The sequence below is a fragment of the Anabrus simplex genome, chromosome 5 (assembly GCF_040414725.1).
Source record: "Anabrus simplex isolate iqAnaSimp1 chromosome 5, ASM4041472v1, whole genome shotgun sequence".
NCBI classification, from domain to species: Eukaryota; Metazoa; Arthropoda; class Insecta; order Orthoptera; family Tettigoniidae; genus Anabrus; species Anabrus simplex.
In genome coordinates this window covers 104323172-105476604 of record NC_090269.1, presented here as the reverse complement: position 1 = coordinate 105476604, position 1153433 = coordinate 104323172, and the positions used below count along the sequence as shown (strand labels likewise).

Sequence of the window (1153433 nt, the reverse complement as noted above, 5' to 3'; positions counted from 1 at the left end):
GACAGCGCGCCGGCCTCTCACCGCTTGGTTCCGTGGTTCAAATCCCTGTCCCTCCATGTGAGATTCGTGCTGGACAAAGCAGACCCGGGACAGGTTTTCCCTGTCATTTTTCATTCCAGCAACATTCTCAAGTATCACTTCATTTCATCTGTCAGTCATTAATCATAGCCCCAGAGCAGTGTGACAGGCTTCGGCAGCCGGCACAAATTCCTATTCTCGCCGCTAGATGGGACTTTCATTCATTCCATTCCTGAACCGGTCGAATGACTGGAAACAGAACGTGGATTTTTCATTTTATTACACATACATGTGCTCTGCCGAAATATGAGGAAGAATTGCTATTGTCAAAACTGCTATGGCGCAGATTGCAAGAATAATAAAGAACCAAAACGCTCCTGATCAACACCGGTGTCCTTTTTGTTTTATGTTTATTTTTTGTTAAGATGGAAGTCATACTTTTCAATGTTAATGCAACTTTAAAACTTCTCAGTCTATCAAAAAACACTAATTACAACACATATAACACCATAACATGCCTGTAAAATTGTATACCTGTCTCAGCGGCGTCGCTGAAGGCAACGGACGATAGCAGCTAAGGACGCTCGAGTTTCTCCCTACTATAAACAATTATTTTGGCTACAACTAGACGACAGACGTAAACTACATTCAACCACTCTTGTGTACCACGTGCTTTCGGAAGACATCCCTGCTTATCTCTCCAGCAATTTTCGTCACCTTGGTTCTTTTCTTTCTTTTGCTATTTGCTTTTCGTCGCACCGACACAGATAGGTCTATGGCGATGATGGGTCAGGAAAGGCCTAGGAATGGGAAGGAAGTAGCCGTGGCCTTAATTAAGGTACAGCTCCAGCATTTGCCAGGCACGAAAATGGGAAACCACGGAAAACCATTTTAAGGGCTGCCGACAGTGGGGTTCGAACCCACTAATTCCCGGACGCGAGCTCACAGCTGCGCGCTCCTAACCACACGGCTAACACGCTCGGTGTTATTTAATTTTATCCCATGGTGCGGAACCACTCGAGCGCCGAGCCTGAGGTGAACGCCGCACTTGCCCCACCCACGGAACGGTCTTGACCGTAGCATTTGCCTAATGTGAACCATTCTCACGGCTCTCGATCGTTGGATTCAAACCCACCATCCCCCGAATGCAAATGAAATTAAATTAAATTAAATTAAATTAAATGGCGTATGACTTTTTGTGCCGGGAGTGTTGGAGGACATGTTCGACTCGCCAGGTGTAGGTCTTTCAATTTGACGGCCGTAGGCGACCTGCGCGTTGTGATAAGGGTGGAATGACGATGAACACAAGACATACACCGAGCACACATGCCAGAGAAATTAACCAATGATAGTTAAAATTCCCGACCCTACCGGGAATCGAACGCGGAACCCTTGTCACCAAAGGCCAACACGCTAACAATTTAGCCACGGAGCCGGACCTCCGAATGCACGATTGCTACTGCAAGACTTAAACCATGCAGCCAACTCACTCTCACTTTCTTTTAATCTGATAATAATTTACCTGAGTTGGACATTAACTCAACTTGTGCCAGACTCCTCAAGTTCATCTCTCCAATCTCGCTTACCTTTGTCAACTCTTCTTCTTCTTGTCCGATCCCGGCGATGTTAGATTTGCTCCCTCTTATGGCCCTTCCCTTTCATTGCCGATCTTTTCATTCTTTGCGGGACTGACGTTCTTCAAAGTGTATTTCAACCTATATTTAATTTTTGTTTCTAATTAGAGTTAATTTAGTTGAGCTTCTCATTAAAACAAAAAAATCACATTTACCACCACCAATCCTTGCATATGCCTTTTGAAAATGAAAAACAATGGGACACCATGGTTACTGAAAAATGGGTTCATTCTCTCCCGAATACAAGCTTACACTACACTATCCGTACAGGATATCGAACTCACACTGTATCGTATGTTTATTTGTTACAGACATCAATTTAATCTTGGGAAATATTTCTTCTTCTTATCATCTTAAGCGGTTTATCCTCCAGGTTCGGTTTTTCCCTCGGACTCAGCGAGGGATCCCACCTCTACCGCCTCAAGGGTAGTGTCCTGGAGCTTCAGACTTAGGGTCTTGGGATACAACTGGGGAGAATGACCAGTACATCGCCCAGGCGGCCTCTCATGCTATGCTGAACAGGGGCCTTGTGAAGGGATGGGAAGATTGGATGGGACAAGCAAGGAAGGGGGAAGGAAGCGGCCTTGGCCTTAAGTTAGGTACCATCCCGGCATTTGCCTGGAGGAGAAGTGGGAAACCACGGAAAACCACTTCCAGGATGGCTGAGGTGGGAATCGAACCCACCTCTACTCAGTTGACCTCCCGAGGCTGAGTGGACCCCGTTCCAGCCCTCGTACCACTTTTCAAATTTCGTGGCAGAGCCGGGAATCGAACCCGGACGTCCGGGGGTGGCAGCTAATCACGCTAATTGGGAAATATTTACTAACCAATTTTAAAGAGGAAACGCATTTTCTTCGTGTTTTCTATTTTTTGCTAGTGGCTTTACGTCGCACCGACACAGATAGGTATTATGGCGACGATGGGATAGGAAAGGGCTAGGAGTTGGAAGGAAGCGGCCGTGGCCTTAAGTAAAGTACAGTCCCGGCATTTGTCTGGTGTGAAAATGGGAAACAACGGAAAACCATCTTCAGGACTGCCGACAGTGGGATTCGAACCCACTATCTCTCGGATGCAAGCTCAAAGCTGCGCGTTCCTAACCGCACAGCCAACTCGCCCGGTAAACTTATTTTCTAAATGGTAGACAAAAATGCGAATTAAGCCCCTGAACTTCATTTTTCTGGCCTATTTCCCAGTGTATCTGGGCCACCATTTGAAGCAGATACAGTCCGGATATACTACCGGATGTTCTTCCTGACGCCAATCAAAAGGATTCAGTAATTCGTGTTTCTGTCGTGGTTGGTAGTATGGCATACTGGGCATGTGGGTAAGGGTTATTCTGCCCGAAGGTAGGTCCGAACCTCCGCAGAGGTGTTCCTGAGCCGGAGTTTACGTGCGGTAGGCTGGCCAGTTCCTTTCCGCTCCTCCATTCCCTTACCCCCCACCAACAGTGCGTGGCAACCCATCCAACTTCTGACCACGCCCAATGTTGCTTAACTTGGGAGATCTCACGGGATCCGGTGTTTCAACACGGCTACGGCCGTTGGCTACTGGGCATGTGGAATATATTAAAATAAGCGTATTAAGATGTAAACGCACCTCGCCAGTCCCCGAGCAGAAAAATTAACTGCACGCAGCTCTGACAAGGAACACTCAATACGCTGAATATTTAGCCAATGAGCCAGAAAAATCAAGAACCAGAAAAATAATTCTTATTGTTAATTATTAATATTAATCTGTCCTCTTCTGTGGTGTAGTGGTTAGTGTGATTAACTGCCACCTCCGGAGGCCCGGGTTCGATTCCCGGCTCCGTCACGAAATTTGAAAAATGGTACGAGGGCTGGAACGGGGTCCACTCAGTCTCGGGAGGTCAACTGAGTAGAGGTGGGTTCGATTCCCTCCTCAGCCATCCTGGAAGTGGTTTTCCGTGGTCTCCCACTACTCCTCCAGGCAAATGCCGGAATGGTAAGTACCTAACTTAAGGCCACGGCCGCTTCCTTCCCTCTTCCTTGTCTACCTCTTCCAATTTTCCCATCCCCCACCAAGGCCCCTGTTCAGCATAGCAGGTGAGGCCACTGGTCATCCTCCCCAGTTGTATCCCCGACCCAATGTCTCACTCTCCAGCACACTGCCTTTGAGGTGGTAGAGGTGGCATCCCTCGCTGAGTCCGATGGAAGAATCGAACCCTGGAGGGTAAGCAAATTAAGAAAGAATAATATTAATCTGATATGTTACTTTTCTCATATTTGACCTTTAAATTAATTATTGATATACACTATTAAATCAGAAAGTCATTAAGTCCGAAAAAGAGCTTAATCAGTCTACTTAGGATGAAAGTCGCAGATTGAAAAGTTACAGAACTAAACCCAATATGGAGACATGACGTGGAACTGCATTAGAAGACGAAAAGTTTGAGTGGTGTCTTTACAAGTAGGAAAGAGCACAATATGAAGATAAAGTTGGAATTTAAGAGGACAAATTGGGGCAAATATTCGTTTATAGGAAGGGGAGTTAGGGATTGGTATAACTTACCAAGGGAAATGTTCAATAAATTTCCATTTTCTTTGAAATCATTCAAGAAAAAGCTAAGAAAACAACAGATAGGGAATCTGCTACCTGGGCAACTGCCCTAAATGCAGATCAGTAGTGATGGAGAAGAAGAAGAAGTCGCACGGACACGGATAGGTCTTATAGCGACGAAGTGATAGGGAAGGAGTAAGGAGTGTGAAGGAAGCAGCCGTGGCCTTAATTAATGTTCAGCCCCAGCATTTGCCTGGTGTGAAAATGAGAAACCACGGAAATGTTGAGGGCTGCCGAGAGTGTGGCTCGAACCCACCATCTCCCAAATGCAAGCCCATAGCTGCGCGCCTCTAACCGCACGGCCAACTCGCTCAATGAAAGCGCTCGCTAATGTACCAACTTTGGCAGTTGTCTGCAAACCAAACAATGTTCTGCATCTGCGGTCAAAATAGTTTCAATTAACAACTTGTGTTCATTTGCAAAGTTCGCTGCGAACTGTACATTGGGAATGGGACTGAATGATGTAGTGCATCATGAATATAGAGTTGTAGCGATGCGCTGTGGCATTTCTCTGCTTTAAGTTGGCTGATACCTCCAAGCTACGTGCATAAAACAAGGGAAGCGTTCAGTTCCTCGCTATACAAGGAAAGCTTTATAACATGTGAGTCCTTATCAGAAAGTGAAAGCCTTCTGCCCTCCAATCATACAATGATATTACTACAATCATCGAAGAACATGTTGTAATTATAAATGAAAGAAATAAAACAAACTCATTGCGAGTAGATGATGGCATGCATTCTTTGGTATGTGTTACAGAATCGTCTCAGCTTCGGATTAAATTATTACAATTTAGAACAGATTACTATTAATGTTGTTGAAGGGGTGTTAGGTTAAATTCTCTATTTTATCGTTCAAATATCTAACTCCTTTAATGAACACTTTTAATTTTTTTTTTTTTTTTTTTGATAGTTGCTTTACGTCGCGCCGACTCAGATAGGTCTTATGGCGACGATGGGACAGGGAAGGGCTAGGAGTGGGGACGAAGCGGCCGTGGCCTTAATTAAGGTACAGCCGCAGCATTTGCCTGGTGTGAAAATGGAAAACCACGGAAAACCATTTTCAGGGCTGCCGACAGTGGGGTTCGAACCTACTATCTGCCGAATACTGGATACTGGCCGCACTTAAGCGACTGCAGCTATCGAGCTCGGTACTTTTAATCTAACATCTTATTTGCTTGAATGGATAAGAACAAATAAATCACTTTAAGGATACCAGTTAAAACCTTCAAAATATATCAAACAATTCCAATGTCGAACTTTCACTGCTAATTATAAATTGACTTGTTAGGTACTCTGTTTTCCATAACGTGATCGTTTGTTGTAGTGGACTTCAGTCACAGGACGCACTATCTTTGACTTCCCAACTTTTCACCATGAGACCAGATCTCCCATGACCGGTTCTACTCCGATTTAGTGTAGCCCATTCATGGCTATCTGCTTCATTGGGACGCGCAAGCTTCCCCACAGGGGCAAGGTCACATGGTTCACAGGGAGGATCCTAGCATACCGCCATCTATTGCTCCAGTACCACATACAGCGGTGGAAATTAGTATAAAGGCATGAGGTTTTGTGTGGGGAAGAAAGTTTATTTACTTATGCCGTATTGCACGCATTCTTTCCCGTACAGTTTACAATCGAAGCATACAAAAAAACAATTCTCGATTTACGTTTAGCATTTGTACCTGAAAGAAAAAATACATTTTTTTTTGCTAGTTGTTTTACGTCGCACCGACACAGATAGGTCTTATGGCGACGATGGGACAGGGAAGGGCTAGGAGTGGGAAGGAAGCGGCCGTGGCCTTAATTATGGTACAGCCCCAACATTTGCCTGGTGTGAAAATAGGAAACCACGGAAAACCATCTTCAGGGCTGCCGACAGTGAGGTTCGAACCTACTATCTCCCCAATACTGGATACTGGCCGCACTTAAGCGACTGCAGCTATCGAGCTCGGTTCTTCTGAGATTGAGGTCCAATCCATTCGAATTGCAGTTTTCAGCTCAGCCACAGTCGCAAACTGCCGTCCATTGTAATAAACACGTCTTGCTAGGATCCCCTATAAATTCTCTATTGTATTTAAATCTGGACTTCTTGATGGCTAGCTTATAACTGTAATTCCTTTATCTTGAAACCACTTCTTTGTCTTGGCAGACCTGTGAATCCCAGCATTATCTTGTTGGAAAATTAAATTATCGTTGTCAAATTCCTCATTCATACGAACCAATACAAATTGCAGAATTTCTGTATAATCATTATTTAATTTTGGGGTGCAGCCGTGCTATTTTAGAAGTGCCTTTAGCACAGAATGCTGCCCAGATCATAACGTTGCCACCGCCAAAATTTCTACTCGTCCGAACTTGTTCTTATTTACAGAAATCATGCCAATAATACTGAAAACCACCCGATCCGTCCAAATGAAAATTCTTCTCATCACTGAATATTACTTTGTGCCATTTTAAGGTCCATGATATATGTTCTTAGCAAACTTCAATCTACCTCCTTATGAACATTGTTTAAAGGTAGCTTATGGAGTCGTTTATTGAATGCAAAATTCTTATCTTGAGCCAGGACTTGTCTAACGCGTCTGTAAGTAACTGGTAACTGCAAATCAGCCACGATTTGAGAGGAACACAAGGTGTTGACTTTTGCTTTACGGAAATTGAAGCGGCTTAACCGATGCTGACAATATATGCCATTTTGTCCATACAGTGCACCCAATTTGACAAAATTATCAATAAAAGAACTTGAACGCCCTTATTTCTTAGCAATTTGGCGATTAAACAGGCCCGCTTCTTTGTAAACCTTAATACGTACTTGCTCTTGACCTGAGAGAGGCTTTCCACGCGGCATTATTACAATTGCTGTACGTGTAAACTGTACGACGTTTGCAGACTCACCTGCAAGCTATATCTGTTTACATTTATCACTGATACAAGTCAACCAGCGGACCTGACTTTACACCAACGTCCACCCCAAGACCGTAGTTCTTTATTTATTTATTTATTTATTTATTTATTTATGCACTAATGCTGAATGTAAAGTGAGAATTTATTTTGTATCTTTGATTTTAAAGTGTACGGGAAGAAATACGTGCCAAACTAAATAAGTAAATACACTTCTTCCACCACACAAAACCACATGCCTCCACTACTGTAGTGAAGAGTTGCCAATTCCATCTCCTCCAAAACAGAATACTAATAAAAAATTACTTAGAGACGAATTCATGTGATGACAGTGATTTCATATTTAGTTATGATGGCAATTTGGAACCACAACTCTTCACTCGGCTGAAATTCGATGACGTTCTTAGGAAGTTGCAACTAACCAAATTAAAGGCTGAACTTCTCGCATCGCGTCTAAAGCAACATAACTTGCTCGATAAATCCTGCAAAGTAACAAAATATAGAGTAAAACATGAGGATTATGCTTGCTTCTACCAAATGCCCGGAAATATTTTTACTGATGTTAATGGTCTCTTTGAACACATTATGATTCCTCATGAACTGGATCATTGGTGTCTATTTATAGACAGTTCAAGTAGAAGTCTCAATGCTGTCCTACTGCACAATGGAAACAAGTTTCCTTGCATACCAATAGTTCATTCTGTATAGCTTAAAGGGGACTAGTGAAAATACGAAGCTGCTCTTGAAAAACTAAAATATGGGTGATACAAATGGGATGTTGGTTGTGATTTTAAGATTTTTTTGGAATTCTTACGGGGCTTCAAGGTGGCTACACCAAATATTCTTACTTTCTCTACCTGTGCGATAGCAGAGCAGATGATAAGCATTACACCAGGAAAGAATGACCAACAAGTAATGAACTCGTTGTAGATGCACACAACGTAAGATATGAGACTCTTATGCCCAGGAAGAAGACTCCATATCAATCTTGGACTTGCTAAACAGTTCATGAAAGGTTCAGATAGCAACAGCGAGGCTGTGAACCTCATCAGATAAATGTCGCCCAAGTTATCTGAAGCAAAAATAAAACGCGGAATTTTCACAGGACCTCAGATTCGTGTGATGTTAAAATCAAAAGAACTTGTGGATGCAATTATTCTTAATGAAAATATTCATAGGATGCTTTCAGAAATATAGCGCAACACTTTTTGAGCAAGAATAGAGGTGAGAATTACATGAAACTGATCGAAAATTTGATACAGAGTTCTCATGTACTTGGATGAACAATGTCGGTGAAAATGCACGATTTGTTTCCTTACAGTGATATCTTCAGGTCAAATTTAGGAGCTGTAAGTGAACAACACGCTGAACGCAAATAATGTATCCGGGACGTTGGGACTGTGCTATGATGGGAGACTATATGTGGGGTACAGTACGAGCAGAGGGATTAGAAGAACATAAGAGGAAAACACGTTCTAATGTACATTTTTGAAAGTCACCATTGTTGTATGAAGATTCAGTGTTATTCAATATTTTTGCACACATTCCCACCAGTTCTTGAGGTACTGTGTATTAGATTTCTTCTATAGGAGCCTTGTTGTGTTAAATAAGCCTGCAATATTATTAGCGTTTAAGAAGATTGAAAAATGCATTATCACATCCAAAATATTGACACCTAAGAAAAACTACTTATACCAACACTTCGTCAATTGTTTTACGTAGTGTAACCAGAGGATTGAAGACAACAATGCTCGCTATTCCTAAGCATACATCCTCAACCTGCAACAATTAGTACATTGCTGTGGCCAGTCGCGAATGGAACTTACTTTCTTATTTTCCACTAATTTCTACACAAGTATTAATTTATTGTTCTGTTTGTCCATTTGTTCATTTGTCAATTTATCCATTTATTTTGTATATTATTACTATGCTGCCTGCTGTCATTTCTTGATGGATACAGTACTTTTGCATCCATCTCTTGGCACAGGCCAGAGTAAAGTGTAGCTTCCACTGAAGTCCCAGTCAACATCCATGGCTGTGACAATATGGGAGTTGCTGGGGTATGGGCAGTGCTGAGTAAAGACATTCAGAGCATGACTAGTGCATCTGAGTGTTATGAAAGGTGCTGCTCATAGGGTCAGTCGTGCTGCAATAGTACTTTCTGATCCAGTGAGGAAAGCAATGGCAAACTACCTCACTCCTCATAAGGCCTAGTACGCCTCATTTTGGTGCTGCCATTGGTTTTTGGGGTTTCGTTATAACCGCATAACCTTTGGTGGTGCTATTTGAGGATCCAACCAGCCTCTGGGCTGATGACCTAACAGACAGACAGATTATTACTATCAGTAGGCTTATAGTACGATAGGCGTTACTTTCAGATTTCATGGTTAAGCGTACGACGGCGACAAATGTCCCTAATCTCAGGAGGTAAATTAAATTGTCTATCTAGGTATGAAATCTGAAATGAACTCCTAACGTATTATAAGCCTACAACCTATCTATCTATGTATCTATCTATCTACCTATCTATCTATCTACCTATTGCCGGACTGAGTGGTTCAGTCGGTTTAGGCACTGGCCATCTAACCCCAACTTGGCAGGTTCGATCCTGGCTTAGTCCGGTGGCATATAATTTAGTTAAACAGAATGTTTTATTCCACCTATTCAATACTGCACTGACTGAGAAAATTTCATGAGAAAGCGGAGCACTGATGCGCAGGTGTGTTGGCTGCGCACCACACACCCCTGTGCCAGCGGCAGTTGTATAGGAGATCTTGTGAGCAGTGGCTGTGCATGTGACAGGTGTAACATGGAACGTCGTCGTTAGCTGACACCGTTCGAAAGGGGTATGGTGGTCGGTCCCCGACGGATGGGAAGTGCGATTTCGGAAGTGGTGCGGGAATTCGACTTCACACGATCAACCGTGTCCAGGGTGTATCGTGAATGGTTGAATGCGGGTGTCACCGTCTACAACAGACGAACGACCGGCCGTCCAGCCACCCTCGATGACCGTGACCGGCGACATCTGAGACGGATTGTCAATAGTGACAGACGGGCAACCGTGCAACAAATCACGGCTAAATTCAACACAGGCCGTACTAGACACGTCTCCTAGTGGACAATCCGTAGGAACATGGGTTCTACGGGGTATGGGAGCCGGCGCCGCACACGGGTGCCACTGTTAACCCGTCATCGGGCAAAACGACGCGCATTTGTCGCCAGTCACCAGGGATGGGCACTGGAACAATGGCGTAACGTGATATGGTCGGACGAATCACGATTTCAACTGCACCATGCCGATGGGAGGCACCGTGTATGGCGCAGACCACATGAAGCGATGGATCCCGCCTGCCTCGAAGGTGTGGTCCAGGGCGCTGGTGTCTCTGTTATGGTCAGGGGTGCATTTTCCTGGTTTCAGTGGGCCCCCTAGTTGTTCTGGAAGAGACTTTGAATGGTACGCGGTATGTTGTGCTGCTCGGAGACCATCTCCACCCATGTTTGGCCTTCCAGCGCCCAGACGGTTCTGCGGTGTTTCAAGATGATAACGCACCGCCACATCGCTCCCATGTCGTCAGGGAATGGTTCCAGGAGCATGCAGCGGAGGTCCAACGACTGCCATGGCCACCCAGGAGCCCCGATATGAACCCTATCGAGCATATCTGGGATGTCCTGGAACGCAGGCTCCGTGCCATGGATCCTGCACCCACGAACAGACCACCATTGGCGGCCGCTCTGCAAACGATTTGGAGTCAGCTGCGTCCAGAGGACTTCCAGGGACTTGTCGACTCACTTCCACGGCGTCTCACTGCAGTTCGCAGGGCCAGAGGAGGCCCCACACGCTATTAGGTGACTATCCCATGACATTTGCTAAGTCAGTATATACATTAATTGCAATGCTTATGGTTACATCATAATGCGTTGCTAGGGACTAGTTTCGACCCTATATGGGTCATCATGGGCCTAAATAAAGTACACTTATATGTCGAATGTCCTGGAACATCTCTTCTTGTAATGTATTACGGAACCAAAAATGAAATTCATAACCCTTAGTCTGGTGGTGTTTGAAGGTGCTCAAATACGTCAGCCTCATTTTGATAGATTTCCGGCACATCGGGGTCTCCGAAAGTGGAAATGTAATTAGTGGGACTAAACAGAATTACTTCTTCTTCTTCGTCTTCTTCTTCTTCTTCTTCTTCTTCTTATTATTATTATTATTATTATTATTATTATTATTATTATTATTACCATAAGGAAAAGGAAGTTGCTCGTACTTCAGTAAAGAAGTGCCACGACTGCTAAAGTAAAGTTCACATTGTGATATATACAAGGAGCATCATCTGGGAAATGTTTACTCAACAGCCTTACTTCATTTACAATTCGTTTGGGTATGCATGAGTTGTGCGAAATTAGATAAGGAACGAGTTCTGCATGTTCTTTGCATCCGTTAACAGCCTGGAAAACAATGTCTGAGCAATTCTTCATCTTGAGCAGTGCATGGTATAAACTGCGTGCTCTGAAAGTCTGATCAATGAACCAGGCGGACATGGTGATAAATTACTTATTCAGTAGATAGTTCGCCTAATTGTTCGTCCAAATTGCAGTATAAAATGTTTAAAAATTATAAATCCATCTCCGGAAGAATACACTTCCACCGAGCTCGATAGCTGCAGTCGCTTAAGTGTGGCCAGTATACAGTATTCGGGAGACAGTAGGTTCGAACCCCACTGTCGGCAGCCCTGAAAATGGTTTTCCGTGGTTACCCATTTTTACACCAGGCAAATGCTGGGGCTGTACCTTAATTAAGGCCACGGCCGCTTCCTTCCCACTCCTAGGCCTTTTCCATCCCATCGTCGCCGTAAGACCTATATGTGTCGGTGCGACGTAAAGCAAAAAAAAAAAAAAAAAAAAAATCACCGCTTCCTCAACGTGACCGTTTCTGTAAACCACCGATTTCACTTTTATCAGACTTGCATCCATATCAGATCAATGCAAATTTTATTCCTGTTAGACAACCACAACCACAACTGACCACTAATTTCGGAAAGGAGTGAGTTGTTTTCGCGGCTCTGTTCACGTAGCTGTCAACATGAATTCAGGAGATAGTGGGTTTGAACCCCACCGTCGGCAGTCCGTAAGTTATTTTCCCTTAATTTCTAATTTCCACATCAGGAAAATAGTAGGGCTACGATCATTCCCTCCACAGTCCTAGCTCTGTCTTATCCCATCGCCATATGAGACCCCTCATCAGCGTCGCGTCCATTATATGAACGCATCACAGAAATGTGGAACTTAATATAAAATTTATCCGATAAAATACATCAATATACCTAACTTTAGATCAAAGTAATATTGCGAACTATGTATTTCCAAAAGCGAGACAATCTGCCTGGTATTACAGATGGACAAGAGTCAACAAAAAGCTGGCATACGTACAAAGATTAAAATACCTAAAAATTACAGTTTACTGCTTGCGCTGCGTATTTCGTCCCGCGGACAGCGCTGTAAGTGGGCGGACGTGCGGGCAGGCGGGCTATGAGCGTATGCTATTCAAGCACGCTGACGTAGTTACGCCACAGACCGAGAAGGTTGGGCGAAGTTCTCCCAGTCATTCTCATTCACTGCGGCGATACCCGAGTTTGAAATGGAGGCAGAAAATAATGAAAGAAAGAGGGCACAAACCCATATCATTTTCAGTTTACGTTGTAAGAAATAAGTTATTTATTTATTGCTGTTTCTGTATTTTGACCGGATACAGTGAAGAGTTAGGCCTACAACCTCAAATATTTTGTAATCTACGCAATGAACTATAATTGTCACTATTAAATTATAAGAGGTGCTTTTGAAATATTTCTAATACAATATTTCTGTTTCTAATACTTCTGTAATTTATAATATAATACGGTGGATAAATTGTGGCTAATGGTTGCTTGGGTTTAAATTATCCGATAAACTAACCTACAATCTAATCATGCTTACCGGGAATAACATCAGTTATGTTGTTAATTTGAAGGCACAACCGAGATCGATAGCTGCAGTCGCTTAAATGCGGCCAGTATCCAGTATTCGGGAGATAGTGGGTTCGAACCCTACTGTCGGCAGCCTTGAAGATGGTTTTCCGTGGTTTCCCATTTTCACACCAGGCAAATGCTGGGGCTGTACCTTAATTAAGGCCACGGCCGCTTCCTTCCCAGTCCTAGCCCTTTCCTGTCCCATCGTCGCCATAAGACCTACCTGTGTCGATGCGACGTAAAGCCAATAGCAATTTGAAGGCATGCTGTACATCTACTTAGTCCGACTCATTGGTTGAATGGTCGGCATACAAGCCTTCTGTTCAGAGGGTCCCGGGTTCTGATTAATTCTTCTGCCTCGGGACTGGGTGTATGTGTCCGTCCCAACACTCTCCTCCTCATATTCAGACAACATACCACACTACCAACCATCACAGAAACACGCATTAGTGATTACATCCCTCCATATAGGGTTGGTGTCAGGAAGGGCATCCGACCGTAAAACAGGGCCATATCCACAGGTGCGACGCAGTTCGCACCTGCAACCCCATATGTGTGGGAAACGCGGTAGAAGAAGAAGACGAAGCTGTACATCTACTTGGTAGATTACATTTACAATGTTGTACTTTAATCTTGGATAGTAAATATCTATGTACTCGCTCGTGATGAAAATCCCTCGCCATTTAGAGGCTAGTATTATCATCAGAGGCTAATCCCACACTACTGAGGTGACTAGAAAGACAAGTTAATTTATGATTTACAGGAGAAAATCAGTTACAAAATCATAGTAACCTGAAGTTAAATGAAGAGGAATTCGAGAGGGTAAAGCACTCTCTATCCTCGATTTACAGTTTAAGTCTATGTCCGACTCGTTGGGTGATAAGTTTCAAATACTGTTTTCAGAAATTCAGTGAGCAGGGAAAGTCAGGCAACACTACAACACTGTGCAGAATCAAGTAGTAAACTTGTTGAATTTTTAAAATATATCACATTTTACTGAATGAATAACAGGAATTTTACTTTTTAAAAAAAAGGAAATACTGCTTGTTACGGGGTTATCCGTGGAACGCAGAGGTAAAAGAAGGTGCGGGCTGGAATGGGTCTATTTACGAGAGACAAAGTTTACTTCAAAACTTTAAATAATGGTTATATTTCTTTTCAGAAATAAAATGTTAACAAACAATATTTCAGGTACGGGTAGTCAGGCACAAAATAGCAATTTTGATACAAGAATATAAAACCCAAGTATTGGTAATTTACAAGTTTTGACCTTCAAGCTCTAAATTTAAAAGTTCCCAAAATCACCAATGTTGCGTTTAGTCAGATAGATAAGGAGAGATATCTCCCAAAACACAATTTCCAAGAGCACTTTGCTCCAACAGTTACAAATTACGGCCTTCCAAAGGCACCACTCAATAGTACACAGAAATCTATTACAGAACCTGAAAGGAGCTTAGAGGCTTACAGGTCAACGGCCCCTCATAAAAGTACTTATCATTAGGAAAGTAGAACCATGGTATTTATCATATTGCGGTACTAGTCAAAAGTAGCGTTGACTCACGGTATTCCACACATTACGGTACTACTCACAGATAATGTAATACGCGCATGTAACGCAGATCTATGGTGTTTCTCACACTGCAGGGTCACTTACAGGCGACGCAAATGTATGGCGTTCCTCACATATGTGCACAAATGGACTCGTATTATCCTGTGGTGTTCCTCACATATTGGGTACTAATCATAGGCAACGCCCAGACCCGTGGTGTTTCTCACAGTGGTACCAATCACGGGTACTGTAAATCCCACCCTGATTCACGCTCTGCTGCTACTAATCACAAACAGATTGTGTACCTAATATAGTGGTAGTACGCGCAAGTAAAGGCGACCCATATGGTGTTCCGTGCGTGGTAGTACTAATTACAAGTAGTCTCATGTTCTAATTCGACCATCCCTTGGTCGCCCCTTTTAGTCGTCTCTTACGACAAGCAGGGCTACTTTATTTCGCTTAAGTGCGCCGACAAGCCGGTTTGGAGCCCTCTATCCACCACCTAGGACGCGCAACGTGGGAGGATCACCTCTCCTCATGTTACGCCAGCGTAGTGGGTTTGTGGAAATAATGAACTTACACAGGTTTAGCTGCAGGAATGAACTTTGAATAAATAAATAAATACTGTAATCACGGTGCAAACTCCACATGACACAATCATACATATAAACCAATTTAACTGAGTGTACTATTCAACACAACGAAAATAATTACAAATAATAACTTCCTCATTTTGAGAACACACTGATATTTCACAAAGCTCCAATTTCAGGACTTATTGCTACCACAGTAATATTAACAACGAAGTACAATATGAAAAAGTACATATATAACTTCAAAAAATACACACTCATTATTACTAAACATGCCATCATCAGCTCTAGACCTATCATTCCTCACGAAACATCCACGATTATATATTCAATTGGTCTACTTTGTAATTATTACTATTTTTTCTATTGGCTTTACGTCGCACCGACATTGATAGGTCTTGCGGCGACGATGGGACAGGAAAGGCCTAGGAATGGGAAGGAAGCGGCCGTGGCCTTAATTAAGGTAAAACCCCAGCATTTGCCTCGTGTGAAAATGGGAAACCACGGAAAACCACCTTCAGGGCTGCCGACAGTGGGGTTCGAACTCACTATCTCCCGGATGCGACCCCACAGCTGCGCGCCCCTAACCGCATGGCCAACTCGCCCGGTGTAACTTAAATTAACTGTGGAATAGACTGAATAATGTGCTATGTTTCTAACACTAGACTACCTAACTGACACTTCTGGTACTATTCGATTTAAGCAAGGCATTTGATAGAGTTCATCATGACCTCCTTCTGACTAAATTACATACAATCGGCATATCTCTATCAGCTGTCTCTTGGTTTGAAGAGTTCTTGAAAGGGAGAGCGTGTAGTATTTGACAAACAAAATTTCTCTAAATGGTATAGTGTACATTATGGCGTCCCTCAGGGTTCCGTGTTGGAGGTCCCCAATCATCATTGTCATAGGGCAAGTCTGGTGAAGCCTTGTGAGAATAGAGGCATGACCTCTATTCGGATTCTTGAAGGACCATCCTCCGAGTGACCAAAGGCGGTAGGCACTCATTCCCGCTATTTCCTTAACATATAGATGTAAGGGGGGAAGACCTAGGATGGCCTCCATTGCACATAATGGTGTGGGTTCCGTGTTGGGTCTCCTTTTGTTTCCACTGTATATAAACGATCTGCCTGGAGTTTTACGCCACACGAGGCATCATATGTACGCTGACGATTTACAGATCTATTACCATTTTCTTGTGAATCGTGCTGACGAAAGTATTAGTAAAATAAATCTAGATATAGAAAGACTACATCAATATACACTAAGTCATCATTTACTATTAAATGAAAATAAAACCTTAGCTATTTTTCTAGGATAGCGAAGAAATTTATCAAATCTTTTCAACAGGGACATTCCTCCAGTAATTGTAAAACGGTTCTGTAGTCAAGTATCAGGAATGTGTTAGGAATTCTAATGGATAACACTCTGTCCTAGATCTTCCATGCCAAGCATTTGGTCAAGAAAGCGTCTGGAATATTGCATCAGTTTCGACGAAACTTGCAGTATCATCCTTTCTCGGTGAGAAAGATGTTGATCCAAACTGTGGTATTTCCTATTTTAGATTACGGCGCTGTAATTTACAACGATATCTCAGAGAAATGTAATAGCAAACTCCAGCGTATTCAGAATGCCTGTGTGCGATTCGTCTTCAATATTCGTAAAGACTGTCACGTAACATCTTACTACAAAGCCGCAGAGTGGTTGAAACTCAAGGATAGACGATCATACTCAGCTGCTTGTTTACTGCTGAGAATTTTAAAATCTAAAGCTCCCTCATATTTGACCACGTCCTTTGTTCAGATGAGTCAAGTGCATGATCGGGACAATAGGTTTACAGCTAACACCCTTCAGGTTCCACAGCATCGTACGGTAAAGTGCAGTAAGTCGTTCATTGCCACTGCTTCTCAATTATACAATGATCTTAAACTATATGAAATGCAGCAAAGTAGTGTCGGAACTCAGAAAAACTGTGTTAAATACCGCTTCCTTTCCACTTATTAAGCCTTGCAAGTGAATTTTTCCCAAATTAATTAAATAGTACGAAATATCTTACTCTCCTAGATACATTTTAGATGCTCAGTATTATTCTTAATTCATCCTCGGCATTAAAATTCTTAGGTTTCTCTTATGTCTTCTCTTCCTTGTTAGTATATGTTCATGAAATGTTAAAAGTATTATTGTAATCTCTTGGACATTTAGTTTTTAATCTTATTCTTATATCCTCAGTAGGAAAATGTATCTTACGGTTTTTATGTATTTTTATTAGATTGTGTATCTTAGTTGATAGATTTAAGTTAAATAGCAGTTAGTTACAGCCAAAAGGGACCTCTGGTCCTATTTGTAATTAACTTCAAATAAATATTTCTATTTCTAAAATTTAATACATTAGATGCCACTCCATGTGATATCGTAACACGTGCTGGTGGTATTAATTTCTTGCCTATTTGTTCAATATTTTCGACTGGGAATGCGATGTACTCGCTGGTAGCTGGAACGAGTCACGAGAGCAAATACTGTAACGTACGACTCCTAGTGAAGCGTACCAGCCGATGGTCGCTTACGTCGATCCTTAAGTAAGCGTTCCACTGTGTAGCCAATATTTCGAAACGTACCGACTTGTGCCTTCATGCCAAGATGAGCGGCTCAGACTGAGGCGCTGCCCTTCTGACCCCAACATGGCAGGTTCGATTCTGACTAACTCTGGTGGTATTTGAAGATGCTCAAATACGTCAGCCTCGTGTCGGTATTGGCATGTAAAAGAACTCTTGCGGGACCAAATTTCGGCACCTCGGTACCTCCAAAAGCCGTAAAAGTAGTCAGTGGGTGGTAAAGCCAATATTATTATTATTATTATTATTATTATTATTATTATTATTATTATTATTATTATTATTATTCCGAAATTACCCGTGGACCAGCAGAGGTGAAAGAAGATGCCGGGGTGAATGGATCTAACTACAAAATCAAAGTTAATTTAAAACTTTAACAAAGGTTATATTTTTTTGAATTTCAACAATCAACAACAAAACTTTAACAACTTTTCACTTAGTGAGATAACGATGATACATCAGGTACCATGACAAAGTTTAGACAAAGCAAGAAAACCCAAACTTTGGTGATTGATGAATGACGCAGATTCTCAGTGTCCCACCATCGTTGCTTAGGTCTGTCCACCTGAGGTGTAGTGGTTAATGTGATTCGCGTGCCCCCCCCCCTGAGGCTCGGGTTTGATTCCCGGCTACCGGGCGAGTTGGCCGTGCGCGTAGAGGCGCGCGGCTGTGAGCTTGCATCCGGGAGATAGTAGGTTCGAATCCCACTATCGGCAGCCCTGAAGATGGTTTTCCGTGGTTTCCCATTTTCACACTAGGCAAATGCTGGGGCTGTACCTTAATTAAGGCCACGGCCGCTTCCTTCCAACTCCTAGGCCGTTCCTATCCCATCGTCGCCATAAGACCTATCTGTGTCGGTGCGACGTAAAGCCCCTAGCAAAAAAAAAAAAAAAAAAAAAAAAATAGATTCCCGGCTACGTCACGAAATTTGAAAAAGTGGTACTAGGGCTCGAACGGGGTTCACTCAGTCTCGGGAGGTCAACTGAGTAGCGAGTGGTTCGATTCCCATCTCAGCCATCCTCGAAGTGGTTTTCTGTGGTTTCCCACGTTTCCTCCAAGCAAATGTCGGGATTGTACCTAACTTAAGGCCACGACCGTTTCCTTCCCTCTTCCTTGTCTATCCCTTCCAATCTCTCCATCCTCCTACAAGGCCCCTGTTCAGCATGGCAGGTGAAGCCACCTGGGCGACATACTGGTCCTTCTCCCCAGTTGTAGCTCCCGACCCAAAGTGTCACGCTCCCGGACCCTGCTCTTGAGGCGATAGAGGTGGGATCCCTCGTTGAGTCCGAAGGAAAAACCAACCCTGGAGGGTAAACGGATTAATAACGAATAATAATACGTGTGCAATGTAATGTTGAGAAAGAAATTGCTTAAAAAGGAGAGAAATTAGAAACCATCTTACATGATAGTTTTAATACAAATTGTTTTAACTGTAATAAGAAACGTATATATATGTCCTCATATTTGGTATTCCGTTATCAAATAGTTACGGGTCATTAGAAGCATTTTAATTTTAATATATTTTTGTGTCAACTATTGGGGAAACATGTTCTGTAAACGCCTAACCAGCACCATTGCGCTAGTGTCTTCTGACAATACTATGGCAGTTTAATTAATCCAGTGTCCTGGAGCTTCAGACTTTGGGTCGGGGGATACAACTGGGGAGTACCTCGCCCATCCTTTAGGCCTAGTACTAATCGCAAAAATGTAATAAGGATGAGAAAAATCAACTAAGCTTCCTGGTGGTAAAGGGATAAGAATGAGTCTGCTGTCATATTATTTTTCGGATTAGAAGCAAAGAATGATAGGTAGACGCTACTTTAGTTTAAGCCAATTTATATCATGGAATGCAGGAGTTATATGTTGGCATTTTGGAATGTTCATTATAAGGGAGAACACAAGCAAGCTGAGCTCTCTGAAGTTTATTACAGAGTGTGCCACTTAGTCTGCTGTACACGATATCACAATTGTCAAACAGGCATTATTAGCTGTTGAATCAACAGCTTTCTAATCTTGAAAGGAAGTAAATATTTCATCCTTTGAAGTGAGTGAAGGGAGAAAAATACCTTTTGGCATATAACTGTTAAATGTTAAGTCCAGTCAAGGATTTGTCCAGTATTAATCGTAAATCTTTAACTTTCGTTTTCAAATAGGATAATAATCCCACTCAAAGTTATGTTCCGTAGTTAGTTTTTAGGTAAAGTAAGTAGAATAGATGAGCGGCTGCCTGGTCGAGGCGGTAAAGGCGTGCTCGGCTCGCCCGGAAGGACGTGGGTTCGATTCCCCGTCAGGAAGTCATCAAATTTAAAAAACGAGATTTTCACTTCTGGAGGTGCACATGGCCCTGAGGTTCACTCAGCCTACACCAAAAATGAGTACCAGGTTAATTCCTGGGGGCAAAGGCGGCCGGGCGTAGAGCTAACGGTTACGGATATTGGAAGCCTTTATCTTCCACTCCTCCAAGGGCCTTCATGGCCTGTACGGAGATGACTGATTTTTTGCTTAGAATAGATGAGGTGAAATAATAATAATAATAATAATAATAACTTAACGAACGTAAATGCCCCAGTAACTTTGCCTCGCACACAATCTGCATAGAATAGCAGAAGCTATTTTATCCCCTCGGCTTTTCATGGCTCTCTAAATATTGTAATTCTTCGAGCGAATTGTGCGAAAAATAGGTCGAAACCGTAAATTTGTATGTGACAGGTACCGGCAGAAATTGAAACCGATATGGAACTCAATAACTGAGCGAACTATTATACGGATGAACCAGCGTTAAAGTCTTAGTATTCGTAACCAATTTTTCCTTGTCTTATTTTTTAACATATTTGTAAATTAAATTACGTAGTTCTGTTATGTTAGGAAAGTGACAAGCAACATTTCGGGCAATTTGTAGCTAATATTATGACTAAAAATTCATTCTATTTGTTGGATATAATCGCTATTAAGTTCTCTTAAAATCAACAGGTCATCAAGTAGAACGTCTCTTAATCAAAGGACATTCTGGCATCTTTGGCAACGAGGAAGCTGACGAACTGACAAAAATTGATGTTCGTGCTCGATTTATTTAATTAATTAATGTTATTGATTTAATTAATTTATTTATTGAATGATGAACATAACAGGCTTTCACACATTTACAATGTTCACAATATACAGTAGAGTACAATTAATAATTACACTACTAAACATTAACTGAAAAGAAAACAATACAATACAAAGAATACAATGAACTACCCAAACGAGAGAAAGTTGGTAATACAATAAAAATATACAGTTACTACAATAATAATTATTATATAGTGGTGCCCAACACAAAGTAACACAGTCTTAAAACGAGTACGAAATAAACATGACACATTATGCAAAATAATAATCTGAAAAGAGAAAAAATTGGTTAATTTATAAGATCATTTAAAAACTGTGGATTCAAATAGAAGAGAAATAAAAAAAAACAACTAGAAGAATGAAATCAGATATGTACAGAAAACGAAGATAATATTTAACATTATGTGTATTATAGGAAGGTATCACACGCCAATAATTCAAAGTTGATTTGATTCATGAAAAAGATATCCAAATTCTATGTATTTAATATTTTATAAAGTTTCAGAATTTAACATGCGTTCACTGCCGCATGTGTACTTTTATCCCCTCGTACGACAACAAGCATGCCAACACTGGTGATCGGACTGGAAAATGTCAGCAAGGTTGACTGGACGTGACTATGCTCTAATTCAACCTAGCATCCCCTAACAAATGTGGTTTACGGAGTTTCACAGCAACAGAAAGTCGAAAGTTAACGATAATTCGAATGCGGTTTAACCATGTAACATTCCCGACACACCTCTTCCGCATAGTGATGATCAGTTCTTTACAGTACCAGTGTCAATCTCCAGGAACTGGATTAATCACACTATAGTCCTATGAGCTCATTATTCTGGAACAAGGTTTCAATTCATACAGTTCCCTTTCCAACGTCACTCTCCCTGCTTCTGAATGTAAAACACCCACAAGCTCTAGTAACACTGATAAAATGTTTGAATTCGTGTGGTACGTTATTAGAATTTAAAAAGTGTAATTGAGGAGTGTGTTCAAAGGGGCTATTTTCACCCTCACAAAGTTGTGGAAAAACGCAAGGAAACATATAATAAAAGGCACATTGAACTTAAACCCATGATCGGGTATGGTACTATAGTGTGTCCCACTCCCAGCTGGACCGGGCGAGTTGGCCGTGCGGTTAGGAGCGAGCAGCTGTGAGCTCGCATCCGGGAGATAGTGGATTCGAATTCCACTGTCGGCAGCCCTGAAGATGGTTTTCCGTGGTTTCCCATTTTCACACCAGGCAAATGTACCTTAATTAAGGCCACGGCCACTTCCTTCCCATTCCTAGGCCTTTCCTGTCCCATCGTCGCCATAACACCTATCTGTATCAGTGCGACGTAAAGCAAAACAGCAAAAAAAACTCCCAGCTGGGCCGGGAGTGGTAGTGGTGATTATTGTTTTAAGAGGAAGTACATCTAGGCAACCATCCTCTACATAACACTAATCAGAGTGAAAAACTGGAAGGGATCCAACACTTCCAAAAATGAAGCCATCGGTCAAAGGAAGACAATGAAGTGCGTGAAAATGAAAGACTCCCTTGGTCTCGCGACCTAATACCGTCGGGGTCGGAAAAGAACAAGAATTGGCCAAGAGAGGACGAGTAGGTTAGATGAAAGTGAGGGGCCTGGCACAAGTAAGTGGAAGTAATTCCAGAATTCAGCTATTGGTCCCGTGGTCACCAATCCACGTTCCCAAATTCATAGACCCTGGGGCCCCCTTTAGTCGCCTCTTACGACAGGCAGGGGATACCGTGGGTGTTATTTTACCGCCTCCACCCACAGGGTGAGGGGCCGTGAGACGACATGCGTGTTCCGAAAGATATATTCATAACCTCCCGCGTATTATATTACCGATATTATTGCGCTTATTGCTTATTTATACACCTTCATTACGGTACGGTAACATCCTTTTTTACAGGTGTTGTTGAAAGTGGGATAATGATTTCATTTCAATATTTTAGTAGCCCTATCTACTGAGGATTTTGAGATATCGACTTGTTGTGCAACAGATTTAGTGGGAGATCGTACGAATGATGTTTTAATGTAGTCGATAGCCAAAACGTAAGGAATCTTGGTATAATATTTAACAAACATCTGTCCTGGTCTGCCAAAACTATATCTGTGTGTAGAAAATATACGGAACGTTACAGTGTCTCAGTAAATCCAAATTCACTTTCCCTTTTAAACTAAAGAAAAGTATTGTTGAATCACTCGCATTACCTCATTTTGATTATTGCGATATAGTTTAGAACAACCTAGGAATAGACTTGAGAAGAAAATTACAGTGTGTTCAGAATGCTTGTGTAGAATTACCTGTGGACTTAGTTACGCTGACCGTGTCACACCGTCTTCTTACACACGGCTAGGGTGGCTTCGCCTGCAAGAACGACACACACTTCATACTCTTTGCTTTTTTCATAATATTCTTAAAACTTCTCAACCAGCCTATCTCCGTGATTGCATCAAACTCCTCTCCACAGACCATAACAAAAATGCCCGATCTTGCAGCACCATGTGTTTATCCCTTCCTGTACACAGAACAGCAATCTACACGAAATCATTCACCGTTACCGCAGCCCGTCAGAATAATAAATAATAATAATCGTATGGCCTCAGCTACCGTGTGCAGACATTTCAATTTGACGCCATCTGGCTGTCTGCTCGTCAATGTCGACGTTCCGTTTTACTCTAGGCCCAGTAGATGGCAGACCGAGTAAACCGAAACTCTCTTGGGCGTCTATGGCTGAGATTTAATGAATTTTGTCGGGTAAACACCAAATGTGTCACCAGAGATCTTTTACATGACGACATCGTACGACATGGAGTGTCGGATGGACTTTTTTCCGCCCTTCAAAAATCTGACTACGTCTGCCGGGTTTGAACCCGCTATCTTGCGATCCGGAGACCGACACTCTACCACTGATCCACAGAGGCAGCTAGCCCGTCAGAAAGAAGTGTGTTCAGCAGCTCAGCTTTTAAACATGCCTGTGTCGAAATACTAGGATCTAGGTAAATAGGAAGGACTCACAAGCATCGAGTGGAAAGATGCTCTCAAAATGACAGCGAATATAGCTCCTGTGCGCGCCATTCCAGGCAGATCCAAAGACTGTAACCACTACAGACGATGCGGTGAGACTGAAACTTTGGCACACGTCTTAGGATCTTGCCCATTCGGCAAATGACTACGAACCACCAGACACCATCACATCCGGTCTTCCTTGGCCGATACGCTACGTGGTAAAGGGTACCCAGTACATGAAGAGGTCCATGGCCTCGCAGTTGACGGTGGGACAAGACGTATCGACATGATCGCCTTCAAACCCGGAAGCAAAACAGGTTTCATTCTCGACCCGACTGTCAGATTTGAAGCAGATTCACAACAGCCTGTTCACGTTGACGAAGGAAAAAAGATTATATACAGTCTACAGTCTACAGTCTAATTTGAAACTCACGGGACCAAAGAAAAAGTTCAATTTACGAAGAGTTCAGAATAATAGGAGTTCAAGTAACCAAGAGGGAGGGAGGGAAAAATTCAAATAAACAAGAGTTTCACTTATACTTACTCATTTCTTTCACAACATTTGTACAATTAGGAAATGTTCATACAGAAATGATCATTTGAATGTTCATAGAGAAATGTTCATTTTGAAAAAAGTCCGTAATTTTCTTTTGAGTGAGCGACTTCCATCTATCATTGTCCAATGAATTTTCGATAGTGGTGAAAGCTGAGAAGAAATCGTCACTTGTGTCCGTTCTGAGGGCGTAGGAGCATAGGGTAGTAAGAGATATCCTTGCCTCGCTCAATGTGACTGCAATTGGCGGTTGTTCTTCTTCGTTTTCTTCCTCGTCCTCATCCAGAGAGGCTAAATCAAACAGTTCAGCATCGGTCAGGGCACCGTGGACACCGATGTCATCGTCGACTTGAAGGTAATCCTCAAACGTAAACTCTCCACAGCTAGGTAGAAGTCCCCCATCCTGAGTCAAAATTCGTAAATTTTGGCAGCTCTGATGACTGTTCCACGTTTTCGGTTTGCTTAAACCCGCACTTTTTGAAGCAGGCGTAAATGGTGGTAGGACTGACATTTTTCCAGACCTTACCAATCATGATCATAGCGGTCAAAATTGTTATGTTCGCCTTCCCACCTTTTTCGAAGCTATCCAGCACAAGAGAAATAATTTCTCTGCGATAAAGATTTTTTAAATTTTGAATAATGCCTTGGTCTAATGGTTGCAATTTTGATGTCGGGTGGAAAAAGAAAATCAATTTTACGTGGTCTAATGGTGGTGGGTTATTATGCACTGTGCAGTGGTCCAAAAACACTAAGATTTTGCGTTTTTCCTTTTTCATGTCACTGTTAACTGAGGTCAGCCATTCATTAAACAACTCTGTTGTCATCCATGCTTTTCTGTCTGATCGATAAGCTGTGGGCAGCGATTTTATTCCTTTGAAGCCGCGTGGTTTCACAGATTTCCCTATAATGAGTGGTTTCAACTTTTGAGATCCGTCCATGTTACATGCTAGAAGGACAGTTATTTTTTCCTTGCTCAGTTTCGGTCCATGACACTTCTCATCTTTGAACGTCAGGGTGCGATCAAGAAGACATTTATAAAAAAGCCCGGTTTCGTCTGTGTTGAATATATTCCTTGGATCATAGCCATTCAAAAGTTCATTTAGTTCGTCAATCCATTCGGAACAAATGGAATTATCCACGCTGGCGCTCTCTCTGCAGATCTTTTTAAATGTGATGGCGTGTCGGTTTTTGAAATTTGAAATTTGAAATCCCGAGAGACTGCGCAAAAGACTTGGCTTTTTCCTTCAACATGGAACCGCCAAGGGTAATGTTTTGTCCTCTACACTAACGAACCCACTTAAGCAAGCACTCTTCAAGACGGGCAAATTCACCGTGACGTGACCTTCTTCTACTCGCACTTAAGGCACTTTCGGTGACGCTATCTTTACTTTTCAAAATCATCGACAATGTCCATGGTAAAATACCGAACTGTTTGGAGACATGTTTTTTTAATTGTCCATCCTCCACAGCTTGAATCACACGCTGTTTTTCACTTATGGAAAGACACTTGTTCTTTCTTGAACTCATTTTGATACTTAAAAATTACACAAATCAAACGTTAACATACTGTAACACACTTGAACGTTTGAAAGAAGACTCAAGACTGCGAACTCACTCATACATCTCATTATTGATGTAAACAAACGATAGATCTGTGCACGATAACAATGCATACTGTAATCACCGACTTCAAATCATAGAGAGTAGGGAAGCCTGACTTCAAATTATAGAATGTCGGCGAGAAAGATGCCATTCCTACAACTTCAAATTACCGAGGGGACCAAATAACATTGATTTTTTCAATTTATCGAGTTTTTTCAAGGGACAAGGAAAACACTTCAAATTATCGAGAGATTCAAATTAACGAATGTCAAATTATCGAGAGTTGACTGTATTCACCAACCATTCCATAATACCTCAATAAGTACAACCTTTTTCTGAAGAAAAATAAATAATAAAAATATGCATGAATCATCAAGTTTTAACCTGAAAACACCTCCTCTTATTCGTTATTTCTCTCTTCCATTCACAGATCTTCCTATTTTGGTTCTTCTTCTTACTAATATTTCTCTTCACATCTCATTTGAAGGCGATATCTCGGTATATTGTAGAAATATATATATATATATATATATTTCATTAATTTACTCTTATAATTATAGTACTCATTATTCACATATTTTTAATGTTCTCTAAGTACGATGTGTATTATATATATATATATATATATATTCGTTTACGGCCATTAGAGACCACGTTAGGCAACAATTACATGTTTCTGGAAGCCTTCCTCACAGCCCAGAACTGTAGCATCCTTTCTCTGACAGCCTGTCTTCTTTCTTCCGTCCACCCACGGTTAAGTTTTGGTTCGTCATGGAATCCCTGAAATCTGTCGATCACTGACCTAAACTTTGTTCGGTTTGAGATGTCTTCTGAATTTAGTCCCACCTGTTTGAGATCCTTTCTCACCTCCCTGAACCATTTATCCGACACTTTAGGTTTGCTGTCTAGTATTATGAAAATCCTTTTCGTTAGTCTCTTCTCGTCCATACTAAATAAATGCCCATAGAATTTAAGTTTCCGTTTTCTCATGGACTCACTTAGCCTTTCATTTTCTCGGTAAAGTTCTTCCCTTCCTCGCAGCCTATACTGTCCATCCACAATCTTTGGACCCATTATTTTGCGAAGGATCTTTCTTTCGAATTTCTCAGCTTCTCTCAGTCCCGCTTTTCCTGTCATTTGGAGGCATTCATTAGCATACAGACATTCCGTTTTAATCACTGTATTGCAGTGCCTTAGTTTAGCTCGTCTGGAGATGGTAGTTTTCTTCTTGTATATAGGATATATCCTACGAAAAGCCGTAGCCATTTTCTCCCGTCTGGTGTTGTGTATTATATTGATTATACGATTTTTTTTACATTTGGTTTCTTTTATTAATACTATTACTGTTATTATTCTTAATATTGTTTTCATATTATTGCTAGGGATGGGCGCGACTGAAGTCTGGAATCGAGAGCGTCGACTCCATCGACTCCGAACACCAGTCTCGGTTCGCATGAAGCCTCGCGACTCCAAGTTAAATTGATGCGCATTGCGGGGCCGCACGCTCGCTTCGCATGAAGCCTCGCGACTCCAAGCGAACTTGACTCTCATTGCGGGACCGCAAGCGTGTCCAGGCGAGGAAAATAACATGAAATATCATACATATTGCTGCTCATTTTCCCATTGGGGTTTTTAAGAGTATTATAGAGTGCAGTACGGTATCGTTAACAAAGACGACGAGCGTAATGGTGTAGTTGAATAAACGTGTCACGTCAGAAAGTATCGGCATAGCAGACAACGGGCATTTAATTTCACGTCTTTATTTGTCGTGATCAGGAAATTGATAAACAGATATCGATGGCAAATCATTATGAATTGCACATGAACGATGAAAACAAATCTAATGTGGGTAAATCCACTAACATAATTCGAACATAGACTAAACCATTAAAAGCCTCCGTGGGTGAGGCGGCAGCGCGTTGGCCTCTCACCGCTGGATTCCGTGGTTCAAATCCCGGTCACTCTAGGTGGGATTTGTTTTTCACCAGGTACTCCGGTTTTCTCTGCCATCTTCCATTCTAGCAACACTCTCCAATATCATTTCATTTCATCTGTCAGTCATTCATCATTGCCCCAGAGGAGTGCGACAGGCCTCGACAGCCGGTACAATTCCTATCCTCGCCGCAGGATGGGGGCTTCATTCATTCCATTCCTGACCCGGTCACTGACTGGAAAACAGGTTGTAGGTTTTCGTTATAATTCAAGGAGCACGTTATGTCTTGTTGCATTTTTTTTTCTATTTGCTTTATGTCGCACTGACACAGATATGTCTTATGGCGACGGTGGGATGGGTAAGGCCTAGGAATGGGAAGGAAGCGGCCGTGGCCTTAATTAAGGTACAGCCCCAGCATTTGCCTGGTGTGAAAATGGTAAACCATGGAAAACCACCTTCAGGGCTGCCGACAGTGGGGTTCGAACCCACTATCTCCCGATAACTGGATACTGGTGTTGCATTATTATTATTATTATTATTATTATTATTATTATTATTATTATTATTATTATTATAAGCAATAACTGATAAGAAATTGTAGTCATTCGTAATACGCTCGCCGATGTTTTGTTATTATGTAATTGAATTTCATATTGGCGATTACTTACGATTCTGTCATAATACATTATTAATATTATAAAAACGTTCGCCTCTGTAGTGTAGTGGTTAGCGTGATTAGCTGCCACCCCCGGAGGCCCGGGTAGGTGAGGCCGCCTGGGTGAGGTACTGGTCATCCTCTCCAGTTGTATCCCCCGACCCAATGTCTCACGCTCCAGGACACTGCCCTTGAGGCGGTAGAGGTGGGATCCCTCGCTAAGTCCGAGGGGAAAACCAACCCTGGAGGGTAAACAGATTAAGAAAGAAAGACGAATATTATAAAAACAATTGGCGAAACGTTTGTTGTAATATTCCATTAGTACATGAAAGTATTATGTACTTCAAGTTCACGTTGGCGATTATTGAAGATTATTCTGTCAGAATATATTATTATTATTATTATTATTATTATTATTATTATTATTATTATTATTATTATTATTATTATTATTATTATTATTATTATTATGATATACAAGAGCCCCTTTTCGCGATAGCCCTGGTAGGCCTTGGCCTACCAAGTGACCTATGCCCAGCTCGAAGGCCAGTAGATTACGAGGTGACGTGTATTCAGCACGACGAATCCTCTTGACCGTTATTCTTGGCTTTCTAGACACGGTCTCTACCTCACAGTCATCACGAAACCTGAGATAGAGGTAAAAATCCCTGACCCGGCCGGAATCGATCCCGAGGCCTCCCTAGACTGCGGAGCTGGCTATTATGACGCACAATGTTTGGTAAAATATTTGTTGTAAAATCATACTCTAAGCACTCGCTTCTTTTTTTTCTGTTTTATGACCCAGGCCAGGGGTATTAATCATTTACAATTAAAAAACTAACCCAGCCGAAAATCGAACCCGGGGCTGCCAGATTACAGGCGTAAGCGTTGCCCCCTACACCGCGGGGTTGAACTCCTTGAAGTTAATATCATCGATTATCTAAACGTATACTGTCAGATTATTATTACCACTACTATTGTCGTCATCATTATCATCATCGTTGCCAAAATAGACCTACAACGTAAACACTAACTATGATAAAATTTCGAAACAATGTTTAATGTTTGCTGGCTAATAATCATATTTTATTCATCGTATCACGAGTTACCAAGGGAGGAACGTGGAACTATAATTCCAAGCAGTTCCGACAATGGTTGTTAGATGGCGTTAGTGCATCAGTGGAGTCGACACTGGAGTCGAGAGTGTCGATTCCAGAGGTAGCAGTCTCGACTCTTCGCAACTCCGTTCGCAGCCCACCCCTAATTATTGCCATCAGTAGTCATTAACAGTGTTCTAGGTTAAGACTGGTTAAGTGTGAGAAAGGGAGTACATCCCTAACTTTGCCAGAATAAATAAAATATATTATTATTATTTCTTCAGGAAGAACCCTTCGTTTCCGTTTAGGAAGTACGTTATTGAGTGATCCTCTTGTCATTAATTTATTCTTGAGACATCTGATTCTCTACCTGGAACTGGAATCCCGGTATATATCTCCTGAAATCGCCTACACACTTTTCTACATGATTTGGTTGTTACATACTGTATGTGTCATATATAAAGAACTCTTTTCTCAAGTGTGAATTTCAACGATGTCATAATCTTATTGATTCTATTGTAATTCCGCCACGCGTGCTCTTGTAACGAACGTATCACTTCACGGCTTCCCACGACACACAAACTCGTGTAACTGACCGCCTTGTGTCTATGCAATGAGTAGAGCCCGGATTTTTATGCATTAATAGGTTTGAATGCAAACTTACTGAAGCAAGTAGAAAGTATAGTCTACCTTCACAACGACTGTGCTGTGGGGTTTGCATAAAATTAGGGGTACGGCCCATCAGAATCCCTACAATTTATGCTACTCTTGATACACAATGGAAGAGCGGGTGGCCGACACTTCCTACTAACCAAATTAGTTTGCAATCTAACCTGTTACTGCATAAAAACCCAGGCCCTAGCAATGAGTCAGCATGCGGTTATGAACACACCGCTTGGAGCGTGCATGTGCATATCGACTGCCGGCCCCACGGGGAGCGGGACACACTGTACTTTTAACCCTCTACTGCCCAATGTGACTTTGAAGTCACACATCATTCTGTACACATTTTCTACTGTTAGAATGAAATTGAGCCACTACTTCCCAGTGTAACTTTCAAGTTACAGTATGGCTGTGTGATTTTCAACTGTCTATAGTTTAATAGTTATATGCATAAGCCACCAGGAAGCGCCAAATGTATGGTTGGGAGCATTTCCCAGGCACATGGCGGATAGCTAGTTTTACAATTATGTTTTGTGTTATTGCTAACAAATTATATGCATAAAAAATATAGAAACCAAAGGTAAGCATCTTGAATATTTTATGAGACTGTTATTTTTTAAATTAGTCAATTTTCACATATCAGAACATTACTGCCCAGTGTGACCTGGAAGTCACAAACCTAATTTTTGAAAATCAAAAATGAAAATTCAATAAAAACTGCATTTATGTGTAGTTTACAACATATTTACTTAGTATATGGCAGAGAATTTTTTTTAAAACACAACAAAATAATTTGGGCTGTAGAGGGTTAAGGAATTACATCTTTCTGGTCTGGATTGTTCATGGCATTCGATAGTATTCAACTTCTTCAATATATATGGACGAAATACTATAAAATAATTGAAGTGGAAATAGCACACTTTGAACAATCACTCCTGAATTATGATGTGATGTGTACTACTTGTACCTAACAGGTACACAAATTATTTAGAGCTGGAATTAAATGTACGCAAAATATCGATGATGATAATTATGATGTTTGTTGTTTAAAGGGGCCTAACAGCCAGGTCATCGGCCCCCAATGGTACAAGGTGAACGAAACGAAAAATGAAACTTCAAAATGTATAGTGCTTCTCATAAAGTGGTTGTACGCTTAGGTAACGCAGGCCCATTTTGAACACAGTGGAACAGATCGGTGGAATGCTCACGATTATCATTATCTCAAACAACGCCCAGACCCGTAGTGTTTCTCGCATAACGGTACTGCTCCTATGTAACGTAGACTCATTGTTTTTCTTGCAAGGTGGTACTAGTCGCAAGTAATGTCGACCCATGGTGTTCTGCACGTAATGGTACTAATCACAAGTATTATCATGGTTCTAATTTCACCATCCCTTGGTCACCCACTTTAGCTGCCTCTTAAGACAAGCAGGGGATACCGTGGGTGTATTCTTCGTCTGCGTCCCCCACCCACAGCGGGTGCGCAAAATATCAATTCTACTCTAATAGGTGCTGTAAAGAGTTTTTGTATTGCTCTGTATACATTGTTTTATATTGATGTCTGATGACTAAATGATAATGTAGCCAAAGGTCAATAAAGGAAAAATGTACCAATGTATTCCTTTACCACCTCAGCCTGTAGTTACGCGATAGGACAGATTTTTTAAAAGCTGCCTTATTTTACGCAGAATGAAGTCACACGACTCGTTTATTCATTAAGCGGTGAAGCGGTGAAGATTCAACAGCACAACCCTGGATTTCAGAAACTTTGCATGGCAATCTGCAATTCATGAAGACCAATCATGGGAATTGGCCACAAGTTACAACACAACTGGAAACATCTGGTCTACAAGTGCTCGAAGGTATTACTACAATTCAGAGATTATCGGAAGCAATTAACACGGCACCGCATGAGCCATGTGTGTGAAAGAAAAATTCCAAAGTGTTACACAAAAAAATAGAGACTATGGAACCGAGCATGTCGGCTTCGCGGTTTGTGTTACGTGGCTGGTAGCTTGCATTCGGGAGACGGTGGGGTTGTAACCCACTGTCTGTAGCCCTGACCGTACCTTAGTTAAGGCTGCGGTCACTTCCTTTCTAATCCCAGCCCTAGCCCACAGTGCCATAAGACCTGTTTATGTCTGTACGACGTACAAGAAGTATTAAAATAAATGAAGTGTTGCGTAATGTGATAAAGGAAGAAAGAAATATCTTAAATGGCAATGTGGAACATTCCACTTAACCTCATAAAAGTTTTCTCGCAATATAAAAATCCACAGGCAAACAACTCAATGTTGAATTCACCCTAGGGATATGAGCTACGAATTTTAGGTAAATAAAATACCGGGTGGTCCACCAGCCCCTTGCGATCCAGATTTATGCATCTTTCACATTTACTACAACTCTGAAAGACGTCAGTCCCTCTCCCTAAACCGGGGTAATATATCGAGATGTATGTTTACGGGCCAGAAGACAGCAGGAATAGTGAGCGCCACTATTAATTCATTATGGGTACCTCGCATTAACCCTTAAAACTAGTGCAGATACCCAGAACACGTACTTTTAAACAGGTGGTGGACGCACAGACCGGAAGCACGGTACTGTATAGGCTGGGAAGTGGGCGGGTGCCGTAGGTCAAATATCGCAGTAGCTCACATGGCAAGTGGGTGGGGAGATATGTGATAGTGGACAGTGCTCGAGGTAGGAGGTTGAAATCCCACATAAGAATTGTTTTTAACAGCCAGTTGCCTGGGATGTGGTAATGCTGCATACTTGATAGCTTCTAAGGGCTGATATGTTTATTTGATCCAGTAAAAGACCGTATGTATCGTTGCATTGGGTATGGTGCTGGGTTGGTCGAGGCTGTGGCCAGTATAGACAGGGAAGTGGGCGCCGCAGGTCAAGTGTCGCAGTAGCTCGCATGGCTAGCGCGCGGTAGGATGTGTGATAGATAGTTGCCAGTGCTCGAGGGTAAGAAGGTTCAAGTCCCATGCTAGTATATTTATAAACCAGTTGCCTGGGATGTGGCAAGGTTGTATACTTAATACCGGTAATTTTCGCAGACTGATTTGTTTATTTGGCCCTGAAAAAGGGCCGTTGGTATGGAGCTGGGTTGATAGATGCTAGGAGACATGTGACAGCTATTTCAGTTATCCACGTCGTTTAACCCAGCACCTGCTCGAACTGATGACCTCCGTGGTCGATACACTGCTGCGCGCGATGTTGTAAGGACCGTCTGGCCCGTTGCAACATATCTGGCGAAATGGATCGGCATGTCTCGGCGATGAGCTGTCTAAGATGACAAGGACTGACCGGCTCCTGTGCATACGCCAGTTGTTTTACATGGGTCCACAGAAAAAATGCGGGTGCGTAAGACCGGGCGATCTGGCGGGCCAGGGGACAGGTTCTCCCCTTCCTACCCATTTATCATGATACGTCGCATGGAGATGGTTCCGGACGACACCGCCACATACGGTGGAGCTCCATCATGTTGAAACCACATTCTGCAGCGGTCAAGGAGTGGCACATGTTCCAAAAACGGCGGTAGTTCACCTGGGAGTAACTGCAGATAACAATGGCTGGTCAGATGGCCCTCAGAGAAATGGGGACTGATGAGGTCATCACCCATGATTCCACACCATACATTCACGCCCCATTGTACCTGAAAAGCTGCCTGTCGCACCCAAATGGGATTGTCCACACTCCAGTAATGCATATTATGACGATTAACAGTTCTATTGTTGTGGAATCACGCTTCTTTCGTAAATAAGAGAGTCACTATAAAAGCAGGATCAGTTTCCACATGCCGTAGGATCCAATGAGAGAACGCTACCCGGGCATCGAAATCATGACCATGGACTCCTGGTGTAAGTGCCGATTGTACGGGTGAAACAGGTGGGTGTGCAATATCCGCATAACAGACGCTCGGCTGATGTTCGTCTCCTGTGCAATGGCCCGTGTGCCAGTATGATGGTTACGCCGGATAGCGTCAAACACGATCTCTTCATTGTCAGCAGACGTCACGGGATGATCTCGAACAGGCCGTGTCCTTCCCAGGGATGCAGTATCCCGGAGGCGTCTTTCCACACTCCGTAATGTCGTACCCGTCGGTTGTCGTCTATCCGGATAGCGTTCTTGGTATAGGCGTTGTGCCTGATATGCATTTGTCTAACTTCTCCATAGATACAGTGGCTCAAAAAAGTATTGGTCTGCCCATAGCCGTGGTATGAACGGAACTGTATGGTACAAATAATGGTGCATATAATGGAATTATACGTATGCAGATATGTAAAGCAGACCCTACACGATCAATAAAACTGTCAGTACCGAAAAATATTGACAGTAATACTGATCGCGTGTGGACTGGAATGATGGAATGCAGGCCAGTACTGAAGCAGATCCGGATTTCCTGATCTCCGAGCGTCAGTACTGTAGAGTGGTGGGGATACTGACAGTTATACTGACCGTGTGAGTGCGCTTGTCATTATTTCTGTCAGTATCAACGGAGCAGCGGTGAACGACAAATGCATTTCTCACCAAGGACAAGTAGAGGTGCTTGTAGAACCGTCAAGTAGGCCTATTGCAAAAGTTTATCGAGCTATATGAAACGCTGCCAGAATAAACGTATGTACTTAACACAATACTTTACATGTTTCCACAACTGCTGTACTGATGGAAACTGGTGACATTATAGCGGAAAACTTTAAATCTTCAAAATTTATACCAGTTGTAAGATACCTCACTGTCACCGCCAATCTCTCTGCCACCGATAAACAGCACCGCATGTTTGTATTTTGCCTTATTACGAAAGGCTCTACCAATCTTCAAAATTTATACCAGTTGCAAGATACCTCACTGTAACCGCTAATCTCTCTGCCACCGATAAACAGCACCGCATGTTTGTATTTTGCCTTATTACAAAAGGCTCTACCATTCGTAGTAATTTTGCAAAAGTACCCTCACGCATTCGGAGATAGTTCAGATGATCTTCTGCTTCGGTATATTGTGTTTCCCTCAACACTTCATATGAGAATACTCTTCTCTTTTCCTAAACTAATCTTTAACCCATCGTTTACGTTTAAAACTGCGTTTCGTGCAGTCCTAATATGATAGCTACAAAATGCCCGTCTTTTACGATCCATTTTGATAGAATACCGCAATTACATGTTATAAATCTCATTCCGCAGTGACGGTTATTGACTTTATTTGTAAAGTGAGAATGCCGCAATGGTAAGCTAGTGCACTGGTACTGACCAAAATATTGACAGTAATAATGATCGTGTAAGGTCGCTACAATATTGATGCGTACTGTCAGTATTATTGACTCAGTATTACTGATCAGTAGTACTGACCGTGTAGGGTCTGCTTAAGACAGTCAAATACATCAGTAGGTTGAATATAGAGCCAAGGAGATTCACGCTGTTTGCAAAAGGACCAGTAATACAACGGCGTGCGTCATTACAAGCCAAACAAGTATTGGTCTAGTACACAATATCATCGTGATATCGTGCTGTCTGCTGCATCTGACTCATTGTGTCTGTGCTGACACGCTGGAAGGTAATATTCAGCACTGTTTCCGTGTTCAGCTAGCAATGGGGAGGAAAATGAAAGAAACAACCATGGAAGAAAGGAGGATTGTAGTGCGACTATTTCAGGAAGGTAAATCTTTCAAGGGTATAAGTGAAATTATTGGAAGAGCTGTTACAACTGTTAAAAATATTGTGTACATGTACAAACAAACAAAGAGAATAGAAAATAGACAAAGAAGTGGCCGTCCCTCAAAGTTATCAGTACAAGACAAACGGCAAATTGTGCGTAAAGTGGCCCAAAATCCTCAGCTAAGTGTGCCAAAGATAGCAGCTGCGTTACAAAGAGATGTAGGAGTGAAGTGCAATCTGAAACCATCCGAAATGTGCTACACGAAAGAGGATATGCGGCCAGAAGAGCCCTTAGAAAGCCGTACATCAGTAAATCTAACAGAAAGAAGAGACTTGCGTACGCTAAAGAGCACAGAAATGACAGCTATGAGGATTGGAAGACAGTCTTTTTTACTGATGAGAGTAAATTTACCCTCTTCAGATCAGACAGACGAGTGACTGTGTGGAGGAAGACGAATTCTGAACTTGAAGAGAAGAACCTGACAGCTACTGTGAAACATGGAGGTGGTTTCCTGATGGTGTGGGGTTGCATGAGTGCGAATGGTGTAGGTGAATTAGCCTTTATTGAAGGGACTGTGGATCACAAAGCATACATTAACATCCTCAAGACACATCTTCCATCAAGTGTACAAAAGATGGGACTCTCAGCAAAGTATACGTTTACGTAAGATAACGACCCCAAACACACAGCCCTGAACACGATGCTATGGCTGTTATATAATACACCGCGTTGGATGGAAACTCCACCACAATCTCCCGACATCAACCCCATCGAGAATTTGTGGCACCATTTGGAGCAAAACGTGAGAAAGCATGCATTATCAAACAAAGCTGACCTGAAAGAAGCCTTACTCACCGAATGGAATAACATGCCATAGAAAACTACGGGAACTTGGTACAATCGATGCCAAATAGGTTAGCTGAGATTATAAAGAGGAAAGGAGGACCTACCAAGTACTGAAACGTTCAAGAAGGATCAAGAAATTGTGTTATGTTAATTCAGACCAATACTTTTTTGGTGGCAAGTGAAAATGATTGTTTTAAGTTATGGCTTTTTAGTTACATGGACGTGGAAGAATTATGTTTTTCTTACAATATACATGTTACACAAGATGATAAATCATCAGCGATTCTAGTATATGTCAATTTTTATCATCATTCCCTTAGATTCCAGGTCTTCATATGTAGCATATCTCGACAGACCAATACTTTTTTGAGCCACTGTAAGTAACATACCCACATACTCGTGGCTGGAATACATCTCGAGGCAGTGAATAAACTTTGTGTTGTGATTTGTTTCGAAGTAGGGGAGTTCGCGCAGCTACAGTGCATGCTTACCTGCCATCGCAAGTTGTTATCGTTCCAGTGGGCCATACTTTGCCCTACCTGTGGTCTACAAATCTTGGAACATGTACGATGTAGCTAACTGACCACAGATCCTCGTTCAACCCAACACCATACCTAACGCAACGATACATACGGTCTTTTACAGGGTCATATAAACAAATCAGTCCTTGGAAGCTATCAAGTTTGCAAACTTACCACATCCCAGGCAACTGGCTATTTAAAAAAACCTTATGTGTGATTTAATTATTTAACATTTCACCGTGGGCAATTAAAATTATCGTGACGTCATCGTGATTTCTATGGTGAATTTATATCATCAGTATGCATCATGGGATGTGATAATTTTCTGCTGTAACTCATGGTGTGCATAGTTTGTGTTTCTATGTAAATTTAAATGTCAAATGTTGGCTCATGACGTCATAGTTTCATTGTGGCTGACCTTCAACAAGTTGAAGGGATGAACTATGACGTCATAAGCATGGCTACCATGGCAAGAGAATCGTAGCCCTTGGCAAAATATGTGCATTCAATGTTTACTTACAAATAGTGAAAAATTATAATTTACGCTTCGAAGTTCTTTTTTTTTTTGCTGTTGTTGTACATGGTAGAATTCTCCCTTTAGGTTAAAAAGTTCTGAGACCCGAATTGGAGATAGGCGGCTTCTGTACCGGACCCCAATAAAAAAAATTACCGTAGTATATTACTCGCACACTTTTTAGTGATAGATTTGTGTACGGGATTGAGGAGTAAGGAGGGAGCTCTCCCGGGTCCGGTAATACTGCCAACTGAATGGAAATGAAATCTGAATTGAATCGATAATATGATCGATCGATATGAATTTTTTAAACCTTTATTATCTCTAACTAACAACTGTGTCACACACACACACATTATAGAACAATTCTCGATGCGAATCTTGTTCTTAGCATGAATTCTATAGTTTGGCTTTGCTGTGTAAACAACAACAGTACTAGTACGTAAAGTGTACGCCAGATGTCGTACAGTGATGCACAAGCGATTCATAGTTTGTGTTTCAAATGTTGCTAATACGAATCTCGAAGATTGCCGAGGTCGACCGATTCAGCATTAGGGTGTCCATTTATCACTAAAAGGTGTGTGTGTAAATACATGAAATAGCGTTCCAAAGTAAGGCAAAATGTGTGCTAAATGTGACTTCACACGCATACTCTGTTATAAGATGGCGCTGCGTGGTTAGCTGTCGTTCTCAAACATCCTGGAGAGTTATATAGAATAACAAATTTAATTATGGTAAAGAAAGATTTTATAAGGATTCGGTAAAAAAAAAAGTGCAGAAGAGAGAGTTGAAACGAGAGAAGTGAATGATGAAGTAATAAAATAAATTAAACTAATTTCTCCCTCCGATGAGGGTGGGCAGGGTCTACCATGTGCAGGTAACTGCGTGTTATTGTGGTGGAAGATAGTGTTATGTGAGGTGTGTGAGTTGCAGGGGTGTTGAGGACAGCACAAACACCCAGTCCCCGGGCCATTGGAATTAACCAATGAAGGTTAAAATCCCCGACCCGGCCGTGAATCGAACCCGGGACCCTCTGAACCGAAGGTCGGACTCGTAGGCACCAATAAGCCCAGTTTTACATCCGGATGTCCTTTCAGACGCCACCCAATGTTTCTGCGATAACATTGGTAGTGTGATTTTTTCTTTAAATGAAGATATGCATTATGTCAATGAAGACACCCCTAGCTTGCGAGCTAAAGGAGTTAACCAAGCCCGCCTGCGAATCGAACCCCGAACCATTAAAACCAACCATTCAGCCAAGAAGAAGCCGGGCAAGTTTATGTAATGATATCTTTTGCTCTTCGCTATATATAAAGGCAGCTTGACATTTTCCTAATATAATTAAACCGCGTAAGTTTTTTCGTAAATTGCGTATCAGTCAAATAACGGCGTGAGGCCTACGGAGACGCCTAGCGCACGTCTTTCGAGTTGACTCCCTATAGGTGACCTGCGCGTCTGTGACGACGGATCTCAACCTAAGAAAATTTATGTTGTTGAATACGTCAAAGGCGCCGAGCTAGAGGAATTAACTAATGATGTTAAAATCGTCGACTCGGCCGGGAATCGAAGCCGAGACTCCTGCGACAAAAGGCCACGCTAACCATTTAACCATGAAGCTGCACCAATATATAGTGATGTCTTCTTTCCTTTCTTTCTTCTTTTCTTTCTTTCTTAATTTGTTTACCCTCCACGGTTGGTTGTACTCTCGGACTCAGCGAGGGATCCCACCTCTACTGCCTCAAGGGTAGTGTCCTGCAGCGGGAGACTTTGGTTTGGGTTTACAACTGGAAAGGAGAACCAGTACCAGTACCTCGCCCAGGCGTCCTCGCCTGCTATGGTGAACAGGTGCCTTGTTGGGGGATGAAATGATTTGAAGGGACATACAAGGAAGAGGGAAGGAAGCGGCTGCGGCTTTAAGTTAGGTACTATCCCAGCATTTGCCTGGAGGAGAAGTGGTCAACCATGGGAAACCACTTCGAGTATTGCTGGGGTGGGAATCGAACCCCCGTCTACTCAGTTGACCTCCCGAGTTCCAGTACTTATCCTACTTTTCAAATTTCATGGCAGAGCCGGGAATAGAACCCGGACCTCCGGGGTGCCAGCTCATCACACTAACCATTTCACCACAGAGGTGTGCAACACAGAGTAGTATTGAAATTAAATTCATGAACCTGGCGTTTTCTAAAGGCATACTGTATATTAGTAAACGAACGTCAGTATGTGTCCCCTGTGCAGCAGAACTGTAAACACACCTATCTTGGGCCCTCCTAACCCCATTTCGACCGGCCGCTGCTAACAATGTGCAGTATATTATTAGAGTCTTTCTTTCTTTCTTTCTTTCTTTCTTTCTTTCTTTCTTTCTTTCTTTCGTTCTTTCTTTCTTAATCTGTTTACCCGCCAGGGTCGGTTTTTACCTCGGACTCAGCGAGGGATCCCACCTCCACCGCCTTAAGGGCAGTGTCATGGAGCCTGAGACTTTGGGTCGGGGATACAACTAGGTAGGAGGACCAATTCCTCGTCCAGGCGGCATCATCTGCTATGCTGAACAGGGGCCTTGTTGGGGGATGGGAAGATTGGAAAGGAATACAACGAAGAGGGAAGGAAGCGACCGTGGCCTTAAGTTAGGTACCATCCCGGTATTTACCTGGAGGAGAAGTGGGAAACCACGGAAAACCACTTCGAGTATGGCTGAAGTGGGAATCGAACCACCGTCTACTCAGTTGACCTCCCGAGGAGGAGTGGACCCCGTCCAATCCCTCGTACCACTTTTTCAAATTTCGTGGCAGAGGCGGGAATCGAACTCGGGCCTCCTGGGGTGGCAGCTAATCACACTAACCAGTGAACCACAGAGGCGGAAACGTACAATAGTATTGAAATTAAATTCATGGACCTGGCGATTTCTAAAGGCATGTGTCTACTGTATATTAATAAACGAACGCCAATGTGTGTCCCCTGTGCAGCAGAATTGTAAACACACCTGTCCTGATCACTCCTTACTCCGTTTGGACCAGCCACTGCTAATAAAGAAAATATTTTTTTTTTTGCTAGTGGCTTTACGTCACACCGACACAGATATGTCTTATGGCGACGACGGGATAGGAAAGGCCTAGGAGTTGGAAGGAAGCGGCCGTGGCCTTAATTAAGGTACAGCCCCAGCATTCGCCTGGTGTGAAAAAGGGAAAACCACGGAATACCGTCTTCAGGGCTGCCGACAGTGAGATTCGAACCCACTATCTCCCGGATGCAAGCTCACAGGCACGTGCCCCTGACCGCACGACCAACTCGCTCGGTATAAAGGGAAGATAAATACAAATTTCGACGCTGCACAAGATCCCTTTCCATTTATGTGTTAGTAAGTGTACAAGAATGGGACATTATTACGCCTCAATGACTCACGCCGGCCAGAAATGATAACCAGAACGATAACATTTTTCCTAAACCCTCGTCTATTCAATCCGACATTACTCCGCCAACTATCAAAATGTGCTATACCGGGTGAGTTGGCCGTGCGGTTAAGGTCGCGCAGCTGTGAGCTTGCATCCGGGAGATAGTGGGTTCGAACCCCTCTGTCGGCAGCCCTGAAGATAGTTCTCCGTGGTTTCCCATTTTCACACCAGGCAAATGCTGGGGCTGTACTTTAATTAAGGCCAGAGCCGCTTCCTTCCCACTCCTAGGCCTTTGCTCTCTCATCGTCACCATAAGACCTATCTGTGTCGGTGCAAAAGGTGCCCCTTTCTACATCTTACACACATCTTCCAGGATTTAAAACGAAACAGTTTAGAATGGAACGAGTGAGCTGAATATTAAATACAAAAGAGATAAAAAGACACTTAAGAACGCTCTCCAAATAATTATCTTTCTCAGATTGTGGTTCACGAAACACTGTTAATAATCTTGACCATAATGCCCAGTATTGGGTCCGTATTGACTTAATCATAGCAAAATGGAGAGTTGGGTGATCCAGCTAGTCAATGCTATGTTTAAAAAAATGTCTATACCTGTATTTACATTTCACATTTACATTATATCTAGTACATGTTTTGAGAATATGCACATTCTCTTCTTCAGCTAATTAGGCTAAAATTCGTGTATTACAATAAGACCTAATGAAAATGGGGGCCTCCATAGTCATAGTTTTAGCTTTCTTAAAAGGGGACCCCATTTTCTTTAGGTCTTATTGTAATACACGAATTTTAATCGAATTACCTGAAGAAGAGAATGTGCATATTCTCGAAACATGTACAAGATATAATGTTAATACAGTTGCTCGCATAAGTATTCGTCCTAGTGTCCTTTTCATATACTGAACACCAAACTTGCATTACAAGGCTTCGGGTACGTTCAGAAACAAATACGTAGTGAATATGCAATATATATGTACAATCATACCAGAAGAATATACCTCTTGCACGTCAGTACTCTTTAATAATGAATAATGAGTGTGGCTGGACTAGGAAATGGCAACGCAAAAGTATTCGTCCGCTTTGTGCACTATCTTGTGTAACGAACACAGCAGTGAGGACGTGGGACACATCACCAAGCTCATTCCATCAGTGATACGGACAGTGTCGGTGAGACAACATCTAGTGCATGCCCCGAGTACAATGGGCGAGATAAGGAAACGAACTGTTGTTGAACGCCAATGTACTGTCCAACTCCACCATCTTGGTAATTTGCAAAGAATAATTGCTAAAAAAACAGGAATACCGCGAACTACAGTCGCAAGTACCATTCAGCGATACAAGACCAGTGCAACTTACTCAACAGAGCAAGAACTGGGCGGCCGAAGAAGCTGACAACACGCGAAGAGCGAAGCATAATGAGCACCGTCCAGAAAAATCCCCATGTGCCTGGACCTGTGCTTCGAACAGACGTACAAACCTCCACTGGGAAGAACATCAGCACCGACACCGTACCATGTGTGTTACACAGAGCTGGTTTGCAGGGGCGTACAAGCCGGAAGAAGCCCTGGATAAGTGAGGTGAACCGTAAGAAGAGGCTGGCGTTCGCTAAACAGTACGCTATGAAGCCACCAGCATCATGGAAACGCGTGTTGTTTATGAACGAGAGCAAATTCTGTTTATTTAATTGCTCTGGAAAGCGACGAGTATGGAGAAAGAAGATCGCCGAGCTCCAAAGTCAAAATCTGCAAACAACTGCAAAATATAGAGGAGGTTCCATAATGGTATGCGGGTGTATGTCGGCGGCTGGGGTAGCCAACTGCCATATAATACCTGAACGGATGGATAAGATGGTATATTAGAATATATTAAAGCAATACTTAACACACAGGGTGGCAAAATTGGGTCTTAGTTGTGGGTACTTCTTCCAGCGAGATAATGACCTAAGCACACTGCTCGTGTTGTGAGGGAATGGCTACTCTACAATCCACCTCATGTGCTGCAGACACCACCCCACTCGCCAGACTTAAAGCCCATACATCATTTATGGGCGAAATTAAAATGTAAACTGAGCAAGCAGCGTATTCCAAATAAAGAAGTTCTGAAGCAATACTTCATGGAAGAATGGCACGAAATAGGCCCGAAAGTGACAGAAAAACTGGTGATATACATGCCGAAACGCCTTCAACCCGTGATTGATTCCAAATGACGTTCGACACGCTACTGATACTTAGGAAACGACTGAACATTCCTTGACTTCTTATTGTGGACGAATACTTTTGCAACGTGACTTTTCTGTAAGCAGTGTGATTGTATTTTATTTGTTCCAAATGGCAGTGCTTAGGCTGCTATAAATTATGTCCTTAGATGTTCAGATGGCAAATAAAACATACTATTACCCTTTTGCAATTAACTTCTTTATTATATTGGTGCTACTGGCTATTGTCCTCACATGACGAGTGCGGACGAATAATTTTGCGAGCGACTGTATATAAATTTTTAACACATAGTATTGACTAGGCGGATCATCCATCTCTCTACTTACTGTGTTCATGAAACATCTACATAGTAGAACAATTCTCACTTCACAACAAACATTATAATTGTACGAAAGAATGAAATGCAACAGATCTCTACTTACTGTTGTTGACCATACAGCCGTGGTCCAATGTTCCCCCACAGATACCCACTTAACCACTCCTCAGGCAAGACTGCTCTGCCGACTGTTCTTGTGCTTTCGAGCACACACTCGATGTCGCATGCGAGTAATCCGTGACTGGTTTGCATTGTGCTCACTGAGTTCTCTTGTATAGGCATCCGGTTAGCGTGCTGGCCTTTGGTCACAGGATCCCGGATTCGATTCCCAGCAGGGTCGGGAATTTTAACCTTAATTAGTTAATTCCGCTGACAGGGGGCTGGGTGTATGTGTCTTCGTCATCATCATTTCACCCTCATCATGACGCGCAGGTCGACTACGGGGGTCAATCCGAAAGACCTGCACCTGGCATGCCAAACTTGTCCTCGGACACTCCCGGCACTAAAAGCCATAGGATATTTTATTTCCTTGTAGAGGTGAGGTAAATTCAAACGTATGTGGTGTAGTGGTTAGTGTGATTAGCTGCCACCCCCGGAGGCCCGGGTTCGATTCCCGGCTCTGCCACGAAATTTGAAAAAGTGGTACGAGGGCTTGAACGGGGTCCACTCAGCCTCCTGAGGTCAACTGAGTAGAGGTGGGTTCGATTCCCACCTCAGTCATCCTGGAAGTGGTTTTCCGTGGTTTCCCACTTCTCCTCCAGGCAAATGCCGGAATGGTACCTAACTTAAGGCCACGGCCGCTTCCTTCCCTCTTCCTTGTCTATCCCTTCCAATCTTACATCCCCCGCAAGGCCCCTGTTCAGCATAGCAGGCGGGGCCGCCTGGGCAAGGTACTCATCATCCTCCCCAGTTGTATCCCCTGACCCAGAGTCTGAAGCTCCAGGACATTGCCCTTGAGGTGGTAGAGGGATCCCTCGCTGAGTCCGAGGAGTAACCAACCCTGGAGGGTAAACAGATTAAGAAGAAATTTGGGGGGAATATCACTACACTATTTGACGTAGAATGAAGAACTGAACATTATTATTTACGGATGTATCAGGCGTCCTAATATTAAATATGACTCGAAAGTTGTCTGTGGATATAGACTATAACAAGACAATTTGCTTCGTACCTATCCTTCGTAACAGTTCGTAATTACAACGAATATTTAATACCAACTCTGAGTGAATATTATTATGAGTAACTGTTACAACCTATTTACTATTTTTGTTGTCATCATTGTCAAACAGTAGGAAATGTCGTCTCCAAATCCATGCACAAAACGGTTCTACCACAATTAACAGTTCAGTTTTATTTTGTAGAAATTCTGTGCTATAACATATTCCCCGTACTGGATCAGATTTGTTGGCCGTGCGATAGTTTCTATTCGGGAGATCGAATCTCACTGTCGGTAGCCCTGAATATGATTTCCATGGTTTCCCATTTTCACACCTTAATTATGGCTACAGCCTTCGATATATTAGTGCCATGTTAAACAAGTAGCAATAAAGAGTCCTTATGTATTGACAATCCACAACATTTTCTTCGTGGCAACGGAGAATCAATATATTGATCAAATTACAGTCGTGTAAGAGGACATAACTCAGGACACTCCAATAAGAGCAGGATAAAACGAAAACATTACATTCTGTAACTCAATTCCCCACGAATATGGAATCGATTCTTCGCGATTCCAGGCTTAACCCATCATTATTGACGGCGGTCTTCAAGGGTCCTAACTACTGCTCCGAATAGGATACCGTCTTCCTTGGCATCGCTTTCAATGATATAATTTAATAAAAAGTTAATCAGTTTTGTTGATTGCACTGTGCTCGTCTATTTTACCGATAGTATACCTTCCAATTCTTGAAATGAAGCACTTCATTCAGCGGACGTGGTCAATTTTCCAGAACGATTTTCCTTGAGATGCCAACGGCCGTAGCCATGTTGAAACACCGGATCCCGTGAGATCCCCGAAGTTAAGCAACATTGGGCGCGGTGAAAATTTGGATGGCTTGCCACGCGCTGTTTGTGGCGGTAACGGAATGGAGGAGCGGAAAGGAACTGGCCACCCTACCGTATGTAAACTCCGGCTCAGGCACACCTCTGCAGAGGTTCGGACCTGCCTTCGGGCAGCACACACTCTTACCTTACCTTTCCGTGAGAAATTCTGTTTATCTTTCCTGAAAATGTGGCAGCTCTTTTGCTAGCTCGTCTTCTTGAGTGGTCTGTTGAGTAGGCCTGAGCCAGGTTGAGTGACCTAAATGGTTGAGGCGCTGGCCTCCTGACTCTAACTTGGCAGGTTCGATCCTGGATCAGTCCGGTGGTATTTGAAGGTGCTCAACTACGTCAGTCATGTCGGTAGATTTACTAACACGTAAAAGAACTCCTACGGAACAAAATTCCGGCACATCGGCGTCTCCACAAACCGTCAAAAGTAGTTAGTGGGACTTTAAAACAATAATATTATTAGTGAGTACGTCTGATACGCGAAGAATCTGCTACATATCGTCTATGTAAATGTGTTTACATAATATAGCCTAGGATGAGACTGTCGATGAATTCTCGGCAGATTTCTTTCGTAGGAAAAGCGTTTTCCTTGATTTAATGAGAGAGAGATTAGCTGAGCGGTTTGGGTCACGTATCTATGAGCTTGCACTCGGAAAATAGTGTGCAACCTTGAAAATAGATTTCCGTGGTTTCGCAGTTTCATACCAGGCAAATGTTGGGGCTGTACCTCACCCGAAAGGATGTGGGTTCGATTCCCCGTTGTGATAGTACATATATCACACTCTCGCACTGTATGTAGAAGTTAGAGATATCATTGTCATTATTCGATTTATTATTATTATTATTATTATTATTATTATTATTATTATTATTATTATTATTATTATTATTATTATTATTATTATTATTAGTAGTAGTAGTAGTAGTAGTATTAGTATTAGTATTTCATTTGTATATTTTGTCATTAATCTTTGTAAGCTGGAAGGTAACCATATATGTAGTATGAGTAATTTGTTTTGCATGAGTGGGAAAACATTGCTATCTTGGACTCTGGTAATTCGTATGACTCATGCGGGCATCCCAGTGTCTGATGAGATGTGTTTGTTGATGTTATTGTACTAGGAAAGTTCTATGAGTCATGTGATATACCCCAGCGTTTGTTTATGTCTTGTGAGCATGAAGAATTTCAGGGCAACCCTGAACGGTGGATCACTCATGATCGGCTGGCAAGGACCAATCCAGACGTATTATGTGAGAGGAAGGGAGAAGCGGATGTTTATATAAACTTCGATATCACTACGGAAAAAATACTACAACTGACACTCGGTACGGACAAGAAGGAGTACTGACACACTGTACGAGCAGGAAGTAGTGCTGATATACGGTACGGTAGTGACACGGTTGCAAAATACTGGACTGGACTTCAAACGTTCGTGGAACGTAGTCTTGTTATGTTTGTGGAAAGTGGCTGATCAACAAATTGTGGAGGGCGTACGCATTAAGTGTTGTAGTACTTGTGGAGGTCTGGCATTATATGTTGGTGAAAGCTATCTCAGACTTCCCATAATTTATGTTGAGGATCGATAAGCGTGTGTTGCTCAAATGTATATATCTTTACAACAAGTGTTAAAGTATGTGAACACAGTATTACAAGGTACAGTATCTGTGTGATGTGATAACTGCCGATTATGAGAATCGGCAAGTAGTATTGATACAGAGACAGTGAAGGGTATTTATCTACATATATGTACATTGTTCATCGGACTATCTACAAATGGTAGTTTAGTTCTCGCTTTCGTTTTCCCACTGCTGTCATTCTTCTTCTTGTTGTAAATGGGGAGTCTTCCAGCAATCTTTTGTGTGTGTATTATATGTATAATTTTGTGTGTTGATGAGGTGCTCATGCACGGATTTTGTTAAGAATATAGCTGGCTATTTTAGAATCAGTGGAGTTATTGATGAACCTAGGTGCAGTTCCTACCTATTAAGTCGTTTTCAGGAGGTTAGGTAAGGCCTGCAGCAGATGTACCAGTACGCAGCATTATGTACACGCCCTGGGATATAAAGTTTATCATGCTCTATCAAAATTCGAGGGATCCATTCTGGTGAACTCTGGCGCCCATACTACGGACATTTCGATTAACTATTTTATTAATTTAATTATTTCAAGTATTTTATGAAGTTTTTGAGTAATGTTATTTATTTACATATTTTTATTTATATATTATTCATGATTTTATTTATCAGTATTCATCAAATGGTTACACCGTCAGGAAGTCGAATTTTCTTTGCTAGTTGCTTTACGTCGCACCGACACAGATAGGTCTTATGGCGACGATGGGACAGGAAAGGGCTAGGAGTGGGAAGGAAGTGGCGGTGTCCTTAATTAAGGTACAGCCCTAGCATTTCCTGGTGTGAAAATGGGAAACCACGGAAAACCATTTTCAGGGCTGCCGACGGTGGACAGTGTCGAAAAATTAAGAAACGAGATTTCCACTTCCGGAGGTGTATATTGTCCTAAGGTTCACTCAGCCTACACCGAAAATGAGGACCAGGTTCATTCCTGGGGATAAAGGCCGCCAGGCTTAGAGCTAACCACTACACTCTATCAAGTGCCGAGGTTATGGATAGTCCACTCCTCCCAGGGCCTTCATAGCATGCACCGAGATTGCTTTGCTTTGCTTTTGTACCTTCTCACTCCTAACACATCGTAGCATTAAGACCTATCTGCGTCGGAGGGACAAAGGGAGCGTGGTAGACGATAGTACTGTCACTGGCTCCTCACCAAGGTGACCCCGGATCGAATCAAAAATCACACTCCCGTAAATTTGACGGTTCCTTGGTTATGATTACGATGTCAATAGTCACGTGCCTGATGTTACCCGGTTGACCTGAAAAACTGACAGGTTCATCATCATCTTTAGTCAAATTTTAAAGAAGATTCCTTGAGAAGACTAATAATACCTCGTAAATATAATAATAGCATCAGGGGTACACCTTCCCCGGCTGTTTAAGCTGCGCACCTTCTCTAAGGCCATCTATGTAGATAAGCCTGAACTTGTGAACTCCCAGAAACTTTTGTCTTGTACAGTTGGATGTCTCTACCATCGGTTTATTTGCCTCCTCTCGCGGGTTAAACTCTAATTATTTCATAGAGTAATATTTATTTTTTAAGTTTATAAACCTGGTTCTGAGGATTGTATTTTTAAATGTACCGAAGCTGTCAGCACTTCACCTGGTTCCTCTTCGATTGTAATCAACTTATAAAAACTTGGAAATATTCTCTCTAGACAATTAAAACCGGGGATGTGTATAGGAATCCATGCGATCAGTAAAATGTTCTGGAATCTTCCCCTTTTGGTACCATAATAGCAGGGCACTTTGGGCCGCATTGTCTGAATTGCTTCAGTGTGAGGAGGGTGACTTGACGTGAGCCAGGAGGCAGGGACGAGGCCTGTGTGAGGAAGATCCAGTGGCACACAGTAATGGAAGAATTTACCTAGACATGTGATAGCTGCTGTGGGTAGTTTAGAGGAAGGTTTGAACTTCTTTTTTGTAATGTAATTTGGTAAAACTGGTGGTTGAAATGTAGATTTTTCCACAAGTCTAAGGACTCGGTTCTATTATCCTACTGGGAAATATCTAATGTAAGGGAACAAAGAATTATGAACCTCTGTTGTTTACCATTCAACATAGCACTGGGTGACTGAAGTTTTTAGAACCTCAAAATTCTGTTAATCTTGTCCCGGTCTTAAATTTCCTTCTTTAGTCACACCGTATAGTATAGGATTAGCCTCTGTATCTTTGGGCCATAAGAGCACTTGGAGTTTTAGTAATTTTTATAAAGAGGGCATGTGTTTCGCCCCCTAGCCTCTTGTTTATGGCTGGTCATATGCAACCTTTTACTTTTACCATTAAGGCCACTTAGTATGGGCAATTATGCCCTGTATATTCACTACAGAGCGTAAATTTTTGCTCGTGTTAGTTCCATTTGGGAACAGTGATTATTGTGCAATGGATAAGCCTACATTGGGGCAACAGTTCATGAACTCTCTAGCGTGAGGCGGAATTTCTTTTTGCGCCATAAGAAACTGATACCTCCGCGAGGCTATCCTATGGTATTATGGAGCTCAGACTCCTCAGTAGTGTAACTTCTGGGAGAAAATCCTGCTCTTATAAAATACTGTACTTACCAGTCTAGAGCAATAATGCTCTTTTCTACGTAAATTAATTGCCTGTTAATTATCACTAGCTTTCGTACCAGATTTTCGGACTTCTAAGTCCCAGATATTGTTAGAGCTGGCAAGCTCATTAATAACTAGTCATATTGTATGGTATTCTTTGAAATGTTCTAATTCTCAATTTTAAACAAAGAAAAGGGAAAGAAATAAAATTTTCAAATTTGCTATCTTACAGTAAAAGTTGTCCTAAGTAATTCCTTGTCCAACCATTCGACCCGGGCGCTTCCTAATCGTCTGTGAGTCACGGAAACCACGGAATAATAATAATAATAATAATAATAATAATAATAATAATAATAATATTCGTTTTACGTCCCACGAACTACTTTTACGGTTTTAGGAGAGGCCGAGGTGCCGGAATTTATTCCCTCACGGGTTCCCTTACGTGCCAGTAAATTTAGTGATACGAGTCTGATGTATTTGAGCACCTTCAACTACCACCGGACTGAACCAGGATCGAACCTGCCAGTTGGGGTCAGAAGGCCAGCGCCTCAACAGTCTGAGCTATTCAGCCCGGCCTTTGATAAGACTAAGGAGCTGCATCGTTCGAAGGTAAAGACTGGGACCCCAGGTCGTGACTCTCATGATGTGGTTATTCCCTACGTTTTTGGATATTTTCTTTTCTTTCTTTCTTTCTTTCTTTCTTTCTTTCTTTCCTTCTTTCTTTCTTTAATCCGTTTGCCCTCCGGGGTTGGATTTCCCCTCGGACTCAGTGGGGGATCCCACCTCTATCACCTCAAGGGCAGTGTCTTGGAGCGTAAGATTTTGGGTCGGGGGATACAACTGGGGAGAAGGACAAGTAACTCGCCCTGGTGGCCTCACCCGCTATGCTGAACAGGGGCCTTGTGCGGGGATAGGAAGATTGGAAAGGACAGGGAAGGAAGCAGCCGTAGCCTTTAGGTACCTCCCCGGCATTTGCCTGGAGGAGAAGTGGGAAACCACGGAAAACCACTTCGAGGATAGCTGAGGTGGGAATCGAACTCACCTCTACTAATTTGACCTCGGGAGGCTGAGTGGACCCGGTTCCATCCCTCATATCACTTTTCAAATTTTGTGACAGAGCCGCGAATCGAACCCGGGCCTCCGGGGGTGGCAGCTAATCACGCTAACCACTACAGCACAGAGGCGGACGTTTCGATATTCTCACCGGAAGATATTTGAGAAAGACCATAAATATCTAATATAATCCTAGATACAAGTACTTACGCTGGGGGGGAGGCGATTAGCTCAGTGACTTAGTTGCTGGATATTCGGGATATAATGGGATCGAACCCCACTATAGGAAGCTCTGAAAATGGTTTTCCGTGGTTTCCCATTTCCTTACCAGGCAAATGCTGTGACTGTACCTTAATTAAAGCCACGGCTGCTTCCTTTCCACTCCTAGCCTTTTCCTGTCACATCGTCGGCAAAAGACCTATCGGTGTCGGTGAGACGTAAAGCAACTCGTAAAAAAATATTAGTTGTTGGCTTCCATCCGGAAGGCTGAAGTTCGAATCCCGGTTTATCATGGGTTGATATATTATCTCAAAAATCACGTGGCGTCAGGAAAGGCATCCAACCCTAATCCCCCAGTCAAAGCCAAAATAAGCCTGGATGGGTGCCTCAAGCGACCCCAGAAAAAATGGAATAAGCTGAAGCAAGTTAAAGTTTTTAAAAATCAATAATTACGCTTCCACTCTCTTCCACGTGCTGTGCGATACTACAGATTAACATACGGTTCATTTGAATACATCATTATGACGAAGCTAACACCAACGATGTCCTACGTTCCTGTAAATAGACTTATCACTAATAACAAATATGATCCAAACATTATTTTCTCTGTATTAACATGTTTCAAGCATGAGGATATGTATATTTAGTGCAAAGTTGAGCCATCACAGAATGGAGAAAGGATTTTGAGTAATTACAGTTTAATACTGTATCAGTGGGCGAGAGTATTAACAAAATCCACAATTAATTATTCAGTACATAATTTATCACAATAAGCATTGCATCACTGCAATCATAAATTTGTAGCTGATGATGTTATAATATCCAAAACATTGAGGTTCCGGTCGTTAATTTTATGGTAATTGCATTCGGTATTAATGTATGCTCGGCAGGCTTGAAATAGATTTGCAGCCATACGAGGTTAAAGACAGATTTTGTACATGTTTCTACATTAGTCAATATTTTAGTAAAGATATATGATGGAGGTTTCTCATTCACGACAAGATATACTTTCTTCACATTTAAATGCTGGTATTTACTTTTCCCCTTAAGAATAGGTTGTAAACTCAAGTACCATGTGTTCTTGTATCATATTAGTGGAATTTGTAACGTAAGAGAATCAACTCTTCAAGAACTCTTTAAGTAATAAATTCATAGTTTTTGGAAAAAAAAATCCGGGCGAGTTGGCCGTGCGCGTTGAGGCGCACGGCTGTGAGCTTGCATCCGGGAGATAGTAGGTTCGAATCCCACTATCGGCAGCCCTGAAGATGGTTTTCCGTGGTTTCCCCTTTTCACACCAGGCAAATGCTGGGGCTGTACCTTAATTAAGGCCACGGCCGCTTCCTTCCAACTCCTAGGCCTTTCCTATCCCATCGTCGCCATAAGACCTATCTGTGTCGGTGCGACGTAAAGAAAATAGCAAAAAAAAAAAGAAAAATTGGAAAATAAAAAGGACATTCCAGTATGTATACATCAAATATTGTCCGTCTGTTAATCCATCACCCCACAGACCAAAGTACGAATAATAATACTAATGCTATTTTTTTAACGTCCCACTAACTACTCACGAAGATTTTCGGATTCGCCGAGGTGCCGAAATTTTGTCCTGCTGGAGTTCTTTCACGTGCCAGTAAATCTACTGACACGAAGCTGGCGTATTTGAGCACCTTCAAATACCACCGCACTGATCCAGGATCGAACCTGCCAAGTTGGGGTCACAAGGCGAGAGCCTCAACCGTCTGAGCCACTCAGCCCGGCACCACAGTACTAATACGATTTTAATTCATACCTTGTTTAAGAGTATATCGATGGCTGTTTTTTAAAACCTCGTGTATCCTAATACTCTTCGTACGCATTATATTCCTTAAGACTGGTCACATCTCCCAGCCATATATTGTATAAAGGAAAATGAACCTTAACAGATCATACTGTAGGGATGTTGTTTGCATGGATAATTTACGTACTCCTACAGTATAATAAATTTTAGGTTAATTTTCCTTCATACATTAGGACAGAAAGCAAACACAACGAAATTTGTTTTGATGGACTGCATATAAATTTGTGGCTGCGAGGCATGGCCAGTCTTACGAAATATAATGCGTAGCAAGAACATTGAGACATACGAGGTTGTAAAAGAAAGCCATCGATATATTATATTTCCTTAAACCCATTAAGATGATAATTTCCTTAACGTTCACAAAACTATAGGAACTAATTGGGCACTGGGCTGTGTGAAGAGATAGGTGAAATATTTTTGTCGATGACGAATAAATATTTCGTACAATACCATCTCTGCGATTCATGTTCCAGTCATAAGAGTTCTCTGCTTTACAAATGGTTCTAGCAGTCACATTCATATTTTTACAAACGAAGAACTAACTGGAATATGAGGGAGATGCTTGATTACCAGCCAAATCACGGAGAATGACAATGTTCAAAATATCTGTGGTCTAGTCTTCGTTGGAACAGTCGCATTCTTGGTGCTCTATGATTAAGCTGTTAATACTCGGGAAGAGAAACCTGCAACAAATATATATATATATTTTTTTTTTGCTATGGGCTTTACGTCGCACCGACACAGATAGGTCTTATGGCGACGATGGGATAGGAAATGCCTAGGAGTTGGAAGGAAGCGGCCGTGGCCTTAATTAAGGTACAGCCCCAGCATTTGTCTGGTGTGAAAATGGGAAACCACGGAAAACCATTTTCAGGGCTGCCGATAGTGGGATTCGAACCTACTATCTCCCGGATGCAAGCTCACAGCCGCGCGCCCCTACGCGCACGGCCAACTCGCCCGGTAAACAACAAATATATACCGGTACTAAAAAGCCAGCAAGGGTTCATGGATACCTGTTTCTGGCTAATTGAATAAGAGATACCTGGCTTAACAATAGAGTTATCGTCGTTCCTATAGCGGTCGGACATTAGGGCACTTTTTCTTTACAATTTGATTTCCGTCCACCGACACACATCTTATGGCAACGTTGGGAGAGAAAAGGGCTAGGAGCGGAAAGGGAGCAACTCTGGCCTTAATTAATGTATAGCCCCCCAGCATTCTCCTGGTGTGGAAATGGTATACCACGGAAAGACTTCTTCAGGGCTGCCGACAGTGGGGTATGGACCCACTATCTCCCGAATGCAAGTTGACAGCGACATGACCCAACCCACCAACCACTCGCTCAGTTAAGGGCAATTTCCTCAAACTGTATGATGATCTTCATTTGTTAAACCTGAAGTGAAATATTTACATTGAACTGCAGTAGAGAATAGCTTTAGAAATCTACAGCATTTGAGAAAAGTGCTGAAAGGGGGTTGAAGAAGCAGTAACGAAATAATGATCGAAAAAAATAAAGTTTCATTAGGTTTGGATTGTGATTTCGCTTAATATATCTGTACACCAGAGAAACCGGAATATGCTTTATTATTATTATTATTATTATTATTATTATTATTATTATTATTATTATTATTATTTCAGCGTAACTTGTGAAACCAGCTCGTGGGAAGACTGATTACTGCGGATCGAGCGCAGGTAGGCCTATTTCAATTATCCTGACAATGAGTGCTGGTATACCTGTACGTAGACTATTGATCATCAGTCCCCTTAAACGGTCAGATCGAGCTAAGAGTATACATTCAATATTGTAGAAGCTTTCTTCACGAAGATGCGAACTTCATGAGGCTATTTCGTTGTAAGTATGGTCTTCAGCAATCTTAGGTAGCCTACTCAGTGAACACCATTTATGTTTTATTGTGTTCAAAATGCTCTGCTTTCACCAGGGTACTAACTGTTAGCTGATACAACAATTTGATGCTGGCCTAACTTTTTTTTTTTTACACCGATGGGTTTAGGAAGCAGAACTCTTTGGTCACCAAATTCTGCTTCAACTTTCTGATCACATTCTGTACGTCTTAAGAAACGATGTTTCGATTTAGCATATTCTCCTTTCTCCATCATCTGGCCATCCCTTTCCTTGTCAGTGAGTTTCCTGTTAGCATCTCCAATAATAAATTACACGTTCATCTAAAGTATCTCCTAATAAAGTGCGCTTCTCTTTGAAATCCCTCTTGTTCATGAAACTTTCCGGGATCAGTTTCCTAATACAAGTTGCAAACTTTTAGCTTGCTCAAACTAAGCTAGGTATAGTTTACTTTTATTATCAACTCGCAGTGTTACCTGTCGTCGACAGGAAAGGGCGGACATGTACGTGGAGGGGCTGTTCCCCACCATGGGCTGTCCTGAGAATGGTTTTCCGTTGTTTATCATTCTTCCGCACTAAGGCGAATACCCGTCACCTTCACTGCACCACTAATCTCCCTGCCCTCTAAGAGGCTCACCGTACTGCTTCATAAATCACTATTACTGCTACATGTTTTCATTCCTCCCCTGAAGGGGGGAGGCGGGCTTCCATATCGGTGACGCCGTCTCTCAGACCAGGAGATTCGTATCGGAGAAGGTGAGAAGGTTAGCGGCCGGCAATGAACTATCCCGGCCGTGGCCACCCCTCTTCTCCTTGGTTGGCCGATCGGAGTGCAGAGCTGTCCAACTACGGACCAGCCGTGACCACTTGTAGGCCGAGACCCACCTCCTGATAAACAATACTTCATCACCGTTTTCCGGAGTGCGGATAATCGAAGATTTTCACAAAATGGCATGTTCATACTTCGCTAGTCCGATACTCAACGAACAGCCACGAGTATAAACGAATGATTATGAACATGGTTTCATGTGACTACCTTGGCTGCAAGGTATCTTTGCCATGTCAATCGACTGACTCAGAGCCAATCTACGAGGAAGGAAGTTAATATCCGCGGCACAGTGAAGAGTAATTTGCTCCGTTAAGACTAAACAGAAAGCGTACTGGAGAGAAATTGTATAAAATAAATAGATGCTTCACGAAGGGTCTATAGATTTTACAGAAAATCAGTAATGTCTAAATAATATATTTTTTATCTTTCTTAATCTGTTTACTCTTCAGGCTTGGTTTTTCCCTCGGACTCAGCGAGGGATCCCACCTCTACCACCTCAAGGGCAGTGTTCTGGAGCGTGAGACTTTGGGTCGGATGATACAACTGGAGAGGAGGACCAGTACCTCGCCCAGGCGGCTGCACCCGTTATGCTGAGCAGGCTTTGTGGATGGGGATGGGAAGATCGGAAGGAATAGACAAGGAAGACGAAAGGAAGTGGCCGTGGCCTTAAGTTAGGTACCATCTCGGTATTTGTCTGGAGAAGTGGGAAAGCTCGGAAAACCACTTCGAGGATGGCTGAGGTGGGAATCGAACCTACCTCTACACAGTTGACTTCCCGGGGCTGAGTGGACCCCGTTCCAGCCCTCATACCACTTTTCCAAATTTCGTGGCAGAGCCGGGAATCGAACCCGGTCTTCCGGGAGCGGCAGCTATTCACGCCAACCACTACACCACAGAAGCGGACGGATCAATAATATACGAAAAAAAATATTTTTTAAAAAATTTTGGTCCTTTTTAAAATCCCCACTCTTGAGCGTTTTGAAATCATTTGTATATTAAAAATTGCTCCTGGATAAAGAATTTCCTATCCTGGTACACCCTCAGACCACAAGAAACTGATTACAGAACACTGTTCTTCCTTGGTGCAAACAGGGAGTAGCGCGGCCATTTTTACGTCGCAACAGCGCAAGGTGTACTGATCTGATAATGCTGAAACCTGCAACAGATGTAGACAACGGTGCCATCTAGCGGCTGATGAGCACACAACGCCATTGGAGCAACCTATAGACAATTAGAGCAAAATTGCAGATAATTATTGACTTGCCTACGTACTTTATTTATTTATTTATTTATTTATTTATTTATTTATTTATTTATTTATTTATTTTTGCGAGAATTCTGCGGAGCCCCTTCAATACCCGGACCCGCCTGCATTTCAGACCCTTACGCTACGCCCCTCTTTTTATCTTCCACTGCTTCAGGCACCTTCTTGGCTAAAACAAAATCTTGTTAGTTGTCATTTTTAGATTTAAGGTGTATCTGACATGTGAGATATCGGACATTGATGGTACAAAAGTGAGTAATCTACTGAATCATGTGACATCACAGTGTTTGTGGTGGAGAACAGTGGGCGTGTTTTGGCTCATTGATGACCAAACCTCCCTAGGCACGTCACAGCTGTCAATAATGCAATGGAATCAGAGTAATTGGTGGTTAGATAAAATGTCCAAAGGGGACATTTTACTATATGCAACATTAACAAACAGATAGGGGGAGGGGGGGAGGTTGGAAAAGTTCCTGCCACAGGAAAAAGGACGGAGTGGGAATGGAGATACGTTACGTCATCTCATTAATCAACGAATACTGTTGACTGGGCTACATTAAACCTGTCTTTCAATAGCTCATTTTCAGTCCATAGCTAGAGTTGCCCCAGTTTCCGCAAAAGTAAGTTCACCGTTTTTCAGATAAATCTCTTGATGTCTACGAAAATCGATATCACGATATCTCGAATCAACTGGGGAGCTAAATTTTATTTCGAGTTATCGAAATTTCTAGATATAGAGAATACCGTATTTGAGCATATATAACGCATTATTGAATCATATGTATCTATGGACTTAGGCCTATACTCAATACAGTATTTTTTTTTACAGTATTTAAAAATATACTAACAAACTCGTACTTTGCAGCATCGCTTTAATTATGAACCTTATTAAAGTAACTTGTCCGCCTCTGTGGTGTAGTGGTTAGCGTGATTAGCTGCCACCCCCGGAGGCCCGGGTTCGATTCCCGGCTCTGCCACGAAATTTGAAAAGTGGTACGAGGGCTGGAACGGGGTCCACTCAGCCTCGGGAGGTCAACTGAGTAGAGGTGGGTTCGATTCCCACCTCAGCCATCCTGGAAGTGGTTTTCCGTGGTTTCCCCACTTCTCCTCCAGGCGAATGCCGGGATGGTAGCTAACTTAAGGCCACGGCCGCTTCCTTCCCTCCTCCTTGCATATCCCTTCCAATCTTCTCATCCCTCCACAAGGCCCCTGTTCAGCATAGCAGGTGAGACCGCCTGGGCGAGGAACTGGTCATACTCCCCAGTTGTATCCCCCGACCAAGAGTCTGAAGCTCCAGGACACTGCCCTTGAGGCGGTAGAGGTGGGATCCCTCGCTAAGTCCGAGGGAAAAACCGAACCTGGAGGGTAAACATATGATGATGATGATGATGATGATTAAAGTAACTTTTTAGAAGATAGAATACAGTACACACAGTAGTGAAACAAGAAACATACCTCAGTTAACACCTTTGGAAAAAAATCCGCTAGTTTCTTCTGTTTTTACTGTTAACCTTCCTTCCTTCCACATACTTTTCAACAACATTTATTGCTGTGAGAAACACTGTCTTTTATATCTGTGCGATTATGTATGTAGTTTTATAATAATGTTATTTCCTTTACGTCCCACTAACTACTTTTGCGGTTTTTGGAATTCAGTCTCGCAGGAGTTCTTTAACGTGCCAGTAAATCTACCGACACGAGGCTGACGCAATTCAAATACCACAGGACTGAGCCAGGATCGATCCTGTCACTTTGGGGTGCGAAGGCCAGCGCCACTCAGCTAGGCTGTATGTAGTTTAGAAACCACACAGTCAAAATTCGTAAATGGAGCTTAATTTAAATGTAACATTTCAGTGTTCCAGAAACTACCGAATTTTCATTAAAACTTCCGAAATGTTTACGTACAATCTACCGATATTTTATATGTAGACCTGGCAACACTTGGCCGTACAGTCCTAAATCGGGATGCCAATCAGACAAAATCGCCCCGAGAATCGAGGTACTCATTCCACCGATGCACCTGGTCCTGCTGCGTGAAGAAGTACGTAACCGCCTGCTGAACATCCTCGTCCGGTAAGAAGCGTCGAGGCTAGCCTCCCAGATCGACCGGCGTCTTATGTCGAAACGCGACCTGCACGAAACTTGGTTCACCATCCCACAACAGTGTTTTTCGACAGACATGCTGCCCCATACATAGTCTTCATTCTCCGTTGGATGTCCACTGGTGTTCGTCCTTCGGCAGCCAAGAACAGAATAACACACATTGGTCCTGTTTGGACGCATTTGATGAAACGTCGTCATAGTTCGCGTGGCCACAATAAACGCACGCACCTCGGCACGGCACGACCGCCCCACTAATCAGTTTGTATACATGTCCGTGCTTATATACCCGCATCGGAGTTGCGCTACGTTGAATGTCCGCTGCACCAACGCCCTCAAACGGAAACTTTTTGATCATGCCTTATACAAACGTTTAGTACAAATTTGTACAGTAATTTCTTTTGTCAAAATCTTCTTCCTACCCTCATATGGGATTGGTGGAGCTCTGAGGCTCGGTTCAGGACTTGACCAGGGGTTTAAGGCTGGGTGTAGTGGGCTGGTCCCATTGAAAACCTCGATGCCACCGTTATTTGAACCTCATGTTAGTAATATTCTTATCATGTAAATATTATTTGTTCGACGTCTTTTCTAATTGGTAACAGTCCTATCTGACTCTAGAATATTACACATTTACCACGTAGGAGGTTTAAAAAAAAGCAAAGCAAAGCAAAGCAAAGCCACCTCCGTACAGGCCATGAAGGCCCTTGGAGGAGTGAAAGGTAAATGTTTCCACCATTGTTAACCTCGGCACGTGATGGGGTAGAGTGGTTAGCTCTACGCCCGGCCGCCTTTGCCCCCAGGAATTAACCTGGTACTCATTTTTGGTGTAGGCTGAGTGAACCTCAGGGCCATATGCACCTCAGGAAGTGGAAATCTCGTTTCTTAAATTTTACGACTTCCTGACGGGGATTCGAACCAACGTCCTTCCGGGCGAACCGAGCACGCCTTTACAGCCTCGGCCAGGCAGCCCCTAAGAGGTTTTAATGAACCAGAAATCAGTGACATAGAATTGTAGCATTTAAATAACCTCAGATGTCACTGATGTCGAACCAGCTATTTCCAGAACAGAGGGACGACTAAACGACATCAATAATAATATCACTATATTTTTGTCTGACTTTCAGTGATAAGACCAGATGAAAATTTTTATTACTTAACAAATTGTTCAGTCCCAGTAAGGACTGCTATTTATTTATTTATTTATTTATTTATTTATTTATTTATTTATTTATTTATTCATTCATTTTTTTATTTATTCTGATTTGTTTGTCTTATATATTCCAGATTTGGTTGTCATCATGACTACCTTTAATGCAGTTTCGAAGAGCATTTATTTATTTATTTATTTATTTATTTATTTATTTATTTATTTATTTATTCTGCGCGGAAGGGTCACTTAGAACCGCACGGAATCAACATTTGTTGAGCTTTCCTCCTTGCCCACTTTTTCTTTATTTTCATTGATTGTTGTAATTGTCCGCCTCTGTGGTGTAGTGGTTAGTGTGATTAGCTGCCATCCCCAGAGGCCTGGGTTCGATTCCCGGCTCTGCCACGAAATTGGAAAAGTGGTACGAGGGCTGGAACGGGGTCCACTCAGCCTCGGGAGGTCAACTGAGTAGAGGGGAGTTCGATTCCCTCCTCAGCCATCCTGGAAATGGTTTTCCGTGGTTTCCCACTTCCCCTCCAGGCAAATGCCGGGATGGTACCTAACATAAGGCCACAGCCGTTTCCTTCCCTCTTCCTTGTCTATCCCTTCCAAAGTTCCCATCCCCCCAAAAGACCCCTGTTCAGTATAGCAGGTGAGGCCGCCTGGACGAGGTACTGGTCATCCTCCCCAGTTGTATCCCCAAACCCAGAGTCTGAAGCTCCAGGACACTGCCTTTGAGGCGGTAAAGGTGGGATCCCTCACTGAGTCCGAGGGAAAAACCAACCCTGGAGGGAAAACAGGTTACGAACGAACGAACGAACGAACGATTGTTGTAATTTATTTCTGTTCCTCCTCTTGTCTTCCTCAAATTCCCTCGTGTGAATAATTTTTCTGATTTCATTTCTATCCTGCAGATTTGGTGATCCTAATTCAGTGAGATCTTTATCTACCTGGTTAGACTATACCATTTTTATCTCGTACGTTTGAAATGCAAAAAATTGTATTTATTTATTTATTTATTTATTTATTTATTTATTTATTTATTTATTTATTTAGCGTACGGATTACAATAAAATACATTTCATTCAATAAATATTTCAGGCTGCAAATCCAAATGTACATGCCCATTGATCAACTCATAGTACTGTGTGATGTATATAAGCCTATATGATTTTGCCGTTGTAAGATGACTAACGTTGTACTAACATCTGCAGAATGTTTACAACCGTGGGACAGAAGAGGGCTTGGACTGCGAATCATTAGTTGCGAAAATGCTAGTGGCTTTACGACGCACCGACACAGATAGGTCTTATTGGAGGGGAAATGCCTAGGAGTGGGAAGGAAGCGGACGTGGCCTTAATTCAGGTACAACCCCAACATTTGCCTGGTGTGAAAGTGGGAAACAACAGAAAACCATCTTCACGGTTGCCGACAGTAGGATTCGAACCCGCTATCTCCCGGATGCAAGCTCACAGCCGCGCGCCCATTACCGCACGGCTAAGTCGCCCGTTAGGTGTGAAAATGAGGAACCAGGGAAAATCGTCTTCAGAGCTGACAAATGTAGGGTTATTGTTATTGGTTTTTGCGTCCCACTAACTACTTTTACGGTTTTTGGAGACGCCGAGGTACCGGAATTTAGTCCCAGAAAAGTTATTTTATATGCCAGTAAATCTACCGACACGAGGCTGACCACCGTGAAATACCACCGGACTGAGCCAGGATCGAACCGGCCCAGTTGGGGTCAGAAGGCCATCGTCTGGACCGTCTGAGCCACTCAGTCCAGTCTCTTAAAACAATAACCACCACTACCACCACCACTTATTTTTCTGTTCATTACATACACCAAGCAACAGTAAGCATTACCCAAGAGTGGAATTATTCCAGCTGTTTATAGTCGAACTCAAACCTTTATTGAAGAAAAAGCAAAGCAAGCTTGTGACTCTTGGTATTGTGATCATTGTCCGGGATCTCTCCAGTTTTACGTGGAATCCGAACCACGGAGACGTGATTTCCATTTCAAAAATCCCACATGGACTGACTGGGATTTCCTTGAGGAGAATCGGTATTTTATTCTTACTACTGCTCGAAGTAAATATTATTCCACTTACGTTACAGGTGTCCCAGAACCTCTTAGAGTTTGAAAATTGCATGACAATCTTGAGAGCAAAGCTGAGAGTGGCGTTGCCTCCAGTTACTGGGTCTGTCATATAAACTCAGACCGAACGCACAGTGCTTGTACTCTGCGCTACCGCAGCTGCAGTATGGGAAGCGCGCGCATAGTTCTTGACCTTGCAAGCAGCCTGCACGTGTTCGACCTGGCAAGCATCAGTCGCCAGTCTGAATCTAAGCTGTTTACGTGGTGAGATAGTTATCATTGCCACACCGTATTTTCTTATGCAAAAGTTCTGTTTATCTCTTAATGGCCGTGTGAACAGTCATAACTCTCGCTATTGGTGTAGAGAAAATCCCAATGGTGTTTATGAAGTCCTTCATTACGCTAGGAAGATTGTTGATTTGTGTGCTGTTAGTGCAAGACGAATACTTGGGCCTATATTTTTCGAGATGAGAGTAAACGCAGAGAGGTACCAAGATGGCATTTTTACGTCCTTCTTCCACCAGTTAACGGAATAAGAAAAATCGCGTGGGTGGTATCAGCAAGATTCAGCCCCTGCTCATACAGCAGAAGATTCTCCCTTCTTACAATCTCGGAAGTGTTTGCAGACAGAGTGGTCAGCGCTGGTCTATTTCCCCCTCGTTCTCCATATCTAACAGTGTGCGAATTTTAATTGTGGGGTAAACTGAAAGAAAAAGTGTATCGAGCAAATCCTCACACATTGGAGGAACTGAAAGGCATCATCACGAATGAAATCAGAAACTTTACAGTGGCAGAACTCAATCGCGACAGCCAGAATGTGGTTACCAGATACAATGCCTGTATAACACAGGAAGGACGATACTTCCAGCATCTTTTATAAAGTAAGATTTTATAGAACATCGTATACACTCTTAAAGCAGGGCGGCTGCGAGCGACATAAGTTCAGCTGAGGCAGCTTCCGTAGTGCACAGTACAAACACCGTGCGTTCGGCCTGAGGTTATACGAAGAGAGACCCTGCACGTCTCATAATCATCTTGCCATATGTTCATTGGTATTAACTCGCTTTCCAGCACAATATTGTCTTCCAAGTGCATTCATATTGCCATTTAACTTATGGCTGAAGAGCTCCTTACGTTTACATACAAGTCCGTATAACGAGCTTCTTTCACAGGAAATAATTTAATGTGATTCTTTCCAAGTTCAGATGTCTCACCATGAATAGAATGACATTTTTATCCTTGTAAAATCGTTAGGATAAATACTCTGGAACAGAAGATCAGGTAGACATCGAAATATATTCTCAGAAATATCATATAAGCACTTTGCAATTCTTGTACGAATTTGAATTCTATGACCGTGCTTGGGAGAAATATGATCTATTAAATCATCAACTTCCCGCACGTACGAGCTGCCAACAATGGACAAAGTGCACCAGGCAAATGAAGAATGTAAAGCTACAAATCTGAGAACTGATGCGTCATGAGTAGCGCTCGAAAATTGAGGGAAATTTCTTTTTTTACTCGAGTGTCCGAAGGCGAGGCCTAACATGTGTTCATTCGGTAACTGCAGCCCAGAAATGGCTACTTTTACTTGTATTTTTGCCTTTATCGGTACTCCTTTAGCCTTCTTTTTGCAACTTCTTTCGAATAAGTTTTTACTGCCCATTCTCAATTAGAATCATAATTAGTTCGTCTATCACCTCTTAAACATCTCTTTTCTAGTAAACACAAATATTTGTACCATATCTGAAAAGAGAGAAAATGGAATGGGAAAACGCAACTAGTGCTTGAAAAAAACCCAGGGGTATTAAATCATGTGCAGGATAAGTGAAATACTGAAAGAAGAAAAATTTGATGCGAGTGTTTTTTGAAGAGGAAGATCTCACTTGCTTCAGGTATGAACCTTTAACATTCGTTGACGTGGAAAGAAGTTTCTCGATGTTTCGCAACGTGTTGTCTGAAAACTGACCATCCTTTAAACCTAAGAACCTGCAGTTGACTATTGAGATATACTGCAAAACCAACTGAGGATTGGTTTCCGAAACCCAGTTTCTCTCACACTAGTGTGGTTAAGCCAAATATAATTACAGTTATGCTAATTTCAATTTCTTTCTCCAGAATGTCCATTATGGGTTCGTTGAATTCATTCTAGGAGGAAAAGGAATATTTCATTCTAAATTCTGCAAGTACTATTTAAACAAATACTGACATCCTTCTTTAAATGATGTTAATCTAAAAATATATCATGTCTAAATGAAGTATTTTACTGATATATGTTTGCACTCTACGTTGCATACCACCAGAATTTTGCATGTTTAGACATTATGCTCATTTATTAAATATGTAATGAAAACTATATTAATGAATTTGGATCGGCTTTTTACGTCATTTTTGCCAGTTCTTAGGTCATATTTTGGATACTTGTAGGTCGTTTTATAGGTCTTTTTCTGGCAAATTATATGTCTTCAAGTTCCGAGCCCTAGTTATCAGTAAGGTGATTGAAAGCAGGTTAAAGGAAACAAAAATATGGATTATAATTGACTTTCACAGGTTGTGAAATCGTTCTTTCCCACTGAACTTCGCATTATAGATATGGCGAGGTCCAAACTGAAGCAATTCTTGAACTTGAAGAAGACGGGTACAATAGCGCGAGCTCCAAGCATTAGCCCTATTACTTCGACCTGTCCCCTTTTCCAATGTTAACTTATTATTAGTGTTTATACAGTGTACAAACGTTAGAATTCCTCTGCGGGGTTAAGTCTTCGCTATGTTCAGCACGTAGCCGTTTCCGACGAGCACTCTGAGCCTCAGTTAAGTTTTGTGCATACAAATTCTATTCATTTTTGTGCGGAACTTTTCGAAATGGCAGAATATTTTCAGTTCCTTGTGTTTTTTGAAGTTTCTTCTGTATTTGGAAATAGAGATCAGTAGGAATTTTACACTCCAGACATAAATACGTATATGCAACATCTACGAAAGAAAGAAGAAAAATCTGTAGGCTGGAAGCGTCGATAGATGCAGAGTGGGTCTCGGCCCTCAAGTGGCCACGGTTGGTCCGCGGTCAAGCGGCTCTGCACTCTGACCGGCCAACAGAGCAGAGGAGGAGTGGCTCTACGCTTCTGCATTCGGGAGACGGAACAGGGCTATACCTCATGGCTGGCCCCAACCGTCGGCTGTCCTGAGAATGGTTTTCCGTGGTTTTCAATTCTCCTGCACTAAGGCGAATGCTGCGACAGTTCCTAGTATAGGCCACGGCCGCCAACCCCCTCACCTTCTCCGTGCATCTCCCTCATCGTAACATATCTCCCGGCCTGAGAGACGGCGTCACTGTCTAAGAGGCCCGCCTCCCCCTTCAGGGGAGGAATGAAAACGTTCTAGTAAGAAAGGCCGGAAGAAGACAAGTAAAATTGAAAATGAACTTGGACTGTACACACTTTGGATGTGAAAACGTATGTACTAGCGCCGAAACGCCCGTCACAAAACGTGATGCTATTTTTCAACTCTTTTGTCTCCGTATCTAGTAACGATATCGCTATCTTTATTACAGTGAAACCTGTACGCAACGGGATCTCATGGTACCACTTTCCTTTTCCGCTGCGCACAGTTTTCCGTTGAGGATTAAACGTGATATAAGGTACATTGCACTCACGTATTGTGTACGGGGATTCTGCACAGCAGTCAGAGACGTTCCCTAGTCCCTTTACAGCATAGCGAGCGTCTCACGATAAATAAAGGAATATTGTATGATATAACACACACTACTTTATACAAGAGAGACAGTACAATACATTTCTATTTCACTGTTTTTCATGTTCTCAGCGAGGTTAAAATTACTCGCAACAATTACAATTTGTTAAACATATTCTAATTGATTTCTGGACTTCCTGTACTTTGCAAGCTTGCCAAAATCATTGCTTTTATTAACCCTCCAAGTGCTGAATGGTTCACTCTTAAGTGCTGAGCATTCTTAAGGCAGCGTGCAGATACATTTTTAAAAATATATAATAAATACAAATTCATAACTACATATGGCATATTATATATCAATTTGTTCAGGAAGAATTAGAGACTAAGATAATAGTAGGATATCTTATTTACAAGTATCCAGTAAAAGTATAATGGATGATTAGTTATACTTTTTCTTAAAAATTAAAAAAAATCCAGTTTTTGAGGTTGGTAACAAGCACTACATTATCTGAAATTAAATTCCAAGATATATAAAATGTGCTAAATTTCATTACACGCACAATGATATATAATAATAGAAACTTCAATGAATAATAAAAAGTTACAGGTAAAAAGACTCGGAGAGAGTCTGCTGTGGTGGGCCATTAGGTCTAGATGTGCCCGGTAGGGTTCGCACGTTTGGATTGTCTACATCACTACTTGACACATCACTATAGTCACGGGTATCTAAATTAGGGTCATATTCTTCCCCACTTCCAGAAGAAAAGTCGTCTAATGATAAATCATCAGGAAAATCTTCTACATTACCAATGTTGTCTTCACTTTCATCACTCCCAAGCTCCTGCAATGCCTCACTAATTGCACTTGAACCACTTAGCTAACTCATGTTCATATTGTAATAATCACTAAATAAAATAAATCAATTAAAATAGAGTAAATCAGGCATACAATTATCACAAATTGGCTAGCAAACAATAACCTTTAAACGCGCGATTCAACAGCGCAGTGTGAGCAGACGTGAACAAAGACCAGTTCACAGCTGATAACATCGCCACTTACTGCTTTATTTCTCCAGCCAAGGACCAGATAGACAATTTCATTTCGTAGCGAGAATATTCCTAAAATAGATTGTTATACCGATTTTAGGAGTTGTTATATCGATTTTACGAATCGTCTCACTGCGAAACGATAGCACTTCACCGAGCTCGATAGCTGCAGTCGCTTAAGTGCGGCCAGTATCCAGTATTCGGGAGACAGTAGGTTCGAACCCCACTGTCGGCAGCCCTGAAGATGGTTTTCCGTGGTTTCCCATTTTCACTCCAGGCAAATGCTGGGGCTGTACCTTAATTAAGGCCACGGCCGCTTCCTTCCCACTCCTAGCCCTTCCCAGTCCCATCGTCGCCATAAGACCTATCTGTGTCGGTGCGACGTAAAGCAACTAGCAAAAAAAAAAAACACGATAGCACTTCAGCCGGGATCCGAATCGTCTCGTACTGAGACGATAGCACTTCGAGGGTTAAAGACACTTAAAAGTTGTAAAACTTTTAAACAATTCAGCTTTCATTATGAATTAAATATTGCACATAAGAACGTTGTCACTTATAATATATTCCGCTGTATGCTGATAAACTGTTCCCGTTTCCACACTTGGCAGGTTCCGCTAAGTACAGGTACTTTTGCATATACATTTAGTGTTAATCTCATGGGACCATGGAATATTTCTGTTAACATCAGGTTTCCGCTATATACGGGTTCCGTAGTAAACAGGCTTAACTGGATATTGTTGCAAATATGAACTATTAAACTTAAATTTGACACCAAAATTATTTCTGCGATATCACCCGTCGAAATAAAATGGCAGCCAAATAAGACCCAATTTCGGCTGTACCGCCCTCGGAGACGTTCATTACTTATAACGCCGGAACCGTCCGAAAGATTTCGGTAAACAAAGTGTCCTTTGGAAGCGTATATGATGCTCTAAGAAATTATTTAAAAATAATATCATTTTGTGAAGCCATTGGAAACAGAGGTGTCTTTGAAAAATATATTTCATTAAATTTTCGACAAATTGTCATAATGCCCAAGTTTTTAGGCCAAGGTTAGAACTAATTAAAGGTACATTCATTTAAGGGAAAGTTGTTGCAAATAAAAAGAAATTACCAAAATGATTGAGAGATTGCAGTACTTACAGCATGTGTCGTTTTCGACCCCAGCATTCACTTTGACGTTTACCGACATAACTACGCGTTAAATATCACTTCCAAACCACAGATACATACTTTTCGATAATTCATCTCCACTCGAAAAGAATAATATGTTTGCATTTTATCCTAATTGGAATTAATTTTAAATCCTGTAACCTTAAAATAGGCTTTATACAGCACTTCCCAAAGCCTACATGCTACGGAATATTTCTTCAAAATAATTATATCCATTCCGGAATATCCCTTTTGTATTACTGAGTGATAATTCATGTGTAAAAATGGAATTATACGAGAAAAATAAATTTAAGTGCTATGTGTCGTATATGAACCATTAGCCTAAAATAACCGCTACAAAGCAAGCAGAACCACCCGATTACTTCATCACTGAAAAGATGACTACATTCCAAACAATATGAGGCCAAAACAGCTCTGCAGGACCAATAGCGAGTACACAGCGATCGAAGGAAATATAGATATTCACGTAGCTGTCAGCTTGCACTCGGGAGAGCCCCACTGTCGGCAGCCCTGAAGATGGTTTTCCGTGGTTTCCCATTTTCACACCAGGCAAATGCTCGTAAGGTAAGTGTTGTTCTGCCCGAAGGTAGGTCCGAACCTCCGCAGAGGTGTTCCTGAGCCGGAGTTTACGTGCGGTAGGGTGGCCAGTTGCTTTCCGCTCCTCCATTCCCTTACCCCCCACCAACAGCGCGTGGCAACCCATTCAACTCTGACCACGCCCAATGTTGTTTAACTTCGGAGATCTCACGGGATCCGGTGTTTCAACACGGCTACGGCCGTTGGCCAAATGCTCGTGAGGTCCCTTAAATATGTCAACGGTCGCTTCAATTCCACTCCTTTCCCATCGTCGTCGTAAGGCCTGTCTGTGTTGGCTCATACCTCTCATATCATTAATCTGTATTTAAGTCCAGCTCCATGGCTAAACGGTTAGCGTGCTGGCCTTTGGTCACAGAGGTCCCGGGTTCGATTCCCGGCGGGGTCAGGAATTTTAACCATGATTAGTTAATTCCGCTGGAATGGGGCCTGGGTGTATGTGTCGTCTTCATCATCATTTCATCCTCATCACGACGTGCAGGTCGCCTACGGGTGAACTTGTCCTCGGACACTCCCGACACCAAAAACCATACACCATTTTATTTTACCCTGTATTTAATAAACATTTGTTGCAATAATAATAATAATAATAATAATAATAATAATAATCTTCTTCTTTTCTTGCCGCTTTTCCCACACCTGTGGGGTCGCGGGTGCGAACTGAGTCGCACATGTGGATTTGACCCTGTTTTACGGCCGGATGCCCTTCCTGACGCCAACCCTCTATGGAGGGATGTAAGCACTATTGCGTGTTTCTGTGGTGGTTGGTAGTGTAGTATGTTGTCTGAAGATGATGAGGAGAGTGTTGGGACGGACATATACACCCAGTCCCCGAGCCAGAAGAATTAATCAGAAGCGATTAAAATCCCCGACCCGGCCGGGAATCGAACCCGGGACCCTCTGAACCGAAGGCCAGTACGCTGACCATTCAGCCAACGAGTCGGACAATAATAATAATAATAATAATAATAATAATAATAATAATAATAATTTCGTGTGGTTATTTCTAGCCGAGTGCAGCCCTTGTAAGGCAGACCGTCTGATGAGGGTGGGCGGCACCTGCCACGTGTAGGTAACTGCGTGTTATTGTGGTGGAGGATAGTGTTATGTGTGGTGTATGAGATGCAGGGATGTTGGGGACAGCACAAACACTCAGCCCCCGGGCCGTTGGAATTAACCAATGAAGCGAATCGAACCCGGGAACCTGTGAACCGAAGGCCAGTACGCTGACCATTCAGCCAACGAGTCGAACGATTTGTTGCAATAATATAAATTAAAATAAGGAAATACCGTAATAAATGAATGTATGGTGAAATTAAGAATAAAAGAAATGAAGAAATATTTTATGTTAGATATTTCCACACCTTTAAAGCTAACGGCAGTCTCCACTGATTTTGAATGTTAATAAACAGGGAAGAGAAAAGATCAGTGATAAATATTTCAAGTACGAGCGGTGACAGATGAGGACTGGCCCGCTGGGTATTATTGACGTCACTCTGCCCAAATCTGACGTTGAGTGAAAGGATAGACACGTTAGATGATCTAGAAAGCCAACAATAACGGCCGAGAGCATTCTTGCTAACCACACGACGCCTCGTAATCTGCAGGCCTTCGGACTGAGCAACGGTCGGTTGGTAGGCTTCAGTGCTGTTGTCTCATAGGGTTTGATTTATTGTTCTTATTATAATAATTATTGTACCGGGCGGTACACCTCCACGTCGCTAATTCAAACTTTGCGCCAGTTGAAACTCCCCTACTGGAGGAAGTCTGAACTTTATCTAATGTGTTAATTTTGAAGTTTCTCAGAAGATGTCACTACTTGGAAATTTTTGAAGTGTCTGAACTAGGTCGTTTTCGATGTATTTTTGTTTTGCCTGTAGTAAGAAGTGTGAACATTCTCTTCTAGAGGACACTACTGAAGAACCACAATGGTGCACCTTAGTGCGAAGTGAAAGAACTGTTTTTTGGAGAAATTTTGATTTCAAAAGTTTGTTTCTTGTTAAATTTCTTTCTGTTATTGTTTAAGTTGGCTGTATAACCCTTTCTTTCCCCTTGTTTTGAATTTAACCAATCCCGAATTTCTTTAATTAATTTATGACCAATCAGGTGTATCTTCCTCAACAGGGACATGTTGCTTAACCCTAGCCAATAAAATTCTTGTGGGAGGGTGTTCTCATTCCTGAAACGCCTCGAACTTTCCGCGAGAGTATTTAATCTGCTGATTTTCGGGTCTCCGGGCCACTTCTGTAACATCTTTCAGTGTGTAAAGTACGTAGCAGGCGGCGGGAAGCGCCTCTTTCTTCGGGCAGCAGTTCATCCACAAGGTAATGGCCGTTTAATAACTTCTTTTCTTGCTAGCTCAGCAGTTTAACTCTCGGAGCAGGTCCGAAGCCGTTTACCATGTAACCTTCCCGTAAAATGTAAAGACACTCGGTATCTATTCTATCTGTTTAACTATAAATTGGGATAGAGAGTGCTTAACCCTCTCGAGCTCCCACTCATATTGCATTGAGGTGAACTTATTTTCTCAACCGTTTCGTCCTTAACCTAATGTGAATTGTCCCCTTTTATAAGTCACCTCTTTAGTATGGGATTAGCCCTTGCATTAGCGGCCTAGTGCCAAGTAGGTTTTACTAAAGTGTTTGGAGTGCTGTACGCCTCCGATCAAATTGGTATTGTCGAGGCCATGTAATATTTCTGTTTCTTCACTTAATAGGCCTCAGTAGGTTGGGTATCTTTTTACCCCTGGGTCTATGTCCTTGGAGGACAGCTTGAAAGTTGAGTTGGTGTGGCCTTTGATAGGCTTAAAATTAGAGAGCGGATCGCTCTTTTGAAATTGATTTTGGGTGCCTCGAGGAGGCTTTACCTTGTAATTGGGAGCAAGTGCTTCTGAACATGATTGGGGTCTTCTGCACCTTTGTCGAATCTTGTTTGTTTTGGGTAACGTTGGGCTAATTACCCAAGACTTGTGAGTCCGGGGCTAAAAGCCCAAATCCTTTGAATACTGTAATTGTATATTTGTTGCCTTGCTACTCTGTACCTGCCATGCTTGTTATTTCTTGATTTTGAAAAGAAAATATAACCTTGTTAAATTTTATCTTAACTTTAATTTCGTATTTTGAGGCCTGTTCACCCCCGCACCTTCTTTCACCTCTGCTGTTCCACAGATACCTCGGAACAAGTGGTAGCAGAGCGTGGTTGAATGGGTCTCAATTTAGCCCCTTTTGACGGCTAAACATTGCTTTGATCCGAACTCTAACAATTTTCTCAGTTGCTGGAATTTTTTGCTTTTTCTTTTTTCAAAATTGTTCTGTCATCATGCCCGGCCCTCGCGATGTTCTCCATCTTAACTATTTGCGCAAGGAGGAGTTGATCTATGAATTAACTATTAGAAATGTGCAATCTGGAGGCACGGTTGCGGTAGACACAAATAAGCTTAGAGAGTCCCTTGATTTGCCCATTTCCATCCCCACTTTGGGAGAGAAAGAAATTGACGACTCTCTTTCCACGATCACTGACAATACTACTGAGCTAGCATCTGTAGTTAGTTTTTTTGAAGAAAATGATCCTTCTCCTAATCAAATTAAACGTGTGCAAGCCAGGTTATTTCATTTTTCTAATAGAGTTAACGATCTGTTGTCTCTGAAGTTGAATGACGTTCAGAGGAAGGAAGCTAGTATGGTTCTTGAAAATCTTTCTGAATTGTCCAGTAAGGTTACCCAATTGTTAACGGGGGAAGTTCCTCCCAAAACTGATCAACCCACCACGGTGAGTGTAGGTAGCGAGGAAGAGCCTCCTAAGGGAGAAGTCAATAGGAAAACCGTTGGAGCTCAAACAACCTCTGCCCCATTGGACAACGAGTCTGAACGCCGTACCTCGTTGAATAATGTACGTTCTGAATTAACATCTTTGCCACTTAAACCTTTACCTACTATGTCACCTGGGTTCAGCAGCTTGCCTCATCCTTTAGCAATAATAGGAGTTGAATCATGGCTGAGAAATGATATAATGGATGCAGAAATTTTCTCACGGCACTGGAGTGTGTATCGTAGAGATAGGATAGGAAAGGTGGGAGGGGGAGTTTTCATTCTGGTGAAAGAAGAATTTGTAAGCTACGAAAAAGTTAAAGATGAGACACATGAAATTCTAGGTGTAAGGCTCATTTCTAAAGATAATAGGCAACTTGATATATTTGGAGTGTACAGATTGGGAAAGGGTAGCACTGATGCGGATTCGGAATTATTTGATAGGATAGTCAGCTATGTGGGAAACGACATGGAAAGAAATGTGATTGTTAACGGGGGAAGTTCCTCCCAAAACTGATCAACCCACCACGGTGAATGTAGGTAGCGAGGAAGAGCCTCCTAAGGGAGAAGTCAATAGGAAAACCGTTGGAGCTCAAAAAACCTCTGCCCCATTGGACAACGAGTCTGAACACCGTACCTCGTTGAATAATGTACGTTCTGAACGACATGGAAAGAAATGTGATTGTAGCGGGAGATCTTAATATGCCAGATGTAAATTGGGAAGGAAATGCGAACGACAGGAAGCATGACCAACAAATGGCAAATAAGTTAATATGGGAAGGACAGCTGATTCAGAAAGTGATGGAACCAACCAGAGGGAAAAATATCCTGGATGTGGTGCTGATAAAACCAGATGAGCTCTATAGGGAAACTGAAGTAATAGATGGTATTAGTGATCATGAAGCTTTTTTTGTGGTAGTTAAGAATAATTGCGATAGAAAGGAAGGTCTTAAAAGTAGGACTGTTAGGCAGTACCATATGGCTGATAAAGCAGGTATGAGGCAGTTTCTAAAAAGTAACTATGATCGGTGGAAAACGGTAAATAAAAATGTAAACAGACTCTGGGATGGGTTTAAAGAAATTGTTGAGGAATGCGAAAACAGGTTTGTACCTTTAAGGGTGGTAAGGAATGGTAAAGACCCACCTTATTATAATAGAGAAATAAAGAGACTAAGAAGGAGGTGCAGACTGGAAAGAAATAGAGTTAGAAATGGCTGTGGAAATAAGGAGAAATTGAAGGAACTTACTAGAAAATTGAATCTAGCAAAGAAGGCAGCTAAGGATAACATGATGGCAAGCATAATTGGCAGTCATACAAATTTTAGTGAAAAATGGAAGGGTATGTATAGGTATTTTTAGGCAGAAACAGGTTCCAAGAAGGACATTCCAGGAATATTTAATGAACAAGGGGAGTGTGTATATGAGGATCTTCAAAAGGCAGAAGTATTCAGTCAGCAGTATGTAAAGATTGTTGGTTACAAGGATAATGTCGAGATAGAGGAAGAGACTAAGGCCAAAGAAGTAATAAAATTTACATATGATAACAATGACATTTACAATAAGATACAAAAGTTGAAAACTAGAAAAGCGGCTGGAATTGATCAGATTTCTGGGGATATACTAAAGACAATGGGTTGGAATATAGTACCATATCTGAAGTACTTATTTGATTATTGTTTGGTCGAAGGAGCTATACCAGATAAATGGAGAGTTGCTATTGTAGGCCCTGTGTATAAAGGAAAGGGTGATAGACATAAAGCTGAAAATTATAGGCCAGTAAGTTTGACATGCATTGTATGTAAGCTTTGGGAAGGCATTCTTTCTGATTATATTAGACATGTTTGTGAAATTAATAACTGGTTCGATAGAAGGCAATTCGGTTTTAGGAAAGGTTATTCCACTGAAGCTCATCTTGTAGGATTCCAGCAAGATATAGCAGATATCCTGGATTCTGGAGGTCAAATGGACTGTATCGCGATTGACATGTCTAAAGCATTTGATAGGGTGGATCATGGGAGAGTACTGGCAAAAATGAGTGCAATTGGACTAGACAAAAGAGTGACTGAATGGGTTGCTATATTTCTAGAAAATAGATCTCAGAGAGTTAGAGTAGGTGAAGCTTTGTCTGACCCTGTAATAGTTGAGAGGGGAGTTCCTCAGGGCAGTGTTATCGGACCTTTATGTTTTCTTATATATATAAATGATATGAGTAAAGGAGTGGAATCGGAGGTAAGGCTTTTTGCGGATGATGTTATTCTCTATAGAGTGATAAATAAGTTACAAGATTGTGAGCAACTGCAACGTGACCTCGAAAATGTTGTGAGATGGACAGCATGCAATGGTATGTTGATAAACGGGGCTAAAAGTCAGGTTGTGAGTTTCACAAATAGGAAAAGTCCTCTCAGTTTTAATTACTGCGTTGATGGGGTGAAAATTCCTTTCGGGGATCATTGTAAGTATCTAGGTGTTAATATAAGGAAAGATCTTCACTGGGGTAATCACATAAATGGGATTGTAAATAAAGGGTACCGATCTCTGCACATGGTTATGAGGATGTTTAGGGGTTGTAGTAGGGATGTAAAGGAGAGTGCATATAAGTCTCTGGTAAGACCCCAACTAGAGTATGGTTCCAGTGTATGGGACCCTCACCAGGAATACCTGATTCAAGAACTGGAAAAAATCCAAAGAAAAGCAGCTCGATTTGTTCTGGGTGATTTCCGACAAAAGAGTAGCGTTACAAAAATGTTGCAATGTTTGGGTTGGGAAGAATTGAGAGAAAGAAGAAGAGCTGCTCGACTAAGTGTTATGTTCCGAGCTGTCAGCGGAGATATGGCGTGGAATGACATTAGTAGACGAATAGGTTTGAATGGCGTTTATAAAAGTAGGAAAGATCACAATATGAAGATAAAGTTGGAATTCAAGAGGACAAACTGGGGCAAATATTCATTTATAGGAAGGGGAGTTATGGATTGGAATAACTTACCAAGGGAGATGTTCAATAAATTTCCAATTTCTTTGAAATCATTTCGAAAAATGCTAGGAAAGCAACAGATAGGGAATCTGCCACCTGGGCGACTGCCCTAAATGCAGATCAGTATTGATTGATTGATTGAATGTTGCTCAGAGGTATCTCTAAGTTTTCTGTTAACACTACCAGTGAAGTAATTTCATTCTTAAGGTTTTTAGTTGAGTTTCAGGACCATGCTCTTGTTTTTTCTCTTTCTCCATGTCAGATTTTGCAAATCATCTATCCCTATGCAATTGGTATTCTCTCAGACAAAATTGTAAGAGCCATTGCCGAGCAATCATCTATTGAAGACTTCCACGCCCACTTGCTAGCTAACTTCATTCCGGCTAGGGCAAGGTCCTCACTTATTCAGAAGTACTATTATCGTGTACAACGGTTGGATGAAAACTTGGCAGATTTCATCCAAGGTATTAAGTTCTATACTAGGGTGTTTGCTCTTCACTTCCCTGAGGATCAGATTGTACAAGCTATTGTGGAAGGTATTTCACCATCTTATAGGTCATACTTGTGTTTCGCGGCGTGCCCGCAAACCTTCTCGGAACTTGAAGCATTGGCCGTCTCAGCGGAAGGAGTTAGATACGCCGATTCCTTGCGTGTCGCGAAAGAACCCCCTCCTTCGTTTAGTAATCCTCGGCCTCCACCTCGCCGACCAGTCACACCTCGTAAATGTTATGCTTGCGGGTCGCCTGACCATCTTCGGAACAAGTGCCCATTGATCAAATCTAGTAGGGTAAATAATGGAGTTGGCTCCTCACAAGGCTGTTTTAAATGTGGGGCTTTCTCACATATCGCCAAGAATTGCCCAAATTCAAATAGCACCCCCTCCTGCTCAACTTCTGGTGCAACTTCCACCAATGTCACTAATAATAAGTGACTAGCGGCTTAGGCTGAGTCGACTAATTCTGCTTCCCAAGGCTCAGCCCCTGGTAAACAGGTCAGTCTTCAAATTCATCTCTTGAATGCCCCAAAGAATGTCTTAGGATTGCGGCGGATGCCCCCGCACCTGTGCCTTTTCACAAAATTGAGTTAAATAATGAACCTCTAACAGCTCTATTGGATTCAGGAGGTGTTTGTTCTATTATTTTGGCTGAATGGTATTCAAAATTGAAATCTGTTTGTAAGCTTCCTGACTATTGTTCGTCTTCGGTCCAATATGTTTCGGCTAATTCATCTCCATTAGAAATTTTAGGTTCTTTAAATGTCAAAATTCGTATTTTTAAATTTACTTGGAAAATTAAATTGTTTGTGGCCAAGCACTTGTCTTGCCTCATAATATTGGGAGCTGACATCATTTCTCACTCCGGTCTAGTGCTCGACCTTCAGAGTAAGTCGTGCACATTCAAATTTGCTTCCAATTATAAAATCCCCTTGTTAAAGTGTAATTCTGTATCATGTTCCTCTATTTCGCCTACCCAGGATGAGATGTTGTTAGACCTTAGACATCTACCTGAGGAGCAGGCTGATAGTATTCGCAAGTTGTGTCAGTCGTTTCCAGAGGTGTTCTCGGATACTCATGGTGTTACTGACCTGGTCGAATACAAAATTGAGGTCACGGATTCGATTCCTGTCCGTTTTCCACCATATAGGCTGTCTCAACCTAAAATGAAGGCTCTGAAGGAAATCATTGATCAAATGTTGAAGGATGGTATTATTCGGCCCTCTAAGTCGGCGTATTCTTCACCTATTTTTCTAGTCCCGAAACCCCAAGGGGGCTTCAGGCCTGTCATTGATTATAGGGCTCTCAATCGGAAGGTGGTGTTACAATCTGTGCCCCTTCCAGACCTTCATTCTTGTTTTTCATGGTTTCGTAAGGCCAAGTTCTTTACTATCTTGGACCTGAATCAGGCCTACAATCAAATTCCCCTTGCCGAAGAGTCTAAACACCTTACAGCGTTTGCCACGGATTGGAATTTGTATGAATACAACCGCGTGCCTTTTGTGCTCCCCACAGGAGCAGCTGTACTCACTAGACTGCTAGATAGGGTCTTCTCCGACATCAAATTTGAGTACTTGTATCACTATCTTGATGATGTCGTCGTATTTTCGGAGACTTTTGAAGAACACCTAGATCATCTACGAGAAGTTCTCAATCGCCTTCGTGAGGCTGGGTTAACTGTTAAGTTGTCCAAGGTTGCCTTTGCTAAGCCCTCTATGTCATTCCTAGGGCATATTGTGTCTCCTGAGGGTGTTGCGGTCGATCATTCTAGAACACAGGCCATCCGTGATTTTAAAACTCCCAAGGACATCAAAGGTATCGCCAGGTTCATTGGTATGGTGAATTTCTTCAGGAAGTTTATTCCTAACTTCGCTAATAGAGCGGCACACTTGAACCTTCTTCGTAGGAAAGGCATCACATTTGAGTGGGGACCTTCTCAACAAGCCGCTTTCGAAGATCTTAAATTAGCTCTCTGTAATGCCCCTGTCCTTGCTATGCCTGATTTCTCGAAGAAATTCATCGTCCAAACTGACGCGTCGTCGTCGGCGGTAGCTGCAGTCCTTCTTCAAGAGACTGAACTAGGGAGGCGACCCATCGCCTATGCATCTAGGACTCTATCGGCTCAAGAAGCCAAGTATTCCATCTATGAGCTCGAAGGTTTGGCAGTCTTATTTGCCTTAGAAAAGTTCCGTCTCTATCTGGAACATGTCAAATTTGACCTGGAGACGGATAATCAAGCCTTAAGCTGGGTCTTAGGTAGGCCGCGTCTTACTGGTCGTATAGCCCGTTGGGCCATCCGTATTTCTGCCTTCCAATTCGATGTCAGGCATATCAGAGGTACCGAAAATATTGTTGCTGATGGACTCAGCCGTATGTTTTCCAACGACGTCGAGACCCATGAACCGGTCGATAGTTCATCACCTCCCGAGTCCATACTATCTGAGGTTAATGCCATCTTAACAGATGCTCCCATGCTCTTTAGGGTCATTGAGAAATACCAACGTGAAGATCCGACGCTGGCTCCGATTATGGAAACCCTTTCTTCTGGGGAACATGTTGTCCCTTACGTACTGAGGAATGGTGTTTTATGTTGCCCTTCGAGGCATGATAAGATGATGAAGGTTGTAATTCCAGCGGTTCTTGTACCAATGATCTTCAAGTACTATCATGAGACCCCATTAGGGGGGCATCTAGGCATCTTTAAAACTCGTGAGAAGATTCGTGAAAGGTTCATCTGGTAAGGTATGGACGGTGAAATCCGTGAACTAGTAAAGGCTTGTAAATCCTGCTTGCTTAGTAAACCCACCATGTCCACCAAGGTAGGCCTGTTATCTTCTCACCAAGCGTCGCGCCCTATGAACGCCTGTATATTGATTATGTAGGACCCTTCCCCCAGTCGAAGGGAAATGCCAACAAGTTCATCTTTGTATGTGTAGATGGTTTTACAAGATTTTCCTGGTTATTTCCGACTAAGCTGGCTACCGCTCAGTCCACCATTACTTGTCTAAATTCTACCTTTGCTTCTTTTGGTCCGTGTCAATATATTGTGTCTGATAATGCTAAGGGTTTTACATCTAATTTATTTCGTAAATTCTGCTTTGACCTGTCCATCTCTCATGTGACAACTTCTGCTTATTACCCTCAACCATGTCTGGCTGAACGGGTTAATCGTAATCTCAGGTCCGCGCTTATTGCCTATCATCACGAAGATCATTCTAGGTGGGACACGTCCCTGCACTGGTTAGCCTTTGCTTTGAACTCGGCGGTTCATGAATCACATAAATTTACTCCAGTTTCGTTGATGTTCAAGTTTGTTCCCAACACGCCGCTCTCTAACCTCTGGTCTCTGAGTGACATTCTACCCGAGACAATAGACCCAGATAACATTAAAGATCTTTGGAAGAAGGCTAAAGCCAATCTTAAAGTGTCTCATGAAAAGGTTAGGGAAAGATATGATCGTGGACGGAGACCCACCCATTTGAAGGTAGGCGACCAGGTGATGGTCAAGAATTTTGTTCCCGCGGGCAAGATTGCCCCCAGATTTCATGGGCCGTGTATCATTCTCGATTTCCTTACTCCCGTTACCTTATTGTTAAGCAATCCAGCCACCGAGAGGATATTTAGGGTTCACCTGTCGCAGGTGAAACGTGTATAATTTCTGTGTTAACTTGCTTTATATAATTTTGAAAGAAATAGGAAGGTTATATTTTTTTGAGGGGTTTCACTTTTAAGGCCTTCTGCCCTTTCAATAATATATTTTTATATTGAAGCATTTATTTGTAAACCTTCCCCGATCAGTTAAACTGCCATCCTGTCCTTACCATGGCCATTACCACGCTCCCGTCTCCTGCTAACATAACACACAGTGGCTTTCAAGTTAAATAAATTTCTCCACGCCGCTGACCCCTCAACCTCGCCACAATGAATGTGCCCTCAAAAAAAATCATTCTGGTCAAACAAAATTCTGCCGCCGAGCTTTAATGTTTCAGTGCCCCCGCAGCAGCGCGGCGCCGTACCGCTACTGAGGCGCGGTAAGGGCCCGCCCTTCTCCAGTGAGGCCAACCTGTGTACGGCGAGCCGGAGTCCTCCTCCCGGCCAAGGCTGATGTGCGGCGCACAACCTGTAACTGGCCCGCGACCTGCTTGTTCGCCGCGGGCGCGGCGTGCTTCAACTCCACGGCTCCTCTCATAGTGCGGGCGAGCGGTATCTCAGGGTACTTGAGGGGTCCGAGCGACCTCCTCTGAACTCAAGCAGCGGCGGCTGGTCTGGCCGTCAAACTTATCAACGTTTAAAGTACATATCCAGCTATGTGGACATTCCAGTTCAACAATTACTACCTTTTTTTGGATTTTACTGCAATATCTGGTGGACTTAGAAAATTTTTCCTCAACTTTAAAAACTAAAAGTTTCCTTCTGAATTCAACTTCTACAAACATAAAGACATTACTTCAAAACTTACTACAAGAATTTTGAAACTGGATCCAATCATTTTAAGAAAATTTGTTGGTAAATACTTCTGCAATTAACTTCCATATCAACATCATACCTTGGACCTCATGTTGAAATAAAAGTTTATGTTCTTCTATGTTACCACTTGGAGGGACTTTTGGGGGGGGGGGGAGGTCTGTACCGGGCGGTACACCTCCACGTCGCTAATTCAAACTTTGCGCCAGTTGAAACTCCCCTACTGGAGGAAGTCTGAACCCTATCTAATGTGTTAATTTTCAAGTTTCTCAGAAGATGTCACTACTTGGGAATTTTTGAAGTGTCTGAACTGGGTCGTTTTCGATGTATTTTTTTTTTTGCCTGTAGTAAGGAGTGTGAACATTCTCTTCTAGAGGACACTACTGAAGAACTACAATGGTGCACCCTAGTGCGAAGTGAAAGAACTGTTTTTTGAGAAATTTTGATTTCAAAAGTTTGTTTCTTGTTAAATTTCTTCCTGTTATTGTTTAAGTTGGCTGTATAACCCTTTCTTTCCCCTTGTTTTGAATTTAGCCAATCCCGAATTTCTTTAATTAATTTATGACCAATCAGGTGTATCTTCCTCAACAGGGATATGTTGCTTAACCCTAGCCAATAAAATTCTTGTGGGAGGGTGTTCTCATTCCTGAAACGCCTCGAACTTTCCGCGAGAGTATATAAAATGCTGATTTTCGGGTCTCCGAGCCACTTCAGTAACATCTTTCAGTGTGTAAAGTACGTAGCAGGCGGCGGAAAGCGCCTCTTTCTTCGGGCAGCAGTTCATCCACAAGGTAATGGCCGTTTAATAACTTCTTTTCTTGCTAGCTCAGCAGTTTAACTCTCGGGGCAGGTCCGAAGCCTTTTCCATGTAACTTTTCTTTAATAATGTAAAGACACTCGGTGTCAATTCTTTCTGTTTAACTACATATTGGGATAGAGAGTGCTTAACCCTCTCGACCTCCCACTCATATTGCATTGAGGTGAACTTATTTTCTCAACCGTTTCGTCCTTAACCTAATGTGAATTGTCCCCTTTTATAAGTCACCTCTTTAGTATGGGATTAGCCCTTGCATTAGCGGCCTAGTGCCAAGTAGGTTTTACTAAAGTGTTTGGAGTGCTGTACGCCTCCGATCAAATTGGTATTGTCGAGGCCATGTAATATTTCTGTTTCTTCACTTAATAGGCCTCAGTAGGTTGGGTATCTTTTTACCCCTGGGTCTATGTCCTTGGAGGACAGCTTGAAAGTTGAGTTGGTGTGGCCTTTGATAGGCTTAAAATTAGAGAGCGGATCGCTCTTTTGAAATCGATTTTGGGTGCCTCGAGGAGGCTTTACCTTGTAATTGGGAGCAAGTGCTTCTGAACATGATTGGGGTCTTCTGCACCTTTGTCGAATCTTGTTTGTTTTGGGTAAAGTTGGGCTAATTGCCCAAGACTTGTGAGTCCGGGGCTAAAAGCCCAAATCCTTTGAATACTGTAATTGTACATTTGTTGCCTTGCTACTCTGTACCTGCCATGCTTGTTATTTCTTGATTTTGAAAAGAAAATATAACCTTGTTAAATTTTATCTTAACTTTAATTTCGTATTTTGAGGCCCGTTCACCCCCGCACCTTCTTTCACCTCTGCTGTTCCACAGATACCACGGAACAATTATTATTGTTATTATTTATAGAATTTAAAATTAGTTATTACTATGTGTCTTGGGTAATGAAAGGAAGTAAACCTCTTTGTCAAGATAAATAAAAACATATACATCTCATCTCCGAAGTGCTCCAAGTGCGCATAATCGAGTGCTCAAATCACGAGGCTCCCACGTGGAGAGTTTACATCATCGCACTATATTTACCAATGTGACATTCAGCTGGGGCCTTAAATTATATATCGATATCAAAATAACGAAAGCATCACTTACAATTTACCAGGCACAGCTTGTGTTAGCAGGCTGATTTTCGTAATGCCAATTTACCGTGCATTCAGGTCTCCGGAGTGAGACTTTGCCACGTCATAGTTAAAATATTTCATTTTGTTCAATATTTTAATATAGGTTGATATTTTAGCATGCTGTTACAATAATAATAATAATAATAATAATAATAATAATAATAATAATAATAATAATAATAATAATAATAATAATAATAATAATAGCGCCAGTTGAAACTCCTCTTCTGGAGGAAGGTTGAACTTTATCTACTCTATTAATTCTCTACTTTCTCAGAAGATGTCACCACGTGGAAAATTTTGAGTTTTTGAACTGTGTCACTTTTGATGTGTTTTTGTTTCGCTTGAAGTAAGAAGTGTGAACTTTCTCTTCTAGAGGACACTACTGAAGATCAACAATAGCGCACCCTAGTGCGGAGTCAAAGAACTATTTTGTTGGAGAAATTTTTATTTCAAAAGTTTGTTTCTTGTTAAATTTCTTTCTGTTATTGTTTAAGTTGGCTGTATACCCCTCTTTTTCCCCTTGTTTTAGATTTATCCAATCCCGAATTTCTTTTAGTAATTTCTGACCAATCTGGTGTATCTTCCCCCAACTTGTATCTGTTGCGGGGTCCTATCCAATAAAAACATTGTGGGCGGGTGTTTTCATTCCCCTAACGCCTAGAAACTTCCGCGAGAGTATATAAACTGCTGATTTTAGGGTCTCCGGGCCACTTCTGTTCCATCTTTCAGTGTATTAAGTACATAGCAGGAGGCGGGAAGCGCCTCTTTCCTCGGCGGCGGTCAACAATAAGGTAATGGCCGATTAATAAATTCTTTCTTTTCTTGCTCAGCAGTTTAACTTTCGGGGCGGGTTCTAAGCGTTCAACCATGTAACCTTTTCCTAAAATGTAAAAACAACTGGTATCTATTCTATTTTAAAACGACATATCGGGATAGAGAGTGCTTAACCCTCTCGAGCTCCCACTCACATCGTCTTGAGGTGAACTTATTCTCTCAACCAATTCTTCCGTAATGTAATGTAAATTGCTATTAAGTCACCTCTGTAGTATGGGATTAGCCCTTGTAATAACGGCCTAGTGCCAAAGTAGGTTTTAAAATCAAAGTGTATTAGGAGTGCAAGTTCGCCTCCTCTCAAATTGTTTTAGAGGTCATTCAATTAACCTGCTTTTCATTTAATAGACCTCAGTAGATTGGGTATTTTACCCCTGTGTTTATGTCCGTTGAGGACAACTTGAAGGTGGAGTTTGGTGTGGCCTAGGAGAGGCTTAAATCAAAGAGCGTGTGGCTCTTTTGGAAACGGAGTGTTGTATGCCTCGAGGAGGCTTTACTGTGTAATTTGGAGCAAGGGCTCCAGGGTTTGATTGGGGTCTTCTGCTCCTTTGTCAAAATGTGTATATCGAAAAGTTGGGCTAGTTGCTCAAAATTGTGAACTCAGGGCTCGAAGCCCAAACTCTGTAATCCCTGTAATTGTACATTTCAAATTGTGTTTCGGCTACTAAGTACCTGTTCTTTGTTATTACTTAATATTGAAAAGGAAATATAACCTTGTTAACTTTTACATTAACTTTGATTCCGTAGTTTGAGACCCATTCACGCCCGCACCTTCTTACACCTCTACCTACCACCAAAACACGGTAACAAGTGGTAGCAGAGCGTGGTTGAATGGGTCGCAATTTAGCCCCTTTTGACGGCTAAACATTGTTTGTTCCGAACTCTAACCATTTTCTCAGTTGCTGGAATTTTTTGATTTTTTCCAAGTTGTTCTGTCATCATGCCCGGCCCTCGCGATGTTCTCCTTCTTAACTATTTGCGCAAGGAGGAGTTGATCTATGAATTGACTATTAGAAATGTACAATCTGGAGGCACGGTTGCAGTGACACTAACAAGCTTAGAGAGTCCCTTGATTTGCCCATTTCCATCCCCAATTTGGGAGAGAAAGAAATTGACGACTCTCTTTCCACGATCACGGAGAATATTACTGGGCTAGCTTCTGTAGTTAGTTTTTTTGATGAAAATGATCCGTCTCCTAATCAAATTAAGCGTGTGCAAGGCAGGCTATATCATTTTTCGAATAGGGTTAACGATCTGTTGTCTCTAAAACTGAATGATGTTCAGAGGAAGGAAGCTAGTACGCTCCTGGAAAATATTTCCGAATTATCTAATAAGGTCACTCAATTGTTAACTGGGGAAGTTCCTCCCAAATCTGATCAACCCACCATAGTGAATCCAGGTAGTGAGGAAGCGCCTCCCAAGGGAGAAGTTAATAGGATAACCGTTGCTGCTCAAACTATCCCTGCCCCATTGGACAACGAATCTGAACGTCGTGCATCATTGAGTAACATCCGTTCTGAATTGACTTCCTTGCCATTGAAACCTTTACCTACTATGTCACCCGGGTTTAGCAGCTTGCCTCATCCATTGGCAATGTTGCTAAGAGGTATCTCTAAGCTTTCGGTCAACACCACCAGTGAAGTTATTTCTTTCTTAAGGTTTTTAGTTGAATTTCAGGATCATGCACTCGTATTTTCGCTTTCCCCTTGTCAAATTTTACAAATAATCTATCCTTATGCTATTGGTGTTCTCTCAGATAAAACAGTAAGAGCCATAGCTGAACAGTCATCTATCGAAGATTTCCATGCACATCTGCTTGCAAATTTTATTCCTGCCCGCGCGAGGTCATCTCTTATTCAGACATACTATTATCGGGTACAGCGCTTGGATGAAAACCTGGCAGACTTCATCCAAGATATTAAGTTTTATACTAGGGTGTTTGCTCTTCACTTCCCTGAGGATCAAATTGTACAAGCTATTGTGGAAGGCATTTCACCATCTTATAGGTCATACTTGTGTTTTGCGGCGTGCCCGCAAACTTTCTCTGAACTTGAAGCGTTGGCCGTCTCAGCGGAAGGAGTTAGATACGCCGATTCTTTGCGTGTAGCGAAAGAACCCCCGCCTTCCTTTAGTAACACTCGGCCTCCACCTCGCCGACCAGTCACGCCCCGTAAATGTTATGCTTGCGGGTCGCCTGACCATCTTCGCAATAAATGTCCATTAGTCAAAAGTAGTAGGGCAAATAATGGAGCTGGTTCAGCACAAGGCTGTTTTAAATGTGGGGCCTTCTCACATATCGCCAAGAATTGCCCAAACTCAAATAGCACCCCCTCCTGCTCAACTTCTGGTGCAAATTCCACCTATGCCAATAATAAAAAGTGACTAGTGGCTTCGGCTGAGTCGACTAATCCATCTTCCCGAGACTTAGCCCCTAGTAAACAGATTGTAAATGCAGAGAACGATCAGCCTTCAAGTTCATCTTTTGAATGCCCTAAAGAATGTCTTAGGATTGCGGCGGATACCCCCGCACCTGTTCCTTTTCTTAAGATTGAGGTAAATAACGAGCCTATAACAGCTCTCTTAGATTCAGGTAGTGTTTGTTCGATTATTGCGGCTGAATGGTATTCTAAATTGAAAACGGTTTGTAAACTTCCTGACTATGTCTCTTCTCCTGTTCAATACGTTTCGGCTAATTCATCTCCATTAGAAATTTTAGGTTCCTTACTGGTCAAAATTCGTGTTTTTAAGTTTACATGGAAAGTTAAATTGTTTGTGGCCAAACAATTGTCTTGCCCCATTATATTGGGAGCTGACTTTATTTCTCACACTGGTCTTGTGCTCGATCTGCAGTCTAGGTCGTGCACATTCAAATTTGCTTCTAGTTGTAAAATCCCACTATTAAAGTGTAATTCTGTGTCATGTTCTTCTATGTCGCCTATCCAGGATGAGATGTTGTTAGACCTTAGACATCTACCTGAGGAGCAGGCTGATAGTATTCGCAAACTGTGTCAGTCGTTTCCCGAGGTGTTCTCTGATACTCTTGGTGTCACTGACCTTATTGAATACAAAATTGAGGTTACGGATTCGATTCCTGTCCGTTTTCCACCGTATAGGCTATCTCCACCTAAAATGAAGGCTCTGAAGGAAATCATCGATCAGATGTTGAAGGACGGTATTATTAGGCCCTCTAAGTCAGCGTATTCTTCGCCTATTTTTCTAGTACCGAAACCCCAAGGAGGTTTCAGGCCTGTCATTGATTACAGGGCTCTCAATCGGAAGGTGGTGTTACAATCTGTGCCCCTTCCCGACCTTCATTCTTGTTTTTCATGGTTTCGTAAGGCCAAGTTCTTCACCATCTTGGACTTAAATCAGGCCTATAATCAAATTCCCCTTGCCGAAGAGTCTAAACACCTTACAGCGTTTGCCACGGACTGGAATTTATACGAATACAACCGCGTGCCTTTCGGGCTCCCCACGGGGGCAGCTGTGCTCACTAGGCTACTAGATAGGGTCTTCTCCGACATCAAATTCGAGTACTTATATCACTACTTAGATGATGTCGTAGTATTTTCAGAGACTTTTGAAGAACACCTAGATCATCTGCGAGAAGTTCTCGATCGCCTTCGTAAGGCTGGGTTAACTGTTAAGTTGTCCAAGGTTGCCTTCGCTAAGCCCTCTATGTCTTTCCTAGGGCATATTGTGTCACCCGATGGTGTAGCAGTTGATCATTCTAGAACACAGGCCATCCGTGATTTTAAACCTCCCAAGGACATTAAAGGTATCGCCAGGTTCATTGGTATGGTGAATTTCTTCAGAAAGTTCATTCCTAACTTTGCTAATAGAGCGGCGCCCTTAAACCTTCTTCGGAGGAAAGGCATCAAATTCGAGTGGGGACCTTCTCAACAAGCCGCTTTTGAAGACCTTAAATTAGCTCTTTGTAATGCCCCTGTACTTGCTATGCCTGATTTCTCGAAGAAATTCATCGTCCAAACCGACGCGTCGTCGTCAGCAGTAGCTGCAGTCCTTCTTCAAGAGACTGAACTAGGGAGGCGACCCATCGCCTATGCGTCTAGGACATTGTCGGCTCAAGAAGCCAAGTATTCCATCTATGAGCTCGAAGGTTTGGCAGTCTTATTTGCCTTAGAAAAGTTCCGTCTCTATCTGGAACACGTTAAATTCGACCTGGAGACAGATAATCAAGCCTTAAGCTGGGTCTTAGGTAGGCCGCGTCGTACTGGTCGTATAGCCCGCTGGGCTATTCGTATTTCCGCCTTCCAGTTTGATGTTAGACATATCAGAGGTACCGAAAATGTTGTTGCTGATGGACTCAGCCGTATGTTTCATAACGACGTAGAGACCCACGAACCGGTCGACAGTTCATCACCTTCCGAGTCCATACTATCTGGTGTTAATGCCAACTTAACAGATGCTCCCATGCTTTTTAGGGATATTGAGAAATACCAACGTGAAGATCCGACGCTGGCTCCGATAATGGAAACCCTTTCTTCTGGGGAACATGCTGTCCCTTATGTTCTGAGGAATGGTGTTCTATGTTGCCCTTCGAGGCATGATAAGTTGATGAAAGTTGTTGTTCCAGCGGTTCTTGTACCTATGATCTTCAAATACTATCATGAGACCCCATTGGGGGGGCATCTTGGAATCTTTAAAACTCGTGAAAAGATTCGTGAAATGTTCATATGGAAAGGTATGGACGGTGAAATTCGGGAACTTGTAAAAGCTTGTAAATCTTGTTTGATCAGTAAACCCACCATGTCCACTAAAGTAGGCCTTTTGTCTTCTCATCAAGCGTCGCGCCCCATGGAACGCCTGTATATTGATTATGTAGGACCCTTCCCCCAGTCGAAGGGAAATGCCAACAAATTCATCTTTGTATGTGTAGATGGTTTTACCAGATTTTCTTGGTTATTTTCGACTAAGCTGGCTACCGCTCAGTCCACCATTACCTGTCTAAATTCTATTTTTGCTTCTTTTGGTCCGTGCCAATATATTGTATCTGATAATGCTAAGGCGTTCACATCAAATCTTTTTCGTAAATTCTGTTTTGACTTGTCCATCTCTCATGTAACCCTTTCTGCTTATTACCCTCAACCATCTCTGGCTGAACGGGTTAATCGTAATCTCAGGTCCGCACTTATCGCCTATCATCATGAAGATCCTTCCAGGTGGGACACGTCCCTGCATTGGTTAGCTTTTGCTTTGAATTCGGCGATTCATGAATCTCATAAGTTCACTCCAGCTTCATTGATGTTCAAGTTTGTTCCCAACACGCCGCTCTCTAACCTCTGGTCTCTGAATGACATTCTGCCCGAGACAATAGATCCGGACAACATTAAAGATCTTTGGAAGAAGGCTAAAGCTAATCTTAAAGTATCTCATGAAAAGGTTAGGGAAAGGTATGATCGTGGACGGAGACCCACCCCTTTGAAGGTAGGTGACCAGGTTATGGTCAAGAATTTTGTTCCCGCGGGCAAGCTTGCCCCCAGATTCCATGGGCCATGCATCATTCTCGATTTTCTCACACCGGTTACATTGTTACTAAGTAATCCAGCCACCGAGAGGATATTTAGAGTTCACCTGTCCCAGGTGAAACCGGTGTAATTTCTGTGTTAACTTGCTTCATATCATTTTGAAAGGATATGAAGGTTATATTTTTTTTTTGAGTTTCACTTTTAAGGCATTCTGCCCCTTCTGTAATATTTTGGTTTTAGATGTAAGCCTTGTGTAAAATCTGCCCCGACCCGTTAAACTGCCATCCTGTTCTTGCCACGGCCATTACCACGCTCCCGTCTCCTGCTCCACCTTACACTGTGGCTTCATAATAGTAAATGCCATGGATATCTACACGCCGCTGGCCCCTCAACCTCTCCACAAGCCTGTACCCTCAAAGAAGATGATAGTCCAACACAATTCTGCCGCCTAGCTTTAATGTTTCAGCGCCCCCGCAGCCGCGCAGCGCCGTGCAGCGACTGGGGAGGGGGATGGGCCCCCTCCTCTCCAGCGAGGACGACATGTGCACGGCGAGCCGGAGCTCTCCTCCCGGCCAAGGCTGACGTGCGGCGCACGACCTGCTACTTGCCCGCAGCCTGTATATGTTCACCGCGGGCGCGGCGTGCTTCAACACCTCTGCTCCCCTCATAGTGCGGGCGAGCGGTATCTCAGGGTACTTGAGGGGTCCGAGCGGCCTCCTTTTGGACGCAAGCTGCAACGGCCGGTCCGGCCATCCAACTTCATCAACATCAACTACATGGACAGTTACTATAAGAGATAACTACACTTGGGAATTCAACAGCAATATTTGGTGGACCGTGCAAAAAAATTTTCTTCACTTCTAAGTATTAAAAGTTTATCTTCAGAAATTCAAATTCTACAAACTTAAAGACTTTCATTAACCTGCAACAACAACATTTTGAAACTGAATTAAGAAATCTTGTAAATGCTTCTGCTATCTATCTTCGTATCAACATCATTACCTGGACTTTGTTTCAAACTGATTTCATGTGTCACCCCTGGAGGAACTTTTGGGGGGGGGAGGTCTGTACCGGGCGGCACACCTCTACACCGTTTATTTAAAAGTTGCGCCAGTTGAAACTCCTCTTCTGGAGGAAGGTTGAACTTTATCTACTCTATTAATTCTCTACTTTCTCAGAAGATGTCACCACGTGGAAAATTTTGAGTTTTTGAACTGTGTCACTTTTGATGTGTTTTTGTTTCGCTTGAAGTAAGAAGTGTGAACTTTCTCTTCTAGAGGACACTACTGAAGATCAACAATAGCGCACCCTAGTGCGGAGTCAAAGAACTATTTTGTTGGAGAAATTTTTATTTCAAAAGTTTGTTTCTTGTTAAATTTCTTTCTGTTATTGTTTAAGTTGGCTGTATACCCCTCTTTTTCCCCTTGTTTTAGATTTATCCAATCCCGAATTTCTTTTAGTAATTTCTGACCAATCTGGTGTATCTTCCCCCAACTTGTATCTGTTGCGGGGTCCTATCCAATAAAAACATTGTGGGCGGGTGTTTTCATTCCCCTAACGCCTAGAAACTTCCGCGAGAGTATATAAACTGCTGATTTTAGGGTCTCCGGGCCACTTCTGTTCCATCTTTCAGTGTATTAAGTACATAGCAGGAGGCGGGAAGCGCCTCTTTCCTCGGCGGCGGTCAACAATAAGGTAATGGCCGATTAATAAATTCTTTCTTTTCTTGCTCAGCAGTTTAACTTTCGGGGCGGGTTCTAAGCGTTCAACCATGTAACCTTTTCCTAAAATGTAAAAACAACTGGTATCTATTCTATTTTAAAACGACATATCGGGATAGAGAGTGCTTAACCCTCTCGAGCTCCCACTCACATCGTCTTGAGGTGAACTTATTCTCTCAACCAATTCTTCCGTAATGTAATGTAAATTGCTATTAAGTCACCTCTGTAGTATGGGATTAGCCCTTGTAATAACGGCCTAGTGCCAAAGTAGGTTTTAAAATCAAAGTGTATTAGGAGTGCAAGTTCGCCTCCTCTCAAATTGTTTTAGAGGTCATTCAATTAACCTGCTTTTCATTTAATAGACCTCAGTAGATTGGGTATTTTACCCCTGTGTTTATGTCCGTTGAGGACAACTTGAAGGTGGAGTTTGGTGTGGCCTAGGAGAGGCTTAAATCAAAGAGCGTGTGGCTCTTTTGGAAACGGAGTGTTGTATGCCTCGAGGAGGCTTTACTGTGTAATTTGGAGCAAGGGCTCCAGGGTTTGATTGGGGTCTTCTGCTCCTTTGTTAAAATGTGTATATCGAAAAGTTGGGCTAGTTGCTCAAAATTGTGAACTCAGGGCTCGAAGCCCAAACTCTGTAATCCCTGTAATTGTACATTTCAAATTGTGTTTCGGCTACTAAGTACCTGTTCTTTGTTATTACTTAATATTGAAAAGGAAATATAACCTTGTTAACTTTTACATTAACTTTGATTCCGTAGTTTGAGACCCATTCACGCCCGCACCTTCTTACACCTCTACCTACCACCAAAACACGGTAACAGTCATCATAATCATTTTTGCGTTTAAGCAAGCCGGTTATGAATATTCACGAGCCTCCTCCAGTTCGTCCTGTCCATCCACAGCTGATGTTCTACTCTTTTCTGCCAATTTATATTACGTTCCTCAAGGTCTTTGAAAATGTTTCCTCTGGGCCTCTTACCAACAATATTCCTTTCTTAGCGTGGTCTTGGAGTCCTATATGGAGCCATCCTTTTCATATGTTCATACCATTGTAATCTACCGACTTCCATGGTTTCCATCAGAATTTTTTTCAGCTTTTATCCTGTTGCCTATTTCTTGGTTTTTGGTATTGTCAGAAGAAACGAAGCTGCCTAAGTATTTGAAGTGCCGAGCGAGTTGACTCCGCGGTTAGGGTCACGTAGCTGTGAGTTTGCATTTGGGAGATGGTGGGTTCGAATCCCACTGCCGGCAGCCCTGAAGATGGTTTCTCGTGGTTTCCTATTTTCACACCAGACAAATGCTGAGACTGTACTATAATTAAGGCCACGGCCACTACATCCCTAATCCCAGCACTTTCTCCTTCCGTCGCCGAAATCCTTCGATGTGTTCATGCGACGTTAAATCACAGCCAAAAGAAAGTATTTGAAGTTATTAATACTATCTAGTTCTATATTTTCCACTCGTAAGTGTAATACTGCAGGATTTCGACCCATCATATTCGTTCATAAATAAATTAAAATGTAGACTTTGAAATAATGTAACTTTTACCTTGTATGATCTTGCGAATCATACTGTGTACTAAAAGTCGAGTTCTGATGTATAACTTGTGTCAGAATAATTTCCTTTTGATGATGTACGTAGTTTGAGAATTAATTAGTAACTTTGTTGAGTTCAGTTCTGCCCGCCTCTTCTAAGGGATATGGGGCAACTTCACGACCACAGTTTACTTTCGGATTATGAGGACAGCTTCTCGTCCCCACTACCAAACATACACCTCAATAAACCGAAGATATACTAAGTTCTGTGGTAGTGAGTTATTATATCTAACTAGTACATAAGCCAGTCTTCGACATTCGAAATTACTATCTGTAAAATAATTGGAAACTCTAAGTGGACTATTAATATCTATATATATATATAAATGAATGTTTGTTTGTATGTCTCGAATGGACTCAAAAAATACTGGAGCGATCTGCCTGAAAATTTCAAAATTTGTTCCTATTACTCCTGGAAGGGCTTAGGAAGTCGTTTGAACGAAATCTGATGGGTAGTTCGGCATGGGATGAGAAGGGTGAAAAAAAATAGAAGATAAGTAACTCGCAAGACAAGTCTGATCAGTGGGTTGCCTAACCAACGGTATGTGAAGATTATGATGTGTCTTCTTCTTCCTCTATAAACGGTAAGTTATATAAAATCGAAAAATCGAAGTTCAGTTCCCATTGCATAGAGGGTGAGAAGCAGTGAAGAAATAAAATGTCGAAAATGACAGATTACGGGTGAATATGTGCGTGTGTTTCAGCATAGCTCTCAACCAAACTAGATACACATATAACTTACTATATGGACAAATTACTGTAGGGGGAAATGCAAACATCCGAAAAATGACCGATATCAGTGGCAAGTTCATAGTCTTTGGGGTAGCTGAGATGAACTTTGACACTCTGGATGCTGTTTGAGCCAAAGTTCATTCCCAATCGGGATGGGGGGTTAGAAGGGGTGAAAGGAATGTCCAAAATAACCGAGATCATAGATGTACGTGTGTATGTTCCAGTACAGCTCTCAACCAAACATGATACTCGTATGACGTACTGTTTGGGAAAGAAAACTGTAGGGTACGGGAGGCAAAAGGGTGTGAAATATTGAAATAATATAAAACGATTAATATTAAAAGTTTAAAATATGTAGGTTAATAAATTAACTTTTTCGTTTGTATTTAATTAAACGGTTGAATTAATAAACACGGGCGAAGCCGAAAGCACATGCTAGTACCTAATGAATAAAAGTTACAGTTTCCATGTTTTATATGGCATTTGAATGGAATCAAAACAGGTATTATACCATTTTCTTACAAACTATACTGAGAGCAGTTGTAGCTTGGAGTTGTACTTTGACGTCTATGGATCTGCGTATTTTTGAGAGAGCTGCATACAACTGTCCAAAACACTGGAGTGGGGAGATTTATCCCAACATTGAAGCTTCTATAGGTGACTTATTCAGTGTTACAGAGAAGGCTACATTTAGAGGAAATAGCCTTCATTTTTTTTTAAAGTATGGTATACCCGCATTCACGGGTGCATTCACAAGTGAAAAATCAATTCTTGAATTAAAACACTTTCTTCCTGAAGCTGATCCCGTCTGAGTTTCTGCATGAACTTTTTTTTGTATGGCTTCCGTAGGTTCAATCTCGTTTCGTTGCAAAAAAAGGCCCTATTAACTTTATTAATATCATCACACACTATGGAGTCAGTGCTAATATAGCCTACATTATCTGCTCACCTATCAAACTATTCAGAACCTATTGGTTGATGAAGTTATTGTGTTAGTTTCTTGGGAAAAAGTGCTGCTTTGGAAAGCATTGTACTGTCACTAGGTTTAAAAGAAGAACCAAGTGAATCTCGTACAATATTTTTGAAGTTAGGCTTTGCTGAATCTCGATAGCGCAATTTCTGAGTTTTAGAAGCCATTCATTGGAGTTATATTTTAATTTTGGACCATAAAGTAGACTATTTAAAACTTGACTGAATAACAGCTGTTCTGTAACAGCGAGGAACTACTGCGAGGCCCTGTCGGAAGTCTGCACCAAGTAAGATTACTTTTCTAGCGGAAGGTGATTTGTTGTTTATTATAAGTAGCTTATCGACTGCTGAAAGAGTGTAATGGAGAAACATGATTGCCTCATCCTGTCCCATTTACTCCGCGTCTTCTGACATTCTTCTGTTGACGTAGAGGTCTGCGAATTTGGAATCATTACACTCTCTTTCCCGCGACTCAATTTTACTCATTATTTACCTTTCTCCAAAGGTATGGTTTTTGCTTTTGTTGTTTGTCTCTGTAACTGCAAGTTTCATCTTTGCCACGTTTGCCTTCTTTTACTCTTTTTGTCTTTCCCGTGGAGTTTTAGTACGTTGGAAGGTCGGCTCATTTAAAATTTCTTCATTTAATACACGAAAGTTATACAACCTTTGATGATCGAAACTTTTTTCATGCGTTCATGAGCTCATGTTCTCATGATGGATTTCCATCAATCACTATCAGTCACCCTCAGTCACTACTGATCTGCATTTAGGCCAGTCACCCAGGTTGCAGATACCTTATCTGTTGTTTTTGTAGCCTTTTCTTAAATGATTGCAAAGAAATTGGAAATTTATTGAACATCTCCCTTGGTAAGGTATTCCAATCCATTACTCCCCTTCCTATAAACGAATATTTGCCCCAATTTGCCCTCTTGATTTCCAACTTTATCTTCACATTGTGATCTTTCCTATTTTTAAAGACACCACTCAAACTTATTCGTCTACTGATGTCCTCCCACGCCATCTCTCCACTGACAGATCGGAACATACCACTTAGTCGATCAGTTCGTCTCCTTTCTCCCAAGTCTTCACAGCCCAAACTTTGCAACATTTTTGTAACGCTACTCTTTTGTCGGAAATCGCCCAGAACAAATCGAGCTGCTTTTCTTTGGATTTTTTTTTCCAGCTCCTGGATCAAGTAATCCTGGTCAGGGTCCCATGGACTGGAACCATACTCTAGTTGATTTCTACTGAAGATGGTGGATGTTGCAAAAGCAATGGCGTAAATACAATCGATCATACTAAGCAAATGATAAACAACAGTGGTTCTCAACCTTTGTGGGCCAGTGCCCCATTTTCAGCCGTCAATAATTTCACGGATCCCGCATCCCCCCCCCCAATAAATTATTGATTTACACAAGTTCTACTATTCTGTCAGGGTTAAACTAACCCCACCTCCAACCATGGCACTACAGCCCTGAAGGGCCTTGGCCTACCAAGCGACCGCTTCTCAGTCCGAAGGTCTGCAGATTACGAGGTGTCGTGTAGTCAGAACGACGAATCCTCTCGGCTACTATTCTTGGCTTCGTAGACCGGGACCGCTACCTGACCGTCAGATAGCTCCTCAATTCTGATCACGTAGGCTGAGTCGACCTCGAACCAGCCCCCAGATCCAGATAAAATTCCCTGACCTAGCCGGGAATCGAACCCGGGGTCTCCTCGTAAGAAGCAAACACGTTACCCCTACACCACGGGGTCGTCTTTCTGTCAGGGTTAATATATCAAATAGTATTTTTTAATGATTTTATTAGTATTATTAATAATGACTACATAATACATAATATTACATGTTTCAAAATAATAATTATAATGCAATCACTTTACAAAGAAAGTCATTAATGATACAATAATAATACAAGGGAATAAAGCAAATTGCAGTAAATATATTACGGATGATTCTACACTCAATGCAATTAACATTTCAAACTACTTGATTTGATTTGATTTGATTTGATTTGATTTGATTTGATTTGATTTGATTTGATTTGATTTGATTTGATTTGATTTGATTTGATTTGATTTGATTTGATTTGATTTGATTTGATTTGATTTGATTTGATTTGATTTGATTTGATTTGATTTGATTTGATTTGATTTGATTTGATTTGATTTGATTTGATTTGATTTGATTTGATTTGATTTGATTTGATTTGATTTGATTTGATTTGATTTGATTTGATTTGATTTGATTTGATTTGATTTGATTTGATTTGATTTGATTTGATTTGATTTGATTTGATTTGATTTGATTTGATTTGATTTGATTTGATTTGATTTGATTTGATTTGATTTGATTTGATTTGATTTGATTTGATTTGATTTGATTTGATTTGATTTGATTTGATTTGATTTGATTTGATTTGATTTGATTTGATTTGATTTGATTTGATTTGATTTGATTTGATTTGATTTGATTTGATTTGATTTGATTTGATTTGATTTGATTTGATTTGATTTGATTTGATTTGATTTGATTTGATTTGATTTGATTTGATTTGATTTGATTTGATTTGATTTGATTTGATTTGATTTGATTTGATTTGATTTGATTTGATTTGATTTGATTTGATTTGATTTGATTTGATTTGATTTGATTTGATTTGATTTGATTTGATTTGATTTGATTTGATTTGATTTGATTTGATTTGATTTGATTTGATTTGATTTGATTTGATTTGATTTGATTTGATTTGATTTGATTTGATTTGATTTGATTTGATTTGATTTGATTTGATTTGATTTGATTTGATTTGATTTGATTTGATTTGATTTGATTTGATTTGATTTGATTTGATTTGATTTGATTTGATTTGATTTGATTTGATTTGATTTGATTTGATTTTGTAAGAAGAGAATCAATGATTAATGAGGGTGCTGGCACTGTTCTTCTTTCACAAGTTTTTGATGTTTGATTCCAACTGTGATAGTGCACACCTCAGATCACTTTCAAGGTTCAGAAGACCAATAGATTTCTGCCTGGCGAGTTACTGGTTACAAGTCTAAGCTTTGAGATGTTCGTGACTCGCTGACTAGCTTTACAAACATACTAATCTGAATTTAACTTGAAAATGATGAAATATCTGCTTTTAAATTGATAAATATGAAAATTAATATTCATTAAATAAAATACACAATCGTCGAACCTTGTACTCACACTTACTTCTTACCTGCTTAGTTACACATACGTTATTTTAAGGGCGCCAGCTACAACTCAGTGCAGCAATAATAGAATGAGAATCTTGACTATCTCGAGGGTGTGGGGTAATAAGCTTACTTTTGACAACATACCATATAAGTTCTGGGAAAAGGAGATTGGCGTTCGGTTTCTCCATTAAATTTGAGGTTAAGTAATTTTACTGTAGAAATGAAAAGCTAAATTAATTTGGTAGAACAAAATATATTCTTGTAACAATATATAAAATAGTGAGAACTGCTGCGATTAAAACAGATGAAAATATGAAATTATGACATTGTAACTGAAATAACTAGGCATGAATTTGAATTCTTCTTGACCGGACATTTAACAATTTATACAAAATATATCCCTCACTGTTTCACTTGACTGTACCTTCAACACTTTGAGTGTAATTTCGACGTATTCCTTAGATCTGGTGTTTACTGTAGATGTGTCGCGCCTAATTTGGTGATGTATTCCCGTGACTACTTCTTCTCCATATCATATGACTTCTTTGTAAGTCTGGATGGTATTACTTCATGGTAAGTCTTCCCGTCCATATCTTCAACTAAGAGACCGACCAACTGTAGCCTCATTCTCTCAATGACCAATGAGTAATGAATGACTGAGCTCTCTCCTTCCCGTAGACTCCCGTTGACTTAATGACCGACTGAGGCCTCTGCATCTCGTTCACACTCCGACCAACTGTTGCCTCTCCTTCCAATTGAATAATGACTCTCGTTGACTGACTGAGGCCACTCCATTTCGTTCACTTCATGGCGAACTGTACCTCTCCTTCCAGTAGAATAATGACTGACGCTACAAGATGCAGCCACCTTTTATAGACGTTAGGTTGACGCACCTATGTAATCTCCAGAAATAACTATTATTTACTCCCACCTCGCGACAGATATTACATGTAACGGTGAAATCCCCTGGGGCGGCCTGAGTATCTGAGCTCATCGCTAAATGCTCACGATGACGTATCCATGACGTGGCGATGACTTGATAGAAATGCCAGCAGTATTGTACAATGTAACAATGTCACATCCAACATCTGATATATAACAATTCTCACTGTACATGTCTTTAATGTTAATCTACACACATATATATGAATAAATTTAACTACAATCACGCAAGCCACAAGCATTGCAGAATCGAATTGAATAAGAATGATAATAGTAATCTCACAGATAAAATAATAATAATAATACGGGCATAATAATAATAATAATAATAATAATAATAATAATAATAATAATAATAATAATAATAATAATAATATCACAGATGAAATAATAATAATAATAATAATAATAATAATAATAATAATAATAATAATAATAATAATACAGATATCACTTTGTAACGGGATTTGAACCGTTACAGCTTCAAATCCAAGTAAGTCTGTGGTCACATTTAACCTACTTGCATCCTCATATTCTCTCCCGAGGATTTAACTGGTAAGTTAAATCTAGCTAATAACAGCATTTCTGCCCTTTCAATGTGTAAGGCTACGGTCATACGGGCGTTTTAAAAAGTAATTTTGCGAAAATCAACGTAGGGCCATTTCCATTCATCCCGACTAGATCGTATGTTAAATAACGCAGTTATCCATAAATTAAATGACGCAGGTTTGGAACGCGCTACACGATGTACTTTTAGCGTACCAGTTCTCTTTGTTGTAGGGCCTCGTTATAGGCCGTAATGTATTTTTGAAGAAATAAATGTTTATTTCTTAAATGTTTATGACTGAATTAAGCATAACATTAAATCAGTTGTTTCGTTATTAATTGTTAAGCAAATTCGTAAACAGAAAAGTCAGAGAAGGTGGTGAATACGTCCAATAATAAATTGGTGATCGACTGGATCGCTCGTACACTACGTTACATAACATACGTGTAGTCGCTAATACTTGCGTGCTTTTCAGCAACATAATAGGTACTTGTGGCAATCCATTTGTCTGCGTTGTGACCTTGAGAACAAATTTGTACTTCGATATTACGTGCTAGCTTCCGTGGTGTCTAGCCACGTTATATTTTACACCACTATGTGAATATTTCTTGTCTTATAGAACGGACAAATGAAACGTATAAAACCGCACGTCTAGCCTTAGTCTAAGGAAACTGGAATTCTTTTTCTTAGTATGCGGTCTCCCTATGAAGGTTGGCGATCCAAATTATTATGATAACTCGCGAAACAATGGATGGAAAGATTTCAATGGAAGTTCGTCCATACCAGTGGTGCAGGAATTTAAATCAGGAAATTTTCCGTCTCCCCATAGATCGTTTTCAGTCAATTTTTCCCTTGATGATGATTTGGAGAAGTTCATCTCCTTCACCTCTCATGATATGCACAATGTACCCGAGCTTTCGTTCCTTGATAGTGTTGCCATAATTTTATAATTGTGATTATAAAGGAACGTAGTCTTACTAAATAATGCCAAGGAAGCGTGTGAAAGAAATCAGAGGACCATGGTGGGTAGGTAACAAGCAAAATATTTGTCAAGTTTTAATAAATGAAAGTATAGGATTATTGCAAAAATCATTTTACAAAGAAATAAGACGAAGAATGGTGTAACACCAAGAAAAGATAATATTGAGCCACCTAATTTTTGTTTTGAACATGGATTTCAGAGGATAAATACTAAATCGAATACAAATGACACCAAAGCAGAGATTACTACATAAAAAGCGAACCCGAATGGGAAAAGGGTAGGGATGAGGAAGGCGAAAAAGGGACAAGCAATCAACCGGTAAGAGAAAGGGGAAGAGAATAAAATGGAATAAGCCCCTCCCCTCCCCGCCAAAGGGGGAAACGCTAAGGGCTAAGAACGTTCCACTGAGTGAGTCACTCCGTTTTCAGCCACTAAAAGTCATGATAGAACACTGTTGCTGTGGCACAGGGGGAAGGATTCAAAGTTTTTAAATGGCTAGGCGAAAGTCAAAAGTACCTGAAGAGCTGCCGAAAAGATTCTTTTTTTTTTTTTTTTTTGCTAGGGGCTTTACGTCGCGCCGACACAGATAGGTCTTATGGCGACGATGGGATAGGAAAGGTCTAGGAGTTGGAAGGAAGCGGCCGTGGCCTTAATTAAGGTACAGCCCCAGCATTTGCCTGGTGTGAAAATGGGAAACCACGGAAAACCATTTTATGGGCTGCCGATAGTGGGATTCGAACCTACTATCTCCCGGATGCAAGCTCACAGCCGCGCGCCTCTACGCGCACGGCCAACTCGCCCGGTCTGCCGAAAAGATATTAAAATTTGCGTAACATTCTTAGCTCACCATCTGCCTTGTAGAAAGAGTTCCAGTTAAAACCAGCGCGACCAGCACGCTGTAAAGGAAGCAATTAAGAGCCTCCTCACACCAGCAGACTCGAATCCCGGACTGGTGAGTCGGGTTTTTTCTTCGGGGGGGCCTCCGAAGTTCGCTCCCCCCTCCCCCCCCGCGTGACCATCGACTCAATCTACATGGCCTCCGACATGCTATTAGTTCTAAGAAGAGAAAGATAGCAGGGAGGAGTGGAAGTGTGATACTACAGGAGTATCTGCCTGTCCCCATGCTCAGCATGCTACCAGGCCAGATGTGGTGGTGGGTATCAATAGTGGTGTAATCAGGTAGTAAGGGTCAGGACAAAACCACATAGGCAGAAATAGAAAGGTGCCTACATGTAAAACCTGACATTTTGTAGATAGCAAATGCAAGGATGTGGTTCTGGAGAGGTCCAGGTAATTGTGTTAGTTGGGAATAGGTATCATGCACTAGTTATAAGCCTATTCCTCGCCATTCCAGTTATTCAGGGGATCAGTCCTTCTGGGCACTGCTGTGACTAGCACGGGCCTTGCCGGTTGCCGAGCCATGCGGCAATGGCCACTAGTGCCCGCCGCACCGCCCGACCCCCTTGACGTCCCACGTACCTAGTCTCCAATCCCGGAGAATGAGGCCAAGCCCGCCGAGGCGGGTCCTGCTGGATGGTTGTGGGACATGGCGCCGGGTCTCCTTCCTCTCTGCCCGCGCCATGGCCCGGTATACAGGGCAACTGCGATGGGAGGCCGGGTGGCCCCCCGCGCAGTTGGCGCACACCGGCGCCTCCCCAAGTGTAGCGCAGGCCGTGTAATGGTGATCACCACCACAACGGTTGCACGTTACTTGGAGCCCACAGCTGACCTGACGATGGCCCCACCTCAAACAGCGGAAACACTGCAAGAGCTGTTAAGGGGGACGTTCCGTTCTCACCTGACTGCCGCTTCCTGCTGAGGTCCTCTCCTGGTTGGTTCCTCGGTCGACTGCTGTCCTGTGAGCAGCCCTAGATTGCGGCTGGGAGGCCCTCCCGTGGTGGGCCGTCGTCTTCTTCTTCTCCTCCTTCCTCCTGGTCCTGGGGCGGCGTCTCCTTCCCGTGGGTCTCTTCTCGGCAGGGGAGGAGGCGTCGTCCTGGTGGCCCTCCTCCTGGCCTGGTGACTCTGGGGTAGGTGGTAGCGGCGCTGCGCCGCCTACTTCTTCTTCCTCCTGGTTGGCGGCCATGGCGTCGGTCTGCGCTGACGGCCGACTGTTTTCCCAGTCCTGTGAGGCGCACGTCGATGTCGGCAGCTAGACAGACACATTGGCAGTCTGGGCCTGGACAGCGGCCTCCGAAAGCCAGGGGGCGTCCTCCTCCACTGTTGTTCAGCCGTCCGCCGTCCCGGGCGCTTTCCTGGATTGCGCTCGGGTAACTGGCCCTTCTTGGTATGCCTGCCGCCGTCGTCCTCTGTCCTCGGCTCTGTCTGCGTGGCTGTCTCCTGGTAGCCTGAGACGTCCAGCTGCTCCCTGACTCCTGGTGGTCGGACGACCTGCTGCATCTGGGACACCAGCTCCTCGTAGATCTGGAAGCGGACTGCGTCCTTGGGGTGGATAACCACCAAAGACTTTAATATTACTTATCTAGACTCACAGAGCGCGCTGATGCTAAGCGGAATATTGAACACTTTCGCGCATCGCCATGTTGCGGGCGCTTCAGCTTCGAATGCATGGCTAGCACGTGGTAATGTTTACAGATCCTTGCATGTTTTCGATTTGAATCATGCCTGTTAGTGTATCTGGTTTGGTATTACATGTGACGGAGTGGTAATATAATGTCAAATATTTTTAAGGAATTTGAGAGCTTATACATTACGTTAGTTAAATTGACCGGCTATATTAGGCCTAAAGTTAGGCATTACCTGTGTAATGGAAAGATATTCACGAGGGTGAATTCGTGTGCAGCCTTCATTTGTACGCACTGCTATCAGAAGGGATCTGGTATTTCTTTTCACATGAGAGTAGAAATTGAACAGTTAAAAAATAACTTTAATTTACCATAATCAAGAAGTAAACAGGTTAGAGGGTGGTTGATTCAGAGAACGCATGGACATGAAATTTAGAATATTTAGGCTTCTTTTTTTTTGTTTGCCTTTTTGCAATTCATCGGGGATAATTGTTTAGAACTAAAAATCTGTTCTGAAAAAGACTACATATTTTTCATACAAACTGTGTAGCGGTATTGCAAATTTGATAAACCTGGGCATAGAATCCGTATCCTGTGTCTTATTTTCTCCAATTTTTCCCACTTGCTTTATAATAAAAGAATACAATTGTTAATACGCTATTACAGAAAAATCTCACAATATAAAGTCTAAACAAAGCTCATTACAATCTTGTCAATCGTAGTCTTCATTAGAAAACGCTAATCAAATTAACTTTTCACTATGATATTAATCTTTTTTGTTTGCAAGTGCTTTACTTTCAATTTCATTTTATTTTATTTCTGGTGTAAATCATGGTGCTCATATTGGAGAAAAATTAGAACGCACTTTCAATTTTTATGTGCTCAGATAACGTTAATTCAGAATGAGTTTGTAAAAGCAGTAATATTTAAGAAGATAATATTATGAGGAGGGTTTTACATCTTAAATGATAACATTCTTACTTGAGCCTAACCGGGCGAGTTGGCGGTGCGGTAAGGACCGCGCAGCTTTGAGCTTGCATCCGGGATAGAGTGGGATCGAACCCCACTGTCGGCAGCCCTGAAGATGGTTTTCCGTACTTTTCCATTTTCACACCAGGCAAATGCTGGGGCTGTAGTTTTAATTAAGGCCACGGGCTCTTCCTTCCCATTCCTAGGCCTTTACTATCCCATCGTCGCCATAAGACCTATCTGTGCCGGTGCGACGTAAAGCAAATTGTAAAAAATAAAACTTAAGCCTAAACCTCGCAGAAAAACTCAAACTAACCCTAGACATTAATTTCATTTTAAGAAATACACAACAGAAGCGTAGCACCAGTGTAACGAATGCCAGGCAGCATTTACCTAAATCCAAATCACACAAACATGATAATTTAACTTCTACTCATCCAATTACGTTATTTCATATCCAAACCAAACCAAACCCCATGGCACAACAGGCCCGAAAGGCCATGGCCTACCAAGCGACCGCTGCTCAGCTTGAAAGCCTGCAGATTACGAGGGTTCATGTGGTCAGCACGGCGAATCCTCTCGGCCGTTATGTCACCGTCAGATAGCTCCGCAATTGTAATCACGTACGCTGAGTGGACCACGAACCAGCATTCAGATCCAGGTATAAATCTCTGACCTGGCCGGGGATTGAACCCGGTGCCTCCGGGTAAGAAGTAGACACGCTACCTCTACACCGCAGAGCCGGCATTTCGTATTCAGAAAATTATAAAACATGTATCTGATTGTTTTAGAAAGATTTCTGCAGTCATGTACTTTTTAAACAATCTGTTCAGATAATCAAGTAAAATTTGCTGTTTGGCCGAACGGTTAGCGGCGCGTGGCTGTGAGCTTCCATCCGGGAGATAGTGGGTTCGAATCCCAATGTCGGCAGCGCTGAAGATGGTTTTCCGTAGTTTCCCATTTTCACACCAGGCAAATGCTGGAGCTGTACCTTAATTAAGGCCACGACCGCTTCCTTCCAACTCCTAGGCCTTTCCTAGCCCATCGTCGCCGTAATACCTATCTGTGTCGGTGCGACGTAAAGCCACTAGCAAAAATAATATTGCTGTAATGACTTATCTGAGAGGAATCATAAGCTATTTACCTTTCATATAAAGATTGTATTTCACAGGTTTCCTTTTTTGTTGATATTGAAGATTATTGTTATCGGTACAGGAGTTTGTAGATATTTAATTTATGTGTTCTCCAGTCTGCTGAGAGACAGGTAATTTTTATCTCACGATATGTAATCATATTTTTTTTTAACTTAAGTTGTAGACCGCTTTTTGAACATGTCTTCATATTTTCAGTAAAGTTAAGTAGGCCTAATTGTTGATTCTAGGTTTCTCAAGAGACAGATTGCCACGTGATTCTCGTCCTTTGAGTCTGGCCTTCTTGCCATACGTACAATGTTCAAACACATCAGTTACAAACATGACCCTTATATTAATGTGAGCGACATGATCATTTTCGAGGTACAGCTAGTGTATTTTTGTAGTAGTGTATTTTTCAGTCTTCTTATTCAGTCTGCTAATCTTTTAGGTGCACAACCTATAGGCTATCCAAAGGATTTGTGTAGATTTTTCAGTTTTTATGCATAGGTATATTTTAATATTACCACAGTCTTGATATTATGTATATTTATTGCGTGTGTACACGGTAGTCGGTGTAGGCTGTCATTAATTTTATAAGGCGAATGTTTTCATGTGTGCGAAATGTAAAATAAAGCATGGATTCCATACGATCTCTGCGTCAAGCTGAGGAGCGCCCGCAACATGGCGGTACGCGTATGGACATGTCTTCCCTAGTTACAGGCTTCTGCGCAGCCAGCGGTGTGGGGCCTTGATAACCACCGCCCAGCCAGTGGTCACCTTGCCGATGATCTCGGTGATCGGTTCCCCGATGAACTCCGCGATCGCTGTGATGAGATCGATTATACTGATCGTCTCCTGGTAGGGGTCTTTCCCCCACCGGTTGTACACCAACAGCGTCGGGAGTCTGTAGTCGGGGGTGGGCAGCGAATTGAGCGTCGCCTGTAGCTCCAGTATGGCTCCCCTGTAGTCATAGTCAGCCGGTCTCACTGGAAGGGTTAGCTTCTTTCGTTTCTCCATCCTGGTTCTCCTGAAAAATAAGCTCCTGAAAGAGAAAAGAGAAAAGCGAGCACTGAGAAGTGCTCAGCTCAGACAAATGCTCTTTCGGAAATGTACTAATAAGTACAACTGCCTGGCTAATACTTGAAAAGTACAGAGAGCCTGGCGAGGAGAGGGACAGCCGAGCGAAAGTCACGTATGTGTTCTCGCTAGCACAGTCAAGCTCGTCCTAGGTTGATGAGTCGGGGAAAAATGCGAGTTTATATAGCAGAGAGAGTTGGCGTGTGGAACATACTGGAAGTATCACGAAACGTATATTGGCAGGTGTGACGTAGTGATGTGCCGTTACAGGCGGCCCGGAACATGTTGATGCTCGCCAGTACAGCAGCTGACGCCGAGAAGATATGGCCGGGAGAACCAGTGAACAATGGATGTCCATATATGAGCATGACGTAGACAGTAGTGCGCCGTTCCCGCGTCCAGGCAAGGACACAAGAGATCCAGACTAGCTCTAACTTCAATAAATCCGGTGACTGAGTTCTACGGGTGTGAGTTCCGCAACAGAAAAACGTCCAGGTCAATCAACGGTATTCTCTAACTAACGCAGAAAGACGTCTCTTACTCGTATTTAGTTAGGTACCATTCTCATTAATTCTTAAGGACATCGTCGTCGATCGTTACTTCTACAGTCTTACAACTAATCCTTATGCTAAGAACACAGAGAAAGAGTTTTTAGGTTTCACCATTCAAAATTTATTTAAATATTAAATCAGATATTCAAGAAATTATTTCAAAATTTTACTAATGAAGTAGCCTTTGCAATGAGTGACTCATTGTCGACCTAGTAATCCATGTCCGTCGATAACTTTGGAAAAATCACGTCTTTCGACTTCACCCTAAATGATTGAATGCCTTCTCGGCTTAAATAGCTTCCTTTCTTAGTACTCATTCATCTCCGAAATCATCAATTAATAGTGTAAATGACATGTAACATGTGGGAAGATTCTTAAAAAGAAACTGCCCTATCCTTCTTTTTCAATTCACCTAGCGAGTTGGGTGATGAGTAAATAAATTAAATTGAACACAGCTAATAGTATTTACAAGTGCCTTCTTGGCAAGAAAATAAAACATGAAAGTTATTTACATTAAAAATGTAGGATGCATCCACAGAAAAGAAAAGAAAACTCCTATCAACTATTATTTACAGTCTTTCTAGTTGTATTCCTTTGAGAAATAAAGAATCGCATATGGAATTTCTGAGCTATTGTTCAGTCAAGAAATGGAGTTCCATTTGTTTAAGTCAACCATTCCTGGAAATCGCATTAGATTATGGTAATTAACACTTGATATTTATTCTAAAAACTGTCACATTACTTAAAATTTCACTGACTGATTGGCTGTCTTTAGTTTTAAGACTATCAATAAGGTTATTATAAACTCTTCTTGCGTTGTTCTGACAAGTACACACGTATATGTTTTACGTCTTAAATATTGATCTCTGCCTATCTAGTCGCTTCTTAAACACTCATATTTCCTTGTGTTACACATCATGAGCTAAGCTACGTCCATTGTAAGCCGTAATCATCCAATAAGTAACATCTTCGCAAGATTTAATCCTGAATTTAAGGTAATATGACCTTATCTTATTGACATAGACTACGTGCGTACGAAGTAGCAAGAAACGTCACCACACTGGTTATACAGGGTTATAATAACACATGCTACCAATGAAAAATCTACTTAATCGGATGACACTATCTCCAGCTAAAAGAAAATGATTCTCCTTCGAAAACCTAGGTCACCAGTGATCGGCCTATAGATTGAAATTTATACAGAAATGTAATTATTCAGTGAGAGTTCTCGAGATCTTCCTAAGCGAATCAGTGAAGGCTCAAATCTATCCAGAGTAAGCATATGCTTCTCCAGGTAACTTAATATGGATAAAAGAAACATTGCACTACACGTCCCGAGATCATGTCCTGAGCTAGATAAAATGCGTAGGCTTAGAATCATTGCGTGGAATTGGCGAGAAATCAGTGTCCTTCTCAATTATAACATTTGAAGTCACGAGACCTTATTTCATGCAACTATGACTCTCTCTCGAAGAAACAATAACTCCAACCATCATACATCATCAACAACTCTATATCATATCCATGACGCGTTAATTATTACTCTTATTTCATATAACCACACTATCACTTCATCACGTAATTCATTACCTTGACTTGCACATCAACGTGCCGCGACATTACTAAAATGCCTACTTTATTTACTACAGTCATAGTGCCAAATTTAACGTAACTTGGAGTAGTCTACTGCCATTCCTTCATAACACAAATCCTATGCATGATCTCGAACAATTTGACGTTGCTTAAGTTTAGGACACGCAGATATAAATGCCTACCTCTTTCTTTACACATCACTGATAATAATAATAATAATAATAATAATAATTTTAGCGATCTCTTCACGCATATCTCTGGAAAACATTACGATCGGGACATCACTTGGTGACCACGCCTACAAATGGAATTGACGTTTCATACGGATGAGTACCTACTTCCAATCAATTTAGCTAGATGTTTATTTACGCACTGTGTTCGCACAAATAAATATTACCAAGCAAATAAAGAAATAATATCTTCTTACTTACGAAAACGACTTGGATATTGGACTTAGCTTTGCTCAAGATGGTCTCGGCGTTTCCTCCTCTCCGGTCATCTGAGACTAGGAACTGGTCATCTGGTTCCTCCACAAGTGGTCGGGTACATCGTGGCTTCTCATCATCGCTCACTGGTCATTCGGGACAGCCAACATCGTCTCGCCTCGTCAGGATCCAAGCAGCATCGCCTTGCTTCCTTACAGACCCATGGTGAAGACTCGTGCGAATGGAACAGAAAAATGATAGAATATTTGACTCATTGCTGACATTTTCCAAGTACTATAGCTCTTGCGTTGCTCAGATTGCATAGGTTTTTACTGGGACACAGTTAAATCAATGAATAGTCCAGAATTGTCTAAGACATATATTCGGTATATTCTGATTTGAAAATAAATTTCTTTCCGCCGTCTTTTATCAGCCTAAATGCATTCAATTACTGGTCCGTAAGTGTCTTTCAATGTTAAACGGTGTCGGGCAAATTTCATCAAGGGCTTGCGTCACTGCGTGACGTAGTTCCACAGTAGTATATCTTATCTCTTATTGTTTCTCGTATTAAATCTCCCGCGCAGCGTTTAAATCTTGATCTCCGCAAAATAGCGTGTAGTCGGGAATTAATCTTCGTTTCCAAATCTCCAATATATCGCTCCGCTGGATAATTCCTTTAAAATGAGTTTTACGTCTTCTTAATACACCGAAGTCAGATTAGATAATAAAAGATGAGCATCTTTTTTCTTGAATAATGGTTTCAAATAATGTCCATCTGTCATTTTTTTCTGCGCCTTCTAAACGCGACTATTACCGTAACCGACTGACGAAAAGACTTATAATTTGGCCCGTACTGACGTTAAATGTATTTTATTTGAGATTTTGACCGCAGAGACTCCATTTTTGTTGCTCTAGCTCTTATAAAGAATTGTGAAACGGCACATTAACTTCCCCTACGTTGAAAGAAATATATGGCTTGCTATATATTTATTATATTCGTCTTCCTTTTTATAATGGGACCTTTCACTGTTCTTTATGAGTTCTTTTCTTGCATTATTACTCCTTTCTTTGGAACAATTTATTTATTCATGCTGTAAGTGGCTTCAATCTGTACTTCTTTGACTCGTCATCACCTGAGATGGTTTGCCCCTTTCCTATTCTTTGAAATATAACTTGATGTTTGCACTGTTATGTACTCCTTTACTGTTTCCATTTAAGTCGTGAATTTCGTATGCATTATTTCTGAATGAACGGCTAATCCTAAATGGTCCTTCAAATAAATGCAGGAATTTCGCAAAGATTTTGTTCGTTACACTGGAAATTGCGGGTTTCTTTATTAATACAAGGTCACCTTTCTTCAACTCAGGTTTGAATTTCTTATGCTGTACCCTCCTTAACCTTCTCTGTGCTTGTCTGTACAGCCTCTCGCGAACCAGTTTGTTAATTTCGTCGATATCTAAGTTGGGTTCAGCAGGTAGGTGAACAATTGCGTCCCAAGGTCTTTCAGGTTTAATACTATGATGAATAATTTTAGGTATCTGTCCGCTGGATTCATGTATTGTGTTATTCATGCTGTCTTCTATTATTCCTATTACCTCTAACCACTTCCAGTGTTGGTTTGGACAATAGATTCGACAGAATTTCGCTATTTCTTTCATGCATCTTTCAACAGGATTGGACGCTGGATGTCTCACCGAGCAAAGAATGTGTTTAATTCCTAACTCTTCCATGGTTTCTCTGAATTGAAGCGACGTAAATTGTGTCCCTCTGTCTGACAGTAATTTCTCAGGCTTTCCCATATTAGGTAAGGTGTTTTTGATTAAACGTTGTAATACCTGCTTTGTGTTGGCGCGTTGAATTGGCTGCAACGACACATATTTAGAGAACACATCCATCACTACGACTATGTACTTGTGTCCCCTTCTGGCAGTTGGGAGTCTGCCAAAGATATCTATAGCATATAGTTCTCGAGCTTTATGAGGCAGTATAGCTCTGGGTTCGTGTCTTACTGTACCACTGCCATGTTTAACCTTTTGGCATATGTCGCATGTTCTCACGGTATTCCTCACCGTTCTTCGAATACCTTTCCAAGTAAATTTCTCGAGTATGACTTGTGTTACCTTTTCCACGCCACCGTGACCTGTAATTCTGTGTATGTGCCAGATTACTTCCTTGTATAACATCGAAGGTAGTACTATACGTATCCTCTTATGACCTTTACCTGATCTAGCCATTAGTATGCCTTGCTCTAAGCTGTAGATTTTCGTAATTCTCAATTTTGTTTCACTTTCACAGTTTCCATCTTCCAATTTATCTATGATTTGTTTCAACCTTTCGTCTTGACGCTGCAAGTGTACTAGGTTCTGTAGTTTCTCTAATGTTTCTTCATCGTCCGGGACCAATTCAATTCTATGAATTACTTCCTCTTTCTCCACAGGGTTACGACTTAAGGCGTCAGCAAGGATGTTTTCCTTTCCCTTACAATACTCTATTTTTATCTGGAACTGCTGCGTGAACAACATCCACCTTGTTATCCGCTCATTAATCATTGCAGCTTTCAATCCAAATGTTAATGCCTTATGGTCTGATCTGACCGTTATTGGGTATCCGTAAATAGTTTTTCTCCATTGCTGTAATGCGTAGATGATTGCTAATAGCTCCTGTTCTGTCGTAGTATAGTTAACCTCGTGGCTCCTTAATTTTCGGCTAGTGAATGCTAGATATATCCTTTTGGGAGGTGTTCCTTCTTCTTCTTGGTATAAACAAGCTCCGATGCCAACATTAGATGCGTCTGACTGTATTATAAATTCTTTTTCATAGTTAGGATAGCCTAATTTGATGCTTTTTGTTAACAAGGTCTTTAATTCTTGGAATGCTCTTTCTGCCTTTTCATCCCATTTCCACCTGTTGTTGATCTTTAACAAATCCTGTAAAGGCGCGGCGGTCTGGGTATATCCTTGACAATGGTTAGAGAAAAACTGCGCCATACCAAGAAATTGTCTGACGTGCTTTATACGCTTTGGTCGGGGAAAATCGCATATGGCTTGGATCTTAACCGGGTTAGGCCGTACTCCTGTACCGTCTATCATGTGACCGACGAATAAGACCTCTTCTTGACAGAATCTTGATTTTGAAAGGTTGATCTTAAATCCAGTGGCTCTCAGGTTTTGAAACAACTTCCCAAGCTTGTCACAATGTTCTGTAAATGTTTTAGTTGCCAGAATTAGATCGTCCACATAGTAAGTTAAAAACTCCTTTACTTCCGGCGTTAAATTTCTGTCTAATGCTCTCACCAAAACAGCACAACTATTTCTCAAACCGAATGGGAGACGACAGTAGATATATGTCTGATTATCAAACATAAATCCGGTTAACAATCGGGATTTTTCCTCCAGAACGATGTGATGATATGAGGATGTAAAATCCATGGTTGAAAAATACCTCATGTCACGGAATTTCTGAATAATATCCTTTATTTTTGGAGTTTGATTATACTCTGGGATCAATCGACCGTTCAAAAAACGCGCGTCAAGGCACAAACGGAGTTTCCCGTTGCTTTTTACGACAATTACCAAGGGATTCAAATACGGACTTGATGTCTTCATTATAATGCCATCGTCTTCCATTTCCTTTATGATCTTCTTCACTTCTGGGAAGTGTTTCTCCGGAATTCCATAGAGTTTGCCTTTATAGGGTGTCCAATCGTTCACTATTAATTTATATTTAAAATTTGGAATCTGTCCTGGTTTATTCTTAAATAAATCCGAGTATTCCTGTAAGATTCCATGAAGTTTTGATTTTTCGATCGTGGAAATTTTAGCATCCGCCACTGCTTCCGCTATGTTCGGCATGTCTTCTTCCTCCTCCATAGCCATTACCCTTTCTATGCTCGCAACAATGTTTTCGTCCGCCAGAGATATCTCTCCTTCCTCTAAGTGAAAGTTCGGATGCTCTTCCGATGGTACGTTTTCTTCTTCCGATACCTCCTTGTTATCTATGATCATAATGTCGTCATTGATCTTAATCCGTTCTTGGTTTTCCCTGGTGTGTTCGTCAGATATAGGGAACCTTATTTCTTGTTTCTCCATATCGATCGTCATTCCAGTTACCGTCATGAAGTCTATTCCTAGTATAATATTATATTTAATCTTGTTCATGACTATGAATGGATGCTCAAAGTGCCGGTTTCCAATATTTATTTCCAAATATGTTTGTATATTGCATTCCACTGTTTTATCTGGAATTATCCCTCTTATTTTAATTTTCGAAACTGGGATGGTTAATAATTTCATTCTTCTACTCATATCTTGGAATAATTCCTTCGAAAGCACACTGATGCTAGCCCCAGAATCAACTAAACAACGTACTTTCATCTCTCCAACTCTTGCTACGATAATAGGCAATTCATACTTTCTCTTCATGTGATGTACTGTCAAATCCTTCATCAGTTCTTCCGAATCGATTTCCCACGAATCCACCTGTGTTATGAAATAACTATAAATTTTGGAATCCAATGCGTTCTTTATATTCTCAACCTCACCTTCTAATTCAAAGTCGGCGTTTTTTTTTTTTTTTTGCTTGTTATCTTTTCACTTTCTCTTCTACATTCGAATTCTCTCGCATTTGGATCGAGGATCTGTTCTTCCTGTTTCCTCTTTTTGTACCTTTGCAACTCAAGACTCTCCGCTCCCTCTACATCAGCGTTGACGTCCTGTTCTCTAATTGCTTTTTCCCACTTGATCTTTTCGTTTCGGTCCTCATTTACATCGCGTGTAGGTCTCCGATTATAAGTTTCCCTTCCTTGGTCATCTCTCGTATTTCTTCTTCCGTAACCATATCTTCCTCTAAAATTATTTCTTCCTCTGTTTTCTCTATACGGGTTCCTGTACCGCATGTTGGGTCTATATGCTCTATTTCCCCTATATGCTTCTTGGTTGTAGGACCCTTTCCTGCAATAGCATTTTTCTTCATCTCTCCTTCCATTCTCCTGGTTTCCCCATTGTCTCTTCCTGTTCATTTTTCCTCTTTCTTCAGGGGTATTTCCATCGACGTTTTCCTGTGTGAGCACATTAACCGTTTCTTCACTGTAAGCGTTCCTAATCATTCTTTGAGGGTGTGGTGCTGTAGTCATATCGATTTGTCTAAGTGTCGTTTCCATTTGCACTGCCGTAGTTGGGTTAGCAGTAGCCAGCAACCTTTGTATATCGGAAGGAAATTGTCGTTGTATCGTCTTGATCGCTTCAAGCTCACTGGGTGGCGAATCAAGGTCTTGAAAACGATGAAACTGGTAGGCGAAATAATCACTAAACCCTGTTTGACCGTTCGTAGCATACTTGCGAGAGTACAACTCTAAGCGTAAATTCTGCTGCACCTCCGGACTCCAAAATTTCTGTAAGAACGCCGTTTTAAAGTCACTATACTCATGGAAAGTATATTTAAATGCTTGGAACCATAAGCTTGGATTAGCATCTAAATGCTTTTCCACTATTTTCAATTTCTTCTCCTCAGCGATGCCATGTTCCTTGAAGTAATCCTCCATTTCCCTAAGGAAACCTTTTGGCGAAATATTGGTGGAATTATTAAAGTGCTTCGGTCTATCATCGAAAGTTTTTATGACATTAATAATCGTAGGATAACCACTGTTTCCGTTATCCACATTTGTCTCCCCCATACTGTGGTTAGAACGTGTGGCTGGTATGGGTGTCACTTCTCTCTCATTTATTTGAAACTCAACTCCTCTGTTCCGCTCGCTACTAGACATCATAACAGTCTTTCCTGTTCCTTCCTCCCGAATTTCTTGTAACTGAGCTTGCATTTGTCTAAGCCCTTCTTCAGATTTCGTTATTCTTTGGTTTAATTCATCCTTATGTTGTTCTATTTCGTCTCTTATCTCCGTTATTCTGCTTCCAATTTGGTTTGCAGCTTGGTCGTATTTCTTTTCCAGACTTGTACTCGTGGTTAGCACGTCCTCACCTAGTTTTCCTATACTTTCCTCACATAATCTCCACTTTTCTTGGGAATCTAGGCTTAATCTTTCCATATTATCTGATAAATCTTTTATGACATTCTCCTTTAAAGATTGGAGATAGTTATTGTTTCCTGCCATTTCTCTCCTAATTTCGTTTATTTCTTCTCGTATCTCTCGGTTCTTCTCTTCCATATTTCCACTAATTTCAGCTTTCCATTCATCTATATTGTTCTTGATTTCTTCTTTCATCTTCTCCATCATTTCTCTGTGTTTTTCTTCCTGTATCTCCCTCATTTTTCTCTCCAAATCTTCCATGAATCTCTGGTATCGTTCTTCTTGTTCTTGCTTCTCTCTCTTCCTTTCTTCTTCCTGTTTCTTCTCCTTCTCCTCTCGTTCTTGTCTCTCTTTCTTGGATTCTTCATCACGTTTATCCATCCTTTCCATGATCTCCTTTAACCTTTCCTCTTGCTTTTTCATTTCTTCCTGCCTCTCTTTCTTAGCTTCCTCGTCTCGTCTTCTAGCTTCTTCCTTCCGTTTTTCATCACGCATTTTAGCCTCTTCATCACGCTTTCTGTTCTCTTCCAACCTCTCCTTTCTAGCTTCTTCCATCATTTCCTTTATAGCCTGCAACAATCCCCGTTGCTCTTCTTTCTGTCTACTTTCTTTCTCTTCCTGTTCTTTCCGATACTGTTCTTGTTCTTCTCGTTGTTCCCTTTGGTACTCCTCAAATTGAGCTTTCAAATGGCTTAACGTCGTCATATCGATATTCAATTAGTATTCTAAATTCTAAAAATCCTAATAAACTCTATGGTTTCCCTAAATTCTCCACAACTTAAGTTCTCCAGCAATGTCTCTCCCACTACTCCAATCAACAATATATATATATTCAGCAAATACACAGGCAGGCTTCACTACTTGGATCTGATTCAGCTCACGATGTTGACCCAATCACACTAGGAAATATGAGGTACTTGTTCATGTACTTATGACTCCAATTCTTAACTGAAAATAACTCAAATAACCTCTTACAATCTATCTCTTATATCTAAGTTACATCTAAATAAATTGACATATTAGCAGTAATTTATCCTTCTTTCCTAGTTCTGACTGCTACCAGCTATTTTCTGTCATCCTCTTCAGAGCAACCATCCATTACTTCTTTCTCCTGTTCCATTATCTATACTGGGCATCTACTCGTTCTCACAGTCTAATATCTTGCTGTGTCCACTTCGATCCCATAAGATAATAACGCCTAACAGTCCAGTAAAGAAATTACCGTATAACATCTCCATTTCCATGCAATCATCCTGCTGTTACCATCAATAATTCCTCATCCATTAGTTTCTAAAATATCTCCTTCGTCTTACCCACTTCTCTTGAGTAAATTCTCCCATTTTATTCTAATATTGCACCGAAGACCCGTCATTCGACTATCATCTCTGTCATCTTCTTACTAGGTTTCCCGATGTTTTCCTCATTCTTATTGCTACATATGGGAATCGACCTCTTCACAGTTCTGTGTCGTATTCTTTCTCTTGACTTCCCACGACGACTTTCTCTTGAATTTCCACATATATGAGTATCTCAAAAAAAAATTTCTATTTGGTTTGCTACCAACAGTTCCCATGGCGTTTTCCTCCATTCGCATCACGTTGAGGCGCCATTTTTTATTTGGCGACCAACGGTTCTCGACCACGGTGTCTTTCTCAAATTGCCACACGTATGGGCGACATTTTCTACTTGCGCCGTTCCCGCGTCCAGGCAAGGACACAAGAGATCCAGACTAGCTCTAACTTCAATAAATCCGGTGACTGAGTTCTACGGGTGTGAGTTCCGCAACAGAAAAACGTCCAGGTCAATCAACGGTATTCTCTAACTAACGCAGAAAGACGTCTCTTACTCGTATTTAGTTAGGTACCATTCTCATTAATTCTTAAGGACATCGTCGTCGATCGTTACTTCTACAGTCTTACAACTAATCCTTATGCTAAGAACACAGAGAAAGAGTTTTTAGGTTTCACCATTCAAAATTTATTTAAATATTAAATCAGATATTCAAGAAATTATTTCAAAATTTTACTAATGAAGTAGCCTTTGCAATGAGTGACTCATTGTCGACCTAGTAATCCATGTCCGTCGATAACTTTGGAAAAATCACGTCTTTCGACTTCACCCTAAATGATTGAATGCCTTCTCGGCTTAAATAGCTTCCTTTCTTAGTACTCATTCATCCCCGAAATCATCAATTAATAGTGTAAATGACATGTAACATGTGGGAAGATTCTTAAAAAGAAACTGCCCTATCCTTCTTTTTCAATTCACCTAGCGAGTTGGGTGATGAGTAAATAAATTAAATTGAACACAGCTAATAGTATTTACAAGTGCCTTCTTGGCAAGAAAATAAAACATGAAAGTTATTTACATTAAAAATGTAGGATGCATCCACAGAAAAGAAAAGAAAACTCCTATCAACTATTATTTACAGTCTTTCTAGTTGTATTCCTTTGAGAAATAAAGAATCGCATATGGAATTTCTGAGCTATTGTTCAGTCAAGAAATGGAGTTCCATTTGTTTAAGTCAACCATTCCTGGAAATCGCATTAGATTATGGTAATTAACACTTGATATTTATTCTAAAAACTGTCACATTACTTAAAATTTCACTGACTGATTGGCTGTCTTTAGTTTTAAGACTATCAATAAGGTTATTATAAACTCTTCTTGCGTTGTTCTGACAAGTACACACGTATATGTTTTACGTCTTAAATATTGATCTCTGCCTATCTAGTCGCTTCTTAAACACTCATATTTCCTTGTGTTACACATCATGAGCTAAGCTACGTCCATTGTAAGCCGTAATCATCCAATAAGTAACATCTTCGCAAGATTTAATCCTGAATTTAAGGTAATATGACCTTATCTTATTGACATAGACTACGTGCGTACGAAGTAGCAAGAAACGTCACCACACTGGTTATACAGGGTTATAATAACACATGCTACCAATGAAAAATCTACTTAATCGGATGACACTATCTCCAGCTAAAAGAAAATGATTCTCCTTCGAAAACCTAGGTCACCAGTGATCGGCCTATAGATTGAAATTTATACAGAAATGTAATTATTCAGTGAGAGTTCTCGAGATCTTCCTAAGCGAATCAGTGAAGGCTCAAATCTATCCAGAGTAAGCATATGCTTCTCCAGGTAACTTAATATGGATAAAAGAAACATTGCACTACACGTCCCGAGATCATGTCCTGAGCTAGATAAAATGCGTAGGCTTAGAATCATTGCGTGGAATTGGCGAGAAATCAGTGTCCTTCTCAATTATAACATTTGAAGTCACGAGACCTTATTTCATGCAACTATGACTCTCTCTCGAAGAAACAATAACTCCAACCATCATACATCATCAACAACTCTATATCATATCCATGACGCGTTAATTATTACTCTTATTTCATATAACCACACTATCACTTCATCACGTAATTCATTACCTTGACTTGCACATCAACGTGCCGCGACATTACTAAAATGCCTACTTTATTTACTACAGTCATAGTGCCAAATTTAACGTAACTTGGAGTAGTCTACTGCCATTCCTTCATAACACAAATCCTATGCATGATCTCGAACAATTTGACGTTGCTTAAGTTTAGGACACGCAGATATAAATGCCTACTTCTTTCTTTACACATCACTGATAATAATAATAATAATAATAATAATAATTTTAGCGATCTCTTCACGCATATCTCTGGAAAACATTACGATCGGGACATCACTTGGTGACCACGCCTACAAATGGAATTGACGTTTCATACGGATGAGTACCTACTTCCAATCAATTTAGCTAGATGTTTATTTACGCACTGTGTTCGCACAAATAAATATTACCAAGCAAATAAAGAAATAATATCTTCTTACTTACGAAAACGACTTGGATATTGGACTTAGCTTTGCTCAAGATGGTCTCGGCGTTTCCTCCTCTCCGGTCATCTGAGACTAGGAACTGGTCATCTGGTTCCTCCACAAGTGGTCGGGTACATCGTGGCTTCTCATCATCGCTCACTGGTCATTCGGGACAGCCAACATCGTCTCGCCTCGTCAGGATCCAAGCAGCATCGCCTTGCTTCCTTACAGACCCATGGTGAAGACTCGTGCGTATGGAACAGAACAATGATAGAATATTTGACTCATTGCTGACATTTTCCAAGTACTATAGCTCTTGCGTTGCTCAGATTGCATAGGTTTTTACTGGGACACAGTTAAATCAATGAATAGTCCAGAATTGTCTAAGACATATATTCGGTATATTCTGATTTGAAAATAAATTTCTTTCCGCCGTCTTTTATCAGCCTAAATGCATTCAATTACTGGTCCGTAAGTGTCTTTCAATGTTAAACGGTGTCGGGCAAATTTCATCAAGGGCTTGCGTCACTGCGTGACGTAGTTCCACAGTAGTATATCTTATCTCTTATTGTTTCTCGTATTAAATCTCCCGCGCAGCGTTTAAATCTTGATCTCCGCAAAATAGCGTGTAGTCGGGAATTAATCTTCGTTTCCAAATCTCCAATATATCGCTCCGCTGGATAATTCCTTTAAAATGAGTTTTACGTCTTCTTAATACACCGAAGTCAGATTAGATAATAAAAGATGAGCATCTTTTTTCTTGAATAATGGTTTCAAATAATGTCCATCTGTCATTTTTTTCTGCGCCTTCTAAACGCGACTATTACCGTAACCGACTGACGAAAAGACTTATAATTTGGCCCGTACTGACGTTAAATGTATTTTATTTGAGATTTTGACCGCAGAGACTCCATTTTTGTTGCTCTAGCTCTTATAAAGAATTGTGAAACGGCACATTAACTTCCCCTACGTTGAAAGAAATATATGGCTTGCTATATATTTATTATATTCGTCTTCCTTTTTATAATGGGACCTTTCACTGTTCTTTATGAGTTCTTTTCTTGCATTATTACTCCTTTCTTTGGAACAATTTATTTATTCATGCTGTAAGTGGCTTCAATCTGTACTTCTTTGACTCGTCATCACCTGAGATGGTTTGCCCCTTTCCTATTCTTTGAAATATAACTTGATGTTTGCACTGTTATGTACTCCTTTACTGTTTCCATTTAAGTCGTGAATTTCGTATGCATTATTTCTGAATGAACGGCTAATCCTAAATGGTCCTTCAAATAAATGCAGGAATTTCGCAAAGATTTTGTTCGTTACACTGGAAATTGCGGGTTTCTTTATTAATACAAGGTCACCTTTCTTCAACTCAGGTTTGAATTTCTTATGCTGTACCCTCCTTAACCTTCTCTGTGCTTGTCTGTACAGCCTCTCGCGAACCAGTTTGTTAATTTCGTCGATATCTAAGTTGGGTTCAGCAGGTAGGTGAACAATTGCGTCCCAAGGTCTTTCAGGTTTAATACTATGATGAATAATTTTAGGTATCTGTCCGCTGGATTCATGTATTGTGTTATTCATGCTGTCTTCTATTATTCCTATTACCTCTAACCACTTCCAGTGTTGGTTTGGACAATAGATTCGACAGAATTTCGCTATTTCTTTCATGCATCTTTCAACAGGATTGGACGCTGGATGTCTCACCGAGCAAAGAATGTGTTTAATTCCTAACTCTTCCATGGTTTCTCTGAATTGAAGCGACGTAAATTGTGTCCCTCTGTCTGACAGTAATTTCTCAGGCTTTCCCATATTAGGTAAGGTGTTTTTGATTAAACGTTGTAATACCTGCTTTGTGTTGGCGCGTTGAATTGGCTGCAACGACACATATTTAGAGAACACATCCATCACTACGACTATGTACTTGTGTCCCCTTCTGGCAGTTCGGAGTCTGCTAAAGATATCTATAGCATATAGTTCTCGAGCTTTATGAGGCAGTATAGCTCTGGGTTCGTGTCTTACTGTACCACTGCCATGTTTAACCTTGTAGCACTTAGAGCAATTAATAGCATAACTACCCCAAGTGACAGCACCAAGTGTCTGACCGTGTACGAAAGGCACGGTTCAGATAGGTGGAAACGTGCTAGTCAAAGACCAATGAAGGAAAAACAAAGGCACTTACCATTAGAGAATTAAACAGGGCCCCCAAAGGAGCGGATAAAATACACCTGGTCATCCCAAATTAACACCCCTTTTAAAAGGAAAACACCAACACCTTGGGGAACAAAAATATTTAATCAAAATAATAAAGAGGTAAACAAGAAAGTAATATCCTCGCTGGAAAATAATAAAATTAAAAATTGGAAAATACTTAAACTCAAAGCAAAACCCTACGGTCGACCGTTTATAAAGAAAATGATAATTTAGTTCTTAAAGGACTTATTAAGATAATGCAGATTTATGAAACCACTCCTCAACTCTCAAGTTTTCTTACGACCAAAATTTTCTTAGTACAGTACCAAAGTTTTTTTTTAAACATCCTTTTAACCTCCTTTAAACAGAAAACCACCTTTTAGGATGTGTCAAACGACCCCCTGCAAGGATGGGTAGGTATTACGTGCACTTTTCAAGAAATCAAAATAATAATAATAATAAGCACCGAAACACCGGCAGGGAAAACGACCAGAAGGTAAAATTAAAATTACAAAGAAAAATGAAAAGGACCAAGGAAATCCGCGGAGAAGGTAGAATACATCACCGGCACATCAAATACAAATCATCAATCATCACAACCAACATCAACAACATTAGCATTCCCATGGCAACGACCAACAATGGTTCAAGGGGGGAACCGGCCAATCGCAGGCCGCCAACAACAATAGGCGAAAACCAACAAAGGAGCAAGAAAACAGACGCAGAAAATAACCCAGAAACCAGTAAATTAAATTAAATTAAGTTAAATTAAAATAAAATCAACCCGAGAAACAAGAAAGAAAGGAACCGGGACACAATGTACACGTAACACCCACACCCCTGAAGCGACTCGCTTGTTAAATTATTCAGGTTAAATAATACCTTTTTAGCACAAAACCTTTAAGCCAAGAAAGGTCATCAATAAACCCTAGGTTACCCAATTACATTATTGAAGAATCCAAAAATTACTTTCACACGGTACGCAAGCCCCAAATTAACAGACATAATTACACATTGTATAATTTCCAATTAACAAGCCGAAAGTTTAAAATTCCACAAGGCAAGACTTAGTTTTTTTTAGATGACGCCAGTTACATGGTACCACGCGCACTTTCTGCACATAGGAAAATTTTCAGGTCTTCACCAAAAATCAGTAAAGGTTTAGTTGTAACAACACTTACAGTTTCTTCCAGATGAAAGTTGTGAGGGCAGCTTCGGTAGCCTAAGTTGACTTACTTACATAAATAAAACATAACATGTAAATTCCAGACGAGGAAAAAAATTAACCAGAAACTTGCAGAAATCCCCAGGGCAAAAGCCCCGTATATATCACTTAGCCAGGCTCGAACATTTTCGGTGAAATTATCTCCTTAGGGAGAGAGAAGCCACACACGTCCATCTCTTCCATGTCACCAAACAGCAATGGCGATTTCCCAAGATTCCGCAGTGCTCCAACGATCACATGTGCGCAGAGGCAAAGCGCCTGAGTGGTAACGTAGCTCGCGAGGTAGTACATACCTACGCCACTAGAGTGCAGGAGAATACGGTCAGGCACCGATAGGACGTGCATACAGTCAGTTGTAAGGTTTGAAAAGAAGAAATAAAGAAGCGGCGAACCACTTCTAAAGACACAGTTTTTCCACAGCCTTTAGGCTAGTTCAAAAATATTTCCAAAGGGGGAAAAAATTGTTACGCAGGTAACAGTCTCCCTCCCCGAAACTTGACATGTGCAACACAAGGTTACCATCATAAGGCGGTGGCCTTGAAGCAAACTAAGTTTTTGGTAGAATAGTCCGAATGTGAAAATGACCACCAATCGCCAGCTTCAGTTTATGCACCACCAGCAGAACGAGTCCAACAGTCACTAAGAACCCAAACACATGTGATTTAAATTAAAGGAACAGTACAGTTCACTTAGACACCAAATGTCTATCCACTTTCAATAATAATGAAGTTCCATGCACCAAACTGTGCAACACCCAAGTCGCAGGAAAATTATTAATGGTCCAGATCACAGGTAACACTTCTCCTCTAGATTTCTTGCTAAAATTTAATGCGAACTATTATCTTCCGCAAGTTCGTTTGCGTCATCTGATCGGAGGTTACGCTACCTTGTGGTACATACACACCTTTAGGTAAAGTTCATAACTATTTGCTTTCAGAACATTAGACCTTCTAGGTCTTAACTGCGCCAGATCACATACCTAGACTTAAATTAATACATGTTCGTTAAATTTGTAATATTATAGGACTTGCGTTAGATAAGAAACGCCTTCATTTGGTTTCCACCCTTTGGTTTGGATGGTAACGACAACCCCAAAAAGGAAAAACGCCCAGAAAGGGAAGGGAAGAGAGAAAACAACATTGGTGAGCGTAAAACACAATCACAAGGTACAACCGGTAAATACTTAACCTAACCTTAACCTAGATTAACATGACTTAAGATTACGGTATGGCACAGCAACAGAATACGATAATCTTTTAAACAAACCATACCCAAAAACCAAATTACATTACTTTCAAGGTATCATGCCAACTAAAATATATGGCCAAGGATACAATTTTCAATACACAAGGAAAACAATAACCTGTGAAACCAAGATAGTTATCTCCACAAAACACCTTTCAAAGCATACAACCAATCCTACCAGGATGGTTACACAATAACGTCACCATTGACAAACAGAAATCAGGAGGCAACTTTACATAGAAAAACTTACAGACAAGCACCAACTCAAGGGTGCTGAGTAATTGCAATAACGGAAAAGCTAAGAGAAACTCCCTTCCATACATAATATTACGAAACCAAGACCCAGACCAAGGAAAAGGATGTAGAAAAACGTAACACTGAACTACAAATTAATTAAGCTTACAACCTCCCTTAAGCTAAATTTAAAACGGAATAGAACCACCAATCAGTGAGTCAATTAACCAGAGTTAACCCCTTTAAGCACATGCCCAAGGACAAGAAATAAAAATTTAGCAATAAATCACTTTTAAACCTATTGAGATAGTAATAGAGATATTCTCAATCTTAAAATCAAGATAAACGAAGATTACCCCCCGAAAAGGAAGGAACGCAAGGGAGCAAGGAACAGGGAATAAGAAAAAAAATCATAAATGGGTGTATGCAGAACTACATGATACCCAAGATCCAAGTATTAGCTTTAATTTAAATTTTTAACTTGCCCTCGATTGAACTAGGGCCCGAGTATACCACCAAAATACCCCAAATAATGCATAACACAAGCAGAACCAAGGAAACCAGAACTAACTCCAACAAGTAGAACAGGACAGAGGCTGACCTTCAACACAGCGAGCTCGCAAAATTCCAAATTTCACAAATACACCAGAAAAGATGCAAATGAATATCCAACAAATGAGGCTCAACATTCCATATACACCGTGCATAACCAAGATGAACAAGAACAAGGAGAGGCAACCAATACACAGTCAATTAGCAAAGTTACAGGTAAGCGAAAATAGAACCTAAAATATGGAAAAATCCAAGGCTAAAAAGGTAAACAAATTCATAGCAAGGGAAGAGTAGGCAGGATCGGTTGGAGACCTCTTAAAGATCTTTTAGATGGAGGGTACGCGTTTCAGTTTGTCATCAACAACAGACCAACCAACAAACACCAAGCTACCAAAACTTACAGATCAAAATTAAGTACAACCCAGGACCATAATTAGCTCCATGGAAGCAACGGGACAGAAATAGGGACAGGAGAAACTCAGGAGGGAACAAAATCCGGAATCAGGTAACTATCCTACTGCATGGAAACATAATCACAATTCATTCCACAAAGGGACACCCAATCAAATTAAAAGGAAATTTAAAACCTCAGATCAGAAGACCCCAAAAGGAAAATAACGAGCACTGACCAACACAGCGTACACTACCGGGTACCCAATAGGGTCTCAGCATTACCTGGTCTATAAATACGTGACTTTCCGATCACACTGTCGCTCTACAGCCAACAGGTGCCTCCCCCTATCTCCCAGGGGAGCAGGCAAATAAAACATAAGTGGCGGCATACGAGGCAAGTCCATGGAAGATGCTCACAGAAGCATGAAGAAGGCAGTTCTCAACCAATAGACCCCATAATCTATTAGCAGGAAGATTCCAGTAACCGACTAAGAGAATCCTAATCCGTCCCATACCAGAGTAGCAAACTCAAAGCACGGTAAGATGGTCAACACCAATGTCAACAGACACCAAAGAACCACTGAGAGAAGAACACCATAGAGTGGCAGATAAAATTTAAAATGAGCATTACAGAAGAACCAAAAACAGATACGATGACATCAGATCAACCAGAAATGCATGGAGACAGGAAATGAAGAAACCATGAAACACGAAACCAGGAAGTTACAACAAGGTAAGATAGTTCCAAACGAGAAATAAATCCATGTGACGGGTTATTCCCAAATCTACAGAGGCACAAGGTAAAACATCAAGGCAACACATCGCCCCTACCTGACATGCCATAACCACAATTACACACACTACAATAATAATAGTAAAACCATAATGACTACCCCAAGCCACGTGTTAGCCCTTAAAGGGATTAAAGGAATACACCATCCTCAACAACATGCTCAGTAATCAATATGCAAATCCCAAAATCAAACTTACGGTACCGTACACTTTCCTTCAAACACAGGATCACGACCAAACCATTACAGGTTAAAAGGAACTCAGTCCTCAGGTGTTATGACCCTACTGCATCACTCAACTCCAAAACAATAAGTAGATAAGGTAAAGGGTTTCACAGAACTCACAACTCGAAATGGAACTAGGCAAATAAGGATAGGTTAAATGAATTTTGCAGAAGAAGTATACCTAGACACATGATGACTTCAACAGGGTACCAAGTCAGGTATGCCGAGAACTACCAAATACAAGAACCTCCATATATGATCAAAATTTACATCAGGATGACGACAAGGTCACAAATTTCAGACAGAACGAGCTAGTTTAATAATTCCACCATAGACAATTCACCAGCAGGAACACTTGAGGCAGGCCGCACCGTACAAATACTTCCAACCAGGTAACAAATACAACCGATAATAGGGTACAAAACACAATGAAACAGAGAACCACATGCAATCAATAGTTGGGAAAAGGGTAAACAAGCAAAGACACTAAAATGTCCAGGCACGCGGCCAACAAGTCACCAACCCAATCACCGATTAACAGAGTTCAACTATAGCCCATAACTACCCAATAACAGATGACATAAAGTAACATGCCTCCGTCCACCACCTAACGACACACCAAACGGACACCAACAGCAAGACAAGGTAAAAGTGGGAACCACTCATGCAATAAGCACAGCCAAGTCTCGCAGCTAGCACAGATCAGCAATCGCACAGCAAACATGGAAACACATCACCATCGACTGGTTAAATAAAACATAAATGATGACTTCCAAGTAGATATAAGGCTCTACACTTTAAAGACAAGTTCCGCTCGGGACTAATGGTAACAAAACAAGGTTAGGAAACATTTACCAGACAAGGTAAAGGTAAAGAATTTCGAGGTAACAACCGGCCCAATGTAAAGAAACATCACAGGCAGGATTAATTTCAAAGTTCAACAATCATCAAGAATTAAGTACTCGAAAGAAACAGGTACAGGCATGCACACAATCCCATTTAGGCCAAAGTAGGTAGCAAGGCATAATTTCAATCGCACAGGGCAAATATCAGTAACACATACATGCCAATCACATAACCCAGTAAAGGTTCAAAACGGGTTCATAGACACTAACGATGGGAGGATACAATGAAATGCCAAACAGTTCAGCAGTAAATCACACCCATATTGACCAGGCACAAGGTAGTCATGCCAAAAGATTAAGTACATGCAAGGTTCACACGCTGTTAGCAACGCAGTAGGTAAAATCAACAACGATAGTTTCTCGCAGAATAATTTTAGCACGTACACAGTCGAAGCATCATGTCAGGTAAAATAATTAAAATAATAACAAACCTGGGAAGCAATGTAAAAGGTCAGGACAGATAATGTAATAAGTTCCCAGAGTACAGGCCAACGATCATAATCCAGTAAAACAAATAACGTCACACGCAACATATCCGAGCAAAACCAATAACTCGATTAAACACAATTAATTCCATAACCACAGATTAAATCATTTTCGCAGGTAGAAACTGAAAATACTGAACAAATAACCACCAAGAAAATCACAGAGCACACAGCAAACTGTGGTACACTCGTAGCCCAAAGCCAATCGATTCATGCTCAAGTGTCGGTCATTTCACGATTTTAAAGATAAATTATAATAAATTCAGAATCTAGAGTAATTGAGTCCGAAAGCAACACAGAGGAATCGAACTTTGCAATGCCAAGGAAGGAATAAACTTAGACAATACCAGTTCATGAAATTCCATAATGGTTAAATTATTCGAAATTGCTTCAGAAATTTCACGTTTCAAAATTCCCTCACAATGAGAGAATAGGGCTCGGAAAATTCCCAAGTCATCGACAGAATACACGCTACCTGACTCTGTCATTTCTACCAGGAACCTCAGAAACCTGGTACTTTCTTCAATAGAATTGACGGAGAAATTTTTAACTCCGTTGAAAAGATCCTTCAGTGAAGAGTGAGAGGGAGCACAATTTAAACGGGCTAACAAATTTTCAAGAACTGGGGAGGCAGCACAACATGAAGGTTGATTATTAAGTGAGGCATCAGCATGACTAGAAGGCAATGAGGTTTCCCTCTCAACAACTGATAAATTCTCCATATCCTTACTTGCTAGCATAATATCTAGTTCAGCAGAAATACTAGAAGCAATAGTCAACAGCTTAGTGCTTTCAGAAACAAGACTAGGTTGGGGACACATAGTAATCAAATCTTGGATGCGGCCTAAATAATGCCACACCCTAGCCTTAAGTCTGTTAATCTGCCCCTTAGAGGGGGAAGTTTCAATGAATTCTTGTCTGACAACCTCAATTTCAGTAAGGGAGTCAGTAATTAAATTTAAGGACTCACCAAAGTTGCAGCACATCTTTACAGAGTCAAGATTAATAGGAACCTGGACATGCGATGTCAGCAAAGCAGCGCACTCGGCAACAGTGTTAGCAGGATTGATACCCCTGATAGTGAGCTCATAAACTAGCTCTGACTTCCTGAGTTGGAAAGGGAACAGCACAGCCCTCGCCATAGTTGATGTACATGAAACAATAAATCAAAAATAATTAATCCAAATAAAAGCGTTCCTTTCACAGTAAGATACTTTACAAGTTTCAGTTTTTTACACTCTTTGAAACCTCAAATAAATTAAAGTTCCCCAATGACCAGGTTTTTTAAAGGGACAAAGCAAAAAAAAAAACTCAGGTGGTAGGCACCAACAAAATAGAAAAGCTTAATGAAAGGGAGATAAAGCATATAGTACACAGTGCCAAAATAAATTTAATGAGGATGCAACAGACCTACAGGTAGATCCAAGTAAGAGGCACACAAATCAATTAACTAAAGCTCTGCTGCCACAAACTGTAGGTCTGTTGGGGGGAACAGACCAGATTACAAAAGTGAGGATACAACAAGCCTACATTAATCCCACAACACCCAAACAAATTAACCACAGAGCTGCTACCACGAACTGTCGCACTTAGAGCAATTAATAGCATAACTACCCCAAGTGACAGCACCAAGTGTCTGACCGTGTACGAAAGGCACGGTTCAGATAGGTGGAAACGTGCTAGTCAAAGACCAATGAAGGAAAAACAAAGGCACTTACCATTAGAGAATTAAACAGGGCCCCCAAAGGAGCGGATAAAATACACCTGGTCATCCCAAATTAACACCCCTTTTAAAAGGAAAACACCAACACCTTGGGGAACAAAAATATTTAATCAAAATAATAAAGAGGTAAACAAGAAAGTAATATCCTCGCTGGAAAATAATAAAATTAAAAATTGGAAAATACTTAAACTCAAAGCAAAACCCTACGGTCGACCGTTTATAAAGAAAATGATAATTTAGTTCTTAAAGGACTTATTAAGATAATGCAGATTTATGAAACCACTCCTCAACTCTCAAGTTTTCTTACGACCAAAATTTTCTTAGTACAGTACCAAAGTTTTTTTTTTAAACATCCTTTTAACCTCCTTTAAACAGAAAACCACCTTTTAGGATGTGTCAAACGACCCCCTGCAAGGATGGGTAGGTATTACGTGCACTTTTCAAGAAATCAAAATAATAATAATAATAAGCACCGAAACACCGGCAGGGAAAACGACCAGAAGGTAAAATTAAAATTACAAAGAAAAATGAAAAGGACCAAGGAAATCCGCGGAGAAGGTAGAATACATCACCGGCACATCAAATACAAATCATCAATCATCACAACCAACATCAACAACATTAGCATTCCCATGGCAACGACCAACAATGGTTCAAGGGGGGAACCGGCCAATCGCAGGCCGCCAACAACAATAGGCGAAAACCAACAAAGGAGCAAGAAAACAGACGCAGAAAATAACCCAGAAACCAGTAAATTAAATTAAATTAAGTTAAATTAAAATAAAATCAACCCGAGAAACAAGAAAGAAAGGAACCGGGACACAATGTACACGTAACACCCACACCCCTGAAGCGACTCGCTTGTTAAATTATTCAGGTTAAATAATACCTTTTTAGCACAAAACCTTTAAGCCAAGAAAGGTCATCAATAAACCCTAGGTTACCCAATTACATTATTGAAGAATCCAAAAATTACTTTCACACGGTACGCAAGCCCCAAATTAACAGACATAATTACACATTGTATAATTTCCAATTAACAAGCCGAAAGTTTAAAATTCCACAAGGCAAGACTTAGTTTTTTTTAGATGACGCCAGTTACATGGTACCACGCGCACTTTCTGCACATAGGAAAATTTTCAGGTCTTCACCAAAAATCAGTAAAGGTTTAGTTGTAACAACACTTACAGTTTCTTCCAGATGAAAGTTGTGAGGGCAGCTTCGGTAGCCTAAGTTGACTTACTTACATAAATAAAACATAACATGTAAATTCCAGACGAGGAAAAAAATTAACCTGAAACTTGCAGAAATCCCCAGGGCAAAAGCCCCGTATATATCACTTAGCCAGGCTCGAACATTTTCGGTGAAATTATCTCCTTAGGGAGAGAGAAGCCACACACGTCCATCTCTTCCATGTCACCAAACAGCAATGGCGATTTCCCAAGATTCCGCAGTGCTCCAACGATCACATGTGCGCAGAGGCAAAGCGCCTGAGTGGTAACGTAGCTCGCGAGGTAGTACATACCTACGCCATTAGAGTGCAGGAGAATACGGTCAGGCACCGATAGGACGTGCATACAGTCAGTTGTAAGGTTTGAAAAGAAGAAATAAAGAAGCGGCGAACCACTTCTAAAGACACAGTTTTTCCACAGCCTTTAGGCTAGTTCAAAAATATTTCCAAAGGGGGAAAAAATTGTTACGCAGGTAACAACCTTTTGGCATATGTCGCATGTTCTCACGGTATTCCTCACCGTTCTTCGAATACCTTTCCAAGTAAATTTCTCGAGTATGACTTGTGTTACCTTTTCCACGCCACCGTGACCTGTAATTCTGTGTATGTGCCAGATTACTTCCTTGTATAACATCGAAGGTAGTACTATACGTATCCTCTTATGACCTTTACCTGATCTAGCCATTAGTATGCCTTGCTCTAAGCTGTAGATTTTCGTAATTCTCAATTTTGTTTCACTTTCACAGTTTCCATCTTCCAATTTATCTATGATTTGTTTCAACCTTTCGTCTTGACGCTGCAAGTGTACTAGGTTCTGTAGTTTCTCTAATGTTTCTTCATCGTCCGGGACCAATTCAATTCTATGAATTACTTCCTCTTTCTCCACAGGGTTACGACTTAAGGCGTCAGCAAGGATGTTTTCCTTTCCCTTACAATACTCTATTTTTATCTGGAACTGCTGCGTGAACAACATCCACCTTGTTATCCGCTCATTAATCATTGCAGCTTTCAATCCAAATGTTAATGCCTTATGGTCTGATCTGACCGTTATTGGGTATCCGTAAATAGTTTTTCTCCATTGCTGTAATGCGTAGATGATTGCTAATAGCTCCTGTTCTGTCGTAGTATAGTTAACCTCGTGGCTCCTTAATTTTCGGCTAGTGAATGCTAGATATATCCTTTTGGGAGGTGTTCCTTCTTCTTCTTGGTATAAACAAGCTCCGATGCCAACATTAGATGCGTCTGACTGTATTATAAATTCTTTTTCATAGTTAGGATAGCCTAATTTGATGCTTTTTGTTAACAAGGTCTTTAATTCTTGGAATGCTCTTTCTGCCTTTTCATCCCATTTCCACCTGTTGTTGATCTTTAACAAATCCTGTAAAGGCGCGGCGGTCTGGGTATATCCTTGACAATGGTTAGAGAAAAACTGCGCCATACCAAGAAATTGTCTGACGTGCTTTATACGCTTTGGTCGGGGAAAATCGCATATGGCTTGGATCTTAACCGGGTTAGGCCGTACTCCTGTACCGTCTATCATGTGACCGACGAATAAGACCTCTTCTTGACAGAATCTTGATTTTGAAAGGTTGATCTTAAATCCAGTGGCTCTCAGGTTTTGAAACAACTTCCCAAGCTTGTCACAATGTTCTGTAAATGTTTTAGTTGCCAGAATTAGATCGTCCACATAGTAAGTTAAAAACTCCTTTACTTCCGGCGTTAAATTTCTGTCTAATGCTCTCACCAAAACAGCACAACTATTTCTCAAACCGAATGGGAGACGACAGTAGATATATGTCTGATTATCAAACATAAATCCGGTTAACAATCGGGATTTTTCCTCCAGAACGATGTGATGATATGAGGATGTAAAATCCATGGTTGAAAAATACCTCATGTCACGGAATTTCTGAATAATATCCTTTATTTTTGGAGTTTGATTATACTCTGGGATCAATCGACCGTTCAAAAAACGCGCGTCAAGGCACAAACGGAGTTTCCCGTTGCTTTTTACGACAATTACCAAGGGATTCAAATACGGACTTGATGTCTTCATTATAATGCCATCGTCTTCCATTTCCTTTATGATCTTCTTCACTTCTGGGAAGTGTTTCTCCGGAATTCCATAGAGTTTGCCTTTATAGGGTGTCCAATCGTTCACTATTAATTTATATTTAAAATTTGGAATCTGTCCTGGTTTATTCTTAAATAAATCCGAGTATTCCTGTAAGATTCCATGAAGTTTTGATTTTTCGATCGTGGAAATTTTAGCATCCGCCACTGCTTCCGCTATGTTCGGCATGTCTTCTTCCTCCTCCATAGCCATTACCCTTTCTATGCTCGCAACAATGTTTTCGTCCGCCAGAGATATCTCTCCTTCCTCTAAGTGAAAGTTCGGATGCTCTTCCGATGGTACGTTTTCTTCTTCCGATACCTCCTTGTTATCTATGATCATAATGTCGTCATTGATCTTAATCCGTTCTTGGTTTTCCCTGGTGTGTTCGTCAGATATAGGGAACCTTATTTCTTGTTTCTCCATATCGATCGTCATTCCAGTTACCGTCATGAAGTCTATTCCTAGTATAATATTATATTTAATCTTGTTCATGACTATGAATGGATGCTCAAAGTGCCGGTTTCCAATATTTATTTCCAAATATGTTTGTATATTGCATTCCACTGTTTTATCTGGAATTATCCCTCTTATTTTAATTTTCGAAACTGGGATGGTTAATAATTTCATTCTTCTACTCATATCTTGGAATAATTCCTTCGAAAGCACACTGATGCTAGCCCCAGAATCAACTAAACAACGTACTTTCATCTCTCCAACTCTTGCTACGATAATAGGCAATTCATACTTTCTCTTCATGTGATGTACTGTCAAATCCTTCATCAGTTCTTCCGAATCGATTTCCCACGAATCCACCTGTGTTATGAAATAACTATAAATTTTGGAATCCAATGCGTTCTTTATATTCTCAACCTCACCTTCTAATTCAAAGTCGGCGTTTTTTTTTTTTTGCTTGTTATCTTTTCACTTTCTCTTCTACATTCGAATTCTCTCGCATTTGGATCGAGGATCTGTTCTTCCTGTTTCCTCTTTTTGTACCTTTGCAACTCAAGACTCTCCGCTCCCTCTACATCAGCGTTGACGTCCTGTTCTCTAATTGCTTTTTCCCACTTGATCTTTTCGTTTCGGTCCTCATTTACATCGCGTGTAGGTCTCCGATTATAAGTTTCCCTTCCTTGGTCATCTCTCGTATTTCTTCTTCCGTAACCATATCTTCCTCTAAAATTATTTCTTCCTCTGTTTTCTCTATACGGGTTCCTGTACCGCATGTTGGGTCTATATGCTCTATTTCCCCTATATGCTTCTTGGTTGTAGGACCCTTTCCTGCAATAGCATTTTTCTTCATCTCTCCTTCCATTCTCCTGGTTTCCCCATTGTCTCTTCCTGTTCATTTTTCCTCTTTCTTCAGGGGTATTTCCATCGACGTTTTCCTGTGTGAGCACATTAACCGTTTCTTCACTGTAAGCGTTCCTAATCATTCTTTGAGGGTGTGGTGCTGTAGTCATATCGATTTGTCTAAGTGTCGTTTCCATTTGCACTGCCGTAGTTGGGTTAGCAGTAGCCAGCAACCTTTGTATATCGGAAGGAAATTGTCGTTGTATCGTCTTGATCGCTTCAAGCTCACTGGGTGGCGAATCAAGGTCTTGAAAACGATGAAACTGGTAGGCGAAATAATCACTAAACCCTGTTTGACCGTTCGTAGCATACTTGCGAGAGTACAACTCTAAGCGTAAATTCTGCTGCACCTCCGGACTCCAAAATTTCTGTAAGAACGCCGTTTTAAAGTCACTATACTCATGGAAAGTATATTTAAATGCTTGGAACCATAAGCTTGGATTAGCATCTAAATGCTTTTCCACTATTTTCAATTTCTTCTCCTCAGCGATGCCATGTTCCTTGAAGTAATCCTCCATTTCCCTAAGGAAACCTTTTGGCGAAATATTGGTGGAATTATTAAAGTGCTTCGGTCTATCATCGAAAGTTTTTATGACATTAATAATCGTAGGATAACCACTGTTTCCGTTATCCACATTTGTCTCCCCCATACTGTGGTTAGAACGTGTGGCTGGTATGGGTGTCACTTCTCTCTCATTTATTTGAAACTCAACTCCTCTGTTCCGCTCGCTACTAGACATCATAACAGTCTTTCCTGTTCCTTCCTCCCGAATTTCTTGTAACTGAGCTTGCATTTGTCTAAGCCCTTCTTCAGATTTCGTTATTCTTTGGTTTAATTCATCCTTATGTTGTTCTATTTCGTCTCTTATCTCCGTTATTCTGCTTCCAATTTGGTTTGCAGCTTGGTCGTATTTCTTTTCCAGACTTGTACTCGTGGTTAGCACGTCCTCACCTAGTTTTCCTATACTTTCCTCACATAATCTCCACTTTTCTTGGGAATCTAGGCTTAATCTTTCCATATTATCTGATAAATCTTTTATGACATTCTCCTTTAAAGATTGGAGATAGTTATTGTTTCCTGCCATTTCTCTCCTAATTTCGTTTATTTCTTCTCGTATCTCTCGGTTCTTCTCTTCCATATTTCCACTAATTTCAGCTTTCCATTCATCTATATTGTTCTTGATTTCTTCTTTCATCTTCTCCATCATTTCTCTGTGTTTTTCTTCCTGTATCTCCCTCATTTTTCTCTCCAAATCTTCCATGAATCTCTGGTATCGTTCTTCTTGTTCTTGCTTCTCTCTCTTCCTTTCTTCTTCCTGTTTCTTCTCCTTCTCCTCTCGTTCTTGTCTCTCTTTCTTGGATTCTTCATCACGTTTATCCATCCTTTCCATGATCTCCTTTAACCTTTCCTCTTGCTTTTTCATTTCTTCCTGCCTCTCTTTCTTAGCTTCCTCGTCTCGTCTTCTAGCTTCTTCCTTCCGTTTTTCATCACGCATTTTAGCCTCTTCATCACGCTTTCTGTTCTCTTCCAACCTCTCCTTTCTAGCTTCTTCCATCATTTCCTTTATAGCCTGCAACAATCCCCGTTGCTCTTCTTTCTGTCTACTTTCTTTCTCTTCCTGTTCTTTCCGATACTGTTCTTGTTCTTCTCGTTGTTCCCTTTGGTACTCCTCAAATTGAGCTTTCAAATGGCTTAACGTCGTCATATCGATATTCAATTAGTATTCTAAATTCTAAAAATCCTAATAAACTCTATGGTTTCCCTAAATTCTCCACAACTTAAGTTCTCCAGCAATGTCTCTCCCACTACTCCAATCAACAATATATATATATTCAGCAAATACACAGGCAGGCTTCACTACTTGGATCTGATTCAGCTCACGATGTTGACCCAATCACACTAGGAAATATGAGGTACTTGTTCATGTACTTATGACTCCAATTCTTAACTGAAAATAACTCAAATAACCTCTTACAATCTATCTCTTATATCTAAGTTACATCTAAATAAATTGACATATTAGCAGTAATTTATCCTTCTTTCCTAGTTCTGACTGCTACCAGCTATTTTCTGTCATCCTCTTCAGAGCAACCATCCATTACTTCTTTCTCCTGTTCCATTATCTATACTGGGCATCTACTCGTTCTCACAGTCTAATATCTTGCTGTGTCCACTTCGATCCCATAAGATAATAACGCCTAACAGTCCAGTAAAGAAATTACCGTATAACATCTCCATTTCCATGCAATCATCCTGCTGTTACCATCAATAATTCCTCATCCATTAGTTTCTAAAATATCTCCTTCGTCTTACCCACTTCTCTTGAGTAAATTCTCCCATTTTATTCTAATATTGCACCGAAGACCCGTCATTCGACTATCATCTCTGTCATCTTCTTACTAGGTTTCCCGATGTTTTCCTCATTCTTATTGCTACATATGGGAATCGACCTCTTCACAGTTCTGTGTCGTATTCTTTCTCTTGACTTCCCACGACGACTTTCTCTTGAATTTCCACATATATGAGTATCTCAAAAAAAAATTTCTATTTGGTTTGCTACCAACAGTTCCCATGGCGTTTTCCTCCATTCGCATCACGTTGAGGCGCCATTTTTTATTTGGCGACCAACGGTTCTCGACCACGGTGTCTTTCTCAAATTGCCACACGTATGGGCGACATTTTCTACTTGCGCCGTTCCCGCGTCCAGGCAAGGACACAAGAGATCCAGACTAGCTCTAACTTCAATAAATCCGGTGACTGAGTTCTACGGGTGTGAGTTCCGCAACAGAAAAACGTCCAGGTCAATCAACGGTATTCTCTAACTAACGCAGAAAGACGTCTCTTACTCGTATTTAGTTAGGTACCATTCTCATTAATTCTTAAGGACATCGTCGTCGATCGTTACTTCTACAGTCTTACAACTAATCCTTATGCTAAGAACACAGAGAAAGAGTTTTTAGGTTTCACCATTCAAAATTTATTTAAATATTAAATCAGATATTCAAGAAATTATTTCAAAATTTTACTAATGAAGTAGCCTTTGCAATGAGTGACTCATTGTCGACCTAGTAATCCATGTCCGTCGATAACTTTGGAAAAATCACGTCTTTCGACTTCACCCTAAATGATTGAATGCCTTCTCGGCTTAAATAGCTTCCTTTCTTAGTACTCATTCATCTCCGAAATCATCAATTAATAGTGTAAATGACATGTAACATGTGGGAAGATTCTTAAAAAGAAACTGCCCTATCCTTCTTTTTCAATTCACCTAGCGAGTTGGGTGATGAGTAAATAAATTAAATTGAACACAGCTAATAGTATTTACAAGTGCCTTCTTGGCAAGAAAATAAAACATGAAAGTTATTTACATTAAAAATGTAGGATGCATCCACAGAAAAGAAAAGAAAACTCCTATCAACTATTATTTACAGTCTTTCTAGTTGTATTCCTTTGAGAAATAAAGAATCGCATATGGAATTTCTGAGCTATTGTTCAGTCAAGAAATGGAGTTCCATTTGTTTAAGTCAACCATTCCTGGAAATCGCATTAGATTATGGTAATTAACACTTGATATTTATTCTAAAAACTGTCACATTACTTAAAATTTCACTGACTGATTGGCTGTCTTTAGTTTTAAGACTATCAATAAGGTTATTATAAACTCTTCTTGCGTTGTTCTGACAAGTACACACGTATATGTTTTACGTCTTAAATATTGATCTCTGCCTATCTAGTCGCTTCTTAAACACTCATATTTCCTTGTGTTACACATCATGAGCTAAGCTACGTCCATTGTAAGCCGTAATCATCCAATAAGTAACATCTTCGCAAGATTTAATCCTGAATTTAAGGTAATATGACCTTATCTTATTGACATAGACTACGTGCGTACGAAGTAGCAAGAAACGTCACCACACTGGTTATACAGGGTTATAATAACACATGCTACCAATGAAAAATCTACTTAATCGGATGACACTATCTCCAGCTAAAAGAAAATGATTCTCCTTCGAAAACCTAGGTCACCAGTGATCGGCCTATAGATTGAAATTTATACAGAAATGTAATTATTCAGTGAGAGTTCTCGAGATCTTCCTAAGCGAATCAGTGAAGGCTCAAATCTATCCAGAGTAAGCATATGCTTCTCCAGGTAACTTAATATGGATAAAAGAAACATTGCACTACACGTCCCGAGATCATGTCCTGAGCTAGATAAAATGCGTAGGCTTAGAATCATTGCGTGGAATTGGCGAGAAATCAGTGTCCTTCTCAATTATAACATTTGAAGTCACGAGACCTTATTTCATGCAACTATGACTCTCTCTCGAAGAAACAATAACTCCAACCATCATACATCATCAACAACTCTATATCATATCCATGACGCGTTAATTATTACTCTTATTTCATATAACCACACTATCACTTCATCACGTAATTCATTACCTTGACTTGCACATCAACGTGCCGCGACATTACTAAAATGCCTACTTTATTTACTACAGTCATAGTGCCAAATTTAACGTAACTTGGAGTAGTCTACTGCCATTCCTTCATAACACAAATCCTATGCATGATCTCGAACAATTTGACGTTGCTTAAGTTTAGGACACGCAGATATAAATGCCTACTTCTTTCTTTACACATCACTGATAATAATAATAATAATAATAATAATAATAATAATAATAATAATAATAATTTTAGCGATCTCTTCACGCATATCTCTGGAAAACATTACGATCGGGACATCACTTGGTGACCACGCCTACAAATGGAATTGACGTTTCATACGGATGAGTACCTACTTCCAATCAATTTAGCTAGATGTTTATTTACGCACTGTGTTCGCACAAATAAATATTACCAAGCAAATAAAGAAATAATATCTTCTTACTTACGAAAACGACTTGGATATTGGACTTAGCTTTGCTCAAGATGGTCTCGGCGTTTCCTCCTCTCCGGTCATCTGAGACTAGGAACTGGTCATCTGGTTCCTCCACAAGTGGTCGGGTACATCGTGGCTTCTCATCATCGCTCACTGGTCATTCGGGACAGCCAACATCGTCTCGCCTCGTCAGGATCCAAGCAGCATCGCCTTGCTTCCTTACAGACCCATGGTGAAGACTCGTGCGTATGGAACAGAACAATGATAGAATATTTGACTCATTGCTGACATTTTCCAAGTACTATAGCTCTTGCGTTGCTCAGATTGCATAGGTTTTTACTGGGACACAGTTAAATCAATGAATAGTCCAGAATTGTCTAAGACATATATTCGGTATATTCTGATTTGAAAATAAATTTCTTTCCGCCGTCTTTTATCAGCCTAAATGCATTCAATTACTGGTCCGTAAGTGTCTTTCAATGTTAAACGGTGTCGGGCAAATTTCATCAAGGGCTTGCGTCACTGCGTGACGTAGTTCCACAGTAGTATATCTTATCTCTTATTGTTTCTCGTATTAAATCTCCCGCGCAGCGTTTAAATCTTGATCTCCGCAAAATAGCGTGTAGTCGGGAATTAATCTTCGTTTCCAAATCTCCAATATATCGCTCCGCTGGATAATTCCTTTAAAATGAGTTTTACGTCTTCTTAATACACCGAAGTCAGATTAGATAATAAAAGATGAGCATCTTTTTTCTTGAATAATGGTTTCAAATAATGTCCATCTGTCATTTTTTTCTGCGCCTTCTAAACGCGACTATTACCGTAACCGACTGACGAAAAGACTTATAATTTGGCCCGTACTGACGTTAAATGTATTTTATTTGAGATTTTGACCGCAGAGACTCCATTTTTGTTGCTCTAGCTCTTATAAAGAATTGTGAAACGGCACAGTAGTAGCACGGGAAGCGGCATTAAAATAGGCGTTAGAAGCTCGTTCAACAAGTTGGGGACTTTCCCATTGGTCTTCCTTTCTACTCAAGATGTTCAAAGCATTCTTCTCTACAATTACAATTCGAAAGCTTCAACCTTTCTCTCCAGCAAAGGGCTGAACGTCGAACTTTCAAAACCATACAGAAGGGTAGGGAAAACAAGTCATCGTAACATCCAAACTCGGAGCTGTAGGCTGAGATATCTACCGGTGAATAGGGCCCTCATACTGTTGAACAAATGTTTGGCTTGCCATATCCTTGATATTTCGTTCTTGGGATCGAAATGCTCAGTTACTACAGTCCCAAGATATTTGAAGAATGACACTCGCTGAACAATTCTGTTGTTGATGTGCAGGGCAGCCTGCTTGGGTTGTTGTTTGTCCAACCCTTGTCCAGTTTCCCTACGGGGTCGGGTATGAGGTGAGATGAATCTGCCATGGCGGGTTTTTATGACCGGATGCACTTCCTGACGTCAATCTCATCAGAGGAGTTAATGAGATTAAATGAATGACGTGATATATGATAGTAGGTAGAGGGTGAAATCCGGTGCCGGCACATAGCCTACTCCTGTTGAATAGCACCAAGGGGTCTTCTCAAGGCTTAACGTCCCCATCCGACGGACGAATCACCATCAACAGTGTCATATGCCCTCACTCCATATAAGCACTGCGGAGAGGTTTGGAATTTAATCCAGGCTTTTGGCACGCAATCTAGTGATTAGAAATTATATACCATCACCTCCCCTACCCTGCTGGCCAACATTTTGATAGTGAAAATGTTTTCTACCAACGGGACTCGAACCGGCTAACCTCGGTGTCAGACTGTTTAGACTTCAGCGCCTTAACGATCATGGCCACCAGGCGTGCTCAAGAGGCCTTCTTGGCTGTTTTCGAAAATTCAGTCAGCTTGGTCTTGCCAATATTTCATGAACAGACCAAATTCTGCACTGACCCTAACGATGTTATTTATAATAATTTGAAGTCCAGGGAGCTTAATGGCTAACACAGCGGTATCATCAGCAAAGCTTGCAGCCAAGAAACAACATCTTATCTAAGCTATCTGGCACCACATGGGGATCCACAGTGGCAACTTTACGTACTTGTGCCTTAAGTCTGTTTTATATAACAGCTTCATACTGCTCTTCCGTCTATCTGAATAGCGCCCACACCGAGAAGATTGGCACCGTCCTGAATCAGACAATACGGATTATGAGCGGTGTCATCAAAGCAACCCACTGCACTAGCTTCCAGTCCGTAGCAACATCCTTCCTCCGATCTAAGCCGCATGAACAATCTTATCCGAGAAGGAAGTAAAATACAGGCCAATAAATCACTTCCAACTCATCCAAAGAATCGCTTCAACCCGACTGAAATCCAGATACCCTCCTCTGCTGCTGGCTCCAAAAGTGATGAAAGAAAACCACTATGGACTGCGAACTTGGAAAGAAGAATGGACTGCTAAAGCCCCCGCCCGAGTTTCATTTCTCGCGGAGAGTATGGGTCCCACTAAAGAGAGTGCGCACTCGGCATGGAAGAAGCGGCTCTGTGATGCATTCTTGAGACCTGCGACCCTCTCCAAGCTGTGAATATGGTGAAGAACTCCAGACAATGCGACACATCACTTTCAGATGCCCACATAGAGTCTTCCGGGGAACTATCGACGACCTCCTGACAGCTGCAACAACGGCTATTCAATGGTTGCAACAACTGAATATCTTTGATATCGTGTCTATTTTATGGATCTTTGCTTTGTTTTTTGCTCCCTTACAACGCGGAGTTAAAATTTCAATTTGACCTTTACGACCCGTCCGAGTGCCTCATGCGCCGCAATATAAATTTTGGTACTAATCAGTTGAAGCGTGTGGATTTGTACTGTATAACGAACAAACAAACTAACTTACTTTTCATTTTATAAATATAGATTAATATTGCTCAGTGTGACATATTTCAGGAAGTACTATCTTGTGAAAGTTGCAATAGGCAAAATTGCAGCAAACAACTCGGGAACAATCGATATCCACACATCCCCACCCACTACAATAACACATCAAAATTCACGACATAATCACAAATACCTACCTCACTTACCTCTCTTCATAAATAGTCGTGGATGGACTGGAACGAACTAAAACAGTTCGCGTAGATAAAAAGGGGAGAGAAGGACGGAAAAAGCAAGAACCCATAACCCCTGGAATAAAATAATGGATCAAAAATGGGATATTAAAAACAGTATTAAAATGAAAACAAGAAAATGGGAAGCTACTTTAAAAGGTTACTTACATAACTGCAGGCAAAAGCATATCGAGTAGGACCATGTTCAATAACATAGTAGGTTCTTGTATTTCTCGGCGAGAGTGTACACAGTCGCCTAATTCATTTCAGTACGAGCACGTACGAATACAAACTTGCTCCAAAAATGCATGAAAATGTGTCGTAGAACACGTTACCAAAGGAACCAGAAAATGGAACCGCTGCGGGATAATACGTTGTATAATCGTATAAATACGAACTGCGCACATATAGAACGTTAGTATTCCCGTGCTCCAAATGAGCGTCAGCTCGATGCTAGTGCGTCACAACAACAATGCCCAAAGTACAGCCTCCCAAAGGTGCAGAAGCAATAATCAAGAAGATGTTGCCATAGTTACAAAAACAAAACCCAAGCGCCGACAATATAGCAGATACCGGCCATGAAATATAAAATAGCACATCACACAGGCTCAAACTGGCCAAGTAAAACGAAAACAAAAAAAGAAAGAAAAATTAAAATTACGAGATACGGAGAGTACTATAAACCGCACTCAGGCAGACAACACACATACGCACACATAAATACGGACAACAACAGAGATCCAATATAAAAATCGACCCAGCCTAGGTCAGCGTGTCAAGGCACGCAACGTATACGTTCGCACAGGATGGCGATGGATATCATGGACTCATGAGCTTGGTTAGAAAACCACAGACACATTGCTGGACCACCGCAAAAATAGGCAAGGCTGATCCAAATATAATCGCAACAGTCACAATTTTCGTCGACCCGCTACCCGGGACATCCAAATTGCCTCAGGTGGACAAACATGGATTAAACCCCGTAGCGTCAGATCATACAATATGCCAATGCTCAACCGTGATTCAAAACTTTGAGAAAACAGAAGTACATGGTCTCAAAACCCACAAACTCACAGATCCAAACAAACAGATAGGTAGATACCACTCTTCGCTCTCGTGCGTGTGCACACAAACAAAAGAAAACATTTAAAACACACACAAAATAAATTAACTAAGGGCCCGCAAAGACAGATAATAAAAGACTACGGAAGTGCAATCACATAGAACCGTTCTTGTAACTATGGCACGTGAAGTAAAATAAAATGAAATACCTGGGAACAGCACATCCGGAATCTCAAAATATTTACGTCAATCAGAATAAAGACTCCCAGCAGAGAGCCGAGCGTTGAAATAAGTAAATCCAAGGTAGGAGCAATTCGTAGATAAAGAAGCACATTTTAAATCCAAGTTTACTTATCATTTTTGATCTCTCCATTGTTGGTTTCACGAGCAGAACAACTTAACAGTCGGGGAGCGAGAGACAGACTCAATCACAACACAGATGGCTTGAACGCCATCTTCAAGGAGAGACTATAGGTAAGTTTCACGTCACATTTTGGTGATGTTATCGATAATGGCGACAACGACAGTCAAGGAGAAGTAAAAATCAAGGAAGTGCATCACTAAGGCAGGCTTGAAACACTATGGAGTGTCCTAAATAACGTAGTCAGTGGTAGTCAAGAAACAGACATAGGATATTTATGCAGCCCAAAAAAGCAGTCATGGATAACGGATGAAATATTAGAACTAATGGAAGAAAGACGGGAAATGAAGTACAGGGATAATGAAGAGTTGAACAGAGCAGTGCGGAGAAAATGCAGGGAGGCAAAAGAACTTTGGCTGGTGGAAATACGTAGGGAAAATGAATACCTGCGGGAGAAACATGACTTCTTGAACCTGCATAATAAAATCAAGGTACTTAATGGGAAACATCGCAAGCCATATCGGTCATAACCAATGTACACACGTACCTAAATCTCTCTTTGGCATAGCATACAATTCACTGCCGCCTTAACGAACTCAGTATTTCACACTACATGGATCACATCTCGAACGTAGGCTTTCATCACTGATTGACTACCTATCTATGGATTTGACATTCATATATGAAGACTGCCTATCCACCTTTGCTCTAATACACCACTTTCGTCGCTTCATTATTTCGCACGGAACCAATTAACAAATCATATTACACTTACATATGAACATAAAACATTACTACACTAATTTAAAAGTAAGACTTATCTTAATTCAGCAGCTCCAGTCGTCGGCATATGTCCAGCTAACAGGACATACGGATACACCTCCTTTTTTTTCCCTAGGTGAATGGGAAATATTGGCATAATTCTCCTCTGGGCTTAGTCATTTCTCGGCAGGCAACGTTTCCGACGGCACCCATTTGAGCAGTCTGGCCTATCATCTTCTTAGAACATCTTGCTCATCTCTGGACTAGTTGGAATAGAATAGCAAACAAGATCAATTAGCATTTCCATCATGAACAGCTGTGATAATCTGTCTAATGCGAAAGATTGTTTCTTTTGAAAGAGTTGATCTACTTGTCAAATATTCTTCTTGGGGTAATATTTCTATAATTTGAAATGAACAGATTTTCTTTCTTTTATCTATCCCGGAGTTATCACAGGATTCCCATTTCTGTAACTCTTTAACTTTGGTGATATCGAGTAATACGTCAGCAGAGACTGCCGTGACGTAAGCTTGTCGTAGTTTATTCTCAACTTTCCACATATCTTGAAGTTCGCAGAACGAAATTAATAATCTTCTACTTGATTTGCGACGTGGCTTCTAAAATGTCTGTTCTTTGTTTCCGCTGAGCTAATCTCTTGTCGATACCCTCTTTAAACTCTGACGCAGTTGCTTTCGTCTTCAACTCGGATTTTTAAGTAGCAATTCAATCTCGATTTCTAATTTTTTTTTCAATAATTGTTAGTAACAGTCTTCACATTCGTTCTTTTTCACTGCCTTCTGGATCTAAATTCCTTTCTCTAGCGCTTGAGGTGAATACTTTTGCTTTCGCTAGCGGTGTGGTCAGACATTTTGACGTTAATTATTCTAAGATACCTGGGCTCCATCTTTGTCCTTCTTACGGACGGAACTTCTTATAACAGTGAAATGGCACAGTATGAAACAAACACGGTACTGTTCGGTGAAATACTTGTGTAGACGGCATATATCTGTTTGGAGCTTCGGTTGCATTCCGACCTGGCAGTCCAGTTAAAAGTAATGTATGTGTATTCATCGCTGCTGAACACACTAGCCATTGTCGATAAGCAGATAGTAAATATAGTGCGGCTGTACCATACACCAGCCTAGAAGTATGCGGTCGAAAACGATATTTACTAATGCAAGGGATGCATTCGACCGGGAACGCTGAGTAACATGCTGCGAGTGTGACTCTGTTTATTATCTCTTCATATTCTGACGTAACCTGCCCATTGGCAGTGGTTCCCCTCTTAAAATTAGGTTGCAGACACCCCACACATCACTTATGCATGCGGGACATTTATAAGTAGAAAGTACGGCGTCCGGGAGCCACCTGGTATATTTAATATATTGAAATATTTAAATTTTAAAGGAACATTTCAATATCCACAAATGGTTTCGTACAACGAGCTTTTCTTAAATTTGGAGATGGAAAGTTTAAAGGATAGAAAGCAGAAAGGTACGGTAAAGTTCATTTATAAAATAATAAATTCACAAATTGATAATGCTGAGTTCCTTGGATTTCCATGTGCCGTATATATGGTAATTAACTGATTGTGCCCGTGCTTAGCTGCAGAATTCTACATTGTATTCAGAATTATAAGTAGGTACACGTTTCGAGTTTTAATTTAATACCAAAGCTCTTAGCATTACCCAAGAAACACGACGGGAACGTCAGCATACGTCTTTTCTCATGTGAAGACCAGGTTAGGGAGTTTCCATTGTAATGGAAGACTCCCTTGCCTACTGTCAGTCGCAACTGAGTTAGGGAGCTTTCTTTATGATGACAGGCTCCAACCCTACTTCGACAGTTTTCATTATAATGACAGACACTCTCTCTCCATCTGCCTTCCTATATCCTTAGAAAGCTTGTCTTTGGCTTTCCAAAGTCTTAAAAGATCTGCCAATGTACAGAAAACCAACATGACAGCAAAATTACCGGAACAAAGCGGCTTTTATAATACGTATCTGCGTAAGTACAAATTCAAAGGGAACATGATTAATATTAATGATTTATTACTGGAATATATATAAGATAATTGGCCTATGTTTAAATATCGTGCAAAACTGTTTCCTAAAAACAGTAAGACATATCACTAAAATTTGTCATAACAAACGTCAAGGGATGGCACCACAAAATACAATTGTTGAAGTTAGCTCTGTCCTTTTATGGGCACTGCTTCTTACAGAGCGAGAGGGAAAGTTTAATGGAACATCTTGAGCTGGTATTACCATGGTTACAGCTGGCCAGCCCTTGATCAGTTTCCAATAATGGGAAGTTTTTTGGAAATCGGAAACGGTTGAATTGAAGGCCTCAAAATGTTATTTTGGGTGTTCAATCAATCAGTCGATCAATCAATTAATGCTGATCTGCATTTAGGGCAGTCGCCCAGGTGGAAAATTGCCTATCTGTTGTTTTCCTAGTCTTTTCTGAAATGATTTCAAAGAAATTGGAAATTTATTGAACATCTCCTTTGGTAATTTATTCCAATTCCTAAATTCCCTTCCTATAAACGAATATTTGCCCCAATTTTTTCTCTTGAATTCCTACTGTTTCATAAGGACCTACCGAGTATTTTTTTCTCACTGTGAGGGGTGTAAAATGAACTACAGTCTTTCTACGACAACGTTGATATTATGCCTGTTTTATGGATCTTTGTTTTGTTTTGTGCCCCCTTACAACGCGGAGTTAAAGTTTGAATTTGACCTTTACGATCCGTCCGAGTGCCGCACGCGCCGTGGTGTGAATTTTGCTACTGATCAGTTGAGGCATGTGGATTTGTATAACTAACAATCAAAATAACTAATATTTTATAAATATAAATTAATATTGTTCAATGTGATTTCTTTCGGGAAGTACTATCTTTTAAAAGTTGCTACGGTACGATTTTAATCAGAGGGTCCATAGAATATTGTATGTATAGCTCACTAACCGAACTATACTGCTCCATTCTTCTAGTTTTCATCTAGTTTTGTTTTCGTGGAACTAATTTCATTTCCATCAATTCACACGAGCTAGTTCACAAAGTGCCCGTATTCTGCAGGATGATTAGCAACAAACTGAAAGAGTTGGATAACTACGCTCATTAAATGAAATCTTATGCTCACGCGGCAGGGAAATACTATTCTGAAGTCACATCCGTCACACCAGTCACCACATACCCCCTCTAGCGTAAAAAACAGAAACTAAATCATCAACGGAATGGATAATAGATTTTTGTTCTTATAAATGCTTTCTTAATGGCTCATGCTTCCATGACATATGTGACGATAGAAAATATTAGGGCTTCCACTGGGTGAAGTTACGTTTGTCTTCTTATTGTCCTGTTTTGAGCAGCTATCATCATTTGAAATCAGTATTCCGAAGTAGATGAACTTGTTACAAACTCAAAGCCAGCTACTCCTCCTATAAATTGCAAGTGACAGGTCAAGGCCAAGGTTCTTTACAGTTTCGTTTTTGATTGGTGTTACGTGTATGATTATTTTTTGATCCTATTATAATGGCTTGCAAATTGAATGGATTAACATTAAGAAAAAAATTTTAGTCCAGTCTTTTATATTTTCCAAGTCATCGTTTAGTTTGTTAATGTGTAGTTGGATGTCTTTCGGGTTTATATGTATGTTTAGTTGAATGTCATCCGCGTAGATTTTAGATTTTAGGTGCTAAATAGTTATTTTAGGTGCCTAAATATGCTCTCAAATATGAAAAAATAGGTTCCCAAACTATATTTTAGGTGCCTTCTGTTTTACGTATTTTAATGGGCAGCAATTAAAATACGATTTTCATTTTGTTAAATTGATGATAACTCGTTAGGGGAAAATATCAAAAAAATTTCACCACCTCTTTGCAGCAAACGTCACATAACCTAATTTTTTCATCCGTAAACTGTAATCATTGTTTAATTAAAGACGACTTGGAAGCTGACAACCCACTTTGGATGGAGGTAGATGAATAACATACACGGTATCTCCTCTCTGCCATAAGAGGTGTCCTGGGGGCTTTCAACATAGGAGCGTAGCTTGGCGACCACGGGGCCTTAGCTGAGTCCTGGCATTTCTTCCACTTACTTGTGCTGGGCTCTTCACTTTCATCTATCCTATCCGATCTCCCTTAGTCAACTCTTGTTCTTTTCCGACTCCGACGGTATTAGAGTACTCGAGGCCTAGGGAGTTTTTCATTTTCACGCCCTTCGTGGCCTTTCTCTTCCTTTGGCTGATACCTTCATTTTTTGAAGTGTCGGATCCCTTCCATTTTTTTCTCTCTGATTAGTGTTTTGTAGAGGATAGTTGCCCAGTTGCACTTCCTCTTAAAACAATAATTACCGGGCGAGTTGGCCGTGCGGTTAGGGGTGTGCTGCTGTGAGCTTGCATCCGGGAGATAGTGGGTTTTAACCCCACTGTCGGCAGCCCCGGTTTCCAATTTTCACACCATGCAAATGCTGGGGCTGTACCTTAATCAAAGCCACGGCCGCTTCGTTGCAACTCCTGGGCCTTTCCTCTCCCATCGTCGCCATAAGAGCTATCTGTGTCGGTGCGACGTAAGGCCAATTGTAAAAAAAAAAAAAATAAATAAATAAATTATCACCACCACCTGGAATGTGACACTTTCGGCGTAATTCATACACTGACCAAAAGTGAACACTTCAATGTTTTCACAGACTGTAATGAAAACTTTTGTTTGCAGCAGGTCAATGGAGAGTGTTTTCCGCCTCGTGACACAGACTGTGGGTGGATTTACTGCGGGAGGTTCTTAACGACTCCCAGGCAGTGTGGTTTACAGCTTCCCGATTTTAAGATTTTGGGTTAAAATGGCGTCCCCTTTACATCTTTGGGCACCATTTGAAGCTTCCTTGTTGCTTTCTCCTAGCAACCATCAATACGCCGTTTCTCTTCTCTTTTGTCTCCTGATGAAGAAAGGCAAGGTTCCTTTTGAAACGTTGAGTGTGTTTATAATTATTTACACGGCATAAGCCCAAAAGTACAACTCATGAATATATACTGTTGAAGATACTGAAAACATATCAGCAAATACGTCTCCAAAAACAGTAAAAGCAGATAGTGGGGCGTAAAGCAAATAACATTATTACTGTATATCTGCAAATATTTTAGTTTCACGGAATAATTTTAAAGCACTTTTAATCGATTTAGTAACAAATAATACTAATACTAATAATCGTATGGTCCAGTGGCGACGCGTGACGTTTTGAAAAGTGTTAACACACTCCTTCTGAGAGTATTCTATATTGTCGCTCGCACCGCGCCATTGATGTGTACTTGAGACCCTTGTGGCGTCTCTATAAAACTCTTCTCAATTGTCCACACCGTCTTTATTTCAAGCATTATTTTCTGAGGAAAATAGAATACGTGGCCAACAGTACAGTTCATTCATTTTTGCCTAACCACATGACCAGTCCAGATTTATGTACCACGAGTCATGAAAATATCGTACTGTTCTTTTCGATTCCTTGAATAATTCTTTAAGAGAAGGCGTGGGTCTACCTTTTCCAATTATGTTTTTCTTTTTTTTCAAACGTTCTTAACGAAAATGGTGTGTTCATTAAGCTTTTATTACAGACGAACATTCTGTGCCCGCAAATTCACTTATTTTCGCGGTGGAAGCGTCACCAGTCATTTTAAGGTTTAATACGTTGTGCAGTCCCGTAGGCTATCCTTACCTAACATAAATTAAATAGAAATTCACACTTTAAGAAGAGAAGTCATATCGTATTATAATAGTAAATAATAACACAATGCACTGTTGAGCGCGGTGGAACGAACGGACGGAACAGCTCAGCACCGACGTTATAAACTTTTGTTTCCACTTTCCACTATGGTAACACGACCGGCGAACGTAATAGTTTACATCTCAGTGTCGAGGGGAAGGGGGTCTTGCTTGGCGCAGGCGCAGTAATACTCACCTAGCTGCTAGAAGAGATTCAAAGTGTAACCACTGCATGGAGTGGTAACAGCCTCTCGCTCAGCTTTGACGGTGAAAATCTCAAGCAATAGGTCCTCGCGACACGCCCAAGCGAAGAAATAAAATTATTAAACATTAATATTAAAGAATATTCGATTTGTATATTTTCAAACTGTTACCAGTGCTAACAGTGGAAACTAGCACGCTTCGCCACAGCTACCGTGTGCAGACATTTCAATTTGACGCCATCTGGCTGTATGCCCCTCAATTTTGACGTTCCGCTTTGCACTAGGCCTACTAGATGGCAGCAGAGTAAACCGAATCTCTCTTGGGCGCCTATGGCTGAGATATAATTAATTTTGTCGGGTGAACATCAAATGTGTCACCAGAGATCTTTTACACGCTGACATCTTACGACAAGGAGTCGACTACCTCCGCCGGGTTTGAACCCGCTATCCTTGTATCCAGAGGCCGACACTCTACCACTGATCCACAGAGGCAACTGGATTTACTGATTAAAATATAGGAATATTTCGGCACTTTTAGGCACTACAGGACTACAGTTTCTAATCTTATAAATACGTGAATCGTGTTTAAGTTATCTCTTCAGGAACAAAATAGGTTTCCGCCGAAAATCCGAGGTCCACATATTACGCTGAGGGTTTAACGTCGCACTAAAAATTTGTTCAGGTTTCCAGCGAAGATGAGACAGGAAAGCGCTAGGAATGTGGAGGAAGTGGCTTTGGCATTAATTGAGGAACATCCATGTCATTTGACTCGTGTGAAAACGTTTAATTACGGAAATCCATTTTCGAACACACAATCTCCCGAATGCAAACTTATACTTACACGGCTCTCATAGCGCAGCCAACTAGCTCAGTTAATATGTGACTTTTCGCCTTTTTATTTTTTTGGAACAGATTTGGATAAAACATGAATATTCAGCATTTCGACTTTTATGCTATTTGAACTTGTCTCGTGGTCCACCTTTATGGTGTAGTGGTTAGTGTGATTAGCTGCCACCCCCGGAGGCCCGGGTTCGATTCCCGGCTCTGCCACGAAATTTGAAAAGTGGTACGAGGGCTGGAACGGGGGTCCACTCAGCCTCGCGAGGTCAACTGAGTAGAAGTGGGTTCGATTCCCTCCTCAGCCATTCTGGAAGTGGTTTTCCGTGGCTTCCTACTTCTCCTCGAGGCAAATGCCGGGATGGCACCTAACTTAAGGCCATGGCCGCTTCCTTCCCTCTTCCTTGTCTATCCTTTCCAATCTTCCCAACCCCTCCGCCAGGCCGGTGAAGCCTCCTGGGCTAGGTACTGGTCATCCTCCCCAGTTGTATCCCCCGACCCAAAGTCTGATGTTCCACGACACTGCCATTGAGGCGGTAGAGATGGGATCTCTCGCTGAGTCCGAGGGAAAAACCAACCCTAGAGGGTAAACAGATAAAGAAGAAGAAGAAGAACTTTTCTCGTACAGAGTATCAAACTCTCTGGTTTAGAATTAATTGTGGTCATAGTCATTAATTTTAACATTTTATAATATACGAAAAGGATTTAGTCATGTATACTTCTTACACTTACTGCTCCTCCGCCGTAATGAACTGTAGAAAGCGCAATTACTTAAATAAATTACAGTGGCCAAGTGCGGACGTTCAATTAATTTCCTGCCAACACCACAATGGAAGTGCTAATAGCAACTCGCGAGGATTTCAAACGAGAGTCTAATTGCTGTGCTTGAATACTTTACATTCACACTAGAAGCTGAATATAGACCAGGTCCAGCCACATTTATATATACGTACTCCTATGTCTGATAATTCCTAAAATCTGCATCATAGAATAATATGAAAACATATTGAAGTTTTCTTGATCTAACAGCTCATATTGAAAGAGGGTTTTATTGAACATTTCCCAGAATAATACATGTTATCTTCCATTACAGTTTGACATACTTTTGAAAGCATAGATCTGCTCTGGTATAGATATGCCCGTAGTGTTTACGAAGATGAACACGGTGACATATACACGTTGGCTGTAAACACTTTTAACTAAGGTTTAAGAAAAAGATATCGTCGTCGTGCCTAGAAAAACCGTCATCTTCTCTTCGTAATCTGTTTACCCTCTAGGGTCGGCTTTTCCCTCGGACTCAGCGAGGGATCTCACCTCTACCGCCTCAGGGGCAGTGTCCTGGAGCTTCAGGCTCTCGGTCGGGAGATACAACTGGGGAGAATTACCAGTACCTCGCCCAGGCGGCCTCACCTGCTATGCTGAACAAGGGCCCTGTGGAGGGATGGGAAGATTGGAAGGGACAGGCAACGAAGAGTGAAGGAAGCAGCCGTGGCCTTAAGTTAGATACCATCCCACCATTTGCCTAGAGAAGTGGGAAACGACGGAAAACCACTTCTAGGATGGCTGAGGTGGAAATCGAACCCACCTCTACTCAATTGACCTCCCGAGGCTGAGTGGACCCCGTTCCAGCCCTCGTACCACATTTTAAATATCGTGGCCTCCGGGGGTGGCAGCTAATCACGCTAACCACTACACCAAAGAGGCGGACCATGTGACTATATTTCAGTTTAAAACTATGACGAGAAAGGTTCTGTCGTCTAAGGTTCATAAACTACGTCAACAAATTTTCGATCTAAGTGATATATGTACAGCGCCGGCACCATGGTGTAGGGGTAGCGTGCCTGCCTGTTACCCGGTGGCCCCGGGTTCGATTCCCGACCAGGTCAGGGATTTTTAACTGCTGGTTTGAGATCCAGCCAGCCTACGTGATTACAATTGAGGAGCTATCTGACGGTGAGATAGCGGCCCCGGTCTAGAATGCCAAGAATAACGGCCGAGAGGATCCGTCGTGTCGGCCACATGACACCCCGTAATCTACAGGCTTTCGGGCTGAGCAGCGGTCGCTTGGGAGGCCATGGGCCTTCGGGGTTGTTGCACCATGTACGGCGGGTCAGTATTCTTTCCGACAACATTGACACATAGCGCTATTTCGAGGTTATTTATCGTATGGCATACTTGAAAATGATTTATAATTCTACACCAAGATTACAAATGTATTGAAGTGCCAGTGTGTTCCGACGATATACGGAACAGTGTTGCCAACTTAGCGGATTTTCCGCTAAATTTGGCGCAATTAGAAGACTGTCGGCGGAGAAATATATCATTTAGCGGACAGCGGAATTTTTGGCGGAATTCCAGATTCATTATAGCGGAATTTAGTGTTTTATCCATTTTACGTGTTTTTTTAATTTGTACCCCAGTCTGTCTCCGAGCTATTCCGTATTTCTTGTCGGGAGCTAGCAGTCACATGAAGAAAACATGTTATTTGGATTTTTATGTTATGAGATCATGGTAACATAAATTTGTAATGCGTGGGGTAATATTACTTATCTCTTAATTGACGAATGACGACAGATAATGAAACTGTGAGAGTAGCATTTGTATTTATGATATGAAGGAAGACCGTTGAATGGATTGGCCTGTTCTGTGGGTGGCTCTTGAGGTAGGGGATTCACCTAATTTGTACCCGGCAGTAAAACGCCTACAAGTTTTAGCTCGCCGGCCCGCAGGCAGGGAGTTAATCCCAGTGAAACTCACAGATCAGGTGAGTGCAGACATCTACTATTATTATTATTATTCCTAAGCGGAAATTTCCTTCGCCTGATTGTCCAGAATTGGTTTTAGAAACTTTGTCAGTATTATTTTACCTAGTCTTTCCTAATCACAACAACTAGTACAGTTAAAGCGTTGCAGGAACTTTGACACAACATAGACAATTAGTTTCTTTACGAGATTTGTTTTTCCCAAGTAACATAAAGCAGAACATGTGAACTTTAAAATGTTTCTTAGGAAATACACGAACTTTCTTCATGGATACCGTAGGGCACCCCGATCTTGCATTCTTATTCGTGTGCTAGAGGACTATCACTGGTGGCTGATGATAGTCCTTGTAGGCAGGTTTCACAGTGTGTCTGCTCCTCAGCCACTCTCACTCTCAAGATATATCATTATCTGGATCAGAAATTCTACTAAATTTTTGATGGTACGTCATTTCTTGGAGATGGATCCTTCCTGCGCTTGTTACTTTTCTGTTTATGAACAGGGTATACACTAAAAACAGAAGGAACTTTGTTGGGAAGAATTCGCTTGATTGATGTGCTTACACTAAAATCTGACGTGTTAAAATGCAAGCTACACGCTCGAGAAGAATTGTTAGGTACCCAAAGAGATACTACTTTATCACCTTGCCTGGAAATAGTTTGCCTCCACTTCCTCTTAAACCGCGCTCCGAAGGGAAACTATGAAACGTCACATTTTCTTGCTTTTTAGCAGTATGGGAAGTACAAAGAGGTGCATAACAGTTCACCATCTTCTCAACCTCACATACACACACCGACAGAAAAAATACTGACAATAAATTGCACAAAATCAACACAACATCACTATTAGTCCGCACATCACAATGTTAAAAGTCCGCCAAGAACAGAACGGAAACCTGACATCTAGCGGCCAAGCCATGAACACGGTCAGGGCGCTTTTTCGCCGGCAAATTGCTCCCTATTTCCTGGCCTTGTGTATCTCGTAGCATCGCCCTCTACTATGGCTGCGCTAATACGCCTTCTCATTCGTCCAGTTATACATGTAAACGAGCGAACACGGCGTAGTTACCAGTTCAGGCGCTTGGGGCGCTGAGAAGCTGGCATTAGTCTGCTTGACGAGACTATTTCAGCGATCATTGCTAAGAGTGCCGGAGTAATTTGAGCCTGTGTTTATGTTACTTTGTGGTTTTGTTTTTGTTCGTGGACCGTCTTATGCTTATGTTCATAATATGGTTTACTGTTGTGTGTCTTTATGTAAAAGCAAAAGCAGATCGGGAAATGGGATTTCATTTCATGAATTTCCTCTCAAGAAGCAACAACGTCAAGAATGGTTAAATATTATTTCAAGGAAGGATTTCTCGCCGAATTTCACTTCAGGATCATCGGTAGTTTGTAGTGTACACTTTCTGGAAAGTGACTTTTGTCCCGGTTTAAAAGTAAGGCGTCTAAGACCCAATATTGTTCCTAGCGTTTTTCCCGCCTATCCACCACACAAGCTTCCTGCTGAAAAGCAGATTAGGCGTAGTATTCATAAGTCACCAATTACTCACAGAAGCAAGAAAAGGAAGTGTGATGAAGGCTCTGAATCCACTGGCGGACTGGGCGAGGATTTACGTGAAAATGAAATTCAGCTGACTGTCAGTTATTGTTCAGTAGGGACACAGACAAATTCTGACCTTGAGAGTAGGTTGTATAAGGCGGGTCGAGAGAAAGCAAACCTTCGAATGAAATTGTGGCGGGCTAATATGAAGATAAAAGTGTTAGAGGACAGACTAAAGTTAGCACATAATAAGCTAGAACAATATCAGAATAAGTATTACGATTCTTTAACCTCCGTAATTGAAGCACAGCAAAATGACGCCAATAAATCTGATCTCAAAGCATGCATTTTGCTAGACATGCTGGAGAATTTTCGCAAAAAACTACCAAGATGGTCCGAGAATATGATAAAGCAATGCGTGATTTTTCAGTCTGTCTCTCCTAAAGGCTATAGATTTGCGAGAGACTATATGCTTGCCATACCGAGTAAATCTACACTTTCGCGCTATGTAGGAGATATAAACTGTGAGACTGGAATAACACCCTTAATAAAGGAGCGCCTCTTAGCTGAGAGCCAGCGCCTAAATGAAGCGGAGAGATTGTGTTCATTGGTAGTCGATGAAATGTCCATCAAGCAGCAGATGTTATACGACAAGAAACTCGACACCTTCTTTGGGCAGAAAGACACTTCATTCCATGTTGAGCAAATAAAAACCACTCAAGATGACTGTCATGCATGTGAAAAGAGAAATCCAGTTACCCTGGTCAATAACCTTCTCTGTTTTTTGATTTCTGGTGTGACTACTAAATACAGATTACCAGCAGCATTCTTCTTCTCTAAGAGGCTTTCAGGTACAGAGCTACATACTTTAACACTCACAACAATAAAGGAAGTTGAAGCTTGTGGCTTTTTCGTGTTGCGCATTGTGAGTGATAATCATAAGACGAATGTCAGCATGATGAGAAGAATGTCTTCTTCAAAAGAAATCAAACCGAAGATCTGTCATCCTGTTTGTTACGGAGTTTTTCCGTGGTAGGTAGAGGTGAAAGAAGGTGCGGGTGTGAATAGGTCTCCAGCTACGAAAGCAAAATTAATTTAAAATTTAACAAGGTTATATTTTCTTATCAAAAACAAGAAATAACAAGCATGGCAGGTACAAAGTAGCAAGTCAAAAAGGGTAGTTACAATATTTACAGGAATTGGGCTTCGCGCCCTGATTTTACACAGCTTGGGCAATCAGCTCAGTTTTACCCCAAACACGAGTTTTAACAGAGGGGCAGAAAACCCCATTCATACCTAGGAGCCCTTGCTCCAAATTACACAGAAAAGCCTCCACGAGGCATACAACACTTAATTTTCAAAAGAGCCACTCGATCTCAAAATTTAAGCCTCTCCCAGGCCACACCAAACTCCACCTTCAAGTTGTCCTCACTGGACATAGACACAGGGGTACAATACCCAACCTACTGAGGTCTATTAAATGAAAAGGGGCAATTACATGACCTCTAAAATAACAATTTGAGAGGAGGCAATCTGCACTCCTAATACACTTGTTTTTAAAAAAACCTAATCTGGCTCTAGGCCACTAATGCAAGGGTTAATCCCATACTACCAAGATGACTTTAGAAAAGAGCAATTTGTTTTATATTAACGAAGAATAGGTTGAGAAAATAAGTTCACCTCAAAACAATAAGAGTGGGAGCTCGAGAGGGTTAGCACTCTCTATCCCAGAAGGTAGCTTAAAAGAGAATAGAAGAAAGTTTGTTACATTTTAGGAAAAGGTTACATGGTGGAACGCTTCGCACCCGCCCCGAGAGTTAAACTGCTGAGCTAGCAAAGAAAGAATTTATTAATCGGCCATTACCTTATTGATGACCGCTGCCGAGGAAAGAGGCGCTTCCCGCCTCCTGCTATGTACTTTATACACTGAAAGATGGAACAGAAGTGGCCCGGAGACCCTAAACTCAGCAGTTTAAATCCTCTCGCGGAAGTTTCTAGGCGTTAGGGGAATGAAAACACCCGCCCACAATTACTTTATTGGCTAGGGTACAGAAACATATCCAAGATGGGGGAAGATACATCGGATTGGTCGGAAATTACTAAAAGAAATTCGGGATTGGATAAATCTAAAACAAGGGGGAAAAGAGGGGTATACAGCCAACTAAAACAATAACAGAAAGAAATTTAGCAAGAAACAAACATTTGAAATAAAAATTTCTCCAACAAAATAGTTCTTTGACTCCGCACTAGGGTGCACTATTGTTGATCTTCAGTAGTGTCCTCTAGAAGAGAAAGTTCACACTTCTTACTTCAAGCGAAACAAAAACACATCAAAAATGACACAGTTCAAAAACTCAAAATTTTCCACGTGGTGACATCTTCTGAGAAGGTAAAGTATTAATAGCGTAGATAAAGTTCAGACTTCCTCCAGCAGAGGAGTTTCAACTGGCGCACATTTTAAATTAGCGGAGTGGAGGTGTACCTCCCGGTACAGACCTCCCCCCCCAAAAGTTCCTCCCGGGGTGACACATGAAATTGTTTGAAAACAAGGTCCAAGTTTTGATGTAGATATGGAGATTAATTGCCAAAAAAAAAAAAAATTATAAGATTTTCTTAATTTGGTTTGATTTAGTTTCAAAATTTTGTTGTTGCAGATGAAGTAAGGTTTTTAAGTTTGTAGAAGTAGAATTCCGAAGATATACTTTTAATACTTAAAAGTGATGAAAAATTTTGCAATGTCCACCAAATATTGCTGTTGAATTCCCGAGTGTAGTCATTGCTTATCGTAACTGTCCATGTAGTTGAGGTTGATGAAGTTGGATGGCCAGACCGGCCGTTGCAGCTTGCGTCCAAAGGAGGCCGCTCGGACCCCTCAAGTACCCTGAGATACCGCTCGCCCGCACAATGAGGGGAGCAGTGGTGTTGAAACACGCCGCGCCCGCGGTGAAGGAATACCGGCTGCGGGCAAGTAGCAGGACGTGCGCCGCACATCAGCCTAGGCCGGGAGGAGAGCTCCGGCTCGCCGTGCACATGTCGTCCTCGCTGGGGCCGAGGGGGCCCGTCCTCGAACCCAGCCGCGGCACAGCGCCGCGCGGCTGCGGGGGCACTGAAACATTTAAGCTAGGCGGCAGAATTGTGTTGGACCATCATTTTTCTTTTGAGGGCACAGGCATGTAGAGAGATTGAGGGGCCAGCGGCGTGCAGATATCCATGGCATTTCATCTAAGCCAGCCACTGTGTGTAGTGGAGCAGGAGACGGGAGCGTGGTAATGGCCGTGGCAAGGACAGGATGGCAGTTTAACAAATCGGGGGAGGTTTTACAGAAATGCTTACATATAAAATAAAATAGAAGGAGCAGAATGCCTTAAGAGTGGAACTCAAAAAAAAAAAATATAACCTTCATATTCCTATCAAATTATATGAAGCAAGTTGACACAAAATTTACACCGGTTTCACCTGGGACAGGTGAACCCTAAATATCCTCTCGGTGGCTGGATTGCTTACTAACAATGTAACCGGCGTAAGAAAATCGAGAATGATGCATGGCCCATGAAATCTGGGGGCAAGCTTGCCCGCGGGAACAAAATTCTTGACCATCACCTGGTCACCTACCTTCAAAGTGGTGGGTCTCCGTCCACGATCATACTTTTCTCTAACCTTTTCATGAGATACCTTAAGATTGGCTTTAGCCTTCTTCCAAAGATCTTTAATATTATCCGGATCTATTGTCTCGGGTAGAATGTCACTCAGAGACCAAAGGTTAGAGAGCGGCGTGTTGGGAACAAACTTGAACATCAAGGAAGCTGGAGTGAACTTATGAGATTCATGAACCGCCGAATTCAAAGCAAAAGCTAACCAATGCAGGGACGTGTCCCACCTGGAATGATCTTCATGATGATAGGCAATAAGTGCGGACCTGAGATTACGATTAACCCGTTCAGCCAGAGATGGTTGAGGGTAATAAGCAGAAGTAGTTACATGAGAGATGGATAAGTCAAAACAGAATTTACGAAATAAGTTAGATGTAAAAGCCTTCGCATTATCAGATACAATATATTGGCACGGACCAAAAGAAGCAAAAATAGAATTTAAGCAAGTAATGGTAGACTGAGCGGTAGCCAGCTTAGTCGGAAATAACCAAGAAAATCTGGTAAAACCATCTACACACACAAGGATGAACTTGTTGGCATTACCCTTTGACTGGGGGAATGGTCCTACATAATCAATATACAGGCGTTCCATGGGGCGCGACGCTTGCTGAGAAGACAAGAGGCCTACCTTGGTGGACATGGTCGGTTTACTAAGCAAACAGGATTTACAAGCCTTTACTAGTTCACGGATTTCACCGTCCATACCTTTCCAGATGAACATTTCACGAATCTTTTCACGAGTTTTAAAGATTCCAAGATGCCCTCCTAATGGGGTCTCGTGATAATACTTGAAGATCATAGGTACAAGAACAGCTGGAACGACAACTTTCATCATCTTATCATGCCTCGAAGGGCAACATAGAACACCATTCCTCAGAACATAAGGGACAACATGTTCCCCAGAAGAAAGGGTTTCCATTATCGGAGCCAGCGTCGGATATTCACGTTGGTATTTCTCGATATCCCTAAAGAGCATGGGAGCATCTGTTAGGATGGCATTAACCTTAGATAGTATGGACTCGGAAGGTGATGAATTGTCGACCGGTTCGTGGGTCTCGACGTCGTTAGAAAACATACGGCTGAGTCCATCAGCAACAACATTTTCGGTACCTCTGATATGTCTAACATCAAACTGGAAGGCAGAAATACGGATGGCCCAGCGGGCTATACGACCAGTACGACGCGGCCTACCTAAGACCCAGCTTAAGGCTTGATTATCTGTCTCCAGGTCGAATTTGACATGTTCCAGATAGAGACGGAAATTCTCTAAGGCGAATAAGACTGCCAAACCTTCGAGCTCATAGATGGAATACTTGGCTTCTTGAGCCGACAATGTCCTAGACGCATAGGCGATGGGGCGCCTCCCTAGTTCAGTCTCTTGAAGAAGGACTGCAGCTACCGCTGACGACGATGCGTCGGTTTGGACAATGAATTTCCTCGAGAAATCAGGCATAGCAAGTACAGGGGCATTACAAAGAGCTAATTTAAGGTCTTCAAAAGCGGCTTGTTGAGAAGGTCCCCACTCGAATTTGATGCCTTTCCTACGAAGGAGGTTTAAGGGCGCCGCTCTATTAGTGAAGTTAGGAATAAACTTCCTGAAGAAATTCACCATACCAATGAACCTGGCGATACCTTTAATGTCTTTGGGAGGTTTAAAATCACGGATGGCCTGTGTTCTAGAATGATCGACTGCTACACCATCCGGTGACACAATATGCCCTAGGAAAGACATAGAGGGCTTAGCAAAGGCAACCTTGGACAACTTAACAGTTAACCCAGCCTTACGAAGGCGATCGAGAACTTCTCGCAGATGATCTAGATGTTCTTCAAAAGTCTCTGAAAATACGACGACATCGTCCAAGTAGTGATATAAGTACTCAAATTTGATGTCGGAGAAGACCCTATCTAGTAGCCTAGTGAGTACAGCTGCTCCCGTGGGGAGCCCGAAAGGCACGCGGTTGTATTCGTATAAATTCCAGTCCGTGGCAAACGCTGTAAGATGTTTAGACTCTTCGGCAAGGGGAATTTGATTATAGGCCTGATTCAAGTCCAAGATAGTGAAGAACTTGGCCTTACGAAACCATGAAAAACAAGAATGAAGGTCGGGAAGGGGCACAGATTGTAACACCACCTTCCGATTGAGAGCCCTGTAATCAATGACAGGCCTGAAGCCCCCTTGGGGTTTCGGGACTAAAAAAATAGGCGAAGAATACGCTGACTTAGAGGGCCTAATAATACCGTCCTTCAACATCTGATCGATGATTTCTTTTAGAGCCTTCATTTTAGGTGGAGATAGCCTATAAGGTGGAAAACGGACAGGAATCGAATCCGTGACCTCAATTTTGTATTCAATAAGGTCAGTAACACCAAGAGTATCAGAGAACACCTCGGGAAACGACTGACACAATTTGCGAATACTATCAGCCTGCTCCTCAGGTAGATGCCTAAGGTCTAACAACATCTCATCCTGGGTAGGCGAAATAGAAGAACATGATGCAGAATTACACTTTAATAGAGGGATATTACAATTAGAGGCAAATTTGAAAGTGCAAGACCTACTCTGAAGATCGAGCACAAGACCAGTGTGAGAAATAAAGTCCGCTCCCAATATAATGGGGCAAGACAAGTGCTTGGCCACAAACAATTTAACTTTCCATGTGAATTTAAAAATACGAATTTTGACATATAAGGAACCGAGAATTTCTAATGGAGAGGAATTAGCCGAAACGTATTGGATCGCCGACAAACAATAGTTAGGAAGTTTACAAACAGATTTCAATTTTGAATACCAATCAGCCGAAATAATAGAATAAACACTACCTGAATCTAAGAGAGCTGTTTTAGGCTCGTTATTTAACTCAATTTTGAGAAAGGGGACCGGTGCGGGGGTATCCGCCGCAATCCTAAGACACTCTTTGGGACCTTCAAAGGATGAATTTGAAAATTGCTCGTTCCCTGAATTTACAACCTGTTTACCAGGGGCTGAGTCTCGGGAAGATGGATTAGTCGACTCAGCCGAAGCCACTAGTCACTTTTTATTATTGGCATAGGTGGAATTTGCACCAGAAGTTGAGCAGGAGGGGGTGCTATTCGAATTGGGACAATTCTTGGCGATATGTGAGAAAGCCCCACATTTAAAACAGCCTTGTGATGACCCGGCTCCATTCCTTGTCCCACTTGACTTGATCAGTGGACACTTGTTGCGCAGATGGTCAGGCGACCCGCAAGCATAACATTTACGGGGATTGACTGGTCGGCGAGGTGGAGGCCGAGTATTACTAAAGGAAGGCGGGGGTTCTTTCGCGACACGCAAAGAATCGGCGTATCTAACTCCTTCCGCTGAGACGGCCAATGCTTCAAGTTCAGAGAAAGTTTGCGGGCACGCCGCGAAACACAAATATGACCTGTAGGGTGGTGAAATCCCTTCCACAATAGCTTGTACAATCTGATCCTCAGGGAAATGAAGAGCAAACACCCTAGTATAAAACTTAATGTCCTGTATGAAATCAGCCAAGTTTTCATCCAAGCGTTGTACACGGTAATAGTACTTCTGAATAAGGGAGGACCTGGCCCTAGCCGGGATGAAGTTAGCTAGCAAATGGGCATGGAAATCCTCAATAGATGATTGCTCGGCAATGGCTCTTACGATTTTATCTGAGAGAATACCAATAGCATACGGATAGATAATTTGCAAAATTTGACATGGAGAAAGAGAAAACACAAGGGCATGATCCTGAAATTCAACTAGAAATCTTAAAAATGAAATTACATCACTGGTGGTATTAACGGAAAACCTAGAGATGCCTCTGAGCAACATTGCCAATGGATGAGGCAAGCTGCTAAACCCGGGTGACATAGTATTTAAAGGTTTCTGTTGTATGTCCGGCGCTCCCTTTCTCGCTCCGTCAGCCAGCTGCACGCGCGCCTGTGTATCATTCTGCTAGCTTCGACGCGCAGCCCTCAGTGCGCGTGCCTGACCATCGAGTGTACTATAAATAGGAGCTCCCTGTCTGCTCACTTGCCCACTTGCCCCGGTGTCCAGCTCCAGAATACACCCTACGTCGAGCACGGAGGCTACTCCTCTTGAAAATGTGCTTCGACCAGGTGGACTGAATTTCTGGCAGTACGAGGTTTCACCTCTGGTCACCGCTCCCTTTCCTGTTTCCGCTGCCTATGTTCCGTAATTCTTTTACAAGCCATTTTCATTCCCTAATTTATGCAAGCTCCCTTAGTTTCGCTAGGTGGAATTTCTTCATTCAATTGAACTTGCTTTTTAGGAATTCAGGCACTTCAACAAACAAGGACTCTCATGAACATTTATGTTAGTGTGCCAGATAGTTCTCGACTATCAACGTGTCAATTCACAAAGACTATCTTTTCAAGATAGAAGTGTATATAAAGACTGCAAACCTGTACATATTGTATAAAGACAGACTTTTCTCAAGATTCAATATTCCTTTTTGCTTCAAATAAATTTCAGTTATTTGTGTAAATATCATAAAGTGAAGCAATAAAAGTTGTGTTTTGTAAACTTCAACCTTGGTTACAACACAACTCTATGGCGACGAGGTAAAAAAGCGACACTCCAATTCATCGGCCCCAGTCGCCAACTCTATGGCGACGAGGTAAAAAAGCGACACTACCATTCATCGGCCCCAGTCGCCAACTCTATGGCGACGAGGTAAAAAAGCAACAAACTACAATTCTTCGGTCCCAGTTGCCAACTCTATAGCGACGAGGTACACACGCAACCAACACTACAATTCAACGGGCCCAGTTGTCAACTCTATGGTGACGTGCTAAACTACAACGACACTCCAACCAGTTCTGACACACAGCTTACCTTACTCTTTCTTGCACGCATCTCGCAATGGCTACTGCGGAACAACTCGCTACGCTCTTCCAAGCCTTACAGCAGCAACAACAACAGTTTATGCAACAACAACAGGCAGCATTAATTCAGGCTATTCAAGCTATTTCTGTCTCTACACAGCCATCAGCTATTCCTCCGTTCTCTGCTTTTGATCCCGCTAAGGAAGAATGGTCAGTTTATTTAGCCCGCTTGCAACAACATTTCATCTGCCATTCTGTCACAGATGAACAACGCCGCCGCGCACTATTTCTTAGTTCGGTTGGCAATGCTACGTGTGAATTACTACGTAAATTAAGTCCAGAAGAACACTTATCTGAGGTACCCTTCACGCAGCTCTTGGCCCGTCTCACGGAACACTATGCCAAAGCTCCTCACATAGTGGCTGCTCGCTATAAATTTTTTCAGAACAGAAAGCAACCCCATCAGACACATACTGAATGGATAACTGAATTGCGTGGTCTAGCTAAACCCTGCCAGTTCATCTGCTCCAAGGACGGTTGTGGTTCATCCTACACTGATTCTCTCATTCGGGACATGATAATTTTACATACTCCTGAAGACAAAATACGTTTTGACGCTGTCAAGCAGAGTAACCCTTCTTTAGAAGACGTCCAGCGTATTGCTACGGTTTATGAGCTTACTACCAAGACTGCCGCAGCCATAGCTTCTCCACACGAAGTTGCACAAGTCTCGCCTCAGGCCCGCAAGTCCTCTGCTACAGTGAACCGTACGAATAAGGCGCTCTCCACCAAGCATTCTCGCCAGGTTCCCTCTCGTAATGCTACACGGAAGCCCAATTCTAAAAGCACCTCGAAACTCCTGCCTTCCTGCCGTGGTTGTTTCAAGCATCATGAACGTCGTGACTGTCGTTTTTTCAAAGCTACTTGTGAACGATGTAATAAACTTGGACACATTCAGACTGTCTGTCAAAGTTCGCTCCGCCCTGCTAAGACTACTGCAGCGCGCCGGAAGCATATACAGCCCCGCCAAGACATGGAAGTTGATCAGATCAATCTTATTCTTCCCACAAAGGATTCTCACAAAATCATCATTCCTCTCTCATTCTCTGATCGATCTGTCGATTTTCAATTAGACACTGGATCACCTGTCTCTATTATTAACCTGACTACCTACCACGACTTAGCTTCACCTTCATGCTCTCCAGCTGACATCCAGCTCGTGACATTTAACAAGAAGAAAATTGACATCAAAGGTCAAATTAAGCTTCAGGCTAGTTATAAAGGAATTCAGAAGGCCATTCCTCTTCTCGTAGTTAACAACTACACTGCATCAAACATTATGGGCATGGATCTCTTTAACTTATTTGGTTTCCAGATACATGACAACATTAACGTCGTATCTACACTGCATCCTACTTCTGACGTTACCGCTCTCCTAGCGCAGTTTCCTGAAGTCTTCGACTCTCAGCTCGGAACAGCAAAAGACTATACAGCTCACATACAGCTGAAATCCGGAGCTAAGCCTCGCTTCCTCAAAGCACGTCCAGTACCCCTAGCACTTCAAGACCAGGTCACGAAAGAATTAGAAAGATGGATACAAACTGGAATTGTCGTACCAGTTACTTCTAGTCAATGGGCTACTCCACTCGTGATAATCAAGAAACCTGATGGTAATGTTCGACTTTGTGGCGATTTTCGATCTACAGTCAACGCACAACTCGACACCGATATCTTTCCTATTCCACGTCCAGAAGACTTATTCCGTCGTCTCTCTGGTGGACAATTCTTCTCTCGAGTTGATCTTAAAGAAGCATATCTCCAGCTACTTTTAGACGAAGAATCTAAGAAATTTCTCACACTCAACACTCCTCTCGGACTGCTCCAGCTCCAGCGACTCCCATTTGGTGTTTCATCCTCAGCGGCTATTTTTCAGCGCTATTTGGCTCAACTCACCGCCTCAATTCCCGGTTGTGCTAACTACCTGGATGATATTATTGTTACTGGAAAAGATCATCAGGAACATCTCACCAATCTCCGCCTTCTTCTCCAGAAATTGAAAGACAATGGCCTACGAGCGAATCTCGCTAAATGTACCTTCTTTCAGCCTCAAGTTCACTACCTCGGACATATACTTGATAAGAATGGAATTCGTCCTAGTATGCAGAATGTCTCCGCGATAGTAAACATGCCAGCACCTCAGAACCTCAAGCAGCTTCAGTCCTTCATAGGCAAAGCGAACTATTATAATAAGTTCATTCCCCGCTTCGCTACAGTGGCAGCTCCATTAAACGCTCTACGTAAAAAAGGTGTTAAGTTTCAGTGGACTCCGCAATGCCAACAGGCATGGAAAACAATCAACAACGCCTTAATTCAAGCTATACAACTCACTCATTTTCAGCCCGACAAGATCATCACGCTAGCTACTGACGCTTCAGACTATGGTGTCGGTGCAGTTCTCTCCCAGAAGGATCGTCATGGACAAGAACGCCCCATCGCCTTCGCTTCGAAAACACTTAATGACCATCAACGTCGATACTCACAGATAGAGAAAGAAGCTTTAGCCATCATCTTTGGTATTCGCCGTTTCAATGAATATCTTTATGGCAACCATTTCCTGATCATTACCGATCATAAGCCTCTCGTACACTTATTCCATCCTGGTAATAAGATCCCAGAGAATTCCCTCAGAAAGCTTCACAGATGGTCCATGTTCCTTTCTGATTATTCCTATCAGATTGTATTTCGAGCCACATCCCAGCATTGTAATGCTGATGCCCTCTCCCGCTTACCCGTTGGTCCTGATACTGCCTTCGATTCTCAAGAATCTGCATGTCTTCAGTTGGACATAGAACTTGAAGATACTGTATCCAGTTTTCCTATTGATGCTACCTGCATAGCTAAAGCTACGGATAAGGACAGTACACTTGCTACTGTACGTACTTACATCCGCAACGGTTGGCCTCTTCAGAGCACACTTCCTGCCCACCTGGCACCTTATCATCGTATGCAGCATCGTCTCACGACTCGTGCCGGAGTTGTACTACTAGAAGCAGGCACCATCTTCCGAGTGGTTATCCCACTTAGCCTACAGAAACAAGTTCTCGAATTATTACACCAAAGCCATTGGGGTATCTCCAGAACAAAGCAACTCGCCCGTCAACACTGCTACTGGCCCGGTATTGATGCCGCCATCGAAAAGCTAATACGTCATTGTGAGCAATGTCAAACGAATCAGAACGCCCCGTCTTCTGATCTTGCTTCATGGCCTCCTGCTACTACTCCATGGGAACGAGTTCACATCGATTTCGCAGGTCCTTTCCTCAATTCCATGTGGTTAATAGTCATCGATTCACTGTCAAACTTTCCATATGTCGTGGATATGCATTCGACTACTACAACCGAAGCTACCATTCGTGCTCTCCAGAAAATCTTTACTACAGAAGGTTTACCGCAAGTACTCATTTCGGACAACGGACCTCAATTTACAGCTACTGCTTTTCAGAACTTTTGTACACATAATGGCATTCGTCATATCCAAGCACCACCTTTTCACCCTCAATCTAATGGTGAAGCTGAACGCTTCGTTCAAACATTTAAAAGAAGTATGAAGAAAGCTGTCTCTTCAGGCTTAACTAAAGACCAAGCCTTGCTCCAACTCTTAAACAACTACAGAACTCTACCCGGCGCTGATAATATCACTCCTGCACAGAAGCTCCATGGACGACCTCACAGAACTTTACTTTCTCTGTTACAGCCTCTTCCGGCCCAGCATAAGACCTCACCAACGAAGTTCTCCCTCAACGACAAGGTCTACACCAGGACATTCAAATCCAACCCACTCTGGATACCTGGAGTCATCTGCAGATCTTTGGGTCATCGTCTCTACGAGATACAGACTACGGAGAAACGTATCTGCCGCCATCAAGATCAGATACGTCTGCGCTACCGCCCCTGTCCAGCCATTGATGCTATTGCTAAACCTGATAAATCTATTGCTGAACGAGCTTTAGATCATTTAATAACAATGGGTTCCTTTCAGGACGAGACAGCGCCACTCCGCCCAGTTCCAGCTCCGGACATTACAACAGAGAGATCAGCAGCTCCGCCCCAGCATCGCAGTTGCCGCCAGCGCCGCCGCCGTTTCACGCCGTACCGGCGTATTTAGGAGGGGAGGGTGTTGTATGTCCGGCGCTCCCTTTCTCGCTCCGTCAGCCAGCTGCACGCGCGCCTGTGTATCATTCTGCTAGCTTCGACGCGCAGCCCTCAGTGCGCGTGCCTGACCATCGAGTGTACTATAAATAGGAGCTCCCTGTCTGCTCACTTGCCCACTTGCCCCGGTGTCCAGCTCCAGAATACACCCTACGTCGAGCACGGAGGCTACTCCTCTTGAAAATGTGCTTCGACCAGGTGGACTGAATTTCTGGCAGTACGAGGTTTCACCTCTGGTCACCGCTCCCTTTCCTGTTTCCGCTGCCTATGTTCCGTAATTCTTTTACAAGCCATTTTCATTCCCTAATTTATGCAAGCTCCCTTAGTTTCGCTAGGTGGAATTTCTTCATTCAATTGAACTTGCTTTTTAGGAATTCAGGCACTTCAACAAACAAGGACTCTCATGAACATTTATGTTAGTGTGCCAGATAGTTCTCGACTATCAACGTGTCAATTCACAAAGACTATCTTTTCAAGATAGAAGTGTATATAAAGACTGCAAACCTGTACATATTGTATAAAGACAGACTTTTCTCAAGATTCAATATTCCTTTTTGCTTCAAATAAATTTCAGTTATTTGTGTAAATATCATAAAGTGAAGCAATAAAAGTTGTGGTTTGTAAACTTCAACCTTGGTTACAACAGTTTCAATGGCAAGGAAGTTAATTCAGAACGGATGTTACTCAATGATGCACGACGTTCAGATTCGTTGTCCAATGGGGCAGGGATAGTTTGAGCAGCAACGGTTATCCTATTAACTTCTCCCTTGGGAGGCGCTTCCTCACTACCTGCATTCACTGTGGTGGGTAGATCGCTTTTGGGAGGAACCTCCCCTGTTAACAATTGAGTGACCTTGCTAGATAATTCAGACATATTTTCAAGCAGCGTACTAGCTTCCTTCTTCTGAACGTCATTCAACTTTAGAGACAACAGATCGTTAACCCTATTCGAAAAATGATATAGCCTAGCTTGCACACGCTTAATTTGATTAGGAGAAGGATCATTTTCATCAAAAAAACTAACTACAGAAGCTAGCCCAGTAATATTCTCCGTGATCGTGGAAAGAGAGTCGTCAATTTCTTTCTCTCCCAAATTGGGGATGGAAATGGGCAAATCTAGGGACTCTCTAAGCTTGTTTGTGTCTACTGCAACCGTGCCTCCAGATTGTACATTTCTAATAGTCAATTCATAGATCAACTCCTCCTTGCGCAAATAGTTAAGATGGAGAACATCGCGAGGGCCGGGCATGGTGACAGAACAATTTTGAAAAACTCAAAAAATTCCAGCAACTGGGAAAATAGTTAGAGTTCGGAACAAACAATGTTTAGCCGTCAAAAGGGGCTAAATTGAGACCCATTCAACCACGCTCTGCTACCACTTGTTACGGAGTTTTTCCGTGGTAGGTAGAGGTGAAAGAAGGTGCGGGTGTGAATAGGTCTCCAGCTACGAAAGCAAAATTAATTTAAAATTTAACAAGGTTATATTTTCTTTTCAAAAACAAGAAATAACACGCATGGCAGGTACAAAGTAGCAAGTCAAAAAGGGTAGTTACAATATTTACAGGAATTGGGCTTCGCGCCCTGATTTTACACAGCTTGGGCAATCAGCTCAGTTTTACCTCAAACACGAGTTTTAACAGAGGGGCAGAAAACCCCATTCATACCTAGGAGCCCTTGCTCCAAATAACACAGAAAAGCCTCCACGAGGCATACAACACTTAATTTTCAAAAGAGCCACTCGATCTCAAAATTTAAGCCTCTCCCAGGCCACACCAAACTCCACCTTCAAGTTGTCCTCACTGGACATAGACACAGGGGTACAATACCCAACCTACTGAGGTCTATTAAATGAAAAGGGGCAATTACATGACCTCTAAAATAACAATTTGAGAGGAGGCAATCTGCACTCCTAATACACTTGTTTTTAAAAAAACCTAATCTGGCTCTAGGCCACTAATGCAAGGGCTAATCCCATACTACCGAGGTGACTTTAGAAAAGAGCAATTTGTTTTATATTAACGAAGAATAGGTTGAGAAAATAAGTTCACCTCAAAACAATAAGAGTGGGAGCTCGAGAGGGTTAGCACTCTCTATCCCAGAAGGTAGCTTAAAAGAGAATAGAAGAAAGATTGTTACATTTTAGGAAAAGGTTACATGGTGGAACGCTTCGCACCCGCCCCGAGAGTTAAACTGCTGAGCTAGCAAAGAAAGAATTTATTAATCGGCCATTACCTTATTGATGACCGCTGCCGAGGAAAGAGGCGCTTCCCGCCTCCTGCTATGTACTTTATACACTGAAAGATGGAACAGAAGTGGCCCGGAGACCCTAAACTCAGCAGTTTAAATCCTCTCGCGGAAGTTTCTAGGCGTTAGGGGAATGAAAACACCCGCCCACAATTACTTTATTGGCTAGGGTACAGAAACATATCCAAGATGGGGGAAGATACATCGGATTGGTCGGAAATTACTAAAAGAAATTCGGGATTGGATAAATCTAAAACAAGGGGGAAAAGAGGGGTATACAGCCAACTTAAACAATAACAGAAAGAAATTTAGCAAGAAACAAACATTTGAAATAAAAATTTCTCCAACAAAATAGTTCTTTGACTCCGCACTAGGGTGCACTATTGTTGATCTTCAGTAGTGTCCTCTAGAAGAGAAAGTTCACACTTCTTACTTCAAGCGAAACAAAAACACATCAAAAATGACACAGTTCAAAAACTCAAAATTTTCCACGTGGTGACATCTTCTGAGAAGGTAAAGAATTAATAGCGTAGATAAAGTTCAGACTTCCTCCAGCAGAGGAGTTTCAACTGGCGCACATTTTAAATTAGCGGAGTGGAGGTGTACCTCCCGGTACACTGTTAATAGTGAAAGGCCTCTTTTTCTTGCCTTCGATCAAAGCCACATTCTAAAAAACGTAAGAAATTCTTTACTTGAAAAATCTATGTTTGATGGTTTCCAAGACATAAGTGGTGATTTTATAAAGAAACTGTATGAGATTCAATCAAAAGAAACTGTGAAACCAGTTCCTTTTCTTACTCGCAAGCACATTGAACCGTCTAACTTTGAAAAAATGAATGTGCGGCGCGCGAAAGATATTTTCTCGACTGAAGTAATAACAGCCCTAGAATACTTAAAAGACCATTCATATCATAAAGATGCGCGCGATTTTGTTAACGCAGGTGCCACTATCAAATACATGATATCAATAAAGAAATGGTTTGATATACATGATGCCAGTAGCCCACATGTAACAACATTGCAGCCGGACAAGATGCATTTCTTCAGCTTGGATGACGAAAGATTGGAGTGGCTGGAAAATGATTTTCCCCAGTACCTCAAGGAACTTAAGACCGCCAGCGAGAAAGCCGGAAAGCAATTTCTTAGCAAGGAGACGTATGAGGCCATTCTGTTAACGACAGCATCAACAGTGGGTTGTGTCAAGTACCTTCTTCAGTCAGGATTTCATTTCGTACTGACCCGAACATTTAACAGTGACTCTATAGAGATGGTTTTTAGAGCTTTGCGGCAAATGTCAGGCAGCAATGACATGCTGGATGCTAGAGCTGTCATTTTCAGTCTCAACCGAATTTTGAAAACGAGAATCTTATCTATTCCTGCAAGCAGTAACGTGAAGGTGGATTCTGGCACTTCTGTGATCGGAAATGCGGAAGAGAGAGTTCCAAACACGCCCCAAGGTCAACGCAATGTAGTGCATTTACCAGATCAAGTTAGGCGTATCCTTGAGGATATGCACAAGTCCCCTGGCAAGTTACTTCTATAGTTACGGTAGCTAATGTTTAATTATATTGTACAATAACTATTTATTTATTGTTGGTCTGAGGCACGATTTAAAACCCGAAAATTTTCTCTCTCAGATCTGTTCTACCCATCTATGAAGTTAGCATGCCTGTCGTATATAGGAGGTTTTGTTGTTCGAAAAGCACTCCTAAAAATCAAGTGTGACTTCTGTTTGATTCTTTTGACAAGACCGAGGTGCTCATCAGTGCTAATGGACTTGATTTATAAAAGAGATGAAAACAGCAGGCTGCAGTACCCATCTGATTTGCTGCTGTGGACTTTGAAAATTATTCATGATTTTGTATTGAAAGCACAACCATTTGTGCATAAAAATCCTGGCACGTCTATGTGCGACTATTTAGTGCCTGTTTTGCGGGATTCTCCTCACTTCAGTTGTCCTGAAATCGCACATTCACAGTTAATTAGTGAAGTTATTTGCGAGTGTGCTATTCCTGTATTTTTAAATAACATAGCCACATCAACAACAGAGATCTTTGAAAGACCGAAATACTTGAACTCGAAACCATTAAACAGAAAGGTTCTGCGTATGTAGCTCTCAAACAGACAGGTGTTTGTATCTTTTCTGTGGTACCGTTGACGTTAATTTTTACGGCTTTTTCCGCTGCGGAGAGACAGGCTCTTCACTGAATTATTTACTAAGATGTAAGATGTGATTTAAATATGTTCACCGAGTGATTGGCTAAATATTTAAAAAGATATATATATATATATATAAATTACTTTACATGTGCTGTAATGAACAATCGTGTTTGAATGCCAGCGAAACAGCGCTCCGCGGTTAAAATGGGAACTAGGCCCATATCGCTCATATCGCTGTATTGGGAAGGCGTATTAACGCAGCCATTGTAGAGGGCAATGCTCGTAGGCAACGGCTAATCTTAGTCAATGCATTGTTTCACTTAAGAACCACTACGAGTGCTAATGTGAGTCAATGCAGACTTTCACTTAAGAACCACTACGAGTGCTAATGTTAGTCAATGCATTGTTTCACTTAAGAACCACTACGAGCGCTAATGTGAGTCAATGTAGACTTTCACTTAAGAACCACTACGAGCGCTAATGTGAGTCAATGCACACTTTCACTTAAGAACCACTACGAGCGCTAATGTGAGTCAATGCATTGTTTCGTTTAAGAACTACTACGAGCGCTAATGTGAGTCAATGCACACTTTCACTTAAGAACCACTACGAGTGCTAATGTTAGTCAATGCATTGTTTCGTTTAAGAACCACTACGAGCGCTAATGTGAGTCAATGCAGACTTTCACTTAAGAACCACTACGAGTGCTAATGTTAGTCAATGTATTGTTTCGTTTAAGAACCACTACGAGCGCTAATGTGAGTCAATGCAGACTTTCACTTAAGAACCACTACGAGCGCTAATGTGAGTCAATGCAGACTTTCACTCAAGAACCACTACGAGCGCTAATGTGAGTCAATGCAGACTTTCACTTAAGAACCACTACGAGCGCTAATGTTAGTCAATGCATTGTTTCACTTAAGAACCACTACGAGCGCTAATGTGAGTCAATGCATTGTTTCACTTAAGAACCACTACAAGTGCTAATGTGAGTCAATGCATTGTTTCACTTAAGAACCACTACGAGCGCTAATGTTAGTCAATGCATTGTTTCACTTAAGAACCACTACGAGCGCTAATGTTAGTCAATGCATTGTTTCACTTAAGAACCATTACGAGCGCTAATGTGAGTCAATGCAGACTTTCACTTAAGAACCACTACGAGTGCTAATGTTAGTCAACGCATTGTTTCACTTAAGAACCACTACGAGCGCTAATGTGAGTCAATGCAGACTTTCACTTAAGAACCACTACGAGCGCTAATGTTAGTCAATGCATTGTTTCACTTAAGATCCACTACGAGCGCTAATGTGAGTCAATGCAGACTTTCACTTAAGAACCACTACGAGCGCTAATGCGAGTCAATGCAGACTTTCACTTAAGAACCACTACGAGCGCTAATCTTAGTCAATGCATTGTTTTACTTAAGATCCACTACGAGCGCTAATGTGAGTCAATGCAGACTTTCACTTAAGAACCACTACGAGTGCTAATGTTAGTCAATGCAGGGTTTCACTTAAGAACCACTACGAGTGCTAATGTGAGTCAATGCATTGTTTCCCTTAAGAACCACTACGAGCGCTAATGTTAGTCAATGCATTGTTTCACTTAAGAACCACTACGAGCGCTAATGAGAGTCAATGCAGACATTCACTTAAGCCCTTATAACTACCCAGTGTGGATTTTAAAAAAAATCAAATAACGCTGCGATATTTGCAGTTTTCCCGGAACTGCATTTACGCCGGAAGTGATTTTCTAAATTTGATTTTTTAGTTTGATAGAGATATTCAGGAATCAAAATTTGAAACCTTTATGGGCCCTTTAACCCTTCAGCATTCAGCACAATTTAGAAAGTTGCTTAATTTTACGGGTTTCGCAGTACGGGGACCACTACTTTCTCAGCTAGAAAGTATTTTCAGCAGTAAATCTCTTTGCAGGGCATACAGAAATTTATTACAAATTGAAGCTCTGATATTCTGAGTTCCAGAGAAAACCTTTACCTAACATCAGCCTACTTGATACTTTCAGGTGATTTCAGGAAATTAACAAAATCACTGATAGCTTCGAATGATAATATGTTTTCCAGTAACATTTCTGTCTTCTTTTAGCCACAGGAAAGTTTCACAGCTGTTTCTGAATCTGAGATTATACACGACATCAATTTATTGAGGTACCGGGCGAGTTGGTCGTGCGGTTAGGGGCGCACGGCTGTGAGCTTGCATCCGGCAGATAGAGGGTTCGAATCCCACTGTTCGCAGCCCTGAAGATGGTTTTCCGTGGTTTCCCCATTTTCATCCCAGGCAAATGCTAGGGCTGTATCTTAATTAAGGCCGCGGCCGCTGCCTTCCCCCTCCTTCCTTTTTCCTATCCCATTGTCGCCATAAGACCTATCTGTGTCGGTGCGACTTAAAACGAAATGTAAGAAAAAATATTTTGAGGAAATCCATACTTGCAGAACTGAGACAAAAATTACTTCTTCTTCTTCCTCTTCTTCTGTTACCCTCCAGGGTCAATTTTTCCATCGAACTCGGCGAGGGATCCCACCTCTACCGCCTCAAGGGCAGTGTCCTGGAGCTTCAGACTCTAGGTCGTGGGATACAACTGGGGAGAATGACCAGTACCTCGCCCAGGCAGCCTACCCTGTTATGCTGAACAGGGACCTTGCGAGGGAATGGTAAGGTTGGAAAGGATAGACAAGGAAGAGGGAAGGAAGCTGCCGTGGCCTTAAGTTAGGTACCATCCCAGCATTTGCCTGGAGGAGAAGTGGGGAACCACAGAAAACCACTTCCAGGGTGGCTGAGGTGGGAATCGAACCCACCTCTACTCAGTTGACCTCCCGAGGCTGAGTGGACCCCGTTCTAGCCCTTTTCAAATTTCGTGGCATAGCCGGAAATCGAACCCGGGTCTGCGGGGGATGGCAGTTAATCACACTAACCACTACACCACAGAGGCGGACGAATATAGTATTCCTCTTTGGTAATCACAGAGAGTATCCATTTATCATAATAATTTCTAATGAGCTCGCATCCGAGTGATAGTGGGTTCGAACCCCACTGTCGGCAGCCCTGAATATGGTTTTCCGTGATTTCCCATTTTGACACCAGGAAAATGATGGGGCTGTACCTTAATTAAGGCCACGGCCACTTCTTTCCCATTTCTAGGCCTTTCCTATCCCATCGTCGCCATAAGACCTATCTGTGTCGGTGCGATGTTAAGCAATTAGCAAAAGGAAAATTTCTAATACATACAGGTAAAAGTTTGTGAAACGAAATACTTAGGATATTCAACAAAATGTTACCAATATAATAATAATATGTAGTAAAACTTTTAAAAAATATAAGTCATCTCCGTACAGGTCACGAAGGCCCTTAGAGGGGTGAAAGGTAAAAGGTAAAAGGCTTCCACTATTCGTAACCTCGGCACTTGACGGGGTAGAGTGGTTAGCTGTGCGCTCGGCCACCTCTGCCCCCAGGAATTAACCTGGTACTCTTTTTTGGTGTAGGCTGAGTGAACTTCAGTGCCATGTGCATCTCCGGAAGTGGAAATTTCGTTTCTTAAATTGTACGACTTCCTGGCGGGGATTCGAACCCACGTCCTTCCGGGTGAACAGAGTAAGCCTTTACCGCCTTCAGCCAGGTAACCCCTTAGTATAATAAAAAGTGAACTTGATATACAGGATGAGTCACCTTAAATTTGCACCCCAAATATTTCTGAAATGGAAGGTGCTATTGATGAGCTGTTTTCACAGAAATGAAGTAAGACCAAGGACTTAGTATAATAAATTGTATTGATAATAATAGTAACACTTCCTCAATTTAAAGCTTGCCTAAAAGACAAAGTGTACTTTGTGCCAGCTAAAACAATTTATTGGATTTAAAATAAATTCACCGATGATGGTTTCTTAAAGTATTTATTGACTATTTTAAGTCATAAAACGGAATAATAGCTAACACTTCTTCGTTTGTGCAATTGAAATGTTTGCCTCATGGTTCATTTTAATCTCGGATTAGTTATACAAAAGTTGAAATTGGGTTTAGTTGATGCTGATGTTGAGTGGCATTGCATTTTGTGTAATTACTTGCCGTGCTGTTTCATTACAAACCATCTGTGATTGGTTGAACTCCGCACCACAGTAACGTGAACACAGATGGTCAGAGAGATCATGAATCAAAGAACTCTAAGTTTAACCTTGTTGACTTGTTTCTCCGCCTGAGTGCAGCACTGTGGTTCTATAGCAGTCTACAAAGAAAATGATGTCCATGCATTCCCAGCTCAAATAATCTGCCGCCATCGCAATACCGGCTAAGGTATAGGTTAATCAATAGATAAATAACCAGGCAAGTTGGCCGTGCGGTTAGGGGCGCGCAGCTGTGGGCTTGCATTCGGGAGATAGTGGGTTCGAACCCCACTGTAGGCAACCCTGAAGATGGTTTTCAGTGGTTTCCCACTTTTACACCAGGCAAAAACTGGGGATGTACCTTAATTAAGGCTCGGCTGCTTCCTTCCCACTCCTAGCCCTTTCCTATCCCATCGTCGCCATAAGACCTTTCTGTGTCGGCACGACGTAAAACAAATTGTAAAAAAAACAAAAAAAAATGAAAAAAATTATGGCATATACGAGTATATCCGGTTCCATGGCTAAATGTTTAGCTTCCTGGCCTTTGGTCACAGGGGTCTCGGGTTCGATTCCCGGCAGCGTTGGGAATTTTAACCGTAAATTCCGCTGCCACGGAGGCTGGGTGCATGTTACTAGCAAAAAAATTCTAGGGCCAGAGGACTACGTTTGCGACTCTGGTAGCTTAGTGGACTGTTCGCTGCTTCAAATAATATTAATTTTATATTTTATTACAACGTAACCCCATGTATACAAATCTTATCTTTCATAGCAAGACACGAACAAGAAAACGTCATTGCATGGATCAAACATGGAGGATTTGCGTCGCAACGAATATAAAGTATTTATAAGCTGATTTAAAATAAGTACATTCACCATGTATGTGTATGTTCAGTCCTCAGCCCGAAGGCTGGTTCGATCCTCAACGGCTCCATCATCAGCTGTCATAGATGGCCTAGGCATCACTGAAAAGGCGTACTAGGGAAATGAGGAGTGAGTTAGTTTCCCGTTGCATTCCTCACAGAACCAGGAGTTACGATTACATATCAGTCTGCCAAGCCCACTGAAAAGCTTGCACCAACCGACCCTACAAACAACATTTTCACACCATTCATAGCAGGGACTGGCTGCATAAGGAATGCCATTACTAGCATCACTCATATCTCAGTCACTTCCATATTGTCAAAGCGAAGGGTGAGATTGAGACAGTAACAAAATTGCTCTAGCCTATACCAGCAGACACTGTGAACACTAGGACCTCCCAACAAAGACATACATTCACCATAGTATGAAATAAAATATTGTACGAAACAGCCACCAAAATGGTAAGTCTACGTTTCTCGCTTCAAAATTCCACACTCGGACGTAAACATCTCACTCGTAACGCAAAGTATCGCTTTCCGTGGCATTTGCATAAATAATTATTACGTTACGTCACACGACAGGGATACTGTTGAGAGATCAGAAGAATGCACGAGCCCGGTGAGGCACGGGGCGAAGGGGTTTTCAGCAGCAGAACCAGTGACGCAATGGTTACCCTAGCAACTCCGCTACTACCCAGGTGACTTTATAATATTACCTTCTACCGGCAGCTCTTCGCTCTTGTCAATTGTAATCCAGCAATCTGCAAAGTGTGAGTCAATGTTTTCGTGTAGGAGATAAGAGCAGATAAGAGCCGATCTGTCTGGGCAGAACAGGAAGTTCGTGCTTGCAGGCCACATTTCTCGTTCTTGCATTCTTCTCATCTCTACACAGTAAGTCTTATGGGTATGATAGAATAGGAAAGGGCGAGGGGAGTGAAGGAAGCGACCGAGGTCTTAATTAATATACAGCCCCAGTGTTTGTCCGGTGTGAAAAGGGGGAAACCATGGAAAACCATCTTCAGGGCTTCCAACAGTGGGGTTCAAACCCACTATCTCCCGAATGTAAGCTGATAGGTTCGTGACACAAACGGCGCAGGCACTTGTTCGCCAAACACTGTTCCTACGTTCAATCACCCAATGATCGCAGTTTGACCGAGCCTGAACATTGAGCGCCACTGTAAGTTTTCATTCCCCAACCTGAGGGGGTGGGACGGGCCACCTAAAGGGAAACACCCTCTCTCTGGCCAAGAGACGCGGATGGGTTTAGGAGATGTGATGGAAAAGGGAAGTGGATGTAAAAAATGGCTACTTTTTCTACTAAAATCTCTTAGACGGCGACGCCATCTCTCAGGCCTGGAGATGTGTTACGGTGAAGGAGATGTGCGGAGAACGTGAGAGGGTTCGCGGCCGTGGCCTATACTAGGAACCGTCCGGGCATTTGCCTTAGTGCAGAAGAATCTTCATTGGGGTAATCACATAAATGGGGTTGTAAATAAAGGGTACAGATCTGTGCACATGGTTATGAGGGTATTTAGGAGTTGTAGTAAGGATGTAAAGGAGAGGGTGTATAAGTCTCTGGTAAGACCCCAACTAGAGTATGGTTCAAGTGTATGGGATCCTCACCAGGATTACTTCTCCGGCTCCATGGCTAAATGGTTAGCGTGCTGGCCTTTGGTCACAGGAGTCCCGGGTTATATTCCCGGCGAGGTCGCGAATTTTAACCATCATTGGTGAATTTCGCTGGCACGGGGCCAGGTTTATGTATCGTCTTCATCAACATTTCATCTTTATCACGACGCGCAGGTCGCCTACGGGAGTCAAATCGAAAGACCTGCACCCGGCGAGCCGAACTTGTCCTCGGACACTCCCGGCACTAAAAGCCATACGCCATTTCATTTACCAGGATTACATGATTCAAGAACTGGAAAAAATCCAATGATAGCAGCTCGATTTGTTCCGGGTGGTTTCCTAAAAAAGAGTAGCGTTATAAAAATGTTGCGAAGTTTGGGCTGGGAAGACTTGGGAGAAAGGAGACGAGCTGCTCGACTAAGTGGTATGTTCCGACCTGTCAGTGGAGAGATGGCGTGGAATGACATCAGTACACGAATAAGTTTGAGTGGTGTCTATAAAAGAAGGAAAGATCACAATATGAAGATAAAGCTGGAATTCCAGAGGAAACATTGGGGCAAATTTTGTTTATGGGAAAGCGAGGTCGGGATTGGAATAACTTACCAAGGGAGATGTTCAATAAATTTCCAATTTCTTTGCAATCATTAAAAAAAAAGGCTAGGAAAACAACAGATAGGGAATCTGCCACTAGGGCGACTGCCCTAAATGCAGATCAGTAGCAAATGATTGAATGGAAAACCACGGAAAACCAACCCCTCTCCGTCGCCACTGTACGGCTGTGGCTACCCTTCTACTGCTCGGTTGGTCGGTCCGAGTGCAGAGCTGTCGGACCGCGGAGCAGCCATGGCTACCCGTAGGCTGAAGCCCACTCTGCATAGACCTGAAAAAAGAGAGTGATATTTGTAACTTAACAGCTGTTAACTAGGAAAAGGCCACGCAGACAGGCACATACCTCTTCTACGGTTGCAGACATGCTTATGAAAATCCACATCCTGTTCTGAGTTTAAACCAGGTGAGGAATAAAATGAATGACGTTTCCACCTAGTTGCGAGGATAAGAATTGTGCCGGCTGCCGAATCCCTTCGTACTCCGCTGGGTCTTTCACACATACACAGGACATTTCGAGAAAATTGTTCTTAAACAGCGTACGTTACGAGAGATTCAATATCATGGATACAGAAACAATGCATTTCTCTATTATGCTGTACAAGATAGAGCATATACCAAGCTTAAAACACATTGACGACGGATGCCGAACGGAGGCTGCTACGCCATGCAGACCGGATAGTTGAAGCCTCCAAGAAATAAGTTACACTGCTGCACTCAAACCACTGTAACTCGAAATGTATTCAAGGTATCGACCTCAAACTTGGAACATGTACTCAAGTTGCTTTTTTTCCTGGTAATTTTTCTTATTTTTCCAATTCTTTCTCTTTTTTCCTTGTTCTTTCTGTTGAAGGACGACACACACACCCAGTCCCCGGGCTAGTGGAAATAACCAATTAAGGTTAAAATCCCTGACCCCGCCGGGAATCGAACCCGGGGCCCCTTGAACTAAAGGCCAGCTCGCTAACCATTCAGCCATGCAGCCGGACAACTTCGTAGTATGTACTACGTTGTGGTACTTTTCAAAGCAATACCGTTTGTGGCTCCATTTAATAGTCTTTCTAAGGATATTGTAGTATGAATGCCGCATTTGTGCCATTCCTAAACTCATTGTTTTCAAGTATGCGAGAATTTCTCTTTACGACTACTCCCCGCTCAGTGTTACCCATTAATCATTAGAAATATCTAATTCACTGTCACTTGGTACCTATTATAACCGGTTTGTACATAATTAATCACAAGTATCGGAAACCGTCAGCAAATGAATACGCCGCGCCATGTTGACATCAGCACGGGTGCACCAGGGAATAGCTCTATATATTCGACAATTATTATTTTAAGTACATGAAGGTTTAAAGAAAGAAAGATGCAGCAATAATTTATATTCCAAGACTGCACCATCTGGAACTTATAATCTCGCCCGCAGTTTCATCGATAATCAAGAAATTTTTTAAAAAATTTTTAATTCCGTCAAATCTTAAAATTGAAATTTGCTGGTCGATATTTAACTTAAATACGTTTTGCTGGCACCTTCTGCTCATTGTTTTGGGCTCCCTGCCTTTGTTTTTATTACGTAATTATCCCTTCTTATCTAATCTGATTGACCCGTTGTAAATTTTGGTGGCTTTGATGACTATGACTGGATTATGGCTTGGCGTCGGTACTGGTAGCTCCTAGGGTGTGCTTCCGTGTTCTATTATTTTTTGTGAGGAACGTTCATTGTGATTTTCCTTTGATATACTCTACTTCATTTAGTTGAGACTGCTGTCGATTTAATTTCATTGTGTTTTCATCTTGTTCGGTTATTTTATGTAATTTTTATTCGCGGTTGGAGCCACTATTTTTCTAATTTCGTGTGTCCTTGTGTGTGACTTGTAATTAACTATTTTGTAGTGTAGCAAATTTCAATTTTAACCGATATTTGTAATTGCGGGCCCGTATACTCATGATCATCACTCTAAAAATAACGATGCATTTCTATATACTCATTTCCTAGTGTTTATCTTTTAATTTATTTGAAAAGGTTGCAACCTATTTTAATATTTCCTTCCCACATTTTAAGTAAATCTTATTGAGAATTTTATTCAGTGATGTGTTTTGAGTTATTCAGTATGTATTTGAGAAACCCTATTCTGCTAGCAGATTCATTTTACCTTAATATAAAATTCATTATAAAGTGGTGTTTCACCTTTGAGTTTTAATTGCGTTATGATTTTTTTAAAAGAGAAGAATATATGTAAATTTAATTGTTACCAACCTATTTTAAATTTTCATTTTTATTTATTTATTCAAATTTCTTCATTTTCAAATTAATCTGGTCTCTCATTTGGTAGTTAGCAATATTAACCTGGCAACCTGTCAACCGTTAATGATAAGATCCAGCCCTTTCATTCATGCTATGCCCTCCACGCTTCATATTTTGTGCTACTGCCCTTACGGTAAGTATTGTGCTTGTTTTCTTCTTGTTGTTTGTGCTGTTTTCATTTTGATGTTTAATGTTCTTTTGGTAAGGTTGCACTTGTAGGAACCAAAGAGGATAGAAAGCGCTGTCGGGGAACAGTATAAGTAGGACAGTGAAAAAGGAGGTGATTACTATCGGCATCAGGCAAGCCACAAACACAGGAATTTGGGAAGAGAAAGATGAAAAAGATTTTTATATTGGGGAGTAAGAGCATGATTAAAACGTAGACGTATAATAGATGTGATATGGCACCGAGAGTACGTGCCAGAATAAAACCACGGTTTAGGAGGAATAACAGGTTGTAATTGATGATAAAATCGTGCCCTTCCTCGTGACGATTCATTCCAATCGGACTGCCATTGTTGATATGATATAGCCCGCACGGTTCTAGAACATTTCGTACCACTTGACCGGCTGATTACCTGCGAAGTGTCAGTTAATGACTTTCAAATATTTACGAGAGGACATTACGTACCACTTGAGAAAGTGAGAAGTATTGTGAAGTAAAAACGATATCCTAATGAATGTATTCATTTGTATATCCATTGTCCACTAGTGGCGCAGAAGCCTTCGCACGGTGTGATCGCAGTAGTATAATGGGACAGTTCGGGCGCCTCCTCCTCCTCCCGCGGCGCGGGAAATTTGAATTCTGGCGGGAAATTTGAATTTTGGCGGGAGATTTGAATTTTGGCGGGAGATTTGAATTTGTAAACAAAGCCACGTGCTTTTTGACAGCTGTCATCGACAACAAAGCATCGCTAACCTCACTGCTGCCATCTTGACGGGCCTAAACCTCACTAGTGCCAACTTAACCTAACTAGCGTGAGGTAAACAAAGCCACGTGTTTTTTGACAGCCACGTGCTTTTTGACAGACAACAACGCATCGCTAACCCCAGTACTGCCATCTTGACGGGCCTAAACCTCAGTAGTGCCAACTTAACCTAACTAATGTGAGGTAAACAAAGCCACGAGTTTTTTGACAGCCACGTGCTTTTTGACAGATTTGTAAACAAAGCCACGTGCGTTTTGACAGCTGTCATCGACAACAACGCATCGCTAACCTCAGTACTGCCATCTTGATGGGAATAAACCTCGGTGATACCAACTTAACCTAACTAGCTCGAGATAAACAAAGCCATGTGCTTTTTGACAGCCACGTGCTTTTTGACAGCTGTCATCCGCCATCTTTAAACTACAGAGCGCTGTGCTGCCCTCTTTAGATGTAAAATTCGTCACCTGTCATCGGCAGTGCTGCCATCTTGGCGGGCCTAAACCTTAGTGCTACCAACTTAACCTCACTAGCTCGAGATAAACAAATCCACGTGCTTTTTTGACAGCTGTCATCCGCCATCTTTAATCCATAGAGCACAGTGCTGCCCTCTTTAGCTACTTACCTTTGAAATGTGGTGGCGGATAATTTGAAAAATGCTTTTTGACAGCAGCCATCTTGCATCGCAAACCTCAGTGCTGCCCTCTTTAGCTAGATACCTGTGGTGGCAGACAATTCCACGTGACAGCAGCCATCTTTAATCAAGAGAGCACCGTGCTGCCCTCTATGTGGTGGCGGCAAATTGAAAAATTCCACGTGCTCTTGTTTGGAAACAAACTCACGTGCTTTTTTGTCAGCTGTCATCTGCCATCTTTAATCTATAGAGCACAGTGCTGCCCTCTTTAGTTTGAAATGTGGTGGCGGCAAATTCCACGTGCTCTTGTTTGGAAACAAAGCCATGTGCTTTTTGACAGCTGTCATCCGCCATCTTTAATCAACAGAGCAACGTGCTGCGGGCAATTTCATCACCTGTCATCCGCCATCTTTAATCCACAGAACACCGTGCTGCCCTCTTTATGGCTACTACCTTAAGCACGTAGTAGCGGGCAATTTGAAAAGTTCTGCTAGCTATCATCCACCATCTTTAATCAAGAGACCACCGTGCTGCCATCTTTAGCTAGATACCTTTGAAATAATGTGGTGGCGGCAAATTGAAAAATTCCACGTGCTCTTGTTTGGAAACAAACTCACATGCTTTTTTGACAGCTACCATCCGCCATCTTTAATCAACAGAGCATAGTGCTGCCCTCTTTAGTTTGAAATGTGGTGGTGGCAAATTCTACGTGCTCTTGTTTGGTAAACATAGCCACATGCTTTTTTGACAGCTGTCATCCACCATCTTTAATCCAGAGAGCACCGTGCTGCCCTCCTTATCGTAGTAGATGTAAATTCGTCACCTGTCATCCGCAGTGCTGCCATCTTTAGCTAGATACCTTTGAAATGTGGTGGTGGATAATTTAAAAAGAGAAATTCTACAGCGGCCCTCTCTCGACGCTAATTGCATAAGATGGCGGCTATACATGACTCCTTAAGGGTGCTTACGCAAGATGGCTGCTATACACAGGTTCTTATGAGACGCCCTTGGGATGCTTGCTCAAGATGGTAGTTATACATGGCTCCTTATGAGATTCCCTAGGGATGCTTGCTCAAGATAGCGACTGCTCTTATGGGACGGCTTAAGTGTCCTTGCACAAGATGGCTTGAGACGCCCTAAGGATGCTTGCGCAAGATGGCGGACACAAGATGGCGGCTATACACGTCTCCTTATGAGACGCCTTAAGGGTGCTTGCGCAAGATGGCTGCTGCTCTTAGCTTAGAGGCTAACGTGTCGTGCTAGTTCGATTCATTAAATTTGGGGCTTAAATGCATAATGTTAAATATCTCGAAAACGGTGCATCGTAGAGCAAAACGGACAAAATTTTTCTACCCAATACCTCGATTCGCAGTATGGGGAACAAGTAAAACATAGTCTAATGATGAGATCAACGGTTCGGTTCCTACTTAGGCCCTTTGGCATTCGCTCTGTTTTAGCTTGTATTGAAGCAAGTATTCGTAACATGATCAGGTTTAGCTATGGTAGAGAGTATAACGTGCCGTACAGGTTCGATTCATTAAATTTGGGGCTTAAATGCAAAATGTTAAATATCTCGAAAACGGTGCATCGTAGAGCAAAACCTGATACCTAGGTTTGCAGTATCAGGAACAAGAAAGAAACATAGTCTAATGATGAGATCGACGGTTCGATCCCTACTTAAGCCCTTTGTCATTGGCAGCTATCTAATTCTACAAGATGGGGGCTATACATAGCTTCTTATGAGGCAGCTTAAGAGCGCTTGCACAAGATGGCTGCTGCTCTTATGAGACGCCCTAGGGGTGCTTGCGCAAGGTAGCAGCGACAAGACGGTGACTATACACAGCTCCTTATGATACGGTCTAGAGGTGCTCACACAAGAGGGTGGCTGCTCTGATGAAGAAAGCTAGCTTTGCATCGTGCAGGTATCTTTACTTCACTAAACCTCATACCTCTGAAATGTAATTTGATAAATTCTACGTGCTTTTTCTTAACAGCAGCTACCTTTAAACAATAGCGGCTATACATAAGCTGTTAAGGCCTCCTCTTATGTCAAGCATAAACCTGCATCGGGATAGCTAGAGTAAGCACGTGCTGCAGTGATGACGTCATTATGCATGTTTAGACTTGCAAATCACTAAAGAAACATAACAAGACTAGAATCGAACACTGCACTCTATGCTGTTAACTTTATCATGTGATCGGAACATTGATTGAAGTGTTTAGAACACTAAATAAGTAGAACAGAACACTGTACTCAATACAACATGTCAGGGGATACCTTTGTTCTAAGAAGATTAGATTACCGCACATTCCTTGTAGGGCTAATAGGCTAAAGGGCTAATGGGCAAAAGGGCTAATGGGCTAAAGGGCTAAAGGGCTAAAGGGCTAAAGGGCTAAAGGGCTAGGGTGCCTCTCCTCTCTTTATCCGGGCTTGAGACCGGCTCTACAACTAGAGGCGGAGTTAACACCCTAAGGAAGGGAGAATGTTGGGAAATAATCTATACGAATATAGCTACTCGATCGACTATATACTACAGATGGATGACTTAGGTGAGGGTAAGCGCTTACTTAATAATACCAACACGACGTAATTCATGCTCTATTTCAAAAATATCTTCTTTGTACTGTGTGTAACCAGCATCATGATAGGCTCTTAGCAGTTGTAAACGTTTTACCAGTACGTTGGGGTCTTTACAGTAGCTTATATCTACATAGGGTAACAGAGGCTTGTTGTGAACTTTGAGTCTATATGCAGACAGTTGATGTGCAGGGACTTGTTTTGATATAATACGTGCTTCAGCAGTAGCGTTTCTAGGTACAAACATAACTTGTTTCGATAGCGATGAAGCGTTGAAATTTCCTTCTTCTTTACCTTGCATCTCTTCTTGAGATGTTTGCACTTCGACAGAACGTGTAGTAGGCTTAGGAAATGAAGTAAAATCATCAAGCTGTAATGGCAATGAATTTTCTTCTTCTACTACTTTCCCTTTACTACTGTTTTGATCAACATCATTATCCTTATTATCATAATCATGATCTTGCCTCTCTTTATCTTGAAGTTTGTGCTCAGTAACAGAACTTGCAGCAGGCCTAGACAACAAGGGAGAATTAAAAATCTCTCGCAGAGGTGTACTTTTTAAACATAAATCAGTGTTCGCTGGAATATGGTCGAGCTCTTTGTATTTTGTTCCCGATGAAGCTACATTACACGCGGCTTCATGACGTTGAGCGTTGTATGCGTTCTTGAACTCTCTTCTACAATGTTTGCATTGAAAAATCGTCCTACATGATATCTCATGACGTCTCCTGTGATAGCTTCGGGAAAATGCTTTTCCACACTCTTCGCAAATATACCTAGAAATAGGTTTTTCCATGACGGACTTTTATCTTCTGCTATCAGATTCTTCTTTAAATCTACTCGACATTTGTTACTCTCAACTTCGATGATGCGAACAGCTTAGCGATTAACAGTAAACTAACACAAAAGCGTATAACCAAGGTAGCAACAGTAAGGTTTAAGCCCATCAAGATGGCAAGAGTGAGGTTAGCGACGTTCTGCTGTTGGATTTTAAATTCCGCGCTATAACATGCATAAGGTGGCAGCCTTGAGGTTTACTGCCGTAAAGATGGCAGCAGTGAGGTTAGCGACGCTCTATTGTCCTTCAAAGTGAGGTTAGGGTCCGTCAAGAAGACAGCTGTCATAAAAGCACGTGGCTATGCTTACCAAACAAGAGCACGTGGTCGTGACGTCACGGCTTAAAGAACAATGAATAGTCATGTTTCAAAGCGTGTACGCATCAACTATCGATTTTGCATGTATCGAATCTCGTACGGAACTTCTACAGGTAGATTGTGCTGGTATCTTAGCATAACTTATACACATGAACTTAAAGTACAAAGAATAGCCATGTTTCAAAGCGTGTACATATTACTTATCGATTTTGCAAGCATCGACTCTCGTACTAAACTTCTTCCTCTAGATTGTGCTGCTATCTTAGCATAACCTATGTGCATGAACTTAAAGTACAAAGAATAACCATGTTTCAAAGCGTGTACAGATCACCCTGAACTTCTTCCGCCAGATTGTGCTGCTATCTTAGCATAACCTATACCCATGAACTTAAAGTACAAAGAATAGCCATGTTTCAAAGCGTGTACATATTACTTATCGATTTTGCAAGCATCGTCTTTCGTACTAAACTTCTTCCTCTAGATTGTGCTGCTATCTTAGCATAACCTATGTGCATGAACTTAAAGTACAAAGAATAACCATGTTTTAAAGCGTGTACATATCACCCTCAACTTCTTCCGCTAGATTGTACTCCTATCTTAGCATAGCCTATACGCACGAACTTAAAGCACAAAAAATAACGATGTTTAACAGCGTGTACACATCACCTATTGATTTGCATGCATCGACTATTTTTTACCGCCAGAGTGTACAACGATCGCATATGTGTATTGCTAACGTATGTGTATAAAGTTAAAGCACAAAGAATAGCTATACTCCAAAGCGTGTACACATCACCTATCGATTTTGCATGCAACAAAGAATAGCTATACTCCAAAGCGTGTACACATCACCTATCGATTTTGCATGCATCGACTATCGTACTAAACGTCTACCGCTAGAGTGTACAACGTTCGCAATTGTGTGCTGCTACCTATGTGCGTGAACTTAAAGCACAAAGAATAGCGTGTACACAACACCTGTCAATTTTGCACGCATTAACTCTTGTACTAAACTTCTTCCACAACAGCGTGCGATCATCGCTTGTGTGTGCTGCAATCTTAACATAACCTATGTGCACGAAGTTAAAGCACAAAGAATACCCAAGTTCAAAGCGTGTACACATCACCTATCGATTTTGCATGCATCATCTTTCTTACTAAACTTTTTCCACTGGAGCGTGCAACAACCTTATAAGTATGCTGCTAACTTAGTATAACTTATACGAATGAACTTAAAGCATAAAGAATACTGATGTATAAAAATCTTGTGAACATAGCAGCAGCAGTAAGAATAGCAATGTTTTAAAAGCGTGTACGCATTGCCTATCGATTATACATGCATCAGCTAGAGTACAAAACTTCTCCCGCTAGAGTTTGCTGCTATCTTAGCATAACCTATGTGCACGGATTTAAAGCACGAAGAATAGTTAAGTTTCAAAGTGTGTACACAACAACTTTCGATTTTGCATGCATCAACTATATTAACACATCCCGCTGGAATGTACAACGTTCACATGTGTTTGCGCTGCTACTTTAGCATGACCTAAGCGAACGAACTTAAAGCATAAAGAATAGCGATGTTTGAAAATCTTGCGAACATAGTAGCAGTAAGAATAGCAAGGTTTACAATCGTGTACATATCACCTTTTGATAATGCATACATCAACTATCGTACTAAACAACCTCTACGCGAGCGTGCGACCATCGCTTGCACTTGTGCTGCTATCTTAACATAACCTATGTGCACGAACTTAAAGCATAAAAAATAGTTATGTGTAAGTGAACATAGCAGAGTGTTAACTACGTAGGTGTAGACATTGAACTTTGCATGCTGAAGCAGCATACTACGTGACCGTGACGTCACGACCACGTGCTCTTGTTTGGTAAACATAGCCACGTGCTTTTTTGACAGCTGTCTTCTTGACGGACCCTAACCTCACTTTGAAGGACAATAGAGCGTCGCTAACCTCACTGCTGCCATCTTTACGGCAGTAAACCTCAAGGCTGCCACCTTATGCATGTTATAGCGCGGAATTTAAAATCCAACAGCAGAACGTCGCTAACCTCACTCTTGCCATCTTGATGGGCTTAAACCTTACTGTTGCTACCTTGGTTATACGCTTTTGTGTTAGTTTACTGTTAATCGCTAAGCTGTTCGCATCATCGAAGTTGAGAGTAACAAATGTCGAGTAGATTTAAAGAAGAATCTGATAGCAGAAGATAAAAGTCCGTCATGGAAAAACCTATTTCTAGGTATATTTGCGAAGAGTGTGGAAAAGCATTTTCCCGAAGCTATCACAGGAGACGTCATGAGATATCATGTAGGACGATTTTTCAATGCAAACATTGTAGAAGAGAGTTCAAGAACGCATACAACGCTCAACGTCATGAAGCCGCGTGTAATGTAGCTTCATCGGGAACAAAATACAAAGAGCTCGACCATATTCCAGCGAACACTGATTTATGTTTAAAAAGTACACCTCTGCGAGAGATTTTTAATTCTCCCTTGTTGTCTAGGCCTGCTGCAAGTTCTGTTACTGAGCACAAACTTCAAGATAAAGAGAGGCAAGATCATGATTATGATAATAAGGATAATGATGTTGATCAAAACAGTAGTAAAGGGAAAGTAGGAGAAGAAGAAAATTCATTGCCATTACAGCTTGATGATTTTACTTCATTTCCTAAGCCTACTACACGTTCTGTCGAAGTGCAAACATCTCAAGAAGAGATGCAAGGTAAAGAAGAAGGAAATTTCAACGCTTCATCGCTATCGAAACAAGTTATGTTTGTACCTAGAAACGCTACTGCTGAAGCACGTATTATATCAAAACAAGTCCCTGCACATCAACTGTCTGCATATAGACTCAAAGTTCACAACAAGCCTCTGTTACCCTATGTAGATATAAGCTACTGTAAAGACCCCAACGTACTGGTAAAACGTTTACAACTGCTAAGAGCCTATCATGATGCTGGTTACACACAGTACAAAGAAGATATTTTTGAAATAGAGCATGAATTACGTCGTGTTGGTATTATTAAGTAAGCGCTTACCCTCACCTAAGTCATCCATCTGTAGTATATAGTCGATCGAGTAGCTATATTCGTATAGATTATTTCCCAACATTCTCCCTTCCTTAGGGTGTTAACTCCGCCTCTAGTTGTAGAGCCGGTCTCAAGCCCGGATAAAGAGAGGAGAGGCACCCTAGCCCTTTAGCCCTTTAGCCCTTTAGCCCTTTAGCCCTTTAGCCCATTAGCCCTTTTGCCCATTAGCCCTTTAGCCTATTAGCCCTACAAGGAATGTGCGGTAATCTAATCTTCTTAGAACAAAGGTATCCCCTGACATGTTGTATTGAGTACAGTGTTCTGTTCTACTTATTTAGTGTTCTAAACACTTCAATCAATGTTCCGATCACATGATAAAGTTAACAGCATAGAGTGCAGTGTTCGATTCTAGTCTTGTTATGTTTCTTTAGTGATTTGCAAGTCTAAACATGCATAATGACGTCATCACTGCAGCACGTGCTTACTCTAGCTATCCCGATGCAGGTTTATGCTTGACATAAGAGGAGGCCTTAACAGCTTATGTATAGCCGCTATTGTTTAAAGGTAGCTGCTGTTAAGAAAAAGCACGTAGAATTTATCAAATTACATTTCAGAGGTATGAGGTTTAGTGAAGTAAAGATACCTGCACGATGCAAAGCTAGCTTTCTTCATCAGAGCAGCCACCCTCTTGTGTGAGCACCTCTAGACCGTATCATAAGGAGCTGTGTATAGTCACCGTCTTGTCGCTGCTACCTTGCGCAAGCACCCCTAGGGCGTCTCATAAGAGCAGCAGCCATCTTGTGCAAGCGCTCTTAAGCTGCCTCATAAGAAGCTATGTATAGCCCCCATCTTGTAGAATTAGATAGCTGCCAATGACAAAGGGCTTAAGTAGGGATCGAACCGTCGATCTCATCATTAGACTATGTTTCTTTCTTGTTCCTGATACTGCAAACCTAGGTATCAGGTTTTGCTCTACGATGCACCGTTTTCGAGATATTTAACATTTTGCATTTAAGCCCCAAATTTAATGAATCGAACCTGTACGGCACGTTATACTCTCTACCATAGCTAAACCTGATCATGTTACGAATACTTGCTTCAATACAAGCTAAAACAGAGCGAATGCCAAAGGGCCTAAGTAGGAACCGAACCGTTGATCTCATCATTAGACTATGTTTTACTTGTTCCCCATACTGCGAATCGAGGTATTGGGTAGAAAAATTTTGTCCGTTTTGCTCTACGATGCACCGTTTTCGAGATATTTAACATTATGCATTTAAGCCCCAAATTTAATGAATCGAACTAGCACGACAAGTTAGCCTCTAAGCTAAGAGCAGCAGCCATCTTGCGCAAGCACCCTTAAGGCGTCTCATAAGGAGACGTGTATAGCCGCCATCTTGTGTCCGCCATCTTGCGCAAGCATCCTTAGGGCGTCTCAAGCCATCTTGTGCAAGGACACTTAAGCCGTCCCATAAGAGCAGTCGCTATCTTGAGCAAGCATCCCTAGGGAATCTCATAAGGAGCCATGTATAACTACCATCTTGAGCAAGCATCCCAAGGGCGTCTCATAAGAACCTGTGTATAGCAGCCATCTTGCGTAAGCACCCTTAAGGAGTCATGTATAGCCGCCATCTTATGCAATTAGCGTCGAGAGAGGGCCGCTGTAGAATTTCTCTTTTTAAATTATCCACCACCACATTTCAAAGGTATCTAGCTAAAGATGGCAGCACTGCGGATGACAGGTGACGAATTTACATCTACTACGATAAGGAGGGCAGCACGGTGCTCTCTGGATTAAAGATGGTGGATGACAGCTGTCAAAAAAGCATGTGGCTATGTTTACCAAACAAGAGCACGTAGAATTTGCCACCACCACATTTCAAACTAAAGAGGGCAGCACTATGCTCTGTTGATTAAAGATGGCGGATGGTAGCTGTCAAAAAAGCATGTGAGTTTGTTTCCAAACAAGAGCACGTGGAATTTTTCAATTTGCCGCCACCACATTATTTCAAAGGTATCTAGCTAAAGATGGCAGCACGGTGGTCTCTTGATTAAAGATGGTGGATGATAGCTAGCAGAACTTTTCAAATTGCCCGCTACTACGTGCTTAAGGTAGTAGCCATAAAGAGGGCAGCACGGTGTTCTGTGGATTAAAGATGGCGGATGACAGGTGATGAAATTGCCCGCAGCACGGTGCTCTGTTGATTAAAGATGGCGGATGACAGCTGTCAAAAAAGCACATGGCTTTGTTTCCAAACAAGAGCACGTGGAATTTGCCGCCACCACATTTCAAACTAAAGAGGGCAGCACTGTGCTCTATAGATTAAAGATGGCAGATGACAGCTGACAAAAAAGCACGTGAGTTTGTTTCCAAACAAGAGCACGTGGAATTTTTCAATTTGCCGCCACCACATAGAGGGCAGCACGGTGCTCTCTTGATTAAAGATGGCTGCTGTCACGTGGAATTGTCTGCCACCACAGGTATCTAGCTAAAGAGGGCAGCACTGAGGTTTGCGATGCAAGATGGCTGCTGTCAAAAAGCATTTTTCAAATTATCCGCCACCACATTTCAAAGGTAAGTAGCTAAAGAGGGCAGCACTGTGCTCTATGGATTAAAGATGGCGGATGACAGCTGTCAAAAAAGCACGTGGATTTGTTTATCTCGAGCTAGTGAGGTTAAGTTGGTAGCACTAAGGTTTAGGCCCGCCAAGATGGCAGCACTGCCGATGACAGGTGACGAATTTTACATCTAAAGAGGGCAGCACAGCGCTCTGTAGTTTAAAGATGGCGGATGACAGCTGTCAAAAAGCACGTGGCTGTCAAAAAGCACATGGCTTTGTTTATCTCGAGCTAGTTAGGTTAAGTTGGTATCACCGAGGTTTATTCCCATCAAGATGGCAGTACTGAGGTTAGCGATGCGTTGTTGTCGATGACAGCTGTCAAAACGCACGTGGCTTTGTTTACAAATCTGTCAAAAAGCACGTGGCTGTCAAAAAACTCGTGGCTTTGTTTACCTCACATTAGTTAGGTTAAGTTGGCACTACTGAGGTTTAGGCCCGTCAAGATGGCAGTACTGGGGTTAGCGATGCGTTGTTGTCTGTCAAAAAGCACGTGGCTGTCAAAAAGCACGTGGCTTTGTTTACCTCACGCTAGTTAGGTTAAGTTGGCACTAGTGAGGTTTAGGCCCGTCAAGATGGCAGCAGTGAGGTTAGCGATGCTTTGTTGTCGATGACAGCTGTCAAAAAGCACGTGGCTTTGTTTACAAATTCAAATCTCCCGCCAAAATTCAAATCTCCCGCCAAAATTCAAATTTCCCGCCAGAATTCAAATTTCCCGCGCCGCGGGAGGAGGAGGAGGCGCCCGAACTGTCCCATTATACTACTGATCGCTACTGATGTTAACTTTCCATCGAGCGCAACTGATCTGATTGACACACGTGTTAATTCTTATCTCGTATTTGTCATTCGTAGGGACCTAACTACTTCCACCTTTCAGTAATTTCCTGTTTCCGCGTGACCTTCAAGCCCATATCGGCCACTTCATCAGAATATTCTTTTTACTTACTTGATACTTGATACTGAAATAATGCAGTAGTTTAAACACCTGTATTCGATTCATATTTAAGCTTCGATATGATTCTCACATTTCACCTTATTACAGGGAGTTGTCATGGCTTCGTGTTCATGAGCGTCGCAATCTCCACATGTCCCTTCTGCATGGAGTTGTAAACACTGGTATACCGAATTATGTCTCATCAAAATTTAATTACCTCTCCTCCTATCATAACCACGATACACGATCTGCCTCCTGTTTAACAATATCTCTCAGTCACTCCAGGACCTACAACCGCTCCTTTGTAGTCACTGCCGCGAGGCTATGGAATACCCTACCTGTTACCATTAGGGATTTGCGTTCTCGTAGGAGATTTAAGATGGATTGCCGAAATCACTTTCTGAATACTTCTAGCCGACTTCTCGATGTGTGTAGCGTGAATGAGCATATTTCCATAAAATTAGAAATATATTTGCTACTTATAGGTTTTTACTGTGTTTCCGTCTCTTATTATCACTAGTGTTAGTTTTATATTTATTGTCATGTACGTTTAGATTGTCATGTTGTACATTCTATAATCGTTTTTTATTACAATCTCCATATTTTCTATTAGTACTATGTTAGTTTAAAAGATTTGTTGTATTTAAATATTGGTAAGTAAATTATTTTAAATATTATGGTTAAGTGTAAGAGAGGGCCTTGAGCCCTAACTTCGCCACGAATAAAGACGAATTATTATTATTATTATTATTATTATTATTATTATTATTATTATTATTATTATTACCGTGGTTTGGTGGACTAGCAGAGGTGAAAGAAGGTGCGGGGGTGAACAGGTCTCAAGATACGAAATTAAAGTTAAGATAAAATTTAACAAGGTTATATTTTCTTTGCAAAATCAAGAAATAACAAGAATGGCAGGTACAGAGTAGCAAAGCCACTAATTCGAAAGTGTACAGTTACAGTGTTACAAGATTTGGGCTCCGAGAGCCGGACACATAATTCTTGAGCAATGAGCCCAACTTTACTATATACAAGATTCAACAAAGGGGCAGAAGACCCCAATCATGCCCAGGAGCTCATGCTCCTAATTACACGGCAAAGCCTCCTCGAGGCACACAGAAATCAAAATTTTCTAGAAAGAGCAACCCGCTCTTCAAGCCTATCAAAGGCCACACCAAACTCTACTTTTAAGCTGTCCTCCAAGGACGTATGCACAGGGGTAAAAATACCCAACCTACTGAGGCCTATTAAGAAAAGAAACAGGTCAATTACCTGGCCTCTAAAATACCAACTTGAGCGGAGGCGAAACTGCACTCCAAATACGCCTTATATAAAACCAACTTGGCACTAGGCCGTTACTGCAAGGGCTAATCCCATACTAAAGGGGTGACTTATGGAATGAGACAATTTACATTACATTAAGGAAGAAACGGTTGAGAAAATAAGTTCACCTCAACGCAATATGAGTGGGAGCTCGAGAGGGTTAAGCACTCTCTATCCCAATATGTAGCTTAAAAAGATAGAATAGATACTAAGTGTCTTTACATTTTAGGGGAAAGTTACATGGTAAAAGGCTTCGGACCTGCCCCGAGAGTTAAACTGCTGAGCTAGCAAGAAAAGAAGTTAGAAGTTATTAAACGGCCATTACCTGGTGGTTGAACTGCTGCCCGAAGAAAGAGGCGCTACCCGTCCCCTGCTACGTACTTAACGCACTGATAGATGTTACTGAAGTGGCCAGGAGACCCGAAAATCAGCAGTTTATATACCCTCGTGGAAAGTTCGAGGCGTTTCGGGAATGAGAACACCCTCCCACAAAAATTTTATTGGTTGACGACGAAAACCCCTACACTAGATGAGGAAGAAACACCTTATTGGTGGAAAATTAATTACAGAAAATTATGATTGGTCAGTTTCAAAACTGGCAGAAAGAAAGGATTAATATTGCCAACTTAAACAATAACTGAAAGAAATTTAACAAAGAACAAACTTATGACTTCAAAATTTCTCCAAAAACATAGTTCTTTCACTTCGCACAAGGGTGCACAATTGTAGTTCTTCAGTAGTGCCATCTGGAAGAGAATGTCCACACTTCTTACTACAGGCAAAACAAAAATACATCGAAAACGACCCAGTTCAGAAACTTCAAAATTTCCAAGTAGTGACATCTTCTGAGAAACTTGAAAATTAACACCTTAGATAAAGTTCAGACTTCCTCCAGTAGGGGAGTTTCAACTGGCGCAAAGTTTGAATTAGCGGCGTGGGGGTGTACCACCCGGTACTATTATTATTATTATTATTATTATTATTATTATTATTATTATTATTATTATATTAGTTTATAACTATTCACGATAATAGTAATATTATCCATCCTTATGCTCGTCAGGCACATTGCGCCCGAACACGATGTATATTTCTATTGTATTGCTTTGTTTGAGGATTTATACATTAAAAAAATCGACTTCCTTATGATATTTACGTAAACGTAAGTGACACGTATAGTTTAAAATGCAATTATTAAAATAATATCGATGTTTTCTTCAGCAAATGTTGTTAATTAGTTTTGTTTCTGATTTCCAAAGTGTGTCTGTAAGGCTCATTACGCCTGCTGGCGTGGAAGTGGGATTCAAATTTAACATCAAGTGGTACGGATTGTCCTGGTGTAAATATTTGGGGATTAAGGGGAAAATGTTGGCAGGTAGATAACGACCTATGCGGTAGGAAATGTCCTCAAAAATCAGGTGGTACGGAATGTCCGTGGTACGAAATGTCCGGACACCAGCCCGCACTTCATGAATGAGATCAGAAGGAGGGATCGCTAGACAAAGAGAGGGAGATTGTTGTGATGCTCGTTTAGCTGCCTGATCAGCAGTCTCATTTCCCATTAACCCAGAGTTACATGAACACCAGAACGAGTAAGGATATATAAGAGAGACTTAACGCTATATAAGTACCAATTAGGGGAAGAAAGAGGCGAGCATAAGGCGTGCAGAACATTTTGTGCACACATCAGATAATGAATCTGCATATAGTGTTGAAATCGTTTGTCGTCATATAGGGAACGTTACCATCTTGTACTTTGATTCTCGCCGCAGGAGAATACCCGTGTATATACGAAGTTCCCACGGCTACAACGATCGTACATTTATTAAAATACACCGACACTAAAATCTAGGATCCCTCTGTCAGGTTAATTTTTGAAGTAGTAGGCGATGATAGGGGTTAATATGCCAGTTACTTTCGGAATAAGGTGGCCAACTCTCCACTATACAGCAAGTCAGCAGAGTTAATCACGCGCAGGGGGCCGTGCTGAGGGGCAAACCCAAAAGGAAAAGTAGTGGTAGGTACAAGGACATAGAAAGAGCAGGGAAAATTAAATACCCTCTTTTCTTTTGGAAACAACCGAAGGGTTTGAAGCTATGTATTTTCAAAACTGACAACAAGATAAAAGGTAAAAATGTTTACAATCTTTTTCTTTTGATGATATTCAAAAGAAGCAAAAATTATATACAAGATACAAGACCAACAAGCCCATTCAATGGGAATTCCAACAAATGTCTAAGTACAACAGTGATGCTGACTAGAATTTCTACAAGCCTTTTCATTATTATTATTATTATTATTATTATTATTATTATTATTATTATTATTATTATTATTTCTGGTATTCTCCTTTTTTAAATAGGAAATAACATGCTTGCTTCACACTAGAGAAACGCACAAATAAATCAAAGGTCAAATCTCAAAGGAAGGTACATAATTTGGAGGGACGAACACTGATAATAATACCTGGAGTACACATACGAAGTGAACAATATCGCAAAACAGTACAAGGGTTATCGAGGAACGATAATATGGATCCTCACAATAAAGTAGAGTAATAGTGCACATCGGTCAATTAAAGAAGGGAGCGAAGCAAAATGAACATTCGTACACAATATGCATATATTTGAAACAAGTACTAGATCGGCACCAATGTTGACAAAAAATGATACAACGACAAAAGTTAAAAGAAGTTGGGGATTTGTGAGCCACAATTTTTTTTATGAATCCCATAATACAATCTCAATTAGAATGTACTCAATCGTAAAATAATCGGTGTTAAAAAAGGGCATGACTAATTAATGACAGATCAGCAACAAACATTATCAATTTTTAACTTTTGGTCCTTTACTTCTTTCTTTGAGGATCAAAAAAAGGGAAAAAAGGAATGGAAGGGGAAAGAGAAAGGGTGACACAGTCCGCGCACTCAAAGTCCCAGACAGTTCCCAGAAAATAGACACAAGATTGGAATGATCTACGAGACACCATCATTAAAATTCAAACTTATGTGTCCATAGCTGAAGATACTTTCGCAACACTTTGAAAATATTATAAAACTTTCAGGACTAGGAATAAATCGAAAATAGTAAGTCCATGTTTGAAAGAGATAGACTGAAAATGGAGTTTGTTATGTCAAGCCAGAAGGGCAACCCAATAGCTGAAATATTTTAAAAGTTTGTGTGCATGTTCTTTGCTCACCCACTTCCTCGTAGAAAAGCCAATTCGTAGAACAGCAGAAGTACAGACCAGCTGTACAATGACACATGAAGCCCTCCACTCTAGAATCACCTCACATCCCAACTCGTCGTAAAGAAGATCAAGGTGAGCTTATATAGGTGGAGAGTAGCGATCGCAGAACATGCGAGAAGGCAGGCGTAATACGTGACGTGAGCGGAGGGAGGAGGGTTGCAAAACCATGCCCAGTAAACGAAGAGCCGGCCGGGCGAGTAGACGCACAGCTGATAAGGAGCGACATATGGCAGCAGGCGAGTCGTAGAATGCAGCAGCACTGGATGACGAGATAAGTAAGGTAGGCGAAGAAAAAGTAGAATCTCAAATCCCACGATGTAGTAGTGAGAGTACGTGACACCTCTACTACATGACATGATCGCAAGTAGTTAAAATTATAGCCAACAGATAGCACAGCCAGCCACAAACGATACCCGTGCGTAAAAACAGAGATCTCCAGGGACCGTCGTCAATGTGGTAACACACCAGACATGGCCAAACATTAAACATACCATTTCCACTAAACCATGCAACTGTCACTATACTTTTCTCACGTCCTACTGCTCGTTCCAACCTAGGACATCGTACGTTCTCGGCTGACGAGCCAAACATCTCACACCATGTATAGTTTCATTATAAAACACACCATGTTGAGGAGAACTTCATTTAATCGGATTCTCATGTACATAAAACTAAATACAGTATTACCAACATATGTTACACTAGTAATTAAATGCCATGAGCCACAGACTACAATTAAAGCGATCGGTATGTTAGGGGCAAACTATTTATCTGGAGCCAGGTTTATTGATTGTGGCTAATAGATTCTGGAGGCGAGTATATAAAACAATTACAGTGCTACTGGCTGACCTCTCGTCCAAATTGTACGCCTACTCTCATACATAATAGATCAGGCAATAAAAGTCTGTGCATGCATCGCAAATGGCAGCGAATTTCTAGTTTTCAATGTTTGTGAACATGTTTTTAATGTTGTTTTGGATCAACTAGGCTATCTTAGACAAGCTTCCCATGTACCTGGTTTATGTGGTGTCTATCTCGTCATTTATATGGGTGTGTGAAGTTAATTGAAAACTAGAAATTCCGCAATATTAACAAAATGAAATTATATGTTCTACAATACATGAATGCAGCAGAATGTCACATTCCTTCAAACTGCATAACTAGGAAATGTGTTTTACAACTGAGATACACTCACAGGATACGTAGCACACATATGTTATTTAATAACATAAGGAAATTTGGAAATGGGCAAGATCCAAGTGATAATTTCCTTTATCTTGATGTCACAAATCGAGAACTAAATATATACATTTTTAATCAAATTAAAATGTACGAAATCCATTGGGATTATTTATTCGGTTCCTTTCAAGTGGCAAGGTTAGGGTGCTTCGCCCTATCTTACACTTAACCACATTTTCAACACTTATCTGCGGGTGCATAAAGTTATAATTTAGCAGAGTTGCATTATACTAATACTCACACTCTTATATGTATAAAAAAAATTAAATAGTATACTGTACATTAAGCAGTATGAAATAATATTGCTCAAACACACACACACAGACAAAATTTTACACAATTATCAACTATATCTACATAAACAAGAGAAACTCTCACAGTCCATCGCCATTCACACACTCAACTGTGTGGCGCACACGTCAACAGGTAATCTCCGCGATATCCCGTGAATTTAGTAAGGTGCCCGCGGTTTGAATCCTAGCCGATGCATTGATTTTAAATGTAATGTCTCTGTGGTTCGAATTCCACTACAGGTCCAGTGGTAATTATCACAATATCAATAGTCAGGTACAGCTAGAAGCTTGCTTCCATTTTACGTCATTATTACGAACATAATCTTCAATAAACATACCTAGGGCCGGTTTCATCAAACTCCGTTAAGGATTTAGCGTCAAGTTAAACTGCTTTAGAAGGATAGTTAACAGAATGGCCATTTCATCAACCTTCGTTAACGTTAACGTGCTGTTAAACTCTCTGTTAATTTAAGGTAGCACTCTCGTCCCGTTAGGCTGCTTAACGTAGTGTTAAATTAAAAATGGCTGGAATAGATTTTGTGTTTGGTGCTCGGGTGCTCTATAGATTGTCTTCAAAATGCTGAGAGACAGGAAATTTCACAGTGAAGAAATGACATACTTGAACTAACAGAAATGTACTTTTTGGAGTGATATATGTTATCTAAACCTGTCGCAAGGAAAGTGCGCGAAAAGATAGAAGTGAGGTTAGAATACTGCAGGCCTACAGGACGAAATTCACTATTTCCAATGCAGAAATTGCTGATTACACTGAGACATTATGCAACGGGTTCATTCAGATCGTTACGGGAGATATCAGTGTTGTACATTGTAGAAGAGAGATAGGTAGGCCTATTTAAACTATTATTCCATTAACTTACTCATATGTAAGAAACATTGAGTTGAAATATAAATTCAAAGAAAGAGAGAGCATAAGCAAATGCAGCCTACACCATGTATAATCTTGTAGGCCTACTTTTTAATATGATTGTGCTACTGTAGTTAATAATTATGTATTCAGTTAAAAAATTCTGTTTAAAAACCTCTGAATGGTAGTACAAAAGCGTATCTCACACAATAACAAGAATGCTTTAAAACCAAAGAGGGATAGGTATTATATTCCATTAACTTATTAACATGTAACAAACATTACATTTTGTACTGAAATATAAATTCATAGGAAGGGGGATCATAATCACATGAAGCCTTCAGCATGTATAACCTGGTAGGCCTAATTTCTAATATGACTGTGCTACTGTAGTTATTATTATTGATATTTCCAGTTAATACAATTCTGATATTGTGATATTCTGCATCACAAGTCGTCATTACGAAGAGGCTCAACTTCGTCGCCGATTAATATAATAATCTTCGAAGTCATCAACTTAAATGCTCGAATAAATATACTACCTCCCGTCATGGACCTCTCCAACTCGTTCTTCGAATACTATTTTATGTTTTGCCCTTCTTTATTAGGTCGTCGTACACGTATTTCAAATGGAACTTCTTATTCCGCACAATAAAAAAGAACAGGAGAGAGGTGAAAAAAGATTAACATTATGGCCGGCACTTTTCAGAAGAGCGAAATAATATTAATGCTACACACTGCTGACTTGATCGTTAATGTTAACGCCACGTTAAAATCCCAACAAGGTGTTAACTAACGCCCCGTTATCGGATTTTTAACAGTGGTTGATGAAACTGGCCCCGAAGGTTGAATCACAAGTATGAGCCTAAAACTGTCTGTGTTCTTGGAGTACAAAATGCACAGGTACAAACAGAAACTAACAGTGACTCCAGTAATCATTACTGCTAATATATTCAGCTAACTGTTTAACAAAATCTCACATTACTATGAAATTTCACATTTTAGAGGAGATTTGCTTACGTTTCCAAAGTGATACTTAAAACGATAATGCTGTGTAAATGTAATTAAACGTATGGATTCACCATCTCAAATAATCTGAAATGCATTACGTACATGCTGTATTGTAATTTGGGAATAAGTTTGAATGGTGTCTTTAAAAGTAGGAAAGATCACAATATGAAGATAAAGTTGGAATTCAAGAGGACAAATTGGGGCAAATATTCGTTTATAGGAAGGGGAGTTCGGGATTGGAATAACTTACCAAGGGAAATTATTAATAATCTTGACCATGATGGTCGGGATTGGATCCGTATTGACTTAGTAACAGTAAATATGTTGGAAGATAGTCCGCCTAGTCAATACAATTCATTTATTTATCTTTCACCTTAACATCTAGTACATGTTTCGAGAGTATTATGCATTCTCTTCCTCAGCTAGTGGATTAAAATTCAGTATACAATAACATCAGGTGCCTCAACATCTATCTAACACATGCATGCCACACGTAATATTTACATCATCACACTGACCATTTTAACCTATTTCCAACCTGGCTGCATAATACATCTATCAACCGAAGATAATGGCAGGACTCCAAGTTTTAACGCAACTTCATTTATTCTTGTACAAATCCAATTGAACTACGCAAGATAGTATTATAATTCCTAGGATACCGTAATTTCACATCATTATACGACGCTGTGTCCAATATTTTAATTTAAATAGACATCATTTTAACACCCATTAACGGTGGATATCGGCAGGACGTCAAGTTTTAATGCAATTTCATTCATCCTTAACTCAACATTTTTGAACTACGCAAGGCAACTTCAAGGACACTGTGAATTCATATCATCACAAGACGTTGTATTTAATTAGACATTAATTAGACTATATTGTGTTTTTAATTTGTACTTGACAAAATGGGATTTTAATTCTATGTTTGTACTATCCAAAATTTTTAAGTGTCACATTGTCGTACTCATTGTTTTGAATTTTAATGGGGGCCCCCGTATTTTAGTCAGGTCTTATTGTATACTGAATTTTAATCCACTAGCTGAGGAAGAGAATGCATAATATTCTCGAAACATGTACTAGATGTTAAGGTGAAAGGTAAATAAATGAATAGTATTGACTAGGCGGACTATCTTCCAACATATTTACTGTTACCAAGGGAAATGTTCAATAATTTTCCGATTTCTTTGCGATCATTTAAGAAAAGGCTAGGAAAACAACAGATAGGGAATCTGCCACCTGGGCGACTGCCCTAAATGCAGATCAGTAGTGATTGATTGATTGATTGATTGATTGATTGATTGATTGATTGATTGATTGATTGATTGATTGATTGATTGATTGATTGATTGATTGATTGATTGATTGATTGATTGATTGATTGATTGATTGATTGATTGATTGATTGATTGATTGATTGATTGATTGATTGATTGATTCTCCTTTTCTTGTCTTGCATGCTAAACTAGTCATACTCTGTTACACCTACTTCCGCGTTACTTCTTTTCTTAAAAATAAAAATACAAGAAGTCATGAGGTATAATGTTAGCCATCTTGAAAGCGCAAAGTACTTAGCGATGTCAACAAGACTTAGCCCTTATAAACATTTCAAACCCACTGGATATCCAGAGTTGGAAAGTAATTGCGCAAAAGGAATTGAATTACTTTTAACGAATAGTTTCAATTTGTACTGTTACTTTACACGAAATGTAGGTTTTACTCGCAATTTAATTCTTATAATAATTGTAATAGTTTTATTCTGGTAATCGATATACATCACATCTAGAATCTGTCAAATATGGAGCCCCAACACTCACAAAGCATCATGCCAAGGGTATAAAGCCAATGATATGATGCGCACACCTTGTGGTTACAGGTTGAGATTTACATTATCGAGTACTATGACTGGCTAAGTGAACGAATCGTGTTCGTCGAATTTCGTGATTATTTCTGTCTTAAATGGAAAATATCTCAAGGAAAGTCAAGAATCAAATTAGGTGAAGCCTAATAAATAAGAGAAATATGTCCGCCTCTGTGGTGTAGTGGTTAGTGTGTTTAGCTGCCACCCTGGAAGGCTCGGGCTCGATTCCCGGCTCTGCCAAGAAATGTTAAAAGTGGTTCGAAGGTTGGAACGGGGTGCACTCAGCCTCAGGAGGTCAAATGAGCAAATGAGTAGCAAGGGGTTCGATTCTCACCTCAGTCATCCTCGAAGTGGTTTTCCGTGGTTTTCCACTTCTCCTCCAGGCAAATGTCGGGATGGTACCTAACTAGGGCCACGGCTGCTCGTTTTATTCTTCCTTCCAATCCTCCCATCCCGCCACAAGGCTCCTTTCCAGCACAGCAGGTGAGGGCGTTGTATAAAGTAAGGAAGTATGTGATTACACGTCTTTATCACGATGTATTTTATAAGTACACGGCTAGAAAATAGCTGTTCAAAGACTCGCCGCTTTCCGTCATTACACAGCTGAAGACAATAAAGTTCACCATCGCAACCGTCCTGTCCACACCGCTTCGTGAAGGAAGTTGCGTCTTCAGAAAGAATAGCCGTCGTATGCACATATGTATATTTCTCTTATACTTTCTTTCTTAATTCGCTTATCGTCCAGGGTTCGCTTTTCCCTCAAGGGCAGTGTCCTGCAGCGTGAAACATTGGGTCGGGGATAAAACTGGGGTGGAGGACCGGTACCTCGCCCACACGGCGATAGGGATAGTCAATGAAGAGGGAAGGAAGCGGCCGTGGCCTTAAGATAGGTACCATCCTGCCATTAAACCACGGAAAACCACATCGATGATGGCTGAGGTAGGAATATGTTTCTTCTTTGCTAGTTGCTTTACGTCGCACCGACACAATGGGACAGGAAAAGGCCTAGGAATGGGAGGGAAGCGGCCGTGGCCTTTTAAGGTCCAGCCCCAGCATTTGCCTGGTGTGAAAATGGGAAACCACAGAAAACCATCTTCAGGGCTGCCGGCAGTGGGATTCGAACCCACTATCTCCTGAATGCGAACTCACAGGCACGCGCCTCTAACCGCACGGCCAACTCTCCCGGTCAAATTGCAAATAATAATAATAATAATAATAATAATAATAATAATAATAATAATAATAATAATAATAATAATAATAATAATAATAATAGTAATAATTTGATGTATAAGGATTGTGTCGGTGCAACGTAAAACCAATTGAAAGAAAAAGTTAAATCTATATACAACGAAATTATAACAGTCAAAACTAGAATTTCTTAGAGAGCTTAGTCAAAGTTAGAATTTCCTAGTAAAACTGACTCTCCTTTTGGGACTTTTGTTCTTTTACAATTTTGGTATTTTGACAGAAACATAATATAGATATGATACATGTTTAAGTTAACGGCATGTGAACTCTAGGGAAACGTGGTGCAGGTATTTCGAGATGACGCTCATTGGCGACCTACGTGCGTGTGAGGATTGGGTCCTACCTAGCATGATATGTAATTTTGAGGACGGTACAAAAAACCCAGTCCCCAAGCCAGAGGAAACCAACAATGAAGGGGACAGTCCTCGACCCGGCTGGAAATCGAACCCGGGTCCCTTGTATCAACAACCAGTATAAAAATCTGTCTGCCACAGAGCCGGGCTATATGATCCATGTGATGACCGGTATGGAATATCGTGTCATTACGTCCTATCCAAAATGTGCTTTACGGCTGATGTTATCTTCAAAAATTTCTCGAGTTTGTTAGCATGGATGAATGAAAGATCTTAAAAGTTGTCGTCCGTAACTGAATACTGGAACTTGAGTACTATTCTCCTTATAGTTTAGTACATCGAGAAGTAATTTTCTAAAAATTTGTTTTACATCACACCGACACGGAGAGGTCTTATGGCGACGATGGGACAGGAAAGGGATAGAAGTAGTAACAAAGCGGCTGTGGCCTTAATTAAGGTACATCCCCAGCATTTCCCTTGAGTAAAAATGGGAAACCACTGGAAACCATTTTCAGGGCTACCGTCAGTGGGGTTCGAATCCACTATCTCCCGGATGCAAGCTCACCGCTGTGCGTCCCTAAGCGCACTACCAAATCGCCCGGTGCTTGGTACATCTGAAGTGAAGTTTCCCTGATTACTTACGAGCTTCTTTAAAAATCCAATCAGTCAGAGGATTAAAAGTAATTGATTGTAGATTTCACCGGCTGATGATCCCTCAAACTTGTGCCAGTCCAAACTGAAGATTTGTTCCCGTAACTTTTTTATTTATTTCTCTTCATTCCAATTTCGCTTGCAGCAGAGGAAAGAAACAAGGAAAATGGAATGAAAAACGTCAGCATGAAGCAGACATGAGAGACAGAAAATTAAATGTAACTCAGTGGGGGTTCACGGAAAGTACGTCATAACGAACTGAACTTCAGTCATTCAGAAACAATTGCCCCTTGCTTTCACGAGAGGAGATGGATGGTAAGGATAGAAGACTAACAAACTACGTGATGACTATGGTATATTTTGGTAGGGTTTAGGAGTAAAGACGGGAAACATAATTTCGTTGTGTCAGAAGTATCCTAATGAACCAGGTAAATGCGTAAATGACTGAATGGATACGCTCCGATAATAATTTCATTTTCATTTTCATTGACCAGTATTGCTACTTCGATGTTCATATTACGATCGAATGTCTGGAAGGTAGGAAATTTAACTCCACCGAGAGAGTTGTCCACGCGATTTGGGGTAACGTGGCTGTGAACTTGCATTTGGCGGAGAGAGGGTTCGAATTCCAACATCGTCGGGAGCCCTGAAGACCATTTACCGTGGTTTACCATTTTCACACCAACAAAATGCAGTGTTAAAGAGATAGATAGATTGGATAGATAGATAGATAGATAGATAGATAGATAGATAGATAGATAGATAGATAGATAGATAGATAGATAGATAGATAGATCAGCATACATCATAATATATTATCAGTGAAGTCAACGACGAATCTACATAATACCCTGCTGATAAACGAAATTGCTCTGCCGGTTTGTTCCTGATTCACGTGCATTTAAGTGTACGCTCTCATAATCTATACTAATATTATAAAGAGGAAAGAGGAAACATTTGTATGTTTGTTTGTAACGGATATACTCAAAAACTACTGAACCGATTTTAAAAAAAAATTCACCTTTAGAAAGCTACTTTGCCAGTGAGTAACATGGACTGTATTTTATTTTCAAAACAATTATAGGTGTGGGGCACGGGGGGATGGTGGAGATGTAAACATAATAGGCTAATATAGATAAAATATCGAATTTGTCGTGTTAGGACGAGACAAAGCGCAATTTAATCCTCTTGACGCAAAGAACAAAACTCGGTAAGCCCTACGGGCCCAAAAACCATGTCTTAGGGCCCTAAAACCAACCGTTACGGGGTAGTTCAGGGTTCCGTTATAGGACATATTCTCTTTGATATTGTAAGAAATTTACCCCGCAGGTAAGCACCCCATGCAGATGACATCGCTGTCACAACAAGTGGTAAGGAGTTAACAAATGTGGAAAATAAAAGGTTAGAGAAAATGTGGAAAATAAAAGGTTAGAGATGCTACAGATATCATCCAATTGGTTGTAGGCTAATAAACTATTTTTAAATAGTAACAAGACAGAAGTTATTTCTTTTCACATAATTAAATTAACTTTAGATGAAAATGAACATAGTTCTGTCAAGTTATTGGGAATATATTTTGATTCTAATTTCACCTGGTATACTCACAAAAGTTATGTAAAAGACTGTCTAGAGGGTTATTTTTTACTTCGAAGATTGAAAGAGTCAGTTAATAGTAATCATATGTTGTGTGTTTACTATGCTTTCTTCCACTCACATTCATCATACGGTATCATATTATGTGGAAATTCGACAGACGTACAAGATGTGTTTAAGTGCCAAAAGAAGGCATTTTTTTAATTTCATGCGGCTATTTCTAGCCGAGTGCAGCCCTTGTAAGGCAGACCCTCCGATGAGGGTGGGCGGCATCTGCCATGTATAGATAACTGCGTGTTATTGTGGTGGAGGATAGTGTTATGTGTGGTGTGTGTGTTGCAGGGATGTTGGGGACAGCACAAATACCCAGCCCCCGGGCCATTGGAATTAACCAATGAAGGTTAAAATCCCCGGCCCGGCCGGGAATCGAACCTGGGACTCCCCGAACCGAAGGCCAGTACACTGACCATTCAGCCCACGATTCGGACAAGAAGGCAATAAGATATGATGATCTGACATCTCGTAGAAATATTCACTCAAGCGATACACGGAGAAGGAATGGTTTCGATTTACCAAACGTTAGAAGACACAATCAAATTGTACTGTAGATATAATGGGATTAAATTGTTCAATAAGCTGCCTACCCAGTGGAAATATATGCCCTTAAGTAACTTCAAAACATATCTCAAAAATGGCTGTTATTAAACAGTTTTTATATGAAGAAAAAGTAACGCTATTGTCAAGCGGCGAATATGAAAGTCAGCACCTTCCTAATAGGTAGATAACACTGGTAGTTTTGGATCAGCTCCAAGGTTACTATGCAATAGATAGAGAGCCCAAAGTGTCGAGGATACAGCTGAGGAGGTGGACCAGTACGTCGCCCAGGCGGCCTCACCTACTATGCTGAACAGGAGCCTTGTAACTAACATATTGCGACAATAGCCAATTTCAGGAATAAGTTGAAGCACACTCCTTTGAAAATGTATTTCAAATTGTAGATTGCATCAATAAACATCACATTAAGGAGGAGATATGTAATCATGATGTGTTAGGCTGTCAATTTGCACTTCTGTAATAGGCTTAACTTGTCAATGTGAAGATTGAAGACAGTCTTCCGTACTTGCAAGTTTTGGTAATATTTCTAGACAAGGAAAATAAAAATGGAGCAGTACTAATAAGGCTTGGAATGTTATTTCGTATAAAATCATAAATTTCCTAATTTCCAGTTACAATATAAAATGGATTGTTATAGTAGCTAGTTATTTTATTTTTTTGCTATTGGATTTACGTCGCACCGACACAGTTAGGTCTTATGGTGACGATGGGGCAGGAAAGGGCTAGGACTGGGAAGGAAGTGGCCGTGGACATGTCCAGTTTGAAACTCGTGAGTTGGACTTGTACGGTTTTGAAACTATACTCATTTAGAGGATAAGAAAAAATATGAATGATTTGTGGTCTCGTTATGGACACTGAGAATACATGATGCATTCATGATCGATCAATTCAAGATAACCCGTTTTCATTTCTGGTCACTACTTGCCAGCAATAAGCAATACACTACAGTTGAAATGAAACTAGTAACTCAATAAACACAATAAACCTATCAAATCTTCCACCGCCATAAATCCACTTTTATTCGCTGAGTGGTATTGTGCTAGCCCGATTCGATTCCCAATCAGACTGTCAATTTTCATCGCGGTTTGTTAATACAAATGACTTGGTACTAGATATTTCTCTCTACACTCGTCTGTCTCTCATACACAGTACATAACAAGTTCCTTCACTACAAATAGGCCTACACGCAATATCTCGCAAGGCAGATGCTGCCAATCCTCTAGTGGAAAGTATTTATTCTTAAGAAGGGTTGCTCCTAGACTACAATTGCCAAATAAATATTATTATATTGCAGTTAGTGGGACGTAAAGCAAATAACATTAATATTATTATACATCATCACACATTTATTCATATTTCGACAGAGTAATAAAATAACATTAATTCTCACTTCTACGTAACAAATTACTTGACCTCTCTCGTCTCCTTTTCAAAGGTGGGAATATTTTGTTAAAAACTCATCATATCGCTTCCATCAAACCGTTGCCGTTGCGGTTCAGAGTTACGCTAAACAAATTTCACCCTCTATAGGAATGAAGAAAAATGTGTTCTGGAAGCGATTAACGTCCCCTTGAATAAAATACAGCACATGCAAATCTTAAAATTATTGTAGCGAGTTTAATGGTGAGAGGAAGTGACCATTACATTAAAATGATTAATTTTTCTCTACGTTATTCAAAGCTGCAGATACAGGATTATTTCCAGAAGACAAATACGCATAACTGTTGATGGTATGAGGTTTCCACCTTTGCTCAATAAGGCATTGTAAAATATTTAATTCTCTTAAAAATGCTGTATCCGGCCCCGAGGTGAAGGGGTAGCATGTCTTCCTCTTACCTGGAGGTCCCAGATTCGATTCCCGCAAGGACAGCTATTTTAACTGGTTCTGAAGGCTGGTTCGAGGTACAGTCAGCCTATTCAGCCTACATGGTTACAATTGAGGAGCTATCTGACGAAGAGATAGCGGTCCCGGTCTAGAAAGCCAAGAATACCGGCCGAAAGGACTCGTCGGGACGACCACACCACAACTCCTAATCTGTAGGCCTTGGGGCTGACTGGCGGTTACTTGGTGGGCCATGGATCTTCGGGGCTGTTGTGCCATCGGATTTGGTTTGGGTTTAAAATGTTGATCAAATCGTCAATACCGTATCTTTGGCTTCGCGTTACGTGTCTTATGGTTGTTAGCTGGCATATGGGAGAAGGTAGATTCGAACTCCATCAATAGCAGACCTAAAGATTGTTTTGGCGCGGTTTCCTACTTTATATCCAGGCTGAATTGCACCCGCCCCTTACCCATAGAGTCTCCGGTGATAAATCTACAACCGAGCTCGATAGCTGCAGTCGCTTAAGTATCCAGTATTCGGGAGATAGTAGGTTCGAACCCCACTATCGGCAGCCCTAAAAATAGTTTTCCGTGGTTTCCCATTTTCACACCAGGCAAATATGCTGGGGCTGTACCTTAATTAAGGCCACGGCCACTTCCTTCCAGCTCCTAGGCCTTCCTATCCCATCGTCGCCATAAGACCTATCTGTGTCGGTGCGACGTAAAGCAACTAGCAAAAAGAAAAAAAAAAAAAAAAGATAAATCTACAGGGTCGTAGTCTGGGTTGAAATAAAGTGGGCATCAATATATACAGGGTGAAGCGTAATTCGCGCACTCGGGCGTCACAGTGCGACTCCTCACATGCCAGCAATAAAAAAATGTCTCTTACAAAATTTCGTCTTGCGAGTATATCCGGTAGAAAACGGACGTTGAAGAGTAGCAATCTGGCAACACTGTAACCATATGTAGGGCAACTACCGCTGTCAGCACGTCCCCGTCGTGCTGTACAGTTGGTGCAGTGGGTAGAGTTTTTGGTTGGCATGCAGGAGGTCGATGGTTCGATCCTGGGTTGAGGCGCATTTTTTATTTGCTAATTTCCATCTGACATTAATTACCTACTGTAATACAGTAAGACACCGTTTCTGAGGTCACATGTATCCTACATTTACAACATTTTGTAACGCTTAAACAACAAATACCTGGTTAGACTAATAAGAAATAGACATTGCATCCGGGAGATAGTAGGTTCGAATCCCACTATCGGCAGCCCTGAAAATGGTTTTCCGTGGTTTCCCATTTTCATACCAGGCAAATGCTGGGGCTGTACCTTAATTAAGGCCACGGCCGCTTCCTCCCAACTCCTAGGCCTTTCCTATCCCATCGTCGCCATAAGACCTATCTGTGTCGGTGCGACGTAAAGCCCCTAACAAAAAAAAACGAAATAGACAGCTGAAACAAACAGGTTTCACATCTAGTAGATGAAGTGGTGCGAATAAATTCACCCTCACGACGTGGAAAGGGCGCCTTTCAAAGCTGACCAATGAAAACGATTGTTCGTCCATTTCTAGGATCGTAGTATGTAAGTGCAAATGGTTTCTAGAGGACCCACTGCAATCGCTGTTGACGATTAAGATGCCAGATACCATACGACCTGTACTACATTTACGAAAGAAAAAACATACGCCTGAACCCAGAATCGACCACTAGACCTCCTGCATGGTAACCCAAAACTCTATCCACTGCACCAACTGTACAGTACGACTAACTCCTGTTGACAGAGGTAGTTACCATACATGTGGTTACAGTGTTGCCAGATTGCTACTCTTCAACGTCGTTTTTCTGCCGGATATACTCGCAAGACGAAATTTTGTAAGAGACATTTTTTTATTGCTGGCATGTGAGAAGTCGCTCTGCGACGCCCGAGTGCGCGAATTACGCTTCACCTTGTATATATAACTTAGCGGCATAAAGGATTGGAGAATACGGGTGTCATATAACTACGATCGAATGACAACAATATTTCAAATTTTAAAAATCAAAGGGGTCCGCCTCTGTGGTGTAGTGGTTAGTGTGATTAGCTGCCACCCCCGGAGGCCCGGGTTCGATTCCCGGCTCTGCCACGAAATTTGAAAAGTGGCATGAGGGCTGGAACGGGGTCCACTCAACCTCGGGAGGTCAACTGAGTAGAGGTGGGTTCGATTCCCACCTCAGCCATCCTCGAAGTGGTTTTCCGTGGTTTCCCACTTCTCCTCCAGGCGAATGCCGGGATGGTACCTAACATAAGGCCACGGCCGCTTCCTTCCCTCTTCCTTGCCTATCCCTTCCAATCTTCCCATCCCTCCACAAGGCCCCTGTTCAGCATAGCAGGTGAGGCCGCCTGGGCGAGGTACTGGTCATTCTCCCCAGTTGTATCCCCGACCAAGAGTCTGAAGCTCCAGGACACTGCCCTTGAGGCGGTAGAGGTGGGATCCCTCGCTGTGTCCGAGGGAAAAGCCGACAGATGATGATGATGATGATGATGAAAAATCAAAGGGGTTTATTATAATCCTGATGATAATGAAATATGACGCAAATATACAAGGCAAATACATAATTTCATTTCACATAGTTACTTCGGATTGTTGAGCATTGATCAAATTTCAGGGATAAGACCGAGTATAACTATTGAAGGAAAATCTACTTCATGACTTCACGTGTACGGAATATTAAGTATTAATCACTGAGGCTACTGTCCGACTCGTTCGCTGAATGGTCAGCGTACTGACCTTCAGTTCAGAGGGTCCCGGGTTCGATTCCCGGCCGGGTCGGGGATTATAACCTTCAATGGATAAATGCAATGGCCCGGGGGATGGGTGTTTGTTCTGTCCCCAACATCCCTGCAACTCACACATAACACTATCCTCCACCACAATAACATGCAGTTACCTAAACATGGCAGATGACGCTCACCCTCATCGGAGGGTCTGCCTTATAAGGGCTGCATTCGGCTAAAATAGTCACACGAAGAAAAAACTGAAGCTACTCCCAATTGTACTGAGCAAACAAACTCATAATACTCAAATATAACAAATCTGAGTGATACCTAATCTAACGTAAATCGATTTCCCACACCTTAGATAATAAAACAAACAAAAACTGCAGATACCTTGGGTTCAAATCGAACCCGCACTCGTATATACATGAACCCGTCACACCATTGTCGATGCTCAATGACATCACAACACAATAAAACACAAACACTCAAAAGAAATACAGAAATTATATACATAACACAGGTGAAACACTAATCACCAGTCCCAAAATTGCAAGACTGCCAGTCGCACACCCAGAGCAAAATCCAGGATCTCCGAAGTGTGCAGAAGACCTGAAATCCCCACTTAATAATTCTAGATGCACGAAAAACAATTAAGAAAAATAAAACCGGGTCATTGATTTCTGACATCTATCTAAGTCGGCTGAGGAAATGAATCAATTAGTACTGCGCGCAGGAACAAATACTAGAAACCTTTTACATGTTACAAAACGGACCACGATTTCACGGTGCGGGGTCGAAGGCACAAAAAAGTACGAGAGGCTCACTCTTAAATACAAGTCTCCAGTCACTCACCATCTCGGCCGTAGGCGCGGCAATGGGACATAAATAATCGCTGTCACAGGAAGAATAATATCGTCCCCTCAAATATCACATAAACACATCAATTCGCTACATAGAATATACACCCTCATTACTGCGAAGTGATTCATAATCCATTTATTATTTCTCAATTCAAAAGCCTTCACATGTGTCTAACCACTATCTGATTTCGAAAATTCACACCGTGAAACCTGACTTCAAATCCATTCTAACATCGTCGCCTGACGCATTTTTCAGCAGACTATTTCCTTTCCTTCGCACACAATCTTTCGCACAGCTGGTCCGATAGTAACCCAGCAGATACAGAAATCTAAATAACAAACCTCAGGCTTTTATATTATTATTATTAATATTATTGTTATTATTATTAACCTTTTAAAATGGGCCTAATCTCTACCTGTTGGGCTTACGTGACTTACATGGTCACTAATTCTTTACTTTATACTTACTTCATGACGATAAAAACTCACACGTTAATGATAAACAAGCACAATTGTAACTTCACACAATAGAAAATATAATGAGGGTCATACAGTTATCGAAAACACACGTTAGAGTCGTACGCAACAAAAAATAGGACCTAGCTATATATTTCATTGGAGATCCTCGCTTTGGCTCTTTGGGTGATTTCACAGAAACATTTCTTCTTTCACACAGGATAATATACACTAAGATACTTGGTATTCATGATAGTTCAGCCGGTTGAGTACCAGCCCCTCTTACACAAGCAATCGCAAGAACTAATGATACTCACCATTGTATTCAAATCAACTACACGGAAAAGTAACCCCAACGATACTAGCAGTATTCCCAAAATAAAATGGGAAAGGAAAACCTTCCCACAAACAAATTTTCCCATATGTCACTCAGACTGGTTACTAAAATAAACTGTGCCATGCCTTTGCATATTTACAATTTAACAAACTAATAATCCCTATCAGTCAATAGCTACAGCATTATAAAATTAACTCTCCGTACCCCTCACGTCATGCATAATAGAATGGTATTACTCAGCCCTATTGTCCCTCGATGACACCTCGGTGAGCTACGGGGCGTCCATCCTGGATTTTAGTGTTGGCTCATGCCCACGTTGATAGTTGTTGATTCCATCTGCTGGCTGCGACTGTAAACTCCACAGTCCTGGGTGCTGGAAACCTTCAGTGTCTGTCTACCTTCTTTGTCTTGGGCGACGGAAGTAATAATAATAGTAATAATTCCATGCGTTCAATTTATTGTTCAAAAATTGTCGAAAATTTCTGTCGCGCATTTAACTATATCCCTCTTCTTAGTTCTGTTCAGACACCACTCGAATTAAGTCGTTTTGACTATTCTCTGCATTAACAGTATTCACACATAAGGAACCTAGAGCTCGATACCGACACACACCTGTCCCTCGCGAGATAAAACACCGACTGCTCCGGGGTGACGCTTCCAAAGCCTTATATTAGCTGGGAAGTTTCCCTCTCTCAAATTTCCTATGCACCCTGTTATCGGTATATTTGAGCCGCAATAGTGCGATAATCAGGTGACCACTAATCTTATAATATAGTTAAAACACCCCTACGAATTCTGATCGCAGAATCTCCTGTAATAAACAAATACCCGTCTTCAAATTTTCCCTTGCTCACAGGATTTCAATTTTCAAATGGGTGTGAAGACATTTAACATATGGCCTCTGTAACTTTCCACTGTATGTAATCATCTATTCCTTCTTTTAACAGAAGATTATCACCATAAAGGACGCCACACACTTTACATAAATTCACAAATCACGGACAGCTCCATTGAATCATTGTACAGTGTAGTATTTTTAAAATCGTTAATTCCTTTATTATAGAGGACGAAGTTGGTCATGCCGTTTTAAAGATGGTTCCCAGATTACGGTGCTGAAAAGTGTACCTCTCCCACTCGCCAAGTACATGTGGTGGGGATAACTTCTCCCTCACTTTCATCCAGGGATTCCTTAGTTCTGCTTGGGGGTAACACTTTCTAGCCACACCCGTGGGGTTCCAAGCTGCGAGTTCCCGCGAACTCGCTACCAGACAAAGAAATGCGCGTCCACTAGATCACTAGTCCTTGGTTCATGTCCCTGTCGGGTACAGTATATTGTAAATTTATGGCCGCTAACCTTCCTAGCCACGCCCGTTCCTATTTGACCGACACTGAAAACCTATATCTCTTGATGTCATTAAGCAGAAGTCAAGAAGAGATATTCATCAATAATTCAACTATAATTAATAATATAATAATGTTATTTGCTTTACGTCCCACTAACTACTTTCACGGCTTTTGGAGACGCCAATGTGCCGAAATTTAGTTGCACAGGATTTCTTTTACGTGCCAGTAAATCTACCGACACGATCCGGCTTCATGGCTAAATGGTTAGCGTGCTGGCCTTTGGTCACAGGGGTCCCGGGTTCGATTCCCGGCAGGGTCGGGAATTTTAACCTTAACTGGTTAATTTCGCTGGCACGGGGCTGAGTGTATGTGTCGTATTCATCATCATTTCATCCTCATCACGACGCCAGGTCGCCTACGGGTGTCAAGTCAAACGACCTGATCTGGCGAGCCGAACTTGTCCTCGGACACTCCCGGCAGTAAAGGCCATACGCTATTTCATTTTTGTTGCATAGTTGTACTTCCTCTCAAAACGCCACCACCTTTATACAAAATTAGGGTTGGCAGTTTTTTGACACCAGTTTTCTGATACCGCGGTAACCATGGCTCCCAGTATACGTCACCTATGTTTACTAGGACAGGAAACACACATACCCATGCTTCTATGCTTCCCTCGTGTAGTGGTGGAACTTACCTACATTTTACGATAGGCCTAGATATATATCTCATATATTATTTCAGTAGTATAGATCCCTTTTGCGGCGCTCACAAGTAACCGATCGTGACAAATGTGCATTCAGAAGAAGGAGAATAGACATTATCAGTGACGAATTTGCAAATACTGTTGCTGTAGGAAAATACGCACCATTATTGCTGTCCACTTCACACTTTGGCCACTGGGACGCCTGTTTTATGTCATTATAACATGCTGTAATTACCAGTTAAGAAAAGAATGGTAGTATAACCAAAAACTGCTTCCGGAACATTCATCAGTATAACAATGCACTTGCATTTTGCTTCCGTTCAACTGGATAACATAAACGTTAAAAAATCAATGATTAGCCTACATTAAGTGGTAAGTATGGCTGTCTAATATTGCACACATTTGTGTATTCCTTAGTTCACCAGGGGGCTACTCCACACCACATACTTTATGAACATGCGAGATTTCTCCCACGGGTCCCCTAGTTGTAGATTACTTCGCCTGAAGAGGTCATTATTTTTTGGATATGTCAGCATCATTCTACTGAATACACTTTAAAATGTTCAGTTTTTAAGAAAGACGGGGTAGGCGGAAACGACGGGAAACTGGTATATGAACGTTAGAGCGTTGGTAATACTGATAATTTGAAAACAAATCATTATTTCAAGCCATTGTCATCTGCTGAATTTAGCCATTCAATATCACTTAGCGGACGAATCGAACGGGCTGTGCGAGGTGGTGTTGGTAAATCTGTACGTGGCTTCAGACCGACTTGAGAGCATCAATTGAAGGAAAAACTTCGCCAGAGGAGGGATTTGAACATGGACCTCCAATCTGACGATATCGCGTCATGGCAAGCATGCTATAGTCGCACTGGTTGAAACCCACGCTGTGTTTGGTGGTGATTTCTCGGCATTGCTTTAAGCCACTTGCAGAGTTAGGAACGCCATCTCGCAAAGCCCATATGAATTCGCTCGCAAGCGATCTCAATGGCTAACATCAGCAGGAGATAAAATAAGAACGGAGAGAAATATCGACTTTTGTTTTCACATTATTATTATTATTAAATCAGTTTACCGCAAGCCGCCAGTGCTCAGGCGGTTGCGCACCGGCTTCTCAGCACTGGATTCCGTCGTTCAAATCCCGATCACTGCATGTGAGATTTGTGCTGGACAAAGTGAAATCGGGACAGGTTTTTCCCCGGGTACTCCAGTTTTCCCTGTTATATTTCATTCCAGCAATACTCTCCAATATAAATGCATTTCATGTTTCAGCCATTAATCATCGCTCCAGAGGAGTGTGACAGGCTTCGGCAGCCGGCACAATTCCTATCCTCGCCGCTAGATGGGGCTTCATTCATTCCATTCCTGATCCGTTTGAATGACTGGAAACAGGCTGTTGATTTCTATTTTCAGTTTACCGTCCAAGGTTGGTTTTTTCCCTCGGAATCAGCGAGGGATATCTCCTCTACCGCATCAACGGCACTGTCCTGGAGCTTGAGACATTCGGTTCGGTACAACTGGGGGGGAGGACCATTGTCTTGCCCAGGCGGTCTCACAATCAATCAATACTGATCTGCATTTAGGGCAGTCGCCCAGGTGGTAGATTCCCTATCTGTTGCTTTCCTAGCCTTTTCCGAAATGATTTCAAAGAAATTGCAAATTTATTGAACATCTCCCTTGGTAAGTTATTCCAATCCCTAACTCCCCTTCCTATAAATGAATATTTGCCCCAGTTTGTCCTCTTGAATTCCACCTTTATCTTCATATTGTGATCTTTCCTACTTTTATAGACGCCATTCAAACCTATTCGTCTACTAATGTCATTCCACGCCATCTCTCCGCTGACAGCTCGGAACATACCACTTAGTCGAGCAGCTCTTCTTCTTTCTCTCAATTCTTCCCAAACCTGCTGTGCTGAACAGGAGCCTTGTGGGGGAAGGGAAGATCGGAAGGGATAGGCAAGGAAATGGGAATAAAGCGACCGTAGCCTTACATTAAGTACCATCCCGGCATTTTCCTGGAGAAGAAGTGGGAAACTACGGGAAACCACTTCAAGGATGGCCAAGGTAGGAATCGAACCCACTCGACTCAGTTGACCTCCCAAGCCTGAGTGAACCCCGCTCCAGTCCTCTTACCACTTTTCAAATTTTGTGGCAGAGCCGGGAATCAAACCCGGGCCTCCGGGGGTGGCAACTAATCACACTAACCACTACACCACACGGGCGATATTTTCGAGTTTCTTAACACTATGATCAACCATCTAACGCTCAGAGACTATATCCGGTTCACGTTCTCTCTGATCATCCTCAATAGCGGTTTCTAGATATCTATGTTTCTGTTCAGTTTAATCGAGAAACATGACATCGGAGTACATTCCTATCCCTTCCTCTTCTTTTGCCGACACTTTTGTTCTTCGGTAGTTGAGTCATCTTCATATTTCATTCCTGATAAAAGTTTCGTACCAAGCTCGATAGCTGCAGTCGCTTAAGTGCGGCCAGTATCCAGTATTCGGGAGATAGTAGGTTCGAACCCCACTGTCGGCAGCCCTGAAAATGGTTTTCCGTGGTTTCCCATTTTCACACCAGGCAAATGCTGGGGCCGTACCTTAATTAAGGCCACGGCCGCTTCCTTCCCACTCCTAGCTCTTTCCTGTCCCATCGTCGCCGTAAGACCTATCTGTGTCGGTGCGACGTAAAACAACTAGCAAAAAAAAAGTTTCGCATTAATTGCTGGCACTTTGCGAGACAGGTCCATAATCCACGCGTCTTTTGCTCGAAGAGAAATATTTAATATTCACAAGAAATGTGTTAAATCTGTCGGGAAAACCAGGTGGCAAGCTCATTCTCTGTCGGCCATCTTAACGGCTTAGTAGGTTAGTCGTTGCCCATCTGTTCCCAAGATAATTCCTCTATCTGAGCTGAGATCAGTAGCATTTCAGAGTGTTCAAATAATGTGACCATTCCGCGTCGATGACTCCTAGCATATAAAATAACCACAAAACTCCGACACCCTGAAGTCTATGACAATTTAAAAGACATCGACCTGATAACATTATTATTATTATTATTATTATTATTATTATTATTATTATTATTATTGTTATATTATTCTTTTCGTTTCCGCCATCTACGGCTGCGATTACGCAACGTCCATTGCTTTCTCAAGTTCTTTCTCCTTCCTCTTTCGCCAGTATTCCTTCATCCGTTGGCTTGCCCGTAGGTACTCGTTCTTCTGCTGAGAATACTCTATTCTTCCTCGTTTTCTGATCAGCTAGGTCCTTCACCTCCGCAACTCTCTGCCTGAAGATTTTATTATTGTTATTAAGTTACCATTTTTTATTTTGCATCCGTCTTTTGGCATAGTGAGAGTTAAGACCAAAGAGGATATAATAAGAGAGATATGAAACTAAATAAATATATTTCAATGCCAACAAGATAATGGACTAACAGTTACTTGAATCCGTGTTCAGATAGCACAAAGCACTTCCGAGTTTTGACGCACGTCCGGTCACGCTTCCATCCGCTGCCCCTCCCCCATGTACTTCCTTCCCTCAACCCCGTAATTATAGTGGCTTTCCCGTTTTCCTTCCCAATACATTGTAGCTATATATTTTTATATTCAAGTTGTTATTACGTTTTATATAATGATCTGATATCCGGTATTCGTATGGCATACCTCACACCACAAAGAAGCCTCAAAATTAAACATTTAAAAAGAAGCACGTTTTATGTGAAATAATATATTCAATTAAAAACCAGACTGCAGAATTTCACATACGAAATGAAGGGAATCACATAATTACCCTACTTTTAGATTCAGTATCACATGAAAATCAAAATACACACAAGTACAAAAATTAAATCATTCCATTTTCAGCCCTTCAAGTATGCGGGAAACGTTGGCTGGCAGGAAGACTGATAAATGCAAGTACAACGTAATGGTGCAAACAGTGTCATTTATTATTCATGTATTTATCATCATCTTCATCTTCATCATCATCATCATCATCATTATCATATTATTATTATTATTATTAGTATTATTCTTTCTCCGTTGGGGTCTTCTAGGAACCACGTGACAATTTCAATGCTTCATCCTTTGTTGTTCCTTGTTCTTCCTCCTCAACTACTCCTCCATCTGCTCACTATGCCTGCTTTTCCTCTCCTCACACCATTTTGAGCCTGTTTTCTTTCCCTCCCGACCTCGGAATCCTTCTATTTTTAACACTTTCTATATGAAAAATACCCCCCCCCCTCTCTCTCTCTCTCTCTCTCTCTCTCTCTCTCTCTGTTGCTTGTTCTTCCCTTATGCTGTTTCTTTCCAAATCTTTCTTGACTTCATTAATCCAGGTTGTTGTTAACTTCTTGTTTCAAGGATCCACGTATTTGAAGATCTGTTTGGTTAACCTGTTGTCATCCATTCTGTAGAAATATACAAAAAATATCAATCGTCTCTTCCGCATTTTATCTGTTATATCGACGCAAGTGCGATAACAGGTATAACTTGAAAACAATATTCTCTCACCCATGGGTAACTAATCTAGATATCGAGCTCGAATATTATTATCATTATTATTGTATGTATAGCTCTGAAGTGTTTACGTCCATTTAGTATTATTTACGTAGTTAAGTTATATATACGGGGGATATGATCACGCTGTTTTTTGAGGTTATGTCATGAGACAGGCACTGTATATAGACATTTATGTCAGTTAATGTAAAAACCTGTAAATTAATATTATAATTTACTCTTACCTGTATATATAAATTGTAATCTGTAATTGTGAAACACACTGTAACTTCCAGAATGGTTATAAGACACTAGAACGTTTGAGAATATTCTATATAATGTAACCTACGTGTTACGCACTCTAGAATACTGTAATGAATCTTTCTGGAAACTGGCCAGGACATATATAAAGAGGCGATCTGGACAGTGAAGTCAGTCATTGACAGTCAGTTATTGGTCGAAGAGTCATGGTGTAGCAAGGTTAGAGTTGCGATCACTTGGACGACATGTTTTTAAGCAATCAACTCTTTTATTTGTGTTTCACTGTTGTCATCTTGATGTGCAGCGATTGGCAGTTGTCTTCAAATGGCGGTTTCTGATGTGAATGTTTTGTTTATGATAACAGTGATTAAGGTTATGTGTGTATTTTGTAAATATATGTGAATAAAATAATTGTACCATCATTACTTCTTGATTTCCAGAGTTCAGTAGCTCTTAGCGGACCGAGTATTTTCCAGTATTTCTAATTTATTGAGCTTGAAATTCAGTACTAGCCATTCACTCGCGTATAGGCATTTCGGTTTCACTACTGTGTTGTAGTGTTGTATTTTGAGGGTATTCTTCTTCTTAGTATTGTTATTAATTGGGCAGCAGTTCACAAAAACAATTCACTAAAACACACAATTTCAGTGCTAAAAACAATTCAAAACAAACGGTAAATAAGCACAGGTGTGGAGAAAGGCATCATGGAAAATATCACTAGCTTGAAGTCGATCGTAGAAAGTTCGACCAAAGACAACCAATGTTGGTATCTGATTCAATAACTCCTTTTATATTACCAAAATTGGCTTTGGGTGCCTAATGTTATATTTTATGGACATAAAAGTACATGTGCTACTAGTTGATGTAGAATATTTGGTCAAATAGACCCTCATTAAATAATAATCTACCGAGCTCGATAGCTGCAGTCGCTTGAGTGCATCAGTATTCGGGGATAGTGGGTTCGAACCCCACTGTTGGTAGTCCTGAAGATGGTTTTCCGTGTTTTCCCATTTCCACACTAGGCTGTACCTTAATTATGGCCACAGCCACTTCCTTCCCACTCCTAGCCATTTCCTGTCCCATCGTCGCCATAAGACCTACCTGTGTCGGTGCGACGTAAAGCAACTTGAACAAAAAAAGAAAAAAGAGAATAATAATCAACTTCATGGTCACATTGCTGCTATCTATGAAGCTATGTGTGAATGCTGGGAAGTCTACATGCGCAATCTAACACCTAAAGTCCTGTAAGAGTTCCACCCCCCCCCCCCCCATGATTTCTTGACACGAAGGAATACCTACTCGTTGGTGAAGTAGTCAATCCAGCAATTCTGGAACATTCTGTGATGCATTCACATTGCAAACGTCTGCAATGGGCTCTGTGACAAATTCTGTAATCTACATTCTTCGACACAGTGAAGCAGTCTGATGAAAAGTCGCGTAGATGTGGCGGTAAGAGGTGCGAGGGGTAAACATTGCTGTCGCGCATGCGCCTATCTTAAGTCTCAAAGCCTGATAATAAACATATGTTCCGTCCGCGGTGAATCTTGCGAACTGAGATGCTCTTGTAAATTTTCAAATTGGCAATGCAATTGTGCCTTAATTACACATTTACTGTATACACTGCATATTGCACAGTTTGATCATGACGAATATAAGAACAAATGTGAGAACTCCTCGAGTTCAAGCGCGCCCCGCCAGGCAGCGCTAGAGTGGGCAAGCTCCATGTCACCGATCAGCTGGTCTTAGGAATGATGCCAGAGGAAACGTGTTAATTACTCCAAAACTGATACAATGAAAAAATAGCATATATAACTGGAGTGTATATATACAGATAGATAAAGCGTAACTCCCAGCATATTAAAATAAACGTCCAGGAACTATTTAAATGTAATACTCTACTTGCCAACTCAATTTGTCGGTTGCTGGACTTCCGAAAGCTTGCGTGAAGATTTGGCGGATGTTCGAGATTGTAAAATAAATTTCGATTAGCACTTTTAGGCGCCTTTCGAGCGATAATATCTTTTCGCCATCAGAAAGTACACTTGAATGGCCGAAATTTTGATCGACATTAGACTGAACCTTTAATTCCCCATTCGCAACTGCATTCCCGTCTTCAATCTTCTTTTTCCTTTTCCTGGTGGTGTCTAGGTTATTTTTACTGTTGACTTAATCTCATTTGAAAAGTATTTCGGCAAATTAGGAAAAATGTGAGGCACTGCTCCTAGACGTAATTTCCATCTCACACGAAGGATATCCACTTTTTCACCATTCACTGTAAAATTCTCCTATTTTACTATCAAATCGTGAGAAAAATGAACATGACAAGTTCTTCTCTTGCGCGTTAACTCAGTATCCTTCTATGGAATAGCTCTGGCCCAGTTTTGAAATTAATTTCTATCCTTCAAAGGTGAAAAGAATCGCATTTCAGCGACTACTCTACCATAGCCTGATTTACTGCCAGGCATGCTGAACTATTAAATTTATCAAGCCACGTAAGATATGTGCTTGATGTACACAACACACAATAAACTGAATTTAGGAAATGAAAGCAAAGAAAATTGAACTTATTCACTGAAATATTTCGCCCAATAACGTCTCCCACACTTTCCTATACCCGGGTTGCCGGAGCTATTCGACCACTTGTTGGATATAATCGCTTTCTCTGCTTGCAGTGCCGGGACCAGAAACTACCATGCTATAATGGCTGAGTCCTCACACTTTGTCTTATTTTCGTCAGGGTTTGAATATGTTTTCCGTGGTTTCCTATTTTCACACCAGGTAAATGCTGGGGTTGTACCTTAATTAAGGCCATAGCCGTTTCCTTCCCATTCCTAATCCTTTCCTCTCCCATCGTCACCATAAGACCTATATGTGTCAGTGCGACGTTAAGCAAATAGCAAAAACAAATCGCCAGGGTTTGATCATAAGTATGCATTTATTCAAAGTGCTCGCATTGTCTGTCACGACCGATGTTTGTAGCTAAGAGTGCAGTATCTGTAATTCGTGCAAATATTGCAAATATTCACTTTCCTCCAAAGAGGTGGAGGTTTAGAGATGAGAATTTTAAGAACTACAGGACCCCTGCTGCTCCGCATCATTCGTTATAAATAGGTCAGATAACTCGTCTTGATATTCCTATCGTAGTCATGTTCTTTTTTCTGCCCTTTTCAATGGTTTCATGAACATTTAATAAGAAGCGTGTTATGGTGCACCGCAGTTGGTAGTCAGAATTCATCGATTCTGACGTCATCATGCCGTCTGTTTGATAAACATTTATCTACGTATTCGCTTTTTTTTAAATCCTGATGCTCTTGATGTAAAGCTTGGTATTGTGTCGTAGAAGGCAGTAGTATTTTTAATCGCAGTTATTCTATATGGAACAGTTGTTTTGTGAGTTCATAGGTTAGTCTCGAAAGAGCGTTTTTTCCGCGCAGATAACTTTTTTAAGATACATGGCCTTCACTCTTTCAAGTGTAGCACGGTTATCCTTTGACAGGTGTTCCCAGATAACATCTAAGGCGTATGTCATGATGGCGTCTGTTTGTACGTAGACTTTTCTCTTAGCAGCATCTGCCAGCTCTGCCATCTGCTGAATGTTTTGGGAAGCTGCGGAAGGTTAGAGAATCAAAGAGTATCTAACAGGGAATAGTAGACCTATTCTTCCGTGATCAGAGGAAGTATATACTCTCTGGCTTGACAGGTAGTAATCAAATATGGATGCATGCAATAACATTACTAGGCATGAAAATCACACGTATCAGAATATTAAGTAAAGTGTTAGCTGCTTAGCAACTGGCTAAGTACAGAATGTATTGCGGGTTAGGGTAAGCCTTCACCCGCAATTATAGGAATGATTTTATTTTATGATTATTCAAAGTTGGCTGAACTTAGAGAACTATGAATGTCTCATGATTCACCGGCAGGTAATTCTGGTGAGAAGAAAAAAAGAAAAAGAAGAAAAAAACCAAATCGGTGCAGTGGAACGGACGCAAGGATTTGCCAAAGCTGCTTATAGTAAACACCTTTAATATATAGATAGATTGTTTTGTAAATTAAACGGTAAATTAATTTGAAATTTTAACAGTCACTCACTAAAATAAAAATGATAGGAAACGTATCACGTTTAACCAAGTCTCTTTATAATAAAAATAAACTTAAAATGAAGTAATTTCCTTTTCCTTGAGACTTTTTTATATCATTTCTGATACAAGCGGAAGAAACTGAAAGTCTGGCGTTCTGTGAAGTAATTGGAATTGTAATTTTATTGATTACATTTTTAGAAAGTAATTTGTAATTGTAGTTCGGTAAAAATTTCTCAACGTAACTGTCATTCATCCCGGCCACTTTTTTCTTGTTCTGCTCCGATCACTGTCCAAATTTCTGTCTTACACCCACATAAAAGAAAATTTCTTCCAACGATAAGTCCTTTATATATTCTTATTGAGTTCATACTTTACCTTTTATTTTAGTGTTTGCCTAAAATCTCTTCTGCTTTCCTGTTTACTCAGCTGATAGTTAAGGAAAACGATATCGTATATGGAGTCAAGTGGCTACGTTTGTACAGAGAAGTCACTGGATAATGAGAAGCAAACAGCTCGTATGTCTGTGTTTGATCTGATATGCACCCTCGCGTACCGGTAGCACTTCAAACTGCTTTGTGAACCTCGCTAGTGCTTGCAGTATTCTCTTACTCTACTAGTTCATGCAGAGGACTTCGTCACACAAGCATAAAGAAGTAGAAACCATTCTCATATCTTTTCTATATTTAAAACATAACCTTTTTCACCATTCAAGGCGTTAACTGCTAACCAAACAATGTATATCTTTGAACACGAACAATGATGGCCTCTGCATGTAGATTAACATCATCATGTATCACACACAAACACATTTGATACGCTGCATTTCAAATATTCTGCTGTATATCAAGGGAGGATTTTTAGTGAAGTATTTCTTTCTTTCTAGAAAAAAAATATACAGATACTCCCATAAATATTCGGTTTACCGAGCTCGATAGCTGCAGTCGCTTAAGTGCGGTCAGTATCCAGTATTCGGGAGATAGTAGGTTCGAACCCCACTGTCGGCAGCCCTGAAGATGGTTTTCCGTGGTTTCCAATTTTCACTCCAGGCAAATGCTGGGGCTGTACCTTAATTAAGGCCACGGCCGCTTCCTTTCCACTCCCAGGCCATTCCTGTCCCATCGTCGACACAAGACCTATCTGTGTCGGTGCGACGTAAAGCCAATAGCAAAAAAAAATATATATATATATATTCGGTCACTCTGATTTTTGACACAATTTATTGGATAGCTATTCTTACACTATAATGAAAACGTATTATACAACGAAATATATAGGAAAGCGTAATAACACGTTCTACAGACATTGTGATGTAAGTCAAACTCTTCTGACAGTCATTAGTACGCCATCTGCCGTACATTAAATAAAAGCAATAATTCCCGTGCCGTCTCAAAACTATTCGGCCACTATACAAAAAGCAAAATAAACTCGCATAACTGACAACCCTCTTACACATTCGGTACTTCGTAGGTACACCTTGATGTTTAATGACCTCTTCCAGTCAATTCGGCATACTGGCGGTAACTATCTTGATATAATCAGGGCTTAATGCCGCCCATTCTTGTAGCAGTCTCCTTTTCAATTCTGTGAGGGAACTTGGCGGCCGCAATTGCAGAGCTGCCTTCATTCGACTCCACACATTCTCGATGGGGTTCGGGGCGGGTGGTTGTGGTGGAGTCTCCAAATCCTTCGGGCAGTTGTACAGCAGCCATTCCCCGACAAGTGTCGACTTGTGCTTGGGGTTGTTATCTTGGTAGAACTTGAAAGTACGCTGTATACCAACTTGTTCCGCAGATTGTCGCAAATTGTTTTTGAGGAGAGTCAAATAGCCGTCTTTTGTCAAAGTATGTTCAGTGAAACTGAGTGCACCAACCCCGTTCGATGCAACACATCCCCACACCATTGCAATTCTTCCACCATATTTTACTGTTGCTTGTAAATTGCTTGTTCTCAGTTTCTCGTGACGTTTCCGCCACACCAATTGCTTTCCATCGGACCCGAAGACGTTGAACTTTGACTCCTCAACAAATAACACATCCTCGCACCAAGCACTGGGTTTGCTTACGTAGGTTTTTGCGAACTCTAGCCGCGTCTTTTTATTTACCGCACTAATGTATGGTTTCCTCATAGCTCCTCTCTCAAAGAACTCATTTCTCCGTAGTGATCTTCGCGCGGTTTCAGTACCCACATTATTTTCACACTTCTCTAAAACAGCTGCTGCCAGTTACGGGGCACTAATTTTCGGATTTTGTTTCACATTCCGGAGCACAAACCGCTCCTCTCGTTCTGTCCGCCTTCTTGGTCTGCCTGTCTGGGAAATTGAATCAATTCTGTCTTCATTTTCGACTCGTCTGAGTGTATCTCCAACTGTTGCTCTGCCTATTTTAAGCACCTGCGATAACTTTCTATGCGATTTACCTCGAGCACGATGGAATATCACGAACTGGCATTCTTCAAACATGGTAGTGTGTTGTCTTTTGTATCCCATTTGATACCAGTCCACAACACTGCAGCAAATGACGTGTATTGGGGCACCGCACTACTGAACTGAACGTTTAGCAACGTTATGTGCCCTTTCGCTGTCAGTGAACAAAGCGGCAATCCCGGCCTTACCGGTTGACCGAATATATTTGAGGCGTGTCATTTCACCCATGTGCCAAATGTCCTTTCTTTTACAGCATACTGTACATAAATGCTCCGTGATTCCTCTTCTACATAAGCAACCACATGTAGTTCCATTATTTGGGGACATTGGTTTCACATTCTGCTCATGGTTACGTTATTGTCACCCCTTTTCCGCAGATTTTAGCAGTGGCCGAATATTTATGGGAGTGACTGTATATGACGCAGGGCTCCCCAAACAACAGATCGCGAGGTACCGGTAATTCGTAAATATATTTTTGACAGCTCGCGAAATGTCGACTGGTTGATTACACCACGTCTTGTCCAACCGCGCTCAACGAGCCATAGCTGAGCCGGCTCAATGCTCAGCTCACACTAGTCCCCAGCACTTGACATGTCATTCTCTCTCTCTGTCTCTCTCGCTCTGCTTCTTGCTTTAGATCGTTTGCACACAGAATTCGAAAGGCGATTCAAACAAAATCATGCATGTCAAATGCAGGTTTAGACGCTCACCCAACAAGCGTAAATAATGTATCCCAACATAACTGGCAGCATCCAGGAGGTGCAAAGTTTCTACTTCAGTGAGATGGGGAAAACTGTGTTGAATTCGGAAAGACTCAAATTTTTGTTGGATTATGTGAGATAGGAAAACAAATGTTCGCCTCTGCGGTTAGTGGTTAGTGTAATTAGCTAACATCCCCGGTGGACCGAGTACGATTCCCGGCTCTGCCACGAAATTTGACCAACTGAATATAAAAGGGATCGATTTCCACCTCAGCCATCCTCAAAGTGGTTTCCCACTTCTCCTCCAGGCAAATGCTGGGATGCTACCCAACGTAAGGCCACGGCCGCTTCCTTCCCTCTTCCTTGTCTATCCCTTCAATTCTTCCCAAACCCTTGTTCAGCATAGCAGGCAAGATCGCCTGGGCGAGGTACTGGTCATAATCCTAAATTGTATCCGGGACCCAAAGTCTCATTCTCCAGAACACTACACTTGAAGCGGTTGAAGTGGGATCCGTCACTGAATCCGAGGGGAAAACCAACCCTGGATGGTAAACGGATCGTGTCGTCCCAAAACTCACGAGTTTCAAAACTCACGAGTCTCAAAACTCACGAATTCCAGGAAAAGGATTTTTAAGAGCAAGTTTCTCTACCTTGGTCAGTCTCAAAACTCACGAATTCCAGGAAGAGGATTAGTAAGAACAGGGTTCTCTACCTGGGCCAGTCTCAAAACTCACGAGCAGGGCCAGTTCTTTTTTGAATGGATAAATGTCCACCCTATTAGTGATGGGATAATGGAATACTTTTAATAATCCAATAACTTCTATCCGATTATTTAAATAATCGAATGAATAATCAAATCAAATAATGGAATGAGTTTCAAATATCATTCAGTTATATGCGCCATGAATAAATTTTTCTCTTTAAGTGTGTCGGGTAGATAATCGACTGAAATAAGCGAATAGATAAACTCTTACGAAAAATAGAAACACGCCTTTTTTCCAAATGAATCTCCAAATGTTGAAACTAAATGAGTGAATTAACTGTCTTGATGTATATCTCTAAATAAAATTCCTTATTGAAGTAAATGCCGCCTTGGCCGCATAATGGATCTAAGCCCCAGTACTACCAACTGACAGTTTCTTTTTACTGACAGCGGGCAATATACCTACTTTAATTTGATGTCATCCGGCTTTATTCATGAATAGTTAGCATGCTGGCCTTTGGTCCAAGGGGTCCAGGGGGTCCCGGGTTCGGTAGATCAGTGTTACACTTGGGGAATTTGATCTTTGATAGGATGATAATTCCTGTTAATAGTACATGGGAAATACCATTCTAAAAGTCGGTGGAAAAACATGGGTTGAAGGGAAGCGTGATTCATCGCGCAGCTCGTCCCTCCTGTGGTCATCGCAAGCACCTGCTGTCCGAAGTCGTGAATTTTGAGACTCATTAGAATGTTTACTTTAGTGACCAGTTTGTGTTCGTGAGTTTTGAGACTATTTGTTACTAATTTTAGCCCGTGAGTTTTGGGACTCGTGAGTTTTGAGACATAACCAAACGGATTAAGAAAGAATTAAGGGAAGAAAGAAAGAAAGAAAGAAAGAAAGAAAGAAAGAAAGAAAGAAAACTAATATTTACACTTGTATTAAATTTCAAACAATTAATTCCTTTTGAATGGGTGAGAAAAAACATTTCCGTTTATATATAAATTTAAATAATTTGTCTTGTTTGAAATGCTAAAGCAAGTTGTTAATGCTTTTGCGAGATAAAAGTAATTAACTTTTGCACTTTAAAGTAATAGTCCTTTATTTAACACCGTGCTAAATTTGAAAATATCGAAATTTTATTCTTGATGTAATGCTTTGAAATATCATTTACATTTATAGTTTGAAATGATTACCTTTCTTTCTTTCTTAATCTGTTTACCCTCCAGGGTTGGGTTTTCCCTCGGACTCAGCGAGGGATCCCACCTCTACCGCCTCAAGGGCAGTGTCCTGGAGCGTAAGACTTTCAGTCATGGGATGATACTGGGGAGGAGGATCAGTACCTCGCCCAGGCGGCCTCACCTGCTATGCTGAACAGGGGCCTTGCTGAGGGATGGGAAGATTGGAAGGGATAGACAAGGAAGAGGAAAGGAAGCGGCCGTGGCCTTAAGTTAGGTACCATCCCGGCATTTGCCTGGAGGAGAAGTGGTAAACCACGGAGAACCACTTTGAGGATCGCTGAGGTGGGAATCGAACCCTCCTCTACTCAGTTGACCTCCTGAGGCTGAGTTAACCCAGTTTCCAGCCCTCGTACCTACCATTTTTCACAGTTCATGGCAAAGCCGAGAATCGAACCCGGGCTTCTGGGGGTGCCAGCTAATCACGCTAACCACTACACCACAGAGGTGGAATGAATAACTACTTTCGTTTATAAATGTGATAAAATTGTAAATATAAACATTTTATCTTGATTTTGAGAGACAAAAATTAATTTACGTATTTTTTAACGAATAATCAATCACCTTATCTACGTAACGTATTAGGGATCGAGACACGACAAAAAGTCATAGGACCAAAGTTATAGATCTCTCCAAATGGAGAGGCAATTCTGCTGTCAAGACATGATACTGTAAGGCTTTTAGGCATATGCTGTGTCAAGAAAATAAGATGAAATTCTTTACGTTTCGCCACCAGATGGCTCCCAGGGCGTGGCACAACACTAGCGTTCGAAGCGGAAGCTGACCGAACCAAAGAATCAGTCTAAGCGGTACATGAATGAAATGGCGTATGGCTTCTAGTGTCGGCAGTGTCCGAAGACATGTTCGGCTCACCAGGTGCAGGTCTTTTGATTTGACAACCTGCGCGTCGTGATGAGGATGAAATGATGATGAAGACAACACATACACCCAGCCCCCGTTCAGTGAAATTAACCAATGATGGTTAAAATTCCCAACCCTGCCGGGAATGGAACCCGGGACCCCAGTGACCAAAGGCCAGCACGCTAACTATTTAGCCATGGAGCCGGACTAAGCGGTTCATGTAACGTGTGTACGTAACATGTTACATTGACAGGCGTATTTTTTTTTTGCTAGTTGTTTTACGTCGCACCGACACAGATAGGTCGTACGGCGATGATGGGACAGGAAAGGGCTAGGAGTGGGAAGGAAGCGGCCGTGGCCTTAATTATGGTACAGCCCCAGCATTTTCCTGGTGTGAAAATGGGAAACCACGGAAAACCATTTTCAGGGCTGCCGACAGTGGGGTACGAACCTACTATCTCCCGAATACTGGATACTGGCCGCACTTAAGCGACTGCAGCTATCGAGCTCGGTGACAGGTGTATTATATAGACACAAGCCTGGAATGAAACACCTGGCGACGAGGAACGTACGAATTTGGAAAACACCGAGACGAAATAACAATAGTGAAAGGACAGAGAAGGGAACCACCTACGTAAATTCTTAATGCCTGGCAACCAGGTATTACTTAATTAATAGTCGTTGTCCCTGTTGAAATTGTTAGGATTTCTACGTATGTCCACAGCTTCCTGTATAATCCTGTAGTGTGGGTAAGAGCTCGAGAAGCTTGGAACATGACATCATGACCCGATAGAGACTTGTAGATTGCGAGATGACGCGTGGTCAGCGTAACTAATTATCTCGGCCTTTATTTTCGGCTTTCTATACCGGGGCCGCAATCTTGCTATCAGATAGCTTCTCAATTGTTCTCATGTATACCTCGAACCAGCCCTCAGATCCAGGTAGATCTATGTGTGTTGAACCCAGAGTCACCAGATAAGAGCCAGGCTTGCTACCCCTAGACCATGGGTCCGACAGAATCATAAAGGGCAAGTGGAGAGTATATGCGAGGGCTCGCAGAAGGCAGAAGTATTAAATTGGCAGTATATAAAGTTAGTTGGACATAAGGATAATGTGCGGATAGAGAAGATGACCAATACTTACTAGTAAAGTAATGAAATTTACCTATGATAATAAAAATATTCACAAAAACGATAGAAAATTTGAAAGCTAGAAAAGCAGCTGGAATTAATATGTTCTTTGGGAGGATATACTAAAGACAATGTGTTGGGATATAATACTATTTCTGAAGTACTTGTTTGGTTACTGTTTTCATGAAGGAACTACGTATGTTTGTTCAGTCATCAGCCCGAAGGCTGGTTGGATCCTCAACGACTCCACCGTCAGCTGTCATAGATGGCCTAGGCATCACTGAAGAGGCGTACTAGGGAAATGAGAAGTGAGGTACTTTCCCGTTGCTTTCCTCGTCGAGCCAGAAGTTGCGTATCAGTCTACCAAGCTCATTGAAATGCACGCAACAATCGACGCTATGAGCAACTTTTTCACACCATTCATAGCAGGGACTGGCTGCATAAGGAATGGCATTACTAGCATCACTCATAACCCAGTCACTTTCATATTGCCAAAGCCAAGGATAAGACTGAGAAAGGTCAATGAAAGTAAGAAAATTGTTCTAGCCTATACCAAAAGACAAAGTGCACTATGAACACTAGGTTTCAGCAACAAAGGCATGAATAAAAGTTACAAATCCCTTTTAATATTGTTTTGAAGGTGTTTAGGGGCTGTAGTAAGGATGTAAAGGAGAGGTCTTATAAGGCACTCCTTAGAGAATGGTTTCAGTGAATGGCACCCTGCCCTTACCAGGGTTTCTTGATTCAAGAACTGGAAATGATCCAAAGGAAAACAGCACGGCTTTCGTATGTGCGATTTCAAACAAATGAGTTGTGTTATGAAAATGGCATCATCTTTCGGCTGGGATAATTTGGGTGTAAGGAGACGAGCTATTCGACTAAGCGGTATGTTCCGGCTGCCAGCGGAGAGGTGATATGGAATTACATCAGTAGATGAATACGCTTGAGTGGAGTTTTTAAACGAAGGAACGTAGATAAAGTTGAAATTCAAGAGGACTAATTGGGACAAGAGGAATTAGATATTAGAATAATTTACCAATGGAGATGTTCAGTAAATATAGAAATCATTTAAGAAAAGACCAGACTAGATGAACAATATTTAAGGGACCTGCCATCTGGGCAACAGCCCTAAATGTAGATAAATTGCAAATAAATAACAATTTATTCCACAATAATATTGCCTGACAGATTCTACAGTCATTGATGCCATGAAGGTGGAGATCACTGAGCCCAACTCTCCAACATAAGTTACACCTATACAGTCGCTCAAAAAAGGAATGAAAAATGAGATGGCGTATGACTTTTAATGCCGGGAGTGTCCGAGGATATGTTCGGCTCCCCTGGTGCAGGTTTTTTGATTTGACACCCGTAGGCGACCTGCACTTCGTGATGAAGATGAAATAATGATGAAGACGACATATACACTGAGCCCACATGCCAGCGGAATTAACCAATTAGGCTTAAAATTCCTACTCTGCCGGAAATCGAACCCGTGACCCCTGTGACCAAAGGACAGCAAGCTAACCATTCAGCCATGGAGCTGGACAAAAAAGAAGATCTTGTGGTCTTGTGTAATTTCCTTGCAATTTTCTCAGTATTAATGATGTTATTGGTTTTGCGTCCCACTGAGTACTTTTACGGTTTTCGGAGACGCCGAGGTGGCGGAATTTTGTCCCGTGGTAAATCTACCGACATGAGGCTGACTTGTCTGAACACTTTCAAATACCAGCGGACTGAGCCACGATCGAAACTGCCAAGTTGCAGTCAGAAGGCCAGCCGTGTTCGATTTCCTGCTCTGACACGAAATTTGAAACCTGATACGAGGGCTGGAATGGGGACCACTCAACCTCATGAGGTCTACTGAGTAGTTGGGGTTCGATTCCCTCCTCAGCCATCCTTGAACTGGTTTTTCGTGGGTTTCCAATTCTCCTCCAGACAAATGCCGGGATGGTACCAAAGTTAAGCCTACGCCCGCTTCATTCGCCCTTCCTTGTCTATCGATTCCAACATTCCCAACCCCCAACAAGGCCCCTGTTCAGCATAGTAGGTGAGGCCACCTTGGCGAGGTACTGGTCCTCCTTACGAGTTGTATCCTCGACCAAATGTCTCAAGCTCCAGGACACTACACATGAGGCGGTAGAATTGGGATCCCTTGCTGAGTCCGAGGGAAAAGCCAACTCTGGACGGTAAACGAATTAAGAAAGAAAGAAAGAAAGAAAGAAAGAAAGAAAGAAAGAAAGAAAGAAAGAAGACAGCATGTTTATTGTGGGAATCATGTGTCAACATTATATATTTTACAATAATTAAAATTAAATCTGGTAAAATATTTAATTCGAGGAACATGGAGTACCTTGGGCACATTGTTGTTATTAATTATGCATAACAGCTCTTGTGATTTTCAGAGGGAGAGTTTCCTTCCTACTTCTTTGAGCGATCATGTGGAGACATGCGGGAAAGAAGAAAAATGACGCGTATAAAGTAGCGGGGTTAGTAAAGTCACTTTCCATTTAGAAGTGCTGTAAGCCGTGCGTGGTGAAAGATGACACGATCGGGACTCTATCGAGAAGAGCATTTGTCAACTGTGGCGGGAGCATTATCATGAAGCTAAACAAAGTGTGGCAAGTTATCCGGATAGAGAGGAGAAAGGGTACCGTTAGAAAACCTCGTTCTCAAGCAACAACATTCATTTTTCTTGTTTTGGGATAATAGAATGACTTGGGTTCTCCAATAGGTCAACATGTGGACATATTTCTATATATTATATTTTGTCGTTAACAGTCAATAGTTTTAAATACTTTTGGGAATTAAACTATTTTCAACACTAACAACATTTCTAAGCACGCAGAAAAATAGCTCAAAATATGAACGTCACGAATTATAACTAACTAAAGTGCCCGTTCTTACGAATTTATGATCAAGGATCAAAGTGGTTAATGACGAAAAATTAAACATGTTTCATTTATTTATTTATTTATTTATTTATTTATTTATTTATTTATTTAATCATTTTACCGTCTCTTTTTTACAAGTTGCTTCACGTCGCACCGATACAGGTATAGGTCTTATGGCGACGATGGGGCAGGAGAGGGCTAGGAGTGGGAAGGAAGCGGCCGTGGCCTTAATTAAGGTGTTGTGGGCTGCAGTTGCCTGGTGTGAAAATTGGAAACCACTGAAAACCATATTCAGGGCTGCCGACAGTGGATTTCGAACCCACTATCTCCCGAATACAGACCGCACTTTAGCGACTGCAGCTACCGAGCTCGGTAATCGTTTACTTCCTGGGTTAGTTTTTCTCCCGGACTCAGCGAGAGATTCCACCTCTACCGCTTAGTGGGCGGTGTACTGGAGCATGATACATTTTGTCGGGGTTACAACTGGGAAGGAGGACCAGTACCTCGCCCAGGCAGCCTCACCTGGTATGGTGAACAGGGGCCTTGTGGGGGATGGAAGGAGGATGGCTGCCTAGTTGTACTTCCTCTTAAAACAATAATCACCACTACCACCTTGGGGGGATGGGAAAATTCGTAGGGATTGGCGAGGAAGAGGGAAGGAAGCGGCCGTGGCCTTAAGTTAGGTACCCTCCCGGCATTTGCATGGAGGAGAAGTGGGAAACCACGCAAAAATCACCTCAAGGATGGCTGAGGTGGGAATCCCACCTCCTCTTATCAGTTGACTTGAGCGGACTCCGTTCCACCCCTCATACCACTTTTCCAATTTCGTGGCAGAGCCGGAAACCACACTAAACCACAGATTCAGATTGATTGATTGATTGATTGATTGATTGATTGATATCTTTAATGCGTTTACCGTCCAGGGTTTGTTTTTCTCTCGGACACAGTGACGAATCCCATTTCTACCGCCTCATGGGCAGTGTCCTGGAGCATTCGACATTTGGTCGCGGATACAACTGGGGAGGAGGAGCAGTACCTCAGCCAGGTGGCCTCACCTGCTATGCTGAACAGGGGTCTTGTGGGGAATGGAAAAACTGGAAGGGATAAACAAGGATGATGGAAGGAAGCGGCCGTGGCCTTAATTTAGGTATCATGCCGGCATTTGCTTGGAGAATGATAGGGAAACCACGGAAAACTACTTTGAAGATGGCTGAGGTGGGAATCGAACCCCACCCCGTCTACTCAGTTAACCTCCCGAGGCTGAGTGAACCCGGTTCCAGTCCTCATACCACTTTTCAAATTGCGTGACAGAGCCGGGAATAGAACACGGGACTGCGGGGGTGGTAACAAATCACACTAACCACTACACCGCAGAGGCGGACTATGTGTACCATTACTCATTAAACATGAATCCTAAACTAATGTACACAATATTAAAATACAGAAGCGCGGAATATAATACAATGACGATGGTAATTAAAATGTCCGAATAAATAAACTACAGCCCACAGCAGTTCTCAAATACGGATGAGGACGCTTAGCACTCTCAACAATACAACTGTAGTCTTCAAACGCTTTCGGCAGAAGGGTTCCCTCTTTCTTCAGCTGGCCTGTGAGCGAGCGAACAGCTGTGCGTGACGTAGATGCAGGAGCAGGGCTAACTAGCCCGCCCAACTCGTCAACCTACTTCGTGGCGGGAACTGGATGCATCTGGAATCCATGAGTCATGCATTCGAGAATTTACACAATTTACACAGATCACAAACATGGCTTCACGTGACCCCTCCTTACCTGTGAAATGAGTAGCTTATTCATTAACGAAGGCGGCCACAGCCTAAAACACAAACACAAAGCAATTACTTTTCTCGAAAATCATTAGAGTTACGAAGAAAATGCACATGACGTTTCTTGTAGAACATTTAATTCCAAATTATCACAATGCAGTTTATTTTTTGACAGGGCCAACCGTTTACCAGTTAGTTTAGTTGAAGTAGGGCAAAAATATTCAAATTTGGGACATACAGTATCCGTTCGGTGACTGTATTTTGAGCTCTGCCCTTACAAATTTCAGCTCAATCGGTCAAGTAGGTTTTCAGCGTATCCGGATCAAACAAACAAACAAACAAACAAACAAACAAACAAACAAACATCATACCATTTTTATTAATAGCAGGCCTATAAAGTATACTTTTGCCTGGTCTGAAAAGGTTGGGTTGATAAAACAAATCCCTTCAATTTTTTCCAATATTTGCCCATATCTTCCGGCACTTTTATACACTGTAATGATGACGGGATGCCGAATTTTTCTCCCCCAGGAATTTTTACTGTGCTAAAACCAGCAATACGAAGTCGGCGCATTTTAGCACATTGAAATGTGATCGACTGTAGATGGTTTAAAATATATTTTTGATATTGTAAAATTGTACGCCACTACGCTGCGCATTTGGGTCACGTAGCTGCTAGCTTGAATTCGAGAACTTCGGTTTCGAATCCACCGTCGGCAGCCCTGAAGATGGTTTTCCATGGTTTTTCATTCTCACCCCAGGCATATGCTGGTGCTGTACATTAATTAAAGCCAAAGCTGCTTCCCTCCAAATTTTAGCCCTTTCTCAACCTAGCGTCGCCGAAAACCTTCTATTTATTAGTGCGACGTTAAGCCACCAGCAAAATTAGATAAATAAATAAATAAATAAATAAATAAATAAATAAATAAATAAATAAATAAATAAATAAATAAATAAATAAAATAAATAAACATCGTCGCTTCGCACGTTGGTATAAGAATATAGGAAATAGAAATATATTTCTGAAGTTTTTCGTCTGGACTATGGCATTGTATGGAAGTGAATCATGGTCAGAAACTAACTCAGGAAGAAAGAGAATGGTAGCCTTTGAAATGTGGTGTTACAGAAGAATACTGAAGATGTGATGGGCCCACCTGGTGGCCATAATCTTTAGGTCGTTGAAGTCTAAATGGTCTGACACCATCGTTAGCCGGTTCGAGTCCCCTTGGTCGAAAACATTTTCACCATCAGAATGTTGGCCGGTAACGCAGGGGAGGTGGTGGTATACAATTTGTAATCACTAGATTGCGTGCCAAAAGCCTGGCCTAAATTCCAAACCTCTCCGCAGTACTCATATAGAGTGAGGGCTTATTACATAGTTGATGGTGATTCCTCCGTCGGATGGGGAAGTTAAGCCTTGAGCAGACCCCTTGGTGCTATTTGACAGGAGTAGGCTATGTGCCGGCACCGGGTTTCACCCTCTCCCTGCTATCATATATCACGTCATTCATTTCATCGCATTAAATCCTCTGATGAAGTTTACGTCAGGAAGGGCATCGGGTCACACAAACACGCTACGACAGATTCATCTCACCTCATACCCGACCTCATAGGGGAACGGGACAAGGGTTGGAAAAAAACAAACAAACAAACAAACAAACTAAGAAACTGAAGATGCGATGGGGAAATCGAATCATAAATGAGAGTCTAATTGGTGAGGGGAAGACGATTTGGCGAAATTTGACCAGAAGAAGTTCTATTTATTTATTTATTTATTTATTTATTTATTTATTTATGTTAGTGGTTTAACGTCGCACTATCACATGGAAAATTTTTCGTGACACAAGGATGGGAAATGGCTAAGATTGGGGACGTAGCGGCCGTGGTTTAATAAAGGTATAGTCTCAGCATTTGCAAGGTTTGAAAATGGAAAATTATCAACTCATCTTTAGGGCTGCCGACGGTTGGTTTCGAACCCACCATCTTCTGAATATAAGTTCACAGCTACGTGACCCTAACCACACAGTCAACTCTCTTAGTCCCCGAAGAAGAGATAAAAAGATATGGGGCTTAAAGGTACCCAGGAATTGCTCAGTTATTTTTAATAGGAAGTGTAGGGGGTAAGAACACAGACATGAATATGGCAAACAGAGTAGAGTAATCTAGCTGTAGTGGCCATCTTTGACGGGACGGCCTCTTACCATATTTTTGTCCACCCCTCACATTGTTCCCCAGATTCTGAGGCACATAACTGGGCATGCTTCTCCCTGTCAGCACAGCAGAGGGTGGCATGGAGTGCTCCAATAAACCAATCTATGGACTGATCACCCAAAAGCTACTTTCTCTTTCTTTCTGAGCTAGTTTCTGGCCGTGTTTCACTTCCATACAATGCCAAGGTCCAGACGAAAGTCTTCAGAAATATTTTTTTATTTCCTATATTCCTATACCAACGTGCGAAGTGAGGAAATTTATTAATTAATTTATTTATTTATTCCTTAATCTGCTTACCCTACGGGTTGGTTTTTCCCTCGGACTCAGCGAGGGATCCCACCACTACCGCCTCAAGGGCAGTGTCCTGGAGCTTCAGACTCTGGGTCGAGGGATACAACTGGGGAGGATGACCAGTACCTCGCCCAGGCAGCCTCACCTGCTATGCTGAACAGGGGCCTTGCTGTGGGATGGGAAGATTGGAAGGAATAGACAATCAAGGGGGAAGGAAGCGGCCGTGGCCTTATGTTAGGTAGCACCACGGCATTTGCCTAGAAGAGAAGTGGGAAACCACGGAAAACCACTTCCAGAATGGCTGAGGTGTGAATAGAACCTCTACTCAGTTGACCTCCCGAGGCTGAGTAGACCCCGTTCCAGCCCTCGTACCACTTTTCAAATTTCGTGGCAGAGCCGGGAATCGAACCCGGGCCTCCGGGGGTGGCAGCTAATCACACTAACCACTACACCACAGAGGCGGACATTTATTTATTTATTTATTTATTTATTTATTTATTTATTTATTTATTTATTTATTTATTTATTTATTTATTTATTTATTTATTTATTTATTTATTTATTTATTATTTGCTGGTGGTTTAACGTGGCAGTAACATAGGTCTGATCCTTAAAAGACATGCATACTCCTGATCACAATAAATGCCTTTCTTTTTCTTGTTTTAAACTTTATAATGTGACCGAACATTTTTTTTTCACTTTCGTACGTGACTATTTCACTTTTATCCCTTTCAGACCGTGTACGCACAATTGTGCGGGTTCGTATTTTATTTATGTCTGAGCTTATTTGACGTTTTCTTGGTGCTAGACCGGATTGCAGTGCTTGTGCGGGACACGTAGCATGTACTTCAGCTGTTTTAATTTAGTACTTGACCACCAGGGGGCAGGAAGAAGAGTTTAAAAATACAGTTCATTAGCAAGATGGCGGGAAGCAGTAATGCCTAAAGTAAGTATTTATTTATTGCATTCATATTAATCTAGAAGCTTTACTGGTTATCAGAATATAATCAATGAAGTATGTAAATTGTGTAGCAAACGTAAATTGTGAACTTACAACATCGTACGTAATACCATGAGGTTTTGAACGTTGATACGCACATATGTGCGGGCTAGGTTTCCTTACAGGCAATGCATGCAGGAGTGTTGGGTGCTGTTACAAAAAGGACTGTGACAGCAAAACTCGTACTCTACATGAGAAATGTAATGTACAAGATTTTAATTGTTTTAAATCATTCCACACTGTAAAATAGAACATTTGATCATGTACAAGCGCATATTCACATGTACTGAGTTGAATTTTTTTAATTTTTAATTTTTTGCTAGTAGTAATGAAGTCCTGACAGGCACAATTGTGTGGGATATGTTTTTCAGTCGATAGTTCTTATTTTGTAAAATGAACTGTAAAAACATGTATTTGAGAACATTTTAGTAAGTTTTTGACGTTTTGACACCTCCTGATTTCTTTCAGGTATGACAACAAGTTGCTACTGCCCCAAGGGCAGTAAAAGCAAAACTCTTCCTGAATGTAGAAAATGTAACGTTTACTTGTGTTTGAACGAAGATTTAATAGTTTTAAATTATTCCCCACTGTAAAATAGAACATTTGATCATGTACATATGTATGTTCACATGCATCGAGGTAATTTTTCCTTTTTGTAAGTAGTGAAATAAGTCCTGACACGCACAATTGTGCCGGTGCTTTTTTCCGATGTTAATTTACATTTTGTAGAATAAACTAAAAACATATGTATTTAAGAGCATTTTAGTCAGTTTTTGGCGTACAAACAAAAATTCACACCGGCAGTTTTCTTTCAGGTCTGAAAGGGTTAGAACACTACATTGGTCATATGCTATTACTTAAGGCACTACTGCGAAATACTGTCAATTTCATGTAATTCCTGAAGATATTCTTGAGCACGGGAAAAATTACATTTTGCCAGTTTGTATTTCACAGGGACTGCCTGGCCAAGGTGGTAAAGGCGTGCTCGATTAGCGCGGAAGAACGTGGGTTCGAATACCCGTCAGGAAGTCGTAAAATTTAAGAAACGAGATTTCCACTTCCGGAGGTTCACATGGCTCTGAGGTTCACTCAGCCTACACCAAAAATGAGTACCAGGTTAATTCCTGGGGGCAAAGGCGGCCGGGCGTAGAGCTAACCACTCTACCCCATCAAGTGCCGAGGTTACGGATGGTGGAAGCCAGCCTTTACCTTTCACCCCTCCAAGGGCCTCCATGGCGTGTAAGGAGATGACTTTGCTGTTGCTTTTAGTTTGTACTTATCAGTTTTTGTGAGGTGCTAGTGCAAGGCTACGATATCTGTCAACATCCTGATATTGAGAAACAAAGGTGGTTTTTTTTGTTATTAGCTTTACGTCGCACCTACACAGATGGGTCTTATGGCGACGATGGGTAAGGAAAGGGCTAGGACTGGGAAGGAAGCGGCCGTGGCCTTAATTAAGGTACACCCCCAGAATTTGCCTGGTGTGAAAATGGGAAACCACGGAAAACCATCTTCAGGGCTGCCGACAGTGGGGCTCAAACCCACGATCTCCCGAATACTGGATACTGGCCGCGCTTAAGCGACTGCAGCTATCGAGCTCGGTAAACAAAGGTTTGGAGTTTTCTAAAGATTCTGAACAATGTCCAGGTAAAACGGCGACAATTGCAAATATCGTGGTCTTTCACTGAAGGTGACTGAATTTTACTTAAATTTCTTGTGTAAGTAAACGATGCATCTGCAGATGACGCTGTTTTCCACTTTGAAAGAATACTACAATGTAAAACAAATGGTTTTTACTCCAAGGGCCTAACGTTATGAATTTAGCAATTTTAACACTTTTACAACGATGATCCATATTAAATTACATCAGCTGGTGTAAAAAGGCAAACATAGAAAAATGTTGCATTTATTGTGGTTTTGCACTGCCACGATGATATTTTTAGTCAATAGTAATGTTATCTGCCTGCTGTCATTTCTTGATGGATACAGTACTTTTGCATCCATCTCTTGGCACAGGCCAGAGTAAAGTGTAGCTTCCACCGAAGTCTCAGTCAACATCCATGGCTGTGACAATATGGAAGTTGCTGGGGTATGGGTAGTGTTGAGTAATAACATTCGGAATGTTATGAAAGGTGCTGCTCATAGGGTCAGCCGTGCTGCAATAGTACTTTCTGACCCAGTAAGGAAAGCAATGGCAAACTACCTCACTTCTCATCTTGCCTAGTACGCCTCATGTTGGTGCTGCCATTGGTTTTTGGGGTTTCCTTATAACCGCACAACCTTTGGTGGTGCTATTTGAGGATCCAACCAGCCTCTGGGCTGATGACCTAACAGCGAGACAGTAATGTTATTGGCTTTACGTCCCACTAACTACGTTTACGGCTCTTGGAGTCAGTCTAAAGTGTCGCTGTCCTTGCGTATAATAAAGGGATCCTATGGCAAGCCACTCGTTAGCAAAACTTAGGTGTCCGCCGTCATGTCGATCATCAACAGTGTCCGATATACGTTATTGGGATTATCTGATCTGATCATCAGCTTGAATGATGTAGAATTCATTCACATATTTCTGGTATGTAATGAATATGGTAAATCCATGCAACTGTGTACCCAAAAAACACTTATTTTTTGTGCAAAGTGTGGATTATGTCATATTATGGTGAAACTTTCTTTCTTGTATTGGAATAATGTAGGCCTAATTGAGAGTTCTATACGCAGGTACTTCCTACTCTACTTATATATAGTGTGTTTTGAGGTGTTTCCAGATATTCTTCCAGTTTCTACTGGGGTAATTTTGTAAAACGTGTGGTGTAAGATTCAACCCAGTGTCTATAGCTCATTGCACGATAAGAAAACAGTGTTGCTCTTATGGACTTACAAGGAGTGAACACACCCCCTCTGAGACACCCATAATTCCTCGTGATTAAGGGATATTATAGTGTAACTTGTAATGCATTAAGAAACGTAGATAGGAAAGATGAGGCATTTTTGCCCGTGAGTTATTAAAATAACTACATAACATTTTATTTTTCATAAATATATTCGTAGGGAGGAAGCACAATAGCAGGAATAGCCATCGCTTCGTTGCCTTAATTTTCCTTCTTCTGGTACAAGCATCGTGTAGTCCCTCACTCTGTGACCCGCCGGCAGCTCACGTCTGTAGTAAAGTCATCTACAGTATTTGTTTGTTGCGTGTGTGTTTTAGGCTTTAAATCAGTGCGTACTTGTCTTGTGTTGAGTGAGAGTTGGTTGTATATTGCATAGTATTTGTGTGTGTTCTATTATTTTCGTACTGTCCAGAAGTTGTTACTGAAGATTTTGGTGTTGTGATGTGCAGCGATACGTTATGGCATAACTTGTACTGACAAAAAAATTGTTGTGTGTTTTATTTTTGCTCCCTTTTGTTATTTAGCTGTTCTTTCTTAAGCGCGTTTTAATTTTACCACTTTTTTACGAACACATTTAATTTTTACTACCGTCTTTGTGAGCAATACGACAGCAAAACAGTACCCCGAGTTGCCTGGGGGAATTTATTAAATATAGTTAAATGCATCCCTCAGCCTTCGAGCCCATAAAAAATGTTATTTTTCTATTTTCTGCCCCAATTTGCCTTACACTTCAATGCTGAGGATTTTTATGTGCCGAAGTGTACTTCTGATTCCGTACAAATCAAAAATAGCCTCTGTAAATCCCCGTCCCCGTTAGTTCATATAAGTAATTTGCAGCTTAGTATATTACGCTTGCTATCTTGCATTTTAATACTGAATTTTACAAATTTATGTGGCGCCGTTTTCCCGTGATGGTGTTGAGCAGAGCCATTCGATATGGCAACGCTGTTATCATAAGAGCAATACTGTTTTCTTAACATGGAACGAATTATAAGAAATATAAGTTTTAAGACAAACCGACTACGATAATAAGGTTGGCGCCCAATTTTAGCCGTCTGGCCAAATTACTGACCGAAATGTTTGACCGAAGATGTAAGCATAATCAGCTAAAACAGAGAGGCACATTTTCTATCCCATTGCCTTCGTACAATATAATTCTTAGTTTGGACACCCTATGTGGGCATAATTTTAAACCAAATAGGCCAAGCATCATATTTTTTTATTACGTAGAACTTCAATAATAACACCCTGCATTCTTGGTTCAAAATACTGCATATTGTCACTAAATAACATGTCAAGTGTGCAGATACAACATAAATACTTTTTCTTCTTCTACCGATTTTTCCACATCTGTGAAGTCGTGGGTGCGAACTGCGTCACACATATGTGGATTTGGTCCTGTTTTACGGCCGGATGCCCTTCCTGATGCCAACCCTATATGGAGTGATGTAATCACTATTGCGTATTTCTGTGATGGATGGCAGTGTAGTGTGTTGTGTGAATGTGAGGTGGAAAGTGTTGGGACAAACACAAACAGCCAGTCCCCTGGCCAGGAGAATTAATCAAAGCTGATTAAAATCCCCGATCCTGCCGGGAATTGAAGCCGGGACCCTCTGAACTGAAGGGCTCAACGCTGACCAGTGAACCAATGAGTCGGACAGATACAACATAAATTAACTGTACAAAATATAATGTAATGTCTGTATAAAAATATGCTTCTCTGTATCTCTTTACGCAGCATAGTTTATTATGTTCAGAAAACTGAACATACTCTGGATTAATGTTTAGATAAACAAAATATGTTATGATGTGTTCAAATCTGATATTAACACGAAGCAACACTGAACTCCCCAACATTTTTCAGTCATATCATTCATCCCCGTCTTTATAGCTCATGTAAAATCCTTACCTGTTATTGCAGTGACGTGAGGTCGGGCGATCTGGGAGATTACAGTATCAGTGAAATTATTCGGTCATCAAATGAACTTATCAATTAGGACGTAGAGTTTATAAGGTCACATTTTCAATGAAATTAAAACAGAAAGGTAATATAGGAACGTTATTGAAGGGGCTGGAGTAAAGGCACAGAAAATACATGTTACAAATCAACTTTCTTACGTTGTAGAAAACATACTCATAAGTGACTGAACAAATAAACGAGTGCTTCAAATATGACGACATAATATTCAGCTCTAGCATCAACACCAGTTTAATAAGTCTGTCCTCACTCTCTATATAAAAATATCTCTCTTCAAAACATCTATAAAGAATCTGTCAAGGTTTCCAACAACATGCAATCAGAGGCGCAGTCTCCTGAATATACAGCCTTTGTCATTTCCTTCACTTTCGTCCTGACTCACTCAGTGAGTCCGCTTATCTCCAGATCATACCATATTTATGACATATCACTGTGAAGAGTACAGAGAAACTGAGAAACTTCTCACACATAGTTGGTGACACTGACGAAGACGCCATTTTCATTCTCTTATTGGCGCTATCGTCTGCCATGACACTGCTCACCACAGGAACCACACGTCCTTCTCTCGAGGTGGAAACTCCACCAACTTCACATACCCGATGATAATCTACGGGTCTCCTGGTTTTATTAGCACACCTCGATGCGTACTCGCCCAGACAGGCGATGTAAGCGATGGCGTGCGGTATGTAGCTCTGGTCGACAGATCCTGAGAAGAGCCGAGTTGCCAGGGGACCCTGAGCGAAGATAGGGACGTCCTCTCCACCATGAGTTGCCCACTGGCGCGGCACAGCGGACGCGTGAACGTTGTTCCTCTGTTCCTCAGAGCTCATGTTGCTAGGGACTGGACGAGGTTGAGCGTGTCCAGGACCATTACCGTACAACAAGGTGTTATACGGCAAGCCGTCCACATCAGACACCTTGCTGTCTATACCTGTAACAATACAACACAGTATTGGGAAATATTCTCGTTCAGAAACTGTGTCTATAACTGTTTGAGTTCGAACATGCCTGCTATCAAAGTCTGATATTTCACATTTCGCTACATTTATACCTGTATATACGCACATACAGTAGCACTAAGAATTTACATTTATAACGGTTTTGTCTTTACATTGCTCAGTATTAAAAAAATAATGGTATTTCTGTATCGGTCGTGTCTGCTGCAACAAGAAAATCCACTTTTTAATTTTCCGTCATAACTGTATGTATGTACGCGAATCACGAGAAAATGGCAGAAGCGAATTTAATAAATATTGTATGTGAAGTCAGGGCATGAGTCACTACAATCTAGTCAAAGTCATCTGCGTACTGGCTACGAAGGAGCCTGGCGGGGTGGAAGGTAAAGGCTTCCACCATCCGTAACCTCGGCACTTGGTGGGGTAGAGTGGTTAGCTCTACGCCCAGCCGCCTTTGCCCCCAGGAATTAACCTGGTACTCAGTTTTTGTGTAGGCCATGTCATCTTTCTTCATCCTCGTTTGCAGGTAGTGTTATCGAATATTTAAATATATAATTTTAAAAAAGTCTTGTTATAGGTTTATGCCGAGTGTTACAGCTGCCCCTATTCATTCAGATTTTGCGGCCCGCAGATTATAGCCTATCGTAAACTATTAACCTTGGCTACTCGCAGCGATGTCTGGCCTTACTACGCTTTCTCTAATTCGTTTATTCGTGTCAACGAAATCAGTATTAACGATAAAATACCGAATAATTCTAAAGAATCGTGAAAATCCTGTGTCACATAAAGTTCATGTACAGAGAATATGATGGCTGAATGACTAGAAGTATTGTTGATATAACGCTAGCAAACGACAGCTAGTGATAGCCGAGCATGCTCGAAGTTACAGGAGGAAAGCGGTGCTCGTTAGTCGGAGGTTCGAGTCTGATATAGTACACTTTTGTATTTCGTTGTTAAAAAGTTCGTGTGAGTCACGTTGTCGAAGACAAATCTAAATCATGATCAGTTCTCATGTTCCAGGTGCTCTGTTATGTTCATTTCTAAGTCGCTCTTAAAAGAGCTATTTGCAGTAAAATAAGCTATTACCGACAGAGGTGCAATGGGCTTGTGTATGGCCATTCGATTAATGAAGGAAATTTTCAAAATGACCACCTCCTTCGTTGATGCATATCTGAGTATGGTAGAGGTGAGTCATTCTCGCTTACTGCAGCGTATGTGGTGGAATCTGCCTGCACTTTGCTGTAAAGATTATTATGTGCTCTTTCATGTGCCCTACGTATGAAGTACAGTCGTTCATCGAGTTGAACGTGCACAGTTGTTTGGTTGAATGTGTTTTTCATAATGCTGACAATAAGTGCAGTGCACTTCATCCGTTGTAGCCGTTTGCCATATAAAAATCGTACGTATTTATTCCTTTCTGATGTATTCTCTCTCTGAAGGTGAAAAGTGACATTTGAGACTTAAGGAAGTTCAGCCTCAATAAGTTACACCTTAACTACGAATGCCTTCAGAGCATAAAAATAAAAATGAAAAGCTCGTAGCTAGATTCGAACTCTGAATCCGTGAGAAAAATCACATGCTGGCTCCACGCGACGAAGAATATGTCTCGTATCTGTATACTAATGGAATAATCTACGCTATCGCTTCGGACCTGATCTTGTATGTTACAAGTTCTGAATTCGAATGTGCAGACTAGTTTACCTTACTAAAAACACCACAGCGTGCCAAAAATAATGCCTCTCTTAAGACCAGATAGTTGCAACCAATCCCTACGAGTACAGTATGTGCCTATTACTTGGTTAAATGAGTTCAACATTATGTTTCAGGTAGTATTCACAATGAATTTGTCCGTAGTTGGTGCTTACGTGGCGATAATTATTAGGTATGTTCATTATAACTTCCTTAGAAGAATTTCTGAGACTTCATAAAAGTCAATTCTTCGTAAAGGATGCGTAGAAGAGTACAAAATAAATATTGAAAAAAAAAAAAAAAACATGACTCAATGAGGTTTCGAACCCTCACAGTTCCCTATAGCTTCAGACGGTCACCCAGAACGACAATCGTGTTCAACCCCAAAATTTCCCCTTGGAACTCTTTGTACCAGCGGAAAATTGTTGTCCGATATGGGCAGTCTTTTCCCAGCACAGGAGTCATTTCCTCCAGGCACTGGTCAGCAGTTAATCCACGTGCAAAATTGTAGCGGATAATTGCGCGACTACACTATCTTAACTTGCTTTCAATCCCACTGCTTGGTAGCAACTGGTATGAAGGTCGCACCTTGCTGTCTTCTAGACCGGTTTTCACCCCTTTTTTCATCCCTCACCATACCAGGGGTGTACATCCAACCGTTTTTGCGTATTGAAAAACTTTCGTAGTGCCCTTTGTACAGTAACATTTCGTAAAAATGATTGTAGTATTGGACTCCGCTCTACATAAAAGAGTACAGTGTTTTTGGGATTGGCCTCTCTTAATGCCTCTTGTACAGTTTTTGCACTGTGCGAGGAAGTCTATATCGGATTAACTATATATAAAATTGCTGTAAGATTTTCCGCAAGATAGGACTAAGAGACACTTAATTCCTAGCAGGTTGCATATGTTTGGGAAAAATAGGGGCAGCTGTACAACCCGATATAAATTATGGTGCCTCTAATAATTTTTATTATGGAGTCAAATCCATGCTGATGGTGTAGCCTTTCTGGCACTCATCGTTATGCACCAAGTCCCAATGGCAATCCGTCTAAGGATGGTAATTCCAGTCTGATAAATTTCTGAAGTCTGCGAAACTTTCTGACAAGATATGCAACAAAGTCGGTCAAAAAGTCCAAGAATACGGCTGAGGATGTAATCATGAATGTCACGAGATACTCAAATGTCTGGTTAACTAGCAGGCGTACAAGGGCACTTAAGGGTAAGAACACATTATGTAATATAAACACTAAGGTGTTTGTTTTATGGTTCATGACACAGGATCCTCAGATAAGAAAGGCATTAATAATAATAATAATAATAATAATAATAATAATAATAATAACTGTGCCAGGGTACACCTTCCCCGTCTACTTACAGCGTGCCACCTCCCCACTATGTCCATCTCCGACAGTGATTAAGAACTCTTAAGACTTTCTGAAACTTGTTTCTTCAATGGGTAGATTGGTCTTGTTGTATACAAGGAACTTGGTATACAGTGACACAACATAAAGTTTATTGTTTCAATGATTTGATACAATATATATAAGAAATAAAACTGAATTCTTCTTGAAACTTGCTTGAATGCACGCAGTTAATGTTGAAATTAAATCTTAAATTGAATGTCTGTTGCATATGTACAATTATACAATACGAGAGTTCGATATACACTTAGTTCTATCTTGAGGAGATAGTCTGTTTCACTAATAAATTGTCCTGATAGTCGAAAACTATCTTATGTGAAATTACAAGCGTAACTTGCAGAGAGAGGCAGAATGCTGGTACTAGGTTTATACTTGCAAGGAACTTGCATTAATTTATTCAAATAGCAGAATGCTAAGGTGGACGTCGGAGCACTGGTGAGGACTAAAGGGAGTAGCAGAATGCTATACTCGGGGCTCGACGTGGCTACGGGGATCAGGATAATGAGGCAATGTTCAGAGGTGAAACCTCACGGCTAGCAATTTGTCCACCTGTTCAAAACACGTTTTCAAGAGGAATGCCTCCGTGTCTGACTTGCGGTGTGTACTGGCCGTCGAACACTGAGGAAGTCTTGGAGAGGCTCGGAACGAAGCTCCTTAAATATAGCTGGCTGACGTCATCGGTGAGCGTGCCAGGCGCAGTGAGGACACCTCGTAGCTGCTAGAAACTTCGTTGCTGCGGCGGGTTGCGGAGCTTGTAGGCGCAGAGCTTGCGATGCGGAGGACACACACAACAGCTCTGGCCTCTATTTTCTGGGGCTAAGCCCCAGTGAATCTTCTTCTTCTTCTCTTAATCTGTTTACCCTCCAGGATTGGTTTTTCACTCGGACTCAGCGAGGGATCCCACCTCTACCACCTCAAGGTCAGTGTCCTGGAGCGTGAGACTTTGGGTCGGGGGATAAAACCTGGGAGGAGGACCAGTACCTCGCCCAGGCGGCGTAACTTGCTATGCTAAACAGAGGCCTTGTGGGGGATGGGAAGATTGGAAGGGATAGACAAGGAAGAGGGAAAGAAGCGGCCGTGGCCTTAAGCTAGGTACTATTCCGGCATTTACGTGGAGGAGAAGTGGTAAATCACGGAAAACCACTTCCAGGATGGCTGAGATGGGAATCGAACCCACCTCTACTCAGTTGACCAACCGAGGCTGAGTGGACCAGTTCCAGCCCTTGTACCATTTTTTCAAATTTCGTGGCAGAGCCGGGAATAGAACCCGGGCCTCCGGGGGTGGCAGGTAATCACGCTAACCACTACACCACAAAAGAGGACCCCAGTGAATCTACTGTAAATTTCATTTGTTATAGTTGGGAAACCTTTTTCATTCCTATTGTTTCGTTTTATGTGCTGAAGTTGTTGGTTCCTCCTCTAATTTAACCTGCCTATCACATGCCGGTAATAAAGTTTCCTAACCAATCAGAACTCAGGTTAATGAATGGAAATTTGGCCTATCAGCGTTCTGGATTCCAATATAGTCTGGAACTTCCTCCTGGGGATCTATTTAAGCGGAACGTATCAGAGCGTGATGTTGCTCCGGTGATTGTGTGGGCGACTTGACGGAGGTTACAGTGGGCAGGAGGCATGGGAGATTCTCGTCTTTTCCGAAATGTTCTTTAAGGGGTGCGGGTGTTTCGTCTCAATGGTCTGTTGTGTGTAACCCTTTCTTTTTTTATTCTTAAGGCCTTGTAGTACGGGCAATTATGCCCCTGTTTATTCTTCATGGTTTTTAGGGTAACTGTATCTACGTTATGGTTTCCTTGGGGAACAGTAACTAAACTAGTTGTAGAACCTTATAACTAAGAGTACCAAAAGCAACTGATTACCTGTTCGAGCCTAGGCTTTTGTATCTTGGAACTGAGACTCCTATTAATTGTACCTGTTTGGAGCAACTATGCTCTTTCATAATATTGTACATCTCAGGAGCAACATTATGCTCCTTCGCATGTAATTTAATGACTGGGTGTTTCTCCCAAATTAGTCGTACCTGATTTAGGACTTCTGAGTCCAGACATTGTTAGAACTGACGAGCTCGTTGTTCATATTTTCAACTGTTGTTTCTTATATTAATAAATTTCTCTCTCTCGATTTTAAAGGTAAGAAATAAAATTTCCAAATTCGTTAAAGTAAAAGTTGCTCCAAGTAATCCGCTGTCCAGCCATTTAACCCATGAGCTTCCTATTCCTCTGTGAGCCACGGAAAAACCGTAATAATAATAATAAGAAGAAGAATAATTCAAATAACGAAATATTACCTTTAAATCCGAGTACTTTAATGTATTATTACTATTATTATTATTATTATTATTATTATTATTACGTGTTGGCTATATAGCTCACGTTCTGTACCTATAAGCTTGTATTTAATGGAACTTCACTACTAACAGCCCTGAAGTTGATTCTCCGTGGTCCACCCCACCCCTCCATCTTCAAACAGAGCAAATGCAGGGACTGCCATCTCTTTTTTCCTATCCTATCTGCTGTATCTGATTCCATGGACAGCGTCTCATCGAATGCGTGGTACGCGTTAATAATGTGAAGAAGGAGAACTAGCGTATATAGTCACATGACGGTAAATAAATAAATAAATAAATAAATAAATAAATAAATAAATAAATAAATAAATAAATAAATAAATAAATAAATAAATAACGTATTTTCTAGGTGATTAATGCATGAGTTCGGCTACATGATCTCAATAAAAAGGACTAAAAGTTGATTAGTTTGAGAGAAGATTGTAAAATTGATAGAAATGAATTTCGAGCCCATTTACAAAATATTTCCGGCGAAAGTACTGAAGCCAACTGCAATTGGTCCTATATATTTCAACGTCCGATTATGCAGCACATAGCCTACCTCCTATTTATCAAACACTCATGAGAACAGAACTTTCAAAATTATTGTTCACTTAGAAATTATGAAGCACAATCTAGAAACTATTTTCATCTCATTATATACCCGAAACAGGTAAATTAATGAATAAAATAAGTAAATTAAAAGTTTAGAACGCAGCAAAGTAATGGGATTTATAGGTGATATTTCATTACATTTTATTATAATTGCTTGTGCTGTTGCTTCATGAAAGGTGCATGAGACAACTTGATCAACAGTGTCATATACTTGAGGGCAAAATCAGCCTGATGGCCAGCTACTTTAATTAAGGTGTCCGTAATGGTGTGTGCATTTATGATTAATATCATCTAGGACTGAGAAAGAAAGATCATGATCTATATGTTTGATGACATGCCACACAGGGTGAAGTCAAGACAATAGCACACCACACACTAAAATAGTTATTGAAATAAAATGTGTGTTCCTTGTGAATATACCTCTGTTCTCTGGTTCCCTTCGAGTAAGCGATGTCTTATTATAGGCCCCATGAACTGCAGAGATTCCAGTAGAAAAATTTAAAAGTAGTCAATGATACTATGCTGTAAAATTTTCATTAATTTTCCATCTACTTTTCTTGTAAAATACTTGGAATACTGACCAAGTATCGGGTTCCCACGAGGTGTCGCGAGCCCGCCCATTGTTAGAACATGCGAATGGTCTGCTGTTACTACTAGTAGAGTTTCCGAGAGATCCACCATCTGTATTGCCGCCAGAAGAGCTGCTTCGAGGGACAGCGTCTCATCGAGAGCGCGGTACGCGTTGTTATAGTGATGGGCGTGATCTATACGGCCACCTGAAAAAGAAAACAAGTAATACAGCCACTCTGTATCAAGTATAATAAGACCACGTGTGACTAACAAGTAATATAACCACCTGGAATCAAGTGTGATACGGCCATCTGGAACTGACAAGTAATATAGCCACCTGGAATCAAGTGTGATATGGCCACCTGGAGGTAAAAAGTAATATAGCCACCTGGAATCAAGTGTGATACGGCCATCTGGAACTGACAAGTAATATAGCCACCTGGAATCAAGTGTGATATGGCCACCTGGAGGTAAAAAGTAATATAGCCACCTGGAATCAAGTGTGTTATGGCCACCTGGAACTGACAAGTAATATAGCCACCTGGAATCAAGTGTGATATGGCCACCTGGAGGTAAAAAGTAATATAGCCACCTGGAATCAAGTGTGTTATGGCCACCTGGAACTAAAAAGTAATATAGCCACCTGGAATCAAGTGTGATATGGCCACCTGAAACTGACAAGTAATATAGCCACCTGGAATCAAGTGTGATATGGCCACCTGGAACTGACAAGTAATATAGCCACCTGGAATCAAGTGTGATATGGCCACCTGAAACTGACAAGTAATATAGCCACCTGGAATCAAGTGTGATATGGCCACCTAGAGCTAAAAAGTAATATAGCCACCTGGAATCAAGTGTGTTATGGCCACCTGGAAGTGACAAGTAATATAGCCACCTGGAATCAAGTGTGTTATGGCCACCTGGAACTGACAAGTAATATAGCCACCTGGAATCAAGTGTGATATGGCCACCTGGAGCTAAAAAGTAATATAGCCACCTGGAATCAAGTGTGTTATGGCCATCTGGAAGTGACAAGTAATATAGCCACCTGGAATCAAGTGTGATATGGCCACCTAGAGCTAAAAAGTAATATAGCCACCTGGAATCAAGTGTGTTATGGCCACCTGGAAGTGACAAGTAATATAGCCACCTGGAATCAAGTGTGTTATGGCCACCTGGAACTGACAAGTAATATAGCCACCTGGAATCAAGTGTGTTATGGCCACCTGGAACTAAAAAGTAATATAGCCACCTGGAATCAAGTGTGTTATGGCCACCTGGAACTGACAAGTAATATAGCCACCTGGAATCAAGTGTGATATGGCCACCTGGAGGTAAAAAGTAATATAGCCACCTGGAATCAAGTGTGTTATGGCCACCTGGAACTAAAAAGTAATATAGTCACCTGGAATCAAGTGTGATATGGCCACCTGAAACTGACAAGTAATATAGCCACCTGGAATCAAGTGTGATATGGCCACCTGGAACTGACAAGTAATATAGCCACCTGGAATCAAGTGTGATATGGCCACCTGAAACTGACAAGTAATATAGCCACCTGGAATCAAGTGTGATATGGCCACCTAGAGCTAAAAAGTAATATAGCCACCTGGAATCAAGTGTGTTATGGCCACCTGGAAGTGACAAGTAATATAGCCACCTGGAATCAAGTGTGTTATGGCCACCTGGAACTGACAAGTAATATAGCCACCTGGAATCAAGTGTGATATGGCCACCTGGAGCTAAAAAGTAATATAGCCACCTGGAATCAAGTGTGTTATGGCCATCTGGAAGTGACAAGTAATATAGCCACCTGGAATCAAGTGTGATATGGCCACCTAGAGCTAAAAAGTAATATAGCCACCTGGAATCAAGTGTGTTATGGCCACCTGGAAGTGACAAGTAATATAGCCACCTGGAATCAAGTGTGTTATGGCCACCTGGAACTAAAAAGTAATATAGTCACCTGGAGTCAAGTGTGATATGGCCACCTAGAGCTAAAAAGTAATATAGCCACCTGGAATCAAGTGTGTTATGGCCACCTGGAAGTGACAAGTAATATAGCTACCTGGAATCAAGTGTGATATGGCCACCTAGAGCTAAAAAGTAATATAGCCACCTGGAATCAAGTGTGTTATGGCCACCTGGAAGTGACAAGTAATATAGCCACCTGGAATCAAGTGTGATACGGCCATCTGGAACTGACAAGTAATATAGTCACCTGGAGTCAAGTGTGATATGGCCACCTAGAGCTAAAAAGTAATATAGCCACCTGGAATCAAGTGTGTTATGGCCACCTGGAAGTGACAAGTAATATAGTCACCTGGAGTCAAGTGTGATATGGCCACCTAGAGCTAAAAAGTAATATAGTCACCTGGAGTCAAGTGTGATATGGCCACCTAGAGCTAAAAAGTAATATAGTCACCTGGAATCAAGTGTGATATGGCCATCTGGAACTGACAAGTAATATAGCTACCTGGAATCAAGTGTGATATGGCCACCTAGAGCTAAAAAGTAATATAGCCACCTGGAATCAAGTGTGTTATGGCCACCTGGATGTGACAAGTAATATAGCCACCTGGAATCAAGTGTGTTATGGCCACCTGGAACTAAAAAGTAATATAGTCACCTGGAGTCAAGTGTGATATGGCCACCTAGAGCTAAAAAGTAATATAGCCACCTGGAATCAAGTGTGTTATGGCCACCTGGAAGTGACAAGTAATATAGCCACCTGGAATCAAGTGTGATACGGCCATCTGGAACTGACAAGTAATATAGTCACCTGGAGTCAAGTGTGATATGGCCACCTAGAGCTAAAAAGTAATATAGCCACCTGGAATCAAGTGTGTTATGGCCACCTGGAAGTGACAAGTAATATAGCCACCTGGAATCAAGTGTGTTATGGCCACCTGGAACTGACAAGTAATATAGCCACCTGGAATCAAGTGTGTTATGGCCACCTGGAACTGACAAGTAATATAGCCACCTGGAATCAAGTGTGTTATGGCCACCTGGAACTAAAAAGTAATATAGTCACCTGGAGTCAAGTGTAAAATGGTCACCTGGAACTGAAAAGTGATATAGCCACCTGGAATCAAGTGTGATATGGCCATCTGGAACTGACAAGTAATATAGCTACCTGGAATCAAGTGTGATATGGCCACCTAGAGCTAAAAAGTAATATAGTCACCTGGAGTCAAGTGTGTTATGGCCACCTGGAACTAAAAAGTAATATAGTCACCTGGAGTCAAGTGTAAAATGGTCACCTGGAACTGAAAAGTGATATAGTCACCTGGAGTCAAGTGTAATATGGCCACCTGGAACTAACATAGCCACCTGGAATGAAATGTAATAATGTCACCTGAAACTAACAAGCTATAAAGCCACCTGGAATCAAGTGTGTTATGGCCACCTGGAACTGACAAGTAATATAGCCACCTGGAATCAAGTGTGATATGGCCATCTGGAACTGACAAGTAATATAGCCACCTGGAATCAAGTGTGATATGGCCACCTGGAGCTAAAAAGTAATATAGTCACCTGGAGTCAAGTGTAATATGGCCACCTGGAACTAACATAGCCACCTGGAATGAAATGTAATAATGTCACCTGAAACTAACAAGCTATAAAGCCACCTGGAATCAAGTGAAATATGGCCAATAGGAACTACAAATTAATTTGACGCGGCACCGAGGAAAAGATGTACATGTGATATAACCAAGAATGAAACTATACAAGAAGAAATATTGCTATCTAGAAAAACAAAAGAAGTAAATTGAACGGCAAATAGTAATTTGAAACTACAGACTACAGGTTCATCAGCAATACCAGTTACCGTATATTCTGGAATGGATGGATATATTTTTGCTATTTCTACTGGATCAAAAAATTCAGCGTTGCAGCCTCAGGGATTCTGTGAGCCCCGGATTCGTTTCTTGGCTTGGTCGGGGATTTTCACCACATCTGGAATCTGAAGCATAGGTACGTGACTTCTGATTTGAATACAACCACTTGCATTGGACAGGAATCGAACCGTTTCCATCATTAGGGAGAAATTAGTGACGATGCCACCCAGCTGTCATTCCCCACTGAACTTAGCAAAGAATATAAATACATTTGTTGTTGGTACTATGTTGAAGAATATTTCAGGATGACGAAAATTATAATGTTATTCATTATATTTTGTACATTTTTCCAAAATACATTCGATAATGTCTGACGACCAAATCAATAATTTAGGGTGCTAATTACACAGTTTTGGACAGTGTGAAAGGAGCAGCCAAAGAAATACTTTATACTCGAGGTAGAAGATGAACGCGTTGTTAGTCTCAGGCAAACTAGTGTCAGAGATACTAACCTTGAAGACTGGACAATTTTCAGTCGTAGAAAATGAGACACTGTGCGCAGTGCTCGAAGTGAAACTACTTTCCATCACTTGTAAACTCGCGGCAAGCGTTAGTGTTTCCAAAGATGTAGTTGCTGCGCATTGCCATCTACTCGGAATACCGTATGACAGTCCTATAAATATGGTATAATGGAAGGAGTAAGTAGTTTATTATTTCTGGGGTTCGAACCCACTATGCTCCGGATTCCAGCTGATAGCTACGTGGCCAAAATCGCACAGCCACTTGCTCGGCAGTAAAGAGAATCGTACCTTTTATTATTACTATTATTATTCATGGAACGGGGGTACATCTTCTCCGGCCAGTTAAACTGCGCCACTTCTATAAGGCCATCTATGTAATCTAACTCGAACTGATGTAGTACTACATAGTTTGGTTTTCAATGATAGGTGTCTCTACTATAGGTTTAATTGTTCCATTTTGCGGGATAAACTGTAATTATTCTATAAATAAACTTGTAATTTTGAGATTTTTCAACCTGGTTCTTAGAATATTTTTTATGTATCAAAGTTGTCTACACTTCTGCTGCTCTTCTTCAATTGTAATCAACCTATCATAAATTTACAAATATTTTCTTTAAAAAATGGGTGTATGTACAGGAACCCGGAGTTCTGGAATCTTTCCCTCAAAACTACTATAAAAGCTGGGTGCTTTAGGGCCGTATTGTCATCTTCATCTCTCCAGTTTATTGAGTGCGGCGTGTTCTTCGGAGGCAGAGACCGCGATCCGCTTTCGGAAGGCGCAGCAAAGCAAGGTAATGGCAGAATTATCATAACATGTGATAGCTCCGGCAGATAGCTTGAGGGGAAGGTTTCAATCCTCGTGTTATTTTATGTAAATTTCTAAACCTGGTGATTTAAATATAGAATTTTTGGCCGGTATGAGGACTCTGTTCTATTCCCTACTGGGAAACCTGTAATGTAAGGGACCAAAGAGTGATTACCCTCTGTTGATTCCCATTCAACTTGGTATGGGGTGACCCAAGTTTCTAATCCTCTAAAATACTTAACACACTTTTGATATTTAATGTTTCTTATTTAGCCACCCTGGCGTAGAATAGGCTTAACCTCTGTATCTTTGCTCCATTAGCCCACTTGAGGTTTTAAAATATTTCTAGAAGCAGTACAAGTGTTTCGTCTCCTAGCATTGTGTTCATGGTCAGTCATGTTAGACCTTTTCTTTTTTACATTAAGGCCGTTTAGAATGAGCACTCATTGCCGCTGTTTATTCGGCAATTGTTTCTGGAACAGTGTGCAACAAACTGATGAGTGATAAATAAGCCCACCTCAGGGCAACGAGGTGTAAATACTTCAGGAACAACCGACAGGTTTTGGTGCACTATTAGAAAATGATGCCTCTGTGAGGCAGGACAATGATATGGTTGGAGCGTAGACTCCTACAAATACAAAGTATATTTTTCTGGAGCTTTCTATCCCTTATGAATGTTGTACCTGCCAAGAGCAATCCATCTCTTTTCTGTGAAAATGAGTGTTTGTAAATCTCTCAAGTCTTGTACCTGACTCTTTGGACTTTAAGTCATTGTTGTTGGAGCTGACAAGATTATTATAAGTTGTTATTATTTATTCAGATCTTCTGTTTATCGAATTTTAATTTTTTTTAAAAGGAAAGAAATAAAATTTCGAATTTCGTTGTGTTAAGTTCTACTCTTGTTAATTACTTGTCCACCCATTCACCCTCACGATTCTTGCACCTCTGCGATCCACAATATTCCCGTAATTACTATTATTATTTAAAAAATTAAGTTCCCTGAAAGACACCATAATTTAATTTAATGATTTCAAATGTTAAACATTGAGAAGTTCCATGTTATTTGGATAAAAATGGTTGATGGAATGATTTCATCACGAGAAAGAAATAATATTACGGAACACGGAATAACGATCGTCTAGGAAGTGAATGTAGTTTTGATAGTAGACATAAAATACTTAGGACGAGGCGACTAGATTTTATTTTGAAGGACATCTATTTTGCTTCTTTATTATGAAGTATTTTTCTAGATTTATGAGTTGAAAACAGAGAAAGGAAACGTTGACGAGAAGATTAGAATCAATCATTATACCAGTTATTACAGCAGCTAATAAAGATTTATAAAACGTAGCTAAAACTAAATAACCTGTTTGAAAAGCGTAGGTTTTATATGTAGTTTACTTTAGTTTAGTGTATTGCTTTTCTTATATGGCGGTGCTCAGACTATGAAGCCTGATATTATGCCAAACCATATGATGCAACAGCTTTATACTATATACAGAATAATGTACATAAAATCATTTTTACACATATTTCTAAACATCACCAAAATCAATTTACTTAACCTCTATGATATTGTATCCTTATTGATAATTAAGAACTAATTATTACTTTTTTACGGTAGTAAGATCTACTTTTTACATATTTGAGTACCACATTAAACATTTCCTTTTAAATAGCCTCAGTATTTATTTATTTATTTATTTATTTATTTATTTATTTATTTATTTATTTATTTATTTAATATTATAAATTGCGATTGTGTCTGGGAAGGTAAGTACCGTCATTAATGGCACCGACATATCGTCACTCCTATTTCAAAACCACGAATGTGACAATATTCTTAATATCCATTATTTCCCTTAAGACTGGTCACGCTTCCCACCCACATACTGCTATGTAGTCCATCAGAATAATTTTCATTCAGTTCATATTCCTATGCTAATGTGTAAAGGAAAATGAACCTTACTGTATCGTACTGTAGGAATATATGTATACATGACTCATTTACGGAACCCTCAAAGTACAATGTATTTAAGGTTCATTTTCCTTTACATAAGCGCATAGGAAAGTGAACTCAACGAAACTTGTTCTAAAGGACTACATATCAATGTGTGGCTGCGGGGCGTGACAAGTCTTAAGGGAAATAATGAATAGGAAGAGCATTGTCAAAATTCGTGGTCTCGGGATAGGAGCCCGACATGATTATACTTTGAAGTGTCGTCCGTTGTATTAATAAACTGGCATTCGGAATTTCAGCGACGAAACAATAAATATAACCTGTGACAATAAAGTTCAGTGAATAGTCCTTTACTATCAACATAGATGAACAATGCACGACAGTGACCTTACTGTCCTTCGAAATAGTCCCCTCCCATAACTATACACTGCTAATATCGGCGATACATGTCCTGGACACACTGCAAGAAGGCTGCCTTTGGGATGGTGTTCAAAAGCCTCGTCACGTTTCGTTGGATGTCAGGGGTATCGTCAAATCTCTTTCCTTTCAAAGCGACTTTGATGCGTGACTTTTCGGCTCTGACCTTTTTCCTTCGAGGGGATCCCGAAGAATGTCATTCCATGCTTTGCCGTTTCTTTTCAGGGCCGTACCTGAGACACCAGCTTTCATCCTCAGTGACAATACAGTTCAAGAAATTCGGTGTCGCATCCGCCGTTTCGACAAAATCCTGTGAAGCCTCTAAACGTTCGTCAGCCAAGTGATGTGGCACAAGACGAGAACACGTTTTCCTCTTCCCTAACTTCTGGGTAACGATTTGTCGCCCGGATTCACGGTTAATCTGCAGTTCATCCGCTATCATGCGCACAATTAATCGCCGGTCGTTCGTGATTAATGTCCTCACCTTCTCCATGTTTTCGTCACTGACGGCGGTTGCCGGTCTTCCGCTCCAGGGGTTGTCAGAAACACTTGCCCGGCCTCCTCGGAAACGGGCCAACCACTCGTACACACACTTCAAGGACAGTGCTTGATCTTCATAAACACGTACCAGCATCGCGTGCTTTTCTTTCGATGTCTTGCCAAGCTTAAAACAAAACTACATTGATCTTTTGGTCGTTCATGTTCCTGTTCGCAGTTCAGAACCAACGAACTAAATACGCACTTTGTCAAACAGGTCTTACAGGGCACACACACACGATGCTCAACTGAACAACGTTGGGAGCAGGTGGTCAAAACCTGCTGCTACGCAGGTCCAGCGTTGTGTGTCGCCAGTGTTGCTGAACATTGGGCACTGCTCACCTATCCTAGCATAACCAGGTTCGATTCCCGGTACTACCAGAAATTTAAGAATGGTGGGAGGGCCTGGTACGTGGTTGAAATGGTACATGCAGCTCACCTCCATTGGGGGTGCACCTGAAAAGAGCTACACCACCTCGGGATGAGGACAAGAGTTGACCGGATCCATGGCTAGATGGTTAGCGTTTTGGCCTTTGGTCCGGAGGGTCCCGGCTTCGATTCCCGGCCAGGTCGGATTTTAACCTTCATTCATTCCAATGGCTCAGGGGGCTGTGTGTGTGTGTGTGCAATATTCACCATTAGAAGTCATCATAAGTAGGGCCCAATCCTCATAGACGCAGGTCACCTATACGGCGTCAACTGGAAAGATCTGCACCAGGCCTCTTTGGAGGCCACATACCACCATCTACATCAACATTAATTTTGAGCTTACGAAAAAGAAATAAACTTTTCTCTTTGTGAAAATCTAATGATGATGAATATGTCGTTCTATAAATGAAAGTTAAATATTGATAAGGAACGGTTTATTTGAATCATTTCACAGAGTATCTTTGGCGACCAAGGCCTACTGTAACGATTAATGTGACGTCACTGACGGTACACTTTCTAGGTCAACTCACGTTATTTATACAAATTCACAGCCACAGCGTCTTTGGCGATCAAGGCCTACGGTAAACACTATCGTGACGTCACTTCCGTAACACATGTTGTTACATTACACACATTTTCGGATGACTACCTGCCATAAAACATATTCATGTCAAAAAATTTCAGTGACGATTGGTAGTTATGATGTACTCGAGTGAGAGATCAATGGAATAAGATTACATTTTATACACTGACTGACAGAGCAAATGCAACACCAAGAAGGAGTGGTTCGAAAGGGATGAAAGATGGGGAAAAAACAGAGACGGCACGGACGAATAATTGATGTTTATTTCAAACCGATATGCAGGTTACACAATGCGCACGGCATCGAATCAGTAGGATGTAGGACCACCGCGAGCGGCGATGCACGCAGAAACACGTCGAGGTACAGAGTCAATAAGAGTGCGGATGGTGTCCTGAAGGATGGTTCTCCATTCTCTGTCAACCATTTGCCACAGTTGGTCGTCCGTACGAGGCTGGGGCAGAGTTTGCAAACGGCGTCCAATGAGATCCCACACGTGTTCGATTGGTGAGAGATCCGGAGAGTACGCTGGCCACGGAAGCATCTGTACACCTCGTAGAGCCTGTTGGGAGATGCGAGCAGTGTGTGGGCGGGCATTATCCTGCTGAAACAGAGCATTGGGCAGCCCCTGAAGGTACGGGAGTGCCACCGGCCGCAGCACATGCTGCACGTAGCGGTGGGCATTTAACGTGCCTTGAATACGCACTAGAGGTGACGTGGAATCATACGCAATAGCGCCCCAAACCATGATGCCGCGTTGTCTAGCGGTAGGGCGCTCCACAGTTACTGCCGGATTTGACCTTTCTCCACGCCGACGCCACACTCGTCTGCGGTGACTATCACTGACAGAACAGAAGCGTGACTCATCGGAGAACACGACGTTCCGCCATTCCCTCATTCAAGTCGCTCTAGCCCGGCACCATGCCAGGCGTGCACGTCTATGCTGTGGAGTCAATGGTAGTCTTCTGAGCGGAATACGGGAGTGCAGGCCTCCTTCAACCAATCGAAGGGAAATTGTTCTGGTCGATATTGGAACAGCCAGGGTGTCTTGCACATGCTGAAGAATGGCGGTTGACGTGGCGTGCGGGGCTGCCACCGCTTGGCGGCGGATGCGCCGATCCTCGCGTGCTGACGTCACTCGGGCTGCGCCTGGACCCCTCGCACGTGCCACATGTCCCTGCGCCAACCATCTTCGCCACAGGCGCTGCACCGTGGACACATCCCTATGGGTATCGGCTGCGATTTGACGAAGCGACCAACCTGCCCTTCTCAGCCGGATCACCATACCCCTCGTAAAGTCGTCTGTCTGCTGGAAATGCCTCCGTTGACGGCGGCCTGGCCTTCTTAGCTATACACGTGTCCTGTGGCACACGACAACACGTTCTACAATGACTGTCGGCTGAGAAATCACGGTACGAAGTGGGCCATTCGCCAACGCCGTGTCCCATTTATCGTTCGCTACGTGCGCAGCACAGCGGCGCATTTCACATCATGAGCATACCTCAGTGACGTCAGTCTACCCTGCAATTGGCATAAAGTTCTGACCACTCCTTCTTGGTGTTGCATTTGCTCTGTCAGTCAGTGTATTTACTAATGCAGCAAACAGTCCATGTGGATTTATATGATATAAATAAAGTTGTAGGGAGTCCGCTGACTGTAATGTCGTTTGCTTTTCCAATGTTTCAGACATTTATCCGATTTAGGTCAAGTCAAGACAGTATCAGTGGTTTTTAGCTTTTTTGTCTGTCCGTCTGTTCGTTTGACTGTCTGTTCCACCATCACGGCGAAACGGCTTAATATATCTCGACCAAATTTTATATTTAGAGTATACTCATCTACAGTAAGGTTTAGATATGCATATGATTTAAAAAGCACTTAATAGACTGGGGCTTTATAAGAAAACCAGAACAGTTTCTTCAATTTTCTCTTATACTATTGATTTCCTGTAAAATCCATAGACTATTGTGAAACATCCCGTAATTTTGAGCAACCTTCCTTTTTACGTACATAATTTACTTTAATCTTCAAATGACGGATAAAATTACTATTTTCTGCGGGTTTCGTGCTCTACATTGGATGACGGACAGCCTTGCAGACCTACAACGAACTTGCCTGTCGCCATGGCAAAGTTTCTGGCCGCTCGCCAGTTTCGTCAAAATTCCTGTAAACTTCATGTCATCACAATTTAGTGAGGAATATTTCATTCTTTCAATACGTCCACTTGGTATTTTCATATTTGTCCTATCCGTCTGTCCTCCGTTATTTCCAATTAACGTCGACTTTCTTAACTGTATTATTTTTAATTTCTCTGGATGTATGCGAATGCTAATCGCGAAACCTTGAAACTCTTTCCATTGAGGATAGATAAGCGGTTCAAATGTGTAACATTTTGGTCCCAAAAATATCGAAATATGGAAGCAATTTTATTGAAGGTGTAGATCTTTGTCTCGGGGTAAATGGTGAGTAAACGGTAAGTCGTATTACAAAACAGATAGCACAATCTTCGCTCTAGTTTCGAGAGATCTATATCGATGATTTTTGTTGTAGTCTATGTCGATCCTTTATACGTTAGATAGAGCTGCATTTCTCGAAGATAAATCTCCCCAGCTGGATTGTGACTGTCATTAGGTAAAGGCCTGTATTTATAATGAAAACTACTCATCTCCATTGTGAATGACAATAGGCAAGTGAGCCTTCCGTTATAGTGGAAACTTCCGAACTCGATTGTGAATGGCAGTAGAAAACGTGGCCTGGCATTATCATCAGAACTCCCGAACGCGCACCTTACATCGGAAACAACATATGGGGACTTCTCCATGGCGATTCTCGGATAACGCTAAGAGATATGCAATTTAATATAATCTTACTCACTGCGCGTACAGTAATTTACGTAGAAATCCGTATAGAAATCAGAATACCGTAGCGAATCACGGGTATATTTGCTAGTGTGAGATAATTGTATTTTATGTTGAAGTTAATGAGTTTTCTGCGCCGATATATGAATATTGATTAAGTGTGAGTAAGATCGTCAGATATGAAATGAATATCATAGTTTGTTTATAGAAGGTTGAGATATATGAGTCTTTGCTAATAAAACATTGAAATGTGAATATTCTACTGCAGCCCGTGTTGGAGCGTGCTCTCAGGCTGGCCTGAATGTGTACGTATATGAAAGACCGTACAGAAGAGGTAATTTAAATTCATAATGTGAGTTATCAATTGTATGTGTACCGGGCGGTACACCTCTACACCGTTTATTTAAAAGTTGCGCCAGTTGAAACTCCTCTTCTGGAGGAAGGTTGAACTTTATCTACTCTATTAATTCTCTACTTTCTCAGAAGATGTCACCACGTGGAAAATTTTGAGTTTTTGAACTGTGTCACTTTTGATGTGTTTTTGTTTCGCTTGAAGTAAGAAGTGTGAACTTTCTCTTCTAGAGGACACTACTGAAGATCTACAATAGTGCACCCTAGTGCGGAGTCAAAGAACTATTTTGTTGGAGAAATTTTTATTTCAAAAGTTTGTTTCTTGTTAAATTTCTTTCTGTTATTGTTTAAGTTGGCTGTATACCCCTCTTTTTCCCCTTGTTTTAGATTTATCCAATCCCGAATTTCTTTTAGTAATTTCTGACCAATCTGGTGTATCTTCCCCCAACTTGTATCTGTTGCGGGGTCCTATCCAATAAAAACATTGTGGGCGGGTGTTTTCATTCCCCTAACGCCTAGAACCTTCCACGAGAGGATATAAACTGCTGATTTTTGGGTCTCTGGGCCACTTCTGTTCCATCTTTCAGTGTATTAAGTACATAGCAGGAGGCGGGAAGCGCCTCTTTCTTCGGCAGCGGTCAACAATAAGGTAATGGCCGATTAATAAATTCTTTCTTTTCTTGCTCAGCAGTTTAACTTTCGGGGCGGGTTCTAAGCGTTCAACCATGTAACCTTTTCCTAAAATGTAAAAACAACTGGTATCTATTCTATTTTAAAACGACATATCGGGATAGAGAGTGCTTAACCCTCTCGAGCTCCCACTCACATCGTCTTGAGGTGAACTTATTTTCTCAACCAATTCTTCCGTAATGTAATGTACATTGCTATTAAGTCACCTCTGTAGTATGGGATTAGCCCTTGTAATAACGGCCTAGTGCCAAAGTAGGTTTTAAAATCAAAGTGTATTAGGAGTGCAAGTTCGCCTCCTCTCAAATTGTTTTAGAGGTCATTTAATTAACCTGCTTTTCATTTAATAGACCTCAGTAGATTGGGTATTTTACCCCTGTGTTTATGTCCGTTGAGGATAACTTGGAGGTTGAGTTTGGTGTGGCCTGGGAGAGGCTTAAATTTGAGAGCGAGTGGCTCTTTTAAAAATTGTATGTTGTATGCCTCGAGGAGGCTTTTCAGTGTAATTTGGAGCAAGGGCTCCTAGGTATGAATGGGGTTTTCTGCCCCTCTGTTAAAACTTGTGTTTGAGGTAAAACTGAACTGATTGCCCAAGCATTATGAATTCGGGGCGCGAAGCCCAAATCCTGTAAATATTGTAACCACCTTATTTGAATTGCTATTCTGTACCTGCCATGCTTGTTACTTATTTATTTTGAAAAGAAAATATAACCTTGTTAAATTTTACATTAACTTTGATTCCGTAGTTTGAGACCCGTTCACGCCCGCACCTTCTTTCACCTCTACCTACCACCAAAATACGGTAACAGTATGAATCATCGCTGCAGGTTCGATTAACACACAATTTAATATCTGAAGTAACTGTAAATGCATGAGGTATAGCACTTCTTGCTCCTATCAGTAGACCTATCACATCAAAGCATTCCATCTTATATCTGTATCTGAAATAATTAACAGTAGGTTAATAGATAGCTATCTTTTCTTTATCCACCTCCTCAGATTGTTGAAGACCAACCTCGAATTGGACAGAAGGATCAATATATCATGCCATGCCTGGAGGTGTTACAATACGCAACAATATCAACTCTTCTAGTAAACCAATCTGAGGAAACGCATGGGATTTTTCACGCACTTGCCACCCTTCCTGTCGCAAAGCATTAGCGATCTTATGCCTCACCATGTGATGACGTGAATTACGTAGTAATGTTCCTCTATCACAGAATCCTAAGACATGTCCAAGTGATTCGTTATCGATGCGGTGTCTGCATCGGGTACCGTCTATGGATCTGCTTGGAATGGTCCGGACAGCTGCCACGTTTGCGTTCATTTAAAGGCACGTGATCCATTCAAATGTGGATAATCCAAATTTGTTTGAAATACACTTGTTAGAGTCAGATCCACCTGCAACGACTTCAACACCCGTACCTCGTCTAAGTAATGTCTTCCAAGTTTCAAATTTTCGAGTTCTTAAATCTATACGAAGCTTCTTAACTGATTCTTAGACAAAACTTCGTGTTGAGGAAGACTAAGAAGTTTACACGAAGCTTGGAGTTCTTCCTGAAGTGGGCGTAGAACATTGTTATGCGGATTGTTTGCATTAATTAAAGAGATACTTATTTTACAGTTTTGTAAAAAGGCTTCCCATGTAGCTCGACTGAACTCCCAGATATTTTATGGTTCCATTAGGTTTAATTCCTCTTATGTAACATTAAGAATCTAGTATTAAGTCATTTTCTATTATTCTACTCTTGTTAATGACTGAACCGTCAAGATTTTCTTCTGAAGACGCAGAGCTAAGTTCTCTGCGAAACGTAAAGAATTTCACCTTATTTTCTTGATACGGCATTAGCCCAAAGGCCTATGTCATGTCTATAAGTGCGGGCTCTAAAAGCATCAATGGAAACATTGACCGACTATATTTTCTGGTCAGTACGTAATATTGGAGAAGACACTAAAACCTCCAAGTCATTGGGAAGTTCCATCGTAAAAGATGTGTGAATAACATTTTGCCTAGTGATGGTAGCCACGTTATATGCCAGATAACAATGGATATTCTTGAAGAAGCATTTGAACAGAGATGGAGTAGTGAAAACAGTTCAGTGCTTAAAATATTATGATTCTTCTCAGATATTTTTCTCAACAAGCAGATGCAGATTAGAAGTTTTAGCTTTCGGCGGGGGATATTGAACGACTGTTACGAAGCATGAGATCAAATACGTCTCCTAGACCTGACAAAGTACACCAAACTCACTCACGCTAGTACATAGTTCACTCATAGAGACGGATACACAAATGTGTTAATAGGACTTGCCCCTATTCTCGTGTCCCATCATTAAACTCCATCAAAATTTTCGGAAAATAAATAAATAAATAAATAAATAAATAAATAAATAAATAAATAAATAAATAATTTTTGCCTAGACTGCTTTTGGGAGCCTGAATCGAATAATTTGTGCAGATTGCTTTCGGAGTAATTTCACTTGTTTCTGATCCATTAATTTTGACTTCAGTATAAAACAAGCGAAGGCGATAAATGGTGAGCTATTAATGCAGTAAGGAGGAAGAAGGCAAATGTATGAATAATTCTCGCATGTTGATAAAGAATGGCAAAATACTGCTTAATGCTGGTGTCGACTGCAAAATGAAAAAAAAAAAACATGAGGGAAGAACTCCATTCACACCAGATAAAGCGAGGTCCTAAGTGAGTCACACATCCATTTTTACGTAATTGTAATGATATTTTAAAATTTTGGCAGCAAACGTGTATTGGATTTTTAAAGAAAAGTTTATTCAAACATTATATTCATTACTGTCTCTGTAAACCCAACCGCGTGACACGGTCAGTCCCTTTCTCGTGAGTGACTGGCAGTGGTATTTATATCAGCTCAGACTCTTTTGAAGTACTGCTGTTAATCGGTTTCGGAATTTTCAGGAAAAGAAGGCTTAGATTTTGTTTGTACTATCTGCATATTGCTGGTAAACTATGCTGCTTGGATATAGGCTATATATAGATATTACTCTTATTCCTAACGTGCGTGTCCAACCTTTGTGCCGTTTCCTTACGAGAACGGGTATGAAACGAGGCCGGATACCCTTTCTGACGTCAACCTAATGAGATGAAATGAATGACGTAGTATGTGGTATTGGGAATGGAGAGGGTGAAACCCGGTGCCAGCACAGAGCCTACTCCTGTCGAATAGCACAAAGGAGTCTGTTCAAGGCATAACGTCCCCATCCGATGTACGAATCACCATCAACAGTGTCATATGCCCTCACTCCATATGAGCACTGCGGAGAGGTTTGGAACTGAACCCAGGCTTTTTGCACGCAATCTAGTGATTAGAAATTGTACACCACCATATATCCTACCTTGCCGAAAAATATTCTGATAGTGAAAATGTTTCTGACCAATGAGACTCGAACCGGATAACCATGGTTCAGATCATATAAACTTGAAGCTTTAACGTTCATGGCCACTAGGCGGGTTTGGCGTCCAGTCCGGCGGTGTTGTGGGCAATGCATCCACCTGTCACCCGGCGGCCCCGGGTTCGATTCACGGCTGGGTCAGGGGTTTTAATTTGTAAATGATTAATATCCCTAGCCGGGAGACTGGGTGTTTGTGTCGTCCTTAACGTTCCATTCCTCACATTCAACACTTTACACTTTCGCCATTTACAAAATACACGCAGGTTCCTCACATATGGTTGAAGTAGGGGAAAAAGATCTTTCTAGGTCGACGCCCCGAACAAATAGCATTTAAAAAAAAAACAAGGGCGGGTTTGGCAGCAATTCTATAGTGGGTTATGAAAGGGAAATTGTTCTCACACTACCCATTCTACTTTTCATTACCACTAATTACTTTTATGGTTTTTTTGGAGACACCCACATGTCGAAAATTATGTCCTACAGGAGTTCACTTGCTTGAGAGTAAATCTAACAACACGAGGCTCACGTATTTGAGCACCTTCAAATACCAACGGATTGAAGATGGATTAAACCTGATGAAATGAAATTCCGTGTCGCCTCCTGTAGGCGACCTGTGCGTCGTGATGAGGATGAAATTACGATGAAGACAACACATACACCCACTCCCCGTGCCAGGTGAATTAACCTATTACAGTATGGTTAAAATTCCTGACTCTGCCGTGAATGGAACCCGGGACCCCTGTGACCAAAGGCCAGCACGCTAACCATTTAGCCATGGAGCCGGACGATTAAACCTGATGACTTGGACATACAAAGCCAACGTTCCTCCAACTGAGCCTAGCATGGCTACGTAATTACAAGGTAGCTACAATGAGTATATGTTTCCTTGGATTTTAAGAGAACGAATATCAAAAGCAACAGAAGCTACAGGAATGAGACTTTTATGATCACGTGTTGGGTTGGTGGTGGCGGTGATGGTGGTGATTACATACATTGGCTCGTCGCTGCCACCTGGATTTGAACTTGCTGAGAAAACCTGGTCTACCCTTAACAGGATACGATCGGGCCATAACAACTCCGCAGATTTCCGCTACAAATGGAAAATAATTTCTAAACCTAACTGAGAATGTGGTGCCTTTAAGTCGAATATCCAGCCTATTATCACAGAGTGTCCTAAAAGAAAGTACAGGACATCGTGGCTGTGTAGGTAGTGGGAGAGAAGAACGAATATATCTAAAATTTTAAATGTGGTGAGAGTAAAATTTATAAAGAAACTGAGTGAGTAAAAAAAAAAAAAAAAAAGGTAAGAGAGTGAGAAAGTATGAGGTGAGGAGTGTTATATTGTGAGAACGAGGAAAGATAAATAAAGGTTGATAGGGGCTTAGGTAGTAAAAGAGAAGATTAAGGTAAATAGTAGAGAAGAGGGGTAATAAGGAGATGGGGCGATGCAATTTGAAACCTATGGACATAAACGGTTTAACTATGAAAAGGTATAGAACTGGTGTGTCGGCCCCGTGGTGTAGGGCAGCGTGCCTGCCTCTTACCCCGAAGCCCCGGGTTTGATTCCCGGTCAGGCCAGGTATTTTCACCCAGACCTGAGGGCTGGTTCGAGGTCCACTCAGCCTACGTGATTAGAATTGAGGAGCTGTCTGACCGTGAGACAGCGACCCCGGTCTAGAAAGGCAAGAATAACGGGCGAGATGATTCTTCGTGCTGACCACACAACACCTCGCAATCTGCAGGCCTTCGGGATGAACAGCAGTCGCTTGGTAGGCGAAAGTTCTTCAAGGGCTGTAGTGCCATGGGGTTTGGCATTTTTATAGAACTGATGTGAAATGAACGGGTACAAGTGCGTCAGAAGTAGTAATAACATAAAGATAATAGTGTGAAGTAAAAGAAGAGCGAGACAGTGTGGAAAGAACTATTAAAATAAAGAGTGGACAGAGAATGAGGTATGTTTTCATTTGTAGTGTAAAGTATATGTATAATATATTGTTAGGAGGATGGTGTTACGAGCTCAACTTCGCCTACCTTATGGCTGCTTCTCCGTCTTGATTTAGTGCACACTATATTGCGCTGCTCTATGAACCTTCTGCTTGCTATGCTGTCTCACCACTGCTTCATCTGCTACACCGCCACGCGCAATCTCCGTGACGTCACCTAGCTCTAGTGTGTTCTCGAGCTCGCTTCGCTCCGTGTATATATACTCGCCGCTTTCTCCTGTCCGGCGATCAGGTGTGACTTGGTGTTGTAATCGGCAGTGGGAGCTCAAGCCCTGCACCGGCTGGTCCGAGTGCATTTGGACTTTACTTGGTTCTCCGTTACGTGTTGGGTGAGCAGACTTTTACTGTAATTATTTACCATTCATTTTAATTTCGCCCTCTCATTCATCATATGGGCTTGAATAACGCTTCGATATTGAACTATCGTCCCTTCAGGACACAGCGAAATTTCACGGTGCTAAATTATTGACTTTGACTTTATGATGGAAATATGAAGGAGGAAGCGTGCTGGGCTTCAAGTTTTGAACAGTTGTACTGGAACCTTTTCTCTCGTTTGGAGCGGACATCGTACCCTGGTCAATCCCCTTTCCCTGCTTGAATCTCTTTCCCGATTTTTCCTTCTTTTCGTCTACCTTTCGTATCTCTAGTAACATATTAATAAATTTGTAGCTTGGTGCTCTGCTAATTTTTTTTTCTTCATCTGGCGTCTGCCTTTCAATTATTCTGGTGTCTACTTGCTTAAAAAAAAAGGAGAGAAAACCTGCTGATAATTTGTACAATTTCCCATTTTAATGGTGTATCAAATGGTCGAAGTTCTCATTCTTATAGTGTAAACAATTGTTATTTCTTGGAGTTGTTTTAATATATGTGTTCATTTTTTGAAACCTGTGCTTGTGGGAGTTTTCTTGGGTGTTCTCCTTCCCCCCCCCCCTTTTTCCACGTGTCCCTACCGCGATAGTTCCTCTGGGGAAAGTCCCCCATAATTGAAATCACCACTTGATTTTTGATGTGATCACTGCTATCTGGTTATTCTAGACACGACATTTAAATTTTGGTGTTGCCTCACTTTACGCCCTTCCCTGCGCACTGCTCTGCTGAGTCCTCTTCCCCCCCGCACCGGCAAGTATTTCTTGAGTCCCTTTGTTTACTTGACGTCGAACTTGGTCGGTTTATGCTTAGTGATTGCTGCAAGCACTTGAAAGTACATATCTGTTTAAATGTGTCAACGCTCACCGTAACAATGGGTAGTGGCTTAAATAGTAAAAGGTGAGGTTTAGGTAAATAGAAAGAAGGATGTAGCATTGAGGAAAAGTGGATGGATGCTATTTTGGAAGGTATGTACATAAAGGTTCGAAACATGAAAAGGTATAGATTTGGTGATGGAAATAAGGATAGAAGGAGAAAAATAGTCTGAAATGTAGAGTAATTTAAAGACAATAAACTCATAAGGAGAAAAAGTACTGAAAGAGCTCTGTAATAACGAGAAGAGAACGAGGTATTTAGGATGGAATATTTAAGTATGTAGTAAAAGTCGATGTGTTATATATTGTTAAGTTGTGGTCAGCACATGGGTGTGGATAGTGCGTATTCGTGAATGTTTGTGTAATTGGGAATTCTATGAATGTTAAAGGATAAGTGTGAGGGCGGTCAAGAGGAGCTAAGCATAAGGAGGGTCTGGAAATGTACCTGTAAAGTAACTGTTGACCGAGAAGTTAGAGAAAAAAAGGGAGGAGAAAGATGGTGGAGATATGTGACGTAGAGGCGAGAGAGGAAGACATAGGCCTGACCTATCTCAAGCTAAAGTGCTGAATCAGACCGACTGTACTTGTAGAGTAAGGAAGAAAATAGTATTAGGTCGGAGGAGAATGAGATGTCAATGAGAGAAAGAAAGAAGAGCCGAGTTATGGTATCCGTCTCGGCAAGAGAATGTAGAGGTAGCATGCTACGTGTGGAGCTGGCAATCCGCCCACATGTGAGTTGCTACACAGAGGATTTAGTATAGAATTAGTTATAGATTTAGTTGTAGTTAAGTAGTTAATTCAGTCACGTCCTACCTTTATTTCCTTACACCGATGCTTTGTAACTATGGTGGGGTAATAAATCTGCAATGCAGTGTAACGTAAAATAATGTACAGTGGAAAAATGAGTGATTTTGCTCAAAAATTTTCAGAGACAATTCATTACATAATAACCTAGACATAAGGATATAGTTTTTTTCAAAAATTATATACGTATGTATTGTATGTGTGTGAAGCCATACTCTAAATAAATAAATAAATAAATAAATAAATAAATAAATAAATAAAGTCATGTCCTACCTTTATTTCCTTACACCGATGCTTTGTAACTATGGTGGGGTAATAAATCTGCAATGCGGTGTAACGTAAAATAATGTACAGTGGAAAAATGAGTGATTTTGCTCAAAAATTTTCAGAGACAATTCATTACATAATAACCTAGACATAAGGATATAGTTTTTTTCAAAAATTATATACGTATGTATTGTATGTGTGTGAAGCCATACTCTAAATAAATAAATAAATAAATAAATAAATAAATAAATAAATAAATAAATAAATAAATAAATAAATAAATAAAAATTAATAAATAACTGCCCTAAGATGAAGTACAACTGTGCAACAATTTCCCCGCTGATCATAGAAAGAAATGAAAGGAGTTCGATATTTTTAGGATGCATAGATGCCTCTCTTCATAAGAGCGAGAAATACCATGAAGCGTACCTTAAATCTCGTAAATCTGAGACCGTCGGGGTCAGGAAAGAATAAACCTTTAAAATATGCATTATGCATGAATTTTCTCCTAAAAAGTCCAAAATATGTAAACATGCAGGGAAAAAGAACGGCTATTTGGAGTCGTTAAGCCATAAAACGAATATTTGCAGTTTGAAAGGTGTAACCAGCTTATTTAAAAAAATGCATTTGCATGGAAATCCCGGCTCTACTCGTAAGATACATTAATATTCCATTTAGAATTACTTTATAGATAGTAATTTCGACTGTCGAAGACAGGCTTAGGCCTATGTATTAGTATACGGTATGTATAAGGCGTTATGACATCAGATGTACCCTGGGAGTAAAATCAAATATGTTTGAAAAGACAACTTCTTTTCCTGCTTTTCCAGAGCCTTTTTCGAGTTATCTGGGTCAGCGTTAATGTGGATATGGTCCAGTTTTACGACCGAATTCCCTTCCTGACAAAACCCAATGTGGAGTGATGTATTCACTACTGCATGTTTCTGCGGTGAATTATTCGCAGTAAAGATTCCAGGCCCAGTCGACAATGGAACCCGGGGTCCTCAGAACCGATTGCCAGTACGCGAATCAAAGTAAAAAGGCCACTTTTGATTTTTCTTATGCTGGTGGTTACGTTGCGCCAACACAGAAAGAATTAAGGCGATGATGGGATAGAAGAGGGCTAGGACTAGGAAGGAGGTGGTCGTAGCCTAATTAAGATACAGACCAGTCATTTGTCTGGAGTGAAAATAGGAAAGCGTGGAAAACCATTTTCAGGGCTTCCGATAGACAGCCTCTAATCCACCATTTCCCGAATGCAAACCAACAGCTACAAGACCCGAACCCCAGCTGGCTGGCTCGGTAATCATGTTGAAATGATGTCAGCCCATCACCTTCGGTGTCAAACATTATTTCATCATCTTGCAATAAAATACTTCGGTTTCCGAACGCAAAACACCTTGAATGAGAAGGAAATGAGGAAGAATATTAGATGTTATGCACAGCCACAAAATGGTTATTCTCGGCTCTCAGTTACCTCCAACATCAAAGCGATATAATTACAGGCAGTAATTGCCGTTGCGTGTTAGAGACGTTGCTAAGTTCATTAGCATTGAGAATTAAGAGAGAGGTGGAAATGGCCGGTAGTTGAGTATTGCGGTAGCTCCAGAACGTCTAACAATTGCATCGTATATCTTCATTAGCCTCTGATATATTGAAGGAAATTGCAAATTCTAAGACTCCATTTAGTCTACATTTGTTCAATAGGCAATAGGTTATGCTCTACTCCTCTTATTCTTCTTCCTATTCTTTGCCGGGCTAGTGGCTGGCGCTGGCCTTCTGACCCCAACTTGGCAGGTTCGATCCTGGCTCAGTCCGATGGTATTTGAAGGTGCTCAAATACGTCAGCCTCGTGTCGGCAGATTTACTGGCACGTGAAAGAACTCCTGAGGGACAAAATTCCGACATCTCAGCATCTCCGAAAACCGTCAAAAGTAGTTAGCGAGACGTAGAAAGTGTAAGATGCTACAATGGGGTGAAACGCTGGTAATATCACGATGAAATTAAAGTATGGTTTCCTTCTAGGAGCCTTATTTTTTATATAGACCAAAGGCAGGCATTTATACAAGTGGAGGCACATGCTTCCCCTAGTGCACCGTCACTGCATTGTCCTCCATAAGAGGCTTGCAGTGATGTCTAACGGCGCATTAGCCGCCAGCGTCTTGGAAAGGTGTAGGATTCCAACTGATGAGCCCACTGCTTCTTAACGCAAGAACTAAGATTTTAAATCGCAGTATCCAGCGTCTGACATCATGAACCATTGTTTTACGGCCGGTTGCCCTTCCTGACGTAACAGAACCGGGATTTATTTTCGCTAAGTCACTTCCGTTTTGCTTGCACAAGAGCATGTCAGATGCAAGTCGTGCTGAGCAGCATTCGCCTAAGGCTGTAGTTGCTTCTGCATGCTTTAACTCGAATCCTAGAACAGATCCGTTGGATAGGGTCCGTCAACTAAAAATGTAGCGCCTAACAAATTGCTTGCGTAAAGTTGCAAGCACGTGGATTTAGCTATCACTTTGTTGATGGTCGCTGTAGAATTGTCCGCAGTGCTGTAAAGATAGCAGCTTAATAGAATTTCAAATTACCACTACCACATGTCGAAGGTATTTAGCTAAAGATAGCAGCTTAATAGAATTTCAAATCGCCGGCACCACATTTCAAAGCTAGTAGCTAAAGATAGCAGCACGATGCTTTGTTGATTAAAGATGGTTACAGCTGCATGTGGAATTGCCCGCTACTACAATAAAGATAGCAGCACGGTGCTCTGTTGATTAAAGATGGCGGTTGTCAGCTGACGGATTTTTTAAAATTGCCCGCTACTACGATAAAGATAGCAGCACGGTTCTCTGTTGATTAAAGATGGCAGATGACAGCTGTCAAAAAGCACATGGATTTGTTTCCAAACAAGAGCACGTGGAAATTGCCGCTACAACATTTCAAAGGTAGTAGCTAAAGATAGCAGCACGGTGCTCTGTTGATTAAAGATGACGGATGACAGCTGTCAGAACAGCACGTGGCTTTGTTAAGCACGTAGAATTTTTCACATTGCCGTCACCACATTGCAAATGCAGTACCGTAAAGAGGGCAGCACTAAGGTTAGCGATGCAAGATGGTGGATGACAGCTGTAAAAAAATCACGTGGAATTTTTTAAATTACCCGCAGTGCCGTAAAGAGGGCAGCACTAAGGTTAGCGAAATATCTGCTAATCCAGATTTAAGGAAAATGAACAATAATAATTAATGGTGCATAATATGTTTGTGCCGAAAAACTCTTTCTTCGTCTCACTGTGTGGCGTTCTATCGACAACATTAGTCGTTAGGTACTTTTCCGAATTCACTTTAGGCGGTACGAACGAACACACATACGCGCCCTCTCACCCTCTCTCTCTCTCCATCTCTCTCTCTCTCCCTGTATAGTATGTATAGTATGGTAGCAACAGCGAAACAAGCTATGATCATGGTACGTGACTCACCATTCGTCCAACGGAAGCATGGAATGCGCCTTCACGACATCCATTCTCGTCCGATGACCTCACAAAACTTTCTTACCTGTGCCAGGCTCCCCAACTTCATCCATCCTATAGAATTCCCGCGGTCAACTCTTGTTCTTCTCCGACCCCGACGGTATTAAGTCACGAGGCCTAGGGAGTCTTTCACTTTCATATCCTTCGTAGTCTTTGTCTTTGGTCGATATCTTCATTTTTCAAACTGTCGAATCCCTTCCACTTTTTCTCTCTGATCAGTGTTTTGTAGAGGATGGTTACCCAGTTGTACTTCCCCTTAAAACAATAATTACCACCACCTCCACCTGTCAGGACTAGCTAAATGTGCATACATATCCATGGTTTGCGGTTATAGTAGTTTGCTAATTGAACAGAACAAAGAAGAATTTCATTCTCTATCCGGTGAGCAGTGCTATAAATATCAGGCTTATTTAAAAAAATCTAGCCCTGATTTAGATTTTTCTAGACTATATTGGACAATGATCAAGCTTATTAAATTAAACTGAGGCTGGCAACACTGCGATTTTTTTTTGTATACGGGGGGGCCCCCGTAGTCCGCTCCCCCGCCGTGACCATCGACTCAATCTACATGGCCTCCGACATGCTATTAATTTCTAGGTAGAAAAGAGATAGCTGGGTAGAGTGGGAAGTGATACAAGGAGTATCTGCCTGTTTCCATGTCAGACACGTTACCAGGCGAGATTGTGTTAGGTATATGGTGTTGAGGTATGGTATTGAAGGGTCAGGGAAAAACCACATAGGCAGAAAGAAGAAAGAGCCTACATGTAAAACCTGACTTCTTTTGATAGCACATGCAAGGATGTGGGCTGGAGATAGACCAGAGGTTGTGTTAGTTTGGATTATGTGTCGTACAACACTGCGAGGTACCACTGACAGGGTGATAGGAATGCAGTAGTGGGTCAGACTCCGTGCAGAATGGATGTAACTGCGTGCGAACATCAAACTGGCCTCACCGGACCAATCTCCGTGCAATTCTGATCTCATCCCCAAAGTGAAAGAACCATTACGTGGGAGACGGTTTGAGACACGACAGGAATTTGCCAACGCTGTGAAGCATGAGAATGCAAAATTCACACATGGTGAGGCGACTGGTATCGGACGCCTCCCGCATTATTAGCAACGTGTTGTGGACAATCTAGAGGACTACTTTGAATGTTTACTGTAAAGGTTACTCTACTGTCTGAGAATAATCATTATGTAGCACAACGATTTTATGACTGACAATTTTCTCGCTTTATCTTCTACACGTTGTATACATTCCACAGGAGCTTATGCTCCCCGCTCCCGCTGTATATTTCCATTTGTCTGGCATTTGTGCGAAACAATAAGTAGTTGTCATGACTTATGCTCCGACCCTCATATATAAAATTCAGCTCATAGTTTATAAGGATGTAAATTTCTCTCCCTTATTTCCATGTTATAACTCATTATCTATAAATTTACATAGTACTGAACTCCATCTATTTCATTACTCTAATTTTTTTCAGGACTACCTAGTAAATGCAAACACACATATTGTGACGTACCCACTTGGCCCACAGATGTTAGACAAAATTATAACGTGGCGGGTCACTTTAATATTAAAATAAAGACATTATATCTCTTTGTTTCTCCATAAACAATATCCCATTGGCGCCAGTCTTCAAGCTTATGGCTTGAAAACAAAAGTTGATAATTAATAATAATAATAATAATAATAATAATAATAATAATAATACGTAATGAGACTCAAAAAACTCCCAGGGGTGAGGTGAACGGAACACAAATCATTACGCACACTAACTTGGAATTTAAGGATCATTAATAATAATTTCAGAACATACAAATTAAAACAGCTATTTATTAGGATGAAAAACGTGACGTAACGGCGTATTAACGAAATCTGAACTTACGGAAGCAAAAGAAAAATTGAATGAAATTAACTCTAAGAAAATGAACTGTTGCGCGAAGACTTGCAGTAACTTATGCCATAAGCTCACCATATGTAGACTCTGTTGTCTTAAAGCTGATGTGTGGATCTCCCGTACCGGCTGCCTCATCTGTTGTTGGATTCCAGTCCCACTTCTACATTTCCTGTCTTTAACACTTCCTACTGTACTCCTTACATAAAGTCATAATGAGTCCTAATTTTAAATGAAAAACTACCATGGGTTATGTTCATGGAGAGAATACACTTGTATTCTTCCGTATTACGAAACAGTAGCGTAGCTAAACTCATAATAAAAGCTCTCCTCCCCTATACTAGTCAAAACCGGTCTCCCGTTGACTACCTCTCGTCATTGAGATAACAAGTCCCAATGAGAGTAACTTTTGAGTAGAATCCTACGGTACTACTCAGATGCGAAGTGAACTAAGTTAAAAACATCTCCGATGTGCAGACGTAGAATCGTAGTAAGAGTGTCTTCCAAGAGTGAGGATCAGAATCTGAAGGTCCTCTCCAGTTCTTGTCGGCGGGTATATATCGGTTCAAAAGTCTCCTACCATCAGCCATATCACATGGTCCAGTAAGATTCGAGATCTCATCCCTTCTCCTATGTATTGCTGTGAATCCTTCACCTTGCTTCATTACGTTCATTCACATAGGCTGAACTTTCCCGCTGAAATAAAGCCTCAGGTAGCGTGGTTCGAAAAGTGGGCGTTTATAATGTATCAACTGTCTCTTCATGAGGTAGAGAGGGTGAGGTCTCTCGTAACCTAGATGACGTACTTTTCCTGGAACTAGGCTGAAATTAGCCTGCTGACTCTGGTCACCTCACAACGGCTATTGGAAAATTTACTGCAAGTTATAAATATGAATGATGTTGAAATACTTTACCCAATAATTTGTTCGTTCAGAATACGTTATAGCCACGGTACAAAGAACTGAAATGATGATTGAAATGGATGATAAAACCCTACATAATTTAAACATGACCTGTCAGTGATTAAATATATACATCTTATCAATTAAATATACAGTTCAATAATTGAAAACATGCAGTGATGTCCCAAACATCACAATAATTAAACACACACAATTGTAACCAGTTATTAATGGCCACACTTACTAATTACAAGTCTATTCACAAGTCCCTCTACCTTATGGTGCAGCGGGGTTCCACCCCGTTTCTTTACCTGGGAAGCCAATCCTTACTTTCACTTTCCCCCAAGTCCAGTCACCTCCTAGAGCAGCTGTGCGTAGACCGCTGGATTTGAACACAGTGCCACTGGCTACACAACACACCATGACTGTTCGTTGGTTCGATTCCAGAGACCGTCAAGTAATTCACAGAATCACATGCAGTTAACAACTGAACGGCTCAACAGTATTCAACAGCAGGACGATACTCACAACAGCAAACATTAACACAGGTCCATTTATCTTCGCAGTTGCGACAGTGCCTTCCCTCGCTTTGCCTCAGTCTACAGAAATACACGAACACACAGTACAGTCTTCCGTTCTGTCGTCTCCAGTTCACGCACTCACTCGTCTCTACGACACCACAACAATAGTTCCTGGTTCAGACCTCGGTGGGACTCTAGTGACAGCCAACACCTCTGTCGCCCTCAGTCCAGCCATCAAAGCCTAACGCACTGAGTCTCTCACGGAGTCCAACACTGACTCCACCACGGAGCCCAACTTTCACTTCGAGTTCAGTACTGACTGACTGTACGTGGCTAGCCTCCCCTTTTATAGCTCGCGTGATTTGAGCCAGAAATTTCGCGAGGTGACTAGAGGCGGAACATTCCCGTTCAATCTCCAAGAAACTCATAGATAAGCCGGCTGACGAGAATAATATACGGAAAGGCCGGCCCCACCCTCCAGTCGTGTGTGTCACTAGCCCCTCCCTGGAAGTACCGAAACGAACTACCACGGGCTTTGGCACGTAACAGTACATTAATGATTAATCATACATTAACCATGGAAAACACAACGGAAGAGAACGTACTAGCAGAACTATGAACATGAAATGTTCTAAATATCCTCTGTTAGCATTGATACGGACACTAATGAATTTAAAAAAAATATATTAATTTATCCTTATTGGAGTGGAGCGGCTATGGATCCGAACTTTGAACATTCGGAAGGCGTGTGGGTTCGGACCCCACCGTCGGCTGTCCTTGGAACGTTTTTCTGGGGTTTCCCATTTTTACTTCCAGGCAAATGCCGGAACGCTCCTTACTCATAGGCCACAGCCGTCTCCTTCTATCTCCTTCCGCAATTTCATCTTCATTAGCTCCTCAACTGAGGTTGGCGTCAGGAACGGCATCCGGCTGTAAAAACATGCGATATATACATTCTTCTCACCTCACTCCCGACCTCTAATCAGGAAACCGAACTAACAGGTAGAAATACATTGAATACATGTATGTACTGTATGTTCAGTCCTCAGCCCGAAGGCTGGTTGTATCCTCAACAGCTACGCCATCAGGTGTCATAGATGGTCTAGGCATCACTAAAGAGGCGTACTAGGGAAATGAAGAGTGAGGTAGTTTCCCGTTGCTTTCCTTACCGAGCCAGGATTTGCTATTACATATCAGTTTTCCAAGCCCACTGAAGTGCATGCAACAACCGAGCCTATGAGCAACACTTTCTCACCAGACATAACAGGGACTGGCTGCACAAGGAATGGCATTACTAGCATCGGTCATACCTCAGTCACTTTCATACTGTCAAAGCCAAGGATATGACAGAGACAGATCAATGAAAGTAACAAAATTGATCTAGCCCATACCAAAAGACATAGTGCACTGTAAACACTAGGTCCCGCCAGTAAAAGCCACACTGAATACATTATCTGTTTCTCAATTCATGTTCACTCCATTAACAACAACTGTTTGAAATTTCTAACAAAGATATAGAAACATCAATCCATCCACGTTGTAAAATATTATTGTTCCAATTTGTATACATTTTTTATCAATGGAAAAACTTTGGCAGAAGTTTTTTAAGAACGAGTTTTCCTTGACAACATTGATATAGACCTCAGAAGCCACAATGCGTGTATTATTATTTAATTCAGCACTTCAACATTCAACAATGTGATTGTGCATATGTGGAAGACAGTTAAATTTCCACCTGAATATGATACAGGTGATAAAATGGAGAATGTGATGGAATTCTTTCTGGATTAGACCTCTATGGCATTATTGGTATGTTAACGTCGATATTGAGTCTCATTTCATCTTTGCGTAGGGTGCTGAAGCGTAATTATAATCATCAGCATATTTACGATGCCAACCTGGATTAATATCCAGAAGGAACTGGAGTTTCACCGGTGAGTCTCAGAAACGTACTTTATCCCGAACAATTATATCCAACTTTGGTTTTTAATTGCTACTCTATGGTTACATAAATTTACCTTATCGTCTATTTTGGAATTAGCTTAATGCAGGGCCTCTCAAACGCCCAAAATCTCACGCGTGCAGATCGAGGCGCAAAAGCTCCGTGCATCGGTGCCGCTCGGCATGGCTCGGATCAACGCTTCGTCTCTGGGCTACTCGGCTAAGCTCGGCTCTACTCGGCCATAGTCGGCTCAACTCAGCCCGGATTTGGAGCGCTACGGCGCAAGTGGGGCAGAGGGAGACAGTCGGAGCGAGCGAGACAGGCGTGGGGAAAGAGAGAGACAGCGCTATTGCTCCAAATCGAGGAGTGGGGGTCTGCACTCTGGTCAATCAAGCCAAGTCGTATTTTGCACCGTGCACAGTGCATGCACCCTGAGAGGCCCTGGCTTAATGTCTAATTAGTGCATGTTTCGTCCCGATTTGTGCGACATTTTCAGTTAGAAAGCGTGCAATACAAAAACAATAAAACAAAAGATGATTTAAAACTGTATAAAATATAAAAGTGTTTGATGACACTCAAAAAAAATTCCAATCTATGAAGGAAACACGCACTAAAGAAAAGTTTTGCCGAGTGTTGTGTTTTCTTTTCTTCCTCTTTTAGGAGCATGTTGTTATTGTCATTAACACTGGAAATATATTGGAAATTAGTGCTGTTTACTTAAATTCATGTGGATTTTAGTTTCTATTTGGACAGGGGAAAATTTCTTTAAACCATAGTTGAAGTTTGGTAGGAAGGTAGTGTTATCTTTCGATAATAATGTGTAGCTTAGAGATCGCTGAAAAATAACGGAGCAGTTACTTAGTCACAGTTACATGCCAGTCATTGTTACAAACGTAACGAGGATAAAAATAGCAGGTTACCGAGTAACGACAACAGAATAGCGTACTACTGAAAGCAGTAACTGGAAAGTGGGAACTATCACTAGTAGCAGCTTACAGACACAGAATGTGACATTCAGAGTTCACATAGTACGCATGTCTTCCAAGTGAGGAGACTGCTTGAAGAGAAATACACTGTAGTGTATAATATACTCTATAGTGTATCTGTTTAAGTCGCTGCTGTCATATGGTAACTAAAGTGTAACTGTTATGACAACTGCTCAGGGGCAATCGTTGACCCAGACATCACGCAGGACTACCTACATTATAATATTATTATAATTTTCACTCGTATAAGTTTTCTTCCACCATAAATAAATTAGTATACTACCTTTCCATCTTGACATTATAGATAACATAACATTACTTCATTTTACTTAATCGATTCTCTTGCACCGGTTTATGTTGAGGTTTGGCATACAGATCATGTTTTCTTGTCTTGTGTCCTTGATCGGGGCATTGTCAAACTCACTCCTCTAGATTTCAGAAAAGACGCTGTATTGTCTTCTCATTTCATCCGTTGTCTGCCTCTCGTTAACTTCATAGCAAATAGGAGTGCGTGTTTTGCTGCACCGACTTTCAACAGCGTAGTGATGCGTGCGCCCATGTGCGAGTGGATGAGTGGGACTTCGCAACACAGACAAGCTTGAAGCCGTGACCAGGCTGTGACCAAGAAAAGGTGAGTAACGTTGGACGTTATTTTTAACTGTTACGTTTCACAGTTACTTTATTGCAGCAGTGACATATGTAGTAGTTACACAAAAATAACCGTTTATCACACCTCTAGTGTAGTTAGAAGTCTCCCCGCTGTTACCGTTGGGCTTGCTTTGCGTGTGCTGTCTGTTGGCAGAGAATTATAATGATAAGTTGCGGTCATTTTTATGAACTACAATTATTTTGGTCTGGTGCAAGTGATATTTAACGCAGTGAATTTTTCTGCAGAGTGCAACGCACTGAGTGGGTGGGAAGAAACGACAGCATAGCAGCCTTCTGGTTGGACATTTCCGAGTAGTCCCATTTGATACTGACTATAGCAATAATTCCCTTTGAAATAAAGCGCAAACAATGCTATGATCCTTTCTTGTCTAAAACTACATTGAACGTGTCAGTTATTATAATGTACTCACCCTCCACGAAGAGAAAGAACCCTCTTGGGTTCCGGAGCAAAACTTTGAGCGCGGCTACCGTCATATCCACCAGAGAGGGGTCACCAGTAGGACTGGGATCACGATCAGCCTCGAAGTCCAGGTGAGAGTAGGCAAACAGTCCTGAGAAAAAAATATTTGGCTAAGAGTTGAATCTTCACATTAAGAATTGAAGGTAGAGGGTAAATGTGTTAACCATCCCCATTTAATATTAATAGACTTTGTTTTCAATTTACTTTACGTTGCTCCGACACAGATCTTGTGGCAACGATGGTATAGGTCGTGGCCTTAATTACCATGCAGCCTGGTGTAATGGGAAACCATGGAAAACTTTTTTTTGCTATTGGCTTTACGTCGCACCGACACAGATGGCGACGATGGGACAGGAAAGGGCTAGGACTGGGAAGGAAGCATTTGCCTGGTGTGAAAATGGGAAAACACGGAAAACCATATTCAGGGCTGCCGACAGTGGGGTTCGAACCTACTATCTCCCGAATACTGGATACCGACCGCACTTAAGCGACTGCAGCTATCGAGCTCGGTCCTTGGAAAACTATCTTCAGGTATACCAACAGTGGACGTCGAACCCACTATCAACAGAATACAAGCTTACAGCTGCGCGACCCTTACCGCAAGACCAACTCGCTCGGTAATATTAACACGAGGAAGACGAATAGTATTGTCCTTAACAGAAATGAAGACCTAATACCATATGACTTGTATTCGTGCGATTGTGAGTTCAAAAACCACCGTCAGCAGATTTATATTCACACCAAGCAAACTGATTAATTCATTGAGGCCTCAGTCTGTACCTTTTCAGCCCTGGCACTTCCCTATCCTACTGTGACCGAAAACCTGCATGCTTTACTGTAACGTTAAACCACTAGCTGTGGATTCACAAATGAAAGTAAAGACCAATTAAGACCTACATTGCCAGAAATACATCTGTTTATAAAGGAAGGGAATTGGTGGAAAACTACAATACGTGCAGAGAAACTACACTTACCCACCTTGGATGCATCAGAGCAGGGAGAAATAGTGATTCGTAATTAGGATTATAATGGCGAAAATTGGAAACAAAAAGATGTGTGCTTATTTCTGTATTAGATTCATATCCACACTTGAATAGATTTTGTAAAATATCTAGGTTCAATTCCTTTTAAAAATGCAGTGTTAAATAGTTGTGAAATTCAGTGTATATAGAAGAACGGAGCAGACTGAAATTCTTCTACCTTTGAAAGCATTGGCATCTAGTAACAAAATTGATGGTAAGAATTGCATCGCAGGAATATTTTGTGTGCCAGAAAAATCTGCATAAAGTGCATGAACTGGATCTTCATGTACTATGCCCTGTCCCTTAATGTGGCCATTGAGATCTAAACGATGACAAAACGTTTTAAATAAGGGAATTTGATAACATAGAAAAGGCTATTTCTTCGGATGACTCACAAAGTTCATTCGAAACTCCTCTTAAGATCCCTACAATGAAATATGGTGCTTTCTAAATCATCTGCAGTGTCTTAGAAGGTCAAGGAGAATAAGCCAGATAAATTAACAATAGACTGGATTACTTTAACACAGTTACAAACACTTTCATTCTTACAGCCTGGTCAAAACTCACCTAGAAGATGGTCGATATTGGCTAGGTCCACCTCCTCCAACTGACTTCTATTCCAGACGTACTGTGACCTCAGACCTCTCCTCTTCTTATCCCTCACCCAGTCGTCTATCAGGTTCCTGCCATCCAGACGACGACCTTCCTCATTAGCCAGCTCCGGGTCGCGGGCCACTTTGGGTAGCCAATGGCGCCGGCCTCCTCCGAGCAATACCTACGAAAAACAACGAATTCCTCCTTATACATCACATTACAGTAGATTCTGCACCAACTTCTTGAAGCGGTAGAACATATTGTGACATTTCTATAAATACTACAAACATAACAAAATGAAATGTTTCAGTCGAATGATTCAATTGCTTACCGCTATTGATATTATTACACAGCTCCGTGGTTAACTGGTTAGCATGCTGTGCTTTGAGCTAAGGGGCCCGAGTTTGATTCCCGCCGGGTTGGGGATTTAAAACTTAATTGCTTATTTCGTGGTCGTTCTGTGGCGCAGTGGTAGTGTCGACCTCCAAACTATAAGGATGCGGATTATCTTCTCCTTCTTATTTTTGTGTTCTTCCCGTGTTGCAGCGGGGTCCACATGTCAAGCCCGTCTTCGCCATAAGAATCGGTCAATAGCATCATCCTCAGTGAGAATAGAATTTCTCATATCAGCGTTCACACGATCATTCCACCCCGTCTTTGGACGTCCGCAAGCTCGGTGCGCTGTCACCACCATGTCCTTGGATATTTTGCACCCATAGGGGTATCTTTCTTATTGCCTGAACCATCTGAGGCGTGTATAATGAGATTTTGGCCGATATTGGAGTCCGCATATTCATTCCTGACCCGGGAGAATTCTTCAATCCAAGCGGCCAACGGAGCATTTTAATATAGTGTACATCGTACGCAAAATTGACGCTCGGTTGATGGCTAGTATTCAGCACTATATAGTGCGATTGGAAGGACAAGAAATAAATATATTTGGGTACTTCTGTCCCGTCATGTGTCTCTCCGCATCATCCACGCTGCCTTTTCCCTCCCTTGAATCTCCTGCAATAGGTCGCTACCACAGGATATCCAGGACCCCAAATATTTGAAGAAATCTGTTATTCTTAGTTCTCTTCCATCAGTTCCGACTGTTGCAGTTTCGTCACATCCACAGGTCATTTATTTAAAACTCAGTCCGTAGTTATCAAAGCAGTTCTTTCACTACTGTACATCTCACATCACTGACATAATGAACTTCAACTTTGCCTTCAAGATGTGTAAATTCGTTTTGTATTGATGATGATGATAATAATAATAATGGTGACGATGCTTGTTGTTTCAAGTGGTCTAACATCTAGATCATCGGCCCCAGTTTTGTATTAAATCCTACAATGATATATAAATCTTTAATTAATCTATTTCATTCATTTTTTTTGTTTTATTACCATTACGAACATTATAGAATTGCGTGATCTAGCACGCCGTTACTACGTATCCGCATTTGGTAGCCTTCCCTCTTCCACTAGACATTTTCATCCTTCGAGAAGTCGAAAATTTTCTCCTAGACCAGGGCCTCTCGGGGTGCGTGCACCAGTGCATTGCACGGCACAAGGTACAAGAGACGACTTCGCTAGGTTGACCAAAGTGAAGACCCCCACTCCTGGATTTTAAGCAATGGCGCTCTATCTCTCTCCCTTTCCCTACGCTTGTCTTGCTCGCTTTGCCTTTCTCTCCCCTTCCTCACTTGGTCTGCAGTGCTCCACCATCCGAGGAGAGTTGATCCGAGCTTAGCCGACTCGCCCGAATCAAAACGCTGGTCCGAGCCGAGTCGAGTCGGGCCGATTCACAGTGAACGGAACCTCTGCGCCTCGGTTTACACTTCCATCCCTCTTGATAGGGCTAGTAAATTCTCTATTTCCCTTACACCTAGTAAATTAAAGGAAGCTTGCAGGTTAACGTAGCTCTTGATACCGCGATCATAGCCAAAAGACGTCTATATTTTTTTAATATTACACTCATACACGGCAGAGAATGCCCGCCTTCGGTCACCATGACATTCTTCGCAAGGTCTGCCTCACAAGTTGTAAACTAGGCTAGTAATAGCCACTCAATTTTATAGTTTTAGGGGCATGACAGCCGAGTGGTATTGTCACCGACTTCCAACCAAAGTAGTCTTGCTTTGAATCCAGGGCAGTATATGAAACTGCGTATTAGTGTGGTGTGTGAGTTACTGAATGTTGCGGAGAGCACAAATTCCGGATCCCGAGCCAAAGCAATTAACTGTACAGATTAAGTTCTTACGACCTGGTCGGAAATCAAACCTGAGACCTCAAGGACCGAAGATCAAGTGACAGTCAATCACGAAGCCGGACACAACTTGGGACAGTCTGGACATCAGTCTCCCTCCTTCTCTGGCTGCTGCAGGTGTGAGTTAAGTACTGCAGAAACAGATCAAATGCATTAGCTGACAGAAGACAGCACACCGTAGTCCACGATTGGATCACTCAACTCCGGACTCCTAACTCTCTGCACGTACGGATCAACAGTCTACGGAGCTAGTGGGCATCACGATAGATATTGACGTACATTCAAGATGACAGTTGAAGAGGTATCTATATTGGTGTAGTCATGAATCTTTTACCAGTTTGATTTTAGAAACAGTGTGGCATGCAGCGAATCGATAAAATTGATCTCCGTATTTCACATGTGCATAGTCAATGTGAGAGGTTCTCCAGATGGAAATACAGAGTTCGCTAACTGATGAATCATTCAACGTCTCTCTGTACACTTATATTACTGCACGACACTTCAGCTCACAAGCGAACACTGCGAATGGGCGACATGGTGCAATCCTCACAGGGGCGTAGCCAGGGGGGAGGGGTTTACTGAGTGTTAGAAAGACCCCCATGTAATAAGAAATAAAAACCAGAAACACAACTGAACAAACATTCAGAGAAAAATTGTAAAACCAAAAAAATCTGTTGAATCTATTTTCTAAGAAGCCTCGAAAATTATATTTTAGATTGTAAACTGAACATACAATTCGTTGTATGACCTTGAGCGTATTGTTCTTGTTCTCTGTTATAATCGCGGGTTCGATTCCCGGCAGGGTCGGGAATTTTAACCTTAATTGGTTAATTTCGCTGGCCTGGGGGCTGGGTGTATGTGTCGCCTTCATCATCATTTCATCCTCACCATGACGCGTGGGTCGCCTACGGGAGTCAACTCAAAAGACCTGCATCTGGCGAGCCGAACTTGTCCTCGGACACTGCCGGCACTAAAAGCCATACGCCATTTCATTTTTTACTTCTGTTATAATGTAAGTTTCGTAGTATACTGCAGCCTTGAATATCAGTAACACTTATATCAATGTCCTTATAATGACAAGGCATACCTCCGCGAACCACATACCCACCTTCATAATGTTCTATCAGGATTTTATAATTATAACCACCCCATTGGTCGATCCTGCTTATGCTACTGGAACCTCACGATGCAAGCAAGTGCGTGGCAGAGAACAGAATGATGGAGTTTTCTCCACATACACCACTCTGACATTTGGTTGATAACGAAGAATCACGGACATGTCGAAAGATGTGTGTGTTTGCTGTTTAATACCAGAGTATGAAGGTATACAGGTAGTCGCAAAAGTATCCGTCCATTCACAGATGTGACCGTAAATAACAATCAGTAGTTGAAAGGTAGCAATGGAATCCATGTAACAATACTTAGTTACCTTTTATTTGAGAATTAGAATGTGTTACTGTAAAACAATCAAATAATAACACAACATATTGCCATTAATGCTTTCACGGCCCTACCCCTTCACTATTGTTATTTCTTCTCAGTGTTTTCCAAATTCGTACGTTCCTCGTCGCTAGATGTTTCATTCCAGGCTTATGTCTATGTCTTAAACCTGTCATATGTTACGCAACACGTTATGTGAAACACTTAGTCTGATTGTGATAGTTCGGTCAGCTTCCGCTTCGAACGCTAGCGTTGTGCCACGTCTTAGGGGCCATCTGGTGGTGAATGAACGTACCATTTTCACTTCTACTTCTATTATAACGTTCCAAATTCAAAAGTGTCATTGTGATGGTTCGGTCAGCTTCCGCTTCGAACGCTAGCGTTGTGCCACGTCTTAGGGGCCATCTGGTGGTGAATGAACGTACCATTTTCACTTCTACTTTCATTATATGTTCCAAATTCAAAAGTGTCATTGTTTAAGAAGCCTTTCGCGCGGACTGTAGAGAATTCTTCTGAGGACGCAGAGCACAGTTTTCTGCGAAACGTTAAGAATTTCACCTTATTTTCTTGACAAGGCACAAGCCCAAAAGCCTATACAATATCATGTCAATAACACAACATGTTAAAAATAGTGGCTTTTTTAGCTGTTTGTTCCGACAAGCAGCGCAGCAAAAGTATTCGTCCACTTGTACTTCACACGCACTTGGCTCACAGAACAAATAACTCTTCATTATCCAGTCGAATTTCTTTTTGCAGCAGTGACAGCTTCAAGCTTCTTCGGCATGGTGTGAACTAGTTTTGCCGTGATTTCTGAGGCTATCTTCAGCCACTCTTCCATCTTTCCTTACTCTTTCCTCTTTTGCTTCAGCCTCTGTTTTAGTTCCGCCAATAAATGCTCTACGGTGTTTAAATATGGCGACTGGAGTGATGTTTGCAGCATAAAAGGTGTACCGTAATGCGACCACTGCTTAACGACCTACGCAGTATGTTTAGGATCAATACCTTGTTGAAGTAGTGGTCACTAACGGTCCCTAATTTTTCGACACTAGGATTCGGTTGCTGCTTTGAAATGTCCAAATACACCTTCGTATCCATTTTTGTAGTTATTTGCACCATCCTCCAACATACACCCCATATTTAACTGCAGGCTGAAGGTTTTTTTCCTGTGGATTTCTTCGTCCTTCTTTCCCCCACACATTACGCTTTGCGGACGTATCAAACAAGCTGAATTTACATTCATGGGTAAACACTACTGGTTTACAGAATGTAAGAGGCTTACTGACATATTGTTAATAGAAACGTCTGATCGGTGAGGCAAGTATTTCCCTCTTCATTTTCCTTGTTCACTTCTTCAGTGACGCTATAACGGCAGACAGCGGAGCAGTTGAGAATCAAACAATCCAACAGAGTTCCTAGAGAATCAATAGACTAAATTCGTGGCCTGGATATTAGTTTGTAATTTTATTATGAGATAATTGTAAATATTAATGTTTAGTGATCCATACGTAAATAAATATATTATTAATATTATTATCAACAACATTTGTACCACTGAGCGGAATAGTCGCGCGTTTTAACGCGGTACGCCTGAGGAGTGAAGCTCTGCACTCGGGAGATAGTGGGTTCGGACCCCACTGTCGGCAGCCCTGAAGATGGTTTTCCGTGGTTTCCCATTTTCACACCAGGAAAATGCTGGGCCACGGCCACTTCCTCCCCCCACTCCTAGCCCTTCCCTGTCCCATCGTCGCCATAAGATCTATCTATACCGGTCCAACGTAAAGCGAATTGTAAATAAAATAAATATTCTTAGGCTCAGCCACTTCCTTCCTCCTCCTTAACTAATTTCATTCGCGATCATTCATTTCATCTTCATTAGCTCTTCAACAGAGTTTGGTGTCAGGAAGGGCATCCGGCAGGAGAAACATGCCATACAATTTAATTTCACCTAATCCCCTGCCCCATATCAGGAAACAGGGTAAGGGCACAGTAGTAGTAGTTTTTGTAGTAGTAGTATCTTCGTCAGCCTCTGTTACGCTCATGTTTCCTTTACAAAGTTTGTATAAATCCTTACCATTCTTTCATCTTCCCAGAGGGCTGGTTTTCGTCTGACTGGAGCATGGAACATAACTAATATAATCATTTAAGAGCTTCTAGCCCGGTGTTAAATTTCCCCCCTTTCACTGCGCTCGTACATGTTACAGGAAATTAAAACAAATGCTCCTTGACTTCAATGAACTTTATCTCACGAGGTTCCAGAATTATTTGCAGCACTTTGAATTTCCTGTTCTACATATTCAAGAGGTATAACTTACATACCGGTACGCTGAACAAATAAATCAGAAGAGTGCTACAGTACAAAGGGCGAGAAACATAACATTATAAAACAGCCACAATGGAAGACTTCAATTTGATTTTCAACCCTCAAAACGCAAGATTCCTTTGTTATGTAAAATTAGTTAAAAGCTTTCAAAGTACTTAATCCGATATAATTTAGCAGTTTAATTATTAAATGCACGCTTTCCATTTCAATATTCATTACTGTACTATCGTTTAAATATTTAAGAACCTCTGTACTAGAAGAACCGCACGACACCTCGTAATCTGCAGGCCTTCAGGCTGAGCAGTGGTCGCTTAGTAGGCCATGGCCTTTCGGGACTGTTGAGACATGGGATTTGGTTTGATTTTGTACTAGAAGAAAGACGACAGAAAGCCCAACAGACACCAGACGGGGTCTTCAGGACGGAACTAGTGAAGACCAGTATCCGGAGAATGCCTAAATACAAGTTACACCACGTAAACATACGCTTTGGCGTCCACGGTTTCCGCGGGAAAATATACCTTAATTAAGGCACAGCCCCAGCATTTGCCTGGTGTCAAAATGGGAAACGGCGGAAACAAATCTTCAGGGCTGCTGGCGGTGGGAATCGAACCCACCATCTCCCAAATGCAAGCTTACTGCTACGCAACCCTAACCGTACGGCCAACTCACTTAGCAACTGGCATTCGGAGGAGGGAAATAAAAGGACGGAGACCCCAAGGGGGCTCTCTACTCGGAGAGCATATGTTGGTGACCAGCAACACCTTAGCTTAGTCTGGCTTTTCTGTGCTTGTGCCAGGCATCTCACTTTCAACCTTCCCTATTTCATTTTTTCTTCTTTTTGCCATACCACTAACCTTTGAATGTTCGAACCTCTTACTCTTTTATTTCTGATTAGAGTTAAAAAGAAAGAGCTGCTAAGTTGTCTTTACCCTAAAATAATCATCAGAGTGAAGAAGCGTTAGGTTGTACTAAATACGGCCACTATATGTCTTTCATTTTTTTTTGCTAGGGGCTTTACGTCGCACCGACACAGATAGGTCTTATGGCGACGATGGGATAGGAAAGGCCTAGGAGTTGGAAGGAAGCGGCCGTGGCCTTAATTAAGGTACAGCCCCAGCATTTGCCTGGTGTGAAAATGGGAAACCACGGAAAACCATCTGCAGGGCTGCCGATAGTGGGATTCGAACCTACTATCTCCCGGATGCAAGCTCACAGCCGCGCGCCTCTACGCGCACGGCCAACTCGCCCGGTATTTGTCTTTCATGTACTGCAATTATAAATAATAAACAATTTGACATTTACACATCGATTTACTTATTTATTTAAATGTTCATGATATTAGCATATCATAATTTGACGAGACTTTCTTTTTTACGAGAGGCCAGCACTGCAGACACAAAGTTTCGATACTCTCGTAGCCGTCTTATTTGTTCTGTAAAAGAACTTTTGATCTTACTATATCCGTTATTCAGTCTAATTTCTTGCCGCACACATTTTATATCGGCTCTTACCCACTTATTAGAAGCAAATGGAAAAATTCGTCTATTTTCAGTCACAAAACATGCAATATTTCTTTTAATTTACGGTCAAATTTTAGTTTTTTGAAGTCATCTGATAGACGCTGTTATTAACAAACAATTACACCTCACTCGCTTCTGTGATCATTAGAATCTGAGATTAGTCCGCCTCTGTGGTGTAGTGGTTAATATGATCAGCTGCTAACTCCGGAGGCTCGGGTTCGATTCTCAGCTCTGCCACGAAATTTTAAAAGTGGTACGAGGACTGGAACGGGGTCCACTCAGCCTCAGAAGGTCAACTGAGTACAGTGGGGTTCGATTCCCACCTCAGCCATACTCCAAGTTGTTTTGTGTGGTTTTCTACTTCTCCTCCAGGCAAATTTTTGGATGAGTCCTAACTTAAGGCCACAGCCGCTTCCTTCCGTCTTCCTTGTCTATCCCCATAAGGGCTCTTTTTATCATAGCACGCGAAGACGCCTGGGCGAGGTACTTGTCTTCCTCCCCAGTTGTATCCTCCAGACCGAAAGTCTCACGTTCCAGGACACTGCCATTGAGGTAGTAGAGGTGGGATCCCTCGCTGAGTTTGGGGGTAAAACCAACCCTCGATGGTAAACGGATTAAGAAAGAAAGAAAGAAACCGAGTCTGACCATCATCGTCTTGCTCTCCTTCTACTTGTCTTACCACCGATAAGGGAGTCCATTATTCTCCTAGGTAACCCATCCTCTTCCATTCTCTTCACATGACCCGGTTTATGAGTTCAATCGACTTCATTCCTAACTTAGCCTTTTTTTTCTCCTCATTCCGAGTACACTTCTGCCATTGTTCACAACTGTTTGAACCAACGATCATTTTCGCTACTTTCATGTCTGTTACTTCTAACTTATGAATAAGATGTCCTGAGTTCATCCATATTTCACTCCCGCACAGCACAGTTGGTTTGAAAACCGACCAAGTGTAAAGATAGTTTCGTCAAAAAAAGAACTGCATGTTACCAAGCTGTTGCTTTTTCGTGCAACTAACTACTTTTATGGTTTTCGTGGACGCCGAGGTGCCAGAATTTTGTTCCACAGCAGTTATTTTACGCCCTGGTAAATCTACTGACACAGGGCTGACATATTTGAGCATGTTGAAATACCACCGGACTGAGCCAGGATCGAACCTCTCAATTGGGGCTCAGAAATCCAGTGCCTTAACCGTCTGAACAATTCAGCACGGTGGTCGTCCGAGAAGTGACTTTTTCTTTTACAGAATAGTGTTGATTGCAGGTGTAAGCTCACTGTGTTAATTTTGCTGCACCTTGGTTCAATCTCATTGACTATACTACCGTCCTGGGAGAATACACATTCTAATGCCTTTGCTAGCAGGATGTAGTGTTTACAGTGCACTATGTCTTCTAGTAATACCGTTTCTTATGCAGCCATTCCCTGTTATGAATGGTGTTAAAATATCGCTCATAGGGTCGGTTGATGCGTGCATTTCATTGGGAATGGCAGACTGATATGTAATAGCAACTTCTGACTCAGTGAGGAAAGCAACGGGAAACTACATCACTCCTCATTTCCCTAGTATGCCTCTACAGTGACACCTAGGCTATCTATGACAGCTGTTGGTGGAGCTCTAGAGGATCAAACCAGCCTTTGGGCTGAATACCCAACATACATACAAGTATTTGAAATTATCTACCTGTTCCAGGTTTTATCCACAACTCGACATGCATTTCCCTTAGGTTTCTTCTTCTTCTTCTTCTTCTTCTTCTTTAATACTCATTGCACCCATTTTCAATTTCCTAGATATTAGATTGCAGACTTTCAGTAGAGTCTGCTATTAAGACTAAGTCGTCGCCATAAGCAAAACTGCTTGGTGTATTCTCACCTAACTGAATCCCTCTCTGCCACTTGACACCTTTCAAAAAATGATGCATGTAAACTATGGACAATCAAGGAGAAAGATTACAGCGTTGTCGAACCCCTGTAAGACAATTCAAAATCACGTATTTAAAGCTATTTTAACTTGAAAATGAAATAACCAACACGGAGTGAAAGAGTTTTTTTTTTGCTAGGGGTTTTACGTCGCACCGACACAGATAGGTCTTATGGCGACGATGGGATAGGAATGGCCTAGGAGTTGGAAGGAAGCGGCCGTGGCCTTAATTAAGGTACAGCCCCAGCATTTGCCTGGTGTGAAAATGGGAAACCACGGAAAACCGTCTTCAGGGCTGCCGATAGTGGGATTCGAACCTACTATCTCCCGGATGCAAGCTCACAGCCGCGCGCCTCTACGCGCAGTGCCAACGCGCCCGGTAGGGGAGTGAAAGAGTCTCGGGCAGGAGTTGACTAGCTATGCCACACCAAACTTCGCTTTTTAACATGTCTCCATGAAAAAATAGAATGATTACTATTAGGTTTACGTCCCACTAACCACTTTTACGGTTTTCGAAGACTTTAATGTGTCCATAACTTGTCTTTCAGGAGTGATTTCGCGTGCGTCTCTGGTGTATTGTTCACTTTCAAACATCACTACATTGAGCAAGGATCGAACCAGCCAACCAGGGCACAGATTCTTAGCGCTCTATTGTCTGAGCCACTCAGCGAGTTTGTGGGTTCGGATCCTACTGGTGTATGGCTGGCCATTTTTGTTCTGTACTTAACATCATTTCAATACGTACTACAGGTATAGAACACGTCCTAATGGGTTGAAAGTTGATTACGATTACAGTGCGGTCGTGAAAGTTCAATATTCATTGACTAGCCCACAACGGGCGACTTGCACGCACTTTACAGTGTGATGGCATCTGTAGCCTAGATCCTTTCCAACAGAACAAATATAACCTGGGCCACCATAGCCAGGGGCGTAACAATAAGCCCTACAGGGCCTGCAATGCAGGCGGGCCCGGGCCTTTAAGAGGCTCCGCAGAGACCTCGCATAAATAAATCTATACTAATATTATAAAGAGGAAAAATTTGTTTGTTTGTTTGTAACGAATAGACTCAAAAACTACTGAACCGATTTTAAAAATTACTTCACCTATAGAAATCTACATTGCCAGTGAGTAACATGGGCTGTATATTATTTTCAATACAATTCGAGGTGGGGGGCACGGGGGAGGGGAGATAAAAAAGAATAGGCTAATATAGGCAAAATATCGAATTTGTCGTATAAGGACGAGACAAAACTCAATTTAATCCTCTTGACGCAAAGAACAAAACTCGGTAAACCCTACGGGCCCGAAAACCATGTTTTAAGGCCGTAAAACCAACCGTTATGGAGATATTGGCACCACACTACCCCTGCTCTAGGAATCGGATAAAGTAATGAACTGCCGTAACCATGGCAACGTCAGCTCCAGGATTCTACAGCAACGAAATTATCTACAATAAATCACAAAAACCTAACATGTTACAGCCATGAAAATTGGTATTTGGAATCCCCTTTAAAATAAAAGAACACAAATATTCGTTTTCAGAAAATCCACTTAGGGGTCGGGGGAGGGGTTGTGAAAAGAAGTGAGGAAGGAGTGGAATTATTTATATGAGGATACATACATCTCAAAAAATGAAGATGTTACAGACTTTAAAATTGGTACTTGGAATCTCCTTTAAAAATGAACACACACTTTTTGGAAAATCCCCTTAACGGGGTGAAAAGAATAAAAAAAGCGGGTGAATTTTTAAATGAGTATCTTCTTCTATCGCTTTATCCAGACCTGTGGGGTTGCGGGTGCGAACTTTGTCCCACATGATGATTTGACCCTGTTTTACGGCTGGATGCCGTTCCTGACGGCAACCGTATGTGTAGGGATGTAATCTATACTTCTATACTAATATTATAAAGAGGAAAAATTTGTATATTTGTTTATAACGGATAGACTCAAAAACTACTGATTTTGAAAATTACTCCACCAGTAGAAAGCTACATTGGCAGAGAGTAACATGGGCTGCATTTTATTTTCAAAACAATTATATGGGGGGGGGGATGGGGGGAGATATAAAAATATTAAAATGGCTAATATAGGCGAAATCGAATGTGTCGTACAAGGACGAGACAAGGCTCATTTTAACCCCCTTGACGCAAAGAACAAAACTTGGTAAACCCTTCGGGCCCGAAAACCATGTTTTAAGGCCCTAAAACCAATCGTTAATGAGATATTGGAACCACATTGCCCCTGCTCTAGGAATCGGATAAAGAAACGAAAACCCGTAACCATGGCAACGTCAGGTCCAGGATTCTACAGCAGCATGTACGTTTGGGCATAGCTGCCAATCAAAATTGATACAGTACACAATTGACTTACTATCTGGAAAAAATAAACTGTTGTGTAAGACGTTCATAGCACTCCTTTGGACGGGGATGGAAAGGGAGTGAAGTATAAAAATAATATCCCCGGAGATCTCCGTAGTACAGCGACCAGCGGTTGCCAACGGGCCTCCGTTTGTACGTAGTGGCGTAGGTCTCAGCATTTTGCGGAGTCTGTTACCAATAGTTTAAACTATTTTCTATCAAAGCATGGAGCAGTAGGATCACTGATGTTATTAGTGCCAATATTTTGGTCCACTTTTGAGATCAATGTAACCATGAAAACAACCTATGTACTGTACACAATTGTGTGGATGACTTCAAAAATTTTCTCAACATTTATACTCAGATTTATTATATGATGTGCGACATGAGTGACAAGCCCTGAGAATTATAATTCTCGATAATTATAGTAGATTCTTTTATGCATCGCGTATTTCCTTGATCATTTGTAATAGTTGCGAAATGTTGGAGCAAACAAATACATTCAATAATATTTATATTTGTGGTACTATCTAGCAGAAGTATACTTACACTAAATCTGCAGCTTTGTGAAGGGAGCAGGTATATCTTGGTGGGAATGAAGGAAAAACGGTAACAAAAGATCTTAGAGGTCGACGCTAATTAGGAACTAATATTTAGAGGCGCCCATGAAGAAAAGAAGAAGAAGATACACTTTAATTCCAAACATGACAAATAATTTCTACGTACTTGAGTAAATACACCAGTGATATAAATACCTAATGAAGTCAGTCACACCGATAGTATGAGTAACTAAAGCCAGTTTCTGATAACCCGTACGAAGAACGGGTACTTCTGCTAGTAAATAAATAAATGCCAGATGTACCAAGTTTGGAAGGGCTTATCACTCGTGTCGTCGTATCTACCCATCTAAGTGCCTCTCCAAGAACCTCAAACTCAGACACTACAACTCGGTCGTAAAACCATCTGTTCTGTATGCTTCCGAGTGCCTTGTAATGGCCAGGAAGGGCCCACTCAGAAAGCTGGAGTTAGAAGAGAGGAAGATCCTGAGGAGGATATTAGGACCAATCAGAGAGGAAGGAGGCATTTACAAACACTGCCATAATGATGAACTGTATGAACAACAGGAGGACATCGTCACGTGTATAAGGAAAAATCGCATGACTTTTTATGGACACTTGGCCCGTCTGGATTCCGAAAGACTCACCAACAGGATATTCACAGTAACAGGAAGAGGCAAGGTTTCTAAGAACAAATGGATCACGTCAGTTAAGTCGGATATGGAACAACTAGGTATCGCACTGGGGCAAACTCATGACCGAATACTGGTCCGTCAAGCCATCCGACACGGTGTTTTTCCAACGTCCCTTACAAGCAAGAAGACTACAGGAACTAAGTGGACAGAGGAGAGAAGGAAGGCTGGCTCATAGTCAGCAAATGAAGGAGTATTGGAAGAAGAAGAAAGCAACAACTTTCCCGAAGGGCAGATACGAGCCCCTTGGTCCTCAGTACGCCTAAACGACAAAGAAGAAGAATAAATAAATAAATAAATAAATAAATAAATAAATAAATAAATATCCTAATGTCACTCTGCACGGAAATGGTCCGGGCAGTTTTGTAGTATCAGTCTAAATAATTTGTTTTACAATTTTTACGTAAAAGAATCGCCATGTGGTTGCATTTAGCACCAGTTATTACAGCACAGCTGTAAATACGGCACGCTCATTGCAAAGGACCTGCACCAAATTATTTGAAAATAATTTTATCAACGAAAATGGATACCAAAATATAATATTTTGGTTAGAAAATGATACTTTCTTAATGTGCAGTGCACCAGAGATCGTATTATGGACAATTTTTGCTGAATATTTAACTTATCATGCATGTATTCGACAACGATGTTTAATGCTAATAAGAAGTAGGTGTAGTGACACTGTCAATTCAGTTCCGAACCAGCTCTCTTTGCGCGATGGCTATCAGTTGTGCTGTTTGATATTTTTCAAGCTTTATTTGAACAGTTCTTTGATTCAATTTTGTTCATATATTTCCCTGTGTTGTAATCGAATAAATTATTATGACAGACTTCGGTATCGGTTACAGAGTGCAGCTCTATTGTTACTGAACAATGAAACCAGCTTTAAGTGGTGAATGGTTTAGCAGCTTAACTGTTAAACCACGAAGGCAGCCAAACAAAACATTAATTTTACATACAAATAATCTTACAGCAGTGAATAACCCCATCGTGTATATAATTTGAAAATATATTACCTATTATCTAGCTTGAATGGTCAGCGTACTGGCCTTCGGTTCAGAGGGTCCCGGGTTCGATTCCCGGCCGGGTCGGGGATTTTAATCGCTTCTGATTAATTCTTCTGGCTCGGGGACTGGGTGTATATGTCCGTCCCAACACTCTCCTCATCATATTCAGACAACACACTACACTACCAACCACCACAGAAACACGCAATAGTGCTTACATCCCTCCATAGAGGGTTGGCGTCAGGAAGGGTATCCGGCCGTAAAACAGGGCCAAATCCACATGTGCGACGCAGTTCGCACCCGCGACCCCACAGGTGTGGGAAAAAGCGGCAGGAAAAGAAGAATATTACATATTATCTAGCTTGTATAACTAAATTTATATTAGTTCTTCGAAGGTTTTAAATTTTATTTGAAGGGGTTCGAATTTTTATTTTGCAGGACCGTATCACATTTATAATACCCCTGACCATAGGTCAATTGGTAGAGCAACTGACGCCATATCAGGTGGTTGTAGAGGTTGTTATGTACTTAACATTACTTTAATACGCACTATATGAACGAAACACGACCTAGTAGGTTGGAAGTTGATTTCAATGAAGTGTTTATTCTTAGACTAGTGCAACTTATGAGACAAACACTAATCGGCTATACATAATAGACAAAATCGCCTCTTTACGTGTCTGCTGGCTTTAAGAGGACCCAGAATGCCCTATCCCTTCAATGCTTAATTATCAATGTTTGATATACCTTTTTCTCAAAAACTATCAAAGACAGACGTATGAAATTCTTGTGTTGTTAGGATACCTACCTTGACTAGCTATTGAAGCGTATAAATTAAAAATTTGCCTCAGGTTTAATAAAGTCATAAGTCATGGTAACTATTTTTTTCTCGCGAACAGGAGACAACACGGAAAATCTAAGATATGGATTTGGAAACCTGCGGTATGTACTTGCATATGATGCCACTATATGGTGTATGTAAACAACAGTGTGGGTCTAAGCATGCCCCCAATTTCTGTGTGTGAGTGAGAGCATCACAAAATAGAAGTCAATAAGCAGGAGCAACGATCGTATATTGAAATGACAGTTCTCCGCGGCAGAAATGCACGCCAATGCCATGCAGAGCTGCGGAAAGCCTTAGGTGTGCATGCCATGCCCCACAGAACAGTGGCGAGGTGGGTGGAGACGTCCAAACGGGGTAGAATATCAACTGCCAGTATTTTTTGAGAAAGGTATCACACGTTAGCGATACACATGCTGCCAATGGTATTCATCGTCTGCCCATTCGCTGGCAACGCTCAGTGGAAGCCTTGCGTGATTATTTGGAAGGTCTGTAACCAGTGGAGACCTGTCCTTTGTACGTAGTCTTGCGTATTTGCTGTCTATACCATAATAAAACAATGTTTACCAATAGCCTGTGTTCTGTCACTTTCCTACGAAAACCCCCTGAAGTCAGAATTTGTCTTCAAGCACTCTGCGTAAGTGCATGCCCTATATTTCCAAATGCATATCTTAGATTTTCCGTGGTGTCTCCTGTTCGCGAGAAAACAAATAGTTACCATGACTTATGACTCGACCCTCGTATGTATTTTTTAAGCGTCAATCTTAGTAAGGTTACTAAAAATTTGAAATCAAGCAATTAGAGACGTTTAGTACATGTAGAACTCTTCAATAAACAAACCGTAAATTTTGGAGCTCCTACACATAGTAGAAGCTGAAGAAAAGTACATTAAGTAATTAAAAAACTTCTGAGCCTCCGAAGTTAGAATGTCAAAATAAGCCCTCTCCATAACGTGGGTCATCCGCCCTCCCTCGAAACTGATCCAAAAATTTTCTTTTCTTAGCTCTGTCGTTTTTTGACTTCGTTGGTTAAATTCTGGAACTTTTCAGTCAGTACTTCAGAGTCATTACTTGTCGCATCGTAGCACAGTGTCAACAGTTCCACACCCGATACCCAATCCAAAACCTTACACCTTGTTACATTTCCTTCAATGAGTGTTGCCACTGCATCAAATTCTACGAAGTGTAGGACGTACCCACAAACACTGTCTTGGGAATCCGACTCAAGATGACATTGTTTGTTCTCTCGTTAGGATTTTGTGTCCATCCGGGCAGATATTTTTCAGCAGATCATTGTATGCGAAGTTCCTAAATACTGGCTTTATTATATCCATCACAGCAAGAGAAAGACTGTGAGGATTGTTGTACTGGGTATCATATTACCGAATTCATGACAGAAGTGCTATATTTAAAATACTCATTTGCCTGGCTGAGTGGCTCAGACGGTTGAGGCGCTGGCCTTCTGACTCCAACTTGGCAGGTTCGATCCTGGCTCAGTCCGGTCGTATTTGAAGGTGCTTAAATACGTCAGCCTCGTGTCGGCAGATTTACTGGCACGTAAAGGAACTCCTGCGGGACTAAATTCCGGCACCTCCGCGAATCCGAAAACCATAAAAGTAGTTAGTGGGACGTAAAGTAAATAACATCGTTATTATGAAATACTCACACTGAAACCTTAGAGATAACTCCGCCGGCCATGATGGCTAACAGCTGACTACTTTTCATGCATGAACTAATTAAAATATTTTTGTGAATACTTCCACTTATCATACAAAATTGATTTATATATCATTTTAAAGCGGGGATTCCAGAGTTAATTTTAGATTAAAATTAAGAACATTGATTTTTCTTCTTCTTCTTCATCTGCTTACCCTCCAGGATTGCTTTTTCCCTCGGACTCAGCGAGGGAGCCCACCTCTACCGTCTCAAGGGTAGTGTCCTGGAGCGTCAGGCATCGGTCGGGGATACAACTGGGGAGGAGGACAAGTACCTAGCCCAGGCGGCCTCACCTGCTATGCTGAACAGGGGCTTTGTGGGGGGATGGGAAGATTGGAAGGGGTGGACAAGGAAGAGGGAAGGAAGCGGCCGTGGCCTTAAGTTAGGTGCCATCCCGGAATTTGCCTGGAGGAGATGTGGGAAACCACACAAAATCACTTCGAGTGTGGCTGAGGTGGGAATCGAACCCACCTCTACTCAGTTGACATCCCGAGGCTGAGTGGACCCCGTTCCAACCCTCGTACCTCATTTCAAATTTCATGGCAGAACCGGATATCGAACCCGGGCCTCCGGGGGTGGCAGCTAATCACGCTAACTACTACACCACAGAGGCGGACAAAAAATGATGTGTGACCCTAAATCTCCATTCCGGGTCCCCTTAGTAGTCTCACTTTCTCTAAATCACCTTCACTTGTTACTGAAAAGGGTATTGATGGCTGTATGAAATATGATTCTAATCCATTGCACACAGCGTTCCCTTTGACAACTGGAGAACATCTCAAGATAATAACGTTCTTTCTTTGTTCCTTTTATCGAGTGACATACCACACTATTTTCTTTTTATTTCTCTTCTCGCCATGATTTGGCACGTTCCTTTCATCTCTCTCCCAGTACGTTATCCACTTGTCGATACGATCCGTCTCTGCCAATCCGGACTTCATTATCTGAATGTGCTGACGATTCAGTCTCCAATTGGTTACGTCATGGACTCATATCACAGTCGCTGAAGAAACCCTATTTACCAGGCTGGGCACCTCCTTTGCACGACATTCATTGGTGTCCCATCCAGAATGATTGATTATCCTGCACATATTTTCTTACTTTTATCCGTTAGAGATGCAATACCGTAATGATAATCTAAAAGACATTTGCCATCCCGAGGTTGTAAGGGTAGCGCGCCTTTCTCTTACTCGCAGGGGAGTAATGAACAAAGCCCGGATTTTTATGCAATATCAGGTTAGATTGCAAACTACTGTAATTTAGTAAAAACTGTCGGCCACCCGCTCTTCCATAGTGTAGCAAGAGTAACATAAATTGTAGGGGTTCTGATGGGCCGTACCCCTAATGTTTATGCAAACCCCATAGCATAGTCGTTGTGAAGGTAGACTATACTTGCTGCTCGCTTCTGTAAGATTGCATACTAATCTATTTATGCATAAAAATCCGGGCTCTTGTAATGAATATGCCAAAATAAAAATTTGTGGTCCCCAAATAAGATGTAAAAACTACGAATAACAATTAAAATTTAATTACAGCAGGTAGATAATATGCAATATATTGTCAAGTTGAATAATGTTTTGCAATTTGCTTAACGTCGCGCTGACACAGACAGGTTTTATGGCGATGATGGGATAGGAAAGAGCTACGAGTGGGAAGGAAACGGTCGTGGCCCTAATTAAGGTACAGCCCCAGCATTTGCCTGGTGTGAAAATGGGAAACCACGAAGAAACATATTCGGGGCTGCCGACAGTAGGGTTTGATAACTATAGGCCTGTTGTGTTATTGTCCCTGATTTCAAAAGTGGCAGAGAAGATCGTGTATAAGAGATTGTACACTTCAGTTTCACAGCATATTAATATAGCGCAGCGCGATTTTGTACAGAAACGCTCTACCGTGTCCATTATGGCGGTGTATATCAATTTCATTTTAGAATCTCTGGATAGGAGGCAACAAGTGGATGTTGTTTACACGGACTTTTCCAAAGCCTTTGATTCAGTTCAACATGATGCTCTACTCATCAAATTGTCAGCATATGGGATAGGAGGAAGTGCTTTGGAGTGGATTAGAAGCTATATCACTAATAGGGTTTGCGTAGTAAAAGCTGATGGTATTATGTCAAAGCCGTACCCCCTACTTCAGGTGTCCCCCAAGGCTCTTTACTGGGCCCTCTTTTCTTTGTCACATTCATAAATGATGTAACATCAGTTATACAACACAGTAACTGCCTTCCCTATGCTGACGATCTAAAGATCTTTAAGGTGATCAATAGTGAGTTGGACTGTAAGTTGCTACAGTCTAACTTAAACCTCATAAGTAACTGGTGTAAAAAGTGGCTACTTGCTTTGAATACTTCAAAATGCAACGCACATTTTCACGTAAGTTGGAACCTGTAAATTACCATTACCATTTATGCAATTTCCAAATAGGTCGTGTGAACGAAATAAATGATCTTGGTGTGACACTTTCAAACTGCTACGGTCTTTGCTTCCAGAAACATTTCGACAAGATTTCTAGGAAAGGGTTTAAATTACTTGTCTTTGTGAAAAGAAACTCTGCCGAATTAGTTTCTCCTAGAACTGTAATAACTTTGTTTTGCATTCTAATCAGGCCATCGTTAGAATACTGTTGCGAGGTGTGGCTACCTTCTCAGCAGTATTTATTACAAAACTTGGAAAGAGTCCAAATAAGGTTCATGAAATGGATCAGCTACAAGGGTTAGGGTATTTCTCTCTCTTCGTACGATTACGAGTCTTTATGTGACTATGAGCATGAGGACATTGCACTCACGCCGCAGATGTGCTAATGCCCTCTTTCTTTATAAGTGTCTGACGAATAGAGTGGATTGTTCAACATTACTGGAGCTGATTCCATTACATGTTCCTCGTCGCAATACTAGGCAAAGGTATAATTTTCATCTGCCTAAACTGAGAACTGTGGCTCGGGCTAACTCATGGCTTGTGAGGGCACTATCATCCTGAATGAGGTGGGTGATGCAGTGGGCCTTTTCCACTCACCCCCGTCTAAAATCAGACGTGCCCTAATGAGCTCATGAATGTAAGGCCCTATCTGTAAGGTAAGGGTTATTCTGCCCGAAGGCAGGTCCGAACCTCGCAGAGGTGTTCCTGAGCCGGAATTTACGTGCGGTAGGGTGACCAGTTCCTTTCCGCTCCTCCATTCCCTTACCCCCCACCAACAGCGCGTGGCAACCCATCCAAATCCTGACCACGCCCAATGTTGCTTAACTTCGCAGATCCGGGATCCGGTGGTTCAACACGGCTACGGCCGTTGGCGCCCTATCTGTAAGATATGTAAATATGTAAAAGTTGCTAGATGTAGTTTAATAATGTCAATTATTTAAGGAGATGTATTTATTTATTTATTTATTTATTTATTTATGATGTTGTAAATATGCATCTTTAAAGGTATCTAGGTTTAGTTTGAACTTGGTTATTATTTTAGGAAATTAGTGTTGTTGGTTCAAGGTGTATTTGTAGTATATCATGTTTTATTGAATCAACTTTAATTGGGAAACAATCTGTTGATGATAAATCTATCTATCTATCTATATATTTATCTAGCTATCTCTCGGATGCAAGCTCACAGTTGTGCGCCCCTAACCGCACAGCTAATCACCGAAGCTCATTGCTATGCCCTTTAAAACAATCATGATCGTTTAAAGACACATTAGGCTGTTGTGTTGTGAAACGCGAGCAGATATAACATACCCCCGTGTTGGTCACGGGCCATTGTCGGCAGCCCAGCCGCTCGGGACTCTTGCGAGCGAAGTTACTGAGGGAGAAGAGTAGGAACGAAAAGAACTGCTCCCAAAGAGCTATTCATTTCATGGACGGAGCAATTCTGACACCAGTCCTTCCGGTGAACTACTCTTACCAATCTCTAAACGTGATATTTTTTTTTTCAGGAGACTTCACAGCCCCTTAAAGGCCCAGGCCCGCCTGCATTGTAGGACCTAACGTTACCCCCCCCCCTGATTGTATGTCTGAACATTGAATATCTTGGCAATATTTTGTGATGTTGATCCGCTAGAGATATAATAATGACAATCTAAAAGAAATATGCCAGCCCGGAGTTGTAGGAGTAGCGTGCCTTTCACTTACTCGGAAGCTCTGGATTCGATCAGCGGTTTGTCCAATCATTGTTTCCTAGCCAGTGGACTGCAACAGGTCACTAAAACTACACAATAGGGCTGGAGAACGTGTCAAGTTGACCACGAGCCACTCCTTCATCTGTATGTAGGTCATCTGGCTGGGCACAGATCGTTTTGGAAGGTCTCGACCCACGATATTGAGAGAAGTTGAGAGAGTATTTAAGATCGTTGCCGATCTGTGCGTCTGTTCGGCAAACATGAATATCGTGAAACATGTCATAAATAAACTTTACTGTTAGAATACTCCAATTTCTTTCTTTCTTTCTTTCTTTCTTTCTTTCTTTCTTTCTTAATCTGCTTACACTCCAGGGTCAGTTTTTCCCTCGGACAGAGCGAGGGATCCCACCTCTACCACCTCAATAGCAGTGTCCTGGAGCTTCAGACATCGGGTCGTGGGATATAACTGGGGAGGATAACCAGTACCTCTCCCAGGCTGCCTCACCTGCTATGCTGAACAGGGGCCTTGCGGGGGGGGGGATGAGAGATTGGAAGGGATAGACAAGGAAGAGGGAAGGAAGCAGCCGTGGCCTTAAGTTAGGTACCATCCCAGCATTTGCGTGGAGAAGTGGAAAACCACTTCCAGGTTGGCTGAGGTGGGAATCGAACCAACCTCTACTCAGTTGACCTCCCGAGGCTGAGTGGACCTCGTTCCAGCCCTCGTACCACTTTTCAAATTTCGTGGCAGAGCCGGGAATCGAACCTTGGCTTCCGGGGGTGGCAACTAATCACACAAACCACTACACCACAGAGGCGGACATATACTCCAATTTAAAAATGGATTTTTGAGTACCGGTACTTATGACTTCAGAATCACAAAATGGACCGGGCATATATAGGAAGACCGACAGAGCAATATATTTCTAAATAAGAAAAAAGAAAACACCTTCATGAAAATTTAAAAATTTTGTTTCTTTTCTTTTTATAAACGATCGCCTCTATAAGAATACATCTCTGATCTCGTTCGAAAGAAAGAGGAAGCGTATTCTCCGTGCTTCTCACCACCTGCATTCTTTGAGAGTGGAGTAATATTAGAAGGTTGGCAATGGCGATTACATTCTTATACACACTGTATATACTAGCTGAAACCCATCAAGACATGAACGATCAGTGAGGTAAATATTTATTGAAGAATTTCCTTATATACAACCAACGGCCGTAGCCGTGTTGAAACACAGGATACCGTGAGATCTCCGAAGTTAAGCAACATTGGGCGTGGTCAAGATTTGGATGGGTTGCCACGCGCTGTTGGTGGGGGGCAAGTATATGGAGGAGCGGAAAGAAACTGGTCCACTCTACCGTACGTAAACTCCGGCTCAGGCACACCTCTACGGAGGCTCGGTGTGAAAATTGGAAGCCAGTGAGAACCATCTTCAGAACTGCAGACAGTGGGATTCAAACCCACTAACTCCCGACTACAAGCAGATAGTTATGTGATCCAAACCACGTAGCCAATTGATCAGTTCATTAGTTGTATAATTACCTTTTGGCACTTTTGAATCTTTAAGATATCCATCCCTTGACACTGCAACATTTAACTGGCCATGGTTGAAAACTGGCTGAGGCAAAATAGAGATTTACACGTCCTTTGAGGTTTATTGATCGTGAGAGGAAATACCTAACGAATTGGAAACTGATGCCTCTTGAAGGAACTTATGTTGGTCGAGTTATAAGTCATGGCAACAATTTGTTTCTCGGGAACAGGAGACAACACGGAAAATCTGAGATATGCATTTGGAAACGTACGGTATGTACTTGCGTATGATGCCACTGGATGGTGTATGTAAACAATTGTGTGGGTCTAAGCATGCCCCCAAGTTCAGTGTTTGAGTGAGAGCGTCACAAATTGGAAGTCAACAAGCAGGAGCAACGATCGTATATTAAAATAGCAGTTCTCTGCAGAAGAACTGTACGCCAATGCCATGCAGAGCTGCGGGAAGCATTAGATGTGCATGCTATTACGTGGACATCGGTTTACTAATAAACAGGATATTTTGACAGCATTTCACCTTTTGCTCGATAGAGGAGTTTATTAAGGCGCTTATTTAGAATAAGCGGAGTTGAGGTGTACCTCCCGGTACAGCAATAATATTATTACTCTCAAATTTGGAGATTAACTTCTTTAAGAAAGTTCTTAATGTACGAGTGATACGTCTTCCTGGCCTAATTCCCTATAGGGCGGTCGGAAACAACGTGAACAGAGTATATGAGCGTTAGAGGGTTGGTCATCCTGATAAGTAACTTGAAACATTACGCCGATATCTCGCGCCGTTGTTATTTTATCAGCCAATCAGATCGTTTCGCGGGCGACTTCAAATGGACTTTACAAGGCGATGTTGCTAAATGTGCATGTGGCTTGGTCGGGTTTGAGAGCCTTGCCGAGATGTGAGCATCAAACACTAACACACCTTGGGTTCCAGCCAGTACACCGTAGCGTGCTTGCTATGGGCTGATGCTATCAGCAGGGAGGTCCTTGTTCAAGTTCCTCCCCTGGAGAAGTTTATTTCTTCTTTTGCGCTCTATTGGTCCGTATCTGACCGATTGCGTAACGCTGCTGCCACCCAGTGAGAGATCATTGGAATTACGGATCTGCTGGCGTGACCGATGTCGTGTCGTGAAATAGCGCCGAAAGTCGACTGTTATTGAGAAAAGCGTGTTATACCCTTTTCCCTTGCTCGTTTTTCGTACGCACGCATAGTGAGTGGGTTAACACACGAGGTGACTACTGCGAAAGCTATTGCGGCCCCCTACACACATCAGGAGCCTTTCGCGAAACATATATCCAAAGCATCAGGAAGACGATGATTATGATGATGATGATGATTATGATGCTTGTTGTTTAGAGGGGCCTAACATCTAGGTCATCGGCCCCTATGGTACGAAATGAGACGAAATGCGATTACAATTTAAAAATAATAAAAATTCATCCACTGACCAGAATTCAAAACGTGATGATGAGGAATGAATCGATGAATATGAATTTAAAACAATCAGTGGATAAGACGCGCAATGCCTCATATTCCCAGAAACAATATTACTGACCAAGGAACTGCTTCCAAATCCCAATCCTGAATCGATGATGCTTGTCAACGATCCCGCATGTTGCGGTACTAATCAAAGGTAGCGTAAACACACGCTGTTCCAAACATTATGGTACTACTCACCAAGTATTGTACCTCGTACAGGTAACGCAGACCTGTGGTGTTTCTCACACAATGGCGCCACTAACAGCCAATGCAAACCGATGAGGCCCTATCAGGAATCACGGGCGCCGGTATTCCCTTGGTGTTCCTCACATAGTGGGTACTAATCACAGGCAACGCAGACCCACGATGTCGCTCATATGGTGGTACAACTCACAGGCTACGCCCAGACCCGTGGTGTTGCTCACAGGGGTACGACTCACGGGTACTGGAAACCCACAGTCTACACGCACTGCTGCTACGAATCACAAACCTATTGTGTACCTAGCATAGTGGCACTACTCGCAAGTAAAGGCGACCCATGGTGTTCCCCGCGTGATGGTACTAATCAAAAGTAGTTTCATGGTTCTAAGACAATCATCCCTTGGTTGCCCGTTTTAGTCGCCTCTCACAACAGCCAGGGGATACCTTGGGTGTTTTTTTCGTCTGCGTCCCCCACCCACAGGGGGTAGAGAGAGAGAAAAAAGAAGAAGGGATCCGTCACTTCGAAAAATGAAGTAACGGACGAAGAAAGGCAAGGGCCACGAAGGGCGTGAAAATGAAAGACTCCCTAGGCCACGAATGCTCTAATATAGTCGGGGTCGGAAAAGAACAAGAGTTGACCAAGGGAAGTCGGACAGGATAGACGAAAGTGAGGAGCCTGGCACAAGTAAGTGGAAGCAATGCCAAGACTCAGCTAAGGGCCCCGTGGTCGCCAACCCACGCTCGCAAGTTGAGAGCCCCTATCACTCGTAGTGACGATTGGCGTGCTAAGAAATTCCACCGTCCAAACGTGTAAGTTGATGATACGCAATGTTGAAGAAGACGTGAAAGTGATGGCAAGACACTTCCGGGAATCCATTATGACGTCTGTCTATTGGACAGACTTCCCACCATTTTATGGATCAGATCCGTATGGGCAATACCTCAAGAGATAGCCAGAACATCTCAGCGATTTTTATCAGTAAATGGAACGGGAATTAAGAATTCATGTAATTCAATTTCAAGACATTCCTGTGAAGAGCCCTGATGCCAGTTCAATGGATTTCTGCGTATTTCTGTTGAAAAGACGTCTCTAACACCGCCGTCCGTACGCACTGGATGGTCTATCGAAAGCTTGCAGGGATAAATGGGACAGAATTGCCATGCTTGTATTTCGTCGAAGTTTGCTTCAATGGAAACTTTGATATCGGGTGATAGTCCAGAGAACTATAAATCCAGTCGAACAGGACCAGTGGTGGTAATGGTGGCAACGAAGTGTCTCGTAAGATAAAAACCTTTGGGAAAACCGGTCGGATCCTAAACTGAACAATATTCTGTAGAATATACTTCAAGACACGAACCAAAATATCTCATGCCCGAGCTAGAAAAATTGATTATACGCAGTTAAAATTCCCGGCCTAGCCGAGAATCGAACCTGAAGGCCTCTGAACCTAAGCCCCATTGGGTGAGGCAGTAGAATATCATCCACGGTATCTCCTGCCTGTCGTACGAGTCCTCAGCGACTCTTAACTTGGGATCGTGGGTTGGAGACCATGGAGCACTTAGCTGAATTCTGGCACTGCTTCCACTTACTTGTGCTAGGCACCTCACTTTCATCTATCGTATCCGACCTCCGTTGGACAACACTTGTTGTTTTCCGACCCCAACGTTATTAGGGTGAGGCCTACAGGAGTCTTTAATTCACGCCTTTCGTGACCCTCGTCTTTCTTTGGTTGATACCTTCGTTTTTCGAAATGTCGGATCCCTTCCATTTTTCCCCTTTGATTAGTGTTACGTAGACGACGTTGCTCAGTTATACTTCCTCTTTAACATCACCACCACTCTGAACCGAAGGCTTGTGCGTTGATCATTCAGCCAAGAAGGCGGGCTGTTAGTGAATAAAGACATTGCTCTGTAATTCATTTCTATTTGAAGAGGTATCAGAATCATCTGTTTAATACTCTGTTCGGTTTCTCAAGTTCAATGGACCAAATTACAGTACACTTTTCAAACTTTGTGGAATTACTAGGAGTTAATACTGCGGTTGAAAAGATAAGAAGATTATTTATAATAGTATTCCTTGTATACAGACTGTCCTTTGAAGTAGACTCTCACTTACAAATCCTTGGCGGCACCAACAAACTGTAAGCCCTTTTGGCGGCAATAATACCAGCATAATGAACCTTAACAGTCGTGTGACCAGTTCATCAAGCAATTACCTGAGATTCAGAAACAAAGCATTACAAGCTTCTTTGTTCCTTGCTTGCTTGTTTGTTTGTCTGTGAACGTTGCGCTAACACACTGAAGGATTTCGGCGGTGTTAGGGTGGGAAATGTACGGGCCGTAGCCAGTAGCGGCTCGGGGTCCCACGCAATTATTAAAAATGGGTCCTTCGCTACCTGCTAAGGAAAGTTACAAGTTTATTTCATAGTACAAGGTTGTATATTATTACAATGAACAGCAAGGACGATGATCACAATAATAGTAACAATAATAAGTTACACAATTTAGTTTTCAAATCCGAAGGAATTAAAACAATAAACTTATATGGTACGAACACACACAAACACACACAGAGGAAATGCATATTCCAATTATAGTACCCAAAACACGCTGACGGTTACAATATTAACCTTTGCCTAGTAGCGCGAAAATTATTACGTTACTAGTCGCGCACGGAGGTAACCTCCGGGGTTAAACATGCGCGTCATTTTCGTCCTTCCAGATGTTGTTTTGGCATGTTCGTTTGCAGTATTCTTAGGTATAATTAAAAGAAACCCTTTTTAGTACTTGTAGATTATTTTTACACAGTTTGTTTGATCTAAAAGCTGAATATTGTAGACCTTAACTATGTCGACTGATCTTATGGTACTAAATTCATGAGACTCGCCATTACCTACGACGATCACATCATATGAAATAATATTTTTCATAAATAAGTTTAGAAGAACAAAACAACCTCCAGAAAAAGAATGCACTAATATATAAGGAAATTTATTTAATCGCACACGCAGGAAACGTCCAGGCGATGTCACTCGTCAAAAGAATAATCCCACACTCGAACACAGGATGCACGATCGCGCCGAAATGCTGACAGGACGAGTGTAAATGAACAAGGAGAAAGGTATAGGGATGGGGAGACCCACATTTCAACTGGGAAGTTCAGTACCGTACAAAATGTAATCGGCCCGGTGGAAATCTCCGTGAGCGACTAATTAAGGGTTAAGAAATAATCTCATTCCTAGGACCAAACAACTTACATCTCAACCGTCCATCGTAGGTCTACTTAGCTACACTGACTACCGAACGCGATAGCTGCAGTCGCTTAAGTGCTGCCAGTATCCAGTATTCGGGAGAGAGTGGGTTTCGACCTACACTGTCGGCAGCCCTGAAGATGGTTTCCCGTGGTTTCCCAATTTCACACCAGGCAAATTCTGGGGCTGTACCTTAATAAGGCCACGGACGCTTCCTTCCCATTCCTAGCACTTTCCTGTCCGATAGTCGCCGTGAGACCTATCTGTGTCGGTGCGACGTAAAGCCAATAGCAAAAAGCTACACTGACTGCAGAGAGTTATAAACAGGCTCGAAACTTAAGTATTTAGAGTTTAGATAAGGACTTCGTTATCGCATCTTCGCTGACTACTGGGTTCTCAGAACTGACTATAGTGAAATTCAACTCAAGAGCTTAGGAGAAGTATCCTTCCGCAAGTGAGCACGTCCCCTGTTCCCCCTTCCGGTCACCGTTCTCCATCTCCGCCACAAACAGCTTATTATTAACGCCGTGCGTCTATCTGAAATAGTGAAGCATCAGACGAAATCACATCCTTTCACATAACTGTACTTTGATTACGTACCATACCTATTTATTTCTTTATTGACCATGGAAAACCTACAGATTACTGACGAATACACGGGCAAGAGAAGCAAGGTTTATTTTTATTTCATAAAGCAATTTGTGTGAGGCATATGGGGACTTACAACATAAGTATACGATTCCGCTCTCGTGCAACGACTGCCAGTGGCAGTTTTTCAGAGTTCAAAAAGCTGAAAAAACCACCTGTAAGTGGGATTGGAAAACACAATGTTTCCAGGAATGTTGTAAATATTGTAATCTCGTCATCCGGAAAGGAAAAACCAACTCATGATCCCCTCATGACAACATTTCTGCAGGTAGAGGGCGGTTACGAATATAAACCAAAGTACAAATTCTAATTATTATCAAATACGCCAAGGATCCTATTCCCACACCGTGTTAAGCCCTTCCTGTTTTATTTACGGCGAGTGCTGAGCTGATGCATCGACCTTTCGCTGGAACCTTGGATTTTCTGTAGAGTTCAAATTCCACGCGAGCGGCGTAAACACTGTACACAGAAACGCCGGTCAGCTGGGCGGTCTTTTTCACGTCTTCCACAGTCCTTAGCGGATAATCATCTCGTAGGCTACTGTAAACGTTTAAAACAATTTGGTTTAGATTTCCTACAAAAATTTTCTCCACTTTCGTTAGCTTCAAAGTATTTCGCAGGGGACTCAAGCATAACAGCATCGCACACGTCTCGCTCCCAGCTGGCAGCCATTATGAATACTGAACACGCTGTTGCAGTCAGTATTGCCAACAGTTTTATTGGATCTATCTTCAACGTCGCACATATTAAGCGAACTTATCAGCAATGGAATGAACTCGAATAAAGATTACTAAGTACACAGTGTAATAAGATATCAATATCATATTAAATTATTATTATTTTGCTACATACACCACTAAGAGCAATAACTATTCATAGCCATCTACGTATGAAATATAAGAGTTGGTAACGAACCCGAATAACATACAACCTGTGATATATTTTCCATATTTATACAGGGGATAAATGTTAAATTCGTCAAGTCAGTTCACCAGAAAATCTAACCAAACTGAAGGAAGCTCCTGACTTCAGGAACTATTAACTAACCTAGGGAACTATTTGGCGCTGCGGAAGCCTTTTCACCGACCAGAAGTCTGACTAACATCAAAGGGACCGCTGAAGTCTTGAGTTGACTCTCAGTATAATTACTTCAAAAGCCTTGTTGATTCCTCGCACCAGGAAAATGTCCTATATACATACACCCGGAATTGACAATAAAGCTATTTGTAGAAGGACGCGTTAAAGGAAGCCTATAAGACCTGTAATATCGGACCAAACGCTTGAGTACATAATATGACTTTCCTACAGCATGCCACTTCTCTTTTTGTTTTATTTTTATTTTTATTTGCTAGTGGTTTAACGACGCACTAATACATCAAATACTTTTGGCGACGCAAGAAGAGAAAAGATTTGCCTGGTCTGAAAATAGAAAACCATGGAAAACACCTTCAAGGCTGACAATAATAAAAGCCCTGGTCTTCTGACCTCAAGTTAGCGGTTTCAATGCCAGCTCAGTCCGGTGGTATTTGAAGGTGTTCAAATACGTCAGCCCGATGTCAATACGTTTACTGACACGTAAAAGAACTCCTGCGGGATAACATCCTCGCTCCTCGGTGCCTCCGTAATATTACTTAGTGGAACGTAAAACCCGTAACATTATTATTATTATTATTATTATTATTATTATTATTATTATTATTATTATTATTATTATTATTATTATTATTATTATTATTGCTACGGAGATATCCGTGGTAGTTAGAGGTGAAAGAAGGTGCGGGCTGGAATAGGTCTCAACTACAAAATTAAAGTTAATTTAACAAAGGTTATATTTTCAAAACTTAACAGTGGTGACATAGAATTTGAAAACTTAACAAGTCAATAACAAGCCAAAATCAGGTGTTAGGGGATAATACAAGATCTGGGCTTCTAGCCCCACAATAAGAATCCTTGAGCTATGAGCCCAACTTTACCAATGTACCCAGTTCACACAAAGGGGCAGAAAACCCTAATCATGCCAAGGAGCACTTGCTGCCAATTATCATGTTAAGCCTCCTAGAGGCACGTTTCACACACAAGAAAGAGCAGATGCGCTCTCAAAGTCTTCAAACCTATTTAAGAGGCCATAAACTGACTTTACATTAACTGCCCTCAAGGCACACATACAGTGAAACAGGGGTATCTAATACCCAATCTACTGGGCCTTCGCAGGAAGGAAAACAAAACGGGTTAAGTAAATGGCCCAAAATACAAAATGAATGGAGGCAATAACTTGCACTCCTACACCAAGTTTTTGTCTAAACCCTACGTGGCGCTAGGCCGATCATACAGGGGCTAATCCCAAGCTAGGGCGGTGACACGTATGAGAAAACTTTACTACATTAAAGAAGAACGGTTATGAAAACGCAATCACCTCCTATTAAAAAATGAAGGGGAGTTCGAGAGGGTGAAGCACTCTCTATCCCCGCTTTACAGTAATTTATAGATTTATAATTTATAGATTTTACATAGACAGAAAATAATTTACATTTTTAAAAGGTAGGTTACATACTAAAGGTTTCGAACCCTCCCCGAGAGTTAAACTGCTGAGCTAGCAAGAAATGAAGATGTTAACAGGCCATTATCTTGTAGATGAACTGCTGCTTGAAAAAAGAGGCGCTTCCCGCCCCTTGCTGCACATTCACACACTAAGAAAGATGTTACTGAATTGGCACCGAGACAAGAAAATCAGCAGTTTATATACCCTCGTGGAACATTCGAGACCTTTCAGGAATGAGTAGACACACCCTTTCGTTTTTATTGGATAACAGCAAAAACTAATACACAAGACGAGGAAGAAACACCTTATTGGTGGAAAATTAATTACGTAAATTTATGATTGGTTACATTCAAAACGGGCGGAAAGAAAGGATTTATATTGCCAACCCACAAACCACAGAACAAAATTTAGTAAAAATAAAACTTAGGAATACAATATTTCTTCAAGAAAGTTCATTCCATTGCACCAGAGTGTGTTACCATAGTTTTGGGTAGCGACATCTGTTAGAGATCGTCCACACCTCTTAATCGTTGAAAAACAAAAGACAAATAAAACACTCAGTGACATCTTCTGAATAACCGTGGAATTAGTTCAGTAATTAAAGTTCCAAGTTTCTCCAGTAGAGAAGTTTCAATTGGCGCAATATTTGAATTAGCAGCGTGGAGGTGTACCGCCCGGTATTATTATTATTATTATTATTATTATTATTATTATTATTATTCCGGGCTATCTTTGGAACGCAAAGAGGTGAAAGAAGGTGCGGGCTTGAATGGGTCTAACTATAATATCAAGAATTGAATTAAAAATAAAGGTTATATTACTTTTAGAATTTCAAACTTAACAAATTTCTTCACTGAGTGAACAATAACAAATTTGTGGATTAAAATAGAGAACCCCAGGATAGGGCATTGAACAATTTTGGGCTTCAAGGCTTCGATTTACAAGTTCTGAGCTACAAGCTCAAGTTTACAGAATTTACAATTCAAAATGAGGAATAATTTGGTCAAGGGCGGAAATCTCCCAATTCAAGAGCACTTGCTAGAAAAATTACAATCTCCAGCCTTCCAGAGGCACCCCTCACTATTACCAAAACTTATGAAAGAACTTACATGCTCTCAGTTTCTTACAGCCTACTCAAGGCAACATTACACCCAAGTCTTACACTCTCAGGCCTCACAAGGCACGATTTACAAATGGAAATAGTTTTACACAGGGGTATCTAGTACCCAACCTACTGGGCCTTTGAGGAAAAAGAACAGGTTATATAAATGACCCGAACACAAACTGGATGGAGGCGTACACTTGCACTCCTAGATAATGAAATATTAAAACCCTAACAGGGCTCTGGGCCCAACGAAACAGGGGCTAATCCAAAGCTACTGAAGTGACTCGCTTGGAAATAAATTTAATATATTACAGTAAGAAAACAGTTACGAAATCGTAGTCACCTCAAACCAAGATGAAGGGGAGCTCAAGAGGGTAACTCACTCTCTATCCCCGATTTACAGTTAAAGACTTTATGAAGTTTTACATTAGCCGAAAGAAAATTTATATTTTAGAAAGGTTGTGTTACATAGTTAATATTTCGGACCTTCCCCTCGGATAAGTCTGCGGAGGTAGCTACAGAAAAGAGAATTTAAGTTGCTATTACCTCGTTGATGTACTCCCTGCCGAAGAATGAGGCGTCCCGCCTCCTACCTTAACACACACACACACACACACACACACACACACACACACACACACACACACACACACACACACACAGAGAGAAAGACGACGATCAAGTGAGACAAGGAAACTTGAAAAGTCGCAACTTATATGCCCTCAAGGAAGGTTCGAGAGGATTCTCGACTAATCCGGACACATCTTCTCATTTTTATTGGCTGAACCCCTAAGTTACACTCAAAACCGAACAAGAAGCCTGTTATAGACTGAAAATTAATTACAGAAAATTTTCATTGGCCAGATTCAAAACTGGCGGAATAAGACAGAAGTTTTGCAAACCTAGAATTATATAAAAAACAAATTAAAGTTGAGAAAACCTATAAACACAAAATTTATTTCAATAACAACTTCCTTTACCTTGCACCAGAGTGCATTGCTATAGCTTTTTGGTAGTGACATCTGTGGAAAAACGTCCAAACATCTTGATGCACAGCAAAAACAAAACCAAGAGAAATCAAATCAGTTTAGGAAACTTCACAATAACACAATTACTTAATATCTCAGTAGGGACATATTCTGATTAAAGTCTCAACTTTATGTAGTAGCAATTTCACATTTAGGTCGGTAGATGAGTTCATTATGGCGCTTATTTTGAATGTGCGGAGTTGAGGTGTACCTCCCGATACAATTATTATTATTTTAAGCAGCTCGCCTGGCGCCCTTGATCATTAAGGCGTTGAAGTCTAAACGGTCTGGCACCGTAGTTAGCGGTTCGAGTCCCGTTGGTCGAAAAAAGTGTTCACCATCAGAATGTTGACCGGCAGGGTAGGAGAGGGGGTAGAATACAATTACTAATCACTAGACTGCGTGCCACAAGCCTGGATTAAATTCCAAACTTCTCCACAGTGTTCATATGGAGTGAGGGCGTATGACGCTGCTGATTGTGATTCGTACGTCGGATGGAGACGCTAAGCCTTGAAGAGACCCCTTGCTGCTATTCGACAGGAGTAGGCTATGTGCCGGCACCGGATTTCAGCCTCTCCCTTCCTACTATCATATATCACGTCATTCATTTCATCTCAATAACTTCTCTAATGAGCTTGACGTCAGGAAGGGCATCCGGGCATAAAAACCCGCCGCGGCAGATTCATCTCACCTCATACCCGACCTCGTAGGGAAACGGGACAAGAGTTGGAGAGACAAAACAAAACACACATTATTTTAAGCGTTCAAAATTATGTTTAGGTATCGTTTGTATATTATGAGCAATAAACATTTGAGTGCTAGCTAATTTTAGCTAATTAAAGCCGTACTTCCCCCTCCCACTGCTCTGATTCATGCCTGTTAACTTCCCTACGAAATTCGGTCTCATGACAGTTTATGAATTTGTTACAATTGCGCTGCTCTGTCAATTTGAAAGGGGATACTGATACCCGATTACAATTTATTACATCATGTCTCTTGCGATCAGTGTCCCTAGCCACACTATATCTCTGCGTCAGACATCCGACAGCACACGTTCCAATAAATAATAGCAGTGTCATCAGATTTCCAGGTCGAGGTGCATAGGAACTCAGCATTAAAATACTCTGTAGTTTTGAATGGAAAACACCTGAATAGGCTGACAAACCTGGAATTAGAACCAATTCATATTAGTGCTATAACTTCCGAAGTGGATATTTTGTACTTCATGGACCATGATTGTTTCTGAAGAGACTAACATTAATGACTGAAAGGTGGCGATAATGATAATGGAGATGGTGGTTGTTTCTAAAGAGGCAGAACGATTGAAATATCGTTTCCTCGTAACAAACTGAAAGAAGAGGATTTTCGACCGCTCTAAGAATGAAGGTAATCGATGAAGAAAGGGAAGGACGAAGATGATTCTTTATCGAGTTCCCAAATCCAGAGCTGTATGCTCCGAAAGAGAATAATAGCTAACCTCAATGGCTCAGTCGGTTAGTCGTTGCCATTCTTCTCCAGAGGTAACGGGATCAATCCTGGCTGATATCGGTGACATTTGAGGGTATCCGTACCTTCTGGAAAGTTAAAGATATTATGTTACCACAGAATTAACAATGAAAAATCTACAGCCGGTTTTCCAGTCATTGACCGGGTCAAGAGTGGAATGAATGAAGACCCTATCCTGCGGCAAGGATAGGAATTGTGCCGGCTGCCGAGGACTGTCGCACTCCTCTAGCGCAATGATTCATGACTGACAGATGAAATGATAGTGGAGCGTGTTTGCTGGAATGAAGGACAACAGGAAAAACCGGATTATCCGGAGAAAACCTGGCCCTTCTCCGCTTTGTCCAGCATAAATATCACATGGAGTGACCGGGATTTGAACCACGGAACCCAACGGTGAGAGGCCGAGGCGCTGCCGCCTGAGCCACGGAGGCTCCAGAAATAATAATTATAATAATAATTATTATTTTAAATTATTATTATTATTATTATTATTATTATTATTATTATTATTATTATTATTATTCACATACATAAGCAAGCATTATTGTTGGTACAAACGGGAACAGTAGCAGGAGGGTTCTCGGAATGAAGACATAAATTCTGAGTTAGGAATAAAGTCGATGAATGACGCTATAAGCCTACGCGTAAACCGGCTTCGTTCGTGGGGAATTTTATGACAAATCGAAGACGACGCGACGATACGTTATGTAGGAGAATTAGAAGCTCGACCACGAAAGAGAAGTAGAGGGAGACGAAGCGCAGATAGTTACACGTTAGAAATAGAGGATTGTTGAGGTGATGATGATTCGTGACAAATGGATAACTTTGACTTCAAGGGGCTACTCAGAATGATCCAACCAAGTAGCTGCTATATTGTCGCAGACACTCAATGCGACCGACCGAGTTGGTCGTGCGGTTAGGATCGCGCATTTAGGAGATAGTGGGTTTGAACTCCACTCTCGCCGCCCTGAAGTTAGTTTTCCGTGGTTTCCTATTTTCACACCATGCAAATGTTGGGACTGTACCTTAATTAAGGCTACGGTCGTGTCCCTCTCCTATGCCACTGTCGCCGAAAACCTATCCTAGTTGGTGCAATGTTAAATTATAAAAATAAGGAACGACGTCCGACCAGAAATGCAGGGAAACTTTACATGCCTTATATCGCACTCGCGATGCGGGAGCAGAGTGGGAGATAATAATGCTATTACCTTTACGTGCCATCAACTACTTTTATGGTTTCCAGAGACACCGAGGTACTGGAATTTTTATCCCACACGAGTTCTTTTACGTGCTAGTAAATCCAGCGACAGGATGATGACGTTTTTTAGTATCTTCGCAAACCGCTCGATAGAGCCGGGATCGAACCCGCCATCTCGGGTTCAGATATCCAGCGCTCTAGCAGCTCACCCCGGTACGGCAGAAGAAGAGGAGGGAAATTAAAAAGGAAAGGAAGAATAGGATGAATAATCTAACTCCGTAACTGAATTCCAGCGTTCTATTTTCAGACCAAGGGGTTCTGGATTCGTTTTATCCGGCCGAGTCGTGAGTTTAGTAACAACGTTACACATTTTACCTCCCACTAGCTACTGTTATAGTTTTAGAAGACTCCGAGGAACCAGAAAATTTTCCCATAGGCGTTTCTTAAGTCCATGTAAATCCAACAACACTAGGCTGGTGTATTTCCCCATGGTGCAACAGACCCATAGGGCCATGGCCGACCAAGCCACCGCTGCTCAGCCCAAAGGCCTGCAGATTATGAGGTGTTTTGTCGTCAGCATGACAAATCCTCTCGGCCGTTATTCTTGGCTTCGTAGACCAGAAAGGGAGTTGAGCCAACGGCACGTGGTGTTCCCAAGCGGTCATCCATCCAAGTACTGACCACGCCCAATGTTGCTTAACTGCGGTGATCGGACGCGAACCGGTGTATTCAATATGGTACGGCCGTTGGTGCTGGTGTATTTCTGCACCTATAAATGCCACTGGATTGAGCTAGAATCGAACGCACTTCAGGAAACTACACCAAAAATATGCAGATGGTAATTATTATCCCTCAAAAGGGGAACTGTACGAAAATTGCACCAAAATAATCAATGTACGGGCACACAGAGTTGTTACGATTTTATTTATATAGACAGATAAGGAATCTGCTCCACGTCCGCTATGTACGCTGGACTTAACCTGCAAAACCAACCTTCTTTTTTTTTTTTTTTTTTCCTAGGGGCTTTACGTCGCGCCGACACAGATAGGTCTTATGGCGACGAGTAAAAAAAAAAAAAAAAAACCAACCTTCATGATATCTCGCTTATTAATTCTCCTGTCGAAAAATGTACATGAAGAAAAAGTTTTAGAAATGGATTTCCATTAAGGATTGTAGATTTCCATGAATTTCGGATGGGCATATCTTGAGGGAGATCAAAATCATGGTTTCGGTTTCGGATAAAACCTCAGTCTCTTTAGGTATTCAGAAATAATATTAGCCTTAAAATCTACTCAAGTACACGTTGATTCTTAATATCAAGTTTGGTAGAAATATATTTAGTAGTTTTTAAGTTATAAGAACTCATACAATCAAACAGACTAACAGACAAAGAGACACCAAAGCTAAGAAATATGCATGTGGTCATTATTACACCTGAAACGGATATCTGTACGGAAATTCGCCAAAATAGTCTATGTACTGATATTCGGTCGTTACGATTATATTTATATAGATGACAGATAAGCATGGGCACGTTTGGAAGTGCAAATCTTCATTTCGAGATTTACTGCTCCTAAACGGTAGATCATAACAAGAAACGTTTTTCACCCTCAGACGTCCCGTTGTTGCTCTACATGTTTGGTTTATAACATTTTCTCGTATCTCCCATATTTATGGGTTCGATTGAGTTACGATATTTGAATGGGGTGAAATTCGGGTACATTTTTAACGTTTTACATTATTTTTCACATGCTTACGTGAAAGCTAGAATCATAAAATTTGGTTCGCATATAGCCATTGGCCGTGTCTATGTGCGTGCCAAATTCGATGACGCTATCTTTCCTATAAGTGTGTCAAACTAAGTAACATACGTATAAAAAGCACAACATTTACGAACAATCGAAATATACAGCCATATGTACCCTATAAGGTAGAGAGAGAGAAAAACGACAAAATGTCAGAGGACCAAAGTTGCAGATCACTCCAAATTGAACGGAGATTGTGACACCCGTTTTGTGACCGGACTTACCGTTTATCCGCGAAATACCTCGAAACGAAGGTCTGCACCGTCATTAAATTGCCTCCATATTTCGATATTCTTCGGCATAGTGAACAATTTTAAGATCTTGGAAGTTTTCCGTAGGCTACCGGCTAAAACGTATCATCATCATTATTTAAAGGCTTTGCCTTGTCGCTGCAATCGTTGATCTCTTCTCTCTGCGATCCTTTTAATCCCTCCATAACCTTGACATCCCATCATCTCAACTACCTCTTCAATGATCTTCTTCCGTGGTTTCCCTCTGCCTTTCTTTCCCATCACCTTGCCTTCGAACAAGCTCTTTATAAAGTCATTATGCCGGAGAAAGTGATCAAAAACTGACGCTTTTCTCCTTTTTATCGTTGTTATTAAATGTCTCTGGGTGTTTATTTCTCTAAGCACTGCTTCATTACTATTCTTCTCAATCCAGCTGGTTCTTGTCATCTTCCTTCAAAGCCACATTTCCACTGCCTTTACTCGTTTAACGTCTTCCTTCAAGAGAGTTCATCCTTCACAGCCATATAGCAGCACACTCCAAATGAATGTTTTGATAAACAATTCCTTTTGTTCAGTACCTAAGGTTTTATTAATTAAGAGCTGCTTCTTCTCCTCAAAGGCTTTTTTTACACAGGGAAATTATTTTTATTTCCACAGTGCATCTGTTGTAATCGGTAATAATTTTGCTTAATTTCAATTTTCCAGCTCGTGTGGCAGATTGTGAAGCATTCTTGATTTTGGGCGAGGGGGTAAAATTTAGGACTTTCAGGAAACTATAGCTAAAAAATATGCAGATGATCATTATTACTCCTTAAACGGAAATCTGTAAGAAAATTTCGCCAAAATAGTCAATGCACAGACACACGGTCATTACTATCTGATTTACACTGACTGAGCAAATGTTATGGGATAGCGCAGCAATGATGCGCAGGTGAGTTGTCTGCACAACATACGCCCCCTGTGCCAGCGGCAGTTGTATAGGAGACCTTGTGAGCAGTGGCTGTGCATGTGACAGGTGTAATATGGAACGTCGTCGTGGACTGACACCGTTCGAACGAGGTATGGTGGTCGGTGCCCGACGGATGGGAAGTGCGATTTCGGAAGTGGTGCGGGAATTCGGTATCACACTATTAACCGTGTCCAGGGTGTATTGTGAATGGTTTAATGCGGGTGTGACCGTCCACAACAGACGAACGACCGACGTCCAGCTACCCTCGATGACCGTGACTGACGCCATCTGTGACGGATTGTCAATAGTGACCGACGGGCAACCGTTCAACAAATCACGGCTCAATTCAACACAGGCCGTGCTAGACACGTCTCCCAGTGTACAATCCGTAGGAACATGGGTTCTATGGGGTATGGGAGCCGGCGCCGCACACGGGTGCCACTGTTAACCCAACGTCATCTGGCACAACGACGCGCATTTGTCGCCAGTCACCAAGGATGGACACGGGAACAATGGCGTAACGTGATATGGTCGGACGAATCACGATTTCAACTGCATCATGCCGATGGGAGGCACCGTGTATGGCGCAGACCACAAGAATCGATGGATCCCGCCTGCCTCGAAGGTGTGGACCAAGGCGCTGGTGTCTGTTATGGTCTGGGGTGCATTTTCCTGGTATGGAATGGGCCCCCTAGTTGTTCTGGAAGAGAATGGTACGCGGTATGTTGAGCTGCTCGGTGACCATCTCCACTCATTTTTGGCCTTCCAGCGCCCAGACAGTTCTGCGGTGTTTCAAGATGATAACGCGCCGCCACGACGCTCCCACATCACCCGAGAATAGTTCCAGGAACATGCAGCGGAGGTCCAACGACTGCCATGGCCACCCAGGAGCCCCTATCGAGCATATCTGGAATGCCCTAGAAAGCAGGCTCCGTGCCATGGATCCTGCACCCACGAACAGACCAGCATTGGCGGCCGCTCTGCAAACGATTTGGTGTCAGCTGCGTCCAGAGGACTACCAGGGACTTGTCGACTCACTTCCACGGCGTCTCACTACAGTTCACAGGGCCAGAGGAGGCCCTACACGCTATTAGGTGACTATCCCATGACATTTGCTAAGTCAGTGTAGATAAGGAATCTGCTCCACGTATAAACACCTTTTGCGCTATGTCCGCTGGACTTAGCCTGAGAAACCAACCTTTCATGATACCTCCCGTATTAATCCTCCTGTTGAAAAAATGCACATGAGAAAAAAATTAGCATTGGATTTCCATCAAATTAGGTCGATTTTCAGTCAGGTTGGTCTTGTACTTCATATATTGTGGGAGAATAAAATCACGATTTCGGATCCCTATAAAACCCCAGTCCATTCCTGGAATTTGAAATGGTATTGGCCTTAAAATCTACCCTTGGGTAGGGGGACGCTAAATTTAAAGTAGTTTTCAAGTTATAAGAAATACGCTTTACACGCACCCGCTTCTGCGTTAAGTGCGGTGGGACTTGTATCGAAAAAAGGTCCGTTAATGATATCTCGCTATTAATCCTGTATCGAAATGATGCACACGAGAAGAAAGGTTTAGAAATTAATTTTCACTAAGGCAGGTTGATTTCCAATAAGTTTGGTTGTGTATATTTTGAGGGAGTGCAAAATCACGGTTTCGGTTTCGTATAAACCCCCAGTCAGTTCAGCGATTTTGAAACAATATTTGCCCTAAAACCTACCCAAGGACAGGTAAATTCTAAATGTGAAGTTTGGTGGAAATATATCCAGTAGTTTTCAAGTTATGGAAAGACAGACAGACAGAGAGACAAAAAACAGACAAACAAACAAACAAACAAACAAACACCAAAGCTAAGAATTATGCAGATGGTCATTATTACACCTGAAACGGATAACTATACGGAAATTTCGCCAAAATAGTCAATGTACAGACACACGGTCGTTACGATTTTATTTATATAGATGGCGTGTGTCCTCCGAAGAGGCCTAGTGCTGATGCTGTATAGACGACCTCCGCGACTATGATGGATGAGGCTCTACCCGAGATGAATAAATTCTAATACTGAAGATGGCACAAACACTCAGCCTCTGAGCCAGAGGACTTAGCTATGGAAAGTTAAAATTCCCGACCCAGCCGGAAATCAAACCCGGGACTCCTTGTACCAAAGGCCAGCACGCTAGCCTTTTAGACATATAGCCGTGCATTATTAATTTTTTGTGCTATTTGCTTTACGTCGCACCGACAGGACGATGGGTCAGGAAAGGCCTAGGAATGGGAAGGAAGCGGCCGTGGCCTTAATTAAGGTACAGCCCCATTATTTGCCTGGTGTGAAAATGGGAAACCACGGAAAACCATTTTCAGGGCTGCCGACAGTGGGGTTCGAAACCACTATCTCCCGGATGCGAGCTCACAGCTGCGCGCTACTAACCGCACGGCCAACTCGCCCGGTAATTATTATTATTATTATTATTATTGTGACAGTAGTACGGCCTCTCCCAGAGTTTTAGCTCCCGCGTCATCAACTGACTACCGAGCTCGATAGCTGCAGTCGCTTAATTGCGGCCAGTGTCCAGTATTCGGGAGATAGTAGGTTCGAACCCCACTATCGGCAGACCTGAAAATGGTTTTCCGTGGTTTCCCCATTTTCACACCAGGCAAATGCTGGGGCTACCTTAATTAAGGCCACGGCCGCTTCCTTCCCACTCCTAGCCATTTCCTGTCCCATCGTCGCCATAAGACCTATCTGTGTCGGTGCGACGTAAAGCAACTAGCATCAACTGACTGCTGTGTAATCTAACAAAGACTGCTTGAACTCTACCATGTCACCTAAGTTGTGTCCATCCTGGTGGATTGAACTGTAATTAACTTGGTCTGGAAATCCTCATGTGTTGTGGTTTGATAACCTGATCACCTTCAGCTGTTTATGAGTTGCCACTACTGCCTAATACCAATCAGATTACTGCCTTATGATGTCATGTTCCACCTAATAAAAATCTAATTACATCATTTTCTAGGATGTCTACCAGCTATCCCTATATACAGGGTGTAACAAAAATGTACGGCACAAACTGCAGGACACATTCCTGACACGTAGACGAAAAAATTGTGTTATATGAACATGGGTCCGGAAACGCTTTGTTTCCATGTTACACCTCATCTTCTCCAACTCATTAGTCATGGGAAAAATGCACTCTTGCTTACATCTGGTAACGGTGTCAGTATCGCAGGTGCACTGCCTGTGTTTTGTTTTGTTTTTCATGTCCCTGTTGCCATGAGACTTACGTCATTGCTTGTTTACAGGTAACATCAACTGTTTCAGCAATCAGTACGACCTTGGCAAGCATGTATCAAAGCTCATGGAGGGTATATTGAACATCTCCTGTGCATGTGGTTTGATGCTACGTTCTGTTCTTGTAGGATTCCCATGATTAATGAGTTGTAGGCATTGAGGTGTAACATGGAAACGAGGCGTTTCTGGACCCATATTCATATAACATAGTTTCTTCATCCATGTATAAAGAATGTGTCTTGCAATTTGTGTCGTATAATTTGTTACACTCTGTATAGTTGAGTTTAAGCTTTAAGTATTAAGTTCTGATCGGGACTTTGAGAGTGCTACGTTAACCGAGGAGGTCTCCACCCGGGACCTGATACAGAGGCAGTTAAGGTAAAGCAGACCTATCACTTAACTAAGTGAACTTTATCTACGTGTGGCAAAGGGAAGAATCCAGCGTTACCCTTAGTATGTAAGTGTTAGGTCGATCTGCTTTCCTCAAATTTTAATATAGAGTTTTCTTCCTTCATTAAGACTTAGAATATAGTATTTCTAGCAGGCTACGGACTTCATGTAATACCCCTCTTGGGGACTACGCAAATTGTAAGGACGCACGAGTGTTTACCCTAGTTTCCCTTATTCGCAATGTTTTCCCGTGGCTAAATTTTGTGATTCTAAATTCTTCTACTTGTTTTTCCGACCTAAAGTTTTCCTATCTTAGTCACTATGTAGCATGGCTTATTCTCTGTGTCACCAGAACTTATGCCCTATTTGATTTTATAACTAGCCTTCTACTGGGAGTGCTTGAGTGGCTTTTGCATCCCTTTTCATTTTCGTTCTCGGTCTTTCCATTGACCTCCGTTTCCCTTTGCTTTGCCATGTAGTATGGGCTTCGGCTCCTGTGTTCTGGACCTTTCGATCCACGATTTGGTGTGGTTCCCTTATGAAGGAAGACGTAGCGAGTGTACAAGCTGTTTGAGCTTTTAAGTGCAGAATGTGGTATTCAGCTAAATGTAGCAAGGGGTTTTCTGACATTAATTCATTATTGTAAATTCATGAATCTAATATGAATTCATGGACCATTAGGGCACTGTAAACAGTAAATTGTAATTTGCTGTTCAGGGTTCGAGGTCCATTTTATGTGTACCTTTGAATTTGAGGATTCGATTCCTCTCTTTGTAACGTTGTTCTGGAAGCTCTTGCGTCCTTCGTTTTTGAACAAAGTAAGGTTCTATACTCCCTCTGATAGAGGACTTCATTTGTAAAGGCTAGCGCTTCACTGAACTCATTAATTCTTAAGACGTTTATATTTATAAGACCTATTGCTCTGGTTTCGACTGAAAGTCTTGTGTGAATGCGGGAGTCCTTTCTCCCCAGTCGTGAATTAACTAAGCATCCCTGTTATTTATTTTCCTGTTATTTAATCTTCATTGTTGTAGTAGTAGTTTTCTGAAAAGGTTTTCAAAGTAAAGAACACAGTTCCTGATAAATATATTTTTTCAAAAATTAATCTTTGGTTCTCGCTTTGTCCAGCCATTTATCCCTCAAGCCTTTTCCCCTCTCTGGTCCACTTAAATCCCCTGAATTATTATTATTATTATTATTATTATTATTATTATTATTATTATTATTATTAAAATATCTTGCGGACTTAACTATTTATAACGTGATGTGAATGTTATACACTTGAATTCAATCCAGTATGAAAGCTTTTAACCAACCGCAGCATGTAAAATGTACATATTTGTGACATTACTTAGGAAGGTAGAATGTATCCTGACCACAAATATGGCATGAATCTCCTGCGGGGTCTACAAATTGGACTGCAGTGTCAGAGAACAAAAAGCTTGTACTTGACAACATCAAAGGAAAAGCTGCTTCGCCTAGTGGCATCGGCGAGATAATAAGTAGTATAAATGTCGTTATTAAAATCTGGTACAGGAACACTCCACAATATCTGCTTTACCCAACGCAATTATATTCACAGGAAGATCGAAACATGCTATTATATTTTGTTTCCGATATACATTACGTCTGTCATTTTGTTTCACTACTAGCTCCCTCGGTAAAAGTATGACATAAAGGTGTATACCAGACACCCCGTGTGGGTGGGGGTGGTAGAATAACACCCACGGTATCCCTTTCCTGTCGTAATAGGTGACTAAAAGGGGCCCCAGAGGCTCCGAACTTGGGAGCGTGTGTTGGCGGCCATGGGGCCCATAGCTGACTCCTGGCATTGTTTCCACTTACTTGTGCCGGGCTCCTCACTTTCATTTATAATATCTGACCACCCTTGGTCAACTCTTGTTCCTTTCCGACCCCGACTGTATTAGAGCAGTCGAGGCCTAGGGAGTCTTTATTTTTCACGCTTAGTTATGTATTTTATTTTTTGCTAGTTGATTTACGTCGCGCCGAAACAGATAGGTTTTATGGCGACAATTGGATAGGTAAGGCCTAGGAATGGGAAGGAAGCGGCCGTGGCTTTAATTAAGGTACAGCCCCAGCATTTGCCTGGTGTGAAAATTGGAAACCACGGAAAACCATCTTCAGGGCTGCCGACAGTGTGATTCGCACCCACTATCTCTCGGATGCGAGCTCACAGCTGCGCGCTCCTAACCGCACGGCCAACTCGCCCGTAGTTTTGTATTCTGTCTGCCCGTTCAACCCTCGCACTTCCATTCCCTTTGTGATCAACGATATTATCGTAATAATAATAATAATAATAATAATAATAATAATAATAATAATAATAATAATAATAATAATAATAATAATAATAATAATAATAATAATAAGCACCAGAGAGAGAAAAGACCACTACATCATGGATTAAGGAAAAGAAGAAGGATATGGAAAGGTTAACGGAAGTTCAGCTGTTAGAAAGAAATACGTTTAGGAACACAGTTAGGAATTGGGAAGGGAGGGGTCAAGGCGCACTACGAACTTAGAAGACCGGAAGAGCCTGGACAGATGAACAACGGAAGCAGACCAGCGAACGCATGAAGGAGTATTGGACACAGAGAAAACTCCGCACGAAGAGAAAGAAATGAAGTTGTTGCGTGATCGTAAGGGATCCATTCGCATTTAAATAATAATAATAATAATAATAATAATAATAATAATAATAATAATAATAATAATAATAATAATAATAATAATTGTACCGGGCGGTACACCTCCACGCCGCTAATTTAAAATGTGCGCCAGTTGAAACTCCTCTGCTGGAGGAAGTCTGAACTTTATTGACGGTATTAATTTTCAAGTTTCTCAGAAGATGTCACTACCTGGAAATTTTAGAGTTTTTGAACTGTGTCATTTTCGACGTATTTTGTTTTGCTTGTAGTAAGAAGTGTGAACTTTCTCTTCTAGAGGACACTACTGAAGATCAACAATAGTGCACCCTAGTGCGGAGTGAAAGAACTATTTTTCGGAGAAATTTTTATTTCAAAAGTTTGTTTCTTGTTAAATTTCTTTCTGCTATTGTTTAAGTTGGCTGTATACCCCTCTCTTTCCCCTTGTTTGTATCTAGCCAATCCCGAATTTCTTTTATTAATTTCTGACCAATCGGATGTATCTTCCCCCAACTCGAATATGTTGCTGTATCCTACCCAATAAAGAGTTTGTGGGAGGGTGTTCTCATTCCCCTAACGCCTCGAACTTTCCGCGAGAGTATATAAACTGCTGATTTTAGGGTCTCCGGGCCACTTATGTTCCATCTTTTAGTGTGTAAAGTACATAGCAGGGGGCGGGAAGCGCCTCTTTCTCCGGCAGCGGTCAACAACCAGGTAATGGCCGATTAATTACTTCTTGTCTTGCTTGCTCAGCAGTTTAACTCTCGGGGCGGGTCCGAAGTTTTTCCATTATGTAACCTTCCTTAAAATGTAAAGAAACTTGTATCTATTATATCTTTTAAACTATATTGGGATAGAGAGTGATTAACCCTCTCGAGCTCCCACTCATATTGTTTTGAGGTGAACTTATTTTCTCAACCTATTCTTCCTTAACATTACGTAAATTTGTTTCTTTTCTAAAGTCACCTCCGTAGTATGGGATTAGCCCTTGCATCAGTGGCCTAGAGCCAAATTAGGTTTTGAAACAAATACATTAGGAGTGCAGATCGCCTCCTCTCAAATTGTTTCTTTAGAGGTCATTGTAATTACCCTTTTTCATTTAATTGACCTCAGTAGGCTAGGTATGTTACCCCTGTGTCTATGTCCTGAGAGGACAACTTGAAGGTGGAGTTTGGTGTGGCCTTTGAGAGGCTTAGAGTTGAGAGCGAGTGGCTCTTTTTCGAAAATTGAGTGTTGTATGCCTCGTGGAGGCTTTTCGGTGTAATTTGGAGCAAGTGCTCCTGAGCATGAATGGGGTTTTCTGCCCCTCTGTTAATACTTATTTTGAAGTAAGGTTGGGCTGATTGCCCAAGCATTGTGAAGTCAGGGCGCGAAGCCCAAATCCTGTAAATATTGTAACTACCTTTTTTGACTTGCTACTCTGTACCTGCCATGCTTGTTATTTCTTTATTTTGAAAAGAAAATATAACCTTGTTAAATTTTAAATTAATTTTACTTTCGTAGTTTGAGACCTGTTCACCACCCCGCACCTTCTTTCACGCATAACTACCACAAAAACACGGTAACAATAATAATAATAATAACTCAGCTCACTTGTTGCAGACATTTTTATATGACGCCATTAGGGATGTTTCAGTCTGCATTACTTATGCATTTCTTTCTAGTCTCTCGCAAACCTTTCTCTACTTTGCCATTGATAACCATTGTTCGCAAAAAACTTCATACTCGTCTAACTCCTCGTCCTTCTGCTTTCCTGCTTGTCTTCGTCCTATCTGTGGATCCCAGGCGGTGAGTCTCAGTCCCTTTGGCCGCCGCGTGATGAATAATAAATTATCTCGACAACTGACACACTGATGTATACTAGAACCCAGTTTGCACTTTGGGAGAAAAACATCATGTCATGAGATCAAATGAAACAGTGTCCTTTTGGGAGTGTGCAAGGAGATCCTTCATTTCAGGTGGCCAAGAGTACCAGAGGTGCACTTGGAAGTGAAACTGCAGTTCAAGGAAATGTAATTATTATAATTCACACTGACATCATACTTCACAGTGTTTATATACTTCTTCGTTATTTGTAAACATTTGAAAGTTCCTTTGTAACTCAATTATTTAAATTATAATATGTCTTTATTTATTTATTTATTTATTTATTTTATTTATTTATTTATTTATTTACAAAATTGCCTCCAAACGGAGGTAGCCCCAAAGGACTTCGTATATCCACATGACAATAATAATCTACATTAAAATTATGATTACAGTTTTAAGTATGAACTATGGTGACTATCTCGTTTCGTATGGAAGGTGGAATGTGATTTTTTTCTAAATTGCTCAAAATAACGACGTATAGCACCTCGTGTTCCTGTCAATAGTCCTATTACATCAACGCATTTTGAGCTTATTACCTTTCTTTGAAATTGCACCGGGAAGTACACCCCAACGCCTAATGAACTCCTCTATTGGTGAAACAGTGAAAATGAAACTACAACTTAGAAATTTACTCAGAAGATGTCACCACTAAAATATGATGTAATTTTGTTATTGTGAAGTTTCCTGAACTGACTGTATTTCTACTAGTTTTGTTTGCTATCCATCAAGAAGCTTCGACATTCTTCCACAGATGTCACTACTAAACACTATGATCATGCACCCTTATGCGAAGTATAAGAACTTATAATTCAAAGAAGTTTTGTATTCAAAAGTTTTTTTTTTTACTGATTGATGTCCATTTATTTTTGGGTTGACAATATTTCCTTTTTATTTCCGCCAGTTTTGAATCTAGCCAATCCCTAATTTATGTAATTAATTTTCTACCAATCACAGTCATCTTCTTCTTCTCATTCTTCATCGATTTTGAGTGTAACTTTTAAATTGACCAATAAACGTGAGAGGATGTGGCTAGTTTAATCTTGAATGATTTCGAACTTTCCCCAAGGGTTTATAAACTGCGGATTTTCTCGTTTCTGGGCCAATTGATCGTCATCTTACTAAGTATGTGTGTCAAAGCAGGAGGCGGGCGGCCTCTTTCATCAGGCAGTAGTACATCGACAACGTAATGACCACATAACATCTTTCTTTCTTGCTAGCTCCGCAGTTTAACCCGAGGGAAGGATCCAGAACGGAAACTAGGTAACCTTTTTTTCTAAAATGTAACTTCTGCCGGCTAATTTAAAAAGGATCATAAAATCTTCGCCTTTAAATCGGGGATAGAGAGTGATGTACCCTCTCGAGCTCCCTTTCATCTTGGTTTGAGGTACGAGATACCCCTGTTTCAATTTTTAAGTTGGGCCATGGAAGGCCAAAGAGTGTAAGATTGTTTTGGTGTTGCCTTAAGTAGGCTTGAGAAACTGAAAGCACGTTAGCTCTTTTTCAAGTGTTGTAAAAGGTACCTCTGGGAGGCTTGATATTGTAATTTTGGGAGCAAGTGCTCTTTTGAATTAATGGATTTCTGCCCTTGTATAAATTTGTGCTCATTTGTAAATTTGAGCTAGGAGGTTAGGTAAAGTAAGGTGAGGGCCTGAAGCCCACGATCTGTTAAAACCACTAATCTTGTCCTTCCTAGACTTGTTTAATGTGTGTTACTTGTACCTGCAAAAATGGTTAAGTTTGAAGTTTTTGAAAATATAACCTTCAGTTTAAGTTTTAAATTCAATTCTTGACATTGTAGTTAGACCCATTCACCCCGGCACCTTCTTTCACCTCTGCGTTCCACGGGATTCCCCGGAACAGAAATTATTAACTGTAGGTTCATAGATAGCTTGTTGAAATAATAATAATAATAATAATAATAATAATAATAATAATAATAATAATAATAATAATAATAATAATAATGTTATTGGCTTTACGTCCTACTAACTACTATTTCGGTTTTTGGAGACGCCGAGGTGCCGGAATTTTGTCCCACATGTATTTGAACACCTTCAAATATCACCGGACTGAGCCAGGATCGAACCTCCCAAGTTGGGTCAGATGGCCAGCGCCTCGACCCTCCGAGCCAGTCAGCCCGGCACAGCTTGTTGAAGACCAACCTTGAACTGGATAGAAGGGTAAATAATTATCCCAATGCCTAGAGGTGTTAGAATATGCAATAATATCAACTCTTCTAGTAAACCCATCTGAGGAAACGCATGGGAAATTTTTCGTGCACTTGCCACCCTTTCTTTGGCAAAGCATTAGCGATCTTAGATCTTAACGTGTCTTCTTCTTCCTCCGATTTTCCCATATCTGTAGGGTCGCCGGTGCGAACTGCGTCGCACATGTGGGTTTGATCATGTTTTACGGCTGGATGCCCTTCCTGATGCCCTATATGGGGGATATAATTACTATTGCGTGTTTTTGTGATGCTTGGTAGTGTAGTGTGTTGTCTGAATATGAATAGGAAAGTGTTGGAACAAACACAAACACCCAGTCCCCGGGCCAGGAGGGTTAATGAGATGCGATTAAAATTCCAGACCCGGCCGGGTATCGAACCCGGGACCCTCTGAACTGGAGGGCTCCACGCTGACCATTCAGCCAATGAGTCGGACCTTAGACCTCACCATATGATGGCGTGATTTCCTTAGTAATGTTCCTCTATCACAGAATCCGAAGATATATCCAAGTGATTTGTTCTTGGTGCAGTGTCCGCATCGGTAACCATGTAAGGATCTGCTCCGGACAGGAGCCATGTTTGCGTTCATTTTAAAGCAGGTGATCCATACAGACGTGGATAATCCGGCTTTGTTAGAAATCCACTTGTTAGAGTCAGATACATCCGCAAAGACTTCAACAGTCCTACCTCGTCCAGTTAATGTCTTTCAAGTTTCAAATTCGCGAGTTCTTAGATCTTTACGAAGCTTCTTAATAATTAGGTTCTGCACTGCAAAAAATATTTTGTATTCAAATTTACTTGTCTTGCAAAGAAAGTATGACATAAACCTTCTTAACTGTGTTTTGGTTGCACTGTTTTGCACCTTTTCTTAATGGTGGCGCACCTTTTAGCACTCTCTCCCACGTCGTCTTTTTGCTCCTTTGCCGCGTTTTATTCTCATAAAAATCCAACAAAGGAAACCGAATGTCTGTGACTTAATATACTTTTCTCCATTTGACTCTTGTTAGAATTTACGGTTTTCCGCGTGGTATCACATTACTTTTGCTTCAGCGCAGACATGATAGGCGAAAGCTTTCAAATTAGTGTGAGACTCAATGAAATCCCATTACGTGAAAGGTTCACAAATCAGTTTGAATTTTATCGCATTGCAGTTAGGCAAAGGTAGGGAAAAAAGAGCGGAGCTGGAGCAGGGGCTAATGCGCAAGATGACTGCTATACACGGGCTCTTATGGGACTAACTCCAGGGAGCTGGCGCAAGGGCTACTGTGCAAGATCGCCGCCACAACACACTTCCGAATAACGCAACAAATACTGTCAACAATTTAATGCAAGAATAAAAACTTCGTATTATACTCTACAGGGAAATAAAAAAAGAAATAGCTCCACTAGTCCTGAATTGTCTCCAGTCCACCTCTAGCTACATGTTACTACCTCTGACACGTTCAGACAACTGTGCCGTACTTTTTTGTTACACCCTGTATATTTGTGAGTTTAAGTCTTAAGTATTAAATTCTGATCGGGACTTCGAGAGTGCTACGTTAATCGAGGAGGTATCCAGTGCTGATCGGGGAAGGACACTGCTGGACATCATTAACAACAGAACGTATCTCAACAACAGAAGAGTGAAAGAGGCTCACCAACTGGAACTGTAAAATGACGATGATGATAAAAGATTTTGATGTTTCTCTCGATTACGAGTCTTTTTGTGAGACTGTAAGTATGAGGACATTGCACTCGCGCCAAGATGTGTGAATGCCCTCTTTCTTTATAAGTGTCTGACGAATTGCTCAGCATTGTTGGAGTTTATTCCATTACAAATTCCTCGCCGCAATACTAGGCGAAGGTACACTTTCCATCTGTCAAAAGTTAGAACTGTGGCTCAAGTAACCTCATCGCTGCTGAATGGGGTAGGTTAATCAGTGGACCTTTTTCACTCACCCCCGTCTAAAACTAAATGTACCCCAACGACCTTAAGAATGTAAGGTCTGCTCTGTATAATATATACATTGGTGTATACAAATGTCTCTGGATTTAGTTTAATCATAGCATTTAATTTAGAAGATTCGTTTTTATTTATTTATTTATTTATTTATTTATTTATTTATTTATTTATTTATTTAAGGTGCTGTAAATATGTGTATATAAGCGCCTCTGGATTTAGTTTTAACTAAGTTGGTAATTATTTTAGAAAATTATTTTTAATTATTTATGGTGTATCCGTTGTATATATAATGATTTATTGAATCATTTTAATTGGGAAATTAACCTGTTGATAATAAATAAATCTAGCGAACATTATATCGACCTACACTAGTGTCCAAAAGTTAAGCATAATCACTAAACGAGGGCATACCGCTTGATAGGAATGTCAGACGGATTGCTGAACAAACGGAAGCTGAATCACACACCATATGTTACTCAATTTGTCCAAAAAAAATAGTGTCAAAAAGGTTCTGATAGCTAAGGTAGACCTTTGACACCAACTAACAAAACTTGGCAATGTCTTCCACAACAAAATATGCAGTTAATAGGGTGTATGGTTACCCCTAATGGCCATACATGGTTCGCAGCGACGTGGCATGCACTCTATAAGATGGTCCAAGAGCTCTTGTGGCAGTCGGTCCCATTCCTCCGAAAGGGCAATGCGAAGGTCTTGGAGCATCCTTGGTGGAGGCAGACGGAATGCAATTCGCCTCCGCAATGTATCCCAGGCATGTTCTATAGGATTCAGATCCGCAGACCTTGCTGGCCAGTCCATGCAATGAATGTCTTCCCCAGCCAGAAATTCACCCACCAGAGCAGTGCGGTGCGGTCGGGCATCATCGTCCATTAAGAGGAAGTATGGACCAACCGCACCTCTGAAGAGTCGAACATGTGGTCTCAGTACCTCATCCCTGTATCTCCGAGCGTTAACAGTGTTTCTCGGACCACCCGTGAAGATGTGCAGATCCGTACGGCCATTCATCATGCCACCCCATACCATGACGCTACCACCACCATACTGGTCCCGTTCCACGATAATCCTGTGGTTTTATCGGCTACCCGGTTTTCTCCAGATTAATGTGCGACGGGAATCGTTCTGCAAACTGAAGCGGGATTCATCAGTGAAGAGCACATGCCTCCATTCATTCATGGTCCCAGTTTCGATGTTGACGGCTCCACGGTAAACGGGCACATCTCTGTGCTGCAGTGAGCGGGACGCACACCGCTGGACGTCGGGCAAACAGCCCTGCTGTTCTGAGCCACCGGTCCACAGTTTGCCGGGAAACGGCAACCCCTGAGACGGCTGCAAGCTCCGCCGACAATTGTCTTGCAGGTGCACTCCGATTTTGTCGGGCTGTTAAGGCCAGATATCGTTCCTGCTGTGGGGTGGTTACCCTTGGTCGACGTGGTACTGGCCTACGACTAACATCTCCTGTGTCTCGAAATCGTCTCCAAAGCCTGGAAATGACACTTTGAGACACATTCAAGGATACGGCGACTTCGCTCTGTGTCTGGCCTGCTTCCAGGCGGCCGAGTATTCTACCCTGCAAACCGGGGTCCAAATGGCGTCGTTGTGCCATTACATTGTCATGTTCACCACGAGGCTACACTCCGCACACTATAACAGGGCAAACACGACTGAGGGAATATGGGGCGCAGGCACTGGCTGTGTTTACCTTGCGGTTACGCCGCTAGTCAAAGCAGGGAACACTCCTTTCCTATACAGAGCGAACACGCAAGGTTGATAGGTACATATGTCGTGCGATTTGCGGTCAATTTCCTGCTGCCCTGCTTACTGGTCACTTATGCTTAACTTTTGGACACTAGCGTATATATAAAATGTCAACAGTAAAATTTCAACACCACAATGGCAATCTACTTTATTTCGTCAATATATGTAGATAAGGACTGCTATTTGCTTTACGTCGCACCGACATATATGTCTTATGGCGACGATGGGATAGGAAAGGCCTAGGAAGTGGAAGGAAGCAACCGTGGCCTTAATTAAGGTACAGCCCCGGCGTCAATATATGTAACGCGGTACATATTTTGATGACTTAGATACTAGGCTCTTTAAACAACAAGCATCATCATCATCATCATCAACAAGACTTACAGCCGTGACTCCTACACACTCCAGTTCAATTTTTGTTCTGTAATTAACATCTCCTTGGTATGTACGGACCTAATACGTTGAAAGTCCAGTTCAAGTATAAATCTCTCTCTTTACAGTTCGAAACTACCAACATTAAAACATCCGAAATAGTCAATTTACCTGTAGAAGAAGATCCTCCAGCAAACACCCAATAACAGCAGAAAACTAGCTCTTGTGGCATGAAGCGACGGAAATTCTAATTCCCCAAGGATTGAATAGACAGATTTATTGATTAATTGAATCTGTCATACAGCATGCCACTCTACATGATGTATGTCCATCAATCTAAAAACCCGATACGTCAATTAATGGAATTGGGATGGAATTGTATTTTAGCCTACATATGGAGCCAATATTATTTCAATCAGATGTGAAATATTCGGAACTCATTTCACGGATGCGATGTGGAAACTGATCATGTGACAAAAGTGGAAGCTTGGGTGAAATATAAACCTAAATTTTCCATGCTGTACTACAGGGATACGTATGAACATTTAATTGGTGTGACTTAAGCTGATCACAATTAAGGGACTGTATTATCAACGGAAAGCCTCCGTGGCTCAGAAGGCAGCGCGCCGGCCTCTCACCGCTGGGTTCCGTGGCTCAAATCCCGGTCACTCCATGTGAGATTGGTGCTGGACAAAGCAGAGGAAGGATAGGTTTTTCACCGAGTACTGCGGTTTTTCCTGTCATCTTCAATTCTAGCAACACCCTTCAATATAACTTCATTTCATCTGTCATCTCTCCAGAGGAGTGAGGCAGGCTTCGGCAGCCGATACAATTCCTATCTTCGCCACTAGATGGGGCTTCATTCATTCCATTCCTGACCCGGTCGAATGATTAGAGGCAGACTGTGTATTACTCCACGACCATCCTTTACTTCTCATTTTCAAACTTGGAAAGGATTACAAGGGAATCTTTTGTGGGAAAAATAATAAACAAATGCTGAATGATTGGTCTTCGCATTGTCACCAACATTATAAGTACTGTGTGAGTTGTGTATGTTGAGTGCTCAGCCGGAAGGTTGGTTGGATCCTCAATATCTTCACCATAAGCTGTCATTTACAAAGTGATTGTAAACAACGCGTGTCTGGAAATGCATGGTTTGGATGCTGCGGGGCGTTAAAATAAGATAACACTTTGAATATAGTGATGGGGGTGAAGGGTGTGCGTTCCATATTTCGTCAAGAAACTTCCACCAACCCAACAGAAGTATTACATCAAGCAATAAATTACAATAGGTTCTCATTGCCGACCTCCAGTTTGATTGTAGAGCCTACACCAGTGATGCAGGAAAAGGCGCTCATTGTTAAAAATGTTATTTGGGGTACTATCAAGGGTATGGCTGTACTCAAAGGAGGACTTTATCACATGAATTCACACAGTGATTGAAATACTCAGCACAAAACCTCACGTCTTTGACCATGCACAAGAATCTCTGTAGTTCCGTTGTAGGCTTTGTAATCAAGTCAAGATAAAGTTGGAATTCGCGAGGATAAATTGGGGCAAATATTCGTTTATGGGAGGGGAGTTAGGGATTGGAATAACTTACCATGGGAGATGTTCAATAAATTTCCAATTTCTTTTCAATCATTTAAGAAAAGGCTAGGAAAACAACAGATAGGGCATCTACCACCTGGGCGATTGCCCTAAATGCAGATCAGTCGTGATTGATTAGTGACTGAAGTTGACAATTCTAATCTTTTTTGAAATCGAATACAGTACTTGATGCTCTTGTTGGATTGGTGGCGGTTTTTATTCACAAAACGTAGAATTTACGCCCATCACTAAAGTGTTGTTAATGTTTGACTGTCGACAGCATCCAAACCACGCATTCACCGACGTGATTCCCTTTTCGAAATAGTCATGATCAGTTTGCCTTTCCGCATAACATACTAAGCGTTGCCGTTGTTTTTGATCACTCTGTAAAGTTTTGGTGTCATTGAAGAAAGGTAAGGTAAAGTTATATTCTGCCCGAAGGCAAGTCCGAACCTCCGCAGAGGTGTGCCTGAGCCGGAGTTTACGTACGGTAGGGTGGCCAGTTCCTTTCCGCTCCCCCATGCCCTTACCCCCACCGACAACCCGTGGCAGCCCATCCAAATCTTGACCACGCCCAATGTTGCTTAACTTCGGATATCTCACGAGATCCGGTGTATCATCATGGCTATGGCCGTTGGCAAGTCATTGAAGAGGCGTTCTAAAAAAATTCGAATGAGGTAGATTTCCGTTCCTTTCCTCAGAAGGTGCGGTTACACATCCGTCCACCAAGCAGATTGGAATGCATACACCAGCCAGACCTATGAGTAACATCTCCAAAGTGTCCATCACAGGACTGGCTGCTGTGGAATTTGTGTATTTACGTATTCAAAATTCGATTTCACTTGGGCGATGAGGAGGTAGTGTTTGTTTATCACAGTTGGCAGACGACAATGTGGCGTACAGTGGGTATCGAGTATAATCAACACATAAGTCTCGCATAACGACAGGAGAAGAAGAATTTGAGAGAACAATTTGCGGGTGCTTGAAATGCACAGAACACTTTGCAAGACTGACGGGGATGTGACCCTTCATAACGAACAGGAGAACTGTCCATCACAGGAAGTGCCAAAAACCGTGATTTCGATACACCAATCTCTTGCTGTCACATGTCTCCGTGTACGCATCTTCCGAGTGAGTCAGAGGAGTAGACGCATTTAGTGACCAAGTGAATGCAACACAAAATGGTGCTCACGATGAAACAGCGTGTGATGCGAAACACGATTCACGGGAAACGTGTGCGGAACTGTTTGCGCAAGAGTTTAAGACTGAAAGAGTTTCGGCAAAACCTCCAACAAAGTGTGCAATGCAAAACTTAGTGGAGAAAAAGGCGTGAGACAGGCTGTGTACCGAATGAAAACCGTAACTATCCGAAAAGAGTTCGAGAACCAGAAAACATTGCTTGAGTGAAGAAAGTCTGGGACGAAGTTCGACGAAATCTTAACACCGTTTATCTGTGCAAGTGGGAATTAAGAGTTCGTCGTGTCGAAACATTAGCAGAAAGGACCTGTATGTGTATTCTTACAAATTTACTATTATGCATGCGTCAAAGCGTCCAGACAAATCCTCTCATGCTGAGTTCTGCCGGTGGTTTCTGAGTGAAGTTGATCTTTTCTTCAAATGATGCTATTTCGAGCATTTTCTGTGATGTTCATCAACAACGGTCAATTCCGCGTTAGTCCTATTGTAAACATTTTGCGGGCCACTTTTATTTTGCCCACACGGTATAAACAATAGAGTGAGTTCAGAATGGAATGCGTGTTGATCATTCAGGGGCTGTTCGGCTTCATTGCTGGTCTTTGATTCAAGGGAAACCAGGGTCGATTCTCTGGCGGATAGGGGATTTTGAGCTTAATTGGTTATTTCCACTGGCTCGGGGACTGGGTGTATGTTTGTCGTATTAAAGTAGAAAGTAAGAGAACATGAAGGAAAGAATAAGAAAAATGAGAAAAAGTTAGGGTATAAAAAGTGAAGTGAAGAACTAGTAGGAATATACATTTTTCACATATTTTTAAAATGGTGCTAGAGACATTTGAGCGGAATAAACTGCTGTATCACTAAGCACTGACCAACTGAATAATTGAGCAGACATAAATCTAGCACTCTACTCTACCTGGTGATAAAGCACCGGACGTAAACAAGCAGCAGTTCCTGATATGGCCGAGTGCAATCGAACTTTGAACACGAAATACCAGAATAGCTCATCCCTCAGTTTAGTTTCGTGTTGTCAAAGATGAACAGAGACAAATCAACGAAAATAACGAATATGTACTAGCGCTTACCAGACGATACTGGGCCCTGTAAACACTATATCTTATTCGAGAAGGATCAGGAAACACCAGAATTTATAAAAGCTGTTGAAAGGACAATCGAGCTGGTAGGAAATAGCATCCTAACCTCTTCAGACGAAAGTCCAGAAGAAGTTAATTTTCTTTCGCAACTCGCTATGTTCTAAATAACTCAGATGTAGGATTAGAAATGGTATTACCGCGCGAGTTGGCAGTGCGGTTAGGGACGCGCGGCTGTGAGCTTGCATCCGGGATATAGTGGGTTGCCCTGAAGATGGTTTTCCGTGGTTTCACATTTTCACACCAGGCAAATCTTGGTGCTGTACCTTAATTAAGTCAACAGCCGCTTCCTTCCAACTCATAGGCTTTTCCTATCCCATCGTCGTCATAAAACCTATCTGTGTCGGTGCGACGCAATGCCCATGGAAAAAAAAAATGGTATTAATTTCATACAACCAAGAAACTAATCTTATCGAGCGAGTTAGCCGTGCGGTTAGGGACGCGCGGCTGTGAGCTTGCATCCGGGAGATAGTGGGTTCGAATCCAATTGTCGGCAGTCCTGAAGATGGTTTTCCATCGTTCCCCGTTGTCACACCAAGCAACTTCTGGGGCTGTACATTAATTAAGGCCACGGGTGCTTCCTTCCCACTACTAGCCCTTCCCTATCCTATCGTCGCCATGTCGGTGTGACGGAAAGCACTGTGCAAACAAAATCTTATACTTCTATGCGGCAGATACTATCACGATTATAACCGCAGAACGTACAAATTTATGTGGAATACGAACTACAAGAACGTGGATTTTCTTTAAATAATCCCGCAAGTTACCGATCTCGCGTAGGATGATCCACCGCTTGAGATGCTGTAACCCAGATCATATATGTTCTATTGGAGAGGATTTGAGCTATATGTCTGGCACGACCGCAAGCACTTCTGTAGAGAGCGTGCTTATCGCCCGCTACGGGCCACTTCAACTGAATATTTAACATCTACCCCGGTTATGGGTTAGAATCCCACTCGTATCTGATAGATCACTTTTGTTCTATACTTAATATCTGCAGAGAGGGATTTAGTTAGGTGAAAATGTAGTAAGCAGTCTGGCCTATGCTGACGACTTGGTCTTAATGGCAGATTGTGCCGAAAGCCTAATATCTTGCAACTTGAAAATAGGTGCCATGAGTATGATATGATAAATAGCCCTTCATAGACTAAATTGATGTCAGTACGTAGAAAATCCAAGAGAACTGAGTGTCAGATTGGTGATAGAAACCTGAAGCAGGTAGATAATTACAAATATTTAGGATGTGTGTTCTCCCAGGATGGTAATATAGTGAGAATGAATCCAGGTGCAGTAAAGCTAATGCAGTGAGCTCGCAGTTGTGATCAACAGTAATCTGTAAGAAGGAAGTCAGCTCCCGGACGAATCTATCTTTACACCAGTCTGTTTTCAGACCAACTTTGCTTTACAGGAGAGAAGGTTGTGTGGACTTAGCATATCTTATTCATAAGTTAGAAGTAACATATATAAATGTAGCGAGAATGATTGCTGGTACAAACAGGTGAGAACAATGGCAGGAGGACACTCGGAATGAGGAGATAAAGACTAATTTTGGAATGAACTCGATGGATGAAGCTGTACACACTAACCGGCTTCGGTGGTGGGGTCATGTGAGGTGAATGGAGGAGGATAGGTTACCCAGAAGAATAATGGACTCTGTTATGGAGGGTAAGAGGAGTAGTGGGAGACCAAGGTGAGGATGGTTAGTCTAAGTGTCTAACGATTTATAGAACTAAATAAGGCCAGCACTATTTGCAAATAGAGGATTGTGGTGACGTTTAGTAAATTCACATAAGCTTGCAGACTGAACGCTGGAAGGCATAACGGTCTATAATGATGATGTATGCCTGTCTGTCTGTCTGTCTGTCTGTCTGTCTGTCTGTCTGTATGTATGTATGTATGTATGTTATTATCTCTTCGACATGCACTGAACACAACCCAATAATCTGGAAACCTAGCGATTAGGCTATCTGGTTTGAGTCACTTAACTGTAAGCTTGAATTCGGCAGATAGTGGGTTCGAACCCCACTGTCGATAGCGCTTCCATGGTTTCCCATTTTTCAGCCAGAAAAATGCTGTGGCTGTACATTAATTAAGTCCATTACGCGTTTCCTTCACAGTCTTAACCTTGTCATATCACATTAATCGACAAAGTTACTTCCTTGGTTCAGTGAAATGAATAGGCTATGATTTCTAATCTTACATCGTCGTCATAAGACCTGGTGAGTCGATGTGACGTACAGTACTTATCCCAGTTATATCTCGGGTTGCTGTAGCAGTCCAGGCTCATTTTTGTTTTGGTCGGGACTCTTTTAAGGCCGCATTTCCTTCCTGACTCCATGTGATCTTTGAGATGAAGATCTCTACCCAGAATCGGCCGGGATTTGAACCTCAGAATTCCGGGTGGGAAGCCAGCAGCTAAGTCACTGGGATAAATACGCCCCCCTCTGACTTCCTCTGCTTCATAATTTATAAAGCTTGAGAATTTGTTATTTTTTATATCCAGAGGAACAAGGCACCTGGAACTGATGACATTCCCTCTAAATTATTGACTGCCTTAGCAGAAACCAGCATGGAGAGCTTATTCCATTTATTGTGTAATATGTATGAGACAGAAGAAGTGCCATACGATTTTCGGCAGAATGTTGTTATACCTATTCCTAAGAAAGCCGGTGCTGACAAGTGTGAAAACTACCACACCTCTAGTTTAGTATCTCAGGCTTACAAAATTTTTACACGTATTATTTACAGAAGAAGAGCCTCCGTGGCTCAGACGACAGCGCGTCAGCCTCTCACCGCTGGATACCGTGGTTCAAATCCCGGTCACTCCATGTGAGATTTGTGCTGGACAAAGCGGAGGCGGGACAGGTTTTTCTCCGGGTACTCCGGTTTTTCCTGTCATCTTTCATTCCAGCAACACTCTCCATTCTCATTTCATAGCATCTATCAGTCATTAATAAATCACTTTGGGAGTGGCGGCCCCATCGTACTAACAGCCTATATCTGCTTCATTCATTACATCCCTGACCCGGTCAATGACTGGAAAACAGGTTTTAGGTTTTCATTTTCATTTACAGAAGAATGGAAAGTTAGAAGAAGTTCAATTTGGTTTGGGAAGAAATGTAGGAACACGTGAAGCAATCCTGCCATTACATCTGATCTTGGAGGATAGAATTAAGATGGAAAAGCTACATGCTTGGCGTTCGTAGATCTTGAAAAGACATTTGATAATGTTGATTGTAACAAGCTATTTGAGATTCTGAAAGTGATCGGGGTCGGATACCGAGAATGAAGAATTATCTACAATCTGTATAAAAGTCTGTCTGCAGTGATAAGAATGGAGGGTCTTGAAAAAGAATCAGCAATCGAAACTGTGGCAGAAGTAAGGAGGACATAAAATGCAGGCTAGCACAAGCAAGGAAGAGCTTTCTTAAGAAAAGAAATCTGCTCGCTTCGAACATTGATATAGGAATTAGAAAGATGCTTTTGAAGACTTTCATTTGGAACGTGGCACTGTATGGAAGTGAAACATGGACGACAACTAGCTCAGAAATAAAGAGAATAGAAGCTTTTGAAATGTGGTGTTACAGAAGGATACTGAATGTGAGATGGATAGATCGAATCGCGAATGAAGGGATACTAAATCGAATTGGTGAGAGGAGATCGATTTGGCTAAATTTTGGCCAGAAGAAGAGATAGAATGATAGGACACATCTTAAGACTTCCAGGAGTTGTGCAGTTGGTTTTTGAGAAAAGTGTAGGGGATACGAACAGTAAGGGTAGACCGATGTATCAACATGACAATCAGATTAGATCAGTTACATAGAAAAGTAGAGGTTAGGACAGGATAGGGTGGCTTTCAGAGCTTCATAAAATCAGTCTATGGACTGATGACTCAAACATCAACAATAGAATTGTTAGCATTCGCCTAAAGTATCACATTTCAAACACCTCAATCTACTAGAATTGCCGTAATTTAATCCAAGTTTACGATACATATATTAATATAGTCCAGCACAATGCTCTCAGTATTCTTAAGAGTCTCACGGTGGAATTGCACGATTGCTCTTTTCTGACATGAAAGCTCCTTTTGACTTAAGCTATCCGGTATCTGATTTCAGTGAAACATCTTCCATGATTTTTTTTTTTTTTGCGTAGGAAAGGATGCTGAACATCTCTTGCATTGATTTGAAAGTTGAAGACTCTAGACATCATACACTCTAAGGATGATGGACTCCCAGTAAAAATTTATTAACAATCAGCAAATTTAATTATTCTCACACATATTCCATTGATTCTTACCCCCATACTAATCTCTGCTAGTGCTTCTTCCACCGTCATTACAGAGAAGCCATTAAAAAGAATCGGAGAAAGAGGACATCGACTCCTTTCTTTATCGATACTGGGTCGGAGAGACCCGACTTTAGAGATACCATTGCCTTCTGAAATTCGCAAAGGTGCCAAGTGAGAGAGATCAGTTGCTCATCACCTCCAATCTTTCGTAATAATGGAAAAACTCTGATATAATCCAATATCCACATATATGTAGGTAAATGTTTGTATAAAATAAGTGTTTTGTCTTTACATTGCTCGGAATTTAAAAAGAATGGTATCTTAGTATCGGTCGTGTTCATAGTAACAAGGAAATGCTTTTTATCAATTTCCGTCATTTATGTCTGACTGTAGCCCATATGTATATACAGGATGTACGGGCATCACGAGAAAATAGCTTAAGACAAATTCATGGAAATCGGTATGTAAAGTCGGGAATGGGCACTACAATGGTTATACATAACTTTATTCACGCTAAGTGAAATAGTAGTTTAGGGGAAGGCTTAACATTTAATTCTCAAATATTTACGTTATTAATGGTCATATCGATAAATACTACATAACTGAAGTTATATTGAATTAAATATCCGACCATTTATGTCCTATACATTTTTACCGTACCGGCTATGATAACAGAGATATTCCTAAATTTCTATTTTTGTAGTTAAGTCCATATCAACGCCGAATCATGAGAAAATGGACGAACAGAATTTAATGAAAATCGGTATGTAAAGTCTGGGAATAAGGTGCTAGAGTCTAGGTTATAAATAATTTTTATTCGCGCTAAATAAAATGGTAATTTAGTATTACATACCATAACAAAAGTTATAGAAAATACGAGTTCCAGTCATTTATGTCCTACACAGTTGTACCATACCGACTATGACACCTGTGAGGTGCTAACTGTGTCGCACGTATGGATTTGGCCTAGTTTTATGGCCGGATGCCCTTCCTGACGCCAACCCTATATGGAGGATTTTATTATTATATTATTATTATCTCTCAACTTTATAGTTGCTAATATAGCAAGTATTTCGATATTTTAATATAAAAGTAGAGTTTAATTTATAATATACGCCTTCATTATTCTCTCCGTTTTAGAGGTTGCAGCCTTTTCTCTCTATGGTCAGTACGGAGCATTCAGGAATGTTCGGACAATGTTGCACGTCTTCAAAATTGCAGCCGTTTGTGGCACATTGTTAAAGTAGATGAGAAGCTCTAGTATCATTAAGTTTGCTGGAAATTATTTTGGTGTGAGTCCAGTGGGAGAAAGGAGAAAAGGAAGAATTGTCACTCTGTCTTGTTTCCAAATCCTTGCTACTTCCATAACCAGAGGAGTATATTCATCGACCTTCTCCCTGCATTTCTGTTGCATATTTGGTCATTCGGGACAGCGATGTCAGTGAGATATGTGCGTTGATTCTTTTGGTCTGGTGTTAAGTCTGGTCTATTGCGCGGAGTTATTTTATCTGTTTGTATCGTTTGAACCCTGTAGAGTTTCAAATTTTCATTTTCCCGTACACTTAGTTGGGATTATTTGTAGTAAGGCACTCTGTTCTGGATCAAAGATCGGCTGAGGGCGATTTCTTGGTGTAGAACTTAGGCTACATCATTATGTCTGTCAGTGTACGATGTTGGCGCTAGTAATCTGCAGTTGCTCATGATGTGCTCAATTTTTATTATTATTATTATTATTATTATTATTATTATTATTATTATTGTACCGGGAGGTACACCCCAACTCCGCGCATTCAAATTTAGCGCCTAAAAGAACTTCTCTACTGGTGAAACAGTGAAACTGAAACTACAATAACTCAGAACTTTACTCAGAAGATGTCACCACTAAAATCTGATGTAATTTTGTTATTCTGAAGTTTCCTGAACTGTGTGAATTTTGATGTTCATTTATTTTTGGGTTGGCAATATTTCCTTTTATTTCCACCAATTTTGAATCTAGCCAATCCCTAATTTCTGTAATTAATTTTCTAACAATCATAGTCTTCTTCTTCTTCCTCCTCGATTTTCAGTGTAACTTTTAAATTACCCAACAAAAATGAGAGGGTGTGGCTAGTTTAATCTTGAATGGTCTCGAACTTTCCCCGAGGGTTTATAAACTGCGGATTTTCAAGTCTCTTGGCCAATTGATCGTCATCTTACGAAGTGTGTGCGTCAGGCAGGAGGCGGGCGGCCTCTTCGTCAGCTGCTAGAACTTCGACAAGGTAATGGCCACATAACATCTTTCTTTCTTTCTTGCTAGCTCCGCAGTTTAAACCCGACGGAAAGGTCCGAATTATCTACTATGTAATCACTTTTCCAAAAATGTAACTTCTGCCGGCTAATGTAATAACTTCATAAAATCTTTAACTGTAAATCGGAGATAGAGAGTGAAGTACCCTTTCGAGCTCCCCTTCATCTTGGTTTGAGGTGCCACGTTTTTGTAACCTTTCGTTTCTGCAATGTATTAAAGTTATTTCCTTGCGTGGTACCACAGTAGTTTGGAAATAGCCCCTGTTTCGTCGGCCAAGCGCCCTATAGGTTTTTAAATTTTTTGGAGCTCAATCTTCGACTCCATTTAAGTTGTACTCGGGGCGTTTATTTAATCTGTTCTTTTTCACTAAGGCCCTGTAGGTTGGGTACTAGATACCTCTGTGTAATAAGGTTTCTGTTTGTAAATAGTGCCTTGTAAGGCCAGAGATTATCTGAGTTTCATGCTATGTTGCCTTGAGTAGGCTTGGAAAACAGAGCACGTTAGCTCTTTTTCAAGTGTTGTAAAAGTGCCTCTGGGAGGCCTGATATTGGAATTTAGGGAGCAAGTGCTCCATGTATTAGGGGATTTCTGCTCTTGTATAAATTTGTGCTCTTTTGTAAATTTGAGCTAGGAGCTCAGGAAAAGTAAAGTGAGGGCTTGAAGCCCACGATCTGTTTACACCACCAATCTTGTCTTTTCTAGACTTGTTTAACGACTGCTACTTGTACCTGTAAAAATTGTTAAATTTTGTGTTTTGAAAATATAACCTTCAGCTTACGTTTTAAATTCAATTCTTTACATTGTAGTTAGACCCATTCAACCCGGCACCTTCTTTCACCTCTGCGATCCACGACAAACCCCGGAACAATTATTATTATTATTATTATTATTATTATTATTATTATTATTATTATTATTATTATTATTATTAAGGTGCAATACGTGCATTGAAAGTTAAACTCTAACGATCCTGAACCTCGTAGAAAACCATACATCTAACACAAATCACAAGAGTGGAATGTTTCAAATACCTCGGCTCAATAATATCATGCAGCGGTGATACTGAAGAGGACATAAATAGCCACATAAAGACAGAATAGAGAAGATAAATACAAGTGACAGCTGTGGTGTGTGATCGAAACAAACCTGTCTGAATCAAACGGAAAATGTTTAAAATAGCACGAGACCAGCGCTTGCATGTGGTTCGAAATGCTGACGACAGAAGAAAGAAAAAAGGCAGGAAAAAAAAATAACAAGTCATAAAAATTTTGAGTGTTGGAGTAACCCACGTGGACAAAATAGAGAATATCTGTATCAGAGAGACCTAAAAATTCAGACCCCTAACAGAGAAGCTGGCAGTGAACCGGTTGCGCAGGTAATGGACTTGTCATGGTAAGGTCGGAACAACAGATAAGGTGCAAGGTTCTAGACAACCTTATGACAGAGGAAGACCCCTATCAAGTGAACAAGTGTTATGAAAAAGGGAGATCTGGAAGAATCCCATACAGACCGACCTATCATGCAAGTCTCGTCGCCTCTGATGGGACAGAAATGACTGAGCTGATAGCTAAGTGACCCAAACTACACAGCCACTTGCTCGTTCTCTATTTGATATGAGAGGCATCGGACCCGGTCAATTAAGCCAAGAAGTAATAGGATGTCATCGCTCTAACAACGTAGCACTGCAATATTTTGAGGCCATCTATCTGGGCAGCAGTCGTCTTGGCAGGTCAAGGCTCTTAATGGGTGTTGTATAGTTCTTGTTCTTGTTTTATATGCGAGACTTGATGCATAATAATAACCGTGTACTTAGTATGGGAGAAATGTTGTCGATTTATGGTGTGTACTGTTCTGTATTTCAATTAGCTGGCATTAAGATTAGTAAGAAAAAGCAGCCTTCGACTAAATTACACCATTCTAGCATCTTCTTGGAAATAATGAAATGGCGTGTGGCTTTTAGTGCCGGGAGTGTCCGAGGGCATGTTCGGCTCACCAGGTGCAGGTCTTTTGATTTGACTTCCGTAGGCGACCTGCGCGTCGTGATGACGATGAAATGATGATGAAGACGGCACATACACCCAGCCCCTGTGCTAGCGAAATTAACCAATGATGGTTAAAATTCCCGACCCTGCCGGGAATCGAACACGGGACCTCTGTAACCAAAGGCCAGCACGCTCACTATTTAGCCATGGAGCCGGACTTCATGGAAATGAAGTGTGATGACACGGATAACTAATTCTAGGGAGACCGAGGGCAGGAATTTTAACCTGGTAATCTGTGCTAAGTGCACCCTATTCCAGCAACTCAAACCAACCTGATATTCATGTATGGCAGTGAATCGAGCTCAAAGCAGTCGGATTATAAGTATAATAAATTATAAATTAAATGAAAAAACTGTTAACCACATCTCACTCGTCAATCCTCTTTCCCTCCCTACTAAGCTCACGCTACGTATCACCACCACCACCACATTAGTCCAACAGCCGGAGGTAGCGCCAGAGTGTATTTTATGTATGCAACCCCCTGTGCATTGTTGTGCTGCGTTGTGTATGGTTTAGGCATTGAGCAGGCTACACGTTGCATACTGGTGAAGCTAACCGTACAGGAGCGACGCGCTGCTTTTGATCACTTATCTCTACATACAAACTCTTAACGAATGCAGTCACACCAACTGACAAAATATATTATTATTTTCACCAAACAATCAATTAATGAGAATCCACATAGTTTATTGGAAAATACAATCATTACACATAAATGGGACGGTCTGAGCCGAGCTTGTGGTTCAGATGGTAAAGCAGTGGTCTTCTGAGTTCGAGTTGGCGGATTCGATCCCGAAGTCGGGTAGTATTTGAAGCCCCGTATAGGCTGATTTATATAATTTTGGGCACCTCGCCGCTTTTTACCTCCGGAGTATAAGGATTATTGCAACCGAGCTCGATAGCTGCAGTGCGACTAGTATCTGGTATTCGGGAGGTTCGAACCCCACTGTCGGCAGAGTTGAAAATGGTTTTCCGTGGTTGCCTATTTTCACACCAGGCCTCAATTAAGGCCACCGCCGCTTCCATTCCACTCCTAGCCCTTTTCTGACCCATTGTCGCCGCAATACCTATCTGTGGCGGTGCGACGTAAAGCAAGTTGTAAAAAATAAAAAAGATTCGCGCAGTTAACTGGCATCCTCAGAGACCCATACTCAATTCCTGACATTGTTAGAGATTGCATGTTGTCATTGGTGCCGTGTCTCCGAACATCGTGAAATGTTAAACAAATAACATTGAGGACAACCACACACGAGAACGAACAGCCGGGCTAAAAGTCTCGGATGATAGAGCACTGGAGATCTGACTAGAGAAGTGTTTCATGCCGAAATCTACCTAGAAATGTTAGTGATATAACCCATGTGTTACACGAAGTCCGAAATTCGAAGTTGGAATCCTGCCTGATCAAACAGTAACGCGGCGCATCTGGATATCCTTGCTTCACTGGTGAAATGTGTGCAGCCATCCGTTTGTATTATTGACCTTGATTCATGATTTCCTATTCGACGTTTCATTTTTGGCCTGCCCACAGTGAGGGCTGTACAGTCCTACCTGTAGCGACTAGTGTAGGCCTAATTTGTTTACATGCGTAAGTCAGGGGTTCATTTGCGGGCCTTGCATTGGGAACAGGCAGCTATCCTTTTGCTCGTGAACTTCTCTTCGTACATAGATTATGTCACCAATTTTTCCAGGTATCTTTTGGCATGAAAGAGTGACATCTTCCTTGTGGGTCCACTTTAGTAGATTTAATCACAGCTCACTGCGGTAGTACTTGAGGGTGCTGAAATACAACAGGCAAATGTCGGTCGATTTACTGATGGGTAATGAAAACCCTGAAGGACCAAATTCTAGAAGTCGGCGCTTTCAAAGACCATCAAATTAGTCAGTGGAACATAAAACCAATAACATAATTATTATTAGTAAACTAATTGCCTCGTTGGAGCACATCCAGTCTCTTTCTGGGCGACCAGTCTCAAAAATCTACACTTATCTTTTTCTTCAGAAACGACACTGCCAACGACTGCCGTTGAAGGCCACGGAGACAGAACGCATTCTTACTCAGGTTCCTCAGGTGTCCTTCTCCGTAGCGTAACGGTTAGTGTTATTAAATGACGTCCTCGGGGGCCCGGGTTCGATTCCCCGTACTGGTAAAAATTTAAGAATGTCAGGAGGGCTGTTATGTGGTTAAAATGGTACATGCAGCTCACCTCTATTCGGGGTGTGCCTGAAAAGAGCTGCACCACCTCGGGATCAGGACACCAGTTTACTTTTATCATCCAGGTTGAGTTCATGGAGGTTTTGAGTCTATTTTGAATACTGTACTTAGAAAAACGACTTTTTCATAGCATAGTAAAAGTGGTAACATATTTCTAGAGGAAGTTTCTTAACGAAATATTCCTCAATTTAATTAGAAAATTCTGAATTGTTCTAATTATGGCACTTATCTGATTTTTAGCGTTTTAGCTCCCTTTCAAACACCTACAGTTCTAGCCATTTAGCCATGCATCTCATTGTTGAAAACATCCTAACTACGAATTTTAGGCAAATAAAATATAATAAAGGATGAGAATATATTCTTTACTTAATCCTAAAAGTTACAATCCTTTTCTTAATCATCGTTATCCGGTCGATTAGATTAGCAATTTCTTTTTCTACCACTGCGAGTCCTAATGTGAGTCGATGCATTGTTTCACATAAACACCACTAAGAGCGCTAATGTGAGTCAATGCAGATATATACTTCAGCCCTTAAAAATACATTCGGACAGGACAGTTTTCAAATAATCTGAACAAACCTGAGGCTATTGAAGGAATGATTTCTTCTTCTTTATCTGGTTACCCTACAGGGTCGGTTCTTCACTCGGCCTCAGCGGGGGATCCCACCTCTACCGCATCAAGGATAGTGTCCTGGAGCTTCAGACTCTGGGTCGGGGGATAAAACTGAGGAGGACGACCAGAACCTCGCCCAGGCGGCCTCACCTGCTATGCTGAACAGAGGCCTTGCGGGGGGTTGAGAAGATTGGACGGGGTGGACAAGGAAAAGGGAAGTAAGCGTCCGTGGCCTTAAGTTAGGTACCATCCCAGCATTTGCCTGGAGGAGAAGTGGGGAAACCACGGTGAACCACATCCAGGATGGCTGAGGTGGGAATCGAACCCACCTCTACTCAGTTGACTTCCCAAAGCTGAGTGGACCCCGTTCCAGCCCTCGTACCACCTTTCAAATTTTGTGGCAGATAATCACACTAAACACTACACCACAGAGGCGGACGCAGGAATTATTTAAATAAGTTAATTTTAATACGATTTGAATAAAAAAAGAATAGGAGTAAAGAAACAAGCGATTTTACGCGGATTTTCCGGAACTGCACTTAGGCCGAAAATTATTTTCAAAATTAGCATTTTAAGTTTGATAGAGCTATTCAAGACTCATAATTTAAAATATTCTCTGGCCCTTTATCCCTAAAACTTTCGGCATAATTGAGGAAATTGGTTAGTTATACATTTTCATATTATAAGGACTCCTACTTTGTCTACTAAGAAGTGTTTTCATCATTAAAGTAATTTATACAGAACTGTACAATCTAACAACAAAAATGGGCAACTTAGTTTTAAAACCGTACAATTTCCCCGTAACTATTGGATTGTCATATTTTTCTTTAAGGAACGATTGTTAGAACCTTTATCGCCAACGCCAAATAAAGTGATAACCTAGAGTCCGGATTACTAGGTACTGATAGGTTAGTATGTAAACTTACTTAAGCCAGTAACAAGTATACCCTACACTGTACAACGGTTATGCTGTGAGATTTGCATAGATATTAGGGGTACAGCCTATAAAACTCCTTGAATTTATGCTACTCTTCCTATATTGTGGTACAACGGGTTGCATCACACTTCCTACAAACCAAATTACTTTGCATTCTAACCTATTACCACCTAAAAATCAGAGGTATAGTGATAACTTTATAAAACTTTTTTTATATGTGCCCAACACGGCCCTTTTAAGCAGTATTGAACACCAACTATATAAAATATCTCTTTCACTTCATACGGCTTGCTACTGCGTGTCTCCTCAACCGCTGTGGGATTTATAGAATAGGGTTATCCTTCCTCTCACTCCAACAATCTCATGAAGAATCCTCTCTCTATGTCACGTTATTTACCGTAAAGGCCACATACATTACAGTGCGACTCCCGCCCATTAGCTCCGTCATTGCTGCTGAACCTCCACAATTAATCCAGGAGAGAAATTGCCACTCACACTCATGTTTATAACGTCCCACAAAATATGATCTTTATTTCATGCCTGAATGCCGTGATTTAAAAGGTAACCTTATATACAAACTCGGTCATTTATTTAAGCATGATCTCTCCCATACTTGCTCACGGGCTTATATTCCCAATCGTTGACTATGGCTCAGTCGTATACAACGACTAACCTGAAACTTTAAATATAAAACTACAGAGTGTACAAAACGCACTTGTTCGTTACCTGACAAATGCCAGGCGTGATGAACACATAACACACTCTTACATACAGCTGCAATGGTTGAAACTCCATGAACGTCAGGAAATCTCAGTAACGGTTGCTACTCGCAAAATTCTCAAGCTGAAGACTCCATCCTACCTTTATTAATGTATTTAAACGTATGGAGTCGGTACATAACAGAGATAATAGGTTTACAAAAACTGCCCTTCAGATTCCCCTCCATCGTACCACTAAATTTAACAAATCCTTTGTTTACACTGCATCACGTATCTCTCTAACGTCTTTAATATTCACGTAAATAACTAACTGTACTCCACTAAAGCAGTCCTTAACATCCATCTTCCTGGAGGATTACGCAAGGGGCTGATATCGAGCATTCTTGTGTCTAACAATCAGAAGTATGTGTATTCTTTGTTTCTCTGTTTTAGCTTTATATTGTTTAGATTCTTGTGGCTGGCTCCGCGCTGTAGGGGTAGCGTGCCTGCCTCTTACCCGGAGGCCCCGGGATCGATTCCCAACAGGTCAGGGACTGGATCTGAGGGCTGCTTCGAGGTCCACTCAGCCTACGTGATTACCATTGAGGAGCTATCTGACAGTGAGATAGCGGCCGCGGTCTAGGAAGCCGAAAATAACGGCCGAGAGGATTCGTCGTGCAGACCACACGACAGCTCATCATTTGCAGGCTTTCCGGCTGAGCAGCGGCCGCTTGGTGAGCCATGCCCTTTATGGCTGTTGCGCATGGGGTTTAGATGGTTTGGTTTTAAATTCTTGTAGTCTAAAAGTAGTAAATAGGCTTAATGTTTTACTTTACATAATGTTTTACTTTCTTACTTATTATATAATAATGTTTCAGTTTTACTGGATTGCGTGCCTGCATAATAATTTCTTTAAGTTTAATGTTCGATATAAAAATTTTATATTTTAAAAATGTAGTTAGTGTGTTCATAGACTTGTATCATAGTTCTAAGAATTAAGGATATTGAAAAACAAGACATTGATGCACAATGTAGAAGTAAGAGGTCATTAGAAGAATTTTGTAATATATATGGGAGAATGAGAATAAATGTAGAGTTTATAACAAAAAAGAGAATGAGGGGTATAATATGGTGGTTAATGGGGATACATAAAAATAAAGCATATAGAAGGAATAGGGATGAAAATGAATGTTTAATATGCTCTGAAGAGATGGGATGGGCACACCTTATAAAAGATTGCCCTATGACAAAGGAAATACGAGAAAAATTAATAGACGGTGAGGATGTAAAGAAAATTAAGAACGAAAATCAGTTGTATACAATTGTAAAGTTATTGAACAGAGAATTGATGCACCCGGATAGAATTGCCAAATTATTTAACATTATTACGGGAAGGTGGGGCAGGAAATTGAAGGAAGGACAGGATGTGATACATGTCAGCCAGGAACCGAATTGTGCCTAAGGTAACCTAGACAATATAACTCCGTTGAAGTCTACAGCCATTAGGTACATAGGCTTAAGGGATAGCATGGAACTACCTCGTTACAGTAGTTCTACTAGTTTTATGTATTGTCCAGTAATAATATCCGTTTTCTCTCTTTTCTTAACAGCCTGCAAAGGCAATATTATCTTTGATAATCTGAAAAGATATCACTATAAATAGATGTTTTGGTTTTTTTCTGCCATAATACTATAAAAAAAGAAAAAAAATTATTATATGAAAAAGCTACATGAAGGGGCTTTCTAGCCTCAGGGGCATGTAAATAATCAGTAAATGCAATTCAGTTCAATATTATATTATTAATAATAATAATTTCACAGACCACAGTGTCTATATGCGGCGGAAACCATGACAATAGTAACGGATCCAGTCACTGATATAAGGGAAAGAAGATTCCTTAGGAAAATCCTAGGTCCAAACAAGTCACTAGATTCACAACTTATTTTCCGATTGAGACCGAATCGAAAACTTTATGAAAAAGTTGAGAAGATAACAAACAACTACTATGTGTTTTACGGGAATATTAAGAGGATGAATGAAAAGAGCCTGGGACATATGATACTCGCATATTATATGAGCCATGTATTTGATATTCCCTCCCCTCTTATACTATTTATTGTGTCTGTTTTAATGTTTTTCAATTTTTATGCATTATTGTGTTTTTCGCCCGTTGTTGTCCCTTTGGGCAAATAATAATAATAATAATAATAAATTATTCCTAAAAGATGGTCCCAGGGTAAAGGAACCTTTTCCGCCCTGGGAACGGCCCGGCCTGTGCTGCCTCCCCTTTGCTTCCCCCCCCCCCCCCGTACCCCTGCGGATGCGCCGAGCTCTTTCACGCAGCTTGACCGCGTCGCCTTGCGTCACGTGGTCTCGCGTCATGGCTACTCTTGGCCAGGCCGTGCGGCCTGGCTGGGAGCAAGTGTCATTCTTGCCTCGCTCTCTGACTTGAGCATCTCACGCACCCGACTTCGAACCCCGGACCGCTAGGGGTATGGGAGGTAAGCACCTAAAACTTGCTTAACAATTACAGACGATGGGAGGACATTATTTGATTGTAAACCACTGAATAGGCGCTGGAGTTGTTTCAAGGTATTATAAAAGCAGAGTTGCTTCCAAATCGTAAAGCACGTGTGAACCCCTTGGGACTGTTTATTGCAGTCTTGCCGCAACTTAACTTATTGGGTGTTTGTGCCCTTAGTGGTTGAAAGTATATATACGTATATGGTACCATGGTATGTCATGTTAAGGGAAATTTGCGCTCCTCCTTGAGCCACCTGAGGTGGCGCTTTATCAATAAGCCTTATCTAGAATTACCTTTTACATTGTTCTTTGGTGATGAACTGTGAACAGGGCTGGATCCCTGTAAATTACAATAGGGCACGTGTCGGAAGAACCTGAGTGATGTTGGTGTTTAAATACTTTAATCCTTTTTTACTTTTCTTGGTGTTTACCTATTTTGTTTAATAAACTTGTTAACCTGATTTCCTCGGGTATCTGTGTTCTTGCCCTCTGGGTAGTACTATATCCTCGAAAAGTCCAGATCCTATGGAGGCCGCACCTTCTGTAGGTTTTGCCAGTGATAATTCACGGTACAAAAACTGGTAGCAGAGCGTGGTTGGATCTGGACTTGTTTTCGATTAGCCGAGGAATTTGAGCCCGTAACATTCTTTCCGTTTCCGGGATTTCTTTAGTTGTTGTGTGGTTATATCAATTGAACCATGTCCATTCGAGACATACCTTATCCGGGTTCCCTGCGGAAGGAGGAGCTTTTGTATGAACTTGGGATACGTAACTTAGAGTCTAAAGGCACCGTCAAGGCCGATGAAATTTTGTTACGGAATAACTTAAATAGACCGATTACGGTACCCCATTATGCTGAAGGTGAGGTCGCTAGCGCGCTGTCCCTTATTCAGGCTAACCTTTCTAATATTGCATCTGTGATGGATTTTCTGGAGAATGACGTGGCTTCTCCTCATCAACTCAAGAGACTACAGGGTAGATTAAATCATTATTGTCAACGAGTGGAAGATCTCCTTTACCTGGAATTGAAGGAAGAGATATCGGGTCAGGTTCTCGAATTAAAGGACACATCAGCTGACCTTTTAGAGAAGGTGGAGGCCTGGTTAGCAGGGCTTTCCATTAAATCTAAGCCCGTTCTTCCCCCACCTGCCCAGGTGGAAGGCGAGTTGAATCAACAGTCTCGTAGCTGTGAGCTTGACGAGGAGAGAGCTTCGTTTCCACCGCAGCAGTCTGTTCATTTAAATGCTCCTGCTGATTGTCGCCCGTTGAATCAACAGTCTACTGTGCCATCTTTGAGCTCACCTTTTTCGAATATGCCTCACCCTTTGAATATGATGTTGAAAGGTGCCCCTCGTTACTCAGTAAACTCGGCAAGCGATGTGGTTTCTTTTCTTCGGTTTCTGGTTGAATTTTTGGATCATGCCTTAGTCTTTGGGTTAACGCATGCTCAAATTCTACAGATTATTTACCCATATACGATTGGGGTTTTGTCAAATAAAATAGTAAACGCTATTTCGAGTCAATCCTCACTACATCATTTTCATGCTCATTTATTGGCTCAGTTTATTCCTCCTAGGGCTCTTCATTCGTTAGTCCAGAAATTTTATTTCAGAGTGCAGCGCCTGGATGAGTCTCTATCGGAGTTTATTTCGGATATCAAGTTTTATGCCAAGGTTTTTGCGCTGAATTTCACTGAAGAGCAAATTGTAGCTACAATTGTGGAGGGCATTTCTCCCTTATACCGTTCATGTTTATGCTTCGCGTCCCAGCCTCGTAATTTTGAAGAGTTAGAAGCGACGGTTGTGTCTGCGGAGGGTTTTCGGCATGCTGATTCACTTCGAGTTGAGAGTACTTCTTCCTTGCCCTGTGATAATTCTGGTTTTTCGTTGGTTAATAAACCTGCCCCATTAAAAAGATGTTTTGGTTGCGGGGCTTCCGATCATCTTCGAAATAAGTGCCCGGCTCGTTCTACTGGCGCACAGGTGTCGGGTGCCAGTTCGGGCACCAGGGTTCAGTCTAGGCCTTCTAATGTTGTATGTTTCAGGTGTGGGGTTCCTGGCCACGTGGCGCGGCAGTGTTCGTGTAAACCAAATGTTAGTTGACTAGATCGGGAAGCGGGAAGTGTTGGCCTCCCCGATCTAGCGCCTGTAGAACCAGGTTATTCTCGCCCTTCTTCCCGCGAATATTCTCCTGGGTGCCCTGATCAGTGTTTAGCCATATCTACCGAGGTCAAGGGATTAGCCCCCTTCGTCAAGGTAGAGATAAATAATGAACCGGTATCGGCCCTTTTGGACTCCGGAAGCGTAGTCTCGTTTATCAGTGAGAAGTGGTTTGCTCTCAATAGCTCTGTTTGCAAATTTTCCGATGTACTGCCTGTTTCTCTGTCGTTTGTTGCTGCAAATTCTTCGAGAGTGGAAGTTTCCGGCGTGGTAAAGTGCAACGTTCGACTGGCTAATATCTCCTGGAAATTTCCCCTTTATGTAACTAAAAATTTGCCATATCCTATAATCCTCGGCTGTAATTTTTTGCACATACTGAGCTCCTGTTGGATATGCAGGAGGGCTCCTGCTGGTTTAAATTCTGCAAGGCTACTAAGATACCCTTATTTATGTGTAATTCTCTTTCTTCATGTGTTGCCTCACCTCCTCAGGACCAAATAGCATTAGACCTTAGTCATTTGCCCGAGAATCAAGCTGAATGTATTAGGGAAATATGTGATGACTTCCCGGACGTTTTCACCGAAGAATTGGGGATGAAGAATCTTTTAGAGTACAAGATCGAGATCACGGACTCGGTTCCGGTTAGGTCACCGCCCTATCGCTTGGCTCCTCCCAAAATGCAAGCGTTAAAGGAGATAGTTAATAAAATGTTCTATAAGGGCATTATTCGGCCGTCTACTTCTTCCTACTCCTCCCCCATCTTCCTTGTCCCGAAGCCTCAAGGTGGTTATCGACCTGTGTTGGACTATAGGGCTTTGAATAAGAAAGTCGTATTGCAGTCAGTTCCTCTCCCTGATCTGCATTCTTGCTTCTCATGGTTCAAGAAGGCTAGATATTTTACAGTTTTAGATTTAAATCAGGCATATTACCAGATTCCGTTAGCTGAAGAGTCTCTTCACTTGACAGCCTTCGTTACGGACTGGAATCTTTACGAATTTTGCCGTTTGCCCTTCGGAATTTCCACTGGCGCTGCCGTCCTCACTAGGCTGCTTGATCAACTGTTTTCTGACATCAAGTTCAACTATCTTTATCACTACCTTGACAATGTCGTAATTTTTTCTGAAACCTTTGAGGATCATCTCCGCCATTTGAGGGAAGTGTTGTCCCGTCTTCGCAAGGCTGGTCTTACGGTCACACTTTCTAAGGTATCCTTTGCCAAGCCCCATATGTCTTTCTTGGGACATATCGTGTCATCCAATGGCGTCTCTGTTGATCATTCTCGTACCGAGGCCATTCGCCAGTTCAAACCTCCTCTGGATGTTAAGGGTGTTGCTCGCTTTGTTGAGATGGTGAATTTTTTTCGAAAATTCATTCCAAATTTTGCCAATCGAGCCGGGCCTCTTAACGCCCTCCGACGTAAAGGGGTTAAATTTGAATGGGGGCCCTCCCAACAAGCTGCCTTTGATGATTTAAAGTTGGCCATATCTAACGCTCCGGTGTTGGCTATGCCTGACTTTTCCAAGCCTTTCATTGTTCAGACCGATGCGTCGGCGTCTGCCGTTGCGGCCGTCCTTTTGCAGGACTCGGAATTGGGGAGACGTCCCATTGCATATGCTTCTAGGACCTTGTCTTCTGTCGAAGCCAAGTATTCTGTATACGAGCTAGAAGGATTGGCGGTATTGTTCGCTTTAGAAAGGTTTCGTATTTACCTAGAGCATGTAAGGTTTGTGCGCTCAGTAAGCCTCTCCTAACACACGTGTAGGCTTACTGTCTTCTAGCCAAGCTACCCTACCTATGCAGCGGCTCTATATCGATTATGTAGGTCCCTTGCCGAAAACTAGGACTGATGGTAATAGGTTCGTTTTCGTTTGTGTGGATGGTTTTACCCGTTTTTTCTGGTTGATTCCGACGAGGTTAGCCACTTCTGAGACTACTATTAGATGTTTGAAGTCTATATTTTCGTCCTTTGGTCCTTGCCAGTACTTGGTCTCTGACAACGCCAAGGCCTTTACATCGAACCTGTTTAAGAAATTTTGTTTCAGTTTGTCCATTTCTCATGTTACCACATCCCCCTATTACCCACAACCTTCTTACGCTGAGAGGGTTAACCGAAATTTGCGGTCTGCTCTCATTGCATTTCACCACGACGATGTTTTGAGGTGGGACACGTCGTTGCCTTGGCTTGCATTTGCTTTCAATTCTGCGGTACACGAGGCTCATAAATTTTCCCCTAATTCTCTCATGCTTTCTTTCGTTCCTAACTCTTCGCTCACCAACTTGTGGAATATAAATGAGTTGTTGCCTGAAAAGATTGATCTCCCTAACATCAGGGCCGTTTGGAGGAAGGCTAAACAAAATCTGAAGGTCTCGTATGAGAAGAAACGGGAGCGCTATGATAAGGGGCGCCGTCCTACCGATCTTGCCGTCGGTGACAGGGTGTTTGTTAAGAATTTCGTTCCTTCGGGGAAACTCGCTCCTCGCTTTCGCGGGCCCTGCGAGATTATTGATTTCTTGACACCAGTCACCCTGTTGGTGAAAGATCCAGACACGGAGAGAGTGTTCCGAGTCCATTTGTCCCAGGTTAAAGCTGCCTAGTGCTATCTAGGTTTGTGGCATTTTGTTTGCTATGAGTATTTTCTCTGTTATTCTTTTCCTTGTGTTTACCTTCCCTTCGGTTCCCTTGACACGTGTTCTGCCTAAAGAGGAGCTATTATCTTTGGATTTAAAATTTTAGTGGTATGTTTAATGATTATGTGAGTCCTCCCGGAGTCGCGTTTCTCCCTTATCACTCCCATACCCCGGTCCGGTTCTTCGAACCATCTCTTGCTTGTATCTCCCCAATGTGCTGGGCATCCATTCGACACAATTGCTGGCGCTTGATTTGTTTTACAGTGTACTGGAGTGACTATCTTCGCCCGTGCCTGCATGGCAAGGGCCCCCCGTGTGGGCTGCCTTGGTGTGCCTCGTCTCCAGTTCCCGAGCCCTTCGACCTTGCTCTTGTTGGACTACCTACTGCCAGCCTACTGCTGACCTAGTGTGTGCAGGTCGCTACTGCCTTTCGTCATGTGGCGTGTTTCTGCCACGAGAACTGTCCAGCTGTTTGAGAAGATATTTTTCGTTGTATTGGTGATGGTGTGTGAGGCCGGTCTGGTCTCGATAATCTACTGAGATGTCACTTGGTGAAGCTATTACTTAACTAACTGAATTAAACTGAAACTATTACTAGTCTACATCCCGGGATATTATGACAAGAACTTTCGTCTATTATACTGCAAGGACTTTCGTCTATTATACTACAAGAATTTCCTCTATTGTACTCCAAGTTATTTATTTATTGAGCTTATTAATTGTAAGGCAAATTTTTTTAAATATTATTAGCCTATGAGCAAGTGAATGGACTATACTGCAAGAGTATTTTATTGATGAAAATTTATTGCTCACCCTGGTTGGTGCTTTAGGGGGGGGGAGATCTGAGCCATGTATTTGATATTCCCTCCCGTCTTATACTATTTATTGTGTCTGTTTTAATGTTTTTCAATTTTTATGCATTATTGTGTTTTTCGCCCGTTGTTGTCCCTTTGGGCAAATAATAATAATAAATTATTCCTAAAAGATGGTCCCAGGGTAAAGGAACCTTTTCCGCCCTGGGAACGGCCCGGCCTGTGCTGCCTCCCCTTTGCTTCCCCCCCCCCGTACCCCTGCGGATGCGCCGAGCTCTTTCACGCAGCTTGACCGTGTCGTCTTGCGTCACGTGGTCTCGCGTCACGGCTACTCTTGGCCAGGCCGTGCGGCCTGGCTGGGAGCAAGTGTCATTCTTGCCTCGCTCTCTGACTTGAGCATCTCACGCACCCGACTTCGAACCCCGGACCGCTAGGGGTATGGGAGGTAAGCACCTAAAACTTGCTTAACAATTACAGACGATGGGAGGACATTATTTGATTGTAAACCACTGAATAGGCGCTGGAGTTGTTTCAAGGTATTATAAAAGCAGAGTTGCTTCCAAATCGTAAAGCACGTGTGAACCCCTTGGGACTGTTTATTGCAGTCTTGCTGCAACTTAACTTATTGGGTGTTTGTGCCCTTAGTGGTTGAAAGTATATATACGTATATGGTACCATGGTATGTCATGTTAAGGGAAATTTGCGCTCCTCCTTGAGCCACCTGAGGTGGCGCTTTATCAATAAGCCTTATCTAGAATTACCTTTTACATTGTTCTTTGGTGATGAACTGTGAACAGAGCTGGATCCCTGTAAATTACAATAGGGCACGTGTCGGAGGAACCTGAGTGATGTTGGTGTTTAAATACTTTAATCCTTTTTTACTTTTCTTGGTGTTTACATATTTTGTTTAATAAACTTGTTAACCTGATTTCCTCGGGTATCTGTGTTCTTGCCCTCTGGGTGGTACTATATCCTCGAAAAGTCCAGATCCTATGGAGGGCGCACCTTCTGTAGGTTTTGCCAGTGATAATTCACGGTACATTATACATTTTAGTCTACAAGAAAAATGGAAGGCACTCTTAAAGAGGTTCACAAGGACTTGGAAGAAGCGGCGATCCAGGAGGGAGATATACCGGAAAGAACAAACTTCAGGAAGAACATTGCGGGATTGAAGGGTGCACCGGATAAAATCGTCAAGTCACGGAACATCTCGGTTGAAGAGCCACAAAGAAGAATTAAAAGAATTAAGAACATCTGGAAGGAGTGCAAAGAAAAGGGACTAATTTTGAGAGATAGAAGATTGGTGGATTGTGTAAACGTGGTCCATAGATGACCTTAACTAATGAAACAAAATAAATTATAGATTTAATCTTGTTCTAATTACTGAAGATTTTAAGTGATGTCAGGATTTTGCTCACATATATTTTTAAGGTGCTGGAAGCGGATGATTCACAGCTGACACATTTAAACATCTTCGAATGCTATTGAACTTAGCTATGAATGAATCCGTTATTTTGATACAAAAAACGGTAAACCGACTTCTCTAATGAAGTTGGCAGTTTTGTTCACTTATAATGCATTTAGACATATTCAATGGGAAAATAGTATTTAAAAAATCAGCTACAGTTTCGAGTATTTTTAATAACTGTAATTAAGTTAATTAATAATTAAATTGTTTCTTTTTCAGGTAGTTACAAAATTGTATTTATTCATAAATTAGGTTCGACCTCACAGTTATAAATTAAACCAAACCCCATGGCGCAACAGCCCCGAAGAGCCATGGCCTACCAAGCGACTGCTGCTCAGTCCGGAGGTCTACAGATTATGAGGTGCCGTATGCTGAGCACGACGAATCCTCTCGGCCGTTATTTTTGGCTCTCTAGACCGGGTCCGCTACCTCACTGTCAGATAGTTCCTCAGTTCTAATCACGTAGGCTAAGTGGACCTCGAACGAGCACTCAGATCCAGGTAAAAGTCCCTGACCTGGCCGGGAATCGAAATCGGTTCATCCGGATAAGAGGAAGGCACGCTACACCTACACCGCGGGGTTGGCCACAGTTATAAATCAACTGAATAGAAATTGAAAATTAATGGCTTCCACTACAATAAATAAATTAATTAATAACTGCCGTGCATTTAGGGGCGCGTAGCTGTGAGCTTACATCCAGGAGATATAGTTGAGGACAAAACATGTCGACCTCAGTTCCTAGAAGCGAGCTCGAAGCCAGCTGTAAATCCTACCCTGCACCCTGCTGAGTTAATGAGCTCTAAGTGATCCTTGTTTGTTTTGGAGAGGCTGCCAAACCACTTTCTTCCTCACTCTATGTAGCATTTACCCTTTCTTCGTGTAGAGTGCAGTAGCCGATTTGGCAACTCTGGCTGCAGCAGAGGTAGTAAATCCTATTAGTCGCTAATAGACACCGAGCTGCCGCTGGAAAGTAGTGGTGTGAGGCGAGGTCGTTGTGATTTGTCCCCAACTATAGCTGGTTCGAACCGTACTGTCGACAGCCCCAAGGATTCTTTTCCGTGGCTTCCCATTTTCAAACCAGGCAAATGCTGGGATGTACCTTAATTAAGGCCACGGCCGCTTCCTTCCCACTCCTAGGCCTTTCCCATCCTATCGTCACCGTAAGACCTATTTGTGCCGGTGCGACGTAAAACAAGTTGTAAAATAAACTAATAGATAGGTAGATAAATAAATAAATAAATAAATAAATAAATAAATAAATAAATAAATAAATAAATAAATAAATAAATAAATCCCAGTATATCATGATTTACTGGAAAAGTTCAGTAAATGTTAAATAAAACATGAAGTTCAATTCTTCAAAGTAACTGAGATTTGCTTCAGCCAGGTGACGACGATAATAATAATAATAATAATAATAATAATAATAATAATAATAATAATAATAATAATAATAATAATCACGATTTTATTTATTCATATCAGAATGCTGTAATATAGAAGCATAAAACACGATCATACTCTATACTGTAAAAAGTACACAATAATGTGTATAAAACAAATGCAATAGACTCTGAATTACATTACGTGGGCTCAGTGCTGCTCTACTTGCAGAGCCACGTCCGTAATATACATTAAATCTTCCTGGATGCAGGTCACAGGAGCCGGAGGGCATCGAATAAGATGGCCCATAATCTGAGTGTCTCCACATGCACGTAGTGTAGTATCATTATAGCCCAGATATCCTCATTTCGCAAAGTCCTTCTGCATCTTCCCTCTCCTGTTCGAAGTCCGTTTAGGGGTTTCCCAAGTTTTCTAATCACATCCATGACTTTGAGGAACAAATCACAAAGCGATGAGGTGCTCAAAAAACCAGATGAGCTCTGTAGAGAAACTGAAGTAATAGAAGGTATAAACGATCATGAGGTTGTTTTTCTCGCAGTTAAAAGTAAATGCGATAGAAATGAAGGTTGTAAAACCAGCACTATTACACAACACCATACGGTTGATAGCAGAGTCTTCGGGGAGTTTTTTAATTATGATCAATGGACAATAAAATTTTAAATAGCCTAGGGGATGGGTTTTAAGCAATTCTTGAGGAACGTGAACGTACCTTTAGCCACATTCAAATATTTTCATCAATATTTTTTCCAGTTTTATTGAAGACACTTCAAGTCTTGTATAGTCACTTCCTTTTTAATTTCCTTGTAGATTACAATACGTAGTTTTTATCCTTGTACTAAATGGTTGACAGTATATGCTGCTTTATTCGAAAGGTGCATTGGTGTAGAGTAGAATTCCCCGGGCGAGTTGGGTGTGCGGTTAGGGGTGCGCAGCTGTGAGCTTACATCCAGTAGATAGTGGGTTCGAACCCCACTGTCGGCAGCCATGAAGATGGTTTTTCGTGGTTTCCCAGTTTCTCACCAGGCTAATGATGGGGCTGTACCTTAATTAAGCTCCTAGGCCTTTGTTACTCCATCATCGCTATAAGATCTGTCTGTGTCGATGCCAAATGTACAGAGTAGAATTCCGCGAGGGTTAAAGTGCGCTTATGTATTCTTAGGCCATTTAATTTCATTGCTCTATTGGGAAGATAATGAATGCAGTGTTGCGTTGTTAAAATATTGATGGGATTTATAATATCAGAAGAACGGATGATTATAACACAGAAGAAGGAAAGGTTCGAAAATTGCTACTCGAAATCGAAATTTTTAATAAATGGAACGACGGCAAAGAGGAAAAAAAGCTATTATGTTAAAGTAGAAGACAGTGAACACGATTATGGAAGTGAGGTGTAGCCAGACAAACATTCGGTTGCGTTTGAAGAGTCACGTTTACCGCCATCAGGTCAAGAATTATCGCAACCCGCTACATCGACAGCGATGGCATATTCGCTGGGAAAGGACATTCCCCACGTCTAAATATTTTGACCCAACTTACCAGGGGTAAAGGGACTTGAAAGAACTCCTACGGCTTCCTGAACCGAAGACTACTACGATGACCATTCACACAAGGAGTCAAACTACACTACTCAATAATGGTTTATTTCAAATATTTAAATTTTTTGTATTATTATTTATCTCAGGACGTTTATATGACTATGTTGTCTAGTGATAATTATACTATTCTTTCTCCAAATATATGTTTTATTTCTTCGTCAATATTAGAATTAGTCTATTGTAATCTGTATCGTTGAATGCACATTTAAGTATAAAAATGAGTAATCATAAGTACAATTTTGAATTCACGAAATTTGAACAACAGTTACGAAATTCCGCGTACGACAAAGTGTGTTACATCGAGGTTGCGACTATATTGAGGTAAAGGTAGCAAAGAATGGAAGAGACTCTCTATTCTCTTAACAGAGAAATAAAAATATTAAGAATTAAGTGCTGATTAGAAAGATATAGAATTAGGAATGGTTGTGGAAGTAATAATAGATTGAAAGAACATACTAGGAAATTGAATTTGGCAAGAAAATCAGCTAATTAAAGAATAACATGGCAGCAAGCATAACCGGCAGTGAATATTGCATTTTGATGATGATGATGATGATGCTTGTTATTTAAAGGGGCCTAACATCGAAGGTCATCGGCCCCTAAATATTGCATTTTCACGACCACGTTGTACTCTAAATAAACGTTCAGTACACATAGTAAGTACATGACGAATATAAGAAAAAGTGTGAGGACTCCTCAACTTCAAGCTTGCTCCGCCAGGTAGCACCAGGGTGGACAAGCTCCACAGTACCTATTCGCTGGTCTTAATAATGATGCCAGAGGAAACGTGTTACTCCGTAGTTGATAAATATATACACTGACTTTTAAAACGCAATGAGAGATTGCAATTAAAATACCACGGCAGGGTACAATGGAAAAAATCATACATGGAAATAAGAGATACGGCCTTCTTCACATGTTGCGAAAAGCACAGGTTGCTGGAGTGTAAATATACAGATAAATAGCACATAACTCCGAGCATATTAAAACAAACACTCATAAAACATTTAAAGGCAATACTCTATTTACCAACTCAATTTGTCGGTTACTGGAATTTCTAAAACTTGCGTAAAAATGCGGCAGATGTTCGAGATTATAAATTAAATTTCGATTAACATTTTAGGCGCCTTTTGAGCGATAATGTTTTTTTCTTGTCGGCATCAGAAAGTACAGTAAAATGACCCGAATTTTGATCAACATTAGACTCACCTTTTAATTCCCTATTCGCTTCAGCACTCTCGTCTTCAATCTTCTTTCTTCTTTTGCTGATGGTGTCTAGGTTCTTTTTCCTGTTGGGAGTATCACGGGACTTAATCTCACTTGAAAGGTATTTCGGTAAATGTGAGGCACTGCTCCTGGACCAAATTTCCATCTCACACGAGAGATATCCAGTTTTTTTTTACATTCACTATAAAATGATCTGGTTTTACTATCAAATCATCAGAGAAATGAACGTGATAAATTCTGCTGTTACGCGGTAAATCATTATCATTCCGTGGAATAGCTCTGGCCAATTTTTCAAGTTGATTTCTGTCCTTCGGTGGTGAAGACAATCGCATATCTTCAACTACTCTACCATAACCTGAGGAAACAACAGTACGGCATGTTGAACTATTAAATCAATCAAGCCACATAAGATATGTGCTTGAAGTACACAACACAAAATGAACTGAGTTTAGGAAATGAGAGCAAAGAAAATTCAACTTATTCACTGAAATATCTCGAACAGTAACGCCTGTCGCACTTTTCTATACCCGGCTTGCCGGAACTGCTGGAGAACGTGTTGGATATAATCGCTTGCAGCACTTGCAGTGGCTTGACGATAAACAACAATGGTTTAATGATACAGTCCTTACACTTGGCCTTATATAACCCTACAATAATTGTAGGTAAAATAGGGCTACCTTCATTGGATAATAATAACTAGCATATGTACCCGTGCTTAGCTACGGTATTCTACATTGTACACTGATATCGAAGTAAATTACTGTACATGCAGTAAGTAGGATTTTTTCTAAAATTGCATGTCTCTTAGCGTTATCCGAGAATAAGCATGGGAAAGTCCCGGTACGTTGTTTCCAATGCGAAGTGTGGGTTGCGGAGTTGTGATGATAACGGCAGGCTCACTTGCTTACTGCCATTCACAATCGAATTGGAAATTTTTTATTATAATGACAGGTCCCACTACCTTCTGCGTGCTCACAATCGATTTGGAGAGTATTCGTTACAATGGCAAGCCCCCTTCCCTACTTCCAGACAAATTACAGTTGAGGAGTTGTTATTATAATGGCAGGCAACTTCCCTACTCAAAGTCAAAACTGAGTTGTGCCGTTATCATTATAATGACAGGCCCCTTCTCCTACTGCCAGCCAGCTTTCTGCCAGTCACACCGAGTTTGTGTTTCCATTAAAATAACAGGCCACTATGCCTAAGGCCATGGCAAATTTAAATCATATTTCGAGTGATTTAACATCAATGTCTCAGAGGATTATTTACGCAATTGTGGATCCTCTCAAACAGTGCAGCACTTAATTTCTGATTGTCCTGCCATCGAAAGACCAAGATATACCCTAGTATGTCAATTGAACTTTTGTGACACTGAATTGAACAAACCTCTATTTCATATACAGTATTTAAAAAACAATGTTGTTACAATATTTTTTTAAAATTTAATCCACTGCATCTTTAATAAGCTTTCATCACAATGTTCAATCTGTCGCAAATTGTATGTAGATGTTAAACTATGGCCCTAACATGCTTTTGCACAATAAGGTTCCCTTTTATTTTCATTGGAAATTCAATAATAATATGCCTAATGCCAGTCACATTTTAGGTGGGTAGGCTACATTTGTTTATAATGGCGGGCACCCTTGCCTACAGCCAAACACAATCGGGTAGGGGAGATTTGAACAAAATTGCATCCTCCCTTGCCTTCTGCAAGTCAAATAGAGAAGGGAATTATTCATTAAAATGGTAAGCCCTCCTTACTAATGCCAGTTACACAGGAGTTGTAGCAGGACCCCATTGCTACTGCCAGTAAAAGTCGATGTGGGGAGTACTGATTACAATAGGAGACACACTCTTTCTCGATAGCTACAAATCGACATTAGTGAATATGTATATAGATCGACATACCAAAGTATATGCATGTATTAAATATTGCAGACCTTCATTTACAAATTAACTGCTCCTAAACGGTACGCCATATCGACAAATGGATTGTACCAAAAGACGCCGCATTTATCGGTCCAAATGGCTAGTCCTATGATATTTTCTTGCATCTCATCTATTAATGCGTCAGATATAGAAACATTGAATATTACTTTTGTAATAATTATATGACAGCTACAAATATAGCATTTGGCTCACATATGGCTACTGGGAGGGCCAATGTTCGTGTAGAATTTGATGATTCTATTTTTCATATAAGTGATTCAAACTATGAATTATGCGCGTAAAACGTGCAAAATGTACTTAAAATCGAGAAATCGAGGTAAAAGTAAAGTATACGGGATACAGATACGACAAAAAGTAATAAGACCAAAGTTGTAGATCACGTCAAATTGAACGGAGATTGTGCCGTCCGTTTTGTGATAGGACTTCCCATTAAACCACGAAATACCTCGAAACGAAGGTCTGCACCGTCATTAAAATTGCCTCCATATTTCGATATTCTTCGGAAGCAAAAAGTGAAAAATTTGAAGATCTTGGATATTTCCACCTGTTAAAGACTAAACCGTATAATTTTGCCAAATTTCAACTTTCTAGCTCATTTGGCAGATGTGCCGCAATTTTGTTTTCGGGGGAGGAGAAATAAATTAGGACTTTCAGAAAACTAAAGCTAAGAGTATGCTGATAGTTATTATAACCTTTCAAACGGATAGCTGTACGAAAATTTCGCAAAAATATTCAATGTACAGACACACGGTCATTACAATTTTATTTATATAGATAGACTAGCAAATGTACCCGTGCTTCGCAACGGTATTCTACATTGTATACGGATATCGACGTAAATACTGTGCGTGCAGTAAATGAGATTGTTTTAAAATTGCATGTCTCTTAGCCTTATCCGAGAAATAGCATGGGGAGATCCCCATACGTTGTTTCCAATGTAAAGTGAGGGTTGCGGAGTTGTGATGATAACGGCAGGTTCACTTGCCTACTGCCATTCACAATCGAGTTTGCAAGTTTACATTATAATTGCAGGCCCCATTGCCTACTGCGCGGTCACAATCGATTTGGGGAGTTTTAGTTACAATGACAGACCCATTTCCTACTTTCAGACAGATCAGTTGAGGAGTTTTTATTATAATAGCAGGCAATTTCCCTACCACTAGTCAAAATTGAGTTGTACAGTTATCATTATAATGACAGGCCCTTTTTACTGCTGCCAGCCAGCTTACTGCCAGTCACACAGAAGTAGTGAGTTTCCATGAAAATATCAAGCCACTATGCCTAAAGCTAGTCAAATTTTAGATTGGAACATTTGTTTATAATGGCGGGCACCCTGACCTAGAGCCAAACACAATAGGGTAGGGGACTTTCGAACAAAACTGCATGATCCCTTGCCTTCTGCAGGACAAATCGAGAAGTGAATTATTCATTAAAATGGTAGGCCCTCCTTACTAATGCCAGTTACACAGGAGTTGGAGAAGGACCCGATTCCTACTGCCAGCAGTCAAAGTGGGTGTAGGGAGTACTGATTACAATAGCAGACACACACTTTCTCGATCGCTACAAATCGACATCATTGAATATATATAGATGGACATACGAAAGTATATGCATGTTTACAATATTGCAGACCTTCATTTACAGATTAACTGCTGCTAAACGGTACGTAATATTGGCAAAGGATTGCACCGTAAGGCGCAGTATTTAGCGATCTAAATGGCTGGTCCTATGATATTTTCTCGCATCTCATCTATTCATGGTTCAGATTGAGTCAGAAACGTAAAATAGTTTGAAATTTGCGTAAGATTATCTTACATTCCATTACTTTTCGGATAATTATGTGACATAGCATTTGGCTCACATATGGGTACTGGGTGGGCCAATGATCGTGTAGAGTTTGATCATACTATCTTTCCTGTAAGTGATTGGAAGTATGAATTATGTAGGTAAAGAGTCCAAATTTACTTAAAATCGAGAAATATAGACGAATCTAACGTTTAAGCGATACAGATACGACAAAAAGTCATAATACCAAGGTTGAAGATCACCCCTAATTGAACGAAGATTGTGCCATCCGTTATGTGATAAGACTTCCCGTTTATCCCATGAAATACATCGAAACGAAGGTCTGCACCATCATTAAAATTGCTTCCATATTTCGATATCCTTCGGGGATAAGAAATTAAAAAATTAAAGATCTGTGAAGTTTTTCGTTCGTTGCAGGCTGAAACATATAATTTAGCCAAATTTCAATTTTCTTGCTTGTCTGGCAGATTATGCTGCAATCTCAACTTTGGGTGAGGGGGTTAAACATTTGACTTTCACGAAATTAAACCAAAAAATATGCAGACGATCATTATTACCCATCAAACGGGTATCTGTACGAAAATTTCACCAAAATAGTCAATCTACAGGCACACACAGTCGTTACGATTTTATTTATATAGATAGATAAGGAATCTGCTCCACGTACAACACATTTTGGCTACGTCCGCTGGACTTAACCTGCAAAACCAAACGTTTATGATATCTCACTTATTAATCCTCCTGTCGAAAAATTCACATGAGAACAAAAGTTTTAGAAATTGATTTCCATTAAGGATTGTAGATTTCGATCAATTTCGGATGTGCGTATAATCGTACACAAATTTCAACCTATTCAACGTTTCTGACTCAATCTGACCCATGAATAGATGAGATGCGAGAAAATATCATAGGACCAGACATTTAGATCGCTAAATACTGTGCTTTACGGTACAATCCTTTGTCAATATGACGTACCGTTTAGCAGCAGTTAATCTGTAAATGAAGCTCTGCAATATTGTAAACATGCATATACTTTCGTATGTCCATCTATTCATTGATGTCGATTTGTAGTGATCGTGAAAGGGTGCGTCTGCTAATGTAATCAGTACTCCCTACACCGACTTTGACTGCTGGCAGTAGGAATGGGGTCCTTCTCCAACTGCTGTGTAACTGGCATTAGTAAGGAGGGCCTACCATTTTAACGAATAACTCACTTTTCGATTTGTCTTGCAGAAGACAAGGGATCATGCAGTTTTGTTCAAAAGTACAATACCCTATTGTGTTTGGCTCTAGGTCAGGGTGCCCGCCATTATAAACAAACGTTCCAATCTAAAATTTGACTAGCATTAGGCATAGTGGCCTGCTATTTTCATGGAAACTCACTAATTCTGTGTGACTGGCAGTACGCTGGCGGGCAGCAGTAAAAAGGGCCTGTCATTATAATGATAACTGCACAACTCAATTTTGACTGGTGGTAGGGAAGTTGCCTGCTATTATAATGAAAACTCCTCAACTGTAATCTGTCTGAATGTAGGAAATGGGTCTGCCATTGTAACTGAAACTCCCCAAATCGATTGTGACCGCGCAGTAGGCAATGGGGCCTGCAATTATAATGTAAACTTGCCAACTCGATTGTGAATGGCAGTAGGCAAGTGAGCCTGCCGTTATCATCACAACTCCGCAACCCTCACTTTACATTGGAAACAACGTATGGGGACCATCCCATGCTATTTCTCGGATAAGACTAAGAGACATGCAATTTTAAAACAATCTCATTTACTGCACGCGCAGTATTTACGTCGATATCCGTATACAATGTAGAATACCGTAGCGAAGCACGGGTACATTTGCTAGTCCTCCTATATAAATGATGCACATGAGAAAAAAGTTTTAGAAATTGATTTTCTGTAAGGATGGTAGATTTCCGTTAATTTTGTATGTGCATATTTTATTGGAATTCAAAATCATGGTTTCGGTTTCAGATAAACCCCCAGTAAATTTAGGTATTCAGAAATAATATTAGCCCTGAAACCTACCCAAAGACAGGTGGATTCCAAATATCAAGTTTGGTAGAAATGTATCAGTAGTTTTCAAGTTATAAGAACTCAAACACCAAAGGCGGTCATTATTACACCTGAAACGCATAACTGTAAGGAAATTTCGTTAAAATAGTCACTGTACATATACACGGTAATTATGATTTTATTTATGTAGAAAATAATAATAATAATAATAATAATAATAATAATAATAATAATAATTGTACCGGGCGGTACACCTCCACTCCGCTAATTTAAAATGTGCGCCAGTTGAAACTCCTCTGCTGGAGGAAGTCTGAACTTTATCTACGCTATTAATTCTCTACTTTCTCAGAAGATGTCACCACGTGGAAAATTTTGAGTTTTTGAACTGTGTCATTTTTTATGTGGTTTTGTTTCACTTGAAGTAAGAAGTGTGAACTTTCTCTTCTAGAGGACACTACTGAAGATCAACAATAGTGCAACCTAGTGCGGAGTCAAAGAACTATTTTGTTGGAGAAATTTTTATTTCAAATGTTTGTTCTTTGCTAAAATTTTTTTAGTTATTGTTTAAGTTGGCTGTATACCCCTCTCTTTCCCCTTGTTTTGCATTTAACCAATCCTGAATTTCTTTGAGTTATTTCCGACCAATCCGATGTATCTTCCCCCAACTTGGATATGTTTCTGTACCCGAGCCAATAAAAAGTTTGTGGGAGGGTGTTTTCATTCCCCTAACGCCTAGAACCTTCCGCGAGAGGATATAAACTGCTGATTTTAGGGTCTCCGGGCCACTTCTGTTCCATCTTTCAGTGTATAAAGTACATAGCAGGAGGCGGGAAGCGCCTCTTTCCTCGGCAGCGGTCATCAATAAGGTAATGGCCGATTAATAAATTCTTTCTTTGCTAGCTCAGCTGTTTAACTCTCGGGGCGAGTGCGAGGCGTTCCTCCATGTAACCTTTTCCTAAAATGTAACGATCTTTTCTTCTATTCTCTTTTAAGCTGCATATTGGGATAGAGAGTGCTAACCCTCTCGAGCTCCCACTCATATTGTTTTGAGGTGAACTTATTTTTCTCAACCTATTCTTCGATAACGTAAAACAAATTGTTCTTTTCTTAAGTCACCTCTTTAGCATGGGATTAGCCCTTGTATTAACGGCCTAGTGCCAAGTAGGTCTTAATCAAAGTGTATTAGGAGTGCAAGCTCGCCTCCTCTCAAATTGTTATTTTAGAGGTCATTTAATTAACCTGCTTTTCATTTAATAGACCTCAGTAGATTGGGTATTTTACCCCTGTGTTTATGTCCAGTGAGGACAACTTGAAGGTGGAGTTTGGTATAAATTTTGAGAGCGAGTGGCTCTTTTGAAAATTGAAGGTTGTATGCCTCGGGGAGGCTTTTCTGTGTAATTTGGAGCAAGGGCTCCTAGGTATGAATGGGGTTTTCTGCCCCTCTGTTAAAACTCGTGTTTGGGGTAAAACTGAGCTGATTGCCCAAGCAGTGTAAAATCTGGGCGCGAAGCCCAATCCCTGTAAATATTGTAACTACCCTTTTTGATTTGCTACTTTGTACCTGCAAGGCTTGTTATTTCTTTGTTTTTGAAAAGAAAATATAACCTTGTTAAATTTTAAATTAATTTTGCTTTCGTAGCTGGAGACCTATTCACACCCGCACCTTCTTTCACCTCTACCTACCACGGAAAAACCTCCGTAACAAGTGGTAGCAGAGCGTGGTTGAATGGGTCTCAATTTAGCCCCTTTTGACGGCTAAATATTGTTTGTTCCGAACTCTAACTATTTTCCCAGTTGCTGGAATTTTTTGAGTTTTTCAAAATTGTTCTGTCACCATGCCCGGCCCTCGCGATGTTCTCCATCTTAACTATTTGCGCAAGGAGGAGTTGATCTATGAATTGACTATTAGAAATGTACAATCTGGAGGCACGGTTGCAGTAGACACAAACAAGCTTAGAGAGTCCCTAGATTTGCCTATTTCCATCCCCAATTTGGGAGAGAAAGAAATTGACGACTCTCTTTCCACGATCACGGAGAATATTACTGGGCTAGCTTCTGTAGTTAGTTTTTTTGATGAAAATGATCCTTCTCCTAATCAAATTAAGCGTGTGCAAGCTAGGCTATATCATTTTTCGAATAGGGTTAACGATCTGTTGTCTCTAAAGTTGAATGACGTTCAGAAGAAGGAAGCTAGTACGCTGCTTGAAAATATGTCTGAATTATCTAGCAAGGTCACTCAATTGTTAACAGGGGAGGTTCCTCCCAAAAGTGATCTACCCACCACAGTGAATGCAGGTAGTGAGGAAGCGCCTCCCAAGGGAGAAGTGAATAGGATAACCGTTGCTGCTCAAACTATCCCTGCCCCATTGGACAACGAGTCTGAACGTCGTGCATCATTGAGTAACATCCGTTCTGAATTAACTTCTCTGCCATTGAAACCTTTACCTACTATGTCACCCGGGTTTAGCAGCTTGCCTCATCCATTGGCAATGTTGCTCAGAGGTATCTCTAAGTTTTCCGTTAATACCACCAGTGATGTAATTTCTTTTTTAAGATTTCTAGTTGAATTTCAGGATCATGCCCTTGTGTTTTCTCTTTCTCCATGTCAAATTTTGCAAATTATCTATCCGTATGCTATTGGTATTCTCTCAGATAAAATCGTAAGAGCCATTGCCGAGCAATCATCTATTGAGGATTTCCATGCCCATTTGCTAGCTAACTTCATCCCGGCTAGGGCCAGGTCCTCCCTTATTCAGAAGTACTATTACCGTGTACAACGCTTGGATGAAAACTTGGCTGATTTCATTCAGGACATTAAGTTTTATACTAGGGTGTTTGCTCTTCATTTCCCTGAGGATCAGATTGTACAAGCTATTGTGGAAGGGATTTCACCACCCTACAGGTCATATTTGTGTTTCGCGGCGTGCCCGCAAACTTTCTCTGAACTTGAAGCATTGGCCGTCTCAGCGGAAGGAGTTAGATACGCCGATTCTTTGCGTGTCGCGAAAGAACCCCCGCCTTCCTTTAGTAATACTCGGCCTCCACCTCGCCGACCAGTCAATCCCCGTAAATGTTATGCTTGCGGGTCGCCTGACCATCTGCGCAACAAGTGTCCACTGATCAAGTCAAGTGGGACAAGGAATGGAGCCGGGTCATCACAAGGCTGTTTTAAATGTGGGGCTTTCTCACATATCGCCAAGAATTGTCCCAATTCGAATAGCACCCCCTCCTGCTCAACTTCTGGTGCAAATTCCACCTATGCCAATAACAAAAAGTGACTAGTGGCTTCGGCTGAGTCGACTAATCCATCTTCCCGAGACTCAGCCCCGGGTAAAGAGGTTGTAACTTCAGGGAACGAGCAATTTTCAAATTCATCTTTTGAAGGTCCCAAAGAGTGTCTTAGGATTGCGGCGGATTCCCCCGCACCGGTCCCCTTTCTCAAAATTGAGTTAAATAACGAGCCTATAACAGCTCTCTTAGATTCAGGTAGTGTTTGTTCTATTATTTCGGCTGATTGGTATTCAAAATTGAAATCTGTTTGCAAGCTTCCTAACTATTGTTTGTCGGCGATCCAATACGTTGCGGCTAATTCCTCTCCATTAGAAATTCTCGGTTCCTTATATGTCAAAATTCGTATTTTTCAATTCACATGGAAAGTTAAATTGTTTGTGGCCAAGCATTTGTCTTGCCCCATTATATTGGGAGCGGATTTTATTTCTCACACTGGTCTTGTGCTCGATCTTCAGAGTAGGTCTTGCACTTTCAAATTTGCCTCTAATTGTAATATCCCTCTATTAAAGTGTAATTCTGCATCATGTTCTTCTATTTCGCCTACCCAGGATGAGATGTTGTTAGACCTTAGACATCTACCTGAGGAGCAGGCTGATAGTATTCGCAAATTGTGTCAATCGTTTCCCGAGGTGTTCTCTGATACTCTTGGTGTTACTGACCTTATTGAATACAAAATTGAGGTCACGGATTCGATTCCTGTCCGTTTTCCACCTTATAGGCTATCTCCACCTAAAATGAAGGCTCTAAAAGAAATCATCGATCAGATGTTGAAGGACGGTATTATTAGGCCCTCTAAGTCAGCGTATTCTTCGCCTATTTTTTTAGTCCCGAAACTCCAAGGAGGCTTCAGGCCTGTCATTGATTACAGGGCTCTCAATCGGAAGGTGGTGTTACAATCTGTGCCCCTTCCCGACCTTCATTCTTGTTTTTCATGGTTTCGTAAGGCCAAGTTCTTTACTATCTTGGACTTGAATCAGGCCTATAATCAAATTCCCCTTGCCGAAGAGTCTAAACATCTTACAGCGTTTGCCACGGACTGGAATTTATACGAATACAACCGCGTGCCTTTCGGGCTCCCCACCGGAGCAGCTGTACTCACTAGGCTACTAGATAGGGTCTTCTCCGACATCAAATTTGAGTACTTATATCACTACTTGGATGATGTCGTCGTATTTTCAGAGACTTTTGAAGAACATCTAGATCAACTGCGAGAGGTTCTCGATCGCCTTCGTAAGGCTGGGTTAACTGTTAAGTTGTCCAAGGTTGCCTTTGCTAAGCCCTCTATGTCTTTCCTAGGGCATATTGTGTCACCTGATGGTGTAGCAGTCGATCATTCTAGAACACAGGCCATCCGTGATTTTAAACCTCCCAAGGACATTAAAGGTATCGCCAGGTTCATTGGTATGGTGAATTTCTTCAGGAAGTTTATTCCTAACTTCGCTAATAGAGCGGCGCCCTTAAACTTTCTTCGTAGGAAAGGCATCAAATTCGAGTGGGGACCTTCTCAACAAGCCGCTTTTGAAGACCTTAAATTAGCACTTTGTAATGCCCCTGTACTTGCTATGCCTGATTTCTCGAAGAAATTCATCGTCCAAACCGACGCGTCGTCGTCAGCGGTAGCTGCAGTCCTTCTTCAAGAGACTGAACTAGGGAGGCGCCCCATCGCCTATGCGTCTAGGACATTGTCGGCTCAAGAAGCCAAGTATTCTATCTATGAGCTCGAAGGTTTGGCAGTCTTATTCGCCTTAGAGAAGTTCCGTCTCTATCTGGAACATGTTAAATTCGACCTGGAGACAGATAATCAAGCCTTAAGCTGGGTCTTAGGTAGGCCGCGTCGTACTGGTCGTATAGCCCGCTGGGCCATCCGTATTTCTGCCTTCCAGTTTGATGTTAGACATATCAGAGGTACCGAAAATATTGTTGCTGATGGACTCAGCCGTATGTTTTCTAACGACGTCGAGACCCACGAACCGGTCGACAGTTCATCACCTTCCGAGTCCATACTATCTAAGGTTAATGCCATCCTAACAGATGCCCCCATGCTCTTTAGGGATATCGAGAAATACCAACGTGAAGATCCGACGCTGGCTCCGATAATGGAAACCCTTTCTTCTGGGGAACATGTTGTCCCTTATGTTCTGAGGAATGGTGTTCTATGTTGCCCCTCGAGGCATGATAAGATGATGAAAGTTGTTGTTCCAGCGGTTCTTGTACCTATGATCTTCAAGTATTATCATGAGACCCCATTAGGAGGGCATCTTGGTATCTTTAAAACTCGTGAAAAGATTCGTGAAATGTTCATCTGGAAAGGTATGGACGGTGAAATCCGTGAACTAGTAAAGGCTTGTAAATCTTGTTTGCTCAGTAAACCCACCATGTCCACCAAGGTAGGCCTTTTGTCTTCGCATCAAGCATCGCGCCCCATGGAACGCCTGTATATCGATTATGTAGGACCCTTCCCCCAGTCGAAGGGAAATGCCAACAAATTCATCTTTGTATGTGTAGATGGTTTTACCAGATTTTCCTGGTTATTTCCGACTAAGCTGGCTACCGCTCAGTCTACCATTACTTGCTTAAATTCTATTTTTGCTTCTTTTGGTCCGTGCCAATATATTGTATCTGATAATGCTAAGGCTTTTACATCTAATTTATTTCGTAAATTCTGTTTTGACTTATCCATCTCTCATGTAACTACTTCTGCTTATTACCCTCAACCATCTCTGGCTGAACGGGTTAATCGTAATCTCAGGTCCGCACTTATTGCCTATCATCATGAAGATCATTCCAGGTGGGACACGTCCCTGCATTGGTTAGCTTTTGCTTTGAATTCGGCGGTTCATAAATCTCATAAGTTCACTCCAGCTTCCTTGATGTTCAAGTTTGTTCCCAACACGCCGCTCTCTAACATTTGGCCTCTGAGTGACATTCTACCCGAGACAATAGATCCGGATAATATTAAAGATCTTTGGAAGAAGGCTAAAGCCAATCTTAAGGTATCTCATGAAAAGGTTAGGGAAAAGTATGATCGTGGACGGAGACCCACCACTTTGAAGGTAGGTGACCAGGTGATGGTCAAGAATTTTGTTCCCGCGGGCAAGCTTGCCCCCAGATTTCATGGGCCATGCATCATTCTCGATTTTCTTACTCCGGTTACATTGTTAGTAAGCAATCCAGCCACCGAGAGGATATTTAGGGTTCACCTGTCCCAGGTGAAACCGGTGTAAATTTTGTTTCAACTTGCTTCATATAATTTGATAGGAATATGAAGGTTATATTTTTTTTGTGAGTTCCACTCTTAAGGCTTTCTGCTCCTTCTATTATATTTCTCTATATTTAAGCATTTCTTGTAAACCTCCCCCGATTTGTTAAACTGCCATCCTGTCCTTGCCACGGCCATTACCACGCTCCCGTCTCCTGCTCCACTACACACAGTGGCTGGCTTAGATGAAATGCCATGGATATCTGCACGCCGCTGGCCCCTCTACCTCTCCAACAAGCCTGTGCCCTCAAAAAAATGATGATGGTCCAACACAATTCTGCCGCCTAGGTTTAATGTTTCAGTGCCCCCGCAGCCGCGCGGCGCTGTGCCGCGGCTGGGTTCGAGGACGGGCCCCCTCGGCCCCAGCGAGGACGACATGTGCACGGCGAGCCGGAGCTCTTCTCCCGGCCTAGGCTGATGTGCGGCGCACGACCTGCTACTTGCCCGCAGCCTGTATATGTTCACCGCGGGCGCGGCGTGTTTCAACACCTCTGCTCCCCTCATAGTGCGGGCGAGCGGTATCTCAGGGTACTTAAGGGGTCCGAGCGGCCTCCTTTGGACGCAAGCTGCAACGGCCGGTCTGGCCGTCCAACTTCATTAACATCAACTACATGAACAGTTACGATAAGCAATGACTACACTTGGGAATTCAACAGCAATATTTGGTGGACATTGCAAAATTTTTCATCGCTTTTAAGTATTAAAAGTTTATCCTCAGAATTCTACTTCTACAAACTTAAAAACTATTCTTCATCTGCAACAACAAATTTTGAAACTAAATCAAACCAAATTAAGAAAACCTTATAAATTTTTTTTGGCAATTAATCTCCATATCTACATCAAAACTTGGACCTTGTTTTCAAACAATTTCATGTGTCACCCCGGGAGGAACTTTTGGGGGGGGAGGTCTGTACCGGGCGGTACACCTCCACTCCGCTAATTTAAAATGTGCGCCAGTTGAAACTCCTCTGCTGGAGGAAGTCTGAACTTTATCTACGCTATTAATTCTCTACTTTCTCAGAAGATGTCACCACGTGGAAAATTTTGAGTTTTTGAACTGTGTCATTTTTGATGTGGTTTTGTTTCACTTGAAGTAAGAAGTGTGAACTTTCTCTTCTAGAGGACACTACTGAAGATCAACAATAGTGCAACCTAGTGCGGAGTCAAAGAACTATTTTGTTGGAGAAATTTTTATTTCAAATGTTTGTTCTTTGCTAAATTTTTTTTAGTTATTGTTTAAGTTGGCTGTATACCCCTCTCTTTCCCCTTGTTTTGCATTTAACCAATCCTGAATTTCTTTGAGTTATTTCCGACCAATCCGATGTATCTTCCCCCAACTTGGATATGTTTCTGTACCCGAGCCAATAAAAAGTTTGTGGGAGGGTGTTTTCATTCCCCTAACGCCTAGAACCTTCCGCGAGAGGATATAAACTGCTGATTTTAGGGTCTCCGGGCCACTTCTGTTCCATCTTTCAGTGTATAAAGTACATAGCAGGAGGCGGGAAGCGCCTCTTTCCTCGGCAGCGGTCATCAATAAGGTAATGGCCGATTAATAAATTCTTTCTTTGCTAGCTCAGCAGTTTAACTCTCGGGGCGGGTGCGAGGCGTTCCTCCATGTAACCTTTTCCTAAAATGTAACGATCTTTTCTTCTATTCTCTTTTAAGCTGCATATTGGGATAGAGAGTGCTAACCCTCTCGAGCTCCCACTCATATTGTTTTGAGGTGAACTTATTTTTCTCAACCTATTCTTCGATAACGTAACACAAATTGTTCTTTTCTTAAGTCACCTCTTTAGCATGGGATTAGCCCTTGTATTAACGGCCTAGTGCCAAGTAGGTCTTAATCAAAGTGTATTAGGAGTGCAAGCTCGCCTCCTCTCAAATTGTTATTTTAGAGGTCATTTAATTAACCTGCTTTTCATTTAATAGACCTCAGTAGATTGGGTATTTTACCCCTGTGTTTATGTCCAGTGAGGACAACTTGAAGGTGGAGTTTGGTATAAATTTTGAGAGCGAGTGGCTCTTTTGAAAATTGAAGGTTGTATGCCTCGGGGAGGCTTTTCTGTGTAATTTGGAGCAAGGGCTCCTAGGTATGAATGGGGTTTTCTGCCCCTCTGTTAAAACTCGTGTTTGGGGTAAAACTGAGCTGATTGCCCAAGCAGTGTAAAATCTGGGCGCGAAGCCCAATCCCTGTAAATATTGTAACTACCCTTTTTGATTTGCTACTTTGTACCTGCCAGGCTTGTTATTTCTTTGTTTTTGAAAAGAAAATATAACCTTGTTAAATTTTAAATTAATTTTGCTTTCGTAGCTGGAGACCTATTTACACCCGCACCTTCTTTCACCTCTACCAACCACGGAAAAACCTCCGTAACAATAATAATAATAATAATAATAATAATAATAATAATAATAATAATAATAATAATAATAAAATTAAATGGCGAATGGTTTTTAGTGCCGGGAGTGTCCGAGGACAAGTTCTGCTCGTCAAATGCAGGTATTTTTATTTGACACGCAAGGGTGACCTGCGCGTCGTGATGAGGATGAAACGATGATGAAGACGATACTTACACTCAGCCCCCGTGCCAGAGAAATTATGTTGGTTAAAATTCCCAACCCTGTCTGGAATCGTACGTGGCACCAGCACGCTAACAATGAGCTATGGAGCCGGAATTATTTTGAATAACTGACAGTCATATGAATTTTATAGAAAAATCTGAGGGTTTGTATAGGTATTTTAAGGTAAAAACAGGCTCCTGCAAGTGCATTCCAGGGATCATTAATGAACAAGGTGAGTGTTAGAGTAGGTGAAGCTTTGTCTGACCCTGTAATAGTTGAGAGGGGAGTTCCTCAGGGCAGTGTTATCGGACCTTTATGTTTTCTTATATATATAAATGATATGAGTAAAGGAGTCGAATCGGAGGTAAGGCTTTTTGCGGATGATGTTATTCTCTATAGAGTGATAAATAAGTTACAAGATTGTGAGCAACTGCAACGTGACCTCGAAAATATTGTGAGATGGACAGCAGGCAATGGTATGTTGATAAACGGGGCTAAAAGTCAGGTAGTGAGTTTTACAAATAGGAAAAGTCCTCTCAGTTTTAATTACTGCGTTGATGGGGTGAAAGTTCCTTTTGGGGATCATTGTAAGTATCTAGGTGTTAATATAAGGAAAGATCTTCACTGGGGTAATCACATAAATGGGATTGTAAATAAAGGGTACCGATCTCTGCACATGGTTATGAGGGTGTTTAGGGGTTGTAGTAAGGATGTAAAGGAGAGTGCATATAAGTCTCTGGTAAGATCCCAACTAGAGTATGGTTCCAGTGTATGGGACCCTCACCAGGATTACCTGATTCAAGAACTGGAAAAAATCCAAAGAAAAGCAGCTCGATTTGTTCTGGGTGATTTCCGACAAAGGAGTAGCGTTACAAAAATGTTGCAATGTTTGGGTTGGGAAGAATTGAGAGAAAGAAGAAGAGCTGCTCGACTAAGTGGTATGTTCCGAGCTGTCAGCGGAGAGATGGCGTGGAATGACATTAGTAGACGAATAGGTTTGAATGGCGTCTATAAAAGTAGGAAAGATCACAATATGAAGATAAAGTTGGAATTCAAGAGGACAAACTGGGGCAAATATTCATTTATAGGAAGGGGAGTTAGGGATTGGAATAACTTTCCAAGGGAGATGTTCAATAAATTTCCAATTTCTTTGAAATCATTTCGAAAAAGGCTAGGAAAGCAACAGATAGGGAATCTGCCACCTGGGCGACTGCCCTAAGTGCAGATCAGTATTGATTGATTGATTGATTGATTGATTGATTGATTGATTGATTGATTGATTGGTTGATTGATTGTATATGTGAGAACTTACAGAAGGCACGGGTATTCAGTCAGCAGTTGTAAAGGTAGCTAGAAATAAGGAAATTAGGCCTATTCATATAAAGGTGGTTACGAAACATTATCTATGATAAATTTCTTTCTTTCTTTCTTTCTTCCTTAATCTGTTTACCCTCCAGGGTTGGCTTTTCCCTCGGACTCAGCGAGGGATCCCACCTCTACCGCATCAAGGGCAGTGTCCTGGAGCGTGAGACATTGGATCGGGGATACAACTGGGGAGGATGACCAGTACCTCGCCCAGACGGCCTCACCTGCTATGCTGAACAGGGGCCTTGCGGGTGGATGGGAAGATAGGAAGGGATAGACAACGAAGAGGGAAGGAAGCGGCCGTGGCCTTAAGTTAGGTACCATCCTGGTATTTGCCTGGAGGAGAAGTGGGAAACCACGGAAAACCACTTGCAGGATGGGTGAGGTGGTAATCGAACCCACCTCTACTCAGTTGACCTCCCGAGGCTGAGTGGACTCCGTTCCAGCCCTCGTACCACTTTTCAAATATCGTGGCAGAGCCGGGGATCGAACCCGGGCCTCCGGGGTGGCAGCTAATCATAGTAACCACTACACCACAGAGGCGGACGGTAATAACTTTACTTACAAAAAGATATAAAAGTTGAAAGCACCGAGCTCGATAGCTGCAGTCGCTTAAGTGCGGCCAGTATCCAGTATTCGGGAGATAGTAGGTTCGAACCCCACTGTTGGCAGCCCTGAAGATGGTTTTCCGTGGTTTTCCATTTTCACACCCGGAAAATGCTGGGTCTGTACCTTAATTAAGACCACGGCCACTTCCTTCCCACTCCTAGCCCTTTCCTGTCCCATCGTCGCCGTAAGACCTATCTGTGTCGGTGCGACGTAAAGCTACAAAAGCAGCTGGAGTTGATAAGATTCTGGCGATATACTGCAGGCAATATTACTGTTTGTATGAAGGAGTTAACCAAATGATTGCAGAGCTGTTATAGTTGCCCCATTGTACAAGGGACAGGGTGATAAAGAAAGTCAGCTTGGGATATGTTGCATGTATGCACTGGGTAAGCGTTCTTTCTGATTATAGTAGACACGTTTGCGAAATTACTAACTGGCTTGATAGAAGGCATGTCGGGTTTCAAAGATGTTATTCCAGTGAAGCTCAGCTTGTAGGATTCCAGCAAGATATAACAGCTATTTTAGATTTCTTTTTTATTTTTTATTTATTTTTTTTTTTTGCTAGGGGCTTTACGTCGCACCGACACAAATAGGTCTTATGGCGACGATGGGATGGGAAAGGCCTAGGAGTTGGAAGGAAGCGGCCGTGGCCTTAATTAAGGTACAGCCCCAGCATTTGCCTGGTGTGAAAATGGGAAACCACGGAAAACCATCTTCAGGGCTGCCGTATTTTAGATTTAGAAGCTCAAATGATCGGCATCGCTGTTGACCTATCGAAGGCTTATGATAGGCTACATCATGAGAGATTGCTTACGAAAATGAGAGCTATTGGATTAGAGAAAAGAGTGACTGAGTGTGTAGGTAAATTTCTACAGAACAGAAGAGAATTAGAGGGGGTTAAAGCACTATCTGATCCAGTAGCAAATAAGAGCGAGTCCCCCAGGGCAGTTTTTAATTATTATTATTATTTTTTTTTTTTTTTACATGAGTTAATAACTGAAATTGCATGACCAAATTCCGTCCCCGGACCTGATTTTGTCTCCCTAGGGATTTCCATTTTTGCACGGTTGGTACCTAATGTTTAGCCGCGCAAGAACACGCGTAGCCTCATCTTTTTGTGTCTTTTTGTGAGAGTTTAATTTCCGTGTACAAGGAGGATTCATTTTTCATGCTGAGCTGAGTGAGAACAGTATTCAAATTAGGAGCCTGTTATTCCTACAGTGAGCACTGGACTGCATTTTTAGTCGTGTGGGGTAAATCCTAAGGTGTAATCGCTACAGTGAGGTGATTGGCATTAGTTAGTGTAGCGGCCATAAATCAGGGATTGTTCCTAATTTCGTCAACATTCATTTAATTTTTTATTTATGAAGTTTATTATTATAATTTTCAGATGGGTGAAGGCAAGCAGTGGGATAAGTAGGCTACAAAAACAGGCTATTAAGGCAGTTAGAGACAAGAAAATGGGTTAAAAACGTGCAATTAAAGTGTTAACATCCCACGATCATTGCTGAAAGACTATGTTAAAAAGAATACCAAGAGAATATTTTTCATACATGAGAAAACAAACCAAACCCCATGGCACTACAGCCCTTACCGGGCGAGTTGGCCGTGCGCGTTGAGGCACGGCTGTGAGCTTGCATCCGGGAGATAGTAGGTTCGAATCCCACTATCGGCAGCCCTGAAGATGGTTTTCCGTGGTTTCCCATTTTCACACCAGGCAAATGCTGGGGCTGTACCTTAATTAAGGCCACGGCCGCTTCCTTCTAACTCCTAGGCCTTTCCTATCCCATCGTCGCCATAAGACCTATCTGTGTCGGAGCGACGTAAAGCCCCTAGCAAAAAAAAACTACAGCCCTTGAAGGGCTTTGGCCTACCAAGCGACCGCTGCTCATCCCGAAGGCCTGCAGATTACGAGGTGTCGTGTGGTCAACACGACGAATCCTCTCGGCCGTTATTCTTGGCTTTCTAGACCGGTGCCGCTATCTCACCGTCAGATAGCTCCTCAATTCTAATCACGCAGGCTGAGTGGACCTCGAACCAGCCCTCAGGTCCAGGTAACAATCCCTGACCTGGCCGGAAATCTAACCCGGGGCCTCCGGATAAGAGGAAGGCACGCTACCCCTACACCACGGGGACCGGCTTTCCATACATGGCTTTCAAGTAATTAATTATAGGGAAAGTAGCATAATTTCGTCCCCCTAGGGATTTACAGCTTGCATGGTTGGTACCTAATGTTTGTCCATAATATTCCTGAATTTGTACAAGTCCAAATCTGCTAAGGGGACAAATATGGGCCCCCTACCTTAAGTCTTTGTTCAGATGATGTTATAGTGTATAGCAGAAGAAGACAGTTTCAGGCGGTGTGACGAGACGAACGAAGAGTTCGTGTGACGTCAGTAATTTAATATCAATGAATATTGAATTTTCACGACCGCATTGTAATCGAAACCGACTTTCAACCTATTAGGTCGTGTTACGTACATTTAGGACGTGTTGAAGAGATGTTAAGTACAGAACAAAAATGGCCAACCGGACACCAGTGGGATCCGAACCCACAACCTCCCGATTTCGCGTCGGGACAAACGACACTAGCAGTACAGAGACGGAGGGGTCAGTCACCCATAACGGTATCAAATGATAATGATATGTAGAGTACTTTAGTAAAATGAAGCTGCCAATGTTTATTTCTGTATGAAATATATTTTTCTAATTGTGCAATGCTGTGAATGTGCAAAGTATTAAGAGTATTAAGAAATATAATTTGCAACGTCATTATCCTGTGTGCCACGTAAATGGATATGAGAAATATCAAGAATAGCATGACGCAGTATTTTCAGAATTAACGGAACATGCTGAAGTGGAGGACTATCCAAGTAGCGAAGCGTCTGTTAGTCTATGCCACATAATACCTCTTCATATAGCAAAGAAGGCAAGGTCTTTTACCGAGAAGGTTTTGCGAAAAAAGTGATTGTGATAGCCGCTGACGACATATGCTCGCATTTGGTAGAAGACTTTGAAAGAATAAATTTATCTGCTAAGACCATTATACCACGTATTCATAAAATGGGTCCACGAGGAACTCTGTGATATGGCACGTAAATCTGTTCATTATTCCTTAGCTGTAGAGTAAAGTGGGGCATATCAGATACTATGAAATTAGCTATTTTCATTAGGGTCGTCGATGACCAGTTGAAACATCACAGAGGAATTGCTAGATTTACTTCCCTTTAAGGTCACCACCACAGGGTTTGACATTTTCAAAGGCACTGAAGGAGCTGTTCAAAACGCTGGCCTGAGTTGGAATAAACGTGTTTCCTAGCAAAGGATGGCGCTCCGTCTCAGGTAGGAATTATTGTTGGATTAATAACATACGAAACGTGTTCCTGGTGCAACACATCATCTCACTGCAATCCATTGTATTATTCGTCAAGATAATCTTTGATCCACGTACATAGTAGCAGAAAAGCTGGTTGATAATTGGCTAAGTTGCGATTCATTGCAAGAAGCACGAAGAATTATTATAAACACTACCTAACACAATAGGCAATGGAATGTCTAATAAGAAAATACAATGTTTGTGGGGGGGGGGGGGAAGTGACTTCTACTCCACCCTTTTCAACACGTAGTCCCCCAAACTTGATCAGACACACCTCCAGCAGTCTGAACAAGTTTCAAGAAACAGGTATGAGACAGAAAATTAAAGAGAGCTGGTAAATTTCCAAGAAGAATAAGTCCGTATAGTTTGATGGCCTAAGGCAGGCCAGCCATATATCATGGAATGTGCAAGATTACCAAAGTAGCACAAGACTTAGAAAAATGGATAATTACAATTCGCGCCAGTCTTTCTATAGAAATATGACTGGAGATGTTTGCAGATCTTAATACGATAAATACGCCAAGTCGCTTAAGAATGGAAACATCGTATTTAACAAAGTCCTGATTTTGTACAGGAGCGGAACAACTGCCTGAAGGTTGAAACAAAAAATAGTGCCAATAAAACATTACGAATTAAATTTTACAACAATATTAGTGATTAGTACAAATAAAGATATTCTTTTTGATTTTGTTTTCAGTTTTCACTTACGAGGTAGACAACTATTATAAGGTACGAAATACGAGATGGCGGTGTTGTTAAACAAGTATACTGAATATTTTCTTGCGTCGTCTCCACAGAAAAATCTGGAGGCTTTAGTTTTCGCACAGTAATATAATACCACTGAGCAATTTGGCCGCGCAGATAGGATCATGTAGCTGTGAGCTTGCATTCGAGAGATGGTGTATTCGGAACCCACTGTCATAGCCCTTAAGATGGTTTTGCCATGGTTTCCAATTTTCACACTAGGAAAATACTGAGGTTGTACCTTATTTAAGACCACGGTCGCATCATTCCCAATCCTAGCCCTTTCCTATCTCATGGTCGTCATAAAAACAAATAGTGGCATAAAACAAATCGCAAAATATATATAATACAACAATATTTCGGAAAATTGCAGATACAAGGTCTCATTTTTAAGCGACGATATCAAGTACTGTATTTAGGATGTAAATAACAAACCAAGCATATCAGTTTCAAGAATACTGTGCCCCCTATTCCCAGCTTCATTAAGCCCTCTAGAATATAATAGTATAGAAACGTTAGTACATGGTAAGTCCTCCAGAGTGCTCTTAATTACTTTCAGATTACTACACGGCGTCAGCTCTTGAGCAGCCAACTAATGGTTTCAGCACACAAATATTTTGACATTATGAAACACTAACACAATGAGTTACATTACCTTGCTAAGCTGCTCTTAACTCGCTTAGGTGAGAGTTTGTATACCTTGAGTATGCTTTCGAGCGCCTTTAAGGGAGATTCTGTCACTTAATGCAACCACCATTGCTCAATTATTTGTATTATTGTAAAGGTCTTGGATACTGTTGTCAACAGCTGTATGTACATTGTCTGATGGACTGGGAGGTTGTATTGACTCGACTGCACAAGGTGTTTCAGATACTTACTTCACATTATGTTGGGTTGCAGGCGCATTCGTTCCGTGTTCAGGACAACCTTCTCTGCCCACGTCCTTCTTTCCCTTCTGTCTTGCCTTCTATCATTAGATGTATCAGTCTGTATTTCTCATTTAGGAACAAGTGACCGACAGACTGATTTCTTGCATTATGTAAGGGTTAATACTTTACATGATTTCCCAGCAAGTTGAAGTACCTCATCGTTGATGGTGTGTTCTACCCATGGGATTTTAACCATCCAGCGATATCTAAGGCATTTGGTCGGTTCATTGACGAAGCCTTCAGTGTTCACCACCTGACACCGTAAAGCAGGACCGCCAACATAACACTTCACGACACGCCAACGAGTAGAGATGGCACTATCGACTGAAAACCGCTATCGACTAGTCGGGCGATAGTCCCTTCGAACTATTGACTAAATAGTCGAATGTTTTCAGTCGAAAAAATGTATTCATTACTTCCTGTCGAGAAGACTGAACATCGAATGAAAGTATTCATACAACGTAAGTAGTCGGTCCATGAAAAACATTCGAATGTTTCCAGTCGAAACTCTCCGTGTCAAAAGTGAGAGAGTCGTACTTTTACGAATTCGACTCATTTTAACGCAATTTACCAATAATTAGAAATCACTTGTATAGACACCCATTAAAATCCGATTTACGCACTCGTTCGTACGCGGGGCTAATAGATAGAGAGATGCCCTTAATACGGACCAACATCATACGAATGGCCTTTCTTGGTGCTATATGGACAGTGAAACGTAGAAAGACGACAATGAGGCTCTATTCCCGAACAATGCTAACAATAATAATATGTAAAACGCGTTGCTGTATTACACAATCAAGATATACTGTAACTTATATGAGAACAGCCAAACAGAATTCTACCGTATTTTCTAGATTATTATTATAGTTATTCATATTATTATTATTATTATTATTACTATTATTATTATTATTATTATTATTATTATTATTATTATTATTATTATTATTATTATTATTATTATTATTATGTATGAATAGGGCTTAACGTAATTAACATAAACAAATATGCAACGAAATAAAGAGCATATAAACGACAAGAGAAAATCGCCATAGATCGTAGGTACATATGAAGTTAACATAATTATATATTACATATCCGAAGTGACCATAAACCGATAGTTCCATTCGCTTCCATGTCGCTGTGACTTGAGTGCGATTCAGTCGACTTGTTTTGTGCTGACTGGACAGTGAAACGTGGAGAGATGCGTGACGGGAATGCGACTGAATTCAGTCGACTTCTTTTGTGCTCACTGGATAGTGAAACGTGGAGAGATCCGTGGCGGGAATGCGACTGAATTCAGTCGACTTCTTTCTTAAAGTAGTCGACTATTAGGATAGTTTAAACTATCGACTAATTCGATAGTTATCAGTCGATAGTGCCCATCTCTACCAACGAGTTTCGAGTCAGAAATCATGGTTGCAAACGGGGAAATTTTGATTTCAGAAACGCACTTTTTGCAGTGCAGACTCTACACCTGGATCCCATTCTTTTGTTAGCCACCATCCTAGGTACTGGAAATATGATACCATTTCAATGGTGTTTCCGTCAAGGGAGACGTCTAGACAACTACACTATCTGACCTTATAACAAATGCAGCCCATTGTGGGTTTTGGTCTAACAAGTTGACTGTTGCTCAGCTTTGCTGATCATGTCCAGACTACAACTAGAACTGTACCTTACTTTTAGTCCGTTTCAATCCTCCTCTGAGCTAGTGATGCTCTCAAGAGGTACGGGATTATTGACTTGGTTTGTCTGAACAATCAGTAGAAAAAGAACTACAACCACTAATTTGTCAAAGAATGTGTAAGGATCGTGAGTTTCAGAACATAAACATCTTTCTATCCCATCTAGGTAGTTCCAGAAGCACGGCTATGTCAAGGTTCTGCAAGTGCTGGAAATGTGAGTTGCAAATTATCACCAAGAACAGCTGGGAATCTGTTGCTGCTATGATAGACGCTAGAGTGCAAAGAATCTAGCTATGCTAGTACATGTGCTTTGGCTCCGAATTCTTGTTCAGTAGTTCCTCAGCCATCAACAACCCGCAGATCCTCTGAAGTTTGTAATATGCAATGGTAAACTAGAGACCTAATTTTGATTTTGGCACTGCATCAATTTATTTCATTTCTATCCAACCTACTTTGTTCATCTCTCGTTCTCTTCCGTCCTTAATCGCAAAAGAGTCGCTCATCTTTATTCACCATGTCTGGATAACCACTAGAACTGTATCTTTAGTCCAATTCAGCCCTTCTCAGAGCTTACGCCTTTCATGGACTTGCACTTTATTTTACCAATAACTTCATCTTCGATGGGTCAGATCTCTTGACATGGAATAAGTACGTAGTAGAGTCATTAAGTTCGTGGACTGGACGTACAGTGTTACTGTGGTGCACTAGAGCGGAGAATTTGCACCACAGAATGTTATCGTGACAGTTCTTCGCTAGTCCCAGCAAGATGCTGTTGCGTGCTTACAGTATAAGCACTACTACGGTCTCTGTTGTGAATGGTCAGCGGCGTAATTTGAAAATGTCGTAGTTCGAGCAGCGGGCGAATTTCAAGTTCTGCCAAAAATTAGGCAAATCCGCTAACGAAAAGTTTGAGATAATCAAGTCGAAATGGCTCCAGATCACCACGAAGGAAAAGAAATGTGAAAAGGCAGGTCAAGAGACTAGTGATCCTTGAACTCTTATCGACAGTCCACGATCATATTGACAGTAGTACATACATATGTGTACACTGTGTTGCCTATACTGTAGGCACCAGTCCAAGACGTTACTGACTGTAGTACATGAGTGTACGACGTATTGCCTGCAGTGTAGGCGTCAGTCCACGAACTCATTACTGTAGTAGTATATCGATTCGTACCCGCACTGGGTTACTCGGTGTACGCCCGCCTGTCCCTAGAAAATGTACACCAGACTTCTTTCCATAAATTCAGAGCTATAAAAGCTAGCAAAAACATAATAACTGATCTGAAAAGAGAAAGGTCCGAAGAGATTATCCAATTAACTTTCAAGGTGACGTGACACAAAGGAGAGCAGCGTGCGCATGCGCTATTTTCTGGTGGGGTTGAACGTCAGAACATATAGTAAAATTAGTATCACTCGGGATCGCGTACCGTACCGGTACACGTACCGTGAGACGTCATTCGTACATTTCACGCGAGATCTGTGGACAAATATCATAATACCTGTGTACGTGTATGAAAAATTTCTGAACTTTGTGAACATTTCCGAAATGTCCCAATATCTTAGTTTAAAGAATATTCAAGCCTACTGAAATGCAAACAAGAAAAGATAATGAATCAAAAGGAATCGAACACGATCAAAATATTCGAATTCGAGCGTAAGAGGGACTACATGCAAGGTAACAAAGCCGAGGTGGCGGTGCATCACAAGCCGCAACTGAATACTCCATGTGGGCGAGGGCGGTAGAATACACCCAGAGAATCGCCTGCCTGTCTTAAGAAGTGATTAAAAATGACCATAGGGCCCTCAACTTGGCAGCGTGGGTGGGAACCACGGAGCCCTATCTGATCCCGGCGTTGATGATTCCACTTACTTATGTCACATTTCTCTCTTTAATATTTCCTATCCGATCACCCTTAGTCCGGTCTTATTCTCTTCCGATACCGACGAGGCCTAGGGTTCTTTCATTCCCTCGCCTTTCATGGCACTTTCCTTTCTTTTACCGATACCTTAATTTTACTAAGGATTGAACCTTTGCTCTCTGGTTAAAATTAATAGAGGACAGTTCCCCAGTTCTGCTTCCTCGGAAAACAATAACCACCACCACCACCACAACAACTACAACAAAAACTGAGTACGTCTACTTCTCCTGCTTAGCGTATGGAGCAAATACGCCTGATGAAACTCAAGAGGATGTGATCGAATCCATGACCCTGCGCAGAAACCTAAATTAGGCTAGTGCGCATCTTGTTGATGTTACGTGATTTGACAACATTCACTGTGCTTAAAACTGAATGCCTCTATTTTAGTGAATACCTGTCCATGAACTACGACCTGAAGAGGCTAGAAGTCTTAGATAGAAGAATCCTAGAAACTGGGCGCTGTGAGAACTTAAGGCGGATGGAAACTTTGGAGCAACAAAATAATAATACTAATCATGTTATTTCGAAAACGAACAAAACCTATGGCATGTGATGGCGATGATTGCGATAATCGGATGGTCTCTCTCTCATGTTGGTGGTTATCCGTGGCTGAGGATGGGGGAATTCTGTTCATTGTCTTCGTCCATTCATATGTAGTATGATAAGGATGTACAGTATAATATGTATGGGGTATGCAACATATACCAACATGATTTAACATTTAAGGAATTGTAATATCTTTGGATTTTTTGCTAGTGGCTTTACGCTGCACCGACACAAATAGGTCTTATGGCGACGATTCTTTGGATTTTTGTTCGTTTGTTTTTAATATGTTGAAAGCTAACTCCATGTAATGTTTATCGATTTTAGTCCCACTAACTATCTTTTTACGGTTTTCGGAGAGGCCCAGGTGCCGGAATTTTGTCCAGTAGGAGTTCTTTTACGTGGCTGGCGTATTTGATCCCCTTCAAACAGTGCGGGAGCCACGATCGAACCTCCTAGCTTGGAGTCAGAGAGCTACACAGCCCGGCGTTCAGGATCCCACTTACCTGCTTTGTAGAGGTACTAAGCTATGTTTACACCACTATAACTCTAGGGCAATGACAAGAAAGTACGTTACATGTGGAGAATGGCTGCTTGCTTCGCAGCCTTGGAGAGAGTCAGTCTTTCTTTCTCTCTCTCGTCTTCGCCTAGGTGTCCACTATTCTTTTTCTGATGTGAGATTCTTAAAAAGAAAGCTCATGCCCCTGTGATTCAACTTCCACATGAAATTGGACTTCCCATGACTATAACCACGATCACGAATAGTTTGCTTATTTTCAAGTTGCCAGGAGATTCCATCGTTGTGTCGCAGTAGGGAACCACTGGACGGCAGTTCCCCAAGAGGAAGATTTTACTCTCTCAGATGGCTTCATAATACTTCTCTGCATTTTAGAACCGCAAACCAGTCATTAATCCTCAACATTGCCGAGCAGGAGTCTAAGCATGACTACATATAAGAGTCTCAAATCATACCGGTTCATTCAATGAGGTACCTTTAAGCTGATATTCGCATTGCTATAACTATTCTCCTTAGAGAACATTAAAAATGTGGTGAGTGGATAAATCATACCGGGAGATCAGACACGATTTACTCCGACGTCAGGTGTTTTTACTACGAGGAAGCGCGCGCTCGTTTGCCGCGTACGGGTCGAGGTTGGTGGAGGAAAGGTAAACAATGGAACTGTAACACAAACTATTTTTAGAAATTAATTAGTTACAAATTATGAATGGAGGTGCTGAAAGTGGCCGATTTCATTCTCTACACATTTCTGGCACCTCCTTAAGAAATTATTCATCACTCCCCGTAGTTCACGTTGAGGATTCAAGGAAATTTCCTGACGAATATTACGTTTTAATTTTTGTATAGTGTGCGGGTTCATTTGCACACGGCATTCCTTAATTTACCCCAGAGATAATAATCGCAGGTGGGTAAATCGGAGGACCGAGAGGGCCAAACATCCCTACTAATAACTCTGTTCTGTGGAGACATTTTGTGAATTTTCCTCGTGGAAGTATTCGCAGTGTGAGCAGGGACAGTGTTCTATTGAAAAATGAAAAATCACGCTCTCTGTCGGTTAATTCTCTGAGAGTTTACGTGTCCTTTATTAAACTTTTCGCCATCCTAGTGGGGAACTGAAACCGAGACCTTCCAGATAAAATGACAACGATTTTACAGCCTCGACTAGGCAGATTTTTCTCTTCCTTCTTTCCATTTATTGGGGCAATAATGAAGTTAGAAGAGCGAAATAAAAAATTAGGAGAATAAGATGGAAAAAAATTCGCAGACTCAACTAGAGGGCCCTAATAACTTTCCAAATCCATCAAATCTCTGACAATTGATACATAGTGAGAAGTATAGCGGCGAGTTGTGAAAATATCTATCGCAATATTATGAAACTTAAGCTCATTCTGAGAGAATATGATTTTGTTATTCTGCGGGAATATGAAGTATATTTTTCTTTTTACTTCTGCTGAAAAGGAAACATGGGATTACCATTCGAGTGTTGCATACATTATTCAAAGACGAGAAACAGGGGCTTATTTGAAAGTCGTATTCATCCTTACGTTTACATACTCCAATCTTGTGAAAGTGAATTCTGGTCTGTCTATATAAAGAAACATATATATATATATTTGTTTTACATTTACAGTACATACTAGTTTACTAAAAAGGGAAGATATTTGAATGACGTACAGTAGAGTATTTTGAAGGTTTATAATAATGCGATGGTAGATATTTACGTGATTTCATGGTTATTGTTAAAAAATATTGCACAAATTGTTTAATTCTAAGGAAGGTCTGTAAATTCCGAAGTATTCCTATAGAATCCACTTAAGTTGATATCCAGAAAAATTTGTTAATATAGTGTTTTACTATTGTAATATGTTACGATACATTATTTATTGTTTTGAAAGATATGTCAAATTCTATCTTAAAAGATTATCTCTAAATCCTACAAAAACACCTACAAAACAAAGTAATTGCCACTGAAATAAAGAGAATCCTTCCTTAGGATAGCTACCCAAACATAATGAATTCTGCAATTAATAACGTTCTTTAAAATTCAATGAAGATTAATTACACGTACTTTAATTATTCTGAAAATTACAGGATATTCAAAGGAAAACTGGGTGAACGAGTCATGGTGCTTTGTTACTCCTCTACCACTCGCCCTTTGTCCGGACTTGTGACAGGCAGAGCCTGACTTCCAAAAATGTGGTTCTAGGTTGGTGGGGGTTCTCTCCATTATTATTATTAAATCATGTTGGAAGATTGTAGTTAACATGAATGTTTCAAGGACATTGGCGAGAAGATGACCTGGTACCATTCTTTTCCAGCCACGCACCAGACAGTATCGTGTGAACCTGGAAGTTTGTTTTTGTGTAAAAGTAAAGCTATAGTGATGTCTCAAAGATTCGAATCTTGGGACTTCGTGATTCTGGTTGACATATAGACGCACTGCTGTACATGTTGGTCATGATGCATGGTAGAGTGACGATGTCATCAAAGTTGGTCAGTTTAACCCGTAGACTAGTTTCAGGACGGCCGCATTTGTAGTACAGATGCACTTCAAAATCGACTTAATGTTAGGGAAACACTGACAGATCGTAGCAAATCTACTACAGGGATCCGAAATATTCGCACATGTACAATTGAGAGCCGTTTACTTACAGTAGATATACAAAAATCCCTGCCATTGTCCTGGATTCTGTCACAACACCGTCTTGCATGTCTTCTGTACTGTCCAGCAAAAAGTATTTCCTGGAGGATAGAACTGTTCTCTGTTGTTATTAGTGATTATAGGAGGTTCTGGCTCCATGGTTAAATTGTTAGCGTGCTGGGTTATGGTCACAAGGATCCCGGGTTCGATTCCCGGGAGTATCGGGAATTTTAACCATCATTGGTTAATTTCGCTGGCACGGGGACTGGGTTTAAGTGTCGTCTTCATCGTCATTTCATCCTCATCACGACGCGCAGGTCGCCTATGGGTGTCAAATCGAAAGACCTGCGCCTGGCGAGCCGAACCTCTCCTCGGACACTCCGGGCACTAAAAGCCATACGCCATTTCATTTTTTCAGAGGAGGTTCTGCCTTCGTTCAAGTTACACCTGTGTGACATCGAACCGGTGAACGTAATCTTCCAGAGTGTATTCATCCCCGACATACGGGCTCAAATCCTACCATCATGGTGTTGGGTGCATCGAGTTACAATTCCCGTTCACCTTTGGCGTTCGTGGAGGGCCCGCTAAACAGCACCCGCTACCTCCACGACATTCTTGGACCCATCCTGTTGCTTTTTTCTGGAAAAGGAAGGTCATGAGCTGTTCCAACAGTTTAATGCTCGTCCACGAACTGCTTCTGCCACGCGATGTGCTCTTCGTGGTGTTCGATGCTGCCCTGGCCTGCACGGTCCCCAGGCCTCTCTCTCTTATTGAACAGTTTTGCGATATGAAGGAACAACGTCTGATCCAGTTTACACGTCCAGCTACTAACCGTTCACAGTTCGGACAACAGGTGCAAGAAGCATTTTATTTTTTTGATTTTTGTTTTTTTAAAAGCTATTTATTCAGGGCGTCGACCTAAGAAGATCTTTTACCGCTACTTTGCACCATATGTTGTGAACCTGCGTGTATTTGGAAATGGCGGAAGTGTAAAGTGCTGAATATGAGAAAAGGAACATTAAGGACGACACAAATACCCAGTCCCCAGGCCAGGGATATTAATCATTTACTATTAAGGACCCCTGACCCGGCCGGGAATAGAACCCGGGGCCGCCGGATGACAGGCGGACGCGTTGCTCCCTACACCGCAGGGCCGGACTGTAAGAGGCTTAGAAGTCACAGGAATTTCTGATCCCACTGCTCTTCGTCACTTCTTCCTCACGATCATTCAACCTCTCTTGAACTACTGCTCTCCGATTTGGACAACAGCCTCCCCCTCCAGTACTAACCAGTTAGACATAGCAGTGCCCTTTTTTCCTCCAATTGCTAGAAACAGAAACCCCAAGCTCAGGTATTAAGGGCAATAATTGTGTCACCGCTGCACATCAGGCGACAGGTAGCTAACCTGAGTTTCCTCCACGGGATCTTGAATGGGCTTTACCGATCGGAACTTCTTATCTCGCTCTACTCTCTTCGTGTTCCTTCCCGCTCCACCACAACCAAAGACCTTCTCCATATTCCCCAGCACTCCATACTTCAACGACATTTCCTAATCCACCTCCCAAGTCTCTTTAACAATATAGGAGAAAAGAGCTTTATATAGCATCAAGTAAAAGTATGTTCGTGAGGGGTGTAAACAGTCTCCTAAGGATAAGTTGATTGCGAAGAGTTTATACCATCATTTTGATCCACGACGACTTGGCTATGAACATGGACATTCTCATGGTTTTCGACTCGGACAGTTGTTGTTAGTAGGCTGTGTACCTGATCTTGTTACCTTTAGTTATGTTTGTTATATTTTATCATGAAAGTTTACATTTGTTAATTAGTCTGTTGGCAATGCAATTGAAATTTGCTCAGTGTAGCTGTATCTTGTGCTTCGTGAATAAATAAATATCGTAGAATGGTATTCGTCACTTGTACGATCGAGCTCATAAAATTAGAGCAGTTGAAGCATGATATGCTCATGTAATCATAAGGTGGGAATTCTTCGAGGCAGTATTATTAACCTGTATGTTTTCTCGTAGACAGAAATATTATTTATTAAAAAAATCAACTTCCCTTATGTAAATGATTTAAGTGAAGATCTGTAATCAGAGATTAACTCTTTCTGCGGATGATATTATACTCTACATCTCGACAATGTTGTGAGATGAACAACAGGCAATGATATGATGATAAACCTTGTGAAATGTTAGTGTGAGGATTCATTAAGAGGAAAGTTCTCTCAGTTTTAATTAGTGCGTTGATGGGGGATCACTGTAAGTGCCTAGGCATTTATACAAAGATATGGAAAGAACTTCTTACACGTTGTTTAAAGTCGCACCGACACAGATAGGTCTTTTGGCGACGTTGGGATAGGAAAGGCCTAGGAGTGGTAGGGAAGCGGCCCTGGCCTTAATTAAGGCACAGCCCCAGCATATGCCTGCTGTGAAAATGGGAAACCGCGGAAAACCCCCTTCAGGGCCGCCGACGGTGGGATTCGAATCCACTACCTCCCGGATGAAAGACCCTCATTGGGGTAATCACATAAACGGAACTGTAAATAATGGTTAAAGATCTCTTTAAATGGTTATGAGGTTATTTAGGTGTTGTATTAAAGATGTTAAGGAGTAAGCATATACGTCTCTGATATATCACCATTAGAGTATGGTTCCAGTATATGGGACACTCACGAGGATTACTTGATTCGAGAAATGGGAAAATCCAACGAAGAGCAGCTCGATTTGTTCTGGGTGATTTCCGACAAAAGAGAAGGGCTACGAAAATGTTGCAGAGTTTGGGCTGGGAAAACTTGGGAGAAAGGAGATGAGCTGCTCGACAAAGCGGTATGTTCCGAGCTGTCATTGGAGTGATGACGTAGAATGAAATTATCTGACGAAAAGCTTTGATTTTTTAAAGTAGGAAAGAACACAATATGAAGATAAATTTGGAATTTAAGATGATAAGTTTGAGCAAATATCATTTATAGGATGAGGAATTAGGGATTAGAATAATTTACCAAGGGAAATGTTCGATTAATTTCCAAGTTTTTTGAAAGCATTTTAGAAAATGCAAGGAAAACAGATGATAGAGAATCTGTCACCTTGGATGACTGCGCTAAATGCAGATCCGTGGTGACACAAGAATGTAAGCCTGTATATTGATGTGGCGTTAAGGGGATACGTAACGGTTAAAATGGTCAAAAATATATTTTTTTATTTTTTATATTTTATGAATCTCTGAAGTCTGCTCTTTAAAATGATTTATAATACATTATAGTTTAACAATTAAAAGTTGCCACAATTTTAATTTAAACTTGCGCTAACAATGCGAAAATCATATGTTTGGAAAGTTTTAACTGCAGTTTTCTCAGTTTCCAATTTTTTCAAATGTATGTTCCTTTTTCTAGGAGACTATTTATCACAGAGCAGATGGCGTCAAATCGAAATGTCTGCAAACGGTAGCTGAGGCCATACGATTATTATTATTATTATTATTATTATTATTATTAATTTGTCTCATATTGGTTAACGTTTTAACGGAGGGATTTCCGGATTTATATAAAACTGTTTGAGATTTGGCTGTTTTTTAGGAAAAAATTATTCTATTTATTGACTGTTTAAAAAAATATGTATCTGAGCCCCCTTAAGTCCAATTACGAAACCGCTTCGTCAGTATATCAAGTAAGGTTTGAATAAAATGTGACATAAATTTCATTATCATAACTTTATTAGATCCTGAGATAAAGGAACATGAATTAAACAAATTTAACATTGGTAAAACAGGCGGCTCCGTATCCCCTTAAGCGCCTTCAGTAATTAGCATCCACTGCTTTTATTGGTCTGTGTTGTTGATTATATTATCATAAAAATATATTAAATCTAGATTGAATCGTGAATAAAGTTACAAACTCACTCACGGTATTGCAATCTTTTCATTCCTCCAGCATACATTAATTAAGTTTCGATCAGTGTAAAATTATTCCGATTTCTGCTCGAAGCAATATGCCTGTTTTTTTTTTCCTGAGAGGAAACCTTCTTCCAAAGAATATTCCTTTGTCTTGCTAACTTTTAAGCTAAACTATCAAATTGAAAGTATTTAACGCATGACTACAATTCATTTACAAATCGGGAAGTAGAAGGCAATCGTGAAGTAAGATGCATTTCTTCACTTATTCACTTTCATTTCGGTCAGAAACACGAAGAAACTATCGCCTGATGGCCGTTCAATGAATACCCAATGCCAATCCCTGTTGTTATTCGAAGAGAAAACAGGTAACATTGATAGCTTACTACATTAGCATGAGCGCTGCCCCTCGAGATGACGCAATTTCTGTACTCTCTTAAAGTAGAGAAAAAGATAGCCTTTCTTCGAGGCCGATGATCAATAGGTTGATTCCCATTTTTTATTTTAAAAATTACGTCTGTGAAATAACCCATGCAGAGCTTACCAGAAATAAGAGAGCAGGTTCTCGGCGGTTGTGGTTTCACAGTACCTGAATATACATTTATCTACAGTGCTAGGCAAAGTAAGAATAAGTTATTTTCCTCTGCAGACCTAGATACCCAATGTGCACCTCCAGTTCTTAAATATTTCGGCCGAGGTTGTCTATGTTACGTGCGCTGTAACTGTAGGAAAATTTGCGAATCCCTAGGTTCATGAAAATTCACCAGGACAAGACCGTCTTGGAGTGAAATATTCAGTGATCTCAAGAAGGCGGACAGACATAAGATATCTCTGGGAGGCTTGATATACTCATGTCCAAGCGTTATGGGATCTTCGAGATTCACGGTAAAATATGGGACACCGAGCTCGATAGCTGCAGTCGCTTATGTGCGGCCAGTATCCAGTAATCGGGAGATCGTGGGTTCGAGTCCCACTGTCGGCAGCCTTGAAGATGGTTTTCCGTGGTTTCCCATTTTCACACCAGGCAAATGCCGGGGCTGTACCATAATTAAAGCCACGGCCGCTTCCTTCCAACTCCTAGGCCTTTCCTATCCCACCGTCGCCATAACACCTATCTGTGTCAGTGCAACGTAAAGCAAATAGCAAAAAATATATATATGGGGCACGGTGATAATGTGTACACTAAAAGGTGTCATGGCAACAGTTTGTCTAGTGACACAGTGTTATTGATATCAGGTATAGCGTACAGGGAAACCAGACATGGCACTGACGGCGTATGGTGCCCCACCGCCGGTGGCATACAGGATGTCAATACGGGGTGTGATGACCTCTCATGGCAATACAGGACCCATAAAGGCTCCCCATATTCTAGATCAGCCCGTCCAACATGGCTTGTGGTAACGCATCGCATTGCTGGACAAGCGCGATTACTTTTCAGGCCAACAATGGTCCGTGGTGGCGGTGTTAGGGTTGCAATCCTTTGGTCTAGAGCTTACCATGCATGTTTAACCAGATTTAAGTCCGGGGAGCGTGCCGGCCACTCTAGATCTGTGATGTCCTCATGTTGCAGGTACTCGTCTACTACCCTGTGTGGGCGGGCATCATCGTCCATCAGATGAACCCGGGTCCATATGCACCATGGAAAAGCCACACATACATTTGCAGGATGTCATTCTTATAGACAGCACCCGTCACAGTATCCCTAGAAGAAACATGCGATGGAGTACGTGCTCCTAACATGATGCCGCCCCAGACGAAAACGCGGGCGCCGCCATATACAGTAGGTCCTTTTCCACAATCCTGGTATGGTTATAACTTGTCACAGGTCGCGCCAGATGAACAGATGACGAGAATCACTCTCCAGGCTAAACCGCGACTCATACGTTCCTGGGTCCATTGACGATGAGCAAGACACCACATTCGACGGCGGATCGCCGAGAATATAGAGCTATCTCTTCAAGCAGACGATACACAATCTGACGGGAGATGTGTGACTCAGAGGATGCTGCGAGATCGCTCTCTAGTGCAGCTGCTGTGCTGGTTGGACGACTTCGGTCATTTAAAGCAAGATAACAGTCCTGACGCTGGATTGCAGCTAGGTCGACCTTGCCCACACTGTCGGTGAATGTTTCCTCCCTCCTGGAATACTCTCCACTGTCGTGACGCTACGGGCTACATTTATCTCCAGGCTCGCCTGGCACTGATTGTGACCAGCCTACAGCCTGACGATGATCCGGCCACGGGTAATGTCATCAAGATGAGTTCTCTGTGCCATCCTCGAACAATTTCCGTCAAACGCACACAGCACGCAGTGAGAACCGCTGAATCCCAGACCTCTGCACACACGGACTGTTCTAGACACACTAATCGGTCTCGTACTGAGCTGCCAGGTTTGTCACGTATTTTCATGTTGACCAGCCACAGGTTAGTCCGCACATCATCGCCATGACGCAATGATTTCCCGTGGATCTCGAAGATTCCTTAACTTATGGAGATAAATGTATTTTAATAGGATTTTGACTGTTGCGATAATTTTAGTTGCTTAGCTACGGGGCTTAAAATCTAAGTCGTCGACCCCCGGTAGTTATGACTTTCATATATTCTCTTCTCAAACCTTGAAAGCTATATTTATTAAAATTTGCTTTAAGAATACACTTCCACGGTATTTTAATTCAATATCATGGACATACACGTGTTCCCGTAAATTGAAGAAAGCCCTCTGTGATTGAGTATTTAACTGTTGGTCTGAAAATGAAAACCTACAACCTGTTTTCCAGTCAATGACCGGGTGAACAATGGGATGAATAAAGCCCCCCGCTTGCGGCGAGGACAGGAATTGTGCCGTCTGTCGATGCCTGTCGCACTCCTCTGCGGCAATGATTAATGACTGACAGATGAAATGAAATGATAGTGGAGAGTGTTGCTGGAATGAAAGATGACAGGGAAAACCGGAGTACCCGGAGAAAAACCTGTTCCACCTCCGCTTTGTCCAGCACAAATATCACATAGGGTGCCCGGGATTTGGAATCCAGCGGTGAGAAGCCGGCGCGCTGCCGGCTGAGCCATGGAGGGTACTTAAATGTTGGTCTCTGGATCCAAGAATACCGGGTTAGAGGAAGCCATATTCGTGAAAGGCGGAGAAAATTCTGCATGTAAACGGCCTCTGGTGATACATTGGAGGTTTACTAGACAAAATTAATTAATATTCATCCATAGGTTGCCCAACCAATTGCTCCACAATCAAGATTTCTGCAATACAATAGCAGAGGCCACACGATTAGTATTATTTTTTTAGGACTGGTGGGAAATATACCGCTTATTCTTCTTCTTCTTCACGAATGGGTCACCTAGAACTACGCGGAATCAACATTTTTCAGCCTTCTTTTTTGTCCAGTAGTTCTTCATCTTCAGTGATTGTGCACGTCTCCGGTCCTCCCACCATGCCGATCGTGTTGGTTCCCTTTCTTTTTCCTCAAATCCCCGTGTTTGAACGATGTTTTATATTTCCTTTCGATCTTGTAGATTTAGCGATTCTAATTCAGTGAGGTCTTTCTCTAATAATTTGTACCATTTTGGTCTAGTGGCCTTGTTCTGCAGAAATTTGTACATTTCATGTGAAAGTCTGTTAGGGTCCATTCGTTCCAAACGCCCTGCAAATTGGATTCGTCGCATTCGCATTGCATCTGTAATTTTGGAAATGAACTTGTAAATTTCAGTATTATGTTTAGGATAATGAGTTCCGTTTATGATTCTTGGTCCTAAGATTTTCCTCTTGATTCTTCGTTCTGTAATTTCTTTTAGTTCCTTTAATCCCTTTTGTTGTAAGTTGAGAGTTTCCGCAGCGTCGAGTAATTCTGGTTTAACTGCTGTATTGTCATGTCGTATCTTATTGTTCCATGAAATATTGTGTTTATTGTAAACGGTTCTTGTTAGTTGGACAGCAGTTCCTATCTTTTGAATTTTAAAGTTATGGATTTCCTTTCATTACAATTTTTTGTAATCCATTCACCTAGGTATTTCAATCCATTCACCCTTGAAATTTTGTTAGTCCTTGTGGTGCAGTTTTGGTGTCATATATCTAGTTTTTTCGTATGATATGTGAAGTACAATTTTTTCTGCCTGTTCTTGCAGAATATCAAGTTACTTTTGTGCATCTTGTATGTTTTAGGCTATAAGTGCCATATCAACAGCAAAGACTAGACAGTCAAATGTTTATGCCTTTATTCTTAGGTCCAAAATCAGGGCCTCTCAAACGCCCAAAACCTCACGCGTGCATATTGGGGCGCAGAGTTCCTGTGCACAGTGCATCGGTCCCATTCGGATCGGCTCGGACCAACGCTTAGTCTCTGGGCTACTCGGCTAAGCTCGGCTCACCTCGCCTCAACTCGGCTCAGATTTGGAGCGCTTCGGAGCAAGTGAGGAAGAGGGAGACAGGCGTGGGGAAAGAGAGAGAGAGAGAGAGAGAGAGAGAGAGGGCGCTATTGCACTCTGGTCAACCAAGCAAAGTCGTCTTTTGCACCGTGCACAGTGCATGCACTCTGAGAGGCCCTGTCCTAAATGATGAGTTTGTGGATCTGCTTTCTTCTATTCTCTGACAACATTTTCAAGAGTGCAATTATTGGAAAGCAATGGATATACCCAATACCGTTGGCGCATTCCTGTGTTTATTTGAAATATCTGACTATATTCATCCATGAACTTTTTGCTGTAGTTTCGGTAAGCGTTTCCTTGATAATATTTCTTGTTATTTGATCTAGTCTAAATTCTGTTTTATTTACTGTTTCATGTAGGGATAAATAAGAAAAATGTTTTCTGCTTAACGGAAAATATTGTTGTTGGCTCTGTAGCGATTGTTCATCATGATATTTATATAAATAATATTAACAAAAATGTTATCATTATTTATGACGAATTTGGTAAACTGTGTCCCTGCCATCTTGTAGCCAAGCAAGCAGCAACATTCCACAACCAATGTCTACTCCCTCGTCATTTATTTATTTATTTATTTATTTATTTATTTATTTATTTATTTATTTATTTATTTATTTATTTATATTCACTAACCGGCCAACTTGGTACAACGATAAGTAAGTTTCATTATACATTCAGGCGTTTACTCAGTTTTCGATTGATCTTGTAGGTTTTCATTAGCTCACTGTGTAATCCGACCACTTTGCACCACTTGCCCACTTCACATCGCGGGAAATCCCAAAAGTCACGATGCTTGTTCTGGAAAGGTCTCATTTAGTTTTGAGTCAAAATGGTTGAAATTACGTTTTGTCCATCTAGAGTCGTCAACCGTCGTAAGTGACCGTAGAATCGAGCCCTGCGTTTGCGCATCGTGTCCGTGGCCTTTTCGATCTTAGAGTAGATGTCTAGATTTTCTTAAGTAAATTCTGTTCATTTTTAGTTCCGGCCAAGAATGTTGTGGAGAATGTTTCTCTGTTTTTGCTCTAACTTAGCGAGCACACATTTCTAAGAGAAGATGAGACATTCCGACGAATAGAGAGATTACAGCTTGATGAGAGTGCTATAAGCACCTTTTGTTATACACTGAGTGGCCAATAGTTAGAAAATGTGCCGTGTATGAACCCTGAGAGTTGCGGCTAGCTGCGGCATACCTGAGCAGTCTGTCAGTGTCACCAGACTCGTAGAAATGGCAACACGTCGCGAGTTAACCGACATTGAACGCGGGATGATCATCAGCGCACGGTGCATGGGTCATAGCATTGTGGAGATTACACGCGAATTCGGCTCTCCGAGGTCAACAATGTTGAGGGTGGATCGGATCTTCAGTACCACAGAAAGAACGTTACCACCCGCGTAAACTGCTGCACGGGAAGGCCACAGGTGTTTAATGAACGGACATCGCGTCGCCTCCGCAGAACCATACTGAGCGCTCCACGGTCTACTGTGAGTCAGATCAGCGTCCAATTGAATGTTGGGAGTCAGGAACTCATTTCTACCACGAATGTAAGGAGGCAACTGCACCACATAGGCTTCACCAGCCGACGACCAACTCGTGTCCCTTTGCTGACACCCCGACACAGAGCTCAACAACGTGGATGGGCCCGCTAGCATCGGCAATGGGCCATGAAACAGTGGCGGCGTGTGGTATGGTCCGGTTCCAGTGGTGTCAAGCTAATGTGCGCGTGAGAGTATGGCGTATGCCCCATGAAGGTAAGGATCCTGCGTGTCAACAAGGTTGTGTGCAGGCGCAAGGTGGCTCAGTATTGGTATGGGCGGCTTTCTCATGGTCGCAGTTAGGCTCCATTGTCCGGCTGCAGGTTCACGTTATGTGGACATTCTTTCAGACCGTCTATATTTCTTTCTGGTTCTAGATTACCCTAAAGGAGATGCCATTCTGCAACAGTACAACGAGTCTTGTCACCGTTGTGTGGTAGCAAACAGGTGGTTGGAGGAGCACTCCAGTGAAGTTAAGACCATGGATTGGCCCTCCAGATCCCTCGGTCTTAATCCTACCGAGCATTTATGGGATGCTGTCGATGCTGGTGTTCGCTCCATGAACTACGCACCAACTACACAAGACCAATTGTGGGTAGCAGTGCAAAATACGTGGTCCAATCCCTCCGTATTACTGCCGTTTTGAGGACTCGCGGGGTAACAACATGTTATTAACATCATATTCAGTGTCTTTCCATGACTTTTGGCCACTCAGTGTATATGATTCGGGTGCTTTGGAATGCTATCTCCAATTTTATTGCTGTGAGCGCTAAGGCCTCTGCATCTAGTCCGTTTGATTGGATCCACTTATCAAGGTATTATTAATTAATATTCTCTTTAATTCTGAATATGCGTGATTAGTCTATTATGCGTTAAGAAAGTAATCAATAGAACTTGGTTTCATATCGTCTGATCTAGGGTCTTAAGAGGTTGATCTGATGGCAGCATAAGTAGCTGGAATGGTGATGGTGAGCATGCTAAAACATACTTGGTGGTACGTAGATTGCATTGTTGTTTCGTGCAAACTGAACAAAACAAATCAGTTTTTATGAAACCTCCTACTAATTTCCATTAAAAATCCTGAGTCTAGTTTAACATGCATATTGATAATCTGATTGTCTGGAATCTGACTTACAGCAGTGCGTTGGAACGAACTACAGCAGAATGATGCCTCCTCTGCTGTAACCACACAATGTTTTTGCATCATATTGCGAGGAAGGAATACACTATGGATTTAGTAGCCTGTGGTACCGAGTCTCAGGGGAAATTTAAATAAACAATGAGGATAATGAGTGAGAAATATACTATAGTAAAACTATAGCCCTGGGAAATAGCGAAGCTATTGATCAAATATAAAAATATAGTACGTGAAATTAGCCGGCACAAACCACCATGAGAAAGATAATAATCAGCGCATCTAAAATCACTGAATACCCTTCAGCTATGGGTTGAGGAGAAAAGAGCTGATCTGGTTCAATATACTACCACTTCCACTCCAAACTCAAGTGTTCGGGGTTCAAGTCCCTATGCTTCCGAGTGGAAATTTGAATACTTTAGCGTGCGGTTTTATTTAACTTACGTTACATATTATGACCTGTATATATATTGGAAAAGGAATATGATTAAAAATAATGAATAACTTGTGATATAGAATAAACATAAGAAAAAAGAAATACAATGAAGAGATGGAAAATGCTATACTATGCCATACAGGGAAGAGAAAGAAGAATACAAAAATAGAAGTGAAGAAAAAATATATATCGGGTGGCCCTCCAGACAGGTACTTTCGACGTGTAGGTATACCACATACATTAAAGATGAATGAGATGCCTACTCGCTGGCTTACAAAGGAGCGCTACAAGGTGCTCTAATTCGTATGTGAAATAAATAGCAGGCATTTTACTACACATTCTGTTACAGGGTGCATTTGCATTCCGACCAGATTATCCAAAAATTAAAATTATGTCTGTATATTAGTCGTTGCGGAACACGCCAGACATTATCGATATGTTGACAGCAACTGTAGTGCTACTGAACCAGATACAAACCTACTACTATGGGTTCGAAAATGAGGCTTACAATCGCAAGAAGGTGCAATAGACGGGTAGCGCTGAGGAACATGCAGAAAGCGGCCGTCCTGTTGTTATCTCTTCATATTCTGACGTAATCTACCAGCAGGCAGTAATATCATATGAAAATCAGTTATCATACATCCAATTCATCATTAGTGCATGCGGGACACATAATTAGAAAGCGAAGCGCTGACGGGCCTTCTCGTATACATCATCATCATCATCTGTTTACCCTCCAGGTTCGGCTTTTCCCTCGGACTCAGCGAGGGATCCCACCTCTACCGCCTCAGGGGCAGTGTCCCGGAGCTTCAGACTCTTGTTCGGGGGATACAACTGGGGAGAATGACCAGTACCTCGCCCAGGCGGCCTCACCTGCTATGCTGAACAGGGGCCTTGTGGAGGGATGGGAAGATTGGAAGGGATAGGCAAGGAAGAGGGAAGGAAACGGCCGTGGCCTTAAGTTAGGTACCATCTTGGCATTCGCCTGGAGGAGAAGTGGGAAACCACGGAAAACCACTTCCAGGATGGCTGACGTGGGAATCGAACCTCTACTCAGTTGACCTCCCGAGGCTGAGTGGACCCCGTTCCAGCCCTCGTACCACTTTTCAAATTTCGTGGCAGAGCCGGGAATCGAACCCGGACCTCCGGGGGTGGCAGCTAATCACGCTAACCACTACACCACAGAGGCGGACTCTTCTCGTATACACAATTTAAAAGATGAAGAAATGAACTGAGCTGGAATTGCAGCCACTTGAGTCGTCATTGCTGTTAATATCAGAAGGTTGTTGATAGTCCAAAACTGTGTGCGCAAGTAAAAGTAATGTGGTGCATTATTTGGATTTGTTCCCTGCAGTCTCAGCTGGCAGAAGGCTCTACGCCCAAAACATGCAGCATGTGGTGGCTGGTGAACATCCAACGTTAAAATCCCAGTCAAAATATCAAGGTGAACCTAGGTACTCCATTTATTCCATCTAAAGTACAGAGAGAGGCACCAGAAAGTCACCAGAAATTTAGCTGGTGCTGCCGCGCAAGGTGGACTAGGGAAGGGCTTGCTTTGTATCCGGGTGGCGAGGCTAGAGTGCGCCGTCAAGCAGCGCAGCGAGCATGGTTAGCGGTGAGCATACAAGTGGAGTTCTTGTTATTAGTGTTGCATTCGTACACTCGTTGTCGAATGTTACTTGAGTATCTATAAGAATAGCTGCCTCTGTGGATCAGCGGTAGAGTGTCGGCCTCTGGATCCCAAGATAGCGGGTTCAAACCCGGCAGAGGTAGTCGGATTTTTGAAGGGCGGAAGAAAGTCCATGCGACACTCCATGTCGTACGATGTCGGCATGTAAAAGATCTCTGGTGACACATTTGGTGTTTACCCGACAAAATTAATTAAATCTCAGCCATAGACGGCCAAGAGAGTTTCGGTTTACTCGGTCTCCATCTAGTGGGGGCCTAGAGTAAAACGGAACGTCGAAATTGACGAGCAGACAGCCAGATGGCGTCAAATTGAAATGTGTGCACACGGTAGCTGAGGCCATACGATTATTATTATTATTATTATTATTATTATTATTATTATTATTATTATTATTATTATTATTATTATTATTGTCTATAAGAATGGTGACGTGCAGTATTGAGCAACGGGCATTTATAGTTGAGACATTTTTCCTAAAGAGGGAACCGTATGACACGACCGATTGAATATGTCTCCGTTTCCGTGGTACTGCAATGCCTTCCAGAGAATACATAACTAAGTTATTTAAGAAATGGCCAGAAATAGGATCTATTTTAAACAAAGAGCGAGAACCAGAGAAAAGGGTTTTAACGGAGGAAAATCTTGCTGGGAATCAAGCAAGATTGCATATCGGTCAGAGGAAATCTTCATGCCGATTGGCGCAGGAGTATAGTATTTCACAAATATTAGCATTATGGGGACTGAAAATGCCACACTTTTATTCTTACAAATTACACTTATTTACAAAGGCGAGATATCTGGCATGATGTTTACTGTTTCTAGTGCAGTTTGTCATGCTGGTTTCAAATCTGAAAACCGTTTTGCTCTATTACGTCAGGGCTTTCATGGAACAGCGTCCATAGAGAATTGTTTTCATTGTTTTTCGTTATTTTTCACACAAAGCCGAACAAATATGCTTCTTTTTTATTGTCAGTGATAGTGGATATTATGGGGTGCAGATATTGTATAAATTCACCTGATCTGTATTACTACTAATGATGAATGGGATGCCTAATCGCTGGTTTCCAAAAGAGTGCTACAACGTACTCTATTTCGTATGTGAAACAAATAGCGGGCATTTTACTACACACTCTGTAACAGGGTGCATTTGCATTCCGACCAGATTCTCCAATGAATAAACTTGTGTCTGTATATTCGTCCTATTCGTCCAATATGGGCCATATTGTGCACTTGCACCAGTCTTAGCTAAAGCCATGTTCATTAGTACTCCACGTAATAATGCTGTAGTGCTCTATTGAAATTTCTGTCTGTGAGTTGTTTTCCTTTGTACAATGTTTTTTTTTTTTTTTTTTTTTTGCTAGGGGCTTTACGTCGCACCGACACAAATAGGTCTTATGGCGACGATGGGATAGGAAAGGCCTAGGAGTTGGAAGGAAGCGGCCGTGGCCTTACTTAAGGTACAGCCCCAGCATTTGCCTGGTGTGAAAATGGGAAACCACGGAAAACCATCTTCAGGGCTGCAGATAGTGGGATTCGAACCTACTATCTCCCGGATGCAAGCTCACAGCCAACTCTGTACAATGTTAAACATTTGTAAATGATTGTTGTCGTATATCTCAAGAAATGTGGGTGATAGAGACAGATGGATTGTATATGTTGAATCAACATGTATTAGTTGTCTTAGAACGCGTGTTGAGTACAAAGACAGTTGACGATCATTTTTTGTTTATTCATGTTATCCTTTAACACAACGGGATCCAGCTGCCTACGGAAATTTCTGTCGATGGATGGTGCAACTCTTGATCCTTCCTTGTTTAATTACGACGGACAAAGCTTATTTACATTTAATTAGGCATGTGAATTCTCGGAATTCGATGTAATTTAGAACACTGACAATCCTCATGTAGTGCATAAAATATTCAAGATTAAAAAGTCTTTCTTAGGTGTGATATGACTGTACTCAAAGTAACTGGCCCCATTTTCTTTTGTGATACAGTTAACTCGGAACATTATGCAGACATACGTCAGTCACTTTATGAAATGTAAGCCTACTTCTAACTGGATAACACTAGTGTCCATAAAGCTCATCAGTTAGTGTATTCATAACAGTTAGGTTACCTTCAGACTGAACTTGACAGTTAACCAGAAGTCCGAGTGGTGGTGCCAAGTTGTTAACGAGAAAGATCAGCTCATACATGGCACAACGCTAGAACAGATCAGCATTAATCCGTTATCGTCTTCAGAATAATATTCTTTCTTAATCTTTACCCTTCAGAGTTGGATTTTCCCTCGGACTCCGTGAGGGATCCCACCTCTACCACCTCAAGGACAGTGTCCTGGAGCGTGAGGACATTGGGTCGGGGGACACAACTGGGGAGGATGTCCTATACCTCGCCCAGGCGGCCTCACCTGCCATGCTGAACAGGGGCTTTGTGAGGGACGAGAAGATTGGAAGGGATAGACAAGGAGGAGGGAAGGAAGCGGCATTTGCCTGGAGGAGAAGTGGGAAACCACGGAAAACCACTTCGGGGATGACTGAGGAGGGAATCGAACCCCCCTCTACTCAGTTGACCTACCAAGGCTGAGTGGACCCCGTTCCGGTCCTCGTACCACTTTTCAAATTTCGTGGCAGAGCCGGGAATCGAACCAGGGCCTCCGGGGGTGGCAGCTAATCACACTAACCACTACACCACAGAGCAAGTCTCAGAATAAAATTCATTATATAAAATACGAAATAATGCAGTCATTGCGAATAATAACGTACATTTGGTGAGAAAAAGTGAGAGAAAATATAAACAAACACACAGTTACCAAGGCTCTAAAAAGTTCGTCATCTAAGAAGGTAGTGATTATTTTGGCATTCGACGGTCAAGGTATTCTTGTGTGTCTTCTAGTTCATAAGGGACATAGTGTAACTGCCCAGCATTCCACACACTGCTCGGCTCCATGTCCAAATGGTTAGCGCGCTGGCCTTTGGTCACAGGGATCCCGTGTTCGATCCCGGCAGGATCGGGAATTTTAACCATAATTGGCTAATTGCGACATCACGGGCCAACATCTGGCGAGCCGAACTAGTCCTCGGACACTCCTGGCACCAAAAGCCGTACTCCATTTCATTACACATACTTTTGGCCGTACAACTTGAGTCGTGGTTACAGCATTACGGATAAGTCTTGTCCAATCCTCACAGAATACTCTGATGTACTCCAATGTACTCTGATCTGATTCCAGAAATGAGGACGTCGTTGCGTGGGAAGTGGTTTGGCAACTCACAAGATAAAGCTATTGCAGCTCCGTATCAGTAGATTTATTGAAACGTCAAGTAAATCCTACAGGACAAAATTCCAGCATCTGAACGTCTCCGAGAACTGTAAGAGCAGTTAACCGAACGATAAACCAATAACATTATTAGATTCTTGCACACATGTCTCTTCTGGTTACAACAAAAATCGTGCATATCACATACATTTTAGGAGGAATAATTGTTGCTGTCCGCCACTGTGGTGTAGTGGTTAGAGTGATTAGGAGCCAACCCCAAAGGCCTGGGTTCGGTTCCCGACTCTGCAACGAAATTTGAAAAGTGGTACGAGGGCTGGAACGGGGTCCACTCGGCCCCGGGAGGTCAACTGAGTAGAGGCGGGATCGATTAACACTTCAGCCATCCTCGAAGTGGATTTCCATGGTTTCCCACTTCTCCTCCAGGCAAATGCCAAGATAGTACCTAACTTAAGGCCAAGGCCGCTTCCTTCCCTCTTCCTTGTCTATCCCTTCCTGTCTTCCCATTCCCCCACAACGCCCAGGTGAGGCAACCTGGGCGAGGTACTGGTCATCCTCCCCTGTTGTATCCCCAGACCCAAATCTCACGCTCCAGGACACTGCCCATGAGGGGGTAGAAGTGGGATTCGTCGCTGAATGCGAGGAAAAATCCAACCCTGGAGGATAAACAGATTTAGAAAGAAAGAAAGAAAGAAAGAAAGAAAGAAAGAAAGAAATTGTTGTCTTGGCTTATGAATCAACTCCGCATTGATGACCCGTATTCGATATATAGGCTTGATTGATTTTGTTATTTCCTACGAAGAGAACCAGTAAAGCTCTACAGTTCGTAAATTGGTGCAAAGGATGTATTCCTTTTCTGTCGACCAGAACAATTACGATCCAAGTTTCAATTATTCTTTAATAATGCTATTGTTTTCAGGTCCCACTAACTATTCGGTAGTCGGAGACGCTGAAGTGTGAGAATTTTTAGCGTACAAGAGTTCTTTTAAGTGACATTAAATATATCGACAAGAGGATGGTATAATTGAGCAACTTCAAAGACCGCCGAACACAGTCAGGATCGACCCCACTTCGACACACAAAGCCAATACCGTACAGCTTGAAACACACAGCCTGAAAAGTCTCTCTTAAAAATCTAGTAATATGAGAGGTGTTTAACAAATTATTATTATTATTATTATTATTATTATTATTATTATTATTATTATTATTATTAATCCGACCTTTTGTATGAACAGACAGCGTAGTGGTCTTCGATTCGGAGGTCCCGCGGTTCAATTAACAGCCAGGTTGTGGTTAAATTATTAAATGTTCAATTCCGTTGGCTCGGGGACTGGGCATTTGTGCTGTCCCCAACATCCCTGCGTCTCATACACCGAATATAGCACTATCCTCCACCAAACCAAGCCAAACCAAACCAAACGAAACCAAACCAAACCCCATGGCACTACAGCCCTTGAAAGGCCTTGGCCTACCAAGCGACCACTGCTCAGCCCGAAGGCCTGCAGATTACGAGGTGTCGTGTGGTCAGCACGACGAATCCTCTCGGCCGTTATTCTTAGCTTTCGAGACCGGGGCCGCTATCTCACCATCAGATAGCTCCCCAATTCTAATCACGTAAGCTGAGTGGACCTCGAACCAGCCCTCCAGTCCAGGTAAAAATCCCTGACCTGACCGGGAATCGAACCCGGGGCCTCCGGGTAAGAGCCAGGAACGCTACCCCTACACCATGGGGCCGGCATCCTCCACCACAATAACGAAGCATCTCATAGCCTGCAAAGCAGATGCCGTCCACTCTTGTCGAACTGTCTACCTTAAAAGGGCTGGAGGTTTGGAATAGCCACACGAAATTTTATTCTTTTTATTATTATTATTAGTATTGTACCATTACGTTACATTTTGACGTCAGTTGACATGAAGATAGATCGGAAGAAAAATGGCGCAGATCAGCTTCAAACGTTAAGAATGCACGGAATAACTTTTTGTGACAAGTTGACCGCAATTAGGAGGCAGTGCCTGGCGAGATTGAAAGGAAACTCTATGAGAAATGAACCATTATACGTAAAAAAAATTGAAAAACGGTCTATTATTATCTACTTTGGCAAGAAGATTTTTCGTCGTAAACGGACTGTGAATTGTAATTACTTGACCAGAAGATTAGCTGACATAATCAATATAACCATAATAGGAGCCATACGAAGGAAGAATCCAGAAACAAACTACTGGAAAATACGTAAAAACGGCAGGGAAACACGCATAATAGATTTCAAATACTGTACGGAAGAAGAGGTGTTGGAATACGGCATTCGTAAATAAGGCCTACACTGACTTAATAAACGGCCAAATTTTCATCAAATTATACGTATAGCCCATTTATAAGATTTAAAGAACATTATTCAGACAACAAAAAAAACCAAGGAAGAGCCAGTTTATGAAAATAAAATTGAATCTGAGCAGTATCTTTAGAGGAAAAGAAATATAAATACAGTTAGAGAAAGTCCTTGGAAAAGCTCTATATACTGAAAATTAAGATGTATTCTATCAATTTAATAATATCTTTTCGTTGCATGGAAATTGGACACGAAATGGAGCTAGCCTAAAGCGATGGAGGGAGGCTGACCAGATCATCGTAAGCTCAAGCCTGAAGACCTAGAGATCCAGCATGACGTGATCCGGCACAAGGCTAGACGTTCCGAGATGCCGTGAGCAGGAAGAAGAAAGCAACGTCGGACATAACATGGCCATGAGATAAGTAACATTCTAAGAAATTTAACTATAAAGTATTTCATTTGGTGTAGTATAATTGTAGGAATGCTGTAGTGCCAAATATATGACCTGTTTGTGCCATTGTGTGAATTCTAAGGCATATGCCGGAGAAAATAACCACAGATACGTATTATTTATGTGTAGTAATATACTGCCGTGCTCAAAGGTTTCATCTGAGGTTAATGTGAGCAGTATCGGGAAGAGAATTGATGTTTTTGAACCTATATGCTTAGGGAAACGTAGTATTCAAGCTAGGCGAGACTGAGATATGAAAGTGAAGTGCAGTATAATAATAATAAACCTAGGCTACCCATTGACCAGATTGAATAACGAGGCCGATATCGTCTACATTTACGATGAGTTGAAATAAACAGTAGCAGCTTGCGGTGTTTTGAGTAGATATTAAGGTAAAAGAAATGTTTTACTGCGACGTGGTAGACATTACGAAGAAGCTGAGTAGAAATATTGTTGTATGCGGAGGAGTCGCAGTAATTAAATGCAGAAACGTTAATATGTTGTTGGAGATTTGAGATGTTGAATAAGTATTGTGTAAGTAAATGATTGAAGGAAATAGGTGCGAATTTATGCTTAGCTACAGTTATGTTGCCATTGAAAATGAGGCAAGCAGTGAAATTAAGGCCTAGATACGTGAATATATTAAGTGTAGCAGTGATATTAAATGGTCTATTGGTCGAACTTATTAGGAATATGGAGATAAATTGATCGTAATTTACATGTATTTTGAAGTGCATATAGAATAGAGATATAGTCGCCTAGTAATATATTTGTCTCACATAATGAATATACAGCATTGGAGCACGCGTTAACCTGAAAATGGTAAAATTAGTAGGCAGTAGAAGGAGTAATTTTAATTGAAAATACACATAATAATTAATTGGTCGGTACGATTCTGACAGGTCATGACGGTTGAAGAACATGGCGATGGCACTCGTAAATGAAGATATTTAATTTTATTTTTGGCACACATTTTTAATATATATAAGGATGTTGGAATTTATATTTATGGTTAGGATTAATTTCTTTTAGATACTTAAAATGGCATTTTGAAGCCATCATTGGAAAGAGTTACTTATCTCATGCCATAAATAAGTCAAAACGCAAATTCCCAAACCAATTCCAAAGAGTACTGCAAAGAGACCTAAAGGAAAGAAAGACCACTCCCTCCTTTAATAAAGAGTAAATCCTAGTTGTCCCCATATTGAAATAAAATGATGAAGTGTGGTCACGCAACAAAATAATAATTGCCCAGATGAATTAAAGATACCTGCCCAATTTTAATTATGTCAATTCGTCAATTTTAGTTGTCAAGAAAAATAATATGTGATTTTTTTTAGTTTACTTTCCTCTATTACCAAAGATGATCATTATTTTGTTAATTATAATATTGGCATGCTAATAAATTAGTTTTAAGATTATTCTAGCGTTTATTTTCAAAGGTAGAAATAGGAAGATTAGTTGTAAGGATACATTTAGGATGATATTTCGGAGTCATGATATTTAAAGGCTTATATTAATTCTATGGTAGGATTTCGGAGTAAATGAGTAACACATTGAACTATACACCCTCTTCAACGGAACTTGCGAAAGTAAATAGTATTGTCGAATATGTATAGATGTTTTTACCCTGAGATATTGACTTAATATTGACATGCAACCACCGCGTTTGATTGATATATCCATCCCCGATTTCGGATAGTTAATTAGCAACTTGTAAGTTGGAGATATTGCACGGGCAACATATATTAAATTAGTACTACAACTTGAGGTGAAGTATGAGGAAGTACAGCGCGATGGTGATGCCTATATTTTTTTTATCAGTCCAACCTGGAACTTGGTAAGAATTAGGACTACGAGGCCACCAAAGGTTGCATTAGATTTATCACCCATTCGTGAGGCATAATTGTAGAGAAAGGCACCGTAGGGCATGTTGCATTAAATATGGCATCCCGAACGTGAGGCAAGTTTGAAGAGGTCGGATGAATAATTAGATTCTGGATATACAGAAATTTGATAACTTGATTATGGAGTGAATCTTGAGGATGAGATATGGATTTTAGGCTTGGACATATGTCATATGATACCGTAGCGTCGAGCAAGTCTGAAGAGAAGGACGAATTGAGGAATGAGAATGGTTTCAAGAGAAAGATACCGGGGTTGTTGAATTAAATCCTGGACCACAGTCATGAAATTTATTCGAAGAAGGAGACGATGCCTGATAGTTTATGAACTTAGGTATGGCATGCGACGCAGAATGGATTGATAGTCATGAAGATTAAGGAAGAGAGGGCTTAACTAATGGAGAAATTTATATTTTTGGATGGAGAAGAAGAAGGTAGCAAGAAATTTGATGCGGAGTCTCGCAATATTTGACAGTCTCGTGGAAGGAGAAAGTCTACTGTATATATATTTAGGTTACTTTAAGGAATTTGATGCATGAATGATGATGAGGGAAGAGTTTTATAACGCAAGTTACATATTATTTATTTTATATATATGATTAGGTGAATACGACATAAATATAATTAAAATTGGGCATATAGGTCAATGTTTGGATTTGCGTATGACTTGTATAGGTTGTCATGGCTGAGTTACGATGGTCTGGGTTAGTCTTTCCCAGTTAAACAAGAAAGTACAGAGTAAACTTTGAAGTATTTATAATAATAGATATAGTTATAAGTCTGATAGACTATTTTATGTTGATATTTGATGATTGGTTGGTTGAAGTTGAGGGATAAATAGAGAATTAGGGTTATATATAACATAACTGGAATTATAGAGCATTTTAAGTGGAATATAAAAAAAATGTCGAACTTAGCTCAATTAAAATCCCAATTTGAGGATTATAAGAAAGAAATTGAGGAGGAGAACAGGAAGAGAGATGAAGTAATACAGAAAACCAAGGAAGAGCAATTAGGGATTCTTGAAGTGTTTAGACAGATAGCTGAAGAAAATAGGAAGCAAAATGAGAAGCTGCTCCAGGACATGATTAAAAATCAGGAGGAGAAACAACAACAGGCGAATGAAGAAAATAGGAAGCAAAGTGAGAAGCTGCTCCAGGACATGATTAAAAATCAGGAGGAGAGACAACAACAGATGGCTGAAGAAATTAGGAAGCAGAATGAGGAAATTAGGAAGCAGAATGAAGAAAATAGGAACCAGATGGCTGAAGAAATTAGGAAACAGAATGAAGAAATTAAGAAGCAGAATGAAGAAAATAGGAACCAGATGGCTGAAGAAATCAGGAAGCAGAATGAAGAAAATAGGAACCAGATGGCTGAAGAAATTAGGAAACAGAATGAAGAAAATAGGAAGCAGAATGAAGAAAATAGAAAGCAGAATGAAGAAAACATTAACAGACTGGAAGGAAAGCTCTTGGAAAGGATGAATGAGAAAAATGAGGAATTTCAGAAAATAATCAACGGACAGGATGAGAAACAAAAGCAAATGATTGAAGGTAAACTTCAAGAATTCATTAACAGGCAAGAAGAAAAACAGCAGGAAACAATGAAGGAAGTGAGAGAAGCTATAAGGGTGGAAATGGAAAAAGTCGGAAGTGAAATGACACAAGTTAAAGTGGATATTGACGTTTTACGTAAGGATATGACAGGGATTATGGAAAATAAGAATAAAGAGGTAAATCAAGAGATAAATAAAGTTATGGAAGAATTGACAGAAAGCAGAAATGTCATTCAAAAGTTGAAAATGGAAGAGATGAAGAGTATAACGGATAATTTGGAGAGTTTGAGGATAAATTCCACAGAAAGAATTAACAAATTGAATGAAGCAATCGAAACAACGAATAAATCAGTGGAAGTAAATATCATTCTGGCAAGAGAGCAGGTGTCAGATAAAATTAAAATAATACAAGAAGAAGCTGAACGGAATAAAAATGAAACTGACAACAGAATCAGCAGAACGGAGAGAGAATTACATACGATTCGTAAGGAAATTCAGGAAATGAGAATAGAGAACCGAACAACAAGGCCTAATGTCATGAGAACAGTAGAAATTCAGGCTTGTGATAGGGAAACAACGCCAGCAATGACTACGGATTCAAGCCAAGGTATTAATGGAAGTTCGATGGGGAACGGAAATGGTAATAATGGAAGTCCAGCAATAATAAATATAATGAAAACCATCGAGGATAAGCCAAAACATTTTAATAATACTGCAAGTTTATCCCCAAAACGATTTTTGAGGGAGATGGAGGATTATTTTCGGGATAATAACGTTCCAAACGAGAAACGACTCAAAGTAATTGAAAAACATTTAGATGCTAACCCAAGTATGTGGTACCAGGCATTTAAGTACAGTTTCCACGAATATGAGGATTTTAAAACGGCATTTTTAAGGAAATATTGGAGTCCGGAAGTACAACAGCAGCTTAGAATGGAATTGTATTCACGAAAATTCGCTGTTGCCGGTCAGACAAGATATAGTGACTATTTTGCTTTCCAATTTCAACGTTTTCAGGATTTGGATTATGCACCCAGTGAATTGGAAGCTATTAAAACTATTCAAAGCCAACTTCCACCTGAAATACAAAGATTATTGGCGACCTCGAACGTTCAAACGGCAATTGAAATGGAAGATAGGCTGAGACAAATTGACATGACGACTTCTCATCCCACGAGTAGGTTAATACGTAGTATGGGAAATGAAGAGTCAATCAATGTAATAGCCCATGAGAATTACGAAATTAACAAACGAAGAGGACAAAGAGACGTGGCGAGGAACCAGGAGATGGATGAAAGAAAAGAGATGAGAGGATACCAACGTCAAAGAGATCAAGAATATCGACGGACATATCAGATGGATGGAAGATATGTGCCATATGACAGGCAAAGTAACAGATATACAAGAAACAGAAATATGATCCGAAGAAGGAATTATTACGGAGAAAGAGGTGGACGGAACTTCAGAGAAAGGGAGTTCGCAAATAGAAGATATGCCCAGGAGCAGAAAGAAGACTTGAGAAATCAAGAAAAATGGAAGCAAGCGATTAAAGACAAGGAGATTGTTGGAGATATCGAGGGCGCAGAGAGTTTAGAGCTCCAACAATATAAAAATTCGGAAGCAGGGAAACGTCATCTTAACCCTAATGCACAGAATTTCAATACAGGGTTAGACGTTCCTGAGAAAAAAAAACGACAATTTTGAAATAGATTCTGATAAAAATGGTAATAGAGGAAAGAAAACGGATAAGAAAATTATAAGTTTCACCCTCAATTGAAGGTAAATGACCTGGTACTTATTAGAAAGACACCAAGTTCCAATGTATCCGGAAAGATCTTTGCAAAACTTCTGCATTTATATGATGGCCCATATATTATAAGAAAAGCATTTGGGAATAACGCTTATCAAGTTGAAAATTTATCTGGAACATATAAAGGAATCCATAACGCAGCAAATATCAAGTATTATTACCGGGAAAATCAGGAACAATCCTTAAATAATATACCGGAGATATGCGGAAAGGAAGGATGCATTAATTCAGAATGTCAAACAGATGGAGGAGAGGAGACTGTTTAAAAAGAAATACATGGAGTAATTGCAAAGTCAACAGTTATGAAATGAAGTACGGAGAAGGAAGTTGAGTAACGTAAAGGTCTATTTATTACACGAATGGAAGCATAGTATAAATATATTGTGACCAATATATTTAAAAAAAATAGGTGGGAGGAGAAAATGTACCATTACGTTACATTTTGACGTCAGTTGACATGAAGATAGATCGGAAGAAAAATGGCGCGGATCAGCTTCAAGCGTTAAGAATGCACGGAATAACTTTTTGTGACAAGTTGACCGCAATTAGGAGGCAGTGCCTGGCGAAATGGAAAGGAAACTCTATGAGAAATGAACCATTATACGTAAAAAAAAATGAAAAACGGTCTATTATTATCTACTTTGGCAAGAAGATTTTTCGTCGTAAACGGACTGTGAATTGCAATTACTTGACCAGAAGATTAGCTGACATAATCAATATAACCATAATAGGAGCCATACGAAGGAAGAATCCAGAAACAAACTACTGGAAAATACGTAAAAACGGCAGGGAAACACGCATAATAGATTTCAAATACTGTACGGAAGAAGAGGTGTTGGAATACGGCATTCGTAAATAAGGCCTACACTGACTTAATAAACGGCCAAATTTTCATCAAATTATACGTATAGCCCATTTATAAGATTTAAAGAACATTATTCAGACAACAAAAAAAACCAAGGAAGAGCCAGTTTATGAAAATAAAATTGAATCTGAGCAGTATCTTTAGAGGAAAAGAAATATAAATACAGTTAGAGAAAGTCCTTGGAAAAGCTCTATATACTGAAAATTAAGATGCATTCTATCAATTTAATAATATCTTTTCGTTGCATGGAAATTGGACACGAAATGGAGCTAGCCTAAAGCGATGGAGGGAGGCTGACCAGATCATCGTAAGCTCAAGCCTGAAGACCTAGAGATCCAGCATGACGTGATCCGGCACAAGGCTAGACGTTCCGAGATGCCGTGAGCAGGAAGAAGAAAGCAACGTCGGACATAACATGGCCATGAGATAAGTAACATTCTAAGAAATTTAACTATAAAGTATTTCATTTGGTGTAGTATAATTGTAGGAATGCTGTAGTGCCAAATATATGACCTGTTTGTGCCATTGTGTGAATTCTAAGGCATATGCCGGAGAAAATAACCACAGATACGTATTATTTATGTGTAGTAATATACTGCCGTACTCAAAGGTTTGATCTGAGGTTAATGTGAGCAGTATCGGGAAGAGAATTGATGTTTTTGAACCTATATGCTTAGGGAAACGTAGTATTCAAGCTAGGCGAGGCTGAGATATGAAAGTGAAGTGCAGTATAATAATAATAAACCTAGGCTACCCATTGACCAGATTGAATAACGAGGCCGATATCGTCTACATTTACGATGAGTTGAAATAAACAGTAGCAGCTTGCGGTGTTTTGAGTAGATATTAAGGTAAAAGAAATGTTTTACTGCGACGTGGTAGACATTACGAAGAAGCTGAGTAGAAATATTGTTGTATGCGGAGGAATCGCAGTAATTAAATGCAGAAACGATAATATGTTGTTGGAGATTTGAGATGTTGAATAAGTATTGTGTAAGTAAATGATTGAAGGAAATAGGTGCGAATTTATGCTTAGCTACAGTTATGTTGCGATTGAAAATGAGGCAAGCAGTGAAATTAAGGCCTAGATACGTGAATATATTAACTGTAGCAGTGATATTAAATGGTCTATTGGTCGAACTTATTTGGAATATGGAGATAAATTGATCGTAATTTACATGTATTTTGAAGTGCATATAGAATAGAGATATAGTCGCCTAGTAATATATTTGTCTCACATAATGAATATACAGCATTGGAGCACGCGTTAACCTGAAAATGGTAAAATTAGTAGGCAGTAGAAGGAGTAATTTTAATTGAAAATACACATAATAATTAATTGGTCGGTACGATTCTGACAGGTCATGACGGTTGAAGAACATGGCGATGGCACTCGTAAATGAAGATATTTAATTTTATTTTTGGCACACATTTTTAATATATATAAGGATGTTGGAATTTATATTTATGGTTAGGATTAATTTCTTTTAGATACTTAAAATGGCATTTTGAAGCCATCATTGGAAAGAGTTACTTATCTCATGCCATAAATAAGTCAATACGCAAATTCCCAAACCAATTCCAAAGAGTACTGCAAAGAGACCTAAAGGAAAGAAAGACCACTCCCTCCTTTAATAAAGAGTAAATCCTAGTTGTCCCCATATTGAAATAAAATGATGAAGTGTGGTCACGCAACAAAATAATAATTGCCCAGATGAATTAAAGATACCTGCCCAATTTTAATTATGTCAATTCGTCAATTTTAGTTGTCAAGAAAAATAATATGTGATTTTTTTTAGTTTACTTTCCTCTATTACCAAAGATGATCATTATTTTGTTAATTATAATATTGGCATGCTAATAAATTAGTTTTAAGATTATTCTAGCGTTTATTTTCAAAGGTAGAAATAGGAAGATTAGTTGTAAGGATACATTTAGGATGATATTTCGGAGTCATGATATTTAAAGGCTTATATTAATTCTATGGTAGGATTTCGGAGTAAATGAGTAACACATTGAACTATACACCCTCTTCAACGGAACTTGCGAAAGTAAATAGTATTGTTGAATATGTATAGATGTTTTTACCCTGAGATATTGACTTAATATTGACATGCAACCACCGCGTTTGATTGATATATCCATCCCCGATTTCGGATAATTAATTAGCAACTTGTAAGTTGGAGATATTGCACGGGCAACATCATATTAAATTAGTACTACAACTTGAGGTGAAGTATGAGGAAGTACAGCGCGATGGTGATGCCTATATTTTTTTTTTATCAGTCCAACCTGGAACTTGGTAAGAATTAGGACTACGAGGCCACCAAAGGTTGCATTAGATTTATCACCCATTCGTGAGACATAATTGTAGAGAAAGGCACCGTAGGGCATGTTGCAGTATTATTATTATTGTTATCATTATTTAACTTGAATAATAAAATTGCATGTTTCTTAGGTCTATGGAATCGATATACCATTGAGGAAAGTCCTAATTATATGACTGTATTGTGTATATTACAATAGTGGCCGCTGGGATGATGATAATGAAGTGCCACTTCGCCAAATTATTAGAAGTATGTAAGTATCAAATATTGTTCCTCATAATTGTAAAACTTTTAAGTCCACTGTCGAAATATCTGTATTGGAGTTAAGTTCCAACTTGATATTTTCTATCTCAGCATTAGGTTCACTTGTAGGAGTATTAATAGGAAGAGTGTGTACAACGGTGCACTGTTGTTTGTCAGAACTTCTTGCTTGCCTTTGGCCTACAGGATGAAGTTCCTTCCAAAGTCGTGATGAATAGGGGCATGTTTACGTTTGGCTGTCATGACAACCAACTAGAGTTTACGCTTGGCTAAAACGTGTTTCAAGTCGAAGTGCATTTCCATTTCCAGATCTACCTGGGAGATTGAGAAGCACATTGTAGCCTTCCTTGCCAGTCTGGTTCAATGACACGGGCAAGAGAGAGGTAGCAGTACATTTTAAGCCATGCATTGCGCCTTCCCCATTGTAAATCTCTCATTCTACCCTCAGTATTTTCATTTTTATTGTACGAATATGTACGAGTGTTCGTTAAAATCAGCTATTAGGCATGAGAAATTGTAAGAAAGAACAATATTTTATACTTAACTAATGTATTATAGTTATAAGTGACATATTAATGACAACGTGGACGCGGAATATTTCTGAAAAATTATATAGATCCTAAGTGGTGCGTTAAGGACACAATTTTAACACTGGACTTGACTTTTACGTGGTCCGGCTACTTGAGTAAATGATCAGCGTAATTGTCTTCGGTTCACAGGGTCTCGGGTTCGATTCTCGGCAGAGTCGGGGGTTTGTTTATTTATTTATAACGTACCAGAAACAGTGTTACATATACATACAATGTCTACAGAAGAGATGAAAAATTATTCGCCAAATGTTCAGATTGTGGTGCACCAGAAACTAGCAACGTCGAGTGCACCTTAAGCAGCTCTTTCTCAGTACATGTGGCAGGACAAAGACGGCATTTTGGCAAATTGGCCGTAGTCTGCACCTCATCAAAGCCACACAAAACAGAATATACCAATTATCCCCAGTTGTGCAGATTGGTTTTGCATCTAGTAACACCCAGAGCCCAGGCTATTTAAAGATCTCCGAGATGGCCAGTACTCCATATGTCTAGCTGGTAATTAATTCTTCACGAGGTGTTTTCCATTCTCCAAGATGCTCGAGATTGTATTCCTAACCCTAGAAATGCTGCAGGTCTATCTGTGAAATGCTGCAGTTATTTCCTTTAATATACGGTGTGTGTTTAGTCCTCAGCCCGAAGGCTGGTTGGATCCTCAACAGTTCCTCCATCAGCTGTCATAGATGGCCTAGGCAACACTGAAGAGGCGTACTAGGGAAATGAGGAGTGAGGTAGTTTCCCTTTCCTTTCCTCACCGAGCCAGAAGTTGCTATTACATATCAGTCTGCCAAGCCCACTGAAGTGCATGCACCAACCGACCCTATGAGCAATATTTTCACACCATTCATAGCAGGGACTGGCTGCAGAAGGAATGGCATTACTAGCATCGCTCATACCTCAGTCACTTTCATTTTGTCAAAGCCAAAGGTAAAGCTGAGACAGATCAATGAAAGTAACAAAATTGCTCTAGCCCATACCAGAAGACATAGTGCACTGTAAACACTAGGTCCCGCCAGCAAAGGCAATGAAATGAAATGGCGTATGGCTTTTAGTGCCGGGAGTGTCCGAGGACAAGTTCGACTCGCCAGGTGCAGGTCTTTTAATTGACTCCCGTAGGCGACCTGCGCGTCGTGATGAGGATCAAATGAAGACGAGGACGACACATACACCCAGCCCCAGTGTCAGCGGAATTAACGAATTATGGTTCAAATTCCCCACCCTGCCGGGAATCGAACCCAGGACCCTTGTGACCAAAGGCCAGCACGCTAACCATTTATTTAGCCATGGAGCTGGACAAAGGCAATGATATGCGGTATATACCGTATACCAGGAAAATAAAATCATGCCTGTAAGCAGATATTAATCTTAATAAATCCATAATATACACCAATAGAAATCTGAGAGACTGATATATATGAAGATAAATAACAAAATATATTATTTCGATTTCTATCGTAAAATCAAATTCCAATTTTTTAGCAAGGGAAATTGTTGAAATATTTTGCTCTAACAAAAGAATTTATGATAATTTATTCCTGAAACATAATATTCTGAAACGCACATGTATGTTCTTACATATTATTCCACAGTTCTCCACTTTTCATTTCGAATGCAAATTAAAACGCAATTTTTTTATCTAAATGGATTTTGATTTCTTTTCACGAATTTCGAACTTACAGATTATCTCAGTTTTCATAGATTAACTTCTTCTTTCCTATGTTTTGATCAAATTCTTTATAATAATCTACACAAATATCAACAGTTCACACTTATCCTTTCACTGGTTTCTTCGAATACTGACGTACTACCAATAATAACATAACCTGCAACGACTTGAACATCATTCCCATTACTTCCGAGGCAACTTGTACTTCTCTGTCATTTTCATTACTTTCAGGAATAACGTCCTCCTCGGAATTAACACAATAATCACTGTCACCATCACTACTGTCATTGAGATCTTCGAAAATCAAGCGCTTGATTTCAAAATCATTAACAAAGCGGTCTGATATCTTGATTCTAAAAACATATGTACGTACTTTCACTTCTACGGCTAAATAAAATTATCCAGACCGTTGCTTGTTTTTCAAAGACTTTTGAAATTGAAGATAAAAGTATAAATACTCAGCTGGTATCAATATTAGTGTCATCTAGTGTGCAATTTTAAACCTACGACGGAAGAACTACACCGTATCTCAGAAAGACGATCGCAATTGACAAAACAATGCCCGTCTCGCAGAAAAATGATCTGCAGTTTTAGGGTTAAATAGTTCATTCCCTTGGCTCAAGGACTGGGTATTTGTGCCGTACCCAAAATTTCTGAAACACATACACCGCGCGCAACATTATCCTCCACGATACTAACACGTAGTTGGTGGGTATGAGATGGGCCGTCGTGTCAGAGAATCTCCGCTTCCAAAAGTGTTTCACCTGTGGTTCAGCTCACAAGCCACTACCACTACATTATCTCAAGAGAGAATGATCTCGATGACAGTCAACTAACACACTGCATTTATAAAATCAAACCGATGACGCCATTTCAAGAAATAGTACTCTTATTTTAGGAATGTGGCTAAGGCTCCTACGACATAACAAGCTGAACATTCCACAAGGTGACTGATGCGATATGCTAGTGCCAGCAATGTTACAATCTCAAAACTAGGGTTACTCAAGATGCAAAACTCAAATCACTCGTGAAACGTTAAAAATATCGATGTTTGTTTTCACCTACTACTGCTGCTGATGCTGATGCCGTGCTGATAGGGGCGCGCGGCTGTGAGCTTGCATGCGGGAGATAGTGGGCTCGAATCATAGTGTCGGCAGCCCTGAAGATGGTTTTCCGTCGTTTCCCATGTTCACATCTTAATTAAGGCCACGGTCGCATCCCTCCCGCTCCCAGGCCTTTCCTATCCCATCGTCGCTGTAAGACCTATCTGTGTCGCTAGTCGTTTTACGTCGCACCGACACAAATAGGTCTTACGGCGACGATGGGACAGGAAAGGGCTAGGAGTAGGAAGGAAGCGGCCGTGGTCTTAATTAAGGTACAGCCCCAGCATTCGCCTGGTGTGAAAATGGGAAACCACGGAAAACCATTTCAGGGCTGCCGACAGTGGGGTTCGAACCTACTATCTCCCGAATACTGGATACTGGCCGCACTTAAGTGACTGCCTATCTGTGTCGGTGCGACGTAAAGTCACTAGCAAAAATCTACTACTATTACTACCACCACCACCACCACCACCACCACCACCACCACCACGTTTCCCAGGCCTGTGGGGTGGTGGGTGCGACTTATCGCGCATGTAAATTTGACACTGTTTTACCGCCGGATGCCCTTGCTGACGCCGATCGTATGTGGAGTGATGTAATCACTATTGCCCTTTTCTGTGGCGGTTCGTAGCGTGATACGAATCATTTATTTCAGAAACAGTGTAAGTAACATTTTTGGTCATTTTAACGTAGACTTATGTTCTTCGACAACAGGGTACCGGTATATGGAAAAGAAATGTTTTACGACGCTTTTAGTGTTTGGTTAGAACGCGTATATCCCCGAGAGTGTTTAATTTAAGATTGTGTTTAATGTCTCAATTGACAGATAAAAGAAATGAGAATCTGAAATACAGATTTCAATCAATCAATCAATCAATCAATCAATCAATCAATCAATCAATCAATCAATCAATCAATCAATCAATCAATCAATCAATCAATCAATCAATCAATCAATCAATCCAATCAATCAATCAGTCACTACTGATCTGCATTTATGGCAGTCGCGCAGGTGGCAGATTCCCTGTCTGTTGTTTTCCTAGCCTTTTCTTAAACGATTGCAAAGAAATTGGAAATTTATTGAACATCTCCTTTGGTAAGTTATTCCAGTCTCTTAACTCCCCTTCCTATAAACGAATATTGGCCCAAAATTTGTCCTCTTGAATTCCAGCTTTATCTTCATATTGCGATCTTTCCTATTTTTAAAGACACTACTAATGTCATTCCACGCCCTCTCTACGCTGACAGTTCGGAACATACCACTTAGTCGAGCAGTTTGTCTCCTTGTTCCCAAGGCTTCCCAGCCCAAACATTGCAACGTTTTTGTAACGCTACTCTTTTGTAGGAAATTACACAGAAGAAATCGAGCTGCTTTTCTTTGGAATTTTTCCAGTTCTTAAATCAAGTTATCCTGGTGAGGATGGCATACGCTGGAACACCATACTTTAGTTGGGGTCTTACCAGAGACTTATATGCCCTCTTCTTTACATCTTTACTACAACCCTTAAACACCCTCATAACCATGTGCAGAGATCTGTACCCTTCATTTACAATCATTTTTATGTGATTACCCCAATGAAGATATTTCCTCATATTAACACTTAGGTACTTATAATGATCCCCAAATAGTGCTTCGAACTAAGACAAAATGTGTGCTAAATATGTGACGTCACATGCATACTCTGTTATAAAATGGCGCGCTTAGTTCGAGGTTAGCTGTCGTTGTGAATACATCGTGGTCAGTTGTATAGAATGATACATTTAATAAGGAAGTCTAGGAAAACCTCAAAACAATGGGGCAATTACAATAGTGACGGCCTATTGCCAAAACTTTGACTTAACAGTGAAGTTAAACAAACAAACAAACAAATAAACAAACTAGTGGACCCGCCCTGCTCCACAGCATTCCTTATAAACAGATAACTCGTGTCCGACTCATTGGCTGAATTATCAGCGTTGAGGCCTTCGATTCAGAGGGTCCCGGTTCGATTCCCGGCCGAATCGGGGAGTTTAATCGCCTGAGATTAATTCTTCTGGCCCACTAGGTGTTGGTGTTTGCTTCAACACCTTCCTCTTCATATTCAGACTACACACTACACTATCAACCACCTCAGAAACACGCAATAGTGATTACATCCCTCCATACAGGGTTGGAGTCAGGAAGGGGATCCGGCCGTAAAACAGGGCCAAATCCACATGTGCGACGTAGTTCGCACCCGCGAACCCACAGGTGTGGGAAAAGCGGTAGAAAAAGAAGAAGAAGAGGCCAGATAACTTCTCTTGATATGCCTGCCGTAGTCATGTTGTTTAGTCTGCACTTTTCAATTATAGTCTTACGAACATTTAATGCAATATTCTCTGTGGTTCGACCATTCGACCTTATCAAACGATCTTGCCCGAGAAACTGTAACATACTGTTGACCGTGGCTGAAGACTGGTTCAGGTAAGTCGACTACCCAAATTTTCAAGAGTTTGTCCCTGAGCTTTATTAATGGTCATACAGGAGGCTAGTAGACTTATAACCTTCCTGTATGTACGTACGTGAACTGTTTACTCTTAGCAGCATGTAAGTCATTAGGAACGTACTGTCATCTGTTGAAAATATTCAGAAGCTGGGGAAGGTCAAAGAATCAAAGAATATCTAGCAGAGAACATTATTCTTCCATCATCAGAGGAAGTGTATACTCTCTCGCTTGACAGATAGCAATCAAACATTATTGCGTGCAATGACATTACTAAGGATGAAAATCACATATATCAGAATATTAATGAAAGTGTCAGTCCCTTAGCAACCCGCTAATTATACAATGCATTGCGGGTTAGGATAAGCCTTCGCCTGCAATTACTGGAGTGATCATTAAAGCCCGGATTTTTATGCAGTAACAGGTTAGATTGCAATCTAATTTGGTTAGTAGGAAGTGTCGGCCACCCGCTCTTCCATAATGTAGCAAGAGTAACATAAATTATAGGGGTTCTGATGGACCGTACCCCTGAGGTTTATGCAAACCCCATAGCATGATCGTTGTGAAGGTAGACTATACTTGCTACGCGCTTCAGTAAGTTTGCATTCTAACCTATTAATGCATAAAAATCCGGGCTTTAGTGATCATTTAATGATTTGATTTTATGATTAATCAAAGACGGCTGAACATAGAGACTCATCAATATCTCATGATTCACCGTCAGGTAATTCCGGAGAGAACAAAATAAAAATGAAGCAGATCGATCCAGTAGAACGGACGGACGGATTTGCCAAAGCTGTTTTTAGTTAACTATTTTACTATATAGATAGCGTAAGACAGGCTACTATTAAGAGTTTTAGACGGTCATGGAAAATGGCTTTTAATGCAGGTACCACATAAGTCATTGTTATTTCGCACTTAGCAGCCCATATATCGAGGAGGAAGTAAAAATCTACTGTACTTGGAGTACTGAACCCAGGTTGTTGTGATACAACAGACTTTAAGTGTTGGTGGAAAATTTATTACAAGGAAACCATCACATCTCTTGAGCATGAGGAAGAGATGATACAATTCAAAATCAGCCAGTATGTGCACCCTCAGAGTGATGACACACCACGTAAGCATCTGCGTTAAATCTACAGCTCCATCATCCCATACTACCCAGAAATATACCAGTTTAAAAGGCTCTCTATAACACAGTGCTGCCGGGCTGAGTGGCTCAGACGGTTGAGGCGCTCGCCTTCTGACCCCAACTGGGAAGGTTCGATCCTGGCTCAGTCCAGTGGTATTGGGAGGTGCTCAAATACGTCAGCTTCCTGTCGATAGATTTACTGGCACGTAAAAATCTCCTGAGAGACTAAATCCCGGCACCTCAGCATCTCCGAAAGCCTTTAAAGTAGTTAGTTGGACGTAAAGCCAATAACATTCACGTCGCCAGTCAATTTAGAATCCGTGCTTGGTAGTGTAGGGAGAGGACGAACAACACAGTTTGCCTTTGTGCCTAACTGGCAAATAATGCATGACACCATGCGCGACACACTCTCACCATGGCACTGAATGTCACCCACACTCAGCCTGAGCGAGTTTGCCGTTGAAGCAGTGCAGGCAACATGTGGCGTAAATCGGAAACACTGAAGTCGTTTTATGTAAGTACTAGAGCAGTTCAATTCTTCGGCGTTAGTTGACAATGTCTGACAAGTGTTATGGGAATTTGCTGGATTTAGATTTCTGTAAAAATTTCTGCCTGAGAGACAGTTTAATTACCGAAATATGTCTATACGCAGTGAAAGTTTAGCTATGTACACTTAGGAATCATTCATGTACCTCAGCATTGTAATTTATGAATGATAATTTTTTGCAGTTTTAATATAATTCTGGTATCACCTAAATGAACCTAGATTAATTATGTTTTAAGTCGTTATTTCATTTCATTGCATCATCTGTTTAACGTTCAAGTTTGGCTTTTCCCGTGAACTTAGCGAGGTATCCCACCTTTACCGCCTCAAAGGCAGTGTCCTGGAGCGTGAGACATTTGGTTGGGGATACAACTGGGAAGGAGGACCTTACCTCGCCCTGGCGGCCCCATCTGCTATGCTGAACAGGGGTATTGTGGGTCTTGGGAAGAGAGAGGGAAGAAAGCGGTCGCGACTTTGAGTTAGGTTCAATTCCGGCATTTGCCTGGAAAAGAAAAGGGAAACCACGGAAAACTACTTCGAGGATGGCTGAGGTGAGAATCGAACCTTCTCTACTCAGTTGACCTTCCGAAGCTGGATGAACCCCGTTCAAGCCCTCGTACTACTTTATAAATTTTGTGGCAGGGCCGGGAATCGAACCCCTGCCTCCAGGGTTGGTAGTTGATCACACTAACCTCTACACCACAGAGGTGGATTAAGTCATTTTTATTAGTTGAAATGTTATATTATTTTTGTGGTTTTAAAATATAAAATCATAATTTAATCTAATTTTGTTGTATGTTTTGTCAATGTTCTAATATTAAATGCAAAGGCATGTTAGTCCGCAGTTCATTTTTGATAAAAATTAAGTTGATACACTAACTTATTGCATGGGTGAGACGGAAGCAAGAGTTTGCAGAATATTCCCAGATTGTGCCAGGATTACTTCATCGAAGTCATATATATTCCTCATAGTAACCTTCCATGTTGCGTGAACGTCAGTCATGTGAAGGAGAGTTCTAGAACTTTGCTAAGTAAACTACCTGTACTAACATTCCACCTTCAAACTCCCTTTAATGCATTAAGCAAATTTACATTAATCATCTATATGCAGCCACTGACACGAAAATTACCATTCAGTCTACACGAAACGTAATATGTTCTTATATGATTTATTGCTGCATACGTTTCAACCTTCAGTTTTGCCTCAAATTCATATTTCTTCGTAAATGTGTCTTTTCTGCACATATATTGACATTTCTAGAGAAGATGTGTAATTCAGCATTGTTGTTCTGGAATTTGTATCAGGAATGCCTACATGTGAAAACTGTAGTGAGTCAAGTAATTAAACAGTAAGGCGAATTTTTACACCTCTCATAAAACATATCTTGTTGATGTCACGAGTTTGGCACAAAATACAACAAACACAAGAAAGTAAATTCATGGCAAACATAGTTCATTACGTGCCTTGGTGTGCCAAGACGACTGCAGCCCATATAGGTGGGCAGCAGATACTGGAATGCCATGTACTCACCTTGACGATATCCTGAGTCGTATTGCTTGGCTTTCATGATCGCTCACTGCCAGTCGTATCAGCGAACTCATCAATTGATGACTTGGGTGCAAGGATCAGACAGCTCTACTTTTTTCCTGATTGTCACTTTTTCACAGAAAAGAAACATACAGCTTCAAGCAATGGCTATAGAGATATAAACGAAAAGGAGCTGTACTGGTGTCTCCCTCCTAGGTTCTTCTTGGTTAAAAATTACCATTCCACTGCTGTGTCCTTGGTTCAAATCTCGGTTTCTTCATTTACAATTTCTTTTACGTCGCACCGACACAGATAGGTCTTATGACGACGATGGGATAGAAGAGGCCAAGGAGTGGGAAGGAATCGGTCGTGTTCTTAATTAACGATTTGCCTGTTGGGAAAATAGGAAACCACGGAAAACCATCTTCAGGGCTGCCGAAGTTGGGGTTCGAACCCACTATCTCCCGGATGCAAGTTCCTTCATTTAAATCGGGGGGTGAAAACGCATGCTTTTATGGATCTTCTATTCACTATTTTAAATAATCAAGATCGAAAATGATTCTTTAAACTTCACTCTGTAAGTAGACAGCAGGACTCACCACCTGACACAACTCTATCCCCTCCTTCCAGAGTTAATGTAACAATGTGCAAGAAGAATTGCTCGGGTACACTTAGCGAAGGTTGAAAAAATTTGTCTCCGCAAAAAATGGTTCTGCACACACCTCGAATGATAACCGATTTGCTTTCTCTCTCTCTCTCTCTCTCTCTCTCCCCATCCGATCTTCCTCATGGTGGTATAGACGCGAGTGAGAGCCTCTCCAGTATTTATCATTGCGAAGGTGTCATAAGACGGTGTTAAGTGTATTTCAAGTGTGCATTCAGTGGTGTTTTAACTTGTGCATGTGCAGTGGTACTTTAATTGGAAGAAGGTATCGTGATTCGTAAGTAATTTGCAAAAGTTTATCGAATTACAATGGGTAACTCACGTAAACAAGTGAAGGCTAAAGCCCGCATCGCTCAGCCCGCGAGCAGGAGTGCCACCCCACTCTCTAACGGCAAGGAAATAAACAGTGACAGCCCACGCTCTCATGTGGCAACTGCTGAAACTACGCGGGAACAAGTGAAGAACACCAACCGTTCTGTAAATTCACAGAACAGCGCTGCCAACATCTTGGCCTGTGATGATCAGTGCACTCCATCGGACACTTTGCGAACCAGTGTAAGCAAGGAGGTTATAGATACTACGGTGTCGCTAACGTTGGATAACCTCATTAAGAACAGTTCACTCCTCGACGAACTTGTAGACAGAGTAGCCAATAAGGTCATACAAAAACTTAAGGAAAGTATTGATTTTAATACTGATGTAATAAGAGAATTAAAATGTGAACTCAGCAGACGAGACGAGGCAATAACTGAACTTCAACGGCAGTTAGACGATAGGACAGATGAGTTGGAAAGTTATCAACGTCGGAACAGTTTACGCATGTTTGGAGTACCTGAAATTGCAGGGGAAGACACGGACAAGCGCATTCAGGAGATTGCCACTCGGATCAACGTTCCACTTGATCCAGCGATGATCGACCGTTCACACAGAGTTGGTACCAGAAGTCACAACAAAACCAGGCCCATCATTGTGAAATTTGTTTCATACGCCTACCGAAATGCAGTCTTCAAATCAAAGAGGCTGTTAAAGAACAGCGGTATAACTATACGGGAGGACCTAACTAATACCCGTACTGATATTCTCAAACGTGCTGTGAGCCATTTCGGACTAAATTCAGTGTGGACTATGGATGGTGTTATAATGGTGCGCGTTGGTGATGTGAAACATCGAGTGAAGACTGAACGTGACCTTGAGGAACTGAAGAAACGCTACCCAGCTCCACTGAAATGATGCGGTGAGATAATTCGTATTCCTGTGTATCACTCTATTACTGGAAATACTTAGGACGAGAAGTAGAGATAATTCTGGCGAGGCTAACAATACAAAAGTCTCTCTTTCGCAACCATTCTATTTAGCGTAGTATATTAGTTATATTTTTTTAATACTTAGAAATATCTACTAACGCGATTCATTTTATACCAATTTTCTACTCATTTATTTTTCTCACTTCATCACATAATTTCTAAATCCTTAAGTTATTTTATATTTGTATAGGCTACTAAAATCATCGTACTTCTTTGTACGATTTGCTATTGAACTATTGAACCCTTTGTACCATATTGTACACATGACAAGTAATGAGTGTGTCTTATCTGATTTACTATACGATGTTAGTGTGAGAAACACAAGAAATCTTAAGGTCATTCATATCAATTCTCAGTCTCTTGTCGACTCCTCCCATATATCTGAGCTCCGGCACATTTTTGGCAAGAGTTCGTTTGATATTATCGCAGTCAGTGAAACATTTCTTAAACCTTCAGTACCAGATTCTGCCATCTGTCTCGATGGGTATAATATTTTCCGTAACGACAGAATAAACAGAGCCGCTGGTGGTGTTGCAGTTTATTTGAAGAATAGCATAAAATTTAGTGTACTTAGTAAATCTCCTGGAGAGTACAGTAAGAAACCTGAGTACATAATCCTTGATATAGCCCTTTCAGATACTAAAATTCTTTTCGCTTGTATATATCGTCCACCAAAAGTAGGGTTCATGGATACATTCCTGAATGATATGTATTCTCATGTTATGAATTATAAATATATATTCGTTGTGGGCGATGTTAATGCTCGGTTCGGAACTGGGACGTTTGAAAGCGAAAAAGTACGTGATGTGCTCAATGCTTGTAACCTCGACTGCCTTCCATTCAATCCAACCTTTCATACTGCCACTTCCGATAGCACTCTCGACATAATCTCATCGAACTGCAATGAGTTGGTAGTAGAATACGGACAGGAACCAGCTGCCGGTTTTTCTGGTCATGACTTGCTGTATGCTGTATTCACTTTATCCACGCCAAAACAAATTCCTAAAACTATTCTTGTTCGAGACTTCAGTAAATTTGACGTGAACAATTTTCGTGCTGACGCTGAATTACTACCCTGGTATATGTTTTTTCAGTCTAATGACGTAGATCAAAAAGTATCTCTCTTCAACAGCTTTGTACTTTTACTCTATGACAAGCATGCGCCACAAAAAAGAATTCTCGTAAAACACCGGTCATCACCATGGTTCAATAAGCGTATTAAGGAATTGATAAGCAAACGGGACAGAGCTAGGAAGAAATTTATTAAAACTAAACTTCCAGATGATTACGAGCAATTCAGGATCTTACGTAACGAGACAAAACAAGTAATTAGGAACACTAAAGTGAAGTATACGTACAACATCTTCCGTAATTGTAAGAGCACCTCAGCTTCTTGGCGTGCTGCAAAATCTCTTGGTATTGGAGTCAGTCACTCTCTAGATAGCCAGATGCCTGTTACTCCATCTGAATTAAGTGAATATTATATGACATCAGTCTCTAACTCCAACTCTCCGAAAGTATCAGAGACTGCCAAACATTATAGACATCTCACTCCAAGTAACAGAGATAAATTCTATTTCATGTACGTACACCCTTCACAGGTAGAAAAAGCAGTCAGATCAATACGAACTAAAGCTAAAGGTCCAGATAATATTCCAATATCCATGATTTCTACCTGCATGGACATATTTCTTCCTGCCCTTGTGCACTTATTTAACTTCTCTCTACAGAATGGAGTTTATCCCTCAGAGTGGAAGCGTGCCAATGTACGTCCTGTGCCCAAAAAGAAAATACCAACAGTCTGTAGTGATTTTAGGCCTATCAACATCCTCTGTGCACTTAGTAAGGCACTAGAAAAAATTGTTCATGAGCAGATATGTGAATATTTGTCTAAATACAACATTCTAAATCCCTACCAATCTGGCTTCAAGAAGGGCCATAGTACTGCTACTGCTCTTCTGAAGGTTACAGATGATATACGCGCAGCCACCGATAAGAGGCAGCTTACTATCTTATGTCTCTTTGATTTCTCTAAGGCTTTTGACTCTGTTAATCATGAGTTGTTTCTTGCTAAGCTGAAGTCAATTGGCTTCTCCCAGAGTGCTCTGTCGTGGTTTGAATCATATCTGTCAAATAGATCACAAAGAGTCACGTTCGTTGACGGTCGATTCTCTAGCTGGGAATCAGTAAACTGTGGCGTACCACAAGGATCAGTCCTCGGTCCTTTATGTTTTTCTATTTATATTAATGACATATCTGAAGTCTTTAAAAGCAGTAGCTTTCACATGTATGCGGATGACTTACAAGCTTACTTCCACTTTTGTCCCACTAACGCATCTTCTTCTATAACGCATTTTAACCATGACATCTCTCGATTAATTGAATGGAGCGCAAATCATAACCTCCAATTAAATGTGGCTAAGACCCAGCTTATTTGCATAGGTTACACAAAACTCCTGAAAACTGTTGACCTCAAATCCCTCCCAGCAATAAAAATTCTAGAGACAGATATTCATTATAGTGACACCGTTAACAATCTAGGTCTAATTTTCGACAGAACCTTATCCTGGTCTGATCATACGTCAAATGTAATCCGAAAAGTTGTGTCATCCATGCATATTTTGAAACGTAACGTGTCATGTACACCACCTTTCATGCGAAAACTACTTGTTCAAAGTCTTATATTTCCAATAATTGACTATGGTTCAGTCGTATACAACGACTTATCTGAAACTTTGAACATAAAACTACAGAGGGTACAAAACGCATGTGTTCGTTACGTTACAAATGCCAGGCGTGATGAACACATAACACCCTATTACATACAGCTACAATGGTTGAAGCTCCATGAACGTCGGGATATCTCAGTAGCTGTTGCTACGCAGAAAATTCTCAAACTGAAGACACCATCCTACCTTTATAATGCATTTAAACCTATGGAGTCGGTACATAACAGAGATAATAGGTTTACAAAAACCACCCTTCAAATTCCCCTTCATCGTACCACTAAATTTAACAAATCCTTTGTTTGCACTGCATCACGTATCTTTAACGTCTTTAATCTTCACCGTTTCGCAAGTAACACTAACTGTACCCAACTAAAGCAGTTCTTAACATCTGTCTTTCTGGAGGAGTACGCAAGAGGCTGAGATCAGGCATTCTTGTGTCGAACAATCAGGAATATGTATATTTCGAAGAAAATTGTTTCTCTGCTTTAGCTTTATATTCTTTAAACCCATGTAGTCCTGAATAACAGAAGGGCTTAATGATTTACTTTCTTACTTTTTATATAATGTATGTCTTAACCTTACTGGATTTGGTATCTGTATTTTCATTTTTTTTTCTAAGTTTCTTGTTTAGTTTAATACTTTAATATTATAAAAATGTAGTTACTGTTTTCATAAATCTGCATTGTATTACAAGAAGACGCTGCATAAAGGGGCTTTTCAGTCTCAGTGGCATGTAAATCATGATCAATAAATTCAATTCAATTCAATTCTCTCACACACACACACACACTATTTCAATGACGTTTAGCAACTGTTTAACGGTACGGAGAGCTGTACGTTTTCCATGTGCGATTAATTATACACGGGGTTATAAAATTTTAATTTACACCCAGAAAATGTAGTAATGAAATGAAATGGCGTATGGCTTTTTGTACCTGGAGTGTCCAAGGACATGTTCGGCTCGCCAGGTTTGACTTCCGTAGGCGACCTGCGGGTCCTGATGAGGATGAAATGTTGACGAGGATGACACATACACCCAGCCCCCGTGCCAGCGAAATTAACCAATGATGGTTACAATTCCCTACCCTGCTGGGAATCGAACCCGGGACCCCTGTAACCAAAGGCCAGCGCGCTTACCATTTAGCAATGAAGCTGGACAGAAAATGTTGTGATGAAGGTGTTAAAAATTTAATGCGAGTTATTCCCTTTTTACTATTGACCCTGCAATGTTTCAGTTTATTTCCTCACTATACACTAATTCTGTAAAATTGGAGAATATTTTGGCTGTTTGGAAGTTCAAACACTGAAGAAAGGTTACTGCTTTGGAAGTGCTAACCATACGCTGCCTGATTCAACTAATTTTTTTTTTTTTTTTTTTTTTTTTTTGCTAGGGGCTTTACGTCGCACCGACACAGATAGGTCTTATGGCGACGATGGGATAGAAAAGGCCTAGGAGTTGGAAGGAAGCGGCCGTGGCCTTAATTAAGGTACAGCCCCAGCATTTGCCTGGTGTGAAAATGGGAAACCAGGGCTGCCGATAGTGGGATTCGAACCTACTATCTCCCGGATGCAAGCTCACAGCCGCGCGCCTCTACGCGCACGGCCAACTCGCCCGGTAACAAAAAAAAAGAAGGGGGGAGTCATTACTTATATGTTTAATAAGGTAGAATTTCATATTCTAAACTAGCAAGGTTCCTAGTAGGATGAGCAGCCAAATCCGGTACCTTTGCGTAAGAAATTCGCAAAACTTTCCCTAGTTTTCGACGTCATTTTGTCTTGATTTCCTGCCGTAACTGTGTCAGCTGGTTCCAGTGGTAGACTATACGTCAATGATTGAGATGCCATTTTGAATATATTCGGCATTACTGACACCCCATCAATTCCAAAACATCACACCTCGTTGATCACAAAACACACTCACCATCACCTTTCCTAACACCTTTGTTTGTGGTGGCGACGCGGTATGTTTCAAATAATCTCCAATTTTCTTCGATTCAGGGTCGTAATGATAGACCCATAATTATTTTATCCGTATGATCTAGTGGTCAAAACTTTATCGTTTTCGGCTCGACATAGCTGTAAACATTTCCTGAACGAATTGTTAATGAAGTGATGTCAACAATCGCAAGACACAACGATCAACGTCAATATTCAACTCGTTAGAGCTGATATTGAAAACAGTCCCTCAGTTCTTGCGAATCTCATGAAAAATAGTCTCGATAGTCATTCGCGAATTTGATAAAGTCAGGGATACAACCCATGCTCCATTTCTTACCAAGAGATGGTCTTCAATTTTGAGGTTCATTTTCAGGGTTGTCGCTTCACACTGAAAGAACTCTTTCCACCTGTCAGCTGTGTTATACATGGAGATATATTGTAATTCATTGCTACACGGCGCATCTGGTTGTTGACCTTCCTAGCAGGTGCCCTTGCAAGTATATAAACCCTGTTGATGTACCGGGAACAGCGGTACGGAACTAAGTCCCCGCAGTTAAAATTTGAAACTTCGCGCTACGCACCGGCCCAGCAACAGAAGTCAGCCAGGAACAGCGAGCAACCTGTGTGTGTGACGTAGAGCGGGTTGACGTCACAGCCTGCCTCCCCGTGACACAGAGAGAGCCTACGTCAGTATGGAATGTTCCAAGAGTTTCTTCAGCTAATAACTTTCCTCGCAGTAATAGCTGGATAAAATCAGCTACATCATCATGTAGATCCATATTTTATCTCTATTGCTAGAAGGTTTGGTAAAAATCCGGCAAGAGACTACGAAGTTGTTAAGCGAAATGTAAAGACATATTTTGGCTTGGATCGTGTATAAATTGAAAGTTGGTTCCCTCAAGACAGCCCCTTGCACCAAGTAAGGCTTGGCTCTTAATCCCCCTCTCCAAACGGAGACTTGGCACCAGGGACCACTGGCTGCTGGACAAAGGGACGAACCTGTGGCCCAGAGCCCAGACGCCAGTGGAACCGAGCCGACCCGGCAGTGACACGAAGGGCTGATCCCCATAACAGACAATGGCAAGGAAATGGTTATGATTGCATGACATATCTTCCTAACTAATACAACCTCTGGACTCTTCCAGGCCACATCCTTGCATGTGCTATCACAAGATGTCAGATTTTACATGTAGGCTATTTCTCTTTCTGCCTATGTGGTTTTTCCCTGACCCTCCAACACCACACCTTAACACTACCTAACCAATACAAACTCTTGCCGTGGTAGCGAGTCTAACTCGGAAACCGGCAGATACTCCTTGTATCACTTCCCACTCTCCCTGCTATCTCTTTCTTCTTAGAAATTAATAGCATGTCGGAGGCCATGTAGATTGAGTCGATGGTCACGGCGGGGGAGCGGGCTACGGGGCCCCCCGTAAAAAAAATCAGCAGAACAGTGTGCGTCACAGTGTGTGTGGAGTTCGTGCGGCGAACAGTGGGCGGTCGGCTCGTGGGGACCGCAACGCTACGCGAGTGATAGTCTCATTTCGCTGAGTTCAAGACTTAAACTCCACTTTTGAACTTATAAATATTTCAGCGAGTTGCAAGTGATAATTTTATTTCGCCGAGTTTCCGTGATTCACGAGCGATAGAATCTAGCCTCATCTATGACTGATTTAAACTTTAATGGTGATTTATTCGGACAGATGTTTCAAACTTACCTTTCTTACGAGTGTTTATAACCCATGATTGATGAAACAATTCGAACAGTGATAAATTGTGAACAATATTCACCTTGCCATCTAATTGAAACATTTCGCAATATTTTGTGTGTCAGATTTAGAACTTTTCAGACTGTGACAAGTGATTAATTAACGAATTAACTTCAATCTATGACTGTATCTTCGGACTTATAGAAATCGTGAGGTTTTCCAATATCTCGTGTGTTCAGAATAGACATTGGACTGTGATTAGTTTCAATCCGTGTACTACGCATTTAATCTGTGCAGACCTTGAACTGTGAGTTAACGATAGGCTGTGAATTACATATTCAAACTTTGCCTTCATGATAGACATTGAACTGTGTTAAGAAGTGAATTACATATTCGAACTTTGAATTCATGGTAGACTGTGTTTAATGTGTACAAGTTAAACTGTTTATTTATGACTAGTAATGAACTCTGCATTTAAACTATGAGTTTTCAATAGACGGTATTTTTTGTGTGTGATCAAACCACGGACTGTGGAAGAGTGAAACCTATTCCATTTAATTTCAAATTAATGAACCAAATCGGTTTACAAGTGAAACATTTTCTTTTTCAAGTGACTGAGTTAAAATTGCACGTAACCCTAAACAAATATTTCATGTGTGATAGTATCAGACTGTTTTCCTTTAGTCAATTTTATTGACATTTGGTTACGTTACACTACGAGTGATTCTTTGTTCAACATTCAAATCTGTTATTCAAGAAACTCTTTCCGTGTCCCAGGTGCTAATGTGTACAGTCATAAGTCATTCCCCGTGCAACCAAATCTCAATGCTCACATTACTACGTTACCCCGATCTTCTGGACGTCGTATGGATATTCCAGAACTTCTAAAATTTCCATCGTGGGAGAAATCGTGGTTCCATGGTACCGAGAGGAGACTGATGGCAGTACGAGGAGGGCAGCCGGATTTCGAGTACATCCCCAGCCTGGATGAGGGAAGAACCATTTCCTGTATATCTGCTGTATGAAGGTGATATGATTTGAACTTAGTTAATAAATTCAGAATTTAAAATAGAACTGAAGAATCATTTCAAGAAACCCCTCTCCCTCTGTAAGCACTTCAATCAGAACGGTACACGCCCTACGTCTAACTCATGCTCGTCAAAGTACCATATTTACTGTTATATTATAGTGTTAGAGTCCTGCACTTTCTGGTGACCTGATTCGTCCATTTAGTGATAGTTGTTTTTTAAGCGGTCATCGGTCATTAGTTATCCACTCATTGCAGGGAATCTGACAGTTCGATAAATTCAGGAAATTAGGTACCTCATATAAACGGCGATATTCTTCTATTGTGATTTTAACATTGTGATAATTACAAATGATGTCATTTTTATTCTCATTCCATTGATGTCGTGGTGCCCCAGATTTGGAGAATAATTTAAACTATTCTATTAAAATAATTAAGAGAGAAAGGCTATTTTCTCTACCTATTTTTCCAAATAATTCATATAGCGCATTGATTTTAATCAAGTACAATAGCCGTACGTTGTAGACCACCACCTCGAACACAAAGATATTTATAATTCTTTACCACTATTCTCTATTTTTCCCATATTTAATACAGTATCTCATAACGTCAACCCCAATCACAACAATACCATTGACCTACTACACGGAATTTTTCTTTGTCTTCGGGTCATATTGTGTGCAACTACAAAACATGTTTATAGCTATTATTATTGAAGCTGATTTGTACAATAGCTACAATTGTGTTGACAACCATCACAGTTGCTGAGTTTCCAATTCTATCAATATTGAACACTGTTCTCTAAATCAGTGGGGCTTCAGAGATAATGCATGCATATTTAACTACAGGTCATTTGATAAATTTCATACTTCATGGACGAATCGGTGTTATTATACACGAAACAACTATGGGATTGGTTGGTTATCTTCCGCTCGCAAATGAACACTGTACCGGGAGGCACACCTCAACGCCACGCATTTGAAATTAGCGGCTTAGCCTCCATCGATCAAAAGTGAAACTGATACCACATGAAGTTGGAACTTTAATCAGAAGATGTCACTACTAAAATATTAAGGAATTGTGTTATTATGAGGTTTCCTAAACTGACTGAATTTCTCCTTGTTTTGAGTAGTATAATATACGGGTTCGGCCGCCACCGCCACCTCCGGCTCTCGGAAGAGGCCTCCTCCTCAGCCAGTGGCCTCCTCCTCCTCCTCAGCCAGTGGCCTCCCAGTGGCCACCTCCTCCTCCTCCTCAGCCAGTGGCCTCCCAGTGGCCTCCTCCACCTCAGCCAGAGGCCTCTTCCAGTGCTGCCAACTTAACCAAACTAGCGCGAGATAAACAAAGCCACGTGCTTTTTGACAGACAACAACGCACCGCTAACCTCAGTACTGCCATCTTGACGGGCCTAAACCTCAGTAGTGCCAACTTAACCTCACAAGCGCGAGGTAAACAAAGCCACGTGCTTTTTGACAGCCACGTGCTTTTTGACAGATTTGTAAACAAAGCCACGTGCTTTTTGACAGCTGTCATCGACAACAACGCATCGCAAACCTCAGTACTACCATCTTGACGGGCCTAAACCCCAGTAGTGCTAACTTAACCTAACTAGCATGAGGTAAACAAAGCCACGTGTTTTTTGACAGCCACGTGCTTTTTGACCGATTTGTAAACAAAGCCACGTGCTTTTTGACAGACAACAACGCATCGCAAACCTCAGTACTGCCATCTTGACGGGAATAAACCTTAGTGGTACCAACTTAACCTAACTAGCGAGAGGTAAACAAAGCCACGTGCTTTTTGACAGCTGTCATCCGCCATCTTTAAACCACAAAGCACTGTGCTGCCCTCTTTATCGCAGTAGCTGCAAAATTCGTCACCTGTCATCCGCAGTGCTGCCATCTTGACGGGTCTAAACCTTAGTGCTACCAACTTAACCTAACTAGCGTGAGGTAAACAAAGCCACGTGTATTTTGACAGCTGTCATCCGCCATCTTTAATCTATAGAGCACAGTGCTGCCCTCTTTAGCTACTTACCTTTGAAATGTGGTGGCGGATAATTTGAAAAATGCTTTTTGACAGCAGCCATATTTGTACACCGTGCTGCCCTCTTTAGCTAGATACCTGTGGTGGCAGACAATTTCACGTGACAGCAGCCATCTTTAATCAAGAGAGCACCGTGCTGCCCTCTATGTGGTGGCGGCAATTTGAAAAATTCTACATTCTCTTGTTTGGAAACAAACCCATGCGCTTTTTTTTGACAGCTGTCATCCGCCATCTTTAATCCAGAGAGCACCGTGCTGCCCTCTTTAGCTACTTACCTTTGAAATGTGGTGGCGGCAAATTCTACGTGCTCTTGTTTGGAAACAAAGCCATGTGCTTTCTTGACAGCTGACATCCGCCATCTTTAATCTATAGAGCACAGTGCTGCCCTCTTTATCGTAGTAGATGTAAATTCGTCACAGCTGTCATCCGCAGTGCTGCCATCTTAACGGGCCTAAACCTTAGTGCTACCAACTTAACCTCACTAGCGTGAGATAAACAAATCTACGTGCTTTTTTTGACAGCTGTCATCCACCATCTTTAATCTATAGAGCACAGTGCTGCCCTCTTTAGCTACTTACCTTTGAAATGTGGTGACGGATAATTTGGAAAATGCTTTTTGATAGCAGCCATCTTTGAGCACCGTGCTGCCCTCTTTAGCTAGATACCTGTGGTGGCAGGCAATTCCACGTGACAGCAGCCATCTTTAATCATGAGAGCACCGTGCTGCCCTCTACGTAGTGGCGGCAATTTGAAAAATTCTACATGCTCTTGTTTGGAAACAAACTCACGTGCTTTTTTCTGACAGCTGTCATCCGCCATCTTGCATCACAAACCTCTGTGCTGCGCTCTTTAGCTAGATACCTTTGAAATGTGGTGGCGGCAATTTGAAAAAATCTATGTGCTCTTGTTTAGTAAACAAAGCCACGTGCTTTTTTTTGACAGCTGTCATCCACCATCTTTAATCAATAGAGCACTGTGCTGCTATCATGCGGGTAATTTCATCACCTGTCATCCACCATCTTTAATCTACAGAGCACCGTGCTGCTCTCTGTAGTAGCGGGCAATTTGAAAAGTTCTGTTAGCTGTCATCCGCCATCTTTGAGCACCGTGCTGCCATCTATGTGGTGGCGGTAAATTCCACGTGCTCTTGTTTAGTAAACAAACTCACGCGCTTTTTTGTCAGCTGTCATCCGCCATCTTACATCGCAAACCTCAGTGCTACACTCTTTAGTTGAAATATGGTGGCGGATAATTTAAAAAGAAAAATTCTACAGCAGCCATTTCTCGGCGCTAATTGCACAAGATGGTGGCTATACATGACTCCTTAAAGGTGCTTATGCAAGATGGCCGCTATACATAGACTCCCTTGGGATGCTTGCGCAAGATGGCGGTTATACATGGCTCCTTTTGAAATATGGTGGCGGATAATTTAAAAAGAAAAATTCTACATCAGCTATCTCTCGACGCTAATTGCACAAGATGGTGGCTATACATGACTCCTTAAAGGTGCTTATGCAAGATAACCGCTATACATAGACTCCCTTGGGATGCTTGCGCAAGATGGCGGTTATACATGGCTCCTTATGAGACGCCCTAGAGATGCTTGCGCAAGATGGCGGTTGCTCTTATGAGGTGGCTTAAGGGTCCTTGCACAAGATGACTAGAGACGCCCTAAGGATGCTTGCGCAAGATGGCGGACGCAAGATGGCGGCTATACACAACTCCTTATGAGACACTTTAAGGGTGCTTGCGCAAGATGGCTGCTGCTCTTAGCTTAGAGGCTAACGTGTCGTGCTAGTTCGATTCATTAAATTTGGAGGCTTAAATGCAAAATGTTAAAATTCTCGAAAACGATGCATCGTAGAGCAAAACGGACAAAATTTTTCTGACCAATGATTTAACAGCTGCTGTTATGCATGCGGTGGAGGGCAATTTGAAATTCTATGTGCTTAATCAACAGAGCGCCCTGCTGCCCTCTTTAGCTGAAATGTGGTGGTGGATAATTTGAAAAATTCTTTTGACAGCTATCATCCTTAAACAATGGCGACTATACATAGGCTGTTAAGGCCTTATCATGCTCCTCCTCCTCCTCCTCCCCCTCCTCCTCCTCCTTCTCTACCTCCTCCTCCGCCTCTTATGTCAAGGCATAGCTTTATATCGAACAAGTTTAAACCTGCATCGCGAAGGCAAGCGCGTGCAGCGATAACATTATTGTGCATGTTTAGACTTTCGAAACATAAGAAGAGTAGAATCAAACGCTGTACTCGATACGACATGTGATCAGAACATTGATTGATGCGTTCAGAAAACAAAATAAGTGATCAAGACTAGAATCGAACACTGTACTCAATACATCATGTGTTTAGAATATGTCAGGGGATACGCTTGTTCTAAGAAGATCAGATTGAAACATAACAAGACTAGAACAGAACACTGTAATCGATGTTGTTAACTTCAACATGTGATCAGAACATTGATTGATGTGTTCAGAACACAAAATAAGTGATCATGACTAGAATCGAACACTGTACTCGATACAACATGTGATCAGAACATTGATCGATGTGTTCAGAACACGAAATAAGTGATCAAGACTAGAATCGAACACTGTACTCAATACAACATGTATTTAGAACATGTTAGGGGGTACCCTTGTTCTAAGAAGATCAGAATGAAACATAACAAGACTAGAATCGAACACTGTAATCGATGTTGTTAACCTCAAGATATGATCAGAACATTGTTTGATGTGTTCAGAGCAAAAGTACAATTTTGATGATTTGCGCAGCTAACTCGCTCGGTAAACGATGTGGCCAAAGTATAACTTCAAATTATTTACCTTCCATCATTCGTCTTGTGTGTAAAAATCAGTCGAACAAGTTATCGCATAAACATAGCTGAAAAAAAATCGTGATAGGGTATGGAACCCAGGGGTTACATCTTGTCAGAAGAGCAAAAAGGATGAAAGGACTCTTCCTCCTCCTTACCGCACATTCCTTGGCTAAAGGGCTAATGGGCTAAAGGGCTAATGGGCTAAAGGGCTAAAGGTGCAACAACCTCGTCGATCGCTATCAGCAAGAACGCTTGTACTTTGTAGAAAATTAATCTTTATTTGTAAATGGTTTTATGTTCAGAACAAGGAATGGAACCTAGGGGTTACGTCTTACGTAATAAAATCCCCGAGGTGCGATGAGTTACGTTTTTCGAACTAGTGTTTGGAACACTGAACTTTTCAAGATGATAGCAGAGAGTTTAGCAATGTTCTGTTGTTGGATTTTAAATTCCGCGCTACAACATGCATAAGGTGGCAGCCTTGAGGTTTACCGCCGTAAAGATGGCAAGAGTGAGGTTAACAATGTTCTGTTGTTGAATTTTAAATTCCGCGCTATAACATGCATAAGGTGGCAGCCTTGAGGTTTACCGCCGTAAAGATGGCAGCAGTGAGGTTAGCGACGCTCTATTGTCCTTCAAAGTGAGGTTAGGGTTCGTCAAGAAGACAGCTGTCAAAAAAGCACGTGGCTATGTTTACCAAACAAGAGCACGTGGTCGTGACGTCACGGTCACGTAATCAATCCTTAGCTCGACGTCGTTAAGAGCAGTATTAGGGTTAGCTATGCTTGAAAGTCTTGGGAACAGAGCAGCAGTATGAATTGCTATGTTTCAAAGCGTGTACACATGACCTATCGATTTTACATGCATCAACCATCGAACTAAACTTCACCCGCTAGATCGTGCTGCTATCTTAGCATAACCTATACCCATAAAATTAAAGTACAATGAATAGCCATGTTTCAAAGCGTGTACACATCACCTATCGATTTTGCACACATCGACTCTTGTACTAAACTTCTTCCGCTAGATTGTGCTGCTATCTTAGCATAACCTATACGCGTGACCTTAAGGTACAAAGAATAGCCATGTTTCAAAGCGTGTACACATTACCTATCGACTTTGCATGCAACAAATATCGTACTAAACTTCTTCCGCTAGGTTGTGCTGCTATCTTAGCGTAACTTATACACATGAACTTAAAGTACAAAGAATAGCCATGTTTCAAAGCGGGTACACATTACTTATTGATTTTGCATGCATCAAATATCGTACTAAATTTCTTCCGCTAGATTGTGCTGCTATCTTAGCATAACCTATACCCATGAACTTAAAGTACAATGAATAGTCATGTTTCAAAGCGTGTACACATCAACTATCGAATTTGCATGTATCGACTCTCGTACTAAACTTCTGCAGGTAGATTGTGCTGCTATCTCAGCATAACTAAGACGCATGAACTTAAAGAACAAAGAATAGCTATGTCTCAAAACGCGTACACATTACCTATCGATTTTGCAAGCATCGACTCTCGTACTAAACTTCTTCCGCTAGATTGTGCTGCTATCTTAGCGTAACCTATACGCATGACCTTAAGGTACAAAGAATAGCCATGTTTCAAAGCGTGTACACATTACCTATCGACTTTGCATGCAACAAATATCGTACTAAACTTCTTCCGCTAGGTTGTGCCGCTATCTTCGCATAACTTATACACATGAACTTAAAGTATAAAGAATAGCCATGTTTCAAAGCGTGTACACATTACTTATTGATTTTGCATTCATCGAATCTTGTACTAAATTTCTTCCGCTAGATTGTGCTGCTATCTTAGCATAACCTATACCCATGAACTTAAAGTACAATGAATAGTCATGTTTCAAAGCGTGTAATCATCAACTATCGATTTTGCATGTATCGACTCTCGTGCAAAACTTCTTCAGATAGATTGTGCTGCCATCTTAGCATAACTAAGACGCATGAACTTAAAGTACAAAGAATAGCCTTGTTTCAAAGCGTGTACACATTACCTAATGATTTTGCAAGCATCGACTCTCGTACTAAACTTCTTCCACGAGATTGTGCTAAAATCGTGTAAGTGTGCTGCTATCTTAGCATAACCTATCGATTTTACATGCATCGACTATCGCGAGCATAACTAAGACGCATGAACTTAAAGTACAAAGAATAGCCTTGTTTCAAAGCGTGTACACATTACCTATCGATAATGTATGTATCGAATATCATACTAAACTTCTTCCGCTAGATTGTGCTGCTATCTTAGCATAACCTATACGCATGACTTTAAGGTACAAAGAATAGCCATGTTTCAAAGCGTGTACACATTACCTATCGACTTTACATGTATCGACTCTCGTACAAAACTTCTTCCGCTAGGTTGTGCTGCTATCTTAGCATAACTCATACACATGAACTTAAAGTACAAAGAATAGCTATGTTTCAAAGTGTGTACACATCACCTATCGATTTTGCATGCATCGAATCTCGTACTAAACTTCTTCCGCTAGATTGTGCTGGTATCTTAGCATAACTTATACCCATGAACTTAAAGTACGAAGAATAGCCATGCTTCAAAGCGTGTACACGTCACCTATCGATTTTGCATGTCTCGTACTAAACTTCTTGCGCTAGATTGTGCTGCTATCTTAGCATAACCTGTACGCATGAACTTAAAGTACAAAGAATAGCCTTGTTTCAAAGCGTTTACACATTACCTAATGATTTTGCACGAAACGACTATCATACTAAACTTTTTCCACTAGATTGTGCTAAAATCATGTAAGTGTGCTGCTATCTTAGCATAACCTATCGATTTTACATGCATCGACTATCGTACAAGACTTCTTCCGCTAGAGCATGTAGCAATCGCTTTTGTGTATCCCAAACCCATGTGCACGAACTTAAAGCATAAAGATGAGCTATGTTCTAAAGCGTGTACACATCACCTATCGATAATGTATGCATCGACTGTCGTACTAAACTTCTCCTGCCAGAGCGTACGACTATCGCTTGTGTGTGCACGAACTTAAAGCATAAAGGATAGCAATGTATAAAAATCTTGTAAACAAAGCAGCAGCATTACGTATAGTCATGTTTAAATGCGTGCACACATCATGTATCCATGATGCACATAGTACTAAACTTATTCCATTAGAATGTACAAAGTTCGCATGTGTTTGTGCTGCTATCTTAGCATAGCCTATGTGAATGAACTTAAAGCATAAAGAATAGTTATGTGTAAAAAATCTTGTGAACATAGCAGAATGTTTACTACGTAGTTGTAGACATTAAACTTTGCATGCTGAGGCGGCATACTACGTGACCGTGACGTCACGACCACATGCTCTTGTTTGGTAAACATAGCCACGTGCTTTTTTGACAGCTGTCTTCTTGACGAACCCTAACCTCACTTTGAAGGACAATAGAGCGTCGCTAACCTCACTGCTGCCATCTTTACGGCGGTAAACCTCAAGGCTGCCACCTTATGCATGTTATAGCGCGGAATTTAAAATTCAACAACAGAACATTGTTAACCTCACTCTTGCCATCTTTACGGCGGTAAACCTCAAGGCTGCCACCTTATGCATGTTGTAGCGCGGAATTTAAAATCCAACAACAGAACATTGCTAAACTCTCTGCTATCATCTTGAAAAGTTCAGTGTTCCAAACACTAGTTCGAAAAACGTAACTCATCGCACCTCGGGGATTTTATTACGTAAGACGTAACCCCTAGGTTCCATTCCTTGTTCTGAACATAAAACCATTTACAAATAAAGATTAATTTTCTACAAAGTACAAGCGTTCTTGCTGATAGCGATCGACGAGGTTGTTGCACCTTTAGCCCTTTAGCCCATTAGCCCTTTAGCCCATTAGCCCTTTAGCCCATTAGCCCTTTAGCCAAGGAATGTGCGGTAAGGAGGAGGAAGAGTCCTTTCATCCTTTTTGCTCTTCTGACAAGATGTAACCCCTGGGTTCCATACCCTATCACGATTTTTTTTCAGCTATGTTTATGCGATAACTTGTTCGACTGATTTTTACACACAAGACGAATGATGGAAGGCAAATAATTTGAAGTTATACTTTGGCCACATCGTTTACCGAGCGAGTTAGCTGCGCAAATCATCAAAATTGTACTTTTGCTCTGAACACATCAAACAATGTTCTGATCATATCTTGAGGTTAACAACATCGATTACAGTGTTCGATTCTAGTCTTGTTATGTTTCATTCTGATCTTCTTAGAACAAGGGTACCCCCTAACATGTTCTAAATACATGTTGTATTGAGTACAGTGTTCGATTCTAGTCTTGATCACTTATTTCGTGTTCTGAACACATCGATCAATGTTCTGATCACATGTTGTATCGAGTACAGTGTTCGATTCTAGTCATGATCACTTATTTTGTGTTCTGAACACATCAATCAATGTTCTGATCACATGTTGAAGTTAACAACATCGATTACAGTGTTCTGTTCTAGTCTTGTTATGTTTCAATCTGATCTTCTTAGAACAAGCGTATCCCCTGACATATTCTAAACACATGATGTATTGAGTACAGTGTTCGATTCTAGTCTTGATCACTTATTTTGTTTTCTGAACGCATCAATCAATGTTCTGATCACATGTCGTATCGAGTACAGCGTTTGATTCTACTCTTCTTATGTTTCGAAAGTCTAAACATGCACAATAATGTTATCGCTGCACGCGCTTGCCTTCGCGATGCAGGTTTAAACTTGTTCGATATAAAGCTATGCCTTGACATAAGAGGCGGAGGAGGAGGTAGAGAAGGAGGAGGAGGAGGGGGAGGAGGAGGAGGAGGAGCATGATAAGGCCTTAACAGCCTATGTATAGTCGCCATTGTTTAAGGATGATAGCTGTCAAAAGAATTTTTCAAATTATCCACCACCACATTTCAGCTAAAGAGGGCAGCAGGGCGCTCTGTTGATTAAGCACATAGAATTTCAAATTGCCCTCCACCGCATGCATAACAGCAGCTGTTAAATCATTGGTCAGAAAAATTTTGTCCGTTTTGCTCTACGATGCATCGTTTTCGAGAATTTTAACATTTTGCATTTAAGCCTCCAAATTTAATGAATCGAACTAGCACGACACGTTAGCCTCTAAGCTAAGAGCAGCAGCCATCTTGCGCAAGCACCCTTAAAGTGTCTCATAAGGAGTTGTGTATAGCCGCCATCTTGCGTCCGCCATCTTGCGCAAGCATCCTTAGGGCGTCTCTAGTCATCTTGTGCAAGGACCCTTAAGCCACCTCATAAGAGCAACCGCCATCTTGCGCAAGCATCTCTAGGGCGTCTCATAAGGAGCCATGTATAACCGCCATCTTGCGCAAGCATCCCAAGGGAGTCTATGTATAGCGGTTATCTTGCATAAGCACCTTTAAGGAGTCATGTATAGCCACCATCTTGTGCAATTAGCGTCGAGAGATAGCTGATGTAGAATTTTTCTTTTTAAATTATCCGCCACCATATTTCAAAAGGAGCCATGTATAACCGCCATCTTGCGCAAGCATCCCAAGGGAGTCTATGTATAGCGGCCATCTTGCATAAGCACCTTTAAGGAGTCATGTATAGCCACCATCTTGTGCAATTAGCGCCGAGAAATGGCTGCTGTAGAATTTTTCTTTTTAAATTATCCGCCACCATATTTCAACTAAAGAGTGTAGCACTGAGGTTTGCGATGTAAGATGGCGGATGACAGCTGACAAAAAAGCGCGTGAGTTTGTTTACTAAACAAGAGCACGTGGAATTTACCGCCACCACATAGATGGCAGCACGGTGCTCAAAGATGGCGGATGACAGCTAACAGAACTTTTCAAATTGCCCGCTACTACAGAGAGCAGCACGGTGCTCTGTAGATTAAAGATGGTGGATGACAGGTGATGAAATTACCCGCATGATAGCAGCACAGTGCTCTATTGATTAAAGATGGTGGATGACAGCTGTCAAAAAAAAGCACGTGGCTTTGTTTACTAAACAAGAGCACATAGATTTTTTCAAATTGCCGCCACCACATTTCAAAGGTATCTAGCTAAAGAGCGCAGCACAGAGGTTTGTGATGCAAGATGGCGGATGACAGCTGTCAGAAAAAAGCACGTGAGTTTGTTTCCAAACAAGAGCATGTAGAATTTTTCAAATTGCCGCCACTACGTAGAGGGCAGCACGGTGCTCTCATGATTAAAGATGGCTGCTGTCACGTGGAATTGCCTGCCACCACAGGTATCTAGCTAAAGAGGGCAGCACGGTGCTCAAAGATGGCTGCTATCAAAAAGCATTTTCCAAATTATCCGTCACCACATTTCAAAGGTAAGTAGCTAAAGAGGGCAGCACTGTGCTCTATAGATTAAAGATGGTGGATGACAGCTGTCAAAAAAAGCACGTAGATTTGTTTATCTCACGCTAGTGAGGTTAAGTTGGTAGCACTAAGGTTTAGGCCCGTTAAGATGGCAGCACTGCGGATGACAGCTGTGACGAATTTACATCTACTACGATAAAGAGGGCAGCACTGTGCTCTATAGATTAAAGATGGCGGATGTCAGCTGTCAAGAAAGCACATGGCTTTGTTTCCAAACAAGAGCACGTAGAATTTGCCGCCACCACATTTCAAAGGTAAGTAGCTAAAGAGGGCAGCACGGTGCTCTCTGGATTAAAGATGGCGGATGACAGCTGTCAAAAAAAAGCGCATGGGTTTGTTTCCAAACAAGAGAATGTAGAATTTTTCAAATTGCCGCCACCACATAGAGGGCAGCACGGTGCTCTCTTGATTAAAGATGGCTGCTGTCACGTGAAATTGTCTGCCACCACAGGTATCTAGCTAAAGAGGGCAGCACGGTGTACAAATATGGCTGCTGTCAAAAAGCATTTTTCAAATTATCCGCCACCACATTTCAAAGGTAAGTAGCTAAAGAGGGCAGCACTGTGCTCTATAGATTAAAGATGGCGGATGACAGCTGTCAAAATACACGTGGCTTTGTTTACCTCACGCTAGTTAGGTTAAGTTGGTAGCACTAAGGTTTAGACCCGTCAAGATGGCAGCACTGCGGATGACAGGTGACGAATTTTGCAGCTACTGCGATAAAGAGGGCAGCACAGTGCTTTGTGGTTTAAAGATGGCGGATGACAGCTGTCAAAAAGCACGTGGCTTTGTTTACCTCTCGCTAGTTAGGTTAAGTTGGTACCACTAAGGTTTATTCCCGTCAAGATGGCAGTACTGAGGTTTGCGATGCGTTGTCGTCTGTCAAAAAGCACGTGGCTTTGTTTACAAATCGGTCAAAAAGCACGTGGCTGTCAAAAAACACGTGGCTTTGTTTACCTCATGCTAGTTAGGTTAAGTTAGCACTACTGGGGTTTAGGCCCGTCAAGATGGTAGTACTGAGGTTTGCGATGCGTTGTTGTCGATGACAGCTGTCAAAAAGCACGTGGCTTTGTTTACAAATCTGTCAAAAAGCACGTGGCTGTCAAAAAGCACGTGGCTTTGTTTACCTCGCGCTTGTGAGGTTAAGTTGGCACTACTGAGGTTTAGGCCCGTCAAGATGGCAGTACTGAGGTTAGCGGTGCGTTGTTGTCTGTCAAAAAGCACGTGGCTTTGTTTATCTCGCGCTAGTTTGGTTAAGTTGGCAGCACTGGAAGAGGCCTCTGGCTGAGGTGGAGGAGGCCACTGGGAGGCCACTGGCTGAGGAGGAGGAGGAGGTGGCCACTGGGAGGCCACTGGCTGAGGAGGAGGAGGAGGCCACTGGCTGAGGAGGAGGCCTCTTCCGAGAGCCGGAGGTGGCGGTGGCGGCCGAACCCGTATATTATACTACTGTTTTGTTTTGCCATTCATCAAGAAGTTTGGACATTCTTTCAAAGATGACACTACCAAAAACTCTGATCATGCACTCTGGTGCAAGGTGAAAGAACTTACAACTTAAAGAAGTTTAGTATTTCTAGATTTTCATAACTGAATCTATGTTCATTTATTTTTGGGTTGGCATTACTTCTTTTTCTTCGCGCCAGTTTTGAATCTAGCCAATCACGAATTTTTGTAATTTATTTTCAACCAATCCCGCATTTCTTGTTCACTTTGAATTTGTCAATAAAAAATTTGAGGATGTGTTCTGATTAGTCCTGAATTCTCTCGAACCTTCCCTGAGGGTATCTACACTGGGGCTTTTCTGGGTACCTTGTCAATTGATCGCCGTCTTCCTATGTGTGTGTGTGTGTGTGTGTGTGTGCGTGTGTGTGTGTTAAGGCAGGAGGCGGGGCGCCTCTTTCTTCGGCCGGCAGAACATCTACAAGGTAATGGCCACGTAAATTCTATCTTTCTTGTTGTCTCCGCTAATTTATACGAGGGGAAGGTCCGAATCTTGGACTATGTAACAAACTTTTCTAAAATGTAAATCTTCTTACGGCAAATGTAAAATTTCCTAAACTCTTTAACTGTAAATCTGGGATAGAGAGTGAGTTACCCTCTTGAGCTCCCCTTCATCTTGATTTGAGGTGACTACGTTTTGTAACCTTTCCTGTAATGTATTAAAGTTATTTTCATACCAGCCAGCTCAGTAGTTTGGGAATTGCCCCAGTTTCATCGGCCGAGAACCCTGTAGGGTTTTAGTTTTCATTATCTGGGAGCGCAGTGTACGCCTCCAGTCAGTTTGTGTTCGGGCCGTTTATGTAAGCTGCTCTTTCTTTCGCAAAGACCCAGTAGGTTGGGTACTAGAGACCCCTGTGTAAGATTATTCCCATTTGTAATTCGTGCCTTGTGAGGCTAGATTGTGATGTGATGTTGCCCTGAGTGGGATGTAAGTAATCGAGGGCATGTAAGCTCTTTTCAAAGTTTTGTAATAGTGAAGGCTGCCTCTGGAATGCTAGATATTGTAATTTTGGGGAGCAAGAGCTCTGGAATTAAGGGTTTTTCTGCTCTTACCTAAATAATACCACTTCAAATTGTAAATTTGTAACCTACGGGCTTGAAGCCCCGAATTGTTAAGGTTCTGAATTTGGAATTATACAATTTGTGAAATTGTCATTGTACCTGTAACCTCATGTTGTTCACTCAGTGAAAAGATTGTTATTTTCGCGATTTAAAGAGAAATATAACCTTTGTTAAATTTTTAAAATTCAATTTTTATATTGTAAATAGACCCATTCACCCCAGCACTTTCTTTAACCTCTTTCTTCTCCACGCGTAACCCCGTAACAAACACAATTAGTGATGATAACACTATGTAGTTTATGAAAATGAACTACTTTAGTATCAATAATTTAGCTGAAAATATTCCTCACCCTAATTCCAATTGTGTTCTTAACTTCTTTCCAGTTAATTCTGATTTCAACTTGGATGTTTTGGAAGGATTATCGCAGCAAAGTTGTAAGTGGTGGTTATTTAATGACCACAAATACATAGTAAAAGTTGTAGAAACGCATTTTCATCTTACAGATTGTCCTTGAAAAAAGTTCCAGTATCTACAGAGGAGGCAGGACGCAACAAACGAAAGGAGAAAGGTGCTATAAGCCAGGGCCTCTCAAACGCCCAAAATCTCACGCGTGCAAACCAAGGCGCAGTGGTTCTGTGCACCGTACATCGGCCTGACTTGGCTTGGCTCGGACCAGCGTTTTCTCTCGGGATGACTCGGCTAAGCTCGGCTAGGGCGGTGGAGCGCTACAGAGCAAGTGAGAAAGGGGGAAACAGGCGGAGCGAGCGAGACAGACGTAGCGAAAGAGAGAGACAGCGCTATTATTTAAAATCCTGGAGTGGGGGTCTGCACTCTGGTCAACCATGCAAAGTCGTCTCATGCACCTTGCGCCATGCAATGCACCGATACATGCACCCTGAGAGGCCCTGCTATAAGCATTCGTCGCAAATCTAATATCTTCGGAGTTATGGTCCTCTACTATTCCCATCAATGATCACTATGTCTTTGATCTACTCTTCACAATAAGTGCTCGATGTGACCGCCATCAATTGCAATGAAGCCTTCCACCCTAGGTTAGGTGGGATCACGCATTCGTTGGAAAACCCTGGCTGTTGCCGGATTGCATCACAGTATTGAACACGCAATCACATAGTGTATTCAAAATATTTATGGAGAATGCATACACCGCGATTTTTTTATGACCCCAAAGCCATATATCTAAAGGGTTAACGTCAGGCGAACGGGAAGACCAAGGTATCAGCCCTCTCGGACCAATCCATCGCTCATGGAACACCCGGATTTGGTGTCACCGAAACCTAAAATAGACATGGGCCGGTGACTCATCATTCATGTACTACATTTGTAGTCGTTTACGACCGATGGTTAGGTAGGAACGTATTTACGTCCTTTTTTGCACACGACCCTCCATAAATTATCGCAATATGATATTCATTGATAGTAGTGGTAGCGGACCATAAGTCTAAAGATACTGAGTTTGCGACGAATGATTATAGGACCTTTCTTCCTTTCTTGTTGCGTGCTACCTCCACTCTAAATACTGGAACCTATTTCAAGGACATCCTATATATAGCACATATCGAACTGATGTTAAGTACTGAGCAAATCTGGCCAACCGGGCACCTGTAGGATTCGAATACACTCCACAGTTGTGCTGGCAGCAGTGGCAGAACTGTAGCTTAAATCCTTTCCAACAGAACAAATATGCCGTAAGCAACCAGACCTAAATTGCAAGAGCGTCCAACGGTAATTTGAAAGGTTAGGACCCAGCTTGTATCCGATTGGATATTTTTGTTATATACTTAACATAATGTTCGATATAGCCTACTTTACCGGGTGGTACACACACTCGTTTCGATCTAGTTTTATGCAACCCACCGCATATACTTAGTCGAACCAAACCCCACCGCTGAACAGCCCTGAAGAGCCATGGTCTACCAAGCGGCGGACGCTGTTCAGGCCGAAGGCCTGAAGATTACGAGGTGTCGTGTGGTTGGCTTTAAGAATTCTCTCGGCCGTTATTCCTGGCTTTCTGGACCGGAGCCGTATTTTCACTATCGGATAATTCCCCAAATGAAATCACTTAGGTAAAAATCCCTGTCCTGGCCGGGAATCCAACCAAGGTCCTCCGGGTAAGAAGCAGGTACGCTACCCCTACACCATCACCGCGTATACTATAATTCTGAAATACTTCGGTCTGTCTGCCTAAACGCGCATGTGTGCGTGTGGTTACGGCCTAGAAGACAGTAGAAATCGTGACCCCGAATGAATCCGTAAAATGAACACAGATAGGAAGAACAGTTACCTTACGGCTGGCGGTTCACATAGAGACTAGGCTGGCTCTGGTATTGTATAGGCTGGGATCTGCCCGCTGCATGTCAAGCCTCGCAATAGCTCACTTTGCAGAGCAAAATAAACAAACCAATCCAATGGCAGTGAAAATATACTTTCGTGGAATTCGAAACTTCGAACTTTCGAACACTGTCCACTATCACATCTCCAGCCACGCCCATGCCAAGTGAACTATGTATGTGATTCAGAATTGTATTGAACGCGGTGGGTTGCATACAACTAGATAGCAAGGTGCGGGTAGACAACCCAATACGTACTGAATTGGAATAAGATGCAAATTTATTTAGAGTAAAATGCGGCCGTGAAAATTAAATATACAGTTAGAGGTGGTAGTATTCTCATCTTATACAGCCTTGTGCCCTGAATCATCCAAGAAAATTTTGTTGCCTCACGTAGGCTGCAAGACAGGGGTGTAGCCAAGGAAGGGGTCATGCCCGGCTCAATGGCTAAATAGTTAGCGTGCTGGCCTTTGTACACTGCGGTCCCGGGTTCGATTCCCGGCAGGTCAAGAATTTTCACTTCGTCTGGTTAATTTCTTCGGCTCGGATGCTGGGTGTTTGTGTTCGTCTTAAATGTACAAGCTCAATTCATCAAAATCGATTCATAATTAATAATCAGAAACATAGAAAATTATAGCTAGCTAACTGGTCGTTAAGACCGAAAGCCAAAATTTTAAAAGTAAAAAGACAAATAGATTTTGTAGTGTACTGGTATTGCAATCTGTCTAATGACGCTCATGAATTTGCGCACTTCAAACGTGAATAGTTTTATGGCGAATGGTATGTTCAGGTTACAATCTAAAATCCAAGAGATATGGTGGATTTACAATTATGTCTCTGTGAATGTTTATTGTGAGTTTCTGTTTATTTCATTTCGTAAAAATTCCATGGGGGAAGGGGATCTAGCCCCCAGTGACCCCTGATTTTTTAACTTTGTAAATTTCTTAAAAATATTTAGCCAGATACAATTTTTTTATGTTTCTGATTATTAATTATGAACTGTCAATTTGTTCTTATTCTGTACTGTATGCTAATGTAAGATTTTGGAGTGTGCCGGCACTGTAATCTGAATATCTACAGTAATGACGCTCATGAATGTGCGCACTTCAAACGTACAAGCACCTTTATTACTTTTTTCTTTCTAAATCTTCGCTCTTAGTAAAAATATTTGTGCTTCCGGGCTTTGCTTCTAGAATTCGTACCACCTAGAAATTAAGTCTCAAATGCTGTGACCAGACAAAAATGTTAAGATACTAAGTAAACGAAGTACCACCATAGAATATGAGGCGTGATCAAAAAGTTTCCGTTTAAGGGCGTTGCTGCAGCAGACATGCAACGTATCGCGACTCCGATGGGGGTATATACGGAACTATTGCGACGTTATTACCAAATGCGTCCAAACAGGACCAATGTGCTGTTATTCTCTTCTTGGCTGCTGAAGGACAAACACCGGTGGATATCTATCGGAGAACGAAGACTGTGTATGGGGAAGCATGTCTGTCCAAAACCACCGTTGTGGGATGGTGGACAAAATTCCGTGCCGGTCGCGTTTCGACACAAGACGTCGGTCGATCTGAAAGGCCAGCCTCACCCATTACGGACAACCACAACTCAAGTGGGAGACACTCGAGTATCCGCCCTATAGTCCTGATCGCTCCCCATGTGATTATCACGCCTTCAAAAAAGAAGGCTTTAAAGGGTCGACGCTTCCTGTCGGCCGAGGATGTGCAGCAGAACACTGCGTTTTACCACACGGGGATCTTCAACCAGGTGCGTGGGTGGGAAGAGTGCCTCAATGAAATTCATAACCATTAATGACATCCCGATTCAGGACTGTACGGCCGTCGAACGGAAACATTTTGATCGCCCCTTATATTTGCAATTTCAAGACGATGTTCAATTTAATTGTTTTCGTTATGAAAGTTTGGGTCTTTCTATAAAAATAGAAAAAGAATTCATGTTTTCTTCTATATAGTTTACTACGAAGAACGTGGGCTTGGCTCCATTCCAGAAGTTGAGAAATTTAGAGAGAGAACCGTCACTTCTAGAGAGATAAATAACTTTAGGTTAAATAACCTCCTCAGTCCGTATGTAGCATATGCTCTACATGTGGTTTCCTTTACTTATAATAATACAAAACAATTTAAAGAAAAAATAATAATGGTAGGAAAGTTAACTCTGAGTCCTGATGTTGCATATATGCTACACGTCATAAAAAACTTAGTGAAACATGCTACATTCTTTGGTAAATTTTTTGAATTTTTAAAATTTATTTGAGAAAACTGTAATCCATCCAATGCAAAAACAAGCTCGGGACTGAAGAGGATAAAGAAATGTGTATCTGTTTTCTGACCGACGTAGTATTTTGCAGAATGATGCTTAAGCACCATCACACGCTATTACTGTCTCCCAGTCGGGGATGAGGCTAAAGGTGGAGCACAGACCAAAAGAAAACAAGCAGTTATAGTCTTAGGACCGCCAGTTTTACGTGACTGCAATTGAGAGTTCCTTAGAAATGAAAAGCATAACCTTCAATAATCTGTAAATCTACAAAAGTATTTTGTCTGGACCTGGTGCATTTTGAACTAAAAATTATAAACTGCAGTGAAATAAATTTTTTGTTAATTTTCTAGACACCTCGAGAATATTTGTCAACTTCGATTACAGGGTCTTCTAATTTATGTTCATTTCTATTCCTTACAAAATAAAATCCTTAATAACTTCAACGTTAAAAAAATCTCAGTTAATACATTTCAACAAGAGTATATCAATATTTACCAAAAGACTAAGTGAAGATATGGCCTACGATTCTTCGACAGAGAGACTAAAATTTTGAAGCGGGACTTCTTCATGGCTCTGGGATTCAATCAGCCTGCAACACAAATGATTACCTGGTTAATTCCTGATGTAAAGGTGACTGATCGTATAGCTAACTACTGTATCCCACTTTGTGCCGAGGTTACGGGAAGCCTTTACCTTCCATTACTCCTAAGATCTTAATGGTTTTCACTGTTGCTTTGTTTTCCTTCGCTTATTAAGTATGAGGGAGGAGATAACTCTAGACCGAATAAACGTTTCTCTTACGAACAACACGATGTTCATTTCTGGCGCAGTTTGAGTGAACCACATGGCAACGAGCAAGTCGTAGGCGGTGTAGATGCATCTCTAAATTTCTCGACTTCTTCACAGAAAAAAAAACCGACTTGCTCCCAAACGAACCAAGCACTCCGTTAGAGTCATGGCAAAGTAGTCTCCAGATCTACCTGACGAGAAATGAGGCTTCAAAGAGAAGTCTTGTTCATTCAAGAAAACGAATTTAAAGACGCAGAACTCTATTCATGTCTGTAACTTTGATGGAAGAATTCTCAAATTCAGGAATATGCCGGTACCGTACAAGATGATGATATTTATATTTGTACAGCTCTTATGTCCCAGTAATTAATGTCTAGGATTCTTGGAACGTCGAAGTGTCAGAAATCTTGACCCGAAGGAGTCCTTTTCTATGCCATGAGAAAATGAAAATATTCTATCGTGTGAAGAAATACCAATATGCACTTAGAAGTTTTAAATTCGAATGACCATCTTCCTATTTCCATACAGCTACTGTACTTAATTGTCAGATTTTAGTTCTTTAAAATAGTGACAAATTGGTTCATACACCTCTTAAAGCCTGCCTGGATGATTGCTGGTAAGGCATAAAGTTCTGGCGATATACTCTATAACAACACTTGGTCAGTGGAATGAGTACGTTTGCCTATTGCCTAGAATTCATAATCAGTTTCATTGGCTCTCTCCTCAGGCAATACCTTAGCGGACCTGACAAGCCTGAGTGAAATCTGTTCCTATGTTCAAACCTTCAAACCAGATATAAACTGGTTATTTTATCTAAGCCTTCTGACAGTGCTTACTCATTTATTAATGAAGTAGGAACATTAAAGTGAATGATATTCTATTTCACGTCAGTTTCTCTATTGCCATCAACAGGTGGCTTTGTATTTTGGTCTAATTGTGAATGAAAATGTTCCTCAGGATATGTGCGTTTATAAAGCAAAATTAAAATTTTGTGGTTTTTTAATCTTAATTGTAGCCCTCCTTTGCAAGATCTGGAAGTGTGTGTATAGTTTTCGGTTCTGTTTTTGTGTGATAGATATTCTCACTCATAGCAACATTTGTGAGATTAACTATTCATGTGTATTTGTCTTAAGCGATGAAATGAAATGGCGTATGGCTTTTAGTGCCGGGAATGTCCGAGGACATGTTCGGCTCGCCAGTTGCAGGTCTTTTGATTTGACACCCGTGGGAGACCTGCGCGTCGTGTTGAGGATGAAATGATGATGAAGACGACACATACACCCAGCCCCCGTGCCAGAGAAATTAACCAATGATGGTTAAAATTCTCGTTCCTGCCGGTAATCGAACCCGGGACTCCTGTGACCGAAAGGCAGCACGATAACCATTTAGCCATGGAGCCGGGCTTTTTTAAGCGATGATCGTTTGTAAAACATATTTAATACACCGTCACCCTATTGACAACGTTCAGGTCGATATGGAAGTGACGTTAGGAGACATAGAGAAAGACATTTCGATTTTTCTATATTCTTTTCCAGACAACAGCACGTCGAGAGGAATGTTTTAACTTCATAAGATCTTGAGACACCTTCTTCTACAATTAACATCGATCAACTGAGACAATATATTGACAGAATGACATCTGCGGGGAAATGATTTATTTTTCTTATTTAACACAGTAAATGACAGCAGGAAACAACCACTAAAATATTTTCCCTTGACAATCCCATTATGGTTTTGCTCACTTTAAAGTGTTCTGGAATTTCAAGTCCACCGTTATATTCTTCAATGGGAACGAAATGACAGAAGCTCCTGTATGAATGAACAAATTATTATTATTAGGTTCGTTACGACCCCTGAGGATCACGAGTGACTTGTTCGGTACGCCTTCTTTCTTCCCAATACCTCTTCATTCTCTCACTCCTCCTCTTTCTCTCGGCTTCCGTGATCTGAATCTGGATCCTGGTGTCTGTCCATCTGTGACCTTCCACGAGCTTTCTGTATTTGGACCTATCCTGTACTGTCATCAGTGGATATTTTTCCTTTATACCAATAGTCTCCCAATCTTCTCTGACTTCCTGCATCCACTTATTTCCAGTTAAGCAGGTTGCATTCCATATCTTCTTCGTCAGCCTACTGTGATCCATCCTCACGAGATGTCCAACAAATCCTAACCTTCTCTTTCTTATCACACTCGAGATTGGTTCTACACTCTCATATAGTTCCTGCCTTGATGTGTGTACCCAGATTTCACCTTGCTTTTTGGTGCCCCATATATGTCTCAAGATTCTTCTTTCCTCCTTCTCCAGAATGAACAAATTATCCTTACGTGTCCGTAGAAACATTGAAATACGGAATTTCTTGGACGTTTGCAACCAGGTAAGCTCGAAATTGTCTAAAGAGCGTACACTCACTGGATATTCTAAGTAGGAAACACTGGAGGGGATGTGACAATTTTACGACCCACGAGATGAACACAATGTACTTTTCAGGATGCGAGGAGAGAGAATTGTCATGCCCTGTTAACATTTGAGGGATCCACTTTGGTGAACTCTGGCGCCAATACTACGGACAACGCGATTAACTATTGTGTTTTATTAATTAATTATTATTATTATTATTATAGGTATATTTTATTTCAGATGGCACTCAACAGCGGGGCAATGGCTATTACTCGTTATTTACATATATTTCAAGGTTTAAAGATAACGACTGTCGCCCTATCGCTGCTACCCTGCAGCTTTTCCAAATGGCATGGCCATCACAGCGTGGCCATTGGCAACGTGACCATGATATTCAAGAAATTGCATTTGTCTGCGATTCCTTCTTCGTTATTATCCTTAACAGGACAATTATCTGGATTTTCATTCTCTCCAGTGTCTACAGGTGACTTTCTTGGTCACACATCAACCAAGTTGCATATTGATCTTGCTGCCGTCGGTACACCGTGTGAAATGGCCCTTAGACTTGCCAGACCAAATGTTTACCCCGTACAGACATTCGAGTGCTTATTCCGAAGTAACGTAATGCAGTTGAAAGGGACGGAGATTATGTAAAGAAGGGACTTTGCCTGCCTAAATGTGTGACCTAATGTCCATACTCTTGATTGATTGATTGATTGATTGATTGATTGATTGATTGATTGATTGATTGATTGATTGATTGATTGATTGATTGATTGATCGATTGATGGATCGATCGATCGATCCATCGATTGTAACTAACTCTTCGATCGTAGATGGTGAGCATTAACAAATAAACATCGCAAACCGCCCATGATCTCTGCCAGTGTACTCATATGGAGGATAGCAACTGGTGATTGTAAACTTGTTTTATTTTCGGTTTATTTGTAGATATAGGAAAATACTGTGAAACTGTTGATGAAATTGCAAGAATGCTTGCAAAATCATCAATCAACAATCACTATTGATCTGCATTCAGTGGAGTCACTCAGGTGGCAAATTCCTTATCTGTTGTTTATCAAGAATTTTCTTAAATAATTTCAAAGAATTTGGAAATTTATCGAACACGTCCCTTGGTCAATTATTATTTCAATCCCTAACTACTCTTCCTATAAACGAATATTTTCCGCAAATTATCCTCTTGATTTCCAACTTTACCTTAATACTAAGTTCCTACTCTTAAAAACGCCACTCAAACTTACTCGTCTACTAATGTCATTCCTCGCCATCCCTTCACTGACAGCGTGGAACATACAACTTAATCGAGCAGCTCATCTCCTTTCACCCAAGTCTTCCCAGCACAAAACTTTGCAACATTTTTGTAACGCTACTCTTTTGTTGGAAATCGCCCAAAACAAATCGAGCTGCTTTTCTTTGCATTTTTTCCACTTCACGAATCAAGTAATCCTGGCGAGGGTCCCGTACACTGGAACCATACTCTAGTTGGGGTCTTACCAGAGACGTATATGCCGTCTCCTTTATATTCTTATTCCGTGCATCAGAGGCGAATATTGCTACACATGCGTGTGATCCTGTGTCCATTTTGATGGCTGAATATATAGTAGTAGGATGATGATGATGATGATGATGATGATGATGATAACGAGGCATAGAGATGTTAAATCTAGTGTCGATGCATAGACTACTCCTGTTGAATGACACCGAAGGGTCTGGTCAAGGCTTAATGTCTCCATCCGACGGACGAATCACCATTAACAGAAGCGTTAATCAACTCCATACAAGCAATGTGGAAAGGTTTGGAGTTGAACGCAGATTTTCATCACGCAACTTACTCATCAGGAATTGTATTTTTGTGCCTAAAGTATATAGCAAGGTATTGTAAATATTACACGGGTATTGAATAAATACTGCCTTTGTAGAATACTTTCTGCAGTGAACCAATAAACGCGTGTAACTTTCTTTCTATTGTGCTGCATGGCGGGTTACGGTTTCATTTGAAATATCTCATTTATTTGTCCAACGTTTCAGTTTAGTAGGGTTCCTCGTATGTTAAATACTTTGTACGCTTCCTGAAAGTTCCGTTCGACACATATCAATTCTATTGTTAGATATTTGGTTTGCTGTTGATCTCTATGTTCAAAGGCACTATTGAATTTCGACAAGTTTGACCTTTAAAGTGCCTCTCTATTACACTCGTTAAACTTGCTGACACAGGTCTTACGTACGTGTTCATGCTGGATTATGTTTTATATTCACTCTTTTCTAAGCAAACATGGTATATTATATCAGCTTTGCTGGAGCTCTTTGTGAACATATGGTGCTGCACGGAATTAACAAACGTGTATCTTTCTTGTGTTGTGGTGCATGGCGGATTATTATTCCATTTGAAAACCCCTCCATATATTTGTCCATCCGTGAACTATCCGGCACTGAAGAGTTACTACTTTTTATCCCCCATGATATGATTCCCGTTAGCTCTATTTACATCCATAATAGAGCTCCTAACATGAGATCTAGAATCAGAAAAACGGGACACTTTCCTCGGAGAAACAGATGAAATCTAACATATAAAATGGAATATTTCTTTGTTCGTCGCGAGTGGACTCATGAACTACTGGACCAATTTCGGTGAAATTTTCACAATGTGTTCTTATTACTCCTGAGAGGGTTTAGGAAGTCGTTTGAACGAAATGTGACAAGTAGATTTTTATGATGAGTAATTTAACGTAATTAAATTAATTACAGAGCCGTACCAAGATTTTGTTCGACATTGCTGAACAGATTGTCGCCAGGCGACAACGACTTACGCCATATCATGATAGTCTGGTAAGATATGCTGTAGCCTACAGTATATAGAAGGATGGGAACACGCTGCCATGTTTTATGAAATAGGTACCTTCTCACATCTCCTCCTAAGCCACTGGAGCAATTTCAACCAAACTTGGTACACGTATGAATTACTATCTGAAGACATATAATGTTGGGTTAAGTCACCCCTAACACCCCTGAGGGTGGGAGTGGGAAGGGGATGACATGTAAAAATAATCGAAAACAGTGTCGAATTCATCGTTTTCGATGTCGCTGAGTTGAAGGGGGACACTCTGGATGCCATTTAAGTTAAAGTTCAGCCCCCATCGACACAGGGGAGGGGGAAAGAGAGATAAATGTCCAAAAATGACCAATATTATGTATGTGTGTGTGTGTATGTTCCAGCATAGCTCTCAATCAAACTTAGAACAAATATGATTCACTAACTGAAAGAAATATTGTGGGGTCAAGACACCCCTAGCACCCCCAGAGGAGGAGGTGAAATGTAAAAATAATCGAAAACAACCGATATTAGCGTGGAATCCATAGTTCAACCTCACAATAAAGACATTTAAAAATATTACTTCAAACAGTTAATACAAATCCTAAAATTAAACATACAAAGAAAGTGCCTGAACAAGCTGGGTACTACAGCTAGTGATTTCATAAAATCATTGACATGTTACATCAAAATTCTACTGATTCCATAAATCACTATGAGCCATATCAGTCATTAAATGATGTGGCGTCTTTTAAGTCATAGATCCAAATATGCTTGTAACAGTATTCTTATGTGGTACGATTTTGTGTGGGTCTCTGCCAGGTGATATCCGCATTCTTCCTGATATCCCTGTCCTATCTATCTGGTGATCTTCCTCTAGTCCTACGATGTTCTTTCGGACTCCATTCTAGCACTAGCTTCGTCCATATTTCATGATTATGTCGTGGAACATGGCCAACCCACTGCCAGTTTAAAGAGCATACTCCGTCCAAGATAACCTTAGTGATCGATCGGATGTCAACGGTTCCTTTCCTATCCTTCCTTGTATAGCCCAGCATTTCCCTTTCCGTGGCTCTCTGAGCTGTCCTGAGGTTTTTTAAAACTGTTTAGCGTCCAAGTCTCACAACCATACGTTAACCCATAACGCGACACGTACTCCTAACCACTCCGTAGCGACACGTAAGCATGAGACACTCACATCCACGAAAATTCACAATATCAATGAATTCCCAGAATATGAAACTGAAGCTGAACTTACTAATGATAATTCAATTAAAATTACACATTTTAAAGGATTTTAAATGCCACAGTAAGGGAGAAAATAAAGGTAAGCTAAATTATAAATGTAGAATCCATAAGCTTTCAAATAAAATTTATAAACGGAAACAAAATACAGAAACCGTGAACTGTGAAATGAACTTCATAGACAGGAAAACTTGCAGTAACTATTAATTTTTGAAATAAAATATTCATAAACAGAGACTAAAGAGGAACAGAATTTACACTTTTCATATTCTTCGACAGTCACTGGCAGTCATCACTTGAAAGAAAACTTCATCTATATTATTCCTGGGCTGCTATCATCTGAAAGGATCTGTCGAATAAGAACTAGACCACTTTTAGTTTTCCTGCAGGCATTTCAAGAATACCTTCCGTAAACATTCAAGGCAAATAGGATTGTTACACTTCACACACCTGTAACCGGTTTGCCGATGATTATTGAACGAAAACCTCACTTATTTTCATATACTGTAACATGCTCCCGAAATATGTTTTCTTACCTTGTGCATATTCATCGCTTCCGGGTAGTGACATTGGACTGCTGCGTTTACCATCTGTCTGTTGTCTTCGCTGTCTCACGACTGTGTGTATGCTTGCCTTCCTCTCCTCGCCACCCCCTGACGTCATCATTGTTTCCGTATGTTCCACGGCTGGCTCGCCGGCCGTATATAAACTTGCCGTTTCGCCTCAATCTTTGATCAGGTGTGTGTATTACGCTAATGTGAGCAGTGGGAGTTTTACATTGTCCGCGGCTGGTCCGTGCTGACTTATTCAACCTGTGGAAACTGTCTACGTCTCGCTGGGTGAGCAGACTCATGGTTTTATTTACTTGTTCATGTTGGTATTCTTGTAGCTCCACGAGACTTTGTTACGTATATTGAGCTTTTAATAATTTCGGCCCCTTTTGGACACTACTTACATTATAGAGCTCATCTTTCATTTCTGTGAACATTAACAACTGTGATTGGGGAGTTATTCTTGGCGGACCAATAAGCGAGCTAAAACTTTACATCGTGTGTTGTAATGAACTTAACCTTCAGCGGGGTTTTGCAGCCTGATTCTTGCCTGTTCTCTTAATGTCCTTACCTGTGGTTTGTTTTCTTTTTTCTCTTCATCCCTTTTCCCTACCTCTCCTCCTACCGGTATATGCCCTCGTTGCTTCGTATTCTTCTTCTTCTATGAGAAATTTATAATACACTAGAATAGATTTGTAATGGTCTGCGAATTTTCATAGGTGTTCTTACTATTTAAAGGTCTTAAAATTATTGCCAACTTGTTCTTCTACTGTGATGAAATTCGTTACCGGGGGATAAATATTGTCAAGTACTTGTGGTGGTTTCTACGCATTGCTATCCCAATCTTTATTGTATATATCATTCTACTAGTAGTGTTTCTTTTTGAAGTATATTCGAGGTGCCACCCTGCTACGATGTTGGTACTATTGTAACTATTCAAATCAAGTTATCTGTCTGTAATTCTCTCCAAGCACTAGCTCGTGCGTCTTATTATTCTTAACTTATTCATCTAAGACGCCCATCATGTCCAGTACCTGACTAATACCAAAGATTTGTGAAATATAATTGTTATGTATCATGTTTATAAGCCTTCTTAGATGTTGTTACAATATGTCATGATTCTTAAAACCTGATACCTTTGGGTTATTTATTTTGTTTGCGTCCCCCTTTCATTACTATGTTCCTACTACGGAATACCTCTCGGGAAGGGCCTTGATTTGTGTTCTGCGCGACTAACTGCGCCCTGCCTCGTGCACGCTTCCAGTTTACTCTGCTTGACCTGACACGTAAACTTTGTGCTCTGTCATATGATTGAGGGAGACTCTCCTCTCCTTTCTTTGAGAAATCGTGTTTTAGAACTGATCTATGCTAAAAACATAAAACGTAGATATAAAATCGCAACAATACGGGAATAGTAATACTTTCTCATATAATTGAAAATAAGGAAAATAATACCGAGATAGTTGAACCTAATCTAGAGACAACATTTCAAGATCTATAACTATCGGTATACCAGCTAACCTTAAAAAGTATCGGGGGAAGAATGTTAAGTTTACCCTTACAAACATAGTTGTAAATTGAACTTTTTTTTTTTTTTGCTACTTGCTTTACGTCGCACCGACACGGATAGGTCTTACGGCGACGATGGGACAGGAAAGGGCTAGGAGTGGGAAGGAAGCGGTCGTGGCCTTAATTAAGGTACAGCCCCAGCATTTGCCTGGTGTAAAAATGGGAAACCACGGAAAACAATCTTCAGGGCTGCCGATATTGGGGTTCGAACCTACTGTCTCCCGAATACTGGATACTGGCCGCAGTTAAGCGACTGCAGCTATCGAGCTCGGTGATTGAACTTTTAATCATTTAGGGTTTAAGATGAAAGAACTGTTTTATTTTAATAACCTGGCAAAAAATAAATGTGAATTACTAGCAAAAAAAAGTATTCGAGGTCAGGGAACACACATCTACACGTAACTGCAGTCTGTCACCATCCCGTGATGACACGTGAGTACACCAGACTCATATTATTTTATAGCCTGATGCGACACGGGTGCTTACGAGACTCGCTAGGTGTTAGAAATATTTCCCTCACCTTCATCGGCTGCTGTCAGTCGGTGCGCCATATGCCACAGCTTCACGACAACTGACTGTAGCGAATTTACGTAGGTGTTTCGGACCGCCTAGAGGCTCAGGGCAGCCAACACTTGACATGAAAGAAATCGTATGAGTCTGAAAGACTTACGTGTCACGTTATAGGTTAAAACAGGAAGAATCCATTGATCAAAAACTGATTTCTTCAAATTTACCGGATTTATTTAAAATCCAAAAACTGATGAATTCCTTCCAAAAGCTTGCCATCCAAGCTTGATGCACCGATAGATTTCTGGTTTTATATCTCCCTTCGTATTTAAAATCTGGCCAACGTAGATAAATTCACTGACCTCTTGTAATGGTGTGTCCCTCATTTTCATTATTCCAGCCTGGACCCATTTTTGGACGTGACTTTCGTTTTTGGAAAGGTTAACGCTTAAGCCAACACACTGACAATCCAGAACGAGATCTGTAACGAAGGTTTGTAGCTCATCGAGGTAATTTGCCAGTAAAGCAATATCATCCGCAAATCTCAAGTTATTAAGTTTTCTCCCATTAATTCTAATTCCATTTTCTTCCCAGCACAGCTTTGACGTAGCCATTTTCAGGACATCTGAGAACAGTTTCGGAGAGATGGGATCACCTTTCTTGAAACCCCTCTTAATGGGAAATTATTGAGTCGATTCACCGATATTAACATAGGCTGAAGAAATCTCACTGAAATATTGATGAGAGTAGTTTGATGTAAGCTGCTCCTACTCCTTGCTCGCTTAAGTCATTTCTCAGTAAGTTACACGATATTTTGTTCATAGAATAAAGAGACATTTTAAGTACGTAGGACATTATCTAATAAATTGTTCTACCAATCTACTGTAGTAAGATGTGGATGGCTGCAAGTCTATTTAATTTGAGAGTCAAATTCTTATATTTTTATGCTTAATGCACGTCCTTCATAACCTTAATGTTCTGCAACAGGATTTATTGAAATTCATTACCAGGTGAATCTTAAAAGTAATTTTAAAAGGAAGATGGCTTTGATCTTAACGAGAAAATTCCCTGACCAATAAAATATTAAAAGGAGGGGGCTTATTGGGTCCCCATGTAGGACGCCTGTTGTCTGGTCGATCACGTCGGAGACAGTGAGTGCATTGTCGACCTCAATACAGCTTGATATATACGACGTGGTACAGGCAAGGAAGACAGAGGACGTAAAGTAAACCTGTACGCGGATGATGCAGCCTTAGCTTCAACATCGATCACTTCGTAACAAACAGCGTTCCATCACCTGGTAGACCGGGCCCATGGCAATTATCTCCAATTCAACAGGCTGAAGACGGTGAAAATGATCTTCAAAAAAGGAGGAAGACTACTTAGGCTAACAACCACTAAGCAATGTGAGTAGATTCAAATATTTGGGAAACACTCTGCAGACACATGGAAGAACAATTTCTGCGCATGTCAGAGAAAGAACAGCCGCAGCTCTGATTTGCAATAAATGAAATCAGACATATCAGAGAGATTACGCTTCGAACAGCGATGTAATTGTATCAACCCAAGGTCATACCCGTAGCTAATAATAATTTCGTGTGGCTATTTCTAGCAGAGTGCAGCCCTTGCAAGGCAGACCCTCCGATGAGGGTGGGCGGCATCTGCCATGTGTAGGTAACTGCGTGTTATTGTGGTAGAGGATAGTGTTATGTGTGGTGTGTGAGCTGCAGGGATGTTGGGGACAGCACAAACAACCAGCCCCCGGGCCATTGGAATTAACCAATGAAGGTTAAAATCCCCGACCCGGCCGGGAATCGAACCCGGGACCCTCTGAACCGAAGGCCAGTACGCTGACCATTCAGCCAACGAGTCGGACATACCCGTAGCTACAAATGAGTTACAGTTAACTGGGAATGCCTCACGAAGTCGAACTTGAAGCACATCCAGAAATTAAAGGCCTCATACAAGAAAAGAGTCCTCGGCATCTCCACTATTCCCCATCCAGTTGTGCAGCGAAACAATGCTTATGGAAGATACTCTACAGTTCGGACTGCCATCCACGCCAGCCTAGGAAGAAATAGTTTCCGAACACCGGAGAAAAAAGAAAGACATATGGATTGAATTCTACAGTACAGATTCAATGCTGACAAATGATTGGAAGGAAGCGAACTATAAGCTGAGGTGACAAGGTTCACGATTCACGGCTTCCACTTCAAAGTCTGCCGTACGGATCGATTCCATGAACCATGAGAAGAGTGTATATGCTCCTTATGTGGAAGGGCATGCACTCGATACCACGTACTCTTCTGTGGGAACCACCGTTTGTCCCTCAAGACATTCTGCTTGAACGGGAATAAAGATTACCAACATTACTGACAACTCTCTAATTTTACGTGTTTATCCTTTTAATGAATGAAAACCGAAAACCTGCTAAACCTTGATCATGTAATGGTTTCATTCAAAAGTCAAAAGCGTTAATACACTTATTCCACTGGAAGACAAGACGATCAATTCCCAGTTTTGTAGAAAGAGGTAAGTCGCTGTCCAATCTACAACCACATCCACTCTTGCACGTCCTCCGTGATTCGTCGGTTTTCCCGGATAAGGCCATCAATTCGCCCTATCACATCAGGTGTAATGGCTCGAAGGATCTGTCCTGGGTTCCCGTGGTCTTGCAGAGTTGTGCGCTCTTGTCGGAATCTCCTGTTTTGCGACGATGAGTTCCGCGTGCTCCAGCACTCTCACCCGCTAGGAAATGGACCACACTTCTCTCCTCTTTGCTTGCCACCATTTATACAGCTGGACGAACATACAAAACCTGTTCGCGCACCAACGAAGAAATAACCCAACAACTGTCTGCACTTGTGACTTGTCACCATACAGTTCTCCTACCACAGTGATGCCAGTATCGATACTGCAACTGCAGTGTTACCACCTTACGCACGGAATGTGTGTTATGGTGGGTGTTCTGTTTTGATTTGACTGCCCCTTACATATGAGTATCTACAGCCATTGGCTGCAAAGAATATTAAACACAGTTGCAGTCCTTATCTTAGATGTTTTAAATGCTACTTTTATCTCAGTCAATGAAGGCTGAATAGAAACGGGACTGTTACATGTCCCGTCAAGATTTTGCCAGGACAACAGGACAGACACTAAAAGAAAGGACAATCCCATTAAAAACGGGACGTTTGGTCACGCAAAGCACATTTCTCAGTCGTGCAGACGTGGTAGTTTTGATTCTCAAGGAGGCTCTGAGATCCGTATCAGACTCTTCGAATACTATGCTCCTACCATCATAACGACTGATCTAATTCTAATTAAAACGTTTACCCGTAGATAATTAATCTCATTTTACATTTTACAGTGATTAAAACCCTCGCACAACGCCATGCACTCCAGAAACTGTCGATAGAGGGCGGTAAATCAGTAACTTCACTCCCAGCCACCACGGAACAGCGCGATGATATATGAGTCCAGCTAGTGGGGATGGGGGAAGGGGGCCATGGATAATATGATTGTGACTTGCGCGTTCTTTGAAGAATTTCTATGACCACTATCAGAAGCAGACTTTCACATGTCCTGATGATTAATGTAATTTAACGGAAAGTTGGGCTATCTTTTAGTAATAAATTAGTGGCTTTAATCCTATTTATTTATTTATTTATTTATTTATTTATTTATTTATTTATTTATTTATTTATTTATTTTAATATTGAATGTTATACAGTAAATTTCTTTCAGCCAGTCTGGTAGCCTTGGTCATTACAGCGTCAAGTATATATGGTCTGACTCTGTGGTTAGCTGGTTCGAGCCCCGCTGGTCGAAAAAGCAAATCACCATGAGAATGTTTGTGGGCAGGGTAAGAGGTGGTGGTATACAATTTCTAATCACTAGATTGCGTTCCAAAAGCTTGGATTACATTCCAAGCCTCTCCGCAGTGTCCATATGGAGGGAGGGCATAGGACGCTGGTAATAGTGATTCGTGCCTCGGATGGCGATGTAAAGCCTTGAGCAGACCCCTTACTGCAGGAGTAGACTGTGTACTGGCACCGGATTTCACTCTCTCCCTCCCTACTACCGTATACCACATCATTTCATATCATTAACTCCTCTGATGAGGTTGACGTCAGGAAGAGCATCCGGTCGTAAAAACTCGCTAGTCAAAAATTCATTTCACATCATTCCCGACCTCGTAGAGGAACGGCACACGAGTTGGGTATGTATACTGTAGTTTCCTTACATTAATGCGCTCCAAATCGTCTTTTTTTACAACATGGAAATAAATATACTTCCTCCCCCTCTCTCATCTCTTTCCTGCTGCATCGGCACTGAATATGAACTGAACTGTTGTATGTCATTAATATAATCCGCCGTATGTTCAGGATTCATTTCACACTGTGTAGAGATCACTAGGTTGAAACGAAGCTGTAGAATATTTTTAATTTACGAGTTGTTCATATTGCTCCCTCGGGCATTACAAGTACGTTCTTCCATCAACGAACGGGTTTTTCTTAACTCGACGGAGTAAGAGCAATCAAGAGCAAAACATTCTTGCATCGGGTGCTATGTTCTTCACTCGAATTGTGAAGAGCCACTGCGAACACCCGTTTGTTTATTGCCAATGTAAAGAAAATATTTTCAATTTAAAATTTTAATATCTCTGAATGTTTAAGTGTAGCAGTTATTATTTCGAGTTACCGAGCTCGATAGCTGCAGTCGCTTAAGTGCGGCCAGTATCCAGTATTCGGGAGATAGGTTCGAACCTCACTGTCGGCAGCCCTGAAAATGGTTTTCCGTGGTTTCCCGTTTTCACACCAGGCTGTACCTTAATTAAAGCCACGGCCGCTTCCTTGCCACTCCTAGCCCTTTCCTGTCCCATCGTAACCATAAGACCTATCTGTGTCGGTGTTTCATAAAACAACTAGCAAAAAAAAAAATTTATTTCGAGTCACAACGATGATTTTCACAACACCGCAAATGTTTACACGGTGTTTGCTCAGAAGTAAGAAACATCATTTAGAGGACTGGAAGATAGCATATTTGGCAAATAACAAGAAGATTACTAGTAGTCACCCATTTTTTAAATATATCATTAAGTTCCGCATCGGCAATATAATCTTATACATTGTCACAGAAAGCTCTTCAAGGTGCTTAAAGAAAAAATGCTTTCAGTCTCATCACAACAACGTGCCAGTATTTTATTCGAGTGACATCTTTATATTGGTCATTTGATTTTAAAAGAAGAAAACACTTGAACATTCTCTATCTTACAGTCAGCAATTCAACGGCCGTTAAAGTGGGCATTTTTATCGCAAAATCAATGTGTGTTCTTAATATTATCTTTATAATGACACTCACCTTTTTAAAGTGTAGGGTCTATAGCTTAATTTTGATAGCAGCTGAAGATGGCCAAATATGATAGGCCCGAAACATATCCTGACGTTTTAAAGAAATGTTTGCTATAATAAGACAGATATTGAATAGGTGAACCCATTAATGAAATCCTTTCATAAGAATTGAATTTAGCATTTCTATCTGCAGCGGCTTGAGTAAGATCTGGAATACTGCAATTGGTGGGGCAGAGACGACACTTACACATGCGTGGAGTAAGCCGTAGTATTCTACAATTTTTACTTCTTCAAATACTCTCACTTCCTAATATTTTCCGCGCATCTTCCATCGCCGCTCCTCAAGTGGTGAAGTCATCTTCAAGTTGTTCAGTCCAGCCGATGTCGAGGAGATGGAGATTCTGCTCGGAGAACCGTTGTTGGCCGATTACTCAGAGCAATGATGTTATTGAGGATTCTATTCTTTGACTTCAGTCTTTTGCGTGGAGGTCCATATTATCTATTCCAATAATGTGTGGGTCCCATTGCGATCCACCTTCATCCTCTCGCCGTATGTTAGGTGGAACGATACCAGACAGGCAGTAAAGTTAAGGTGTGAATGAGGAAATGTAGTTAACATCACAGGAAAAACCAATCAGTCAATCGATCGATCAATCAATCATTAACAACTGATCTGTGTTTAAGACTGCTGCCCAAGTGACATATTCCGTATCAGCTGTTTACCTAGACTTGTCTTGAACGCTTTCAATGAATTTGCGATTATTTTATGGAACATCCCCCAGGGTAAATTATTACAATCCCTATTTCCTCTTCCTATAAACTAATATAAGCCCAGACTTGCCCCTTTCATTCCAACTTTATATCCATATTATGATCTTTCGTACATTTAAAAACTCCATCCAAGCTTATTCTCATTTCATTTCACGCCATTTCTCCACTGACAGTTCGGAACATACCGCTTAGTCGAGCAGCTCTTCTCACAGAAATTCTCTGAACTTCACCATATCAACGCAGTTTAATGAATCTTGTCTGTGCTGTCAATTCTCAGTGCCACCTAGCGTACTGAAGTGTAATAACTTGATTGAGAATGTTCATGTTTAAAGTTTTGATAACGTGATCCGGTTTCAGTTGTTTTTGACTTATCTTTGAGTTGTCATTACTGTCTGAAACTTTGATCAACCAATCAGATTTCTGGCTAATTATGTTCCACAAATCAAACAGTTCATTACGTCGTTGTTTTAGAACAGTCAACCAGCCCCTGCCCCTGCCCCTGCCGCCTGAACCAAAAGTGTCTATCTCCATCGGAACTTTGAGAGTGCTACGATAATTGAGGTCTCCCTCTGGAGGCCAGATGATGTTGGGGCTTGCTTCGGAGTAAAGTAGGTGGCAACATACAGTAAAGCAGAACTCTCATCTAACTATGTGAACTTTAGCTGCGTGTGACAAAGAGAAGAATCTAGCATAACCCTTAGCGTGCAACGGTTAGGTCGATCTGCGTTATCTCTTAAATTAAATGTAGAGTTTTCTTCTTTTGCTAGGAAATAATGTAGGTTTATAGGCAGTCTATCGACTTAAGAATTTAAAAAACCCTCTTGAGGGTCCTGTAAAATATAAGGACGCGCGAGTGACTTTCTGGCGACTTTCATTTCTAAATTTTCTACCCTGGTTTCGAACTTCAACTTCTTCGTTAGCCACCAAGTAGCATGGCTTATCTTATGTGTCATTGGGACTTAAGCCCTACTATGTATCATCATTAGTCTTGTATTCGAGTGGTTTAAGCCTCAATTTTCATTTTGTACTCGGTATTTAACCTTTTGTTTTCTCCTTTGTTGGCCGAGTAGTACGGGCTCCGGCTCCTGTATTATCTGGATCTTTCGATCCGCTTTTCTAATGTGACTCCTCTAAGAAATAAGGGTAGCGAGTGTAAAAGCTGATTAACGTTTTAAGAGTGGAAAGTAATATTCAGTTAGAGGATTTATATACATTCATTAAACCAATGCGAGTTCGAGGCCTAAAAGGGCATTCTAAAGTGTAAAAGGTAATATCTTGTTGTTATTGTTATTTTTGTTGGTTCAAGATCTTTCTAAATTTAACTCTGAAATTGAGGGTTCGATTCCCCTCGTGACAATTTATTCTGGAGACTTCTGCTTCTTTCACTACGAACATGTACCCTTCTATATTTCCTCTGTTGGAAAACACTTGTAAATTTATTAACTGTTCAAAATATATTTGGTGTCGCATGCGCAACAGTTGAGAGTTGTCGGTGATTTCACGAGTCCGTTACTGGAAGGGGAAGAAATATTCAAGCCTAATCACTTGATATGTGTAGGGAAAAGTTTGAAACAGAAGATGAAATTGGTGTTGTAGCGTTGTGCTTACAATCATCCCACAACCCACATCGATTCAAAACCCCACGAAGTTAATGTTGTCTTGAACAAAGTGGGTGATAATGTGATGTGCAACTGTACATGTAAAGCGGGTTTGTCAGAGAAATGTAAACACACGTTGACACGCTAATTCACCTTAAGAGTTAAGCTGCTGTAATGTTTCACTATTAGAGGTTATGGAGTAATTTCTTGTTGATTTGGTTCATGCCAAAGCCTTAGCCAGGTGAGGGGGGAGTTACCTGGTTTGTAATCCCCTCCCTGATCTCTTGGGGAAGAAATACAATAAAAACTCTACTAAGTAAATGTACTAACCAAATTAATCCTAGGCTTGTGTTGGAATAGCCCACATAATCTTAATGTTATCCTTCCATTTTTACCATCAGAACTTAGAACTGACAATAATAAGTATAAAAATTATAACTACCTTCAGAATATGCAGAGCAAAGTTTGAAAATTACAATTTAAGAGTACTGTAACCTCTACAGTCACACTTGTTTAGGGTTGAAGAATACTTAGTTTGTCCATTTCTACCAACTAATTAGGTTGTGTATGTAAATACGTTGACTCATCAGCCCAGAGACAGGTTAGATCCTCAAATAGCACTATCAAAGGCTATGCCGTTATAGGAAAACCACAAAAAACCAATGGCAGAGCCCAAATGAGGCGTACTAGGCAAGATGAGGAGTGAGGTAGTTTGCCATTGCTTTCCTCATTGGATCAGAAGGTGCTACTGCACCACGACTGATCCTATGAGAAACACCTTTCGTAACACTCAGACACTATTCGTGCTCTGAATGTCATTACTCAGCACCACTCATACCCCAGCAGCTTCCATATTGTCACAGCCATGGATGAGACTGGGACTTCGGTGGAAGCTACACTTTGCTCTGGCCTGTGCCAAGAGATATGGCTTCTAATTTATGATGGCAAAATACTACATATTTTCTTCCATTGATAGAATTAATTTTATAAGCAATTTAAATGCAGTGTTTAATTACTATCAATTAAATTTTTTTTGCTAGGGGCTTTACGTCGCACCGACACAGATAGGTCTTACGGCGACGATGGGAGAGGAAAGGCCTAGTAGCTGGAAGGAAGCGGCCGTGGCCTTAATTAAGGTACAGCCCCAGCATTTGCCTGGTGTGAAAATGGGAAACCACGGAAAACCATCTTCAGGGCTGCCGACAGTGGGATTCGAACCCACTATCTCCCGGATGCAAGCTCATTAAAAATATTACCAACGTGTAGATAGTTAATTGACTGTATGCTGTTATATATATATATATGAAGAAGTTTACAAAGAGCGGATTACATTCTATGTACGGCACAGACGTATTAGGCTATAAGTTTATCAGTATTTTTGGTGTAGCTAAATCTTTGTGAATACAAATTAGAAACAATAACTATCAATGAGTACAATAAACAGTACCGGTACTTACGCTGTTGAAAGAAGTCGTCTTCACGAAAATGCAGACTGCACACTGTCATGTAACGCGTTACACGTTTTCTAATTGACAGCGCAGAAGCCCATCTTCCTCTCTGAAATTTTTGCACAAGAAAGTAGTGAAGAGATTTCGCACCCATTTTATACGATTTTCTTTCTGTTTCCGTCACGACGTCAATGCTTCGCCATGTAAATAAACCTACGTTACAGCTTCAACATTCTACCGCGTGGCTGTGCCATCCAACTTTTCTGACGTCAATATAAAGAGAAAATTACACCGTAAATTTAACAGCGCGTATACATGTTGGCTATTTGGATATGTGTACCTGCAACACCGAAGATCTAATGGTCAGCGCCCCTGATTTTTCGCGTGCGTTTCTTCTGAAACACGCCAAACACCCATTTTCTTCTCTCTTCCTTTCCCCTGTTATCTTATATATGTGTTATTCTTCAACTACGCGAACGAGGAAATGACAAGAATAAATATAAACATATACTTCTCCATAAACTTGTTTACCATCGTCTCGTCTAACTTTTTTCTTCTTTTTCTTCTTCTACTTCCTCCACTTTTCCCACATCTATGGGGTCGCGGGTGCGAACTGTGTCGCACATGTGGATTTGGTTACGTTTTTACGTCCGGATGCCCTTCCTAACGCAAACCCTGTATGGAGGGATGTATGTACTATTGCGTATTTCTGTGGTGGTTGGTAGTGTAGTGTGTTGTCTATGTATGAATAGAAAAGTGTTGGTACAAACACAAACACCCAGTCCCCTGGCCAGAAGAATTAGCCAGACGCGATTAAAATCCCCGACCCAGCCTGGAATCGAACCCGGGACCCTCTGAACCGAAGGCCTCAACGCTCGTCTAAACTTTCATTGATGATAAATCACTTTTCTGTTAATAATAATAATAATAATAATAATAATAATAATAATAAACAATAAACATTAGATTCAAAATACTATTTAATTCCGAACGAGTTGGCCATGCGGTTAGGGTCACGTATTCGGTAGATAGTGGGTTTGAATCCGACTGTCGGCAGCCCTGAAGATGGTTTCCCGTTAGCCCTTTCCCATCCTTGTGTCATCGAAAACCTTCGATTTCGTGCGACGTTGAACTATTAGCAGAACTATATGTTTAATCTTGAGCTTTCCAGATTCTCTTAATTAATTAGTCCCAACTTATAATTACAGTGGGAGAGAGGCTATAGTCTCGTAGTGAACTTCTGTGATCACATAATGAAGGGCTGGTAAGAAGAGAAGGTCAGGGACGAGTTTCTCAATTATATTCCCTCGAATAAGCGCCTTTGATGTGTAAAGGTGCGTGTGCGCGTGCATACGAACCTGAGACGATGCGGTGTGCCGTCTTGCATCCTCCAGCCTGAGAGCTGTATTCATGAATTTCTGTCACAAATACAGTGGCTTGTGAAAGGATTTCAGCTCCCACATTCTTAAGTAGGCCTAGTTCAATTTACAACCTCTCGAAATAAATGTACGCATATTATGGGTCGGCTCACGCTGTTTCTACCAAAAAGTCAAATAATCTGAAACCAAATCTCGTTCGTTGATTTAAGTCATGTGGAGAGAAGGAAGTACATTTCAACAGAATATTGTAACAAATACTGGATCAGAAATTTCTTCTATATACTTCTTTCTGGATGAGAAATAATTATTTCTAAGGACTTTTTCAACTCTAAGAAAAGGAATTCGTCTTTAATTAAATACCTACCGAGCTCGATAGCTGCAGTCGCTTAAGAGCGGACAGTATTCAGTAATCGGGAGATAGTGGGTTCGAGCCCCACTGTCGGCAGCCCGGAAGATGGTTTTCCGTGGTTTCCCATTTTCATACCAAGCAAATGCCGGGGCTGTACCTTAATTAAGGCCACGGCCGCTTTGTTCCACTTCCTAGGACTTTCCTATCCCATCGTCGCCATAAGACTTATCTGTGTCGGTGCGACGTAAAGCAAATAGCAAAAAAAAAAAAAATAAAAAAAAAAAAATACTAAATACCACATACCAGTCGCAACATTTATAGCCCTATTTGCTTGATTTCCTCCTATTCTCTGTACGTTATCCATATCATATTTAGTGCAATTCACTCTCACTCTCCTCTTTAAAACTGCGTATGATGGGGCATCTATTATGTTGTGTAAGTGTTGTTTCCTTCGCGCCTGTCTGTCCTGTTCTCAGGTGCACTGCTCCAACGCCATGTGATATCCATTTAACAAGCCCATCTCGGTGTTTCCCTCTGTGATTCCTGAACCCTGTCAGGTTTTAGACTATTTTTCAGATCCTCGATATCCTTATTCTGATCCATACTCAATGCCCTTGTAATGTCGACTTGGCTTACCTCATTTATCATACCCTTATTTTTTCAATATTTTCCCAACTCAAGGGCCCTGGATTAATCTCCACTCCTCCAATCACCAAACTCACCGCAGTTACAATCGCTAACAACACCATTTCAAGGTAATTAATCCCACTTTTTATTCCACGTAGCTAGTATTTTAAGTGGTTATGCCATCGCTCGATGACTGCCCAGTAAATTTCAAGAGTTATTACCATTTTGCTTACATTTAGATTTTTTTATTATTGGCTTTACGTCGCACCGACACAGATAGGTCTTATGGCGACGATGGGACAGAAAAGGGCTAGAACTGGGAAGGAAGCGGCTGTGGCCTTAATTGAGGTACAGCCCCAGCATTTGCCTGGTGTGAAAATGGGATACCAAGGAAAACCATCTTCAGAGCTGCCGACAGTGGGGTTCGAACCCACTATCTCCCGAATGCTGGATACTGGCCGCACTTAAGCGAATGCAGCTATCGAGCTCGGTTTTACACTTAGCACATACGCACACCCGATTGGCTTGCAAGGTTTCAATCAATTGCCAATTGCTTGAATACATTATTGGATATACCACACGAGTGGCTGTGTGGTCCAGCTTGCATTCGGGAGGTAGTGAGTTCGAATCCCACTGTCGGCAGGCCTGAAAATAGTTTTCCGTGGTTTCCTATTTTCACACCACACAAATCGTGGGGGCCACGGTCACTTCTTTACGGCTTTTAGTACTTTCCTATCCCATCGTCGCTATGAGTCCTAGCTGTGTCGATGCGACGTAAAGCACTTCGTAAGAAAAAGGAAAAGAAACGGTATGAAAACCTAAGCTGGCTTGATGAGTTTTGGATAAGTACCTGGTGATTTGAAGAAAATTTGAATCCTGTAATAAATGTCAAAGAATGCGGATGAAAGTACAAAAATAATTCGGCCAGCCACTGTTAACACAGCATGTTATTGCTTCCTGGTCCTCTCTTAAGGTATGAGTTTATGCCTTCTTGAATGATGGCCGTAGAATAAGATAGAAAATGGTGGTGATTGTTGTTTTAAGAGGAAATTGGCAAGATCCTCAAGTTATCAATTCCTCTTAAATAATTTCGTCCACTTATGTTACTTAAGGAGAATATTTTCAGTGTTACTGTAAACAAAAATTATCCTCCCTCAAAAGTTTAACCAGTTGGAGTTATCATATAATGCGAGGTAAGTAAAAACATAACTTTCCCTATTGTTTTATTGGTGAACAGATAAAGGTAGATCAAACAAAAGAACTCTGGTTTATTTGGATATTACTCCTTTATTTTTAGCATAATCACCCAAGTTATTGAGGCATATGTCACAAAGTTAAATGAGTGTCTCCATGCCTTGAAGACGGGAAGTGACGTACTTTCGTTGAATACCTCTAATTGACTGAGCGTTACATGTCTGTTCTCCTGCACCATTTCATGAAGAGCCTATATAAGGGGGCGGAGACTCTCCTCTTCCTCTTTCATAGCTGTTCGACCACCTCCAAATTGACGGCACAATTTGCGCTACTGTTGGACAGACCTCACTTTCTCTCTGCAATGGTTCTATTGACAGGTTATGGTACGTGTTTTCGCCCGCAGAAAACAATCACTGTAGGATTTCCTCCGATAACCAGTATTTCAACAATATCATAATTTCTGAAACTGTATAAAGGTTCTGGTTTACCAACATGTGCACCTGTGAGCAATATATCAGTGTGCCTACAAACTCTCGGATACTTAAGTCGGAGTGAGGCCCGTTCCTTTATTTCTGAGCAATAAAACAGGGGAAACTTACTTTTAGGCTCACTCTGAAAACGATCCAAAGGAAAACAGTAAGATTTGAGTGTTGGGAAGACTTGGGAGCAATGAGACGAGCTGCTCGGCTAAGCGGTATGTTCCGATGTCAGTGGAGAAATGGCGTGAAATGAAATCAGTAGACGAATAAGCTTGGATGAAGTTTCTAAAGGTAGGAAATGTCATAATATGGAGATAAAGTTGCAATGAAAGAGGACAAATTGTGGCTAATATTCGTTTATAGGAAGAGGAATTAGGGATTGTAATAATTTACCCAGGGAGATGTTCCATTCATTGAAAGCATTCAAGACAAGTCTAAGTAAACAGGAGGGCGGGAGTCCAAAACACAGATCAGTGGTGACTGACTGACTGATTGATTGATTGATTGATTGATTGATTGATTGATTGATTGATTGATTGATTGATTGATTGATTGATTGATTGATTGATTGATTGATTGATTGATTGAATGAATGAATGAATGAATGAATGAATGAATGAATGAATGATCGATCGATGGATCGATCGATCGGTATTTCTTATGATGTGGACTACATTTCCTCATTTACAGCACACCTTAACTTTACTGCCCATCTGGTATCGTTCCACCTAACATACGGCGAGAGGACGCTGTAATATATGAGAGGGTGAAGATGGACCTCAATGGGACACACAAATCATTTGAATATGGACCTACATGTAAAAGACTGAAGTCAAGGAAGAGATTCCTCAGTACCATCTCTGCTCCTAATAATCGGCCGAAAACAGTTTACCGAGCGGAATCTCCACCTCCTGGACATCGGCTGGACTGAACAACTTAGAGGACACTGAACTACTTGAAGAGTGGGGATGGAAGGTTCGGGAAAAATTTCAAGAAGTGAGGATAATTGAAAAAGTACTAAACTGTAGGAAACTACAACCTATTTCACGTAGGTATAAGTGTAGTCTCTGCCCTACCAATTGCAGTGTTCAAGATGTTACTCAAGCCACTAAAGGTAGAAATGCTATACATAAATTCAAATTTTGTTTAAAAGTCATGGACAAATGAATAATAATAATAATAATAATAATAATAATAATAATAATAATAATAATAATAATCCAGCATTCTGAGTAAATATCAGACACTATTAGAATAAAAGGCAATTAAAATGTTATTTCCATATAACGGAGTGTGTTGTCAGACAGCTTTGAAATTAAGACAGGAGTCCGACAAGGGGATGGTCTGTCACCAATATTATTTAACCTAGTTTTAGATGAAGTGGTGAAGCAGTGGAGACAGTTGAATAGAACCATGGGAATTGAAGGTGTACAGATTGGATATAAGATCAAAAACAATGTCATTGTGGATTGCCTTGCCTTCGCAGATGATATGGCGTTGTTATATGAGAAGGAAGAAGACGCAAATTTGGCATTAGCAAATCTAGCTGAGACTGCAGCAAAGGTTGGTCTAAAAATAGCCTACAACAAGACGAAGGCACTGAATACGAAGACCGATTGGAATGTAAAATGCCAAGTGGTAGAGGGAGTCGACAGATTCCGGTACCTAGGTGAGAATATCACGGGTAAAGTACAAAGCAACAAAAGTACCACAGACAGAGCTCAACTGCTGCTGAAACTACGATATGCAGCCATGACTACATATGGAAAGAAGAGCCTCGACTAGTGATGGGATAATCGAATATGGAATCGAATATGGATTATTTCATTTTTTCGATTATTCGATTTTATTTCTCATTCGACTATTCATTCGAATACTTTTCCATCCAATTATTTTTTCGATTATTCATTCGAAGCTCCATTCGAATCAATGAGGCCATCGAATAGTGAAATTTTCCATTCGATTATCTTTTCGATCATTCATTCAGAACTGCATTCGAATGAATGAAACAATTGAATAGTGAATGCTTTCGAAATAACCGAATGAAAAGTGATTTTATTAAGACTTATTTAGTTTCGACATTTGGGAATACGTTTGAAAAAAAAGCGTAATTTTTCTATTTTTCATAAGAGTTCATATATTCGCTTATTTCAATGATTATCCATGCAACATGCTTAAATTGAGAAATTGATTCATGACGCATCCGAATATTCTATGCTATACAACTGAACTCTCGAGGAGCGCCAAACTGCGACACTACATGAGGAATCCTGCATTATATGCAACTGAAACGCTGACATTGGGCAAGAGAGCATGCATACAATTGGAGAAGGAGGAGAGGAGAATCTTGAGACATATATGGGGCACCAAAAAGCAAGGTGAAATCTGAGTACACAGATCAAGGCAGGAACTATATGCGAGTATAGAACCAATCTCGAGTGTGATAAGAAAGAGAGGGTTAGGATTTGTTGGACATCTCATGAGGATGGATGACAGTAGGCTGACGAAGAAGATATGGAATGCAACCTGCTTAACTGGAAATAAGTGGATGAAGGAAGTCAGAGAAGATTGGAAGACTATTGGCATAAAGGAAAAATATCCACTGATGACCAGTACAGGATAGGTTCAAATACAGAAAGCTCGTGGTAGGTCACAGATGGACAGACACCAGGATCCAGATTCAGATCACGGAAGCCGAGAGAAAGAGGAGGAATGAATGAAGAGGTATTGGGAAGAAAGAAGACGTACCTAACAAGTCACTCTTGATCCTCAGGAGTCGTAACGAACCGAATAGAATAAAATATTAAAATATATATTTAATTACGCCTCCTCGCTAAAGGTTAATAACTGGATAATCGAAACTGAAAAAGATCTTCAAGAAATCAGCATAGCAGGGGAAATTATATGAGACATTCCTACCTTGAGAACATTGGTGAACAATAATATTTTTTCTGAAAAACCCAAGATGAAAATCACCACTGTATGGACGGAAGAACGCAAGAAAAACGACAGAGATAAAATGAAGATATTCAGGGAAGAGAAGAAAGCAAATAAGTTCAGTCACGCTCCTTAGTTGGGTACACCATTGTATAATAATAATAATAATAATAATAATAATAATAATAATAATAATAATAATAATAATAATAATAATAATAATAATAATAATGTTTTCGTGTGGCTATTTCTAGCCGAGTGCAACCCTTGTAAGGCAGACCCTCCGATGGGGTTGGGTGGCATCTGCCATGTGTAGGTAACTGCGTGTTATTGTGGTGGAGGATAGTGTTGTGCGTGGTGTGTCAGTTGCAGGGATGTTGGGGACAGCACAAACACCCAGTCCCCAGGCCATTGGAATTAACCAATGAAGGTTAAAATCCCCGACCTGGCTGGGAATCGAACGCGGGACCCTCTGAACCGAAGCCTAGTATTCTGACCATTCAGCCAACGAGTCGGACAATAATAATAATAATAATAATAATAATGTCATACGATTAACGTGTCTGCAATTGGTATATAATTTTTGAGACGCCAGGATGACGTAAGTTTTCTCCCCGGGAACTCTTTTACCTGCCGGGAGCCAAGGATGTGAATTTGTCGCAGTTAAGCACTCTGAAATGAAACTGACATCAGTCGGAATAGAACCGACCACCTGAGAAAAACGACAACCGCTAACCGAGTGTGCCATTGAGGTTTGCTATTTAGAGTTACCTTTCTGTCGCTTACCGAATCGAAAACTAAAATAGCGACCGAGTTGGCCGTGCGGTTTGGGGTGCACAGCTGTGAGCTTGCATTCGGGAAATAGTGGGTTCGAACCCCAATGTCGGCAACCCTGAAGATTATTTTCCATGCCTTCTCATTTTCACTCCAGGCAATTCCTTAATTGAGGCCGCTACCATTTCCATCCCACTCCTAGCCCATCCTATCTCATGTCGCCATAAAACCTGTCGGTGTGACATTAAACAACTTGTAAGAATAACTGAAATTTGAGAGTTTTACATAATTTTATGGTGCTTAAGTCAGATCATCAGGCATAGGCTAGAATGCTCATAAAAAAGTCGCCATATTGAATTTATGCTGTACAGTACATGTGGAAAATTAATTTTGTTTTAAAAGTTACTCTCACATGTTGCATGTTATACGGCATCAGAATTCTGTGCTAATATTTCATGCGTGACTTCAAAGTTGTCCGCCTCTGTGGTGTAGTGGTTAGTGTGATTAGCTGCCAGCCCCGGAGGCCCGGGTTTGATTCCAGGCTCTGCCACGAAATTCGAAGAGTGGTACGAGGGCTGGAACGAGGTCCAGTCAGCCTCAGAAGGTCAGCTGAGTATAGGTGGGTTCGATTCCCACCTCAGCCATCCTGGAAGTGTTTTTCTGTGGTTTCCCACTTCTCATCGAGGCGAATGCCGGGATTGTACCAAACTTAAGGCCACGGCCGCTTCCTTCCTTGTCTATCCTTTCCAATCTTCCCATCCCCCGCAAGGCCCTGTTCAGCATAGCTGGTGAGGCCGCCTGGGCGAGGTACCGGTCATCCTCCCCAGTTGGATATCCCGACCCAGAGCCTGAAGCTCCAGGACACTGCCCTTGAGTCGGTAGAGGTGGGATCCCTCGCTGAGTCCGAGGGAATAACCGACCATGGAGGGTAAAGAGAAAAGGAAGAAAAAGAAGGTTTCAAAGTTTTATCTTCAGTTATTTACTATTGATACAGTCCACGAGCTTCTTGTACGAAACTCCAGTCCTGCTAAGCTCCACGACAATACAATGTATCGGTTTATGGAATTAATTTCTACGTCACGCAATATTTTGTGCACTACATTAGATGAATTTACCTGAGGAAATATTTTGCATTAAATAACTAATATAAGCATAGTTTAGTGATAATCACTTAATTCCGTCACGAGGCACGGTTTTAATGAATTTAGAAATCTAATGGGTGTTTTATACGAACAAGTAGAGAACGGCTTTGGAATTACAATCTTAAAATAATCTTTATAGCTTCACTAACGTATTGTAGGCTCTATTCTTGTGCATATAATGTTTTATTAAACGTTGCAACTAAGATCTGACAGAGGTCTAGCTTTCCGACGTTGTAACGTTGAGCTTCATTCGCCAGGAAGAACGTGATGGATTCGATTGCCCGTCAGGGAGTTTACAAATTAAAGTACGAAACGATACACACATTTCCAGTGTTTATTAATCCCGGAGCCAACAAAGAACTTCTTACTTTATTGCAATTTCTGCCAGGCTAAGTGGGCCAGGCGGTTGAGGCGCTGACCTTTTTGAGCTCAACTTGGCAGGCTCGATCCTGACTCAGTCCGGTGGTATTTGAAGGTGCCTAAATACGTCAGCCTTGCGTCGGTAGCTTTACTGGCACGTAAAAGAACTCCTGCGGGACAAAATTCAGGCACCTGGGCGTCTCCGAAAACCATAAAAATGTAGTTAGTTGGGCGTAAAACAAATAACATTATTCCAATTACTGTCACAGATATTCCACCATGGATTGACCCAGCCTTCCATACCTTTGCTTTATATTGCCTGATGGCCTCAACATTAAGACATATTCATACAAGGTAAATATAAAAGATCAGTCAGACTTCATTACGTACGTTATTCACTAAACAGTGATTTAATTAACGGATTGATTGGGGTATCAAGATGAAATCTCCTTAAAACGCATCATAAATGAACGTGTATTGGCTGTGCAGTTCGGATCGTGTAACAGTTAAGTTGATATTTGCGAGATAACCGGTTAAAATCCCATCGTCGGTAGTTCTGAAGACTGTTTTGTGGTTTCTCGATTTCAAATCACGTAAATATCCGGGGTATATCTTAAATTAGGTCATGGTCGCTACCTTTCCAGTCCTAGTTCTTTCCTATACCACGTCACCGAGTAGCTATGTGAGTTGGTGTAACACCACACAAATAGCAACATATTAACATTTCACTTCCTCTTAAAAAGGATCTTGTAGTAGTAGTTTTTCCTACTTGTTTAACCTCTCACTAAGACAGCTTAGGTTTTCAGCAAGCGGTGAAAATGAGAAACCATGGAAAACCATCTTCGGGGCTGCCGACGGTGGGATTCGAGCCCACTATCTCCCGAATACAAGCTAAACACATCATAAACTCTCAACCTCCAACACACAACACTAAAAGGACAATTAGAAGTCAAAGAACGTAAATTAATGAGGAAAATCCTAGGACTGAGAATCAAAGATGAGTAAATTTTCCAAAACTAAATGCGGAAATATATAAAAGAATCTCCAAAATTACGTACACAATGTGCATGCGAAGAATACAATTCACGGGGCACTTAGAAATAATGGATTCAAACAGACTGATCACGTAATTTACACATTCTTAAAGAACAAAACCACTAATAAAATTGGTACAAACAGACAGAGAAAGACCTGGAGGAATTAGGATCACCAAATCTACTGGACCGAGATGAAATCAGAAAAATTACGCTCACACGGGGTTCCTAGGATGATGAGAGAAAGAGTATTCGACATGCATGATCCCTGCAACAAAAACACACCCATTCACTACGTACGAAGGAATGTTGGAGTGAAGCAACCGCGTGGTCCTAAGTGGCCCATTCGCGACGAAGAAGAAAAAGGTAAAGAGAGTTATGTACAGTATAAGCAATTAACATTCCTGAGTCATAATTTGTCATTTTAGAAGCCTTCCTGGCTCAGGCGGCAGCACGTCGGCCTCCCACTGCTGGGTTCCGTGGTTCAAATCCCGGTCACTCCATGTGAGATTTATGCTGGATAAAGCGGAGGCGGGACAGTTTATCTCCGGGTACTCCGTTTTTTCCTGTCATCTTTCATTCCAGCAACACTCTCCATTATCATTTCATCTCTCAGTCATTAATCATGCCCCAGGGGAGTGTGACAGGCCTCGGCAGCCGGGGCACAATTCCTATCCTCACCGCAAGTGGGGGATTTCATTCATTCCACCCCCGACCTGGTCAATGACTGGGAAACAGGTTGTAGGTTTTCATTTTCAATTTGTCATTTTAAGTTCATATTTTATTGTGTATTTGGAGAATTTAAAGTTTTAAATATCCGAGCTCTAAATATCACGTTTTAAAAGGCACTTGTTGTTGTGGCACTTCCAGGCAATCTAGGAGTTTAAAACTTGCTACCAAAGAAACTCACACCGCCAAGATGCCATGAACATTTTAAAGCTTTCAAAACACACCTAGGAAATGGAGGTGCTGGGCACTTGTGACGAGAAGTAGGCATTCAATTCAAATATAAACTTCCTCACCCCTTGGGCTGAGAACGATGTGGATAGTGAGTTTCCTTTCCATTTCCGCGGTTACCTTACCTCAGAATGTAATAACACGCTTGGTTTGTGTTTCTAATTTCCATCTGTTCTCCATCGACCAGGGAAGAAATACCCACACAATCGCATTGAAGCGTGAGTACAAAGCCACGGTTAAGTGCGAGTTTATCTTTAGTACTTTGCAGGAAAGCAAATGGATTTGGTGAAACATAAAGAAGAGTCTCGTTAAAGAAATCTCTCGAAGCTCCTGACTTGTTAAAATTGAAGTGGAGCTGAGTACATTGAGTGACAAAGAAGTGTATTCAAAGTTACGACTCTTGCAAATGTGTTCCGGCGAAAGTTAAAGCACAAATCTGAATATAATGGTCTATAAGGATATCCGCTTAAATTCTAGTTTATCTAGATAGGCACTCGAAAATGCTGAACACTACGTCTGATTACTGATCTGTTGATCAGTTCTATTATTCGCAGTAAGATAACCAGCCCTGGTACATGACTCATCTAACAGCTGAAGACTCAGACTTATACCATGAGGTGCAATTATACAGCGCGTTCGCCTGGGAACGTAACACACCTACTCCGCTAGAATAGGAAACATACAGAACTGAAAGCTGAGGACAGCTCATTTGATCAGTAGCGCTGCCCACCATGTTTAAACCGAGTACACGAGAGGCAGACGATAGTTGTGGCACTTCCAGGCAATCTAGGAGTTTAAAACTTGCTACCAAAGAAACTCACACCGCCAAGATGCCATGAACATTTTAAAGCTTTCAAAACACACCTAGGAAATGGAGGTGCTGGGACTTCGGTGTACGAAACAGGAGCTCAGCAGCATGCTCGCGTAAGTGTGTAGTGTACAGTATGTTCAGAAAGTGCTATTCAAAAAATTTGTGCCAAACCCGACCATGGGTACGTTCCATGAGCCTTTTAACCCTTTCACTCCGGTTGACTGCTGTAGCAGTCGTGCTGGAGTCGTGCCTTATAGCTAGAGCCGTGCACGGATGCGGAGTTATTGTCTTGGCGGATACAAACTGTATGGCAGTGTGGATAATTTTGCTGATAATTTCTAAATAATGACGTGTATTGATTTTCACTCAGGTATGCTTTTGTTTTTGCCTATGGTTAGGTGACCATTGACATTGATATGGGAGAATAGTGATGTATAAATAGCCTTGAAACCATAAAGAAGTAAATATGACCTCGGCCTAAGTGGCTCGTGCCCGCAATTAATGGAAGGGAAGAACAAAGGTCAATACGTCGGTAGTTGTCGCAAGAGAAAATCCCTGATAAACTTGTGACTGTAGGAGTTCTGGTGCCAGGTGTCAGGCCTATTGTATTATTTTAACCAATCTATCCGTTTCAATACCTTGGGTGTAATGAAAAATGAAAACCTACAGCCTGTTTTCCAGTCTTTGACCGGGTCAAGGTTGTGATGAATGAACCAGATATAGGCTATTATTAAAATGGGGTCGCCACTTCCAAGGTGATATTGATGAATGATAAATGCTATGAAATGAGAATGGAGAGTGTTGCTGGAATGAAAGATGACAGGAAAAACCGGAGTACCCAGTCCCGCCTCCGCTTTGTCCAGCACAAATCTCACATGCAGTGACCGGGATTTGAAGCACGGTATCCAGCGGTGAGAGGCCGACGCGCTGCCGGCTGAGCCACGGAGGCTACTTGGGTGTAATATACTTTAGTTAAATATTTAATTTATCCGCGGATAATCATTTTTCGGATTCGGATAACCATTCGCGGATGCGGATATTATTTTGTAAATCCGCGCAGGGCTCTACAAATAGCCGGTCGACTGTTGTAGAAGTCGCGTGCCTTTCGGCTGTTTTCCGTTTCACTATGATAGACTGCTGTGGAGGTCCCTCGTGGCTCTCTTGCGAGCCTACGGCTATAATCGTCCGACTCGTTGGCTGAATGGTCAGCGTACTGGCCTTCGGTTCAGAGGGTCCCGGGTTCGATTCCCGGCCTGGTCGGGGATTTTAACCTTCATTGATGAATTCCAATGGCCCGGGGGCTGGGTGTTTGTGATGTCCTCAACATCTCTACGACTCACACACCACACATAATACTATCCTCCACCACAATAACACGCAGTTACCTACACATGGCAGATGCCGCCCACCCTTATCGGAAGGTCTGCCTTACAAGAGCTGCACTCGGCTAGAAATAGCCACACGAAATTATAAATTATATGCGGCTATGATCATCAGATGATACGAGTAACCAGTTGGAAGATGAAAGTGTGTCTGGTATGTTACTCACTTCACGCCTAGTTGCTCCCCTGTGCTGACGTGCTTGCGCTTCTCGTCTTTTAGCTTTCAATCGCTTTGAAATGGTGAAAGACCTGATGACGGAGGAACGATACACTGCGGAGGAAGCTCTTGCCCTTATATTGGGTAGTGACTTTGAAGGAGATGACGATGATAATAATTTGTCATCTGATTCTGGTGACGGAACGACTTCAATCACACCTTCTACTTCAGGCACATTTACTATTCCAGTTACCGCTTCATCGTCTAACTGGTCGGCCTACATCGATGATTTGACTGAATATGAAGATAGTGAGGATGAAGATCAGGTGCCTGAACCACTGAGCAGAAAACTAAATTGAAAAAAAAAAAGTAGAATCTGAATCCGAAGAAACATAAGTTCGATGCAGCTAGGCCTAATTCCGGACTGAAAAGTTTAGTGGACAATGCTTGGAAGTGCCACAACTAGCGTCTGCCTCGCGTACACTCGGTTTCAGCATGGTGACCAGCGCTACTGACCAAAAGAGCCGTCCTCAGCTTTCAATCCCGTTTGCTTCCTATTCCATGATTCTTTCACCTGTTTTTAACACGGGTATCATAACTCTTCTGTGCGAGCAGGATGAAAAGTGCTAAAAATATAGTCATAAGCATTTCACCGAATATGCGTTACAAATTCTGTTAAATACTTTTAAGCTCTACCTATTCTCTCCTCACAAATGAGCCGTCTGCGGACTCGAGAGCGGAGCGAGACAAAATCCCGCTGCTCGCGTCCGGCGTGCCACGGTCGCATGCGGCACGGTCGCATCTGGCACGCCACGATACTCGCTACGCCGAAGTGAAAAGGTTGATTTAGTTTTCTTCGACTTTTCCCACAACTTTCTTAAGGCAGAAATAGCAACTTTTGAAAAGACACTCCTCAAGTGTGCAAGTGCACGATTTTTTTTTTACCCAGTGGAATACTTGATTATTTTTCAAAACGATGACCAATGGTTTTCATAGGCTCAAACGTTTCCTGAATGTCCAAATATTTCTTTTAACACAAAACCTCGGGAAAGCGCTCAGGGAAATTTTCAAAATATTAAGGAGGTTATCTATACTAATAAATAAAAGTTAGTGTGTAGTACTGTGCCGGCCCCATGGTGTAGGGGTAGCGTGCCTGCCTCTTACCCGGAGCCCCCGGGTTCGATTCCCGGCCAGGTCAGGGATTTTTACCTGGACCTGAGGGCTGGCTCGATGTCCACTCAGCCTACGTGATTAGAATTGAGGAGCTATCTGACGGTGAGATAGCGGCCCCGGTCTAGAAAGCCAGGAATAACGGCCGAGAGGATTCGTCGTGCTGACCACACGATACTTCGTAATCTGCAGGCCTTCGGGCTGAGCAGCGGTCACTTGGTAGGCCAAGGCCTTCAAGGGCTGTAGTACCGTGGGGTTTAGTTTGGTTTGGTTTGGTTTGGTTTGGTTTGTGTAGTACTGTCCCGGAGGCCCCGGATTCGATTCTCGGTCAGGGCAGGGATTTTTACCTGGATCTGAGGGCTGGTTCGAGGTCCACTAAGCCTACGAGATTACAATTGAGGAGCTATCTGACGGTGAGATAGCGGCTCCGGTCTTGAGAGCCAAGATTAACGGCCGGGAGGATTCGTCGTGTAGACCACACGTCACCTCGTAATCTGCAGGCATTCAGGCTGTGCAGCGGTCGCTTGGTAGACCATAGCCCTTCAAGGGCTGTTGCGCTATGGTGTTTGGTTTGGTTTTGTGCAGTAATGTACATAAGGTAGATAAGAAAATGAAAATAGAATTGAACTGAGTAAGTCTCTAAATGTATGCCACATATAGTGCCTATCACAAATAACTGGGGAAAGGCCATTAATAATAATAATAATAATAATAATAATAATAATAAGGAGAAGAAGAAGAAGAAGAAGAATTTTCATCCACCACAAGAGAGTCGCATATATGGATTTGGCCCTGTTTACGGCCGGATGCCCTTCCTGACGCCAACCATATTTAGAGGGATATAATCACTATTGCGTGTTTCTGTAATGGTTGGTAGTGTGGTGTGTTGTCTGGACAAACTCAAACACCCAGTCCCCGAACCAGAAGAATCAATCAGACGCGATTAAAATCCCACTCCCGTCCGGGAATCGAACTCGGGACCCTCTGAGCTGAAGGCCTCAACGCTGGCCATTCAGCCAATGAGTACGAAGATAATAATAATAATAATAATAATAATAATAATAATAATAATAATAATAATAATAATTGTACCAGAGGTACACCTTCCCCGGGTATTTAAACTGCGCGCCTTCTCTATGACCATCTGCGTCAGTGAAAACGAACTAAAAAATGTATGAAGCTTTCTTCTTCGATAGTTAGATGGCTCTAGCATCTAGTTTCTAGCAATCACTGCAATGTTAAGCCCAAATGAATTTCAGGAGACATTTTAGGTGTTTCAGTTGGTAAACTTTTTTCTGTTTTTTTTTTTTAAATGTACCGAAGTTGTCAGCTACTTCACCTGGTTCCTCCCCTAATGTAATCTGCCCATCACATGCCTGTAACTAAGTTCTGTAGCCAATCAAACCCGGCGGTGTGTATACAAATTTAGCCTACCCGTGCTCTGGATTTTAATTTTCTCTGGAACTTTCCACTACGCAGATATTTAGGGACAGCGCTTTAGGGCCGTCTTGTCGGATTTGCTCCGGTTATTGGGAGTGTGACTTGACGAAGTTTAGAAAGGGCAGGAGGCAGGGTGCGGCCAGCTTGAAGAAGATCCAGCTCTAAAAGGTAATGGCAGAATTTACCTACACATGTGACTGTGCCGGCGTGTGTTTCGAGGGGAATGTTTCAGCAGTTTTCTTAATAGCTAATATATAAGATTTTCATCTGGTGCTGAAATGTAGGACCTTCTGCGTAGTCTTCGGACTCTATGTTCCCTATTGGGAAAATATTTAATGTAAGTGAGCACAAGTGGTGACCCTCGGTACTCTCCTCTTCTAGTTTCGAGCTGGGTGACTAATGTTTTCAACCTCTATTTTTTTCTTTTTTGCTATTGGCTTTACGTCGCACCGACACAGATATGTCTTATGACGACGATGGGACAGGAAGCGGCCGTGGCCTTAATTAAGGTACAGCCTCAGCATTTTCCTGGTGTGAAAATGGCAAACCATGGAAAACCATCTTCAGGGCTGCCGACAGTGGGGTTCGAACCTACTATCTCCCGAATACTGGATATTGGCCGCACGTAAGCGACTGCAGCTATCGAGCTCGGTGCCTCTAAATTTTGGTAATCTTGTCTCGGCCTTTACATTTCCCGCCGTTAGTCACCCTTCTTTTGAATGGGATTGGCCTCTGTGTCAGTGGGTCTTAAGTCCACTTAGGTTCTTATCTCTTCCCGAATATTCGTTAAGGAGTACTGGTGTTTCGCTCCCTTGGCTCTTGTTTATGGCCTGTTTTGTGTAAGCTTTTCTTTTTATTCTAAAGGCCTTGTAGCATGGGTAATTATGCCCCTGTTTTTTCCTTATGGTTCCTCGGGTAACCGAGTCTACGTTTAGGTTCCCTTGAGGAACAATACTTAACCCGATTGTGATACTTTTTAATAGATAACCCCACAATGGGGCAAACTGCGTATAAACACTATGAAGTAGGATCATATTAGGGGTTACCGAGTGTAATTGAGATTGTAAATAGCAACTGATTGCTTGATTGAGGCTAGCCTCTATTATATTGTGGAGCTGAGACTCATACAATATTGTACCTGTCGGGAGCAATTATGCTCTTTCATATGTAAGTTAACTACTGGGAGTTTCTCTTAATTTATTTTGTACTTGATTAAGGACTGCTAAGTCCAATGCATAGTTAGAGCTGACGAACTCGTTGTTAATGTAAAAAAACCCAAGTTATATTTCAACTGTTTCTTGTTATGTCAGTAAATTACTCTCTCTGAACTTTAAGAAAGGAAAGAAATAAAATGTCCATTTAAAAAATAAAAGTAAATAGTTGTTCTAAGTTATCCCCTGTCCAGCCATTCAACCCAGGCGCTTCCTATTCCTCTGTGAGCCACGGAACCACGATAATAATAATAATAATAATAATAATAATAATAATAATAATAATAATAATAATAATAATAATAATAATAATAATATGGCCAGGGGAGTACTGTTATTTTACTGCCATGGGTCTTAAAGGAATTCTGTAGTATATTCTGCATACACTCGTATAAGGATTAGGACTTAGAAAATAAAGTAAGAGTCATAATTTTAATTCTTTTCGATATTACTTTCCTTCCTTGCTATGATCTCTCAGTCCACTTGAATTGGCACAAGTGGTGCTAAATCTTTATATACCGGGCGAGTTGGCCGTGCGCGTAGAGGCGCGCGGCTGTGAGCTTGCATCCGGGAGATAGTAGGTTCGAATCCCACTATCGGCAGCCCTGAAAATGGTTTTCCGTGGTTTCCCATTTTCACACCAGGCAAATGCTGGGGCTGTACCTTAATTAAGGCCACGGCCGCTTCCTTCCAACTCCTAGGCCTTTCCTATCCCATCGTCGCCATAAGACCTATCTGTGTCGGCGCAACGTAAAGCCCCTACCAAAAAAAAATCTTTATATAGAAATTATTACACAAACCTTGAAGCTGTTCATATTTACACCCGCAAGCTGAAAAATCACTAACGTTTACTGTTGAAGATCAGGAAAATTTATTCTGTAATGCTTGGATATTTTGATCGAAATAATTTTTATTGTCCGTTCAATTTATCTTCACTAGGGCTGTGAGCTAATGAATTCAACAGATTTCATGTTATTTAATAAGCAAACAATGGAAGATACAAACAACAAACAGTCAGGGAACAAAGAAATCAAATTAATTTAATTGAAACTGTCTTCGACTTTCGCTTGCATAATTTTAGGTAAGGAAGGTGGGTAAACAAATAAACGGCCTGGAAACAAAGAGATCAAATTAATGTAATTGAAATATTCTTCGACTTCCATTTATGTAATTTGAGGTAAATCAATAAATGAGACAAAAATCGAAGTTGATAGAAGAAATGGCAATACACGGGTGGAAACAGGAGTTGTGTTAGCTAAACGAAATTCAGGAGGCGAGTTTGCACATCTGAAAGATGACGTCCATTCAAATTTGCGCGCTGGTCGACAAAGAGTGGTGCTAGTAGCACCTTGCATACCAGTATAAATACAAGTACAAATACGCACTGTACACATCGTGAGCGTTGGTCATCGTCCGGTTTTGACGTGAGGTAAGTGTGAGTCAAAGGAGGCGAAGAAGGCAGTACCAGCAGCTTACCGAGTTAGAACGTGTCCGTGTAATAGGACTATGAGAAGGTGCATGTTCATTTCACCATATGACGGGAATAATTGGCAGGGGTGTATCCACAGTGCATCAGTGATGGCGAGAATAGTCAGGGGAAGGCACTATCTTAAAAAAAAAAAAGACCGCGGTACGGCCACACACGGGCCACTACGGTGAATGAAGATCGCCGTCTTCGCCGCATGACTCTGATGCATCGTACTACATCTGCAGCAGGCATTAGAACTTCAGTTGGCACCAGAGTGACACACAGAACTGTAACAAATCTATTAGTTGAGGGAGAGCTCCGAGCCAGACGCCCTGTAGCGTTCATGCCACTAACTTCGTATCACTGCCATTTGCGACTTCAGTGGTGTCAAGCTAGAACTCACTGGAGGGCGGAGTGGAGAAGTGTTGTGTTCTCAGATGAGAGACGTTTCTGTCTGGGTGTCTGTGATGGCCGTACGTTGTTAAGGAGGAGGCCAGGTGAGCGCTTGGAACCAAGCTGTCTACGGCGTCGACACACTAGACCAACACCAGGAGTTTTGGTCTGGGGAGCGATTTTCGTTGACAGGAGATTTTTTGTCACTATCCCAAGAACATTCACAGTGGATATTTACGTCGTATTGGTGATTCAACCGGTTGTGCTGCTATTCATGCGCAATATTCAAGGGGATGTTTTCAAACAGGATAACTCGTTGTCGTACGGTTGTCGTCACCCAACCTGCTCTACAGAGTTTCCACCAGTTGTCTTGGCCTGCGAGATCACCAGACCTTTCACCCATTGAGCATATACGGGAAATTATTGGACGACAAATCCACATAAATGACACACGGCACCTTTATGACACAATGCATGTACGTTTGCAAGCTTGCATTCGAAATCGTGGCAGCTACAGAGGCTTCTCGCGTATACCTGTGACCTGGATACTTTATGTTCCGAGGTATCTGTGGAACAGCAGAGGTAAAAGAAGGTGCGGGGGTGAACGGGCCTCAAAATACGAAATTACAGTTAAGATAAAATTTAACAAGGTTATATTTTCTTTGCAAAATCAAGAACTAACAAGAATGGCAGGTACAGAGTAGCAAGGACATTATTCGAAAATGTACAATTACAGAGTTACAGGATTTGGGCTCCGAGAGCCAGCCACACAATTGTTGAGCAATTAGCCCAATTTTACCCCAAAACAAGTTTCAACAGAGGGGCAGAAAACCCCATTCATGCCCAGGAGCACTTGCTCCAAATTACACAGTAAAGCCTCCTTGAGGCGCGCAGAAACCAAAATTTTCAAGAGAGAGCAACTCGCTCTCAAAATTTAAGCCTGTCAAAGGCCACACCAAATTCCACCTTCAAGCTGTCCTCTAGAAGAGAAAGTTCACACTTCTTACTACAGGTAAAACAAAAATACATCGAAAACGACCCAGTTCAGAAACTTCGAAATTTCCAAGTAGTGACATCTTCTGAGAAACTTGAAAATTAACACCTTAGATAAAGTTCAGACTTCCTCCAGTAGGGGAGTTTCAACAGGCGCAAAGTTTGAATTAGCGGCGTGGAGGTGTACCGCCCGGTACACTTTAATCAAATAAATATGTTACCTAGAAAATTGCTTAGCCTAAATTTTATTCCTCTAAACTAATATATTCATGGTGCTCAGATTTCATTTTCTCCAGTGTATTATTTTCAATATGTTTATCCCAAAACATGCAGAATGTTTGCAACGTGATTATGAATATTAACATGTGAGTTTCCTCATGAATAATGTGTTCCGCTAATGACGATGAATATCATTTGAAAGCGCCAAGCATTGAGGTTATCGTCTCCACTTAGTTATTAGTCTCTGGCGGTACAGGTAATGTTTATTCTCTCGCGCAGAAGGTAATAAATGTGAATCAATGTAATATACAGTAATACTGTTTCTTAAATCGAGATCACATTCAGAGCACCAGAATTCGACCAGAATTGTACGGCATTACTTCAACATTTAAGTAATTCCTTGCTGGTGTATAATGAACTGATCTAGATATAGAACTATAACAATTGAATTGACGAGTTACGATGAGCTCTTAAGCTTGATGTATTATTGAATGCTGTACTTACATTGATATTTCTCCCAGGATCATCCTCCATGAGCTGTCTGGCAAGATCCTTACAAGCCTTCCTGGAAGCAGGCGGCACTTTGCTGTCGTCTTCCCAATACCTGCTCGGTGAATGAGCATAAAGAGCCGCAGGGGTGGCGTGGGTGATTCTTGTTGTCGTCACAATGCCCGTCGCTTTACCTGAAACAAGCAACTCCCTCTTTAGGAAAAATGAAATGCTAGGTCACTATCAATTAACAAACAAGTGTACACCAGATTTAGGGGTTCAAATTCGATTTTTGTCACACGTCTTTAAGACTGACTTAGAAATTGCACATACCTGGGAGCATTATTTAACTAAAGTTCAGATGTTTTCAGAAAAGGCGGCAAGACAACCACAGATGACACTATAACGTTAAAAATTAATCTAATAGAAATAGTAAAAAATTCAAATACTTTGGCATCATATTTCAAACGGCCATGAATTCCCTCAATTACCACATTTTAGACATAACGACAGCACCAAGCAAGGCGATCCACGGCATCAATAACCTATCTATGCTATCACTGAACACAGCGATGACATTATTCAGGACCACAATAGCTCCGGTTGTCACATACGGAATGAAGACAATCTGAGACAACCTCACAATTAGCGACCTGCAGAAGATAGAAGAAGTCAAAGCAAGATTCCTCAAGAAGGCCCTAGGAGTGAGAAAATCGGCTCCTTCCAGACTCGTCTACGTTCTGGCCCGGGAAAAAAATTTCATAGAAGATCTACTTATCAACCTACCGCTGTCACCTACCAAACCATTCAAGGCACTACAGATTAAACTTCTAAAGAAACGCCCTGATAGAGCTTTTGAATGCTACGCCAATGACGCTATGATCGATCGTAACTGGACCTAAGAACTACAAGAACAAAGGCATGTTATAACCAGATACGCGATACATGGCTTCCACCACAAAGTATGTGCAAAGGCCAAACACCATAACCCAGCGAGTGACCGTGTTTGCACACAGTGCAATGACGTCTGTGATCGTCACCACATCTTAAAGTGTAAAAAGAGACAAAAAACGCTGTCTGAATATAGAAAAGAGTGAATCCATTAAACTCAATACTCATTCGAGTGCTCCTTATCATTATTATTATTAGTTAACGACCATTGAGATCAGTCATCAGGGATTAAACATGTCCAGGGTGGCGTTTCTGAGGATGATGAAGCTATTTTGTGTATCACGATATATCATTCCAATGTAAAACAAGACTATTGATATGGTAAGTCCTCCCATAACTTGAGTCCAGGATTTGATGCAAACATCGAGTCAGAAACTGGAAGCCTATGAAATTTATTCAACAGTCGAACACTGATGATTTATTGGACAGACCATATCAACTATGGCACTGTCCTGGAATGAACGGGAAAGCAGAAATAGATTCCTTTAACAATCAAATCTCATAAAATCGAGTATTTACGGCATTTAATGGCGTACAGGCGACGATATGTTTTAACGATTGATTCTCCAGAGGATGATGTCTGCAAAGAGAGGGCCTGGAAGAAGAAATTGCGAACATGCTTCAGTACATGTTCGAAGACAACTTTCAGATCAGTAACAAATAAAGGACGCATTGCTATGCTGATCGCCAATCTCTGAAACGGATAGGCAACCCAATAATGAGACTAAGAATAAGACAAGAAGTCGACGTAGTACGAATGTCGGTAGATGATACAAAAAGTCACCATAAAATTTTCGAAGCCATATTTAAGAGATAATTTAATTCTTCAGTTATTCTGAGGTATGTTATACCTTCGGCCGAGAGGAATTGTCGTGCTGACCGCACGACACCTCGTAATCTGCAGGCCTTCGGGCTGAGCAGCGGTCGCTTGGTAGGCCAAGGCCCTTGAAGGGCTGTAGTGCCAAGGGGTTTGGTTTGGTTTTATGTTATACCTTAATTTTAAATGGAATAATGTTTATTCAGAATAATTTGTAATAATTCTTCCTTTCATATTTCTATAATAAGAATGTTCTTGGCTTTACATCCCACTAACTACTTTCACGTTTTTCGGAGACGCCGAGGAGCTAGAATTTAATCCAGCGGGAGTTCCTTTACGTGTTAGTAAATCCACCGACATGAAGCTGACGTATATGAGAACCTCAAAATACCACCGGACTGAGCAAGAATCGATCCTGCTAAGTTGCCGTCAGAAGGCCAGCGCCTCAACCGTCTGAACCACTCAGCCAGGCTTTCTTGTTTCTTTCCTTACAGAAACAAGTGACTTGTAGACAATGTTATTTTAGTCAACGATATATTTTATGGATAATTTAGACATTCTAGAACTGTTTTAGAAACTTTAAATGTAAATGTTATGTACCCCGTCGTACTGAAGAAGAATTTCTATTTCTGAAAACCAGTTTTAATATAGTGATTCATGCTGATATAGACTGCGTTTATATTTATTGTATCTGTGCTTGGGTACACAAAATATATCCACGATATTCCCTCTGTTGTACAAGGTGACTGAAAAGAACAACGTGGAAGATCTCAACTGAAGAACGTGGTATTCCTTCCACTTACAATACTTTTAAAAGCCCTCGATTTTCATCATTCCTATCCGACCTCTTTTGGTCAACATTTGTTTTCTTCCTACCCCACAGTGTTAGATTTGTGAGACCTAGGAAGTCTCTCATTTTATGGCCATCAGTGACCCTTCTCTTTCTTTCACCGATTAACTTATTCTTCAACATTTTTATAATCTGAATAAAGACATCTTTTTCTTGTCCTAAATCTACCGTTACGGTTTTCGGAGACGCAGCGGTGTCATATATTTTATCCCCCAAGAGTTATTTAGCGTTCCAGAAAAGTCTACCGACATGACGCAAACATACTTCAGCGCTTTCTAATACCATCGTAATTAGCTGCCTTGGACTCAGAAAGCCAGAACTCTGTGTAAACCACTCAGGCCGACGAATAACTAGAAGTAATGATGATGATGTTTGCTGTTTAAAGAGGCCTAACATCTAAGGTCATCGGCCCCAACTAGAAGTAAGTTGGGATGGCTATGTCATTGTACTTTCCGTCAAAAATGGTAATCACCAATGTGTACTTTGAATTGCGAATAATTACTTGAGTGCGACCGGGAGATTGGGCCATGCGGTTAGGGAAGCGCAGCTGTGAGCAGTGTTGCCAACTTATATTTTGCAAGATCCGCTAAATACTACTAAAATAATGAGCAATAAAATGAAAATAATAAAAGTAAATGTCTGCACTCACCTGATCTGTGAGTTTCACTGGGATTAACCCCGTGCCTGCGAGCCGGCGAGCTAAAACTTGTAGGCGTTTTAGTGCCGGGTGCAAATTAGGTGAATCCCCTACCTCGAGGGCCACACACATAACAGTCCAGTCCATTAAACGGTCTGCCTTCATAGCATAAATATAAATTCTACTCTCTCACAGTTTCATTATCTGTCGTCATTCGTTAAATAAGAGAGAAGTACCCTTTCCCCACGCATTAGAAGTTTATGATACCATGATCTCATAACATCATATCCAAATACAGTAACTTTTCCTCATGTGAGTGCTAGCTCCTGACAAGAAATAGGGAATAGCTCGGAGACAGACTGAAGTACAAATTGAAAAAGAACGTTAAATGGATAAAACACTAAATTCCGCTATAACAAATCTAATTCCGCCAAAAATTCCGCTGTCCGCTAAATGATATATTTCTCCGCCGACAGTTTTCCAATTCCGCCAAATTTAGCGGAAAATCCGCTAAGTTGGCAACACTGGCTGTGAACTTGCATCTGGGAGATAGTAGGTTCGATCCCTACTGTCGGCAGCCCTGAAGATGGTTTTCTGTGGTTTCCCATTTTCATACCAGAAAAATACTGGGAATGTACCTTAATTAAGGCAGCAGCCGCTTCCTTCCCACTCCTAGGCCTTTCCTATCCCATCGTCGCCATAGGCTAAGAACTATCTGTATCGGTGGGACGTAAAGGAAATTATTTAAAAAATGAGTGCGAGGTTGCTAGTTCTGTGTCTAGTTATGGCCGTCCGAACATTGGGGGTGATACACTTTCTGCATAGGAAACGGAAAGAAACTGGAAGTACGGGAATAACCTGCTATGAAACGTATTTGTTGCACTATAGAAAATTGGCAGAATAGGCGTTCATACAAAATATTTTATGGCCCTCCATGACCCTTTAACTTGTATCATAAGCAGCAAATGGAAAATAACGTGTCATAGTGATCGCGCTAGCAAATCACAGGCGAACTCCTTGGGAGTTCTTGGGTCGATCAGCTGGGTATCCACTCTTGGAGAAAGCGTACATAATAATATTGGTATAACGTGGCAACATAAGCTGATGGAATGCAACCAAATGCGAACCAGTCCATCTTGCAGCTCATCCTGAATTGTTATCCTTAATGGGCATAGCTACAGATGGTGCGATGCCATGTTTTGTAGGCACGAAAGAAACAAACATTTTTCTTCTTCTACCACTTTTCCTACATCTGGGGGGGGGTCACGGGTGCGAACTGTAAAGCAAATATGGATTTGGCCCTGTTTTACGACTGGATGCCCTTCCTAACGCCAACCCTAGGAGGCATGTAATCACTATTGCGTGTTTCTGAGGTGGTTGGTAGTGTAGTGTGTTTTCGGAATATGAAGAAGAAAGTGTTGGGACAAACAGTCCTAGAACCAGAAGAATTAATCAGACGCGATTAAATTACCCGACCCGGCCGGAAATCGAACCCGTGACCCTCTGAACAGAAGGCCTCGGCGCTGACCATTCAGCCAAGGAGTCGGAGGAAGATACAAACATTCAGTGTGTGCCGGTTCTAAGAATTTTAATGTGCACACTTTCCAGTCGCCTAGTGGGAAGCATTTTGTTCGCAGAACAAGATTCAAGCAACAAGTAATTGTCACGAGCTATGGGCGAGCTCAGCGTTCAATCAAAGCTTCAGTTGCAGTTTTTCACTTTTATATGGCATTCTAGAGTTGCAAATCTTCCAGCTGGGTGAAAAGTATTTTAGAGTCAGATTCTCAATATAAGGACTCTGTTCCATACACTGCTATATGCATGAAGCCGCTTACAAAACTAGAAGCAAACAGTTGACTAGTTAAAATATTTCTTCCCCTTTAGCTATTCAATGACACTGCGGTAAATTATCATAAGTAAGACGGACTTTTTCTGATAAATACGAATACATTTTTAAAATAAAGTATTTAATATAACTGGGTTGATGTAGTTAAGTAAAATAAGTTACATAAACATTAAGTGTTACCTTTGTTACTTGCACGAATTATCACTAACTGAATAGTTTTTATTAGGTACTTTATCAATGGTGATTGTGATTCTTCTTCTTCATCATCTGTTTACCCTCCAGGGTCGGTTTTTCCCTCGGACTCAGCGAGGGATCCCACCTCTACCGCCTCAACGGCAGTGTCCTGGAGCTTCAGACTCTGGGTCGGGGGATATAACTGGGGAGGATGACCAGGACCTCGCCCAGGCGGCCTCACCTGTTATGCTGAACAGGACCTTGTGGGGAGATGGGAAGTTTTGAAGGGATAGACAAGGAATAGGGAAGGAAGCGGCCGTGGCATTAAGATAGGTACCATCCAGGCATATGCCTGGAGGAGAAGTGGGAAACCACGGAAAACCACTTCCAGGATGGCTGAGGAGGGAATCGAACACCCTCTACTCAGTTGACCCCCCTAGGCTGAGTGGACCCCGTTCCAGCCCACGTACTGAGACTTTCCTAACTGTCTGACTAATTTTACAAATATTATAAAACTGCATTTAATTTGAAAAATCTGAAATATCTGCATTTAAAATGAAAATTATGAAAATGAATATTCATTAAATAAAATACACACTCGTCGGACCTTGTACTCACACTTACTTGTTACCTGCTTACTTACACATACGTTATTTGAAGGGCGCCAGCTACCACTCAGTGCAGCAATAATAAAATGAGAATCTTGACTATCTCTACGGTGTGGGGTAATAAGCTTACTTTTGACAACATACCATATAAGTTCTGGGAAAAGGAGATTGGCGTTCGATTTCCGCATTAATTTTGAGGTTAAGATATTTTACTGTCATTGAAATGAAACTATGAATTCGTTTGATAGAACAAAATATATTCTTTAAATAATATATTAAAAATAGTGAGTCTTGTTGCGATAAAACAGATGAGAATATGAAATTATGACATTGAAACTTAAAGAAACTAGGCATGAATTTGAATTCTTCTTGACCGGACATTTAACAATTTATATGAAATATTTCCCTCACTGATTCACTTGACTGTACCTTCAACACTTTGAGTGTAATTACGACGTATTCCTTTGATCTGGTGTTTACTGTAGATGTGTCACGCCTAACTTGGTGATACATCCTTGTGACTGCTTCTTCTCCATATCATCTGACTTCTTTGTAAGTCAATATGGTATCCCTCTCTGACTCCATGGTAAGCCCTTACGTCCGTGTCTTCAACTAAGTGAGCGACCAGCTTTGTCCTCATTCTCTCAATGACCAATAATTAATGGCTCACTGAGTCTTCTCCATCTCTCGTTCACACTCGTTGACTGACCGACTGCGGTCTCTTCATCTCGTAGACTTCTTCACTGTTCAGCTTCCGTTTAACTAATGACTGTTCACCTATCCACTTTGGCTTCTTCACTGTACTGCTTCCGTTTAAATAATGACTTGACCGACTGAGGCCTCTCCTTCCCGTAGACTGACGCTATAAGGCGCTGGTCCTCGTATTTATAACCATTGGTTGACACACCTACGCAATCTCCAGAAATAACAATGACATACTCCCACAACGCCTCAAACCGTTGCATGTAATGGTGAAATCCCCTGGGGCGGCTGAATCTCTGAGCGAATTTCTAAAAGCTCACGATGACGTAGCCATGACGTAGCAATGACTTGGCAGAATCGCCAGTAGTGCAAAAATATAACAACGTCATATCCAACATCTGATATATAACAATTCTCACTGTACATGTATTGAGTGTTATTTTACACACACGTATATATGCATACATCTAAGTACAATCCTGCAAGCGACAAGCATTGTAAAATTGGATTGAATAAGAATTATAACAAAATAATAGTAATCTCACAGATAAAATATTATAATACGGACATGATAATAATAATAATAATAATAATAATAATAATAAAATACAGATATTACCTCTTAACGGAATTTGAACCGTTACAGTACCACTTTTCAAATTTCGTTGCAGAGCCGGGAATCGAACACGGGCCTCCGGGGACGATTGTGATTATTACTTAAAGAAAAAATACAGCGAGGTAATAATTCCCTTGGACAATCTTATTGGTCCACAGTCTAATAATTTGAGAGTGTCTGGAAGTAAAAATATCTACTACAGGGTCGCAATTCAAGACAGCATGTTTTTCAGTAGTTGCTTAGGTAAAATGTATGCGAGACTCACCTTGCTGCTGGGCCCAATCCACCAGGGATGGAACTCTGGACGAGAAGCTGGAGAAGCAGTGCTCGAAGCGTCCTCTGGCATCCAGACCGACGGTCTCTAGGTTCGCCTTGACGCCACATAACAACGCTGTAGCACAGGCTGACGACTCGCCAACTTGAGCATCAGCATTATAGGTCTGGAACGAAGTAATAAATTACATTAACCAATTTTCATGGAGCACCAGAGTACTCAGAGAGGTAACGAAATAAAATGTTGAAGACGGGAAAAGAACTACTGTTCCTTTCTAATGTCTTACTGCTATACAATGGAACTATTGAACTCTTTTCTCGGGTATATATTTCAAACTATCAAATGTGCCCATGCTTCGCTACGGTATTCTACATTGTATACGGATTTTTAGGTAAATTACTGTACACGTGGTGAGTGAGATTTTAATAAATTGCATGTTTCTTAGCATTATCAAAGAAACGCCATGGCGAGGTCCCCATACTTTCTTTCCCTTGTAAGGCGCGAGTTGTGGAGTTGTGATTATAACGGCAGGTTCACTTGCTGACTGCTATTCACAGTCGAGTTGGTGATTTTCTATTATAATAACAGGCCACTTTGCCTAACGCCAGTCACATTTAAAATTGATAAATTTTTTTGTAATGCACAGGCAACCTTGCTTACTGCCAGACACAATCGGGTAGGAGAGATTTGAACAAAATGGTATGTTCCATTCCCACCTTACTAACGCCAATTACACAGGGGTTGGAGAAGGACCCCATTCCTACTGCCAGTCAAAGTAGATGTGGGGAGAATTGAATACAACAGAAGACGCCCTCTTGCTGACAGTCACTATCAATTGTAAATTATTAATTATGAAAGAACACCCGTTTTAGATCGCTACAAATCAACTTCAGTGAATACAGATCCACATACGAAGGTATATGCACGTTTATAATATAGCAGACATTCATTTACAGATAAACTGCTGCTTAACGGTACGTCATATCAACAAACGGTTAGCGCCATCAGACGCCGCTTTTATCGTTCTACATGTGTAGTCCAAAAGCATTTTCTCGTATCTCCCATATTTATAGGTTAGATAGACTTCGAAAATTTGAGTAGGGTGAAAATTTCGGTACATTTTTAACATTTTACATTACTTTTTGCATACTTATGTACAAGCTAAAATCACAAAATTTAATCCACTTATGGCCATTGGTTGTATAAATGTAGGTACCAAATTTTATGACTATCTTTCCTATAAGTGAGTCAAACAAATGAAATATACGTGTAAAAATCAAAAATTTACGAACAATCAAGAAATACAGCCAAATATAACGTATAAGGGAGAGAGATACGACAAAATGTCATAGGACTAAAGTTATAGATCACTCCAAAGTAAACAGAGCTCGTGCCATTAGTTTTGTGATACGACTTGCCGTTTAGCCAACTAATGTTTTCACAGGGTTCTGAGGGTCCTTAACGTGGCTGTACTGTGGAGAGTATATGTGTTCACAGCAGATCACAACCAACTTGCACACAGTCACCTACCATGGTGGAGGTGGTGGTGGTGATTTTTATTTTAAGAGACAATACAACTAGGTAATCACCCTCTCTGAACAAAATATGTACAAACAATAAAATAAAATACAACTATTCATTCGAGGAAGAAATTTTAAAATGAATTAAATAATAAAATTATTATTTTATTAAGCCAAAATGGCACAAACACATCAAAAGGGAACGTAGGTTCCCCGAACAACAGAACACTTCATATTTGTATGTGCTTGATTAATCCACCCATAAAGTGAATGAGGAGATCAGCAGCTGGACGACCTGCGAGGTGGGTGGCCACACTTGCAGGTTTGCACGACGCGATTTTATTAGTGTGTAGTATATTGTAAAGTAGCTACTTTTTTTTTTTTTTTTTTTTTTTTTTGCTACTTGCTTTATGTCGCACCGACACAGATAGGTCTTATGGCGACGATGGGACAGGGAAGGGCTAGGAGTGGGAAGGAAGCGGCCGTGGCCTTAATTAAGGTACAGCCCCAGCATTTGCCTGGTGTGAAAATGGGAAACCACGGAAAACTATTTTCAGGGCTGCCGACAGTGGGGATCGAACCTACTACCTCCCGAATACTGGATACTGACTGCACTTAAGTGACTGTAGCTATCGAGCTCAGTTTGTAAAGTAGAAAAACACCACCATTGCTCTGCATATGGAAGGAATTTCATTACATAATAACTCAATAATGTGCTGCGTTGATATTCCTCGTTGTCGCAGTCGTCGTTGAATTATTTGTAGTGTTATCTGGTTCCATGGCTAAACGGTTAGCATTTAGTTCAAAGAGCCCCGGGATCGACTCCCGTTCGGATCGGGGCTTTTAATTTTCATTGGTTAATTTATATGGCTTGGGGCTGGGAGTTGGTACCGTCTTCAATATTAGAATTCATCTTAAGAAGGTCCCCGTTCCCACAGGCGCGCAGGTCACTTAACTCGAAAGACCAGTAATAGGACTGTCCAGAGGCCACACGCCATTAACTGTTAAATTTGCGGTGTTATTGACTATCATTTCATTGATTAGCGTGAAGTTAGCCTTGACATGCTGTAGAATTACACGGACTGCTACGGATTTAACCGAAGTATCGTATTACAATTAAGAAAATTCATTCTTTCTTAATCCGCATGCCGTCCAGGGTTGGCCTTTCCCTCGGACTCAGCGAGGGGTCCCTCTTCTACAGCTTAAAGGCAGTGTCCTTGAACGTGGTACAATTGGTCAAGGATACAACTGGGGAGTAGGATCAGTACCTCACCCACCCGGCCTCAACTGCTATGCCGAACAGGGATCTTGTGCGGGATGGGAAGATTGAAATGAATATACAAAGAAGAGGAAAGGAAGCGGCCGTGGCCTTTAGTTACTATCCCAGCATTTGCCTGAAGGAGAAGTAGAAAACCACGGAAAACCACTTCGAGGATGGCCGAGGTGGAAATAGAACCCCCTTCTACTCAGTTGACCCCCCGAGGCTGAGTGGAGCCCATTCCAACTTTCATACCAACTTGCAAATTTGGTGGCAGAGCCGCGTATCGAACCCGGGCCTCCGAGGGTAGCAGCTAATCACACTAATCACTTCACCACAAAGGCGAACATCTTTAATATTCAATAAACATTTATTTATTTCTCCATAACACAATATTAGTTGTTATTAAGTATACTTTGTCTTTCAGGCAACCTCCAAATAGAGAAAGTGGTACTATGTAGTAAATACCTAGGGTATTTAAAAACTATTAGAGGGTACAAATGTTATTTTGATAGCCACTCTCAAACTATCTTAATATTGCCGATATATCCGAGTCTCAGTTACATAATGTGCATAACATAACGACACGGTCTGACACGGATGAAGAACGTAATAGTAGTTTCTAAACATCATTATGTGGAGGAGCGAGTTTTGCGTCGTTTCATGAAATTAAATTCCATTAAGAAATATATCTACGTAACTTTTACTTTCCGAGAAAATTATCAGGCCTGACAGGGTTGACGTAGTGGTTAGGTCTGCAAAGAAAGTTGGTTATTGTTTAGATAACGAAATCCACTACGTTAAATGAACCTTAAATTATGCAGAGAGTTGTAAGTGGAATTCAATATCACACGTACCTCGTTCCTAGGAGGACTCTCCATCTCCTTAGTTAAAGAGGATAACTCGAACGACGTCGAGGGAAAATTGTTTTTAAATCATACCGAGAGTTGAGCGATTTCAGATACATACAAAATATAAATCATCCTACATGACATGTAATATATAATAGTAATAATAATGAGACCACAATCCTTTCCAAGCTTCCCATCCCCCACACGGTCCCTGTTCAGCATAGCAGGTGAGGCCGCCTGGGAGAGGTGCTGGTCCTCCTCCCCAGTTGTATCCAGACCAATTGTGTCACACTCCAGGACAATGACCTTGAAGCTGTAGGAGCGGGATCCATCGCTGAGTCCGAAGGAAAAACCAACCCTAGACAGCAAGCGGACTAAGAAAGAAAGAAAGAAAGAAAGAAAGAAAGAAAGAAAGAAAGAAAGAATTCATTTACTTAATTGTAATACTTTGGTTAAATCCGTAGCAGTCCGGGTAATTTCGCAGCATGTTATGGCTAATTCCACGCTAATCAGTGAAATGGTAGCCAATAAAACGGAAATTTAATTTTTAATGGCCTGTGGGATAAAATTGCGACATTATATAGTAACTGATACGACGTTAAGGAATTGTATTATTATGAATGGTTCATGGTGTGGGTTACTGTAGTCACGTCCTAGTTCGTGAACCTTGGGCAACGGCCGAGTGGCTTAGTAAGCGGTCCTGAGAGCCGCGTTCCAAGTTACTATGGAATTGAAGTGGGTCTCGCATATATTCTGCGCAATGACACTCCTTGTGCTGAAGGTGTATAGGACTATACAATCCACCGGTGGTCCCTAACCCGTTAGAGGAGAGATCCTCACTTGGACTCTGTGTAAATTCTGCTTCACAGAACTGTCACCGACCACTCTCAGAACGTTTTAAGCAAGCCTCGGACATATGGGAGTAACGGAGTCCCTCTCCCATTTGACAGGCGAAGGACTCTTTAGAAACAACTTGACGAACGAAATGGAATTCGATGGGCAGCTATGTATATTAATGGGGCTTATGGAAGAAAGCAGAACTGGCTGAGTCAGCAATGAGAATAGTTAGACTCAGTTTCTATCTATTTAAAGATATAAATATAGAACTAAATGAAGCCACAGAACTAATTGCAAATAGAGGATTGTGACGGCATTTAGTAAATTCACAGAGATTTGCAGATTGGACGTTGAAAGGAATAATAGTCTATAATGAACATGTATGAATGTACGTATGCTGTTGTTGTTGTTATTATTAATATTTTAATATCGAGCTTGATAGCTGAAGTCGCTTAAGTGTGGCCAGTATCTAGTATTCGGGAGATAGTGGGGTCGAACCCCACCGTCGACAACCCTGAAGATGGATTTTCGTGGTTTCCCATTTTGACAGCAGGTAAATACTGGAGCTGTACCTGTATTAAGGCCACGGCCGCTTCCTTCCCACACATAGCCTCTTTCTGTCCCATCGTCACCGTAAGACCTGTGTGTGTCGGTGCGACGTAAAGCAACTTGCGTAAAAAATATGATTATTATTATTATCATTTTGAAATAAATATCACGTTGTTTTGGACTGAAATGATTCTTCTTATTCTCCTCCTTTTCACAATTTATCCGGGGTAGACACTTTGTGTGGAATTAGCCAAGTTAAACGGGCGGATGTCTTTCCGTATGCCAATGCTGTGTAGAGGGATGTAGTCAGTATTATGCGTTTCTGTGGTGGTTTGTATTGCTATGAGTCGTATGCAAATGAATATGCATTTCAAGACGAATACAAACCTCTAGTCACCGAGCTAGAGAAATTAACCAAACGTAGTTAAAATAAAACCCGGACTCTCTGAATTGAAGGCCACTACGGTGACTATAGGCATAGGGATAGTTTATAGGCATTGGAGTGTCGCGTGGTATGAGTGATGATGCAATTGTTTAATGGACTAGTATAATTTGGAAACAATTAACTACCCATGGGCAAAGATTATTATCATCATTATCATCATCATTATTATTATTATTATTATTATCATTATTATCTACGCAGTTATGTACGACAGGTTGTCAATACGGACATTATCTGGTATATATCATAGTGGTATCCTTTATTATTTGTGTGTTGTATGATCTGTCTTGTGTAACAAAACATGTGAGGTTATGTCACTATACGTCTGCTGTATGTATATTAATACGACTTTATTTATTGTAAGAACACGTAATTAATAGTATATAATTTATTATTACCAGAAAATATGATGTATAAATCCAATGTAATGTTCTGCATCATGGGGTAATAGTCTAGAACAACGCACCTTTGTCTCTGGAGTTTTACAGAATGTTCTATTCATTTGTACGTAGGATATTGGAGACTCGAGAAGATACGAGAAAGCATGTTGTGTCATACTTTTCTAGAAGCCTGACCAGGCAAGGTATATAAGGAGACAGTCTTGGGATTTGAGTTGAGTTGAGTTGTTTGCGAAAGTCATTAATCGAGTATGTGAACTCATGTTGTGGTAATTCCGTTGCAGTGATGTTGTGTTGGTAGTTTATTAACATGCTAACGTGGCAGTCTTCTTCTTCTTCTTCTTCTTCTTCTTCGATTAAATTCGAGATTGTGGTTTATTAATGTGTGTGTATAATGCGTGTAATTTGTAAATGAAAAACTGTGTACAATTGACTGCTTCGCGTGAGTGCTTCTTTGTGAATGTGACAGTGATGACTTCCTTAGTCGAAGTATAATACTATAATTGCTTTCTTTACCAGTTTAAATACGGTGAACAGTAATTATACAGTCAAAATAGTTCTCTGTGTCATACTTTCAAATTGCAAAGTACGTGAAAACTACTAGGATTTTAGGAATTTCTAAGGACTATTGAACGATTGATCAGCTGTTCAGCTTTGCATTTTTACTTCCCTCATCACCAAATAGACGTTGCAGTCTATGTTAGTAAAAGTTTCCACAATGATTTACTAGATTCCCTTCTTGATAATCTGAGCGCTACTTTAGGAAAGGTAACCTGTGTCCTCGAAGTGCTGTACACCCGTACTCACAGGAAATAATAATCGTGATTCTGCTCGTAATTTTCTAAACACTGAAGCTTCTAGAATTCAGTTTTCTTAATGTTAATGCTCAAGTGTCGGATTTAATAGCATTCAATAACGACTTGGTTCACACCCTTCAAAGGTATTAATTTAATTCAATTACACCTTATGCAATAACATATTGGAAAGCCTTACAATCCCTCGCGGCGAGCTAAGTAGCTCAGAGAGTTAGAGCGCTGGCTGGCTCTTTTAGACCATGTCGGCGGATTCTATCTTGGCTTAGTCCGGTGATAATTGAAGGGGACGCAGGCATTTGCGCCACTACGAATTAGATAGGAATTTAAGCTGTACTATTTTTTGCCCCACAATACTTTCATTTAGGGTGTAGCAATGAGGTCCGGCCAAACTTTAAGGGCACATTTCTCATACGTAGAAGAAGAAAATGTATGTTCTTTTCTTTGTTTGTTTCTTTCTTTCTTAATCTGTTTACCCTCCATGGTCTGTTTTTCCCTCGGACGCAGCGAGAGATCCCACCTCTACCGCCTCAAGGGCAGTGTCCTGGAGCGTGAGACTTTGGTTCGGGTGATACAACTGGGGAGGAGGAGCAGTTCCTCGACAGGCGGCCTCACATTGTATGCTGAACAGGGGCCTTGTAGAGGGATGGGATGACTGAAAGGAAAAGCCAAGAAAGAGGGGAGGAAGCGGAAGGTACAACCTCGGCATTTTCCTGGATGAGAAGTGGGAAACCAAGGAAAACCACTTTGGGGATGACTCAGTTGACCTTCCGAGGCTGAGTGGACTCCGTTCCAGCCCTCATACCACTTTTGAAATTTCTTGGCAGAGCCGCGAATCGAACACGGGTCTCTAGGGGTAGCAGCTAATCACGCTAACCACTACACCACAGAGGCGGACACCTTATCTTACACTCATCTTAGTAGTTAAGTGCATAAATTGGCAATACGAGTATAATGTCGCGCATAATACAGTAAGAGTTTTGTAGGAGCAATGCACTCGATTGACTGACAATATTACAACCCAGGTTTTAAGAGTAGGTTCTAATCGGGGGAAACGATTTAATTTTTAAGTAAATTTAGCAAATCTCTCTCTCTCCCTCTCTCTCTCTGTAGTCATCTAGTCATCAGCCCTGAGGCTGTCTGGCAGCAACTCTCCATTCTTCACGTTTCTCTGTTTACCCTTTCAGTTCATAGTAGGAACCTCATCCCATGCCATCTAATATTTGCATCATGTACTCTAAACTTGATCGTCCTCCATAATATTTTCCTTCTATGGAACCCTCTATTATTTTCTTCCATAACCCAACAGGTCTAAGTATATGGCCTATCACATGATACCGCCCATCTTTTTATTTGTACCATGAAACATCTTCTCTCTCCGGCTCTTCTAAACACCACTTCGTTTGTGATCACTTCTCTCCAACTAATTTTCAGCTATCTCCTATACCACCGAGCTTCAAATGCAAGTAGTCTCTCTTCTTCTCTTTCACCTAATGTCCTAGTTTCACTTCCATACAAAGCAACTCTCCATGCACACAGTAGGTCTTCAGCAGTTGTATACTCATGTTACGTATACCCAGATGGACGTGTTTAGGGGATGGTACACAAAAAATTGTGAGATGCTATTTTTTCTAGTTGTTTAGCGTCGCACTGACACATAGGAGGTTTCCGATGACGTAAGGATGGGAGAGAACTATAACTGGGAATGTAGTGGCCGTGGCCTTAATGTAGGTACCCTCCAGCATTTTCCTGGTATGAAAATGGTAAACCATCTTCATGGCTGTCGACGGTAGAATTCGAACCCACCATCTCCCGAATGCAAGCTCACAGCTACGTGTCGCTAACCGTGTAGCCATCTCGATCGGTGGTATCTAAATAATATATACTATATGTAAATAATACCTCCACAAGAAGATGGTTTTCCGTGGTTTCCCATTTTCACACCAGGCAAATGCTGGGGCTGTACCTTAATTAAGGCCACGGCCGCTTCCTTCCCACACCTAGGCTTTACCTATCCCATCATCGCCGTAGGACGTATCGATGTCGGTGCGACGTAAAGCAAAATTTTAAAAATATATGATATATTATGTAAATAAATATAAGTTGATTGACAGTGGCATGTATACTGCGCTCTGCTAGCAGTTATTCACAGACTAACGTAATCTCATAAAGAGTATCGAGCAATAGGATGACAAGTTTGTAGTAGTTGGACGTTAGCCAACATAAGAACAAGAACAAAGTAATTTATCTGTGCTTCTTCGTGACAGGCATTCAGATGCTTGTACTATTCTTACAAATTATTTCAATTATATGATCTTGAATAGCAAAATGTTTAGCTTTGACGACTGATTGAAATTCCTTAAATAACACCGAATGACCGTAGCTGGTGTTCGTATTTCAATTACTGTACCATGTCGTTGCCTCAGTCCAGTGAATCGATAGATTAGAAAACAGGGCGGACTTAGTAGTAGTGAATGTAAAGATGACGTTAAGATGACAACAAACGTCGAATTCAAGGCAGATCCAAGGACAACTGCTCTGGGGTCGAAATATTGGTTCATGTCTTAGGACCTTGACGTTATAGCGAATTCCAGACACTGCAGCAGTGGTGATTTCTGAGCTGGTTGCAGGTTTGAGTAATCACCACCTTTTATATCCTAAAATCATTAATTACAGATTTCAAATTATTTCTGAGCAGTGAATCTCTCCTTTAACCCTTAAATTTATGATTTTTCATTTCATTTAAAAAACACTTTTGCATTCTATGGAAGGTTCATAGCTAAGGGGAAATGATTTTAAAATTCCGTACCATTAGTTTAAAGAGCAAAGAATTAATTTTTGTAGGTTGCGTATAAACTGGGCCTACATCACAGATACACTTTCGTTTCACAATCAACTCCTGTTGAAATGAAATGTCGTATGGCTTCTAGTGCCGGGATATCCCAGGACGGGTTCGGCTCGCCAGGTGCAGGTCTTTCTATTTGACACCCGTAGGTGACCTGCGCGTCGTGATGAGGATGAAATGATGATGAAGACAACACATACACCCAGCCTCCGTGCCATTGGAATTAACCAATTAAGGTTAAAATCCTCGAACCGGCCGGGAATCGAACCCGGGGCCCTCTGAACCGAAGGCCAGTACGCTGACCGTTCAGCCAACGAGTCGGACATCTCCTGTTGAGAGAGGCCCCGTTCCCCCTCTCGCCAGAACAACCTCATATTTCAATGGATTTTATTAAGGGTCTGCTCATCCATGGAACCTTCTGCCATCTTCCTCTTCTTCAACTCCTCCACGCAGTAAAGGAAATGTATATGTAAATACAAACCCATATGTGATATATATAACTTGTATTAATTAGAATTTCACATACAGTTGAATGTAAGCGAATGTGTATGTGTGCGAGTGTGGGAGGTATTGTGAATGTGTTTGAGCTCAGAACAGTGTGCATAGAGGGATACGAGTGAGGGTATGAATGACTGGTCTTTTTGCTCTTAATTATTATAGCTTAAATCAAGGTAATTATTATTCTATGAATACCGTGTTTAGAGTGTAAATATGTAAATTTAAAATTGTGTATACATCTGTAAACATTCTGTAGAATCTATGTAAAAATACATGTGGGAATAGAGGCACTTCCGTGTACGTGGGGCTCGCCCTTTCTCCATCTGCCTCCCCTAGATTGTACATGTACATTTTAGGGAAAATAATAATAATCATAATAATAACACATTAGTATTCAATTCTGTCTGTTAGGTCATCAGCCTGAAGGCTGGTTGGATCCTTGAACAGCACCACCAAACCTTGTGCTGTAATAGAAAATTCACAAACACCGGGGGCGGCGCCAAAACGAGCATAGTAGGCGGGAAGAGGAATGGAATAATTTGCCATTGCGTTCCTCAGCTACTCAATATGTAAATAAACAATTATCCTTTCGCCTTTATTTTCACTTATTTGCTACAAATTACTTGTATACAGTACATGCTGAATGGTCATTCACTGACATGATTCAACCTACGTTCCTGGTTTCAGTTTCTCTCAGACCGGGTGAGTTGGCCGTGCGGTTAGGGAAGCGCAGCTGTGAGCTCGCATCTGGGAGATAGTGGGTTCGAATCCCACTGTCGGCAGCCCTGAAGATGGTTTTCCGTGGTTTCCCATTTTCATACCAGGCAAATGCTGAGGCTGTACATTAATTAAGGCCACGGCCGCTTCCTTCCCATTCCTAGGCCTTTCCTATCCCATCGTCGCCACGGACCTACCTGTGTCGGTGCGACGTAAAGCAAATAGCAAGAGAACAAATGTGAGCCTACCGCATCCAGAAAACTTGCAACGGTTTCTTTTGACATTCCGCTTGGGCGAGGGATCAGTTAAGTCTTCAAATAATACTTTTAGTAAGTCAAAACGAATTCGAGAATTCGATTCAATGTAGCACACCTAGGAAACGCTAAACTGCCTGAATTTTTGCCCACAGGAATTCTTTTAGGCGCCAGTAAATCTACCCACACGAGGCTGACGTGTTTGAACACCTTTTCAACCGCTAAATATTGTAATGTTGTCTCGGCTTTAAATTTTTCTCATTTAGTCGCCCCTTTTTAGCATAGGATTAGCCTCTGTATCTTTGGACTTTAAATTAAACCTACTTAGGTTTCAAGAAATTTCTATGAGGAGCGCTGGTGATTCGCGTCCTTGCCTTTCGTTGATGGTCGGTTACATTATGTCCCACATACACGGAAGTGCCTCTATCCCCACATGTACTTTTATACAGACTCTACTGAATATTTACAGGTGTATGGATAATTTTAAATTTATATATTTATAATCCAAACACTATATCCATAGAATAGTAATAATCTTTATTTAAGCTATAAGAGCAAAGAGACCCAGTCATTCATACCCTTACTCGTATCCCTGTGTACACACTCTTCCGAGTTCAAACTCATTCACAACCACTCACACACCCGCACACATACATATTCGCTATATAGCAGTCACCCAATTGCAAGGTTGAATGGGAGACAGCAGAGGGTCACCACTCTTCTTTCCCTTACATTACATATTTCCCATTAGGGAATAGAACAAGAGCCTTCAGACTTTGCCTAAAATCCTACATCTAAATCACCAGATTACAAAATTACATTGAAAGAAAACAGCTGAAACCTTCAACTCAAACTACTCGCAGGCGCTTTTACATGTTTAGGTAAATTCTGCCATTACCTTGTATCGCTGGATGTTCTTCAAGCAGGCCTCCCCCCTGCCTCCTACGCTTCCGTCAAGTCGAACTCCCAAGCACTGGAGCAATTCAGACAAGACGACCCTAAAGTGCCCTGCTTTTATATTCCAGTAAGGGGAGGCTTCCAGAACTCTTTGGTAATAGGCTGGATTCCTTTACACACCCCAGGTTTGGATAGGCTAGAGGACCTGTTTACACAATTAGCTTTACAATTAGACACAGACAGGTCTTACGGGGGACGATGGGACAGGGAAGGGCTAGGAGTGGAACGGAAGCGGCCGTGGCCTCAATTAAGGTACAGCCCCAGCATGTACCTGTTGTGAAAATGGGAAACCTCAGAAAACCATCTTCAGGGCTGCTGAGGTTCGAAACCACTATCTCCCGGATGTAAGCTCACAGCTGCGCACCCCTAACCGCACGGCCAACTCGCCCGGTGAACCTATTTATGTAAGCCCCTGATAGGTGGATTACAATAGAGGAGGAACCAACAGAAGTGTTTACAACTTCGGTACAGTAAAGAAAGGAATCCCCAGAAAAAAGGTTTACCAATAAAAGGTTTACCAATAACAAAAATGAAATTCCTAAGCTCTAGGTTAGTTTTAGTCCATGAGAGTGCGCTAACAAGTCGATGGTAGAGCCATCTAACCATAGAAGACAAAATTCTTTGCGAGTTTACAAGTTCGAGTCCGTTCGCATAGATGGCCATAGAGAAGGCACGCAGTTTTAAATAGCCGGGGAAGGTGTATCCTTGGTACAATTATTTTAATTATAACCCCAATATATTCCGACTGCTAGGCGTCTCGAACTACATGGCCAGTTCGAAAAATAGGCAGCCCTGAAGATGGTTTTGCGTGTTTTCCCATTTTCACATCAACTTCATTAAAGCTATGATCGCTTCTTTGCCACTCCGAGCCCTGTCTTACACCATCAATGCCAGAAGACCCATCTCTATCGGTACGATGTAAAACTAAGAAGAAGAATAGTAACCAGCATATCCCTCCGTTTTTCCCGCACACTGGTAGGTTCTTAAGGGCGACCGGTGTAGAATATGCGGAGTGGCCACGTATGATAAACACAAATACCCAGCCCCCAAGTCAGCGAATTGGCCGTGAAACGAAAGCCACTACACTGATCATTCAGCCAATGCAACAAACAACATAATTTAAAATGTATCAAATTATAATTAATTAATAGTTTATATGATTATGGTATATAAAGTCGCCTTCCTGTCTTTACTTTTTGAATATTAACCTGATACCTTATCTCAGGGCCTCTCAGGGTGCATGCGCGTGGTGCATGCACTGTGCACGGTGCAAAAGACGACTTGGCCTGGTTGACCAGAGTGCAGACCCCCCACTCCTCGATTTGGAGCAATAGCGCTTACTCTCTCTTTCCTCACGCCTCTCTCGCTCGCTCCGTCTGTCTCCCTCTGCCCCACTTGCGCCGTAGCGCTACAAATCCGGGCTGAGTTGAGCCGAGTATAGCCGAGTTGAGCCGAGCTTAGCCGAGTAGCCCAGAGACGAAGCGTTGATCCGAGCTATACCGAGCGGCACCGATGCACAGTGCACGGAGCTCTTGCGCCTCGCTCTGCACGCGTGAGATTTTGGGCGTTTGAGAGGCCCTGCCTTATCTCATCCATGGCTGTGACAATATGGAAGCTGCTGGAGTATGAGTGATGCTGAGTATTTACATTCAATGAACGACCAGTGTATTTGATTATTGTGAATGGTGTTGTTCCTAGGGTCAGTCGTGCTGCTATGTCACTTTCAGATAATGTGAGGAAAGCAATGGCAAACTACTTCACTCCTCATCTTGTCTAGTTCGCCTCATTTTGGCGCCGCCATCGGTTGTTGCAGTTTCCCAGCAACTACATAACCTTTGGTGGTGCTGTTTGAAGATCCAGCCAGCCTCTGGGCTGATGACCTAACAGCAGACTTTATTTATACTGGATAGGACAATTAATAGCCTACTAGTGCATAAGCCTGTATTCGCCAGTCAAAATCACTATCTATAAAGTAATTGGAAATTCTAAATGGATTATTAGGCTAATATATCTTATGAGAGCCTCTGTGGCTCAGGCGGCAGCGCGCCGGCCTCTCACCGCTGGGTTCCGTGGTTCAAATCCCAGTCACTCCATGTGAGATTTGTGCTGGACAAAGCGGAGGCGGGACAGGTTTTTCTCCGGGTACTCCGGTTTTCCGTGTCATTTCATTCCAGCAACACTCTCCAATATAATTTCATTTCACCTGTCATTCATTAATCATTGCTCCAGACGAGTACGACAAGCTTCGGCAGCCGGCATAATTCCTATCTTCGCCGCTAGATGGGGCATCCATTCATTCCATTCCTTACCCGGTCGAATGACCATCTCTCAATTCAATCTCAATTTCTGAACACGACCAAAATCTGATACAATCTTATTTATTCCACCTTATCACATCACAAGGCACACAAATTCATTTACCGGGCGAGTTGGCCGTGCTGTTAGGAGCGCGCAGCTGTGAGTTCGCATCCGGTAGATAGCGGGTTCGAACCCCACTGTCGGCAGCCCTGAAGATGGTTTTCTGTAGTTTGCCATTTTCACACCAGGCAAATGCTGGGGCCGTATCTTAATTAAGGCCAGGGCCGCTTCCTTCCCATTCCTAGACCTTTCCTGTCCCATCGTCGCCATAAGACCTATCTGTGTCGGTGCGACGTAAAGCAAATATATATATTCATTTGTTATTTCTTCGGCATGACAATGGAATACACTACCTGTCTCTGTCAGAGGGGCCTCACCTGCTAGTTTCAGGCAACTTTGTCACCGATATCTACTAAGTAATAGAATGAGTCCTAAATTATTGATGTTCGTGTGTTATATCAATATCGTGCTATATATTAATTTTTCATCAAGCTACAGACTGTAAGCAAACTGTTATTATTAAGAATAATAGAAAAGAGCTAACATTTGATGAATGCTGTTGTCATGTCATAATTGTGTAAATCATTATCATTATTTTCAAAATCTTCCTCCACTTCCTCCACCAGACCTCTGTGTCGTCCATTTCGTACTGTATTTATTCATATGACACGGCCCTGTAGCCAGGTGGATGGACTCCTTTTTTCTGTCTACTTCGTCTGGTTGGTCAGAGTGTGTTTCAAATTTTACTGTGAGATCTAATATATAATCATTTTTCTCCTTTAATTAGGATCATATCTGTCCTTATCGTGCTGCCATTTACCGTCCGGCTCCATGGCTAAATGGTTAGCGTGCTGGCCTTTGGTCACAGAGGTCCCGGGTTCGATTTCCGGCAGGTTCGGGAATTTAAATCATCATTAGTTAACTTCGCTGGCACGAGGGCTGGGTGTAGTGTCGTCTTTCATCCTCATCACGACGCGCAGGTCGCCTACGGGAGTCAATTCAAAAGACCTGCACTTGGCGAGCCGAACTTGTCCTCGAACACTCCCGGCACTAAAAACCATACGCCTTTACTGTTTTCTTTTTTTTTTTTTTTTTTTTTTTTTTTTTGCCATTCACTCCAATGTCACGGTCTTCATCGTGCACTTGAAATCCTTTCTAAGGAGCAACTGCGCCATGGACGACCTTCTGCTGTGATGTCTGGAGTTTGGAAGAGTTTATCTGAAGGCACCGGAACCCAAGACGTGAACCGGGCTGACTAGCTGAGACAGTTGAGGCGCTGGCCTTCTGATCCCAATTTGGTAGGTGGTATTTGAAGGTGCTCAACTGCGTCAGCCTTGCATTGGTAGATTTACTGGCAAGTAAAATAACTCCTTCGGGACAAATTTCCGGCACCTCGGCGTCTCCGAAAAGTAGTTAATGGGACGTAAACCAAATATCATTAATATTATTAACACCAAGACGTGAGGTATAATTTCAGTCTCACTACATCTTCTGACAGCGGTTACCATCAAGGGACTTTTCCCGGTACTGTATTGTTTAGTAGCTGTAAGACATTCAAGTTGTCTATTTCTTTTAATTCTGCATACATAAATATTGTATTCTCTGCTTAGGTGGAAGGAAGTGACTAATGACCTTAATTTTGCCAGGCAAGATAAATCCATTGTATTGTATTATGAGTACCGTAAGATATGTATTATATGGCATAGTTTTGTTTTTATCTAATTTTAATTGCGTTGAATGTGTAGAATGTTCAATGAAATAATCGACTAATGTGTAATCATGTCCATGTTAATCAATTGTCTCGTCAACGGTTAGTATTATTAAAAAGATAAGGGTAACACTCCTTGGTTGAATGGTCACCATCGAGGCCTCACATTTGGAGGATCCCAGCTTCGATTCCCAGCTGATCGAGGATTTCAATCCCGTCTGATTAATTCATCTGACTCCGAGATTGGATGTGTGTGTTTGTCCCAACCCACTTCTACATAGGGTTGATGTCAGGAAGAGCATCCGGCCGTAAAAAGGGTGAAATCCATATGTGAAACAGGCTTACACGCGCGATCCCACCAATATTATACAGAAAACAGCCAATATTCTAATTCTTATCAGAATATATAAGGAACTGAAAATTCCATGATCAAATGGAAGACACCTAAAGCGAATGAGTGATATGGAGGGTGAGATCCTATTTAAAAATGAATGGATATGGAAGGGGGGCGGTAAAAAATGAAATGGCATATGGCATTTAGTGCCGGGAGTGTCCGATGAAAACTTCGGTTCGCCAGATGCAGGTCTTTTGATTTGACGCCCGTAGGCGTGATGAGGATGAAATTATAATGAAGACGACACATACACCGAGTCCCAGTACCAGCAAAATTAACCAATTAAGGTTAACATTCCCGACCCTGCCAGGAATCGAGCCCGGGACCCCTGTGACCAAAGGCCAGCACGCTAACCATTTAGCCATGGAGCCGGACGGGAGACGGTAATTCGAAGTATGCATGATGTTGATCAAAGAATATTCTGGAGTTTGAGAATCGAAACAGGTTTAAAAGACGCATCCATCTGGTGAGAACTCGAGGGATGGTGGTAATGATGATGATGATAATGAAATGGAAATGGCGTATGGCTTTTAGTGTCGAGAGTGTCCAAGGACAAGTTCGGCTCGCCAGATGTAGGTCTTTTGATTTGATGCCCGTTGGCGACCTGCGCGTCGTGATGAGGATGAAATAATGATGAAGACTACACATATACCCAGTCCCCGTGCCAGCGAAATTAACTAATTAAGGTTAAAATACCCGACCCGGCCGGGAATCGAACCCGGGTCCCCTGTGACGAAAGGCCAGGACGCTAACCATTTAGCCATGGAGCCGGAAAATGATGATGATGATGATGATGATGATCCGGCGAGAATTTTACTTCACAGAATCAAACTTACGTAGAAACTAAGAAACCAGGATTCTTGACATAAATATTTAATTCCCCCTTCCATCTGAGTGATCAACACCGTTAGAAACAATTTCCTTTCTTACTTAAATGAGGAGCTGCGGTATATAAAGTGAAATTCATCATAATCTTCCTTCTCTTCTCTTATCGACTTCACTTGTGTTATAGCGTTAATGAATTAGTCGGAAGACTTTTATATAATCTCCTGTCTGCAGCGCAGCTATCTTTAGATACTTCCTGAATTAAATTCTATGAATCGACGTCTTTCCCGTTTAAATTCTGAGAAGTTCGGCTTAATATAACGGGCGTGGCTGGTTTGAGTTGTCAATGTAAATGAAAATGACCGACTGAGTAGCATCGATTTGCTCAGTAAGCGATCGTTTCATGGGCTCGAGTTTCTAAAATCGAATCCTAGCGCAATGAGCACACAAGTTTTCTTGAACCTGTGCGGATAGAATAAACAGATTAACTGATAAATTAGAAAAATTTATTTTCAGGCCATAAATCCAGCATTCGAGTGTCTCTTCAGGCAATTACTTCTTTAAATGATACTAAAAAATGTCATTAACGACGTCTTAACGAGCTTCTCACCAAAGAGGTTCGCCAAAGCATCAGGTATTCACATTAACAATCCTGCTTGTTACAATAAGTCAAACTGAAGAACGAAAGTATGAAAATTATACTCATAGATATGTCCGCCTCTGTGGTGTAGTGGTTAGTGTGATTAGCTCCCACCCCCGGAGGCCCGGTTCGACTCCCACCTCAGCCATCCTGGAAGTGGTATTCCGTGGTTTCTCACTTCTCCTCCAGGCAAATGCCAGGATGGTATCTAACTTAATGCCACGGCCACTTCTTTCCCTATCACTTCCCATCCCCCACAAGGCCGCTGTTCAATATAGCAGGTCAGGCCGCCTGGGCGAGGTACTGGTCCTCCTCCCCAGTTGTATCCTCGGACACAAAGTCTCACACTCCAGGACACTTCCCTTGAGACGGTAGAGGTTGGATCCCTTGCCTGAGCCCGAGGGAAAACCCAAACCTGGAGGGTAAAATGATTAAGGAAGAAAGAAGGATATTCATATATATCCAGATATCTTTAGAGAATATCGTTCAAGAACTCTGATGACACTGCCAATTCCAACCAAGCTCACGAATATAATAGACTGAAATACCACAAAAGTTAAGTCTCGAGGGTAAATTTAAACCAATTGGGCTGGCTAACGCAGGGAGATATATTACAGCCCCAGAGAGTCTGAGGTTTACTTTAAAAAATCATAATCACACTACTGACGTAATATTTAGTACGCAGTTCCAAGAAAGAAAGAGGGGAACATGTTTTGTAACGTCCGGTATGTGAACATTAATTTGGTAGATCGGGTTCCAATGGTCGTACAGCATACCTTCAGACCTTAGCTACTCAGGGTATATCAAATCGGAATTATGCTCTATCTGTAGGCGTAGCTATTTATTAAACAATCAGGTGACCCCTCAAAACAAAGTGAATAGCGGTGCGCCCGTGTGTTGTTGTAAGGTACACAGACTACTGCGGTCATTAGAGCACGTTGTACGTAAATCAGCACATCCCATGAGACATCTTAATGAAGTTTTCAAGTCTCAAGGGCCCCCACTACCATCCAGGAAGGTTGGACTTTCCGTCGTATTGCTGTGGGTCTCAATGTGTCTCCGTCAGTTACTCAACGCTTGTGGAATCACTACCGTGAGACAGGTCAGTTCACAAGGGGGGATGGACAAGGTCGTGGACGCATGACAACCCCACAGGATGACCGATATCTGACCATCTGTGCGTTGCGGTGTCGTTCAGCAACTGCCAGAGAACTACAAGACCTCAGGAGGGTCACTGGAGTCACGGTGTCCGACCAGACAGTAATAAACAGGTTAAGAGAAGTGTCCTTACGACCCAGACGTCCTTTTCGTCTGCCCCGTTTAACGCAGTAACTTCGCGCAGCTCGCCTTCTGTTTGCCCGTACCCACGTCAAACTGGCAACTTCGCCAATGGAGACCTATGTTGTTCACAGACGAGTCCAGAAATCCCCTGACACAGCGTGATGGACGTCAACGTGTATGGAGACGCCGTGGTGAGCAGTGCATGCCAAATATTGTCCAGGAAGGCAACCGATTCGGACAAGGTTCTGTTATGTGGGGTGGCATCAGTATTGATGGCCGTACGGATCTTGTCATCGTCCGTGGTAATCTTACCGCTGCGGGGTACATTGAGCAGATACTGCTATAGTATGTGTTGGTTGCTGCACACGGTGTTGGACCTGAATTCTTACTCATGCACGACAATGCCAGGGTTCATGTAGTGCGCATCACCAGAGCTGTCTTGCGAGAACTGGACATTCAAGAGATGGTATGGCTAGCAGTGAATTCCGATCTTAATCCCATCGAGCATGTGTGGAATAGGCTTGACCAAAGTGTTCATGGGCGTCTTGTACCACCACAGACTCTCCAAGACCTCGAACAGGCTCTCATTGAAGAATGGAGCCTGATACCACAACGACACCTCCGTCGACTTATACGGAGAATGCCACGTAGGTGCCAAGCAGGTATAAATGCTCGTGGAGGACTTACACCAGACTGAAGCTCTCCAACTGTAATAAAAATCTACCCTGGAGGACTGTTATCAATTTGTTTCCGCCCCTATTTTGACATTTCCGTTTGTGTTCTGAAAATGAACTCGAAGCCATCGATGTGCTTTTGTACACTTCAACGGTAAAGAATAAAGGTTTAGTTGGTAAGAAACATGTTCCCGTAATTGCTTTGAACTGTGTATTTACTATAACGCTTCACAAATTTGCCAGTATCTGCCGGACCAAGATTCGTAAATTGTTGAGAAAAATACAGAGTTAGCTTTATTACTTGCAGCAAGACTACTCGACAATGTCAGTAAATCGGTACGCGACTCGTCTTAGATACCCCGCAGCACAACTAGTCACGTAGTAGAGGATAGGCCCTCAACGATGGTACATAACTAAACGAAATCTATTAGTAACTTCGTGTGCGACTCGTTGGCTGAACGGTCGGGTCGAGGATTTTAACCTTAATTGGTTAATTCCAGTGGCACGGGGGTTGGGTGAATGTGGTGTCTTCATCATCATTTCATCTTCATCACGACGCGCAGCTCGTCAACGGGCGTCAAATAGAAAGACCTGCATCTGGCGAGCCGAACCCGTCGTGGGATATCCCGGCACTAAAAGCCATACGACATTTCATTTCAGTAACTTCGTTTCTTAAAAAGGCTTCAAACCGCTACCTTATTTCTCTACTCTAACTTTTCTAACATGTAGCAGACCAAATTACAGGATTTTATCATACCTAAAGAAGAAACTTTGGTGTAAATTTCTAAGATGAAATTATTTTCGGAAATAATATTTTTAGCTTGAAGCCTAAAAAATTGAAAATAAAAAATTGTGATATTTATATTTTACCCCTTAAATTAATTTGAAGTATTCTGATTAAATTGAGATATCAGTTAAAAAGAAACTCGTTCCGAAACCTAGCTGCTGATGTGCAATATTACTCCACATTCACATGCTTCTTTCGAAAAAGTTTCCTAATTTACGTTGGTAGCATTGCCATAAGAATATGGCTGTGAAGGGAGACGTAACTGATTTATAATTCTGTGTTTTGTTGTATGCATATACAAAGCAATTTGTTGGTATTTAAAATGTTTATATATAGTATGGTCTTATATTATTTTCTCAAATTACAGACAGACGAATCTACATAATTTCATCACGTCTTTACAACTGAAAAGCGGCCACAGAACCAAAACTGTGGCGAAGATTTTCACACTGTCTGAATTAGACACCCTCAGATAATATTTGTAGCTCTTAATGCCATAACTGAAATAATTTATTATATATATATGTATGTATATAATTCGCTAGGGCCATCAAGGACCACGTTAAGTCTTGTTGCATTTGACACTGAACTTGGCTTTCTTTAGAGCCCAAATTTCCCTCATTCTTTGTGAGTGGGCCTGCTTACGTTCCTCTGTCCAAGGGGAGCCGTGTCTTCTCTTCGGTTGCTCGTCTCGGTTTAGCCCGTTCGTCAATATTTTCTTGCGGAAGAGATCTCTGTTAAGGGCGTCTTAAGCTGAGATATGTAGTATTTGCAGGTCTTCTTTGGTATTTCTAAACCAGGGAATTGTGGTTTTGGGGTTTGAATCAAAAAAGTGAAAGATTTCTTTAGTTAATTTTCTTCCGTCCATTCTTTTCAGATGACCGTAAAATCGTGCCCGTTTTTTTCTGATTGTGTCGGTAATTTTGTCTATTTTGCTTGTAGACTTCCTTGTTGGATCTCTTTTGATGGATTCCATTTTTGTACTTTGATCCCAAGATCCCTCTCACAATTTTGCGTTCTCTTTTCTCCAGTTTTTAAGGAGTCCTTCGTTGGCATTTAGAGACAGGTTTCGGCTGAATATAGAACTACTGGCTTCAGAACTGTTTCATAGTGACGTATCTTGGTGTTTTGGGAAAGGCATTTTTTTTTGTAGATTGTGCGGGATGTTTGGTAGGCTATTTCCAGTTTGCGTACTCGCCCCTGAAGTGCTTCTTTGTCCAGTCCATTTTTCATGATGATCTCACCCAGGTATTTGAATTTGTCTACTCGGGTGATGTCCTCGTATTTTGTATGGAGTTTTGGTGGAGCCTCTTTGATGTTAGTCATTACTTCTGTTTTCTCAAATGATATCTGCAAACCAGTTTGTTCGACAATTTCCTTTAAAATTTCAACTTGAGATCTAGCGGTTTCTATGTCATTTGACAAAACAGCAATATCATCGGCAAATGCTAAGCAGTCTGTTGCGATCCCCTTGGATTTGGTTCCTATTCTCAATGGACTGTAGTTGGTTTCCTGTAATCTCACCCGCCAGGTTCTGATGATCTTTTCAAGAACACAGTTGAAGAGTATCGGGGATAGCCCATCACCTTGTCGGACTCCTGTTTTGATGTCAAAGGAATGCGAGAGACATCCGTGGAACTTCACCTTGGATTTTGTATCGGTCAGGGTGGCTCTAATTAATGCCAGCAGTTTCAAATCAACTCCAAATTCATTTAAGATGTTTAGCAGGACTTCCCGGTCAATGGAGTCGTACGCTTTCTTAAAGTCCACAAAGACAGACACATACTGCTTGGACCTTAGTGTACAATATCTGATGATCGTTTTGAGATTTTGGATCTGTTCAGCTGTTGAGCGACCTTTTCTGAACCCTCCTTGGTATTCGCCTATTTGATGTTCGACTTGTGCTTCCAAACGCTCCAGGATGGCAAGTGATAGAATTTTGTAAGTCACGGGTAGCAAAGATATTCCTCTGTAGTTGTTGATGTTCTTCATGCTGCCTTTTTTGTGTAGTGGATGGATCAAAGCTATTTTCCAATCTTCGGGTAGGGTCTCCTTGTTCCAAATTTCTTCTATTTGCTTTTGCAAGATATCAAGTGATTCCTCCGGGGCATATTTCCATAGTTCTGCTACTACTGAGTCTTCCCCCGGCGCTTTGTTATTTTTGAGACGGGCAATGTGGCGCTTGATTTCATCTCTGTCGGGTGGTCTGGAATCTGGGTACCTGAGTAAGGGTTCCTTGGTCTCAATGGCGCTTTGCGGTTTAGAGCAATTAAGTAAATTATTGAAGTAATCTGCCAGAATGCTGCAATTTTTTTCATTTGACGTCGCCAGTGTGCCGTCCTTTCGCTCAAAGCATAGAGATGGTGGTTTATAGCCAAAGTTTTGTTCTATCTTTTCCATGAGAGATTTTTCGTATTTACGTTACTCAGTTCTGAACACCCTAGCTGCTTGGGCACGTTGGGTTTCGTAGGTTTCCCAATCATTTTCTGATTTCGTAGAGTAGTACTGTTTCCATGCATTGAGTCTTTCTTGGAGGACTGATTCGCAGGTACCATTCCACCAGGCATGCTTTTTGCTTCTCTTGATTTCTTTGGCGGCCTCAACAAGGAGACTTTTGGCGTTGTTAAAGTCACAGTCATTTGGTCTAGCCTTCTCCTGGAACTCCTCGACCCTTTGCCGAAGTTTATCATTGTCGAAGCGTGTGATCTGTTTGGTTGTCTTCCTTGTGTTCGCGGGAATTGGTTTGAATTTGATAAGAGACATATAATGATCTGAGGCCACATTGATGCCTTTCTTTACCTTGACATTCATAATCTCAGGGCTGTTTCTCCTGGAGATTGCAACATGATCAATTTGGAACTCTCCGAGAGCTTGGACGGGAGAACGCCAAGTCATTTGCTTTCTGGGTAGATGGCGAAAGTGGGTCGACATGACCTGCAGGTTGTGATTTTCGCAAATGGACACCAGTCTTTTTCCGTTGGGATTGGTTCTTTTGTGAGCAGGGTAATCTCCTATAACTTTCTTGTACTTCTGTTCACGACCTAGTTGGGCATTTAAGTCACCCAAAAGAAGCTTGACATGGTGTTTGGGGATTTTGTTTAATTTTTCATCCAGTAGGTCCCAGAAATTATCAACTTCGTCTGGATCTGACTTGTTCTTATCGTTTGTAGGAGCATGTGCGTTAACTAGGGCGTAGGTTTTGTTCGCGCATTTAATTGTGAGTATAGACAATCTGTCATTCACAGGTTCGAAATTTGCAACCGATTTAAGGATCTTGGTTCTAACAGCAAACGCGGTTCCAAGCATCACAGCTCCATTGCGGATTCCTCTTTGGGCTTTGCTCTTGAAAAATCGGTAGCCTTCGGATTCAAAAATCTCTTCATCTGGGTACCTTGTTTCCTGTAGGGCCATTATGGATATCTGATTTTCGTGAAGAGCTTTGGTGAGGATTTTCAGCTTGCCAGTTTGTGTAAGTGAATTTATGTTGAAAGTTGCTAGAAAGGTTTTAGATTTTGTCCTGAGTTTTTGACTCTTCGGGGTACACCGAGACGCTCCGACTCGTCTCTTGCATGATGTCGAGTCTTCCCCAGAATCCGAACGAGACTCGTGCGCCGTGGCATTCACGACGAGGGATTTATGCGAAGATTTACCCCCTGGGGTATGTTTCTTGAAATGTTGTGCCATCATGCTTTTTGACTTGACTTTGCTTTGGACGGGTACCCATCCTTTTACAACTAGGGTTGTTAGCCCTAGAGGTTGCCTCAAGATGTTTTCTGGCTTCTGGTCATTTACCAGTCTTTGCCGTAACCCTGGCAAGGGACCAGTTTTTTTTCACGGTGGTATTTTATTTCCCTACTACCCTCTGACTCTGCTGGCGGCAGAGCCAGCGAGCTTCTCCAATTCCAATGGAACGCGCCCGATGGAGGTAACCGGTAAATTATTATTATTATTATTATTATTATTATTATTATTATTATTATTATTATTATTATTTATATCGCGCTTTTTCATCAGGTGTAGGGTCCGTCCGCTGGATCTTGGATCACCACTTAATACGGTTAAAAGTAGGCCTGCACAACTGGTTGATATCGGGTAACGTGACTCCCACGCCGATCAGGGCAACCACACGGCGACTTCCTTTAAGGCTACGTCAATGTCTTTTCTCACAGCAGTCGTAGACCCTCTCTCTCAGCCGACCTATTTCAAGGTCCCCAACTCTACAAAGTGACCAGCAAATTAAAAATTCGCATATTGTGTGAAAATCTTCACGATTTCAACCAAAACTTTTATAAGAAAAGATTTTTACGCTTGCTCAGATGGGCTGCCAAAATCTTCAGTAAGTTCGGTACGACGTACCTATGTGAATAGCACTTTTCTAGAATGAAATTATGTAACATCCATTTTTGCATATCAGACGTTCACTTAAAATCTGCCTGAGAATAACCAGTGCACATAACATGGCTCCAAACATTGGAAAATGCATCCAACAAAAAATATGCATATTTCTCCGAAGAAATATGACAAATACGCCAGAATTTAAATTACTCGCTGTTTTACGTTTTATGAGTTCCTTTGGGCTGTAACAGAACCATCAAATTTGTTTAAGTATAGTTATATATATTATGCTTACCATTTTTCACAATGTTCAATATATGCTGAAATATTCATTATTTTTTTGATTCACAGGAGGTTTTCATTGAGTTCGAACTGAATAAATTGTCACGTCCTTACAATGCAGTATTCTAATTCGCAAAACTCTAGATTTCTTCTTCTTCTTCTTCCCTTTGCATTTTGTCGCAGGTAGTGTTGCGAATAAATAACCTGGAAACGTTTCCACGGTATGTACAGGAAGGAGACAGTGGTTCGATTGCACCACCTCTTCGCGGTAGGCGATCTACGACGGGAAGACTGTGTCCTGTGCTTCCTCCGTGCACATAGCATGCGCTAACTCGCTCTGTGTGGTCCTCATGCCAAGCATGGCCCACTGCTGCCTTTACCTGTTTCTGCAGGGAAGCCCAGTGGTGCAGGCTTCGATTAAAGCATTAACTGGACCTAAAGTAGTCTTCCTCAGCTCTACGTGCATAGTGTTTTGCCAACGCTATTTATGTCAGTGCCTTGGTCGATGTCCACCCACATTCAGGTTATGGCTCATACTGGCTACGGCAGAAAACAGCTTTCTCGAAGATTTTCACGGATGGCTGCAATGCCCATATTCTGTCTTATGTTAGTCAACGCGAGTGAAGCCCAGCGTCCAGCGCAAAATTCACATCTCCTTAACATGGAACTTAGACTCAGCGCCCATAGTTGACGCAGGCACTCACTTCCATAAAGGGCGAATCATTGTTCGATATAATGTAGTTTGGACTTCTCATGCACTGGGTTTTTCGTATAACAGAGCACCGGTACGCAAATAGCCTGCATTTACTCTTGAGCGTATCTCACCACAGATAATATCTCCATCAGCTTGCACGCTACATCCTAGATATCTAAACGCAGTAGCCATGCTCAAATCGTTGCCGTCGACTTAGATGCTGCTGGTATCTCGACCGATTGCAAGATGCTCCCTCTTTTTTATACTAAGGCTACGACCAATTTGGCTGAGGTATTCGTGCCACAATTGAACTTGATACAAGAGATCTTCTTTGGTGTTACTAGCAAGCATTATATTGTCGGCTTAGAACAAGGACCATGGAACTTCAAGTTGCGAAACTCGAGGGATTGTGCCCATAACAAGGACAGAGAGAAGAGATAACAGCGCTCAACCTTGATGTACCTCAACGTTTCAAGGAAAATTCTTCGTAACACCTATAGCACATCTAACTCGACTGGTGCTCCTTACGTAAAGCATCCGCACGCAGTTGATAAAGAAGTCTGATACCCCATGATCACTAAAACCCTATTATATCAGTAATGCGGAACACAATCAAAGTATTTATCAAGGTCGAAGAAGGCCACATGCAACGGCCTCTTCTTTTCTAAGTAACTTTCAATAAGTATTGCATCAGTTGTTCTGGCCCCTTTGATAAAGCTTCAGTGATTTGCACAATGCCACGCAGTCTTCTTTCTAGGATCCTATCAAAGATTTTCATTGTATATGACAGGAAACGGACAGGTTGGTAGTTGGAACATAATGCAGAATTTCATTTAGAAAATAGGGATCGTGTTACTTGCGGCCCATTCATTCGGTACATGAACTGAAGCTATTATCATGTCACCACAAATAAGCAATGTATCTTTCTCGGTTCATTCATCTGTATGATTCTGTTGTCCCAGCTAGAAGAGATCTCTCTCTGCTTCATCACACCCACTTTGCGAGCGCAGGCTGAGAGGAAATGCACTCGATGTGCTGGGGTGCCGATAACAGCAAACATCAGACGAAAGGTATATCGGTGAACTTCTGCAACGTGGCTGCGTACCTCGGAAGTGACAATGATAGCTACACTTGTACTACTGTATTCGTTGTTCCATAATAGATAAGCTTGTAGCTATCTCCGCCGTCACGGGATTTCTAGACTTTCCACCGTCTAACCAGCAGACATGTATTTGTCTACCCGACGATGCTTCAGCATCTCAGCCTGTCTCTGCAGCATGATATCGGACAAGAAATCAGCCGCCCCTAACTTGGAGTACAGACGCCGTTCGCCACCGCCTGCTCCTGGTCAGACACTGCCGTTTGAAACGAATCTCCGCATCAGACCCGAGTAGCCGGCAGCGTGCCTACCTCTCACCAGGAGGCCCCCCTGTTCGATTCCCGGTGAACCTGAGGTTTCGTTCGAGCTCCACTCAGCCTATGTGATTACAACTGGGAAGCTACCTTACGATAGGATGGTGACCTCGGTGTAGAAAACTAAGAATAACAACCGAGAGGATTCATTGCACTGACAATGCGTCACCTCATAATCTGCAGGCCGTCAGGCTGAGCAGTGGTCGCTTGGTACGTCAAGGCCCGTCAGAACTGTAGTGACATGGGGTTTAATTTGGTTTGGTTAATCAGATCCGAGTACTGGGCTGCCTCATCCACTACCTGCAATGTACCAAAGTGCGCAGTTGTCGTTATTACCCTGAGCTTGGGCTGTCCATACTTATGTACCCTGTCTTGGTATTTTAAAGCCACCAAGAGTTGGGCTCATTGTTGGTCCGCACGTCCATTTCCGAGATATCTGAACCAAACTTCATATCACCAGCCCCTATACGCCACGTGAGAACGCGCCCTCTAGGAGTTAAAGGCTCCTCTGAGGGTAAAATGAGTCATATACCATACTAAAATCTGACTGGTCACCTCATTCTAGACCGAGCTCGATAGCTACAGTCACTTAAGTGCGGCCAGTATCCAATATTCGGGAGATAGTGGGCTCGAACCCCACTGTCGGCAACCCTGAAGATGGTTTTCCGTGGTTTCCTATTTTCACACCAGGCAAATGCTGGGGCTGTACCTTAATTAAGGCCACGGCCGCTTCCTTCCCAATCCTAGCCCTTTCCTGTCCCATCGTCGCCATAAGACCTATCTGTGTCGGTGCGACAAAAAACTTCATTCTAGTCCAGTGAACTAATTATAGATACCAAAATCAGTTTCAATAATAGAAATTATAGCTGAGGGAATTTCAGGGATACAGAGATAACAATTTAGCAATTTTAAGATATTCCAGGTGAGATATACCAGCTATTCTTAGAACTAATTTAAACAAATTTGCACGAGAATCAGTCGCTAAAATACCTCGCATACAGTAAACCTGGATGTAATGGTTTATGAGTTTTCCAGGGAACCACGAGGTGTGAAAGGATCAAATAGACTAATATATACTTACTTTTTATTGAAATAAATTCTCCTAAGATTGTTAGACAACATGGTCTGCGGTTTATTATGCATATTACGTGAGTATTAATTTTTTTTAATTATTTCCAACTGCGTATTCTTAATTTGTAATATTAAGTTCGATCTTGAAATTATATTTTATCATTATTATATTTTCGTAAACGTATGCACATTTTTATTTAATTATCACACATAGAAATCTTGAATTTGAACTACGGTATATAATTTAGAAGTACTAATAGCTGCTGATAGGCAAAATTATGTACTTAGATCCAATAGATTCCGAGGTATTAATTTTTGATTTTTAAAAACTTGTCGTAATTTCATGTAGGTATGTGACAACCTGTTTCCAGTCATTTGACCGGGTCAAGAATGGAATGAATGAAGCCCCCCATCTAGCGGCGAGGATAGGAATTGTGCCGGCTGCCGAAGCCTGTCGCACTCTTCTGGGGCAATGATTAATGGCTGACGGATGAAATGAAATTATATTGGAGCGTGTTGCTGGAATGAAAGATGACAGGGAAAACCGGAGTACCCGGAGAAAACCTGTCCCGCCCCCGCTTTGTCCAGCACAAATCTCACATGAAGTGACCGGGATTTGGACGACGGAACTCAGAGGTGAGAGGCCGGCGCGCTGCTGCCTGGGCCATGGAGGTTCTTGATAATTATTTTCTCGAGAATCAGTCACTAAATTTCTTTCAGTTAGGAAATTGAATTTACTTATCAAGCTGAAGTAGTAATATTAGGAGTTGCTTCAGTTTCTTAAAAAAACATATAAATTGTACCTGAACATTTGAATGTTATGAATTTTAGTAAGTTTTAAAATTGTTTAATAAAGCTGTGGGGAAACGACGGACACGATTTGAGAATTTATAGTCGCCCCGAAGTGGTGCAGCAATGGAGGTGCTCTGCGTGTAATATTTCAACCATATACCAGCCCTCCTGCCATTCTTAAATCTTTGACAGTACCGGGAATCGAACCCAAGCCACCGAGGACGGCAATTAACAGTATTAACCATTACGCTACGGAGACGGACAAAACTTACAGTAAGAAACCCAAAATCCATAATAAACTTTTAAAGAATTAAGTTATTACCAACATGTACATTTCTCTGTTTGGAATACTTCCAGCTGTAGTTCCATCGTATCCTGACTACTCCATCCTTATCTGCCTGCAGACTGAAATAAGTAATGACCACCAGCTCCTGTGGAAGCTCTCTGTGAAATAGAATCGTTGTTCTGCTGCCAGAGCCAATTACTCAATCAACAGACATTTTGCGACACACCTGAGGCCGCCCCCCCCCCCTCTACGTCTATAATTGAATTTCCTTCTCGTCTTTTAAGCTTCTGACCATTGTTTTGAATGCACGGGAGATTTCTTTCTTCTCCTTGTAGATAATTCAATTCGATTACACAACATAGATCACTCTGCCACCTTCTTCTTATTCTTCTTCTTCTCAATCAGTTTACCTTCCAGGGTCGGTTTTTCCCTCGGACTCAGCGAGGGATCCCACCTCTACTGTCTCAAGGGCAGTGTCCTGGAGCGTCAGACTTTGCGCCGGGGGATACAACTGGAGAGGAGGGCCAGTACCTCGCCCAGGTGGCCTCACCTGCTATGCTGAACAGGGCCTTGTCGAGAGAGGGGAAGAGTTGAAGAGACAGACAAGGAAGAGGGAAGGAAGTGACCGCGGCCTTACTTTAGGTACCATCCCAGCATTTGCTTGAAGGAGAAGTGGGGAAGCCACGAAAAACCACCTCGAGGATGGCTGAGGCTGGAATCGAACCCCCTCTACTCAGTTGACCTCCCGAGGCTGAGCGAACCCCGTTTTAGCCCTCGTACCACTTTTCAAATTTCGAGGCAGAGCTGGGAATCGAACCTGGGCCTCCGGGGGTGGCAGCTAATCACACTAACCACTACACTACAGAGGCGGACCTACTCTGCTACTTTGATATTCTAATTTACTCTAGTTATATTTTGTTAATCTCAATAGGCATTGTTCTATTCGAAAAATGTAACATTTAAAATTAATACACTTTTTAATAATTATTAAAATCTGTGTATAGGTCACATTTATGGCCCCTTGGTACACTTAATTTCTGTGAAAATAGCACATCAATAGCATTTTCCATTTCAGAAATAATTGTGGGTGCAAGTTTTAGGTGATTATCCCTGTACAAAAAAGATCATTTTCATCTCTTTAATTTCATAATAATAATAATAATAATAATAATAATAATAAATAATAATAATAATCGTATGGCCTCAGCTACCGTTTGCAGACATTTCGATTTGACGCCATCTGGCTGTCTGCTCGTCAATTTCGACGTTCCGGTTTACTCTGTCTGCCATCTAGCGGACCTAGAGTAAACCGGATCTCTCTTGGGCGTCTATGGCTGAGATTTAATTAATTTTGTCGGGTAAATACCAAATGTATCACCAGAGTTCTTTTACATGCCGACATCGTACGACATGGAGTGTCGAATGGACTTTTTTCCGCCCTTCAAAAATCCGACTACCTCTGCCGGGTTTGAACCCGCTATCTTGGGATCCGGAGGCCGACACTCTACCACGGATCCACAGAGGCAGCTATAATAATAATAATAATAATAATAATAATAATAATAATAATAATAATAATAATAATAATAATAATAATAATAATAATTGTACCAGGAAGTACACCGCTACGCCGCACGTTCAAAACGAGCGCCTAAAAGATCCCCTCTATCTATCAAATGTGAAACCAATAATACAACAAGTTAGAACTTTACTCAGAAGATCCCACCACTAAAATATGATATAATTTTGTTATTGTGAAGTTTCCTGAACTGACTGTATTTCTACTTGTTTTGTTTGCCATTCATCAAGAAGTCTGAACTTTCTTCAACAGATGTCACTACTAAAAACCTATGACCATGCACCCTGGTGCGAAATGGAAGAACTTTTGATTTGAAGAAGTTTTGTATTCATAAGTTTTTTTCTAATTGATGTTCATTTATTTTTGGGTTGGCAATATTTATCTTTTCTTTCCGCCAGTTTTGAATCTAGCCAATCCCTAATTTCTGTAATTAATTTTTCGCCTATCACAGGATTCTTGTTCGATCCTGAAATGTAACTTTGAATTTGACCAATTAAATTGAGAGGGTATGGCTGGTTTATTCGTGAAAGGTCTCGAACTTTCCCCGAGGGTTTATAAACTGCGGATTTTCACGTCTGTTGGCCATTTGATCGTCATCTAATCTAGTGTGTGTGTGTCAAGCAGGAGGCGGGAAGCGCCTCTTTCATCAGGCAGCAGTTCCTCAGCAAGGGAATGGCCAATTGACATCTTTATTTCTTGCTAGTGTCGCAGTTTAACCTGAGGGAAAGGTCCGAATCTTTAACTATGTAACCTACTTTTCTGAAAATGTAACTTCTGCCGGCTTATGATTAACTTCATAAAATCTTTAACTGTAAATCGGGGATAGAGATTGATGTACACTCTCGAGCTCCCCTTCATATTGGTTTGAGGCGACTGCGCTTTGTAACTGGTTTCCTTCCTTTCCGTAATGTCTTAATTTATTCTTATACAAGTCATCTACATAGTTTCCTCGTCGGGAATTTTTCTGGGGTGGGGGCCCTCAACCCCGACACGGCGCGTCCCAATGGCTGATAGGGAAAGTTCCTGTAGATATGCAGGGCAGGTGCGAATAAGGCGTAGCCAAATAAGCACCCGCGGATCAACTGAGGGAACAAGGAAAATGGTCAACGGCCTCGACGGCATAAGAGGATTCATCCCGATGGCGGAGAGGGTGGAAGAACTGACTGAAATCCACTTCGCGTCTGACTTGCAGCAAGCGGCAAAGTGGTCAGCGTCTGTTCACTAGAGGTGCGGCTGGAAATGTATGTTCTGGAACTATCCACTCCAGTCCTATGAAACTGGACTACGGTCCAATACTTGGATAATCAAGTACCATGAGGCGTGGCAGAAAACAAATTTGTACCCCAGGTGGTAACCAATCCACTGCTGACATTAGCAGCACAACCAGACTATCGGATTCTGGGGAGTCTGGCTGGACACGCAAACAGAGGGAGTCGGAGACCTCTGGCCAACTTCGCCCAAACAGCAAAACATTTTTCGGAACACTGAACATAAATTCTCTCCTGCGGGCAGGGAAGTTGTACGAACTACAGCAAACCCTAAATGATCAAAAAATAGAAATACTGGCACTCCAAGAAACGAGGCTGACTGACGAACACGCAATGGATTTCGGGAACTACAGACTCTTCAAAAGTAAAATAGACAAACGGATTCTCAAAAACACACCCCATTTAGGAGTTGTTTTTGCAGTCAAGAAGAGCATACTTAACTCAGTAACAGGAGTGAAATGTGTAAACAATAGGCTAATGACAATCACCCTAAAGTGTGCAAACAAATCATACACACTGATCAATGCACATATGCCAGTCAATGAAGACAATAAAACAGATCGCCAGAAGGTAGACAAATCCTGGGAAATACTAGAAGAAACAGCATCAAAAATTCCTCAAAACCACGTCAAAATTCTGTTAGGAGATTTCAACGCTCAGCTAAGCAAGGAAAGGAAATACAGGAAAACAGTTGGAAAATTCCCAGCACATAAATGGACGAACCAAAATGGACAGAGATTAGTCGAATTCTGCAGGGCATTCAACCTTAAAGTCATGTCGACTCACTTCAGGAAAAAACCTTCTAAACAAATGACATGGAGATCACCCAACTCCCTCTTGGGCGAGTTTCAAATTGACCACGTGGCAATTTCGTACCCAAACCACAGAGAAATTATGAATGTCCAAGTAAGGAAGGGTGCAAACATAGACTCAGACCACTATCTGACAAGAGTCAAACTACAGTTGATACCCCAAAGGTTCAGAAGAAGGAAGCAAATAATTCCGAAATTTGATACTAGTCGGATCCAGCCATCTCTCACTGAAGAATTAGAGAAAAAGCAGTCCAACAATTGGCAGCAACTCAAGACCAAACAAATTGAAACAGCACAAACACTGATTCCTCTGCAGAAAAGAAAAAAACACCCTTGGTGGAACGCAGACTGTGAACAAGCCATCCAATCCCGGCAGAATGCATACAATAAGTGGAACAGCAAAAAGACCGATAAGAATCACAAAATGTTTTTGGCAGTCAGGAAAGAGGCAACGAAATTAATCCGACAGACCAAAAGGAAATTCGAGAAATATCAACTACTAGAAATTGAAAAGGTCTTCGAAAAAAACCACACACGAAATTTCTACAAGAACATCAAAACAAAGCTAACAGGGTATCAGCCACAAAACCTTTGCTTTAAGAAAGTAAATGGGCAATTTGCACTGAACAATCAAGAAAACTGCACCGAACTTGCAAGGTATTTTGAAGAACTGCTTAACTGCCCAGAGCCAACACAAAGATTTCCACCGCAGGAACCTGACTTCACAAACCCAAATTCAGTACCACCGGATGAAGAAGAAATTACCAGACAGATAAAGCGACTTAAAATGAATAAAGCTGCAGGTGAGGATGGGATCATAGCAGAAATTCTCAAATCAGCAGGCCCTAATACTATAAAAGAATTCACCGGTATCATACAAGAGATTTGGGAAACAGAACAAATTCCAGAAGATTCGAAAAGTGCACTAATTCATCCTTTACATAGAAAGGAGACAGAACAGACGTAAATAACTACAGAGGAATCTCATTGGTATCTGTTGCCTACAAAATTTTATCTCAGTGCCTTCTCGATAGAGCCCAACAGCAACTAGAACCAAAAATTGGAAAATATGGAGCAGGTTTCAGACCAGGCCGTTCATGTCCAGAGCAAATTTTGAACCTAAAGTTAATCCTAAGGCATCAGAGAATTTGTAGCAAAAATGTAGTTTGTACTTTTGTTGATTTCAGAAAGGCCTATGATTCAGTTGATCGTCAATCACTGTTTCAGATATTAAAAGAACAGAGTCTAGACCGAAAAACACTCGCAATTGTAAAAGAGACATTGACAGACACAAAATCTAAGGTTAAATTCATGGGGGAAATCTCAGACCCTTTTCCGATCAAAACAGGAGTAAGACAGGGAGATGGGCTCTCTCCACTACTCTTCAACTCCGTCCTTGAAAAGGTAATACAGGAATGGCGCAAACAGAAGTCTGTCCTCAAGATTGACCAACCAATCACTCTTGGTAGGGGCAAATTAGCAGTAGACTGCCTGGCATTTGCGGACGATCTGGCAATCTTAACTCGTGACGTTTCAACAGCCATAAACCAGATCGAACTCCTGAAAGAAACAGCGGAAAAAGTCGGCCTCCAAATATCGTTTGAAAAAAATACATGATCTGCAGCAAAGAAGCCCCTAAATTCATGGAGACAAAATATGGCAAAATAAAACGGGTCCAGCAATTCAAATATCTCGGTGAAATAATTCAGGAGAATGGAATGGAAACAAAAGCCAATGAAGTTAGATGCCAAAAAATGGAAACTGCGTATAGACTCACCCAAAATATCTATAACAAAAAGTGTCTCTCCAAGCATGCAAAACTAAGACACTATAATTCGGTTATAAAACCAGAATGCCTCTATGGATCAGAGACACTAATTTTGAACAGGAAAACTGATCTAGAAAATATTCAGAAAAAGGAACGTAAGATCATTAGAAAAATTTTAGGCCCAAAACTCGTAGATGAACAGTACCGCCTTAGAGGGAAACAGGAAATCAAAGAATTTTCTAACATTCACAGCGACATCAGAAAACGCAGATTAAGATTCTTTGGACATATAAAAAGGATGAACCCAGATAGACTTACCAAGCAAATAGTTGAATTTTATGAAAACCGAAGTAAAGCCAAAACGGACACAATAAAATGGATTGGCGAAATTAAAACAGATCTCAAACTGGCAGGAATTACACCTGCAGACATCCAAAGCCGGGTTATCTTCAGAACCAAAGTTCATAAGTGGCAAGTTGACCAAGAGGAAAAACCAAAGAAGAAGACCGGAACAACATGGTCTCAAGAGAGAAAAGAAGCACACAGCAAACGAATGAAGGAAGTGTGGGCACAAAAAAAGGCAAATGACTGTCTCTAAGTACTTTGCGTAGTCCTAATGGGCTCATTCGAAAAATATATAAATATATATAATAATATGACCTGAGCTTCCGTGTGCAGGCATTATGATTTGATATCATTAAAGCTACCTACGTGTTTGTTTCTACGTTTTGTTTATTTCGAGTTTTAATTATTTTTGTTTTATATAAGGCGTGATCGAAAAGTTTCCGTTTGAGGGCTTTGCTGCAGTGGACATGTAGGCAAAGGGATTAATGTAGCAGTCGTGTCGTGCCAAGGTGCGTGCGTTAAATGCGGCTACGTGAACTATGGCAACGTTATTACCAAATGCGTCCAAACAGGACCAACGTGCTGTTATTCTGTTTTTGGCTGCCGAAGGACAGACACCGGTGAACATCCATCGCAGAATGAAGACTGTGTATGGGGCAGCATGTCTGTCTAAAACCACCGTTGTTGGATGGTGCACCAAGTTCCGTGCGGGTCGTGTTTCGACACAAGACGCCGGTCGATCTGGGTGGCCAGCCTCATCCATAACGGACAACAACAAGCGGGTGGCGAATGAGGCGATTAGGGTGCATAACCATTCATGCACTCAAGAAGACCTTGAAGGATCGATGCTTCCTATCGGATGAGGATGTGCAGCAGGTGGTTACGGACTTCAGCAGGATACGATGTTTTACCACATGGGGATCTTCAACCTCGTGCGTCGCTGGTATGAGTGCCTCGATTCTCACGGCGATTTTGCCTGATTGGCATCCCGATTCAGGACTGTACGGCCGTCGAACGGAAACTTTTTGATCGACCCCTATAAATATCACTTGTGTCATCAGAGATTCTTTACATGCTGACATCTTATGATATGGAGTGCCGAATTTTTTTTTATTCTTGGTATCCGGGGGTCAACATTCTGCCAGAGATGAACCGAGGGAACTGTTTTAATATTAACCTGGTGCTTTGCTTTTGTATCGGACAAGACAAGTACTGGCCAATATTGGATTCAGTTTCACTCTTCTCTGTTTGCCTTTTACAGCATACGAAAAAATATTTGTGTGGAATTTCATTAAACTACTTCTTTACATCAGGGGTAATGTCGATGAGAATCATTGCTACACATTTTGTGATTCGTTTCAAGCGGTTTTAAGAGAGGTAAACCTGAACTCAAGTAAAACAAGTTTGATAATGTGGTCATAGCCACGGGTCATCAAATTTTACGTGGAATCCGAACTACGGGGACGTGACTTTTCATTTCAAAATTCTCCAGTGCATTGACTGGTGTTCGATCCGCAGCCACATTAGTGAGAAGTCAGTGACAATGCCAATTGATAATTAGGCCACCTTGGTCTCAGCACTAAGACAAAAATAACAAAATCGCTTACATTTCCCTTAATGTGTTTTGATCCCCCTGTGGGTGGGGGCGGTAGAATAACACCCACAGTATCCCCTGCCTGTCGTAAGAGGCGACTAAAAGGGGCCTCAGGGGCTCTGAACTTTGGATCGTGGGTTGGCAACCACGGGGCCATCAGCTGAGTCCTAGCGTTGCCTCCTTTTTCTTCTGCCATTTTTCTCACTTTCATCTATCCTATCCGACCTCCCTTGGTCAACTCTTGTTCTTTTCACCACCGACGGTGTTACGTATGGAGACCTCGGGAGTCTTTCATTTTCATGCCCTTCGTGGCCCTTGTCTTCCTTTGGCCAATACTTTCATTTTTCGAAGTGTCAGACCCCTTCTATTTTTTCTCTCTGATTAGTGTTATATAGAGGATGGTTGCCTAGTCGTACTTCCTTTTAAAAAATAATCACCACCACCACCACTAATGTATTTTGATAATGTGTTTGTTCCGTAATACGCTATTATATGAGACTGACATACCGGTATATTAAAGTACAGTTGCTATTCCAACTAACTATATCGGATATTGATTAATATCGGTATACACGGTACAGTCCTTCAGCCTCATAAACAGCAATCGCAGCAATCTAATGTGGAAAGCACGAGTTTAGAAAGTGATACAGATTTCGAATGACTGAAACAGTTGGAAATTATGGCAGAGGCGTTGACTGTTACTAACAATTTCCGTGAAACTCAAGGAAGATGTATGAGAAATTATACGCGAAGTTCATGAACTGGAGAAAAATTGAGCCCCCATTTCCTGTGTTTTAATGTGTCTTCCTTCTAGGTTAAAATTTCCAAACCAGAGACCTGCTTTGTGCATGCCGTCTGTCGAACTAGTCAGGAAAACTCATTATCAATATGTATTAAGTTATACCTGCCATTTGTCGCAGTAGTCAAGAACGAGCTGAACGGTCATCCTTTCATTATCAATAAAGTAACAAAGTAAGATATACTGTGTACACTCTAAACGTAGACATTGATTAAGGTCGAACAAAGATAATCGTATGCATCTTGCCTGCATTGGTAATTAAGTATGAAAATTATGAAACTCGATTATGCTCGATTCGTAAACATACGTCTAAATAAATGCCATTGGGGCTATAGGCTCTTTTCATAACATACTAGAAGTAGTGAGATTTGTTAGAAATAAATCATCCGTCCTCCAGTGAGGGTGATCATAAGTGTCCTGAATACATAACTTGAAATATGTAATATAATAATGAAATAATATATTTTCTGGAAAATTTATCGTAAGGAGATTACGATTTCAAGGATAAATGCAACTGTATAATTTGCAGAAAATCTCTTACGATCTGTAATAAGATTTTCTCTATCCCATAAACAAATTTGGAGGATAGTGCTTGTGTTCTTCGGCAGGGTTCCTCTGTGTCCATACAGGAGGCCTCTGACCACTCATTGACCAAGAGAAATATTATATTTGGCTGATAAATATGACACACATGGCTTGTATTTTCAGATTAACATCCTGAGCCTGTTACAGGCCCCCCCGCGAAGCAAATGGTAGGATGTAACATCAACGCTTTATTCTCTTTCTTATAGATGGTTGTGATGTCCACTCTTCTCGTTAAGTAGTCGATAGAGAAACAATGAACGTCTTCGTGCACCTCTCATCTACGCTGCCTCAGGCGTTGAGCAGTTGATGTCCTTACTCGATGGTGACGATTGCTACGCAGTAATTCGATGCTCCTGCAGAACGCCAGTACATATCGAAGAGTTTCGGTCTCATTATTATTATTATTATTATTATTATTATTATTATTATTATTATTATTATTATTATTATTATTATTTTATATATATATAATTCGCTGGGGCCATCAAGGACCACGTTAAGTCTTGTTGCCTTTGACACTGAACTTGGCCTTCTTTAGAGCCCAGATTTCCCTCATTCTTTGTGAGTGGGCCTGCTTACGCTCCTCGGTCTAAGGGGCACCGTGTCTTCTCTTCGGTTGCTCGTCTCGGTTTAGCTCGTTTGTCAATATTTTCTTGCGGAAGAGATCTCTGTTAAGAGCGTCTTCAGCTGAGATATGTAGCATTTGCAGGTCTTCTTTGGTATTTCTAAACCGGGGAATTGTGGTTTTGGGGTTTGAATCAAAAAAGTGAAAGATTTCTTTAGTTAAATTTCTTCCGTACATTCTTTTCAGATGACCGTAAAATCGTGCCCGTCTTTGTCTGATTGTGTCGGCAATTTTCTCTATCTTGCTGTAGACTTCCTTGTAGGATCTCTTTTGATGGATTCCATTTCTGTACTTTGATCCCAAGATTCCTCTCACAATTTTGCGTTCTCTTTTCTCCAGTTCCTCAAGGAGTCCTTTGTTGGCATTTAGAGACAGGGTTTCGGCTGCATATAGAACTACTGGTTTCAGAACTGTTTCATAGTGACGTATCTTGGTGTTTTGGGAAAGGCATTTTTTGTTGTAGATTGTGCGGGATGTTTGGTAGGCTATTTCCAGTTTGCGTACTCGCTCCTGAAGTGCTTCTTTGTCCAGGCCATTTTTCATGATGATCTCACCCAGGTATTTGAATTTGTCTGTTCGGGTGATGTCCCCGTATTTTGTATGGAGTTTTGGTGGAGCCTCATTGATGTTAGTCATTACTTCTGTTTTCTCAAACGATATCTGGAAACCAGTTTGTTCGGCAATTTCCTTTAAAATTTCACCTTGAGCTCTAGCGGTTTCTCTGTCGTTTGAGAGAACAGCAATATCATCGGCAAATGCTAAGCAGTCTGTTGCGATCCCCTTGGATTTGGTTCCTATTCTCAATGGACTGTAGTTGGTTTCCCGTAATCTCAGCCGCCAGGTTCTGATAATCTTTTCAAGAACACAGTTGAAGAGTATCGGGGATAGCCCCTCACCTTGTCGGACTCCTGTTTTGATGTCAAAGGAATGCGAGAGAGATCCGTGGAACTTCACCTTGGATTTTGTATCGGTCAGGGTGGCTCTAATTAATGCCAGCAGCTTCAAATCAACTCCAAATTCATTTAAGATGTTTAGCAGGACTTCCCGGTCAATGGAGTCATACGCTTTCTTAAAGTCCACAAAGACAGACACATACTGCTTGGACCTTAGTGTACAATATCTGATGATCGTTTTGAGATTTTGGATCTGTTCAGCTGTTGAGCGACCTTTTCTGAACCCTCCTTGGTATTCACCTATTTGATGTTCGACTTGTGCTTCCAAACGCTCCAGGATGGCAAGTGATAGAATTTTGTAAGTCACGGGTAGCAAAGATATTCCTCTGTAGTTGTTGATGTTCTTCATGCTGCCTTTTTTGTGTAATGGATGGATCAAAGCTATTTTCCAATCTTCGGGTAGGGTCTCCTTGTTCCAAATTTCTTCTATTTGCTTTTGCAGGATATCAAGTGATTCCTCTGGTGCATATTTCCATAGTTCTGCTACTACTGAGTCTTCCCCCGGCGCTTTGTTATTTTTGAGACGGGCAATGTGGCGCTTGATTTAATCTCTGTCGGGTGGTCTCGAATCTGGGTACCTGAGTAAGGGTTCCTTGGTCTCAATGGCGCTTTGCGGTTTAGAGCAATTTAGTAAATTCTTGAAGTAATCTTCCAGAATGCTGCTATTTTCTTCATTTGACGTCGCCAGTGTGCCGTCCTTTCGCTCAAAGCATAGAGGTGGTGGTTTATAGCCAGTGAGTTTGCGTGTGAAGGCTCTGTAGTACTCTCTGCTTTCATTATTCCTAAAGTTTTGCTCTATCTTTTCAATGAGAGAATTTTCGTATTTACGTTTCTCAGTTCTGAACACCCTAGCTGCTTGGGCACTTTGGGTTTTGTAGGTTTCACAATCATTTTCTGATTTCGTAGAGTAGTACTGTTTCCACGCATTGAGTCTTTCTTGGAGGACTGATTCGCAGGTACCATTCCACCAGACATGCTTTTTGCTTCTCTTGATTTCTGCAGCGTCTTTGGCGGCCTCAACAAGGAGACTTTTGGCGTTGTTAAAGTCACAGTCCTTTGGTCTAGCCTTCTCCTGGAACTCCTCCACCCTTTGCCGAACTTTATCATTGTCGTAGCGTGTGATCTGTTTGGCTGTCTTCCTTGTGTTTGCGGGAATTGGTTTGAATTTGATAAGAGACATACAATGATTTGAGACCACATTGATGCCTTTCTTTACCTTGACATTCATAATCTCAGGGCTGTTTCTCCTGGAGATTGCAACATGATCAATTTGGAACTCTCCGAGAGCTTGGACGGGAGAACGCCAAGTCATTTGCTTTCTGGGTAGATGGTGAAAGTGGGTCGACATGACCTGCAGGTTGTGATTTTCGCAAATGGATACCAGTCTTTTGCCGTTGGGATTGGTTCTTTTGTGAGCAGGGTAATTTCCTATAACTTTCTTGTACTTCTGTTCACGACCTAGTTGGGCATTGAAGTCACCCAAAAGAAGCTTGACATGGTGTTTGGGGATTTTGTTTAATTTTTCATCCAGTAGGTCCCAGAAATTATCAACTTCGTCTGGGTCAGACCTGTTCTTATCGTTTGTAGGAGCATGTGCATTAACTAGGGCGTAGGTTTTCTTCGCCCATTTAATTGTGTGTATAGACAATCTGTCATTCACAGGTTCGAAATTTGCAACCGATTTAAGGATCTTGGTTCTAACAGCAAACGCGGTTCCAAGCAACACAGCTCCATTGAGGATTCCTCTTTGCGCTTTGCTCTTGAAAAATCGGTAGCCTTCGTATTCAAAAATCTCTTCATCTGGGTACCTTGTTTCCTGTAGGGCCATTATGGATATCTGATTTTCGTGAAGAGCTTTGGTTAGGGTTTTCAGCTTGCCAGTTTGTGTAAGTGTATTATTATTATTATTATTATTATTATTATTATTATTATTATTATGGCTATATAAAGAGCATGTCCTATCATCTACAAACAATACTTTCCTTCATACCACAATAGTTAAACGGCAGGGCTTAGCGCTGCGTGAAACATTCTAAAAAGGGAAGGGCGGAATAGTGATCAGCCCTCCTTCCTACCTCTGTCGTTCTGATCTTCGAGTACCTTGCGTATGGTCACGATGAACGGAACAAGACTGCTAAAAGATTCCTTCTTGTTTTATTGAGTTTTCTATTTCTTTTCATGTTTTCCCACACGCTGATGAGGTTCTGCCCGCGAAATGTGATGAATGGGTGCACTTGGCCCTGTTTTATGATCGGATGGCCTCGCTGACATCAATCCAATGTGGAGGGATGTAGTCACTATTGCATGTTCCTCTGGCGATTGGTAGCAGGATGTGTTGTGTGTACATTTTGAAGAGCAGTGCGATGGGAAAACCTCGTGTGTGGTGTAGTGCTTAGTGTGATTAGCTGCCACCCCCGGAGGCCCGGGTTCGATTGCAGGCTCTGCCACGAAATTTCAAAAGTGGTACGAGGGCTGGAACGAGGTCCACTCTGCATCGGGAGATCAACGGATTATAGGGGGTTGGATTCCCACCTCAGCCATCCTCGACGTGGTTCTTCTCTTCCAGACAAATTCCGGATGGAAACCTAACTTACGGCCACGGCTGCTTCCTTCCCTCTTCCTTGTCTGTCCCTTCCGATCTTCCCATCTCTCTACAAGGCCCCTGTTCAGCATAACAGATGAAGCAGCATGGGTGAGGTACTGGCCCTCCTCCCCAGTTGTATCCCCGACCCAATGTCTCACGCTCCAGGACACTGCCCTTGAGGCGGTAGAGGTGGGATCCCACGCTGAGTCCAAGGGAAAAAACTACCCTGGAGGGTAAACTGATTAAGAAAGAAAGTGTGATGAGAGGCCAAGGGAAGAGAGAGGGAATGTCAAGGAATATACAGATAGCGGTGCCGTCAAGATAAACATAAATAAAGTAACTTATGTAAATAGACCGAATGCCATAATCATCAAAATGAAACCCCTGATCCATCAAGGGACTTTAAACCCAGATCATGGACAGTAGCAGATGCATCTTGTAACGAGATCCACGACTTTGAAAAAGTTCTGTAACAATGGAAAGAATATTGCAGTAATATTTATAGGGATTATTCTGATGCTGAAATGAGTTGTGAATAGGAAGCTGAAACCGGACATATTACCGTGTGAGAAACTCCTTTTTGCAGTCTCAAAACGTCAGAATGTTTCTTGTTTACGTTAACACTAGCTGTTTTGGACTCCTACAGACGTTTAAGAGTTTCCTTTTTTTTCCAAGGACTGCCACCGTTTTTGCCATTTGGCAGAATCGAAGGCCTTTTTGTAGTCTAGGTCACATACAACCACAGGAATATCGAATTCCCTGCCCTTCTCAGTCAGTTACTTTATAATATGTACCCTGGTACGCTTTCCTTCCACAAAATCAGCTTCTTCGCAAGGAATTTGCCTTGAGACACCGAGCTCGATAGCTGCAGTCGCTTAAGTGCGGCCAGTATCCAGTATTCGGGAGATAGTAGGTTCCAATCCCTCTGTCGCCTGCCCTGAAGATTGTTTTCCGTAGTTTCCTATTTTCACTCCAGGCAAATAGCTGGGACTGTACCTTAATTAAGCCACGGCCGCTTCCTTCCCACTCCTAGGCCTTTACTGTCCCATCGTCGCCATAAGACTTACCCGTGTCGGTGCGACGTATAGCAACTCGTAAAAGAAAAAAAAGTTATACAACCTTTCTTTCAAAACATGCAGCACAGTTTTATTGACATAGGAATTTAAAACAACTGTGGTTTGGCTGTCACATTTGTAGTGCCGCAATTTTGTGAATGGGCACAAATGTTCATTTCTTCCAATCAGATGGCCATTTTCAATTTTTTTCATATTTGATTACAGATATTATTGGTATACTTGAATTCCCTATTTCTTTTAACACACCCGTAGTGATATTATCTGCGCTATGCTCTATGCAACCATAGTGCTCTCATAGACCATGAACATTAATGAGTGGAAACAGCGTTATGAAAGTAAATTAAATAGATGTACATAGCTTATTTACTTTTATCACCAGTGATGGTTTAACCGACTCTTTATGATGATTTTTCTTCATATCTTTAAATAATAATATACCGGGCGAGTTGGCCGTGCGATATGAGGCGCGCGGCTGTGAGCTTGCATCCGGGAGATAGTCGGTTCGAATCCCACGGTCGGCAGCCCTGAAGATGGTTTTTCCGTGGTTTCCCATTTTCAAACCAGGCAAATGCTGGGGCTGTACCTTAATTAACGCCACGGCCGTTTCCTTTCAACTCCTAGGCCTTCCCTATCCCATCGTCGCCATAAAACCTATTTATGTCGGTGGGACGTAAAGTCACTAGCAAAATAATAATAATAATAATAATAATAATAATAATAATAATAATAATAATAATAATGTCTTAATACTTACCAAGATGATGGGAACGACTGTTACTTTAACGTCTCCTCAATTAATACAGTTATTAAAATACGCCAGGTTATCGAAACTTCGACCTGCAAGAGTTCGTTAACGTCCCGGAAGATCACGATAAGGAGTTGTCTCATTTAAACATCCTCAACTGTCCCTGACCTCACCGAGGATCGAACACCCTGTCTTGGAAATAGAAGGAAAACCACTGACAGACTGCGTCACTTTACTCGACGATGTCCTCATTAAATTCCAGAGTAATATTTCACTACAGATATTAAAAATGAGTTACTATTCTCACATATTGTCAGCGTTCCCATAACAATTAGGCATTGAAAGACACGACTTTAAAAATGTCATCTGTTTAAGGACTTTTTTAAAAAACACTGTGATCTACAATAATAAAAGGAAGTGTTTATGTGTGCGCGATGTCCAGCCAAATCTACGGCACGCAAAAATCTGAAATGATTAACATAGGTAGATGGGAGGGGTTCCAAATACACCTCGAAGTCAGATATTTCATTTTTGCTTTTGTTGAGTAGTTATAAACGAAAACCCGGCGAAAGTTGTTGGGGTATGACAATCCATCGTGCTGACACCAGGATTAAATGTACAGATTTAACTGTTGCTAGGCAACCTACATAAGATGGGAAATACAAGTCAAGGAGCCATTTTAAATCCATGGCATAGGAAGCCATTTTTAATCCCCGACAGCAGGAGCCACATTCAGACCGTGATATCCGGAAGTGTTTTTCTGTGTGTAGGCCTATGTGTGCGATTTCCAACCACATATATGTAGAGATTTAACATGCTTTCATTAATTATTTATATTACATTTAATCGTTTTTTATTAATTTCGTTCCTCATTTATGTATTTACTTATATCTTATTTACCTTACCTTTCATCGATTTATTTATTTATTTATTTATTTATTTATTTATTTATTTATTTATTTATTTATTTATTTATTTATTTATTTATTTATTTATTTCATTTTCGTGCCATTCACTTAAAATGTTAGGTACGAGGAATTCGCTATACCAGCAATAAAACGTGAACCTTATTTTCTTTCTGACTCAATCATATTTTATTAATTTTATTTTGAGGAAACATGAAGTACATAAAGAAGGAAATAATAAACCAGAAATAGTAACTCATATATTAGTCAAGGTACCATTTTGGTTCATGTTTGTGGGTTACTGTAGTCACGTCCTAGTTCGTGAACCATGGGCAACGGCTGAGTGGCCTAGTAAGTGGTCCTGAGAGTCGGGATACCAGTTGCTATGGAATGGGAGTGGGCATCACGGACATATTCTGAGTCGTGGCCCTCCTTGTGCTCGGACGGCTAGGACTATACAATTCACCGGTGGTCCATAACCCGTTAGAGGAGAGATCCTCACTTGGACTATGTGCAAGTAGGGTAGCATTCTGCTTCATGAATTTACCGAGCTCAGAACACTTTAAGCAAGCCTCGGACCTATGGGAGTAATGGAGTCCCACTCCCATTTGACAGGCGAGGGACTCCTTGGAAACAACTTGGCGAACGAAATGGAATTCGATGGGGAGCTATCAATATTAATGGGGCTTATGGAAGAAAGAAGGTAGAACTGGCTGAGTCAGCAAAGAGGATGCATCTGAATGTGCTAGGAGTAAGTGATATTCGGGTAAGGGGAGATAATGAGGACGAGATAGGAGATTATAAAGTGTACTTGACGGGTGTTAGAAAGGGAAGGGCAGAGTCTGGGGTAGGGCTCTTTATCAGGAATACCATTGCACGCAACATAGTTTCTGTTAGGCACGTAAATGAGCGAATGATATGGGTAGATTTGTCAGTGGGAAGGAATTAGGACAAGAATTGTGTCCGTGTATTCACCATGTGAGGGTGCAGATGAGGATGAAGTTGAAGAGTTTTATGAAGCATTGAGTGACATCGTGGTCAGAGTCAACAGCAAAGATAGAATAGTGCTAATGGGCGATTTCAATGCGAGAGTTGGGAATAGAACTGAAGGATATGAAAGGGTGATTCGTAAATGTGGGGAAGATATGGAAGCTAATGGGAATGGGAAGCGTTTGCTGGACTTCTGTGCTAGTATGGGTTTAGCTGTTACGAATACATTCTTCAAGCATAAGGCTATCCACCGCTACACATGGGAGGCTAGGGGTACCAGATCCATAATAGACTATATCTTAACAGACTTTGAATTCAGGCAATCTGTTAGGAATGTACGCGTTTTTCGTGGATTTTTCGATGATACAGACCACTGTCTGATCTGTAGTGAACTAAGTATCTCTAGGCCTAGGGTAGAGAAAGTGATATCTGTCTGCAAACGAATAAGGGTAGAAAGTCTCCAGGACGAGGAAATTAGACAGAAGTACATGGATATGATTAGCGAGAAGTTTCGAACAGTAGACAGTAAGCAGGTTCAGGATATAGAAAGTGAATGGGTGGCATACAGGGATGCTGTAATAGAAACAGCAAGGGAATGGCTAGGAACAACTGTGTGTAAAGATGGGAAAAGGCGAACATCTTGGTGGAATGATGAAGTGAGAGCAGCCTGTAAACGTAAAAAGAAGGCTTATCAGAAATGGCTCCAAACAAGGGCCAAGGCAGACAGGGATTGGTACGTAGATGAAAGAAACAGAGCGAAACAAACAGTTGTTGAATCCAAAAAGAAGTCATGGGAAGATTTTGGTAATAACCTGGAAAGGCTAGGTCAAGCAGCAGGGAAACCTTTCTGGACAGTAATAAAGAATCTTAGGAAGGGAGGGAAAAAGGAAATGAACAGTGTTTTGAGTAATTCAGGTGAACTCATAATATATCCCAGGGAATCACTGGAGAGGTGGAGGGAATATTTTGAACATCTTCTCAATGTAAAAGGAAATCATCATGGTGGTGTTGCAAACAGCCAAGCTCATGGGGAGGAGGAAAAGGATGTTGGTAAAATTATGCTTGAGGAAGTGGAAAGGATGGTAAGAAAACTCCATTGTCATAAGGCAGCAGGATTAGATGAAATTAGACCTGAAATGGTGAAGTACAGTGGTAAGGCAGGGATGAAATGGCTTCATAGAGTAGTAAAATTAGCGTGGAGTGTTGGTAAGGTACCTTCAGATTGGACAAAAGCAGTAATTGCACCTATCTATAAGCAAGGGAACAGGAAGGATTGCAACAACTATCGAGGTATCTCATTGATTAGTATACCAGGCAAAGTATTCACTGGCATCTTTGAAGGGAGGGTGCGATCAGTCGTTGAGAGGAAGTTGGATGAAAACCAGTGTGGTTTCAGACCGCAGAGAGGCTGTCAGGATCAGATTTTCAGTATGCGCCAGGTAATTGAAAAATGCTACGAGAGGAATAGGCAGTTGTGTTTATGTTTCGTAGATCTAGAGAAAGCATATGACAGGATACCGAGGGAAAAGATGTTCGAAATACTGGGGGACTATGGAATTAAAGGTAGATTATTAAAATCAATCAAAGGCATTTATGTTGACAATTGGGCTTCAGTGAGAATTGATGGTAGAATGAGTTCTTGGTTCAGGGTACTTACAGGAGTTAGACAAGGCTGTAATCTTTCACCTTTGCTGTTCGTAGTTTACATGGATCATCTGCTGAAAGGTATAAAATGGCAGGGAGGGATTCAGGTAGGTGGAAATGTAGTAAGCAGTTTGGCCTATGCTGACGACTTGGTCTTAATGGCAGATTGTGCCGAAAGCCTGCAGTATAATATCTTGGAACTTGAAAATAGGTGCAATGAGTATGGTATGAAAATTAGCCTCTTGAAGACTAAATTGATGTCGGTAGGTAAGAAATTCAACAGAACTGAATGTCAGATTGGTGATACAAAGCTAGAACAGGTCGAAAATTTCAAGTATTTAGGTTGTGTGTTCTCCCAGGATGGTAATATAGTAAGTGAGATTGAATCAAGGTGTAGTAAAGCTAATGCAGTGAGCTCGCAGTTGCGATCAGCAGTATTCTGTAAGAAGGAAGTCAGCTCCCAGACGAAACTATCTTTACACCGGTCTGTTTTCAGACCAACTTTGCTTTACGGGAGCGAAAGCTGGGTGGACTCAGGATATCTTATTCATAAGTTAGAAGTAACAGACATGAAAGTAGCGAGAATGATTGCTGGTACAAACAGGTGGGAACAATGGCAGGAGGGTACTCGGAATGAGGAGATAAAGGCTAATTTAGGAATGAACTCGATGGATGAAGCTGTACGCATAAACCGGCTTCGGTGGTGGGGTCATGTGAGGTTACCTAGGAGAATAATGGACTCTGTTATGGAGGGTAAGAGAAGTAGAGGGAGACCAAGACGACGATGGTTAGACTCTGTTTCTAACGATTTAAAGATAAGCGGTATAGAACTAAATGAGGCCACAACACTAGTTGCAAATCGAGGATTGTGGCGACGTTTAGTAAATTCTCAGAGGCTTGCAGACTGAACGCTGAAAGGCATATCAGTCTATAATGATAATGTATGTATGTATGTATAGAAAGCAATTTTCGTTTAGTCCGTGATATCCGGATTGTTTGTCTGTGTATGCGTGCGATGCCCAGCCAAATCTTTGGCACGCAGAGAGACGAAATTTTTAACATACGTGAGCACAGTATTTCACAAGTCATACATGGCTATGTCAAAGATCAATTTTTGCTCCAAGGTATGAAGCTGCCAACGTCATCAACAAGCAACGATTACAAGAATTACCCCAATGTACATGTCTTTCGATATGACGTGCCCTCCATCCTGACTGGACATGCCGCAGGCGAAGTAGTATTCATTCCTCCAATTCAAATCACACCTTCGAATATGTCTTTTCAATTTAGACGTCTGCAGTTCCCCGTTTGTTTGAGTTTCGCTAAGTGCATCAACAAGGCACAAGGACAATCGCTTAAAGTGTAGGACTCGATCTTCTGAAACCGTGCTCCTCCCATGGTCAATAGTACGTGGGTTGTTCAAGTCTTGGAAAGTCAAACATACTATAGGCTATATTTTAGCTCTAAATGGAAGGATATAATTTAACCGGAAGCTCTAAAAGGGAAAAAAATACTTTGTTTTATATATAATATGGTCTTTTTATTGTTTTGGCACTATTTGTGCCATCCACCAACCCGGAATCTTAAGCATTGAAAGTAACAAAATAATCAAAGTAATAAATCATTTAGCCTCCGTGGCTCAGCCGGCAGCACACCGGCCTCTCGCCACTGTGTTCTGTATTTCAAATCCCGCTCACTCAATGTGAGATTTGTGCTAGACAAAGCGGAGGCGGGGCAGGTTTATCTCCGGGTACTCCGCTTTCTTCTGCCATATTTCATTGCAGAAACCCTCTAGAATATCATTTCATTTCATCTGTCATTCATTAATCATTGCACCAAAGGAGTGCGTCAGACTTCGACAGCCAGCACAGTTCCTATCCTCGCCGCTAGATGGGGCTTCATTCATTCCATTCCTGACCCGGTCGAATGACAGGAAACAGGCTGTGGATTTTCAATAAAAATCATATACGTCAAAACGATGCGTACTAATAAGTATAAATTTTTATTTTTGTTTATGCTAGTTTTGGAATAAACAACTATTTTACTCGTGTTTGCTACTGCTATACATATTAGGTCTATGGTGAATTTACTCAGTTACCTTTTGTAGAACTTAGCGAAATAACCATGACTAAAAAAACATATTATTTAGATTTCTTTACATCAAGCAAATAAAATACCTGTTATATTCCTATTGCCTTTTGAATATTTTCTGACGAGAACAAGTCCTGAACCGCTTATGTACGTAAACCCTCATTGAAGTTTGGAATATTACAGTGTATGACCATTCGCTCACAAGAACTCTATGCAAAGTCATAGCGCAATATGAGTTTCTCTTTGACAGATGACCTCAAACGTTTTGTTGAGAAGAAGGAATTCATGTGTAAACTTTCCTTAGAACCATGAATTCCCTAACGTCAAACATGTTAGATGAATAGTCCCACAGGCATCTCCCAGCAGCATATGCAAGTTGAGTTGACAGAACATTAGCAGACAGAAACTTTGAGAACTGGCACTTCAAAGACGATGACATGACTGGGTTGACTTAAAACTCAGTTGTTGCGATCACCTATGGATATGATCAAGTCATTTCTTAAAGTATGATATCGAACGAAGGATTACTATGTAATTATTAATAAACTGAGTGCAATTGGGAGATACCCCCGTGACAATACTTGCTTTCAGTAGTATAGCAGTAAAATGAAATAGCATAATTTATTTAGCAACCATTCAATAAATCACCATTGATCTGTATTAAGGGCTGTTGTCCAGACTCTACCTAGTATATTTTTAAATGATTTCAAAGATTTATTATTATTTTATTTAGCATATGGCAACACATCGGAATATTCAACAATATATAAATTCTATACTAAAATAACTAGCTCATTATTACAATTAAACTTAAAACAGAGTATCCAATGACCATTAAAAAAAAGTTGGACACACATAAAACATTTCTCTTAATCAATTATTCCAGTCCACAATTCCTCTTACTATCAATTAATTTTCACCCTAATCTCTCTTCCTGATTTCTTTATCTTCATATTATTAATATTTTTACTTCAAAAAACTCCATTCAAGCATATTTGTCTACGAATGTAATTCCACTTATCTCGCTACTTGCAGCTCGGATTATATTACCTAGTCGAGCAGTTCGTCTCCTCACTTTCAATTCATCCCAGCACAATTTTGAACATTTTTCGTAAAAGTAAATTCGTACCCTCATCCCGAGGTGGCACAGCCCTTCGTGCATTCCCCCGTTGGAGGTGAGCTACGTGTACATACTAGCGCTCCTGTCAATTTTAAAACCCTTCCAGAAAGGTATAAAAAGTGTACGTAGGACGGAGGGGACGGATGGTTGGCTCTGAATGACGTCCAGTTACCCGATGATCGCTCAGGCTGAATCTCTCACCTCTCACTTCTAGTTTATTTCTAAGGAATATAGAAAGATGAAATAAACTGGTGATGTAGATAACGTCGCCTGTCTACGTTTTCTCAGCACATCATTTCGTCCCTTCCAGTGCGGGGCTGTCTATCCTAGTATACAGTCTGACCTCTCCAGGTCAATAGCTTCACTTCATTCTCGTCTCTACAAGTGAGAGGCTGTCTATCCTAGAATACAATCTGACTTCTCTAGGTCAATAGCTTCACTTCATTCCTGTCTCTTCCAGTGAGATGTTGTCTATCCCAGAACACAATCTGACCTTTCGAAGTCAATAGCTTCACTTGTTTCTCTTCCCTTCCAGTGAGATGTTGTCTATCATACTATACAGTCTGACCTCTCTAGATCAATTGCTTCACTTCATTCTCGTTTCTTCTAGTGAGAGGTTGTCTATCCTAGAACACAATCTGACCTTTGTAGGTCAATAGCTTCACTTCATTCCCGTCTCTTCCAGTGAAATGTTGTCTATCCTAGAACACAGTCTGACCTTTCTAGGTAAATTGCTTCAGTTCATTCTCGTTTCTTCTAGTGAGAGGTTGTCTGTCCTAGAACACAGTCTGACTTATCTAGGTCAATAGCTTCACTTCATTCTCGTTTCTTCTAGTGAGAGGCTGTCTGTCCTAGAACACAGTCTGACTTATCTAGGTCAATAGCTTCACTTCATTCTCGTTTCTTCTAGTGAGAGGTTGTGTTGTAGCAGCTATACAGGGAATAGCTGACACTGGGAATGTCATACCCAGGCGTGAAGCTTATGGGCCTAGACGTGATCTTCGTGCAGAGGACCGCATATTAGGACCCTGGAAGGAGTACTCCCCAAGTCGTAGCAGTGGTAGGAGTGTTCCATAGGACAGTCCAATGAATATCATGTCAAGACTAGCAACATCCATACCATCTGCAGCGAGCTGAGCACTAACCGTAGAGAAAGATGCACCACGCATGTCCTTCTGTGAATGGGTCCATCGTCAAAGACAACAGATGATGCCTCGCTTACGAGTGATATCTTATATTTTCGCAACACCTGTGGTCGGTGAACAATCCCCATGCTACGAGTCGTTTCCACAACCAGCTTCGGTTAACCATTAATGTTTGTACAGGGATGTTTGAGGGCATTATCACAGGACCTGTAGTATTACCTCTTGGAATGACTGGCATATCTGATCTACAGTTTGTGGAAGGCACTCTACCACTATTACTCGAGGATGGGCCATACCCGACAGAAGATGTGGTTCCAACATGATGGAGCAACCCTGCATATTACCAACCCAGTGTGCGGACACCTGAACGCTACCTATCCGCAGTGATAGATTGGGCGTTTTGGCCCTCAATCAGTCACTACTGATCTGCATTTAGGGCAGTCGCCCAGGTGGCAGATTCCCTATCTGTTGGTTTCCTAGGCTTTTCTTAAATAATTGCAATGAAAATGTAAATTTTTTGAACATCTCCCTTGGTGAGTCATTCAAATCCATAACTCCCCTTCCTATAAACGAATACTTCCACAATTTTTCCTCTTGAATTCCAACTTTATCTTCATATTGTAATCTTTCCTATTTTCAAAGACACCACTCAAACTTATTCGTCTACTACTGTCATTCCACGCTATCTCTCCACTGACAGCTTGGAACATACCACTTAGACGAGCAGCTTACCTACTTTCTCCTAAGTCTTTCCAGCCCAAACTTTGCAACATTTTTGTAACGCTACTCTTTTGTCGGAAATCACCTAGAACAAATCGAGCTGTTTTTCTTTGGATTTTTTCCAGTTCTTGAATCAAGTAATCCTGGTGAGTGTCCCATACACTGGAACCATACTCTAGTTGGGGTCTTAACAGAAACTTATATCCCCTCTCCTTTACATCCTTACTACAACCCCTAAGCACCCTCATAACCATGTGCATATATATACACCCTTTATTTACAATCCTATTTATGTGATTACCTTATTGAAGATCTTTCCTTATATTAACAGCTAGGTACTTATTTATTACTCTGTACAGAATATCATCATCCGCGAAAAGCCTTACCTCAGATTCCAATTCTTTACACATATCATTGATATATATAAGAAAACAAAGTTCCAATAATACTGCCTTGAGGAATTCCCCTCTTAATTATTACAGGGTCCTACCGCCTGGCCGGCAAGAAGACCCGATCTAAACCACTTAGTTTAACGTTGAACTCTCTGAAACGAAGACATCAACACTGACCATTCAGCCGAGGAGTCAGACAATTTACCTTTTTAATAGAAGAAATGAAAACACAACGGCAAAGCATTTATGTGCCTTTCAGAGAGTTACACCCCGGACCAGACTGGTCGTGGGAAATGGTGCACATTGTTGCAGCATGTGTTCGAAATGTCCTCCATTGGCGGTAGTACATGCTCAGCACCTTGTGAGAATTTTTTTTTTTTTTTTGCTAGTGGCTTTACCGCATCGACACAGATAGGTCTTATAGCGAAGATGGGATAGGAAAGGCCTAGGAGTTGGAAGGAAGCGGCCGTGGCCTTAATTAAGATACATCCCCGTTATTTACCTGGTATCAAAATGGGAAACTATGGAAAACCATCTTCAGGGCTGTCGACAGTGGGATTTGAACCCACTATCTCCCGGATGCAAGCTCACAGCCACGCGCTCCTAACCCCACGGCCAACTCGCCCGGTGGGAAGAAGAAGAAAATTCTCTTGAACCCGCCTTAGTACCTCGTGGTTTTGGCTGATGTCCTGAGCAGCTTCCAAGACATATTTCAGAAGGTCTTTCAGGATTTCCACTTTTCTGCGATACACCTTAGATTTCATATACCCCCCAAAAGATGCATGAGTATGTATTCTAGAATCTACAACGCAGTTGAAGCCTAGATAATACAGTAGTTCATGAAGTCTACTGAATGATTAATTATTACGATATATCAATAAATAAATGTATGGGATGAAATCTATATATTAAAATTTATGAAAACTAAAGTCAGTCAATCCAGCCATTCTATCCCGTCGATTTCCTTCATTTTTTTCAACTGAAAGTTATTCATGCACAGATTTGTCATCAGGTACTATAAATCACTTAACTTCCGCCTTCCTCAAATTATTTGATTTTTCAATTTTTTGTCTCTTTGAAGCAATCATATCTTTGGTTTTAATTGAGATACGGAGTTCATTTTGGCCTAAGAACACTCAGTGGATCAAGCTCTTTCATTTAAGCTCTTAACTATTCAAATTGGTTGATTCTGAGGAAAGTTATGAGTGCACATTTAATTTGACGTCTCATTTCTTCAACTTTTTTTCTCATTGAAGCAATCATATCTTTAGTTCTGATTGAGGTACGCAGTTAGTTTTGGTCCAAAAACACTCAGTGGATCAAGCGCTTTCTTTTGAGGTAATAACTGCTTAAATTGGTAGATTCGGAGAAAAGTTATGAGTACATTTGTCTCCATGACGAAGATCTTTGAAGGACCATTTAGCAGTTCGGCGCGTAGTGTTGTTCCAAAGAACGTTTATTTCAATTCCTTTGTGTGATGTATTTTCAAGTGTTTTGTTGACACAATATTACATTCTATTACCACAGCAGATCATGTGCTTCATTTCATTAACTCGAAACTTTGCAAATACATACGTGAGGATAGTAACGAACAACACCATACTTTGTACATTGCGGGCGGAGCGGAAAACTGCTAGTATAGATTAAAATACATCAAAAACCAAATCAAACCAAACCCCATTGCACTACAGCCCTTGAAGGGCCTTGGCCTACCAAGCGACCGCTGCTCAGCCCGAAGGCCTGCATATTACGAAGTGTCATGTAGTCAGCACGACGAATCCTCTCGGCCGTTATTCTTGGCTTTCTAGACCGGGGCCGCTATCTTACCGTCAGATAGCTCTTCAATTCTAATCACGTAGGCTGAGTGGACCTCGAAGCAGCCCTCAGGTCCAGGTAAAAATCCCGGACCTGGCCGGGAATCGAACCCGGGGCCTCCGGAAATGAGGCAGGGACGCTACCCCTACACCACGGGGCCGGCCTTAAAATACATCACACAAATAAATTGAATTAAACGTTCCTTGGAACAACACTACGCGCCGAACTGTTAAAAAGTCCTTCAAAGATCTTCGTCATGAAGACAAATGTACTCATAACTTTTCTCTGAATCTACCAATTTAAGTAGTTATTACCTCAAAAGAAAGCTCTTGATCCACCGAGTGTTTTTAAACCAAGACAAACAATTAGAACCAATGATATGATTGCTCTAAAGAGATAAATAATTTGAGGAAGGCGGAAGTTAAGTGATTTATAGTGCCTGATGACAAATCTGTGCATGAATACCTTTCAGTTAAAAAAAAGAATGAAGGATTTCGACCGGATAGAATGACCGGACTGACTGACTTTAGTTTTCATATCTTTTTAATAATAATAATAATAATAATAATAATAATAATAATAATATTTGTTTTACGTCCCACTAACTACTTTTACGGTTTTCGGAGACGCCGAGGTGCCGGAATTTAGTCCCGCAGGAGTTCTTTCACGTGCCAGTAAATCTACCAACACGAGGCTGACGTATTTGAGCACCTTCAAGTACCACCGGACTGAGCCAGGTTCGAACCTGCCAAGTTTGGGTCAGAAGGCCAGCGCCTCAACCGTCTGAGCCACTCAGCCCGGCTCATATTTTTTTAAAATATATAGATCAACAAATAAATGTATGGGATGAAATACAGATTAATTTGTTTTATAATAATTGTAAAACTTTTAATTGTCAATTAAAAATAACCAACTGCATGAATTAGTAAAGGTTACATTAAATGAATATTCTCTCCAAAATTTCTGGTCATGTATGATTTGGAGAGGAAAATATACCATATAACAGGTTTTCGGCGATACCAAGATGAGGAGGGGCTAGAAATGAAAAAGTAGAAAAGGCTGTGGTCTTGTGAAAATGGGAAAAATAAAAATACTCAATTCTATTCTACTCACCCTTGCCAAAGCCACGGCTGGAAACCTGTCCCAGGCCAGCTCGTGCTCTTCGCCACTTTGCCCTCTTCTCTGACCACTCATGATCCTAGCAGCAGTCACTGTGGCCACTCCCATGCCATCTCCCACCAGGAGAATCACGTTCTTGGCTCTGTAGTGTCCATCTGCGGCGCCACCAATGTCCTGAACGCGGCGACGTATCGCAGCTCGGGCCATCTCGTACCAGAATTCACGATCTGTTGAAGGAAGAAACAATAGATATAGTGAAAGTGATATTCTTTCTTTTTTTAATATCTGCTTTACGTCGCACCGACACAGATAGGCCTTATGGCGACGATGGGATAGGAAAGGCCTAGGAGTGGGAAGGAAGTGGCCGTGTCCTTAATTCAGGTACAGCCCCAACATTTTTCTGATGTGAAAATGGGAAATCCCGGAAAACCATCTTCAGGGCTATCGACAGTGGGGTTCGAACCCATTATCTCCCGGACGCAAGCTCACAACTGCACGCCCCTAACCGCACGGCCAACTCGCCCGCTAATAATAATTTCGTGTGGCTATTTCTAGCCGAGTGCAGCCCTTGTAAGGCAGACCCTCCGATGAAGGTGGGCGGCATCTGCCTTGTGTAGGTAACTGCGTGTTACTGTGGTGGAGGATAGTGTTATGCAGGGATGTTGGGGACAGCACAAACATCCATTTCCCGGGCCAATGGAATTAACCAATGAAGGTTAAAATCTTCGACCCAGCCAGGAATCGAACCCGGGACCCTCTGAACCGAAGGCCAGTACGATGACCATTCAGCCAACGAGTCGGACATTATTCATAATTAGAAACCACTAGTGACACTCACTGGAACAAAATAATGTTGTATACAGCAACTTACAAAATCATTCCAGTGGCCACCTTTGCAGCCTAAAGTTCACTTAACTCCACATTGAAAAAGGAAAGTAAACTATCCGGAAATCCAAGTTTCGTATCCTTAGTGTAGATTTTTCCTCCGGTTTTTCTGTACTCACTCCTGGCAAATACCACGATAATACTGTACCATGGGAGCGTATCCAAATCCTGGACACAGGTCATCAAACTCATCCGTACGCGCGGCTAATGAACGGAGATCCAACATCAAACGAACGACCTAAATGTTTCAATTGCGATAGGTATGGAAGATGTACGCAGTGACAAAAAAACTTATATTTTTATTCGCTACCATATTGCGGTGATGTGAGTGCGACTGAATTCAGTCGACTTGTATTGAGCTAACTGGACAGCGAAACAGAGAGGGACGACAACAGGTTCTTTCCAACACGCAGTTTGCTGTCAGTACATGGACGCATCCATGTACCGCTCTATACGCATGCGCTGACTTCGTATCGGTTCCGGGATTGATACACGATTGGGTTGTGTTGGAATGGATTCTCGTTCATGAACTCCAAGGAATAGGAGTAACGCAAATACTATTAATATACTAACCTGGTGTAATGCCGATATTTTCCCATATTGCCCGTAATGTCTTTTATGATGTTCATTTCTTTCATATCGATTTGTAATATCTTGAGCAACTCCTCGGCTAATGCGGAAATGCTCGAAAAACTCATTTTCATTATACTGAGGAACAGTTTCTTCTGAAAAATACATCATATTTCAGTTATATTTTGTTTCACCTTTTGTTTCAGCTTTTGTGCCTTCATAAACTATAGGACTAATGTAACAATACATAAATAACTAAAGAAAGATGTTTAATTACCGTCACCTAAATAATTGTCATTTCTTTTTCTTTTTTGCGAAAAATAGTACCTCTTCTTCACTGGATGAAGAGTGTAAAAATTCGTCGTCACTATCCATCCTAACCTCAGTAACCAAACAGCTGATTCATTTATTAATGGGAGAAGAGCGCGCAATGCGCATAAAAATAGCTGATTAAGGAACTCCAAAGAAATCAGCGTACAGCAGGAAGCAACGATACAGTGTTTCTGCGCATGTCAAAGAAATGTACGGCTCAGTACATGCTTTAGACTGCGGAATAGTTCCGACCGTCAGGGATCGATGCGAAGAGTTCGTTGGAACGCCTGACTGCAGTACACGGACGAATACATGAACGCAATTTTGACTGTGTTGGAAAGGATTCTTCGTATTGCGCATGCGCAAGGAGATCATATACTGGTACAGGGACTGTGTTGGAAAGAACCTAATGAGGCTCTGTCCCGCAACAGTGCTAACAATAATCGAATAAGTAAATCTTCTTTTGCTACAGAATACATTACAATAGCGAAACACGCTGTTTACCAGCTTATTATCGTAGTTATGCCTTTTTATGAATAACTCTGTGTTGAAAACAACCTAGGGATATGAGCTACGAATTTTAGGTAAATAACATAAAATTAAATGAGGAAATATTCGTTATTTATTCCTAAAAATTACAACCTTTCCCTTAATCATCGTTATCCGGTCAGTTAGATTAGCAGTTTGCCTTTTCCTACCACTACGAGCGCTAATGTGATTCAATGCAGAGTTTCACTTAACCACTACCACGAGCGCTAATGTGAGTCAATGCATTGTTTCACTTAACCACCAGTACGAGCGCTAATGTGATTCAATGCAGAGTTTTACTTAACCACAACCACGAGCGCTAATGTGATTCAATGCAGAGTTTTACTTAACCCACTGCCTGCTCGATCTGCATCCGATGGCTGCTTATACTGCCTGCTCATTACAACATTTTAACATGGCACTAAATGAAACACTCCGTTTACAATTACCCACAGCAGGTGGCAGCACTAACCGGCTCCAGACATGTCGGAATGAAATAGCGGGAAATAGGATAGGCTGTACTTGTTTTCAGTGAAAATGGTGTACTGCTGCGTGCCTTTCTGCAAATCAAAGAATGGGAAACCAGAATGCCGTGATATTTCATTCCATGTTATACCTTCAAGTACACAATTGCGTCGAAAGTGGTTAAGTATTATATCCAGGGAAGGAAACAGCAAGGGAAGTAAATGGATTCCTGATTATTCCGTGGTTTGCAGTCTACATTTTGTAAATGACGATTTCAAAGTGACCAGCAAAACGCGAAAATTAAAAACAGGATCTGTACCCAGCCCTTTCCCTGATTATCCAGCTTATAAACAACCGCTAATTTCAGAGATGATTAAGAGAAGGGATTCAAGCACAGAGACGTCTAACAAGAGCTCTTCAAACACCATTGCAGAAAATGGTAAGTGTAAGGTTTGAAGTATTACATACTAAGTAATATAATATCTGGGGACACTGTACTGTTAATGTGAAGGTACAAAACAGAATAATATGCTGTCATAGATTCCATTGTCCGCCTCTGTGGTGTAGTGGTTAGTGTGATTAGCTGCTAACGCCGGAGGCCCGGGTTCGATTCCCGACTCTGCTACGAAATTTGAAAAGTGGTACGAGGGCTGGAACGGGGTCCACTCAGCATCGGGAGGTCAGTAGAGGTGGGTTCGATTCCCACCTCAGCCATCCTGGAAGTGGTTTTCCGTGGTTTCCCATTTCTCCTCCAGGCAAAGGCCGGGAGCTTCCTTCACCCTTCCTTGTCCATCCCTTCCAAGGCCCCTGTTCAGCATAGCAGGTGAGGCCGCCTGGGCGAGGTACTGGTCATCCTCCCCAGTTTCATCCGCCCGACCCAGAGTCTGAAGCTCCAGGACACTGGCCTTGAGGCGGTAGAGGTGGGATCCTTCGCTGAGTCCGAGGGAAAAGCCAACCCTGGAGGGTAAGCAGATTAAGATTTTATTACGAGTCTTTTGCTAGCAGTATAATATCGTGTCAATATACTGCTCTTTTTATTACTATTATTATTTACGCAAGTAGGGCCTATTTAGTTAATTGGTTAATTCCAGTGGTTCGGGGGCTGGGGTGTGTATGGCATCTTCAGCATTAGAAATCATCCTAGGTAGGGCTTTCATCTTCACAGATATGCAAGTCGCCTAATAGGCCGTCTATTATTATTATTATTCCCTGAGTATGTACTTGGTTTACTGGAAGATTTTCGTGAGCCCCCTGAGTCAGTGTGTGTCACTTCGGAAACTGCTTACCAGGGATTGGTGTGTGGTTATTTAGTGCGTGTAATCGAAGAGAAAACAGAATGCAGCACGTGCTTGAATAACGTTTCTACCTCATTTAATTCATCCCCATTGATAGCCGCGCTAGCCCTAGCAACGATTTATTGGCCTAATTATGAGGCTTCAGAAATTTGTTGTGGCGGCTCTACCGTACTGCAAGAAATCTGCAAGTCTGCTCCAGATCATAAAAAAACTATGTTCTACCTTCTTTGTGCCAATGTAATTTTTTGAAGTGTTTTAGTAACAATAAGCACCAGGAACTTGTGTCAGAAACTGTGCTGGCCAAAGTCGTGAAACCTCTACTTAGTAATGTAGGGAAGTACCATACAGACAAAGTTTCCAGGTTTTCTTGTTCGTCGAAACCTCTTTCTTGAAAAGTGCTGAAGCTATAACTCTCTAGAGCACCACTTTATACGTAAAATTCTTTAATATTTCTCTTACTTTAAGATTTTAAATTTTGCTGGTATGCGTATCTAGTTGTATTCACGCGGTAAATGGGTACGTTTGGTGCTGCCATCTAGCGGCAGATTGTTTGTAAGGCGTGTTACACGTTTGAGTATGGAATGAGCAGGCAGTTTAAGCAGCCATCGGATGCAGATCGAGCAGGCAGTGACTTAACCACAACCACGAGCGCTAATGTGATTCAATGCAGAGTTTCACTTAACCACTACCACGAGCGCTAATGTGAGTCAATGCATTGTTTCACTTAACCACCACCACGAGCGCTAATGTGAGTCAATGCATTGTTTCACTTAACCACCACTACGAGCGCTAATGTGATTCAATGCAGAGTTTTACTTAACCACAACCACGAGCGCTAATGTGATTCAAAGCAGAGTTTCACTTAACCACCACCACGAGCGCTAATGTGATTCAATGCATTGCTTCCTTGGTATTTGAAGGGTAACTATTCTCGCCGTCACATTACCAACATTATTCGTCTTCGCTTTAACCATGCTCTTACTCCTCTGTATAAACATCGTTTTAACCTCTCCCCCCACTCCTCCTGTATATGTGGTACTCTGAGTGCTGATGTAAATCATTTATTATTCCAATGCCCTGTGTATGATTCTTTTCGTCCGGCTTTTATTTCTCGTCTTCTCAGTCTTCAGAAAGCTCTCCCCACCAACGTCTCCTGCTTGCTTACCGATATGTCTCCTGCTCTAATACATGCTATCAATCAATATTTGGATGACTCTCATCTTCATTTGTAAATTACTGTCTGTTTATTGTTCGCACCGTTACATACTCCTGCTTCCACTGTTTTTTGCTTCTACGCACTTCCTTTGTTATGTTTCGCGTTACTTAAGATGTGTACATAGACCCGATGCTCAACTGTTCTTGAGACCTTCGTAGTGAAATTCATTGCGTGTGACCTTCGTAGTGGACTAATTGCGTGTGATTTCGCATTATAAGTGTAATATCACGATAATAAGTGTAGTGGCTGGGTGAAATAATAGAGCCCATAACCTCTCCTACAACAACAACAACAACAACCACAACTACGAGCGCTAATGTGATTCAATGCAGAGTTTTACTTAACCACCACTACGAGCGCTAATGTGAGTCAATGCAGAGTTTTACTTAACCACCACTACGAGCGCTAATGTGATTCAATGCAGAGTTTTACTTAACCCACTGCCTGCTCGATCTGCATCCGATGGCTGCTTAAACTGCCTGCTCATTCCATACACAAACGTGTAACACGCCTTACAAACAATCTGCCGCTAGATGGCAGCACCAAACGTACCCATTAACCGCGTGAATACGACTAGATAAGCATACCAGCAAAATTTAAAATCTGAAAGTAAGAGAAATATTAAATAATTTTACGTATAAAGTGGTGCTCTAGAGAGTTATAGCTTCAGCACTTTTCGAGAAAGAGGTTTCGACGAACAAGGAAACCTGGAAACTTTGTCTGTATGGTACTTCCCTACATTACTAAGTAGAGGTTTCACGACTTTGGCCACCACAGTTTCTGACACAAGTTCTTGGTGCTTATTGTTACTAAAACACTTTAAAAATTTACATTGGCACAAAGAAGGTAGAACATGGTTTTTTATAATCTGGAGCAGACTTGCAGATTTCTTGCAGTACGATAGAGCCGCCTCAACAAATTTCTTAAGCCTCATAATTAGGCCAATAAATCGTTGCTAGGGCTAGCGCAGCTATCAGTGGAGATGAATTAAATGAGGTAGAAACGTTATTCAAGCACGTGCTGCATTCTGTTTTTTTCTTCGATTACACGCACCAAATAACCACACACTAATCCCTGACACACACTGACTCAGGGGGCTCACGAAAATCTTCCAGTAAATCAAGTACATACTCAGGGAATAATAATAATAGACGGACTATTAGGCGACTTGCATATCTGTGAAGATGAAAGCCCTACCTAGGATGATTTCTAATTCTGAAGATGTCACACACACCCCAGCCCCCGAGCCACTGGCATTAACCAATTAACTAAATAGGCCCTACTTCCGTAAATAATAATAGTAATAAAAAGAGCAGTATATTGACACGATTTTATACTGCTAGCAAAAGACTCGTAATGGAATCTTAATCTGCTTACCCTCCAGGGTTGGCGTTTCCCTCGGACTCAGCAAAGGATCCCACCTCTACCGCCTCAAGAGCAGTGTCCTGGAGCTTCAGACTCTGGGTCGGGGGGATGAAACTGGGGAGGATGACCAGTGCCTCGCCCAGGCGGCCTCACCTGCTATGCTGAACAGGGGCTTGGAAGGGATAGACAAGGAAATATGAAGGAAGCTCCCGGCATTTGCCTGGAGAAGTGGGAAACCACGGAAAACCACTTCCAGGATGGCTGAGGTGGGAATCGAACCCACCTCTACTCAGTTGACCTCCCGAGGCTGAGTGGACCCCGTTCCAGCCCTCGCACCACTTTTCAAATTTCGTACCAGAGTCGGGAATCGAACCCGGGCCTCCGGCGTTAGCAGCTAATCACACTAACCACTACACCACAGAGGCGGACAATGGAATCTATGACAGCATATTATTCTGTTTTGTACCTTCACATTAACAGTACAGTGTCCCCAGATATTATATTACTTAATATGTAATACTTCAAACCTTACGCTTACCATTTTCTGCAATGGTGTTTGAAGAGCTCTTGCTAGACGTCTCTGTGCTTGAATCCCTTCTCTTAATCATCGCTGAAATTAGCGTTTGTTTTTTAGCTGGATAATCAGGGAAAGGGCTGGGTACAGATCTTTTTTTTTTCTTTTTTTTTTTTTTTTCGCGTTTTGCTGGTCACTTTGAAATCGTCATTTACGAAATGTAGACTGCAAACCACGGAATAATCAGAAGGATTCCATTTACTTCCCTTGCTGTTTCCTTCCCTGGATATAATACTTAACCACTTTCGACGCAATTGTGTACTTGAAGGTATATCATGGAATGAAATATCACGGCATTCTGGTTTCCCTTTCTTTGATTTGCAGAAAGGCACGCAGCAGTACACCATTTTCACTGAAAACAAGTACAGTCTATCCTATTTCCCGCTATTTCATTCCGACAGGTCTGGAGCCGGTTGGTGCTGCCACCTGCTGTGGGTATTTGTAAACGGAGTGTTTCATTTAGTGCCATGTTAAAATGTTCTAATGAGCAGGCAGTATAAGCAGCCATCGGATGCAGATCGAGCAGGCAGTGACTTAACCACAACCACGAGCGCTAATGTGATTCAAAGCAGAGTTTCACTTAACCACCACCACGAGCGCTAATGTGAGTCAATGCAGAGTTTTACTTAACCACCACCACGAGCGCTAATGTGAGTCAATGCATTGTTTCACTTAACCACAACTACGAACGCTAATGTGATTCAATGCAGAGTTTCACTTAACCACCACTACGAGCGCTAATGTGATTCAATGCAGAGTTTCACTTAACCACCACCACGAGCGCTAATGTGATTCAATACGAGAGTTTCACTTAACCACCACCACGAGCGCTAATGTGATTCAATGGAGAGTTTCACTTAACCACCACTACGAGCGCTAATGTGATTCAATGCAGAGTTTTACTTAACCACAACTACGAGCGCTAATGTGATTCAATGCAGAGTTTCACTTAACCACCACTACGAGCGCTAATGTGATTCAATGCAGAGTTTCACTTAACCACCACTACGAACGCTAATGTGATTCAATGCAGAGTTTCACTTAACCACCACTACGAGCGCTAATGTGATTCAAAGCAGAGTTTCACTTAACCACCACCACGAGCGCTAATGTGATTCAATGCGGAGTTTCACTTAACCACCACCACGGGCGCTAATGTGAATCAATGCGGAGTTTCACTTAACCACCACCACGAGCGCTAATGTGTGTCAATGCAGAGTTTCACTTAACCACCACTACGAGCGCTAATTTGATTCAATGCAGAGTTTCACTTAACCACCACCACGAGCGCCAATGTGAGTCAATGCATTGTTCACTTAACCACCACCACGAGCGCTAATGTGAGTCAATGCATTGTTTCACTTAACCACCACTACGACCGCTAATGTGATTCAATGCATTGCTTCACTTAACCACAACTACGAGCGCTAATGTGATTCAATGCAGAGTTTTACTTAACCACCACCACGAGCGCTAATGTGAGTCATTGCATTGTGTCACTTAACCACAACTACGAGCGCCAATGTGATTCAATGCAGAGTTTCACTTAACCACCACTACGAACGCTAATGTGATTCAGTGCAGAGTTTCGCTTAATCACCACTACGAGCGCTAATGTGATTCAATGCAGAGTTTCACTTAACCACCACTACGAGCGCTAATGGCATTCAATGCAGAGTTTCACTTAACCACCACTACGAGCGCTAATGTGATTCAACGCAGAGTTTCACTTAACCACCACTACGAGCGCTAATGTGATTCAATGCAGAGTTTCACTTAACCACCACTACGAGCGCTAATGTGATTCAATGCAGAGTTTCACTTAACCACCACCACGAGCGCTAATGTGATTCAATGCAGAGTTTCACTTAACCACCACTACGAACGCCAATGTGATTCAATGCAGAGTTTCACTTAACCACCACCACGAGCGCTAATGTGATTCAATGCAGAGTTTCACTTAACTACCACCACGAGCGCTAATGTGATTCAATGCAGAGTTTCACTTAACCACCACTACGAACGCTAATGTGATTCAATGCAGAGTTTCACTTAAGTCCATATAACTATATTCGGAGGGGACACTTTTCAAAAAAATCGAAAAATTCCTGAGGATACTGAAACAAGGAACACATTAAACAACAAATTACGTAAATAGTTAATTTGGCTAGGATTTTAATCAAAAAGAAAATGAGTAAAGAAACAAGCGATTTTTGTTTTTTCCGGAACTGCATTTAGGTGGGAAGTAATTTTTTTGTATTTAAAAAAAAATTGATAACATGTCCGAGACTAATAATTCAAAACCTTTCCGTGGTCTTTAGCCCTTCAAATTTCGGTACAATTGAGGAAAATGCTTAACTTTACGTTTGTCGTAGTATTGAGACCCCTCACTTTTATGCTAAGAAATATTTTGAACATTTAAAAAATATATATTTACAGCTGTGACGGGAGTGCGACTTAAATCAGTTGACTTTTTTTGTAAAGTAAGAAATGCTGTGGATAAATTCCACTGCTCCCATCCAAAGGGAGTAAGCCAACCTGAGTGCTCCAGATAAGAGGCATACATGCCAAGTCTACAAAATGGAGCTGGCGGTTTAGTACAAAGCTGGTGACAATTTCATTAAACTCTCACGTCTTAAAGCCTGAGGTAAGCTACCTTAACAGCAACTTGTTGGTATGATTATCGGAGTGAGGGCAGGGAAGAATTACTCATTAAAAAAGAGATTCAACTCTAGTCCGAGATCGAGTAATTCAAATTGTGTTTACTCAACTACGTTGAAGGGTTGCTTGGTTTTCATTGTAGTCAGGGCCGGATTAAGGGGGGGCTAAAGGGGCTGCAGCCCCGGGCCCCGCATGCCCTTGGCCGAACCTAAAATTGTATAAACAGGCCTGCTGCTCCACCTCCGTGCATGTATATGAATATTTACGCTCGCAAAATATCGAACACGCACTCTTCCTTCCGGAGACACTAATCCTCGCTATTTACGCATTGTAATTATTGTAAAGTTTATTGTTGACGAAAATTTAAATCTGGCAGCTTGCGAGTACGGGCAGATGGTGTAACTGTTCGACCCTAAGCTTCTCACTAGAGGAGACGAAAGTTAATACCCTGGGACACATGAATATCAAATAAACTATGTGGCTTGCCCGTAAATTGCCACGCAAATAGAAACAATTAACATTCCATGGTTTTTCATTTCTCTATGTGATGTATGGGCGCCAGCGTTACAGTTTTAAACAAAACTGTAAAGCAACATTTATATTTACTAGCATAGAGACTTATACTTAAATCACAGGGGTAGGATTTTAAATAATTAACCATTAAGTATCGTTTAAGAAAGAAAATTAACGCAATATAAGATACAAATGAATTTATTATACAAAAAAATGAGATGAATCGGAAAAGTTCCTTAAAGCGTGGAGGGATTTAGAAATTACTAATTGCTTGCTTTATCTAATTGAAGCTCACCAATTGCAGTTTCCGTTGAAGTCATCTGGTTTCCGTGGTTACTCGTTCTCTTCTTCTCGATGTAGAATTGGCTCCATGGACATCCTTCCTTCTCTGATGTGGTACGGGCTATCTGGATTAGCACTCCCTAATTGCCTAGTCTTTAAATTAGACATTGGCCCTATACTTGTAAAAACTGATCAGCGTTGATCCCATGAGAAGAAAATTCAGAGATATGAATTTTTCCATGTTAGTAGAAATCTCAATCCAACTGAGCTATACTATTTATACGGTACAGACTTGTACCAAATTCCATGGACTTGAACTAAACATAGTTCTTCGTCCAGAAGATTTACTGAATATAACACAAGCCATAAGCTTGTTTCGTCTCACGCAGATCCGATAACATAACGGTAGCTAAGTACTGTATCGAAGCGAAAACACACTGTACAAAAATAACTATGTCTCGGAGAGACCACACAGTCTCAAAATCAATAACGTCGTTCAAAGTAGATGTTCACAGTAGAAGTTCTAATAGTAGTTATGTTCTCAGCAGAAGTAGCGATGTGAGTGAGTATCCGAGACTTCGTGAATCGAGGAATGCTCCGCACTACATAATATATCACCGGGCTCTCCCCACTCTTGATAATAGCTCAATATCAATTCTCTATATAACGAAGCATCTGATTCGTAGATCGCATTATCATCTCCCTCTCTTCTTTCTTCTTGACAAGTCCAGTAGGCGTGGCGATGATGTAGTCTGCAAGCCTAGCCTTGCACGCAGGTCGCTGTTTACTGCCTTGGCTCATGAGTTTAACCCAATGACTCATGTAATTTTCCCCCGCTATAAGGATAACCTTTTCCGTATACACAAGTATGAGATGAATAGACAACAACTATGTCTCAACATATTGACCATATTTACGGTACATAATGAATTCCTATCCTACCTAATAATAATAATTTAAATAACAAATGATGTTATAACTATATGATTCCTTGTTTACAAATGATTGACGTAGAATAAATATGTTATTACGAATAATTGCCGATGGCGGATAAACTTGATATCGAGTGATATCGCGTAAAATGATAGAATATTAAAGTAGTCTGGCTGGAGAAGCCTGGACGGTTACAGTGGGGAAGTAGGGAAGAGGTCTGGGAAGTGAGCAGGAGGGGCCAGGGGAAGTACGGTGGAATACGCATGCTATACTATATCTTTGCATCAGGAAGAGAACTTCCAGTTCACCTCTGATTATTGAACCATTCGTAAGTTACAACTGTAATGTTCTTGTAAAATGGATAGAAAATATCCTAGTGGTGCCGAAAAATGTAAGTTCTGTTTTGTATATCAATTTGATAGTGATGATGAGACTAATGTAATATATGTTTTGGCATTATGAAATATTAACATGAAAAACTAGAGAAAAATTTCAGTCTATTTCAACACTTCCCTATTCATCAATATAAGTGGAAGTAGTTCTTTAACGACTTCAACATGCTAGTCTTACGTGATGTTACGAAGAAGGGGCCCCACATTCTTAAAAAGCCCAGGGCCCCCAAACACCTTACTCCAGCACTGATTGTAGTGCATGTTTTCTTTTTTTCTTTCTTATTTTTCCTATTTGGTTTACGTCACACCGACACAGGTAGATCTTATGACGAATATGGGATAGAACTGGGAAGAAAGCGACCCTAAATGCCCACGGTAAACAATATTCAGAGCTGCCGACAATGGGGTTGAAATTTACCATCTTCTGAATGCAAGGTGACAGCTACGTCACTCAAACCACATAGTCCACTCGCTGGCTTCAGTGCATGATATTTGATTCAGTATCCTAAGACGACGGGCACAAACCCGGTTTTTTTGTTTTTTGTTTTATTTTTTTGGATGGACAGCTTTCAGTAGTCTCGGGTCACGTCACTATCAACTTGCATTAGGGGTTCGAACTCCAATGTCCGTAAGCCCCGAGGATGGTTTTCCGCGGTTTCCCTTTTTCACTCTAGGCTGCACCTTAATTAAGACCACGGCCGCTTCCTACCCATACCTAGCCTTTTCTTATCCCATCGTTGCCATAAGACCTATCTGTGTCGGTGCGACGTAAAGCAAATTGTAAAAAAACGAAAGAAACTAAGCGTTAAATTAACATGAAGGCGGTCTTCAGGTCCCCCAATCAAAATGCCTGCAAACAGATCACACTATTATTATTTCTTCGATGTTGGCCGCCTGCGGACCACCTGCAGAAATTTACTGATTTTCATCCTCTCCTTGCCTTTTTGCCTTTGGAAAATTTCTTCATTCTTTCACCATCTTTCAAAGGAAATCAATCTGGACAGAGGTAAGGAAGGAGAAAGAGAAGGAAAATGAACTTCACCGTACCGTACTCTACGAATGTATATTCGCACGAGTCATTTACACACTTCTACAGTATAATGTACCGTACTTAAGGTTAATTTTACTTTACACGTTACAAAACGAAAATGAACACAAGGAAAATAGTTCTGATGGACTGCATATTCATACGTGGCCGGGAGGCGTGACCATTCTTAAGGGAAATAATGGATAGGAAGGGCATTGTGAGTTATAACCTCTTGCCGGAACAGCAACGAAATATTCTTTTCGTTAGCCTCTCTGGATGCATCCCGACCAATATGGCCATAAAAGGTATTCTTTATGTTTCTGATAATTCCGATTATTATTATTATTGTTACCGTATTTTTGTGGTAGGTAGAGGTGAAAGAAGGTGCGGGGGTGAAACTACGAAATTAAAGTTAATGTAAAATTTAACAAGGTTATATTCTCTTTTCAAAATCAAGAAATAACAAGCATGGAAGGTACAGAGTAGCAAGGCAACAAAAGAGCAACAACAGTATTTACAGGCTTTGGGCTTCGAGCCCCGAACTCACAATTCTTGAGCAGTTAGCCCAAGCTTACATGTACATAAGGTTTAACAAAGGGGCAGAAAACCCCAATCATGCCCAGGAGCACTTGCTCCAAATTACACAGTAAGGCCTCCTAGAGGCACGCAGAAACAAATTTCAAAAGAGCGATCCGCTCTTTAAGTTTTAAGCCTATCAAAAGGCCACACCTAACTCGACCTTCAAGCTGTCCTCTAAGGACGTAAACACAGGGGTAAAATACCCAACCTACTGAGGCCTATTAAGCGAGAAAAGGATAATTACATGGCCTCTAAAATACCAATGTGAGAGGAGGCGAACTGCACTCCTAATACATTTTGTTTTAAAACCCAATCTGGCTCTAGGCCACAAATGCAAGGGCTAATCCCATACTAACGAGGTGACTTTAGAAGGAAACAATTTACATTACGTTAAAGAAGAATTGGTTGTGAAAAGGTAAGTTCACCTCAAAACAATATGAGTGGGAGCTCGAGAGGGTAAAGCACTCTCTATCCCAATATGTAGCATAAAAGAGAATCGATACTAAGAGTCTTTACATTTTAGGGAAAAGTTACATGGTGGAAAAGCTTCGGACCCGCCCCGAGAGATAAACTGCTGAGCTAGTAAGAAAAGAAGTTATTATACGGCCATTACCTGGTTGTTGAACTGCTGTCCGAAGAAAGAGGCGCTTCCCGCCCCCTGCTATGTACTTTACACACTGAAAGATGGTACAGAAGTGGCGCAGAGACCCTAAAATCAGCCGTTTATATACTCTCGCGGAAAGTTCGAGGTGTTTCAGGAAAGAAAACACCCGCCCACAATCATTTATTGGTTAGGGTTAAGCAGCATATCCAATTTGAAGAAGAAACACCTTATTGGTCATAAATTAATTAAAGAAATTCGGGATTGGCTAAATTCAAAACAAGGGGAAAGAAAGGGGTATACAGCCAACTTAAACAATACCAGAAAGAAATTTAACAAGAAACAAACTTTTGAAATAAAAATTTCTCCCAAAAAAAAAAATACCGGTTCTTTCACCTTGCACTAGGGTGCACTATAGTAGTTCTTCAGTAGTGTCCTCTAGAAGAGAAAGTTCACACTTCTTACTACAAGCAAAACAAAAATACGTCGAAAACGACCCAGTTCAGAAACTTCAAAATTTCCAAGTAGTGACATCTTCTGGGTAACTTGAAAATTAATACATTAGATAAAGTTCGGACTTCCTCCAGCAGAGGATTTTCAACTGGCGCAAAGTTTGAGTTAGCGGCGTGGAGGGGTACCGCCCGGTACAATTATTATTATTATTATTATTATTATTATTATTATTATTATTATTATTATTATTATTATTATTATTATTATTATTATTATTATTATTATTATTTTGCTATTGGCTTTACGTCACACCGTCACAGATAGGTCTTATGGCGACGATGGGACAGGAAAGGGCTAGGACTGGAAAGTAAGCGGCCGTGGACTTAATTAAGGTACAGCCCCAGCATTTGCTTGGTGTGAAAATGGGAAACCACGGAAAACCATCTTCAGGGCTGCCGACAGTGGGGTTCGAACCCACTATTTCCCGAATACAGGACACTGGCCGCACTTAAGCGACTGCAGCTATCGAGCTCGCTCTTTTATTATTATTATTATTATTATTATTATTATTATTATTATTATTATTATTATTAACGTTAAGGTAACGGAAGCACAAGTACGGAGTTGTCCCATTTATTTATTTATTTATTTATTTAATGAATATCCTAATGCAGTAGTTGGAACGTTCTTTTAGAAGAATATATTAGCGCTATAGTTCAAATTAATAAATTATTGCTCCTTGACACAACAAGAGTTGGTGTCTGACATTTCTTAGAGGGAGGTCCGTTTACTGCCTGCCGAGGCGGGATAAAGGGAGTGGCTGTGTGGTTGCCATGGAGATAAAACTTCAGGGCAGCTCGTCTTGCTGGGAGTTGCCAAACCTGTCACTGTCACTGATAAGAACCTGATTGTTTGTATAAGAGTGATCGCAAATGAGACGACACCGCCGGCCAGGTAGTCTACAACAGATCACAGCGGTCAGAATGAAGGACGGAACAAGTGAGCCGGAAGCGAGGGATAAGATCATGTAGAAAGGAATGCTGGAATGTGGCAACATCGTGAAATGGCACGTGCAGTGCTCCTCCCTCCAACCTTACCTGTCAGACGCCAACTTAAGTTAAGTCTAGTATAGTACGTAAAGTGCACGTCAGATGTCTCACGGCGATTCATAGTTTGTGTACAAAGGCTGCCAATACTAATCTCGAAGATTGCCGATGTCTACCGATTCAGCACTAGAGTGTACAGCTATCAGTAAAAGTTTCACGAATAATATTTAAAGGCAGCGGTTCGGCGTATACAGAGCTACTCCACGTCCCTTTCTTTCACGCTGTCCGACGAAATTAGCTTCATAGTTCTTTCGGACTACCATTTCAATAATACCGCTGGAATATATTTACCCTATAGTAGGCATCCGCAGTGCGTAAGAGGAGATAGACATCTGTGAGAGCAATTTACAGTCTAGGGCAGTTTTAAAGCAAGTAGGTTTGTTGAAACTTTCAATTACTTTTACCTACCTTAAAACCTTCTCAGCTCTTTGCCAAGCAAAAAATGCTCCTTCTGACAACATTCTTATCGGATTCACCTGAATTTTTTTTCTTTGCTAGTTGCTTTACGTCGCACCGACACGGATAGGTCTTGTGGCGACGACGGGACAGGAAAGGGCTAGGAGTGGGAAGGAAGCGGCCGTGGCCTTAATTAAAGTACAGCCCCAGCATTTGCCTGGTGTGAAAATGGTAAACCACGGAAAACCATTTTCAGGGCTGCCGACAGTGGGGTTCAAACCTACTATCTCCCGAATACTGGATACTGGCCGCACTTAAGCTATGGAGCTCGGTACCTGAAATTTTCAGAGAACGTACGAATATATACAGGAATTAAAAGTACGGTCGAAACTCGATATGTAGAACCTCCATAACTCGGTTTTTCAGTTTCTCGAAGTAACTTCAATTTCCCAGCCGTTTGTCCTATTTTTTCCATGTATTTATTTCTCTATTACTCAAAATTCGGTTACATGAATTTCTCGATTTCTCGAAGCAAACATTTCCTCCCTTGAAGCAGCATTTGTGGTTTGTGAGGAACAGCTAACAAGTAAAGAAAGGGTTACAATGATGCTGGGAGCTAATAACAGAACAGAAAAACTGAAACTTCAAGTGATCGAAAAATAGGTGAAGCCTCGCTGTTTCTCGTGTGTGAATTAATTAGCGGTCACGTACGAAAACCAACCACCGAAGTCGCGGACAAGCTTCATTTACGAATCTTGGCTGCGAGAAGTTTCAGCTTGAAGGGAGGAAAGTTTAGAAATGAAAGAGACTAACGGATTTTTTTTTCCAAACGTATGTTTCTTGTTTCACTGCTGTGTGTTCTCCATCCTGTCTTCTAAAAAGTTACTATATTAAAGGTTATAACTAAAATGATGCTGTAAAATAGAGTTTGTTTGTATATTTTTAAATGTTGTTAAAAATAATGTACCGAGCTCGATAGCTGCAGTCGCTTAAGTGCGGCCAGTATCCAGTATTCGGGAGATAGTAGGTTCGAACCCCACTGTCGGCAGCCCTGAAAATGGTTTTCCGTGGTTTCCCATTTTCACACCAGGCAAATGCTGGGGCTGTACCTTAATTAAGGCCACGGCCGCTTCCTTCCCACTCCTAGCCCTTCCCTGTCCCATCGTCGCCATAAGACCTATCTGTGTCGGTGCGACGTAAAGCAAATAGCAAAAAAAAAAAAAAAGTAATATATTCGGTATAAGTCCGTAGATACATACTGTATGATTCTATTATGTGGTATATCTCGAAATTTCGATAACTCGATACAAAATTTAGCTCCCGAGGTGATTCGAAATATCGAGGTTCCACTGTAGTTCTGCATTTTATTATCAGTGGAATATTACCTCCATATTTTTAATCCTGAAATAGCACGAAACTAGATTTCTGCTCATTCAATGAATAATGAAAAAATGAAAAAAAAAATGTTTCCAAAAGTTTATACCTCACTGAAAAACCCGGAGTTTGTTCTCAAATATGACATTTTTGACAAGTCTTCCAAATTTTAGCCTAAGAAAATGGGGGGAAACTGGGCCACAAGGAGCATTTTGCATGCAACATACAAAAATTTAAAAAAAAATATTTATCAATAACTTTGCAGCCAAAATGTGCTTGTGTTTTAAATTTGGTTTTGCTAAATTGTGTACGTTAAAAATTTCACTAATGACTCCCTTAAATGTCTTAATCGAAGTATTTTTTGTTCACTTTGATCTATATTTATAGGTATTTGATCTATTCAAATTGTGAAGAATTTGATGTTCTTTCAAATATATGGTATTTCTTTGCCAGTCTGGCGACCATGATCTTTCAGTCGTGGACTCTATATGGGATGACACCGTGGTTTGCCGGTTCGAGTCCCGAATTGAAGGCCAGTTCCTAAGCACATAATAATAATAATAATAATAATAATAATAATAATAATAATAATAATAATAATGCTGAAGTAATTGGCTCCACGATTCCGGTCGTGTAGATGTGAATTGCATTCGGCCAACATTCTGATGGTGAAAATACTTTCGGATACAGCAATGCGGGAAAAATTATCTTCCAGAAGAGTTTCTACCCCGCCATTGTATCTATTGACATGAAGCTGGCACCTTCAAATACCACCGGACTCAACTAAGATCGAACCTGTCAATCTGAGTGAACTCAGAGACTCCTCCCCTCAACTAGGTTATTCGAAATTTCTCGTGTTTTGCTACTCTGTGGTACATCCAGAGATGAACATAATCTCTTGATATAACCTTCATTGCTTTATTAGTAAGTCTCCCTACTCGTGTTTCCATCAAGTTTCCTCTTTTGTCACCGTTCTGGCCGCTCCACTCACCGCTCGGAGTAACATTTCCAATTAATTTTATAATGACATTCCCTTCACCATGATGTTTCTAACTTTTAATGTTCAACAGCAAAATGTACCTGTCGGGAATAAAGGAACCATAACAATTTAACATGAACGTAATTATATTTTGTATGCACTTTTTTTATAAAACTTACACCATACCGCAGTTTTGAAATATATATTCGATATTTATTACTCTATTGTATTGTGTCTATTTTTTAAAAATCTCTTGTCGCTGAGCGATCACGTAATAAATTTTCAGACACATCATGTTGTCATGGTTAATACAGTGAAGCAAAGTGGGGAAATAATGAGTCATCGACGTTTCCAGGCCAGCGACTGCCCTAAATATAGAACAGTAGTGATTGATTGGTTTTTCATTCTATTATAACTAACCTAGATACCTCTTTTCGTAATAAATTCGGCTAGTTATTGTCCGTCTATTCCCAGCAACTCAGCCGGTTCGATCCCACCTAGTGTCAGTGTCGTTTGAAGATGTATAAATGGGACAAGTATAGTCACTGTTGTTGTTCACACGGCAAAATATATAATTCATGCTAGGAACAAAATTCGCATCCAGAAATGGTACATAATGTGTGTGTGTGTGTGTGTGTGTGTGTGTGTGTGTGTGTGACACAGTTGTTGGTTTCAGATTAAAAAAAGGTTTAGAAAGTTCATATCGATCGATCATACTATCGATTCAATTCAGATTTCATTTCCATTCAGCTGGCAGTATTACCGGAACCGTTGTAGCTCCCTTCTTACTCTGATGATGATGATGATGATGATGATGCTTGTTGTTTAAAGGGGCCTAACATCGAGGTCATCAGCTCCCTTCTTTCACCTCACCCCTGTAAAACGAAGTGTCCCTAAAAGTTTCGCGGATAATAATAGGGTCGGCTAGTCTGCACATGTTTCTACATTTTTCACGGCCTGTGGCTTCTTCCTTGTTGACAATGGACACTCGCATGTCTTCCTTGATTTGAAAAATCTATTGCTTCTTGGGTCGCCCTCGTCTTGTTAAGACAATGGACCAACGCATCATCTTCAGCTTCGCAGTATTATACAACACATTTTCACATCTATTGGTTACTGGCCAACATTCAGCATTAGATCACACATAAATATCCCAATTTAACATTCAAGAGACTATCAGATCAGATCATAATTTGGACCGACAAACCTGAAATAAATTTTTAAATATTAGTCCAGAGTAGTCCGAAGTCCGATTGTTCACATCTAACCGATAATCTACCAAATGTATTGCGAATATTGATAAGCGGGCTATGTTTGAATGGAACGGTATTTCGAGTTCTGCAGTACACAAGATTTTACGATCTCATGCGCTAATACTGAATGTTCTGTATATGTCGAAGAAGTTTTTATTGTGTAAAATTCCATTAGCGTATGGCCGGGAGTGTCCGTGGACAAGTTCGGCTCGCCAGGTGCAGGTCATTTGATTTCACACCCTTAGGCGAACCGCGCGTCGTGATGAGGATGAAATACACATATACCCAGCCTCCGTGCTAGCGAAATTAAGCAATGATGGTTAAATTCCTGACCCTGCCGGGAATCGAACCCAGGACCCGGGCCATGGAGCCAGACAGGTGAACAATTGAACATTGTACGCAAATTAAGATAAGAAATCCTGCGTCTTAACGCAATTCGTATGTGTCACGTACAATAAAAGTCTCAAAAATATTTGAGCCATTTCTACTGTATTTCTAGTTTTAAATAATCCAAATATCATCAGCATATTTCAGGTTAATCTTTGGTCTTACAGTTACTGTTATGGATCTCTTCCATTTTTTTTCTATTGGCTTTACATCGCACCGACACAGATAGGTATCACGGCGACGATGGGATAAGAAAGGCGTAGGAGTTTGAGGGAAACGGCCATGGCCTTAATTAAGGTACAGCCCCAGCATTTGCCTGGTATGAAAATGGGAAGACACGGAAAATCATCTTCAGGGCTGCCGACAGTGGGATTCGAACCTACTATCTCCCGGATGCAAGCTCACAGCCATGCGACACTAACCGCACGGTCAACTCACGCGGTGTTCCAATTCTTAGGTAGTATTCTTAACACTCTCAGTTGAACAATCAAACTAGACTCAAAATATTCCAATATTTGTCCTAACAGAGCCGACCTTTATTAATACAGTTAGAGAGGGAATATGAGTGAAACTGGTAGTAACAGTACAAAGGTTCAGATTTTTAAAATTACAAGTAAATTACCTAAATTATTAAACTTTCTATTCACTTTTTATTAACCATCTCCTCTATAGCCACCAGCATCGGGCATAATACTGGAATGTTTGCTATTCATACGAGATATTCGAACTTTTCATTCCACAACTCCAATTATGTGTGTTCATACAACACCGGACCTCACGCCTCACAGTATTCTGCATCGAAAGTGAAACAGATAAAGTTTTCATCCTCGTACGGCAAACATGACGGAGTGAAACTCACAGAAGTCGATATTATACTCAATGTTTTAATACAGCGAATGCCACGTCAGTGATTTCTATAGATCCTTGTTATGAAGTAAAATTAATCATACTCTAACTGGAACTTTTCACAGTATATGCAATTTATTTAGACATATTCATTCAGTCGCCTGCTCACTGGACAAATCAAATCAGAATGAATGCAAGTTGGTTTCAGGCTTCATTGATATGCGGTCGCTGCTTGTGAGAGAGAATAAAATGTTTCTGTTGGAGGGTCTGATATTTAACATTTATCAGTATCATCTGATTTCATTTTGAAGAATGAATAATATGACCAAAACTATGGCTTCCGATTGAGGGTTGACGGCCGTTGAGTAATAACGGCAACTCTTCACTCTCCGTCAGTTCTTAATGTTCGTTGAATGTCTGTGAGGTACCAGGCTCATTGACAAATTGCTCTTTCGAAAGATTGCTCTTTTGGAAAGAATGAGCCTGGTCCTGTGTGTTTGTTTGAGATGAGTTTCAAAATATTCCCTCCAACTGTTCAATGATTCCCTGAGATCTATTGTGAGTTCACCTGAATTACCCAAAACACCGTTCATTCCATTTTTCCCTCCCTTCCTAAGATTCTTTATTACTGTCAAGAAACGTTTCCCTGCTGCTTGACCTAGCCTTTCCAGGTTATTACCAAAATCTTCCCACGACTTCCTTTCGGATACAGCTATTTGCTTCGCTCTGTTTCCTTCATCTACGTACATTGCCCTATGTGTATCAGCCCTTGTTTGTAGCCGTTTCTGATAAGCCTTCTTCTTACGTTTACAAGCTGTTCTCACTTCACCATTCCACCAAGATGTTCGCTTTTCCCCATCTTTACACACAGTTGTTCCTAGGCATTCCCTTGCTGTTTCTACAACAGCATCCCTGTATGCCACCCATTCCCTTTCTGTATCCTCAACCTGCTTACTGTCCACTGTTCGGAACTTCTTACTGACCATATCCATGCACTTCTGTCGAATTTCCTCGTCCTGTATATATTTTACCATTATTCATTTGCAGACAATGTCACTTTCTCTATCCTAGGCCTAGAGATACTCCGTAAAAGCCGTAGATTACTAACAGATCTCCTGCATTCGAAGTCGGTTAATACGTAGTCTATTATGGATCTGGTACCCCTACCCCACCATGTGTAGCGGTGAATAGCCTTATACTTGAAGAATGTATTCGTAACTGCTAAACACATACTAGCACAGAAGTCGAGCAAACGCTTCACATTCCTGTTAGCTTCCATATCTTCCCCACATTTGCCAATCAGCCTTTTGTATCCTTCAGTTCTATTTGCAACTCTCGCATTGAATTAGCACTATCCCATCTTTCCTGTTGACCCTAACTACAATGTCACTAATGTTTCATAAAATTTGTCAACTTTATCCTCATTTGCACCCTCACATGGTGAATACACTGAGACAATTCTCATCCTAATTTCTCCAACAGCCAAATTTCTCAACCTAATTCCTCCAACAGCCAAATCTATCCACATCATTCGCCCATTTACTTGCCTAACAGAAACTATGTTTGGTGCAATAGTATTCCTGATGAACAGCCCTACCCCACACTCTGCCCTTCCCTTTTCAACAACCGCCAAGTAAACTTTATAATCTGCTATCTCTTCCTCGTTATCTCCCCTTACCCGAATATCACATACTCATAACACATTCAGATGCATCCTCTTTGCTGACTTAACCAGTTCTACTTTCTTTCTTCCATAAGCCCCATTAATATTGATAGTTCCCCCATCGAATTTCATTTCGCTGGCCACGCTGTTTCCAAGGAGTCCATCACCTGACAAATGGGAGTGGGACTCGGTTACTGCCATGGGTCCGAGGCTTGTTTAAAATGTTCTGAGCTCGGTGAATTCCTGAAGCAGGATTCTACCCTACTTATATATAGTCCAAGTGAGGATCTCCCCTCTAACGAGTTAGAGACCACCGATGGATTGTACGGTCCTAGCCGCCTGAGCACAAGGAGGGCCAGAATATGTCTCAGATGCCCACTCCAATTTCGTAACAACTGCTATCCCGACTCTCAGCACCACTTACTAGGTCATTCATCCGTTGCCCACAGTTCACGAACTAGGACGTGACTACAGTATCCCAAACCATGAACAACATAATAATGATAGTAATAATAATAATTTAAGTATATTGGAGAGATCATATCCCTTACTGCATCAGTGGAGAAAGCCCTGAAATATCGGGCTAAGCCCCTGAAAACAGCTTTTAACCTCTGCCAACCCATTCATCAGTCCAAATCGAATAGGCCAAATGCAGCCACTACACTACAGCAGAATGTCATGAAGCCTTACGTGCTGATGAATACCCCCTGAGAATGACAAAATTGGAAGGAGCATGTGACTGGTTTTCTACACCAAAACAACTGAATACTTTAGTAATTATATAATATTCAAACTTATAAAATAGAAAAGTATTCCTTTACAACATTTGATCAGAACATCTATGCTTCTTTACCCCAACCGAAATAAAACATTATGTACCTACTTTGTACATGCGTCCCTGTTTTCACTTTTAATTACAGTTACTACCGCATAGACATAATAAGCCTCATGGATGGCCTCCATAGGATCCCGTTCACCATGAGGTCCAGATATGCCGCTGCACTCTTATCGTCATTTCTTCTTGTGATGGTGCGCACAAGAGAGGAAAGTTCTTACAGACGATGAGCTCAATGTGCACCATGTGTTAGCTCACAGCGAGTGACTCGTGCGTTGAGTTTGTGTGTGTACATCTGCACTAACTGCGTACTATTGACTTGACTTCAACTTGTGCAGAGTTATGGACTGCGAAAAGATGAATGCAGACTTGTGGCCTGAACCACCATTTCCGAATTACCCACTTCAGATTATCGACGAAAGTGTACGATCATACAGCGTTGACTGAACCGCTGACGATACTAGATCATGTGTACTAACCCACCGCCACTGACTGATGCACTGACAATAATCGAACACAATCCCCTCTTTCCTCCCCTTTATACAGGGTGTATCTTAACTATACCGACAAAAAAAAGGATGCACTTCGTGTTATGTTAAAAACGATGGCTCAGTCGTATTGGCCGAGACAATGTTTCCTTTCAAGAAAATGAGGTATTTGCTATGTCAGAGCACAAGCCACTGTGTGCTTCGTCGAAGGCAAGGGGAGGGAGGTGAAGTAGGGTGTATGATGGAGAGAGAAATAATGCTCCACGTGTATGTAAAAGTTTCCTCGTTCGACTCGCACAGGATTGTCCTTGCCTCTTACAGGCAATATCCACACTAACAGCCGTAACTGCACGCACAGTACAACAACGCACTGTAATTACGACACACTTGTCAGTCAAGGAATGCACCAGATCGTTTGTTCTATCGTCTATTGGTCGCAGTAACGTTCTTTATTATTTAACATGCTCGAAGATGCAACGACGCCGCTCTACTATTGAGTATTCCTTCACTCACAACATTGTAAATACTGAAATAATGAAATACTGAACGACGGAAGCAATACGCCCAATGGTTTGATTACAGTAGTTGTTCAATATTCCCCCTCCTACTTCCAAGTACAGTTCACAACGGTGTAGTAGTGATTGACCTTTGGACTCCATTCAGGATGTGTGGTGTGTCACGTATTACCTTTGTCTCCCACTTCCCGCTTCCCCTCCCTTCCCTTACCTCCTCTGACGCACAGTAACAATAAGTTGCTGGATCTTGGAATAGCAAATATGTCGAGTTCGTCAATTTGAATCGCGCGCCCGGAAGTGACAAAGTGAGATATGGTATCCATTCTCAAGTGGCGAGGCTGGTGGTGGTGTCAAAGGGTTGGTTGGCTTGTGTTCCTTACCGGGGCTGAAACCGCGACCAGCCTACTATATATTTTTTATTTGATTTTTAGTTTTATTTATCTTTTAATTAGTTTCTAGGTGGTGGGTTCGAGTTAGATGATTAGGGTTGTTTGTAGTGCGGTGGCATCCTGCATGTGTGCTGGCTATCAGCGCATATGTGGGATGATACGGAGTATATGTAGAGGTAGTCAATATAGTTAAGTAGTTTTAGGAGAGGTGTAGTGGTGACGTTATCTTTCTGTCTTTATTACCTGTAAGACGATGGTGTACACTAGGGTGTATATTCTTTTCGCCGGGTGTAGCTAAGCTGCAGAATGTGTTATTATTATTGCATAAAGTAGCATTTGTCCAAGGAAGCAGATAATCTGATATTCAAAATGCCATTGTCCATAGTACAGTTCGTGGTTGAAAAGTTTTAGTAGAAATAATGTCTTGCATATATTATTTTGATGCCGTAATAAGCTGGCCAAAGTAAAGTTCAACTGGGGCAGATGGCCCAGTGAAGAATTTAATGTCAAAATAATATTATGATTAATCTTGCTCACCAGATAACCTGACGAAATAACAGTCCAGATGGTAATGACAACATAGAACGTAGTACAGCTGTTTGGGTGCTCCACCACTCCGAAACGAAGGCAGACTCAATGTTTAGATTATTTTTCTTCGGGGGGGCCCCCGAAGCCCGCTCCCCCCGCGTGACCAACGACTCAATCTACATGGCCTCCGACATGCTATTATTTCTAAGAAGAAGAAAGAGATAGCAGGGAGGAGTGGGAAGTGATACAAGGAGTATCTGCCGGTTTCCGAGTCAGACTTGCTACCACGGCAAGAGTTTGTGTTAGATATATGGTATTGAGGTATGGTATTGAAGGGTCAGGGAAAAACCACATAGGCAGAAAGAAGAAAGAGCCTACATGTAAAACCTGACATCTTTTGATAGCACATGCAAGGATGTGGGCTGGAGAAAGACCAGAGGTTGTGTCAGTTAGGAACAGGTAACATGCACAAAACATAAACCAATTCCTTGCCATTCCATCGTCTGGGGATCAGTCCGTCTGGGCACTGCTGTGACTAGCACGGTCCTTGCCGGCTGCGGAGCCATGCGTCAAGTACCACTAGGGCCTGTCGCACAGCTCCACCTCCTTGGGGTACCTCGTACCCAGTCTCCGATCCCGGAGAGTGAGGCCAAGCCCGCCTAGGCGGGGGCCTCCTGGAAGGGGGTTGGTTATGGCGCCGGGCCTCCCTCCTGGGCAACTGCGGTGGGAGGCCGGATGGCCTCCCGCGCAATTGGCGCACACCGGCGCCTCCTTAAGTGTTGCGCAGGCCGTGTAGTGGTGATCACCACCACAGCGGTTGCACTTCACTTGGAGTCCACAGCTAACTTGACGGTGGCCCCACCTCAGACAGCGGAAACACTGCAAGAGCTGCTGAGGGGGACGTTTTAGTCTCACCTGTCTGCCGCTACCCGCTGAGGTCCTCTCCTGATTGGCTCCTCGGTTGACTGCTGTCCTGGGAGCAGTCTTGGGTTGCGGCTGGGCGGTCCTCTCCTGATGAGCCAGCGTCGCCTTCTGGTTCCTGGTGCGGCGTCGTCTTCTTCTTCTTCCCTGGGGCTGCTTCTCGGCTGGGGGGGGAGGCCTCGTCCTGGTGGCCCTCCTCCCGACCTGGTGACCCCGGGGTGACTGGTGGTTCCGCTGCGTTGCCATCTGCTTCTTCCTCCTGGGTGGCGGCGGCGGCGTCGGTCGGTGCTAACACTCGACTGCGTTCCCTGTCCTGTGGGGCGCACATCGAGGTCTGCATCTCGAACGACATGTTGACTGGCAGGGCTTGGACGGCGGCCTCAGCACGCCAAGGGGCGTCCTTGTCCACTGCCGTGCTGCCATCCACCATCACGGGTGGTCTCCTGGTTTGCGCCCGGGTTACAGGCCCCTCCTGGTAGGCCTGCGTCTGCGACCACTTCGCCTTGGTAGGTGGTCGACGATCCTGGATGGCGGCCTTGTTGGTCTGCGTGTACTTCGTAAAGTACCGCATTCCAACTGAAGTCGCGCCGTCGCGGCGCTCGGGAGCGCCGCCATCGTCCTCGGTCCTTGGCTCCGTCTGCGTGGCTGCCTCCTGGTAGCCCGAGACGTCCAGGTGCTCCCTGAGTCCTGGTAGTCGGACCACTTGGTGCTGCTGGGACGCCAGCTCTTCGTATCTCCTGAGGCTGGTTGCATCCCTAGGACGGATGATGACCGCGCAGCCAGGGATCACCTCGCTGATGATCTCGAAGAGCGACTCTCCGATGAACTCCGCTATGGCTTTAAGGAGGTCGATTATATAAATCGTCTCCTCGTAGGTGTGCTTCCCCCATCGGTTGTGCACCAACAGCGCCGGGCGTCGGAGATCGGGGGCGTCCACAGCTATGAGCGCCGCTTGTAGTTTTGCTACGGCTCTCCCGCAGTCGTAGTCGGCTGGTCTCGCTGGAACATCCTGGTCCTCCTAAAAATAAAGCTCCTGAAAGAGAAATAGCGAGCACTGAAAAGTGCTCAGCTCTGACAAATGCTCTTTCGAAGATGTACTAATAAGTACAAGAGCCTGGCTGATACTTGAAAAGTACAGAGCGCCTGGCAAGGAGAGAGAGAGCGCAGCGAGAGGCACGTACGTCCTTTCACTTCGGCAGTCACCTCGTCCTTCTCAATGTTTAGAGCGGTGGGGCGAGATTATATAGCAGTACAGAAACGTCGAGAAGAATAGAGAAGTTGAAAGCCAGCATATTCCAGAAACGTCATAATCACGTGTCCAATAGAGGTAAACACAAGCACACACACAGGCGGAGAAGGCGGTGCGTGGAGGAGAAGATGACGTCAGAGTCACGTGATGAACAGAGTAGGCAGACGACAGGTGAGCATAGCAGAAGAGTGAGTGAAGCAGCGGCGGCGCGATTGGAGAAGGTAGGAAATATACGTAGCATTAGCGGAGATCGTAACAGGTGGGCAATAAAGTTATGTGTGTATGTAAAAGTAACAAATTCACCTCATTTCCTCGTAAAGAAAAATCCCCCCCCCAATCCGATTACAACATCGTTCTTTACATAACACGAAGAGCATCCCTGATTTCTTTCGTCGGTATCCCTGTATACAGTGAAACCTGTCTTAAGTGGACCATTTAATAGGTGGAAGCCCGCCTTTAACGGAAAACTACCGCGGTCCTTTGATTTAGACGTAGAATATAATGAAAAGCACTCTAAATTAAGCGCAAATTGATAGACGCGTAAACAAAAGAAAAATAATGCCTTGAAATAGAAAATTTCCAAGCCTCCCTATTGGATTCTTGAGCAATATTTTAACCATTCCATGCATATTAGGCGATCCGTGATACCAGAGGTTGTTATTATGTGACGGTACATTCCTTCTTTTTTAACCCCTTTGTTTTGGGGATTATCTACTGAACCTGTGAATCAGTAGTTCTCACTACGAGAAAATAAAGATGTAGAAGTAGAAGAGGAAGAGGAGGTGAAAGATGATGTAATTGTGTACGAGGAAGTAAAAATGAAATGGCGTATGGCTTTTAATGCCGGGAAATCCCAGGACGGGTTCGGCTCGCCAGGTGCGGGTCTTTTGATTTGACGTCCGTAGGCGACGTGCGCGTCGTGATGAGGATGAAATGATTATGAAGACAACACATACACCCAGCCCCCCTGCCAGAGAAATTAACCAATGATGGTTAAAATTCCCGACCCTGCCGTGAATAGAACCCGGGACCCCTGTGACCAAAGGCCAGCACTCTAACCATTTAGCCGTGGAGCCGGACTTCGAGGAAGTGACTGACTAGAAATTGAAGACTTGCCAAGATGCGGTCAGAAGTTTAAATGATTTAGAGGAATTCTCCCAGTGACGGAATGATTAGGATATGTCCAGTGTTACTTCTGAGGCTTAATTTTAGTGAAAAGTTGAGAAATTTAACACTACTACTAGCCTACTACTATTATTACTATTACAGTTGAGAAAACTCTATCTGACTGCTAAAGAATATAAATTGTAGAAATTACTGGTACGAAAATTTATGAAATCAATGTATTTTGATGTCGGATGTATTTTCAAGTGCCTAGTGCGAATAAATACGGAATGTGCACTATCTTCCATTACATCTTCATTAAGCGGAAACTCTCTTTAGCGGAAATGTTTCTCGTCCCTTGAGATTTCGTTTAAGAACGGTTTTGAAGTATCACTTCCGTCATTTTCGCGTCTTTTAGAATAGGTCCTGGGATAGCCCCGACTCAGCGATTTCATACGAAACAACCGCACTCCAACTTGAACGCCGAGTTCGTAACTAAAGCTGACTCACCTGAATAAGTCTAACGCAAGGAAACTTCCCCGTACCAAAATGCACTTGTACATAACTCTTGCGTAGTGCCCTAAACCCTCACAGTATACTTTGACATAATGCAAAATGTTTAGTTTTAACTACATTTTCAATATATTTACCTACTGTATTAAAATATTTAATGTCTAATCTTTATGATAAAATGCATACATGAATTATGATCATTATTATTACTGGTGGATAGTTGCGTAAGTTAAGGTGATGTACATTGTTGCATTTAAGCTGTCTTATTCTTTGCTTAACAATAAACAGAAGCACTTGGTTTTACACTTACATTCGCAGACGAAGAAGGATGGAATGTTGAAGTTAAAATAACATACATCCTTTTTAATGATACTGCACGAAGCATAATTATAGAGAGCAGATGTTATTTCTACATGATTTATACGTTCCTAAATACAAACCTTTGTGATCACGAATGGTTTCGCCGAATGCATGACTAGCCACTTTTATCACGCCAAAGTTGCATTAACTTCTAAGATTTCGAAGTTTTACCTGTAATGTCCATGCATTTCATTCTCCTTACTCTCCCTAATCTCAGCTTACAGGACAAAGAGTACGAGATACATGAAAATGAGCTTTAAGTAATTCAAACGTATAACAGACAACTGATACCACGGGTTACAACTCCAAAGACAACTCGTAATAACGCTGTGTGAGCATCTCCGTACAGGCCATAGAGGTCTCAGGAACGTAAGCGCTTCCACTATCGACAATATCATCACTAAAGCCCGGATTTTTATGCAGTAACAGGTTAGATTGCAAACTAATTTGGTTAGTAGAAAGTGTCGGCCACCCGCTCTTTCATAATGTAGTAAGGGTAACATAAATTATAGGAGTTCTAATGGGTAATACCCCAATGATCATGCAATCCCAATAGCATAGTTGTTGTGAAGGTAGACTATACTTGCTGCTTGCTTCAGTAACTTGGCATTCTAACCTATTAATACATGAAAGTCCGGACTCTAAATCATCACCGAATATAACAGAGTGTGCACTAATTGTCAACAAAAATCATTCATTAGAAAGGAATTGTCGGAATCGCATGAAAGTGGTCTAATGAAAACAAATTACACTTTAATATCTCTAAACGTGTTACCCTTCCACGCGAAGAAATGAGCCGATTTTTTCACGTATAAAATAGGACTCCACGATCTACGAAAGGTGATTGATATGAAGGATATTGGAATATTACAGTATTTCACAGAGAATTAACGTTCACTCCTCATCTACACAAAATGAAAAATGGAGCATGCAGGAGCCTGGGTTTTGTACAGTACATAGGAATATAAAAAATGTAAAGAGGTAAATACGCGCATTCCATTTGTGAGACCATAATTAGAATTTGCAAGCGTTGTGTAGAGTCGCATATGTAAAAAAACACATTGCAAAAATTGAGAACGTACAGAAAAGATTTCTTAGAGTGTACAAAAAATAACAAGGATATATACACTAATGACAACATACAACAAATTTCTTCTAAGTTTCGAGTTTTACAGCCTAGAATTTTCTCTAGATGAAAGTCCGAACACAGTTCCCTAGGTGACAAACTCAAAAAAGGAAGGTAGGTTTCAGAACTGCTCATTCGGATAGAGTTCAGCGTATCTCCACTAGATGTCACTGCAGGTACAGTAGATGTTTTAAGTTCTGTACAACTCCAGAGAGGGGCGCTCTTCATGTTACAGTTCCAATACCGTAACATTTCAGAGTCAACCTAGTTCCTGATCAAGACGGAGCATTCTTCTTTTTACACGTAGCACAGTTCTATGCGATCATTCGTTGTTACCTCATCATTGCTGGTTTGTTACCAACGAATACGTGCATTTAAAGCCTATTAGCTGCACAATGTGTCACCAGACGTCAGGGGTGATGTTTTTACGTTAGCTTATAAACTACAGGTTGCTTCATTCCAAAGAAATTTGGGCGGCGCACAAACACATAGTCGTCAAAGTGTTTGACTAACTACGCACACTAATCTCCTCTTCAACCCTCTCGATATTAAGCTGCAGCTGTTGATTGCTAGGCTGCGATATTTATGGCACAGTATGAAGTTTAATGAATAACACACATTTATGAATCAATGTCGCTATATGATGTGATTCAGCTACTACGCTACGCTGAATATAGAAGCAATAGAAATTCTTACTTTCTGTTGCAAATAATTTGCTGAAAAGCCTTCAATGCCCCGAGGAAGGAAGTCAGCTGAAACCTGCACTCACAGAGGTTACGACGAGTGTGATTTATTTTGCATGTTTACTTCCCACTCCCTCGCTACATAGGCCTACGCCAGTGGAAGAGTGTAACCCTCCGGACCCCAAGATAGCGGGTTCAAACCCGGCAGAGGTAGTTGGATTTTTGAAGGGCGGAAAAAAAGTCCATTCGACACTCCATGTCGTACGATGTCGGCATGTAAAAGATCTCTGGTGGCACATTTGGTGTTTACCCAACAAAAGTCATTAAAAACTCACCCATAGTCGTCCAAGAGATATTTGGTTTATTCTGCCATCTAGTAAGCCTAGTGTGAAACAGAACATCGAAATTGACGAGCGGACACACAGATGGTGTCAAATTCAAATGCCTGCACGCGGTAGCTGAGGCCATGCGATTATATCATTATCTTCTTCATCAATAGAGGCTAATAACCGATTTTCAGCTTATTCAATCACAACAACCGCCTTCATTATTAGCAAGTTGATTACCACGACGACAGAACAATAGAGACCATCCCTGTCAGCAATGCCCGCCGTTGATGGACTTGCAAATAAAGTTTATAAATTAGCGAATATCTCCATTATTGTAGTTCCTTTACTTCACTCTATACGCAGCAGCAATGAGATGAGTGGCCGCAGAAGAGACAAAGCAAATCACAACGATCAACATTCAATGTCATTCTATTGTTGACCTGTTTTATAGGCTTCTTCACAATTATTTTACTTCAAAAACTTCATTTTAGTGTCCGTACTGAATCAAGATTCACATAATAACGAAAGGAAGCAAAAAGATCCACCTGTTCAACATTAAAAATTATGTGATAGATTCTACATATCTGTTAAATCATCACATTCCATTTATTCAACTTATGTGACCGCTTTCGACAAAACAAATTTACATCAACAGGCTAGGAAAAAACTATACAAAAACATTGAAAATTACATTGAAATATGACTCTTCTAATAAAACCATATCAATAATTCAAAAACTTATTCATGTTAAGGCTAAAATTGTTTTTACAAATATGAGGTGATAGTCATTGTTACATAGGTAGTCGTTTATGTAGTTAGGTGTACACCAGAGCAATTATAATTAAAAAGAATAACATACGTAAAAAATTGTACTATATACTTTGTAGTAAAATCTAGATAGTTATAAGTTTTTGTCAGTCGTAATTGAGTATAATATTTGTATCCATTAAATAGCTTGATTCATTTAAAAAATTAAGTAGGCTGATAATTATCTGATAGTTCTCTCGTTTGGCGGGCCTTGTGAGGTGTTGCGTTATCGTGCAACAATAATCACACCGCGCTCAATTTTCCCCGGCGCTTCTCAATAATCGCTTTACGTAACCGGTGCAACGTTTGACAATACGACGCCGCGTTGTTCTTCGTTCCTTTCGGCATGAATTCCACGTGCAGCAAACCCTTCATATCAAAGAACGCTGTCACCATAACCTTACCGGCTGAAGGTTGAACCTTGGCCTTCTTTCGTTGTGGTGATGAGGGGTGCACCCATTCCATTGATGTTCGCTTCGTTTCTGGGGTGAAGTGGTGGACCCACGTTTCGTCGCCTGTGACGATTCGCCGCAGAAACCCGTTGCCGTCTGCGGCATAGCGTTGTAAAAATGCCAGGGAGGATTGGAAACGTTGTCCCTTGTGTTCATCGGTGAGAAAACGTGGGACCCATCTTTGACACAGCTTACGATATCCAATGTCCTCGTGAACAATGGCAAACACACTGCCATACGACATGTTCAGCTGCGTCGCGATTTCTCTCAGTTTAATGCGCCGGTTCTGTCTAATGATCGCATTCACACTTTTGACCTTTGCACGGGTCCTGGACGTTGCGGGCCTGCCTTCCCGATGGTTGTCCGTGATATCCGTGCGTCCGGCTTCGAATTGCTGGCACCACTTTACGATACCTTGCCGGGAAATGGCCCGCTTCCCATACACAGCACTAATTCCACGATGAATGTCCGTGCAATTCTTCCTTTTGGCCCATAGGAATCGGATTGTCCCACGCACCTCATATGTGGAGTGAACGTCCAGTTGACGCGCCATTGCATTCGGTCGCTATTCACACAATACTAGACGAGAACAGACGTGTGGGCAGTGTCTGTTCCTTTCTCCGCTGTGCCCACGTTTGCGACACACAGCGCGCTGCTGAGGCGCGTTAGTGCAACTAACCTTTTGATGCACCTACGTATTTTTCAATGTCTTTGTATAGTTTTTTCCTAGGCAGATGATGGCACAAAATTTTGCGAAACCGTTCCCATTAGTTTGAATAAACGAAATGTGATGAATTAACAGATATTATATAGAATCTTTGACATAATTATTAGTACTTATTGCTTCCTTTTATTATTATTTTCTTCACAATTAGTTTTCTTTCGATTCCATGATATCAGGGCATCCAGTGTAAAGTAGGTCCTCCTCCCTCCTTTAATGACACGTTCCTTCAAGGTTTCTCACCTCCTGTTGATAATCATTTTCACAACTTGCCTTGTCGCGCTTATTCCACCTGAAGACGACCACGACAGAAACCACCATTGTCAATTAAAACAATGGAACAATATTTCCTTGTTAGCGATGCTCTCGGCGCTGATTTGGACTAAGCGGCAAAAGTCGAAATTCGTGAACAACTATGTTATCATAGCCGGTACGATAAAACGGTATAAGGTATAAATGATCGAAAATTGTATTCAATGTAACTATTTTAATGTAGTATTTATCGATAACCACTAATAAGATATTTGAGGATTACATTTTAGAACTTCTTTTAACTACCATCTTACTCACAGCGAATAAAATTATTTATAGCCTGAAATGTGGTGCCTTATTCCTCGACGCTACAAACCGATTTTAATCAAATTCCGTTCAGCAATTTTCTCGTAATGCGCTTACAGACAGACAGACAGACAGACAGACAGACAGAGATGATGGAAATTTTAAAAAATGGCATTTCCTTCTTAATGTGAACACGACCTGTACATAAATACCTTTTTTTTTTAAATTCTGAACAATGAACAGACAAACTCATATTAGACCGTATATATACGTCCATGAATATTGAACTTTCCTCCTTATATATATAAGGAAGTAGTGAAATACTGCGACGGATTGAGAGTGTATCAGAGAAAAGCATCAGTTAACTATGTTTGTACAAGCGCTGGTTAGAATGTTACACATCTACACTAATGAAGAATATGCAGATATGGTGTATGTTTACGAAGTCCTGATCGTAGAATGTTTACCAGAGTTTTCAGCACATTGCTTGTTGCAGGTATTCTTCCAAGTCCCCGTTTTTCTTCTGAACGTGTAGTTAACAACCTGTGCGGGAACAGCAACATATTGTTGAAATGGTGCAGCGTAGCCTACTACCGGCACACGGCGACTTTCTGCACGCATCAGTGTCCCACGAACACATGTATGGCGAATACAGCATTCGGAAAACTTGCACCCATTACAAAACACAGTGAGTGAGTGACAGAGAAAGATGTAAATATCTTATGCAATATCCACGAATTACATAAATAAATAAAATAAATACATAAATAAAAATAGTGGTGTTTCAGAAGTTGAAAGTCACAAAATGCGAAAATTCTCTCTAATGATAACGGACAATCCATAGGTCCCTGGCTGCTGGCACTGATCCATCCTGTTCGGATCTAATATGCACAAGTATGAAGCGTGTAATCAGTGGGCAAAGACAGACAAGCTCACCTCGGCAGTTTGAATGAGGCTAATATTGCAAATTCCTTTCCGATACAGAAATCACGACCATTGATTGTACTGCAGAGAAATAGTAGCGAAGGCGAAGGCGCGGAGAAGCTCAGCCGTGCGTGAAAATCGGAAATTGCAGGCTCGTTCGTCGTGGGTGGAACCGTAATTCTTTACAGAGTACATCTCACTTGCAGAGTATAGAACGTAAGTAAATAGAAGGAAAATAGTTAAACAAATGCAGATATAAATATATTTCGATATCTCGGTATTGACATTCTTTAAATCTTAGGACACGAAACGTTCTTCATTGAAAAGAGATTTACTTCCCATACATTCATATTTCGGCTAGGAATTGGATAACAATCGCACCAGAATTGAATATATCTTATAAACAGATAACATTAGGAATTGTAAGATATCTAATCAGTGAAAATTCCCCAAGTTTTGAGATGCGTAGGGTAACGAAAATGAAAGTAGACAGCCTACTTACAATCAATCAATCAATCAATCAATCAATCAATCAATCAATCAATCAATCAATCAATCAATCAATCAATCAATCAATCAATCAATCAATCAATCAATCACTAGTGATCTGCATTTAGGGCAGACGCCCAGGTGGCAGATTCCTTTCCTGTTGTTTTCCTAGCCTTTTCTTAAATAATGATTGCAAAGAAATTGGAAATTTATTGAATATCTCCCTTGGTAAGTTATTCCAATCCGTAAGTCCCATCCCTAAAAGAAGAATATTTGCCTCAATTTGTCCCTTTGGATTCCAGCTTTATCTTCATATTGTGATCTTTCCTACTTTTCAAGACACCACTCAGACTTATTCATCTACTGCTGTCATTCCACGCCATCTCTCCACTGACAGCTCGGAACAAACCACTTAGTCGAGCAGCTCGTCCCCTTTCTCCGAAGTCCTCCCAGCGCAAACTTTGCAACTTTTTTAACACTACTATTTTGTCGTAAATCACCCAAAACAAATCGAACTGCTTTTCTTTCGATTTTTCCAGTTCTTGAATCAAGTAATCCTGTTGAGGGTCCCATACACTGGAACCATACTCCAGTTGGAGTCTTACCAGAGACTAATATACCGTCTCTTTACATCCTTACTACAACCCCTAAATACCCTCATAACCATGTGCAGAGGTCTGTACCCTTTATTTACAATTATATCTATGTGATTACCCCAATGAAAATCTTTCCTTATATTAACACCTAGGTGTTTCACCCCATCAACCCATCGACCGGATCGGGAATGAAATGAATGAAGCCCCCATCTAGCGGAGGATAGGAACTGCGCCCGCTTTCGAAGTCTGTCACACTCCTCTGGGGCAACGATTAATGACTGTCAGGTGAAATGAAATTATACTGGAGACTGTTGCTGGAATAGAAGGTGAAAGGGAATCCTGGAGTACCCGGAGAAAAAACTGTCCCGCCTCCGCTTTGTCCAGCACAAATCTCACATGGAATGACCGGGATTTGAACCACGGAATCGAGTGGTGAGAATCCGGAGCGCACTGCCGTCTGAGCCACGGAGGCTTGGTATTAAATATATTAATTCTAAAATGTTTTATTCATCCACTGAGCCTCTCCCGCCCCACCAACACCACTTTTCCATTGTTCTTCGGCGAGTCTTAACTCATCCGTATTCAGTTGTCTTCAATTGTTAAGAATATTTTATAATCTTGTAGTTCTTATTTTTCTTACCCTATATACCGGCATATAATTCCTGTAACGGACTAAACATCAAATTACATTAATTTAAATCCCTTGAGTTTTACGACAACTTCAGAAAAGACTAAAACTAAATGATGCGTTCTTCTATAACATTTGTCGAGTACTAACGAGCTCGATGTCCAGCTCCATGGCTAAATGGTTATCGTGCTGGCCTTTGGTCACAGGATTCCTTGGTTCGATTCCCGGCAGGGTCTGGAATTTTAACCATGATTGATTAATTTCGCTGGCACGGGGGCTGGGTGTATGTGGCGTCTCTTTCATCATTTCATCCGCATCACACGACGCGCAGGTCGCCTACGGGTGTCAAATCAAAAGACCTGCACCTCGGATACACCCGGCACTAAAGGTCATACACCATTTCATTTTCAAGGAGCTCGATAGTGGTGAGGTACGAAGAACTTACTCCCATCATACATTTATGCTTAGTGAGCAAGCCTTAAGACACTTATGGGGTAGATTCCAATCTTTCACAAATGAGCTTTACGAACTTTTCTACCCTCATTATGATCCTAATGAAGAGCTCCTTAAACGTAAGGAAACGGCATTTTAAAGTTCCCATTGCTTGTCAAGAATGTTCTATGGAACAGCAGTGATGGCCGAAGAGCTCTAGTGCAGTTCGTTCGTTGAAGAAAGCTGGCATTTGGAAATGCATGTTCTATTTATGTTATATTGCTCGTTTCACGCTGCGATACAGTACTGTACTTTACACCCCACATGGTATAAGAGGCGACTAAAAGGGGCTAGTCCTGGAGGCTCTCAATTTGCGAGCGTGGGTTGGCAACCAGGGAGTTCCTAGCTGAGCCTTGCATTACCTCCACATATTCATGCCAGGCTCCTTACTTTCACCTTCCCTGTCAAACCCCTCTTAACAAACTGTTGTTTTCGTCCCACCCCTACGGTATTATATTTGCAAGGCACAGCGAGTACTTCATTTTCGTACTCCCTCTCTTTCTGTTGTTGATACCTTCATAAAAACCAAACCAAACCAAACCCCATGGCACTACAGCCCTTGAAAGGTCTTGGCCTACCAAGCGACCAATGCTCAGCCCGAAGGCCTGCAGATTACGAGGTGTCGTGTGCTCAGCACGAAGAATTCTCTCGGCCCTTATTCTTGGCTTTCTAGACCGGGGCCGCTATCTCACCGTCAGATAGCTCCTTAAGTCTAATCACGTAGGCTGAGCGGACCTCGAACCAGCACTCAGATCCAGGTAAGAATCCCTGACCTGGCCAGGAATCGAACCTGGGGCCTCCGGGTAAGAGGCAGGCATGCTACCGCTGCACCACGGGGCCGGCTTTGATATCTTCATCCCATATGAAATTGTTAAGAGAGATTTATTACGCTTTAGTTCAGTCTGTTCTTAGCTACGGTATATTGGCATGGGGAGGAGCCTACAAAAATACAGGTTCTTCAAAACCTTATATTACGAATAATGTACCAGAAAAATGATTATACCCAAGTAGTCAATTATATGCTGAAGCAAATATATTTAATGTAAAGCAGCTCTATACCCTTGAAATATACAAACACATTAACAAAAACAAAAATATAATTGAGAATAATAAACATGAATATTCAACACGCAGTAAGATGTACCACCGTTGTATGTTATACAAACCCAAACTTAGCATAACAAAACGCAGTTCCCTGTACTTCATTCAAAAATTCTTTAATATCCTTCCAGGTTCTTTACAAACTACTTCATTAAGCCAGAAAATGAGTCTGAAGCATCTTAAATCCTTTGTCATGGATAATAAAACTTTTACTGAAGAAATAAATAAATGAAAATATCACGTCGTAATATTCAATTTCTATTCGATGCTCGACCATGTGCTGTTGATCATACCTACCATTCGCTCATATCCATACTCGTACTTCAGACAATATTTTTAATTATATTTCTCTATATATAATTGCCAACGGCCGTAGCCGTGTTGAAACACCGGATCCCGTGAGATCTCCGAAGTTAAGCAACAATGGGCGTGGTCAGGAGTTGGATAGGTTGCCACACGCTGTTGGTGGGGGTAAGGGAATGGAGGAGCGGAAAGGAACTGGCCACCCTACCGCACGTAAACTCCAGCTCAGGAACACCTCTGCGGAGGTTCGGACCTGCCTTCGGGCAGAACAACCCTTACCTACCTATACAGGGTGTTAGGTGTATACGTGCAGATATTCAGCTAGTCGGCAAAGAAAAAGACATCTCACAATATATGCTATGTACTTTTTATCTTGTCCTATTAGTTTGCCCATAACTGAGCCAAATATTTCAGGACCTAATGTGTTTTGAACGGCCGTAGCAGGATGTGCCGGTTACGTCATTCTGTCCACGCGTAGTGGAAGTACAGTAGCAGAGTCTAGGGCTTGTTGAACCTGTTTCTTATCGCAGGCCAACACATGTTGTTGTGCACTTCCCCTAAAAGCTTGGCAAGTAGGAGAGGATGACTCGCGTGCCAGGCCACTTGCTGTACTCGAAAACCGGTCTAGGGTACTCTGTGTGAAATGTACACAGGATCCTTACAGTGACCTCGAAGATACGCACCAGCACATGCGTGCGAATAAAGTATTGTGTAGTTGTGTGTGATTTATAAGACGTCAATGGCATTACTCAGTGATCCAAGCTGACAAAATGAAAGGAAATAGTTAATAAGTAAATGAAAAATGAGCGCAACATTTCTGTGCTGTTATTGCGACAGTCTACGATGAATTTCTGACAATAGACAATCCGAGTTGTCTATGCTTATTCATAAACTTTTCAGGTCAATGAAAGGACGGTGGACACTGAAAGAAAAGGCTGTAAGTATTCAGTCATATTGTTATTAATGAGACAGATTTCAAAAACCGTAGTTGCAACCATGCGTGAACATTGCTCGAAGGAAAAATAGCTACTGTGGATTTCTTTTGCTAGATGCTTTACGTCGCACCGACACAAATAGGTCTTATGGCGACGATGGGACAGGAAAGGGCTAGGAGTGGGAAGGAAGCGGCCGTGGCCTTAATTAAGGAACAGCCCAAGCATTTGCCTGGTGTGAAAATGGGAAACCGCGGAAAATTTTCTTCAGGGCCGCCGACAGTGGGGTTCGAACCTGCTATCTCCCGAATACTGGATACTGGCCGCAGTTAAGCGACTGCAGCTATCGAGCTCGGTCTACTGTGGAATTGCCGCCGGGCATTTCTAATAGAAGCCTTATTCTTCTTTTTCCTAATCTGTTTACCTTCCAGGGTTGGTTTTCCCTCGGACTCAGCGAGGGATCCCACCTCTACCGCCTGGAGGGCAGTGTCCTGGAGCGTGAGACATTGGGTCTGGGGATACAACTGGGGAGAATGACCAGTACCTCGCCCAGGCGGCCTCACCTTCTATGCTGAACAGGGGTCTTGTGTAGGCCTTGCGGGGGAATGGGGAGATTGGAACGGATAGACAAGGAAGAGGGGAGGAAGCGGCCGTGGCCTTAAGTTAGGTACCATCCCGGCATTTGCCTGGAGAAGTGCGAAACTACGGGAAACCTCTTTCAGGATGGCTGAGGTGGGAATCGAACCACCTCTACCCACTTGACCTCCCGAGGCTTAGTGGACCCCGTTCCAGCCCTCGTACCACTTCAAATTTCGTGGCGGAGCTGGGAATGGAACACGGGCCTCCGGGTGTTGGCAGCTAATCACACTAACCACTATACCACAGAGGTGGACAGAAGGCTAATTATTGGACAGTAAGTGCCGATAGGTAATGTAACGGACCCGTTTAATTAAAACGTCCGTAATAATAATGCTACTACTACTACTACTACTACTAATATCTTTACGTTCCACTAACTAATTTTCACGGTTTTCGAAGACGCTGAAGTGCCAGCATTTTGTAAAGCAGTACCTTTTTAAATGCAAGTAAATCCACAGACACGAGACTGGCGAATTTCAGCACCTTCAAATACCACCGAACTGAGCCGCCATCGAACCTGCCAAGGTGGGATCAGAAGACCAGCGCTCTATCGTCCGAGCTACGCAGACCGGCATTGGAGCTTAGAGTAAGTTGATCGTGCAGTTAGGGGCGCGCAGCTGTGAGCTTGTATTCTGGTGATAGTGGGTTCGAACTCCACTGTCGGTAGCCGGGAAGGTGGTTTTCCGTAGTTTCCCATTTTCACATCAGGGAAATGCTGGAACTGTACCTTTATTAGACTTCGAACGCTTCCTACCCACTTGTATCCCTTTCCTCTCCCATCGTCGCCGTAAGACCTATTTGTGTCGGTGCGACGTAAAACAATTTGTAAGTACATGTTTCGGTAATTTCGGAGACATGTCTGCAATTATAATATTAATAATAATTCGGACCTGTTAAAAGTTCACTATTTTCTTTAGTGTTTTCTGACAGATTACGAGCTACGAAGTTTGAGTGGGGCGATTAATTTTTATTTTCATAATAGTCAGTAATAATAGACTAACACAGTTTTTATAATAATATTGTTAGTGGCTTTTCGACGGATGCAAGCTAATCGCACGGCCAACTCGCCCAATAATAATAATAATAATAATAATAATAATAATAATAATAATAATAATAATAATAATAAATCTTCACGTGCCAATGGAGACGCGCGGTGTCGGAATTTTGCCCACAGGTATTCTTTAACGTGCCCGTAAATCTACCGATCAGAAGCGGTCGTATTTGAGCACCTTCAAATACCAGCGGACTGAACCAGGATCGAGCCTGCTAAGTTCATGAAACCAGTGCTTGAACCGTCTGAGCCACTCAGCCTGGCAACGTTGAATAGGCACTGCAAAATCAGCATTAAGCTAGAAGGTTCTCATTTACATTTAAACATGTTCTCTTCGGTTGGAAGCACGAAAGGAAGGTACGTTTAATTAATTTATGTTTATAACATGTCCCTTACTGGTATGAAGTAAAACGTTCGATGTGTTTTGACATTTCAATTCCGATACTACTCACTTTGAAATTCTATCCCATGCATTCTTTCGTTGACGTAATAAACTTTATTTACGTACACGTCAACACGGGTTGTTTCTGCATACGGCGAGTTGGACTCCCAAAAGACCATGATATTGAAATCGCACTGTGGGAGAATATTCCACGTAAGCAGTTCGACAAAAGCACTAGACCTGTCACATGCCGGTTGTCTGCTGTTCTTAGCGACGGGGATGTCGCTGGACGGCTTCCCCACCCCTACATGAAACCGGTCTGTCTGACCTTGACCTGAATAACAGCTGTCAGAGATGCGAATTATCGTCCGTACTAGTACGCGAGTTACTTCATTGTAGTAGCATCAGTAGTAGTATTTGAATAATGCCAGTGTATGAATACCACGAATACCATTATATGCTTCTAGTGTATCGTGTGGCAGAACAGAACACGGGTCGCCCTTCATGAATCTATCGGGAAAGACATCCAGCAATTTATATTTTGTTTCTTTTTCCCTACGAGTTAAAACAGAGGACACTTTGCGTTTTTAAGGGCCGATGACATTAAGACAGCAATCATCATCATCATCATCATCATCATCGTCGTCGTCACGTATAAATATTCAATAAAATAATCGTTTTATATTCATCATTACTGAAATAGGAACTATAAGTTAACATTTAACTTAAGAAGATTGCCTAGAGTGTTTTGTTAATTTACAAAAGAAAGTTTATCATTTCTTTTAATGCAATCTGTATGTTTTTGTTTTCTAAACTGTTGTACTGTAATGTTTAACATAGGTACATTATGTTGTTCACAGGCGTTTTCGTGTACGTTCGTAAATCCGTACTTTTCTATTCGAGATAGTCTTGTTACCGTCCACCTGGAATTACGGAGCCCGTACTGTATGTTAGTTCATTATTTTTCTACAACAGAGTGTTACGAATGCGACTGTAGTTCCCGCGACCATGCCACTCTTATGTCTGTGTCACTAATGTGCACTTTGTTCAGCTGTGTGCTGCTTGACTATGTGGCTCTCGTCACCTTCTTCTTCCTCTTCTTCTACTGCAGCCTTGTGTCTTAACAGGTATACTGTATTCTACCGACATCATCTGCCTCTGTGGATCAGCGGTAGTGTCGGCCTCCGAATCCCAAGATAGCGGGTTCAAACCCGGCAGAGGTAGTCGGATTCTTGAAGGGCGGAATAAAGTCCATTCGACACTCCATGTCGTACGATGTCGGCATGTAAAAGATCTCTGGTGACACATTTGGTGTTTACCCGACAAAATTCATTAAATCTCAGCCATAGACGCCCAAGAGAGTTTCGGTTTACTCGGTCTGCCATCTAGTGGGGGCCTAGAGTAAAACGGAACGTCGAAATTGACGAGCAGACAGCCAGATGGCGTCAAATTGAAATGTCTGCACACGGTAGCTGAGGCCATACGATTATTATTATTATTATTATTATTATTATTATTATCATCTCAACACGCAGTAGCGTAATCTGCTGCGATTTACCGAGCTCGATAGCTGCAGTCGCTTAAGTGCGGCTCCATGGCTAAATGGTTAGCGTGCTGGCCTTTGGTCACAGGGGTACCGTGTTCGATTCCCGGGAGGGTCGGAAATTTAACCTTAATTGGTTAAATTTGCTGGCACGGGAACTGGGTGTATGTGCCATCTTCATCATCATTTCATCCTCATCACGACGCGCAGGTCGCCTACGGGAGTCAAATCAAAAACCTGCATCTGGCGAGCCGAACTTGTCCTCGGACACTCCCGGCACTAAAAGCCATACGACATTTCATTTCAGTGTGGCCAGTATCCATTATTCGGGAGATAATGGGTTCGAACCCCACTCTCGGCAGCCCAGAAGATGGTTTTCCGTGGTTTCCCATTCTCACATCAGGCAAATGCTGGTGCTGTACCTTAATTAAGGCCACGGCCCCTTCCTTCCCTGTCCTAGCCCGTTCCAGTCCCATCGTCGCCATAAGGCCTATCTGTGTAGGTGCGACGTAAAGCCAATAGCTGCTGCGATTTGTTATTAGCACCATCATAGTAAAATGTAATATAGTTGTGGCGGAATCTTCTTAGATATGTTCGACATCTGTGGATTGTGTATAATTTGAGAACTCATCTGTACTCATGAAAGCGACCGTCGGCCTGGCGTTCAGGTTAATAGCTACATGTCTCTAACGTGTAACCTTGTTTATGTTTCTTATATTTGTTGATGTGTATGTTTGATGTTTATACACAATACGAGATTACAGCTGACTCATCCCCACGAGCTTGACCTGGTTCTCGTTTTACGCATAGTAATCTGTAGGTAACTACTGCGACCGATGCTAACTCACGTGACATACATTTCATCTTGTTTCCTCTTAAACCACGCATATTTTACTATTTTCTTCCACGTATTTCAGCTTTTAATTACCTATTAATAATAATAATAATAATAATAACAACGTTAAGTGCTTTACGTCCCACTAACTACTTCTACGGTTTTCTGAGACGCTGAGGTGCCCGAATTTAGTCCCGCACGAGTTCTTTTTATGTACCAGAAAATGTGCCGACACGAGGCTGACCTACAGTATTTGAGCACCTTCAAATACCACCGGACAGGGCCAGGTTCGAACCTGTAAAGTTGGAGTCAAAAGGCCTGCACCTCAACCGTCTGAGCAACTCAGCCCGGAAGGAGGCACGAAATGTAGGTACGTTTAATTTATTTAGTTGTATAACATGTCCAATATTCCTTTGAAACTAAACGTTCGATGTGTTTCGATAATTCAATTCCGATGCTACTCATTTGGGCATCCCATGACTGCTTTCGTTGGCGTAAGGACCTGCCATCTTTCTTCTACCTTTACGAAATGCACAACGGGGATCTACTGTATTTCACGTCCCGGCGCGCCTATCCCAACCAATAATTATATCACACGCTCGTACAGGTCCCGCACCGATTCAGGTTTTCAGGTCATTTCCATACTCACTAGACCACGGGGCTGATGACCACACATATCCCAATCCCTTAAAGGACACAACAGCAAATGAACCAGTATTAACGCTGAGAATTCGGTACATCTCCAGGGTCCGAAACCGATGACCAGGGTTGTCTGAAGCCCCTAAGACGGAAACTGAATACTGACAACTACGAAACCAGTCTGGCGAGAATGTAACGTAACAAGGCATACGCTACTGTAGTAGCCACCTTCAGCTGTTATCGTAGCTCAGTTGCTCTTAAACATAAAACCAGTTTGACAAGTATGTTACGTAACATCTCGTGCATATCATAGGTAGCATTCAGCTGTTGCACGTAAACATAAACAGAAACCAGTTTGGCACGCATGGCGCGTGACTCGCCTGTTCTCAAAGGGAAGCTATTCATTCACAAGAACAAGGCATACTACCTATTCTAAAAACATCGTATCTCTTTGCTCTCGAAAATAACTTCCGAGAATTACTAAAAGTTTGATATATAGTGGTTCGTCACATCGTTCTCTATTGCTAGAAGAAATATCTGCAGGTATACACCTAAAACCCTGTATATACTTAATATTCTAAATTACCACACACATGGTTTCACCTTACGTGGTATTTTACTGATATCCTGACTCTGTTGAGGTTGGTGTGATTTTTGTGTAATAATAATAATAATAATAATAATAATAATAATAATAATAATAATAATAATAATAATAATAATAATACCAAGACCGAAAAATTCTGAGGAAAATATATGGCCCCGTTCATGTAAATGGTATATGGATCAAAAGGAAAACTGTAGATGTGTACAAAGCAATCGACAACTTCACCGATACCGTACGCAGGAGACGATTGAAATTCTATGGCCACATCTGTAGAATGGACGACACTAGATATGCAAAAAGATTGCTTGGTATAATTAATTCAAAGAAGGTCAAAATAAGCTGGTTTGAGGAAATAAAGCAGGACTTAAAAGAAATTAACACCACAGAAGATTTCATCAGGGATCGCAAGACTTTTGGGAATCTGGTTGCAAAGCACACGTTCACAGAAAAGGCTAAAAGAACCACAGGGAAACAATGGACGGAAGAACGCAAGAAACAGCATAGCAAGTTCATGAAGAGATTTTGGTAGGAGAAGAAGAAAGGAAAACCATCATCTAGCTAACAAGTTCCAACGCGCTCTGTAAACGGGCATAACGAAGAAAGAATAATAATAATAATACATTTAATGTTTGAAAGAATAGTTACAAATTCAGTGTATTTTAAGTAGCAATATGGTAATAATAATACTACTTCTGTAATATATGTAGCCAACGGCCGTAGCCGTGTTGAAACACCGGTTCCCGTGGGATTTCCGAAGTTAAGCAACATTGGGCGTGGTCGAGAAGTGGATGGGTTGCCACGCGCTGTTGGTGGGGGTATGGGAATGGAGGACCGGAAAGGAACTGGCCACACTACCGTACGTAAACTCCGGCTCAGGTACACCTCTGCGGAGGTTCGGACCTGCCTTCGGGCAGAACACACCCTTACCTTACCTTAATATATGTAAGAGTTAGTTACAAGATTAATTTTTTCAACTATTAATCTTATTAGAAGAGTTATGTAAATAAGAAACAGAGTCCTGTATATATGTAAACAACGTAATGAGTGAATTACTATTACTACTATTACTACTACTACTACTACTACTACTAGGCCAGTTCCTTTTTCATTTTTCATTGTAAATAAGAGCTGTAGTTTACCTAGTAGTACTTTCCCTTAAAACAATAAAAATCACTATTTTTGGTAGCCCTAGATTCTTGACAATAAAAGTATTCTCCAAAAAAGGTTCTGTATATCTGAGATGTCTTTCATGATTCTTCTGTTCTGGGTGATTTCCGGATCTAATTAGTTAACTGATTATTTTTAACTGTTTGAAATACAAACAATCTATGAAAAGATATAATGCATAGAGGATGAAATGTGAATATTGCACCGTTTGTGACAGCCATTACATACATACTAGTAATTCGTTTAATATTATTGTTGTATGTAGTAGACTTATCGTATCAATTTGAATGAAACTGGAGCTGTTACTGTCAAAGATGGGGTGCCGAAAAGATCTGATGAGTTATTGCTCGCAACTGGCCAGTACTGACAAAATTAGCAAAAAGAAAATACGAGAAAATAACTATGCTAATAATACTAATCGTTCGGTATCAGCTACCGTGTTGTGTCAGTTCGGTATGACAACATTTAGCCTGTCTGCAGGACAATTGCTGAGAGATCTATGGCTGAGTTTTAGATAATTTTGTCGGGTAAACACCAAGTGTGTCACCCGAGAAATTTTACATGCCGATATCCTAAGTCTTGGTGTGCTGAAAATCCTACTATCTCTACTGGATTTGAACCCGTAACCTTGGGATCCAGAGGCCGATACCTCTGCCACTAACTCAGAGAGGTAGCTAATAACTACAATGACCGGATCAGGAAGGATGAACTTAAACTCTGTACATGACAGCCAAACCAACGTAAGTCACATTTTATGAAACTTAGAACCATATAAACGCAAGTCCAGTCATATTATTTTATTTCAATAAAATAATGAACAATTTTAAATGCAAATTATATTAATGAATGTGTTCATTGATCAACATTACACAAAATATATGAACAACAATGATGAACGACCAAAAATATGGCTTCTCATTGAGATAGGTAAATAAAATTCAGGAAACTCAATCGTCAACAATTACCAGTGTTTCGCCCCAATGCGGCATGGGCTCATCAGTTAGAATTTTATTTAGCTATCTCAATCGGAAGCTATATTTTTGGTCGTGCTAGCCCGGGAGAGCATTTATAGCAAGTGGAGATGCAATTCTCCCCCAGTACGTCGGCACTGCATTGTGCTTATCACATGTATAACGTGCAGTGGGATCGCAACCGGCGTGCTAGCCGGCCAGTGCCTTGGGAAGGTGCGGTATCCAACTGATGAGCCCATGCTGCACTGGGGCGGAACACAATATTTTTTGACGATTGAGTTTCCTGAATTTGATTTAACAATGATGAAAATTTATTGTCCAAGTCATAACACGGCAAAAATGCTTTCCAACTGACGTTCTTTCTCTCTCCTCTAAATTATTAATTATTAATAATTAATAATAATAATAATAATAATAATAATAATAATAATAATAATAATAATATTCTGGTCACGTACTTGTCAGCTTTCACTCGGGAGATAGTGAGTTCAATACCCACCATCGGCACATCTGTACATTCTGTACCCGAGAGCTATACCAACGTAGGGCACATTTTAGTCATTTCACACGAGAGAAGAAAAACTTCGGTTGTAGAGCATTTTTTCTTGATTGTGACTTAGACATTAAATGTCCATCATTGTTCTTGATATATTTTGTTTAATTTTGAAGACTCAATACTCTGATTAATATAATTTACACTTAAAATAGTTAATTATTATTTTTGCCATAAAAGTAAAATGACAGTGGACTTACGTTGATTTAGCTCTTAGATACAGAACTACTAATGGATGCTAGCACTGACGTACATGAAAATTTTATAAATACGTGTCCTTAAGTTTTGCTAATATGGGGAAAATCCTTCGACTTCTGTATATTTAGCGTTCGACGTCGTATTTCCTTTAAATAATTTACTGAGATGCACGCTAGAGTTCAGCGGCCGCCATGTTCTTGATAACACGCAACGTTATTTTAGGGAATGCCAAGATTAAAGTTTCATAATATCCTAAATACGTAATATTTCTGTATTCTGATACGATAGCGTTAACAGAAATGAGGTATTCAATGTTTTTCTGCTTCTACCCTAGATTCTCAAATACAGTAAAATTCCATTAGTCCGGCATCCAACAGTCCGTAACGCCCGATGGTCCGGCACCAATCCAGGATATTTTTATATTTTTATATTTTTATTTGTGACAGTTAAAGCGCACGGCGCGGTTCGAAACCACCCAGAAGTGTCCACTACGCGTCTGCTATTGTTAGACACAATCGACATTGTTGACTGTCACCACATACAGATTCAGTTCATTGTTTTGATTGCGCGCACTTTTCGCTGCAGTACTTTCTTCTTGAGATTTAGGATCCGTATTACAGTAGTGCAGTAGTGTAGCGAACATACATATCAAAGTCCCTTGTGGTAGTTTCCTTGGTGTTTAAGCAGTGATAATGTTCTCGAAACCGAAACCTTCTTCAAGTTTCAAATCAGAAGAGAAATGTAGGCACGTAACTCTGACCATCAACCAGAAACTGGAAATTATGAAACGCCTGGTGAAAGGTGAGAATATAAATATTTTGTTGACTGAATTTAATATTGGCTCGTTAAAAATGTACGACAAAAAAAAGATTTTACTCCAAAACGCCGTGTTATAGCTGTTTTCGCTGTACGCCTTAATCTATATCGTCGTAAGAGGTTCCGCCCGATAGTCCGGCATTTTCGGTAATCCGGCACCGGGCCGGTCCCGAACGTGCCGGATTATCGGACTTCTACTGTAAATGGAATTATGCAACATCACTCCTGGTAGGTATTAAATTGGGCTCTTTAGTCATTTAATTATCGGCAACGTTGATGCACTCCGTGTACAATCGTTCAACTCGTCAGTAGGTGACTGACTATGATAATACCTACACTTGTAAAATAGGACATAATGCAACAAGCCTATAATGGCAATAATTAAGACACGAGTGTGTTTATAAAACGAGCGAAGCGAGTTTTATAATTTCCATACGAGTGTCTTAATGACCATTATAGGCGAGTTCCATACGACTGTTTATGCTCGATGATAATTATAACTCTATTTTTTAAATATTCATTCATTTCTGTCGAGATGTCGCTTGACAGTTGAGTTTACTGAACAGGCGCAGAGCGCATGCCTAGCTTATTGAATTTCCGTGACTACATCAGAGACCTTCACAATGTCATATGTTTTCAAAGATTTGATAGACGGTTATCATAACTAAAACCCGGATTTTTATGCAGTAACAGGTTAGATTGCTAACTAATTTGTTTAGTAGGCAGTGTTCGCCACCCGCTCTTCCATAATGTAGCAACAGTAACATAAATTATAGGTGTTCTGATGGGCTGTACCCCTAAAATTTATGCAAACCCCATAGCATAATCGTTGTGAAGATAGACTATACCTGCTACTCGTTTCAGTAAGTTTGCATTCTAACCTATTAATGCATAAAAATCCGGGCTCTAATCATAACCTAGCTTTATTTCAAATAAAAATGGTTTATCGTACAGTTGGTGAAGTGAATTTTCGGGAATGTGCCGTGTGGTTGTGGAATGGAAATAGAAGATGTATCGAAACATGTTTTATTTTCTATCCTTACCTAATTGGTCAAACAGTTGCATCATAATGAAAATCTGAACTTTGATCGGTGAAGAACCTGTATAATAATGAAAATCTGAACTCTGATTGGTGGAAAACCTGTATCATAATGAAACTTGAACTACAATAAGCTTCATTAAGATCCAGTTTTCTGGCATATTATATTTCGGCATCGTCGAGCATAAAATATATTATATATTTGAATTCTACATATTTCTTAAATAATAATAATAATAATAATATATAAGTGCAATTAGTAACAATATCCTCTACCTTCAAGCTCCGTTGATTAGTGCACGCATTTGTGGCTCTCTCTTCCCTTATAATGTTGGAAACTACTGAGCTAGAAAATAGAACTTACGTGTTAAGAGCCACCATGATACATATAACTAATATAGATGGAATAATGAGAACTATCTTGGGCTATATCAGATATATAGAACAACATTCTCAAGTCTTTTAACATCCCAGACATGCGACATGAAACTCCATCCCATCCCTCTCTCACACAACGAGTGACCGCTGTCACAAAGCAGCTATTGAAATTTTATAATGGGATGTGCGAAGTTAAAAATGTAAATTTATACCAGACTCGCAACATTTGTGCGGACTTTATTGGACAAAAGTTGGGCTAACCACAGTAAAGTACAGCCTTGTCACGGAAGGGCGTTATTGTCTCACGATGGTTGGAGGAAACAATAAACAAAATAAGTCTTCCTCAGAACACATATCATCCCACCGACGAAGGTAATAATAATAGTAATAATAATAATGTGTATGTTCAATCATCAGCCGTAAGACTGGTTGGATCCTCTACAGCTCCGACATTAGCTGCCTTAGATGGCCTAGGCATCACTAAAGAGGCGTACTACGGAAATGAGGAGTGAGGTAGTTTCCCGTTGCTTTCCTCATCGAGACAGAAGTTGCTTCATAGCAGGGACTGGCTGCATAAGGAATGGCATTACTAGCATCGCTCATACCTCAGTCACTTTCATATTGTCAAAGCCAAGGGTAAGACAGAGACAGATCAATGAAAGTAACAAAATTGCTCTAGCCTATACTATAAGACTTAGTGCACTGTAAACACTAGGTCTTGCCAGCAAAGGTAGATAATAATAATAATAATAATAATAATAATAATAATAATAATAATAATAATAATAATAATAATAATAGCCTTGGTAAAGACGGAGTACGGGGAAAAGACGGAGAAGAAAATAATACTGTTGCTTCATTCATAACGGCAGATTCCTTCTCAATGGAGGTTGTGGCTTGAGAGCTTTTAAATTATTATTATTATTATTATTATTATTATTATTATTATTATTATTATTATTATTGTTGTTACGGAGTTACCCGTGGAATGCAGAGGTGAAAGAAGGTGCGGGCTGGAATGGGTCTATCCACAAAGCTGAGATATGAATTAATATTGCATTAAAGTTTATATTTTCGAAAATATCAAAACTTAACAATTTTCACATACAATTTCAACAAATAACAAGAAGTTAAATCAGGTACAAGACGAGGAAAGCCAAGATTTAGAGACAATTTAACAATCTGGGCCTCAACCCGTAATTTTTACAATTTCTGAGCTCTCAGCTCACAACCACATATTTACAAAAGGGCAGAAAACCCCTTCAGTCAAGGAGCCTTGGCTCCAGAAACCATATCAGGCCTCCTAGAGGCACTTTTACCACATATAAAAGAGCTGAGCCTATCAAAGGCCACAACAGTCTTTATCATTAACTGCCCTCAAGGCACGCTTACAAAGAAACAGGGGTATCTTGTACCCAACCTATTGGGCCTTAGTAGAAAAATAACAGGTTAAGTTAATGGCCTAAGATGCAAAATGAATGGAGGCGAGAATCTGCACTCCTACATGAAACATCTTAAAACCTAAGAGGCACTAGGCCGATGAAACAGGGGCTATTCCCAAACTGTGGAGGTGACTCGTATACAGAATAAATTTAACACATTAAGGAAGAGTAGAAAAACGGTTACGAAAACGTAATCACCTCAAATCCCAAAATGAAGGGGAGCTCGAGAGGGTAAAGCACTCTCTATCCCCGATTTACAGTTAAAGATATGTGAAGTTTTACAAAAGCGACGGCGAATTACAAGTTTGAAGATAGGTTACATAATAAACGTTTCGGACCTTCCCCGCGGGTTAAACTGCTGAACTAGCAAGAAATAAAGATGTTAAGCGGCCATTATCTTGTTGAAGAGCAGCTGCCTGATGAAAGGGGGCGCTTCCCGCCTCCTGCTACATGTCCATACACTAAGCTAAATGTTGATGATGTGGCCGAGAGACAAGAAAATCTGCAGTTTTTATACCCTCGAGGAAAATTCGAGACCTTTCACGAATAAAACAGCCACACCCACAGACTTTTATTGGCTGGCTAAAAGTTACACATCAAAATTGAAGAAGAAAGACACGATTGGTCAAAAATTAATTACAGAAATAATTGATTGGCTAACTTCAAAACTGGCGGATTTTGCTAACCCACAAATGAAAGAACGAAATTTAGTTATAGGAAAACTTATGAGTACAAAATATCTTCAAGAAAAGTTCCTTCACTTCGCACCAGGGTGGATGATCATAGTTTTTTTTTTTTTTTTTTTTTTGTAGAGACATCTATAAGAGAATGTCCACACTTCTTAATCAATGGAAAACAAGTTGAAATCCACACAGTACTGACAACTTTGTAATCACAAAGTTTACGGTAGTGACATCATCTGAGAAACTGATGAGTTGATCCAGTTTTTAAAGTTCAGAGTTTCTCCTGTAGAGGATTTATTGGCGCAAGATTTAAAATTGCGGCATAAGGGTGTACCGCCCGGTACAATTATTACAATTATTATTATTATTATTATTATTATTATTATTATTATTATTATCCATAACGAATATCAAGCCGGCGCCCAGAGAGTTGGTGTTGGGACAAGGAAAAGTCATAAGAACAGAAAAGTTTAAGTACCTGGGATAGTGGATAGAACTTAACGTCTTCGAGAAAGAAGCTTTCGCGTCACGAATGAACAAAATAGATACGGTATATCAGCTAACGAAGGGTGCCTACAACAAAATCAACATTTAATAACCTTAATTGCGAAGCTGAGGCATTACTCAAGTGTCATTCTACCTGAGGACTTATACGGTGCTGAATGTCTCGCAATGAACAAGAAAGGCCTGGTTGGAAAACTGGCGTCCAAAGAAAGAAAAAATTTGAAACAATCTTGTATCCTGTCAAAGAAAATGGTGAGCGCAGAATTATACTCCCACGTGGAGAAGATAGCCGATACCATCCGGAAAAGGAGAGTCGCGTTTTATGGACATGCAACGCGAATGAGCGAACTAAGATTAGCCACTCGGCTCATTAACTACGTTCAGCAGAAGAAAATCAAAGGATTCTGCTTTACTGACGTAGAAAGAGATCTCCAAAAGCTGAGGATAACGCGTAAGTTAATGACTTCCTTGAACGTGTCCCGCTCAAGAAGAAAATTCAATTCCAAGAAAAGCCAAAACTTAAAACAGGAAAATCAAGGACACGGGAGAGAAAGGAACAACACCCATAAGTATAACGAATGCTGAAGTAATAGTTCATATAATGTACAAGCTGTAAAGCTCTTTTCATACTGAACTGACAATTTAATAATGGTGATATACTGTATTTCCCATTGTAGAAGTATGTGTTGGAGCATGCTGGTGTCCAGAAGATATTCTTATAGAGATTTGAGGATTTTCACCCAATCAATACAATTTTTAATCACTCTTAGCGATTAATCATATTTCTAAAAATATACAGTACATGTTTCTTTTTTTTTAATTTGCTTGACGTCGCACCGACACAGATACGTCTTTATGATAGGAAAGTCCTAGGAGTGGGAAGGAAGCAGCCGTGGCCTTAATTAAGGTACAGCCCCAGCATTTGCCTGGTGTGAGAATGGGAAACCACCGAAAACAATTTTCAGGGCTGCCGACTGTGGGGTTCGAAACCACTATCTGCCGAATATTGGACACTGACCGCAATTAAGCGGCTGCAGCTATCGAGCTCGGTAGGTGAATTAGTGAGAAACCAGTAATGATATCACTGAACTACCATGCTCAAAGTTCGAAGTGCTTCGTGACATTTATTGTAGCAAAATAATCACCTCACTAATGCATATGATCTACTAAGCTGTAAGCACATGAGCTGGGTATTATGTATTTTTTTTTTTCATTTTCAGACAAGGGTACAAATACATTAACTGAAATAAAATGTATATTCTTTGTACTGGAATCCTTCCACTGTATTACGTTTAATGTCACAATGTAGAGAATGATCTCGCCCGAAACACCACGGAAAACAGCAATGTAGAGAATGCTTTGAAATACGCTTATTGACTTAAATTCCAATATTTTAAAATCGAGTTCGTTTTACATTCCGCACCTCAATGGGCTTTTTCATACAAATTTACCCGTTTCACATTAAAAGTTAACCACTCTCATTAGTTGTTTCCAACGTTGCTTTACAGTTGGGCGGTATCGCAACAGGCCAAAATGTAATTGCGGTATTCCATCTGAATGCAGGAAGCAGACAATGTAGCTGTCTCTACGCCGAAGTGCGAAGCTCTGAAACCTACACATATAAATTAGTAAGGGGCCCACTACCTGCTCATTCGTTGCTTTTGAAATGTTGGGGCTATGTCTCCATTTCAGGTCAGCCCGATATCTCATTAGTGGCTTTTAGCTTTCGTATCTGTTCCTCTGTTTGTTCCACCGTCACGGAGAACCCCCTTCCCCCCAAAGGCGGAACATCTCCGAAGGGCGATGGCCTACCAAGCGACCGCTGCTCAAACCGAAGGCCGGCAGATTGCGAGATGTCGTGTGGTCAGCACGACGGATCCTCTCAGCCGTTATTCTTGGCTCTCAAGACCGGGGCCGCTACCTCACCATCAGATAGCTCCTCAACTGTGACCATTTAGGCTGAATGAACCTCGAACCAGTCTTCAGATACAAGTAAAAATCCCTGACCTGGACGGGAATCGGACCCGGGGCCTCGGGTAAGAGCCAGGCATGCTGCCCCTACACTGCGGGGCCGATACGCCACTGAGAAACGGCTGAATATACATCTAAACTTCGTATTTCTAGTCTACGCATCCAGAAGTAGGTTTCTAAATATTTGTGAGTTCAAAATCAATCAATGAACTGGGAGTTTACAGTAATAACAAACCGGTTATTTAATGTTTCACAAATAGTATTGATTCTTTGTAAAATCTATAGATCTTTCTAAAACGTCCATTTATTTCAATTTTTAATCAGTACATCCTTTTTGTTTACTTGGGAAATAACGCAGCAAGTAAATGTTTTCGTTGGGTTATGTTCTAGGAGTAACTAGTTCCCTCACACCTTGGAACTGATTACGCCGGTTCTAATGACAACGCTGCGGTCTGTCTGCATTAGCTGACGAACTGCCGAGGTATTAACGTGACGCCTTGATCAACATTAGAACAAATAAACGGGTGTTCATATTCCCTTTATAGAACCTCCTGATAAATTATTTTTCATGTTCATTTTTTAAGGTAATGGAAGACAATTTTAGCTTAGGAGTCAGCTAATTCAAATAAGTGTAGTATCAGAAAACTTCTACTATTTATTTTACGTCGCACCGACACAGTTAGGTCTTATGGCGACGATGGGATAGGAAAGGCCTACGAGTGTGAATAAAGCAGCCGTGGCCTTAATTAAGGTACTTCTCCAGCATTTTCTTGGAGTGAAAATGGGAAAACACGTAAAACCATCTTCAGGACTGCCGACAGTGGGGCTCGAACCCACTATCTCCCGGATGCAAGGTATGTATCAGAAACACTACCACCGCATACTTTAGTATCATACCACAATACCATGTGGATTGCGTTTAATACGGAAAGGTTTCGCCTTACAACAGCATAATGACCCAAAACATCGGTCAGAGTTCTGTAAGAAGTACAATGCGTGAAAGGAAAACAGGAAGTACTGAAGATATGGTCTGGCCATCCCAAAAGCCCAGATTGTAATCCTATTGAAATGGAGAAACGCATCAGGGAAGTTCATATATCCAGAAGGAAAATCCCTGGAACTTTGTTAATGATGTCTGGAATCATTATAGACTCAAAGTACCTACAAACACTGATGACCATATGCGTCGAGTTTGTGAGACAGTCATTAAATCCAAGGGAGGGTATTCTGATGAAAGTAAAATATAATTATTCTGCTCGTATTATGTTTAATATAATATAATTATATTTTTGCAGAAATAAATTTTGTTTCGTGTTCATATTTGAAATACCAGATAACATTCATGGTGTACTGAAATTAATGAACCCCCTGTGGGTGGGGGCGGTAGAATAACACCCACGGTATCCCCTGCCTGTCGTAAGAGGCGACTAAAAGGGGCCCCAGGGTCTCTGAACTTTGGAGCGTGGGTTGGCGACCACGGGGTCCCCAGTTGAGTCCTGGCATTGCTTCCACTTACTTGTGCCAGGCTCCTCACTTTCATCTATCCTATCCGACCTCTCTTGGTCAACTCTTGTTCTTTTCCGACCCCGACGCTATTAGGTTTGCGAGGGCTAGGGAGTCTTTCATTTTCACGCCCTTCGTGGCCCTTGCCTTTCTTTGACCGATATCTTCATTTTTCGAAGTGTCGGATCTCTTCCACTTTTCCCTCTGATTAGTGTTATATAGAGGATGGTTGCCTTAGTTGTACTTCCTCTTAAAACAGTAATCATCACCACCACCACCTGAAATTAATGAGTGGTAGGGTATTTGCAGACCTCAATCACGTATTCTTTAGATGTTAACACCACTACGTGTCTACTACAAAAATTATCGTCATTAGGATCCAATTACTGCCTATTCTTACGTCCATTCCCCAGAAAAGTGACCAGTCTGCCTACCTTGAGTTAGATGCATTCCTCTTTGATTGCGGATTTAAAACACTCAACTAGTGATCTTACCCTGCCACAACTATTCCACTCCCATCCCCTTCCGTTCCACAGACTACTCATGCATACCAATAAAAGTCATGAAGAGTCTTATCACGAGATGGCGAACCCACATCTCCTTTGTCCTTTCAACGTATAAAATAAATCCCTTACATACGGTGATTCACTGTCTGAGTGGGTTTAGCATTTCCGTATGCACTTCGTTGACCACACAATGAAAACAGAACGCGAATACTTCGTTCGGTATTCTAATAATGAAGATTCGTATATTTTCGGTATAGGTGACAGTACTTCTTCCGTTTTATTTTGGCCGTTATGGCCCCAGGAGTAAACTCTACGGCATCCTGGATCATCTTTTCCCTCCCCTGGCTTTGATCTTCTGCCAATATAGCTTCATTCGTTGGCTTCTCCACTTCCTTCTTTCTTCTGAGAGAAAAACGCATTTAAAGATTTGTTTTCTCCTTCTTCTCGAAAGCCTCTGAAGTCTGAAACTAATTGTCGAAAGTGGTTTCTGTTTTGGATGTCTTCACGACTAATGCTCATTCTCTCCATATCAGCATGTATCCTCATAAACTACCTGGGAACAATATTTTTCCCTTCGAAATGTTTAACGAGTTTTCGAGTCAGCCTTTCTTGATTCATACGTAGATGTCCATTCAATTGTATTCGTATCTTCTTTATCGACTCTATAATTCCTTCAGTCTCTTTATATAACTCTTTCTTAGGTCTTAATCTTCGTTGTCCACCACCGTATATAGGTCCCAGAATCTTCCTTAGGATCTTCCTTTCTTTCTTATTCTGTTGTTCTACCAATTCTCTGCTTGCTAAATCCAAGGTCTGAGCAGCGTATAGTCCTTCTGGTTTGATCAATACTAACGAACAGGAATAGAAAACTGAAGAGTATGTGCTCATATTATAATTCATTGTTTTTGTGGCCGATGGTCACATCATAGCTCTTTCTTATCATTACGGAGTTAAAAATTGAATTAAGTTATTGAGAAATAATATATACATTAACTAGTTATCTTTGTTCATCCGCCTAGTCAGTAAAGTACAAAATCAATTGTGTAAAATATTTAATTCGCTATACACTCCAGAATAGATAGTACATGTTTCAAGATTCTCTTCTTCAGCTATACAGGTTAAAATCACATATTTATGTTAAGACCTTATGAGAAAAGGAGATCCCTCCCTTAAAAGTTAAAACTGTAATGGGGTACAATAACACGAATTAAAATGGCTCATAACGTCTTGGATCATGTTTCCAAACTTGTCATCTTCATATAAAATCGACATTGTTACTAGACATTTCTGCTGTTATTGAGGTGCTCTATCTTGGTGTGGCATCAAATGTGGCCTCGTTGTAGCGAAAACACACTTGTCCCGATTTCTTATTTATGTCCTTAGGTCTAGTAAGCTGTAAAATAAACTATTGTCAATACGTTCCCAACTGAAGACTGGTAAGTCAACGATTATCCTACCAGGTTGAATAAAACCAATCACACTTGACGCCACACCAAGATAGTGCACCACAATAACTGCAGAATGATTAAGTAACAATGTAGATTTTTATATGAGGACGACAAGTTTGGAAACGTGATCCAAGACATTATGATCCAACTTTAAATTTGTGTTATCGTACATGTTTGCAGTTTTAACTTTTAAGCCCCCGCCTCATTTTACTATAAGGTCTTTACATAAATATGTGATTTTAACCTGTATAGCTGAAAAAGAGAATCCATATATTCTCGAAGCAAGTGCTATCTATTCTTGAGTGTATATGAATTATATCTTTTACACAATTAATTTGGTACAGTATTGATCAGGTGGATGCACCAATGTGATTAGGTCAATATGGACCCATCACTGGCCAGTTTGGTCAATATTATAAATTTAAAAAGTATGTATATTTTTATACCTGGTGGTGCACCAGCCCCTTGCAATCCTGTTTTATGCATCCCTTCAAATTTACTACAATTCTGAAAAACATCAGTTCCTTTCCTAAAACTGGGATAATATAACGAGATGTGTGTTTACGGGCTAGAAGACAGCATACATCGTGAGCGCCACTATTAATTCATTATGGGTGCCTCGAATGAACCCGTGAAACGAGAACAGATAAGCAGATCACGTACTTCAAAACAGGAGGTGGATTCCTAGACCGGGAGCACGATACTGTGTAGGCTGGGAAGTGGGCACCGTAGGTCAAGTGTCGCAGTAGCTCACATGGCAAGCGGACGGGGAAATAAGTTACAGTGGACAGTGTTCCAGGTACGAAGTTCTAATCAGACATAATATTTTTTAACAGCCAGTTGCCTGGGATTTGGTAAGGTTGCATACTTGATAGCTTTCAAGGACTTATTTGTTTATTTGACTCTGTAAAAGGCCGTATGTATCGTTGCATTGGGCATGGTGTTGGGTTGAACGAGGATGAGGAGATAATGGTCTGCGGCCAGTTAGCTATGTTGTACATGTTCCAAGCTTCATAAATCACAGGTAGGGCAAAGTATGCCCCACTGGAACGATAACAACATGCGATGGCAGGTAAGTATGTAGATGCGCGAACTCCTCTCCATAGAAGCAGTACATAACACAAAGTTTATTCACTGCCTTGAGATGTATTCCAGCGAGGAGTATGTGGATATATTACTTATCTATGGAGGAGCTAGACAGAATGCATACCAGGCACAACGCCTGTACCAGGAACGCTATCCGGATAGATGACAACCGACGGGCATGATATTTCGGAGTGTGGAAAGACGCCTGCGTATACTGCATCCCTGGGAAGGACACGGTCTGTTCGAGATCATCCCGTGACGTCTTCTGACAATGAAGAGGTCGTGTTTGACGCTATCCGGCGTAATCCTCATACTAGCACACGGACCATTGCACAGGAGACGAACATCAGCCGAGCGTCTGTTATGCGGATATTGCACACCCACCTGTTTCACCTATACCATCTGCACTTACACCAGGAGCTCCATGGTCCTACAGCATGTGGACACTGATCCTGCTTTTCTAGTGACTCCCTTAGTTACGGACGAAGCACGATTCCACAACAATGGAACCGTTAATCGCCATTGTACCGGGTGGTACACCTCAACGCCGCTAATTCAAACTTTGCGCCAGTTGAAACTCCTCTACTGGAGGAAGTCTGTACTTTATCTACTGTGTTAATTTTCTAGTTTCTCAGAAGATGTCACTACTTGTAAATTTTGAAGTTTCTGAACTGGGTCGTTTTCGATGTATTGTTGTTTTGCCTGTAGTAAGAAGTGTGGACATTCTCTTCCAGATGACACTACTGAAGAACTACAATTATGCACCCTAGTGCGAAGTGAAAGAACTATGTTTTTGAAGTAATTTTGTGTTCATAAGTTTGTTCTTTGTTAAATTTCTTTCAGTTATTGTTTATGTTGGCAATATTAACCCCATCCTTCCGCCAGGTTTGAATTTAGCCAATCCCGAATTTCTTTAATTAATTTATGACCAATCAGGTGTATCTTCTTCAACTTGGATATGTTGCTTAATCCTAGCCAATAAAATTTTTGTGGGAGGGTGTTCTCATTCCTGAAACGCCTCGAACTTTCCGCGAGGGTTTATAAACTGCTGATTTTCGGGTCTCCAGGCCACTTCAGTAACGTCTATCAGTGCATAAAGTACGTAGCAGGGGGCGGGAAGCGCCTCTTTCTTCGGGCAGCAGTTCAACCACAAGGTAATGGCCGTTTAATAACTTCTTTTCTTGCTAGCTCAGCAGTTTAACTCTCGGGGCAGGTCCGAAGCTTTTCCACCATGTAACTTTTCCCTAAAACGTAAAGACACTTAGTATCTATTCTATCTTTTAAACTGCATATTGGGATAGAGAGTGCTTAACCCTCTCGAGCTCCCACTCATATTGCATTGAGGTGAACTTATTTTCACAACCGTTTCTTCCTTAACGTAATGCAAATTGTTTCCTTCTAAAAGTCACCTCGTTAGTATGGGATTAGCCCTTGCAGTAACGGCCTAGTGCCAAGTAGGTTTTATATAAAGTGTATTAGGAGTGCAAGAACGCCTCCTCTCAAGTTGGTATTTTAGAGGCCATGTAATTAACCTTTCCTTACTTAATAGGCCTCAGTAGGTTGGGTATTTTACCCCTGTTTTCATGTCCTTGGAGGACAACTTGAAAGTGGAGTTTGGTGTGGCCTTGGATAGGCTCGTACTTAAGAGCAGGTTGCTCTTTCTAAAAATGTTGTTTTCTGCGCGCCTCGAGGAGGCTTTACTGTGTAATTGGGAGCAAGTGCTCCTGGGCGTGATAGGGGTCTTCTGCCCCTTTGTTGAATTGTGTATATCGTAAAGTTGGGCTTATAGCTCAAGAATTGTGTGTCTGGCTCTCGGAGCCCAAATCCTGTAATCACTGTAATTGTACATTTTCGAATTGTGTTTCGGCTACTGAGTACCTGTTCTATTTGTTATTTCTTAATCTTGAAAAGAAAATATAACCTTGTTAAATTTTATCTTAACTTTAATTTCGTAGTTTGAGACCTGTTCACCCCCGCACATTCTTTCACCTCTGCTGTTCCACAGATACCTCTGAACAGCCATAATATGCATTATTGGAGTGTGAATAACCCCCATTGCGTGAGGCAGACAGCTTTTCAGGTACAGTGGGGTGTGAATGTATGGTGTGGAATCATGGGTGATCACCTCATCGGTCTCCATTCCCTTGAGGGCCATCTGACCAGCCAACGCTATCTGCGGTTCCTCCAAGATGAACTACCACCGTTTTTGGAACATGAGCCACTCCTTGACTGCTACAGGATGTGGTTTAAACATAACGGAGCTCCACCGCACGCGGCGGTGGTCATCCGGAACCATCTCCATGCGACGTATCCTAATAAATGGATAGGAAGCAGAGGACTTGTCCGCTGGCCCACCAGATCGCCCGATCTTACGCCCTTGGATTTTTTTCTGTGGGGCCATGTAAAACAACTGGTGTATGCACAGGAGTTGGCCAGTCCTTGTCACCTTAAACGTTATCTGGCGTAACCATCATACTAGCACACGGCCACTGCACAGGAGATGAACATCAGCCGAGCGTCTGTTATGCGGATATTGCATACCCGAGGCATGCCGATTTGTTTCGCCAGAGATGTTGCAACGGGCCAGACAGTCCTTACAACATCGCGCTCAGCTCTGTATCGACCACAGAGGTCGTCAGTTCGAGCAGGTGCAACGTTAAAAGATGTGAATAACTGGAACCCTGTCACATGTTTCCTAGCCTCCATAACCTAGTTCCATACCAACAGGCAAATAAACTAATCAGTCTGTGAAAAATACCGGTATTAAGTATGAAAACCTTGCCATATCCCAGGCAATTGGCTTAAAAGAATACTTGCATGGGACTTGAACCTTCTAACCCTCGAGCACTATCAATTATCACACATCCTACCGCGCTCTAGCCATGTGAGCTCCTGCGACACTTGACCTACGGCGCCGACTTCCCAGCCAAACTCAAACTCAAACTCAATATTCTGATGGCGTCTACTGTAACGTACGCGTAGGAGTGCTCTGTCTATATCTCGCAGAAGCCGCAAAACTGGTAGCATATTTATCCTGCAAGTGTGTACTAAGCGATCTCGTAAAGTGTGGTTAGAGTTGGACATAAATAACAACAGATATGTCCGTCCAGAAAGTTAATAAGAGGATTAATGCTTTTGAAGCAACGATGAAGGACTTTGAGACGCGCCTTCAGTTGTTAACCAGCTCTGCCAACCCCAGGGAAGAGTCCCTAGACTCGCCGAGTCAGGATTTTTGAGACTTCCGAGGCGCCATCTCCTCCGAACTTGCCGTGCTGAAAGAAGAGCTGAGCAAGTTAGCACGGCAGCTCGACCATCAAGAAGCACTCCTTGATGAAGGAGAGCAGTACAGCCGTAGAAACTTCCTCCTAATACATGGAGTCTCCGAGGAACCGCGGGAGGACATTTACGAAAAAGTGAGGGGAACCTTCCGAACGAAGTTGAACGTGGACTTCACGATGGAGAGCTTCGACCTGTGCCACAGGATGGGGCAGCCTCAGCGCTCAGCAGCTGACGTGGTATCTACAGGCAGGCGCCCAATAATAGTTCAATTTACCCGTTACCACGAACGTGACCGAGTGTGGAAGGCGAAGCGGCTCCTGAAGGGCAGAAAGGTACTCATCACAGAGTCCCTCACCAAAACCCGAAAGTGCATATTAAACCTGGCTAGGGATCACTTCGGGCCATTCCGCGTATGGACCCAAGACGGACGCATCGTAATTCACCTGCCTAATGGAACGAAAAGATCCATCACCACTGTCGCGGAACTGGATAGCATAAAAAATCTGCGAGATAACTGTGACAATTAAAATGGAACAGCACAGCTCGATAGTGCATCTGCTTGTTATTCATAAGTGTTTTTGTAAGTGTATTACTGTATGTGTATGTCTGTGTGTGTGTTAGTGGTAATCAGTGTAAGCATTTATCAGGATGTCGAGGTAAGTTGCATGCTACTTCTGTTCTACTATTTCGTTAACATTCCGTTATCCAGCTGATCCGGAGCTCTGTACCTGACACTGACCTAGGCAACATTCCCCCTCTCACCCCGTCGCAACTCACCACCGGCCTCCTCCTCAAACAGGCATTATCTCCCTCCATCAACTGTTTACAGTGTTGCCATGTCAAGGCACTCTCCCTGGTAGCGCACTTCGACGAAATTCAAGCCATAATGAGGGAAAATAATATCCATATTTTTGCTATTAGCGAAAGCTGGCTTACACCGAGCATACCCTCTGGTATGGTACAACTTGACCGATATTCCCTCTTACGTCATGATAGATCCGATGGCAGAAGAGGAGGTGGGGTGGCCTTGTACTGCAGAAAAGATTTAAAAAGCCGGGTGATATGTGTATCATCTAACAATGCACACCTAGAGCCAGAATTCATGTTTGTTGAAGTCATTATTAACCAACAGAAACTCCTTATAGTCGTTGTATACAAGCCGCCCAAAATAACAAATATGACTGAATTCGAATTTCGCTTACTTGACCTACTGCCTAGCTACGAGCACACTATTGCCGTAGGTGACTTCAACATTAACCTGCTTACTACAACGCACGAAACTAAATAATTTATTGGCATGTTTTCTTCCTGTGATATGACCATCCTCCGTTTAGAGCCTACTAATCATACTTACACAGAAAACTACGAAACACACACGCTCATTGACCACATTGTGACAAATAACCCAAACAAAGTTATAACTCACGGCCAGATTCCAGTCCCAGTCCCCACTCATGACCTTATCTACCTATCCTACTCCCTCCGAATGCCGAAATATAAACCTAAGTATGTTATTTCCAGAAACACAAAAGACATGGATATGGACGAGTTAAGACATGACGCTTACAATCTACCCTGGAATGACATACTCCTATTGGACGATATAGACGCGAAAGTAGACAAGTTCAACTCCCTTGTAATGACTCTGTACGATAAACACGCCCCTAAGCGACAGATAAAAGTTACACGCCCATCTTGTCCCTGGCTAAATAATGAAATAAAAAACATGATGGCCCACCGCAATGCACTTTACCGACGCTTTAAACTAACTCGTGACCAAACTGACTTCGAAAATTATCGGGTCCTTAGAAATAGAGTTAAACAGTTCGTTAGAAACCGTAAATTTACATATTTGCAAAACATGACTGCAAACATGAATTCTGGCAGTGCTTGGAACGCGCTTCGTTCCTTAGGCATAGGGAAACCTCGACAACAACCCCATGTGCCAGACATACCACTCGATAAGTTAAATGAGTTTTTTACTGAAGAAAGATCACCCCCTAATATACTAAATTCCCCAAACTCAGTACCTAACTCCGTTATGAACCCTTTACCTGACCAACAACATTTCGCATTCCACCCTGTTACTGCTAGTAAGTTAAAAAGTATTATATTCTATCAAATCAAAAGCCAGAGGAGTGGATGATATCCCTATAACTTTCTTACACAACATTATTGGCGCTGTTTTACCAATTATTACCCACATTTTCCAACTACTGCCTTAAAACGGAACCTTTCCTTCACTATGGAAACTAGCTAATATTATCCCTGTGCCTAAGAAACCTGACCTCTCCCTACCATCCGACTACAGACTAATTTCTATCTTACCAGCGATTTCCAAAGCACTCGAGCGTCTGGTTCATGAGCAGGTGTTGGAATACTTAAATAACCATTCTCTCCTAGACCCATTGCAATCTGGTTTCAAGAAGGGACACAACACAGCAACCGCCCTGCTCAAAGTGACTGATGACATACGGCACGCAATGGACCAAAGACTATTGACAATACTAACTCTCCTCGATTTCAGAAGCGCATTTGACACTATAAACATCCAGACTCTATTAAACAAGATGAAATCTTACTACTTCGATCAACGAACTATTAATTTCTTTTCATCGTACCTCAAAAATCGTGCGCAACGAATTATAACCCTTGATCAAACCTCTCACTAGCGAACCAGGAAGGAAGGCACGCCGCAGGGTAGTGTTTTAGGCCCATTGCTCTTTACTTTTTATATAAACGACATTTCCTCTAATTTAAAGAATTGTACCTACCATCTTTATGCGGACGACTTACAAATTTACTGTCACTGTAAGACATCTGATTTGCCGCATGCCATAACAGGCATCAATGCTGACCTTCAGCGACTTAACGCTTACTCCTTGAAAAATTCCCTCTTTCTTAATCCCTCCAAGACGCAAGCAATCATTATTGGCTCTCAAAAATTGTTAGCCACACTAAGATACAAAACTATTCCTCCAGTTATACTGAATGGTAGAATTATTCCATTCAGCCAAACTGTGAGAAATCTAGGAGTGACAATGAACGAAACTTTAAATTGGTCTGAATATATTAAGAATGTGTGTAAAAAAATATTTTCGATACTTCATTCGGTTAAAAGAAACAGCGATATTTTACCTTGTAATGTGAGAGTTAAACTCATACAAACGCTAGTGCTTCCCGTCCTCGACTACTGTGACGTCATTCTGGTAGACGCAACAAAAGAGCAGACTTCGAAACTTCAGCGAGCGCTTAATTGTTGCCTTAGATTCATATACAGTCTGAGTTATGATACACATGTCACCCCATACTATCACACTATTTCATGGCTGAAACCTGACAAACGACACACATACTGATACAGATACAGATATACAGATATACAGACTGCTCTCTGAAGACAGACCACTATACATTTCATCCCAGCTTAAGTACTTCTCCTCCTTTCACAGCAGTAATACCCGCTCTGGTTCCTCCCTTTCTATTCCTGTTCACCGCTCCTCTATGTACAACAATTCCTTTGTTGTGGCGGGTTCTAGACTTTGGAATTCCCTGCCTGTCAGTGTCAGAAATTCCACCTCATTACTTAAATTTAAGACTGCTTGCCGAGACTACCTGCTGAATGCAGCTGACTAACTTGTATGACTGGAATGAATGAATGATCGAATGAATGTGAGTTAGAAAAGTGTAATGTATTTTTGTGTAGGTTTTTATTTACTACTAGCGAATGTACCCGTGCTTCGCTACGGTATTCTACATTGTATTCGGTTATCGAAGTAAATAGTGTACTTGCAGTAAATAAGATTGTTTTAAAATTGCACGTCCCTCAGCGTTATCCGAGAAAGAGCATGGGGAGTTCCCCGTACGTTGTTTCCAATGTAAAGTGTTTGTTACGGATTTGTGATATAACGGCAGGCTCACTTGCCTACTGCCATTCACAATCGAGTTGGGATGATTACGTTATAATTGCAGGCCCCATTGCCTGCTACGCGGACAGAATCGATTTGGGGAGTTTTCGTTAATATGGCAGCCCCCTTTCCTACTTCCAGACAGATTACAGTTGAGGAGTTTCTATTATAATGGCAGGCAATTACCCTACTATCACTCGAAATTGAGTTGTGCAGTTATCATTATAATGCCAGGCCTATTTTTCTACTGCCAGCCAGCTTACTGCCAGTCACACCAAGTTGGTGAGTTTCCATCAAAATAGCAGGCCACTATGCCTAATGCCAGTCACATTTTAGATGAGGACATTTCTTTATAATGATAGGCACCCTTGCCTACTGCCAAACACAATCGGGTAGGGGAGTTTTAAACAAAACTGCATGCTCACTTTCCTTCTGCAAGTCAAATCGAGAAGGGAATTATTCATTACAATTGTAGGCTTTCCTTACTAATGACAGTTACACAGGAGTTGGAGAAGGAACCCTTTCCTACTGCCAGTCAAAGTCGGTGTGGGGAGTACTGATTACAATTGCAGACCCACCCTTTCTCGATCGCTAAAAATCGACATCAGTGAATATATATAGATCGACATACCAAAGTATATGCGTGTTTACAATATTGAAGACCTTCATTTACAGATTAACTGCTACTAAACGTACGTCATATCGACAAAGGATTATACCATAAGACACGCCGGATTTAGTGGCCTAAATGGCTGGTCCTATGATATGTCATCTATTCTTGGGTCAGATTGAGTTAGAAACGTGGAACAGGGTAAAGGTTTTGTAAGATTATCTCACATTACATTACTTTTCGGATACATACATAGCATTTGGCTCACATATGGCTACTGGGTGGGCCAATTTTCGTGAAGAGTTTAATGATTCTGTATTTCATATAAGTAATTGAAAGTATGAATTATGCATGTGAAAATTCCAAATTGACTTAACATCGATTAAAGAGAAAAATCAAACGTAAAAGGGATACAGATACGGCAAAAAGTCATAAGACCACGGTTGTAGATCATTCCAAATTGAACGGAGATTGTGCAATCCGTTATGTGATAGGAATTTCCGAAGGTGTGCACCATCATTAAAATTGCCTGCATATTTCGATATTCTTCGGGGATAAAAAGTGAAAAATTTAATGATCTAGGATGTTTTCCGTTCGTTACAGGCTAAAACGTATAATTTTGTGAAATTTCAATTATCTTCTTTTTCTTCTGGCAGATTATGGCGCAATTTGGATTTTGGGCGAGGCGGGTAAAAATTAGTACTTTCAGGAAACTAAACCAAAAATTATGGAGATGGTCATTATTACCCCTTAAACGGAAAGCTGTACGAAAATTTCGCCAAAATAGTCAGTGTAGAGGCACACAGTCGTTACGATTTGATTTATATAGATAAGGAATCTGCTCCATGTAAAACACCTTTTGGGCTATGTCCGCTGGACTTAACCTGCAAAACTGACCATTCATGATATCTCCCTTAGTAATCCTCCTGACGAAAGAATGCACTTGAAAAAAAGGTTTAGAGGTGGAATTCCATCACGTTTGGTCGATTTCCAGTCAGGTTGGTCTTGTTCTGTATATGTTGTGGAAGAGTAAAATCACTATTTCGGTTCCCTATAAACCGCCAGTCCATTCCGGAACATGAAATGTTATTTACGTTTAAAACCTACCTTTGGACAGGTGAATGCTAAATATAAATTTTGGTTCGAATGTCTTCAGTAGTTTTCAAATTGTAAGGAGTGCGCTTTACACGCACCCGCTCGGGAGTTAAGTCCGATGGGACTTGTACAGAAAAACGGTCCGTTAATGATATCTCCCTTATTAATAATCGTATCGAAATGATGCACATGAGAAAAAAAGGTTTAGAAATTATTATCTACCAAGGTAGGTAGATTTCCATTAAGTTTGGTTGTGTATATTTTGTGAAAGTGCAAAATCACTGTTTCGGTTTCGTATAAACCCCCAGTCAATTCAGGGATTTAGAAACAATATTTGCCCTAAAACCTATCAAGGACAGGTGTATTCTAAATATGAGTCTTGGTGGAAATACATCCAGTAGTTTGTAGCACTCGCGTACATACGGCGTAATTAAGGAAGAAATAATACAGTTAAGAAAGTTGAAAGTAATAGAAAATGGATTATAACTGAGGACAGCCGGATAAGGACAAATATGTAAATGCCAAGTGAATGTATTGGAAAATCAAATGCCCCTCAATAAATTATGCTAGTGTGAGTAATGTGGATATAATAAAGCGGTAACAGAGGAGAAATTTAGGTCAGTGATTCTTAGGTAAACAAATAATAAGAAGATGACTAATGGTGTTATTACTTAATCTATTCGAGGGCGGTTATAATATCCAACAATATTCCGCCAATATCCCGCAGATAGGCCGATTGACGCCTCTCTTGCCTTCTACCCAAGGAACAACCACGAATTTAAAAGCATGATGAGGAAAATGGCAATACGTTACCTCCCTGCTGGCATGCAGTCAGAGATGTTGCCATGGTAACCTGTAGGTTCGTTGTCGGTCTGTCGGTCACTCAATGCAGAGCATGATACCAGCGGAAAATTGTGAATTTCTCCGTCATGTGAAGAGTAAGGTAAATTATGAACATAACGAAAGTTGTTTATAATGAAGAGACGTTTCACGTACGGTAAACGAAGTTTACAGAAAATCAATAGTATAAGAGAAAATGGAGGAAAACCATTCTGGTCTTCCTATAAACCCCCGTCTGTTGAAAGATTTTAAAATAATATGCATATAGAAACCTTCCCCGGGATGAGTATACTTTAAATATGAAGTTTGGTTGAGATCTATCCACCCGTTTCGAAGTGATGGTGGAAAAACCATTCAGGTTTTCCTATAAACCCCCGTCTATTCAAAGATTTTAAAATGATATGCATATGGAAGCCTTCCCCGGAATGAATATACTCTAAATATGAAGTTTGGTTGAGATCTATCCAGCCGTTTCGAAGTGATGGTGGAAAAACCATTCTGGTTTTTCTATAAACCCCCGGTCTATTCAAAGATTTTAAAATAATATGCATATCGAAACCTTCCCCGAGATGAGTATACTCTAGATATGAAGTTTAGTTGAGATCTATCCAGCCGTTTCAACGTGATGGTGGAAAAACCATTCTGGTTTTCCTATAAACCCCCTGAGTATTGAAAGATTTTAAAATGATATGCATATCGAAACCATCCCCGGGATGAAATTACTCTAAATATGAAGTTTGGTTGAGATCTATCCAGCCGTTTAGACGTGATGGTGGAACAGACAAACAGACAAACAGACAGACAAACAGACAAACAGACAAACAGACAAACAAACAGACACGAAACGTAAAAACCACCGATTCGGTCTTGAGTTGACCTAAAACGGATAAATATCTGAAAAATTGGCAAAACAAAAGAAATTACAGACAGCGGACCCCCTACAATTTTATTCATATAGATATAATATGTACTCAAACTCTGCTCTCAGTGATGTATTACTACAGTGGTTAAGTGTAAGAGAGGGCCAAGAGCCCTAACTTCGCCACCTACAAAGGCATAATAAATAAATAAATAAAATAAAAAACCCAGCACCATACCAAATGCAGCGATACATACGGTATTTTACAGGGTCAAATAAACAAATCAGTCCTTGGAAGCTATCAAGTATGCAATCTTACCACATCCCAGGCAATTGGCTGTTAAAATAAAATTCGTATGTGGGATTGGAACCTCCTCCCACGAGCACTGTCCATTATCACATATTCCCCCCGCCCACTTGCCATGTGAGCTACTGCGACACTTGACCTACGGCGCCCACTTCCCAGCCTATACAGTATCGTGCTCTCGATCTGTGCGTCCACCTCATGTTTAAAAGTGCGTGATCTGCGTATCTGTACTGGTTTTACGGGTTCATTCGAGGCACCCATAAAGAATTAATAGTGGCGCTCACGATTCCTGCTGTCTTCTGGCCCGTAAACACACATCTCGTTATATTACCCCGGTTTAGGGAGACAGACCGATGTCTTTCATAATTGTAGTAAATGTCAAGGGGTGCATAAAACTGGATCGCAAGGGGCTTGTGAACCACCAGGTATAATTAGACATTCATACATTTACTGTTGATGAAACGTACGTTGTTGAAGTATGTATAACAGTAGTGGTAGTGCTTAGGCCCTTCCCATCCTTGTTCTGCCTGGTCTAGCTAGTACGTGCGAGGTAAGCCTGCACTCACTGATCCAGCTCCCAGGCTGCTTGAGGCCGTCTCTCGAGATTATCATGGTTACATGAAAGTTAATCGCCCGGGGATTTTCGACATGGACTTTCTTCCTCACTTCTGATTATTTAGAGTAGTTTGTAAAGTTGGAAGCGATAGTTAATTTCCACTAGTATTTTAATATCTATTTTTGAATCCGGATGTAGCTACCTTAGGTTATTAGGTTCTAGGCCTAATTTCAAGTTCTAGCAAACACAAATATTTGGCCCAGATTGCTCTTAGACAATAGTCTCCTGATACTTCAGTTTTAATTAACAAAATAATCCAGTTCATATAGGTTATATTCCTTTTGAGTTTGGGTGATGATCGTAACGGTATCTCTCCAGGAGGCTAGACAGAGCTGTAGCATGGCCACATGGTGCCTCGTCTTGTAATAGTGCTTTAGTTAAGATTGGTGGTCTTATCAATCCTTATTGTGATGTCACACTTTAAACAAGAGTTCCCTTTGGTTTGTTCAGTTTAAATTCAGTGCTTATGAAATCCGTTACTTGAAGCGCGATGTATGAGAACAGGTTACGTTAACGAGGTCACGGTTATGACCATTTTTATATCATAGTGGGATATTTTCTTTATTATCCCTACTTCTTTGTTGCATTAGTTAATTGGTTGTTGTCTATTGTTAAGTAATGGGCGTCACTTTTATATGGTGTTCGAGGCTGGATATTTGTTCGATCTTCATCTGGGTCAAGTCACCTAGTAATGGAAGTGGTAATACTTCTTGGTATAATGTGCTGATGGATTCGGTTCTGGGATTCTATATCATTTTGATTAAATGACGCAGATGTATTTTCCTAGATTGTTCTCTTTATTTATTTATTTATTCATTCATTTATTTATTTATTTATTTATTAATTTCCTTTCTTATCTGATTTGGGGCTTGAACTTGTGGTTATTTCCGATGGTTGTAAGGCATGATAAGATGTATCAGTATGAGCAAATGTGGCCTTGATTTGAATAAACCTGTCACATCTTTAGGGTTCTAAATTGAAACTGCTAAACTAATGTTCTCAACTTACTACTAGCGTAGCGTTGCAATTTGCATTGTATTGATCACACAATGAAAATAGGACCTGACATGCATTCTTCAGTATTCTAACGGCATAGTGATTTTTAATTTTCTTTACGTCGCACCGACACAGTGCAAGTGTGTTTTCTTTATCCAAGCATCTTAACTGGAAAACATTCTAACTGCTCGACTTTTGTTTTTCCTAGAAATCTTGGTCAGTATATTGTATGTTCATTGTAAACTAAAACGACATACAATATGTTAGGGAAGACAGAGTTAGTGTGCCATCTGCGCGAATTCTGAGTCGGTATCTTAATTAAGGATACAGTCACTTCCTCTTCAGCCCTAGCCTTGTCCTGTCTCATCTCCTCCTTGAGTCGATGTGATGTAAAGCCAATAGAAAAAATAATTAAGAAAGGTGAATAATGGGACCTCTAATGGTTTGTTTATGATATGGCACTAATTGCCAAAGACATATGTGATGCACAGAAACAGATTGCTATATTGGAAGAACAAGCAGCAAAAATATGACTAAAAACCTCACCGAGAAAACCAAATTTATGACAATATCAACACTGCTCCTCCTAAACTTAAAGATTTACACCTATTCAATACTATTTGTTGTGACATTAAAAGAAGTTACATATATTTGTTGAAACTTGTTTCGGTCTTACCACAGACCATCATCAGTCAAAATCAAAGTTAAGGCAATACATGAATATAGATAAATATTTGAAGCAAGCATGAAATGCAATGAAAGACAAGTAGGGCCTAAAGATTTGAAAAACACTCATCAAAATCACATGTCCTGTGCAAGCTCTCAGCTTTCCTCCAATTTGAAGAATGCACCTCACAGAAGACCAGATGAAACACTAAAATACCAGCACCGCATCCATCAACATCATTCTGTTCACACTTGTTTCAGCTGACCTGAGTTCTAGAAGATTCCTCAAGTGCTGGTATTTTAGTGTTTCACCTGGTCTTCTATGAGGTGCATTCTTCAAATTTGAGGAAACCTGAGAGCTTTCACAGGACATGTGATTGTGATGCGGATTTTTCGAATCCTTACTTGTCTTGCATTGAATTTCATGCGTGCTTCATAAATGTTATCTATATTCATTACTTGCCTTAACTTTGCTTTTGACTGATGATGGTCTGGGATAAGACCGAAACTAATTTCAACAAATATGTGTAACTTTTTTTTTACGGTTACAGCAAAATGTATTGAATAGGTGGAAACTCTTAGCTTTTGTTTTACACTATATTGCTCCTCAAAACGGATCAATTATTGGGATAATATGAAATTAGTTACCTATAATGAATAAAATTGCAGGAGTAAAGGAATTTAAGTACCTAGGTGAACGTATCACTGAAAACGGCAATGAAAATGAATCAGTAGGTTCAAGAATTCAGAAAATGGAAATTGGTTTTCAACACACAAATAATGTTTGTAACTAAAGCCCGGATTTTTATGCAGAACAGGTTAGATTGCAAGCTGATTTGGTTAGTAGAAAGTGTTGGCCACCCGTTCTTTCACAATGTCGCAAGGGTAACATAAATCTTAGGGGTTCTGATGGGCTGTACCCCTATATTTATGCAATCCCCATAGCATAATCGTTGTGAAGGTAGACTATACTTACTGCTCTCTTCAGTAACTTTGCATTTTAACCTATTAACGCATGAAAGACCGGACTCTATTTATAACAAAAAATGCTTGTCCTGGAACAGTAAAATTCATCATTACTTAACAGTGATAAATCCTGAAGCTCTTTATGCTTCAGAAACGCTCAATTTCTTTCATAAAAATTTAAAGGAACAATTAGAGATTAAATAAAGGAAAATCGAGAGAAAAATCTCAGGGCTAGCAATTATAAATGGAACACATTACCAAAACCCATCTCGGAAAAATACTTTAAATTATTTAAACTTACTGATATAATGAGACTGCGACGAATTCAATTTTCAAGCCATTTGAAAAGAATGAATAACAACAGACTTACTTATCGAATACACACATTTTTGCAAACCAAACGTACGAGATCAAAATGGTTTAAGCAAGTAGAGAAAGACCTCAGTGATATAGGATCACCAAATCTGCAGGAGTCCCCCTCTGTGGTGTAGTGGTTAGTGTGATTAGGTGCCATCCCCGGAGGGCCGGGTTCGATTCCCGTCTCTGCCACGAAAAATTCTGAAAATTGGTATGAGGGCTGGAACGGGGTCCACTCAGCCGCGGGAGGTCAAGGAAGTAGAGGGGGGGTTCGATTCCCTCCTTAGCCATCCTCGAAGTGGTTTTCCGTGGTTTCCCACTTCTCCTCCAGGTAAATGTAGGGATGGTACATAACTTAAGGCCACGGCCGCTTCCTTCCCCCTTCGTTGTCTATCCCTTCCAATCTTCCCATCCCCCGACACGGCCCCTCTTCAGCATAGTAGGTGAGGCCGCCTGAGCGAGGTACTGGTCATCCTCCCCAGTTTTATACCCGACCCAAAGTCTCACACTCCGGGACACTGCCCTTAAGGCGGTGGAGGTGGCATCCCTCGCTGAATCCGAGGGAAAACCAACCCTGGAGGGTAAACAGATTAAGAAGAAGAAGAAATCAGCAGGATGAAATTATAATCAGGAAAATTGTTCACACAAGGGGATTTGAGGAAGATGAGAAGAAACCAACACGACGTACCTGGTTCGAGGAATAGAAATTACAGCAATTAATGAAAATGAAGAACTATTGGGTAAAGCTCAACAAATGTCGATTTCGCGTGGTTCTAAGTGACCTATTCGCGCGGAAATGTTTTTTTTTGCTAGGGGCTTTACGTCGCACCGATACAGATAGGTCTTATGGCGACGATGGGATAGGAAAGGCCTAGGAGTTGGAAGGAAGCGGCCGTGGCCTTAATTAAGGTACAGCCCCAGCATTTGCCTGGTGTGAAAATGGGAAACCACGGAAAACCATCTTCAGGGCTGCCGATAGTGGGATTCGAACCTACTATCTCCCGCGCAGAAAAAGAAGGGACCTCTAATGGAACCACTTGCTCAAGCAATACCTACCCTCTATGAGTTAGAGAAATTATACAGTCTGCAGCCAAATACACTGACTGACAGAGCAAATGCAACACCAAGAAGGAGTGGTTCGAAAGGGATGAAAGTTGGGGAAAAAACAGAGACGGCACGGACGAATAATTGATGTTTATTTCAAACCGATATGCAGGTTACACAATGCGCACGGCATCGACTCAGTAGGATGTAGGACCACCGCGAGCGGCGATGCACGCAGAAACACGTCGAGGTACAGAGTCAATAAGAGTGCGGATGGTGTCCTGAGGGATGGTTCTCCATTCTCTGTCAACCATTTGCCACAGTTGGTCGTCCGTACGAGGCTTGGGCAGAGTTTGCAAACGGCGTCCAATGAGATCCCACACGTGATCGATTGGTGAGAGATCCGGAGAGTACGCTGGCCACGGAAGCATCTGTACACCTCGTAGAGCCTGTTGGGAGATGCGAGCAGTGTGTGGGCGGGCATTATCCTGCTGAAACAGAGCATTGGGCAGCCCCTGAAGGTACGGGAGTGCCACCGGCCGCAGCACATGCTGCACCTAGCGGTGGGCATTTAACGTGCCTTGAATACGCACTAGAGGTGACGTGGAATCATACGCAATAGCGCCCCAAACCGTGATGCCGGGTTGTCTAGCGGTAGGGCGCTCCACAGTTACTGGCGGATTTGACCTTTCTCCACGCCGACGCCACACTCGTCTGCGGTGACTATCACTGACAGAACAGAAACGTGACTCATCGGAGAACACGACGTTCCGCCATTCCCTCATCCAAGTCGCTCTAGCCCGGCACCATGCCAGGCGTGCACGTCTATGCTGTGGAGTCAATGGTAGTCTTCTGAGCGGACGCCGGGAGTGCAGGCCTCCTTCAACCAATCGACGGGAAATTGTTCTGGTCGATATTGGAACAGCCAGGGTATCTTGCACATGCTGAAGAATGGCGGTTGACGTGGCGTGCGGGGCTGCCACCGCTTGGCGGCGGATGCGCCGATCCTCGCGTGCTGACGTCACTCGGGCTGCGCCTGGACCCCTCGCACGTGCCACATGTCCCTGCGCCAACCATCTTCGCCACAGGCGCTGCACCGTGGACACATCCCTATGGGTATCGGCTGCGATTTGGCGAAGCGACCAACCTGTCCTTCTCAGCCCGATCACCATACCCCTCGTAAAGTCGTCTGTCTGCTGGAAATGCCTCCGTTGACGGCGGCCTGGTATTCTTAGCTATACACGTGTCCTGTGGCACACGACAACACGTTCTACAATGACTGTCGGCTGAGAAATCACGGTACGAAGTGGGCCATTCGCCAACGCCGTGTCCCATTTATCGTTCGCTACGTGCGCAGCACAGCGGCGCATTTCACATCATGAGCATACCTCAGTGACGTCAGTCTACCCTGCAATTGGCATAAAGTTCTGACCACTCCTTCTTGGTGTTGCATTTGCTCTGTCAGTCAGTGTACATATCTTGATCATAGGAGTATTTTAGCGCCTGGATAAATCTAATACTAATAAATTTAATAAATCTAGAACTGCCAATCATGAAAGCGGTCACCTTCCCTGCAACTGCAGCTGTTGCGTGTTTATTTATAACAAGCTATGTGGAATTAAAACAGATTGCAATGTTTATTTATTTGTAGCATACACTCCAGAATTAGTAATTATGGAACCATTCAGTAGTTAATATAGTGACCTTTTCCCCAGATATATATTAAAACCAGTTCACCAGTATAATGTTATATTAACCTTTAAAAAGCAGACCCATCTCTGTTGAGATATACATGTTCTTTACAGTGCATGGCGTATACTTCTATGAGCCAGAACAAAATTGTTACTTTCGTCACCGAGTGAGATGGCCGCACTGTTCGGGTCACGTAGCTGTGAGCTTGAATTCGGGAGATGGTGGATTCAAATTTTACCGTCGCAGCTCTAAGGATGGTTTTCAATTTTCACACGAAGCAAATGTTATACCGGTACCTTAATTAGAGTCGCGACCGCTACTTTCCATGTGTTAGCACGACATTCAACTACTAGCAAGGAACAAAGTTAATTTCATTGAACTGTCTCTGTCTCGTCCTTGGCTTTGATAATTAGAAATTGACTGAGGAATAAGCAAGGCCGGTAACGTCATTCTTTACGGAACTATTCCCTGTGATTAATGATGCGAAAATTTCTCTCTTAGGTTAGGTCATTGTGCGCGTGTCAGTAGGCTTGCTGGACTAGTACAGTATGCAATAGTACATTCTGACTTAGTGAGAAAAGCAACGGAAAAATGCTTCTCTCATTTCCCTAGTAGGCCCATTCTGTCACGCCTAGGTGGTCTACAAAAGCTGATAGTGGAACTGTAAGGGATACAGCCAGCTTCGTGCTGAAAAATAATAATAATAATAATAATAATAATAATCATCATAATAATAATAATAATTTCGTGTGTCCCTTACTAGACGAGAATCGAACCTCAACGCTGACCATTCAGCCAATGAGTCGGACATACAGGCTACTTACTATTACACTGTATACTACACTGACTGAGCAAATGTCATGGGATAGCGGAGCAGTGATGCGCAGGTGTATTGTCTGCGCACCACACGCCCCCTGTGCCAGCGGCAGTAGTATAGGAGACCTTGTGAGCAATGGCTGTGCATGTGAAAGGTGTAACATGGAACGTCGTCGTGAGCTGACACCGTTCGAACGGGGTATGGTGGTCGGTACCCGACGGATGGGAAGTGCGATTTCGGAAGTGGTGCGGTAATTCGGCTTCACACGATCAACCGTGTCCAGGGTGTATCTTGAATGGTTGAATGCGCGTGTCACCGTCCACAACAGACGAACGACCGGCCGTCCAGCCACCCTCGATGACCGTGACCGGCGACATCTGAGACGGATTGTCAGTAGTGATAGACGGGCAACCGTGCAACAAATCTCGGCTCAGTTCAACACAGGCCGTGCTAGACACGCCTCCCAGTGGACAATCCGTAGGAACATGGGTTTAATGGGGTATGGGAGCCGGCGCCGCACACGGGTGCCACTGTTAATCCAACGTCATCGGGCACAGCGACGTGCATTTGTCACCAGTCACCAGGGATGGACACTGGAACAATGGCTTAACGTGATATGGTCGGACGAATCACGATTTCAACTGCATCATGCCGATGGAAGGCACCGTGTATGGCGCAGACAACATGAAGCGATGAATCCCGCCTGCCTCGAAGGTGTGGTCCAGGGTGCTGATGTCTTTGTTATGGTCTGGGGTGCATTTTCCTGGTATGGAATGGGTCCCCTAGTTGTTCTGGAAGAGACTGTGAATGATAAGCGGTATGTTGAGCTGCTTAGAGACCATCTCCATCCATTTTTGGCCTTCCATTTCCCAGACGGTTCTGCGGTGTTTCAAGATGATAACGCGCCGTCACATCGCTCCCACGTCGCACGGGAATGGTTCCAGGAACATGCAGCGGAGGTCCAACGACTGCCTTAGCCACCCAGGAGCCCCGATATGAACCCTATCGAGCATATCTGGGATGTCCTGGAACGCAGGCTCCGTGCCATGGATCCTGCACCCACGAACAGACCAGCATTGGCGGCCGCTCTGCAAACGATTTGGTGTCAGCTACGTCCAGAGGACTACTAGGGACTTGTCGACTCACTTCCACGACGTCTCACTGCAGTTCGCAGGGCCAGAAGAGGCCCCACACGCTATTAGGTGACTATCCAATGATATTTGCTAAGTCAGTGTATATTGAGGGAGCCCTAGAGCAAAAAATATGTGAAGCAAATCATAGAAAATGTACGTCTGGGACACTTAAAAGTGAATGAAAATCCTCCGCCTGTTTCCAGTCATTCGACCGGGTCAGGAATGGAATGAATGAGGCCCTATCTAGTGGCGAGGATATGAATAGTGCCGGCTACCAAAGCCTGTCGCACTCCTCTGGGGCAATGATTAATGACTGACTGATGAAATGAAATAATACTGGAGAGTGTTGCTGGAATGAAAGATGACAGGGAAAACCGGAGTACCCGGAGAAAACCTGTCCCGCCTCCGCTTTGCCCTGCACAAATCTATAACATTACCGACCAGGCAACCACTTATAAAGCACGATGATGCTTGGTGTCTAAAGGGGGTGCAAAATCCACGTCTAAGGCCCCACAGAATGGTACATGTCGCGAGTAAAATAGAACCATGGTATGTGTCATGTTGGGGTATTAATCAGAAGTAGCGAAGACTCACGGTGTTCCACAAAAGATGGTACTACTCACAAGTATTGCAATACGTACAAGTAACGCAGACCTATGGTGTGTCTCACACAATGGCCCAACTCAGAGTCAACACAAACCGAGAAGGTTCCCCACCTAGGTGTACTAAACACGGGCGCCGGTATTCCAGTGGTGTTCCTCACATAGTGGGTAATAATCACAGGCAACGCAGACCCACGGTGCTGCTCATATAGTGGTACAACTCACAGGCTACGCCCAGACCCGCGGTGTTGCTCACATGGGTACGACGCACGGGTACTGGAATCCACCAGGCCAGGATTTTACTGCTACTAATCACAAACCTATTTCGTACCGAAGTTAGTGGTACTACTCGCAAGTACAGGCAACCTATGGTGTTCCCCGCGTGATGGTACGATTCAAAATTAGTTTCATGGTTCTAATTCAGTCAGCCCTTGGTCGCCCCCTTTAGTCGCCTCTTACGACAGGCAGGGGATACCGCGGGTGTATTCTACATGTGCGTCCCCCACCCGCAGGGGGTAGTGTGTTTGGTCCGCGAGAGGTATTTTATTTCCCTCAAGTCCGCCGGCAAGCCGGTTAGGACCCCCCTATCCGCCACCTGGGACGCGCCACGTGGGAGTATCACCTCTCCCCCTGCTACGCTTGCGTAGCAGGTTCGTGGAAAAATAAATGTTCCTTCATTGTTATAAAATGAAAAAAAACGTGTCTTCATTTTGTAAACCATTCTCTAAACATGATCCCAATTTTTTGTCTCCTAATTTTGCGGCTCCCAGAAGTACGGTGAGTGGGCACCCCTGTAATATAACTATCCCATATATATTCCAATATATATATTACAATAATAAACATTAATATCAACCATTAATACTTCTTTTCTTCGAATTTTTTCTTACGCAAACACGTATTAAAAACCGCTTTATTGCGTTAATATTACTGTAATGTTGGTGTTTTGTCCATTGGTGGATCTCTTAAGACTTTTGGAAAACACAGAGACAGTCTTCCTGAGGACGTGAAAAAGGCAGGTGGAAAGTGAGCGTCGGCCAGCACAGTGTAAACCGCCCAACTCGATCGTGACTGGCAGCAGGCAAAGGAACCTACCATTACAATTAAAATTCCCTAAAACGGTCTCCAAATGAGAAACGACGTATGACAACTTCCTCGTCGTATTTCTCGGGTAACGCTAAGAACTATGCAATTTAAAGAATTCAATAAAATCTTTCTCGCATCGTGTACACAACTTCATCTAGAACTCTGTGAAAACCTACAACCTGTTTTCCAGTCATTGACCGGGTCAGGGATGTAATGAATGAATCATATATAGGTTATTAGTACGATTGGGTCGCTACTCCCAAAATGATTTCTTAATAACTGACAGATGCTATGAAATGAGAATTGAGAGTGTTGCTGGAATGAAATATGACAGGGAAAACCGGAGTACCCGGAGGAAAACCTGTCCCACCTCCGCTATGTCCAGCACAAATCTCACATGGAGTGACCGGGATTTGAACGACGGTATCCAGCGATGAGAGGACGACGCGCTACCATCTGAGCCACGGAGGCTCTAGAACTCTGTAAACAATATAAAATTCCGTGCATCTAATAATAATAATAATAATAATAATAATAATAATAATAATAATAATAATAATAATAATAATAATAATAATTTGCGAATGGGGGTGCGGATGAGGATACTATTTTGCATATCCGCGCAGGGCTCTATATATCTATACTAATATATAAAGATAGACTGTGAGTGTGTTTATATGTAAGGGATAATCTCAGAAACTACATCGTGAAAAGGAAGCTTTCGTGTCAAGGATCAACAAATGGAAATGGCTTGCCATCTTAACAAAGACACCTACAATAAACGATCAGTGTCCTTCAAGACTAAACTCAGGCACTACTGTACAGTTATTCGACCGGGGGGGGGGGGGGTTTGCACCAGAATGCCATGCGACGAATAAGAAAGGCTTTGCGTAACAACTGGAAGCCAAAGAGAGGAAGATTTTAAGAAAAATATTGGGCCCGGTCAGATAACAAGGAGAATACAGAAGACGACACAACGATGGACTGTATCTACACGTGGAGAAGACGCAAAAGGAGAATCTCTTTCTATGGCCACTTGACACGAGTGAGCTCCGGAGGATTGTCCAATCGAATCTGTGCCTACTTTGCGGGAAAAAGACCAAAAGGATGTGGTTTACAGAGGTGGAAAAAGACCTACGAGAACTGGGGATTGTGACTGGCAGTAGGCAAAGGGGCCTGCCATTACAATGAAAATTCCCTAAACCGGCCTCCACATGAGATCCCCCTGTGGGTGGGGGTGGTAGAATAACAGCCACGGTATCCCCTGCCTGTCGTAAGAGGCGACTAAAAGGGGCCCCAGGGGCTCTGAACTTTGTAGCGTGGGCTGGCGACTACGGGGACCTTAGCTGAGTTCTGACATTGCGTCCACTTACTTGTGCCAGGCTCCTCGCCTTCATCTATCCTATCCGACCTCTCTTGGTCAACTCTTGTTCTTTTCCGACCCCGACGGTATTAGGTTTCCGAGGCTTAGGGAGTCTTTCATGTTCATGCCCTTCGTGGCCCTTGTCTTACTTTGGCCGATATTTTCATTTTTCGAAGTGTCGGATCCCTTCAATTTTCCCCTCAGATTAAAATTTATATAGAGGATAGTTGCCTAGTTGTACTTCCTCTTAAAACAATAATCACCACCACCACTCTCCACATGAGAAACGACGGAAGGGTGTTTACCGAAGAAGAATGCGGGAACACTGGGCAAATATGAAAGATAGCAGCAGAAAGCAGTTGAAATACCGTGGTCCATTAGAAGACCGAAACGAGTATAAATAATAATAATAATAATAATAATAATAATAATAATAATAATAATAATAATAATAATAATATATTAAAAATATTTATGAAAACTGAAGTCAGTCAGTTCGGCCATTCTATCAGGTCGATTTCCTTAAAAAAAATTTAACTGAAAGGTATTCATGCACAGATTTGTCATCAGGTACTATAAATCACTTAACTTCCGCCTTCCTCAAATTATTTGACATTTTCAATTGTTTTGTCTCTTTGAAGCAATCATATCTTTGGTTCTAATTGAGGTACGGAGTTCGTTTTAGCCTAAGAACACTCAGTGGATCGAACTTTTTCATTTCAGCTCTTAACTGTTCAAATTGGTTGATTCTGAGGAAAGTGATGAGTGCACATTCAATTTGACGTCTCATTTTTTCAACAAAAAAAATCTCATGGAAGCAATCATATCTTTGGTTCTAATTAAGGTATGCAGTTCGTTTTGGCCTAAAAACACTCAGTGGATCAAGCGCTTTCTTTTGAGGTAATAACTACTTAAATTGCTAGATTCTGAGAAAAGTTATGAGTCTCCATGACGAAGATGTTCGAAAGGACTTTTTAACAGTTCAGCGTGTAGTGTTTTTCCAAGGAACGTTTAATTCAATTTATTAGTGTGATGTATTTTCAAGTGTTTTGTTGACATAGTATTATTCGATTATCACAGCAGATCGTGTGGTTTATTTCATTAACTCGAAACTTTGCAAATACATTCATAAGGATAGTAACGAACAACACCATACTTTGTACATTGCGGGCGGAGCCAGCAGGAAACTGCTAATAATAATAATAATAATAATAATAATAATAATAATAATAATAATAATAATAATAATAATAATAATAATAATAATAATAATAATCGTACGGCCTTAGCTACTGTTTTCAGGCATTTTAATTTGTCGCCATACAAGCTGGCGGCGTCTCAATGTTTGCATTCCATTTTACTCTACCAGATGGCAAAGCAAATTAGATCTCTCTCGGGCGATCCATGGCTGAGTTTTAATTAATTTTGACGGAAGAACATCAAACGTGTCATCAGATATATTTTACAGTACATGTCTAAATCGAACGATATTGAATGTTCAACATACCGCATTGCAAACCATCATAGAAACGCGCAATACTGAATACATCCCTCCTCATTGAGTTTTGTCAGGACGGGCAAGCGGTCGTCAAACTGGACTAAATCCATACAACCTAGTACCTAGAGAAGGTTTTCATTCCCCTCCCCGAAGGGGTGGGGCGGGCCAACTAGAAGGTGACGCCTTCTCTCTGGCCAAATCCATACGAGTGCCGACTCAATGTAGTTGGGAAAAGTCTCGGAATAAGGAAAATAAGAACTTGTGAATTCTCCGCAGCTTTTATAGAATTAAAACTAGATTGAAACGTGTATCAAAAGGCAACCTTGCAGCAGATAGCGCTCAATAGGAGTATTGTCCTGCCAAGATGACTACCACCCATTAACATGCTCTACATACACATGGTGTTCCAAAACTCCAGGGGTGAGTACTGGGTAAGTAAATAAGGGATAGGTCCTAATAAACATAGATCTAGAAACTAACAATGTCGAAGATATGTCGTGAAGACGTTTACAACCGTTAGAACGTTATTACTGCCCTACGTTCCACACTGGATGTCAACTGTGCCTTGCGTTTGAAACAGTTCTGGCACCTCACAAATTTTCCACTCCAAGAAATGACCGACATACACTTCATGAATGGATGTGCCAACGGCAATACACGGGAGGCAACACGATGGCACCACGATACTTTTTTTCTCAGAGACGATAATCATAGTGTTTGTAAATCACCTGGTGCACTATCGCTTCCTCCTGTCCATTGCCGTTGGCTAAACCATACATGAAAACGGATGTCTGCTATATCTTCGTTAGATAACGTGTGAGGAGTCATGACATTACTTCAAATGCTACTACAAATACAAACTGCTATTGATATCTAGTATTGAAGCCTGGTACCTGGAGTATAAAGCATAAACAACCTTGCGACTGTTGCAAATGTGAACACGCTATACCTCGGAGACCATTTGTTTCTGGACAAATATTCATTAGAACGTTTTTTTTCCTTTCTTTGGTGGCCCTGTACTCGCCCTTACAGTTTGTACATATAATTTGAAAACACGTTGTATTGTAGTGACAAGTGATCAGCGTGACAACATTCATAGCCGTGTTGTTTAGCTTTCCTGATCGTGTCCGCTTCTTCTCATTGCAAAGATCATCACAGTTAAGCTCGTTAGTGCCGATGACGTAGCTGTCAGACCTAGTAAAAGAATAATCATCAGTTAACCTTGAAAGGCTGAGTGCATCCCGTTCTAGCCCACATTCCAGGATTAAAACCGAGCCGGGGATCAAATTGAATATCTCTAGGTAAAAGACAAACAGGCTAACCATACGGCCTGAAACATACCAACAGCTCTTTCTAAGAGAGTATTGTTTGTTGTATCCATATACAAAAAATTGTAAGGGTTGTCATCTGCTAGACAAACTAGTATTACCGACTTTTTTATTCTTAAGTACATAAGGTATACGTATATGCTACTGTACTGTATGCCATTACTGTACTTTCATTAGTATGTAGAGCAGGGCCTCTCAGGGTTCATGCACCGGTGCAATGCACGGCGCAAGATGCAAAAGGCGACTTCGCTAGGTTGACCAAAGTGCAGACCCCCACTCCTGGATTTTAAGCATTAGTGCTGTCTCTCTCTTTCCCTACGCCTGTCTCGCTCGCTCCACCTTTCTCCCCTTTCCTCGCTTGTTCTGTAGCTCCTCACTATCCGAGCAGAGTGTAGCCGTGCTTATCCGACTCTCCCCGAGTCAAAATGCTGGTCCGAGCCGAGTCGAGTCGAGCGAGAGCACGGTGTGCGGAACCTCCGCGTCTCGAATTGCACGCGTGAGATTTTGAGAAGCCCCGATGTAGAGTATTACACCAAATACTATTGCTCCTCTGGTAATCCGACAGTTCTTGCGTTCCGAACCTGCCCTCAGTCCCTAAGGTGACGAATTAACGAGGTACTGCCGTAAATCAAAGAGGTAGAAAACATGAATTTCTGATTGTTCCCCTTGGGAGATTGAGGAGCTTTGTATTTTTCTAGGGATCTTGGAAGAATTCTCTCTTACGAAGTTTAAAGCATTAATGATAGCTTTAATTAATTCATATCTGTTTTCAATTTAATACCTACACACATGCCTCCACTTCAAACCCCATTTTCCCGAACATCTGTTATGGTGTGTATTTTAAAAGTTGTCATCGAAAGTAGGAAGCAATATCTTAACGAGATACGCTGTTCTTGGATGTTAAGCTTCCCTGTGTTCAACACGCCCGGCTAGTTTTCTATTTCGTATAATTCAGTTACGTGTTCCAAATTATACGGGTGCTGGAGAGATAAAAGGATTTGTCAGCGCTTAAATATGATTAAGGCAGAGTCCATAATTACTGGTAGCGAAACCATTTTTCTCCCAAACAAAAATATTCTACGGGTCAATATCCAAGCCAATTTTTGTAGGATTGCAATGGCTGCAAACTGGGTTGGTTGTGTCAATTAATTGAAATAAGTTTCATTATGATAGATCCGTATTGAACTGTGATTACAATAGAGTTAAACTAATTTATTAATAAGGTCCACCTATTCAATACAAAATATACAGAGTTTAAATTACATAAATGATTAGGGACTAGTTTCGACCTAATATTAGGTCATCATCAGCCTAAAGCAAAATTAAAACAAATACCGAAGAAATCAAACAATGTAAAGACACATAAAGTCTCGTAAATGTACATACCATGTGAGATATTGAGAAAAGAATTACAGAGACGTGCAGCACTACGTTAAAAAATAACTTCATGACAGAGATTCATAAAAAGTCCAGTGCCCATTAAAAGATATTAAAGATAGGAATCCTTGAGTTGCTGGTTAAGGAGATTAGTATATACTGGCTCCTTTATGATGCAGTTATCCAACTGAAGAACAACTGAGCCGAAGTCACGTAGTTTATTTACGATTAAAGTCCAGTGCGCCGTACAGCCTCCACGCGCAACAATCACCTTCCTTTCTAGCATCCATGTTTTTTTACGTCTGTGAATATCTTGAAAAACGAAGCAACTTCGTCCCAGTTGTTCATCGAATATAGAACAGCACATTTAAGGAGCAAGCATATATTGAATTCCTTGACCTACAACTGAAAGATTTCCATCCCTAACAACTTTTTAATTTTCTCTGAGTAACTTCCCACTTGTCAATTTTCGTTCTATATATATATATTTCGATTCAAAATGGCTTCAGGTTGAATTTGTGCGTTCTTCGTGTCCGGTTTTGTTTTTAGTGGCCAAGGGAAATTCTTCAGTTTATCTACTATTTCAAGAATTCGTGAAGTTATTCTGGTTCCTGGAAGCCTTTTAACATGTCCATACATTTTTAGCCTTCTTTTCCTGAGGTCTGCCGCAATATTAAATAATTTTTCTGTGGATTTCCTGGATTGGAGTCGGTACTCTTCTTCCGTGTGTCTTGGTCCTGAAATATCCCTCATGATTTTCGCTCTTCTTTTAGGATATTTTCGAGCTCGCCCTTTTTATGAAGCGTTAGAGTTTCCCCGGCTTATAAAGCCTCGGGTTTGATTACAGTATTGTAATGTTTAATCTTAACGTGTAGAAACATACATTTTTGTTCTAGATTTCTCTGTTCTCCCATATGCTCTTCTGTGTTTTTGGACACGGTTGTTTTGGGCTACTTTTTCTTGTCCGGTTGGTTCGAGGATTTCACCCAGGTATTTGAAGTTAGGGGCTCTGTGTCCTCATTTTGTACTGAGACTATGGATGTCCAGCTTTGAACAGAAAACTCTGTTTACTCGAAGGAGATATGAAGTCCGACCTTTTTGGCACATTCATGGAGAATTTCAACTTGCTTAAACGTTGTGACTTCATCGCTGGACGAATGGGCCAGGTCATCCGCGAAGGCTAAGCATGGAATTTCAAGCTTGTTTTTTTGTGTCCCAATGTTTGCTGGGTTCCAGATATTTTTTTGTGTTTTCAGTTCGTTTTCCCGTTCCCTCATCACCTTATCTAGGACGAGGTTGAAGAGGACGGGTGCCAATCTATCTCCTTGCCGGACACCAGTTTTTATCAGGAATTCGTCTGAGATTTCTTCCATGAATTTCACTCTTGACTTCGTCTCAGTGAGGGTCTCCATAGATACTACTAACTATATATACGTAGTACAATCATTAAGTTCTAAGACTTGACACCTGAAGCATAGGCACCCATACGGCTCTGCGTGTTGCAAACGATGCCACATCACACGGTGTACATCTTCACAGAAGGCCGTTAATCACTTAAACAGAACCACATCCACCCTCAAAATAGTTGCAGTTGGCCGTTATGCACGTTTTCCAACGTTGGTACAGCTGCTAGAAGCTGAAAGGAATAACCATGTTTCGTCTCCAGTTGTAATCCGGTTGAGAAACGTCGGATAATTGCCAGCACTACTGATGAGGTCACCACAAATCGTCATGAGGATTCGTGGCACACTGTGCTGAGTGACACGAGACATGTTGAGGTCATCCGTCAGATTTTTTTTGGCAAGTGCCATGGGTAACCCCTATTGCTGGAGATCGTCTACCGATTGGGAGCGGTCAGCACGCACCAACGCTGCAACTTCTTGGATCTTGCGTTCTTTTCAAACTGTTTGTGGTCGACCAATACGCACATCATCTACTAAACTGTCCCGTCCTTGCACAAAACGTCGGTGCCACCTAAACACAATACTGCGACTCAGTGCGTCCTCGCCGTAAACCTGCTGCATCATTTCAAACGTTTCAGCAGTGGTTTTGCCTAATTTCTGCCAGAACTTGATGTTGTCCGTTGCTCCAACTGTGACATGTCGAGGTCCGATGGGCGCATTCAAATTACCGTGACAACAACTATCGTACGTCCGCTTCCAGTGCATGCACTCACCTGTCTCTTGCAGGGACGAGGACTAACTGACATGGTACCATACCACGGCGCCACCTATGCGCTATAGTGCACCACAGCGCCATCATACGGTCAGTCTCAGAACTTACGTGCATGATTCTCTATTTAAAGCCAGCTCTTTAAGTCTTTGTTTAGTTCCAAACTTGTTACCTTTAAATCATTAATATCAGAGTCAAATCACCATCGCCAGTATCTCCTTTTGTTTCCCTTATTATTCTCCTAGGTAACCCCTCCGTTTGCCTCACTTGACCCCACCACTGACGCCAGTTCATTGACAGAGCATCATTCGTCTCTTTCATTCCTAACTCAGCCTGTGTCTCCTCACAGCGAATCTCCTCCTGCCCTAGTTACCAACTACTCTATTTGAACCAAAAATCATTCTCGCTACTGTAATTCCTGTTACTTCTAATTTTCGAAAACAGAGCTACTTAACACTACATTAGTCACGTGTTATCTGAGAGATACATGGTGTTGATTATTTGCTATAACTTGACCTTGCTTGAGGCTAGAAGCCCGTCTCCCATTCTAGCTTCCTCTTTCGGAATGGTGACATCCATTAGTGTTGTGACCTTCATGCAATACAAACTCACGAGCTGCTGCCAGCGGTATCTCACAGATACACGAGAAAATTTGTAAAGTATTCAGTTTATATCTAAAATTCGTTTGATTTGCTATGAATTAGCTCATTACTGCTTGCGCTAGTGCTTGGATCTCGAGATCTTTTGAAATTGGAAATGAAGATGAAGATGATTTGTAAAAGTGTATTTTCTTCAGCGAGTTTTTGACTAATCAGTAACAATACAATCTCAGGATCCTGAAGACTGTGGAAAGAACAATTAAATAATTAGTTTAATTGTTTCAAATATGTCAGTGACCTTCATCAATATTTCAATGAATAAGTTGTAAATAAACGTTAACGTGCATTTTATGTTAGTTTCTATCTTCCATAAATTAAATAGGGCTTCTGTAGATGGACTGGATGTATGTATCTCCCAGATACGGCGCGAGCACTGATGCTTCGTTTAGGACGCGCCTAAAGCAGTGTTAAAGTCAATTTCGTCTGAGAGCTCATTTCACTCTTACAGAATGCCGTTGATCACAACTGCGAGTTCACAGCATTAGCTTGAATATATCTAATTGGTTTTCACTTTAGTGCCATCTTGGGAGAATAAGTACTCGAAATGGTCGACCAGTTCCAGATTTGTATTTCCTTTCTAACATTGAATCTCCTTAGGTTTCTTTCCCACTGTCACCATTTTAGTCTTGGAAATGCTATATTTCAGATTACAGAATTAACAATTTAGTTTGAATGTTATTATTTGCATTTCACTTGAGATTACTGAAGAAAGCAGGAATTGGAAATAAGTAATTTTGAAGTAGGGTACTTATCAAGATACAACGCATATCCTAGGTGAGATTCTGCAATGCCAGTTTGGTAGCAAAGCGGAGTGAAGAATCAAAGCTCTCTGTGAAAGTAAATTGGCTGTTACGACGTAGTAAATATCCATCCTAAGAAAGAGATGCTTGCAATATTGCTTTTCTAAACTGTTCACAAGTACAAACGCAGTACGATCAAAGGACACTACAGAGTAACGTATTCGTTTAAACTTCTATAAACACATCATATGTTCCCCTTTTATCAGTAGACGGTTGACCAGCGCATAAAAAGAGATATTACATTTTGTATAAAGTTTCCAGCCTCACACAGCCTTATAATAAGTTCCACGCTGCAACTTTATTTCCTGTTCCTTTTGTGTTCTTCGTCTCCTTTTCCTCCTTTAGAGAACACAGCGCTGCGTCGTATGGTGACCGAATGGTAGCAAAACTTTTCGACAGCGTGGGTGGTTTGAGAATAGCAGACTAAGTGCAATATATAATACTGGACAGCGACATTTCAACATAAGGAGAATGAAAGAGAAACTATTACTTTAGAGGAAGTAAACCCTAGATCCTGACTACGGAAAGGCCTCTTAATAGAAGTGTTGTGAAGGATTGATTTGCATTTCCCTATATGCCAACCGAAAAAGATCCATTGTAAATAACATGCTGTGTCTGGAGAGTTCTTGGTTAATCAATACCATTCAATCACGTGATCTTATTCTTGGGCCAAATACAAACATACTGTATTTCAATTACTTATAAACAAACAAACCAGTAAGAGATTAGTTTTATGTCACTTATATTTTATATCTTGAGACCATATATTAAGGAAACTAAAAATGGAATGCAAACCACAAGGATAGAATTATTATTATTATTATTATTATTATTATTATTATTATTATTATTATTATTATTATTATTACTAAAATAAAACAGTCGTATCAGCACACAACTGTTCAGTTCAAAACTGGTTTTCGGACATTAAGGTCCATCAGTAGTGATTACAAATTATTTACAAACATACTAATCCACATAAGAGCCTCGTCGTTCCGGCTCCATGGCTAAATGGTTAGCGTGCTGGCTTTTGGTTCACAGGGTATCGGGTACGATTCCCGGCCGGGTCGGAGATTTTAACCTTAAATGGTTAATTCCCTAGGCTCGGGGACTGGGTGTTCGTGCTGTCCCCAACATCTCTGCAACTCACACACCACACATAACGCTATCCTCCACCACAATAACACGCAGTTACCTACACATGGCAGATGCCGCCCACCCTCATCGAAGGGTCTGCATTAAAAGGGCTGCACCCGTCTAGAAATAGCCACACAAAATGTTCATTATTAGCGCCACGTCAAGAAAAAACACCTAACAACTTCAACAGAATGTCCAGCCAGCCCTTCTATTGTTTATTTCATTTGGGCTCTTTTTTTCAATTTGCTTTACGTCGCGCTGACACAGTTAGATCTTATGGCGACGATGTGAGAGGAAAGGCTTAGGAGTGTAAAGGTAGCGATCGTGGCCTTAATTAAGGTAGGAATGGGCACGGAAAACCATCTTCAGGGCTGCCGATGATGGGGTTCGAACCCACCATCACCCGGATGCAAGCTCACAGCTGCGCGTCCCCAACCGCACGGTGGGCTTCATTTTATTGGGCCGGTAGGAGGCTACATATGTATGGAAGGAATCTGATATCGTTGGAAAGTATTAGTGTGCTATTATCTGTACGTAGGGAAGCAAAGTGTCTATGTACGGTTTTGCCATGAATTCGTCAAGAATTTGGTTATTTAGTTTGTGATGGGAGACAGTGTTAGCGGAACCGTTATTTACTATCGTATGAAGGATGTGTATGGGAACGAGTGTGTATCACACTGTACAGCGTTCAGATGGTGTTGCCAAAACCAGATTAGACACACCAGGAATCAGTAGTGCAGTAGGCAGGCTTGTGAGAAAATGGATATCGGTTGTCGGTCTTAAGGGGTTCCTGTTAGCAGTCAATGGTATGTCAGAGAAGCCGCTGAAAAATGGTTCCGCCGCTAACGAGGGACCTATTTCGCTCGGAGTGTGCGTCATGAAGTAAACCGCTGGGACATTCAGATTGTGTCGTGCCGCATGCGACCACATAGTCTGTAACCGTGCCGGAAGCGACCAGTGTTGACAACCCAGTTTTAATTTAAATAAGCTATGTCATCATCCAAGATAAGCTTAAGTAAATCAGAACCAGAAAAGGTTAGAGAAAGGGCCAAAAATATATAGCACTGCTTACCGCGAATGAAATTGTTCTCCATGTTCAAATTCTGTTCAAATAGCAAGCTAATGTAACTGCAAACCGTGCGCAACATTTAATTATGTACTTTGAACTATTCGTTGGGAAATACAGCCTCTGTAAACCTTTACAGAGAATAATACCAACGATTCCGTGACGGGTTTATAAATAATAATTTAATAAGTACATTTCTATGACATGCATAAAACATGCATACATTGCATCACACAAAGGTAAAATCTAAAGCCAACTCAAGAACTTATCATTGAAAACTAAATCAGTGTAATTTATAGTTTGCAATGTCATGAACAGAGATATTCCTTCCCCAGAGAAAACATAGATGGGTCATAAATTTTGCAAGCCACATTTTAAGGTCAAAACCCTGAAAATGTGTGTGTTGGGGGGGGGGGGATGTACAATCATGTAATTCTATACTGAATACTAGAATAACACAAGTTTAGTTATATTTTAATTACCGAACGAGCTGGCTGTGATGTTAGGATCGCGGAGCTGTGAGCTTGCATTAGGGAGATAGTGGGTCCGAACCCCACTGTCTGCATCCCTGAAGATGGTTTCCCATTTTCACACCAGGCATATGGTGGTACTGTACCTCAATTAAGACCACGGCCGCTTCCTTTCAACTCCTTTTATTTTTGTTATTTGTTTTACGTCGCACCGACACGGATAGGTATTTTGGCGACGATGGGTGAGGGAGGAAGGGGCTGGGAGTGGGAAGGAAGTGGCCGTGGCCTTAATTAAGGTACGGCCCCAGCATTTGCCTGGTGTGAAAATGGGAACCCACGGAAAAACATCTTCAGGGCTGCCGACAGTGGGGTTCGAACCCACGATCTCCCGAATACTGGATACTGGCCGCACTTAAACGACTGCAGCTATCGAGCTCGGTCTTCCAACTCCTAAACTTTCCCTATCCAATTGTCACCATACCACCTACCAGTATCTGTTTAGGTGCAACGTAATGCCAATTGTACAAAAAATATTTTAACGAAAATTATATTTGTTGTACAGTTATCTTATCTGGAATATTAAGGATCAGTCCCTGAATTTTCGGGGAACAGAAATGACGAAGCGGCATTTTCCTAAGTTGCTTTTAAAGAATTTACTGCGAAGTACTACCACAAAGCGCAAGGTCACTTGAACCTCTCCTATAATCAGCTACTATTCCTAATTTACGTAACACTCCTGAAGGAAACGGGTAGTATATACAACACGAAATATGGTGATACGTTTACCTTTTATCCTACAACATGCCCATATACGCAGCTGCGTTTCCATATCTGGGAGAAGGTATCAAACACGTTATCTCACGGCACTGCATGTTACGGCTACTTCAGGAGACTGCTGCGTTCGAATCCCCCGTCCCCCATCTCCAGTCAAATGCCGAGATTGTACATTTCCCATAGCCATGACCACTTCCTTCCTATTCCTAGCCCGTAAAATTACAGCTACACCCATTGAAAACACCCTCACACAGTGGCATAGTACATATAGCTCACTCCCATGAGGTTTATCGATGAAAGCAGCTACAGATATGGCCAGCCGAACATGTCCTCGGACACTCCCGGCACTAAAAGTCATAAGCTAAAAGAAATGGAAACGTTCAGCTAATACAGATACTTTGAAGTTCCGTGAGATCATGTTACGTTACGTAATCAAAGCACATTCCAGTATACACGGGGTGGAACCAAATTAACACAATAGGCCTTCGGGAGAGGATCATAATGTCGTTATTTTCAGGTCTAAAGCTTGCACCGATACACTAAGACTTGGGAGAAAGGAGACGAGCTGGTCGACTAAACGATAAATTCCGAGCTGTCAGTGGAGAGATGGCGTGGAATGACATTAGAAGACAAATAAGTTTGAAATGTGTTTTTTAAAAGTAGGAAGGTTCATAATATGAAGATGAGTTGGAATTCAACAGGACAAATTGGGGTAAATGTTCGTTTATAGGGCCTCCGTGGCTCAGGCGGCAGCGCGCCGGCCCCTCACCGCTGGATACCGTGGTTCGAATCACGGTCACTCCATGTGACATTTGTGCTGAAAACAGCGGAGGCAGGACTGGTTTTTCTCCGGGTACTCTGGTTTTCCCTGTCATCTTTCATTCCACCAACACTCTCCATTAAAATTTCATTTCATTTGTCAGTCATTTATCATTGCCCCAGAGGAGTGCGACAGGCTTCGGCAGCCGGCATATTTCCTGTCCTCGCCGCTAGATGGGGCCTTCATTCATTCCATTTCAGACCCCGTTGAATGACTGGAAACAGGCTGTGGATTTGTATTCGTTCATAGGAATAGGGGTTAGGGATGGGAATAATTTACCAAGGGAAATGTTCGATAAATTTCAAAATTCTCTGAAATTATTTAAGAAAAGGCTAGAAAAACAACGGATAGAGTATCTGCCACTTCGGGACTGCCCTAAACACAGAACAGTGGTGATTGATTGATTTATTGACAGGTTGGTCGCATGCGGCACGATGCTTAATCCACTCGGTCGCTAGCGGCACGATTTCGACGTGGTCGCTTCTGGCACGTAACCATTTAGATACTGATTATTAGAGTCCAAACTTTCATGCATTAATATGTTAGAATGCTAAGTTACTGAAGAGAGCAGTAAGTATAGTCTACCTTCACAACGATTATGCTGTGGGGATTGCATAAATGTAGGGGTACGGCCCATCAGCACCCCTAAGACTAATGTTACCCTTGCGACATCGTGAAAGAACGGGTGGCCGACGCTTTCTACTAACCAAATCAGTTTACAATCTAACCTGTTACTGCATAAAAATCGGGGCTTTATTGGTGATATAGATATATCACCCTTACATCACTCTTCACTTCCTGAATGCTCACGTATACCAAACAGCATCCTACATAAACCAACAAAACTACCAGTTTCACTTGGGCAACCATTACATAACCATCAGCTTCTACCGCTTTTCCCACATCTGTGGAGTCGCGGGTGCGAACTGTGTCGCACATGTGGAGATGGCCCTATTTTACGGCCGAATGCACTTCCTAACGCCAATCCTTTGTGGAGGGATGTAATCAGTATTGCCTGTTTCTGGGGTGGTTAGTAGTGTGTGGGCAACCCTTACATATAAAACAAACAAACCCCATGGCACTACAGCCCTTGAAGGACCTTGGCCTACCAAGCGACCGCTGTTCAGCCGGAAGGCCTGAAGATTACGAGGTGTCGTGTGATAAGCACAACGAACCCTCTCGGCTATTATTCATGGCTTTCTAGACCCGGACCGCTATCTCACTGTCAGATAGCTCCTCAATTCTAATCACGTAAGCTAAGCGGACCTCGAACTAGCCCTCAGGTCCAGGTAAAAAACCCTGACCTGGCCGGGAATCGAACCCGGGGCATCCGTGTAAGAATCAGGCACGCTACCTCTTCACCACGGGGCCGGCTAAACCCTTACATATACTTTATATATTCACATTTCTGTTTCTCACTTCTCTGAATAAAGTGCATATTTGTGAATTTAAAAATGTACATTACCGTATGTGCATGTTCCCCCTAAAATAGTGGATTTTAATGCATTTTTAAATGTGGTGGCACCATTGCTACTGCCCCTCAGCTGTTACTGCCTCCAATGGGAAGCGCCGTAACCATTCACGCGTGCTGTTGAGTGCGTGTATTCTAGCGTTGACGTTCATCCTGTTACGAGAAGTCAGATCGGTTTTCGCGAACTGCTAACCACAAATGATCCAGTGTGTCACAGGAAATGGTAGCATTCACTGTCGTTTTCACGGTGAGGAAATCAACCATCTGGACCATCCTCCCTACAACCCTGACCTGGCACCCCGTGATTTCCACTTTCCACTTTCTTGCCAAAATCGATGCCTTGTTGAACCGTTCGAACAAATGCTCGGATAGCAATTCGTATCAGTGCTTTACTATGATGTATCATATGTCCCTGTAAAATAAAGTTTCTCCTTTCGAGCTCATGTTACCTTACCTTCAGAAGCGCCTTTATACATGTCCCATTCGAAAACCATAAAAGTAGTTTGTGGGACGTACACCTCCTGAATAATCCTGATTTCCTTAAATATATGGTTTTTTCGAACAAACAGTAAGTAAGCAATTAGTCAGTCAGTCAGTCAGTCAGTCAGTCAGTCAGTGAAACAAGCGAGCAAATTAAGATTATCTTTCTTTTACCTGATTGCTTACCGTAGCTATGGGACCTCCAATTTTAGGTATAGAGCCGGGTTGAGTGATTGCTGGTATTTTGAACCTCAGTCCGGTGGTATGTAAATGTTATCAAATACTCCAGCTTGAAGTTGGTCGATTTACCCACACATAAAATAACTTCAGATGACTAAAAAACCGTAAAATAAGTTAATGGGACTTAAAACCCAGGATATTATTATTATTATTATTATTATTATTATTATTATTATTATTATTATTATTACTTGCTCCTGTTTTTACGTCGTACTAACACATAAAAGGTTTTCGGCAACGGAAGGATGAGAAAGGGCTAGGATTGGGAAGGTAGCGGCCCTAGCCTTAATTACGGTATCTTCTGTTGCAAGCTCACAGCTGCGCGACCCTAACCGCGCGACCAACTCGGTCGAATTTATTATTACTATTATTATTATTTTACGTGCAATCCTTATCATCGAGACCTGACTTCTCAATTAAAAAGTCTCATATTCCTTGTCTCCTAGTCGAATCGTTATCGTCCCGATCCTGGTCGAGGTCACACAGATATCACGCTCTCTCGAATAAAAAGAGACATTCTAAATGCAGAGGAACTTTTCTGCTCGATTATCTAAAACCAAACCGCCTGTGATAACACTAACTGCCACTTCTCTGAAAGGCTGGCCACAATAAAGATACAGGAGAGAGCCAACTTGCAATCGGTTTAGACAAGGTTAAGTCTCTGAGGAGTGCGTTCACAATGACCGCCCTCACCACCCCACCGAGTGCGCAACGGAAATTGAATTGGATACTCGAGTCTCACACTATGGTCGAACTTATTGAAAGAGCTCTGTGCCAGAAGCAGCATTGGTTCAAACACTTCCAGAAGCTCCAATTGTGTGGTGAACTGGCGCAGAATGTGAAAAATGTCAAACGCTTTTCTGGGAATAGCACCTGTTCTCCGATTCATTCCATGGTGTACTGAGATATCATAGGGATTTCTCGTTATAACAGTGCCAGTTAATTCTTCTTAGATATTTTAAATTGCATTTCTTTACCGCGATTAAGATACAGATCGGAAGTTTTCATATTACGTTCAAATGAACTGGCGTATGGCTTTTAGTGCCGGAAGTGTCCAAGGACATGTTCGGCTTGCCAGGTGCAGGTCTTCGGATTTGACTCCCGTAGACGACCTGCGCGTCATGATGAGGACGAAATTATGATGAAGACGACACATACACCCAACCCCCGTGCCAGCTATATTAATTAATGGTGGCTAAAATTCCTGACCCTCCCGAGAATCGTACCCGGGACCCCTCTGACCAAAGGCCAGAACACTAACCATTTAACCATGGAGCCGGACTTCATACTACGTTAATTATATTCATTTTTTCTACCAGTTGCTTTACGTCGCACTGACACAAATAGGTCTTATGGTGACGATGGGATACGAAAAGGGCTAGGAGTGCAAAAGGAAGCGATAATGGCCTTAATTAAGGCACAGCCTCAACATTTTCATGGTGTGAATATGGGAAAACACGGAAAACCATCTTCAGGGCCACCGACAGTAGGGTTTGAACCCACTATCTCGTGGATGCAACTCCACGGCTGCGCGCCCCTAACTGCACGGTCAACTCACCCGGTAATTATACTACAATATTAACCAATGTGCACCCAATATATCTCCTGCTTACCGAACATGTTAGCTCAATGCGTTGCGGCACGGCCAGTTATGACTGCTAGCTCTGTACTCGGCAGGCAGGTAGGTAGGTTCAAATCCCCCGTCCGCCAACTTGGAAATGGTTTTCCGTGGTTTCCCATTTCATCCCCATGCAAAATCCAGGATGGTACCTTTCTCAACATCACGGCTGCTTCCTTCTTATTCCTATCCCGTAAAATTGCACCTATGACAGTCAGAAACCACTCTCACACTGTGCTACATACAGCTCACTCGCACGAGGTTTGCCAGAAAAAGCAGCTACAGAACTGGCAAGCTGAACATATCCTCCGACACTCCCGGTATAAAAATGAATCCATACGCTTAAAATAAAATCTCCTGCTTGAAATGATTACCCTTTCATATAACACTATTTATTAGGAAACCTTATCATTTGAAAATATATTCCTCTATTTACGTATTTATCCTATGACGTTTACATGAAGAACTACAGTATTTATACCAGATGGAAATATGATAAAATACACATGACAAGAAACAACAACATAATACTGTATAGGATTTGGGCTTATGCCGTGTCAAGAAAATAAGGTAAAATTCTCAACGTTTCGCAGAAAACTGTGCTCTGCGTCATCAGAAGAAATCTCGACTGACCACGAGAAAGGCTTCTTAAACAATGACACTTTGAATTTGGACGTCGTAATAGAAGTAGAAGTGGTATGTTCATTCGCCACCAGATGGCCCCCAGGACGTGACACAACGCTAGCGTTCGAAGCGGAAGCTGGTCGAGCGTATACAGTATCATGTCTATAAGAACGGGCAAGTATGGCAACAACAACAACAACAACATATCTTATATTCTTAAACCCGAAATATGCAGCCATCGTATCACAGAAGGTGTGCCCTGAACAAAGTCCGTTGTATCACCTTCCTTGGCCCGCAGTCTGCACTGGAATGAGATTTGGTCTATAGACTGGGAAGGAGCACCACAGTCACACTAGGGGGACGGAACTTTGCCCCAATTGAACAAAAACCCTGCACAGATTCTGGTATTTGTGCGGATCCTATATAGAGCAGACAATGTCCTCCTTCTGTAGCTTTCGTGGCTCAGGCAACACCGCATCGGTTCCGTGGTTCAAATCCCGGTCACTTCATGTGAGATTTGTACTGGAAAAAGCGGAGGCGGGACAGGCTTTTGTCGCGGTACTCTCGTTTGTCCTGTCATCTTTCATTCCACACAACACTCTCCACTATTATTTCACTTCATTTGTCATTCATTTATCATTGCCCCGGAAGAATGGGACAGGCTTCGGCAGCCAGCATAATTCCTATTCTCGCCGCTAGATGGGAGCTTCATTCATTCCATTCCTGACCCGGTCGAATGACTGGAAACAGGATTTCCAATGTCCCCCTTGGGAGATGAAATCCTGGAACAGGATTGTTTTTGCAGAGCAGAGGCCACAGCAGATGGTGGGTATTGGAGGGTCACTCCCTTTGCCATTCAAAGAATGGATTAAAGTGCACCGAGCAAGTGGCTGTACTACGTATTCAGCAGCTTTGCATTCGGGAGGTAGTGGGTTCGAATCCCACTGTCGGCAGCCCTGAAGAGGAATTTCCGTGGTTTCCTCTTTTCACAGCAGGCAAATGCTGTGAATGTACCTTCATTAAGGCCACGGCCGCTTCCTCCTCAGTACTATCCCTTTCGTATCCCATCGTCGCCATAAACCTTACCTGTGTTGGTGCGACGTAAAGCAGAAGATTAAAATGGTTCTCAGTTCTTGAACGTATATTCCTTGATGTAAAATTCCATCTGAGCGTGATTCGAACTTTCATGGTAGTTAATTTAGTTTATCATCAATATTTTGTTTTGAAAACTCAAAGGCGTTGTTATTCAGTTTTTACAACAGTGAAATGAAATACTCCGCTATCAAAACTCAATTGTGTACATTGACAAAATTGTTATTAAAATTAAAAACTAATTCATTTCAACAGAAAATTCAAGTTTTATACTTATTTTGCTTCTTCAGTGTGACGCATTTTTGTACCCCGGAAAGAGGGACGCCTCGAGGAGATTTCAGTTAACAAAGATGCTAGAAAAGCCGGAACTGTAAGAAAGATTAATTCAATTTCCTAATTTAGCGACTTCATTGGCATCAACGTAACACATTTATAACGAAATTGTTGCGACAAAAGCAAACATACACTGCCTTAGAAAAAAGTTAAGCATCCAGAAGGAATGGTACAATATTATCCTATTTCGGTATACATGCATACCATTGATGTGTGAGTAAATTATTCGAATTTGAAATATCTGTAATGTGCGGAACGCCCACCAGAGAGCATTCGTGATGGCACCGTCGTGTTGTTGATAGGTTGTTACCAGTTTACTGCTGTGAGTCAAACAGTTAAGCAAGACGTGCAGATGCCTCACAGACGCGTTAGACAGCCTATCCACCATATGACAGCATTTGACAGAGGCCGCAATGTGGAACTGCATAAGGCTGGTTGGTCGTATCGTAACTGCCAGGCATGTGGGCCATGCAGATGTTACAGTGGCCCGATGTTGTACTCAATGGGTACATGAGGACACCCAATCACGTCGCGCAGGTTTCAGTAGACCAAAAAACACCACCTCGAGAGAGGATAGTGCGTCAAGCATTGCGGGATCCCATAAATTTGGCACCCGCCATCCGCGAACATGTACTGGGGACTCTACAACACACCATGAGTACAAGCACAGTGTCTCGACGATTCGCATCCGCCGGATTGGGGTCCTACCACTCCATGCGTCGGTTGCCATTGACACCAGAACACCAACGCCTGCTTTTGGAGTGGAGCCTTGCCCGGGAGGCAGTGACAGAGAATGACTGGCATCGCATCATGTTCAGTGATGAGTCCCACGTCTCCAGAACCTCCGATGACCATCGTGTTCGGGTTTGGCGTCGTCCAGGGCAGAAGGCAGATCCTTCCCATATTGAGAAAAGACGCACAGTCGTAATCCCTGGCATCATGGCCTGGGGAGCCATAGGATATGCGTTCAGGTCACCTTTAATACTGCTCCGGCAGACTTTAACGCCACAGCGATACGTCAAAGACATTCGGCGTTCACATGTTCTACTCCTTATGGCACAACACACTGGACAGTATTCCAACAAGATAATGCACGTCCACACACGGCACGTATATCTATGGACTGCCTAGAGCTATTTGAAGTCCTCCCGTGGCCAGAAAGATCCCCGGACCTCTCCATCACTGAACACGCGTGGGATGGCATTGGAAGGTGACTCTGTTCCAGTACTAACTTGTGCGATCTGGAGAGACAGCTGCAACAACTGTGGACGAACTTACCTCAGGAGAGGATCCAAAGGCTGTTTGACACCATTCAGAACTACATTTGGGCATGCATTGCGGCCAGGGGGGAGGGGGTGTTGCGACAGCCTACTGATCTGGCGCCTACATTCCACCTGTAACTCCCAAAGTCCTTGTATCTTTCGTCCCATATTCAAATCAGTTCAATAAAGGCACATGGTATTCCAGCATATGTATTTTCATTCACTTTCATCCACTCCTTCTGGGTGCTTAACGTTTTTTGACAGCAGTGCAGTGATATTAAGGAAAGTGACGTTGATGAATGAATTGATTTTCGTCACAGTAACATTATCAATGTTTCAAATCCTCCTAAATAACTAGAGGTTGAGCTACAAGATTAGGACCCTCACATAAGTTTTGGAGTTTTTGGAGTTCTTACACGACAACATGAATGTTACTAACTTCCTTTTATTCACACTCTCACTCGTCTATGCATATCACATAAATTATTCCTGCAACTTAAATAAAGTTACTCTTATCTAATCACAGAATGCAAGATGCGTGAAAAATACAAAGCATCGCAAACAAAAGTCTGCAAAGAAATGGAATGCAGTCAGTATAAAGCTCAGTTATCTGAGCAATACGTTTCTCTCTTACGTTACAGTAATGAGTTATTACAGCAAGTCAGGAATAATTAAAGTCTATCTCAGAGAATTTGAGACTCATCACAAAAGGAATTTAAGCACATGCGTATACTGTCCCTACTGATGATTTTCGAGGATACTCAGTATTTAACACTAATAATATTAAACTACAATTTGCAAAATATTCTTGGAAAATTAAGCCTAAAAGAATCTTCAGGATGACCCAAAAGTCCGTTAACATTTGACGAGGCAATACTTCACAGAACAATGGAGGTGGAGAGGTAATAATTGATACACATGATTGGCATGATTTGGAGTTTTATTGACACCAAACTAAAGTACATTAAAGCTTCACCTACAGTGCCTTTTCTGGCAACGTCAACATGACGCGATTGCAGGCGCCGTCTCTCACGATAGCTCCTGTTATACCATACACGGGTCTGATGCGGCATCACTGACGTATCGCTGTCCAGCGCCATCTGTTGGCCTGTTTGTGCATTCGTTGTTGGTGTCAACAAAACCCAATGGCATTTCAAGCATGTGTGGCCATTTGTACCTGACGTGTTGCTGTCCAGCGCCATCTGTTGGTTAATATGGTTTTGAAGTTTAATTCTCAACATTAATGTTTAACTCTAAACCCCGGTCTAGCAAGCCAAGAATAACGGCCGAGATGATTCGTCGTCCTAACCACAAGACACGTCGTAACCTGCAGGCCTTCAGCCTGAGCAGCGGTCGCTTGGTAGACCAAGGCCCTTCAAGGCTGTAGTACCATTGGTCGGTCGGTCGGTCGGTTATTGATCCTACGTCCCACTAACTACTTTTACTGTTTTCAGAGACGCCGAGGGGCCAAAATTTTGTCCCTCAGGAGTTTTCAAACGTGCCAGCAAATCTACCGACACTAGGCCGACGTATTTGAGTACCTTCAAATACCATCGGACTGAGCCAGGATCGAACCTGCCAAGTTGGGCTCATAAGGCCAGCACTCAATCGTCCGAGCTACTCAGCCCGGCTCGGCATTCCGTGATTTTGGACTTCTTGAAATTGCAACTTTGTAACAAGCTGATCTACCCTCAGGAATAATAATTCTGAAGTAATGTATTGTCCATATGTCCCGGCATTTTGCTAAAGAAACGATTTTTCGCAGTTCTTTTCATCCCAACTTCTTCAGTGTTCACTATTTAAGATTGTCTCTACGTATACTTGTATAACTCACTAATGCGAATCAAACGTCACTTCACACGACGTGCTTCCGTACCGGAGACCAGAGCTACAGTAACTGTGGTGTTAGTGCTTTAACCATAGGGCTGCCAAGTGTCGAAAATTTCTACGTACCCATTCTGCACTGCCAGCTCGGCTCGGCCAGGAGTGGAACCCGGAGCCCTCTGAAATGAATACTAGAACGCTAACTACTCAGTCACGGAGCCGAACGTTTACTTGTTGGAGATATCCCAACATTACTAAGCCTTGGAATTTTGTAATTGTGGCCAAATAGTCTACTTCAAATTAATTTTCCCTTTTCGTAGAAACGTTACTGAATGGCTGAATGGAGTCAATAAATGAAAATCCACAGTCGGTTTCCAGTCATTTGACAGGGTCAAGAATGGAATGAATGAAGCCCCCATCTATCGGCGAGGATAGAAACTGTCGGCTGCCGAAGCCTGTCGCACTCCTCTGGGGCAATTATCAATGACTGACAGATGAAATGAAATGATATTGGAGAGTTTTTTTCTGGAATGAAAGATGACAGCGAAAATCAGAGTACCTGGGGGAAAACCTGTCCTTCCTCCGCATTGCCCAGCACAAACCCACATGGCGTGACCGGGATTTGAACCACGGAACACAGCGGTGAGAGGCCGGCGCGCTACCGCCTGAGACACGGAGGCTTCAATGGAGTCAATAACCATTCATAATTTAGCCTATATTAGTACAGAGTATGCAGGTCGTTAATGTCGAAAATATCTCGAAAGTGGAAATTAGAAATTATTTATTAATTATAATATTTAAAAGTCATAATACTCCATAAGACATCAAAATGCGTATTACAGACAAATGTTACTTATATTCCCCGTATTCAACTCTAGAATAACGTATTATTTTAATTTTACATAGTATTCCTAAATGGTTAGCTATACGGCCTTCTAATCAACTTGACGGCTTCGATGCCCACTCAGTCCGCTGGTATTTGAGGGTGCTTAAATATGGCAAACACCTCTAAGTACATTTACCGATAAATAATAAAAATAACTCCTATGGAACAAAATTCCGGTACCTCAGGCATCTCCAAAATTCGTGAAAGAAGTGCGTGAGACGTAAAACCAATTAAGTTATTATTCTAAGTAGTATAATATTTATTGAACATAACAGGTGATTAGCCCAGATACATCTTCACAATGCCCCTTTCCATGCACAAACAACTAATACCAAAGGAAAGAAACACGAGACTTCTTCGGCGTGCCATGAGGTCCATCAGATACTCCGGAAACGTGACACTCCCAAGGGAGGGTCACCACGGCAGTCATCCTCAATCCCTACATGCCACGTCCATCGTCCCCCTTTAAAATTAAGATGCAAAATAAATAAAAAATAAAAAGAATAATATTAATAATAATATGAGAAAGAACAAGCTAGCTACCTACCTACTACTACTGTCCGGCCGCGCCATAACCCCTGGTGAGAAAAAGGCCACCCTTCCAGTGATGGCACGACCAGCCCTACCCGTGGGACCCAAAAGAGGACCCTAGCTACCCCCTACCAGATGACAGTGCAGTTTTCTCACCATTCCATTTGCGGCCGGCCACGTGGGGTTGAAACCGCTCTCGTCCTGTTCCCCGCCTCTCTCACTCCTCATCCCACATATTGTGACCGTATCGGCACAATTAATATTTATTTCAAGTGATATGCTTGGTAAGGAAGCCGGCAGCAAGCTCTCTTTGTGTGGATGTTGGGAGTATCATCAGTTTGTGCAATAAGACGCCCGCAAGAGAGGCGCCTTCACCCGCCCACTGGGTGGCTTAAAGAATCCCCGAACTAGGCACACGTCATAGAAGAAGCAGGAGAAGAACACTATTTAGCGACTCCATATTGGAAAACAAATGCCAGCGTACAGCGATGCCAAAGCGATCGGGCTAAATTTAATGCATTATTGGCGTAAATAAGGCTTGATTAACAAAACTGCACCCGTCAGAGCAGTGTGCTGAATTTTGGTGGAATTATAAAATCAGGAGTTCTGATAGAAAATACTCTCCAAGCGAAAGGCGTTGGTAAATAACTTATATAACTCCGTTAGCGTACGTACGCCTAGTGAAAAACCAGATGCCTTCGGGGACTCCCTACTTCCCCTCCGAGCTGATTAATTAATTACTGCAGATCCGCCGAACATATCCAATTCCGCATATCATAGCGTACTTGTGCATAACCAAGTCACACAGTCTAGCGTATTGCTAATTTCGACAGGCTGGTTTATCTAGGAGCAGTCGAAATAAGAGTGGGGGATGAACTCATTTTGCCGCCCCTACCGCCGGGCCAGTATAAGTTTTTCGCACTTCCAGGGAGCTTCAGCATTCGTTGAGGAGCTTTCGACGGGAAACGACGGTCGGTCCGCTATCGAATTACCGCTCCTTTGTATACTATGTGAACAAAGCGGGGGGTGAAATCTTTCAGTTTTTTCGCTTATAATTTGTGATAGGCAACAGAAGATTACGGTAATGAGATGTACTTTAGATCTCGGTTGCAAAGTAGACTAAGACTTCGTGAAATATGAAGTAGGGTTTTGTATAGCAACAACTACTTGATAGTACGTGGAATTTCTGTAGGAGAACATAGAACTGTATAAATCCACGCTGTTTCTGAACAAAGAGCAGGTCAGATTATTAACTGATTAACAGGTAGTGAGGAGTGTTCCTGAACTAGTAAACCATACAGAAGATAGGGATAGAAAATTCTGCGTCATGCGGATGCTGGGAACGCCCGGCTTAACAGTGTAATAGACTAGCTGAAAGTAGCCGATATATTCATCTCCATGTAACTGGCAGTGGGTAGACAAAGAAGTAATAGGAGTGAACGGTAACACGTGTGCAAGAAATTGATAAATTGTGTAAATTACAATCTAATTTCAGTGATCCGTGTGCTACTAAAATGGTTTGCGCGAGACAAGATATGGAACTTCTGAACTCCAGGACTCCAGGATCCAGTGCTATGGAGTAATCCAACATGGGTAGGCCTCCGGAGCTTCCGGATAGGGCCGAAGGCATCAACCGTTGAGTACAAAGTTATGTTTCTTCTCCAATGCTAGTATTTCCCTTTGTAAATAATAGTCATGAAGTATAGGGTTAAAATAACATTATAAATAGGCTTAATCCGCCCAAGAATGGTCGGGAATCCTTTTATTCATTTTTGTTTTAATTAATTAATTAGATATGGGAAGGGAGTGATCCTGTGTTGGTGTATAGAATATGGGACCCCTTTTAGTGGCTAGATTTGCATGTTATCATATTTTGTTTAATTAGTGCTGAGAAGGAATTGAGGGGGAAAAGGAGTAGCATGCTATGTAGATTAATAATGTAGATCTCATCTGAGCTATTGCCTAAGTTACGCAGGGACTAGCGAGGTGACAGAGTCATCAACAAGTGCCCGTATCAAAGGAAAGGCTTGGGCTAGAATCAGCACTATGTTCGTAAAGATATAGTTTGTTGCATGATAATATAAGTTTTGGCTGTAACTGAAGATGCTCAAGGAATGACGTGCCGAGGTTTGAACCCATGTCCTCCACTACACTAGTGTGATTACATGTAGAAGGTCTGTTAGTGGTTTGGCAGGATTTAATAATGTTAATTAATTTGATTTTTATTATTTTATTATTATTATTATTATTATTATTATTATTATTATTATTATTATTATTATTATTATTATTATTATTATTATTATTATTTTCTTAATGTAACTTGATCAGTGTTTTGATACCAATACATTTCAAGCAAAAGGTTAGAGGATTATTATTATTGTTATTATTATTATTATTATTATTATTATTATTATTATTATTATTATTATTATTATTTTACCGAAGGTATTTTGATTTATGATTTATACCGATAGATTTCGAGCAATAGGGTAGTATCTGATAGGTACACACTCTCGCCTCAGAGGCGGAGAAATAGGAATATTGCTGTGGTCAGTGGCTGACGGATGGTGGACTTTTGAAGGAGAGAAGATACGAGTCGAACTCCAGACCTCCAGAGATATGAGAGAATGAAATGTGAATTAACGGTCGAATTTGAGAAATGATTCTCGTGTACTGAATGTATGTGGGCTGGTCCGAGCATTGAATAAAATGTGCCAGTTTCTAATGAATTAATTTGATGGACACAGAGAGAAAAAGCCTAGCGGGAAGCAGGTTGAATGGTGTCTTTAGTCTCCGGACCGTGGGACAAGTGTCAGTCATGAGTTACGGCTGAGAGGGGGAGCGTCTGGAACAGGGAGGAATAAATACAAGCAGAAAGGTTGGTCGGACCAACAATCTGGTTTCTTTTGAGAATAAAGACAGCAAGTGCTATAATTGCCACGCCGTAGATCATGACCCACAGAGCAATATAGATGTTTATTTTTGTTATGACTGTTCGATACATTATTAGGTTAATTAGGGCTTGATTACAGTACCCTGGATGGAGACGACCAGAGTCTCAGGTTCGAACCTCGTGTGAGCACAGCAGGGATCAACAGCTCGCTAAGACAGCGGGTTACAACGGGTTAATTACAGCCATTGTCTTTATTGATACATGTGTTTGATATATTTCTTTTCCAGGATGTGTTTTTGATTACTTATAATCGATGTCGATTTGAATCTAGACTTCGTGAAAGTCCACTGGTAATGATTGCAAATGATAATTCGTTGTTCAAGTCTGTGTTTAATTTTATATGGAAGACCTAAGTCAATTTTTTTTATTTTCCTTCTCCGTGTTTTGGTGACGGATTTCTGATTTGGTCAGAATGTTCGGATTAATTATGTTTTAATATTTACTTTATTGATTCCTAGAGTTAGCCGACCATTCAAAAAGCGGACATTTTTCTTTTGTGTAAATAGAGTCTAACGTGTAATACGGGATTCAGTCCCATGGAATACTCGCATTGGGGGAACATGGCTTGTTTTGTTTTTGTGAATATGGTAGGGTCATTTTATTGTGTATGTCTTACTCAAGTGGTTTATGGCAAACCGGGTGATAACACGCACAAAACAATTGCGATAATACACAAAACAATTTGTGTAGCATACATCCAAACTAATGTAATAATTATGTAAGCAATATAGGACACAGGCAATTCAAAGTGATAGTATGTGAAAAAGTGAAATCATATTAACAACCTCTCGGTTATTCTCTGTTTTGGTAGAGAGGGATATGGATATTAACGTCTGTGTCAAAAAGGAAAATTTATTGGATTAGAGAAAGTAACAGCTAACGTTGCCATTCACATAGATTTTGTCTGTGGAATGTGGAGGTAACAGCGGATGTCAATGGCAGTACGGATTTTTCCGCTGCTGAAATAAGTGATTGCTTATATCAATTGTGTAATAAGTATCAAGAGTGTATGTAAATTTTGTATATTTCACCGAGTGAATAGTAAATTGTTCCAAACGATTTCATGCCTATCTATACCGAAAAACATGCATCCAGAATCCTCTTCCGTTCATTGTAGGCCTTTAAGATAGTTTATGTTTGATAGCCTCTATATGCCGCGAACGGTCTTCGGCCCTGAGGAGTCCGTGTTCAGACCTCAGGAACGGGAGAGTAGCTTCGATGTATGGCCGATAACTTCTCATGTGAGTGGATTAAATATACAATCCCAATGAGGAGAAATCGGCACAGACCAAAAAGATCCCTTGACTATCGACTTCCGTGGAGCATGGTCCCATGTGTTCGTGACCCGAAAGGGTTGGTTTGTTGTCACATGGTCCCATGGGTCATGGGTGACGGTGGGAAAGGTCCCAATATATCTCCAACATTCTTTGGGGTAGGCCCGTCCAACCCCATCCTCTTACGAATATGTCCTCCTCTCCCTTACCCACTTCCTATACATAAATAGTGAGAAAACAGCACATGCCCACATATATACACTAAGTGCTATCCTGCTAACTTACAACAATTAATAATAAAAATTAATAATAGTAATGAACAAATAATAATCACAATTAACTAACATTCAGATAAAATAATAATTGAATACCCTACAATTCCTGTCCTAAATAAATCCAATCTAGCCCTTCTCTATCCTTAGATTCTACACGTACCGAGCTCGATAGCTGCAGTCGCTTAAGTGCGGCCAGTATCCAGTATTCGGGAGATAGTGGGTTTGAACCCCACTGTCGGCAGCCCTGAAGAGGTTTTCCGTGGTTTCCAATTTTAACACCAGGCAAATGCTGGGGCTGTACCTTAATTAAGGCCACGGCTGCTTCCTTCCCAGTCCTAGCACTTTCCTGTCCCATCGTCGCCATAAGACCTACTGTGTCGGTGCGAAGTAAAGCCAATAGCAAAAAAATTTATTCTACACGTAGCAATTATATCGTTGATGATGATGATGATGCTTGTTGTTTTAAGGGGCCTAACATCAAAGGTCATCGGCCCCTAATGGTACGAAATGAAAGAACAAAAATTGCAAAGGCATCCACTGACCAAAATAAAAATAAAATATGGCATGAAGAATGAATGGATGGACAGGAACTCAACAAAACACAAAACAAACAAACAAACTAACAAACAAAACCAGTGGATCGGACGCAATACAGATCGAAAATAACAGTATTACCGACCAAGGAACCACTTATAAAGCACAATGATACTTCGTGTCTAAAGGGGGTGCAAAATCCACGTCTAAGTCCCCACAGAATGGTACATGTCGCGAGTAAAATAGAACCATGGTATGTGTCATGTTGGGGTATTAATCAGAAATAGCGAAGACTCACGGTGTTCCACAAAAGATGGTACTACTCACAAGTATTGCAATACGTACAAGTAACGCAGACCTATGGTGTGTCTCACACAATGGCCCAACTCAGAGTCAACGCAAACCGAGAAGGTTCCCCACCTAGGTGTACTAAACACGGGCGCCGGTATTCCCGTGGTGTTCCTCACATAGTGGGTACTAATCACAGGCAACGCAGACCCACGGTGCTGCTCATATAGTGGTACAACTCACAGGCTACGCCCAGACCCGCGGTGTTGCACACATGGGTACGACGCACGGGTACTGGAATCCACCAGGCCAGGCTTTTACTGCTACTAATCACAAACCTATTTCGTACCGAATTTAGTGGTACTACTCGCAAGGACAGGCAACCTATGGTGTTCCGCGCGTGATGGTACGATTCAAAATTAGTTTCATGGTTCTAATTCAGTCAGCCCTTGGTCGCCCCTTTTAGTCGCCTCTTACGACAGGCAGGGGATACCGCGGGTGTATTCTACATGTGCGTCCCCCACCCGCAGGGGGTAGCAATTATATCAGGTCGTCGTTACAAAATCCGCCAATATCAGGTTTCATCAACTATTAGCACATGTCCTTGCCTGCTTATGTAATGAGTTCGCATTTCTTGTCCATTGACCTACTCTGTCTGAATTCCAGAACACTGTTAGTCAACAGTTGCACAATCGCCTGCCGTATCACAATTGATAAGGCCTCCTGCAGTTACAAACTCAAATCAGCACCCTAACTTACAACATTACACTCACCTTTCTGTTTTTCCAACGACTTAAACACACCTCCACCTTTTCAGCCTTCACACATCCACTTATTCAACCTATGCCTCCACCTCGCTCAACTTTCTCTCACATGCTCTTTTAATGGCACATACGTACCTTTTCAACTCTCCCCCATCTTCCCAATGCCTGATAATCCACCTTGTAATATAATGCCTGATAATCCACCTTGTAATATTCCGCTCATCCCCTTTTCCTAATAATTCCCGATGTTTGGCACTCAACAGACTATTCCTTGACTTCCTCGTTTTCTTACAATTACCAATTAAATGAAAATCGTCGCTTACTACCCAACATAATACACATACCGTCTTGTCTCTACTATTTAACCACCCCTTGTTCTTGTGGAGTCCCATCAACCACCATACCATCCCAAACCTGTTTAGCCTATCAACATACCTAATATTTATCCCAGTTACTTCTAATACTTATTCAAAACACTAAGGGAAATTCTTAGCCTAATATAGCCTTATATACGCTCTTCAGTTGTTGCTTGTACGCGGCTTGCAACAATTTCCCGCCTTCTTCTCTTTTCAAAACCATTCAATATTTAACTATTCTTTTCACACACTCAACTTCCGTATCTTCCCCACACAATAATTCAACCCCTGCGTTCGCTGTGCACTGAGGGAGCCACATCACCGCCTTACCAAAATTACTAATAATTCGTTTTAATTCCACTCTTTGTTCATCCGAACCCCCAATTTCTTCCCCATGCATTACCCTACCGAAAACAACCGATCTTAAAACTAACCTCAAGGTTTTATAGCTAATACTCGGATATTTAGCCAACAGGTTTTTGACTGAGGCTAGGGCGGCCATCCCTTTACTTCTCGCTTTCCTAATCTGATCATCCCAAGTCCCTTTTCTGTTAATAATCACTCCTAAATATTTCAAGTTGCTTACTTGTTCTAACCTATCTCCCTGCACCATCCAATTCCCATCTTACTTCCTTCCTTTGTAAGCCTGCGCAACTAGCACTTCGGATTTTCAACGCCCATTCCTTTGCGAACTCCGACACTGCATATAAGCTTTTCTGCATCCCTCCTGCCGTTAGAGTCATCAAAATCACATCATCTGCAAAGATCAATCCCTGTACCTCCAACCCATTAATCACCGGCACGGCCCAGTTGTTCTCCGCGTGACCATCCAAGATATCGTTAATAAATAAAATAAACAATAAAGGCGATAATTTACACCCTTGCTTTAAACCCACCTTAGACTCTATGGGTCTACTCAACCTGTCGTCTCCCAATTTTACATAGCACCTAACCACCTTATATATCGCCTCCACTGCCCGTATCATCTTTTTCGTACCCCCAATCTACCCAATTTCTTAAATAGAGCCCCTCTATTCACCTTATCAAATGCCTTTTCAAAGTCAATTGCCACTACATACACTTTACCTTTTGGCACGCTCAAATATTTCTCTAAGACCATCTTCACTATCATTATATTGTCCACTGTTCTTTTCCTTTTATCAAAACCCCCTTGGAAATCGGACAATACTTCGTTCCTTTCGGCCCATTCACTTAACCTGTCCGCTAACACCCCTGTATACATTTTACTTAAGGAATCTAACAGAGATATACCTCTATAATTATCCATACTGCTCTTGCTACCCTTTTTCTTATATATTGGACATACAATCCCTGTTTTCCACTCCTTAGAGAACTTCCCCTCATCAAATACCCTATTGAATTATTCTAAATAGAGTTTTCTTACACCGCACCGACACAGATAGGTTTTATGGGGACGATGGAACAGGTAAGGCCTAGGAGTGGGAAGGAAGCTATTTGCTTTACGTTTCATCGACACAGATAGGTCTTATGGCGACGATGGGATAGGAAAGGCCTAGGAAATGGAAGTAAGCGGCCGTGGCCTTAATTAAGGTACAGCCCCGGCATCTGCCTGGTGTGAAAATCGGAAACCACGGAAAACCATCTTCAGGGCTGCCGACAGTGTGGCTCGAACCCACTATCTTCCCATTACTGGAAACTGGCCGCACTTAAGCGACTGCAGCTATCGAGCTCGGTGGGAGTGAAGCGACCTGACCTTGATTAAGGTACATCCCCAGAATTTGTCTGGTGTACAATTTAGAAATTAGTTTATAATGTAATGCTTCATAAAGAAGTCACTCGCAGAAATTTACCTTTCGTTCATAACTATTATTTACGTTCAATTTCATAATTCATTATATGTAATTAGGAACCTTAAGATTCTGTAGTTTGTGCAATGTAGCATATATAAGATGGTTCGGCATAACAGTAGGCTTCATAGCTTGAGCCATGCCATATAAAATAAGTCATTAAATAAATAAATAAATAAATAAATAAATAAATAAATAAATAAATAAATAAAATGAAAAACCATGATTTTAAGCAGTTATGAGTTTTATGACTTAACGATTTATGAACGTTGCCCATAAACATCGTGCACTTTAGTGTTCTCTTATTACAAACAAGGATAACGTTCCAATGGATGTGAATATTAATTCCATTTGCACACAAGAAATATATAAACAATACGTTACTCACATTCAAGTATCCGGTCATTGTAACTTTCTGTTTGTAACCACAAACACTTTTGACTGGAATCTAGTCCCAACCACGAATTCCTCATCACATGTAAGCCAGTGAGAAGGTACTTACAGGTATAGAATATTGCAGACATTATGCCCATTATTTCTTACCTGAAACAAAACAAACAAACCCTTTTGTTATTAATTATATGAATGAAGAATGAGTATGAAACAAAACAAACTTACAAGATATGGAGCATAATTCCTGTACCTAATCATCTCCAAAGGCCATAAAAGTAGTGCGTGAGATGTAAAACCAATAAAATTATTACTCTAAATAGGTTTCACTTACGTCGTACCGACACAGAAAAGTCTTATGGCGACAATGGGATAGGTAATGACAAGGAGTAGGAAGGATGCGACCATGTGTAGGTATAGCAATCCAACTGATGAGCCCACTGTTACACTGGAGCGAAATCCTGGTGATTTCACGATTGTGACAGACCTAAAGAGCTTTTAACATTTGGAGTCGATGAAATTGAATTATGGTTTCCTTCTGAGAACTTAACTTCTGATTTAAGATCAAAAATAAGGTTTAAAATTGACCATCAACGAAACAACTACCTGAATCCAGACGGATGCATTGACTTTTAGCGACGTCCGGCTTCATGGCTAAATGGTTAGCGTGCTGGTCTTTGTTCACAGGGGTCCCGGGTTCGATTCCCGGCGGGGTCGGGATTTTTAACCATAATTGGTTAATTTCACTTGCGTGGGGACTGGGTGTATGTGTCGTCTTCATCGTTATTTCATCCTCATCGCGACGCGCAGGTCACCTACAGGAGACCAATCAAAAGACCTGCACCAGGCCTTTCCGGAGGCCACACACCATTATTATTACCTTTTTCGAAAGGGCAGTGGTCGCATGAAAGTATACCACTCAGCTCCTAGATGCTAAATTGTTTATCGTCTCATTTGACACATGGAGATAATGTTTTGAGGATTGTCACCATTAACAATAAAATCTAACATCGACGAGCCACCGACCCTCTGGTGAAATAGAATAAAGCACCGGTGTAAAGAGTGGAATCCGAACCAAAGGTGCGTAAAATGTTATTGCAAAATCCCACATGAATTAGACGGAATTCGAACTACTTAGTCCCATAATCCCCCCTGTGCTGTTGTACCAGAAGCACTCCATGTTCCAGGAAGTTTATTACAACTAATGCAGTCTTAATTTTAATCATGGACGATTCTCACGGTATTTGCTTCAAATACGGGTTGTTCAATCACCTACTTGTTCCTACCGGTACAACGCTGAAGGAAACAGGAACCACATTTTCTACGACCCTGTTGCAGACACTCGTCACCATGAATCAAGGGCTGCTGACAGCGATACCATGTCTACTTGCTGGAAGAATATAGTAGCACAATACGTACCACTTTAGAAGGTCTTCACTGCGGTAGTGTAGTAGTAACAGTAGTAGTAGTAGTAGTAGGAGTAGTAGTAGTAGTATATTGCCGAGTGAGTGACTACGTGGTTTTGGTCGCGTAACTGTCACCTTGCATTCGAAAGATGGTGGCTTCGAACCCCACTGTCGGCAGCCCTGGACATGGTTTTCTGGTGATTCTCATTTTCACACCAGATAGTACTTTGAGATTACGGCCCCTTCCTGCCCCATCGTCGAAGACCTATTTGTATCGGTGTGACGTAAAAATAAAATTTTAAAATAGTACATTATGCAACAAGCGTATAATGGCAATAATTAAGACAGGAGTGTGTTTATAAAAGGAGCAAAGCGAATTTTATAATTTCCATACGAGTGTCTTAATTACAATCATAGGCGAGTTGCATACGACTGTTTATGCTCCACGATAATTATAACTCTATTTTTTTAATATTCATAAATTTCTGTCGAGATGTCGCTTGACGGTTGAGTTTACTGAAAAGAGCACAGAGCGCATGCGCTGGGTTATTGATTTTCCGTGAGTGGATTAGAGACCTTGACAATGTCATATGTTTTCAAAGCTTTGATAGAAGGTTATCATAACCTAACTTTATTTCAAACACAAATTGTTTATTGTACAGCTGGTGAAGTGAATTTGCTGGAATGTGCCGTGTGGTTGTGGAAAATTGGAAGTAGAAGTGCATTGATGTTAATGTATGTGACCGACATGTTTGATTTTGCTATCCTTATCTAATTGGTCAAAAAGTTGTATCATAATGAAACTTGTATTGTAATGAGCCTCATTAAGAGTCAGTTTACCGAGCTCGATAGCTGCAGTCGCTTAAGTGCGGCCAGTATCCAGAATTCGGGAGATAGTAGGTTCAAACCCCACTGCCGGCAGCACTGAAAATGGTTTTCCGTGGTTTCCCATTTTCACACCAGGCAAATTAAGGCCACGGCCGCTTCCTTCCCACTCCTAACCCTTCCCTGTCCCATCGTCGCCATAAGACCTATCTGTGTCGGTGCGATGTAAAGCAACTAGCATGAATGAATCAGGAGTCAGTTTTCTGCAAATAATATTTATATTTCGTCATCTTCGAGTATAAATATTGTTATATTATTATTATTACGATGACTGCTGTTTAACGGGCGAAAACATCCAGTTAATCATTGAAATTCTATCACTATCTCCCCTACCTCTTTCCTGGCAGGAGAGAGACGGCTGTTGATTTAATTCGCTGCTATAGCAGCTAAATTGCTATGCAGGGAACTTGTGAAATACGACATGTTCATTTAATATGTATGTATTTATTAATGAACAAAACAGGCGTTCAGCCCCGAATACATGTTCACAATAATAATAAATAAATAACTAATAATAAACGCAGTCCAACCCAAGCCACCACTCTCCACCACATACAAAATAAAATGAAATGAACACCTCATCAGCCTGTTCTATGTTTACAATCTGCTGCTGGTGTTGCAACTTGCTGCTTGTTATCACTCACACGTACCCACTCATCACGCGACCTTCTTGCTTCAGCATTTTCATCACCTCTATTGTTCCCTGACCTACTCCAAAATAAGCTACACCAGCAACATTACACTATTGCATACCAAACCAGCCATGACACTAACATTGCATTTAATCTTTCAGATTCCACCTCCTATAGTACAAGACTAAATAATAACAACAATATTCCGTCATTGCATTCCAATCCATCATACCACAGCTTTTACCAATCAGCGTTAACATTGCTTCATATCATTTCACTCCGCCATAACACTCCATAATAAAATTACCTCTCTATCTCCCAAAAATTTCGACCATGCATAACAAATACCAATCACGCCTATACCAACACCTCTCCAACATCATACTCCTTCCTCCTCTCCATACAAACAAACCACAATTTACAAAATTGTAATAAAATCACCTCTCTCCAGCTCCAAAAATTCAATACTCATACCCGACACCAATACAATAATACCCCCTCCCAACTTCCACGAATTCGGCCGTAAATAAACCATCTCAATACCATACCATACATCACCTAATCATACATACTAAGCCTCCAATGCTTCCGACACCATATCTCAGCAATACAACACATACCAACACCTCTCCAACATCATATTTCTTCCTCCTCTCCATACAAACAAACCAAAATTTACAAAATAACAATAAACTCACCTCTATCCAGCTCCAGAAATTAAATACTTATACCAGACACCAATACAATAATACCACCTCCCAACTCCCACGAAGTCAACCATAAATAAACCATCTCAGTACCAAACCATACATCACCTAAATACTAAACCTTCAATACTTCCCACACCACATTTCAGCAATACAGCACCAACTCCACATTATATACCACCTCTACTTATATCACCACTTCTCTCACACTACATTCCAACGATATAACACTTTTCCAACACCACATTTACCACCACTCCTCCAACTCCAAATATCACAATAAATATATCACTTTACCATTACCACATCTCAGCCTTCACAAATTATTTACCATCATAACCTAATGAAATTACAATGAATAACCAATACCAGTCACGCATAAACCAACACCTTTCCAACATATTTCTTCATCCTATACCACTTCTCCATTACCATATTTATACCACCACTCCTCCAACTCCACATATCAACAATAAATATACCACTTCACCATTACCACATTTCAGCCTTCACAAATAATTACCATCATAACCTAATAAAATTACAATGAATAACAATTACTAACATATCATAAAACAAACAGACCATGCAATCCTGTCCTCTTACCCAACTCCGCCTAACTAAGTACTCAGTCCCTACATTCCCTAATCCATTAGAATTTTAACATACTATCTCCTTCCCTTATACAGATAACTATTCCACCCCCTATTCCCCTGCCCACCCTCTAACTCACTCTCCTTCATTTTACTCTCGCAGGCCTTTTTTGTCGCACAAAAATACCTGTTCAATTCACCCCCTTTTTCCCATTGTTTAATAATCCATCTCAGTATTGCGTTCTCATCCCCTCTCCCCAGTATTTCCCGATGCTCGGCACTCAATAATCCATGTCTTAACCCCCTCGTTACCTCACAGTCTCTTAGCAAGTGAAACTCATCATTCACATCTCCACAAAGTACACACCTTGTCTTATCCCTGCCCTGTAACCAGCCTTTATTCCTTGGCAGACCTAAAAGCCACCACATCATCCCATATCGTTTTGACCTATCGCCGTATCTAATATTCAACCCTGCTATCTCCTCTATTTTCGTCAAAACAGTCAGCGAATTTCTTAGTCTGCTTTCCCCCAATAATTTCTGCCTATGGATATCTCTAATTCTCCTTTCCAGTATATTCATCCCTCTCACTTCTGTCTTTGACCAAACCTCCCCCCACAGGTGTCCTAATCCTATCCTCTCCAAATATCCCTTTATTTTTTCTAACCATCCACCCTTATACATGCTCTTAAATTGCTGTACATATGCTGCCTGTAAAACTCTCCCACCTTCCTGTCTTTTTAAATTCATCCAATATCTAACTATTCTTTTCACACCCTCTGATTCCAAATCCTCCCCACACATTAATTCCGCCCCTACATTTGCTGTACACCTCGGTAAGCCCATCACTAACTTGGCAAAACTACTAACAATCCTTCTTAGTTCCTCTCTTTTCTCATCCAGCCCCCAAACTTCTGCTCCGTATAATACCCTCCCCACGATTACCGACCTGAACACGAGTCTCAGTGTTTTGTAACTGATCCCCGGGTACTTGAGTAGCAAATTTCTGACTGAGGCTAAGGCTGCCAATCCTCTATATTTCACTCTTTTGATCTGGTCACTCCAAGTTCCTTTATCATTAAAAAAATAACTCCTAGATAGTCCAGCTTCCTTACCTGTTCCAATCTTTCTCCCTGAATTACCCAATTCCCTTCTATCTTTCTTCTTTTGTTCACCTGTACTACCAATATTTTAGACTTATTTCCATTAATTTTCAATCCCCATTTCCTCGCAAATAGCATCACTGACTCTAAGGCCCTATTCATCGCCCCTGAAGTTAACGTCATCAATAACACATCATCCGCAAATATCAGTCCTGGCACTTCCAAACCATTAATTACTGGTACAGCCCAATTTTCTGCCCCAAACCCCTCTAAAATATCGTTGATAAATAAAATAAACAGTATGGGCGATAACTTGCATCCTTGTTTTAAACCCACCTTGGACTCTAATGGTCCACTCATTCTCCCTTCTCCCAATTTTACACAAAACCTGACGTCCCTATATATTCCTTCCACTGCCCTCAACATCTTCTCCGAAATCCCTAACCTTCCTAATTTCTCTAGTAGGGCCTCTCTATTTACCTTATCAAAAGCTTTCTCAAAAGCTATTGCTGCTACATAAACCGTACTTCTAGCCATATTCTTATACTTTTCTAAAATAGTCTTTACTATCATTATATTATCCACTGTTCTTTTCTTTTTCCTAAATCCCCCTTGGTAATCTGTCAAAATTTCATTTTCTTCCGCCCACCCGCTTATTCTGTTCGCTAGCACCCCAGTATATATTTTACTCAAAGAATCCAACAGAGATATACCCCTATAACTGTTCACATTGTTCCTACTACCCTTTCCCTTGTATATAGGGCATATAATTCCTGTTTCCCATTCCCTAGGGTAATTTCCTCCCTCGAATATCCTATTGAATAGTTTCACCATGCCCTCTATCATTATCTCATTTTTACTAATTTCCTTCCAAAACTTATTATTTATACCATTACACCCCCCGGCCGACTTCGCTCTGGCTCTGCTTATCACTCCCCGGATTTCCTCTCTTGTGATTTCTTTATCCAAGTCATAAATTGCCACTCCCCTATTCCTCCAAATTACTTCTTCTCCCGAACCTCTCCATCTATCACCCCCCTTTTTTCCTAGTAATTCATCGAAGTGCCTGACCCATTGCACTTCCTCAATACTCGTTCTCTCCATATTCCTTCCACCCTTAATAATTCTATTAATCTTATCCCAGACTCTCTCAAAATTGTTAGTCTTGCAGTCATTATTTATGGCTTCCATTTGTTCCTCTAACCACGTCTTTTTTGTCTCAGAGATTTTCTTTTTATACTCCTTCCTCAATCTACAGAAAAACTCCCTTTCTTGGCTCCCACCTTTCCTTCTATATTCTCCTAACGCGTCTATCACCTTCCTCCGCAATCCTTCACACTCCCTATTAAACCATTCTTCTCCCTCTTTCTTATTTCCTTTTCTAGCTTTCACCTTCTGCGCTATCATCTTTATTGGATGTAGCAACAATTCCAAGGCTTTATCAGTATTATTCTCTTCTAACGCCCCTTCCCACCCATATTTCAGAAGATGTAGCTCCTCCTTTACTACCCTATTCCAATCCCGGCCCACCTTCTCTGTCCATTTATACTTATTATAACCCCTCCCTCGTTTATCCTTTGTCTCATTTTCCTTCATTGTACACTTCTCTTCCTCTCTTTTCAGCATAACCCTCACCGGGAAATGGTGTGACTCAATCCAATCTCCTATTTCCATACTTACAACTTCCTCAATCATCCCTTCCGAGCTCAAAACCATATCTATCACACTACCCCCTTTCTCCGTAACATATGTCAATTTCCCCGTCCTGTCACCCTCTATCCACCCATTCAGAATATACAAGTTTCCCACAGCACACATCTCTAGGAGCTTCTCTCCATAACTATTTGTAATTTTGTCCTCACTCCTTCTGCTTTCTAACAAACACATTCCATCCTCCCTACTATAAACTGGGCTCTGTTCTCCTATTCTCGCGTTCCAATCCCCAAATAACAACATATCCTCCTCCCCTGGATACATTCCCCTTATCCTACCAATATCCACCAATAACTCTTCAAAAAAATATTTATTTGCATATTCTGAATTACTAGGGTGGCAGTAAACAAAGCTAGATTTATTTTCTTCCTCCATCCCTCTCTCCCTCCCAAATTCAATCTCAGCCATATGGTTTCCATCATATCGGTCTCTATATCCTCTACTCTTTCACTAATTTCTTCCCTAATTAGAACTATCATCCCTCCTGGTGCTCGCCCCTTATTCCTCTCTTTTCTTCTATATTTATATTTTATCTCAAACCCCTTCCATGCAATCTCCCTCCCTGTTTCCAACCACGTCTCCAAGAGTGCCACAACATCGAAACTTTCAATTACTTCCCTAACTTTCTTGTTTCCTAATTTGCTCCTTACTCCTTCAATATTCACACATCCTATCTTCCAATATTGTTATAACTTTCCCTCCCTCCCTTCTAGGTCTCCCCCTCTATTCTTACTTCTAGTATTTATCGACCTCTCTCCCTCTGTATCCTCCATCCCTTTACGTACTTTTCCCCATATGTCTTTTAAGCTCTTACTCCTGACTTTACTCATAATTTTTTTACCTTCTTGTCGATCTGTCTCCTCTTGACCTTTGTTGTTCACTACAACACTGCACCCTGTACTCACCCCTTCTTGCTGCTCACCCCCACTCACCCCCTCACTATTTTGGACTTCTGAATCCACCTCCCTTTGTCCTTTCTTGCTCACTGCACCTCTACACTCTCCTCTCCCAGTTTCTTGCGGCCCACTCTCACCGTCCACTTCACTATCTTGGTCTTCTGTCTCCCGGCTGCACTGCCCATTCTCTTCCGAGATGCCCTGCTCTCCTGCCACGTCCCTCCTCCTCTTCTTTTCTTCTTTCTTCTTCCCATCTTGCCTTGTCCTCTCACCACTCTCAACCCTCTCGTTTTCGTCCATTTCCTTTAGCTTAGTCACTGAATGAACTCTGACCCATCGCCCGTTTGTCACCTCCAACCTCAGACCTCTTATTCGGGCCTTTAGCCCCTGGTTCCTCGCTCTCCATAGGTGCCTATTCAAGATCTTCGCGTTTTCACTTCCTTCTCTTCCCATGTCTCCTTTCACCCCTATTTTCCGCCCTTGTAAATTCTTGCTGTTCCTTAACACAGAATCTGCCATTAAGGTTGAGAACAATTTAACCCTAATTGGCCTCCGACCTTTGATTTTACCAACTCTCTCTACATCATCAATGTCTACCTCACTAAAGTTTATCTTCATAACATCACGTATAGCTTCCACCACCTTAAATATCAGCTCAATCTTGCTCTCTCTCGCCCCTTCCTCAATTCCATATATAAATATGGCTTTTTTTCAATCTCTCCTGTCTGTACCCCTCCGCTTCTTTCTTCATCTTCATCACCTCCTCTTTCAGATGTTTCACTTCCCCTCTCAATAACTCGATTTCTTTCTCGTTATTGACCACTCTCCTGCTCGATTCCTCTGTCTTCGTTTCAAGCCATTTCTTCATGTTCCCTATCTCCCTTCTCTGCTCCTCCATCATGTCCTTTATTTCCTGCACCTTATCCCATTGACACTTCTCCTGCATAACTTCACTTACAACCACCCTGAGTGCGGCCAAATCCTCCGTACTATATTTTCCACTGGTATTTGGGCCTGGGTTTACTTCCACCCCCCCAATAACCAGTAACACTGCTATCACTGTCACCACCAGCACCGCTTCACTCATTTTCAATCCGTCCGTCACCAATCCACTCCTGGCCTCCTTCTTCTGCCTTGCCTGCCATTTCCCAATAGCGGCCCGGTACTGTTCAATGCCGACCATGTTTACAGCACGCACTTCGCTACGCAACCTCTCTCCTCGACCGCTCGAGCTAGACTGCTGTTCATTTAATAAAATTTAACAAATATGTGGCTCAGACGGCCTGTTAAGGTCCTTGGTCTGCCAAGACGAATGTTACCCTGCTAAATGACCTGCAGATATTTGAGTGTCACGTGATCACTGTGACGATACTCTTAACCGTACAGCTTGTTTTTTATTACGCTTCTTCCAAAAAAGTATACATCTACTTCAGATCGAAGTTTATGCACAGGCAACTAACTACCTTAAGCGAGTCTTTCCAGTAGGATTTCATTGCGTTGTGCTATTATACATCGACACTCCTTTGAATAGGTTTGTATAGACGCTCGTAAAATTAGGACTGAGCTCCGTGACATGTAATATCAAGCGTGATGTAAACTACTGTACTTCATAAGGGTAATGATGTTATTCTTTATAAAGACTACCAGTGACGGCCGGTGGATTGTTAGGTCGGCTGGGGGGAGGGGGGCGGCCACAGTACTTCCCCCACACACACACACCTCCTTGACAACTTTGATAGAAAAGAGAAGAGTGAATTGAGATCTTAAGGCTGCCCTCATCAGTTGTTTCGGCCATTTTTATATACAATGATGGTTAAATTTCAAGAAGACCAACACTGAAGATAGGATGTGAAAATTACGTATATTCTCCTTGGAAAGAAATAGCTCAGAGTTCTGATGGTTCGAAAGTGATAAGCGGGCAACACATGTGCACAGGCAATAATGAAGGCCGTGTGCAACAATGCGCACTTTGTTCATTGTTACACCCATCAACTGAACTTGATTATAGAGCGTTGTGCAACGCAAAACAAGCAAGTGAAAGGATTTTTAAAATAGTAATTTAGAAGGATTTTTCACGTTTTTCTCCAAATCTTCCAAACGGACAGCCGTACTAGATGACATCGTTTAGAAACTTTTCCCGAAAAAAAATCCACTACTAGATGGAATTTTAGGGCAGGATGCATAAGAACTGTTTTAGTCTACTAAAAGTAACTGAGTAAAGATTTTGGATGATTGTAATGATTGTTCTGCTAGTTACAAGTAACTAACCTCATGTTTGTTCCGTATTGAAGATAACAATAAGTAAGATTCTATTAGAATAAAATTTATTGAAGCCACCTATTCAATACAATTCACCGTTTGTGGTGATTAAATTCAAAGTGATTTATACACACTGCATAGGTACATGTTTCGCCCTATTTTTGGACATCTTCAGCCTATTTCAACATGTACTTATGCAGTGTATATAAATCACTTAGAATTCAATCACTACAAACGGTGAATTGTATTGAATAGGTGGCTACAATAAGTTTTATTCTAATAGAACCTCACTTATTGTTCTGGTTGTCTCAGAGAAATATCGTCTCATATCAACTGAAGACGGACGGAATATATTGAGTCTTAAAGCTCGTACTGTTTAGTTTTAGATAGTCCCAGAATCATTACTGTTCGTTTTTTCAATGTGCCCCTTTAAAGTAGAATCTACCTCGACCTTTAAATTACCCAACCCACGAAAAAATTCCAAGATTATCGGATGAATTGGCTTCATTTTATTGTCACAGTGCGAACTGAAATTTTACACATTTAATGCAGTCGATCAGTTTACTGAGTAGGTGACGGTTTTCCGGCAAGTCCTCATTGAACTGTTTAATTTTCAACCTATTATAAACGATCTATCTAACTGGCGCCTGATGTCTACCTTACCAAGCATCGCGAAATCGATACTATTGTTTATATGCTTTTCACTAGATTTATGTAGGGTTTTCTTACTCATTCAAATATTTTAGGTCCATAACACTAGTTAATGGCCACGAGAGATCACGACAATTCATAGCCAAAAACAAAAGAACGCACTTCTTATCTCACATCCACCCAACCAGTCTGCATGCTTGTAAAATGTGCGTTTGACTCTTCTAGTATAGCCAGCTTTACTTTTGCACGGATTCTAAACCTGTGTAATATTTAAATAAGGTCTAATCTATTATCAAAAGAAAGACGTCCGCTCTTCAAAACAGAATTAATATTCAGTCAAGGACAATTAACCCTCATAAGTCCGACTCGTTGGCTGAACGGTCAGCGTACTGGCCTTCGGTTCAGAGGGTCCCGGGTTCGATTCCCGGCCGGGTCGGGGATTTTAATCTTAATTGGTTAATTCCAATGGCACAGGGGCTGGGTGCTTGTGTTGTCCTCATCATCATTTCATCCTCATCACGACGCGCAGGTCGCCTACGGAAGTCAAATAGAAAGACCTGCACCTGGCGAGCCGAACCCGTCCTGGGATATCCCAGCGCTAAAAGCTATACGACATTTCAACCCTCATAAGACGTAAGCATGATTAGAATAAGTGTGAACATTTAAAACAGAAAGGCATTTAAGACTTAAGCACTGTGAGAACAACACACAAGTTTCAACTCTAGAGCACAGCAGCAATATTATTATTATTATTATGATTATTATTATTATTATTAATATTTTAATGTTATTTGCTTTACGTCCCACTAACTACTTAACGGTTTTCGGAGACGCCGAGGTGCCGGAATTTTGTCCCGCAGGAGTTCTTTTACGTGCCAGTAAATCTACCGACACGAGGCTGACGTATTTGAGCACCTTCAAATACCACCGGACTGAGCCAGGATCGAATCTGCCAAGTTGGGGTCAGAAGGCCAGCGCCTCAACCGTCTGAGCCACTCAGCCAGGCATTATTATTATTATTATTATTATTATTATTATTATTATTATTATTATTATTATTATTATTATTAAGCACAGATAAAGAAATAACGAGGATATCACTATCACCACAAGCAGTTCCGAATCACAATCGCACCGGTGAATTAACACACACTACTTTCAAAGCTTAATAGCATACAGAAAAATCACCACGAAGTACGAACATAAAGAAAGATCACAACCAAAGAGTACAACTTCGGACCAGTACCATCGCACTGATTCAAGTTTTCCGCGCGAAAACGAACTCACTCACTGCTACCAACCTTGACGAAGCGTGTGATGTAAGCCACTTTTACTTTTGCAATTTGAATCAACATTCCTGGTCTCAAATGTTACCTTTCATTACCATTCATGATTATTCTTCGTCTTCATATATAATTAATAAGAGAGCAAACAAGGTCATAAATTATTCTTTAATGTTATTATAGACATTTACCAGTGAACTGCGCACTGAAAGTCACCTAAGTTTGATATTGCCTAACAGCCTTCCTTATTCATGAGAATTTACAGTTTTACGATGAAATGTAATTTTCTTAGCGTTATTCAAGTCCAGTTTCTGACTTTAAATATCGAGAGAAAATAAAAGCCCTTTTCGTTCTCTAGGAAGGACACCATCCTGGAGTCCTTGCGGTCCGGCCGCTACTGAAGATTGGGCCTGGCACTACAATGGACTCTTACTCCGAAAGTAAAGGTGCCCAGAAAATGACGTCTAATGTTGCTGCAGTCCGAGCTGTGCCAAGGAGAAGTCTGGACGGTAACCACTGTCGACTTTGCCACAGTGAGATCGAAACCTTTTCGCCCGCACGGTGAAACTCTTCTCGATGCCCGTCACCACACCATCCATCACCGTCCTTTGTACAGGAGAGGATACACCACTCATGAGGAATTTTTTGGAATCGCTTTACAAGGGAGCACGAAGCGAATCCTTATCATAGTCTTTAAAGCTGACTCAAAAACTGGCTATATACTAGACCCAAATGTCAGGTTTGAACTGAGATGAGACCAGCCACAGGATGTTGACAAACAGAAGAAGGCAATTACCCTATGTGGGTGCGGGGCGCAGATGAAGTATACACCCACGGTATTCCCTGCCTGTCGTAAATGTGACTTAAATGGGCGACCAAAGGATGACGGATCTTGATCCATGAGCTTACCTTTGATTAGTACCCATAACGCGAGGAACACCATGGGTCGATTTTACTTGCGATTACTACCACTCTGTGAAGAACACCATGGGCCTGTGATTAGTGTCATCGGGGTTGGATCACTATGAGTTTACAATACCCGTAATTAGAACTACTATATGCGGAACACCAAATGTTTTCGTTACCTGCGATTAGTACCATTATGTGACGAATACCGCAGGTCTGGGCCTCTGATTAGTACCATTATGTGAGGAACACCGAGGTTCCTGGCTGCTCCTGTGATTAGTACCATTATGAGAAGCGGAGACCTGGATTTTGGACGCCTTTGGATAACAAGCATCATCCATTTAATAATTTTGCTTTGGAAGCAGTCCCTTGTTCAGTTTCTACCATTGTTTTAAGATATTTTGTGGGAAAATGGGGCATTGCATATACGATCCATTGATTGTTTTAAGATAATAATCATTGCTCAGGGTCATCTTTTCCAATTTTAATCAATGGATAGATTTTGGAATTAATTTAACGTTCAATATCGTAAGTTGGATCCGCTGATTGTTTTAAATTCGTATTCATTCATTCTTCTTCATCATGTTTTGAATTCTGGTTAGTGGATGAATTTTGTGATTTTAATTGTCATTACATTTCGTCTCATCTCGTACCATTAGGGACCGACGACCTAGATGTTAAGCCCTTTTAAACAACAAGCATCATCATTATCATCAAGAAGGCAATCTACGAACCTACAGGGCCCTACTACAAAAATAAATACAACCTTGAACATATTGAGGTGATCGGAGTGATGGAGGGTGTTCGTGTAACGACCCCAAGCCTTTTTGTAAAGACCTGGAAAATGCTAGGCATCCCAAATATTACCACCACAGAAATTTCTATCTCGTGATTTTACGAATCTCTTACAAGCTATGTAACAATATATTATTGTTCTTGATCACAGCTACTATTTCCCTATCTTTTATCAGCAAGCAATTGTCTCACCATATTATTTGTCTTTGTTATGCTTTGTCCCTGTGAGAGTCTTGATAATGTTCAGGAAGCTAATAAAATAAAATAAAATAACACTCTGAAACTTAATTTCAGCATTCTTTGGTCATGCCACTACTGATTGTTTGTATGCAATAACTCCTTACATTAGAGTGAATAGTGACAGGTATATGTCATGCATCCCTAGTTTCGGAGCTGTACTTGGGAGGGTAAAAATTCAAAAATACCAAAGTGTTAAAATCGAAACAATGTCTAGACGACATGTACTACTACCGTATTCACAAAGCCGCACACACGAGATGCTGTCAATTGTATAGACTGTTTTATTTATAAATAATATACACATTATATACACACATTTATAAACCTCCATCTTGACCTGAGTCGAAGGATGAGAAGAAGAAGACTGCTAGATTACAAAGTCAACCAACACAACAAAATCGCAACATGAGTTCACACACTTGACAAACGACTTTCACTAGGAACTCAACTCCCAAGACGGTCCTTAATATACCTTGCCTGGCCAGGCTTCTAGAAAAGTATGTCATAACATGTTTTCTTGTATTTCCTCGAGTCTCCAATAACCTATGTACAAATTAATAGAAATTTCTATAAACCTCGAGTGACAAAGGTGCGTTTTTCTGGAATCTTACCCTGTGTTGCATAATATTACATCGGATTTATACGTCATATTTACAAGTAAGAAAAAAATTGTATACTATTAATTACGTGTTTTACCTTAAATAAAGTCGTATTAATAACCATACAGCAGACGTATCGTGACTTAACCTCACATGTCTTGTTACACAAGACAGATCATACAAAACACAAGTAATAAATGATACGTCCATGATTTATGTCAAATAAAGTTCGTAAGTAATTACGTAAATAATAACAATAATAATAATATCACTTACTAATCGAGCTCGATATTTCCACTATTTACCCATCGGTTTAGAGAATTGTTTCCAAGTTATGCTAGTCCTTTACACTTGCATCACTACACTAGAGAAAAATATCTCATTTCAGAGAAAAAGGACCAATGTATTGTACCAGGAAAGCCTAGGTCCTGGCCAATATCAATCGAAAGAAACGTTATTCCAGCATAAAATATCCGTCCGACGTACGAACATCTAAGTAAAGGAATGTTCCAGCATGTGCCAGACTTTACGAGTGCACTAGGCGAAGTCAAGTGACGTCACCTGTCGCTCGAAGCTCACCTCCCCTAGAGATATTTCTCGAAAAGAATTTTCTTTTCGCAAGCTTTTCAACGTCTTAACCAATTTCAACGGGACAAACGCTGAATTGTAGCGGACGTCATAAAAGTTAATCCCTGTGAATGTCGAATTAATCCATCCCATGGTTGTTGAGTTATAATAATTTAAAATCTAAGAAAATTATGCACTCACGGTCACATGGCCAAGAGAACCACCCCTCCCAGCGCCGGTATATATGTCAAGGCTAACAAGCAGAGCAGCGCAGTACAAGGACGAGTACACAGATGTGTGTGTGAGTGAGACAGATGGGAGACCGACCCTCGTACAGTATGTCCGCGCAGTCACGGTGAAAGTACTTGCCGTCGCGTTTCCGGAATACGAATTTATATCGCCGACAAAATTATAAAACGTCGCACTGTATTTACTATATCGCGTCGCGACTACGGTCTAATTCTAAAGACATTTGAGAATATAATACGAGTGAACTTATTGAAGTGCAAATACCAAATATTTAACGTTCACAGAGTATATCATTACGTGTGGACTTAGTTTACTTTACATAATATTGAACTTCTACAATGAACAGAAACTAATGTGTAGAATTACCAGGACTCATTTCTTTTCGAGCATTGAACTGTGTTTTTTTTATATTCACGTAGTGTTCATGTCATATTAGTATACGACTTACAGTAGTAAACTGGGTGAATACTTAGATTTTTTCTGAGGTAATATGACGTTATAATAACCAGATAATCAGAAAATAATCCTTAGCGACTTAATGACCGTGTTCAAAGACTGTGATTATAGACTGTGATTTGCCTTTCTTAAGTGTGAACTGTGTAATTATGGACGTTCTTAGTAACGACTTTAAATAGAATTTCATACAGAAAGGACTGTGATTATTCATTTAACGTCTTAAAATTCAATTACGCCATAAACTGTGTTCGACAGTAAATGACAGTGTCAGTGATAACTACTCGCACTAAGTGAATTTTCCGTGTACGAAATATCACCTTAACGAGCTGCTATTCTTCACGATCCAGTTCCAGCAATCATCACCTCATCGAGGGACGTCAACATGGTGTGTTAATGGAACATCGCCGATCTTGATTCTCCACGGAACATTCCAGACATCCGTCCTTCAACATTTGTAGCAACATTTCTTTCATTAAGTGAGTAGTAACAAACTGACTAAAATTTTCTCATTAATTTTGAACAGTGGAAACTTCAGTGCCGCGTGTGAACAAATATTTCAGGGTTCTCACAATTTCTCAGAAGTTCATCTTTTGTGATTAATTTAATTTTCAAATTTAATTTTCATATCTCATAAAAGAACTTTAGGCTTTTCAAGTGTGCTATACATTACGGTTTACAAACTGAGAAACTGAAAAACTTTCAACAAACATTTAAATTCTCATGTTAATTTGCAATTACAAGTGTATGCTCATATTTAGAAAGACTTTAGGTGGAAATCTAATACCTCGTATTCTCACATATGAAAAACTCTGGAATCAGTGACATTCATTTAATTTTCATGAACAGAATTCAAGAAGATTACGTTTAAATTTTTAATTTCAATGCCAGATTTGAGTCCAATAATCATATTGCAGGGTGAAGAATCAAAAAATTGTTTTTTTTTAAGTTATAACCATCTATTATTCGCTCTGCGAGTCTATCCTACACTGTATCGACTCCAAAACTAAGTTCCACGCCCTGAGGTCCTACTCATGCCCTTTACCCAAGAACTTTTCCTGGTACAGTATGTATCAACAAGAGTCTGGCTTCAATATGATGCAATCGACTGGTGCAGAAGTGCTACCACTTTGAAGAACTAAAATCGCCATGCCGCGCGGCTAGCAATTAGTGCCATTCCGGACACTGATGTGGCAGAATGTCACGTGATTCACATCAGAGGGTTCTACAAGTATACGGCAAGAACAATATCAAATATTGAATATTTGATGAAAATGTGATGCGAAAAATCATCTTTCTCTCGTGAAACGTCGCGACATGTGGCTTTAAAATCATCAGAAAACGCATATGACAGAACAGATTGGCGTGCCATAATTCCAAAAAGTACAATATGACAAGGGTGTTAAAAGGTTTATCCGGAATATCCCAAAGTGGCCGAACGTCCTGAAGCGTGTTTGGCACTGCTGGGGTACCGGCAGAGCATATCTTCTGCCCCGGCGCTGGAAAATAGTTTCAGTCGAAGATATGTAAATTTGTTGTAGATTAATATCACCAATAAAATTTAAAGTATTTGAAAATCGTACTAACTAGATACTGCATTTCGATAAAAACAAAATCTAACACGCGGTACGTCGAAAATTATGGCCATGACCACGAAACAGCTCCGTTCAAATTTAGTTACTTGGCTTTTAACAGTTATTTTTGTTCTACGGCGAAAAATAATGGGTATAATCGCGGAATATAAACAGAGATGGTTTCATGCTCGAAAGAATGAAGTTACCAGCTAGAGAAAGGAAATGGTCATGGGAAGTGTGAAGAAGAAATATTCACTGGTCAAAAATAATTCGTCGTGCGGTTAGGGGCGCGCAGCTGTGAGCTTGCATCCGGGGGATAGTGGGTTCGAACCTCACAGTCGGCAGTCCTGAAGATGGTTTTCCGTGATTTCCCGTTTTCACACCAGGCAAATGCTGGAGCTGTACCTTAATTCAGGCCACGGCCGCTTCCTTCCCAGTCCTAGCCCTTTCGTATCCCATCGTCGCCATAAGAACTACCTGTGTCTGTGCGACCTAAAGCAATTAGCAAAAAAAAAGTTCCATTGTGGAAGAAAACAAAATTATTCAAGGGAATTCAAATTGTATGAGAAGCCTGGCACAAGTAAGTGGAAGCAACCCTGAATTGGGGTTCCTTGGGTTCCATTTTATGCTCACAAGATGCAAGTCTTCAGAGGGACTTGGTAAGTCCCACGGGATATACGTAGTAGAGTCATTATGTTCGTGGACTGGCCGTCTAGTGTTGCTGTGATGCTCTACAGCGAAAAGTTTGTACCATAGAATTTTGCCGCGACAATTTTTTGCTAGTCCTAGTAAGAGGCAGTTGCGTGCTTACAGAATAAACAGAACTACTGTCTTTGTTGTGGAGGGTAGTTGAACGTCAGCGGCGAACTTGAGAATGCCGTAGTTTGAGCAACAGGCACATTTTAAGTTCTGCCAAAAATTAGGCAAATCCGCAAGCAAAATGTTTGAGATAATCAAGTCTAACCCGCCCGGATCAGCACGACGGGGAAAAGACACGAAAATACAGTTGAAAAGGCCATGTGAACTGTCAGCACCAGTCCACGAAGATATTGACTGTGGTACGTACGTAGGTGTACATTGTGTTGCCTACACTGTAAGCGCTAGTCCAAGCAGTTATTGACTGTAGTACATAAGTGTACGCCATGTTTCCTACACTGTAGGTGCCAGTTCACGAACTTATTGACTGTAGGGTTGTACTTATATAAAACGCTTGCTTCTGTGTCAGCTCAAGCTAAGTGAAATAAATTACGACACGGTTATTACTGTCCGTTCATCGTTCGTTAATTTCTTAAATTAAAAAGCCATCAGCTTTCAGTAATAATTGAACAAAATAATGAAGCTGTCACTTCTTTTCTGATATAAATTGCTTTTGCATTAATTATTCTACCAACCGTCAAGCCATTAGTGTGAAGCAATGAATGGAAAGAAAGACGCTAGACGTTGAAACTCAAAAAAAATAATGGCTTAAAATTATATGTAATTTCAGCGTACATAATGAAGAAGTTAGTGTCACTAATTCTCGTACCGAGCGTGTTGGCCGAGAATGTAGGGCGCGCTGTTGTGAGCTTGCATTCTGGAGATAGTGGGTTCGAACTCTACTGTCAGCAGCCCTGAAGATGGTTTTAGGTGGTTTCCCATTCTTGCACTAGGCAAATGCTTGGGGTGTACCTTAAATTAAGACCAAGCCCGCTTCCTTCCAAATCCTAGCCCTTTCCTATCCCACCGCCGCCATAAGACCTAACTCTATCGGTGCAATGTAAAGCGTCCTACATATTATTAACTTGTATTTAAACTGTCCAGTAGGGATACCTTCATAACGTAAGTCCAGTATAATCTCGGATTAAGCTATTTAAAATAATGTTACAGTATTCGGCATTTGGAGTTTAAACACAATCTTTTTTCATTGCAGCAACCGGACACTGCATCTCATTAACGAGCTGATCGGTGTTGATAGATTTCTGTCACTTCAACACGATCACCTCATAGCTATTTAAACAATGGGCACGGTGTATTGCATGCCAAAACCATAACGACTCCGTTGATTGAGAGAAGATTAATCACAGTTTTAACAAAGCAAGGGACGCGTTTCATTACAGTCTCATTTAGAATGCAAAGCAATTCATCACGGTCTTAACTAACGTGAGGAAAATTAACCACAGCGTCAACTCACCGTGGAAGACATTCATTGCAATCTTAACACAGCAAATGAATAAGTTTGACAAACGTGAGGTAAAACCATTCCAGCCGCAAATCAGCGTTAAAAACATTCATATCTCTCTCAACACAACATGTATATAAATTGATCGCAGACTTAAACAGGGTGGATCAAATTCATCGCGGCATCAGTATACCAAGTGTAAAAGGTAATTAAATTTCAACCAGCGAGTAATAAACGCAGTCTCAACTCTACGAGAGATAAATTAATTGCAGTATAAACACACTAAAAATATTCACCACAGTCTTCACCAACGTGTGAAAAATTTATTGTGGTCCTAACTCTACGCGAGATGAATTAACTGCACTACAAAAAGTAAATTAAAATGAATCGTGGTATTAAAACGTTTGAAAACTGTATTGCGGTCTTGACCAAGCAGATCCAGTTTAGTCCCCTTTCAATGTCACAAAAATTATTTGCAGTATTAGGCCTACTACAGCAAGTTCTTGCTAGTGGTTTATTGTTGCACAAACTGGGATGGGTTTTCGGCGACGACATGATGGGAAATGGAGGAAGGGTAGCGCTCAACGCCTCAATCCAAGTACAGCCCTCGAATTTCCCTAGTGCTAAAATGGTAAACCACGAAAATCTACCCTCAGGTGTGCGGATAGTGAAGTTCCAATCCAAAAGATCCAGCTAACAAACCGCATCGCACATCCAACTTGTTCGGTTAGGTTAAGAAATGCAATTCTTAGTCTTAACCAACTTTTCACAAAATCTTTGCAATTCCTACAGAGTAAATTAAAAATTAATCGCGATTTATTTTTTTTGCTCTACGTCGCACCGTCACAGATAGGTTTTATGGTGACGATTGTATAGGAAAGGCCTATGAGGTGGAAGGAAACAGCCGTGGCCTTAATTAAGGTACAGACACAGCATTTTCCTGGTGTGAAAATGGGACACCACAGAAAACCGGGGTGCGGACAGTGGGATTCGTACCCACTATCTCCCGGATGCAAGCTCATAGCAACGTGCCCCTGACGGCACGGCCAACTCGCTCGGTAATCGTGATCTTGAAACGTGTGACATATTCATTGCAGTCTTAACTATAGTTCACACAAATTCATTGCAGCATGCAGTAGCGGGTATTAGGGGGGAGAGGGGGGGAAATTATCGCCACCCCCGCCACTTTTTGGAGAAACTGTTATATTTTTATTCGAATATTACTGGATGAAACTGCGAATTACAGGAATTATTTTTAAAAGCAATTTATACAAACCCTGTTGTCTTATCAGGGGCTGTCTGGCCGAGGCGGTAAAGGCTTGCTCGGTTCGCCCGGAAGGACGTGGGTTCGAATCCCCGTCAGAAAGTCTTAAAATTTAAGAAACGAGATTTCCACTTCCGGAGGTGCATATGGCCCTGAGGTTCACTCAGCCTACACCAAAAATGAGTACCAGGTTAATTTCTGGGGGCAAAGGCGGCCGGGCGTAGAGCTAACCACTCTACCCCATCACGTGCCGCGGTTAACAATGGTGGAAGCCTTTACCTTCAACTCCTCCAAGGGCTTTCATGGCCTGTACGGAGGTGACATTGCTTTTGTTGTTTTATCAGCTAATTCTTTCCTTTATTGTCTTTAAGTATTAGTACAATTATTTGCGGAAATACGCACAAAATGTCGTTCGTCGCGGCCAACCAATTTGTACAGCGCCACAGCAAGTAATGGAGACTTTGCATGTGCTGTGAGGAAGGGTAGCAGGGGTATACTTTTGCCAAAGTCATGGACGCTGAGGTATGAGTCACCCACTTGCCGCGTGTATTCAATCAATCCGGCAGTCTCTTTGGTGTCTGTTAATTTCTTAGTGTGTAGTGAAACACTAATGATTTTTAATTGTATAGTCACGCCGTTCTTCTCTTTAATTGTAATACATGTGTTAGTAGTGTTTCTTTGGTGAAAGTTTTATTGTATGGTATTGAATAAAAATCTCAAAATTATTACCACACTTAAGTCGGTAAACTATCAACCTTTACCTCTGTCGAAATTCACTCAGAGAGCTTAGAAACCTTACAATTTTGTAGCTTTTTACAGTTTTGAGGTATACATCCCCTCTCCCGGGCAGAAGCCGCGACCAGCCAAATATTTTTAAGTAGTCTTAGGTAGTAGGAGAAGGTAGTGTAGTTTGTAGTACGGCAGCATCATGCATGCGTGCTGGCTATCAGCGCACATGTAGGATGATACTGAGTAGATGTAGTAGGTAGTTAATTAGTTTTTAGGTGGGAGGTAGTGGCTTAATTTTTTATTTATTACCTATAAACTGATGGTATGTATTACGGTATGATTAGGAAATAAAGATATGTATGTATGTATGTATGTATGTATGTATGTATGTATGTATGTATGTATGTATGGGCTGCCTGGCCGAGGCGGTAAAGGGGTGCTCGGTTCGTTCGGAAGGACGTGGGTTCGAATCCCCGTCAGGAAGTCGTAAAATTTAAGAAACGAAATTTCCACTTCTGGAGGTGCACATGGCCCTGAGGTTCACTCAGCCTACACCAAAAATGAGTACCAGGTTAATTCCTGGGGGCAAACCACTCTACCCCATCACGTGCCGCGGTTAACAATGGTGGAAGCCTTTACCTTCCACTCCTCCAAGGGCCTTCATGGCCTGTTCGGAGGTGTCTTTGTCTTTGTCTACAAACCCGGGTACTTTCTGTTCTCTGTACATCATTCCACACACACACACACACACACCCCTATTTCTAATTTCCAACCACCGCTACTGGCAGTATGAGCACAGTAAATAAAATTAATTATCTCGGGCATAACCAGTATGTGACAACTCACATCGCAGTAATCACCACACAGTAGAACACATTGTCCTAGCATGGCAATGCAATATTGTTACCGAGCAGCGTGGTTTGAGAGAGAAACGTCGGCTGTTCTCAGGATGGTTTCCTGTGGTTTCCCATTTTCGCTTTCAGGCAAATTCCGGGAGAGTTCTTTTTATATGCCACTTGGGGACAATTTGCTTGACGTCGCACCGACACAGATAGGTCTTATGGCAACGATGGAATAGGGAAGGCCTTGGAGTTGGAAGGAAGCGGCCGTGGCCATAATTAAAGTACAGCTCCAGCATTTGCCTCTTGTGACAATGGGAAACCACGGAAAACCAGCGTCAGAGCTGCCGACTATCTCTCGGATGCAAGTTCACAGCTGCTCGCCCCAAACCGCAAGGCCAACCCGCCTGGTATTTTATATGCCACAGGTGATCCCTTCTCAACATTAACTGCACCTCAAATCACGGTCACACATCTCCTGGCCAGCGAGAGGGCATCACAATGTGCAAATTAATTGATCACAGACTTAAACTGGGTGAATCAACTTCATCGCGATATCAGCAAAGCAAGTGTAAAAATTAATTATGTCTCAGCCAGTGAGTAATAAATTCATTGCCGTTTCAACGGTTTTGGAGACGCCGAGGTGCCGGAATTTAGAGCCACGGGAGTTCTTTTACGTGCCCGTAAATCTACAGACACGAGGTTGACGTATTTAAGCACCTTCAAATACCACCGGACTAAGCCAGGGTCGAACCCGCCAAGTTGGGGGTCAGGAGGCCAGCGCCTAAACCGTCTGAGCCACTCAGCCCGGAAAGATGAGAATTATTGCAACTGGCGTGGAGAAAGATCTTAAAACATTGCCGAAATAAGCAATGTACAGACATGTGTCATCTGTGATTTTATCTAGAGAGAATGAATTTGAAATAGACTCGCGACTTTCATGAGCTTTTAGAGAATATAATTTAAGCGAACAATCTGAGTAAAATATTCCTCTATGCTCAATAACAGCTGTGAAAATTGATATTACATTCAGTTAGCTATTGGCAACAGAGAACGCGTCGTTCACATAAGAATATCATCGTATTTATATACATACACAGAACAGTGTATAGAATGTCATTAGGGAAACACAAGCTGAAAATTTCTTCTAAGGATTTAGTACGGAAAGGTTGTAATGGAATTGTTATTTTGCTATGGCTTACCTGGGCTCTCTTTCTTACTTCTGATTTTCAATTAATTCTTTCCGACTTGAAATAAGATAAAGGAAAAAGAAAAATCGACCTCCGTGGTGTAGTGGTTAGCGTGATTAGCTGCCACCTCCGGAGGCCCGGGTTCGATTCTCGGCTGTGCCACGAAATCCGAAAAGTGGTACGAGAGCTGGAACAGGGTCCACTCAACCTCGGGAGGTCACCTGATTAGAGGGGGGTCTATTTTCATCTCAGCCATCCTGGAAGTGGTCTTACGTGGTTTTCCACTTCTCCTCCAAGCTAATGATGGGATGGTACCTAACTTAAGGCCACGGCAGCTTCCTTCCCTCTTCCTTGTCTATCCCTTCCAATCTTCCCATCCCCCACCAAGGTCCCTGTTCAGCATAGCAGGTGAGGCCGTCTGGGCGAGGTACTGGTCATTCCCCCCGTTGAATCCCCCGACCCAATGTCTCACGCTCCAGGGTGGAATCCCTCGCTGAGTCCTAGGGAAAAACAAACCCTGGAGGGTAAACAGAATAAGAAAAAGTTATGTAAGATCCAGGCAATAAGAATACAGAAAAGTTGATATCTGACTCTTGCACCGTTAACTCTGATTCTAATTTGTATTCTGTACTACAACCAGTATAGAGAATATTATTGTAACATACATTCTAATGGTTTTCTTTGTACCTCAAACAACATTCGGAAAAATATTCCGACAATATTTCTCTCTGGCGGATGTGCATGTTATGGGTTGCCTGGCCGAGGCGGTAAAGGCGTGCTCGGTTCACTCGGAAGGACGGTGGGTTCGAATCCGCGTCAGTAAGTCGTAAAAGTTAAGAAGCGAGTTTTCCACTTCTGGAGGTATACATGGCCCTGAGGTTCACTCAGCCTCCATCAAAAATGAGTAGGCTACCAGCTCAATTCCTGGGGGCAAAGGCGGCGGGGCGTAGAGCTAATCACTCTACCCCATCAAGCGCCGAGGTTACGGATAGGGGAAGCCTTCACCTTCCACCCCTCCAAGGGCCTTCATGGCCTATACAGAGATGACATTGCTTGTGCTTTTTTGGTTGCGCATGCTATGCATGTTATTGGGAGGAAGAATGATGATGTGAGGTGTGCTTCAATATACAGAGACCAGTTTCCGGCGGCTAATTGCCTTAGGTCCGGTTCTAATTGTGTTATATCTTTCAAGTAGATTTGTGTTTGAATCAATTGCTGTCATATGCAGTATGTAAAGCGTTTTCAACCCAAATATTGTGTTTAGAACTAATTGAAGCCTTCATTTACAGCAAAATGGTATTCTGTCCCTTATTACTTTATTTATTTATTTATTTATTTATTTATTTATTTATTTATTTATTTATTTATTTATTTATTATTTATTTATTAACATTTTATACAGCTATCCTACAGTATATACAAGCAGCTAATACTGGTTCAGGTCTATTATTATTATTATTATTATTATTATTATTGCATAGGTATTATCATTATTCGAATAACCCTTTTTAGGGTACGATAAATTAACTTTGGTTACTTTGCTTTGCATTTAACTTTCTTAGTTTCCAGACTTTCTTCACCTTCTGAAAATGTTGTTCCATTTCCTCTTGAGTCAATTTTCTTCCAGTTGTTAATTTCTTTCTCTCCTGAAATCCTGCCTTTCGTGTTACTTCTCTGAAACATGTTCTGTTTTCTATTGTATCTATTTTAATTCCAGCGTTTTTCAAATCCTTTTGAATTTCAATGAACGCCGTGGACCTGGATTCATAACTGTTCAATAAGTTGAAGATCTGTTTAGTTAGTCTATTGTTATTCAACTATAAGTGTGTCCAAAAAACTGGGGTATTCTTTTCCTCATTACAGTTATCAGTTTTTCACCTTTTAAATATAGCTCTCTGTTTTGATCGTAGTCTAAATTCAGAACTGTTGTTTCTTATAGGTCCCAGTGTCTTTCTCAAATTTCTTCTTTCAACTTTTTTCTAATTTTCCAAGATCCCCAGTTCTTGTAAGTTTAAGAGTTTCTGCTGCATGTAAAATTTCTGGCCGGGCCACTGTTTGATAATGTCTCAATTTCAAGTTCCAGGATAGAGATTTCTTAATATTTTTTTTTTTTTTGTCACGTGAAACATCCTTTCCATTTTGTCTACTCTTATATCAATAGCTTCCTTTTCTTTTGCGTTGTTTGTTATCCATTCTCCCAGGTATTTCAAGCAGTCTGTCCGAGATATTATGTCATTGTTAATTGTGATATTTTGAGGGGCATTAATGATATTTGTCATGAACTTTATTTGTTCAAATGATATTTGCAATCCTATTTTGGCCGCTTGTTTCTGTAATTCTCGTATTTGTTCTTGAGCATTATCTAATGTGTCTGTAATTAGCGCCATGTCATCTGCGACAGCTAAACAATCTATAATGATTCCATTTGGATTTCTTCCTATTTGAAAACCTTTAGTATTGATGGCTTTCCTCCATTCTCTAACTACCTTCTCTAATGCAAAATTAAAGAGTAGAGGTGACAAACCAACTCCCTGTCGTGCACCCGATCTTATTTCAAATGGTTTTGAGAGTTCTCCCTAAAATTTTACTTTGGATGTTGTATTTTTAATGTTGCTTTAATTATTTCAATTGTTTTATTATCAAGTCCAAATTCCTTTAAGGGGCTGCCTGGCCGAGGCGGTAAAGGCGTGCTCGGTTTGCTCGGAAGGACGTGGGTTCGAATCCCCGTCAGGAAGTCTTAAAATTTAAGAAACGATATCTTCACTTCCGGAGGTGCACATGGCCCTGAGGTCCACTCAGCCTACACCAAAAATGAGTACCAGGTTAATTCCTGGGGGCAAAGGCGGCCAGGCGTAGAGCTAACCACTCTACCCCATTAAGTGCCGAGGTTACGAATAGTGGAAGCCTTTACCTTCCACCCCTCCAAGGGCCTTCATGGCCTGAACGGAGATGACTTTGCTTTGCTTTGCTTCCAAATTCCTATAAAATATCAAATACAGTATTTCTATCAATTGAATCATAGGCCTTTCTAAAGTCTACAAAAGTGATTACAAATTTCGAGTTGCTCATCTTCCTCACAGTTATTATGTTCTTTAGACTTAAAATTTGTTCTGAACATGACCTTCCCCTTCTGCAAATAACCCCAGCTTCTATGGGTGGGGTTAACTTCCAGTAAGTTATAGAGGAACCTGACTTCTTCAGAGCGCGTCCCCAGGTGGCGGATAGGGGGTTCCTAGCACTTCTGCTGAGATGGTCTTAGGACCACCAACCATGAGGTAGCCCAATTCTTGGGGGTTTTGAAATACTGAGACACCTTCTCTCCAGGGTTATAAATATAGAGGCGCTAATCTCAACGGTAGTGAAGGCGGAGGGAATGGATCTCGATAGGGCGCAACTAGCGGAAGAGACAGCTAAAAAATCCATTTCGCGTCTGACTTGTAACAAGCGGCTAAATGGCCAGCGTCTATTCACCAGAGGTGCGGCTGAAAATCATTTCTCGGAGCTAACAACCTCGAGTAGAATTTTTAAAGGACTTGTTCCCTTAACCCATAAAAGAATCAACTATGGATATGCACATTGTAAGAGACTTTACCCCAGGGAGTACGCAATTATTATTATTATTATTATTATTATTATTATTATTATTATTATTATTAAGTAAATTTTCGAGCTAAGAAGGATCCGCTACCTTCGAACAGTTTTCTCTTTTTTCCTACTCATCAGTCCCTTCAGGGAGTTACTACTTGTAGAACACACTGCAGTAAAATGCTGGCCACGATATCGTAGTCCCCATTTCTCATTTTTCACCAGTTCTGAACGCTATAGATTTTTCATTAATCAAAGAGTTTATGACACTAAAGCTGCCGAGCGCCTGTTGTGGTATTTGATGAAGTAATTTATTTTCTTTCCATCCTCGTTAATTCTGCTAATGAACCTCAAACAGTGGACGAGATTTTCAGTCCATCTCGTTAATTGAGACGTTGACACATGAAAGGTAGTAAGTCAAAATGAATCGAAATTTCAGTTTTTTTAATATCTTGGCTTTCAGATTTAACGACCATTTAGCCAGCTACAATCTTCTGTGTTTCTCATTATTCATTATGAATTGACTTGTAGAATCGAACTAATATATTTAAGAGGAACACAAACACCCAGCCCCCGAGCCAGAGCAATTAACCAGACGAAGTTATAATCCCAGACCCTGCCGGGAATCGAAACCGGGACCGCAGTGACCAAAGGCTCACACGCTAACCATTTAGCCATGAAACCGGACTAATTTTCGTTTCTTTATGGAGGAAGTTTTAAACGCTCAAGCCAATGACATAGAAAATGTAGCAAGTCCACTAGTAGAGTAGATTTGCTTCTACGATTGATTCAAGATGGAACCTTTGTTAAGTCCGTAACGTTTGGCACGGAGAAGGCAGTAAGACATCCCATGCCTCTGGTGGAATTAGGTATAACCGTTGCTATTTGTTGACAGTCATCTGCTTGTAAAACTGGTTTAGAGCTATTATAGCTCGTCATAGTTATCAGTTGTCCGACTCGTTGGCTGAATGGTCAGCGTACTGGCCTTCGGTTCAGAGGGTCCCGGGTTCGATTCCCGGCCGGGTCGGGGATTTTAACCTTAATTGGTTCATTCCAATGGCCCGAGGGCTGGGTGTTTGTGCTGTCCCCAACATCCCTGCAACTCACACACCACACATAACACTATCCTCCACCACAATAACACGCCGTTACCTACACATGGCAGATGCCGCCCACCCTCATCAGAGGGTCTGCCTTACAAGGGCTGCACTCGGCTAGAAATAGCCACACAAAATTATTATTATAGTTATCAGTTGCCAGAATGACCCCGAAATCTATTCCATTCGAAATGGCAAGTCGCTCTTGTCAACATCTTGATATGACGTTCATACTTGTTCTTTGCTTATATATATATTAGCATGATACCCGTGCTTCGCTACGGTATTATACTGAAATTTATATTTTAATGCTTATTATTTTATATATAATCCGCCGAAATTCGCGATCTGACTCTTTTTCTGAGAGAATCAGCCAAAATTCTCGATCTGACTCGTTTTCTAATAGATTACTGGAAGTTTCCTCCCACTTTTCAATCATTCCTTCCAGCAATCGATTTCGTACTTCTCGGGCTAGTTCCAGGTATACCACCCGGTCACTTGGGTCCCTAAATCTTTGCCATCTTTTCCTAAAAGTATTTTTAATATGGAACAAATCCTTCAGATCAGGCGTGGTGTCGTCTTGGGTGTTTTGGCGGTACTGAACCCGCGACCGGACTGCATTCTTAGTCATTAGGGCCTGCCCGTCCAGGACCCGTTTCCAGCGCGGTCCGCACATTTGACGACGGTCCAGAATATTATTATTATTATTATTATTATTATTATTATTATTATTATTATTATTATTATTATTATTATTATTATTATTATTATTGTGCCGGGCGGTACACCTCCACGCCGCTAATTCAAAAGGTGCGCCAGTTGAAACTCCTCTGCTGGAGGAAGTCTGAACTTTATTGACGGTATTAATTTTCTACTTTCTCAGAAGATGTCACTACCTGTAAATTTTGGAGTTTTAGAACTGTGTCATTTTTGATGTGTTTTTGTTTTGCTTGAAGTAAGAAGTGTGAACTTTCTCTTCTAGAGGACACTACTGAAGAACTACAATAGTGCACCCTAGTGCGAAGAAAAAGAACTGTTCTTTGGAGAAAATTTTATTTCAAAAGTTTGTTCTTTGTTAAATTTCTTTCAGTCATTGGTTAAGTTGGCAATATTACCCCTTTCTTTCCCCTTGTTTTAAATCTAGCCAATCCCGAATTTCTGAAATTAATTTTCCACCAATAATGTGTTTCTTCTTCATCTTGTGTAGGGGTTTCTCTTTATTCTCCAATAAAGTGATTGTGGGCGGGTGTTCTCATTCCCCTAACGCCTAGAACCTTCCGCGAGAGTATATAAACTGCTGATTTTAGGGTCTCTGCGCCACTTCTGTTCCATCTTTCAGTGTGTAAAGTACATAGCAGGGGGCGGGAAGCGCCTCTTTCTTCGGCAGCGGTCAACAACAAGGTAATGGCCAATTAATAACTTCTTTCTTTGCTAGCTCAGCAGTTTAACTCTCGGGGCGGGTCCGAAGCTTTTTCCATTATGTAACCTTCCTTAAAATGTAAAGAAACTTGTATCTATTTCATCTTTTAAACTGCATATCGGGATAGAGAGTGCTTAACCCTCTCGAGCTCCCAATCATATTGTTTTGAGGTGAACTTATTTTTCTCAACCTATTCTTCGTTAATATAATGTAAATTGTTCTTTTCTGAAGTCACCTCTGTAGTATGGGATTAGCCCTTGCATTAACGGCCTAGTGCCAAGTAGGTTTTAAATAAAGTGTATTAGGAGTGCGGAGAGCCTCCTTTCAAGTTGGTATTTTAGAGGCCATATAATTAACCTTTTCTCACTTAATAGGCCTCAGTAGATTGGGTATTTTACCCCTGTGTTTATGTCCGTTGAGGACAGCTTGAAGGTGGAGTTTGGTGTGGCCTGGGAGAGGCTTAAATTTGAGAGCGAGTGGCTCTTTTCCGGAAACTAAGTCTTGTATGCCTCGAGGAGGCTTTACGGTGTAATTTGGAGCAAGTGCTCCAGGGTTTGATTGGGGTCTTCTGCCCCGTTGTTGAAATTTGTATATCGTAAAGTTGGGCTAGTTGATCAAGAATTGTGTTTTCAGGGCTCGAAGCCCAAATCCTGTAAATACTGTCATTGTACTTTGTTGTCTTGCTACTCCGTACCTGCCATTCTTGTTATTTCTGAATTTTGGAAAGAAAATATAACCTTGTTAAATTTTACATTTAATTCCGTAGTTGGAGACCTATTCACACCCGCACCTTCTTTCACCTCTACCTACCACGGAAATCTCCGTAACAATTATTATTATTATTATTATTATTATTATTATTATTATTATTATTATATGTTCTGGACCCCACAGCAATATGCAAGACCGCTACTTGGCGGTAACATACATCTGCTGCCATTGTCATTGCTAACAATGTGACCAGCACCATTGTTGCGCGTAGGCAAGTGTGCGGAATTTTCTGGCGATACGAATGACATACTTCCGTGTATTATTGACCTTATTATAGAGGTGAACAATTTGACGGCCAGTCTCATTCCTATCGTTTATTTCAAATGTGTTTAAATTTTTATTTATATGCCAGGAGCATCTACTCTAATCTAAGAACGTTCTCCGAAGGAAAATATGGCTGTTGAAAAAGAACCCAGGAAAGATTAAAAATGATCGGTTTATGATCAGAATAAGTACATTGCAAGTCTACAGCCTGTTTCCTATCATTCGACAGGATCAGGGATGGAATGAATAAAGCAATAGGAATTGTGCCGGCTGCCGAAGCTCCCCTCTGGGGCAATGATCGATGAGTGACAAATGAAATGAAATATTGGACAGTGTTGCTGGAATGAATGATGACAGGGAAAGCCGGAGTATCCGGAGAAAAACCTGTCCCGCCTCCATTTTGTCCAGCACGAATATCACATGGAGTGACCGGGATTTGAAACACGGAACCCAGCTGTGAGAGGCCGGCGCGCTGCCGACTGAGCAACGGGGGCTCCTCATAAGTACATTACGAACAGTGAAATCAATTGGTCTCACCTCCTTTTACACCCCACCGCCGTTAAGTTTATTTACCCCCACCCTCCAAAAAATTAAAAGAAGGCGTGTTTCTTTATGTTTAAAGGAGATTCCAAATACCAATGTTCACGTTTATTACCTTCAGTTTTGAGATATAAGTATCCCCTTAAAAATAATTCACGTTTTTAACTTCCTTCCACACTCCCCCCCACCTCCCTCACAAAGTGATATTGAAGCAAAAAATACTTGTTCCTTTAATAGTAAAGGATCTTCTAAATACCAATTATCACCACTCTAACCTCTTCAGTTTTTTATTTATGTGTCCTCATGAAAGGAATTCAACTCCTTTTCACTCCCGCCCCCCCCCCCAAGATTGTTTCCCCCCCAAAACGCGCTCTTCTTTGTTTTTAAAGGAGATCAAAATACCAATTTTCACGTCTGTAACAAAGTTTTTATTAGATGTATGTATTCGCATACAATTAAGTCAATTAATTTTTTCTATCCTTTAACACTCCAAATCCCCTTCATTGGATTTTCCGAGAATACGTGTTTGTTTACTTTTAAAGCAGATTCCAAAAATAAAATTTCACGTGTATAACATCTTCATTTTTGAGATATCAGTAGCCTAATTAAAAGAATTCAACACCATTTTCAATCACTTTTACCCCCCTCCACCCCCACTACCCAAGTTGTATTTCCGAAAACTAAAAATACACTTTTCTTTATTTTTAATAGGATAAAAAATGACCATTTTTCACTTCTGTACATGTTAAGTTTTTTGAGATATACTGTAGAAATTCACATTTTAAAATTTCACCCCATTTTAGTTCCCCTGAAGTGGAGTTTCCAAAGACAAATCACCTATGTTTCTTTACACTTACAGGAGATTCCAAATACCCACTATTTACGTCTGTAACATTTTACGCTTCTCAGATATTCTGTAGATATAGTCTTTCAAAAAATTCACCCCAATTTGCCACTCCTGTTTAACCGCCATTAATTGAATTTTCCAAAAGCAAAAATATACGTGTTTCTATATTTTTAAAGGAGATCCCATTTACAAATTTTCAGTTCTGTAATATCTTCAGTTTCTGGGATATATGTATCCTCATTAAAGGCATTCAACCCATTATTCACCCTTTTACACCCCTCCTATTGGGTTTTAGAGAAAACAAAGGAATACGTGTTCCTTTATTTTTAAGGGAGATTCTAAACATCAATTTTTACATCTGTAAACGTTTAAAGTTTTAAGATGTAGACACATTCATTTTAAAAATTCACCCCCCTTTTCACCCCCCCATTATTTGTATTTTCCAAAAACGATAAAATACCTGTTTCTTTATTTTTAAAGTAGATCCCAAATACCAATTTTCAGGTCTGTAATATCTTCAGGTTCTGAAATATAAGTAGCCTCATTAAAGGCATTCAACCTATTTTTCACCCTTTTTCACCCTTCCTATTAGGATTTTCCGAAAACAAAAGAATACGTGTTTCTTTATTTTTAAAGGAGATTCCTAAATACCAAATTTTACATCTATAAACTTTAAAAGTTTTGAGATATAGATACACTCATTTTAAAAATTTCATCCCCCTTTTCACCCCCCATTATTTGGATTTTCCCAAAACGAAAAAATACCAGTTTCTTTATTTTTAAAGTAGATCGAAAATACCAATTTTCAGGTCTGTAATATATTCAGTTTCTAGGATATAAGTATTCTCTTTAAAGGCATTCAACCCATTTTTCACCCCTTTTCACCCCTCCTATTGGGATTTTCCGAAAACAAAAAAATACGCGTTGCTTTATTTTTAATGAAGATTCTAAATACCAATTTTTACATCTCTAAACTTTAAAACTTTTGAGATATAGATGCACTCATTTTAAAAATTCACCCCCGTTTTCACCCTCGCATTAATTGGATTTTCCAAAAACAAAAAAATATATGTTTCTTTATTTTTGAAAGCGATCAAAAGTACCAATTTTGAGGTCTGTAATATCTTCAGTTTCTGAGATATATGTATTCTCTTTAAAGGTATTCAACACATTTTAACCCCTTTTCACCCCTCCTATTGGGATTTTTCGAAAACAAAAAAATACGTGTTCCTTTACTTTTAATGAAGATTCTAAATACTAATTTTTACATCTCTAAACTTTAAAACTTTTGAGATATAGATGCACTCATTTTAAAAATTCACCCCCCCCCCTTTCACCCGCGCATTAATTGGATTTTCCAAAAACAAAAAACAAAATATGTGTTTCTTTATTTTTCACAGCTATCAAAAGTACCAACTTTGAGGACTGTAATATCTTCAGTTTCTGAGATATAAGTAGCGTATCCGGATTAAAGGCATTCAATCCCTTTTTCACCCGTGTTCACCCCTCCTATTGGGATTGTCTGAAAACAAAAAAATACGTGTTTCCTTATTTTTAAAGAAGATTCTAAATACCAATTTTCACATCTGTAAACTTTTTAAAGTTTTGAGATATAGACACACTCATTTTAAAATTTCACCCCCCTTTTCACCCCCTTAGCGACGGAATATCCAAAAATCCTCTCTTAGCGAGCACCTACATCTTAATATGAATATATCCCCAAAATTTCATTTCCTTATGTCCAGTAGTTTTGGCTCGGCGATGATGAATCAGTCAGTCAGTCAGTCAGTCAGTCAGTCAGTCAGTCAGTCAGTCAGTCAGGACAAGCTACTTTATATATATAGATATAAAATAAGAGTTTGGTCTATACATTGCCCAGAATTTAAAAATAATTCTTTTCCTGTATTTGCCATATCCACGGTAATAAGGAAATGCATTTTCCGTGATTGTCCGTAATTGTCTGTCTATCTGTCTGTCTGCGCATCACGAGATAATGGCTGAAGAGAATTTAATGAAAATCTGTACGTAAAGTCGGAGAATAAGTCGCTACAATCTAGGCCATAAATAATTTTATTGACGCAGAGTGAAATGGTAGTTTAGGAGAAGGCCTTAAATCAAATTCTCAAATATTTACGTTATTAGTGCTCCTGTCGATAAATGGTACAAAAATAAGGTTATATAGAATTAAATTCCCGATCATTTGTGTCTTATACATTTTTACCGTACCGGCTGTGATAACAGAGATATTCATGAACTTGGATTTTTGTTTTTAAGTCAAGTCCATATCAGGGGCAGAGTCACGAGAAAATGGGTAAACAGATTTTCATGAAAATCGGTATGTACATTAAGGGAATAAAGAACTACAATCTACGCTTCAAATAATTTTATAAGATGTCGTAGTATCATAGAGTTGAAAGAAAACTCAATGTGAAGGCCTACAATATAGAAAGCTCATAAAATTCATCAAAAATAACATTATATTGACCATTGTTTGTTACGATGTCCATTGTGTCTTCTGCTGCCACTTATCTCCGATAGATGGGGATACTGCTGTGTCCCGAGTAAAACAGCCTGCCTGAATATTGTCGGGAAGTAGCTGAAGAGTTATATATATATTAGCATGCCAATCTCCTGGTTCATAAATTTTCTAATAGTACTGGTACTTAACACACTCGTTCATCATAGCATTCTAGCTAATCAAATCCCTACTCTGAGGCACTGACTACAATGAGCAGTGTGCACATTTAACGGAATAATGGCAGAAGATTGTTCGCGACCATCTGTACCCTGGTCATTTCAGCACTGGAACTTTGCACTGTTAGATCGGCAGCGTAGTACTGTTCGTTAATAGTGAGAAAATGTTCGGTTTTTCATTTGATAGAGTATTTTGTATGATAGGATTGCTCTTAATCGGTATATTCCTACTGACGTCATTGTTTTAACGTCGTATGTTGACTTAAGTTGGGAAAACAAAGACAGTTTTTCTGAGAATTCCGTAGCGAAGCACAGGTACTTCAGCTAGTAAGTAATGTGTGTGTCCAACAATGGTCTCAGAAGAAGATGCGGAAATTATCACAGAATCAATAAATCAATCAATCAATCAATCAATCAATCAATCAATCACTACTGATCTGCATTTAAGGCAGTCGCCCAAGTCGCAGATTCCCTATCTGTTGTTTTCCTAGCCTTTCTTAAATGACTGCAAAGAAATTGGAAATTTATTGAACATCTCCCTTTGTAAGTTATTCCAACCCCTAACTCCTATTCCTATAAATGAATATTTGCCCTGAATTGTCCTCTTCAATTCTAACTGTATCTTCATATTGTGATCTTTCCTACTTTTAAAGACACCACTCATATTTACTCGCCTACTGATGTCATGCCACACCATCTCTCCACTTACAGCTCGGAACATACCACTTAGTCGAACAGCTCGTCTCCTTTCTTCCAAGGCTCCCCAACTCAAACTTTGCAACATTTTTGTAACGGTACTCTTTTGTCGGAAATCACCCAACACAAATCGAGCTGCTTTTCTTTGGATTTTTTCCAGTTCATGAATCAAGTAATCCTGGTGAGGTTCCCATACACTGGAACCGTACTCTAATTGGGGTCTTACCAGAGACTTATATACACTCTCCTTTACATCCTCACTAAACATGTAGGGGCCGATGACCTTCGATGTTAGGCGCCTTAAAACAACAACCATCATCATCAGCAACTACACATGTAAACATCTTTAACCATTTTATGTAATCATGATGATGCCTGAGGATTTTTGTGACTTCGCAAGTAGTATGATGGGAGAGTTCGGCGGCCTCCTCCCGCGGGAAATTTGAATTTTGGCGGGGAATTTGAATTTTGGCGGGAAATTTGAATTTTGGCGGGAAATTTGAATTTTGGCGGGATATTTTAATTTGTAAACAAAGCCGCGTGCTTTTTGACAGCTGTCATCGACAACAACGCATCGCTAACCTCACTGCTGCCATCTTGACGGGCCTAAACCTCAGTAGTGCCAACTTAACCCAACTAGCGCGAGGTAAACAAAGCCACGTGTTTTTTGACAGCCACATGCTTTTTGACAGACAACAACGCATCGCTAACCTCAGTACTGCCATCTTGACGGGCCTAAACCTTAGTGGTACCAACTTAACCTAACTAGCGTGTGGTAAACAAAGCAACGTGCTTTTTGACAGCCACGTGCTTTTTTGACAGCTGTCATCCGCCATCTTTAAACCACAGAGCACTGTGCTGCCCTCTTTATCGTAGTAGATGTAAAATTCGTCACCTGTCATCGGCAGTGCTGCCATCTTGGCGGGCCTAAACCTTAGTGCTACCAAATTAACCTCACTAGCGTGAGATAAAATATCCACGTGCTTTTCTGACAGCTGTCATCCGCCATCTTTAATCCATAGAGCACAGTGCTGCCCTCTTTGTGGAAGCGGATAATTTGAAAAATGCTTTTTGACAGCAACCATCTTTGAGCACCGTGCTGCCCTCTTTAGCTACTTACCTTTGAAATGTGGCGGCGGTAAATTCCACGTGCTTTACAAACCTATATGCTTTTCTGACAGCTGTCATCCGCCATCTTTAATTCAGGGAGAACAGTGCTGCAATCTTTAGTTTGAAATGTGGTGGCGGCAAATTCCACGTGCTCTCGTTTGGAAACAAAGCCATGTGCTTTTTTGACAGCTGTCATCCGCCATCTTTAATCAACAGAGCACCATGCTGCTATCATGCGGGCAATTTCGTCAGCTGTTATCCGCCATCTTTAATCCACAGAACACCGTGCTGCCCTCTTTATGGCTACTACCTTAAGCACGTAGTAGCGGGCAATTTGAAAAGTTCTGTTAGCTATCATCCGCCATCTTTAATCAAGAGAGCACCGTGCTGCCCTCTTTAGCATCTTTAATCCAGAGAGAACAGTGCTGCAATCTTTAGTTTGAAATGTGGTGGCTGCAAATTCCACGTGCTCTTGTTTGGAAAAAAAGCCATGTGCTTTTTTGACAGCTGTCATCCGCCATCTTTAATCAACAGAGCACCATGCTGCTATCATGCGGGCAATTTCGTCAGCTGTCATCCGCCATCTTTAATCCACAGAACACCGTGCTGCCCTCTTTATGGCTACTACCTTAAGCACGTAGTAGCGGGCAATTTGCAAAAGTTCTGTTAGCTATCATCCGCCATCTTTAATCAAGAGAGCACCGTGCTGCCCTCTTTAGCTAGATACCTTTGAAATGTGGTGGTGGCAAATTGAAAAATTTCACGCGCTCTTGTTTGGAAACAAACTCACGTGCTTTTTTGACAGCCATCATCCGCCATCTTTAAGCAACAGAGTACAGTGCTGCCCTCTTTGTTGTGGCGGTAAATTCCACGTGCTCTTGTTTGGAAGCAAAGCCATGTGTTTTTTGTGACAGGTGTCATCTGCCATCTTTAACCAACAGAGCACTATGCTGCTATCATGCGGGCAATTTCGTTAGCTGTCATCCGCCATCTTTTAATGAACAGAGCACCGTGCTGCCACAGATTCTTAATCCCAGTTATTTGACGTCAGGAAGGACAACCGGTCGAAAACAATAGTGTATGATGTAAGAGGCTAGATACTGCTAATTTTGTATCAGGAAGCGCAACTAGTCTTAAAACAAATTCTTGCGATTTAAAATCTTAGTTTTGCGTCAGGAAGGGCATCCGGCTGTAAAACAATAGTTCGTGATACAGCGATTTAAAATCTAGAAGAGCATCTAGCTGTAAATCCCCGATTGTCTTGTTAAAAAGAGCATCTAGTCGTAAAACAGATTCTTAATCCGAGTTCTTTGACGTCAGGAAGGGCAACCGGTCGAAAACAATAGTGTATGATGTAAGAGGTTAGATACTGCCTGTTTTGCGTCAGGAAGGGCTACTAGTCTTAAAACAAATTCTTGCGATTTAAAAATCTTAGTTTTGCGTCAGGAAGGGCATCCGGCTGTAAAACAATAGTTCGTGATACAGCGATTTAAAATCTAAGAAGAGCATCTAGCTGTAAAACCCCGATTCTCATGTTAAAAAGAGCATCTAGTTGTAAAACAGATTCTTAATCCCAGTTCTTTGACGTCAGGAAGGGCAACCGGTCGAAAACATTACTGTATGATGTAAGAGGTTAGATACTGCTATTTAAAATCCTAGGAGGGTATCCAGTTGTAAGACAGATTCTTGTGATTTAAAATCTCGCTTCAGGAAGGGCAACCGGTCGAAAACAATAGTGTATGATGTAAGAGGCTAGATACTGCTTTTTAAAATCCTAGAAGGGCATCCTGTTGTAAAACGGATTCTTGTGATTTAAAATCTCGCGTCAGGAAGGGCAACCGGTCGTAAAACTAATTCTAGCTATTTAAACTCATGTGTCAGGAGGAGGCACTCGGCTTTAAAACATATTTTTAATCCCGGTCCTGCTACGTTAGGAACCACATCTAGCTGTAAAAACAGGAGCTTCAAACATTTACAGTTTTAAGCTTTAGGAATGGGTTATGGGTTACATTTTTGTTCTACTGCATAGAACACTATCTTTTAAGTTGTATCGGCGCAGTCATTCAGAGCGAGGTATGGAATGCATGTGTTGGCTGAAATTGTACACTCGGCTTCCGGCTGTAGTAACCTTGAACGAAGACACTGCATGCTGATGAGCGACTTGTAACTCACGTAGCCCGTGTAAGCTCCTAACATAAATTGTCATGATTGTACGGAGAGGTTAAAACACACAGTGCTACCATATAGCCCCCCCTCCTATCGAAAGAGCCTGCACGGCGCCGGCATGTAGGCTACTCCTGTTGAAGGAGCCTGTACAAGGTTTAACACCCCTCTATCAACAGCCCTTACTTAACGCTAGCTTTTTTGCACACCCCGCCTCTTAGATCATACACCATAGTTTTACAACCGGTTACCCTTCCTGACTAGGATTTTAAATCGCAGTATACGCGATAAATTTGTTATAGCGGGTTTTATAACTAGATATCCTGGTACCGGCACATAGCCTACTCCTACCGAAGAAGCCTGCACAAGGCTTATTACCTCCATCCGACGGATGAATCACCATCAACGTCTTGTACTCAAAATCATTTTCGAAGGAGTCTGCACAAGGTTTAACGTCCCCATCAACAGCCCTTACTTAATGCTGGCTTTTTTGCACACCCCGCCTCTAGATCATACACCATAGTTTTACGACCGATTACCCTTCCTGACTAGGATTTTAAATCGCAGTATACGCGATAAATTTGTTGTAGCGGGTTTTATAACTGGATGTTCCGGTACCGGTACATAGCCTACTCCTACCAAAGAAGCCTGCACACAGCTTAACGCCTCCATCCGACAAATGAATCACCCTCAACACTCTTCAATCATTCTTGCTACTTCGGAAGATAGCGGGTTCGAACTCCTACTGTTGGAAGCCGTAAAAAATAGCAAATGCTAGGCGAGGGGCCTGCGCGATCGTCATAACGTGTAATTACATGATCTAGCTAAATGTAGTTTTAGCTCAATGCCTTTAAGTGCCTACAGGTAAGGAATACCGCGGATGTAGCTTAGTACCCTCCCGTTTAAGTCCAGAAGTCGAGGATCGCGCGCTAACTTTCCAAGGCTCGATCCGCTGCAGAACTCTTAAATTCTGACACCTCGACATCAACAGGAGGTTCGATTCCGGCTTAAATACGTCAGCCTGCGGGACTCAGTGTAAGACCCTCAGGAGAGCTCTTGTTGCATAAACCCTTCGTTCCGCCTGTACTGCAGTTGTCAGCGATTTTCACATCCGCTTGGTAACAAGCAGCATATTTACTCGCTGCAGTCTGCGTGAAGCGCTCACAGTTCTCTGTATGCGTTTATTACGTACACACCCCCCGTCTAAGTACTGTCTGCTGTGAATATTATTCTTCAGCCTTTATCTTAAGGTAAGCAAGAACTGTTAGTTACTGTTTGCAAAGCAACTTCTACGCTAGGTAATAGACATCTACATTCATATATGTTTGTTCTTTTCTTTTTTAGGTACCGTTCGAGTTACAGGCCTGAAAGTACTCATTTTATTCATCCGAGTAACAGTCTGCATCACATGCATTTTTAAGGTATGTTTTCGAACTTTGAGTTGTAAAGATAGCTAGGTTAACTGATGTACCCCACACTACATTCATATATGTTTGTTCTTTTTAGGTACGACCGGAATATTATCATTCGAGTTTCAGGCTTGAACGTACGCATTTTATTTATCCGAGTAACAGTCTGCAGCACGTGCATTTTTTAAGGTATGTTTTCGAACTTTGAGTTGTAAAGATAGCTAGGCTAACTGATGTACCCTACACTACATTCATATATGTTTGTTCTTTTCTTTTAGGTACGACCAGAATATTATCATTCGAGTTACAGGCTTGAAAGTACGCATTTTATTCATCCGAGTAACAGTCCGCAGTGCGAAGATTTTAAGATATGTCTGACCTCTATTCGTTGAAACTTGGTTTCTTCCGAACATCGTAACTTTAAGCTAATCATAAATAGTTGTTCTCTTCAATCCTCATGCTATAGACGAGGTTAATCTTATAATTTCAAACACGCACACATAGCTATGTCTGTCCTCAACAGGCTGAAACTTGGTTTCTTCTAAAACATCGTAATGTTAAGCTAATCATAAATAGTTGTTCTCTTCAATCCTCATGCTATAGACGAGGGTAATCTTATAATTTCAAACACGCACACATAGCTATGTCTGTCCTCAACAGGCTGAAACTTGGTTTCTTCTAAAACATCGTAACTTTAGTCTATTGATAAATAGTCGTTCTCTTCAATCCTCATGCTATAGACGAGGTTAATCTTATAATTTCAAACACGCACACATAGCTATGTCTGTCCTCAACAGGCTGAAACTTGGTTTCTTCTAAAACATCGTAACTTTAGTCTATTGATAAATAGTCGTTCTCTTCAATCCTCATGCTATAGACGAGGTTAATTTTATAATTTCAAACACACACATAGCTATGTCTGACCTCAACAGGCTGAAAATTGGTTTCTTCTAAAACATCGTAACGTTAGACTATTGATAAATAGTCGTTCTCTTCAATCCTCATACTATAGACGAGGTTAATCTTATAATTTCAAACACGCACACATAGCTATGTCTGTCCTCAACAGTCTGAAACTTGGTTTCTTCTAAAACATCGTAATGTTAAGCTAATCATAAATAGTTGTTCTCTTCAATCCTCATGCTATAGACGAGGTTAATCTTATAATTTCAAACACGCACACATAGCTATGTCTGTCCTCAACAGGCTGAAACTTGGTTTCTTCTAAAACATCGTAACTTTAAGCTAATCATAAATAGTTGTTCTCTTCAATCCTCATGCTATAGACGAGGTTAATTTTATAATTTCAAACACACACATAGCTATGTCTGACCTCAACAGGCTGAAACTTGGTTTCTTCTAAAACATCGTAACTTTAGTCTATTGATAAATAGTTATTTTCTTTAATCTGCATGTCATAGAAGGGGTTAATCTTATAATTTCAAACTCACAGCAATGTCCGACCTCTATACGTTGAAACTTGGTTTCTTCCGAACATCTTAACTTTAAGCTAATCATAAATAGTTGTTCTCTTCAATCCTCATGCTATAGACGAGGTTAATCTTATAATTTCAAACTCACAGCAATGTCCGACCTCTATACATTGCAGCTTGGTTTCTTCCGAACATCGTAACTTTAGTCTATTGATAAATAGTTATTTTCTTTCATATGCATGTCATAGAAGAGGTTAATCTTATAATTTCAAACTCACAGCAATGTCTGACCTGTACAGGTTCAAACTTGGTTTCTTCCGAACGTCATAACATTAGTCTAATGATAAATAGTTGTTCTCTTTAATCTGCATGTCATAGAAGAGGTTAATCTTATAATTTCAAACTCACAGCAATGTCTGACCTGTACAGGTTCAAACTTTGTTTCTTCCGAACATAGCAACTTTAGTCTATTGATAAATAGTTATTCTCTTCAATCTTTCATGCTGTAGAAGAGGTTAATCTTATAATTTCAAACTCATAGCAATGTCTAACCTGTACAGGATCAAACGTGGTTTCTTCCGAACATAGCAACTTTAGTCTATTGATAAATAGTTGTTCTCTTCAATCTTTCATGATGTAGAAGAGGTTAATCTTATAATTTCAAACTCACAGCAATGTCTGACCTGTACAGGTTCAAACTTGGTTTCTTCCGAACATAGCAACTTTAGTCTATTGATAAATAGTTATTCTCTTCAATCCTTCATGCTGTAGAAGAGGTTAATCTTATAATTTCAAACTCACAGCCATGTCTGACCTCTATAGGTTGAAACTTGGTTTCTTCCGAACATCGTAACTCTACGCTAGCACACTTACCCTTTTATATCCTATTATTACTATGTGTGATGCAAGTGCTAACGCTACATTTATATATTTGTTCTTTTTAGAAAAACCATGGAGAAGATTAACCAGCTAGGTCATATTTCAACTCCAACTACCAAGCCGTTAACAAGTCTACCGCTAAATGAGCAATTTAAAGTAATTTCACTACGAAGATTAAAAAACGAAATTTGGAGAAAGGATTTTGTGTGTCTGCAAAGACTTTCAAGTTTTTTACCTAATAGATTTAGCGTGCTAACTGATTTAGAAATAGAAGAACTAAATCAACATTCTATTTTCATTATATATCGCGGCATAGAGAACAAATCTTGTGTTATTAGTTTACTGATGCGTAAAAGCATGTACATACAAGAATTACATCGAGAAAGCAAAACTATGCAAACATCACTACAAGTAAAATCATTCATGATAAAACTAGTACATACAAGATGTGAATAAATACTGTAGAATTGGCATATTCTTTTATTTTAGATTAGGTATTACCTTCTCCTCCTACTCCTTCCTCTCGAAGAAGAATAAGAGCAAGAAAGAAGATGTTGATTAAATTCGTAAGTATGTTATCGTCTAGCACAGTAAGTATGTTGAGAAGAGATTTTTTTCCTAAACAGTGCTTGATTCTAGTCTTGTAATATAGTGTACTACAACATCGCACTATAGTATGTGTATATATGTTTTTTGAACGGTAGTATGTATTCAAGTCTAAACTTGCACACTCTCGCTTTGCGATGCATGTTCGATAAAGATGTACCTTGGCAGAGTAAGTAAAGGTAAAGGAAGTTATACACATCAATTAATGTTCTGATCACATGTTAAGGTTAACGACATCGAGTGCAGTGTTCGATTCTAGTCTTGATCACTTATCTAGTGTTTTGAGCACATCAATTAATGTTCTGATTACATGTTAAGGTTAACAACATCGAGTGCAGTGTTCGATTCTAGTCTTGCTATGTTTTAATCTCATTTCATGTTCTAATCACATGTTGAAGTTAACAACATCGAGTGCAGTGTTTGATTCTAGTCTTGTTACGTTTTACAATCTTGTTCTTTGCAATGCATGTTCGATAGAGGTGTACCTTGAAAGAGTAGGAAGAGTTCGATTCTATTCTTGCTATGTTTGAACCTGATTTAATGTTCTAATCACATGTTGAAGTTAACATCAAGTGCAGTGTTCGATTCTAGTCTTGTTATGTTTTACAATCTTGCTTTTGCAATGCACGTTCGATAGAGATGTACCTTCACTGAGCAGGAAGAGCAGCTCAGTAAGTATGTTGAGAAGAGAATTTTTTGTTTTTCTAAACAGTGCTTGATTCTAGTCTCGCAATGCTGTGTTCTGCAACATCGAACACTAGTATGCAGCTCAAGTTGTAATAAGTTTTGAACAGTAGTATGTGTGTGTTCATGTCTAAACATGCGTCACTGCGGGTATGCGAGCGGATGACAGCTGACGAAATTGCCCCGCATACGGCAGCACGGTGCTCTGTTCATTAAAAGATGGCGGATGACAGCTAACGAAATTGCCCGCATGATAGCAGCATAGTGCTCTGTTGGCTAAAGATGGCAGATGACACCTGTCAAAAAAAAAGCACATGGCTTTGCTTCCAAACAAGAGCACGTGGAATTTACCGCCACAACAAAGAGGGCAGCAATGTACTCTGTTGCTTAAAGATGGCGGATGATGGCTGTCAAAAAAGCACGTGAGTTTGTTTCCAAACAAGAGCGCGTGAAATTTTTCAATTTGCCACCACCACATTTCAAAGGTATCTAGCTAAAGAGGGCAGCACGGTGCTCTCTTGATTAAAGATGGCGGATGATAGCTAACAGAACTTTTCAAATTGCCCGCTACTACGTGCTTAAGGTAGTAGCCATAAAGAGGGCAGCACGGTGTTCTGTGGATTAAAGATGGCGGATGACAGCTGACGAAATTGCCCGCATGATAGCAGCATGGTGCTCTGTTGATTAAAGATGGCGGATGACAGCTGTCAAAAAAGCACATGGCTTTGTTTCCAAACAAGAGCACGTGGAATTTGCTGCCACCACATTTCAAACTAAAGATTGCAGCACTGTTCTCTCTGGATTAAAGATGCTAAAGAGGGCAGCACGGTGCTCTCTTGATTAAAGATGGCGGATGATAGCTAACAGAACTTTTCAAATTGCCCGCTACTACATGCTTAAGGTAGTAGCCATAAAGAGGGCAGCACGGTGTTCTGTGGATTAAAGATGGCGGATAACAGCTGACGAAATTGCCCGCATGATAGCAGCATGGTGCTCTGTTGATTAAAGATGGCGGATGACAGCTGTCAAAAAAGCACATGGCTTTGTTTCCAAACAAGAGCACGTGGAATTTGCCGCCACCACATTTCAACTAAAGATTGCAGCACTGTTCTCTCTGGATTAAAGATGGCGGATGACAGCTGTCAGAAAAGCATATAGGTTTGTAAAGCACGTGGAATTTACCGCCGCCACATTTCAAAGGTAAGTAGCTAAAGAGGGCAGCACGGTGATTAAAGATGGCGGATGACAGCTGTCAAAAAAAGCATGTTGATTTGTTTCCAAACAAGAGCACGTGGAATTTTCCGCCACCACATTTCAAACTAAAGATTGCAGCACTGTTCTCTCTGGATTAAAGATGGCGGATGACAGCTGTCAGAAAAGCATATAGGTTTGTAAAGCACGTGGAATTTACCGCCACCACATTTCAAAGGTAAGTAGCTAAAGAGGGCAGCACGGTGCTCAAAGATGGTTGCTGTCAAAAAGCATTTTTCAAATTATCCGCTACCACAAAGAGGGCAGCACTGTGCTCTATGGATTAAAGATGGCGGATGACAGCTGTCAGAAAAGCACGTGGATTTGTTTATCTCACGCTAGTGAGGTTAAGTTGGTAGCACTAAGGTTTAGGCCCGCCAAGATGGCAGCACTGCCGATGACAGGTGACGAATTTTACATCTACTACGATAAAGAGGGCAGCACAGTGCTCTGTGATTTAAAGATGGCGGATGACAGCTGTCAAAAAAGCACGTGGCTGTCAAAAAGCACGTGGCTTAGTTTACCACACGCTAGTTAGGTTAAGTTGGTACCACTAAGGTTTAGGCCCGTCAAGATGGCAGTACTGAGGTTAGCGATGCGTTGTTGTCTGTCAAAAAGCATGTGGCTGTCAAAAAACACGTGGCTTTGTTTACCTCGCGCTAGTTAGGTTAAGTTGGCACTACTGAGGTTTAGGCCCGTCAAGATGGCAGCAGTGAGGTTAGCGATGCTTTGTTGTCGATGACAGCTGTCAAAAAGCACGTGGCTTTGTTTACAAATTCAAATCTCCCGCCAAAATTCAAATTTCCCGCCAAAATTCAAATTTCCCGCGGGAGGAGGCCGCCGAACTCTCCCATTATAGTACTTTCGCACTTTTTCATTTTCCGTAATATCTGCCTGTACGTATGTATGTATGTATGTATGTATGTATGTATGTATGTATGTATGTATGTACACGCAACACGAGAAAACGGCTAAAGAGAATTTAATAAAAATCGGTATGTAAAGTCGGGGAATAATTCGTTACAATCTAGGTCTTAAATAGTTTTATTCACGCTGAGTGAAATGGTAGTTTAGGGGTAGGCCTTCAGTTATTAAGATATTAAGGTATTTAAATACTCAACACCTTAAAATTAGGACTGTGAGCTAGTTAACGACTTCCAGAGCGGAACTTATAGCAAGGCAATCATTCGAATAGTTAGAACCGTGGAAGGAGACCAACCATCAGCAGACCAAAAGAAAAGGACTTACTGGCCATGCTGGATTTCTTCGATGAAAAATATCATGCGTTTTACGGTGAAATTTGTGCTTAAATCATACAATTCAACTGACAATCTAATTACACAGTCATTTTCCACAATGTGTTTTATCGCATAATTTGTGCCGGACAAACTTTGTTTGTTAAACTGATAAACGGATAACTCCTTAATTTTACATAATATTTGCTCAAAACCATCTGCTTCACAGTGCTGACCAGACTATTATTTCTCCTTTATCATTCACTTTTTATGATATACTACCTTTCCCATGTCAAAGCCTCAATAATCAACAACTCCCTCAACAAAAATATTCTGACAAAACACATTCAGTCTGCAGCCTAGTCTGTACCAAATTCTAGAACATTAGATCTGTGTATGTGAATGATGACCGATCGTTATTGTGTTGAGGTTTAATGCCAGATAGAGAATACGAAATTGATGCAGGTTGACCAATTCAGACAGTTACGGTATGTATTCGCTCAAGAAGGTAGAAGAGTTAGAGAAAATAAAGCTTTGCTACTCAATTATTTGTTTTAAGTATGCAGGTTCACAGATGGAACTATCCTTACAATACTCTGTTTTCGGGTTGAATTTGCAGCACTGGATTAAAAGATGGATACGCTCCAGAAATGTAATGTATGAACTGAAAATCATACATGAAAGTATTTTGATAAACCAGTCCACCTCTCCGGTGTAGGGGGCAACGCGTCCGCTTGTCATCCGGTGGCCCTGGGTTCGATTCCCGGTCGGGTCAGGGGTTTTTAATTGTAAAGGATTAATATCCCTGGTCTGTGGAGTGGGTGTTTGTGTCGTCCTTAACGCTCCTTTCCTCATATTAAACACTTTACACTTCCGAAATTACAATTACACGCAAGTTCATAACATATGGTGCAAGTAGGGGCAAAAGATCTTTCGAGGTCGACGCCCCGAACGAATAGCACTTTTTTTTATAAACCAAGTAACAACAATGACAACAATGTGTTTGCAAAAGAGACGATGATGTATAAGAAATAAACGCGTTAGAGGAAGAAAGATTAAGGAGGGCATTCGACAGTGAATGGCAAGAGAACCAGAGGTATTTCATGACATCAAGTAGAAGCGGAAGGGCCGCCCTGAGCGGCTCAGAGGGTTAAAGCGCTGGCTTTCTGAGCCCAAGTTGGCAAGTACTATCCTGATTCAGTCCGGTAGTATTTGAAGGTGCTCAAATACGTTAGTCCCATGCCAGTAGATTTACTATCACATAAAAATAACTCCTACTGATTCCGTGAAAGTAGTTAGTGGGACGTATGAATAGTAACATTATTATTATAAGCAATCGAAACCACTGTGCTTGTGGATAATAGAGCGTTATGGAGTCACTCTTTTCATTCACAAAGGCTTCTAGGCCTTAAGCAAACAGTCTATAGTTAATATTTTATATTACACGAAACGGTCAACAAAATGAGACGACTGTTCTACATTGATGACCTCAGACTCAAGATATTCCAAAGTATGGTTGGCCATTATTCATATAGAGGATGGGGGCATTAACTCCAAAAGCTTCCTCTGAAAAAGAAGAAAATACGGCTTGAAGCTCCAAATGCTCTGTTTCCCACACACCCAAAACGTATTCAAGTACTGAAGTACTACTAAGAGCAAGAACTGGGCGAGATTTATTAAAATTGATAAAATTTTAGTAACTGGAATATTTCATACACGCTATGCGATGAAATCAATACCACCTTTTACAACTAGTTATAAGATACAGGGGAAATTCGAAGCTTGTCATGGAGCTGGATGCTGAAGGAAGTCAGGGTTAAATCGCATCAAGGAATGCACTAAACACACACAATGCCCAGCACATGGCACATGAAGAAAAAGAATAATAATAGAGAATTTGCATGCACCGCACACCATTGGATTTCAGGTGATTTATTCTAGCACAGAGGTGCTCACGCTGAGCATTCCGTCCCGCGGCCACCCAGCACTACAAGTGGGCTGGCTGGCAGGCGAGGAACGTATGCTATTCAGCCACAGTGACTTTGTGGTTACGTCACAGGCCGTGAAGGCTGAGCGATATTCTCCCAGTCACTCCTGATCACTGCTGAGATACCCGAGTTCGAAATGGAGGCAGATAATAATGAAAGAAAGAGGGCGGCAATCCACGTCATTTTCAAGAAAGAAAGAAAGAAAGAAAGAAAGACGTTGTTTATGTTCCTTGCAGTTAGGCCCACAACCTAAGATATTTTTTTATAATATACGTAATTAATTACACTTCTCACTATGACATTTTAAGAGGTGCTCTAGAAACAGTTCTAATATAATACGGAGTTAAGGTGGATAAGCTGTAGCTTGTGGTTTTTGCGTTTAATTTATCTGATAAATTTACCAACAATCCAATCATGTTTATCGGGAATAACATTGAACATCTATTTGGTAGATACCTTTACTGTACATTGTAGTTGTACGTTAATCTTGGATGGTAAATATCGATGTCCTCACTCGTGATGAAACCCCTCGCCTTTTAGAGGCTAGCTATTATCACCGGACGCCTCTTAAATTTTAAATACTATTTCAGAAATTCAGTGAACGGGGAAAGTCACACAACACTACAACACTGTGCAACGTCATTGTTGCATCCTGTAATTATTTTACTTTTTGCTTAATGAATAAGAGGAATTTTACTTTTTTGTTAAATTGGAAATAATGTAATTGGCCTTCGGTTCAGAGGGTCCCGGATTCGATTCCCGGCCAGGTTGGGGATTTTAATCGCCTCTGATTCATTCTTCTGGCCCGGGGACTGGGTGTTTGTGTTTTGTCGCAACACTTTCCTCTTCATATCTATACAACACACTACACTACCAACTACCACAGAAATACGCAATAGTGATTACATCCCTCCATATAGGGATGGCGTCAGGAAGGGCATCCGGCCGTAAAACAGGGCCAAATCCACATGTGCTGCGCAGTTCGCACCCGAGACCCCACAGGTGTGGGAAAAGCGGCAGAAAAAGAAGAAAGAAGAAGAAGAGGAAATAATGTCATTACCATCCATGGAATTGTAAATCGTAGCTTTTACGCTTAAACCCTGTACCTTTGTAGATAGTAACACAAAAATTATAACGTGTCAGTTTTCCTTGAATGAATAAGTATAAGAAAATAATATTGACTGTTCATATCGAGCGCAGTATAAATCAAACCGGAACATCTTGAAAAGGTATGGGGTTTTTTGTTGCTATTATCGAGTTTTATTTTAAATAATGTATCCCAATCAGCACTTCGGTGAGTAGCGGAGGAGGGCTTTATAATCACAATCGAACGTCAATGCTCCCTCCCTTCCCTGCAAAGTGTGTTCGCTCACTCGCTCCACTGTGACGTATGCTTGCTACGTAAGCTGCCCGCATTTACGTCAAGCCAGCCCGGCCACACTGGGCTAGCCTCAACGGGCAACCAGCTGAGCACGCCTGTCCTAGCAGCACACTAATGGAATGCTACGATCAATATCCAATCAAGTATTCCTTGAAATGATCAGTAGTTTCATGTTCTGGTATCCTGAGCATTCAGTAGGCGATTGCGTGTACAATTTCCGTAAAATCAATCGAATAAATCGCCGCTGTAGACTTTCATCATCAACACTTCTCTTCCAGTCTATTACTGTACATTGTGTTATCATTCTGACGAGTGTCAGCGTTTGTATAATGGATCTTGTAACAGCAGCCTGGCGGCTACATAGAATGATCTTGTTTGATTTCGTATAATAAGGATACTTAACATTCTCTCATGACTAGAGCCCGGATTTTGATGCATTAATAGGTTAGAATGCAAACTTACTCAAGCGAGTAGCAAGTATAGTCTACCTTCATAACGATAATCCTATGAGGTTTGCATAAACATTAGGGGTACGGCCCATCAGAACCCCTATAATTTATGTTACTCTTGCTACACTATGGAAGAGCGGGTGGCCAACACTTCCTACTAACCAAATTAGTTTGCAACCTAACCTGTTACTGCATAAAAATCCGGGCTTTACTCATGACACTCGAAGCGATGGAATATAGCAGAGAATGAATCTTAAGAGATTCGAAGCCTTCACACCAGATCCACAGGACAAACTGTCTACATACCATTCATATTATACATTTCTGAAGAGATTATGTAAGTCCTCAACAGCTATAATTCTTTTTCTTCATAACTTCTACAAAATGTGTCTCGTCTATTACTTTTGCTCAAAAAATGTGTTGAAATCAGGACCATATGTACTCGATGACAGAAGACAAATATCCAAGATCTTATTGAGCAACGAAATAACGAAATTACTCTACGAAGGAAAACGTATTTAAAATATGCCACTTTTAAATTCTATTCCTCTATCAATTATCACTTTTGACGAATGCTCGTTAATGGCAAGAACCAGATAAATCCCAGGTCATTCTACCTTCTGGTCGCTATAATGTGGGTAAACGCTCACTCGAAGAATATTGTTCCTTTAGTAAATGACTTAATATTAGAAATCACCTCCCAACCATAGTTATCGCCAGTAGATACAAGTGAATAACAGCGATTAAAAGACAGAACATGAACTGGTCTACGATCTATTGCTTAGATGCTGGAACAGCAATGACCATCATTATCATCACCAGTGTCAATTCGACTACGAGGTTAGCGGAGTTCCCCTTGCTTTGCTACGTTCTCAAGTTTCCATTCCGACTCCTTCGGTGAATTCTCTTTCTTTACCGATCCCCACGACAGCTATATCAAATTCAGTGATACCTTTTCGACTGATTATTATAACTAACAGGATCTTTTTTTATCAAACTTCACAAGCGTTCTACAGTCTCACAAACTTAACCCGCGAGTGGTCGCTAGCCGAAATGTAACGTGAGTGGTCGCGCGTGAGACTTTCTCTCACATTAAAACAAATATGATATTTTTCACAGTTTTTGGGGGGCGTGAGGCTGAAATTTAATATTGAAATGAAACGCAAGTTCTACCTTATATATTTTACATAAAAATGAAACAAAAAAAATGAAATGGCGTATGGCTTTTAGTGCCGGGAGTGTCCGAGGACAAGTTCGGCTCGCCAGGTGCAGGTCTCTTGATTTGACTCTCGTAGGCGACCTGCGCTTCGTGATGAGGATGAAATGATGATGAAGACAACACATACACCCAGCCCCCTGCCAGTGAAATTAACCAATTATGGTTAAAATTCCCGACCCTGCCGGGAATCGAACCTGGGACCCCTGTGACCAAAGGCCAGCACGCTAACCATTTAGCCATAGAGCCGGAAATAAAAATGAAATTATTAGGTGTTTATTAAAGACACAAATTACTACTTAAAATAGCGTATGCAATGTACATAAAAATAACTTTTGTCCTGAAGTTTTAAAAAATATAATCTCACACATGCATTATATCTAGTAATATTTACGTAAAAAGCAAGGTTTCTGAACACAATAACATCTTCAAAAACGAAAAGTGTTCATAATACAAATACTAACGCGTACAACAGGAGTAAGATACCCGCTCCACTTCAACATAACACCAACGTCATTAGCCGCGCTATGAGAGAAATACTCACACAGCGCGCACGGACATATAGGAATCCTTGTTCTGACTAGGGGAGGGGTTGCTTACCCCTCAAATGTGACTCGCTCTACTCGCGACAGTTATAAACTCAGCTAGAAGAGGGAATAGTCACCTCCCTTTCATCACTGTGAAGTAATATCACAATAAAAAATGTGAAAAAATCTCATATAGCGACCACTCGCGGGTTAACACAAGGAGTCCAAGACTTAGCAAAGGAAACCCCAAATGGAAGATATTTTTACAGTAGCCTGTCCTACGCAATAGAATTTTATCCCTAATTGTTGCTTGATAATAACCAGTAAGTACAGAGTCTTTCTCATAAACGCAGACCGAGCACACTGTGTTTGTACTAGGCGCTACAGCAGCTGCCTCAGCGCAACTTATGTCGTGCGCGGTCGCCCTGCTTTAAATGTGTACACAATCCTATATCAAGATTCAAGATACCCGCCTCCCTTAATCTCGAAAATCATAGATTAGGGAGAGGGTATTATTTATTGTAATCGTTTCATAATTTCATCATTTGTGATACATGCCGTATACAAAATAAGAAGGAGTAACTTAAATAACTATTGTGAATAGTGTTAATAATTGGTACATGCGATGAATGTTCATATAAAACATGTGCATAGAAATTGAACAGAGAAAGAATACTATAAACTGAATGTTGGACTTCCATTCATATATAGTATTATGGCAGAAAAAAAATCCAAAACATCTATTTATAGTGATATCTTTTCAGATTATCAAAGCTAATATTGCCTTTGCAGGCTGTTAAGAAAAAAAGAGAAAACGGAAATTATTACTCGACAATACATAAAACTAGTAGAACTACTGTAACGAGGTAGTTCCATGCTATCCCTTAAGCCTATGTACCTAATGGCTCTAGACTTCAACGGAGTTATATTGTCTAGGTTACCTTAGGCACAATTCGGTTCCTGGCTGACATGTATCACATCCTTTCCTTCCTTCAATTTCCTGCTCCACCTTCCCCTAATAATGTTAAATAATTTTGCAATTCTATCCGGGTGCATCCATTCTCTGTTCAATAACTTTACAATTGTATACAACTGGTTTTCGTTCTCAATTTTCTTTACATCCTCATCGTCTATGAATTTTTCTCGTATTTCCTTTGTCATAGGGCAATCTTTTATAAGGTGTGCCCATCCCATCTCTTCAGAGCATATTAAACATTTATTTTCATCCCTGTTCCTTCTATATGCTTTATTTTTATGTATCCCCATTAACCACCATATTATACCCCTCATTCTATTTTTTGTTATAAACTCTACATTTATTCTCATTCTCCCATATATATTACAAAATTCTTCTAATGACCTCTTACTTCTACATTGTGCATCAATGTCTTGTTTTTCAATATCCTTAATTCTTAGAACTATTTTTTTACATATTTTCCACTTCTCTATACATTCTTTTTCCCAGTAACATCCCATTCCAATCGTTTCTAAAATATTCCGTACCCCATCCACCCAGTATCCTTGGTTCTGATGTTTCATTTGGAACAATCCTGTATCAAATACTACCTTATAAAAGATGCTGGAGGTGTCATCCTTCGAGGGACTTCATAAACACCATTAGGATTGTCTGCACACCAATAGCGAGAGTTATGATTGTTCACACGACCATTAAGAAGAAACCAGGCCTCATCCAAAAAGAACACAAGCTGCGGGTCGAATAAACGATCATTTAATGATGCAAGACACCACTCACAATATCTCACTCTAGTCGCTAGATCAGCAGGTTTCAAATAGCAATGGGCCCGTATAAACCTGTACGGTTTGATGTGTAACAGTTTTGTAGTTCTGTGTGCAGAAGAAACCGAAACCCTATTTGTTGTGCTAACTTCGGTGACCGTTCAAGATTCCACCAATGTCACCTAGCTTCTCCTTTGTTAAAACTGTCAGTGTACGCGCATGTTTTCTATTGAGCACTGAGCCAGTAGTTTAAAATTTATTAACAATTACATGAATCTGTGCTCGTGAAGGTGGCACTTCACCAGGAAATTGGTAAACAAGTGCACCGCGTACCAGTCGTGCCGACTCGAACTTAAATAACATTTACATACGAAAACACGGTGTTGCAATGTTACAGGTGAGATTCAGACTGACTCTTGATGCTACGTCGAACACGTACACGCTCCTGTAAGGTCAAGAACTATGCGCGCGCCTCCCGTACAGCTGCTTAGGTCTCGGAGAGTAGCAACACTGCTGGACGGTCTTGATTTATAAGAGACATCCTGTATTTTCCTATCTCATCTACTTTCAACTAGAGGTGGGTTATATGAGTATCTGTTATGTATTACAACTTAACGAAATGGATAAAGGAGAGGAATGCATGCTTGTAACAGGTTGGGGTGGGACGGGCCTACCCCAAAGAAGGAGGGAGATATATGTGGAATGAGAAATGAGAGAGGCTGAGTACAGAACGAGAGCGGTTCCGGCCCCAAGTGGCCGGCCGCAAGTGGAATGGTGAGAGAGCTGCACTGTCATCTGGTAGAAGTAGCGGGGGGTCCTCTTCTGGACACCAGGGGTAGGGCCGGTCGTGCCATCACAAGGAAGGTGGCCTTTCTCTCACCAGGGGTGATGGCGCGGCTGGACAGTAGTAGTAGGTAGCTAGTTTATATTATAACTAATGAGTTAGCACCACTAGTAGGTTTAATTAATATTAAATATAGTATGTGGTGATATCTGCTAGAAGTAACGAGGCACTTACAACTGCCTTGAGGGAGCTGAAAGATGCGGCTGGGTCCTTGGGCTTGGACTCTAAATCTAAATATATGGTAACAGAGAGAAATGGAAGGAACACTGAAAATCTCCAAGTGGATGGTTACACCTTTGAAGCAGTAGATAGCTTCACATATCTTGGCTCAGTAATAACATCAGAAAATAAAGTTGAAACAGATATTGTAAATCGAATTAAGGCTGCCAACAGATCCTACAGGGCACTGAATCCCCTTCTGAGAAGTAAAACCTTAAGCAGGAAATTATAACTGACTCTCTACAAAACAATAATTAAACCAGTGCTTATGTATGGGAGTGAGGCATGGGTATTGACTGAGGCCACAGAGAGGAGATTAAATGTGTGGGAAAGGAAAGTACTGAGGAAGATATTCGGACCGGTGAAGGAGGGAGATTTATGGACAATCAGAACAAATGAAGAAATAAGATTATTGTATAAGGAGCTGGACTTGGTGACATCAATCAAAATGAGACGAATTGGATGGCTGGGGCATGTACAACGGATGGAGGAGGGAAGACTTCCAAGGAAAGCACTGACAGGACACCCTGGGGGCAGGAGAAGGAGAGGTCGGCCCCGGATGAGATGGCTGGAGGATGTGGAGACTGATCTGAGGACCGTTGGAGTCAGGAGGTGGCGTAGGCGTGCTGAAGACCGGGATGACTGGAGAGCTGTGGTCAAGGAGGCCAAGGTCCTTAAAGGACCGTAGAGCCATGGAGTAAGTAAGTAAGTAAGTAAGTAAGTATAGTAATATAGAAATTGTTGTATTAAATAAGCTAAGGAAGGGGAAGATACATGTTGTCCTAGACTATATAATATTGTTAACGTCTAGGACAAAATAAATTATATTCAATATAGTAATAGTCAAATAACTGTGAGAAGGAAATTTAAGTCATGTATCAAACTTAACGAATTGCAATAAACGAATGCTCTCTCCACAGTTTCAGGCGATCCGAAATTGGGAGACGGGAGTTTTCTATTCTATTCTATTCTATTCTATTCTATTCTATTCTATTCTATTCCAACTTAACATACTGTAACGAAACGTTGGTATTTGGACATTTCAAAACACTGAAGGAATCTTTTTCGAACAATTCCTGGAGAGAAAGCAGTAATTACAGTACAATTAATACAAATTTAATACGCAGAGAAGGAAAATAAATGGTCTGTCCCATTAACTTTCCACTCATCTCCTTTGCACTTTTAAGTCCTTTGAAACCTTAACAACTTCGGGTTAAAATTAGTGACTCCAATATTAATTAAAACTATAGTCTTTTGAATAACGATGGTTATCGTTAAAGCCTAGAGCAGAGAATCACTTCCATGGTGCCTTCAGCATTTCAAATAATACGACACTAATGAATGTACGGCATGAGAAGAAACATGCATATCACAATTTCTTATAACTATAATTGACATTAAGAGATTTATGGGATTGTTTCACACCACACACCCAAAACCTTGCAGAAATAGAGTAACTACATAACGAAGTTGGCTTACTGACCAATCTACTTGTGACTGACAACGTGGTAGTATGACCTCGAAAAGCAATCAGCACCAGACCAAATTACCTAACTTCCAGTATTCATAAAAGGGGTACTCTAAGGAAAACGTTTGATACATTCATTCCTTAAATTTGTCTTGAATTAACTCTTAGAACCGAGCTCGATAGCTGCGGTCGTTTATGTGCGGCCAGTATCGACTATTCGGAAAATAATGGGTTCGAACCCCACTGTCGGCAACCCTGAAGATGGTTTTAAGTGGTTTCCCATTTTCACACCAGTCAAATGCTGTGCCTGTAACTTAATTAAGGTCACGGCCGCTTCCTTCCCACTCCTACCCCCCTCCTCTCCCATCGTCGTCATAAAACCTATCTGTGTCGGTACGACGTAAAACAACTAGTAAGAAAAACTCTTGGAATTCTCAGTTCCTAGAAATTCATCCTGCATACATACGTTCATCATGGGATTTATGTGTATAATCCCGTATTTTGCCTATAAAAGATTAAAAGCTGTGTAGATAATACATACAGTGTGTGTCCGTGATAATGTTACAAACTTTCAGGGATCAAGTTGAGATAAGGAGCCGAAGTCCGAAAACGTTCGAGTCAAAAGCTATCAATAAATCACGTTTCTCAACGTCCGTTCTTAACGTTCGAGTCAAAAGCTATTAATAATTCACGTTTCTCAACGTCCGTTCTTAACGTTCGAGTCAAAAGCTATTAATAATTCACGTTTCTCAACGTCCGTTCTTAACGTGCGAGTCAAAAGCTATTAATAATTCACGTTTCTCAACGTCCGTTCTTAACGTTCGAGTCAAAAGCTATTAATAATTCACGTTTCTCAACGTCCGTTCTTAACGTTCGAGTCAAAAGCTATTAATAATTCACGTTTCTCAACGTCCGTTCTTAACGTTCAAGTCAAAAGCTATTAATAATTCACGTTTCTCAACGTCCGTTCTTAACGTTCAAGTCAAAAGCTATTAATAGTTCACGTTTCTCAACGTCCGTTCTTAACGTGCGAGTCAAAAGCTATTAATAATTCACGTTTCTCAACGTCCGTTCTTAACGTGCGAGTCAAAAGCTATTAATAATTCACGTTTCTCAACGTCCGTTCTTAACGTGCGAGTCAAAAGCTATTAATAATTCACGTTTCTCAACGTCCGTTCTTAACGTTCAAGTCAAAAGCTATTAATAGTTCACGTTTCTCAACGTCCGTTCTTAACGTGCGAGTCAAATGCTATTAATAATTCACGTTTCTCAACGTCCGTTCTTAACGTGCGAGTCAAAAGCTATTAATAATTCAGGCTTCTCAACGTCCGTTCTTAACGTGCGAGTCAAAAGCTATTAATAATTCACGTTTCTCAACGTCCGTTCTTAACGTGCGAGTCAAAAGCTATTAATAGTTCACGTTTCTCAACGTCCGTTCTTAACGTTCGAGTCAAAAGCTATTAATAATTCACGTTTCTCAACGTCCGTTCTTAACGTGCGAGTCAAAAGCTATTAATAATTCACGTTTCTCAACGTCCGTTCTTAACGTGCGAGTCAAAAGCTATTAATAATTCACGTTTCTCAACGTCCGTTCTTAACGTTCAAGTCAAAAGCTATTAATAGTTCACGTTTCTCAACGTCCGTTCTTAACGTGCGAGTCAAATGCTATTAATAATTCACGTTTCTCAACGTCCGTTCTTAACGTGCGAGTCAAAAGCTATTAATAATTCACGTTTCTCAACGTCCGTTCTTAACGTGCGAGTCAAAAGCTATTAATAAATCACGTTTCTCAACGTCCGTTCTTAACGTGCGAGTCAAAAGCTATTAATAATTCACGTTTCTCAACGTCCGTTCTTAACGTGCGAGTCAAAAGCTATTAATAATTCACGTTTCTCAACGTCCGTTCTTAACGTGCGAGTCAAAAGCTATTAATAATTCACGTTTCTCAACGTCCGTTCTTAACGTTCAAGTCAAAAGCTGTTAATAGTTCACGTTTCTCAACGTCCGTTCTTAACGTGCGAGTCAAAAGCTATTAATAATTCACGTTTCTCAACGTCCGTTCTTAACGTGCGAGTCAAAAGCTATTAATAATTCACGTTTCTCTACGTCCGTTCTTAACGTTCGAGTCAAAAGCTATTAATAATTCACGTTTCTCAACGTCCGTTCTTAACGTGCGAGTCAAAAGCTATTAATAATTCACGTTTCTCAACGTCCGTTCTTAACGTGCGAGTCAAAAGCTATTAATAATTCACGTTTCTCAACGTCCGTTCTTAACGTGCGAGTCAAAAGCTATTAATAATTCACGTTTCTCAACGTCCGTTCTTAACGTTCAAGTCAAAAGCTATTAATAATTCACGTTTCTCAACGTCCGTTCTTAACAGACGCCGGGGTGTTGGAATTTCGTCATGCAGTAGTTCCTTAACGTGCAGGAAGCCAACGACATGGGGTTGTTACCTTTAAACACCCTTAAAAGCCACCGACCTCAATTGGGTTTGAACCCGTTAACTTGGGATTAGTAGACCAACGTCGTGTCCACTACACCATTGCAACGACGTCATTGACACAGGGGGACGCTATTTCGAAAATTTGTTGTAAATGGAGTACCTTGTGCAGGGGCTTAAATGGACTTAAATGAGTCCGAACAGTAGACAGTAAGCAGGTTCAGGGTATAGAAAGAGAATTGGTGGTATAAAGGGATTGTCTATTAGAAACAGGAAAGGAATGCCTAGGAACAACTGTGTGAAAATATGGAAAAATCTTGTTGGAATGATGGTGTGAGAGCAGCTTGTAAACGTAAGAAGAAGGCTTATCAGAAATGGCTCCAAACGAGGGCTGATGCAGACAGGGAATTGTACGTAAATGAAAAAAACTGAGCGAAACAAATATTTTTTGAATCAAAAAAGAAGTCGTGAGATGATTTTGGTCAAGGCTAGGTCAAGCAGCAGGGAAACCTTTCTGGACTGTAATAAAGAATCTTAGGAAGGGAGAGAAAAAGGAAACGAATAGTGTGTTTGGGTAATTCAGCAGAACACATAATAGATCCCAGAGCATACTGGACAGGTGGAGGGAATATTTTGAAGATCTTCTCAACGTAAAAGTACATCTTCCTGGCGGTGTCGCAAACAACCGAGCTCGTGGTGAGGAGAAAAATGATGATGGTGAAATTACGCTTGAAAAGTGAAAAAGTTGGTAAATAAACTCCATTGTCATAACACAGCATGAATAGATTAAATTAATAAGTCAGGGATAAAAAGGCTTCATACAATAATAAGATTAGCGTGGAGTGTTGGTAAGGTACCTTCAGATTGTAAAAAAAGCAGTAATTGCACTTATCTTTAAGCAAGTGAACAAGAACGATTGCAACAACTATCGAGGCATCTCTCTGGTTAGTATACCAGTCAAAGTATTCACGGGCATCTTGGAAGGGAGGGTGCAATCAGTGGTTGAGAGGAAACCAATGTGGTTTCATATCGCAGAAGGGGCTGCCAGGATCAGATTTTCAGCATGCGCCAGGTACTGAAATTGAAAAAATGCTACGAGTGGAATATACAGTTACGTTTAATGAGAGTACCGAGGGAAAAGATGTTCGCCATACTGCGGGACTATGGGATTAATGGCAGATCATAAAAATCAACCAAAGGTATTATTTTATGTTGACATTTTGACATTATTGCTGACATTTTAAAGGTTATCCTGCTACGGTATGGAGTAGACCGTACAGCCAGCGACTCAACGCCGAGTGTTGGGCGGCGGAAAATAACCTGACACCCTAAAGGAGCCAACGGCTTATGGCGGAGGAGCTCCCTTAGGAGGGTGATGGTCCCTTAGTGGAGGAAATGCCACTAGAATCCATCAGGTAGCGTCTGTTCTCCATGTTAGGGGCGGCTGAGTCTACACCAGTGAAGGCAAGGGGAAACCACACTGGTATAAATTCCCAGGAAATCACTATGGCGAGGAATCAGAAAGAAACGGCCCCTAGACCCGGGCAGCCCTTAAATGGGCGAGGGGTGCTAAGAATCTCCCAGCTCAAATTAGTGAATTCCGCAATAAGAATGGGGACTTGGAACGTCAGAAGTCTCTATGCAGCTGGCAAGCTTGACAATCTTATTAAGGAAATGGTTAGATTAAGAACACCATTAATGGGAATTAGTGAAGTTCGCTGGCCGGGTGCAGGTAAATGTCATCGTGATGATGGTAAATTATATTACTCTGGTAGCGAAGATAATGATAAAGATCATAGAAATGGAGTCGGAATCTTTATAAATTCTGAACTTACGAAGTATGTCAGCAACTTTGTACCAGTCTCTGATCGAATCATGTTATTACAGCTTTCATGCTCACCTTTTAATGTAAACATCTTGCAGATATATGCACCAACAGCGGACAAAAAGTACGATGACGAAGTAGAAACATTCTATGAACAACTTGGAACTGTTCTTAAAGACTTGAAGAAGGATGAAATAACTGTCATAATGGGTGATTTCAACGCAAAAATTGGTCAAGGGCGTCGTTCCGACTTGGTAGGCGAATTTGGGCTTGGTAAATGCAATGATCGGGGAGGAAAGCTGTACGAATTTTGTGTAGAACATCAAATGGTTCTTACCAATACATGGTTCAAACTTCCAAAACATCGTTTATACACATGGAAAGCTCCTAAAGATGATCCTCAGAATCCTGACTCAACAAGGAACCAAATTGATTACATTCTGATAAATAAGCGTTTCAGAAATTCCATCAAAAGAGTCGCAGCATATGCAGGTGCAGATATTTCCTCGGATCATAATCCATTGATAGCTAACGTAAGAGTTCGTCCGAAAATCATGGAATAAGCCTAGAAGAAAGGTACTAAATACACCTAATCTGCAAAATTGTGAAGCTCGGCAGAAAATTGCTCAGGATTTGAATAGGCATTTAAAAGAAATCAATACCAATAACTGTGAAACAGCAAATGATTTATGGAATCAGTTTAAAAGTCGGGTAGAGATACTTCTTCAAAACAAAGATCAAAAGATACATCCAATGAAGGAAAAGAAATGGATGACAGATGATATTCTTGAACTAATGGAACAACGAAGATTAGTAAATAAAGATGCAGAGGAATACAAAAAATTACAACGCCACATAAGGAAAGAAATACGTGCTGCGAAAGAGAACTGGATGAAAGAACAATGTGTGGAAATGAAAATCTTTCAGTCTAAACATGATCTGTTCAATATACATCGAAAATTAAAGGAAATAGCTGGCATGTACAGAAAACGTAACCTTTCTGTACTGGTTGATGTTACAAACAGGCCTATTATTAATGAAGAAGAAGTTTTAAATACTTGGGAAAATTATCTGATAGAACTTTTCTGTGATCAGAGAGGTGAGGAATCTAACCAACGAGCTAATTGTGAAGGCCCTGACATTCTTAAATCAGAAGTGCTATATGCTGTGAAAGTTTCAAAAAGCAAGAAATCACCAGGTCCAGATAACATCCCTGTAAAATGATTGACGAAGACAATATCCAATTCTTGGTAAAGTTGTTCAATATTATATATAATACTGGAGACATCTCATCTGACTGGCTGTTATCTACATTCATCACGTTGCCAAAGAAGCAAAAAGCATGCAAGTGTAATGATTATAGGCTAATAAGCCTCATGAGCCACACACTTAAAGTATTCCTTCGTGTAATACATAACAGAATCAAGACTAAGTGTGAACAAGACCTCGACGAAACACAGTTTGGGTTCAGAAATTCGTTTGGTACAAGGGAAGCATTGTTTGCGCTAAATATCCTAATTCAGAACAGTCTAGATCAAATGCAAGAAGTGTTTGCTTGTTTCATTGATTTTGAAAAGGCATTTGACAGAGTACAACATCCAAAACTTGTAGAACTCCTAAAGGATATAGGAGTTGACAGCAAAGATATCCGCATTATTGAAAACCTTTACTGGAGACAAAAGGCCGTTGTCCGAATCGGAAATCAAACTACAAACGAGATAGCCATCCAAAGAGGAGTTAGACAAGGTTGTGTTTTGTCTCCATTGTTATTCAACCTTTACTCGGATAAAATTTTCAAAACAGCTTTAGAAAATCAACAATATGGAATAAAAGTAAATGGCGGCATAATTAATAACATAAGATATGCGGATGATACAGTCATCCTGTGTGACAATTTTGAAGGTCTCCAGCTCCTGCTCAATATCAGTGCAGTAAGTGAGGACATGGGACTAAAAATAAATGTAAACAAGACCAAGTTCATGATCTTCAGCAGACGTGCCAATGCTGAGGCAATCTTACAACTAAACAACCGACAGATTGAGAGAGTAACCACTTTTAAATATCTGGGTGCCATTGTCACTGAACAACTTGATCCCGAGAAAGAAGTGAAACAGAGGATAGCAATAGCACGAAAATTATTTACAAAAATGAAATCTTTCTTTTGCAATGACTACTTAAATTTAAAACTTAGACAGAGGATGGTCAAGTGCTATATATGGTCAGCCTCGCTATATGGTGTGGAAACATGAACTCTCAAGAACATGTCAGTGAAACGCTTGGAAGCATTTGAAATGTGGATCCACCGTAGGATGGTCAGGATTTCGTGGGTTACACGACTAACGAACCAAGAAGTACTCAGAAGGGCAAGAGCAAGTCGGAAACTCGTTCAAACAATAAAACTCTGGAAGATCTCTTACCTTGGCCACATCCTTAGAAATGACCGTTACCTCATCTTACAGCGGGTTGTACAAGGCAAAATACAGGGTCGAAGAGGTGTCGGGAGGAGGCGAACATCATGGCTTGGAAACATCAAAGAATGGACTGGAATTCACAGCGTTGAAAGACTTTTCCACCTAGCTAGAGATCGTTCTGCATTCGCCACAGTGAACGCCAACGTCAGGGGGACCTGATACAGTACTATGAAGAAGAAGAAGAAGACGCGCCGGTTTTTCAGATTTCATTGTATTGGACCTGTTGGTAGTATATCCATATGAGCATATCATACTAAAAGGGCTCTTTCGTAGAGAATGAATAATATATTAATCATAGCCCCTTATGCGTTTCATTTTTAAATAGTATTTTATAAGAGATTTCATAAATATAACATTATAATGAACATGGCTCGTTATGTATGTAATTTAATGATGGGTTTGTCACAGAGAAATGGCAAAATTATTTAATTGGAGCATTTGGTAATGTAATGTTTTTCATCAATATCTCTTAAAGTAGTTTTTGGCGCTTAGCCCCTTTTTAGAATGTTAGGTCTACATATTGGGCTGCAACGAGAATTGATGCTAGAATGAGTTCTTGGTTCAGGGTACTTACAGGGGTTAGACAAGGCTATAATCCTCTACCTTTCTTGTTCGTAGTTTACATGGATCATCTGCTGAAAGGTATAAAGTGGCAGGGAGGGATTCAGTTAGGTGGAAATGTAGTAAGCAGTCTGGCCTATGCGGATGACTTGCTCTTAGTGGCAGATTGTGCCAAAAGCCTGCAGTCAAATATCTTGTAACTTGAAAATAGGTGCCGTGGAGTATGGTTTGGAAATTAGCCTATCGAAGGCTATTTTAATGTCAGTAGGTAAGAAATCCACGAAAATTGAATGTCAGATTGGTGATACAAAGCTGGAACACGTAGATAATTTCAAGTATTTAGGATGCGTGTCCTTCCAGGATGGTAATATGGTCAGTGAGATTGAAACAAGATGCAGTAAAGCTAATGCAGTGAGCTCGCAGCTGCGATCAACAGTATTCTGTAAGAAGGAAGTCTTCTCCCGGAGGAAACTATCTTTACAGTGGTCTGTTTTCAGACCAACTTTGCTTTACGGGAGTGAAAGCTTGGTGGACTCAGGATATCTTATTCATAAGTTACAGGTAACAGACATGAAAGCGAGAATTATTGCTGGCACAAACAGGTGGGAACAATGGCAGGAGGGTACTCGGAATGAGGAGATAAAGGCTAAGTTAGGAATGAACTCGATGGATGAAGCTGTACGCATAAACCAGCTTCGGTGGTGGAGTCATTTGGGGTGAATGGAGGAGGATAAGTTACCTAGGAGGATAATGGGCTCTGTTATAGAGGGTAAGAGAAATAGAGGGAGACCAAGACGACGAGGGTTAGACTCAATTTCTAACGATTTAATGATAGGAGATATAGAACTAAATGAGGTGGTGGTGGTGGTGATTATTGTTTTAAGAGGAAGTACAACTAGGCAACAATCACCTATATAACACTAATCAGAGAGAAAAATGTAATGGAGCCGACACCCTGAAAAATGAAGCTTTGGCTAAGGGAAGACAAAGGCCACGAAGGGTGTGAAAATGAAAGACTTCCTAGGATTCGCAAATCTGATACATTAGGGGTCATAAAAGCAAGAGTTGACCAAGGGAGGTCGGATAGAATAGATGAAAGTGAGGAGCCTGGCACAAGTAAGTGAAAGCAATGCCAGGACAACTAAGGGCTCCCTGGTCGCCAACCCACGCTCCCTAGTTCAGAGACTCTGAGGCCCCGTTTAGTCGCCTCTTACGACAGGCAGGGGATACCCTGTGTGTTATTCCACCACACCCACTCACAGCGGGTAACTAAATGTGGCCACAGCACTAGTAGCAAATAGAGGATTGTGGCGACGTTTAGTAAATTCACAGAGACTTGCAGAGTGAACGCAGACAGGCATAACGGTCTATAATGATGTATGTATGTATGTATGAATGTATAGGAATACATAAAATTTTCTCCCATTTTGTAGTATTTAGAACTTCCTCATGACTTCATTCCCTGAAGCTAATAATCTTGTAATCGAATTCCTCCCGCACGAAAGCCAACTGCTTGTCATGGAAATTTATTCAGCTTCAAGTTGCTAATGTAGATCCAATGCTCAAATGTTTGCTTTCAAGATTGAGTCGCTAATGACACCAACAGATGACGCCTGCCTTGGTCACAGAGGTCTCGACAACTTATCAAAATTTGAAAGTTTAAGGAAAAGCAAGAATGCTGAAAAATTGAAGTGAATCTTACAAAGCTATAAGAAATGAGTAAATCGTTCAAACTCCAATCAACAAAGGGTAAAGTTCATTTTCCTTGCAGTGAAATATTAATTTTGTAACCGGAAAGCTTTTTGTTTTACGGGCCGGAATACTCTGCATCCTAGTATTAGTAGAGCCGGACTAAGTAGCTCAGGGGATAGAGTTCTCGCTTTCCTAAGCAATGTCCGCGTATTTGAACCTGGCTCAGTGCTGTGGTATGTGAATGTACTCATACACGACCACCTCATGTGGGTAGGTTTTCCGAAAAATGAAAGAACTCCTGGTGATAACATTTTTGAAACTCTAGTGCTTCCAAAAACCATAAAAATAGTTCATAATAATAATAATAATAATAATAATAATAATAATAATAATAATAATGTTGTAGTTTTTACGTCCCACTGACTACTTTTCACGGTTTTCGGAGACGCCGAGATGCCGCAATTTTGTCCCGCAGGAGATCCTTAACATGCCGGTAAATCTACCGACATGATGCTGGCGTATTTGAGCACCTTCAAACGCCATTGAACTGAGCCAGAATCGAACCTGCCAAGCTAAGGTCAGAAGACCAACGTCTCAACCGTCTGAGGCATTGAGCCCGGCGTAAAAGTAGTTAGTGGGGCGTAAAAATATTATTATTATTATTATTATTATTATTATTATTATTATTATTATTATTATTATTTAGTTTTCATGCCTATAGTCCGGGTCCTTAGCTAAATAATCAGCATAGTGGCCTACGGTCTACAGGGCCCCGGGTTTACTTCTCAGCTAGGCCGGAGATTTTTAGCCACTTTTGGTTGATTCCTTTAGCTTTGTGCCTGGGTGTTTGTGCTTGTCTTATGATACACTTTCATGTATATACAACGCATTACACTAATTACCAATACATAAAAACGCAGTAATGAATACATTCATTCACGTAGGTTTGGCGTCAGGAAGGGCAACCAGTCGTAAAACTGAGCGTTATCCATATTACTGACGACGCCAGATAATCTAGGAAAGGCGATTTAGGAGAAGTTTTACATCTCTAGTAATATGTATCACGATCCTAGCCAAAAAATCGCCATCTTAGCGTGGAATTGAATTAGAAGGATATAACTAAACTTTCAAATGTATTGCCCGTAGAGGTGTGATTAAACTGGTTACACCCGGTTCGACTTCAACCGGTCAGCGAACATAATGCGATAGTCGTACTCGAGCAAACATTTCATAGCAGACGCTGAGTATACTGTTACGAATAAAAATCGTTTGATTGAAATTTAAATGAGGATTGTCCGATTAATGTACGCGCGCACACACACACACACACACAAAAGTTACATTTGACAACGAATGGTAACACATAGATATTACTGGCTCGTGTCCTCACAGAGGGTCATTGGCTGGCAGTCTTTACCCGAAATGGAGCTCCTCCATGTAAACTTCATTAACAGGATTCAATTTTTAGTGTTCAGTCTGCAGTCTGCCCCTGTGTATGGACTAAGTGCCTCTATTTGCAAATAGGATGGTGATCTCGTTTAATTCTACACCTCGTATCTCGAATCATTAAACCAAACCCCATAGCACTACAGCCCTTGAAAGGCCTTGGCCTACAAAGCGATCGCTGCTCAACCTGAAGGCCTGCAGATTGCGAGGAGTCGTGTGGTCACCACGACGAATCCTCTCGGGGCTTTCGAGACCGGGGCCGCTATCTCATCGTCAGATAGCTCCTCAATTCTAAATCACGTAGGCTGAGTGGACCTCGAACCAGCCCTCAGGTTCAGCTACAAATCCCTGACCTGGCCGGGAATCGAACCCGGGGCCTCCGGTAAGAGGCAGGCACGCTACCCCTACACCATGGGGCCGGCTCTCGAATCATTAAAAACTGAATCAAATCACCGGTGTTTTGATATTCCTTACTCCTTTTTCTCACCCTCCTTAGTTGAGGCCATTATTCTCTTAGATTGCCTCTCACCCTCTGCATCCCCTTACAGTATATGACACATTACGTTCCTGTAGTCCCGTTCTCGTTCGTGAACCGTGGATAAGGACTGAGTGGCCTAGAAAGTGGACCTAAGATTCAGGGTACAATTTATTATGGGTAGGAGTTGATATCTTGGAAATAGAGACATGGCCCTCCTTGTGCTCAGGCAGATGGAAATGCAAAGTGCACAGTGCTACAAAGAAAGATTTTCATTGGGCCTATGTCTAAGATCAACACTCGGGTGGGCGGAAAAAACTCGAATTCTTTTTTCCAAGTCACAATACCGCGGAAAAGTTGCGAATTGGGGAGAATAAAACGAGGCAGGAAAAAGAAACAAAATAGGTTCATTTCTTCCGGTCGCGCACGCGCTCTAAAGTTTGGCAAATTTGGAAAAATTTATATTTTTTTCGATAATTTTCTACCTTGCTTAACTTGACAATATTTAAATAGAATAGCTCTAGTCGACTCTTATTCGAAGTAAGAATGATTTGGAAAAGGAAATGGTTCAAATCGGATAAGATCTTCAGCTCGCGCAATAGCCATCAAAAAGCTAACAAATTCTCGCGCTCGTCGTAACTCGCTCGGGTCAAGGACTCTGACGCTCAGCCCACCTACCACTCTCGCCACCACGCCGTGCCATTATTGTGTCAGTCTTCATTTATCCCTCGTGTTTGATGTGTGTTTCATTCGCTCCTTCAATTACTATTGGGGCATTTGCATCTACTGTATTTCGATGTTTGTTTTGTGTTATGACATTTTTGTGTAACTTTGTGACTTAACGGTGGTATACTATGCCTGTACCTAAGAAACTCATCACAAGACAGGTATTTGATTGCCCTATATTTTCTGCACCTAAAGACTTTTCATCAAACAAGCTAAAGTTATAGTTGTTACCCTTCTAGTAAAGGTAGCGATAGCGATCAAGGCATTGGTCTTCATCATCAGTTTCAACAATATTTACATCTGAATACGAGCACGAGGGTTTCAGGTGAGATCCTTATTCATCACCCAGAATTAAATGGCAGTTTTTCGATCTCCTTTCCAATGATTTAATACGTTTCTTTGTTTCAGACACGTCCAACCCTCCAATTTTTCCTATTCCGTGTGCTCTTTGTAAGTAAACAAATCTTAGCTCAATAGCAGGTATTTTGTTTGATTTTGCACACATTTGACAGTTATATCGCATTTACATAAATCAGGGGTTCTGTTACAAATGCAATTAACAACAATGGGGCATTTGCAAGCCGCTACGTCAAAACGCAATGAGCATTTTTGCTTAGAATCGTCAATTTTCTGCTTTAACGAATCTTTATTCTTATGCCGAGTATATGATTTTAGAATGCTGTAATATTTATTCTGAAACGCTTTTATAAGTTGCAAAATTCTCTTATCTGTAACCGTTGGGATGGATGCTTTCTGATACAAACCACTTATTTTGTAAACTACTGTACTGGCAACGTGTGAAAAACTGACGCTCTTATTATTAATTTTAAGCGCCAAGTGGTATCTCTCCTGTGAACAATACCGAATCACGTCCTCACCTGTAGGAAGCTTGTTTGATGAAAAGTCTTTAGGTGCAGAAAATATAGGGCAATCAAATACCTGCCTTGTGATGAGTTTCTGAGGTACAGCCATAGTATACCACCGTTAAGTCACAAAGTTACACAAAAATGTCATAACACAAAACAAACATCGAAATACAGTAGATGCAAATGCCACAATAGTAAGTGAAAGAGCGAATGAAACACGAGGGATAAATGAAGACTGACACAATAATGGCACGGCGTGGTGGCGAGAGGTAGGTGGGCTGAGCGTCAGAGTCTTTGACCCGAGCGAGTTACGACGAGCGCGAGAGTTTGTTAGATTTTTGACGGCTGTTGCGCTAGCGGAAGACCTTAACCGATATGAACCAATATTGTTTTCTAAATCATTATTTCTTCGAGTAAGAATCGACTAGAGCTATTACATTTACATATTGAGAAGTAAAGCAAAGTAGAAAATTATCGTAAAAATATACATTTTTTTTCCGAATTTCGGCAAACTTTAGAGCACGTGCGCGACCGGAAGAAATGAACCTAATTTGTTTCTTTTTTAACCCATTTTATTCTCCCCAATTCGCAACTTTTCCGCGGTATTACGACTTGGAAAAAATAATTCGAGTTTTTTCGGCCCACCCTAATCAACACTCTGCTTCACAGAGATTTCTCGCAGTCGTTCAGATATTTTAATAATAATAATAATAATCTTAATAATAATAATAATAATAATAATAATAATAATAATAATAATATTAGAGTGAAATCTCGATACAACGAAACAGGTCGAACCAGTGAGAAATATTATTCCAGAGAGAATTATCGTTATATCGGGGACATGGCCGTAATTTATTCTCATTTGCACAGGTGTATACGTAAACATCCTACAATTACTGAATTTGTTAACTCATTTTGAACTGTTTAATCAAACTTGTTTTCCATATTAAAAAACAACAATATTTACAGCATTATAGCGTTGTTGTAAGTGTTTAGCACTACTGCAAACATCGTAAATGACAGTATCTTTCATACTATTTACAGACTAGGAAAAACACAAGGATCTTATAGCACAGAGAATCACCAAATTATTCTCCGGAACAAAACCAATTTCTGCCAGAAATACCTGTGGCTCATTCAGAATTCTGCTCTTCAAATGACGTAGACATGTTTTCCTGACTCCTTTCACGGTTCTTATTATTATAATAATGGGAGAAAAGCATGCCAGCGGGGTATGAGAATGCACTCGTAATAGAGACATTTATCATTATAGAGGTGATTATCGTTTTTTCGGTAATAGTGGTAAGGATATTTCCGATAATAATAATAACAATAATAATAATAATAATAATAATAATAATAATAATAATTGTACCAAGGATACACCTTCCCCAGCTATTTAAATTGCGCGCCTTCTCTAAGGCCACCTATGCCAACGGACATAAACTTTAAAACTCCCATAAACTTTCTTCTTCGACGGTTAGATGGCTCTAAAATAGAATTATTAGCGCACTTTTATGATTAGACACAAACTACTTAACAGTGAAATGTTTATTTTGAGAGTAGGTATTTTTTTAGGATTTTTTTAATGTACCGAAGTTGTCAAAACTTCAGCTGGTTCCGCCTCCATTGTAATCTACCTATCATATGCTTATAAATATATTATCTAGCCAATCAATCCCGGGGGTGTGTATGAACATTTAGCCTATCAGCATATTGTAGATCAATTTAATCTGGAACTTTCCCCTAAGGAAATAGATAAGCAGGGCGGTCTAGGGCCGTCTGGTCTGAATTGCCCCAGTGTTTGAGACTGCGACTTGATGGAGGCCATAGAAGGCTAGAGAGGCAGGGGCGAGGCCTGCTTGAAGAATATCCAGCGCTACAACGTAATGGCAGAATTTACCTAAACAATATGATCGTGCCTGCGGCTAGTTGAAGGGGAAGGTTTCAGCCGTATCTTAATATATTTGTATTTTGTTGGTTTAAATGTAGGACCTTCGGAGCAGTCTTTGGACTCTAGTTCTATTCCCTACTGGGAAATATGTAATGTAAGGAAACGCGAGTGGTGACCCTCAGTCGTCTTCCATTCAACTTTTGAATTGGGTGAATACAGTTTTGAACTTTTCAATTTTGAAAATCGTGTCTCGGCTTTAAATGTTTCTACTTTAGTCACCCTTTTTAGTATGGGATTAGCCTCCGTGTCATTGAGCCTTAAGTCCACTTAGGTTTCCAGAAATGTCTATAAAGAGTGCTAGTGATTCGTCTCCTTGTCTTTTGTTGATGGCCTGTTATGTGCAACCTTTCATTATTACTCTTGAGACCGCGAAGTATGGGTAATTATGCCCCTATTTATTATGTATTGATCTTACCGTAACTGTGTATCAATTTTTGGTTCCCTCTGGGAACAGTAACTGAACTTATTGTGAAGCATTGCTATTGATAAGTCCACCATGGGGCAAACGTGTATGAAAACTGCGAAGTGGGGTCACCCTATGGATTGCCTAGTGTAATTTAAGTGTGTCAAAAGCAACTGATTGCCTGTTCGAAGCTATACTCTTGTAACTTGAAGATAAAACTCCTATGAGGTGTACCTGTCAGGAGCAATTATGCTCTTTCATACACTGACTGACAGTGACAATGCAACACCAAGGAGGAGTGGTTCGAAAGGGATGAAAGTTGGGGAAAAAACAGAGTCGGCACGGAAGAATAATTGATGTTTATTTCAAACCGATATGCAGGTTACACAATGCGCACGGCATCGACTCAGTAGGATGTAGGACCACCGCGAGCGGCGATGCACGCAGAAACACGTCGAGGTACAGAGTCAATGAGAGTGCGGATGGTGTCCTGAGGGATGGTTCTCCATTCTCTGTCAACCATTTGCCACAGTTGGTCGTCCGTACGAGGCTGGGGCAGAGTTTGCAAACGGCGTCCAATGAGATCCCACACGTGTTCGATTGGTGAGAGATCCGGAGAGTACGCTGGCCACGGAAGCATCTGTACACCTCGTAGAGCCTGTTGGGAGATGCGAGCAGTGTGTGGGCGGGCATTATCCTGCTGAAACAGAGCATTGGGCAGCCCCTGAAGGTACAGGAGTGCCACCGGCCGCAGCACATGCTGCACGTAGCGGTGGGCATTTAACGTGCCTTGAATACGCACTAGAGGTGACGTGGAATCATACGCAATAGCGCCCCAAACCATGATGCCGCGTTGTCTAGCGGTAGGGCGCTCCACAGTTACTGCCGGATTTGACCTTTCTCCACGCCGACGCCACACGCCTCTGCGGTGACTATCACTGACAGAACAGAAGCGTGACTCATCGGAGAACACGACGTTCTGCCATTCCCTCATCCAAGTCGCTCTAGCCCGGCACCATGCCAGGCGTGCACGTCTATGCTGTGGAGTCAATGGTAATCTTCTGAGCTGACGCCGGGAGTGCAGGCCTCCTTCAACCAATCGACGGGAAATTGTTCTGGTCGATATTGGAACAGCCAGGGTGTCTTGCACATGCTGAAGAATGGCGGTTGACGTGGCGTGCGGGGCTGCCACCGCTTGGCGGCGGATGCGCCGATCCTCGCGTGCTGACGTCACTCGGGCTGCGCCTGGACCCCTCGCACGTGCCACATGTCCCTGCGCCAACCATCTTCGCCACAGGCGCTGCACCGTGGACACATCCCTATGGGTATCGGCTGCGATTTGACGAAGCGACCAACCTGCCCTTCTCAGCCCGATCACCATACCCCTCGTAAAGTCGTCTGTCTGCTGGAAATGCCTCCGTTGACGGCGGCCTGGCATTCTTAGCTATACACGTGTCCTGTGGCACACGACAACACGTTCTACAATGACTGTCGGCTGAGAAATCACGGTACGAAGTGGGCCATTCGCCAACGCCGTGTCCCATTTATCGTTCGCTACGTGCGCAGCACAGCGGCGCATTTCACATCATGAGCATACCTCAGTGACGTCAGTCTACCCTGCAATTGCCATAAAGTTCTGACCACTCCTTCTTGGTGTTGCATTTGCTCTGTCAGTCAGTGTATGCAATTTAACGACCGGGCTTTTATCCAGAGTTATTTTGTAACTGACTTAGAACTTCTACGTCCAAGGAATTGTTAGAGCTAACGATCTCCTTGTTAACCTACTAGATTGTTCTTGTATTCTATTAAATTTTCTATTTCTCAATTTTAAGAAAGCAAAGAAGTAAAATTTCCAAATTGCTTATACTAAAAGTTGCTCTAAGTAGTATTCTGTCCAGCCATTCAACCCAGACTCTTCCTACTCCTGTATGAACCGCGGAAACTCCGGAATAATATTATTATTAATAATCATAGTTATTTGTTCCAAGAGGATGCACTAATCAGATAATAAATGGAAGAGATCCGGTCTTACCACGAATGAGGGTATCGGAGAAACTAGACGGCGTAAAAATAAAATACCGTGGAGGTATTCTACCACGGCCACAGAGAGAAGATGATCATCTTTTAACATCCCTTGTGACAATAGGTGAGGGAACCTTCATTTTCACATCCTGTACAATGTGAGATACGACGACCCGATTTCATTTCAAAACACCCACATGCACTGTTCTTTAACGTGCCAATAAATAAGTTAACTTTAGTTCGATATTTATATATTTTATATACGGACCGATGATCATTTCTTGGATCCACCTTCTCTAAGATGTACATTTTTTTTCGAAATTTCACGAACGCTCGTACCTTTATCAGAAGTCTTGATTCTTGGAGAGATAAAATTTTCCATTTTCCCCCTTCAATGTATGTAAAGAGGTGATATTCACGTTAATAACCACCATGAAGTACACCTAGCCAATAAATGCACCAAAACATTTGTCAGAAATTCCAAATTCTCGGTGTACAGGTCGTCTTCAATTTCCCCCAAATGGTTCTCAGTTGCTCATTTTCAGTCTCAAACCAAAATAAATGGAGAGATGGATCTTCATAGATCTCATCTTCTTTACTCTTTACACCAGATAATTAAAACAGAAAATACACACCAGTACAAATACAACAAGTACAACAGCACTGGTTTTCAGATAAATCTCACTTATGCCGGCCGTGGATCGCAGACAAGTGGCTAAACACTTCTCTCTGAGTTTAACAGAAGAGTGAGAACAGCGGAGGCGGCTCGGAACATTTCCAACGTGTTCCAGGAGAATATTACCGGGGAAAGTAGGGCAAAAAGAATGGTGTAATCATTTTAAACAGGGTGGTTGTCCACGTTCAGGAAGACTATCTCATCGCGTTAATTCACATCAGTCAAACATAGAATAGGCAAATGTGACGAACTGTGACCAGTCATCCGTCGTGCACTTGAGAGAAAGTCTCAGAAGTTTGGTGTGTGGGTAAGCATTAAACTAAAACAGAAATAATCTGGTAGTCTTTTGTGCTTTTTACTTACTCGTTATCGGTTAACTCAAGAACAGTATCAATCATTCCTTGTCCAGGAATATTACTGGTGATGTAAAATATTGCCTTTACATGAACATCAAAACAAAGGAAAGGAACGCTTGAGCCCAAACAAAAAATTAACTTGGCCGATGAACTAGATATTAGGCCACTACATACAGCAAGCATCATCGTCTCAAAAAAATCAACTCCCCGTCCAAAAGCTGGTGTCCATCCACAGAATATACTGTTAATCATCTGATTTGACAATAATGGCATAATGTGAGAATTGCTTACCAAAAATGTAACCATCACTGGTGACGTTTAATGCCCTAGTGCAGGAAAACCATAAGGAAAAAAAGACGTCAAGTGTTGGTCCACTATGATCATGCACGACCGCACTCCACTTAGTTATACAGGAGCTTGGTTGAGAGGTTCTTTTACATCCTCCTGCCACCAGGCTGAGTGGCTCAGACCGTTGAGGTGCTGGTCTTCTGACCCCACCTTGGCAGGTTCGATCCTGGCTCAGTCCGATGGTATTTGAAGATGCTCAAATACATCGGCCTCGTGTCGGTAGATTTCTTGACACGTAAAAGAACGCCTAAGGGACTAAATTTCGGCATCTCGGTGTCTCCGAAAACCGTACAAGTAGTTAGTGGGACGTAAATCTATTATTATTATTATTATTATTATTATTATTATTATTATTATTATTATTATTATAATAGAAGGGTACACCTTCCCCAGCTAGTTATACCGCGCGCCTTCTCTAAGGCCATCTATGTAAACAAACTTGAACTTTTGAACGACCACAAACGTTGGCCTTCTACGGTTAGATGTCTCTGCCATCGATGTATTTGCTCACTCTAGCGAGCTAAACTCTAATTTTATTTCATAAAGGAATGTCCATTTGTGCAGTTGCCAAACCTTTGCTTCTGGTGATAGTTTTGTTCATGTATTGAAGTTGTGTATTGGAATCCGGCCTACCAGTAAAGAGTTCTGGAAGCTTCCCCTTAAAGTACTATAAAAGTGCGGCGCTTTAGGACCGTATTGTCTGAATTGCTCCAGTGATTGTGAGTGCTGCGTATCCAAAGGGAGGCAGGGGCGCGGCCTCCGTGAGGAAGGCCCAGCGACTCAACGTAACGGCAGAATTTTCTTAGAAATGTGATAGCTCCTGCGGATAGTTTAAGGGGAAGGTTTCAACCTACTTTATTTATGTAAATTTCAAAATCTGGTGGCTTAAATGTAGAATTTCGGAAAGTCTGAGGATTCTGTTTTATTCCCTACTGGGAAATACGTAATGTAAGGGAACAAAGAGTGATTACCCTCTGTCGGTTCCCATTCAACCTTGCATGGGATGACTACAATTTTCAAAGCCTCTAAATTTCTTAATTCTTATTTCGCATTAATGTTTCTCATTTAATCACCCCAGTGTGGGATAGGATTAACCACTGTATCTTTGGGCCATAAGCCCACTTAGGGTTTTAACTATTTCTATAAAGAGGGCAAGTGTTTCGCCTAATAGTCTTTCGTTTATGGCCGGTCATGTGCAACCTTTTCTTTTTTCACTAAGGCCACTTAGTATGGGCAATTATGCCCATGTACATTTAATTTGGGTGTAGAGTTTTTCTGTTGTTAGTGCCCTCCATGAACAGTGAACCCTATAACTGGTGAGTAATAGATAGGCCCACATCGGGGCAACTGTGTGTAAATACTTTAATTGCGGACAACCGATAGGTTGTCAGGTGGAACTTGAGTGCGCCATAAGAAAATGATGCCTCTGCAAGGCTGGATTATGGTACTTTTGGAGCACAGTCACGCATGTAGTGTAAATGATCGGAACAAATAGTGCTCTTGTAAATTCTGTACCTGTCAAGAGCAATGACGCTCTTTTCGATGTAAATCAACCAAAACCGGGCGAGTTGGCCGTGCGCGTAGAGGCGCGTGACTGTGAGCTTGCATCCGGGAGATAGTAGGTTCGAATCCCACTATCGGCAGCCCTGAAGATGGTTTTCCGTGGTTTCACATTTTCACACCAGGCAAATGCTGGGGCTGTACCTTAATTAAGGCCACGACCGCTTCCTTCCAACTCCTAGGTCTTTCCTATCCCATTGTCGCCATAAGACCTACCTGTGTCGGTGCGACGTAAAGTCCCTAGCAAAAAAAAAATCAACCAAACTGTTAATTATAGAAAGTTGTGTACCTGATTTTCGGACTTCTAAGTCCCTGTTATTGTTAGAGCTGACTAGATCATTAACATTGTTGTTATTCACTCAGATTTTCTCTTTCTCAATTTTTAAACACACAAAAAAGGAGAGAAATAAAATTGTGAAATTTTTTATCTTAAAAGTTGTTCAAAGTAATACCTTGTCCAGCCATTCAACTGAGACGCTTCTTATCCTTCTGTGAGCCACGGATTTCCCGGAACAATTATTATTATTATTATTATTATTATTATTATTATTATTATTATTATTATTATTATTTATCCCCCTTATTAACCTGATCACGCTCCCTTGTATTTCCACCTTTTCCAGCAATATCCAATATCTTAGGAAAATCCTTCCATAAAAAAAGGCTCCTTCACTGAACGAATTGGCTAGGCGATTTGGGTCACGTACCTGTGAGCTTGTGTTCGGGAGATTTAGGGCTCGAACTACACTTGCAGCAGCCTTGAAAGTAGTTTCCCATCGTTTTCCATTTTTTCACACCAGGCAAATGCCGGGGCTGTACCTTAATGAATGCCGCAGTCGGTATCCTATCCCATCGTCACCATAAGACCTGTCTGTGCCGGTAGAACGTAAAACGAATAGCAAGAAAAAATTAATCTATATAACTTATGTAATTGCTCTCCGATTGTAGATTGACGACTTCTTTAACTCCAAATCAGCAGATTTCTTCAGGCGTAGAATTGAAAAATTGCTTCAGAGTTTCCAGTACTGATAATTCAGGAAAATAAGTTATTGATTAGTTGTATCTCGCTTCTATCTCAAATGAGTAAGAAAAAAGACTTGCGTCAAAATGCGAACGAACGTTCCTAATTTATTACAATTTCCTAAATAGACTTTCTTATACACATTGTTGTATTCTTGAGCTATATGTTTCAAGGATCTTACATTAAAAACAGATATCATCATCATCATCATCATCATCATCATCATGTCCACCTCCGTATCGTAATTGTTACTGTTATCAGCTACCGTCCTCGGGGGCTCGGAGTCGATTCCTGGTACTGCCAGAAATTTAAGAATAGTAGGAGGGCTGGTATGTGGTTGAAAATGGTACTTTCAGCTTACGTCCATTGGGGATGTGCCTGAAAAGAGCTACACCACTTCGGGATGAGGACACGAGTTTACTTTTACTTTTATTACCTTCTTCTTCTTTTCCGAATTTGGCCGTCTATGGACCGCAAAGAACCTAAGGCTTCTTGGCCTTTCTTCTCTTCTCTTCCCCAAAACCCCTTCATTCTTTCGCTTCTCATCTGTCTCTCCTCTTCGGAAATGATCCGTTCGGACCTCCGTTTTAGTGGTTTCTCTTCAAATGATTTTAGACTCGACTCTTCTTCTGAACTCTCTCCTATTGTGAATCATCTGTAGTGTAATTCCAACTCCTTCCGCATTCTTCTTGACCTCTTCTACCCACTTGGAGGTGTCCTTTAACCCCATGGTGTATTTGAAGATCCTTTTGGTCAGTCGTTTGTCATCCATTCTTACCAGGTGTCCGCACAATTTCAGCCTTCGTTTTCGCATTGTGTCCGTGATCTTTTCAGTTTACTTGTAGAGCTCTTCATTTCTTATTTTCTTCCAAGTCCCATTAGTAGTCTTCTGTGGTCCCAGAATTTCCCTCATAATCTTCCTTTCCTTCTTTTCTAGTTCTTCCTGCTCCCTTTTCTTTTATTTAAAATCAGGCACTCTGAAGCATACAATCCTTCCGGTTTTATTACTGAGTTATAATGTCGGATTTTGGCCTTGTGGGATATTGCCGTTTGTTATACCTGTTTTGTGTTAGCTTGTAGGCCTGATCTAATTTTCTGGCTCTTACTTTGTTTGTCTCTTTATCCGGTCCGTTGAGCTGGATCGATTCACCCAGGTATTTTAATTTGTCTGTCTTTTAATGTTGCCATGTTTTATTTCCATATACCTCTCGCTTTGGTGCTTTATTCCATGCATACCTGCCAACTATACAAAAACAAAAATTAGGAGATTTTGATAAGAAAATCAGGAAAAATCAGGAGATACAATTGGTTAAAACTGCTTATTCTATATGTCTTACACAATACAGGAGTACTATATATACACTGACTGACAGAGCAAATGCAACACCAAGAAGGAGTGGTCAGAACTTTATGCCAATTGCAGGGTAGACTGACGTCACTGAGGTATGCTCATGATGTGAAATGCGCCGCTGCTGCGCACGTAGCGAACGATAAATGGGACACGGCGTTTGCGAATGGCCCACTTCGTACCGTGATTTCTCAGCCGACAGTCATTGTAGAACGTGTTGTCGTGTGCCACAGGACACGTGTATAGCTAAGAATGCCAGGCCGCCGTCAACGGAGGCATTTCCAGCAGACAGACGACTTTACGAGGGGTATGGTGATCGGGCTGAGAAGGGCAGGTTGGTCGCTTCGTCAAATCGCAGCCGATACCCATAGGGATGTGTCCACGGTGCAGCGCCTGTGGCGAAGATGGTTGGCGCAGGGACATGTGGCACGTGCGAGGGGTCCAGGCGCAGCCCGAGTGACGTCAGCACGCGAGGATCGGCGCATCCGCAGCCAAGCGGTGGCAGCCCCGCACGCCACGTCAACCGCCATTCTTCAGCATGTGCAAGACACCCTGGCTGTTCCAATATCGACCAGAACAATTTCCCGTCGATTGGTTGAAGGTGGTCTGCACTCCCGGCGTCCGCTCAGAAGACTACCATTGACTCCACAGCATAGACGTGCACGCCTGGCATGGTGCCGGGCTAGAGCGACTTGGATGAGGGAATGGCGGAACGTCGTGTTCTCCGATGAGTCACGCTTCTGTTCTGTCAGTGATAGTCACCGCAGACGAGTGTGGCGTCGGCGTGGAGAAAGGTCAAATCCGGCAGTAACTGTGGAGCGCCCTACCGCTAGACAACGCGGCATCATGGTTTGGGGCGCTATTGCGTATGATTCCACGTCACCTCTAGTGCGTATTCAAGGTACGTTAAATGCCCACCGCTACGTGCAGCATGTGCTGCGGCCGGTGGCACTCCCGTACCTTCAGGGGCTGCCCAATGCTCTGTTTCAGCAGGATAATGCCCGCCCACACACTGCTCGCATCTCCCAACAGGCTCTACGAGGTGTACAGATGCTTCCGTGGCCAGCGTACTCTCCGGATCTCTCACTGATCGAACACGTATGGGATCTCATTGGACGCCGTTTGAAAACTCTGCCCCAGCCTCGTACGGACGACCAACTGTGGCAAATGGTTGACAGAGAATGGAGAACCATCCCTCAGGACACCATCCGCACTCTTATTGACTCTGTACCTCGACGTGTTTCTGCGTGCATCGCCGCTCGCGGTGGTCCTACATCCTACTGAGTCGATGCCGTGCGCATTGTGTAACCTGCATATCGGTTTGAAATAAACATCAATTATTCGTCCGTGCCGTCTCTGTTTTTTCCCCAACTTTCATCCCTTTCGAACCACTCCTTCTTGGTGTTGCATTTGCTCTATCAGTCAGTGTATTTATAATACTTATTGTCTCAAAACCCGACTGTTGCTATACGAGGCTACAAGGCTAAAAATTACACGTCTCCATTCCCTCACATGAAGTATGAGAGTGGGATGATCGGTCTCTGACAAGCCTTCCGAAAGTAGTATGAACTCATGTTCCACACGTGTGAATCAGATATTCACTTAGATGCCATTACGTAGTAAATGCGTATATTAATATATTGCATCACGCGCCCACGCGATTATGCTAAGCGCAACACTATTTTTATCAAGAAATAAATTGAAATTCGCCAGAATTGTCTTCAAATGGCTTCTAAAATAGAAAAGTCACCAATCGCTATCTTCGAAATTCTGTCACTAAATTGCTAAAATAGACTCCAAATCTAGCGACTAGTCTCTAGAATCGACTAGATTGATGTGAATGAATACGAGCATAACACGCGAGAACGAGAGATCGTCAATCGATATAAGCGTCACGATATACAGGTTTCAATAAACATCGCGTCCGCCTCCGTAGCGTAACGGTTAGTGTGTTATTAACTGCCGTCCTCGGGGGACCGGGTTCGATTCCCGGTACTGCCAGGAATTTAAGAATGGCAGGAGGGCTGGTATGTGGTTGAAATGGTACATGCAGCTCACCTCCAATTGGGGTGTGCCTGAAAAAGAGCTGTACCACCTCAGGATGAGGACACGAGTTTACTTTGTCCGACTCGTTGGCTGAATGGTCAGCGTACTCGCCTTCCGTTCAGAGGGTCCCGGGTTAGATTCCCGGCCGGGTCGGGGATTTTAACCTTAATTGGTTAATTCCAATGGCCCGGAGGCTGGGTGTTTGTGCTGTTCCCAACATCCCTGCAACTCACACACCACACATAACTTTACCCTCTACCACAATAACACGCAGTTACCTACAAATGGCAGATGCCGCCCACCCTCATCGGAGGGTCTGCCTTACAAGGGCTGCACTCGGCTAGAAATAGCCACACGAAATTATAATAAACATCGCACATTCGCGCGCATTTCTCGTATTAATAAAGCGTCGATATTTAATTTCAAAGCGGCCAATGAGCGAAGAACTTCCGCCCACTGGCGCACAAAGCTGAAATGGCAGGATTCGAAAACAAATGTTTGAAGTTCACCAAAAAATAATCTAAAATCGGGAGAAATAATATTATAATCGGGAGGCAGGAAACACTGTCGAAAATAGGGAGTCTCCTGCCTAAATCGGGAAAGTTATTTTTTTTTTGCTAGGGGCTTTACGTCGCACCGATACATATAGGTGTTATGGAGACGATTGGATAGGAAAGGCCTACGAGTTGGAAGGAAGCGGCCGTGGCCTTAATTAAGGTACAGCCACAGCATTTGCCTGGTATGAAAATGGGAAACCACGGAAAACCATCTTCAGGGCTGCCGACAGTGGGGTTCGAACCTACTATCTCCCGGATGCAAGCTCACAGCCGCGCGCCTCTACGCGCACGGCCAACCCACCCGGTGCGGGAAAGTTAGCAGATCGTTAGTAGGTATGCCATATATTCAGTCTTTTAATAAGAGACTTTAAGACCCACTTTTTCGGCGATTTCAGGCTCTCCAGCATCTTTTGAATATCATCTCGGTTTTTGGCAAAGATGGCAAGGGCATCTGCAAAAGCTGTACACTTGATTTCTAGGTTCTGTTCTTTCTTCTCCTGGTGTTTCAGAGCTTCTTCCCAGGTTTTCATGAATTTCTACAGTACGATATTGAAAAGAATCGGGGATAATCCGTCTCCTTGTCTGAACCCTGTCGTTATTTTTAAAACGGAGCAGAGATTTCTCCTAAGAATAGATTTTTTTCTATGTTTTTGTAAATGACATTTCAATCATTCAAACTAATACTTCAGCAACATTTCCATAGAAATTTAAATACCAGGTAGTTCGCTGCTATGTGAAAAGGAACTTCCTTACGTGTTCATAGAGAACCAAGACGTGAAACTTAGCGGAACTCTGAGCTATAATTTACTGAGGAGCCAAGTAAAGTTTAGTAAGAACTTCATCTGTGTAGCGTTCAATAATTCAGAGATGCCCAACTGAGATATGGTAAGCATTTCTTATGTCCCCACTGTGCAGAGTGCGGTGCTAGACTGTCGACTGTGCGGCGAGGCGTACTTGTGGCTACTTAATTATTACCACTGTGGAGTGCATGAAACTTGCCAGTGTGGCCAAAGGGAAATTAAAATAGTACTTTTAACTACCAGTTATTACACAGAATGTGTAACGAACAAGGGTTTCAACTTCCAAGTTTTCAAGAGATAAAAGCATGCATTAATGTAATATGTGTGTGTATTCCGTGAATATGTTCCCTCGATTATTCAATTTAGTGATTTCGACGATTTAAAAAATCGGAACAGAATTTATGACTGCGAATTCATCACCTGAATCGATTACTAAAAGGAAAGTAAAATTAAGCATGGGAATGTTTTGGGTTTTCATTTTTTATATTTTTTTACAATTTGCTTTACGTTGCACCGACACAGACAGGTCTTATGGCGACGATAGGATAGGAAAGGCCTACGAGTGGGAAGGAAGTGGCTGTGGCTTAAACTGAGATACAGCCCCAGAATTGCCTCGTTTAAATAATGGAAAACCACGGAAAACCATCTTCAGGACTGCCGGCAGTGGGGTTCGAACCCACTATCTCCCGGATGTAAGCTCCGAACCGCAGGCACAAATTGTCCGGTATTTATTTATTTATTTATTTATTAAGTGGCGAATTTATGGCTCTTGGCCCTCTCTTACACTTAACCACATACATTTACTTTTTTACTTTTACAGCATTAATTTAAAATAGCATGATAATCCATTTCAGTTTACGAGATAAGATATAGTTCTTGTTATAAAATCAGAGGAGTCTGCTTTGAAACTGAATCTGTAACTCTATTTGTATCGATGTATACAAAAAACGGAAATCCTAATCGCCAGTATCCAAAACCTAGCGTAAAGATTAAGGTACCGGGCGAGTTGGCCGTGCGGTTAGGGGCGCGCGGCTGTGAGCTTGCATCCAGGAGATAGCGGGTTTGAATCCCACTGTCGGTAAACCTGAAGGTGGTTTTGTGTGGTTTCTCATTTTCACACCAATTAAAGCCACTGGCGCTTCCTTCCAAGTCCTAGGTCTTTCCTATTCCACCGTCGCCGTAACATCTATCCGTGTCGGTGCGACGTAAAGCCACTAGGAAGAAAAAGAAAGATTAAGGAGTTCAACTCTGACGTCCTCGAAGGGACAGGGTCATTTTCCAGCACTATAATAATTTTAACACAGGAAGGAAAGCTGACACGACCGGGCTGAGTGACACTCGCCTTCTGACCCTACCGTACCAGGTTCGATCCTGGCTCAGTCCGGTGGTATTTGAAGGTGCTCAAATACGTCAGGCTCGTGTCGGTAAATTTACTGGCACATAGAAGAACTGCAGAGGGAAAAATTCCAGCACCTCGGCGTCACATAAAACCGTCAAAAGTTAGTGAGTGTAATGTAAAAACAATAACATTGTTATAAAGTTGGTACGTGATTGAAAAAGTCCATGAAGCTTCCATCATTTGAAGATGTATCCAAAAATGGCTGCACCAACTGCAACGTTCTTTTAAATGATATGAGTGGTGGTGGTGATTTTTCTAATCACAAGGGGGAAAAGAAGAGGTCAAATATTTCGACGAATGAAGATATCGGTTAACTAATTTCGTGCGGCTATGGCGAGTCTGGTGCAGGCCTTGTAAGGGCGACCCTCCGCCGAGGATGGACGGCATCCGCCATATATGGGAAACAGTGCACTACTGTTGAGTGTGGTGTCCAAGTTACAGGATGTTGGAAACACTACAAACACCCAGTCTCCGAGGGGAGGGAATTAACCAATTAAAGTTAAAATCTCTGACCAGGCCAGGAATCGAACCAGGGGTGGTGGTGGTGGTGGTGGTGGTGATTATTGTTTTAAGAGGAAGTACAACTAGACAACCATCCTCTATATAACACTAATCAGAGAGGAAGAATGGAAGGGGTCCGACACTTCGAAAAATGAAGGTATCGGCCAAAGGAAGGCAAGGGCCACGAAGGGCATGAAAATAAAAGACTCCCTAGCCCTCGCAAACCTAATAGCGTCGGGGTCAGAAAAGAACAAGAGTTGACCAAGGGAGGCCGGATAGGATAGATGAAAGTGAGGAGCCTGGCATAAGTAAGTGGAAGCAATGCCAGGACTCAGCTAAGGGCCCCGTGGTCGCCAGCCCATGCTCCAAAGTTCAGAGCTCTTGGGGCCCCTTTTAGTCGCCTCTTACGACAGTCAAGGGATACCGTGGGTGTTATTCTACCGCCCCCACCCACAGGGTGGTCGAACCACGGGCACTCTGAACCGAAGGTGTCTACCCTGACTATTCAGCCAAGGAGCTGGAGAAGATATCGGTAAAAGCAAGGGAAGGATCACGCACGGCGTGAATATTTTTTTTAAAAAAAGAAAAAATGAATTGAAAACTGAGCAAGGGTTGCGCGGTTTTGGGTCACGTAGGTATTATCCTTGATACGGGAGATTTATTTATTTATTTATTTATTTATTTATTTCTTAAGCTGTTTACCCTCCAGCGAGGAATCCCACTTCTACCGCCTCAAGGGCGGTGTCATGGAGCGTGAGACTTTCAGTCTGGAATACAACTGTGGAGAAGGATCAGTAACTCGCCCTGGTGGTCTCACCTGCTATGTTGAACAGGGGCCTTGTGTGGGGAGGAAGGTTGTTTTTTTTTTGCTATGGGCTTTACGTCGCACCGACACAGATAGGTCTTATGGCGACGATGGGATAGGAAAGGCCTAGGAGTTGGAAAGAAGCGGCCGTGGCCTTAATTAAGGTACAGCCCCAGCATTTGCCTGGTGTGAAAATGGGAAACCACGGAAAACCATTTTCAGGGCTGCCAATAGTGGGTTTCGAACCTACTATCTCCCGGATGCAAGCTCACAGCCGCGCGCCTCTACGCGCACGGCCACCTCGCCCGGTGAGGAAGGTTGGAAGGGATAGACAAGGAAGAGGGAAGGAAGCGGCCGTGGCCTGAAGTTAGGTACGATCACGGCATTTGTCTGGAGGAGAAGTGCAAAACTACGGAAAAAACACTTCCAGGATGGCTGAGGTGGGAATCGAACCCACCTCTACTCAGTTGACCTCCCGAGGCTAAATGGACCCCGTTCCAGCCCTCGCACCACCTTTCAAATTCCGTGACAGAGCCGGGAATCAAACCCGGGCCTCCGGGGGGTGGCAGCTAATCACACTAACCACTACACCACAGAAGCGGATACTCGTTTTCTTTTTTATTCAAATTAACTTATTTACCTAAGTATTTCTGTAATGTGTTCCTTGGCTCAATACCCTCAAGCTTAATGTTTTGAAAAATTTCTACACCGAATGTAGTTATAAGGGCTTATAAGTGAAACTCTGCATTGACTCACATTAGCGCTCGTAGTGGTAGATAAAGGCAAGGTGATAATGTAATCGGCCGGGTAGCGATGATTAAGAAATCGATTGTAAATTTAAGGAATAAACAAAGAATATATTCTCATACTTTATTATATTAACCTAAAATTTGTAGCTCATATTCCTAGGATGTTTTGAACATTGAATTGCTTGAAGGGCTAGAATTGTGGGTTTTTCTTTTCATATAAAATGTACTTTGCCATTTTTCTAATTTTTATGCTGTTTACGTGCTCTTCATTGACTTCCCTACCTTGTTGTTGTATCAAGCTTACTTATTAAACCATTTCTGGGTGACATCTGACGAGATCATTAATTCCTTATTGGATTACTCAACATCAAACATTCCCTTTCTAGATGGGCAGCGTGATCGGTTCGCTTTGGCATTTGGTATGGCCCCGTACTTTCTTTCACGAGCATCAAACGGGTGGGGTAATACTGGCCCGCTGAACACGGTTTATGCAGAGTGAGAATAATTCATTGTAAACGTGAAGTTACAAGGGATCTGTCAAAGAACTCTCAATGAAACATACCATAAGCCTTCTCCGAAACAATGAACATTCTATAGAAAAGGCATACGCAATAATCCAGCAACGACCTTCAACTGAATGATATAGATATACGTAGGCAGGTCAGTAAGTATCTGCAAGTTTGCTCTAATTGTCTTTAGGTTGGCTCTATGGCGTTATGTACTCACAAGCCAATAGATGGTACCCTTGTCTACGTCTATGGTAGGTTTCAGCGTTATCAGATCAGTTGCGACGTAAAGATGGCCAATGTTTTACCACAGAGAAGTGGTTACCAGTGGATTGAACAGTTCAAAAGAGGTCGCACGATTGTGAAGGTTGAGGAAAGATCCGGGCGTCCATCTGTAGCCGTAGCTGATGCCAATATTGAACAGGTGCGTGATGTGATCCTGAATAACAGATGAGTGACTGTTGATGACGTGGTAAAACATATGCACATTAGCTCCGATCAACAGGTGAAGGAAGCGATGCATAACGTGGCTTGTTGTTCAACCAAAAGCTTTATTGCAGAGGGTATCAAAAAGCTTGTGAGGAACTGTGGACCATGCGCAGGGTGACTATGTTGAAAAACAATATCAATAAAAAGTGTGAACTCTTTTTGTAATAAATTATATAAAAATTGATTGATTGTCCGCGTATATAAAGACTTCGGGGGTAAGAAGTTATAATCGTCATATATTGGATTTTGCAGTTCTTTGTTGTAAACGCATAGTTAGTCGATTTAACGAGAATTCTTATTAGTATTCATGATCATCGAGCTCGATAGCTGCAGTCGCTTAAGTTCGGCCAGTATCCAGTATTCGGAAGATAGTGGGTTCGAGCCCCACTGTCGGTATCCCTGAAGATGGTTTTCCCTGGTTTCGCATCTTCACACCAGATAAATGCTGGGACTGTACCTTCAATAAGGCCACGGCCGCTCCCTTCTCAAATCTAGCCCTTTGCTGTCCCATCGTCGCCATGAGACCTATCTGTGTCGGTGCGACGTAAAGCAACTTGCAAAAAAATGAAGTATTCATGATGATTATTAAATCATAATAACATATACTACTAACTGTTGTCATTACACTGAAATTTTATTAACATAGCCGCTCTTTGTGCGTCCTGTGTGGGTTATAACTGTCCACACTTGTTGATGTACGTCTCATGTAATTTATAAAAATTAGTTTACCTGCCAGTTTCTTAACAAATAATTGGTTTACTGAATCATGTGAAATTTAAAAAACGTACGGTGATCTCATTAACAAGCCGGACTGGTTAGTTTATGCGGTAGAGCACTGGCCTACTGAGCTCAGTATGATGGGTTCGATCCCGGCCTAGAGCGGTGGTAATTGAAGGTGCTCAAACACCTTAGAATCGTGTCAGTAAATTTACCGGTACATTAAAAACTTCTGAGGGACAAAATTCCGGCACCTCGGCGTGTTCGAAAACCAGAAAAGTAGTTAGTGAGCCTTAATAGCAATAACATTATTATTTATTCTCTTTCTTTCTTTCTTAATCTTTTTAACCTCCAGGGTTGGTTTTTCCGTCGGACTCGACAAGGGATCCCACCTCTACTGTCTCAAGTGCAGTGTACTGGAGCGTCAGACATTGGGTCGGGGGATACAACGGGGGAGTAGGACCAGTACATTGCCCAGGCGGCCTCACCTGTCATACTGAACAGGGGCCTTGTAGAGGGATGGGGAGATTGGTAGGGATAGATGAGGAAGAGGGAAGGAAACGGTCGTGGCCTTAAGTTAGGTACCATCCCGGCATTTGCCTGGAGGAGAAGAGGGAAACCACGGAAAACCACTTCGGGGATGGCTGAGGTGGGAATCGAACCCACCTCTACTCACTTGACCACCCGAGGCTGAGTCGGCCCCGTTCCAGCCCTCGTACCACTCTTCAAATTTCGTGGCAGAGCCAGGAATCGAGCCCGGGCCTCCGGGGGTGGCAGCTAATCACGATAACTACTACACCACATAGGTGGACTTAATTCATTTTATTTAATATAATAGTCTACATTCAGCATTTTTCTTCCTTTCCTAAGACAGTAAACAAAGCACTTCAGCCAGAACTTTGGAAACTGAGATGCCCCTTGAATTGTCAGTTCACTATTTTTATCAGTATTGCATGTAAACAAGTATAACCCTCTAAATGATAGGCACATTCACTGTTTAATATACTCTAATTACCTATAATACTGGTTCTGTACGCAATGTTTCTTCAGGTTGTTATAAAGAAGGATTACATCTACCATTGCACTGAATTAAGATGTTTCAAATATTAAACATTTTAGCAGTAAATAGTTTGTAAAAATTCATTCCTTTGTATCAAAGAACTTAGAAAATTTGGGTTGTCATAATTAACTCCTGAAGTCTTCATATATCAAAACCGCGAGAGAAAATTAGCTAGAAGTAGTTACTGGGCTCCTATGTACATGAATTAATCTAGCTACAGTATCATAGTGATTTTCGCCATTACAAGTTTTCCTCATTAGTAGAGCCCGGATTTTTATGCATTAATAGGTTAGAATGCAAACTTACTGAAGCGAGTAGCAAGTATAGTCTACCTTCACAACGATTATGCTATGGGGTTTGCATAAAATTATGGGGTACGGCCCATCAGAACCCCTATAATTTATGTTACTCTTGCTACGTTATGGAAGAGCGGGTGGCCGACACTTCCTACTAACCAAATTAGTTTGCAATCTAACCTGTTACTGCATAAAAAACCGGGCTTTACTCATTAGCAATACATCTCATTCTAAGAACAAGATTGACGGATAGTGAAACCGGTTGCATACTTCAGGGGCCAAATAATGTTTAATTCTCTCATGTTCTTATATTTATGAGCTGATCGGCAAGCAAGGCGCTGAGTGGGCTGACTTCGCGTGTTAACGCGCTGTGGCTATGGAGCTAAGCTCTGCGTTCGGGAGGCGACTGGTTCGAATCTCGCGGTCGGCTGTTCTGAGAATGTTTTTCTGTGGTTTCACATTTTCCCCCATTTTCACTTCCAAGAAAATGCCGGGACAACTCCTATTCATAGTCCACAACCGTTTACTTCCACCTTCTTACCAAATTTCATCCATCATCTTTAATTTCACCTTCATTAACTCCTCAAACTAAGGCTGGCATCAGGAAGGGCATCCGGTCGTAAAAACATGCCATATAATTCCATCTCATCTCATCCCCGACCCTGTATCAAGAAAATGGTACTTAAGAGTAGACATACATCGGTAATCAAGGCCTTGTTTCAGCCTTGGTTCTACTGTTAAGATGACGCACCATTCCCGCAATTATTGTAATGCTAGGAAGGAAATCAGGAGCGTATTCTTCAGGGAATCTAGGTAATCGAATATGGGCCATTAGCTGTAGGTGCACACTGTAATGTTTCATTAAAATTATGATACTTTTAATGTCTTTACAATTTTTTTCGATTTCTCGTAACGTTAAATAACATTCAGGAATCTTAATCGTCAAAAAATTACCAGTGTTTCGCCCCAGTGCGGTGTGAGCTCACCAGTTGGATATTGCACCTTCCAAAGACACTGACCGGCTAGCTTTGACGATTGAGTTTCCTGGATTTTGTTTAGCTATCTCAATCGGAAGCCATATTTCTGGTCTCGTAACGTTGTTCGTTTTAGTTGGCATCGATAGCGCCTGAAAGTTTGCAACCAACCAAACAGTACAGTTCTACTCGCCCGTCAGGAAGAATCTTCCTGGCGCATACGTACAGTTTGTATAGCGCGCATGCGCTACGACGGCTCCCCTCGCTTCCCCCCACCCCCCGCCCGCCACAGTAGAAAACACCTACATCCGTAGAGCAGCTGTGTCCATGTCAGTCAAGGTAGATTCCAGCACAAAGAAGACGCTGCGATCAAGAATTATGACAGTGTTATATGAGCATGTTAAACCTCAGAATACCGGGCGAGCTGGCCGTGCGGTTAGGGGCGCGCAGCTGTGAGCTTGCATCCGGGAGATAGCTGGTTCGAACCCCACTGTCGTCAGCCCTGTTGATGGTTTTCCGTGGCTCCCACTTTCACACAAGGCAAATGCTGGGGCTGTACCTTAATTTTTTTGCTAGTTGCTTTACGTCGCACCGACACAGATAGGTCTTATGGCGACGATGGGATAGGAAAGGCCTAGGAGTTGGAAGGAAGCGGCCGTGGCCTTAATTAAGGTACAGCCCCAGCATTTGCCTGGTGTGAAAATGGGAAACCACGGAAAACCATCTTCAGGGCTGCCGATAGTGGGATTCGAACCTACTATCTCCCGGATGCAAGCTCAAGTACCTTAATTAAGGCCACGGCCGCTTCCTTACCACTCCTAGGCCTTTCCTATCCCTTCGTCGCCATAAGACCTATATGTGTTGGTGTGATGAAAAGCGAATTGTAAAAAAACCACATAAGTGCTTTTGGAGCATTATATTGTCCTAAAGTGTGGTTGTTCGGTAGAAAAAGTAAATAAAATACATTTCGGATGTAGAAGCCAAATTGACAAGCTTTCAATATGAATAAGGTATGATAGAATGCATAACAAAAAGCTCTGTCAGCGATATATAAAATTGAATTCTTATTTATTTATTTATTTATTTATTTATTTATTTATTTATTTATTTATTTAAGGTGGTATAAAATAGGAACCAGCACCAGTAACTATAATATTCCCACACAAATTTACTTAAAAATTCAACCTATTCTATACTCAACATATAAAGGCTTATAAGTACAGTATACTCTCTAAAAGTGCAATAAAGCAAAAAAAAATAAACAGGAAATATTTCAAACGAATATATGGAGTTATTGGCAAACAAGTGATCTTATGAAGGTGGTGAAGTACCTTAAAAATGTGTTTTATCTAAGCTCAAATCTCTTTCCCGTTTGTGAATAGCGTTGTATGTAATATACATCCTCATCAACGGTGAATTATTGTGTGTGACAGTTTTTACAAAATAATTCCCAAAATTGGACGTGCACATTGAAGTAAACTTTGGATTGAAGGTCATAATTGCCCCACCTTATTTTTCTTTGGGTACCTTCTCCACTAACGAAGGTTGGCAACAATGTTGGCGAGGTTAGTTCGATCTCTTGTTGTTGTTGTTGTTGTTGTAATCAATGTTTCTGAGTCCATTCCTGAGCAGTATCGTTAATTTCACAGCTCTGAATATCTTCTTCGACCCCATCGTCGTCGGCCATTAATTTTGCCTTACAATGGCAATTTAAGGAGGTGGTACTTGTCATTCCTCGTACTATGAGGTACTTGAAATTATATGTGATTGCTTTGTAACTATTATTGTGGTACACTAATTGTAACAGAATAGTTTGTAATTTTGAATGAATTTCTAAGTGTCTATGTCGTAATTATATTACGCTATATGTAAGGGATCTTTTAAAGTTATTTTCAAAAAATTTCGTATTAATTTCTTCTCGATTGTTTTTAATTTTTATATTACACTACTCGTATGTAATTTTTAATTATCAAGTCATTAATTAGAACCTCATTAATTAGCACTAATTGAGACTCTAGGTTGTCTGAATTAATGAAAGTCCGGATTAAACAAAATAACATATGAAATAAGTCATGGTATATACTTGAATACTCTATTCAGGAAAAAAAATGTGTACAGGACAGTATTTTGAAATGGATTCGTGTGTGATGAGTTATACTGACAGCCATGACCTTTGTCTTTGCGGTGTTGATTTTGAGTCCAAGTGCATCTCTTTTAACTATTTTCTTATGGCGACGATGAGATAGGAACGGCCTAGGAGTTGGAAGGAAGCGACCGAGGCCTTAAGGTACAGCCCAGCATTTGCCTGGTGTGAAAATGGGAAACCACGGAAAAATTATCTTCAGGGCTTCCGACAGTGGGATTCGAACCCACTATCTCCCGGATGCAAGCTCACTGCCACGTGCCCCTGACCGCACGGCCAACTCGCCCGGTCGTTAGGTACTTGTCCGCATTCATTTTAGGCTCGAATTAAATAATCTCCCCCCTTTTATTGGACTCAAGACTCACGCTTAACTGCATCATTCGAAGGGAAATCCCCGACCCCCATCTAGAATATTAAATATGCATCCTGCTACAACTGCAAAATTGGTACACAATGACTACGCCTGATGAATAACTACATCTACAAGAAAAGTGGGGAGAAATAGAAGAAGAAGAAGAAGAAGAAGAAGAAGAAGAAGAAGAAGAAGAAGAAGAAGAAGAAGAATGGAGTGACCAGAGAATACGAGTGTGTGAAATTGTATATTTTGCTCACAATAACTCCGCATGACTATTGCATTATTTAATTTAGTTTCATTATAACATTTCAATGCTCGAGTAACTACCGGAATTTTCATTAAAACTCCCGAAATTTTTACGAACAATCTACCGATTTTTATTTGTAGACCTGCCAACACTGTTTCGGCCTTCCTTATCCCGTCTGGAAGACCCTCAATTGACTGCGGACAGGTGTTTCAAAGTGAAAGTTTAACCTAGTTAAGTGGGGCTATGTACAAGGATACATAACCTATGATTGAGGACTACTACAGGATGAAGAACACCTTCTGGTTTGTCAGCATTTACCATCACCATGCAAAAAGGAAAATGTTTTTCAGGCCAATGATAAAGCTGTCCTTCTTTTTCTACCGCTTTTTCCAACACACGTGGGGTCGTGGGTGCGAACTACGTCGTACATGTGGATTTGGCCCTGTTTTTTTTAATGGAGGGATGTAATTACTATTGCGTGTTTCTGTGGTGGTTATTAGTGCGGTATGTTGTCCGAATATGAAGAGGAGAGTGTTGGAATGGACACAAACACCCAGTTCCCGAGCCAGAAGAATTAATCAGAAACGATTAAAATCCCCGACCCGGCCGCAAATCGAATCCGGAACCCTCTGAAACCAAGGTCAGTATGCTGACCATTCAGCCAACAAGTCGCTATCCTTGTAGCCGAATATTGGAAAAAACATTATCAGTGTATCTGGACACGGAAAGTAAATAATAAAATTTCTTGAAGTATCGGTCGTCTTCCACTTCCTTCCCTCTAATTAATGTTAATAGTGGACGGTTGCCAAGTGTACTTCCTCCTAAAACAACAATATTACCACCACTTCAGGATTTTCGGCAAAGATGACCATCATCTTCATATCTTAAGTATTTAGCAGCCTACCGTTAATGAAAATGAAAAAATATAACCTGCTTTCGAGTCATTGACCGGGTCAGGGATGTAATGAATGAAGCATATAGGCTATTAGTACGATGGGGGTCGCCACTCCCAAAGTGAAATATTAATGACTGATAGATGCTATGAAATGAGAATGGAGTGTGTTCCTGGAATGAAAGATGACAGGGAAAACCGGAGTACCCAGAGAAAAACCTGTCCCGCCTCCGCCTTGTCCAGCACAAATCTCACATGGAGTGGCCGGGATTTGATCCAGCGGTGAGAGGCCGACGCGCTGCCGTCTGAGCCACGAAGGCTCCACCCTACCGTAAATATTTATTCCAATTCCTGCCCTTACGGTCCTGTCTACCAAGTAATTAACTATATTATACAGAATGTTTATATTATTAATTTGCCATCTATTTTCCAGTCTGTTGAATCTGAAATTTATCATTAGCTTAATATAATTTTGACATTCTTTAAGGGTAGGCCTACTTTACTCTCTCATCATACGCACGTTCCAATAAAAGTAGTGGTACGTCAATGTGAACGTAGTAAGGTACTTTCCATAATATTCTGATCATCAAAACTCTAGAAGAAACTACATTAAGAAAAAGTTGATCTGAATTTCATACCCTTAAACCACAGTAGAATGTGATATAATAATATACAAATCTAAGTAATTATACATGATAACATATTGAAAAATTATGCTTCCTCTACGCCTTTTCTACTTCCGAACAATTTTACGGTCTGACCTAAGGAATACGTCTCGCTCTCAAAACTCAACTTTATCACTACTCATCTGCATTTAGGGCAGTTGCCCAGGTGGAAGATTCACAATCTGGTGTTTCCCTAGCCTTTCTTAAAAGATTTCAAAGTAATTGGTGATCTATCCTACTTTTAAAGACACTACTCAAACTTATTCGTCTACTAACGTCATCCACGCCATCTCTCCACCGACAGCTCCGCACATACCACTTAGTCGAGCAGCTCGTCTCCCTTCTCCCAAGTCTTCCCAGCCCAAAGCCAAGAGTTTGCCAGTACGTGTTGAAATGAAATATATACTCAATACAAAATTTATATTTGAAAGTAGGCCTGATAAAATATCATTCTTACTATACAAGGAAGTTATGTTACTGTTTCTACGTCCCTTTAACTACATTGTTACGGTTCCCGGAGATGCCGAGGTACCGGAATTTAGTCCCGCGGGAGATCTTTAACGTGTCAGTAAATCTACAAATACGAGTCTGACGTATTTAAGCACCACCGGACTGAGATAGGATCGAACCTGCCAAGTTGAGGTCAAACGGCCAACACCTCAACCGTCTCAGCCACTCTCAGCCGACCCGAAATAAATAATACAATAATGAGTATTATTAAAATGTATAAGGAATTGGAATAACTTTTGGAATTTGTAAAGAGAATCGAAGAACAAAAGGCCAATTATGTAGTAAAATGGAGAAATTCATGAAACAAACATACATAGTACCATTCAAAAAGGCAAATGCAACAGAACCGTTAGTAATTTAGCGACTATGAGGGTAATGAACATCATATGAAAATTCATTTGTTTTTCAACTAGAAAGGGAATGTCCGATGTTTCTAAATAATAAACAAACCCTCGCACAGTATGCAGTCCAATGAAGCACAAAGCGGCCAGAAAAGTAATATAGAATGACAAGAAGGAAAGTAATAGAATAGCAAAGAAAATAATTGGCGCAAAAACTGACAGATGACAATTTATACCGCCGGAACATAATCTTCACCAATGGAGAAAAAATTCTCACGAACAATTCTCAGCCCATGAAAATTACCGTACGTGCGTAATCACTAAATATAATCTTCACGAGTCATAGAGAATAAAAAACGTAAAATTAAACCCATGGCCCATACATTCCATTAACAGATTTGGCCTACCAAGGAGACATACTGGGGTGCCACGTCATCAGCCTTAATTCTTAATTACGTCCTCAGCCTAATTAATAGCTACCGGGGGAGTTGGCCGTGCGGTTAGGGGCGCGCGGCTGTGAGATTGCATCCGGGAGATAGTGGGTTCGAATCCTACAGTCGGCAGCCCTGAAGGTGGTTTTCCGTGGTTTCCTATTTTCACACAAAGCAAATGCTGGCAAATCAAGGCCACGGCCGCTTCCTTCCCACTCCTAGGCCTTTCCTATCCCATCGTCGCCATAAGACCTATCTGTGTCGGTGCAACGTAAAGCCACTAGCAGAAGAAATGTAATAGCTTGTTTGCTTTACGTCACACCGACACACGTGGGTCTTGTGGCAACGATAGGACTGGAAAGGGTTAGTAGTGGGAAGGAGGCGACCATGGCCTTAAATAAGGTACAGCCCAAGGATTTGCGTGGTGTGAAAATGGGAAACCACGGAAAACCATTTTCAGGGCTGATAGCAACGTGACCCATACCCGTGATATCCGGGCAAAAGACGGACATGGCACGCTTACACCACAGGACTGTCTTAGAGAGCTTCAAAAATAAACTAATTCATTCATTCATTCATTCATTCATTCATTCATTCATTTCGTGTGGCTATTTCTAGCCGAGTGCAGCCCTAAAAGAAGCAAATGATTTAAGAAATGAGTATCCTAACGTGCTCGTTTCTGAACAAATGAAAGTTGTATAGTTGCATATCCTTAAGATTCGAACTGTAATATCTTTTCAATTCAAAACTGTTCTTACAACAGTCCTGTCCCACATATCAGTCTTCAAATTGTATTGAGGCCAGGCTAAACGATTCGAAAGCTAACCGACGCAAACATCTACAAGCAGCATCATTTTGCAACAATCAATAGGCCATAATTCGCTCAATATGATCCTTTCTCCAGAATTGAAAGTAAACAGAATCGAAATTTACAACAACGTTGTCTTTGTTAAATCCCACCTGCTACTATTATCCTAACGTTGGGTGGGTTTTATGTTTTGTCGTAGTGATACGTTAGAGACAGGTGTGCTCAGCTCCCTGATTATTAACTGCCATAACAGTACATGACCTAACACAATTGCCACAACTTAGGACTGATTACTCCGAACGACGTCACTCAACTGATCACTTAAATTGTTAAGGAGAATTACACTTTTTTTTTCAATTTGCTTTACGTCGCATCGACACAGATAGGTCTTATGGCGACGATGGGAGAGGAAAGGCCTAGGAGTGGGAAGGAAGCGTCCGTGGCCTTAGTTTACTATTTTAGTCATGCAGCAAAAGAATGGAAAGCTGTAGGGAAAATAACATTTTAACCCATTTCTTACACAGGTTCACAACCTACACGGCTAATTTTTCTCAACTTATTTGCCTGGTGTGAAAATAGGAAACCACAGAAAACAAGGAGAATTACACACAACAACTCTACGATATATTTTGTAGTACACAAAATATTTTGGAGATACTTAAATGAAGATCACGTTTATAATAATCATCTCCGTACATTTACCATGTGTGAGAATTGTCTCTCATATATATATATATATATATATATATATATGTGTGTGTGTGTGTGTGTGTGTGTGATCAGCTAGGACTAAGATTGGGAAAAGAAGTGGTCATGTCTCAATATTAGGCATCATTCGGATACTCACTAATACCTCGTTTAGTAAAATCACGAAAAAACACTATCCCTTTAAGGCACGAGAGTACAGATTTTACAAGAAAATATGAGTTCTATTTTAGTTATGCAGCAAAAGAATGGAAAGCTGTAGGGAAAATAACAACATTTTAACCCATTTCTTACACAGGTTCACAACCTACACGGCTAATTTTTCTCAACTTATTCCTATATAATAGATCATTTTAACGGTAATTACTCACTATGATTCTAATTACATATCTCTGCGTCCTTCAGTTTTAAAGGCAATGTACACATACATACTTCATTTCATGAGATTTTATGAATGTCTCAATTCTTTTAAAGGTCCAAATACACTCTAGTATGCACTTTTTAAACACTTAAGTAACATTAGTTGCAAACTCGACTTTACTTCACGAGATTTTTCATTTGCAGTACACGTTTCAGCCGTCTGGCAAAAAATAAGAAACCAGTAAAAAGTACTTCTTCACCTATCTTCTATCTACGTATGGGCAGGGCAAGGATGTCCGAGAGCTGATTCTGTAAACGAGCCTTATTGAATTCACTTGCAAATATACTTTACTACATGCTACGTCATGAATTTCTTGAAGCCTACTGGTTCTAGACTATTTGTTATTTCCGGGTGTGCCACAAAACTTCCCAGCCTTCCGTCATATTGCTATCAGTAGTAATTATTTCACTCAATTTTGAAAATAAACTGAGAGAAAAAATATAAGGTAACTTAGGGAGATCCCGACATGAGGGAGAACTCGACACTTTTAAGCTTAGTGCCCCTGGAAACCACAGTACTCTACAGGTCGAACTAATAACTACATGTATTGGAGCCGTAGGGTGTTGTGCTCATGGTGATCCTGGTAGCAGACGATTATCACTATAAATACAAGACATCTGAATAGTTGAAGGTGAGTATGTAAGTGATATATGATGTAAAAGTAACGTACTATAAGATAATGAGTAGGTTGTAGAACGAAATACGTAGATATGCGATATTTTTAAGGCAATGTTTGAGGTTAGGCGCACAAAGCACGTTTTGGAGAAGCGGTCATGTCATTTCCAAATCGCCAATCATTCAGCGTGGTAAGTGCTGCCACCTCTTGCCTGCCAATGTAACTCGGGGAGATGTCGACATGACAAGCGTGGGAGATCTCGACACTGTCATTTATCCGTACAATCCCGATATCCTCCAAGAAGACATTTTTGAATACGACCTTGTGCAAGACGAAAATGGTTCAAATCACGTACATGTTGGAGAATATATTGCTGTCGAAACTAAGGCCAGTAGTCCTACATTATCACAGGAACATGAAGCCTCACCTGCATTTACACCTCCGAGTTGCTCAGTCCAGGAGTTATCTCCTGTTCCGATATTAAGACTCCTATCTGGAAAAGGAAGAGGAAGAAGAGTGCAAGAATCCGCCATGGTGACTTCTCAGGATTACCGACAAAAGTTAAGGAAGAGGAAACGCGTAAATGAACAGAATCCCTCAAATCTAAACAAAACAACGAGAACTCGGCGTGTTGGTAGTGGGGAAGCTTGTTCCTCAAGCAGTCTTAATTGCTCTGAGAATTACTGCGCAGTATGTGATGGCTATTTCTATGACGACAACCGAAATGAGGCATGGGTCCAGTGTAGTGGGGAATGCAGGAAATGGTTCCACGAGATGTGTGTAGAAAATGGAAACGACGAACAGTTTATGTGTGTCCACTGTGTACAATAGCTGTGTAACTCTTCCGAGGTCCTACCTAGTGTCAGGTTCTCCCTAAGTGCGGGAGAAGTGGACATTTTTGCATCGTTTATTTATTTTCTAATTTACAATGATATGAAGTTTTATTTTTGGCCATAAATAATAGAAAACATACACTAACTGTCTACAAATTCACCAGGTAAAAATTGAACTATTTTGCAAATAAAGCATTATCAAAATTACAGGTTTTTGCTTAGCGTGTCGAGATATCCCTAAATTACTATATTTATCTTACAGGAAATTTCTTGGATTATGCCTTACAATATGAGATCTGAGTTATTAATGTTAAACTTGAGCTTGTCCTTTCTCACACAAAAGTTCAATTAGTGAAGAAGTTGAAGAAAAACACAGCCATATTTCCTATTCAACGAATAGAAGTCTCTCAAGTATTTTGTCCCTCTTGTTACCTACTACACTGCAGTAGGCCTACTTGGAATCTATTCGTTCTCACTTTTTATATTACGTCATTGACTTATTCCCAACTTTTTTTCCTTACCGTTAAAAATACGAAGTTGAGAACCTGTCGTCTACATGAATGATTGAGTCTGGTCCATCCCGATAAAATTTGATAGATAGATAGATAGACAGATAGATCTAAGTGCTCCTAAATGCAACCGACTGTGACGCATCACTGAGCCCAGAAAGCGAGCGCAAACTCCGTAGTCAGTTGTTCAGAATATAAATTATGCGTGTTTTGAGGTATTAAGTTATATATAGTTACTGATATTATATAACAACATTATATTACAAGTAGAAATAAATTATTAACCAAATCAAAATTCATGGTGGGAAATTTGATTCGACGGCACGCAAAACTGTTAATGAAATAATGTATTGTAATAAAAATACATGATATGGAATGATCAGGCGTTAATGGGTAAAAATTACAATTAAATTCATTAGTGCGAGAATTAGCACGATCCCACAATATAAAAGTTAATAAGTATCGAAATTTACTGGCCACGCATTGGAAATAGAGTGTAACGCACAACTTGCTGCGGTTGGAATTGATATAGCCAACAAATACGAAGGTATATAATTTGATTTCCAAACAAGAACAGTTAGTTGAAATGATATTTGGATTCAATTCCTACGTTATGAGACTTAGAAAAACACTTAGATACGATGAACTCGATGGCGCAGTCAGTTAGCCCTCTTCTCATAACCATTCTTAATAATCTCGTTAATATTATTACCCCACTTGAGATAATTCCTTATTTGAACACCTAGATACTTACAGTGTTCCCCATGAGGTATTACCACTCCATAAACATTAATTAAAACCGAGGAGTTTTCCTCTAGTGAAACTTACAACTTTACATTTGATCCCGCTTGCCATCGTACCATTGTCCGCCGTCCATCTCACAACTGTCTAGATCACCGTGTAGTCACTCCCAGTCCTTCAGCTCATTTACTACTGAATACAGTAAAACAACATACGCAAATAGCCTTATCTGTGATTCCATAAAATACAAAGCAGAGTCGTCTCCGTACAGGTCAAAAAGTCCCTTGGAGCGGTGGAAGGTAAAGGCTTCCACTATCCGTAGCATCGGCACTTGGTGGTGGGGTAGCAAGGTTAGCCGCCTTTGCCCCCAGGAATTAACCTGGTACTCATTTCATTTTGGTGTAGGTTGACTGAACCTCAGGGCCATGTGCACTTTCGGAAGTGGAAATTTCGTTTCTTAATTTTTCAACTTCCTGACGGGGAATCGAACCCACGTCCTTCCAAGTGAATCTAGCACGCTTTACCGCCGGGCAGGCCTTTTTTCATAAAATGAATGATTAAAATAAAGGATTAATCATGGTGGAGCATTTACAAGATCTGGCTGTGTGTGGTCCGTTGCCTACGCTATAATACAAGGCTTTGAAATGCACTCATGGAAACGGGTGGCACCCTAGTTCACAATTCCTCCACTAGGATCGCGCTCTTACCCTATTGTGTTCGCATGGCCGTATATGTCAAGAAGTAAATTATATCCTAAATAAACAGATGGACGGTTTTGCGAGTACCAACAGTACTTTATTTATAGAGTGGTGCTTCATTGGCATGGATACGTCACTGAAGTTCCAAAACTTTCCTTTTGAGAGGCTTCTTATCAAGTTTTAAAACTTTCTCTCTTCTATTAGAGTGGCTCGAAGCAATGTTGTATAATAGAGGTCTCACAAGTTTTTTGAGTAGAAAAAGAGGTGATTTATCGTTCTTTCTACACTAAATTTCACTGATGAAGATGACTTTCTGAAAAAAATCGTATAGTTTTAGTGACTCCTTTCGGGGCAAGTACTGCACAGCAGAGATTACAGATTCCATCGTGCACTGCAGAAATGCCACATACGATGATTTCGGGTATCTGAGGGCTCCTAGATCTTGAAAACGAATAAGACACAATGTTGTACTTTGAGTAGCTGGAGAATATGTATGTTCTAAACAGCCTTCACAGTCCTTTTGTTCTTCTACCACACGCACTAAGTATAATGCTACCATTGGTACAGAAATACCAGGCATTTTAGCGGCTGATCTTGAAACAAATTAATCATATCTATATAATAGTAGCCAACTCTCCACAGTCAAGTATTGTTCAAGCAGATTTGATGTAATTTACCTTGCAAGGGTTTTGTAATGATAGACATTATGTGCTCAGGAAGTTGTGGAGTTTGTACATATTCGCGAATTTCATGCGTTGTATCTTTTTCATCCATCTGGGACCCTTTCTATTGTAGTAAACTGATTCGTAAAGTGTGGGGCTTCTCTTAATCCCTCATCTGAACATTGCCATGTTTTGATGCCGCAATAATCCTAGTATAGAGCGTTATTTCGATTGCGTTAAGTCATGACCTTGCGTCCATTGTGTCATTGTATTCCGCTATGCGTCTTAGGTAGCTGAAGAAGAGCTCGTTAGATTCCTTGTCAATACATAATGCAAATGTATACTTACGAGGTATTTTACGCAGGCACAGTGGATTGGGTAGTCAAGATCATTGCCTGATAATTTCCTTCGTGAAACGTTTTTTTTTTTTTTTTGCAAGTTGCTTTACGTCGCAGCGACACACAGGTCTTATGGTGACGATGGGACAGGAAATGTCTAGGAGTGAAAAAGAAGCGGCCATGAACTTAATTAGGGTACAGCCTGGTGTGAAAATGGAAAACCACGGAAAACCATCTTCAGGGCTGCCGGCAGTGGGATTCGAACTCACTATCTCCCGGATGCAAGCTCACAGCCGCGCGCTTCTGATCGCACGGTCAACTCGCCCGGTCGTGTATCATTTCACTTTCTCTGAATACATTTGAATTTTCTTAATATATGACAGGAAATCATTTATTAACCAAATGAAGCGTTCATCTTCAGTGCTAAAAATGCTAATTTGTACTCATTGCTGGAATATGTAGCATGTGAGGTGCTGCACAAGTCATGCGCAACGAACCATTTTATAAAATACCTCATAAAACAAATGGTTTATTTTAAAATGTGTCTCTCTTTAACGCTCTAGGGACAAACTAGCTCTATACTTCTCAAAACAGAGATTGTTTCAGGAGAAAATCCAATATTTTTCGCTCTTGCTACATTAATTTCCTCCAAATTTGTTGGGCAAACTACTTTCCAGGTTAGTTTCCTTACCGGTTTAATAACTGAAGATTTGTGTGTTTGAAGAGGCCTTTCAAATAATCGCCGGTCACGGTAGCATTCATTACAAAAAAAAATTCCAATGACAAATTTTAGGATCGCACGATTTTTACGACGTAACTGGGGTCAACATTTAGGAATAGAGGCCTAGTTTTATCAGCTGGAAGTCGTATCTCATGCGCAATACTTCCTCTGCATAATGTTTCGACAAGTGAACATCCACGGGAATCTTGTGAAACGAAATTCCACTACATTTAATTTCTCGTGAGTAAACTATGACTGGAATTGCAATTGCTTAACATCAGATGAATACACACATTCACAACCAACTCACTAAATAAACACGTTCCAAGGCGCGAACCTGCTGACAGGGGGCAAGAAAGCGATCCTAGCGGCCTGGCATTGAACTTCAATGTGACCACTTCGATAGCGTCTTACAGGTTCTACTTCAAGGCCTTGTATTATAACGTAGGCAACGGCGTGGTCTTTGCTACGAGCGCAGCGAACATTCCGCAAGGATTCCACAATAAGTGTCAAGCAAGCTCCTGACGCCCCACTCGTGAAGTGATTCATATCGGCCGTGTATTGTGCGAAATTGGTTCAGTAACGACTAAGTCCTGCGAGGTACAGTAAATCAAGGCGATAATGACGATGATGCTTGTTGTTTAAAGGGACCAAACATCTAGGTCATTGGCCCCTAATGGCACGGAATGAGACGAAATGCAAGGACAACTAATAAATCCATAATCCTCCACCGACCAGAATTCAAAACGCGAGAACGAAGAATGAATGGGTTGATATGAATTTAAAACAATCAGTGGGTCCGACCTGCAATGCCCCACATTCCCAGAAACTATCGTAAAACAATAGTATTTCTGACCAAGGGACTGTCTCTAAAGCACAATACTGAATCGATGATAGTTGTAGTCTAAACGAGTCCAAAATCCTGGTCATCGGCCCCTCATAATGGTACTTATTGCTAGGAAAATAGAACCATGGCATTTGTCATGTTGCGGTACTAAGCAAAAGTAGCGTAGACTCGCGGTATTCCACACATTATGGTAGTACTCACAGGTAATACACTGACTGACAGAGCAAATGCAACACCAAGAAGGAGTGGTCAGAACTTTATGCCAATTGCAGGGTAGACTGACGTCACTGAGGTATGCTCATGATGTGAAATGCGCCGCTGTGCTGCGCACGTAGCGAACGATAAATGGGACACGGCGTTGGCGAATGGCCCACTTCGTACCGTGATTTCTCAGCCGACAGTCATTGTAGAACGTGTTGTCGTGTGCCACAGGACACGTGTATAGCTAAGAATGCCAGGCCGCTGTCAACGGAGGCATTTCCAGCAGACAGACGACTTTACGAGGGGTATGGTGATCGGGCTGAGAAGGGCAGGTTGGTCGCTTCGTCAAATCGCAGCCGATACCCATAGAGATGTGTCCACGGTGCAGCGCCTGTGGCGAAGATGGTTGGCGCAGGGACATGTGGCACGTGCGAGGGGTCCAGGCGCAGCCCGAGTGACGTCAGCACGCGAGGATCGGCGCATCCGCCGCCAAGCGGTGGCAGCCCCGCACGCCACGTCAACCGCCATTCTTCAGCATGTGCAAGACACCCTGGCTGTTCCAATATCGACCAGAACAATTTCCCGTCGATTGGTTGAAGGAGGCCTGCACTCCCGGCGTCCGCTCAGAAGACTACCATTGACTCCACAGCATAGACGTGCACGCCTGGCATGGTGCCGGGCTAGAGCGACTTGGATGAGGGAATGGCGGAACGTCGTGTTCTCCGATGAGTCACGCTTCTGTTCTGTCAGTGATAGTCACCGCAGACGAGTGTGGCGTCGGCGTGGAGAAAGGTCAAATCCGGCAGTAACTGTGGAGCGCCCTACCGCTAGACAACGCGGCATCATGGTTTGGGGCGCTATTGCGTATGATTCCACGTCACCTCTAGTGCGTATTCAAGGCACGTTAAATGCCCACCGCTACGTGCAGCATGTGCTGCGGCCGGTGGCACTCCCGTACCTTCAGGGGCTGCCCAATGCTCTGTTTCAGCAGGATAATGCCCGCCCACACACTGCTCGCATCTCCCAACAGGCTCTACGAGGTGTAGAGATGCTTCCGTGGCCAGCGTACTCTCCGGATCTCTCACCAATCGAACACGTGTGGGATCTCATTGGACGCCGTTTGCAAACTCTGCCCCAGCCTCGTACGGACGACCAACTGTGGCAAATGGTTGACAGAGAATGGAGAACCATCCCTCAGGACACCATCCGCACGTGTTTCTGCGTGCATCGCCGCTCGCGGTGGTCCTACATCCTACTGAGTCGATGCCGTGCGCATTGTGTAACCTGCATATCGGTTTGAAATAAACATCAATTATTCTTCCGTGCCGACTCTGTTTTTTCCCCAACTTTCATCCCTTTCGAACCACTCCTCCTTGGTGTTGCATTTGCTCTGTCAGTCAGTGTATAATGCGCTCATCTAACACAGACCTATGGTGTATCGCACACTGTGTCGCTATTTACAGGCAACGCAAACCTATGGTGTTCTTCACATAAGGGACTCACACTATTCCGTGGTGTTCCGCACATAGGCAAGGCAGAACCATAGTGTCGATCATATACTGTAGTGGTACGAATCACAGGTACTGTAAAATGCATCCTGAGCACAAACTGTCGCTACTTATCACAAACCTATTGTGTATCTAACATAGTAATACTACGTGCAATTAAAAGCGACCCATGGTGTTCCCTGCGTGGTGGTACTAATTACAAGTAGTGTCATGGTTCTAATTTGATCATCCCTTCGTCACCCCTTTCAGTCGCCTCCTATGACAGGCAGGGGATACAGTGGGTGTATTCTTCGTCCGCGTCCCCCACCCACAGGGGGTTGTGTGTTTGGTCCACGAGAGGTACTTTATTTCCTTACGCCAACGTAGTAGGTTCGTGGGTAAATCAAAGCCTCTTGGAGTGTGATTTACGCTAGATAGAGCAGTCTGAACCGGTCCGACTCGATGGCTGAATGGTCAGCGTACTGGCCTTCGGATCAGAGGGTCCCGCGTTCGATCCCCTGCCGGATCGGGGCCTTTAATCGCTTCTGATTAACACTTCTGGCTTGGGGACTGGGTGTTTGTGTTCGTCCCAATACTCTCCCCTTCATATTCACACAACACACTACACTACCAACCACCACAGAAACACGCAATAGTGATTATATCCCTCCATATAGGGTTGGCTTTAGGAAGGGCAACCGGCCGTAAAACAGAGCCAAATCCACATATTCGACACACTTCGCAACCGCGAGCCCACAGGTGTGGGAAAAGCGGTAGGAAAAGAAGAAGAAGAAGAAGAGCAGTCTGAACCGCTCTGGACCTGCATGTCCACAGAGTAATCCACATGTTTATAATGGTATTCAGTTATTTCAAGTATTGGCTTGACTCAGTATGAGTACAACACTCAGTATTGTTTGTCTCAAAATTGGAAAATGTGGGGATGGTGTGTTTATCAACGGTGGAGAGTTCATACGCACGCATGTCTCGTGTCTATCTGCAGTTTTCCATACGAAATGAGTGACATGTTTTCCGACAAATTGTTGCATCCGGGAGCCATTCATTCTTGAATACATTAATTCTCATCATTTATGTGTAGTGGACATTTTTTGACTCCCCAGCCTGGTCCACGATGTTACGGATTCTAGCTTGGTCCTGCGCCGTAGGAAATAATACTTTCACACAAAAATCCACACCATAGAAGCATGTCATCCATCTACATGGCCTTTATATCAGGAAGAGCGTACACCCGTAGAACTGGGCCAAGTCCACATATGTGACTGGAATTCACGAAGGTGAGGGAAAACCGGAAAATAGAAGAAGATGCAGTGTCGGGTACCTGACAGTGTTATATCGCCGTGGATTGTTCATCCTTACAAAAAGAAAACACTTTTCCCTTTGCGAAAATCAAATGATCATAAATGTCTCTCAGTCATGGCCATCCATCAACAGCCTGCACGGTTGCTAGGTAACATTGTCTGACCATCCATCCACACCTTACATCACAGCCTGCACGGTTGCTAGGTAACATTGTCTGACCATCCATCCACACCTTACATCACAGCTTGCACGGTTGCTAGGTAACACTGTCTGACCATCCATCCACACCTTACATCACAGCCTGCACGGTTGCTAGGTAACATTGTCTGACCATCCATCCACACCTTACATCACAGCCTGCACGGTTGCTAGGTAACATTTTCTGACCATCCATCCACACCTTACATCATAGCCTGCACGGTTGCTAGGTAACATTGTCTGACCATCCATCCACACCTTACATCACAGCCTGCACGGTTGCTAGGTAACATTGTCTGACCATCCATCCACACCTTACATCACAGCCTGCACGGTTGCTAGGTAACATTTTCTGACCATCCATCCACACCTTACATCACAGCCTGCACGATTGCTAAGTAACATTTTCTGACCATCCATCCACACCTTACATCACAGCCTGCACGGTTGCTAAGTAACATTGTCTGACCATCCATCCACACCTTACATCACAGCCTGCACGGTTGCTAAGTAACATTGTCTGACCATCCATCCACACCTTACATCACAGCCTGCACGATTGCTAAGTAACATTTTCTGACCATCCATCCACACCTTACATCACAGCCTGCACGGTTGCTAAGTAACATTGTCTGACCATCCATCCACACCTTACATCACAGCCCGCACGGTTGCTAAGTAACATTGTCTGACCATCCATCCACACCTTACATCACAGCCTGCACGGTTGCTAGGTAACATTTTCTGACCATCCACCCACACCTTACATCACAGCCTGCACGGTTGCTAGGGTTACACTTCCGTTGCGTCCCGTTACACAAATTTTCATATGAGCCCCAGCCACAGGACATATTTATGTCAATATGCTATTTCCAGAAGTGAGACTGGATGGGATAAATCATTTATCATTATTTCTGTCAGATACAAAATAGGAAGCGTGTATATTTAGTCCTCATTCCGAAGTCTGGTTGCATGCTCAACAACTCCGTATCAGCTGTCATACATAACCTGGGCATCACTGAAGAGACGTGCTATGGAAATGATGAGCGAGGTAATTTCCCGTTACTTTCCTCACCGAGCCAGAAGTTGCTATTACATAACCAGTCCACTAAAATGTACCAACCGAGCTCGATAGGTGCAGTCGCTTAAGTGTGGCCGGTATTCAGTATTCGGGAGATAGTGGGTTCGAACCCCACCGTCGGCAGCCCTGAAAATGATTTTCGGTGGTTCCCCATTTTCACTCCTGGCAAATGCTGGGGATGTACCTTAATTAAGGCCACGGCCGCTTCCTTCCCACTTCCAGCCCTTCCTTGTCCCGTCGTCGCCATAAGACCTGTCAGTGTTGGTGCGACGTAAAGTAACTTGCAAAAAAAAAAAAAAAAAAAAAGTACCAAACAACCGACCCTATAAGTGACTTTTCACACTGTTCATTATAGGGACTCGTACCTCTGGCCCTTAACATCCCTCATACCTCAAGTCCCTTTCATATCGGCAAAAGTAAGCATGAGACGGAGATAGGTCTTTTTTTTTTACAGATAGGTCTTAGGAGACGATGTATGTGTATGTTTAGTCCTCAGCCTGAAGACTGGTTGGATCCTCAACAGCTCCGCCATCAGCTGTCATAGATGGCCTAGGCATCATTGAAGAGGCATACTAGGGAAATGAGGGGTGAGGTAGTTTCCCGTTGCTTTCCTCTTAGGAGACGATGGGATTAGTAAAGGGCTAGGAATGGGAAGGAAGCGACCGTGTCCTTAATTAAGGTACCGGTACATCCCCAGCATTTGCCTGGTGTGGAAATGGGAAACCACGGAAAGCCATCTTCAGGTCTGCCCAAAGTGGGGTTCGAACCCATTATCTCCCGGATGCAAGCTCACAGCTGCGTGCCCTTAACCAACGGTCAACTCGACCGGTAGACAGGTCAATGAAAGTAACAAATTTGCTGTCTAGCCCATACAACCAGAAGACACAGCGCAGTGAAAATACTAGATCTCACCAGCGAAGGTAGGCCAACCAGGGTGAAGACTATATGGGACTCAGTTAAGAAACCAAATAGTTTAAAGAATAAAACTATAAATAACATTAAATTTTTACCATGTAATTTAGAATTTACTACCTCAAGCTTATTTTACGGAATGAAAATGAAAACCTACAACCTGTTTTCCAGTCATTGACCGGGTCAGGAATGAAATGAATGAATCATATATAGGCTATTAGTACGATGGGGTCGCCACTCCCAAAGTGATTTTATTAATGACTGATAGATGCTATGAAATGAGAATGGAGAGTGTTGCTGGAATGAAAGATGACAGGGAAAACCGGAGTATCTGGAGAAAAACCTGTCCCGCCTCCGCTTTGTCCAGCACAAATCGCACATGGAGTGACCGGGATTTGAACCATGGTACCCAGCGGTGAGAGGCCGACGCGCTGCCGTCTGAGCCACGGAGGCTCCATTTTACGGAATATTAGTACCAAATTATTTTTATGGAATGAAATTTTCAAGATCTAAAATCAGACTTGTATCCCACAAGTAATATAATACCTACCATGTTTCCTTTAGTTTATCGCTGTTGCGTCATGCGGTTTGGTTTGGAGTTTAAGAGGAGCTTGTTTATTATATTTTTGTATTCTTGCCCATAAAACAATTAACTGCAACCCCTAGGAAAATTTTAATAACTTTAATTTCCGTTTAGTGGAATGGAGCAAGTGAGCGTAGAGCTTTCCAGGTCTGTTGAAACTGGACATGGTGGAGAACTTTCAGTTCGGACAAAATATGAACAGTTACAGTGAAGAGCAGCAAAACTCTGTCTCTGGTGAATCATAGCAACAAGGCGGAATTCACCGCTAATGCAGGGATAAAGAGAGGAACTCATGATGCCGAGTGGGCCCCATCTCTTCAGTCCGGACAAACTTGACGCACACCACCACTAAGCCCAGTTAAAAATGAAAATCTACAGCCTGTTTCTAGTCATTCGACTAGGTCAGGAATATAATGAATGAAACCCCATCTATCGACTAGGATAGTAATTGTGCCGGCTGCCGAAGCCCGTCGCACTCCTCTGGGGCAATGATTAATGACTGACAAATGAAATGGAGAGTGTTGCTGGAATGAAAGATGACAGAGAAAACCTGAGTACCCGGTGAAAAACCTGTCCCACCTCCGCTTTGTCCACCACAAATCTCACATAGATTGACCCGAGATTTGAACCACGGAACCCAGCGAAGAGACGCCGGCGGGCTGCCGCCTCAACCACGGAGGCTCTACTAGCTCCAGTACGAATACAAAATATTTCCCACGTAAACATGACAAGGTGACCAGGAGGATACACCAACTGCACTGATGGCGGAGCAAAAGCCTTTCAGAGGCCACAGTCCACAACACAAAATGGCACGTTTAATCTATATTGGAAATCATGTCATAATGAACAGGACAATAGCTACCAAATAATGGAACTTCATTATCGCAAATCAAGTATGTAAAAACACATCAGTCATAAATTTTGCATCACCAAACCCGCATTGCATTAAAACAGAGATTATAAAAAGTAATAGGCTTCAACATTGACATAATCGTCATAACGTCGCAGCACATATCACAAGAGGTTAATAATAATAATAATAATAATAATAATAATAATAATAATAATAATAATAATAATAATACAGGCCCATTCATGTCACGCCATTAGGGCTAATAGCGTGTCAGTTTTGAACTTACCGAACGTGTCACTGTGCGGTTTGGGTCGCGTGGCCATCAGCTTCCATTCGAGAGATAATGGGTTCGAGCCCAACTATCAGCAGCCCTGAAGATGCTTTCCCGTGGTTTCCCATTTTCGCACCAGGCAAATTTTGGGGCTGTGCTTTAATTAAGGCCACGGCCGCTTCATTCCCACTCCCAGCCCTTTCCTGTCCCACCGTCGCCATAAGACCTATCTGTGGCGGTGCGTCGTAAAGCAAATTGTAAAAAAAAATTAAAAGTCGAAGTTCTGTCTTTTTATTCTACCAGCTGGCAGAAAAATCAGTATTAATAATATACTTTGCGTCATCAGTGAATAAATTGGTTTGACGCAGCTATCCAAGCCACCCTATCCTGTGCTAACCTTTATATTTCTAAGTAATTACTACATCTTACATCTACTCTAATCTGTTTTTCATATTCATGCCTTGCCCATTTTATCGCCTACACTTCCCTCAGGCACTAATTGTACAAGTCCTGGGTGTCTTCAGACGTGTCCTATCATTCTTTCTCTTCTTCTGGTCAAATTTCTTCAAATCGTTGTTCTCTCGCGATTCAGTATCTCTTCTCTCGTGATTCGATCTAGCCATCTCACATTGAGCATTCTTCGGTACCGTAACACCACATTTCAAAAGCTTCTATTTTTCTTTCTTTGATCTTCAAAAACTTCTTTGTAACTCCTATATCAATATTTGAGGTTAAAGAATTTATTTTATATTTTGTTTGTGCTGGTCTGCGTTTTACGTACTCCTTACTTCCGCCATCCACAGTAGACAAATGCTGGAGCTGTACCTTGATTAAGGCCACGGCCACTTCCTTCCTACTCCCAAACTTTTACTGTCCGATCGTCGCCGTAATACTTATCTGTGTCGGTGCGACCTTTTTTTAATAATATGCATTATGTGATATGAACCTGCGTGTAATTAGAATGGAGGAAGTGTAAAGTGTTGAATGTGAGGAAAGGAACGTTAAGGACGACACAAACATCCATTCCCCAGGCCAAGCATATTAATCATTACCATTTAAAAAACCTGACCCAGCCGGGAATCGAACCCGGGGTCGCCGGGTGGCATGTGGACGCGTTTCCCCATATACTGTGGGGCCGGACGTCGGTGCGATATAAAGTAGATTGTAAAAAATAAAACCTTCTGTCATTATTAGTTATTTTGCTACCCAAGTAAAAATATTCATTTACTTCCTTGAGACTGCATTTCGTAATCGAATATTTCCTGCATGACCTAACTTCATTCGACTTTTGTTTTCGATAAGTTTATATTTTTATTCTACTCCTTGTCCATATCATTTAACTTAGTAACTTCTCCGAAATAATGTAACATACCTTCACTTTCTATAGATTTGAAACAACGCCAGGTGTTGAAATTCTCTCACTGAAGTTCTCAACGTGCTGGAAGCCAACGATACTGTTTGACTGACCGAAAACCTCTCAAATACCAGCGATCTCGGCCGGCATTGAACCCGCTATCTTGGGAACAAGAGGGCAACGACTGAGGTCGGCGCAAGAGTTAAAATTCATTGTCTTACGACATAGTAGGCGGTCACGAATTGTTTGCAGCAACGGCATGGTGATACAGACATACTGATTAATTATTAGCTTAGGATTCTAAACAAGGATCTACCGCATATTCAAGAAATGGAACTTTGCGAGAGTTTCAGACACAGGTCCTTTTGATGTGATTAACAGGTAGTCTACAGGGAAAGACGTGACGTTACTGAGATGTATTCTGAAACAAACATTTTTATTTACCGACACAGATAGGTCTTATGGTGACGATGGTATGAAAATGGGAAACCGCGGGAAACCATATTCAGGGCTGCCGACAGAGGGGTTCGAACCCACTATCCCCTGAATGCAAGCTCACAGCTGCGCGCCCCTAACCGCATGGCCAACTCCTCGCTCGGTTGAAACAACTTTACTATAACAGAATTAATGTACACTGACTGACAGAGCAAATGCAACACCAAGAAGGAGTGGTTCGAAAGGGATGAAAGTTGGGGAAAAAACAGAGACGGCACGGACGAATAATTGATGTTTATTTCAAATCGATATGCAGGTTACACAATGCGCACGACATCGACTCAGTAGGATGTAGGACCACCGCGAGCGGCGATGCACGCAGAAACACGTCGAGGTACAGAGTCAATAAGAGTGCGGATGGTGTCCTGAGGGATGGTTCTCCATTCTCTGTCAACCATTTGCCACAGTTGGTCGTCCGTACGAGGCTGGGGCAGAGTTTGCAAACGGCGTCCAATGAGATCCCACACGTGTTCGATTGGTGAGAGATCCGGAGAGTACGCTGGCCACGGAAGCATCTCTACACCTCGTAGAGCCTGTTGGGAGATGCGAGCAGTGTGTGGGCGGGCATTATCCTGCTGAAACAGAGCATTGGGCAGCCCCTGAAGGTACGGGAGTGCTACCGGCCGCAGCACATGCTGCACGTAGCGGTGGGCATTTAACGTGCCTTGAATACGCACTAGAGGTGACGTGGAATCATACGCAATAGCGCCCCAAACCATGATGCCGCGTTGTCTAGCGGTAGGGCGTTCCACAGTTACTGCCGGATTTGACCTTTCTCCACGCCGACGCCACACTCGTCTGCGGTGACTATCACTGACAGAACAGAAGCGTGACTCATCGGAGAACACGACGTTCCGCCATTCCCTCATCCAAGTCGCTCTAGCCCGGCACCATGCCAGGCGTGCACGTCTATGCTGTGGAGTCAATGGTAGTCTTCTGAGCGGACGCCGGGAGTGCAGGCCTCCTTCAACCAATCGACGGGAAATTGTTCTGGTCGATATTGGAACAGCCAGGGTGTCTTGCACATGCTGAAGAATGGCGGTTGACGTGGCGTGCGGGGCTGCCACCGCTTGGCGGCGGATGCGCCGATCCTCGCGTGCTGACGTCACTCGGCCTGCGCCTGGACCCCTCGCACGTGCCACATGTCCCTGCGCCAACCATCTTCGCCACAGGCGCTGCACCGTGGACACATCCCTATGGGTATCGGCTGCGATTTGACGAAGCGACCAACCTGCCCTTCTCAGCCCGATCACCATACCCCTCGTAAAGTCGTCTGTCTGCTGGAAATGCCTCCGTTGACGGCGGCCTGGCATTCTTAGCTATACACGTGTCCTGTGGCACACGACAACACGTTCTACAATGACTGTCGGCTGAGAAATCACGGTACGAAGTGGGCCATTCGCCAACGCCGTGTCCCATTTATCGTTCGCTACGTGCGCAGCACAGCGGCGCATTTCACATCATGACCATACCTCAGTGACATCAGTCTACCCTGCAATTGGCATAAAGTTCTGACCACTCCTTCTTGATGTTGCATTTGCTCTGTCAGTCAGTGTATTTGTGGTATATTGACAGGTGGCATTTTCACTTCTATTAGGAAAAATGTTATTGGTTTTATGTCCCACCAACATTAACAGCTTTAGGAGACGCCGAGATGCTGGAATTTGTGCCGTAGGAGTACTACTACGTGCCAGTAAGTCTACCGACACGCGACTGGCGTATTTGATCACCTTCAAATACCACCGGATTGGACTGGGATAAAAGCCGCCGCCCACTCCAACTTAGGCTTTCACTTCGTTTTTACAATTTATTTTTACGTCGTACCGACAGAGATAAGTCTTATGGCGACGATGGGATAGGAAAGGGCTTGCGGGCCTGGGCTTAATTAAGTTACTTGCCTGGTGTGAAAATGGGAAACAACGGAAAACCATATTCAGGGCTGCCGACAGGGGGATTCCAACCCACTATCTCCCGAATTCAAGCTCACAACTGCGTGACCCTAACTGCACAGCCAACTCGCTTGGTAAGCAATCATCTTGGGAGCATGGATTTGCGATCACGTGTCCTCTAGCTGAGTCTGGCATAATTTCCACTTGTGTGAGGTTCCTCGTTTTCATCTTTCCTATCCGACCTCCGTTGACCAAGGCGTGTGCCTTTTCGATCCCGACGGCATTAGGTCTATGGATCTGTTTATTTTCACGCCCGGCGTGCCTCTTAGCAATCTTTTGCCGATACCTTCATTTTTCGAAGTGTCGTACCTCCTTCAGTTTTTCCTCTGATTAGTGTTAATAGAGGATGGTTGCCCACTGTACTTCCCCTTAAAACAGTAAACACCACCACCACCTCGTAATTATTATCATTATAAAATATCAAAGCCATTTCTTATGAACAGTGCTGATGTAGTTATTTTATTATTATTATTTCGAATGGGCCACCAGAGGACCACGTGCCGATTTCAATTCCTTCTTCTTTGTCCTTTCCTTTTCTTCCAGTACGCTTTCATCTGTTCACTTTCTTCTTTCTGTCTTCAGACCACTTTGAACCAGTCTTTTTTACTTCCCTACCTTGGAATCCTATTTTCAGTACTTTTTCCCGAAAGCCTTCTCTATTATTTATTTCTTCTGTTGTTATATTGTTTTTTTCTAAATCCTTTTTTACTTCATTGACCCAGCTTGTCGTTGATTCCTTACCCCACAAATATCTGAAAATCTTACTGGTTAATCTACTATCTTGCATTCGATATAAATGTCCAAAAAACATAGGTCTCCTTTTCCTCATTACATCTGATATATTTACTATTTTTTGATATATTTCAGCATTACTTCGTAATTTCTAACCTTCTGCTGTGTTTTGTGGGCCTAATATTTTCCTCATGATTCGCCTTTCTAGTATTTCTAGTTTATCTAAATTATAGTTTAATGCCAGACATTCGCTTGCATATAGGCTTTCTGGCTTCACTACTGTGTTGTAATCCCTTATTTTTGCATATTTGGATAGGCATCTTTTATTGTAGATATCTTTGGTGACACCATAAGCTCTCTCCATTTTATGTACCCTCTCCTCTACTGCAGATTTTTCTAAACCATTTTCTTGGATTATTTCCCCTAGATATTTGAATTTTTTACCCTCTCTATTTGGCCAATATCTGTTTTCAGAAATTTTGGTGCATCCCAAATATTTGTTAAAAATTTTGTTTTTTCTGCAGAAATTCTTAAGCCAGTTCTGCTGGCGACTCTTTCCAAGACATTTACTTGGGTTATAGCAGATGTCACATTTTCAGAAAGTATTGCAAAGTCATCTGCAAATGCAAGACAATTTATTTCGATCATTTTGTTTCCTCTTCCTGAGCACGAGGAAAAGCCAACACTTCCTATGCTGATGTCAACAGGGCTACATTTTAAACTCATTTTAACCAATTTTGACGACACACTTATATGAAATTAAATTTAAATTTTATGTGAAATTAAATTTTAATGTTAACACTGATGATGGACCTTAGTGTCCGAAAACCGGTCATGTTTTAATAAAGTGTTGCTGATACGACCGTATATAATTAATAATAATAATAATAATAATAATAATAATAATAATAATAATAATAATAATTAAAAAACCACGTCGTAAGTCTGAGCAACTTTGTCTAGGGTGACCAGATTACAAGTGTGAACATACGGGACACTTCGACTGCCGTTGATTATTAGGCTCTATTTAAGATTATAGGGGCTGCCTGGCCGAGGCGGTAAAGGCGTGCTCGGTTCGCCCGGAAGGTCGTGGGTTCGAATCCCCGTCAGAAAGTCGTAAAATTTAAGAGAAAAGATTTCCACTTCCGGAGGTGCATATGGCCCTGAGGTTCATTCAGCCTTCACCAAAAATGAGTGCCAGGTTGATTCCTGGGGCAAAGGCGACTGGACGGCGGCTAACCACTCTACCCCATCACGTGCCGCGGTTAACAATGGTGGAAGCCTTTACCTTCCACTCCTCCAAGGGCCTTCATGGCCTGTACAGAGGTGACTTTGTCTTTGTCTTTTCACTTAAGATTAGAATTCCGTAACACGAGCCACCGACCTGAGAAAGAGTGTCATTTATTTATAGAAAACCAGTAGTCTCTGTAATGATCAGGATGATGATTTTTATTATTCTTTCTTCGCTATGCCCATTTACAGAGTGCGTTGGAACTTGTTAACTTGATGACGCTTTTCCTTCTCCTCCTCCTCCCCAAATCTCTTCATGAACTCGCTATGCTGTTTCTTGCGTTCTTCCGTCCATTGTTTCCCTGTGGTTCATTTAGCCTGTTCCGTGAACGTGTGCTTTGCAATCAAAAGCCTTGCGATCCCTGATGATATCTTCTGTGATGTTCATTTCTTAAGTCCTGCTTTATTTCCTCTAACCAGCTGATTTTGACCTCCTTTGAATTAATTCTACCAAGCAGTTTTTGCATATCTATTGTCGTCCATTCTACAGATGTGGCCATAGAACTTCAATCGCCTCCTGCGTACGGTATCGGTGAACTTGCTTTGTACAAATCTAAAATTTTTCTTTTGATCCATGTACCATTTACATGAAAGGGGCCATATATATTTTCCGAAGAATTTTTCGTTCTTGTTTTTCTATTTCACAAACTTTAGAGTGGCCTCCTACGGATGTGGTTTCTGAGGCATACAAAGCTTCCGGAAGAACAACAGTCTTGTAATGCCGAAGTTTTGCATTTCGTGACATCACTCTTTTATTGTAGTGGTTCCATGTTATTCGGTATGCTTTCAGGAGTTTGGTGGCTCTTTCTAAATTAGCTTTCCTGTTCAATCCGGATGGGATAATGATTTCAACTAGATATTTGAAGGAAGGGACCTATGTGATTATTCCATAATTTGTCTGTAGTGGCGATCTTTGGATATTCTGGTGTCCATTAACCATTATATGAGTCCTCTCATACGTACCTGGTTTCTTCACTAGTCTTATTATTATTATTATTATTATTATTATTATTATTATTATTATTATTATTATTATTATTATTATTATTATTATTATTATTATTATTATTATTCCCACCCCGCAGTGTAGCGGTAGCGTGCCTGCCTCTTACTCGAAGGCCTCGGGTTCAATTCCCAACCAGGTCAGGGACTTTTACCTGTATCTGAGGACTGGTTCGAGGTCCACTCAGCCTACGCGATTACAATTGAGAAGCTGTCTAACGGTGAGATAGCGGCCCCGGTCTAGATAGCCAAGAATAACGGCTGAGAGGATTCGTCGTGGTGACCACACGACACATCGTACTCTGCAGGCCTTCGTGCTCAACAACAGTCTCTTGGTAGGCTATGGCCTTTCTTGGCTGTTGCACCATGAGGTTTGTTTTTATTATTATTGTTACGGAGTATAGTGGTTGTGCAGAGGTAAAAGAAGGTGCGGGGGTGAACAGGTCTCAAAAAATACGAAATTAAAGTTAAGATAAAATTTAACAAGGTTATATTTTCTTTGCAAAATCAAGAAATAACAAGAATGGCAGGTACAGAGTAGCAAAGCAAACGATCGGGAATGTACAATTACAGAGTTACAGGATTTGGGCTCCGAGAGCCAGACACATAATTCTTGAGCAATAAGCTCAACCTTACGCTATACAAGATTCAACCAAGGGGCAGAAGACCCCAATCATGCCCAGGAGCTCTTGCTCCCAATTACATAGTAAAGCCTCCTCGAGGCACGCAGAAACAAATTTTAAGAAAGAGCGACCCGCTCTTAAGTTCAAGCCTATCAAAGGCCACACCAAACTCCACTTTCAAGCTGCCCTCCAAGGACACATATACAGGGGTAAAAATACCCAACCTACTGAGGCCTATTCAGAGAAGAAACAGAAATATTACATGGCCTCTAAAATACCAACTTGAGAGGAGGCGTTTTTGCACTCCTAATATACTTTATTTAAAACCTACTTGGCGCTAGGCCTCTAATGCAAGGGCTAATCCCATACTAACGAGGTGACTTATAGAAGGAGACAATTTACGTTACATTAAGGAAGAAACGGTTGTGAAAATAAGTTCACCTCAACGCAATATGAGTGGGAGCTCGAGAGGGTTAAGCACTCTCTATCCCAATATGTAGTTTCAAAAGATAGAATTGATACCAAGTGTCTTTACATTTTAGGGGAAAGTTACATGGTAAAAAGGCTTCGGACCTGCCCCGAAAGTTAAACTGCTGAGCTAGCAAGAAAAGAAGTTATTAAACGGCCATTACCTGGTGGTTGAACTGCTGCCCGAAGAAAGAGGCGCTTCCCGCCCCCTGCTACGTACTTTACACGCTGATAGATGTTACTGAAGTGGCGCGTAGACCCGAAAATCAGCAGTTTATATACCCTCGTGGAAAGTTCGAGACGTTTCAGGAATGAGAACACCCTCCCACAAGAATTTTATTGGCTAACAACGAAAACCCCTACACATTATTGGTGGAAAATTTATTACAGAAATTCCTTATTGGTCAAGTTCAAAACTGGCGGAAAGAAAGGGTTAATATTGCCAACTTAAACAATAACTGAAAGAAATTTAACAAAGAACAAACTTATGAATTCGAAATTTCTCCAAAAAACACAGTTCTTTCACTTCGCACTAGGGTGCATAATTGTAGTTCTTCAGTAGTGCCATCTGGAAGAGAATGTCCACACTTCTTACTACAGGCAAAACAAAAATACATCGAAAACGACCCAGTTCAGAAACTTCAAAATTTACAAGTAGTGACATATTCTGAGAAACTTGAAAATTAACACAGTAGATAAAGTTCAGACTTCCTCCAGTAGAGGAGTTTCAACTGGCGCAAAGTTTGAATTAGCGGCGTGGAGGTGTACCACCCGGTACAATTATTATTATTATTATTATGAAGATGGTAAGGTAGGTAAGGGTTATACTGCCCGAAGGCAGGTCCGAATCTCCGCAGAGGTGCTCCTGAGCCGGAGTTTACGTGCGGTAGGGTGGCCAGTTCCTTTCCGCTCCTCCATTCCCTTACCTCCCACCAACAGCGCGTGGCAACCCATCCAACTCCTGACCACGCCCAATGTTGCTTAACTTCGTTAGTCTCACGGGATCCGGTGTTTCAACACGGCTACGGCCGTTGGCATTATGAAGATGGAAGCGGCTCAATTCGAGCACATAACAAGAACATCAAGGGTCATCAAACAATGTTTACTATGCAGGATTATAAGTTGCCATTTCTACATTTCATGTCCGGCTCCATGGCTAAATGGTTAGCGTGCTGGCCTTTGGTCACAGGGGTCCCAGGTTCGATTCCCGGGAGGGTCAGGAATTTTAACCATGATTGGTTAATTTCGCTGGAACGTGGGCTGGGTGTATGTGCCATCTTCATCATCATTTCATCCTCATCATGACGCACAGGTCGCCTACGGGCATCAAATCAAAAGACCTGAACCTGGCGAGCCGAACATGTCCTTGGTCACTCCCGCCACTAAAAGCCATACGCCATTTCATTTCTACATTTCATATTCGTCTGTCTCACTGGTTTGTTACATTCAGTGCCAACCAAACAAACTGTTGTTATTTTACACAATGAGAAATATACATCATAGCTTTGTGATATATTAAGTTTAAACAAGGTATTTCGAAAAATACGGAACGGTCATGAAAAACGGAACAATATGCGTCCCGTACATTTTTTGCTGGGAAAACGGGGCACTTTAGAGAAATAAGGGTCAATTCCATAAAATAAGGGACATCTAGTTACCCTTAGTCGGACATTTAGAAATAATAGGTAGGAAAGACTAGTTTTAATATTCCGAAGCAACGAAAGCATCTCACTTCAAACTTGGTACGCAGAATTAGTATGTTGTACCACCACTGCTGTGCTGAAGTTTTAACATGGGGAGCTGTTTTACTCACAGCCAATGGCATGTGAATAGCAGTGCCAAGTTGCTGCCTCGCTCATTCATTCCTACGTGGAATGCAATTCATTACCGTACTGTCAAATTCACTATATTAACAACACATAACACTGAGCCAAAAACAAGTATGAGTTTCCTTTACTCGTTCATATCGTGATGAAGCTTGAGCCTTCTTTCCAAACCTCTTTTTTTCTCATGGATAAAATGTTTAGATTTTTAATAAAATATGCCCTCCTAAAATGGCATAAAATGATCTCCATTCTTAGAGAAAATATTTCTATTTTATTTTGATGCCATTAGTTTTTGTTTATGTATAGTCCGACTCCTTGGCTGAATGGTCAGCGTTGAAGCCTTTGGTTCGAAGGGTCTTGGGTTCGATTCCCAGCCGGAACGGGAATTTTAATCGCTTCTGGTTAATTCTTCTGGCTTGCGGACTGGGTGTTTGTGTACGTCCGAACACTCTCCTCTTCATATTCAGACAGCACACCAGACTACCAACCACCACAGAAACACGCAATAGTTATTACATACCTGCAGATAGGGTTGGCGTCAGAAAGGGCATCCGGCCGTGTAATAGGGCCAAATCCACATGTGCGCAAGAAGTCCCACCCGCGTCCCCACAAGGTGTGGGAAAAGAGGTAGAAGAAGAATAAGTCTTTGTTTATGTACAAGTTGCTATATTGCCAATGTTTAATCACTTATGATCACTTGTTGTATAAATTAATGTTAAATTACCGAGCAAGTTGGCCGTGTCGTTACTGTCGCGCAGCTATGAGCTTACATTTTGAAGACAGTGGGTTCGAACCCCACTGTTGGCAGCCCCTAAGCATGGTTTTCCGTAGTTTCTCATTTTCACACCAGATACCTTAATTAAGGCCACGGTGGTTTCCATCCCACTTTCAGCCCTTTCCTCTCCCATCGTCGCAGTAAAACCTATCTCGGTAAAACTACCGACACGAGTTTGAAGTATCTGAACACTTTAAAATACCACCGGACTGATCCAGGATCGAACTTGCCAAGTTGGGGTCAGAAAGCCAGAGCCTCAACCGTCTGAGCCACTCAGTCCGGCGTCTAAATCAGGACAAAAGTTTAGCACTCAACAGTCTTGCCCCTAAAGCAATAATCCCCCCCCCCCTCCCACAAAACCACAACTAATCAGGCAGACTTCATACACGTTATGGACACAGCTTTTGACCACTATTCCATAGTCTCTTGCATTAAATACGAAGTAATCTTACACATGAAGTTGCATCCTTGAATGCCCATAAAGTGAGACGTCTTAAAACAAGGTAGGTCCTGGACTGCTACAGGTTTTATTCCTCTGTACTGGAGCAATTATTTAAATGCCACTTTATCTCTAACAAGGAAACTCTACAAACACCCTACTTCGAACACAGACGGTGCTTCCAGAGATCATAGATTAGCGAGCATGGCCTGCCACGTTTCACAGTAACGTGCGGTCGGTGATACCTGGCTTTATTTATCGCACTGTTACGAGTAGCGCCTGGCACGTAGGCAATATGAGTTGCGAGTTCTGCTTCGACCGAGAGAGAGCAAGCTTGCTATAGTAAATAAATAACACCCATTTCGGAGCAAGGTACTTCTTATGTGATCAAGACATTCCGTGACCAGCATCAGCCCTATTTTCTCTTAATTATAAGTTATAAAAGTATTTCTCAATTAATTGGGGTTGGCACTGTTTATGGATTAAGACCTGGCTTCCACCAGATGCCTCAACGAGCAGTTACAGCTTGAAAGAGAGTTCTGCATTCGAGAGGCGGTGGGTGTTCCCACCGTCGACTATCCTGGGAATGAATTTACGCGCTTTTCAATTCTTCATTCACTTTCACCTTGCATCAAATCACCACTACAGATTTCCTGGCCAAAGAGGGGGCGTCACCCTGTAAGAGGCCGAAAGTGCCACTTCAGAGTATGGAATAAAATCTTAAATAAATATAAAGAACATATACCTTTCCTAACTTACGAAGGCATGTATATATTTTTGCGTGCTTCTGTGCTCGATGGTACATTGGTATATTGTGTGTAAATGAAGCTGTGTGCATTAAGAAACAAACATCGAGTCTCTGAGTCAGATAAATTATCCATACGTGGCTAAAATCCCCAGGCCAGCCGGGAATCGAATCTGGGGCCATCCAAACCGAAGGCTGTTATGCTGATCATTCAACCACGAAACCGGGGGATATAATGGAGGGCATTATAATTACCTAAAAGAGAGGAGAAACTCCTCGCAGTTTTCTTAATTATCAAATTGGGCATATATAATCGAACCGAACTTACAAACAATAATTTATATATTTTCAGTGCCTATCTACAGTTCGTAAAGTGCAATGTAACACATTTTATAACTTTTTTTTTACAATTTGCGTTACCGTCGCACCGACACAGATAGGTCTTATGGCGACGATGAGACAGGAAGGGGCTAGAAGTGGGAAGGAATCGGCCCTAACCTTAATTAAGGTACAGCCCCGGCATTTGCCTGGTGTGAAAATGGGAAACCACGGAAAACCATTTTCAGGACTGCCCACAGTAAGGTTCGAACCCACTATCTCCCGAAAACTGGATACTGGCCGCTCTTAAGCGACTGCAGCTATCTAGCTAGGTTTTTATAACTTAGGAACGTGTAATGGTGACAAGAAGATATTTGATTTTGTATAATGTCCGCTTTATGATAAGGATTAGATGTAGTTTTTACCGCAAATTTCTCCAATTAAGGGACGTTTTGCATTCATCGTTTCAAAGTCAGCCTCAGCCTACAAATACAACAGAAAAATATGCTAAGCTATGTTATAATTTTTAAACATTCTGCTTTACGTAGCACCGACACAGATAGGTCTTACGGTGACAATGGGATAGGAAATGGGTAGGAGTGGGAAGGAAGCGACAGTGACCTTGATTAAGGTGTAACCCGTGGTGTAAAAATGAGAAACCACGGAAAACATTTTCAGAGTTGCCGAAAGTGGGGTTCAAACCCACTATCTCCTGAATGCAAGCTGAGAGTTACGTGAACCAAACCGCACAGCCACTTTCTCTGTACTCATTTTGTTACAAATCATCATTTCAGACTCCATATTATCTAGTATTACAAACTTTTATTTTTTTGCAAGTTGCTTTACGTCGCACCGACATAAGATAGGTCTTATGGCGACGATAGGAGAGGAAAGGGCTAGAAGTGGGAAAGAAGTGGCCGTGGCTTTACTTAAGGTACAGCCCCGGCATTTGCCTGGTGTTAAAATGGGAAACTACGGAAAATCATCTTCAGGGCTGGCGACAGAGGGGCTCAAACCCAGTATCTTCCGATTACTGGATACTGGCCGCACTTAAGCGACTACAGCCGAGAGTTGTTTAAATCATAGCAATTAGAGAGTCGAAGTTCACCAAACACCTCATCATTCCTTCAAAATGGATTGAGTGTTGATGTTTGTTGTTTTAAAGAGCCTAAGATCTACCTCAAGTTTCTGAAAACCTAGTAACTCTTGTACAAAGGCAGGTTTATTCTGTGACGCTTAAATGTAATGTCTATCTTTCCAAATTATGGAAAACAAAGGCTACTGTTACATCAGTAAATAAAATACAATTGGTATATATAAACTACAGTGCGGTGACTGCAACTCTGTTTTCGTTGGGCAGACAGGGCGAATTTAAAAAAAAACAGTGCGAAAGAACATACGTTATTAAAACGTATAAATTACAGAGTCGCAGTTCATCAAACACCTCATCATTCCTTCAGTCTAAATTGAGTGATGATGGTTGATGTTTTAAAGAGCCTAACATCTAGGTCATAGATCCTGTTCCTTGAGTATCTTCGTGCCCATCTTCGTTTTTTATTTTGCTTTATAGAGTCCTCCACCAGGATTCAGATTTTCTTTCGTGCATGAAACAGTCTAGAAAATCAAATTAATATGGAGAGGGATAGGAGAAAAGTAGCTGTGATCTTTCCATAAAACATGTATCAAAACGATTAGGTTTAGGGTAACAGACACGTATGTTAGCAGACACATGGCTTAACATTGGACATCGTCCATATGTTTCATTTAGCAAGACATAAGGATGGTAGAGACGCCAGTGTATCAACATCTTTCTACCATGGTCATCGAGAGCCTAATATGTTCTGTTCACCTGGCCAACCATTACTAACGTACCGATACTTCATGTATGCACCAGCGAGCGTATGTAATAAAGCGTGGCCATAGTACAGGTTACATCTTTAAAGTCAGACAAGTTGAACAAAGAAGATACTGGACACTGAATCCGGATCAGCATCTCAAAATCCCTCATATTAAAACCAAAGTCACCATATTAAATTCTTTAGAAATAATAGACATACTAAATGTGCTGAAACTAATCTAAAATAACATAATTGTATTTTAAAAATTGCACAGTTCCACCCCTTACCTTACTGCAGAAGATATGCTATCTTAATGTACTCATAACTCAGTTTGTAATATTAGATATATGTGAATCTGTACTTATGATATGCGTTACGGAGATATCGTGGTGGACAGAGGTGAAATAAGGTGTGGGCATGAATGGGTGGATAGAAAAAAATTAACTTGCAATCCAAACTTTAAAATTTGGAATATATTTCTTTACTGAATTGTCTTTTTTCTTTTCAAACTTTACACATTACCAAGCAAATAGCAAATGAACAGGTACAAGGTGTAGCTCGTGAGCTCGAGAAAAAGTGTAAGAAATTCTAGAATAATCAGATAACAACAATTTAGCAACATGAGCTCGAAGTTCCCCCGTTACAAGTTTAACAAGAGCACCATTGCTCCCTTCAATACATACTCAACGAGACGGAGCTCCAAATTTTACATCAGTAGTAAGAGCGTCTTTTCTCTACACAATTACCCACTAGGACACTATTCTCGAATATTTACAAGTTCCAGGCCTTCTTTAAGGTACAATCTACATTTAACAAAAACCAACAGTAGACAATGTCTTATTTACACAAAAGTCGGATTTACCTTGACACAAAATGAAAAATACAAGTTGAGTTTAACAGGGGTAACAAGTACCCATTCTACGTGACCTTATTTAAAAACAAAAGGTTTAAGTTACTCGCCGAAAATCAAAATGTTAGGAGGTAAACTCTGGCACTCCTTGAAATTCACATGAGAATTCTTAAAACCCTATGTGGGCTTATGGCCCAACGTTACAGAGGCTAAGCCTATACTACGGAAGTGACTGGAAGAAAGAAAAAAATTAAGTTACTAGCTAGACATTAAAGGTTATAAAATCATTGTCACCTCAATGCCAAGTCGAAGGGGAATTCACGAGGGTCCCCACTCTTTATTCCCTCACTTGCCTTCAGTTCTTTAGACTTGTTGGAGAAATGACATGAGAAAAACAAGTTACATTACGAAAGAAATTTGAAACCTTCCCCTCGAGCTAGCTTTCAGAGACTATTCATAATTACACGGAGTCTGCCATTCCCTTGAGCTGGTGAACCTTCCGGCGATAGACGAAGCAGCCCTTCCTCTGCCTCCGCTACGAACACACTCTAAACCTATTGACTGGAGCGATCGAAGAGACAACACATCCCGAAATATCCCTGCTCTTATAGCGGAGAGGAAGGTTCCAGATTTATCTGGGCCGAAGCCCTGACACACCTACTATTTCCATTGGACAATCAAATAAATATCAAACTCTGATTGGTTACTTAAATAAATGTACAAAATTTCCTACTGGCTAAAATTTTAAGCTGGCGGGAAGAGATAGAAGTGTTGATAACTTTAGAACACCAAAAACAAGCTATAAACAATTCAGTTTAGGAAACCATAACACACAAAATTTCATTGAAAATTAATTGTTCATCCTCGCCCTAGAGGGCGCACGTAAATTGATAGTAACGACATCTGTTGATAAATGTTCAAACTTCTTCTACCACATAGTTTGAAGTACAAGTCACAGGTGGCCTTCTAAAAGACGCTTAATTTGTATACAGGGAGCGGGTGTACCGCCGGTGCAATATGTAACAAGAAAACCGGGCGAGTTGGCCGTGCGGTTAGGGGCGCGCAGCTGTGAGCCTGCATCCGGGAGATAGCGGGTTCGAACCCCACTGTCGGCAGCCCTGAAGATGGTTTTCCGTGGTTTCCCATTTTTACACCAGGCAAATGCTGGGGCTGTACCTTAATTAAGGCCACGGCCACTTCCTACCCATTCCTAGGCCTTTCCTATCCCATCGTTGCCATAAGACATATCTGTGTCGGTGCGACGTAAAGCAAATAACAAAAAAACATGTAACAAGAACATACAGTAACATGTTTTTCTGTTGCAATTGTAGGCTAAGGATGACTTTGAATGAAGTCAAAACTAAACTCCCTGAATTTGTGGTTTAAAACGCTACATATAAAACATATAAAACATATAAAACATATAAAACAACTACTGAATATTTGAATGTTCACTTTCTGTGAGGGGAATTTCAAAAGCTTTCAACTTGTGAACGTCCGGCTCCATGGTTAAATGGTTAGTATGCCTGTCTTTGGTCCAAGGGCTCCCGAGTTCGATTTCCAGCCGGACCGGGGATTTTAAACTTCATTGGTTAATTCCAATAGTTCGGAGCCTGGGTCTGTGTGCCGTCTTTAACATTAAAAAATTCATCATACGTAGGGCCCCATTATCATAGACGTGCAGGTTGCCTATCAGGCGTCAACTCGAAGTACCTGCATCAGGCATCTTCGGAGGCCATTCAACATTTTTATTGACTTGTGAGCAGTTGATGACCTCAATGTCATAGATGCCATAATTTCTTCTTACTTAGGATAGGCTCCTCACTTTCTCATCATTTCCATTAATTCCTTTCCTACAGAGAGAGCTGGCTGCACATTTCGCGACGTGCAGCTGTTAGCTTGCATTCCGAAGGTGGATGGCTCCAATCCCACTATTGAAGTCCTAAAAATGGCTTTCCGTTGTATACCATTTTCAAACGTGTAAATTCTGGGGCCGTTCCTTAATAATTAAGACCACAGTCGCTTCATCTCCAGTCCTTGCCCCCTCCTATTTCATTGTGGTAAAAAGAAATCCTGTCTGAGTTGATCTAATGTCATCAACTCCTACTGCTATATGGCAGTGTGGGTTATTTACCGAGTATACTTCGTCGTTCTCCTTCCCTCAAACTCAATTGTTAGGTACTTCAACAGAAACATTTCAATTTTCGTTGAGAAGATTTTCAAAATATTCCTTTCACTTGTCCTAGGACCGACAATGAGTTTACCTGATTTACCCATGTAATATTCATTTCATTTTCCCTTCCATGTACGAACAATTTCCTATCTACATCAGTTCTTGTTTGGAGCCACTTTCGATACGCCTTACTTTTATGCTTACAAGCTGTCTTGACTTCGTCATTCCACTAAGGTGTTCGTACTCCTTCATCTTCACGTACAGTAACTCCTAAGCATTTCTCTATAGTTTCTAGTAAAGAATACCTTCATGCCAACGATACCCTTTCTATATGCCGAAACTGTTGACTGTCTATTCCTTTGGAACTTTTTACTAATCATAACCATTAGAGTCCAGACTTTCATACATTAATAGGTTAGAATGCAAAGTTACAGAAGCGAGCAGCAAGTATAGTCTACGTTTCCAACGATTATGCTGTGGGGATTGCATAAATATTAGGGGTACGGCCCATCAGAATCCCTATAATTTATGTTACCTTTGCTACATTATGAAAGAGTGGGTGGCTGACACTTTCTACTAACCATATTATTTTGCAATCTAACCTGTTACTGCATAAAAATCCGGGCTTTAATAATCATGTACTTCTGTCTAAATTTCTTGTCTATGAGATTTTTTACCTTTGTCCGTCAACAGACAGATTTAACTTTCGGTATCCTAGGCTAGTGATACTCAGTTCACTGTAGATGAGATAGTGATCTCTCTCTCGTCTAAAACTCCTCAAAATACACGTATACTCCTGAAATATTTTCTGAATTCAGTCAACTATGATATAATATATGAAGGATCGGGTGTACCTACACTTCCCAGCGCAACAGTGAATAGCCTTACGCTTGAAAAATGAATTTTTAACTGCTAACCCCATACTAGCACAGGAGTCCACTAAATAGTTCTAATTGCTATTTGCTTCCATATTGTACCAGGAAAGCCTAGGTCCTGGCCCATATCAATCGAAAGAAACGTTATTCCAGCATAAAATATCCGTCCGACGTACGAACAACTGAGCAAAGGAATGTTCCAGCATGTGCCAGACTCCACGAGTGCACTAGGCGAAGTCAAGTGACGTCACCTGTCGCTCGAAGCTCACCTCCCCTAGAGATATTTCTCGAAAAGAATTTTTCTTTTCGCAAGCTTTTCAACGCCTTAACCAATTTCAACGGGACAAACGCTGAATTGTAGCGGACGTTATAAAAGATAATCCCTGTAAATTTCGAATTAATCTATCCCATGGTTGTTGAGTTATAATAATTTAAAGTCTAAAAAGATTATGCACTCACGGTCACATGACCAAGAGAACCACCCCTCCCAGCGCCGGTATATATGTCAAGGCTAACAAGCAGAGCAGAGCAGTACAAGGCCGAGTACACAGATGTGTGTGTGAGTGAGACAGAGGGGAGACCGACCCTCGTAGTATGTCCGCGCAGTCATGGTGAAAGTACTTGCCGTCGCGTTTCCGGAATACGAAGTTATATCGCCGACAAAATTATAAAAGACGTCGCACTGTATTTAATATATCGCGTCGCGACTACGGTCTAATTCTAAAGACATTTGAGAATATAATACGAGTGAACTTATTGAAGTGCAAATACCAAATATTTAACGTTCACAGAGTATATCATTACGTGTGGACTTAGTTTACCTCACATAATATTGAACTTCTACAATGAACAGAAATTAATGTGTAGAATTACCGGGACTCATTTCTTTTCGAGCATTGAACTGTGTTTCTTTATTCACGTAGTGTTCATGCCATATTAGTATACGACTTACAGTAGTAAACTGGGTGAATACTAAGAACTTTTTCTGAGGAAATATGACATTATATTAACCAGATAATCAGAAAATAATCCTTAGTGACTTAATGACCGTGTTCAAAGACTGATTATAAACTGTGATTTGCCATTTTCAAGTGTAAACTGTGTAATTATGGACATTATCAGTAACGACTTTAAATAGTATTTCATACAGAAAGGACTGTGATTATTCATTTAACGTCTTAAAGTTCAATTACGCCACAAACTGTGTTCGACAGTAAATGAGAGTGTCAGTGATAACTACTCGCACTAAGTGAATTTTCCGTGTGCGAAAAATCACCTTAACGAGCTGCAGTTCTACACGATCCAGTTCCAGCAATCATCATCTCATCGAGGGACGTCAACATGGTGTGTTAATGGAACATCGCCGATCCTGATTCTCCACGGAACATCCCAGACGTCCGTCCTTCAACATTTGTAGCAACATTTCTTTCATTAAGTGAGTAGTAACAAACTGGCTAAAATTTTTTCATTAATTTTGAACAGTGGAAACTTCAGTGCCGCGTGTGAACAAATATTTCAGAGTTCTCATAATTTCTCAGAAGTTCATCTTTTGTGATTAATTTATTTTTCAAATTTAATTTTCATATCTCATAGAAGAACTTTAGGATTTTCAAGTGTGCTATACATCAAGGTTTACAAACTGAAAAACTGAAAAACTTTCAACAGAAATTTAAATTCCTATGTCAATTTGCAATTACAAGTGTGTGCTCATATTTAGAAAGACTTTAGGTGGAAATCTAATACCTCGTATTCTCACATATGAAAGACTTTAGAATCAGTGATATTCATTTAATTTTCATGAACAGAAATCAAGAAGATTACGTTTAAACTTTTAATTTCAATGCTAGATTTGAGTCCAATAATCATATTGCAGGGTGAAGAATCAATAAATTGTTTTTAAAAAAAATTATAACCATCTATTATTCGCTCTGCGAGTCTATCCTACTCTGTATCGGCTCCAAAAACCAAGTTCCACTCCCTGAGGTCCTATTCATGCCCTTTACCCAAGAACTTTTCCTGGTACAATATATACCCTGCATTTATCAATCATCTTTTCATAACGTTTAGTTCTAATTCCATTCCTCGAAGTGAAATAGATATTTGGTACTACCCTGCCCTTGCTACTGATTCCGACCACGATGTCGCTCAATACTTCAAAAAACTTGCCTCCTTCATCCATACATTATTTGGAGTAGAAAACATTTCATGTACTATACAAAAGGCCCAAACTTTTTCAATAGGCCTTCCGTATTTCCGTTGTCAGCAGTTGCGGCTTCTTGCTATTTGCACACTCGCATTTAGCCATGAAACACGACAAAGTAAACTCGTGTCCTCAATCCCGAGATGATGCAGCTCTATTGAGGTGAGCTACATGTACCATTTCAACCACATACCAGTCGGGAATTGAACCCAGACTCCGAGGGCAGCAATTAATAGTGCTAACCTTTACGCTATAGAGGAGGACAATTCAGGACTGAAGGATGTAAAGAGGTTCACTCAGTCTATAGATACCAAATGGGGAGCTGGCTGATGCTGATATGAGAAGTAGCGTAACCGGTTACTATGAAAGCTGAAAAGTGAAGATCTAGCACAAGTAGAAGCAATGCCAGACTCAGGGAGATGAGCCCCTGGGAGTAACCCTTTTAGTCCTAGTCCCTCTTATGACATGAAGCCAATACCGTGGACAGCAGTCATCTTGACAGCCGTCCGGCTCCATAACTAAATGGTTAGCGTGCTGGCCATTGGTCACAGGGGTCCAGGGTTCGATTCCCGGCAAGGTCGGGAATTTTATCCATCATTGGTTAATTTCTCTGGCATGGGGACTGGGTGTATGTGTCGTCTTCATCATCAATTCATCCTCATCACGACGCGCAGGTTGCCTGCGGGAGTCAAATCGAAAGACCTGCACCTGCCGATCCGAACATGTCCTCGGACACTCCCGGCACTAAAAGCCATACGCCATTTCATTTCATTTTGACAGCCAAGGCCCTTAATGGGTTGCATGCGTACAAGGGGTTTGTTTCGGTTCTACTAACATTCTCTTGCTGCACTCTGAAGGCAGACTACTGTTCTTGGATGTAACTAATGTCTTAAGAGGGACTACTGCCATCTGCGCCACTGGTGCAAACATTACCAGTAGTAAATTACTCATTACCAGTGTTGGTGGAGTACAGTGAGACATGAGAGGTGTGGCGGAGCAGTATACCCGGGAGAGAATCCGGGTGCCCAGTTTCTGCTGACCAAGAACGATATATCACTGCAGTGGGTGGAACACGCTAAATGGAGCTCACCAGCTCGCCGAGTGTTCATCCAACTCCTGACCCAATTACCAGATGAGCTCTTTCTCTCCGGCCGCTCAAAAAGCATAGTTTTCTCTCCTCCTCTTTGTCCTTTACTCTCCACATCCAATCTCTTTCCTCAATAGCTACAGAAGTACCATGGGTACATCATTATAGATAGGCTGATATATCTTACAGCGTTAAGTCTGCAAACCTCAGTGAATGAACTAAGCCATTTCTCTGTCGTCCTACAGTTCTAAGTATGTATGTATGTATGTACTGTATGTATTGAACCCATAAGGCAAGTCATCGAAAGGGTACCGTATGTCTACCTCTTTGTCCCGTTTCCTGATACGTGGTCGGGAATGAGGTGAGATGATTTTATGGGGCATATTTTACGTCCGGATGCCCTTCCTGACGCCAACTTCAGATCAGGAACTAATGAAAATGAAACTGGGTAAGGAGCTGAAAGGAATCGGCTGTGGCCTATGAATCGGAACTGTCACTGTATTTGCCTCGAAGTAAAAATGGGAAATCAGAGGAAACCATTCTCAAGGCAGCCGATGGTAGGGTTCAAACCCATTCATCTCCCGAATGCAGAGCTTAGCTCCATACCCTTAGCAGGTTAACCACGCGTGACCACCCTGTTCGGCCCTACAGTTCTATATTTTATTACCTTTGAGTTATTAAACAGTATCATCGCCTTGGTCGTTCCTTACTTCTCTCGTCTTCAGTCACAAAGTCAATTATTCCCCTGAGTAGCCTATCCATCTCAGTTTCATTCACATGATCCCACTATTGAAGGTGGTTCGTACGTACAGCTTCATCAATGGAGTTCATTCCTGACCACTTACTCTTCACTGGATCAGTACCTTCATGGTGCTGTTCCCTTCTGTTTATACTAGGAACCTTTTACGTGCGTTATTTCGAGATGAATGAGAGCATACCGAGTTTTTCCTTCCATACAGTAAAACAGAGCGATTTAAGAACAGTAAAAGCAAAGCAAAGTCATCTCCGTAGAGACCATGAACGCCTTTGGAGAGGTGGAAGGCAAAGTCTTCCACTGTCCGTAATAACCTCGGCACTTCATGGGGTGAAGTTGTTAGCTCTACGCCCGGCCGTTTTTACCCCCAGGAATTAACCTGGTACTCATTTTTGGTGTAGGCTGAGTGAACCTCAGGGGCATGTGTACCTCCGAAAGTGGATATATAGTTTCTTAAATTTGTCGTCTTTCTGGCGGAGGTAGTGCCATCAGCAAATTCAGAGCGAATACTCTTCCAGGCACTGTTCCCGCCTGTTTGTACCATCTACCATTACCACCATATTCATGTCCGACTCATTGGCTGAATGGTCAGCGTACTGGCCTTCGGTTCAGAGGGTCCCGGGTTCGATTCCCGACCGGGTCGGAGATTTTAACCTTCAATGGTTAATTCCATTGGTCCGGGGGCTGGATGTTTGTGCTGTTCCCAACATCCCTGCAACTCACACACCACACATAACACTATCCTCCACCACAATAACACTCAGTTACCTACACATGGCAGATGCCACCCACCCTCATCGGAGGGTCTGCCTTACAAGGACTGCACTCGGCTAGAAGTAGCCACACGAAAAAAACTATATACATGTTCATCCTTCAGTTTAGAAATAAGATGCAAAGTATCCACTCGACTTTCAATTTACATGACCCCACCAAAGAAGGCGGCTTCATCCATGAGTTCATTTTGGACTTCGCCTTTCTCTCCTCAACGCAAGTGCCTCATACTGCTTCTCCCTTCTGCCTGTGCCAGGAACATTTAATATCTGTTACCTGCAGATGAATGACAATCTACCCTTTTTCCCTTCCAAACCATAAAATTAGCCTGAAATCGGAGCGATGTGAGGATAGTGCCATGACCAAACTCATTCTTGTCTTACAGAATACCGTTCCAACATATTGATTCCATTTCACTTACTTACCCGAATGCTAGTAAAACTGTCATCAATCTTTCCAAGAAATACTTGGTCGAGAACCAAACGGCAGTTCTAGCTAGGGGTCTTAATTTCGCTGTCGCTCCCTCTAAAATTCCCACTGAGGAGTTAATTAGTTCCGTTGAGCCAGCCATCCACAAACTACCTACGGATGAGTTAAGACAGAAATATGTGAGACTCATAAGGTCCGCTGTTGTACCCGCGCCCAATTTAATAAGAGGCGAAAGGAGAGCTCTGAAGGAACTTGGAGATGATTCTGAACTGACCATTCTCTCAGATGAGAAGGGTAATGCGACAGTGGTTACAGACACTGACGAGTATAAGAATAAGATCTCGGCTGTATTGTCAGAGCCTGTTTACAGACTGAGCTCACGTGGACCCACCACTCGTGTGTCCAACGCCACCGTGAAGCTCTAAAGGCAATCTTCAATTCCAAAAGGGGAGGCTAAACACCTGTTCCCGGGGAATGCAGTGCCATAGAGATTATATGGACTGTCTAAGAACAATAAAAAGAATGTTCCCCTCAGACATATTGTTTGTGCGGTAGGTTCTCCTACGTATGCTCTGGCTGAATACCTAAGCAAATTGCTTCAGCCACACATAGGACGCACTGAATCATACGGCAGGGGCTCTCGGTATTTCGTCAACAAGCTGTCAACCATAACCCTTCAACCTAATGAACTTCTGGTGAGTTTCGATGTAGAGTCCTTGTTTACTAAAGTGCCTATTGACTCGGTCATGCCTCTCATTGAACACCTGTTCCCTGAGGATATTACTAAGCTATTTTACCACTGCATGACTTCCAGCTATTTCTTGTGGGGTGGGAATTTTTACGAACCGGCGGAAGGAGTGGCTATGGGAAGTCCACTTTCACCAGTAGTGGCTAATTTCTTTTCGGAGCATTTTGAGGAGGAGGGTTGATGATGCATTTGTGGTCTGGACAGAAGGTCCTGAGAAACTTCATCTGTTCCTAAATCATCTAAATCAGCAACATCCTTCAATTAAATTCTCTATGGAGATGGAGTCGGATGGATGCCTTCCTTTCTTGGATGTTCTAGTAAGAAAGAAACCGGACAGCTGCTCTATCGTAAGCCTACCCACACAAATCGCTATCTTCATGCAGATTCTCACCACCATCCAGCACAAACATAAGGCATTCTCACGACACGCCAAGAGGGCGAGACGAATTTGTGATCCATCAAATATCCAGGTGGAGATGGACACGCTCAAAGTCACGTTTAAGGGTAATGGTTACAGCGATTTGCAGATTGATAGAGCCCTGCATCCCAGAGAAACGACCAAGCAATGCTCACAGAAGGAAGAAGTGAAGGGAACTGTCTACTTGCCTTACATTAACACCACCACAGATCGAATTGCCAAGGTCCTCCGCAAACAATATAAAAACCGTGTTTGGCACCGCCACTAAAATTTCTCACAGTCTGAGTAAAACTAAGAACAAATTGTCCCCACTTTTATACGAAATTCCCTGTACTTCCGGTAAGGTATACATCGGCCAAACATGCCGGTCCATTGGTACCCGTATCAATGAACATCAACGTAATATTCGTCTCAACCAGCCAGACAAATCGCCAATAGCTGAGCACGCTCTATCGTCGGGTCATGATGTCATGTTCCTAGATGCTCGAGCTCTTACCCACACTAGACATTATAGGTCCAGGAATATATAGGAAGCTATGGAAATAAGTAGCAATCCTAACAATTTCAACAGGGACACTGGCTATCACTTAAGTAATACCTGGTTGATAGCCATTAAGGATTTACGAAGGTAGTTCCCTTCCCTGTCCCTTCACTATTGTTATTTCGTCTCGGTGTTTTCCAAATTCATACGTTCCTCATCGCCAAATGGTTCATTTCAGGCTTGTGTCTATGTCATACACCTGTCAATGTTATATGTTACGTACATTTGTTATGTGACCCTCTCTGACTGATTCTGATGGTTCTGTCAGCCTCCGCTTCGAACGCTAGCGCTGTGCCACGTCCGGGGAGCCATCTGGTGACGAATGAACGTACCATTTCCACTTCTATTATAACGTCAAAATTTCAAAAGTCATTGTTTAAAAAGCCTTTCTCATGGACCTATTTTTTTTTTTTTTTTTTTTTTTTGCTAGTTGCTTTACGTCGCACCGACACAGATAGGTCTTATGGAGACGATGCGAGAGGAAAGGGCTAGGAGTGGGAAGGAAGCGGCCGTGGTCTTAATTAAGGTACAGCCCCAGCATTTTCCTGGTGTGAAAATGGGAAACCACGGAAAACCATTTTCAGGGCTGCCGACAGTGGGGTTCGAACTTACTATCTCCCGAATACTGGATACTGGCTGCACTTAAGCGACTGCAGCTATCGAGCTCGGTTTTCTTCTTTTCTCTCATGGACCGTCGAGATTTTCTTCTGATGAGGCAAAGCCCAGTTCTCTGCGAAACGTAAAGAATTTCACCTTATTTTCTTGACACGGAATAAGCCCAAAAGCCTATACAGCATCATGTCTATTAGTATGGGCCGTGCCGGGCTGAGTGGCTCAGACGGTTAAGGCGCTGGCCTTCTGACCCCAACTTGGCAGGTTCGATCCTGGCTCAGTCCGGTGGTATTTGAAAGTGCTCAATTACGTCAGCCTCGTGTCGGTAGATTTACTGGTACGTAAAAAGAACTCCTGCGGGACTAAATTCCGGCACCTCGGCGTCTCCGAAAACCGTAAAAGAGTAGTTAGTGGGACGTAAAACAAATAACATTATTATTATTATTAGTATGGGCCGTGAAAGCATCAATGGCAGCATACTTCCTATGTTTCGTACTTTGAGAGAATGCATTTCCTAAGTACTTGAAATGATCCAGCTGTTCCAGTTTTATATGCTCTACCTGGACTAAAATCAGACTTCTGCACTGTTATGTATTTTCTGTTCTTTTATATGGTGTAGAGATATGGACCTCAAATAAAAACACAGAGAAGAAGCTGGAGGCGTTTGAAACATGGCTTTATAGTCGGATCGTGAGAATATCTTGGACCCAGAGAATTACAAACGTGGAAGTAATGAGAAGGATGCACACAACACCTCAGTTGATCAAGATAGTGAAATGCCGAAAGCTGCAGTATCTGGGACATATAATGCGCAACACAGATCGATACAACCTACTCCAAAAAATACTCCAGGGGAAAATCAACAGCAAAAGAGGTCCTAGAAGAAGAAGAATATCTTGGCCAAGATAGCCATCGTGATCGCCAACATCCGAAACGGATAGGCACCGAAAGAAGAAGAAGACCTGCTATTCGGTCCCTTTAATTATTATTTTCTCTACGTCCACATACAACTGAAGACAACTTTTGGTCTACTGGTTATCTGCTATGAAATTCATGGTTTATTTTGGGAAACGTGACAAAGTAGGCTACAAACACCCTAACTTACAGAGGTATGTAAACAGAGACTCAGGCTTAACCCTAGGAAGATTAAGTTTCTTCTATAACGGTGTGAGTCATGCTGAAATTCTGGATCTCAAGAAATTTATGAAAATAAGCAATTTTGGGTTGGTGAGTACTTGAATGATTTCAATGACTACAGGGAGAAGAGGAGAGGAAGCCATTAAACTTCGGCTCAATGTGTCTGACCGTCGAAGCTTAGCCTAGCTGAAGGCACCATCTCCGAGGTTTCGATGAGTCACATAATTATTTTATTGCTATAATCATATAAAAAATACAGTGAATTTCTTGGACCCATCATAACTCTGTCTGCTATTACTGTTAATTAGACCAAAAATATTGAAAACATGTCAGTAGCTAAAACACTCTGAAAATGTCCGCATCACCCGTTAAAGGAAGTAAACTAGGGTGAGTTGGTGTAGCAAAATAAACTAAACAATTCTAAAATTTCCGCAAAGTAATCGAGGAGGTTTTTTTTTTTTTTCAGGACATGGCACAGTGGCGACTTAAAGTCACGCTAAAACACATAGATTTTCGGTCAAGCTATGTTTGCTTAGGGCTAGGACTGGGAAGGCAAGGGCCGTGGTTTAGTTAAGCAAACATGATTTTTGATATCGTGAAAACAGCCACAGGGTAACCACTTTTTCTTGTACCAGAGGGACGTGACGTGGCATTTTATTTCAAGAATCCCACGAAGATTTTCTGGGATTCAAACCACGGACGCTTTGGTGAAAATCCAATGACTATACCACTGAACTATCACGCCTTCGCCTTAATTAGGGTACGGTCTCAGCTATTTCTTAATGAGAAAGTGGAAAATCATTGAATACCATCTTCAGAACTTTCTTTTTACAAGCTGATTTACGTCGCACCGACACAGATAGGTCTTATGGCGACAATGGGACTGGAAAGGGCTAGGAGTGGGGAAAGGTGCGGCCGTGGCCTTAATTATTAAGGTACAGCCCCAGTATTTTACTGGTTTGATAATTGAAAACCACGGAAAACCCTCTTCAGTGCTGCCGACAGTGGGGTTGGAACCAAGCTCAAAATGAACACGACTACTGTTAACAGTATCGTTCGAAAATTTAAGAAGATACTCCAATGCCAGGTCACCTAAATCTAAACGTTACCCTAGAAATTCGGTGACTCGTATTTTTCTGAACACTTGTTCCTAACTGGACATATTTTGCCGGATTTCACGTAGTTTGGCCAGATATTGTAGGAATTATGGATTTATTAATGTTAGAAAACCAATCCAAAATATCACCACTTTTATAGAAATAATACATTTTTCTGATGTAATTAATTGCAAGTATATTTTTTTTACATTTATGCTTTACGTCGCACTGACACAGGTAGGTTTTATGGCGAAGACGGGAAGAGTGGAAAGGAACTGGTCGTGGCCTTAAAAAAAGCACAGCACCAGAATTTTCCTTATGTGAAAGTGAGAAAACACGGAAAACCACCTTCAGGTTTGTCGACTGTGAGTTTCGAACCACAATCTCCGAATGCAAGCTCACAGCTACGTGACCCTAATCGCGTGGCCAAGTCGCTCAGTTACACAAAAGTACAACCTTGCTTCCTTTATGATTGGAATGTTCCACAGTAACGCACAGAAACATTTAAAATGCTCCACAGAGAAAATATTTCAGTGAATACATGCTGTGTGGATGGATATATTCGGAGATTTTCTGTTTTTCTGACTGTTTTCCTTTATTATGTGTCGTGTTCAACATCACACTAACACGTCTTGAGGTTCTCGGCCGCGCTAGGAAAGGCTACGATTTGGAAAGTTGCGGACTTGTACTTTTCAGGTACAATCCCAACATTTACCTGGTGTGAAAGTAGGAACCTACGGGAAAGCACTTTCATGACAGCCAACAGTGGACTGTCCGACTCGTTGGCTGAATGGTCAGCGTACTGGCCTTCGGTTCAGAGGGTCCCGGGTTCTATTCCCGGCCAGGTCGTGGATTTTAACCTTCATTGGTTAATTCCAATAGCCCAGGGGCTGGGTGGTTGTGCTGTCCCCAACATCCCTGCAGCTCACACACAACACATAACACTATCCTCCACCACAACAACACGTAGTTACCTACATATGGCAGATGCCGCCCACCCTCATCGGAGGGTCTGCCTTACAAGGGCTGCGCTCGGCTAGAAATATCCACACGAAATTATTATTATAAGAGTGGACTTTGAATCCATCATCGCTCACAGCTGCAAGTAGCTAAATCACCTGATCATCTGACTTCCTGTCTAGCAACGTCTTCTTCCTCTACCGCTTTTCCCACATCTGTGGGGTCGCGGGTGCGGACTGTGTCGCACATGTGGATTTGGCTCTGTTTTGCGGCCGGATGCCCTTCTTGATGCCAACCCTATATGGCGGGGCGCAACCACTATGGCGTGTTTCTGTGGTGACTGGTAGTGTAGTATGTTGTCTGAATATGAAGAGGAAAGTGTTTGGACAAACACAAACACCCAGTCTCCGGGCCAGAAGAATTAATCGGACACGATTAAAATCCCCGACCCGCCCGGAAATCGAACCCTCTGAACCGAAGGCCTCGACGTTGACCATTAATCCAATGAGTCGGAATTTTTGCTGTCTAGCAACATTATTCCCTAATTACTGTCAACTGTGGTGGTTATCTGTGACAGGGAGAGATCACTTGGAATCCAGTTCATTCATTCACGCACTCAGTCACTCATCCATGCATTCATTTAAGAAGTTAGCATCTCACTCATAATGGAATGCTCAATGCAGTCCATTACATTTCATTCATAAAGCCATCCCTTTAAAAATTCATGCAGTCATTCACTCATTCAATTCAGTCATAAGGCATGTTGTTAATGGTAGGATTCTCCTAAAGACTTCTGACACAAAAGTAAGAAATAAGTAAGATAAAGGAGAAGATACATGTTGTCCTAGACTATATAGCATTGCTAACGTCTAGGTCAAATTAAATTATACGTATCTTGTTTAGTAATAGTCAATAACCTTCGCCTCTGTGGTTTAGTGGTTAGTGTGATTAGCTCCCACCCCCGGAGGCCCGGGTTCGATTCCCGACTCTGCCACGAAATTTTAAAAGTGATACGAGGGCTGAAAAGGGGTCCACTCAGCCTCTGGAGGTCAACTGTGTAGAGGTTGGTTCGATTCCCACCTCGGCCATCCTGGAAGTGGTTTCCGTGGTTTCCCACTTCCCCTCCAGGCAAATGCCGGGATGGTACCTAACTTAAGGCCACGGCCGCTTCCTTCCCTCTATCCCTTCCCCACCAAGGCACCTGTTCAGCATAGAAGGTGAGGCCTCCTGGGAGAGGTACTGGTCATCCTCCCCAGTTGTATCCCTCGACCCTATGTCTCACGCTCCAGGAAACTGCCCTTGAGGTGGTACAGGTTGAATCCCTCGCTGAGTCCGAGGGCAAAACCAACCCTGGAGGGTAAGCATATTAAGAAAGAAAGAAAGAAAGAAAGAAAGAAAGAAAGGTCATATAATTATAAGAGGAAAATATTATCATGCATGCATCAAGCGTAATGAATTGTAATAAAAGAGTGCTCTCTCCCCACTTTCAGGCTATCTGGAACTAGGCGATGGGAGTACTCTATTCTATTCTAGTGACTGTTAACATGAAATAAACCGAGCTCGATAGCTGCAGCCGCTTAAGTGCGACCAGTATCCAGTATTCGAGAGATAGTAGGTTCGAACCCCACTGTCGGCATCCCTGAAAATGGTTTTCCGTGGTTTCTCATTTTCACACCAGTCAAATACTGGGGCTGTACCTTAATAATTAAGGCCACGGCCGCACCTTTCCCCACTCCTAGCTCCTTCCAGTCCCATTGTCGCCATAAGACCTATCTGTGTCGGTGCGACGTAAAGCAACTAGCAAAAAAAAAAATTAACATGAAATTAACAAAAGTGATACATAAGCACGGTTCTCGAACGTCGCTTCGATTTTAGTAGATGTTTCAAGAACAAGCAGGTTCCCATTTGAAAACGAGAATAAACTATAATTTAGTGCACCATGAATGTTTGAGTTTAGTAGATGAACACTGCACCACTCTATATTACGTACGTACCTTGAAGTACTTGGAAACTTTCAACAGAAACATGTCGCGGTGAACATTCTCGCGAGAGTAATAGATTCTTTGCATCATTCAACTCTCCTTTCAACACAGGGATAAGCTAAGCCAACAAAAACTTTACAGTTGAGACCGGTGAGACCACACTTCCAGACATCGCCCATAACTTTTCTTCAGGCCCAGAAAACTCTTACCCTCAAGAAGTAAAGTTCATAAATTAAAATTAAGAAATTGTTTCTCATCTTATGTGAGATTTTTAAAATAATTACTTTCGTCTGCCCGGAATTTTAGAAGACCACTAGACACAGAATTTACTAGTATGAGCATGATATGAAGCACACAACTATTACATATGCAGAACCCCCCACCCCCATGGCACTACAGCACTTGAAGGGCCTTGGCTTACCAAGCGACCGCTGCTCAGCCCGAAGGCCTGCAGATTACGAGGTGTCGTAATTCCTGGTTTCCGAGACCGGGGCCGCTATCTCACCGTCAGGTAGCTTCTCAATTCTAATCACGTAGGCTGAGTAGACCTCGAACCAGCCCTCAGGTCCAGGTAAAATTCCCTGACCTGACCGGGAATTGAACCCGGAGCCTCCGGGTAAGAGGCAGGCACGCTACCCCTACACCACGGGGCCGGCGTTTTACACATGCAGGGTGGTCGGATATAACGTGAACCTTGTATACGAGCGTTAGGGTTTGGTTGTACTGAAATACAATATTTTAAAAAATCCACATTTCGCACCGTTGTCATTTCACAACTGCTAAAGTGAAGTGCCGAAAGATCACTATCAAATAGAAAAACCCCGTGGTTTTTCATCCAGTGTCGCCATAGGGTACTTGCTATGGCGCAATGCTGTCAGTTATTTTTAAAATATTTTATTTGTTTAATTTTTCAATTTATATTTAAATGTTACTACTTTCTTTTTAATTACTGACCATTTCTTATTTTTCTCATTCTTTTACTGGTTTTCCTTTTGTTTTCAGGACGACACACATGCCCAGTCACCGAGCCTTTGGAAATAACCAATTAAGATTGAAATCACCGACTCGGCCGGGAATCGAACCCGGGGCCCCTTAAACCAAAGACCAGCACATTAACCATTTAGCCATGGAGCCGGACAGTTCGGAGCTCTGTGTTCGAATCCCTCCCCTGGCAAAGGTTTTGTGTCTTCCACTGGTGCTCTCAAGTCGGTCCTAAGTCATGTGCAGATATAGCAACACCGCCTCGCAAAGCCCATTTTAATTCGCCCACGAAGCGATCTGATTGGCTAACTTATTATATGATATTTTCATTATTTTACTGTATTTCCTAAATGTTAATTGCTTATTTCCCTGCCTCTTTTATCCCAATTAATGCATGAACATTCGGACTCGATACTGCATTATATTTCCCTGCCCAGACCACTTGGATTATTAACAATGAACTTGTCCGCCTCTATGGTGTAGCGGTTAGTATGATTAGCTGCCACACCCGGAGGCCCGGGTTCAATTGCCGGCTCTGCCATGAAATTTGAAAAGTGGTTCGACGGCTGGAACGGTATCCACTCAATCTCGGGAGGTCAACTGAGTAGAGGGGGGAGGGGTTCGATTCCCACCTCAGCCTTCCTGGAAGTGGTTTTCCGTGGTGTTCCACTTCTCCAGGCAAGCGCCGGGATGGTACCTAACTTAAGGCCACGGCCGCTTCCTTCCCTCTTCCTTGTCTATCCCTTCCAAACGTCCCATCCCCCACAAGGCCCCTGTTCCAGCATAGCAGGGGAGGCCGCCTGGGCGAGGTACTGGTTCTCCTCCCTAGTTGTATCCCCGACCCAGAGTCTGAATTTCCACGACACTGAACTTGAGGCGTTAGAGGTGGGATTCCTCGCTGGGTCCGAGGAAAAAACCGACCCTGGAGGGTAAGCAGATGATGATGAAGAAGAAGAAGAAGGAGAAGGAGAAGAAGAAGAAGAAGAAGAATCAAGTTGAACAGCAAGTGTTCAGCTTTGCTCTGTTACTTTCATTTCTCAATTCACATGTTTTATATTTTAAAAACACGGACAATAAATGTTTGGTTTGTAAGCAACGCTATTATTTTATTTATTTCAAAAAATAAATCTCCCTTTCCCGTGTTTGTTTGCCTGTCATAAAATTTTGCACGCCCAAGGTATACAAGGTATACGAGATATGCTTGCGTACGTACAGTACCAGTTCTGTGCATGGTATACAACAAGGAAACAGCTTGGATGTTCAACATGACCTTAGGCTAGTGAATGCTGTCTGATGAGGCAAGACTCGACCCACCTGCAGTGCTTAGAATCTCTGGTTGAGTTATAGATGTTTCAAACCGTAATTGTCAAATGTGCGAATTAATTAAATGTCTGAATATTTAATAATTCAAACTATTAATTCAGTATCAGAAATTGCTATAAGTTGATTTTAAAAACTAAGTTGGCTTCCATATCACCGTTATCAATTTATTTATTTAGCTTATGGTACAAGCTAAGCCGCGCACAAATTCAGTTGGCCTAACATGTGAAAGCAACAAATTATTTATTTATTTATTTATTTATTTATTTATTTATTTATTTATTTATTTATTTATTTATTTATTTATTTATTTATTTATTTATTTATTTATTTGGGAAACTAAAACAGCGAGAAGCCGAATTACAGAGTTCCGCAATGAAATACATATTTACAATAGAGTAGCACAAGGAAAGCATAAAGAAAAGTGGAAGAATAATGACGAAAAACATCTAACGATAAAAATAGAGGAAAAAATTAAAAACTAACAAAATTAGAGACATAACATATAAAAACAAAAAATAAAGGCTAAAGAAACAACGAGAAAAATTTTTGAACGTAAAACGAAGAGAAGAACTTATAGCTAGGCACAGTAAGATAAATACAACAAGAGAGATATGTAGAATACAGAAAAGAGAAAGAAACAGTACAAAAACTCAAAAATGATGTAAAATATAAGAAAATGCATAAATCTACAAATGAAAACTAAAAACTAAACTAGGATGTCCAGTTGTTGTAGTCACTGAATAGCCGTTGTTGAAGCAGTCAATATGTCGTCGATAGCTCCGCGGAAGACCCTATGTGAGCATCTGAAGGTGATTTGTCACATTGTCTGGAGTTCTCAATAAGTATTAATAATATCATGGAAGAAGGTAGTACAACGTTTCACGAGCCCCCTAATACCCTTTAAGAATATGAAAACAGAATACAGATATCTTGTATGGATTAGAAGTTATTTCGATGTAACAACTTAGGTAAATAATGCAGTATACTCTTGACCAAAAATATGGCGTCCGATTGAGATGGCTAAATAAAATTCAGGAAATTCAATCGTCAAGAATTACCAGTGTTTCGCCCTAGTGTGGCATACGCTCATCAGTTGGACACTGGCTCCTTCCAGTCCCATTGTCGCTATAAGACCTATCTGTGTCGGTGCGACGTAAAGCAACTAGCAAAAAAAAAAAATTAACATGAAATTAACAAAAGTGACACATAAGCACGGTTCTCGAACGTCGCTTCGATTTTAGTAGATGTTTCAAGAACAAGCAGGTTCCCATTTGAAAACGAGAATAAACTATAATTTAGTGCACCATGAATGTTTGAGTTTAGTAGATGAACACTGCACCACTCTATATTATGTACGTACCTTGAAGTACTTGGAAACTTTCAACTGAAACATGTCGCGGTGAAAATTCTCGCGAGAGTAATAGATTCTTTGCATCATTCAACTCTCCTTTCAACACAGGGACAAGCTAAGCCAACAAAAACTTTACAGTTGAGACCGGTGAGACCACACTTCCAGACATCGCCCATAACTTTTCTTCAGGTCCAGAAAACTCTTACCCTCAAGAAGTAAAGTTCATAAATTAAAATTAAGAAATTGTTTCTCATCTTATGTGAGATTTTTAAAATAATTATTTTCGTCTGCCCGGAATTTTAGAAGACCACTAGACACAGAATTTACTAGTATGAGCATGATATGAAGCACACAACTATTACATATGCAGAACCCCCCACCCCCATGGCACTACAGCACTTGAAGGGCCTTGGCTTACCAAGCGACCGCTGCTCAGCCCGAAGGCCTGCAGATTACGAGGTGTCGTAATTCCTGGTTTCCGAGACCGGGGCCGCTATCTCACCGTCAGATAGCTTCTCAATTCTAATCACGTAGGCTGAGTGGACCTCGAACCAGCCCTCAGGTCCAGGTAAAATTCCCTGACCTGACCGGGAATTGAACCCGGAGCCTCCGGGTAAGAGGCAGGCACGCTACCCCTACACCACGGGGCCGGCGATTTACACATGCAGGGTGGTCGGATATAACGTGAACCTTGTATACGAGCGTTAGGGTTTGGTTGTACTGAAATACAATATTTTAAAAAATCCACATTTCGCACCGTTGTCATTTCACAACTGCTAAAGTGAAGTGCCGAAAGATCACTATCAAATAGAAAAACCCCGTGGTTTTTCATCCAGTGTCGCCATAGGGTACTTGCTATGGCGCAATGCTGTCAGTTATTTTTAAAATATTTTATTTGTTTAATTTTTCAATTTATATTTAAATGTTACTACTTTCTTTTTAATTACTGACCATTTCTTATTTTTCTCATTCTTTTACTGGTTTTCCTTTTGTTTTCAGGACGACACACATGCCCAGTCACCGAGCCTTTGGAAATAACCAATTAAGATTGAAATCACCGACTCGGCCGGGAATCGAACCCGGGGCCCCTTAAACCAAAGACCAGCACGCTAACCATTTAGCCATGGAGCCGGACAGTTCGGAGCTCTGTGTTCGAATCCCTCCCCTGGCAAAGGTTTTGGTCTTCCACTGGTGCTCTCAAGTCGGTCCTAAGTCATGTGCAGATATAGCAACACCGCCTCGCAAAGCCCATTTTAATTCGCCCACGAAGCGATCTGATTGGCTAACTTATTATATGATATTTTCATTATTTTACTGTCTACTTCCTAAATGTTAATTAATTCCCCTGCCTCTTTTATCCCAATTAATGCATAAACATTCGGACTCGATACTGCATTATATTCCCCTGCCCAGACCACTTGGATTATTAACAATGAACTTGTCCGCCTGTGTGGTGTAGCGGTTAGTATGATTAGCTGCCACACCCGGAGGCCCGGGTTCAATTGCCGGCTCTGCCATGAAATTTTAAAAGTGGTTCGACGGCTGGAACGGGGTCCACTCAGCCTCGGGAGGTCAACTGAGTAGAGGAGGGGTTCGATTCCCACGTCAGCCTTCCTGGAAGTGGTTTTTCCGTGGTTTCCCAATTCTCCAGGAAAATGCCGGGATGGTACCTAACATAAGGCCACGGCCGCTTCCTTCCCTCTTCCTTGTCTATCCCTTCCAAACGTCACGTCCCCTACAAGGCCCCTGTTCAGCATAGCAGGTGAGGCCGCCTGGGCGAGGTACTGGTCCTCCTCCCTAGTTGTATCCCCGACCCAGAGTCTGATGCTCCACGACACTGCCCTTGATGCGGTAGAGGTGGGATCCCTCGCTGAGTCTGAGGGAAAAACTGACCCTGGAGCGTAAACAGACGATGAGGAAGAAGAAGAAGAAAAATCAAGTTCAACAGCAAGTGTTCAGCTTTGCTCTGTTACTTTCATTTCTCAATTCACATGTGTTTTATTCTCAAAACAAGTACAATAAATGTTTGGTTTGTAAGCAACGCTATTATTTTATTTATTTCAAAAAATAAATCTCCCTTTCCCGTGTTTGTTTGCCTGTCATAAAATTTTGCACGCCCACGGGATACAACCCGTTATACTTACGAGATATGCTTGTGTACGTACATTACCAGTTCTGTGCGTGGTATACAACAAGGAAACAGCTTAAATTTTCAGCATGACCTGAGGCTAGTGAATGCTGTCTGATGAGGCAAGACTCGACCCACCCGCGGTGCTTAGAATCTCAGATTGAGTTATAGATGTTTCAAACCGTAATTGTCAAATGTGCGAATTAATTAAATGTCTGAATTTGTAATAATTCAAACTATTCATTCAGTATCAGAAATGGCTATAAGTTGATTTTAAAAACTAACGTGCCTTCCATATCTCCGTTATGAATTTATTTATTTAGCTAGTGGTACAAGCTAAGCCGCGCACAAATTGAGTAGCCCTAGCATGCTAAACCAACAAATAATTTACAAAATATAATAAATATAAAAAGTTAAGGTAAAACATAAAGTAGAAATCAAGAAGTCCGCCTCTGTGGTGTAGTGGTCAGTGTGATTAGCTGCCCCCCCCCCCTCGGAGGTCCGGGTTCGATTACCGGCTCTGCCACGAAATTTGAAAAGTGGTACGAGGGCTGGAACGGGGTCCACTCAGCCTCGGGAGGTCAACTGAGTAGAGGTGGGTTCGATTCCCACCTCAGCCATCCTGGAAGTGGTTTTTCGTGGTTTCCCACTTCTCCTCCAGGCAAATGCCGGGATGGTACCTAACTTAAGGCCACGGCCGCTTCCCCCCTCTCTTCCTTGTCTATCCTTTCCAATCTTCCCATCCCCCACCAAGGCCCTTGTTCAGCATAGCAGGTGAGGCCGCCTGGGTGAGGTACTGGTCATTCTCCCCAGTTGTATCCCCCGACCCAATGTATCACGCTCCAGGACACTGCCCTTGAGGCGGTTCAGATTGAATCCCTCGCTGAGTCCGAGGGAAAAACCAACCCTGGAGGGTAAACAGATAAGAAAGAAAAAAGGAAATCAAGAGAGATATATATAATACAGAAAAATAGAATTAAAAAGGACAAAAATTCAAAAATAATGTAAAATAAAATAAAATGCATAATTTTACAAATGTTGTAGCCACTGAATAGCCGTTGTTGAAGCAGTCAGTAGGTCGTCGATAGTTTCGCGGAAGGCTCTATGTGGGCATCTGAAGGTGATGTATCACATTGTCTGGATTATTCAATAATATCAATAATATCATCGAGGAATATACTACAACGTTTCACGAGCCCCTTAATACCATTTAAGGATACTAAAAAAGAATATAGATATCTTGTATGCATTAGCAGTTATTTCAATATAACAACTTAGGTAAATAACGCTGTATCCTCTTGATCAAAAATATGGCTTCCGATTGAGACAGCTAAATAAAATTCAGGAAACTCGATCGTCAAAAATTCCCAGTGTTCCGCCCCAGTGCAGCATGGGCTCATCAGTTGGATACCGCACCTTCCCAAGGCACTGGCCGGTAGCGACACCTCTGCAAGCTATACATGTGATAAGCACAATGCAGTGCCGACGTACTGGGGAAGAATTGCACCTCCACTTATTATATGTGCTCCCCCGGGCTGATGAGCCCATGCCGCACTGGGCGAAACACTGGGAATTTTTGACGATGAGTTTCCTGAATTTTATTTAGCTATCTCAGTCGGAAGCCACGTTTTTGGTCATGTGCACCTGGCTTGGTTTTACGGCCGAATGCTCTTCCTGATTTCAAACCTATGAGTAGGAACGTATTCACCTATGCGTGTTTCTGTGGTGGTTTACAGCGTGATGTGTTATGTCAATATATGTATTGGGACAAACACAAACACCCAGTCCCCGAGTCATAGAATTAACCACATGAAGTTAAAATCTGCAGCCTGGCAGAGAATCGAACCCGAGGCTCTCTCAATTGTGCACTGACCATTCAACCAAGGAGCCGGGTGGGTAAATAACTCTGTATATTTTTACCCAATTGTTGGTGTTTTAGGCATAACATTTAACAGATCCGTATTTTTCCTACATTTTAAGATCACTATGTAAAGCGACAGGAATTATTTTTAGACAGTACTTAATACCATAATTTTCCAACAACTCATGTACATAGAAATAAGTAAATATTAAAAGGATAAATAAATATGATTAATTGGACTAATAAATAAGTGGTTTTAATCCTCTTAATCACATGTATTTATATATTTTAGGGGCTGCCTGGCCGAGGCGGTAAAGGCGTGCTCGGTTCGCCCGGAAGGACGTGTGTTCGAATCCCCGTGAGGAAGTCGTAAAATTTAAGAAAGGTGATTTCCACTTCTGGAGGTGCATATGGCCCTGAGGTTCACTCAGCCTACACCGAAAATGAGTACCAGGTTAATTCCTGGGGGCAAAGGCGGCCGGGCGTAGAGCTAACCACTCTACACCATCACGTGCCGCGGTTAACAATGGTGGAAGCCTTTACCTTCCACTCCTCCAAGGGCCTTCATGGCCTGTACGGAGGTGACTTTGTCCTTGTCTTTGTTTATTTATATATTTTAATACAATGAGCCAGGGAAACCTAACCTAAAAACCCCATGGCACTGCAGCCCTGAAGGACCTTGGACTACCAAGCTACAGCTGCTCAGCCTGAAGGCCTGCAGATTATGAGGTGTCGTGTGGTCAGCACAACGAATCATCTCGGCCGTTATTCTTGTCTTTCCAGATTGGGGACGCTATCTCACCGTGAGATAGCTCCTCAATTCTAGTAACGTAAGCCTTTTTTTTTCTAGGGGCTTTACGTCGCACCGACACAGATAGGTCTAACGTAAGCTTAGTGGACCTCGAGCCAGCCCTCATATCCAGGTAAAGATCCCTGACCTGGCCGGGAATCGCACCCGGGGCCTCCGTGTAAGAGGCAGCCATGCTACCCCTACCTCACGGGGCCGGCACGAAAACCTACATTAAATAAATAAATAAATAAACACAAAAATTACGATTTCGTTAAAAAATCACAACATTGGTTCAATCTTGGCGCGGAGTTTTATCTCTCGGGAGACGTGTGCGAGACTTGTTATAAGAAGTATTTCAATCGAAATCGGCTTTCAACGTATTTGGTCGTTTTACGTGCATTTAGTACGTGATGAAGGGATGTTAAGTACAGAACAAAACTGGCCAACCGGACACCAGTGGGATCCGAACCCACAACCTCCCGCACTCTATAGTGTGTTGGCAGTAGTACCAGACCTGTAGCTTAGATTCTTTCGAACAAAATAAGCATGAACTAGGCCACCATAGCTCAATTGGTGAAGCAAGCGACGCGAAATCGGGAGGTTCTGGGTTCGGATCCCACTGGTGTCCGGTTGGCCATTTTTGTTCTGTACTTAACATCTCTTCAACATGTACTAAATGTACGCAACATGACCTAATACGTTGAAAGCCTATTTCGATTACAATGCCGTCGTGAACATTCAATATTCGAGAGTATTTCACTTGCCTGATGTAATAATGTTATTTATTTTACGTCCCACTAAGTACTTTTAAAAGTTTCGAAGACGCTGAGGTGCCGGAATTTTGTCCCACAGATATCATGTATATGCCGATAAATCTACTGACACTAGACGGATGTATTTCAGCACCTTCAAATACCACAGGACCGAACCGGGATCAAACCCGCCAACTTTGACTCAGAAAACCTCTCAGCTCTGTGCTTGCTTTTTGTGTTCCTAATATATGATTTTATCACTCTTCACTGTTATGTTTCCGCTTCAAAAGACTATTGTATTTCTTGAACATGGCAATGATTTCACACTTGAAACCTTACATCACCTACATCTCCTTAGAGAACGCCTGGAGACCCGCAATACACACAACTGTTCTGTAGGAAGGTTATCCATAAATGCCAGGAGCCTTAATATCAGTACCTTGCCTGTAATATTTTATACACACAAAAAAGCTTACCAGTTGCACGCAAATCTCGTGCCTTACGCTTGCTTAAAATAAAATATAATATTTTTGTTGTGTACTGCAAACGCTGAATGGCTCATACTGAAGGAAATACACTAAGAAGGAAAAATATTAAGGCGACCAAGGTGACAAATTTCAATAGTCACTGCGTTTCTATTCCCAAGATCATAGTTCAGTACAGGTACCTACAGCATTTAAAGTTGTTTATATTTTAAAGATCCATATCGTTAGCTTCCAGCAAATTCCACAACTGTAGGGAAAAGTTTGAAACATTTAAATTTTTGGGGTCTTTGTACGAGAGAAATCTCCCGGTAATTCTTTGTAAATTACATTTTTAGGGGTTCTTTTCCTACTGGTAACATAATTATTAACAGTTTAGTACTTCTTACGTAATGCATGGCTATAAATACAGTAAATGTTCGTGATAAGGTACGAGTTCCAGTTCGTTAAATTCTAATTCTCTGGACGTCTGTCAAACGTACTGGGAAATGCTACCTGCGCATGAAAAAAGCATGGAGCATGGAGAGGTCCCCACATCGCTGGTGGTTTAACAGGGGAATTAAATGGGTGATTTTCCGTCAATTACTTGAAAATGTATAGCCGCAGTTATTTCCTCTTTTATAGATACACTGTAAGAATTCCAAAAGGAAGTTTAAATTTTAGACCATACCAAGCCAGATATGTCTAGCCTTTCCTTCAAAATAACTCTTACAACAATCGCTGTTCCTTATTAATAATAATAATAATAATAATAATAATAATAATAATAATAATAATAATAATAATAATAATAATAATAATAATAATATATAGAATACAGAAGAGCCATAAAAATAAGTTTTAAATTTTCCGAAAGTTCTAGCAGGAGAATAAATATCTGCATCTTAATTCGAACGATGTAAGAAACGGTGAGATAGAAATTAATACAGTTGATTGCTGTTAATTAATGCAATCTAGCAGACAGTTAACAGGCTTGACAACATGCACAACAGATCTCTCACCAGGCTGTGGTCTCCTTGTAGGACAAAGCATCTGCATTACACAAGAGGGGCATTACCTGTGAGCTGGAGCTTAACTAGCTGAATGAATTCTACTCGGAGTTTGGCTGCCACAGCAACAGTGGAATGGTATGATTAATGCCCGCCTTGAGAGTGGAGTGAGCGCCGTAGTACAGAGAATCGAACAGTTGTTGTCCCTTAGTAAATGTCAGCAACACAGTAGGTAATGTACCTATTCACAGATGTGGCTTTGAACAGTGTAACATCAAACGACAATAATTACCATATGATTTTCCTCCAAAACCTATTTTCATATTAATACAGGGATACTCGATGATGCCCAGACGAACTAACCACCTAAAAGCTGGCTCTATTCCTGTGATTTTTAGATTTGAGGCCGTGAAAGCCTTCTTTTTTGAATTGTATCTCCATGCGGAAAACATTTTTTATTTACTTTTTTGGAAACGGAGAATTCCTTTCTCCTTTAGCAGGTTAGCAATTCCTACTTCCTCATACGGCGGGACCACGCAGTTGGTCTGCCACTACTAAGCAGAGTCTTGGAAGGGTGTGCCAATCCGAGCTCAAATGGCACGTCTGGGTGAAACTCTGTAAACGCACGTGGCCTAACCAACCAAAACCCGGTTCTATTCCCGTTATCTTTAGATCTGCGGCCGGGAAAGACATCTTTGGAATTACAAAATATTTTTGACAAATGTTATCATCTACTGTACTGTTTTCCGATACAGCTAATATTAAAGGAGATATTTGACATCTCGTGTTTTGTTTCCCTTCATAATGCTACGCCACTGTACACACTGTATATCTGGCTTGTACGAGGGGTACCGAAAAATAATAGGAATAACATTGCCGTGAGCGAAGTTGTGTAGCACACATTTCTGCCGCTAGGCGTGTATAGCGCAACTCATTGCCAGTTCAATGGCGCCTGTGTTGCCGACATGGCTTGTTCTGTTCATCAGCAGTGATTGTTTTTGCTTGCGCTGTTTTGGTCTTGTTTCGTTTTTTATGATGGCAAGTTTAAACGAACAACGTGCAAACCTTTTATTGGGAAGTTTTAAGAAGATTGCGCAACAGTGTTCGTCAAAAAAGCCCCGATTTGTGGCAGGCGGGAAACTGATTCGACAACCACGACAACGCACCTGCACACACATCCATCCCTGTTAGACAGTATTTGACTAAAATGGCATGGTTTCGCTGGCCCGCACCTGCCCTGGCTCTGTGCGACTTCTTGTTTTCACGTAGGAAAAGGGTCATGAAGACACCGATTTGACAACATGAAGAGATCAAGAAACAAACCAGGGAGGAGCTGTCAGCCGTTTCTAAAGATGACTACAAAAAGTGCTCCGAACAGTGGAAACACCGGTGGGACAAATTTATTACTTGTAATGGAGTATTTTGAAGGGGATAAGGTTGTACTATTTTAAAAAAATGAAAATATATAGCTTTTAAATATAATTCTGTTTTTTTGGGTACTCCCTCGTATTTTGTACTACATATAGCGTAGCGTAGTGCACATTCCAACTATTCTTGAACCTAAATACCGAATTTCAATATGACGTAATTCATAGTACATCACCATGGAATCTGTCCCTCGAATGTCCAGTATTTAAATTGGGTAATACAAGGTTAGTCCGCCTTTGCGGTATAGTGGTTAATGTGATTAGCTGCCACCCCAGGAGGCCCGGGTTCCATTCCCGGCTCTGCCGCGAAATTTGAAATGTGATACGAGGGCGAGAACAGGGTCTAATCACCCTCAGGAGGTCAACTGAGTAGAGTTGGGTTCGATTCCCAACTCAGCCATCCTGGAAATAGTTTTCCGTGGTTTCCCCCTTCTCCTCCAGGCAAATACCAAGTGGTACGAGGGCGAGAACGTGGTCTACCTCACCCCCGGGAGGTCAACTGAGTAGAGGTGGGTTCTATTCCCACCTCTGCCATCCTGGAAGTGGTTTTCCGTGGTTTCTCACTTCTCCTCCAGGCAAATGCCAGGATGGTACCTAACTGAAGGCCACGGCCGCTTCCTTCCCTCTTCCTTGCCTGCCCCATCCAATCTTCCCATCCCCCACCAAGGCCCCTGTTCAGCATAGCAGGTGAGGACGCCTGGGCGAGGTACTGGTCATCCTCCCCAGTAGGATCCCCGACCCAGAGTCTGAAGCTCCAGGACACTGCCCTTGAGGCGGTAGAGGTGGGATCCCTCGCTGAGTTTGAGGGAAAAACCAACTCTGGAGTGTAAACAGATTAAGAAAGAATACCAATGTTAATTAAAAAAGGTACTGAACAGTATCAATTATTTCAGCTATAGTTAAGTTTTCGAAATTATATTATGTCTCAGACTCAAAACCTTTAATGTCCGAACAGGAACATGGATTTATTTAAGGACGATCTACAGCAATATTTCTCGTAAATGTTACGCAATCAATTTCCGCAGAACTTGATAGAGTTGGCCAAATAAATTCAATATTCACTGACTTCAAAAAGGCCTTTGACAAAATTGACCGCTACATATTCCTAAAATATACGTATATAACATATATACCGGGTGGTTCACCAGCCCCTTACTTTTCGGAGACAGGCAACACAACGCGTATAACCTAAAGATTCTTACAATTTAGTTTTATGAACAGGAAATAGTCCGCCTCTGTGATGTAGTGTTTAGTGTGATTAGCTGCCACCCCGGGAGGCCCGGGTTCGATTCCCGGCTCTGCCACGAAATTTGAAAAGTGGTACGAAGGCTGGAACGGGGTCCACTCAGCCTCGGGAGATCAACTGAGTAGAGGTGGGTTCGATTCCCACCTCAGCCATCCTGGAAGTGGTTTTCCGTGGTTTTCCACTTCTCCTCCTGGCAAATGCCGGGATGGTACCTAACTTAAGGCCACGGCCACTTCCTTCCCTCTTACTTGTCTATCCCTTCCAATCTTCACAACCCCCACCAAGGCCCCTGTTCAGCATAGCAGGTGAGGACGCCTGGGCGAGGTACTGGTCATCCTCCCCAGTTGTATCCCCTGACCCAAAGTCTCACGCTCCAGGACACTGCATTTGAGGCGGTAGAGGTGGGATCCCTCGCTGAGTCCGAGGGAAAAGCCAACCCTGGAGGGTAAGCAGATTAAGAAAGAAGAACTTGAAATAACTTGAAATTTCTCCTTATGGTCAATCTGTGTATCACCACCGTAAATTGATCCACGGGCTTAGCAAAGGGAAAACTACTATATACAATTCCGCGCCAAATACTAGGGACCATTCTTCAAACTTGTGTTTTATTGCACCTTGAAATAACACAGGTACCCGTAATACGATCGAATTAATAGGTTATGCCACATGCTCTGTAACATAAGGAAGTTAAATGAACACTGTAAACCTTCATTGAAGACTGACACGTATGTTAACTTTCGAGGTGGAACGGCCGTACTTAAGTACTAAACATCCAGCAAGCATCGTGCATGTTGACTTCGTGGCTGAATCGGTTATGGACAGAAGTTGTGTGAGTATCGGCCGAGTAGTGGTTCGAATCCAGAATAAAGCATTTTTTAAACGACATAGATGATCCATTTTAGCGGGGATACAATAATAATCAATATTTTATTGCTATTGGTTTTAAGGGGTGCGGTCTGATTTGGTTTCTTTCCCCTAAGGATGGGTGTGGGAAGTATTGGGAAGGAAGTCGTCCTTGGTATTTTATTAAGGTATCATCCCGGCATTCGCCTGGTGGTGAAAATTGGAAACCGACGAAAATCATTTTCTGGATGGCCAGCATTGGATTTGAATCCACAACTACCGAATCCAACGCACAGAAATAATAATCCACACTTACCAGGTCACATCACATCACTCATTCATTTCCTCACGATGTATTCCTATGAAGAGGACATTGAATTGTTACTAATTGATGGAGAAAGTAGAGTCGAATTAAAATGTATGCCACGTGCTCCGTAATGGTAAAAAGTTAAATTAACACTGCGAAGTGGTCAACATTGTTACCTGGGTACCCTACTTTCTACCTAAAGACCATCACGTCGTAGTCCAACCTGGTTATGTAACTTCTTCTTCTTAATCTGTTTACTCTCCCCCACGGCACTTAACGCCCTTGAAAGGGCCTTGGCCTGCCCAGCGACCCCTGCTCAGCCCGAAATCCTGCAGATTACAAGGGGTCGTGTGGTCAGCATGGCGCACCCTCTCGGCCATTATTCTGGGCTTTCGAGACCGGGGCCGCCATCTCACCGTCAGGTAGCTCCTCAATTCTAATCACGTAGGCTGAGTGGACCTGGAACCAGCCCTCAGGTCGAGAGAAAAAGCCCTGATCTGGCTGGGAATCGAACCCGGGGCCTCCGGCCGAGAGGTAGGCACGCTACCCCTACACTATGGGGCCGGCTCTGTCAACCCTCCAGGGTTGGTTTTCCCTCGGACTCAGCGAGGGATCCCACCTCTACCACCTCAAGGGTAGTGTGCTTGGGTCGGGGGATACAACTGGGGATTCATCAGTGTGGAACCATTCATTAGACAATTAACTTCGAAGCTTCCAGGAATACACCCCCCTGTGGGTGAGGGCGGTAGAATAACACACACAGTATACTCTGCCTGTCGTAAGAGGCGACTAAAAGGAGAGCCAGGCGCTCTGAACTTTGGAGCGTGGGCTGGCGACCACGGGGCCCTCAGCTGAGTTCTGGCATCACTTCCACTTACTTGTGCGAGGCTCCTCACTTTCATCCATCCTACACGACCTCCCTTGGTCAACTCTTGTTCTTTTCAGACCCCGATGTTATTACTTATGGAGGCCTAGGGAGTATTTCATTTTCATGCCCTTTGCGGCCCTTATCTTCCTTTGGCCAATATCTTCATTTTTCGAAGTGTCGGATCCCTTCCATTCTTTCTCTCTGATTAGTGTTATATAGAGGATGGTTGCCTAGTTGTACTTCCTCTTAAATAATAATCACCACCACCACCACCTTCCAGGAATACAACTAGGTTCAACGTCCTTACAAGAACACGTCTATGCGGACATCACTATTATCTTGTCACAGCCCAAACAGCTAGAAGACCTAAGATTGGTCATAGACCACTATGAACATCATTCTAAACCAAAAATAATCCACACAAATCTGCAGTACTACCATTTGGGCCCTGGCTTACACAAGATCAAGGGGTCCCCTCTGCCGAAACACATAAAATCGTTGGAATAACATTTTCTGCTAATTTGACTCAAATGATTGATGACAACTGGAGAAATTTGCTCAATACAGTTCGCTCGGTCCTATTTGCTCAACACCTTAGAAACCTCAACATATGTCAAAAAGGTCTGGACAGTTAAGACATTTGCACTCAGTAAACTGTGGTACGTAGCGCAGATATTACCTCCGCCACCCATAATAGTTAAGAAAATCGATTTAGCTATAGAGTACTACCTATGGAGAGGACAACAGTATAAAATCGCCAGAACACAACTGTACCAAAGCATTAAATGTGGAGGGTTAGGGCTAGTTTCTGTAGAAGCTAAATGCATTGCACTCCTCGCGCAAAATATTATTAATTGTGAGCGCAGATCAGATGATGGTTATGCTAAAGCTATTCTGAAATATATATCGGAAGTATGGCCTCTCCGACTTCCCATCGTAATTTGTCACCGCATTTCAAACGAGTTTTGAGCTTTATAGATAACCTTCAACGAGCTTTAATAGATTCAACTTCAATTATAACAACAAAACACACATATACTGTACCAGGAAATGATAGTGGGTTTTGGGCATGAGAAGGTTCTCAGGTAGTGTGCGGTGTTTCTGGAGCCGATACAGAGAAGGATAGAATCGCAGGGCGAATAATAGATGGTTGTACTTTTTTCTATAAAATTTATTAATAATATCAAAAGATATATCATCCTACAATCTTACTGTAGAACTCAAATCTATCATCAATATTTGTCAAAATCAAAGATTAATATCGTGGCCTTCTTGAAGTCCGTTTGAAAATAAATATGACTCCTTCATGGGGCATTAATATCCTACAGTCTTTCTAAATTTCGTGAAAACACAAGATATCAATTTTGCACCTAGAGTCTTTCTAAAGTTTTAAATCACACAAAAATGAACACACATATTTAAAATGAAAAAGTTGAGTAAAATATTTAAAATACTTGTTGAGTGTCTCTCAGTTTGTTTGGATTGTAAGAAATAATAAAGCACTTGAAAACCCTAAATTTTATCTAAGTATCGTGAATTTGAATTACTTATTAACTTTGAAATAAATTTATCACAGAATGTGAACTTCTTTGATACGACGAGAAAATTATGGAATATTATTCACACGAAGCACTGATAATATCACTGTATTGGATTAACTGTTTGGAAAAAGCCAGTCAGTTTGTAATTACTCACTCAGAATAGAAATATCTGCTTACGAATGTTGAAGTTGGAGACTCGGTGTCTGGAACATTCCGCGGAGTGCGGAAGAAGACTCTAACTCGGCGATGTTCCGTGAAGAGACCACGTCGACGTCCCTCGATGGGTACCATAGATGAATAAATGATGTCCGATGTAGTAGGAGGTGATATTAGCACGCGGAAAGTTCAATTGGCACTATTCAATTCAGTAATCACGGAAATTATTACCACTCACTGTCGTGATACACAGTTCTGTTCTAACTCTAATTTTACGATATTAAATTAATATTTACAGTCCTTGTGGCACAAAACACAGTTCATAATCGCCACTGATTACGTCTGAAATTATGATTGCGAAGTAATAAGCACAGTTCAAACACTTGAAAATGTAACTTGCAATAGTTTTTATCACAGTCTCTGAACAATTGTTGTTGGCAGATTAAGGGGATTTTATGGTCGTGTTTATATAACACTAGTCTGAATTATTTAATATAACTATAAAAAGTCCTTAATGTTCTCTGAGTTTATTATATTGATCAAAAGATTTTTCACTGAAAAAAATAGCAAAGTCTTGTCCTGATATGGAACAAATGTTAAGAAAGTAAGGTTACACACAGCTCACTGTTATACTGTCTTAAAAGAATGTGTCCTAGAATGATTATAATTGTCGTAAATTATGGTTTCCGTTTGCCACACACGATAATTTAAGATATCGTCATAGTTCACAATTACAGCAAATTAGTGAAGTGTACCAGTCCGTAACATATCATAAACTTGAATTCTGACTCCAAATTATGTTATTCAGTTAATAATTTCACAAATGTTATATTACGGAAACATCTAGAATATTACCGTCGTCACGGCGTGTTGGAACTTCACGTACGGTACTAGTTCAACGGCGTTCGATCATGGCCATAACCACGTCCTCGCGAATCGCGACGGAGCATACTTTCTTCACTGACGAGACTGCACTGACAGACTGTAGTCGCCACACGGGTCAGACTGCTCTCTCCCTGTCCTTGGCCCAGGGGCTATATACATGCCAGGTAGGCGGCGCTATGAATCAGATGACGAAGGAGTGTTCATTCTTCCCAAACTTTAAATCGTTATATTTCAAAAACTACTGGATGGATTGACTTGAAATTTGCAGGACATTACTTCCATAATGTTAGCTATAATCTAGCGTTGGTTTCATTTTAATCGGTCCAGGCGTTAAAACGTTAATGAAAAACGTCTAGAAATATGTGTAGGGGAAGTAAGCTGTAAGCGGCGGTGACGTCACTTGACCTTGCTTGACTTGCTCGTGAAGTGTGGTAGGTACTAGAACATTCTTTCACACAGCTGCTCACGTATCGGAATGGAATTGTATGCTGGAAATAAAGTTTTTAATTTATATGTGCCAGGACCTAGGCCTTCCTGGTACAATACCCATATAATGAACCGGAATAGTAAACCACCTACAATACAGGCAAAGTATCCGTCGCGACAATGGAAAATTATATGGAATAATATTGCTGATAAATGGATTCCTCTTGAGTGGAAAGCAACCCTATATCTAACAATAAATGAAACTATACCAACGAAGGATAAGTTATTCCACGGTCGACTGGATCCCTCGCTGCGCTAGCTAGAGCGACGCATCAAGTCGGCCGTGGTTATTCTGACATGGACGGTTTGACTCCAATATAATTATGTGAACATATTCAACAAAGAGATACCTTAATACATCATGTTAAGTCTTGTGTAAGTGTGAACATATGGGCAGTCGTTCACAAAAATATGCAAAATAATTAAAATGACTCCAAATCCCACCTTAGAACATCGACTCATCAACACAGAAAATGCATTCATCCCGGCCACGGTCAACAACGCTGTTCTCTGGCTAACTTCAGCAACCATTCAATTTATTATGGAACAACAACAAGAAACTAAGACAATTGAACTTAAGAACATTTCAGCAATACATACAGTTGGAAAGATGGAAATATAAGACAGTGTAATAAGATGTCAACAAGGTTTGGTTCATTCCTATACCAATTTTAATCCCTGGCGTAACAGTGTTTGAATATTGTAATTTTCATATCAGTATAAGGTGGTAATGTGTCACGGACTGCTTGATCAACTGACAATATAAAAAAATAAAGTTAAAATGTGACAGTCCTTGTCATATTTTTGATATCAAAAGGAACCAGGACGATGAACTTTAGACAGTGTATCTCAGCAGTATTTCTCTAGACATTATACATGTTTTATTTATTTATCCGTGTCCGAAATCACTACAATATATTTACAACTACTATTTACACTTTGTTTTTCCAGTATTCAACTGTCGAGATGGCACATTTATTGGCTTCCACCAAATCCTTCATACTGCATGGTTTAGGCAGATTTCTACAGATGAGAAGGTGTCCATGTTCTTGCTTTTCACCACACTCACACAAATCTTGATCACCAACTCCTGTTAATAAGATCTTTCCACTCATGGCAGTAGCACCTCCAGATATTAGGAGACAAGTTGCAGCAAGTTCAGGTTGGTTTTACAACGTGTCACTCCAGATCTTAATCTGTTAAGTGTCTTCCAATATCCATACTGAAGATGATGTCCTGCAGCTGGCTTCTCATTCACGTCCCATAATCCTACACGCGACTTCCTTCTCCAGAGATTCGGCTGATGATGGGATTGACGTTGTTGTTTGTAGGAAGCTCTTCCTCGATTTCAATCTTGATGGGTGGGCGTGAAGTCCAAACATTGCATGCTTTGGATCTGTTTCTTCTTCTTCTTCTTCTTCTTCTTCTTCTTCTTCTTCTTCTTCTTCTCCTCCTCCTCCTCCTCAATCTCTGCTGCAACTTGTCTCCTAACATCTGGAGGTGCTACTCCCATGAGTGGAAAGATCTTATTAACAGAAGTTGGTCGTAAGCACCCTGTAACAATGCGACCTGTTTCATGGAGGGCAACATCCACTTGATGTGTATGAACGAAATTCCTCCAGACTGGAGCAGCATACTCTGGAGCAGAGAAACACAGGGCAAGGGCAGATGTACGGAGGACATTAGGCTGTGCACCCCACGAAGATTGTAAAGACAATCGAGCGTACCCTGAGCAACGATGAGGAATCCTCAGCGGCTGATTCTGCCATCACCGAAACACTAACTTATTATACATGTTTATTGTAAAAGGTTAATTTGGTATTAAACAACTGTTAAAAAATAAGGATTATAGTCGTGTATCAGATAAAGACTCTTCTACTGGAGTCCTACTGTGAGAAACTTGTAAGTAGACAGTGATTACTGGAGTTTGGTCATTCATGGTTGAAAAGAATTTGTGTGTGTGTGTGTGTGTGTGTGTGTGTGTGTGTGTGTGTGTGTGTGTGTGTGTGTGTGTGTGTGTGTGTGTGTGTGTTTATTGGGCAATCCTAAAATTAAATTAGACCAATAAAGCAGACGGCATTTTATTCGTAACAGTATTAACATTTATAAACGCCGGGCTGAGTGGCTCAGACGGTTGAGGCGCTGCCTTCTGACCCCAACTTGGCAGTTTCGATCCTGGCTCAGTCCGGTGGTATTTGAAGGTGCTCAAATACGACAGTCTCGTGTCGGTAGATTTACTGGCACGTAAAAGAACTCCTGCGGGAATAAATTCCGGCACCTCGGCGTCTCCGAAGACCGTAAAAGTAGTTAGTGGGACGTAAAGCAAATAACATTATTATTAGACTATTATTATTATTATTATTATTATTATTATTATTATTATTATTATTATTATTATTATTTATAAACAGTACCGTAATATAGAAAGGCAACATATTGATTATGTAACAACAATTAGTTACTAATTGCATTTCTAAATTGCTATTATTGTCTAGAATATCACAATAATACCACAATATTCTGTAGCTCATTGCTTCTTGGAAATGAGGTTAAAACAAATGTAAACTTTATGAGCTGTTGGACAGATCGGGCTTCACGTTTTCATACTCAGATATCTGTTAACTGTTGAAAATAAAAAATCCCAAAGGTTCCTTTGTACATTCCACATTGTAACGACCTGATTACCAGACCAGTGATTTCGAAGAATTAATAATTCTAAGTCGCAACTCTGTTAAATAACGCAGTATTGCTCGTCAGTAGCTAATCGACTGACTTCCTTAAGAGTATACGTGTATCTTATGGGATGAGATGTCTGACTCGTTGGCTGAATGGTCAGCGTACTGGCCTTCGTTTCAGAGGGTCCCGGGTTCGATTCCCGGCCGGGTCGGGGATTTTAACCTTCATTGGTTAAATCCAATGGCCCGGGGGTTGGGTGTTTGTGCTGTCCTCAACATCCCTGCAACTCACACATCACACATAACACTATCCTCCACCACACTAACACGCAGTTACCTACACATGACAGATGCCGCCCATCCCCATCGGAGGGTCTGGCTGACAAGGGCTGCACTCGGCTAGAAATAGCCACACGACATTATTTATTTATTATGGGATGAGATAAGGGACCCGTATGTGTTATGCAAACAAGACCTCAGTTAACGGTCAAGAAAACAAAAGAAGTGGATATTGAAGAAATCCATCTTCTTGTACCACACACAGTGAATAACAAGTACTGTACATGCACTGACCAGTGAAGTGACTCCCACCGCGGCGCGTATCTCGCGGGAAGGAATATTTCAAGTTATCTCAGATGCTTCTTTCATGTTCAGTTATAATGTTCAGTCCTCAGCCCTAAGGTTGACTGGATCCTCAGCGGGTCTGCCATCCGCTGTCATAGATGGCCTAGGCATCACTGAAGAGGCGTACTAGGGAAATGAAGAGTGAGGTAGTTTCCCGTTGCTTTTTCAGTTATATACACCTGATATATGTATATACAATACAATATATTCATTTTGTCTGACAAGATTAAGGCCATTAGGCCCTCTCTTCCATCTAACCAGAAAATACAGCATTTACATGTGCAAAATTAAAATTAATAAACTTACAATTGAAACATCTTGCAAGTACTAAAATGAAAGAGTAATAATAAATAGGAAAATGATGATGATGAAGATGATTTACACAATTACGACATAAATAAAAACACGGATACAAACACACAGTAGGATAACAGTAAGTACAGTGTGGGCGGAGGGAGCAACAGTGACCAGAACACACATGAAAACGCAAGGACAATCTCCACATCTTCATACACTATCGTCTGAGTTCTTCAACATCCATTTCTTGTCGGAAAACAGAAGTTTAGAAAGGAGGCCGATAGGAAATATGATATAATATCTTTTAACGCCATCGTCCTACCGTCATGGCCCTACGTTTAACGCAGGTATATCCGAGTACCCAGGCTGAAATTCAGCAAGTCCTCCTTTCTATCGGTATGCGCTGGTTCTATTAGATTTCACCTGAAGTAGATGAAATTCGAACCTCTGCCCCAGCGTGTCACTCTCTTTCATCGTAGTATTCGGTGCAGCAAAGTACAGGTATCTCCATATGGGGAATGAAAAACCTGGAGAAGTGCAAGATAAGAAACTACACAGTTCAAAAAAACTAGGGGAACTTGTTTTGTAACGTCTGGTATGTGAAAGTTAATTTGGTAGATGGGGTTCCAATGGTCGCACAGCATACCTTGAGACCTTACGCAGGGTATGTCGAATCGAAGTTATACTCCATCTGTAGCCGCAGCCATGTATTAAACTGTCAGGTGACCTCTCAAAGCAAAGTGAATAGCGGCGCGTTCGTGTGTCATTGTGAGGTACACAGACTAATGCGGTCATTTTAGCACGTTGCAAGTCCCATGAGACATCTTAACGAGGTTCAAGTCGCAAGGGCCGTCACTTTGATCCAGGAAGGATGGACTTTTCGTCGTGTTGCTGTGGATCTCAATGTCTCTCCGGCAGTTATCACCGCTTGTGGAATCGCTACAATGAGACAGGCCAGTTCACAAGGAGGGTTGGACAAGGTCGTGGACGCATGACAACCTCACAGGATGAACGATATCTGACCATCTGCGGCGTCGTTCAGCAACTGCCAGAGAACCTCAGGAGGGTCACTGGAGTCACGGTGTCTGACCAGACAGTAATAAACAGGTTAAGGGTTTTTTTCTACGACCCAGACGTCCTGTTCGAGTGCCCCTTTTAACGCAGCAACATCACGCTGCTCGCCAACTGGCAACTTCGCCAATGGAGACCTGTGTTGTTCACAGACGAGTCCATATTTCCCCTGACACAGTGCGATGGACGTCAACGTGTATGGAGACGCCGTGTTGAGCAGTACATACCAAATGATGTCCAGGAAGACGACCGATTCGGACAAGGTTCTGTGATGGTGTGGGGTGGCATCAGCATTGATGGCCGTACGGATCTTGTCGTCATCCGTGGTAATCTTACCGCTGAGGGGTACATCGACCAGATACTGCTACAGCATGTGTGGGTTGCTGCATACGGTGTTGACCCTGAATTCGTACTCATGCACGACAATGCCAGGGCTCATGTAGCACGCATCACCAGAACTGTCTTGCGAGAACTGGACATTAAAGAGATGGAATGGCCAGCTGTGAGTACCGACCTTAATCCCATAGAGCATGTGTGGGATAGGCTGGACAGAAGTGTCCGTGGGCGTCCTGTTCCACCACAGACTCTCCAAGACCTCGAACAGGCTCTCATTAAAGAATGGGACATGATACCGCAACGTGACCTCCGTCAACTTATACGGAGGATGCCACGTAGGTGCCAAGCTGTGATAAATACTCGTGGAGGACATACACCATACTGAAGCTCTCCAAAAAATCCACCCTGGCGGACTTCTATCAGTTTGTTTTCGCCCCTATTTTGAGATTTCCGTTTGTGTTCTGAAAATGAACGCGAATCCATTGATGTTCTTTTGTATACTTCAACGGTAAAGAATAAAGGTTTAGTTAGTAATATACCTGGGTAAGTATTGTTTTGTGGAGAATGGCATACGTTCAAAAACATGTTCACCTAATTTTTAGGAACTGTGTATTGAACCCTTTAAGGTAAAAATCATGGGTTCATAATCTAGAACCTCCAGACAGTAGGTCTTTACCCAACCACCTCTGCCCACAAAATTAACAGGATACACATTTCTGGAGTAGGTTCTTAAAGTTGCATTCCTAAATTGCTTGACTACCTGGTAGAGAATCGAAATCTTGACCTCCCAGGTCTTCCTACGCATCTTCTACAAGTTTTACATTGGGTGGAGTAGTAATAGTTGTCATACACTGTGTATGATAACGTACGAACATTTTATGCAGTGCTATGGTTTCAGCTTTGCAGGAAAACCAACGCGCAGCCCGTAGTTAATTAATTTTATTTACTTTACGTCCCACTAACTACTTTTACGGTTTTCGGAGAAGCCGAGGTGCTGGAATTTTGTCCCGCAGGAGTTCTTTTACGTACCGACACGAGGTTGACGTATTTGAGCACCTTCAAATACCACCGGACTGAGCCAGGATCGAATCTGCCAAGTTGGGGTCAGAAGGCCAGCGCCTCAACCGTCTGAACATATGGAAACTTCTCGAAGGTATACATTACTTGGAAATTGTGATCATTTTGACCTTAACATATTTGCTGGAGCTTATAATTTGTTAGACATGTACGGTACTCAAGGATTAATTTTTCAAATCTCTTCCCTTCCTGTTCTCCTGTTCAATCACTCTGGATCTTACTGGACAACCTCTTAACTTTGTTGCATGGAGTAACAACCACGGGGAATCTAGCCGAGACTGGCATTGGTTCTACTTATGTCAGACTACCCATTTTCAGTTTTCTTACCTGACCTCTCTAGATCATCTTATCACCTCGACGGTGTTAGGTTTGCGTAGCCTTGAAAATATGTCCTTTCCTCGCCTTTCATGACCCTTCCGCTATCCTTCCTTCTGATAGTCGAAATTCATTCTCATTCTTCTGACATTTAGAGTTACAACAGAATAATCCCCGTGCTGTAGGAGGATCGTGCCCGCCTCTACCAAGAGGCCATGGGTTCGATTCTCTGCTAGTGCGAGAATTTTCGTTCTGGAGTAACGACTGGAAACACCCCCGTGAGAGGAACTAAGAAACTCTCTGATATGAGAGAAAACGAACCTACGGTAGTCTCGAAAGCCAAGCGCTCTATCTGAGGGTGTCATCACGTGGAGGTCCGCCTCAGTACCGTAACGGTTAGCGCTATTAACAGCCGTCCTTAGAGATCCTAGTTCTGACAGAGATTTAAGTGGTGGTGATTATTGTTTTAAGAGGAAGTGCAACTGGGCAACCTTCTTCTATTAACACTAATCAGAGGGGAAAAAAGGAAGGGGTCCAACAGTTCGAAAAATGAAGGCAATCGACCAAAGAAAGTCAAGGCCCACGGAGGGCGTGAAAATGAAAGACTCTCTAGGATTCGCAAACCTAATACTGTCGGAGTCGGAAAAGAACAAGATTTGAGGACGGGAGTTCAGTTAGGATAGAAGTACAAGTAAGTGGAGGCAATGCTAGGACTCAGCTCAGGGCTACGTGATCGTCAAGCCACGCTCCCCTAAGTTAAGATCCCCTGGGGCCTCCCATTACGATAGATAAGGGCACCATGGGTGTTATTCTACCGGGCCCACCTACAGGGTGACCAGAGATTTAAGAACGGCAGTAGGGTGGTATGTGGTTCAAATGGTACATGTAGCTCACCTCCATTGGGGAGTGTATCAGAAAAAAGCTGCAGGATCTCGGGACAAGGATCGAATTCACTTGCGTACTGATTATATCAAATGCAGAGTCCTGGAGGGGCGTGCCATTCCAGCTGATGAGTCCAAATGGCACGTCTGGACGAAACTCTGCATTATGCCCCACGGCCTAACCACCCAAAAGCTGGTTCTATTGCTGTGATTATAAGATCTGCGGCCGTGAAAGCCTTTTTTGATGTTGTATCTCCAATGGGGGAGCATTTTTTGAACGGAGAAATATTTTCTCCTTTAGCAGGTTAGCAAACTTGATTTGCTAACTCGGCGGGGCCACACAGTTTGGTCTGCCTCTGCTATGCAGAGTCCTGGAGGGGCGTGCCATTCCAGCTGATGAGTCCAAATGGCACGTCTGGACGAAACTCTGCATTATGCCCCACGGCCTAACCACCCAAAAGCTGGTTCTATTGCTGTGATTATAAGATCTGCGGCCGTGAAAGCCTTTTTTGATGTTGTATCTCCAATGGGGGAGCATTTTTTGAACGGAGAAATATTTTCTCCTTTAGCAGGTTAGCAAACTTGATTTGCTAACTCGGCGGGGCCACACAGTTTGGTCTGCCTCTGCTATGCAGAGTCCTGGAGGGGCGTGCCATTCCAGCTGATGAGTCCAAATGGCACGTCTGGACGAAACTCTGCATTATGCCCCACGGCCTAACCACCCAAAAGCTGGTTCTATTGCTGTGATTATAAGATCTGCGGCCGTGAAAGCCTTTTTTGATGTTCTATCTCCAATGGGGGAGCATTTTTTGAACGGAGAAATATTTTCTCCTTTAGCAGGTTAGCAAACTTGATTTGCTAACTCGGCGGGGCCACACAGTTTGGTCATGGATCAGCATATCTTTCCGCGCGTACATGAGCAGCTATTCATCGCTTCTTCCGGACGCTCTTCGAGAACCTTCTAGAAACTTCGTGGCATCTCTACGGCTTTCCAGCAACATGAGTCGGCAGCCACCACTGTCACCAACTCGTCAACGGACGCCACCGACCTCTCCTTCACCCTCGGAACGGGACATGGACGCTGAGAAGATCAAGACCAGTCGCCGCCGTGAGGAAGTGGAAAGTCCTGCAACGAAACCTGGACGCACGAAGAAACGCTGTGCAAATTCGCCTCCACCAGAATTCTCTTCCGGCTCAACGTACACTGGGTCCAGTTCCTTTCAAAGTGTTTCAGCCCGTACTTCCCCAGTACAACAGCCATCTGGTCTGGGCATTACTCCACTTGATACTCCGGCGCCTTCGTATCAATTCCCTGGCTCATCGTCTGCTTCACCCTTCATGCCAGACAACGCCAGGAGCTACGCCCAAGTTGCTCAAAATCCAGCTTTACCTCCCTATATCCGAAATCGCAGTCTCCTATCGACTCAACCGACAGTTGCCACCCCCCAGCCCCCACCCTTCTACATTATCAAGCTTACCAATCTTGACATCACCAAGGCTAATACCCGTACTATTTATACGACTATTGCTCGTTATACCCCTAATCTGCCGGACTATAACTTGGAGATCCAGAAAACTCGAGACGGATTCAACCTCAAAACTTCAAAATCCTTCCACGCTCATTTTACTTCCAAAATAGGTCAGGACCAGTTCGGACCTCACTGCCAGGCAAAAGCGCTACCTCAACAACGACCGGCACAACGACCTGAACCCCCTGCCCGATCCAGGCCCCTTCTTTCTGTCGTCGCCTATGGTGTCGACAGGGACTATTCGGATGACGAAGTGCTCCTACAGCTCCAAAACATCTACTCCATGATACACAAAGTTATTCGGATCAGGAACGCTCAAGGTCCCACCAGCCTCATCAGGATCTTGTCTCCGAATCCTTCAACATTGGACGCCCTGCTCCGGGACGGCGCTCTTATCTATGGCCGTCGACATCGTGTGGAACCGTCGCGCAGCCCACCCCCACAGAAGTTCCGGTGTGGGAAGTGCAACCGCTATGATCATCCACCTGGAGCGCCTTGTGTACAGCAGGAGGTATGTGCCACTTGTGCTAGCCCAGAGCATCCTACTACACAATGTCCAAACAAACGAAACCCTAAATGTATTAATTGTGATCTCGCCCATCCGGCATATAGTTATAAATGTAAAGCAATACCCCAACCTGACCCTTCCCAACCAGAAACGGTAGTTCCCGTCACGTCCCAGGACCTCCCTGATCCCCACCTCCATTCCACGCTCCCTCCCCCTAGTTCAGAGAGTACTATTCGATTTATCACGATGGTACTCCAGAACATTCTCCCTTTCCAACGCCCTCACATCCTTCAACAAGTGCAATTAGCGGCTCGGTTGGCTTTCAATACCCATGTAGACGTTATCTATTCCGGGAATAGAATGCATTTTGCGTTCATTCCCTTGCGTACCGTCCCTTTCATAAATTAATACTATGAGACTTTATTATACTAACATACGTTCGCTTTCTGCCAACCGACCGCTTTTTGACACTTCTCTCTTACAATATACCCCGGATATCTTTGTACTAAATGAAACTTTTTTGACCTCTCATCACACCCCAACTTTCCCTACTTTCAATCTTTTTCGCGGTGATCGTCCTCATTCCTCACGAGGTGGTGTAGCAATAGGTGTCCGAAAAGACCTAACGGTTATCCAACATTATTTCCCACCCTTCCACAACACATTCAACGAATACCTTATACTTGAAATCCTCACCCCTCGCAAAACATTTACAATTGCTACTCTTTATTTGCCAACCGGAAACCCGGTCCCTGTAGATTTTGTGAAGCATATTGATTTTCGGTTCACTGATTATGTCATCGTAGCAGACATTAATATAAATTCGTATAGCGCTGTCCAACGTGTAGAATTTCAGACACTCTGTGCTCATATCCGGGGTATGCATTTCCCTTTCCCTTTTCATACGTTACCTTTATCCCAAACCACTCCCGATGTTCTTCTTCTCTCGCCCTCTTTAGCTACTTCTGTCACCATCCGCGAACTCCAATTTGTTGGGAGTGATCACGCTCCTGCCCTTATAACCCTCCCCGACCTCTCTCCCTTTCCTAATCATACCCCTCCCCGTCCCCCCCTACCCGCCGTTTTGAACATACTATTTGGCATGCCTATCGTCTCACTATTGTCAACTGCCTTCAACACCTACCTCCACCTACCTCAATTCCAAACATACAACTTCTCATAACCCGACTCGAACAGGCTCTTATTACTGCTGATGCGCACCATATCCCTCGCCATTCCTATCACCCTTCCAAACCTCCCATTCCCCCTAAGGCCCTGCGCCTCTTACACTTAGCACACGATCTCTATCATCATTACACTCGAACTCGGGACCCTACCACTCTACAACAACATCGCCGAACGTTACGTCACGCTCGCTCTTACATCAAGGCTATTAAACGAAAAATGTGGATGGATAAATGTACTGATCTTGCTGACTACCATGACCCTCGACAATTCTGGCACACCTACCGACGCCTTACGAAAACAACTAAACCTCTTCCCTCTTACCCCATACTTACTTCTCCCCCCCGTCCTCTTTCAGACAAAGATAAAGCGGACCTCTTTGCCAACCATCTTCGTCTTCTCTTCACCCCTTCCGCTGCGCCTGACCTCTTCCACCCTGATGAACCTATCATTCATCAATATACTCACCCCCGTCTCCCTGAATTTCAACCTTCCTTTCACCACTTTCCTACTGTCGATTATACTCATCCTATTAATGTTCCTATTACTCCCTCGGACATTTCCCACTATCTGAAGAATAAGAAAAACACTTCTCCTGGCCCTGACCGCCTCACTTATCGCCATATCAAAGAAGCCCCACCACTCTTTCTTGAACAACTTAGTATTGTTTATACCTTTATCCTCTATACTGGCTACTACCCCCCTCATTGGGGTAATGCCAATATCCTCCTTTTTCCTAAACCAGCCAAACCTTTATCGGACCTCCACTCTTACCGTCCCATATCCCTTCTCACGGTTTTTTCTAAGATTCTCGAAGGTATATTGAGTAAGCGCCTTTCGTCTTATCTCCGCTCCCTATGCCTTCTTCCCCAATCTCAAGTCGGTTTCCGTTCTCTTCATACTACCCAGGACCATCTCTTTCACATTTCCGCCTCCCTCAATGCCTACTTACGTCCTCGCCGTACTGCAGCCTTGGTATGTCTCGATGTTAATAAAGCCTTTGACTCTGTATGGCATCCAGGCTTACTCTACAAACTTCGTCACCTCCCGCTTCCCATTACCATAGTCCGTTTTATTCATAATTTTCTACATCAACGTACTGCACAAATTCTCCTTCATGGCACACTTTCACATACCTTCCCTGTGGCAGTCGGACTGCCCCAGGGATCCCCTCTCTCTCCCATTCTGTACGTCATTTTCACCTACGATATTCCTCATCCCGACCCTCCCCTTCGACTTTACCAATATGCGGACGACCTGGCTATCCTTGCTCTTACCCCTACTGTTACCACCCTTACACGTAAACTGCAAACATATCTAAACATTCTGGCTTCCTGGCTAAACTCCTGGCACATAACTGTTAACCCTACAAAGACTCAATTCATAGTTTTTCGTACTAAATCCCGTCTCTGTCGTCCTCGCCATCGTGTTCACCTCACTATGTATAACATCCCATTAACTGAAACGTCCCTTCTTAAATATCTCGGTATTACTTTCCAAAACAACCTTAAATGGCTCCATCATCTTAACCTAGTCTATAAGAAAGCCCTACAACGTTTTCGGGTCCTCCGTATTCTCTCCGGAAATACGTGGGGACTCCGACCTTCTCAAATATTACATATATATAAAACCTTCATTCGCCCTGTAGTGACCTATGCCTCTCTGACTTGGTTGACTGCCGACGCCACATCTTATACGAAACTCCTTACATTAGACCGACATGCTATACGTATAGCCTACCATTTCCCCTACGATACACCTACTGCCAACCTCCAACCGTACCATTCCTTCCCCTCCATTCTCACCCATATCCATGATCTCCGGCTCGCCTACCTCACTTCCGGTCTCACACATCAAAATCTCTCCATTACTGAAGCGTTTAATCTTTCTCCTCTTGCTAAAGCTATTCATCGTCATTCTCCTACCCCTTCCTCCTCCCACCTCTTTCCTTCTGATGTCACGTAGTTTCCCCCCTCTAGCTGCCCCACTGCCCTGACTACTATTACTTTCAGCTCTACACATTTTTTTTTCTTTTAGGATGCTCTTGGCAGTGTTGGCACATGCCCTCTATGTCGGTGAAACTGATCCAAAGGCACTAACCGTGCTATCACATAACTTTATTGCTATCACACCTTGGTCTTTTTCTCTAGTCCTCTTATCCGTCATGCCTTTTCCTTCTCACTTATCCTATATATAACTCTTCTTGCCGTTCCTTTTCCTACATATCTACATAATGTTGCTTTCCTCCACTACAGTTATGTATTACAAGTCTCTGCTTGCAGTTATCCACTGCGATATGATATACTTTGATTCTATATGTATGTTCAACACATACTTCTCTATGTTTTGCAATTCTATGTAATTTTTCTTTCCTATTGGCCAAAGAGCTGCAATGTTCAGCTGGCGGCCCGCCTCCCCTACGTGGGGAGGAATGAACCAACTTTGTGAAAAAAAAAAAAAAAACAGTTTGGTCTGCCTCTGCTATGCAGAGTCCTGGAGGGGCGTGCCATTCCAGCTGATGAGTCCAAATGGCACGTCTGGACGAAACTCTGCATTATGCCCCACGGCCTAACCACCCAAAAGCTGGTTCTATTGCTGTGATTATAAGATCTCCGGCCGTGAAAGCCTTTTTTGATGTTGTATCTCCAATGGGGGAGCATTTTTTGAACGGAGAAATATTTTCTCCTTTAGCAGGTTAGCAAACTTGATTTGCTAACTCGGCGGGGCCACACAGTTTGGTCTGCCTCTGCTATGCAGAGTCCTGGAGGGGCGTGCCATTCCAGCTGATGAGTCCAAATGGCACGTCTGGACGAAACTCTGCATTATGCCCCACGGCCTAACCACCCAAAAGCTGGTTCTATTGCTGTGATTATAAGATCTGCGGCCGTGAAAGCCTTTTTTGATGTTGTATCTCCAATGGGGGAGCATTTTTTGAACGGAGAAATATTTTCTCCTTTAGCAGGTTAGCAAACTTGATTTGCTAACTCGGCGGGGCCACACAGTTTGGTCTGCCTCTGCTATGCAGAGTCCTGGAGGGGCGTGCCATTCCAGCTGATGAGTCCAAATGGCACGTCTGGACGAAACTCTGCATTATGCCCCACGGCCTAACCACCCAAAAGCTGGTTCTATTGCTGTGATTATAAGATCTGCGGCCGTGAAAGCCTTTTTTGATGTTGTATCTCCAATGGGGGAGCATTTTTTGAACGGAGAAATATTTTCTCCTTTAGCAGGTTAGCAAACTTGATTTGCTAACTCGGCGGGGCCACACAGTTTGGTCTGCCTCTGCTATGCAGAGTCCTGGAGGGGCGTGCCATTCCAGCTGATGAGTCCAAATGGCACGTCTGGACGAAACTCTGCATTATGCCCCACGGCCTAACCACCCAAAAGCTGGTTCTATTGCTGTGATTATAAGATCTGCGGCCGTGAAAGCCTTTTTTGATGTCAAATCAAAATACTTTATTTACAAATGAGGTTTCTACCTCGGTGGCAAATGATACACAAAAATTCATTATTCTTAACAACTACATGTTAAGTTAAAAAGAAAATAAGATATTTTTCCTAAAATACAGTATTATACATTGACATTTTTCCTATTAAACACACAGCTCATCCTTAATAACTTTATATTATTTACAAAATTCTACTTATAATATCTTCTGTACTTACACACATAATCAACTCATATACAGTATGTGGCATCACTTCAAAAAATACTATACAATATTGCTATAGGGATTAAGTGTACATTGCTTTTTTTTAATTCTGATACCTAACGTGCATAACGACCTGCTGCGTCTTAACCAGAGCCCCTTTTGCCACCGCTTTTCAGAGTTCCTGAAGAACCTTCACAGCTACCGTAGCGGTCCCAGGGCCCTCGAAGTTCCCACTGTACTTTACCCCTACATGCAGTCCCCTACTTCAGCTGTCCAGTCTCCATAGACAAGGGGATGGAATTAACGTATTAATTTATATCGTTCTGAAGGCCACTGGCGGGCAGCAATCTTCTTGACCTGTGCCAGGATTCGATCCCACACCAAAATCTGCAACAGTGAGCTTGATAATTTCGAACGTTAACTTCATTCATTGTTTCATGCCAGGCTTGAGGCACTGGCCTTCTGACCCCAACTTGGCAGGTTCGATCCTAAGTCAGTCCGGTGGTATTTGAAGGTCCTCAAATACGTCAGCCTCGTGCCAGTAGATTTCCAGGCACATGAAATAACTCCTGTGGGACTAAATTGCAGCACCTCGGCGTCACCGAAGACCGTCAAAAGTAGTTAGTGGGCCATAAGCAAAAAATAACATTATTATTATTATTATTATTATTATTATTATTATTATTATTATTATTATTATTATTATTATTATTATTATTATTATTGACTTATTCTTGTTTCACAAAAAAATTGAAGACAAAAATATAATTAATAGAATCCTAACATAATTTTGTGAGCATGTCTGCGTCTCATTAACTGTTTAATTACTTGAAATTGGCCGCTGGTTTAAAACACAGTTTTATTCCTTTTACTGCCCTATTTTCACGTATCCGTTTTGAATATCCCTGTATATTTACTATTCTGTTAGTAAGAGTACAAAGTATATGAACATTCATTTAATAAAGTAGTATGACATAATGAAATTCAGCAATTACACTCTTGCCACAAAATGTAATGAAATGCCCGCGGTAACTTTTCTGTCACTGGAAATCTCACTAGTGGAAAAAACTACCAGTGTGCTAGTTACAAAGTTGTCTTTTCTCCAAAGTGTGGCTGACAAAGGAAAAAATATGCTTGAAATTTGCGAAAGTCAAGGAGACATTCGTAAAAGCCTGTGGCGATGATGATGATGATGATGATGATGTTGATGATGATGATGATGATGATGATGATGATGATGATGATGATGATGATGGATGCCTATGGCAGAAGACCAAGGGAAAATATACTGAACGTAATTACGGATTATGGAGTAAATGGAAGGTTATTACAAGGAATCAAAGGCACTTATACTAGCAATTAGGCAGTAGTGAAACTGATGGGCAAACGCATTACCGGTTCAAAGTATTTATAAGGATAAGATACCCTCATTGTCATGATTACGTGGATTACTTCCTGAAATGTATACAAAGGGCACTAGGGAAGTTTTGCAATGTGAGTGAACGCTTTAGACTTTTTCAAAATAATTTCCACCACACTCAATTCACTTCTCCATACGTCGAAACCAGTCACTGAACCAACTCTGCCACTTTTCTTCGGTTACATTTTCATACTCTTGATCCCATGCTACCAGAAGCTCCTCGTCAAATGCAAAACGCCACCCTTTCAGCTTCATCTTCACTTCTGGGAAGAGTGCGAAGTCACATGGGGCAAGATCAGGACTGTATGGAGGGTAATCAAGCAAAGTCAACCCTGATCTGGCAAGAAAATCCACTGGTACATTAACACGATGTGCTGAGGCATTGTCATGATGCAAGAGTCAAGTGTTGAGCCGTAACCTTGCATGGAGCTGCTTGAGAGCCTGGATGACCTGAGGCAGACAAGTCTCACTGTACCACTTCGCAGTAACTGTCCTTTGTGTTTCTAGCACAACCGGAGTCGGGATGTCCCGTTTAGTGAAGAATACTGCAATCATCCTTTTCTTCACTGACCTTGACTTTCGCACGGTCACAGGAGTACCCTCATCTTCAAACGGCCACACCTTGTTCTGGGATTTTGTTGGGACGTCGTAATAACAAAGCCAAGTTTCGTCACCTGTAACGATGCTAGGGACGTTACACGAAGTCCCATTTTCAAACTGTTTTAGCATTTTCGGCACCATTTTACTCGATGTGCCCTTTGTTCCTCTGAAAGTGAATGGGGCACCCAAAGAGAAAAAACGCTTTCTAACATGGAGATGGTCGTGCAAAACAGAATGAATAGCTGGTGCAGGGATGTGGAGGGTCTCTTCTATCTGTCGATATGTCAACCTCTTTGCTGCAAGATTTTCCTCACAGCTTCAATGTTTTCCTCAGTCACTGATTCAGATGATCGCCCAGAACGAGGATCGTCTTCAACCCCAAAATTTCCCCTCTGGAACTCTTTGTACCAGCGGAAAATTGTTGTCCGATGCGGACAGTCTTTCCCCAGCACAGGAGTCATTTCCTCCAGGCACTGGTCAACAGCTAATCCACGAACAAAATTGTAGCGGTTAATTGCGCAGTATTCACCTTTAGACCACACTGACTTTTTAACTTGCTTTCAGTCTCACTGCTTGATAACAACTGATGTGAAGGTCGCGCCTTGCTGTCTTCTAGACCAGTTTTCACCCCTCTTTTCATCCCTCGCCGTAACAGGGGTGTCCAGCCAACCGTTCTTGCGTATTGCAAAACTTTACTAGTGCCCTTCATACAATAAGCATGTGTTCTACTATTAATATGCTAGGTAAAAACCATGACTTAGATTTCACATGTCCCTTTCAGAGTTCAAAATGTGTCTACTAAATATTCTCAACAAATATAAATAAACTGTTCTTTACAAAAGCAACATTGTTTAAAAAGAAAATAGAATTAACTATGCAAACTAGTTCAGAGCCATTATAATGAATTTCAACCGTGTGTAATCATTGGTACTGTACCAGTAAGGCATAGGCCCTGGTACATACGAGTTATAAATCTTTATTCATGAGCGAACGGCTAAGTTCCGATGCACAAACAGCTGTGCGAGAGAAAGTTATCGTTCTCACTGCACTGCGTGAGGGAGACCGCATGAGTAAAGCAAGGTCAAATGACATCAGCTCTGCCTGTAGCTTCCCTCCCCTCAGAATTCTCTCGAAACCATTTTTGAACTTTTTAACGCCTGGATCAATTAACATGAGACCAACGCTAAATTCTAGCCCATATTCTGAAAGTACATCCCTGCAAATTTGAGCTCAATCCGCCCAGTGGTTTCCAAGATATAACAAGTTAAATTTTGGGAAGTATTATCACACCTTCATCACCTGATTCCGAGCGCTGCTCGCAGCCGGATATAAATAGGTCAACGAACCGAGGTTATAGCCAGTGTGTTTTGCGATTATGACAGAAGGACAGTATTCTCTGTCGCGATCCACGAGGACGTAGAAATCACTCTCGAACACTTTGAAATTGTGCGAAGGCGTCGCAAGTAAAGTTTCTACCGCGTCGTGAAGAATGAAGTGTTATAAAATTTTCTCCGACTAAATCGTCATTATATAATATTTAGTAGTGTGTTAACCGAGTGAAGTTACAATAGAAATTGTGAGTCGAAGTGTAATTGGAGATTTAAGTATTTCATTTACCGGTTAACGATATTGTGGACTTTGTCATTTTCACGTAATTCTGAACTTTATCATTGACTGTGACAATATTCTGAGACATTGCATGTGATAAACTAAACTTCTAATTTGTGACCATTTTAATGATTCTAAGACACATTTCTCCGATACTATTACAATTGTGGACTGAGTGAGATACTATTCCACTAACCATTCAACAAATAACAAGGCTAAATGTGACTATTTTTTCGTGTATTCTCTCGAACTTTCGATCACCACTGCGAGAAACTAACAGAATATTAAGAACTTTTTATGACAATATTAAGTAGTACGGACTCGTGTTGTGCAAATTCAGTCATAAAATCTTAATCTATGAACAGTATTATTCCAGAGACTGTTGTAGAGGCTGTTGTTAATAACATTTTTTTTCCAGTGTTTTATGGACTGTGATGATTATTCTACGGTCGAACCTCAGACATAATCAGTGACCATTATGAACTTTGACAGTGTTAAATCCTAATTCTATAAACTGTGTGTGTTAAAAACTGTGTTTTCCATGTTGAAAAAGATTGTAAGTCATTACCTCATTAACCTGACTTACAAATCATACTGTAGCATAGACTGTGATATTCTAAGCCACGTATTCAACACCGCAAAACAAACGTGAGAATACGAACTGTGCATTGAGACTTGTTTCAGTTTTTAATGCCAATCTTCGTGATAATTGAGATCTCTATAGTGTCAATTGAACTTTTCGTGTTCCGACATTATCTCTAAAAGAACATCGGAAAACTTGGCAAAGTGTTGTGAGATTCCGCTGCATCGAACGTCGTTTCCAGCGTGGGATTAACGTGGTTTCTTCGATCATGGTACCCATCGAGGGACGTCGACGAGAGATATTAACATGGTATCTTCACTGAACGGACTTGTCACGCTGCTGGTGCTGAGTTCGAGTCTTGGCTGCACACTGCAGAATGTTCCAGCCACCAAGCCGCAGGACAGCACAACACCAACACTTATAAGCAGATTCCAGGTGATTTTCTTGTATTTTGAGTGAGTAATTCCACTAACTGACTTTTAACAAAGCACTCAATCATAGTGCTCCAACAACAGAAAAGTGCTTCGTGTGAATTTCAGCTTGCTATTCATAATAATTCAACAAGGCTTCATATCTTACTTTTGAACTGTAAATTCATTTTTTAAATATTTTATAACTTGTAATAATTTCGGGTAGATGAACTCTAGGGTTTGCAAGTGCACTATTTTATTTTCTCAAACTTAAATGAACTGTAGGAGTATACAGCAATTTTTGAACTATCAACTCATTCATGAAAGTGTGTGTTACTATTATGTTCAAAAATATTATAAAAACTGTAGGCTTGCATCACGAGTGATGGACTTAACGAAATTATATGTTCAAAGTGCTATTTTGGTATTTAAATCCATCATAGATGAACTGTATGGTGTTTACGATCGCTAAAAGAGTGATATTTATTTTGGACATTTTTAAGCAAGTAGATGTCTCAGAATACAACAGCATCGATATTTTATTTCTGCATTTTTGAAAATATTGGCTGGAAATTTGATTTTGAAATTTCAACTGCAGGTGATTTTCATGAATATTTTTAATAAATATTGTCAAAAGATTTTACCATCTATTATTCGCCCTGCGATACTATACATCTCTGTACCTGCTCCAATAAGAAACCGAACACTACCTGAGATCCTTCCCATGCTCTGGCCCCATAATCATTTCCTGGTACAGTACATTAACTAATGTAAAATTATGCAACTTGTGTGTTTTTAAAATACCGTGCCTTCACGTATATACTGTACATATTTGTACATATATACTGTATGGAAGTGAAACATTGACGACAACGAACTCAGTAAGAAAGAGAATAGAAGTTTTTGAAATGTGGTGTTGCAGAAAAATGTTGAAGGTGAGATGGGCAGATCAAATCACAGATGGACAGATTCTGAATCGGATTGGTGAGAAGATAACGATTTAGCGAAATTTGACCAGAAGAAGAGACAGAATCTTAAGACATCCAGGTCTTGTTCAATTAGTTTCTGAGTGAAGTGTAGGCGGAGAGAACGGTAGGGGTAGACCAAGATATGAATATGACAAGCAGATTATAGTAAATGAAAGCTGTAGTAGTTAAGTACAAATGAAAAGGTTAGCACAGGATAGTGTGGCATGGAGGGCTGCATCAAACCAGATTATGGACTGATGATCCAATCAACAACTGTATAACTTATAGAAGTAAAAGGCAACAATTGTAAAGCTAAAGTAAAATCGTATCCTGATCTGTGTATGACAATTTCCAAAAATGTATTCTTTTTGTTTTATTTTTCAATATAATATCATATAATATATAATACAATATCAGCTAGGTATGTAATTCTTATTGTAGGCTAATTGGAGTACAACTCTGTGACACGCATATATAATAAATAAATAAATAAATAAATAAATAAATAAATAAATTTCTGCAATAAGAAAACCAAGCCGAACTGGTTTAAGGAAACTGAGAAGGACCTACGAGAGTTCCACATTACAGAAGAGATGCTTGTAGATGGATCCGCGAAGAAAATAACCAAAGATAGAATAAAGAGGTTTCAGGAAGGTGTGAAGCCCAAACGACTATACAGAGTTTCGGAAGAAGAGAGGACGGCAAGATCTGGAAAGTACTGGGAGGACAGGAAAACACGACTCACGAACCATTGACTGATCTATCGTACCCCAAAGTTGGTGAAACGGATAAGAAGAAGATATTGAGGAATTCAATTCGGTGAAAGGGTAATTTGTGGTTTGGTCTATGCCGAAGACTTGATCTGAATAGTTAAGACAGACAGTACTTGCTTTCTATTATACTGGAACATAAAATGAGGTGCAACAAATAGGATAAGGAAATTAGTATTTCCTAGACTGTAGCGGTGTCAGTTGTGAAGAAGGGGGTGGGTTATTTCAAGTTTCTAGGATTCTTCTTCTTGCTAGTGACTTTACGTCTCACCGACACAGATAGGTCTTATAGCGACGATAGGATAGGAAAGGCCTAGGACTTGCGAGGAAGCGGCCATGGCCTTAATTAAGGTACAGCCTCAGCATTTGCCTTGTTTGAAAATGGGATACCACGGAAAACCATCTTCAGGACTGTGTGTTCTCCTAGGATATATTATGTTTGTAGTAAATGAACCGAATTAAGGTGCAGCACTGCTAAAGCAGTGAGCTCGTAGTTCCGATCAACAACCTTCTGTAAGATGGAAATGAACTCCTGAAATTTTAAAAAATCCTTAAACCGATCTGTTTTGGACCACCCTTGATGCACAGTAGTTAAAGCTGGGTGGACTCGGTATCTTATTCAAGAACGTATCAAAAATGATTGCTGGTATAAATAATCTCACCGGACGAAATATACGCCACCCATGCAGTAATCATTACAAGTATCATTTAACACCGAGTAACTCCGCCTCTGGACTTGATAACAGCTTGGATTCGGTTAGGAAGTGAGTCCACAAGGTCGTGCAGGTACGTCACACCCAGGTTAAGCCACTCTCTGAGGATTTAATCGCGCAGTTCCACCAAACTACGGGGATGCTGATGTCGGCGTTTTACCCGTTGTTTCTACATGCCCCACAGATTTTCAATGGGGTTCAAGTCGGGTGATTTTTCAGGTCAATCGGTATGTAATAGGGTGGGGGAGTGTTCATAAAACCAGTCACGTATACATCCAGCTCGATGAAAAATCGGGGTATCAATAGAATACTCATCATCCATAATGTTTGAATGAACATGCTGGTTCATGTTAGTAGTCACCTCAGAGAGTGGGCTCAATCCATGATACGAAAAATACCCCCCAAAATCCCAGACCCGCTTTCGGCCTGAACCCCACCTTGCACATATCCCGGATTAAATGCTTCATTTGACCTTCGATGCACTCGACGACATGCGTCATTGGATTACAGTCCAACACGGGATTCGTCAGATCACACTACGTTCCACCAGCCAGCTATTGTCCACGTTCAATGAAGACACGCAGCTTTATGAACCTGTGTGTACAGTGGCTTCATGCGAGGTGACCTACTCCAAATGTTCATTGCATGCGGTGCCCGTCGCAATGTTCTCTCGCTAACAGGTTGGGATGGACCTTCATTCTCTGACTGCAGCAATTCCCGTCGGTTTTTTGAAAGCAATTTTGATTCACAAGCCGTGAGCTCGATAGCTGCAGTCGCTTAAGTGCGGTCAGTATCCAGTATTCGGGAGATAGTAGGTTCAAACCCCACTGTCGGCAGCCCTGAAGATGGTTTTCCGTGGTTTCCCATTTTCATACCAGGCAAATGCTGGGGCTGTACCTTAATTAAGGCCACGGCCGCTTCCTTCCCACTCCTAGCCCCTTCCTATCCCATCGTCGCCATAAGACCTATCTGTGTCGGTGCGACGTAAAGCAACTTGCAAAAAAAAAACACGTCTCCGGTCCCTCTCAGTCAGCATCTTTTTCCGACCACAGTTCTGACGTCGTGTTTCGCGGCCATGTGCTGCTTGTAGACACACTGAACAGTCCGCTGCAAAAAAAACCCCAACAAATCCAGCAACTTAACGCACTGTATGACAATGAGCACGGCCAAACATGAAACATGATTTCCACTTTTTACCACTCTGTCACATGCTTACATCTACCCCCGTTGACGTACACTATCCACTTGAAACATCACTGATCGCTACTGCCTTATGCTCACGTAGAGGCAGTGCGCGTGCGGTTGAGCACGGGACTCGTTCGCTGCGCCATCTGTGTGCGCACTAGGGTGACCAACTTTTGTCCGATGAACTTAGAGGGAAACAATAGCTGGAAGGCAAAGATAATGAAAAATCTAAAGTCTAAATAAGGAATAATAATAATTTCGTGTGGCTATTACTAAGCTGGAGCAGTCCTCGTAACGCAGCCTCTACGACGAGAGTGGGCAGCATCTGCCCTGTATGGAGACATCGTGTTATTGGGTAGAGGATAGTGTTGTGTGTGGTGTATGACTTGCAGGGATGTTGAGAACAGCGCAAATACCCGGTAATTTGGTTTGTAGGAAGTGACATGCAACCCGTTGCACCACAATGTAGGAAGAGTAGCATAAATTCAAGGAGTTTTATAGGCTGTACCCCTAATATCTATGAAAATCTCATAGCATAACCGTTGTACAGTGTAGGGTATACTTTTTAGACTATAAATTTAAGTACCCAGCTTGTCAGGAACGGAACTCGAACCCTCAGGACCGAAGACCTCGACACTGACCTACTAGCTGATTAAAGACACCTTTCAGGGCAAAATTTAGGCAGTCCGACGGCTTTTGTAATTTACAGCAACGAAGGCCTCCCCGGAATAAGGATGTAAGCAACAAATTTTTGAAAAGTGAGATTTCGGTAGAAAAAGAGTGAATCATCACGACTCTATGCTGTGGTGTCATCTCGTGTCTTATATTTGAACTACAAGCTGGTGTACAGACAGCAGAACTGCGTCCACCGTGGTGTAAGGATGGAAATTCAGTCAGATGGTGGGATACGGTGCTTGTGTTGGTTCGCGACTAGATGGAATACATCATTTAAATAAAGGCCATAGACGAGATCGTATCTATAATCTGAAATATTTTCTTGACATTTTTATTATTATTATTATTATTATTTTATTATTGTTATAATCACTGGAGTCCTGTATGATTAGATTTGAGATGCAATGGAATTTTCTTAAGTCCTCCGCACAGTTATTAGACCGGTGGCCCTTTATGGATCTGAATGCTGGCCTACAACATCGAAGCATGAACAGGCACTTCATGCAATGAAAATGCAGATGCTGCGGTGGTCCAATGGCTTGACTCGACTAGACCATATCAGGAACGATGCTGTGCGAAAGAAACTCAAGATTGCCCCAATCAGGGAGAAAATGCGTGAATCACGTCTGCGATGGCATGGGCCTGTACTCCGTAGCAGTAAACCTCAGTTGCAACTTCAACTAAACGTGGAGGGTCGCCGACCTCGAGGCCGACTTCAAACACGCTGGCTGGATATGGTGAGAAATGACATGCGGCCCACGAAACTTAGCCCTCAGGACGCTATGAATCGATTAAAGTGAAGGAAACATTGCAAGAAGGCAGACCTCACATAAATGAGAAAATGCAAAGAAGATTATAATGATTGTTATTTTCATTATTACACCAAGAATATTTGTTATCATATGTGTTCCAAGTATTATACATGCATAGGATTTCTCTTGTGTTATATACAAACGTAAGATATACTTCCAGATTATTTTTCCATTGTATCACTTCGAATTCATATACAATTTTTAAAACCTTAAATCATAACTATACCTCGGATTTGTAGGTGGTAACAGTTTAGAATGCAAAGTAATTTGGTTTGTAGGAAGTGACATGCATCCCGTTGCACCACAATGTAGAAAGAGTAGCATAAACTCAATGAGTTCTATAGGCTGTACCCCTAATATCTTATGCAAATCTCATAGCTTAATCGTTGTACAGTGTAGGGTATTCTTGTTACTGGCTTAAGTAAGTTTGCATTCTAATCTATCAGCACCTAATAATCCGGACTCTAATCATAACAATAAAATATTCTAATAGATGAACTCATTTGTACACTTGTATATCGTCGTTGCCGGGGCGAAACCTCCTATGTGGTAATATTTTTGGAGATATACTGACCCGCAGCACATACATTATGAAGAGCGAGAATGCCTTGACAATATTCACACAATATTGCACCTTAGATGACAAAACCTTACCGGCCAAAGTTTTAAGCTAAAATATTTCACATAGGAGGTTTTGTCCCGGCAGCGACGATATGCAATTGGTAGGGACGTGCGCTTTGCGCGTCTGCGATAACATTGACTTTTTAAAAATATTTCCTAAAATGCTTGGGAAACAGTTACCTATACATAACAATTCGAAAATTGGGACAGATTTATTTCGCTAAATAAAACGAAATGAGACAATAACGCGAATATCAGCTTTATAAATTTCATTTGCATAAGTGTTTAGTCCAATATTCATCATTAAGAGAAATGTCGATACAGCACTAGTGGAAAAAGTGAAGTCTATTCCATTTTTAAAAAAATGAGAATGATTCAGTGATCACAAAAGGACACAGTGAACTTCAAGAGCAAACCAATCAAACTGCGAGATGGTAAAATAAATATTATGGAAGTTGTGATTGCTCGACAGTCATCCTGAGTTTAGTGGCAGAGCTCTCCAATCAGTGTGGTAATCATGTGCTAATGTTGGTTGTGAACGTTCGCCTTCTTGCTACTCAGAGTTTTGAGCGACTTGCGTTGCAACAGGAAAGTGACAATATTCTCCTTTGACAGTTAGAAAAAATGTTCTTTTTTTTTCTTTCATATTATGCCTTCTTCAGTGATAATCGAATGTAAAAAATGTGTGTGTCGTTAAATGAAACCACACATTGTTCTTCAATAATTGATTTACATGAAAAAAGTACCTTTAAAATTCCAAAATATGATAGTAACATGATTAAAAATAACGCGAAATTATAAAAGAAATAACCCCGATTTCCACCAAAAAATAAAACGAAACTAATTTTCTTCTCTCCTGAAAAATTACCGATTTGTTGGTCACATCAGTATTCCGGGGAGGTCTTCAATTACAGATGACGTTAAGAAAAGCGTATTCTGAAATAGTGACCGCCCTCAAAAGTGAACGGGTGCGGTCATGGGCGCCCGCAGGATCTTTTCCAGGGGGGGGGCACATTAACAATTTTCTTGAATATGAAAACCAATATAACGTCAGCAACATTAAATTGTTTACAGAAACTTCCAGTTATAACATATGCTAGATGACTGTCAGTAATTTCAGTTTATGAAATAATCTGGTATGATATTAAACAATTGAACATCAAAATCTTTAGAATTCCAGGAGGGGGGCAGGTGCCCCCCGTTGCCCCCCCCCTTGCGGGCGCCCATGGGTGCGGTATAAATTCCATTCCACTAGGACGATCAACGCGTGAGAGGGACACACTCTGTTCATTGATATTGGCACTGACTCTTTTCAAAAAACATACGTTGGGGAACGGCTGAATTATTTACTAAAAATGTCTTCATTCCTCCCCTGAAGGGGGAGGCGGGCCTCGTATACGGTAACCCCGTCTCTCAGGCCGGGAGATTTGTTACGGTGAAAGAGATGCTCGGAGAAGGTGAGGGGTTTGGCGGCCGTGGCCTATACTAGGAACTGTCCCGGCATTCGCCTTAGTGCAGGAGAATGGAAAACCACAGAAAACCATTCTCAGGACAGCCGACGGTTGGGGCCAGCCATGAGGTTCAGCCTTTACCCGCCTCCCGATTACATAGGCGTAGAGCCACAGTAGAGCCGTGGCCACCCCTCCTCTGCTCAGTTGGCCGGTCGGAGTGCAGAACTGTCGGACCACGAACCAGCCGTGGCCACCCACTCTGCATCTACCGACGTGGATTATTATGCCAACTTAGTTTATAGCTCCAACGAACTATCCAGTATAATGCCCGTTGCTCACGGTAAAATTTACCTTCAAATTTATTGTACAAAAATTTAATTTTATAAAATATCTATTGCTCACGGTCAAATTCAAGTTTTATAAAACATTTGATAAAACATTTCATAAAATAGGACATGTTGTAATCCATAAAATTAATTTTGCGAAATGAACCAATTAGGGAAGCTGACATGACGATGATGCTGGCGCTACGACGTGAGAAAATTGTGAAGCTCGTTTGTAAACACGAAAAGTACTCCTAAAATGGCAGGATCGGGGTGGACTAAGGAAGCTGTTAGTGTTTGTATGAGGTTAAAAACGCCAGTGTATCACAACGGAAATGCAAGAAGGGAAGCAGAAAACACAATCGCCGAATTTGTGTCACGAGTTCGGCCGAACACAAGCCAGCCTGATGTGAAGACGAAGATAAACGGGCTGCGAACACAATATTCTTGGCAGCACATACACATCTTAGTTCAGAATTTAGTTCATAGGTGGCCATATTGATGCTTCCACGGATTCTAGATAATTTTACTGTGAACAACATAACTTGTTTTCGTCATATTTTTTATAAAATTAGTTGTACAACAAATTTTATGAAACGTTTTATCGTGAGCTATCGGCATAATATAGGAACTTCAGCCAATTAACAGCTATAGATGTAACGTTCCAGACGTCACAGTGTAATTATGTTAATTTTATTATGTGTAATTAATTCAGGAATTTAACGTCATGATATTTATCTTCGTATGTAATTTTATTATAATTCATGTTTGATCATTTGCTCACTATCATTTCATTACTTTGTAACTACGACTTGTAAACGAGGGCTGAATATCCTAATATTAACTTAGATTCTTGCGACATTCGTTTAAATTTAACTTGCAGTAGATTTTCCTCTATCTTGCCACATCACCGAGGAAGAAGGAAGGACAAATTTAGACATCAAATTCTGGGAAAAGCGAGCACGTGTTCAAGCGTTGTAACCACAGCTACTGTATTTCGACCAGAATAATTCAAACTGATCACCGCCTATATTTTCAAAGCAGCGTCGTGTTGCCATGGATACTGAGTGAAAGGGCTAATAGAAGAACAGTTGATATCATGGTTGGGACCCATCAACTTTAATATCTGGAGTGGGGAGAGACGTGTCAACTGATTGGACCACGTGTAGCGACCTGTAATTAGAGCCAGAAAAAGTTATAAAAGGGCGTGTTGGAGCTCTTGGCATCATTCTTCTATCTTGTATTTCGCTTTAGGTCTGATAACTTGTCTTATGGTTGTTGTACCATAGTGGACTAGTGTGATAGTTTATCACTTCTACATTCATTACTTCGTTCCACGACGTGGTACTTAGGAATTTCTGAATGATGGGTGTATAGCCACTCTCATCAGGAAGTACGAACTGCTCTGTATTAGACCAGTTTATACCAGTCTAAGAAAATAGGTAGCATTAAACTAGATAGAAATGAAACTTCAGTGCACATTTTCAGTAAAGTTGGAAGGATTGTTAATTGAGTACCCTCTCCACATAACCCAAGGAGGTTTTTCTAACTATGATTTAGGGCTCATCTCCAATATATGGGATAGAGCATAACAAGGAGTGATAGTTTCAAAGCCATCATCCTATTAGTGGTTGATGCAATTTGCAAGGCAGGAATGCACTTAGCCGCAGATGAAGATATCTCAAAGACGACCGGTGATGTTCCAGCCACAAGGATGGAAGCTTTCCAAGGACCAGCAGAACAAGACTGCATGGTGAGCAAGCGAGTTAAAAATATTGCAAGTTTTCGCGAAGTAGAGTCATTCAATTTTTTGTTAAATTAATTTCCTATTTTAAATTCAGTTCTCGTCAAACCGTCGTCATTTATATTCAATATAATAAATAGTATTTTCCTAGTTCACTTTAATCAGTCTGCCTTAATTAGCCTTTTGATTTCTAATTCTCCTGCTTAATGATTAGTGCACTATCATCCCTGTGATGAGAGTCCGTCCAAGCTTTATTATAAATTTTTGTTTTTAAGTCATCAACTTAAAGATTGGCGCCCTTAGCTTGCATAGTTGCATTTCTCGTTCAATTATTGTTCTCCAAGAGGGGAAAGTCACAGACTATATAACCACAATTTTATCATTTTCATGTTATCACTTTCATTTTGTCACGTCTACGTGATTTTGTTTTACTTTAGGCTACCACTTACTTAAGGCCACGGTCGCTGGGTCAGTAGATGCAGAGTGGGTCTAGGCCCATAAGTGGTCACGGCTGGTCCGTGGTCCAACGGCTCTGCACTCCGACCGACCAACTGAGCAGAGGAGGGGTGGTCGCGGCTCTACCGTGGCTCTACGCTTCTGCATTCGGGAGACGGGACAAGGCTGGACCTCACGGGTGGCCCCAACCGTCGGCTGTCCTGAGAATAGTTTTCTGTAGTTTTCCATTCTCCTGCACTAAGGCGAATGCCGGGACAGATCCTAGTATAGGCCACGGCTGCCAACCCCCTCACCTTCTCCGAGCATCTCCTTAACCGTAACAAATCTCCCGGCCTGAGAGACGGCGTCATCATCTACGAGGCCCGCCTCCCCCTTCAGGGCAGGAATAAAACATTTTAGTAGTAGTACGGTCGCTTATTTTCCATTCTCAGCCCTGTCCTATCCCATCGTCGCCGTAAGACCCATCTGTGTCGGCGCGACATAATGCATTTTATTTTCAACACTCTGAAACATTTTCAGTGATATATTTGACCACAGATCGCACAAACAGCAGGGCGTTACTGTGTTACACTAATGAACCCGACAGTCAATATATTCAGATACTGCTGTCCAAAGTGTTTAAATGCAAAAATAAAACAATGCATTTATCGGCGGAATGATGTATTCCCTGTATAGGTTATAATTAACTCTGTATTTGATTTGTTACGCACTTTTATTATCGTTACATTTAATTTTGTGGTTATTTGCTAAATTGTGGAAATAAATAAAACTCGGCTCTAGATTTTTCGTTTGATTTTTCCATTGCTAGCGGTTTAACGTGGAACTGACACATGGAAGATTTTCGACAATACATGGATAGGAAAGGTTTGGGAGGGAAGCGACTGTGGCCTTCATTAAGGTATAGCCCTAGTATTTGCCTGGTGTGAAAATGAGAAACCACAGAAGACCATGTTCAGGGCTGCCGGCGGTGGGATATGAACCCACCATCTCCCGAATGTAAGCTCACAGCTACGCGACCCTAACCACACTGTCAATTCGCTCGGAGCTCCAGATTCTATCTAGATAAAATTCTGGGTCTCTCGTTATATTGCTACAAAAACTACCTTATCAAACCCAGAGCACTCTCTGTCGGTCAATACTGACCAATATACAGTACTGATTAATTTATTTGTTCCATCTATCTAAACGTTTAAAATGCCCTCCCTGAAGGGCAGGGGCGGGACACCTACAAGGTAAAGTCTTCCTTATAGCCAGGAGATTTGTATCGGAGAAGAAGATGCGGGGAGAAGGTGAGGGAGTTGGTGCCCGTTGCCTACACTATGAACTGTCCCAGTATTCGCCTTAGTGCAGGAGAATGGAAAACCACTGAAAACCATTGTCAGGACAGGCGACGGTGGGGACCAGCCCTGTCTGTCTCCCGAATACAGAGGTGCAGAGTTACAGTGGAGCAGTGGCCACACTTTCTCTGCTCGGTTGGTCGGTCGGAGTGCCGAGCTGTCGGACCACGGAGGAGCCATGGCTGGACGGAGACCCACTCTGCATCCACCGCACTTGAAAAGGCTTTAGAGGGTAGCTTGTCTTAAAGTGGTCGTGATTATAAGAAGAATGAGCTGAAAATGTTAACATTAAAAATTGCATTGTTATTTTCTATTTCGTCCTCAAGACAAAATGGGATCAAAATATAGAACTGAAAACCAGAATGAGGTGTGTTTCTGAAACTGTATTCGTTTCTTCCGATTTAAACCCCATTGGTGTGTTGTAAGATAACAGAGCTGCTTTACGGAATTTCGTCAATGACCGCCTGCAGATTTTTTAAATGTAAATATATCGATCTGTTTCTTCTTTTTCTACCAGTTTTCCCACATCAGTGGGGTCGCGGGTGCGAACTGTGTTGCACATGTCGATTTGGCCCTGTTTTACTTCTGGATGCCCTTCTTGAAGCCCAACCTATAAGGAGGGATTTAATCACTATTGCGTGTTTCTGTGGTGGTTGGTAGTATACTGTGTTGTCTGAATATGAAGAGGGAAGTGTTGGGACAAACACAAACATCCAATCCCCTATAATCAGGCGCGATTAAAATCCCGACTCGGCCGCGAATTGAACCCGGGATCCTCTGAACCGTAGGCCTCAACACTGACCATTCAGCCAAGGGTCGAACAAATGTAGATATGTCGATCACTGTTGAATATCCTATGGGTGGACCACGTCACCAACGAGGAGAAACACAAGTCGTTAAATGACAAATACAGTTTTGGGCTTGGGTGGAGAACGTTACCCTTGGTGCGAAACCTACAACAGCGGCTCGACAATCACTATGGGGAAAGCACAAAGTAAAAATAATTACTCCACGAAGTCAGTAACCTACTGTCAGGAGAGAGCACCGGAAGAACAAGCAGAAGCAGGGGTATTTATATGGTAATGTTGGTAAAGAAACTCTTATGCATCCAAAATTACTGCTCAATTTTGGAGTGTGGTGTGCTGATGGAGCAATCTAATGCTGTGTATAGTGCTATGGCGGACATACTTATCTGAAGGTGAGCCACTGAAGACTGGTGCACGCGGAGTGTACTCACATTTACATTAATGAGAATAAACTACAATTTGTGCGGTAGGGTGCAAGGAATAGGAGCCACGGCCGTAGTTCAAGCCCGTCTGATAACACAAGAAAGCATTTCTTTACATTCCTAGTAGACCCTATCAAAATTGATTGTTAAATATTTCTGAAGATCAACTTTATCTGTCCTCAATACATGCAAGTCATCTTCGGCTGTTATGATTGTTTCCCTTCCTCCTACATCATCTTTTCATTCCAGGAGGAACCGAATGACTTTCAGTCTTCTGCTAAAGAATTTCTGAAACAGCTCTTAGACTAACATCACACTTCGCACCAATTCTCCTTACTCGTTGTCACAAGGATTTGTTATTGTATCTAATTCGCGCTAGTCTGTTTCTGACATAATAGATGATAGTAGGAATGGAGAGGGTAAAAACAGCTGCACCGAGCGAGATGAATGTGTGGCTAAGATTGCGTAGCTGTCAGCTTGAATTCGGGAGATGGTGGTTTTTATTCCCACCGTTCGCAGCCCCGAATATGGTTTTCCTTTTTTTCGCCTTTTCTTACTAGTGTCGTGATCCTAAGGATTCGGCAGGCTGGGCTTGGGACTTGGGTTCGGGTTTTCGGGAGCTTAATCTTTAAATAAGGAGCCTCCGTGGCTCAGACAGCAGCGCGTCGGCCTCTCACCACTGGATGCCGTGGTTCGAATCCCGGTCACTCCATGTGAGATTTGTGCTGTACAAAGCGGAGGTGGGACAGGTTTTTCTCCGGGTACTCCGGTTTTCCCTGTCATCTTTCATTCCAGCAACACTCTCCATTATCATTTCATAGCATTTATCAGTCATTAATAAATCATTTTGGGATTGGCGAACCCATCGTAATAATAGTCTATATATGGTTCATTCATTACATCCCTGACCTGGTCACAGACTGGAGAAAGGGTTGTAGATTAAAAATCTTTAAATAATAAGATCACTTTTACATACTCACACTTTTCCCTTCGCCTGTATTGAATAGATAGGTACACATTACATAATAACACATTATACAATTAAAAAACCTGATCATCTGGATCCCTCGCTGCGCTCCTTACACCGGCCTTGACAAATGCTTGTGAAGCCCAGCATAAAGCTCTAATTGGAAAGTTTCACCGTAATGCCGCTGGAGCGCTGGCCTCCTAAGCCACTAACAGGAAGCTGTATACCACAAATTACTGCATTTCCAGTTTTATTTATTATACCGAGCTCGATAGCTGCAGTCGCTTAAGTGCGGCCAGTATCCAGTAATCGGGAGGTAGTGGGTTCGAACCCCACTGTCGGCAGCACTGAAGATGGTTTTCCGTAGTTTCGCATTTTCACAATAGGCAAAATCTGGGGCTATGCCTTAATTAAGGCCAGGCCGCTTCCTTCCCATTCCTAGGCCTTTCCTATCCCATCGTCGCCACAAGACCTATCTGTGCAGTGCGACGTAAAGCAAATAGCAAAAAATATATATATATTGTTTCGCTGTCGTAAATGTTGGCAATGTGTTCGCAATGAGCTGTTTGTTGGCTTGATATTGAGAGCTGATAGTTATACGCTAATCAGTTTATTGTTTTATTGTGTAGTATGGTGATTTGATTTTTTTAAATTGTGTTTTAAAATCTCGGAATATGTGATATTATTGTGCATCTTTTTGTACTTCGAACAGAAGTTTTCTGCAAAAAAGAAGAAATGTAATGAGTGACTCAAAGTGATTTCTCGCCGTAACATCGTCTTAAACAAGAATTTTAATTTATGCGCTAATTCGTTTTTTAGTGGTGTAGTGATTTGCTTTTCTTTGACTGTGTTTGGAAATATTCGAATATGTTTTGCTGTGCGCCTTTTTATACTTCGAACAGGAAGAAAAGAGCAAAGGGACACTATCTTTCACGAATTCTCTGTAGACCAGGACAAAAATACGGAGTGGCTCAAAGCAGTTAGCACTTTCGCCTTAGTTTTCAGTTTCTATTTCGGGTATTTATCTTTCTTTCTTTCGTTCTTTCTTTCTTTCTTAATCTGTTTACCCCTCCAGGGTTGATTTTTCCCCCGGACTCAGCAACGAATCCCACCTCTACCACCTCAAGGGCAGTGTCCTGGAGCGTGAGACTTCGGGTCGGGCTATACAACTGGGAAAGATGACCAGTACCTCGCCCAGGCGGCCGCAACTGCTATGCTGAACAGGGGCTTTGTGTTGGGGATGGGAAGATTTGAAGGGATAAAGAAGGAAAAGGGAAGTAAGCGGCCGTAGCCTTAAGTTAGGTACCATCCCCGCATTTGCCTGGAGGAGAAGTGGAAAACTATGGAAAACCATTTCGAGGATGGCTGAGGTGGGAATCGATCCTCTATCTACTCAGCTGACTTTCCTATGCTGAGTGGACCCCGTTCCAGCCCTCGTACCACTTTTCAAATTTCATGGCAGACGCGGGAATCGAACCCGGGCCTCCGGGGGTAGCAGCTAATCACGCTAATAGGGTCTGTTTAACCCTACATCTTCTTTTATTGAATAATCCTTTATGCGGAGTTATATTTGCCACATGACAGCAATACAACACATTTTTATCCAAGATAGTCTGAACTTTAACATTTAATCACTGACAAGTAGGAACCATTACTGTCATGACGGTAAGACCAACGTATGAAGTGTTACCTGTGCAATGAACAGTTTGCAATGTATTTACTCAAAATACAATACTCTGAGATATTTTTGCTATTTGTTTTACGTCGCACTGCCACAGATAGTCCTTATGGCGACGGTGGGATAGGAATGGGCTAGGAGAGGGAGAGATTCGGCCGTGGCCTTATTTAAGGTATAGCCTGGTGTGAAAATGGGAAACCACGGAAAACAATCTCGGGGCTGCCGACAGTGGGGTTCGAACCCACTATCTCCCGGATGCAATCTCACAGTTGCGCGCCCCTAGCCGCACGTCAAACTCGCTCGGTATTTATAATTCTAGTGCAAGGTATGAATGTAATTTAATCTGAGACTATGTATACTGAAATTAAAATTTAAACATGTTTGCGTCAAAATATTTATGTTATCAGTACACCGAATATAGAAACACGTTTATGTTTTGCCAAGCCCCCTTCCCGACAGCAGCACTTGAAGAATTTTAAAACTCTAATTGAGCTATGACTCTTAATCTAAAGATTAACATCAGAAGACAAATGTATTGTGGTAAGTTCTGCTATGTATCTAAATGACAATAAAAGTGATTACTATTATTCCTCACAGTTGAGGAACGTCAGTAGGACTACTTCATCTCTCCGCAGTTATATTTCACGACGTGCTTTTGGCAAATATCAACGAAAGTAGCCTTTAGGATGAATCATTTTAACAGTAATAACTAGAGTCCGGATTATTAGGTGCTGATAGGTTAGAATGCTAACTTACTTAAGCCAGTAACAAGTGTACCCTACACTGTACAACGGTTATGCTATGAGGTTTGCATAGATATTAGGGGTACAGCCTATAGAGCTTTTTGAATTTATGCTACTCTTCCTACACTATGGTACAACGGGTTGCATGACACTTCCTACAAACCAAATTACTTTGCAATCTAACCTATTACCACCTACAAATCCGAGGTATAGTAATAACCGATGTAACATTCTCCATACCTCTACGATAAATCGGCAATCAAAGTCAATATCTTTTCCACAGAGGAATATGTATTTCTACCGCAAAAAACATAGGTCGCCAGCGCCATGTGTCAAGCTATGAAACTACTCCCATTACAGAGCGTGGATCCGATTGTCAAGGCCGTTAAGGAGCTAGTTAAAGCGACGCATCAAGTCGGCCGTGGTATAAGCCAATCGACTGTATTTCTCGTTTACGTCGAAGCGCTGGTCTTCTGGCCCCAACTTGGCAGGTTCGATCCTGGCTCAGGTGCTCAAAAACCAGAGTGGCAGCCAAGAATAAAATGAATGTACTCCAAAAAAGCCCAAATATTACACTGAACTGTCAGTGTCAACAGAATTTTGCATTTAAATAACTGATTATCATTTTAACTGAGACTGAATCTTCAAGACATGTTTACAAAGGCATTTCTTTATCTGAAACGCTTGCGTATACGCATAAAAGACTGCTTCAGTTAATAACAGCTTTTATAACTTGTAAAATTAAAGACGGTTATAAAAGACCTACAAAGACTGTTTTAAAATGCTACCGGTACTGGAAATATTTAAATTTGAATTTGACTCGTCTACTGTACGTTTTTTTTTTTTTTTTTTTTTTTACTTTTTTCCTTAAATTAAAAGATTAACCAGCCGGGTTGAGTGGCTCATATGGTTGAAACGCAGGTCTTCTGACCCCAACTTGGAAGGTTCGATCCTGGCTCAGTTCGGTGGTATTTGAAGGTGCTCAAATACGTCAGGCTCGTGTCGGTAGATTTACTGGCACGTAAAAGAACTCCTGAGGGACAAAATTCCGGCACCTCGGCGTCTCCTAAAACCGCAAAAGTAGTTAGTGGGACGTAAAGCCAATATTATTATTATTGTTATTATTGTTATTATTGTTGTTATTATTATTATTAGTTTTCTTCAGACGTACACTCGACAATTTAATTCGCAAATTTCGTATTTGCTCATTGGTTGGTTATTTGTTTCCCCATTCAATTTAAAGTCCAATTATTAATTGCATTTAGAAAACAATCCGATATAAACTAATGCTATTGATTATATTCTATTATCCCGATATCAATGTGCGGTCCAGACGAGAAGAACAAAGGACACTCCCACACAGAGAACGTATTGTACTGCACGGCCAGGACAGAGCCTGTTAGGAGTTGAGGCAGCTCCCCCAACATAACGCTATGATAAACGCCCGCTTGGAGTCTGGCGAGGTACTGCTGCTAACAAATTATTGCTATGCTATACTATGGTGTGTAAGCTCCAAAATCTTCACCGCATTGATTCAAAACCACAGCTAGCATATTTTCCTCGCCTATTGTTATCCACGATATTGATATTGAGTAGGCCTATCTCTTCGGCACGAGGATGTGCGTATTTACACATAAACCACTCGCCAACATCCTTTGCTAATGATTCATGTAAAGGAATCAACCAAGAACTTCCGGACGATGTGGCAGGTGCCTAATATGACTGCTTTTTATAGTTCTGTGTAGCTGAAGAGGTGCAAGGAGAGAATTTTAAGACTCTTACGCAATGTCTTTGGAATAAGACCACCGAGCTCGATAGCTGCAGTCGCTTAAGTGCGGACAGTATCCAGTATTCGGGAGATAGTAGGTTCGAACCCCACTGTCGGCAGCCCTGAAAATGGTTTTCCGTGGTTTCCCATTTTCACACCAGGCAAATGCTGGGGCTGTACCTTAATTAAGGCCACGGCCGCTTCCTTCCCACTCCTAGCCCTTTCCTGTCCCATCGTCGCCATAAGACCTATCCGTGTCGGTGCGACGTAAAGCAACTAGAAAAAAAAATTGGAATAAGACCACATGCTATTACTATTGGCACTGTGACAATTTTCTTGGCTCTCCACATGGCTTCAGTTTCCAGGTATATTCGGATATCTTTTCTGAGTGTGTTGCCTGCAGGTTGTAGAAACTAATATCTAATATGTAACAGGTTTACTATTATTATTATTATTATTATTATTATTATTATTATTATTATTATGAGTTTCCGTGGCTCAGGCGGCAACGCGCCGGCCTCTCACCGCTGGTATCCGTAGTTCAAATCCCGGTCACTCCACGTGAGATTTGTGCTGGAAAGAGCGGAGGCGGGGCAGATTTTTCTCCGGGTACTCCGGTTTTCCCTGTCATAATTCACTCCAGCAACACTCTCCGATATCATTTAATTTCATCTGTCATTCATTAATCATTGCCCCAGAGGAGTGCGACAGGCTTCGGCAGCCGGCACCATTTCTATCCTCGCCACTATATGGGGCTTCATTCATTCCATTCCTGACCCGGTCGAATGACTGGAAACAGGCTATGGATTTTCATTTCATTATTAATATTATTAATATTATTATTATTATTATTATTATTATTATTATTATTCCGTTTCGGCCAGCCATGGACCACGCTATTTAACCGGTTTCTGTCTTAAGCTTTAACACTCGCCCAGTACCCCCGCATCCTTCTTCAGTGAGCTTCCTTCCGTTCTTCCGTCCCCGCCATGCCTGTCTTTATTTTAGGTTTTGTTCGAACAATCTGTGTAGACCTTCATGTTTCTTATTCAAAGGGTCACGTTCTAAGATGCCAAGATCCCCAATTCTTGTAAATCTTTTTTCCACCTCTGCGAACCAGACCCTTTCAGTTTCTTTCTTCAGAAAGTAGGCAAAGATTCGAGTGCACAATCTTTCTGGTCTCATTCGTTTTTAGTGACCATAGAAATAAATCCTTCTTTTCTTAATAGAGTCAGTTATTTTTTTCATATGCACATATAATTCAAGATTGTGCCTTTTCCATTTTCCTTTCCTGGACCCAAAATCTTTCGGAGAATCTTCTTTTCTTTGGCTTCTAGTTGTTCTGACAGACCTCTCTTATTCATTGACAGGCATTCTGCTGCATATAGAGCTTCAGATCGAATTACTTTACAGTAATGCCTAAGCTTGGATATGAAAGATATGAACAGTTTGTTAAATATATCTTTGGTGAGCTTGTAGGCCATTTCCATCTTGTTTATTCTTGATTTGAATGCCTCTTTCTCTGAAATATTAGGGTCTATTATTATTATCTTCCTCTGTGGATCATGGTGCACTGTCGGTCTCTAGATCTCAGGACTGCAGGTTAAAACCCGTCAGAGGTAGTTGCTTATTTTAAATGTGGAAATAATTTAATTTGGCAAACCCATGTCGTACAACGACGCGATGTAAAAATATCTCCGGCGACACATTCGGTGATTATTCGACAAAATTAATTAAAGCTCTGCAGTATGTCATCCTATAGAGTTTGTTTCCCTGTCGTCTGGAGGGGTAAACTGGAATATTGATATTCACCCGCAGGTAGCCTGAATTGCATCATTGCATCAATTCAAAATGGTTGCATACAGCAGTTAAGACCATACGACTATTATTATTATTATTATTATTATTATTATTATTATTATTATTTCCTTTGTGGATCAGGGAAACAGTGTCATTCTCTGGATCTCAAGGTTCAAATCTGGCAGTGGGGGTCGAATTCTTGTACGGCGGAGAAAAGTCTATTAGAGCAAAACAAGATGTCGAAAATGACATGCAAGTGGCCTAAATGCCGTCAATTTAAAATGCTTGCACACTGTAAACGAAGTCATACTATTATTATTATTGTTATTATTATTATTATTACTATTACCCTATAAGCGAACTGACCTCTAAGGATCACGCTGCATCTTCACTTCTTTGTCTTCGTGTGGAGTTTTCTGTTTGTCCAAATACTCCTCCATACGTTCGCTGGCCTGCTTCCGTTGTTCACCTGTCCAGGCTCTTCCGGTCTTCGTAATTCTTCCTGCGGCTTCAACCCATTCTAAATGTTTCACTGTGTTCCTAAATGCATTCCTTTTTAACAGTTAGAGCTTCGAGATGTTTAACCTTTCCATATCCTTCTTTCCGTCCTTGATTCAACTTTTTCTTCCAGAACTAATCGAATATCTGTTTGGTAAGTCTGCTCGCCAGTCTCCTTTTCTTCATGTTCTCAGATTATTTCCAACTTCTGGTAAACTACTTTATTGCTTTGAAGTTTCCATTCGCTTTCAGTTTGGACAGCTTCCATCTTTTCTCTAAGGATTCTTCATTTAGCTTCTCCAGCTTATAGTTCATGTACCATCATGTTTTGTTCCTTGCCTTTATTTTAATATTTAACTAGGGTTACGTGTAGATCCAATGATTCTGTGCGTAATTAAGTGGATTTCATTTGCCATATAAATGTTTCGATCTAATGTTGACGTTTCAGCACATTTTGAGTCGGACTCGCTGGCTGAATGGTCAGCGTACTGGCTTTCGGTTCAGAGGGGCCCGGGTTCGATTCCCGGCCGGGTCGGAGATTTTAACCTTAATTGGTTCATTCCAATGGCCCGGGGGCTGGGTGTTTGTGTTGTCCCCAACATCCCTGCAACTCACACACCACACATAACACTCGTTGGCTGAATGGTCAGCGTACTGGCTTTCGGTTCAGAGGGTACCGGGTTCGATTACCGGCCGGGTCGGCGATTTTAACCTTAATTGGTTCATTCCAGTGGCTCGGGGCTGGGTGTTTGTGATGTCCCCAACATCCCTGCAACTCACACATCGCACATAATACTATCTTCCACCACAATAACACGCTGTACCTACACATGGCAGATACCACCCACTCTCATCGGAGGGTCTGCCTTACAAGGGCTGCACTCGGCTATCAATAGCCACACGATATTATTAGCACATTTTGAGCAACTTTCGTGAATATATCATATTTTGCATGTTCGGAGTCACCTTAAATGGGTATTTATACAGTATTTAATGCTTGTCACTAGTTCAAGCATTCGCTAGATGCCACATTACCAGCTCAACAGGATACAAGTGTGCATAAAAGAAGGTCACGCACAGCAGTTTGTTAAAACATCCACTACTATAAACACTATCCCATTACACATATTATCAAGCAGTCTTCACTATTACGTAAACGGGACTCATTCTCCAGGACGCTCTTCAAAAAATTAGAAGTTATCTTGGATAACAGCACTGAAAACGCGTCAATTAAGTTGGGAAGTTAAAATACCTACGAGAATTATGTCCGGAGAGCAGTGATATAACGTTGTCTAAATAGCCTCCATTAACGTCTTGAGAAGTAAATACGAGCTTCTCATCTTGCTAGAATTGATTGAGTGATAGTGGGAGATCTTTCGCACTTGTGATTTTGATACAAACCTCCCCGCCAAGGACAACAAAGTATGTATGTATGTATGTATGTATGTATGTATGTATGCAATTAAATGTCGGATAATTGAGTTACTTTGACATGTCCTGCAAATCATATTGCAAGGGACAGCAATATGCGGAATTAGGAGATCATGGTTCGACGAAATCAAAGAGTAGACTGACATCTAAACAGCCAAGAATCTGTTTTGTCAAGCACTGGACTTAGAAGAAATGTTTAACAATGTACGAGGACCGAACACGATTATGAGAACGAATTTAATACATCACTACAGTGTATTGCCCCTAGGTATACAATAACCTACAGGGTTTGCTATAGACAGGCCAATAACACCTAGGAGCGAAGCCTATGGGCTGGCACTGTTGACGTCACATGCTAGCCTGCAGCAACGGTTGACGTGTAGCATAATTCAGTATGCCAAAGGGGCATTAGCCACATTTATTCTTTTCGATTCTAAGCTCAGTCACGAATTTATCGATTCTAATTTCAACTCTCAGCGAAGGACAGTACAGTACTTTGAAGGCCAAGGGCGTTTCCTTACCAATCCTACGCCTATTTAGTCGCTAAAACATACCCTAACATAAATACCACCTCAACACATACTAAGGTACTAAGTAAATACAACTGTTCTTAACCAGGTCGCGCTAATAAATTGGGTTCGAAAAATGTCAAGGCAAATTATTGAAAATACCTGAGGTTGAATTACAAACAACTTCTTCCTAGCGTTATTCCCGCAGTGTGGCGGCGTCTAGTTTGGAATGACAAACAATAAACTTATTAAAATTCCTATCCAAAATATCACCCAGCAATTAGAACCACAGAGCAGAACATAGTCCCCACCACCACCACCCTCAGTAGACAGCGATACGGCACTTTTCATGACAAAAGGAGAAGGTTCTATACTCTATCCCAGAGGTGCACAGCTGGGCGCCCGTTGACGCTGGCGCAGTGCTGCTCGGCTGACCTGATGTAAATGCGGGCAGCTTACGTAGCAAGCATACGCCACAGTGAAGCGAGAGAGTGAACACACAGAAGGGAGGGAGCATTGACGTTCGATTGTGGCTGCAAAGCTCTCCTTCACTACTCAGCGAGATGCTGAATGGGGTACAGTGTTTAAAATAAAACACTATAATTGCAAAAAAACTCACCTTTTCACGATATTCCGATTTGATGTATACTGCGCTCGATATGAACAACCAGTTTCATTTTCTTACATTTAGTCATTCAAATAAAACTGACACGTGATAATGTTGTTATAGCCTACAAAGGTACAGGGTTTAAGCGTACAAGCTTTGATTTACAATTCCTTGGATGCGAATGACATAATTTCCATTTAAAGAAAGAAAATTTCCAGTTGTCCGCCTCTGTAGTGTGGGCCCGGGTTCGATTCCCACTTCAGCCATCCTGGAAGTGGTTTTCCACTTCTCCTCCAGGCAAATGCCGGGATGGTACCTAACTTAAGGCTACGGCCGCTTTCTTCCCTCTTCCTTGTCTCTCCCTTCCAAACTTCCCATCCCCAACACAAGGCCTCTCTTCAGCATAGCAGGTGAGACCGCCTGAGCGAGTGGTCATTCTCCCCAGCTGTATACCCCTACCCAATGTCTCACGCTCCAGGACACTGCCCTTGAGGCGGTAGATGTGGGATCCCTCTCTGAGTCCGAGGAAGAAACCAAACCCTGGAGGGTAAACAGATTAAGAAGAAGAAAATTCCAGTTACCCATTAAGAAAACAGTAATATAATTCAACAAGTTTGCTGCTTGATATTGAACAGTGTTAATGATGATGATGATGATGATGATGATGATGATGATGATGATTCTCGTTGTTTAAAGGGGCCTAACATCTAGGTCATCGGCCCCTAATGGTACGAAAAGAGACGAAATGTAATGACAAATTAAAAGTCTAAAATCCTCCACTGACCAGAATTCAAAACGTGGGGACGAAGAATGAATGGATGGATATGAAGTTAAAACAATCAGTGGATCCGACCCGCAATGCCTCACATTCACAGAAACTGACGTAGAACAATAGTATTACTGACCAAGGGACTACTTCTAAAGAACAACACTGAATCGATTATGCTTGCAGTCTAAAGAGGTCCAAAATCCAAGTCATCGGCCCCTTATAATGGTATTTATCGCTAGGAAAGTAGAACCATTGTATTTGTCATCTTGCGGTAAAGTAGCGTAGAATCCCGGTATTCCACAAATTATGGTAGGCCTACTACTCACAGGCAATGAGATTCGCACATGTAATACAGACCTAGGGTGTTTCGCACATTGCGGTGCCTCTTACAGGCAACGCAAACCAATGGTGTTCATCACATACGTGTACTAACCACAGGGACTCGTACTATTCCGTGCTGTTCCTCACATAGTGGGTACTAATCATAGGCAAGCCAGAACCATGGTGTCGCTCACCCATGTTGTCGTTCATATAGTAGTACTAATCACAGGTACTGTAAAAGCCGACAGTACACTCTAAGTGCGGGGCTGACCGCACGGTACTCCTGCGTGCTACTAATCACAAACCTATTTGGTACCTTCCTACATAGTGGTACTACGCGCAAGTAAAAGCGACCCATGGTGTTCCCCGCGTGGTGGTACTAATGACAAGTAGTTTCATGGTTCTAATACAATCATCCCTTGGTCGCACCTTTTAGTCGCCTCTTACGACAGGCAGCCGATACCGTGGGTGTATTATTCGTCTGCGTCCCTCACCCACAGGGGGTGCACAGTGTTGTAGTGTTTGAATTTCCCTCTTCGCTGAATTTCTGAAAACAGTATTTAAAATTTAATAGGCGTCCGGTGATAATAGCTAGCCTCTAAATGGCGAGAGAGAGTTTCATCACGAGTGGGGACAAAGCTATTTAGTAACCAAGACTAAAGTACAACAAGAATGTAAATGTATCTAACAGATAGATATACAGGATATCATTAAATAAATAACCTAAATGATGTTATTCGCGGTAAGCATGGCTGGATTGTTGGTGAGTTTATCAGATAATTTAAAGCAAACAACCACAACACACAGCTTATCCACTTTACCTCCGTATTACATTATAAACGTTTCTAAAGCACCTCTTAAATACCTTTTAGAAGTTCTTTTTCGTCGCACCGATGCAAATAGGTCTTATGGCGACGATGGGTTAGAAGAGGCCTAGGAGTGGGAGGTAAGCGACCGTAGTCTGATGTGAAAATGTAAAACCATCTTCAGGGCTGCCGACAGTGGGGTTCGAATCCACTATCTCTCGAATACTGGATACCGGCCGCACTTCAGCGACTGCAGCTATCGAGCTCGGTACCTCTTAAAATGTAATAGTGAAAATTATAATTCATTACGTACACTACAAAAATATTTCAGGTTGTAGGTCGTACTCTTTATCTTATCCGGTCAAAATGCATAAACTGCAATGAACATTGTACCGGGTGGTACACCTCCACTTCGCTAATTCAAACTTTGCGCCAGTTGAAACTCCCCTACTGGAGGAAGTCTGAACTTTATCTAATGTGTTAATTTTCAAGTTTCTCAGAAGATGTCACTACTTGGAAATTTTGAAGTTTCTGAACTGGGTCGTTTTCGATGTATTTTTGTTTTGCCGTAAGAAGTGTGAACATTCTCTTCTAGAGGACACTACTGAAGAACTACAATGGTGCACCCTAGTGCGAAGTGAAAGAACTGTTTTTTGGAGAAATTTTTATTTCAAAAGTTTGTTCCTCGTTAAATTTCTTTCTGTTATTGTTTAAGTTGGCTGTATAACCCTTTCTTTCCCCTTGTTTTGAATTTAGCCAATCCCGAATTTCTTTAATTAATTTATGACCAATCAGGTGTATCTTCCTCAACGGGGATATGTTGCTTAACCCTAGCCAATAAAATTCTTGTGGGAGGATGTTCTCATTCCTGAAACGCCTCGAACTTTCCGCGAGAGTATATAAACTGCTGATTTTCGGGTCTCCGCGCCACTTCAGTAACATCTTTCAGTGTGTAAAGTACGTAGCAGGGGGCGGGAAGCGCCTCTTTCTTCGGGCAGCCGTTCATCCACAAGGTAATGGCCGTTTAATAACTTCTTTTCTTGCTAGCTCAGCAGTTTAACTCTCGGGGCAGGTCCGAAGCCTTTTCCATGTAACTTCCCTTTAAAAATGTAAAGACACTCGGTGTCAATTCTTTCTGTTTTAACTACATATTGGGATAGAGAGTGCTTAACCCTCTCGAGCTCCCACTCATATTGCATTGAGGTGAACTTATTTTCTCAACCGTTTCGACCTTAACGTAATATAAACTGTTTCCTTCTAAAAGTCACCTCTTTAGTATGGGATTAGCCCTTGCAGTAACGGCCTAGTGCCAAGTAGGTTTTATATAAAATGTGTTAGGAGTGCAAGAACGCCTCCTCTCAAGTTGGTATTTTAGAGGCCACGTAATTAACCTTTCCTTACTTAATAGGCCTCAGTAGGTTGGGTATTTTTACCCCTGTGTTTATGTCCTTTGAGGACAACTTGAAGGTGGAGTTTGGTGTGGCCTTTATAGGCTTGAACGTTGAGAGCGGTTTGCTCTTTTTGAAATTTTGGTTCTGCGTGCCTCGAGGAGGCTTTACTGTGTAATTTGGAGCAAGTGCTCCTGGGCATGAATGGGGTTTTCTGCCCCTCTGTTGAAACTTGTTTTGGGGTAAAGCTGGGCTAATTGCTCAAGAATTGTGAGTTCGGGGCTCGAAGCCCAAATCCTGTAAATACTGTAATTGTACTTTTGTTGCCTTGCTACTCTGTACCTGCCATGCTTGTTATTTCTTGATTTTGAAAAGAAAATATAACCTTGTTAAATTTAATCTTAACTTTAATTTCGTATTTTGAGGCCCGTTCACCCCCGCACCTTCTTTCACCTCTGCTGTTCCACAGATACCTCGGAACAAACATAAAGAACTTATTCCTTACAACGCAAATTGAAAATTACGTTCGTGCTTCTTTCATTATTTTCTGTCCCTATTTCAAACTTGGGTATCGCCGCAGTGCTCGAGAGTGACGGAGAATTTCACACAACCTTCACGGCCTGTGACGTAGCCACAACGTCACTGTGGTTGAAGAGCTTACGCTGCGCTCATCGCCTGCCAGTCCGCCCACTTACAGTACTGGGCGCCCGCGGGACGGAATGCCCAGCGTGAGCACCTCTGCTCTATCCGTTGTCACGGCGTCGTCCGACGGCCAGCTTAAGCACAGGAAATCCTGCCCGGCAAATGGTAAGATAGTACCGCATGACCATGGTAACAAAGTCTCTTAGACGGGGACGCCGTCTCTCAGGCCGGGAGGTTTGTGACGGTGAAGGACATGCTCGGAGAAGGTAAGGGGGTTGGCGGCCGGTACCTATACTAGGAATTGTCCCGGGATTCACCTTAGTGCAGGAGAATGGAAAACCACGGAAAACCATTCTCAGGACAGCCGACGCTGGGGTCAAACCGTGAGGTCCAGACCTTTCCCGTCTCCGGAATACAGAGGCGTAGAGCCGCGGTAGAGCCATGGCCATCCCTCCTCTACTCGGTTGGCCGGTCAGAGTGCAGAGCTGTTGGACCACGGACCAGCCGTGGCCACCAATGTATACTTGAAGACAAAAAATTAGGACCTCGCCTAATACAACAACTCTCCGGCGACTGCTCGGTGTCTATTAGCGGCTTATAGGATTTACTACGTCTGCTGTAGCCAGAGTTGCCAAATCGTCTAACTAATTAGCACCAAAAGAGCCAGAACAAAAATAAAATATATTCATGACTTCACTGCTTGTCATTTCGGTGTAAACTGAGTTATTTAATTACTATTAATCATGCTAACTAGTAATAGCACTACATTCGACACGAAGAATAAAAACTGAAGAGAGTGTGGAAGAAAGTCGTTTGGCAACCTCTCCACACCAAACCAAGATCACTTAGAACTCGTTAACTCAGCAGGGTGCAGGGTGTGATTGACTTCCAGCTCGTTTCCAGAAACTGAGGCCGTCAATATTTTGTCCCCAAATGTACGAGAACAACATGTCATTATTTCAATTGACATACAGTATGTACCTATTCTATTCGTACGGGCTGTTTGCTTTAGTACTTCAACGCACTGCAAGAAAGTAATAAACTGAAAAGGATTTTATTCACTCAACATACATTCAACAAAGCCTTCAGAAAACATATATCTACTGTATCTGTCTGCAATCATGTTAACCAAACATACAGCTTCTAATAAAGAAAAGCGCGCCCATAATCTTGTATCATTCCTATTCGTACAAGCAAACTGAACACTTGAAATAAACAAAAAAAAAATAAAGTGTTCCTGGAACATGTTAGTATGTAGTGGAATGTCCTCACGACTTTTTAATTGCCTGACTTCGTCGCCGCATAGAGTACACTAATTTATTGCACATGTCGGGGCTGATTTTCTACCATTCCTGAAGAACCACACTTATAAGTTCCTACTTCGTACGCAAACGTTGCCTACGGAGATTCCTCTTCAACGTAGACCAAAGATGTTCGATGGGATTTTAATACGGAGATTGGGAAGGTGTTCTAAGCTGCTTAGGAATGTTCCAGATCAACCACGTCTTAATATCAGCCGTGTGTTTTGGTTCATTATAATGCTGGAATATATAAACAGGTGGCATCCCCATATTTTCGGCACTCTGCTTCACGTTTGCCCACGGGATTGCATTATAGCCCTCCTTGTTCATTATTCCGTCGATAAAATGTATGTTTCGCACACCTCTGGCTGACATACAGCCCCAAAGCATTACAGACTCACCACCGTATTTTTCAGTTGAGAGTGTATTCGCCACATCATTGTCCGTACCAATTTTTCTCCATATTCTGTGGATGCTATCTGACACAAGAAAGGTTTATTTTTGTCTCATCAGACCAGATAACATCATTCCAGAATTCTTTCTCCTTATTTATATGCTCCTTAGCGAATGTCAGTATAAGCCGTATGCTTTTTATACTTACATATGGCCTTTTCCGAGGGATATTTCCATAGTACCCATGTCGATACAGGATCCGACGGATGGTGGAGTTGCTGATCTTTCCAGTTCGTTCCTCGGTGAGTTGCTTCAGTACTAGTGCACTTAATTTGGAATCTGACTTTATAAGCCGAACAATAAGCCGTTCTTTCCTTTCAGTTAAACACTTTCTCTTGGGTTTCCTTGGCGTGTTCTTAATACTGCCTTTGTATTTAAATGTATCAACCACATATTGCACCGTAGAATGTGTTCTATTGACCAGATGTTCAATCTTTCGTAATGAAAGTCCTTTAAGTGTCAGTTTAAGTATAGTGTTCTTGAGCTCCGTACTTAAATCTGCACTCCTACCGATGTCCACCACAGATACACTAGGAAGGAGACTATAGCACTTCAGTCGTATGCCGTCAATGAGACTTTTCCGTGCTTCGCAACCAAACGGTGGGCATCATCATGTCCATGTGTACGAATACAACTGATACACCCGTTTGTCGATGCCGGCACATTAATATCGAATCTTCTTGCCTGTATGTAAATAAGTATGGTTTTCACTAACGAACTGTCATTGACAAACCATGCTTTTATCCGTAATGTAAGTTTTATTTCACTATTCCAATCGTTAATGTGAATATACGAGGCTTGATAAGAAATTGAAGCCTGTACGAATAACAGACACATACTGTACATCACTCAAGGCAGTAAATGGGGCTGCTGAGTAAACATGTGCTTAGCCTCTAACAAGAAACAACTTTAAGTTGACAGACTGAGAACTGTATTTGGTTATTTGCTAGCCTTCTGTACTGAATGTTGCTGAATTGAATCCTCACACAGTTGATAGATAACTATTCATGAACGCTTAAGCACAAGTGACACGTGTTCGTATTATAGTAAAACTAATAACTTAAAGGTACATATTTTTATTGCCTTCAAGAAATCTTTGTAAGTTGGATATACTACGTTTTCTTGAGTATTTCGTAAGGGCAGCAATATTCATGTGGAAGTGTTTGCGTTAATCTATTTAGTGTTGATCTATCGATATGCCTATTTTTTATAATTCGTCACTGATCAATAGACTGTACTGATGGGTAATTTGTTTGCAAGTACAGCCTTACATAGTGGAATTTTCTCCATATATAATAAACTGCCCTTTTAGTGGTGATGCTGAGGATTATTGTTTTAAAGGCAAGTACAAAGAGATAATCGGTCCTTCTTCTTCTCCTTCTTCCTGCGACTGTGTCCCACATGTGAATTTGGCCATGTTTTACGGCCGGGTGCCTTTCCTGATGCCAACCTTATGTGGAGGGTGTATATTGTGTGTTTCTGTGATGGTTGGTAGTGTAGTGTGTTGTCTGAATATGAAGAGGAAAGTGTTGGGACAAACACAAACACCCAGTCCCCGGTCCAGAAGAATTAATCAGACGCGATTAAAATCCCCGAACCGACCGGGAATCGAACCCGGGACCCTCTAAACTTAAGGCCTCAACACTGACCATTCAGCCAATGAGTCCGACATCATCGGTCCTTACAAACTGTAATCATACGATAAGGAGGAAGAAGTCCGGAGAATGAAAAGCAGAAACATGGAAGTTAAGAAAGACCTCGCTAGGTCTCGGAAGCTTAATGGCACTGCGGTCGGGTGAGAAAAAGAACTGTCTGAGGGAGGTACAATATGAGAGATGAAATTGAGGAGCCAGTCGCAAGTAAATTGAAGCAATGTCAGACTTAGTTAGGGACCCCATTTTCCCCATCCCCCAATCCTAATTAGAGAACCCCTAGGGCCTCCGCCCTCTTAGTCACCTCTTTTCTCACAGGCAGGGAACAACATGGACCCCACACAGCGAGAAGTGTCGTGGTACTAACCCACATTAAAGACTGAAAGTTTTATGGGATATGCCAGTGATTCTATTTTGAAAATGAATGTTTGTGCAGTGAACACCCGGTTCATACTACGTAACAGAAAATGCTTATCATCGAACTCAATACTGTATTAAGTGTCTGCGGTGGAATATGATATACGAGCCATTGTACTCTGTGAGTAACTGTTCGATTGATGGTACAGAAGTAATTTATATAGCTCCTTCATATCAGGCCGCCTGGTTATAATTTCCATAAGCTGCTCATAAATTTGCAGGGATCCATGGTGCGTTTATAAAGCATTCATAAACGAGCTCCATAAATTTTATAATGTGTGTGTGTACTGAAGGCAGAACTTAATATTAACAATCACTGCAGTATCTCACATCGAACAGAGAGTGCATAAACTTGAAAATCCTTTCAGGCTACACAGAACATTGAATTGCTTTATTTGTGGACTAGCACCATCTCAGACATCAGCCTCGTGAATAAGAGGAAAGAATGGGTAAATACTGCATGTGTCAGGTAATTTGAACGACGCTACTGTGCGCAGGTATACTCTGTATAAAACATTCTATTGGAAATATGCCGCGCGTCGGTTGTTGTAGAGTAGGTCTCCGCCTACAAGTGGCCACGGCTGGTCCGTGGTTCGACAGCTCTGCACTCCGACCGAGCGGTGACCATGATGTCTCTACTGTGGCTCTACGCCTCTGCTTTCGGGAGACGGAGAAGGGCTAGTCCCGACTGTCGGCTGTCCTGAGAATTTGCAGGAAGCCATAAAGCATTCTCTGTCCTTGGCGAATGCAGGGACAGTTCATAGTATAGGCCACGGCCGCCAACCCTCTCTCCTTCGCCACAAATCTCCATCTCCAATACAAATCTCCCAGCCTGAGAGGCGGCGTCACCGTCTAAGAGGCCCGCCTCCTCCTTCTACTAACTTACTACTAAAATGTTTTCATTCCTCCCCTGAAGGGGGAGGCGGGCCTCTTAGACGGTGACGCCGTCTCTCAGGCTGGGAGATTTGTATTGGAGATGGAGATTTGTGGCGAAGGAGAGAGGGTTGGCGGCCGTGGCCTATACTAGGAACTGTCCCGACATTCGCTTTAGTGCAGGAGAATGGAAAACCACGGAAAACCATTCTCAGGACAGCCGACGGGTGGGGCCAGCCATTAGCTCCAGTTCTGTCCCGTCTCCCGAATTCAGAGGCATATAGCCATGGTAGAGCCATGACCACCCCTCCTCTGCTCGGTTGGCCAGTCAGAGCGCAGAGCTGTTGCACCATGGACCAGCCGTGGCCACTTGTGGGCCGAAATCCACTCTGTATCTACTGACGCAGTAGTAGTAGTAGTAGTAGTAGTAGTAGTAGTAGTAGTAGTAGTAGTAGTAGTAGTAGTAGTAGTAGTAGAGTAGTAGCCTATGCTTCGTCTTTCCTGAGTGAGTGCTTATCAATCAATCGATCAATCAATCAATTAATACTTATTTGCATTTACGGCAGTCGCCCAGGTGGCAGATTCCCTATCTGTTATCTTACCCTTAGAGAGTAATCATCACGTATGCTGTGAAGTGTTGTGAATAAGAAATGGCTGAAACTTAATAAACAAATTAAATAAATAAATATCAATTCGATGAAGCAGTGAATAAACTAACAGAAGTTTGAGTCCTAGTAAAAATAAAGTATCTTGTCATTTATTTTAACATTTGAGCGTTCTTAAAAGAGAATATTCCTGCTTTCTAGAGTGAAAACATCAAAGGATTTCGTCACATGATTAAAATCTGCATTGAACATGTGCAAGACTCACAAAAATGTCTAATGATTTATCTGGTGGAGCCTCCGTGCCTCAGGCGGTAGCGCGCCGGCCTCTCACCGCTGGGTTTCGTGGTTCAAATCCCGGTCACTCCATATGAGATTTGTGCTGGACAAAGCAGAGGTGGGTCAGGTTTTTCTCCGGGTACTATGGCTTTCCCCGTCATATTTCATTCCAGCAACACTCTCCAGTATCATTTCATTTCATCTGCCATTCATTAATGATTGCCCAACAGGAGTAAGACAGGCTTCCGCAGCCGGCTCAATACCTATCCTCACCGCTAGATGGGGCTTCATTCATTCCTTTCCTGACCCGGTCGAATGACTGGAAACAGGCTGTGGATTTTCATTATCTTAGTGTCCCTGGTGTCTAATGGTGAATATAAGTTTGTCGTTATGCGTCGGTCCCGCGGTCTAGGGATGGCAAGCTAGCCTCCTACCTGAGGCTTCTTGTTCGGTTCCAGGACAGGCCAAGAATTACGGTTAGTCAAAATTATGTTAACACTCAAATGGACATAACCCGTAGAGATCAGAAATACGTTAATGAAATGTATTGTAAAATGTATTATGTGGTATTGTTAGATTTTCAGTAGTAGTAGTAGTAGTAGTAGTAGTAGTAGTAGTAGTAGTAGTAGTAGTAGTAGTAGTCTATGCTTCGTCTTTCCCGGACCCTACTTTATGGCACATGAACAGTAATTTCTAACGTCTACTTACAGATGTTGCGGCATTACGCCATTGATGAACTACCACTAGAAATCCACTTCGCAGGGTATTTCTAACAAGATGGCGCTCCACCTCACTGGACCCGTAATTTTATGGACTATCTCGATAGAACGTTTCCAGATCTATGGACTGGTCCTGATGAACCATTGTGCTGGCCTCCACAATCTCCTGACTTAACACCATGTGATTTCTGGTTATGGGACATAGTAAAGGAGCGCGTTTACATTAGGAAGGTTCGTGACATCAACGACCTAAAGGACCTATACGGGATGTGATATCTATTCTCCGTGAAATGTATCTGTTTTTAGGTGACACAATGGCTGACCGATCGACACTGGAGCAAAGATGATTTGTAGCAAGCGTGATGGAAGTGTATGTTCACCTTCTCGTGTCCGTGAAAAGTTTAGAAAACTATTTGCGTGTTACCAACCACGGCGTTTAACAGTGTACCACATCTACAAGAAGTTTGTGGCAATGGGATCGGTATCTAACAACTATCGAGGCAAAGCAGGACGTCCAAGATCAGAAAGATGTGAACAAAACATCGCTGTTGTACAAGGAGCTGTGTTGCTGGCCTTCGAAATCAAAATCAAGTGTACGATGCAGTTTGGAAACAGGAATTGCTTAAAAATACTACTAATAAGCAGTGTGGCAGATCTTGGAACAGGAACTTGGGATGAGAACATACCACATCCAAGTCGGCCGAGCTTTAACAGTGGCGCATAAACGTAAGCGGGTAGAATGCTGTCAGATTTTAGCTGAGATGACGAATATCTGGCAAGATACTCGGAACGTAATGGCATTCAGCGATGAAGCCACTTTTCACACAACTGGATTTATGAACCGACATAACACGATTTTCTGGGCAGGTGGTGGTGGTGATTATTGTTTTAAGAGGAAGTACAACTAGGCAACCATCCTCTATATAACACTAATCAGAGGAAAAATAATGGAAGGGATCCGATACTTCGAAAAATGAAGATATCGACCAAAGTAAGAGAAGGGCCACGAAGGGCGTGAAAATGAAAGACTCCCTAGCCCTCGCCAACCTAATAGCGTCGGGGTCGGAAAAGAACAAGAGTTGACCAAGAGAGGTCAGATAGGATAGATGTAAGAGGAGCCTGACACAAGTAAGTGGAAGCAATGTCAGGACTCGGCTAAGAGCCCCGTGGTCGCCAACCCACGCTCCAAAGTTCAGAGCCTCTGGAGCCTCTTTTAGTCGCCTCTCACGACAGGCAGAGGATACCGTGGGTGTTATTCTGCCGCCCCCGAAAACCCACGAGTCATTTGGGAGCAAGAACGTGACTCCCCCAAACTGAATGTTTGGTGCGCTGTGACCGCCGCTGGAGTTATTGGACCCTACTTTTATGATACACGAACAGTAATTTCTAACGTCTACTTACAGATGTTGCGGCAGTACGCCATTGATGAACTACCACTAGAAATCCAGTTCGCAGGGTATTTCTAACAAGATGGCGCCCCACCTCACTGGACCCGTAATTTTATGGACTATCTCGATAAAATGTTTCCAGATCTATGGACTAGTCCTGATGGACCATTGTGCTGGCCTCCACAATCTCCTGACTTAACAACATGTGATTTCTCGTTATGGGGCATGGTAAAGGAGCGCGTTTACATTAGGAAGGTTCGTGACATCAATGACCTAAAGGACCTATACGGGATGTGATATCATTTCCCCGTGAAATGTGTGTACGAGCTTTAAATGCTACTGTTAATCGTTGGATTTTATGTGTTGAACGTGTTGGTGAACAGTTTGAGAGCGCAGATATTTAGCACTTGCAGCATATCGATGATGATGATGATGATGATGATGCTTGTTTAAACGGGCCTAACATCTATATCATCGACCGTAATGGCACGAAATGAGACGAAATGTAAGGACAATTAAAAGTCCATAATCCTCCACTGACCAGAGTTTAAAACGTGAGGACGAAATATGAATGGATGGATATGAAGTTAAAACAATCAGTGGATCCGGCCCGCAATGCCGCACATTCCCAGAAACTAGCGTTATCACTGACCAAGGGACGGCTTCTAAAGCACAACGCTGAATCGATGATGCTTGTAGTCTAAATGGGTACAAAATCCAGGTTTTCGGCCCCTCATAATGGTAGCCTACCTATCGCTAGGAAAGTAGCACCATGGTATTTGTCATGTTGTGGTACTAATCAAAAGTAGCGTAGAGTCGCGGTATTCCACACATTATGGTACTACTCACAGGTAATGTAATGCGCACATGTAACACAGACCTATGGTGTTTCGCACATTGTGTCGCTATTTACAGGCAACGCAAACCCATGGTGTTATTCACGTAAGTGGACTAACCACAGGGACTCGCACTATCCCGTCGTGTTCCTCACATAGCGTGTACTAATCATAGGCAAGGCAGAACCATGGTGTCGCTCATATAGTGGTACGAATCACAGGTACTGTAAAATGCATCCTGAGCCGCACACTGTCGCTACTAATCACAAACCTATTGTGTACCTAACATAGTGGTACTATGCGCAAGTAAAAGCAACCTATGGTGTTTTCTGCGTGGTGGTACTAATTACAAGTAGTATCATAGTTCTAATTTGATCATCCCTTGGTCGCCCCTTTTCTTATGGCAGGCAGGGGATACCGTGGGTGTATTCTTCATTTGCGTCCACCATCCACAGGGGGTTGCAGCATATCATTTAAAATATTCGATGTATTTCGTTTATAGGTGAACAGATGTATGTGAAACTAATAAATTGTTTCTGCCATTTGAGTATTAACATAATTTTGACTAACCCTGTATTATCCGGATCTTAGGGCAGGTTGGAGATCGAGGCAAATGCTGGGGCTGTACCTTAATTAAGGCCACGGACGCTTCCTTCCCATTCCTAGCCCTTTCCAGTCCCATCGTCGCCATAAGACCTGTCTGTGTCGCTGAGAGGTAAAGCAACTCGCAAAAAAAATTTTTTTTTTCTTTGCTTTAACGTCGAACTATCACATCCAAGGTTTTCAGCGAAGCAAGGATGGGAACGGATTAGGATAGAGAAAGTAGTGCCAGTGGACTTAAATAAGGTCGCTCGTGTGAGAATGAGAAACCACGGAAAACCATCTTCAGGGCTGCCGACAGTGGAATTCGAGCCCACTACCACCCGAATGCAAGCTCACAGCTAAACGACCCTAACCGCTCAACCAGCTCACTCGGTGAGAACAACTGAGAAGCTATCTGACGATGAGATGGCGGCCCCGGTCTAGAAAAGCAAGAACAACAGCCGAGAGAATTCGTCGAGCTTTCTGCGTGCCATCTCTTAACTGCAGGCCTTCGAGCTGAGTAGCGGTCACCTTGTAGGCCAAGGTCGTCAGTGCTCCATGGGATTTGTTTTGTTCTTATTTTATTCTTATGCAAGATGAATGACTACAGCAGATCTCATCCTAGCTATTTTAGAGAACATTCCTACGAAAATGCTTCTCGATAGGTGATAGTGAACCTTGCGACCCTCCAAACCAGCGCCTCTCAAACGCCCAAAATCTCATGCGAGCAAACCGAGGCGCAGAGGCTCCGTGTACTGCGCATCGGACCGACTCGGCTCAACTCGGCTTAACTCCGATGGTGTAGTGTGCTGAGAGCGACGAAGCGTTCGGTGATAGACGGCTTGTTTAACAGTGAAATAGAATGCGCAAGACAACAACATAACAATGGAACAATCCGTTTCGATGAAAGCAAAGACTTCCGAAAGTCCATTTCAAGAGATCGGGGAACTTTCGTATATTTTTTCTCAATCAAGACGATAAAGCCAAATGCTTAATCTGCAGAACAATAATTACGTGATCATCCAAAAGATCTATTTTTTTCAATACAAAGGTTTTGCTCGAATTCTACAAGAATTTGTCGAAGGAAGATTTCCCTAAGCTGTATTGAGAAGCAACTAAGATTATTTCTATGTTTGGTTCCACATGCACAAGTGAAAGTTTTTTGTTTGTTTTGACTTGTACGAAAACTAGATTGCGTGCAAGTATATTTTATTGTAATTTAAAGAGCGCTCTCAGAATTGCTGTCAGCCGATCCCTTGCTCCAGACATTAATGGTAGGCTATAATGGCAAAAAAAAAAAAAAGGAAAAGAAGAGCTAGAGAAGATAAATGGTCTGCTCAAACCAATTGGAAAGAAGATTTTCTTAACACCGGTAACATTGTCCCATACAACAGAGTGTCTCCGCTTACCACACGTAAACATTTCGTAGTGAGAGGAGAATCAGGGGGTGAAAAATGCGGAGACAGGCCGAACGGCTGAGACAGATGTAGAGAAAGAGGAGTGGGAGTTTTCAATCTGGTCAACCTAGTAAAGTCGTTTCCTGCACCTTGCACCGTGCAGTGCACCTGCGCATGCACCTTGAGAGGCCCTGCTCTAAACTCTCGATTTTGTTACGAAGCTATCCAAATTTCAGGACTAAGGTGGGCGTGGTTAAAGTTGTCTGACGAATGCGGCACCCCTGCTGGTGGTTAGAGCGCACTGGGTAATATGGAAGAGATAGGATAGTCTTTACAGTAATTTAAGAAAAACAAAACAGCACTTTGTTCTGATTTGAAATATGCAAACTGAGCAACTGTGCATTCTGCAAAATCACGCCAATATAACTTAGTGGGAAAAGAAAATTAAATAAGAAACCAGAACAACGTTAAGGAAACAAAATTTCCAGACGGGCGGACGGACGGGCGGATTTTCTTTTTTCTATTTGTTTTACGTCGCACCGATGTAGACAGGCCTTATGGCAACGATAGGGTAGAACAGAGCTAGGGCTGAGAAGGAAGCGACCGTGTCCATAGTTAAAGTACAGCACCCTGCATTTTCCTGGTGAGGAAATGGGAAACGACGGAAAACCATCTTCAGGGCTGCCGACTATAGGGTTCGACCTCACTATCTTCCGAATTCAAGCACACATACGTGGGTAAACCACGCATCCAGCACACTTGGTAATTAATAATAATAATTGTACCGGGTGGTACACCTCCACGCCGCTAAATCAAACTTTGCGCCAGTTGAAACTCCTCTACTGGAGGAAGTCTGAACTTTATCTACAGTGTTAATTCTCAAGTTTCTCAGAAGAGGTTTCTGAACTGGGTCGCTTTCGATGTATTTTTGTTTTGCCTGTAGTAAGAAGTGTGGACATTCTCTTCCAGATGGCACTACTGAAGGACTACAATTATGCACCCTAGTGCGAAGTGAAAGAACTGTGGTTTTGGAGAAATTTTGGGTTCATAAGTTTGTTCTTTGTTAAATTTCTTTCAGTCATTGTTTAAGTTGGCAATATTAACCCTTTCTTTCCGCCAGTTTTGAATTTGACCAATAAGGAATTTCTGTAATTAATTTTCCACCAATAATGTGTTTCTTCTTCATCTAGTGTAGGGGTTTTCGTTGTTAGCCAATAAAATGATTGTGGGCGGGTGTTCTCATTCCTGAAACGCCTCGAACTTTCCACGAGAGTATATAAACTGCTGATTTTCGGGTCTCCGCGCCACTTCAGTAACATCTATCTTTGTGTAAATTATGTAGCAGGGGGCGGGAAGCACCTCTTTCTTCGGGCAGCAGCTCAGCCACCAAGTAATGGCCTTTTATTAACTTCTTTTCTTGCTAGCTCAGCAGTTTAACTCTCGGGGCAGGTCCGAAGCCTTTCCACCATGTAACCTTTCTCTAAAATGTAAAGACACTTGGTATCTATTCTATCTTTTTAAACTACAAATTGGGATAGAGAGTGCTTAACCCTCTCGAGCTCCCATTCATATTGCTTTGAGGTGAACTTATTTTCACAACCGTTTCTTCCCTTCTAGTGTAATGTAAATCGTTTTCTTATATAAGTCACCTCTTTAGTATGGGATTAGCCCTTGCATTAGCGGCCTAGTGCCAGGTAGGTTTTAGTAAAGTATATTAGGAGTGCAGTTTTGCCTCCTCTCAAGTTGGTATTGTGGAGGCCATGTAATATTTCTGTTTCTTCACTGAATAGGCCTCAGTAGATTGGGTATTTTTACCCCTGTGTACATGTCCTTGGAGGACAGCTTGAACGTGGAGTTTGGTGTGGCCTTTGATAGGCTTGAACTTAAGAGCGGGTTGCTCTTTCTTAAAAGTTGATTTTGTGTGCCTCGAGAAGGCTGTATTAGGTTAATTGGGAGCAAGTGCTCCTGGGCATGATTGGGGTTTTCTGCCCCTTTGTCGAATCTTGTATTTTGGTAAAGTTGGGCTAATTGCTCAAGAATTGTGAGTCCGGGGCTCGAAGCCCAAATTCTGTAAAAACTGTAATTGTACATTCTTAAATTGTTGATATTCAACTGTGTTTCTGTTATTCTTGTTATTTCTTGATCTTACAAGAAAATATAACCTTGTTAAATTTTATCTTCACTTTAATTTCGTATTTTGAGACCTGTTCACCCCAGCACCTTCTTTCACCTCTGCACATCCACAATACCCGGTAATAATAATAATAATAATAATAATAATAATAATAATAATAATAATAATAATAATAATAGATTTATATCACACTAAATACTCTCAAGGCTTTCGAAGAAGACGAGATCTGGAATTACGACCCGCAGAAGTAATTTTTTGAGTCAGTAAATCTGTCGTAATAAGGCCGGCGTATTGTTTCACTGAGTGACCTCCATTATCGGATCCTCAGGCTACTTGCTAGGTGCCTTCAATACAGCGCATTGCATCTCTCTGCAGCGTGACTGTATTCTGCTGTTAGCGGCTGAGTTACTTCTTACGAACTGTTACCGACGGTTCTCAGCTACTGAAGCACAATTTCTTTATTGGTCTGCTAGAACAAAACCCATCAGTTCTGCATTACATAGAGCTTCTCGTAATAATATACTTAGGTCAAGCAGAGGCGCTGTTTCGTGTCAGACTATTCATCTAGCAGAAGAGACGTTGTTTAGGTACTTTATCGCGCGGTAGTTGATAATGGAATCTATTGGTGTTGAATTGTGGTACTGGCGCATATTCTAAGCATTTCAACCCGTGGCAACCCGTGGCTGTGTTAGTAGCCACGGGAATTATGGAAAATGCTATACGATTTATGATTTTAGGTTCAATAATGAATATATTTACATGGAGCGGGTGGGTCCCCTGGTATTCATAATGAACACATCACTCTCCTATAAGTAATACGAGATAAAATCTGCATCATTTACCTTTCGCTATAATATACTTTATGCTGCGGAGCCCTTTTACATGAACACCTCCAAAATACCATCGGAGTGAACTGGGAATAACTCCCCAACTTAGGCTCAGAAGGTGGTAGTGGTGATTATTGTTTTTTTTTTTTTTTGCTAGTTGCTCTACGTCGCACCGACACAGATAGGTCTTATGGCGACGATGGGACAGGGAAGGACTAGAGGTGGGAAGGAAGCGGCCGTGGCCTTAATTACGGTACAGCCCCAGCATTTGCCTGGTGTGAAAATGGGAAACCACGGAAAACCATTCTCAGAGCTGCCGACAGTGGGTTCGAACCTACTGCACCCGCCTATCGAGCGGTCAGTGCCAAGTTCTCCCGGTAACTCAATTTCTTCTCAGGGTATTCCATCTATCGCTCAAAAAATCTGTGATTTTATATGGTTAGTTTTTTTACGTGGTTTCGCAAGAGACTCGGTCTGTTGAGATGCACATCATGGGAATACCTATACGCTCAAGTAAGGACCTGTGGCCGATAATCTCAAAAAGAATCTCTTTCTTTTTGTCAAACTCATCAATACTTATATCTACACAACTTATTAGCTAACTTACAAACTAGCCGTTACCCAAAAGGAATTCAAAACACAGGCACTTTCTAAAAGAAAAATATAAGAAAATTTATTGAATAAATCATGTTCAATGTAAGTTAATGTGAATTCTGGGTAGTATTATCTTAATAATATTTAAGCATAAAGGATTAGAGTCAGCGCTGCCTCAAATAAAAGTAAAATAATTAAGCTTTAAATTATTTACATTCTTTCTCATTTAATGTTCATATTCATATTAGTTATTTACCTCTATATTCGTAGCCATGTTCCGAAATGTAATTGATTTTCTCCAATTATATTCAAGAGATCACTGAGCAATCACGGTCTCCATATAAATACTCGTTGTGAATACTGTCACGCTAATTATGTAAATTATTCTCACCACATTTAAGTCATCTCACTGTGATAAAAATGGATGGTTTGCTAAATTGAAACGTAATAAAAATTAAATGGGATAAAGTCAGATTGCGAATGTAAATCTGATCATATCTTTACGTATGTATTTCCCAAACAAACTCTTGCGTGAGTGTGAAATCGTAAAACTGCTCTCCAAATTTTCCATTCATAAATCTGAACTCTGATTATTTGGTCACTTATCTTGAATACGCATAAATAACTTACGGGCTAAGACAATACCTCCCTAGAGCCTACGACATATGGCTCCTAACTAACCATTATCCTATTCTTTATATTTAAAACACTTCAATTGAAATCATATCTGCGTGAAAAGAAATGAACATCTATCTAACTGTTCAAGTAGTTTCCGATCCACACACTCCTCCATCAACGGCTCAATGTGCTTTAGCTAACTGCTCTTACTCAATATCTCTTATGTGTACGAGCTACTCAACTCGTATGGACAGTACAGAATGAAATTAATACGTATTATATTGAAACATCACCACACCAAAGAATATCACATGTATACTTAGTCATGAGCCTAGTAAACCGTCTATTAAAGAACTCTCTTATACTCGGTACATGCCATTTACCAATGTCAGATAAAAACTGTCACGATTCACAATTCTACCATAATACATGTCAATCTTACCTTAAAATGATCATCTGCGCGATGTTCACACTTTGACATATTCTTTCCATATGGCACAGAAACTCACCTCATGTAAATCTAACACAACGTTTCCTCGGCGAATAGCAATTCTTTCTCTTACCGCAGAATATAAACAAACATCTGTATTTCAAGTATTCCTTAATATGCTCCAAGAAATAACCACATTTCAACACCATTCAAATATACATTATCATACCACCGGCACACATATTGCCGTACGCATATAGCCGATTACACCCAAAACTACATGCCAAACATTTTAGAATTGCCTTATAATAAACGCATTTTAACAACCTCTTATCTTAAAAACAGCAGTTTGAGTTTAATGCCCTCTTTCTATGAAGAAAAGAATACGTAACTTAACTATATTCATCTGTATCGCGCAGGTAAATTCGTGACGTAATCTTTGTACAGGTAAACGAGATTAATCGAAATTTCACTAGTTATATAGACTCATTGCTATTAGGTCTTCACAAGTAACACTTCTTTCATTTACTCATGCTAGTTTCTACTGTATGTATGCAAGTGCGGTAGCCTGTATATGATATAATAGAATTCTAATTCTACACTGCCATCTTATCTTATAGACTTAAATATCTCACACTTCACTTTATGTTTCACACACGTTCTTAATTAATTCATAAATATCACCAATTATTCAGCACATGCCGAAGTTAGATTGAGGGTGTAGATTGCGAGAAACTACTCTACTAAAAAAATGTATGGACTTAGCTCGTCAGATGCTACGTTCGGTCTGGTTGTCGCTCCATTCCTTGGTTGTGGTTAGACCCTCTGTTAGGATCTGGATCTCTGGTTGGATAACGTCTTCCTGGTCATCAGCTGGTCACATGGCTCGCCGGTCCAATCCTCATCGGCCGGTCCTCTGGCTCGCCGATGCTCATCCTCATCATCCTGTCCTCTGGCTGGCCGGTCCAATCATCATCAGCTGGTCCTCTGGCTCGCCGGTGCATATCCCCAGTTCAGTGCATCATGTAGATTTAGCAAGCAGTCATCATTCCAAATCTGCAGTCAGCGTAGAAAATTCCTTTTGCGGAGCAATCAGTCATGATATATTCCATAGTTCTACTGCTATTCTAAACGACGAAGTTTTCTTCGGTTGGAATAAGCTCTCCGTATTTAGATATTAAGTTTATAACCACAGGGGTAACTTTCTTCTCATGCGAAATTATCAGTTCTGCAATATGGTGAGTCCTTATTCTTCAATCGCAGAGTGGTTGCTCACCGGACCCAAGTCAGACGTATCTCACCACAAATTATTTATTTGTATGATATCTCGTCTCTTTATAACATACGTAGGTGAATTATTTTATCGGATGTTATCGCCGATTGTAAACAGTCAATATCAGGAGTTTAGGATAATCTTCAGATGTAAAGCTTCGCTTGTATTTGCGTCTTACTTCTGCAGTTGAAATTTTTAGAGTACATTTTTAAACAATCATTCCGCTGCTATATTTTTTTCAAAACAATTCAAAATGAGCCTCTACTGTCCTGCAGTGTCTTCCAAAATCAGTCCGTTCCGTGAAGTGCATGGTCTCCTATATGCTGTATTAATAAGAAGTTCATTGCCTTAATAGATCGCATGGGCCATACCTTCCTACGCCGCCATTTTGTAAATGGTCTACGAGATGCGAACGGGCACACTACTATCTCCCGAATACTGTATACTGGCCGCACTTAAGCGACTACAGCTATCGAGCTCGGTGATTATTGCTTTAAGAGGAAGTACAACTGGGCAACAATACTCTATCAACACTAATGAACTGTGTCGGTGCGACGTAAAGCCCCTAGCAAAAAAAAAAACACTAATGAAGTGAAGGGGTACCAGACGAAGAAAAAGAAGGGCCATAAAGGGCGTGAAAATTAAAGACTCCCTAGGTATCGGATGCTCTAATACCATCGGATCGGAAAAGAACAAAAATTGACCAATCGAGGTCGGATTGGATAAATGGAAGTGAGGAACCTGGTACAAGTAACTGAAGCAAATCCAGGTCTCAGCTAAACGTGCCGTAGTCACCATTTCACGCTCCCAAGTTAAGAGCCCCAGGTAGCCCTTTTAGTCGCCTCTTACTACAGGCAGAGGATTCCACTTGAGCTCAGAAAGCCAGCGTTCTACCGTCTGGAATTGTTCAGTACGGGAGCATGTATGTATATCTATACAGGATGAAGCGAAATTCGCGCACTCGGGCGTCGCAGCGCGACTCCTCATATGACAGCAATAAAAAAATGTCCCTCACAAAAGTTCGTCCTGCGAGTATATCCGGGAGAAAAAGGACGTTGAAGAGTGGCAATCTGGCAACACTGTAACCACATGTAGGGTAACTACATCTGTCAGCACATGTTAGACGTGCTGTACAGTTGGTGCAGTGGATAGAGTTTTGGATTAGCATGCAGGAGGTCGAGGGATTCGATCCTGGTTTGAGGCGTATGTTTTTTATTTCGTAAATGTAGTCCAGGTGGTATGGTATCTGGCATCTTAATCGTCAACAGCGATTTCAGCGGGTCCTCTAGTAACCATTTGCACTTACATACTACGATCCTAGAAATGCACGAACATTCGTTTTCATTGGTCAGCTTTGAAAGACGCCCTTTCCACGTCGTGGGCATGAATTTATTCGAAACACTTCATCTACTAGATGCGTTACAACGTGTTCAGCGTTACTAAATTTTGTAAATGTAGGATACATGTGACCTAAGAAACAGTGTCTTACTGTATTACAGTATGTAATGTCCGATGGAAATTAACAAATAAAAAAGTGCGCCTCAAACCAGGATCGAACACTTGACCTCCTGCATGCTAACCCAAAACTCCATCCACTGCACCACCTGTACAGCACGACTAGTATGTGCTGGCAGAGGTAGTTACCCTACATGTGGTTACAATGTTGCCAGATTGCCACTCTTCAACGTTCTTTTTCTGCCGGATATACTCGCAGGACGAACTTTTGTGAGAGACATTTTTTTATTGCTGGCATATGATGAGTCGCGCTGCGACGCCAGAGTGCGCGAATTTAACTTCATCCTTTATATAGATGACATACTGAGATACTTGCTGGTCGAGTAAATGTTTCGTGGTGGTGGTGGTGGTGGTGGTAATTACTGTTTTAAGAGGAAGTACAACAGGGTAAGTCCGCCTCTGTGGTGTAGTGGTTAGCGTGATTAGCTGCCACCCCCGGAGGTCCGGGTTCGATTCCCGGCTCTGCCACGAAATTTGAAAAGTGGTACGAGGGCTGGAACGGGGTTCACTCAGCCTCGGGAGGTCAACTGAGTAGAGGTGGGTTCGATTCCGTGGTTTCCCACTTCTCCTCCAGGCGAATGCCGGGATGGTACCGAACTTAAGGCCACGGCCGTTTCCTTCCCTCTTCCTTGCCCATCCCTTCCAATCTTCCCATCCCTCCACAAGGCCCCTGTTCAGCATAGCAGGTGAGGCCGCCTGGGCGAGGTACTGGTCATTCTCCCCAGTTGTATCCCCCGACAAAGAGTCTGAAGCTCCGGGACACTGCCCTTGAGGCGGTAGAGGTGGGATCCCTCGCTGAGTCCGAGGGAAAAACCGAACCTGGAGGGTAAACAGATGATGATGATGATGATGATGATGATGATGATGATGATGATGACAACACGGTAACCTTCTTTTAACACTGAAAATATGAAAGAGGTCCGACATTTTGAAAAATAAAGTTATCGGAAAAGGAGAGGGAAGGGCCACAAAGATAGTGAAAATTATAGAATCCCTAGGCCTCGTAAACCTAATACAATCGGAGACGAAAAATACAAGATTGGCCAAGTGAGGTGAAAGGCTGACACTAGTACGTGGAAGCAATTCCAGGCACATCTAGAGAAACCGTGTCGCCAGCCCACGCTCCAAAGTTCACAGTCCCCGTTCCCCCTTTTGGCAACCTCTTATGACAGGAGGGCATTACCGTGGATGGCAATTCTACCGTTCCCACCCACAAGGGAAGTACATGTTTCATACAAGGGGTTAAGTTTTAGTTAAGAAATGTGGTATTAAAAATACAAGACAACAACCTCTAAGTCAAGTTTTGTTTAATCTTTCACGAGGATATTGTGGATATAAGTTGTATGAGTTTTTTAATAAACCCAGAGTAGGGATATTAAAGAAAGTAGAACAAGAGAATTGCCGAAAGCTGTTAGAGATATTGCATACGATTTATTGATTGGCTGATGTTGAAAACTTTCCGAAACTGTTTTAGAAACTTGAGATAAAAATGAAGTTCAGCAAGTACAAGCCTGGCTGTAGTTAAATAGATATACAAATTTCGTGTCTGCTTTCATAAACGTGATGGATTAAGTAAATTAGGCCTTCGTAAATTATAGATCCGAGTTAATTCGAGACTCCTGTGTCAGCGGTGTAAGTGCATAGGTACTTTAAGTGAAATTTGTTCGAGTTTTCTTACTCCTGCACAATGAACATTCATAAAATGTACACTCTGCATGGCTGGCAATCAACTGCATTTTTTAACAAACGATGTTTACATTCGCAGCCGCAATTGTTATGGTAGGTAAGGGTTATTCTGCCCGAAGGCAGGTCCGAACTTCCGCAGAGGTGTTCGTGAGCCGGAGTTTACGTGCGGTAGGGTGGCCAGTTCCTTTCCGCTCCTCCATTCCCTTACCCCCCCACCAACAGCGCGTGGCAACCCATCCATCTCCTGACGACGCCCAATGTTGCTTAACTTCGGAGATCTCACGGGATCCGGTGTTTCAACACGGCTACGGCCGTTGGCAATTGTTATGGGAAAGACGTAATATTAGGAGAATCTGAAATGAACATTTTTCAAAGACAGCTACTTAGAATAACATGAGTTGATCATGTGACAAACAAAAATGTACAAATAAACAAAGGAAACTAGAAAAATCCCACCATATCATGAGATTTCGAGGGTAGTACCGAATACTCCCACTCATCGTCCAAGAGAATAGGAGAGAAGTGAAGAACGCCCACACACCTCCTGGTTAAGGAACCTGGTAGACTATATATTATTATATTTCCTTCTTCCAGAACTCAGGAACGAGGACAAATCTGGTATTGGCAGCCCACAGATCATCTTGGGAGCACGAGAGATTCATGTCTGCTCAATCCAATTCCTGAAAATGGCGGCGCTATTGGAGCACCCGATGACGTCTCATTGAGGTCAAACACAGTCGACTTGTAGCACTATATCAATTCATGCGAATACAAGTGATTTGTTTACGTCAATTGCAACAGGAAGTTTTTGTGTTTTGAGTCATTTACTGTCTTAGTGGGTTCTGAAATTATTTAAAATTCACAGTCTGTTTCCAGTCTTTCGACTGTGTGAGGAATGGGATGACTGAAGCCCCTATCTAGCGACGAAGATAGGAATTGTGCCGGCTGCCGAAGTCTGTCGCACTCCTCTGGTACAGTGATTAATGACTGACAGGTGAAATAAAATCATATTGGAGAGTGTTGTTGGAATGAAAGATGACAGGAAAAACAAGAGTTCCCGGAGAAAAACCTGTCCCACCTCCGCTTGTCCAGCACAAATCTCACATGGAGTGACCGGGATTTGATCCACGGAACCCAGCGGTAAGAGGCCGGCGCGCTGCCACCTGAGCTACGAAGGACATTTTTGAGGTTATTTATCAATCAGAAATAAGGTAGTTTCGTAGGGAAATACATCTAGCGGATCGAAGTGCACAGAACTCTTAGCTGATAGAAGAGAAGGAGATGCCAGGGAAAGGTGACACCGCCGCCAGCTGCACTAGAAGCGAACTATGTGGAGAGTGTAATGGCCCTATCGGCGAAGAGATTGCTGTGAAATGTGAAGGCTGTTGATATCGATAGTTCCAGCGAGAGTGTAGCGGGATGACGAAAGAGGAATTTGACATTTTAAAGCGAGAGAATTGCAGACTACTTTGGCTGTGTATCTTTTGGATGGTACGAATCTATAATGACAAGGAAAAGGATAGGAAGTTAGAAGACATATCGAGGCAGGTCGATGCCACATTTAAATTCCATCACAAATGAAATGGCCAGGTACTCGAAAAATAGAAGAGAGAATTATAATAAAATATATAGAGACCACTGTGACTAATAAATTATCAGATCTTGAAGGAACGTCTGATAATTTAGTCATCAACAAGGAATCTGAAACCAAGTGTTCAGTTCAACAACTACAAACTAACAAATGGGTACAGCATATGGATAACCACAGGGAACTTATAACACTTAGCCCAAATCAACGCCCATAATCGAATATGACGGAACAAACTGCAGTAAGCCCCTACGTAACTGACGTGGAAAATAGAAAAGAGACAAGAAATAATGAAATTCCACCAATGAATGAGAAGGAGGAAGAACAAGGTTATAGTGGTCCATGGATTACTTACCAAGGAAGAAGAAAGATGTCAAGTGGGGACACACACAGCAGGGGACTGAATGGTCAACATAATGTTGTGCTCGGATCAAATCAAAATCTAGGCGCACAACTCCAGGTAGCCCCGAGAAAAGCCTAGAACTATATCGACAAGCTGCAGGGCAGTACAGAACCTGAGAAAACAATAGGCATCCTACGAACGAATGGAATCGAGGGAGAAATTAAACGCGAAGTGCTCCCCGCAAGAGGTTCAAACAAAGCATTCAAAGTCAGTATAAATGTTAAATACATCGATTTATTGCAGGACACCTAACTTCTGGCCAAAATTCTTAACAGACCGACCATTTCGTGTTAAAAGACAGGCGCGAAGTCTATCATTACAAAAGGAATTTTAGAGAAAAGAAGAGAGTGGCAGAAATCAACTCAAAGGATGTTGGGACGATGTACTGTTAAAGACTATTATGAGCTTGATTCAGAACAACTTCGTTCAACCGTACAACGCACTAATTTTCACTAAGACATTTCTCACTACCGACTGGAGCATGAAGGGTCTCAATGTTTTTCATTCATCCGCAACACAAGGTGTTAAATGAAGACCTAAAGAGGGAGTTATATATATGATCAAATATCTCACCGTTCAACGTACTATACAAGACAGACAAAGTCATGGTGATAAAAATAGATATGTGCACACTAATAGCTGCCTATTATCACCCAGACTACAGACCAGAAGAAATCACTGCAGAAATTGCATTTGCTTTCAACGTGATGTCCTGGAGAGATCTTGTGATGCTGGTAGGTGATTTGAACTGTAGAACAGACCAAAGGCAGCAAAAATAGAGTATCGTCATAGATTACCTTGAAAGTGAGATTCTCTCACTAATTAATAAAAAGAATGATAAAACGTAGCCTAGATATGATTTACGGATGTACCACGGTAGATTAGTCTTCAGTAACTGAGGTCCATTCCTCCAGAATGTCGTGCCAAATATTCAGTATTCAAACAACACACTCAGATCGAAGTCCAGTCAGAATTCGTGAACCTGATACGGAAAATAAACCTGAGCATCTTAGCTCAAGAAGACCTTCATGTAGTCACAGAAACAAACAGATCTTTAGCTACAGATGCAGCATTGAGTATCTTGGAGGAACATATCACAGATGCTATGTTACCAAATACTCGCAACTCTAGAAGATGAGCGACATTCTTACAAAGCCCTTATACCTAAACATCCATACTTCCCTCGGGATATAACCACTGCTGTTTGGGAAACACATTTCAAAGATATCTTAAAGCAAAGGAGACAAGAGCTCGACCTAGACTTAAAACCGAACCTATTTCCAGTTGACAAAATTGAGAGTCTCTCAAAGGACTAAAAAGTAAAAAGGCTTGTGGTCTAGATCTAATTTATAATGAACACTTAATGCTTTCAGCGCCCATGCTCAAAGATATATGGATTGACCTCTTCAAATAATATCGGAAACAGGGAAAAAATACCGGAATGATGATGACTTACCGTTCTGAAAGTCCTATATAAAGGGAAAGGTAACGTAATTGAACCAAATGCCTATCGGGGAATACTGTAGCCTTGGAATGTACTGTTTTAAAACTTCCTTCATCTATGATAACAAAAAGACTATGACAAGACAGAAGACATACTGCCGGAAGACGACTTTAGTTTAAGATGTGAAAGGTCCACTTTACAAGCAGTGAAGTTCCTAAAAGAGGGCATAGACGATGCACAATGACACCCGAAGTGAAAACCCCACGTCCTCTTTTTATATACAAAAGTGTTCGACCTCATTAACGAGAGATACTGAAAAACAGGAAAAAGTCACAGACTACTCAGAAAAATTTTAAGGAAAAGTACATTCAAATCGATGACGCAATGACATTATCTAACCCACTGCAACAAACCATTGGGATACTCAAAGGTAACCCCATGAGCCCACTATTATTCATAACTGTCACTGAAACAGAAGATGTAAATTTCTATGTACATGGCGATGGTATGGCTCTAACATCTGTGTCTATTGACAGTCTCCAAACAGCCTTCAACCACTTTAGTATACTGAGGAAATAATAATAACCGTGTGGCCTCAGCTACCGTGCGCAGACATTTCAATTTGACGCCATCTGGCTGTCTGCTCGTCAATTTCGACGTTCCGTTTTACTCTTTTTTTTTGCTAGTTGCTTTACGTCGCACCGACACAGATAGGTCTTATGGCGACGATGGGATAGGAAAGGCCTAGGAGTTGGAAGGAAGCGGCCGTGGCCTTAATTAAGGTACAGCCCCAGCATTTGCCTGGTGTGAAAATGGGAAACCACGGAAAACCATCTTCAGGGCTGCCGACAGTGGGGCTCGAACCCACGATCTCCCGGATGCAAGCTCACAGCCGCGCGCCTCTACGCGCACGGCCAACTCGCCCGGTCCGTTTTACTCTAGGCCCACTAGATGGCAGACCGAGTAAAACCGAAACTCTCTTGGGCGTCTATGGCTGAGATTTAATGAATTTTGTCGAGTAAACACCAAATGTGTTAGCAAGAAATCTTTTACATGCCGACATCGTACGGCATGGAGTGTCGAATGGACTTTTTTCCGCCCTTCAAAAATCTGACTACCACTGCCCGCTATCTTGGGATCCGGAGGCCGACACTCTACCACTGATCCACAGAGGCAGCTACTGAGGAAATGAGAACGAGCTAATTATAAATAGGACAAGAACAGTACAGATGGTATTCAGAAACGTTGAAGACAGGCCGCCTCAGGCAGACTCTGCTACGGGAAATGAACCTTTAATAATGGTCTCAAAATTCGAGTATTTGGGAATAACACTGCAAGTAAAGGACCATATTAAAGAAAGGTCTGCATATACACTAGCAGCTATTCAGGGGACTAACAATCTAAGTCGGCTATCACTAATAACACTTATCGAAATCTTTAAACTCAAAATCTTGCCAATAGTGATATGCGGTATAGAACAGAGGTGCTCACCTGGGCGCTCGTTGAGGCCAGCCCAAAGCAGCCGTGCTGGCCTGACGTAAACGCGGGCAGCTTACGTAGCAAGCCTACGTCAAAATGAAGCGAGAGAACGAACAGAGCGAACATACTTTATCAGGAATCCCGTGATAATAGCTAGCCTCTAAATGGAGAGGGAGTTTTATCACGAGTGAGGACAGACATTTACTATCCAAGATTAAAGTACAACAACAAGGTAAATGTATCCAGCAAATAGATGTACGATATGCCTTCAAATAAATAATCTAACTGATTACTGATATTCTCGGTAAGCATGATTGGATTGTTGGTGAGTTTATCAGATTATTTAAATCAAAGCAACCATAAACCACAGCTTATCCACCTTAACTCCGTATTATGTTAGAGATGTTTCTAAAACCACATCTTAAAATATAATAGTGATTTTTTTTTTGCTAGTTGCTTTACGTCGCACCGACACAGATAGGTCTTATGGCGACGATAGGACTGGAAAGGGCTAGGAGTGGGAAGGAATCGGCTGTGGCCTTAATTAAGGTACAGCCCCAGCATTTGCCTAGTGTGAAAATGGGAAACCACGGAAAACCATTTTCAGAGCTGCCGACAGTGGGGTTCGAACCTACTATCTCCCGAATACTGGATACTGGCCGCACTTAAGCGACTGCAGCTATCGAGCTCGGTAATAGTGAAAATAATAATTCATTATGTTAAGTACAAAAATTGTATCCTCTCAAAATATATAAACTTTAATGAAAATAAATAGCTTATTCCTTACAACGTAAATTTAAAATGACGTGGACTTCTGGCTTCCTTCTTTCATTACTTTTTGCCTCCGATTCAAACTCGGGTATAGAACTTCTCCCGGATGCCTGAGCGAAAAGACTCACAGATATAGAAAGAGTCATGTTGTTACATGTAATTAATGAAGTAGAAAAAGTTGGATTTATCGTGTTGTCTTCTATATCGGATAATAATTAAATTGAAACGCTTATGAGTTACTTACGGTGTATTACAGCCTTGTATTGAACATCCTTTTGGTAATACTAGAAAGTTGTTGTTCATTGTTGATACTGTACATATACTGAAATGTATTCTTTACAACTGCACATCTGAGAGAGTCAAGTTTTCTGATTTTGACAATGTTGAGGTTAAAGTCACAACAGCTTTTAAATATATAGAATTGATGTGTAAGAAAGAATATTTTTCTAATATTTTAATAGTTAGAAGCATATTTTAAAATTGCACTTAAGATTTTTGACTAATGAAATATTGCTGCTTAGCTTCCAAGGACACAGGCTTCGCAGTGTCTGAATATACAGCATGATTCATTTCAATCATTTGTAAATGGTTGCACATAGTGAATGTAAAAGATCCATATGAAGGTGAAAGATTTTAATTATCAATAAAGGCAACCTATTAGGGTAAATAGTTTCTTACAATTATATTTTTTAACGTAAAATGTCATTTTCATTGAAAATGTGGAAGCAGAATGTCCGCAACTCTCAGACTTTTTAGACTATGTATTTGAAAATCATACAACAAATTGCATATTGCTGAGTAAGTTTTTGAATGACAGTCTGGAAGGTCAGACGTTAATGAGTGGAGCAAGTTATTATGTAAGTTATTTCCAGATACTTGAAAGTTAAAAAGAAAGAGCCCGCCTAGTGGCCGTGATCGATAAGGTGTAAAGACTTTATGGTGAGACACCATGGTTAGCCGGTTCAAGTCCCGTTGGTCGAAAATATGTTCACCATCAGAATGTTGGCCGGTATGGTAGGATATTGCGTGCCAAAATTCTGGATTCGATTGCAAACCTCTCCACAATGTTCATACGAAGTGAGGGTATACGACGCTGTTGACGGTGATTTGTCCGTCAGATGTGGACGTAAAACCTTGAGCAGACTCCTTGGGTGCTGTTCGACAGGAGTAGGCTATGTACCGGTACCGAGTTTAAACCTCTCCTTTCCTACTATCATATATCACGTCATTAATTTTATCTCATTATCACATCTAGTGAGGTTAACCTCAGGAAGAGCATCAAGTCGTAAAAATTCGCTACGAAGATTCATCTCACTTCATTCCCAACCCCGTAAGAGAAATGAGACATGGCTTGGACATAACTCAAAAGTGCAAAATAAAAAAAGGCATGTCATGTCATGTCATTCGTTTCAGTACTTTCTTTAATCAAAATATCGCTCTGAGGACTTTTCTTCCTTGTTCTGGTACGTTCGATAAATGTGTGAATGTTGACAAATATTTGGAGGTGTTAAGGGAGAATGTTAAAATATCACAGATACCAGAAAGGTTTCTGCCTCTACTGATGTATGTATCTGGTTATGCAGTAAACAAGGGACATTTTTCTTAAAAAGTGTGATGTTTTCATCTCTTGAGTGATGATTTCATTATAGAGTACGACCGTGGAAAATTGACAGTTCCCACTGAAAATGCTGTTATGGCTACTAGCCTTGCCTGGTTCATGTTGAAAGGTATAACAGATATGTATGCAAGTAGCTTAATTGAAGATTTACATCAGCTTTGCATAACATGTGTAGCCCAAATCTGGAGAGCTGTGTTCTTGTTGAAGGAGATTTAATGATATTTGTGAATGCGACAGAACTTCGACGTACTTACTACAAAACAACAATTTCAGATCCTGTAAGAATGTCATTGACACTTAGCAAGTAATAAATGTGGCAGATAGTTAAAAAAAAACTGAAGACAACATAGAATATTTTAATGTTCCGAAGTAAATTAATTGTAATTAGTTAATTCACTGAAAAAAGCCAATAAGTTTAAGCCGTTTGTTCATGCACGCATCCAATTCCCCTTAAACCTAGTAAATTAGTATATCAGGATTTTGTTTATTCAAACTTTCGTGTAATACCAGCAACTTTAAAGTATACTTGATGGTTAAATGTGACAAATTATACTATTATTATTTCTTCGATTTTGACCTAGTTTGGACTACGGTAAACAATTGACTCGTTGGTTAATCCTTTTTATCTTCTCCCAGAACTTCTTCATCATTTCCCTGTAGTTCCTCTTCCTCCTCTTCTCTTACCACATGTTCGTGAACTTTTCATTTTCTTTTTCCTCGAACCCCTTGAATTTATCCATTTTAGCTCGAAACATATCTCTGTTAGAGATTTCTTTTGGATTGAAGTCAACTTCCTCCATGTCTTTTCTTGTTTCTTCTACCCATTTCGTACTTTTATTTATTTATTTATTTATTTATTTATTTATTTATTTATTTATTTATTTATTTATTTATTTATTTATTTTTGCTCATTCCACGTTAAGAAAACAGTATTGCTCTTATGGACCTACAACGAGTGAACACACCCCCTCTGAGACACCCACAATTCCTCGTGATTAAGGGATATTATACTTTACTTTGTAATGTATTATGAAAGACAGATACAAAGTATGTGGCATTTTTTCCCTGAGTAATTAACATAACTACATAACATTTTCTTTTTCAAAAATATATTCGTAGGCAGGAAGCACAATGACTGTAACAGCCATCGCTTCGTTGCCTTCCTTTATTTTCTTTCTTCTGTATTGCTCTGGTGCAAGCATCGTGTAGTTCCTCACTGTGTGAACCGCCGGCAGCTCACTTCTGTACAGTATTTATTTGTTGCGTGTGTGTTTCAGGCTTTAAATCTGTGCGTATTTGTGTGTGTTCCATTCGTACTGCACAGAAGTTGTTACTGAAGATTTTGGTGTTGCGGTGTGCAGCGATACGTCATGGCATAACTGGTACTGATAAAAAGCTGTGTTTTATTTTGGCTTGGTTTTGTTATTTAGCTGTTCTTTCTTAAACGCACTTTAATTTTAACACTTCTTTCACAGCCGCATTTAATGTTTACTACTGTTTTTAAACTCTAGTGGCTTTTACGTCGCACCGACACAGATAGGTCTTATGGTGACGATGGGATAGGAAAGGCCTAGGAGTTGGAAGGAGGTGGCCGTGGCCTTAATTAAGGTACAGCCTCAGCATTTGACTGGTGTGAAAATGGAAAACCATATTCAGGGGATGCGAACCCACTATCTCCCGGATGCAAGCTCACAGCGCCCCTAAACGCACGGCCAACTCGCCCGGTTTCTTTTAATTTAATGATGTAGTTAAAGATTATTTTTGTTAGTCGACTCTCGTTCAGTCTTGTGAGGTTCCCATAAAACTTCAGTCTCCTCTTGCGTATGGTGTCTGTCTGTCTGTCCGTCTGTCTGTCCGTCTGTCCGTCAAAATGAAAATCCACAGCCTGTTTCCTGTCATTCGACCGGGTCATGAATGGAATAGGATAGGCATTGTGCCGGTGCCGAAGCCTGTCGCACTCCTCTGGGGCAAAGATTAACGAATGACAGACGAAATGAAATTATATTGGAGAGTGTTGCTGGAATGAAAGATGACAGGGAAAACCTGAGTACCCGGAGAAAAACCTGTCCCGCCTCCGCTTTGTCCAGCACAAATCTCACATGGAGTGACGGAGATTTGAACCAAGGAACCTAGCGCTAAGAGGTTGGCGCGCTGCCGCCTGAGGTACGGAGGCTTTTTGTCTGTATAGATCTTTTTTATTATTATTATTATTATTATTATTATTATTATTATTATTATTATTATTATTATTATTATTATTATTACGGGGATTCCGTGGAACGCAGAGGCGAAAGAAGGTGCCGGGGTGAATGGGTCTAACTACAATGTCAAGAATAGAATTTTAAACAAACTGAAGGTTATATTTTCAAAACTTTAACCCCTAGCTTTACATTTCCTGAGCTACAAGCTCAAATTTACAAAGAGCACAAATTTATTCAAGGGCAGAAATCCCCTAATTCATGGAGCACTTGCTCCCAAAATACAATATCTAGCCTTCCAGAGGCACTCGTCACAATCACAAAACTGAAAAAGAGCTAACACGCTCTCAGTTTCTTCTAGCCTATTTAAGGCAATATCCAAACATTACAATCTCTCGCCCATCAAGGCGCAACTCACAAATTGAAATATAGTGTTATACAGGGGTATCTAGTACCCAACCTACAGGGCCTTTGCGGCAAAGAACAGGTTAAGTAAATGGCCCGAAACACAAACTGAAAGAAGGCGTGTATTGCATTCTTAGATATGAACACTACAACAGCCTAAGGGGCTCTAGGCCGATGAAACAGGGGCTATTCCCAAACTACTGAGATGACTCGTATAGAAGATGCATCACCACAATACAGAATGGAAAACAGATACGAAACGTAGTCACCTCAAACCAAGATGAAGGGGAGCTCGAGAGGGTACATCACTCTCTATCCCCGATTTACAGTTAAAAGTGTGTGAAGTTTTTACATTTACCAGCAGAAAGTTACATTTTTAGAAAAGAAGGTTACATAGTTAACGATTCGGACCTTTCCCTCGGGTTAAACTGCGGAGTTAGCAAGAAAGGAAGATGTTATCTGGCCATTACCTTGTAGATGTACTGCTGACCGAAGAAAGAGGCCGCCCGCCTCCTGCTTTGACACACACACTTAGTAAGATGACGATCAATTGACCAAGAGACGTGAAAAGCCGCAGTTTATAAACCCTCAGGGAAGGTTCGAGATCATTTAAGATAAATCAGGACACGCCCTCTTGATTTTATTGGTTAAACACAAGGTGAAGGAGAAATACGGGATTGATTGGAAATTAATTACAAAGATTACGGATTGGCTAGATTCAAAACTGGCGGAAATAAAAGGAAGAATTCCCAACCCAAAAATAAATGAACATCATTCAGTTACAAAAACCTAGAAATACAAAACTTCTTTAAATCATAAGTTCTTTCACTTCGCATCAGAGTGCAAGATCATAGTTTTTAGTGGTGTCATCTGTGGAAGAATGTCCAAACTTCTTGATGAATGTCAAACAAAACCGGTAGAAATTCACTCAGGTTAGGAAACTGCACAATAACAAAATTACTAAATATTTAGGTGATGACATCATCTGATTAAAGTTCCAAATTGGTGTAGTTTCAGTTTCACTGTTTCACCAATAGAGGAGTTCATTTAGGCGCCGAATTTGAATGAGCGGCGTTGGGGTGTACCTCCCGGTACAATTATTATTATTATTATTATTATTATTATTATTATTATTATTATTATTATTATTATTATTATTATTATTATTATTATGTAACTTAATTTGAGACTTTCAATACACAAGTCTGTGCTGATATAGAAATAATACATAAATACGAACATGACGATTCTGCAATGTTATTCCTTTCCTCGTGGTTCCCTTGAGATTCGCATTAGAATTTCTTCTCGGCGGTGGTAGGACACTTGGCTATGGGCAACGCTACTTTGCTGACGTCACAGAAATGTGCTCAGGCCAGTATTTCAAGTCGGCCGTGGAAGCCAAACTTTCGATGATAGATGCATTTGTCCTTTTTCTTTACAGAAATGAACACTCGTCGCCCGTATGTTCGTAAGGACTTTGTATTTTGTTCTCGGGTGTACTATCCATCCCCCGATTACTTCCCACATATACGGGAACATTCTTTATAAAGGAGTGGAGTCTGCTACTTGTAAGTGGAAGCGATGAAGAGTTCAGCTGACACGCCGTTGTTGTCACGTCTTACATACTGTGATCCCCGGAAGAGACGTGAGTAAACGAAAATTGCAGTAAAGAAAACGGGAAACTTCAAGCCCACTCAAATAATTATGTTTTTCGCAGTAAAAGTGGCGATGGTGGTGGTGACTGCTATTGTAAAAGAAACTACACTTCGGCAACCATCCACTCTCCACACTTACCGGCGGTCTGGAAGAGATCCGATCCTTTGAAAAATTTCAAAGAATCATAATATCACCAAAATAAAGTGAAGGACTATTAAGGGCCTAAAATACCGTCGGGGTCAAAAGAGAGACGTTAAACGAAAGTTGAACGTCGAAATAATAATGCTATTCGTTTACGTCCCACTACTATTTTTGACTGTTGTCGGAGATGCCGAGGTGTCGGAATTTTGTCATGCAGGAGTTGTTTGAATTGCCAGTAAATCTACCCGCCGACACGAATCAGACGTATTTGAGCACCTTCAAATACCACCGGACAAAGCTAGGATCGAACTTGCCAAGCTGGCGTCAGAAGGTTGCAGCCGTCTGAGCCACTCCATCCTCCTGTGAGTGGGGGTGGTAGAATAACACCCATGGTATCCCCTGCCTGTCGTAAGAGGCGACTAAAAGGGGTCCAAGGTGCTCTGAAATTTTGAGCGTGGGTTGGCGACCACGGGGCCTTTAGCTGAGTCCTGGCATTGCTTCCACTTACTTGTGCCAGGCTCCTTACTTTCATCTCTCCTATCCGACCTCTCTTGGACAACTCTTGTTCTTTTCCGACCCCGACGCTATTAGGTTGGCGAGGGCTAGGGAGTCTTTCATTTTCACGCCCTTCATGGCCCTTGTCTTCCTTTGGCCGATACCTTCATTTTTCGAAGTGTCGGACCCCTTCTATCATTCCTCACTGGTTAGTGTCATATAGAGGATGGTTGCCTAGTTGTACTTCCTCTTAAAACAATAATCACCACCACCACCATTGAGCCACTCCACCCGGCATTTGAACAATGCGAGGCTCGACTTTGAGGTTCGTGGTTTTCACCCCATGTTCCCAGTTTCAGAATTTCCGTGGTTATTTTAGTAAAGCAGCAGTGTCTCTAGATTTTCTAAAAGAATTGATTGTTTGGATTACTTTTATTGGGAAATATGAATACACCACGAAAGTCCTTACCCGTTTTCCTCTGACAAAGGCATTTCATAGCATTAAAGAAATATTATAGCAAATATTTCGTATACGGGAGCCACACAGACTTAGTCGCTACAACAGATAAATCATATCTGTTTGCCTTTACATGAAGATGGCCTAATATATAAACATTACCCATTAGTTAACCACTCGTGGCCGCAAATCTACTTTCAGGCTTGACCAGATTGCATTAATATCGAACGCAATTACCGTAAAATTAATGGCCAAAACTTCAATGTTTTGAATATTATAATATCATCAAATACAGATTTATAAACTAGGTGATACTCGATTTAGTATGCCCTCCATGTAGTGAATAATTAATCGTTTGTTATGGATACTGCAATGGCCTATCCGTTCATTGATTAACATCGTAACATGTTTGAAGCCTCCAACACCTATCACAGCCTTGGACGTAATCCATTAAGGAAGACTACTATTTACTTGCTGGTTTTATATCTTGTTTGCCTCTCAGATTTGAATTTAAAAGACGTGAATGATAATATAATCAATTTACTGCAATGTTATTTATCCATGGAAATGTCATCGGCTCATGCAAAACAACCACGGGAATCATGCAGGAAAAATAGTAATCTAAAAAAATCAAAAAATAGTACAACGAAAAATTATTATTCTTCCTAGCGTTAATTCCGAACTGTGGCGGCGTCGGCTTGTCGGCACATTCGTCTCCATTTAACCCGATCCAAGGCATCCATGTTCTCGCTAATACGATCCATCCACCGCTTATTTGGTCTACAAAGCGGTGCCGGTACATCAGGATCAAGGTGCATGCCACTGAGTCGTGCCTGCCGCGTACCAAGTGTCCATTCCATCTAAGTCTGGTTTCCCGCAGTTTCGCCACAATTGGCGCAACTCCCATCCTTCGTCGAACGTCACTGTTCATGGCATTGTCAAACAGTGTTAGTTCAAGACACCACCGTGCAGAATCTGCTCGTGTTTTTCTAGTACACGCATGCACAGAAATGGTGTCCCAGCATAAACAAAGCCTGCCATCTCCCCACCTCCTCGCTTAACTCATTGCTGAAGGTAGACAGTCCTCTACAAGACTGTTGTGATTGTAATGGGCACAGTGGTGGATGTATAGCAACACACACACTGTGCCTTCCCCACTACCCGTTCACTCACTCCCCCTCCTTTTCGTTACTGAAGTGGCCTTCAACGCTACCCCATCACTCCCTTCTCTCCTTTTCAGTACTGAAGTGGCCTTCAACACGACCCCATCACTACCTTCCCTTCTTTCCAGTACTGGAGTGGCCTTCAACACTACCCCTTCACTCCATCCCTTCCTTTTCAGTACTGGAGTAGGGCAGTGTTGATATTTATGTCGGGACACCATTTCTATGCATCCGTGTACAACGATACATTACTCAAGAATATTGAAAATGCACAACATTCCTACTAATCAAATATATTCAGTTTTGAACTATATCGTAATTTTAGAACTTTAATCGATCTAATTAAAGCAGAGATCATGATAGAGAAAGTTGAGTGAATAATAATTCCAATGAATATACTCTTCGAAGAATTTAGGGGAATTCCAATATCCTTTAGGTGATTTCCACTTAAATTTAGAGGTGCTACCTCTACATCCAAACAGTACATCCACAACTGACAATGTGATGAGCCGTAGTGTTCAGATAGGTATCGCAGACACGGTTTGTGAAGGCTTTTTTTTTTTTCTTTCCTTCCCCTTGTCCACTTCGTCAACCTGGTTTAAATCTTTCTCGAATCTAGAATCTAGAATCACTTCTCTGAGTAACCGGCGAAAGATGGCAGTCTTCAATGATATACCTAGAACTGTTGCAACAAATAAAATATCAACACTAAACCAATCTACAAAGAGAAGGCAATGATTACACGACAGTAAAGAAGTGAAGCCCAGTAGCCAGACTGAGCGGCTCAGACGGTAAAGCGCTGGACTTCCGAGCTCAAGTTGGCAGGTTCGACCCTGGTCCAGTCCAGTGGTATTTGAAGGTGTTCAAATACGTCAGCCTCGGGTTGGTAAATTTACGTGCACGTAAAATAACTTCTGCGTGACACAATTCTAGCACCTTGGAGTCTCCAAAAACCGTAAAAATAGTCGATGGGACGCAAAAAGAACATTATTATTATTATCATTATTATTATTATTGTTAGGAAACACATTCAATCAAGGATAATATTGTACGCTGTAATAGAAAATATATGCCAAATACAATTCAGGGGCGTTTGCAGAATGTTTTGGGGAGGGGATAATAAATATTAATCTATACAATAATGTTGGATGCATATTGTGAAATTAGAAATACTAATTTAAAATTTTCAAAATAACACAATTATTTAATTATGAAACATAACACCGGCAACAATTATGTCTTTCCGCAGAAACGGACATCCGTAATTTACTTTACAAGTTGTCTGACTCTTACCGTTTAAAGTTCTGAATTCGTCACCTCACAAATATTTCACAAGTTCTTGTCATCCATTGTTCACAAAGCCCTGTGCTGTTAGTCATTCAACTTCCAGCTTAACTGTGCCCTTTCTGTACAGGTCCACACCTCCTCTCGCTCAACTCTGGCGGTAAAGGTAAGAGTAAACCCCCCCCCCCCCCTTCTCCTAGAATCAAAAGACCACACAGAGGTCTTGTAAGACCATTTTCATCTTTTGCTAATGAGGTAATGAGTAAGGACGTATGGGAATTACCTGCGAACTGCGATGTATTAACAACTGCAGAATATAACACAGACTGAAGGTGAAATACCAGATCAAGCTCGCTGTAATATTTATGAATGAAGGTATCTGCACATTTTCGGCAAATATGTAGGCCTAGTTCAAATTCAAAGCAAAACAATCAACCGCCTAAAATCTTCTATTACATGATTGCCACAATTAACCACACGTTCTTCTTCTTTCTTCTTTTCCTACCGCTTTTCCCGCACGTGTGGGGTCGCGGGTGCGAAGTGCGTCACACATGTGGATTTGACGCTGTTTTACGGCCGGATGCCCTTCCTGACGCCAATCATATCTGGAGCTATGTAATTAATATTGCGTATTTCTGTGATGCTTGGTAGTGTAGTATGTTGTCTGAATATGAAGAGGAGAGTGTTGGGACAAACACAAACATCCAGTCCCCGGGCCAGAAGAATTAAGAAATCCCCTGCCCGTCCGGGAATCGAACCCGGGACCCTCTGAACCAAAGGGCTCTACGCTGACCATTCAGCCAAGAATTCGGACCAAAATTAATCACACGTTTTAAACTTCAATATTTCGGGAGGGATTTATCCAACCCCCCCCCCCAATCCCCGCTTCTGCATACGCCCCTGATGCAATTATAAGAAAACATACATAGGAGGAGGTGAAAATAATTGAAAAGAAATATGTCTATGGTAAAGGTGAACTCTGTTAAACGGTACAGACACGGGTTCGATTCCCTTTAGGAAAGTTGAAAAGGAAACGAGATTTCCACTTGTGATGAGGCACATGTTTCACTGTGGTTCATTCAGCCTACACTAAAAAATGAGTACCAATGGAGGGGGAGGAAAGGTGGCTGGGCATTAGGTTAACCACACGATCCCTTGTAGTCCTGAAGTTAGAGGTTAGTGGGAGACTCTACTTCCAAGGGTTCGGCTCCATGGCTAAATGGTTAGCGTGCTGGCCTTTGGTCATAGGGGTGCCGGGTTCGATTGCCGGCAGGGTCGTGAATTTTAACCATCATTGGTTAATTTCGCCGGCACGAAGGCTGGGTGTGTGTGTCGCCTTTTATCAGCATTTCGTCCTCGTCACGATGCAGGTAGCCTACGGGTGTCAAATCGAAAGACCTGTAATTGGCAAGCCGAACATGTCCTTGGCCACTTCTTCTTCCACCGCTTTTACATCTTTGGGGTCGCGGGTGCGAACTGTGTCGCACATGTGGATTTTGCCCTGTTTTACGGCCGGATGCCCTTCCTGACGCCAACCTTTTATGGAGGGATATAATTACTATTGCGTGTTACTGTGATGGTTGGTAGAGTGGTGCGTTGTCCGAATAAGAAGAGGAAAGTGTTGGGACAAACACAAATACCCAGTCCCCGGATCAGAAGAATTAATCAGACGCGATTAAAAAACCCGACCGGACCGGGTGTCGAGCTCGAGACCCTCTGAACCGAAGGTCTCAACGCTGACCATTCAGTCAATGAGTCGGAGCATGTACTCGGACACACTCGGCACTAAAAGCCATACGTCATTTCATTTATACTTCCAAAGACCTTCATGGCCTGTACATAGATGGCGGTGCTTCTTTGATCCATTCTAAGGGTTACTTAAGAGTATCCGAAACCAGTGAAGAGAAAATAAATGCATCGAAAGAATTGGGATACGAGGCAACTGTAATTGCAGACTTGACGGCAGACATTACGAAATTATGAACCTCTCCTTTGCTGAAACCAGATCGAATGATATCCATCATCAGTCAGTACATATGACCCACCATTATTGCCGAACAAGTTAAATCAAGCTTCTCGATAAGAATGGAGACCTGCGCCGTGCATGAAACAAACAAAATGCAACAAAAAAGGTAATTAAAGGAATTACGAGCAAAGATTGCATTAACAACAAGAGGAAAAATAACTAGTTTGTTGATCACATAATGAATTCTTGAAAAATATTAAAAATGTATTAAGGTCACAGACAGCGGTTTATACAGGAATAGCCAGCGCAAATCCAACAGTATTCTCCTACATGATTTTCAAATTATCTTTATTAGAAATACATTTTTTATTTTGTTATTTGTTTTACGTCTCTCCTTCTCGGACAGGTGTTATGGCGACGATGGGATAGGACAGGGCTAGGAGGGGTAAGAAAGCGACCATGGCGTTAATTACGGTACAACTCCAGCATTTATCTGGTGTGAAAATGAGAAACAACGGTAAACCATTTTCAGGGCTGCGGACAATAGGGTTCGAACCCACTATATCCCGAATGTAAGCCCCCAGCTATGTGGCCCGAACCGCCAACTCACTCGCTATATGAAACTGTTAAATCACTGTATAATAATAATTTCGTGTGGCTATTTCTAGCTGGGTGCAGTCCTTGTAAGGCAGACCCACCGATGAGTGTGGGCGGCATCTGCCGTGTGTAGGTAACTGCGTGTTATTGTGGTGGATGATAGTGTTATGTGTGGCGTGTGAGTTGCTTAGATGTTTGGGACAGCACAAACGCCCAGCCCCCGAGCCATTGGAATTAACCAATGAAGGTTAAAATCCCCGACCCGGTCGGGGATCGAACCCGGGACCCTCTGAACCTAAGGCCAGTACGAGTCACTGTATGAAAAATAATGGTTATTACTTTTGAAACGCTGAACAATACGGAATAATGGGTTTTGCAATGTATGGAAAATGGTTCCTATATTTTGGTCCCATTTACTCACATTATGTAGTGACTTATTAATTAATATTCGGCAAACATAAGCTATCCAGCGTAGGTAGGCCCCAGGGGCTCTTAACTTTGGAGCGTGGGTTGGCGGCCACGGGGGCCTTAGCTGAGTTCTGACATTGCTTCCACTTACTTGTGCCAGCTATCCGACCTTCTTCTTCTTCTTCTTAATCTGTTTACCCTCCAGGGTCGATTTTTCCCTCGGACTCAGCGAGGGATCCCACCTCTACCGCCTCAAGGGCAGTGTCCTGGAGCTTCAGACTTTGGGTCGGGGGATACAACTGGGGAGAATGACCAGTACCTCGCCCAGGCGGCCTCACCTGCTTTGCTGAACAGGGGCCTAGTGGAGGGATGGGGAAGATTGGATGGGACAGGCAAGGAAGAGGGAAGGAAGCGGCCGTGGCGTTAAGTTAGGTACCATCCCGGCATTTGCCTGGAGGAGAAGTGGGAAACCACGGAAAACCACTTCCAGGATGTCTGAGGTGGGAATCGAACCCACCTCTACTCAGTTGACCTCCCGAGGCTGAGTGAACCCCATTCCAGCCCTCGTACCACTTTTCAAATTTCGCGGCAGAGCCGGGAATCGAACCCGGACCTTTGGGGGTGGCAGCTAATAACGCTAACTACTACACCATAGAGGCGGACCCTTCTTTTGTGAACTCTGGTTCTTTTCTGACCCCGACGGTGATAGGTGTTAAGGCTTAGGGAGTCTTTCATTTTCACTCCCTTCGTCCTTCTTTGGCCGATACTTTTCGAAGTATCGGACGCCTTCTATTATTTTTTCCCTCAGATTAGTGTTAATAGAGGATGATTGCCCTTTTGTACTTCCTGTTAAAATAATACATTTTACAATTTGCTTCACATCACCGACACAGAGTGGACTTGTCTTACGGCGACGATGGGATAGAAAAAGGCTAGGAGCAGGAAGGAAGCGGTCGTGGCTTTAGCCAGCATTTTCCTGGTGTGAAAATGGGAAACTACGGAAAATCATCTTCACGGCTGCCGAATGTGGGATTCGAACTATCTTAAAACAACATTAATCGCCACCACCATTCAGCGTATGCAGTATATTATAGAGTGTTGAAAGAAGATATGTCACATAGCGGTTTGAGAGTTCCCTATGAACTGAACGACGGGTATAGTGATGGTTGTACTAGAAATTGTGATCAGCGTGTTCTTCAGATTTCGATCAATTGGGGTGTCTAGCTGTGAAGCCATTTCGAATCAGTTCATGGAAATCCAGGGGACCGCACGAAGTATCTTCTCTCATGCATTCAAATATAATCTGATGTAATCGAATTTATGTCTGTCATCTGGGAGCGCGAGAGTACTCAGTGAAACGTTCATGTCAACTGTACAGCGAGTTCGGAGGTAGACATTCTGAAAGACGGCACATTTAAAAGCAGTCAACTTGCTCGCCCAAGAGATTACGACAAGAAGACTAGTGAAATTCTCTGTTTTTAGGTAGGACCTACGTTTTTACGTAACTTGAAAAGTATATCCCAAAACTAGCAAGATACCCGTGCTTCGCTACGGTATTATACTGAAATTTATAACTGAATGTTTAACATTCAACATATAATCCGCCAAAATTGACGATATGACGGCAATGTTCCTCCCATGTTTCAATCTTTCTTTCCAGAAATCGACTTCGTACTTCCCGAGCTAGCTCCAGGTATTCCGCCTGGTCAGTTGGGTCCCTAAATCTTTGCCACCTTTTCCTATAAGCATTTTTAATGTGGATCAAATCCTTGAGGAGATCCGGCGTGGTGTCGTCTTGGGTGCCTTGGCGGTACTTAACCCGCGGCCGGACTGTATTCGTAGTCATTACCCGACCAGGACCCGTTTCCAGCGCGGTCCGCACATTTAGACGACAGTACAGAACATTTTTTTCAGGCTGGGTGATATTAGTTGAAATTAGGTTATTATTATTATTATTATTATTATTATTATTATTATTATTATTATTATTATTATTATTATTATTATTATTATTATTATTATTATTGTACCGGGCGGTACACCTCCGCTCCGCTAATTCAAACATTACGCTAGTTGAAACTCCTCTACTGGAGGAAGCCTGAACTTTAACTACAGTGCTAATTCTCAAGTTTCTCAGAAGATGTCCCTACTTGTAAATTTTGAAGTGTTCTGAACTGTTCGTTTTCGATGTATTTTTGTTTTGCCTGTAGTAAGAAGTGTGAACATTCTCTTCTAGATGGCACTACTGAAGGACTACAATTATGCACCCTAGTGCGAAGTGAAAGAACTATGTTTTTGGAGAAATTTTGTGTTCATAAGTTTGTTCTTTGTTAAATTTCTTTCAGTCATTGTTTAGGTTGGCTGTATAACCCTTCACCTTCCGCCAGTTTTGAATTCGACCAATGAGTAATTTTTGTAATTAATTTTCCACCAATCCTGGTTTTCTTCTTCACTTCTGACATGTAAACTTTTGGTCGTCCAATAAAAGGCTTGTGGGCGGGTGTTCTCATTCCTGAAAGGTCTCGAATGTTCCGCGAGGGTATATAAACTGCTGATTTTCGGGTCTCCGCGCCACTTCAGTAACATCTATCAGTGTGTAAATTATGTAGCAGGGGGCGGATAGCGCCTCTTTCTTCGGGCAGCGGTTCATCAATAAGGTAATGGCCTTTTAATAACTTCTTTCTTGCTAGCTCAGCAGTTTAACTCTCGGGGCGGGTTCGAAACCTTTTACTATGTAACCTTCCTCTAAAATGTAAAAGACTCTTGATCTAAATTCTGCCTCTGTAACTACATATGGGGATAGAGAGTGCTTAACCCTCTCGAGCTCCCATTCATATTGCTTTGAGGTGAACTTATTTTCACAACCGTTTCTTCCCTTCTAATGTAATGTAAATCGTTTCCTTATATAAGTCACCTCTTTAGTATGGGATTAGCCCTTGCATAAGCGGCCTAAGGCCAAATTAGGTTTTAATAAAGTATATTCGGGGTGCAAGTTTCGCCTCCACTCAAGTTTGTATCTTGGGGCCTTGTAAATTTCCTGTTTATTCACTAAATCGGCCTCAGTAGGTTGGGTATTTTTACCCTTGTGTTTATGTCCTTAGAGGACAACTTGAAGGTGGAGTTTGGTGTGGCCTTTGATAGGCTGGAACTTTGAGAGCGGGTTGCTCTTTCAAAAAAGGTTTCTGTGTGCCTCGAGGAGGCTTTACTGTGTAATTGGGAGTAAGTGCCCCCGGGCGTGATAGGGGTTTTCTCCCTCTTTTGTTGAATCTTGTATATTCGAGTAAAGTTGGGCTTATTGCTCAAGAATTGTGTGTCTGGGTCTCAGAGCCCAAATCCTGTAACTACCGTAATTGTACATTCTTGATTGGTTGCTAGGCTACTGTGTACCTGTTATATTTGTTATTTATTGATCTTGAAAAGAAAATATAACCTTGTTAAATTTTAAATTAACTTTAATTTCGTAGATTGAGACCTATTCATCCCAGCACCTTTCACCTCTAACTACCACGGATAACTCCGTAACAATTATTATTATCATTATTATTATTATTATTATTATTATTATTATTATTATTAATGTTCTGGACCCCACAGCAAGATGCTAGACCGCTACTTGGCGGTAAATTACATCAGCTGCCACTGTCATTGCTGACAATGTGACCAGCACCATTGTCGCGCGTAGGCAAATGCGCGGATTTCTGGAGATACGAATGATATACTTCCGTGCATTATTGACCTTATTATAGAGGTGAATACAGTCAATGTCATTCCTATCGTTTATTTCAAATGTTTTTAAAATTTTATTTATATGCCAGGAGAATCTACTGTATTATAACTTTAAGTTCTCCAAAGAATAAGATGGCTCTTGAAAGCGAAACCAGGAAAGATTAAAAATGATCGGTTTATGATCAAATTCGAGTATATTATGAACAGTAAAATCAATTGGTCTCAACTCGTTTTTCTCCCCACTGCCGTTAAGTTGATTCCCTGCCGCCCCCCTCCCCAAAAGAGGAAGGCGTGTTACTTTATGTTTAAAGGAGATTCTAAATACCAATGTTCACGTCTGTTACCTTCAGTTTTGAGATATAAATATCCCCATAATAAAAATTAACTCTTTTTCACTTCCTTTCACACTCCCTCCCCCCCCCCCCTTAAGTGAGTTTTCCGAAAAAATAATTGTTTCTTTATTAGTGAAGGGTCTTCTAAATACGAATTATCACGACTGTAACGTATTCAGTTTTTGAGTTATGTGTCCTCATAAAAGGAGTTCAACTCCCTGTAACTCCCCCCCCCCCCCCAAGATGATTTTCCTCCAAAAATGCATTTTTCTTTGTTTTAAAGGAGATATAAATTCCAATTTTCACGTTTGTAACAACTTTAGTTTTCATTAGATGTAAGTATCCTCATACAATTAATTCAATTTTTTAATTCTTTCACTCCCCTCTCGACTGGATTTTCCGAAATCAAAGCAATACGTGTTTCTTTACTTTTAAAGCAGATTCCAAATGTCAATTTTCACGTCTGCAACATTTTTCGTTTTCGAGATAGTATCTTCATGCAAACAATTCAACTATTTTTTCAATTCTCCCCCTCGCCCACTCCACTTTAAGTGGATTTCCGAAAACAAAAAACACGTATTTATTTTTAAAGGAGATTACAAATACCAAATTTCACATCTGTAACATCTTCAGTTTTTGAGATATCAGTATCCTAATAAAAATAATTCAAACCCATTTTCAGTCATTTTTCCCCCATCCAAGTGGTTTTCTTTCGAAAACAAGGAAACATGTTTCTAATTTTTAATAGAGTTAAAAAATACCATTTTTCACTTTTATAACATGTTAAGTTTTTGAGATATACTGTAGATACTCTCATTTTAAAATTTCACCCCCTTTTTAATTCCCCTTAAGTGGAGTTTCCGAAAACAAATCACCTATGTTTCTTTACTTTTACAGGAAATTCCAAATACCAATGTTTACGTCTAACTTTTTACGTTTCTGAGTTACACTGTAAATATAGTCTTTCTAAAAATTCACTCCATTTGTCACTCCTGTTTAACCCACACTAATTGAATTTTCCAAAAACAAAAAATACGTGTTTCTTTATTTTAAAAGAAGATTCCAAATACCAATTTTCAGGTCTGTAATATCTTCAGGTTTGGGGATATAAGTATCCTCATTAAAGGCATTCGACCCGTTTTTCCACCCTTTTTCACCTTTCCTAGTGGGATTTACCGGGAAAAATACGTGTTTCTCTATTTTTAAAGGAAATTCTAAATACCAATTTTTACATCTGTAAACTTTTAAAGTTTTGAGATATAGACACACTCATTTTAAAAAAATTTCCACCTTTTACCCCCCTTAGCTAGGGAATATCCAAAAATCCTCCCTTAGCGAGCACCTACATTAAAATTATAAAGGTATCCTCAAAATTTCATTTCTTTGTGTCCATTAGTTTTGGCTCGGTGATGATGAATGAGTCAGTCAGTCAGGACATGTTCTTTCGTGTATAGATGATTAGGAACAACTTGTAGGCATAAATTTTGAAATAATTCGAAACATAAGAGTACTCTTTTCGCCAAATAAAACAAAATGGGGCAGCAAATCCGAATGAGTCAAAATTATCAACGTCATAGGAATAATTTCGAGAACTCACGATGTTTGGACTACGTTTCCCTTTTTATGAAGTTATTCACCACCATATTTCAACAAATTAAGATTTCTTATGAAGATGTCTACCACTCTTCTTTGTTATTAACGTCTTCTCTTCTGAATTTCTGAGGCGAACTGCAAGGTCATGAGCATGAGAATATCAGCAGTCGGTAAGTGGGCAGATTTTATACAGTGTGTGTGACGAAAGTCATTATTGTAGTAATGGCAAAGGTTAGCATTAATGCAATGACAAAAGCAACCAGTCTTTAAAATGATGGATTGAATAACTGATCTGCATGCAAAATTACCTCTAAAAATCTACAAAAATTACACAGACAGCCATAAAAGAACCTTGAATTCATTACAAAATAACGCAAAACGCTTTTAATAACACTGATTTCCATTTGCAAAGAAAAAAAGGAGAACGCAGTTCCTTACGGTGTGACCAAAGAGCCAGTTACTGATAGATTCTAGAGCAAAGTAGTTTCATAATCTGCCAGTGGTTATCCTTGATAGTCTATGGCAGGGCCTCTCAAACGCCCAAAATCTCACGCGTGCAAATCGAGGCGCAAGAGCTCCGTGCACTGTGCACCGCTCCCGCTCGGCACGGCTCGGAACAACGCTTCGTCTCTGGGCTACTCGGCTAAGCTCGGCTCAACTCGGCTCAATTCTGCTCGGATTTGGAGCGCTATTACTCCAAATCGAGGAGGGGAGTCTGCACTCTGGTCAACTATGCGAAGTCGTCTTTTGCACCGTGCACAGTGCATGCACCAAGCGCATGCACCCTGAGAGCCCTGGTCTATGGGATCGTTTCCTGTTCCACGCCAACATAAATTTTAACCTATATACTGTATGCCCGTAACTTCCATATTAGATGAAATGTATAATTTCGCGTATATTGCTTGTTTTAGACATAGTAGGAAACTGCTGTAATAAATCTGTGATTACATAATCATTAGTGCACATTTGGCACTTGATAATAACATTTTCCCTATTTTTCTGGTATAGAGTAAATTGAAGTCTCCATCTTATAAATTCGTGAACATTTGCACTCATCCTTTTTAATAATTAAAGAACATTCGTGTCGAAGAAACTAACTATGACAGTCCTTTCAGTTTCACGAACACTCTGTGCCGTAACCTCAGAAGAGAAAGTCCACAACTACAAGAGTTCGAACAATCGTACATTTTCACGGGCCGTGAGAGCATCATTCTGATGATGATGATGATGATGATGATGATGATGATGATGATATTGACTTTACGTCTCACTAAGTACTTTAACGATTTTCGCAGACGAAGAGGTGTCGGAATTTAGTTCCACAGGAGTTATTTTAAGTGCCAGTAAATCTACTGACATCTTCAAATACCACCGGGATCGAACTTGCCAAGTTGAGGTCAGAAGGCCAACGCCTCAACCGTCTGAAAGCATCATTCTAAATAATGAAAAATATTATGCACATCGTTATTAATAAAAATTATGTCCGGTTCCATGGTTGAATGACCGGCGTCTTTGTCTTCGGCCTTCAGGACCCTGGGTTCGATTTCCGGCCGGGTCGAGGGATTTTTAACTTAGGCGGTTAATTCCCTTGTTTCGGGTAAGTTACTAAGTTTTATGTGCCGTCCCTTACACAGTTTCACCGAGCAAGTTGACCGTACGGTTAGGGGCGCATAGCTGTGAGGTTGCATTCAGGAAATAGCAGGTTCGAACCCCACTGTCGGCAGACCTAAAATGGTTTTCCGTGGTTTGTCATCTTTACACCAGGAAAATGCTGGGGCTGTACCTTAAATGAAGCCACGGCCGCTTCCTCCCGATTCCCAGGCTTTTCCTATCCCATCGTCACCATAAAACCCATATGTGTCAGTGCGACGTAAAGCAACTTGTAAATAAAAACTTAAAAAAAAGACAGTTTCCAATAGAAGGCAGACGACTTCCAGCCTCATCAGAGTGTGTACCTTACAAAGGCTTACAATAGTCGCTCTAAATTATACTATACAGCGTGTAACAACAAGGTGGCTAAACTTTCAGGGCACATTCCTCAAACGCAGAAGAAGAAAATAAGTATTATAAGGACATGGGCCCGTAAACGCTTTATTTCAATGTTAACTGATTTTCTACAACCCTACATAGTACAAAGCGTGGTCAAAAAGTGCCCGTTTTAGAGCGTTGCTGCAGCGGACATGCAACGTAGCAGGACCCCGATGAGAGTACATAAGCACAGATATGTAGGCAAAGGAATTAATGTGGCAGTCGTATCGTGCTGAGGTGTGTCCGTTAAATGCGGCCACGTGAACTATGGCGACGTTATTACCTAATGCGTCCAAACAGGACCAACGTGCTGTTATTCTTTTCTTGGCTACTGAAGAACAAATACCGGTGGACATCCATCTGAGACTGTGTATGGGGCAGCATGTCAGCCGAAAGCCATCGTTGTGGAATGGTGCACCAAGTACCATGCGGGTCGCGTTTCGACATCACAGACGCCGGTCGATCTGGTAGGCTAGCCTCATCCATTACGGACAGCAAGTGGGAGACACTCGAGTACCCATCGTATCTTCGCATGCGATTATTACGTCTTCGGTCCCCTCAAAAAGGCCTTGAACGGTCAACGCTTTCTGTCGGAAGAGGGTGTGAAGCAGGTGGTTACGAACTTATTCACGCAGCAGGACGCGGGGTTTTACCACACTGGGATCTTCAACCTGGTGCGCCGGTAGAATGAGTGCCTCAATGCTAACGGCGATTTTGCCTGATTGGTATCCCGATTCAGAACTGTACGGCCATCGAACGGAAACTTTTTAATCGCCCCTTATACATTAATCATGAGGAACACACAAGAAATGAATGTACCAGCATACCAAATGAAACTCTTTCATAAATGAAATGCTCAAAATGCCCTCGGTTAGCATTGATGCATGCATCAACCCGCCATCACATTCAATCCCGTATGACCGGGCGAGTTGGCCGTGCGGTTAGGGGCGCGCGCCTGTGGGCTTGCATCCGGGAGATAGTGGGTTCGAATACCTCTGTCGGCAGCCCTGAAGGTGGCTTTCCGTGGTTTCCCATTATCACGCCAGGCAAATGCTGGGACTGTACCTTAATTAAGGTTCCTTCCTTCTCACGCTTCCTTCTCACTCCCAGCACTTACCTGTTCCATCGTCGCCATAAGACCTATCTGTGTCGGTATGGCGTAAAGCAACTTGTAGAAAATATATATTTTTTTAAATCCTCTTAACAAATATCCAACTTGTGCTGGTCGCCTTCCGTATGTTTGTAAGGACTTTAGGCCTTTTCCTGGGTTTTACATTCCACGAAATTCAATCCCATATGACCCTCTTTTAATCAAGTGCGAGTTTATTTTTCTAGGCCTGAATATTATGTGTATATAGGGCTCAACTTTATATTTAATTCCTTCAGCTACGTTTGACCATGGAATTAAAACATATAATTAGTTTAAAACTGAACTGCCTCGTTTGCCTTCATCTCTTGTTACTACCTCCCTTTCCTTTGTTTACATACTCAAGGTTTTTCTTCTCTAATGAGGCTCGCAGTTGCCCGACTCCGTTTGACATCGCCTGTTCTCTTATCGTGTGTTGTGACGGAATATACTGTAGGGCCTTGTGTAATTCACACTGTGTAAAATACATCTGGATCACTAAGTAAACTTCAAAACTCTGCTTCATGGGGATATTGGATACATTATCTGTAGCCAAGGTTCACCTGTGGATATAGTGATAGATCTATCTCTCATATTTCTAAGGTTCGTATATCGAGTATTTCCTTGACGCTAGAAAAGGGCACGTGTATCACATTGATCTAAAGAACACCGGACCGCAAACGTATCAGTCACTGGGTACAAACCAAATTTCTTGTGGAATACTTATTAACGTGGGATTTAATAATATTTATATGGAGATGCAGTACTTTTATTATCCCGCTTGCATGCACATGCTATGTCTCCCCCCAGGTTCGACAGTAATGCAGCAAGTTCTGGCGTATCCGGTCGAACAACTCTGGCGTCGTTCTAACATTGTCACTAGAAGTGAGGATTCTTGTCAGGATCTCCTTTCTTAAGTTCCCAGAAGTGTATCACAGATACGACTCTTCCCATAACTCAACAAGAAGAAATCATGTGGAGTCAGATCAGGCGGGCGAGGTGGCCACGCAATAGCATCTTCTCTTCTAATGCACATTTCCAGGAACGTATGTTAAACTGTTCTTGAGTAGCATTTGAAAAGTGGACTGGCATCATGTCCAACTCACATTGGTTGACAAACCTGCAACCTACGAAAAACGACGTTGGCGGATAAGATGTGACTAAGGCTTTACCACACCGGTGTTCCCTATACCAAATTGATACATGTGCCCTTCTCCAGCACCCCTGAAAGTCTCTATCACCATAGACAGACCTTGAATTTCAAATGATGTTGGTCGACAATTACGTAATCGTTGCTGCGACCCTCATTAGTTGTGGTTAGCATCCCTTGGTATTATGTACAAAATTAACAAAAATCTCTTCATAATACTGAGATTAGTTCATTGTTGCTAGGTACATTGGACCTTCCGTTTTAAAATGGGATATTGAACACCGTCGTTGCACGTGTTGGCTAGAAATAATTTAAATTTTAACATGTTTATGTCTTTTTAACTCTCACCAGCCCAAGTACGGTTCTGAAACTATAGACATATTCTACATCAGAAAGTCCTCAATGACGAAAATGTACATTGTTGAGTCATTACTTGTTAACCACCTGGCTAATATGATCCAGGACCTCATTTTGCCCAAAGAACTGCGGCCACCGACGAGACATCGATACTACGAGGTAACGGAAGGCATCGTGGGGTATTTGGTACGACAAGCATAACAGCAGATCCTCCAGTTGGCATATACTGCTGGACGGTGGTGATGTAGCACGAACCCACTTCTCCAAGTCGAAGGTGGGGTTCACACTGGGGATATTTGGGGGGCCACGGTATTAGAGCAAATTTACTAGCATGTTCACAATCCTGGCAGTGTGGTATGGTTCATTGTCCTGATAGAATTGGGCGTTACCATCAGGGAACACTGCTGACATGAACGGGTGGACTCTGTTCCCAATAACGTCCAAATACCGGATAGCTGTTAGGGATTGGTGTACCGGAATAATGGGCCTCAGTGTGCCCCATGAAAACACCTCCTCCACCAGCCTGTCTCCGCTTGACTGTGTACCCACGTGCCATAGCCTCCGATGGAAATCGACGTATACGTCCTCCATCATCGACGCGACATACCAGGAATCTCGGTTAATCGGATCCAATCATCCACAGTCCATCGGCAATGTTCTTGTGCCCACCTCATACGCTGGTTTCGGTAGAATGTAGTCAGCCTTGGGGAACGAGTGGGTCGTAGATTCCGCATCCCTTGTGCAGCAGTTTTCGATGAACCGTGTGCTGAGAAACATAGGCCTGGTCATCACCGCTGTACCTGTTAGCGATTTCTCAAACTATGGCGCCGCAGTCGCTCCAACCAATGCGCGACAGCCTCCGTTGGCCTTTGGCGGCAATGTACCGCTTTCGACACATGGTTGGATGATGCGTCGTTGTTTGTCCATCACTGCACCATTTTCGATACGTTGTTACAACACCGACAGAAAAGCAGTCCACAAGCCGCAGCGTTTCAGAAATGCTGGTGTCAAGGCGCCGTACCATCACAATTTGCTCTTTATCAAGCGGGAGAGATCGGCCGCTTTTCCCATTCTGACGCCAGAGCCACTACTAACAGCAAACCTGTAGACCTGCCCTTTATATAACATGGTAACAGCATGTTACGTGTTACTCTCTCGGATATAAGCGCGCTAAATTTTTCCGGGTCGGGTTGGTCATAATGCAATGCACATCGGCATATATCATGACCACTGACATTGAAGGTAGATCTACAATTGCCTGCCGGTGCCTTAACTCAACGTATTTGCTTCTCCAACTGGTTACGTAAACGGTCAATTCCAACAACTATATTTGTTCAGTAATGATGCCTTATTCATTGCCCTTTGGTTAGACGGTCAGTGTAGTAGCTTTCTATGCACAGCGACCTGGGCTCAATTTCGGGTCGGGCCAGAGATGTTAGCCGCGTTTGGTTAATTTCTCCAGTTCGAGAGCTGGGTGTTTAATACACATCTTCATTTACATACAACAGACTACACTAATGTTCTCCACAGAAACAAGCAATTCATTGTGAAAATATCCCTGCACATAGGGTTGGCGTCACAAGGGCATACAGTCATAATACCGGGGTTAATCTACATTAGTGCCGACCGAAGGTAATTGGGAAAATGGCCAGGAAGTGTGAAGATACTTTATTCACTGAGAAAGGCTCTTCAACAATGGGTCACTGTTTGCATAAACCCCGGCGTCCTTATACATCATATAATTGGTCATTTAAAAGCGTGGTGGTTTTGTTTTTCTTGTAATGGTACGTTTCCCGGACATACGTTCCTATTCAAAATGTTATCTACTAGATCTCCCCAACAAGTCCTCAAATTGTGCGAAAGGAATTCAATTACACCTTGTAGAGGAGCACATTTATGAGCCCTTGCGCTCATAAAATATACATCAAAGTAATACCATACTGAAGGAATGTAATCAGAAACATCAAGACGTCGAAACTACTCAAGATTGTCGTTACATTCAAATAATCTTCCTCACATCTTCCTATTCGATGGCCCCATTCACTACACGATTGCTTCAATAATCAATCTTATCCACTACGCCAGTCTGGTTCAAATCTCTCTCGAATATTGTGGTTGAGTCTAGATCCATTGCTCTGCCAGACTGAGGATTGATGGGACACATACATGCAACATCTATCACAACAAACCGGTCACATGAATGCCCTCTCTAATGCTAAACCTGAGTTATTTAGAATATCATAATATGTTTTATAAAAGAAAAAATGTCAGATTTGGGATAAAACGCTGTAACAGGTAGATAATTTCAAGTATTTTGATTGTATGTTCTCCCAAGATAGTAGTAGGGGAGAGAGGAGCAATGGGACGCGTCGGGTAATGGGACGCACCCCTCTAAATCTCCTCCCATGGTAGCAAGCATTCTGTAAACTGCTTCAATCTAATGGGGAGTCACCATTACGTTGATGCCAGCAGAATGTCAGCCTGAGTTGCGTATGTTTTTGCTGCTGAGCAGAAATAGGTTGTTTTGTTACATCATCTTACATCAGAAGGGTTGAATTTATATTAAGGTACATACTAAACTGTCCACTTTTTTCTCGAAAGTCTTCAGTTTTCTCAATGTGAAATGCGATATGTTGTGATACACACGTGATTTCCATTTTTCCTTCATCGGTTATAAAATGGGAGGACAGAAGGTGTGAAGGTGTCTAGAGGGGTAATCGTACGCGCTCTGCGTCTCATTACCCCTTCGGTGCGTACAATTCTGTTCTCACCTTCTTCAGTTGGCTAGGCTATTTTACGGCATGACGATGATTAAACTACGTCGTGTTGCCAATGAATTTGCGGTCAGGAACAATCTTTCTAACAATTTTAACAACACTACTAAATTAGCTGACTGCAAGGACTTGCCGCAAGGTTTCTCGACAAGAAACCCAGAACTCAGTCTGCAGATGCACGAAGCAACTAGCGTAAGCAGAATTTTATCATTTAATGAAGCAGAAGTTGACATACTATATCATTCCCTTGACAGTCAGTGAAAAACGTATGTTTCCTCCGTCACGTATTTATAACATTGACTAAATCAGCATTTCGGCCGTCCAGAAGCCACCTCCAATAATTGTTCGCGAAGGTCAAAAGCAAGTAGGGACAGCGACCAGCTTAACACTGTATGTTTCGCCATGAATCCTACGGGTAATTACATACCACCCATGTTTATACTATATATCGTGGTGTGAGGATGTCCACTGCAATAACACGTGGAGGCCCTCCAGGAAGCATTTACGTGTGCTCCAAGTCAAGATGGATGAATCAGGACTTGTTCCTGACGTGGCTCAGGCATTTCGCTGCACACACGCCATCATCAGTGAGGAATCCAATTAATCTTTTCGAGTCATACATCACTTTCCTCCTTTAATTTCTGCAAGGAAAACGGAATTGTTGCTATATCAATTCCTCTCTTATCCCTATCAGAGCATTAACATTTTGTGCGAAAGTACAAAGGGCTAGGCCTAAGCAGCACTCTGAAATTTTGACAGCCACAACCAGAAAATCAGTATTAGAGGAGTTGGAAAAGAAAAGAAAGAAACGATTATACATATTGTGAAGAAAGGCTCGAGTTACAAATTCACGAATATGAAGAAGAAAAAGAATGTACTTTTCCAAGACAACGACAGTTCGTCAGATGAAATATGTGATGATGAACTTTGTCAAGATGATGATAATGATGATTACACGGAAGAAGTGGTGTCTGGGTTGCCACGGAGGAATACCGCCAACGATGTTTGTCTCTTCTGTTGCGAAAGAAATACATGCGTGCCACTGCCCCACATGGGTGGGTAATGGTACGCAAAACCAATTTGTATATCTTAATAGAACACTCGGGAACTTCACTACTTATGTACTTGTATTCCACACTCCGTATTCTTTACTAGATTTCCTATCATACTGAAGTATTGTAGAAATGTTGGATCCAGTATAGTACCTTAGGTGCGTGCAATTCCCCCTCTCTCCCCATTGTAAGTGAGATTGAAACAAGGTGCAGTAAAGCTAATGCAGTGAGCTCGCAGTTGCGTCCAACGGTATTCTGTTAGAAGGAAGTCAGCTCCCGGACGAAACTATCTTTATATCGGTCTGTTTTCAGACCAAATTTGCTTTACGGGAGCGAAAGCTGGGTGGACTCAGGATATCGTATTTTAAGTTAGAAGTAACAGACATGAAAGTAACGAGAATGATTGCTGGTACAAAAAGGTGGGAACAATGGCAGGAAAGTGATTGGAATGTGGAGATAAAAGTTAAGTTAGGAATTAAATCGATAGACGCAGCTGTACGCATAAACCGGCTTCGGTGGTCGGGTCATGTGAGGCGAATAGAGGAGGATAGGTTACCCAGGAGAATAATGTACTCTTTTATGGAGGGTAAGAGGAGTACAGGTAGACCAACAGAACAGTGATTAGGCTCAGTTTCTAACGATTTAAATATAAGAGGTATAGAACTAAATGAGGCCACAGAACTAGTTACAAATAGAGGATTGTGGCGGCGCTTATTAAATTCTCAGAGGCTTGCAGACTGAACGCTGAAAGGCATAACAGTCTGTAATGAAGAAGGATCGATGGAAGAAAGCAAAATATTTTTTGTTCCACTACAGCAGCCAACGGCCGTAGCCGTGTTGAAACACCGGATCTCGTGAGATCTCCGAAGTTAAGCAACATTGGGCGTGGTCAGGAGTTGGATGGGTTGCCACGCGCTGTTTGTGGGGGGTAAGGGAATGGAGGAGCGGAAGGGAACTGGCCACCCTACCGCATGTAAACTCCGGCTCAGGAACACCTCTGCGGAGGTTCGGACCTGCCTTCGGGCAGAATAACCCTTACCTCACTACAGTATGTCTAGTCTTCGGCAATCGCCGCGCGCGCCATTTGGAATAACACAAGCGGGCACGTCGCACTCAGTGTCGTATCAGGAAAGTTGTTTAAATTTTATTTTTAGTTTTTTGAGAATGAAATAGAGGTTTTACTAATATTACTAGTTCACTCAATATTATATTTACTTTACCTTAATCAGTCTTTCTTTCTTTTTTTTTTTTTTTTTTTTTTTTTTTTTACTTATTGGAATTAAACATTCTAAACCAACTATTAAAACACAAACTCTATAATGTATAATAATAGAAACAGGTTGTCATTCAAACACTAAACTACCCTCTGAATTATAAATCTAAGAACCTGCAATTTTCTCAATAGTTTAATTTTTGCTCAAGCCACTCATTTCTAAAAATACAAGAAGTAATGTTGTTCTGGGAGAACATATTCTTATAAATTACAAAATTACTTAGAAAAAACAGCAATGTGAACAATCAACATAAAGCACAAGATGGATCTAGGGCCCATGATCTCAATTTTAGGCCCTTTGAAAATAATAATAATAATAATAATAATAATAATAATAATAATAATAATAATAATAATAATAATAATCATAATCATCATCATCATCATCATCATCATCATCATCATCATCAAGATTGGTCTGTATCACTCTGATCACTTCTGTCTATATGTTCCTACACGATTTCATATCCACATTCGATATATCATTCTGGATCATGGTTCAGCAGTGGTAATTATTTTATCCCTGTAGAACGGAAAAAATGCCGGGCTGAATAGCTCAGTCGGTAGAGCGCTGACCTTCTGAGCTCAAGCTGGCAGGTTCGATCCCGGCTCAGTCTGGTGGTATTTGAAGGTGTTCAAATACGTCAGCCTCATGTAGGTAGATTTACTGGCACGTAAAAGAACTCCAATGGTATAAAATTTCGGACCTCGGCGTTCATAAAAATACTACTACTAATATTACTACTACTACTACTACTACTAAATGTTTTCATTCCTTCCCTGAATGGGGAGGCGGGCCTCCTAGACGGTGACGCCGTCTCTCAGGACAGGAGATTTGTATCGGAGAAGGAGATGTGAGGAGAAGATGAGAAGGTTGGCGGCCGTGGACTATACTAGGAACTGTCCCGCTTTAGTGCAGGAGAATGGAAAATCACGGCAAACCATTCTCAGGACAGCGGATGGTGGAGACCAGCCCCTCTATGTCTCCCGAATACAGCGGCGTAGGTCCACGGTAGAGCCGTGTGGCCACCCCTCCTCTGCTCAGTTGACCGGTCAGAGTGCAGAGCTGTCGGACCACGGACCAGCCGTGGCCACTTGTGGGCCGAGACCCACTCTGCATCTGCCAACCTCATAAAAATATTTAGTGGAATGATAACTAACATTATATGGTTAGAATGAAAAATAGGTATTAGCGTTCATTACTGTTTTACTTCAGCTGTTCCATTAAACAACTAAGTGCAATGTGAATAAGATGAAAGTTTTTTAACAAGACATGTAGGGGAATGAAAATTTATGTTCATGGGAGGGCAAATGCCGCACAAATGCGGAAAGAAGGTCGAAAATCCAAGTAAGGTAACTGGGCTCGCGCTACACGGAATCCTGCAACAGTGACATTTTGAATACTATGACTGAATAAATGATGGTTAACATGGCATAATCTGATCCTAGCATCTGCAGGGTGATAGTATGAAGTATGCGTGTCAAGACTCACAGGACTTCTTTGAAAATTAAGAAAAAATATAGGGGTCAGTGCGGTGGTGCAGTGGTACCCTCCCCCCCCCCCCCACGATGGACCGAGTATCTGACCGCAATATGATGGGACACCGGGTTACTTCTGTCGCTGTGAATTATTTGAAATGAGAGGAATCTGTAGCGTCGCACTTCGTGGCAATGAACATCTTCCTGCGGGAGGATATATAGATTTTTTCTATGAGCCACACGCAAGTTTCGATAAAGGTCAAGTAAAATCAGTCGCACCGAACGTGATGGTCGTGCGGAAGGTCCAAGAACAACGAAGGTCTACCACAACATAATCCCCACCGGGTGAGTTGGCCGTGAGGTTAGGAGCGCGCAGCTGTGAGCTTGCATCCGGGATATAGTGGGTTCAAACCCCACTGTCGGCAGCCCTGAAGATGGTTTTCCGTGGTTTCCCATTTCCACACCAGGCAAATACTGGGGCTGTTCCTTAATTAAGGCCACGGCCGCTTCCTTCCCATTCCTATGCCTTTCCTGTCCCATCGTCGCCATAAGACCTATCTGTGTCGGTGCGACGTAAAGCAACTAGCAAACAAAACAAAAAAAACCCAGGTACAATGAGTTCAAGTTCTAGCAGCTTCCTCCACCTCTCTTAGGGCTGCAATAGGCCTATTAAACGCAAATTTGAATAAAATGCAAGTGTTTTCGATATGAATTCATTAAAGGAACATGTTATACTAAGAGATCTATGCATATCGCTGGAAGTCATTTTTATCTTTTCTGGTTCATGGGAGCTCGTATGGACTACGTTGATTTCAACTGCTCTTCTTCCCTTTCTTCTTCTTTTCCTCTTAAATCTTCATTTTGTGGATGATCCTTTCTCATTTCCTCAGTCCAAACGACAACCTTCTCTAGAAACCTCTAGAGCTACAATTTCAACATTCACGTGCGTAGGTAAACTAATTCTAATTCACAAAAATAATAAAAAAATCTCTGTGGCAAACCACTTATCGGCCGATTTGAGTTAGTTTCGAGAAGTTATTAGAAACCGGGAGAGTATCATCCTCTGAGGGTGTCCATGATTGTGGTATTATTGTATTTATAATGATACAAACTTATAACAAAATGCTCGGAGGCTATGGCCTTTCATATTAGAGCTGCTCATAAAATCCTACTCTGCACACTTCACCCAATCTCTCGCAGTCCGATGTCAGCTACCAGATGACACACTGCACGCATCCACGCTTACATATCGATTGCTCTACCCAATATCTCTCCTCGAATTTTCATTTCTCTTCTTACTTCCATAAGCGAGGCCCACGTTCCATTTCCATGCTTGTCATAACATCATACCATTCAGTTGCACTCAGCTGAAGTTTATTAGTTTCTTCCAAGTCCCTATGCAGAGACTTACTCATATTGCTACATTTATAACTCTTCGAGCCAGCCAGCTTATCCGAAAAATCTATCCAACTGCTACCTACAGTGACACGCATCAATACCTGCATATGAATATATGCAAATAATAATAATAATAATAATAATAATAATAATAATAATAATAATAATAATAATAATAATAATAATAATAATAATAATAATAATAATAATAATAATAATCCGTGTCCAGTGGTTTAGATCATGTGTAATGGTGCTGCGTCATTCGTCGGCTTATACAGAAGAACTGTACTTCTTTTATGGCTTCCGAGGAATAATAGTGGTTCTACTTGTGGTGTTATAAGTGAGTGAGTGTTACCTTCTGATTTTGTTGTTGTATAACAGGGTTTTTGATTAATATTTTTAATATGAATTTCATGCCGTAAATGTCCGCCATCTTGGAAAATACGACAATAATTCCATAGATAACACGATCTAGAGTTGACATAATTGCACTCATTTTGTTTCCTTTGTCATCAATTCCATAGAAACCACGAATAAGATATGCTATATTCCTTTTACTATCAGCGTTGCCGAGGTCACACTGCCGGCCACTATTGTCAGCCATTTTTAAGACTGGCAATGTGACGTATATGTATTGGACAGCATAATACATTATTACCTGGTCAGCTCACGCGGGGGTTATGTTCCGAACTGAGTACGAACTAAGCATAACCCTGCGTGAGACACTGGGATGGGGCCCTCAACCCCGACATGGCGCGTCCCAATGGCTTATAGGGGAAGTCTCCCGTAGATATACAGGACAAGTGTGAATAAGACGTAGTCAAATAAGCACTCGCGGATCAACTGAGGAAACTAGAACTGTGGTCAACGGCTTCGATGACAGAAGAGGACATATGTCTCAATGGCTGAGAGGGCGGAAGAACAAAAAATAAAATCCACCTCGCGTCTGACTCGGATCGAGCGGCGAAGTGGTCAGCGTCTGTTTACCTAGTAGGTAAGGCTGTATAGTTACGTTCCAGGAACTAGCAATCCCTGGTCCTAATTTCCCGGTGGAAACACTGGACCAATCTTTGATTACAAGCTATGATGATTCGTGAGAGTAAAATCAGCATTACCCCAGGTGGTAACCAATCCACCCGTCATGAGACGGCTACTGGGTATTCGAATTCTGGGGAACCCAGGCAATCGCGAACACAGAGAAAGCCGGAGTTCTCTGGCAAACTAACACCCAAAACCTTCACATACATTGGCATGTTCAATGTAAATACCTTAGTCCAGCCTGGTAAATTGCACGATCTTGTGACAGAACTAAATCAACAGAAAATCCAGATACTTGCCCTGTAGGAAACGAGATTCACTGATGAGGACACATATGATTATGGAAACTACCGGATCTTCAAGAGTAAAACAGACAGGAGAGTTGGTAAGGGAACTCCCTTACTAGGAATGGCCTTCATGGTACATAAAAGTATAGTAGGCTCAATAAAAGAAGTCACTCCCATAAGCAACCGGTTCATGACAAGGCGAATCCAATGTGCTAACAAGAAATATACAATAGTGAACGTACATGCACCCACTAACGCGGACAATAAAAAAGAACCGCAAAAAACTGATGCATTCTGGGCTAAACTTGAGAAAATCATGGCGAAGATTCCAAAAGAGGATACAAAACTTTTGCTGGGCGACTTTAACGCACAAATTGGTAAAGAAAAAACTAGTTGTTTTACGTCGCACCGACACAGATAGGTCTTATGGCGACGATGGAACACGGAAGGGCTAGGAGTGGGAAGGAAGCGGCCGTGGCCTTAATTAAGGTACAGCCCCAGCATTTGCCTGGTGTGAAAATGGGAAACCACGGAAAACCATTTTCAGGGCTGCCGATAGTGGGGTTCGAACCTACTATCTCCAGAATACGGGACACTGGCCGCACTTAAGCGACTGCAGCTATCGAGCTCGGTGGTAAAGAAAAAGAACACCAGAAAACTGTTGGCAAATTCCCTGCTCACAAATTCGCTAACAAAAACGGGTTGAGACTCATTGAACTGTGTCAACAAAACAATCTTAAAATCATGTCAACTTCTCTGAGAAAATCTCCACAGAAACAGAAGACCTGGAGGTCTCCCGTTCCAGGGATCGGTGAATTTCAAATCGATCACATTGCCATCTCTCATCCCATGCAGAGAGACGTACACGATGTACAGGTACGCCGAGGAACAAACGTCGATTCCGATCACTACCTAGTGATAATAAAGGTAAAATTCACCCCGAAGAAAATTCATCATAAGAGGTCACACATACCGAAGTTTGACACGACACAGATTGGAAACACTAATCTGCAAGAAGTGTGGGAAGGGGAACATGCAGGAACCTGGGAGAAATTCCGCAACAAAATCATCCAGAAAGCTTGAGAACAAATTACCCTGAAAAAGAATACTAAACACCCTTGGTGGAATTCTGAATGTGAACGTGCCTTGAAGGAACGAAAAGAAGCATTCCAGAAATACAACAGCAAGAAATCACCAGAAAACCAAACATATTTCAATGAAACCAGAAAACGAGTAGCCAAAATCATCAGGCAGGTCAAGAGAAAACACTTGAAGCAACAACTGGACTCGATTTAAGATAACTTTCGTAAGTACAACGTACGAGATTTCTACAGGGAAATCGGAGGACAAGTCCGTGGGTATACTCCTCAAAACCTGGCTTTCAAAAGATCAGATGGAAAGCTTGCAGTCAGTAATCAGGAAAATTGTCAGGAACTAGCACTTTACTTCGCTGATCTCCTCAACTGTCCAGAGCCCCTCACAAGATTCCATCAAGAACCCCCAAGGCACACTTTCCCAAAATCTCCACCACCGACAGAGGAAGAAAACCGCGGCCACATCCTCAAACTTAAAAACAATAGGACCTCCGGAGAAGATGGCATCATTGCGGAATTTCTGAAAAATCTCGGACCTAACTTCCTCAAGGAACTCACTCAGATCATTACAAATATCTGGCAATCGGAAGAATTACCTCAGGATTGGAAGTGTGCCCTCATCCACCCATTACACAAAAAGGGAGGTAAGACTGACGTGAACAATTACAGGGGCATTTCTCTTCTCCAAGTGACAAAATTGTTTCAGCTTGCCTTTTGAAGAGAACGCAAGAACAACTTGAATAAAGTATTGGCGAACATCAAGCAGGCTTCCGCCCTGGTCGCTCGTGTGTAGAACAAATATTCAACTTGAAGGCAACTCTTAAATACAAAGCATTGAGGAACAAACCGGTCACCTGCATTTTTGTTGATTTCAGGAAAGCGTACGACTCGGTTGATCGACAGTCTCTCTTCGTTATTCTTGAGGAACTGGGGCTTGATTCCAAGACCCTCAACCTCATCAAGACAACACTCACTGACACTATCTCCAAAGTTAAGTTCATTGGGGAGATCTCTGAACCATTCCCGATTAAAACTGGCGTCCGACAAGATGTCGGCTTATCTGCGCTTCTTTTCATCCTCGTCCTAGACAAAGTCATCCGCGAGTGAGAGAAGGCATTGAAAGACATGGGATACTGGGGCCCCATACGACTAGGACGACCCAAAGACGGTACTGAGATATCATGCCTCGACTTTGCAGATGACCTTGCCATACCGACAGATGATGTAGTCACAGCTGTTTTCCCCCTGTGGGTGGGGGCAGTAGAATAACACCCACGGTATCCCCTGCCTGTCGTAAGAGGCGACTAAAAGAGGCCCCAGGGGCTCTGAACTTTGGAGCGTGGGTTGGCGACCACGGGGCTCTTAGCCGAGTCCTGGCATTGCTTCCACTTACTTCTGCCAGGCTCCTCACATTCATCTATCCTATCCGACCTCTCTTGGTCAACTCTTGTTCTTTTCCGACCCCGACGCTATTAGGTTTGCGAGGGCTAGGGAGTCTCATTTTCACGCCCTTTGTGGCCCTTGTTTTCTTTGACCGATATCTTCATTTTTCGAAGTGTCGTGTCCCTTCCATTTTTCCCTCTGATTGGTGTTGTGTGGAGGATGGTTGCCTAGCTGTGCTTCCTCTTGAAACAATAATCACCACTACCAATCACAGCTGTTAAATTTAAACCGTTAGTGAATGTGCCGGAAAGGTTGGCCTACAAATTTCCTTTGCAAAGACCAAGTTCTTCTGCTCAAAACTTTACATCCAAAATTTGAACACGACATATGGAAAAACCAACCGAGTACCACACTTCAAGTACTTGGGAGAAATACTTGAACCAACGGGAGGCGAAAAGGCTAACCAGAAAATTCGCCTACAAAAATTTCGGAAGCCTACGGTAGGGTTCACAACATGTACAAAAAAAGTGCATGTCCCGCCATGCAAAGATCAGACACTATAATACAGTAATCAAGCCCGAAGTCTTATATGCCAGCGAGACCCTTACACTAAATGGGAAAGGTGACCTAGAAAACATTTGAAAAGAAGAAAGAAGAATCCTGAGGAAAATTCCCGGCCCTCGAAAAACACAAGATGGATATAGACTGAGGTCACGCAAAGTGACAGAAGAGCATTCCAACATTGCAGCAGACATCCGCAAAAGACGTCTGAAATTTTATGGACACGTTCGCAGACTGCCGGCAAGTAGACTAACACACAAGATTCTCACCTACATAGAACATCTAAAAAATATTCCATGGGTACTGGAAGTGAAGAAGGATCTGGAAAAAGCCCATATGAACTCAACTGGCACCGCGGACAGAAACCTCTACAGGAAAAAAATTAATGGATGGAAAGTGCAACCAGAGAACGAAGTGAAAAAGAAGACTGAAGCAAAGTGGACAGAAGAACGAAAAAGGATCCACGGAGAAAGGATGAGAGCTGTTTGGCAACTCAGAAAACAGAATCGTTAGAACTTTGCGTGATCCATTGGGTCCATACGCACATAATAATAAGAACAAGAGGAAGAATATTCATCCACCGGAGTGTTAGCTGTGCGGTTAGGGGCGCGCAGCTGTGAGCTTGCATCCGAGAGATAGTGGGTTCGAACCCTACTATCGGCAGCCCTGAAGATGGTTTTCCGTGGTTTCCTATTTTCACACCAGGCAAACGCTGGGGCTGTACTTTAATTAAGGCCACGGCCGCTTCCTTCCCATTCCTAGTCCTTTCCTGTTCCATCGTCGCCGAAAGACCTACCTGTGTCGGTGAGACGTAAAGCAAATAGCGAAAAAAGAACGGCGAAATAGACACAGAGGCAGCCTAAATGGTGTTCAGTCAAAATGTCTGCACATTATTATTATTATTATTTTATTATTATTATTATTATTATTATTATTATTATTATTATTAATGTGAAAGTAATTTATTGTCGACACATATGAATGAAAGTTAGTTAGTTTGAGTTACAATGAAAATGAATATCCACAGCCTGTTTCCAGTCATTCGACCGGATCCGGAATGGAATGAATGAAGTGGCGAGGATAGAAATTGTGCCGGCTGAGTTACATTATGGTTCAAAAATATGTAGCTATCGTCACAGATGAATTATTATGGCAGTACAGAAGGTGCCAAAATAAACACTACTGAAAACGTACTTCAACAAACAAACAAACAAACAAACAAACAAAAGAAATTTAATACATATATGTGCGTGGTAACTCAGATGTTCAAAATGTGCGTATGATGTTGCAAACTCACCTCTTTACGCTTAAAAAATCCTTGAAAACTGTTTACTATAGTTTATGCAGAATCTCTGTCATATAATTTTATTTATTTTTTCCGTTGCTTACGCCTGAGAAAATTCTGATGTATATTATACAATGGAGCAATGCGCCATTATTTAATGGTGAGGATATAAGATACTTGACGCATCGGCTACAACTAGGTTTATTTCAGAGTGTTTCAACTGTCTTTCCAGCGCGCAGGAGTTTGTTTATGAATAAAGATGAAAATTCCCCTTCAGAAATCTCCCATTAGCACGTTATAATTAGCACTAAGGCATGTATTGTATTCGAGAGGGCGCTGAAGCACACGGTCGTGAGATTAAGCAGGCACACAGTGGTTGGAAGAGCAGTTTGGGAGTACTGATTTCTGAACTCAATAAATTTCATGTATATGTACTGTACACAGCGTGTTCCAAAACATATGGTAAGTAATCATGCGGTGGAAAGTACACCAGCTACGTCCGTTTTTATAGTAGTCAGAATGTGGGGATAGTTCTTATTTAGGATTGTGTTTGGAGCCAGCGTGTGCAACAAGGTCGCCTTCGAATACGTGCAGCGTTTGGAGGGTTGTAACGCGTCCGAAAATGAATGATGTGGCGTGTTCAGGAATGCATTCAGGCGCAAGGCGGATATTTTGTGGACTTTCATCAGAAAGCAGTATTCCTGCAGATACGCGAACATGGTGACAGCTTCTTGGCGTGGGATGTGCCAGGTATAATGTACAAAGTTGGAAAGTCGGTAACTCGTAAACGACCGACACCTGATTTCTTCCCATATGCGTGAGATTCCTAAAAGGTACTTGAGCCAACGGCACGTGGTGTTCCCAAGTGGTCACCCATCCAAGTACTGACCATGCCTAATGTTGCTTAACTTCGGTGATCGGACGAGAACCGGTGTATTCAACATGGTATGGCCGTTGGCGGAACATCCTGTATGTGTAGTCTATATAAATTTCAAACTGTGTTTGCTTTTTGCGAATTAATGCCGCGTTTGGCATTTTTATACACTTTTCAGACTGTTTTAAGTCCAATTCGCAAAAAGCAAATCCTTTCAGTATGTCTCTATTTGTACACGTATGACAGGAAAACTACTGGAGGTATTTCAACCAAATTACATATTCACAACTAGCTGTGTTAGCCGGTTCTGCTAGGATCCTTTATTTAATATTTACTTTTAGGATTTGTATTACCTGCTTCAAGTGATTTTTTATACATTTCTTTATTGTGACGTTGACGGATGGTTTACGAACTCTTTTGTAGATTTAGTAATATTGTTATGTGTTTTAATTTGAGATTACTGTTTCGCTTCAAAGTATTTCCTTGTGGCACACCAGATTTTCTGGAAAGTAGTTGATTCTTTCAAGCAACGAATGAAAGTAAGTTATAACTATGTATTTACGCATCGCACTATAGATCTGATATACATGATTCCAACTGTCATTGGGACTATCACCAATCAGCTTAGGACCACAAAAACTATGGAATCAATATTCTTCTCTCTTTTCTCATTTTGTACATTTTCCTCTTCACCCCTTCTGGACCCTCATGCCGATGGAGGCTGAACGTGGACTTAAACACTTACACGACATTCAGTGTGTTAATCTCAAAGACCCTGAAAACTATGGATTATACACTAATATCGGTAGTTTCCGATTATTTTTACATGTCATCTCCCTTAAGGGTGCTACGGATGTCTTACCGCCGCAACTCAAACCTATTTCAAAATTATACAAAGGAAACTCTGACTCTTACACTACCTTATATTAGTTCAGACTGTACAATCAGACAAGGTATGTATGTAACATACCATTCAAGAAAGAAGCCGTAGCTTCTGATACAGTTACCCAATTAGAAAACGGCTCTTGAACCCAGTGGTTCGTTTTACGCTATGTCTTTCAAGGTCTTAGACCTAGGAGAAAAAATTAACAAGGCAAGGGGCTCGAAATCTGCAATTCATTTAACAAGATTTACAACCTGCCCATAATTAGGCCACGGAATTACCTTATTATTCAGGAAAGCAACAACAGTTTCTCTAAAATTAGTTCGTACAATCGCTATTTATGTAAATGGGATCAACAGATCAACAGATCCACAAAATACAGGAACAGGAGGTCCACACTATATGGCCATAAGGTTACGAAGGCAAAATAAAAAACGTTAAATTTACATTGCCGGAAACAAGATGAACGGAGGTAAAACCTAAGCACTCAAGAAAAATATTACTTTACCTAATTGGACTTAAAGGCCTCACGAAGCAGAGACAAACCATACCAATCTGTGACTAAGTGAAGATTAGAAAATTAAAGCCCGAAAGACCGACACAAAAATGTAGCGGTTAAATACTTAATCACCAAATTTTAAGTAGATATGAAGTTTAACGAGGGTAGCACACCCGTGCTTCCTTATATCTTACAAGTTCCCATTAGGGAATAACTTTTAGGACCTGCAGACTCCCTTACTTACACTTTGAAATTTAAAGTCCTACATGGATTTAGAAAAGAAAATAGATGGACGACCTAGCAGTTACATGCTAACTGAAAACCTAAAATCTTTTCAAGCTCCACGCGTAAGCTTTTCATACAAAATTTTACGTTACTGCCATACCTGATTAGTTATGTAATGACCATGCTGTTTCCTCCACCTCCACTCCTCCTTGGGAGTCGCACTTAGCTCTCTCTTCGATTATGTTCACACACAAGGCAATCAATACAAGACACCTTAGCTCAAAAACCTTGCTTTTTTATAGAGGCTCAGCCAATGTTTCCAGAAGGATTTAGTTACATTCTCTTTTGATTGGACAGCAGGATTTTGATTGTGTAATCAATTTGTTTTGATTAATATGATAGGAGGATTAAAATGATACAGTATCGTCAACTTCAGAATGATTAAGGAGGAATAAATACCGGGCGAATTGGTCATGCGGTTAGGGGCGCGTGGCTGCGAACTTGCATCCGGGAGATAGTGGGTTCGAACTCCACTGTCGGCAGCCCTGAAGATGGTTTTCCGTGGTTTCCCATTTTCACACCAGGCAAATGTTGGGGCTGTACCTTAACGAAGGCAACGGCCACTTCCTTCCCACTCCTAGGCCTATCCTATCGTCGACATAAGACCTATCTGTGACGGTGAGACGTAAAGCAAATAATAATAGTAAAGAAAGAATGAATAATACTAAACTAGTTGCCCAACTTATAAACATCAACATTCTTCCAGGATAATATTATACTTGAACACCAGGCAGCAGTCCGACATCGATGCTAAGGACATCTAGTCCCAGGCAGTCAAACTACTATACAGATTTCACCCAGAGAACCAGTCGTGGTGTAAACATGAGCACGTGGTTGGGTTAACGTTTATTGGTTAGTGCTGCCGCGAGACACCTATGCGGAGACATGAAACTAGTTCGTTAGCCACATCACGGCTAATGTGATCCTACATGCAAAATGTCCGAAATATAATTCATCAAATGATTTAAGTCAGAAAAATATACAAAAAACGATTTGTATTCATTGTCATTTAATATAACAAAGCATTTCAAATTGAAGAGCGCCAGGGACGCACGCGGTCATGGTTGACCCGCAATTTCTTAAGCTCTGAGCCGGGCGCCCGCAAGGGAGGGCAAGGGTGGGCGCTTGCCGCCCCCCCCCCCTCCTCGAATTCTACAAAGGTTCATGTTCAATTGTTTAATATCATACCAGATTATTTCATAAACTGAACTTACTGGCAGTCGTTATAGCATCTGTTAGGCCTATAACCGGATATTTCTGTACACAATTTAGTTTTGCTGACGTTATAATGGTTTTTATATTCAAGAAAATTGTTATTGCCCCCCCCCCCCCCGCTGGAAAAGATCCTGCGGGCGCCCATGGCTCTGAGCATGGGAAACCAGCAGATACAGTGACTGACTGACTGACTGAGACATTACTTGTTCTTGTGCAATATGGATCACCGAGTTGAGTTCGTTAAGCATTGCAACGGGAAAATTTTGAAAAGATGCGAGAAGAAAATTGTACTGAATGTGTTTCATACATTTTGTGAGAAATACCCGACTTTAGCTTTAAAGGATATTGTGAAGTTGACATCCGAGTCACACTGGTGTTTCGGAATGGAGCATTAATTCCGCGCGAAAGAGTTCGTCCTTTATCAGATTCTGATTAGGTAAAGTATTGCATTTTTTATTGTTTCAATATTGCCTTTTCTATACTATATATTCCCCTCTAGAATATCCAAATGTAATTTGCCATTCGATTGTTGTTTATTTCTCACGGACAGCGAGTATAATTTGTCTCGTAATCCGCATCGCAACTGCGTGTCAATCAGTGGTATCCGGCAACAGTCTATGTAGAGCTAGCTCTGATGTAATCACCGCAATCAAGCGAAGTAACGACAGTTCAAAGACAGCCCACGTGGTTCTTGCCATGTGTTTGGGAGTAGCCCAGTGATCCTCCAATCAGCATTCAGACCGCGGATGGATACATACGGATACACAATGTTCTTTGTTTACATCAAGTTCGGTTCTCTTGGTGACGGCAGAATAGACTATCTGATAGTTCAATGTATTTTACACAAGTATCAGCACAGACACGAGAGGCAGTTTTAAATAGACGAGAAGACTTACTCTTGGTACAGTCCGACTCGTTGGCTGAATGGTCAGCGTACTGGCCTTCGGTTCAGAGGGTCCCGGGTTCGATTCCCGACCGGGTCGGGGATTTTAACCTTAATTGGTTAATTCCAATGGCCCGGGGGCTGGGTATTTGTGCTGTCCCCAACATCCCTGCAACTCACACACCACACAACACTATCCTCCACCACAATAACACGCAGTTACCTACAAATGGCAGATACCGCCCACCCTCATCGGAGGGTCTGCTTCACAAGGGCTGCACTCTGCTAGAAATAGCCACACGAAATTTTAAAAAAAAAACTCTTGGTACAGCTTTTTTTATTTGCTTTACGTCCCACCGACACAGGTAGGTCTTATAGCGGCGATGGGATAGGAAAGGGCTATGAGTGGGAAGGAAGCAACCCTAGACTTAATTAAGGTACAGTCCCAGAATTTGTCTGGTGTCAAATGAGAAATCACGGGAAACCATCATCAGGGCTGCCGACAGTGGGGTTCGAACTCTCTATCCCCTGAATACAAGCTCACAGCTAGAAGATTCAAACAGGGCAGCCACTCGCTCGGTGGGCAAATGTTCGTTTATAGGGAGAGGAGTTAGACATTGGAATAATTTACCTAGGGAGACGTTCGATAAATTTCAAACTTTGGACTGCGTCGGGATCGAAACCACGAACGTGGGCTCGGAAGGCCAGTGCTCTAATGTCAGAGCCATTCGGCGCGACTTGACAGGTTAATCTCTCCAAATACTTCAAAGACACAGCCAGCTTACAACTTCAGTCACCAATAGACTACGATGATGCTTGTTGTTCAGAGGGGCCTAACATCTAGGTCATCGGCCCCTAATGGTACGAAATGAGACGAAATGCAATGACAATTTAAAAGTACAAAAATCATCCACTGACCAGAATTCAAAACGTGATGATGAATGAAGGAATGAATATGAATTTCAAACAATCAATGGATCCGACCCGCAATGCCTCACCTGACCAGAAACAATATTACGGACCAAGGGGCTGTTTCCAAAGCACAATCCTGAATCGAGGAGTTCAATATCAATGTCAACGGTACCTCATAATGGCACTGAAAATTAAATTGTATATGGCTTTTAGTGCCGGGAGGTGTCCGAGAACTTCGGCTCGCCAGGTGCAGGTCTTTTGATTTGACTCCCGTAGGCGACCTGCGCGTCGTGGTGGTGGTGGTGGTGGTGGTGGTGGTGGTGGTGGTAATGATGATGATGAAGACGACACATACACCCAGTCCCCGTGCCACGGGAATCAACCAATTATCGTTAAAATTCCACCCTGTCGGGAATCGAACCCGGGACCCGTTTGGCCAAAGGCCAGCATGCTAACCATTTAGGCATGGAGCCGGATATACTGGCACTTATCGCTAGTAAAGGAGAACCATGGTATTTCTCATGTTGTAGTACTAATCAAAGGTAGCGTAAACTCACGGTGTTCCAAACATTATGGTACCACTCACAAGTATTGTACGTCGTACAGGTAACGCAGACCTCTGGTGTTTCTCACATAATGGTGAATCTCATAGGCAACGCTAACCCATAATTTTCCTCACCTAAGTGTACTAAACACGGGCGCCGGTATTCCCGTGGTGTTCCACATATAGTGGGTAATAATCATAGGCAACGAAGACCCACGGTGTCGCTCATATTGTGTTACTAACCACTGGCAACGCCCAGACCCGTGGGGTTTCTCACTTAATGGTACTAATCACGGGCAACGTAAGACCGTGGTGTTCCGCATTTAGTGGTACTAATCACAGGTACTGGAAACCCACAGTGAACCCCGCTCTACTTCTACGAATCACAAAACTATTGCGTACCTAACAGAGTGGTACTACTCGCAAGTAAAGGCTACCCATGGTGCTCCCCACACATGATGGTACTAATCACAAGTAGTGTCATGGGTCTGATGCAATCATCCCTTGGTCGCCACTTTCAGTCTCCTCTTACGACAGGCAGGGGATACCGTGGGTGTATTCTTCGTCTGCGTCCCCCACCCACAGGGGGTAGACAAAGAGAAAAAGAAGAAAAAAGTAAGGATCCGTCACTTCGAAAAATGAAGTAACGGACGAAGAAAGGCAAGGGCCACGAAGGGCGTGAAAATGAAAGACTCCCTAGACTTCGAATGCTCTAATACCGTTGGAAAAGAATAAGAGTTGACCAAGGGAGGTCGGACAGGATAGATAAAAGTGAGGAACCTGGCACAAGTAAGTGGAAGCAATGCCAGGACTCAGCTAAGGGCCCCGTGGTCGCCAACCCACGCTCCCAAGTTGAGAGCTCTGGAGCCCCTTTTAGTCGCCTCTTACGACAGGCAGGGGATACCGTGGGTGTATTCATCTGCGTCCCCCACCCACAGGGGATGACCAATACGTTATTGCGCATTTTTTTCTTTCGTTCATTCATTCATTCATTCATTCATTCAAGAGATATTCCTGGCACTATGAATTAAACGTAATAATGCTATGCAAACGCAGCACGAATATTTTGAACATGCATCCTCTTACGTGGGCTGGATGCATGAGCGAGTGGAGAACATTTTATTTTAATTGTATTTTCCAGCACACACGTTCCATATATTACAACATATGCTGCTGTAGTAATTAAAAAACCCTGAGCCACAAATGAGAAATAAACTGATTGGGGTACTGCAGGCCAGTAATTTATTTCGAGGGTGGGTTATTTATCACCTAACTAACCTACAGTTGGAGGTCTGCGGAAGTGGCAAGCTCAGGACCCATTGACCAAAACTCTCTCCCTGGTTTTGTTGTTCGCCAGACTGTTATTATGGGCTAGCCATGGCCCATGCACCACACCACACACGGATATAAACTGTAGAACATAAATGGAAAAGGCTGATGTTTTCGCATTAACGATTAAGACGACAAAAATTTCAAGTGATTTCAAGATATCTTAACCAATCATTATGATTAAGAAAACAGTGATAATGATTTTGCTAACTATAGAAATTCTCTTCCGGCTGTATTTAGAGGCATACAAAGGTAGATATGTATTTAAAAAGAGTTGGTGTGAATTGTACATAGACGGAAAACCATCTTCAGGGCTGCCGACAGTGGGGTTCGAACCCACTATCTCCCGGATGCGAACTCACAGCTGTGCGCTCCTAACCGCACGGCCAACTCGCCCGGTATTAGGAATCTTAAGACTCTGTAGATTGTACAATGTAGCATATACAAGATGGTTTGGCATAACAGCAGGCTTCTCCGTGGTTTCCCATTTTCACACCAGGCAAATGCTGGGGCTGTACCTTAATTAAGGCCACAGCCGTTTCCTTACCACTCCTAGGCCTTTCCTATTCGATCGTCGCCATAAGACCTATCTGTATCGGTGCGACGTAAAACCACTAGCAAAATAAGAACAGCAGGCGTCATAGCCTGAGCCATGCCATATAAAATAAGTCAATAAATAAATAAAAATAAAGACAATTTAAAGCTAAATTACAGCGAAATTCATAGAAGACAAAGATTTGAATTTTTGTTCCAAGTTCCGAGTGTTATGATGATGATGATGATGATGATGATGATGATGATGATGATGATGATGATGATGATGATGATGCTTGTTGTTAAAAGGGCCTAACATCGAGGTCATCGGCCCCTAATGGTACGAAATGATATGACAAAGTAAAAGTTCAAAATCATCCACTGACCAAAATAAAACATTGTTATTGTTCCGGGGTTTTATCGTGGACCGCAGAGGTGAAAGAAGGTGCCGGGATGAATGGGTCTAACTACAATGTCAAGAAAAGAATTTAAAACTCAAACTGAAGGTTATATTTTCTTAAATTCAACCTTAGCAAATTTTCATAATGAAACGTCAGGTGCAATGACAAATTTTAGACAAGAAAATTCAAAATTTAGTGACATTTTAAAAATCTGGGCTTCAAGCCCCTCGCTTTACAATTCTTGAGCTCCTAGCTCAAATTTACAAAAGAGCACAAATTTACTCAAGGGCAGAAATCCCTCAATACATGGAGTACTTGCTCCCAACTTACAATGCCTTTGTCCTCCGGAGAGGTCCGGTGAAGATCTTTTAGCTGATGCTCATAGGCTACCTGCGCGTCTTCCTAGGATGAAATCTAAAGACAGCACAACCACTCAGTCCCAGAGCCAGATAACTCTAGCAGATTAAAATCACCGACCCGGCTGGAAATCGAACATGGGAGTCCTTGGACCAACGGCCAGCATGTTAAACAGCCACGGAGCCGAATGTGGTGGTCAATAGCTCGGTATGTTACAAACGAGGACAGGAAGCGTTACATAAGAGTATCTTCTTCTTCTTATTCTTCTTCTTGATCTGTTTACTCTCCAGGGTCGGTTTTTTTCTCGGACTCAACGAGGGATCCCACCTCTACCGCCTCATTGGCAGTGTCGTGGAACATCAGACTTTGGGTCGGGGGATACAACTGGGAGTATGACCAGTACCTCGCCCAGGCGCCCTCACTTGCTATTCTGAAGAGGGGCCTTGCGGGGGGATGAGAAGATTGGAAGGGATAGACAAGGAAGAGGGAAGGAAGCGGCCGTGGCCTTAAATTAGGTACCATCGCGGCATTTGCCTGGAGGAGTAGTGGGGAAACCACGGAAAACCACTTCCAGGATGGCTAAGGTGAGAATCGAACCCACTTCTACTCATTTGACTTCCCGAGGCTGAGTGGACCCCGTTCCAGCCCTCGTACCACTTTTCAAATTTCGTGGCAGAGCCGGGAATCGAACCCGAACCTCCGGGGGTGGCAGCTAATCATACTAACCATTATACCACAGAGACGGACCGATAAGAGTATCATATTTTGTTAATAATCTGCTAGTGTTAGAGATAACGAATGAAATATTATTGGAAAGTAACAATATCCTGTCTTCTAGGGAAATAAGCTATACTGGGACTTCATGGAATTGTACGCCTGTCTGAAACTTACGGTATGTGGGGTCTCATCAAAATGGATTATTTCTCGTAAGAGTATTAATTTATTTTATAAAGAGCTGCCTGGAGTACGCTCAACCCCAACCACGGTGTTATTATTAAGCCTGAGTAAAAGCAACCTGAAGAACATCATACTTACTTGACTGGAGTTAACGCTGCAATGGAGCCATCCCTCTTGTAGATATTTTGAGAGCCAACCGGCCTCTGAGACCGGTTAATATATATATTTAAAAAATAATAATTTATCTGTTTCTATATTATGTAGACTAAGGGCCGGTTCTACCACCTACTGGTAAAGTAGCGCGTAAATTGCCCTCCGCGTAAAAGGATGTTTCCGTTCGACCACCCCCAGGTAGCGCTATCGGCAGCATAAATCGTAGTTACCCGGCACGTAATTTGTCGGCCACTTCGAGGGCCCGATAAGACTTTACCTGCCGGGCAAGTTTTGAGAGTTGAACATTATTAGCTGTATTTCAGGTGACATACAACTTAAATTAGCTTAGTATACCGGTACTGAAAAAAAAAAAAAAAAAGCATGTTACTGTAACAGTGGCCGATATTGTATTGCAGGACCTTGAACATTAATGCTTCCCTTGAGTTGCAACGGTCACACCAGACTCTCGCATCGGTAGCTTAGGGAATACATTTTATACGTCAAGCTTTTGTAAAGAAACTTTAAAAGGATATAAAATCAAAATCTATTTGGAAATCATCATCATCATCATCATCATCATCATCTGTTTACCCTCCAGGTTCGGCTTTTCCCTCGGACTCAGCGAGGGATCCCACCTCTACCGCCTCAGGGGCAGTGTCCTGGAGCTTCAGACTCTTGGTCGGGGGCTACAACTGGGGAGAATGACCAGTACCTCGCCCAGGCGGCCTCACCTGCTATGCTGAACAGGGGCCTTGCGGGGGATGGGGATGATTGGAAGGGATAGACAAGGAAGAGGGAAGGAAGCGGCCGTGGCCTTAAGTTAGGTACCACCCCGGCATTTGCCTGGAGGAGAAGTGGGAAACCACGGAAAACCACTTCCAGGATGGCTGAGGTGGGAATTGAACCCACCTCTACTCTGTTGACCTCCCGAGGCCGAGTGGACCCCGTTCCAGCCCTCGTACCACTTTTCAAATTTCGTGGGAGAGCCGGGAATCGAACCCGGACCTCCGGGGATGGGAGCTAATCACGCTAACCACTACACCACAGAGGCGGACTGGAAATCATTTCAAATGGACTTAAATTTTCTACTTTTTTCAGTTTTCAGATACGAGGTACAAGTTAATGTATGTATCCAAACTACCTCAAGCGTTCTCGTAGCGTAATGGCTAATATACTCACTTCGTAATGCGCGGTATGCAGATTCGAGTCTGTATTATGATGAATCATTTTTATTTCTATTATTAGCGTTATGTTAATCTGTATGCCACTCTTCATATGTTCCTTTGTTAATAATATATTTCATTGAAATATTTAATCACAATATTATGTCTACTAGGAAATTGCTTTATATGTATCGGTTTGCTACTTATAGAAAATGATGTTATGATTAATAGCATATAGGACTGTCGCCCAGGTAGCAGATTCCCTATTAGTTGTGTACACAGTCTTCTTGTAAATTATTTCGAAGAAATTGGAAATTATTCCATTCCCGAATTCCTCTTCCTATGAATGGATATTTATCCCGATTAGTTCTTTACATTTACAGTACCTTCCAACTTAATCTTCATAAAGTTAAATATTAGAATGAAATGTTTTATCAATAAATGGAAGCATGTGGAACTAAACGAGGTCACAGAACTAGTTCCAAATAGAGCATCGTGGAGATACTTGATCAATTCTCAGAAACCTACAGATAGAATGCTCAAAGGCAAAGTCCGTAAAGAAGATGTGTGTGTATTATGTATATGGAAGCGCGTAAAAGAGAGTTAAGAACAACGGCAGGGAACGAAAATACATTTTAAAATGTAAATTAAAAATACGATGAAAACCTGCGTACCTTCTATTACGGAGCGAGTGACTTGAACAATCTACTACGAGAATACCTTTCAAAAACGCTGCCTTACATGACTGGTTATAACTGGCGTAAGAAAATGTAATCTTGAGATTTTAATCCCAATTAGGTATTGATATTGAAGATCATAGATTAAAATCACGAAAGCTTGACATAAATCGTTGTCCACAACTCTTAAGACTCCCTATATTAGGCTTTTTGGTGATAATCAGCAGACGCAAGCACAGGGAAATAAGACAATCGAAATGAGTTTCATGCATCTGTCGATAGATAGCACCACACTCGAAAGCAAGAAGTCGCTGAAAATCAGTCTAGCCAACTTCGTATATCGGTGTCTAGCTCCGGGTAGCTACCTAGCGCTTGCGCGGAGGTGGTTGGACGCAAGCCAAACTACCAGCCGATTTACACCTCCAGGTAGTTTACCTCCCGGGCAGCTGCCAGCCACTTTACCAGCAGATGGTAGAACCGGCCCTAAGTCTGTTTTAGGGGCTGCCTGGCCGAAGCGGTAAAGGCGTGCTCGGTTCACCTGGAAGGACGTGGGGTTCGATTCCTCGTCAGGAAGTCGAAAAATTTAAGAAACGAGATTTCCACTTTCGGAGGAGCATATGGTCCCGAGGTTCACTCAGCCTACACCAAAATTGAGTACCAGGTTAATTCTTGGTGAACTGGGCGAGTTGGCCGTGCGGTTTAGCAGCGCGCAGCAGTGAGCTTGCGTCCGGGAGATAGTGAGTTCGAATCCCACTATCGGCAGCCCTGAAGATGGTTTTCCGTGGTTCCCCATTTTCACACCAGGCAAATGCCGGGGCTTTACCTTAGCTCTTTCCCATCCCATTGTCGCCATAAGACCTATATGTGCCGGTGCTACGTAAAGCCACTAGCAAAAAAAAGTCCTGGTTGCAAAGGCGTAGAGCTAACCACCTACCCCATCAAGTGCCGAGGTTACGGATAGTGGAAGCCTTTATCTTCCTCCTTTATGGCCTGCACGGAGATGACTTTACATGCAAGAATAATTACAGAAACTTTCTCTTAAAAGTATTATCATGACAACATTGAGTTTTTGTTTTTGTTTCTTACGGTAATAGATGTCCCTCATAGGCTACTTGTACAAACAATTCTTACATACTTGTCATTCTCACGCCGAAAAAGATAAACTATGCAAGTGTGGCTCCTGTACAGAGACCTTTCTAACCTGTTGATATTTAAAATATAATCAATCCATGCCAGATACTATAGTAAAACATCGATATAACGAATACTAACTGCACGTTACTAGAGCTGTCCGGTATGCGAGACCGGGACGTTTTTATCTATCCGTCTGTTGCCGTTGAACGATTCACCCCAATCAGATATTTATCCCGATTAGTCTCTACATTTACAGTACCTTCCAACTTTATCTTCATAAAGTTAAACATTAGAATGATATGCTTTATTTTATCAATAAATGGAAGCATGTGGAACTAAACGAGGTCACAGAACTAGTTGCAAAAATGGAAGCATGTGGAACTAAACGAGATCACAGAACTAGTTGCAAACAGAGCATCGTGGAGATATTTAATCAATTCACAGAAGCCTGCAGATAGAATGCTCAAAGGCAATAAGTCCGTAAAGAAGATGTGTTTGTGTGTGTGTATAGGCCTACGTATATGGAAGCGCGTAAAAGTGATTTAAGAACAACGGCAGGGAACGAAAATATATTTTAAAATGTAAATTAGAAATACGATGAAAACCTGCATACCTTCTATTACGGAGCGAGCGACTTGACCAATCTACTAAGAGAATACTTTTCAAAAACGCTGCCTTACATGACAAGTTATAACGGGCGTAAGAAAATGTAATCTAGAGGATTTTAATCCCAATTAGGTATTGATATTGAAGATCATAGATTAAAATCACGAAACCTTGACATAAATCGTTGTCCATAACTCTTAAGACTCCCCTTATTAGGCTTTTTGGTGATAATCAGCAAGCACAGGGAAATAAGACAATCGAAATGAGTTTCATGCATCTGACGATAGATAGCACCACACTCGAAAACGAGAAGTCGCTGAAAATCGGTCTAGCCAACTTCGTATATCGGTGTCTAGCTCCAGGTAGCTACCTAGCGCTTGCGCGGAGGTGGTTGGACGCAAGCCAAAGTACCAGCCGATTTACACCTCCAGGAAGTTTGCCTCCCGGGCAGCTGCCAGCCACTTTACCAGCAGATGATAGAACCGGCCCAAAGCCGAGCATTTGAAGGAAGTGTTGAGGAGGAGCGAAGGTACTGCACGGGAGAACAGCCTTGACCAAATATGTTAGCCACTGTAGAAACATCCTATTTACTTCTGGTCTCACAGAACGATGGCTCCATTATAATATTAAGTTTAGGTATAGAAAAGAGTGTACTAACAAAGTTAGTACTGTTACCTCAGTGGATATTGTCACCCTGCAAAATTACTGCAAATTTCCCTTGGAAACATTACTGAAAGTGAAAACATAATGCCGATACCTTTAATAGTTTATGAGTTATTTGAGGTGGAAATCGTAGCTGCATAACCCTGCATATTAGTATTAAGAGACAATGTTTATTATACTCCTCTGAACCACCATGTTTTGAATTTTGTGGTAGATATAACAAAGCTATCAACAAAGCTAGCCTTAGGATCAAACTGTGTGAAAATCACATAGAGAACAGTTCTCAATGTCGAAACAAACACCCACAGGAAATATATGTGTCCGTGATGTGGGATCCGCTTTGCATTGTAATATGGATGTGACATCGTTATAACTATGAATTAACGACTTGCATGGTACTGACAGGAAGCTGTCAATCTCATCAGCTGATGTCAACAGAAATTAACACACACTTTATCCTATCATAGTGTCTCCGGTTTGTACATTCGTTCGTAGAAATGTTCTGGTTAACAAAGGGAGAGCATATTTTTGCACCAGTCAAAATTAAACCTCAGCAAAACAGTTAAAATGTTAAAATATGCGGATTAAAAAACTGTATAGTATGAATCAAAACAAAATAAAGGCTCATCAAACAAACATAGGCTATGAAACAGATTCTAAAATACCAATATTGAATATTTTAAATGCTAATGATAGTAATTTTATCTACGACGGAATACATCGTAAATTCCCTGCGCATCTGAGCCTAAGTTGGCGTGTTCGATGATATTTGAAGGGTCAAAATTCTGTCAACTCTGCGTTCCAAAACCCACAAAAGAAATTAGTGTGAAATAAAACCAATAACAGTATTATCATTATTAAATAATAATGTATTAGAATATATTATTATTAATATAATTATTAAATGTTTCTAATTTAGGAACTGTCAACTATTTACTATGACAGAATAATCAATAAAATCAGGCGTGATTCGATAACCTGCAAGGTCTTAAGTCCGATTCCCCCGTCAGGAAGTCCAGAAATTTAGAAACAAAACGTTAGTTCTGGAATGCAACATAGCTCCGACTCTGGGAACCACTAGCCTGTAACAAAGAGGAATATCAGGTTAGTTCCTGGGGACAAAATTGGCTACTCTACGTCACATGTCTGTCAGTTTCGGTCATCAGTTCAGACGCAGGTTGGAGTCTCAAATAGTACCAACAAAAGTCATGCGGTTGTAGGAAAATAGCCAAAACCGTTGGCAGTATCAAAATAAGGTGTACTAAGCAATGTGATGAGTGAGTGAGTTTTCCATTGCTTTCCTCTCTGGGCTATAAAGTGCGATTGCACCACGGCTGGCACTATGAGTAGCACCTTTCGTTCTGGATGTAATTACCAGCACCGCGCCCAGCCCGGCCTCAGCAACTTCCATACTTTCACAGCCATAAATAAGACAAACTTCGATGGAAACTACATTTTTCTCAGGCCTGTGGCAAGAGACAGATCAGGCGATTGAGAAAATTTTCTGACCAAAATCAAGAATCTGCGAAAGAGAGGAAAGGGGGAAAAGGAGTTGCGTGTTCGGTTTATGAACTCACTGTATATCCCAAGGAACCACTCGGCAGATGGTAATATTTATAAAAGCTTTTACACTGACTTAGCAAATGTCATGGGATAGTCACCTAATAGCGTGTGGGGCCTCCTCTGGCCCTGCAGTGAGACGCCGTGGAAGTGAGTCGACAAGTCCCTGGTACAAGTAACTAATCTCATTTTGTTCCGTATTGAAGATACAATAACTAAACTCTTTCAAGATTAAAAATATTGTGTCCAACTATTCAATACAAATACACTGACTGACAGAGCAAATGCAACACCAAGAAGGAGTGGTTCGAAAGGGATGAAAGTTGGGGAAAAAACAGAGACGGCACGGATGAATAATTGATGTTTATTTCAAACCGATATGCAGGTTACACAATGCGCATGGCATCGACTCAGTAGGATGTAGGACCACCGCGAGCGGCGATGCACGCAGAAACACGTCGAGGTACAGAGTCAATAAGAGTGCGGATGGTGTCCTGAGGGATGGTTCTCCATTCTCTGTTAACCATTTGCCACAGTTGGTCGTCCGTACGAGGCTGGGGCAGAGTTTGCAAACGGCGTCCAATGAGATCCCACACGTGTTCGATTGGTGAGAGATCCGGAGAGTACGCTGGCCACGGAAGCATCTGTACACCTCGTAGAGCCTGTTGGGAGATGCGAGCAGTGTGTGGGCGGGCATTATCCTGCTGAAACAGAGCATTGGGCAGCCCCTGAAGGTACGGGAGTGCCACCGGCCGCAGCACATGCTGCACGTAGCGGTGGGCATTTAACGTGCCTTGAATACGCACTAGAGGTGACGTGGAATCATACGCAATAGCGCCCCAAACCATGATGCCGCGTTGTCTGTTGTCTAGCGGTAGGGCGCTCCACAGTTACTGCCGGATTTGACCTTTCTCCACGCCGACGCCACACTCGTCTGCGGTGACTATCACTGACAGAACAGAAGCGTGACTCATCGGAGAACACGACGTTCCGCCATTCCCTCATCCAAGTCGCTCTAGCCCGGCACCATGCCAGGCGTGCACGTCTATGCTGTGGAGTCAATGGTAGTCTTCTGAGCGGACGCCGGGAGTGCAGGCCTCCTTCAACCAATCGACGGGAAATTGTTCTGGTCGATATTGGAACAGCCAGGGTGTCTTGCACATGCTGAAGAATGGCGGTTGACGTGGCGTGCGGGGCTGCCACCGCTTGGCGGCGGATGCGCCGATCCTCGCGTTCTGACGTCACTCGGGCTGCGCCTGGACCCCTCGCACGTGCCACATGTCCCTGCGCCAACCATCTTCGCCACAGGCGCTGCACCGTGGACACATCCCTATGGTTATCGGCTGCGATTTGACGAAGTGACCAACCTGCCCTTCTCAGCCCGATCACCATACCCCTCGTAAAGTCGTCTGTCTGCTGGAAATGCCTCCGTTGACGGCGGCCTGGCATTCTTAGCTATACACGTGTCCTGTGGCACACGACAACACGTTCTACAATGACTGTCGGCTGAGAAATCAGGGTACGAAGTGGGCCATTCGCCAACGCAGTGTCCCATTTATCGTTCGCTACGTGCGCAGCACAGCGGCGCATTTCACATCATGAGCATACCTCAGTGACGTCAGTCTACCCTGCAATTGGCATAAAGTTCTGACCACTCCTTCTTGGTGTTGCATTTGCTCTGTCAAGTCAGTGTATATATATTATTGGTTAAATTCTGCATGAATTAAACACACCAGTTAGGGACATGTTTCGCCCTAGTTGGGCATCTTCAGCCTATATTAAACTTAAGGTCAAGGATTAAAACTATAACATTGGAACTTATAATAAACTAACTTAATCTAAATACAATTGTCTTATGCTATTTACATAGTTTACAATAGTTTACAATATGTACAATATGTGCATTAACTTTGCCAGAATTTATGAACAATGAATTAAATTATTTTATTATGACTAGACTTCCAATTGTGGATTGGATTGATCAAGGTGTGAACTGGGGTTTCTCAAATTGTATTGACTAGAATTTATCACTGCGTGAGCTGGGGTTTCTTCAACTGTTCGTAAGAACTTTTACAAAACCGGAATCTTGGTTAAAATCGTTAATATTCAATTTATAGTCCACATGTAGATGGAATGAATTCCTTTCCAACGGAGACAACATTTGGGCCAAAAATAAATGAACCTTTTTTTACAATTTTACTCTTGAAAGAGTTTACTTAGTCCCTCGTAGTCTTCTGAACGCAGCTGACACCAAATCGTTTGCAGCGCGGCCGCCAATGCTGGTCTGTTCGTGGGTGCACGATCCATGGCACGGAGCCTGCGTTCCAGGACATCCCAGATATGCTCGATAGGGTTCATATCGGGGCTCCTGGGTGGCCATGGCAGTCGTTGGACCTCCGCTGCATTTTCCTGGAACCATTTCCGGGCGACATGGGAGCGATGTGGCGCGCGTTATCATCTTGAAACACCGCAGAACCGTCTGGGCGCTGGAAGGCCAAAAATGGGTGGAAATGGTCTCAACATACCGCGTACAATTCAAAGTCTCTTCCAGAACAACTAGCGGACCCATTCCATACCAGGAAAATGCACCCCAGACCATAACAGAGGCACCAGCGCCCTGGACCACACCTTCGAGGCAGGCGGGATCCATCGCTTCATGTGGTCTGCGCCATACACGGTGCCTCACATCGGCATGGTGCAGTTGAAATCGTGATTCGTCCGACCATATCACGCTATGCCATTGTTCCAGTGTCCATCCCTGGTGACTGGCGATAAATGCGCGTCGTTGTGCCCGATGACGTTGGGTTAACAGTGGCACCCGTGTGCGGTGCCAGCTCCCATACCCCCATAAAACCCATGTTCCTACGGATTGTCCACTGGGAGACGTGTCTAGCACGGCCTGTGATGAATTGAGCCGTGATTTGTTGGACGCCATCTCTCCACTGACAGCTCGGAACATACCACTTAGTCGAGTAGCTCGTCTCCTTTCTCCCACGTCTTCCCAGCCCAAACTTTGCAACATTTTTGTAACGCTACTCTTTTGTCGGAAATCACCCAGAACAAGTCGAGCAGCTTTTCTTTGGATTTTTTCCGATTCTTGAATCAAGTAATCCTGGTGAGGGTCCCATACACTGAAACCATACTCTATTTGGTGCCTTACCACAGACTTATATGCCTTCTCGTTTACATCCTTACTACAACCCCTAAATACCCTCATAACCATGTGCAGAGATCTGTACCCTTTATTTACAATCATATTTATGTGATCACCCCAATGAAGATCTTTCCTTATATTAACAGCTAGGTACTTACAATGATCCCCAAAGGGAACTTTCACCCCATCAACACAGTAATTAAAACTGAGAGGACTTTTCCTATTTGTGAAACTCACAACCTGAATTTTAACCTCGTTTATCATCATACCATTGCATACTATCCATCTCTCAACATTATCGAGGTCATTTTGCAGTTGTTTGCAATCTTGTAACTTATTTAATACTATGTACAGAATAACATCTACTAAAAGCCTTATCTCTGATTCCACTTCTTTACCCATATAATTGATATATATACAAGAAAACATAAAGGTCCAATAATACTGCCTTGAGGAATTCCCCTCTTAATTATTACGGGGTCAGATAAAGATTCGCCTACTCTAATTCTCTGAGTTATATTTTCTAGAAACATAGCCACCCATTCAGTCACTCTTTTGTCCAGTCCAATTGCCCTCATTTTTGCCAGTAGTCTCCCATGATCTACCCTATCAAATGCCTTAGTTGGTTTTTACATGCAGAAACTCCACTGTATCGATGTTACACAGCGTTCAATAAAGAACTAATTCCACTGATTGTATGAATTGAAAAGGTGGACTATTACATCTCTTAATCATTTGAATAGTGTTCTAGGTTACCTAGGAGAATAATATACTCGGAAATGAAATGGCGTAGGGCTTTTAGTGCCGGGAAGTGTCCGAGGACTTCGGCTCGCCAGGCTCAGGTCTTTTGATTTGACTCCCGTAGGCGACCTGCGCGTCGTGATGAGGATGAAATGATGATGACGGCCCATACACCCAGTCTCCGTGCCAGGGGAATTAACCAATTATGGTTAAAATTCCCTACCCTGCCGGAAATCGAACCCGGAACCCCTGTAACCATTTAGCCATGGGGGCGGATACTAGACTCGGTTATGGAGGGTAAGAGGAGCAGAGGAATACCTAGGTGAATTCAAGGAGAAAGGTGTGAAAGACGATGAAGCCATACTGCTAGTTGCAAATAGAAAATTAGTTCAATCACAGACTGAACACTGAAAGTATAGCCGTCCATGATGGGTAAGTTTTGATTGATTGATTGGATTGATTGATTGATTGATTGATTGATTGATTGATTGATTGATTGATTGATTGATTGATTGATTGATTGATTGATTGATTGATTGATTGATTGATTGATTGATTGATTGATTGATTGATTGATTGATTGATTGATTGATTGATTGATTGATTGATTGATTGATTGATTGATTGATTGATTGATTCTACATCGCGTGATAATATTTATGCAACTCAGTATTTAAGTTGAGGGAAAGAGGAATATTGCAATTTTGACTCACATTTTTTCACTATTGCAGCATAAGAGAGGCAGTTTATAGGTAGAGCCCGGCGCGGTTATACAAAGGATTATCAGCATACGCTCCGCATCCACACTTCCTTCATCCGCACCCGCATCAGTGTAAATATTTAACTGCAGTATATTACAGCAGGGGTATTGAAACAGATAGATCTGTTAACATAGCCTGATATAATAGGCCTGACACCTGGTACCAGACCCCCCACAATCACAGGTTTATGAGGGATTTTATCTTCCGACAACTAAGACGTACTGACTTCTGTTCCTTCCTTCCATTAATTGTGGGCAACAACTAGTTAGGTTACAGTCAGGTTTACGGCTTTATGGTCTCAAGCCTCTTTATAAATCTCCATTTTCCCATACCACTGTCAAGGGTCACCTAACCACAAGCAAAAATAAGAGTAAACCTGCAAGCCGTGCAAGACTCTACAGGAACACTAAAATAGGGACACCTATGCATCTCCCTAGATATTACATGGATCGATCGCATTACAAACAAAGAGGTACTGAACCGAGTAGGTGAGAACTGACTCGAAGGAGAGGTAGTTCGATGGTTTCGTTCTGAGACATTGAGACATGCAAAACACGTTCATTTAGCTTTGGAAGGAGGCGTTTGGGAGAGAACCAAAGGGATCAGTATCACTAACAGTTTAGGATGGATGCCCGATGACTAGTTACGTTGCGATGAAGAATTGGAGGAGATCTGAATCAAACCAGGCCAACCAAGCAATACCTTAATGTCCACGATATCTCCTCAGAAGGCCGGGGAGTGATATACAGTACATGGGTCTTTACCCAAATCGTAGTGAGATGATACTCATGATAACGTACGTGAGCACAAAGAGTTGGCCTGCTTGGCTTCGAGAGATTGGCACACTGAATCTGGGGAGTCCGGCAATCTGTAGTGGGAAGGTTAGATTGTAGGTTAATTGAAGGGGTGGGGTAGGATAGAGAAAATGATAGGTTAGAGAACTGCATCAGAGCAGTCCAAGGACTGATAACACAAAAAAAGTAATATCAAAGAACTGTATACTGTATTAAAAAGGTAGGAGAGTAATTTTCGATCTTTCAGCTTTCATGTTATTTTTCGGGAAATGAATGATTATGGGATATTTCAACATAATGCAACGCATCTAAGAATTTTAGAGCCTGATTTTAATTTTCTCATATTTTACGTGTTGTGCACATAGTTCATCCCAGATGTTTTTAACACTTTTTAATGTCATTTGTGTTTCTACATTTGTTTTAGTTATTGGATGTGTTTGTACAGTTTTCCATTAAAGATGTGGCCAGCCAAGGCCGAAACTAGTTCCTAGATTAGAAATTTAATATAAAAGCATAATATAGTTTAGTTATTATTGAAACGAATGATTACATACGATTTTAGAATTTGGTTTCTCTCGAGTGCTTTCAACAAATTTCGGCAATTATATTTACCTTTTCTAAGTCATAAACTTTTTTTTTTTTTACTGTAGAATATGCGGGGAGAGGAGAAAAGGTTGTGCTCTGAACAGCAAAAACTCAGTAGCACAATGTTGAAGGTGATGAATGTATAGAGACATGTTCCGTCCAGAAGTTGTCGTACCAGGCTCCTCACTTTCATCTATCCTATCTGACCTCTCTTGGTCACCTGTTGTTCTTTTCCGACCCCGATGGTAATAGGTTCCCGAGGCCTAGGGAGTCTGTCATTTTCACGCCCTTCGTGGCCCTTGTTTTCCTTTGGCCGATACCTTCATTTTTCGAAGTGCGAACCCTTCCATTTTCCCTCTGATTAGTGTTATACAGAGGATGGTTGCCTAGTTGTACTTCTTCTTAAAACAATAATCACCACCACCACCACCGCCATTTAGTGTTTTTAAATGTTAGTTTCTTGCTCGGCTTTAAGATTTACGACGGGTTGTTGTCTTGGCTTGCAAAATTGTTCTGACTTACACTATTTATTCTCGGAGGACGAGTCAATGCTGATTTTCAATAACAAAATACGTCGAGAAGAGTATCCTTCCGTAACACAGGGACAATTCCGCCCCACTCCCACCCCCACCCCACCCCCAATCATTGATAAAAGGCCAGGAAGCAGAAGAATATTATGCTATGGTTTTACGTTCCACTAACAACTCGTACAGTTTTCGAGAACAACGAGGTCCGAGCTCGATAGCTGCAGTCGCTTATGTGCGGCCAGTATCCAGTATTCGGTAGATAGTGGGTTCGAATCCCACTGTCGGCAACCCTGAAGATGGTTTTCCGTGGTTTCCCATTTTCACACCAGGCTGTACTTCAATTAAGGCCACGGACGCTTCCTTCCCACTCCTAGCCTCTTCCTATCCCACCGTCGCCATAAGACCTATCTGTGTCAGTGCGACGTAAAGCAACTTGCAAAAAAAGAAAACAAAGAGGTGTCGGAATTTTGTCCTTCGGAAGTCGTTATAAGTATTGATGAATCTACCGACACGAGGCGGATATATTTGAGAACCTTCATACACTACCGGACTGAGCCGCAGAGTCCGACGTAAGTAATTAAAACTTCCTTCCTTTTCGTTGGTAGAATGAAATGGAAAGTCAAAATTGGCATGCAGTCAGCTTAAATCAAAGTCAACTCAAAATGCCTGTAGTTGGTAGTTAAAACTAGATTATTACTGTGATGATCATGATGTTCCAAACTCTCAAAAATCAACGCCACTAAATACATGTTCCAAGCACCTGTAATGCTGGATGATAGAGATTGTTGCAGGATTTGCGGACACTACTATACACATCACATGGAAGCTTGCCGACTCTAGGCAGCCGGATGGCCCCATTCACAAAAGTTAGTGGGGATACGAGAGAGTGATAACGGGGGAGAGTCAATAGTGGGTCCCTCCTGAATGGCGAGCGCTGAAACACGTCTCGACCAGATCACATTCATCAGTCCGTTCCCGAGCACAGCTAAATACTCACAAGAGGAATGAATGTACTGTGTGACAGACAATGATTTTGTCGATCTTACGCGAGGTTAATCTGCATGGGTACAAAATCAATACCCATTTGAAAATTCTCTCCAAAGGGCTTTAATTTCGTGATTTTAGCATTCATTTTCAAGCACCAGTGACCAGCCATCACAGGCTATAAGCCAGCGTTGAGAGAAGCGTTCTCTTAGCAGAGCGGTGAATGCGCTGGCAATCTACAATGATTTCCGGGCTGAGTGACTCAGACGGTTGAAGCACTGGCCTTCTTACCCCAACTCCCCCTGTGGGTGGGGGCAGTAGAATAACACCCACGGTATCCCCTGCCTGTCGTAAGAGGCGACTAAAAGGGGTCCCAAGGGCTCTAAACTTTGGAGCGTGGGTTGGCGACCACAGGGCCCTCAGCTGAGTCCTGGCATTGCTTCCACTTACTTGTACCAGGCTCCTCACTTTTATCTATCCTATCCGACCTCCCTTGGTCAACTCTTGTTCTTTTCTGACCCCGACGCTATTAGGTTTGCGAGGGCTAGGGAGTCTTTCATTTTCACGCCCTTCGTGGCCCTTGTCTTCCTTTGGCCGATATCTTCATTTTTCGAAGTGTCGGATCCCTTCAATTTTTCCTTCTGGTTAGTGTTATATAGAGGATGGTTGCCTAGTTGTACTTCCTCTTAAAACAATAATCACCACCACCACTCTTACCCCAACTTGGCAGGTTCGATCCTGGCTCAGTCCGGAGGTATTTGAAGGTGCTCAAATACGTCAGCCTCGTGTCGGTAGATTTACTGGCACGTAAAAGAACTCCTATGAGACTAAATTATGGCACCTAGGCGTCTCCGAAAACCGTAAAAGTAGTTGGTGAGACGTAAAACGAATAAAATTATTATTATTATTATTATTATTATTATTATTATTATTATTATTATTATTATTATCATTATCATTATCATTAATCTACGGTGAATGGGTTTGAGTTACCATCGAACCTTCTTTCTTTCTTTCCTTCTTTCTTTCTTTCCTTCTTTCTTTCTTTCGCTTCTCTTCATTCCCTATAAAACTGGATCAGGTATTTAGGATGTGCAGAGAAAGAAGCCTCCGTGGATCAGGCGGCAGCACGTCGGCCTCTCACCGCTGGATACCGTGGTTCAAATCCCGGTCAGCCCATGTGAGATTTATGCTGGACAAAGCGGAGGCGGGGCAGGTTTTTCTCCGGGTACTCCGGTTTTCCCTGTCAACTTTCATTCCAGCAACACTCTCCATTAACATTTAACTGGCAGTTTCCCGCTGGCTCCGCCCGCAATGTACAAAGTATGGTGTTGTTCGTTACTATCCTCATGGATGTATTTGCAAAGTTTCGAGTTAATGAAATAAAGCACATGATCTGATGCGGTAATAGAACGTAATATTATGACAACAAAACACTTGAAAATACATCACACAAAGAAATTGAATTAAACGTTCCTTGGAACAACACTACGCGCCGAACTGTTAAAAAGATCTTCGTCATGGAGACAAATGTACTCATCACCTTTCTCAGAATCTGCCCATTTAAGTAGTTATTACCTCAAAAGAAAGCTCTTGATCCACTTAGTGTTTTAGACCAAAACGAACTGCGTACCTCAATTATAACCAAAGATATGATTGCTTCAAAGAGACAAAAAATTGAAATAATCAAATAATTTGAGGAAGGCGGAAATTGAGTAATTTATAGTACCTGGTGACAAATCAGTGCATGAATACCTTTCAGTTTTTTTAAAAAGTGAAGGAAATGGCCGGACTGACTGACTTTTTTCGTATTTTTTTAATATATAGATTTCATCTGTCAGTCATTAATCATTACTCCAGAGGAGTGCGACAGGCTTCGGCAGCCGGCACATTTCCTATCCTCGCCGCTAGATGGGGCTTCATTCATTCCATTCCTGACCCGGTTGAATGACTGGAAACAGGCTGTGGATTTTCATTCTTCTAAGAGCAGTAAGTGAAACAGAATCAAGGAGCAAAAAACAAAAATGTAGTGAACATGCAGTTGTGAACAACGCTATTCTTGTAAGAAAGAAGTCATCTTCCGAACGAAATTGTCTTTACACTGGTGTATTTTATGATCGACTTCGCTGTACGGGAGTTAAACCTGGGTGGACTCAGAATATCTTATTCATAAAACAAAAGTAACAGATATGAAGGCTCCAAGAATTATTGCTGGTACAGACAGGTGGAAACAATTGCAGTAGAGTACTCAGAATGAGAAATAAAGGTTAAGTTGCCGGGGTGAGTGGCTCAGACGGTTGAGGCGCTGGCCTTCTGACCCCAACTTGGCAGGTTCGAACCTGGCTCAGCCCGGTGGTATTTGAAGGTGCTCAAATACGTCATCCTTGTGTCAGTAGATTTACTGGCACGTAAAAGAACCGCTGTGGGACTAAATTCCGGCACCTCGGTGTCTCCGAAAACCGTTAAAATTTCGTAGGTGGGATGTAAAGCCAATAACTTTATTATTAAAGGTTAAGTTATGAATCAAATTCTAATTTCGTATGGCTATTTCTAGCCTGGTGCAGTCCTTGCAAAGCAGACCCTCCGATGAGGGTGGGCGGCAACAATCGTGTATGGGAAACGACGTGTTACTGTGGTGGAAGAGAGTGTTATTTGTGGAGCGTGAGTTGCAGGGATGCTAGGGACAGTGCAAACACCCAGTCTTGAAGCCAAGGGAATTAACCATTTTAACGTAAAATCTCCGATTCTGCTGGGAATCGAACCCGACGCCCTCTGAACCGAGGAGCACTACTCTGATCATTCAGCCAAGGACCCGGAGGAAGATAGAAATGAGCTCAATGGACATAAAACAGTTTCAATCGTGGAGTACTGTCAGGCGAATGGAGGAGGTTAGGTTGCCTAGGAAAATAATGGACGACGCGTTGGAGGATAAGAGAAGTAGGTGTGGAACCAAACGAGGCCACATAGATAGTTACAATCAGAGGATTGTAGATGCCCTTAGTTCACAGAAGCTAGCAAACTGAAGGCTGAAAGCCATAACAATCTACAGTATAACGAAAATGTACGTATGAATTCACAAAGACAAGAAATTCAGCAAAAAATTAACGATTTGTGTGAAAGATATTGAGAAGCAGACAATATGGCGGAATGTATGACTGAAAGAACATTATCTGAATTCTGTGAAATTATTCAAACTGCACCAATAAGGAAAGAAAGACGTTCAATAGAAAACTAAGAGGTGTAATGTGGTGGCTAATCGGGATATATAAACATAACGAAAATCATTGTTTATTTTGTGGAGAAATTATGAAAGAGGCTCATCTATTGAGAGTATGTATAGGAGCGGACGCACTTAGAATTAAACATTTAGGTGGTGAATATAAATCAAAAAGAGAAAGAATTTTATACAATTCTTAAATTATGAATCAATGAATGGTTTACAACCGGAAAGAATAACACTAAGTAAACGAATGAAGGATAGGATACATGTTTGTCCTAAAATTTGTACAATTTTACTACACTTAGGACAAGGAAGGAAATGAAAATGAAATAGCGTATGGCTTTTAGTGTCGGGAGTGCCCAAAGACATGTTCGGCTCGCCAGATGCAGGTCTTTTGATTTCACGCCACTAGGCGACCTGCGCGTCGTGATGAGGATGAAATTATGATGAAGACGACACATACACCCATCCCCCGTGTTAGCGGAATTAACCAATGATGGTTTAAATTCCCGACCCTGCCGGGAATCGAACCCGGGACCCCTGTGACCAAAGGCCAGCACGCTAACAATTTAGCCATGGAGCCGGACAAAAGAAAGGGAAAAAATGGATGGTAATTTGTGGAATGAATAGAAACATTATTAGCTTTAAGTACAACAGTGGTAATAGTCAAATAACTGTAAGAAGATTAAATTAAATTCATGTATCGAATTTAATGAAATGCAATACACGAAAGCTCACTCCCCAGTTTCTGGAACTAGGGAATGGGAGTATTCTATTCTATTCTAAATGCATGAATTTTCTGCATTTCCATAAAACGTCTTCTTTGATAGTTCCTAACGTTTTCAAGTTGGGTGTTAATGTAGTAGCATAACGAGAGCTTCAGAGAACCTGGAGCTCGAGTTTATTTTGACTATTTAGCGAATGACTACAAAAATGAATAAGTTGTGATGAGAAAAGCGAATAAATAAGAAACAAATCAAATACATACGCATCTATAACCTATTCAGAGAATAAAACTAACAAAACTAACGAAATATAACGCTTTACTTTTCCATTGGAACACTTTGGACTTTCCGTGGGTGGAGGCAGTAGAATAACACCCACTGTATAACCAACCTGTCATAAGAGATGACTAACCCCAGGGACACTCAGCTGCGGAGGGTGGATTAGCACCACAGGACCCTTAGCTGATGCCTGGCATTGCTTCAACTTACTTCTGTCACACTCCTAACATTCATCTATACTATCCGACCGCCCTTGGTCAACTCTTGTTCTTTTCCGACCCCGACGGTATTAGAACACTTGAGACCAAGGGAGTCATTGATTTTCACATCCTTCATAGACATCGTCTTTCTTTGGATACCGGACTTTTCGAAGTGTCGGATCCCTACCATTTATTAATTCTGATTACTGTTAATAGAGGATGATTGCCTAGTTGTACTTCCTCTTAAAACAATAATCACTACTACCACTTTGAACACTTTCATCCGCAGCATTCCAATACAATACGTCAGCGGTCGGCAGTAACAGAGTTACGTCTTGTTGATTGTGCACTTTGTAGTCAAATGTACGCGGCTGGTGTTATTATTATTATTATTATTATTATTATTATTATTATTATTATTATTATTATTATTATTATTATTATTATTATATATAATTCGCTGGGGCCATCAAGGACCACGTTAAGTCTTGTTGCATTTGACATTGAACTTGGCCTTCTTTAGAGCCCAAATTTCCCTCATTCTTTGTGAGTGGGCCTGCTTACGCTCCTCTGTCCAAGGGGCACCGTGTCTTCTCTTCGGTTGCTCGTCTCGGTTTAGCCCGTTCGTCAATATTTTCTTGCGGAAGAGACCTCTGTTAAAGGCGTCTTCAGCTGAGATATGTAGCATTTGCAGGTCTTCTTTGGTATTTCTAAACCAGGGAATTGTGGTTTTGGGGTTTGAATCAAAAAAGTGAAATATTTCTTTAGTTAACTTTCTTCTGTCCATTCTTTTCAGATGACCGTAAAATCGTGCCCGTCTTTTTCTGATTGTGTCGGAAATTTTCTCTATTTTGCTGTAGACTTCCTTGTTGGATCTCTTTTGATGGATTCCATTTCTGTACTTTGATCCCAAGATTCCTCTCACAATTTTGCGTTCTCTTTTCTCCAGTTCTTCAAGTAGTCCTTTGTTGGCATTTAGAGACAGGGTTTCGGCTGCATATAGAACTACTCGCTTCAGAACTGTTTCATAGTGACGTATCTCGGTGTTTTGGGAAAGGCATTTTTTGTTGTAGATTGTGCGGGATGTTTGGTAGGCTATTTCCAGTTTGCGTACTCGCTCCTAAAGTGCTTCATTGTCCAGTCCATTTTTCATGATGATCTCACCCAGGTATTTGAATTTGTCTACTCGGATGATGTCCCCGTATTTTGCATGGAGTTTTGGTGGAGCCTCTTTGATGTTAGTCATTACTTCTGTTTTCTCAAACGATATCTGCAAACCAGTTTGTTCGGCAATTTCCTTTAAAATTTCAACTTGAGCTCTAGCGGTTTCTATGTCGGTTGAGAGAACAGCAATATCATCGGCAAATGCTAAGCAGTCTGTTGCGATCCCCTTGGATTTGGTTCCTATTCTCAATGGACTGTAGTTGGTTTCCTGTAATCTCACCAGCCAGGTTCTGATGATCTTTTCAAGAACACAGTTGAAGAGTATCGGGGATAGCCCATCACCTTGTCGGACTCCTGTTTTGATGTCAAAGGAATGCGAGAGACATCCGTGAAACTTCACCTTGGATTTTGTATCGGTCAGGGTGGCTCTAATTAATGCCAGCAGTTTCAAATCAACTCCAAATTCATTTAAGATGTTTAGCAGGACTTCCCGGTCAATGGAGTCGTACGCTTTCTTAAAGTCCTTAAAGACAGGCACATACTGCTTGGACCTTAGTGTACAATATCTGACGATCGTTTTCAGATTTTGGATCTGTTCAGCTGTTGAGCGACCTTTTCTGAACCCTCCTTGGTATTCACCTATTTGATGTTCGACTTGTGCTTCCAAACGCTCCAGGATGGCAAGTGATAGAATTTTGTAAGTCACGGGTAGCAAAGATATTCCTCTGTAGTTGTTGATGTTCTTCATGCTGCCTTTTCTGTGTAATGGATGGATCCAAGCTATTTTCCAATCTTCGGGTAGGGTCTCCTTGTTCCAAATTTCTTCTATTTGCTTTTGCAAGATATCAAGTGATTCTTCTGGGGCATATTTCCATAGTTCTGCTACTACTGAGTCTTCCCCCGGCGCTTTGTTATTTTTGAGACGGGCAATGTGGCGCTTGATTTCATCTCTGTCGGGTGGTCTGGAATCTGGGTACCTGAGTAAGGGTTCCTAGGTCTCAATGGTACTTTGCGGTTTAGAGCACTTAAGTAAATTCTTGAAGTTATCTGCCAGAATGCTGAAATTTTCTTCATTTGACGTCGCCAGTGTGCCGTCCGTTCGCTCAAAGCATAGAGATGGTGGTTTATAGCCAGTGAGTTTGCGTTTGAAGGCTCTGTAGTACTCTCTGCTTTCATTCTTCCTAAAGTTTTGTTCTATCTTTTCAATGAGAGATTTTTCGTATTTACGTTTCTCAGTTCTGAACACCCTAGCTGCTTGGGCACGTTGGGTTTTGTAGGTTTCCCAATCATTTTCTGATTTCGTAGAGTTGTACTGTTTCCACGCATTGAGTCTTTCTTGGAGGACTGATTCGCAGGTACTATTCCACCAGGCATGCTTTTTGCTTCTCTTGATTTCTGCAACGTCTTTGGCGGCCTCAACAAGGAGACTTTTGGCGTTGTTAAAGTCACAGTCATTTGGTCTAGCCTTCTCCTGGAACTCCTCGACCCTTTGCCGAAGTTTATCATTGTCGAAGCGTGTGATCTGTTTGGTTGTCTTCCTTGTGTTTGCGGGAATTGGTTTGAATTTGATAAGAGACATATAATGATCTGAGGCCACATTGATGCCTTTCTTTACCTTGACATTCATAATCTCAGGGCTGTTTCTCCTGGAGATCGCAACATGATCAATTTGGAACTCTCCGAGAGATTGGACGGGAGAACGCCAAGTCATTTGCTTTCTGGGTAGATGGCGAAAGTGGGTCGACATGACCTGCAGGTTGTGATTTTCGCAAATGGTCACCAGTCTTTTGCCGTTGGGATTGGTTCTTTTGTGAGCAGGGTAATTTCCTATAAATTTCTTGTACTTCTGCTCACGACCTAGTTGGGCATTGAAGTCACCCAAAAGAAGCTTGACATGGTGTTTGGGGATTTTGTTCAATTTTTCATCCAGTAGGTCCCAGAAATTATCAACTTCGTCTGGATCAGACTTGTTCTTATCGTTTGTAGGAGCATGTGCGTTAACTAGGGCGTAGGTTTTGTTCGCGCATTTAATTGTGAGTATAGACAATCTGTCATTCACAGGTTCGAAATTTGCAACCGATTTAACGATTCCAAGCATCACAGCTCCATTGAGGATTCCTCTTTGCGCTTTGCTCTTGAAAAATCGGTAGCCTTCAGATTCAAAAATCTCTTCATCTGGGTACCTTGTTTCCTGTAGGGCCACTATGGATATCTGATTTTCGTGAAGAGCTTTGGTGAGGGTTTTCAGCTTGCCAGTTTGTGTAAGTGAATTTATGTTGAAAGTTGCTAGAAAGGTTTTAGATTTCGGCCTGAGTTTTTGACTCTTCGGGGTACACCGAGACGCTCCGACTCGTCTCTTGCATGATGTCGAGTCTCCCCCAGAATCCGAACGAGACTCGTGCGCCGTAGCGTTCACGACGAGGGATTTATCCGAAGATTTACCCCCTGGGGTATGTTTCTTGAAATGTTGTGCCATCATGCTTTTTGACTTGACTTTGCTTTGGACGGGTACCCATCCTTTTACAACTAGTTGTTAGCCCTAGAGGTTGCCTCAAGATGTTTTCTGGCTTCTGGTCATTTACCAGTATTCGCCGTAACCCTGGCAAGGGACCAGTTTTTTTTCACGGTGGTATTTTATTTCCCTACTACCCTCTGACTCTGCTGGCGGCAGAGCCAGCGAGCTTCCCCAATTCCAATGGGACGCGCCCGATGGAGGTAACCGGTAAATCCCCACACGGTTATTATTATTATTATTATTATTATTATTATTATTATTATTATTATTATTATTATTATTATTATTATTATTATTTAGTGTCGAGCTGCTTGGATTCAGCGTCGAAGCCTTCGGTATAGAGTCCTGAGTTCGGTTCCTGGCTTGGGGATTCTTTCTTTTTTTTTAGAAGTTGCTTTACGTGTCACCAACACAGGTAGGTATTATGGCGACGATGGGATAAGAAAGGACTAGGAGTGGAAAGGAAGCGGCCATGGCCTGAATTAAGGTACAGCCCCCAGTATTTGCCTGGTGAAACGGAAAACCACGTAAAACCATCTTCAGGGCTGCCGACAGTGGGGTTCGAACCCACTATCTCCCGAATACAAGCTCACAGCTGCGCGCCCCTAACCGCATGACCAACTCGCTCGGTTGGGGATTCTTGCTACGTCTGGTTGATTCCTCTGGCTCGGGGACTGGGCAGTGTGTGTTTTGTCTCAATACAAACCTCTTCATATTCAGAATAACACTTTGTTATTCATACATCACCCAATTCAGCAGAGAAATTTTTATGTCACTGAAGTTATGCAAGAACACTACAACATATTGCTGTATAACGGAGGTAATGATAATACGCAAGCATTCAGTGAACTCTTATATTCTCTGCATAAAGTAATAGGAAGTATTTTTGCCTCGAATTGCAAGTAATTTTCCTATTCACGGTATTCATTTGCCAGTCTTACGGCCGGTGTCAACAGTTCTGAAGCCTAAGTACAGTACACTACAGTAGATTTTGTTAGCGTATCACCTACGACAGTGCTGTTCAAAATGGGCAGAGGTAAAGAGGCTTGGCTCCGAACTGAAAGAGACAATTGTTAATATAGCACTTCGAAGATTGTCTTTAAGAAAAAACAGGACAAATTGTAAATTAAAGTCGTATAACAGTGCAATACGTGCTAAATAAATTAAAGTGTCAAACTCAAACAAAAACGGCTGAGTGCTCAGGAAGAAAGTCTCATTTTGCGTCGGATAAAATCCAGTCCCAAATTATTGCTCCAAAACAGCGGTCAGAATTGCACATTACTACAGGCAAGAGTGGTGGTGGTGGTGATTATTGTTTTAAGAGGAAGTACAACTAAGCAACCATCCTCTATCTCTATCTCTATCCTCTATCTCTATCAGAGAGAAAATATGGAACGGATCCGACACTTCGAAAACTGAAGGTGTCAACCAAAGACAGACAAGGGCCATGAAGGGCGTGAAAATGAAAGACTCCCTAGCCCTCGCAAACCTAACAGCGTCGGGGTCGGAAAAGAACAAGAGTTGACCAAGGGAGGTCGGTTGGGATAGATGAAAGTGAGGAGCCTGGCACAAGTGGAAGCAATGACAAGACTCACCTAAGGGCCCCGTGGTCGCCAACCCACGCTCCTTAGTTCAGAGCCCCTAGGGCCCCTTTTAATCGCCTCTTACGACAGGCAGGGGATACCGTGGGTATTATTCTACTGCCCCCCCCCCACAGGGGGAAACAGGCAAGAAGATGTGCACTCAGATGACTCGTCGGGTACTGTACAGACATGGTTACCATAGCAGAGTTCCGAGGAAGAGGTTGTGCTGCAAGATTGCTGTTAGCGAAAGAACGTCTACAGGACCAGGGATTTTGAAACAATATTGTCTGGTCATATGAAACTAAAATTAACTTCGTTGGATCAGCTGGTGCCCAAAGGGAGTGGAGAAAGGTTAATACGGACAATGATATGGCTAATACATTTCCCAATGCAAAGAATGGAGGTGGGCCAGTTAATTTTTTGGGGGTGCATATCAACAAAAGGTATTGGTAATACCCAGTTTATTGACGGCGTAATGGACAAGGTAGTGTATAAATACATTCTGAAGAAAATGTTAAGCAAAGTGCGAAAAAGTTGGGGATGCTACCTACCTAGATGTTCTAACAAGACAACGACCCCTAACATACACCTGTTTCGAATAAGGAATAGTTAATTTGGAACGTTCCAAAACTATTGACAGAGCTCGATAGCTGCAGTCGCTTAGGTGCGGCCAGTATCCAGTATTCGAGAAATAGGGCTTCGAATCCCACTGTCGGCAGCCCTGAAGATGGTTTTCCGTGCTTTCCAATTTTCACACCCGGCAAGTGCTGGTGCTGTATCTTAATTATGGCCACGGCCGCTTCCTTCCCACTCCTAGCCCTTTTCTGTTCCATCGTCGCCGTAAGACCTATCTGCCTCGCTGCGACGTAAAGCAACTTGTAGAGGAAAAAAAATCTGAACTCCCACTCCTCCAGTCTGCTGACCTAAAACCTATTGAACATATACGAGCGTATTTGAAATCTAGGGTCTACAGTCGAAATGTATCATCTGAAGAGGAGTTAAAAAGAGGGGTGACTAAAAAATGGCTCAATATAAGCCCCGGAAAAGTATGACAGACATAATGTCCATGCAGAGAAAGTATCAAGCAGTCACTAAAGCTCAATGTTATTCTACCAATTATTAGAAGTACTCTTGTTTTCATGAATTTATTTATTTTTATTGACTTTATTCCACTGTATGAATAACAATGTGACTAGAAAAAGTAAAACCTCTGTTGTTTAAATACTATATAGAGATATTGAAATTGTATTTGTTACATAAAGCAATATACGTAAAATACGTACTTTTGTCAGCGGAAACATGCGAGTATTATAAATGTATTTTGAATAGCAAAAACTATGTATCTTAGTCATTAAACCGCACAATATGAATAAGAATGTGACACGTTGTGCATGGGACACATCGCACTATCAACCGCCGCAGAAACAAGCAATAGCGAACACAATCCCATTACAAAGAGATAGTTGTTCGTATAACTGGGCTTGACCCACGTTGAGTACAAGAGGCGATAAAATAATTCATGGCATCACAGTAAACAGTAAATAATCACCACTTAAGATTTGCTGATGACACGACCTTTATCGCAGAAAGGAAAGGTGATCTGCAAAACATTATACAGCTACTGAGCAGGAAATTCAGGGAAGTCTGGAAAATGGGTATAAATGAAAATAAAACCAAAGTCATGAGATACACACGAGATAGAAATCAGAAGGTACATAACTAAAAGGAAAGGAGTTACAAGTAAAATCAATTTGTTACCTTGGTAGCCTGATAACATTGGAGTCAGATGTCAAAAGAATGTTTCAGCTAGTATACATCAAAGAAATTGCTTTTAATTGTGAAGGAAAGTATTTTATCACCTAATTTTCTGCGTCACTAGCCACAAGAAAACGGTTTATTTTGTGTGAAGGGGCCATATACGCTTCAGAAACTTGGACTCTCGGGAAAGCGGAGAAGGCAAAATTGAAAACATTTGAAATGTGGTGCCGGGAGAGGATGATCAAGATATACTGGATAGACAGAACGAATGCTATGCAATGTTCAAGAAAACTACGAATCTCGTGAAGTCCACTGAGAAAAGAAGAAATCAACCCGTACGTCACCTGTTAAAGACACTCCAGTTGGTTCACCACCTTACTGGAAGACCGTCTGGATGAAAGAACACTAAGAGGAAGATCTAGATCATCTTTCCTGAATAACAAAAATGAAGGAACAACATACCCAACTATTATGCAATTGGCCGACAAAGAAATACCATTGACTTACTTTCATGCTGTTCATCAAACTCCGGATTAAATCAATCAATCAATCAATCAATACTGATCTCCATTTGGGGCAATCGCCCAGGTGGCAGATACCCTGTCTGTTGTTTTTCTAACCTTTTCTTAAATGACTGCAAAGAAATTGGAAATTCACGGAACATCTCCCTTGGTAATTTATTCCAATCCCTAACTCCTCTTCCTATAAACGAATATTTGGCCCAATTTATCCTCTTGAATTCCAACTTTATCTTCAAATTGTGAACTTTCCTATTTTTAAAGTCACCACTCAAACTTATTCGTCTACTAATGTCATTCCACGCCATCTCTCCGCTGACAGATTGGAACATACCACTTAATTGAGCAGCTCGTCTTCTTTCTCCCAAGTCTTCCCAGCCCAAAATTTACAACATTTTTGTAACGCTACTCTTTAGTCGGAAATCACCCAGAAAAAAATCGAGCTGCTTTTCTTTGGATTTTTTCCAGTTCTTGAACCAAGTAATCCCGGTGAGGGTCCGGACACTGGAACCATACTCATGTTGGGGTCTTAGCACCGACTTATATGCCCTCTCCTTTACATCCTTACTACAACCCCTAAATACCCTCATAACCATGTGCAGAAATCTGAAGCCTTTCTTTACAATCCCATTTATGTGATTACCCCAAAGAAGATCTTTCCTTATATTGACACCTAGGTACTTACAGTGATACCCATAAAGAACTTTCACCCTAGCAATTAAAACTGAGAGGACTTTTCCTATTTGTGAAACTCACAACCTGACTTTTAACCCCGTTTATCAAGATACCATTGCCTACTGTCCATCTCACAACATTATCGAGGCCATTTTGCAGTTGCTCACAGTCTTGTAACTTATTTATTACTCTGTACAGAATAACAACATCTGCAAAAAGCCTGATTCCACTTCTTTACTCGTGTATATATATATAAGAAAATACAAAGGTCCAATAATACTGCCTTGAGGAATTCCCCTCTTAATTATTACAGGGTCAGATAAAACTTCGCCTACTCTAATTCTCTGAGATCTATTTTCTAGAAAAATAGCAACCCATTCAGTCACTCTTTTGTCTAGTCCAATTGCACTCATTTTTGCCAGTAGTCTTCCATGATATTCAAATACCGGGTATCCACAATTGAGGAGACAAGGAAGAATATTGCATCTGTACCTATCCCAAGTAACCAGAAAAGAACACAAAGAAGAACAGGAGGAGGATGCCGTGGTTGTACACTATCCTGCAGAGAAGATGAATGTTTCACTGCACAAACGAAATGACAAACTTCCTCTTAGAATATCAACATCAGTTAGAGAGACTGAAAAAGAACACTCAACTCGTTCGAAACTGGGATTGCATTCGGTTTGTACAGGTAGCCGGCTGAGATGACGTGCTTGTCAAAAACTGAAACAGTTTTGGCCCGAGAGTGATATTTAGAGCAGTTTTTGAGCGGAGTGGTTGGATGTAATGGTATCGGTTTTTACGTTCCACTAAAGACTTCTACCGTTTTCGGAAACGCCGAGGTGGCGGAATTTCGTCCCGTAGTATTACTTTTGAGTGCAAGTAAATCTACTGCGCGAGACTGATCCTTCAAATACCACCGGAGTGAGCCAGGTTCAAACCTGCCAGCCCGGCAACATTATTATTATTATTATTATTATTATTATTATTATTATTATTATTATTATTATTATTATTATTATTAGTGAATTTCCAACGCAGAAAAGAAATTCATGTTGTATAATCATTGCTGTGTTTAACCAGAGCTTTAATGTTATCCTCTTAGGATAAGGATGGCGTCTTTTCCTCTAATTCAGAGGATCAGAGTTCAATAATAATGATGTATTTGATCACCTTCAAATACCAACTGACCAAAACCTAACCCCATGGCCCTGAAGGGCCTTGGCCTACCAAGCGACCGGTACTCAGCCTGAAGGCCTGCAGGTTATGAGGTGCATGTGGTCAGCAAGACGAATCCTCTCGGCCGTTATTCTCGGCTTTCTAGACAGGGGCCACTATCTCACCATCAGATAGCTTCTACCGTCATGGCTTCTCAATATTCTAATCACGCAGGCTGAGTGGACCTCGAACCAACCCTCAGATTCAGGTAAAAATCCCTGACCTGGCCGGGAAACGAACCCGGGGCCTCCGGGTAAGAGGCAAGCATGCTACCCACACCACGGGGCCGGCTATACATTCAAATACCGGGTACCCATAATTAAACCGACGATGTTCAGTGCGGCGCAGCACGGCCCTGTAATGATCGTAGGAGTCTGAAATTTCGTAGATATGCTAAAAGAAATGCGCTCGCGAATTACGCCACCAAAATTATTAGTTCCAAATCTTGCCACTAGGCGAAAATATGACAATGTAAGCTATTTGTTTTACGTCGCACCGACACAGATAGGTCTTATGGCAACGATGAGATAGGAAAGGCCTAGGAATGGGAAGAAAGCGGCCATGGTCTTAATTTGCCTGGTGTGAAAATGGGAAACCACGGAAAACCAGCTTCAGGGCTGCCGACAGTGGGGTTCGAACCCAATATCTCCTGGATGCAAGCTCACAGTTGCGCGCCCCTAACCGCACGGCCAACTCGCCCGGTGGCAATGTAAGCAGTGGTAGGGTGGCAGAAAAAGGCAGAAAAGATCAAAGACATAATAAATGTAGTTCTGGCACGTTTATTAGGATTTATAGTTACAAACACAGTTCAATATGGCCTCCCAACTCAGCAACACGGCATGGTCGATCGTTGCCCGCAGCATATCGGATGAAATGAGAGCGATATGTTAGATCGGGCAGACACCAGATATGTCTCTTGATCGATATGGTCCTTCAAATATCCCCACAACCAGAAGTCACCTGGGGTTTTGGTAAGGGAATATTGATCCGGCCCCGCGGTGTAGGGGGGGAAGACGTCTGCCTGTCACCCCCGAGTTCGATTCCCGGCTGCGTCAGGGGTTTTTAATTTTAATTGTAAATGATGAATATCCCTGGCCTGGGGACTGGGTGTTTGTGTCGTCCTTAACGTTCCTTTTCTCACATTCAACACTCTACACTTCTCCATTCCAATTACACGCAGGTTCAGAAAGGGAATATTGAAGGGCACGCATCTGAATGTTTCTCGCAGCAAATCTTTCAACTAGGGAGCGACATGTGGTGTTCCCCCTTCTTGCATGAAAATAACAGTGTGGTCACAGTTGCGTTCTTGTAAAGCTGAAATCACATGCAGCACAAGGTCCCTATAAAGTACAGATGTCACTGTACACCTAACAGGCCCACGAGGCGTCATCTCTTCAAAGAAAAACGGACTAAAACTGAAGGAGCTTGTAAAACCACATAAAACAGTCACGTAAGCCGAATGCAATGGTTGTTCCAGCAACAATCAAGAGACTGACGCAAATAAATTCCACCGGAAGAAAATTCTGACATCAGAATGACAGAAAATTGCACGTCCTGGCTGCTTACATATTTTCGCGTAGTGGCAAGACCTGGAACTAATAATGTTTGTAGCATAATTCGTGAGCGCACTACGTAGTTAGCATACCACCGAGATATCACACTCCTACGATCGTTAAAACCCATGCTGCGCCGCGCTGAATACCGCCAGTTTAATTGTGGACACGCGGTACCACTGGACTCAGGGTCGAACCTGCCAAATTGGGTTCAAAAGGCCAGCACTAGACCGCCTGAGCTATTCAGCCCGGCTGCCTTAATTTATACAGTAACGTACAGTATAGGCCAACATTAAAGGAGTGGCCTTCGAATAAATAATATGTACTGTGCTTTAATACAATAGTGCCACCTGTGAATATAATATTAGCGAGGAAAAGCACAATAGAAATAAATCATACGCATATATTGATTATGTCCGCCTCTGTGGTATAGTGATTAGTGTGATTAACTGCCAACCCCGGAGGCCCGAGTTCTTTCGATTCCCGGCTCTGCCACGAAATTTGAAAAGTGGTACGAGAGCTGGAACGGGGTCCACTCAGCCTCGGGAGGTCAACTGAGTAGAGGTGGGTTCGATTCCCACCTCAGCCATCCTGGAAGTGGTTTTCCGTAGTTTTCCAATTCTCCTCCAGGCAAATTGTATATAACTTAAGACCAGGGCCGCTTCCTTCCCACTTCCTTGTCTATTCCTTCCAATCTTCCTATCCCCCACAAGGCCCCTGTTCAGCACAGCAGGTTAGGCCCCCTGGGCGAGGTACTGGTCATCCTCCCCAGTTATATCCCCCGACCCAGAGTCTGAAGCTCCAGGACACTGCCCTTTAGGCGCTAGAGATGGGATCCCTCGCTGAGTCTGAGGGAAAAACCGACCCTGGAGAGTAAACAGATTAATAAGAAGCTATATTCATTACAGGCTGTTATACCCTTCAGCGTTCAGTCTTCAAGTCTGTAAATTTACTAACTGCCGCCACATTCCTCTATTTGTAACTAGTTACAGTATGTGGCCTCGTTTAGTTCTATACCTCAAATTTACTAACTGCCGCCACAATCCTCTACTTGTAACTAGTTACAGTATGTGGCCTCGTTTAGTTCTATACCTCTTTATCTTTAAATCTTTAGAAACTGAGTCTAGCCATCGTCGTCTTTGTCTCCCTCCTCTTGAAGTCCATTATTCTCCTAGGTAACCTATCTTCCTCCATTCAACTCACATGACCCCATCACCGAAGCCGGTTCATGCGTACAGCTTCATCCATCGATCAATTTCCGGTTTAGATAGACGTAAGGATTGTGTTGGTTATTGCAAGGGATGCCCTGACATCTTCCTGGTATAGACTTTTAGGAAACAAGGGAAAACCACCTTCAAGTATCCAGACGGTGAAATGTGAACCTATCATTCCCAGAAAGCAAACTTACAGGTACACGACCCGTCCCGCGTAGTCTGATCGCTTGATTATAGTCAGAAAGTGGTAATATACCCTGGCAATCCTAATCTGCCTTAACATACAATTGTTAGTGAGTGTTCTAGTCCACTTAGTCCTTGTGCCTTTAGTCCCACATTTAACCAAAGCCTTCTTCTTGTGAGTTTGAGCAACAGCTGGTATAGTAAGTCATAACGGGCTAGAAAGAGCAAGGTTACTCAGAAGAATTTGTTTACTTACTGTCTCGAAACAGCTTGAAGGTATAGGTACACAGAGTCTTCGAAAACCTGGCAACATTGGGTGGCGATATGTTTAATGTATTATACTCTCATAGTTTTGTAAAATGTTTCAAAAACAAACACAAACAGCTGGACGTGGTGGTGGTGATTATTGTTTTAAGAGGAACTACAACTGGACAACCATCCTCTATATAACACTAATCAGAGAGAAAATATCGAAGGGGTCCGACACTTCGAAAATGAAGGTATCGGCCAAAGGAAGATAAGGACCACGAAGGGCGTGAAAATGAAAGACTCCCTAGCCCTCGCAAACCTAATAGCGTCGGGGTCGGAAAAGAACAAGAGTTGACCAAGGGAGGTCGGATAGGATAGATGAAAGTAAGGAGCCCTGCACAAGTAAGTGGAAGTAATGCCAGGACACAACTAAGGGCCCCGTATTAGCCAACCCACGCTCCAAAGTTCAGAGCCCCTGGGGCCCCTTTTAGTCGCCTCTTACGACAGGCAGGGGATACCGTGGGTGTCATTCTACCGCCCCCACCCACAGGGGGACAGCTAGACGTCTTTCCATTCTCGCTTGAATACATGGCCTTATAGTAACCATATGGGTTTTTGTTTCTTTTTTTGTTTTACAATTAGCTTCACGTCGCACCTACACAGATAGGTCTTATGGCGACGATGGGATAGGAAAGGGCTAGGAGTTGGAAGGAAGCGGCCGTGACCTTAAGATATAGCTCCAGCATTTGCGTGGTATAAAAATGGGAAACCAAGGAAAACCATCTTCAGGGCTGCCGACAGTAGAGTTCGAACCCACTATCTCCCGAATGCAAGATGATAGCTACATGACTCAAACTGCACAACCACTTTCTCGGTAACTATACGAGTGAATGAAAATGAATGAATGAAACCCCCATCTTACGGCGAGGATGGGAATTGTGCTGGCTGCCGAAGCCTGTCGCACTCCTCTGGAGTAATGATTAATGACTGACAGGTGAAATGAAATGATATTGGAGTGTTGCTGGAATGAATGATGACAGGGAAAACCGGAGTACTCGGAGAAAAACCTGTCCCGCCTCCGCTTTGTCCAGCACAAATCTCACATGGAGTGACCGGGGTTTGAACCACGGTATCCAGCGGTGAGAGGCCAGCGCGCTGCCGCCTGAGCCACGGAGGCTCCATTTTACAAAACTATGAGAGTATAATACATTAAACATATCGCCACCCAATGTTGCCAGATTTTCGAGGACTCTGTGTACCTATACCTTCAAGCTGTTTCGAGACAGTAAGTAAACAAATTCTTCGGAGTAACCTTGCTCTTTCTAGCCCGGTATGAGTTACTACACTAGCTGTTGCTCAAATGGAGAATGCCCTTCAAACTCACAGGAAGAAGGCTTTGGTTAAATGTGGGACTAAAGGCACAAGGACTAAGTGGACTAGAACACTCACTAACAATTGTATGTTAAGGCAGATTAGGATTGCCACGGTATATTACCACTTTCTGACTATAATCAAGCGATCAGACTACGCGGGACGGGTTGTGTACCTGTAAGTTTGCTTTCAGGGAATGATGGGTTCACATTCCACCGTCTGGACACTTGAAGATGGTTTTCCCTTGTTTCCTAAGTCCATACCAGGAAGATGTCAGGGCATCCCTTGCAATAACCAACACAATCCTTATGTCTATCTAAACCGGAAATTGATCGATGGATGAAGCTGCACGCATAAACCGGCTTCGGTGATGGGGTCATGTGACTTGAATGGAGGAGGATAGGTTACCTAGGAGAATAATGGACTTCAAGAGGAGTAGAGGGAGACAAAGACGACGATGGCTAGACTCAGTTTCTAACGATTTAAAGATAAAGAGGCATAGAACTAAACGAGGCCACATACTGTAACTAGTTACAAGTAGAGAATTGTGGCGGCAGTTAGTAAATTTACAGAGATTTGCAGACTGAACGCTGAAGGGTATAACAGCCTCCGCTCTGTCCAGCACAAATCTCACATGGAGTGAGCGGAATTTGAGAGGCCGGCTTGCTGCCGCCTGAGCTACGGAGGCTCCCTGACTATAAATAGATAAATAATTATTTTGTACACTATATATATATATATTTTTTTTTTTTTTCGAGGAACTGAAGGACATTCAGTCATACTCTTAAGTTTCACTGACAAGCAAGTGTTAAAAAAAGTAAGCAACTAAAGAGAAAGGAGAATTTTATGGTGAAAGATGGCAGAGTCAGCGAATCAAGATATAATATTTCGAATAATCAAATCGGTTTCTTCCTAATTCCTTTCTATACCTCAAAATGTTGTAAAAGTTCAGCAGTTTACTACATGATTTTTTAAGTACGTAAGACTACGTCCTTAGTCCCGTGTCCTGATACAGATTCAGGGAAGAGGCGAGATTAAATTTTATAGCATGTTTTTATAGCCGGATGTCCGACTCGTTGGCTGAACGGTCAGCGTACTGGCCTTCGGTTCAGAGGGTCCCGGGTTCGATTCCCGGCCGGGTCGGGGATTTTAACCTTAATTGGTTAATTCCAATGGCACGGGGGCTGGGTGTATGTGTTGTCTTCATCATCATTTCATCCTCATCACGACGCGCAGGTCACCTACGGGTGTCAATAGAAAGACCTGCACCTGGCGAGCCGAACCCGTCCTGGGATATCCCGGCACTAAAAGCCATACGACATTTCATTTCATAGCCGGATGCCCAATCTGTCGCCAACATTAGTTGAGAAGCTAATGAAGATGAAATGAAATGAATGATAGTGAATGTCTTTGGGTAAGGAGCTGGAAGGAATCGCCGTGGCCTATGAATAAGAATTGGCCCAGCTTCACTATATGATCAAAGTGAGGTGACAACATGGCTTTACGACTCAGCATTTTTAATAAAAAACAAAAAAGGACATGTTAACCACACGATCCAACCACTAGCTGTATGCCAGTTCCAAATCTAAAACTTACTTTGGCAGGGACTCAGTTTACTACATTTTCCATGGTAGGGATTGACTTGTCTAACCCAGACATATAGGACACTACGATTATATAAGTAAAAGCCACATAACACATTGCAATGAACTATATCTTACCTTGCAAGGTTGCTACGGTGACGACTGGTTCCTCGAGTAGCTGAAGTAAGACTAGCAGGTAGCACAAACTTGTCCTGGGGGTCATAGTTGAATTTTCAGAAACAATCTAATGCACACGAAAATTCACTTCACAATGGTTTATAGTCACTATCAACGTTCCCTAAAATAGTATAATACCCAGTAAATTATAACATCACGTAGTTGCGAGGTCATTAAATTTTAGATAATATCAAGTTCCTACACCGAGTAGTTTCAGTTCCTTTTTACATGATACACTGAGGTTTGCAGAAACATATTCACTTGGCGATTATACAATTAAATTAAGATCCCTTTGTAACCCAATGTTGAAATAAGCATTCTATTTCTTTTCCCTATGAATACAAGCTTCAAATCGAAGACAAATTCACCATTGAATAATCATTTTTGTACTTAATATTTGAAATCGCTAATTTCACAAACCCAGGGGTAAATTTCACTTGAAAATGGTTGTAACATACAGGTTCAGAATTTACATCTAGAAGTACAACATGAATGGGCAACTGGAATTCCACAATAAAATTTTCCTATTTGAATTCAGAAATTATCTTCACGATGTGCAACATATATTTCTGTATACGAATACGTTGGTGGTTTCTAAATTCGAAGTGTGTCTATATTAGTTTAATTGGTAGTGTTTTTAATAATGTCTGTTTGCGATGAGATGTGTTTAATTATTATTCATCCAGTCTCATTTCAGAAGTAAAATGTCTAGTTGTAAAATGAAGTTATTTCTATCCCAATACCATCAAATGGTACCACATTAAAGAAAAATTATTCACTGGATGTGTGCGATAATATCAACCATTAGGTAATGGAAAAATTAAATGCTCATCAAGGCAGAAACACACGGAGATCAATTTCCTTTCCCACAATCCAGAATGTTATTACTGCTCGTGAACTTCAATTCAAATCTAACTTTAAAAGGCTTAGGAGTGTGTAATGTTATGTGTCACTTCATTCCTATTCTCTGCACTTTAAAAGTTAGCGCGGAGTTTTACGTCTTCCGTGCGACGCGCTAGATACCAGGACGCTCAGTGTCACTCGTCCGACGCGAACAAACGTCGGCCACCGACTGCGAGTTCCAAACTGAAGCAGGTATATACTTACGGCAGCCAGCGCGCACTGCACCAGCGCACTACTGTCGCTCCCTCCTGATCCAAGAGCAACTTGTTCAGTGATTTGATAACTTCGGAGAAGGAACAGTTTTCTCACTTGAAGCCGATATTCAAGCTGTTTGATCACATAAGACAACCCTGATTAGCCTTCGTGGCCTTTCACATAGGCCGATATCTTTCTTCGAAATGTCGGAAATATTCAAATTTTTATTCTGATTAGTGTTAAATGAGGATGGTTGCCCAGTTGCACTTCTCATTAAAATAATAATCACCACCAGCAGCTATCATTTAATTTGCAATAAAATACAACAATATCTCCCCGATTACTTCTCCCACACAAAACGTAAAAATTTGACCACTCTAATGTCAATGTGTTAAAGAAGGCTGATGGCACATTTAGCAACTATCTAACAGAATTAAACACAGAAAGAATTATTACCGAGCTCGATAGCTGCAGCCACTTAAGTGCGGCCAGTATCCAGTATTCGGGAGATAGTGGGTTCGAACCCTACTGTCGGCAGCCCTGAAGATGGTTTTCCGTGATTTCCCATTTTCACACCAGGCAAATGCTGGGGCTGTACCTTAACTAAGGCCACGGATGCTTCCTTCCCATTCCCAGGCCTTTCCTGTCCCATCGTCGCCATAAGACCTATCTGTGTCGGTGCGACGTAAAACAAACAGCAAAAAAAAAAAAAAAAATCCAGATCTCAGTGAGTATGACATTACTTCCTGTTACTCTTATAAGATTATTGGTTTTACGTCCCACTGTTATTATTGGGGTTTCCAGAGTGTCAAGTTGTCGGAAATTTGTTTCACACAAGTTCCGTCAAGTGCCGATAAAACTATCGATACGAAGATGACGTATTTAAGCACCTTTACATACCACCAGAACCAAGCGGGTTGGCTACGCGATTAGAATTAAGTAACCATGAACTTGCATTCGATAGTCGGTTCCAATCCCATCATCGGCAACTCCGAAGATGTTTTTCAGTGGTTTTCCATTTTCACACCAGGGGCAAGCTGTGCCTATACGTTAATTAAAACCACGGCCGTTACCTTCCCAATCCCAGCCCCTTCCTATCCTTGCATCGCCGAAAGCCTTTTATGTGTTAGTGCGATGTTAAGCCACTAGCAAAAGAAAAAGTAAAAAAGAACGACTGGGCTAAGGTGGGATCGAGCTCCACACGTTGGGCACAGAAGTGGTGGTGGTGGTGGTGATTGATGTTTTAAGAATACTTACAACTAGGCAACAACTCTCTATTAATACTAATTAGAGGTAAAACATGGAAGGGATACGACATTGAGCGCAGCCGTGAGCTTACATTAGGGAGATAGTGGGTTCAAACCCCGCTGTCGGCATTTCACACCAGACAAATGCTGGGGGTGTACCTTAATTAAGGCCGCGGTCCCTTCCTTCCCACTCTCAACCCTTTTCTGTCCCATCGTCGTCATAAAACCTACATGTATCTGTGCGACGTAAAATAACTTGTACAAAAAAATCGAAATGAAATGCAATGACGTATGGCTTTTAGTGTCAGGAGTGTCCGAGGACATGTTCGACTCGCCAGGTGCAGGTCTTTTGATTTGACTCCCGTAGGCGACCTGCGCGTCGTGATGGGGATGAAATGATGATGAAGACGACACATACACTCAGTGCCAGTACCAGCGAAATTAACCAATGATGGTTAAAATTCCCGACCCTGCCGGGAATCGAACCCGGGACCCCTGTGACCAAAGGCCAGCACGCTAACCATTTAGCCATGGAGCTGGACAAAAAAAATCGAAAAATTAAGGCATCGGCAAAAAGTAGACAATGGCTACGAAGCGCGTGAAAATGGAACAAACTCTAGGCCTCGCAAACTTAATACCGTCGGGGTCGCAAAAGACCAAGAGCTGACCAAGGGAGATCGAATAGGATAGATGAAAGTGAGGAGCAATGGTGGTGATGATTATTCTTTTAAGAGGAAGTAGGCTACAACGGGGCAACCATCCTCTATATAACACTCCATATAACACCACAGTTAGAGCAGCGGGCACTATTTTGCTAAAAATGTGAAAAATCGAAGAATTCAGTGTGGTCGTATCAAGAGTGAAACCATCGTGAAAAATGCCAAAGCAAATTTCTGTCGAGGCTGTAATAAACGATTGGAAAGGCACGAATCAAGATAGTAACACAAATGAAGATACAAGAAATGAAATATAGTTGTACGCTACTTCAGTCAAAATAAAGGTATAGAAAATAAGCTAACAGATTGCGTGAGTACGCACGAGGGGATTCTAGTAGTATTTGCGAACGCACTGCGAACATTAACAGCCATGTTTTATCTGCTAGCAACATCGTTCTATATTCAACGGACAATACATCCATTAATTTTGATAAACATAATTCAAATTACCAAAACATAAAACAGCAATAAAATCCATACTTGATGGCAGCCGACTGTATGTGGCACGTTTTACACTGACTGACAGAGCAAATGCAACACCAAGAAGGAGTGGTCAGAACTTTATGCCAATTGCAGGGTAGACTGACGTCACTGAGGTATGCTCATGATGTGAAATGCGCCGCTGTGCTGCGCACGTAGCGAACGATAAATGGGACACGGCGTTGGCGAATGGCCCACTTCGTACCCTGATTTCTCAGCCGACAGTCATTGTAGAACGTGTTGTCGTGTGCCACAGGACACGTGTATAGCTAAGAATGCCAGGCCGCCGTCAACGGAGGCATTTCCAGCAGACAGACGACTTTACGAGGGGTATGGTGATCGGGCTGAGAAGGGCAGGTTGGTCGCTTCGTCAAATCGCAGCCGATACCCATAGGGATGTGTCTACGGTGCAGCGCCTGTGGCGAAGATGGTTGGCGCAGGGACATGTGGCACGTGCGAGGGGTCCAGGCGCAGCCCGAGTGACGTCAGCACGCGAGGATCGGCGCATCCGCCGCCAAGCGGTGGCAGCCCCGCACGCCACGTCAACCGCCATTCTTCAGCATGTGCAAGACACCCTGGCTGTTCCAATATCGACCAGAACAATTTCCCGTCGATTGGTTGAAGGAGGCCTGCACTCCCGGCGTCCGCTCAGAAGACTACCATTGACTTCACAGCATAGACGTGCACGCCTGGCATGGTGCCGGGCTAGAGCGACTTGGATGAGGGAATGGCGGAACGTCGTGTTCTCCGATGAGTCACGCTTCTGTTCTGTCAGTGATAGTCACCGCAGACGAGTGTGGCGTCGGCGTGGAGAAAGGTCAAATCCGGCAGTAACTGTGGAGCGCCCTACCGCTAGACAACGCGGCATCATGGTTTGGGGCGCTATTGCGTATGATTCCACGTCACCTCTAGTGCGTATTCAAGGCACGTTAAATGCCCACCGCTACGTGCAGCATGTGCTGCGGCCGGTGGCACTCCCATACCTTCAGGGGCTGCCCAATGCTCTGTTTCAGCAGGATAATGCCCGCCCACACACTGCTCGCATCTCCCAACAGGCTCTACGAGGTGTACAGATGCTTCCGTGGCCAGCGTACTCTCCGGATCTCTCACCAATCGAACACGTGTGGGATCTCATTGGACGCCGTTTGCAAACTCTGCCCCAGCCTCGTACGGACGACCAACTGTGGCAAATGGTTGACAGAGAATGGAGAACCATCCCTCAGGACACCATCCGCACTCTTATTGACTCTGTACCTCGACGTGTTTCTGCGTGCATCGCCGCTCGCGGTGGTCCTACATCCTACTGAGTCGATGCCGTGCGCATTGTGTAACCTGCATATCGGTTTGAAATAAACATCAATTATTCGTCCGTGACGTCTCTGTTTTTTCCCCAACTTTCATCCCTTTCGAACCACTCCTTCTTGGTGTTGCATTTGCTCTGTCAGTCAGTGAACATACTTTTATATAGCAACCAAATAATGAAAAATGAAATGGCGTATGGCTTTTAGTGCCGGGAGTGTCCGAAGACAAGTTCGGCTCGCCAGGTGCAGGTCTTTCTATTCGACACCCGTAGGTGACCTGCGCGTCGTGATGAGGATGAAATGATGATGAAGACAGCACATACACCCAGCCCCCGTGCCATTGGAATTAACCAATTAAGGTTAAAATCCCCGACCCGGCCGGGAATCGAACCCGGGACCCTCTGAACCGAAGGCCAGTACGCTGACCGTTCAGCCAACGAGTCGGACAACCAAATAATAAGCATCCGTTTATCAATACCAACGAGCTGAAAATAAGACTATCACAGAACACCAATACATCTTTCAGATGTTCTACATCAGGGCTAACAGGTCTGCCGGTACGTTTGTCCTAACGATACAGAAAGTTCTAAGAGTTTTGAACGATTTTGCTGCCAGTATTCAGCATGTAGAACAAGTGAAGAGCGGCATTGGCATGGTTGGTGACATACATCATCATGCGCCCTCAAGATGGCTATCTCTCATTCCAGCTCTAGAACAGCTCTACAAAACTAGCCAACCATCAAATCTTATTTTATGCAGTAGAGAAAGAATGTGCATAACGCTATTCTGCAGTTCGTTGGAAACCAGGAAAATGAAATGAATGATGACAACATCCTTTCGCTAATACTTCCGGAATGTTACCTCTACTTCGCCTATAATACTTAGGTAAGTATTTCATACATCAATAAAAGTTTAAAGAGTAACCCCATTATAGTTACTGAAATCAAGAGAAATCTTTTTGATTTCAACGTAAATCTGAAGAACAGGATTAATATTTTTGGTTTTAAAGTTGATCAGTCTCTCGATCATCCTTTGTGACATACTTGGAAAAGTGGTACGATTTTGAAAACAGCTCTCTTCACCACTTTCCGTACATGACCCCACAGAACTGTCATTTGAATACCTTGTGCATGTGGCGAGAATTCTTGACGTTGAGGCTGACGGTCAAGCAATGTATGATTGATGAGTATAAAGTAAAGCAAAGTACAAGCCATGAAGGCCCTGGGAGGGGTGGAAGGCAAAGGCTTCCACTATCCGTAACCTCGGCACTTGGTGGGGTAGAGTACGTCCCGCCGCCTTTGCCCCCTGGAATTAACCTGGTACTCCTTTTTGGCGTAGGCTGAGTGAACCTTAATTTTTTCGTTTTCCTGGTGGGAATCGAGCCCCCGTCCTTACGGATAAAGCAAGCACGCCTTTACCGTCTCGGCCAGACAGAGTATAGTGCAAACTTCGCAATATTTTTATAATGCTATTCTTTTGTCGGAAATCACCCAGAGCAAATCGAGCTGCTTTTCTTGGGATTTTTCCAGTTGCTGAATTAAGTAATCCTGGTGAGTGTCCCATACACTGGTGTCTTACCAGAGACTTCGATGCCCACTCTTTTACATCCTTACTATGACCCACGTGTAATAGACTAATATAACTTGGAAACAATATTCTCTAATCCACGGGTAAATAATGCAAATATCAATTATTATTATTATTATTATTATTATTATTATTATTATTATTATTATTATTATTATTATTATTATTATTATTATTATTACTTTGACATGTGGCTATGAAGTTGTTCACAACTATTATTATTATTATTATTATTATTATTATTATTATTATTATTATTATTATTATTATTATTATTATTATTATTATTATTATTGTTACGGAGTTATCCGTGGTAGGTAGAGGTGAAAGAAGGTGCGGGTGTGAATGGGTTTCAAGCTACGAAATTAACGTGCAATGTACAATTAATTTAAAATTTAACTAGGTTATATTTTCTTTTCAAAAACAAGAGATAACAATCATAACAGGTACAGAGTAGCAAAAATGTAGGTACAAGATTACTGGGTTCGGGCTCAGTGCCCTTACTTCATAACTCTTGGGCAATCAGCCCCGCCTTACTCCCAAAGAAAATTTTAGCCAAGGGGCAGAAAACCCCATTCATGCCCAGGAGCACTGGCTCCAAACATTACACATAAAGCCTGCACGAGGCATACAGAAACAAATTTCAAAGAGCGCTCCGCTCTCAAAATTGTAAGCCTATCACAAGGCCACACCAAACTCTACCTTCAAGCTGTCCTCTAAGGACGTATTTACAGGGGTAAAATACCCAAACTACGGAGGTCTATTACATGAAAAGAAGGTTGATTACATGACCTCTAAAATAACAATTTGAGAGGAGGCGAACTTGCACTCCTAATACACTTTGTTTTTAAAACCTAATCTGGCTCTGGGCCACTAACGCAAGGGCTAATCCCATACTACAGAGGTGACTTAGAGAAGAACACTTTACATTACATAAACGAAGAATAGTTTGAGAAAATAAGTTCACCTCAAAACAAATGTGAGTGGGAGCTCGAGAGGGTTAGCACTCTCTATCCCAATATGTAGCTTTACAAGAAAAAGATGAAAAGAGTAATTACATTTTAGGAAAAGGTTACATGATGGAAATGCTTCGAACCCGCCGCGAGTGTTAAACTGCCGACCTAGCAAGAAAAGAAGTTATTAATAGGCCATTACCTGGTGTTGAACGGCTGAAGAAGAAAGAGGCGCTTCCCGCCTCCTGCTATGTACTTAATACACTGAAAGATGGAACAGAAGTGGCCTGGAGACCCTAAAATCAGCAGTTTATATCCTCTCGCGGAAGATTCTAGGCGTTAGGGGAAAGAAAACACCCTCCCACAAAATCTTTATTGGTTCGGGAAAAGAAACCCCTACCCAGATGAAGAAGAAACACATTATTGGTGGAAAATTAATTAAGGAAATTCGGGGTTGGCTAGATCCAAAACAAGGGGAACAAGAGGGGTATACAGCCAACTTAAACAATAACAGAAAGAAATTTAACAAAGAACAAACTCCTGAAATAAAAATTTCTCCAACAAAAAAGTTCTTTGACTCCGCACTAGGTCGCACTATTGTTGATCTTCAGTAGTGTCCTCTAGAAGAGAAAGTTCACACTTCTTACTTCAAGCGAAACAAAAACACATCAAAAGTGACACAGTTCAAAAACTCAAAATTTTCCACGTGGTGACATCTTCTGAGAAAGTAGAGAATTAATAGAATAGATAAAGTTCAACCTTCCTCCAGAAGAGGAGTTTCAACTGGCGCAACTTTTAAATAAACGGTGTAGAGGTGTACCGCCCGGTACAGACCTCCCCCCCCCCCAAAAGTTCCTCCAAGGGGTAACACAGAAGAACATAAGCTTTGTTTCCAAAATAAGGTCCAAGTTTTGATGTTGATATTAAGATTAATTGCGGAAGCATTTATAAGGTTTCTTAATTCAGTTTCAAAATGTTGTTGTTGCAGGTGAATGAAAGTCTTTATGTTTGTAGAATTTGAATTTCTGAAGGTAAACTTTTAATGCTTAAAAGGTGAAGAAAAATTTTGCAATGTCCACCAAATATTGTTGTTGAATTCCCAAGTGTAGTTATTGCTTATGGTGACTGTCCATGTAGTTGATGTAGATTGAGTCGGATGGCCAGACCGGCCGTTGCAGCTTGCGTCCAACGGAGGCCGCTCGGACCCCTCAAGTACCCTGAGATACCGCTCGCCCGCACTATGAGGGGAGCAGAGGTGTTGAAGTCCGCCGCGCCCGCGGTGAACAGATACAGGCTGCGGGCATGTAGTAGGTCGTGCGCCGCACATCAGCCTTGGCCGGGAGGAGAGCTCCGGTTCGCCGTGCACATGTCGTCTTCGCTGGAGAGGAGGGGGCCCATCCCCCTCCCCAGATCTGCACGGCGCTGCGCGGCTGCGGGGGCGCTGAAACATTAAAGCTAGGCGGCAGAATTGTGTTGGACTATCATCTTCTTTGAGGGTACAGGCTTGTGGAGAGGTTGAGGGGCCAGCGGCGTGTAGATATCCATGGCATTTACTATTATGAAGCCACAGTGTAAGGTGGAGCAGGAGACGGGAGCGTGGTAATGGCCGTGGCAAGAACAGGATGGCAGTTTAACGTTTCGGGGCAGGTTTTACACAAGGCTTACATCTAAAACCAAAATATTACAGAAGGGGCAGAATGCCTTAAAAGTGAAACTCAAAAAAAATATAACCTTCATATCCTTTCAAAATAATATGAAGCAAGTTAACACAGAAATTACACCGGTTTCACCTGGGACAGGTGAACTCTAAATATCCTCTCGGTGGCTGGATTACTTAGCAATAAGGTAACCGGCGTAAGAAAATCGAGAATGATACAAGGTCCATGAAATCTGGGGGCAAGCTTGCCCGCGGGAACAAAATTTTTGACCATAACCTGGTCACCTACCTTCAAAGTGGTGGGTCTCCGTCCACGATCATACCTTTCCCTAACCTTTTCATGAGACACTTTAAGATTGGCTTTAGCCTTCTTCCAACGATCTTTAATGTTATCCGGATCTATTGTCTCGGGTAGAATGTCATTCAAAGACCAGAGGTTAGAGAGCGGCGAGTTGGGAACAAACTTGAACATCAAGGAAGCTGGAGTAAACTTGTGAGATTCATGAACCGCCGAATTCAAAGCAAAAGCTATCCAATGCAGGGACGTGTCCCACCTGGAAGGATCTTCATGATGATAGGCAATGAGTGCGGACCTGAGATTACGGTTAACCCGTTCAGCCAGAGATGGTTGAGGATAATAAGCAGATGTAGTTACATGAGAGATGGACAAGTCAAAACAGAATTTACGAAATAAATTAGATGTAAAAGCCTTAGCATTATCAGATACAATATATTGACACGGACCAAAAGAAGCAAAAATAGAATTTAAGCAAGTAATTGTAGACTGAGCGGTAGCCAGCTTAGTCGGGAATAACCACGAAAATCTTGTAAAACCATCTACACATACAAAGATGAATTTGTTGGCATTCCCCTTTGACTGGGGGAAGGGTCCTACATAATCAATATACAGGCGTTCCATGGGGCGCGATGCTTGATGCGAAGACAAGAGGCCTACCTTGGTGGACATGGTTGGTTTACTGAGCAAACAAGATTTACAAGCTTTTACAAGTTCACGGATTTCACCGTCCATACCTTTCCAGATGAACATTTCACGAATCTTTTCACGAGTTTTAAAGATACCCAGATGCCCTCCTAATGGGGTCTCATGATAATACTTGAAGATCATAGGTACAAGAACCGCTGGAACAACAACTTTCATCAACTTATCATGCCTCGAAGGGCAACATAGAACACCATTCCTCAGAACATAAGGGACAGCATGTTCCCCAGAAGAAAGGGTTTCCATTATAGGAGCCAGCGTCGGATCTTCACGTTGGTATTTCTCAATATCCCTAAAAAGCATGGGAGCATCTGTTAGGATGGCATTAACCTCGGATAGTATGGACTCGGAAGGTGATGAACTGTCGACCGGTTCGTGGGTTTCGACGTCGTTATGAAACATACGGCTGAGTCCATCAGCAACAACATTTTCGGTACCTCTGATATGTCGTACATCAAATTGGAAGGCAGAAATACGGATGGCCCAACGGGCTATACGACCAGTACGACGCGGCCTACCTAAGACCCAGCTTAAGGCTTGATTATCTGTCTCCAGGTCGAATTTGACATGTTCCAGATAGAGACTGAACTTTTCTAAGGCGAATAAGACTGCCAACCCTTCGAGCTCATAGATGGAATACTTGGCTTCTTGAGCCGATAGAGTCCTAGATGCATAGGCGATGGGACGCCTCCCTAGTTCAGTCTCTTGAAGAAGGACTGCAGCTACAGCTGACGACGACGCGTCAGTTTGGACGATGAATTTCTTCGAGAAATCAGGCATAGCAAGTACAGGGGCATTACAGAGAGCTAATTTAAGATCTTCGAAAGCGGCTTGTTGAGAAGGTCCCCACTCGAATTTGATGCCTTTCCTACGAAGAAGGTTTAAGGGCGCCGCTCTATTAGCGAAGTTAGGAATAAACTTCCTGAAGAAATTCACCATACCAATGAATCTAGCGATACCTTTGATGTCCTTAGGAGGTTTAAAATCACGGATGGCCTGTGTTCTAGAATGATCGACAGCTACCCCATCGGGTGACACAATATGCCCCAGGAATGACATTGAGGGCTTAGCAAAGGCAACCTTGGACAACTTAACAGTTAACCCAGCCTTACGAAGGCGATCGAGAACTTCTCGCAGATGATCTAGATGTTCTTCAAAAGTCTCGGAAAATACGACGACATCATCCAAGTAGTGATATAAGTACTCAAATTTGATGTCGGAAAAGACCCTATCTAGTAGTCTAGTGAGCACAGCTGCCCCCGTGGGGAGCCCGAAAGGCACGCGGTTGTATTCGTATAAATTCCAGTCCGTGACAAACGCTGTAAGATGTTTAGACTCCTCGGCAAGGGGAATTTGATTATAGGCCTGATTCAAGTCCAAGATAGTGAAGAACTTGGCCTTTCGAAACCATGAAAAGCAAGAATGAAGGTCGGGAAGGGGCACAGATTGCAACACCACCTTCCGATTGAGAGCCCTGTAATCAATGACAGGCCTGAAGCCTCCTTGGGGTTTCGGGACTAGAAAAATAGGCGAAGAATACGCTGACTTAGAGGGCCTAATAATACCATCCTTCAACATCTGATCGATTATTTCTTTCAGAGCCTTCATTTTAGGTGGAGATAGCCTATACGGTGGAAAACGGACAGGAATCGAATCCGTAACCTCAATTTTGTATTCAATAAGGTCAGTAACACCAAGAGTATCAGAGAACACCTCGGGAAACGACTGACATAATTTACGAATACTATCAGCCTGCTCCTCAGGTAGATGTCTAAGGTCTAACAACATCTCATCCTGGGTAGGCGAAATAGAAGAACATGACACAGAATTACACTTTAATAGTGGTATTTTACAACTAGAAGCAAATTTGAATGTGCACGACCTAGACTGGAGATCGAGCACAAGACCAGTGTGAGAAATAAAGTCAGCTCCCAGTATGATGGGGCGAGACAGGTGCTTAGCCACAAACAATTTAATTTTCCATGTAAATTTAAAAATACGAATTTTGACCAGTAAGGAACCTAGAATTTCTAATGGAGATGAATTAGCCGAAACGTATTGAACAGGAGAAGAGACATAGTCAGGGAGTTTACAAACAGATTTCAATTTAGAATACCAATCAGCCGAAATAATGGAACAAACACTGCCTGAATCTAAGAGAGCTGTTATAGGCTCGTTATTTAACTCAATCTTAAGAAAAGGAACAGGTGCGGGGGTATCCGCCGCAATCCTAAGACACTCTTTAGGGCATTCAAAAGATGAATTTGAAGGCTGGTCGTTCTCTGCATTTACAATCTGTTTACTAGGGGCTGAGTCTCGGGAAGATGGATTAGTCGACTCAGCCGAAGCCACTAGTCACTTTTTATTATTGGCATCGGTGGAATTTGCACCAGAAGTTGAGCAGGAGGGGGTGCTATTTGAGTTTGGGCAATGTTTGGCGATATGTGAGAAGGCCCCACACTTAAAACAGCCTTGTGATGACCCGGCTCCATTCCTTGTCCCACTTGACTTGATCAGCGGACACTTGTTGCGCAGATGGTCAGGCGACCCGCAAGCATAACATTTACGGGGATTGACTGGTCGGCGAGGTGGCGGCCGAGTGTTACTAAAGGAAGGCGGGGGTTCTTTCGCGACACGCAAAGAATCGGCGTATCTAACTCCTTCCGCTGAGACGGCCAATGCTTCAAGTTCAGAGAAGGTTTGCGGGCACGCCGCGAAACACAAGTATGATCTATAAGATGGTGAAATGCCTTCCACAATAGCTTGTACAATTTGATCCTCAGGGAAGTGAAGAGCAAACACCCTAGTATAAAACTTAATATCTTGGATGAAGTCTGCCAGGTTTTCATCCAAGCGCTGTACACGGTAATAGTACTTCTGAATAAGGGAGGACCTGGCCCTAGCCGGGATGAAGTTAGCTAGCAAATGGGCATGGAAATCCTCAATAGAAGATTGCTCGGCAATGGCTCTAACTATTTTGTCAGATAGAACACCAATAGCATAAGGATAGATAATTTTCAAAATTTGACATGGGGAAAGAGAAAACACAAGGGCATGATCCTGAAATTCCACTAGAAATCTTAAAAATGAAATTACGTCACTGGTGGTGTTGACGGAAAACTTAGAGATACCTCTAAGCAACATTGCCAATGGATGAGGCAAGCTGCTGAACCCAGGTGACATAGTCGTTAAAGGTTTCAATGGCAAAGAAGTTAATTCAGAGCGGATGTTACTCAATGACGCACGGCGTTCAGATTCGTTGTTCGATGGGGCAGAGATAGTTTGAGCAGCAACGGTTATCCTATTGACTTCTCCCTGAGGAGGCTCTTCCTCGTTACCTACATTCACCGTGGCGGGTTGATCAGTTTTGGGAGGAGCTTCGCCGGTTAGCAATTGAGTGACCTTATTAGACAATTCAGAAATAGTTTCAAGGAGCGTATTAGCTTGCTTCCTCTGAACGTCATTCACCTTTAGAGACAACAGATCATTAACTCTATTTGAAAAGTGATACAGCCTGCCTTGCACACGCTTAATTTGATTAGGAGATGGATCGTTTTCATCAAAAAAGCTGACTACCGATGCTAGCCCAGTAATATTCTCGACAATCGTGGAAAGAGAGTCATCAATTTCTTTCTCTCCCAAATTGGGGATGGAAATGGGCAAATCAAGGGACTCTCTAAGCTTGTTAGTGTCTATTGCAACCGTGCCTCCAGATTGAACGTTTCTGATAGTTAACTCATATATCAACTCCTCTTTGCGCAAGTAGTTAAGGAGGAGAACATCGCGAGGGCCGGGCATGATGACAGAACAATTTTGAAAAACTCAAAAAATTCCAGCAACTGAGAAAACTGTTAGAGTTCGAATTAAAGCAATGTTTAGCCGTCAAAAGGGGCTAAATTGAGACCCATTCAACCACGCTCTGCTACCACTTGTTACGGAGTTATCCGTGGTAGGTAGAGGTGAAAGAAGGTGCGGGTGTGAATGGGTTTCAAGCTACGAAATTAACGTGCAATGTACAATTAATTTAAAATTTAACTAGGTTATATTTTCTTTTCAAAAACAAGAGATAACAATCATAACAGGTACAGAGTAGCAAAAATGTAGGTACAAGATTACTGGGTTCGGGCTCAGTGCCCTTACTTCATAACTCTTGGGCAATCAGCCCCGCCTTACTCCCAAAGAAAATTTTAGCCAAGGGGCAGAAAACCCCATTCATGCCCAGGAGCACTGGCTCCAAACATTACACATAAAGCCTGCACGAGGCATACAGAAACAAATTTCAAAGAGCGCTCCGCTCTCAAAATTGTAAGCCTATCACAAGGCCACACCAAACTCTACCTTCAAGCTGTCCTCTAAGGACGTATTTACAGGGGTAAAATACCCAAACTACGGAGGTCTATTACATGAAAAGAAGGTTGATTACATGACCTCTAAAATAACAATTTGAGAGGAGGCGAACTTGCACTCCTAATACACTTTGTTTTTAAAACCTAATCTGGCTCTGGGCCACTAACGCAAGGGCTAATCCCATACTACAGAGGTGACTTAGAGAAGAACACTTTACATTACATAAACGAAGAATAGTTTGAGAAAATAAGTTCACCTCAAAACAAATGTGAGTGGGAGCTCGAGAGGGTTAGCACTCTCTATCCCAATATGTAGCTTTACAAGAAAAAGATGAAAAGAGTAATTACATTTTAGGAAAAGGTTACATGATGGAAATGCTTCGAACCCGCCGCGAGTGTTAAACTGCCGACCTAGCAAGAAAAGAAGTTATTAATAGGCCATTACCTGGTGTTGAACGGCTGAAGAAGAAAGAGGCGCTTCCCGCCTCCTGCTATGTACTTAATACACTGAAAGATGGAACAGAAGTGGCCTGGAGACCCTAAAATCAGCAGTTTATATCCTCTCGCGGAAGATTCTAGGCGTTAGGGGAAAGAAAACACCCTCCCACAAAATCTTTATTGGTTCGGGAAAAGAAACCCCTACCCAGATGAAGAAGAAACACATTATTGGTGGAAAATTAATTAAGGAAATTCGGGGTTGGCTAGATCCAAAACAAGGGGAACAAGAGGGGTATACAGCCAACTTAAACAATAACAGAAAGAAATTTAACAAAGAACAAACTCCTGAAATAAAAATTTCTCCAACAAAAAAGTTCTTTGACTCCGCACTAGGTCGCACTATTGTTGATCTTCAGTAGTGTCCTCTAGAAGAGAAAGTTCACACTTCTTACTTCAAGCGAAACAAAAACACATCAAAAGTGACACAGTTCAAAAACTCAAAATTTTCCACGTGGTGACATCTTCTGAGAAAGTAGAGAATTAATAGAATAGATAAAGTTCAACCTTCCTCCAGAAGAGGAGTTTCAACTGGCGCAACTTTTAAATAAACGGTGTAGAGGTGTACCGCCCGGTACAATTATTATTATTATTATTATTATTATTAACGTAGTTATGTCCGGACTGTATTGGTATAAATCACGATCGTATTATTTGTGAGGTTATGTCATGAAACATCTGCTGTATATATATTAATATGAGTTTATTTATTGTATGGACACGTAATTAATAGTATACGAGTATATATGATGTATAATCCAAGGCAACATTGTGTAATATACTGTAATAAGTCCAGAACAACGCATGCGGCGACTAGAATTGTATAGAGAATTCTTTACATTGTAAGTAGGCTATTGAAGACTCTCGAATTTACAAAAAAATATGTTGTGTCATATTCTTCAAGAAGCCTGGCAAGCAACGTATATAAAGAGGCAGTCTTGATAGTAGAGTTGAGTTGTTTTGATGAGACTTGTGTTGAAGTCGTGTTACCGGAGTATTTGAAGTCAAGTATGTAAATTGGTTTTGTTGGGTTCGTAGTTGACATGCATCTGTTGCAGCCTCCTTCTGATTCTTCGTAGTAGTGTTTTGTTTATGATGACAGTTTATTAGTGCGTGTTTGAAGATGTAATTTGTGAATAAAAATAGGGTACGCAACTGATAGCATTATGTGTGCGTCTTTGTGAATACATGAACTACAACCTCTAAACACCCTTTATTTAAAATCCCATTTATGTGATTACCTCAATGAAGATCTTCCGTTATACACTGACTGACAGAGCAAATGCAACACCAAGAAGGAGTGGTCAGAACTTTATGCCAATTGCAGGGTAGACTGACGTCACTGAGGTATGCTCATGATGTGAAATGCGCCGCTGTGCTGCGCACGTAGCGAACGATAAATGGGACACGGCGTTGGCGAATGGCCCACTTCGTACCCTGATTTCTCAGCCGACAGTCATTGTAGAACGTGTTGTCGTGTGCCACAGGACACGTGTATAGCTAAGAATGCCAGGCCGCCGTCAACGGAGGCATTTCCAGCAGACAGACGACTTTACGAGGGGTATGGTGATCGGGCTGAGAAGGGCAGGTTGGTCGCTTCGTCAAATCGCAGCCGATACCCATAGGGATGTGTCCACGGTCCAGCACCTGTGGCGAAGATGGTTGGCGCAGGGACATGTGGCACGTGCGAGGGGTCCAGGCGCAGCCCGAGTGACGTCAGCACGCGAGGATCGGCGCATCCGCCGCCAAGCGGTGGCAGCCCCGCACGCCACGTCAACCGCCATTCTTCAGCATGTGCAAGACACCCTGGCTGTTCCAATATCGACCAGAACAATTTCCCGTCGATTGGTTGAAGGAGGCCTGCACTCCCGGCGTCCGCTCAGAAAACTACCATTGACTCCACAGCATAGACGTGCACGCCTGGCATGGTGCCGGGCTAGAGCGACTTGGATGAGGGAATGGCGGAACGTCGTGTTCTCCGATGAGTCACGCTTCTGTTCTGTCAGTGATAGTCACCGGAGACGAGTGTGGCGTCGGCGTGGAGAAAGGTCAAATCCGGCAGTAACTGTGGAGCGCCCTACCGCTAGACAACGCGGCATCATGGTTTGGGGCGCTGTTGCGTATGATTCCACGTCACCTCTAGTGCGTATTCAAGGCACGTTAAATGCCCACCGCTACGTGCAGCATGTGCTGCGGCCGGTGGCACTCCCGTACCTTCAGGAGCTGCCCAATGCTCTGTTTCAGCAGGATAATGCCCGCCCACACACTGCTCGCATCTCCCAACAGGCTCTACGAGGTGTACAGATGCTTCCGTGGCCAGCGTACTCTCCGGATCTCTCACCAATCGAACACGTGTGGGATCTCATTGGACGCCGTTTGCAAACTCTGCCCCAGCCTCGTACGGACGACCAACTGTGGCAAATGGTTGACAGAGAATGGAGAACCATCCCTCAGGACACCATCCGTACTCTTATTGACTCTGTACCTCGACGTGTTTCTGCGTGCATCGCCGCTCGCGGTGGTCCTACATCCTACTGAGTCGATGCCGTGCGCATTGTGTAACCTGCATATCAGTTTGAAATAAACATCAATTATTCGTCCATGCCGTCTCTGTTTTTTCCCCAACTTTCATCCCTTTCGAACCACTCCTTCTTGGTGTTGCATTTGCTCTGTCAGTCAGTGTATTAACACGTAGGTATTTACAGTGATCCCCATAAGGAATTTTCACCTCATCAACGCAGTAATTAAAACCGGGAAGACTTTTCCGATTTGTGAATCTCACAACCGGACTTTTAAGCCCATTTATCACCATACCATTGCTTGCTGTCCATCTCACATTATCGAGTTCATTTTGCAGTTGTTCACAATCTTGTAACTTATTTATTACTCCATACAGAATAACATCATCTGCAAAATGTCTTATATCTGATTCCACTTTTTTTACTCATATCATTTATATATGTATATAAGCAAACATAAAGGTCCTATAATACTGCCTTGTATGCGGGAGACAAGCAGGTTGACGGCTATCCTAAGAATGGTTTTCTGTGGTTTCTCATGTTCATTTCATGCCGGGGCTGGTCCTATTCATAGGCTACCACGGTTTCCTTCCACCTCCTACCCAGTTTGTTTCACCTTCATTCATTTAATCTTCATTAGCACCTCGACTGGGGTTAGCGTCAGGAAGGGCATTCGGTTGTAAAAATATGCCATATACTTTCGTCTTAGCTCTTCCCCGATCCCGCATCAGGAAACTGAAGAAGAAATCGATATTTAATGCACTAGTTTGAGAACCTTATTTTGTTTACACAGTTGTCTTCTACTGGGCCTACTTTGAGTTATTGAACTTATTAGAAACACTCCAAAATACCTCTTTTGATTTCATATCACACCTCTCACTCGAACAAACTCTTAGGCGGAGCATTTGAAAGAATGAACGAACATACGGTTAGTGATGCAAGCAACGAACGGTGATGACGGTCATGACTGATGATATTATTCATCAAGTTGAACCTTCTACGTTCCCGATTACGACCGTAGTTGGAGAGTTAAAACTCACTGACGGAATGGCGATCTTAAAAAGGAAAGAAGCAGAAGCTATAGCTATTGTTGTGTGTGTCATCCGCTCTCAGCTCCGCGCTTACGAGCTCCACAACCCGCCGCATCACCGATGTTTCCAGAGCCTACGAGAGGACTGCACTGCGCCTGGCATGCTCGTCTGTGACGTCAGCCAGCGCTATATAAGGAACGACCTTCCTCGTCTTACGGAGGACTACCCCAGTGTCCAACAGCCAGCCCACACCGCAAGTCAAACACGGAGGCATTCCTCTTAAAAATGTGTCTTGAACAGGTGGACAGAGTGCTGGTTGTGAGGTCTCACATTGCCTCATCTTCCCTGATTCCCGTAGCCACGTCGAGCCCCGAGTCAAGCATTCTGCTACATTCTCAAGTCCTCACCTGTGCTCCGACGACTATCTTAGCATTCTGCGAATTAAGATATTGATGCAAGTTCCTTGCAAGTCTAAGTCCAATACTAGCATTATACTAACGCTACTCTCTCTACAAGTTACACTTGTTATCCCACAGCAGATAGTTTTCGACTATCCAAGGACATTTCCCAGTGGAATCGACTATCTTCTCAAGATAGGTATAAATGTGTATATAGGACTCTCTCTCTGTAAATATATATTTGTGCCACAGACTTTCAGTCTATCATTTAATAACAGCATTAACTGCGTGCAATCAATCAAGCTTCAAGACAAGTTTCATTATATTTCTTGTAAATACTGTATAAAACTATTGAAGCAATAAACTTTATGTTGTGTTACTGTATACCAAGTCCCTTGTATACAACAGCTATACGCTAGAAATCATAAGGCATACTGTAATACAGTGGCGTAACGTTAGGGCCTGCAAGCGGGCCCAGGCCTTTAAGGGGTCTCGTAGACTCCTCGGAAAAGAAATATATATTCTTCTTCTTCTTCTTCTTCTTCTTCTTCTTATTATTATTATTATTATTATTATTATTATTATTATAGCACAGCTGCAAACAATTTTTCCGAACATTTAACTTTTATCACATGTTTATTCGACAACAATGTACAGTGGAATCTCGATATCTCGAATCACCTCGGGAGCTACATTTTATTTCGAGTTATCGAAATTTCGAGATACAGAGAATACCATTTTTGAGCATGTATAGCACATAATTGAAACATATGTATCTACGGGCTTGTACTGAATACATTATTTTTAACAGTATTTAAAAATATACAAACTCTATTTTACGGCATCACTTTAATTATAACCCTTATTATGGTAACTTTTTAGAAGACAGGATACAGTATTGGAACAAGAAACATAGGTTACCTCCGTTAACACCTTTGGAAAAAATCCGTTAGTCTCTTCTGTTTGTTACGGTTAACCTTTTCTCCCTTCACGTTGAAACTTCTCGTGAATACCATGCAGCTGAGATTCGTAAATGGACGTTGTTATCCACGACTTCGGGGGTTGCTTTCGTACGTGACCGGTAATTAATTCAGACCCAAGAAACAGCGAGGCTTCACCGATTTTCCGATCACTAGAAGTTTTAGTTTCTCGGTTCCCGTCATATTAGCTCCCAGCATCACTGTAACGCTTTCATTACTTGTTAACTGTTCCTCACAAACCACAAATGCCGTATTGCACAGTTAATGTTGCACAAAATTCGAGTTACAGAATATTTTTTGCTTCAAGGGAGGAAATGTGCTTCGAGAAATCGAGAAATTCGTGTAAGCGAATTTCGGGTATTAGAGACATATATATATATATTGTACCGGTTACGACCTGTACATGAGTATTTTTTGAGTATAAATGACATGTAATTATCACGCGTCATGTTCTGAGAAGGCCTGGTTTGTTTACCGTCAGCGGGGCAAGCAAGCGAGTGAAGGACAGCTGTGAGCTGTGACGTAGCCACAGGGGCTAGCTAGACCGCCCGCCCGTCACACCACGTGTTCCCAGCCTGGACTCGTATATTCTAGATTCCACGTCACATCTTTCCGAATGTTCGACGGGGAAAATTTTGTAACTCCCGTAATAATTATGCTAACGGCTTGAGCGATATGTCATCTTGTTTGGGATCACCTGAACGTCGCAATGCTCGAGTTTCAAGTAAATCCATCGAGGGATTCAGGAGATATTCAGTCAAGCCGTATTGTGACATAGACGTCCCGGATCGAATAAAAGGAGGGCCCACTGTAGCCTGTTCACTCAGTTACAGCTGAGTAGTCAGCGTGGACACTCTCGCTGCTACTATCGTCGTGTAGTGACAGTCCCGACGAGGAACTCTGTAATTTTCTAAGTATTCATAAAGTGAACTTGTATTTTTTTCGAATGTGGGAGAACGAATTCTTCCAAGTATTCTCAATTGGACTTGCAATATTTCGAGTGTTAAGGAACATTTTTTAAGTCTTCATAATTGAGCTTACAATATTTACGGATGTTCAAGGCTGGAATTTTTCCAATTATTCATGAAATGGACTTGTATTATTTACGTGTGTTAAATTCATAATTGGACTTGTATTATTTACGTATGTTAAAGAACGAATTCTTCATAAATTGAACCTGCAATACTTGCGAGTGTTAGGAGACTCATTCCTCTAATAAACAGTGACTTATAAACTTTGCCGATGATGAACTCTAACTTCATTCAACGTCTTTAAAACATAAATTCAGGATCTCACCTGTGTTTTTTCAAAGAATGGGATACCTTGCCAGTGATAGACTGTAAATTTATTCATGTGGATGGACTTGTGTTTTTCGTACATGTTCACTCAAAGACTCGTACATTCGCCAGTGTTGATTCAAAACTTTATAAATTTCGCCAGTGATGAACTTTAAATCTATTCAGATTTTCATGTGGATGGACTTATGTTTTTCGTCCGTGTTCATTCAAAGACTTGTACCTTCGCCAGTGATGAACTTTAAATTTGGTCATAGTTTCATGAGAAGGAACTTGTGTTTTTTTTTTTTTTTTTTTTTTTTTTTGCTAGTATTTATTCAGAGACGAAGACTTTTGCTAGTGGTGAACTCTGAAATTATTTATAATCCTCGTATACAGAGGCATATCATTTTACGAGTGTTAAATTTTGAAAGTCTTGACGAATAATAACCAGTGACTTCGCTAATAGGTTAATCACCCAAGGTTTTTATGAACTCAGATTTATCAGTACTGCGAGTGACCTTGGAGACATCAACCCTCTCAGTCACATTGGACTGAGGTAGCAAATGATTATCTGCAACATCACCAGGATCATCGGGGTTCAACCTGGGCCTCGAAAGTTCGAGGCATCTCTACCTTCTACCAACCCAGACAGTCCAGCCGCTTCTGTACGGAGTCCCTGGAATCTTCTGGAACGTGTTCCAACCTGCTCGGCTTGGTGAACTGGAGAATCCGAGCCATATTATAGGACTATATGGAAGACAACTTATATCTACCTGGAGGTGATGTGCAATTTCATGTATTATATGAATAAACTCATGTTCAGTCAGAGTCAAAGTTTTCTTGTAGATAGGACCCTACCTCCTGTACCGAGCCCTAGCTACTAGTCACCCAGTTTTAGCCCTGAGAACTATATTCTTGCTTACTTTAAAATATACAAGAAGAATGGGACAAATGGCTGGGAAATTTAAATTAGTTCGAGATACTGAAAATTCGAGTAATGGAGATTCGAGATATTTAGGTTCCACTGTAATTTTTTTCGTATATTTTTCTGTGTTGTAATCGAATACATTTTTATAACTGAGACTTTCGTATCGGTTACAGAATATAGTTCCATACTAACTGTAAAATGAAACCAATTTTAAGCACGGAAAATTTTAAGCACGGACAACTAGTGGTGAATGGTTCAGAAGCTTAGAGGTTGAACCACGAAGGCAGCCAAATAAAACATATTAAAATTATACTAGAGGACCCGTACTGTTCCGCAGCATTCGTTAAAAATAGGTCAGATAATTCGTCTTGATATGCGTGTCATAGTCATATTGTTTTGCCTGCCCTTTCAATTGTTTTATGAACCTTTAATAAGCACCGCGTTATGGTATGCCGCAGTCCGTAGTGAGAATTCATCCATTCTGACGTAATCATACCGTCTGTTTGGTAAAAAAATCTATCCATATATTCGCTTTTTATCATGCAATTCTTGATATAAAGTATGGTATTGTGTCGTAGAAAGCAAAAGTGTATTTTTAATCGCAGTTCTTCAATATAGAACGGTTATCTTGTGAACTCACAGGTTAGTCTCCATGAAGCGTTTTTTGCCAGGCAGAGAATTGTTTTAAGATACATGGCCTTCACTCTTTTCAGTCTAGCTGAGTTATCTTTCGATAGGTGTTCCAGATAATGTCTAAGGCGTATGTCTGTACGTAAACATTTTTCACTTAGCATATAAGTTGTTAGGAACGCTCTGCCATCTGTTGAGTATATTTGGAAGCTGGAAAAGATTAGAGAATCAAAGAGTATTCTTACGTTTTCAGAGGAATTGTATACTCTCTGGCTTGGCAAGTAGTAATCAAACATGGCTGCATTCAGTGACATTATCTGCTAGGTACAGAATGTATTGCGAGTTAGGGTTTAGGGTAAGCCTTCGGCTGCAATTAGTGGAGTGATCATTGCTTTGATTTCATGATTACTCAAAGTTGGCCTAACGTGGAGACCTATCAATGTCCCATAATTCACCGCCAGGTAACTCCTGAGAGAATAAAACAAAAATGAAGCAAATCGGTCCAGTAGAACGGACGGACGGATGGATTTGCCAAAGCTGTTTTTAGTAAACTCTTTTAATATAGGCCTACAGATTTTAATAATCTTACAATAGTGAATAATCCCTTTGTTTATATAACTTGACACTATATTGTATATTTTCAAACTGCTGTAATTAAATGCATCAGTTATTTGTAGGTTTTACATTTTATTTGAGGGGGGGGGAATTTTTATTTTGGCAGGCGAGCCCGTATACTATTCGTTACGCCCCTGCCGTAATAAATGGAGTTAAGCAGAGGGCACACGGCGTATACTCGCGTATACCCTAGACTACAGCCCTAACAGTGGCTGCGATAAGGACCCCGCAGACCCCGCGGGGCGGGGGCCCCATGGCTTGTGAGGGGACCATGATAGTTTCTTAATTCAATACCGTAGCTGAAAAGTGATTTTTTATATTGATAAAGCTACAGCACACAACACAATATTATTTGTATTACTGACGGTTATTCAAAACTTAGACCGCCGTAGTGAAGAGCTTCTTACGTCAATAGGAGTACGGTAGTTATTTCTGAAACCTGTTCCACTAATAACCATCTCTTGCTGCCACTCACAACAATCAACAAGGCTTTTGAAGTAATTAGCCAGTTCTGAGAACCCAGTAGTCAGCGAATATGCGATAACAATGACAGCCTCCTTTCTAAACTCTAAATACTGAAGTTTCGAGCCAGTTTACAACTCTCGGCAGTGCGTGTAGTAGCTAAGTAGGCCTACGATGGACGGTTGAGTTGTAAGTTATTTGGTCCTAGGAACGAGATTATTTTTTAAAATTGTGATGGTCAGCGTGTTTTGGTTACTATAAATAGAATATGCATTTCTTGTGTATGTTTTCGTACCCTATTATTTTAATTCCTTGGGATTTGAAAACTAAATTGTGTGACTTGTTATTATTATTATTATTATTATTATTATTATTATTATTATTATTATTATTATTATTATTATTATTATTATTATTGTTACCGACTTTTTGTGGTAGTTATGCGTGAAAGAAGGTGCGGGGTGGTGAACAGGTCTCAAGCTACTAAGAGAAAATTAATTTAAAATTTAACAAGGTTATATTTTCTTTTCAAAACAAAGAAATAACAAGCATGGCAGGTACAAAGTAGCAAGTTCACAGGGTAGTTACAATATTTACAGGATTTGGGCTTCGCGCCCTGACTGCACAATGCTAGGGCAATCTGCTCAGTTTTACCCCACAGACACAAGTTTCAACAGAGGGGCAGAAAACCCCATTCATGCCTAGGAGCCCTTGCTCCAAATTACACTGAAAAGCCTCCACGAGGCATACAATACTCAATTTTCAAAAGAGCCACTCGCTCTCAAATTTAAGCCTCTCCCAGGCCACACCAAACTCCACCTTCAAGCTGTCCTCAACGGACGTAAACACAGGGGTAAAATACCCAATCTACTGAGGTCTATTAAATGAAAAGGAGGTTAATTAAATGACCTCTAAAATAACAATTTGAGAGGAGGCGAACTTGCACTCCTAATACACTTTGATTAAGACCTACTTGGCACTAGGCCGTAAATACAAGGGCTAATCCCATACTAAAGAGGTGACTTAAAAAGAGAATAATTTGTTTTACGTTAACGAAGAATAGGTTGAGAAAATAAGTTCACCTCAAAACAATATGAGTGGGAGCTCGAGAGGGTTAGCACTCTCTATCCCAGTATGTAGCTTTAAAAGAGAATATATGAAAAGAGTAGTTACATTTAGGAAAAGGTTACATGGTGGAACGCTTCGAACCCGCCCCGAGAGTTAAACTGCTGAGCTAGCAAAGAAAGAAGTTATTAATCGGCCATTACCTTGTTGTTGACCGCTGCCGAGGAAAGAGGCGCTTCCCGCCCCCTGCTATGTACTTTACACACTGAAAGATGGAACAGAAGTCGCGCAGAGACCCAAAAATCAGCAGTTTATATCCTCTCGCGGAAGGTTCTAGGCGTTAGGGGAATGAAAACACCCGCCCACAATTACTTTATTGGCTAGGGTACAGAAACATATCCAAGTTGGGGGAAGATACATCGGATTGGTCGGAAATTACTAAAAGAAATTCGGGATTGGATAAATCTAAAACAAGGGGGAAAAGAGGGGCACACAGCCAACCTAAACAATAACAGAAAGAAATTTAACAAGAAACAAACATTTGAAATAAAAATTTCTCCAACAAAATAGTTCTTTGACTCCGCACTAGGGTGCACTATTGTTGATCTTCAGTAGTGTCCTCTAGAAGAGAAAGTTCACACTTCTTACTTCAAGCGAAACAAAAACACATCAAAAATGACACAGTTCAAAAACTCAAAATTTTCCACGTGGTGACATCTTCTGAGAAGGTAAAGAATTAATAGCGTAGATAAAGTTCAGACTTCCTCCAGCAGAGGAGTTTCAACTGGCGCAATTTTTAAATTAGCGGCGTGGAGGTGTACCGCCCGGTACAATTATTATTATTATTATTATTATTATTATTATTATTATTATTATTATTATTATTATTATTATTATTATTATTATTATTAATCGTCGACGTTGCTGTTTATTGTAATAATATACAACCTTGTACTACGAAATAAACTTGTAACTTTCCTTACCAGGAAACGAGGGGCCCATTTTCAATTATTGTGGGGGGGGGGGGGGGAGAGAGACCAAGCTTCTTAGCGCCGCTACTGAGCCCTGGGCATAAGTGAAGAGGTAAGGAATAACATGATCCCAACAGCTGCAGCTAAAAGGTGTGTAGGAGCTTGGCAGCTCACTCATCAGGACGCTACAATGTGACGACCACTTCCAGTAGGTATATGAAGTTATTTTTAAATCGGGCGACGGGTTCTACAGTTATTATTAATATAGAGAGTTAATAGCTTTCAGCACCTGTTATAGTCCTAATTCCAAATAGTGACTAATTTGTTATGTTAACACGGAGTGTGGAAATTTGCTCATTTCACTCCGCGTGTATCTCTTAGATAGTTCAATGGCGCAGCAGTTTTGTACCATGAAGGAAGACGTTGCTGCTATATTTCTTTTTTTGTTTCATTTCAGTGGATTCTAACATCATGGTCAACAGCCTTGCGTTTTTACTCTGTATGTGAATTTTGTCTGATTACTTGTGTCCTGATCTTTTTAATGAAGTAGGGTATGGAGTGGGATGTAATCCTCGCCTTCTGAAAGGAATTTCACCTAGCGTTTTTCTGGTGTTAAAACGAGTGCTCCGCGAAAATCCCTTCCAAGGAACGTCGACTGAACGAAATTCGATCCCGCTTGTGTCCTGATCGAAGTTTCCAGAACTTGTATGTCAATACACTGAGCTCACCTAACCTTAAGAAACAAACCGTCTAGCCAATGCAGCCCATTAAGGGTCTTGGAAGTACCAAAACTACTATTATTGAGCAAAATAATAGGCATATATTAGGGTAGGCCTATCACTTAGCATGAAAACCTTATCGCTTGCTTTCGTAATGGAAACAGTCAAACCCCGACAGTGAAAAATAAATTGTAACGACAGTTAATACATTGGCTATTTTGATGATGATTTTTGTTGCAAGGGAGACGCGATCGGCGTATTGGCTTAGCTCCTAGCTTTCTACCCGCATAGCAGGGATTCGATTCCCGGTCTATCTTGACTTGGGATTTTCACCTGAAAAGTCACGTGGTGTCAGGAAGGACATTCGACCTTAAACCCCTGGAACCCACAATTAGCCAGGTGACTCCAGCAACCCCAGATACAGGTACCTGAGATAAGCTGAAGAAAGTTCTTTATGAGTGTACTTTCAGAGCTCTAACTTCTGGGTCTCGCCTCCTGTCGTTTATTTTACAATAATATTCGGATTTCCCTGATTTTCGAAAATATTGACTTTTAACTGCTGTTTATATTACACGAATCATTTATCTATTTTTGACACTTTTGGGGCAAATACCGTAATAATATTGTCTGTTAGAATAAAATAGTAATAGCAATTACACATGTAAATAGTTATACAACATTAATAAAACAATAATGTCCGAGTTTAGTCCCTTGATAGTTGATAACTGAGATAAGCGAAAGTTTCTCCTGCAGCATGAATTAGACCAGCAAGGATATCTTCGACTCCAACAGCTTTCCCATAGTTGAGCTGCGTAACTGCTACGTTGAATTCTTTTGGGTCAACATCATCGACGTTTTCCATGTCTAAATCTTCAATCTACCCATCATTCACTATATAAAGGCATTACTATTATTATTATTATTATTATTATTATTATTATTATTATTATTATTATTATTATTATTATTATTAGCTCAGGCCTATGTTTAGCTACTGGTTTTCCATCTAGATGGGCGAGGTTCGAATCCGGCGCCGGTGGGGTTCTGTATGAGTTGCGCCAAGTAAAAGTTGCGCCGAGTAAAATTTGCGCCGTGAAGATTCTCCGCCGGGAGTAGAAGTGGTTTGACAGCTGTCTTAAGCATCTGCTACCTGCGCTGCACCGCGGGGGGTTATTTCCAAGTTCAAGGAATGTCTGTGAATATCTGTAGTACTGAAATTTTGAAATTAATATATAAAAAATATTATTCACTCTTTTTTTTCTAATTGTTTTACGTCGCACCGACACAGATAGGTTTTACGGCGACGATGGGACAGGAAAGGGCTAGGAGTGGGAAGGAAGCGGCCGTGGCCTTAATTAAGGTACAACACCAGCATTTGCCTGGTGTGAAAATGGTAAACCACGGAAAACCATTTTCAGGCCTGCCGACAGTGGGGTTCGAACCTACTATCTCCCGAATACTGGACGCACTTAAGCGACTGCAGCTATCGAGCTCGGTATTCACTCTATCAATGTTGGTTTCATGCACATTTAGAAAACTTGCATCGTATTTATATCAGTGGGTGAAATGTGTATAATTACGTAGTTTGACTTAATTTACAAACCAAGTGTGGAAACATGGAATCAGTCTTTCAGTCTTATGAAGAATATCCACAGCCTGTTTGTAGCTAACTGACAGGATCAGGAATAGAATGAATGAAGAATGAAATGCCGCTAAAGGAAGAAAATACTGCCGACTGCGAGATCTGACGTGCTTTTGCGGACAAAGATTAACGGATGGCAAATGAAATGTAGCGAATTTGTTGAATAAAGAACGACCAGTGAAAAATAATAATAATAATGTTATTTGCTTTACGTCCCACTAACTACTTTTACGGTCTTCGGAGACGCCGAGGTGCCGGAATTTAGTCCCGCAGGAGTTCTTTTACGTGCCAGTAAATCTACCGACACGGGGCTGTCGTATTTGAGCACCTTCAAATACCACCGGACTAAGCCAGGATCGAACCTGCCAAGTTGGGGTTAGAAGGCCAGCGCCTTAACCGTCTGAGCCACTCAGCCCGGCACCAGTGAAAAAAAAAGAAAAAAAAAACCTGTCTCACCCTACGTTTCCCCGACATGCACCCCTTCTGAAGAGATAGGGCTCAAGAATGAACCATAGCTACTGCCAAAGAAAGGAAACTGTATGCCCTGGCGAGGCCTGTCGCATTCCCCTGGGTATAAAAGATTAATAAATGACAAATGAAATTGTTTCAAACAGTGATGCTGATATAAATATGAAGAAATCAGAAATAATATTTTGAACGCCAGTTTTGTATGCTTCTGCCCTTTTGTTAGGTAAAACATACAATAAAATGTCGGGAATGTTGAAGGAGAGAATTTCCGACTGGAAACCCGAAAGGGTGATCATTGATTTTGAGTCCGCCAGCATTTGTGCTTTGAAACAGTCATTTTCATTAGCTGAAATACAAGGACGTTTCTTTCATTTTCTCCCGTGTATTTGGAGAAAGGTACAGGAAATCGGACTGACAACACTCTACAAAGAATGTCAAGAAGTGAGGCTGATAATTCGAAAGTGCGTGCGGGGCTCTTGCCTTCTTGAAGCCTGAAGATGTGGAAGAGGGCTGGCTGGCTCTATATCCACGAAGAAGCGTCACAGAATCCTAAACTTGTCCAGTTTTTGGACTATTTTGTGGAAGAATGGCTTGAAAATCATAATGTACCACAAGCAATCTGGAACTGCCACGGAAGACGCCACAGAACAACAAATGCTGCTGAAGGGTGGCACCACAAAATTAACAGTATTCTAGGGAGACCGCACCCACGAGTTAAAGATCTCATTTTGTGTCTCAAATCCGAAGCACAAAGCTCGAATTTTAAGATTGCCAGGAATGAACTTCATCTTGAGGGCAAAAGAAGAAGAAGAAGAAAAAAAGTGCAATTAGAGCAACGGAGGTCTATTTGGAAAGCGGTAATGTAATCATTCTGAAACACGAAACTTCCCTGTGGAATTGCCAAACAAGACCTCTAGTTCCTAGAATGATTAATGACCACGGCGCAAGTTTTACTGATTTTAACACGGCGCAACTTTCACTCGGCGCAACTCATACAACACCGCCGGTGGATCCTAGTGGGGAACTACACATTCAGAGGTCCGTATTACAACTTCAGCTACAAACAGACTGAAAGTCATATTCTCTACATCAAAAGGGATGCCGTTACGTGCGATGTGGGTTTAAACATTTCAGGAAGGATAAAATATAGGTAGTCGAATAATGAATATTTACGCTTGAAAAATTACGATCATTTCCGTACTAAATCGCTTTAACTTATAATACAGCGTGTACACTAATAAATTTCCATTAGTGATGATTTAGTGGATATTATTTTAAAGACTGGCTGTTCAAAACTGAAGAATTATTATCACATGCTAATGTCTTTTGACACTGATACAAATATATTTAGAATTATTATTATTATTAGATCGTCGCCGTAAGACCTATCTGTGTCGGTGCGACGTAAAGCCCCCAGCAAAAAAAAGTATTATTATTATTTTTTGCTAGTTGCTTTACGTCGCACCGACACAGATAGGTCTTAAGGCGACGATGGGACAGGAAATGGCTAGGAGTGGGAAGGAAGCGGCCGTGGCCTTAATTGAGGTACAGCCCCAGCATTTGCCTGGTGTGAAAATGGGAAACCACGGAAAACCATTTTCAGGGCTGCCGACAGTGGGGTCGAACCTACTATCTCCCGAATACTGGATACTGGCCGCACTTAAGCGGCTGCAGCTATCGAGCTCGGTATGATGATTATTATGATTATTGTTCTTTAAAGTTTTTTTGTTTGCTGTTTGTTTACCTCGCACCGACACAGATAGGTCTTACGGCGACGATGGGACAGGAAAGGCCTAGGAATGTAAAGGAAGCGGCAGTGGCCTTCACCACGGTACAGCCCCAGCATTTGCCTGCTGTGAAAATAGGAAACCACGGAAAACCATATTCAGGACTGCCGACAGTGGGGTTCGAACCCACTATCTCCCGGATGTAATCTCACAGCTGAGAGCCTCTAACCGCACGGCCAACTCGTCCGGTGTTGTTTAAAGGAGACTAACATCTAAAGTCATCGGCTCCTGATGGTACGATACGAAATGAACCCATTGGCTAGGGTGAAAATTATTATGAATTAAAAAATAAACAGTGGATCTAATTCACAAGGTCGTATTTTATGTCAAATTTAATAACCCATTATTTTAAAAGTGATACCATACATAACAAGTTAAAAGCTAAAAACCATAAAACTAGTAGATAAAAACATAGTCAAAGGTCTAAACGTTTGATTTAAATTTAAATAGGTTCATCATCGTCATCATCGTTTCCTCTTTTCCAGTTGACACCAGACGGAGGCAAATATGGATCCTCCCCACTTTATTCTGTCTCACCACCATTCCTCATCCAACACCGCATTCCAGTCCAGGTTCAGTTGTCCTATGCTGTTCTTCACAGAGTCCATCCATCATAACCTTGGTCTTCCTAGTTCTTTCTTCCCTGTCATCCGTCTTTCCAGTGCTTGTCTTGACACTCTTTCTTCTTTCATCGGCTTGACGTGTCCAAACCACCTCAATCTGTTCTGTTCCAGTTTGTCATTCAGTTTTTGCACATTTAGCTCTTTACCTATGTCTTCATTTCACACCCAATCCACGCTCCCCCCCGCCCCTTTTTTTACAATCTGCTTTTACGTTGCACCGGCACAGGTAGGTCTTATGAGGACGATAGGATGGGAAATGGCTAGGTGTCGGAAGGAAGCAGCCGTGGCCTCAAGTGAGGTACAGCCCCAGCATTTGCCTGGTGTGAAAATGGGAAATGACTGAAAACCATCTTCAAAGCTCCCGACAGTGGGGTTCGAACCCACCAAACGAACAACCACTTGCTTGGTACTCTATCCCTCCTTGTCTTCTGTACCATACTTCTCAGGAATTTCATTTCAGCTGCCTGTACTCTACCCTCATCTCTCTGAGTCATTGTCCAGGTTTCTGCTGCATATATCATTATAGCCTAGGTAAGTAATTCCCCTTGTACATTACTTCTTTAGCCTTCAATGGTACACCTTTATTCTAAATTAATTTCCATGCCTGGCGGTAAAAAGTACTCCCCAGTTGTGTACTTCTACTAATTTCCATATCCAGTCTTCCATTTTCTATCATTTGTAGCCTACACCATGCATAACCCGGTAGGCCCAATTTCTAATACAACCTGTGCCAATAAAGTTCGGTGAATGAAGTCAGAACGGTCGATCCGGCAACACTTGCGACACACAATGCTGCACCTGCGTAGCAGCAGGTTTTGACCACCTGCTCCCAACGTTGCTCAGTTGAGCATCGTGTGTGTGCCGTGTAAGACCTGTTTGACACAGTGCGTTGGTTCTGAACTGCGAACAGGAACATGAACGACCAAAAGATCAATGCACAGTTTTGTTTTAAGCTTGGCAACACACCGAAAGAAACGCATCCGATGTTGGTACGTGTTTATGAAGATCAAGCACTGTCCTTGAACTGTGTGTACGAGTGATTCACCCGTTTTCGAGGAGGCCGGGAAAGTGTTTCTGACAACCCCCGTACCGAAAGACCGGCGACCGCCTGCGCCGTCAGTGACGAAAACATTGAGAAGGTGAGGACATAAACCATGAACGATCGGCGACTAACTGTGCACATGATAGCGGACGAACTGCAGATTAACCGTGAATCCGTACGACAAATCGTTACCCAGAAGTTAGGGAAGAGGGAAAACGTGTTCGCGTCTTGTGCCACATCACTTGATTGACGATCAGAAGCAGGCACGTTTCGAAGCTTCACAGGATTTTGTTGAAACGGCGGATGCGACACCAAATTTCTTAAACTGCATTGTCACTGAGGGTGAAGCCTGGTGCCCCAGGTACGACCCTGAAACGAAACGCAAAACATGGAATGGCGTTCTCCGGAATCCCCTCGTCGGAAGAAGGTCAGAGCCTATTCCCACGACTCAAACTCGCTTTGAAAGGAAATAAATTTGACGATATTCCTGACATCCAACGAAACGTGACGAGGCTTTTGAACTCCATCCCAAAGGAAGCATTCTTGCAAAGTTTCTAGAACATGTATCGCCGATCTCAGCAGTGCATAGTTGTGGGGGGTGACTATTTCGAAGGAAGTAAGGTCACTGTCGTGCATTGTTTATCTATGTTAATAGTACAGGACTATTCACCGAACTTTATTGTCACAGGTTGTATCACGGTAGCTACAGAGAGACGGTAGGTGTCACGCGCAGCCGGCCAGGAGCGTGTGACGTCAGCGGACTCTAGTCTGCCAGGCGCTGTAACTTACTACAAATCAGTTTGCCGAGCGCCCCTCTTATCTTCCTTATCACAAATACGTTTAATATTTTCACACGAAAACCATTAGGATATTGCATAAAACTATTTTATTTGCGTGCTTTCGTAAATATTGCAGACCTACTTTAAAAGTCATTTTTAAATGTTCCAATACACCGGAAATTTTAGTATTTACAGTTCCTAATTACTTAAAAGAATTTAAAGCAAGTACCCTATACACGTACAGATTACATAAATCAAAGCTTAACAATCAAGAAATGAAATTAACCGAAAAAGTCTAAATAAAATACACAAGATTAAATACTGCATGTTGTTACTATTCCTGAAATAGTACTAACATTATTGCTTTTTTATCACTAACAAAAATCAATAATAATAATAATAATAATAATAATAATAATAATCATCATATTATATAATATTATATAATATATTAATATATAATAATATAATATATTATTATTATTATTATTATTATTATTATTATTATTATTATTATTACAACTTCCCCCATGCGGAGGCTGCCGCAAGGACAAAGTATGTCGGCTACACAGTATTTTGTCTTCTAAGTTGCTGTTGACTTTGCTAGTGTGCCAGGTAGAAGATTCACCAAAAGGCAGTACAATAGGGAGCCCTATTTCACACAATCATATTAAGGCTGTAGTTTATAATCACAAAATATTTCTAAACAGAAGATTAAGAATTCAATTTATTAAAGCTAATAATAATAATAATAATAATAATAATAATAATAATAATAATAATAATAATAATAATAATAAATCTACATAACTAAAATAACACTACTATTAATTTAGGCCTACCTTTCAGGACTTAATTTTGTTCTTCTTCGATTTTTTTTTTTCGTGCAGCGTCAGCATGCGAATCCGTAGTCCAGCTTTCATTCACTGACCTCTTATTTAGTTCTTTCATTCTAATAAATGAACGAGTTCTTACAAAACACGTAACAGCGAAGTCATTGACTTCACTACACTTACGTCTGATGATATCTATCAGTTCTTTCATCACTCTTGGGTACTTCCTCAGACCATTTCCGTGCAACCTGTGAAAACCTGTTTCTAGTTCGCAAGCAGTTGCGAACCACAGGGGAGATGGATTCATTAGGCCTCCGCTAGACAAAGCCGAGATCCAGTCAGAGTTCCTACTACTAACTCATTTTTCAGTTTTTCCTCCGTGGATGAAGCTAGTGATGATTCCTTTTTTCGTAACTCGGTATGCAATATACCCCGCCAACATTTTCAGTAAGTCCTGATTTTCATTCTGTAAGCTATCTTCGAGATTGTGCGCCTCAGTAAACTGATCTGTTTTAATGTGTCAACTATAGAATTAAAGTCTTCATACTCTGAATCAAAAATGTCCAGGTTAGTTTCGACTGATTCTGTAGTGCCATTTATAACAGCACAGTCTACTCGGTCGAGGACAATTACAGTTAAAGTTTCACACTCTTCCCTGTTACAGTTTTGCTCAGTAATAGGGATTTTATTCTCTGGGTAATTGTTTTGGGCAGGGGGTGGTCATAAAACTGACCTAAGCCCCTGATCATAGAAGAATATGACCCTAAAACACCTTGATTGCCTTTCGATGCTAGTAGATATTGATATCCTTTAGGTTTTAGGTTTCGAAATAATCCCTGCAAACTACGGATGGAAACCATACAGCCTATTTGAAGAGGTAGTAAGTCTGATGAAAACAGGTCAACATGTTCATGTTCATTCCCAGTAAAAATATACGAGTGCCAAAGAGAAGTTCAGCAGCTTTTCTTACGTTTTGTCGTTCACTACCAGTTACTAGCAAATGTTGTTCAGTTATTTTGTGAGTGAATTTGGGATGGTTCGTACAGCTTGCAACTGCACAGCACGGCATTTTAACAGCACAAACACGACATATACACTGGAATTCACTTCACTCACGAACGATACGCACAAGTTCACGACTTTCAAAACATTCGCAAGCCTCGAAAGAAATTAGATAATTAAAGAAACAATTTGCAGACCCCAGACGAACAGCAGTGCACCGAATTTCACTGCTTGAGTGAAATCACCGACACCGAAGAGTATATAGACTGATATTAGCGCGTCAAACAATACGTAGTGTAATGGGAGGGACGGTCCAGTGACGTCACGACCATGGGCGCCCCCCCCCCGCCTGGAATTCTAAAGATGTTGATGTTCAATTGTTTAATATCATATCAGATTATTTCATAAATTGAAATTACTGACAGTCATCTAGCATATGTTATAACTGGAAGTTTCTGTAAACAATTTAATGTTGCTGACGTTATATTGGTTTTTATATTCAAGAAAATTGTTAATGTGCCCCCCCCCCCCCCTGGAAAAGATCCTGCGGGCGCCCATGGTCACGACCACGGCAGTCTACTGCGCATCAGTCTCGTGACACCTACTGTCTCTTCTAGCTACCGTGAGTTGTATGACTGTGCTATTGTAGTTATTACTGATATGTCCAGTTAATAAAATTCAACTTAAAAACTTCTGAAAGGTAATAGGAAAGAGAGATCTCACACAATAACAATGCTATTTGTTTTACGTCGTACGGATACAGATAGGTCTTATGGCGACGATGGGACAGGAAAAGCCTAGGAATGGGAAGGAAGTGCTCGTGGCCTTAATTAAGGTACAATTTGTATGGCGTGAAAATGGGAAACCACAGAAAACCACCTTCAGGGCTGCCGACAGTGGGGTTCGAACCCACTATCTCCCGGATGCGAGCTCACAGCTACGCGCCCCTAACCGCACGGCCAACTCGCCCGGTCAATAACAGTGCTTTAAAACCAAAGCATCATTTCATAGAAGAGAGAGGGAGGTATTATACTGATTCCATCAACTTATGAACACATAACAAACATTATATTTTGTATTGAAATATACATTCAAAGGAAGGGGGATCAATCATAATCACATGTAACCTTCAGCATGTATAATCTGGTAGGCCTAATTTCTAATATAATTGTGCTACTGTGGTTATTAATGAACTGTAAAATTAATAAAATTCTGATATTGTGATATTCTGAATCACAAGTCGTCATTACGAAGAGGCTCCACTTCGTCGCCGATTAATGCAATAATCTTCGAAGTCATCAATTTAAATGCTGGAATAAATATACCACCTCCGGTCATGGACCGCTCTAACTCCTTCTTCGAATAATATTTTATTTTTTTCCCTTCTTTCTTAGGTTGCCGTACAGGTATTTAAAATGGAACCTCTCATTCCACGCAAAAATGAGATCACGAGAAAGGTGACAAATGAATAACATGATGCCCGACACCGTTCAGAAGAGCGAAATAATGTTATTGCTACACACTGCTGACTTGATCGTTAACGTTAATACCACATTAGTTAACGAACTTGTTATAGTGTTCTGTGAAACGCGATTTCTATAACGCCACGTTAAAATCTTAACAAGGTGTTATCTAATGCTCAATTATCGGATTTTTAACAGTGGTTGATGAAACTGGCCCTTAATTACAGAGTACCGTCCAGACAGGAATGTGACGCAGTTACGTTATGAGGTCCGGTTGCAAGTGTGCAACATGGTATAAAAACACAAGGATGGTTCTCTACATTTGAAATTATATGCTCTCTAGTAGCTCTGTTTTTATGCTTTTGAGGAACGCCCAATAAACCACTCCAGTCAACCATGTGTAGGTAAGATGACTGGTCGAATTAACCCATCTCCAAGAACATCCATTAAGACATTGACTGAGAACCTATGCTGATGATTGTCTTTGCGCAGCCCATGCGAGTATTGTCTACATTTAAAACTATTGCCATGTAAAAATAGGCTCGTCTAGCACTAATACACTCCAAAGGAAGCACATTACCTCTTCTTTCAACGTTCTCTGGGAGGTCCAGTCTGATACACTGATGTTGCGTAGTATACTACCGAGTACTACAATCTGGATCTTCTTGCACTAGGCCTATATCCAAAATTGTTTACCACGCTTGCAAGTAGCCAATCAAACTCTCAAATTTAATTGTGCAGTGCCATACAACTAGTATTGCGAACAAGCATGCACTACTGCAGGGAATGTTGCTGGATTTGACACCAGTTATGAAAATGTTCTCGATATGTTCACAGAGCATATTGTGTTGGTTATATTGTTAGTGTGCTGGGCTTTGGTCCATGGAATCTTGGGTTCGATTTTTGGCTGGGTCGGGGATTTTAACATTCATTGATTAATTCTGATGACTCGGGGACTGGATGTGTGTGCCATCTTCATCATTAGAATTCAACATAGTTACAGACCCATGATCACAGACATGCAGTTTGTCTAAAAGGCACCAACTCGAAAGACCTGCACTAGGCCTTGCCAGAGGCCATACGCTATTATTGTCTACATAATATGATGCAGCACCACCTTTTGTCTACAGCCACTCGGCAAGGCATTGATTAAATCACGTAGCAGAAGGTATCCTGGATATCTGGTACCACAAGCGCAACAGCAGGTCCTTCAGCTGGCAAAAACTGCTGGGCGGCAATGATGTAGCATGAACTTGCTTCTCCAAGTTGAACTACCAATGTTCAATGAGGTTCATACTGAAGCTATTCAGAAGCCACGGCATTAAAGCAAATTCACTATCATGTTCCTCAAACAATCATTCAAAATCCTGGCAATGTGGCCTGGTGCACTGCCATGTTGGAAGTGGTTATCACCATCAGGAATCATCGTTGACGTGAACATATGAACTTGGTTCCCAATAACGTTCAGATACCAGATAGCTGTTACAAATTAGTGCATCTGAATAATGGGGCCCATTGTCCAGATCATCATACCTTCTTCACAAGCCTGTCTCCACGTGCAAACATGTGCCATAGCCTCTGATGGAAATCAGTCGTGGACGTGATGAACTAGTAATATGGATTCATCGGACCAGGTTTTTCCAAGCATCTACAGTCCAGTGGCAAAGATTTTATGCCCACCTCCTGTGCAGCTTGCGGTAGTGAGCTGCCAGAATTGCGGTTCAAGTGGTTCGTTGACTCAGCAGTCCCATTTCATGTAATCAGCTTCATGGTCCATATAAAAATTCGTGATCAAAAGAATCACGCTACAAAATGTATAAATTTATTTATATGAACTCAGTAATCATGACAATAAACTCAATGACAAAATAGGAAATAAGATCCCCTTGTATGATGGAATACTTGTACATTTGGAAGCATTAGGTATAAAAAATAGAAATTGTAAAAGAAAGAATCTGCTGAAGCTTCTTTCTTCCCAAGTATTAACTTCCCCTATCCCCTCCTCTACTGCCCTTGAAACCGTGGCCGCAAGTGATATGCCTCCTCTTCAGCCTCCACTCTTACCTCCCCTCTCCGAGGAACAAGCTCCAGAATGTACACACCGTTACTTCACCAGACGGGAAGACACACTTGTTGCAACAAGACCTCAGGACAAAGTAGGATGAAGACATTCATAACAAGGCAAGACACCATTTCTTAAAATACAAGATTCCCTTGAGCAAGTTTTAATAGACATTCATACAGAACACCGCCCCCTTTTTATTTCGTTACAGATTTTGGGATGCCATTTTTATAACCTTTAAGCTGAAAGTACTGTACTAAGCTTCAGAGAGGTCAATAAACAATAAATATCTAAGAGGTTCAATTTTATCACATCAGTTTACGACAAATCTTGTTCCAACATAGGCGACCAGCTGAGGAGCATTTCTAAAGCCGAGATACATCAACAAAAAATAGTTTTTTGGAATTTTTTAAAAAGAGGACAATTAATTTAAAAGAAATAAAGAGGTTTTTTTTGCAAGCTGATTTACGCCGCACCGACATAAATAGGTCTTATGGCGATGATGGGATAGGAAAGGGCTAGGAGTGGGAATGAAGCGTCCGCGGCCTTAATTTAGGTACAGCCTAGCATTTGCCTGGTGTGAAAATCGGAAACCATGAAAAACCATCTTCAAGGCTGCCGACAGTGGGGTTCGAACCCACTATCTCCCGAATACTAGATACTGGCTGCATTTAAGCGACTGCAGCTATCGAGCTCGGTAAGAGTTAAATTGTAACAACTTTAAGACCTAATCAAGTAATTAGGAAAGTTTTAAGCTCACCCCACTGTCCCATTTATGTTTAATGCCCCCCCCCCCCCTTCCTCCTTCCCTTTCCTTATTAGCTTTAATTTAAGTATAATTAAGGTAGAACTTTAAGACAGTTTTCAATGAAGATCATAAGTCTTTGTATAAAAAATAATATTTTTTTTAAATTTCACCTAAGCAATGAAATAAATAGCTGAGAATGTTCCTAAGGAACAAACATGTACTACTAGATAGCATGCTTTAAACAAGTATATAGTATCAAAAAGGTGGAAAGTCTTACTTATTACAGAATTCTTTTGATCTGCAGTCCCATGCGCAGCAGTGTTCGATGAACTGTGTGCTGAGAAACATTGGCTTGGCCATCACCATTGTACTTGTTTATGATTTCTTGAACAGTGGTACCACAGAACGCTCCAAACAATGCGTGACAGCTGCCTCTGGCATCAATGAGCTGCTGTCAACACATGGTTGAACAACATGTCGTCACTTGCTCATCGTTGCACCACTTTCGATATGTACTCTCAACAGTGGCTCAAGAGCAGCATACAAGCCGCACCATTTCAAACATGCTGGTACCAAGGTGCCGTGCCATCACAATTTGCCCTCTATGAAACAAGGGGTGATCAGCTGCTTTTCCCATTCTGATGCCAGAGATACTAACAGTAAGCCTGTAAACCTGCTCTATATATACATATACAAGCATGTTATTCTCCCCGCTCCTGGCATGCTATATGTTCCCGGGTCGGGGTGGTTATAATGCAATGGCTCATTGGTATGTGTACATATACGTATATAAAAATATTTCTTTTAAATTGATTTCTCATATGTGTGTATGTATACATATAACTATTTATTGTAAGTTGATTGTTCTATCCTCCACAGATGAAGACTGCAGCTGAAAATTTTGGACCCATGCCTTTCTTTTACATGTACTGCATATGAGTATGATGTTAAACCACTAGAAAAAGAGAAAGGAAAAACAGGAATAAAAATACCAATGATACTTATAGGTTGAAATTATATTGAGGACTACTTCAAAGAACAATACTTAGACTGAATGTCCCATTAAATAACATCTCTGTTCTTGACAATATCTCTTACCTAAACACAAGAAGTAAGCTCTATTTAATAAAGGCATGGAAGAAAGAGAACCACTGGACATACCATCATGAATGAGTTTTCTAAACAGACTTGAAGACTTTGTTATGATTTCTCGATGGAAAATCCACCATCATAAAATTGATCAAAAGACTAGGGAAAGTGGATACATAGCCCTTCGTTTACTATCACCCCATTGTGAACTGAAAACTGCACCAAACTGTTTTGGCTTAAGTTAAACACTAAGTTCCTATAAAAAATTAAAAAAACAGTGTCTTCAAAGGAAAGGGCAGGAATAACTCACTGATGAACTTTTCCAAAGTTGTAAGGAAGGAATAGGATAAAAAGTGGAATCCAAACTACAGTCACTAGAATGAAGAGGAATCCTGTTATCATCAAGTCCATGATGATTCTTTTACAACAGATATGGAGTAATAGGAAATAGTGATTAGCAGTGATGACAAGGTACACTATGCTTCAATCTTTATAGGTAGTATCTGAAAGCTTTCTTTTTTCTTTCTGAAATAATATAAACAGTTACCATTCACAAGTATTATTAAATGGTTTATTTCACAACATGTTTCAATGACATTGCTCCATTGTCAGATGGTGAAAATGGTCCCATACAATTATTGCTCTACTTGATACATACTTGTGATTAGTAACAGTTTTTATATTTTTCATTAAGAATTAATTCACAGTCATGAACAAGGCATTTCTTAAAAAACATGGTTGTGATTGAGCTTTCATTTTTCTGCAAACGGGATTACACTGAAGTACTATTATACCACTATGCACTACAAATAAGTATCCAACAGGGTATTTATAAAATAATTTCTTTATTTTACAAAAATTTAACAATAAATAACAAACTGTACAGTATTTTATATACATCTAGAGGCTGCACTTCACTGGTGCTGAATCAAGACAAAGTAAAACTATGTCTCAGTCATAAAGAGGGCTGTGGATGCAACTCTCTCTAGGTAAAAAATAATTTATGCACATTATTTAACAAACTTCAGTTCTTCAAACTGTGCAGCTTCAAAGGTCTGAACACACTACCTGTGGTGTTGCAGTTGGTCTTCGTGCTTAAATAATTAGATGCATACAACTGAAAGCAGTGGATTATCATGTCCTCACTCGTGTCCTCACCCCGAGATGGTGCAGCTCGCAGCTCTCTTCAGGCACATCCCCACTGGAAATAAGCTGGAAGTACCATTTTAACCACATACCAGCACTTCTGCAAGTCTTAAATTTCTGGCAGTACGAGGAATCAAACACAGGCCCCCCAAAGACGGCAGCTAGTAACATTAACCGATACGCTACGGAAGTACGCAGAGGACATAATAAGTGTTAAAAAAATTTCAGTGAAGTTATGCTGGTGGAAGATGATGATCAATAAAGAGCAAGAAGCATGATGATGCTACTAGCTTATAACCTTCTACAATGATGTAACGAGATAAATAATAAAAAATAAATATTTCTGGATGTTCAAGCTACTCACTGACATCTTGACTTAGAGTTCCTAAGGATGTGCAATTTGCCATTTTGTACAACACCTTACAGAACAACAGAAAATTCTGGAATTAATAATAATGTTATTGATTTTACACTGAAGTGCCGGAATTGGGTCCTGCGGGAATTCCCTTATGTGCCAGTAAACTGCTATTCCTTGACCATCACTTCAATGAATACAATCAACATCGACATGAATGTCATAACACCGAAAAGCTTCAAATACCACTAAACTTAGCCAGGACAGAACCCACCAACTAGAGCTCAGAAGGCCAGCGCTCTACGTCTGAATTACACAGCCCGGCTCAATATTGCATCTCTCTCTGGCTACAGTTTATCTTCAGTCACATCAGGTAAATGCCACAATGGCTTATGTAAATATCCATGCCATTTTACCTTTGTCCAAGTTGTGAAATAATTATGATAATCTCATACATAAAACTTCAAGAAACACCACAAGCAGTTTAAAAGTATGCCCACAGCAAGAGCTGTGATCAGAAACCAATATTTGTGATTCCTAAATGATTACAAGTTAGGTATAACACTGCATTCCACTTCCTTGTTTGTACTCGTCAAAGAGCACAATCAACAATGATCATGTCATGCCACTAGCAGCAACAAGGTATCATCACCGTTCTTAAAGAAATGCACCCCAGCCTACATACATTCGGCACAGATTATCCACATTAGTAGCTTCCAGGATAAGGCTGTTGGCCTGGCCCTCCACAGATAAGGGGATGGCATAACATTTGCCCACATTCCGTACCATGCCCTGTAAGCGTCGCTCAATCCTCGTGAGATTTTGTACAGCCTGAAACAAGAAATACCACTTAAGAAATCATATGTATATTCTTCAGTAACTTGTCCTCAAAAGATTTTTGTTTTACAAAGTAATATTTTTCTGAGTTACGGTCCACCTTGAACTCAGGCGGCTAGGATTATACAATCTACTGGTGGTCTCTAACTCGTTAGAGGAGACATCCTCACTGGGACTATGTGTAAGTAGGGTAGCATCCTGCTTCATAGAATGTACTGAGCTCAGAACATTTTAAGCAAGCCTCGGACCTAAGTTCCACTTCCATTTGACAGGCAAGGGACTCCTTGGGAAACAACTTGGTGAACAAAATGGAATTCGATGGGGAGCTATGAATATTAATGGGGCTTATGGAAAAAGGAAAACAGAACTTATTAGGACTGTTCAGTTTAGATTAATACCAATGGCAATATCACATGACAAAATTTGACTAGTGGACTTTAGCCCTTTTGCTTTCAAGCTCTCAGCTGATGGATGTGTGAAAACTGTCAGCCATATTTACTGCACTATGCACACACTTCTTTCAAATTACATGGAAGGCACGCGAATAAAGTTATCAACATGAAAGTTTGTAAACTTATAGAATATACATCAATTATTAGCAGTGCAAGTAAGTCATGTTTCTAAACCAAAAGGGTTCGATGTTAAAAAAATAATAAATGTGGAAACAAAGTTACAAGTTTCTGATTTTGAAGTTTGGAAGTAATTCTGGGAAATGGTGTTCACTGCTCAAGTATGTGATTCATGTCAGTAGGAAGGCAATATTATTGTTTACTAGCACAGTAAATATCAAGATTCTATGTGCATCAGATCCAAGGATACATTAAAAAATTTAAAGTGATATATCACTGAAACATGTCAGCCATTTTTGCATAAAACACACATTTCTTAAAACTAATATGTAACACTCACTAATGAAGATATTACCAAGCAATTCAGTTGACCTATAGAAAATGAATCATTTATTATAACAGCTAATGGGTGGGGCATCTATAACATCTGCTTTAAAAGTGAAAAAAAAAAAAATGGAAAACAAATTTTAATTAGGAAATGAGTGTAAACCAAATTTTCTAAAATGATTCTGATTGTATGGTCTATTAGCATTTTTAAAATAAAAGCTGTTTGTTACTGAGACCATTTTTTAAAAATTGTGTACCTTTGACCTATTAACACTTGTGTTTAGGAAAACACTCTCCATGTAGCCCCTTTGCTACACCTGGTACATATGGTTCTGAATCTCTGCTTCTTTCCCTCTGAAGTACAGACAAAGCACCTGGACTTCCTCTTATCAAGAAGTTTTCTCACAACTAGTGACCCTCAAGGATCATTTGCTGAAGCATTCTTTGTTTGCAACCACTCACCCCCTAAATCTTCAATGATCTCTACAATACAGTATAGCCTAGATTTCAGTTTTCCTTGACCTCTTGCATGTTCCTTATATAAAATGTAGGAATTCAAGACCATTCTGGTCATGATATTAAATGCTATTCTACCAATATCGATCAGTTTTGCGTTCATCTAGGTAAGCATACAACACCATGTTACGGGTATCAATGGCCCCCAATGAACTTATTGTAGCTGTGGATCACTTCCAGTTTTTCACAAGCTTTATGGTGTTCCCCCTCTTAGCTTCTACTTCCCTAGAGTTAGCTGTTGCCTTACTGGAGAGAATTACAGGTGCCTTTCATGATTTCTTCTCTCTGTAAGCACAAGCCAAGACAGGTCCAAAACGACAATACACAGTTTCACTTATTCCCAACTTCATTTAAAACTCTTAGGCAGTACTTCATGTTTCTCGTTACAGTGCCAGTTTTATATGTTCCTAACTTGAAAAGGTCCCTTACAACTGGAACAGACATAAAGAAATTATCTACTAACACATGGAATCCTTTCTGCAAGTAGTTCCCCAATTTCAATAGTCTGACCACAGTGTACCCCAATCCACACTTAGCATTACTGCTAGTTGCTTTACGTTGCACCGACACAGATAGGTCTTATGGCGACAACGGGATAGGAAAGGCCTAGGAGTTGGAAGGAAGCGGCCATGGCCTTAATTAAAGTACAACCCCAGCATTTGCCTGGTGTGAAAATGGGAAACCACGGAAAACCATCTTCAGGGCTGCCGACAGTGGGATTCAAACCCACTATCTCCTGGATGCAAGCTCACAGCCGCATGTCCCTGACCGCACGGCCAACTCGCCCGGTACTTGGCAGTATTATTCTCATCGCCTTCCTGAGATCTAGACCCCCCCCGGTAGGTGAAGAATCCCAAGCAGTACTTTGAAACTGGATCACAGAGCATCCAGAATTTTATTCCCCACCTGTGATTATGTTCATTGGGTAAATATTGCATAAGGCATGTCATATTCTTTGCCCCGCCAGGCTTTCATCAATACTCAGTTCCTCATGAGTGGTGTAGTGGTGCCTAAATATGTTGTTGGCATGGTCAACTCGAGATTGAAATCGAATACAGGATTCATAGGCTGGATCACCTGGTGGAGCACACTTTTTACTGTCCACTAAATGAAAAAGCCTAAAAATATGTTGAAACCTATGCAATAAAAACATGTTCTCAAATCACACTGACCAATATGAGGCGATGGTAGCTTTCCTGTTTATCTCCATATTCAGAATGCAAACTAGAAAACCTCTCATTTCAATTAGGGTTATGTCATTCCATTTACGAAGCTGTGAAGATAGCGTGTCCTTATTTTTGTTTAGGAACTGTGCTAAAGAACAAATTGAAATATGAAATGGGAGGGGAATCTGGTGGTGACATATGCTTAGGTCATGTCAGTTTCTGATACTGATGAGGAAGTGGGATGGGCTGTTCCGGGGCCAAGATATCGAGATAATCTTCATCCTCCAAATCGCTATCCACACTAACATCACTGTCTGGAGTTGCTGGATTATTATCATCATTATGTACACTTTCGGATTTGGACAAAGAAACATCATCACTTGAATAATTGTCAAGATATTCAGTGATATCCAACATCAGCTAAATGAACTCTCATGTTGCACACGACAAATAACTAGGCCTAACCTAACTGAACTATATCTAACACTTCACTAACACTATGCACCTAATTACCTAAGAAAACTGTTTAAATTATGAACTAACAAGGAAACTAAATATATTGCCTATGATATTGCTTAATTTCACTACATAATCACGAACGAAAACAGAGAGAAATGCACGCAAGCTCGATGTAAACAAGACACGGAACTCGAGTGAGCACGTTTCAGACCTTAAGAAATAAATGCAGATAGTCGGCAATATCTGTGGAGTATAATGTGAGTTAAAACTGTGCTCTTCTTATTCCGTTCAAAAATGCTGCTACCTGGCGCGTAAATAATAAAATAATAATAATAATAAAGGCGGTTAATGACGGATCGTTACCGTGACAGTTTTTGCAGGACCCGTGGGTACTGATAGGGAAGCGAAAGGGTTAAATTCACTAATTATAGTATACTTGTTACATAGCTGTGTTGCACTTGACACAACTTTCACTGATACATGTTACTCAGCAAGACAGACTTGTCAACGAAGCACACAAGATGGTCATTTTAATTTTCAACACTAGTGTAACAGCTCACCTCCATTTTTAATATTGTATGTGTAACAGCTCAGGTCCAATTTTAATATTTTAACTGTACATGTATAGAGGTTACTTATTAGGACTGTTCCTTTTAGATTCATACCAATGACAATGTCACATGACGAAGTTCAACTAGTGGACTTTAAATTCACTGAGATAATTTTTGCCTCTTCTTTAAAATAATTTGCAATATGTACATAACATATTTGAAGTGTAAATTTGATTGTATTTGCACTATATATTGTCAATTTCAGTCCATGGCTGAAGATGACCTATAATGGGGTCAAAACCGGGGTCCCATTGTATAAAAGATTTTACATCTTATAAAATTGTATTGAATAGGTGGACCTTCATTTTAATTCAGTATTTAATATTAAACACAAAGTGTACATATGATTTTAAAAATAGAGAAATTCACTGTCAATACTACGTTTCATCTTTTGCATAATAAGAAAGAGGAAGTCTTCTTTGTGTGCAGTTGAACAGGTGGTATAGTGAACAATGTGAGCCACAAATTTCACAAACACAGTCACTGGGCACCTGGTAAAAACCTTTCTTATTACAAATACGGTGATGAAAGCCGTGAATTGTTCCTCTTGTACAGAGGTGACGTAGCTCAATTTTCCATTCACCATTGTTCATGGCGGGAGTATTAAAGAATTCTGGGTCTATTTCTGCAGTTTTCTGGAGTTGTACGTCCAGGAATCTTTTGATAGCTGGGGTTGGTGTCAGATTATAAGTTGTCATCAGGTCTGCTATGAAGGAAGATGTTCCTGCTAGCTGGTAAAAAAGTCGATTACGTGAAAATTTTGAGATGCAAAGTGCTTTCTTTATGTACTCGTATCAAATTTCTGTATGAAAGGTATGGCCATGTTATCTCAACTGCATACGATGCTACTGGTGCAACTTTCAGCTTGAATAATGACATTGCTGTTCTTGATACGAGATTGCAAATCTCCGTTGCAGCCTTATCGCAGCCACTGTTCTATCTTCAATGTGTCTTGTGAAAGTGAATTCAGTGACTTGTAGAGTCACCCCTAAATATTTGAAAGATTTGATTATTTCAATTGTTTAGTTTCTGCAGGTAAATATATCCGTTGATGAGAGTTTCCCCTCCTTTCTGGGACTTCATGACCTTTGTCTTACTCCAATATATATGCATATCATTCTTTTGAAAGCATCCGCTAGTCTATTAAGAGGTCCCTGCAATGAACTCTTGCTCAATATAACTATATCATCTGCATGTGAAAGTACAGTAGTCGTGTCATCATATTAAACATCATGGAGCTCAGGTGGTCACCTTGTAGTATGCCATTTGTTTGTATGATGTCTCTTGACTGAAGAAGACCATCACTAATGTTTATTACATTCCCTTACATGATGTTCATTATTAACTGGAGGAAATGATCTTCACGTCCTAAAGCTGCTTTGAGCTTCTTTATGAGGATACTGCGGTTTACCCCATCAAACTCCTCCATACAGTTGATGAATACAACAAAAGCGTGCCCATTTGATTTCCTTGTTGAATCTCCAATGTACTCGAATACACAGCGCACTGCTTGTACAGTAAATCTCCCTGGTATGAACACATCCTCCCCTAAGAACCATGTAATCTTGCCGCGGTGGGGAGGCTTGCGTGTCTCAATGAAGCAGATAGCCGAGCCGTAGGTGCATCCATATCGGATGGGTATCTGTTGAGAGACCGGACTACGGAATGGTTCATCGAATCGGGGGTAGCAGCCTTTCGGAAGTTGCAAGGGTGGCAGTCTAGATGATTGACTGATATGGCCTTGTAATAATACTCAACATGGCTTAGCTGTGTTGATACTGCTACACGGCTGAAAGCAACAGGAAAATACAGCCATAACTAACTCCCGAGGACAAGCAGCTCTCTCTGTATGAATCATGTACTGATGATGGCTTTCTCCCGGGTAAAATATTCCGGAGGTAAACTAGTCCCCCATTCGGATCTCCGGGTGGGGACTACACGAGAGGGGGCGATCATCAGGAAGATGGATACTGACATTCTGCGAGTCGGAGCGTGGAATGTTAGAAGTTCGAATTGTTGTGGTAGATTAGAGAATCTGAAAAGGGAGATGGATAGACTAAAGTTAGATGTAATCGGTATAATAAGTGAAGTACGTTGGCAGGAAGAACAGGATTTTTGGTCAGGCAACTACCGAATTATCAACACAAAATCAAACAGGGGAAATGCAGGAGTTGGTTTAATGATGAATAAGAAAATAGGGCAGCAGGTAAGCTACTACGACCAGCATAGTGAAAGAATTATTGTCATCAAGATAGACACCAAACCAATGCCCACCACAATAGTGCAGGTCTATATGCCTACTAGCTCAGCGGATGATGAGGACATCGAAAGAATATATAAAGAGATAGAAAGAGGAAGTCGGCTGGTTGAATTCTGCACTGATCATAACTTAGTCCTTGCCAATACTTGGTTCAAACACCACAAACGATGGCTTTATACGTGGATGAGACCTGGAGACCCTGGAAGGTATCAAACAGATTTTATTATGATTAGGCAGAGATTCAGAAACCAGGTGTTGGATTGCAAAACTTTCCCAGGAGCAGACGTGGACTCTGACCACAACTTGTTGTTTTAAAGTTAAAAACTTCATGACTGTTCCGTATTGAATAGAGAAATAAGAAGATGTACAATATTATAGGGAAGGATCCACCTTTCAATACTCCGTAGTAAGTTGAACTAAAAAGTAGTTACAACCTGTTTATTGGGACCGGTTTCAACACATTTCAAGTGTCATCATCAGCCAATTAGTTGTTTTAAGATCTTCGCTAATTGGCTGATGATGACACTTGAAATGTGTTGAAACCGGTCCCAATAAACAGGTTGTAACTACTTTTTAGTTAAACTTACTACGGAGTATTGAAAGGTGGATCCTTCCCTATAATATTGTACATCTTCTCACAACTTGTTGGTCATGAAATGCCATCTGAAGATGAAGAAATTGAAGGAAAGAATGCAAAAAGATGGCATCTAGACAAGTTGAAAGAAAGAATGTTGGGGAATGTTTCAAGGAACATGTTGCACAAGGACTAAATGAAAAGGCTGAAGGAAACACAATAGAGGAAGAGTGGATAGTCATGAAAGTGAAGTCAGTAGGGCTGCTGAAGAAATGTTAGGAAGGAAGAAAAGATCAACTAAGAATCAGTGGATAACTCAGGAGATACTAGACCTGATTGATGAATGACGAAAATACAAGAATGCTAGAAATGAAGAGGGCGGAAAAGAATACAGGCGATTAAAGAATGAAGTGGATAGAAAGTGCAAGGTAGCTAAGGAAGACTGGCTGAAGGAGAAGTGCAAGGATGTCGAAGGTTGTATGGTCCTAGGAAAGGTAGATGCTGCATACAGGAAAATCAAGGAAACCTTTGGAGAAAGGAAATCTAGGTGTATGAATATTAAGAGCTCAGATGGAAAGCCACTTCTAGGGAAAGAAGACAAAGCAGTTGTATCAAGGTAAAGATGTAGATAATTTGGTTCTGGAACAAAAAGAGGCCGTTGATGCTGATGAAATGGGAGACCCAATTTTGAGGTCAAGGTTTGACAGAGCTGTGAGCGACCTAAATAGGAACAAGGCATGTGGAATTGATGACATTCCCTCTGAATTACTGACTGCCTTAGGAGAGACCAGCATGGCAAGGTTATTCCATCTAGTGTGTAAGATGTATGAGACAGGAGAAGTTCCATCCGATTTTTGGCAGATTGTTGTTATACCTATTTCCAAGAAAGCCGGTGCTGACAGGTGTGAAAACTACCGCACCATTAGTTTAGTATCTCATGCCTGCAAAATTTTAACAATTATTTACAGAACAATGGAAAAACAAGTTGAAGCTGAGTTGGGAGAAGATAAATTTGGCTTCAGAAGAAATGTAGGAACACGTGAAGCAATCCTGACTTTATGTCTGATCTTAGAGAATCGAATCAAGAAGGACCAGCTCACGTACATGGCATTCATAGATCCAGAAAAGGCATTTGATAATGTTGATTGGACCAAGCTACAGTATTCAAGATTCTGAAGGTGATTGGGATCAGAAACCGAGAACAAAGAATTATCTACAATCTGTATAAAAATCAGTCTGCAGCGATAAGAATCAAGGGCTTTGAAAAAGAAGCAGCAATCCAGAAAGGAGTGAGGCATGGCTGCAGTTTGTCACCCCTCCTTTTCAATGTTTACATAGAACAGGCACTAAACGAAATCAAAGAGGAATTTGGAAAGGGAATCACAATCCAAGGAGAGGAAATCAAAACCTTGAGATTTGCTGATGATATCATTATTTTATCTGAGACTGCAGAAGATCTCGAGAAGCTGCTGAATGGTATGGACGAAGTCTTGGGTAAGGAGTACAAGATGAAAATAAATAAGTCCAAAACAAAAGTAATGGAGTGCAGTTGAACGAAGGCAGGAGATGCAGGAAATATTAAATTAGGAAATGAAGTCTTAAAGGAAGTAGATGAATATTGTTACTTGGGTAGTAAAATAACTAACGATGGCAGAAGTAAGGAGGACATAAAATGCAGGTTAGCACAAGCAAGGAAGAGCTTTCTTAAGAAAAGAAATTTGCTCACTTCAAACACTGATATAGGAATTAGAAAGATGTTTTTGAAAACTTTTGTGTGGAGCATGGCATTGAATGGAAGTGAAATATGGACGATAACTAGCTCAGAAAGAAAGAGAATAGAAGCTTTTGAAATGTGGTGTTATAGAAGAATGCTGAAGGTGAGATGGATAGATCAAATCATGAATGAAGATATAATCACATTGGCGAAAGGAGATTGATTTGGCTAAATTTGATGAGAAGAAGAAATAGAATGACAGGACATATCTTAAGACACCCAGGACTTGTTCAGTTGGTTTTTGAAGGAAGTGCAGGTGGTAAGAATGGTAGGGATAGACCAAGGTATGAATATGACAAGCAGATTAGAACAGATGTAGGATGCAATAGTTACGTAGAAATGAAAATGTTAGTAGAGGATAGGGTGGCATGGAGGGCTGCATCAAACCAGTCTATGGACTGATGACTCAAACACATGAACCCATATTGTTCTACTGGCATGATTTCTATCAAACGGTCAAAGATCCTGTTCCTAATTATATTGGATAGCATCTTAAAGGCTGCACATTCTAGCGCAATCCCTCTGTAGGAGTGAGGTGAGATTTGAGGACCTTCATTTTAATTTCTTATTAAGGCATGTAAATGAGCGAATGACGTGAGTAGTTTTTTTTTTTTTTGCTAGTTGCTTTATGTCGCACCGACACAGATAGGTCTTATAGTGACGATGGGACAGGAAAGGGCTAGGAGTGGGAAGGAAGCGGCCGTGGCCTAAATTAAGGTACAGCCCTAGCATTTGCCTGGTGTGAAAATGGGAAACCACAGAAAACCATTTTCAGGGCTGCCGACAGTGGGGTCCGAACCTACTATCTCCCAAATACTGGATACTGACCGCACTTAAGCGACTGCAGCTATTGAGCTTGGTTCTGTGAATAGATTTAGGTGTTGTAGGAAGGTGCAAAGTATTACCAGTATGAAGCACTGAGTGACATTATAGTCAGGGTCAATAACAAGGATAACGGGAATGTGGGGAAGATATGGAAGCTAATAGGATTGGGAAGCATTTAATGGACTTCTCTGCTAGTATGGGATTAGCCGTTACAAATGCATTCTTCATGTATAAAACTATTCAGCACTACACATGGGACTATACCATAACCGACTTTGAATTCCGGAAATCTGTTAAAAAATTCCCTGGAATACCTCCACATTCTTATGATGGAGACTACTATCTGATCTATAGTGAACTATCCCTAGGCCTAGGACAGAGAAAATGAAATCTATCTGCAGATGAATTTGCCGGGAGAATTAATGGTAGAATAAGTTCTCGGTTCAAGGTACCTACAAGGGTTACACAAGGCTGTAATCTTTTACTTTTGTTGTTCAAAAATTACATGGACCATCTACTGAAAGGTATAAAGTTAGGTGGATATGTAGGAAGCAATTTGGCCTATGCCAACAACTTTGTCTCAATGGCAGACTTGCTGAAAGCTTCCAGTCTAATATCTTGGAACTTGAAAATAGGTGCAATGAGTATGATATGAAGATTAGCCTTTCCAAGACTAAATTGATGTCAGTAGGTACGAAACCTAATTGAATGTCAATTGGGAGTACAAATCGGGAAAAGGTAGATAATTTCAAGTATTTAGGATGTGTATTCTCCCAGCATGATAGTGAGATTGAATTAAAATGCAGTAAAAGCTAATGCAGTGAGCTTGCAGTTGTGATCAAGAGTATTCTGTAAGAATGAAGTCAGCTCTGGGACGAAACTACCTTTAAACCGATCCATTTTCAGACCAACTGTGCTTTACGGGAGTGAAAGCTAGCTGGACTCAGGATATCTTATTCATAAGTTACAAGTAATATATAATAAAGTAGTGAGAATGAACGCTGGTACATATAGGTGGGAACAATGGCAGAAGGGTACTCAGAATGAGGAGAAAAATTTAAGTTAGGAATGAACTCGATTGATGAAGCTGAACGTATACACCAGCTTCAGTGGTGGGGTGACATGAGGCAAATGGAGGAGGATGGGTTACCTATAGAATAATGGACCCTGTCATGGAGGGTAAGAGAAGTGCGGGGGGAGGGGGGGGGGGGGAGACCTAGACGAAGATGGTTAGACTCTGTTTCTAATTATTTAAAGATACGAGGTATATAACTAAATGAGGCCACAGAACTACAGTGACACCTTATTAGTGCGTTCCTCATTAACAAGTTCTCCCGCTTAGCATGTCGGATATTCGAAGACCGGATTCTCATAGTATTAAATCTATATAAAAAAACCTCACTTCTTACATCACGAATTTTTGCTTATTACCACTTGCTATGATCACATTTTTCCTAGACTTGAAAATGTTACTGTATTTGTCATCCCTTCTGAAAGAAAATGTTATTTCCAACTCGGGTAAGAGCCGTTGCCAAAGCTGTGTAATTATGGGAAAAGGCCTTCCTGAACTTCAAAGGATAAGCTGCACTATCGGGGAGCAAGCTGAGCCTCAGAAATGTTCAGTTTTGGTTGCCGGTTAGCAGCGAGATTGCTGAATAGCAGAGTGAGCTGGTTTGTGCTTGTATTTCGCATTCCATTCAGAAGGTAGAAATGTATTTTGTGTTGCGTGGTACAGTGAAGTGTAGCTAATATTTGTCACGTGATACGGTAGCCTATATCTGGATTAGGAACATAATCGTGTGAAAATGACCAGCGTGGTGCATATTTGTCTTGTGATGGCCTAGTTATGGATATGGAAAATGTAAAATGCCTTAATAATGAAGACAAAATCAAAATCTGTCAGAAAGGGGACTGGCATAAGTGCGCAGAGGTCGCGAATGTTGAAACTCAGCACCTTCGAGTTTCAACTCAATCACTCAAGTTGGTCAAAGTTATGTTTGATTCAAAATGGTGGCAAAAGTCATTCCTTGCAGTTGCACATGTCGAGTGTAACCTCCAATTCATTGTCTAGGAGTGTGACCAAAAAATATTGTTTAATATTAACCCACTGCTTCGAAATAAAAAGACTTCTACTAAGATTTGTATTAGAAAGTGTGTGATCTGCAATAATATTTTGATATTTTTGTTGGATCCTGTGCACATGTTTTCATACTTGTTGTCTGGTGTTTTTCACGACTTTCAGTGTACCAGTACTTGTTATTTTATAATCCCCAGCAGCAAAAGGTTTTCATATTTGTTCTCTCTTTTTTTCGCAACTTTTAATGCTTTCCTCTCATCTTTCGAAATGGTACATAGGCCTATAGTTTTCGCTGTACCCGTGGATACACGATGCAAAATGCCCTCACGTCGGAAAAAATCGTATCGTGTTTCTATATCCCTGTTGGATAGCTTTTATTTGTACATTCATTAGTACGTATTCTCGCTTAACACATTCTTTTTCCTTGTCCCTACTGAGCTCGATAGCTGCAGTCGCTTAAGTGCGGCCAGTATCCAGTATTCGGGAGATAGTGGGTTCGAGCCCCACTGTCGGCAGGCCTGAAGATGGTCTTCCATGGTTTCCCCACTTTGATACCAGGCAAATGCTGGGGCTGTACCTTAATTAAGGCCACGGCCGCTTCCTTCCCACTCCGAGCCCTTCCCTGTCTCAACGTCACCATAAGACCTATCTGTGTCGGTGTGACGTAAAGCAACTTGTAAAAAAAAATGTCCTTGTCCACTGTAGTTACAAATAGAGGATTTTGGCAGCATTCAGTTAATTCACATAGGCTTCTAAGACTGAAAGTTGATATGCATAACATTCTATAATGAAGATTGTATGTATGTATGTATGTATGTATGTATGTATGTATGTAATCATTAGTTACTAACAAATAACGCATAATAATAATAATAATAATAATAATAATAATAATAATAATAATAATAATAATAATAATAATAATAATAATAATAATAATAATAATAATAATAATAATAATAATAATAATAATAATGTTATTTGCTTCACGTAACCCCCCCCCCAAAAAAAGTTTAATATGTATAAGTGCTCTTTCCCATAGAAGGGAAGGAATTTTCTGGATACATACACGAGTAATAATATAGAACATATCGTTCTTAACATAACAGAGAACTGATCAAAAATGACTTATACATGACTGTGTGATTCATAAACTATGCTGTCCCAATAGTTACATCATTCCTTCTGTGAAAAATTTCAAGGAGTAGGATGTATCAACTGATGCTATTGATGTGCTATTGTGTATGCCGACAGAATACATATTAAAATACACTTTGTATGTTCCAGTAACATCATCCATTAGTGATTTTTTTAAAATGCATACAGTACTCACATTTTCATTGGTCATTTCCACCTGGTCCCGTTTACGCCCACCATTCAGACGGCACTTTCCCCATGATATAATAGGATCATACACAAATGGACGCAGAACACTCATGAGGGTATCACTTTGGGACCTTAAAATTCTTAGAGTGATCTCACAAACTCTGCGAAAAGGGCCCTCCACACCCATTGGACCCATGGCATTAACCATATTGTGCGTCAGGCGAAAAGGAACCACTTCTGGCCAATCAAAATTGTCACCCTGAAAAGAAAAAAATCATGACACAAAGATTTTATGAAACACAAGCTCTGTTAACAGCATAGGAAAGGGAAGAAATGATGATTCAACATACGTAAAAACTGATTACATGTCCTCAACCCTGTAACTTTTCTTCCTATTTCTTTACATCCTATCTACAGTGGATACAGTCTGCTGCTATATATATTTGCTTTCAGCCCATTGACTACAGTAGAACCTCGATAATTCAAAATCGGTTGATCCCGGTTTTGCAAGTTATTTAAATTTTTAAATTTGAAATACGGATAATACGTCATTCGAAGAACAATGTCTTTCCTATTACCGAAATTCAGTCTTTTAATTCAAAACTGCCTTTACGTTTTTAAAAACTAGTATTTTACAGAATAGTTAAAATTCAAAATGTATCTGCGTTATGATAGAACGTGTCCGCTGGAATGTGCTGGGGTAGCTCTTCGTAGGTACTTTCATTCATTTCGGTGTGTCTAGAGTGTGCTTCAGTGCGAGTAAAATCATAATTCTTTTGTATTCAGCATTCTAAGGAACGCCACAATATCACATAGCAGGCAGTGTGTGGAGAAGCATAATCCGCCAATACTGGCGAAGCAAAAGTAGCGAAAAAGCGTGGCTCATATAATCGATTCGTACGCACCGAACAATATTGTCAGGTCGTTCGCATTGTGTGCAAGGTGAGTACTTCGTTTTTTGCCATTCCTTTCCCTTAAAAAAATCTTGCGTTAATTCTAACTTTTTCATCATCAGGTTCTATTGGTTCCAACTTGGATTGCGAATTTTCCTCATATCACAGCAAGAATCCATTATATTATAAGAATGTTGTATGGTTTTATCTACATTTAATTTCTGTATCAGAAATATTGGACCTTAAGCAAGACAGACACCCTCTGTGCCAATGTTCAACATTTAATTCTCTACCTTAAGATGCACTTGAAATATAGAACTCAATAGAAGTATCTGGACTTTGCATTGAACCGGCATTTTATACTTTTAATGTGCCTATGGGCGTCAAATCGAAAGACCTGCATCTGGCGAGCCGAACTTGTCCTCGGACACTCCCGGCACTAAAAGCCATACGCCATTTTTTTTTTTTTTAGTATTCACTAAACAAGGGCATATTTTAATCATCATTGTAAAAAACCGTGTGACACTATTCTTACAGTCTAATTGTAATTGATGTAAAACCTGAAATTTTATTTGTCATTGATCAGTACAACATTATTTTATCTAACAACATTTCATCATTCCACCATTTTGTATGTACATTATCGCATCACGTGCACAGTTCACTCTTTTAATTTTTATATCCACAATGTAATTTTGTTTTAGGACATCAGCAAATCAATAAGTGTACCTTAGTTAGGCTGATGATGACCCACATAGGGTCGAAATTAGTCTCTTCATAACATATTGTAATGTATTTATAGACATTGCAATTATTGTACAGTATTGAGTAGGTGGAATAAACTTTGCAAATTGTATGTAATCTTAATTCAATACGGAACCACTTCAGAAATAGCTTTTTCCATGGCATTTGAAAGATTTAAACTGTGAATCAAGAGGTTTTCATGCATTATCAGGTCTTAGAATACTTTGTGATGCGGCAAAGGTTGGCATTTCTGAATTATGAGAGAAGTGCCATGGTGGAAAATCATACAAGGATAGTCTGTTTTGTGATGGAGACAGAAGTGAGAGACTTTCTCCCCTCGTCATAGGAAAGTTTGATAAGCCACGATGTTTTAAGGATCAGGTACTTCTCATGCAAGTACAGGACATCTAAAATGCATACAGTACAGTAATCCAAGGAATAAAGGACTTGCACAGAGGAGCCAGCATAGATCTCTCCTTGTCTTTGAATCATGTTTTGTTTTCTTTTGTTGCGTGAAGTTATGCTTGTCAACGAGTTATCCAAGTGTATTATTTGAATACTGTAAATGCACCTTGTTGGATACATTTTGGAAATAGCTTTCCCCATGGCATTTGAAAGATTTAAACCATTAATCAAGGTTAACTGCATGCAGTAATGGGTCTTAGAATATTCTGTGATGCAGCAAAAGTTGCATTACTGAATTACGAGCTGGAGGTTAATTCAAAATTACATAATCCAAAGTCAGATTTTTGCGTCCCAACGACTTTGAATTAACGAGGTTTTACTGTATATGAGATGAATAATCTTGACAGGAGTTATTAAAAGTATGGAAAATAATAATATGAAGTTAAAGCTGGAATTCAAGAGGACATATTGGGGCAAATATGTTTTACAGGAAGAGGAATTAGGGATTGGAATAATTTTCAAGAGTTGATAATCGATAAATTTCCAACTTCTTTGAAATTAAGAAGTCAAATAAATGATAAGTCAGTAACTTAATAGTGTATAAATTTAGTTCAAAAATACAAACATACTCATTCTGTCATGGTCCAGCCTACTTCTTTTGCTCTCACATGAGTCCTGCTGTGCTAAACGGTGTGTCAGAAAGTATCATTGCTGGTGGTATACATAAATACCGTATTTAACAGCTAGTTTCTGCACTCTTGGAAACTTTGCGTTTGTCTCCTATTAATGGTAAATACTAAATGGGGAGAGGGGGATAACAGATCATCTTTCAGGTATGCGGTGATTTCATCTACAGAGGTGTTAACGGACAAATAATTTGTTGCATGATTTTGTTACATAATGCTGAAATATGAGCACAACATACTAGGGAATTCTGCTACCTCTGAAGAATGGGCCAACATAAATTAAAAAAACTAATTCAAATCTCCACTATTTTTAGTATTTTAACTGCAACCTGTGATGCCACCAAAGATTTGAATACACAGCATATTAAACTGGTGTTAGATGTAGATTCAGGACTGTCCTACTGATTAGCAACTTCTTGCAGCATTTTGTCTGTAGCAGTAGTGAGAGAACTTGAACCGCAAAAAATTCATCCTTTTAAGCAGAGGTCAAACAGCATTGCGATGGAACATATTTCATTCTCTTCAATTTCTTCGTACCACATATTAATTGCATCCAGCAATAACTGTCGGTATTGTGGTAGAGAAAGATGTTTCTGGGCAGCTCTGAGAATCTTTGCAGATTTTGAGGAATTTTTGAAACTTTCTACTAATTTTCCACATAGCACAACAAGGTGCTTAATACTCTTTGATCTGAAAAGCCACTTCTAGTGTATGAGCTACACACAGCAAATGGGGAAATTTTCTGTAACTCATGGCACTTCCTACATTACAGCCGCTGTCATGAATCACAGTCAGTGTATCTCACTTCTTGAAATGGTATGACCTCAATGCATTTATGCTGAAGTTTGTACTCCTGGTCTACAAAGTGAATACTGATACTTTGGTAGTCACTGGTTGCTGTCGATGTTCACAAATCTGTCTTAGAGCAATGCTATTTGCATTTCAGAGCTCATCTTTTACGCTTATTTCCACTTTTTGATACAGTTCTGGGAGGATGTCATTTGATATATGCTTATAAGAAGACATAATAAATTTAGGTTCAAGGTGCTGAATCAACTGCTTAAATCCTCTCTTCTATAATACTAAATGGCCGGCTGCTTTTGCCTATCATGTAAGCAATTTTCCTGATACTGTGTCCGGCTCCATGGCTAAATGGTTAGCGTGCTGGCCTTTGGTCACAGGGGTCCCGGGTTCGATTCCCGGCAGGGTCGGGAATTTTAACCATCATTAGTTAATTTCGCTGGCACAGGGGCTGGGTGTATGTGTTGTCTTCATCATCATTTTATCCTCATTACGACGCGCAGGTCGCCTACGGGTGTCAAATCAAAAGACCTGCATCTGGCGAGCCGTACATGTTCTCGGACACTCCCGGCACTAAAATCCACACGCCATTCCATTTTTTCCTGATACTGTAATTTCCTTTGATCGATTATCTCTTAATTTGGATTTACTATCCAGAAAAAATGTGAGGGTAGATTGGCTAGTATTTGAGTACTGTGATGCTGTTGATAATAATGATAATGAGGACAATAACTCTGAAAATGAATGCATGGGCAAAGTCTTTTCTACTGCCATTTCTTCACTTGTTTCACTGTTTCCTTTTTGGTTTTTACATCTTTTACTGTTATGTTCATGTACAGAAAAAACAATTTTATGAATTGAAGTGACAATGCATCTTCAGGTGGAGAAGAGCAAAATCAAACCCGTTACGTGCTTTTGTGGACGTGAAATTGCCGTGTTTGTTTTGCAGAGTTCATGCCATATCTCGAGTAGAATGGTTCTATCTAAGTTTGTTCTGCTTGGCTGACTCACTGCCCGTGTTCACGGCCACCACCGATGTGTGATCCTGTGTACACATTCATTATGCCGTGCATTTCTATTTAATATTTGGCCTTTGTTTCTTTGTGTGATGAATACCATTTTAATAACATAATACTGTAAATTATTTAATAATGTCACTTAGTTTTCCCTGGCATTATCCTTGTGTAAACTATTATTGATGTTTTGTTGACCAAAACAAATGCAAATTTTTAAACCAACATAAACTATCATCTCTAAATGCACTCATCACCCACACTTCCACATACTTTTAAATATAAACCTTGATCAACCTCTTTTCATTCAATTCATGAATTATGTAAGTCAAATTTCAAATTATACTTTAAAACAATTAATACATCAGTACACTTGAAAAGATTGAAACTATTACACAAGAAATTGAAGTAAGGACTTACCTTATTGAACAGACAGTTGAAATCCACATGCACAGCATCACCAGTCTTTGTATCTAACAGGAAGTTTTCCCCATGACGATCACCTAGTCCTAAGATGTATCCGACCATTGACATAACAGCGGTTGTCTGTACGTACGTCGTTCGTGCCAGATACCTGATTTACAGAAATTTCATTCATTAACAAGAGATTAAATTAAATCCAAGAGGAACTACAATTTTCCTTGTCATTTGAGAATGCTACTATTTGTAGGCTTGTTAAATTCAGTAAGTTCAATAAGGGAGTTCAATACATAATGCAACATATTTTTTCTAAAAGCAGGTTGGTTTTATTAAAGATTCAAATACACTATGTTATTCCTCAATCCTTTTGCTACAATACCCTATTTTTCAACATAATCTCCGTTCAATGCTACGGCCTTACACCACCGTAATGTGAGGGCCTGTATGCCTGCATGGTGCCACTCGACTGGAAAATTTATAATGTCCAATAACGGACCATTTATATTGGTATTATAAATTTACTCATTTGGAACAAATATTTCAGATTCCCTATGGGAATCAACATCTATATCATCGGAGCCAACATCGTGCTGGATAGATAACTTCCCCATCATCCATTGCTTCCTGCAGAGTGCATCCTTCATTGGGCAAAACAAAGGGAAGTCAGAAAGCGCAAGATCTGGGTTGTAGGGTGGATGAGGTAGAACAGTCCAGATCAGACTGGTTTGCTCAACCTTCTTGCCTCGTCCAACGACTCACCGTGCTTTTGTCTACTGCCAAGTCTCCGTAGACATTCTGCAAGCGCCAATGAATAGCTGTGCTGCCTTGTTTTCTGCCAAAAGAAACTCAATAACTTCTCTCTGTTTCATGAGCATCTCTGTTACAGACGCCATTTTGAAGGCTAGTTATAGAACTGCCACCTACCGAAAATTAATGAAACTCTACAAGACAAAGCGGGAATATTCAAAGATGTCCCAAACAAAATTCCTATTTTTAAAAATCCGAAATTGGCCGAGAAATAAAATGTGTTGCATTATGTATTGAACACCCCTCGTATATTTCTATGAACAATATAAAACAAACAAAAAGAGAAGGTGATACAAAACAAGGAAATGCCATCAAAGTCCTTAGCAGTATCTTACTGCCTCTTCTGCCATTCCTAAATTGATATTGGCTTCTACCTGATTGAAACAAGTATGATATTTATGCAGAGATACAACTTGGTGCCATTTATGTTGTTATATTTCTTTTGGGTGCATATATACTGTGGTCTACATTCATCAACGAGATACATATCCCATTCTGAACATTCACGATGTTCAAAGTAACCCGGCGAATAGAAGAAAAAAGTGTGCTGACTGAGGTTATTTTGTATGTTCCTATCAGTACTTTTTTTTTTTTTTACAAGTTGCTTTATGTCGCACCAACACAGATAGGTTTTTATGGCGATGATAGTACAGGAAAGAGCTAGGAGTGGGAAGGAAGCACCCATGGACTTAAGTAAGGTACAGCCCCAACATTTGCCTGGTGTGAAAATGGAAAACCACGGAAAACCATCCTCAGGGCTGCCGACAGTGGGGTTCAAACCCACTATCTCCCAAATGCTAGATACTCGTTGCACTTAAGCGACTGCAGCTATTGTGCTCAGTTATCATTACGTGGCACTAGCTTGGCGATAACTTTGTGACAGCTAATTACAAATACGAGTAATAAGCAAGATGTGAAGTTGTCAATTACAGTGTTTTATTCGTCAAGAAAAGTACTATAAAAATGTTTCCTAGGTGATGGTGTCTGTGTTACAATTTATCCACTTATCATCTCACGATTGAGTTTCCTTATAAAATATAAACGATTTCCAATAACTCAAGCCATCTCTCTTCAGTTACGACTCAGTTAATTTATAACTTAGGTTCTTCAGTCTGCCGAAGCTAATTTTGAGTAAATAAATGTATAAACTACATAGAAAAGAAAACATATAGTAATAGAATTACACCTGAAAAAAGAAAGAAATTAATTAAATTTTAATTTAAATAAAAATATTTCACATCACACAACAAAGTCACTTAACACTACCTACTATTCGAATAAACTCTGTCTGTTTTATTGGACTAATTTAATTTAGGATGACCCAATCAGCGTGCATGCTCCTGGAACAGATGGCCCCTCCATAATCTAGATTGACAGGTCTTATCTTCCATTGTCACTTCGCACACACCAGAAACTTAACACAGTAGCTCCACTGCTGACAGGTTCGAACACTTGGACGTTGGCTATCATGCAGCACAGCGTTGGTACACTTGGCTCGATTCCAGGCAAGGCCAATAACTCACACATTCAATTCACGTGACTGCTCCAAGCACTGAACTACTGAACACATATCACTCAAGAAGATAATAACACAGCACCAACTAAACACCATCCACTAAACATCTCTCCACTCCAACCCTACTACACTTGACCAACACTGACTCCATCACTCCTCTGTGTCAACACTTTCACATTACTCTCCGATACACTCAAATGCACTAAATGAAAACAACTCTACACCTGTTTGTTCACAGCAAGCCTGCTTTTATGTGCCTGGCGATGAAGTTCTAGATCCTTTGGGGTGCAGTCAGAATGCAAACATTCTAATTTCACTTTCCAGAAAGTCCACAGAGAAACTAGATGAAAGTACAATACAAGCAGAGGCGACACATGCCATTACATGCCTTCACGCCGGATGCGAGCTTCTTGGCCTGACTCACTCATCCTTTTCAGGAAATGCTAAGTGGGTTTCCAGAAGATTGGCAGTTCCACAAGCACGTAACAATATCATCACTAAGCGATATTAGGTATAATATAACTCATGCTCAACTTAAGAATATTTCATGGAACACCTTACACAATAGAGAAGAGAAAAATTTGGCTCATATTCAATTTTTCAAACACAACAACAAGAGCAACAGCCCAAATGTGATAGTGCACAGCACCACAGGTGGCAAAAACACAGACATCATAATAATGTTAAGAATGTTATTTGCTTTTCATCCCACTAACTACTTTTATTATTTGCAGAGATGCCGAGGTGCTGCAATTTAGTCCTGCAGGAGTTCTTTTAAGTGCCAGTAAATCTACCGACATGAGGCTAGCGTATTTGAGCACCTTCAAATACCACCAGACTGAGCCAGGATCGAACCTGCCAAGTTGGGGTCAGAAGGCCAGCACCTCAACCGTTTGAGCCACTCAGCCCGGCTTTAGACATCCTAAACATCAACATGAGACTGAGAAGAAGTTGACACATTTATATGTTCTATATGTTACACTTCAATGTTAATGCAAAAGATGAAGGTGGCTCACTTATGCAAAACATTCAGGAAAATCTTTTTCATCTTGATATGTTTAGAAAGTGTACATGAAGAGAATGAACATTCTTTCTTCAATCGTGAACCCAAAATCTGTACTGTTGCTTTTGAGTGGCCAAGATTTCTCACCAGTCAATTAGTCTATCTATGCAACATCATATCCAATATCGCAAGATTGTCACCAAGTCAATTAGTCTGTCTTAGTTAAACAATTCTAGATTACTTTATTCTGTGACTAAGTATGCACTATAGTCTTCTTCACTACTGGCATTGCAGTCTAACATATCCCACGGTGGTGATCACTGGCTTAAGTGTGGGAACATTAACCGCATTGCAAATTTAGTTAAAGATGATCAGGTTTGCTTGCCCGTTAGCAGAGAGATTGCTGAATAACACAGTTAGCCTATAGTACTTGTATTCCACATTCCATTCAGAAGTGAGAAATGTATTTTATGTTGAGTAGTACAGTGAAGTGTAGCGAATATTTGTTGCGTGATACGGTAGCCTATATCTGGATTGTGAATATGATCGTGTGAAATTGACTAGCATGGTGCATATTTGTCTTGTGATAGCCTGGTTATGGAAATGGCAAAAGTCGCGAAATTCCTTACTAATGAAAACAAAATTAAAATCTGTCAGAAAGTGGATTGGCGTCCGCATCTTGAAATGCACAAAGGTCACAAATGCTGAACTCGCACTTTTGAGTTTAGACTCAATCACTCAAGTTGGTTGAAGTTTTGTTTGATTCAAAATGGCGACCAAAGTCATTCCAGCTGCCAGTCTCACATGGTCGAGTGTAACCTCCAATTCACTGTCAAAGAGTGTGACCAAAAAATAATGTTTAATTTTCCCACTGCTCCGAAATAAAAGGCTTCTACTAACATTTGTTTTAGAAAGATTGTGATCTGCAATAATACTTATGATATTTTTATTGGCCCCCATGCATGTTGAGATAACCTCAAATTATGTGCAATGAACACATGACTTCCAGGCTATAATGAGCTATAAATTGTACATGAAAACATTCTGCACTATTCTTCAACAAACTCATAAATGCATTCATGTTTTACTGGCTATTTTCATTGGAAGGCAATATTTCTAAATGTAAAAAGACAAATGGTGAACACGACTTTTAGGCCTACATATAAAGTAAATATAGTCAGTTTTAGTTACTCATATCACATCATTTGTTTTATCTCATTAATTCCTCTGATGAGGTTGATGTCAGGAACGGCATACGGACGTAAAAACTCGCTACAAAGATTCGTCTCACTTCATACTGGACCTCATAGAGAGAAGGAATAAGGGTATTGTATTATCATATTATGAATATTGATACAAAATAACTTAATGGCCAGTCATTTGTCTCTGTCAGTTGAGCAGTAGGCCTACCACACAGTAAACCTGAGTAAACCAGATCACTGCTTTCATTTGAATTATCGTCTTGCGCTGCCAACTTTCCTGCTACCAGCATGTCGTCATTCCAAGTGACGTCATCTTCACTGCCATCTCGTCAGCCATGCACTGCAATCGAGAGCATTCGAAGTCCCGTTTTTTTGAATATTTTAAAAATAGTTTTGTTCCCGACTCGAGTCCAAACAGTATGAATCTATTCCCAAATGGTTTCTGGAGATGGTCTCTGAAATTCCCAGTTGTTGGGATGTGTAGCGGAAGCCACTCCTTCCGAATAAAGCCGTGCTGTAGAAAGCGTGCCCAACCACCAGCATATGTTACGAGTTGTACTTACGAACGTAACACATAGTGACTGGAAGCATTCCTTTGATAGCTTCAACTGTTGAAAGTCAGACCCTTATTTTCAAGTACATTTCATGCTTGTTTTCTACATTTATCACATCACGATTTACCTAAACAGCAGTAAATCAGATAAGAGACCCCGCACTGTTTAAATTAGGTATGCCCGGATAGTGCCAAAAGTTCCATGATGGAAAGAATAAATAATAGGAAAGTTTGCCGCATTTATGGATATCTACAGTTGTGGCAATAATGCGTTTTATTACCATAATGTTTAATTTCGTACGTTCGTTGTCTCCATTTCGTTTTATTAACGCATTCTCTAGTATTTTGTTCGGAGTCTCCAAGAATCGTTGAAAGTAAGTGGGGACATAAAATCAAAATTATTATTATTTGTTAGGTATGTTGGCGAGTAAAACAATCGTTATGATTGGATAGTTTTTAATCACATTTTAAACTTACTTCTCTCCAAAATGCACCTATATTGGCCCAAGTTACGAGATATTATTTGCTAATGATCTTGCTTGCTATACCAATAGCAACAACCATGAATATTTCTCAACTAAAGTAAACTCGTTACCTCATCTTTAGACATGCCCCCAGTGGAGGGGAGTTACATGTACCATTTTTAGCACATATCAACCTTCCTGCCATTCGTAAATCTCTGGCAGCACGGTACTGGGAATCGAACTCAGACTCCCGAGAACGACAGCTAATTGTGCTAACTATTACGCTGGTGGACATTCTAACTACATGCTTGTTGTTTAAAGGGGCCTAACATCGAAGGTCATTGGCCCTTCTTAACTACAAAACACAGACATATATAGCACGACTGATGCATGCCTGCAATACGCGGGTCGGACATGAAACTATTCACCTATTTGTGCGATGTCCTCAGAACTGCAGTAGGCCTAGGCGAACTATTCTTAAAACGAAACACAGATGTATCGCATGACTTCGACGCGTGTATTCATTGCAAGGGTCGTAGGGACAAAACTATTCACAAATTTGTGCGATGTCATCAAAGCTGCAATAAGACTTGTACCCGCTATGAAGTGGAATCATTGTTCTTCTTTTACAAATTACGTTGGGGTGGGAAGTGAGATTTTTTTTCATTTTGTTTTGAAAAGCCAGGGAGGTGCAATACACGAGTAAATATGGTCGGGGGGGTATGTGAGATTTTTTTTTTTTCATTTTGTCTCGAAAAGCCAGGGAGGTCCAATACATGAGTAAATATGGTATTCCCCAATTTCCCTTCCCAATAATAGGTGCAACTGGTACTGCAATTTATAGTTACCGCACTGCGTTTCAGTTATATACTGTATCAAGATTAGAAGGTACGGGCTATTAAAAATCACTGAAGAATACAGCTCTTGATTGAGCAATCTCAACAAATACGGGTAACATACAAACTGCCAAGCTCATTAAGTAGATGAAAACACAGCAGAAAAAGACAATTTATAACTATATATATAAAACTCTTTTCTTCCATACACAACAGCAATGAGAACAAAAGGATGTTCTTCTGTCAGGTATTATATAGAGGGCAGTCAAATGAAAACCGAACACCCGCCACAACGTCACCAAGGAAAGGTTTTATTCTAAAGTAATTACCAAAAGTGTTATGCCTGAGTGCACCAAGCTCGGTAATTATCAGCCTTTACGAAGCCGTGGTAAAACTTTTACCGTGGTATTGTCGTAAAAGCAGTGCACCATTACTATCGCCCGGTTTCGTTACCACGGTTTCTTGACGCTTGATTTTCTCGCTATTATTCCCCTCGGAAGAAATTCCAAGTAGTATTCAGGAAGCAGTGATCATTTCGATAGTCACTTGTCTTTAGTTTATCCAGCCGGCAGTGATCGTTTCGACAGTCACTTGACCCTCGTGTTTACATTTTGTGACAGCGCAAGCAAGTTATCGACTCCTTAACCCCTCTTATTACAAGTTGTCCATTTCATGACCGTATCGATGTTTAATCAAGAAGTAAGTATAAATAACCACCGAATCGATACTTTATTAATGCCTCAGGCAAAATTGAATATTGTGTTTCTTGAATAAGTTGGTGATTTCGTAAATCTTTGGGTTATTAAAGGTGAATTTTACATATCCTTCTTCTTTTTCTGAATGCTGTTTAAGTTTAATTTGTTGTTGGTGTTTGCATTTAGTGATGATTTTATTGATGAATTTCAAACTGAAACCATTATGTAGAGCCTGTTGACGAATGAAAGAAAGTTCCTTTTTTCTGTCTGTTTCTGTTAGCGGAATTTCAAAGGCTCTGTTGACGAAACTATAATAAGCTGATTTCTTTTGCGAGATGGGATGTAAAGAATCACTTTTGATTGTAGTCGGGGTAAAAGTGGGTTTCCTGTATATTTTAAATTGGAAATGGTTGTCTTTACGAATTGTTTGGATATCCAGAACATGAGGGGTCCAGGCGCAGCCCGAGTGACGTCAGCACGCGAGGATCGGCGCATCCGCCGCCAAGCGGTGGCAGCCCCGCACGCCACATCAACCGCCATTCTTCAGCATGTGCAAGACACCCTGGCTGTTCCAATATCGACCAGAACAATTTCCCGTCGATTGGTTGAAGGAGGCCTGCACTCCCGGCGTCCGCTCAGAAGACTACCATTGACTCCACAGCATAGACGTGCACGCCTGGCATGGTGCCGGGCTAGAGCGACTTGGATGAGGGAATGGCGGAACGTCGTGTTCTCCGATGAGTCACGCTTCTGTTCTGTCAGTGATAGTCACCGCAGACGAGTATGGCGTCGGTGTGGAGAAAGGTCAAATCCGGCAGTAACTGTGGAGCGCCCTACCGCTAGACAACGCGGCATCATGGTTTGGGGCGCTATTGCGTATGATTCCACGTCACCTCTAGTGCGTATTCAAGGCACGTTAAATGCCCACCGCTACGTGCAGCATGTGCTGCGGCCGGTGGCACTCCCGTACCTTCAGGGGCTGCCCAATGCTCTGTTTCAGCAGGATAATGCCCGCCCACACACTGTTCGCATCTCCCAACAGGCTCTACGAGGTGTACAGATGCTTCCGTGGCCAGCGTACTCTCCGGATCTCTCACCAATCGAACACGTGTGGGATCTCATTGGACGCCGTTTGCAAACTCTGCCCCAGCCTCGTACGGACGACCAACTGTGGCAAATGGTTGACAGAGAATGGAGAACCATCCCTCAGGACACCATCCGCACTCTTATTGACTCTGTACATCGACGTGTTTCTGCATGCATCGCCGCTCGCGGTGGTCCTACATCCTACTGAGTCGATGCCGTGCGCATTGTGTAACCTGCATATCGGTTTGAAATAAACATCAATTATTCATCCGTGCCGTCTCTGTTTTTTCCCCAACTTTCATCCCTTTCGAACCACTCCTCCTTGGTGTTGCATTGTCACTGTCAGTCAGTGTACTTGTAGTAACGTTGTAAGTGAATCAATGTAATACAGTCGTGCGTAGTTGAAATCTCATCTGGCCGCGGGGTAGGAAGCTCTTTAAATGGCTGCGACGCTGAGGGGTTAAAATGGAAAATAATGTTCGACATGTTTTGAATATTACATCGAAGTCCTAAAGACATGGAAAGGGACCTCCTTTTTCACACACAATATTGTCTCTCGACAACATTCCTTGTGGCAATATGGGCTCTGTTATATCATTGTTCTGCTGGGGAGGTGGGATTCTGAACAGGTGTAAGGAGGAAGGATTTACATGGGTAACCTCCATCACCCAAAAGATAGCCATTAGGTATTTCTCTCGTCTCAAGACGCGCTCTCAGCCAAGAATTGTGAAATATTGTGTTATCATGAGTTGACCCTGGCCATCTTGCTACAATATGTCGTTCGAATCGCTCACAGTTTGCACGTTTAGCAAGAAATAACCTTTCCTATTTCTAAATACCTCCCCATTTTCACCTCCGGGAGACTGTATTCGCACGAGTGCAGTTCAGCGCACCCAATACACCAAGGAACCCAGCTATTGTATGAAACCCTTCCATAACCTCTCTCTGTTCCCGCTGCGTAAGTGGAAGTTGAATGAACTGTGGCGATAACGACGCAAGTAGATCAGAAACCTTGTGTATTATGCAGCATACAGTTGTTCTGCTAACATCACAGATGTCACCGATCACTCCTTGAAATGTTCCAGTTGCATAGAACTGCAGCGCCATTAAAAGACGATTTCTAGGCGATATAGGACAGTTTCTCCCAGTCGGGCATTCCAATTGTTCACCATTTAAATCTAAAATGTAATTCACTGTTTCCTTATGCAATCTAAATCTTCTCTGGAACGAAACATCGCTTAATTCTTCAAATAAATCGTGTCTCTCTTCTATAATTCTCCCTTAATTTCTTTCAAACTGATTAAGAAACTGGAGATATAACCTATAGTTGTTAAGCTCCATCTTGGAATCTTTAACCACAGAGCACAAATACATCTTTACCGCGGTTTTCTTAGTTAACCACCCGCTCACGAGCGGTAAACATTATACCGCGGTAAAATGTCGGTAAACTCGAAACCGAGCTTGGTGCAACAGAAATACGACTTTACCCTGGTAAAATTGTGAAGTTTACCGCGGTATTCTCTTTACCAAGGTTGGTGCACTCGGGCATTAATACATTTATCCCACTGGGATGCAGGATGATCAATTCCAGTTTTGTAGAAAGAGGTAGGTCACTGATGGATCCACAACCGCACCCACTCTTGCACTTCGTCTGAATGAAACAGACATCTACAAATGTCTTTCTTCAGGTCGCCATAAGTTTGTAAATCACAATAGAAAAATCCTGGCTGTATGGAGGGTGCTGAAGTCTTTCCCAACCAAATCGCTGAATCATAGGAATAATGGCTTGATGGGCATTTCCTGGGCACGCATCATCTTGCAGCGATGTGTGCCCTTCTCAGAATCTCCTATGCAACTCGTGCATACTCGGCATGGACATGTAGTGTTCGCTACACACAGCAGACATGCGATGGTGAGTTTCGCGTACTCCAGCACCCTCAGACACCAGAAAACGAACCACACTTCTCTGATCTTCTTTGCTTATCTCTATTTCTACAGCTGGACGAACACACTAGACCAGTCTGCGCACCAACAAAGACATAACCCAACAACGCCACGTACCTGTGACTTGTCACTATGCACTCCTCCTACCACAGCGATGGCAGTATCAATACGTAACAACAGTGTTGCCATCTTTTGTGTTACGGCAGGTGTTCGGTTTTCATTTGAGTGCCCCTTACGGATTTAATAAGTTGTTAATTCAAAATGAAAAAATATTTAAGCTTTTTCTACTATTTGTTTTATGACACTCTGATGCAGACAGGTCTTATGACTATGATGGGATAGGACCAGATTAGGACAGAAAAAGAAGTGACCTTGTCCTTGATTAAAATACAGCCATAAAAAGCCATTTTCAGGCCCGTTGACAATGGTGTTTGAAACTACAATCATCTGAATGCAAGCTTACAACTACACGACCCAATCTACGTAGCCAACTCGCCTGGTAAATTATGTAACTTGCAAGAATTCCTACTTTCTCTTATTCGGTAACTTACCAACTTTGAGGATCAGGATAAGTAATGAGAAACCACTCGCTGAGTATAGGTGGAAGAGTTTCCATTATTTTCAAGAATAAGGCCTTCTTCTTCTCAAATGGTTCATGTCGTGCTGAAATAGTCAAACATTAGTATAAATAATGTAGGAATTAATTTCAAAAAATTCAGTTGTTAAGAAGAAAATATTGCTTAAGGACTGTTTGTGGCTAGAAATAATCAACATTAATGTTTCAAGAAAACTGACTGAATAAATAACTGCTCATACTTAAAATGGACTTACAATGTACCATCTCTTTCATAATACGTCCGCTAGGACTAACACCAATCTGCTTGTACATGGAAAGTAGAGTGGGTCGTAGTCCAACCAGATTGGGCATCCACTCCAAAATACCACACTCTTCATTAAGAGGAATAACACTCTGCAATGAAACATTCATTATTCACATTTTTTTTTTTTCATGCAAATTCTCTCAAATATCCAAATACCACGGGGGGGGGGAAATGAGAATAAAAGATTGTGATTACTTTCAATACTGCTCAATCCTTCCAATTTTTCATATAATGATCTATTTACAACAAATACAATATATACATGAATAATCCCAACATATTTTTTTCAAAATTTGGCAGGAAGAAGTGTCACGTACATATAGAGTCATTTGCATGACGTCAGTTTAAGTAGTATCATGTGATTAGGATGGCTGGTGTGAGTTAGTTCTCATTACAGGTTATTCATGACTAAAGAAATGCTCCACATTACTGAAGACTGTTTGATTGGATTGATTGACTGATTGATTAAAATGAAATGGTGTATGGCTTTTAGTGGTGGGAGTGTCAGGGTACAAGTTCGGCTCACTAGATGCATTTCTTTTGATTTGACACCCGTAGGTGACCTGTGCGTTGTGATGAGGATGAAATGATAATGAAGACGACACATACGCCCAGCCCCCGTGCCAGTGGAATTAACCAATGATGGTTAAAATTCCCGACCCTGCCGGGAATCAAACTCTGGATCCCTGTGACCAAAGGCCAGCACGCTAATCATTTAGCCATGGAGCCGGACATTGACTGATTGATTGGATTGATTGATTGATTGATTGATTATTTAAGGATTACAAATGTAGGACTATGTAGCCCCATTTAATGTACATAATCTGCACTCAAATTGTAGATGGTATAATATTAATCATCACAATACAATACAAGTAATATAAGTAATGCAGTATACAGTAGTTTTACATAACATTCTGGATTCGAACAAACAGACAATATAAGGATGATATATGTCACGGTGTACTAGTAATTACCTCAGTAAAAAAAAATGTACATCCAACCATGAAAGGGGAAGCGAGGAAAGTTTTCATACACAACTTGACAGTCATTTTTAGTGCAGTCTCACATAATATTAAATAAAAATGTACTTAAATATACAGTGAAACCTCATTAGTGCTTTACTCATTAACACATTTTCTTGCTTAACACACTGTAAATTCAAAGTCCTGAATCCCATCATATTAAATCAATATAAAAAAGACCTCACTTATCGGATCACAAATTTTTGCTATTACCTCTTAGTACTCATATTTTTCCTAGCCCTGAAAATGTTCTCTGTCATCCCCTGTGAAAAGACCATGATTTCCAACACAGATAAGAACCCTCGTCACAAGAGGCAGGTCAGGGAAAGGTGCGCAATAACAAGAAAAGGCCTTGAATTCATGAACTTTACAGGCTAAGTAGGGCATTTGGAAGCAAGCCGTTAGCCTCAAGAATGTTCAATTTTGCTTGCCAGTTAGTAGTGAGATTGCTGAATAACCCAGTGAACTTGTTTGTGCTTGCATATCATGTTCCATTCAGAAGTTGGAAATTTATTGTGTTGAGTGGTACAGGGAACGGTAGCGAATATTTGTTACATGATAGCCTACCTACAGATTTAGGAATGCAATCGTGTGAAGATGACTAGCACGGTACATATTTGTCTTGTAATAGCCTAGTTATGAATATGAAAAACGTTGTAAAATTGCTTACTAATGAAGACAAAATTAAAATCACTCAGTAAATGGACTGGCATAACCATCTTTAAGCTCACAGAGGTAGCGCGAATGCTGAAACTCGCACCTTTAACTTTTGACTTGAGTCGGTCAAAATGCATTCAAAATGGCAGCCAAAGTCATTCTCTGTGCATGGCCGACTATAAACTCCAAATAATTCATGGTCGAAAAGTATATCATATAATAAATCCAGTAAATATTCACAAAAGAATGTAACCTTATCATCTATATTATGCATCTATATTATGAAAATGTTTCATTCTGTAGAAATTTAGAGCATCTGCTCAAAATATTTCTTGATCATAATTTTTAAAATATATCAGTTTAAATTGTCTTGGAGTATTTTTGTGTACTGCCAGAGAATAAACTGCATACAATAATCATGACTGGAGAAAAAAATGTGCTAACTATTGGTTGTGATAATTCGGTAGATCATGGCAGTTAGAAGCTATTACATCCAGAGTGGACTCACGTTTCGAGGTATAATAGAACCTTTCTTACCAACAAATAATTTCAAGCCTTGAATGTCTCCCCAGTTAAATGCCCTCAGGAAACAAGTTAACGCAGCAAAAAGAAGATTGAAGAAAAGTAGAAACCCAACACTTAAAATTATCTATGAAAAATTTAAAACCCTCAGAAACCATTACAAATTGGAGTTAACGCGAAACGTGAATCCTGGAAACAATTCTGTACAGAGAATATCAAAGAATCTCCTTAGAAAATTTACAAGGGTAGTAAAACAGGTTTTACCAAACGTATGCCTTCAACTACTTTAACTCTAATAGATGGATACTCAACCTCGTCAGAGACAGACACAGCAAACGCACTGCTCGAAAAATTCTTTCTGGATGATGTCTCGGATTCTGATAATGATGAACAACAGAATATCAGATTGATAAATTCGAACTTTATGGTCCCTAACACACAACCGGAACTCGAACTCTGATTAACCAAAATTAACGATAAAAAGTGCCCAGGACCCGATGGAATTCATGGAGCAATAGTTAAAAGTATACACAATATCCTACTAAATTTTTGGAAAACTATTTTCAATAATTGCTTGCATTTCGGATGCTTCCTTAAAATATGGAAAAACGCCTATGTAATAGCAATTCCTAAAGCAGACAGAAGAAAACTTCAGTCATTAACAGGATACTGAGGGATCAGCTTACTATCAATCCCTGGTAAATGTCTGGAAAAACTATCTATGGAGAGGTTAAACTATAGTACGCGCACCTTTTCTTGAGCCCTGGTTCCCATTTGTTACTATGGAGATTCGGGCTCAAGAAAAGGTGAGCGTACTATACTTTCTTCAAGCCAACGGGCAGGTACCATCACAACAATACGGATTCACAGCCGGAAAATCCACTACAGATACAATAAAAGCAGTGTCGGATTTTATTCATCAGTGTAAAAGACTTGGACTGAAAAGCTGTCTTCTTGCTCTAGATTTTGTAGGTGCTTTCGACAATGCATGGCACCCTAGTATTCTAGCACGCTTACAGGAACAAAACTGCCCTTCAAACATTTTTATCATCATTAAGGACTTCTTACTAGATCGCACGGCCCACTTCACCCTAGGAAAGACTTCAACCTCAAGAGCCATCACCAAAGGATGCCCCCAAGGTTCAGTCGCTGGTCCCACTCTATGGAACGTCATCATTAGCGGCTTAATCGTACAGCTATCAAATGAGCCCGATCTGGATATAGTTGTTTATGCTGATGATGTTATGCTCATGTTCAGAGGCCCTTCTCATTCTCATATCCTTTCCTCGCTTCAGACAGCCCTTGAAATCATGTGGGATTGGTGCGAAAAACACAAACTTGAAATATCTAAGGAAAAGTCAGCACTAATGCCAATGCATATCAGGAAGAAGGAAGAATATACCAGTCATCCTTCAGTTACAGCTTGGGATCTCAACGTTGTGTCAAAAATGAAGTATTTGGGAGTAATGCTGGACCATAAAGTGGACTGGTAGCCGCACATGCAATACCTGGACATTAAAATAATGCAAATCCAGAACAACTTAGTCAGATGTTCCAAAGCGACTTGGGCATTATCTTATCATGATTTGATGATGATATATAATCATGCTATTCTACCCGTCATATTGTATGCCGCAGAAGTATGGAGCATCTCCATATCAAAAAGAGCCAAATTGAAATTGCAACAAATACAAAGATATTTTCTGATATTTGCAACAAAGGCATACAGAACAATCTCCAACAATGCTTTGCAAGCTATAGCCTGCACAATGCCCATAGATGCAGCCATTCTTTTACATAACAACATCAAAGCCATCTCTAGAGGTCAACCCACGAATGCAGTAGTCCTTCAATGAAAGAAACTGAAATCCAAACAAGACCAAGAAGAAACCATCCTAGAGAGAATCATATAAACATAGATACTTCAGGAGCTGTAGATAAAGCAGACGTCCTTATCTTCACAGACGGATCGCAAACACAAAACCATGTCGGAGCAGGAATGGTAGTCGAGAAAAACTCTAAGGAAATCTTCACTGAAATAAAAAGGTTAGATATTAACTGCTCGGTATTCCAAGCCGAACTAATGGCTGTTGAATGGATAGAACTACATAAAAACTATACTTCAACTTATGCTATTCATGTTGACTCAAAAGCTGCAATTTTTGCCGTAGCTAATAAGAAAACTACCCATCCTCTCGCCACTCAGATCAGAGACAAACTTATTACTCTCAACAACAAAAAAACAAGATTACTCTTCACTGGATTAAAGGACACACAGGACTTCGGGGGAACGAGAGAGCTGACTATCTTGCCAGGATTGCTGCCAGCTATAAATCTACAATAGACTACAAATCACCACCTTTAAATTATGCCAAACAAGTAGGAATACTATACAACAATTTGGAACTCCATATATACCAGCTCCGAAGATTCCTTCCATACAAAATTATTCATTCCTAATATACCACACAGACTGTCCTCATCTATCTGGCCCAACTTCATAACCACCCAGTTTATTACAAATCATGGTCGCTTTAAATCCTATCTCCATACAATGAACATAATGGATTCACCACTCTGTAGCTGCCCGGAAAAATCTCCACGGACTGCTCGACACCTGTTGACTGAATGCAGCACGTACTCAAGAGAACGACCAGCTGTGCTATGATCAACTCCCCTGCCAACGATTGTGAAATACCACTGGAACACTGTCGAAGTAACAGAATTTCTCAATAAAGTCTTCCATTCACTTCAATAATTTATCCATATGTTGTTATCATAACTGTAAATATCCCGTGATATACCTGTAGGTGAAACATGGGTTGTAAATATATTAGCTAAATAAAAAATAAAAATAAAAACACTGTCGGCAGCCCTGAAGATGGTTTTCCGTAGTTTCCCCATTTTTACACCAGGCAAATGCTGGTGCAGTCGTGTGCTGGACGAGGAACAGCAAACAATTAAGGCCCCTTCCTTCCTAATCCTAGACTTGTCCTATCCCATTGTGGCCATAAGACCTATCTGCGTCGGTGTGACATAGAGAAAAAAACCTAAAGTATTTGTAAAAAGTATTGTGCTTGTATTTCGGAATTCCATTCAGAAGTTAGAAAGTGATTTTGTGTTGAATGGTACAGTGAGTGGAAGTGAATATGTTATGTTGCGTGATAACCTACATCTGTATTAGATACATAATCGTATGAAGTTGACTATTTTGGTACATATATTGTAACGTTCCAGACGTTACAGTGTAATTATGTTAATTTTATTATGTGTAATTAATTCAGGAATTTAACGTCATGATATTTATTTTGGTATGTAATTGTATTATAATTCATGTTTAATCATTTGCTCACTATCATTTCATTACTTTGTAACTACGACTTATAAACGAGGGCTGAATATCCTAATATTCACTTAGATTCTTGCGACAGTCGGTTAAAATTAACTTGCAGTAGATTTCAGTTATCTTGCCACATCACCGAGGAGGAAGGGAGGACAAATTTAGACAACAAGTTCTGAGAAATGCGAGCACGTGTTCACGCGTCCTAACGTAAGCTACCGTATTTCGACCAGAATTATTCGAACTGATCAACGCCTATATTTTCAAAGGAGCGTCATGTTGCCATGGATACTGAGTGAAAGGACGAATAGAAGAACAGTTGATATCTTGTGTGGGACCCATCTACTCTAAAATCTAGAGTGGGGAGAGAAGTGTCATCTGATTGGACCACGTGTAGCGGCCTGTAATTAGCGCGAGAGAAAGTTATAAAAGGGCGTGTTGGAGCTCCTGGAGGGTCTCTCTACAACGTCTTATTCGCTTCTGCGAGTCTCTCTACATTATTCTACGATCTTCTACGAGGCTTCTACTTGATTTTCTACTTGATTCTGCGTCTCGATACTTAGAAATTCTGAATGAGGGGTGTATAGCCACTCTCATGAGGAAGTACGTACAGCACGGCTACAAGACCGGTTTGAACCAGTCTAAGTCAATAGATAGTTTTAATCTAGATAGAAATGAAACTTCAGAGAACATTTTCAGTAAAGTTGGAAGGATTCTTAATTGAGTATCCTCTCCATATAACCCAAGGTGGTTCTTCTAACTATGACTTAGGGCTTATCTCCAATATATGGGATAGAGCATAATAGGGAGTGTTAGTTTTGAAGTCATCTTCCAATTAGTGGTGGGTGCAATTGGCAAGGCAGGAATGGTACTGAGCTGCAGATGAAGAGATATCAAAGACGACCGGTGATGTTCCAGCTGCAAGGATGGAAGCTTTCCAAGGACCAGCAGAACAAGACGACATGGTGAGCAAGCGAGTTAAAGATATTGCAAGTTTTCGCGAAGTAGAGTCATTCAATTTTTTATTAAATTCATTTTCTAATTTAAATTCAGTTCTCGTTAAACCGTCGTCATTCATATTAAATATAATAAATAGTATTTTTCTAGTTTACTTTAATCTGCCTTAATTAGCCTTTTGATTTCTAATTCTCCTGCTTAATGATTAGTGTACTATCACCTCACCCCTGTGATAAGAGTCTGTCCAAGCTTGATTATAAATTTTATCTTTAAGTCCTCAACTTAAAGATTGGCGCCCTTTACTTGCTTGGTTGCATTTCTCATTTGATGATTGTTCTCCGAGAGGGGAAGTCACATAAAAGCCGCTCCAACGTGTGGCGAGAAAATCATTAAGTACGGAGCAGTTAATGACAGTAACGATATCAGAATTCGTATTATGGGCAAAATTTGGATATCCACGTTTCATTAAGAGTGTTTGATTGTGGGAAGGGTCATGGCTGATCAGACGAAAGAGGAGAGGATGTTGCGCAGTGGACGAGCGATAAAAGGCAATAACGTAGTGAGTTCAGAGGAAGAGTTGTGTAGTCTTGTAGAGGAAATTGAAGATAGAAGTGTAAGTAGTATGGAGAGTGAAGGCAAGCAGAAAGAAGTCAGTATGGAGTCAGATGATAGTAGGATGGGGGGCGAAGCGGAAGTAAACACTAACAATGAAAGTAATAATAATGATCAGTTAATGGGAATGATGCAGTTAATGTTAAGTAAGATAGAGGACACTAAATCTGAGCTTAAGAGTGAACTGGAACAAATTAAAACAGATGTAGAACAAAATAACACTAAAATTGAGAGTATTAAATATGAACTTAAAGAACAGTTAGAGCAAACTAAAGCTGAATTAAGTAGGGAGATGAGGGAAAATAAGGAGGAAGCGAATCGGAGAATGGACGAACACAGTAAGCAGTTACGCGATCTGGTGGTAAAAAATGAACATTTTAATAAGCGATTAGAGGACCAGGAAAGTGAATATGTACGGCAAGGGAAAAAGGTAGAAGAAAAGTTTGCGGAACAGAGAAGTGAATTCCTGGAATTAATGGGGAAGGAAAACAACTCTACTAGGGAGGAAGTAATGAGGCACGTCACTAGTATTGATAAGAGAGTTGAGACTCAAAGAGGGGAAATACGGGTATTTAAAGACCACGTCCAACAAGAGATTGACACGGTAAAGCTTAGAATAGAAGATGAGACCCGGGCAAGGGAAGAAAGGTTTGCGATAGCTGAAGAGAATAAGATTGAAATTAGGACATTGAAAGAGAAGCAGGTTAATTTGGAGAGAGAAATTGATAGGAGAGACAGAGATGTAGAATGCCGGATGGAGAAAGCAGAAAATCAGTTAAAACAGGTGGCAAAGGATAAACAGGTTTTCACGGGAAGGCAATGTCTAGGAAATAGCTACATTAGGGAAATTGAACTACCTAAATTTAATGGGAAACAAACGAACCCGCTAGATTTCCTTAAGATGATAGAGAAACGGTTTGAAAAGCGTCTAGAGGAAGGGTCTATGGACTGGGAAGACGTTATGGAAAATATTGACCATGCTTTTGTAGGAGAAACTCGGTCTTGGTTCATGGTATATAGGCAGACGATGACGAACCTGAAAGAATTCAGAAATAAATTTAGAGAGAAATTCTGGAATGAAGCGATACAAGCTCGGGAGAGAGAAAGGGTGGTATTTGGGAGGTACAAACAGCATGAAGGAGTTACTATGACCGAGTACTTCCTGGCACATGTCATGATTTGTCAGAACTTAGATGGTATAACCGAAGGGTCTGATGTAGTAAGACTACTTTTAAGACATTTTCCGGACAGGGTGAGAGAAGCAGCCTGCATGCAAAAAGTTGGAACTATTCAGGAGATGGAGAACCTACTAGGCAGTTTTGATGCATTAGGTAACCTTAGAAGTAGAACGGAGAATATTCAGAACTTTAGTCATCACAACGGAATGAGACATAACGGTAGTACACAGAATTACGAAGCTCGCAATCAGTTCAGACCTCAGCAGAACAGCAGGAGAGGAGCAGCTGAATATAGGACAGGAAATTCCCAACGGAGGCCAGAGCAATGTACTAATGAGTCCAACGTCAATACACAAAGGGAACCTTTAAACTAACGAGAGGCTGTAATGTTAGGTCAGAATTCCAGCCTAGTAAGAAGGTAGCGAAGTGTCTTGCCATGAAAGTGTTACCATATGACCTCGATGTTAGAGACGATTTGTTGTATGAACCCGAGCAGAATAATGGAGATTCAAGTAATAAAGTAGTCAATCCCGTTGTTAAATTGAAAGTCTGGGGGGCGTGGGTGAAAGTTTTGATTGATTCTGGTAGCCAAATATCATGTATTAGTTCTCAGTGGTATGAGTCATTAGTGAAACAGGGTATTCAGTTGGAGGAAATGCCTGTTAAGTCTACTTTCATCATTACGGCTGTTGGAAAGAGGTCTAAGCAAATTTGTAAACAAGTAGCTGTCCCGATCAGTATTAATAATTTTATTAGCGTTCAGATATGTTTGGTAATTCCGCATTTGATATTTGATCTTATCTTGGGATCTGACTGGTTAACGTTAAAATTGGCTCAGTTAAATTACAATGATCTAGTGCTAAATTTGAGGTGGAATAATGAGGATATTAAGGTCAAGTTTGAGGAGGAAATTCAGAGGAAAACGGAAGTTAGTACAGTGTGGAGAATGAGAGAGGTTTCTAAAGTTAATGAAGAGGCTAGTGAGGGCCTGAAGTTGTGTCAGTTGTGGATTCATGAGGATAAAATATGTGGCTTGAAAGAAGCCGTAAGTAGAAATGAGTTGAATGAAGTCCAGAAGGACAAGTTATTTGAAGTGTTATGTGAACACGTGGAGATTTTCTCCGAGAAACCTGGTGTTACCCATCTGTATGAACATTCTTTTTCTGTGCTGGATAAGACTCCATTCAGCGGACCGCGATATCCGATACCACACAAATATGCAAAAGCCGTAGAGGATCAAATTCAAGCTATGTTAGCAGACGATGTGATTGAATTATCAAACAGTCAATATGTTAATCCCTTAATTGTCGTGCCTAAGTCTGATGGATCAATACGTTTGTGTATTGAATGCGAGAGCGTAGTGAAAGTGTTAGGTTTGCCTGAGGAACCACCTCGTAATGCTGAATTTTACGTCCGACTGGCACGGGAGAACCTGATTAAATCTGGAGATAAACGTAAAAGGCAACAAAAACGTAAGGTACTGGATAACTTTGAGGTAGGTGATATGGTTTTGGTGAGAGTTCCCATGTTGTCAAATAGTGAGGATAAGGTAACAAAGAAATTTTTTCTTTTATATCAAGGCCCTTATAAAGTACATAGAAAACTAGGACCCTGTGCTTACAAGTTAGCGGATGGCGAGAGCGTAATGAATGGTTCATACAACATTAGTAGTTTAAGGAGATACCTGTCGTGTGAGGTGGCTGAACCGGATTGTGAGATATAGGTCAGTAACTCGGGGAAGTTGCTACTTGTTATGTCAGACTACGAGCGGTATGTGTTTACGTCTCAATTGTGATGGTATTTCCTAGTTGTGTTTGTAAACAAGGGAGATGTTTGTGTGACGGTAGATTTACGCTCGTTCATTAACGATAGATCATCTGTTTTCCGTATGTGAGGCCATGAAATTTGATATCTTATTTGTTTTCTGAGATGTTACAGAAGGCTAATTAAAGCTGACGACGGCAAATAATTAATTTTCCCGTATGTGCATTTCTAACTTGCAATAATTTTACCGTGAGCTTAAATCACGTGTGTATTTGTGTGAAGTGTATTACATCCTGCTTCAAGATAAGGTTGAAACATTCGAAAGAGTGATAAAAGTGTAAATTGTTTGTATCATATGTTTTCCATTTTTTTAATGTAAAAGATTGGAAGAGAACGTGTTACTGCTATCTAGCAAAGAATGTCGGAAAGATGGGGAAAAAGGACAAAAAGACACTCGGCAGAGTTTGTAATCTGAATTGTATATATTATGTTATATTCTCTAGGGTAATCTTGTTTTTTTTTACAAAAGTGAAAAGTTGCTCATGATGGGCATAATTTAGCATCTAAACCTCAAGATGAACTGAAATAACAGACAGTCGCAATGGGAAGCAGTCTAAGAGAGATATGGAAAGAGTGAGATATAATTAAGTGTATGAAAATAATGTCGCTCGTTATGGGCAGGTAATAGAGGTATTTCAAGTCAATGTGGGAGTAAGTGTGTGAGTTCTCAACTCATGTAATATTTGTTAAGAACTCATGGGGGCATATGTAACGTTCCAGACGTTACAGTGTAATTATGTTAATTTTATTATGTGTAATTAATTCAGGAATTTAACGTCATGATATTTATTTTGGTATGTAATTGTATTATAATTCATGTTTAATCATTTGCTCACTATCATTTCATTACTTTGTAACTACGACTTATAAACGAGGGCTGAATATCCTAATATTCACTTAGATTCTTGCGACAGTCGGTTAAAATTAACTTGCAGTAGATTTCAGTTATCTTGCCACATCACCGAGGAGGAAGGGAGGACAAATTTAGACAACAAGTTCTGAGAAATGCGAGCACGTGTTCACGCGTCCTAACGTAAGCTACCGTATTTCGACCAGAATTATTCGAACTGATCAACGCCTATATTTTCAAAGGAGCGTCATGTTGCCATGGATACTGAGTGAAAGGACGAATAGAAGAACAGTTGATATCTTGTGTGGGACCCATCTACTCTAAAATCTAGAGTGGGGAGAGAAGTGTCATCTGATTGGACCACGTGTAGCGGCCTGTAATTAGCGCGAGAGAAAGTTATAAAAGCGCGTGTTGGAGCTCCTGGAGGGTCTCTCTACAACGTCTTATTCGCTTCTGCGAGTCTCTCTACATTATTCTACGATCTTCTACGAGGCTTCTACTTGATTTTCTACTTGATTCTGCGTCTCGATACTTAGAAATTCTGAATGAGGGGTGTATAGCCACTCTCATGAGGAAGTACGTACAGCACGGCTACAAGACCGGTTTGAACCAGTCTAAGTCAATAGATAGTTTTAATCTAGATAGAAATGAAACTTCAGAGAACATTTTCAGTAAAGTTGGAAGGATTCTTAATTGAGTATCCTCTCCATATAACCCAAGGTGGTTCTTCTAACTATGACTTAGGGCTTATCTCCAATATATGGGATAGAGCATAATAGGGAGTGTTAGTTTTGAAGTCATCTTCCAATTAGTGGTGGGTGCAATTGGCAAGGCAGGAATGGTACTGAGCTGCAGATGAAGAGATATCAAAGACGACCGGTGATGTTCCAGCTGCAAGGATGGAAGCTTTCCAAGGACCAGCAGAACAAGACGACATGGTGAGCAAGCGAGTTAAAGATATTGCAAGTTTTCGCGAAGTAGAGTCATTCAATTTTTTATTAAATTCATTTTCTAATTTAAATTCAGTTCTCGTTAAACCGTCGTCATTCATATTAAATATAATAAATAGTATTTTTCTAGTTTACTTTAATCTGCCTTAATTAGCCTTTTGATTTCTAATTCTCCTGCTTAATGATTAGTGTACTATCACCTCACCCCTGTGATAAGAGTCTGTCCAAGCTTGATTATAAATTTTATCTTTAAGTCCTCAACTTAAAGATTGGCGCCCTTTACTTGCTTGGTTGCATTTCTCATTTGATGATTGTTCTCCAAGAGGGGAAGTCACAATATGTCTTGAGATAGCCTAGTTATGGATAAAGAAAAAGTTGTGAAATTCGTTACTAACGAAGACAAAATTAGATCTGTCAGAAAGTGGATTGGCATCCACATCTTTAAGTGCGCAGAGGTGGTGCAAATGTTGAAACTCGGACCTTAGAGTTTTGACTCTATCACTCGAGTTGGTCAAAGTTTTGTCGGATTCAAAATGGCGGCCAAAGTCATTCTCTTGCAGTCGCATACGGTCAAGTGTAACCTCCAATTCATTGTACGAGTGAGACCATAAAATATTATTCAATAACCCACTGGTCTGAAATAGAAAGCTTCTACTAACATTTGTTTTAGAAAGACTGTGATTTACAACAATACGCCTTATGATACTCTCCTCTCATCTTTAGAAAGGGTGGGTATAGTTTTAATTGTACCCACAATTACAGGACATAAAATGCCCTCATGTTGGAAAAAATCGCATCTAGTGTTTCCATATCCCTGCTGGATAGATCTTATTCGTGTATTCAGTAGTACGTTTTTTCACCTAACACGTTCTTTTTCTTTGTCCGCTGCAGAAAGGTCTTAACAAGGTATTACTGTATTGGATGCCACTGAAGTTTGAAGCTACTGACAAATAACTGAAAATAACAACATATCACATACAAAAAAATTACTCACATATGTCCTAATGTGGAGACCACGTTGGCGAGAATCAGGATCTTTGCGAAGATATCTGTTCACAATTCCATTGAATTCCATCAGTCTAAAATCCTTCCGTAAGTCATCCTACAAGAACAAAAAGAAATTCAGGACCTAATTGCAAAAGTCATCCACATTTGTATTGTAGTGACATATCCATGTATGAACTAAGACTTTTCCAAATGCACATGTCCAGTGTATCCTCATCATTTCTAGAATTTCAATAAGAAAACAATATATTATAGTATCAATATACATGCAATACATATAAACAATGTGTCAATTATTAGGAACCAAAGGGCTTTGACATGGCAAATGGCTAGGTGTGTAACAATTAAGTTGATCTATGATCTAAGTGAAAGTACACCTTACTTTTGGTTTACACATCATAGGATAAGACATCCCATCCGAGCCAATGAAAGTTATTCTCCGGGGTTTCTGCAGAGATGCAAGGATTGTTACTTCGTCCTTGATGATTTTTATATAGATAAGTTTCCTATAAAAAGAAAACATTTGAATGTAGAATTCTTAGGAAATTTGGCTGTTGGATGCAAGAAGAAAATCTGCATATTCCACAAAATAAACAGTCTAGAGAGAGAGAGAAAAAGAGAAAGAGAGAGAAAAGCATATTGTGTAGCATATTGTTCCATTCATTTCCTACCCTTTTTTTTTTTATAGCCCCAACATTTGCCTGGTGTGAAAATGGGAAACCAAGGAAAACCATAATCTTCAGGGCTGCTGACAGTCAGGTTCAAACCTGCTAACTCCCAAAAGCAAGCTCATAGCTGTGCGCCCCTAACCGCACAGCCAACTTGCTTGATTCTGATCTTTCTTTCGCAGAACTATGTAGAGGCAAAGCCAACAATGTACTCAATTTCATTTAGAACAAATTCATTACTACAGGCAGCATTGTGAATGTAAGATGTTATCCATGATGCTTTGGGCTACTGTACCATGTTCTGAGCCTTTCTCTATGCTAATCAGTCATCTCTGACAAAGCCTACTGGACTGATGACAAAACATTGGCCACTTACCAACCCAGAATGCAACACAACAGCATCACCTCTGACCCCAAAAGTCTAACAAGCAAGTATAAAAGTATTACACACACCAAGCAAACCAAGAACTATTTAGAGAGAAATTGTGTAACTCAAACGTGAGGTTTTTTAATGTTTCACTGCAATGCTTTATTTAAAGTGACTTACTGAGGGAATGGATTATGGTTTTGCGGTGAGCCCATCGTTGGCAGCACAAAATTGAGGTACTGCTCTGTAGGCATAATAATCTCACTGAAGCCATCAGAAGTTAGTAATGCAGGCAAACTCTGCACTAAGGAACTAACTGTTGTTGTGTCAGTTTTCTGAAATGAAACACCATGAAACATACTTTAGCAGAAATCTGAATTTACATAAAAACAATATAATAAATGGAACAGGTGGGGGAGTTTAATATGTCTATTAATCAAGTAGATGGAATGACATATGTATGTATTTATTTTAACAAAGCATTATAATGGTGAACTACAATGAAGATGCCCTAGATCAAGGACAAAACATGTCCTACTTGACATATAACTGTATATTCCTTTAATAAGTGAATACATTATTTGGTATTAAAAAGGTGGACATCTCTCAAAATTTCATGAATTATGTACAGTATGTATAGCAAAATAAACTGATCAAAGTAAGCCATGTTTATCAAACAACTGATAACTGTTACTAGTAGAAAGTTTACTGTTAGCTGGGCGAGACATATTTATGATGACAAAAATTATAGTAAGAAAGTACTTGTTAACTTAAACAGGAATCGTTTCAGGAACTTATTCCTTAAACTAGGGAACTGTTCGGGTTGGATCACACAGATTTCCATGAAACTTGATCAATTAACATATCCTAAATTTAACTATTTTCAATGTGCTTTACGTCTCAGCGCCACAGATAGGTCTTATGATGATGATGGGATAGGAAATGATCATGATGATGCTTGTTGTTTAAAGGGGCCTAACATCTAGGTCATCGGCCCAGGATAGGAAAGAGCTAGGAGAGGGAAGAAAGTGGCTGTGGTCTTAATTAAGGTACAGCCCCAGCATTTGCCTGGTGTGAAAATGGGAAATCATGGAAAGCTATCGTCAGGGCTGCCAACAGTGGGGTTCGAACCCACTACCTCCCGAACGTAAGCTCACTGCTGTATTACAAACTATCCACTTCATTGCCATATCGATAATGTAATTTAATCAATATAAGAAAATGTTTCCACTTAATCGATACCTTTCTTTTATTTTGCCTTTGGCAATTTATAAAATCATTAAGAATAAGAGGACATGTTTCAATCACTTTGCGATAATCATCAGCTGCATACAGCTGCATACAGAAAGGTATCGATTAGGTGGAAACATTTTCTTATATTGATTAGCTCATAGCTGCACGACCCTAACCGCTTGGCCAACTTGCTTGGTCCAAATTTAACAGTAATAATAATAATGGTATTATATTGAAAAATCAATGGTAGTATTTGAATTAACTGTACTACTAGCAGATAAGAGATAATGCAGAATGACCTACCATATGCACTGTAAAAATACACTGATAGTGCTGCTGAAGTCACATAAAAAAACTTTTTACCAAAAATGAGATTTCGATAACATACGTGGAATTCATGCTCTGCAAACATACTTTCCCTACACATACCATATACAGTAATGCCAAATAGCACCTACACTTATTTTGTAACCTCCTGTGGGTGAAGGTGGCAGAATACACCCATGATATACCCTGTCTGTTATAAGAGGCAACTAAAATGGACACACGGACTCTCAACTTGGGAGTGTGGGTGGCAACCACAGAGCTCTAGCTGAGTCTGGCATTGCTTCCACCTATTTGCGACAGTCTCCTCACTTTAATCTTTCCTATCTGGCCTCACCTAATCAAATCTTTTTTTCCCCTTCCAACACTGACAGTATAGACTTGCAAGACCTAGGGAGTCTTTACTTACTTTCTTTTGCTGATACCTTCATTTTTTGAAGCACTGAGTCTTTTTTTTTTTTTTTTTTTTTTTTTCCCTCTTCTCATATTAGTGTTAACAGAGGATGGCTGCCCAGCTGTACTTCCTCTTAAAGCAATAATCACCACCACCAACACCACCACCACCACCACTTAGTTTGCAAAAACACAGCTTCTGAAAATCCGGTGAAGATCACATTCAAGCCTTCCATATCGTTCAAGTTCTCAATGAAGAAGCATCAATGGTAGCAAGCAACGAATTCAAGAAAGCATTTTCAGTCGTTTACTGTGAGTGAGAAACTTTCTGAGGGGATAGTGCAATTTCCCACAATTGAAGACCGGCTTTATAAATACGTGACAAAATCGTGAACTATCGAGTGAAATGTGTCAACTAAAATCATAAGAGATCACAAAAGAACTTAAAAAGGAGGGTCTGAGTGCAAGCTGTAGATGGATAAGGAACTTTTATCCAAGAAATGGATAGTGTACACGAAGGAGTACACATCTATTTCACAATGTCTTCCTGGTGCCTATGAAGAAAAGTTTATGGCCTTTCATTGCCATGTTATTCATTTGTGGAAGCAAATTTCCTATTTGCTGTCTCAAATTGGGAGTGATGACCTGATGCAGTGTATTTCAAAATGCTACTAGGGAATACAGTTCTCATCAAGGGCTCTAAAAGTGCTACTATCAGAACAGGTGGGAATGAAAAGCAATTAAAATACATTAAATAATAATCATAACAATAATATCAATAATAAAGCTAAAAGTACAATTCAATGTAGCCATTGACACCACCGGAGCATGACTGAATGGAACATTACCAATAAGCTAGCCACATGTGACTATATTTCGTACTAATAATGGCGTGTGGCCTCCGAAGAGGCCGAGTGCAGGTCTTTCAAGTTGACGCCGCATAGGTGACCTGCGCGTCTATGAGAATGGGGCCCTACCTGTGATGAATTCTAATGCTGACGATGACACACACACACACCCCGTCCCCGAGCCATTGGAATTAACCAATGAAGGTTAAAATCCCAGACCCGGCCGGGAATCAAACCCGGGATCCTCTGGACCAAAGGCCAGCCATGGAGCCGGACCTATTTCGTACTGATCCATATTGACAAGTAATCAACATATAAAAAAGATAGGAAAGGTTCTACCTGTTCAATACACATGTGTTAAAATGATGTAAACATCATAGGAATAGTTTCAACCTAACATTACGATGTCATCCTCAGTCATTACATTATCCGTAAGTTGGCAAATTATTGGATAAAGAGCACTGAAACACAGAACATTTAAAATATGTCATAAAAAAACACTTTAAAATCTATTGTCCTTATAAAAATTACAAAAATATGCAGAGTAAAACCATTGTCTTCGCACTCCTTCCGTTGCTATATTCTTGTGTAAATATGGTGAAATTGTCAAGTTGAAATGTTCTATGTCAATGTGTGGCATAAAATACAACCACCTAATTCTTGATGCGTAATTTTATGACTTATTATTTGAAATATATAATGTTTAAATCTTGATACACTGCCTTAGGGGGACATCCATAACACTGGATCTGTGGAATAAAGTGGTCCAGAAGACAAGCAAGCTTGTGTGGCTGTCAATATGGATCAAATTTTGGTCAAAATAGATGTCCCACTTGCACAGCTTCATGTGTGTCTTACAACTCCAGTAACATGCACCACACGTAAAAATTAACACAACTAGAAACTGCTGGATTCTTTTCGTTCATAATCAATCACTTAGTCATCCTGCAGACAGCCTATACAACAACAAGTATGCAGTGATGTTCTTATGTCTAAATTGATCGTCCTACCAAATTTTATTGCAACTGGTCTGGCCCAACCGAAAAAGTTCCACTGAAAGCCATCAAAAACTTTCAACAAATTCTATCAGTATGTCAAAAAACAAGCTGACATTTCTTTTTCCAATTTGCTTTTATGTCACTTGGACTTAAGGCGACACTGGGATCAGAAAGGCCTACGAGTGAGAAGGAAGCGACCGTGGCCTTAATTAAGGTACAGCCCCAGCATTTGCCTGGTGTGAAAATGGAAAACCACAGAAAACCATATTCAGGGCTGCCGACAGTGGGGTCAAGCCCATTACCTCCCAGATGCAAGCTCACAGCTGCACGTCCCTAACCGAACGGCCAATTCGCCCGTTCTGACACGATTGTACCACATGGTAACATCATACACATAAAATACAACATAACAGCAGAGAAGCTAAGGAAAGATAAATAACATACCCAAAGTAAGATTGACTAAAAGTAATATGAACAGCCTTGATGGACAATGGGATGTGGATGATGCTGGAAAACCCTGCCTGGAACGTAACCTGGTTAAGCTCAAATTCTTGAACTCAGGCAATCATATTCCTTAAAATACTGTTTATTAATCATAAAACATCTATCCTTTGAAATTCAAAAATGGATCTAATGTTATTGTTACGGAGATATCCGTGGTAGGTAGAGGTGAAAGAAGGTGCGGGTGTGAATGGGTTTCAAGCTACGAAATTAACGTGCAATGTAAAATTAATTTAAAATTTAACTAGGTTATATTTTCTTTTCAAAAACAAGAGATAACAATCATAACGGGTACAGAGTAGCAAAAATGTAGGTACAATATTACTGGATTCGGGCTCAGTGCCCTTACTTCATAACTCTTGGGCAATCAGCCCCGCCTTACTCCAAAAAAAATTTTAGCCAAGGGGCAGAAAACCCCATTCATGCCCAGGAGCACTGGCTCCAAACATTACACATAAAGCCTGCACGAGGCATACAGAAACAAATTTCAAAGAGCGATCCGCTCTCAAAATTGTAAGCCTATCACAAGGCCACACCAAACTCTACCTTCAAGCTGTCCTCTAAGGACGTATTCACAGGGGTAAAATACCCAACCTACGGAGGTCTATTACATGAAAAGAAGGTTGATTACATGACCTCTAAAATAACAATTTGAGAGGAGGCGAACTTGCACTCCTAATACACTTTGTTTTTAAAACCTAATCTGGCTCTGGGCCACTAACGCAAGGGCTAATCCCATACTACAGAGGTGACTTAGAGAAGAACACTTTACATTACATAAACGAAGAATAGTTTGAGAAAATAAGTTCACCTCAAAACAAATGTGAGTGGGAGCTCGAGAGGGTTAGCACTCTCTATCCCAATATGTAGCTTTACAAGAAAAAGATGAAAAGAGTAATTACATTTTAGGAGAAGGTTACATGATGGAAATGCTTCGAACCCGCCGCGAGTGTTAAACTGCCGACCTAGCAAGAAAGGAAGTTATTAATAGGCTATTACCTGGTGTTGAACGGCTGAAGAAGAAAGAGGCGCTTCCCGCCTCCTGCTATGTACTTAATACACTGAAAGATGGAACAGAAGTGGCCCGGAGACCCCAAAATCAGCAGTTTAAATACTCTCGCGGAAGTTTCTAGGCGTTAGGGGAATGAAAACACCCGCCCACAATGTTTTTATTGGATAGGACCCCGCAACAGATACAAGTTGGGGGAAGATACACCAGATTGGTCAGAAATTACTAAAAGAAATTCGGGATTGGATAAATCTAAAACAAGGGGAAAAAGAGGGGTATACAGCCAACTTAAACAATAACAGAAAGAAATTTAACAAGAAACAAACTTTTGAAATAAAAATTTCTCCAACAAAATAGTTCTTTGACTCCGCACTAGGGTGCGCTATAGTTGATCTTCAGTAGTGTCCTCTAGAAGAGAAAGTTCACACTTCTTACTTCAAGCGAAACAAAAACACATCAAAAGTGACACAGTTCAAAAACTCAAAATTTTCCACGTGGTGACATCTTCTGAGAAAGTAGAGAATTAATAGAATAGATAAAGTTCAACCTTCCTCCAGAAGAGGAGTTTCAACTGGCGCAACTTTTAAATAAACGGTGTAGAGGTGTACCGCCCGGTACAGACCTCCCCCCCCAAAAGTTCCTCCAGGGGTGACACATGAAATCAGTTTGAAACAAAGTCCAAGTAATGATGTTGATACGAAGATAGATAGCAGAAGCATTTACAAGATTTCTTAATTCAGTTTCAAAATGTTGTTGTTACAGGTGAATGAAAGTCTTTATGTTTGTAGAATTTGAATTTCTGAAGATAAACTTTTAATACTTAAAGGTGAAGAAACATTTTGCAATGTCCACCAAATATTGTTATTGAATTCCCAAGTGTAGTTATTGCTTATGGTGACTGTCCATGTAGTTGATGTAGATTGAGTCGGATGGCCAGACCGGCCGTTGCAGCTTGCGTCCAACGGAGGCCGCTCGGACCCCTCAAGTACCCTGAGATACCGCTCGCCCGCACTATGAGGGGAGCAGAGGTGTTGAAGTACGCCGCGCCCGCGGTGAACAGATACAGGCTGCGGGCATGTAGCAGGTCGTGCGCCGCACATCAGCCTTGGCCGGGAGGAGAGCTCCGGCTCGCCGTGCACATGTCGTCCTCGCTGGAGAGGAGGGGGCCCATCCCCCTCCCCAGTCGCTGCACGGCGCTGCGCGGCTGCGGGGGCGCTGAAACATTAAAGCTAGGCGGCAGAATTGTGTTGGACTATCATCTTCTTTGAGGTTACAGGCTTGTGGAGAGGTTGAGGGGCCAGCGGCGTGTAGATATCCATGGCATTTACTATTATGAAGCCACAGTGTAAGGTGGAGCAGGAGACGGGAGCATGGTAATGGCCGTGGCAAGAACAGGATGGCAGTTTAACGGGTCGGGGCAGGTTTTACACAAGGCTTACATCTAAAACCAAAATATTACAGAAGGGGCAGAATGCCTTAAAAGTGAAACTCAAAAAAAAATATAACCTTCATATCCTTTCAAAATAATATGAAGCAAGTTAACACAGAAATTACACCGGTTTCACCTGGGACAGGTGAACTCTAAATATCCTCTCGGTGGCTGGATTACTTAGCAATAAGGTAACCGGCGTAAGAAAATCGAGAATGATACAAGGCCCATGAAATCTGGGGGCAAGCTTGCCCGCGGGAACAAAATTTTTGACCATAACCTGGTCACCTACCTTCAAAGTGGTGGGTCTCCGTCCACGATCATACCTTTCCCTAACCTTTTCATGAGACACTTTAAGATTGGCTTTAGCCTTCTTCCAAAGATCTTTAATGTTATCCGGATCTATTGTCTCGGGTAGAATGTCATTCAAAGACCAGAGGTTAGAGAGCGGCGAGTTGGGAACAAACTTGAACATCAAAGAAGCTGGAGTAAACTTGTGAGATTCATGAACCGCCGAATTCAAAGCAAAAGCTATCCAATGCAGGGACGTGTCCCACCTGGAAGGATCTTCATGATGATAGGCAATGAGTGCGGACCTGAGATTACGGTTAACCCGTTCAGCCAGAGATGGTTGAGGGTAATAAGCAGAAGTAGTTACATGAGAGATGGACAAGTCAAAACAGAATTTACGAAATAAATTTGATGTGAACGCCTTAGCATTATCAGATACAATATATTGACACGGACCAAAAGAAGCAAAAATAGAATTTAAGCAAGTAATGGTTGACTGAGCGGTAGCCAGCTTAGTCGGAAATAACCAGGAAAATCTTGTAAAACCATCTACACACACAAAGATGAACTTGTTGGCATTGCCCTTTGACTGGGGGAAGGGTCCCACATAATCAATATACAGGCGTTCCATGGGGCGCGACGCTTGATGAGAAGACAAAAGGCCTACTTTAGTGGACATGGTGGGTTTACTGATCAAACAAGATTTACAAGCTTTTACGAGTTCCCGAATTTCACCGTCCATACCTTTCCATATGAACATTTCACGAATCTTTTCACGAGTTTTAAAGATTCCAAGATGCCCCCCCAATGGGGTCTCATGATAGTATTTGAAGATCATAGGTACAAGAACCGCTGGAACAACAACTTTCATCAACTTATCATGCCTCGAAGGGCAACATAGAACACCATTCCTCAGAACATAAGGGACAGCATGTTCCCCAGAAGAAAGGGTTTCCATTATCGGAGCCAGCGTAGGATCTTCACGTTGGTATTTCTCGATATCCCTAAAGAGCATGGGAGCATCGGTTAGGATGGCATTAACCTCGGATAGTATGGACTCGGAAGGTGATGAACTGTCGACCGGTTCATGGGTCTCGACCTCGTTTGAAAACATACGGCTGAGTCCATCAGCCACAACATTTTCGGTACCTCTGATATGCCTGACATCGAATTGGAAGGCGGAAATACGGATGGCCCAACGGGCTATACGACCAGTACGACGCGGTCTACCTAAGACCCAGCTTAAGGCTTGGTTATCTGTCTCCAGGTCGAATTTGACATGTTCCAGATAGAGACGGAACTTTTCTAAGGCGAATAAGACTGCCAACCCTTCGAGCTCATAGATGGAATACTTGGCTTCTTGAGCCGATAGAGTCCTAGATGCATAGGCGATGGGACGCCTCCCTAGTTCAGTCTCTTGAAGAAGGACTGCAGCTACAGCTGACGACGACGCGTCCGTTTGGACGATGAATTTCTTCGAGAAATCAGGCATAGCAAGTACAGGGGCATTACAGAGAGCTAATTTAAGATCTTCGAAAGCGGCTTGTTGAGAAGGTCCCCACTCGAATTTGATGCCTTTCCTACGAAGAAGGTTTAAGGGCGCCGCTCTATTAGCGAAGTTAGGAATAAACTTCCTGAAGAAATTCACCATACCAATGAATCTAGCGATACCTTTGATGTCCTTAGGAGGTTTAAAATCACGGATGGCCTGTGTTCTAGAATGATCAACAGCTACCCCATCGGGTGACACAATATGCCCTAGGAATGACATAGAGGGCTTAGCAAAGGCAACCTTGGACAACTTGACAGTTAACCCAGCCTTACGAAGGCGATTCAGAACTTCTCGCAGATGATCTAGATGTTCTTCAAAAGTCTCGGAAAATACGACGACATCATCCAAGTAGTGATATAAGTACTCAAATTTGATGTCGGAAAAGACCCTATCTAGTAGCCTAGTGAGCACAGCTGCCCCCGTGGGGAGCCCGAAAGGCACGCGGTTGTATTCGTATAAGTTCCAGTCCGTGGCAAACGCTGTAAGATGTTTAGACTCTTCGGCAAGGGGAATTTGATTATAGGCCTGATTCAAGTCCAAGATGGTGAAGAACTTGGCCTTACGAAACCATGAAAAGCAAGAATGAAGGTCGGGAAGGGGCACAGATTGCAACACCACCTTCCGATTGAGAGCCCTGTAATCAATGACAGGCCTGAAGCCTCCTTGGGGTTTCGGGACTAGAAAAATAGGCGAAGAATACGCTGACTTAGAGGGCCTAATAATACCATCCTTCAACATCTGATCGATGATTTCTTTCAGAGCCTTCATTTTAGGTGGAGATAGCCTATACGGTGGAAAACGGACAGGAATCGAATCCGTGACCTCAATTTTGTATTCAATAAGGTCAGTAACACCAAGAGTATCAGAGAACACCTCGGGAAACGACTGACACAGTTTCCGAATACTATCAGCCTGCTCCTCAGGTAGATGTCTAAGGTCTAACAACATCTCATCCTGGGTAGGCGAAATAGATGAACATGATACAGAATTACACTTTAACAAGGGAATTCTACAATTGGACGCAAATTTGAATGTGCACGACCTACTCTGGAGATCGAGCACAAGACCAGTGTGAGAAATGAAGTCCGCTCCCAATATGATGGGGCAAGACAAGTGCTTAGCCACAAACAGTTTGATTTTCCATGTAAATTTAAAAATACGAATTTTGACCAGTACGGAACCTAGAATTTCTAATGGCGATGAATTAGCCGAAACATATTGAATAAGAGCTGAGACATGGTCAGGTAGTTTACAAACAGATTTCAATTTAGAATACCATTCAGCCGAAATAATCGAACAAACACTGCCTGAATCTAAGAGAGCTGTTATAGGCTCGTTATTTAACTCAATCTTAAGAAAAGGAACAGGTGCGGGGGTATCCGCCGCAATCCTAAGACATTCTTTAGGGCATTCAAAAGATGAATTTGAAGGCTGATTGTTCTCTGCATTTACAACCTGTTTACTAGGGGCTGAGTCTCGGGAAGATGGATTAGTCGACTCAGCCGATGCCACTAGTCACTTTTTATTATTGGCATAGGTGGAATTTGCACCAGAAGTTGAGCAGGAGGGGGTGCTATTTGAGTTTGGGCAATTTTTGGCGATATGTGAGAAGGCCCCACACTTAAAACAGCCTTGTGATGAACCAGCTCCATTATTTGCCCTACTAGACTTGATCAGAGGACACTTATTGCGCAGATGGTCAGGCGACCCGCAAGCATAACATTTACGAGGGGTGACTGATCGGCGAGGTGGAAGCCGAGTATTACTAAAAGAAGGCGGGGGTTCTTTTGCCACACGCAAGGAATCGGCATACCTAACTCCTTCCGTAGAGACGGCTAATGCTTCCAGTTCAGAGAAGGTTTGCGGGCACGCCGCGAAACACAAATATGACCTGTAGGGTGGTGAAATCCCTTCGATAATAGCTTGCACGATCTGATCCTCAGGGAAGTGGAGAGCAAACACCCTAGTATAAAACTTAATATCTTGGATGAAGTCTGCCAGGTTTTCATCCAAGCGCTGTACCCGATAATAGTATTTCTGAATAAGAGATGACCTCGCGCGGGCAGGAATAAAATTTGCAAGCAGATGTGCATGGAAATCTTCGATAGATGACTGTTCAGCTATGGCTCTTACTATTTTATCTGAGAGAACCCCAATAGCATAAGGATAGATAATTTGCAAAATTTGACATGGGGAAAGAGAAAACACAAGGGCATGATCCTGAAATTCCACTAGAAATCTTAAAAATGAAATTACGTCACTGGTGGTATTAACGGAAAACTTGGATATACCTCTGAGCAACATTGCCAATGGATGAGGCAAGCTGCTAAACCCGGGCGACATAGTAGGTAAAGGTTTCAATGGCAAGGAAGTTAATTCAGCACGTACATTGTTCAACGATGTGCGGCGTTCAGACTCGTTGTCCAATGGGGCAGAGATAGTTTGAGCAGCAACGGTTATCCTATTGCCTTCTCCCTTAGCAGGTTCTTCCTCACTACTTACATTCACTATGGTGGGCTGATCAGATTTGGGAGGAACTTCCCCAGTTAACAATTGAGTGACTTTACTAGACAATTCAGAGATAGTTTCAAGGAGCGTATTAGCTTGCTTCCTCTGAACGTCATTCACCTTCAGAGACAACAGATCATTAACTCTATTTGAAAAGTGATATAATCTGCCTTGCACACGCTTAATTTGGTTAGGAGACGGATCATTTTCATCAAAAAAACTAACTACGGAAGCTAGCCCAGTAATATTCTCCGTGATCGTGGAAAGAGAGTCGTCAATTTCTTTCTCTCCCAAATTGGGGATGGAAATGGGCAAATCAAGGGACTCTCTAAGCTTGTTAGTGTCTATTGCAACCGTGCCTCCAGATTGAACGTTTCTGATAGTTAACTCGTATATCAACTCCTCTTTGCGCAAATAGTTAAGGAGGAGAACATCGCGAGGGCCGGACATGATGACAGAACAATAAAAAAAAACTCAAAAAATTCCAGCAGCTGAGAAAATTGTTAGAGTTCGAATTAAAGCAATGTTTAGCCGACAAAAGGGGCTAAATTGAGACCCATTCAACCACGCCCTGCTACCACTTGTTACGGAGATATCCGTGGTAGGTAGAGGTGAAAGAAGGTGCGGGTGTGAATGGGTTTCAAGCTACGAAATTAACGTGCAATGTAAAATTAATTTAAAATTTAACTAGGTTATATTTTCTTTTCAAAAACAAGAGATAACAATCATAACAGGTACAGAGTAGCAAAAATGTAGGTACAATATTACTGGATTCGGGCTCAGTGCCCTTACTTCATAACTCTTGGGCAATCAGCCCCGCCTTACTCCAAAAAAAATTTTAGCCAAGGGGCAGAAAACCCCATTCATGCCCAGGAGCACTGGCTCCAAACATTACACATAAAGCCTGCACGAGGCATACAGAAACAAATTTCAAAGAGCGATCCGCTCTCAAAATTGTAAGCCTATCACAAGGCCACACCAAACTCTACCTTCAAGCTGTCCTCTAAGGACGTATTCACAGGGGTAAAATACCCAACCTACGGAGGTCTATTACATGAAAAGAAGGTTGATTACATGACCTCTAAAATAACAATTTGAGAGGAGGCGAACTTGCACTCCTAATACACTTTGTTTTTAAAACCTAATCTGGCTCTGGGCCACTAACGCAAGGGCTAATCCCATACTACAGAGGTGACTTAGAGAAGAACACTTTACATTACATAAACGAAGAATAGTTTGAGAAAATAAGTTCACCTCAAAACAAATGTGAGTGGGAGCTCGAGAGGGTTAGCACTCTCTATCCCAATATGTAGCTTTACAAGAAAAAGATGAAAAGAGTAATTACATTTTAGGAGAAGGTTACATGATGGAAATGCTTCGAACCCGCCGCGAGTGTTAAACTGCCGACCTAGCAAGAAAGGAAGTTATTAATAGGCCATTACCTGGTGTTGAACGGCTGAAGAAGAAAGAGGCGCTTCCCGCCTCCTGCTATGTACTTAATACACTGAAAGATGGAACAGAAGTGGCCCGGAGACCCCAAAATCAGCAGTTTAAATACTCTCGCGGAAGTTTCTAGGCGTTAGGGGAATGAAAACACCCGCCCACAATGTTTTTATTGGATAGGACCCCGCAACAGATACAAGTTGGGGGAAGATACACCAGATTGGTCAGAAATTACTAAAAGAAATTCGGGATTGGATAAATCTAAAACAAGGGGAAAAAGAGGGGTATACAGCCAACTTAAACAATAACAGAAAGAAATTTAACAAGAAACAAACTTTTGAAATAAAAATTTCTCCAACAAAATAGTTCTTTGACTCCGCACTAGGGTGCGCTATAGTTGATCTTCAGTAGTGTCCTCTAGAAGAGAAAGTTCACACTTCTTACTTCAAGCGAAACAAAAACACATCAAAAGTGACACAGTTCAAAAACTCAAAATTTTCCACGTGGTGACATCTTCTGAGAAAGTAGAGAATTAATAGAATAGATAAAGTTCAACCTTCCTCCAGAAGAGGAGTTTCAACTGGCGCAACTTTTAAATAAACGGTGTAGAGGTGTACCGCCCGGTACAGTTATAATACACAATTATGAAATACAAAATTCTTAAATGAACTATTTCACTATGAGAGTGTGCACAGGCACTTGGGATCGTGATCCTGCCCTCAGAACCCAGATGATGTTCCGTGCATCAAATAAACATTGTCAGGTTTAAAAGTGATATCAAAGGAATTTAAAACTTCAGAACCAAAGGTTAAACAGTAGTAACTTAGGACACACACGTAAGCTAAGGGACGTCAAAGAGATTCCAAAGACATGACCAAGCAATTACTTCCACATACTGTAATAGATAAGTACCGTGAGGTGGCGGATATTCAATTGTAAACCTATTTTGGAATTAAAGCTTCATTTAGTTCAGTGGGCTAGGCCCATTCTACCGGAAACAGGCAAACAAAGAAAAATACAATGACATGACTTTAATATTATGATTTACGTGGTAAAGATGCCTGCTGAAAATTAAAAATGCGTCACAGCACTGAAAAGGGATATTTCAACTAAATTAAATCATCAAAGATGCGAGACTGCCCTTTAGAATTCTTGCAAAAGAAAAAAGTTAATTTAACACAAAATAACTAAAATAAAATTTACCTTATCCCCATCAGGCCAGACTCCCTTTTCGAGCGAGAGCTTGAACGAACATCCGCTCTCACTGAGAACCAAGACGAAAATCCACAGGATGCTAACTTCATATCTTAAGATACAACCCCACCCACACCCACCAGTTTTCATGCGGCAACCTTCCAAAACAAGGGAACCAATCAACCAATCACGTAGGGAATTTCTTCAGGGCAGCATTCTCGTCTTCTTGGATGAAGGTGGAACATTGTCACACCCTCTGACATAGACCATAACACTAGCAACAAGGTTTCTTTCTGGCATCATTTCCACACTCTGATATTCTCCAGAACACCAGAAACGGGTTCCTTCTGGTGCCAGCAAGATGTGAGAACAAAATAGCCAGGCCTGCCATTAGGGTTTTCAAATAGTCTTCACCACCATTTTACTGCGCAGAACCAAGATTCCATTTTCTTTATAATAATTATTATAATAAACTGCAGAACATTTGTAGATTAAAAAAAGCATATGACAGTATTCATCGTGAATCATTATTAAAAAGCCTTAAAGAATTTGGCTTATACCAAAAACTTGTTAACCTCATTAGTATGACTTTTAAAAATACAAAGGCAAAAGTTAAATTTAGAGGTGAATTATCAGAATCATTCACTATAAGAACTGGACTTCGACAAGGAGACGGACTTTCACAATTGTTATTTAATTGTGCATTGGAGAAGGTTATGCGTGAATGGAACAAGAAATGCCAACCAACTATCAAGATCGGTAGAAATATTAAACTGAACTGCCTTGCTTTTGCGGACGATTTAGCATTACTTGCAAATACAATAGAAGAGGCTAAATTTCAAATTGAACAACTAGAAATTATAGCCAAAAAAAAAATGAGATTACAAATTTCACTTGAAAAAACAGAAATGATGCCAACTTTTAAAGTTGATTTACCAGTTATTCAACTGAACAGTAATAAAGAGATTAAAATTGTTCAGAAATTCAAATATCTTGGGGAAATAATAACATGGAACACAAATGAAAAAGAAGCAATAGAACACAGAACAGCTAAATTTAAACAAGCACAAAGACTTATCTGGTCAACCTATTAAAAAAAAAATCTCTTTCGATGAACGCTAAGCTGAAACATTATAATTCCATAGTTAAACCAGAGGCAATGTACGCTAGTGAAACTTTATTCAAATTAAATGTAAAATCTACAACAGACAAATTACAGAAAACTGATAGAAGAATTCTTAGAACAATTATTAATAAAAAACACCAAGTTGATGGACAGTGGAGATTGTTGCCCAACAACATTGTCAATCGTGAGTGTGAATCAATAATATCTACAATGCGTAAAAGAAGAATTTCCTTTTTCTGTCACATATCAAGATTACCAGACACCAGGATATTGAAACAATTATTTGATTATGTTTTGAAAAATAAAATCAATAATAATTGGTTCAAAGAAGTTCAGGATGATTTGGAAGAATTGGGTATAACTCGGCAACAAATCAAAGACAGAAAAGAGAAGAGGATTTTGAAGAACAAAAGCATAAGTCTCAAACTAAAAACAGTTGAACGGAAACAATATACTATATCAGACAAACAAAGGGCTTCCAGGTCGGAGAGGCTGAGAAAGTTCTGGGAGAAGAAAAAGAAGAAATTAACTTAAATGTATTGATTTAAGTGCTAAAATGTGGGCGTAAAATATGTAAGTAATAATAATAAACTGCAGAACAAAGATCCCCATCCCCCCCTTTACATATGCAACCCCAAAGATGCATTTTATAAACTGGTACAATGATAACCATTTAATTTCAAACCTTTCAATGCTAGCAAAGAAGAAAAGATGAATGAATGAATGAATGAATGAATGAATGAATGAATGAATGAATGAATGAAGAAAGAAAGAAAGAAAGAAAACTGAACCAATATACATTAACTACATACTTACATCAGGTACAGGAAGATTAGTAAGATCTATAAGCTTGTCTGTCAAGTTATTGTAGTCATTGACCATTTTCATGAGGTTAGCTTCAAGAACCTTTGGGTGTTGAAGGATTTCTTGGCAGCGTTTTGCTCGAACTGCATAGCAAGACTGCAATTAATAAATGTTCATTACTTAAATTGAACAGCACTAAACACTGGTGTAAGGCCATTTCAAAAATCTAGTTAATCTGAGGTGTTTTTAGACTTAAGCTGAATGTTAATATTATAAAATACAGAAAAATATCACAAATATGGAAAACCACTGATTGATTGCAATAGGAGTAATTTTACCCATCTTTATAAACAACAGTTATTGGAAAAAATATTGGAGATACAATCTTTCCTGAGTTACCATAACTCTACTGTGTAGGAAATGTACCATATTTACTCACATCACTCTCGCTATCACATAATTAATACACCCTGATGTTTTTAGTTCCCGGTGGGGAAAAATTTTGTTTGTGTATTCGACATACTCATATTCTCGAACATTTACTGTACAGTTCTGTGAGTGTTGCTAATTGTAGGAGGAAAGTAGAAAGAAGCCTTTCTATTTTGAAATCTGGTATTTTCAAATTGCAGCGCAAGTGGTGATGCAGTGGCAGTTCTTCCTGCAGTAGTGATGACAAATATTATATAAAAGTATGGATTTTCTTCTTTTTAGTGATATGCCACTATAAACGGATATGAGTAATACAGCATTGGATAAACTTGTAGGAATCGATTACGCCGAAATTTACAGGAACAGTGTACGAGAGTGAGACACCGGCAGAAATAGAATGCAATTCAAGCTGCCAACAAATGTAAAGAAATTTGCGGCCCAAAATTAGGTAAGTTTCCGCAGGTAGAAGAGGAACTTCTACAATACGTGATATCACTGTGTACAGAAAGATATGCCATTTCTCATGAAATACTACATTTTAAAGGACATGAAACAGCTGCAGTACTTGAGATCAACGTCTTTATTTTAAGGTAAGCGGAGGCTAGAGATTAAAATTCATGAGGAGAAATAGCATTTCTCTGCAATAAAAAAATCATTGTGCCAAGGAATGTCAATAGAATTCAAGCAAAAGAATTTTTTACTTTCATTGCTTTGTGGTAAGGACTGTACTGTGTTGCAATACAGACGGAAGCGAAAGACTTCCTCCCCTCGACAGAGTTTTAATTTAAGAATGCTTTACGTTTGTCTACAATAAGTAGTACTTTCATTTGTCACCAGATAGTTCACTGTGCACTAGCCTTCCAAGCTCCAATTAAGATGTTTCTTGTTCAATAAGCCACGATGTTTCCATGCAAGTACAAGGCATCTAAAAATGCAAACAGTACAGTGATCCATAAAATAAGGCACTTGCATAGGGGAGCCAGCATAGATTTCTCCTCCTCTTTGAATCTATTTTCTTTCGCTGAGTGAGATTATGTTGCCAGTGAATTATCCAAGTGCATTATTTGAATACTGTAAATGTACCTTGTTGGATACATTTTGGAAATAGATATTTCTTTCCATGGCATTGTGAATCAATGTTAATTGCATGCAGTAACGGGTCTTATAATATTTTGTGATGCAGCAAGGGTTGGCATTTTTTAATTAACGAGTTGGCCGTTAATTCGAAATAACGTAATTCGAAGTCACATTTTTGCGTCCCTACGACTTCGAATTTACAGGATGGTACTGTACCGCAAAACTAACAAACGAATCTGCAGGTGTGTCTGTTTCAAGTGTTTACATTGCACGAAAAGAATTATCCACCACTGGTCATGTTACTCTCCAAATAAAAAGAGATTGCGTGTAAGAAGTGTTTTAGACGTGGAGTGTGACGAATTTGCAAGTCATTTTGGAGAGGATTCTAGTGATGCAAGAGACAAAGAATCTTCTGATCTACAGTGAATCAAGCCTATTGCAAGTTCAGATTAATAAAATATCTGTCATGTAAGAAGGCCTACTTGCTAATTTTCATGGCAAATATATTTTATAGCAGTGATGCATTTTTATCATCTCAAATATGTTCAGGCAAAGTAGCTATATCTCTTATGTTCATGTTTGCGTATAGACCACGCGGAACTCGAGGACTGATATGAAATGTTTGTTTATGCCTACGGTACTCTTTCACTAGAAGGAATTTTAGTTCATTTAATTTTTTTCAAAATTATCCTTCCTAAAATTAGGGTGTGTGGATTATTCGGCAGCAGGGATTATTCGCATAAATATGGTATCCCTTTCAGACCGTATACGCACAATTGTGCGGGTTCGTATTTTATTTATCCCTGACCGTATTTGATGTTTTTTCAGCGCTAGACCAGACTGCAGTGATTGCGCGGGACACGTGGCATGTATTTCAAATGTTTTTAGTATGCGCTTGACCGCCAAGACGAAGGAAGAAAAGTTTAAAAAGCACAGTTGATCGGCGAGATGGCGGGAAGCAGTAGTGCCAAGAGTAAGTATTTATTTATTGCGTTTATATTAATCTAGAAGCTTTACTGAATACCGGAATATATTCAATAAAGTGTGTACATTGTTTAGTGAATGTAAATTTTGAAGATACATCATTGTATGTGATACGAGGTTTTGAATTTTGATACGCACAATCGTGTGGGTCCTTTTTTTCGGATGTTAGTTTTTATTTTGTAAAATAAACTATCAATATGTGTATTGAGGAGCATTTTAGTCAGTTTTTGACACACTAACAAAAATTCACACCTCCAGTTTTCTTTCAGGTCTGAAAGGGGTATATCAATGAGAACAAGAGTGATATGTGCTTCAGAAACGGTGGTGATTGCTGTTTTAATGGTGAAAACAGTAAGATTATCAGCATTCACATGAGTAAACCATGAGGCAAAGATGAAATAAAGAGAATAGAGTTAAAATATTAACAAAGAGAACCAGAAAAGAGTTAGACCTAATATACTCAAGAAACTGAGAGGAATAAATGTACAGTATCTTAAAAAGAGGAAGAAGATTCCCAAAATTTAGTGAACATTCTTCTTACCTTCAAGGGAGCCATTAGCATCCACAGAGCGTGTTGAGGATAAGCAATAAGAATGTTTACAATGATTGTCTTCAACTGTTCCCATACAATAGGTTTAGGATGACAGATCCGGGACACTAATTGAGAAAATGCAGTGAAGAACTGATATGGAGGAAGACTTTTGGCGAACGAAGCTAGAAAAATAAAACAATCTTATCAAACCATTTATATAAATTTATCACTTTTACATTATTTCTTTCATGGCCTGTAATTGTAGACATGATAATAAGCTTTTGTGCTTTTACTGTGTCAGAAAACAAGGTGAAATTCTTTACGTTTTGCAGAGAACTTTGCTCCACATCTTCAGAAGGAAATCCCATCTGTTCACGAGCAACACTTCTCTAATGATGAAGTTTTAATTTAAGAATGCTTTACGTTTGTCTACAGGAAGTAGTACTTTCATTCGTCACTTGATGGTTCACTGTGCACTAGCCTTCCAAGCTCCAATTACGATATTTCTTGTTCCATCATATGTGCATGTGAAGTAAACAGCAAGGTCATCAGACAAATCAGGGACGAGTGCAGAAGAAATAATAAATAGAAATAAAATGAAATGAAAAAACAAAGTGCAACAAAAGACTAACAGGACAGAAGAACAGAATATAACTGAAGATGGAAAGAAAAGTGTGTAACAGAAAGAAAAAAAAATGAGAAAAATGAGTGAGAGTCAGGAGGGAGGAGGGTAAAAATGATGTTCTACAACGAGGTTGAAGACACAGGAGTGAAAAGAAGCAAGAATAATACAGTAACAAGTGTATACAGGTTGTGAAACTATGACCCAAGCACATAGCCTAGAGTGAACCATCTAGTGATAAGAAGAGTACTAATTTGGAAAACAATGGAACAAAATAACAATAGTGAAAGGACAGGGAACATAAATTCTTCATCACTCGCAACCATGTATTACATAACTGATAGCCAATGTCCCTGTTGAAATAATTCAGATTTTTACGTATTTTCACACCTTGGAAGATAGGAAACTTAAAAGGGTCCACCTTTTCAATACAAAAATGTTATAGTTTATTTACAACATATATTTACACTTGGAACTAGTTTCGACGCTGTTTGGCGTTATCTTCAGCCAAAATGTGGGAAATAGGCTAGCATGTAGACATTTATATTACACAAGGCGTTACATTAAACAATACACATCTTACGAGGAGATAAAAACAGGGACGAATGTAGAAACAAATGAATCGTTGAGAAAGCAAAAGTTATAAATATTAAAAATAACCTTAACCACACATCTTGCAGTGCGAAAATATTCGCCTTGAATGATTCCTGAATACAAAACGCACGCGCACACATTTCTGAAGAGCCAGCAGGCAGGAAAAAGTAAAGTGAAACCTTAAGAGTTCTTCTGAGAAGAGTTCATCATTTTTTCTATGTTCCGACTAACTAATGAAGTCTCCCTTGAGTTCCTGATAAACATACACAACAGGAAATTCTCCTTCACTCTCAACAATAGCTATAAAGATCAACGGTAAATTGCATTTTAAATATTGTGCAGAGACGTGAAAGCATGATCTTGAACATGATATAACTTCTTCATTTAACCCAATTTTTTACACAAGGTGTTACATTAAACAATACACATCTTACGAGGAGATAAAAACAGGGACGAATATAGAAACAAATGAATCGTTGATAAAGCAAAAGTTATACATATTAAAAATAACCTTAACCACACATCTTGCAGTGCGAAAATATTTGCCTTGAATGATTCCTGAATACAAAACGCACGCGCACACACTTCTGAAGAGCCAGCAGGCAGGAAAAAGTAAGGTGAAACCTTAAGGGTTCTTCTGAGAAGAGTTCATCATTTTTTTCTATGTTCCGACTAACTAATGAAGTCTCCCTTGAGTTCCTGATAAACATACACAACAGGAAATTCTCCTTCACTCTCAACAATAGCTATAAAGACCAACGGTAAATTGTATTTTAAATACTGTGCAGAGACGTGAAAGCATGATCTTGAACATGATATAACTTCTTCATTTAACCACCTTTTGAAAGTCTCTCTCTATATTACATAGCTTTATTAACACCAACATTCTGTAGATGCACAAAATAATCTTGTAATCTTCACAGGTCCGGTATTCAGCTCGACAAGAATATAAAATTGGTATTAAGGAATACGTTTTCTGAGAGTTTGGAGGTTGACTGTGCCAGTATTTGTGGTGTATTGTTGCAAAGTTACATGTAGGGTGGGGGCAGGTTTCTATGATATCATAACATGTAGGGTGGGGGCAGGTTTCTATGATATCATAACACTTTTGTAGAGGCTAATAGAATGATATAGATGTTGATTCCCATAGGGAACATAAAATATTTGTCCTGAATGAGTAAATTTATAATACCAATATAATGGTCCATTATTGGACATTATAAATTTTCCAGCTAACTCATTCTTGGTTGCCTGCGTTTCGCCCTCGTGTGCTAAGTTGGGCTCATCAGTTGGTACTTAGCACACCTACCAAGACGCATAATTTACTGGAATTATTCAATGTCAAAGAAGTGGAGGAATTTTCCGAGCTTTCAAATCGAACGAAAGATATGGCTGAACCAAATACAGTAGAACCTCGATAATTCGAAATCGGTTAATTCAAAATCCCGCCCAATTCGAAGAAGGTCTCGTTCCCGGAAACGTGAGATACAGTTTTGCATGTTATTTAAATTGTTTAATTCGAAATACGGATAATTCGTAATTCGAAGTACGCCGGCCCCATTACCGAAATTCAGACTTTTAATTCGAAACTGCCTTTACATTTTAAAACAATAGTATGTTACAGAGTAATTTCAACTCTAAATTTATCCGCATCATAATAGAACGCGTGTTCCAAAACGGGGTACCGTAGCTTTCCGCATTTACACTCACTTCGGTGGGTCTACAGTGCGCTTCACGATTACTAAGTTGAATGAAATCAGAATTCTTTTGTATTCAACCTTTTAAGGAACGCCGTAATATCACGCAACAGGCAGTGTGCGATAAAACAGAATCCGCGAACACTGGCGATGCCGACAGTTGACGAAAAACGTGGCTCATATAATAAATTCGTAGGCACCGAACAATACTGTCATTGCCAATGAAACTGCATTGCTTTATTTTAATGCGAACCCAAACGGTCTTATGGTTTTAAAGGAGAAAGTGCCAGCCGGCGAATCATACAAGAGTGGGGGATGGGGGTCATTGTATGCATTGCAATGCACAAGGAAGCGAAAAACTTTATCCCCTTGTCATAGGAAAGTTCGATAAGCCACAATATTTTAAGGGCGTCGGGCACTTTCCATGCCAGTACAAAGCATCTAAAAATGCAAACAGTACAGAAATCCAAAAAATAATGCATTTGCACAGGGGAACCAGCATAATTTATCCTCGTCTTTGAATTGTGGGATTTTTTTCTTTCATTGCATGAGGTTATGTTTGTCAGTGATTTATCCAAGTGCTTGAACACTGTAAATGCACCTTGTTGGATACATGTCGGAAATAGTTTTTTTCTCCATGGCATTTGAAAGGTTTAAATCGTGAATCGAGGTGATTGCATGTATTAATGAGTCTTAGAATACTTTGTGACGCGGCAAGTGTTTACATTTCTGAAGTACGAAAGAGGTGCCATGGCGGGAAATCATACAAAGATAGTCATAGGGAAGTTCGATTTTAAGGGCATCGGGTACTTTCTGTGTGAATACAAGGCATCTAAAATGCACACAGTATAGTAATCCAATTAGGCACTGCACACCAAGTACACTGTGCACTTGCACACGGGAGCCAGCATAGATTTCTCCTAGTCTTTGAATCGTGCTTTTTTTTCTTTCTTTCGTTGCGTGAGGTTATTTTTGCCAGTGAGATATCGAAGTGCATTATTTGAATACTGTAAATGCACCTTCTTGAATACATTTTGGAAATAGTTCTTTTTTCATGGCATTTGAAAGGTATAAACTGTGAATCAAGGTTAACTGCATGCAGTAACGGGCCTTAGAATATTTTGTAACGCAGCGAGGGTTGGTACTTCTGAATTACGAATTGGCATTTAATTCGAAATGACGGAATTCGAAGTCCAATTTTTTTGTCCCAACGACTTTGAATTAATGAGGTTTTACTGTATAGAAGTAGCTAGTACCCGGATGTTTTGAGAAATAAGACCTCGATACAGGTTTCTGTACTATCCTCATTAACATACACAATGCAAAAAATACATACATTTCCTCCACAGTAACCCATACACATTGATTTACCCTCGATCGGAAAGGAAATAACATATTGTGTAATCGCATGCGAAGTTGAGCATAAAATATCTGCCTATTCTACTATCATCTCTACAAACTCGACAGTAGAAAACAACTGAAAATTTTCACACAGAATATAAGCAGCTTTTTGCAGCATTTTGAGACCCATAATTTGCCATAAATATTTCCCTTTGGCCTATAATCATCCATGTCTTCTCACACAAACCCACTGCCAATAACATTATGGCAGATAATTTCCCGTGTATCTAAAGCAACATCAATGTCACAATCATCACTTTCACTCTCAAATTCTATATCCTAGTCTCTGCTTAACGAAACAAAACTTTCTGTATCATCATTCGGTAAAACATCGTTAATTTTTGAATTTGCAATCACAAGAAAACATTTAGCTGCCATGATGTCAACAACAGAACTTGTTGGTTTTTCAGATGCGATATATCATGTGTAATTGATAAAAACTCGATAGATATACGTATCAAATGAAAGATCGATGTTTCGCCTCTAGATATATCTTACTACATTTGTAATAGTACAAGGAATATTCGCTAGATAGAAGTACAAATCAGAAGCTGCTATGCGCGTGCAATGCACGTCACTCTGCGACAGAGAGCGTTAGGGAGTCTGCGTGCAGTGTACGGCACTCCACAATGAGTGGTTAATAAGCTTCTTCCAAGATTTTTCACATCCATATACCATCTTGGACCTTGGGTCTGAATATTTTCCTCAGTATTTGCTGTTCCATTTCCTTGATATCTTTGATATAGATTGTCAATAATAATGTCTCAGTCAAGTAGAGTGCCCTGGATGAATGACTGCATGGTAGTGGCAGAGTTGGGTTTGACAGAAAGTGACTTCTCATAGTAGATATTCCAGGTGATTGTTCAGGCTTCACGTAATTTGTATGCATTACTTTTGTTGGCCAATCTTTTGTTGCCAGTGTTTACGATACTCTTATTACTTATATGAAAGATAACAATGAATAATCATGAGCATGCAAGCACTAAATACATCCATAAGTGATGAGTTGGCTAGTACTGAGCACGTAGCTGTGTGGTTTTGATCACATAGCTATCAGCTTGCATTCAGGAGATAGTGGGGTTGAACCCCAGTCAGCAGCCCTGAAGATGGTTTTCCATGGTTTTCCATTTTCACACCAGGCACATTCAGGAATCAAACAAGGTAAGAAACTACCATATTAATACCTAGACTAAGGTAGCAAACATACCTTAATATAATATATTTATGAACAGCAGTAAAGTAGACATTAAATACTGACCAATAAGTTCAGTCAACTTCCTTGTCAAGGTCTCCACATCTGAATTTTGTGAAGGAGTTGCTTCTCCTTTCTTCATAACTTCTGCATGACGCTGTACCTTAATTAAGGCCACGGTGCATTCTTTCCCACTCCTAGGTCTTTCCTCTTGCATCGTTCCCACAAGACCTATCTGTGTCGATGCGACGTAAAGTAAATTTGAAAAATTGTAAAACGGAGTAGGCTAGTACCAAATAAGCAGCCTTTAAATTACTCGTAAAACAATAATGAATTTAAATTATGTTAACTTTTGTCTGAACAGTAATATATATATATATATATATTTTTTTTTTGCTCAGGGCGTTGACCTATGAAGATCTTTTGCCCCTAAAAATGTTATAATTTCTATATTCCGAACCTTAGGTAAGAGTCTACAGCAGAAAATGATGGAACTTATGTAAGGAGCCAATATAGTGCCATAGTGGCATCATCTTCTCAACTGAGCCCAAGTGCATTCTGTTCCAATCACTCCAGTTAGTCTTACATTCAGGAATCAAACAAGGTAAGAAACTACCATATTAATACCTAGACTAAGGTAGCAAACATACCTTAATCTATATATATATAAAGTAGCTTGTCCTGACTGACTGACTGACTGACTGACTGACTGATTCATCATCGCCGAGCCAAAACTACTGGACATAAAGAAATGAAATTTTGGGGATATATTCATATTATAATGTAGGTGCTCGCTAAGAGAGGATTTTTGGATATTCCGTCGCTAAGGGGGTGAAAAGGGGGGTGAAATTTTAAAATGAGTGTGTCTATATCTCAAAACTTTAAAAGTTTGCAGATGTGAAAATTGGTATTTAGAATCTTCTTTAAAAACAAGGAAACACGTATTTTTTTGTTTTCAGACAATCCCAATAGGAGGGGTGAAAAAGGGTGAAAAATGGGTTGAATGCCTTTAATCAGGATATCGCTACTTATATCTCAGAAACTGAAGATATTACAGACCTCAAAATTGGTACTTTCGATCGCTGTCAAAAATAAAGAAACACGTATATTTTTGTTTTTGGAAAATCCAATTAATGCGAGGGTGAAAGGGGGGTGAATTTTTAAAAAGAGTGCATCTATATCTCAAAAGTTTTAAAGTTTAGAGATGTAAAAATTGGTATTTAGAATCTTCATTAAAAATAAAGGAACACATACTTTTTTGTTTTAGGAAAATCCCAATAGGAGGGGTAAAAAGGGGTGAAAAATGGGTTGAATGCCTTTAAAGAGAATACTTATATCTCAGAAACTGAAGATATTACAGACCTCAAAATTGGTACTTTTGACCGCTTTCAAAAATAAAGTAACACATATTTTTTTGATTTTGGAAAATCCAATTATTGCGAGGGTGAAAAGGGGGGTGAATTTTTAGAATGAGTGCATCTATATCTCAAAAGATTTAAAGTTTAGAGATGTAAAAATTGGTATTTTGAATCTTCATTATAAATTAAGGAACACGTAGTTTTTTGTTTTCGGAAAATCCCAATAGGAGGGGTGAAAAGGGGGTGAAAATTGGGTTGAATGCCTTTAAAGAGAATACTTATATCTTAGAAACTTAATATATTACAGGCCTGAAAATTGGTATTTGGGATCTACTTTAAAAATAAAGAAACAGGTATTTTGTCGTTTTGAAAAAATCCAAATAATGGGGGGGGGGGGGTGAAATGGGGGATGACATTTTTAAAATGAGTGTATCTATATCTCAAAACTTTTAAAGTTTATATATGTAAAATTTGGTATTTAGAATCTCCTTTAAAAATAAAGAAACACGTATTTCTTTGTTTTCTCTAAATCCCAATAGGAGGGGTGTAAAAGGGTGAATAATGGGTTGAATGCCTTTAATGAGGATACATATATCTCAGGAAATGAAGATATTACAGAACTGAAAATTTGTAAACGGGATCTCCTTTAAAAATAAAGAAACACGTATATTTTTGATTTTGGAAAATTCAATTCATGGCGGTTAAACAGGAGTGGCAAATTGGGGTGAATTTTTTGAAAGACTATATCTACAGAATATCTGGGAAGCGTAAAATGTTACAGACGTAAAAAGTGGGTATTTGGAATCTCCTCTAAGTGTAAAGAAACATAGGTGATTTGTCTTTGGAAACTCCACTTAAGGGGAACTAAAAAGGGGTGAAATTTTAAAATGAGAATTTATACAGTATATCTCAAAAAACTTAACATGTTACAGAAGTGAAAAATGGTAATTTTTTAATTCTATTAAAAATAAAGAAACGTGTATTTTTAGTTTTCGGAAATACAACTTGGGAAGTGGGGGGGGGGGGTAAAAGTGACTGAAAATGGTGTTGAATTCTTTTAATTAGGCTACTGATATCTCAAAAATGAAGATGTTACACACGTGAAATTTGATTTTTGCAATCTGCTTTAAACGTAAACAAACACGTATTCTCGGAAAAGGGGGTTTGGGGGTTAAAGGATTGAAAAAATTAATTGACTTAATTGTATAAGAATACATACATCTAATAAAAACTAAAGTTGTTACAGACGTGAAAATTGGTATTTTGATCTCTTTTAAAAACAAAGAAAAGTGCGTTGTTTGGGGGGAAACAATCTTGGGGGGGGGGGGCGGGAGTGAAAAGGAGCTCAATTCCTTTCATGAGGACACATAAATCAAAAACTAAAGAGGTTAGAGTGGTGATAATTGGTATTTAGAAGATCCTTTACTATTAAAGGAACAAGTATTTTTTGCCTTAATATCACTTTGTGAGGGGGGGGGGGGGGGGGAAGTGTGAAAGGAAGTTAAAAAAAGTGAATTATTTTTAAGGGGATACTTATATCTCAAAACTGAAGGTAATAAACGTGAACATTGGTATTTGGAATCTCCTTTAAACATAAAGAAACACACCTTCTTTTAATTTTTTGGGGGGTGGGGGTAAATAAACTTAACGGCGGTGGGGTGTAAAAGGCGGTGTGACCAATTGATTTTACTGTTCATAATGTACTTATAAGGAGCCTCCGTTGCTCAGGCGGCAGAGCGCCGGCCTCTCACAGCTGGGTTCCGTGTTTCAAATCCCGGTCACTCCATGTGACATTCGTGCTGGACAAAATGGCGGCGGGACAGGTTTTTCTCCGGATACTCCGGCTTTCCCTGTCATCATTCATTCCAGCAACACTGTCCAATATTTCATTTCATTTGTCACTCATCGATCATTGCCCCAGAGGGGAGCTTCGGCAGCCGGCACAATTCATATTGTCGCCGCTAGATGGGGCTTTATTCATTCCATCCCTGATCCTGTCGAATGATAGGAAACAGGCTGTTGACTTTCGATGTACTTATTCTGATCATAAACCGATCATTTTTAATCTTTCCTGGGTTCTTTTTCAACAGCCATCTTTTCCTTCGGAGAACGTTCTTAGATTAGAGTAGATTCTCCTGGCATATAAATAAAAATTTAAACACATTTGAAATAAACGATAGGAATGATATTGACCGTCAAATTGTTCACCTCTATAATAAGGTCACTAATACACAGAGGTATGTCATTCGTATCGATAGAAATCCCGCACACTTGCCTACGCGCGACAATGGTGCTGGTCACATTGTCAACAATGACAATGGCAGCAGATGTAATTTACCGCCAAGTAGCGGTCTTGCATATTGCTGTGGGATCCAGAACATATAATAATAATAATAATAATAATAATGATAATAATGATAATAATAATAATAATAATAATAATAATAATAATAATAATAATAATAATAATAATAATAATAATAATAATAATAATAATGTTCTGGACCGTCGTCACATGTGCGGACCACCCTGGAAACGGGTCCTGGACGGCTAATGACTAAGAATGCAGTCCGGCCGCGGGTTCAGTAGGCTACCGCCAAGGCACCCAAGACGACACCACGACAGATCCCCTGAAGGATTTGATACATATTAAAAATGCTTATAGGAAAAGATGGCAAAGATTTAGGGACCCAACTAACTGGGTGGAATACCTGGACCTAGCCCGGGAAGTACGAAATCGTTTGCTGGAAAGAAAGATTGAAAAATGGGAGGAAACTTGCCTTAATCTATTAGAAAACGAGTCAGATCGCGAATTTTGGCGGATTCTCGCAGAAAACGGGTCAGATCGCGAATTTCGGCGGATTATATATCTAGAACAATAAGCATTCAATTATAAATTTCAGTATAATACCGTAGCGAAGCACGGGTATCTTGCTAGTATAATATATTTATGAACAGCAGTAAAGCAGACATTAAATACTGACCAATAAGTTCAGTCAACTTCCTTGTCAAGGTCTCCACATCTGAATTTTGTGAAGGAGTTGCTTCTCCTCTCTTCATAACTTCTGCATGACGCGAACCATAATCAAGCCATAGGGTAAGCATACGAGGCATTGACTGGTATATATACTTTGTGCCATGGTGCATCGACTTCCCAAAGTAATTCACCATGCCCAACTGCATCTCTCTGGAAAAGATATTCATGAATATAGCCTTAATTATCAAAGATAACATAGATGTGTACTGAATGACTCTGGGAAAGCATCAGTCAGAATGAAGTGGAACATTTACATATTTACAGGTTTACTGAAAGATGAAGTAGTCTCAAATTACTCGTTAAAGTATAGCATAATCATTCATTACCCTATCATCTGAGGTGGCTCTACTAAGAAATGTTCTTATACAGAAAACTTACTTGAAAATTTCACACAGTAGCATCCAAATAAGAGTCAATGTATAGTTCTAACAATTTCCATCATCATATGAATATATCAAATTAAAAAAAAAAAAAAAAAAACCTATTCCAATTGGGTAGGGAGGATAAATGAGAACAGAGACTAGGTATTTGAATATTTATAGGAAAGTTTAGGATTTTTAAATTACAATATTTATGTCAAGAGTTACCACTGAAGAATTCAGTTCAGGTTGGTATTTTAAAGATAATTAAAATGATTTGCTGTAAGCAGAAACATAAGTCAGACATTGTGTCAACAGATAAATTGGTATATTAAAGAACTCTCATGACAAAAATCAAGTAACAAAGCATCTCTACTGACTGTTAGCAACTAAAAGGACATTTAATCAACTACTGTCATCTACTATGTTATGTATTTACAATTGCCATGAGAGCACTGAACATTTTTTACACTTCTTTTTTTTTTTTTTTTTTTTTTTTGCTAGGGGCTTTACATCGCACTGACACAAATAGGTCTTATGGCAACGATTTTTAACACATTTGACTCGTTCAGTAATGTAATAAGCTGCCTCCATGGATCGGTGGTAGAGTGTCGGTCTCCAGATCCCAAGATAGCGGGTTCAAACCTGGCAGAGGTAGTCGGATTCTTGAAGGGTGGAAAAAAGTCCATTCGACACTCCAGGTCACACGATGTCAGCATGTAAAAGATCTCTGGTGAGATACTTGGTGTTTACCCGACAAAATTAATTAAATCTCAGCCATAGACGCCCAAGAGAGCTTTGGTTTATTCGGTCTGCCACCTAGTAGGCCTAGAGTAAAACGGAACGTTGAAATTGACAAGTAGACAGCCAGATGGCGTCAAACTGAAATGTCTGCACATGGTAGTTGGGACCTTCAGTAATTAGAGCATAACACTAATGGTTAAAGCATGCAACTATAAATTAAAAAATATTTCAATGTTGCTTTCTAAAAGGCTTTAAATTTACTGTTAAGTTACACTGACCTCAAGTCATACCGGTATACAGAGAGAAATAAGTTATAGGATGAACACAATGGCAGGTCACTGTGGGAAGTGGGAGCAACAGAAAGAGGACACAAGTACAAACATTAAAACACAAAAGGACAAAGACAATCTCCACATATGCATACACTGCCATCTTCAAACCGATAGGCTTTCTCCAAATCAATCCCATCTCTTGTAAGTCCCAAGACTAGCTTGTTTCTGCTTCTCAGCTCCATCAGGAGGGCGGACATCAACAGTCATTGAGGGCCCATCTTGATGGAACTTCAGCTTTCATGCAGAAAGTGTAGGATAAGAAAGCCAGATAAGTACAGAAAAAAGGAAAAAACATAAGGCAAAGATAAATACAGGTGGTAAAATATTAGGAACATAGGACAAACACAAAAGGAGAAAAGGATTCATATACGATAATATAAGTATTGGAAAGGAACAAACAACTGTCAAATCAAGTCATGTTCCTTCTTGTTCCTCTCTATGCAGAGTGTAATTGAAATACATGAAGTCTGTTAAACTGGTGATGGAAGATGGTATTATCTTAAATAATTTTGCTCCTAAAAAATTAAATCACAAAACCTTGAAATGTTTTTGAAAAGTCAATAGGTTGGATTACTGTCCTCATCACACGTTATTTCCCCAAGTCATGATAATCATTCTAATGAACTGGACGTATGGGAAAACAATGCTGGTCCAAATCACGATTTATCTTCCAGGAGTTCAGAAAAATACTTTTCTGTTATTTGTGGCATTAGAATTTATGAGCTTAGAGTAAAGCAAATATTTACAAATGCTGGAGCTGTACCTTAATTAAGGCAGCATGTTACTGCTTTCGCAGTCCTAGCCCTCTCCTATCCCACTGTTACCATAAGACCTGTTTGAGACAATAAGATGTAAAACCAACCAATAGAAAAACTATAATGTAAAATAGTGACATTACTTGATTAGCAATGCGACTTTTCTATAAGGCACATGACTGCAGATTGAAGTTACCAAAACAATGATACGCTAAATATTTACAAAGAAAAACTGCCATTGTTGATATTACCTGGCAAAACATTACACTGACAATAGAAGGGTGTATGTAGGTGTTCTAATTTATATGGGTTTGGTTGTTTTTCCTGAAAGTGACAATTACAGTAGAACCTCGATTATACGTTCCCGGAAACTATGCATTCCCGTATTATTTGCTCAAATTACGTGGTCCCACGAGCATCCTAATTAAATCATGTTGTAAAAATCCTGCATTTTCCGTTCCTTAGAGAAACGATTTCGTGGATCAACCATCCATAAACATCAGTCCCATCAACGCTAAATCCTTGATTGCACTTTTTCTTTTTTTTTTCTTTCAAGAAACTTTATCTCACGAAAGAACAGCTACAGCATACTTATGGATTTTGGTGTTAATGTCCCGTCATTGCGGTAATTTGAGGAAGTACTGTACCATACTGGAAAAGCAATCGGCGGTGAACTTGCATAAGGGACCATCTTAGTATCGCATTCGGGTGGTATTGTTTAGAGAATCCTCGGAAATCATAAAGCAGAGAGTGTCCACAACAATTACAAGGAGACGGAGCGCATTTCAACAGCTCTACTTGAAGACTGAATGAGTTTCGTCAAATGTTCGTACTTGCAAAATGTCTACATTAATTGTCCAGTGTTACATGTTTACTTTGTTACTTTTCTCGAGTGTACCGCCGAAGAGGTTTTCGGCACTTCCCTCAGGTCACTCACTGTCACTGGGCTTTCAGGCAGGAATCGAAACTGCTCCTTCTTAAGTAACATAAATGTAGTATTTTAATATTATCGTAGCCTATACAATTATGTTATCAAGACCAGAACAGATGTTGTACCTTACATACATAAAGCTATGGGATTGCCTATTACTGTTTTGGTCCTAATATAAGGTTGGGAATTTCACGTCTTTGTGTTAAAATGTTATAAAAACCGCAGTCGTTTCATTTGCTCACGTTACATTTAAAAACTTTGTATCATTTCACACTCGTACCGACTTGTACAGCGAGCGCGCTTTCCAGCTGAGCTCAAGGTCGTGAATAACTGTAATTTCGGAAGTGTTAATGATATTTTTTTCTCTTTCCAATTTGATTGTGATCAGTGACGGGCAGAACTGAATATAATGCATTTGAGAACTTGAGGATCGATACTTACATTCGGAAGGTCTTGTTCGAAACGATATTCTCGATGTAGGCCTAATTTGTATCAAGAATTAGATGTTGGCTTTTTAGGCGTTTGCTCTATTAACCAGCGTTTTGTCTTAGGTCTGACACTAGACTCGTCAGAGTGGGATGTGTCAGCCAACATCTAATTCTAATTCTTCAGATTTTTGATATGCTCTATTGGTGGAAAAATATCTAATTCCCTCCATGGGAACTTAGAATTTCCAGTAGGCCTAATTTACGTGGTACAAGATTTCCATAAACTGACTATGAATAGTATACCGGTGACCAAATTACAATGGAAGATAAAAGGGATTTTGCCATCATGTTGGGTGTTTTTGTATCTAATGTGCTTTATTTTATTAGATTAGAGAATTAAAAACTACTTGTGGTCGATTGCTATTTGGCTTGGCGGTATGGGTATTAGATTTTTTGAAGACTTTGGCTGATCAAAGTTGCTGAACTTGAAATAAATTTTCAGAGGAAACCGACAAAGTTTCTCTAAAGAAGTAAGTATAAATAACCACCTAATCGATACTTTATTAAAGTTTCAAGATTTTTAAGTCGCGTACTGGTAATTAATGTTTGAAGCTGGTCCCACAGTCTAACTTGCCCGCCTCTCACTGGAGGGCCCGGGTTTGATTTCCGGCCAGGTCAGGCATATTTACCTGGATACGAGGGCTGGTTCCAGGTTCACTCATTCTAGATTACCTTTAATTGAGGAGCTAGTAAATGGTGATATGGCGATCCCAGTCTAGGGAGCCAGAAATAACGGCCGAGAGGATCGTCACACTGACCATGCGTCACCTCGTAATCTGCAGGCCTTCGGACCGAGAAGCGGTCGCTCGGTAGGCGGAAGGCCTATTGGAGCTGTAGTTTGGTTTGGTTTAGCGGTGTTTATAAGATTATAAGTATACATATTTAACTTTTTTTATGTTTGGCTAATTTGTTGATGGTTCATTCGTTCCCGGATTTTCCGTTCATTCGTTCCCGGATTTTCCGTTTTCCCGTGTTGTATGTTTTTTATTCATGGTCCCTCCAGAAACGGAGAATCAAGGTTCCACTGTACTTCCTAGAAAACTTTGATGATGATGATGATGATGATGCTTGTTATTTAAAAGGGCCTAACATCTAAGGTCATCGGCCCAACTAGAAAACTTTTGCAAGTGCTCGTTAGTAAAGCAGGCAATGACTCTCTATTCATCTGACTTTTATGCTGTTTCCTTTAAAGGGTGATATTTATGCTGCTATGTCTATTGGGATTTAAATGCCCATCAAGCACCCTTAAATGGGGAACGGCAAAGGGTTGGATGTCTGTCTTAACCTTAATACACATCTTCATCTGCATATAATTTGATCTTGAAGATGTTGCTTGCATAGGAATAACGCTTCAAGAACGTGTTAGGCAGATTACTGTTATTAATGTCTTGACATATTCTGCTGTTTACTTTTCATAAAAGATACCAAAAATTAAAAAGGTCATTAATTACATGAACTTCAACTACACTAATCATAGTTACCAAAATTTTCCGATTCATTGTGGTTAATTACATCAGAATCACAAAATCGTCAAATTTAAATCCCTTCCAAACTTACCAAATATGGGAAATTTTAACTGTGCACTCTTGGAGGGTGTTTCAGCTTTTCAGCTAATTTCAGAGCTGCTCGATGTAACCCACGTCTGTCGGTCGTTCACTTACCAGCAAAACCTGGGCTATGTTGTCTTTGCTCCTCACAGCCCCTCACCTCGCGCAACCTCCTTACGGCCCAAAGCCCCACACCCTCAGTCCAGAAATTGAACCTCTTCACTGGTCCCAGAGAGCAACTGAGTGTTGATGTCAAGATTATCGCTACGTGCATGAATATATAGAGCTAATTACAGGAATAGGCTTTTGATACACCACTTTACTAAGACTTATCTATTTCTAGGGGGTTCTCTGAACTACTGAACATACAGAACGTGCAATGTCTGGATCTTACCCTCCTTTGGTGTCCTTTTCATCATCAGAAAGGCCTTGGAAGAGTCGGTCATAGAACTGCGCAAGACAAACCAAACTCTTCTCCCACTGCTGACAAGCATGAACTGCACTAGTGTAGTTCTTCACAGACTGGTCAGTATCCACCTTTAGGGTCTCATCATTATACATAGCTATAAGAAGCTTTGCCTGGAAACAGAAAAATTAATCATTATCAAAACTGTAATCCTGACACACACGTTACAAGCACCTAAGGAAACGAGTTACATAATATATTTTAGCTTTTTTAGCTTTAACTAGACATTTATCAATGTAGAGTACTTTTATAAATGGCAGCAATATTTCAACATAAGTCTTCAAAGTCCATCAAAACAGCTAACATGAAAAGAAGCCAAATTTGTCTCCAAACAAAATCAGAATTCTTAATTTTCTTACACAGCCCTTAGTCCCGTCTCCCAATATAAGGTCAGGGATGAGGTGAGATGAAATTGTACGGCATGTTTTTATGGCCAGATGCCCTTCCTGATGCTAACCTCAGTTGAGGAGCTAATGAGGATGAAATGAATGATTGTGAATAAAATTTGGTAAGGAGTTGGAAGGAATCGGACGTGGCCTTCCAATAGGAACTGTCCCAGTATTTGCTTGAAAAAAAAAAAAAAAAAAATACACCACTCACAGCACAGTCAAAGGTCGGGTTCGAACCCATGTGTCTCCCGAATGTAGAGTTTGGCACCACAGGCATAGCGCATTAACATGTGTGGCCACTCCGCTTGGTAACTTCCTTACACAGCAATATTGCAAATATCAAATAACTGAATCAAACCTTGTAATAAAAGTTCAAAAGACAGAAAAGTCAAAGAAAGAAGGAATCTCAAGAAGATAAATACAAAGGAAGAAGAACTTAATAAGGCCAATGGCAGACTAAAGAAGCTATATACAATAATTCAGTAACTAAACTTTATAATTATTAACTACTACTGTATTAAGACCATCAGCAGTCAGAATGGATGTTAAACAAATAATAACATACCATACTTAACTAAGTTGACATAATACTGACTTGTGTTTACTTGTGAAAATGATCACCTTAAAACGGAATGATGACCTTAAAATTTAATTTCATAGTTTCTTTTCACTTGCAATTTGTATTGTGTAAAATTTAGCTGCCAGTATTAGAAACGCATTAGAAATTCCTTTTATTTATTTTTTTATTTTTAAAGTTGGCTGTATGTTTCGGACTGTGTAGCTTGCATTCGGCTGATAGTGGGTTCAAACCAGTCTGTCAGCAGCCCTGAAGATGGTTTTCTATGGTTTTCCATTTTCACACCAGGCAAATACTGGGACAATTCCTATTGGAAGGAATTAAAGCCACAGTCACTCCTTTCCCAGCCTTAGCTCTATCCTATCCCATTATTACCATAATACTTGTCTTACATGTGTGAGGGCTAGAATACGTTTCACTCAGCCTCATGAGTTGAAATGAAGGGCTGTCTGATACGAGAGGCAGAGAACTCAGTTGATAATGCCAAGCAATACCGGTGAGGAAGTTGTCACAGTGACTACATAACAATGCATTATCTGAAGATCATTCATTAAATGTGGGCTTAGGCTAATTCAAGGTCACGCAAAATTGGGTTTATACTGTATTAAACAGTAAAATAAACTGCAGGAGAGGGAAAGAAAAATAAACCAGACAATGTAGAAATATAAATCAGACTTTGAAGTATAAAAATGACAACTACATAGATAATGTCTAGTGAACAGTGAAATTTAAAAATGTTAACTTGTTGAAAGAAAAGTTCCACTTTGAATTTAATATGATCACCCACCATTCAAAAATCTATTTATGAGCAAGATTTTATAAATAATAAATGTTACTATCATATTTCATGTTTCCCTGTAAATAATAATGTAGTATATTACAGTGTAAAATAAATGTGACTCACTTTGGCACAAAGCATACGTTCACTCTTGCGATCATTCATATCCTTGAAGAGATGAGCATCTGGAAATTGCTCTTCCAAGCACCTCTTCAGCGTGTGGAATGCTGATTCTTGGTCACCCTTCTCCCAGTACAGTTTTGCCTTCTCAATAAACAGAGATGGAGGTTTGTACTTTTCAGCATTCAAGATGTAAATGTACGCTTGTTGATGATAACTCTCCCTGGGAAGAACATATACATTATTAAACATTATAAATATAATTGAAAGATATTTTAAAAAGCAATACGACAACCATAGTGTTTTCCAATATTGTACTGTTCCTTTATGAGCCGGTAAATCTACCAACACACTGCTGGACACCTTCAAATATCCCCCAGGCCGAGCCAGGATCAAGCCTGCTCAAAAGGCCAGCACATAATTATTTGAACCACTCAGCCAAATTACTCAAAATATTTTTAACTTATCATAAAGAAATTCTTGTATAGCCCTCCCAGAAATTCACTGAAATTTGGATGTCACAGTGTTGTACTCATTTCTTTATTTGCTTGGCTAACATGGCCAACAACAAAAATCTTATTTCTCAAAGGAGTTTCTCACCATATTAATTTACAAAGAGAATTTTCACATTAATATCTTCTGAATAAAATATGGGTAGTAGGCATACTGAACAAATGTACCTATACAGTAAAATATCGTTAAGACATTTCTGCCGGGGACAAGGAAAAAGAATACATGAATATTGAATACATGAATAAAAACTATCCAACAGGGATAGCCTATGGAAACAACAGATATGATTTTTTCAGACATAATGGGATTTTATATCGTACAGTGAAAACTCTATAAGAAGAGAGTATTAAAAGGTATGAGAAACACGAGAGAACAAATATGAAAACTTATTCCACTGGGGCTTATAAAATAATAGTGCACTGAAAAGTGTTAAAACATCTGAACGGGTCCCATAAAAATATCAAAGTATTGTCCACCCGTAGTTCACGTAACTTCCGCAAGAAATGTTTCGAATCTTTAATGTGATGTTCTGTCTTCCCTGTTTCTAGCTGTAGCAGTGAACAACCTACTAGAAGAAGAAACGTATAAGAAAGTTACGAATCCCAATAAGAAAATACACAAGTCACTCGACTAGTGAAGAGCTCAACACTTCCAGAACACTTGCAGAAGTCCTTACTAAATTCAGATATTTCTAGAATATCAAAATCCTTTGAACATAATGTTTTTCAAGAAATCCGGTCCACCAGTCTACTATTATCAAGTCTATCCATAATTAAGGATACTACAATCAAAAATATAGACTAGCCATTGTATTCACAAACGATTGTCACTTAACATCATAATTTACCAAGGCAGAGTGAACACTCTTTATACTTTGCTAACATTCATTTTACGAGGAACTGTTTTTTTACCAAAGACCTGTACTACAATGGATCTCCATACCAAACACAAAAATGTTTAATGTTTCAAAATTACATCAGCCAAATTTATTTTAATGTATGTCAATAACTAACCTTTGCGGAAATCTGGAAATATGCAGGAACCTCAGCAAAAGTTGCCCTCCATCAACAACTTGTCTCTATCTGGATTAAAGAAGAACTACCAGAACACTGGACAACAGCCCTCATTCATCCTCTGCACAAAAAAGGGGACAAAACCGACCCTAATAACTACAGGGGAATCTCTCTCCTAGACATAACATACAAAATATTTTCAATAATCATCCTTAATAGGATAAGTTTACAACTTGAGAAAGAACTAGGAGAATATCAAGGAGGTTTCAGACCCTGGAGGAGCTGTCCTGATCAGATCATGAGTCTTAAGTTGATAATGGACTATAACAGGAGAAGAAACAGAGATATGGTGATAACATTTGTAGATTTCAAGAAAGCTTATGATTGCATCCATAGAGAATCTCTGTTTAAAATTTTAAGACACCTTGGACTACACCCCAAATTAATAAACATGATAAAATTGACTCTCACCAATACCAAGTCAAAAGTGAAGTTTAGGGGTGAAACATCAGAGACATTTGAAATTAAAACTGGACTACGGCAGGGAGATGGGCTCTCACCACTATTATTTAACTGTGCTCTAGAAATGGTAATGAGGGAATGGTTTAGAAAATGTCCCCCCAAAATAAAGATTGGCCGAAAAATCAAAACAAATTGCCTGGGTTTTGCTGACGATTTAGCATTACTAGCAGTGGACATAAAAGAAGCAAAAACCCAGATATCAGAACTTCAAAACATTGCAAATAAAACTGGCCTCAAAATATCATTTGAAAAAACAGAAATTATGCCCCAAAAACCAACACAGCTAAAAGAAGTCACCATAAATGGTAATAAAATCAAAATAGTAACTCAGTTTAAATATCTTGGAGAAGTAATAACACATAACTTAAATGAAAAAATCTCAATCCAAGTAAGAACAAATAGATTAGCTAAAGCACAAAAATTAACATGGGATATCTACAAAAAGAAATGTCTATCAATAAATACAAAAATAAAACACTACAACACAGTTATAAAACCGGAAGCTACATATGCAGCAGAAACACTCTTTTACCTGAATAAACAATCAAAGACTGACAGACTTCAGAAAATTGAAAGGAGGATTGGAAGAACCTGTATCAACAAAAAATATCAGAAAGATGGACAGTGGCGGTTAATACCTAACAAAGTCGTGTACAAAGAGCTAGAACCCATTACAGATACTATGCGTAAGAGGAGACTGGGATTCTTTGGACATATCATGAGGATGCAGGACTCGAGACTTCTGAAACAACTAGTACAACACAATCTCGTCTCAAAAGATACCACAACAGGATGTAAATGGATCAGAGAAGTAAGAGAGGATCTGAAGGAAATAGGCCTTATAACAGAAGACACCAAAAATAAGATAAAATTGAATACAAAACTCAAGAATACAAACCTCCGCTTTACCCTTACACAAAACAAACCAACAACACGCACATTTTCAACTGAGGAAAGGGCACGAAGATCGGAGCGTCTGAAGAAGTACTGGGAGGACCGCAAAGCCCGAACAATCCCTTCAAAGAGACCTGAACGACGGACTGACTAAAGTGATCCTATGTGGTCATAAAAGAAGAAGAAGAAGAACTAAAATGTATAATTGGCCAAGAAACATTGAATGCCCTTAATGTCTAAGCAGCTGTAAAATTTTAAGAGATTGATTTTAACCAAACTAGATGCTTAATTAGCATTTTACAACAACTACAAGGAATTGACAACGTTTTAATTATTTATGTCCAAAAGATTGTACAGAATTAACAAATTATAATATATTGCATTAGAAGTATGCTAGTAATTTCAATTAAAAAGTTTTATGTTGTATACATAATGCACAAAATAGTTTAAGAATATGGTTTGCTTTGCACATACATATATTTTAAAATTATGTTAATATAGATTTGTATAATGCCTTGTAACAATTTTTCCTTAGGCTGATGATGGCAAATACAGTTGCCAAAACCAGTCCCTATGTTGAAATCTAATAAATATGCGATGTATTAACGACTTCATACTGTTGTAGTATTGAATAGGTGGAAACAATTACCCTTAATGTATATAAATAGCTTAGGCGTCACTGAAGAGGCGTACTAGGGAAATGAGGAGTGAGGTAGTTTCCCGCTGCTTTCCTCACAGAGTCAGAAGTTGCTATCACATATGTCTGCCAAGCCCACTGAAATGCATACACCAACCGACCCTATGAGCGATATTTTCACACCATTCATAACAGGGACTGGCTGCATAAGGAATGGCATTACTAGCACCACTCATACCTCAGTCACTTGAATACTGTCAAAGCCAAGGATGAGACTGAGACAGATCAATGAAAGTAACAAATTTATTTTAGCCTATACCAGAAGACATAGTGCACTGTAAACACTACATCTCACCAGCAAAGCCATAATGCCCTCATATCGGACTCACGTCAGAAAAAAATCGTATTTAGTGTTTCCATATCCTTGTAGCATGGTTTTTATTCGTATATTCATTAGTATGTTTTCTCACTCAACATGTTCTTTTTCCTTGTCCCCTGAAAAAACGTCTTAACGAGGTTTTACCGTATCACAATCCCACAGATGGAGCAATCTACATTTAAGCCATACGTGTCAGAAATTGTAGAAAGAAGACAATGGAACAAATCAACAAGAAGCCATGTTTTATAACAACCTAGTTCTGATTCTTATAATACTTCAAATGAGAGTACTAACTTGCGTGCTGCCTTGGCACTACGTAACCAGCAGTTTCCAATCTCAGCATTGAGGAGAGCAGCAGATTCGGGATCTCTCTCTTTTAAAATACAGCGAGCTTGATCGAGAACAATACGACGCAGGCAAAGGATAGGTTCCACTGCTCGAGAAGATTTCTGCACTACAGCTAGCCGCTGATCCCACTCCTCTAGCAGATTACGCACTAGCACTGAAGCAGCCCCAGATGTAGCTGCAGAGCCTTGACTGAACTCAACCACTGATGCCAGCATTTCTGACATTTTCTCCAACTCATACAGAATATGCAACCTAAAATAAAGAAAAATGTAAAAATTCAACTGAACCAACTTATTTCAGAAATGTATTCCATTAACATAATTAATTCTATAACATTTTTCTTACTGAATAAGAAAAAGGAAGATAGAATAGTACAGGCAAGGATAGTAGATATAAATATCACAAGGTACAATTGAGAATGTTTCAACATTAAAAGTCATCTTCAGTATGTGAGGAAGAAGAACCTAATGAAATAACATGGGGCATCTTCACAGGATATGGGTGGTAATAGTAAAAATATATACACTATGTGATCAAAAGTATCCAGACACCTGGCTGAACATGACGTACAAGTACGTGGCGCCCTCCATCAGTAATGCTGGAATTCAATATGGTGTTGGCCCACCCTTAGCCTTGATGACAGCTTCCACTGTCGCAGGCATACGTTCAATCAGGTGCTAGAAGGTTGCTTGGGGAATGGCAGCTCATTCTTCACGGAGCACTGCACTGAGGAGAGATAGCGATGTCGGTCGGTGAGGCCTGGCATGAAGTCGGCGTTCCAAAACATCCCAAAGGTGTTCTATAGGATTCAGGTCGGGACTCTGTGCAGGCCAGTCCATTACATGGATGTTATTGTCATGCAACCACTACGCCACAGGCCGTGCATTATGAACAGGTGCTCGATCGTGTTGAAAGATGCAATCGCCATCCCCAAAGTGCTCTTCAACAGTGGGAAGCAAGAAGGTGCTTAAAACATCAATGTAGGCCTGTGCTGTGATAATGCCATGCAAAACAACAAGGAGTACAAGCTCCCTCCATGAAAAGCACAACCACACGATAACACCACCGCCTCCGAATTTTACTGTCGGTACTACACATGCAGACAGATGACATTCACCAGGCATTCGTCATACCCTCAACCTGCCATCGGATCGCTACATTGTGTACCATGATTCATCAAGCACACACAACGTTTTTCCACTGTTCAATCATCCAATGTTTACGCTCCTTACACCAAGCGAGGCGTCGTTTGGCATTGACCTGTGTGATGTGAGGCTTATGGGCAGCTGCTCGACCATGAAATCCCAAGTTTTCTCACCTCCCGCCGAACTGTCATAGTACTTGGAGTGGATCCTCATGCAGTTTGGAATTCCTGTGTGATAGTCTGGATAGATGCTTGCCTATTACATTTTACGACCCTCTTCAACTGGTCTCTGTCAGTCAACACACGAGGGTGGCCTGTACGCTTTCATGCTGCACGTGTCCCTCCACGTTTCCACTTTACTATCACATCAGAAACAGTGGACCTAGGGATATTTAGGAGTGTGAAAATCTCGTGTACAGACTTCTGACACAAGTGACACCCAATCATCTGACCACGTTTGAAGTCCGTGAGTTCCGCAGAGTGCCCCATTCTGCTCCTTCACTATATCTAATGATTACTGAGGTCGTTGCTATGGAGTACCTGGCAGTAGGTGGCAGCATAATGCACCTAAGATGAAAAACGTATGTTTTTGGGGGTGTCCGGATACTTTTGATCACATAGTGTACATTTGTCTTCTTCCTGAGGGGCTGAGGGGGTACAACTCTTTTCAAGTGTACCAACCCCCTGCCCCTCCACCCATGGAGGCTAGCTGCATGTACCTTTTTAACCACATACCAGCCTTCTGCCAATCTTAAATTTTTGGCAGTACAGTAGAACCCCTTTTTAACGAATCTCAGGAGATCTTAATATTTCTTCCTTAAAGAGGGGTTTTCCTTAAAAAGGAGATCAAAGAAAACAGGTTATATATCACAAGAAATAATAATACATTTATGTCGTTATTAATGTAATGTCAAGAAGTAATACATGAACATGTTAAAAATAGTAGAAAGTCAAATTAACACAAGAACAACAGAAAATATTTACAAAACAGCATATGTAACAAATTCCTTAGTGGACCATTGGGAGCACAACCTGCAGAAAGGAAAAGAGAAATAGGTATTACTGACTTGCAATTTTAACTTGAAGGCTAGCTGCATGTATGTTTTTAACAATTTTAACTTGAAGGAACAGAGGCCTAACATGATTTTAAAGAGATCTGTGAAAAATAGACCAAGAAAACCATGAGAATAAGCATATTAACCTTCTCTTTCTGAAATAGTCCAGTACAGTAGGTTGCTTCCTCTCGTCCAGATGTTTCACGGAAAGAAGTTTTCTCTCAATTTGGTTGAGACTGTTGATGAGGTCATCAACGGTGGAGGAGAAGTACCAGTGGACAATATCTAGTCCCTCCACTGCTGCCCCAAAATTTGGTTCGGTTGGATCCTCTTCTTCTTCCTCTTAAGCACTTTGTCTTTTAGCATCGTCACAAAGATCTCCAACATCCATATATGGTGCTGAGGATAGGATATCATCATCACAAGTAACAAATTTCTTTGAATGTTGTGACACTAACTCGAGTCCATTGATACAAACCCCCAATCTTCCCCAATGTCATCAGTAGTCTCACCTTCATTAAAATCTTCTGAAATGGCACCAAAACCTGCATGGCCAAAACAGTTTTGAATAGTGTCCATTGTGAATACCGTATTTACTCGCGTATTAGACACCCTTTTTTCCCATTTTTAAGCCAAAAATAGTAAAGGGAGGTCCAATATGCGATAACCTCAAAATTTTGTGCAGCAAACACATGACTTCCAGGTTATAACGAGCTATACATTGTACGTGTAAACATTCTATACGTACTATTATTTAACAAACTTAGAATGTATTTAAGTTATACTGGCTATTTTCGTCGGAAGGCAGTATTTCTAAACGTAAAAAGACAATAAATGGTGAACACGACTTTTAGGCCTACGGTACATATAAAAGTCCATTTTAGATACTCATATCACGTCATTTGTTACATCTCATTAATTTATCTGATGAGGCTGACATCAGGAAGGGCATACGGCCGTAAAAACTCGCTAAGAAGATTCGTCTCACTTCATACTCGATCCGTACAAGAAAGGGATAAGGGTATCGTGTTATATTGATACAAAAGAACTTAATGGCCAGTCATTTGTCTCTGTCAGTTCAGCAGTAGGCCTATCACACAGTAAACCTGATCACTGCTTTCATTTGAATTATCGCCGTGTGCCGCCAACTTCCCTGCCTTGCTACCAGCGTGTCGGAATTCTAAGTGACGTCATCTTCACTGTTATCTCTCGCCAGTCGCATCAGCCATGCTTCATTCTCTTTGAGCCATGCACTGCAATCAAGAGCAAATGAGGTCCCATCTTTTTGAACATTTTAAAAATAATTTTGTTCCCGACTATAGAGTCTAAACGGTGTAAATCTATTCCCAGATGGTCTCCAATATTTCCAGTTGGTGTATATGTAGCAAAAGCCACTCCTTCCAAATAAAACCATGCTGTAGAAGGCATGCCAAACCATCAGCTGATAACTAGCATGTGTTACGAGTTGTACTTCCGAATGTAATACATAGTAACTGGAAACATTCCTTTGATAACTGCGGCTGTTGGAACACAGACCCTTATTTTTAAGTACATTTCATGTTTGTTCTCTACATTTATCACATCAGGATTTGCATAAACAGCTGTCCATGTGATAAGACAGACCACATTGTTTAGGTTAGGTATATTATCGCCCTGATAGTGGCAAAAGTTCGACGGAAAAAATAAAAATAAATAACAAGAAAATATACCGCATTTATTTATGGATATCTACAGGTGTGGCGGTAACGCGTTTTATTATCATAATGTTTAATTACGTACGTTTGTTGTCTCTTTTTTTATTAATGCATACCCTAGTATGTTTTGTTTGGCGTCTCCGAAAATCGTTTAAGTACGTGGGGACATAAAATTATTATTATTATTTGTTTAGGTATGTTGGCGAGTAAAAAAATAGTTTTAATTGGATAGCTTTTGTCACGTTTTAAACTTACTTCTATATACCTATATTGGCCCGAGTTACGAGATATTAAACGACCACTTTGTTAATAATCTTGCCTGCTGTATAAATAGCAACAACCGCGAATATTTCTCAACTAAAGTAAACTCGTTTCCTCATCCTGAGGTGGTACAGCTCTTTTTAGACACAACCCCAGTGGAGGGGATATCAACCTTCCTGCCATTTGTAAATCTCTGGCAGTACGGTACCGGGAATCAAAGACCCCCAAAAAACAGCAACTAATTGTGCTAACCATTACGCTGGCAGACATTATTAACTACAAAACACAGACATATAACATGACTGGTGCATGCTTGCAATGCGCGGGTTGGACACGAAGCTAGGCCTATCGTCTATTTGTGCGATGTCATCAGAGCTGCAGTAGACCTACGCTACAGAGGCAGACATTTCTTAACAACGAAACACAGATGTACGGCAAGGATTCAATGAGTTTTCATTGCGTAGGTCGTACGGACGAAAATATTCACAAATCTGTGCAATGTCATCAGAGCTGCAATAAGACTTGTACCCGCTTCAAAGCAGAATCGTCGTTGTTCTCTGACAAATTACGTTGGATGGTCTTATAGGCGAGATTTATTTTTTTCATTTTCATCGTCTCGAAAAGCCAGGGGGGGGGGGGGGGTTGTCTAATATGTGAGGGGGTCTAATACACGAGCAAATACGGTAGTTGCCATGCTGCTACAAACATATGCATGGCTTGGAGTATCTTCAATTTCATTTCCTCATTTCTTTCGAGGAAAGAAATAGCTCTTTGAACCAGGCCCTTTCTGTCCTTCACTTTCACAGAATGAATAATGCCAAGGTCCAAAGGCTGCAGGTGACTGGTGCAATTAAGAAGAAAGAAAACCACTCTGATATTCAGCAGGAAAGCTGTATCTGAAGGATGAGCTGGACATCTGTCCATCAAGAGCACTATCTTCCTTCCTGTTAATCCCATCTTAGCATCCAAGCTTCATGAACATTTTAGAAATATGTCCAATGTCATCCACACATTTTTGTTAAAATCATATTTACACGGGAGTGTAAGGGTGTTCTCGAAACATCTTGGATTCTTGAATTTTTCAATTATTAGTGGGGGTGATTTTTCACTCCCGTCACTGTAAAAGCACAATGCTGTCAGTCGTTCTTTACTTTTTTTCTTTGCCTCCGTGGCATTTTCCTCCGCGAATAGTATATGCCTCGGGCGGGAGAAACTGAAAAACACTCCCGTTTATTGGCGTTAAAAATATCCTTAGCATCATATTCTTCTAGAAGTCGAGGCAACATATTCTTTTTCCAGTATACAAATGTATCGTCATTAACTTTCGCACTCTTGCCGCACATGTTTTGGAACGAAAGATTGTGCCGTTTTGTAAAATGATCAAACCAGCCATTAGAAGCATGGAAATCAACCAAACCCAGCTTAAGTGAGACTTCCCAAGCTTCTTGTTTAAGTATGTTCCCGTCAATTGTAGCGTTCTCACTCCTTTTTCCCCTCGAACCATTTCTTTAAAGTATTTTCAAATTCCTCATAGGCAAAGAATGAATATTCTTCCGTATTTTTGTCCCAGAAACCGCACTCCACTTCCGCGGCCAGAATGATCACAAACAGGACAGAGGATGCCGAGTCATATTTTTTTGCCATCTGTGACGATGATACTTGGCTATCCCTTTCAATATCACTAATGATGTTGATAATTTGTTGAAGAGTCAGCTTCTTTCGTTTAGCGAACCATAATGAATGCAGTCCGCCATAACTTGCAGTACAATTCTTATCACCGACACAAATGTAACTCGTAGCACAACTTGCAACAACACAGGAACAAAAGCAATGAATGAGACTCAAGATATTCTTCAGTCTGCACCCTCCGCATGATTCCTAAGCAGCGATTGGAGACGAGACAGAAATGCCTAGCCGGTGTAACAGCACTGTGGGTATGGGTTAAGCAGCTGACCTCTCTGGAGACATAACCATTGAACTATAGTTAGTAAAGATTCTCCCTTTTCAGATAACGCTTTTTTTTTTTCTTCACCGACACAGATACGTCTTATGGCGATGATGGGATAGGAAAGGCCTAGGAAAGTGAAGGAAGCGGCCGTGGCCTTAATTAAGGTACAGCTCCAGCATTTGCCTGGTGTGAACATGGGAAACCACGGAAAACCATCTTCAGGACTGCCGACAGTGGGGTTTGAACCCACTATCTCCCGATTACTGGATACTGGCCACAATTAAGCGACTGCAGCTATCGAGCTCGGTTTTCAGATAATGAATGGGCACAGGATATTTAATTTCACTATGGAATAATTTATACATTTTTCAAATTTATTATTATTAATTGCCATTATTATGGATGCTGTAAAATATGACGTTAGAAATCTCACAGGCTTGATGTACAATATGAAATTAATAATTTTTTAAAATGGATATTTTAAGGTTATCTAGCGATCCACCCCAACTAAAATGGTCTTAACTCCAGAAACGTTCATGCAAATTACGTATTTTAAATGTTATTTTAATCCTTAATGACTCCTAGAGGAGGTTAAACACTTTATTTGGATGTAAACATTTGGGAAAAATCTATATTTATTAATTAATTAATTTATTTATTTATTTGAAAAGTTTTTTTACCACCGACTATGAACTAAAATTGCTCTAACGGGCAAACGGTTGGAGATAAGTACGGTATTTACGCGAATAATCCCCATCACCGAATAATCCCCGCACCCTAACTTAGGAAGGTTCATTTTGAAAAAAAAAAAATGCCAACATTAGCGCAAATAAAACCCGCACCCCAATTTTGTGCCCAAATTTTTTTTTTAACATATGCGGGGATTATTTGCGTAAACACGGTATAAGCCCTCATGGACTTTTCTGTAGAGCTTGAATAGCTCTACATTTTGTATGCTTACACTTGGGGTCTATCGATGCTGGTTCAGGCAGCGTAAGCCATGGAAGGCATGACTTTCTACTTATTCAGTAATTTTTTCTAGAATACATTATCATTTTGTTCAATATCCATAGTCATTTCCATTTGCTTTTAATCTTCTGAAATATATCTTTCACCGTAAATCACATGAAGTTTGCAAGAGACCTTCCGCCTAAATGTTTATATTTCGTGAAGTTACTTGTGTCTCGCAGCATGTACGCATACGTCAGTCGTGTCTCTAGGCTGTATAGCTAGTCTCGCCGGCAACTGCACTTCGCTCCCATACAGTCGTTATTCCAGTACTACCTACAGTTCAATGGACATAACTAACCAACAGCGCCTTACATGATAATGACTGCTACTTGCCGGTAACAGTGATTTCGACAGGCCGCACCAATTATCATGGTTCTACACATCGCTAAAGGAACGCTTTCATTCAGCACATTAACTTCAGACTGAGATTACGTGAAAACGGAAGTTAATTAACACTATTTAAAACAACTTTAGAAAAAATTATCTTATCGCAAATTTTCGTTACAACAGGATGTTCAATTGTTATTTATGTGAAATATATTCCTTAAAAGCGGATCTTTCCTTATATTGGGGTTCATTAGAAGGGAGTTTAAATAACATTGTGCTCATGGCGATTTGGCTGGGCCTTAGGAAAATCTTCGTTAAAAGCGAGAATTCCTTAAAAGCGGGCACGTTGAAACAGGGTTCTACTGTATCAGGAATTGAACCTGTCAGTTTATAGAACTAAAATAAATTAATGCTTTCTAATCTAACAGTTGTATTATTGATCAAATGTGTTCCTTTAATTGACAAAACACATTGTTGTTCACAAATTCTCTCCTGCAGCTGTTTGACAACAAATATAGCATCAACAGTGCCTCCATTTGGATGGAAACCCACACTGACTCCGAAGAAAGATTTGTTCTTTAAGACAAGGTCGTCAGCTAATGGTGTTTAACAAGATCTTTCCAGCTACACACAACAATGGTATGTCTCTGTATGACCCACATCAGAAAAATCTCCTTTTCTTTTGTATAATTTGCATGCAGTGGCATCTTTCAAATCTTGAAGTATAATTTCTGTCTCCCACACATGCAAAATTAATTTACATAGCCAGTTAGTAATACACGAGCCACCAGATTTAAATATTTTTGCAGGAAGACTATCCAAACAAGGTGTTATGACATTTTTCATACAAACCACAGCATGATCAAACTCTTCCCGGCTCGGGAGCTCATCTAACTCTGGTTTTTAATAGTCGGAGATGGAAGTGAATAAGCAAGATCAGTGCTTTGCATACTTGGGTTCAAAACCTCGGTGAAATGCTCAGCCCATCATGTGAGAACATCACGATGCTCAATGAGTCCGTGTGTTCTTTCTCACAAGTATATCAGAACAAAAGAAGTACTCAAACTTTCATAAAAGCTTTTCATTTAGTCTGTTATCATCCAGGTGTTATGAAGTTCAGCTGCTCTTGTTGTCCATTACTGGTTCTGAAGTTCAATTAGTCGATTGGCATTGGCAATGGAAAGATAAATTATAGCCCAAATGGAAAATAAATAAATCTGTTCTGTTGAAGAAGAGTTAGAGATAGAACAATAGCAATACACTGACACTTGAAACTGGATGTAGGAACTTACTTGACAACATCACTATAATTGTGATAATACATTCCATGCTGCCGCTCCATAGACCCAAGACTCTCTAATACAGCACGCTTTGTATCTGCTAAGACACTAGCCAGTTCGGCATGGTTACCCTGTCGAAAGTGCAATAGTGCTCGTCCTATCTGCACACCCCATGTGCGGTTATTGGCAAGAGGTGGAGATGAAACCAACTGCTCCAGTTCATTGAATTTGTGCATCCTCCAGAGTGATTCGGCATACTCCTGATGAATATCCTGGGCTAATTCCGGCCTGCAGAGGAAAACAATATGCATGATTATTAAAATACCCTTGAAAAGTTATGATTAAAAAAATGTTCTATTAATGTTAAAATTCTTTGTAACTTCTGCATTAATGTCTATATAATGTAACTTTAAACCATTTCAGTCTGTCAAAAACACTAATTATAACACATATAGCAATATAAGAACTGTAAAATAACACACACGAATAAACAAACAGGTTTCGTTCTATAAGAACATATTCAGATTCTATCAAATTACCTTAAATCATACATAAACTTGTCAATGAACTGTGTTTTGGTGATGTTATGAACAAGTGAGACAAATTTCTATTTTAGAAATACTCCATTGTCTTGTTAGTAACTTTCAGAAAGTTTTCTGTATTTAGCCTAAGCAGCTGATTATCCGTTACCTGCATTAACCATGTTTGGACTGAAGACAGTTGCTGCTGTAGTTGTTATGTAGGGGGTTGATGGGGAATGCTGTACGCAATAACTCTATTCAGTGGGATGTAGAAGGGAAGTGCTGCTTCATCATCTTATCATGTATTTGAGAGTAAATGCAAATTATGATTTTGGTGAAATAAAGATGCAGAATTGAATTAATGAGTATCTTGTAAAACATTTTTATGCGTAACTATTACCATATCTACTCGTGTATTAGATCCTCTTGCATATTAGACCCTCTCTGGCTTTTTGAGAAGAAAATTAAAATAAGAAATCTCGCATACAAGACCCTCCAACGTAATTCATCAGAGAAAAACAATGATTCCGCTTCGAAGCGGGTACAAGTCATATTGCAGCTCTGATGACATCGGAACAAATTTGTGAATAGTTTCGTCAGTACGACCCACGCAACGAAAACACGCATCGAAGTCATGCGGTACATCTGTGTTTCGTAGTTATGAAATGTCCGCCTCCATAGCGTAGGCCTATTGAAGCTCTGACGACGTCGCAAAAATATTTGAATAGTTTCGTGTCCGACCCTCGCAGTGCAAGCATCAATCATGCTATATGTCTGTGTTTTGTAGTTAAGAATGTCCGCCAACGTAATGGTTAGCACAATTAGCTGCCATTCTTGGGAGTCTGAGTTTGATTCCCGGTACCGTACAGCCAGAGATTTACCGTACGAATGCCAGGAAGGTTGATATGTGCTAAAAATGATACCGGTAACAACCTTCCACTGGAGGCATGTCTAAAAAGAGCTGCATCACCTCAGGAGGAGGAAACAAGTTTACTTTAGTTGAGAAATATACATGATTGTTGTTATTAATATAGCAGGCAAGATGATTAACAAAGTGATCGTTTAATATCCTGTAACGCGGGCCAATATAGATATTTTTTGGAGAGAAGTAGGTTTGAAAAGTGATAAAAAACTATCCAATCATAACGATTGTTTTCCTCGCCAAAAAAACCTAACAAAACAATAATAATAATAGATTTTATGTCCCCACTTCCAAAAAACCTAACAAACAACAATAATAATAATAGATTTTATGTCCCCACTTATTTTTAATGATTTCTGGTGACACCAAACAAAACATACTAGAGTATGCATTAATAAAAAATGGACACAATGAATGTATGAAATTAAACATTGTGATCATAAAACGCATTACCGCTACACCTGTAGATATCCATAAATATGGCAAACTTTCCTGTTATTTATTTTTATTCTTTCCGTCGCGGAACTTATGGCACTATCTGGGCAATAGGATACCTAACCTAAACAGTGCAGTCTCTCTTATCTAATTTATAGCTGTTTAGGTAAATCCTGATGTGATAAACATAGAAAACAAGTATGAAATATACTTAAAAATAAGGGTCTGTCTTTCACAAATCTTCGTAGCAAGTTTTTACGACCGTATGCCCTTTCTGACATCAACCTCATCAGAGGTAGGATGAAATGAATGACGTGACATGAGGAACTAAAACTGACCATATTTACTTTATATGTAGGCCTAAAAGTTGTGTTCACCACTTACTGTCTTTTCACATTTAGAAATACTGCCTTCCAATGAAAATAGCCAGTAAAACTCAAATACATTCATAAGTTTGTTAAAGAATAGTGTAGAATGTTTACATGTACAATTTATAACTCTTTATAGCCTAGAAGTCATGTGTTCACTGCATAAAATTTGAGCTTATTTCATATTGGACACCCCCCCCCCCTTACTTTTCTTGGCTGTAAAAGTGAGGAAAAAGGGGGTCTAATACGCAAGTAAATACAGTAACCTACTAAAATGTCTTGAGTGGTGAGAGCGCTGCCTAAATTCATGGAATTTAGTACAGATAAGAATATCCTAACTCACATCCCAGACATTTAGCATCAAAGTAGCCTTCTGGGAGATTCATTAAGGGCTAATACAAAATGTGTGAAGTGTTGTTCAAAAATTAAGTAACGTGAAGATGGGGGAAGTTTTAAAGTGTGTATGACCATTGACTTTGGTTTGGTTGGCCATGTAAAGGGGTGAGGAGAATATTATATGTGATAACTCTGTTCAGTGGAGAGATGAGCAGACATGCTGCTTCATCATTTTATAATGTCTTTTTTGCATACTAGGGAGTAAAAGCATGACAGTTATTTTGATGAAATAAAAGTGCAGAACTGAATTAAGCAGTATCTTCTAGGACATTATTTTTGATAAATAACCAATAAAATGTCTCGAGTGGCAAAAACACTGCCTAAATTTAGAGAATTTAGTACAGGTAAGAATAGCCTAACCCACATTCCAAACTTTTAGTGACAAAGTAGCCTCCTGCAGGATTCATCATCAAGCACTAAAGTAAAAAGCATGAAATGATGTTCTGAAAACTCGAGACTTTTAGTAGGTTATTATTTATCAGCACTTTTTTTAAATTTTACGCCGCATTGATACAGATAGGTCTTATGGCGATGATGGGATAGGAAAGGGCTAGGAGTGGGAAGGAAGTGGCCGTGGTCCTAGCATTTGCCTGGTGTAAAAATGGGAAACCATGGAAATCCATCTTCAGCGCTGCCGACAGTGGGGTTCAAACTATCTCCCGAATGAAAGCTCACAGCTGCGCACCTCTAACCACATGACCAACTCTTCTCGGTTATCATCACTAAAAATAAAGCGTTACAAGATACTCCTTAATTCAATTCGGCACTTTTATTCCATCAAAATCATTACCTTGTATTTACTCCTTATTACATAACAATTCGTACATTATAAGATGACAAAGCCGCACTCCCCCTCCCCTTTCCGCTCAACAGAGTCATTGCCACAACATTCACCTCACCCCCCACCTACTACCACTTGCCACTGAACAGAGTTATTGCGTACAATATTCCCCTGAATCAACTACATAGCAACCACAATTGGAGTAAGATGAGTGGTGGTGGTGATTATTGTTTTAAGAGGAAGTACAACTAGGCAACCATCCTCTTTTTAACACTAATCAGAGGGAAAAATGGAAGGGATCCGACACTTCGAAATATGAAGATATCGGCCATAGGAAGATAAGGGCCACGAAGGGCGTGAAAATGAAAGACTCCCTAGCCCTCGCAAACCTAATAGCGTCGGGGTCGGAAAAGAACAAGAGTTGACCAAGCGAGGTCGGATAGGATAGATGAAAGTGAGGAGCCTGGCACAAGTAAGTGGAAGCAATGCCAAGACTCAGCTAAGGGCCCCGTGGTCGCCAACCCACGCTCCAAAGTTCAGAGCCCCTGGGGGGTTGGAGTAAGAGAACTTGCTTCAGTCCGAAAACTTTCTGAAAGGTACTACTGTCAAATTTTTTTATTATGGAGTTTAGTCTTAAATTACAAACAAACCAATGTCTATCGCAAAATGAGTTATACCAATATTTTTCTTGTTTAATTCTGCATTAGGGTGTATCAGATAAATTGTTTTTGAAGTTCATTAATTATTTTATATTTGTGGTTGTAGTAAAAATCGTTTGGGGTTTTGGCTTCTACTCTAGGAACTGCCCACTTATAAATATCATCATCATCATCATCATCATCATCATCATCATCATCATCAACATCATCATCAAGTTTCCACTCTAGTTTCCTGGATGTGGTTTACGACTGCTCTCCATTTTAGTCTATTTATGTACCACTGTTCCTTCATGATTTCATCCCAGTTGATTCCTTTGGATGTGATATCTTCCTTCACTTGGTCCAGCCATCTTCTCCTAGGTCTTCCAACAGGTCTCTTTCCAGTAATCTCAGTATGCAACTTATAAATATATATATAAGGAAAACTATCTGTCTAATGATAATGAAATTTGTACTTGGTAGAGTAATACTCAAGTTACAATTTTTTCAATCACCCAAAAGAAGTTCTTATTACTTTTCTAAAGCAACTTTTTTTCAGCATAGGATAAATGTACAACAAGAAACTTGGGCTTGTTCTAAAGCATTCAGATGTGGTTATCAGAAACTTCAACTACTGTAACCATACAGTCTGATACTGAATTTATGGAGAGTAATGTTGATACAAGGTTATGTGTGTGTGCTGGACCATGCGATTAGCAGTGGACAGGGTGGTGAAATATAGTGTAGGTTTCAGCCATGACACATTCAGGATTTTAGTTAAAGGCTTGGCCATCATATGATATGGAGCTTCATCCATAACCTTTGAGGCAATAAACTAAGGACTTTCATGAACCATTCTTCATAATGAATCAAATTCACGTCATTGTGGTAATCACTGCTCCCTTTCTTGGCAATAAAACAAAGTTCTGCACCATCAAGAAATCCTCCTTCACTTCCAATGCGTGAAACTATGATGCGTTTTCCAGCTCCAGACGGTGTTTTGAACCCTTCATGCCATCCATAAATTGCTGAACGTACCCTCTGTATCGATTATAGTTGCCAAAGTTGTTTTGTAAAGCATCAACCATGTTTTCTTGCCACCCATATTTCACTGTGTGGTTCTATCCACACCAGGTCTCGTCTGTAAAGAAGATCTTGTAGCCCTGTGGTCATAGTTCTCTCATCCTTCTAAGGAAGGTATGTCGGGATACAGCAACTGTCACAGACTCCACTAGCACTGGTTTTCTGTTCAATTTTTTAAAATCAGAATCCCAAACTTTTAAGTACTTTCAAAAGCATAGAAAATGACATATCACAAAAATCTGCCATATTTTCTAACAGTTTCAGGTGGAGGCTCTTAATTGTGAAAAATACCTTATTCATGTAAAAACCCTGTATACAGTTTTTTTCGTATTGTACCCAAAGTAAAATCAAGTTGGATGACCCAGCCTCTCACACTGCTTTTTTCTTGATCTTGAGGACATATTTCCATCATTCTCCTTTGAATTCCTACTCTCTTGACTGATAAAAACGATAATGCAAGACAATCTGCCACTTTTGGTGCATAACTAACCTCTTATCCCCTACCTTACACCCCCCCCCCCCCCCCGCCCCGTTTGAAGGAAACAAATAGTATTTAAAACCATTGCAAGATCACCCTCTGACAATGGTGGTCTTAGAGGCTTCTTGACGTGGCCCACATGCAGAACTCAGGGAGACTGAAAATAACATGTGGACATACCCAAGTCACCAATATTCCATTTCACAACTGCCTACGGCAAGTGTACCACCCTACCTGCTATTAATCGCACGTTCCAGAGAACACACAACCTCCTATCAATATTACCCTTCATAAATTCAGTATGAATAAGACAAACAGATATAGGACATAGTAGTTATGCAGAAATGAAAATGTCACCAAAGGTTGTATCTGATAATCACAAATGAGAGCTTCAAAACAAGCCCAAGTTCCCTGCTGTATATTTATTCTGGGGTGAGAAAAAGTTACATTAGAAAAATGATATGAACTTCTTTCTGGATGGTTAAAAAGAACTTCAGTAAAACTCTTCCAATACATGTGCCTTCAACATACACAAATTTCGTTACCATCAGATACATAGTTTTCCATATGTATATATATTTTTAAGAGTGGGCCAAAAACAAACAGAATTTTTTACTACAACCACAAGTGTAAAATAATTATTGAACTTCCAAAACAAATTGGGTTATGTAGCCTAACACAGAATTAAACAAGGAAAATACTGATATACAGTGAAACTCGGTTAAGAAGTTCCCGCATAAGAAGGTTTCCCGCCTAAGCAGTGTGATATTCTTGGTCCCTTGATCAGTTGCATTAAGATATATGTATATTTTTCCCCTTTAATGTGTTCTGTTGTAAATATATTTCCCGGTTAAACAGTTCCGATTTTAGAGCCCCTTGAGATAGAAAACATCCGCTCAAAGCAGCCCATGGTTAGAATCCTCCAGTCTCCGCGCAAGTTGCACCCTGTGTTAGACTGTTCGAGCGCTCGCAGTGTGTGTCTGGTGTCACGGAACATGTGCGGGCCTGCCAAGGCCATATGACGTCATGCTATTACAACACGGACAGCAGATGCTCACTCTCACCTAGTGGAATCGAATCAAACCCATCAGTCAAAATTTCCACTCCACCGTTCCATCTCGCAGAATAGAATCGAACGGGATTCTACATGGGAAACATAAAGCACGCAATGGATGGTTTGAGAAAACTTTAATGCAGTAATTTGCGGGCCGCGACAGGGTGAAGTCATTAATCGAGGTGGCCTAAACATTAATTAAAAACCGTAAAGTGTATTTGTCCACAACATTACTGCTAATCTACCACAAAATTGAATATTCTAACCTGTTTGATTTTTCATTCCCTTGCTTATTTCCTTCCAGGCATTCTCTCTTACGTTGTTTTTGCAATAATACTCATGGGCCTTGCCGTAGAGGAAATTACGTTTTTGAACTAAACTGATAGGATTTTCCGTGTCCATTATTAGTGAGGTGAATAAAAACAACTTCCCGACTCTATGCAGGAAACAGCCGACTTGCCAGCAGCCAGCTGATACACATGGCGCCACAGCCAGCCGAAGGATCCCGATCGTTTACGAAGTTGAACGAATGTTGATAGCCAACTGGGTGTTGGTGGGAGGCACACAGACGCATTGCAATACCACGTGTTGGCATAAAATTGAAAGTTATTTTTAATTTTACCTTTATACGAGCTAAATATTGTATTATCGTGTCACTCGTAATTATTACATCGCATTATTAGAACGTAGCACAAGGATGAGGAGACATGAAATAAAATTCTCGCGGGGAAAGAAACTGTTTACGTTTAGATGTGCTAGCGTTGCTACTGCGCCTTTATCACTCCCACGTAATACCCCAGATACTTTTCCATGCACTCATTTCTGCAACTTCGAACCTGTATTTCTTTTCTTCATTACCTATAGCATGAAGAGGATTGAAGCGGGAAAATAAACTCAATACTGGCTTGGCCATGCAGTACTTGTGAAACAGCCAGAAACTACGCCCGTTGCCGTGACAACCAGTAGGAATGCAGAGGCGATTTAGGCCTAGGTTCTAAGATCTCTAAGAATAAGTTGCTAGATTTCCCATTTGCTGCCGTTATCCTTGAAGCATGTGTCGGGGGTGTGAGGAAGAGAGAAAGTACATGCTAACAAACTGTAGTACACGTCTTGTCTTTGCGTCTTGTAATCCTAAGCTACGGATTGCCAAGCATAGTGTAGCGTCGTAATTAGTATGAATAGGAGTCGGTGAAGTTAGTTGTACTTGTAATATCAACGTACAAACTTTTTAAGTGAAAATGAGCGGAACTCAGAGGAAAGAGATCAAGCGAAAGGCACTAACAATAAAAGACAAAGTGGAAATTATAAGGAAAGTGGAGTCATCTACACTTTTCCGTGTTGCTTTGGCAAAGGAGCTGGGGATGCTGCCGTCTACTTTGAACGGTATTATAGCGAAGAAAGAAGAGATCTCTGCTTCTGCAGGGAATACTTCAGCAAATTGTAAGGAAGTTAAATCTGAAAAGTACGATGAAATAGAACAAACTTTGCTAATGTGGTTTAAACAGCAGAGAAGTTTAAACATACCTTTCAGTGGGACTATTGTGCAGGAGAAAGCCGCACGCAAATTAAGGGTACCTTTTACCGCGTCGAACGGGTGGCTGGACCGCTTTAAAAATCGAGCTGGCATCGTTTACAAAACAATTTGTTGCAAAGCAGAGACTGTAAGTGTGGAGGAAAGGAAAGCGTTGAAGGAAATGGTTCTGCCTGCTAAAATAAGCAAACCTTGCAACGTTTTTATATAACTTAATATGTTCCCTTCTCTTCTCAAATATATTTATAATACGGTATGTTCTATTATTTTACTTTATCTCTAAAAATATTGTCATGATAATCAAATTTTTATATTGTGGCTTTCTGTTAGCATCTCTTATATATCGGCCTATTTCGGTATTGTTCACAAACAAGGAAATCTGTTGGCTGTGTGTCTCACATGTATTTCAAAGTACAGAATAAGCTTTTGGGCATTACCCCTTTTAAGAAGTTTCCTGCTTAAGAAGTTTGTTTTTTGCAGTCCCTTGAAAAACTTCTTAACAGAGTTTCCCTACTCTCTTTGCAATAAGTCTATCGGTTCATTTGTAAATCAAGCCAAAACTTGAGTCATAATAAAAAAATCCGAGAGTAAGGTGACAGTGGAGGACTACTAAAATAATAATTTGTCTCCCTTGTTCATAACATCACCAATTCACAATTCACTGACAAGTTTATGCATGATTTACGGTGACTTGATAGAATCTGAGGATGTTCTCGTACAACAAAACATGTCATTCTTTGTTTGTTAGTGTTAGTCGACACTGAAAAGTATGACTTCCTTCTTAGTCAATATTAATTTCAATACCTGGAAACTGAAAAGGCTTTAAATAATCTCATTCTGAGATATTAGAAAAACATAAAACTTTTAAAACATGCAAGAAAACTGTTAACTGTTATGCAAAAGCAACATACCTTTCTGCTATAACACCTTCAGCTATCTTAAGTGAAGTAAATGGTTGATCAAGACTCAGATAGCAGCGGACCATTCCTTGGACTTGCTCTGGAGTCAGCATCTGCTCCTGGGCCATCTGTTCATAGCAGGCAGCAGCATTCTGTACAAACAAGCATTACCTCTCAATTCTCTACTTAAAAGAAACCTTTCAAATTCAAACAGAAAAACATTCTTCAAATTCTTGCATTTGTATAACACAAACTCATAAAGAGTAACTTAATATGAAAGTTATGTTCTGACTCATTGAATTTTTTTAAAACAGTGTTTAAGAAAAATTTAAATGTAGAATTGGGTATTTATATATATATATATGTCTAGGGAATAGATGGCAAGCAGTGATTTACCATGTAAGACTGTATGGATAGCATGCACACAAAAGAAAGATACGGGTCCAAAGTTTTTGGCTGCAGCCACCGACAGTGGATGAAGGCTGCAGCCATGTGGTCTTACACGGCAAGTCACTGTTCTCCATTTGTTTCCTAGACTTATATACTGTATACAGTATAACCCTAATTTTGCGTGACCTTGATTTAGTGTAAACCCGCATTTAACGGAAGAAATTTCAAGTCACGAAAACTATCCCATAGAGCAATGCAATTTTATATTCGATTTAACGTAATCCACGTTAGGGCAAAACCTGCATTTAGCACAAGGAAATGTTAAAATTCTCAAGTACAGTGGACACCGTTTATTGTAATCACGGATAATTTTATCAACCGTATTATATAATCACTTTTATGAATTTCCGTATGGACAAATACAGAAAAAATGAAAATCTTCCGTTTACTGAGAGCATGAATTTGGTTTATGTTATCACATTTGTTTTCAATGATTTTATTCTCAAGTATGCAAATAGAGTGCACACAAAGAAAATGCTCCCAACCTTTAAAAACCCATTTTTACACTGGTTTTTTTTTTGTTTTTGCTTTTTGCTAGGGGCTTTATGTCGCACCGACACAGATAGGTCTTATGGCGACGATGGGATAGGAAAGGCCTAGGAGTTGAAAGGAAGCGGCCGTGGCCTTAATTAAGGTACAGCACCAGCATTTGCCTGGTGTGAAAATGGGAAACCACGGAAAACCATCTTCAGGGCTGCCGATAGTGGGATTCGAACCTACTATCTCCCGGATGCAAGCTCACAGCCGCGCGCCTCTACGCGCACGGCCAACTCGCCCGGTTTTTTACACTGTGCCTGTCTTCAAGGCCACTTTCACATCTCATCTTTTGTAGCAGGTGTACGGTAGAAGACCGGTCAGCAAAGGTGGTAACCCTCCCGCATACACTTTCTCTTTTGTTTCTTCCCTTACGGTAGTTTAGCCGAGGACCACTCACTCGAGTCTTACTAAAGCTTTCGCACAGTGAAATTCTTAGCATTGTAGTGCATTGATGGCTAGTGTGAAAAGTAAATGTAAAGACTTAACCATTAAAGAGAAACTTTCAATTATAAAACGTTATAACAAATTTCCTACAATGAGTCAATGCAATGCTGCTGTGGAGTTATGAATTTCACAACCTCTTCTGTGCAAGCTATTGAAAAATTGAGACAATAATCTTAAGGCAGCAATGGAAAACAAAAACTTCAACTGTAAGCAAAATCGTGGTGGAAAAGACGGTCAAGTTGACTCAGCTCTAAAACTTTGGTTCTCAAATGTTCGTGAGAAAGATGCTCGTGTTGACGGTTCTCTGATGTGGCAAAAGGCTGAAGAACTAGCAAAAGATTTGGAAAAAAATAAATTCGTGGCAGCGGAAAAATGGTTTCACCGTTGGAGGAAACGAGAAAATATAGTGTACAAACAAACGCTTGGTGAGCAGAAGGACGCTGATTCTGTTGCTGCTGAGAGGTGGATAAAAGAGAAGTGGCCTAAAATTGCTTCTCAATTCCCTCCGAAGTGTGTGTATAATGCTGATGAGACTGCACTGTATTGTCGCACCTTCCCTGAACTCACTTATTTGTTCAAAAATGAAAATACTAAAGGCTGTAAAACCTCGAAGGAAAAAGTAACAGTTTTATGCTGTGCAAGTATGTCTGGTAAAAAGAAAAGAGTGTTAGTGATTGGGAAAAGTAAGAACCCATGTTGATTTAAAAGCATCAACCGAACTCTAATGTATGGATGACTGCCCTGATTTTCAAAGAATGGCTACTGAAGTAGGATAATAGGCTGGACTGTAAAATAGTTTTGCTGGTTGACAACTGCGCAGCACACATTGTGAATTGTGAGCTCAAGAACATCAATTTGGTTTTCTTACTGGCGAATACGACTTTATTAATTCAACCATGCGATCAAGGAATCATTCACACCATGAAGTCGTATTATCGCCATGAAATGCGCACATGAATCTTAGAAAACATAGAGGATTCACATAAAACTAGTGCCAATGCCCTTTGTCCAACAGGCTTAACGGAAGATGAATTTCAGGAATGAATGAACACTGATGAGGGCATCATTACTGATGCAAAACAGACAGATGACGACATATGTGAGGCAGTTACTTCCACAGAATTAGACAGAGAGGTGAAGATCACGGAGCAGAAGACAGCGATGTTGATGATGACGATGTTGTCGAAACTTCCCGAACACCAACGAATGCTGAAATGCGACAGGCGCTAGATATCTTGCGATGAGATGTTCAGCATAGGTCAGTGGACTTCCAAAAACATTATGAATATGAAAGATTCATTAATGGATTTTTGAGAGACAACCAGAAGCAAACAACAATTAGAGACTATTTTACATAGCTGAAAACAGTTAGCTGTATTGCAGTGTTGTGTACTGGTATCTGTTTCATTGTAGTGCATGTAGGTTATGAATAAATACAGTAGGCTACCTATCAATTTTTATTTTTTGGCTACTGTTATTAATCAGTTAATGTTATCAAATTATCTGCGTCCCAGAGTGATCATAATAAGCGGTGTCCACCGCATTTATTTCTATTCGTTACAGTTATGGAACATTAAGAACCTATGAAAAAAGACATCATAAGCTTGCTACGGATGATTCAAGGCAGAAGAGGAATTTAGAGTCAGGCACTTAGGGCTAAAGTGAGAAGTCAGACTTGGATACTCACCGAACCGCAGCCACTGTGGTAAAGTAGAAGAGAAACCCGCTGTAATGACAATATTATTATGAACTTTGAAAATTCCTATATAATCTGTGCACTATCCTTCAGTTACAATGAGAACGCTTTTACAGATTCATCCCTTAAGGGCAAATTCAGGTGTGTTAGATTTTCCGTTATCAATATTCATACACTCTACTCCAGCATTTACATTGAATGCAATCTATCATCTTCCTTATCGATTCCTCGCTACATGCACGAGCAAGCCCTTCTCAACAGTTAAAGGTGCTGTGGACGTCAATAACGCCCCACAATTCTGACTAGTGTAAACAAACATTAAAGACATGCATTTGAAATAAGTGCACTGACAGCAGTTAACTCGTTAGAAATAAAGGCTGAAGTAAATGATATTTGAATTTTTATACTAGGTACTGGAATGAAATAAGAATGTGATACTTCTCCTTCTCAAGATACAGTGGTGTGCATAACTAATTTCAGAGGTTAGGTTACATACTTTCACGTCTGGTTAGATTTCAAGAGGCTGTTTCCATGTAAATTTATAGTGAAAAGGTTATCGTTTCTCTACAGGGAGCTTGAAAAATGTTTTCATAATACATGCACAGTAAACCTAGGTTAGGTGACACCGTTTGAAGTAAGGAAATGGAACGTTTGCCACAAGCTTCTGGAGTGATGCTATTGCAATTTTTAAGAATGAAAGTGAATATGCGTGTTCAGACTATTGGAATTACAAAATACCGGGCTAATGAGTAAGCCACTCTTTGGAAAACATCCGCAAAAAGTTTTAAACAAACCGATTGCTGTTTCATACAGATTTGAATGCATTTTTGTATGTTTGGTGTCTTTTCTGACTTTTATGGAAAATCGTGTATAACCTTATAAAAACAACCTTAAACTGAAACAGTTAGGCATTCACCAACAAAAATCTACCATCAAAACGCAGGGTTAACCTTGGGCACGCCATTAACAGGAATAAGAGCAAACTTATTCCTAAATAACATCAAAAACAATTTTTTAACCAACTAACAGACGTAGAGCGAGATTAACTTTTAAGAGATGTGCAGAGATGTGCACCTGAAAGAAGCAAACAGCTGGTTACAAATAGAGGATTATAGAAGCACTTAGTTAGGGAGTTAATTCGCAGATACTTGCAGACTGAATGGCTAAAAGGCATAACAGTATACAATGAAGATGTACGTATGAGATAATGACTCATCATCTAGGAACCACATTTCCCTGTGTGGTGGCAAGGATCATCAATCATAGCCTTCAGCAATTATTCTGTAGTATTCATTAATTAATTTATTTATTTAATTTATGTATGTTTTTTCTTTCCAAGGAACAAACTGAGTCAAAGCTAGTTATGGTACAATACAGGTCACTTGCTTAGATAGCAGGGACAGTTTTTTTAAAAGTTGCTTTACATCGCACCGACACAGATAGGTTTTATGGCGACGATGGGACAGGAAGGGGCTAGGAGTGGGAAGGAAGCGGCCGTGGCCTTAATTAAGGTAGCCTACAGCCTGGTGTGAAAATGGGAAACCACGGAAAGCAGGGACAGTTTAACGCAAGAGTAATCTTCAGCACAAATAGTACAAAGTTGTAACTACGGTATAGCGTGTAGGATAGATATCTCCTTGTATTACCGTCAATGTGTAAATAAGGTGTGATGGTGCAATTTATATTAATACAGGCAAATATTTCTGGAAACATTGTGCTTTCTACTGAAACCTCAATTTAAGGTTTAAAAAAATTTCAGGGGTTCTACTGTATTTTGCTCTGGCTAGCTTTCTCATCTAAACATTAGGGATGTAAAATTATTTTCCATTTCTTATTTTGTTTTGTCAAGATTTATTCATTTCTAGATATCAGCTAATATAAAATTTTAAATGGTTTAACCTAAAGCATAAAAATGATTTCCATCATTTAGCTTTTCTATCGATCTTGCAATACAGAGTACAGATGTGGATTTTTTAAATCACTTTTTCGTTGCACCGACTCAAGACAAGTGATATCATGGCAGAGGTTAAGAGTAGGAAATTGAGATGATTAGATGACATTGTAACAAAGAAAAGAACGTATTCATTTCGATGTTTACTATTGATAAGAACAAAAATTAAACTGTTTTTCGTGAATTAGATTCTCAGTGACTCATTTTGTCGCCGTTTGCCTGCGCGTTCTGATACCAGTGCGCCCCTAGTTGTAAGGCTTTGAAGGCCATACTAGAAAACAAGTGTGTACGGTGCCAGTATTTCCCGGCAACGCTGCCAACAAGCAATAACTTACAGCCTTACGAATTTCAAATGAGAAGTCATAATATGTCACTGGTGAATAAATTGTACATTGTCTCGCGACCATATTATTAAATTATCAATAAGCCATGCAATGCATCTACACTGGAATTTTTATATTATTTTTTTATTTATTGATACACTGTGCAACATCTCGCAAACATGACTGTGTTGCTAAACTGCCCATAAGCTATATACATACTTAAATTGCGCAATTAAATACAATTTACATTGCAGTTCCATTTATCTTTTAAGAAGCTTCAGGAACAAAATTTGAACACACTATGATTATGCGATGAAATTTTGCAATCTGATTTTTGTATTGAAAATAAAGGATGCGACGATTGCATGGTGGCAATAATTATGCGGTAGCAACGATTATGTAGTGAAATACGGTAAATTCTGAAGAAATAAAGGGCCACATGACGTATGTCCAAGATTACAACCATTACTATATTTTTATTATTAATAATAATCTGGCCTTCCAAGCCTAAATTAGTAAGTTCGAGCCTGCCTCACTCTGGTAGTATTTAAAGGCGCTCAAATACAGTATGTCAGCCATGTGTTGGTAGATTTAATGGCACAAAAAAAAAAACCTCCTGTGGGACAAAATTCTGGTACTTCAGTATCTCCAAAAGTCATTAAAATGTAGTTAATGGGATGTAAAACCAATAACATTAATAATAATAATTTATGGAGAAAACTAGTAGCAGGACTGGAACAAGGTGGTCAGAAGAATGGAAGAGACAACACAGTGAGTTCATGAAGAGATGTTGGAAGAATAGGAAGGTAAAAGTCATCAAGCCGATGAACAAGCTCCAATGCACTCTATGAATGGGCATAACGAAACAAGGAGGAGAAGAAGAAAAAGATAAAGAACAACAACAACTTGTTATTTTCATTATCTACACAGCAAGGTGGTATGGATACCAATCTTATTTCTTATGAAGCTTCAACTATTAAGACCAATTACCAGGTCAAATTACCGACTCCAAGATTTACTCTAACAGAATAGGATTAACAAATCACACATAATTTTTAAAAGCAATTGAAAGCAATTAAAATATGTTTAAAAAGATATCAATTTCCATTTCTCCTGACTATGTTACCCACCTGATATTGTCCAGTAACTTCATGAGCTCGAGCCATTTGCTTTAATGAAGGCTCCTGTCCTTGTATAGCCAAAGTTCCAGCTACTGCATCAGGATCATCAAGATGAACGTACAATTCCTGCAAAGTAAGTTGAAGTGTATAGCTACCATGCAGATGCATTCTGAAAATTTTTAAAATGGTTTAATTATTCATCGCTATTAACAATGTTTAAGATATTGAGCGGCAAATGAAACTAGGTACATTAACAAGCATAGAGAGAGCAAAACTAAGAGGAAGTGTGACTTCTTAACACATTGCTGATGGGACCAAAGTCTACTTGTGTTTGGCTGGCTGAACATTAGGCGGGTCCTGAGTTAACTTGTGTTTGCGAGACTTGTACATTCTGTGACATCTGTTGGAACTTCTGAAACTAGCCAGCGCTCAAGGTTGATAGGATCACGGTGTTGAAGGTTTTGTTTATTGCATGCTACCTTTACTTTTTGTTCATGTTCTCTTTTATGATTAATATTCTTAGTTTTCCAACCACATGTTTTCATCGTTCAAAGAGCCATGTGGTAAGATGGTGCTTCCCAGACTGATTGCGTGTTTAGATCTGGAAGAAATATTTCATGAACTCTTATGTGGATAATTATTCAAGTGTCCAAGTCATGTTGAAGAACGTGAGTTCAATATTCAAAGCTCTTCTGAGGAAAGTGTGAGTATTGATGCTGAAGATATAAACCCTTCAAAACAACATGAAATCTGTACAAGTTGCTGAGTGCCTCTTCACCGAGATCATCGCTACAAAAATTACCATACCGGAAAACATTATTAGGACTCCTTCAGAAGGTTTCCAGTAAATTTTGTCACAATCAGTACAAGGTTAGTGAAGCCAGACTCATTTGATTCTATGCATGTGATTTCGCTTTAAGTTGCTTGGGAAATGGCTGGCTAAAGGAGATGTGCAGCATAAGGAGCACCTGGTCAGCAATGTGTTAAATCACAAACAGAATAACTTTATCTTGTGTGCAGCTCTACTCTAACACAGAAATTTTGCTCTTCCTTTGTACTTATTCCATCTTGCTTGAAAAATATGTCATGAGAAAGTTAGAAGAATTTGAAACAGTAAATAGTGTGTTACCTCAAAGAACCAGAGATGGTTCTGCAACTCTGACTCATTCTCCTTGATGTACTGTTCCAAATACATGAGAGCTCGAGCATATTCTTGGCATTCATAGTTCCCTCTTGCAATGGATAGTTTTGACATTTTTTTCAGGAAATCTGGGAAAATAATGTCCTCAATTACACTTAAAATTCACTGACCAGCAAGAGAAAGCGCAGAGGGTTTTCCTTTAGTGAAGTTATATGAGCTAAGAAACATGTATTCAACAATTTCAGAGATAAAAGATCATAAATGCCACTCCATGAGCCGCTTTTCAACCCTAAGTGCTACGCGTTGATTTTAAAAGATTTTAAAAGCTATTGTGATATTGGAGCAGAAGCTATTGATGGATTATCAATATATGATATAATTTCTGTCACACATTTAAAAAATTCAGTTCCTTTTTCACATTTATTGAGTAAAGATGCCTCCTAGCCAAGAAGACAGTGTAAGAGCTATTGTGTTAATCAAAAATGAACAATGCATTTGTTATGCTGCTAATGTGATTGGTGCATTATTTGGAAGTGTCCTGAATAATGTAGATCAGGCTTTTGAAGGTCTACCAAGGCTGACGGGTTTCTGGTTCTTCAGGTTGTGCAAGATCAACACACTACACCACATATATAATCTTTAAGTTCTCCAGTCTGTTGAAAGTAATTCAACAGATCGCCTCACAAATCTTGATACACGCTGAAGATCTAATTCTAGTAGCCCCTTTGCAGACTAAAATTGCAAGGCTTTCGTCAATTCTTATTTTCAATCTATGATCACACTCCCTTCCTCAGAACCTTGCCTGGAATACTGATCACATAAATACTTTGATAGCCACTGCAATTCTTCTCTTTCTATTGCTTACAGACTGGTGCAATTCATACTTTTATTCACTCAGTAGGTACCTTACCACTGATCTCATATTAATTCTATACTCTAAGAAGTAATTTTGTCCAGCACCTTGGCTTTATGGTCAGCATAGTGGTCTTCAGTTAAGAGAGCTCCCAGGTTTGATTCCCGGCAATTTAAATTGGGTCTGATATTTTTGGACACGTCCACTGACACAAAATGAGATATGCATTCTGCTACTTACAGCTATACCATTAAGAATTTATAGAAGGTATTTTGGACCTATATACAGAAGCCCTGCCATTATTAAGGAGCTTGTCGGGGGTTGAGAAGAGATGGATATCGAAGAACTGGGATTGGTGAGGACAGAGTCTATCTATTTGAAGACAGCAGTGTACGAAGATGTGGAGATTGTCCTCGTCTATTATTTCTGTTGCTCCCTCTCCACACACTGCCATTGTGTTCGTCCTATTATAAAAATTCATATAAAATTAGCATAACAAAGTATTATTTATTTTAGTCATAGTAGCAGTAGTATGACCTCAGCTATCGTGTGCAGGCATTTTGATTTTGATTTGATGCCATCTAGGCTGCCTGCATGTCAATTTCAATGTTCCATTTTACTGGATCTCTCTTAAGTGATCTATGACTGAGTTTTAATTAACTGTGTTGGGTAAACACCAAATGTGCCATCTTTTACTTGCCGACATCATATGACATGGAGTGTTCAATTAGCTTTTTTCCGCCCTTCAAAAATCGGAGTACCTTTATCGTATACCAGTCTGCTATCCATGGAGGGAATTATTTTAGTAATGACGAGAGTATGTATACGGTACATGAAATACCTTGTTATACACAGTTATATATGCTGTATAAAAATGGAAATTCAAGTGCTTTTAAAACTTTGGTATTGAAGTGAAAATAGTGATGGTTATGGGAATCACACTGAAGGAATTGGATACAACGGTGGCACACCTGCCAACTTTACAAAACAAAAAAAAAAAAAAAGAGATTTTGATATGAAAATCAGGAGAAATCAGGAGATATAATTGGTCAAAACTACTTATTCTACATGTCTTGCACAATACAGGAGTGCTATGATATATATTATAACACTTATTGTCTCAAAACTCGACTGTTGCTATACGGGGCTACAACACTAAACATTACACATCTCTATTCCCTCACAGGAAGATTGTGAGTGAGATGATCGGGTCTCTGATAAGCCTTCCGAAAAAAAAATGAACTCATGCTCCACAAGTGTGAATCAGTCATGCACTTAGATGTCATTACTTAGCAAATGCATCACGCGCCTATGCGATTATGCGAAGCGCAATGCTATTTTTATCAAGTAATAAATTAAATTTCAGCAGAATTGTCTCAAAATGGCTCCTAAAATCTCTAGAAATGTCACTAGTCGCTATCCTTGAAATTCTGTCACTAAATTACTTTAAAAAAAAAAAAAAAGACTTCAAATCTAGCAACTAGTCTCTAAAATCGAGAGCAAGAGATTGACAATCGATATACCCGTAATCTATAATCTTCATTTCCGTATTGACAATTACACAATTAAAAATAGGAGAGGATTTCCACCAAACAATCTTCAGCTGAAGATGACCTTGAATATGAGGTCGAAACCGGTCCTGTAGTTTAATATATACAATAAATAAGTATTGATTGGTGGAAATCCTCTCCTATTTTTAATCGATATACCCGTCGCAATAACTGGTTTCAATAAACATCGCACATTCGAGCACATTTCTGGTATTAATAAACGTCGATATATCATTTGGAAGTGGCAGTGAGTGAAGGACTCCCGGCAATTGGCGTATAAAGGTGGAAAATAAATAAATACTTAATTGTGAATCTAAAGGTGAAATGGCGGGATATGAAAGCAAATGTTTGAAGTTCACCAAAAAATAAGCTAAAATTGGGAGAAATAATATAATAATCGGGAGGTGGGAAAAACTGTCGAAAATCGGGAGTCTCCCGCCTAAATCGGGAAAGTTGGCTTGTATGCAATGGTAAATCAGCTGCTAGACTCTGAAAGCTGGGTGGGAAATACATAGGAAAGGTGAGGATAAAATTCTTCCTCCTCCTGGACCAATGGCCAGCATGTTAAACAGTTCGCCATGGAGCCAGATAACGTTAAAAATTAAATAATTGAAAAAGAGGTTCAACCTATTCAATACATAAGAGAAAGAAATGTAGTGATTACATTCTTATTTAATAGTAACCATAAATGGGACCGGTTTCAACCCTAGTCCAGGTCATCGTCAGCCGTAAAAACATGTAAAACAATGCATATGAAAAGAAAAAGAAAAAGATTAAGTGAACTCTGGATCGGTATAAGATGAAACATAAATTAACGATGGGGGTAGAAATTGTGAGTCACTTAAAAGAAAACAGACCGTAATATTAAGAATGGTAGTATGGCACACGCAATGATAGGCAAAGTCTCACAATGTTTATGAATATTGGAGAACGGTCAAATGGGTCAGTTTCCACACTCTGTGAGGCACAAAGTCACAACACTATCAAATAATATATGAAGATCATAAACAAGTTGAAGTCGCAGACGAATAGATTTGTAGAAGCAAACCGCCAGCTCCCGGTGATCAGCGCGGCACATTCAAGGTCATACGCTGCGGTCTCGAACGCCAAAGTAGAATGGAGAATATCCTGAAGGTCCAGTATTTGTCTCGGTTGCGGGAAGTTACGTACGTATATATAGAAATATACAACGCAAATCAGTATAATTGAATGAGTACTTGTGCTCCTGCTAAGTTCTTGGAAAACAGTTGACTTGAAAAAAAAAGCGCATGACCTTGAATGTGCCGCGCTGATCACCGGGAGCTGGCGGTTTGCTTCTACAAATCTATTCGTCTGCGACTTCAACTTGTTTATGATCTTCATATATTATTTGATAGTGTTGTGACTTTGTGCCTGACAGAGTGTGGAAACTGACCCATTTGACCGTTCTCCAATATTCATAAACATTGTGAAACTTCGCCTATCATTGCGTGTGCCATACTACCATTCTTAATATTACGTACTGTTTTCTTTTAAGTGACTCACAATTTCTACCCCCAGCGTTAATTTATGTTTCATCTTATACCGATCCCGAGTTCACTTAATCTTTTTCTTTTTTTTTCATATGCATTGTTTTACATGCTTTTACGGCTGACGATGACCTGGACTAGGGTTGAAACCGGTCCCATTTATGGTTACTATTAAATAAGAATGTAATCACTACATTTCTTTCTCTTATGTATTGAATAGGTTGAACCTCTTTTTCAATTATTTAATTTTTAACGTTAATACTTTCAATACGGAACAATGAAATTTTTATCTTTAAATGGAGCCGGATATCGAGAGGCTATAACTGACAATGTATAATACTGTTGAGACCATGAGAGAGTAACTGTAATCATTCTGACCTAGGACTGGGTTAGGTAGACTAAGACTTAAAACAAGAACTAGCAAAGATCCAGCACTGGACAGATCATAATTAATTCTCAACTCAAGTTGAACACAGCAACACAGGGATTAACTATATATATATTTGACCAACCAAAATATGAAAGCAATCAGATTCAGTTATTTTTTACTGCAATCAAACAATCTGTAACATAGTTAACTCCATTTAATAAACATACCATACAACAAACATACCATGGATGGTTTTGAAGTTCTTGTTCTTCATAGGGTCAACATGTCTACCACATGTATTGCGGAACTGTCTGAGCCAGCGAGCCAAGAAATCCACAAGCTGAAAAGCAGTGCGGCAGCAACGAACATGATCTGCATGATCAATACTCCTGGGAAGAATGCCGTCTGCAGACTGATTTTGAACAGCAAGCATGAGTGGTTCTCTCAATGGACCTGCCCCCTTGCCAGAAAGACGGGCTGGATCAGGATTCTCCAGCAAAGTGGTCAGCTCAAGAAGAATATCCGAGCGATGTAACTCACTGCATGATGTCAGAGCATGTACTAAAATTAGACAGTATTAAAAAAAAAAAAATTACTTTCAAACTTAAGAAATTTTTAATATATAGCCTACATTTTTCAATATCTTCCCCTGCATAATTTTCATAATGAGACATAATTCACAGAACTGCCTTACAGTAAAGTCAAAATTAAGCATAATACTGCATATAAAACATATATCATCTATATATTTTAAAAAATTATGAAAACTAAAGTCAGTCAATCTGGCCAATCTATCCAGTTGATTTCCTTCATTTTTTTAAAACTGAAAGGTATTCATGCACAGATTTGTCATCAGGTACTATAAATCACTTAACATCCGTCTTCCTCAAATTATTTGATTTTTTCAATTTTTTTGTCTCTCTGAAGCAATCATATATTCGGTTCTAATTGGCGTACGGAGTTCGTTTTGGCCTAAGAACACTCAGTGGATCAAGCTCTTTCATTTCAGCTCTTAACTATTGAAATTGGTTGATTCTGAGGAAAGTTATGAGTGCACATTCAATTTGATGTCTCATTTCTTCAACATTTTTTTCTCATTGAAGCAATCATATATTTCTTTCTAATTGAGGTAAGCAGTTAATTTTGGTCTAAAAACACTCAGTGGATCAAGCGCTTTCTTTTGAGGTAATAACTACTTAAATTGGTAGATTCTGAGAAAAGTTATCAGTACATTTGTTTCCATGACGAAGATCTTTGAAGGACTTTTTAACAGTTTGGTGCGTAGTGTTGTTCCAAGGAACGTTTAATTCAATTTCTTTGTGTGATGTATTTTCAAGTGTTTTGTTGACATAATATTACATTCTATTATCACAACAGATCATGTGCTTTATTTCATTAACTCAAAACTTTACAAATACATCCGTGAGGATAGTAACGAACAACACCATACTTTGTACATTGTGGGCGGAGCCAGCGGGAAACTGCTAGTAACACTGAAAATCAATTTGTACCTGCATCAAAATAAACACCAATAAATTTAGCTGAACAACATGATCTAAGTTAAAAATAATACTTAATTTCCAGATACACCTAAAAAAACGTACACACTCAAAATTTATCCTTCTTCTTTGAACTAATTTCTTCATATTACTGTATTTTCAAGATAAGATTTAAACTTAGAAAATTGTTAGGACTTACCCTGTATCAACTGTAAACTTGTTCCAAGGATAGATAGGTCTTACGGCAACAATGGGATAGGAAAGGGCTATGAGTGGAAAGGAAGCAGCCAGGGCCTTAATTAAGGTACAGCCCAAGCATTTGCCTGGTGTGAAAATGGAAAACTATAGAAAACCATCTTCCGACAGTGGGAGAAATGATCAAGCTTAGTGCGGCAGGAGAAGTGAGAATATTATTGATATTCACTGGTTAGTGATGCAATTAACTCTGCATGACCTGTCAATGAATGCTAGTATTAAGATTTCTATCAGGACTAATGACCTAGCTGTTAGGCCTCTTTAAACAACAAACATCATCATCAAGATTTCTATCAAAGTACTGAGTGCACTATATATTAACCATGGATTAAAATGTATTCACTTTATGGAAAAAAATAGGAAAACTATCCAGAGTGAGAGCAGGGAAAATAATTAATATTATTAAAGTGTGCTATTGTGAATCAAGACAGAAACAGTGAGAGTCTTGCGGGCTTCAATGATCCTAAGAGAGATACCAGCAGGAGCTTTGTCTCCTAGCAGGGCCTCCAAGGCATTTCCTCAATGATAGCTGCACTAGAGAAGGTGATCTTCAGAATGGTAAGTGCTGTCCTGCAGAGGGAACTGATCCTCTAAGAGAGGTGGGTTACAGAAAATTAGCCTGTAGCCCTGCCACTAAGATCAGGTGCTATGAGCATACCTAAAATTCTATAATTATTAAAGAAACATCTACAAAGCATAGCTGGAGTGATTCTAAGTTGATGACCCTCAATCTGAAACATAAAACATGAATAGGATGTTGGAATGTTAAGAAAAAGTAGTTTAATTCATCAAGCAATAGTCATAACACAGACTTATGCCTGGAATTAGTAATGTCAGATGGAATATTATGCAGAGATATGAACAAAAAAGATTCACCTTCTTATACTCAGGAAGATTAGAAGACCATGAACATAGAAATGCTGTAGGAATTTTGATAAATAAACTGGAAAATCTTACTAGAATTGAACCCTGTTTCTTTTTTTTTTCTTTTTTGCGTCACACCGACACAGATATGTCTTACGGCGACGATGGGATAGGAAAGGCCTAGGTATTGGAAGGAAGCGGCCGTGGCCTTAATTAAGGTACAGCCCCGACATTTGCCTGGTGTGAAAATGGGAAACCACGGAAAACCATCTTCAGGGCTGCCGACAGTGGGGCTCGAACCCACTATCTCCCGATTACTGGATGCTGGCCGCACTTAAGCGACTGCAGCTATCGAGCTCGGTGAACCCTGTAACCCTGTTTCTTAGAGGACTATAACTGTACAATTCAAAACAAATGTGAGGAGCATCAAAACTGTACAATGTTATGTCCCAAGAGAAGTTTCAGAGATGGTACAAAAGATGGCATTTTATTCCAGATTGTGCCTAGTACTTATACTATATATATATATCTGGATTTTGATGGTAAACTTTAATGCTAAAGCTGGATCATTATGTGAAGGATGAGAGCACATTATGGGGGAAGCATGGGCAAGGAGAAAATGAAAATTGTGAGATGTTTGTAGATTTTTATACAAAAAATGATGTAACCATGGGTGGAATGGTTTTTCCCCAACAAACGCATTCATAAGGAAACTTGGGTATCTCATATCATGCCAAAGAGAATCAAATTGACCATTTTGTATTACCTACAAATGGAGGTCACTCCTAAACATTAGACATAAGAGAGGTGACGATACTGGTAGCATTCTATTCGTCTTCGCTATTTACAGAATGCTGTCTCCTGCAGCTCATCTGAACCTTTAGAAGCAATTAGCCTTTCTCCTCTCGCCACCGCCATCCTTACAAACCAACCAACACCTCTTCCCACCATCGACCTCAGCCCACAGCTAAAGCTAAATGCACATAAAGTTATGGACCACTGTAAATCGCACAGTTCTGACTGAGGTTCTTATTCCGGTCATTTTACCATTGCCACCTTACACATTTAGTGGAATTAATGGCGATACCACCGCCATCTCTGATTACATTTGTGTTCAGTGTATGTGTGACCTCTCAGAACTTATGACAACTTGGCTTTTTCACTTGGACAAGAATTGGTTAATAATGTTATGCCATTGCTTGTACTTTTAAATTCCGATCTTGTTTATCACTTCATTCCATAATTCCATTGTGGAGATTTATCTCCCATATGCAGTTATCAGACTGTGCCTCTTATAAGGGCTTCTGATAAGTTCACCTGCATACACCCCAGCGTCAGTGGGAAGGATCTGACACATCCCACTCGAGTCTAGTGTCAGACCTAAGACGAAACGCTGGTTAATAGAGCAAACGCCTGAAAAGCCTTACATCTAATATGTTTTTAACATTTTTTACATGCTCTATTGGTGAAAAATATCTAATTCCCTCCATGGGAATTTAGAATTTTCCATTCACCTGTTTCAGTTTGATTTGAGCCATCTCAACATTACGAACCACTATCAAGGTGGCAACATCATCAGCATTGCCTGCAAGCTTCGTATCCTCTGGCATCTCCAAATGTAACAAGCCATCATACATGATGTTCCAAAGATCTGGGCCAAGGATCAATCCCTGCGCTGCACCAGCCATCAGTCGTTTTGTCCTTTGTCCGACTTCCGTATCATACAGCAGAGTGCGATCCTTGAAGTAGTTTCTCATTATGCGCATAAGATACTGTGGTAGCTTGAAAGTTTCTTCAAGAGCTTCCAACATGTCGCTTCACCTTGCCGAGTTGACAGCCTTCTTCACATCCAGGGTCACAAGAAGTGTCAATTTACGGGAATGATGATTGTCCGTTTGTGCTCTTTCTGCTGTGTTCACCACCTCTCACACTGAATTCTGAGCTGCAGAAGTTTCTCCAGGCTTTTTCCAGCTGTGTTCAACATACATACAGGTCTATAACCACCAGGTTTTCCTTTGCTGATCAAAATCAATTGAGCCATTTTCCATCGGGGACTAAAAACACCCGCTTGCAGGCAGTGATTGTACATATTCAGCAACAGTTCTGGACAGAGTTCTGATATTATCTTTAGCACTTCTGTAAATATACCATCTGGACTTGGAGTCTTCTTGCTTCTAAGAGAGCTAATAGCACTATTCAGCTCTTCTACAGTGAAGAGGGGTATATCATCCAGTTCTTTTTCATCGTCACAGTCAATCCTCTCTGGATGGACAGGGAATAGAGTATCAACAATTTCTTTAATGATTTGTGGATCCATGCTCAGGGCTGAAAATGTCCAGAGTTTCTTCATTGCAATCTTGTAACCTAGTACCCATGGAACATCTTCTACTTTCTTAGCCAATGCCCACCATTTATCGGCTTTACTCTTTTTAACTGCGTTGCGGAGTTCCTTCTTCGCTGAGTTGTACTCTGCTGAGACTGAGGTATACTCTGGACTGCCTCTCATCATCTGAGCCCTGCGTTGAAGTCACAGACAATTCCTTCTCAGTTCAGCAATCTCTTTGGTCCACCAGTACACTGGGCACTTGCTAGTTCGTGGTCTCTTTCGGGATATTGAGACAATGCATGTTGCTGGATTAGCTGCATGGTGAGTTCAACACAAACACCAGCTGCTTATTTCCCTCTACAGCCAAAACATTTTTCTGTTATGTTCTCCATTCCATTCTGTATTATAGCAAGAAACTTTCCCTTGTCGATACTGGCTATGTTCCACCGTGCTGGCTTGTGCAAGATGTTTCTTCCTTGAGAAGCTTCCTGAAGCAGTCGAAAGATGATATATTGGTGATTACACCCCGTGTAGTTCTCAATCACTTGCCATTCAGTAACCTTAGGCGCAATATCCTCTGATGAGAAGGTTACATCCGGTATTGTTCCCTGACATTCTGGCCATCGAAATGTTGGCACGTTTCCAATAATGTTGACCACCAAACCCGTTCTGACTGCCATCTCCATTATAGGTCGTCCTCCGCAGTCTGTTTATGGCATGGCCCATTCCAACGCTTGAGCATTAAAATCACCAGCGACCACTAGTCATAATAATAATAATAATTACAGTAATAATAATTGCAAATATAAATGAAGACATCAACCCTGAAAGTGACAACAATGCTATCAGTGAATCAAAGGAGGATTTCTCACACTCACATGCCATAGTAAGGTAAATTTATTAATCAGTTTACATATTACTAACTAACAATTTCTTGAAGGACTAAAAATTCTAGCTATATGATTCCTGAATCGTACATATTGTAGCATACAGATGTTTTCAAGTTGGTTATGATGACATGGATAGCTTGGATATGCAGATGAAGGGGAGGAGGAGCTGCATTCCTTTTGCAGATGTTTCCCTTGTAGAACAGTAAATAGCAAGGAGAGGAAGCATAAATAAACAAAATGATTATATCAAAGCATCTTTTGTTTCACCCCATGTCTGTTTCTTGGCAAAACACCAGAATACCAGAATAACAAGTATCGGAAGCACTCATACTCTGATGTATAAGAGACGTGCGAAATACCCAGCGATTAAAACAGGATGAATTTCAATTATATTTTGAAGAAAAACTATGTTAAATATAAGCAAAAAGGCTACATTGCAGTGCATTGGCACTGCCGGTGGCTCCAGTTAGCCTACGCAGTGGCCTCCACGGTATGCACTAGCCAGCGTATTGGTAGGTGTGCTAGGTACCAACTGATGAGCCCACCCTAGCACACAAGGGCGAAACGCTGGCAACCAAGAATGAGTTAGCTGGAAAATTTATAATGTCCAATAACGGACCATTTATATTGGTATTATAAATTTACTCATTCAGGACAAATATTTCGGGAATCAACATCTATATCATATTCTGAACATTTCGTTAAACTGGCATTTGTTACGACATTTTACTGTATTTGTAATTGTAAATCGTAGTATGAATAATAACTGTAATATTAATATGATTGTAAAATAATAATAATATTATAATAAAATAATAATATTAATATTATTTTCTTGATGTCCACTAACACGTCATAATTTTTACGAGGCGATTTGGCAACATAGCCTACTGCTCAAAAACCAGACATTCCTGTGCACTGAACGCCTCGCTACCTTCTTCAGTTGGAAGCAAGGACATGTTTATGCATGATCCCAGTAGTTTTGAAAGTAGTATTTACGACGAGTTAGCATTACTGCAAGTTTTTGTTGCTTGCAACTGGAATGAGGTTTCCTTCGCTTTTGTGTGTAGCATCGTGACAGAATAGAGTTTTCTTGAAAACAGTGCTAAATCAACTACAAGTGCTTCCCAAGTAAGCCCACAGTATTTGAGAAGAATGTCGATCAATTTTTGTGGACACTGTCACTGTGCTATGTGTGCCCAACATCGTGCAATGTACTGTGTTTTGTGTGCCAAATGAACAATAAAATCAGACCTATTGTTATTTAATTTATTTTCCGGGTTGAACCGTGTTGTACTTGTACGCATATCACGTACAGTTTGCCGACGTTTCGAATACATTGCAGTATTAAATACTCAAATTAAATATTAAATATTTAAATATTTAAATATTAAATATTCAAATACTGCAATGTATTTGAAACGTCGGCAAACTGTACGTGATATGCGTACAAGTACAACACGGTTCAACCCGGAAAATAAATTAAATAATTCTTCACACCGTGGAAGCTTCACTTCTAAGATACAGACCTATTGTTGTTATATTTTAACTTCATACTTCTTGAGACTGCTTACATTAAGGTATAAAAGTTTTTGATTTGTAACATCATAAAGTTTTTATAGAAAGTATTGTAATTTTTACGAGTGATTAGTATTGACGTAACTCCTAGGTAACTTTAGTATTGTTACGGTTGATCTTATATTGTATATTACAGAGGAAACTTGAAATATATGTATTGAATGAATGAATTTACTGGGCAGGTATGGAAAAAATGAGCCGATAAACTTAGTGGTCAGAATAGTTATCACTGTTTATGCATATAATCGAATTACAGTAATCTAATTCCAGATACACAGTAAGGTGATGCAAACTGTATATTTTAAACTTACCTAGAATATCTGAATATCAACCTGAAGTTACAGGTTCTGTTTTACATCTTTAATGTAGAGTATCATCCTCCTCCTTTCCCCTTATCCAGTTCCTGCCAGGTTGGAGCATTTATGGCACTTCTGCACCTTCCTTTCTCCTTCCACCATTCCTCTTCCATCATTTTGTCCCAGTTCAGAGGCCTGTTCCACGAACGAACTTTGCATTTTTCAGTTCAGATTTTGTTCCACCGTCACTTTTCAGATTTAGTTTGCAAAGTGAAAAGTTAGTAATCTTTTCACTTTTAGAGCCTGATATGTTCCTCCATTGGAACAGAAATGCAAAGTGCAAAGAAATGAAGTGAAAAGTTTTCATAAATCTTGCAAAGAGATGATTCCCTTTTCATCTGTTAATTAAAAGGTAGGTACTGTACACTAGTTTCTCGGTGTGGAATTTGGTTTAGTGATATAAAAATGTTACCACGAGAGCTTTTGTTATCATCAAGTGAGGACAGGAATGAAGAATCCAACAAGTGAACATACAAAGACAGGATTAATTTTCATAACCTCACTTCAACGGAATTTCACGAGTGTTTTCGTATTACCCCAACACAGGCTGACTATATTCTTGAAATGATAGGTCATTTATTGAAACATGCAACAGAAAGAAGTCATTCCCTTTCCAAGAAATAACAAATTCTTATATGCTTACATTGGGTAGGAAATGGTGCCCAGCTGCATGTTGCACCAGCAATGCATGGGACATCAAAAATTATTTGCAGAACTGTTACCAAAGTCATAGATGTTATAGTAAATGTAATATTTCCTAACATAGTATGTTGGCCTGATAATCCACATAATATAGCAATGGAATTTCTAATGAGGGGTGAATTTCTTTCTATGTGTGGATCTGTTGAGGGTACTCACGTTAATAATGATGCTTGTCATCATTTGAGAGATTATTTTTAAAGTTGCCAAAAAGGATGACCCGTTTCTCCTTGACAACTTCTAGCACAACCAGCTTCTTGTAATCATCTTTCTTTCCCATGATTAAAACTTTAAAACTACCGGTACCACAATTATACTGTCAAGTTCACTGCAAAAAATAAAGCATTAAAATAATGGATTGTGCTAATACAGTTTGCCCATGGAATAAACTTGATCGGATCAATCATTCGCAAAGACTTTTCACTTTCCGAAGAAAGTGAAAAGTAAAACCTTGATCATGGTGGAACAGAAAGACTTTGCACTTTGCAAAAATTGAAAAGTGAAAAGTGCAAAGCTGAAAAGTGCAAAGTTTGTTTGTGGAACAGGCCCCAGGTTTCTTCTTCGTTACACTCCTCTTTATTGAATCAATCCACCTTGTTCTAGGTCTCCCTCTTGCTTTCTTTCTGCAACTTCATCACCTTCACCTGTTTTGGTATTCTTTTCTCCTCCATCCTCATTATATTTCCAAACCATATTAGTTTAGTCCTATCGTTTCTCTAATTTAGGTTTCCTATTCCGAGTTCATTTCTAACATCTTGTTTCTCACTCTCTCTTTCTTTGTCTTTCCTATCTTGTTGTTGAGTCATTAGTCCATAGACTGGTTTTATGCAGCTCTCCATGCCACCCTATCCTGTGCCAACCCTTTTCATTTCGAAGTAACAATTGCATCCTACATCTGCTCTAATATGCTTGTCATATTCATACCTTGGTCTACCCCCACCATTCTTACCGCCTACACTTCCTTCAAATACCAACTGAACAAGTCCTGGGTGTCTTAAAACGTGTCCTACCATTCTATCTCTTCTTCTCGTCAAATTTAGCCAAATCAATCTCCTCTCACCGATTCGATTCAGTATCTCTTCATTCGTGATTCGATCTATCCAGCTCACCTTCAGCATTCTTCTGTAACACCGCATTTCAAAAGCTTCTATTCTCTTTCTTTCCAAGCTAGTTATCGTCCATGTTTCACTTCCATACAATGCCACGCTCCAGATGAAAGTCTTCAGAAACATCTTTCTAATTCCTATATCAATGTTTGAAGTGAGCAAATTCCTTTTCTTAAGATAGCTCTTCCTTGCTTGTGCTAGTCTGCATTTTATGTCCTCCTTACTTCTGCCATCGTTAGTTATTTTACTACCCAAGAAACAATATTCATCTACTTCCTTTAAGACTTAATTTCCTAATCTAATATTTCCTGCATCACCTGCCTTCGTTCGACTGTACTCCATTACTTTTGTTTTGGACTTCGTTCATACCATTCAGTAGCTTCTCAAGATCTTCTGCAGTCTCAGATAAAATAACTTCTTACATATTTCATTTTGCTGGCTTGAATTCTACTCTCCTCCCTACTTGTCACTGTCCAGGTCTCAGCCTACTCTCCGCTCTACGTATCATTGTTCGGGTCTCAGCTGCATAAGTCAATTAAAAATCCACAGCCTGTTTCCAGTCATTTGACTGGGTCAGGAATGGAATGAATGAAGCTCCCATCTAGCGGCGAGGATAGGAATTGTGCTGGCTGCCGAAGCCTGTCGCACTCCTCTGGGCAATGATTAATGAATGACAGATGAAATGAAATGATATTGGAGAGTGTTGCTGGAATGAAATACGTCAGGGAAAAATGGAGTACCCGGAGAAAAACCTGTCCTGCCTCTGCTTTGCCCAGCACAAATCTCACGCGGAGTGACCAGGATTTGAACCACGGTATCCAGCGGTGAGAGGCCGGCGCATTGCCACCTGAGCCACGGAGGCTTGCATAAGTCAATATGGGCGCATAATACATTTTGTACATTATCTCTTTACACTTCCCTGGTACTTCCTTATGCCAGATAAGTAGAGTATATCAAATGTAATCGACACATGAGCTCCAGGAGAAAGGATACGCTGACTGGATGGATGTTAGCCTCCAAGATTTTACTTTTCCAGAGGTTACTGTCTGCATACCACAGTGCCATATCACACAACTAATGAAATTCCTTTAAAAAAAAGTGAAAGATATCACGGCTATGCACAAACTAAGAGGCGATCAAAGATTCACATCCATAGTTGTTGCACTACAAATGAATAAAAAGCCAGAAATTATAGCAAGAATGATGACAAAGTGGTAGTAAATATCATAAATTGTGTCTGGACTACTGCTGGCTCTTTTCAACACAATTCAACTTCAGAATGACGAATCAAAATAATTCACAATGGACAAACAATGCTGAAAATCTACCTATCAAAGATCAACCAAAATGAGATTTATTATAATTACGAAAGATATACCCTTAGGAAGACAAGAATGAAAATAATGAATTTGAAATGACTGACCAATGGTTTGATTGTACTCATTTCAAGCATCCATGTTTTGTGTGGTTACATTCATTTTCTGAAATTATTTTCATAACATACTGATTATT

General features: G+C 41.2%; 1 protein-coding gene and 2 non-coding genes across 3 annotated transcripts; all 3 read right to left on the bottom strand.

Moving 5' to 3' along the window:
• Window positions 1-244101: 244101 nt before the first annotated feature.
• On the bottom strand, window positions 244102-988526 carry LOC136874660 (alkaline phosphatase). The gene is made up of 8 exons (XM_067148292.2): window positions 987433-988526; window positions 565986-566218; window positions 509828-510002; window positions 502377-502555; window positions 284766-284973; window positions 283127-283267; window positions 251552-251746; window positions 244102-244879 (listed from the first exon to the last, which is right to left on the bottom strand). Exons 1-8 carry the CDS (start codon window positions 987515-987517, stop codon window positions 244344-244346), a joined length of 1752 nt encoding a protein of 583 aa, XP_067004393.2. The 5' UTR covers window positions 987518-988526; the 3' UTR covers window positions 244102-244343.
• LOC136875127 (5S ribosomal RNA) lies at window positions 320653-320771 on the bottom strand. The gene has a single exon (XR_010860378.2). It is a non-coding gene; the product is annotated as a 5S ribosomal RNA (ribosomal RNA).
• Window positions 945012-945130, bottom strand: LOC136875187 (5S ribosomal RNA). Its single transcript, XR_010860415.2, has one exon. It is a non-coding gene; the product is annotated as a 5S ribosomal RNA (ribosomal RNA).
• Window positions 988527-1153433: the final 164907 nt, after the last annotated feature.

What these genes read in the sequence shown, in the direction of transcription:
- LOC136874660 (XM_067148292.2), bottom strand. Translation starts at nt 987,517, where the DNA reads ATGACCCCCAGGACAAGTTTGTGCTACCTGCTAGTCTTACTTCAGCTA. An exon ending in CACCGTAGCAACCTTGCAAG is followed by an intron (nt 566,219 to 987,432) that starts GTAAGATATAGT and finishes TTCCTTCAACAG; the next exon opens with ATCGTGAATTCTGGTACGAG. An exon ending in TCGTGGGAACCCGATACTTG is followed by an intron (nt 244,880 to 251,551) that starts GTCAGTATTCCA and finishes GTATTGTTACAG; the next exon opens with GTATAGACAGCAAGGTGTCT.